This window comes from Bos grunniens, chromosome 17 (genome assembly GCF_055505025.1).
Source record: "Bos grunniens cultivar Pamir isolate PY7600 chromosome 17, Bosgru_T2T1.0, whole genome shotgun sequence".
In the NCBI taxonomy this organism is placed as follows: Eukaryota; Metazoa; Chordata; class Mammalia; order Artiodactyla; family Bovidae; genus Bos; species Bos grunniens.
Window position 1 is genome coordinate 26,150,603 of NC_141181.1, and position 1,153,433 is coordinate 27,304,035.

The window sequence follows — 1,153,433 nt, forward strand, 5'->3', positions numbered from 1 at the left end:
CTATAAATAAAACTGAGTGCTGAAGAATTGACACTTTTGAACTTTGGTGTTCTAGAATACTCCCGAGAGTTCCTTGGATTGCAAGGAGATCCAACCAGTCAATCCTAAATGAAATCAGTCCTGAATATTCATTGGAAGGACTGATGCTGAAATTCCAGTACTTGGGCCACCTAATGTGAAGAACCAACTCATTGGAAAAGACTCTGATGCTGGGAAAGATTGAAGGCAGGAGGAGAAGGTGACGACAGAGGATAAGATGGTTGGATGCCACCACTGACTCAATGGACATGAGCTTGAGTAAGCTCCAGGAGTTGGTGATGGACAGGGAAGCCTGGCATGCTGCAGTCCATGGCGTCGCAAAGAGTTGGACATGACTGAGCAACTGAACTGAACAGAAATTTTTAAAATCCATAATTTGTACCACAACTTTTATAAAGCTCAAAAATATGCATGCAAAATAAATACATATGTAATTTTAGACACATCTATGTATTTTATAAAATATAAAGAGAAGCTATCGAATACTGTAGCTACTAACCACAAACAGCTCTTGAACACTTTGGTGGGTGTCAAGATTGACCTGTGATATGCTTTAAGTATAAAATAAACTCCCAACTTCAAAGGCTTAGTATCTGATATGAAATGACTAATGAAAGTTATATAGAGTAAAAACAGTTCAAATGGTAGGCACACAAGTATTTTGAAATCCTTAAACGTTTTTATTTACTATTAACATGTGTCATTAAGATAAACATTTTGGCAACTACATTATCACAGAATTACACAATATTTTTACAAGTGTGTACATAATACATTAGAAAGCCAATTTTAAATGCACACAGCTATAACTATGTATATTTACATTCTAAAAAATAACATTGTCATAAATAATTTAACAGAGAATATACTTAGTTACTACTGAAGGCACATTTGAAATCTAAAATTTATACTTTAATAATATATATATTTTTTAATTTAATTTAATTTTTTAATTTTACAATATTGTATTGGTTTTGCAATATATCAAAATGAATCCGCCACAGGTATATATGTGTTCCCCATTCTGAACCCTCCTCCCTCGTCCCTCCCCATACCATCCCTCTGGCTCGTGCCAGAGATAAATCCACGCACATATGGACACCTTATCTTTGACAAAGGAGGCAAGAATATACAATGGATTAAAGACAATCTCTTTAACAAGTGGTGTTGGGAAAACTGGTCAACCACTTGTAAAAGAATGAAAGTAGAACACTTTCTAACACCATACACAAAAATAAACTCAAAATGGATTAAATTTTGCCAAAGGCTTTCTCTACATCTATTGAGATAATCATATGGTTTTAATATTTTTCAATTTGTTAATGTGGTGTATTACATTGATTGATTTGCGGATATTGAAGAATCCTTGCATCCCTGGGATAAAGCCCACTTGGTCATGGTGTATGATCTTTTTAATGTGTTGTTGGATTCTGATTGCTAGAATTTTGTTAAGGATTTTTGCATCTATGTTCATCAGTGATATTGGCCTGTAGTTTTCTTTTTTTGTGGGATCTTTGTCAGGTTTTGGTATTAGGGTGATGGTGGCCTCATAGAATGAGTTTGGAAGTTTACCTTCCTCTGCAATTTTCTGGAAGAGTTTGAGCAAGATAGGTGTTAGCTCTTCTCTAAATTTTTGGTAGAATTCAGCTGTGAAGCCGTCTGGACCTGGGCTTTTGTTTGCTGGAAGATTTTTAATTACAGTTTCAATTTCCATGCTTGTGATGGGTCTGTTAAGATTTTCTATTTCTTCCTGGTCCAGTTTTGGAAAGTTGTACTTTTCTAAGAATTTGTCCATTTCTTCCACGTTGTCCATTTTATTGGCATATAATTGTTGATAGTAGTCTCTTAAAACACTCTCCGACATACATCACAGCAGGATCCTCTATGACCCACCTCCCAGAATATTGGAAATAAAAGCAAAAATAAACAAATGGGACCTAATTAAACTTAAAAGCTTCTGCACAACAAAGGAAACTATTAGCAAGGTGAAAAGACAGCCTTCAGAATGGGAGAAAATAATAGCAAATGAAGCAACTGACAAACAACTAATCTCAAAAATATACAAGCAACTCCTATGGCTCAATTCCAGAAAAATAAATGACCCAATCAAAAAATGAGCCAAAGAACTAAACCAACATTTCTCCAAAGAAGACATACAGATGGCTAACAAACACATGAAAAGATGCTCAACATCACTCATTATTAGAGAAATGCAAATCAAAACCACTAATAATACATTTTAAATGGTGGAACTATTTCATTACAAATATCAGAATAGTAAAATGTAAAATAAGCCTAATATTTTCCTTGTTGAATTAATATATATAATTTTGTGCTTATATTTTCAAATTTTTCACTAAGGCCAGATTAAATAATGGATCACTGATTTATAAACTGAATACAGAATATTTCATTAAATTATAAAATGTAATGATAATATTTTGGATATACTGGGTTAAATAAAATATCTTTGAAAATACTTTCATCTGTTTCTGGCTATTAGAAAATGTATATATTTGGTTCTTACCATATTTTTATTAGACATCATTATTATATAAACAAAAAGCAAGGAGATGATTATCACCAATTTAGAGGAGTTTCCTTGAGGTAGGCAGGATGATACAATGGGGTAGCCAACTTGTAGTTTATTCATTCAAAATGCATCAAAGACTTATTAGTGGATTCTTGGTAAATTTATGGTAAAATTCAAGCATCTTATCTATGAATACAAAAGTCAGTGTGCATTGGTCCCTGCCGCCAGCGCTGCCGCCAAGTCGCTTCAGTCGTGTCTGACTCTTAGGGACCCCATGGCCTGCAGCCTACCAGGCTCCTCCGTCCATGGGATTTGCCAGGCAAGAGTACTGGAGTGGGATGCCATTGCCTTCTCCCACTGGTCCCTGCACAACTGTCCAGAGGAACTTCCAATAGTGGTTTCTATCACACTGGTCCTCCTATTTAATCAGAGTAGAGAAAAGCATGTTCTCATGTCAGAACTGTTAAATTTGTTCTTTTCTTCACTGGAAAACCCTCTACTGCAGATATTCCGATAATTTCCCATTTTATTTGTGTTTCTACTTAAACATTACCTTCTCCATAATGTTTCCCTTCACTATCTTATCGATGTGATGTTTTGCACTGCAGAGCTTTCTCTATTATAATGTTTGATTTTACCCCACGATTCCCTTGTCTGCTATTATCACAAACAATCTCATTACCACATCAACTTCTCAAGGACAGAAACTGTTTCTTTTGTTCACTGCTGTAGCTCCAGCTTTTAGAAGATGACTGGCATGTATTTAGCACTCCCTGAACACTAAACTTAAACTCTATAATCTAAGTGAACTCTAATAAAGAAAAGAAAATCTAATTCTTAAATATTCTTAAATAGTTGAGTTGAAACTAAGCAAAACAGAGCACAAAAACATTTGAGCACCAAAATCAAGTATAATAGAATATATATTCACTTGAATTTAGAATTATACATGGAAAGATTTTTCCATCAAATTGTTGCCAATAGTTGCATTCTAACAATGTAATTACCAGTCACTTTGACTATATATGTATGTTATATCGTTTCTACAATTAGTATATTCCACTAAATTCAAAAAACGCAATATAATGTTTACTTCCAAATATCTGATTATTTTGTAATTAATTTAAAAGATTTAAATATTAAACTACATTTGACACACTATCTAAATAAGAGGATGAATAAGAAACTTTCTTCTATATGGTGGACTATTTTAATGGTAATGAAAAATTTGTAAAACAAATCATATTCAAATCCCATAAAATCAATGTACACATTCAAGACAAAGTGTAAAATAAAATCCGTTACATTAGAATATTAGCATTTTATGTAATTTTTGAGAAATGTATATATTTCATTTCTATAAAAATCCTAGAATAAAGTTCTATTTTTTTCTCTCCTTATCTTGTAGTGGTAAGTGCGTTGCATTGAGGAAAATAAAAGCATAGTGGATATTTTATCTTCAGTTTGAAGTAAGATTTTAATTTTCAGCCCAGTTGATAATTAACTCATTAGTAGAAATTTAAATATTTTAATGAAAATAATTATTTTTTCATTATAAATATATATTACTTGTCTGAGTGTAAATCTTTTTGATTTGTCTAGTAGGCACACAAGGTCCATACTTCAAAGAAAATAGTGAAATCATTATAAAAGAGGTAATCATGCATATCATCAGAAGAGTTCACTTTCTTTATGATAATAATATAAAGGTTGATTGGGGTGTCCTCTGCCTTTTCTTCATTAATTGGTTGAGTGAAAAGAAACACCTCATTCACATAACTTTCAATTTATATTTCTGTAAAAATACAGTATACTTAAGAATCTCTCAGTAGTGACATGAAAGATTACAATATTTTCCTATTATCTCCAATGGATGTTAAATTATTTTTGATAAAATTAGGCATTTTGATTAAGTTCTCTTTTCCTGGAAAAATGCATCATACTACATTCTGTATTAAATTAGACTGTTAGAGTTTAACTTATTTTAAATGCACATAACTTCTAGAATTATATAAAGAAAATTACATACATATATAAGAAAGAGTAGATCCCTCTGGGTTTTGGGATTTGAGTAACTCAGGTGAGTAAGCACCACATATTAATTCATGATAAAAATATATGTATCTTCTTCCACATAAAAAATCAAACATATTTTTCATGCCAAATATGGTGTGGTACAATATCTATTAAATCAAACACTTTATTATATATACCAAAAATATTAGATTATTGAGTTGAACATATTCATCTTTAAGAGATTATGGAAATATTAATAGTGTTAATTTAAATGCCTGAACTGGTAGTGTTCAGATGGGTGTCATGTTTTAATGAATACAAAATTTAGTAGAGATACTATGATTACTAATTGATTTTACATAAAAATATAAAACACATAATTTTAACTTTATTCAGAATGCATAAATTTTAATATTTTAGAAGTGGGATAATTCACTCTATTTTTTGAAACTCTATGCTTTTCAAGATGGTGGGAAATTATATAAAAGATAACTTACCTTCCTAAACTTACAATATCTGGAAGACTTTGTCTTCTAAAAAAGTCCATGATGTTGGTAGGCAAAGTGTATATATGCCTTTGGGGAAGCTCTGGAAGGGAAAATAGGGATAAAAAACATCACTAAAGGGGGACTTCAAATGACTTGAATAAAATATTGGCAGTTCATTCAAGAATTATTTACTGAGGGACTATTATGCATCAGACAATGAAAAATGCTGAATAAAATAGACAAGATCTTGAACAGGGCACAGAATAGAGACAAGATCTTCCTTCATCATCCTTCATTACATGTTCTGACTAGGGAATCAAGTGAGAGAAAAAATATGAACAATACTTTCAACTATAACAATGCTTATATTTTTTTTAAAGAAGATAGTGCTATGATTGTGATTTATGAGGGGGAAAGAGCATATGTAGCCCTTGGACCTAGGGATTTTATTAATCTTTGATAAACTCAATTATTTAAAAATCGAAATAATACCAAAAGATGTAGACATGGAAAAGAGAAAGTTGTTAGGATTAGAATTGTTAATTCAATTAACTTAGCATGTTATATTTTTAATCTATTATAGTACCTTTCTCCTATCCCCATTCACAGGCTCTGAATTCTTTGAAAACAGATTCAATATCATCTTTGTATCTTTATAGCCATGAGACTGCACAATATGTCTACATGAAAAATGCTGTAAATACATATTTGTTGGAAGAACTAGTGACTGCCTCATTGTTTTTGGGTGTAAGAAATTTTGTGGATTTAGATATGCTTTTCTTGGAGATACCAACATTGGTAATTAAAATGTCTTAGCATTCAGTCACTCAACTTCACAAATTATAGGCTATATCATATATGTTCCCAGTACATAAATATTCTACTTAGAATATGTGTAAGCCTAATAATGGCTTCCCAGGTGGTGCTAGTGATAAAGGATCCACTTCCCAATGCAGGAGATGGGTTGGATCAAACCCATCAAACATGGGTTTGATTCCTGGGTTGAGAAGATTCCCTGGAGGAGGGCATGGCCATACACTCCAGCATTCCTGCCTGGAGAATCTCATGGACAGAGGAGCCTGGCAGGCTACAGTTCACAGGGTCACAAAGAGTCAGATGTGCCTAAGTGTCTGAAGACAAGGCTGATGATATCAATAACTATTCAGGAATGTGTACTTCTCAATACATATCATTTAAAGTGATGCCTGAAATAGCTAACTATCAATCCACTTGAAATTTTCCTATTTTTTTCCTGAATCATTTATAAGGGCAGAGAGGAATATTTGTATTAACTGAGTGCTTATTGTTGTTCAGTTGCAAAGTCATGTCTGATTCTTTGCGACCCCATGTACTACAGTACCCCAGTCTTTCACTATATCCTGGAGTTTGCTCAAACTCATGTTCATTGAGTCAGTGATGCCATCCAACCATCTCATCCTCTGTCATCCCCTTCTCTTGCTCTCAATCTTTCCCAGCATCAGGATATTTTCCAATTAGTTCGCTCTTCCCATCAGGTGGCCAAAGTAGTGGAGTTTGAGTTTCAGCACCAGTCCTTCCAATGAATATTCAGGACTGATTTCCTTTAATTGAGTGCTTGTGTCCCCCTACATTCATATTTTTAAACTCTACTCTCCTGTGTTAAGAGTATGGACTCTGTGGGAGAGGGAAAGGGTGGGAAGATTTGGGAGAATGGCATTGAAACATGTAAAATATCATGTATGAAACGAGTTGCCAGTCCAGGTTCGATGCACAATACTGGATGCTTGGAGCTAGTGCCCTGGGACGACCCAGAGGGATGGTATGGGGAGGGAGGAGGGAGGAGGGTTCAGGATGGGGAACACATGTATACCTGTGGTGGACTCATTTTGATATTTGGCAAAACTAATACAATTATGTAAAGTTTAAAAATAAAATTAAAAAAAAAAGAGTATTAGGAGGTGGAGTCTTTGGTAAGTAATTAGGAGTGGTGAAATCATGAGGGTAAAGCTCTTATGAATGGAACTTGTGCTCGTATAAGTTATAAGAGATCTTGCTTCTCTCTTTCTGCTCTACACAGTGTGGGGACAGAACAAGAAATGGCCATATATGAACCTAGAGGAGGGCTCTCACCATATCTTGACCATGCTTGTACCCTGAACTCAGACTTTTGGACCTTTGTTGGCAAAGTAACGTCTCTGTTTTTAATATGCTGTCTAGGTTGGTCATAGCTTTTCTTCCAAGGAGCAAGTGTCTTAATTTCATGACTGCAGTCACCACCTGAAGTGATTTTGGAGCCCCTCCAAAAAAAGTCTCCCACTGTTTCCATTGTTTTGTAATCTATTTGCCATGAAGCAATGCAACTGGATGTCATGATCTTAGTTTTTTGAATGTTGAGTTTTAAGCCAGATTTTTCACTCTCCTCTTTCACTTTCATCAAGAGGCTCTTTAGTTCTTCTTCGCTTTCTGCCATAAAGGTGGTGTCATCTGCACATCTGTGGTTATTGATATTTCTCCCAGAAATCTTGATTCCAGCTTGTGCTTCAGCCATCCTGGCATTTCTCATGATGTACTCTGCATATAAGTTAAATAAACAGGGTGACAACATACAGCCTTTCCTGATTTGGAACCAGTCTGTTGTTCCATGTCCAGTTCTAACTGTTGTGTCTTGACCTGCATGCAGATTTCTCAAGAGGCAGGTCAGGTCATATGGTATAACCATCTCTTAAAGAATTTTCCACAGTTTGTTGTGATCCACATAGTCAAAGGTTTTGATGTGGTCAATAAAGTAGAAGTAGATGTTTTTCTGGAACAATCTTGCTTTTTCAATGATCTAGTGGATGTTGGCAGTTTGATCTCTGGTTCCTCTGCCTTTTCTAAATCCAGCTTGAACATCTGATGCTTCACGGTCCACGTACTGTTGAAGCCGGGCTTGGTGAATTTTCAGCATTACTTTGCTAGTGTGTGAGATGTGTGCAATTTGCAAATGTGTTTGAACATTCTTTGACATTGCCTTTCTTTGGGATTGGAATGAAAACAACTTTTCCAGTTCTGTGGCCACTGCTGAGTTTTCCAAATTTGCTGGCATTTTGAGTGTGGCACTTTCACAGCATCATCTTTTATAGCTCAATTGGAATTCCATCACCTCCACTAACTTTGTTGATAGTGATGCTTCCTAAGGCCCACTTGACTTTCCATTCCAGGAGGTGAATTCATTTACATATTGTGAAATCATACCAGTAATATAAATATAAATTTCATGACTCAAAGTCAAAATTATGCATCTATTTTTATTCTCATTTGTAAATAGTGTATTGTTAGACTGAATTATAAACACTTTATAATTAAAATATCTCTATATTTCCACAACACATTGCTCTCCAATCTAATTAACCTTATAACCTAAATTATTGTTGATATTATAAGTTAATTAAGATTTCATATTAATGGCTTATTTTTATTTAGCTTTTGTCTGAATTATTTCAGTTAAAGCTTCTTACAATTTGATTTTACATCATTTTAAAAATTTTGACTTCTATATATACACATTTTAAAGATATATTTCTGCTCACCAATAATTTATTTTACTTGCTACTTTCTCCATTCCAAGCACTCTGGTGTGCCTAACTTAATGGAAGAAATCTTTCCCAAAGATAATATTAAGAAACTATTAACAAATTAGGATTCTTACTTTTAAAAAATATCATCTATTTAAAAATCCATTGGCCAGGTAAGTTTATTTACAGTATGGAGAAGTATGGGCTCTCTAGGTCATTCACACTCCACTCATTTCTACCCTAGTCACTGATAAGTGTTTCCTTGCATGCTTGGGTGAAGCTACTAGTTATCTGATTATCCCATTGTTTTCCATTAAGCCACATGTGTCCTGAAAACAGATACTGTTTTATTGAAAGAAATATACAACACCTTAAATGGCTTAATGATAATTTCTATTAATGCTTTTTTCCCATCCATGGGGTAGAAAACCTTACTGCTGCTTCCCAGTTGCAAAGTTCTGTGTATCTCTTTTTTTTTCCTCTCACAATCCATTCATCCCTTGTATTCCTTTCCTTCACCTTTCCAAGCCTGGATCTTAATTATATTTATCGAGTTAAGATCTGCTGACACTTAAGAAGTAGAGTGCTTTTCTTCCCACTCAAAATAAACTTACTTTTTTAACTTATTATTGAGATATAATTAACATACAATATATTAGCTTTAGATTTACAGCATGATTTATTATTTTTATACATTATTAAATCATTACTACACATTTATTCTCTTCCTGTTAGAAACTTTTTTTTACTATTATGTGATAGAATCCCCACACTTCTTTAAGATTATGCATCCCAGTGAAGTCCTATATTCCTAGATTTCTAAGAACTCTTTCTTCCTTATTATGTTTTATAACTTGTATAGTTAACTTGTAGAGTTGAGACTAAGCTCCTCTGTATCTTCCCTGAAAAAAATATATAATTTTTATCCTTATTTTATAGAAGGGAAAACTACTTATATAACCCCATTTTAGAGTTTATATACCTTATAAATTATTCTAATTTATAGGATAGAAATCAGGAAGAAAAATCAATTATAAACTTCTAGAATCCAACATATTAGGCTTTCTTCTTAGTTAACTTAGTAGCCTTTAATATATTAGAAGTATGAAGTTTTCTGATACCAGGAAATCACCTTTTATTGTGTTCTCAGTTCTCTACGGATCTTTTTCAACCTTCATCAACATACCTACAGCAAAAAATGACCAACATTTCTAAGACATAAATCACATAAACATTGGCTTACCTTTAAAAAATATACAACTAGGTCATATAAAAATATATATGCAAATGCATACCTATGTATGTAGTTTCATATGAATAAGCCTTGTGAAATTTTTCACCCTATGTACAGCTCATAATAAACTATAACTAGGGTTATTGCTAATATGACATTTTCTGATCCATGCATATTTGTATTTTTAGGCTGTGCCTTTTTAGCATTTATTTTATACTCATCGTTAACATTTTTAACTTCAATATTTGACCTCCATTTATCTTCCAAAGTTTTGCTTTCAGATATCTTAATATATATAATCATTATGTATATGTTAAGTTTGTAATCCTGGAAAATTCCCTGGTAAAATCTGAAACCGGCATACACAGAGGGCAAGAAGAGATCAAAGAAAGAGACACATCATTTCACAATGGTAGATGGCAGATCCAATAGGCAAGGGAACTTAACAGAGGAGTCTCATCTTGTGTGGCTGCAAAAAAAGTAAATCTCTACATTCACCCATTTGAATCTTAAAAGTTTGTGGATAAACTTTTATCTTCAGAGAAGACTCAACTGATCACATGTATAGTCCACATGGTTTAATCAACATATTATAATGCCCCGAGGCAGCTTCTAGTTGTTGGGAAGGCAGGCAAAACATACATACAAGGACAAGTTCAGTTCAGTTCAGTTTCTCAGTCCTGTCCGACTCTTTGCGTCCCCATGGACTGCAGCAACCAGGCCTCCCTGTCCATCACCAACTCCCGGAGCTTACTCAAACTCATGTCCATTGAGTCATTGATGCCACCCAATCATCTCATCCTCTGTCATCCCCTTCTCCTCCTGCCTTCAATCTTTCCCAACATAATGGTCTTTTTCAATGAGTCAGCTCTTCACAACAGGTGGCCAAAGTATTGGAGTTTTACCTTCAACATCAGTCCTTCCAATGAATATTCAGGATGGATTTCCTTTACGATGGACTGGTTGGATCTCCTTACAGTCTAAGGGACTCTCAAGAGTCCTCTCCAACACCACAGTTCAAAAGCATCAATTCTTCAGCGCTCAGGTTTCTGTATAGTCCAACTCTCACATCCATACACAACTACTGGAAAAACTATAGCTTTGATGAGATGGACCTTCTCTACTTTTTAATATGCTGTCTAGGTTGGTCATAACTTCTCTTCCAAGGAGCAAGCTTCTTTTAATTTCATGGCTGAAGTCACCATCTGCAGTGATTTTGGAGCCCACAAAAATAAAATATGTCACCGTTTCCACTGTTTTCCCATCTACTTGCCATGAAGTGATGGGACCAGATGCCATGATCTTAGTTTTATGAATGTTGAATTTTAAGCCAACTTCTTCACTCTCCTCTTTCACTTTCATCAAGAGGCTTTTTAGTTCCTCTTCACTTTCTGCCATAAGGGTGGTGTTATCTGCATATCTGAGGTTATTGATATTTCTCCCGGCAATCTTGATTCCAGCTTGTGCTTCTTCCAGCCCAGCGTTTCTCATGATGTACTCTGCATATAAGTTAATAAGCAGGATGACAATATACAGCCTTGACGGACTCCTTTCCCAATTTGGAACCAGTCTGTTGTTCCATGTCCAGTTCTAACTTTTCCTTCTTGACCTGCATACAGATTTCTCAAGAGGCAGGTCAGGTGGTCTGGTATTCCCATCTCTTTCAGAATTTTCCACAGTTTATTGTGATCTACACAGTCAAAGGCTTTGGCATAGTCAATAAAGCAGAAGTTTTTCTGGAACTCTCTTGCTTTTTTGATCATGTAGCAGATGTTGGCAATTTGATTTCTGGTTCCTCTGCCTTTTCTAAAACCAGCTTGAACATCTGGAAGTTCATGGTTCATGTACTGTTGAAGCCTGGCTTGGAGAATTTTGGTATGTGTTTCATCAACCTAATGCTAATACTTTGGTCACCTGACGTGAAGAACTGACTCAGTGGAGAGGACTCTGATGCTAGGAAAGATTGAAGGCAGTAGGAAAAGGGGACAACAGAGGATGAGATGGTTGGATGTTATCACTGACTGGATGGACAGGAGTTTGAGCAAGCTCCTGGAATTGGTGATGGACAGGGAAGCCTGGCATGCTGCAGTCCATTAGGTCTCAAAGAATCAGACGTGCCTGAGCTACTGAACTGAACTGATTGCCACATAAGTATGTGCTAAATTGTATGGGGTTTAATTAAAAAAAAATGTATTCAGTCCTTTCTCTGTGTCCAACTCTAATTATAAAAAGGTTGCTTTCCATGTGGTGGCCTTTGTAAAAATCAATACCTGAGTTTCTTTTTTTCCTCTATTTTTAATTTTAATTAGTAATCTAATTGGGTATCCTGGTGACTCAGTGGTAAAATAAATCCATCTGTCAATGCAGGTGACTCTGATTCAACCCCTGGTTTGGGAACATCCCTGGGGAAGAAAATGGCAACCCACTTCTGTATCTTGCCTGGGAAATACCATAGGCAAAAATCAGACATGACTTAGCAACTAAACAACATAAAATCTTAAATAAAATATAAGGTCTCCTATTGGATTGCTGAATATATTTCCTTTTATCTCACCAGCAACACCAAACTCTCTCCTTAAACAAATGAATTTTGAACTCAGAGCAGGAACTTTATTTTATTTTTAAATTCTGACTTGTGTTCCATACAGTGGCATGAGTGCATGTGTTCTAAGTCATTTCAGTTGTGTCCATCTCTGTGCAATCTTATGGACTGTAGCCTGCCAGGCTCCTTTGTCTATGAGATTTTCCAAGCAAGAATACTGATATAGTTTAATGGAAGCTACACATTCCTATAGACAGTATAAGCCTAGTGTGAGCATGAGTTCAGTTCAGTTCAGTCGCTCAATCATGTCCGACCCTTTGTGACCCCATGAATTGCAGCATGCATGAGTTCAGTTCAGTTCAGTCGCTCAATCATGTCCGACCCTTTGTGACCCCATGAATTGCAGCATGCCAGGCCTCCCTGTCCATCACCAACTTCCAGACTTCACTCAGACTCACATCCATCGAGTCAGTGATGCCATCCAGCCATCTCATCCCCTGTCATCCCCTTCTTCTCCTGCCCCCAATCCCTCCCAGCATCAGAGTCTTTTCCAATGAGTCAACTCTTCGCATGAGGTGGCCAAAGTACTGGAGTTTCAGCTTTAGCATCATTCCTTCCAAAGAAATCCCAGGGCTAATCTCCTTCAGAATAGACTGTTTGGATCTCCTTGCAGTCCAAGGGACTCTCAAGAGTCTTCTCCAACACCACAGTTCAAAAGCATCAATTCTTCAGCGCTCAGCCTTCTTCACAGTCCAACTCTCACATCCATACATGACCACAGGGAAAACCATAGCCTTGACTAGACGGACCTTTGTTGGCAAAGTAATGTCTCTGCTTTTCAATATGCTAGCTAGGTTGGTCATAACTTTTCTTTCCATGAGTAAGCGTCTTTTAATTTCATGGCTGCAGTCACTATCTGCAGTGTTTTTGGAGCCCCCAAAAATAAAGTCTGACACTGTTTCCCCATCTATTTCCCATGAAGTGATGGGACCAGATGCCATGATCTTCATTTTCTGAATGTTGAGTTTTAAGCCAACTTTTTCACTCTCCTCTTTCACCTTCATCAATAGGCTTTTTAGTTCCTCTTCACTTTCTGCCATAAGCATGGTGTCATCTGCATATCTGAGGTTATTGATATTTCTCCCGGCAATCTTGATTCCAGCTTGTGCTTCTTCCAGCCCAGCATTTCTCATGATTTACTCTGCATATAAGTTAAATAAGCAGGATGACAATATACAGCCTTGACATACTCCTTTTCCTATTTGGAACCAGTCTATTGTTCCATATCTAGTTCTAACTGTTGCTTCCTGACTTGCATAGAGGTTTCTCAACAGGCAGATCAGGTGGTCTGGTATTCCCATCTCTTTCAGAATTTTCCACAGTTTATTGTGATCCACACAGTCAAAGGCTTTGGCATAGTCAATAAAGCAGAAATGTATGTTTTTCTGGAACTCTCTTGCTTTTTTGATGATTCAGCGGATGTTGGCAATTTGGTCTCTGGTTCCTCTGCCTTTTCTAAAGCCAGCTTGACCAACTGGAAGTTCACGGTTCACATATTGCTGAAGCCTGGCTTGGAGAATTTTGAGCATTACTTTACTAGCGTGTGAGATGAGTGCAATTGTGTGGTAGTTTGAGCATCCTTTGGCATTGCCTTTCTTTGGGATTGGAATAAAAACTGACCTTTTCCAGTCCTTCTATTTTGTATGTCCCTGTCTGTTCAGTGTTCTATATTTACCTTAGCACAGGCGCCTTTGATTACTTCTCACTTTATAACATGGTAGGAGAAATGCGATACAAAAGTGGGTGGCAAATTTGAACCAAAATTCTAGTCAGAATTTTTCTTCAGGATTATAAGCTCTAATTTCTATAAGAAAACTCTCTCTGATGTGGCAGTGACTAAGTGGAGTCCACTAATTTGTTTTTCTTGGGGAAAAAAAAATTTCTCATTGCAAATTTTAAAACAATTCCTATGCCAAATATTGCCTGCAATAGGGATATTAAAAGGAATTAAAAAAAATTACACGTTACATAATTACTAGTAGATATAAATGAAGATATATGTGTGTGCTCAGTCACTCAGTTGTGTCTGACTCTTTGCAACTCCATGGACTGTAGCCTGCCAGGCTCCTCTGTCCATGGGTTTTTCCAGGCAAGAATACTGGAGTGGGTTGCCATTTCCTTCTCCAGGTTGCATATGCTTAGCCAAATCCAAAGCACAACCTGAAAAAGGGAATGATTTTTTAAAACTTATTTTTTTTAAAAAATATAGCCTAGTGTATATGCTATCTTCAGTTGATGCAAGTGTCTACTTAACAACTAAAACATCCATGAGGTGATTATATATATTATTCACAGTCTGAAAGGACAGAATGATAAAATAACAATTCTTGTGTAATCATCTGTGCCATTTTTCTTAATTGTAAAAGTAGTTTTCACATTGTGCTCAAATATGATAGTTTTGTAGTAAAGATGCTTTAAAAGTTCTATAAATCCAGATAATATTTGCTTTTCTATTACAGGAATTAAATTCCATTTCTATGATATAACATTAAGCTATTACCGTAAATATTGTGCTGTTCTTTTCTGTACAATCATACTGACTTCTGGTGTTCAGTCCAACAAAACATAAAAATTATACTCAAATAATCATAGTGTATTCAGGCTCTTTGATTTTACTGTCATATTAAAATTAATACTCCATTATTTTCTATATTTTTACTCACTCCACATATATATTATCCTTGACTGAAATCTATCATTTTTATTCATATTAAAATAATTAATACTCTGAATAAAAGAAATGAATTTTTCTTATAAGTGCATTTGCTATGATTAAGATAATAAAGACAATATGAGATATATGGAGATTGCTCCAGATATGTCCAAAGCTAATGGGTAGTTTTCAGAGAGCAAGTAGGGAAAAAGAAAAGAACTACCAGAAATACTTCATGAAAACTGCAATTAGTCATGGGAAAAATACACTTATTCATAAATAAGAATAGACTCAGCATTTTTTTAAATGTAGTTTTAGGGCCATTTTGGTGTACCTGAATATAGTAAGACTTCATTAGTCTAGACATAGAATTCAGATATATATTCTAATAAGCTATATACATATATATGGACATTTAGTTATATCAAGTTTTCTACTATAATGGACATGTGCCAAGTTATTACTCATTTTAGAATTTCTACAGTTTCCATATGAGTAACAAGGGCTTAATTTCCATTAAACATTTTCATTAAACATACAAACAGGTCATACAACTCTGCTGCTAAGTCACTTCAGTCGTGTCTGACTCTGTGCGACCCCATAGATGACAGCCCACCAGGCTTCCCAGTCCCTGGGATTCTTCAGGCAAGAACACTGGAGTGGGTTGCCATTTCCTTCTCCAATGCATGAAAGTGAAAGGTGAAAGTGAAGTCACTCAGTCATGTCCAACTCTAGCGACCCCATGAACTGCAGCCTACCAGGCTCCTCCATCCATGGGATTTTCCAGGCAAAAGTACTGGAGTGGGGTGTCATTGCCTTCTCCACATACAACTCAACAACAACAAAAAAATCCAATAGAAAAATGGGCAGAATACCTAAATAGACATTTCTCCAAAGAAGACATATCGATGACCAACAGGCACATGAAAAGATGCTCAATATCACAAACTATCAGAGACATGAAAATCAAAACTACAGTGAGGTATCACCTCACACTGGTTAGAATGGTCATCATCAAAAAGTTTGGAGAGGGTATGGAAAAGAAGAGACACTCCTACTTCGTTGATGGAAGTAAGTTGATGCAGCCACTATGGATGTTCCTTAAAAAAACCAAAAATAGAGTTGCCATATGATCCAGCAATCCCACTTCTGGGCATACATCTGGACAAAACTGTAACTCAAAATGACACATGTACCCCTGCATTCATAGCAATACTACTCACAATAGCCAAGACATGGAGGCAACCTAAATGCCCCTTGGTGAGTGAATGGATAAAAAAGATGTAGTGTATATATACAATGAAACCCAACTCAGCCATGAAAAAGAAGAAATAATGCCATTTACAGCAACATGGATGAATTTAAGATATTATAATACTAAGTGAAGAAAGTCAGAAAGAGAAAGACAAAGGCCATATGGTATCAGTTATATGTGCAATCTGAAGTGTGACACAAATGAACATATTTACAAAACATAAACAGATTCACAGACATAGAGAATAGACTTATGGTTTCCAAAGTGGGTGGGAGAAGGATGAATTGGGAATTTTGGGTTATCAGATGCAAATTATTATGCATAGAATGGATAAATAATAAGGTCCTATTGTATAGCTGCTGCTGCTAAGTCACTTCAGTCGTGTCCGACTCTGTGAGACCCCATAGATGGCAGCCTACCAGGCTCCCCCATCCCTGGGATTCTCCAGGCAAGAACACTGGAGTGGGTTGCCATTTCCTTCTCCAATGCATGAAAGTGAAAAGTGAAAATCAAGTCGCTCAGTCGTGTCCAACTCTTAGCGACCCCATGGACTGTAGCCCACCAGGCTCCTCCACCCATGGGATTTTCCAGGCAAGAGTACTGGAGTGGGGGGAACCATATTCAATATCTTGTGATAAACCAAAATTAAGAAGAATATTAAAAATATGTATATATACATATAACTGAATCACCTTGCTGTGCAATAGAAATTAACACAGCATTGTAAATCAACTGTATTTCTGTAAACATTTCTTTAAAGTATTACAGATTAATTAAATATCATTTTAGAGATCAAAATGATTCCACACAAATCAACTTCTCAGTAATCTTTATATGGCCTCATACTTTCAGTAATTTTCACTATAGTTTATTTTTTCCTTTTGTAAAAATTTTTAACAACTTATCTGATTGTCTCTAAAGTCATATTATGTGGTCAATATTTATGATCCTATAGAATGCAAATGAATACAATAAAAATCAATTTGTAACTAAGAGAATGAGTAAATACATGTTACATGATGTTAAATTGGGATTTTGTATCAGTTTTTACTGTGATCCAATAACATGTCAACTACTTTCATGTTCTAAACAGAGGTTCTAAATTACCTCTTCAAGACTTGCAAAAGAGGTATCCGAGAGTCAAATCAGAGACAATTAGGTAACCAACAATCTCCAGTCTATTAAAAAGGTGTTGAAATATTTGAGGAAAAATATCACTGGATTAGGAATATTTTTGGGGACTATTTACAAGTAAGTTGTGAGTCCATCTTTACTAGTGCCTAGAAGGCGATGGCATCCCACTCCAGTACTCTTGCCTGGAAAATCCCATGGACAGAGGAGCCTGGTGGGCTGCAGTCCATGGGGTCGCGAAGAGTCGGAGACGACTGAGCGACTTCACTTTCACTTTTCACTTCCATGCATTGGAAAAGGAAATGGCAACCCACTCCGGTGTTCTTGCCTGGAGAATCCCAGGGACGGGGGAGCCTGGTGGGCTGCCCTCTGTGGAGTAGCACAGAGTCGGACACGACTGAAGTGACTTAGCAGCAGCAGCAGCAGCAGAAGATTGGGATGTTTTCTCTGCTACCTCAAGGATATTCCTTAGAAAATTTAATATGTTTTGTAAAGCCTGAGGAATATGTTGAGAGTACCATACAAATTATGTCTAAGGAATCTCAAAGTCAAGAGATTAAAGTGGTCTGTGCATTGCAGGCTGGAAAAAACTACAAACCCATTTGCAATCAGACAAAACACTGTAGTTCTATCATACCAGATGAGAGAATTGGCCTGGCATTCTTTTAGATAATAGTAGCCTAAAGAAGTGAGTAGAATTCAACAGAAACAAGTCATGCTAACCCATAGCCTAAGAGAGCAAAGAGCTGTCCAGAGAGGCCAAATGATGGGGGTTCTTAATAGCCTCTGAAAGACATCTCAGAAGATAATCAGTTTTCAACTCCTATCAAACTCAAACTGATCACATAAGCAGTAAGAGAAGACATATTTTGATTCTTAATCTTTCTGCCTTGGTCTGCAAGGTTAAAAAAGAGAAGTTAATGAGAGAGAGGGAAAGAAGTATAGGTACAAAAATGGAGAAGCCAACGGTACTAATTTCCATTAAAGGCTTCCAGAGGTAGTTCTAAATTACAGATAGAGAGATACATTATTTAAAAATAAAGTTCAATATTTAAAGTGCATTTATTTATTTGAATACATTTTAAATAATTTTTGACTATTTAATGGGACTGGATATTTAATGATAAGTATAATTATTTTATAACCTATAGTGACTAGAGTGTTGTCATTGTCTGAAAAGATAAGTCTTGAGACCTGTCTTGTATCTCATCCGGGTACTGGAGAATTAGACATTGATCCCCACAAAGCATATTAGAACAGGAAGAAAGGGAAAAGAATAAGGATGTTCCTATTCTTTCTAATTTCCACTTATTCAATGGGAATTTCCTCACATAAAAGACATAGGAATGATTATTAAAAGACTCAGAAGTTAATTTAGTGCATTTCAGTTATGTCCTACCATTTTTACATAAGTTCCTAATTGGCTTTTAATGTACTTTATTAAGTAGGTACCTCTTTTGTAATAAAGGACAAACATATTTTGATAGAATTATTTTTATTTCATTAGTTTTCCACCATCAACTTAGTTAGACAACAAATATTGCAACTATTCTAAATATTATTGGAACAGAGAACACACCTAGAGGGAAAGGAGAAATAAGGTTGTAGGTATAAGTTGTTAGACTGCCGATTGTCTGAAATGTATGTTAAAATAATTTTCTTGTTATCAGTACTTTGGTAGAAAGTTAGTTAAAAGAAATCCACATAGTCAATGCCAGTTATTAATCTCTATGCAGAATGTATTATATATAAACAGAAATATTAGAATAAGCTTAGACAAATACAAGGCCATTGAGTAATACTGGAAATTAATAATATTCAGGATTAGGATGATACCTATTTAAATTTCAAATGGGAAATTATTGAAAAAAAAAGAACTGGAAGAGATAAATTGCTGATTTTTTTTAAAATTAAGAAATAAATTCCCTTTGTGCTGCAATAATGTATGTTAGTTACAGACACATTTATGTGGTTATGCTACTAAAAGGAGATTAAATACTGAGAGGAGATCATCCTAGGGATAACCTAAGTGTTCCTATTCTAGAAACAACTTCATTCAGTTAATTAAGCCACCCTCTGATGCACTTGGTAAAGACTGGCCATTCTGTGCAACTGTGAGAAGAGGAGTTTTACATCCCTTCTTCTTCATTTTGCCTGTGATTGACCAAATGTTTCATCCTGTTAATATCTAACCCCACCTTGCCTCATTACATGCCACTGATTGATGCTTCTTTGCTACATTTCCTTGTATTAAATGAAATACTTTAGAAACATTTATCAAATCGTGTATTTTTTTGTCTTTTGGTGGGCTAAAAAAATTACAAAGCAACTGAAGCCTTATAAATAACGGAGTTGGGGAAAAAGAAGAAGGAGAAAGAGGAGAGGAGGGAAGAGAGGGAGGAAGAGGGGAAGACGGTGATGGGGAAGAATAATAGTCCAGAAACTCAAATTTGAGGAATCACTACATGTTAAAAAATTAAAAAAAAAAAAAGATCAGTGGTCAGAAACCAATTCAAAATGATGGAAGCTTGATAATTTGAGGTGCAGTAAAAGCATCACAACTTGCTTTTTTCATTCCTCTGAAAGAAGCAAAGATTGGCCTAATTTGCCTCATTGAAAGCCTCCTGCAAGCTTTGCCACCTCTAAAAGAAACTGTAAACCTCACACTGACTATTATAGGGGAATGCAACAACTAGGCTAAAGAGTAAAATAGGGATAATTAGCTTTTGGAAAACTTGATTCCAAGTTGAAACTAGCTTAAAAAACAGCAGAGTGGAAGACTTCAGTTACTTTCACAGCTGGAATTTATGCTTGGATGGAAATCACTCATTCAGTTAATGACAATGTGGCTGTTTGTATCTTAAAGGGACTATGGGTCTAATGGTAAAATTTAGCAATTTTCTGCTGTTTATTCCTATTTTTATATTTTATGATTTTTAAATATGTTGCCACAGAAATGAGACAGAAAGAAGAATTCTTGGTTATACTTCACTCACTCTTTGAATGACATGGAATTAACTTATGCTTTGCCCATTATTTGCTATATATCATAATATATAGATCACTATAATTATTTGTTTTACTAAAAATAGCTTTTCCTTTTCATGACTTGAGAGAGCAAATGCTAAATTATTCTCTTTTGGAGGTTTTTAAGTGAAATGACCAACTTTTCTATCCAAATGTGAACTTTTCTCGTATTTTATTTCTCTTAAGGTAGACCCATGAAACTTGCTGATATGTACAACAATATACAATAGAACTACCTCGTTTAAAAACTGTCATATCTCGGGTTTCCCTGATGGCTCAGTGGTAAAGAATATGCAGGCCGATGCAAGAGCCATGGGTTTGATCCCTGATACATGAAGATCCCACATGCTGCGGGACAACTAAGCTCTGGCACCACATCTACTGAGCCCGTGTTCTAGAGACCCTGCACCGCTACTACTGAGCCCACGCACCTTAACTACGGAAGCCCGGGAGTCCTAGAACCTGTGTTCCCGCAAGAGACGCCACCACATGCAAAGCCCATGTACTGCAACTAGAGTAGCCCTGGGTCTCTGTAACCAGAGAAAAGCCTGCACAGCAAGAAACACCCAGCACAGTCAAAAGTTAATAAATAAATACAACCATAAATGATATCACTATGAATTTTTAACTTATTATTTTATTATTTGCACTGATTTTATTGATTAATATCTGCTATTTACCTCACTTGCCCTGCTTAATTTTCTGAGGTTACAAAACATTAACATTGCCTGATTCATTCTATTTAGCATTATAAATATCTGAATAAAAAAGCTTTTTTCAGTAGTTTTATATATATAATATATATAAATGATTTCATATATATAAATGATTTCAGATATATATATATAAATAACTTCAGACATATATATGTATATATATATATATGATTTCATATATATATATAAATGATTGGAGACTTTGTCCCTGACACCAAAAATTCATATGCTTAAGTCCTAACTACCAAAGATGATGGTATGGTTGGGTGAGGGCTTTGGAAAGTGCTTGATTATAGCAGTAAAACTTTCTTGAATTGGATCAGTTTCCTATGAAAGAAGAATCGCCAGAGAAATCCTTAGCCAGAAGTGTTAAATATTACATTGTGTTTACAGGCAATATAAGTACATTAGTTTCATACTTATGTAGAAAATGTTTACACAGTTGTCAAGACCAGTATTAAAAACAGATTTATATTACTAGTAGGATTCTCTAAATGTATTTCTTAAAGTGATGTTGTTTCCTGGCTCCCCTTTTATTCCGTCTCCTCACATTTCTCTTCTGATTAACCTCTTTACCAACCTCCAGCAAAGTGGAAGGAGAATGTCATTTGTTTTTAAACTTACCTTAAAATCTCTTTTTATTCCACTAAAACCTACATATAAATGAGGCCTTAGAATATTTACAATTGTTCCCTCCTTTTTATGTTTAAGTTTCTATAGTAAGAAATCAATCAAAGGTTGAGATATGTTTTTGAATTAGTACATAAAGAGAAGGCAATAGTACAGAATGAAGAAATATACTAGCATATATAGGTATGTGCATATACAGGTAGGCACATATGTGAATAGGTGTCCGTAGGTATGAATATAATATCACTGTCTGGAAAACACAAGATATTTTACCAACAGATTCCAAAACAATGTGATTAAACTGCTATTAATGTGTTCACAACTTCATTTGAAAATATAATATCTCTTGCAAATAATAAAGGCATTCAATATAAAAATAACATTTTTGTCACTTCAATAACTTCTCAAATACTTTTTTCATTTTCTATTTCAATAGAAGAGGTATCTCAAAATATTAATAAACTTTAGCTGGAGGGACAAAATGCACTGTGAATACCTGTGATAAATTTTATTTTTCTATAATATGTATTAGCTAGCTGCTGTCATTATTGGAATCTTCAAATATAATATTTTCTGTTATTACTTTTATTGACACATGTTATGGAAGCTGAGTAGATGTTCACTGCAGGATTTGGTAAAATAAAGTATCCTTAAAATAAATCATAATGTAGAAATTTTTTAAATAGCTTATGTTTAAAATACAAATGTTGCATTAATAAATGTGCTATTAACTTATTACATAGTACCTAATTGATTTTAATTTGTGACTGATTTAATTTATACCACTACACAAACTTTCTCTCTTTTTCATGGTTTCATAATTTCCCAATTTATCAAAAATAGCAGCACTGTCTGGGCTTCCCAGGTGACTCAGTGGTTAAGAATCCACCTGCCAAGGCAGGAGATGTGAGTTCAATCCTTGGGTCAGGAAGATTCCCTGGAAGAGGAAATGACAACCCACTCTAGTATTCTTGCTGGGATAATCCCAGAGACAGAGGAGCCTGGGGGGCTACAGTCCATGGTTTTTCACTTTATTTTTTATTTTTTTATTATTTTTTTTAACTTTACAATATTGTATTGGTTTTACCATACATCAACATGCATCTGCCACAGATGTACACGTGTTCCCCATCCTGAACGCCCCTCCCACTTCCCTTCCCATACCATCCCTCTGGGTCATCCCAGTGCACCAGCCCCAAGCTTCCTGTATCCTGCATCGAACCTGGACTGGCGATTCGTTTCTTATATGATATTATGCATGTTTTAATGCCATTCTCCCAAATCATCCCCCCCTCCCTCTCCCACAGAGTCCAAAAGACTGTTCTATACATCTGTGACTCTTTTGCTGTCTCACATACAGGGTTATTGTTACCATCTTTCTAAATTCCATATATATGTGCTAGTATACTGTATTGGTGTTTTTCTTTCTGGCTTACTTCACTCTGTATAATAGGCTCCAGTTTCATCCATCTCATTAGAACTGATTCAAATGTATTTTTTTTCATGGCTGAGTAATACTCCATTGTGTATATGTACTACAGCTTTCTTGTCCATTCATCTGCTGATGGACATCTAGGTTGCTTCCATGTCCTGGCTATTATAAACAGTGCTGCGATGAACATTGGGGTACACGTGTCTCTTTCAATTCTAGTTTCCTCAGTGTCTATGCCCAGCAGTGGGATTGCTGGGTCATAAGGCAGTTCTATATCCAGTTTTTTAAGGAATCTCCACACTGTTCTCCATAGTGGCTGTACTAGTTTGCATTCCCACCAACAGTGTAAGAGGGTTCCCTTTTCTCCACACCCTCTCCAGCATTTATTGCTTGTAGACTTTTGGGTCACAGCCATTCTGACTGGCATGAAATGGCACCTCACTGTGGTTTTGATTTGCATTTCTCTAATAATGAATGATGTTGAGCATCTTTTCATGTGTTTGTTAGCCATCTGTATGTCTTCTTTGGAGAAATGTCTATTTAGTTCTTTGGCCCATTTTTTGATTGGGTCCTTTATTTTTCCGGAATTGAGCTGTAGGAGTTGCTTGTGTATTTTTGAGATTAGTTGTTTGTCAGTTGCTTCATTTGCTATTATTTTCTCCCATTCTGAAGGCTGTCTTTTCACCTTGCTAATAGTTCCTTTTGTTGTGCAGAAGCTTTTAATTTTAATTAGATCCCATTTGTTTATTTTTGCTTTTATTTCCAATATTCTGGGAGGTGGGTCATAGAGGATCCTGCAGTGATGTATGTCGGAGAGTGTTTTGCCTATGTTCTCCTCCAAGATTTTTATAGTTTCTGGTCTTATGTTTAGATCTTTAATCCATTTTGAGTTATTTTTTGTTTATGGTGTTAAAAAGTGTTCTAGTTTCATTCTTTTACAAGTGGTTGACCAGTTTTCCCAGCACCACTTGTTAAAGAGATTGTCTTTTCTCCACTGTATATTCTTGCCTCCTTTGTCAAAGATAAGGTGTCCATATGTGCATGGGTTTATCTCTGGGCTTTCTATTTTGTTCCATTGATCTATATTTCTGTCTTTGTGCCCATACCATACTGTCTTGATTACTGTGGCTTTGTAGTAGAGCCTGAAGTCAGCCAGGTTGATTTCTCCAGTTCCATTCTTCTTTCTCAAGATTGCTTTGGTATTCGAGGTGTTTTGTATTTTCATACAAATTGTGAAATTATTTGTTCTAGCTCTGTGAAAAATACCATTGGTAGCTTGATAGGGATTGGATTGAATCTATAGATTGCTTTGGGTAGTATACTCATTTTCACTATATTGAGTCTTCCGATCCATGAACACAGTTTTTCAAAGAGTCGGACACAACTGAGCGACTGAGCACACACGTGTGCAGCAGCACTGTCTTGGCCAACATGTTAGATTGTACAACTAAGATGCAGCCTGAGTATTTCTTATTGTTGAGAACAAGCTCTTAATCCATACTACTTAAGCAACATAATAGTCTTTATGATTCTTCATGGTGGAATAGATTTTCTTGTTCTGTCTGGGACATAAATCAGGTTAGTGTTATGCTCTGAATAAATATTTACTCAGCTGTAAACTGGGGCTAAGAAAATAATATTCTTCATAAAGGTAGATGATGATCAAATGAGATTGTACATACAAATATTCTATCCATGGTCTAATAAATAAAAGAGACAACAAATCTGAAGGTATTATTAAGATTCAAAACTATTAATTTACCTTACTGATCTCTTTCTCATTTGCAATGTATTTTCATCAATACTGAAAAATATTTGGCAACAGGATTATATATACTGCTAAAGAGAACACAACCAAAAATAAAATTAATTTTATTAAATTAATTGTTAATAAATGATATTATATAGTAGACATATAAAACATAATATGGCTCTACATAATAGACAAATAACATGCAATATTGTGTCTATTATATAAAAATTTAAGATGAGTATGATTATCATAAAATATTACATAACACTTTATGTGTTTTATATCTAATATAAAACATAAGTGAATTAAAAGTATATATTGAAAATAAAATTATAAAGTACAAGAAAAGCTATATATTTAACTAGCTTTAGTACATTTGGGTACTTATGCACCAAACATAAAATAGGGAAACAGGGAAACAGAAAGCTTAATTTCCCTGTTTAAAGGAAAATACAGATAAACATTACAACTCAAGGAATTTGAAATAAAAACAACACAAAAATTACTTCAAACATTACAAAATGTGAAAAATATTTGTATCATGTGATATTAACTTAATATCAGTGAGAGAGAAAAAACCTTCTATTAATACATAAATGAATAACTCAAAGCAGGAAAAGGTCCATGTATACTCAGAAAATTTGCAAAAATTTTCAAAAAATAAACAAGTTATTTCATTTTACTGGTATTCACAGAAACACAATGCAAGGTAATATTACAACTTAGAAATTTTATTTTGCATGATGACAAAGGATACTAGTAGTAACATATCAAGAGGTGAGGTTCAGTTCACTCTTTAGATTTTGTGATAACATGTACATTTCAGAATGTACCTTTTCAATATGCAGGACTAGTTTTACAAAATGTCCATATCCTTTGATATGGTACTGTGGTCACCATGCAATATTGATAACAGTCATCTTATTTTGTAAATAATTGTAGACATCCATACATAAACCTTCACATATATTTAAATCAAAATTTTAATGATGCACACCAATACAATTATTTTATAATGTTTAGCTGTTAAGATGATGAGTGATTTTGCCCTTTATATGTACTTTGAAACTACACAAAATTATTTTACAAATAACCATTATTCTTAATAATTAAGACTGCAAATATACTTCCATTTTGCATAAAACTTAAAATTAAGGACTAGATCTAATAAATATTTAAGTTTATTAAAATTTCCTGCTTTAGCAATCCAATCAAGAAAATAGTATAAAAATTGTATGCTTGTTGAAGGGACTGAGACAAATGCATGTATATTTATTTTTAATAGATTTTAAGTTTAACTTAGTAAAGTTTTAATGTTACACTTCATAATGCACCAGTATTTCCCATATAGTATTAAAGATACTAATTGGAATATATGGTTCAATTCACATTCAATTAGTGATATACTCTTTCATACTAAAACTTGTACTGCTACTAAATGTTTTAATTTGTGAAGACATATATTAATTAGATTTTATACTGATAATTCAAAGAACTTATCTGACAAAATTTCATAGTTGTTTTTATTTCCTTCTAGGAGACATTCGCGGAGGCTGTGACAGCACATGAGCATGGCAGCTGCGACGGTACCCAACGGCACCCAAGTGCAGCTGAGAGGAGCTACCCCACGTCCAAGGTTAGGGGCGGTGGCTGCGCTTTGCTGGAGTGGCCATGAAGAGATACCTCATGTCCAAGGTAAGAGAAACTCAAGAAAGACAATAGGTGCTGTGAGAGAGCATCAGAGGACAGACAGACTGAAACCACAATCACAGACAACTAGCGAATCTGATCACACAGACCACAGCCTTTTCTAACTCAATGAAACTAAGTCATGTTGTGTGGGGACACCCAAGATGGACAGGTCATGGTGGAGAGATCTGACAGAATGTGATCCACTGGAGAAGGGAACGGCAAACCAATTCAGTATTCTTGCCTTGAGAACCCCATGAACCATATGAAAAGGCAAAAAGATAGGACACCAAAAGATGAACTCCCCAGGTCGGTAGGTGCCCAGTGTGCTACTGGAGATCAGTGGAGAAATAGCTCCAGAAAGAATGAAGGGATGGAGGCAAAGCAAAAACAACAGCCAGTTGTGGGTGGGACTGGTGATAGAAGAAAGGTCTGATGCTGTAAAGAGCAATATTGCATAGGAAACTGGAAGGTTAGGTCCATGAATCAAGGCAAATTGGAAGTGGTCAAACAGGAGATGGCAAGAGTGAACATTGACATTCTAGGAATCAGTGAACTAAGATGGACTGGAATGGGTGAATTTAACTCAGATGATCATTATATCTACTACTGTGGGCAGGAATCCCTTAGAAGAAATGTAATAGCCATCATAGTCAACAAAAGAGTCAGAAATGCAGTACTTGGATGGAATCTCGAAAATGACAGAATGATCTCTGTTCATTTCCAAGGCAAACCATTAAATATCAAGGTAATCCAAGTCTATGCCATGACCAGTAATGCTGAAGAAGCTGAAGTTGAACGGTTCTATGAAGACCTACAAGATCTTCTAGAACTAATACCCAAAAAAGATGTCCTTTTCATTATAGGGGACTGGAATGCAAAAGTAGGAAGTCAAGAAACACCTGGATTAACAGGCAAAATTGGCCTTGGAGTACAAAATGAAGCAGGGCAAAGGCTAACAGAATGCTGCCAAGAGAACGCACTGGTCATAGGAAACACTCTTTTCCAACAACATAAGAGAAGACTCTACACATTGGATATCACCAGATGGTCAAAACCGAAATCAGATTGATTATATCTTTTCAGCCAAAGATGGAGAAGCCCTATACAGTCAGCAAAACAAGACTGGGAGTGGACTGTGGCTCAGATCATGAACTCCTTATTGCCAGATTCAGACTTAAATTGAAAGAAGTGGAGAAAAACACTAGACCATTCAGGTATGACCTAAATCAAGTCCCTTACGATTATACAGTGGAAGTGAGAAATAGATTTAAGGGACTAGATTTGATAGACAGAGTGCCTGATGAACTATGGACGAAGGTTCGTGATATTGTACAGGAGATTCTGAGCGAGGCCATCCCCCAAAAGAAGAAATGCAAAAAAGCAAAATGGCTGTCTGAGGAGGCCGTACAAATAGCTGTGAAAAGAAGAGAAGCGAAAAGCAAAGGACAAAAGGAAAGATATACCCATTTGAATGCAGAGTTCCAAAGAATAGCAAAGAGAGATAAGAAAGCCTTCCTAGGTGATCAATGCAAAGAAATAGAGGAAAACAACAGAATGGGCAAGACTAGAGATCTCTTCAAGAAAATTAGAGATACCAAGGGAATATTTCATGCAAAGAAGGGCTCAATAAAGGACAGAAATGGTATGGACCTAACAGAAGCAGAAGATATTAAGAAGAGGTGGCAAGAATATACAGAAGAACTGTACAAGAAAGATATTCACTACCCAGATAATCACTAAGGTGTGATTACTCACACTCACCTAGAGCTGGACATCCTGGAATGAGAAGTCAGGTGGGCCTTAGTAAGAATCACTACAAACAAAGCTAGTAGAGGTGATGGAATTCCGGTTGAGCTATTTCAAATCCTAAAAGATGATGCTGTGAAAGTGCTGCCCTTAATATGTCAGCAAATTTGGAAAACTCAGCAGTGGCCACAGGACTGGAAGAGGTCACTTTTCATTCCAATCCCAAAGAAAGGTAATACCAAAGAATGTTCAAACTACCACACAATTGTACTCATCTCACACACTAGTAAAGTAATGCTTGAAGTTCTCCAACCCAGGCTTTAGCAATACATGACCCGTGAACTTCCAGATGTTCAAGTTGGTTTTAGAAAAGGCAGAGGATCATTTATTTTTCTGGAGTTGAGCTGTAGGAGTTGCTTGTATATTTTTGAGATTAGTTGTTTGTCAGTTGCTTCATTTGCTATTATTTTCTCCCATTTTGAAGGCTGTCTTTTCACCTTGCTAATAGTTTCCTTTGATGTGCAGAAGCTTTTAAGGTTAATTAGGTCCCATTTGTTTATTTTTGCTTTTATTTCCAATATTCTGGGAAGTGGGTCATAGAGGATCCTGCTGTGATGTATGTCGGAGAGTGTTTTGCCTATGTTCTCCTCTAGGAGTTTTATAGTTTCTGGTCTTACATTTAGATCTTTAATCCAATTTGAGTTTATTTTTGTGTATGGTGTTAGAAAGTGTTCTACTTTCATTCTTTTACAAGTGGTTGACCAGATTTCCCAGCACCACTTGTTAAAGAGATTGTCTTTTCTCCACTGTATATTCTTGCCTCCTTTGTCAAAGATAAGGTGTCCATATGTGTGTGGATTTATCTCTGGGCTTTCTATTTTGTTCCATTGATCTATATTTCTGTCTTTGTGCCAGTACCATACTGTCTTGATAACTGTGGCTTTGTAGTAGAGCCTGAAGTCAGGTAGGTTGATTCCTCCAGTTCCATTCTTCTTTCTCAAGATCGCTTTGGCTATTCGAGGTTTTTTGTATTTCCATACAAATTGTGAAATTATTTGTTCTAGCTCTGTGAAGAATACTGTTGGTAGTTTGATAGGGATTGCATTGAATCTATAAATTGCTTTGGGTAGTATACTCATTAATAAATGCTGGAGAGGGTGTGGAGAAAAGGGAACCCTCTTACACTGTTGGTGGGAATGCAAACTAGTACAGCCACTATGGAGAACAGTGTGGAGATTCCTTAAAAAACTGGAAATAGAACTGCCTTATGATCCAGCAACCCCACTGCTGGGCATACACACTGAGGAAACCAGAAGGGAAAGAGACACGTGTACCCCAATGTTCATCGCAACACTGTTTATAATAGCCAGGACATGGAAGCAACCTAGATGTCCATCAGCAGATGAATGGACAAGAAAGCCGTGGTACATATACACAGTGGAGTATTACTCAGCCATTAAAAAGAATCCATTTGAATCAGTTCTAATGAGGTGGATGAAACTGGAGCCTATTATACAGAGTGAAGTAAGCCAGAAGGAAAAACACCAATACAGTATACTAGCACATATATATGAAATTTAGAAAGATGGTAACAATAACCCTGTATACGAGACAGCAAAAGAGACACTGATGTATAGAACAGTCTTTTGGACTCTGTGGGAGAGGGAGATGGTGGGAAGATTTGGGAGAATGGCATTGAAACATGTAAAATATCATGTATGAAACGAGTTGCCAGTCCAGGTTCGATGCACGATACTGGATGCTTGGGGCTAGTGCACTGGGACGACCCAGAGGGATAGTGTGGGGAGGGAGGAGGGAGGAGGGTTCAGGATGGGGAACACATGTATACCTGTGGCGGATTCATTTTGATATTTGGCAAAACTAATACAATTATGTAAAGTTTAAAAGTAAAATAAAATTTTAAAAAAAAGGAAAGAAAAGGCAGAGGAACCAGAGATCAAATTACCAACATCACTGGATCATTGAAAAAGCAAAAGAATTCCAGAAAAACATCTATTTCTGCTTTATTGACTATGCTGAAGCCTTTGACTGTGTGGATCACAATAAACTGTGGAAAATTCTGAAAGAGATGGGAATGCCAGAACACCTGACCTGCCTCTTGAGAAACCTATACGCAGGTCAGGAAGCAACAGTTAGAACTGGACATGGAACAACAGACTGGTTCCAAATAGGAAAAGGAGTACGTCAAGGCTGTATGTTATCACCCTGCTTATTTAACTTCTATGCAAAGTACATCATGAGAAACGCTGGGCTGGATGAAGCCCAAGCTGGAATCAAGATTGCCAGGAGAAGTATCAATAACATCAGATATGCAGATGACACCACCCTTATGGTAGAAAGTGAAGAACTAAAGAGCCTCTTGATGAAAGTGAAAGAGGAGAGGGAAAAAGCTGGATTAAAGCTCAACATTCAGAAAACGAAGATCATGGCATCTGTCCCATCACTTCATGGCAAATAGATGGGGAAACAGTGGAAACAGTGGCTGACTTTATTTTTCTGGGCTCCAAAATCACTGCAGATGGTGATTGCAGCCATGAAATTAAAAGACTCTTTCTCCTTTGAAGGTAAGTTATGACCAACTTAGAGAGCATATTAAAAAGCAGAGACATTACTTTACCAACAAAGGTCCGTCTAGTAAAGTCTATGTATTTTCCAGTAGTCATGTATGGATGTGAGAGTTGGACTATTGAGAAAGCTGAGTGCCAAACAATTGATGCTTTTGAACTGTGGTGTTGAAGAAGACTCTTGAGAGTCCCTTGGACTGCACAGAGATCCAACCAGCCCATTCTAAAGGAGATCAGTCCTGGGTGTTCATTGGAGGGCCTGATGTTGAAGCTGAAACTCCAATACTTTGACCACCTGATATGAAGAGCTGACTCATTTGAAAAGACCCTGATGCTGGGAAAAATTGAGGGCAGGAGGAGAAGGGGACAACAGAGGAAGAGATGATTGGATGGCATCACCAACACAATGGACACGGGTCTGGGTGGACTCAAGGAGTTGTTGATGGACAGGGAAACCTGGCATGCTGTGGTTCATGGAGTTGCAAAGAGTTGGACACATCTGAGCAACTGAACTGAACTTAACTGATCCACAAAATTCTAATCTGTACAAAAAGGCTAGCTACTTTACTGACTTAATAATTGTAAGAAATAACCTTAAACTGTTACCATGATTTTATAAAGGAAACACATACTTGATGTATAAATATGATTAACGTCAACATTGGAAAGCTATTTTTTCAAACATCAGATTATTCTTAAAAGACATCAATAATAAGGATATTTGCAAAGAGAGGAATAAAACTTTTCAAATGAAAATAAATCTCTAGGGAAAAAAAGGTGTGCATAGAAATGAAGGAAATAAAGTTGCAGTGTCAACTTAATTATTAATGTTAAAACAATGGCAGTATAAAATGATACCAAGGATCATGGGAATACAGGAAATTGTATTACTTGTAGGAATGTATTTCAGAACAGTATTCTAGAAGACAATTTCATAACACACCAGAAACTGTAAAGTTTTGTGTTTTCACATACAGAAATTTATTCCATAAAATTGAGCGACTGAACTAAACTGATGTATATACTTAACTTGATGTCTATTTGTTATCACACTGGTTACTAAAATGAAAAAAAAAATGAACATTTCCAAAAACAAATAACTGGTTAAAAATATTAAATTACATCTATATGATGGTCAATCAAAAAATCATTCAATTATCATAAAATCATAGACTTTTGAAATTAATAATGTAAAGATGCTCATTGTACATTTAACATGTGAACTTCTAGCTTATAAAATAAAATAATTTTTATACAATGTGTGTAGTAATGCATAAATTAAAGAGAGGAAAAGCATCCCTTTGCTTATGCATATCATGAATAAAAATAAAAATATAATAAAAAAATTAAACATAATAGTTTTGTTAGAGTGGTAATGATTCATCGTTTTTACACATCAGAGTATCTTATATTTGAATTACCTTTGATGATTTGTTATTCATATGGAAGGTTTACTTATTTAGAATGAATATTTGCTTACAGTCAAATAATAACCTAAAATAATAAATTGATTATTTTCATTCTTGAAAGTGAAAGTGGTAGTTACTTAGTTGTGTCTGACTCTTTGTGACCCCAGGCGCGCCAGGCTCCTCTGTTCATGGGATTTCCCTGGCAAAAATACTGGAATGGGTTGCCATCTCCTTCTCCAGAGGAATCTTCTCACCCAGGGATTGAAGCTGGGTCTCCCACATTGCAGGCAGACTCTTTACCATCTGAGCCACCAGGGAAGCCCAGATAACCAACAAAATGAAAGTGTTAGCCACAAGAATAGAATTTTAATTCTTAGGTCTCCCCATGTCGCTCTCTCTCTCACTCTGGCTGAGTCTCCATCTGGAGCGCGGGACCCACCGTGCTTACTAATTATGCCTGGGCTTCTAAGATCCGACCGGGGAGGCCTCAGTGTCTCCTCTCCTTCGGGAGAACGGAAGGACGCCTGCGGCCTACGTAAGTGGTGCAAGCTTCTTGTCTTGAAGTTTTATTGGTCTCCTGCATAAACCAAGCTACTCAGCCTCTTTTCTCCACTGAATTTTCCTACTGAGCTACCCTCATCCTATTACTCTTTATATCTTTTATAAAATATTTAAATAAATAGGTCGCCGACGCCGTCCCCACTTCGAATACCCTGGATCAGCCAGGGCTGGACCCCGGCACTTAGGTATTATTAAAAGACAGCTTAAATGAAATTACAGATTCATGTGTCATTAATTATAGTTTTGAGGTGGTAGGTGTGGGTAGAGTTGTAATATATCTCAGTATGATTACTCGGAGAAGGCAATAGCACCTCACTCCAGTGTTGTTGCCTAGAGAATCCCTGGGACGGGGGAGCCTGGTGGGCTGCCGTCTATGGGGTCGCACAGAGTCAGACATGACTGAAGCAACTTAGCAACAGCATTATTGCTAAACTAATATGGATGTTTGAAGTAGTTACTTTGGCCATGATAGTTATGATAAGAGAGCCTATGCATTGACATTAAAACATTTTTTAAATATGAGAAATATCCATGGGTTTCATCTTCTCTTATAGAATATATCTTTTCATAAATGAGACTACTGAAAGCAGGAAAAATCATAGAAAATGTAAGCATACAAATAGTAATTATAATGCTATATACCTTCTCTCCATACTATTACTTTTCAATATATTTCCATTTTTTCAATTTGCAATTTTTTCTTATTAACTCTTGAACAAAGTGAAAGGGTAGTATATGTGTGCATGCATGTATGTGTGCGTGTGTGTGTATTCATGGTTGTAATTTAAGATTCTTCTGGGTAAAGAAATCACTGATCTGTATAATATAAGTGACCCAGATTACTGCAGGGAGTCTTGCCTGCTGCCATTAACCCTTACCTCCATAAAGCAAACCTATGAGTAAAGAAAGCTTCTCACAGCAGGCTGTGACTAACATCTATGAGAGAGGGAAAGGATTATAAATAGATCCAGTAAATGAAAGCAGGACAAAAATCTGGATCAGGAAGCCTGAAACTTAAATGCCAAATACTTGAGTTTATTTAAATAATAATTGAAATCAAGCTGTACTTTTTAGCTTAATTTTTCAAATTTAGTTGATGTCTCAGTATGCAAAATAATTCACCTACAAAATAATGTCATACAAAAGCAATTTTAGATATTCTGAACATAAGCTCCTGAAACTAAATATGATGATTTAATGGAAATTGATTGCTAATGAGATTGTATTAATAAGAAAATACTTGAGCCTGATCTATACACCTTCACATGCTAATAAACGGTCATGTAAACTTCATATTTTCCTAACTAGTACAGGAAAATAACTTTCTATGATTATGAGTCTGAAAGTCAAGTTCAAGGTATACTTAATTCCTTGCTTATTCTCTGAAATAAGTGCTGTTTATATATTTTCCATTTGTTATGATTAATATGAATCCCTTAAACACATATAATTTAATCATTTTAAAAAATATATTAAATAATAAATAAATTTTATTTGATTATTCTTATAAAGAAGAATAAAACTTACTTTAATAATTATAGAATTTTTCTGAGTGTCCAAGACTCAGAAAGGAAGTCAACCTTTCTGTGAAGGCCACTGAACCAATTTATAAGTGATCAGCAATCCAGTCATCCAAGAAATCAGAAAGTTCTGGTTTCATTTATTCACAGAAAGGAAATCGAGCTTCCCACATTTATTTCACAAGACAAGAAATTCTTTATTTACAGAACGACTAAAACAGCACACTTCCAAGTTGATATACCAATAATGCTAGTTTTCCTTTGTATTAACTGTTAAAGTCTCCATATTTTTACTCAAGTCTAATAATCCATGAAACTGGTGGAATCAATATAATCACAGAAGTGGTTTTAAAGTAACTGTTTTATCTTGATGACAGTTTGTGTTTTTAATGACCTTTATATCAACTTGTTAAGATGCACAGAAAAATTTTATACCATCACAGTACATTTTAGTTTGTGAATCCTCAAAGATTATTTTTTAGAATGCCCTCATTTTATGGATATGAGAAAACATGGCTGCAAGTGGTTTAGTAACTTAAAAGGTCTGAGAACTAACGCCATGGGTCACCACCCCTGTTGTTGGTGGTCAGGGGTCACCATCAACAATAATCATATGTGATGCCTGTTCTTAATCTGATGACATCTAACAATCATAGAGGCTTCCCTGGTAGCTCAGCTGGTACAGAATGTGCCTGCAATATAGGAGGCCCCAGTTTGACTACTGGGTCAGGAAGTTCCCCTGGAGAAGGGATAGGCTACCTACTCCAGTATACTTCGGCTTCTCTGATGGCTCAGTTGGTAAAGAATTCACCTGCGATGCAGGAGACCTGGTTTTGATCCCTGGGTTAAGAAAATTTCCTGAAGGAGGGTGTGGCAACCCACTCCAGTATTCTTGCCTGGAGAATCCCCTTGAACAGAGGAGCCTAGCAGGCTACAGTCCATGGGGTCAAAATGAATCAGACACGACTGAGCTACTAGGGACAGAACTAATACCATGTTAACACTAGTGCCAAAGAGATCCTGATTTTCAGCCATTCAACTATTCCACTATTGTTATTCAACTAATATTATTGGCTTCCCAGGTGGCTCAGTGGTAAAGAATCCACCTGCCAATGCAGGAGACTCAGAAGATGTGGGTTCAACCCCTGCATCAGGAAGATCCCCTGGAGAAGGAAAGGGCTGCCTGGAAAATTCTGTGGACAGAGAGCTTGGTGGACTACAGTCCATGGGGTCACATAGAGTTAGACATAACTGAACACTACTATTATTTATTATTATTTCTGAATTATGTTAAAAATTTAAAAAATCTTAGAATTAGTTAATAATGTAGTAAAAATGTAGCAAATATGAAAATTCTTTCTCATTTCAAATACTGATACGTTTTATCTTTGTCTTTCCAAGATTGATTATCTGATTTGTTACTGAGCTCTGCTGGATCATAGACAAAGCAAGGGAATTTCAGGAAAAAATTAAAAAAAAATCTTCTTCTGCTTCATTAGCTATGGTAAAGCCTCTGACTGTGTGAAAAGAAAGCTGAAAGTGAAAGTCACTCAGTTGTGTCCAATTCTTTGCGACCCCATGGACTATACAGTTCGTGGAATTCTCCAAGCTAGAATACTGGAGTGGGTAGCTATTCCCTTCTCCAGGGGATCTTTCCAAGCCAAGGATTGAATCCGGGTTTCCCGTATTGCAGGTAGATTCTTTATCAGCTGAGCCACCAAGGAAGACCATGTGGATCAAAACAAACTGGAAAATTCTTAGAGATGGGAATATCAGACCATTTTACCTGCTTCCTGAGAAACTGTATGCAGGTCAGGAAGCAACAGCTAGAATTGGACATGGAACAATGGACTGGCTCAAATTGGTAATGGAGTATGACAAGGCTGTATATTGTCTCCCTGCTTATATTACTTACATGCAGAGTTCAGTTCTGTTCAGTTCAGTTTAGTCACTCAGTCGTGTCTGACTCTGAGACTCCATGAACCGCAGCACGCCAGGCCTCCCTGTCCATCATCAGCTCCCGGAGTTCACCCAAACTCATGTCCATTGTGTTGGTGACGCCATCCAACCATCTCTTCCTCTGTTGTCCCTTTCTCCTCCCGCCCTCAATCTTTCTAGCATCAGGGTCTTTTCAAATGAGTCAGCTCTCCACATCAGGTGGCCAAAGTATTGGAGTTTCAGCTTCAACATCAGGCCCTCCAGTGAACACCCAGGACCTTTCTACTTTAGAATGGACTGGTTGGATCTCCTTGCAGACCAAGGAACTTTCAAGAGTCTTCTCCAACACCACAGTTCAAAATCATCAATTCTTTGATGCTCAGCTTTCTTTATAATCCAACTCTCACATCCATACATGACTACTGGAAAAACCATAGCCTTGACTGGATGGACCTTTGTTGGCAAAGTAATCTCTGCTTTTTAATATGCTGTCTAGGTTGGTCATAACTTTCCTTCCAAGGAGCAAGTGTCTTTTAATTTCATGGCTGTAATCACCATCTGCAGTGATTTTGGAGCCCAGAAAAATAAAGTCAGCCACTGTTCCCCATCTATTTGCCATGAAGTGATGGGACGAGATACCATGATCTTAGTTTTCTGAATGTTGAGCTTTAATCCAACTTTTTCATTCTCCTCTTTCACTTTCATCAAGAGGCTCTTTAGTTCTTCTTCACTTTCTACCATAAGGGTGGTGTCATCTGCATATTTGAGGTTATTGATATTTCTCCTGGCAATCTTGGTTCCAGCTTGGGCTTCCTCCAGCCCAGCATTTCTCATGATGTACTCTGCATATAAGTTAAATAAGCAGGGTGACAATGCAGAGTACATCATGTGAAATGCCAGACTGAATGAAGCACAAACTAGAATCAAGATTGTTAGGAGAAATATCAATAACCTCAGATATGCACATGATACCACTCTTATGGCAGAAAGGGAAGATGAACTGAAGAGCCTCTTAATGGAGGTGAAAGAGGGGGTGAAAAAGCTGGCTTAACTCAACATTCAAAAAAATGAAGATGATGGCATCTGATCCCATCACTTCATGGCACATCAACGGGGGAAAAAATGGAAACAGTTACAGACTTTATTTTCTTGGGCTTCAAAATCACTGCAGATGGTGACTGCAGGTATGAAATTAAAAGACTCTTGCTCCTTGGAAGAAAAGCTATGACAAACATGGACAATGAATAAACAAGCAGAGACGTTACTTTGCCGACAAATTTCTGTCTAGTCATACTATGGTTTTTCCAATAGTCATGTACGGATATGAGAGTTGGACCATAAAGAAGTCTCAGCACCAAAGAATTGATGCTTTTGAACTGTGATGTTGGAGAATACTCTTGAGAATCCCTTGGACTGCAAGGAGATCAAATCTGTCAACCCTAAAGGAAATCAACCCTGAATATTCATTAGAAGGGCTGATGCTGAAGCTCCAAGACTTTGGCCAGCTGATGGGAAGAGTCAACTCATTTGAAAAGACCCTGATGCTCGGAAAGATTGAAGTCAGGAGAAGGGGAGGGCAGAGGGTGAGATGGTTGGATGGCATCACCGACTAAATGGACATGAGTTTGAGCAAACTCTGGGAGATAGTGCGGGACAGGGCAACTTGATGTGCTGCAGTCCGTGGGATCACAAAGAGTCGGATAGGAGAGGGACTGAACCACAACTGAGCTCCTGCAAATTCAAACTGGTTTCCTCTTATAACTACTGTGTAAGCATTTATAATTGGTAAACATAAATCACCACCTTTGATATTCATGTTTTTCATATAGATTTCCTCATTATAGTAAAATACATACAGAATAAAATTTTATACTATCCATTTTAAATGAGCAATTCAATGGCAAAATTACAATCACAGTATTATGCAATCATCACCACTATCTATGTGAAAAATCTTCACTGCATTAAGCAGAAACTCTATATCGAATAAGCAACAACTCAACATTTCCCCCTTCCTAGTCCCTCATAAACTTTAATCTACACCCTGTCTGTATAAACTTGCCTATTTTAGATATTTCATATAAGTGGAATTGTATTACATTTATTCTTTTATATCCTGTTTATTTAATATAACATTTTGAAGTTTATCTATATTGTAGCATGCGTTAGAACTTTATTTTTTTATGTCTGAAAGATACACATATAGTATATTTTATTTATCCATTCATTAGTTGATGAAGACTTAATGTTTTTTAACCTTTCAGCTACTGTAAACAGTTCTGCAATAAACATTTTAATATAAGTATCTGTTTAAATCTCTGCTTTCAGTTTTAGTGATACTTAATTTGGAGTCAAACTGCTGGATCATATGGCAATCCTATGCTTCATGTTTTGTGGAACCATCAAATTGTTTCAACAGCAGCTATACCATCTTATATTTCCACCAGCAATGCACAAGCATTCTAATTTTTTCACATTTCCATCAACATGTCTTATTGTCCACCTTTTTCAGTTATTAATATTAGAAATATTACAGTAAATATGAGTGGTAACTCACTGATTTTAATTTCCCTAATGACTAATTTTGTTGAGCATCTTTTCATGCATTTATTGGTCCTTCTATGTATTCTTTGAAGAAATAATTATTCAAATTATTTGCCTATTTTTCAAGTGACTTGTCCTTTGTCACTGAGCTGTTCTTTATATATTCTACTTTTTGAATCCTTATCAGGTATAAGACTTGTAAGTATTTTCTCCAATACTATAAGTTGTGCATTTTGACTGTAATTTTAATGCTGCTTTTTTCCTATAAATTAATCCATGTGAGATTTTCTATTTAAAAATGACATGTTGTAAAGTACTACCAAAATAACAGTAAAATTTTATTGAATAAACAAGCTAATGTAAGTTTTAAAATAACTGATTAGAGTACAGATTTTATTTGAAAATTCTTCCTGGATCTCCTTCCGTTACAAAGAAACTACCTCTCTTTGCATGAGGAATACTGATACTGAGCCATTCCAATAAATATTATGGGTCATATTCATCAGCTGTTATTCATGGAACTGTGGCTTAAAAAGGAGATGCTCAAAAAGTATATGAAGCATGGAATATTCTGGCAAAAGAAGTAAACTGTAAATAAAAACTAACTTCTTTATATGATGACTAGTATGTTAGAAGATTATCACAATAATATCATGGTAAGTAAACATTATAATAAACAAACATTATGTAAAACATTAAAAGAATTACCACTAAAGCAGCAGTAAGATAATGTGGCCATCAGTCACTTGTACTAGTCAACAGTTAGTAGAACATACTAATTAGAACAATAAGGAAAAATATAGAATAGGATAGGATAGAACATAATATTGCCAATTATAGTAAATATATATGCACATACATGTGCTTGCTCTTCAGCGGTGTCTGACTCTTTGCAACCCTATGGACTGTAACCCACCAGGCTCCTCTGTCCCTGGGATTCTCCAGATAAAAATACTGGAGTGGCTTTCTGATTCTTCTGGTATATATATATATCTCCAGGTAAATAATGCTATGAATAAGGAGTCATAAACATAAACTTTGCACAGAAAAAAACTTACCTTCAAATGTCCTGATAGTCATTTCACCATTAGAGTCATTGTTCTGACACAAAACAGTATAACACATGTGCTAATATTTCCTTAGCCTGAGTTAGGTAGTTTTTCTCTGTTTAAGTGATTAAAGACGTTCTCAAGGTCAGAAACTGTTCTTATTTTAGTTTTAACAGTTCATTGATTTTATCTGTCCAAGAATAAAACATAATTAAATATTTGCATAATAAGGATAAGTATTCTTTTCTTAGCATTCTGGTGATTTAAATATTTTTGCATTGACCTAAATGCTGCTTTGTAATTACACAGAGTTAATGTATTCTATCCAAAGGTGCATTCTGTGCCATGAATATGTTTGCTAATCTAGAAAAATAGAAAATATTTTCTGTAGAAATATATTTCACAATGGCTTGATTTCATGAGAACAAAGGAATATTCAAACAATGTTTGTAGAATTTATCCAACAGCACAATGAGGAAATTAGTATCATATCTGTTTTTCAGGTGACTAAACTGTAGTTTGGAAAGGTTAAGTAATTTGTTTAGGAAGAAACGGTACTCCCCGCTGTAGTATTTTCTTGTTTATTGAATTCCATGGGCAGAGTAGCCTAGTGGGTTACAGTTGATGGGGTCACAAAGAGTTGGACATGACTGAGCACACACACACACACAGACACACACACACCACAAATGGTATACAGTCAGAAAAAATTCAAATGAAAAGCAGTCCTAACTTTGCACAGTCAGTGCTTCTAACAATTTCACTGTTTTGCAACAGCTGAGGGTATAACACAGGTTTTGAGATATAATACCAAGACCTCATTGAAGATTTCCAGTGCCAGACTACAGATGGACAGAGATAGATATCATAGACAGAGAGATGACGTTGTACACAGGCATTAAGCGTTAACCCATTTCCTTCTCCAACAAATCAGCCGTAATTACACATATGTCACCTCCCAGTTGAACCTCCCTCTCTTTGCCCATCCCGCCCCTCCAGGTCATCACAGAGTGCCAGGCTTTTAATATAAATATTGAATACTTCAAGCCTGATAGTAAAGATATTCATGTAGCTATATATATATACTCACTGAAACTGTTATCTTAAATAGAATATTACCAGGTATTCTGGTATTTTTGAAACTGAACTTGAATAACATATTTACGAGAGAAAGTCAAATGTGCTTAGAATTGATATATTTTACTTATACTAATCTTGGGTATTGTTAACTTTTTATTGATTTAATCTTAGTATGTGTATTTTTCTTTGCTGTGTGTACTATCTTATTTTTTAAGCACAACTGACATGCATGTAAGGTATGATTTAAAAGCTCTTACACAAATGCCTGCCAAATAATTTGCTTGTAGATGTTTTTCCTCTGAACACATTTTTCCTCTGAACATATTTTCTGAATATCAAATAGAAGTACAATATAAGTGCTGCTTGAAAGCACCTGCTGCTGGTAAGTCACGTCAGTCGTGTCCAACTCTGTGCAACCCCATAGATGGCAGCCCACCAGGCTCCCCCGTCCCTGGGATTCTCCAGGCAAGAACACTGGAGTGGGTTGCCATTTCCTTCTCCAATGCATGAACGTGAAAAGTGAAAGTGAAGTCGCTCAGTCGTGTCCGACTCATAGCGACCCCATGGACTGCAGCCTACCAGGCTCCTCCATCCATGGGATTTCCCGGGCAAGAGTACTAGAGTGGGGTGCCATTGCCTTCTCCTGAAAGCATCTACATAAATTATATTCAAAACTTTTTGTTTTAATTGTAAATCCCAATTGTTTTCACTTGAAGCAGAGCCTCAGGTAAAAATTAGGGTGCTAACATTGGAAAATACACATTCCAGGCTATGAGAATTAAAATAATGATAATAGTCATAACAATAATACAAGTAAGGGAGGAGAGATACAAAATAATTGTATTTGGTACCTCACTACTGTCACTACTACTTAATAAAGTCACTTGGCCTTAGGACTTCTAGAAATATAACAAAGAAAGGAAAAGGATTCACCTTCTCAGTTTCCTCTTGTCTCCTGTCAATGCTGTGAATTGATTTCCTAAATTACTTGACAGTAAAAAGATGTATCATCCAGTATAAGACTTCAGTTTATACACTTTTTTGCATCTCATATTATATGAATTTTCTGATTCTGCTAATAGAAGTCAATGATAGCTTCCCTGGTACCTCAGACAGTAAATTCGCCTGCAATGCAGGAGACCTAGGTTTGATCCCTGGGTTTGGAAGATCCCCTGGAGGAGGGCATGGCAACCCATTCCAGTATTCTTGCCTGGAGAATCCCCATTGACAGAGGAGACTGGTGGGCTACTGTCCATGTGGTTGCAAAGAGTCAGACACAACTGAGGAACTAAGCACAGCACAGCACAAGTCAATGATATATGTATCTAAAGCCCTACGCTGTTATTTGAACTTAAAAATATAGCAATTTGATTTTCTCCTTTTTAATTGCTTGCAAATAACATATTGCTCCTTCAAGAAAAAATTTTCTCAGTTATTGATCTGTCAAAATCTCTTAAATAATCATTTTAATGCAGACATCAACTGAGTAATGTTGACTCAACTTCATCATCCTACTTTTTTTCTATGAAAATGACTTATCCCTTCTGTAATAGCAGAATATTGTGAAGTCATATATTAGAAGGTAGGAGTAACCACTTTCCTTAAAAATCCTCCTCAGACCAGCCACCAATGAATAATGGCTGTTGTTTTTCAATTAAATATAACATATTTCTGTATGTAACATATTACTTTAGCATACAGCATGATAAATTTCATCTGGAGAGTACTATTCATGGAAAAAGACAAAAAAATTTATATGAGGTGCTTTTTTATTATTTTATTTTATTTTTTAACTTTACAATATTGTATTGGTTTTGCCATACACCAAAATGAATCCGCCACAGGTATACATGTGTTTCCCATCCTGAACCCTCCTCCTTCCTCCCTCCTCCCTCCCCATACCATGCCCCTGGGTCGTCCCAGTGCACCAGCCCCAAGCATCCAGTATCGTACATTGACAGTATGGTACTGGCACAAAGACAGAAATATAGATCAATGGAACAAAATAGAAAGCCCAGAGATAAATCCACACACATATGGACACCTTATCTTTGACAAAGGAGGCAAGAATATACAATGGAGAAAAGACAATCTCTTTAACAAGTGGTGCTGGGAAAACTGGTCAATCACTTGTAAAAGAATGAAACTAGAACACTTTCTAACACCATACACAAAAATAAACTCAAAATGGATTAAAGATCTCAATGTAAGACCAGAAACTATAAAACTCCTAGAGGAGAATATAGGCAAAACACTCTCCGACATACATCACAGCAGGATCCTCTATGACCCACCTCCCAGAATATTGGAAATAAAAGCAAAAATAAACAAATGGGACCTAATTAACCTTAAAAGCTTCTGCACAACAAAGGAAACTATAAGCAAGGTGAAGAGACAGCCTTCAGAATGGGAGAAAATAATAGCAAATGAAGAAACTGACAAACAACTAATCTCAAAAATATACAAGCAACTCCTACAGCTCAATTCCAGAAAAATAAATGACCCAATCAAAAAATGGGCCAAAGACTAAATAGACATTTCTCCAAAGAAGGCATACAGATGGCTAACAAACACATGAAAAGATGCTTTTTTTTTTTTTTTGAATTGGGGATTCAGAGAGCTGTTCTCTTAACACTTCTTTGATTTTTAATTTATCTTTTAATTGGAGGAAAATTGCTTTATAATTTTGTATTGGTTTCTTTCATACAACAATACAAATCAGCCATGTGCTCAGTTGCTAAGTCATGTCCAACTGTTTGTGACCCCATGGACTGTAGACCACCAGTCTGATTTTGTCCATGGGATTTCCTAGGCAAGAATACTGGAGTGGGTTGCCATTTCCTTCTCCAACAAATCAGCCGTAATTACACATATATCACCTCCCAGTTGAACCTCCCTCCCTTTCCCCATCCCACCCCTCCAGGTCATCACAGAGTGCCAGACTTTTAATATAATTATACAGTAGTTCAGGCCTGATAGTAAAGATATTCATGCAACTATATATATACTCACTGTATAAATATTTTAAAGAAATTATTCTTAAAGATTAAAGATTATGTTTTTACAGTTAAAATGATTTTCTTACTCTAAAGATGTATTTATGTATTTATCATTGACCTAAGGTGTATTTATAAAACCATGTAATATGTCACATAAGACAATACTACAGTTGGTTACCTTTAATTTGCATGATTGAAATATTTTAATGGTAAAATTTCAAAGATAAAATAAAAATTATGCTGCTAAGTCTGCTAAGTCACTTCAGTCATGTCCGACTCTGTGCAATCCCATAGAGGGCACATGCTTCAGGAAGCACAAATGCTTCCTGAAATCAGATCCATGCCCTCCCCTGTGAAGAATAAGCTCCCAGTCTCTGACGTCCTACCAGTTTCTGGGGTAAGAACACGTGGTTCCAAGAGACCTCTCGTGGGATATTACTCTTGGCACCCCCCGATTCCGTGATTAGGTTCCCTCCAGCAGTGGGAGTCTGCCCATGGGTAGTTACAAGATTGAACATTGAATGGCATACTGCTGGACAGTCGGGTTCTGGAGCTAGAGAGGCCTGGGGTCAAGTGCTGGGTTTGTCACTCACAGGTTGGGTGACCACAGGCAGGGAACCTTGACCTCACTCAGCCCCAGCTTCTTTGTGTCTAAAATGGAGGTAAATAATCATTCTTTTCCCACAGAACTCTTATGTGGGTTAAATGAGATAAATGCATGTGAAGTATTTTAGCATGGTGCCTAGCCCATAGTAAACACGCAATAAATATTAGTTAATATTAAAAAAAAAAAAAACAAGACTCCCCCGTCCCTGGGATTCTCCAGGCAAGAACACTGGAGTGGGTTACCATTTCCTTCTCCAATGCAGGAAAGTGAAAAGTGAAAGTGAAGTCGCTCAGTCGTGTCCGACTCTTAGCGACCCCATGGACTGTAGCCCACCAGGCTCCTCCGTCCATGGGATTTTCCATGTGAGAGTACTGGAGTGGGGTGCCATTACCTTCTCAAAAAATTATGCTAGCTACATTTTATATACCTGTGAATATTCAAAATTTATTGCATCTATTAAAATTGTTATTTATTGGGGATATTATCTCACTATTTTATAAACTTTAGAAACTTTTTACTGGATATAATAAACATACATGTACACTAATATGCTGTTATATGTAATAAACATCCATTATTTATCTCAATTTTTATAAAAATATGAACTTAACCCTCCATATAGAAATTCTGGTAGATCCATGTTGACAAAATAATTATCATTTTGAATTTTCAGAAAAGAAAAGAGGTGCTGGCAAAGCTTAATTCTATATATTTGAAAATTAAAGACTAAAAAGTTTTGTTTTCCTAGTGCAATTGTTTTCAACAGGGGAAGGAGGGTTCCCTCAAGGGATATTTGACAATATCAGAAGATATTTTTGGTTGTCATATGTTGGTGGGGGTTGCCATTGGCTCCTAGAAGGTAGGAGGGTAGGATATACTGCTACGCACATTGTGATGTACAACAGAGGTGTCTACCAAAAAAATAATCATTGAGCCTAAAATTTCAACAGAACTAAGTTGAGAAAATCTGTTGTAGAGAAAAAAAAAAAAAAAGGATAAAAAATATAGTTGGCAGAGTGTGTCAAATGGCACGTAACATTTTTAGAAACATGTCCAATACTCAGTTTTACGTAACAAGCATTCTCTTGGCTCAATGGGCAAAGTAATGGACAAAGCTCAGGAAAAAGTAATTGTAGATGTAATGAATAGATGGCAACTGGTTTGATACTGAAGCAACCATCATTAGGACAATAGTCTATAAACCCATTGGCAGAGGTGATTGTGAGATAAAACTCCAGCAATGACAAGAAGTCTTGGAATAGCATTAAGCTTTCCAGAGCCAATGAAACAGACATTTAATTCACTTAATAGTACAAAGGTCAGTGTGTTCTAAGAGAATTTACATCAATGCACCTGAAAAATGAGAGGAACCTAAGTAATGAACCACAGATCACCAGAAATAAGATGACTTCCATTGTGTCTTATTAAAATTTTGGTCAGTCTTTAGCTTCTCACGTATTTTAAATGTATCAAAATATGAAATATAAAAATGGAATAAAATGTATATTTGAATAGGGTAGATTTGACAATAAAGAAGCATTTACATTTTAAAGTATTAATATGTAAATTAAATTTGAAACTGTATGAATAGTTTTTTTGGTTTATAAGTGTCTCAAAGAGAGTCAGTTGTTTGCATGATTTAGATAACTTTCAATGATTAATAGCTATACCAATGGAGAGCCAGAAAAATTAACTTATTTTTGAAAATAGTCACTTTTTATTTAGTAAAAGTGAACTATCAAAGAGTTTGAAATTCTACAATGTTCTTATTTTTAAAATGTTCTGTTCTTATGGTGCCAAAAAGGAGTAATGAGATGGAAAAGAGATAATACAGTATAATATATATTCATACCAATAATGCAATGAACTCAGAAGGGTAGTAAAAAAATCAATTAATTTTTATGGGTGTTTTAAGATTTCAATCTTAAATAGTTATTTTCAGAGCTATGTGTAAATGTTATGATAACACACTGTAAAAGGCAGATGGTCCCTTTTAAAGCATATGATATGCATATAGACTCAATGTAATTTTGATAATATTCACATAACAAAGCCCTTTTAACTATGAAAATCTAAATACAGTCTAACTAGAGACACATAAAAGTACCTATGCCTCAATTAATTATACAGTTACATTTTTTTAAATCTATTTGCTTCATGCAACACATGACAGGTACATAGTTCAACTATCACATCCATGATTCAAAATAGAATACTTTATTTTTTCTTCAAATAAAAGAATATTTTATTTTTTCTTCAAAATAATAACTATCTGCAGGCAATCATTAATAAAAGACATAAGAGAAAGAAAAAATTCAATAGATCCATCCAAAAACTAAAGAAGGCATTACATTTCTGTGAGTACAGGAAACTCATTTTTACATCCGTTTAGTCAATACTGAATAAGAAATAAACAAAATGGAACTACCATAGTGTGCTTACATCGTACCATTCTCAACACATTTCCCATGTATTTGAGAGGGCTCTCCAGGTACATTATCTCATCATTTTTTAAAAAATTTAAATTGATAATTTTAACTATTAGGAGACTGTACAAAAGAGGTCGTCAAGATTACATGGATTTTCATTCATCTTTTGAAGCATGAAGATTCCTTATAAAATGCAATGGCAGAAAAATCTCTACTGAGACTGATATGCTTCTGATATAGACTCTTTTCTGGAAGAACATGTACAGATACATAACACATACTCAGTCTTGACTTTTTTCCCACACAGTTTTTGAGCCCATTGTTGTATTTAACGTCTATGTGATATACCCAGTAGTACTAGCTTGGTTAAAAGGATGGCAAATTAATATTCTGCTCTACTCTGCGAAGAATTGATGCTTTTGAACTGGTGCTGAAGAAGACTCTTGAGAGTCCCTTGGACTGCAAGGAGATCCAACCAGTCCATCCTAAAGGAGATCAGTACTGAGTGTTCATTGGAAGGACTGATGCTGAAGCTGAAACTGCAATACTTTGGCTACCTGATGCAAAGAGTTGACTCACTGGAAAAGACCCTGATGCTGGGAAAGATTGAAGGCAGAAGGAGAAGGGGATGACAGCGGATGAGATGGTTGGATGGCATCACTGACTCAATCCACATGAGTTTGAGTAAGCCCTGGGTGTTGGTGATGGACAGGGAAGCCTGGCTTGCTGCAGTCCATGGAGTCACTAAGAGTCGGACACGACTGAACTGAACTACTCTCTGCATGATCTTGTAAAAACTTTCTGAGCCGTAAGGCAGTCTTCTCAAACTTTAATATACACACACACCACCTGAGGACTTTAAGTGCAGGTTCTGATTCAGTAGAATCGGAGTCTGGACTGAGATTCTGTATTTTCCTGGTTGATGATGACCTACCTGGTCCTTGATGCAATACTACTTTTTATGAGGAAAATTTGTGAAATGACTGAAAGGTACTTGCAGCATGTCTATGAAGAAAAACTAACAGCTACTAACTAGCTATAATGTTTTCAAAAGAACATAAGGATATGGATAGTTATTAAAGTTATTAATATAGTTATAAATATATAGTTATAGTTATTAAAATTATATTAAAACTATATTAAAATATAGTTATAGTTATTAAAGAATAACTACTAAACTTCTTTTCATGTCTCTTTCTTCCCTTTTTCTCTTCTCTACTTTATCTTTTGTTCTACATTGTTACTATTTTAAATTTCAATGGAACCATTTTCTTCTTTTTCATATGTATTACTTAATCAGAAAGCCAACGTAATTTAAGAGAGAATTTATTTATTTTTCCATTCTCATATCACATATATTTTCCAGTGTCATAATTCTATTTCTGTATCTATTATTCAGAAATATAGATTGGTCCTTTAATACCATCTCTCACATCTTCTTTCATTCCTACAGATACTTGGATTTTTTTTGTTTTCAGTATTTGTCACCATGAAAATAATCAGGAGCATGAGCTGGTTAATGGGTTAAATCAGGTTAAATAAGCTTTGACATTCTCTCCATCTAATTAGATGTCATGAATTTTTCTTTTTATTAATAGTAAACTTTATTTTTAAGGAAGTTTTAGGTTCACAGCAAAACTGAGAGGAAAGCATAGAGAAATCCCATATCTTCCCTGCCCTGACTTGTGCATAACAACTCCATCAATGTTGAACATCATAGTGATAATTTTGCTACAATCCATGAACCTACACTGACACGTCATTATCACTCAAATGTCCATCATTCACCTTAGGTTCACTCTCGAGGCTGTTCATTTTAAAGCTGTGGACAAATGTATAATGACAAATATCAACCATCGTAGTATTATATGGAATAGTTTCACTGCCTTAAAAAGTCTCTTCTCTGTCACAGTTTCAAATTCTTTAATAAGAATTTTAATAAATGCTCTCAAATTTGGAATAGATATCATCTCATTTTGCTTGTTACTTGTTATTCTTGTGTTACTTGTTACTCTTCAATTTTTAAAGTATTGTTTACTTTTCCAAGCTGTATTTGAAAGCTCAATTTTCATACATATATATGTATATATATATCATATAATTTTTATATTTTGAAACACTGATGTCAGTGGTTTTCCAAACATACACATAAATGCAACATGATATGAAAAGCACCTAACTTAGTGCCAAGTTTAAAGAATATTAGCTTCCTTTCCTGTTTCCTTTGCTAGTTAAAGTGTATAAGAACCAAGCTCCTAAAGTTGTCCTTATTAACATATTAGAATAAAATATCTCATTGAAAAATTTAATGTTACTGAAATATTTGATAACAAATCTTATTCTAAAATATTGAACAACCAGGGAAATTTTAATCAAAGTAAACTGTACTGTTAGTGTATGCAGCTGTTCCCTTTAACTGCAGAAGTATGTGTGTATGTGGATACAGAGGGTTATTGAAGAAACATGTTTTTTCCCCATTCATCCGCCTCCTCTCACCTCAGTTCTTTGGACTGAACTGAATCCCAGGACTGTCTCTGACTTTCTGTGTCATCCACTATTAGCATCTAGAAAGACTCCTGACATTCATGATTATATTATTATGGCATTCCCTCCATGTCCTCAGGCAGGATTAGGAGAAGGGAAAACAGGACTCACCTTGAACTACTTGTATTTTTAAATTATCTATTCATTAATAAATATGTACAAATATCAGAAAGTAAAAATAAATTAAACTCTAAAGTAATCTTCAAATTGGTACATATATACTATTAATATATATAAGGTGTCCATATATTCAGGCCCTTCACCATATATCCAAGATACAATATGCTAAAAATAAAATATGAGCTTTATCATAGTGCACACAATGAAAAATGGTCTAATTATTATACCTGCTTGAGAATCATTCATTAGGGGGAAATTTAAAGAAACAGTTCCTAAGTCCATCACAGAAAACTAGCTGGCTGGATGTACACAGGATAGGGTTCACAGTGTCTTAACTGTAGGATTTAAAGTTGCAGGAATCACTGACCTTTTATCCAGTGTAATTATAGACCTACATAAAATAGTAACAATACACAGAGCCGTAAGGGAACGCAACTAAAATCAGCTGAGCAAAGCCCACATCAGTAGAATCACTCCGCAGAGACTGATAGACCAACCACAAAATTGTGAAGTAAAAGACTGCATGTTATTTTGTGCTGATACTTTGGGAATGCCATATTACATTCCAAAGTTAACCCAAAAAACATGGGCATGATGTGTGCCAAAAAAACTATAAAACATTATTGAGAGAAATTAAAGGAGATCTAATTACATCTCTTTAATACATAACTATGCTCATGTATTAAAAGAGTTGTAAAGATATGAGTGTTCCACCGTTTAATCTATAAATTCAGTACATTTTGAAACACAAACCTATCAGGATTTTGAATATCAAGTGAAAAGTTGGTTTTATCCATGGTAACACAGATGGCTAAGATGATGTCAACAAGACATTCTCAAAAGCAAACAAACAAGCAAAAAACAGGATTAGTGGGCTTACTCAAATTCGATCCATTATCAACATTTATGATAAAGTAATTAGGATACACATGGTAATTAGAACAGTGTGGTACTGGCATGAAGAACGACAAATAGAACAGTACAGGGGAATAAATAGACTAAAATTACACCAACACATAAATATACACTTGATTTATAGCAATGTTTACATTTGGCAAGAATCATTTTTCAATAAAAGGTGGTATCAAGTGAATATTGACATGGAAGAAAGTTATTCATGACCCAAGCACTATATGTAAAAATTAATACCTACTCCAAATACAAAAAGTTCATCAGTAAAAATTATAGATGTAAATATGAGTAGTTAATCAGTATGGCATATTACGTTCATTTAAGAATATAATTATTAATGTAAAATCAAAGATTAGATAAATAATTTGCAGTACATACAACTTTCAAAGTTATCATATCCAAAATATTGGAATATTACTCAGCCATAACAAGAATGAATAATGCCATTTGCAGCAACATGGAGGAACCTAGAGATTATCAAACTAAATTCAGTCAGTCACACAGAGAACGACAAATATCACATGATACCACATATATGGAATCTAAAAAGATGATACAAGTCCATGTAGTTATGAGACAGAAACTGACTCACAGACATAGAAAGTTACAGCCTCAGATGGCTCAGACCGTAAAAAGTTTGCCTGCAATGCAGGAGACCAAAGTTTGATCCCCAGGTCAGAAAGATCCCCTGGAGAAGGGAACAGCAATACACTCTAGTATTCTTGCCTGGACCATCCCATGGGCAGAGAAGCCTGGTGGCCTACAGTCCATGGGGTCGCAAAGAGTCGGACAGGACTGAGCAAGTAACATGCACATATACCAAAAGGGAATGGCAGGGGATAAATTAGGAGTTTGGGATTAACAGATATTATATAAAACAGATAAACAACAAAGTCCTATTTTATAGCATAGCGAAGGATATTCAATATCTTGTGATAATTTATAATGGAAAATAATCTGAAAAACACACACACACATATATATATACACACACACATATATAACTTAATTACTTTTCTGTACACCAGAAACTGATACAACATTATAAATCAACTATACTTCAATTTTTTAAATGATTTTACCTTACTGTAGATAGTTTACAGAAGAGGTTGCCTTTGTTTGTTTTTTCGCACACAACACATAAGAATATGTGAGAATTGAGAACCACCTGAATGATAGAGAAGTTATACTGTACTTGGAGCTGCATCTGATAACTGAAGTAACTCAAGCAACATTAGAAAAAGCTTCCTTCTTTTCTTCTATTGCCTCAAATTTTATACCATAAATATTATTATGACCATAAAATGTAGCAACTGTTATTACAACCATAAAATAGGATAAAATTTCCAGATTGCAATTAGTTTTATTCTTGGGTCTACAGCAACATTACCATTTTATCAAATGCAAAAAGGAAGAAATAAGAGTATTCATAGTGAAATATTTTCAGTAATTTAGCCAATAATACCTCTACACTCTGAAATGATATTTTGATACCAGTCACAATTTTTTTTTTACTTCTCTACACTTTGCCCACATTCACCTTCCTCTAACTTACCTTCAGCAGCTGCTAATGTAATCCAAGTACATCCATCTTCTGAACATGATCAGCCTTGTAGAGCTGGGTCACAGCTAACATGACATCAATACTGATGGATTGACTGCATTTCACTACCTCACTGATGTTGATCATGTCTTGCCATATGATGTAAAGTCTGGTTCACAGATTACTGATGAGACTTCTCAGGAAACTGGATGGATGTCTGTGGCAAGTTCAACTATCAGAGTCATAAAGAGGAGGGACAACACCATTACTCTGAAGACCTGGAAGTTGATGACACATAGATGAAAATTATTTGTCCATGTATTTTTCTAAAGTTAGAGACTTTTTTTTAATCTCAAAAATGGCACTTCATCAAATTGTACTAATAAGTATTTTACCTGTTTATATATATATATATATATCTCTCTCTAAAGTCCTAAGGTATGTAAGCAGCAGATATTGTTTTAGGTATGATATTACTATTTTTAAAGGTCAGTCCATTTATAAGAAAGTTTTTTTAACTTGTACATTTACAAGGCATAGCTGAACTGAATTCTTTATCACTGAACACTCTAATGAGAATTCCACTACTACCTATCTCCCACTGAGTATGAAAAGAACAGTCTTTTGTTATGATAAAATGCTCTTGATTCTGTGTAGAAAAGGATGGTACAATTTTATGGCAATGCAATTTATGTTAACAACATAGATGAGCCTATAACTGCTCTCCCATTAACATTGTTGTTTTTCTCTGCTCACCATTTTCTAAAGAGTCCACCTTTAAGGTTGGAATATTTCATACTTGTCTCCAAACAAAATGTGTCTCTTTTTATAAAATTTCACTTATGTCAATTGAGCTGTTATTTTGGGTAAGAAAATGGGAAGAAGAAAGTCATTTCTATTTTCCCCTAAAGGCATTTTATTCATGAGCAAAGTCTAAATGGCAAAATTTTATTTCTTCCACAAGTTTGTTCATGAGGATAAATGTTACTCCACTTATAAGAAATAGCATATGATTGTAAAAGTACTGGCTAATTTAGTCCAAGATAAAAAGGTCCAATTGAAGTAAAGTAGGTTTTTCTTTTTCCATATGTAAATAATTCAAAAGTTACTTATGTAAAATAAATTAACTATAAAAAGTAAAATATTTTTACTTTGCCTATGATATTTATACAGTAAAACTAACCATAAAATAGATGCAGAAAAATATTCTTAATAGATTTGAAAAAATAAGGATGTGTATATATACATATATAACCATATATATAACCAATGAAGCTAGAAAGAAAAAAATTTAATTGCTTTTAAAGTGATAGAATTAATTTAACATATAATTAGAGGAGGTAGTCCCTGGTGGCTCAGCTGGTAAAGAATCCGACCACAATGTAGGATACCTGGGTTTGATCCCTGGGTTGGGAGCATCCGCTGGAGAAGGGAAAGGCTACCCAGTACAGTATTCTGGCCTGCAGAATTCCATGGACTGATAGCCCATGGGGTGGCAAAGTGTCAGACACGACTGAATGACTTTCACTTTCACTTTCAGAGGAGGCAGTTGAGAGAGAAGGTGATGGGGTGAATGAAATACATTTAATTACCAAGAGAGCCTTACTATTCTCCTCAGATTGACTAAACTTTAGATCATTTTCTTCCTTACTATGGGCCCCGTAACACCCTATTCTTAGAGCACTGGCACTAGATGACTTGCCATTGCAATTTTTTCCTCTTTGAAATGTATATAAATTACCTCTTGCAAGGTTTAGGACCCAAGAAATGTCTTTCTTAAGGACCTGGGAGCCATCCCTTTGAAAGGTAATCCTTAAGAGAGACAGAGCCCTGGGTTTCCCTGGCGGCTCAGTGGTAAAGAATCCACCTGCCCATGCAGGAGACATTGGTTTGATCTCTGATCCAGGAAGATTCCACATGCTGGTAGAGCAACTAAGCCCATGAGCCACAGCTCACAGGCTTACAACCCATGCTCTAGGGCCCAGGAGCTGCAGCTATTGAGCCCATGTGCTGCAACTACCGAAGCTCTCTCACCCTAGAGACCATGCTTTGCAACAAGAGAAGCCAGCACAATGAGAAGCCCACACACCACAATGAAGAATAGCACCCTACTCGCCAAAACTAGAGAAAAACTCTCACGGCAATGAAGACCCAGCAACAATCAAAAGTAATAAATAAATAAATAACTTTTTTAAAAAAGGTAGAGCCCTGATAGCCTAGTCTCTGTGGGAGGATAAGCCTAACTTCCCTGAGTGCCAAACCGCAAACACGAGTGACCTAAACTCAGAAACAAACATTTGGAAACTCAGAAATAACTCAAATATGTTGTTTCACAGGAGTTGAATTGCAACAGTTCTCCCTTGTCTGTTTAACTTTGTCTGGTAAAATTTTTGTCCCATTAGACATATGGGAGATTCGGAGAGAAGCAGTATTTTTTTCTCTTTCTTTCTATGGTAATACTTAGGTGGGAGGGTTATTTGATATGAGAAATTTAATATGACCATTCAATTAAAGAGATATTACAATAGATTAATTGCTAAACTTCCCACAATTATTTATCCCTATGCTGGTGTTCTTGTCAACGTGAATTTGCAGCTTACCCTCTGAAAAAGAAAATCTAATTCCATATTTTCTGAGCCTTGTGACTTGCATTTGCTAAAGGAGATGTGGTAGACATGATTTTCTGTGAGTTTTGAGCCTAGGTTTTCAGAGACAACCACACTGTCTTGGAACCATGACACTGCTGCGGGAAGTAGCCAGAATAGCCTGGTGAAAGATGTGACACTCTTTGAAAGAAACCTCATTTTCCCCATTCTTGGCTTCCTGTAGAATATACAGCAACCATTTCCCAAACAAGTAGGAAAGACCAGCCAAGACAAAGAGAGCAACCTACCTGACCCACAACTGGCCATGAGTACTGGGCAAAACCAGATGAGACCAGAACACTATTTTAAAATCACCACCCAAGTGTTTGTTTGTTTTTTTTTTAACTTGAAATATTGATCTTGTGCTTTGTAAAATTAAGTAAGAAATAAGTCTGATCTGGCATACAGGGGATTTTATCTTTAGTTACTTGTTCAATTCTATGAAGTGTTATTTTCAATTTAAATATACTTATGAAGTAGAAAGATGAAGGGAGCATTTGAATCATCATTGTCAGATTATTATCTAGAAGCTTTCTATATTATATTGGGTACACACTCTGTGTTGTTGTTCAGCTGCTAAGTAATGTCCAACTTTTTGTGATCCCATGGACTGCAGCACATCAGCTTTCATGTTTATTGTTATCTACTGGAGTTTCCTAAAATTCATGTCCATTGAGTTGGTGATGTTATCTAACCATCTTATCCTCTGCCGCCCTCTTCTTTTGCCTTCAATCTTTCCCAGCATCAGGGGCTTTCCAATGAGTCAGCTCTTCGAATCAGGTGGCTAAAGTATTGGAGCTTCAGCTTCAGCATCAGTCCTTCCAATGAATATTCAGGGTTGATTTCCTTTAGGGGTGACTGCTTTGATCTCCTTGCTGTCCAAGGGACTCTCAAGAGTCTTCTCCAGCACCACAATTCAAAAGCATCAATTCTTCAGTGCTAAGTCTTCTTTAGAGATTAGAGGAGAGGAAAAAAAAAAAAAAGTGAGTGTGTATGTGTGTGTGTGGGGGGTGTGCATGCATGTACCTGCACATGTCCGTATGTTTGTGAAATAAGTTGTGGGTCAACTGTGTAGAAGACTTGGAATTATGTTTGCACAGTGGGTCTTTCCATGCACCCAGCCTTCTTAACAAGTTTTCCTTAAGAGCACTATTGTGAAATATTAATTACTTAATTAGGCATTGTAGAAGACTTTGTAACATAACATTTCCATTGTATTTTTCTGGTTTAATTAACTTCATATTTCAAAAAAATGTTTTGATTTAATATAAAATTAAGAATCATTCCACCTACAAATTAATGTTCAAATAGAACAGGAAGATGGTATTCAAGCAGAATACAAAAGGTAATAAAAATGCAATTGAGTTGGAAATATTTTATATGTAACATTCATTGTATTAATAGAGGATTTATTGCAGTTTTTAATTACTCCCAGAAAGGTATATTGTTTTTGCACCTGGCACATGGAATGTGTAATAGCTTTCCTGTAGTGTCCTTGTATTATAATTGGTGCCATCCTGGGTGCTTTTAACTACAAAGCATTTTGTTTTAAATTTAACAACTATTTTAAACTTAATAACTACACTTAATATGAAATAATTATCTATTACTATTAAGTAAATATTTCATTTCTTATTCCAGATTTTAATGAAAGTATTTTATGTGTGTCTGTATGATATTTAAAACATGATGAAGTTATTGGGGGGGCTGAAAAGTGATAAAACTCTCAATTCAGGCCTTCTTGGTGTGGTACAGATTCAGAGGATGCTGTACAATGCGATAAAAAGGAATACACGATTTAATTTAATAGACTTGCTGTGTAAAAAAAAAAATTATTATAACATTATAAAATCATAGACAACAATGTAGTAATTAAATATGGCTTTGTTTCTAAAATGGCTGCTGCTACTGCTGCTAAGTCGCTTCAGTCGTGTCCGACTCTGTGCGACCCCATGGATGGCAGCCCACCAGGCTCCCCCGTCCCTGGGATTCTCCAGGCAAGAACACTGGAGTGGGTTGCCATTTCTATAGATTGATAATAAACAAAAATACCTGATTTATAATATAATTAGAATCAGAATCAATTGTCAAAGTGTTTCCATACAGTATTATAAAGCATGCATTGAGTAGACTAATAAGTACTAAGAGAAAATGTCAAAGGTAAAAGTCACAACAACTTCTTCCATTATTTATAAAAATGTTGGCCAATACTGTTATTTAACTATTCCTTGGGTATAGAACTTGTGTTCTTATCAGGCTGGAAAATTCCAGCACCATCAGTTAGCATGAGTAACTACATTTCTTTTAACCCCAACGTATTTGTCCAGGTATATTTCTATAAAGAAAATTATACAGAGATTCAGCTCTCAACACTGGTTTAACAAATCAGAATACTTTGCATAGAGTATTAGCAATTGAGACATTTCTATTTTCATTTTTAAGGAAAACTGAAAATAACATTTACCAAAAGTTAGTTTCAACATTGTTACTGATATCAAAGTCTCTTAGGCTGTATATAGTAAAACATTATGTTATATATGTCATATTCTAGACACAGGCAGTAACAACTGTTATGTTTTGCTTCTTATGACTTCATCATTGTTTACAAGAAGTAATCTGAATTGCAAAACAAACAAAAATATGAACTGGTCTTATAAAGTATTTTTTAACTTATAACTTCAACTTAAGCAACTCTTATAATAATGTCACTCTAATAATCTATACTATTCATTTATTTTCTCAAAAGTTGTGCTTCTGAAGTTGGGAAGGTAAGAAGTCATTCATGTTGTTCTTTTTCTTTCTTTTTAAATAAATCTGAAATTTTTTAAGGGAAGGTAACTAAATCCCCAGAGCTCCCACTTTGCAGTGCTTGCTTTCCTTTTGCTCATCAATTAGGAAAAATCACAAGCTGCTGCATATTATAGATTATAATAGTTTGTCCTAATAAAGGGTCACAGCATAGTGACTGACAAATTTTAGACAGGTGGAAAAGGCAACTAAGTCAAAAGTCTGGAAACTCAAAACTCCTGCCAAGTTGTCTCAGAGTCAAAATGCCAACTACTGAAAGCACTGAAAACAGGATAAGATAAAGAGAAATATCAATAAATAACACCTTATAACTCTTATTTTCTAAGGATAATCCATAAGAAACTTTTCAAGTTAGAACAAATATATTTCATGGCATGTAGAATAATTAAAACAAAATTATGATTATTTTAGTATAAATTACATTATTATTAGTTGCAAATGACTATGATTAAATGAATGATATAGCCTAACAATCCATGGAGTTCTGCCACATTTTTTTTCACACTATTTTCTCTCTTGCTTAGATTGGACATTTTTTTTTCTATATTTCAGGTCACTGGTTTATAATTCAGTTCTTTCCATCTGATATTGAGCCTACCCATTGAGCTGTTTCTCCTACAGTATTTTCCAGTTTCAGAATTTCCATTTGACTCTTCATTATTATAGCTTTTATTTCTCTATTGATACTTTTAATTCCTTTGCTAAGATTTTTTCTGAAATTTACTTCATCTATATTTATAATGTCTGAATGCAGAGTTCCAAAGAATAGCAAGGAGAGATAAGAAAGCCTTTCTAAGTGAACAATGCAAAAAAAAAGGAAAACAATGGAATCAGAAAGACTAGAGATCTCTTCAAGAAAATTAGAGATACCAAGAGAACATTTTATACAAAGATGGGCACAATAAACGACAGAAACAGTATGGACATAACAGAAGCAGAAGACACTAAGAAGAGGTGGTAAGATAACACAGAACTATACAAAAAATGTCTTAATGACCTGATAGCCACAATGGTGTGATCACTCACCTAGAGCCAGACATCTAGGAGTATTAAGTCATGTGGGCCTTAGGAAGATCACTACAACAAAGCTAGTGGAGGTGATGAATTCCAGCTGAGCTACTTCAAATCCTAAAAGATGCTGCTGCTAAAGTGCTGCACGCAATATGCCAGCAAATTTGGAAAACTCGGCAGTGGCCAAAGGACTGGAAAAGATAAGTTTTCATTAAGTCCCAAAGCAAGGCAGAGCTAGAGACTGTTGAAACACCATATAGTTGCACTCATTTTTCATGCTAACAAAGTAATGAGCAACCTTCTCCTAGCTAGTCTTCAACAGTGTGTGAACAGAGAACTCCCAGATTTTCAAGCTGGATTTACAAAAAGCAGAGGCACCAGAGATCAAATTGCCAACATCCATTGGATCATAGAAAAAGCAAGAGAATTCCAGAAAAACACCTACTTCTGCTTCATTGACTATACTAAAGCCATTGACTGTGTGGATCACAACAAACTGTGGAAAATTCTTAAAGAAATGGGAATACCAGACTACCTTACCTGACTCCTGAGAAACCTATATGCACGTCAAGGAGCAACAGTTAGAACCAGATATGGAACAACAGACTGGTTTCAAATTGGGAAAGGAGTGCGGCAAGGCTGTATATTGTCACCGTGCTTATTTAACTTATATGCAGAGTACATCATGAGAAATGCTGTGCTGGGTGGAAATAAGATGGAATCAAGAATTCTGTAAGATGCAATCAAGATTGCTGTGAGAAATAACAATACCTTCACATATGCTTCCCTGGTGACTCAAAAGGTAAAGAGTCTGCCTGCAGTGTGGGAGACCTGGGTTTGATCCCTTGGTTGGGAAGATCTCCTGGAGAAAGGAATAGCAACCCACTCCAGTATTCTTGCCTGGAGAATCCAAGGACAGAGGAAACTGACTGGCTATAGTCCATGGGGTCACAAAGAGTTGGACACAACTGAGTGACTAACACACATGCAAATGACACCACCCTTAAGCAGAAAGCAAAGAGGAACTAAAGAGCCTCTTAATGAAGGTGAAAGAGGAGACTGAAAAAGCTGACTTAAATCTCCACATTCAAAACACAAAGATCATAGCATCCGGTCCCATCACTTCATGGCAAATTGATGGGGAAAAAGTGACAGACTTTATTTTCTCCTGTTTCCAAAATCACTACAGATGGTGACTGCAGCCACGAAATTAAAAGACACTTGTTCTTTGGAAGAAAAGCTATGACAAACCTGGACAGTGTATTAAAACTCAGAGACATCACTTTGCTGACAAATATCCATATAATCAAAGTTATGCTTTTTCCAGTAGTCATGTATGGATGGGAGAGTTGGACCATAAAGAAGGCTGAGTGACAAAGAATTGATGCTTTTGAACCGTGGTATTGGAGAAGACTCTTGAGAGTCTCTTGGACAGCAAGGAGCTCAAACCCATTGAGAGTCTCTTGGACAGCAAGGAGCTCAAACCCATTAATCCTGAAGGAAATTAACCCCCAATATTCATTGGAAGGACTGATGCTGAAGTTGAAGTTCAATACTTTGGCCACCTGATGCGAAGAGCTGACTCATTAGAAAAGACCCTGATGCTGGGAAAGATAGAGTGTAGGAGAAGGGGATGACAGAGGATGAGATGGTTTGATAGCATCACTGACTTAATGGACATGAGTTTGAGCAAGCTCCAGTAGATGGTGAAGGACAGGGAAGCCTGTCATGCTGCTGTCCGTGGGGTTGCAAAGAGTTGGATGCAACTGAGTAACTGAGCAACAAAATTTTATGATTGATCATGAAGTCCAATATAATATTGAAGGAAAATAATAAATTTAGAGGACTGTCACTACCTGACCTACTATAATCAAGACTGCTGGAAGAAATATCAACAACCCCAAGATATGCAGATGATACCACTCTAATGGCAGAAACTGAAGAGGTACTAAAGAGCCTCTTAGTAAATGGGAAAGAGGTGAGTGAAAAAGCTGTCTTAAAACTCAACATTCACAAAACTAAGATCATGGCATCTGGTCTCATCACTTCACGGCAAATAGAAGAGGGAAAAGTGGAAGCTGTGACAGGTTTTCTTGGACTCCAAAATAACTGTGGATGGTGACTGAAGCCATGAAATTAAAAGACACGTGTTCCTTGAAAGGAAAGCTATGACAAATCCAGATAGTGTATTAAAAAGTAGAGACATCATTTTGCTGAAAAAGGCCCATATATTCAAGGCTATGATTTTTCCAGTAGTCATCTACAGATTTGAGGGTTGGACCATAAAGAGGGTTGAGTGCTGAAGAACTGATGCTTTCGAATTGTGGTGCTGGAGAAGACTCTTGAGAGTTCCTTGGATGGCCAGGAGATCAAACCAGTGAATCCTAAAAAAATCAATTCTAAATATTCATTAGAACGACTGATGCTGCAGTTCCAATACTTTGGCAACCTGATTCGAAGAGCTGATTCACTGGAAAAGACCTTGATGCTAGGATAGGCTGAAAGCAAAAGGAGAAGGGGGAGGCAAAGGATGAGATGGTTAGATAGCATCACCAAATCAATGGACATGAAACTGATCAAACTTTGGAAGATAGTGAAGGAGAGGGGAGACTGGCAAATTGCGGTCCATGGGTCTCAAAGTGTTGGACACAACTTAGTGATTGAACAATAGCAACAACAAATTGCAAAATTGATTATTTTCACTGTAGGTATTGGTTCAAAAAGGATATCAGAGAGAATAAATAAAATAATCTCAGTGGAATTTGTCCTGTCTGTGAAATATGGAAGACCATATTTCACAATGAATAAAGGAAGAAATCAAAGAATAAGGAGATAGAGGAACATCTCATGGACTGAAAAATTTTAATGAGTTAAAAGAGAACAAAGAAAAACTGAGATGGTAATGACTTAAAATCTGTTGTTTTAAAACTCGTAGTCTAATATTTTTATACATACTTTATGAATGCTGCATTGAATAATCTTTAAATATGTTTTACATTGTTGCTTTAATAAATAAGTCAGTGCTAGTCAATTAGTTTTACCTGGCTAATTTGCCAAGTGAAATTGCTAAGAATCTGATCTTTCTGTCTCTAATCTCTATTGGATATTATTGCAGCAATTAGTTTTGTTTACTTTATTTCTCCCTACTAGGTATTTTAGGTTTGATTTACATTCTGATGGCATCACTGACTTGATGGACGTGAGTCTGAGTGAACTCCGGGAGTTGGTGATGGACAGGGAGGCCTGGCGTGCTGTGATTCATGGGGTCTCAAAGAGTCGGACACGACTGAGCGACTGATCTGATCTGATCTGATCTTACATTCTGAGGCATTTTAAAATATTATATTCTGCTGGGTTGTTTTATTATAGAAATTAATATTTATCTATCTTCCCCAGTATTTTCTGCTTTTCTTTGTAATTAATGTATATATATATATATATATTCTTAATGTTAATTATTAGTATGTATATTCATGTTTCTAACATTATTTACTACTCTGATATTATCACGCCAGGTTTTATACAAATGATTTGTTAAAGCACATTGCTTTATTTCTCCATTACAATTGCTTTGAGACTGCTACTCTAATTAATATTCACTTGTAGACCTCAAATTTGTTTGCCTTTGAATATATGCAGTTTAAACGTTTTTGTTTGCAAGGATAAAGGGAATATAAATTGCAAATGCTTAAAAGCTTCACTTCAAGAAAACATTACAAGAAAACTTGAGAAAACAAAGCATTTCCAACTGAGAAAAGACTTCAAGCTGTAGATGAGTATTGGGAAAAAATGAGGATATTTGACAACTTAGCAACCTCTAATCATGTTCTTGTTCATGTATTTATATTGTATTAAATGAGTTTCCAGATCTTCAACACATCCACATTTCAATAAAAATTCAAACATTCTCTATGGAGAATACAAATTGATTTGTGTTATTCATATGTGCTTCCTATATTAGTGCACATAATTGAGCAATAAATTTCATGTTATGGAATTAATTAACATTGCAAGTCATATTTTACAACACTATGTAGTTTTCAGAGGAAACTGAATACATTGTCTAACTCAGTCAATTTACCCTACGAGTTGGATGTAGAGATATAGATAGATACACAAATTCAAAAACAGGAAATAATCTTGTCACATAATTTCAATAAAAATTAGAATCTGAGATAAAGCATAATCTAAAAGACATTTACTTAGGAAAAGGAATTTACAACAAGAATTTCATTTCATAAATTTTTGTTTAATATAAGTCTGGCTCTTCACGGAGAAGGCAATGGCACCCCACTCCAGTACTCTTGCCTGGAAAATCCCATGGATGGAGGAGCCTGGTGGGCTGCAGTCCATGGGGTCGCTAAGAATTGGACACAACTGAGAGACTTTACTTTCACTTTTCACTTTCATGCATTGGAGAAGGAAATGGCAACCCACTCCAGTGTTCTTGCCTGGAGAATCCCAGGGACAGGGGAGCCTGGTGAGCTGCCGTCTATGGGGTCACACAGAGTCGGACATGACTGAAGCGATAGCAGTAGCAGCTGGCTCTTTATGAGTATTTTAATTAGAATTTTGCTTCCAATGAACCTAAAACACATGATTGAGATAGATTTGAATTTAAAATTAAGTTGTATTTGCCTTGCCTGTTTTCCTTGGTAAGGCTGGAAACAGAGATAAAGAATTTTTTGACTTATGACGTGTCAGTACTCATCAAATGATATTCTTTTTTGTCATTTACTAAATAACACTGAAAGCAGGACTTCAGTACTGTGTCTTGAGAAAAATAAATTAACTTTCTATTAATCTTGAAAATATATGTCTTCTTTTTACTTAAAATGACAGATACTTGTGGGAATTTCACATTATCTGTACTGGAAAATTTTGCTGAGATATTTCAGACTACTAGAATACAGACAAAGAGATACATTCTGTATAGGTACTATCATAATCTCATAATTACATAATTCAATAAAATGTTTAGGGTTTAAAATCCCATGTGAATTTTTATTATATTATAACATAAACTAGTATGAAATGGTACTCAGAGTAACTTTAAATTAACAAATATTAAGTTTGATAATTGATTTCTACCTTCATTAATACAGCTAAATTAGATGTTTATTTCATTTATTTGATAAGTAAAGCTATATGAGGACCAAGTGTTTAATAGTTACATTACACTAAGACTAGGACACTTTGATTTAGACAAAATTACCACTTCATCTAATTGCTAATATTTTTAATCTGAGTGTCTAGTTATAGAGAAAAGAAGTTTGTTACTTAATTTAAATAAATAATTTCATGAGATAAGTTTTCTGAAACAAAATATTTTTAAGAGAATTATATAATTTAAATTTTCTCCAAAATTGAAAGTGAAAGTGTTAGACCCTCAGTTGCTTCTGACTCTTTGCGACCCTATGGACAGTAGCCAACCAGGCTCCTTTATCCTTGGAATTCTCCAGGCAAGAATCCTGGATTGGGTAGCCATTCCCTTTTCCAGGCGACATTCCTGACCCAGGGATCAAACCCAGGTCTCCTGCATTGCAGGCAGATTCTTTACCATTTGAGCCATCAGGGGAGTTTATGGGTAGGCAGTTTGCATTCTAATGTCATTTTAATATAACTAAACATTGAAAAATATATAAAAATCTTAAAAAGAAATTAACATTTTAAAATTATTCCAGGGATTTCATTAATACATTAGCCTTATTATTTTTTTTTTAATTTAAAGCCAACAGCAGAATCAAATGCAAGATGGTCTCTGAGAAATGATTTTCCTCCAATCCATATGTCAAATATTACATTATGTGTATTTATTTATATGTGTGACGTGTGTGTGTGTAAACACTACATGTGTATTTACCCTTTTCAATTTCAACCTCAAAATCATATTTGATCCATAGGTGTTTTGACCTGGTGTATGTGTGTATACGTACATACATGTATATATTGTGAAAGTAATTGAGTTAGAATATGCCAGTGGGTATACATGCGTATGGGACTCCCCAAGTGGTTCAGTGGTAAAAAACCCACTTAACGATGCAAGAGATACTGGAGACATGGGTTCGATCCCAGGGTCGGGAAGATCCTTTGGAGGAGGATGTGGCAATCCACTCTAATATTCTTGCTTGACAAATCCCATGGACAGAGGACCGTGGCAGGCCATAGTCCATGGAGTCACAAAGAGCTGGGTGTCCCTGAGCTTGCATGCAGTGAGTGATATATGTGCAAACAGATGCACATATCTGTATATATTAATATGATTGCATGTGCATGTATGTACATATGAACAGATATTTATGATCCAATCTATCAGTCTATTTCTCCGTATGTACACACAGATGATATATGAATATATATGATTCTCTCACATGACATTTAGCAATATCCAATCCTATGACACAACACAATCTTAAATATTATCTTGTATGTGCTTATTAGCTCAGTCATGTCCCACTCATCCGTTTTCTGGTATATATAGTTTAAATGAATTTTAATTACAATAAAAAGTACAGCAGTTATTTCTTTCCTAGAAGTAAGAGAAACACTAAATTGAAAGATTCAGTATGCACAATTATTAAAAAATACTGCTCAGTTATTAAGAATACCATGATGAAAACAATAGTGGTCTTTGGCCATTGTAATTTTTTCAAGTAAAAAAATCAGATTATAACCTATTTATAAAAATAACCATTTGAAGAAAATATTGCCTAATTTTATGTTGTTATTTACAAATAAATTTTCCAAAATGGCTTGCTTTTGAAAAATGAGCAACATATATCATTAACAAACAAGTAAAAATGTAATATTGTAGTCTATATACAGGAAAAACTCACTATAACCAAAGGAAATTTTCCATTTAAAGCTTATAGGATTGCATTTAGAAACAGAGCAATTTAATATAAAATATTCCATGAATACGTACTTTTCACCAGGTCAGCCCCTTCTTTTTTATTCTCTGTGCAATGCCCAAATGAGCTCTTTGCTTTCTATTTTGCATCAAAGACAAATTCCTTCCTGTACTCAGAAATATAAGAGTAGAGTGAAACTCAATGTCATTTAGCTAGGCATCTGATTACAAAGATGAGTCACTCCAACTGGCTTTAAAAAACTTTTGGAGCAGATAAATAGCGCCTGTTTTGTTCCTTTCTTGACTTTACATAGTATAAGAGGTGATGAAATTACAAGAAAGTGTCAATCAGGTAATTCTTATGAACACCTAGGGAAGTATTACTCAAATTCTTTTTGTATGCTGCCCATTCATATGGCTCAAAAATACATTAATCTTATTAAATGATAGTACATTTGAATTTCATAAACTAGCATATTAAAAGTATACACTAGAGATCTCCAACGTTTTAAATTTAGGAATTTAGCAAAGTTTCTCCTTTTCATGTAACACTGCAGGACTCTTATGTATTGCATTTATTCTAAAAACAGACGTCTCTGTGTATTATGTGTGCACAATCAGGTCCAACTCTTCGTGATCCTATGGACTGTAGCGCACCAGACTCCTCCGTCCATGGGGTTCTCCAGAGGAGAATACTGGAGTGGGTCACCATTTCCTCCTCCAGGGGATCTTCCTGACCCAGGGATCCAATCCCGGGCTCTTGAGTTTCCTGCTTTGGCAGGCGGGTTCCTTACCACTAGCGCCACCTGGGATAGTGAAAGTGAAGTCGCTCAGTCGTGTCCGACTCTTCATGACCCCATGGACTGGAGCCTGCCAGGCTTCTCCATCCATGGGATTTTCCAGACAAGAATCCTGGAGTAGGTTGCCATTTCCTTCTCCGGGGGATCTTCCCGACCCAGGGATCGAACCCTCGTCTCCCGCACCGCAGGCAGACTTGCCGTCTGAGCCACCAGGGACGCTCCTCCTGGGAGAGAAGTCTGCAAAAAATTTTCTAGGGTACTGAAGTTATGATTAAACTCGCCTTGTGTTTTCCATGATTTTATATTACTGTTACTATTGCTTTTTTTTTCCTTCTTAAATAAATATTGACGTAGACTCATTGTTTTTATATCTTTGTCAGATTTTCAGCATGTAGATGTCAGTTTCTTAATTATTTTGGCCTGTAGTTTCCTAGACATTTATGCATTAATGAATAGCCTTTTGATATAAAGATGTCATATCCTTATGTTACACAGTTTCACCACATTTCCAGCCTAATTTTTTCAGCATAGCAGTCTATTAGTTATCTTCTGCTTGTCACTTTGTGGACAATTTTTAAAATACATTGCCTATGTATTTCAAAAGAACTTCTTTTCTTATTAATGGTCTAGGGGTAATTTCTGTTCCTAGGTAACTACTACCCATTACACTTAAGCTGATGTTCCCAGTTGGATCTTCATGTCTTTGTGCAACTTTCACTCTGATAACTCCCCAAATCATGCTTGAATAAAGCGAGGTAGATACTAATTTTCCATTGGCCAAAGGATTCTCTCCTAATAAACTTTCAACTAAAAATAATTTCCACTGCCTGGAGCATTTCATTTATTTTATTCACTGTGCCATAAAAAATAGATTTTGTACATGATCTTCAGTCTTTTAATTCATTTGACCATTTTCTGTACAATATTAAAAAATTACAATGAAATTAGTAGTTTTTTCTTTTAAATTTTTCACATATCTATTATAAACTACTATAAATGCCTGTTTTTAAATGTTCTTTCCTTCTTTTCTTCTTTAGCCTTAGGAGCATATTTTCTTTTTAAAGATATGATTATTTTAAACATATGTGCTCATTTGTGCTACATTTCATGAGCTAAATGGATTGATTTTCACTAAATAAAATTAAGTTATTGTCTTATAATAATACCAAGATGAATAATATATATAACGAATTGAGTACTTTCTATGAAACAAGTACTGTGTTATCTTTATTATATGTATCAACTAATGAAATCTTTGTTATGAAGGAAAAAAATCAATTATGCAAGCTTTAAATTGGCAACCTGGAAATAACTATATTACTGCATCATATTACTGAACTAGATGACAAGTTTGTTTTATTTATTTAACATTTATATAGAATCTGTCATATTTTAGACACAATTTGCTTTCTGATACTAATTTTTTAATTCCATATGACAACTGGATTAAATGCTTGCTATTACTGTACACTTTTCACAGATAAGAAAAATGAAGAATTGAGAAGTCTAAGTTGCCCATGATCACAAAACTGATATGTAGCTAACCTGGATCCAAGTCTGGACAGGCTTACTACAGAGTACAGAGTATGGTTATCACCGAGGACACTATGTTGGCTCTCTTGCCTTGTCCTTATAGAGTATTTGCAAATGACAACTGGTGCTAGCTGGTATGTTTCAAAACAAACAATGGCACCAGAAGAGACTCAGAAAGAATATTTGGACACTAGAGCCATGAAATTAAAAGACGCTTACTCCTTGGAAGGAAAGTTATGTTCATCGCAGCACTGTTTATAATAGCCAGGACATGGAAGCAACCTAGATGTCCATCAGCAGATGAATGGATAAGAAAGCTGTGGTACATATACACAATGGAGTATTACTCAGCCATTAAAAAGAATACATTTGAATCAGTTCTAATGAGGTGGATGAAACTGGAGCCTATTATACAGAGTGAAGTAAGCCAGAAGGAAAAACATAAATACAGTATACTAACGCATATATATGGAATTTAGAAAGATGGTAACAATAACCCGGTGTACGAGACAGCAAAAGAGACACTGACGTATAGAACAGTCTTATGGACTCTGTGGGAGAGGGAGAGGGTGGGAAGATTTGGGAGAATGGCATTGAAACATGTAAAATATCATGTAAGAAACGAGTTGCCAGTCCAGGTTCGATGCACGATACTGGATGCTTGGAGCTAGTGCACTGGGACGACCCAGAGGGATGGTATGGGGAGGGAGGAGGGAGGAGGGAGGAGGGTTCAGGATGGGGAACACATGTATACCTGTGGCGGATTCATTTTGATATTTGGCAAAACTAATACAATTATGTAAAGTTTAAAAATAAAATAAAATTAGAAAAAAAAAAAGAAAGTTATGACCAACCTAGATAGCATATTCAAAAGCAGAGACATTACTTTGCCAACAAACGTCCGTCTAGTCAAGGCTATGGTTTTTCCTGTGGTCATGTATGGATGTGAGAGTTGGACTGTGAGGAAAGCTGTGCGCAGAAGAATTGATGCTTTTGAACTGTGGTGTTGGAGAAGACTCTTGAGAGTCCCTTGGACTGCAAGGAGATCCAACCCATCCATTCTGAAGATCAGCCCTGGGATTTCTTTGGAAGGAATGATGCTAAAGCTGAAACTCCAGTACTTTGGCCACCTCATGCAAGGAGTTGACTCATTGGAAAAGACTCTGATGCTGGGAAGAATTGGGGGCAGGAGGAGAAGGAGACGACAGAGGATGAGATGGCTGGATGGCATCACTGACTCGATGGACATGAATCTGAGTGAACTCCGGGAGTTGGTGATGGACAGGGAGGCCTGGCATGCTGTGATTCATGGGGTCGCAAAGAGTCGGACACAACTGAGCGACTGAACTGAACTGAAGAGTTATGCAAATATCTCAAAAAACGGGAGGTCAAAGCCATATTTATATATCCTGTTACAAATAATCATGATTTATTCCTAAAGAGAATAGCCTGTGTTAGATGGCACAATTTAAAATTACTGTGCCATCATTTAAGAGATTAGAATGATAAAGCCTTAACAAGGGTTCAAGTACATTATATGAGAAATAAAAGAAACTAATCAGATACTGATCAGATAAATTTATGAGCACAAACATTGCATGAAAAGAAAAGCAGCAGCAGCAGGAGGATTCATAGGAGATAATGAAAGGGAACTGAAGGTAAACTTGAAGTCCCACAACTTGGATGCTAAGTATCATTTACACAGAACTCTTAGAGCACATGAAGAGAACCTCTGCTCACTAGAAAGTGTTTCCTATTAGACTTTCATTTATGTACTTCTTTCTATCTTTCTATAGAATTTTGTTGAGTGTTGCCCTATAGTTTTCAATGTTTATTTTTCCTCCTCCCTACTATTTATTTAAACTTCAAGATTCATTCTGAATTCTACCTTAACTCCTCCTATATTATCACACTCTAATTATATGCATTTTTCTTGCCTGTTCCTATAGGAAATGATATGTTTGAATAGTCTTTAAACAAAATTAATAATTATGTATATTTTCTTAAATGATGAATTGTCTAGAATAACTGCTTAAATATTTTAATTTGTCTTAAGCTACTTATATCCTTATATAAATGCTAAATGTGTTGCCCACAATAGGCTTTCATGAAATATCTATTTATTTATTTGACAGTGTGACTATACATGCTACAGATACTTTAAAAGGAATAATAATGTCTACACTTTAGGGTTTAGACAAAATCATTTATCATAACAAAGCGATCTTTTTGCCAATAATTTCCTGAAATGTAGGTACTCTTTTGATAGGCAGAATGTTGCTGTTGTTGAGTCACTAAGTTGTGTCCAAGGCTTTGCCACCCCATGGACTGCAGCACACCAGGCTTTCCTGTCTTTCTATGTCTCCCAGAGTTTTTTCAAACTCATGTCCATTGAGTCAGTAATGCCATCCATCTGATCATCCTTTGTCACCCCATTCTCGTTCTGCCCTCAGTCTTTCCCAGCATCAGGGTCTTTTTCAACAAGTCAGCTCTTTGCATCAGGGGCCAAATATTGGAGCTTCGGCTTCAGCATCAGTTAGCATCAGTAGCGAGAATATTAGCTCCCTAAGATATCAATTCTAATCTCAGAACTTGGCAATATATATTGCTTATGATTCTGACTGATACTTCTACAATTCGGACAGCAATTTCAATGTGTGAGTTTTCCCCAGAAATCAAGCTATTCTCTGAAACCAACTGGACATCCTACAATTTGATTCAAATCTGACATTGTCTAATAGGAGATGATACCACAAGTTTAGGGTTCAGTTCTACCAGACTGATCCCCTTCTATTCAGATACCAATATCAAATTGTGGTTATACCTGTTCTCACTTGTAGGCTATAGGACAGATGTTCCAACAAACCCCTCCTTGATAAAATTAATTTACTAGAGCAGCTCACAGAACTGAGAAATTTAATATAAAAAGATAGAATCAGGAACAGCTAGACAGAGAGATGCATAGGGCTAAGTCTTTGGGAAGGGTCTCAGAGCTCTCAGAAACTTGTCTTTTGGGAATTTTATGGAGCCTGCATTACAGAGGTATGATTGAGTTCAATCAGGTATAATACAGAGGCAGGTGAATTCAATCTCCATCTATTCTCCCTTCCTTGGAGGTCCAGGAGTGGGACTGAGTTCCCACCCTCTAATCACAAAGTGGGTTTCCTTTGCAGGCAACCAGCCCCTATCCTTAGGTTGTGTGTGTGTGTGTGTGTGTGTGTGTGTGAGTTGTTCAATAGTGTCCAACTCTTTGCGACCCCATGGATGGTAGCCCGCCAGGCTCCTCTGTCCATGGAATTTTCCAGGCAAGAATATTGGAGTAGGTTGCCATTCCCCTCTCCAGGGGATTTTACTGATCCAGAGAGATTCTTTACTACCTGAACTACCAGGGAAGCACTTGTGTTACTAGGGAATTTCCAAAAGTCACCTTATGTTTATCTAACAAAAGATACCTCCCCTATCCTATCATTTAGGAAATTTAATCAAGAGTTTTAGAAGCTTTGTGCCAGAAACAGGAAACAAGGCCAATAATATAGATTATTATTGACATATTTCTTGTAAACCAAAAATATCACAATATCAAAAATAATTTTCCAAGGTTGATTAAATTAAGGACCTTGAGATGAAGATTTAACCCTGAATTTTTTAGATAAGCTTAACCCAGTCGCATATATTCCTAAAAAACCATATACTTTCCTGACTGTGGTCAGAAAGAAGCAATTGTCAGAGAGATGTTATGTTGCTGAAAGTCTCATTTATTACCATTTATGCCATTTCCTACTACTGATCTCTTTTATTTACATTTATGCCTTCTCTCTTTGTAGGTTTCACTTTTCTGAAATAAGTGACGCTAATATGATTTCTTATTTTCTCTGGTGGAATTGCAGTCAAATATGACTAAACCAGGCATACAAAGATAACTCTATTCTTGTTAATAATCAAGTTTTCTCACGAACCTTTTACAAACATCAACTCTGACTAAGCAAAACTGGCTAACTTTTTAAATCCTTGTTGTTTCTGGGTTTTGGTCTCCTTTGTGTATTTCCTTTCTCTTTTGAAAGTCCTACAGTTTCCCCACCCCTTGTCACAATGATCTGTCATATATCTCTATCAATCTATCTGATTTATATAATGTTATTCTTATTTAAAACTACATTAGAATAAGCCTAGATAGAAAATTACAAAAGTAAAATGAATTATTAAGTTTTTAAAAGAATACTTAAAGATATCTTTGACTTTTCTATTAATATTCACTTATTCAAGCAAGAAGATAAATGACATTATTTCTCTGCACTGTTTTACACAATATACTCATAGTTAAGTGTATTCATAGACACAGAAGAGAAAAATTAAATGCCAAATATATACTTAAATATTGAAGGATATTCTTTAAATTTTTTAAATGGTAAAATTATAATATGTCACACATTATGTATAAATACAAACTCACATATATACAGTCACTAAATTAGTTTCTGAGAAACCTTTGTTTACAGCTTGTTCATTAAGATTAGAACAGACTCTAGATTCAGGCTGTTAGCCTAAAATCTTCGTCCTAACCCTGACTTGTTCTTTGATCTAGAAGAAGTTCCTACATGTTCTCTCCATGACTTGATTCTTTATTGAGTTATTTGGAGAATTAAGTGAGACATGCATTGTCTTCAGAACAGTATAAACACATAATAAATGAAAGCTGTCATAAACTATTCTGTAACAAAGAGTAAAATAGAGTAAAATATCAGTTGAAACACATATTAAATGTAGACAGTGATAAACTGATAAATGAAGAGACAAGAAGGATTTAAAAATCATGTTTTCTTCACTAGAGTGGCATATGAAACTAATATGATGTGGCATAATACATTAATCTGCCTTAGGATCAAAATAAGTATTACTGTGCTATTTACCATCAATAAAGAAATAGCACAAATTCCCTAGAAATAATGAAAATTCAAAACCTATCCAGATAAAACTGCTTTTATATTGATGTCATTTCTAGGGATATGTTTGGAATTGAAATTCTTGTTTTTGATTACTCTGATCTTATTGTTCATTGGAATGAACATGAGAAATGGCTCATCAAAGACATATAAAATTTTTTAAAGATTGGAATTTAAAACCCATCCCTGGAGCTTATCTTAATACTGAAGCAATTTCATTGCTAGGGTTTGATTTTAAGGCCACATGGCTTTTAAATTAGACTTGTTTCATACTGGTTTTACAATAAAACTGGAGAACTGAATATAGTTCTACACTGATGCTGAGAATGTGAAATTCAGATTTTTCAATGGGAATACAAATTAATATATATGTACTCCCATATTTTCTTATTGAATATATTGAATGAATATATGAATCTTATTTTTATTTTAATATTTATGTGTATAATAATAATCCAACCAGTCCATTCTAAAGGAGATCAGCCCTGGGTGTTCTTTGGAAGGAATGATGCTAAAGCTGAAACTCCAGTACTTTGGCCACCTCATGCGAAGAGTTGACTCATTTGAAAAGACTCTGATGCTGGGAGGGATTGGGGTCAGGAGGAGAAGGGGACACCAGAAGATGAGATGGCTGATGGCATCACTGACTCGATGGACGTGAGTTTGAATGGACTCTGGGCATTGGTGATGGACAGGGCTGGCGTGCTGCGATTCATGGGGTCGCAAAGAGTCGAACACGACTGAGTGCCTGAACTGAACTAAACTGAAAGGAATTAAGGATATATATGGTAGTTTTGTAAAATACTGGATTAAAAAAAATTTATATATCCAATATCTCCAATAACATTTTTATTTCAAATTGCTTAATTTTGAAGGGCTATATAAAACATATAAGAGAGGTATATTAAATCTAAGCTGCCTTTTCTAAATCCAGCTTGAACATCTGGAAGTTCATGGTTCATATACTGTTGAAGCTTGGCTTGGAGAATTTTGAGCGTTACTTTGCTAACATGTGAGATGAGTGCAATTATGTGGTAGTTTGAGCATTCTTTGGCATTGCCTTTCTTTGAGATTGGAATGAAAACTGACCTATTCCAGTCTGGTGGCCACTGCTGAGTTTTCCATATTTGTTGGCATATTGAGTGCAGCACTTTCACAGCATCATCTTTTAGGATTTGAAATGCTCAACTGGAATTCCATCGCCTTTAATAGCTTTGTTCATAGTAATGTTTGACTTTGCATTCCAGGATATCTAGCTCTAGGCCAGATCATGAAGATATTTTTTCTATAGCTCTTCTGTGCATATTTGCACCTCTTCTTAATATCTTCTGCTTCTGTTAGGTCAATACCACTTTTCTCCTTATTGTGCCCATCTTTGCATGAAATATTCCCTTGGTAACTCTAATTTTCTTGAGATCTCTAATCTTTTTCCTCTATTTCTTTGCATTGATCACTGAGGAAGACTTTCTCATCTTTCCTTGCTTTTCTTTGGAATTCTCCATTCAAGTGGTATATCTTTCCTTTGCTCTTTTGCCTTTCACTTCTCTTCTTTTCATAGCTATTTGTATGGTCTCCTCAGACAACCATTTTGCCATTTTGCATTTCTTTTTGTTGGGGATGGCCTTGCTCCCTGTCTCCTATACAATGTCATGAACCTCTGTCCATAGTTCTTCAGGCACTCCATCTATCTCATCCCTTGAATCTATTTGTCACTTCACTGTATAGTCATAAGGGATTTGATTTAGGTCATACTTGAATGGTCTAGTGGTTTTCCCCACTTTCTTCAATTTAAGTCTGAATTTGGCAATAAGGAGTTCACGATCTGAGCCACAATCAGCTCCTGGTCTTGTTTTTGCTGACTGTATAGAGCTTCTCCATCTTTGGCTGCAAAGAATATAATCAATTTGATTTTGGTATTGACCAACTGGTGATGTCCAGTGATGTGTAGAGTCTTCTATTGTGTTGTTGGAAGAGGGTGTTTGCTGTGACAAGTGTGTTCTCTTGGCAAAACTCTGTTAGCCTTTGCCTTATTCATTCTGTACTCCAAGGCCAAATTAGACTGTTACTCCAGGTATTTCTCGGAGAAGGCAATGGCACCCCACTCCAGTACTCTTGCCTGGAAAATCCCATGGACGGAGGAGCCTGGTGGGCTGCAGTCCATGGGGTTGCTGAGGGTCAGACACGACTGAGTGACTTCACTTTCACTTTTCACTTTTCTGCATTGGAGAAGGAAATGGCAACCCACTCCAGTGTTCTTGCCTGGAAAATCCCAGGGATGGGGAAGCCTGGTGGGCTCCCGTCTATGGGGTCACACAGAGTCGGACACGACTGAAGTGACTTAGCAGCAGCAGCAGCCAGGTATTTCTTGACTTGCAACTTTTGCATTCCACTCCCCTATAATGAAAAGGACATCTTTTTTGGGTGTTAGTTCTAGGAGGTCTTTTATGTGTTCATAGAACCGATCAACTTCAGCTTCTTCAGCATTGTTGGTTGGGGCACAGACTTGGATTACTGTGATACTGAATGGTTTGCCTTGGAAGTGAAAAGAGATCATTCTGTCATTTTGAGATTGCATCCAAGTACTGCATTTAGGACTGTTTTGTTGACTATGATGGCTATTCCATTTCTTCTAAGGGATTCTTGCCCACAGTAGTAGATGTAGTGGTCATCTGTGTTAAATTCACCCATTCCAGTTCATTTTAGTTTGCTGATTCTGAAAACGTCATTTTTCACTCTTGCCATCTCCTGTTTGACCACTTCCAAATTGCCTTGATTTGTGGACCTAATATTCCAGGTTCCTATGCAATATTGCTCTTTACAGCATTGGACTTTACTTCCACCACCAGTCACATCCACAACTGGGTGTTGTTTTTTTTTGTCTCCGTCTCTTCATTCTTTCTGGAGTTATTTCTGCACTGATCTCCAGTAGCATCTTGGGCACCTACCGACCTGGGGAGTTCCTCTTTCAGTGTCCTATCTTTTTGCCCTTTCATACTGTTGCATTGAGAACAGTATGAAAAGGCAAAAAGTAGGTGGTACAGTTGCACTCATATTATACATGGGAATCATCATGTTTTAAGTGAAGTACATTATTTTATTTAATTTATATTTTAAGAACATTTCTGTAACTAATCTATGAGCATAGTCTGTGAGAATATGGGAAGTAAGGGAAGCCATTGAAGAAGCTACTGAGATGACCAGAAATAGAGAAGTAAAATCATGAAAAATAAAATTTGTTTTTGTAAATTAAAGCTCAACTGACAGCCTATTTGAGATGATATAATGTTGTAAAAGGAGGGGTAAGAATTGAGGCATCAACGCTCAATATTTTGTCAAAAACATGTATTTCTACAATACTGAGAAATACCCTTCTTTTTTCTTGTTTTTGATTTTTCTTCTTCTGAATGACCTTTCAAATTGAATTCTGACTTAATGGCCACAATTTACTGACACTTCCAGTACAGACAAAAGAACATTTAGAACAGTACAAGACTGGATACACAGGAAAGCAATAATTCTTAAATTTATTAAAGTTAGCCTTGTTGTTTGGCAATTATTTTACATTGGGGTTTCCAATACTTGGGCAAATTAACCTCCCTCACCTTCTGCTTCATTACCTATGATGCTGAGATATAAAGAGCAATATTTCAGAGGGTTTTTTTTTTTTGAGCATTAAACTAAATAATGATATAACACAGTGTAGGGTAATAGGAAGGAGAATAAATATCAGTAAAGCTACTACTTTTATATCACTATGGGGCTTCCCCAGTGGCTCAGTGTGTAAAGAATCCACCTGCAAGGCAGGAGACTTGCAGGAGGTGTGGGTTTGATCCCTGGGTCTAGAAGATCCCCTGGAGGAGGAAATGGCAAAACATTCCAGTATTCTTGCTTGGGAAATCCCATGGACAGAGGAGCCTGGTGGGCTACAGTTCGTGAGGTTTCATAAGAGTTGGAAACAAGTTAGTGACTAAACAACAAAAACAACAGCACTTATACTCTTCTTCTGCCATAAACTTTAATGTATTCACAGTTTCTGGAAATTAGGATATAGATATCTTTGGGGAGCCATTACAGTAAGTGATAGGTATCAATATAATGTTTTCATGATTTTGATAATAATCGCTACATATGAACAGAGATGCCTTTTAAAATATCATTTCAATTTGAATTTTCCTTTTGTTTTTGAAAGATTGTGAGACATGTCTTTGTAATCCACAATATAGGTTGTAAACTGTTATGAAAATAATAGTTGACACTAAGGGTTGGTGGTAAAAAACTGAAATGGCAGGGCTTAAACGTAAACCCAGGACTTCGTAGTACATGTTTATCATGCTACAACTAATGAGATGTGTTCATTTTTCTTATAGTTTAATATATACAAATTATCTATTAATATTCCCTTTTATTGGAAAAATTGTGAAATGTAATTAAACAAGCAATTATTTTTGACCAAAGATAACTAACATAAAAGAGAAGAAAGTTTCAATTTCCAGGAATCACATGCAAAATCTACTCTGATCACAGTTCAAATCCTTGCTTAAAATTCCCTACTCAGGATTTAACCTTATTATTTTACCATTTTAGCACATTTAAAACAGAAAAGTTTACCCCATTTTTCACACATACTGAACTATGTTCAAATACTGTTAACATTCTAGGCTTCTCAAATAGGTACATATAGATCCCAGTTAGGAGTTAATGGTTTGATGAGTGGAAGTGGGCAAAAGAAAAAGGCAAAGAAGTTTATTTTTCTGCAATGTTAATTTTAGACAAAATTTTGGCAAAGTATCACTTTCATGTTAAAATTGAAGAGATATTTCATGAAATACAATGTAATATTTATGAGTTTTCTTGAGAGTATCTCTTAATAAAACACGTGCTTGTAATGTGGCCAATTTATGTTGTAATTTTGACAATTATGCCTAGGCATATGTTTATTCTTCCCTATGGTATAGAAAAGGTTAAAAAACAAAAACAAAACCCAAATAAACAAAAAGCAGATAAAATGCAAAATGCCAAAATAAATTGCTTACAGGTATCAGAGATGGCTAACTCAAGATTGATGAAAAGGGCTATGATTCTGGAGGATAAGATTACAGTGATGAGTTAATCATGTGTACCCTGAGAGTCCCCGGTGGCTTCTGCAATTCTAAGTGGTCCTAAGAGGCTAAGAGTTTACACTTTGTAGAAGCAGAGAACTACTCCTGCAGGGACAGAGAAAAATAAAGGACATTTTTGAAGTCTTGCAGTTAAAATGCTTTCTTTTCAAAACATTTTTAAATTCTGTGCAGCATAGAGGTCTAAAATCTAAGCTGACTGGAACTTTGGCAGGCTTACAGCCCTGAAAAGGCAAAGACGACACTTGAGCATCCCTAAGGGCATGACCCAAGTGCATACACTACGATCTCAGCTGGAACTCTGAGATCTACCTAAATGTAGCTCATTTTTATCACTAATTAACTTAAGGAAATGAGCTCCCAAATCTCTCTAATTAATAAAGGAAATAAATAACCACATCTAGAGGAAAATCACTTCATCTAGGACCAGAAGATTTACCCAAAATGACTGACACAAAATAAAAAATTATTCAAAGTGCTAGCAGGGTCATATGACCCATTTTGTACATCATACTCTCTAATTACACAAATATGTACATCCAAGATTTTTAAATACAGTTAATATAGTAAATAAAACAGAGGACATGCCACTGTTTTAAAGCTAGTTAAAAATATGGAGAAAATCGAGTATAGGAGTACATTAAAAGTATAAATGGAAATTCTAGATTTGAAAATACATATTTAAAGTCAAAATTCAAAAAAGAGGGTTAGCAAAAGATTATGGGATAGGATGGAATTATTGACACTAAAGATAGGTAAATAAAAATAAGCCAAATTGAAAGAAAGATCAAAAAAAGACATATTTAAAATCAAAATTCAAAAAAGAGGGTTAGCAAAAGATTATGGGGTAGGATGGAATTATTGACACTAAAGATAGATAAATAAAAATAATCCAAATTTAAAGAAAGATCAAAAAAGAATACAAATGTAAGAAAGGAATACAATGTGGGAGATGTTATAAGTCAAATGCAGAGGGACTGTTCTTAATATGTCAGGAAAAACAGTAAAACTTTCAGAGGAAGATATTGGAAAGTGTCTTCTTCATTGCTTTGGGCAAGGTAAATATTTATCAGTGCAAGAAAAAAGTAAATAATTTCAATACAGAATTTTATAACATCATTCTTAACATTGCTCTACTATAACTGTAAATATGAAATGACAACTATATAATTCATTTTGAATATAACCTCTTTTGATAAAAGCTAAAGAGATTCTTTGGAGAAGGCAATGGCATCCCACTGCAGTACTCTTGCCTGGCAAATCCCATGGATGGAGGAGCCTGGTAGGCTACAGTCCATGGGGTCGCTAAGAGTCAGACACGACTGAGCGACTTCACTTTCACTTTTCACTTTCATGCATCGGAGAACGAAATGGCAACCCACTCCAGTGTTCTTACCTGGAGAATCCCAGGGACAGGGGAGCCTGGTGGGCTGCGGTCTCTGGGGTCGCACAGCGTCGGATACACTGAAGCAACTTAGCAGCAGCAGCAGCAGCAAAGAGATTCTTTCATTTTATGTTTCAAATGTCACAATGTTTTGGTTTTGAAACTGTTAAAAGAACCCTCAAAAATTTCTGGTACATAATTGTATGCAACAAATACAAATGCAAACTGATACATCTTTATTGTATTCTTGATTCAAATTTGCCCTAAGTAGAATTATTATTGATGGTATGATTTTTTCCAAAATGGTGAGAATTTCTGGTAAATATTTTTCTTATTTTGAGTATTAGGTACAATTCTGGAAGTATCAGTGAATATTAAATCTATTTAAAATATGTTTGGATCTATGAATAAAGTTCTGATAATTTGTTCAAGGCACAGGACAATTATGTGGGACCTGCTGAAAGCCAGGACATCTAATACATCAAAGATAAATGTTCACAGGAATAAGTATTAGTTGGGTCCCTTCAATCATAAGGACAACAAAACGCAAAACTTCAAACGATCCATAGGACACGGAAACTCTGTTCCTCTCCCACCCCACACACCTGCTGAGAATCACTGTCTTTCGCAATGCCTTCATGCTTGCTGAGTCGCTTCATTCATGTCTGAGTCTTTGTGACCCCATGGATTGTAGGCTGTCAGGCTCCTCTGTCTGTGGGATTCTACAAGGAAGAATACTGGGATGGGTTTTCATTCCCTTCTCCAGAGGATCTTCCTGACCCAGGGATCAAACCCTTGTCTCCTGTGGCTCCTAATTGCAGGCAGATTCTTTACTGCTGAGACACTGGGGGAAGCACATCTATAGGGATATTTTAGGGCAATTTTCAAGAAGCTAGAGCCAGTTCAGCCACTCAGTCGTCTCTGACTCTATGTGACCGCATGGACGACAGCATGTCAGGCTTTCCTGTTCATCACCAACCCCCAGAGATTACTCAAACTCATGTCCATGGAGTCAGTGATGCCATCCAACCATCTCATCCTCTGTCATCCCCTTCCCCTCCCATCTTCAATCTTTCCCAACATCAGGGCCTTTTCCAATGAGTCAGTTCTTCGCATCAGGTGGCCAAAGTATTGGAGCTTCAGCTTCAGCATCAGTCCTTCCAATGAATATTCAGGACTGATTTCCTTTAGGATGGACTGGTTGGATCTCCTTGCAGTCCAAGGGACTCTCAAGAGTCTTCTCCAACACCACAGTTCAAAAGCATCATTTCTTTGCCTCTCAGCTTTCTTTATAGTCCAACTCTCACATCCATACATGACTGACTACTGTAAAAACTATCAAAGTCAATGTAAAGTTGCTCAGTCGTGTCCGACTCATTGCAACCCCATGGACTGTAGCCTACCAGGATTTTCCAGGCAAGAATACTTGAGTGGGTTGCCATTTCCTTGGACTAAATGGACTAATGCCTCTGGTTTTTAATATGCTATCTACGTTGGTCACAGCTTTTCTTCCAAGGAGCAAGTGTCTTTTAATTTCATGGCTGCAGTCACCATCTGCAGTGATTTTGGAGCCCAAGAAAATAAAGTGTGTCACTGTTTCCATGGTTACCCCATGTATTTGCCTTGAAGTGATGGGACTGAATGCCATGATCTTAGTTTTCTGAATATTGAGTTTAAGCCAACTTTTTCACTCTCCTCTTTCACTTTCATCAAGAGGCTCTTTAGTTCTTCTTCACTTTCTGCCATAAGGGTGGTGTTATCTGCATATTTAAGGTTATTGTTATTTCTCTGGGCAATCTTGATTCCAACATGTGCTTCATTCAGCTTGGCATTTCACCTGAGTACTCTTCCTATAAGTTAAATAAGCAAGGTGCCAATATACAGCCTTGGTGTGCTCCTTTCCTGATTTGAAACCAGTCTGTTGTTCCCTGTCCCATGTCCTTCTCCTTCTGGCTAAAATAGAAGTACATGAAGCTAAAGAATGTGTAATTTCCCAATCATCATCTTTTAATCTTCTGTCTTTAAATTCATCTTCAATCATTTAAAAGTTTATTTTAGATGTATACTGAAAATATGACCTCATTCTAAACAAATTTTAATCATTACCAACAAAATAAGATTGTACACTTAGGCTAGCAAAATACTACTTATTCCCTGTTTCTGATTTTACTTGTTTCCCATTGAATCTCCTGATTCATTTTCCATAAACCAAGAGAAAAAAAAAAAAGACTACAGTTTGTCACTTCTCTAATTTTATATTTGAAAGTCTTTTCTTCCACTTGCATGAAATGAATTTATTAAAGAAAAAAAACTTTGAGTATAGTTCATTTACATTCTTGTTTTAGTTTTGGGTATAGAACAGTGAACCATATATATATATATATATATATACACACACACACACACACACATATATTCACCCTTTATTTTTTAGATTATTTTCCTATATAGGATGAATTCTTGAAATGGAATTTGCAACAAGACCTAACTGCTGTAAAGTTCTAACCTTATATCCCCCATTTTTCATCATTAGCCAGTAGTTTGATCATAAAACTCTCCACACAAGCATGAGGTTAAAGAATCTTAGGATGCCCCCCGCTCATTCCCCCCAGCTTCCTGAAATGTGCTTTCCTAATGCACACAACATGGCTGGATCTTGTTTGATTCTGATCCGGTCAAATATCATCTCTTCAATTTAAACCAGCAGTCAGTCCACTCAGCGTGCATGATTTTCACTCACAGAACTTATACTGAAACTGTTTTGTGTGTCTGTTTATTCATCTGTTATATTTTCTCCTATAGATGCATTCTCCAGAGAGCAGGGAAGTTTTCTGATTTTAATCTATTGCCCCTCTGGTACCTAAAATACTCCCAATAAATATTATGTAATCAATGTGTTGAATCCATGAACAAACAATCTAACAGTCTCCTTCCTCTAAACTTTAGGAAAAAATAGTTAAATTCAGTGAATACTCAGTGCTATAGAATGTTCTATTTGAAACATTTTATATGTTCTCTTCCTATTAAGAGAAGTTCTTTCTTTTTCTTTTCACACTTGCCTGTACAATATATCATTTTATGAGATCATAAAATAATATATATTTTCTGTATCAAGAAGAATTTATCCCACCCTGAACCCTTAGTCTGATAGCTATTGTTTTAATATTTGCTAGAGCAAATCTTCTAAGCTTCTACTATTGGAATTCTTTTAATGCTTTATTTGTATTCTTCTTTAAATGAGTAAAGGGAATAATCTATCCACAAAAGACTTATAGTAACTTGGATGCCAGTGGGAAAACAAATACTTTTAATAAAATATTGAGGTATGTTATTTTACATTTTGTGTTTGTGATCTGTAATCTAAATATGCCTGCTTGGATATTGAGAAAAGAAAACCTTAAAAATATCCTTAGGGTCATATACAGGTAATGCAAAGTCAATAAAATTGCCTTACTAACAATTTTGAGACTTCGTAAAAGGTTCTGGCACAGGGAGTTTTAAGTTTTCCATAAAATGAGAGAATTTATCCAATGCAAGGAAACTGAATCTATGAATCAGAAACCTGTGATATCAAAAACTTTGCAGTATTCTAATCTTTACTTCATCATTTCACTTAGTGGAATTGTCACAGAGCTATAATTATTTAATCATCCAACCATTGAACTGTCTTGCCTGTAAATAAAAAGTACTACTTTTCTACAGAGATAAATTTATAAATTAAAGAACAAAAATCTTCAGAAAATAGAGAAACAGTATGGATGATACAATCTGTCAGCCTAGTGCCTTTGGGTAGAGAAGCTCATAATTCAATACTTATTTACCAATGAACATATTTGGGATTGTGTTATTATTATTACTAAAGACCTTAAAATATATATTTGCATGTGCATTTACATTGAGAAAACTACTTTGAAACAGAAAATCTACTGATAATTTCAATATTTATTATAGTGCAAATGTTTATTTTCTTTTCTGATTTCTACATAGCTTCCCTGTGGATAGCAACTGTCTTTATGGAAACTGAATAACTTCATCACCACAAAGAACAATAAGAGAGAGGTAATTTCACATTTTTATTCTTTGTTTTATTACTGGTTTACAGCTTAGAATTACCATGTCCATGCTTTATGCCAAAAACTGTTTGCTTATATGTTTGTATTTTTGTTTAGTTCAGTTCAGTTCAGTTCAGTCGCTCAGTCGTGTCTGAGTCTTTGCGACCCCATGAATCGCAGCACACCAGGCCTCCCTGTCCATCACCAACTCCCAGAGTTCACTCAGACTCACATCCATTGAGTCAGTGATGCCATCCAGCCATCTCATCCTCTGTCGTCTCCTTCTCCTCCTGCCCCCAATCCCTCCCAGCATCAGAGTCTTTTCCAATGAGTCAACTCCTCGCATGAGGTGGCCAAAGTCCTGGAGTTTCAGCTTTAGCATCATTCCTTCCAAAGAAATCCCAGGGCTGATCTCCTTCAGAATGGACTGATTGGATCTCCTTGAAGTCCAAGGGACTCTTAACAGTCTTCTCCAATACCACAGTGCAAAAGCATCAGTTCTTTGGCGCTCAGCCTTCTTCACAGTCCAACTCTTACATCCATACATGACCACAGGAAAAACCATAGCTTTGACTAGATGGACCTTTGTTGGCAAAGTAATGTCTCTGCTTTTGAATATGCTATCTAGGTTGGTCATAACTTTCCTTCCAAGGAGTAAGCGTCTTTTAATTTCATGGCTGCAATCACCATCTGCAGTGATTTTGGAGCCCAAAAAATAAAGTCTGACACTGTTCCCACTGTTTCCCCATCTATTTCCCATGAAGTGATGGGACCGGATGCCATGATCTTCATTTTCTGTATGTTGAGCTTTAAGCCAACTTTTTCACTCTTCACTTTACTTTCATCAAGAGGCTTCTTAGTTCCTCTTCACTTTCAGCCATAAGGGTGGTGTCATCTGCATATACTGGATAGCTAAATTTCAGAAATTCTTATGTATTGTGACCTTCTTTAAAATATGTGTCCAAACTTAACAATTAGACTATTGTTTTCTCAGGAAATAAAGACCTACAGTAGGTACACATACTTTAGCTCATGGTGTGTGTGTGTGTGTGTTTGCATTACTGCAAGGTTTTAGTCATCATTTTCTTTTTATGTGGGTGTGTACTTAGTTGCTCAGTTGTGTCTGACTCTTTGCAACTCCATGGACTGTAGCCTGTCACTCTCCTCAGTCCATGTAATTCTCCAGGCCAGAATACTGGAGTGGGTAGCTATTCCCTTCTCCAGGGAATCTTCCCAATGCAGGGATTGAACCCAGAGCTCTGGCATTGCAGGCAGACTCTACCAGCTGAGCTACAAGGGAAACTCTTTCTTTTTATATCATATGTCAAATGATGATAAAATTATATAGCAACAGTCACATTTTAAGTACAATTTTAATGCATAATAAGAAAATATTGTTTTGAAAATATGCTGCTTAAATATAACAATAGTAAGCCAGTACTTTGGCCACCTTATGTGAAGAGTTGACTCATTGGAAAAGACTCTGATGCTGGGAGGGATTGGGGGCAGGAGGAGAAGGAGACGACAGAGGATGAGATGGCTGGATGGCATCACTGACTCGATGGACGTGAGTCTGAGTGAACTCCGGGAGTTGGTGAGGGACAGGGAGGCCCGGCATGCTGCGATTCATGGGGTTGCAGAGTCGGACACGACTGAGCAACTGAACTGAAAGCACATATTGTTTTTGATGAGTTTAAATTATTAGTAATTAATATACGCTGCTGCTACTGCTAAGTCACTTCAGTCGTGTCTGACTCTGTGGGAGCCCATAGACGGCAGCCCACCAGGCTCCCCTGTCCCTGGGATTCTCCAGGCAAGAACACTGGAGTGGGTTGCCATTTCCTTCTCAATGCATGAAAGTGAAAAGTGAAAGTGAAGTCCCTCAGTCGTGTCAGATTCTTCGCGACCCCATGGACTGCAGCCCACCAGGCTCCTCTGCCCATGGGATTTTCCAGGCAAGAGTACTGGAGTGGGTTGCCATTGCCTTCTCCATATTAATATTAATATATAATACATTATTTTAAAAGACTATGCTTATATGCTAAAGAGAAAATGATTTATATTTAAATTAAATTATTTAATATAATTTCATAAAGATTTATATTGTTATAGTTTATAAATTAAACATGAAATAAATTCAAAACAGTTATCATTGGAAAAATCAGTAATTTTTTTCATATATATTAGCTAGATTTTTTTACTTCCTAGAGATGACTCAATAGCATAAAAACAATTTTTTATGATAGTTTGATGTATAACTACAAATATTCAAGTTGTAGGAATGTAAAACTTCATTAGTTGGTCACACACTAAATAAGTTTGAATTAAGTTTTAAAATTTACTTTAGTTGCATTTGAAAAAAACTTAAATTCTAAGTAATTAGATATTTATTGGTATGTATTTGAATTATTGCAATGTGCAATTTTCAATGAAGAAAAATAATCTGACTGTATACTGTCCTTCATAAGACTACTAATTAATCAGTAAACCAGAAAATAAACTTGAAATAGTTTATACATTTAAAGTCATACAAAAATGTCTACTTAAAAAATAAGCATTTTAAAAATGTTATCTCAGTGTAAGCCTTTCAGGAACTTTCTAAAAACTTCTTTGAAGATCTAAATTTCAGGAAAGCAAGCATATTTCATAACTGATTTGGAATGTTGCTATTATAATAATGCTCAGCTTACAAGCAATTTGTCAGTGAAGGTTTTCATCAGTATCTCTACCTCCCAGTACATATTTTCTTACACAAAAAGATAAACATGAAAATCACATCTCAAACTGTTTCCACTACTAACATAATAAATCTTTAATTTCATTCTCCGTTCAGGTTTATAGGTTCATTTAGTTTCTAAGAGAAACCCCATTAAGATGGTAGGTGCTGAGAGAGGGCACCAGAGGGCAGACAGACAGAAACCACAATCAGAGAAAACTAACCAATCTAATCACATGGACCACAGCCTTGACTCACTCAGTGAAACTAAGCCACGCTATGTAGGGCCATCCACAATAGATGGGTCATGGTGGAGAGTTCTGACAAAATGTGGTCCACTGGAGAAGGGAACGGCAAATCACTTCAGTATTCTTGCTTTGAGAACCCCATGAGCAGTATGAAAAGGCAAAAAGATAGAACAATGAAAGATGAACTCCCCAGGTCAGTAGGTGCCCCAAATGCTGCTGGAGATCAGTGGAGAAATAACTCCAGGAAGAATGACGAGACGCAGCCAAAGCAAAAACAACACCCAGTTGTGGATGTGACTGGTGATGGAAACAAAGCCTGATGCTGTAAAGAGCAATACCGCATAGAAACCTGGAATGTTAGATCCATGAATCAAGGCAAATTGGAAGTGGTCAAAAAGGAGATGGCAAGAGTGAACAACGACATTTTTGGAATCAGAGAACTAATATGGACTGGAATGGGTGAATTTAACTCAGATGACCATTATATCTACTACTGTGGGCAAGAATCCCATAGAAGAAATGGGATAGCCATCATAGTCAACAAAAGAGTCCAAAATGCAGTACTTGGATGCAATATCAAAAATGACAGAATGATCTCTGTTCGTTTCCAAGGCAAACCATACCATATCAAAATAATCCAAGTCTATGACCCAACTAGTAATGCTGAAGAAACTGAAGTTGAAAGGTTCTATGAACACCTACAAGACCTTTTAGAAATAATACCCCCCCAAAAAAATTCCTTTTCATTATAGGCGACTGGAATGCAAAAGTAGAAAGTCAAGAATCACGTGGAGTAACAGTCTAATTTGACCTTGGAATACAGAATGAGCAGGGAAAAGGCTAATAGACTTTTGCCAAGAAAACACACTGGTCACAGCAAACACCCTCTTCCAACAACACAATAGAAGACTCTACACATGGACATCACCAGTTGGTCAATACTAAAATTAGATTGATTATATTCTTTGCAGCCAAAGATGGAGACGCTCTATACAGTCAGCAAAAGGAAGACTGGGAGCTGACTGTGGCTCAGATCATAAACTCCGTATTCCCAAATTAAGACTTAAATTGAAAAAAAGTAGGGAAAACCACTAAACCATTCAGGTATAATCTAAATCAAATCCCTTACAATTATACAGAGGAAGTGAGAAATAGATTTAAGGGACTAGATCAAATAGACAGAATGCCTGATGAATTATGGACAGAGGTTCATGACATTGTACAGGAGACAGGCAGCAATACCATCCCCAAGAAAAAGAAATGCAAAAAAGCAATATAGCTGTCTGAGGAGGCCTTACAAATAGCTATGAAAAGAAGAGAAGTGCTGTGGCAGATTCATGTTGATGTATGGCAAAACCAATACAATATTGTAGAGTAATTAGCCTCTAATTAAAATAAATAAATTAAAAAAGAAGAGAAGTGAAAAGCAAAGGAGAAAAGGAAAGATATACCCATTTGAATACAGAATTCTAAAGAATAGCAAGGAGAGATAAAAAAAGCCTTCCCCAGTGATCAGTGCAAAGAAATAGAGGAAAACAATAGAATGGGAAAGACTAGAGAGCTCTTCCAGAGGAGGCAATGGCACCCCACTCCAGTACTCTTGCCTGGAAAATCCCATGGATGAAGAAGTCTGGTGGGCTGCAGTCCATGGGGTCACTAAGAGTCGGACACAACTGAGCGACTTCCCTTTCACTTTTCACTTTCATGCATTGGAGAAGGAAATGGCAACCCACTCCAGTGTTCTTGCCTGGAGAATCTCAGGGACAGCGGAGCCTGGTGGGCTGCCATCTCTGGGGTTGCATAGAGTCGGACATGGCTGAGCGACTTAGCAGCAGCAGCAGAGAGCTCTTCAAGAAAATTAGAGATACCAAGGGAACATGTTATGTAAAGATGGCCTCAATAAAGGACAGAAATGGTATGGACCTAACATAAGCAGAAGATATTAAGAAGAGGTGGCAAGAATACATAAAAGAACTGTACAAAAAAAATCTTCATGACCCAGATAATCACGATTGTGTGATCACTCACATAGAGCCAGACATCCTGGAATGTGAAGTCAAGTCGGCCTAAGGAAGCATCACTGCAAACAAAGTTAGTGGAGGTGATGGAATTCCAGTTGAACTATTTCAAATCCTAAAAGATGATGCTGTAAAAGTGTTCCACTCAATATGCCAGCAAATTTGGAAAACTCAGCAGTGGCCACAGGACTGGAAAAGGTCAGTTTTCATTCAAATCCCAAAGAAAGCCAATGCCAAAAAATGCTCATACTACTGCACAATTGCACTCATCTCACATAATGGTAACCCACTCCAGTACTCTTGCCTGGAAAATCCCATGGACGGAGGGGCCTGGTGGGCTGCAGTCCATGGGGTCGCTAGGAGTTGGACGCGACTGAGCGACTTCACTTTCACTTTTCACTTTCATACATTGGAGAAGGAAATGGCAACCCACTCCAGTGTTCTTGCCTGGAGAATCCCAGGGACGGGGGAGCCTGGTGGGCTGCAGTCTCTGGGGTCGCATAGAGTCGGACACAACTGAAGTGACTTAGCAGCAGCAGCAGCACATGCTAATTAACACGCAAAATTCTCCAAGCCAGGCTTTAGCAATACATGAACCGTGAACTTTCGGATGTTCAAGCTGGTTTTATAAAAGGCAGAGGAACCAGAGATCAAATTGCCAACATCCGCTGGATCATCAAAAAAGCAGCAGAGTCCCAGAAAAACATCTATTTCTGCTTTATTAACTATGCCAAAGCCTTTGACTGTGTGGATCACAATAAACTGTGGAAAATGCTGAAAGAGATGGGAATACCAGACCACGTGACCTGCCTCTTGAGAAATCTGTATGCAGGTCAGGAAGCAACAGTTCAAACTTGACATGGAACAACAGACTGGTTCCAAATAGGAAAAGGAGTACATCAGGGCTGGATATTGTCACCCTGCTTATTTAACTTATATTACATCATGAGAAATGCTGGGCTGGATGAAGCACAAGCTGGAATCAAGATTACCAGGAGAAATATCGATAACTTCAGATATGCAGATGACATCACCCTTATTGCAGAAAGTGAAGAACTAAAGAGCCTCTTGATTAAAGTGGAAGAGGAGAGTGAAAAATTTTGCTTAAAACTCAACATTCAGAAAACTAAGATCATGGAATCCTGTCCCATCACTTCAAGGCAAATAGATGGGGAAACCATGGAAACAGTGGCTGACTCTATTTTTGGGGTCTCCAAAATCACTGCAGATGGTGATTGCAGCCATGAAATTAAAAGACTCTTACCTCTTGGAAGGGAAGTTATGACCAACCTAGACAGTATATTAAAAAGCAGAGAAATTACTTTGCCTATAAACATTCATCTAGTCATGTATGGATGTGAAAGTTGGAATATAAAGAAAGCTGAGCACCAAAGAATTGAAGGTTTTTAACTGTGGCATTTGAGAAGACTCTTGAGAGTCCCTTGGACTGTACAGAGATCCAACCAATCCATCCTAAAGAGATCAGTCCTCAGTGTTCATTGGAAGTACTGATGAAGCTGACACTCCAATACTTTGTCCACCTAATGTGAAGAGCTGACTCATTTGAAAAGACCCTGATGCTGGGAAAGATGGAAGGCAGGAGGAGAAGGGGACAACATAGGATGAGATGGTTGGATGGCATCACTGACTCAATGGACATGAGTTTGGGTAAACCCCAGGAGTTGTTGATGGACAGGGAGTCCTGGCGTGCTGCAGTCCATGGGGTCACAAAGAGTCGGATATGACTTAGCTACTGAATTGAACTAAAGTTTCTAAGAAGTAGCGAGAAGTCTACGTTTTATTACTTAAAGCATACAATGAATTGATAAATAAAATTTCTAGCCTCAGATCCAAGTGTAAAAAAAGAAAATGTTTGGGTAAAGGATGAAAAAGAATCTCAGCACAGGCTGGAATATAACACAATTGTGGATGGAGTAGGGGCTCAATCTGAAAAAGATTCACAATGTTTCATATATTCCTGACTCCTCTGCCATTCATTTTTGTATTGAACTTCCACAGCTGCCTTGTATTAACTTACTCTAAAAAATATTATGAAATAATTATGGAATTTTAATTCATATTTATAAATAAGTGAATATATATATATATTATATATGTGATAAAACTCAGTGATGATACATTGTTTTAAGATGATTTTTATTTTGTTAAATCATTAATTTTCATATCTGCATAAAGATATTCTTGTCTATTTAATCTACAATGTGTAGGAAATGATCATAAATTGTTATTTAGTTGTACTTTTTGCACTGTGTTTTTGAACACTAGGACTGTCAAACAAAATAATTGTTAGCTAAAGTGGTATTGTTAAGACGGATAGCTGTAGTATTTGAAGAAGAAATTATTTATTCCTTTGAAAAATTTATTGAATATTCTAGCTCAAAATAAGGTTTGATTTTTCCCCTCAATTCTGAATAATTGAGAAGTGATTTTCTTAAAGTATAATTATAAATAACAAAATATATAAGAAAAGGGTAGTTGAAAGGCCTGAGGACTCTTAATTATAGTGGTACAAATGTGATATGATAAAACTTGAGCTCAGCCTAAGTATTACTGCTTTATCTTGGAAATTGCAGACAAATCCTTTATGCTTTTAACTTAAAAAAGAGGAATAAAATTTAGAAACAATAAAGACATTTTGGCTCAAAAATATTGACAAAAACTATCTAGTGGGCTCTAAAACATGAAATTAAAAATAATTAAGTACAGCATAGATTTGTACTTGAAGTATATATGTGGATCATAGTAAGAAATGACACATTTTCACTCATTAAATAGGATATTTGAAAATTCTGATTTTGTTCTCTATTGGATCTTATTCTCATGAACATCTGTACCTTGGGGTATGTGGATATGTGTATGTACATGTGAATTATACTTATATAATTTCTAATATATAATAAATATATAATGCTTATATGATCTATATATTAGGTGTGTATGTTAGAAATGGGATATCAGATATACTCAGTAGTATATATCAAACTGGATTATACAGAGAGAAATTCTTACACAATGTAATTTTTCACTATTAACATGTGTGCATGCACACATATATATTTGATGGATTTGATGGATTTTTGGCAAATACTTTACCATTTACCGACAGAATATACAAGTTTTTCATCACCCTAGAAAGTTCTTTTAACAAAAACAGATGTATGCTGTATGATTTTAGGTATTTGAATTTATGATTCTACATGGTATAAATTTTTCTGCACTGAAGTAGTAGATTTCTGCATTTGTATAGTTAGTGTGGTTCCTTACTATTTGCTAATATTTGGATTGCCTTCCACTGTTAATTTCCAGTGAAAGACTTCTTGTAAACTTCTGGTTTTAAACTTCTTTTGTAGAAGCTAAAAATCAGTGCATGTGAATTTGTGATCTAGGCCCAAATGGCTTCAGTACCAGAGTTGAATCAGGAACTACAGTGACAAAAATGTGAAGATTCCATGTTAATAGCCACAATAAAAGCAGCAACATCCATTTTGCAGATAGCAGGGTAACCACCAGGACTTAAGTGCTGGCAGTGCTGGTGGGCAATCAAGATGACTTTTACTCAGAATGTTCTGTCCTATGATTTTGCCTTAGTTCTGACTTTGCAGCTTCCCTTTGTTTTCTATTTCCCAACAGATCCCTCGATTCTTCTGGATGATTCTTTAAGGAAAATATGAAGTCCGTAAAATAATTTTGACTCAGATTAGTCAGTCATTTTTGTTGCTTGCTTTTAAGGACACCAGGTCATATAAATAGATTATGTATGTCTCTGTGGTGGGGCAAAAAGTCCGCACATGTGCCAAAAGATAGTGAGAAAGTATCTGTTCTGTAAAAGTTAAACTACATCAAAACAACAACAACAAAAATGCATTCTTTATATGCAAGTAGCATGAAGACATAGGCAAAAGTTAGGGACCTAGATAGGAATAGAGAGAAACAATAATTGATTCTTTAGCACAACTGAAGATTCAATGTAGACTGGATTTCTTGGGGAGAAATAATATTAAGGACCAACATATTAGCTTCAGGACTAGCTGGAATCATGTGTGTAAGAAAAAGCCAACTAAAGAGACATAATGAATTTCTTCAGTCCAAATTTGGGGGGAAAAGTGCTCCTGGCTAGTCACATATTATGAACAGATGTAAGGCATCTGTTGCTTACACCTGAGAAAGCTAATTAGCTAATTAAATTCTTAAGAGGAACAGGAAAACAAGCCCGAGGTACAAAATTCACCCCAACTGAGTTGTATGCTGTGGTACTTGACTAGGAGTAAGGAAAACAAGTGAAGATTTTATTTCAAGTCAGAAGAATTACAGAAGTAAACAAATGGAAAAAGATACTGTATTAGCAACAAGGAGAAGAATGCATACGTCCAAAGTTTTCTATTAATTGATTTATCACCTTAAATAAACATATCTAGTTGTTAGGGGAAGCACACTGACTGAAACCACCCACCCTGGCCAGGAATGATAGTAACCATTTGTGTGAGTTATTTTACGACAGGAGGTCCTGGTAAAGGTCACAGAAGGAACAAACCACCACCAAATGGAAGAGTTTGGAAACGGTCAAAAGCAGACACCACGTGTTCTTCCACCTCCCAGAATCCTTCTCACTGGCATCCATCTTGGCTGAGCAACGCATGCACCACCAGGAAGGACCCTGAGTCAGAATTATTGGCCAAAGACAACCCAGAAACGAATCCCATCACCATAAAACCCAAGCCTGTAAGCCATACAGCAGAGCAGTTCTCCTGGATTCCCTTAACCCTACTGCTCCACCCCAGTGCCCCTTTCCAATAAAGACTCTTGCTTTGTCAGCTAGTGTGTCTCCTCAGAAAATTCTTCTCCAAGTGTGAACAAGAGCTCACTCTTGGGCCCTGGAAAGTGCCCCCCTTCCTGCAACATATTCGTGGCAATATTGCTTTTTAAAATTAGATAGATTTTATTATATATTAGATCTTATTATATATAAAATATTATATATAAAACAACATTAATATGTAAAATGATAAATTTATGCCCCTCAATTGCACTAATATGCTAAAATAAAATTTCTCTTGATTGCTTCACACTCATTAGAGCATAGGATCAGTTAATTTGGGCCAACAGGGTTAGTATTTCTATGTGCTCATGATTAGATTTTGTCTGCTGGTTCTACAGAAGGCATATTTATATGAACCGTATTTCTTTTTTTTTTGAACCGTATTTCTTAATAAATCACATAATTGGGGCAAACACAGAATGCCAAAATTACCTGAGTTACAAGGTCGAACTTTATTTTACATTAAAGTTCTTGATTGGATGCTTTTCTAATGTAATTTTCTTTTATAAGATAAATATAAAAATACTTTTGTGTATACCATGTAGACAGCATTTATCCTATGCAGAAGGCACTGACTGAGGAATGCTGAGCTGCAATTTGAATTACATAAGTTTTGAAATATAGAAAATGTGTAGTTAATTTTGTGTTAGCTTCCACATGATTCCCAGATTTGTTAGGATTCCTAGCCAAAAAAAAAAAAAAATATATATATATATATATATATATATATATGTGAGTGTATCTATGAGGATGTTTCAGGAAGAGATTAGCATTTGAATACACAGACTGAGTAAAGGAGAAGGCCGTCAAGGTGGTGAGCATCATCTAATCCACTGAGGGTCTGAATAAAACAAAAAAAAAGTGGAGGAAGAGAGAATTCACTCTCTCTGCCTGACTGCCAAGCTGGGATATCAGTCTTCTCTTGCTCTTGAACAAGACTTATACCATCAGTTCTACTGGTTCTCAGGCCCTCAGACTCAAACTGGAACTACATCATGGGCTTTCTTGGGTTTCCAGCCTGCAGATGGCATATTGTGAACCTTCTTAGCCTCCATAATCATGTGAGTCAATCCTCATTATCCCATGAAAACATATCTATTTCAGTCTATCCATTTATGATCTACATATATTGGTTGTTTCTCTGGAGAACCTTAAACACACTTGTAATTTTGTTTAAAAATATAATCTAACATTTAGCAGTGCAAGTTCTCGGTAAAAGTATTTGCTTTCACCAAGTGAAGCTTTAAAAAGGGAATGTTAATACTTCTATGTTTTGATCACAATAGAATTGTTGGAACTAATAAGCTACTTGTCTCCAAGATAAAATTAGGGAATTATATTTTACATTGGGTTACATTAACTCATTATTATTTGTGAGAGGGTAAGAAATTAATTGACACATGAAAAAGGGATTAAAGAAAATCTACTTTATGGGAAAAGAAATATAAAATTGCATTATAAATATAAGTTTAAGTTTTGTTTCTTTGGTTGTTTATTACCATATTTAAAGTTTTTCAACTTACTGTTTCTGGAAAGAGAAAATACTTAATTGTTTGCTTATAATAAATTGCTTCTTCCTTCTAATTATGATCATGAAATTTCCAAGAATCTTGACATAAAAGAAAAAGAATACTATTAAAGGAGGATAACTGCTGGTCATTAAAATGATATATTTTTATAAAATGTATTGTAAAATGACCCAGCATGTCCTTTAAAATGCTTCAGCCCCAAAAAGTAAACAATGATGTATCACATTTGCAAGGTCAATAAAACTGATCTCAAAAATATACAAGCAACTCCTACAGCTCAATTCCAGAAAAATAAACAACCCAATCAAAAAATGGGCCAAAGAACTAAATAGACATTTCTCCAAAGAAGACATACAGATGGCTAACAAACACATGAAAAGATGCTCAACATCACTCATTATCAGAGAAATGCAAATCAAAACCACTATGAGGTACAATTTCATGCCAGTCAGAATGGCTGCAATCCAAAAATCCACAAGCAATAAATGCTGGAGAGGGTGTGGAGAAAAGGGAACCTCTTACACTGTTGGTGGGAATGCAAACTAGTACAGCCACTATGGAGAACAGTGTGGAGATTCCTTAAAAAACTGAAAGTAGAACTGCCTTATGATCCAGCAATCCCACTGCTGGGCATACACACTGAGGAAACCAGAAGGGAAAGAGACACATGTACCCCAATGTTCATCGCAGCACTGTTTATAACAGCCAGGACATGGAAGCAACCTAGATGTCCATCAGCAGATGAATGGATAAGAAAGCGGTGGTACATATACATAATGGAGTATTACTCAGCCATTAAAAAGAATCCATTTGAATCAGTTCTAATGAGGTGGATGAAACTGGAGCCTATTATACAGAGTGAAGTAAGCCAGAAAGAAAAATACCAATACAGTATACTAACACATATATATGGAATTTAGAAAGATGGTAACAATAACCCTGTATACGAGACAGCAAAAGAGACACTGATGTATAGAACAGTCTTATGGACTCTGTGGGAAAGGGAGAGGGTGGGAAGATTTGGGAGAATGGCATTGAAACATATATACTATCATGTGTGAAATGAGTCGCCAGTCTAGGTTCGATGCACAATACTGGATGCTTGGGGCTGGTGCACTGGGACAACCCAGAGGGAGGGTAGGGGAGGGAGGAGGGAGGAGGGTTCAGGATGGGGAACACATGTATCTGTGGCGGATTCATTTCGATATTTGGCAAAACCAATACAACATTGTAAAGTTTAAAAATAAAATAAAATTTTTAAAAAAAAGGACATACAAAAAAAAAAAAAAAGAAATAAAACTGGAATAGAAAGAGATGCCTGGGTTTTAGAAACCTCTTAAACATCACATCGGAGAAGGCAATGGCACCCCACTCCAGTACTCTTGCCTGGAAAATCCCATGGAAAGAGGAGCCTGGTAGGCTGCAATCCATGGGGTCGCTAAGAGTCGGACACAACTGAGCGACTTCACTTTCCCTCTTCACTTTCATGCATTGGAGAAGGAAATGGCAACCCACTCCAGTGTTCTTGCCTGGAGAATCCCAGGGAGGGGGAAGCCTGGTGGGCTGCCGTCTATGGGGTCACACAGAGTCGGACAGGACTGAAGTGACTTAGCAGCAGCAAACATCACATAGCCATTGCATAGAAACACAATAGTAAACAGAAATAATTCTCTGCAATTCTTAATTTTCCATACAATCCATATACTTAAAAACCTGTCTTTTAAAGTAGATCAGAAATTTTTTCTAATTTTTCTAGCAGGCATCAAACAATGATGTGGATATACTTCAAACTTCAAATATGTTATAATAATGAATATTTGAAACTATTTAATGGAAATTTTAATTTCAAAAGTTTACCTTTAATATTGTAAAAATACTATATTTGTGATTATTTTAGCTAATCTAAATATCTACATAAAATCTAAGCTTTAAAATATAAATACTACAAATTACATTGACAGGGCAATCAAAAGTTGTAATATAAATTACAAAATAGTATAATTTGCACAGATACAGAAATAATTTTATCTGGGCAAATGCAAATAGATTAGTCTTCCATGAAATCGGCTAATGGAAGCTAGGTTGTCAATAATATGGTTAGTAGTTACCTGTATTAGAGCCTTATAAGCAATCAAATAGATGTCACTAGGGTAGGATTGAGAGTTGTAAAAACAGAGGAGGTCTTCATTTTTCTAATGAGTTCATGGCACAAATGGAAATGAGAAATTACTGTATATTTTTTATGTTTTAAAGCCTTGCCTAGCTACCTCATTGTGGTACATAAATCTACATAATAGTCAATGCATTGATTGGCTAGGTGCCAAGACACAGCTTATTTTTCTGCTTATTTTAAAAATCATAACCTTTTGCAAATACCCAAATATATAATTATATTAAATTATTTTTAAAGAAATCTTTATTCTATACATGAAATATGGATTCAGCTGTGTTTTCAAGTGAAAATGACCTTGGCAAGCTATTAAATTTCCAGGGCTCAACTTTCCTGTTCCTAAGATGTGATAACAATACCTGCCTCTGTTTACTTTGAAGAGAGTGAAAATAATAGAGATAAGGCAGATTCTCCCAGGGCCTAAAAGAGCTACTGATAGGAAATGAAATACTTTATAGAAACTGAATTAACTTTTCCCAGCCACCAAGTAAACTTTGACTAAGTTACTGTATCAAAATCATTATAGAAACTCAAAGAACAGAAATACAAAAAGAAGTATAGTGAAAATTAAATTCAGCACTAAATTGATATGGAAATACCAAAGACCAAATTCTTTAATATGAACATAAATCCAGGAAGAAAAAGGCTGGAAGACAGGAATTTGTACTAACGAAAATATATTAAGTAATATTACTCATAGAGTGCTTTATCATTTATACCATGACATATTTTATTTAAGTTAAATCTGGCTCCAATCAGCAATAAGTATTTACTTATTTTCTCAGTTTCCCCTGTATTTGTTCAATCTTCTGTCACATCAGCAGAAAGTTCAGATATGGCCATTCTTCAAAATTGCCACTCTAGCACACCTTCCAAAATCATGACCCAGGCAAGCCAAGGACATGCTATTCTCAAGGTGCCCTTCTGCCAATGAATGAGCATGATGGTAGTTATTGAGAACACTCTCTTCTCAGTATGGCCCCAGCCAATGACTAAGTTGAAAAGAGGTATTATGACCTTCTGATTTCTACACTAACTGGCACACCTCGAATGGACAATTTATACTTTAGACCTCCCAACTCGGCTCCATCATATTTGCATTCCAAGCATGTGGTTAACTCTGTCTTGTCCTCTTGGTCCACTTTTCTTTTCACAGGTGTTACTACCAACACTATTCTGTATGCCTAAATCCATATCTCTCTCACCTTTCCAGAGAGCCCAAATGATGACAAGGGAGTAGGTAAACCTATCACTCCTTCCATGGAATGTAAATAAATTACATATTATTGTAGAAGCCAAGAATTACAAGACAAGGATCAGCAGAGAGTGAATGCCTCTCTGATTTCTAATTATTTCACAGAATATTTGTTTATACTGCTACTGCTGCTGCTAAGTCACTTCAGTCGTGTCCGACTCTGTGGACCCCATAGAAGGCAGCCCACCAGCCTCCCCCATCCCTGGGATTCTCTAGGCAAGAATACTGGAATGGGTTGCCATTTCCTTCTCCAAAGCATGAAAGTGAAGTCAAACTGAAGTCGTTCAGGCGTGTCTGACTCTTAGCAACCCCGTAGACTGCAGCCTACCAGGCTCCTCTTTCCATGGGATTTTCCAGGCAAGAGTACTGGATTGGGATGCCATTGCGTTCTCCAATATTTGTTTATAGATAAGGGGAAATGATATGTTATAGCAATAGTTTTATAGTAAGATCCCTCTGAAGCACCATAAATCTCTAGAGGGAGAGGGAATAGGGAAAAAGTCGCTAAAAATAAATAGAGCATGTTTACCTAAATAAAGAGGAATAAATAAACTTATAAGCCTCTTCAGATTTCTCCTCTCCAATACGGTTGCAAAATCTACACTGGCTTTCATCAATGATAGAATATATATTATGCCTATCTTCCAATAAACCATAAAACTGGGTGAAATATCTGAAGCAACTACTTTAAGATAGTGATGAATGACCATGCAAGACTGTAATCCCTGAGAGGAGAGAAAGAAAAAGGCAAGCTCCATGGATCAGGCCAGATCTACACATGGGAAAAATTTCCCAATGGCCACACAGAGAACAGAATTTCATATACAGCACAGGGGTCCCAGTAAACTGAGGAGGCAAGATCAGAGTCTAGGGAAGCAGACTACTTGTCATCTGCAGGAGCACACCAAAGTAGGGAGCTGCTTAGAAATGTTATGCAAGGAGTTAATGGGATCCCCTGAAAGTCACCTGGGGAGAGCTAGGGTTTATATACATAGATGGACAAAACCAAATGTTTCACATAAGCAGAGCAGCTACTCTGGACCTGAGAGTGGAACACAAGTGTATATATTTGTCAGAAGTCAAGGATGTGTACACTTAAAAGTTTTAATGAGTATAAATTATTCCTAAGTTAATTAAAAATTGCATCATTATTATTGATTTATAATTGAGAAACACTAGGGTTAAAGGAATTATGTGACTTTTTCCGAAATCATGTAATGAGAATGACTCACTGAAAGTTAAATTCACCAATCCTTACTCCAAAGTTAAAATAAATCTTTCCTGAAATCTCTTGCTATATCTGTCTATAGCATTATTACAATACTAATATATATTAATATATTCTTATCATGTATAAAATATTTATATAATCCATTTGGGAAGCAATATGAAAGGATTTTTGTCTGTGAGCTCACTGAGAGTTTAGAGTTGTGATCACTTCCTGTGATTAAACCTCAACCCTAGGAAGATCTTAGTTTAAATAACAAAAGTGACTCATCAGATAAAAGGGAGAAAATGGTTAAAATTCCAATAACTATTAGTCTTGCAGTACCTCTGATGGCTAAAATGTCAATAAACATCAACAAAATTTTATATATACAGTTTGAAATATTTATTGTACAAATATCAGGTCTGTGCATCAAAGGTGAAGATGTGAAATAATAGTCATCAGCAATTAAGTACACTATGTTTGAACTGAAACTCCATTTTCAGTGAAAGTGCTCACACATTTAGCTGATGAATGCTGTCATTAATTAATCGTATATATATTTGTAGATAGGTATCTCAACACACACACACACACACACACTTGAAGCCACACACGCAGTTGATTCTCATTAACTATAGTACTTGTACACTGTAAAGTAAAAAGGAACACCAGGTCATGGTGGAGAGTTCTGACAGAATGTGGTCCACTGGAGAAGGGAATGGCAAACCACTTCAGTATTCTTGCCTTAAGAACCCCATGACAGTATGAAAAGGCAAAAAGATAGAACACTGAAAGATGAACTCCCCAGGTCAGTAGGTGCCCAATATGCTACTGATCAGTAGGGAAATAATTCCAGAAAGAAAGAAGAAACGGAGCCAAAGGAAAAACCACGCCCAGTTGTAGATGTGACTGGTGATGGAAGCAAGGTCTGATCCTGTAAAGAGCAATATTGCATAGGAACCTGGAATGTTAGGTCCATGAACCAATGCAAATTGGAAGTGGTCAAACAGGAGATGGCAAGAGTGAACAGTTACATTTTTGGAATCAGCAAACTAAAATGGACTGGAATGGGTGAATTTAACTCAAATGACCATTACATCTACTACTGTGAGCAAGAATCCCTTAGAAGAAATGGAGTAGCCATCATAGTCAACAAGAGAGTCTGAAATGCAGTACTTGGATGCAATCTCAAAAATGACAGAATGATCTCTGTTCACTTCCAAGGCAAACCATTCAATATCACAGTAATCCAAGTCTTTGCCCCGACCAACAATGCTGAAGAAGCTGAAGTTGATCAGTTCTATGAACACCTACAAGACCTTCCAGATATAACACCCAAAAAAGATGTCCTTTTCATTATAGGGGACTGGAATGCAAAAGTTGGAAGTCAAGAAATACCTGGAGTAATGGGCAAATTTGGCCTTGGAGTACAAAATAAACAGGGCAAAGGCTAACAGAGTTTTGCTAAGAAAATACACTGGTCACAGCAAACACCCTCTTTCAACAACACAAGAGAAGACTCTACACATGGACATCACCAGATGGTCAATACCAAAGTCAGATTGATTATATTCTTTGCAGCCAAAGATGGAGAAGCACTATACAGTCAGCAAAAACAAGACCAGGAGCTGAATGTGGTGCAGATCATGAACTCCTTATTGCCAAATTCAGACTTACATTGATGTATGTATGGAAAACCACTAGACCATTCAGGTATGACCTAAATCAAATTGCTCATGACTATACAGTGGAAGTGACAAATAGATTCAGGGGATGAGATCTGATAGAGAGAGTGCCCAAAGAACTGTGGACAGGGGTTCGTGACACTGTACAGGAGACAGGTATCAAGCCCATCCCAAGAAAAAGAAATGCAGAAAGGTAAAATTGTTATCTGAGGAGGCCTTACAAGTATCTGAGAAAATAAGAGAAGTGAAAGGCAAAGGAGCAAAGGAAAGATATACCCATTTGAATGCAGAATTCCAAAGAATAGCAAGGAGAGATGAGAAAGCCTTCCTCAGTGTTCAATGCAAAGTAATAGAGGAAAACAATAGAATGGGAAAGACTAGAGATATCATCAAGAAAATTAAAGATACCAAGGGAATTTTCATGCAAAGATGGGCACAATAAAGGAGAGAAATGGTATGGACCTAAAAGAAGCAAAAAATATTATGAAGTGGTGGCAAGAATGCACAAAAGAACCATATTAAAAAGATCATGATGGTGTGATCACTGACCTAGAGCCAGACATCCTGGAATGCAAAGTCAAGTGGGCCTTAGGAAGCATCACTATGAACAAAGCTAGTGGAGATGATGGAATTCCAGTTGAGTTATTTCAAATCCTAAAAGATGATGCCGGAAAAGTGCTACACTCAATATGCCAGCAAATTTGGAAAACTCATGAGTGGCCACAGGATTGGAAAAGGTCAGTTTTCACTTCAACCCCAAAGAAAGGGAATACCATAGAATACTCAAACTACCACACAATTGCACACATCTCACATGCTAGCAAATTAATGCTCAAATTTTTCCAAGCCAGGCTTCAACAGTACCTGAACCATGAACTTCCAGATGTTAAAGAAAGGTTTAGAAAAGGCAGAGGAACCACAGGTCAAACTGCCAACATCAACTGGATCTTTGAAAAAGCAAGAGAGTTCCAAAAAAAAATCTACTTCTACTGTATTGACTATGTCAAACCTTTGACTGTGTGGATATAAACAAACTGTGGAAAATTCTTATAGAGATGGGAATACCAGACACCTTACCTGCCTCCTGAGAAATCTGTATGCAGGTCAAAATGCAACAGGTAGACCACTTAGAGAGATTAAAAGATGATGTTTGGGAGTTACATCCACTTCAGCTTCTTGCACTTCTTCTACTTTAGCTAGAACTATGATATGGAACATGGAACAACAGACTGGTTCCAAAAATCGGGAAAGGAGTACATCAAGGCTGTGTATTGTCACTTTGCTTATTTAACTTATATGCAGAGTACATCATGAGAAATGCTGGACTGGATGAAGCACAGTTGGACTGGATGAATCAAATTGCTGGGAGAAACATCAATAAGCTTAGATATGCAGATGACACCCCCCTTATGGCAGAAACCAAAGAAGAATTAAAGAGCCTCTTGTTGAAAATGAAAGAGAAGAGTGAAGAAGTTGGCTTAAAGCTCAACATTCAGAAAACTAAGATCATGGCATCCAGGCCCATCAATTCATAGGAAATAGATGGGGATATGGTGGAAACAGTGACAGAGTTTGTTTTGGGGGGCCCCAAAATCACTGCAAATGGTGACTGCAGCCATGAAATTAAAAGACGCTTGATCCTTGGAAGAAAAGTTATGACCGACCTAGACAGCATATTAAAAAGCATACATTACTTTGCCCACAAAGGTCCATCAAGTCAAGCTATGGTTTTTCCAGTAGTCATGTATAGATGTGAGAGTTGGACTATAAAGAAAGCTGAGCACTGAAGAACTGTGGTATTGGAGAAGACTCTTGAGAGTCCCTTGGACAGCAAGGAGATCCACCAGTCCATCCTAATGGAAATCAGTCCTGAATATTCATTGGAAGGATTGATGCTGAAGCTGAAAGTCCAATAATTTGGCCACCTGATGCGAAGAACTGACTCATTTGAAAAGAGCCTGATGCTAGGAAAGATTGAAGGTGAGAGAAGGGGATGACAGAGACTGAGACGGTTGGATGGCATCACCGACTCAATGGACATGAGTCTGAGTAAACTCTGGGAGTTGGTGATGAACAGGGAGGCCTGGTGTGCTGCAGTCCATGAGGTTGCAAAGAACAGATATGACTGAGCGATTGAACTGAACTTAACTGAACCAGGAACTCTCAATTAGCAAAGACCTTACTACTAAAACCTTACTACTAAGTGAAATGTAGAGTTAGGTATGACACCAGTCTCAAACAGTTTCATCAGCAGATTAACACATAATCTTCTTTTATGTGCATTTTAGACACATTATTTAATATGTATTATCTAACAGTACTACAACTCATGCCTGAATAAAGTTTATCTAACACTTGTAATTTTTTTAGACATATCACAACCTTGTGCTTAGGAACTCTGAACAGAAATTTAGCACTACACTTTCAGTTCAGTTCAGTTCAGTTCAGTCGCTCAGTCGTGTCCTACTCTTTGTGACCCCATGAATTCCAGCACGCCAGGCCTCCCTGTCCATCACCAACTCCCGGAGTATACCCAAACTCACATCCATCGAGTCAGTGATGCCATGCAGCCATCTCATCCTCTGTCATCCCCTTCTCCTCCTGCCCCCAATCCCTCCCAGAATCAGGGTCTTTTCCAATGAGTCAACTCTTCGCAAGAGGTGGCCAAAGTATTGGAGTTTCAGCCTCAGCATCAGTCCTTCCAATGAACACCCGGGACTGATCTCCTTTAGGATGGACTGATTGGATCTCCTTGCAGTCCAAGGGACTCTCAAGAGTCTTCTCCAGCACCACAGTTCAAAAGAATCAATTCTTCGGCACTCAGCTTTCTTCACAGTCCAACTCTCACATCCATACGTGACCGCTGGAAAAACCATAGCCTTGACTAGATGGACCTTTGCTGGCAAAGTAATGTCTCACTTTTGAATATGTTATCTAGGTTGGTCATAACTTTCCTTCGGGGACACTTTAAACAGTGAAATCATCAGCAAAAGGCATAACAACCCCCAAAATATGATATTAAACATATCATGGAAAGGATATATTTATAGTATAAGAGCTGAAGCAATAAATTAGAACCACCTTTTTTGGCCTTAGATTGAAATGTGAAGGTGATTCAAATTTTCCATCTCTCTGTGCCTGTCTGCAAATGACACAAAAGGGCCAAGAAACATTGATTGGAGGATTACATACCAATTTTAGTGAGTAGGAAAATTTGCAAATACAGAATCCATGAATAATGATGACTGACTTTTTATATTTACATGCATCAGTTGTGCTTTTTTTCTGAATAATTGCAGTTTCTTCATCAACTTCTCTTTATGGAAACAAATACCTTGAGTTCTGAGGATCCCTTACTGATAAGGCCTCTATCTCTTTCTGAGAACCTGCTTGTCATCTCCCTTTCAGGGTTTGATAGAAGAATATGCATCTTGAATCATTTCTATTTTATGTTTAGTAAGGTTCAGGAGACCTATCATTTCCTTCTATTCTTTCTGCTCAGCCAAGATCTGGGAATATCATGAAATCAAACATTTTTTATCTCTCCTTACATAAAGCTCTTGGACTACTCTAAACACTAGACTTCATAATTCATTGAACAGTCTGAACTTGCTGTTTGACTTCCATTACTTAATTAAAGAAAAAACTGAAGTTCAATATTATGATGTATAAGGTCATGATTTAAGAACTGTTGGTTAATTTTAAGCATCAATATGACTATGCCATGGTACAAAGGTGTCTGTTCAAACACCAGTTCAGATGTTGCTGTGAAGGAATATTTTAAAGGAGATTAATGTTTATATCTATAGACTTTGAGTAAACCAGATTACTCTTCATAATGTGGGTGAGCATGGTCCAACCACTTGAAGGCCAAAATAGAGAAAAACTGAGAATTTTGCCTACAGGTTGCCTTTTGTCTTGAGCTACCATATCAGTTCTTCCCTGGGTCTCCAGCCTGCCAGCCTGCCCTGCAGATTTCAGACATGGCAACCCCTACAGTCATGTGACCAAACTCCTTAAAATGTTTTTCTATAAACCCACATATCCTAGGGTTTCCCAGGTAACTCACTGGTAAGGAGTGTCTGCCAATGCCAGAGACACAGGTTTAATCCCTGGGTTGAGAAGATCTCGTAGGGAAGGAAATCACAACTCGCTCCAGGATTCTTGGGTGGGAAATCCCATGAACAGAGGAGCCTGGAAGGCTGCGATCCATGAGGTCCCAAAAGAGTCTCACACAACTTAGCCACTAAATAACACATATCCTATTGATTATTTTTCTCTGGAGAACTATTACCAATATTGTAAATTCTTACATGGTAGACATAAAAACAAGTTTGTGCAAATGGGATTATGTGAGCATCTGTAATATGTACATAGGCTTACAAAATACATGTCCAGAGACACACATATACATTCATATACCTAATCACTCTGGATTGAAAAAAAAGGAGAATTCCTATATATATATATATATATATATAAAATCTTTAATCATTAATTTCAAGTATCACCTCCTTATCTATATTACTATTGCTTAAAGAGTGTTATTTGAGAACCACTATAATTTATAAAATGAGAAACTCAATTTTTAATAACCTACTTTTTACATTTGTTTGCTACCCATACCTCTTTATGTCTATAATTTTTCATCTACCTATAAAAAATCTGAAATGAGAAAATTGGTCATCTTTTAGTTACTTTTCTTTCCCAATCAGACATATATCAAATCAAACAGTCTTTGAAATATGAATCTAAACACTGTAAATACTTGACCAAAAATGTATTTTTTAAGTATCACAGACAGTTTCATAAAAATAAGCCATCCAACCGTTAAATAAGTTTTTCAAAGTCTATTTTGATGGTAAACACATATCAAATTACATTCTATTGAAACCCACTGTGAAGCCATGTGTTCGTATATAGTCACATTTTTATGCTTCCATTCAAATTATTCAAGAATATGTTTTCCTCTAATTTAAAGACTTTTGGATAATATAAATGTGAATACCTTTAACAGTGGACATTATACAACTTACAAGGTTCTTACAAGGTTTATTTGTAATAAAACATGTAAATTGCTTATCTCACATTCCTTCAGGCAATAAATATTACAATGCATTAGTTCTGTTTCTGGCATAAGTTATTTTGAACTAAGAATGCTAGTAAAAAAAAAAAAAAAACTCTGAAATCTCGAGTGTTAAAAATATGCTTGATGACTCTAGAAAGCTGTCAATCAATGCAGACTTTTAGGGTCAAAATGAAAGAAATAGGGGAAGCCAAGAAATGTCAGTCCAATTATTTGGCATTGCTAGTTCCTTAAGACATTATTTATTAAACAGTGTAGCTGAAAGTCTGAAAATGGAGCCCAAATCTGTTAAGATGCTACAAAGCTATACAGGGTTTTCAGGGGCCTCACTGAGTAGAGGAAAAGTTGAAAAGTAGTGTCTTTCAAAGAGAAGAGACTATTGCAAGGAAGCTTTAGAATGGGAAATATGGAGAAAGTGACTCTGGGATAAAGGTACACAAGACTGAGACAATACTTCGCAAACTTAAAAAAAAACTTTATTTTAATTTTTATCTTTTGGGTATGTTGGGTCTTTTTGCTGTATGTGCTTTTCTCTAGTTGCAGTGAGTGGGGGCTACTCTCTAGTTGCGGTGCTCAGGCTTCTCTTTTGCTAAGCACAGGCTCTAGGGTGCGTGGGCTCAGTAGTTGTGGTTCCCGGTCTCTAGAGCATAGGCTCAATAGTTGTGGCTCAGGGGCTTAGTTGCTTCATGACATGTAAGATCTTCCCAGACCAGGGATTGAACCCTTGTCTCCTGTATTGGCAGGCAGATTCTTTACCATTAAGCCACTTCACGAACTCTTAAAGATTTAAAACTAGTTCAGTGCCTAAATAGATCCAGGTAGCATGTCCCCACCATACAATCTAAGATTAAATTACCCTAACCATCTCCACGTAAGATAGCATCCCAAACCTCAAACTATAACTTCATTTTCATTCAAAGCTCTGATAATCCAAATAATAAGTTTTGTATATATGAACTGACACTAAGCCAAGTGAAAAAATTAAATCAACCCAAAGGTTCAGTTTAGTTCAGTTGCTCAGTCGTGTCCGACTCTTTGCAACTCCATGAACCACAGCGCGCCAGGCCTCCCTGTCTATCACCAACTCCCGGGATTTACCCAAAATTCCAAAACTAGAGATAAAATAATTAAAACTCAAAATTCAATGAGTAGGTTTTACAACACATTTTAAAAAGCTGAAAAATGAGTTAGTTGACTTGAAGATATATTGGAAGAAAATGTACAGTCTGAAGATCAGAGAGACAATTATAAGGTTAAAAAAAGAGCACATGTGATATTAAAATATGGGATATAATGAGTATAACATAAATGATATTGAGGTCTCAGTGGAAAAGAAAGAGACATGAGGCAAGAGCATTAGTTGAAGAAATAGTGATGGACAGTATTCAAAATATACGACAAATTATATTGAGAACATTAAGCCACTTACAAAATCGTATATTTTCATGGTTCCCATTGCATACATTTCCAAAGTCAGCTAAACTAATCTATAATTTTACATGTCAGAATTGAGCTTATTTCTCAGGAGGGGGACTGAAGTGATAAATGGGGACAGGAGTAAGAAGGTTTCTAGTTTGATAGTAATGTCTTATTTGGTGAGTCTGTTCACTTTAATTTAATAAGATGTACATGTACAGTTGATGCACTTCTTTAAGTGTATATGGCAGCATCATTAAGCCCAAAGTAATTTTAATAATATATGTTTCTATGTATAAATATATAATATTTAGATCATTAGGATCTTAGCAAGTAAGAGTACAGTGAAAGAAATTCCTGCTAAATTGGTAATAAATTGTTGCCTAGGAAGATGGCCAATAATTTATGGACAACAAATAAATGGAAAAATTGTTTTCATCATTTATATTTTCTTAACCAAGTTTCTCTAAGATAAGATTTCGATAAAATTTTATTTAATGGGCACCCATTGAAATTTGAATTTCACTTTTTTTAGACAGAAAACATCTAATAAACTGAAAATTCAGAGAATCTTGTATGTATTGAGAGATGAAGCCCCTCCCAAATCCTTACCATCCTTTCTCTCCCACGTCCTACCCCTCCTCTCATCTTCCTCCATTTCACCCACACGTGGCATGAAAATTCACATGGATAGTCTCTTCTCTCTTTGGAATACTCACAATAATACACACTGAAAAGTACATGCACTGTGTCAAGAAGTTAAATTTTAGGGAAAAATAATGTAATTTCTTTCAGACTTCATGGAATAATTAGGTTTAGAAATGGCATAAACTAAGTGCATAATTTCAAACATAAAAACAAACATTTAACAGTTTTCATTAAAGCTTTAAAATCAAACCTTTACCCTATATATTAAAAAATCAGAGATTGAGTACTTTAAAATTTAGTGGTATGCTATAGAACAAGTCAGAACAAGAGCAACATTTATAATATCTTCACATTCTAACTCACTTTGCATTGTTTTCAAACTGTGATTTTTCCATGTGCTTTTATATATTAATGTAAAATTTTTGAATAAATGTAAAAGGGACATTAGACATTGTGAGGGGTTTTTTGGTTATTGTTCTTCATATTCAGGAAGATGGGATATTTAAATGACAAATTCAGCTTTCCAGATGAGGTCAGCTTGGAAATTCAAAGAATATTTTTATGATTTATGCAGAGTCATGTATTAACCACTTGAGATTGGAATAAAAGGGATTTAAGATTTCTCACTTCTCGTTTATAGATAATTGCTTTCATAACTCAGTCTGATTTGTCTTCAGTAAGTCATCTTTCTTAGTTGGCTATTGAAGGTTCTCAGGTATACACAATGTCAAATTTAGTATTAATTGAAGTGTATTCTCTATTAGAAGAAGAGATTCTATTGATACTTATATTCAGTGTCTGGCTACTGAAATATATTTGATCTCAATATCTGTTTAGTTATACAGTGAAGAAAATTTACAGGACCACAAGTTACAGATTCTCTCCTTATACCATTTAAAGCATATCTAAACCTCCAATAGTCAACATTAAGAATATTCAAATATGCCTTTATAATGAAATATATAACAGATACAGTAATATATTCAAATAACAATGACTGATGTTACTTAAATTACATTATGGATTCATTTTGCTACTTCCCACAGAGACTTAGATACTGAAAACTTTAAAACATTGATGAAGGAAACTAAAGATGATTCAAAGAAATAGAAAATTGTCCCATGCTCTTGGATTGGAAGAATTAATAACATTAAATTGGCCATAAAATCCACAGCATCTGCAGATTAATGTGAACCCTATCAAGTTATCCATGAGATTTTCAACAAATAATCCTAAAATTTTTATGGGACCATAAAAGATCCAGAATTGCCAAAACAATCCTGAAGGAAAAGAAGAAAGCAGGAAGTATAATCCTCCCAGACTTCAGACTACACAACAAAGCTATAGTAATCAAAACAGTGTGGTATTGGCACACACACACACACACACACACACACACACAAAATGGACACATGGATCAATGGAACAGAATAGCCCAGAAATAAACCCACACACCTACAGTCAATTAACCTTCAACAAAGGAGGCATGCTTATATAATGAGAGAAATATAGTCTCCTCAGCAACTGGTGCTGGGAAAGTTGGACACCACATGTAAGTCAATGAAGTTAGAACACACCCTCACACTATTCACAAAAATGAACTCAAAATGGATTAAAGACTTATAAGACATGATACTTTATAGGAGATAAAACTCCTATAAGTGAATGCAGGCAAAACATTTTCTGACGTAAATTGTACTAATGTTTTTTCTTGGGTCAGTCTCCCAAGACAACAGAAACAAAAGCAAAAATTAGCAAATAGAAGCTAATCAAAAAAGCTTTTGCACAGCAAAGGGAACCATGAATAAAACAAAAGACAGCCTATGGACTGGGAGAAAACACTTAAAGTGCTGCAATTGACAAGGGCTTAATTTCTAAAATACACAAACAGCTCATACAACCTAATAAAAAAATTAAAACCAAGCAGCCCAATCAAAAAATGGACAGAAGATCTAATTAGACATTTCTTCAAAGAAGACATACAGATGGCCAATAGGTACATGAAAAGAATGCTCAAAATTGCTAATTATTAGAGAAATGCAAATCAAAGCTACAATAAGATGACACCCCACACCAGTCAGATTGGCCATCATTAAAAATTCTACAAATAACAAGTGCTGAAGAAGATGCAAAGAAAATGGGACCCTCCTAATTGTTGGTGGGAATGTAGATTGGTACAGCCACTATGGAAAACAGTGTGCAGATTCTTTAAAAAAACTAAAAATAGGGTTGCCATATGATCCCAAAATTCTACTCTTGGGCATGCATCCAGAGAAACCTCTAATTTGAAGAGATACATGCACTCCAATATTCAGAGCAGAAGGGTTTGCAATAACCAAAACACGGAAGCAACCTAAAAGTCCATCAACAGATGTATGGATAAAGAAGATGTGGCATATATATATATATATATATATATATATATATAGCTTCTCTGGTGGCTCAGACAGTAACGAATCTGCCTGCAATGTGGGAGACTCAGGTTCAGTCCCTGTGCTGGGAAGATCCCATGGAGAAGGAAATGCAACCCATTCCAGTATCCTTGCCTTGAGAATTCCATGGACAGAAGGGCTTGGAGGGCTAAAGTCCATGGACTTGCAAAGAGTCAGACACGACTGAGTGACTAACACGTTCATATTCGTATGTGTATATATATATATATGTATATGTATGTATACACAACGGAATATCATTCAGTTACAGAAAATAATGAAGCAAGGCCATTTGAAACAACATAGATGGACCTAGAAGATGATTATATTAAGTGAAGTAAGTCAGAAAGATAAAGACAAATACCATGTGATATCACTTATATATGAAATCTAAACTATGACACAAATAAATTTATGAAACATAAACAGACTCATAGACATAGAAAATAAATTTATGGTTACCAAAGGGAAAGGGGGGAGGAGAGAACTAGATCAAAATCATGAATTCCACTTCATAAAACATTTGATTTCATTTGAAATATGCTGCAACATGAAACCTATAATTGTTGTAGTGGTGAATTCTCCTCAAATCTCCTCCAATTTGTGACTGCTACCTCAATATAGTCAGAATTTAATAGCTGAGTAAAATTTGATATATAGAGTTGACAGTTTCAGAATGGTTTTACAGAAACTCATTTTTAGTGTCCACATTGAACTTAAATGATTTAAGTCCATAGCTATAGTTTCTTTGAGTCCAGAAAACACAGGCCGACATCTGCACCAATCCTTTTAATCATGGTGTTCTTGGTTTCCCTGCCTTTGACACTATATATCAAAGTTTCTTGTCTTTCTAATTTTATTTTAGTAATTGATAATAATATTAATAGAATCTGCTTCCACAGTGTTTTCCAGTTTAATGCCAGATTTTCTATTGTAAAATTAAATAATTTTACATTAATATAAAAATGCACCTTTCTTCATGTAAGTAGATAATCAGTTTAGTTCAGTTCAGCCACACAGTCATGTCTGACTCTTTGCGACCCTGTGGACTGCAGCACACCAGGCTTCCCTGTCCATCAACAACTCCTGAAAGTGAAAGTGAAGTCGCTCAGTCGAGTCCGATTCTTTGCGACCCCATGGACTCTAGCCTACTAGGCTCCTCTGTCCATGGGATTTTCCAGGCAATAGCCTGGATTGCCGTTTCCTTCTCCAGAAGATCTTCCCAACCCAGGGATTGAACCCGGGTCTCCCTCATTGTAGACAGACGCTTTACCATCTGAGCCACCAGGGAAGTCAACTCCTGTAACCTACTTAAACTCATATCCATCGTGTCAGTGATGCCATCCAACCACCTCATCTTCTGTCATCCCCTTCTCCTCCTGCCTTCAATCTTTCCCAGCATCAGGGTATTTTCCAATGAGTCAGTTCTTCGCATCAGGTGTCCAAAGTATTGGAGTTCCAGCTTCAGCATTGATCCTTCCAATGAATATTCAGGACTGATTTCCCTTAGGATGGACTGGTTGGATCTCCTTGCAGTCCAAGGGACTCTCAAGAGTCTTCTCCAACATCACAGTTCAAAAGCATCAGTTCTTCTGCACTCAGCTTTCTTTATAGTCCAGCTCTCACATCCATGCATGACTACTGGAAAACCATAGCTTTGGACCTTTTTTGGAATACCAGACCACCTGATCTGCCTCCTGAGAAATCTGTATGCAGGTCAAGTAGATAATAGTTATATCTTCAAATGTGAAGCACATAGCTAGACAATTTACTGCTATAAATGTTATAATACTTTCAACTAATAGTACAAAAAAGGTACCTGTTATAGTTAGCAAACACACTGATTTATGGAAGTGGATAATCCATATAATCTTATGCACCAATTTAACTATTAAAGTGCATTAAGCATCTAATGAAATAGTTATGTTTATACATATTTTATTAGTTTTTATTTTACCTGCAAAATACCCAGGATGTTAATCTGGAAAAAGTGGCACTTTCCCAGATATAATTTATTTGATTTATAGATGATTGGTCACTATAGAGAATAAAAACAGCTTAGTTTCTATTTCTTTTCAGATCATAATGCTATTTGTCTTAGTTATCATCCAATATACTCTGCTTTGGGCACTCTGCTTTAAGTGGCATTTAACTAAAAAATAGGAGTTACTGAATTCTAAAACTTTACTTAAAAAGAATATTAAACCTTTAATTCTGTGATTCTATTTTGGAAAAATATGTATGCAAAATAATTTCATACCTTCTTAGAATACATATTAATCGTGCACCTAAGTCAAAGAGTAACAAAATGGGTACTCTGAGTCTTACTTTTGTACGCAGAAACAGACTGATGACATTTGGGGAAAATGTCAGTCAACTAAAATGATTAATCTTCAGCTTTGCTAAAATACCAGAATGACTAGAAGAGACATGGAACAAGAATAAGATGTATATTTTATTTTCAGGTCTTTTAAATATACTCTAGAACAAAGCACAAGTATGTGTGAAATTACCAATGAACATGACAGAATATCTATATAATAGCAAAAATGGCTTAGATTATAAATACAGAAAAGGATATTTTAGGTTGATGAATATACTTTCAAAGAAAGTAGATGATTGTATAAGAAGACTGACTATAGAATATAACTTTTTAAAATATAAAATAAAGGTGAGTGTGATATGACTTTGATTGATTATAAGATGACTTGAAATAAATCAATGAGAAAAAATTAGATTTCATGACATACTTAAGTGAGTGTTTTCATGGAGGAATCTAAGACAAAAAAATTAGTAGTAAATTAAAAGACTAAGGGAGTGCTTGCATGCTTTTGTTCTATCTCTGCAGTTTAGAATGCATGCAACTTCTGCATCCTGTCTTGTTTCTTCTGGAAAACCTATAAAAAGCAGCTGCATAATTAAAATCTCAATAATTTCCAACTTGAAAATTATTAGTGATATATCACATTACTATTCTATAATCATAGGGGGAGATTCTACCTCAATCCTAGGGCTGATAGTTGTGAGAGCCAGGGCACCACCTAAATCCATTCTTCCTAGATCTCTTGGATGTCTAGTGTCTCTGTATCTTTCCTAACTCCTTTGGAGCTGAAGGGCAAGAGAGATGCCAATCATGACACTTATTATTTGAGTTCAATTACTTTCTCCTTGTCTTCTCTTGGATGGATTAAATCTTCTATTTCTATCAAATCTACTTTGCAATTTTAAAGTATCACATTAATAATTTCTTAATAAAACATTAGCCCTATTCTCCCACATAGAACAATTCAACCCTCCTATTCCAATCTTGAAACATTAGACACCCATTATTGAACTGGGTGGGATGAACTGTTCTCAAGATCGATCTTGATATGAGTCATTTATTTTATCCTTTGGAGACAGAAGTTGTATTTCCACACTAATGAGTTTGTTCCTAATAGATAATAATTAATAGGAATAATATGATTTGCCACTATACATTTTTCAAGGACTCATTATGGAACAGACATGAAAACATGACATAAGAGAAATAATAAATAATGTTTATATCAATTAGAGCATGCAATATAGAGAAGTGACTAAAAACACATCAGTTAGAATAAGAATATATTATAGCCCTTGATACATAATGCCTTATAAGTAAATATTATCTATTTTTCTTAATCCAAATAAATACCATAGGTTTGAAGAGCCTAGTAGAAGTTCTACTTTATTATCATCTAGCTTTTGTGATTACCAGCAAATATTACTTTAAAAATACAGTACTTATATATTGGATTTCAGGAAAAGTAAAGCTGCTGCTGCTGCTGCTAAGTCGCTTCAGTAGTGTCCGACTCTGTGCGACCCCATAGACGGCAGCCCACCAGGCTCCCCTGTCCCTGGGATTCTCCAGGCAAGAACACTGGAGTGGGTTGCCATTTCCTTCTCCAATGCATAAGAGTGAAAAGTGAAAGTGAAGTCGCTCAGTCGTGTCCGACTCTCAGCGACCCCATGGACTGTAGCCTACCAGGCTCCTCCATCATGGGATTTTCCAGGCAAGAGTACTGGAGTGGGGTGCCATTGCCTTCTCCAAAAGTAAAGCAACAGTGAGTAAATAAATGTGTAAACAAGGGTATAAATCTTTATCCAAAGGATATTATTGTAGCTGAACAGATGATGCTGGATAAAGATCAAAGGAATTAAAAAATATTCAAGGTGTCTAGTATGTATATCCAGGAAGATATTTGTGCCTATTGAAATATAAAGAAAACTAAGAAGGGGAATTTCTAGAAATGGCTGCTAAAAAATATGAAACTGAATTCACACTTGCTGAAGTAGAAATTATGCTAGTCACCCAAGATTAAATGTGTAATCGAAGATATGTACTTATACATGAATGAGAAGTTAGAACTGCCCATTTGTGAATTAACATTTGAGGAACTATTTAATGAGATCATAAGACAGAAGAAGTATATTGAAATGCAGATGTCTGACAATCCAGTTTCAGCCCTATAACATCTAAGATGTGTGACCTCTCAGCCATGATCTTCCCTTTTTAAATCAAAACAGATGATTTTCATGAGGTGACAAATTTATAAAGTGAGGACCATCAGAATGCTTAGTTGGAACACCTTTATCTAGAGGCAGCAGAAATGAGGAGACCCAGGAGATATACAATTATATTTTAATTTTGTCTTATTTCAGTAATTTGGAAACAATTAAATTAGGAAAAATAGGATTTAAAAAATAGGATTTTAAATCTAGAAATGAGTATGAAGTATTGGACAGTGTCCACAGTGAAGGTGTCACAGCAGGTAAAACAGTGACTGCAAAATTAACCAGTTTTAGAATATTTTATTTCTGTTTCCTGTTTATCTGGTGATGGAATGAGCAGTGTTTCAAGGTGGAAGGCAAATCTAATGTGTCAAATAACAGGAAAGCTCTAATAGTAAAGGACAGAAGTTTACTAGCAGGTTTTTCATAACCATGAGGATGCTAATTCAGGACAGCCTGGAGTTCACTTTCTACTCTGACTTAAATACTATAATCTTAGGCAAATTTTTTGACACTTATAAAACTCAGTTTACTTTTTAAAACTGGGGACTATATTAATTATTCAAGTCTGTTGTGAAGGTAAAATATAGCATTTAATATGTGTCGCAGTTGGATGCACCATTTTTGATGGTTTAGATTGCCATTGCTGTTGGTATGAATGGCACATTCTAAAGACCTAGCTAGCGCTGTTATAAATTTAGCCAACTAGTCAGCTAGTCAGTGCCAGCTAAGATTTTTCACCACTATGGTTGCAATTTTAAGTAGATAGTCTGAGGTAAACAAAGATGCAGCCATCTTCATTTGTAGAATAAATAATTCTAGGAAGAGTGAAAGGAAAAAGTTCAGAAATGGCTATAGTTATCAAAACTGTAGTTAGTATTTCTCAGGATTACTGATGAGAGTCAATGGGCTGTTTCTAATGACTATAAGTGGTTTCTGTTTTGTCTAGAGTGATTTTTTGTTGTTTGGTCACTAAGACGTCTGACTCTTTGCGACCCCATGAACTGGAGCATGCCAGGCTTCCCTGTTCATCACTATCTAATGGAGTTGCTCAAATTCATGTCCATTGAGTCAGTGATGCCATTCAACTAACTCATCCTCTGCTGCCCCCTTCTCTTGCCTTCAATCTTTCCCAGCATCATGCTCTTTTCTAATGAGTTGGCTCTTCACATCAGGTGGCCAAAGGATTGGAGCTTCAGCTTCAGCATGAGTCCTTCCAATGAATATTCAGAGTTGATTATCTTTAGGATTGAATAGTTTGATCTCCTTGAACTCCAAGGGACCCTCATGGGTTTTCTTCAGCCCACCACAATTTGAAAGCATCCATTTTTTGGCACTCAGCCATCTTTATGGTCCAATTCTCAAATCCATACATGACTACTGACTATATGGATCTTTGTTGGCAAAGTGATGTCTTTGCTTTTTAATATGCTGTCTAGGTTTTTCATAGCTTTACTTTCAAGGAGCAAGAGTCTTTTAATTTCATGGCCGCAATCACCATCTGCAGTCATTCTGGAGCTCAAGAAAAGAGTGATGTGGGAAGGTATTGGAGGAGGATGTTAAAAAGGACTGAAATAATCCCTTAAGGTATTGTATGAGCTATAAGAGCACAACTGTATGGTCAGGAAGACCATATGGTAGGACACAACTTAATGCAGATGACAGAAAATGTCAGTTTCTTGGAATATAGTGGCAGCAATGGAGTGTATACGAGAGTTATATTTTAAAATATATTTTGAAGATAAAAATGACAGGATTTGCTGGTGGATTAAATACTGAGATGTGGTCTAGGTGTGTGAAGGTTGACATCCACACAGTGGCCTCCAGTAGTGGGAAAAGCTGTCTACTCTCCAAGCCCTGATCCCTAGGGCAAAGCTGAGAATGTCTTGAGAAAGAGGGGGATTTTTCTTAATTTTCTCAGAGGCCCCATTGCCTGCCAAACCCTCAGACTTCTAGGCTACTTCAGGATTAAACTGTCACTTTTTTCTTTACACCCAATACCTTCATGGGAACTGGGTACAGGATGTCATAAAAAGAGAACAACTTAACCTTCTCTGAGGTTTTTGGCTTGAGCAGTTATGAGGATTGTGAAACACATAGCTGCAGACTGCAAAACATGTAAGTGGAAGATAACTGAATCCTCTTTGAAATCAGTGGATATTAGTTATTACCTGCTTGAATTGTTTATGACTAAACATTCTATTTGACAGCATTCCCTATTTAATTTCTACAATTCAAAGAATTTTTAGAGTTTTAAAGCTGTAGCAACAGGCTGTTTATTCACTTCCGCTCTAAAAAACTAGTTTTCCTCTGTGTGTGTGTGTGTGTGAGTTGCTCAGTTGTGTCTGACTGTTTGCGACCCCATAGACTGTGGCCTGCCCCAGTCTATGTGGCTCCTCTGTGGCTCCTCTGTCTGTGGGATTCTCCAGGCAAGAATACTGGAGTGGGTTATCGTGCCCTTCTCCAGGGGATCTTCCTGACCAGGGATCATACCCAGGTCTCTGGCATTGCAGGCCGATTCTTTACCATTTGAACTACAGATTTCCTATGTAGATTAGCATAAATATTGTCCCCTTTCCCATGGTTAATTTAGAAAATAAACTTCAGTAAGTATAAATGTTGATGAAGACCATCAAATTATTTATCTAGCTTGTGTTAGAGAGAATAGGAGCTTTTGGTAAATATCTTTTCCCTCTTATTAGCCAATAGAGTCCCTACAGAGAAACAGCATGACTCTCAGAGAGAAGCACTATATTTGATTGCCCTACAATCACTCCATTTTCAGTCTATTCTCTTGTAAGTGGTAGTAATTTGTCTTTTGGTAAACTAGTTGGCCTAAACATAATCACTTCTAAACTTTTGAACTGACACATGATTTGGAAAAAAAAAAAAATCTGAAAAGATAATGTTCTCCACGTCTTCACTTCTCTCCAAAGTTTCTCTAAATTGAATATACAGATTTTCTCTCACAAAGTTTGGTCAGGTATGTTGATATCCATGTGCATGTAAATATTTGATTTAAAAATAACTTTTTAAAATCAAAATTAAATTGCTGTGGTAGTAGGAAACTAATGAGCACATTCAGGCTTCTGTCTCCTGCTTCAATTCTCTTCCAGAGACATAAATCTTAGCAAAAAAAAAAAAAAGAAGAAGACCTACTAGCAGCTTGACTGTGATAACAGAACTTAAAACTGAAGCAGAAACAACCACCTTCCAAATGTTACTGCTACTTGCAAAATAAGCAGACAATACCAAATATGACATGAAAGATAAGCTCAAACACCTCACCAGTGCATTTATATCTGTATACAAGACCACTGATATGCCTAGCAGTAACTCTGCACTGAATCATGTTTTTGAAAATAAAGGGACTGATTATGTCAATCACTTTACTGGTTTACACATTATAATGAATCATATAGCTAAGTCTAGTCCTCCATGTCCTAGAAGTATCCTTCACTGACTCCGCACTGTCTCTTTTTCCCATCCTCCATTTCCACAACAAACCATTATATCCAACTTTGCTTGACTGCAGGTTTTGTGACTGATAGTCTCTCATTAGAGGCTTTAATAAGTATAGGTCCTATTGAAATTCGTCTGACCACCACTGCCATAGACTAGCTCACTTGACGTGGCAAGAGTATACAAATGTGAGACTCCTTTAGCCTTTTCCTGCTTCAGGCACCAAACTAGAGACTACCCAGATAGATATCCAAGGGTAGAATGAAAAATACATTGTGATATAGTCATAAAATGGCATGTAGTTACAACAATAATACATAGCAACTGCTGAACCCCATAAGCATAATGAGAGAAACAAATCACATACATAAGAATACATACTATATGATTATACATGTACAAAGTGGCCAGACAAGCATATATAATCAGTACTGCTAGAGGTCATAATTATGATTACCACTGATGGTGGGGTAACTGGAAGTGTACTTTGGATAGTTTCTGCCTTGCTGTCAAATTCTATTTACAAATCTGTTTCTGAGTACACAGGTGTGTAAAATATATAAAAAGAAAATGAACATTTAGTGAATTGGGCACTTTTATGAATCTGTGTAAAAAAACAAAAGCCCCCTATGTTAAATAATATACTTTCCCATCAAGATATGTTCTATTAAAAGGGTTGTAGTCTCTTAAAGAAAAATAGATAGAACAAATTCCATTTGATTATTGTCAGATGTTATTCAAACTTAAAGAAACAGGATGCTAATTTAATAAAATTTTATTTGACCAAATTTAAAAAAATATTCATCAAATTAGAATAGGTTGTCTTAAAACACTGCAGAGATAGAAACTGTATTTCATACATTAAAAATAAAATATAGCACATTTTTCTATACAAATATAAACCTCTTATATTGACATATTCTCATTTTCTGATTTATATATATGCATGCATTGACTGAATTAAAAAAATTACTTAGCTTAGCTAAAGACACATTTCTCTTTTACTTTTCAGCCATTCTTTATCATTAAAAGCTCAAATAGGAAAGAATATCTTGTTAAAGTCCCTCTATATACACATAGATCAAATACATGATTATTTATGTAGATATCAGATTCTGAAAAATGTATTTTCAGTCAATAAAATACAGACATAACCACTGGACAAAGATCCATCCAGTCAAAGCTTTGGTTTTTCCAGTAGTCATGTATGGATATGAGAGTTGGACTATAAAGAAAGCTGAGCACCAAAGAATTGATGCTTTTGGAGTGTGGTGCTGGAGAAGACTTTTGAGAGTCCCTTGGACTGTAAGGACATCCAACCAGTCCATCCTAAAGGAAATCAGTCCTGAATATTCATTGGAAGGACTAATGCTGAAGCAGAACAATAAGCATTAGTTACTATAGACTGAATATGCTTATTTTATCAAGTATTTAATTTATAATTGCCTTAATATTTCACTTAATTCACTTAATGTTACATTTTAAAAATCATCATTGCAATCAGGAGACCATTTCCCTAAAACAGTGTGTTAAGAAGTGTGGTCCATGAAATATATATCAAATGTGCACCATATATTGAACTCAACTCTGATATATTACTAAAGGTTTCAAAATCTATTTACTATTTGGCAATTAAAATGAGCATGTTTTTAGTTATTTGGTAATATGCCATATTAATGACCACTTATAACAGGGTTGATCAGTTAATGAAATAAAATGAAATGACAATTGGCTGTTAAGAAATCTAGAATAACTGGCACATATGACATTGATAATACTCAGAGAGCCACAACAAAATAAACTCTTCAAAGGAAGTAAAAATAAATCAACCTAATTAATGAGGCAGTATTAGCAAATATGACAATAAAATTTCTCATTTTACTCATTTACCAGCAGGAACAGGTTTAAAGATGCAGTTATTTTAGCTCCTGCCTTTAAATATTATCTAAAATCAAAATATTGTAAAAGAACATGTCATTTAGTAAATGTCATCTTATAATTATCTTAAGTTCCTTTAAGAATAGATATTATTAAGAGGATTACATACAGTTAAGGGGAAGAAAAATCTTTCTAAATCCATAGTCTTAGCTCTTTGTACTTCAACAGATTTGAAAATATTTGCTATATTCTCATGATTAAGTAATGCTCATAGGGTACTAACGTGCATTCATTATAATTATTGTTATGAATAGGTTACACTTTGTCTGTTGAGTATGGTAACATATACTAAAAATAATACAGTTTATAACAAAGTTTATCTATGACAGATATCAAGAGAAAGGCTCTCTTCCACCATAGTAACACAATTCTTTCTAGCTTATAATCATTTGCAATGCTAAGACTAGAAAATATTTTATGCCCTTAATTATTGTTTAATTAGTATTTATACTAGTTGGTTAAATCTCACAGGTATTTTCATTTTCAGATTTCACTTGTCTCCAGTGAAAATTAGAAAGACTTGATAGAAGAGATTTTAATGTAGAAAAATATTTCTTGGTCACAGAAATTATTGTCTGCTAAGAGTCCAGATTTTGATGGTTCTTCATTTACTGGTTTGTCTCTGTCTCTTATGGAGAATGTAGACAGTTACCTAGGTTTCATGCTGAGGAAAATATACCCAGGCAACACTGACTATAATTGATGTTGGTGAGTTGCTGTGCCCAAGTGTGTTTGTCCAAGAAGTGCTGTATTCCCCTCTTTCATCTTATCTTATAAATTACAACTCATCAACTTTTATTGGGCTTCCCTGGTGGGTCAGTGGTAAATAATCTGCCATCCAATGCAGGACATGTGGGTTTGATGCCTGGGTCCGGAAAATCCCATGGAGAAGGAAATGGCAACTCACTTCAGTATTCCTGCCTGGGAAATCCAATGAACAGAGGAGCCTGGTGGGCTACAGTCCATGGGGTTGCAGAGTTGGATATGACTAATCAACAAAACAACAACAACATATTTTATTGAGCATTTACTATATATCCATAGCCAGGTCAAGGGGGAAATAGTTGAGTGGTTGCCAAACAAAAGTTTTTTTGTTATTTATTACAGCTCCAAATGGAGAAGGCAATGGCACCCCACTCCAGTACTCTTGCCTGGAAAATCCCATGGACAGAGGAGCCTGGTAGGCTGCAGTTCATGGGGTCGCTAAGAATCGGACACAACTGAGCGACTTCACTTTCAGTTTTCACTTTCATGCATTGGAGAAGGAAATGGCAACCCACTCCAGTGTTCTTGCCTGGAGAATCCTAGGGACGGGGGAGCCTGGTGAGTCTATGGGGTCGCACAGAGTTGGAAACAACTGAAGCGACTTAGCAGCAGCAGCACAGCACCAAAACACTAGAAACAATTGTTGATGATAACTGTACCCCTTTTTGTCATTAAAAAAATAAACTACCAGTAAGGTATTCTTGAATTATTTTTTGGCTATTCAGTTGAGATTCTGAAATTAAATTTTCTAAAAGATACCATTCACTGGCATTTACTAGGAAAAAATACTTTTAAAATATTGTCAAACATATCTCAAAAGAAGTTGTTTCAAAACATAATACAAAGAAACTAAAAAGAGAAAACTAGAGAAAAATGACAACCACTCTAGCAATATTTTTAGCATTTTTGAAAATCATTGCATATGTACATGATCATGCTTTTCTATGCATGCTTCAGAAATAGAAAGCCAGTTTCTTTTTTGTCATCTTGATATGTTTTGTGTTATATATATGAGATAAATACAAATATATAATATGACATATATATTAAATGCAAAAGCTCATTATACTGTATATTGTATATCATCTTATATGGTATCTGCTTTGGAAGAACTTCACATGAAAGTTTAGCAATTGCAGTCTAAACAAGGACACCTCAAATTTGATCTCATTATCTCTGTGTCCTACCTTATATAACTGAGACCATGAGACTTTAAATAAATTACCAAAGATAATAAGCAGCAGTTTGAATCAGTCATGTCTGACTCTTTGTAACCTCCGTGGACTGCAGCCTGCCAGACTCCTCTGTGCATGGAATTCTCCAGACAAGAATACTGGCATGCCAGTCCCTTCTCTAGGGGATCTTCCTGACCCAGGGATCAAACCCAGGTCTTCTCCATGGCAGGCAAATTCCTTACTGTCTGAACCACCAGAGAAGCCCAGTTTGAATCAAGATATCCTTAATTCTAAAGCATGAAGTCTTTCTTCCAAATAAATGTCAAATAAATTCACTGAATACCAATATTCTACACTAGTCACATTTGTACATTAGCTCATTATATTTTTATTATAACACTGAGTGAATAAGTGTATATTAAATTAACTATATACATATATATATTTATTTATTTAAGTATATATACATTTGTCCTTGTCCATAAAGACTAATTTTTATGCATCGTGCTTTCTATGTACTTAAAAGTAATAAAATTTATAAGGCAATGGTAACCCAAAACATCCATTTACAATTATTTAGATTATTTCTTCGGAAATATGTACCCACATAATAAGGTCTGAAAACAAAACTTTATTTCAGGCTTGAAAGTGTGGTTAATGGTTAATATTTAAACACTCTGTCACTCAAAACATTGCAGTGGCTTCTACTTTCTCTTAAAGGCAAAGTGGCCTTTTTACCTTCACAAGCTTCCAATAATGTCGAATGCCTCTACCACTCATCCACTTGCTAAACCATCTCTTGCCAGCTCCCTGTGACCCAATTACATTGGCTTCTAAAATGTTTCCCAAACTTGACAAACATACTTATGCCTCATAATCCTTGAACTTGTCATTCTCTCTGCTGAAACCCACATGCTCTGTTACTTTGCATCTCTTAGATGTTGCCTCAAATATCCTTTATAAGAGAGATCTTCTTGACAAACTTCAACTTTAAAAGTTTAAGTATTTAGATTGTTTCCAAAGACCAGAACTGTATGTATGTGTGCGTGTGTGTATAAGTACTAGGTATAAATATATATATATATATATATATATATGTGTGTGTGTGTGTGTGTGTGTGTATAGCCAAATGACTTTATTGTATCCTTGAAACTAAAACAATATTGCAAATCAACTAGATTTCAATTAAAAAATAAGCTAACAAAAAGAAATATTGGATTAAAAAGTTGGTATTACATTCAAGTACTTAAACATTGCATAAGCAATGCATAAGATCATCTGTTTATCTGCAGTCAAAGCCAAATCATTCATATCATCCTGTTTTTGAAGTATTTGTAAATACAAAAGACCAATATGGTAATTGTGCCTTAACTTATAAACTCAACTAAAGATGATAATCTTCTTAACTTTTACCTGGCTATTTCTTCTGTGAATCAACTATTAATAAAATGTTCCACTCTAAAATTAAGCAAATGTTTCCAATGATTTATTTCACTAACTTTACTTTTAAAACTTAAAATATTTAATCAACTTGGAATTAATTTTGATATATGCAATCAGGAAGATTTCTCAGTTTTTAATTCTTCAAATGATTTGTAATTTGTCATAATGTTATTGGTTATATTTTCCCCACAATACCATCTCAATGTACACTGGATTTTCACATATATTTGAATTGCTTTAGGCAGTATTTTATTTCCTGGAACAATCTACATATTTGATAACCAGTAATAAAAAGTATTAGCTTAGTCTTTCATTTTTACATCCCATTTTCTACATTTTCCATCTTTGCCTGTACTTTACTCCTTTATAGGTGTTTTATAGTTTGCTTTCTCATGTTCAAAACAAAAAGTAAAGTTTGTAAGAAAAATTACATTAAATTAATTAGTATAAGAACTGACATATTTCAAATATTGACTTTCATTCTTCTATTTATATATTTTACTTGGTTAAATCAATAGAATTTAAACTTTTTAAAAAGTTTTAATTGTCGCTTAGTGATTTTTGTGTGTGATTATTTTAATCATTTTTACTGTTATTGTACTAAGATTTTCTCTTGTTAGATTTTTGGGTCAACTATTGTTGATTTAAATAAAAGCCATTGCTATTTGTATGTAAATAGTATAACACTTTTACATACTTTTATTATCATAGGTATTCATTTTTTCCTTTAATTGTAGTACTGATTTTCCAAAAACTAAATAACATTGTAGAAAATAATTACAAATGTGTATCATTTCTATTATTTTACTTGATTTCTTTTTCTTGAATACTCAAGTTTACTGCTAATTCCAGAAAAAAAATAAATGTTTGGTGAATAACAGTAGTGATTTTGAGCCCACTTGTTTTAATTTGATTTAATCCTGATTTATGATTCTGATATTTCCACATTTAGCCTTCCATTTGAGGTTCATCCATAGACAGATGGAGGGATGGGAGTTAGAGAATAAGAGAATAAGTGAGAGTGAGGGAGAGCGCAAAGGAAAAGGACAGAGAAGATGAACAGAGGCATTTAGGGAGGAGACAGGGAGAGAAGAGACTTGAATTTGTAAATCTGTAACTGATGATGAATTTGTCAAATAACCCTTAAACTTTAAATGAGCACAACAAACAAAAAATTCAAATTGTTAGTATGGTATTAGTAGATTTTCTAATAATTACCCTCTTTATTTTTATACGTCCTGTGAATACTTATCCGTCTAATCCCAAGACATCCGCCTGGTGTGGTGCGAACTAGAAATATTAGTGATATTGCTATTATTAACAGCTCTATTCATGCCAGCACCTTTGCTAGAAAGTATGGTCATGGTGGGATCCAGGGAGGAATATTATATAATTCAAACAGATAATTAATGGAAATAGGAATAAATCATAGCAGATGAATAAAATGGTCACAAATTATGTCAACTGCAGAGTATGGTATAATCATGATATTTCCACGCCATCATCTCTACACAGGAGATAAAACAAAGGGTGTGCACGCTAAAATTGTGTATTAGTGGTTAATATTGAGTTAAATCTCCAAACCGGTTTTAAGGAAGAAATGGATTCCTGCTGATTTTTATGCTATATCTAAAGACTTCCTTAAAAGAAGACATGACACAGAACCATCTGATGACTCAATTTATAGGTTCTTGACTGCAATGATCACTAAGATCATGGTTTATAGACTTAGCTTACGCTTCTGGTTAATTTTAAGATGTCCTGAAGTAAATACTATATTTCATATCAATAGGGCAAAAGAAGTTGAAGAGCTGATCTTCTGTACTTTCTGTGGCCATAAATCAAGATGATGTGTTGCTAAGAGAGCTGCCTGGGTGAGATGGGAAACAGATTGCTGCAGCCTACCTGGTATATCATAGCTTAACATGCTCCCTCAAATATGTCAGATGTGAATGCGGATGAAATCATTTAAGGAAAATGGAAATGCAGTCTTGAGAGAGGCAGACTTAGCACTGTGACGTTACAGATTATTCTGACAAAATATATTTATGGAAATCCTTATGCCTCAGTAAGTAGAACTTTGTTACTGAGTGTCGATTATGCCCAGTTGTAACTTCATGGCACATGGTATCTTAGGTAGAGATCATTTTTCCTAACTGAACACATTCCATCAGTCTGCAACAACATATATTCTGGTTTGATTAGTGCTGGGTTTGTCATTGCAAGTGTTCTGCAGATACCTTCAGGAATGAATCAGGCAGATCCAGATATTTCTCAGAGACTCATCATCCTGATTAAAAAAAAAAAAAAACAACAAAGCAGACTTGCTAATCAAAATAGGATCACCCATCAGAACTCTCTTCCAGGAAATTGGCTGTGAATAAAAGTCTGTATGTAGACCCAAAGAAACTCTGTATCCATCAGCAGTGTTACAGCCTTGATCACAGCATCAGCCAGTAAGGAGAACTGGTGTTCTAATCAATATAGAATTTGATATATTTAAGTTTTAGAGGATTAGTTTGCTAGAAAATAAAGTCAAAGAGATGAAAGAAACAAGTTATGGCCTTTATCACTCTTATTTATTAGTCAATTACCATGGATAAAAATATAATTTATCTCCCCTGAGTTTCAACTGATGAAGTTAGACAGACAAAGGTATAACACTGTGTCCTTTAATCAGGATGACAGATGGGAGATACCTGCAAAAATCTATACCATGAGGTCTGTGAGTTATGTCAGAATACTATATAGAACTCAGAATTTATTGAATATTGATTTTTAATACCCATCCCAGTCACTGCAACCATAAGGTACATTAAAAAATAAATCTTTAGTGGGTGGAAGGAATGGAGAATGATGTGGTAATTTTAAGTGAAATACAATGTATCAAATATTACCTCTGTACTATAGGTATGCAGTATAACAAAGAGTCTGAAAGTTCAATGATAAAATTAAGTAAAACTGAGATATATGAAAACAGTGACCCTCAGTATGAGAAAATATTTTGATGAGTTGAGGGCCTTGATTGATGTGGTATTATGGAAACTGGTTAGAAAACAAAATGAATTTCACCTTAGAAAAATTATATACCTGTTGAATGTATCACTCTATATTAAAAAAAAAGTTTTCAAATATCTATATGTAATGGATGTAAAAGATTACGTAAACTGGAACACACACACACACACACACACAAATCACAGCTGTGAAGGGACATGGTCACAGTTAATCTTAACATTCTTTATAGGATGAATTTCTATTCTGTACTAGGTGGTTCAAATTATTATTTTTTAAAATAATACTAGACTACTTTTTTGTATAAGCTATTACCTCAAACATTGCAAGAGTAGTAGTAAGAAAACTCTCTACAAAAAAAATGTGTGACAAAATGATCTCAACCAAGGTAAGAGAAGATAGAGGACAGGAGGGTTAAAATGCTGGCCTGAGATCCATTCTCTCCAACTAGGGAGAGTACAAACACAGGAGATCAAGCCATCTTCACATTGGTTAAGCTAAGCCACAACTTCCTGTTTCAGCTCTGACATGTAAAGAGCTTGGACGTGAACACAGCACACTGACACTGAGTGTCTTGGTGGGATACAGTCTCAGGCCAGAAAACAAAAAAAGGGATCTTGAAATTTTCCTAGTAGATTTTTTTTTCTATCCACGTCCAAAACCACTTGCTAGATTCTCTTCTCTGAAAAAGGTCCTCGTTACCCTACCTGGATCTTATCACACTGCTCTGGGCCACTCTCCTAATATGTGTCTCCCTCATCCTGCCTGTGGGCTGACATCCCAGGTCACATCTCCTCTGCACAGGATCACCCTCTTCATCCCGCTGAAGCTCCAACACTCATGCAGGTTTTCTTTCTTGTGGGTATGGCCACTTTTCTTCTGTAGTGTGTGAGCCTCTTCACATTTCTCCTTAAACGCACCTGAACTAGCAGTCATGAGATCCTTGGGAACTTTCCTATATATACATCACCAGAGTTGTAGACAAACCAGGCCAAAATGACTAGATATCTGAGAAGGGCAATTACTATAAAAAATAGGTGGAAAAGCAGCATGAATATTGTTATACTGTAATTATGGCATAATTTCCAGGCATAGGAAAGGACAGGAAGCAAGCATTACTGTGTGATCTATTATATTGATATGTAACTTTCCTCATTCTCCTCTAGCCTTCCAACATTTCTTAGGTTGCTCTTTATAAGTAACAAAGGTTTATTCAGAATGAATAACAGCTGAGTTTGTATCCACCTGTGCCATGGATGTTGTATGATTTATATGTCTGTATATATATATATATATATGTATGATACAGATATGTATATATATGTATGATTTAACCCACCAATACTAACAGTAAAACCATTGTAAAACAGAATTTGCAGAATCAGATCTCTTTAAATCAGAAACAAGCATGTTTATTAAGTAATGTCATATTGATTATAATGATGCTAAATCAAAATCTCTTTTCTAAAAATTTTGAAATTCTTTTGTCTCCTTCATAAGTTTTGTTATATAAAAGAAATGAAATATATTTTTTAAATTAGTGTGAGGTATTTGAGTATAGACTTAGAAGATAAAGTGTGATAATTTATATTTACACCCCTCATTCATTATAAATGCTTATGTATAGCAATTAAGGAAATTAATTGCATATACACATTAATTTGAATTATACTTATTTATACAATATAATCACTATAGCTGATAATTTATTGGGACCTATATGCCAGGCACTGACACAGAGCAATAATTGGATTGTTTAATTTGATTATCACCCCTAGCCCAGTAAAGATGATTACTTTTTCACTTTTATATATGAGAAAACAGATTTAGAAAATTACTTGCCAAATTCTCACAATTAGGAAAACAGAATACCAAGAGGAAGCAGTTGCATGAGCTCAGAAATTTTAACCACTGTATTATTCAGCTTCCCTCTCAATATCGTATCCTAAATCTCATACCTACATATATATGTGTGTGCTAAGTTGCTTCACTCGTGTCCAACTCTGTGATGCTATGGCCTATAGCCTGCCAGGCTCCTCTGTCCATCCGATTCTCCAGGTAAGAATACGGGAGTGGGCTGCCATCCCTTCTCAGGGGATCTTCCTGACCCAGGGATCAAACCCGCATCTCTTATGCCTCCTGCAGTGTCAGGAAGGTTCTTTACCACTAGAGCCACCTGGGAATCCATGATCTTATATATTATGTACATATAATTTCAGAATGAATCTAATGTTTATTTGTGTTTGTCCCAATTACTTCAGCAAACTTATAAAATATTGTTTTACCAAAATGTATCATTATATTTATGCCAAAATATATCATTATTGAAATTGATTGAACTACTAATTTTCCACATTGAAAAAAGAAAGTGAAAGTGAAAGTGGATCAGTTGTGTCCAACTTTTTGAGACACCATGGACTGTCCATGGAATTTTCCAGGACAGAATACTGGAATGGGTAGCCTTTCCCTTCTCCAGGGGATCTTCCCAACCCAGGGATCAAACCCGGGTCTCCCACCTTGCAGGTAGATTCTTTACCAGCTGAGCCACAAGGGAAGTCCAAATTTACACATTAGTTTTCTTTTATAACAAAATACAAATATATGTCTCTCACACAATATGTGCAATTTTAGAAATTTAAATAGACTCCGATATTTTTCTACAAGAAAATTAATGATAAATTGATTCTGTTTTGCATCATAATTCACTTTACAAAAGTTATTGCAACAATTTATTCAGGTTTATGTAATATACGGGCTTCCCAGGTGATAAAGAATCTTCCTGCCAATGCAGGAGATGTAGGAGACAAGGGTCCCATCCCTGGGTCAGGGTGATTCCCTGGACTAGGAAATGGCAGTTCAATCCAATACTCTTGCAGGGAAAATGCCATGGACAGACGAGCCTGGGGGCTGAGGCTCACTGGAACCACTAAGTCAGACACAACTGAGCATGAGCACATGCATGCATGTAATATAGAGCACTTGGCAGTTGGAAATGAACATAGACAAATAACTTCCCAATAGGAACACACAATATCAGAAGTGAATATTATGCAGGATTCTTATTATTTGAACACTGATGGAATGGGTGACAACTCTTTCATCTTATATATTCACCGATGTGGAACCCAGAATGTATAAAATGATTTACATAGACTAAGAATTTCATTTTATGATTCTATATTAAGTGTTCTTTCCCTATGTTATTTTAGCAGATCTATTACACTTAGCTTTATAAGTTGACATTCATTTTTAGATATGAAAAATTACTTATTATGCGTTTAAATAGTATTTAAAAGAATACATGTAAATAAATGTTTAATACTAAAGACATTTTTAAATTCAAGAGTCTTATGATTGAACATTATTTATATAGTACTCATAACAAAATGAGTACTTAAAAAGGGAACTAGAAAGATAATCAGAGATAGAGTATGGAAGTTGACATACTGGCTTACTGAAGCAAAGTAGGTGATTGTGTTGTCTCTTAGTTGATGAAAGATGATAAATGATGACATTGATGAAAATGATGATAGATAGATAGATAGGTAGGTAGGTAGGTAGGTAGAAACACTCCTAGTCCATGAGATGCTTAGGTATGCCAGCAATGTTTTTCCATTATAAGGGTATAACCAATTTCTCTTACTTGATTTAGCATCAGACTTCAGATAAATAAGCTAAGATAAAAATAGGTAGATTTCTTAAATGATAGACCAGCCACTCTGTTCAAGGCTACTGGTTACTTGAATGGTGAAGGTTACTGTTCTGTTAACTAATTAGCAGTCATAAATAATGTGAAAAGAAGAATAATTCTGCCTACAAACACACAAAATTAGGCAATAATTAGTAATAAAATACTGTAAGCAAAATTAATATATACAAAGATAGTTTTAAGAGGGAGATGACAAACTTCAGAACGGTCACAAACTAATTTCCTTCTTTGGAGATCATGCAGGTGCAAAAGGAACATTGCTCTCTACCTTTCTAGCTCAGGCTCTTTTTTTTGCCAAGGTCTGAGCCACAGGAATTAGAAAAAATAAGTTTCTTAGGGAGATCCATATTTTACTGAACAAATATTAAGTGATTGAACAGAAAAAAATGAATTATTTTTTCCTCTGCAAGTGTTTCTCTAGATGAAGTGCCACCTTTCAAAAGTTACTAGATAATGAGCTTTGATGAGATCATTTAAAATTTGTCAGTTGGGAATTAATTGCACATAAGATTTTATGTAGCACTAAATGTAAATGATCTTATATTTCCAATTATCCCACTACTTAGATGTAAATTAGATAAAACTCTTCTACTTTAAGGATACTGTATGTTAAAATTTTACAGTGTTTGGTATTTTGCTCCAAAAATCTTAATATAAGAAAAGCTCAAATAATTTAAATGAAGGTGAGAAAATTTTATAATGTAGAATTTCCAGATGTAGATGATCCTCTGGAGGAGAGTTTGTTTTGCAGATAAGTACAGTATTTTTTAAGACAAAAGTGTCTGTACTGAGAACGAATTAAAGTTATGGATATAACATCAGTAACCAAGTCAACAATAGTCCAGCTATGGAAAAAATATCCATTGTTTTCTTGTTGTTATTATCTTTATGCCATAGATAATAAAAGGTTAGGCAGTCCTAAATTTCCCACTGTGGTCAAAAAATTAAGACCACAGGACTTTCAAAGTGTTATCTTTTTTATACCTCTAATACTAAAGACAATTTTATTAATTTCACATAAGCCTTTTCACACTTCCAAAACTTCAACTCTGACAATTACTCAAACATATGTGTGTGTGTGCTAAGCCGCTTCAATCATGTCTGACTCTTTGCGACCCTATGGAGTGTAGCCCTCCAGGCTCCTCTGTCCATGGAATTCTCCAGGCAAGAGTACTGGAGTGAATTATCATGACCTTCTCCAGGGAATCTTCCTGACCCAGGGATCAAACCCACATCTCTTATGTCTCCTTCATTGGCAGGCAGGTTCTTTACCTCTAGCACCATCTGGGAAGCCCTCTCAAACGTGGGCTTTGTGCAAATCAAATTTTCTGCATTTTGAATTAAAAAAAAAAATACCTGTCAAGATAATTTTTTAGAACACTTTACCTTCATACCATTGTGTTAGAAGTCACCATGAGATCTTAACTTGACACATTATTTTCTAAAACAAACAGAAGTAAAAGAGCTTCCTAGTTGATTTGCAAAACACACTTCTAAATACTGTTACAATATTACACAATTGCATTGTAGTGACCTGCATTCAGTTACATATTCAGCTAATATGTGATAATTTTATTAGAGATATGCTTGTCATTTCTATTATTGCAGAGTAACACAGTTGTGCCTGCTGTATTTCAACAATGATCCTTCAAGTCTCACAAAGAAACACTTGAGAATGAAGTAGCAGAATATTATTCTTGTATGTGTAAATATCAGGTTTTCTAGGGGGGAAAAAACTTGTATGTTCCTGATGATTTCTACCCACCTCCTGTGTTTGGACATCTAGGGAGGAGAGTTTTGCTTGTGTTCTTATCCTCATGCACAGAAATGCTCAGAGTCTTGGTGTGCCTGTTGTCCAATTCTCTCTTGTCTCTTGTTCGCTATCTGACCATGTGGTAGATACCACAACCGTTCATCAAAGTGTACTTTCGTGACTATTTCTATAACTTCAAGTCTCAGCAATTTTTTCTTTACTAATATATAAATTCTGTGAATATTGACCACCTAAGACAATGGCACCCCACTCCAGTACTCTTGCCTGGAAAATCCCAGGGGCAGAGGAGCCTGGTAGGCTGCAGTCCATGGGGTCGCTAAGAGTCGGACACGGCTGAGCGACTTCACTTTCACTTTTCACTTTCATGCACTGGAGAAGGAAATGGCAACCCACTCCAGTGTTCTTGCCTGGAGAATCCCAGGGACGGGGGAGCCTGGTGGGCTGCCGTCTATGGGGTCGCACAGAGTCGGACACGACTGAAGTGACTTAGCAGTAGCAGTAAGGGCTTCCCTGGTGGCTCAGAGGTTAAAGCGTCTGACTCCAATGCAGGAGACCGGGGTTCGATCCCTGGGTCGGGAGGATCCCCTGGAGAAGGAAATGGTAACCCACTCCAGTATTCTTGCCTGGACAATCCCATGGACGGAGAATCCCATGGACGGAGAAGCCTGGTAGGCTACAGTCCACGGGGTCGCAAAGAGTCGGACACAATTGAGCGATTTCACTTTCACATTCACTAAGAGGCTTAAAGAGGAATTAGAGAACTGATAACCTGGAGGGCTACAGTCCATGGGGTACAGAGTCGACCCCATTACACATGCAGAAAACCCCTCATATATTTGTTTTGTTCTTAACCATACAAAGGATGAGATGATGAACTTAGGAAAGCTAGGTTTTTATTCTCTTTTGCTTGGCCAGTATCGAGTAATAATAGTGAATAATGTTGATTTAAAGTCTTACCATTATTTATTCTTAACAAACATATCACTCTTTGTATTTCATTTACCAATCGTGACTTTAGTTTCCTATGTGCCCCCAAATATACATAAAATACTACCTGTAAATATTTCCTTCAGGTATTTTCATCCAAAATCTCCTTAAGCCCCTATTGTTTACATTTACTGAAGTCACACTAATAAAGATTACAGTATTTGTTTTTATATACAATTTATATACAAATTAATCCCTTAAACTCACACTGCTGAGATGCATGCTAAATTGCCTTTATGGGTTGTAAGATAATTTGAATCTAATGCCACCGAACATATCAGTCCTATTATTGACAGTTTGCTTATATTTGAGTGTATATTAAATTGAACATATATTCCTGAACATTTAAAATTTCAGATTTTCTTTACAAAGAAATATATCACTTTAGAGTATAATAGTATACATTTTAGGGTTACTCCTACTATCTGTAAATACCTAGGTGTACTTCATTATATTCCATTCATGTGAAATAAATATTTTAAAAACACTAAAATTTAAATACTTAACATTATAGAATTCCTAGCAGTTTTACATCGACACTTTTCAGATTTTTCTACAAGTCTACTATCTGACTATCACAACCAACTTGGTGCATTCCAATACTAACTTGCAATGGACTAATGCAGTAGCTTCCAACTTAACTGGTGCCCTCATTCTAGCCATGTTCACTGAAGTGTAGTCTCAGTATCCAGAATAACTTCTTTTAAACCTGAAATGAATATTTTCATCTCAAAACACTCCAGAGCCTTTTTGTTTTCTCGGAATAAAAGTCAAATGTTTTGCTCGCCTAGCGGGTCTCCCCCTCCACCTGTTCTCCACCTCTCTAAACTCATGTCCTATTACTCTTTGCTCACACCAACTTACCACTAGCCATCTACTTTAACCCTCAAGACAGTATGGGTCACAGGGATGCACCTGACCACTTGCTTTGCCTGGGAGAATGTTTCCTAGATATTCATTGGTCTCCATTATCTTCAGAATGCAAATGCCTGGTTTTAAGGTATATAAACTTTCCATTTCCTAATTGTAGATTTCTCTCAAAAAAGGTTGCATAAGTTAAACTCCCATTATTTTTCATTCTCTCACTAATACTTTTAACAAAATGACTAATAAAAATTTTTATCTCAATTTGTTTTCATTGGTATTTCTAGGATGTCTTCATATCCGATATTCATATTCTGATTATCACAATTATATACCCATTCCCAGCAGTGCTTCCTTGATTTTGTTCCTTTCTTGTCCTATGCATATTTGTCAAATATATTATTTATTTCATTAACCATTGGTTTTATTCACAATTCTATTGATTTCTTTTCATCTTTTACTTAAGTAAAATCTCTTTATTTTACATATTTAAATATTTCATTTTTTTTTTACTTTTTCCTTGAAACTTTAGCTAATTTATTTTTAAAACTATGTGTTCTTCAATAATTGCCTTTAAGTTCCCTCTGAGTGATACTATATCTGTACCTTTTGGATTTTAATATGTAGTATCCTTTTCATTTAGCTACAAGTATATCATAATATTCAATATGATTTTTTTTAATTGAAGGATAATTGCTTTACAGAATTTTGTGGTTTTCTGTCATACATCAACAAGAATCAGCCATAGGTACACCCATGTCCCCTCCCTTCGTAACCTTTGTGTTTTATCTTGTATTCTGAAAATAAGTCTGATGTCAATTTTTTGAAATTTTTTTTCATTCTTTCAGGGCTAAAACCCTGTAAATATCTGCAAATTTTCTAGGTGGCTTAAAAATAAATGGAAATAAGATTACATTCATATACAGATTATTCTTTCTAATAATCTTATAAAAAATCCTACATATTCACTATTTGTTTAGTTTGCTTCATGTACCAGCTTTTATAAAATTTGTGTTAAATTTTTCTCTGATATGTTTTTTTCTATTATTTTGTCAGTTTTGCCCAATGAATTTTGAACTGATTTGGTTTTTCACACTCTGGGTTATGATATCTTCTTGTTTAGTTTCGTTTTCAAGTTTCCCTCTCTGTAGCTTTCATGCTTTTCTCCTGGATTTCTGTCAGGAATTGGAAATCTATTTTGATACATTTTGTAGCTCTAATTTTGTTATTATATGTCTTTTATATTTCTGGGGTAAACCTTATATGTTTTTCTTGGAACTTGCCTGTATTTAGCACTCCCAATGCAGGGGGCATAGGTTCCACCCCTGGTGAGGGAACTAAGATTCTACATGCCGTGTGGCATGGCCAAATGAATTTTCTTTCCTTTATAAAGCTTTTAAATTTTCTTATAAATGATTTAAAGATAGAAATATTCCATTATAATTTTTTAAGGAACTCTTTAAAGCATGTGTCCATGTTTAATTTTTAAGCAGAACCTTTTTTAGTATATACTGAATTTTATGGATCCACTTCTGGAAAGGCATTTCATAAGCCTTTAGACATATACACTTTTAAATATTATTTAGGTGGGCTTATTGTTCCTTGAGCCTCTTGTTTATTACTAACTTCAAAAGAAAGATATCAAGAATAATCTATGTATCATTGCAGACACAATAAAAATCAAGAATTATTACCACTAGTAAAAAAGAAAAAAAAAAACTTACAATTTTAATGAATAACTCATATATATGAAAGTTATGATATTTTTCCATAATCTAACCCCAAGATATCACTATCTTAAAACACTGTATGATCATAAAATAACAAATAAAATAACCATATATTAGAAATCTTATCTATATATTCTGCCACCTAAATCTCTTCTTCCCTAGAAATATTGTTGCCTGGAAGCCTCTTCATTGAATGCCACCTATCACTAATCTCTCTCAATGATTCTACAAATAAATACTCTCAAAATTTTAATCTGTCATTTTGACCATCATTTCTCTACTTAAAAATCATAATAGGTATGCTAGGAAACCATCATCTTTATATAATTTCTCAAGGACATTTGTTAGGAACATAAAAATTTACATTGAATTATTTTTACTCCTTCTATATAAGTCTACTTTTGTAGTCTACAATAGAAAAAAATATATAGAATACCTGTAAAACTTGATTACTTCAGATTAGCATTTCCCAAGGAAATGAGGACTCCATCTCTTCCATGTTCTCAATGTCCTTCTGTATCATAGTTTGTTAACTACCCAAACCTTAACTCTGAGCCTATTTTTTTCCTCAATCCAAGAATTCCATAACCCATTCAGTATCCCAGAGAGGAACCAGAACTATAACATGGAATAAGACACAATCACAGAGATCTTAAATCAGAGTCACAAGCATTATTTGTACTAAATGTCAGAGTCTTATCATAATGTCAAGAAGGAATGCATTAGTGGGAAACACAAATAATCAGTAAAATCAGAAGAAGATAGATCAACCAAAATTAATTAATTAGGAAAAAAAAATTTTCCCAAATCTGATTTGATCATTGGGACAATACAGGGTTTTATGTTACTGACTCAATAAAATGGAGTCATTTTTCTTTATAAGTAAAGTTCAAACAACAACCAATAAGAAAGAGCAAGACTGACATAGAAGTCCATTTCTTACCTAGTTCTTTCAAAATAATATTAATTTAGCCTCTGGCATTTCATAAAAACATTTGATTAATCTTAACTTCTTTATTGTGCATACCCATGCTCATATACACATTTCCATCATAGCGTTGTTTATATTATACTTTTTCAGGGAACAATAATCATAAATATTTTATTTAATTTAATCAGCCTCCTATGAGAATGCTTAGAGGAGATAAACCCTTATTACATGCTATTGTTGTTTTATTTAATAATGATGATGTAAAGGAATTAGAAATAAACATCAAACACTTGCTATAGGAAAACATGTTTCCTGTTTAGAGGCAGTATTCTCCTACTGATTAAAATTAGAAGTAGTCTATTTGATAGTAGTTTTTTATGAAAGCTTTTATGGAAGTGTTTTATAAAACTTAAATTATTGAAATTGACAAAAGTCACCATATCCATAGCTGATTCATGTCGGTGTATGGCAAAAACCATCATAATATTGTAAAGTAATTATCCAATTAAAATAAATATATTAATTTAAAAAACTCACTCTGATAAAGATCAAAACACAATCAGAATATTTTACCAATCAGTGCTGGTATACTTTTAAAACTTTGAAAGATACTATATTTTACATGTTTAGTAAAAAATTGAGAATAAATTTTGACATGATAAATTAAAATGATTAACAGAAATTTATTTTATAACAAAAGCAAAAGAGAGAGAGAAATCTTGAACAAGGGTGATCCATCTTTAAGATTTCTTTGATGAGTACATTTTCCTTAATCATGGATTTTGTAATTTTGCAAAAGCCTTCTCATTTGAATCATTGCCTGTCTTACAGTATTGTTAACCTACTAGTCTTATTATATCACTTTAGGTAAAATTATAAGGAAAATATGCTGTTACGACCAATAAATTATTTTAATATAGAGAACAAACAAATCTATTTAAATTTAAATTCTTCATGTATGTTTAATCATACATATATAACACAGTTTATAGTTCATGGTATCTACATCAATCACATTTCAGAAATTATTTCTCACACTTCATAACATTTTATGGAAACATTGTAACAGAACTTTTTAAAAAGTCTCATAAATAGAAATACTTTAAGTATATTAACTTTCACTTTTTATGTATATCATTTTGGAAGTTTCAAGTGTTTTTATGGAAAGAAAGAACCTTTTGTCAGTGGCATGAATCTCTTTCTGGCTTTTAAACATTTTCTATAAACAATGCTACTGCTTTTATTTCACAATCTTTTAGCACAAGAAAATCACACAAATGTCCCTGTGATTAACACATAATGCTCACCACACAGAGAACCCAAAATTCATTCTATTTATGGAAAAGCTTGCTTTTTCTATAATACTCACAAAATAGCTTTTCAAAAAAAAAAAAAAAGTCCTGAATTTTGCTTTCCTGTCATTCAGAACAGTATTCTACATAGTCTTTGTCTCTTTAAAAAAAAAAGTGGTAACATTTACATTTTAGAAGATAAAATGTACACATTTTATGTTTACAAATTTAAGAAGACTTTACAGAAATCTAAACCTCTCTTCCCTCCTGGCTCAGTCAGTAAAAAGTCTGCCTACAATGAGGGAGACCCTGTTTCAATCCCTGGGTCAGGAAGATCCCCTGGAGAAGGAAATGGCAACCCTCTCCAGTATTTTTGCCTAGAGAATTCCATGGACAGAGGAGTCTAGTGGCTATAGTCCATGGGGTCACAAAGAGTTGGACACTAGAAAAAAGAGTCAGAAATCCAAATTCTTCAGAGACTTATAATGGTGTCTTATTCCAATATTTTTGGTAGAAGCATTAGAATATAAAGCAATTTAATTCTATAAGGTACAGTGAGTTCATTGTCATCTTTGTATAATACTGTCTTAAATGCATATAAAGTATGTAAGTAGATAAAATTTAATTTTAGAGTTTTATTGAAAATAATAAAAAGAACTATCAGAATGTTTAAGATTTATAATAATATAAATAACCAAGATTGAGAGGAGAGTATGAATAATTACTACCAAGAGAATATGCATATTTCATTTTTTCAGTTAGGATTTCTATGAGTAATGTCTGAATTTGATTAATCAAGAAATGGGGGTCTAAATGTATTCCAAAACTGTATGAAGTGAGTCTACAGAAAAATTAAAAATTTGAAGTACCCCAGGAAAGAGACTATATACATACATGTACATAAATAGAAACAAACAACTAGCAGACAAAAATCCCATAACCAGAACCAGACACTGTAAATACAATTGAACAGAAAAAAAAGTCAAATAATTTTATAAGCCATTTATTCCAGTTACTAATGCATAATGAATTACCACAAATGTCAAAAAGTAATATACTAGCTGCTTCTAAAGGTCAGGAATTCATGTAGGGTATAGAAGGGATGACTTTTCTATGCCTCATACTTTTTCTTTTATATGTGAAAGGCTGGAAGCTGAAGCCAGGTGAAGTTTAGCTCACTCACATGTCCAGAAGTTGAACTTGATTCTAGCTGATTGGTTGGGAAGAACACCTACCCCTACATGTGGTCTCTCCCTGTTACTAAGGTAAGGTAAGTCATTTCAGTCGTGTCCGACTCTGTGCGAAATTTACTCATAATGGGAATATTTCTTGACTTAAAAGCGAGTCAGCTGAAAACTGACTTTCTTTTCAAGGCTTGACCTTCCATCACATCCTACTCAATAGAAACAAATCACCAAGCCCAGCTGGGAAGGAGAATAGATCTCAGTTCTCAGCAAAGCAGTGTCAATATCACATTGTAAGAAGGAATAAAATACAATGATGCAGTTACATTTGAAAAATAAAATCTCCTACAGTTTATTTTTTCTTACAAAGGACAGGTGATTTTATTTTATTTTTAATATAAATTTATTTATTTAAAATATGGAAAAATATGAGCAGCCAATATCAAAAATTAAAAGCAATGAATTAGAAATAGGTATATTGTGTCAATCATAATAAATGAAACTAAAGCAATTCATTTCATTTTTTCTTAGATTGCTTCAAAAGAGAAAAAACTGATAGATAAATATATCACCTGAATAAAAAGTGACTTAGAAAGTAAAAAAACAAATTCAAACAAACAATAACAAAAATAGACCTATAATCACTTTCTGCTCATTTAAAATGATTTTAATGAGATATTATACACTTGTTTTACATATAATTTCTGATTTAAATCAGTTTGAACAGTTTTTGGACAATTAAAACAATAAGTAATGTTTACAGTCACTCATTATCACACAGAGATGGCTAAATACCATTTTATACATAATTAAATCTGATTAACATACATATGTGCATGCCAAGTCACTTCAGACTTTGTGTGACCCCATGGACTATAGCCCGCCAGGCTCCTCTGTCCATGGGATTCTCCAGGCAAGAATACTAGAGTGGGTTGCTATTCCCTTCTCCAGGAGATCTTCCCAACCCAGGGGTCGAATATGCCTCTCTTAGGCCTCCTGCATTGGCAGGCGTGTTCTTTGCCACTAGGGCCACCTGGGAAGCCATACGAAATAAGTATTATTGTGAATATTATTTTACAAATGTGCAAAATGAAACTAAGGCATATTGAGTAATTGGTAAAGAGTAATTTAAATCTTGATCTGGCTCACAGAGTTAGTAGCTATTATTTTATATAATAGTTATTATAGATGATTCTTAGCTTAAGATAAAAATTTTTCATGTACCAATTGCACATTAAAGTTGACAGGTGATGTTTTATCTGGTTCAGATATCTCTGTTTAACTATTCACATTCATAATATATATAATCCAATGACAAATTTTGACACAAGATTTGTTTGAGCTATGAAAAAAATTCTATTTGAAAAATATTTGCATTTTTCAAAATACTTTGCCTTCTTTCAATTCTAGATCTAAATTAATCATGGCACTTTCTTTTCATGATATTACTTAACACTTCATAGCATTTAGTTTTAAGGAGTAAATCTAAAGTTATTCAAGACTTTTCTTTTGCATTCTGTATAGTGCCAAGAACTCTGTGGGTGTTAAATAAGAATTAATTGGTGTCAATGGCAATAATGACTTCTATTATCCCCTTAAATATTGATACCATTAAAAGCACGATATTTAACTGGGTATAATTTTATTTATAATTTTTAATAAGAGGTGATTTAATATGAAACAGCCTTTTCAGGTAAATTAAAGTAGAATATTAGCATAGAGTATGGTAATTACTTTACTGTATGGTAATCCTAATAAATTGAATTTGCAATTATCCACACCAATGCTTGGTGAAGGATACTTGGTAGGCAATCGCAGGTACTAATTAGGTAAATCTTTTAAAGTTTAAGGTATAATCCCACAGAAGAAAGGTGACATGGTAAAAAGAATAGCGGGCTTGAAAAAAATCAACCTGGCTGTGAGTGTCAGATCCATTATTGTAAGTGGAAGATTTTGATCATAGTATTTAGTCTTCAGACACATTTATTTACTTACCAATAATGGGAATAATTAAACCAAGCCTCCCAAGTTAATATTTATGTCTAAATAAATTCACCAAACAGATTACTAAATTAATAAAAATGTACAGCCATAGTAAAATATAACTGGAGGTTTTATTAAGATTCTAAAGTATAACAATGGAGTGTATGACAACGAGAAAGAGGGAAGAGGAAGGTGAGGGCTTAGGATTGGACACTAAGGTAGAGAGTCTCTGAGGAATTGACAGATACTCTAAGAACTGAAAAGTAAATAAGGTCACTCAGTCACATGAAATATTGCACACGAAGCTTTCCAAGTGACATAAATAGTCAGCACCATGGACAAAGGGAGAAAAAAACTCTCCTTAATCCAGGAAGAGAGCAAGAAGCAATATTAGTAGAAAAGCTCAAGGATGTTGGAGAGGAGAGTTCAATAAGGACGTTTTGGAGAAGATAGGGGAAACAAAATTGAGATGGAGTGAATGATGAGCTAGGAGGAAAAATGAAATAACCACAAGCTAGAAGCATTTCTTTGAAGATGTTTATAGAGATCAACAGCAACGTTGACAAGAACAGTCCAGGGGGAGTTTGCAAACCGATGATAAATTTCAGTGGTTTAAATGGTGGATGAGGTATATTTCTTTCTGAAATTATTCAGAAGAGCAACCTGAAATCTTTCTTTATATCCAATATATAGAAGATGAAATTAAAAATACAACAAATTTCTCTTACATGGTTAGCTGACAGCAACCATATTACTGCAAGAATCAAAGCACATCCTAGAGCTAAGAAGCTGATGGTTGAGGTGTTTATGGATGGGGCTGAATGTTGGGTTTGGCCTTCTTAGTAGCCAAGAGGCTTGGAAATTTAGAACAATATGAGTAAATCAGATGAAGTTTATCAATGTAGGAGGTTGAAACCAAGACTACAAAATAAAACTTTGACCTTCCAAGGCCTAATTGACTAATGGGAGGAGAGACTGGCTGACTTACACATAGAGATAGGAAGACAGCAGAAATTTTTTCTCTAAATTTGACCATTTCAGGATATAGCAGTTCAGTTCAGTTGCTCAGTCGTGTCCAACTCTGTGACCCATGAATCACACCACTCCAGGCCTCCCTGGCCATCACCAACTCCCATAGTTCACTCAAACTCATGTCCATAGAGTCGATGATGCCTTCCAGCCATCTCATCCTCTGTCGTCCCCTTCTCCTCCTGCCCCCAATCCCTCCCAGCATCAGAGTCTTTTCCAATGAGTCAACTCTTCGCATGAGGTGGCCAAAGTATTGGAGTTTCAGCTTTATCATCAGTCCTTCCAATGAACACCAAAGACTGATGTCTTTTAGAATGGACTGGTTGGATCTCCTTGCAGTCCAAGGGACTCTCAAGAGTCTTCTCCAACACCACAGTTCAAAAGCATCAATTCTTTGGTGCTCAGCTTTCTTCACAGTCCAAATCTCACATCCATTCATGACCACTGGAAAAACCATAGCCTTGACTAGATGGACCTTTGTTGGCAAAGTAATGTCTCTGCTTTTTAATGTGCTATCTAGGTTGGTCATAAGCTTCCTTCCAAGGAGTAAGCGTCTTTTAATTTCATGGCTGCAGTCACCATCTGTAGTGACTTTGGAGCCCAGAAAAATAAAGTCAGCCATTGTTTCCACTGTTTTCCCATCTATGTCCCACGAAGTGATGGACCAGATGCCATGATCTTCATTTTCTGAAAATTGAGCCTTAAGCCAACTTTTTCACTCTCCTCTTTCACTTTCTTCAAGAGGCTTTTTAGTTCCTCTTCACTTTCTGCCATAAGGGTGGTGTCATCTGCATATATGAGGTTATTGATATTTTTCTCACAACCTTGATTCCAGTTTGTGCTTCTTCCAGCCCAGAGTTTCTCATGATGTACTCTGCATATAAGTTAAATAAGCAGGGTGACAACATACAGCCTTGACGTACTCCTTTTCCTATTTGGAACCAGTCTGTTGTTCCATGTCAAGTTCTAACTGTTGCTTCCTGACGTGCATACAGGTTTCTCAAGAGGCAGGTCAAGTGGTCTGGTATTCCCATCTCTTTAAGAATAGTCCACAGTTTATTGTGATCTACAAAGTCAAAGGCTTTGGTATCGTCAATAAAGCAGAAATAGATGTTTTTCTTAAACACTCTTGCTTTTTTGATGATCCAACAGATGTTGGAAATTTGATCTCTGGTTCCTCTGCCTTTTCTAAAACCAGCTTGAACATCTGCAAGTTCAGGGTTCATGTATTGCTGAAGCCTGGGTTGGAGAATTTTGAACATTACTTTACTAGCGTGTGAGATGAGTGCAATTGTGCAGTAGTTTCAGCATTCTTTGGCATTGCCTTTCTTTGGGATTCAAATGAAAACTGACCTTTTCCAGTCCTGTGGCCACTGCTGAGTTTTCCAAATTTGCTGGCATTTTGAGTGCAGCACTTTCACAGCATCATCTTTCAGGATTTGAAATAGTTCAACTGAAATTCCATCACCTGCACTAGCTTTGTTCGTATCAACACTTTCTAAGGCCCACTTGACTTCACATTCCAGGATGTCTGGCTCTAGGTGAGTGATCACACCATTGTGATTATCTTGGTCATGAAGATATTTTTTGTACAGTTCTTCAGTGTATTCTTGCCACCTCTTCTTAATATCTTCTGCTTCTGTTACGTCCATACCATTTCTGTCCTTTATGGAGCCCATCTTTGCATGAAATGTTCCCTTGGTATCTCTAATTTTCTTGAAGAGATCTCTAGTCTTTCCCATTCTATTGTGTTCCTCTATTTCTCTGCATTGATCGCTGAGGAAGGCTTTCTTATCTCTCCTTGCTATTCTTTGGAACTCTGTATTCAGATGCTTATATTTTTCCTTTTCTCCTTTGCTTTTCATTTCTCTTCTTTTCACACCTATTTGTAAGGCCTTCCCAGACAGCCATTTGCTTTTTTGCATTTCTTTTACATGGCGATGGTCTTGATCCCTGTCTCCTGTAAAATGTCACGGACCTTGGTCCATAGTTCATTAGGCACTCTATCTATCAGATCCAGTCCCTGAATTCTATTTCCCAGTTCCACTGTATAATCATAAGGAATTTGATTTAGGTCATACCTGAATGGTCTAGTCATTTTCCCTACTTTCTTTAATTTCAGTCTGAATTTGGCAATAAGGAGTTTATGATGTGAGCCACAGTTAGCTCCTGGTCTTTTTTTTTTGCCTACTGTATAGAGCTTCTCCATCTTTGCCTTCAAGGATATAATCAATCTGATTTCAGTGTTGACCATCTGGTGATGTCCATGTGTAGAGTCTTCTCTTGTGTTGTTGGAAGAGGGTGTTTGCTATGACCAGTGCATTCTCTTGGCAAAACTCCGTTAGCCTTTGTCCTGCTTCATTCCGTGTTCCAAGGCAGATTTGCCTATTACTCCAGGTGTTTCTTGACTTCCTACTTTTGCATTCCAGTCCCGTATAATGAAAAGACATATTTTTGGGGTGTTAGTTCTAAAAGGTCTTGTAGGTCTTCATAGAACCATTCAACTTCAGCTTCTTCAGTGTTACTGATTGGGGCATAGGCCTGGATTACTGTGATACTGAATGGTTTGCCTTGGAAATGGACAGAATTCATTCTGTCATTTTTGAGATTGCATCCAAGTACTGCATTTTGGACTCTTTTTTTGACCATGATGACTACTCCATTTCTTCTGAGGGATTCCTGCCCACAGTAGTAGATATAATGGTCATCTGAGTTAAATTCACCCATTCCAGTCTATTTTAGTTTGTTGATTGCTAGAATGTTGACATTCAGTCTTGCCATCTCTTGTTTGGCCACTTCCAATTTGCCTTGATTCATGGACCTGACATTCCAGGTTCCTATGCAATATTGTTCTTACAGCATCAGACCTTGTTTCTATCACCAGTCACATCCACACCTGGGTATTGTTTTTGCTTTGGCTCCATCCCTTCATTCTTTCTGGAGTTAATTCTCCACATATAACAATTACTAATATCATTATGTGAGCACTGTTTTAACCACAATACCTTGGTAGAGCAGACACAGGTCAAAAATGGAAACCAGAACAAGTTTTACAATTTTGTTGCTCAGAGTTTCCTATGGAGAACAGAGCACATAAATGGGCCCAGTTAGAGAAAGGACTGGGATTGTCTACAAAGCAGAGAGAGAGAAAGAAACTGTGAACAACCTTCCTTCCTTGTGGTTTCTAAATGCAGGAAGGATCAAAATAGGGTAAGAACTCGTAGAATTGGCTAATTTAAATAAGTTTATTGGTCCCTGGGGCACAGGGCCTGTCTCCTGTTGTCCCGTATTTGACCCTTCTGGTGATTACAGCAGTGGTATCCTGGCCGGAGTATGAAACTGCAGTAATGGAGGAGGTTAAACTATAGATTAAATAAACTGCTCAAGGGCATGGACTGGCCTCAGGCCAAGACCTTAAAATTAATACTTAAGATAGCATTAAAGCAAACAAAACACTGTATTGCAATCATACAGTATAAATAAAAATAGATGGTACCTCACTATAATATTACAAAATTATAGAACAACAAAGGCAGAAGAGCTGTAATCAAGATTGCTGGGAGAAATACCAATAACCTCAGATACACAGATGATACCACCCTATGGGAGAAAGCAAAGAACTAAAGAGCCTCATGATGAAAGTGAAAGAGGAGAGTGAAAAAGCTGGCTTAAAATGCAACATTCAAAAAATGAAGATGATCGCATCCAGTCCCATCACTTCATGGCAAATAGATGGGGAAACAGTTGAAACAGTGACAGACTATTATTTTCTTGGGCTCCAAAATCACTGCAGTGACTGCAGCCATGAAATTAGAAGATGCTTGCTCCTTGGAAGAAAAGCTGTGACCAATCTAGACAGCATGTTAGAAAGCAGAGACATTACGTTATTGATAAAGTTCTGTCTAGTCAAAGCTATGGTTTTTCCAGTAGTCATGTATGGATTGAGAATTGGACTATAAAGAAAGCTGAGCATGGAAGAACTGATGCTTTCAAACTGTGGTGTTGGAGAAGACTCTTGAGAGTCCCTTGGACTGCAAGGAGATCCAACCAGTCCATCCTAAAGGAAATCAGTCCTGAATATTCATTGGAAGGATGGATGCTAAAGCTGAAGCTCCAATATTTTTTCAAGTGATGTGAAGAACTGACTCATTGGAAAAGACCCTGATGCTGGGAAAGACTGAAGGCAGGAGAAGGGGATGACAGAGGATGAAATGGTTGGATGGCATCACCGACTCGATGGATGTGAGCTGGAGCAAACTCCGGGAGTTGGTGATAGGGAAGCCTAGTGTGCTGCAGTCCATGATGTCGCAAAAAGTTAGATATGACAGAATGACTGAACTGAACTGCAAGGAAAAAAAATCTCACATGCACCCAGAGAAGAAACATGAGAAAGGTACAAGAAAAATGAAACTTATACTAGTTAATAATTTGCAAAGGCAATAATATTAGTTGGAAAAAATAAAATTGCATCTCCAAAGTATAAGACACAAAAACCCTTAATCTTCAATTCAGTGTGACTGTACAAACTGTTTGAAAAGTCTCTTTCAATGGGCATAAAAATAAGATAAAATTCAAATACTAGGGAAAAAAACATGTTGAAAAAATCTCAGAGCTCAAAGCATTTTAATTTGAGTTAGTTTGAAGGATCATAGGGACAGTGATGAAAAATAATTGTAAAAGAAAATAATAAAAATGAAAACAATAATAATTATAATGATACTATTTAGAGAAAGAACATAATGACAGCTTATCTATGCAAAGACTAAACATAGACTAGAAGTAAAGAAAAGACACAAATAATTTCCAAAATAAAAATGAATTTCATATGAATCAGAAAGAACTTTAAAATAAATATAAGACTATATACAGTATTTGGAAATAAATGAGAAACTTACATAAAACTTACATTTTCAAAGAATGTTTTTTACCTAGGTGAAAGACAAAGTAGAAAAGTAAAGTAGTAATATAACTATTAATGTAACTAAATGAATCTTTGAAACTCACACACACACACTGGCAAATGACAGGCCAAAATATTTAACAAAACAGATTTCAAAAAATTCAAGGAGTTACTATTTAAAAAGCAAATAATCTGGGAGAAGAAACAGACAAAATTCTCTTCAATAGTTTTTTTTTTTTCCTGATACTATTTAACTATGAGATCAAAACCAGGCAAGAAAAGTGCGAAACAAAAAATTCAGCTAATCTCCCAGATGATCATCTCTAAGTCTTATACACATTGCAAAACAGTTCTCATGAAGAAATTCCATTTATTTATGAAAGACTTTTAGCAAACTAGAAATAGAAGAAAATTCTTTAATCTGATGGATACTTGTCTATTATCACAAAACAACAAAGAACCATTACAAAAAATGCATATTAAAATTCCCATAAGAGCCCAAAATTGCTAAAAGAGGCAATCCAAATTATCAGAATAAATAAAGATCAGGTAAACATAAATTGCAGTCATGAAATATAATAGTACACTTCCAGAAGGCAATGGCACCCCACTCCAGTACTCTTGCCTGGAAAATCCCATGGACTGAGGAGCCTGGTGGGCTGCAGTCCATGGGGTCGCTGAGAGTTGGACACGACTGAGCGACTTTACTTTCACTTTTCACTTTCATGCATTGGAGAAGGAAATGGCAACCCACTCCAGTGTTCTTGCCTGGAGAATCCCAGGGATGGGGGAGCCTGATGGGCTGCCGTCTATTGGCTCACATAGAGTTGGACACGACTGAAGCGACTTAGCAACAGCAGCAGCAGTTGAAAAATACATCAAGATGTTTGGTAAATCAATTGTTCTTCAAGGGATATGTTCATATTCTCTCAAGAAAAAATGTATATATGTGTTCATTGAAACTTTTTTAACAGTAAACAAGGAAAAATTTAATTTAAAAGGATGGATTTACACTTTTATAAATAAAATGGAGCGCTATATAGAAATGAAAACAAATGAGAGTTACATGTATCAAGGAAGATACACAGATCTGTACACCATCAGAAAATGAATATTACTTCATATAAGTTAAGATATAACAATAACATGATAAAAAGCAATCTCTCACATTGTTTATTTAACAAAATTCAATGTCTAATAAGACAATTTAATGTTGTCATATTGAAGTGCTTAGTAATCCCACTTCCCTCGATATGAGTAAGTTGCTCAAAAGAGCATGGCATAGTATAGTTTATCTTTCAAATAGAAAACCTAGCTCTAGTTTCCTTTTAGTTTCTTTAGGAGAAAAAAAAGTGTTTGATTTCTTCTCTAAGCAGAAGTCAATGTGATGAATGAATGTCTCTATTATTAAAATTTTTGCTTCAAAAAAAAAGAAATATATGAACTATCAGGCCATGTAAAGACATGATGGAGCCATGGAATGTCACCAGAAACCTTAAATTTCTAGGTGAGAGAAACCAATCTGAAAAGGCTATATACTGTATTATGCAATCTATATGACATTATAGAAAAGGCAAAACTATTAGAAATAGTAAAAGGTCAGTGACTCCAAGAGGTTCTGGGACAAGGAAGGGAAGGATAAATAGATGGGAGAGACGACTTTTAGGGCATTGAAACTACTCTGTGTAGTTTCAATTATGTGCACCATAATGGTGCATACATGCCATCAAGTATCTGTCAAACCCATGGAACTGTACGTACAGAGTGAATTCTAATGCAAACTATCGACGTTAGTAATAATGTGTCAACATTATCTCATCAATATTGGTTCATCACTTGTGACAAATGTACAACACTAATGTAAGATGCTAATAATAGGAGAAATTGGGAGAGATGGGAAGGGAATATACAGGAGCTTTACAAGTCTTGCCTTTTCATACCATTCATACTGTTCATGGGGTTCTCAAGGCAAGAATACTGAAGCGGTTTGCCATTCCCTTCTCCAGTGGACCACATACTGTCAGAACTCTCCACCATGACCCATCCATCTTGGGTGGCCCCACATGGGATGGCTTAGTTTCACTGAGTTAGACAAACTGTGTTCGCTGTGATCAGATTGGCTAGTTGTCTGTGATTGTGGCTTCAGGAACCGGAGATCAAATTGTCAACATTCGCTGGATCATCAAAAGCAAGAGAGTTCCAGAAAAACATCTATTTCTGCTTTATTGTCTATGCCAAAGCCTTTGACTGTGTGGATCACAATAAACTGTGGAAAATTCTTTAAGAGATAGGAATACCAAACCACCTGACCTGCCTCTTGAGAAACCTGTAGGCAGGTCAGGAAGCAACAGTTAGAACTGGACATGGAACAACAGACTGGTTCCAAATAGGAAAAGGAGTACATCAAGACTGTATATTGTCACCCTGTTTATTTAACTTCTATGCAGGGTACATTATGAGAAACTCTGGGCTGGATGAAGCACAAGCTGGAATCAAGACTGCTGGGAGAAACATCAATAACTTCAGATATAAAGATGGCACCACCCTTATGGCAGAAAGTGAAGAAGAACTAAAAAGCCCCTTGATGAAAGTGAAAGAGGAGAGTGAAAAAGTTGGCTTAAAGCTCAACATTCAGAAAACTAAGATCATGGCATCCGGTCCCATCACTTCAAGGCAAATAGATGGGGAAACAGTGGAAACAGCGGCTGACTTAACTTTTCTGGGCTGCAAAATCACTGCAGATGGTGATTGCAGCCATGAAATTAAAAGATGCTTACTCCTTGGAAGGAAAGTTATAACCAACCTAGACAGCACGTTAAAAAGCAGAGACATTACTTTGCCAACAAAGGTCCGTCTACTCAAGGGTATGGTTTTTCCAGTGGTCATGTATGGATGTGAGAGTTGGACTATAAAGAGAGCTGAGTGCCAAAGAATTGATGCTTTTGAATTGTGGTGCTGTAGAAGACTCTTGAGAGTTCCTTGGACTGCAAGGAGATCCAACCAGTCCATCCTAAAGATCAGTCCTGGGTGTTCATTGGAAGGACTGATGTTGAAGCTGAAACTCCAATATATTGGCCACCTGATATGAAGGGCTGACTCATTTGAAAAGACCCTGATGTTGGGAAAGATTGAAGGCAGTAGAAGGGGACGACAGAGGATGAGACGGTTAGATAGCATCACTGACTCAATGGACATGAGTCTGAGTGAACTCCGGGAGTTGGTGATGGACAGGGAGGCCTGGCATGCTGCAGTTCATGGGGTCGCAAAGAGTTGGACATGACGGAGCGACTGAACTGAACTGAACACATTTTGCTCGATTTTTCTGTAAATGTAAAACTACTCTAAAAAGCAAAATCTATTAGTTTAAAAAAATAGCTACATATACTCTAAAGTGTAGATAAACAGACTCTTTTTATGTAATATAATCACATGGGAATATCCATTAACGAGATGAAAATATTCTCACTAGAGCAAATAATGCTGTCTATTTTTATCAGATCATTGGCAAAAGCAAGCAAATTAATGTGTTCTGCCATGAATATTGTGGGTCCACTTTAAACAATTTCCCGATGAAATGTTTGAGGATGCTTTGAAATAAAATCTTCAATTTTTACATTTGATTTCTTGAGCTGCATATGGCAGGTAAACCAATCCACATTATTATGCACCTAAAACTCTATCATGTCAATTAAAAGACTCATGAGCAAGACACTTAGGGATATTTATAGATACGTGCAGATGGCATTCACATTCATTTTAAGGTCATTTTACTTTCTATCTTACACAGCTGAGAGTCTTTTGACAAGCTTTATTTCTCCTAGGTTCCTATGTCCATCTTTTCTTTTTACCAATAGAGCTCTTTCTTTTACAACTCTCCAACCTGAACTAGTTTTATATTTATCTGTAGACACTATATACAAAAATATTTTTTTCCTGTTTGAATGACTAATTCCTAAGACTTTTCTTCATTCATTGTATAATATCAGATTGTTGTATCTCTTAAAAATAAAACACTGGTGAGAATTTTCCAAGGTTCCGTCCTTAGTAGCCCACATGTTGCTGCTTATAGCGTCAACTTTTTTTTCTTATGAATCCCCCTCTATTTCTTTCCACTCACTTGCACTATGTATTTTTAGTTCTTTTCAGAAAACATTCCAAAAATCACTTGCTCTCTATAATCACTTACTATATGTTAACTGATTGCATTACATATACTCTTTATTTGCTTCTCACTAATCACCTAAAAGCCTATATTAGCCTTTCATTGTAGGCTGCTTTTTAATTAGAATGGAAGTATCATTTTCCATTTTGCTGCTTTTCAATCGCACAAGTTTTCCATTTAAGTTAAGAATGAATATGAAGTAAGTAAACATTTTATTTCTTTTTTACTGGTTTGCTTTCACTCTTCCCTAGAAAATTTTATCTAAACCTCTTTGTACACTGAACAAATAAGTAAGTGATTCTGTTATTCATATAGTTACCATAATTGGATGCAAAGAGGCCATGATATAGTGGTTAAGAATGACAGCAATGAAGTTAGAGTACTTATTAAGTTCATGTCTGGCTCTGTAACTTTTCTAGTATTTCCTCAAGCAAATTACTTCCCTTCCTGTGCTTATGTTTTTAAAGGGGCTAACGCCATCATCTACATTTTAAGGTAGAAAAGAGAAATAAAAGTTGGGTTTACACAATTAAAGTATTTAGCATATTTTCTATGATTGAAAATTGTCCAATACCTGTAAGATATTTTTAGAGGTATAGCTATAATTATTATTGAATGTATATTTTATGTAACACATAACATTGATTCCTGTACTATATAATATTCTCATTTTCTTAGAACTATATAGCCCAGGAGGTGTGTGTCCCTCTTTTTTGAAAGAACCAAGTGGTACAGTGGTAAAGAGTCTGCCTGCAATACTGGAGACACGGCTTTAAACCCTGGGTTGTGAAGATTCCCTGGAAGATAAAATGGCAACCCACTCGAGTATTCTTGTCTGGGAAATCCCATGGCAGTGGAGACTGGCAGGCGACAGTCCATGGGGTTTTAAAGAGTCAGATGTGACTGAGCAACTGAGCACAATGGATACACATTCACCTAGAATTAACCTATTAAAGCAGAATGTTGACTTCTGGAAAAGTTGCTTAAGTCTTTATCACATAAAATGTGACTGGTAATGAAAATGAAATTAAAATTTATTGAATATTACCAAACTTCTAAAATGTATAAAGCTTATCTAATACTATTACATGTTATCTCTTTATTTACCAGAGAGAATATGTCGGTGGTGAAGCCAGATTGGGGTTTTGAGAGCCCAAATACTCAATCCCAAATGCTGTCTGAGATGCTATTATGAAAAAATCATATAACAACTTAAAATTCTAAATCTTTGCAACATGGCCAAGCTATAAATAAAATCACTTAGTTTATTTCATTTTCTTTGATCTGAATGGTTAAATTTTTCATTTTTAGCTTTTACTAAGAAGCAAAGTAATAATATCTCTCTTCTCTTGTTCTCGCTTCCTAGTGGCTCGGATGATAAGTAAATTGCCTGGAATGCAGGAAACATGGGTTCAATCCCTAGAGGAGAAAATGGCAAGCCACTCCAGTATTCTTGCCTGGAGAGTGGCATGGCGAGGGGAGCCTGTCGGGCTACAGTCCATAGGGTCACAAAGAGTCTGGACACGACTGAGCAACTAACAGTTTCATTTTCACTTTCTCTCTTGTTCTAATTTAGATCTGCATTACACCACCTCTACTAAACAACTGCTGAAAGGTCATTTACCTTGTGAGCATTTCTCGGCATTCTGGCCTGTAGTAGACCTATGTACATAAACTATGTGGACAATGATGTTTTCAAAAATGTATTATTAGTGTTATAACATTTTAATATTATATTATGTTTTTAATAGGATCCACATTAATAGTCTAATTTGAGTTTTTAAGTAAAGCTGTTTTTGCTATAGCTCTACATATCTACAATCTAACTCTTCTTTTTTTTATGGCTTCTATTACTTTAATGCCACCAATAATATTAAATTATTCTAGTGAGAATTATCTTCTACTTCGAAATTATCATCTGCTTCTCATTCTTTCTACACATTAGCTACCAAACTCTCTAAGGTACCTATGAAATTCCCATGTTTACTGTTTTACTGGTCTGTATCTGTAATACTGGCCCATGTTTATGCTTTTTTAATAAAACTCTTGTTTTATGAAACAAGAGTTTAGTAAAATAAAATAAAATAAACTCAGTCTACCTACTCTCATATCCTTCTTCCATATCACCAACAGGCCCTAGCATACCATTGCCAAAACAAGTTTCTTCTAAATTTGTCATACAGTGAGTGCCCTCATGTGTTTTAAAATCCATGAATGGTGAAACCTAACAATAAGTCCTGATAGAACAAACTTTCATACTTTTAGTTATGCCCCATATCTAAGGAGTCTGATCTCTCCTAAATGAAAATTTTATTTTAAATGAAAAATAAGGCTCTACCATTCCAGGTGATTTCTCCCATGTTTTAGGATAGTCCTGCAGCTTATCTTATTCTCTCTAAGCCTTTTAAAATATACAGAATGAAGTCAGGTAGGTTGATTCCTCCAGTTCCATTCTTCTTTCTCAAGATCGCTTTGGCTATTAGAGGTTTTTTGTATTTCCATACAAATTGTGAAATTATTTGTTCTAGCTCTGTGAAGAATACTGTTGGTAGCTTGATAGGGATTGCATTGAATCTATAAATTGCTTTGGGTAGTATACTCATTTTCACTATATTGATTCTTCCAATCCATGAACATGGTATATTTCTCCATCTATTAGTGTCCTCTTTGATTTCTTTCACCAGTGTTTTATAGTTTTCTATATATAGGTCTTTAGTTTCTTTAGGTAGATATATTCCTAAGTATTTTATTCTTTCCGTTGCAATGGTGAATGGAATTGTTTCCTTAATTTCTCTTTCTGTTTTCTCATTATTAGTGTATAGGAATGCAAGGGATTTCTGTGTGTTGATTTTATATCCTGCAACTTTACTATAGTCATTGATTATTTCTAGTAATTTTCTGGTGGAATCTTTAGGGTTTTCTATGTAGAGGATCATGTCATCTGCAAATAGTGAGAGTTTTACTTCTTCTTTTCCAATTTGGATTCCTTTTATTTCTTTTTCTGCTCTGATTGCTGTGGCCAAAACTTCCAAAACTATGTTGAATAGTAATGGTGAAAGTGGGCACCCTTGTCTTGTTCCTGACTTTAGAGGAAATGCTTTCAATTTTTCACCATTGAGGATAATGTTTGCTGTGGGTTTGTCATATATAGCTTTTATTATGTTGAGGTATGTTCCTTCTATTCCTGCTTTCTGGAGAGTTTTTATCATAAATGGATGTTGAATTTTGTCAAAGGCTTTCTCTGCATCTATTGAGATAATCATATGGTTTTTATTTTTCAATTTGTTAATGTGGTGTATTACATTGATTGATTTGCGGATATTGAAGAATCCTTGCATCCCTGGGATAAAGCCCACTTGAACATGGTGTATGATCTTTTTAATGTGTTGTTGGATTCTGATTGCTAGAATTTTGTTAAGGATTTTTGCATCTATGTTCATCAGTGATATTGGCCTGTAGTTTTCTTTTTTTGTGGCATCTTTGTCAGGTTTTGGTATTAGGGTGATGGTGGCCTCATAGAATGAGTTTGGAAGTTTACCTTCCTCTGCAATTTTCTGGAAGAGTTTGAGCAGGATAGGTGTTAGCTCTTCTCTCAAGACAGTATGGTACTGGCACAAAGACAGAAATATTGATCAATGGAATAAAATAGAAAGCCCAGAGATAAATCCACGCACATATGGACACCTTATCTTTGACAAAGGAGGCAAGAATATACAATGGATTAAAGACAATCTCTTTAACAAGTGGTGCTGGGAAATCTGGTCAACCACTTGTAAAAGAATGAAACTGGACCACTTTCTAACACCATACACAAAAGTAAACTCAAATGGATTAAAGATCTAAACGTAAGACCAGAAACTATAAAACTCCTAGAGGAGAACATAGGCAAAACACTCTCTGACATACATCACAGCAGGATCCTCTATGACCCACCTCCCAGAATATTGGAAATAAAAGCAAAAATAAACAAATGGGACCTAATTAACCTTAAAAGCTTCTGCACATCAAAGGAAACTATTAGCAAGGGGAAAAGACAGCCTTCAGAATGGGAGAAAATAATAGCAAATGAAGCAACCGACAAACAACTAATCTCAAAAATATACAAGCAACTCCTACAGCTCAACTCCAGAAAAATAAACGACCCAATCAAAAAAATGGGCCAAAGAACTAAATAGACATTTCTCCAAAGAAGACATACAGATGGCTAACAAACACATGAAAAGATGCTCAACATCACTCATTATCAGAGAAATGCAAATCAAAACCACTATGAGGTACCATTTCACGCCAGTCAGAATGGCTGCGATCCAAAAGTCTACAAATAATAAATGCTGGAGAGGGTGTGGAGAAAAGAGAACCCTCTTACACTGTTGGTGGGAATGCAAACTAGTACAGCCACTATGGAGAACAGTGTGGAGATTCCTTAAAAAACTGGAAATAGAACTGCCTTATGATCCAGCAACCCCACTGCTGGGCATACACACTGAGGAAACCAGAAGGGAAAGAGACACGTGTACCCCAATGTTCATCACAGCACTGTTTATAATAGCCAAGACATGGAAGCAACCTAGATGTCCATCAGCAGATGAATGGATAAGAAAGCTGTGGTACATATACACAATGGAGTATTACTCAGCCATTAAAAAGAATACATTTGAATCAGTTCTAATGAGGTGGATGAAACTGGAGCCTATTATACAGAGTGAAGTAAGCCAGAAGGAAAAACAGAAATACAGTATACTAACGCATATATATGGAATTTAGAAAGAGGGTAACAATAACCCGGTGTATGAGACAGCAAAAGAGACACTGATGTATAGAACAGTCTTATGGACTCTGTGGGAGAGGGAGAGGGTGGGAAGATTTGGGAGAATGGCAATGAAACATGTAAAATATCATGTAGGAAACGAGTTGCCAGTCCAGGTTCGATGCACGATGCTGGATGCTTGGGGCTGGTGCACTAGGACGGCCCAGAGGGATGGTATGGGGAGGGAGGAGGGAGGAGGGTTCGGGATGGGGAACACATGTATACCTGTGGAGGATTCATTTTGATATTTGGCAAAACTAATACAATTATGTAAAGTTTAAAAAATAAAAAAAAATAAAAAAATATACAGAATGTTCTTGCAGAGAAGGCAATGGCACCCCACTCCAGTACTCTTGCCTGGAGAATCCCATGGACAGAGGAGCCTGGTGGGCTGCAGTCCATGGGATCACTAAGAGTCAGACATGACTGAGCGACTTCACTTTCACTTTTCACTTTCATGCATTGGAGGAGGAAATGGCAACCCACTCCAGTGTTCTTGCCTGGAGAATCCCAAGGATGGTGGAGCCTGATGGGCTGCCGTCTGTGGGGTCGCACAGAGTCGGACACAACTGAAGCGACTTAGTAGTAGTAGTAGTAGTAGAATGTTCTTGACCTTTTGGGGACCACTATGTCAAAGTTCTGATAGGTATGAATCACAGTAAACCATAACTTTGAAATGAGACAAAACAAAAAAATTATTTGCAACCTACCTTCTGGTAACCAAATATGAGATATGGTTCTAAGCTCAGTTCAGTTCAGTTGCTCAGTCATGTCTGATGCTTTGCAGTCCCAGGGACTGCAGCACACCAGGCTTCCCTGTCCATTGCCAACTCCCGGAGCTTGTTCAAACTCATGTCTATCGAGTCGGTAATGCCATCCAACCATCTCATCCTCTGCCGTCCCCTTCTCCTCCTGCCTTCAATCCTTCCCAACATCAGGGTCTTTTTCAGTGAGTCAGTTCTTCACATCAGGTGGCCAAATAATGGAGTTTCAGCTTCAGTATCAGTCCTTCCAATGAATATTCAGGACTGATTTCCTTTAGGATGGACTGGTTGAATCTCCTTGCAGTCCAAGGGACTCTCAAGAGTCTTCTCCAAAACCACAGTTCAAAAGCATCAATTATTTAGCACTCAGTTTTCTTTATAGCCCAACTCTCACATCCATACATGACTACTGGAAAAACCATACCGTTGACTAGACGGGCCTTTGTTGGCAAAGTAATGTCTCTGCTTTTTAATATGCTGTCTAGTTTGGTCATAGCTTTTCTTCCAAGGAGCAAGCAAGTTTTAATTTCATGGCTGCAGTCACCATCTGAAGTGATTTTGGAGCCCAAGAAAATAAAGTCTCTCACTGTCCACATTTTCCCCATCTATTTCCCATGATTGGACTGGATCTAAGCTGGTGAGGAAAAAAAACAAAAACTAAAATTATACTTCTGATATTTAAAACTTTATAAATTATATATAGATGAATCATATCTTTATGCTACACATTGTATGTTTCCCCCCAAATAATACCAAGAATAATGCTAAAAGGTATCAGAAAAGGGAGAAATCACTTCAGAAAGACTGCCTATGAGCTTCCTGACAAGGTCATGGGATTTAAAGGATTTCTGGATTCAAATAGAAATGCTAAGTATAATCTAAACAAGTTTAAGAAGTCTCATAGATTCACTAAATTATACCAAGAGGACTCTAAAGAATTAATGCAGTTTGATCCTCTCTTATTCAGATTTGCAATAGGAAGGAGTGTTCAAAGATCATTATGTTCTGAAATTACTGTAATGAGGAACCAAAGACAATAATCTGTGCCAAAGAATAAGAATAAAATATATTTTGTGCTTTTTATTTGGTAGTTATCTATGCCCAAAGGAAAGGCATTGGTATGTTGAATGATGAAACATGTTAATGATTATCAGTTGAACACATTGTGTTTGGGATTCAAAATCAGCATAGTTTTTACTCTCATTTGTGGAAACAAAGTAAAATAATTAAGGTGAATAGTTAGGTTCTGCCACTAAGATAAGACTAACAGAAAAATATTAAATTTACTCATATTTTTCTACCTAATACTCTCTTTACACTCTTTATGTTGAGCCTTAAAAAAAATTGAATGCCTGGATAATATTTTGAACCATTGTTAGGAAAAATGTTTTCTCATAACACTGAAAGTGATTCAGAGGTTGGGGTACCAACTTATCACAGTGAGTTTTTATGTACCTTTATGAACACAAAACAATAATGGCCACAGGTAAGACATATTTACTCAAATAATTTCTTGTAAACAGTGTTCACTTAAATAAAGAAGATCAATCTTTAGAAATTAACATAAATAACCCTAACCTATTTTAGGGCTTCCCAGGTGGCCCTAGTGGTAAAGAACCTGCCTGCCAATGCAGGAGGCAAAGGAGACCTGAGTTCAAATGGGTTTGATTCATGGGTCTGGAAGACCCCCTGGAGGAGGGCATGACAACCCACTCCAGTATTTTGTCTGGAAAGTCCCATCAACAGAGGCACGTGGCAGGCTAAGTCCATAGGTCACAAAGAGTCAGATACGACTGAAGTGATTTAGCATTTAGCAACTTATTTTAGAGTTCCATTTAAATTTCAACTTGACATTTGTTTATAATTTGTGTATCTTGTACTTCCCCACATTAGAAAAGAAATATTTTGCCATGAAAATAATTCCACATTTTTCATAAGAAGTGATAAATTATTTGATTGTAAGTTCAGTTGCACAGTATAAATATTTGTGATTTAACACTAAATTAATGGTGCTAAATTCATATTCAAGCTGACTTTGCTGGCTTATAATTAATTGGATACTGTTCAGACTTTAGCTTGCCAATTACTTGACAGAAGGAAAAGTGGAGGCTCACAGTAAGCATATTCTGGCATCAGACTTTCTGAGACTTGCTTCTTTAGAATGTATTCATGGGTACTACCAGATTGCTTTTACTAACAGGATTTCAGAATATATCACAAATAAGATATACATTTGTATCTGTACCATTTTTCTTAAGTTTTAAATCATATCTGTCTCCATGCCATCTGTCGGACACTTGTGAAAGGGATGATTCATTTGCTAAAAAGCCTAAATGTCATCACGTGAGTGTCATGCTCATGTAACATACTTCAAGAGAAATTTATCACCAATAAAGAAGTGTCAACTTAAAATTACTTTTTCTTTATTTCTACTAAATTCATTTTCCTTTCATCTTCTATCCAGTTGATATTTATAATAAGAAATACATTTCAAAATGAATTTAGAAATATAATTTTGGTTGTCCATGAGATTGTTTTATTCTAATTCATCTCAGTTTCTTGAGCAAAAGGAATTAAGTAGAATTACAGTAGTAACTTGATATTTGATAGATCATTTACTCCTCAAAATGAAAATGTTGGACAAAATGAAAAACTAATAATATAGAAATGGGGGCGGGGAAGGGAATGGGTTTCTCTACCAAGGGAATCCAAGAGGCTGATAATGTGGTTTTCAGTCTTTTTATTTTTGTGCAATTTTGTTGTTTATGGAGGAGTTGACATCCATGCCCATCAACTCCTATAATTCATCTAGCATTAAGAATATATTGTTCATAAGCAGCATTGCTTCATTTTTCTTCAAAGAATCACAGAACATGAATTGAAAATTTTAGTCTGACAAAACAGATAGAAGGGTTTATATAAACCCTGAGTTACATTTATATGAATTATAAAAAAAAATTCTGCTTAAAAAGAAAAAATTAAGTTTGTATACTATTTACTGCTCAATAAAAATAAACATAACCACTAACTCATTATATATTATACACATTTAATTACTGAATATACAATAAGGGAAAACTACTATTTTAAACTTTAAGGGCTCAAATTCACTAGAAAATAATTTGTAATAAAATTCATGTATGTTATACATTAATGAAAATTCTATTTTATGATTGCTTGATCTATTTCTCACTTTTTCATATAAATGATTGCTATATTTTTATACTATAAACAAGATTATAGAGATTAGTGGTTTTAAGCAATGCTAAATTAAGAATTTACATTATCTTCTTCCAACTGTTATTGGGAAAGATAAATATATTCTGAAAAAGATGAAAATGTATCCAGTAAATCACTGCATAAGATACATTGCAGTGCTTCAGAGAAAATTATTCTAGATTTTAGGGGAAAATAAACCCAAAGTTTTTAATCTTCTTATACATTAATGTTCCATCAATACCTATCAATTAGTATGTTCATCAGTAACTTTCAACTTTAAAAATTTTTGTATGGTTGCTGAAGCTAACTTTTATTGCACTTAAAAAAAATTACAAATCATTTATAATAAAAATATTCTTTTTTGGTGAATATTTAAAGACAATATTGATTAATGTAATAATAAAAAATGTTGACATGTAACTTGATATCATAAATGGACACATAGTAGGTAAGGAGAAACAAAGATGACCACACTTTCTATGCGAGTATTCTCAAGAGTTTATATCTCTCCATCATGAAAGGGTTTATCTTGCTTCCTATGTTGATGACGAGTGGGTCTTTGACTATTTTAACCAATAGAATACAAGGAAAGCATCACTTTTCTTATGTGCCAGTTATGGATCTACTGCTTATTAGACCTTGACTACCTGCTTTTTTTTTTTTCCCTTGAAATCCTTGCTGTGAGGTGGCAATACCACGCCACCAAGCTGTGGAGGAGCACAAACCCACTGTGTGAGTGATCCGGTTGACAGTCCCAGCTAAGCCCAGCCCCCTAGCATCAATCACCAGCCTTGTGAGTCAGTTATTTTGGAACTGAATTTACAAGCTCTCTGGAGATTCCAAGTGCATTTTCAGAGAGCTATTCTCAATGACACTATGTCTACTCAAGCTCAACCTAAATGCTAAAGCTATAAGAAAATGGTGTAAATCAGGTTTCAATTTCATTTTGATAGATTCATTAGTATTTCTTGAACATTTTCCAATTTTTTTTGAAGTTCATCCATTATGGTTGACACAGAAATAAAAATTATCTGTAACAAACTGATAAAAATCTTAGTTACAGGTTTTTCTATTTTCTTCCACTCTATCTAGCATTTCATCTTTTTTCCCCAAAACTAAGTATTCAATAACATATGTATCATCTAATTTATTTTTTGATGAATTTTTGCTTCTTTTTATTGTCTTGATAATTTTATTTTAATTTTTCCAACTTCTGTGGAGAAATAACAAACCCCTTAAAATTTTATTTTGCATTTTATAATATACAAAATTGTTGATAGTACTATAAAATCATGTACTAAATTTTAACAGCAGTTGGCTTTTGCACTGTCAAACTTTCCATAGCAGTGAATGGGTAGTTGTTATGATCAGTGGCTCATTACATAGTGATCTCTAATTAAGTTATCATAAAACTTTTGTCTTTTAAAGGAGAATGAAAATTATTACTTTGTGATTCATTTCATAGTAAAAATACTCATAGCTTTAAACTGCAATTTTAGCCATATTCTGCTGATACTTAACACAATAGATTACAATAAGTGCTTTATAAATATCTAATTTAAATGAGACTAATAATAGGATTTATTTTTTCAAATATTTCTCCGTAAATGTATCAATTGAAAAAGCAGGTGTTTATTTAACATGCTGTTTAGATCAGTTAGTGTTCTTGATTGTCGTATTTGTTGTTCCTTCATAAGTCAAAGCTATAGATAGAATAACACACTAGTAAAATTAGGATGCTTACTCCTCAGAAGGAAAGTTATGACCAACCTAGACAGCATATTCAAAAGCAGAGACATTACTTTGCCAACAAAGGTTCGTTTAGTCAAGGCTATGGTTTTTCCTGTGGTCATGTATGGATGTGAGAGTTGGATTGTGAAGAAGGCTGAGCGCTGAAGAATTGATGCTTTTGAACTGTGGTGTTGGAGAAGACTCTTGAGAGTCCCTTGGACTGCAAGGAGATCCAACCAGTCCATTCTGAAGGTGATCAGCCCTGGGATTTCTTTGGAAGGAATGATGCTAAAGCTGAAACTCCAGTACTTTGGCCACCTCATGCGAAGAATTGACTCATTGGAAAAGACCCTGATGCTGGGAGGGATTGGGGGCAGGAGGAGAAGGGGACGACAGAGGATGAGATGGCTGGAAGGCATCACTGACGCGATGGACTTGAGTCTGAGTGAGCTCCGGGAGATGGTGATGGACAGGGAGGCCTGGCGTGCTGTGATTCATGGGGTCGCAAAGAGCTGGACACGACTGAGCCACTGAACTGAAGTGAACTGAAAATTAGGACAATATGCTTAACTTTCATCTGTGAGAATGTTGCAAAATATTGATTCTGGTTATAATGAAAAGTGAAACTGTTAATTGCTCAATGTGTCTGACTGTGATACCATGGACTGGAGCCCACCAGGCTCCTCTGTCCATGGGATTCTTCAGCTAGAATACTGGAGTAGGTAGCCATTCCCTTCTCCAGTGAATCTTCCCAACCAAGGGATCACACTCAGGCCTCCCTCAACGCATGTAGATTCTTTACCATCTGAGCCACCAGGGAAACCCATTTTGTTATAATGACACTATAATAATATCTGCTAGAAATTTATTATAATATCTATGAAGATAGGTCACATTTAGAATCACTTAAATTATATAAGAAAAACAATTTAAAAATAACTAAGACATCTACTATGTAAATAAATGAAAAATATTAGCAGAAGTGTCATTGTAGAGTATAGCACCTAAACAGCATTCCAAAGTAAGTCTAGAAAAGGTATGGAATAAAAAGTTAGCCCTCAGAGCCAACTAAAGAAGTGGGATGTGCTTATTCTAAGCACTGACTAATAAACAGAATGAAGAGAGGATATTTGATTTGTTTAATGAAGCAAACAGTTTTTTCCAAGAGAATCATAACTGTAAAAAAGTTCAGTAGACAGAGAAAACTAGCTAGGGTTTTGATGTGGAAAAAGGATTCTGATGTTTTAATGAAATATGGAGGAAATAATATAATAAAAAATTAGAGACTCGGACTCATAAGGTGATGATTCTTTGTTATTACATAGAAAGATGACCTAGTAATAGTTATTTGGTTACATTATTTTAAACCTCTGCTTAGAATCTGAGTCATAAGCTAAGACAGTGGTTGTATTTCTGAGTAAGAATCATGTTACCATAGTTTCAGGGTGAAGAAATGTGCAGAATCAGAGTCAAATAATAATAATCAGATAGATATGATATAGAGTGCATCAATTAGGTGTAATATATGTTTTAATACAAATCAAATGTAATCATTATATAGGAAAGTTTGATGTTGTGTGCTATACACATACATAAATCATTTCTCAGTCACTAAAAATATCTATCAAATGTCCTGTCTCTGCTTTTCATATTCTCTTGTATAGCAGATTTCATGATTTCAAGCCAATGTCAAGCATTTAAGAAAGTTAAAACTTCAATCTCATTTTTGATTAAAAGCTCTCCCTCCTTTATTACTATCAATGCCATTGCCCTAAAGAAATTTTGAGAAATGGAATGTGGATGTCTTTCCTTCCTCTATTGAGCTTTCTGACGGATCTCCAGTGTGTTGGGAGCCAAAGAAAAGAAGAAGCAAGAGACAAGTATCCCTTCGTAACCATGTACACTTCTTGAGGAAGTCTGTGAGTTTCTAGGTAATGCTGGATGGCCTCTTGTCAGATGCCTGTCATGTAGAAAATGTGCAATGGCCAGATGACTTTGCATACTACAAGTTCAAACTGTTTGAAGGCTTGTGGAGGGGATCCCCCTGCTGTACAGTTTTAATGAGGGATATCTGTTTAGAGTCTATGTATTTTTGCCCTTCCTTTCCTCTTTTAGCTTTTGGGTGCAGAAGTACACCCAATAGGTTTCTTGGGAAGTCATTTTGTTTATATTTTTGGATGGAGAAATTCTAAGACAGCTCAAAAACCACAGAACTCTTTGGCATTCCTAGAAATGTACTCACCCATGCCAGACCAAAAGGTGCAAATGCATGCTTTCCTACTTCTGAAACATTTACCTTCCACAACCTTTCTCCTCAGCTTCTTTTGGGCTCAGAGAGGCATCAGACATGAGTGCAATTGGTCCTTTACATGAGCAACCTTCAAGTCGGAGAGTCTGATTTCAGGTTCTCCTTTATTCTGGTACCCCAGCCTCTGAATAATTTTCTTTCCATCTCCTCACTTTGCTTCTAAATTTTCCTCATATTCTTTTCTACTTTCTGTTAGGTGTGAATAAATAGGGGTTTGAAATGGTGATCGGGGGATCTGCTTACCTCTTGATCTCAACTCCCTGTAGAAAATGTGCTCCCTTAGTGTCTTTAATTTTAACTTGGATTCATATAAGCCACTATTATGGCATCTAGAAGACTCTAATATTGCATCTTATTTTATATTCTATTTACATATTCAGGAATACCTAGTTCCCAAGATGTTGATTCCATGCTTTTAGTTCATATTTATTGATTAGCTAGTGTCATTCAAGAGAAATGAAATAATTTTCTCCAGGAAGCCTATATTCCAGAGGTAAAAAAACAACCACTACCACAATGAAAAGCAATTCAAAAATGGTTTTAAATTGATTTCATCTTGTAAAGATAACAAAAATAATGTGATAGATAAAAGGTGACTCTGATAACCCTTTGATAGGGTTATCTGGAGAGGTCTTTTGAAGGAATTATATAAGTTGAGGTTCCAAAGATGTGGAGAAAATACATATATGAAGATAACACACAAATGCAAATGTCCATAGGAAAAGTAATGATGATATATTTAGGAAAGAGAAAAGCCAGAAGACCATGAGATTTGAGTTTATGGTGTGTGTTATGAACAACGGAATGGCTTAAGAAGTGATCAGATTGGTGGTATTATTTAGGACCCAGTTGATCCTGATGAGGAGTTTAAATTTTATACTAAGTGTAAGGTCATTGAAAGGTGTGAGCAGAGGTATGGAATGACATGATTTATGTTTTGAACAGCAGAATGTATTTTAACAGATGAAGATAAAAGTAAGTAGGATTTTGGAGGAGAAAGGTGATGACAACAAGAACTGGTATAGAAAACGGAGCAAAAAGGAAATAAACAACATACTCCTTAATGTCTTACAGGAGGAACGAACATGGTTTTCTGTGAGTCTGGATGATGGATTAAGGGAAAGAGAAGTATCAGGTGTGAATACAACATTTTCACTTTGGACCTCTGGCTACAGGGTGATGTCATTTACATATTGATAGATAGGAATGAGCTGTCAAGCAAAGTTTTGTGGAGATAAGGAAAAATAAAATAATTTTGTCATAGATACATTATATCTGAAATATTCAAGTGGAGAAACAAGACTGAATAATATCTTAATTGAAACAAGCATATTAAATGTCATAAATACCAATAAGAAGATGGAAGTAGAATTTAAAATGAATTACCAATGGCCAGTAATAGACTAGCACTGGGGTAACTAAGGATTGCAGATATTTAGTGCTCACACACTCATAGATTGTTCTTCTAAAAACTTAACTAGATACTTAAGGGAGGACTGTGGGAAATTCTGTGTCACCACTGCTCTGGCCTGGCTGGGAAAGGAGAACAGCAGCCACCATAGAAACTCCACCCAAATACATCGTCTTAGCTTCCTTACAGAACACAAGCCTTGATCTACTCTATCAAACTTCTGCAGAGAAACAGATGCAACATCAAACACACATATAAATACACATGCTGACATCTAAAATAAGGCAAGCTTTCCTTCCCACCAACCTTGCTTCTTTATTGGCTTCTGAACTGTGAACAGCCTGTTCAACACTTTCAGCAACAATCACAAGGAAAAACAACAAAATTCTCTGCTTTGAGCTAGAGGGTATCAGTGAAACCCATCTGCATTTAAGAGAAAAACAAGGGAAAACAATAGTGAAATACCTCTATGCCTGGTGGAGAAATAGAAACACATGCTAAAATCATCTCTGCATTTGAAGGAAGTGTGAAACATCTGTGAAGGCCACATCCTAAGACACAGTTCATGGTGCCTGGCTAAGACGGAGAAGTAGTCATAACCTCAGAAAACACAAGCCCACACACACACACATCACCATGATCAAAACACAGATAATAAGTGAAAACAGAAGACCCTGATACTGGGAAAGATTGAAGGCAAAAGGAGAAGAGAGTGGCAGACGATGATATGGCTAGTATGATATTCATCATCAACTCAGTGAATATGAATTTGATCAAACACCACGAGACAGTAAAGGACAGGGAAGTCTGATGTGCTACAGTGTCCATGGAGTTGCAAAGAGTTGAACATGACTTAGCAATCGAACAAAAACAAGAGGAACACAACTGTGACAGTTGCAAGAACAGATTCTCTTTGGAGAGCTGTACAAAAAGAAGATCTAGGCCAAGAGAAGAGACACAAATAACATTGGTATGTCTTTTTTCCACCTCTCCAATTTGACCTAAGTTAATCAGGATTTCATAAGGCAATACTTTAGCCATACAGCAACTGCAGTACTTTCTGTCAAGCTAGCATCTTTTCTTTCACTATTTTACATATGTAATATGTTGAAGATATTTTTTTTCAATATGAAAACAATTCTTGGCAAATAAATCTTGTTCACACTGGAAGAAGTATAAGTATAAATCTATTCATCTATTCCACCTTGGTAAAATATATTCTATTAAAGACTGTTTCATTCAGCTTTGCTTCCAATGACGCTAAAACTATATACTCTTAAGATTTAAGTTTAGTTTTTATTATGAATGTTACATGTCCATTTCTTCTTGCTTACTTCTAAATTATATTTTTACATTGCAAAATGCTGCCCTTTGGAAAATTTGAATAAATGGATTTAAAAAGTCAGTGCAACCCATAAAAATAAAAATTCTGTGCCTTTCCCAATTACTTTAGGATTATATAAGATTTTGTAGGATTTATGTTTATCTACATTTAACTTCTCATTCTTCAAAACAGCTTACCTTCAAAACTTCAACTAATATTCAGAAATATGATGAAAGATTAACAGGTGTACCTAATATAATCAAGAAATGAATGTCTATATTTAGCATTGCACTTTTCTGTGTGTATGCATTAAATTTCTTTTAAAAATGCACCAGTATAGCACATATATCAATTGACATAAAGACAACTGTCCTAGAGTAGAACATTTGAAAATCATTTTACTCAGCATATTAATATCTAAAATGATTCAGTAGCAGTGTGTCCAATTTTTAACAATATTTACTTGCAGTCTATCAAAGTAAATATTGCTTTTAAAATTATACAATTAATTCATGAATGTAAAAATATGATTTAAAATCAACTTATAAAAAGTTAAACCAAAAGTTGATTTTAAAATAAATAATACCAATACTTTTTTGAGTACTTATTATGTATTAGGCAAGATTTAGTACTTCAAATAAATTAATTCATTTAATGCTATGATATATTAATGACTTGTTTAGTTTTGCTATCTTTACAATTTAAAAAACTGGGATTAGAAGGTTTAGGAAATTTGCCAAAGATACCAAGGCTATTAAGTGGATGAGTCTGAATTCAAATATAATCAGTGACACTGTAGCCCTCACCCTTAATCCCTGAATTATTTGACTTCATGATTCCCTCCAAATTCATGCTTATTTTACTAATCCATATTCTTTTTTCCTCCTCTAAAGAAACAGTTTGGTGAGTTTATTCCAATATAATTTTGTGCCATATATATACTTATTTATTCAATAAATATATATTGAATTAATTATATGACAGACTTTGTACCAGTCACTGGATTTACAGCACCAAACCAAGCTCTCATTTTATTTATCCTCACAAAGTTTGTAATTTAGCCAGACAATGGACAAATGTCACATAAATGTAAAATTAAAAGAGAAAAGAGTTCTTATTTCTATGCAAAAAGTGAATTGAAAACTTTGAAAACATTCAATAAAGTTAACTTGATAAAGTGAATGTATAAGAACATTAGAAGATAAAATTTCTGTCTTAAGATTGATTCACAAATATCTTCACTATTTAGTTGTACTTCAAGAAATCTGAAACTAGAAATCAATGCTGAAATGTCATGGTTTTTGGTGATAGAAGAAAGATGATATGGGATTCTGTTCAGAACATCTTCACTGATGTTCTGCACTCTCGAGTGCAAATAAATATAGATTCTTATGGTCTAAATAAAAAAAAAGATATTTAATCATTTTTTACTAAGAAACCAACTATTAATACAAATTATATTAGATAAAGGAAACATAGATACTTTTATTTATTATTTATTATTTGTCAAGTAAAAATGAAAAATGATGGTTAATATATGTAATGGATATATGTTTTTAAATCAAGTTATATATGTTTTTAAATCAAGCTATATATGTTTTTAAAGTTATATATTTTTTTAAATCAAGTTATATATGTTTTTAAATCAAACATATGTTATATATGTTTTATATCAAGTTAGATATTCATCATTTATTAAATTTATTAGAATTTTTGTTTTATATATATGTTTTGATATATATATATCATTATATATGTGTTTTAAATCAAGTTATATATGTTTTAAAATCAAACATATACGTTATATATGTTTTAAAATCAAACATATACATTATATATGTTTTTAAATCAAGTTAGATATTTATCATTTATTAAATTTATTAGAATTTTTGTAGCTTGCTATGTGATAAATGTAGCCATTAAAGAATCACTCTCTATTTCTTTTCTGATTCCATTATATTTATTTTATTAATGGCAGAAAGTGAAGAGGAACTAAAGGTCCTCTTGATGAAAGTGAAAGAGGAGAGGGAAAAAGCTGGCTTAAAACTCAACATTCAAAAAACTCAGATCATGACTTTTGGTCCCATCACTTCATGGCAAACAGATGGGGAGACAATGAAAACATTGACAGACTTTATTTTCTTGGGCTCCCAAACCACTGCAGATGATGAATGCAGCTATGAGGTTAAAAGACTTTTGACTGGAGAATCCCGTGGACAGAGGAGCCTGGCAGGCTACAGTCAATAGGGTCTCCAGAGTCGAACACGACTGAAGCAACTTAGCCTGCCCATAGGCTTTATTATGGTCAATAAGTTTATGTCAAATTGGCACAATAATTTTATGTCATCATGATGCATTTAACAAATATTAACAATAGTCAAGTAAAAAAGTAATCAGATTAACATTCTGATCACCAAATTAATATAGAATATTTTTTAAAAATAATAAAGTAGAACAGACTTTTCTGTGACAAACATATTTCAAGAAGTGGGTCACTCAAAAGGATTTCTGAGCAGTGCTTGTGTCTATCATTCAAGATTAAAAAGCACAGCATAGGTTATGCTTAATACATAGGTATGAACTGACCAAGTGACTAATTAGACTCATTCTTGAAAGAAACTGCACATTAAAAGTGCTCTAAATGCAATATTTTCTAATTATTCTGGGGATGATGTGTGGAACTGTATGGTAAATAGATTCTTTTCAATGTATATTTTGAGAATAGTATATTAGTAATAATTATTACTTTTAAAATAAAAGTTAAACTACATTTTGACTAAACACGCATTATTTTTATGCGTGGAAGAATGTCTTGAAATTTACAGTAGAACTTAGCTCTCTATATGTTCTATCTATGATTCTAAAATAAAAATAATGAACAAACAGTAATTTAAATTTTGACATATTTATTTTTAACCAATTTTCTTACTCATAACTATTTGGTGAAATGCATCATCTGAGGAAAGACCAAGAGGTTGCTCTGATACATGTACATGGGTGTATGTGTGTGTGTTTACTTTTTAAAAATCTGTGATGAGCATGTAGGACAACAGGAAATTTCATTTATTGTTGGATGGGAAAGGAAATGGTATAGCCACTTTGGAAGACATCGTGGCAGTTTCTTACATAACCGAATGTACTCTTACCATACGATCCAGCAACTTCATTCCTTGCTATTTACCGAGATGAGCTGAAAATTTACTTTCACAGAATAACCTACACAGGAATATTTACAGAAACTTTAGTTACAATTGTGAAAATTTGGAAGCAACCAAGATATCTTTCAGTAGGTAAATACATACATAAACTACAATGTAGCTATTAATATAAATAGCATTCTCCTCTGCAAAGACATGGGCTACCAAGTCATATTACTAGATAAAGGAACCATAAGTGGGTATTGCTAAGTCAAAGAAGCCAATAGGAAAAGATTACATAATGTATTATTACAAATTATATAATATTCTGGAAAGGAAAGAAACTTCAGATAAAGTAAAAAGATCAGTGGTTGGCAGTGAAAGTATTCTGCACAAAACTATAATGATGGATTCAAGTCATTACACATTTATCGCAAACCACAGAATGTCCAATTCCAAGTTCAGTTCAGTTCAGTCGCTCAGTTGTGTCCGACTCTTTGTGACCCCATGAATCGCAGCACACCAGGCCTCCCTGTCCATCACCAACTCCCAGAGTTCACTCAAACTCACATCCATAGAGTCGGTGATGCCATTCAGCCATCTCATCCTCTGTCGTCCCCTTCTCCTCCTGCCCCCAATCCCTCCCAGCATCAGAGTCTTTTCCAGTGAGTCAACTCTTTGCATGAGGTGGCCAAAGTACTGGAGTTTCAGCTTTAGCATCATTCCTTCCAAAGAAATCCCAGGGCTGATGTCCTTCAGAATGGACTGGTTGGATCTCCTTGCAGTCCAAGGGACTCTCAAGAGTCTTCTCCAACACCACAGTTCAAAAGCATCAATTCTTTGGTGCTCAGCTTTCTTCACAGTCCAACTCTCACATCCATACATGTGACCATGATGTGACCACTGGAAAAACCATAGCCTTGACTAGACGGATCTTTGTTGGCGAAGTAATGTCTCTGCTTTTGAATATGCTATCTAGGTTGGTCATAACTTTTCTTCCAAGGAGCAAGCGTCTTTTAATTTCATGAAACATGACATCTGAATACTTCTTCTGGGAAATGTATTATATTTTAAAATAGTACTTACCATTTACATAAACTTCCAATATATTTTGCATACTAAAATAATAACAAAATTTTAATGGCTTTAAATAATCACATGATCAGAAACAGAAGACACAGTCTAAATTTCTATGTGAGCAGCAGAACTAGGAATATTTGTAAAACAGGTCTAGTTAATAAGATCTAAACTATGTGTCATGAAACCATTCCATCAATAAAGCAAGATCAATCTCAAGATGAGAGGTACATGACATTTTACTCTAACATCTGTTTAAAAATATAATATTAAAAAATATTAGAAAATGCAAATTTTGGATTTAGACTCCAGGAGTTGGTGATGGACACGGAGGCCTGGCATGCTGTGGTTCATGGGGTCGCAAAGAGTTGGACATGACTGAACGAATGAACTGAACTGAACTGCTACATAAGTGTTGTGAACTGGATTTTGTGTCCCTGCAAAATTCATAGACTGTAGTCCAAATCCCCAGATGAGGCAGAGCAATTAGGAGGTAATTAAGTCATGATGGTAGAACCCACATGAATAAGATCGGTGCCTTTAATAAAGGAAGTGTGAAAGAGATAATCTCTCTCCACATGAAAGTGTACCCCCCCAAAAAAAATTGGCTGTCTGCAAAACAGGAAGTGAGCTCTCACTGGGAACCAAATCTGCTGGCACTTTTACCTTAGACTTCCTAGTGTCTAGAACTGTGAAAAATAGTTTTCTATTCTTTAAGCAACCCAGTGTATTCACAGGTAGCTTAGTGGCAAAGAATCTGCCTGCCAATGCAGGGACACAGGAGATTAAGAGTTTGATTCCTTGTCTGGAAGACCTTCTGGAGGAGGAAATGGCAACCCATTCAAGTATTCTTGCATGGAGAATACTATGGACAGAGGAGACTGGCAAGCTACAGTCCATGGGGTCCCAAAGAGTTGGATATGACTTAGCAACTGAGCATGTATACATTTTATAGCAGTTTAAGTTCAGAAAACAGGCATTCAGAATTTTTATTCTTTAATTAAAAAATCTGTGAGCAGAATACTTGACTATAAGCAGGCCATTTCCTATATTCATCAAACAGTATGTATTTTACATTTAAAGACATGTACTTCTTAAATCCAAATCCACCTTACTAACTTTATATAAAGTATATCTAGGAGTAAATAAAATATATAATGTAAAATTTTTGAGCTAAGTTTCAGTATTCCAAAATTTCTGAAAATAAAGGTAAACCCAGTTATTTTGTTTTATCCTTCATTTTCTCTTTCTTTCTAGTCCTTCAAATTTCAAAACTCTCTCTTTTTCATATTTGTTACAATTTTTTACTTAATGATGTAAGAATTTAAATCAGGCAAATAATATTTATAATTTTACTCTCTACTTTGCTTACATCATTGCTTCATTCTAATTTTGATAAAAAGTCTTTTATATAAAATAGATTTTAAATATATATTTTAAAGTCAACATTTATTTGCTCTTGAAAATGGAAACATTACCAGAATAAGATATAAATAGATAATAAGCTTTACTTGGTGTTTCTCCATCTTTTTAAGTTGATCAGGTAGATGGATAGCTCTTTAAATAATGTGTTAAATTTAGAGAATACATTAAATAGAAAAGAACATCATGGAAAATTGGAAAGTCATTCCATTAAGGGTTTCAAATATGAAGTGTTCTATTCAGACACAAACTAAACCTAAAATGAGTGAGTTGCTTTTTTTTTTTTTTAACCGAAAGAGCTAGAGAGTAATTAAAGGTAATTGGCATGTTATTATTCTTAAAAGGTTCCCTTTTCTATTCTAAGAATACCAGGGAACAATTGAATAGATAAAAGTGAACCTCAAATTGCCAAATAGATCTTTGTATAATAATACATCTTTCTAGACAAAAGATACTTCAAACCCATAAAAAAGAAGTGAAGTGCATTTGCCTGACTGGCCTTGCATCTTGACTACTGTAAAGTTGCCTCAGATTTTAAAACTTACATTGTTAAATACTATCAAGATGCTATCAGGTGGGTTAAGGGGGAATCAAAAGTGAATGTGACAAACTTGAGGGAGATCAGATGATTGGCAGAATTTAACAATGGCAACCCACTCCACTGTTCTTGCCTGGAGAATCCCAAGGATGGGGGAGCCTGGTGGGTTGCCGTCTACAGGATCGACAGAGTCGGACAGGACTGAAGTGACTTAGCAGCAGCAGCAACATTAGGTGAGCAGAACCAATGCAATATTGTAAGTAATTAGCCTCCAATCAAAATAAATAAATTTAAACTAAAAAAATAAATAAATAAAATAAACATTAGGTGAGTAGAAAATTACTTAATAAATGAAATTGAAAGCAGAACAAATACTTTTATTTAAGAATACCTGTGGCAGATTGATGCTGCTAACATTATTGATCCAATCTGGGAAGACCTCCCTCTTGCCCTTTCTCTATCCAAATCCTGCATATTTTTCCTAGAACTGGATCAATATAAATCCTCATTATGAAGCCATTTATTTACTACTCACATGCTCAATGAACTCTTTGGTACAGACTTCCATCCCACCTGCAGTCAATATAGTGTCAATATTCTTACCAGCTCATCTTTAGTTTCTCAGTCTAAGCAAGACTTAATCAGAGTCTTAATATAATTAATCCAATATTAATCTAATTAAAGTAAAACCCCTTATCCATTTTTTTCTCTCTGAAATATGTTTTTTCTAATTCATAAATTTTCCATATCATTTAAAGATATTTTTATTTATACATTTGTGTTTCTTCTATTTTGAGGGCAAACATTGTGTTTTCTTCCATGTTCTGTTTATTTTATATTGTCATCTTTTCTGTACTGTCTATTTCTGGAAGACTCCAAATACATGTTATTTTTGGTGCATCACAATTTGTTTAATTAGGGGGAATATATTGAGAAGTTGAATAAAAATGTTTATCTTCATGCTGTATGTAATACGCCAATTTATTAAAATTAAAGAGTACTTCAAACTAGCCCTATTTGTTACACATAAATATGACACTTTTTACTCTGTCTTAAAACATGCACATTGAGTCATTTTTTACAGCCTCACTGAAGCAAAATTGATATACAAAAACTGCACATATATAATGCATAATTTTATGAGTTTGGACACATGCAAACACTTGTGATACTATCACCACTATTAAGGTAATAAACCCTTGGAAAGTTTCCTTGTGCCCTTCTGCTTTGTGTGTGGGGGGTGGCGGGGGGGCGCTAGGGGGTAAAACTAAAATCTACCCTCAACAAATTTTTTACTGCACAACACCATACTGTTAACTATAGGCATGAGTACTGTATAGATATCTAAAATTTATTTCTATAACTTCATATTCATTGAACATTAACTCAAAACATGACCCTAGTAAGAGCTCACATTGAGGACCTAAAGTTCAATCTGTGAATCACTGAAAGACTGATTCCCATGTAGATAGTAAATGTACTCTAGTATCCTATATGTTGCTAAGCTCAAACGCTTTATCTGAATTTTAGATGTAGGCGTTCAGAATATGTCACCCCAAATATATCATTTTGGAATATTGATTATTTTGAGTTGAAGTATTTGAGAAACACACAATACAAGAAAGATACTCTGACCTTCCTTTGTCTTCCTGAAAGCAAGAGCTAAATCATCCATGTGAAGTTACCTTCCCTGTATTAGCAGGGGAGAACACATCCTTGGTACCAGAGACAAGGAATCTAGAGCTGGGAAGGCTGCATAAACAAACCTTGGTACTTCTTCACCACTTTACTACACTAAGTCCAAACCTCTTTGTCTTGCCAATTCTTCACAGCTTTATTATTTCTTTGTCTAAAAGGTACAAAAACTTTCCTGGTTTTGTCACTTTTTCATCTCATATTTTTATGGGACTCCTGTATGTACAAAATTAAATTTCTTTTTCTTCTGTTAATCTGTCTTATGCCAAGCTAATTATTAGACAAGCCAAAGAGCCTACAAGGGCAGAAGGAACAATTTTTTCTGCCCCTATAGTTTGGTACATAAACAGGGCACTCCACTGGTTAGACACTGCTTGCTCACGGGCTGTTAGGGCTAACAGATCCTGGGACCTTTGAGGAGAGCCAGCAGAAGGCAAAGAATTCTTACAAATCAGTCTTTATCATATACAGAACAGACTCAAAATGTATCAAAGACATAAATGTAAGACTGAAAGCCATCAAACTCCTAGAAGAAAACATAGGCAGAACACTGTTTGACATAAATCATGACTATGCTTTTGGAACTGTCTCCTAAGGCAAAGGAAACAAAAGCATAAATAAACAAATGGGGTCTAATTAAACTTAAAAGCTTTTGCACAGCAAAATAAATCATCAACAAAATAAAAATACAATACACTGAATGGAAGAAAATATTTGCCAATGATATGATCAATAAGGAGTTAATATCCAAAGTAGATAAACAACTCAAAACCAAACAAACAAACAAAAAACTAAAACAAACTTGATTTTAAAAAGACTAGAAGACCTGAATAGACATTCTTTGGAAGAACACATACAGATGGTCAACAGGCTCATGAACAGATGCTCAACATCACTAAATACAAGGGAAAGACAAATCAAAAGCACAAGGAGATATCGCCCCATGCCTGTCAAAATGGCTGTCATCAGAAACACCACAAATAATAAATATTATTGAGGATGTGGAGAAAAGAGAACTCTGGTACACTCTTGGTAGGAATGTAAATTTGTGCAGTCATTATTGGAAACAGAACTGAATTATCTCAATTGAAAAAAAGAAAAAAATGGAAAAAGGTTTTCACTCCAATTGTTTCCATAAGACCTGTAGTAGGAGACTGATGTTAAGAAAATCACCATAACAAATACAATAGCAATAAAGAAGTTTGAAATGTGAGAATTGCCAAAACGTGACACAGAGACATGAACTGAGGAAATACCGTTGGGGAAATGTTGCTGATAGACTTGCTCAACATGGGGATGTCACAAGTCTTCAATTTGTAAAAAAAACACAGTAATAATTAAATTGTTCTCCTAATTAAACTGCAAAGCATAAAATAATGAAATTTTAAGCCACAGGTCGGAGCAAATTATTCCCTATATGTATGGCAAATAATTGATGTTCAGAATAGACAATGTATTCTTACAATCTGCTGCTGCTGCTGCTAAGTCACTTTAGTCGTGTCCGACTCTGTGTGACCCCATAGACGGCAGCCCACCAGGCTCCCCCGTCCCTGGGATTGTCCAGGCAAGAACACTGGGAGTGGGTTGCCATTTCTTTCTTCAATGTATGAGGCCTGCTACCTTCATGCAAAACTCTTAAGCAGATATTTCACAATACAAGACATACTAGTGGCTTGTGAAAATGTGAAAAGTTCCTCAATATTATTACATAAGATGAAAGTGCACAGAAAAAATGAAGTAAGATTCTATTTCACACCACCAAAAGAACTAACATTAAACAAAAATGACAGTCAATACTAAATAAGTGTGAAAACTAGAAGTTGCATATATTTTCTGTGAGTGTAAATATTGACAACCATTTTGGAGTAGAATTTGTTTCTTAATTAAACATACACCTACCTGATAACAGAGATTTTACCCCCAGAAATTTCTCAGCAGTAAATTTAGCTACTAGAGGCTTTTGCAATTTTATACAAATTTAGGATTATTTTTCCTATTCCTGTGCAAAATACCATTGGAATCTTCATAGGAATTGCATTGAATCCATAAATTGCTTTGGGTAATATGTACACTTTAACAAGGTTATTTCTTCTAATCCATGAGAAAAAAAATATCTTTTTGTTTTTCTCTTAATTTCTTTCAACAATACCATATAGTTTTCAATATATAAATTTTTACCTCCTTGATTAAATTTATTTCTAGATATTTCATTCTTTTTGATACTTATGTTTTTAAACTTTCATTTGTTTTAAATTATTAAAGCATAACAACACATTTATAGGAAACTTGGAAACATATAACAAGGTTACATATAGCTCCAAAATATATCACAACTATCTTTTATAAGTAGATAAATTAAGCTTTTTAGTTGGAGTTTCAATATCAGACTCTCAAAAATTAATATTAATATAATAAATATACAGAGAAGTAGAAGGATATAGTAGACTTGAAAAGCACTGTGAACTAATTAAACATAATTAAAATTTATAGAATTTCCACACAACAGCAGGACAGAAATTCTATTCAAGTTCTCATAGACTGTAAACTAGAAGACACTAGAACATATCCAGGGACATAAAACAAGGTGCAAGAATATCATACTCTAATGGTATTGAAGTCATAAAGAATATGTTCTCTTATCACTGTGGAATTATGTTAGAAATCCATATCAAAAGATATTTGAAAATAACCAACATATTATCAAGTGCAATGTGACATTTACCAAGAGAGATCTTTGACTTAGTCACTGAAAACCTCAATAAAGTTAGATAGAAAAAAAAAAAAAAAAGAGGAAAATTGCAGAGAAGAAAGTATTTAAATGAGAAATTAGTATCAAAAGAAGAAATTGATATTAATGATACTTTAAACAAATCCCATGTATTTGGAAATCAAATGTCCACTTTTAAATGATGGGTGTATCTAAGACGCTATAACAATGAAAATTTGAAGATATTTGTAATAGAACAAAAAAGAAAAGAGAATCTACCAGAATTTGTTGCATTCAGTTGAGGCTGCTCAATGCAATTAAATACAATGTAGAGTCTTGAAAAAGGTATAAAAACAAATAATGGATACTAGCAAAAATTTTGTGAAATTTGAACAAAATCTGTACTATAGTTAATGCTCAAAAGTAATGCTCAAAAGGAGGGAGGAGGGAGGAAGGTTCAGGATGGGGAACAAAGGTATACCTGTGGCAGATTCATTTTGATATATGGCAAAACCAATACAATATTGTAAAGTTAAATAAAATAAAATTGAAAAAAAAAAAATTCTCCAAGCTAGGATTCAATAGTACCTGAACTGAGAACTTCCATATGCTCAATCTGGATTTAAAAAAAGGCAGAGGAAGCAGAGATCAAATTGCCAACATCTGTTGGATCACAGAAAAAAGAGAATTCCAGAAAAACATCTACATCTGCATCATTAACCATGATATAGCCTTTGACTGTGTGAATCACAACAAACTGTGGGAAATTCTTCCAGAGACGGGAATACCAGACCACCTTCCCTGCCTGCTGAGAATCCAGCATGCAGGTCAGGAAGCAACAGTTAAAACTGGAGATGGGACAATAGACTGGTTCCAAATTGGGAAAGGAGTATGTCAAGGCTGTATATTGTGATCCTGTTTATTTAACTTATATGCAGAGTACATCATGAGAAATGCTGGACTAGATGAAGCACACACTGGATTCAAGATTGCTGGGAGATATATCAATAACCTCAGATATGCAGATGACACCACACTTATGGAAGAAAGTGAAGAGGAACTAAGAGCCTCCTGAGGAAAATGAAAGAAGAGAGTGAAAACATTGGCTTAAAACTGGAGGAGGGTTCAGGATGGGGAACACATGTATACCTGTGGTGAATTCATTTCAATATATGGCAAAACCAATACAATATTGTAAAGTTAAAAAATAAAATAAAATTCAAAACTTACTGTAAAACAATAAAATAAATAAAATAAAAAATAAAATAAAATTTTATCAATATTAAAAAAAAAAAAAAACCTCAACATTCAGAAAACTAAGATCATGGCATCCAGTCCCATCGCTTCATGGCAAATAGATGGGGAAACAATGGAAACAGTGAAACTATTTTCTTGGGCTCCAAAATCACTGCAGATGGTGACTGCAGCCATGAAATTGAAAGACGTTTGCTTCTTGGAAGAAAAGCTATGACCAACTTAGGCAGCATATTAAAAAGCAGAGACATTGCCAACAAAAATCCATATAATGAAAGCTATGTTTTTACTAGTAGTCATGTGTGGATGTTAGAGTTGGTCCTAAAAGGAGGCTGAATGCCAAAGAGTTGATGCTTTTGAACTGTGGTTTTGGAGAAGACTTGAGAGTACTTTGGACTGCAAAGAGATCAAACCAGTCAATCCTAAAGGAAATCAATCCTGAATATTCATTAGAAGTACTGATTCTGAAGCTGAAGCTCCAATACTTTGGCCATCTGATGGAAGAGCTCACTTATTAGGAAAAAACCCTGATGCTGGGAAAAATTGAAGACAGGAAGAGAAGGAGATGACAGAGAAGATAGTTGCATGGCAGCACTGATTCGATGGACATGAGTTTGAACAGGATACGGGAGTTGGTGAAGGACAGGGAAGCCTGGTGTGCTGCAGTCCATGGGGTTGCAAAGAGTCTGACACTACTGAGCACCTGAAGAACATCAATAGTTAATACTGTATCACTTGTTAATTCCCCCCCCACCCCGCGTTTTTTTTTTACAACACAGTATTACTTTGTATTTGCAGAATTGGTTTAGAATTTCCTAGACTCATTCAATATTTTTTTTAAATCAGTAAATAATAAATTTTCTACACTTTTGGCAGTTTAATTCTAGATGCCAAAATACATGGAAGTATATCAAAGTTTTGGCTGAATATAAATTAGAAATCTCCAGGTATCTCTTGACTTCCTACTTTTACATTCCAGTCCCCTATATGAAAAGGACATCTTTTTTGGGTGTTAATTCTACAAGGTCCTGTAGATCTTCTAAGAACCGTTCAACTTCAGCTTCTTCAGCATTACTGGTTGGGGCATAGACTTGGATTACTATGATAATGAATGGTTTGCCTTGGAAACAAACAGAGATCATTCTGTCATTTTTGAGACTTCACCCAAGTACTGCATTTTGGACTCTTTTGCTGACTATTATGGCTACTCCATTACCTCTAAGGGATTCTTGCCCGCAGTAGTAGATGTAATGGTCACTGAGGTAAACTTGCCCATTCCGGTCCATTTTAGTTCACTGATTCCTAAAATGTTGATGTTCATTTTTGCCATCTCCTGTTTAATCACTTCCAATTTACCTTGATTCATGGACTAACATTCCAGGTTCCTATGCAATATTGTTTTTTTAAAGCCTCAGACTTTGCTTCCAGCACCAGTCACATCCACAACTGGGTGTTGTTTTTGCTTTGGCTCCATCTCTTCATTCTTTCTGTTGCTCTTTCTCCAGTCTTCTCCAGTAGCATATTGGGCACCAACCAAGCTGAGTTCATCTTTCAGTGTCCTATCTTTTTGCCTTTTCATACTACTCATGGGTTCTCAAGGCACAAATACTGAAGTGGTTTGCCAGTGCCTTCTCCAGTGGGCCACATTTTGTCAGAACTCTCTACCATGACCCATCCATCTTCGGTGGCTCTACATGGCATGGCTCATAGTTTCATTGAGTTAGACACGGTTGCAGTCCATGTGATCAATTTGATTAGTTTTCTGTGACTGTGGTTTTCATTCTGTCTTCCCTCTGATGGATAAGGATAAGAGGCTTATGGAAGCTTCCTGATGGGAGAGATTGACTGTCAGGGAAACTGTGGGGAACAACTGTCTTGTTCTGATGGACAGGGCCATGCTCAGTACATCTTTAATCTGATTTTCTGTTGATGGGCAGGGCTGTGTTCCCTCCCTGTTATTTGACCTGAGACCAAACTATGGTGGAGGTAATGAAGACAATGGAGAACTCCTTCAAAAAGTCCCTTGCATGCACTGCCACACCCAGTGCCCCCGACCCTGAGGCAGGCCATTTCTGACCCATGCCTCCACTGGAAACTCCTGGACAGGCAAGTCTGGGTCAGTCTCTTGTGGGGTCACTGCTCCTTTCTCCTGCATCCTGGTGCACACAAAGTTTTGTTTGTGCCCTCCAAAAGTCTGTTTCCTGAGTCCTGTGTAAGTTCTGTAACCAAATCCCACTGGCCTCCAAAGTCAAATTCCCTGGGTGTTCTCAGTCTCTTTGCCAGATTCCCAGGTTAGGAAATCTGATGTAGGTCCTAGAACTTTCTTAACAGTGTGCAAATTTGTTTGCCATAATTGTTCTGCAGTTTGTGGGTTGTCTACTCTACATCTCTATGGTGGGGTTAATGGGGACCTCCTCCATGAGGGTTTATGCCACACCCAGGAATGCTGCACCCAGAGCCCCTGCCCCTGTGGCAGGCTACTGCTGACCCGTAACTCCACAGGAGACATTCAAACACTCAAAGGCATGCCTGGCTCAGTCTCTGTGAGGTCTCCTGTTGCACAAAAGGCTTTGTTTGTGCCCTCTTATCAACTCTGGTAGGTATGGGGTTTGATTCTAAAGGTGATTTTGCCCCTCCCACCATATTGTTGAGGCTTCTTCGTTGCCCTTGGATGTGGGGTATCTTTTTTGGTGGGATCCAACATCTCCTATCAATGGTTGTTCAGCAGCAAGTTGTAATTTTGGAGTTCTCGCAGAAGAAGATCAACACACCTCCTTCTACTCCACCATTTTGTCAGTTGCTGGACATGATTGAATGACTGAATTGAACTGAAATTAGAAATCTAGCATTCTACTCATACTAAGTCAAGAAAGTTGAATCAGAATGTCACAAAATTTTTTAGCTAAGCAAAAGTAACATAAATTTTCTAAAATATATATTATTCATACTATATATGTATATATATGTATAAAAATACTTTTCTATTATGTTTGATAAAGGCTTGAGAAAACAAAAAAAGAGAAATTGGAAACTGTACACTAAATGAAATTGAAGCACTGAATGTGAAATAGAAAAGTGAAACAAACTAGATAAAAGTAAAAGATCATCATATAGTCCAGATTTTCTTAAACATGGCTGCTCATTAGAAACACATCTGGAGCTTTGGAGAATAGCAATACCTGGACATTTGTATGTTTCAAAAAAAAAAAAAAAATCCAAAATAATTCTGTTCTGCATTTGGATTTTAAAAAGTGATAACAAGTTTTTCTATTACTTTTTGTTGACCAATCATGATACAATGGTATTCAGTGAATAACAGTTAAATAATCACAATAGTAAAAGATGTTTATTAGTTTTCACAATAGCCAAACAAAAAATAAAAGATAATGATAATCACAAGCCATTATGGAAACATGATTAACCTAAAAATATAAAATAATGTGTATAATTTTGAGAGGGGTTAAGCAGTGGTGTGATAAGTGGAAGCATACCTGCCCATGTTCTCATCCACCTAGCCAGGCCATGCCTTTTAGTGAGTTCTCATGGAAGCATTTAATCCATTTACAGTTAAACTAATTATTGATATGTATGATCCTATTACCTACTATTTTCTTAATTGTTTTGGGTTTATTTTGTGTAAGTCTTTTCCTTCTCTTGTGTTTCCTGCCTAGAGAAGTTCCTTCAATATTTGCTGTAAAGCTGGTTTGGTGGTGCTGAATTCTCTTAACTTTTGTTTATCTGGAAAGCTTTTCATTTCTCCATCAAATCTAAATGGGAGTCGTGGTAGGTAGAGTATTCTTGGTTACAGGTTCTTCCCTTTCATCATTTTAAACATAGTATGTCATTCTCTTCTGGCTTATAGAATTTCTGTTGAGAAATTTAGCTGATAACCTTATGGGAGTTTCCCTGTATGTTATTTGTTGTTTTCCCCTTGTTGCTTTTAATATTTTACCTTTAATTGTCATCATTTTGATTACTAGGTGTCTCGGGCTGTTCCTCCTGGGATTCTTTATGCTTCCTGGACTTGGTTGACTATTTCCTTTCCCATGTTAGGGAAGTTTTCAGCTATTATGTCTTCAACTATTTTCTCAGGTCTTGTCTCTCTCTTTTCTCCTTCTGGAACCCCTATAATGTGAATGTTGGAGAATATACATTGTTCCAGAGGTCTTTAAGACTTTTTTTTCTTTCATTCTTTTTTCTATATTCTGTCTGTCGCAGTAATTTCCACCATTCTGTCCTCCAGGTCACTTAACCATTCTGCATCAGTTATTCAGCTAATGATTATTTCTAGTGTATTGTTGGAGAAGTCAATGGCACCCCACTCCAGTACTCTTGCCTGGAAAATCCCATGGGCGGAGGAGCCTGGTGGGCTGCAATCCGTGGGGTTGCAAAGAGTCGGACACGACTGAGTGACTTCACTGTCACTTTTCACTTTCATGCATTGGAGAAGGAAATGGCAACCCACTCCAGCATTCTTGCCTGGAGAATCCCAGGGACAGGGGAGCCTGGTCTGCCGTCTATGGGGTCGCACAGAGTCGGACACGACTGAAGTGACTTAGCAGTAGCAGCAGTGTATTGTTAATCTGTTTATTTGTTCTTGAGTTCTTAAGTCTTTGGTAAACATTTCTTGCATCTTCTCAATATTTACCTCTATTCTTTTTCTGAGATCCTAGGACACCTTCACTATCATATTCTGAATTCTTTTTCTGGGAGGTTGCCCATCTCCATTTCATCCGACTGTTTTTCTTAGTTTTATCTAGTCCCTTCATCTGGGACAAAATCCTATGCTTTTTTTCATACTGGCTAATTTTCTGTGGGTTTCCCTGGTGGCTCAGATGGTAGAGAAACTACCAACAATGTGAGAGACCCAGATTCAGTCTCTGGGTAGGGAAGATCCCCTGGAGAAGGGAACTGAAACCCACTCCAGTATTCTTTCCTGGAGAATTCCATGGGCAGAGGAGCCTGGTGAACTACATTCCATGGGGTTGCAAAGAGTCTGACATGACTGAGTGACTTACACATAAACACAACTTTCTGTGATATGATTTTGATTCTAATTGTTGCAGGCTTGTGGTTCTTCTTGCTTCTTCTTCCCACCCTCTGGTGGATGAGGCTGAGAGGCTTCTATACGCTTTTTGATGGGAGGGACAAGGTGGAAAAAACTAGATCTTGCTCTAGTGGGTAGGGCTGTGCTTGTTCCTCCTGAGGTGACCCAGTCTATGGGCTCTATGGTAGGGTTAATGGTGACCTCCAAGAGGATTTGCACCAAAAAGCCCCTTCCAGGACTGCTGATGCCAATACCCTGTTGCCACAGTGAGACACTGCCCGCAGGATACCCTCCAACACTAGCAGGTAGGTCTGGTTCAGTCTCCTGTAGGATCACTGCTCCCTTCCCCTTGGACTTGTGCACAAGATTTTGTCTGTGCCCTATAGCGGGGAGTCTCTGTTTCCCCTACTCCTGTGGAGGTCCTGTAATCAAATCCCACTGATCTTCAAAGTCAGATTCCCTGGGGATTCTTGGTCCCTTTGCCAGGTCCCCAGGCTGGGAAGTCTGACATGAGGCTCAAAACCTTCACAATAATGGGGGAACTTCTTTGGTATTATTGTTCTCCAGATTGAAGGCTGCCCCCTCGTGGGGTATGAGATATAATTTTGATCATGTTTGCACTCCTCCTACCATCTCATTGCAGCTTATTTGTCTTTGGATATTGGGTATCTTTACTTGGTGGGTTTCAGTGTCCTCCTGTCAATGGTTGTTCAACAGCTAGCTGTGATTTTGGTGCTCTTGCAGGAGGAGATGAACACACATCCTTTTACTCTGCCACTTGAACCAGAAGCCCTATTATTGACAGTATTGTAAATGAAAATTTTAAATTTCTCTTTCTTAGTTTGTTGTCAGTATTTTGAAATGAACATAATTTCTATATATTGATTTATGTCCTACTAATCTGATGAATTTTTAAATTAGTTTTAACAGGTTTTCAGAGGAGTCTTTTGGGTTTTCTATATATAATATTGTGTCATTTGCAAGTAGAAACAATTTTACTTCTTTCTTTACCACTAAAATGCTTTGTATTTATTTTACTGCCTAATAGCTCTGGAGATTCCAGTACTCTTTTGATTAAAAGTGGTGGAATATGCAACATCTTATTTCTGTCTTAAAAGTTTTCATTTTTCACCATTGGGTATGTTAGTGTAGGTTTGTCATATATGGCTTCTATTATGTTGAGGCACAATACATTCCCTCTATACCCATTCTGTTGAGAGTTTTTATTTTAAATGGATTTTGAATTTTGTCAAATACTTTATCTGCATCTACTGGTATGGCCATATAAATTTTATCCTTGATTGTGTTAATGTGGTGTATCACATTCCTTGATTTGGGAATTTTGGACCATGCTTGCATCCCTGGAATAAATTTCACTTCATTTTGTATGATCCTTTTGGTGTACCGTCAAATTTGATTTATTACCATTCTTTATTTTTGTATAACATATAGCCTATGGTTTTTAGTGTTGCTTTTTAAAAATGGATTAACTGGTTTAAAATCTATTTTAAAAAGTGTTATGTGAACAGATACTCACACCCTTCACTCCCCTCAAAAAATCTCTTACAGGAGTCTGACTCATAAATCCAATTTGTCAGCATTTTTATTAGCTTATGTTTATCACTTCCTTCGGAACCACTCTGTTTTATTTTCTAATAAATCTGTCTTTTAACTTTTATACTCACTTATTGCTTTTATATGATAAATGTTTAAATTATCTGACTACAGTAACAATTATGTCTGACAAATGTATTTGGGGACAAAACATTCAACTTTTGGCATACAAATAAGAAGTGGGAGAAGAAATGTGTAAGTGTGTGAGACAGCACTAACCCCACACATGGGCCCCACCAAGGGACAGGTAATTCAGAGCAGCTGTTGAACAGGAGTTGGGAAGACATTCTACAGTATTTTCTACCTTAGATGCATACATGGAGGAAATACATATAACATAATAAAAATATGTAAAATAAAAAATTTACCAGAAGTCAAAAAAAAGCAGAGAGTAATAAAATGAAGTGGAAAAAAACAAGAGACTGATGGCGTGGGGCATGCTTTTTTGGGCAATTAACTGCAACCTGTTCAAAGGTGCCAATTATAGCATAGTTTGCCTACCTACCATTACTCTGACCAAAGCATTTTTTGAAGATGTGGAAAAGTCTGACTTATGTAGAATAGCAATTATCTTTTTGTAAAAGATAAATTTAGACACCTGAAAGTATATATACATAAAAACTAACACATAAAACTATTTTCTTTAAAAAAGGCATGTATTACTGAGTCAAATATTGCAAATAAAAATTAATTAATTTCTTAAAGTACCTACAGAGATGATCTTTCATTTTCTCAATCCTTCAATTACCACTTTAACATGGCAGGTTAACAAGTGGAAGACTGACAGTTAATAATAACAATGAAAACTTTTGTGTCAAATTTGATGAAAATCATACTTAATTTACAGTTTTAAAGATGAAAAAATAAAAGAAAAATAATTGTGTGAAAAGAAAAAAGAAAACATAGAACATAAAATCATTATTGGTATCATTGGTTAAGAATTTGTTGCTAATTACTGGAGAAGGAAATGGCAATCCACTCCAGCACTCTTGCCTGGAAAATCCCATGGACAGAGGAGCCTGATGGGCTACAGGCCATGGGGTCGCAAAGAGTTGGACACGATTGAGCGACTTCACTTAGATTCAGAGGTAGCATCTATACAAAAAAGATTGTGCTGTTGTTATGGTAAATGTCTTTTAAAACTGAAGTAGAGAGTAAACACTCAAACATTTTTTAAAAATCTGAATTTTAAAAGGTCTATGTTTGAACACCTTTATAAAGAAACTGACAGGTATAGATTAAATAAATCTAGAAAGAGTTTACCTTTAAAACTGCAAGTATTAATTTTGTAATACTGAATTTCTTATAATGAAAGCAAAGGAAATCTGAGACATAATACACTTTAAGAAATATCTTTGTAAATAATATTTATGGGAAAAATTTAAATCTAAATAATATGGCATGTGATTAGTTAATACAGATTATTGAGATTATATGTTTTATTAATTATTCTGTAATGGAACTCCAATACTTTGGCCACCTGATGTGAAAAACTGACTCACTGGAAAAGACTCTGATGCTGGGAAAGACTGAAGGCAAGAACAGCAGGGGACATGTGGCATGCATTACCACATTTGATAATCTCATATACCTCATGAAATATGGACAATTTATTGAAAAGAAAACTGGATAAGTTAAAAGATTTTTTTTCAAGTGAATACAAGCAGGTTTGTGTTAGTTGTTCAGTCGTGTCCAACTCTTTGTGACCCCATGGTCTGTCCATGGAATTCTCTAGGCAAAAATACTGGAGAGTAGTAAATAAACCAAAGCTCAGGTTTTTATCTTTATAAGTTTAGATGGTCTGGCATTGTGCCTGAATTGTCTCACCTTAAAAGTTGCACTTGTAAGGCTTTGTTTTCTTTAGAAAACCTTCTCAAACTTAATTGTGCATGTGACTCACTGTGAGTTATTAATAAAAGTGGACACTTTGGTCGTGACCCTAAAGAGCCTGAATCTGTAAGTTCAGATTGAGACCCTGGTTGAATGACGAGATCATTCACAGGGAGTTCTCTCATTTATGTAGAGAAGGGTTGAACAAGAAGACTTACGACGTCTCAAGAACTTATCTTTTACTTTAGACTCTTGGCTAACTTTTGAGTTTGAGTAAACACGTGGAAATTGCCTACTTTAATATTTTAAGTCATAAAAACCTTGGTCTTAAACCAACTTTCTTTTGTAGAAATTCGACCTTGACCTAATAAAGGAGCAGTTCTAGATCTACAAAGGAATTACCCATTCTAACGTCAGTGATAACCTTTTCAGTATGACATACAAATATCAGAACCATTTAAGTTGGCCACACCAAAAAGTCCTTACAGAAATGAATAAATTGTGGGAATAAAGCTTTATTTGGGCAACATAGAAAATGTTTACCAGGAAATAAGAATATGTTCAAGGTAAAATTTACTCATACATGACCACTGGAAAAACCATAGCTTTGCCTAGATGGCCCTTTGTCAGCAAAGTAATGTCTTTGCTTTTTAATATGCTGTATAGGTTGGTCATAGCTTTTCTTCCAAGGAGCAAGGGTCTTTTAATTTCATGGCTGCAGTCACCATCTGCAGTGATTGCGGAGCCCAAGAAAATAAAGTCTCTCATTGTTTCCATTGTTTCCCCATCTATTTGCCATGAAGTGATGGGACTGGATGCCATGATCTTAGTTTTCTGAATGTTGAGTTTTAAGCCAACGTTTTCACTCTCCTCTTTCACTTTCATTAAGTTCACTTAGTGATTCTTCACTTTCGGCCATTAGGTGGTGTCATCTGCATATCTGAGGTTATTATTTCTTTTCCCCACAGGGGAAAGAGCGAACGCAGTCCCCCACCACCACAAATTATGCAGTCGAGTTTCCCACATTTGGGGAAATCGCAGGCGTCTGAGGTTATTGATATATCTCCCAGCAATCTTGATTCCAGAGTGTAATTCATCCAGCCCAGCCTTTCTCATGATGTACTCTGCATATAAGTTAAATAAGCAGGGAGACAATATACCCCTTTCCTGATTTGGAATCAGTCTGTTGTTCCATGTCCAGTTCTAACTGTTGTTTCTTGACCTGCATACAGATTTCTCAGGAAATAGGTCAGGTGGTCTGGTATTCTTATTTCTTTAAGAGTGTTTCACAGTTTGTTGTGATCCACACAAAAACTCAGGCGTAGTCAATAAAGCAGGAAAAAAAATAAATAGATGTTTTTTTCTGGAACTGTCTTGCTTTTTCAATGATCCAACGGATGTTGGCAATTCGATCTCTGGTTCTGCCTTTTCTAAATCCAGCTTGAACATCTTGATGTTCATGCTTCATGTACTATTGAAGCCTGGCTTGGAGGATTTTGAGCATTACTTTGGCTGAGCACTGAAGAATTGATGCTTTTGAACTGTGGTGTTGGAGAAGACTCTTGAAAGTGCCTTTGACTAGAAGGAGATCAAACTAGACCATCCTAAAGATTTGAAGCTAAAACTCCAATATTTTGGCCACCTGTTGCGAAGAACTGACTCATTGGAAAAGATCCTGATGTTGGGAAAGATTGAAGGCAGAAGGAGAAGGGGATGACAGAGGATGAGATGGTTGGACGGCATCACCAACTCCATGAACATGAGTTTGAGCAAGCTCCAGGAGTTAGTGTTGGACAGGGAAGCCTGGTGTGCTGCAGTCCATGGGGTCGCAAAGACTCAGACATGACTGAGAGACTGAACTGAACTGAAAATTTACTCAGATGACAGTTTTACCTAGGACAAATATAATTCCCCTCACTTAATGTTCAGTTCATTACGTTATAAACTTAACAGTAATAAATCAGTAGTAGAAATTTGTTTACCACCTTCCTAGTGATAAAAAGATTTTTTGATAAAAAATTTCCTGCTTGGTTTTATTATATATTTCATATTTTAGGACATATGTCTATTTCTGTGCTTTCAGTGCTTAACAAATCTCTCACTTTTACATTTTACAATTGCCAACCATTTTAATTTCTTTACTAGAATATTTAATAAGCATCTATGCAAATAATTTTAGATTTCAATGTTTCATAAAGATCAGTCTTTCAGTATTCATATCTAAGTATTGATCTTTCTTTGATTATCATATTCCAGATTTGAACTTGCTTCATTATTATTTAGGCTTCCTAGGTGACACTAGTGGTGAAGTGACTTCCTGCCAAAGCAAGAGACACAGGAGATGGGGGTTTGATCCTTAGTCAGGAAGATCCCGCAGAGGAGGGCATGACAACCCACTCCAGGATTCTTGCCTGAAGAATCCCATAGACAGAGGAGCCTGGCAAGCTACAGTCCATAGGGGTGCAAAGAATCAGGCCACCCCACACACACACTTTATCATTTATATCTACATTTAAATTCTTACCTTGGCTAAAGATGTTTCATGATATTATAATCAAGAAGTGTTTCAATAGTACTTTATCTACTTGTATTGTTTTATTCATCCAAAAAAGCTACCAACTACTACTAACTATAATTTAATTCAACATATTTCATGGATAATTATTAATGTACAAAGCACCATAGTAGGTCATGAGGGGTATGAAAAAATAATTGTAACTGACCGACCAATCAGAATGTCTATGGTCAAATAAAGGAAAAGAAACCTCATTATAAAGAAAAAAATATATCAAAAGGCTATTATAAAATGTAATACACTTTGACTGCCTTCAACTCTATTTGTTAAACTATGAGAGTTTATTTTAGTTTCAGTAATTATTTTCACTAGTCACTCCACCTGAGATAGATTTCTTTTTTTTCTTTTTGTGAGTCACCCAAACTATATGACTGTAGATACCTGGTGTTTCTGGTCTGCAGGGGCTAATCATCATATAATAGCTTTTTTGTATTTTAGTTTGAGGTTAGTGGATGCTTTAAGGCAAAACTGAATGAGTTTCCAATAGCCAGTCCAAAATTCCAAGAAATACAGACATGGAATGCCTAGGGTTATTCTCAAACGAAGTTAGATTTGAATTGCATCCACTATTCTTTATTACAATGTGTACATGATCAAAGCAAATACCATAGTTTCTGCTTGCCTCTGTGACTTAATTTCACAGTATTGGGGTTAAATATAGCTTTTGTAATGTCTACTAAACTGAGGAAGCTTGAAAACATTGATACAGTATAACAATTTTCTGTAATAACCTGCTGCTGCTGCTAAGTTGCTTCAGTCGTGTCCGACTCTGTGCGACCCATAGAGGGCAGCCCACCAAGCTTCCCGGGCCTGGGATTCTCCAGGCAAGAACACTGGAGTGGGTTGCCATTTCCTTCTCCAATGCAAGAAAGTGAAAAGTGAAAGTGAAGTCACTCAGTCGTGTCCGACTCTAGCGACCCCATGGACTGCAGCCCACCAGGCTCCTCAGTCCACGGAATTTTCCAGGCAAGAGTACTGGAGTGGGGTGCCATTGCCTTCTCCGTGTAATAACCTACTTAGAGATTCTTTTGTGAGGCATAACAGGGATCGCAATATAGTACCAATTAAATAATGAAATTTTATCAATTGAGATTCCACTCATAAAATATTTAAGTTGTTCATATTAAATCATATCATGTTAGCATTAAATTTACACCATTAACATGTTAAAGGAGAAGTGATAAAACTTTCTTCAGAAAATAAACTGCTTTCAAGGACACAAATATTAAAGATGCTATATCTCATGTGTGATTATTATAAATAAAAATATACTATATTCATGTCATATTTTAAACCTTTGATACATAGTTACTTATTTTACCTTTAATAAATATTCAAATGATTTCCTATTTTAGTGGACAATTTTTCTAATTGGTAGTCTAATGTAAAAAGAATATAGTTACTGATTTCAGACAGGATTATGTTTGGAATCTGACTTTGTAACTTGCAGTTTACATAAACTTGATTAAATTGAGTCTCAGATTTCATTTTTATAAAGTTGTAATAATATTGACTCCATCTACAAATTGAAGAGTAGATTATAATAGTCTATATGAATTTCCTGGCAATATTCATCTGTCAACAAATGACTGATTTGTTATCATTTCTAGTGAGAGAGTCAATTCCTAGGTAGGTTGATAAGAAATCTGGGGTCCCCGATGAGGAGACATGGGTCTGGGGTTCTCAAAGCAGAGACAGGTGTCTGGGATTCCCAAGGAGGAAGAAAGGACAAATGTCTTCTTTTTAATCTATATTCCTTAGTCTTAATCATGTAAAACATTATTTTCTTTATCTTTTTCTGATGATTACACAACAAACAACTCAGTTTAAGCTCTGTACTAAGGATTATAGGGCAACCCACTCCAGTATTCTTGCCTGGAGAATCCCAGGGACAGAGGAACCTGGTGGGCTACAGTCCATGGCGTGGCAAGGAGTCTGACACAACTAATCGACTAGACAACAACAACAAGGATTATATAACAACAATGTATCCTGTTTGAGGACAGTTTCTCCTTTCTGAAAACCTTCTGGCTAATTCCTTTATCTTAAAATGTAAATTATGGGAGTGGATTTAGTAAGATCTTTACAAACTTGAGACATTCTTTGGATTTATTGTAATAACATTTAAAAAAGTATATAAATCCCTTCCTTAGACTAGCAAGGGAGACACTCTCTGCCTCCCTTCTGATGTCTATGTCAGAAGCTTTCTCTGTCCCTTTTAACTGTAATAAAACTTCTACCACACAAGAGCCCTGAGTGGTCAAGCCTAGTCTCTGGTCCTGAAGCTAAATCATCTTCTTTGGAGATCAGGAATCCAACATCGTTCACAGTAAGCTATCACTAGGCTGGTTCTTGTTTCAGAAAAACACTAAATAAATGAATAAATACACCAAGAAGTTTTTTAAAAACAAAATCCACAATATAATCTTTTCACTTATGATGACTGGTTTCTTCATCAATTATTCTGAACTGGCAAGGATTAGTGATTTCCCACAGCATAAAATGCACGTGTAGATTATAAGTGAATCCTCCTGCTGACTTAAGTTGAGCATGGTTTAGTCCTGCCATACTTCTTCAATGCCAGTAAAATCTCCTTTTCAGCAGCACAAAGTAGAATGTGAGTTTATTGTAATCATGACAGAGACTCTATGAACAACTTCAGAGAAGATTATACCATGAATCTATGAAACAACCAAACAATGCAAATTATTGTCTTAAAGATATTTTTCTTATTAAATAATACTGAATGAACATGAACCTCTACTCAATTATCCACTTTTATTTCTCTCATCATTTCCCTCTTCCGTATCTGAGGAGGTGAAATCCACTCCTACCATATACTTTCAGCCAAAATCTCCAATATTGTTCATCTTCTTCCTATCTCCTTATAGACATTTCTTATGATTTACTGACAAAATAAGAGCATTTAGAAGAGAACTTCATAATATTCTTACCCACATATCTACCACCGTATTTGTGTCTGTCCCCTGCACCCCTCCCCCAGCATCACACTCACATTGACTTTATTTTTGTGATAGATTAGCTCTTGCTCTAATCCAAGGTCTACGCTTGTGCTTCGAATCCATAAAACATTTTATACAGTATGGTGCTAGTAATCTTTTTAATTGATAGTTGCCCTGTGAAAAAAAATCTGGATCCCTGGTGGCTCAGGCAGTAAAGAATCCACCTGCAATGAAGGAGACCAGGGTTTGATCCCTAGATCAGGATGATCCCCTGTAGAAGGAAATGGCAACCCACTCTAGTATTCTTATCTGGAGAAATCCATGATCAGAGGAGCCTGGTGGGCTGTACAGTCCATGGGGTCACAAAGAGTCAGACAGGACTGTGCAATGAACACATTCATTCATAGCCAGAGTGGAACAACCCACCTAGATATGAGGTTTTAATGATATAATAAAAATAGCCTACTTTCCTTGTAAGGATTATGTCTAGAAGTATGCCTCAGATTAGTAGTTTCTTTTTAAGGCTATGGGTTAATGCTGCCTCTATCAGATTTCTTCATTATTATACAATGTTTATGATTGCTAAGCCATATTAATTAAAATAATCAAGCAACTCTCCTAATAACTGGGTAGAGTCATCCTCTGAACAAATGCTTAAGTGTCACTGCTATTGCTATCTTATTAAATATTTAATACTGCCTAATAAACACAAAGTTGAATAGTAAGTTTACATAAACTAATAATATAATACTTTACATTTAGGAAGATACAAAGCAGGAAAAACATTTCAGGATAAAAAGACTGAAATTTCAGGTATTATTGGATATAATTTAAGGAACAGTCTCAAGAAAACATATTTTTTTCCTTCTTCTGCATCAGCTCATCTACGAACCAATTTATTTCTGAAATAGGCCCCAGGGACAGGCTGTTTGGTGACTATAATGGGGGATATCTGACTGGCCACTCAAGGAAATTGCTATGGACTTTTAATCTTATTTTGATTAAGTTCCGTGTAGATTGTGTCTGCCAGGCTAGCACTAAGATTACTGTTTCTGAGCCCCTTTGGCTGTTATTGGACTGAGACTCTCAATTTTTTTCCCCTACTTTTTGAGGTTAGGCTGAAACAATATTACTCATTTCTTACAACTAGTATATATTTAAGTTTTAAATTGTGCTGGAAACTCTAATGTTAATAAAGACATCATATTTAACAAGTCACAAGCTTAGCAAAGTCACTTGTTTTGGGGAAAATTGTTTTATGTTAAAAAAAAGGGAAAATTATTTAAGGGAAAAACACAATATTTGTACATGTTTGAAGATGCAAAATGATAAATAAGGAAATCAAGTATAGTTTAAAAATAACTAATCAATGAATATATAATGTAGAGGAGCCACAGATACAGTAAACTGTAGGAGGCTTTTAAAATCTATTTTCTGCAAACATCTAATCAAAATAAGGAAAACTTAATGTGTGCTATCTTAGACCCATCACAATAGAAACAATAAGACACTGCCTTTCATCTTGCAGTGGGTGAGCAGTTTTAATTGCCTACACATCAAGCCATTCTTCTTTTCTTCTTCTAAATGGAGTCCTGATATTATGCAAGCATCTGCCCTTCCCCCTTGCAGCATAGGGGAATCAGGGAAATTGCATTCTACCCTAAAAGGCAGAGATGGGCCATTTGGGGTCAACTAATCCTGTAAGGTTCTTTCCATTTTTTAGCTCAAAGTTTTCATAGGAAATCCAGACTTCACATCAAACAGCTCATGGCATTGCTTTCAAATTGGTAACGATTTATGGGTACACCGAAGACTTTCTAGAGCTTAATTAGGCTCAAAAAATGGACTTGCATTTCATTATTAGAACATAAATTTCCTGTCTCCCTTCAGTTTTTGAATAACAAAGCATGTTGTACCAGCTGTTATCAGAAAAAAGAAAAGGCCTTAATATAAAACAATTCTTTCTTCAGGACATGATCTGAGAATTTCTTTATTGCTAAAACAAGTTCAGAGCAGAATTTCTGTTGTCTATCTCGAAAACATTTTGACATTTCTGCTCTTAATATATTACTTGTCAGGAATATCTGCAGCTTAGAGCAAAACTTCTCAGTTGTCTGCAGTAGAACACTTTTGTGAAAGGTGTTTTACAGGAGAGGTGACATCTGATCCTTATAGCTGTTAGCCCATTAGGCAGACACTGGGCAGTCAGAATCTTCAGGCGACTTGTTTGAAGCCATAAGCAGTGTGTTCTACAACTCTTATTAACTTATTTGAAAGCAGAACAGCTGGAAATGGTAGTGAAGTGCTTGTCTGGAGAATCTGATTTATAATTCAGAGCAATTCTATTGTTCATAGTTGAGTGGACAGGATTATTCTAGTTATCTCTTCAAATACAGTAATCTCATAGATGTATTGCCTATTCTAGAAAAACATTATGTTTTTCTACTATACACTTGTTCATTTAGAACTTGGTAAAATCTAAAAATAGTTTATACTTTACAACGAGGTAATACATGATGTGTGCTTTCCTTATAAACCTTCACAAGCCAATATTTTGCCTTATTTTTTAAAATATCCATTAGCTTTGTAGAGAATTAATGAAATGTTCAACAATATATTTAAAATTTAATAATATTTTTAAAAGACTGTCCTGCAAATTAAAGTAACACCAACTATAATATAAAATTTCCTATGATTTATTATCTAATAATTAGTTCTAAACCATTGTTCAATTACATATTTGCTGCTTAAAAACTCTTTCTAAGTTAGTTTTAGTGTCAATTATTTCTAAGAGGATGTACAAATTAATGAGATTAACTGATTACCAATTGCTGATATTTTCATCAAAATGATATACAAAGCCATGTGAGAGTATATATGAAAGTTCTATTTTCAATCAATAGGTAGATGAGGAATTCAAAGTAAAAACTATTTTTCCTTTCTGCAGAGCTATTTTTTAATCTCTTTTAAAGTGTTTTCCAAACCTATTTGCATATAAGTTTTAATAGACTGATGGCAAAATATATATCAATATAGGCATGTGAAAGTTGTTCAGTCATGTCTGACTCTTTGTGACCCCATGGACTATACATTTCATGGAATTCTTCAGGTCAGAATACTGGAAAGAGTAGCTTTTCCCTTTTCCAGGGGATCTTCCCAACCCAAGGAACAAACTCAGCTCTCTCACATTGCAGGCAGATTCTTTACCAGCTGAGTCACAAGGGAAGACTAAGAATACTGCAGTGGGTAGCCTATCCCTTCTACAGATCTTCCAGACCCAGGAATCAAACCAGGGTCTCCTGCATTGCAGGCAGATTCTTTACCAACTGATCTATCAGGGAAGCCCCCAATATAAGCATACTACTAATTTAAATGCATCATGAAGACAACAATCTCAAAAACTAAAATAAGTACTAAAGGAATCATAGCTGAGTTTGGAAAGAAAATTTCTATATTAAGAAGTAATAGAAGTAGTCCTTTATATTACAAATAGCTGTGAAAAGAAGAGAAGCAAAAAGCAAAGGAGAAAAGGAAAGATATAAGCATCTGAATGCAGAGTTCCAAAGAATAGCAAGAAGAGATAAGAAAGCCTTCTTCAGCGATCAGTGCAAAGAAATAGAGGAAAACAACAGATTGGGAAAGACTAGAGATCTCTTCAAGAAAATTAGAGATACCAAGGGAATATTTCATGCAAAGATGGGTTCAATAAAGGACAGAAATGGTATGGATGTAACAGAAGCAGAAGATATTAAGAAGAGGTGGCAAGAATACACAGAAGAACTGTACAAAAAAGATCTTCATGACCAAGATAATCACAATGGTGTGATCACTCACCTAGAGCCAGACATCCTGGAATGTGAAGTCAACTGGACCTTAGAAAGCATCACTACAAACAAAGCTAGTAGAGGTGATGGAATTCCAGTGGAGCTATTTCAAATCCTGAAAGATGATGCTGTGAAAGTGCTTCACTCAATATGCCAGCAAATTTGGAAAACTCAGCAGTGGCCACAGGACTGGAAAAGGTCAGTTTTCATTCCAATCCCAAGAAAGGCAATGCCAAAGAATGCTCAAACTACTGCACAGTTGCACTCATCTCACAGGCTAGTAAAGCAATGCTCAAAATTCTCCAAGCCAGGCTTCAGCAATATGTGAACCGTGAACTTCCAGATGTTCAAGATGGTTTTATAAAAGGCAGAGGAGCCAGAGATCAAATTGCCAACATCCGCTGGATCATGGAAAAAGCAAGAGAATTCCAGAAAAACAGCTACTTTTGCTTTATTGATTATGCCAAAACCTTTGACTGTGTGGATCACATAAACTGTGGAAAATTCTGAAAGAGATGGGAATACCAGACCACCTGACCTGCCTCTTGAGAAACCTATATGCAGGTCAGGAAGCAACAGTTAGAACTGGACATGGAAACAGACTGGTTCCAAATAGGAAAAGGAGTATGTCAAGGCTGTATATTGTCACCCTGCTTATTTAACTTCTATGCAGAGTACATCATGAGAAACGCTGGACTGGAAGAAGCACAAGCTGGAATCAAGATTGCTGGGAGATATATCAATAACCTCAGATATGCAGATGACACCACCCTTATGGCAGAAAGTGAAGAGGACCTAAAAAGCCTCTTGATGAAAGTGAAAGAGGAGAGTGAAACAGTTGGCTTAAAGCTCAACATTCAGAAAATGAAGATCATGGCATCCGGTCCCATCACTTCATGGGAAATAGATGGGGAAATTGTGGAAACAGTGAGAGACTTCATTTTTCTGGGCTACAAAATCACTGCAGATGGTGACTGCAGCCATGAAATTAAAAGACGCTTACTCCTTGGAAGGAAAGTTATGACCAACGTAGACAGCATATTAAAAAGCAGAGACAATACTTTGCCAACAAAGGTCCGTTTAGTCAAGGCTATGGTTTTTCCTGTGGTCATGTATGGATGTGCGAGTTGGACTGTGAAGAAAGCTGAGCCCCGAAGAATTGATGCTTTTGAACTGTGGTGTTGGAGAAGACTCTTAGAGAGTCCCTTGGACTGCAAGGAGATCAGCCCTGGGTGTTCTTTGGAAGGAATGATGCTAAAGCTGAAACTCCAGTACTTTGGCCACCTCATGTGAAGAGTTGACTCATTGGAAAAGACTCTGATTCTGGGAGGGATTGGGGGCATGAGAAAAGGTGACGACGGAGGATGAGATGGCTGGATGGCATCACGGACTCGATGGATGTGAGTTTGAGCGAACTCCGGGAGTTGGTGACGGACAGGGAGGCCTGGCGTGCTGCAATTCATGGGGTCGCAAAGAGTCGGACAGGACTGAGCGACTGAACTGAACTGAAGGTGTTCAATGCCTAACAGTCTTAGGGTTATCATATTTTCTCATTGCATAATAGTCTGTAGGAATCAGTTATCAATCTTTTTTTTTCCTTTCTAAATTTTAAAGTTTAGTTTTTACTTTATGATTTTATGTGATAAAATTAAATGTATCAGAAGTTAAAACTCTTTATGTGTTACATATTTATCATCTTTCTATATATTTTTTGAAATCTAACTCTTTATAAGGGCTTCCTTGTGGCTCAGATGATAAAGCGTCTGCCTGCAATGTGGGAGACCCAGATTCCATCCCTGGGTCAGGAAGATTCCTTGGAGAAGGAAATGGCAACCCACTCCAGTATTCTTGCCTGGAGAATTCCATGGACTGAGTAGACTGATGGGCTCACATTCACAAAGATGCTATGGATTGTGAAGACAAATTCAGTATTCAGATACACATTTTGAACCCTGAGAAGTTAGTACAGTCATATTATTCTTCCTTAAGGGAAAACAAGAGAAACATAGGAAATATACTCCTGCTTGTGTGTGTGTGTGTGTGTGCACATGTGTGTTTCTGCATGTAACATAAAAGCTTTGTACTTCATCCATAGAATTTTAAAAACTTGTACAATTTAAATTTTATTATCTGAGTTCCTAGCTTATATCTTCTAAAGTAATTTCCAAATTTCTGAACTTTTTCTTTTTTCCAATTTTCTTGAACTGGTGTTGATATTTATGTTTAAGGATTTGACCTGAGAAAACAGAAAATTCTGCTATTTGCCAAAACATGGACATTGACAGAATTATGCCAAGACTCTGTTCTACGTAGGAATCCTGTTACAGGACCATCTCGTTTGAAGCTGCATATGGATAGTTTCCACTTTCTACCACCTGGAGCCTACATCATGGCCCAGACTTAAGGATGGCTGGATAGCCCTACTCTCGGAACTTTTCATCATCAGAGATAAGAAATAGGTGTGGAGTCTGAAATTACTTGTGGCAACCACACAGATTTTTAACTTTGCTATTCAAACAGCAAGTGATGGGGTGAGGAAGAGCCCAGCAGCATTACTGGAAATGTGTGTGTGTGTGTATTTGATGCTGGTAGATGCCAGTTGCAAGGAGCCATAGCTGACAGGTCAAAGGCCACAACATAACAAGCCTCCTTATTTTTCCTGATACTGTCTCCGAGTTGCTCTCTGATTCCTGTCTAAGCCTATTTCTTCTGCCTTTTTGTGTCAAATTGGAGCAGTCCTATGCCTTTCCAATACATTTATTTCTACAAATAATTTCTCTTGTCTTCAAACAATAACACTAACTAAAGATCATATATGTTGCTAAAGTACTGGATTAACTAAATTTAAGTCATTTTACTTGTTGTAAAAATTCTTCAAACCTTTTGTATATTAATATACTTTGTGAATCTCCAGTCAAGGAGACATGTGATACACTTTAAGAGATATCAACACTGTTCATTTGAACTCTTAAGTTTATCAGTATAGTTCAGTTCAGTCACTCAGTCATGCCCGACTCTTTGTGACCCCATGGACTGTAGCATGCCAGGCCTCCCTGTCCCTCAACAACTCCCAGAGTTTATTCAAACTCATGTCCATTGAGTCAATGTTGCCATCCAACCATCTCACCCTCTGTTGTCCCCTTCTCCTCCAGCCTTCAATCTTACCCAGCATCAGGGTCTTTTCTAATGAGTCAGTTCTTCGCCAGTTCATGTGGCCAAAATATTGGAGTTTCAGCTTCAACATCAGTCCTTCCAATGAACATTCAGGACTGATCTCCTTTAGGATGGAGTGGTTGGATCTCCTTGCAGTCCAAGGGACTCTCAAGAGTCTTCTTCAACACCACAGTTCAAAAGCACCAATTTGTTGGCACTCAGCTTTCTTTATAGTCCAACTCTCACATCTATACATGACTACTGCAAAAACCATAGCCTTGAATAGACGGATGTCTGTTGACAAAGTAATGTCTGTACTTTTTAATATGCTGTCTAGGTTGGTCGTAACTTTCCTTCCAAGGAGTAAGAATCTTTTAATTTCATGGGGGCAGACACCATCTGCAGTGATTTTGGAGCCCACCAAAAATTAAGTTTGTCACTGTTTCCCCATCAATTTGCCATGAGTGAGGGGACCAGATGCCATGATCTTAGTTTCCCGAATGTTGAGCTTTAAGCCAACATTTTCACTCTCCTCTTTCACTTTCATCAAGAGGCTTTTTAGTTCCTCTTCACTTTCTGCCATAAGGGTGGTGTCATCTGCATATCTGAAGTTATTGATATTCCTCCCGGCAATCTTGATTCCAGCTTTTGCTTCATCTAGCCCAACGTTTCTCATGATGTACTCTGCTTATAAGTTAAATAAACAGGGTGACAATATACAGCCTTGACACACTCCTTTTCCTATTTGGAACCAGTCTGTTTCCATGTCCAGTTCTCACTGTTGCTTCCTGACCTGCGTACAGATTTCTCAAGAGGCAGGTCAGGTCGACTGGTATTCCACAGATTGTTGTGATCTACACAGCCAAAGGCTTTGGCACAGTCAATAAAGCAGAAATAGATGTTTTTCTGGAACTCTCTTGTTTTTTTCGATGATCCAACAGATGTTAGCAACTGATCTCTGGTTCCTCTGCCAGAGGAAGTTCAAGGTTCATGTACTGTTGAAGCCTGACTTGGAGAATTTTGAGCATTATTTTGCTAGCGTGTAAGATGAGTGCAATTGTCCAGTGGTTTGAGCATTCTTTGCCATTGCCTTTCTTTGGGATTGGAATGAAAAATGACCTATTCCAGTCCTGTAGCCACTGCTGAGTTTTCCAAATTCGCTGGCATATTGAGTGCAGCACTTTCACAGCATTATCTTTTAGGATTGGAAATAGCTCAACTGGAATTCCATCACCTCTACTAGCTTTGTTCATAGTGATGCTTCCTAAGGCCCACTTGACTTCACACTCTAGGATATCTGGCTTTAGGTCAGTGATCACATCATCATGACTATTTGGGTCATGAAGATCATTCCTATACAGTTCTTTTGTGTATTCTTGCCACCTCTTCTTAATATCTTCTGCTTCTGTTAGATCCATATCATTTCTGCCCTTTATTGTGCCCATGTTTGCATGAAAATTCCCTTGGCATCTTTAATTTTCTTGAAAGATCGCTAGTCTTTCCCATTCTATTGTTTTCCTGGATTTCTTTGCACTGATCACTAATGAAGGCGTTCTTATCTCTCCTTGCTATTCTTTGGAACTCTGCATTCAAATGGGTATATCTTTCCTTTTCTCCATTTTTTGTTTTTTCCACTTCTCTTCTTTTCATAGCTATTTGTAAGGGCTCCTCAGACAGCCATTTTGCTTTTTTTTCCATTTCTTCTTTTGTTGTTGTTGTGGTCTTGATCCCTGTCTCCCGTACAATGTCATGAACCATATTCCATAGTTCATCAGGTACTCTATCAGATCTAGTCCCTTAAATCTATTTCCCAGTTCCACTGTATAATGGTAAAGTGAAAAGTGAAAGTGAAAGTGAAGTCACCCAGTCGTGTCTGACTCTTTGCGACCCCATGGGCTGTAGCCTACCAGGCTCCTCTGTCCATGGGATTTCCCAGGCAATAGTACTGGAGTGGATTGCCATTTCCTTCTCCAGGGGATCTTCACCAACCAGGGATCGAACCCGGGCTTCCCGCATTGTAGACAGACGCTTTACCGTCTGAGCCACCAGGGAAGTCCAAGGAACTTGATTTAGGTCATATCTGAATGGTCTAGTCATTTTCCCTACTTTCACTAATTTAAGTCTGTATTTGACAATAAGGAGTTCATGATCTGAGCCACAGTCAGCTCCTGGTCTTGTTTTTGCTGACTGTATAGAGCTTCTCCATCCTTGGCTGCAAAGAATATAATCAATCTGATTTTGGTGTTGACCAGCTGGTGATGTCCATGTGTAGAGTCTTCTATTGTACTGTTGGAAGAGGGTGTTTGCTATGACCAGTGTATTCTCTTGGCAAAACTCTGTCTTTGCCCTGCTTCATTCTGTACTCCAAGGCCAAATTTGCCTGTTACTCCAGGTGTTTCTTGACTTCCTACTTTTGCATTCCAGTCCCCTATAATGAAAGGGACATCTTTTTGGGGTGTTAGCTCTAAAAGGTCTTGTAGGTCTTCATAGAACCGTTCAACTTCAGCTTCTTCAGCATTACTGGTTGGGGCATAGACTTGGATTACTGTGATATTGAATGGTTTGCCTTGGAAATGGACAGAATTCATTCTGTCATTTTTGAGATTGCATCCAAGTACTGCATTTTGGACTCTCTTGTTGACTATGATGGCTACTCCATTTCTTCTAAGGAATTCTTGCCCACAGTAGTAGATATAATGATCATCTGACTTAAATTCACCCATTCCAGTCCATTTTAGTTCTCTGATTCCTAAAATGTCAATGTTCACTCTTGCCATCTCCTGTTTGACCACTTCCAACTTGCCTTGATTCATGGACCTAACGTTCTAAGTTCCTATGCAATATTGCTCTTACACATCAGATCTTGCTTCCATCACCAGTCACATCCACACCTGGGTGTTGTTTTTGCTTTCACTGCATCTCTTCATTCTTTATAGAATTATTTCTCCACTGATCTCCAGTAGTATATTGGGCACCCACTGACCTGGGGAATTATCTTTCAGTGTCCTATCTTTTTGCCTTTTCATACTTTTCATGGGGTTCTCAAGGCAAGATTACTGGAATGGTCTGCCATTCCCTTCTCCAATGGACAACATTTTACCAGAAATCTACACCATGACCCATCTGTCTTGGGTGGCCCTACACAGCATGGTTCATAGTTTCATTGAGTTAGATAAGGCTGCGGTCCATGTGATTAGATTGATTAGTTTTCTGTGATTGTGGTTTGTCTGTCTGCCCTCTGATACCCTCTCTCAGCACCTACCATCTTACTGGGATTTCTCTGACCTTGGACATGTGGTGTTCCTCACTGCCCCTGCTCCTGACCTTGGATGTGGGTATCTCCTCTCGCCACTCCAGCTCCATGCAGCCACCATTCGCTGCTCCAGCTCAATAAAAGAAGGACTATATATGTGTTTATAGCCATTAACCCCACCATTTCTGAGGCCCATCTCCCACCTGCAAGGGCGCCTTATAAAAGATACATTTAATAACATATAACTTTCTGATTAACAAAGCCAAAAACGTAATTAAGCTCTTACATAAAACAAAAAAACTTGAACATCTTATCCCTTTGTTACTCTATCTCACATGTTACTTCTTTATGTGTATTTTTATTTTAATCATTTAATATTTAAAAAATTTTCCCCAAGGAAATTATCACACTAAGCATACTTTATACCATACTGTTAAATATTATAATTTATTTGCATTACTTTTGAAGTCAAAATGTGCTGTATATAACTTTGGAATATGGATTATTTCCAAAGTACTTTATATGGAGTTATCTCCGAAATCTCCATGTTACCTTTAAGCTAATGTTCAAGATAGTGGATGAGTAAATATTCTATGTCTTTGATTATCTGAGAATAACAATATGTTGGTTTCACGTACACACTAATGTTGAGCCTGAGAATTATATTCTATGTACTTTCATAAAAGTGTACAAATTTGTCTTCAAATATCTATAAATAATTGCTATAATATATTCTGATATTCGTTGTTGTGCAGAAAAGAGTCTATGTCACTGTAACATTTTTAGGTTTAAATTGCCATTTTTTTTGCATCTTAATTATAAGACTTTTTCTTTGGAAATTTAAATTTTGCAAAATATCTGTAGGTGTAGTAACTTTTAAAAACTTTATTGAGCATAATTAGTGAGTTTTAATCAACATACTTGCTTTTTTTCTAAAATCATGTATGTTTTTCTAATATTCTGTTTTATTAACTTATCTGCTTTAATTTTCCTCATTGCTTCCTCAAGAATGCCAACATTCTTGGATTATATTCAGGTTTTAGACTGCTATCATCTTATTTTTTATTATTTTAATGGCCAGGTCTTATTATACACCATGTTGGAGGGCTTCACATATTTGTAATATATTATTATTCCTATAGTCTGAAGTAGGAATTTCAACTTTTACCATTCTAAGTGAATGTCAGCTTCATTTGTTTTGACTGCTTAAATTTTTATATTATCTCATGGATATACAGATTAATTCTAGCTTTTCAATTTTGAAGTTTTCTTTCCATCTCTGCCCATTCTTCATATTTTTTTTTCTTTCTTTCTGTTTTATAAAGCAACTTTTTTTTTTTTAAGCTACTGAAACAGGTTTCTTTTTTCTAACAAAATCTGGAATTGTCAATGAATTATTTTAAGTCCTAATTAGCACTGCCTTCTTTAGTGTATTTTTCCTTTTTGGATTGCTTTTGCATTCCATCAGAAAGAAAGTTTACTTGTCTTTACTAATAAAATTATTTATTACTGGTATTTTCCACTAAAACAATATGTGAAATCTACTCTTTGTATCTCACCTGTTTTTATTAAGTTTTTTTTTTTTTGCAAGCGGTAGAAACCAACTCTAACTAACTGAAGCAAAAAAAAAAAACTTTTTGGAAATATACTGATTAGGCTTACAGAACTGAATGACATGATGAATGATCAAATCAAGAGGAGGACAGAAGCCAGGGAAAAATTAGGCACCAGCCACAAAACCTGTGAGTTTCTCCTATAGGTGCTAAAATGGAGTTCTCATTCCCTTCCAACCTTGCGTGCCTTTGCTAAAGATGCAAATTTCTGGGAAGAGAATTCATTTGCCCTTAGGTACTGCCCTCATCCTTGTTATAAGAGGGAAGAATCTGTGATTAGAAGTCCAGTGAAAGAACGCACCAGAAGAGGTTCAGTTCAGTTCAGTCAAGCAGTTGTGTCTGACTCTTTGTGATCTAATGGACTGCAGGACACCAGGCCTCCCTGTCCATCACCAACTCCCGGAGTTTACTCAAACTCATCTCCATTGAGTCAGTGATGACATCCAACCATCTCATCCTCTGTCATCCCCTTCTCCTCCTTCCTTCAATCTTTCCCAGCATCAGTATGTTTTCAAATGAGTCAGTTATTTGCATCAGGTGGCCAAAGTATTGGAGTTTCAGCTTCAGCATCAGTCCTTCCAATGAATATTCATGACTGATTTCCTTTAGGATGGACTGGTTTGATCTTCTTGCAGTCCAAGGGCCTCTCAAGAGTCTTCTCCAACACCACTGTTCAAAATTCTTTGGCATTCAGCTTTCTTTATGGTCCAACTCTCACATCCATATGTGACTACTGGAAAACCATATCTTTGACTAGATGGACCTTTGTCAGCAAAGTAATGCTCAGCTGGTAAAGAATTTGCCTGCTATGAGAGAGACTCGAGTTCAATCCCTGGGTTGGGAAGATCCCCTGGAGAAGGGAAAGGCTACCCACTCCAGTAAAAGAATCAGACATGACTGAGCGACTTTCACCAGAAGAGGTGTTTGTATCAAAAGAAACAGGTCAAAATCAATACTAGAGCAAACCTCATCCTGTGCATTTCTCCTTCTTTTAGTTTAACTCCCCTTCAGTTTCTATCTGCTTGTAATCAGTCTTTGGTGGCTTCAAAGAGTTGCTTATTATATTTTGTGCAGCATATGGTTGTTATCTGTGGGAGGATATGGTCCTACGTCACCGTTATTAGAAGCAGAACCACTCTGGGCTTTTTCTTACTGAAGGTGCATTCTGCAGTAAGTTAGCAGCAGGGTTTTATGTATGACCATTTGCTCAAGTTCATTTAAGGTAGTTCAAACTTATCCATATTTGTACTGTTATTTTCTCCTTATATAAATGACTGAGAAACTGTGATAAAATATTCTATTATGACTATGATCTCATTTTAATATGAAAACTTTTACAAGTATGTGTTTTAAAACTGTATTATGTTCTTTATAAAATGTCTTCATTATATCTAATAATTATTTTGCATTCAAAGACTATTTTTACCTTATATGAACATGGTTATGCCAGCTCTTTTTTGGCTGGCATTCCCATGTTATACCTTCTTCCCTTTATTTTTGAACTTCTGTTTCTCTGTACTTCAAATATATTAATTATAGATAGGATATATTTATTGTTCCTCTACCTTCAAATCTATTTGTTGTCTTTGGATGACTCATGGAAGAATTTATCTGTTTGTATACATTAAATTATGTGTGTATATAAATGGGAACCCACTCCAGTATTCTTGCCTGGAAAATCCCATGGATCTCAGAGCCTGGTAGGCTATCATCCATGGGACCGCAAAGAGTCGGACATGACTGAGTGTCTTCACTTTCACTTTCGAGTTATAATTATTTATCCAGCTTGATTAAATTGGTTGTCTCTTTTCATCCATTCTTTTTTCTTTCTATTATTTCCTTTTTTACTTTGGAAATTACACTTCTATTTCTATCTTTTGTTGGTTACTCAAGAAATTAAATAAATTTTTAAGATTTAATTCTAATGTTAATCAAAGCCTGTATCTTCCTCTCAATATGAAAAATTTAGCTTCATTTATAAATGAACCAACTTCCACAAAATTATGCAACTTAATTTTCTTTTTGTGTTATTTTTTTTTATTTTATTTTATTTTTAAACTTTACATAATTGTATTAATTTTGCCAAATATCAAAATGTGTTATTTAAGGTACTCAGAGGAAAATTTTTGCTTAAAAAGTGAAGGTTATTTTCCTTCCATTTGAGTTACCTCCTTTAGCATTTTATTTAGTGAAGTTCTACTGATGCCAAATAACCAGTCTTGGTTTGTCTTAGTTATTTCACTTTCATTATTGGAATGTATTTTTAATAAATATAAAAGTCCACATATTTTAAACATGTTGCAGTTATTATTCCATCTGTTGACCTGAAATAAACAGACTGTCAGATATTTATCCAGCAAATATGAATTTATTCAGGATCAGTAAAGAATTACAATTCATGGTCTGCAACCATGGTGAGTCACATGCAAGTCCCCATGCAGCAAAGGAATAATTTTTAAAAAGAGAAAAGGAAGGTGGAAGGGCTGTAGAAACAGAGTCCCTGCTAGGGAAGAATAGGAGTCCTTTTTCTTCCTGTTGGGCTCTGCTACTATCACAGCATGAGAGATCCTCCTTCTGGTCTCCAAATGCTATTTGATTGAGGCTTCTGTCTATTAAACTTTTTACACATCTTTTGTGACTTCATTTTATTCTGGGAGAAATTCTGTGTCAGTCTAAATGTTGCTTTTTAAATCTTTTTATTTTCAACCAGCTTTTAAGATATTTCTCTTGTCTTCTGTTTTCTGCAGTTCAAGTTTCTTACTTTATTGATAATTCGTTTACCTACTTAAATCTGTTTATATTTGTTGTTAATCAGTATTAGGGAGGTATTATCCATGATTTCTTTAGTTACTGCCTTTGTCCTTTGAACATCATCATCTTCTGTTCTCTTTATCTTTTAACTGTCTTCAATATTTTCTTTCTACTACACCTGGGTTATTTTCTAGTTGTTCTCTGTTTTTAGTCAGTATTTCTTTCTTTTAAATATGACAGGTTCACTTTTATATTTTCCTACCTGCATCTCCCATATTTTGGTCCCTTAAATAGTGTAAGCATAACTATTCTTTAAGGTTTGTCTGACAATTCTGTGATTTAAAATTATATTGTTTCTCCTATGTTGATTTGTTTTCAAATATTCTGCTATCTTTGACAGTATGCTTATCCTTCTCTCTCTCTCATGTACGCACGTGCTTGAGCATGCACTCAGGTAAGCAACATGCACACAGACACACATTATATCTCATGTTTGTGTCAGGCACAGTTCTAAATGACTTCAAAATTAATTAACTTAATTCTCAATACATACTTACAAGTAAGCCACTCTTATATTCACTTTACAGGGGAGGAAACTGAGACGCTCAGAGAATAATTGACTCAGCCAAGTTCACACAGTTGATTAGTATAAATGATTTCTAATAATACCTTTAGACCTACCACAGAGGTAATTTCCTCCAGAAGCTTTGCTTTTGTACTCATCCCAGATAATCGTAAATCTAGCACAGAATTTGAGAATTCCTGGACAACCTAGATTTATCCCAGTCTACAAGTATTCTCAGGTTCTGGTTCATTCTTGTTTTATCCTTCAATGGACTCCACTAGCTTTCAATACTTCAGCTCAGCATAAACAGGTATCTGGCTAGACTCTCCATTTTAGATCTCCATTTTAGAGACTTTACTTTCTGTCTCTTCCATCTGAGGATTCCAGCAGTATGAAAGTTGACAGGGACTGGATGGGAACATGCACACAATTCTGTTAGTTGTCCTCCTTGATACCGTTCTTCTCCAATTGTTGCCCTGTGACTTTGTTCTCCCTTGACTTTCATTAGATTGATTGAATAATTCCTTTTAATTGACTTACATACATTCTTGACTTAAACTAGATCAATATCACTAGTTTATTCCCTATAACACACAATACCTTATAATGTCTGGATATTGATACTCTGTCCAGTATTCTTGCCTGGAGAATCCCAGGGACAGAGGAGCCTAGTGGGATGCCGTCTATGGGGTCACACAGAGTCAGACACAACTGAAGCGACTTAGCAGCAGCAGCAGTCCTAACTTTACAGTTATTTTAGTGTTTCACACATTTGTTTTTCCTGTATTTTTTGGCTTCTATGCAGCCAATGCTTTCTTTAGACTTAACCACCTATTCATATCTATTAATATTTTGCATCCATTGATCATACAGTCCATCAGGTTGCAAAAAGTTGGACACGACTGAAGTGACTTACACACAACACAGACACATCATGCATTCTACTCATCTGTCATCATTGTTTCCAAAGTTCTCTGATGCTTTAAGAATATGACCTTAAAAAGTAATTCAGCTTTTTCTTAATCATTACAATGGAAGCATGAGTCTTATCCATCTCAGAAGCACATCATTATTATTTCATTGTTTCTAGTCTCTCTGTTCTGGAAATTCTATTTGATGCTCCTTGGATTTTTAAGTTCTATCTTCCATGTCTTTTGATTTCTCATATTTTTCTATCTTTTGCCAATATCCTCCTGTAAGCTGTTCTTTAAACTGGCCAACAAGGCCTAAAATATTTACTCTCTAGCCTTTACAGAAAAAAAAAAAGTTTTGTAACTACTGCTCTAGAATGCTTTTGTATTTACTCTGAAAAAAACCCAAAGTATTATTGGTCAGAAAATGTATATATATATATATATATATATATATATATATATGTTCATAACAATTACTCTAGTACTGAAAGACAAACTTTCACTTCATTACCTTGTTTTGGTTAATATTTTTTGTCCACCATTTTGTTATGGGTCCAGCTATTAGTTACCTACTCATTGATGAATAATAAAGCCCCAGTTTGCAAGTTTCTGTGCCCATTTCTCCTGCTATTCAGAGAAGTTAGAACAATAGTCATGCTTGTTATTAGGTCTTACTTGTGTTTCTGGTAGGGGCTATTTTCCTGTAGTTTGAAGTATACATATATAAGAAAATTTCTAATATTTTAACATTAGCATTTGTTATTGAGATTTTCAGGTAAACTGACTTGTATTCTATGCTAAATCTAATTCTAAAATCCAGTATATATTTTTTCCAGATATAAAAATCCAAACTTTATAATAAACATTAGAAAAGTATTTGAAAGAAATGTTTAGTTATTTGGTCATATAAAATACTGATGTAAGTATCAATTGTATAATCAACCTGAGTTTCATTTGATTGAACACTTTGAGATAAACACCAATGATGGTTATTTTTAATAAAATAGGTGACAAATAATACATTGCACAAATGATCTGATTGAATAGGTACTCCTCTAGTTAGAAAAATGCAATAATCATCTTAGAAAAAATGACACATAATATATAAACATTTTTAAAGTCCTTTGTATGAGGACTTAATTTGATTGGTTTTTAAAATTGTAATTTCTCAACATAGTCTCTCAGCATGTTTCATTTACACAAGAGAAAACTCTTTAATTATAAGATTCTTAATTTACTCTAGTAATTTCATAATAAAAATGATTACTTTGAGCAATCAGTTTTACAGATAATCACAGTTCTTTACTTAAATCTGACATACATAAAAGCCAAAAAAAAAAGAAAGAAAGCAAAGGACAAGCTTGTGTATAAAACCTAAACAAAAGTCTAGCATTGAAGTAATGTTTTAGACATGGTAAAAATCTCCCTTTTGTTGCTGAGTAACTAATAATTATATTTTAAGTTCAACTGACTCAACACAGCAGTTGAATTTTAAGCATACTATTTTAAGAAATAAATGGCATATTTAGAGTGTTGACATTTAGAAAATGCAAGTTAGTGAAATTTGTAATGTGTATTAGAATCATACATGTTAAAATGAATGCAGATTATATTTAATGGTATAAAAATAGAAGAATGTCATAAATACTTGAAAACCCATGTCAAAGTTCTAAATAATCCCCTTTAAATAAAATATTCTTATTTAAAATTATGCTAAATAATAATGTATATATATCATAGAGATAGAACCCATGGCTCTGAACCTTCTCTTAATAGTTGAATCACATGGTGAGTTTTAAAATACTTAATTGGTCTAACTGTGGTTCAATAAAAATAGAACTTCAGTTTTTAAAATGGGATATGAGTAGTTTGAAATGTTTCACATTATTCTAACATGTGGGTAAGATTAAGAACCAATGATCATTGCTAAGTTCTACGGGTATATGCCGCAAGCATCAACTGCAAATACTTAACCTGCCTGAAATATAGAGAAAATATGCATGAGAGTGACATAAATGCAAGAGTTACAACTTGGAAGAATTTTTAACTTTTTCTAATTTTTTAGGAAAAATATTAAAATTCTGAATTTTAGAAATTTATGTGAGAAAACTATCAAAATAAATGTACATAAAATATTTAATTGTGTTAATTTATACCTTAAATTTGACTTTAAGGAATAAATCAATCTTTTGATAGCTGCTTAGAAACTATATTTACCATGTTTAAAGAAAAGCCAATAACTATTGTATTTTTTAAAAGTTCTACTTACACGATAAAATTCTATTTTTTCTTAACTTTTTATAAAATGATTTTAAGGAAACTTACTAGATGATTCAATAAAAGAATATTTTTAAATAAAAGATAGCAAGTAATAATTTTAGTTATTTACCTTACAGCTAAGTCTGCTCTGCAAGGGGCCACTGGATATCCTCAATCGATTACCAATGACTGAAAAGATTTGGTTGGCTTCTTTATCTTTCTTTTCTTTTTTTTTTAAATTGTTTATCTTATTTAAAAGAGTTTCCTTTATCTTTTGCTTCCAATTTTTAACATTTTATCTACAATGAGATTAATAATTTCCTTGATTTTTAAAAGATGCTTTCATTGTCCTCTTATTTTGGAAATAAAAACAAGCATTACTACATTTTCAAAATACCAAACTGCATTTCAAATAATTCTACAGAAAACAGCATTAAGAAATAAACAAAATAAACTGTGACCGCTCTTGAAAATAATAAAAGATGACATCAGCAGACCAAATTTATTAACTTTGGAGTAGATGAAACATATTTACCTGACTGCCAGAGAAACTAATGACTTTCGTTACTGAACTTAGGTCACAAAGCCTACTGCCTGTTAATCAGCAAGTGGGCATGTTTCTTCTTAGGAGTGGCCCAGAAATTTTACAATATCAGAGGATAAATCATTGGCTCCAGGTATACTTTTTGTTGTTAAAAAAGGAAAAAATGAATAACATTAGTCTAAAAGTTTCAACACTATTCAATTTAACAGGCGATGGCTATATTTGTTGGAATTCAGGTTTAACATGCAAGAAATTAGTTAATAAGTGAATCAAGAAATATGTTACTACAGGCTCCAAGGGAACAGCAGGTAAAAGGAATAAGCAGTACATTTAAAGGAAAATGAAAAGAAATTAACTGTACAAAGGGAAATTCCTTTAAAACTTAAACTTTCCTAGACTTTTTAACTGTCAGTTCAGTCGCTCAGATAAGTATATATTTTTTTATAATTTTAACTATTTTATTAGTATTCTATGGCTGCCATAACAAAAACATACTTCAAAAATTAAAAATATTGGGAAAGCTTAAGCAACATGAATTTATTTTCACACAGTTCTGGAAGCTGAAAGTTCAAGATCAGGGTGTCAGTGTCTGGTGAGACCTCGCTTCCTGGCTTGCAAATAGCCTCCTTATATTGTGTGTTTTTGTGGCCTTTTTTCTATGCTTTTCAGAAATGAAAAAGATCTCTAGTGTCTCCATCCCTTCTTCAAAAGAGACTCCTTTTTCAGAAGTCCTATCGGAATAAAGTCTCAGTCTTATCACCTCATTTAAACTGAACTATTGCTGAAGCCTGGCTTGGAGAATTTTAAATATCACTTTACTGCTTGTGAGATGAGTGCAATTGTGCAGTAGTTTCATCATTCTTTGCCATTGGCTTTCTTTGGGATTGGAATGAAAACTGACCTTTTCCAGTCCTGTGGCCACTGCTGAGTTTTCAAATTGCTGGCATATTGACTGCAACACTTTCACAGCATCATCTTTCAGGATTTGGAATAGCTAAACTGGAATTCCATTACCTCCACTAGCTTTGTTCATAGTGATGCTTCCTAAGGCCCACTTGACTTTACATTCTAGGATGTCTGGCTCTAGGTGAGTGATCACACCATCATGATTATCTGAGTTGTGAAGAACTTTTTTGTACACTTCTGTGTATTCTTGCCACCTCTTCTTAATATCTTCTGCTTCTGTTAGGTCCACACCATTTCTGTCCTTTATCAAGCCCATCTTTTCATGAAATGTTCTCTTGGTATCTCTAATTTTCTTGAAGAGATTTCTAGTCTTTCCCATTCTGTTGTTTTCCTCTATTACTTTGCATTGATCGCTGATAGCATATTCAAAAGCAGAGACATTACTTTGTCAACAAAGGTCCATCTGGTCAAGGCTATGGTTTTTCCAGTGGTCATGTATGGATGTGAGAGTTGGACTGTGAAGAAGGCTGAGTGCCGAAGAATTGATGCTTTTGAACTGTGGTGTTGGAGAAGACTCTTGAGAGTCCCTTGGACTGCAAGGAGATCCAACCAGTCCATTCTGAAGGAGATCAGCCCTGGGATTTCTTTGGAAGGAATGATTCTGAAGCTGAAACTCCAGTACTTTGGCCACCTCATGCAAAGAGTTGACTCATTGGAAAAGACTCTGATGCTAGGAGGGATTGGGGGCAGGAGGAGAAGGGGACGACAGAGGATGAGATGGCTGGATGGCATCACTGACTCAATGGACATGAGTCTGAGTGAACTCCGGGAGTTGGTGATGGACAGGGAGGCCTGGCATGCTGTGATTCATGGGTTTGCAAAGTGTCGGACACGACTGAACTGAACTGAATTTTCTATGTTCCCCCAAAACCTAAAAGTAGTGGTGCTGCTGTACGAAATACCTAAACATGTGGAAGAACTTTGAAAGTGGGTAATAGGCAGAAGGAGAAAGAGTTCGGGGTTGCATGATTGAAATGGCCTACATTGCAGGGAATGAAGTGATAAAGGTGATTCTCATGAGGACACAGGATAAGACAGGTGTAGAGAAAGCCTGAATCTTAGAGAACACCTAGGTGGTCTGGAACAGAATTCTGGTAGAATATGGACAGTAAAGGTCACTGATGAGTTCTCAGATGGAAATGAATTACATGTTATTGGAAACTAGAAGAAAGATGATCCTTATTATATAAAATGGCAAAGAGTGTGTCTGGATTTCAGTGCTGTGAACCTTGACTGCCTGAGGTGTAGCTTCTGTGAGCCTGGTGTGGTCTGCTATGAGTTCAGCAAAGCACAAAGGGTGTGGCTTCTTCACCTACATCTCAAAGGATGGGTAATCAGTCCAGAGACCTAACCAGAGAGATGCCAACAGAGTGGGGCCACTGCACAGAATCACCATTAAGCAATGGGCTGCCCTGAGATACAAGATCTGCAGACCTACCTGTGTACAATTTCTGCTCAAGAGAAATGTAGTGTGGGCTCACCCAGCCAAGCAATGGAGGTAGGGATGCCTGGAGCCTTGGAAATTCAAGGAGGAGAAGGGGGAAACAGAGGATGAGACAGGTGGATGGCTTCACTGACTCAGTGGACATGAGTTTGAGCAAACTTCGGGAGAGGTGAAGGACAGGAAAGTCTGGCGTGCTGCAGTCCACCGGATTGCAGTCAGACATGACTTAACAACTGAACAACAACAACAATGGAATGAATAGCAACAAGATAAAAAATATTAAGAGAATAATGTTAAATAGTTGTCAGATGGAAGTATATACTTGAGAAAATATTTTGTTACATAGATGACAAATAATGAATATTTGCAATATATACCTAGAAGATAAATTAACAATATAAAGTTTGATATCCCAAAGAAAATTCGCGAAGGAAATGAAGAAGAAATTTCTTAGTGTAGGCTAAGCTGTGGAAAGAATAAATATTGAAAATTCAGTGACTTACAAAATAATTGTATCTTTCTCTCTCTCATAACATCATAGATGGGTGCTCAGCTCAGAGTAACAACTCCACTTAGCCATTCAGAGACGTATAATTGTTCTGCTATTTTCAACACTAAAATTACTCTAGGTATCAGCACCCCACTTAGATAGGTGAAGAACAAGGAAAATTCTTGCATGGGGCTTTTATGCATAAGGCCCAGACACAGTACACATCACTTCAGTTAATATTTGTTTCTAGAACTCAGCCACACGGACACTGTAGCAAGAGGAGCCTTGGAGGTGGTAAGCAGGCAATCTGTGCCACAGGCAGTTCACAGAAAAGCAAAGCCAAATCTTGGGCTTCCATAAGAAACTGTGTTCAGGTTTGTTGGTGGTAAAGAGAAATATATATTAAAATAAAAAGGGAATGTCATAAGAAAAGTCATCAGACAGGCAAAATTTAAGAGTTAATCATATGCCTACTGCTTCCAGTGCTCTCAAATATTTCTGGTGGAAAATAAAAATGCCACAGGCCCCTTTGAAACAATCTGGCAACTTATATTGCAATAAAATGTACATATGCCATCTGACAAAGCAATCGAAGTGCTAGGCTTCTTGCCCCTATGGATAAAATCATTCTTGCATTCTTTAGTCTTGCTGCCATTATATTTCTTGTACTTTTGGAATCCAAATGTTCACAAAGAGAAGGCTTTTTATTGATTTGTGGCCTCTCAGTGTTATTTACCTTGAAACTGCAGTAAGTGTTAGGAAAAAGGAGATTGCATGTGGGACCATCATACTATAATAACATTTAGCTTTTGATTTGGAATCCAGAATTTTAGTTTAGAACAATAAACTTTGCTCATGAGAGTTTATGGACTTAAAGAAAACAAATACATGTTTAAATATTTACATGTATAAAATAATCTTTTAGTTATAGCCAAGTTAAACAGAACAATAATTCTTTTGAAGAAGAAAGCAATCTAGTCAGAAAATGAATAACTTACACTAAAATTAGTAATTCAACTAATTTAAATTGATACAGATTCATAAAATTCATAATTCTTTTTCAAAATTGAAGGAAAAACTACGTAAGTCAAATATCAATTCGTTCTCTTGATCCTTTCACTTGTCAATAGGTGTATGCTGACTTCATTGATTCTTAATTCATTTATCCATGACATAATGTTTAAAATTGTGATATTGGAACAAGTACCAATGACATTTCTGTATATTTATGAAAATTACTAAAATTACAAAGTAACAGATATATAGTTTAAGCTTATCATTTTTATGATTTCTAATTTAATGTGATTTATGTCTTAGTTTTTCTATAATTAAATGCTAATGAAATAAAATCTTTAAAAATTCTGACATAATTTTTTAGTAGCTCAGTCAAGTCCGATTCTTTGCAACCCCAGGACTGTAGCCTACCAGGATCCTCTGAAATGGAAATTCTCCAGGCAAGAATACTGGAGTGGATTGCCATGCCCTCCTCGAGGGGATCTTCCCAACCCAGGGATGGAATCCAGGTGTCCCACATTGCGGGTGGATTCTTTACCTTCTGAGCCACCAGAGAAGCCCTGTAGTAAGTTATTGAAACACAAAAATGCAAATACAAGGAACAAAAAAGTAACATCAGAAAAACAGAGCTATTCTTAAAATTTTGAGCTTCCAAAGTTCTTGATGAAATATTCTGATTACTGTATGTTGTTCAGTCACTAAGTCGTGTCTGACTCTTTGCCACGCAATGGACTGTAGCATACCAGGCCCCTCTGTCCAAACTATCTCCCGGAGTTTACTCAAATTCATGTCCATTTAGTATGTGATGTTATTTATTAATAAATTATTATATATTCAATCTTATAAAATATGTGATACACATTATTCAGTAAAAGGAAATATAGAGAAAGGTAATATCAAGAAAAAAGAAGCTGAAAAGTTCATATTATTTTAACACTGAAGAGACAGTTTTGCCCTTTTCATTGAAATAAAGCTTTTCATTCTGTAATAAATTATGCTCATATGAAAAGGCTTATCTCACAAATTTAAGTTCATAAATACACAAAATGTGCAAACATTTTCATTTGAAAGATGCCTACCTAGTGAATGAAATACCTTATTTGCAGATTATAAACATTAAAGCAAATGTATTGTGTAAACAATATTATATAATATTTCACACCCAAAATTGAAACAGCTTCTAGAGTCTTATAATTAATTCATCATCAGAATGGCTTTGGCCTGTGTTCAGATTCATTCTGTAAACAGTTTTAGTAGTTTAAAAAAATGCCTTAGAAGAACATGGTTATATTCAAACACAATGTGCACCCCTGTGCAAAACCACGAGTGGGATAACAAATTTATAGCCAAAGGATCTCGCAAAGTATGAATACAGTTCAGTGTTTATTAACGATGAATTAGAACTACTATAAATACTTAAAAAAAAAAAAACAAATGATTGCTGAATGTCTAGCCTTTTGCTTTTCCTCATGAAAATGCCAATGAATTAGATCTGTGAGCTGGACTAGCTCGGGCTTGTCTGAAATGATAAAGAAAATGAAGTTTGAATCCAAATGGCCATAAATAAACCTGATCTTTAAGGGACTTAGTCAAACTTGTTTAAAGAAAATAGAGACTTGAGGAAATAAATCAATAATGTTTCCAGTAAATAGATATGCTATTAAATCTATTGGTAGACTCTGGGATTGTTTCATGATTTTGTCAAATTTATTTGATTTTTGTTTGTATTTCTTTGCAGGGCATCCTCATATGGTTAGCATGATGTGAGTATGTTTGATATAATGTATTAAAGTAGATATTCTGATATTTTTAAAATGTATCAATAATGCTTCACATTGAAATGCAGTAATTTAGTTTACAAATTAGTAGTAGGAACATCTTTACTGATATGTGCAAGAGAATCAGAAAAGCAAACCATTTTAATATGTTAATGCAAAAATATTTTCAGAAAAACTTTCTGCACTTATGAGTTTGTATGGTATATTTTCTGAGATCATGAGACATTCCTTGCTTTGATAATTTCTTAGTTTAATTGGTAATCTATAAATAGCTTTCTATTTTCCAATTCTTTTAAATATCGTTCATTTATCTAGCCATAGTGTTCAGGTCACAAGAACAAGCATACTACTTAACAGAATTGCTGAAAGTTTTCTATACTATTTCTTACTTTAAAAACAATACTTGTATGTTTTACAACTAGTATCTGTTTATCAAGTTATGAAAGATTTTGTCCCTATTTTACAAAACTTAGTACTAGTAGGTATTGAAGTACAGTGCATTTATTGGGATAAATGTAAGGATATTTCTCTCTTTTGTTTCTTTTTTATTCTATTTTATCTGGTAATCAAATAATAACAATTACTAATATTGAAACAACACTTATTATAGGCTTAAAATCCAATTTGGTTATGCTTTATTATAATTTTGCATACATAATAGCATTGATTCTTTTTTAGTTATTTGGTTAAGATTTTTCATTTCTATTCATGGGTGAGATCAGACTATAATTTCCTTTTTTTAATGGTGTCACTGTCTGGGCTAGTTATTAAGATTATTCCAGTCTCTTTTGTATGAGCTTGAAAGGATTTGAATTTGTTGGGGTCTAGGTTAGGCTGTCTCAAAATATACCTCCATGGCATACTGATTATTTTGAAGTGAAGTTATTTAAGAAATGCTCATGCAAACAGGACTACTTGATCCTTCTGTCTCTCTGAAAGCAGGAAATAAATCTGTCATGTGAAAGGTACAACCACTACAATTAGAGGTAGAAAGACACACTTATTGCCCAAGATAAGGAATTTGGGCCCAGGAGCCTGAATAGACAAACCTCGTTACTTCCCTAATTTAACACACTAAGCCCAATCCCTTTAGACTCTTCACTAATTGAGCATCCAAAACGTAAGTGTTTTTTTTTGTCCTTACATATTTATAGTTTCTGCCTAAAAATATAAAAATCTGCTTGCTTTGGCCACGTCTTAAGTCTCATTTCTATGATTCTTCTACACATTAAAATATGTTTCTTATGTCAATTTTATTAGCTCAGCCAAAAGAACACAAAAGAGATAGAGGGGAAATTTTCCCCCACCTCAACAAATTCCTCCCTTTGAATCTTTACTCTCCACACACACATGGTTTTCTTTACATAAATTTATAATCTGCTTCTTCAATTACTTTAGTAGTTTTAAAAACACTCCCTTGTCCCCCACCCATTATAGATTAGTCTATTTTTTTCTGGGAATTTATTTCATCAGGTACTTTTAAGCATGCTTGGAAAAAGACATTGATAGCATACTTATTCTATTTTCTGTCATTTAACCTGTAATTATGCCTCCCTCTCTCCCCCTCCACCCCTTTCACACTTTCCTGTTTTCATTCTTTCTTTACCTTCCTCCTTCCCTCTCTGCCTCATTCTGTCCCTTTTCCTTAGGCTTTGACATAGGGAACAGACTGAGACAGATAAATCACACCAATATCTACCTATGCAATGTGTTTACATATGTGTCCATGTGTGCCTGTGTGTATTTTAACCATATCTAGGTCATATAGCAACTTTATACAGGAGTTTTTGCACAGATACCCCATCTCATTTTTTCTCTGATTCTGTAGAATTCATGTTCAAGCAGATGTTTCCTTAATAAAGGCCATCTTTCTTGCTGGCTTGACTATCTACATGTGTATATTTTGTCTTTTATAGTCTTTGAAGATTTTCCTTAACAATTATATTATTTAATTATTTTTTAAAACTATTCATATTATCCAAATTACATGTGTTTTGTATTGGAGAAATTTCTACAAATTTATTTACTAATACAGTTCAGTTCAGTCGCTCAGTTGTGTCCGACTATTTGTGACCCCATGAACCACAGCACACCAGGCCTCCCTGTCAATCACCAACTCCCGGAGCCCATCAAACCCATCCTCCACTGAGTCAGTGATGACATCCAACCATCTCATCCTCTGTCATTCCCATTTCCTCCTGCCCTCAATCTTTTGCAACATCAGGGTCTGTTCAAATGAGTCAGTTCTTTGCATCAGGTGGCCAAAGTATTGGAGTTTCAGCTTCAACATCAGTCCTTCCAATGAACACCCAGGACTGATCTCCTTTAGGATAGACTGGTTGGATCTCCTTGCAGTCCAAGGGACTCTCAAGAGTCTTCTCAAAAAATACCACATTTCAAATGCATCAATTCTTCTGCACTCAGCTTTCTTTAGAGTCCAACTTTCACATCCATACATGACCACTGGGAAAACCACAGCCTTGACTAGATGGACTCTGATGGCAAAGTAATGTCTCTGCCCTTTAATATGCTCTCTAAGTTGGTCATAACTTTCCTTCCAAGGAGTAAGCATCTTTTAATTTCATGGCTGCAATCACCATCTGCAGTGATTTTGGAGACCCCAAAAAATAAAGTCAGCCATTGTTTCCCCATCTATTTGCCATGAAGTGATGGGACTGGATGCCATGATCTTAGGTTTCTGAATGCTGAGCTTTAAGCCAACTTTTTCACTCTCCTCTTTCACTTTCATCAAGAAACTCTTTAGTTCATCTTTATTTTCTGCCATAAGAATGGTGTCATCTGCATTTCTGAGGTTATTGATATTTCTCCCAGCAATCTTGATTCCAGCTTGTGCTTCATCCAGTCCAGCGTTTCTCATTATGTACTCTGCATATAAGTTAAATAAGCAGGGTGACAATATACAGCCTTGACATACTCCTTTTCCTATTTGGAACCAGTCTGTTGTTCCATGTCCAGTTATCACTGTTCCTTCCTGACATGCATACAGGTTTCTCAAGAGGCAGGTCAGGTGGTCTGGTATTCCCATCTCTTTCAGAATTTTCCACAGTTTATTGTGATCCACACAGTCAAAGGCTTTGGCATAGTCAATAAAGCAGAAATAGATGTTTCTCTGGAATTCTCTTGCTTTTTCTATGATCCAGCAGATGTTGGCAATTTGATCTCTGGTTCCTCTGCCTTTTCTAAAATCAGCTTGAATGTCTGGACGTTCATGGTTCACGTATTGTTGAAGCCTGGCTTAGAGAATTTTAAACACCACTTTACTAGCGTGTGAGATGAGTGCAATTGTTCAGTAGTTTGAGCATTCTTTGGCATTGCCTTTCTTTGGGATTGGAATGAAAACTGACCTTTTCCAGTCCTGCGGCCACTGCTGAGTTTTCCAAATATGCTGGCATATTGAGTGCAGCACTTTCACAGCATCATCTTTCAGGATTTGAAATAGCTCAACTGGAATTCCATCACCTCCACTAGCTTTGTTTGTAATGATGCTTCCTAAGGCCCACTTGACTTCACATTCCAGGATGTCTGGCTCTAGGTGAGTGATCACACCATTGTGATTATCTGGGTCATGAAGATATTTTTTTGTACAGTTCTTCTGTGTATTCTTGCCACCTCTTCTTAATATCTTCTGCTTCTCTTAGGTCCATATCATTTATGTCCTTTATTGAGCCCATCTTTGCATAAAATGTTCCCTTGGTATCTCCAATTTTCTTGAAGAGATTTCTAGTCTTTCCCATTCTATTATTTTCCTCTATTTCTTTGCATTGACCACTGAAGAAGGCTTTCTTATCTCTCCTTGCTATTCTTTGGAACTCTGCATTCAGATGGGTATATCTTTCCTTTGCTCCTTTGCTTTTCACCTCCCTTCTTTTCACAGCTATTTGTAAGGCCTCCTCAGACAGCCATTTTGCTTTTTTGCATTTCTTTTTCTTGGGGATGGTCTTGATTCTTGTCTCCTATACAACATCACGAACCTTTGTCCATAGTTCATCAGGCACTCTGTCTATCAGATCTAGTCCCTTAAATCTATTTCTCACTTCCACTGTATAGTCATAAGGGATTTAATTTAGCTCATACCTGAGTGGTCTAGTGGTTTTCTCCACTTTCTTCAATTTCAGTCTGAATCTGGCAATAAGGAGTTCAGGATCTGAGCCACAGTCAGCTCCTAGTCTTGTTTTTGCTGACTGTATAGAACTTCTCCATCTTTGGCTGCAAAGAATATAATCAACCTGATTTCTTTGTTGACCATCTGGTGATATCCAATGTGTAGAGTCTTCTCTTGTGTTGTTGGAAGAGGATGTTTGCTATGACCAATGCATTTTCTTCGCAGAACTCTAGTCATTGCCCTTGTACTAATATTACACTGTAAAAGAGTCACATTATGGAGTAATTTCTCTTGGAGACTCTGCTGCTGCTGCTGCTAAGTCACTTCAGTTGTGTCCAACTCTGTGCAACCCCATAGATGGCAGCCCACCAGGCTCCCCCGTCCCTGGATTCTCCAGGCAAGAACACTGGAGTGGGTTGCCATTTCCTTCTCCAATGGATGAAAGTGAAAAGTGAAAGTCAAGTCGCTCAGTCGTGTCCAACTCTTAGCGACCCCATGGACTGCAGCCTACCAGGCTCCTCCGTCCATGGGATTTTCCAGGCAAGAGTACTGGAGTGGGGTGCCATTGCCTTCTCTGCTTGAAGACTCTAGTAATTCTTTTTAAAAACTCATTTCACTTGATGAAATTTCACTTGATGAAAGTGAAAGAGGAGAGTGAAAAAGCTGGCTTAAAGCTCAACATTGAGAAAACTAAGATCATGGCATCTGGTCCCATCACTTCATGGGAAATAGATGGGGAAACAGTGGAAACAGTGGCTGACTTTATTTCTGGGGGCTCCAAAATCACTGCAGATAGTGACTGCAGTGAAATTAAAAGATGCTCATTCCTTGGAAGGAAAGTTATGCCCAACCTAGACAGCATATTAAAAGAGATATTACTTTGCCAACAAAGGTCCATCTAGTCAAAGCTGTGGTTTTTCCAGTGGTCATGTATGGATGTGAAAGTTGGACTATAAAGAAAGCTGAGCACTGAAGAATTGATGCTTTTGAACTGTGGTGTTGGAGAAGACTCTTTTGAGACCCGTGGACTGCAGGGAGATCCAACCAGTTCATCCTTAAGGAGATCAGTCCTGGGCGTTCATTGGAAGGACTGATGTTAAAGCTGAAACTGCAGTACTTTGGCCACCTGATGCAAAGAGCTGACTTATTTGAAAAGACCCCGATGCTGGGAAAGAGTGAGGGCAGGAGGAGTAGGGGATGACAGGTTGAGATGGTTGGATGGCATCACTGACTCAATGGACATGAGTTTGGGTAAATTCTGGGAGTTAGTGATGGATAGGGAGGCCTGGCATGGGGTCCCAAAGAGTTGGACACGACTGAGCAACTGAACTGAACTGAACCGAACTATTAGTCATAGAGTCTACTTCTTATTTCTGGCTCTCTATTTCAAGTCATAGGTAAATCCTAGCTGTTCTTCCTAATTTTCCATGATGTGTTTAATATCTGGCCTATTGACTGGGAAAATATGACCTTGGAATTTTTAGCAGGATTAAATGAAATAACCTAACTAAATAATCCAGCACAAAGAAGGACATATGGGAAATGATCAAAATAATAGCAAAACATTGGTATTACTTATTGACCAAGAGAAAAACTGTGTATAGAGTTTTATTGTTCATCACACAGCCCATAAATTGTTAATACTCTGAAAACCTATTTAACAGCAATGGCTATACACTCTTACATTCCTAGGTGTGTCATCTTGAATTATCTATGTGGGCATTCTCTTTGGTATTTTACATGTTTTGATAACAAGAAAGGAGACAAAACCTTTTTTGTAGGTGTGAGGAGGAGATTTCATTCCCCACTATTCATCCATTACTGTACAGTGTTATGATAATACATATTTAACCAAATCTCACATGGTGTTGCAATTTTATGTTTAAGTATATTGGAGGTTATAACTAGCATTAAAACACTTCATCAATTGATTTTTATAAAAGCAGAAATCCTTTCCACTAGGAACATTTAGAATAATGTTTAACACAAAGTTTAAACATTAACATTAAAATAAATAGTCACGTTTCAATAAACTTTCATTTTTAAAAATAGCATTTTCTCTGTGATTTTACTTAGATCCTATTATAGAGAGTACTCTCAACTTAATAAATAATCAATATTTTGGGGCTGTTCTACATTGCTGATTTGTGAGAACCAATTTCACAATCACAATATATAGAAATATTAAAAAATGTGCTAATTAATTTACAATGAAGAATCCTCAATTTTTAATTGATGCACCACTAGTCACATCCAAAAACCAAAAAAAAAAAAGAAAAAGAAAAAAAGTTAACAAAAATGAAAGAAAAAAAAAAAAAAGGTCATTTGTTAACCCAATAAACTGAGGGAAGTAAACACGTTTTTTGTTTTTTTCTTTTGTATCTCATTTCATCCCTTGAGAGTATGTTTATTCCCTGGCCACAGTGTATGTTTGTCTACATTCTATGTGCTTACAGTCCATCTAAGCAACTGGTGTCTTCATTTGCTGTTCCCCTACCTCCTGTCTGAATGTGTCTGTTTCCATACCCTGTTCCATACCCTGTGTAACTTAAGTGTCACCACTTACTGTGCCTCATTTGACTGTCACTCATATGTTGAAGGACATCTTGGGTCCTTCTAGGTTTTGCCCATTGTTAATAAATCTGCCTTATACATGAGTTCCTAGTACTGTGCATGTGTTTTCACACCACTGAATAAATATACTGGGGCACAATTGCTATGCCTATGGCGATACTATATCCAGATTCACGAGACTGTGGCAAGATGCCTTCTCAAGAGGTTGTGCCATGTGTACTCCCATCAGCAGTCAATGAGATTTTCTGCTGTTCCACATCCTCTCCAGCAATTAACTGATATTGTCAGTTGGAGGTATTTTAGCTATTTTATTGGTAGGGTTATCTCATTAGTATTTTAATTGTCTTTTCCCCTAACGTACAATGCATATTTTTCCCAATAATTCCCCAATGTTCAATAATATATGCATACAAATACCATTTATAATACCATTTGGTAGGGTATCTACTCATATTGCCCTGTTTATTATTTTAATTTGGGGAGTTTGTTTTCGTATTATGGAGTTTTACTAGTTCTTTGAGTATTTTGCATGCAAATCTCTTCAAATTTAAGTTTTGAAAATATATTTTCCTAGTCAAGGTCTTGTCTTTCCATTTTTTGAACACTGTCCTTCACAGAGTAAACAGTTTAAATTTAACAAAGTCCTACATTATCATTTTTTTCACGGACTGTAACTTTTGTGTTGTACATGAAAACTAATCAACTTCTAACTCATGTAGATTTTCTCCTGTTTCCCACTATAATTTTTATAGTTTTGCATTTTATATTTAAGGCAATGCAGGATCTTGAGTGAATCTATGCCTAAAGTACTAAGTGTGTGTCTATTTCCTGATGGTCATTCAACTGTACCCTCATTATTTGTTGATGATGACTAAAAACTAGAAGTCTCTTTTCTGTGTTGATGTGCCTTTATTTCACTGATTAAATTCAAGTTTTCTGTGTGGCATATGTCTACTAGTGAACTCTCTATAATGCTGTGCTCTGCTGTGCTGAGTCACTCAGTCATGTCCCGTCCTTTGATATCTCTATTCTATTCCATTTATCTTTATGTCTACTACTTTTAAAATACATTATCTTAATTATAGGTTTATAATAAATATTGAAATTGGGATGTGTAAGTTCATTGACATTTTCCTCATCAGTACTGCCTAGACTACTCGATGTTTAAAATGACTTTGTTGAATAGCTACAAAATAAATTGCTGAGATTTTATTGGGATTGTACTGGATCTTTAAATCAACTTAAGAATTGACAGTTTAATATTGCTGTGTCTTTTGATCATGACAAAGGAATGTACCACAACTGTCTATTTTTCTTTCATTGTTTTCCAGACTGTTTCATATTGTTTTCTTCTTTAAAAAGCTTTACTCAATGTATTTAAACTTATAAACAAAAACAAAAAACCCAGATCAACCATGTCTCACAGCAAACCAGTTTTCTTGAGATACAGTCCATTTTCTGAGGACTAAATTTGTGGTATACTGAGTATTTCTGGCATGCATGGACACATCTGTACTACCTGGATTTAGACCCTCAAGAGTAACTGTTTGGATAACAATATGATTACAATGCCTTAAGGTTAGGTAGTGAGTTAAGAAAAAGACTCAAAGCTACCATGAAAACTCAGGATATTTTAAATATTACCTGCTAATACCAAAGGAATAGTATATGGTATGTAATGACAAAATGACTTATAAATCAAAATACTGCATTTAGAAAATGCTAGCCTTTGAATTCTTGTTCTTCTGCCCCTTTAACACAGCAGCATTTATCAAAGCAAGTTATTATTCTAGCACATTAATAGTTGAGAAGTTGTCAAAACTTAATGGACTCCACACTTAAATTACAGTGGTGATATTCTCATGGAATTTCTTTTATGTATAAATTCCAGTCCATTTCAGTATAGACAGTAATTTCCTCATTAAATTCATTCATGAAATGAGCTGCAATGTTTTTGTCATCCATCTGAAAATTTCTGATAAATTTAATTTGGTAAACTTTCTCATCAACAGATTACACACAGATAATTTGAAAAATATATATAATCAGTAATTTCTGAAAAAAGTGAAAGGTACAGAATATTAGACACAAAAGACTAAGTTGGATTTTATTCCATTAGATTATCTTGGTATTTGTGAAGTCAGTGTTTGGAATCAAGATTACCAGGAGAAATATCAATAACTTTAAATATGCAGATGACACCACCCTTATGGCAGAAAGTGAAGAGGAACTCAAAAGCCTCTTGATGAAAGTGGAAGAGGAGAGTGAAAAAGTTGGCTTAAAGCTCAACATTCAGAAAACAAAGATCATGCCATCTGGCCCCATCACTTCGTGGCAAATAGATGGGGAAACAGTGGAAACAGTGAGAGACTTCATTTTTGGGGGCTCCAAAATCACTGCAGATGGTGATTGCAGCCATGAAATAAAAGACGCTTACTCCTTGGAAGAAAAGTTATGACCAACCTAGACAGCATATTAAAAAGCAGAGACATTACTTTGCCAACAATGGTCCATCTAGTCAAGGCTATGGTTTTTCCAGTAGTCACATATGGATGGTGAGAGTTGTACTATAAAGAAAGCTGAGCACCAAAGAATCAATGCTTTTGACCTGTAGTATTGGAGAAGACTCTTGAGAGTCCCTTGGACTGCAAGGACATCCAACCAGTCCATCCTAAAGGAAATCAGTTCTGAATGTTCATTGGAAGGACTGATGTTGAAGCTGAAACTCCAATACTTTGGCCACCTGATATGAAGAACTGACTCATTTGAAAAGAGCCTGATGCTGGGAAAGATTGAAGGCAAGAGGAGAAGGGTACAACAGAAGATGAGATGATTGGATGTTATTACCGACTCGATGGACATGAGTTTTAGTAAACGCCGGGAGTTGGTGATGGACAGGGAGGCCTGGCATGCTGCAGTCCATGGGGTCGCAAAGAGTTGGTCATGACTGAGCGACTGAACTGAACTGAACTGAACTGTACTTCTACTCTCACTTACTAACAGTTACATATATTTATACATCCTTTATTCAAATATGATTTAAGTTAAACCATGTCTCTATTTTCTTTAGATGGAATTTCAAAGCTTAAAAGCATTTAAGTAAGTTCGCAAAGAATACAGTATCTATGTCAAGTCTTGATTGAAAAAGAATTAAATAAAAATAATTTACCAAAATATGTAATATGTATTTCCTCTTGCTTGGCTCCATTAATCTATAAAATATTTCAGTAACATAAATTTTACAAATCCATGTAACTCATATAAATCAAACTTGATTTGTCTCTAGTTCATTTATTTTCGGCCTTCCCTGATAAGCTCAGTTGGTAATGAATCCACCTGGAATGCAGGAGACCCCAGTTCAATTCTTCGGATGGGAAGATCCACTGGAGAAGGGATAGGCTACCCACTAGTGTATTCTTGGGCTTCCCTGGTGGCTCATCTGGTAAAGAATCTACCTGTAACTGGAAGACCTGGGTTTAATCCCTGTAAGGAGGATCCCCTGGAGAAGGGAAAGGCTACCCAACTCCAGTAATCTGGCCTTGAGAATTCCATGGACTGTATAGTCCATGGGGTCCCAAAGAATCAGACATGATTGAATAACTTTCAATTTCACTTTCATTTATTTTCTACCAAGGGTAATTAAAGCAATAATCAAATTGTATTTTATTTTATTTTTTTTTCAGGTAAAGTACTTTTAAGAAAAATCTGTATGACATAATAATTTTTTTTTCCCCAAATCTTCCCACCCTCTCCCTCTCCCACAGAGTCCATAAGACTGTTCTATACATCAGTGTCTCTTTTGCTGTCTCGTATACAGGGTTATCGTTACCATCTTTCTAAATTCCATATATATGTGTTAGTATACTGTATTGGTGTTTTTCCTTCTGGCTTACTTCACTCTGTATAAACATAAATGTTTTTTCATGTCTCTGTTATGATTCCATTATTATTGTTACTCATATTCTTATTACTGAATACCTGAATAGCTATTTTCAAGTTGAAAGTGCAGTCACAATAAACCTTTTCAATATTCATAGCTATAAGGTACTTGGCAACTTCTTTATAGTAGAGATTACTAATTGTCCCTAATATGCCTTCTTTCTTTCTTCATCTGTTTAGTAACAAAACCTTAAATACATATGACCATGAGTAGATTACATTTCATAGCCTCCTATTCAATGGTTAAATTTTACCATGCATGATATAAAAGATATCTTGGGCATAAATTCCAGGTAATGTCCTTAATCAAATCTGATTATGTTAGACATTTTCTTATATTTTTCTCCTGACTGGAACATAGATGTGCTGCTAAGCTGCTTCAACCATAAGGACACTGTAAAACAGGATAATGGAGAGGAATAAGACAAAAGTCATCTGGGGCCAGGATAAACTCATGGCAAAGACCATCTCTACAAGTTCTTTTGATTGTTGGAGAGATACAAAGCACTTCATTAAGTGTAATAATCATGCTTGAGTAAGAGATAATGACAATTATATCTGGTTTTCTCCCACAAGTTTTTGAGAGGTATTCTAAAGTTATTCTTTTATTTTCCAAAAGGAAAAGGAATAGCAAAGAAAAACAAACAAAAACCCAGATTATTTAATTTCCAGCCTAAGAGAGCTATCATAACATTTTCAGAGATTTACATTCTTCTATTTATTTACCTTGCTGCAATATCTGTAATTTATTTAATGCATTGCTGAGAGAAGAGAAGAAAATTTATCAACAGTTTATTAACCATATATATTGTCAAGGAGAGAAAGAAATATCACATAACCTAATTCCAGACAGGATTATCCAAAATTATTTTAAAGTATGCCTCCTCTTAATTACCAATTTGTAACAGGTGATCAAAAGGTATTTGAACCATAATAATTCTTTAAACTTTTGTCTTATTCAAGGTAATGCTGACGATAGAAGGCAATACAATTGTTTTGAAAAATAAAAGTGAACGGATGACTATTTTTGGCTTATTGAGGCTCTTTTCAGTAGAGAATATGGCTAAATAGAGAAATTTACACACACCTTAGTTACCTAAAAGATGAAGTGATCCATCCTTTATTATAGTTGCCATTTAAATGGAAAGTTGCACCTCCTTACAAGTATGCATAATTTTCCTAAGGGGCATACATCCATAGATAGTTTTAAAGGATTATTGTCAGAAACTATGAAGGATCTGAGATCACACCCTACTAACAAGCTTACAAGGTAGCCTGACTCATGGATACTGGCAGAGGACATGTGACTCCTTGGTCAGAAATGAAGGACTTCATTATTTGCAGCAAGGCACACAGATGCATGAGCTTTATGTTCATGTCGGTTCTTCTTTATTCAAACCTGATGGAGATGATGCCAAGGAGCTCAAGTGGATGCTGTAACACAATTTGTGTTACAGCTGAGGAACCTCAAGTATAAGTAACCCAAATCTTTAATACATAGGCAGTAATCAAACATGTCTAATGTTTCCTATAAAGGGAGATACTTTATTTATATTCTGGAAAAAAAGAAAATCTGTTCTCTGGCTTGTGAATACTATCTTGGTCTTCCAAGGCTGACCACTATCTAGACATCTTTAAAAAGATGGTATAGAAAAGCCGCAGCTAATACTTCTACTTTATAAAATACACAGAAACACAGAGACCAACTGAGAATTATCAATCAACAAATATATTTCTGTATTTCCAGCTTGTTCTTTCCTCAAACTGAAAAGCTTAGGAAAGTGCCTGTGCTGAAGATTCATACCATTTCTCCTTTCCAAGTTGCTTTCCTTTAGGAAACAGAGACGTAACATCGAGTGCGTGCTGAATTGGGTCTGACTCTTTACGCCCCTACTTGTAGGCTACCCTCCCTGTCCATGAGATTTTCCAAGCAAGATATGGGAGTGAGTTGCCAGTTCTTCATCCAGGAGAACTTCCCAACCCAGGGATCAAATTTTCATTTCTTGCATAGCAGACAGATTTTTTTACTGCTGAGCCACCAGGTAAGCCTTATAACAAAGTACAATAATCCAAATATGCTTTAAAGTCCATGTACAGTTTAGGCTGTTTGTCCCTGTTATTATCTGCTTTCTGTGGCACAAATCTCTTTTACTGATGTACCTTACTCTTCACTATGTATAAACTTGTGAAAACAAAGAATGTATATTAAACTCCCATGTGTGTGTAGTAGTCAGTCAATCATGTCCGAGTCTTTGCAACCCCATGGACTACAGACTACCAGGCTCCTCTCTCGTGGAATTCTCCAGGCAAGAATACTGGAGTGGGTAGCCATTCTCTTCTCCAGGGGATCCTACTAACCCAGGGATCAAATCTGGGTCTCCTGCATTGCAGGAAGATTCTTTTACTGTCTGAACCACCAGGGGTTATTAAGTCATAATAACAAATAACTTGAATATGGAATGCAAATAATTAAAATGCTTGAGGTCCTAGATTTCAGGGTGTTTATGATCTACAGTTCTTCATTTATATTTACTAATACATTCCAGTTTGGAATTTCTTGCTAATAAAACCAAGTATCAGTTTTTAAGTTAAATTTCAAAGAAATAATGTCTAAAATTGCATCAAACCAATCCAAACAATCTTTCATTCATTTCATTCAGAAGTATAAGATAAATTATATGACAGATTTATATGGTGAAAAATATTCACCATATAAGATAGTGAAAACTATTTTTATTTGCTTGAAGGACAACATAACTTAGTAACTGAATGAATTGATTTGTCTTCTCCAACATTCTATCAGCCAGATTTCCATGAATTTTTCCTTCATCATCATGAATTCTCTCTTATCCAATTACTATATCTAAAATAAATTATCAATGACATAAATAATGTGCTACTTGAGAGCTATACCACATGAGCTAGATGATGTGAGATATAGTTAATAATAAACAGAATCTATCCTTAAATTCTATAAAGTCTCTAAGTTACAGAGCAGTAACCTATCTGCCTACTAATTACAGCCTATAAAAGCAATATACCTGCACTAATTAATTATTCTTGAAGTAACAACTATGGCTTAATTAAGTGTACCTTTCTTAATAATGAAATCCTAAAATAATTGGAATCTTCTGTCTAGAGGCTGTAATAATTATTATCATTAGAAAGGGAATCAAACATGGCCACACAAAGCAAAACTGTTTCATAAATGACACTGAACTTGAGATTAACTAAGGCAGTCATTCATAAACCATTCTGTAAAGGTTCAGCTACTAAATACCTTAGACTATGTGTGTCATATGGTCTCTGCCACAGTTAATCTGTCATTACAGCACATTAAGTAGCCATAGGTAGTACGTAAAAATAATGATGCTTCTCTATTACAATAAAACTTTATTTACCAAAATAGGCCATGGAGTTACCAGCCTTTTTTTCTGTAGTTTGATGACCTTCAAAGTTGAATCAAATTATTGAATTCAACTTTTACTATATTTCTATATTTCCTTGTATTGCAATCTAGGTTCCTGTCCTTCAACGTCAATGCTTAAGTTTTAAGCAACTTTATCATATACAATATTCTAATGAATTACACTGAAATGTATTTAACATACATTTTCCTTTCTCTCCATAATTTAGCATGAGGTTAAGCTTGCTTAATTTAAGGTTAACCTTAAATTAAGCTTGAGGTTACATAGATTTAGACACTATAAAAAAGCATGCTTGTTTTGTAAATGTTAAAAGATAACAGTGATAACATTTAAACTGCACAATATGACCCATCCAAAATTAAGAAAGGGAGAGATTAAGCATGCAAGTAATAGGCCATATGAATTATTTCCTTAATGTGTGTCCCTTTCTCGTTTTATGAACATATAATTTCTCTACCATAAAAATTTGGGAAATCAATAACATAAATTTTACAATTTATTATCCCATATATCGATGTTTTCTTATGCCATATTAAGTGCCTCCATCCATTCAGTGTCTATTGATTATTGTTTTCCACTTATTAAGAATTCCCTGGGCTCTATCTTCTTTCCTATTTTTCCTATCTCAATCATTAATTGTCACTCAAATTAATATCTACTAGTCATGTCTGAATCTCTGCAACCCCATGGACCATAGCCAGTCAGACTCTTCTGTCCTGGAGTTGGTTGCCATGTCCTCCTCCAGGGGATCTTCCCGACCCAGAAATTGAATCCATATCTCCTGCATTGCAGGCAGGTTCTTTATCTGCTGAGCCATCAAGGAAGTCCAATATCTATTCATAGTAAAGCAATTAATATCAATCCAGAAAACACTGGGAAAAAATGTTAAATGTATCCATCATACGGCAATCCTACAATTATTATTCAGTTCAGTTCAGTTCAGTTCATTTCAGTCGCTCAGTCCTGTCCGACTCTTTGCAACCCCATGAACCACAGCACACCAGGCCTCCCTGTCCATCACCAACTCCCAGAGTCCACCCCAACCCATGTCCATTGTGTCAGTGATGCCATCCAGCCATCTCATCCTCTGTCGTCCCCTTCTCCTCCTGCCCCCAATCCCTCCCAGAATCAGGGTCTTTTCCAATGAGTCAACTCTTTGCAAGAGGTGGCCAAAGTATTGGAGTTTCAGCTTCAATATCAGTCTTTCCAATGAACACCCAGGACTGATCTCCTTTAGGATGGACTGGTTGGATCTCCTTGCAGTCCAAGGGACTCTCAAGTCTTCTTCAACACCACAGTTCAAAAGCATCAATTCTTTAGCGCTCAGCTTTCTTTATAGTCCAACTCTCACATCCATACATGACTACTGGAAAAACCATAGCTTTGACTTGAAGGCCCTTTGTTGACAAAGTAATGTCTCTGCTTTGTATTTATTTATTTATTTTTTTAAATGCTGTCTAGGTTGGGCATAACTTTCCTTCCAAAGAGTAAGCGTCTTTTAATTTCATGGCTGCAATCACTATCTGCAGTGATTTTGGAGCCCAGAAAAATAAAGTCAGCCACTATTTGCCATGAAGTGATGGGAATATTATTCAGTATCTTATTCAAATTTTTCTCCTGTGGGATTTAAGTTGTTATAGTCATTCTTTCTTCCCTGTGCATCATTATTTCCATTTTTCTTCTACTTGTGATTACTCTCTTCACAAGAGTATGTTTTCATACTCTACTTTCAAATAAAAAAAACTTTTCCTTATCCCACACATCCCACAAATACTGAATCATTTCTTTTCCTTCAGAGCAATCCTTTTTTAAAAAAGTCTTTCAGGAAGTACAATGCATAATAGAAGCAGCAAGAGAGGGCATTTGTGATAAGCTTAAAGATATCCAAAAATATCCAGGTCCTAATCCCTGGAATGTTATATTATATGGTAAAAGAGGCTTGTAGATATGATTAAAGTAAGTATCTTGAGATGGGAGATTATCATGGATTATCTTGGTGAGCCTAAAATACAAATATAAACACCGTAAGAATGAGGAGAAGGCAATGGCACCCCATTCCAGTACTCTTGCCTGGAAAATCCCATGGACGGAGGAGCCTGGTAGGCTGCAGTCCATGGGGTCGCTAGGAGGTGGACACGACTGAGCGACTTTGCTTTCACTTTTCACTTTCATGCATTGGAGAAGGAAATGGCAACCCACTCCAGTGTCCTTGCCTGGAGAATTCCAGGGACGGTGGAGCCGTGGGCTGCGGTCTCTGGGGTCACACAGAGTCGGACATGACTGAAGTGACTTAGCAGCAGTAGCAGCAAGAATGAGGGAGAAGAACATTTGACACAGAAGACAAAAGTTATATGATGATGCAAGTGGATAGAGATCTGTAGATGCTACACTGCATCCATGAAGATGGAGGAAGGGGCCACAAGCCAAGAAGTGTTGCACTAGAAATTGGTAAGGCAAGGAAACTGAATCTCCCAGGAGTCTCTGGAGTGAGCATGGCCCCACTGATACCTTGGTTTTGTCACAGTGAAACTGATTTTGGATTTCTGGTTTCCAGATAGTAAATGAATCAGTTTGTATTACCCAGTTCATGTTAATTTGTTACAACAGCCATGAGAAACTAATGTAACATCTTTCTTACTCATAGATTTAAAGGGAAACCTTTTAATATTTCACCTTATATCATAAGCAACTTACAGGATTTGAAAAACTATCTTTTATCAGGTTTGTAATTTCCCTATATGGATTATAAAGTCATAATATAATTTTATAAATATTTTATGTCTATATCTGTTAAAATACATACCATATATTCATATAAAGATGATATAATTTTTCTCATTTAAACTAAGACTATGGTAAATAATATACTTTTAAATGGGATCAGCTGAAGTTGAAGCTCAGTACTCAGCTTCCACCTATTGTTTTATGTGGTAAGACACTGGAAGTCTTACCTTGTACATGTCTGTCTCTAAAGTGGGCCACCCATAAAGAGACTTGTATGCAGATATCTGGCCATCTTCTCTATGCTTACCTCCTTCTTGGAAACTGATCCCATGAGTCCCACACACATTGGATGCTGCAGACATGGGTCTCCTCAACAGAGAAAACTTCCCTTTCTGCTTATGCTTTTTCACATCAGTATTCGGAAGTGCTGTCAAAAAAAAAAAAAAAAAAAAAGCTGGACATGTAATTTATCTTGTGGGTTTATTCCTTCTTAATAATAGACCAATTCTAGTCCCATATGGTTTGGTTCCTTCAGTGCCTTCGAACAGTTTTGCCCAGATTTTATAGTATTTTCAGGGTGTGGGCTTGTTCTATCAGGGCCTGAACCTGAAATTCTGTAATATGTATTTAAATGGAGAGTTGTTACAGTTTATGTTGCATTTCTTGTTTTTCTAATAAGAGTTTTTAGGTTTTCTATTATGCCATGACTCTGAAATTAAGGACCCATTTATCTTATTCTAATCTAGGTTCTTATCCATAATTTTAATGAAAGTGGTCTTTTAATGGCTTTTGATAACTTCTATATGGCTGCTACTCACATTTCTCATAGTCTCAGTGGCATTTCAAATAATTGACAACTTGCTCCTCTTTAAAACAGTTTCCTTTCTGCGTTTTCTTAAAAATACACTGACCTGGATTTCTCCATACCACTTGGAACTCTTTATTCTCAGTTTATTTTTAACAGGTTTATTTACTTAGCTTATTTTGCATTATTTTCAATTGTCTGGCTAAACCTTTGCTTGGGTGATTTAACCCCCCAAAACCCATTATTTTAAATGTCTGTATGTTAAAACCTCCCACAGTTTTATTTCTACCATTGATTGTTCCCTAAGTTTCAGACTTTGCACTGTTGTTCATTCACCATCTTTCATTTCTTTCATGTAAATAACTGAGAGTCTTGTTATTTCTTTATCTGAGTTTATTCCACACATATGCATGCCTTTCTATCAGCATTGCCATTATTACTATCAACAGTATTCTAGATGAGGACATTCTAGAATGAGGACAACAGACTGCATCCATTCTTTTTTCCTAAAATTGATTGACTCTTCAAAGGGTAATGTCAAAGAGAACCGGAGCCAGATCGTAGTTAAACTGGGTGAAGATGGACTTCATTTACAAACTACTGTAATAGTGTAAAAGAGACTTCAGTATAGTAAACTCAAAATACAGCAAAGAAAAGCAGCAATTTGTAGCCAAAGAGCACAGTGGGGAGGGGTTGAGGGGAGTTCGTGGGTAGAAAAACAGTAAGAAGAGTTATCAAGGATTGCTAAACCAGCTTAACGATATTTCTGAAGGCTGACCAGGGAAATCAGATATCAAAGGTGATCTGATACCTGAGGTGGGGGCAGTTTCTCTAAACTGGTTTAGAAGGATTCTTGCAAAAACTGGGCTATGTGGACTGGCAAGAACGGTGCAAGATCAGAGCCTAATGAAGAGGGTAGAGGAGTTTGGTCAAAGACAAAGTCTTCATCAGCAACTACAGTATTTTCGGATTAACTGATGGCTCACTGGTAAAGAATTCTGCCAATGCAGGAGATTCGGGTTCAATCTCTAGGCCAGAAAGATCCACTTGGAGGAGGAAATGGCAACCCACTCCAGTATTCTTGCCTGGAAAATCCCATGGAAAAAGGAGCCTGGCAGGCTACAGTCCAAGGGGTTGCAAAGAGTCAGACACAATTGAGTGACTAAGCATGCACAATATTTGTAAAAATCCAAGGGGGAGGTTTATTTATATTCATTAATGATTTTCCACAGAATTAACTATTTTAAAATTCACAGTTTTAATATGTATATATATTTTTCCTTTCATTTCCTTTTACTTCTGCTTTCTGAAAGTTGTAATTTTGCATATTTAATTAATATCTATTATATATGAATGTAGAATGAAACTTCTAGTAAATAAATTTTCCTTTCCTTGTTACATATATTTTATACTAAATTCTACCATGTCTCACAAACTTATCATCAGATAAGAGCAATATTTGATCTTCCTTTTTATTTTAAATCTTTCTAAATTGCTTTGTTTGGGTATGTCTTGTGTACACAGAATGAATTATATTCTGCTTCATTAGCCAATGTGAAAACACTTTACTGAATGGCAAGTTAAGCCCATTTATATATTTTATATTCTTAGTATGCTGGTTTTCAGTTCTATCATAATATTTTTACCATAAAAACTATGTGCATAAAATCTTACAATGTATTTACGTTCTGGGGGCTTTGTGGGGACTCATTTGATATTTATAAATGTTTCTATATCTATCTGTGACATTATCTTATATAACCTTATATAAAAAATACACTAGTCCTCCAATGCATTTTAATACTCTATTGATTTCTTCAGTGTGTAATGTTCTCTAGTAACCTCTTTCTTCTCCCTCCTCTTTTCACCTAACATTAACGTCTCTTCACTATCCTTTTACTGATAGATACTATTGCTGCTGCTGCTGCTGCTGCTGCTGCTGCTGCTGCTGCTACTGCCGCTAAGTCACTTCAGTCGTGTCCAACTCTGTGCGACTCCAGAGACGGCAGCCCACCAGGCTCCGCCATCCCTGGGATTCTCCAGGCAAGAACACTGGAGTGGGTTGCCATTTCCTTCTCCAATGCAGGAAAGTGAAAAGTGAAAGTGAAGTCGCTCAGTCGTGTCTACTCTTAGCAACCCCATGGACTGCAGCCTACCAGGCTCCTCTGCTCAAGGGATTTTCCAGGCAAAAGTACTGGTGAAAAATTCACTAATATTTTTCTTTCACTTATCTTCCCCTTTTCTTCAATTTTTTGTGATCTGTAATACATCTACCCTTTTGTGCATATATTAGTAGCACAAGTCATTTCAAAATTTAATGTATGTAATAATTATCCTTAGGCTTTTATGTTATATTTGAACTATTAATATTTGTCATTAGTAACTAAGAGATTTCTCAGAAAATAATCATAGGAACTGTATTTCCAAAGTTTCCTAATGTCCATGATGCTTTGTATTCCTTAAATATGATGATAGATTAAGTGAATAACATATAATTGACTTTTATTAATGCTCTAAAAACAGTTATCTTCCTGTACAAAATGTTGCTGTCAAGAAGTCTGTTGTCAATGTTAATTTCCAACCTTTTTATCCACATACTCAAATAATTTATATTATCTCTGTAATTGTATTTTTACATATGTGTTGCTCTCCTTTGCCTAAGTTCTATATTAGAATATTCTTTTCAAATTTTTAAAATCTCTCCATTACTAGCTTATCTATCCACTCATTTTTCTCCTTTATAGCTCTTATTATATTTTGCATCACTTCCATTTGGTTTGATGTACCTTTTTAAACTATTTGGGCTTCCCTATTTGGCTATGTTGGTCTTATTTGCAGCACTAGAATTTTCATTGCATTATGTAGATCTTTGTTGCACTGCACTGTGGGATCTGTAGTTTTCAGACCGGAGCTGGAACCCACATTCCCTGACCGGCAAGGTGGATTCTCAACCACTGGATCGCCAGGGAAGTCCCTGATGTTCCTTTTAAACACATCTTTATTTCTGAAAATATCTTCCTCTATCTCTCCTTCTCTCACCCTCTACCAGAATATTTCTCTCTGTCCTTCTTTCTCACTCTCTCCCTAATTCATTTTGATTTTGCTCCCAGTGTTTTTCCTTTAGAGTAATCTTTTTCCTTAGGGGTAAGTAACTGTGGTGATTTCTGGTTATGGTTTACGGATTCAGAACAGATCAGATCAGTCACTCAGTTGTGTCCGACTCTTTGGGACCCATTATGCATATGTTAATCGCCTGCTGCTGCTGCTGCTGCTAAGTCGCTTCAGTCGTGTCCGACTCTGTGTGACCCCATAGACGGCAGCCCACCAGGCTCTGCCATCCCTGGGATTCTCCAAGCAAGAACACTGGAGTGGGTTGCCATTTCCTTCTCCAATGCATGAAAGTGAAAAGTGAAAGTGAAGGTGCTTAGTCGTGCCCGACTCTTAGCGACCCCATGGACTGCAGCCTACCAAGCTCCTCCATCCATCATGTCCAATTCTTTGTGACCCCAGGGACTGTAGCCCATCAGGCTCTTCTGTCCATGGGATTCTCCAGGCAAGAAAGTATTGCCATTTCCATCTCCAGAGGATATACCTGACCCAGGGATCGAACCCAGGTCTCCTACATTGTAGGCAGATTCTTTACCATCTGAGCTATAGGGAAGTCCTAAGACCTTTCAATACTTTCCTTTATATTCATTTTATCTTTGCCATTAACCATGCCCAGTGCTGCCCCAGTTCTACTAAGCATTTAGATGATATTCCTATATTCTTAATTTTATTTTGATTACCTGTTATCTGCTTCTGTTGGTGATACTACCTAGGTTTTTACATTGTGTCTCCTGACAACAAGGCCCAGTGTTTTCAGTTGATCCAGGCATACAGTAAAGAAGAATATAATTATCTGCTTTTATTGGTTCCCACATTATATCTTTCCAAATTGGGAAAGGAGTATGTCAAGGCTGTATATTGTTACCCAGCTGATTTAACTTATGTGCAGAGTACATCATGTGAAATGTAGGCTGGATGAAGTACAAACTGGAATTTAGATTGCCAGGAGAAATATCAATAATCTCAGATACATAGATGACAACACCCTTATGGTAGAAAGTGAAGAGGAACTAAAGACCCTCTTGATGAAAGTGAAAGAGAAGAGTGAAAAAGCTGGCTTAAAAATCAACATGCAAAAAACTAAGATCATGGCATCTGGTCCCAACACTCCATGGCAAATAGATGAAGAAACAGTGGAAACAGTGACAGACTTTATTTTTTGGGGCCCCAAAATCACTGAAGATGGTGACTGCAGCCATGAAATTAAAAGATGCTTGCTCCCTGGAAGAAAAGCTATGACCAATCTAGTCAGGACATTAAAAAGGCAAGACATTACTTTGCCAACAAAGGCCCGTCTAGTCAAAGCTATGGTTTTTCCAGTAATCATGTATGGACATGAGAGTTGGACTATAAAGAAAGCTGAGTGCCAAAGAATTGATGCTTTTGAACTGTGGTGTTGGAGAAGACTCTTGAGAGCCCCTTGGACTGCAAGGAGATCCAACCAGTCCATTCTAAAGGAGATCAGTTCTGAGTGTTCATTGGAAGAACTGATGCTGAAGCTCAAACTCTAATACTTTGGCCACTTGATGCAAAGAACTGACTTGGAAAAGACCCTAATGCTGGGAAAGATTGAAGGTGGGAGGAGAAGGGGATGACAGTGGATGATATGGTTGGATGGCATTACGGATTTGATGGACATGAGTTTGAGCAAGCTCTGGGAGTTGGTAGTGGACAGGGATGGTGTGCTGCAGTCCATGGGGTTGCAAAGAGTTGGACACAACTGAGCAAGTGAACTGAACTGCTACTATATCTTACTTTGGTAACCAAAAATATATTTACAGTCACTAGTCAGTACTGTGGACGGAGGAGCCTGGTGGGCTGCAGTCCATGGGGTTGCTAGGAGTCGGACACAACTGAACGACTTCACTTTCACTTTTCACTTTCATGCATTGGAAAAGGAAATGGCAACCCACTCCAGTGTTCTTGCCTGGAGAATCCCAGGGACGGGGGAGCCTGGTGGGCTGCCGTCTCCGCGGTCGCACAGAGTCAGACATGACTGAAGCAACTTAGCAGCAGCAGTCAGTATTGTGTTTTCCTATTATGCTATTTGCTTAGCACAAACTTCTTGTTGATTTTACTTCTAGTTTTTTCATGATGAAAGAATCAGAAATTGGATCTCTGGTAACTGGCTCTGTGACATGGTTAAATGACACTGATGTGAACTTTTAGTGCTTCATCTGTAAAATGGGAATAATAAAACAACGAACCCCAACTGCACAAATATGAAAAAATTATGAGGTTTACAAGTATCTGGTATAGAATACGTATCTCTGCATTTTGTCTTTCATATTTTTTAAAAACATTTCACAATAAAATAGTTTACATGCGATAGTTATAATAGGTATTATATTATTCCTTATTTTCCCTTCACTTAATTTATTCTTCATATTTTAAAATATAGTTTTATACTCAATACAATTCCGATCTGCAGAAAAGGGAAACAAGTTTAATTTTCTTCCTCAGCTGATTTTAAGTATACATTTCTATACTCAGGAATGCTAGAAAGTAAAATCATAACTAGCTATTTCATGGAAACTCATTTTTTCACAACATATCCTCTAAAGTTTAGGAAATAAAAATCCTTTCACAGCTTTCCATATGCTTAATCTGAAGTTTTTACAGTAACACTGTATGGGTAACCGGCTCAAATTAATAGATAACTAAACACATTTGTCGGAGAAGGCAATGGCACCCCACTCCAGTACTCTTGCCTGGAAAATCCCTTGAGCAGAGGAGCCTGGTAGGCTGCAGTCCATGGGGTCCCTACGAGTCAGACACGACTGAGCGACTTCACTTTCACTTTTCACTTTCACGCATTGGAGAAGGAAATGACAACCCACTCCAGTGTTCTTGCCTGGAGAATCCCAGGGACGGGGGAGCCTGGTGGGCTGCGGTCTCTGGGGTCGCACAGAGTCGGACACGACTGAAGCGACTTAGCAGCAGCAGCAGCAGCAAACACATTTGTAACCGATTCAATACAAAGGCATTTAAAAATGGAAATTTTACAATATTTAGAGTTATTAATATATCTAATAGCACATAATTTGTATAAAGACATTTACTTTTTCACAAGATTTTTTTATACCTATGAAAATGATAATATCTGTCTTAGTTTTGTTACAAAATATAGAATGCTATAAAATACATACAAAATATTTTTGCTACTGTTACTATATGCTAATACAAAATCTGACCGACTACTTTAATAATGTTTTGCTAATTTTTGTTTATTAATGCAACAAATTTAAAGTTGAAACTTGCCTATTATCTTGATTATAGGGAAACTTTTGAACACACAAAAAACCAACACTTTTATTGCCTTTTATATAGGTCCTGAAAAGACAATAGAAAAAGACAATATGTCAAAAAGTTAAGAGACAGAAACAGCTTTTTTGTTGCTGGTAAATTTAATGAAATCTTATGTTATTCGACTGGCAAGTCTCATTTCTTTGAGTGTCTCAGTGAAGACTGTCAAAAATCATCAAAATTCAACACAACAGAGTAAAAGCTAATAGCCTTTTTGTTATACCAAAACTAAAAGGATTGGTAAGACTCAAAATGAAATGCTATTACTGAAAATCTTCTTTTATCTAATCCTTTGTGCAGTGAGTGAAAATTGAACAAATACATACTCTTTCATGGTGTTAAAATGAATTCTGACACTATTAAACAAATATTCTTTGGTCCAAAATCCTCTTCAATACTTTTCCACAAGGAGTATTATGAGAATATCCTATGTGAGTTATTGAATAATATTCTGACTACCCAAATAAAATTATTTTCTATAAAATAGAAATTAAGCACTCTATTTAAAAAATACTATAGCATAATAATTTTGGTGTGGTTATCATATTAAGGCTTTTATATTGTAATCATATTTTCTAATCTCTAATGTAATCAATATCTCTCTTCTATGTGTGTATATATACATATTACTTCACCACTGAGAAGACCTAAAAACAGGAAAAGCCCAATAACAATGAGCATACTTAGCACTCTGGATTCACATTATTCTCCTATTCAAGGAACCAGGACCCTTTGAAGCAAGGGCTGATTCCAGTATTGGAGAAAAGAAAAACCATATGAGTCTGCCACAATTTTTGCTATAAGAAAATGAGAAGTTTTCGACAAATAATGATGACTTGCCATAATGAGACTGAAGCTAACTTGAAGTGGCTCTCAATAGCCAAAATTGAAATAATTTGAGCAGGAAAAAAAATGGCAATGTATTACTATGATTAAGTAAACCAAATACATACAAATCCACACTGATGTAAATTAATAATTGAATAAATGAATGAAAGAGGGAAGCTCTCCCATACAGTAGTGTTCTAATAATAAAGAAGAAGTCATGGAAATAGAAACTCAGTAAGTGGAAAATACCATATAATTGTTTCAGGCAAAAACGTTAAAATTAGTGGTGATATTATAATGAAAAACAGGACGTTTACATAGTCTCCCAAGTATCTCCCAACAGAAGATTTATATTAAAATAACTTTAAAATGTAGAAACCTGATGGACAATATCTTCACCAAATGATTAGAGTTAACACCACCAGAAATGGGACATGGTAATGTCATGTGCCCCTAACATGATGCACTGAGAAAGGCAAGCTCAGCATTGTGGCACTTTGTCAAAATACAGTATCTGAATTTAACTATATGGAAACATCATAAAAACTCAAATTTCCAAATGATCTACAAAATAACTTGGTAGCACTCTTCAATATTATCAAAAGACAGAGAAAAACTGAGGGACTGGACTGAACTAGAATAAAAAAGACTAAAGAAATGTAGCAATTAAATGCAACAGATGATCTGGTTTTGATTCTGATCAGAGATCATTAGTGAAAGCATTAACAAAATATGTGAATAAGGACTGTACTTATCAATTTCCTAACTTTAATAGTCACTTTGTATGATGTTAACATCTGGGGAAATCAGGTGAAGAATGTATAAGAATTTTTGTAGTAGTTTTGTGAATTTTTGAAACTCTGAAATTATTTTAAGATGAAAACTGTAAATAAATTTAGAAAAACTAATATTTGTTAATCTTCCTAAGCATTGTACTAAAGTATAAAATTTATGTTCCATCTCTGAGGGCTCTTATATTATAAAGTCTAAAACATAAATAAATATAAACAAGCAAAAATAGAATATGATGAAATCTATGAATAAACCTTTGGAGAAGGAAACGGAAACCCACTCAAGTATTCTTGCCTGGAGAATCCTGTGAACAGAGGAGCCTGGTGGGCTCTTGTCCATGAGGTCACACAGAGTCAGACATGACTGAAGCGACTTAGCATGCATGCATGCATGAATAAACCAAGATTGTTATATCAAATAACGTGATATCATGGAGTCAAGTGAGGCCTCTCTGAGGAAATGAAATACAAAATGATGATCTAAGATGGGAAGGAATGCTTTGATTGAAGAGTCAGTGAGTCTTCTAAGTTATCACTCAGTTATGTGCAATTCTTAGGAACCCCATGGACTGTAGCCCACCAGGCTCCTCTGTCCATCGAATTCCCCAGGCAAGAATACTAGAGTGGGCTATTAACATAGAGATGGGTATATAAATACTTTTCTGTTTTTAGTAACCTAAAATAAGGAATTTAAAACTTAAAATTTCATTGAGTTAGAATACTTCAGGTTGTCTAAAAAATGACTGAATCTGCTATTAATTTTTGGAAAGTGCTGTACTTCCCCAACACTCTCTCCATTCTACTTTACCACCATGATTATTGTTTATCTATAAAGATCCAGACAGAGAAGGCAATGGCAAGCCACTCCAGTACTCCTGCCTAGAAAAGGTCATGGAAAGAGGAGCCTGGAAGGCTGCAGTCCATGGGGTCGCTACTAGTCGGACACGACTGAGCGACTTCACTTTCACTTTTCACTTTCACACATTGGAGAAGGAAATGGCAACCCACTCCAGTGTTCTTGCCTGGAGAATCCCAGGGACGGCGGAGCCTGGTGGGCTGCCGTCTATGGAGTTACACAAAGTCAGACACGACTGAAGCAACTTAGCAGTAGCAGCAGCATAAAGATCCAGATGGCACTAGTGGTATGGAATCTGCCTGCCAATGTAGGAGACTAAGAGATGCCGGTTTGATCCCTGGGTCAGGAAGATCCCCTGGAGGAAGAAATGGAAACACACTCCAGTATTGTTACCTGGAGAATCCCAAGGACAGAGAAGCATCATAGGCTATAGTCCATAGGGTCTCACAGAGTCGAATATGACTGAAGTGACTTAGCACACACACAGATTGAACCTAGTACCCAAATCATAGCTATAGTTTTTCAGATACCAACTTTACTTGCTGCTGCTGCTGCTGCTAAGTCGCTTCAGTCGTGTCCGACTCTGTGCGACCCCATGGACTGCAGCCTACCAGGCTTTTCCATCCATGAGATTCTCCAGGCAAGAACACTGGAGTGGGTTGCCATTTCCTTCTCCAATGCATGAAAGTGGAAAGTGAAAGTGAAGTCGCTCAGTCGTGTCTGACTCTTAGCAACCCCATGGACTGCAGCCTACCAGGCTCCTCCATCCATGGGATTTTCTGGGCAACAGTACTGGAGTGAGGTGCCATTGCCTTCTCCCACCAACTTTACTTACACAATACCAAATACATATGGTAAGATTAGTGGTAACAGAGCAAAAAATTGTTTAAAGTGTCTTTCAAAGGAAATCACCATCATGCCATTTATTTCTAATAGGGAACATTTATGTGTATCTTAAAAACTATATGTGGATATGCTAGAATGAGTAAGGCTTTCTAATCCTCAGAATACTAGAAAAAATATATTTGATATTTTTTCTTTCCATTATTCTATCTAAAAAATTTCCTGAGGGAATATATGAATACATATAGCTGACTCACTTTGCTGCATAACAGAAACTAACATAACATTGTAAAGTAACTACACTTCAATAAAAAAAAAAGAAAAAAGGAAAAGTAATTTTTCATTGAGTCCTCACTGCCTCATGCAGATATTATTTTTTATATTTTTATTGGAGTATAGTTGCTTTACAATGCTGGGATAGTAGTGCAGCTATTTTAAATATTTATCTTATTCACAAATTCTTTTTTTAATTTATTATTATTATTATTAATTTTTTTTATTTACAATATTGTATTGGTTTTGCCATACATCAACATGCATCCGCCACGGGTGTACACATGTTCCCCATCCTGAACTCCCCTCCCACATCCCTCCCGATACCATCCCTCTAGGTCATCCCAGTGCACCAGCCCCAAGCTTCCTGTATCATGCATTGAACCTGGACTGGCGATTCGTTTCTTATATGATTGATTGACTCTTCTTGAACATGCTTAGAGGACAGCAAATAGCATCCTTTTTCTCTTCCTGACTTTGGATCCAACTGAAAAATCAAAATCACGCACAGGAAGAATAAAATACTGCTTTTGTTAATAATAAAGTTGATACTCTCAAAAACGAAAATAGAAAAATATCCCAATCTTTAAAAAGAAATTCTTAGCTAGTGACTGAAATCCGAGGAGAAAACTGTTATACTGACAACAGCATTTTTCAATTAGATCAGATCAGTTGCTCAGTTGTGTCCGACTCTTTGCGACCCCATGAATCGCAGCACGCCAGGCCTCCCTGTCCATCACCAACTCCCAGAGTTCACTCAGACTCATGTCCAGAGAGTCAGTGATGCCATCCAGCCAATCCATCCTCTGTCGTCCCCTTCTCCTCTTGCCCCCAATCCCTCCCAGCATCAGGGTCTTTTCCAATGAGTCAACTCTTCACATGAGGTGGCCAAAGTACTGGAGTTTCAGCTTTAGCATCATTCCTTCCAAAGAAATCCCAGGGCTGATCTCCTTCAGAATGGACTGGTTGGATCTCCTTGCAGTCCAAGGGACTCTCAAGAGTCTTCTCCAACACCACAGTTCAAAAGCATCAATTCTTTGGCGCTCAGCCTTCTTCACAGTCCAACTCTCACATCCATACATGACCACAGGAAAAACCATAGCCTTGACTAGACGGACCTTTGTTGGCAAAGTAATGTCTCTGCTTTTGAATATGCTATCTAGGTTGGTCATAACTTTCCTTCCAAGGAGTAAGCGTCTTTTAATTTCATGGCTGCAGTCACCATCTGCAGTGATTTTGGAGCTCAGAAAAATAAAGTCTGATACTGTTTCCACTGATTCCCCATCTATTTCCCATGAAGTGATGGGACTGGATGCCATGATCTTTGTTTTCTGAATGTTGAGCTTTTAAGCCAACTTTTTCACTCTCGACTTTCACCTTCATCAAGAGGCTTTTTAGTTCCTCTTCACTTTCTGCCATAAGGGTGGTGTCATCTGCATATCTGAGGTTATTGATATTTCTCCTGGCAAACTTGATTCCAGTTTGTGTTTCTTCTAGTCCAGGGTTTCTCATGATGTACTCTGCATATAAGTTAAATAAACAGGGTGACAATATACAGCCTTGACATACTCCTTTTCCTATTTGGAACCAGTCTGTTGTTCCATGTCCAGTTCTAACTGTTGCTTCCTGACCTGCATACAAATTTCTCAAGAGGCAGATAATACCATACACATAAACAACTCAGTTTTAATATATTAGGATTATAATTATAACCTCTCTGCTACTTAGAAGAGGTGCTGTACAGGTGACTCACTGTTCATATTTCTTGGTATGTCAGCTAATTTTTTTTCTTGAATCATTCTATTAAAAAGAAAAAATAGTAAGAAATCTTCAGAGAATAAAAACAAAGATATAAGACAAATGAGTTAAAACCATTGAAATTACCAGTTTATTTTTGAGCAAAATTTAAACTTTCTAAAGTATAAATATGTGTGCAAATTCTTGAACAGTCATGAAAATATAAAGTACATATTTGACCAAAATTCCTCTGCCTGTCTTATCAAATATGTTTAAATTGGTAATAAATGGAGAGCTTATCCACAGCTCTCCTGGGTTAAATGTAAAACACTTCTATTCCTCAGGAAAAGAAGTCAAATATATTGGTTACAAGTAAGCATAGAGGTTCATTCATCCATAGCATTCCAACAGAAAAATTAGTTAGAAATGTCATCAGAATGATATTTAGAAAAATGACAAAAATTATTTGAGTAGGTAAAAATAAAAAAGACTAAAAAGTTACATTCTAGAATTTGTACTTGAATGGATAAACTTCAAAAAAGAGGAAAACAGTCTTGTTTCTATTGGCTGAAATTGTTTGCTATTTATTTTTTTAGCATTGCTATAATGAGCTTTTTTTCAGCTCATTGCCCACTTGAATTTACTGACTATATGCCAATTAATCTTACTTTTCAAAAGGATTTTCCTCTAGTTTCTCTCCTCAGTTTATCCCACAATGACATTCTATAGTTTACTGAATAGTTTACTCAAAGAATGTGTGGTGTGTATGGCACTAAACTAATCCTTAGGTAGAATACACAGAATATTAAAGAACTTATTTACTGCCTTCTTAATGTCTAAAGTTTAATTATCTTGATATTTATAACCTGTCTTCTCCTGTATTTTCACTAATCCTTTTTTTCTTAGCCTCTGAAAAGTTTTAAGATACAGAGTTCAATCATCTTTGTATCATTTAAGCTTCATTGGGCATCTAACTCAATTTATCACATAGATAATGACTTTTAAGTATGTCCCCAACTCTGAAAAAGAACTGAGTATGATAGCTCTTACCTTCAGGTAAATTAAATTTTAGTCTAAATGATATTGCATCTATAGAGCTAAATTCATCACAGGTTAGAAAAGACAATTGAAACAAAAAGACTGGAAAATGCTATGGCACATGATCATGAAACAAAACAGAATTAAAATCTATTTGGATACTGCAGAAAAATATATGGTCTCTTTTTTACTCAACTAATTTTTGAAACTTTTCCCCAAATCCCCACCCTACTATGGTATTGTACTCCCATCAGTTCTTTACCCATCTTGTATTTTACATTATTTTTTTCTTTCTTCCCTCCTTGTTCAAGTAATTATTTCCTAGAAGAGATTATCTCCTAAGATTTTATGACTATATCAACACCAAAAGCTATTATATAATATGAGCTGAAATGATGAAGTGAAAGTCACTCAGTTGTGTCCAACTCTGCAACCCCATGGACTGTAGCCCATGGAATTCTCCAGGCCAGAATCCTGGAGTGGGTAGCCTATTCCTTTTCTAGTGGATCTTCTTGACCCAGGAATCAAATTGGGGTCTCCTGCACTGCAGGTGGATTCTTTACCAACTGAGCTACCAGGGAAGCCCCTGAAACTATGATCTAGCAATTTATCAGCTGCAAAAAGTTTCTTCAACTGAAATTTAGAAAATATGCCAAACCACATGAAAAGTTGCAAGAATAATAAAATGAATATAGATATACTCATAACTCGATCTATGTATGTGTAGGTAAATTTTATTAAACTGAATCAAAAATTCCTTGTTAACATCATGATGATTTGCCAGGGGTCAGCAAATTATTTACTGCTTCTAGGAATGGCAATGTAGTACCTAATTTAGATTTTGTGAGCCTTACTTTGTCACAACTACTAAACTATTTTAATGCAGGGCTAAAGCAGCCACAGACAACATGCAAATGAATGGGTTTGATTGTGATGAAATTAAATTACATTTACATAATTTTCAGACGTCATGAAATACTATTCTTCTGTTGACTTTTCCCAATCACTTAACATGTAAAAATCATTCTTAGCAGACTGTACAAACAAAAGCAGCAGTACAGATTCAATGGGTGGGCTGCATATTGCTGACCCCTGTGCTTCACCTGTAAATACTACTATGTGTATCTCCTAAAAGCAATAGTTACCAAATGTTTAAACTGTGCTATTAGATGCAATGAAATTATACAAATAATACAGAATGTACAGTATTATCCTTGAAAAAATACCAATGAATTATAAAGAAAGATATTGTGTAGTAATTCATCCCCAATCTCAGTTGTCATCATGGTTTGTAATTCCATTTTCCAAAGCAATCATGTAAGTTTATGGAAAATGTATCATCACATGCTTTTTGCCTGTAAACCATCTAGAAAGAAAAATGGATAAACAATTGGTTGGAAATTCATCCATTCCTTATAAGAAGGAACATGCTGGAAACAAGGAAAGAGGGCAGATTCTTTGTAAACAACTTACTGACAGATCTCTGGGCAAACATACTGATGATTTTTCAGGAGTGAATTCCTTATCTATGGAGTGCTTTTAGCAAAATGGACATTTATTTCTAGAATTATTTATTGTAAACAAACCTAAAATCCTTTGGCTTATGAGCCATACTTCTGTGGACCAACCAAAAACAAATACATAATATATGATCTAAATGTCTCCTCCAGCTAAGTGAGGTGTCTGAACACTTTACTTAGAAACACCATCTGTTACCCTTGCATAGAGTACGTCTAAAGTGGGAAGAGGAGGGCTAGGGAGCCTCATAGTATGAGCTGACTTCACTCATCTCACTTTACCTGTGCCTTAAAATCATTTTAACCTTTGAAATTATTAAGTTTGCATGAGATTTCTGATGCATGTCAGATTTGATCATCTAATACTTTGTGTATTTTTAAGAATAAACTGTACTTTTGTTTTTTAAATTTAATATGACTTCTAAATCATATTGGTTCAGTACATGTTAATCTATATTATTCTGTTAACTTTTCCATAAGATGGGGAAACAATGGAAACAGTGAGAGACTTTATTTTCTTGGGCTCCAAAATCACTGCAGATGGTGTCTGCCACCATGAAATTAAAACACACTTGCTCCTTGGAAGAAAAGTTGTGATCAACCTAGACACCATATTAAAAAGCAGAGACATTACTTTGCTGAAAAAGGTCCATTTGGTCAAAGCTATGGTTTTTCCAGTAGTCATATGGATGTAAGAGTTGGATCATAAAGAAGGCTGAGTGCCAAAGAATTGATGCTTTTGAACTGTGGTGTTGGAGAAGTCTCTTGAGAGTCCCTTGGACTGCAAGAAGATCCAACCAGTCAATCCTAAAGAAATCAATTCTGAATACTCATTGGAAGGACTGACGTGGAGCTGAAGCTCCAATATTTTGGCCACTTGATGGGAAAGGCTGACTCATTAGAAAAGACTCTGATGCTGGGAAAGATTGAAGGCAGGAGAAGGGGATGACAGAGGATGAGATGCTTGGATGGCATCACCGACTCAATGGACATGAGTTTGAGCAAGCTCCTTGAGTTGGTGACAGACAGGGAAGTCTGGCATGCTGTAGTCCATGGGGTCACATAGAGTTGGACACGACTGAGTGATGGAACAACAACCCTTCCATATGCTGTAGTTTATTTAACCAGTTCTCTTTTGAGGGACATTTAACATATTTACAAGAATTTGAGTACTAACTCCCAAAATTTCAACAGACACTCTTGTATAACATTTTATGAGTGCATGTGTTAGTGTTTCTCTAAGATAGATGGTGCTTTAGAGGAAACTGCATTTATAAGATATGCATGTTATAAAATTTAATAGATGTTAAAAATTGACATTTAAAGTGGCTTTACATTTTAGATGGAAATTTGATATTACTAAACTTTCAATATTTTGCTAAGCAGATGAATGAAAAATACAATTTTGTGAAATCTCACATACCATAGGAAAAAGTACAAATTAATATAACTGATTTGAAAATAATATTTAAATAAATATCCATATATCTTTGCCTCTAAATTTCCTTAGATAGTTAAATGCCCTAGGTAAACAAATGCATATATTCTTAGATTATATGTCCAAGTATTTTAATATCAACTTTGTTCCTAAGCATCCAAATTTGCAGACAATCCAAATGTGTAGACATAAATAAAACAGAAAAAATGCAACCTAAATGTTGGTGGTTTAGTCGCTAAGTCATGTTCAACTCTTGTGATCCCATGGACTGTAGCCTACCAGGCTCCTCCCTCCATGGGATTGTCCAAGCAAGAGTACTGGAGTGGGTTGCCATTTCCTTCTCCATGGGATCTTCCCAACCCAGGGATCAAACCCAGGTCTCCTGCATTCCAGGCTGACGCTTAAGTGTCCTACTATAATCATTAATCACATAAATTTTAATTCTTTTTTGCCTGTCTGTGAACCATCTTTGACTTCTGTTTAGGATCATTTCTTACTAATAGAGAAGGCTTTAAATGAAATGTAGTCAATTGAATCAAGTATTCTGAAACAAGAAAAGCATGAATCATAACTTATGTAGGTGTAGTGAATGTGGGAACTTGGGTCAGAAAAAAAGAGCCGTTGTCAGCAGGCAACATCTAGATTCTCATTGCCTAATGAGCATTGCCTCCGTTCCTGATAGAAAAAGCTCCTACTGGAAATGATGCGCTAATGTGGACTACAGTAGCATGATAATCTGTCCTCCACCAAGCAAACTGCTCAGTAAAAAGAAGAAGTCTGGCCAAAATTCACTTTTTAAAAGTCAACACAAAGTCAAATGGAAAAACAGTCATTTTGAGACATGCCAACATTATACATACAGAGAGAAAAGTTTTTAATGATTATTTTAAAATAAAACAAATGAAGGAACTATACAATAGCAGAGGAATGACAGTAGAGAGCAATAAAGAGGAATCCGAATGAGTATAATTAGTATCCTCAGAGGGTGTACGAAGTTGTTGATCTCATAGAGAGATAAAAGAGAAAGGCTAAAAATGAGATCAATGAAATAAATAATACATATGTGATCATCTCTCCCTGGGTTTCCCAGGTGGCACTAGTGAAAAAGAACCTGCCTGTCAGTGAAGGATACATAGGAGATGCGGGTTCAGTCCTTGGATTGGGAAGATCTCCTGGAGGAGAGCAGGACAACCCACTCCTTTATTCCTGCCTGGGAAATCCCACGGGCAGAGGAACCTTGTGGGCTACAGTCAACAGGGTCACAAGAAACAGATATAACTGAAGTGACTTGGCACACACGTACATCTCTCACTAAATAATGACTAAATGCACAGTAGAAAAAAAATTGAAATATTCTAAAACATAAAACAACACTAAAATACCTGAACACAAATATCCTTCTTTGGGGCATATCCATGCACCTCCAGTTGTATTCTTCGCTTCTCCCTATACTCTGTTCAGGAAGCTGTTTGGTATGGACTCTATCAACAGATGCTCCTTTTTCTTCTTCCTGCCTGGTGAATTCAATAGGGTAGTGCTGTGCTTAATCACTCAATCGTGTCTGACTCTTTGCAACTCCATAGACTCTGGCCCGCCAAACACCACTGTCCATGGGGATTCTCTAGGGATGTATTGGAGTGGGTTGCCATGCTGTTCTCCAGGGAATCTTCCCAACCCAGGGATCAAACCCAGGTCTCTGGCATTTTCAGGCAATATCAACAGGGTAAAGCCTAGGATAAAATTTGAGGGATGAAAGTGAAAGTGGAAAGTGAAAAAGTTGGCTTAAAGCTCAACATTCAGAAAACGAAGATCATGGCATCTGGTCTCATCACTTCATGGGAAATAGATGGGGAGACAGTGGAAATAGTGTCAGACTTTATTTTTTTGGGCTCCAAAATTACTGCAGATGGTGACTGCAGCCATGAAATTAAAAGACACTTGCTCCTTGGAAGAAAAGTTATGACCAACCTAGATAGCATATTGAAAAGCAGAGACATTACTATGCCAACAAAGGTTTGTCTAGTCAAGGCTATGGTTTCTCCAGTGGTCATGTATGGATGTGAGAGTTGGACTGTGAAGAAAGCTGAGCACCAAAGAATTGGTGCTTCTGAACTGTGGTGTTGAAGAAGACTCTTGAGAGTCCCTTGGACTACAAGGAGGTCCAACCAGTCCATTCTGAAGGAGATCAGCCCTAGGATTTCTTTGGAAGGAATGATGCTAAAGCTGAAACTCCAGTACTTTGGCCACCTCATGCGAAGAGTTGACTCTTTGGAAAAGACTCTGATGATGGGAGGGATTGGGGGCAGGAGGAGAAGGGGATGACAGAGGATGAGATGGCTGGATGGCGTCACTGACTCGATGGACATGAGTCTGAGTGAACTCCGGGAGTTGGTGATGGCCAGGGAGGCTTGGCGTGCTGTGATTCATGGGGTCGCAAAGAGTCGGACACAACTGAGCGACTGAACTGAACTGAACTGAACTGAAAGGGCAAGATCACAGTATTTTTCATTCTGGCTCCAACCAGTTATTGGCTTTGTCCCTAAAATACAGACTTCTGCTCCTCTCAAGATGGCTCTACTCTCACCTTCTACAATTCAGTCACTTGCGCTGCCAGTGTCCTTTCAAGCCAAGGGGTGATTAAAATCTCTACTCATTAACCAAGGGCACTGCACTCGCTCCTGTGTTGTTTCTCACTCCTTCAACAACTCTGTGGACAGGATCTAAACCCTTACTTAATTGTACATTAATTTCTTTTAGTGAACCTAATACATGGATTTCCTCCTTATGGAAATGAATAAAGGTTCTTTTCTCCTCATACTCAAAGCTAGAAGGTAAATATTTTCTACTAAGAATGTGAAGCAACAGAAGTGACAGTTTGGTTTAGAGCTGCATTGTGGAAGTACAGCTATTATAAAATTGTTTTATTTTTCTGACAGTTTGTTCTCTGCTGTCTGGGAGATTTACATTTTCTTTTCCTATGGAGAAGGTCAGAATATGATGGATTAAACATTACGAATAATTTTAAAAGACTGTTTAAAGCAAAGAGTGCCTTAAATGATAACACTTCTGAAGCCCTCTATTTTGAGATTTCTCATTTAAGGTCAGTGATTCAGAAACCAAATCAAAATCACGTTCCCAAATGAATGCACTTATTGATATTAATAAAATATTAAGTATTGTACATGATCATTCAAGCCAAGTTCTGACAGAATGCTTTTGGCAATTCCTGGCTCCTATTTTTTTTTTTTTTTTCATTTTTGAATTTGAAAAGAAAAGAGAAGAGCATATGCATGGATATCTTGCTCACAAAATCAGGCACAGACAATGGTGGATAACTGTCACAAAAGGTTGGTAACAGAGAAAAGGGAGTAACAATTGATTAAGAAGTAAAGTTCTTAGATTTTGGTATACCCTGAATAATATATGTAACTGCAAAGAGGAAAAGACTTGAATAAAATCAAGGGTGATCTATACATGGAGACGAATCTAGGATCAGAGAGAACAAAAAGTGACCAAATGCCATCTCTCTTTCATCACAAGCCACATGTGGGAAAAGCTAACTTTTCCATCTCTAGACATCACTGTAAGACAGACCCAAGTATCTGACATGCATGGTTCCAAGTGAAACAGAAATCAAATTCAGTACTACATTACTTTATCACCATGCAAAAGTCTGCCTATGTGTCACCAAGAATATTAGACACATTGCAGAGCAAGCATAAAGCAGTCAAGCCAAAGCAGAGCTTTAAATTTATTAAGCTTACTTGCAAGCTTGGGGCACAGAGTTGGGGCTGCTTCTTGATGCTTCTGCTTTGGGAAATACTAAGTACATGTCTATCAGTATGCATAGATATGTGCATGTGTACCCAGTCACTTCAGTTGTGTCTGACTCCTTGTGACCCTATGGATTGTGGCCCGCCAGGTTCCTCTGTCCACGGGATTCTCCAGGAAAGAATTCTGGAATGGGTTGCCATGCCATCCTCCAAGGAGTCTTCCCAACCCAGGCAGGGGTTAAACCTGTGTCTCCTGCATTGCAGGCAGATTCTTTACCCACTGAGCAATCTGGGAAGCCTATATAGATATGTGGACTTTTAAAAAAATTAACCTCATGATAACTGTTAGCTTATGCTTAAACCAAAATTAAGAAAATTAAAATTAAGATGACTGTGGCTCTTATATAAGCTTGATTAATAATTCTTAATTAATATGCATGTTAAAAATAAATGTCTAGAAAATATCATGCAACGTTTTGAATAATGCATAAAAATTTTAAACATTAATATTACTGAAAATGTTATATTCTAAAATATTCACCTTTCAAATACTCTTTTCACAGAGAATAATTATTTAAACATGAATATATAAAACAAAAAAAAATAGAGTAAAATAAGGACTGTACACAAATAATCACAGGTAGTCCACCAGGCTCTTCTTTCCATGGAATTCTCCAGCAAGAATACTGGAACCGGTTGCCATTCCCTTCTCCAGGGGATCTTTCTGACCCAGGGATCAAACCCAGGTCTCCTGAATTGCAGGCAGATTATTTACCATCTGAGCAACCATGGAAGAGTTGAAATAAAAGAGATGTGATAAATGTTTCCTTTGTTGATGTCCAGTTGCCCAGTTGAAACTCAAAGCATCAATCCTTGATACTCAACCTTGTTTATGGTCCACCTCTCACATTTGTACATGACTACTGGAAAAACCATAGCTTTAACTATACACAGACCTTTGTCAGTGAAGTGATATCTCTGCTTTTTGTATCACTAAGTAGGCCAATGCTTTTTATAGTGTATATAAACTAATGTATGTTGCATTCAGACCAAGCTAAATAAAGGAAATGCTTTCTCTTACATGCCTCCTGACCTGCTTCCTGAGAAATCTGCATGCAGGTCAACAAGCAACAGTTAGAACTGGACATAGAACAGACTGCTTCCAAATCAGGAAAGGAGTACGTCAAGGCTATATATTGTCACCATGCTTATTGAACTAATATGCAGAGGCATCATGAGAAATGCTGGGCTGGATAAAGTACAAGCTGGAATCAAGATTATCTGGACAAATATCAATAACTTCAGATATGCAGATGACACCAACCTTATGGCAGAAAGCAAAGAAGAACTAAAGAGCCTCTTGTTGAAAGTGAAAGAGGAGAGTGAAAAAGTTGGCTTAAAACTCAGCATTCAGAAAACTAAGGTCATGGCATCCAGTTCCATCACTTCATTGCAAATAGATGGGGAAACAGTGGAAACAGTGACAGACTTTATTTTCTTGGGCTCCAAAATCACTGCAGATAGTGACTGCAGCCATGAAATTAAAAGACACTTGCCAACCTAGACAGCATATTAAAAAGCAGAGACATTACTTTGACAACAAAGGTCTATCTAGTCAAAGCTATGGTTTTTCCATTAGTCATGTATAGGTGTCAGAGTTGGACTATAAAGAAAGCTGAGCACCAAAGAATTGATGCTTTTGAACTGTGGTGTTGCAGAAGACTCTTGAGAGTCCCTTGGACTGCAAGGAGATTCAACCAGTCAATCCTAAAGGAAATCAGTCCTGAATATTCACTGGAAGGACTGATGCTGAAGCTGAAACTCCAATACTTTGGCCACCTGATGCGAAGAACTGACTCATTTGAAAAGAACCTGATGCTGGGAAAGATAGTAGGCAGAGGAGAAGAGGACAACAGAGGATGAGATGGCTGGATGGCATCATCAACTCGATGGACGTGAGTGTGAGTGAACTCCGGGAGTTGGTGATGGACAGGGATGCCTGGTGTGCTGTGATTCATGGGGTTGCAAAGAGTCGGACACGACTGAGCGACTGAACGGAACTGAAATATAGGAAATACTTTCTCTTACATGGCCAGAATTTATTTATCATTCTGCCCCATTGCTATAATCCTGAATTAATGTTTTTCCAACTTGTGCTCTCAAAATTCTCATATAATAATCACAATTCAGCAGAAACTTCCAAGAAGTATTCTATACAACTGAACTTTTGTTAAAAATTTAAGCTGTCATTGTATTCTCTGAGACCCATTATCAATATGCTAGAGTTATAAAGGTTCAAAGAGGCTATAAAAAAAACAATGCAAGTCAAAAATTAAGCTGACAATGACCCAAAAAGTAAAAGGGAAAGTAAAATGTGTATAAAGAGAAGTCTGTTGCATTAGAATAAAAAGTACAAAATAGAGTACAAAAAAGAGATGGAGAAGAATGGTGTGAATTAATAATGTTAGTAATATTCAAGAATAACAGCAAAAATTCCACAAAACAATGAAAAAAAGAACTTATTTAATGTACAACCGTTTAACTGAGAAAAACAAAAATACAAAGGAATTGTTAGATAAAAGTATTGTTTTAAGAATATGAATAAAAATAACATAAGAAAATCTGAAAATCTAATCAATTTGCCTTGGGCTCAGCTTTTCCATAGTGGGACACTGTCTAGCTATTCTATGGAAAAGCCTAACTCAAGTACTATTCAAAGTCAAAATGCACTAATCACATGAGGCTAAGAGACAACCATCCCCCAGTATTAAAGAAGTTAGAGTAATAAAGCATCCAGGAGTTCTTTTTGAATAGAATATTAAGAGGTAAAATTATGCCAATGAAAACATAAAATATCACAGTCAACAATGAAAAGCTCAAAGCTTTTCCTCTAAGGTCAGGGATAAGAGAAAGGTGCCCATTTTTGTCACTTCTATTCAACTCAGTATTCAAAGACCAAGCTGGAGCAATTAGCCAAGAAAAAGAAATAAAACATTTCTAAATAGGAAAGAAAGAAGAAAAGCTGTTACTATTTGCAGATGACATGATATTACATACAGAAAACCTTAAAGATTCTATCAGAGAAGTATTAGAACTAATAAACTTGTAAAATTGAAGGATACAAAATCAATGCAAAATTATGTTGTATTTCTATACACTAATAACTACTCATCAGAAACAAAACATTCCTATTTACAATTCCATGAAAAATAATAAAAAGACAAGTATAAATTTAATCAAGGAAGTAAATGACCTAAATATTGAAAACTATAAAACATTAATGAAAGAAACTGAAGAAAATACAAATAAATGAAAACATATTTTATGTTCATGGATTAGAAGAACTCATATGTCCATACTACCCAAAACAACTTACGGATTCAATGCAATCTTTATCAAAATTCCAATGGCGTTTTTCAAAGAGATAGAACAAATAATTCTATAGTATATATAGAACCACAAAAAAAAAAACCCTGAATAGCCAAAGGACTTCTGATAATGAAGAACAAAGCTCGAAATATCACATTAGCTTTATTACAAAGCCATATTAATTAAAACACTATGGTATCAGCATAAAAACAGATACATAATTCAGTGGAACTTAATAGAGCACAAAAATAAACCCACACATACATGGTCAATTAAGTTACAGCAAAGAATAAACAAACTGAAAAAGACAGTCTCTTCAATGAACAGTACTGAGAAAACTGGAAGTTCAGTTCAGTTCAGTTCAGTCACTGAGTCGTGTCCGACTCTTTGTGACCCTATGAATCGCAGCACGCCAGGCCTCCCTGTCCATCACCAACTCCCGGAGTTCACTCAGACTCACGTCCATCGAGTCAGTGATGCCATCCAGCCATCTCATCCTCTGTCGTCCCCTTCTCCTCCTGCCCCCAATCCCTCCCAGCATCAGAGTCTTTTCCAATGAGTCAACTCTTCGCATGAGGTGGCCAAAGTATTGGAGTTTCAACTTTAGCATTAGTCCTTCCAATGAACACCCAGGACTGATCTTTAGAATGGACTGGTTGGATCTCCTTGCAGTCCCAGGGGCTCTCAAGAGTCTTCTCCAACACCACAGTTCAAACGCATCAATTCTTTGGTGCTCAGCTTTCTTCACAGTCCAACTTTCACATCCATACATGACCACAGGAAAAACCATAGCCTTGACTAGACGGACCTTTGGAAAACTGGAAAGCCCCTTTCAAAATGGAACTTGATCACTGGCTTGTACCACACACAAAATTAACTTAAAATGGATTAAAGACTTGAATGTAAGACCTGAAACTATAAAACTCCTAGAAGAAAACATAGGCAGTAAGTCCCTTAACATAAGTCTTAGAAATAATTTTTTGAATGACACCAAAAGCAAAAACAACAAAAGTAAAACTCAATATGAGACTAAGTCATTCTGCACAACAAAAGAACCCACTAACAAAATTTAAAAGTAACCCACTGAGAGAAAATACTTGTCGATCATATATATGATAAGGGGAAACTATTTAAAATATATCAAGAGCTCACACAACTCAATAGCAAACAAACAATAGAATTAAAAAAGGAACAGAAGATCTAAACACAGGGCATTCAGTTCAGTTCAGTTCAGTCGCTCGGTTGTGTCCGACTCTTTGCGACCCCATGAACTGCAGCACGCCAGGCCTCCCTGTCCATCACCAACTCCCGGAGTTGACCCAGACTCACGTCCATCGAGTCAGTGATGCCATCCAGCCATCTCATCCTCTGTCATTCCCTCCTCCTCCTGCCCCTAATCCCTCCCAGCATCAGGGTCTTTCCAATGATTCAACTCTTCGCATGAGGTGGCCAAAGTACTGGAGTTTCAGCTTTGGCATCATTCCTTCCAAAGAAATCCCAGGGCTGATCTCCTTCAGAAAGGACTGGTTGGATAGACCCCAGTTCAGTTATGGGTCGGGAAGATCATCTGGAGAAGGAACAGACTACCCACTCCTGTATTAGTAGGCTTCCAACTGGTTTATATTTTTAAATAGACAATGTATCTCTATTTCATTTAGTACATGTTGTCAAGGAAATGAATAAGAAAGATAAAATTTGTAAACTCTGGAAAGAATTTACTCAGTCTCACAATAGGAGATCTATTGGTCAAATTAATATTAAAAAATAACTGCCCCTCCTGAATCAATATCATTAAAGTAAAAATAACCATAAACAGGTGAGGATGTTTACAAGAATATAGCAAAATATTGAAAATCATAATGCAATTAATTTCTGTTAATGTTTTAGAAAACATCAGAATAGGCAAGTACATAAGCAAGCACTTTACACAATAAAAATAGTAGTAAAGTCAAAATATTTAAAGTGCCTATTCTTATTAATTCAAAATAAAATTATAAAACAGACATAAAACTTCACATATGCCAAAGTACAAAATGTTAGATTGTGTTTATCCATGAGTGAGTTAAGAATAGGAAAATGAAAATGTCTATATACTGCATGTTAGCATATAAATTGATGTGTTCACAATGTAGAACAATTTAGCATTATTTAGCATGTTAATATTAGTATTTAACAAAGTTAAGCATATGTAACCCTGTGACCCAGAAATTTCATTCCTAGAGAAATCCTTATTCATATACTTTGAACAACAAACACAAAAAGTCACAAATAATCACAATAGTAGTAAACACAAATAATCAAGAAAAAAATGGAACAATTAAGGTCCATTAGTAACAGAAGAGCTCATCCACTGGAATACTAATACATACATCAAACTGGATTTTTCCAATAACATTAATTAGAGAGAAAAATAGCAAAGTAAATATTGAAGAGGAACAGCTGGGTGGAAGGATTTATTTTGTTGGACACTAAAACTTTATCTGATAGAGCAATTCAGACAGTGTTATATTTTTCTAAGCACAAAGTAAGATTAATTAGAGTCTCCATCATCAGATTGATGCATATGCAGACATTTAACTTTTGTCAAAATTTCATGTGTAAATACATATCAATGGATAAATGATAGAAATGGCAGTCCACTCAATAATGAAAGTTCTACTGATATATGCCTACATTAAAATAAATAATAAATAATCTAAAAATAAATCATATAAATGAACTTATTTACAAAACAGAAATAGACTCACAGACTTAGAAAACAATCTTATGGTTACCAAATGGAATAGTGGTGGGATGAAGGATAAATTAGGAGACTGGAATTAATATATACACACTATGCTATACAAAATAAATAACAAGGACTTACTGTACAGCACGGGAAACTATATCCAATATCTTCTAATAACATAATGGAAAAGAATCTGTAAATCAATAAATCTGAATTACTTTGTTCTATACCTAACACTAACAACACTGCAAATTATTCACTAAAAAAAAAATTACAAGAGTCCCATTATTGTAATGAAATCAAAATTTAAGAAAAAAGAAACAACTCTTGCCTTATAAAATGCAACATCACAAAATCAAATCCAAGCTAACTATAGATCTAAAAATCAAAACAATAGCTTATAGAATGGTACATAAAAGATTGTGTTCATGGTCTTTGAGTATGAAACAGCACTTTTAAAAAAGTCAAATAGAAACATGCAAAAGACTTGAAAAAATAATAACATAAACAACTCAAAAGACTAATAATGGACTCATCTCCTGACCTGTCTTACTATACTTCAGGCTTGCTACTAATACACAATTTTTAATATTTATTACATGTAAAAATTTGGTGAAAGTTATTTTAAACAATGCAAAGGTACAAACACACAATGGATAACTGAAAAGGAATAAGGCATTCATCAGATTACAAGTGTAATGATATGGTAATGTGCAAAAGCAAAAGTTGCTCAGTCCTGTCTGACTGTTATACTGGAGTGGGCAGCCTTTCCCTTCTCCAGAAGATCTTCCTAACCCAGGGATCAAACCCAGGTCTCCTGCACTGCAGGCAGATTCTTTACCAGCTGAGCCACAAGGGAAGCCCAAGAATCCTGGGGTAGATACCCTATCCCTTCTCCAGGGGATCTTCCTGACCCAGAAATCAAACTGGGATCTCCTGCATTGCAGGCGGATTCTTCAGCAACTGAGCTATGAGGGAAGCCCCATGGCAGTGCTGTGTTTGGTGGAAAAATAAAGAGGAAACTGATGATGGGTTCTACGTTTGAAGCCAGACAATTAAGGTAATAATGAGAAAAAAGATGCAAGTTTTATTTACTTAATTCAGAACAATCAACCATAGAGAATCCATGAAAAATAACACCTAGCTCTTATTTTCTCTTTTTGAATTAAAAGTAGAGATATTTTAATCTATTTTTGTCATTGTTATTGTTTTGGATTTTTTACAAGAGTTTCTGGCCTTAGTTTTGGAATATTTCTAATTTACTTTTCCTTTTTTGATACCTAAACTTCTTACATGCATATTAAAATGGGATTATACTACTTCTTTTTAAATAGATTTTTGAATGTATTCTAGTTATTAGCAAATTTATTCAAAATTAAGTATTATATTTCATCTTCTAAAGAAATAAATCTTTTCTATGCAATGATTGACCTTGAAAATTCAAAAGTATGCATATAGAACACATAATACTCCCACTGAATCTAATGATTTAACTGTTGTTTAATTCATTTAATCATTCTTCTTTTGAGAGAACTATATTAAGTAAATAGATAAAAATTCATCAGCAGCAACCATATTTATTTGATGATTTTTAAATATCAAAGTCTTGAAGAAATATATTTTTTTATGAGGATAACCACTGCTTCAAATTGTGCATTATTTCAACAATAAAAATTCAAAATAGGTATTGCTATAAAAGGGGAATTTTGAATTTGTGAATTTTTGCTTTCTCATCCAATTAGACACAAAAAGAAAAAGAAGTGACTCTATCTTTTAAAAGAAGGGATGATGAATTTTAATATAAACTATATTAAAATCCTCTCTTCCTTGAATGATTGAAAAATATTTTTAAAACTATATCTAGATATTATATGTGGGGATACTTCATAACATTATTTTACATATCTGTTCTTTCTCTATAGTTGTAACTTTATACTTACACCTAGACAAAATCTACAGAGTAAATAAGGAGGAGCTTGGCTCTGATCCAAAGAATTTCAGTTACTGAAACATAGTTTCCTTACAGAATACTGTCATATCCAACTTTCTCCCTGCTGAAAATCTGTGACCAGTTTTTCAAGAAGTTCCACAATTTATCTTCACATGGTATATCAGAAAGAGTATATAATAATAAATATTTCATAAGCTTAAATTCTTATTTTGCTTCTCTTTAACTGGTGGTGCCTCATATATATAACTACTATATGCTAAAATGAATTACTATCTAAATATATTCCAAATAATTACTGCAATAATCTGCATTAATATTTGAAAACTTAAAAGAAGTGCTATAACCTAAGTAACATGGTTTACATTAAGGTGTATAAAAACAAAGAACACATTCCCATAACTTATATTTAAATACACACCTTCATGTATTATAATCAAATATCACTGGACTCTTGTTTCCCTCAACATGAAATGATAGAAAATAGATGTGTATTTTTTCAAAAGTTATCGTATAAACAATATTAAGTTCAAAATTAAGAGTACATAAAAGTAAAAATCAAGTAATTTATTATATTATTTGAGCAAATACTATCATAAATTTATTATTATAAATGCAAAATAACAAGAAGAGTCAAGTCTACTGGTTGGATCATGGAATTATTTATTAAACAGATGCTCATGATCAGAACAAGGTATGTGTGCTTGACTTAAACTTTAAGAATTAAAAAATATATACCTAAAGGCTTTGAGAAATAAAGAAAAGGAATTATCTATTAAATATTTTTCTGAGTAGGTATCAGCTAAAATTCATGCCAAATTTATATGCAGATTGGAATTCTACTCAAAGGGTTTGTATTAAAAAGATAAAATATTCTTAACATGTCCTACAATTTTTATATGTGAACTATATCTCAATAAAGCTCAGTCAACAAGCCCAAATTGTTCAAAATTATAATAGATATAGTACAATTTGTGCTAATTTTAAATTTAAAAAATTTTAAAAATCAATATGTGGTGTCAACATTTTTAAAATTTTATGGCTAACTTTATGAGTTGAAAGTAAAAAATTTATTTGTAATTTATTTCATGTTAATTTATACAACATTGATGTATCTCTTTTCTTGAAGTATATAGTACAAATGTTGAAAATATTTAATAATGTATTGACTATGAATCTGCTTAATTTTTCTTTATTTCTTTTGATTTTTTTGCATAGTTACATCTTGAATTTGCTGTAACATATATTTATTGATTAACTGGAAAAATTGTATAATGGTTGCCCATATAATGGTTGCCCCCAGCTAAAAATGGGATGGGAAATGGCCTATCTACAGTTTGATTGGCAGAGAAAGAAAATATAAATGAGAAAAAAATAATACATCATTAATTCAATTGTGAAGTATGTGTAAATGATCTAAATATTAAATTTAGAAGTAAAATAAATTCTGATATAGAAAAATTTGGTAAGAAACATACAGTAGCTTTTGGATACCATCATTAAAAAAAATTGAATTCTATCTTTGAGTCTGCTCTTACCTGTGTTTTTTTGTTTTTTGTTTTTGTAATAAATTTCTCATTATCTTCCATGTGAGATGTATATACCAACTGATTGATTTCAATCTCTCTAGCATTTCCTCATTTCAAAGGGATTCGGTCTTTCTAAGTAATAAGCAGAAGGTATCAGTCCATATATTACAGCTCCATTTTGCTACAGTAGGTCAATATCTAAACCATCGGGCATTTCACAATGCTTCCACTGTTGCAAGTATGTCCCTACAGTGCCTACATGTGGACAATAAAATCACAGTTATAGGCAAAAATTCATATTATTTATCATTATTCTCTAAATTTCAAATGGCTTTATGCCAGTACTTGTGTCAACAACCGAAACATCATATGGCGTAAAGTTAATATGAAGTCCGGGACTTCTACCAGCTTCTACATGTTTAGCTATGTCTGGAACCACACTGTGAAAGATTTACCTAACATAAAGATTGACATAACTAGACAGAACACTTTTCCTTAAAGTTCTTGAACTCATTTTGCAATTTTCCACTTTCTGTCTTCTATTAACTCCACATAAAAAGCTTTGGCAAAATACTACAGAGTTTATTTTTACACTGTAATTCTAGGATGGAAGGTACCTACCTTCCCCACATGTGCTTTAAAAAAGAGGACATCTGGAGAAACACAAAAACAAACTAAAAAAGAAAACACAAAAATAAAATAGGAAAAATTACACTGGTTAACATTCTCTAAGGTAAAATAGAACTTGTTTGGAAATACTCTAAAGCTTATCTAGGATATTAATTTATAGAGGGAGATATTACATTTTATTTTATATAGTAAGATTTACAGAAATTAAGATTTTTATCTGGGCAACATTATATTTTTAGAATCACAATTCATGAATTTCAGCAGAAAATCATATTAGCCTATTATAGCTCCTAATAAATGATGTCATAAAATCAAATCCATGGCTATACTGTGGATCTAAAAATCAAAACAATAGGTTATAGAATATAACATAATAGGGTATGTCCATGGCCTCAGAATTTTTTAAAAAAAGGTCTATAAGAAAAAGCCCAACAGAAACATGTGTAAGAGACCTAAAAGACACATAAAATAAATAATGCTGGACTGCAGGAATAGCACACTCTTAAATCGAAGATTAGCTGTCTTACCTTTTTCCCTCAAATACTGTCATTTTATCATGTACCTCTGAAAACTTTCAAGACAAAACAACAGTCACTGTCATGTTCAGAATATAAGAATTAAATGTCACCTTACAGAATTCTTCACAACTGAGCTTAGATGAGATTTTAGTTACCATTTCAAGTCACTTATAAAAGTTAAGGCAGATTCAGACAAATCTTTTGTATCTACAGCTGTACATGCTTTAAGAATGGCCTTGAAAATATATTCAAATGACTACAACTCAATTTGATCCAAAACATTGAACTGAAATGATGTAACATGGGGTTTAGTCCTTCCTAACTTGAATTAAACATGTGATCTGGTTAAATCAGTCTTGTAGAGATTTATGGAATGATGTCAGTGTCAAAATAAGGACATTTTCTTTGACTTAATGATAAGAGGAGGGTTGAATATAAATAATAATTGTTTAAATAACTAATAATTTCAGATTTAACATTAAGAAGAAAACTTAATACAAATGTATCCACTTGATTTAATAGAAATAAGAATCCATCCTTCCTCAAGATATTGACTATATTCTTCAATCATATTGCAACATATACTTAAAATACACAAATCATTTTATACGCAAAAAATGAAGCATTTAACCAAAAAGTTATAAATTTTAAGTTCAGTTCAGTCGCTCAGTCGTGTCCAGCTCTTTGTGACCCCATGAATCGCAGCACGCCAGGCCTCCCTGTCCATCACCAACTCCCGGAGTTTACCCAGACTCACGTCCATTGAGTCAGTGATGCCATCCAGCCATCTCATCCTTTGTCGTCCCCTTCTCCTCTTGCCCCCAATCCCTCCCAGCATCAGAGTCTTTTCCAATGAGTCATCTCTTCACATGAGGTGGCCAAAGTACTGGAGTTTCAGCTTTAGCATCATTCCTTCCAAAGAAATCCCAGGGCTGATCTCCTTCAGAATGCACTGGTTGGATCTCCTTGCAGTCCAAGGGACTCTCAAGAGTCTTCTCCAACACCACAGTTCAAAAGCATCAATTCTTCGGCGCTCAGCCTTCTTCACAGGTCCAACTCTCACATCCATACATGACCACAGGAAAAACCATAGCCTTGATTAGACGGACCTTTGTTGGCAAAGTAATGTCTCTGCTTTTCAATATGCTATCTAGGTTGGTCATAACTTTCCTTCCAAGCAGTAAGCGTCTTTTAATTTCATGGCTGCAGTCACCATCTGCAGTGATTTTGGAGCCCAAAGAAATAAAGTCTGACACTGTTTCCCCATCTATTTCCCACGAATTGATGGGACCTGATGCCAAGATCTTCGTTTTCTGAATGCTGAGCTTTAAGCCAACTTTTTTCACTCTCCTCTTTCACTTTCATCAAGAGGCTTTTTAGTTCCTCTTCACTTTCTGCCATAAGGGTGGTGTCATCTGCATATCTGAGGTTATTGATATTTCTCCCAGCAATCTTGATTCCAGCTTGTGCTTCTTCCAGTCCAGCGTTTCTCATGATGTACTCTGCATATACGTTAAATAAGCAAGGTGACAATATATAACCTCGACATACTCCTTTTCCTATTTGGAACCAGTCTGTTGTTCCATGTCCAGTTCTAACTGTTGCTTCCTGACCTGCATACAAATTTCTCAAGAGGCAGGTCAGGTGGTCTGGTATTCCCATCTCTTGAAGAATTTCCCACAGTTTATTGTGATCCATACAGTCAAAGGCTTTGACATAGTCAATAAAGCAGAAACAGATATTTTTCTGGAACTCTCTTGATTTTTCCATGATCCAGCAGATGTTGGCAATTTGATCTCTGGTTCCTCTGCCTTTTCTAAAACCAGCTTGAACATCAGGAAGTTCATGGTTCACGTATTGCTGAAGCCTGGCTTGCAGAATTTTGAGCATTACCTTACTAGCGTGTGAGATGAGTGCAACTGTGCGGTAGTTTGAGCATTCTTTGGCATTGCCTTTCTTTGGGATTGGAATGAAAACTGACCTTTTCCAGTCCTGTGGCCACTGCTGAGTTTTCCAAATTTGCTGGCATATTGAATGCAGCACTGTCACAGCATCATCTTTCAGGATTTGAAAGAGCTCAACTGGAATTCCATCACCTCCACCTGCTTTGTTCATAGTGATGCTTTCTAAGGCCCACTTGACTTCACATTCCAGGATATCTGGCTCTAGGTCAGTCATCACATTATACATTTTAGCAGTGTGTAAATATTGTTCAAGAGTGTGACACAGCTTATGTATTCCCACAGATATAACAAATACATCAAAGATAAATATTACATAATGGTGAAAGCTACAATATAGAAATAAGAAAAATTCAATATAATACAGGCAGAAAAATATTAGGATTTGACTGAACTGAAATAACTGAGCAGTTGCACTTGTTTCACTGAATATGATAGAAAAGTACATCTGGGAATTAAGTAACCTGGGATAGATTCACAGAATCTAAAGTAAAAGCTACTTACAAAGTTGCTTTGGAGAAATAAACATGAAAATAAATAAACTGCTAGATCTGACAACATAGTCTATTTAGATACGTACATCCTTAAAAAATTATTTTTCTAAAACCCTATCATCCAGGTAATTATAATGATGGAATCCACAATTTGTCCCTAGATAAGTAGGGAAGAGATGTAATGGGGAATCTAAGGGAAAGGGAAAAGATAGTGGAGTCTGTAGACTGACAATCATCAAGAGGTCAAAAATCTGAACTAGTGTGAGGCTTGAACAAGTGGTGATAGATGAAATGAGCAGTAGAGATGATAAAAGAGTAAAGCATTTTGAATTATTTTTTAAATGTCAAGAAATACTTGCTCTCCAAAACAAGGAAGAAGGAAAATTATTCTGGTGGTTAGGAATAGGGGTGAGATTGAGGGGTGAGATCTTGAAGAGTTATCAAGTTGAGGTAAAAGTAATAGAGAATAATGGGGTTTCAGTTGAAAAAAAAGTCTTTGAGAGTTAAAAGCAAAAGTGTCATGGAGAAAAGAGACCAAATAATTTGAAAGAGTACACAAAAATGGAAAGCCTGGTATGCACAAATGTTACAATTCGAGGACAAAGTCATTGGCAATGTGTTTCATTGTTTGCAGAAGGAAAGAACAATAATAGTGTGGAACCTACAAATCAAAATAAAGAACATAGATACTCAACCTCTTGACCACTGGGTATGTGAAGCTGGGATGTGCAAAAGACAGCACCTTGCTGAAAGGGCTTTTGAGGTTATTATATTTTACAGGCACACTGGATTCCAGTCCTCACTGAAAACGTGGAGTCATTTGTTAATCAGAGTGTGAGCATCCCAGAAGACGGATCAAGATGTGTGATGAAAGAAGATAGGAGAGTGATTCTGGTGGAGATGTAGAGTCATATGGTGATAAAAGTATAACAGATGACTGTGAAAGGGAAAGATAAATAAGAACGTGACACACAGAGCTTCATTCCTGATAGTCTCTTTGAAGAGAATGAAAAGTTGTTAAAATACATCACCTAATATTTTAATGACTTCAAAAATCATTTTGATGACGTAAGGGGTTGCGACTTCTAGGAATATCATTCAAGGTAAGCACTTATAAGGATTTTACTTAATAAAAATTCTCATAATGCTTGGACACACAGAAAACTCTCCAGCATTATACAAATTCAAATCGGTATAATTCAAATTCAAAGCTATAATTACAGGTATTTCTCTTTTTTTTTGCTATAATTTTTTTCTTACTGAAATATACAGCTTTCTTATTTTTAAAGTAAACTTTTATTATATTCAAACAATTAAGAGAGGACTATTCTGTTAAATAAATGCAATTAATGTGTATTATGCTTTGTATATTTGTTTCATATTATTTATAGGTCTTTGTCTACTGCATCAAAATTTACAGGAATTCTGCATATGTTTAGCTTAATGTAATCACTTTCTAACTGTGCTCTATAGAGACAACCCAGATTCAGCAAAATTAGCTCTAATTTTTTGTCTTTTACTTGTTTCTGCCTCTAGGTTAAATGCAGTATGAAATAAATATGTTAGAAAACTTGAAAATTGTGAAAATCACTGGCTTACTGGAAAGAGTATTCTATTCAAAGATGAAGCTTTAATCTCCAGTTTAAACAGTCCTTTAAATATAATCTGTGTCTGGATTTTCCCCTCTATAAAATATTCCAGTGAAATATTTCACTTCTCTTATAGAATTAAGATATATTTTAAGCTTAGCATTTATTATAGAACTATGCTATTACTTTTTCTATGTTAACATTCCTTGAAGCACATTCCAAAGTAAAAAACAACCCCAAAATAAAAACCTGCTATCAATAATCACTTTTATTCCCCTCAAATTATTTCCTTCTCAACATCTTATCATTGCTCTGACTTAAGCTGATTCATGTATTATTGAATTGCCTCCTTCATTTGAACTTATCTCTGTGAAAGCTATCTTCATATACGTATGAAATGGGTATAGTAAAAATAACAACAATGGTAAAACTATCAATCACAAAGAAAAGTTTACCTAGTAACTGTATAAGCAATTGTGCTATTTGTTTTTTTATTTTTAATTCAATAGTAACACAGTGATAAGGATGCTTGCCTTTACTTTCTCCATTTCCAAATATCTTGGTCATTAGAGCAGAATATCTTTGTTTTCCAGACTCTTATGTCATTGATAATACCCAGCTATGACAGGTTTATCTTGCCCACTACTTTGGTGATTTCCTGATTCCAATAAGTTGTTTTGAGCAATATCAAAATGCAGAAGTGTTTAGAACTACTTTGATATTTGGCTACTCAAAGAAAAGTATTTCTTCCAGATAGCCATGAGAAAACTAACAACTCTTACTATACCTAAATTTATTAATAATTTCCTTTTGAATTATATCATTGCCAATAATTCAAAGTACAGTAGCAAAGTAAATGGGCAATACTTCTTTAAGTGAACATTCTGAATGTGAGTGGCTGTATTTCCAAAGTTAACAATCATAAATGTCTTTAAGAATGATTGTTTTGTCTTTTAATTTTTAAAATTTGTTTATTATCTCCACAAAATAAAAAGGCCTTTAAATTTCTTTTGAGTTTTCAAACATTAGTATTCCATATTTTCACTACATTAAAATGTCCAAATATGAGAAAATATTGGAATGCCTATATAATTTTCATGGCTGAGAGCAAAATGAACATGAGCACTGTCTTTTGGTCAAAACCTATTAAGCATTTCAAGACGGTGACATCAGAGCATTAAACCAAATAAGAGGTCATTATACTCATAGTGCACTGTGTGACTGCACAGGCCACACAAAGGTGAAGCTGGCATTGAGCCTATATCCATACAGGTGAGTCTTACAGATTCTCAAAACTGAATAAAATAGAAAATGTGTTACATGTATGTATTCAGTTATTTAAGTGATTATGAATTAATTGGCAATGATATTGGGATTTGTGCTCAGAATCTCAGTTTCCATCTGAATGAAATTTCTATATAAATTCATTTTTAAAATTAAAAAATTCTAAGAGGATTTATGAAATAAGAAAATTAAAATAATTTAGATGTTAATTCTATATTTAACTCGGTATAATTAAATATACATATTATATTACTAATTTAAGCAAAATGATCAAGATAAAAATGTATAGTCAAAATTAGCCTATTTATTTTAAAATTACATATATTGCATTAAACAAATAAGACTTAAGAGCATAAAGGAACTCCCTGGCAGTTGAGTGGTTAAGACTCCATGTTTTTACTGCTTCGGCCCAAGTTTAGAGTTTAATCCCCAGTTGTGGAATTTAGATCTTGCAAAAAAAAAAAGGATCTACGACCCAATCAAAAAATGGGCCAAAGAACTAAATAGACATTTCTCCAAAAAAGACATACAGATGGCTAACAAACACATGAAAAGATGCTCAACATCACTCATTATCAGAGAAATGCAAATCAAAACCACTATGAGGTACCATTTCACACCAGTCAGAATGGCTGCGATCCAAAAGTCTACAAATAATAAATGCTGGAGAGGGTGTGGAGAAAAGGGAACCCTCTTACACTGTTGGTGGGAATGCAAACTAGTACAGCCACTATGGAGAACAGTGTGGAGATTCCTTAAAAAACTGGAAATAGAACTGCCTTATGATCCAGCAATCCCACTGCTAGGCATACACACTGAGGAAACCAGAAGGGAAAGAGACACGTGTACCCCAATGTTCATCGCAGCACTGTTTATAATAGCCAAGACATGGAAGCAACCTAGATGTCCATCAGCAGATGAATGGATAAGAAAGCTGTGGTACATATACACAATGGAGTATTACTCAGCCATTAAAAAGAATACATTTGAATCAGTTCTAATGAGGTGGATGAAACTGGAGCCTATTATACAGAGTGAAGTAAGCCAGAAGGAAAAACATAAATACAGTATACTAACGCACATATATGGAACTTAGAAAGATGGTAACAATAACCCGGTGTACGAGACAGCAAAAGAGACACTGATGTATAGAACAGTCTTATGGACTCTGTGGGAGAGGGAGAGGGTGGGAAGATTTGGGAGAATGGCAATGAAACATGTAAAATATCATGTAGGAAACGAGTTGCCAGTCCAGGTTCGATGCATGATGCTGGATGCTTGGGGCTGGTGCACTGGGACGGCCCAGAGGGATGGTATGGGGAGGGAGGAGGGAGGAGGGTTCGGGATGGGGAACACATGTATACCTGTGGCGGATTCATTTTGATATTTGGAAAAACTAATACAATTATGTAAAGTTTAAAAATAAAATAAAATTGGAAGAATAAAAAAAAAAATAAAAGGATCTAAGAGCATAAATGAATATTTTTGAACATGTAAAAACATCTCCTGGATGTTTTTGAAACATGTTTTAGCAGAGCAAGAGCTAATGACTGATCCACCTCCTGCTTGAATAACCCAGTAATGTAATTTGCAAGGGGTTTGTAATTTCACCCAAAACATATTACGATAAGAATGTATTTACTTTCACAGGGTTTGACCTACATAAGAATTTGTAGAAGAGAAAATCATTGTCCTTCTTGAGCTTAATGACTGTGTTTCTGAATTCACATGCATGTTTACCTGACCAATCAATCCTTCTTACTCATTATTCAAGTTATCTGGTAAAATTAATTTCAAATATAATTGATGGGTTGTCTGTTCTGAATAAATATGTATGTTACAAATGCAAATGCACTTATGTATTTTACAGCTATGCAGTTTCAAGAACTTATTTCTATCTGCTTTTTATTCACTTTTTAAAATTAGGCTACTGATGCATATTAGAATTTAATTACACCAATTAGTACTGCCACATCAGACATATGATGTGTCTTCAATTAAGAAGTACCTAATGGGTATTAGTACAATTTAGTTTCATAATTAAAGTTCTAAGAACAGCACAAATTAAACATTATGATTACAAAACATTAAAAATCTACTGGCAAAATTAAAGCTGAATATTTTAGCTTCTCCCTTTAAGTTGATTTTTAAAAAGAAAATCAGGATTACCTAAAACACAATGTTAATATTATTGAAGAATTCTTAAAGAGAGAAAATTATGCATACATGTACATACATGGGAGCATATATAATAATTAAATCTTTAGGAAGGCACGAAACACTTATGTCATCTAATGGGCACTGCATGCTCAGTTGCGTCTGACATTTTGCAACCATTTGGACTGTAGGCCACCAGGCTCCTGTGTCCATGGAGTTTTCCAGGCAAAAATACTGGAGTGGGTTGTCATTTCCTACTCCAGGGGAACTTCCCGACCCAGGGATGGAACCGCCATCTCTTATGGATCCTGCATTGGCAGGCGGATTCTTAACCACTGTGCCACCTGCGAAGCCCCTAAAGATTTTCAGGGTGTTTTTTTGTTCTGTTTTTGCTTTTTCATATGTAAATATTCAGTTTATGTATAGCCACTTAGAACTCCTGCTTCAGGGAACTCAGCCCCAGCTGCTGCCCAACTGATCTGAATGACCTTGTTTGTGCTGAGGCCATGATTCATTAGGCTGTTCCTGGCCAAAGGTGAGGGCTACTGCTGCTGCTAAGTCGCGTCAGTCATGTCCGACTCTGTGCGATCCCATAGACGGCAGCCCACTAGGCTCCTCTGTCCCTGGGATTCTCCAGGCAAGAACACTGGAGTGGGTTGCTATTTCCTTCTCCAATGAATGAAAGTGAAAAGTGAAAGTGAAGTCGCTCCGTCGTGTCCGACTCTTAGCGACCCCATGGACTGCAGCCTACCAGGCTCCTCTGTCCATGGGATTTTCCAGGTGAGAGTACTGGAGTGGGGTCCCCTTGCTTTCTCCGATGGTGAGGGCACTAGTATAAGAAACATTCTTAGAAACACAGTACGCTTCTTGCAGAAGACTCTGAACTCCTCATTAGTTTGTCCAAAACTAACTAAATCTGTGCTTCAAGCTGAAAGAAAATGTCTCAATCCTTCCTTCCCTTCTCTTCTCTTCACAAGGCTCAGAATGCATTGCTGTTTGTAAGCTCCCAACACTTTACATCAGCTCCCTCTCTTTAATGCATAACAGGAATTTCTCCCTATAAATCTTTCATAAATCAATAACTTTTTGGTGTCAGAAAATCTAACCTAATAAACTGATAGGAAATACACGCATATATATATATTACAACTTTAGTCATTATTATAGTATTATTTTTAAATATTATCTTATGCAGATGACACCACCCTTATGGCAGAAAGTGAAGAGGAACTCAAAAGCCTCTTGATGAAAGTGAAAGTGGAGAGTGAAAAAGTTGGCTTAAAGCTCAACATTCAGAAAACAAAGATCATGGCATCCGGGCCCACCACTTCATGGGAAATAGATGGGAAACAGTGTCAGACTTTATTTTTCTGGGCTCCAAAATCACTACAGATGGTGACTGCAGCCATGAAATTAAAAGATGCTTACTCCTTGGAAGGAAAGTTATGACCAACCTACATAGCATATTCAAAAGCAGAGACATTACTTTGCCAACAAAGGTTCATCTAGTCAAGGCTATGATTTTTCCTGTGGTCATGTATGGATGTGAGAGTTGGACTGTGAAGAAGGCTGAGTGCCAAAGAATTGATGCTTTTGAACTGTGGTGTTGGAGAAGACTCTTGAGAGTCCCTTGGACTGCAAGGAGATCCAACCAGTCCATTCTGAAGGAAATCAGCCCTGGGATTTCTTTGGAAGGAATGATGCTAAAGCTGAAACTCCAGTACTTTGGCCACCTCATGTGAAGAGATGACTCATTGGAAAAGACTCTGATGCTGGGAGGGATTGGGGGCAGGAGGAGAAGGGGATGACAGAGGATGAGATGGGTGGATGGCATCACTAACTCGATGGACGTGAGTCTGAGTGAACTCCGGGAGTTGGTGATGGACAGGGAGGCCTGGAGTGCTGCGATTCATGGGGTCGCAAAGAGTCGGACACGACTGAGCGACTGATCTGATCTGATCTGATAGAGATATTATTTCTAGTACTATATTCAAAATTAGGATCATGGTAATTTTTATCTTCCTATTCACAAGGACGCTTACTCCTTGGAAGGAAAGTTATGACCAATCTAGATAGCATATTGAAAAGCAGAGACATTACTTTGCCAACAAAGGTCCATCTAGTCAAGGCTATGGTTTTTCCAGTGGTCATGTATGGATGTGAGAGTTGGACTGTGAAGAAAGCTGAGCACTGAAGAATTGATTCTTTTCAACTGGTTTGGAGAAGACTCTTGAGAGTCCCTTGGACTACAAGGAGATCCAACCAGTCCATTCTGAAGGAGATCAGTCCTGGGTGTTATTTGAAAGAAATGATGCTAAAGCTGAAACTCCAGTACTTTGGCCACCCCATGCGAAGAGTTGACTCATTGGAAAAGACTCTGATGCTGGGAGGGATTGGAGGGCAGGAGGAGAAGGGGACGACAGAGGATGAGATGGCTGGATGGCATCACCAAGTGGATGGATGTGAGTTTGAGTGAACTGTGGGAGTTGGTGATGGACAGTGAGGCCTGGCGTGCTGCAATTCATGGGGTCACAAAGAGTCGGACACAACTGAGCAACTGAACTGAACACAAGGAATTATATTTAAGGTAAAAACACCTTTTCCCCACAATTTATATATCAAAAATAAATTTACATTTGTGGTTTAGTTGCTAAGTCATGTCCAACTCTTGTGAGTCCCATGGACAGTAGCCCACCAGGCTCTTCTATCCATGAGATTTTCCAGGCAACACTGAAGTAGGTTGCCATTTCCTTTCCTAGGGTATCTTCCTGACTCTGATTGAACCAGGGTCTCTGGCATGTAGGCTGATTCTTTACAGACTGAGCCACCAGGGAAGGACTTGAATGTACATTACATTAAGACATTTAAAATCCACTTATTTCAATCATTACCATTGATATATGTAAAAAAAACAAAATTATAGGTTAATTCATATATTTTAGCATTAACATAATTATCATAAAAATCCTATGAAATTATTGTGCCTTACTACAGATAATAAACTAGGTTAAAGAGAGGTGTAAGTGAGTGCCAGCTGAAGCAGTATTTTCTTGCATCCATGAACACATGTACACTTATCTGAGGCACGCAGATAAGTGCATATCAGATGGTATTGTGTATTTATCAGACATGAATGCATATATCATGAAAATTGTCCATAAAATTTTGATGTCTTGGGGCGATGATACATTTTAGCTTATGTTTTAAATAAATCTTTTTTGGAACACAGGTATGTTTATTTACATATTGTCTATGCCTGCTTTTGGGGCTAAAATAGTAAAATTAAGTTGTTGCAAGAGATTGTATAGCCTCCAGAGCCTAAAACATTGTCTATTTGGCACTTTAGAGGAAAAATCTGTCAATCTCTTACCAAACTAAAGAAACTGAGACCACATACACAATGGTGTTGTTGCTCATTTGCTAAGCAGTGTGTAACTCTTTTCAACTCCATGAACTATGTGGCATGCCAGGCTTCCCTGTCCTTCACTATCTCCCAGAGTTTGCTCAAGCTCTTCTCCTTGAGTCAGTGATGGTACCTAACCTCATACTCTGTCACCCCCTTCTCCTTTTGCCTTCAATCTTTCCCAGCATGAGGGTCTTTTCAAATGAGTTGACTCTTTGTATTGGTGGCCTAAGTAGTGGAGCTTCAGCATCAGTCCTTCCAATGAATATTCAAGGTTGATTTACTTTAGAATTGACACATTTGATCTCCTTACTGTCCAAAGGACTCTCAGGTCTTCTTCAGCACCACAATTCAAAACATCAACTCTTCAATGCTTAGCTTTCTTTATGGTCCAACTCTCATAAGTGTACATGAATATTGGAAAAACCACAGCTTTGACTATACGGACCTTTGTCAGCAAAGAGATGTCTCTGCTTTTTAAGATGCTGTCTAGGTTTGTCAAAGTTTTCCTCCCAAGAAGCAAGTGTCTTTTAATTTCATGGCTGCAGTCACTGAACTGCTCCTGATTCTGAAGCCCAAGAAAATAAAGTTTGCCACTGTTTCCACTTTTTCCCCATTTATTTGCCATGAAGTGATGGGACCAGATGCCACGACCTTTGTTAATGTTGTTTCAAGCCAGCTTTTTCACTCTCCTTTTTCACCCTCATCAAAAGGCTCTTTAGTTCCTCTGTATTTTTGGCCATTAGAATGGTATCATTTGCATATATCAAGTTGTAGATATTTCTCCTGGAAATCTTGATTCCAGCTTGGGCTTCGTCCAGCCCAGCATTTCACATGATGTACTCTGCATAAAAGTTAAGTAAACAGAATGACAATATACAGTCTTGACATACTCCTTTTGAATCACTTCATTGTTCCTTGTCCAGTTCTAACTGCTGCTTATTTACCTGCTTCTGACAAAATGTGGTCCACTGGTGAAAGGAATGGCAAACCACTCCAGTCGTCTTACCTGGAGAACCCCATGAACAGTATGAAAAGACAATGGTGATCAGGTGCTAAAACTCAATGTTCTGTGTTAATATAACACAGCTCTGAAAACTAAGAACCAAATAAACTGAGTCAAAATGAGTTGGTTGGTTGTTTCAGAATATTTTGCTCAGAAAAAATAAAACTGTAAATCAATGAACAACTTTACCACTTGCTTCAGGAAATCCTTGCAGATCAATTTATCTGAAGCAATATTCTACTCACCGAGGTAAACAGCTCACTTAACAAACAATGCCTTATCAAAACTCACTTCTATACCTTCACCACATTCTATTTACCAATTTCTAACTACTAGCTCATAAATTTCCCAATCTCCATCATTTCTCTTCCCTGAAAGGTCCTACTTAACTCCACTTGAAATCCAACTGTAAAATCTTCCAAATATCTTCCCTGGGTTCCTTTTTATAAAGTCCTGAAAACTTTGTCAAGGTCCTCTTCTTGCTCACAGGTATGAATATGAAAAAATATGAAATTATATTCCTGAATGTCAGTGAAAATGTTAAAGCATTTTTGGACAGATTATTATCCATAAAGGATAATAGCCATCATCCAATGACATGAGAAGCAGGTCAGGTACAATAATTTTATTATTGACAAAGGACAGGCAAGACATATTGCAGGAAATAAGTAAAATAACTTGATAATTCTAAAGATGACCAATATCTAAGAATACAATGGGATGTGAATCAAAATTTGCATGGTAATAAAAGTAATCTTTCTTTCCAAGGGGAAAACAAGTTTGAGATTACAAAACTATGCTTTTCTAAAAGTTAACCAGATGTCTAATCATTACCCCTTCTCTATCAAAGTGGATTGAGTCCCCACATATTGGATTTTCCTGTCTCAGAGATTATCTAAATGACTCCATCAAATATGTCCACTTAAAATTTGTGTCCCATTTAAACATGCAGATATTCGTATTAGATTATGTCATGGCCTAATTAAAGTCTTACACTACACAATGCACTTAAGGAGGGAAACAATGTCTAAATTACTTGAAAATTCCAGAACCTTTGATGGAAATTTTTCAAACACATAAACCCTTCTTACTGAATATTAAAGTATAGACTACATATTAAGGTAAGCTAGAGTTTCTCAAACCAATGTTTCCTGGTTTTAAAAAAAAAAAAAAAAAGGAAAGGAAAAGTGACCTCAAAGAAAATATACCTAAAAGACAGGAGTAGCCTTGGCTAAAGGAAGAGGGTTCAGGTTCAAGCAGGCTAATTTATTCCAATTGAAAACGTGATAACTGATCTTCCAGCATCTTGATAAGTACAGGAAGAGGCATGACTTTCAGATATTGGAATTTATGGCAATAAGGGAGAATGAGTTCCTAAATATTTGGAGAAATAAAAGAGCTATGTTTTTCACCAGATGAAGGTGGTCAAACTAGTTACTATCAAAGTCAGCAAAAAGAATTAAGATGATTAATGGATAAGACGGAAGCAAATTAATAAAGCCCAATTTTATACCATCTTTCTTTTTTAGATGTTTAAATAAAAATGCCACCTGCACTTTTAGCTCTACCAAACTGTTCAGAAATACTCAACAAAACACAATCTATTGTTGCAGTATGATGAGACTGGGAGAAGCGTTGTTTGGACTTGATCTAACTAGACTTTCTAAAAATGAACGCCAAAAACTCTGTGCTATCAGGGTAATGCTCCTGTGGGTGTGTCTGATTCAGGGCCTGGAAGCTACGTTGACCCTGGTTAACAAACAGGAAGTGGTTTCTGCTGGAGTGTCTGGGCCTCTGCTCACCCCAGACCTTGCTGAGCAGGGGTCTACCCCTCTTCTGGTCCCAGCTGCCCTTCACTGTGGCCCGTCCTCCTGCAGGAAACTGACGACCCATTGGCACTCAAGGGCTAACTCACAGAGCCCTCTGCCTGCTCCGGCACCATGGGCTCCTCCGTGGAGCAGTTGGGTGGGCGAGGCTGTCGCTCTCCCCGCTTTAAAGGAGCAGGTCCTGTTTCCAGGGCTTTCTTCATTCCACACTCCCCTCCACGTGAGTGAAGAACCAGGACCAGGACCTCTCCACAGGACACGGGAAGCGGGGCAGAGGCTTTGGGATGGGGGCACTGACCCTCCAGGCAGGCTCGTGCATCCTTCTTGGGAGGCTCTGACATTCACCCTCTTCTAAAGATACAAGTTCTCCAGGAAGCAGCTGGGACCTGTCGTAAAGCTGGACATAATGAAGCTGCACTGAGGAACCCTGGCTCACCTGGCTCACCTGGGCACTTACCCGCCTCCCTCGAGGATAGGTGGCCGGATTAAAGCCCCCTTGGTCTTCAGTGCCCTAGACGGAAGCCCTGAGTGGGCAGAGGGGCTTGAGAGGCGCTGTAGGGCGGGCTCCGCGGCGGGATGGTCTTGGCGCCTCAGCCAGGGTCTGCGCCACTCGGGGTGTCCCCCCTCGAACTCCAGTGGTGGTGCTAGTAGAACTAACGAGAAGAGCCAGGCCTCCGAGGCCAGAACATGCCCCTGCGGTGGGTGTGTCCCACCCTGCTCCGCCCACCTCTCCTCCTGCTCGGCTGGTGGGGCTGTGATCTGGGAGGACAGTTAGTAAAAGTGACGGTCCTCTGGTTACAGCGTGATATTTGGCCTCATTTTTTTTTCCCCCAGTGGGTTAATAGAATGGGCTTCTTTCCAGTTTTCTGGGACGTTTGCCATTGCGCCTGTGTGCGCAGTTCTTCTTTGGCCTTCACGTAAGAGGAGGGGCTAAGCTGCCTCTGCGCTGGAACGTCCCTAGTCTCCACGCCTCCCCGCCTCCAGGTCTCCCCGGCTCACCTGTTTCCCAGAGGCAGCGCTGCCCCACGAGAGGACAAGGCATCGTAGGCTCACCACCCTCTCTCCAACAGAAGCTGGAGCAGCAGCTCGGGATTAAAAGACTTCTGGAAGACTCTCAGGTTCTACCAGAAGCTCTTAAAGGAGAAACAGAACCTCGCTGGATGCGGGTCAGAGCACGGGGTCCAGCAAAGGTGTTCTTCTGCCCTGGTTCCCAAGCGAAGACCTTGATATCCAAAGTGAAAGGGCAGCTGGAAGATGAAGATCAACTGCAGTTCCTCGGACTGGTCAGGATGTACCTACTGGCAACTCCTCTTATATCTCGGCTCTTCTCCCTCCTAAGACCTGATACTCGCCAGGATTTACCCTGTTAAAACTCTGGAAATCAATCCAAGTGAAAGCAGACCCTGACTTTTGAGAGGCTGCTCCTGGGGTTGGGGCAGCGTGGCTGAGCAGTGGGTCAACTGGACATTGGGGATTTGCTGCCCAATGTCATGTGTGCTGAGTGGTGTGACCGTGAACCCAGCAGACCAGGGCAAGGAGATACAGGACTTAAGACCACTCACCCTTCGTCTTGAACAACGTTGGCAAGAATCTGGTAGGATGAGCAGAATATGGCCAGGCTCACCTGGACTCCAGGTGCGGCCCAGGCTCAGGGAGGAAGCGGGTCTGGGAGTCCCTGTGCAGCACAGATCTTTGTAGACAAAGCGGGAAAGGAAATAAGCAAGTAGGCTTCCGGGAGAGTGAAAGAGATATTAAAGCCTCTACCTAACCTCATCCAAGACAGATTTGGACTTTTTTCGTTTAATTTGGAAATTTTCTGTCAGAGCTTTAAGTTGCCTTGTATTGACTGCCACTGGCCTCCTTGCCAGGCACCTGGCCGAGGGGCCCCTCACATGCGGATCTGGGCACCTGGCACACCTTCCCGTGCTGCTGCAGCCACGACGTCCTGCACTGCCTGGTGGGCCGCTTCAGCAGCATTCCAACCAGGTAAGTCAGTGACCTTGCAAGCACTGGTGCAGAGCCTGGATGGAAAAGACCAAGGCAAGGACAAGGAGGCAAGGGGAATGCAGGCAGGTCATGAGAAGCGGCCAACAGTGGCAGGAAGGGATGCGACCGGGAGAGGCTACTGGTGCCATGGGGGACGAGGGCAGGGCTGGGCATGCTGGTGCTCCAGGAACGGCACCAGGTGGGTGGACAAGAGGTAGCAGGCCTCAACTTGGAGCTGCTCAGCGTCTCTTCTCTGCGGCAGGCAGGCAGGATAGGGCTGACATACCTCTTCAAGACAGAGTCACCTTCAGCTCTACTCCTCCCCCTAACTTGCCGGTGTGACCCCCAGAAGGTGCCTGCCGGCACTGGGTCCTCTCTGTGCACCATGATCTCAAAAGGTGTAATGCTAAAAAACAAAAAGGATTGGTAGGTCCAAGCCGAAAGATTAGGTTTAACAAGTGCTCATGTTGTGTCTATGAGCGGCTCTTGGAGGAGAAGGGGATGACAGAGGATGAGATGGCTGGATGGCATCACTGACTCGATGGACGTGAGTCTGAGTGAACTCCGGGAGTTGGTAATGGACAGGGAGGCCTAGCGTGCTGCGATTCATGGGGTCGCAAAGAGTCGGACACGACTGAGCGACTGAACTGAACTGACTCTTTATATGGATATATAACTAACTCCCTTTCAGAGCTAACATCTGAAAAAGAGAGTAAAAATGCATACATTTGTCCATTTATTCATTCACTTAATGTATTAACCACAAACTTGAGATTAGGTTTTGCTCAACGTGCTGATGAACAGGAGGGAAAGAGGTTCTCAGGCTTACAGGTGGTATAAATACTAATTGACTGAATTAACATTTATTGGAAAGGCAGCAGATGGTAAATTACTCTAGGAGGGCAATTCAGGAGAGTACATGAGGAACACCTGGTAAACTAGGCTGGACAACTTTACCAAAACCAATAGGATGATTTCCAATACAAATTTATTCATGGCTTTTCCCCAGTGTTTCTTGATTTCTATATGTTCTTAATGATGGAGGGTATAGTGTGGCTATAAGATCTTAGGATTATCTGTATCCTTAATCACACAATTTATGAAATTATTTGTTGAAGGGAAGTCTTTGTCTCTAATTCTGAAATACTCTTTCAGCCTACCACATAGTGGTCACCATAGACATTTATTTTCTTTTTATAAATAATTGTATTTCTTTTCTTTCTGTTTTTACCTCTGGATAAGTTCTGTTTCTTGGACAACATATTATAAACATTTACATCTCAGATTTTCATTTTGCTAAAGAACATCTCAAGTATTTTTTTCAGAAGTCTGGGAATTAACTTGGTTATTTTTAAGATTTATGAAAATTGATTGATTAGCTAAAGACATTATCCATTCTTCCTTAAAGAATTCTAGTAAAGGAGAGCTCTTCTATACCTATATAGATTCTATTTCTTGGTCAACTGGTATCTAATGTTAGTGATAAAAGATCTGATATCAGTACATTTTATTTTCTGTTTAGATAACCTTTTTCTCATTGTTAAGCTTTCTATTTATTTAAAAAGTGTCACAAGTATTTGTTAAGATGAGTGTAACTCAATGAAAACTTTTACTTTGTTGCTTATAAATCTGTTTAGTGTAGGAGATTTTTCTTCCCTTGTTAATTTAGCATTCACAATACTACATATACTTTCTGTGTTCAGAGTTCATGGTAAATGGATGTTGGACCATCTGGATTTATCCTCCAATTAATCTAAAATGGCATCACTAAGTTAGCACACAAAAAACACTCTAGCTGATTTTCAGAAAAAAAGAATTACCTAGTAGCAAGTATTGCAATGGATAGACCTCTGAGTGAATATTGCATGGATGTAATGGGAGGAACAGGTGACCTGTTTTAGGATGAATAGCATTAATTAGATAAATGGTAAGATCAATACATCTCATGAGAATTGGCTTGTTGACTAGGTGCTTTGAAAATTATGACAGCTGTAGCAAATTCTGTCTCTGTCAGATTTTATCCATAAGGGCAATTTGCCTTCTCTGGTTTCTTCCAAGATAATCACTAACAGTGTTTATTCAAAATATCTCCATTACAGCTTTTCACACTTTGAAATTTTTTTTCCTAGTTTTTCAGGTATCATCTATGAAATGCCTTGTGGATAAGACAAACATGGGGCCTTCTTCATTTATGCTTTTATATTTCTGATGGTTTGGGGCTTGCCTTTTTTTTATTATTATTATTAACTGAAAACACCAGTAAGATCTTGCCAGTCTTTCAGTTTCACGTTTGAGTCTCCATTTGTGGAGAACCTGTGCCCATTGCTAGGTCAGGTGCTGCTCTTTAAATGTAGCCTATTGAATAAGCAGCCATACACAAGTTCTTTTCTTCCATGGCCCTCAGTATTTTACCCATACCTATTCTAAGGGGCTTCCCAGGTGGCACTGGTTGTAAAGAATGTCTCCTGCCAATGCAGGAGACATAAGAGACACATGTTCGATCCCTGGGTCAGAAAGATCCCCTGGAGGAGGCCATGGCAATCCATTCCAGTATTCTTGCCTGGAGAACCCCATGGACAAAGAAGCCTGACAGGCTACACTCCAAAGTGTTGCAAAGTTGGACACGACTGAAGCAACTTAGCATACATTGATCTAAGATTAATCATCTTTTCCTGAGATTACTGATATTAATAGAATAAGCTAGTTCACCTATGCTCTTCCTTTGTGTAACATGGTGTTCAGTATTGGTCCCACTTAGTTATTTTCTAGTTAAATGTCCTTTACAACAGAAGATTTCTCATTTTGCTGAAGGAGCTTGTGGGAGAAATTTGTAATGTGGAAGCACTGTGTTTCATCATTTCACTTTTTTCCACTCTTTCCAAAATTGCTTAAATTTCCAGAAGGAACGAGGGAAAGAGATTACTAATAGACTCAAAAAGGACTGTGAAAAGAAGGAAGCAAGATCCAAATACAGACTGTCTGGATCCAGAAATAGACTTTTAACCAGATGCTATCTGATAAGAAACCAAGGAAATTCTAAGCAAAAATGCAAAATTATAACTGCATCTGTATGGCAGATAATGGATGAAAAATAGCTGCAAAATCACTCATAATGATCCGGTTTTTAAATAAGGCTGTATTCACATGCATTCATTCTATTAATGTCTCATAAGTTATGTTTTAATCAAATATTAGGTAATAGAAATAAAATGCAATGAAGTAAGATAACTTGCCACACATTGCAACATAAAGCAAAAGTATATTGACTACAGGCAAAATTTTATGTAGCCAGACACTTCACTATGTAAATAGGTAACTTTTAGTCCAGGAAATCATAAAAACACACTTTTTATGCCCCAAAAGATGTAATGGAACAAATTAATCATAAACAAGGATCTCCTGAGGCCAATTCATCATATTACATAGTAAAAAATAAAACTTGAAGTCCTAAGCCTATAGAAAATGAAGATAGCTAAGCCCAGATAATTTAAGTTGAATATCTTTTGTTCACTGCTGCTGCTGCTAAGTTGCTTCAGTTGTGTCCGACTCTTTGCGACCCCATAGATGGCAGCCCATCAGGCTCCACCTCCCTGGGATTTTCCAGACAAGAACACTGGAGTCGGTTGCCATTTCCTTCTCCAATTCATGAAAGTGAAAAGTGAAAGTGAAGTTGCTCAATTGTGTCCGACTCTTAGTGACCCCATGGACTGCAGCCTACCAGGCTCCTCCATCCATGGGATTTTCCAGGCAAGAGTACTGGAGTGGGTTGCCATTTGTTCACTTATATTTAATTTTTGTAAAGTTAAGAACTACCTGCATTATAATTATTTGTGACTATGCACATTAAAATTGCACTTTAATAATATATTTTTAAACTTTGTATATACCAATTGATTGTGGTGGAGGTAGATGTAAAACAAAAATAAATTTTCAGGTGAATAATCAATGTGTAAGTCAGCAATATGTATTGATCCTTTATTTTTTAATCATGTGGTTCATACACACACAGTTCAAGTTATATAGTCAGAGATACTGTGCATTTGTATTTGTATAAGCTTAATATTAGTGTTAAGGTTAACAAAGAAAATATATGATGTAATTAAAAATGTAACTAAACATCACTCAGGGGAATTATTCATTAAATATAATATATGTTTAATATGTGTCTTTAATGCCTTGAATTAACTCCTTGTAAGATTCTAGACTTAATTTATTTCATCAAATGTTCCAAAGTCTTTGGTTCTGATAAGTTCCATTCAGTCGCTCAGTCATGTCTGACTTTCTACAACCCCATGGACTGCAGCATGCCAGGCCTTCCTGCCCATCACCAACACCCAGAGCTTGCTCAAACTCATGTCTGTCGAGTTGGTGATGCCATCCAACCATCTCATCCTCTGTTGTCCCCTTCTCCTTCTGCCTGCATTCTTTCCCAGCATCAGGATCTTTTCCAGTGAGTCAGTTCTTCACATCAGGTGGCCAAAGTGTTGGAGTTTCAGCTTCAGCATCAATCTTACCAAAAATATTCAGGACTGATTTCCTTTAGGATTAACTGGTTAGATCTCCTTGAAGTCCAAGGGTCTCTCAAGAGTCTTCTCCAACACAACTGTTCAAAAACATCAATTCTTCAGTGATCAGTTATCTTTATAGTCCAACTCTCACGTCCATAAGTGACTATTGGAAAAACCATAGCTTTGACTAGATGGACCTTTGTTGGCAAAGTAATGTCTCTGCTTTTTAATAAGCTGTCTAGGTTGGTCATAACTTTCCTTCCAAGGAGCAAGTGTCTTTTAATTTTATGGCTGCAGTCACCATCTGCAGTGATTTTTGACCCCCCAAAATAAAGTCTCTCACTGTTTTCATTGTTTCCCCATCTATTTGCCATGAAGTGATGGGATTGGATGCCATGATCTTAATTTCCTGAATGTTGAGTTTTAAGTGTACTTTTCAGTATCCTCTTTCACTTTCATCAAGAGTCTCTTTAGTTCTTCTCTTTCTGCCATAAGGGTGGTGTCATCTGCATATCTGAGATTACTGATATTTCTTCGGGCAATCTTGATTCCAGCTTGTGCTTCATTCAGCCCATCATTTTGCATGATGTACTCTGCATATAAGTTAAATAATCAGGGTGACTATATATAGCCTTGATGTACAACTTTCCTTATTTGGAACCATTTTGTTGTTCCATTTTGAGTTGCTTTCAGAACTGTTGCTTCTTGACCTGCATACAGATTTCTTAGGAGGCAGGTCAAGTGGTGTGGTATTCCCATCTCTTTAAGCATTTTCCACAGTGTGTTGTGATACACATAGTTAATGGCTTTGGTGCAGTCAATAATGCAGAAGTAGATATTTTTCTGACACTCTCTTGCTTTTTCGATGATCCAACAGATGTCCACAAAGTGATCTCTGGTTTCTCTGTCTTTTCTAAATCCAGATTGAACATCTGGATGTTCACAGTTCATGTACTGTTGAAGACTGACTTGGAGAATTTTGAGCATTACTTTACTAGTGTGTGAAATAAGTCCAATTGTGTGGTAGCTTGAACATTCTTTGGCTTTGCCTTTCTTTGGGATTGGAATGAAAACTGACTTTTTCCAGTCCTGTTGGCCACTGCTGTGTTTTCCAAATTCACTGGCATATTGAGTGTAGCACTTTAACAGCAGCATATTTTACGATTTGAAATAGCTCAACTGACTTTTCATCACCTCCACTAGTTTTGTTCCTGGGTTGGCAGGGGCCTGCTACAGGGTTGGGGGCACTGAGTGTGGCAGTGTACACACGGGACCTCTTGAAGGAGGTCACCATTGTTTTCATTACCTCTGCCATAATTTGGTCTCAAACAACAAGGAGGGAACACAGCCCCACCCATCAATAGAAAATTGGATTAAAGATTTACTGAGCATGGCTCAGTCCACCAGAATAAGACCTAGTTTCCCCCACAGTCAGTCTCTCCCATCAGGAAGCTTCCATAATGGATTATCCTTATCCATCAGAGGGCAGACAGAATGAAAACCACAGTCACAGAAAACTAATCAAACTGATCACATGGCCACAGTCTTGTCTAACTCAATGAAACTATGAGCCATGCCATGTAGGTTCACCCAAGAAGGATAGGTCATGGTGGAGAATTCTGACAAAACTTGGCCCACTGGAGAAGGCACTGGGAAACCATTTCAGTATTCTTCCCATGAGAACCCCATGAACAGTATGAAAAGGCAAAAATATAGGACACTGAAAGATGAACTCCACAGGTCTGTAAGTGCCTCATATGCTACTAGAGAAGAGTGGAGAAATAACACCAGAAAGAATGAAGAGATGGAGCCAAAGCAAAAACAACATCCAGTTGTAGATGTGACTGGTTATGGAAGTAAAGTATGATTCTGTAAAAAACAATATTGTATAGGAACCTGGAATGTTAGGTCCATGAATCAAGGTAAATTAGAAGTGGTCAAACAGCAGATGGCAAGAGTGAACATCGACATTTTAGAAATCAGTGAACTAAAATGGACTGGAATAGGGGAATTTAACTCAGATGACCATTATATCTACTACTGTGGGCAAGAATCCCTTAGAAGAAATGGAGTAGCCCTCATAGTTAACAAAAGAGTCTGAGATGCAGTACCTGGGTGCAATCTCAATAATGACAGAATGATCTTTGTTCATTTCCAAGACAAACCATTCAATATCATAGTAATCCAATTCTGTGACCCAACCAGTAATCTTGAAGAAGCTGAAGTTGAACAGTTCTATGAAGACCTACAAGACCTTCTAGAACTAACACCAAATAAAGATGTCCTTTTCATTATAGGGGACTGGAATGCAAAAGTAGGAAATCAAGAGATACCTGGAATAACAGGTAAATTTAGCCTTGGAGTACAAAATGAAGCAGAGCAAAGGCTAACAGGGTTTTGCCAGGAGAATGCCCTGGTCATAGCAAACACCCTTTTCCAACAACAAAAGAGAAGACTCTACACATGGACATCACCAGATGGTCAATGCCAAAATCAGATTGAGTATATTTTTTTAGCCAAAGATGGAGAAGCTCTATACAGTCAGAAAAGTCAAGACTGGGAACTAACTCTGGCTCAAATCATGAATTCCTTATTATAAAATTCAGACTTAAATTGAAAGAAGTAGGGAAAACCAGTAGACCATTCAGGTATGACCTAAGTCAAATCCCTTACAATTATACAGTGGAAGTGACAAATAGATTCAAGGGATTAGATCTGATAGAGTGCCTGAAGAACTATGGACAGAGGTTCTTGACATTGTATAGGAGGCAGTGATCAATACCATCCCCACAAAAAAAGAGATGCAAAAAGGCAAAATGGTTGTCTGAAGAGGTCTTACAAATAGCTGAGAAAAGAAGAGACGCTAAAGGCAAAGGAGAATAGGAAAGATATACCCATTTGAATGCAGAGTTCCAAAGAATAGCACAGAGATAAGAAAGCCTTCCTCAGTGATCAGAGAGGAAAACAGTAGAATGGGAAAGACCAGAGATCTCTTCAAGAAATTTAGAGATACCAGGGAACATTTCATGCAAAGATGGACACAATAAAGGACAGAAATGGTATGGACCTGACAGAAGCAGACAATATTAAGAAGAGGTGGCAAGAATACACAGAAGAACTATACAAAAAAGATCTCCATGCCCCAGATAACCCCAGTGGTGTGATCACTCACCTAGAGCCAGACATCCTGGAATGCAAAGTCAAATGGGCCTTTGAAAGCGTCACTACGAGGTTCTGATCAAATATAATACTATATGAAATATATATATATATATACACACACACATATAGACACCTTACAGACTCCTAAAAAAATAAAAGTTGTATATATTTGTTTTTGCATTATTTTTGTTATAATATTTTCATACAAATACTAAATTATTATTAAATTCCATATGACCATGACTTAAATTCAACATTTACCATGGTTTTGCCATATTTCCTTCATGTATTCTTTTTATGTTTTTGCCAATTTATTTTCAAATCATATTGCAGCATACCATTTCATACATATGTAATTAAGAATGTATTTTCAGAAAACACAAATATTTAGTAATGCATGTTTAAAAGAGAATGTTGATTTCATTTAATGTCGAACCTCAATTCAAATGTTTGTTTTAATAAGCCTTACTTTGTGTGTGTTTGTGTGTGTATATATTATATGTTTGAGAAGATGATTTAGAAAAATATATTTGAACCAAAGTGCATGCTCAGTGGATGATTTTACCTTCTCAACTAACCTACTAAATAAAAAAGACAGCAATTTTTCATCCCCTAAGTTATCTCATGATATTTTTAGATTTTGACATCCTTCACAGTATGCTCATTATTGGTTTCAAGTACATGTTTTCTAACTCTTGTCAATCTCTTTAGTCAAGTACAATGAAAAGGATAAAACTGACCCTGTAACTGATTGTAGAATTAAATGTGTAATATCTACTATAATATTATGAATATTTAATGTAAACAGTGTATTAGATGTGGAAAATACACTACATTATGTAATAATCATAAAGTTAAAAATGGGAAATGTAGTTTTGGTTTTATAGAAAAGGAGAAACAAACACTTTCAATTGATAGATACATAGTTAATTGAAAGCAAAGTTATTAAATTACTTTTAAATATTCTTTTCCTGAGCTTTATTTATATAGCATTGAACAAAGCATGTCTTCAAAGAGCCCGGTGCTTGAAGTGAATATAGATGAAAAGTAATGTAAGCAAATAAAATAAAGCCTGGTAATTAATGTTAAATTTAAAATATGGGGAGTTTTGAGAGAGCATAGCAAGCACCATGTACTTGATCAATAAGGAAGTAAATATAAGCTGAACTAAGTAAATTTATGCTGCATGAGGCAGGGGCTCAGAAATAAATGAAAGATGAAGATAAGGACATAGAAAAGAAACCAATTCATATAAAATGTTACAGTTAAAGAAATTTGAGCTTTCAGTGGGGGCAAAATAAGCCATTTTTTTTTTAAAGAAGGGAATTGATATAATGAGATTGTAATATTCAATATAATTTATATAACATGTAAACAATGGATCAGAGATGTTTGACCCTGCAGCTAAGGAAGTCAAATAAAAGTCTTTACCAGTGATCTAAGTGATAATTATATGGAAGTCAAAGCTGTTTACACAGGTAGGCTGAATCAAATTTGTAACTAAGGAGGTGGTGCGTTAAGGAGAGTGAAAGATCTTCTCTTAGGTCTTTGGCTTGGCTAATGGTAAAATGAAATGACAATGATGCATGCAGTTATGTTCAGGGTCACTGAGCATGTTCTGGCCAGTAAAATGTGGATGGAAGTCACACAAGCCATTTTCAACTGTTCTTCCTTTGGCAAAAATAAAAATTAGAGTTATTTGTTATAAGAGTCCATCTTGAGTAATCCCAAGTTGTTAGATTTGAAGGAGATGCGTGGACAGGTATGGCTGGGCCAGAGAAATGAAGATCAGTGATTTATTTTGAGAAATGTTTATTATGACATGTCTACTAGATAGCTGCAGTGATGAGAGCCCGACCAAGTAAAGAAAGTCACTGAGAATTTAAAACAAAGAGAATTAGCATAGGTAATTGGTAGTCCAGATAACTTTTAAAAAGCCAGTTAGGAGATGGTGTGGCAACTCACAATTAGCAGCAACAGGAGGCGTCTACCACTTGGATGGAGGGACAGAGGTAACTGCATTACTGGAGCTAAGGAGAATGGGTTGCTGATGGAAACTAGAAGCACAGTGGACCTGTGTTAGAGGAGCTGGAGCCATGGAAGAAATACAGCTGTTATGAGAGAGAACACCAAAACAGGAGAATAATTATATCCTTCCTTTTCTCCTGCTTTTCGTCTTTCTACGTGTGTCTCCTGTGGTTTGATTCCACTCGGAAGCCAGCTTTCAGGAATTTCTGATGTATACAAACTACAGGTGTCAGGTCCAGTGTGCTCTGAACTGAATAAGGGAGAGTGAGGAATGGATTTCAGGAGAAATAGACCTATTATAGTCACAACATTCAAGCAGAAATGTTAAAAAAAAAAAAGTAATTGAGTTTATGAATGTGGAATTCAGGATAGAAATATGGCATAGAAATACAGATTTGGGAATCATTAGCATTTAGATTGCACATAAAGCCATGAGATGGAATGAGATCACCAAGGAAGTAAGTGCAAAGAAAGATGAGGGGGAAAAAATCAGGTGCTGATACCTAGAGCATACCCTTGAGAAGTCTAGAAAAGGAGAAACCAGTGAAAGACTGAGATAATTAAAAAAAAAAAAAAAGACTAAAGAAGTAATAGGAAAATAGAGAAGCTAAATGAAGAAGAAGGTGGTTATCATACACTGCTAATAGATTAGGTAAGGTGAGGAAAAGAGAGAAGAAACTATTAACAGTGGAAAAGATATTTAATGTTTAGGCTGGGGCAAAAATTAGTATGGAGGAGATTTAAGAGAGAATAAAATAAGCAGCCATGAAGACAGTGAGTATAAATTATTCTTAAGTTTTGGTTAAAAAAAGGAATTAGGTTCCCTCAGGGTATCTGGCAAGGGAAATGTGATATGCAAATTATTTTAATTGATTTACTTTGTTTTCTAAGCTGGGAAAAATAGTGTGTGTATATATATATACACATATATATATGTGATTATGAAAATGACCCATTAAAGAGGAATAAGTTGTGTAAGAGAGAAGCTTTCCTTGAAAGGAATCTGTGTGTAGCCAGAAAGTTAATGAGTAAGCAAAGAGGTTGGCCTCAGTGGTTAACCTCAGTGATTGGCATGAATATTTCTTTTCTGGCAATGATTTTCAATAGGGGAAAAGTTCGCAAAAACTTTCAGTGTTTGGAGACATTTCTGATTGTCACAGTTGGTGAATGGGGACGAAGGAGCTCCTTGACTTCAAACAGGAGAGGCCAGGCATGCCCATACATCCTATAATGCATAGGACAGCTCCCATTCTCCCCCTGGTCCTGCAGTATCTGACTCAATACGTCAATACCAACAAGGTTGAGAAACGCTGCATATGTTTATGCAAGACAAGTAATATTCAAGACAAGTATTATGGAAGCAAAGATCCTGACTGGTATTAAGTATATGCAGCAGTGGGAGTCTGAACTTGTCCTCGCGGTTGCTTTAATTTTTTTTCAGTGACATAAGAAACAAGATCAGCTGGCAATGAGATTGGGGACGGATTTGAAATGTGAAAGGAATCTATAATCTAATTTCATATGAGCGAAAGAGAGCGAGGGATTATGGAAGAATAATAGCATTACTTGGCAGCTTGAAGGACACAGGTAATTTTCAAGGTCATAGTTTTAGAGATGATCAGCATGATTCAGTTGTGTGTTTTTCGTCAGCTGCATTCAGGTGCATGAAAGCAGTTCTAGAATTAGTGGTGGCATGCATGAAACCAGGGCTGTAGTTGTGCCAAGTAAGTCATGGTTGGTAGATAAAATTTTGGCTGATGACTAAAGAACAAAATATTTGAAGAACTGAATGTATGAAATAATGAAGCCTCTTTAAGACACAGCACAGCATCTTTTGTAAAGGTGATCGTTTAATGTATCTTGGAGAAGAAATAAAATCCATGAATGTTTGTGTTTATGAAATGGGCAGAGCATAAATGATGTTGAACCTGGGCTCAGCAATCAGATTGCCATTTTAAAATAATCAGAATTGCACTCCAGTGAAGGAAAGACTGAAGATGTTAAGTTTAAAACGGAAGCCAGGTATGAATTCATGGAAGCCTTAACTGTAGTAGTAACAGTAGATTTCTAGATGAGGACAGGGATTAAAGAGAAGTTTCTTGGGTGAAATCAAATGGATTTTCAGCTTCATTACAAATCATGTTAAAGAAGGAATATGTGATTTCTAGTCAATATAAAATGAAGCAATTTTCAACATATGAGAAAAATAAGTAGCAATGAAATATTCAACTTTAAAAACATTGCTTCTGTGAGAGAAGTCCATGTACAGAAGATGTAGTAATAGGAGGAGGATGGCACCTCTGAATCCATTCTCTCTCCTGACGGGGGCAGGTGTGGAGAGAAACTTTTGGGATACAAAAAAGGCAGGCATTTTGGTCTAATCTCTCTGTAAACATAATAACTCAGTGATTCTTCAGAATAAACTACTTTTTGGTAGCATGAGAATCCTTGTATATAAAATACTTTTAGCATATTGTCAGAGCTGTCCAGAATTGCTTGTAATAAACCAGGAATCCATAAATTTAAGGTCATGATCCCAAGGAAAATGTCATGTTAGCTATGCCACTCTCTAAGTATAAAAAAAAGAGATGTTTTGTGGTTAAGAAAAGTCCATCTGTAAAAGTAAGGCAATTAACAATTTACTTAGAAACTAAATCTAGAAGTATGGGGCAGGGCACATTCAATGTCCAAAAAAGGACCCAAACTTCTACACGAGACCCTAATTTTTCCCCACTTCACAAGGCCTCATTGTTGTATTCTTGAAATTATAAAACTTCATACTAGACAATATTTCTGACTTGTGAATATGATTTGACAATCATTCGTGTGAGTTCCAGTTGGTTTTGTGGGCAGGTTTGTATTTAAGTTCCCCAAATAGTAATGCTTCAGTTCAGTCGCTCAGTTGTGTCTGATTCTTTGTGACCCCATGGACTGCAGCACACCAGGCCTCCCTATCCATCACCAACTCCAAGTTTACTCAAACTCATGTCCATTGAATTGGTGATGCCATCCAACCATCTCATCCTTTGTCATCCCCTTCTTCTCCCAGCTTCAATCTTTCCCTTCATCAGAGTCTTTTCAAATGAGTCAGTTCGTCTCATCAGGTGGCTGAAGTATTGGAGTTTCAGCTTCAGTATCAGTCCTTCCAATGAATATTCAGAACTGATTTTTTTTCTAGAATGGACTAGTTGAATCTCCTTGCACTCCAAGGGACTCTCAAGAGTCTCCTCCCACACCACAGTTCAAAAGCATCAATTCTTTGGTCCTTAGCTTTCTTTATAGTCCAACTTTCACATCCATACATGAATACTGGAAAAACCATAGCTTTGACAAGATGGACCTTTGTTGGCAAAGTAATGTCTCAGCTTTTCAATACGTTGTCAATGTTGGTCATAACTTTTCTTCCAAGGAGCAAGTGTCTTTTAATAAGGAGTTTTGTTTTCCGATGTAAAAGGAGTTAGTGGAAAAATACAATGAGACTTTGATTCCAAAATGGTCAGCTACCCATTGGTGGTGTGACATGGTGAACTCTTTGAAACATATGAAGTGAGATAAGTCTTACCACTGACAGGAAATAGAGAAAATAGATCTGGAAGCAGAGGAATGGAGTACATGGATAAAGAGAAGAAAGTCCAGCCTTTAATAGTAGTATTGTGGGAAAATCTGTAAGATTTTACTTTTCTTCACTTGAAAACCTTCTTGAATCTCTGTGGCTTCTTCAAGAAATTTTACACTCCCTTGCAAATGACTCAAGTCATTGATTACTTTAAAAACTTTCCATGAAATTAGAGGCTAAAATCAGGTAATGACTGGATATTGAGGGTATTTTATTTAAACAATGCACATTCACCAACAGGAGATTGGGGTATTGTTACTGGCATGGATTCATCAAATTAACGATGGAGGGTGGGCATGTGCAACTGTGCTCAGTTGTGTCTAATTCTTTGCACCCCTTTGGACTATAGCCTGCCAAGCTCCTCTGTTCATGGGATTATCCAAGCAAGAATACTGGAGTAGGTTGCCATTTCCTCCACCAGGGGATCTTCCCAACACAGGGATCATCGAACCCCAGGTTCCTGCGACTCCTGCATTGGAAGGCGGATGCTTTACCACTGAGCTACCCAGGAAGCCAATGATAGAGGGATGTGTTGCAATTCTGCTGCTGCTACTGCTAAGTCGATTCATTCGTGTCCGACTCTGTGTGACCCCATAGACGGCAGCCCATCAGGCTCCACCGTCCCTGGGATTCTCCAGGCAAGAATACTGGAGTGGGTTGCCATTTCCTTCTCCAATGCATGAAAGTGAAAAGTGAAAGTGAAGTCGCTCAGTCATGTCCGACTCTTAGCGACCCCATGGACTGCAGCCTACCAGGCTCCTCCATCCATGGGATTTTCCAGGCAAGAGTACTGGAGTGGGCTACCATTGCCTTCTCCGGTGTTGCAATTCTATTATTATCAAATGGAAGGGATTTCTTAGGTTTGTGACTAAATCACTAAGTGGTTGCAAACTTTTGGGAAGACATTTCCAGAAATTATGAGAGCCTGTTTGCTGCTCTGCTTCAGGCAGAGTTTCATAGGCCTAATGATGAGGGGGTAACTGCTACAACCTTTCCCAAATCAGCAATGGTACTTGTTGCTGCTCACTCACTGAGTCGAGTCTGACTTGTGACACCATGGACTGCAGCACACCAGCCATCTCACCCTCTACTATCTTCTGGAGTTGGCTCAAATTCATGTCCATTGAGTCAGTGATGCCATTCAAACATCTTATCCTCTGTGGCCCCTTTCTCCTCCTGCCTTCAATCTTTCACAGCATCAGAGTTTTTTCCAGTGAATCGGCTCTTAGCATCAGTGGCCAAACTGTTGGAGCTTCGGCATCAGTCCTTCCAATGGACTGATTTAGAGTTGATTTCCTTTAGGACTGACTGGTTTGATCTCCTTGGATTCCAAGGGACTCTTAAGTCTTCACCAGTACCACGCTTGAAAAGAATCAGCTCTTTAGCGCTCAGCCTTGTTTATGGTCCAACTCTCACATCTGTATATGACTACTGACAAAAATCACAACTTTGACTATTGGACCTTTGCCAACAAAGAAATGTCTCTGCTTTTGAATACACTGTCCACGTTGTCATAGCTTTCCTTTCAAGGAGCAAGTGTCTTTTAATTGCATGGCTGCAGTCATCATCCACAGTGATTTTTAAGTCGAAGAAAATAAAATCTGTCACTGTTTCTACTTTTTCCCCATCTATTTGCCATAAAGTGATGGGACAGGATGCTATGATCTTAGTTTTTTGAATGTTTAGTTTCAAGCCAGCTTTTACACTCTCCTCCCTCACCTTCATCAAGAGGCTCTCTAGGTCCTCTTCACTTTTTACCATTAGAGTGGTATCATCTGCATGTCTGAGGTTGTTGATATTTCTCCTGGCAATTCTGATTCCAGCTTGTGATTAATCCAGGCCAGCATTTTGCATGATATATTCTGAATATAAGTTACATAAGCAGGGTGACAGTATATAACCTTGACATACTCCTTTCCCAATTTTAAACCAGTCTGTTGTTTTGTGTCCAGTTATAATTGTTGCTTCTTGACCTGCATACAGGTTTCTCAGGAGACATGTTAGGTGCTCTGGTACTCCCATCTCTTTAATAATTTTCCACAGTTTGTTGTGATCCACACGGTCAAAAGCTTTAGTGTAGTTAATGAAGTAAAAGTATATGTTTTTTTGGAACTCCTTAGCTTTCACCATGATCCAACAAATGTTGGCAATTTGATTTCTGGTCCCTCTGCCCTCTTTGAAACCAGGCTTTTACATCTGGAAGTTCTCAATTCATGTACTGCTGCAGCCTAACTGGAAAGTTTTTGAGCATTACTTTACTAACTTGTGAATAATCACGATTGTACAGTAGTTTGAACATTGTTTAGCATTGCCCTTTGGGATTGGAATGACAACTCACTTTTTCCAAACCTGTGGCCACTGCTGAGTTTTCCAAATTTTCTGGCATATTTAATATAGTACTTTAGCAGCATCATTTTTTAGGATATTAAATAAGTCAACTGGAATTCCATCACCTCCATTAGCTTTGTTCATAGTAATGCTTCCTAAGGCCCACTTGACTTCACACTCTAGGATGTCTGGTTTTATGTGAGTGACCATACCATAATTGTTATCTGGGTCATTAAGACTTTTTGTATAGTTGTATTTCTTCTGTGTATTCTTCCGACCTCATCTTTATCTCTTCTGCTTCTGTTACAGCCTTTCCATTTCTGTCCCTTGTGCCCATTCTTGGACGAAATGTTCCTTTGATATCTCTAGTTTTCTTGAAGAGATCGCTAGTGTTTCCTGTTCTATTGTTTTCCTCTATTTCTTTGCTTAGCTAATTTCTTATCTCTCCTTCCTGTTCTCGGGAACTCTGCATTCAGTTGGGTATATCTTTCCCTTTCACTCTTGCCTTTAACTTCTCTTCTTTCCTCAGCTATTTGTAAGCCTCCTCAGACAACCACTTTTCCTTCTTGCATTTCTTTTTCTTTGGGGTGGTTTTGGTCACTTCCTCCTGTACAGTGTTACAAACTTCCACCCATAGTTCTTCAGGCTCTCTGTCTACCAGATCTAATCCCTTGAATCTATTCATCGCCTCCACTGTATAATCATAGAAATTTGATTTAGGTCATACCTGATGGCCTTGTGGTTTTCCCTACTTTCTTCAACTGAAGCCTGAGTTTTTGAATAAGGATCTGGTGATCTGAGCTACAGTCAGCTCCAGGTCTTGTTTTTGCTGGCTGTATAGGGTTTCTCCATCTTCGGCTACAAAGAATATAAACAATCTGATGATGTCCATGGATAGAGTCATCTCTTGTATTGTTCAAAAGGAGTTTTTTGAACAGTGTGCTATCTTAACAAAACTCTTTTAGCCTTTGTCCTGCTTCATTTTATTTTCCAAGGTCAAATTTTCTTGTTATTTCCCATATGTCTTGAGTTCCTACATTTGCATTCCAACCCCCTATGATGAAAAGGACATCTTTTATTTGCATTAGTGCTAGGAGTTGTTGTATGTCTTCATAGAACTCTTCAATTTCAGCTCCTTCAGCATCAGTGATTCGGAGAAGGTGATGGCATCCCACTCCAGTACTCTTGCCTGGAAAATCCCATGGATGGAGGAGCCTGGTAGGCTGCAGTCCATGGGGTTGTGAAGAGTCGGACACGACTGAGCAACTTCACTTTCACTTTTCACTTTCATGCATTGGAGAAGGAAATGGCAACCCACTCCAGTGTTCTTGCCTGGAGAATCCCAGGGACAGGAGAGCCTGGTGGGCTACCATCTATGCGGTCACACAGAGTCGGACACAACTGAAGCGACTTAGCAGCAGCAGCATCAGTGATTGGGGCTAGGCTTGTATTACTGTGATGTTGAATGCACCAAGATCATTCTGTCATTTTTGAGGTTGCACCCAAGTACTCATTTCTGACTCTTTTGTTGACTATGAGGACTGCTCCATTTCTTCTCAAGGATTCTTGTCCACAGTAGTAGATATAATGGTCACCTGAATTAAATTTGCCCATTCTTGTCTATTTTAGTTCACTGATTCTACTTCATGGATTGCAGCCTTGTCATGGCAAATGGGTTTGCATATTTCAATGAAGCTATGAGCCATGCTATGCAGGGTCACCCATGATGGATTGATTATAGGGAAGAGCTCTGACAAAACATGGTCCACTAAAGGAGGAAATGGCAACCCATTCCCAGTGTTCTTGCCAGGAGAACTCCATGAACAGTATGAAAAGGCAAAAGATTTGACACTGGAAGATGAGTTCCCTAGCTCAGAAGGTGTCCCATATGCTACTGGAGAAGATCAGAGGGCAATTACTTGTAGCTTCAGAAAGAATGAAGCAGCTGGGCCAAAGTGGAAACAGCACTCATTTTTGGGTGTGTCTGGTGGTGAAAGTAAAGTCTGACACTGTAAAGAACAATATTTCCTAGGAACCTGGAATGTTAGGTCCATGAATCAAGGTCAATTGGATGTGGCCAAGCAGGAGGTGGCAAAAGTATCCTACAATGGTGTACTTATTTTCTGAAGAAGGAAATAGCAACCCACTTCAGTTCTCTTGCCTGGAAAATTCCATGGATGGAGGAGCCTGGTAGGCTACAGTCCATGGGATTGCAAAGAGTCGGACAAGACTGAGCTACTTCATTTTCTTTCTTTCTATAGTGGCAGCCCACTCCAGTACTCTTGCCTGGAAAATCCCATTGACGGAGGAGCCTGGTGGGCTGCAGTCCATGGGGTCACTAAGAGTCGGACACAACTGAGCGACTTCACTTTCACTTTTCACTTTCATGCATTGGAAAAGGAAATGGCAACCCACTCCAGTGTTCTTGCCTGGAGAATCCCAGGGACGGTGGAGCCTGGTGGGCTACCGTCTCTGGGGTTGCACAGAGTCGGACATGGCTGAGGCGACTTAGCAGCAGCAGCAGCAGCAGAGTTCCTCTGGGAGAAGGAAATCGAAACCCACTCCAGTGTGCTTTCCTGGAGAATCCCATGGACGGAGGGGCCTGGTGGGCTGCAGTCTATGGGGTTGCAAAGTGTCGGAGATGACTAAGCAACTAACACACATACTTATTTTCATATGAAAGCAGTGTGACAAGTGTAACTTAGACTTTATATTATCCAGAGATAACAGCTTAGTTAATATTGTTGACATTGACAAGGCAGTGAGTATGGGTCAGGTGAGACTGCCTTAGTTGCTTTATGTATCCTTGGGGGAAAAAATCAACAGACAGCAATGGACAAACATACTTAGTTACTACACATGAAACTGTATGGAGGAAAAACTTCCCTCTCATAAGCACAGTGGGAAGAAATGAAAAATAAGAGAAGAAAGTCCAAGCAAGTACACCTGGACAGATTCACTTTTTAAGAAAAGATAAATAGCGTTAAAACAGTGGACCTTGATAGGATTCCCAATAAGAAACTGAAGGTCATTATCAACATTTGAATTGAAGGAAGGGAGTACTACAGTCTCAAGCCCATTACTTGAAATATACTTAAACAGGGAGCAGGATTTACCCCCTCAGTTAAAGTCCTAGAACCTTGAAAGACTGAGATCTGTGTGTTTGTGTTAGTTGCTCAGTCATGTCCAACTCAGCAATTTCATGGACTATAACCCGCCAGGCTCCTCTGCCCATGGAATTCTCCTTGCAAGAAACTGGAGTGGGTTACCCCATTCCTTCTCCAGGAGATCTTCCTGACCCAGGGATTAAACCCACGCCTCCTGTATTGCAGGCAGGCAGGCTTTTTATCATCTGAGGCAGCAGGGAAGCCCAGTCTCTAAACCAGGGATCTGTGTACCCAGTTCCCAATCCAGGATCTCAGACCATAAGTACCCAGTCCCCATCTGTCCCTAGTCTCCAATTCAGGATCTGAGACCATATGTAATAATTTGAGTGAAGTTGCCTGTGATGGTCTTCAAACTATTTTTGGATTATTAGAATGGAGGGCAGAATGTACAATAACCTTATGGAAGATAGGGATGGTGCGTGTAAGTGTTCTCACGTGAAAGTGTATGGAGAGAACATGAGGGCAGAAACCTAGGTGAGATGCAGTTACAAATGGGTATGTGTGACTGCAGGGACTATTATGTGGTTGCCTTTACGTGAATACACAATTACAACTGATGTTATAGAAGAACTGAACACTGATGTCTTTCCCTTCTTCACAGAACATAGCAACTAAGTTCACTCACCATCAAGTTTTAATTAGCTTGATAAGAGGGATCCTTTGGAATTGTCCAAACTCTCCTCAGTAGTAAACACTAAGTGATGCAGAATTGCAGGGGACCATGAGTTACTACTGTTCTAATTAAGACAGTGATTGAGAAGGAAGCATCTCTTCCATTCACTCCCTCCAAATGGTTCTGATTGGTCAATAAGTAAGGCAGACTATTCTTGGATGTTAACAGGAAACCATCAAGATGGGTCATTTAAGTGTTTCAGCTGACCCTGATATGATGAAAACTGCACAGAAAATAGTCGTCCAAGAGGGATTGATAGGTCATCAGGACTGGCTCTACAATTCTTGGAACTGGGTGAAAAATGAAAATACAAGACCTCATGCTGAAAAAGTAAGAATTTTACTATATCAACAACCAAGAATTAAACCGATCTCAGGGCCCTGTGTGACTCCACAAGGGGAGTTCCATAAACCTGAAGCTGGCCTTCTACACCTTAACCCATCTGGCTAAGGTCTTTCCTATCTCATTTTTGAATTCCAACTAGGCATAATTTGAAATCTTGTGGAATGGAAACAAATACACATTTGCTGCTCTATCATGGATTTGCTTTAATTCAACATTATTTGCTTTAAAGTAAAGCAGGGTTAAAAGCAAAAAAAAAAAAAAAAAAAAAGGTTCATACACTACACTGATGTTATTATGATAATTTTCTTCTCAGAGAAATAATTTTCTTCTCAGAGAAAGGGAGAGGAGTTAAGGACCGTAGTCACCTTTATTACAAATAGAAGATGACTAATAAATCTAGCTAAAATACAGGTCAATGTGTAAAATTCCTAGGGAATAATTGTGAGGAAACCAGGGACATTTCTTAAACTGTGAGAAGTAATTTCTCTCTCACAGAACCTACCATTAAGCAATAAACTCAGAGAATGACAAGGCTGTTCCTCATGTTGTACTCTTGTTTACCCCTATTTACTAGAAATGATTCTGGAATGTGAATTTTAGCATTGTTTTAGTTTCCTAGGGCTGCTATAGCATATTTCCATAAATTGTGTTGCTTAGGACAACAGAAATTTAGTCTACTAAAGTTTTGGAGCCTAGAATTCTGAAATGAAGATGTTGGCAGAGCCACGTCTCCTGTGAAAACTCTGGAAAATAATCCTTCCCTGCTTTTTCCTATATCCTGGGATGTCCTGGTGATCTGTGATGTTTCTGGTTTATTGTACATCATTCCAACCTCTGCTTTACATTGAAATCCTGTGTGTGTCCCCTTCTCTTTTTAGTAATGATATAACCAGTCAATGGATTTAGGACCTACTCTAATCTAGTAGGAGAAGGCAATGGCACCCCACTCCAGTACCTTCACCTGGAAAATCCCATGGATGGAGGAGCCTGTTAGGCTGCAATCCATGGGGTCGCTAAGAGTCAGACACGACTGAGCGACTTCACTTTCACTTTTCACTTTTATGCATTGGAGAAGGAAATGGCAACCCACTCCAGTGTTCTTGCCTGGAGAATCCCAGGGATAGGGGAGCATGGTGGGCTGCCGTCTATGGGGTCACATAGAATCGGACACGACTGAAGTGACTCAGCAGCAGCTAATCTAGTAAGACCTCATCTTAACTTATTGTATCTGCAAAAACCCTATCTCCGACTAAGGTCATATTCTGCGGTTTTAAACAGGCATAAGTTGGGGGTAGGGAACACTATTTATCCCATTACTGTATAAGCCAGCATTAAGATTTATGATAGGTGAAAGCACAGATGATGGCATTAGGCTCTCATGATTCGATCCAATTGGTCAGGTATTAGAACACACTCAAGCTAGAGTTGTTTTGAGAAAATTAAATGGGGTCACCACTTCAAACCCAATAAGATGTTGACCCAAAATATGCTGGTGGCACCTGTTTACTGTAATCCATTTGGGAGACTCTCATGTTACACTGGATGAAGCAGCCAATATAAACAGGCAGGGCTAATGAAATACACAATTTATGTGACTCACTGAAAAATAAATGCAGGGCCTCTTGCTTAAAATTTATTAAGGGTTGATTTTCTTAAATCATTGTGCCCTGTGATTAGTATGAGAAGTAACTCAGAAATCTACTGACAGGTTTTCTGGGATCATCAGGTAGTAAGGAGGAAATGAAGGAGAATGCAGTAAAGTACCTTTGCATCTTTCCTACCTCTTAAAATGTGTGTTTTGTCTTTAATGATGGTTCTAAAAGCAGATTTAAGTTTATGTTTATGGGAAGAAATTATAATAGTACCCACTACACCATATTCATGACATTGAATTTGACAGTGCATATTCTACAAGGTAATCTATGGTAGGACTTAACTTTCTCCCTTTAAGCCAAATCAGGGGAAATGTAGCTCCATAACCAAGCACAACAGACACCCTTGAGGTGCTTCACCCTGGCATGTTTGTTTGTATATACTAGCAAGGCTTTTGTTATTGTCTGTGAATGTAAATATTATGTGTGATGAGTTGCAAAATCTAATATTCAGAGAGTGTTTGGAAATAGGGTGAAGCCATAGTAGATGGGAGAAAATGGAAAAGATGTTTTTTAGGAGATTATACTACCAGGGCCGGGGGGGAGTCACTGCAATATTTCTCACAAGAAGCTCAGAGCAAGGGTGTAGTATTTAACTGTCTTTTGCCACTCTTGTCCAGACAAATGGCCAATACCTGGTAGAAATCTCCTGGCCTATTTTCTGCAAAAGAGGGAGATTGGACTCCTACTGATTTGAATGTTCTACCTGTATAATTTGGATAAAATAAGTGACAGAGTGCCCCCTGATAACTCAGCTTAAGGGTAACTGGCTACAGTTATTAATCAATTCCTAGGCTCTGTTTACCATTCCAGAATTTTTTTCCAATAAAATGCTACCAATGAATTGTATAGAGCAGAGGATGCTGTGCAACAGTTCCTGTACCACATGTGGCCATAAATCAAGATGATACATTGCTAAGACAGCACCCCAGGTCTGATGGAAAGCAGATAGTGGCCACCTGCTTGGTGTGTCACAGCTTGATCTCATCTGTTCCTTCAAACTTATCAGTGTGAACGTGTGTTGAATTAATTTAAAGAAAGCAAAAATGGAACCCAGAAAGCCTCAAGGAATGTGGATTTGGTTTGATTTGTTGGTCTGAAATTATAAATAACTCTCCCCTGGAGGTACTCAGAGGACACTTATGGGAAGTCAATGGAACAGCCATATTATATTTGGTGGTAGAATATGTATCTAATTGGGAGTCTCATGAAGTGCAATACTTTGAGGCACAGATAAAACTATACACATTTAATTAATGTATGATACTAACAACTTATCCAGCAGATTCAACCACACCAGTCTCCCAGTATCAGGCATTTTGAAAGAATTATAGAAGCTGCTGATAGGAGTATTGAATCATCTTGAAATATTATTCTAAGACACCCATCACTACAAATGCAAAACACTTAGCACTTCAAATAGAGAAAATACACAGACTTGTTTTTAGAGGACTAACTGCCCCTGGAAATCAGCATGACTAAAAGACAAAGCTCTAACTGAATGCACTAACTGAATTCTTTCATATTTATTACTACTGCTGGAAATAAGCTTGAACCTTCACCCCAGAAAGACTATTGGATGTTTTAATCAGTACAGAATTTGTGTCTTTGAATTTTAGTGGCAGGAATTCATAAAGAGCCAAGATAAAGAAATAAAATTATTGAAGAACTATTCGTAATATAAACTGTGGCTGGATATCACTAAACATTGTGATCTTTAGTGTAATTCTCTAACACTTTCAGTTCAGTTCAGTTCAGTTCAGTCACTCAGTCGTGTCCAACTCTTTGCGACTCCATGAATCTCAGCATGCCAGGCCTTCCTGTCCATCACCAACTCCCGGGGTTTACCCAAACTCATGTCCATCGAGTCAGTGATGCCATCCAGCCATCTCATCCTCTGTTGTCCCCTTCTCCTGCCCCCAATCCCTCCCAGCATCAGAGTCTTTTCCAATGAGTCAACTCTTTGCATGAGGTGGCCAAAGAACTGGAGTTTCAGCTTCAGCATCAGTCCTCCAGTGAACACCCAGGACTGATCTCCTTAGGATGGACTGGTTGTATCTCCTTGCAGTCCAAGGGACTCTCAAGAGTCTTCTCCAACACCACAGTTCAAAAGCATCAATTCTTCGGTGCTCAGCTTTCTTCACAGTCCAACTCTCACATCCACACATGACCACTGGAAAAACCATAGCCTTGACTAGACAGACCTTTGTTGGCAAAGTAATCTCTGCTTTTTAATATGCTATGTAGGTTGGTCATAACTTTCCTTTCAAGGAGTAAGCATCTTTTAATTCTATGGCTACAGTCACCATCTGCAGTGATTGTAAATGGTGCAATCATTCCCAAAATGGTGCAGTCTTCCCCCCAAAATAAAAGTCTGACACTTTATGTCATTGCAAATAAAGAGTTTATCTTCCATGTTATGGTACTAATTGGATTTGAATGGATAAAGTATTCTTCTCTGATATCCATGGGCTGTGGTTGGGGAATAGATAGGTTCTGTTACATAAAGATTAATGGCACTCAGTGTCTGTAAGATCTGGAATATATCTAGGATAGGGTTATGTCCATAAATCAAATACAGAGTTTACTGAACATGGACTTGTTTTTCCTTTTCAATATGAGCTTGTAATTACCACTTCAGTCACTGGAAATATATGATGTATAAAGTATATTTCTCCCTGGAAAGAATATCATTTTCACTTACATAAGGTGTGTAAGTGAAAACATTGCTGCTGATTAGTTTCTAAGTCGTGTCCATTCTTTGTGACCTCATGGACTGTAGCATGCCAGGCTCCTCCACTATTCCCTGGGGTTTGCTCATATTTATATCCATTGAGTCAGTGATGTCATCTAACCGTCTTATACTCTGCTACCCACTTCTCCTCCTGCCTTCAATCTTTCCCAGCATCAGGGTCTTTTTCAGTGAGTTGGCTCTTCCCATCAGGTGGCCAAAGTATTGGAGTTTCAGCTTTAGCATCAGTCCTTCCAATGAATATTCAGGATGGTTTTCCTGAATGTTTTTCCTGAATAAAGGAAATCCTGATTTCCTTTAGGATTGACAGGTTTGATCTCCTTGGAGCCCAAGAGACTCTCAAGAGTCTTCTCCAGCACCCCAGTTTGAAAGCATCAATTCTTTGACACTCAGCCTTCTTTATGGTCCAACTCTCACATACATACTTGATGACTGGGAGGAAAAAAAAAAAGCATAGCTTTGACTATATGGACCTTTCTCAGTAAAGCAAAGTTTCTGCTTTTTTATATGCTGTCTAGGTTTATATGCTGTCTATTGATTTCCTTCCAAGGAGTAGGTACCTTTTAATTTCATGGTTGCAGTCACCATCTGCAGTGATTTTGGAGCCCAATAAAATAAAATCTGTCATTGCTTCCACTCTTTCCCCTTCCATTTATTATGAAGGGATGGGGCTGGATGCCATGATCTTAGTTTTGTAATGTTGAGTTTCAAGCCAGCTTTTTTACATTACTCTTTCACCCTCCTCAGGAGGCTCTATTTCATGTTCTGCCATTAGAGTGGTATCATCTACATATCCAAAGTTGTTGACCTTTCTCCCAGCATTCTTTATTCTAGCTTGTAATTCCTTTATCCTAGCATTTTTCATGATATACTCTGCATACAAGTTAACTAAGCAGCATGACAATATACAGCCTTAACATATTCCTTTCCCAATTTTGAACCAGTCTGTTATTCCATGTCCAGTTCTAACTGCTGCTTCTTGACCTGCATACAGGTGTCTTAGGAGATAGGTAAGGTGGTCTGGTATTCTAGTCTCTTTAAGAATTTTCCACAGTTTGTTGTGATACACACAGTCAAAGGCTTTGAGGTAGTCAGTGAAGCAGATGTGGTAGTGGTTTAGTTGCTAAGTCGTGTCCGACTCTTAGAACCCCATGAACTGTAGCCTGCGAGGCTCTTCTGTTCATGGGATTCTCTAGGCAAGAATACTGGAATGGGTTGCCATTTCCTTCTCCAGGAGATCTGCTTGACCCAGGAATCGAACCCGGGTCTCCTGCATTGAAGGCAGATTCCTTACCAACTGAGGTACAAGGGAAGTCTCAAGTGAAGCAGAAGTATATGTTTTTCTGGAATTCTCTTGTATTCTCCATGATCTGTAAAGGGCTGGCATTTTGACCCCTGGTTCCTCTGCCTCTTTGAAACCCAATGTGTACATTTGGAAGTTCTTGGTTCATGTACTGCTGAGGGCTAGCTAGAAGGATTTTGAGCATAACCTTACTAGCATGTGAAATGAGCACAATTATACAGTAGTTTGAATGTTATTTGATGGCTCTCATGGTGGCTCAGTGTTAAAGAATCCACCTGCCAGTGCAGGAGATGTGGGTTTGATCCCTGGGTTGGTAAGATTCCCCTGGAAAAGGAACTGGCAACCCACTCCAGTATTCTTGCATAGGAAATCCTATGGATAGAAGAGCCCAGTAGGCTACAGTCCATGGGGTCACAAAAGAGTCAGACACAATTTAGCAACTAAAACAACAATGTCAAATCGTAACATAATATTTTTGTCACAGCTAAATAAGAGTTCATATTTTATTGGTAGAATTAAATGTAGAATAGATTTATGGAGAAGATGATCCCTGAATGAGAAAATGTTGTGGAAGCTGATATGAAGACCCTCCCTCCATTAAAATGTAATCAATAGAATCTTTTTTCTCAGAAAAGTTGATCTAAGAAACATTAAATATTCAATTAAATAATCCCACAGACATATAGAAAATGATGAAAATAGTTAAAGTGGATGGAAGAAAAATGTAATTGAGTTGGCAAATTAATATCACAGGACCTGTAAAGGAATATGTTAACAAGTAATATATTTTCAGGAGGAAATCCCTACTCTCTATTGGATGGTTCAAATCAAAGACAGAGTGTTAATCTACTTAAGTGAAATATTGCAGAAAATGTTGTAAGACAATGAAAATATACTGCAAATATTTGCCACTAAGGTCTTGACCAAGATCAGAGGATGGATGAGGAAATAAATGTTCTAGCAGCTAGTCTGTGATTCTCTCCTGTTATTCAGGAGAGGCCGACTCAGCACACAGAGAAAGCATATTACCCAGTATGATTGTATAAACTGACTAGCAACAGAGATCTTGCAATCAATCTGATTTATTTATCTGTTTATTATAGCAGGAGAAATGCTTTTAGCAGAATATGTCTGGTTGCTTGGGATTACTTTGGCTAACAAAGCAGGAATCCATGTGTTTATGGGACATGACTGCCTGGAAAATGTCACATATGCTGTATACCTGTCTATGTGAAAAAGTGAGGATATTTTATATCTGAGAAGGTCTTTCCATGTAAATGAAGTGTTCACACTTTCCTAGAACTCCCATCTATCTGCCTGGACAAAGGAGCATCTGATGAAAGAACCAAGGACCTGAGGAATCAGATTAAGATATCTGGACACAGCTTTGCCAGTGACTAATGATTATCTGAATTATTGAAATTACTAGTAAAATTTGACATTCTCTAAGATTTCAGATTCATGAAAATCTAACCTCGCACTGCAGTCATTTTGTATTATCTAAAGAAGCCATGTTAATATAAAAGAATGAGTTTAGAAACTTTGGAAGATTTGAACACTTAGGAGTCAGAGTAGGTGAGAAACTTAGTCCCCATATGATTTATAAGGGGGCTTCCCAGGTGGCGTTAGTGGATTTACAAATATGAGGAGAATAGGAGGTCAAAGTGTTGTAGAGTTAAAAGGACAGTAATTCATGAAGTGAGTTATAGCAAGTCAGGTTAAAAAGGTAGCTTAACAATATCTACTAGTACTCAGAACCCAGATGAGAGTTCTAAGTGGATACAGGAAGAAACATTGCTTCATGAGAGAGGGTAAATATTTAAGATTCTTTGGAGAAGTCTACCTTTCTGAGGAAGGAGTGTGAAGGCAAGACATAATAACTGGAGGGAATTATATTTCATGAACTAGGATGGATCCATACAATATTCAGTTTGGAGTGCAGGGACTCTATAAGAAAGAATACAAAGTCACAAACTCAAAATTGGGAAGAGAGAAAGCAAATGAGGTGTCCTGAAATTTGAAATTCATTAGCTTGCGTGTGTGTGTTAGTCGCTCAGTTGTGTCCGACTCTTTGCAGCCCCATGGACTGTACCCCACCAGGCTCCTCTGTCCATGGAATTCTCCAGGCAAGAATACTGGAATGGGTTACCATGCCCTGCTCCAGGGAATCTTCCCGACCCAGGGACTGAACCCAGGTCTCCTGCATTATAGTATAAGGGACAATAAATATTTTCTGTAAAGAGCAAGATACTATATAATCTCGATCTGTGGACTGCCCTGTCTTGTCACTAATTAACTCTGCCTTTGTGGTGCTTAAACCGTCAAAGGTTAAATGTAAACAAATGAGAATTGCCATGTTCCAATACAATTTTATTTACAAAAACAGGTGGCAACTAGGATTTGGCCACTGGCTGTAGTTGGCCTACCTCTGGGTTAATAAATCTGACACTGGTCATGAAAAGGATTTAAGTTTGCCCATGTGCTCACAGAAGAGAAGTAAAAGTAATAGATATAAGAAAGGAAATATAATTAAATATAATAAACATAATAAACCAAATCATATTATATAAATTAAATAATGGAACAAAATCCTAGTGGCAGTATCAGGAAATGTATTTATGAGCATGGGAGAAAGGATTTTCCTGTGTCATCTCTTCCTATAAAATGGAAAGAGAAAACCTAAGAACTGATACAAATTAAAGTTGGCAACTACAAAATGAGGAAATTTAACATTATTCTTGAAAATAGAAGACAAAATCCTTCTACTAAGAATAGGAGGATTAAGTGTGGACTGGGTTGTCTGAAAAATTGGTGAATGTTTAGCATATTAATTGTGCAGAAAGAGAAAAAAATTAAGTCAAATAATTTAAAGTGATAATATGGAAAAGTGTTCCAGACAAAGTGTGTGTCATTTACAAAGGCAAAGAACCAGGAAAGAAAACTATGTCTTGATAGGAAAAGTCACCATTTGAATTTCACTATTGTCTCAGTTAGTTTAAGCAGTTTCTAAGTATTTATATCTAAGAAGCTAAGGAGTATATGCAAATGAAACATGAAATAAATGACAAAAGAGAGAATATTAGCAGATACTTGAGTTCTTTTAATGTTATAGTAAATACTATAGAAACAAATCATTTGGTTTAATTTAGTTTCAATATGACACCGTACATCAATTTTAACCTATGACCAAATCCATAATTATGTAAAAATAAATATTTCTTTAAGATTTTAAAAAGACTAAGCAGATGTAGAATATTTAGTTCCAAATTAATTGGGAGAACTTCATAGTGTCTTATAATTAAGTTGCCTTTAAATATGCCTGAACCTTCAGGCAAACATCTGTGGGTATGTCTCTCCACATGTTCCAGCACAACATGGTGATTTGAATTCAGCAAAAATTTCAATAGCTTACGTTGAAATGGGAATTATCCTAAGGGAATCTGGTGGAAATGGAAGAACAGGAACAGAAGAACCATATCTATTTATTTCATGAATATTTGCTGTGTTTTGATGTAGTTATCATTCATGGCCACTTTATGAACATAAATGATTGATGTAATAGATGATTTAAAGATTCTCAAGAGAAGTGCTTTTGTCCTGAAGAAAAATGTATTCTTACATCTATAATTTGAGTATAAAATTTGAATATTAAAATTGTGGTGGAAAATATTCTAAAAATCACAAGAAACTACATTCAAACCAGCACCATGGTATCCATTCAAAACATCTGAAATCATTTGTCTTTCTGAATTGCACCCAACGTAAAGCTTTTTCACACAGAACAAAACAGAAGTGAGCATCAGTAACACTTCCAACGTGCATTAACACTTTATTCTAAAGGAACAGCTGTTACTTGATGAAAAGTTGATGAAAAATGCCCAGCATTTGTTTTTAAAAAAGTTATCACCCAAATAAGAATTGTTGGGAACCAGATGTTAAAATTGAGAGTGGTCTGTTTATTTCAGTTGAGAGTGTTATAAAAATGTTAATAAGGTGTTTTTATGTCTATTACATGGTGATGTTTGACTCTTTAATGTGCTTTTTGTTATATTTGACTGTTGTTTCTATGGGCTGGTATTATTGGTGTTAGATCACTGAAGAGTAAATAAAGACGGAAAAAATGTGTTCTTAAAACCAGAATACTGAACTGGAATGGAGAGAGGCAGCAGAGATTTGCAGATAACATACAATGGGAACTTTGAAACACTAATATTTTTTTCTGTATTGAGAAATAACCTCAAAATTAACAGTAATTATTATCTTAACCAAAGGTACTAGGTCACCTAAAATGTTACTACTCTAGACAACTGCAGGAAACCATGATTTATTACCTTAGTATGTTACTACTCATGTGCAGCCCACCCCCATGCATTTTAGCAGGTTTCAATCAGCCACTTAACATTTAATATGTAAGTTATTTTAATTGAGTAAGTAATACACGCTCCTTACAGAAAATTAAAACAATTTAAAAACACTTAAAAGCTCATTTGAATATTACCCAAATTTAGTCCCTTCAGGGAAAACTGTTGTTTCCATTTTGGTATATATTTTCCTCCAGTATATTTAGTGTACTTAAAAATGCATGTACATTTCCCTGTTGGCTCAGATGGTTAAGAATATGCTTGCAATGCAGGAGACTTGTGATCGACCCCTGGGTAGAGAAGATCCCCTGGAGAAGGTAATGGTAACCCACTCCAGTATTCTTGCCGGGATAATTCCATAGACAGAGGAGCCTGGCAAGCTATAGTACATGGGGTTGCAAAGAGCTGGACACAGCTGAATGACTAACACTTTCACTTTTCTATTGAAAATAGGTCATTTTGACTTTTATGAGTATGCTTTCCTTAAATCAAATGCTTCAAAATGGGTCAGTTTTGAAATGTTTTTTTCCTACTCAAAGATATGTCTGAGAGGTTTTATCATGAGAATCAGATCAGATCAGATCAGTTGCTCAGTCGTGTCTGACTCTTTGCGACCCCAAGAATTGCAAAACGCCAGGCCTCCCTGGCCATCACCAACTCCCAGAGTTCACTGAGACTCACGTCCATCAAGTCAGTGATGCCATCCAACCATCTCATCCTCTGTCGTCCCCTTCTCCTCCTGCCCCCAATCCCTCCCAGCATCAGAATCTTTTCCAATGAGTCAGCTCTTCGCATGAGGTGGCCAAAGAACTGGAGTTTCAGCTTTAGCATCATTCCTTCCAAAGAAATCCCAGGGCTGATCTCCTTCAGAATGGACTGGTTGGATCTCCTTGCAGTCCAAGGGACTCTCAAGAGTCTTCTCCAACACCACAGTTCAAAAGCATCAATTCTTCGGTGCTCAGCCTTCTTCACAGTCCAACTCTCACATCCATACATGACCACAGGAAAGAACATAGCCTTGACTAGACGAACGTTTGTTGGCAAAGTTATGTCTCTGCTTTTGAATATGCTATCTAGGTTGGTCATAACTTTCCTTCCAAGGAGTAAGCGTCTTTTAATTTCATGACTGTAGTCACCATCTGCAGTGATTTTGGAGCCCAGAAAAATAAGGTCTGCCACTGCTTCCACTGTTTCCCCATCTATTTCCCATGAAGTGATGGGACCAGATGCCATGATCTTTGTTTTCTGAATGTTGAGCTTTAAGCCAACTTTTTCACTTCTCCTCTTTCACTTTCATCAAGAGGCTTTTTAGGTCCTCTTCACTTTCTGCCATAAGAGTGGTATCATCTGAATATCTGAGGTTATTGATATTTCTCCCGGCAATCTTGATTCCAGTTTGTGTTTCTTCCAGCCCAGCGTTTCTCATGATGTACTCTGCATATAAGTTAAATAAACAGGGTGACAATATACAGCCTTGATGTACTCCTTTTCCTATTTGGAACCAGTCTGTTGTTCCATGTCCAGTTCTAACTGTTGCTTCCTGACCTGCATACAAATTTCTCAAGAGGCAGGTCAGGTGGTCTGGTATTCCCATCTCTTTCAGAATTTTCCACAGTTTATTGTGATACATACAGTCAAAGGCTTTGGCATAGTCAATAAAGCAGAAATAGATGTTTTTCTGGAACTCTCTTGCTTTTTCCATGATCTAGCATATGTTGGCAATTTGCAATCAATTTTTTTTAATTTTATTTTATTTTTAAACTTTAAAATATTGTATTGGTTCTGTCATATATCAAAATGAATCCACCACAGGCATACATGTGTTCCCCATCCTGAACCCTCCTCCCTCCTCCCTCCCCATGATCTCTGGTTCCTCTGCCTTTTCTAAAATCAGCTTGAACATCAGGAAGTTCATGGTTCACATATTGCTGAAGCCTGGCTTGGAGAATTTTGAGCATTACTTTACTAGCGTGTGAGATGAGTGCAATTGTGTGGTAGTTTGAGCATTCTTTGGCATTGCCTTTCTTTGGGATTGGAATGAAAACTGACCTTTTCCAGTCCTGTGGCCACTGCTGACTTTTCCAAATTTGCTGGCATATTGAATGCAGCACTTTCACAGCATCATCTTTCAGGATTTGGAATAGCTCAAGTGGAATTCTATCACCTCCACTAGCTTTGTTAGTAGTGATTCTTTCTAAAGCCCACTTGATTTCACATTCCAGGATGTCTGGCTCTAGGTCAGTGATAACACCATCATGATTATCTGGGTCGTGAAGATCTTTTATGTACAGTTCTTCTGTGTATTCTTGCCATCTCTTCTTAATATCTTCTGCTTCTGTTAGGTCCATACCATTTCTGTCCTTTATCGAGCCCATCTTTGCATGAAATGTTCCTTTGGTATCTCTGATTTTCTTGAAGAGATCTCTAGTCTTTCCCATTCTGTTGTTTTCCTCTATTTCTTTGCATTGATCACTGAAGAAGCTTTCTTATCTCTTCTTGCTATTCTTTGGAACTCTGCATTCAGATGCTTATATCTTTCATTTTCTCCTTTGCTTTTCGCTTCTCTTCTTTTCGCAGCTATTTGTGAGGCCTCCCCAGACAGCCATTTTGCTTTTTTGCATTTATTTTCCATGAGGATGGTCTTGATCCCTGTCTCCTGTACAATGTCACGAACCTCATTCCATAGGTCATCAGGCACTCTATCTATCAGATCTAGGCCCTTAAATCTATTTCTCACTTCCACTGTATAATCATAAGGGATTTGATTTAGGTCATACCTGAATGGTCTAGTGGTTTTCCCTACTTTCCTCAATTTAAGTCTGAATTTGGCAATAAGGAGTTCATGGTCTGAGCCACAGTCAGCTCCTGGTCTTGTTTTTGCTGACTATATAGAGCTTCTCCATCTTTGGCTGCAAAGAATATAATCAATCTGATTTTGATATTGACCATCTGGTGATGTCCATGTATAGAGTCTTCTCTTGTGTTGTTTGAAGAGGGTGTTATGACCAGTGCATTTTCTTGGCAAAACTCTATTAGTCTTTGCCTTGCTTCATTCTGTATTCCAAGGCCAAATTTTCCTGTTACTCCAGGTGTTTCTTGACTTCCTACTTTTGCATTCCAGTCCCCTATAATGAAAAGGACATCTTTTTTGGGTGTTAGTTCTAAGAGGTCTTGTAGGTCTTCATAGAACCATTCAACTTCAGCTTCTTCAGCGTTAATGGTTGGGGCATAGACTTGGATTACTGTGATATTGAATGGTTTGCCTTGGAAACGAACAGAGATCATTCTGTCGTTTTTGAGATCACATCCAAGTACTGCATTTTGGACTCTTTTGTTGACCATGATGGTACTCCATTTCTTCTGAGGGATTCCTGCCCGCAGTAGTAGATATAATGGTCATCTGAGTTAAATTCACCCATTCCAGTCCATTTCAATTCGCTGATTCCTAGAATGTCGACATTCACTCTTGCCATCTCTTGTTTGACCACTTCCAATTTGCCTTGATTCATGGACCTGACATTCCAGGTTCCTATGCAATATTGCTCTTTACAGCATTGGACCTTGCTTCTATCACCAGTCACATCCACAGCTGGGTATTGTTTTTGCTTTGGCTCCATCCCTTCATTCTTTCTGGAGTTATTTCTCCACTGATCTCCAGTAGTATATTGGGTACCTACCGACCTGGGGAGTTTCTCTTTCAGTATCCTATCATTTTGCCTTTTCATACTGTTCATGGGGTTCTCAAGGCAAGAATACTGAAGTGGTTTGCCATTCCCTTCTCCAGTGGACCACATTCTGTCAGATCTCTCCACTATGACCTGCCCGTCTTGGGTTGCCCCACGGGCATGGCTAAGTTTCATTGATTGAAGATAAAAAATAATACGATTTATTTGGGTGCTCTTTGTGCACTGAGTATTAAGTGTGGTTTATGGATTATCTCATTTAATCATCATGACAAACTCATGAAATAGTGCTGTTATCTCCATTTTATAGAAGAGGGGGAAAAAAGTACTTTTCTCAAGGTCAGTACAGGGAACAAATGATTCAGATCCAGATACTTCTGCTTTCAGAGGTCATGTCATTAACCATTATGCTATTATGGCAGCATTATAGTCTGCATAATGAATAAACGTTTTGTTTAGCCATTCTTGTACTGATGAATATTTAGAGTTTTTCTAATTACAGCACAATACTGCAGTTGATATTCTTGCACAGTTATCAGCTATGTATTTCCAAAAGTGGAAAGACAGAGCTTTGCATCCATTATTTATGGACTGTAGAATTAGTAAGAACTGTACTACTCTAAAGCCACCCCCAGTTTTGCACATATCTCAGCCTAGTTTGAACCTGCCCATTTCCCTACATTCTCATATACTTTGTTAATATTTGTATTTTTACAAATCTGATGGAGGAAGAAATTGGTACTTCTTTAAATGCGTTTTACTGATTATTTGGATTGTTTCATATGTTTATCAACATTTGTATTTCTAGAACAGTTTCCAGAAAACTATTCATATCTTTTGCCTGGGTTTCTGTTATGTTGAGTATCTCCAAAAATGAGTTTAAATGTCAACTCTTTCAAAGGAACTTCCCTGGTTCGCACAATTTGAAATACTCTCTTCCTTGTTTGATTTTTATATTTCATCTGCACTTCTCTTATAGCATCACTTTCTACTTTGTATAATTGCTGTTTCTGTATTATCTGAACTCCTGTATAATCTCCTTTAGGGAATAGTTTATGTTTATTAATCTTTATGACTCATATTAAAATTAGCAAAAAAAATAAAAATTTAGTTAGTTTAGCTTTTAAGTTTTTCAGTTATTATGCATGCCTCCTACTGAGAAAGATAATTTGGGGGGATGCCTTATTTTGAAATAATTAGAAGCAAACAAAAATAATAACCATTTACCATCATTCAGATTGGAAATACAGTGTGTTATAAATAATATGATTTACTATTTACATATTATAAGAGTAATTCATCATATGGCTGGAAACTTCTCTGATTTTTATCACCCAGGAGAATTTTTTGAAAACCTGTCTTTCATTAAATTATAAAAATATCAACCAATTTTTTAAAAAAATCATAAAGCATACAGAAAAAAGTGAAAACATTTTCCATTAGTAAAAATGATTATGAAAGCTCATACAATTATTGTTTACCTTATATCAATACATTTAAGGGTCATTCTGCAAAATACTATGAAATATGTGATTTAAGACAGAGGTAAAAAGCCACTGGACTTTAGAGTTCAGGGTGTAAGTCTGAAATTTCAACGAAATGAAAGGTTCTTTCATATAGTTGACTCTTCAGTCTTCCTCAGATATTTTTTAATCATTGCTTCTGAAATATCTGTTAGTTGTACATACTTTTTTTTTCTTTTTTAAAAATTCTTATTTTGGAGTATAGCTCATTAACAATGCTGTTATTAGTTTCAGATGTACAGCAAAGCGATTCATTTATACATGTACATATAACTATTCTTTTTCAAATTGTTTTCCCACTTAGGTTATTACAGAATATTGAGCAGAGTTCTCTGTGCTATACAGTAGGCTGTCTGTTGGTTATCTGTTTTAATTATACGTAGCAGTGTATACTGATCAATCCCAAGCTCCCATTGGTTAGTACTCTTCACTTCCACTGTCAGGGGCCCAGGTTGGATCCCCGACTAGGGAGAACTAAGATCCCACAGGCCGCTAGGCCAAAAAACAAAACAACACAAAAAACCCTCAGGTTTTAAGCATTCCCCTACATGACTCTGAACTAGTAAGTGCAGTTTACTTTGGGCTTTTGAATTCTATCGGTGACAATAAGTCACATTTATTACTTTAGAAGCCCCAGAACTAATGCTATAGAAACCTATATATAGAATTAGTGTCTTACTTATCAGAATCCACAAACATATTGAAGGAAATTCAAGGCTATGGGAATCAAGTTAATAGTAGAATAGTTTATTTCTGTGGTAAATTGCTCACTGGTAAATTCAGAGAAGCAGCTTAAAGTTGTGATCACAGTCCTCAGTTCAATCTCTCCAAGTGTTTATTTTTTGCTCCTAGAAAGGATTCTGCCTGTGTATATTTAAAGCACCACTTATTCAAGTGCTTTAATAATTTGTAAAATATTATTACCCAGGAATAGCTGTTGAAGATTCAAGAACAGGTTGTTAATGATCTCCTAGGACCATTCTCCATATTGTAGTTCTTGGGGACATGTTTCTTGAGATAGAATCAAGGTAGAAATTGATATTCACATGTAAATGACTTTGGGAAGCTTTTTACTTTAGCTTCCTCTTGGAGATCCAGAAAGAACGCTAGCATATAAACAGCTATAGGCAAACAAATGTTTTTAACTATGTTTAATCAAGTATTTAAAAAAGCATATTAGCAGGGGAAAATCTTTCCCCCATGAAGATTGCACTTGCAGAATACATAAGGCTTATCTATTTAGTTTTCTTTTGGCAAATACCATGCACATATTTTTCATGAAATGGGTATACATTACCTTGGATATTTGTTAGAGGAGTTGTTTGGTAATATTTGCACTTGCTTGGTGATATTTGCTTCTTATAGGCTTAGCACCATTCCCCTTGGGAAATATTACCGTAGCTTGCCCATTTTCTCAGGTGTTTTCTTTGATTGCAATCAGCCACAGATGTTGCATCTCTTTGGTCAGATTTCACATTTTGCAATAGAGGGTTAAGAATGGGAGCTGTGGAATTTCATAAATACAGAATCAAATTTCGGCTGTGTTGCTGATTAGCTGTGTAAAGTAAGAGCAAATTTGTGAACCTCTCTCATCTGTAGTTGCATTATTTAAAAAGTAAAAATATTAATATTGACTCTAGAGACACAGGTTAAATCACTATATAGGAAAACTAAATAGATCACAGCTATTACTGTTATTATTAATATTTCTTAGGTGTGAATGCTGCCTTCAGAGGGGACATACATACTAGAAAAAGTTTTTATAAAATGTGGTCAGGAGAAATTGGTTGCTTTTACACACACACACTTTTTTTTTAACCTAAAATGTAAAAAAAAAAATAATTAGCCACTTTATGTGAAAATTTTGGTATATTAAAACAAATAAATATCTTGGCAGACATTTTTAACTGGAGTATAATTACTTTACCATGTTGTGCTCTTACATTTTTACTATACAGCAAAATGGTGTGCTAAGTGCTGTGTTAAGTCGCTTCATTCACATCCAACTCTTCATGACCCCATGGAGCCCCCTGCCAGGCTCCCTTGTCCATGGCATTCTCCATGCAGAATACTGGAGTGGGTTGCCATTTCCTCCTCCAAGGGATCTTTCTGACCCAGGGATCAAACATGTGTCTCTTATGTCTCCTGCATTAGAAAGTTTTTTTTTTTTTTTTTTTTTTTTACCACAAATGCAACCGAATCAGCTATATGTATAGCTATATCCCCTCCCTCTTGAGCCTCCCTCCTACCACTCCACTCCATCCCACCTCTCTAGGTCATCACAAAGTACTGAGCTAAGCTTTCTGAACTTACAAGCAGTTTCCCACTAGCTCTCTATCTTACACAAGGTCGTGTATATATGTCAATGATACTCTAAATTTGTCCCTCCCTCCCCTGATAGACACTTTTAATAGGCTATGTGATAGGCTGTGCAAAAGCAATTCATAAAAGTTTTCTCTTGCCTACATTTTTTCATCTGGTAAGCTAAAATATCAATGCTTCCTGGTGTGACAATTAATCCAGATGACATATAAGTGGATCTCACAGGCAAGGTTTCCAGGAAAGTCTTTAAAGCAGTACATGCTTGATTTGTATGTCATCGATCCTCTGGCCTTTGCTGCTTCAGCCTTACCTCTTTTAATTGCCTAGAATGTGACCATCATGCCTTAAGATCCTATAGACATCATGCAACCTTTTGTGACACCTGATTCTAAGGACTTGCTAATAATGTCACTGCAGGTAACTCAAATTTTCAATGTCACTGTGCTGCTGCTTTTCTCCCCGGTGTCGATCATATTCACCTGCTTTTTTTTTTTTTTTCCATAAGAAAAGATAAACCTTCTGTGTGTTAACTTTTCTTGCTATCTATGTTCAGTTCAGTTCAGTCGCTCAGTTGTATCCGACTCTTTGTGACCCCAAGAATTGCAGCACTCCAGGCCTCCCTGTCCATCACCAACTCCCAGAGTTCATTCAGACTCACATCCATCAAGTTGGTGATGCCATCCAGCCATCTCATCCTCTGTCGTTCCCTTCTCCTTCTGCCCCCAATCCCTCCCAGCATCAGGGTCTTTTCCAATGAGTCAACTCTTCACATGAGGTGGCCAAAGTACTGAAGTTTCAGCTTTAGCATCATTCCTTCCAAAGGACACCCAGGACTGATCTCCTTCAGAATGGACTGGTTGGATCTCCTTGCAGTCCAAGGGACTCTCAAGAGTCTTCTCCAACACCACAGTTCAAAAGCATCAGTTCTTTGGCGCTCAGCTTTCTTCACAGCCCAACTTTCACATCCATGCATGACCACAGGAAAAACCATAGCCTTGACTAGACGGACCTTTGTTGGCAAAGTAATGTCTCTGCTTTTGAATATGCTGTCTAGGTTGGTCATAACTTTCTTTCCAAGGAGTAAGCGTCTTTTAATTTCATGGCTGCAGTCACCATCCGCAGTGATTTTGGAGCCCCCAAAAATAAAGTCTGACACTGTTTCCACTGTTTCCCCATCTATTTCCCATGAAGTGATGAGACCAGATACCATGATTTTAGTTTTCTGAATGTTGAGCTTAAGCCTATCTATGTTACTTATTGCCAAATCCTGTCCTAACTGAAATCAATATGAAAACTTACATCACAGATTCAGCCTGAAGATTATATTAGATTATATGGCATTCCATTCATTCAATAATAAATATTTTAAGTCAACTGAAGGTAGGACTTGAAACTCTTGTAACTTGTGTGTGTGGGGGTAGTGCTCAGTTGTGTCTGACTCTTTGTGACCCAATGGACCTGCCAGGTTTTTCTGTCCATGAAATCTTTCAGGCAATAATACTGGAGTGAGTTGCCATTTCCTACTCCAGGAGATCATCCTGAGCCAGGGATGAAACTGACATCTCTTGTGTCTTCTGCTTTGGCAGGTAGATTCTTTACAATAGTACCACTGGGCTTCTTGGAATTTCAGTTAGTCAGTTTAGTCTCTCAGTGTCCAACTCTGAGATCCAATGGACTGCAAGTCAGGCTTCCCTGTCAATCACCAACTCCCAGAGTTTGCTCAAATTTATGTCCATCGAGTCAGTGATACCATCCAACCATCTCATCCTCTGTCATCCCCTTCTCCTCCCGCCTTCAATCTTTCCCAGCATCAGGGTCTTTTCCAGTGAGTCAGTTCTTCACATCAGGTGGCCAAAGTATTAGAGTTTCAGCTTCAGCATCAGTTCCTCCAATGAATATTCAGGACTGACTCCCTTTAGGATAGACTGGTTGGGTGTCCTTGCAGTCCAAGGGACCCTCAAGAGTCTTCTCCAACACCACAGTTCAAAGCATCAATTATTCAGTGCTCAGCTTTCTTTATAGTCCAATTCTCATGTCCATACATGACTACTGGAAAAACCTTAGCTTTGACTAGACAGACCTTTATCAGCAAAGTAATGTCTCTAGTTTTCAATATGCTGTCTAGGTTGATCATAGCTTTTCTTTCAAGGAGCAAGCGTCTTTTAAATTTCATGGCTGCAGTCACCATCTGCAGTGATTTAGGAGCCCAAAAAGATAAAGTCTCTCACTGTTTTCATTGCTTCCCCTATATGCCATGAAGTGATGGAACTGGATGCCATGATCTTGGTTTTCTGAATGTTGAGTTTTAAGCCAACTTTTTCACTCTCCTCTTTCACTTTCATCAAGAGGTTCATTAATTCTTCACGTTCTGCTATAAGGGTGGTGTCATCTTCGTATCTGAGGTTATTGATATTTCTTCCGAGCAATCTTGATTACAGCTTGTACTTCATTCAGCCCATCATTTTGCATGATGTACTCTGCATGTAAGTTAAATAAGCAGGGTGACAATATACAGCCTTGACATACTACTTTCCCTATTTGGAAACAGTTCATTGTTCCATGTCCAGTTCTAACTGCTGCTTCTTGACCTGCATACAGATTTCTCAGGAGGCAGGTAATGTGATGTGGTATTCCCATCTCTTTAAGAATTTTCCACCATTTGTTGTGATCCACACTGCCAAAGGCTTTAGCGTAGTCAATAAAGCAGAATTAGATGTTTTTTCTGGAACTCTCTTGCTTTTTTGATGATCCAACAGACGTTGACGGTTTGATCTCTGGCTCCTCTGCCTTTTTTAATTCCAGCTTGAACAGCTTGCATTACTTTGCCAACAAAGGTTCATCTAGTCAAGGCTACGGTTTTTCCTGTGGTCATGTATGGATGTGAGAGTTGGACTGTGAAGAAGGCTGAGCGCCGAAGAATTTATGCTTTTGAACTGTGGTGTTGGAGAAGACTCTTGAGAGTCTCTTGGACTGCAAGGAGATCCAACCAGTCCATTCTGAAGATCAGCCCTGGGATTTCTTTGGAAGGAATGATGCTGAAGCTGAAAATCCAATACTTTGGCCACCTCATGCAGAGAGTTGACTCATTGGAAAAGACCATAATGCTGGGAGGGATTGGGGGCAGGAGGAGAAGGGGACGACAGAGGATGAGATGGCTGGATGGCATCACTGACTCGATGGATGTGAGTCTGGGTGAACTCTGGGAGTTGGTGATGGACAGGGAGGCCTGGCGTGCTGCGATTCATGGGATCACAAAGAGTCAGACACGATTGAGTGACTGAACTAAACTAAACTGAACAGCTGGAGCTGGAAATTCATGGTTCACATACTGTTAAAACCTAACCTGGAGAATTTTGAGCATTACTTTGCTAGTGTGTGAGATGAGTGCAGCTGTGCAGTAGTTTGAACATTCTTTGGCATTGTCTTTCTTTGGAATTGGAATGAAAACTGACTTTTTCCAGTCCTGTGGCCTCTGCTGAGTTTTCCAAATTCACTGGCATGTTGAGTGCAGCACTTTCACAGCACCATCTTTTAGGATTTGGAGTAACTCAGCTGGAATTCCATCACCCCTACTAGCTTTGTTCATAGTGATGCTTCCTAAAGCCACTTGACTTTACATTCCAGGAAGTCTGACTCTAGGTGAATGAATAGACCACTGTGGGTTCTGGGTCATGAAGATCTTTTTTGTATAGTTCTTCTGTGTATTCTTGCCACCTCTTCTTACTATCTTCTGCTTTTGATAGGTTCATACCATTTCTCCCCTCTATTATGTCTGTTTTTACATGAAATGTTCTTTGGTATCACTAATTTTCTTGTAGATATTTCTAGTTTTTCCCATTCTATTGTTTTCATCTATTTCTTTGCACTGATCTTTGAGGAAGGCTTTCTTATCTCTCCCTGATATTCTCTGGATGGTACTCTGCATTCAGGTGGGTATATGTTTCCTTTTCTCCTTTGCTTTTCACTTCTCTTCTTTTCTCAGCTATTTGTAAGGCCTCCTCATGCAACCATTTTGCCTTTTTGCATTTCTTTTTCTTGGGGATGGTCTTGATCACTGCCTCCTGTACAGTGTCACAATCCTCTGTCCATAGTTTTTCAGGCACTCTCTCTATCAGATCTAATCCCTTGAATCTGTTTGTCCCTTCCACTGTATATTCATAAGGGATTTGATTTAGGTCATACCTGAGTGGTCTAGTGGTTTTCCCTACTTTCTCCAATTTAAGTCTCAATTTTTCTATACAGAGTTCATAGTCTGAGCCCCAGTCAGCTCCCAGTCTTGTTTTTGCTGACTGTAGAGAACTGCCCCGTCTTTGGCTGCAAAGAATATTATCAATCTGATATCATTGGTGACCATCTGGTGATGTCCACATGTGGAGTCTTCTCTTGTGTTCTTGGAAGAGGCTGTTTGCTATGACTGGTGCGGTCTCTTGGCAAAAGCGTCCGCCCTGCTTCATTTTGTACTCCAAGGCCAAATTTGCCTGTTACTTAAGATATCTCTTGACTTCCTACTTTTGCATTCGATCCTCAATAATGAAAAGGACATCTTTTTGGGGTGTTCTAGAATTTACATGATAATAAATGGAGACAGCAGAAAGCAAGTAAATAAATAGATAATTTGATTTTAACTGGTCCTATACCTATGATAGGGTTTCCCAGGTAGTGCTAGTGGTGAAGAACCTGCTTGCCAGTGCAGGAGACGTGGGTTCAATCCCTGGGTCAGGAAGATCCCCTGGAGGAGGGCATGGCAACCCACTCCAGTATTCTTGCCTGGAGATTCCATGGACAGAGGAGCCTAGAGGGCTATGGTCCATAGGGTCACAAAGAGTCAGACACAACTGAAGCAATTTAGCATGCATGCAGGCATACAGATGATAAGGAAAGCAGAAAGGATTGTAAGGGTAGGAATAGAGAAAGCAGAGGTGACTATGAAAAGGTGGTCAGAAAAATATACTATAATGAGGGATATTTAAAGACAGCGACATTTGAAACAAAAATAATTAGATGGGTCCTGCTTTGCAAAATAATCTTGAGAATATAGCATTCTTTTTTGAATTAACAAAGCAACTGACAATGTGTTAAAGAACACTGAGTTTTGGTGTGTCAGAAAAGAAAACTTGATTAGCTTGAGTATAAGGAGTGAGGGGAGATTGAAAGAAATATTGAAGAGGTAAGCTGATACTCGGAGAATGCGATGGCACCCCACTCCAGTACTCTTGCCTGGAAAATCCCATGGGTGGAGGAGCCTGGTAGGCTGCAGTCCATGGGGTTGCAAAGAGTCAGACATGACTGAGCAACTTCACTTTCACTTTTCACTTTCACGCATTGGAGAAGGAAATGGCAACCCACTCCAGTGTTCTTGCCTGGAGAATCCCAGGGACAGGGGACCCTGGTGGGCTGCCATCTATGGGGTCGTACAGAGTCGGACACAACTGAAGCTACTTAGCAGCAGCAGCAAGCTGATACTAGATTATATAGAGACTTGTAGGAAATAAAAGGTTTTCTGTGTATTCCAGGAGTTTTGCGGCCTATAATCCACCTCAAACTTACTGGCATAAAATAGTAAATGTTTATTATTGTCACAAATTCTGTAGGTCAGCAGTTTGGTAAAAGCTTCACAGAGATGGCTTTTGTCTACTCTCCATGATAAGGTATCAGCAGAAAAGACATACATGCCTCAAATTGACTCAGATAGCAAGGGGCAAGTCCACCTGTGAGTCTGTTAGTTTCCCAGTCATGTCCGTCTCTTTGTGACCCCATGGACTGTAGCCCTCCAGCCTCCTCTGTCCATGGGATTTTCCAGGCAAAAATACTGGAATGGGTTGCCATTTCCTTCTCCAGAGGATCTTCCCGACATGGATCGAGCCCAGGTCTCCAGCATTGCAGGTAGATTTTTTACTGTCTGAGCCACTAGGGAAGCCCACCTGTGAGACTGGTGAGACTGCTTCTTTTTTTACATTCTTGGCCCCTGGCCTGGAGCATTTGAAGCCAAGGATGAACTAGGCCTGTCACCTGGACTCTTCTTCAAGGTCTCTTCACACAGCTTGATTTCTCCCAACCTGGCATTAGAGAGGAAATCCTGAGAGGAACTGTTCTGAAAGGTCTAAGTAGAAATCACATGGTCCATCCTAACCATATCTCAAAAGTTATATAGATTGTTTCTGTTGTATTGGTTGAAGTAGTCATGGATCCTCCCAGATTCAAGATCAGAAATTGTTAGACTCCATCTCTTAGTGGAATGAAAGTTGAAGAACTCAGAGGCTGTATTTTATAGCCATAATATTATATCAAATGGAGGGAAAACAAAATACATGCATGTTTTTACCATGTCCATTTTCCTACAAAGTATTGAGCTTTCAATGCCCTCCATACACTGATACTCAGTCTCCCTCATCTTTTATCCCATTAAACCTTGTCTTCTAGGGGCAATTCTGATTAGTTCTATTAAATTTTAAACTAAATTGTCAGTTGTTTCATTTGCTATTATTTTCTCCCATTCTGAAGCCTGTCTTTTCACCTTGCTAATAGTTTCCTTTGATGTGCAGAAGCTTTTAAGGTTAAATAGGTCCCATTTGTTTATTTTTGCTTTTATTTCCAATATTCTGGGAGGTGGGTCATAGAGGATCCTGCTGTGATGTATGTCAGAGAGTGTTTTGCCTATGTTCTCCTCTAGGAGTTTTATAGTTTCTGGTCTTACGTTTAGATCTTTAATCCATTTTGAGTTTATTTTTGTGTATGGTGTTAGAAAGTGTTCTAGTTTCATTCTTTTACAAGTGGTTGACCAGATTTCCCAGCACCACTTGTTAAAGAGATTGTCTTTATCTCTTGGGAGATAAAGATTTATCTCTGGGCTTTCTATTTTGTTCCATTGATCTATATTTCTGTCTTTGTGCCAGTACCATACTGTCTTGATAACTGTGGCTTTGAAAATAATAGCAAATGAAGCAACTGACAAACAACTAATCTCAAAAATATACAAGCAACTCCTACAGCTCAACTCCAGAAAAATAAATGACCCAATCAAAAAATGGGCCAAAGAACTAAATAGACATTTCTCCGAAGAAGACATACAGATGGCTAACAAACACATGAAAAGATGCTCAACATCACTCATTATCAGAGAAATGCAAATCAAAACCACTATGAGGTACCATTTCACGCCAGTCAGAATGGCTGTGATCCAAAAGTCTACAAGCAATAAATGCTGGAGAGGGTGTGGAGAAAAGGGAACCCTCTTACACTGTTGGTGGGAATGCAAACTAGTACAGCCACTATGGAGAACAGTGTGGAGATTCCTTAAAAAACTGGAAATAGAACTGCCTTATGATCCAGCAATCCCACTGCTGGGCATACACACTGAGGAAACCAGAAGGAAAAGAGACACGTGTACCCCAATGTTCATCGCAGCACTGTTTATAATAGCCAGGACATGGAAGCAACCTAGATGTCCATCAGCAGATGAATGGATAAGAAAGCGGTGGTACATATACACAATGGAGTATTACTCAGCCATTAAAAAGAATACATTTGAATCAGTTCTAATGAGGTGGATGAAACTGGAGCCTATTATACAGAGTGAAGTAAGCCAGAAGGAAAAACACCAATACAGTATACTAATGCATATATACGGAATTTAGAAAGATGGTAACAATAACCCAGTGTATGAGACAGCAAAAGAGACACTGATGTATAGAACAGTCTTATGGACTCTGTGGGAGAGGGAGAGGGTGGGAAGATTTGGGAGAATGACATTGAAACACGTAAAATATCATGTAAGAAACGAGATGCCAGTCCAGGTTCGATGCACGATACTGGATGCTTGGGGCTAGTGCACTGGGACGACCCAGAGGGATGGTATGGGGAGGGAGGAGTGAAGAGGGTCTAGGATGGGGAACACATGTATACCTGTGGCGGATTCATTTTGATATTTGGAAAAACTAATACAATTATATAAAGTTTAAAAATAAAATAAAATAAAATAAAAATTTAAACTAAAGACAATTTTGTAGTATTGACATTTTTAGAGGGAGATATATTTAATTCACAAAATTATTATTCTGGATAATTTATTAAACTATTTCCTATGTGAGTCAAAGTGAAAAGGTAAATAGAGTCTGGGCAAGGTATAATTAATATGCATATATTATTTTAGTATCAATCTGTGGTGGAGAGCATTTGTTCCATCTGAACAGAATACCCATTATTAATATTTTTTCTTCCCATATGACCCTGAGGGCACATATTCCAGTTTTTATTTTCCCAGATAAGCCAGAAATTATTTCTGAATTATTTTAATTATAAACTGTTACATTAAAATTTAAAATAAAATCCTGATCTATAAAGACTTTATATAACTGAGGACTTCGAACCCATGAACTTTCCTTAAATCAAGATACTTGTCATAGAATTTGAGGCAACAGTGAAAATAGTTAATGTTTTTAAGGTGGGAATCATTGCCACAACTCCTGAATATATGAAATAGTTGCTCTATATAACTATTTCTTATAATAGGATTTTTCCTTCAAATTCTTTCAATAAGATTAAAAAATAGGCATTTCTAAATACATCTTTATTTTTAAATAATTCTACAACATTGACTCATTTACCTAATTATAGAACTTAATTTAGTATGTTATGTGCACTAAATCAAATAATTATTTGATGTTTTCAGTACTTCACAGTTTTGTTCTATTTAAAATTTATTTTCTTCTATGTGTGAGAAAATTTTTTTCACATGTTAATTGAAAATATTAGAGCTTCTAAGAAAGAATGGGAACTAGGATTTCAGTTGTAATCCATGTCTGCCACTATATGAAATATTTAAAAAATCCCTCTAATGATGTGACATAAAAAAAGAAATTGGGAGTCAGGGTATTTGATAGAAGCACCATCATAAACCAGTCATGTCAATAGAACAACAGTCATGAATGATGCAGAGAGAAATCATAAGGATGTGATTCCTATAAATAATAAAATCCACCATCATTGAATGTTAGCTAACACAGAGCATCAGGATTATGCAGATTTGTACTAATAGATGAATAACCTGAAATAAACTGTGAAATAACTGCACTGCATAGTAACCATATATGTTGTTGTTCAGTCACTCAGTCATGTTCAACTTTTGAGACCCATGGACTGCAACATGCCAGGCTTGCTTTACCATATCCTGGAGCATGCTCAAACTCATGTCCATTGTGTCAGTGATGCCATCCAGCCATCTCATCCACTGATGCCCTCTTCTCCTTCTGTTCTCAATCAGGGTCTTTTCCAAAGAGTTGGCTCTTTGCATCAGATGACCAGAATACTGGAGCTTCAGCTTCAGCATCAGTTCTTCCAAGTATTCAGGGTTGATTTCCCTTAAGATTGATTGGTTTGATCTCCTAACCATTTTAGATAGTGACCTTGCTCAAATTCATGTCCATCGAGTCAATGATGCCATCAACCGTCTCATCCTCTGTCATCCCCTTCTCCTCCCTCCTTCAATCTTTCCCAGCATCAGGGTCTTTTCCAGTGAGTCAGTTCTTCACATTAGGTAGCCAAAGTATTGGAGTTTCAGCTTCAGCATCAGTCCTTCAAATGAACACCCAGGACTGATCTCCTTTAGGAGGGACTGGTTGGATGTCCTTGCAGTCCAAGGGACTCTCAAGAGTCTTCTCCAACACCACAGTTCAAAAACATCAATTCTTCGGCACTCAGCTTTCTTTACGGTCCAACTCTCACATCCATACATGACCACTGGAAAACCCTTAGCTTTGACTAGACAGACCTTTGTTGGCAAAATAATGTCTCTTCTTTTCAATATGCTGTCTAGGTTGGTCATAGCTTTTCTTCCAAGGAACAAGCGACTTTTAATTTCATGGCTGCAGTCACAATCTGCACTGATTTTTGGAGCCCAAAAAGATAAAGTCTCTCACTGTTTCCATTGTTTCCCATCTATTTGCCATGAAGTGATGGAACTGGATGCCATGATCTTAGTTTTCTGAATGCTGAGCTTTAAGCCAACCTTTTCACTCTCCTCTTTCACTTTCATCAAGAGGCTCTTTAGTTCTTCTTCACTTTCTGCCACAAGGGTGGTGTCATCTGCAAAACTGAGGTTATTGATATTTCTCCCAGCAGTCTTGATTCCAGCTTGTGCTTCATCCAGCCTGGCATTTTGCATGATGTGTTCTGCATATAAGTTAAATAAGTAGGGTGACAATATACATTGTTGATGTACTCCTTTTCCAGTTTGGAACCAGTCTGTTGTTCCATGTCAGTTCTAATGTTGCTTCTTGACCTGCATACAGATTTCTCAGGAGGCAGGCAAGGTGGTTTGATATTCCTATCTGTTGAAGAATTTTCCACAGTTTGTTGTTATCCACACAGTCAAAGGCACTGGCATAATCAATAAAGTAGAAATAGATGATTTTAACCTTATTCCCAAGTAAATAATTTATCTGACATCCCACCCAACTATAGTATTGAGGGTCTTTCTGTCTTAAAATCCATTCTCTTCCATTTTCTCTCTTCTATTTATGCCTACCCAGAAGACTAAAATCTCTCTTCTTTAGGGTATTCCCATGTCTGTGTTATAATTATTTAACTCTACTATGCATTTTGGGGGATATCACTGTATTTTATTCAGTATTTCTAGGCATTTACACTGCAAAGGATTTCAAGTTGTCTTTCTTCCTTTTATGTGTAAAGTGAAGCCTTTCTCAACAATTGCAATTCCATGGAAAATGTATTCAACACTCAATAAATTTTCTCTTCTTTGCATATAAATAAAGGTTATTTTCTTTCTCTGTTATTGCTATCTAATTTTATACTTTTGGATAGTTATATATGTTATATACATAATTATATATATATATATGTATATATATGTGAGATATATAGAGAGATTTAAAATATAAACATACATAATGTAAGGTGTGTATTTATATACACATGTACACAAATTCACTGTATCTATACACACACATGGAGAAGGCAATGGCAACCCACTCTAGTACTCTTGCCTGGAAAAATCCCATGGAAAGAGGAGCCTGGTAGGCTGCAGTCCATGGGGTTGCTGAGGGTCGGACACGACTGAGCGACTTCACTTTCACTTTTCACTTTCATGCATTGGAGAAGGAAATGGCAACCCACTCCAGTGTTCTTGTCTGGAGAATCCCAGGGACGGGGGAGCCTGATGAGCTGCCGTCTGTGGAGTCGCACAGAGTCAGACACGACTGAAGTGACTTAGCAGCAGCAGCAGCAGCAGCAGCAGCATACACAACACACACACACACAGATTCATACCTGATTCAAATCAAATCAGTCGCTCAGTCCTGTCCGACTCTTTGTGAATCCATGAATCGAAGCACATCAGGCTTCCCTGTCCATCTCCAACTCCCGGATTTCACTGAGACTCATGTCCATTGAGTCAGTGATACCATCCAGCCATCTCATCCTCTGTCGTCCCCTTCTCCTCCTGCCCCCAATCCCTCCCAGCATCAGAGTCTTTTCCAATGAGTCAACTCTTCGTATGAGGTGGCCAAAGTTCTGGAGTTTCAGCTTTAGCATCATTCCTTCCAAAGAAATCGCAGGGCTGATCTCCTTCAGAATAGACTGGTTGGATCTCCTTGCAATCCAAGGGACTCTCAAGAGTCTTCTCCAACACCACAGTTCAAAAGCATCAATTCTTCAGCACTCAGCCTTCTTCACAGTCCAACTCTCACATCCATACATGACCACAGGAAAAACCATAGCCTTGACTAGATGAACCTTTGTTGGCAAAGTAATGTCTCTGCTTTTGAATATGCTATCTAGGTTGGTCATAACCTTCCTTCCAAGGAGTAAGCGTCTTTTAATTTCATGGCTGCAGTCACCATCTGTAGTGATTTTGGACCCCAGAAAAATAAAGTCTGACACTGTTTCCACTGTTTACCCATCTATTTCCCGTGAAGTGGTGGGACCGGATGCCATGATCTTCGTTTTCTGAATGTTGAGCTTTAAGCCAACTTTTTCACTCTCCACTTTCACTTTCATCAAGAGGCTTTTGAGTTCCTCTTCACCTTCTGCCATAAGGGTGGTGTCATCTGTATATCTGAGGTTATTGATATTTCTCCCAGCAATCTTGATTCCAGCTTGTGTTTCTTCCAGTCCAGCGTTTCTCATGATGTACTTTGCATATAAGTTAAATAAACAGGGTGACAATATACAGCCTTGATGTACTCCTTTTCCTATTTGGAACAAGTCTGTTGTTCCATGTCCAGCTCTAACTGTTGCTTCCTAACCTGCATACAAATTTCTCAAGAGGCAGGTCAGGTGGGTCTGGTATTCCCATCTCTTTCAGAATTGTCCACAGTTTATTGTGATCCACACAGTCAAAGGCTTTGGCATAGTCAATAAAGCAGAAATAGATGTTTTTCTGGAACTCTCTTGCTTTTTCTATGATCCAGCGGATATTGGCAATTTGATCTCTGGTTCCTCTACCTTTTCTAAAACCAGCTTGAACATCAGGAAGTTCACGGTTCACATATTGCTGAATCCTGGCTTGGAGAATTAGGGAGAACTTAGACAACTTGAAGTTGTCTTCAATTAAAGTGGCTTTTATGCATATTTGTACTACTTCCACTATTATTCATGGTTTTATTTTGTTTTACTTTTTCTTTTCTTTTGTCATTCTCTTTTTTCATTCATGGCATTCATCTAGTTTTTCTTTTCCAAGGAAGCACAATATCATTAAATATAATGGTAGGTTTAATCACTCACCACTTCTCAATATTGCTTTTTTTGGTTATTTCTTCTCTTTTCATTCTCCCTTCCTCGCCTCTCTCATGCACTCCTGTCCCTTCCTTCCTACTATCCTGGAGAGAGAGCTTTTCCTTTACCCTGCTAGGTTCTTCTGGCCTGGTCAATAATTAAATTGACAAGAAATAAATTACCAGGAAAGAAGCAAACAAAAGTTTAGTAATGGGTGTATATGGACGAGACCCAGGAAAACTGAGTAACCCGCCAAAATGGCCAAAGTCTTCACCTTAAATACCATCCTCAGCTAAAAGCAAAACGGAGTTTGAGGATGGGGAGAGTTACTTATGGATGGTTACCAGGAAAAGCATAGTAAACAAGGATACCCATATGATTTAAGTCATGGCTTTATCCAGTGATGAGTGTCTAAAGATTTGGTCATCTTCCTCTTTTAGGTACAACAAGGGAAGACATAACAATGTCTCCTTTTGTTTACAAAATGATAGCTCCTATTTGGTTTTCAGAGTTTCTCCCATGTCTACTGTTTCTTGGAAAACAATCAGCTTAAAATAATTAATATGCCAGAGGGAGATATTTTAGGGTGGCCAATTTTGCTCCTCTACGCTTCCTTCTTTCCTTTCTTCTATCTTCTGATGACAAAAACAGCCTCTTTGTACCAGTGCTGAATCAAGTCTCAGACATGGAGTTTTGAGTAAAGTAGAAAAGAATAGGTTTATTGTTTTGCCAGGTGAAGTAGAACACAGCTGGTTCATGCTCCCAAAACTATTTCCCACACAGGAGGATTTGGTGAGGAGTCTTAGAGTAGTGATTCAAGGATGAGGTTGCTGATAAGGATCGGGATGTGTGCAGGGTCTGCACTGTTGCATTCTGGCCTCAGGTGGTGTCCTGATGAGTTTCTGTGGTTCTAAAGGTTATCAAACTGTGACCTTCTCTCTGGAATGAAGAGTGCTTTAAAGTAGTTAACACCATTTTTGAGGGATTTTAGTTTTGCAGAAGAGCTCAAGGATGTTTTTATGTGTATCCCTTGTGGGGGAATCAGGACCCTGTCCCAAAGCTGTGATGTTGTTTTTTGACTGTTCTCTCTGTCTCTGTATCCCCTCCCTTCCCTGATTAGGAACTGTTTGAACCTGCACTTTCCAACTGAGAGAAGATCATGGAGGCTGAAGCCTATTCCTTATATATAAGAAATGAAGGACACAGAAAGATTTCAGTGCCCAGGAGCCCATAGGGTCCGGCTCAGCTACCCTCCCTTCCTTCCTTCTTTCCTTCCTTCTTAGTTCCTTTGCTGGTAATATTCTGTAGTCTAATTTCTGCAGTTAGTGAATAGAGAAACTTCATTGCATTTATATTTACCTTTCAATTGGATTATAAATGCCTTGATGGAAATGAGTTACAAAGCTTACTTTGCATCCTCAAGAACATTATTTTCACTTTGAATAAATAAAGGATTGATAAATATTTGTCTTTTGAAATTGAAATAATCATCAATGGCTGAAGCATATATAAAATCTCATATATTCTCAAAATTATTTATGTATGCTTTAATCTATATGTGGATCTCCAGTACTGCAGAAAAATTGGAATTGCAATAAATGGAAAGGCATCTACACTTGTTAAAGACGAATTGCTAGGTAAGATATCTCATAAGGCTTTAGAAAGTAATCAAATAAAAAATAAGTCATGATAGAAAAAGCATGGATTTATCAGCTTGAATATTGTTTTAGGTAGTAAAACATAAAAAAAAAATCTTTTAATATAACTTTATGTTTTCTGATCTTTTTTCTCCATTTCTTTTGTAGAACAAGTGCAGTAGAACTTAAATAAGGATTTTTTTTTTTCTTTACGAAACAAATATAGAAATTCCTAAAGAATACTATTTTTAAATCAGTTCCTCAACTCTATGAAAGATCTTATTGTATTTCATTTTAGCAGTTTAGATGTTAGAATGTCAATCACTGAGGAAGTGAATTAAATTAACAAGATATCAACCATTGTGCTAGTACTTGCTACATTTTCTCATCAACCTAACAGAATCTTCCTAGCACCTGAATGGATGCTAATTCACAGGCATTTGATTCATTGAATAGCAAATATCTTTTATCTGTTCCTGTGTTTTTAACATACACAAATTTACCTGAGTTCTAGAGGTAAGGTTTAATAAAAATTACATTCAGAACACTGAGGCAGCAGCACAGTTTTAAGTTATCATGGTAGATATTATATGTGTATTTTCTTCTGTTAACAAGAAGTTGACTTTTTATTTTTTGGTTCAGTTTAAATTTTTGCAAAGAATACATTTTGGAAATACTAATTAAAATTTAATTAATTGCTTATTAAAAACAAATAAGCAAGTTAAAAAGTTGAGATGTGAAACCCTGTAAATATGAGGGAGGGTGTTTATTAATTTTCAAACATTGCTGCCAAATATCAGATATCTAAGAGTAACTAAATCAAATCAACCTTAAAATATTACAATTTTGCTTACAAACATCAACAGACATTCTTGCCAATCTATGGATGGGTGACTTTAAAAGGATGTTGATGTTTTTAAAAATAGCTTTTAGAAAAATAACAATGTGAAGACCCTTGAAGGCATTTTTTCACATGGCCTGTCAAACTATATACCCAAACCATAAGTGGATGTCTGAGTAATAATTCATCTACCTTTATATGATTTGTCAGGTTTTATTTTTCACAGTAAGAGTTGGCATTGGCAGTGTCTTTAGTTGAATTCTTGTAGTTATTTACTAAGCTCCCTGTTTAAAAAAAAAAAAAAAATTCGACTGAGTAAACTTAGAGATCTAGCTAGCTTTATTCAATGATTCATGAATCTGGCAGCATCCCTTCTAGTAAATAGAAGGATTCTCTAAAGAGTTATCCAAAATGAAAGGTTTTTACAGGCAGAAGGAAGGTGGGACAAGGAAGTTTTTAACCAAAGAAAAAAATTGTTTCAGGTCAGGTCATCCTCTTTTGGGGAGTGGGGGGAGGAGCTATATGAGTGTTATTATGCAGATTACCTTTTTAGTGATGATCAGGAAATTTCAGATTATCTGTTTGAAGGTCACATTTTTGGAAGAAATAAGAAACTGATATTAAGTCGGTTTACTGTCTTGGAGGCAGATGATTACAGTTTTTGCTTTTATTTTTAACATACTTTATGTATATGTAAAGTGCTTTGGCAGAATATCAAAATATTAACAAATACTTATTAGGTAAACAAGTCACATGAATCTAGATAATCAGATAATTACATATAAATAAAAATATAGTTATTTCATGAGTTTATACAAATTTCCAAATGTGCACATTAATCAAGCTACCCAGAGAAGGGTTTGTAGAAAACAGTTATTAGTGTCAAAGTGCAGTTTCCAGTGAAAACTCAAAGTGAGATACTCTATTTTGGAAAAAAAATGTTATTAAAGACATGCAGAATAAATATTTTGCAACTTTTTTTTTTCATCCCATAAAATATTTATTAATAAGTAAAATGATTTTCCCCTGCCTTTGGTTATTAAGAGGTTTGATGGAGTATCTTGTTGACACCAATTGCAAACAATGGTTTTACATTATTCAGTCATGAGATAACAGGTAGAGATGCATATAAGCAATCAAACAGGTAGATAGATGATAGATGACAGATAACCACAGATACAGATATAAATATGTAAAAGACCATACCTTATGACCATTTAATTAAAATCTTGGTTTTGCTAGCATATGGAAATTTACTGGCACACATTTTGACTTATTTCTTATAAGTGAACAATACACAAAAAAAATTCACTTGAGATTCATAATTCACAACACTGGTAATGAATACAGTGCTTGCTGAGGACTAAGAGAGAGGAAAACAAGAACTAACTTTGTGGGCAAGAAAAACAATATCTACTTTGAAAAGCTCTTCTCAACTTAACAGTCCCTCTTGCTTGAAAAATAAGACGTTTTGATATCTGAGAAGAAGTGATTGTTTTTGTGTTGAAATCATAAACTGTATCACCTGCTACTTCTCCAGGTTACTTTTTAATTTTGTCGTGTGGTATGGGTTGGCTTTCATTCTGTTTGGGGTTCAGATCTCCATGTCCACATGGTACTGAATGCAGGTAATTACTGTTGTGATAAATGTTATGACATCAGCCTTTCTGCTTAGATCTAATAAAACATTTTCTTATTTTCCCTATAAAAACTCACATGCTTTATAAAGATACTTAGTATCCTTTCTCAGCCATAATCCCAGTCTTGGGATGAAATTTAAACCACAAATATGATTTACTGTGCAAATCATAGGCTTTTTATACTTTCGTTATTTTGTAACTTTTAAAAGGTCTTTCAAAGTCATAATATTAAGATAAAAATATTTTTAAAATATGACTATGTTAATTTCCCATTATACCTGGTACTATGCTATACAAACAACAGTATGGAAAAATCAAACTTCCCTGGGTTTCTCCACATTCCTGCCAAAATACCTAGCTTCTTGGAATACCACACATACCATGAGAATCATGAGAATTAAGTCTATAGCCATTTGTCTAGTTAATTGATCTAATCTGAAAGCACTGGAACTTCCCTTATCTTTTTAAGAGGGTCAGATTGTTACAGTTATTCTTAAGGTTACTAAAGCTTCAATTACTAGGTCCCCATACTAAAACATAGGCTATTAGGGAATCCATAGCTTTATCTCCCTATGTATTCACACATCAAAAGTAGAAACTCCAGAATTTGGGGATGTCAGGGGAGTGTGTAATTTCCTCAGTTCTGTCTCATCACAACAAAAATTTGAAGCAACGGGCATTAAAGCCCTCGGTGCTTCACAGCTCTTGGACAGTGTTACAGCTCCGTGTTACAGCTCAGTTTTATTTACAAAATAAAGGAAAATACATCCCTGAGGCATGAGGGCATGCTGACCCAAAAGACGTGAAGAGAAGAGAGAGAGAGAGCACGTGCACGGGAAAGAGATGCCTGGCCCTTTGGCTCCTCTTTTTATGTGTTTTTCCTCCCCCTGGGCCTGCCCTATGTAACTTGGGCTAGCCAGGAGTGCTGTTTGTTCTACCTGAGGTCCTCACTCTGGTCCTCAGACCTTCCTTTGTTCTATTTTTGTGGGCTTTTCCCTTCCTTGTCTTTTAGCCACCACCATTCTGGACTCCTTTTCCCTATCTTAACTACCTAACATTACTTCCTCAAGAGATGGGAGGCCCGATTCTTTGGGAATAGGGCTTTTGAGCTCTTTCTGGCTACTTCCTGCTGAACTGGGATGGCGAGGGTTATTGGGCCTCCCCCGCTTGCTAGTTAGTCTCAGGCCTCAGAATCCTTATAGTGGTGTCCATCTGGGGTGAGTGATATTTTCCGAGGTCGGCTGAAGTTTTATATATCCTTGTTGAGCTAGCACTGTGTGTTGTAGCTTGTTGACAGGTGTATTGAGTGCCCTCTTCTGTTTTCTTCCATGGCTTGACTCATGAGTAGTGAATCCAGGAGTCATGTCCTGGTACCTTGATTTCTATGAGAGTAGAAAGTATTACAGGGTAAGGGCCCTTCCATGTGGGCTGGAGTTCAGCCTTTGGGGACCCATCTTTCCAGACTTTAATTAGGACTTGAGTCCCTGGAGCATCTAGTGGTGACTCCTTAGAAGGTTTTGGGTCCTGGTTCACACTTCACAAGTGTATATATCCTGTTAGAATTTCCCAGTGGCCATGGTATAAGACCAGAGGGTCTGGGACTCTGGATCTAGGAAGAGGTCATTGACATAAACAAAAGGTCTCCAGTATAGCCTAAGAACTAAGACCAACCTGTTCCTGAGGGGGAATATGGGTGTGCTGCTGCTAAGTTGCTTCAGTCGGTTCTGACTCTTAGTGACCCCTGGACTGCAGCCTACCAGGCTCCTCCATCCATGGGATTTTCCACACAAGAGTACTGGAGTAGGGTGCCATTGCCATCTCTGCAATATGGGTATGAAGGAAAGCTATTGGTAAAGCCTCCTTCCATCCCAGGGAGGTCTCCTGGGTTATCTTTTTTATCGCTGATTTTAAGAATTGGTTGGCTCTTTCTACTTTTCCTGAAGACTGAGGCCTCTAGCCATAATGGAGATAATAAGTAATGCCCAATGCTTTAGAGACCCCTTGGGTGACCTTAGAAGTAAATGATGTCCCATTGTCACTTTGTAATGACCTGGGAAGACCAAATCTCATAATGATTTCATGGAGCAATTTTTTTTTTTTTTTTTCTTGCCACCTCCATAGCCTTCTCAGTCTAGGTGGGAAAGCCTTCAATCCATCCTGTGAGTGTATCTATCATGACTAATAGGTATTTATACCCTTGAGAAACTGGCATCTGGGTGAAGTCCATCTGCCAGTCCTCTCCTGGGTAGGTCCCACATTGTTGGCTGGGCTGGGCCAGCTGGGGTCTTCAAGCTCCTTGGGGGTTTTTTAACTGGCAAGTGAGACAAGAGGAGACCACTTGCCTTATAGTCATTTGGAGGCCTGTTCCTCTGAAGGACCTTTCTAGTAATCTTTGGAGAGCTCTTTCCCCAAAATGAGTGGTGGCATGTAAGGAGTTAACCAACTTCCCTTGGAGGTTCCCAGGCAGAAAAAGGAGTCCCTCCTTTTGGAACCACCCCATATGATCTTCTTGAAAGCCCTCACTCTTAGCTTTAAGAGTCTCACCTTCAGTATATGAAGGAGTTTCTGACAAATTTGTCTGTGGAACTAAGGTGGCAACCCCTTTTGGGTCATTGTTCTATAATGCTGGTCTTAGCTGCCTGATCAGCTAAGACTTCCCTGGTAGCTCAGACGGTAAAGCGTCTGTCTACAATGTGGGAGTTTAGTTCAGTCACTCAGTCGTGTCCGACTCTTTGCGACCCCATGAGTCACAGCACGCCAGGCCTCCCTGTCCCTCACCAACTCCCAGAGTTCACCCAGACTCACGTCCATCGAGTCAGTGATGCCATCCAGCCATCTCATCCTCTGTCATCCCCTTCTCCTCCTGCATCAGAGTCTTTTCCAATGAGTCAACTCTAGACCCGGATTCAATCCCTGAGTTGGGAATATCCCTTGGAGAAGGAAATGGCAATCCACTCCAGTACTATTGCCTGGAAAATCCCATGGACAGAGGAGCCTGGTAGGCTACAGTCCATGGGGTCGCAAAGAGTCGGACACGACTGAGCAACTTCACATTTATGTCAGCTGCCTGATCAGCTGATTGATTCCCTGATGCCAATTCCATGCTCCCTTTTTGGTGTCCTTTACAGTGGGAGACTGAAACCTCAGTGGGCAGATGGTTGGCCTCCAAGAGTCTAAGGATTTAATCACCATATTTGATTGGGGACCCTTGGGTGGTCAAATGGCTTCTTTCTTTTCAAATAGCCACATGTGCATGTAGCACTAGAAAGGCATATTTGGAGTCAGTGTAAATGGCTACTCTTTTTCCTTTTCCCAGCTCTAAAGCTCAAGTCAGGGCTATGAGCTCAGCTAATTGGGCTGAAGTACCTGGTGACAAATGTTTAGCCTCTATGGTCTCAAAATTGGAGACTACTGCATATCTGGCTCTTCTTTTTCCATCCAAGACAAAGCTGCTTCCATCAGTGTACCAGATTTCCTCAGGATTGATCAGAGGATCTTCTGACAATTCCTCTTGGGGTTTTGTCCAGTGGTCCAAGCTTTCTAGGCAAGAGTGAAAGGGGAGAGAGCCCTTGAGGTAGGCAGGAGGGTGGCTGGGTTGAGACCCTCACAAGGGGATATAGTGAGGCCTGGATTTTCCATCAGCACTACTTGATATATGAGGATTCTTTGATCAGACATCCATAAATGGCCTCTCCCATTTAGGAGTTGTTTCACTTGGTGGCTGGTAAAAATAGTTTGCCTTCAAAAGAGAGTTTTAAAGCATTTTTTATCAGGACTGCAATAGCTGCAAGGTTTCGAAGGCAGGGAGAGATTTCTTCCCAATAAGGGAGAAGGACGGTCGGGGACCACTAGAAACTGGTGGGAAAATATTTGTCCATTCCAGCCACAAAGTGCTCAGGTGAATCTTTTTGTAATTGTTTTTCCTGTAACACCCCAAATGGTATAGATTTGCGAGGAGAAGGTTCCAGAGTAGGAGGTCAGGACAGAGTAGGTAGCCCCCATGTCAAGCAAGAAATTCTCGGACCTACCTGCCACATCCAGTTGCACCCTTGGCTCCAGCCCGTGATGGTTACCTGTGACAGGCAGGCTGGCTGCAGCGGGCTGCTCCAGTCCTGCTAAACCATCGTGAGGAAAGGCTTGGCGCTTGACCTTGAGGCTCTTGGATCCTGAGGGCAGAATGCCGCCCAATGTCCAGTTGATGGCATTTAGAGCAATCCGTTTTAGGAGACTTGTCACGGTTTGGATACTCTTTGGCCCAATGCCCTGCCTGTCTACAAATTAGGCATTTGCCTTGTCCTTCAAGGACTCAGGGTTTGCCATAGGGCTTCCCTGGAGGGCGGCCAGCATCTGGGCATGCCTTGTCTCTTTCCTTTTCTCCCTCTCCTGGGCCTTGGCCTCCTCCTCCTGTTCTCTGTTATGAAAGGTATTGGTGTCTGTCTGGACCATCTATCTCATCTAAAGAGGCAGCAGAGTCCTGTTGCTGTAACTGTTGTAACTTTATTCTGATATTTGTTGCACATTGGGACAGGAATTTGTCCTTTAAAATCACCTGTCCCTCGTAAGAGTCTAAGTCCAGATCGATAAACTTTTGGAGGGCCTCTCTTAGCTTTTTGAGAAAGGCAATGGGGTTCTCATTGGGCTCCTGAGTTGTTGCTGAGACTGGGCACAGTCCTACAAGTAATAGGCTTTCTTCTATTTCCATGGGTGGACTTCCTTAGGGGTGAGTCTTTCTGAAGCTTATCCTACCAGCACTATTGCAACCTGAGAGCCAGGTATACCCGGGTCAAGGTGCAGATCCCCTGGCAGGCTGAAGTGTGACAGCCTCCTGGAGATCAAATCCCTGGGCAGGTTGAGGCAGGTCAGCCTCCTGAGAATTTGGTCCCTGGGCTTGTCAAGCCGTGACGACCTCCTGGGACCCCTGGACTGGTGGATCCCCAAGCAGGTTGAGGCATAACAAACTTTCAAGGACCAGATCCCTAGGCAGGTTAAGGCAGGTTGACCTCCTGGGACCCCCAGATTGGAGTTGGGCATCCCCAAGGTCTCCAGCATGACCGGTGTTGGGTAGGATTAAGGGGTTTTAATTTTAACTCATTGACTGTTTGTTTACTGCAGATGGGAATAGATATCATGATGTAAAGCAATCCAAAACTGTTCCCTGAGACTGGGAACCTGGTGAAGTGGTCATAAGCCTTATCCTCTTACTGCTTTAAGGGATTGTGAATCACTGATTTCCTCCCCTCCTCCTCCATAAGAGCAGCTTAGGATGTTTCCAATGGTAAACAGTTCATTGTCATAGACCAACTTTAGGTAATAACAGAAGTAATGACAAAGGAGTGGGTTATGTGGCCCTGTTAGGGGCATTATGCTAAGTCACTTCAGTCGTGTCCAACTCTGTGCGACCCCATAAATGGCAGCCCACCAGGCTCCCCGTCCCTGGGATTCTCCAGACAAGAACACTGGAGTGGGTTGCCATTTCCTTCTCCAGTGCATGAAAGTGAAAAGTGAAAGTGAAGTCGCTCAGTCATTTCCAACTCCTAGCAACCCCATGGACTGCAGCCTTCCAGGCTCCTCCGTCTATGGGATTTTCCAGGCAAGAGTACTGGGGTAAGGTGCCATTGCCTTCTCCGGTTAGGGGTATCAAGAGTATTTTAATAATAGGTGGACTGAAGCAATGTTGCTTACAAGGGGGCAGGGTCCTGGTTGTAGGAGTTAGTAATTGGCTTAAGAACAAATTGGTAAGAGGCAACAGACCCGATGTTCTATAAAAGTGGAGTGAAGATTTGATCCTAGGGTATGTTTGTAACCTTAGGAGAACGGTGGTAAGGGTTTGGCCCCAAAAGGCCTGCAGTGCCAACTCCCAAAGTGGCAAACATTATCCCTAGAAGCCCAATTGCCTTTGAAGAGAGGACAACAGATGGACTTCTAGCAGGCACTGTGTGCCTCTTAACTGCCCTAGCTTGCTCACTGAGAGATGATGATATTGCATATGTTGTAGGAAACATGGAAGATGAAGACCTGAATATCTAAAGGGATTGGATATTATATAGTATTTCCCTCCCAAGGGCTAGCTATTTTCTGGTTGTTCCTTCATTAGATTGTAGAGGCAACACTGTGGGCCTGGACAGGGCTCAGGAAAAGATGAAGCAGGGAAGGGGGAAGGGCACAACTTTTGAAAGAATGACATAGCACAAGGGCATAACATAAACAGATTAAATCATTTGGGTCCAAGATGACAAATCAAATTCAAGTAAACCTTAATCCCCAATCTGTAAGCTAAATGACACACTCAGAGGTGGCAGGACAGCTCCAAGATACTGTCAAAAGGTGGAGGAGTGGGTGGTTCCCCAATGGTTGTGATAATCCTCCCACTCATTAGCATATGAATTCATCTAGCTTGAAAACCTAGCCAGACTATACTCCATGGCCTAAGCCCTTGCCCTCTGCAATGGCCCACACCCTGCAGAGTGTGCTTCTCTCTGAATCCTAACAAATCCACCTCTTACCTATCGCTGTGTCTCTCACTGAATTTTTGCAATAAGACATCAGAGCCTGAGCTTCATTAGGTCCTGAAGCACGGCATCATGGGCTTTGGCCAGGCTCAAGTCCCGGAATAGAGGAATTGAAGGACAGGAGTGTCACACGAGTGTATGTTCCTCGGTTCTTTGTCTTGTCACAACAAAGATTTGGAGCGATGGACATTAAAGCCCTCGGCGCGTCACAGCTCTCGGGTCTTGGACAAATCGTGTTATAGCTCTTAGGCAAATCAGTGTTACAGCTCTATTTTATTTAGAAGATAGCAGGAGAGAGAGAGAGAGTGAGAGAGAGAAAGAGAAAGAGCGCACACACGCTGGAGAGAGAGTCCATGAGAAAGTGCTTTGTCTCCTCCTTTTATATGTTTTTCCTCCACCTGGGCCTGCCCTATGCAAATTGGGCTTAGCCAGGAGTGCTGTTTGTTCTGCCTAAAGTCTTCACTCTGGTCCTCGGACCTTCCTTTGACCTTCCTTATCTTTTGAAAGTAAAGTGAAAGTGGTGTCTTTTAGCCCCCGCCATTTTGGACTCTATTTCCCTATTCTACCTACCTAACAGGAGGAAAAAGTGGGAAAAATGTGCCAAGGAATCCCCTTCATAGCCTCCTGGAAAATCTGCTAAATACCTAACTTGTGCTCACAGTTTTCATTGGCCTGATCCTTGACACAAAGAAGATTAAGGACAGAAGAACCCCCACCAGCTTGGGTAATAGCTACTGGGGCTCAGCAGATAGTGCCTTTGGGACATACCGAGGAGTAGCTTCTCCAGAGTCCCTCAGTTGCACCCATTGCCGCTTGCCTGTTCATGGGGGGTTCAAGGAAACAAGAAATGGAAGATTGTAAAGGGGTTAAGATTTTGTTAGGATATATCCCTCCAGCCATTAAAGTGAGGACCTCCTACCTTAACCAGAGGTCTTCTGGAATCCGAGACTGAGTCACCTGCGCTTTCTGCTGAATTTGTTTTTTGCTGTCCTGGTTTCCAGCATGCTGGGCTTCTTGTCACTTCCCCCGGGCTGAGTTTTCTTTTCATCCATTTCCACCGAGGGAGCGTAAGCTGAGTTGGCCTCCTTGTGGGGCTGTGCAGAGGTTGTTTCAGCCTGGTAAATCTGAGTCACAGCACCATAGATGCCAGGGGAGTGTGTAATTTCCTTGGTTCTGTCTCATCACAACAAAAATTTGAAGCAACGGACATTAAAGCCCTCAGTGTGTCACAGCTCTCGGACAGTGTTACAGCTCTATGTTACAGTTCAGTTTTATTTAGAAAACAAATGAAAATACATCCTTGAGGCATGAGGGCATGCTGACCCAAAAGACGTGAAGAGAAGAGAAGAGAGAGAGAAAGAGAGAGCGTGCACGTGCATGGGAGAGGGACCCCCTGGCCCTTTGGCTCCTCTTTTTATGTGTTTTTTTCCTTCCCCTGGGCCTGCCCTATGTAGTTTGGGCTAGCCAGGAGTGCTATTTGTTCTACCTGAGGTCCTCACTCTGGTCCTCGGACCCTCCTTTGTTCTATTTTCATGGGCTTTTCCCTTCCTTGTCTTTTAGCCACCACCATTCTGGACTCCTTTTTCCTATTCTAACTACCTAACAGAGACAACTATGGGCCCATCAAGCTGCTAAAGAGATTTTACATTTTTTAAGTTTTAAAAAAATTTTTATTTATTTTTGACTGGGCTGAGTCTTTTTTGCTGCGAGAGAACTTTCTCTAGTCTTGGTGAGCTGGGGCTTCTCACTTCCATGGCTTCTCGTTGCAGAGCATGGGCTCTGTGGTGCATGGGCTTCAGTAGTTGTAGCTCACAAGCTTAGTTATTCTGAGTTATGTGGGATCTTCCTGGACCAGGGATCGAATCCGTGTCTCTTGCATTGGCAGGCAGACTCCCAAGCACTGGAATACCAGGAAAGTCTGAGAGATTATATTTTAATTACAAAATTTTGGTGTAAGTAGCAGACCCTTTCTTTAAGTGGGAGGACAGCTGCCTTCCTCTGTTTACAGGCAAAGATGAAATTTTCTTTTTCTTTATTTCTTGTCTATGGTGAGTTTGGCTACTCACTAGGACAACTGACTTGAATCTCATCATTTTTTCCTAGGGATAAAGCCTGGGACAAAGGGTAGCCAAGACACATTATTAAAAAATATGTCTGAGAATACTTGTGTACATTTTTAAGACATAGTGAATAAAGATGAATAATAGGACTCAACAACCAAATTATCAATTTTTTTTGAATATGTGAGTTAAAGAATATGAAATACGAGTAAAGTGACTGCTAAGAGTTTAGTTTCCACTCAAAGGTTATCAGAGAATCAAGATCTGAAGAATTAAATTTGTAGAATATTTGTCTGGTTAAACAGTAAAAAGAGAATTGGTGTTCTTATCTGAAAGAAAATTAAGTCAAAGCAATTTACATGCAAACTGTTGCCAAAAAACGAAAGAATCCTGTTCATTTAGGAGAGCTTAAAAAGAGTTGCTCATTGAGAAGAAAGTCCAAGACAAAATGTACATCAATAGCAATATGAAACATTGATTAATGGTATGAATTGCTAAATTGTGAAGTCTGTAGGACTGAAGTAAAATTAAACTTTTTTTAAAGGGACAGCCCTTTCATGAGAAAACACTTTGTTAATTAAAATCACTGGTATTTTGGGAAAATAAGTACCAGTCTACCTCAATCTGATCTCTAGTATTGGCAAGACAAGTAGTATTTGCATAAACACTAATAGAATTGACATAGGACAATGATAGTCTTGTGAAAGTCCTTTCAGATGTGAAAAGAACAGTAAGATGGAGGAAAGGGGCAACTCTTCCCTCCACTAAAAAAAAAAAAAAAAAAAAAGAGCTAAAAACTATCACTTCACAAGATATAGGAGAGAACAGTGCCATGCTGTTAGCCTATAATGAAAGAAAGATATATGAAGCCAACTTTCAGAACCAGTGGTTATATTTATGTTATTTAAGTGCATTTGGGTCCACCTGCCCGCTAGGGAGTGAAGACAATTTACTGACACTGGGTTGTGATGAAGGAACATAAAGCAAGGAGTAAGGGTAGCTTGTGCCCAGCAAACTTTGTGGTGGTTTTCAGGGAAGAGTTTTAAAAGGCACGGTTTGAGATAAGTGCTGACGGGTTGGTGGTGAAGTAGCAGGGTGATGTCCTAGGACTCTGGTGTTCAGACAGGGGCCTTGATTCCCAAAGACATACTCGAAAGTATGTTGTTCTGTATATCTCTTAAGGAGGAACTTGGTTTGCTTTATTGCTCTACTGTTGTTTGCTTTTCCTTTGTTATTGCCTTCATTCTATACCTTAATTAGTAACTGCCTGTGCCTGTTCTTTAAAGCTCTGGAAAGACCTAGGAAAACAAAGATTCTTTTCCCTACAAACAAGAAATGAGCAACAGAGGGGTTTTTAGGAGGGTCTCACAGGGTCCTCTATGCTTCATTTACACTAAGTACACTTGTAAGGAAAGTTTCGTATATTTTCTTCTTCCTGACAGGTCTTGAAGAGTATAATTTCAGGTCCAAGTATCTGAAGTAAATGTGCATCCTTAAAGCAAGTTATTTAGCTCTTAATTTTAATAAAAGTTCTGATTTATTTTTAATAAATGACTGATTGGAGTCATGATCCTACATTGTATAGTCACATTTCAAATCCTTAACTTCCAGGTTACAGCATATTGGAAGCTAAATTATGTCTATTTTCGCCAGGCTGAGTTCTATATTTTAGGTTCCTATTTTTTGTACCCAAATAAAAAAATTGTAACACATTTAAATAATATTAATTGATATATAGTGTATCACTTTTTGGCTGGAATGACAAATACTTATTGAGGATGATTGTAGATTTAGATTTCATTGGTAGCAACCTTACTTTCTCTCATCTTTGACCTCAACTTTGAGATATTTGCCTTGTTCATCTCCTTGCAGTAGTTTAAAACTGCTTCAAGAATTTTTGCAAAATTTGTTTGTGTTATTCTACCCATTTATGCCATTTAAAACATTCTGATGGAATGTTTTCAAATAACTTTTGTAACATCTTTTTCAGTTTTTCATTAAAAATGTGTAAATCTAAAAAAAAATGTGTAAATCTTGTGTTTGATCTAGATTTAAATTCACTATTTTAGTAAATGACTCTAAGCCCCTGGTATTTGGTTCCCTGCATAAAACGCAATAAACAAAAGTAATGTCTGATTCAGCTAATGCCTGGCAAGTAGTTTTCTTTATGAAACCAATTATCACTGATAACTTTGCACAGTCAGAGCACTGAGATTTCTACTAGTCTGTTTATGTGGAATGCTTACTGGAGGAAATAAAATTTTGGAATTAGGCACTAAATACCTCTGTTATTCATAGATTCATGAGACTTTTACTAAATATTTAGGAGGACTGGAGGATGGACCCTATTTATTTTTGTACTAGATACTCATTTCTAACACATATGATAAAATCTAAGGAAAGTGATTCAGTAAGTCTAATCAATTTGAGATGGTTGAAGAGTAAGAATTCCATATGCATAGCAGCTGGAAATTATTTTTGCTATTTACTTTTCATAGAATATAGTAATGTTGGCAAATGAATAAGGCAATTCCTAGCTGAATTATAAAATTATTTGCAGAAATTTCAAAGATATTGATCTCTCTAGTTTATAAGTAATTCATGGGACACAATATTAAACAATAGATAAAATATCCAGTAAACATGCTTCAAGACATCACTCACAGCATAATTAAAAACAAACTCACTTTTTTTATTACAACAGCTTTAATTTCCATTCATCGTAACTGTGCATGATAAATCTATTGGGAAATTACTTACAGACAAGCATAAGGCTAAAAAAGATTTTTATATTAAGTTTATAATTTTTTTGTAACTTTTAAAATGATCAATAACTTACTAATTTAGTTTTCTTTAACTGCTTATAATTTTAACTGAGATGTTTGGAGAGAAAAATAAAGAATAAATTATCTACAAAAATAAGAATAGCTCTTCTTAACCAGAATGCTAATCATACCAAGAAATGTTAGAAATATATAAGCAAAACCCTGGAGAAGGAAATGGCACTCCAGCACTGTTGCCTGGAAAATCCCATGGATGGAGGAGCCTGATAGGCTACAGTCCATAGGGTCGCAAAGAGTTGGACACGACTGAGCGACTTCACTCACTCCTCTTAAACAAAATTAGTATCCCTGTCTGTGTGTGCATGTGCTTGTGCTTAGTTGCTCAGTCATATCCAACTCTCTGTGACCCATGGGCTGTATCCCATCAGTGTCCTCTATCCATGGGGATTCTCCAGGCAAGAATACTGGAGTGGGCTGCCATGCCCTCCTCCAGGGGATCTTCCCAACCCAGGGATTGAACCCAGGTCTCCTGCATTACAGGTGGATTCTTTACCACCTGAGCCACCAGGGAAGCCCAAGAATACTGGTGTGGATAGCCTATTCCTTCTCCAGGGGATTTTCCTGACCCAGAAATGGAACTGGGGTCTCCTGCATTACAGGCAGATTCTTTACCATCTGAGCTGCCAGGGAAACCCCTGTGAAGGTGTATTCCATTATTTAAGCATTCCCTAGGACTGACTGCTTCTTCACTTTGATTTAGACACATTCTGTTCATATATAGTCCACCCTCATTTAACCCTTATTGGTTGTGTTTTGATGTTTAGCCACCCTATATTGCCATTTAGAATCCTGAGTACTGCTGCTTTCCACTTGCACTTACTGTGAGTGGTAATCACTTCCTCATAATTAAATGTTATGAGATAGTTTGATATATTACCCAAACTGTTGCACTCTTTTGACTGTTAAGGCAAATCAGGACATATGAACACCCTTCTATTAGAGAACAAAATTTTATTTTTATCTTTATTTCTAGAAATTACATAAACACATAAAATATGTACTTACATAATTCTAAATTAACATTTTCCATGATTAAAATATTTTTGCTATTTTTACATGGGAAATGTGTAGGAAAATAAAAATATTTTGTATGAAATATGTATGAAAATATTTTAATAAAAATTATAGCTAACTTTTATTTAAAAGAAATGAGCATTTTGGCATGTCATTTGCAAAAGGTCTACAGCAGTCCATTAATATATAAAGTTTTATATACTGATTAAAATGATGTATAATATGATTAAGATATTTTGCTTTCATGAGGCTTTCAGAGAATTTTGAGCATTGTGAGAAGATTTGAGAAGAGGAGTTTAAAAATATGAAGTTGGCAAAGGGAATGAATATTTAAAATGATAATATAAGAAGAAATTAATAGAATCCACTTGGTTAAAATTAAGGATATCAGAATATGATAGGACATGTCCCAATTAGCTGTTAAAAGGAGAACAGCATTGTAAGGATAGAGCATGGATCTCAACCCATTATATCAATTGAGTCAGATCATAGCTATTTGATATATGCACTCAAAGGGACTTTTGTTTAGCAAATATTAAAAATAAGAAGACTAAGAGAAAAGGACTGTGACTTAAGCAGCTTGCTCTCCTCTAGAGCAAAAATGTGATTTTTAACCAGATTACAAAGACAGACATGGCAATGAGAGAGATAGAAATAAGGGATAAATCGTTAACACCAGTGCTTCATGTCAGGTCCTAGTTATAAAACTAAGTGGATGCTCACAGATCAGAGCTATGACTCTGACCAGTGTTACATTAAATATGGGATTAATACTGGAGATAAAAAAGAATAGGTATTTTAAAATATTTTCTATGTGGAAGACGTAGTTATTTATCTATACCGTATTGTTGTTTCCACTTTCATTTTTAATTAATATAGACAAATATGTATATGTGGTATATACTATTATATATATTATAAATTATAATATATAGCATATATATGTACACATATATACATACACACACATATATACACATAGTATGAAGAAGGGAGAAAATTCTGGTAAAGAGAAAACAGTATTGGGAAGAAGACTGTAGAATCTTAGAAGAGGTATTTGGATTAATGTACAAATGAAGGATGACCCAATAATTTTGTACCAATGATTGAAAAATAGTTTGTATACCAGTCCAGGAAACAGATTACTTGAAGTTTTCAAAGGATAAACAGTATAATGGGAGTAGGGTGGGGTTGGTAACACAATTGTTAAGAAGGGTCAAAGAGCAAAAGGTGCCTATGAAATTGCTCCCGATGATGAATAACTAAAGGAAGTCACCATCACCCCTCAGTGAAAGAACAAGCAGGGGAAGGTGATGGACTCTAGTCCCCACAATTTGACACCAACCACTGGCCTGGCTGAGTGCAGCTGCTCCTAAGCAGTAACTTTAGACTCTAAACTCAGTGTAGCTTCTGAAGACACTAATGTGCTGAGGTCGTTACTATTGCTGCAGCCAGGAATAAGACCAGGAGCCAGCCCACAGCACCACTCCCACTGCTGGTTGTGTCTTTGAAAGTAGACTGAAACTATTAACATTTATATGAAATTCAGTATCAGACAAACCTGGCTCATGAAGGTAAAAGAGTAGTGATTGTCTGTAGTAACGACTGGTAGGGTTCACAGTGGATTTCAGTATTCTTCAATATATATTTATCTGAATTGTGATGACACTGTATTTTACATTGTAAAAATGTATTATGCAATATGTTTAAGGTTTGTGTTCTTTATATATGCATATTACACATTGTATTTTAATTAAAAAATCAGTAGCAGGATTTCCAATTAAAGGTAGGGTATTGGACAGTGTTCTAAACTGTTTTACTCCTAAAAGCTCTTTCGCTATGAAAACAAATGCAGAGCATTTTGTTAATATGGCAAATCTAAATATGAGGAATATTGATTTGAGGCAGGAATTTGAATGAGATATTTTTTATGAATTTATCAGAAATTTGAAATCAGTAGTATGTAAAACACTACCACTGAATTGAAAATTCCATTTGGTGAATCAAGAAAATATTTACTAATGGGCCAGAGTTTAACTGGAAGCACTTCTTTTAAAAATATTTGTTTATTTTTATTTTTGGCTGTTCTGGGTCTTCATTGCTGTGCACAGGCTTTCTCTAGTTGCAGTGAGGTGCATGACCTTCTCGTTGTGGTGGCTTCTCTCGGAACACGGGCTTTGGCGTGCAGGCTCAGTAGTGGGCAGCGGGCTTAGTTGCCCCGCGGCATGTGGGATCCTCCTGTACCAGGGATAGAGTCTGATGTCTCCTCATTGCAGGCAAACTCTTAACAACTGGACTACCAGGGAAGCCCTGGAAACACTTCTAAAATGTTTTGTAGTGACACATAAAGCAATAGTTAATGACATCTTAGATTCCATGAAAAATGAGTGGCTTCATGTAAAAATTTGCAAAGTTCAGTGATGTTATAATAGCTCTATGGTATTGGTTTGTTTTGTTGCTTTTATAGCTTTAGACTGTTCTCTTTCTCTTCATGTATGTTGTTGTTCAGTTGCCAAGTTGTGCCCAACTCTTTGTGACCCCATGGACTGCAGCATGCTGGATCTCCCTGTCCTTCACTATCTCTTGGAGTTCACCCAAGTTCATATCCTCTTCACGTATGAGATAACTTAAAACAGACTATGCGTTCTTTACAATAGTAACAGAGACAAAGGACACATATTTCTCTTAAGGACACTAGTTGCATGCTGCTTTGACTTCTTCTGTTCATATACTATTGTCCAGAAGTTAGTTGCATTGTTTTGAGATATTTTCAGCAAAGTACAAGGAGGCTGATAAATATGAGTTTTGGTTTGCTAAGTGTCTGCAAAATAATAGGGATATGTATTAAGAAGATAGACTAGAAAGGAAATGAAAAGTGTCTGTCCTTTAACTCCAAAGTTCAGTATGCATTCCAAAAGACAGAATATCCCTAATTCCTGCCTGATTACTTCTTTTTTTTGGGGGGCTTCTTATCTATGATCTTTATTTAGTGACTGTGCTTTTGGCAGGGACTGTTTGCAGTCCTATACTCCATGAACTAATTGCTTGAAAGAATTCAGAATATATAGTTTATAATTTTTCTGTCTTATGTACCCTGCTGGAATTTTTCCAGTGGTTCACTGATATAGTACCCTTTAGAGTGAAAGTGAAGTCACTCAGTCGTGTCCGACTCTTTGCGACCATGTGGACTGTAGCCCAACAGGCTCCTCCGTCCATGGGATTCTCCAGGCAAGAATACTGGAGTGGGTTGCTATTTCCTTCTCCAGGGGATCTTCCCGACCCAGGGATCGAACCCAGGTCTCCCGCATTATAGGCAGACGCTTTAACCTCTGAGCCACCAGGGAAGCCCAGTACCCTTTAAAGGTGACATACTATTCTTTTCATATTTTTAAATCTACCTTCGGATGTGTATAATTCAGTTACTAATTGGTAGAAATGAATCAAAAAGGATTTATCAGCTACTTACATACATCAACTTATGAGATATTGAAAGATACATCAGCAATGACACATTCTATTTTATATTTATTTAAGTTAGTTTTGAGCCCAAGTAATTGCTTTGAATATATAAATGACTCATTTAGAAGTAAGCCAATAAAAATAATTTCATCGAATACAAAATGAAAATATAATGTGTATCAGAATAAGAAGCAACATATATGACAATTGAAGAGTAATGATATGTAAATATAGATAAACTTCCTACTAGTCAAATGAGTACAAATTCTGTTATGTTTAAATTAACTGATGATAAAAGCTTCTAATTAATTCTTTTTGATAGCTAGATTATCCCTGGATACCTGCTTTCCTACCGCATCTTATTTTTAGATACTGAATTTTAAAAATTACAGATCATGAATGTAGTTTTAATTGATTATGGTTAGCATTTGTTTTCAAAATTCCTGAAGTTAAAAAAATTCATTATTCTATTATACATTAGCCAGATTTATTGTGATTATGTAGGATTTTTTTTGGACGGGGAGTTGGGCTAATGATGTGTTTTTCTGCTGAGAAAGTTTTGAATAAACTTATATTGTTTTACATTTTAGAAGCAGTAATAATTGTGGGATTTCCTTAATGGCTTTCTTGCCTTCAGTTCTGAAATATTTATCAATCTCAAATATATTATAGTTTATGCTGAATCAGATCAGATCAGATCAGTCGCTCAGTTGTGTCTGACTCTTTGCGACCCCAAGAATCGCAGCATTCCAGGCCTCCCTGTCCATCACCAACTCCCGGAGTTCACTCAGACTCACGTCCATCGAGTCAGTGATGCCATCCAACCATCTCATCCTCTGTTGTCCCCTTCTCCTCTTGCCCCCAATCCCTCCCAGCATCAGAGTCTTTTCCAATGAGTCAGCTCTTCACATGAGGTGGCCAAAGAACTGGAGTTTCAGCTTTAGCATCATTCCTTCCAAAGAACACCCAGGACTGACCTCCTTCAGAATGGACTGGTTGGATCTCCTTGCAGTCCAAGGGACTCTCAAGAGTCTTCTCCAACACCACAGTTCAAAAGCATCAATTCTTCAGCATTCAGCCTTCTTCACAGTCCAACTCTCACATCCATACATGACCACAGGAAAAACCATAGCCTTGACTAGACGAAACTTTGTTGGCAAAGTAATGTCTCTGCTTTTGAATATGTTCTCTAGGTTGGTCATAACTTTCCTTCCAAGGAGTAAGTGTCTTTTAATTTCATGGCTGCAGTCACCATCTGTAGTGATTTTGGAGCCCAGAAAAATAAAGTCTGACACTGTTTCCACTGTTTCCCCATCTATATCTCATGAAGTGATGGGACCGGATGCCATGATCTTCGTTTTCTGAATGTTGAGCTTTAAGCCAACTTTTTCACTCTCCACTTTCACTTTCATCAAGAGGCTTTTGAGTTCCTCTTCACTTTCTGCCATAAGGGTGGTGTCATCTGCATATCTGAGGTTATTGATATTTCTCCCAGCAATCTTGATTCCAGCTTGTGTTTCTTCCAGTCCAGCGTTTCTCATGATGTACTCTGCATATAAGTTAAATAAACAGGGTGACAATATACAGCCTTGATGTACTCCTTTTCCTATTTGAAACCAGTCTGTTGTTCCATGTCCAGTTCTAACTGTTGCTTCCTGACCTGCATACAAATTTCTCAAGAGGCAGGTCAGGTGGTCTGGTATTCCCATCTCTTTCAGAATTTTTCACAGTTTATTGTGATCCATACAGTCAAAGGCTTTGACATAGTCAATAAAGCAGAAATAGATGTTTTTCTGGAACTCTCTTGCTTTTTCCATGATCCAGCAGATGTTGGCAATTTGATCTCTGGTTCCTCTGCCTTGTCTAAAACCAGCTTGAACATCAGGAAGTTCATGGTTCACATATTGCTGAAGCCTGGCTTGGAGAATTTTGAGCATTACTTTACTAGCATGTGAGATGAGTGCAATTGTGTGGTAGTTTGAGCATTCTTTGGCATTGCCTTTGGGATTGGTACCAATTTCTTTGGGATTGAGATACCATTTCTTCATGAAAATGCTTAGCAGTATATATGACTACTGCCTAAAAGAATATTAACAATTAGGAAGGCAAACCTAACTTAGAAGAAAGAGTGAGGATATAATACACTTGAAAAATTAACTTTGTAAATATATATAAAACAGATACATGCTCAGTCATATCCAACTCTTTGTGGCCCCATGGACTATAGCCCAACAGGCTCCTTTGCCCATAGAATTTTCCAGGCAAGAATATTGGAGTGGGTTGCCATTTCCTACTCCACAGGATCTTCCTGACCCAGGGATAGAACCTGTGACTCTTGCATCTCCTGAATTGGCAGGCAGATTCTTTACCACTAGCGCTACCTGGGAAGCCCCCAATATATACAAAATCATCTATAAGAAAGTTGAAATTGATCCCTAGCTATTCCAAATCCTGAAAGATGGTGCTGTGAAAGTGCTGCACTCAATATGCCAGCAAATTTGGAAAAGTCAGCAGTGGCCACAGGACTGGAAAAGGTCAGTTTTCATTCCAATCCCAAAGAAAGGCAATGCCAAAGAATGCTCAAACTACCACACAATTGCACTCATCTCATTGCACAATTGCACTCATAGCAATTACTCATTGCTAGTAAAGTAATGCTCAAAATTCTCCAAGCCAGGCTTCAACAATATGTGAACCATGAACTTCCTGATGTTCAAGCTGGTTTTAGAAAAGGCAGAGGAACCAGAGATCAAATTGCCAACATCCACTAGATCATGGACAAAGCAAGAGAGTTCCAGAAAGGGCATCTATTTCTGCTTTATTGACTATGTCAAAGCCTTTGACTGTATGGATCACAATAAACTGTGGACAATTCTGAAAGAGATGGCAATACCAGACCACCTGACCTGCCTCTTGAGAAATTTGTATGCAGGTCAGGAAGCAACAGTTAGAGCTGGACATGGAACAACAGACTGGTTCCAAATAGGAAAAGGAGTACATCAAGGCTGTATATTGTCACCCTGTTTATTTAACTTATATGCAGAGTACATCATGAGAAATGCTGGGCTGGAAGAAACACAAGCTGGAATCAAGATTGCTGGGAGAAATATCAATAACCTCAGATATGCAGATGACACCACCCTTACGGCAGAAATTAAAGAGGACCTAAAAAGCCTCTTGATGAAAGTGAAAGTGGAGAGTGAAAAAGTTGGCTTAAAGCTCAACATTCAGAAAACGAAGATCATGGCATCCGGTCCCATCACTTCATGAGATATAGATGGGGAAACAGTGGAAACAGTGTCAGACTTTATTTTTCTGGGGTCCAAAATCACTGCAGATGGTGACTGCAGCCATGAAATTAAAAGACACTTACTCCTTGGAAGGAAAGTTATGACCAACCTAGATAGCATATTCAAAAGCAGAGACATTACTTTGCCAACAAAGGTTTGTCTAGTCAAGGCTATGGTTTTTCCTGTGGTCATGTATGGATGTGAGAGTTGGACTGTGAAGAAGGCTGAATGCTGAAAAATTGATGCTTTTGAACTGTGGTGTTGGAGAAGACTCTTGAGAGTCCCTTGGACTGCAAGGAGATCCAACCAGTCCATTCTGAAGGAGATCAGCCCTGGGATTTCTTTGGAAGGAATGATGCTAAAGCTGAAACTCCAGTTCTTTGGCCACCTCATGCGAAGAGTTGACTCATTGGAAAAGACTCTGATGCTGGGAGGAATTGGGAGCAAGAGGAAAAGGGGACGACAGAGGATGAGATGGCTGGATGGCATCACTGACTCGATGGACGTGAGTCTGAGTGAACTCCGGGAGTTGGTGATGGACAGGGAGGCCTGGCATGCTGCGATTCTTGGGGTCGAAAAGAGTCGGACACAACTGAGCGACTGATCTGATCTGATCTGATGATAATTCATCATTCATAAAACAAGCTTCCCTGTTGGCTCAGAGGTTAAAGCATCTGCCTGCAATGCGGGAGACCTGGGTTCAGTCCCTGGGTAGGGAAGATCCCCTGGGAAGGAAATGGCAACCCACTCCAGTATTCTTGCCTGGAGAACCCCATGAACTGAGGAGACTGGTGGGCTACAGTCCACAGGGTCGCAAAGAGTCAGACACGACTGAGCAACTTAACTTCACTTTCACGTGATAATTCATAAAAAATAGAAAAAAATGGAGGACTATTGGAAGATTGTATTAGCAGAATATAGTGATACATTTAACAGAAACAAGAAGATGGAAAATGCAAAGATGAATCTAAAGTTGCTTGTATTGAACAAAGTGGGAGTGTTAGTCACTCAGTCATATCTGACTCTCTGTGACCCCATGGACTGTGTGTATCCTGCCAGGTTCCTCTGTCCGTGGGATTCTCCAGGAAAGAATACTGGAGTGGATTGCCATTTTCTTCCCCAGGGGAACTTCCTGACCGAAGATCGAACCTGGTCTCCTGCATTGCAGGCAGATTCTTTACTGTCTGAACCAGGAGAGAAGTCTGTATTGAACAAGAATGTGTACTATTTAAAAGTTTTTAATAAGTTTATATATATTTAATATGTGAAACATGTCTCATATGTATACACACATGTTCATAGACATGTACACATTCAGTGAAAGATTACTATAGTCAGGCTAAAACTATTTTTTTTGTTGTTGTGAGAGAACCTGAAAATCTACTATTAGAAAATTTTCAGAATTCAGTACAGTATTTTTACCTAGAGTCGTTGTGCTTTACATTAAGTCTCTAAACTAACTCATCCCATGTAACTGGAACTGTGTACCCTTTGACCAAAATCTAAGTTTCCCTCACTTCCCCATTCCTGATAACAAAGATCCTACTTCCATACTCAAATTCTTAAGATTCCACTTGTAAGTGAAATCATACAGTTTTTTTTTTTTTTCCTGTGTCTGTTTAATTTCACCAAGAATAATGTACTCTAGGCTTATCCATGTTGTAAGCAAATGGCAGGATATTTTTTTTAGGGCTTTCCTGGTTGTGCTGGTGATAAAGAACCCACTTCCCAGTGCAGGAAACATAAGACGTGTGAGTTCAATCCCTGTGTTGGGAAGATCCTCTCAAGGAGGGCATGAGAGTCCACTTTAGTATTTTTTTCTGGAGGTTTGTAAGCAAATGGCAGGATATTTTCTTAGGCTAAATATTATTTCAAAGTATATGTACACCACAGTTTCTTTACCACTCATCTGTCAACAGACACTTGAGTTGTCTCCTAATCTTGGTTATCGTGAATAGTGCTGCAGTGAACATGGAGATAACGATATCTCCTCAGGGTATTCATTTAATTTCCTTTGGGTATATACTCAGAAAAGGGGTTGCTGGCTTATATGGTAGCTCTATTTTAACTTCTTGAGGAACCTCCATATTATTTTCCATAATGGCTATAACATTTATATTCCTAAGTGACTGGGATTAACTTTTCTCCCTGTCTTTGCCTCAGTTCAGTTCAGTCGCTTAGTCGTGTCTGACGCTTTGAGACCCATGGACTGAAGCAAGCCAGACTTCCTGTCCATCACCAACTCCCGGAGTCTACTCAAACTCTTGTCCTTTGTGTCCGTGATGCCATCCAACCATCTCATCCTCTATTGTCCCCTCTCCTCCCGCCTTCAATCTTTCCCAGCATCAGGGTCTTTTCCAATGAGTCAGTTCTTCACATCAGGTGGCCAAAATATTGGAGTTTCAGCTTCAGCGTCAGTCCTTCCAATGAACACCCAGGACTGATCTCCTTTAGGATGGACTCTTTGGATGTCCTTGCAGTCCAAGGGACTCTCAAGAGTCTTCTCCAATACCACAGTTCAAAAGCATCAATTCTTTGGTACTCAGCTTTCTTTATAGTCCAACTCTCACATTTGTACATGACCACTGGAAAAACCAATAATTTTTTTGTCTTTGCCTAAATTAATCTAATTTTTTTATAACAGCCATGTGAAATGTGAAGTAATATCGTACTGTGATTTGAATTTGTATTTCCTTGATAATTAGTGATAGTGAACACCTTTTCATAATTCTGTTGTTCATTTTGTTGTCTTCTCTTCAAAAATATAATTTCAGGTTTTTCACTCATTTTTCAAACTGAGATTTCTTTTTTCTGTTGAATTGTACAAGTTAATTGTATGTTTTGGGTATTATATATTTTGGATATGCAGATGAATAGTTTGCAAATATTTTATCCCATTCTTTTTCATTTTATCAGTTGTTTCCTTTGAAATGCAGAAACTTTTTAGTTTGGTATAGTTGATTCTAGCTTTTGTTGGGTGTGCTTTCTGTGTCATACACCAAAACAATAATTAGCAGTGTCAACATCAAGCAGCTTTTTCGCTTAGTTTTCTTCTAGGAACTGAAAACCTGTGTTTTCAGGTTTTATGTGTAACTGTTTAATCTATTTTGCATTTATTTTTGTGTATGGTATAAGATAATGGTCCACTTTCATTCTTTTTGCATGTTGGCTGTCCAGTTTTCCCAATACCATTTATTGTATACGCTATCCTTTCCTCATTCTGTGTTCTTGCTGCCCTTGTCAAAAAATAGTTGTTCATATATGATTTTTTTGAGTTATGATTCTTTTGGTATATGTTTCTTACAAAGCTTTTGTAATGAAATAATATGGTACTGAATGTTTTTATGTCAGTGCCATATTGTTTCATTACAAAAGCTTTGTAAGATAATTTGAAATTAGAAAGTGTGATGCTTCCAACTTTGTTCTTTCTCAAGCTTGCTTTGGCTATTGGTGTCTTTTGTGGTTTCAAATTAATTTTTAAACATTTCTTTGCTATTTCTATAAAAAAAAAATCACTGGGATTTTGATGAGGAATGCATTGAGCCTGTATATCACTTTGATTAGTAGGGAGATTTTAACAAAATGAATTCTTCCTATCCATGAATATGAAATTTATTTCTATTTATTTGTGTCTTCAGTTCCTCTCATCAGTGTTTTGTAGTTTTCAGTGTGCACATATTTTTATATCCTTGGTTAAATTTATTCTTAAGTATTTTATTATTTTAATAAAATTATAAATGGAATATTTTCTTATATTCCTCTTCAGTTAGTTAAAGAAGTGCAATTGATTTTTATGTCTACTTTGTATTCTGCAACTTTACTGAATATGTTTATGAGTTCTGATAATTATTTTGTGTAAATATTTAGTTTTCTACATTTTGTGTCACACTATTTACAGATAGAAACAGTTTGATGTCTTCCTTTTTCATTTGCATACCTTTCTTGTTTCCTTGCCAAATTGCTGTGGCCAGGACTTCCCATACTGTGTTGAATAAAAGTGATGACAGTGAATACCCTTGTCCTATATAGTGAAAGATAAAAACTACACCATCATCATCTCAGTAGATGTGGAAAAAGCATTTGACAATACTCAGCACTCATTCATGATACAAATCCGCAGCAAAGTAAGTATAGTACAAAATTTCCTCAAAATACTGAAGGCTGTTTAGGAAAATTGTACATACTCAATGATGAATGCATTTTATCTGATGTCCAGAATTAGAGTTTATTAAATATATAATATTCACATCATAGTTTGGGTCCATGACTATAGAGAAGGACAAAGCATAGTCCCTTATGATGGTCATGGTGACCAGTTATCATGTTTTACAGAAATAATGTTTTTGGAGAAATGATATTGAGGGAAAGAAAATGTTTCATAGTTGTTAATAAGACTTGCTCCTTCTAGAATTTTTATTATATTTTACTTTTATGTAATAATTAAGATAATGATAGTCCTGTAATAACTAATTCACCAAATTTTAAAGCAAACCATTCTTTTTTTTCCTAGAAAAAAGCTAACAATTTTTCTAGAAAAAGTCAAGTTTTTTCTTGATTATAAAAGTGAATGCTAGTTGTGGTTTCCTGTAGGGTGATTTAAAGTCTCATTCTTCTTTGCCATACTCAACACACAGCTCTGGAGGTTAATCTGGGAATTATTTAGATTCTAGCAAAACAGAAGGGTAGGGGAAGAGTATGAAAAATTATGAAGTGGAGGTTTATATGTCTGGTCTAGAAGTAGGACATTTAACTTCTACAAATATTCCATAGCATATAACTTAAATTTCTACACCAAAGTTTAAGAGTCTAGAGAATGTAGTCCAATTGTATTATGCTGAAAAATAAAGTGGATTTTGGGTTTCAGCTAACAAATTCTAATAAATTCCTTAAAGTTAAGCATAACAACTCTCTAGTTTTTCATCAATTGCAAATGCTATCAGTTGCCTGTCAGCAGCCATATTCTCTTTTCCACTGTGATACAGAACATATTAAGTATATCTAAACTCCCTAGTGCATCATTATCCCTTAAATTTGACCGTTCCATCTCCATATTCAGGTTTTATGTGGTTAACCTAAGTATAGCCTGATTCTCTTCACCAATGATTAGAACAGAAATAGGAATATGACCAATTCAACATAAAAACAAATGAGGGGAAATCTCCTTACAGGTTCCTAAGAAAAATAAAGGGAAATATGTCCTCTCTTAGATTTCTGGATATTATGGTATCTGGAGCTGACATATCCAAACTTCTGCAGGTATTTTTGTTACAAGTGAAAATGAAAGTGAAAGTCGCTCAGTCACGTCCAACTCGTTGAGACCCCATGGACTATACAAACCATGGAATTCTCTAGGCCAGTATACTGGAGTGGGTAGCCTTTCCCTTCTCCAGAGGATCTTCCCAACCCAGAGATTGAACCCAGGTCTCCCGCATTGCAGTAAATTTCTTTACCAGCTGAGCCACAAGGGAAGCCCTTTTTGCTACAAATTGAGTCTAAACGTGAAACAGACAGTAGTAGAGAATACAGTTAGAAACCACCAGAAAATTGATGACATCATCTGTTAAGCGAATGTGCAAAGTCTGAGGCCACTAAACCTGTTGATATTCTACTACGTTAGATATTCTCGAGAATTTGAAATAGTAGTTGGCAGGTAAGAAAGTATTTTCAGATTTTCATTCAAGAGGAACTTCTACAAGGAAGGCAAGCTGCCTTACTTCAAAGCTACCATACTGTTAATGCAGATGCTATGCTCTTCCCAGGTCAACGGCTAAGTAAGGCAAGTCTACCAGATCTTTCCCATACTGTACTCTTCTAAATGGCAGCATTTGTTCCAGGACTGTATTACTGGGGCTCAGAATTTCTCATATCTGACTGAATTTCCTCATTTCTAACCATTATTCCATGTCTCCCTTTTTAGAGATGCCACTCTTGCATCACAAGCTAGAGTCGCTTCTATACTCTTCTTGCTCCATCTTTTCTTTTTTCTTTCAGAGGTATTTCTTCCAATTAATCTCTTGCATGTGGAATTCCATCTTGGCATTTGAATCTCAGAAGACCTAAACTGACACAATTTTTCTTACCGTCAGTAAAAAGCTTCCTAATTGACTCATCATGCATTATTCAAATAAATATATACTAAGCATGAAAAACCTTGCCATGTATTGTGGAAGCAATGATGACAAGGAACCTAGGGTCATATAATCTGTTTATATGCTAGTACAGAAAAAGTACTATTGGTTCATGTGGGTGAGATTTAAAGAATTTAGAGAAATTTAAAGTGAAAATTGAGTAACAAATGTGGATTAAAAGAAGATTAATATAAAAGTAGAGTTTATAAAAATGGGTTAATGTTAAAATTATATATCCAAAGTCCTTACCATAATGACCCAAACATGTATCTAATAAACTTTCCCATCCTTCCTTTGTAGTTGGTCTTGATGATCCTGGTGCTATTATTCTTGTGCTGTTTTGACACAGGGAGGGTCAGCTTTGTATAAAATATCAAGGTCAAGAGGGGATGAACAATATACAGACCTGTAAAGATTCTCGTGTGGGTAAAATATGAATAGTCAGAATGGTAGCACTTGACATCAAAAAGGTAAACATTTACCAAATATTAATTTCCTTGCATATCAAAATCTAAGCATTGCACAATTTGTCAGCAATGAGTGTGAGTTTCATAAGAGCAAGGGCCTCATGTATTGTGTTACTAATGCATTGCCAAAACCTAGCGCACAGTTGAACAGCACACTTAAAATGATTTTGAGAAGGACTCAAATACTTTTTTGTAGGAATCAAGACGTTATTGTGGTAAAGACTCAACCTCATATTTGTAACTCATAAAATTTTTGGAAGACAAAAAACCATAAAGGGTCTCCATGTGCAAAAGCTATTTCAGAAAATTATGCAAATTTGTTTCAGTAACTAAGGAAATGGTAGGTAGGGATTAGAATTGGTAGTTAGAGAAATGGTTCAGATTTACACTAAAGTGTGAATGGTTTCCTATTTAATGATAGAGAAAATCAGAAATAAAAGTATATTGTACATGTGAGACAGGTTTTATTGAATGCTATAGAATATCAAATAGTAAATATATGGGAAGTGGTTGAATGTATGGAAATATAGATACAGAAAGCAACAGTACTTGTTCTTCTTTATTGGAATACAGTTGCTGTATAATGTTGTATTAGTTTTGGAGGTTCAACACTATGAGTCAGCTATATATGTACATATATCCCCTCCTTGTTGAGTCTTTCTCCCACCCTCCATCCCACTCCTCGAGGTCATCACAGAGCTATACAGCAGAGTCTGGTTAGCTATCTATTTTTACATGGCAGTATATATATGTCAAAGCTGCTCTCTAAATTCATCCTTTCCTCTCCTTCCACCTCTGTGTCTACAAGTCAGTTCTGTCTGTGCCTCTGTCCTGGCCCTGCACATAGGTTCATCAGTACTGTTTTTCTAGATTCCATATGTATGCTCTAATATATGATATTGGTTTTTCTCTTTCTGACTTAATTCTGTATGACAGGTTCTAGGTTTCTCCACATCAGCTGAATCAATTCCATTTCTTTTTATGGCTGAGTAATATTCAATTGCATATATGCACCATATTTTCTTTATCCATTCATCTGTTGATGGAGATCTACGCTTCTTCTATGTCATGGCTATTGTAAATAGTGCTGCAATGATCATTGGGGTACATTTGTCTTCTGAGTTAGGGCTTTCTACAAGATGAAAAGACAATCCTTAGAATGGGAGAAAATATTTGCAAACAAAACATCAGGCAAAGGGTTAATCTCCAGAATATGCAAACAGCTTATGGAGCTTAATGTAAAAAACAAACACGAATCCAATAAAAAAAATGGGTTGTTTTTCAGTCCCACAGTTGTGTATGATTCCTTGTGACCCCATGGACTGCAGCACGCCAGGCTCCCTTGTCCTTCACCATCTTCTGGAGCTTGCTCAAACTCATGTTCATTCAGTCAGTGATGCCATCCAACCATTTAGTCCTCTGTCCCCTTTTCCTCCTGCCTTCAATCGTTCCCAGCATCAGGGTCTTTTCTAATGAGTCAGCTCTTTGCATCAGGTGGTCAAAATATTGGAGCTTCGGCTTCAACATCAGTCCTTCTAATGGATATTCAGGATTTATTTCCTTTAGTTTTGACTGGTTTGATCTCCTTACAGTCCAAGGGACTCAAGACTATTCTCCAACACCACAGCTCTAAAGTATCAGTTCTTTAGCGTTCAGCCTTCTTTATGGTCCAACTCTCACATCCATACATGACTACTGGAAAAACCATAGCTTTGACTAGATGGACCTTTGTGATATAAATACTATCTCTGCTTTTTAATATGCTGTCTAGGTTGTTCATAGCTTTTCTTGCAAGGAGCAAGCATCTTTTAGTTTCATGGCTTCAAGCACCATCCACAGTAATTCTGGAGCCGAAGAAAGCAAAATGTGTCACTGTTTCAATTGTTTCCCCATCTGTTTGCTGTGAAGTGATGCGACTGGATGCCATGATCTTTGTTTTTTAAATGTTGAGTTTTAAACCAGCTTTTTCACTTTCTTCTTTCACCTTCATCAAGAGACTCTTTAGTTCCTCTTCGCTTTCTGCCATAAGGGTGATGTCATCTGCATATCTGAGGTTATTGATATTACTCCCAGAAATCTTGATCCCAGCTTGTACTTCATCCAGCCTGGCATTTTGCATGGTGTACACTGCACAGAAGTTAAATAAGCACGATGACAATATACAGCCTTGTCATACTCCTTTTCCAATTTTGAACCAGTTTGTTGTTCCATGTCTTGTTCTAATTGTTGCTTCTTGACCTGCATACAGATTTCTCAGGATGCAGGTAAGGTGGTCTGGTATTCCCATTTCTTTAAGAATTTTCCACAGTTTATTGTAATCCACACAATCAAAGGCTTTAGCATAGTCAAGGAAGCAGAATTATGTTTTTTCTGGAATTCTCTTGCTTTTAATATGATCCAATGGATGTTAGCAATTTGATCTCTGGTTCCTTTGCCTTTTCTAAATCCAGATTGAACATCTGGAAGTTCTTGTTTCACATCCCTTGGTTCACATACTGTTGAAACCTAGCTTGGAGAATTTTGAGCAATACTTTGCTAGCATGTGAAATGAGTGTAATTGTGTGGTAGTTTGACCATTCTTTGACATTACCCTTCTTTGGGACTGAACCTCCCTGATAGCGCAGTTGCTAAAGAATCCACCCGCAATGCAGGAGACCCCAGTTCTCTTCTTGGGTCAGAAAGATATGCTGGAGAAGGGATTAGCTACCCACTCCAGTATTCTTGGGCTTCCTTTGTGGTTCAGCTGGTAAAGAATTCACCTGCAATGCGGGAGACCTGGGATTGATCTCCAGATTGGGAAGATCTCTTGGAGAGGGGAAATGCTACACACACCAGTATTCTGGCCTGGAAAATTCCATGGACTGTGTGGTTCATGGGGTCTCAAAGAGCTGGACATGACTGAGTGACTTTCACTTTCACTTTTCTTTGGGATTGGAATGAAAATTGACCCTTTCCAGTCCTCTGGCCACTGATGAGTTTTTCATTTGGAAGACCTAAATAGACATTTCTCCAAAGACATACAGATGACTGGGAGGCCCATGATAAGATACTCAACATCAATAATTATTAGAGAAATGCACATCAAAACTACAATGAAGTATCATGTCACACTAGCCAGAATGGCCATCATCGAAAATTTTACAAAATAATTAATACTGGAAAGCATATGGAGAAAAGTAAACCTTACGCTCTTGGTGGGGATATAAAGTGGTATAGCCACTGTGGAGAACAGTATGGAGGTTCCTTAAAAAATGAAACATAGAATTACTTGTTCTTGATAACTGAATAATTGCTTTTAGTTGCTCAGTTGTGTCCAACTCTTTGTGACCCCATAGACTAGCCTGCCAGGCTCTTCTGTCCATGGGATTCTCCACTCAAGAATACTGGAGTAGGTTGCCATTAGTCAACTGAATAATTAGTCAAAAGATATTTTGAGGCACCTTAATAATGTATAGGTAATTTCCATTCTTTTTTTTTTTTTTTGGATAAAAGGAATGCAGAGTCATAACTATATGAATATATTGCTAGCATGTTTTCCACAAACATAAAGTTAGTGAATTCAGATATAAAATCATAACTAAGTATAATAAACCATACCATTCACTTGGGAAAACATATTGTAATTCTATACATATGTTAAAATGATCAAAAACAGTTAACTTATAGCATATGATGCATTTTCTGTCAGTTCACTGATAGGAATCATAACTGAAACATAAGAACACCTGATGAAGCTCAACTGAATCAATCTACCCATGAAAAATGAAATCACTAGTGGTCATCTGTCCATTTTTATTAAAAAAATAAACTAGGAAAGAAATTTTTTCAAACAGCTGTATATTTGCTTAATTTATTCATATTATATTCATTGTGCTTCAAAATTAAATGGCTGCTTTAAAAAATGATAGAAAATTACGTGTTCAGAGATACTTTCCAGTGGGTTAATTGAAAACTGCTTATGAAGGCATCACCACAAGTCATAAATTTAGTCTGTTTTCAGAAACTGTCTCTAGCTGAGATGCTCAATGTGCAGATCTGCTGATATGCAGTTTAAGGAGAGGCATTGTTTATTCCCAAGAACTCAAGGGGTATCCATTTTTGGAATGAAGACCATATGAATTAAGTTTTGTTGAATCAAGTGGGTTTTATATTAAGAAAACTACTTAGAATTATTTTTCACAAAGGCATTTATTGTGAAATCTGATAAAGTCAAATAGACACATTCAATACTTGCTATAACACTATTTGGTTTAGTTGGTCATGAGATAACCATCCCTAACTTACTACAATTTATTTTTAAAAATTTTAAAGAAAATCAAAATTAAAGTGTCAAAACAGTACTGAAAAATGAGCAAGTACTAGTTTATAGAATCAAGGGTTAATTTCCACTACTTGTGCCATGGAAGACAGTGATTAAATATTAAAATACATTGAAGATAGTAGGAAAACAACTACTCTGCTGATCCCTGGAACACCTTGCAGCTTTTGATATTGATTCTTTCTTTAAATGTTTGTATGAAACCACACCAACTTTAAGTTGCTAAAGCAATAAAAACAAATGTCAGGTATGTCATGTAACTTTCACCTAGAGAATTCCTTCAAATTCACAAATTGTTCCAATACTTTTTATAGCAAAACAGCCCACTTCAGGAGAATGTATTTCTTCTCACTTCCTTCAGTCAAGATGAGTTTCACAGTCCTTCCTTGACTTCCGCAATATCCCAAATGTTTTTGAAGATTACAGACTGGGTTAATATTTCTTTCAGAAATTTCCTCTATTTCTTTATCTGGTTTCTCATGATTAGATTTTGAGATCTGCATTTTTATCAATAAAGTCATCAACAAGATGATGTAAAATTCTTATTGCCTCCCATCTGGTGGCATCCATTTGTCTAATATCTTTCTTAGGCAGTATTTATATTTCTGCTTCAGTGTATAATACTCACTTATTCTTGTTTAACAAATATTAATCAAATATTTCATGAAACTTTTCAAAATTACAGAATTTTCTTAGCTTCAGTTTTATCATCTGCCATAAATCATAATATCTTGTCATTATATGAAAACAAGTTTAAGATAGCTTAAAGAATACTTGACATATGTTATATATTTTATATATCTCTTTTTTTCTCCCTTCATTTTCTAATTTATTTTAGCCTTATGCATTAACAGCTTGATGGTATCTATAACCACCACCATTTATTTTTCTTGTTCATTTATTTCCTTTTATATACTTCAGAAATGCATCATTTTCTTGTAATCAGGAAACCTATCCCCTTCATTTTAATACCTGACTCATCTGTTCAGCAGTTTCTTAAACATGAATGTTCCATAAATGTTTATTAAGTAAATTAGTGTTACATGCTTTACTCATTAAACTGTCAAAGGATTGATCTGCTTTAAGGTTAAGGCTTCTCTGTTAAACAAGATAATTTTAACTCTTTCACATTATTTAAAAAATAAAACATCTTAGGAATTAGTTTAAAATAATATTTGTACTTTTAAAATATTAGATTATAAAAGCATTTTAAAAAACCACACATTTTGGAGTAAACAGTGAAATTTATTTTTAAAGTATTTCAAATTATCTTATTTACTTTCATTTTCTATATAATTTTTTATCTTGAATTTTATTTTTAGATAAAGCTCTTTGAACTCTTCAACTATAAAAGGGATATGTGTGTGAAAATATTTAAATCAATTTAATCTATAAAAATATTAATAACTAGGTTCAAGCAAAATTACAAAAAGGGCAGTAATGCATTTTATTTTCTTTCTCACGTTTTTGCTAATGAGACTGGGAAGCTTATACAATTATTTTAATTAGGGTTATAAACTTCTACCTGGGCAGGTGAGAGGCTAATTACCTAATTTATATGCAAACTGAGCAATTTTCACTAGGCTCTTTACTACTTCATCTTTTTGTTTAATTTTCCCTATTTAAATCAATTAATAATTATTTTGTTTTTGTTCTGTTTAAATGAATGACTGAAAATTAACCTCACTGTAAATTCTATGTTGATAGTTCAAATACGGAGTATTTTTTTTTTTTTTTTGCAGTACCTTAATATTAAAGTACCTTTAATATTTTATGTTTACTTGATTTTGTGCAAGGCATATTTTGATTTGAAAACACAGTATCAGTTAGCATAAAGTTCATGTTAGCCTTAATAACAACAACACAATGAAACAGTTATAACAGTGAAAAGACTAATGGTAAATTCTAATGTTTCTTTTAGTGAGTAGAGCAAAAATGAGTAATAAGAAAGCAAAAGTCCACTTAATCATTGTAATTGGTACTAGAGCATGGGATCACAAAATGTATCTATTTTTATTTCTTATGATATTAACACCTTACCTAAACTATAAATACCGCATTAAATTTTTTGAACAAATGAACTAAAATGCTTGTATTTGGATCTGAAAAAGATGAAAAGTTGCAGGGTTGTCATCATAGTCATTTTTGTTGCAATTATGACTATTTGTGGAAAAATTCAGAACAGTGAGTGGTCTCTAAATTTACACAGAAGTAATCAGATATTAAATGCTAACTCTTGTTTTAGCCATCCAGGAAATTTCTGTAATAGGAGGGAATAATATGAGTCATGTTGAAACAACAGTTAAATTGTGTCACAATGATATTAGCTAAGTATACTTGATAATAAAAGTCATACAGCACTATGTAAAGCATTGTCCTCTTCCTCTGTTGGAGGGCATTTATTCTTAGACATGTGTGCTTTCTTCCCAAGGGGTGAGATTGACCTTGAACCCTATGGACATCTCTTCACCATTAAACTTGCCAACTATTTGTCAGAAATGATTAGTGGAGAATAAAGTAAGAAAATTTCCCCTGTTGATAATAGGCGGCAAATAGAAGAGACTCTGAAATTGTCATTGGGAATCACATTTGTTCAGTAAAAACACTTTGTGTATGATAATATATAATATCAATGACCAACTTTTATTTTTACACATTTCAGTGATGAATCTTATTGAACTTGACAGGTTTGAAATAATAAAAAAGCTCTGTACCAACTCACTAGTGGGTGTGTGCATTGTAATCATTTTTACTATAAACAATAACTGTGCTCACTGTTAAGAGGAAGTATTAATTAAATGTGGTACTCTCTTAATCATACTTTTTGAAACTAACTTTAAGTATCTTTGGATTTATACTAATAAAAAATATTGGAAATAAAAAGTTAAATGGAAGTTTATTACAACTCTATTTTGACACGTATTCTGAGTATATTACAACACAAAAACTGGAGAAAACTGTAAATTTTCCAAAGCAGGTTCATAGAAGCCTCATTATCCTTAGTACAAAGTCAATATTAATACTTAACTAATATTTTAATTTACTACACTTACAGGTTTAATGAGAATTCTTTAGCTATCATTTTGAATCTTTTTAATGGAAGAAACAAGATAGCACATTTGCAATACTGGGAAATGTAATTGAAATTTGTGTAACAAGTTTGAAGAAAATCTGTTATAATTTTGGATGTATATTGACTTACACTAAGTCCATATGTTTTATAAGGCAAAAAATGCCTCAAATAATTGCCATCAATATTGGATTATGGGAATCAATAATGTTTCATATTAGACATTGAAAAATATTACCATATTCATTTAAAATCTAGAAAGAAATTAACTCCCAGGAGAAATTTTAGTTTCATGGCTCTGTATGCTAATAAACTTAAAGTTCAAATGTAACATTTATATCCATTTTATTTAGACTGTATCACATATCCTTACTACAGGAGGATAGATGCTTATTTTTAAGAGTAATTTTTGCCTTTTTCTCCTGAAGTAGTCCAGACTAGAAATCCTAGCGAGTTCTACAACTAAAAAAAAAATTTTTTAATTGGATAAACATAAAAATGCATTCCTTTAATGCTGCAGTGAGCAAATAAGAATATAAAAATTACATAGATTTAGTCCTTTAAAAACTTTCATGATTATGTAGAATCTTTGGAGTTGGTTCTTGGATATAAGTCTGCCATACTCTAGGTTACTGACTTCCTGAATAAAATAAGCTTTCTAACCACCCAAAACAAGCAAAAACAAAAGACAAGAGGATATGCTGATTCTTCCCCCAAGGATAAGATCCAATTCTTTGGGATTCTGAAAAGAAAGAACACTGGTTAGGGATGATGGAACTCAAAAGGCAATCTGATGGTGTGTTCCCTGGGTTTTGTTTTTGCCTCCTGTATATTGGCAAAATTCAGCTTGGGTACTAAGAAACAACAATGTGCAGAGACAAAAAGGGTTAAAAAAAAAAAAAGCCTTCTCACTCTAGCCAAATGACAGGAAAGAGTGCAACCTTTTGTCTTCCCCTACCCTACCCAAGGTGAACATCACAAAGGAAATTGTAACCTTACTTTTCCTCAACAGATTGTATTGCTCGATTATGGAGTAGAATCCTCTTGAAATCTCACCCTGTATTGTTGTGAGCAGAATTAAGCACTCTGATGCCACCACACACTGTGCTGTGGAGACTGTGAGGTAGCTCTGTTGAACAATTCTGTTGGCCCATAGCAGTCATTCACAAAAAGGCAGGAACTCAATTTCCTTCCAATCCACTTGTCCTGCAACTTCAGAGACTATGGCAAAGAGCATTGTCAACCATCTTCCCATCTGCAGTAAGCAAATAAGAACAGATGTAATAGCCTTTGTTATCCAAACCAGATTGGAGAAGGATAATGGAAAGGAGGGAGCTGGAAAAAGACATTTTCCAAATCAGTATATGAACTCTGTGTCATAAAAGAAAAATTAAAAAATAAGATGACACAAACAGATGGAAAGATATATTGTGTTCTTACATTGGAAGAATCAATATGTTAAGCTGACTCTACTACTGAAGGTAATCTACAGATGCAGTCCAACCCTTATCAATTTACCAGTGGCATTTTTTGCAGATCTATAATAGAAAATCTTTAAAATTGTATGGAGATGTGAGAAACCCCAAATAGCCAAAACAATCTTAAGAAACAAAAATGGAGTTAAGGAATCAGGTGCCCTGACGTTAGACTATAGTATAAAGCTACAGTAATCAAGTGCTGCTGGCACAAAGACAGATGTTTAAATCAGTGGAACAGGAAAGAAAGCCCAGAAAAAAACCCACACACCTATTGTCAATTAATCTACAACAAAGAAAGCAAAAATATACTCTAGAGAAAAGATGGTCTCTTCAATATATGGTTCTTAGTAAATGGGACAGCTACATGTAAAACAAGTAAGATTGCCTTCTCTAACACCATCCACAAAAATAAACTCAAAATGAATTAAAGACCTAAATGTAACACCAAATACTAAAAAATCATAGAGGAAAGCATCAGTGGAACACTTTTTGACATAAATCACAGCAATATCTTTTTGGATTGCCTCCTAGAGTAATGGCAATAAAAACAAAAATAAACAAATGCAACCTAATTAAACTCAAAAAAAATTTGCTCAGCAAAGGATACCATAAACAAAGTGAAAACACAACCCAAAGACTGGGAGGAACTATTTGCAAATGAAGAGACCTACAAGGGATTAATCTCTAAAATCTAAAGACCTATGTACAAAAAACAAACAACTCAAAAAAATGGACGTAGAAGATCTGAATAAACATTTCTCCAAGAAGACATGTAGATGGCCAAAAAGCACATGGAAAGATACTCAACATCATTAAATATTCAGTTCAGTCTCTGTCGTGTCCAACTCTTTGCAACCCCACAAGAGGTTGCTGAATCGCAACACGCCAGGCCTCCCTTTCCATCACCAATTTCCAGAGTTCACTCAAACTCACGTCCATCGAGTCAGTGATGCCATCCAGCCATCTCATCCTCTGTCGTCCCCTTCTCCTCCTGCCCCCAATCCTTCCCAGCATCAGAGTCTTTTCCAATGAGTCGACTCTTCACATGAGGTGGCCCTACTGGAGTTTCAGCTTTAGCATCATTCCTTCCAATGAACACCCAGGGCTGATCTCCTTTAGAATGGACTGGTTGGATCTCCTTGCAGTCCAAGGGACTCTCAAGAGTCTTCTCCAACACCACAGTTCAAAAGCATCAATTCTTCAGTGCTCAGCTTTCTTCACAGTCCAACTCTCACATCCATACATGACCACAGGAAAAACCATAGCCTTGACTAGATGAACCTTTGTTGGCAAAGTAATGTCTCTGCTTTTGAATATGCTATCTCGGTTGGTCATAACATTAAATATTAGAGAAATGCAAATGAAAACTATAGTGAGATATCACCTCACACCTGTCAAAATGGCCGTCATCAAAAAGTCTACCAACAATAAATGCTAGAGAGGGTGTGGAGAAAAGGAAACCTTCCTACATTGTTGGTGGGAATGAAAATTGTTCAGCCTCAGTGGAGAACAGAATGGAAGTTTCTTAAAAAACTAAAAACAGAGCTATTGTATGATCCTGCAATCCTACTCTGGGGCATATATATAGAGAAAACCATACTTTGAAAAGATAAATGACTCCAGTGCTCATTGAAGCACTATAATCAAGACATGGAGGCAACCTAAATGTCCTTTGACAGATGAATGGATAAAGAAGGTGTATATATACAATGGAATATTACTCCATTAAGCCATAAAAGAATGAAATAATGCTTTTGAAGCAACATGGATGGACTTTAGATTATCATACTAAGTGAAGTCAGACAGTGAAAGACAAATATATGGTATCACTTATATGTGGAATCTAAAAAGATGATACAGTGAACTTATTTACATTCACAGAAACAGATTCACAGACATAAAATAAATTTATGGTTATTGAAGGGGAAAAGTGGTAAAGAGAGATAAGTTGGAATATTGGAATTGACATTTCAGTTCAGTTCAGTTGCTCAGTCGTGTCCAACTCTTTGCGACCCCATGAATCACAGCACGCCAGGCCTCCCTGTCCATCACCAACTCCCAGAGTTCACTCAGACTCACGTCCATCGAGTCAGTGATGCCATCCAACCATCTCATCCTCTGTTGTCCCCTTCTCCTCCTGCCCCCAATCCCTCCCAGCATCAGAGTCTTTTCCAATGAGTCAACTCTTCGCATGAGGTGGCCAAAGTACTGGAGTTTCAGCTTTAGCATCATTCCTTCCAAAGAAATCCCAGGGCTGATCTACTTCAGAATGGACTGGTTGGATCTTGCAGTCCAAGGGACTCTCAAGAGTCTTCTCCAACACCACAGTTCAAAAGCATCAATTCTTTGGTGCTCAGCTTTCTTCACAGTCCAACTCTCACATCCATACATGACCACAGGAAAAACCATAGCCTTGTCTAGATGGACCTTTGTTGACAAAGCAAGGTCTCTGCTTTTCAATATGCTATCTACGTTGGTCATAACTTTCTTCCAAGGAGTAAGTGTCTTTTAATTTCATGGCTGCAGTCACCATCTGCAGTGATTTTGGAGCCCAGAAAAATAAAGTCTGACACTGTTTCCACATATACTCAATATAAAATGTATAATCAACAAGGACCTACTGTATAGCACAGGGAACTCTATTCAGCAGTCTCTAATAACCTATATGGGAAAGAAATTTGAAAAAGAATAGATACATGTATATGTATAAGTCAATTTGTGATACACCTGAAATTAATATAACATTGTATATATGTATACTCCAATATAAAACTAAAAATTAAAAAATAATAAAAACTTTATTCTCTGGCTGTAATGAAACTAAACTAGAAATTACAGCAAAAAATTAGCAGGGTAATCTCTAAGCAATTTGAAATTAGATAGTAATTTTTAAGGTCAGTTTCATTCCAATCCTAAAGAAAGGCAATGCCAAAGAACGTTCAAACTGTTGTAAAATTATGATCATTTTACATGCTAGCAAGGTAATGCTCAAAATCCTTCAAGCTAGGTTTCAACAGTACATTGAACCGAGAACTTCCAGATGTAAAAGCTGGATTTAGAAAAGGCAGAGGAACTAGAGATCAAGTTGCTGACATCTGTTGGATCATAGGAAAAGAAAGGGAAATCCAAAAAAAAAATGTTCTCCTTCATTGATTATGTTATGAAATTGGACTGTGTGGATCACAACAAACTGAAAATTCTTATAGTGAGGGAATACCAGACCACCTTACCTGCCTCCTGAGAAACCTGTGTGCAGAACAAGAAGCAACAGTTATAACCAGATGGAGAACAATAGACTGGTTTAAAATTGGGAAAGGACTACATCAAGGCTGTATATTGTCATTCTGCTTATTTAACTTCTATTCAGAGTACATCATGGGAAATGCCAGGCTGGATAACTCACAAGCTGGAATCGAGCTTGCTGGGAGAAATATCAACAATCTCAGATGCGCAGATGATACCACTCTAATGGCAGAAAGCAAACAGAAACTAAAGAGACTCTTGATAAGGGTGAAAGAGGAGAGTGAAAAAGATGAGGTGAAAGAGGAGAGTGAAAAACCTGGCTTAAAATTCAACATTCAAAAAACTAAGATCATGGCATTCAGTCCCATCACTTCATGCCAAATAGAAGGGGAAAAATTGGAAGCAGTAACAGATTTTACATTCTTGGGCTCCAAAATCATTGCAGATTGTGACTGCAGCAACAGAATTAAAAGACTCTTGCTTCTTGGAAGGAAAGCTATGACAAACCTAGATAGCATATTAAAGAACAGAGGCATCACTTTGCCAACATAGGTCTGAATAGTCAAAACTATGGTTTTTCCAGTAGTTATGTATGGATGTGAGATTTGAACCATAAAGAAGGCTGAGCACTGAAGAATTGATGCTTTTGAATTGTGGTGCTGGAGAAGACTCTTGAGAGTCTCTTGAACTGCAAGGAGATCAAACAAGTCAATACTAGAGGAAATCAGGCCTGAACAGTCACTGGAAGAACTGATGCTGAAGCTGAAAGTCCAATACTTTGGCCACCTGATGCGAAGAACTGACTCATGGGAACCCTGATGCTGGGAAAGATTGAGGGTAGGCGAAGAAGGGGACGACAGAATGAGATGGTTGGATGGTATCACTGGCTCAAAGGACATGAATTTGAGCAAACTGGGAAATAGTGAGAGACAAGGAAGCCTAGCATGCTTCATTTCACAGGATCACAGAGTCAGACACGACTTAGTGAGTGAGTAACAAAATAGCCTATTGGTCAAAGATAATCTCAAAAGTAATGAAAACTATGTAGAACTGAATTAAAAAAATTTAATACAGCAAAATCCCTGAATTAGGGCCAGGGAAGTGATTAGAGGGAAATTTATAGCACTAAATATTCATATGTCTAAAGAAGAAATATCTTTAATTTTTACTTCCACCTTTAAAAATGCTAGAAAAAGACCAAAATAAAGTTTAAACAAGAAAAAGAGAGGACATATTAAAATTAGAGAAAAAAAATCAGAAAAACAAAGAAAAATCCATCAAACAAATGTTGTTTTGGGGGAGAAATAGATCTCTAATAAGACTGACAAAAAAAAAAAAGTATAAATTACCATTTAAAGAGTGAAACATGGGTGATCACTACAAAACTTGTGTGCTTTAAAGTTAAGGAATGTTATTAACAACTCTACACACATAAATATGACAACTTAAATACAAGGTATTTCTTCTTGAATGACCAGATTCTACTAAAATTCATCTAGAATGAAGAGATAATTTGAATATTACTTTAATTATAAAGAATTAAATTTATGCTTACCTACCATCACACATCCTCATCACTATTGAGACTTTGTCAGATATTATTTGTTGTGGTAGGTTGTCCTGTGCATTGTTGAGTGTTTTGTAGCATCCTTTTTCCACTAAATAAAATAAAAGCCAGAGGACCTACTAATTGTGACAAACACAAGTGTCTCTAGACATTTCAAATGGTCCTCACTATGTTATCATTACTGTTAAAAACCTTACAGAAAGAAATTCTTCAGGTTAATTCTCTTTCACTATGTTTCATTAGTGAGTTCTACCAAACAGTAAAATAAGGAAGAATACCATTTCTACACAATTTTTCCAGAAAATTAAAGAAGAAAAAACACTTCCTAACTCATTATGAGGCAGGGATTACTGTAATACCAGAGCAAACAAAGACAGTACAAAACAAACACTTTAGACTAATATACCTCATGACTTTAGAAGCAAAAATCCTCAACAAATTAAATAATATTGTATCACTTTATATGTAATGAAAGAAATTTTCAACAATAAATTCTCAGATTCTCCTATATTATGCCATTATTTTTATTTAATTTTTTAATATGCTATAAGCTCATTATGCACTGCTATTATTTGTCCTTTAGATATTCAAAGTGATTAAAATAAATGCATAAGAAAAGCGTATTTTATATTTATCTTTATTTTAATCATTTCTAGAAATCTTTATATTTTTGTGCAGATTCATGTTTTATCTGATGTTTTATTCTTTTGACCTGTGAACTCTTAACAATTCTTATAGTGTAGATTGTTGATTATTAAAGTATCTCATTGTTTGCATGCATGAGTGATTTGTTTGTTTGTTTGTTTTGAGTGGGGGCTTCATTTTGAAAGGTTTTTTTTTTGTTTGTTTGTTATACAAATATGGGTCAACAGTGTTTTATTCTTGTTTTCCCAACACTTTAAAGTCTTCTATCAGTTTTTCTTTTAATGAGAAACTGTTTGTCCCTTATTTTCAAAGATATTTCACTAGGTATAGAAATCTGAGTTGAGTTTTTCTTTCAGCACTTTAAGGATGCTGATTCATTGGCTTGCACTATTACTAATTTAAAAAATCTCATTATTTTCCTGTGATGTGCTGTGTGATTGTGTGTGTTATTGATATTTATCTTTATGTTTTCAGAAAATTTTGAATCTGTGGTTTGATTGCTATCATAATTTGAGGAAAAGCTTTGGCCTTTATCCTTCTGAGCATTTCCTCTGCCACTCTCTTCTTTTTTGAGATTCTCAGTGTCAGTGACTTGGGTTGAATTCATAGTATACATTTCCAACTGTGCCCCCCTGTTCCAGTCCTGTGCCACTGAGAGTGGTTTTTCTAGTATTTCATTATGTCTTTAAGTTTTTTATTTTTATATTTAATAATAATACATGAGGTGCGTAAAGAAGCCTATCAGTAGGAATGAAGTCTCTGAGTCTGTGGCTCTCAGAAATTTGGTCTGTTCATATTAGTCTGCATTGGTCCTTAGGAATTTGTGCAACTGTTCTGCAAAATTCTTTTTGCCCATTTCAGTGGAAATCTTGTCTTTTGCTGTCAGTGCCCATGTCTTTTTGAAGACATCTATATTTTCTTGGATTTCAGGATAGTTGGTTATCTGCAATCTTGGATTTCTTATGAACTCAAGAAAAGTCCTGCTTTTGTAGGTGTTCTTTTCATTGTTACTAGGATGTGAGTAGAACCCTTTCTGGCTTTCTAAATCATAAACAGAAAACCTGTGTATGTGTTTTAAATATTCATTTTTAATAATTTTATGTTTGCTTAATACTAAATGATTTTATGTTACTAAGTAAATACAAGTTTGGAATTATTGTCTAATTTTCAGTATAAAAGATATATCACTATATTTTATTGCCTCTCATTTATTTAAAAAGATTTAAATCTATTTTTCAATTGGAGAAAAATTGCTTTACAATGTTGTGTTGCTTTCTGCCATACAGCAGTGCAAATCTGTCATAAGATCTCTCTTAACCCTCCCTCCCCTCCCACATCCTATGCCTCTAGGGAATCACTGAGCACCAGGCTGGGCTCCCTGTGTTATATAGCAACTTCTCACCAGCTGGCTATTTTACACATGATAATGTATATATGCCAATGCTATTTTCTCCATTTATCCCACTTTCTCCTTCTCCCACTGTAACCACAGTGCGTTCTCTGTAAGTCAGAAAGAAAAAAACAAATATTGCATATTAGCACATATATATGGAATCTAGAAAAACGGTATTGATGAACTTATTTGCAGGGAAGGAATGCCCATCATTTGTACGTACACTTTCATTTGACTGAAAGGGCTTCATCTATATGATATTTTTCTTCCTTTCTTTCTATCCCTCTGTCATCTTTTATCTAATGTAATTTGATCTTTTTTCTCATGGTTTGTCTTTTGATTTTCTGTTATATTCTTAAGTTATTTATTTGTTTATTTTTGGCTATGCTGAGTCTTTGTAGCTGCATGGGCTCTTCTCTAGTTGCAGCGAGTGGAAGTTACTCACTGGTTGCGGTGAGCAGGCTTCTCATTGCAGTGGCTTCTCTTGTGGAACACAGACCCCAGGGCAGGCAGGCTCAGTAGTTGTGGTCCCTGGGCTCTAGAGCACAGGCTTACTAGTTCTGACACATGGGCTTAGTTGTTCCAGGGCATGTGAGATCTTCCTGGGTCAGACATCAAACCTCTGTCTCCTCCATTGGCAGAAAGATTCTTTACCACTGAGCCACTGGGAAAACCCCTGTCTTTTGCTTTTAAAATCAATCTTAAAAATATCTGTCTTTTAAATGGAAGGTTTAACTCAATTATCTTCGTTTTTAATACTCATTTAGTGAAATTTATGTCCACTCATTTATTTCATAATATGTATTTCCCAATATTCTTTAGTTTAAATAACTTTCCTTATTCTTTACTATTTTTAAAGATAACTCTTTCTGTATTTTCAGTGATTATCTTTAATGGTTATCAATACAGTGAATCATTGTTGATTGCAATAGTTATGTTCCAAAATATCACTGGAGACACTAAATTGCCAAGTACTGACCTATTGTTCCCAAGGAAAGTAAAAGATTAGATGCTTGTGAGAATCTGGTCAACTGAAATTCTACTTGCTCTGTGTAGGTTTGCCCTGTTCTTATAAAATAAGCCAGTCTCATCAGTATTGAAAACCTATTCTTCCAGTAACCCTTTTCCTGAATAACATTTAGCAGATATTTAAAAAAAATAATTCTTTCATAGTCTCCTGACCTACACAACATACTTCACCTGCAAGCTTAACATTTTTCACACTGTATTACCTTTTGAAACTTGAAAGCCAGCCAGCCCTAGCCAGGAAGGGTTTAACATTTTCCTGAAGCTGAGTAAGGTGACTGTAAATTTCTGTGGCTTACATCCTTACAACAATGCCGTCTACTTCTCTTTTGTAATCAGTCACCATCTCAACAATCTATAAATTTAGCCACATTTCCATCTTCTCCATAGCCTCATCATACACTCCAGATGTCGCTTCAGCATTTTCCAAAGCAGCTTTATATAGAGATCAGCAAATTTCCTCTTCTTTTCTCTGTGTGTACCATAGTATTGATTCATTAACTTTGAACTCGTGGGCAACAACACTATAACTCATGCCTAAATGAAGCTTACTTAACACAAGTATTATTTTCTGCAAGGCGTAGCATATCCTTTTGTGCTTAGGAACATTAGACAGCATTTCAACACTATCATTGGGGCCTATTTTGAAAGCAAAATCATCAAAAAAAACTTGACAAAAATGAAAAAGTAATAGTACTAAATAGACCATAATAATGACCCTTGTTTGCATTATAAAGGTTGTCTCAAGAAGGCAAAGCATTACTTTGTTTTATCCAGCTGGGAATGTACATGTTGGTTCACTCAATTTATTAGCTTCTCTGATTATGTCTTAGAATTAGCACAAAAATGTCTTCTTGAATATTGATTCTGGGGCTATGAAAACATTTTAGTTGTTAGTTGAATTCACAAATAAAAAGGATCAACTATATATTCTTTTTCAACTTTTTTTGAATTTTTCTCTGAACATTTCTCTTGCATTTGAGTAGTTTCATGTTGCAAGTCTACTTCTACATTGAAATATATCCTCTTGAGTTATAAGCATTTACTTGTCAAAAAATACTGGAAATTTCTTGGCCAATTCAACATAACTTATTCTTCCTTTATTCTCCTTCCATATGTATATGTTAAGAAAATCATTCATATTTGCCTGTAAGTTTGAACATGAACAACATATATGAATGCATATGTCTATTATACATTTTCTAATATTCACATTGTTTTCCTTTCGGTGTCAGGTATCTCACAAAATGATGAACTTGACTTTACTGTGCAAAGCATAATAATGTCAGAGAACCCTAATCGGCATAAAACACCTCAAATCATGTGAATTTCTAAATGTGCTTCATATGACTAAATTTTAAATAAAATAGTCTACATATTATGTTGATATATTAATATTATATATATATATTTATAGGAATTTTCTATTGCATGGGGGTCAGTGCCCCTACCCCCACATTGTTCAAGGATCTTCTCTGTATATACAATTCCAGAAGCCTTTTGGAACTCAAAGTTTAAATTCATTTCTTGTCAGCTTTAGGTAACCAATTTCTAAGTCAAATGCTATCTGAACCTATGAAATAACTGACACACAATATGGAAATGAAGAAAAAAATTAAATAAGAATGTTTCTATGGGCATATTTTAAACAGATAATCTGATTAGTAGCTAACAAATGTTAATAGCCACCAAAATGTTGAAGGAATAGTCTGTTTTATTTTCTTTTTAATCTTTGTCTATTCTGAACACTATAATGCTATTTAATAATGCAGATTATTTCAATCTATAAATCTATTGTTAATGACTTACCAGCTAAATCACAGAAGGTATTCCTGTTTTTGCAATTGACTATATTTCCAAGTTGTTTTCTATAATGAACTGCTGAGGGTTAATGAAGATTAAATGACTTACTATTAAAAAAAGCCAATATACAGATGCTAGTATATGATCTGTAATTCAAAAACATTCACATCTTATCTCAGGTTTTTAATAGTAGCTCTAAGCATTCTTTCAACAGATACAGTATTTAGAAAGCTTATCTGATTTTTAAAATATTTTCTTAGTATACAATGGATGTTATACAAGCCACGTAACAGATATAAAATTCTTTAAATAAATTTAAAATATAATGATTTTTAAAAATGAAAATTCTGTGGAATTATCATATATTATGAATTTCAGTAAATTCAGATTTCTTTGGTTTTCAGTATCTGTTTCACACAAAAATATTGACTTCCTGGGAATTCGTATTTGATACTGGTATATGAACTAAATTATATTTGATGTTATTGGCAAATGCTATATTCACTATGGTTTTAGAAAAGGCAGAGGAACCAGAGATCAAATTGCCAACATCTGCTAAATCGTCAAAAATGCAAGAGAATTCCAGAAAAACATTTATTTCTGCTTTATTGACTATGCCAAGCCTTTGACTGTGTGGATCACAGTAAACTGTGGAAAATTCTGAAAGAGATGGGAATACCAGATAACCTTACCTGCCTCTTGAGAAATCTGTATGCAGGTCAGGAAGCAACTGTTAGAACTGGACATGGAACAACAGACTGGTTCCAAATAGGAAAAGGAGTACGTCAAGTCTGTATATTGTCACCCTGCTTATTTAACTTATATGCAGAGTACATCATGAGAAACGCTGGGCTTGGATGATGGAATCAAGATTGCTGGGAGAAATACCAATAACCTCAGATATGCAGATGACACCACCCTTATGGCAGAAAGTGAAGAACTAAAAAGCCTCTTGATGAAAGTGAAAGAGGAGAGTGAAAAAGTTGGCCTAAAACTCAACATTCAGAAAACAAAGATCATGGTATCCGGTCCCATCCCTTCATGGCAAATAGATGGAGAAACAGTGGAAACAGTGGCTGACTTTATTTTCTTGGATTCCAAAATCACTGCAGATGATGACTGCAGCCATGAAATTAAAAGACGCTTACTTCTTGGAAGGAAAGTTATGACCAACCTAGATAGCATATTCAAAAGCAGAGATGTTACTTTGCCAACATAGGTCCCTCTAGTCAAGGCTATGGTTTTTCTAGTAGTCATGTATGGATGTGAAAGTTGGACTATAAAGAAAGCTGAGTGCTGACGAATTGATGCTTCTGAACTGTGGTGTTGGAGAAGACTCTTGAGAGCCCCTTGGACAGCAAGGAGATCCGACCAGTCCATCCTAAAGGAGATCAGTCCTGGGTGTTCATTGGAAGGACTTATGTTGAAGCTGAAATGCCAATACTTTGGCCACCTAATGTGAAGAGCTGACTCATTTGAAAAGACCCTGATGCTGGGAAAGATTGAAGGCAGGAGAAGAAGGGGATGACAGAGGATGAGATGGTTGGATGGCATAACTGACTCAATGGACATGAGTTTGAGTAAACTCTAGGAGTTGGTGATGCACAGGGAGGCCTGGCGTGCTGCCGTCCATGGGGTTGCAAAGAGTCACACATGACTGAGCAACTGAACTGAATTGAATATTCAGTATATCTACAGGTGTTTAGAAAACAGCCAACTAATGCTAAAGATGAAAAAGAAAGAAAAATGAGAGAGGGATAACAGAGACTTAAACAACAACTGAATTAAATCAGAAATTGTTAGATTGCTATTTAATGGTTATGAGTACTTATGTTCTGTATTGCACAATTATTGAAAGTTTTTAATTTTCCAAGTGAAAATTATTCTTTGTTTTTTGACACTCATTTTCTCTTCCTGGAAAATGCTTCCTCTTTTATTTTTAAATTAAATTTGAAAAGCAAACCATAAAATAAAGTCAGAATACTATGGATAAAATAACAAGATTTTTCAACATTTTGTTGATATTCTTTTTATATATATCTTATATAATTTTAAATATATACAAACTTCAAGTTGTCAAATTGTCTAATACAGAATAGTTGTATAATTTGAAATATAAATCAAATTATATGTATTTCAAATTGTATACTTAAAAGATATATAAAATGATTAGGTATACATAAATATGTTTCAAATTATGTTTTCTACATTTTCTTTCTTTCAATATACTTAGCAGATAGGGCCATTCCAAATTACTATTTCACAAACTAAGATGATTCTCAGTAGGGAAGCCTTACCTCATGTTGTTTTCATCAAAGGGAGCTTGGTCTATATTTGCCTGTCTGAATATTGCCATTAGATTACTAATTTACACATTCAGGAAAAGGTCAGGAGTACTTCAAATTTTTGATGACTTGATATGAACCTGAAAGAGGAATGTTAATAACTGTTGAAATATATCCACAATAGCTCAATATTAGGATAGTTTAAAATTATATATTCTAAGATAAAAAAATTTAACTTCATATTGTAGAAGTCTTTTATATATTGGGATTTGGGGGATTAGTATTCTTTATTCAAGACAGCTAAATATAATTTATGTTAAGACTACATATGTAAGGGAAAATTACCAAAAGTGTACATATTAAAAGAGTAATCAGGTAAGATGATATTCAACATAATAAATGTATTGATAAAGTAATGCAGTTTGTAGTGTTCTTAAAAACATAAATTATTGAATTATTTAAGTAACAGTTCAATGTAAAATTATGTTAACTAAAACACAAATTATTGAAAACATTTTAAAAGCCATTATCATTGATAATATATATACTGTAATATTCAAATATCATTTTGTTTTTGTTCACTTAATAATTTTCTGTGATCCGTTCTTGGATCATCTTAGTCTTAGTAATATAAATTAATGTATTGTTTTATCAGATTGTGAAATAGAAGCATATTTTTAGGCATTGCCTACATATGTACCTATTTTTCTTATGCCACACTGTGCAGTGATATATATTTTCTTAATTTTGTAATTTATTTAAAAAATAAATAGAATCAGGATATAATTACTTTTTATTATTTAGTACATTGAAATTTGCTAGGTGGTATATATATCTAAAAATCAAAAGTTCTAAAGTATGTACATTAAATCTAGAAGCCTAACATCAGAGAAATCTAAGAATATTATTTTATATCTTGTAAAACAAATTTCAAAGAGAAAATTTTAGGTTCATTGAGATTTTTTAAAATATTATAATTTTGGTAAAAATATTATGCAAAATATTTAATATATTTCATATATTTATTTAAATATATAAATATTTATATAAAATATAAATTTTATAAAAATATTATGATTTTTAAAAATATTATAATTTTTAAAATAATATATTTCCAGCAAAAACATTATATTTTCTGAAGTTTTTCACTTATAAAAACCATAGAATGTATTTTTATGACATCTGATATAAAGGAAAAAAAATGCTATTTCGATCTAAATGGGTTAACAAGCAAATTGTTTGTATTGGTCCAGTAATATAGTAGGATATACTGCATTTTTTTGAGTGTATTTGATAACATGGAGTTAGCATTTTGTGACTGACTGATAATTAGGAGCTAAGTGCAAAGTTATGAATAAAGAAAAAATAGAACACAAATCAAAATTAGATGCAGAACTGGAATGATATTGAAAAAATGATACTGAGATGGAACTGCAGAAAATACTATGAAAGATCATCCATTCATTTCTTTGAATGATAAGAGTAATTGCTGGTCTGTTTTGGCGACTGAAGTGAAAAATCAGACCCAGATGGAGATGCACACCATTGAAGTTACCTACCCCTATTATTTTACCAGGTGTAGGAAATATATGAGAAATACAGTATTTGTTCATGAGAAATCCTTTTCCCTAAAATGGTAAGGATGTATCTTTTTTCATTTTCTTGCTTGAATGTTGTCTTCCTCAAAGAATTTAAATTTTTAGAAAATTTTCAACATAGGTGTTTCTCATACTGTCCAGTGGATTCCGAGATGCAATATTTCATGCAAACTTAGGTTCCTTCATCAGGCAGCACATGTCACTAATTGCCGAGTGTGTCATCAGAGCATATTTGTATATCTCCACATAAACAACTCATTGCAACCTGAAAGATTATTCTGAGAACTTGTTGCAATATGATCATCTATCACTTTAAAACAATATATAGAAGATGATTAATAAATGAGTTGAAAATCAGCAAAAATTTTGAAAACGAAGAGGGAAAAATATGTTAGAACAATTGTATTATCACTTACAAAAATGTTTCTGCATCTGTAAAGCAAGCAATTACTTTGCCATCTAATTTCCAAATGACTTAACATTTGTTTTCCAACTGTCCCTTGAAAGAATCTGGCAGGCTATAGTGGTAGTGAAATTGAATCTCTACATGAAGAGTTTTCCTTTATAATTCTCTTCATTATTTTCTCTGTAGTTCTGTGCACACCTTCAGATCTGAACTTACAGTTGCTTTTTTGTCTTTTCCTTCCTAAAAAGTCTGCTCTCTGTAACTCCCAATCATTGATTAATGATTCTCCTATATCTTCCATATTTTCTCTAAACATTTTCTCAAATGTCCTTGCTTCAATTTGTTTCTGACTGTAAACCTTGACTTCATTCTCTTTTCTTCTAATTCTCTGTTTTTGTTTTTTTTTTCTGGGGGAAGGGGTCTTCCGCTAAAAACATTAATTCTCCAGATGTCACATATTTAATGTATTTAAATTATAATCTTATTTTAATAATTATAAATATTATAAAATATTTAAACATATTATAATATTTAAATAATATAATAAAATATAATATTTAAATCCAAGGTAATATTTCCTTATATTTCAATGTAAGATTGTCTCTGTATCTGCTTTTTAAGTTTTTTCTTTTTAATATATTTGTTTTGATGACATAATTATTCTCTTTACTAAAAATGTCTATTTTGAAGTAAAACATTTTACTTTCTTAATATTGACTTCTTAAGGTACACTGTGAGACTAAAGAAGATAAGCATGGTATCTACATGTTAATAGTTGCCACTTTGTATGTGTTTTGTTTTAGTTTTTAAAGTTATTACAAAATAACGGCTGCATTTTCCTGTGCTGCACAATGTATCCTTGTTGCTTATTTATTTTATACATAGTTTGTGTCTCTTAATCCCCTACCCCTATCTCATCCATCCCTTATTTCCTTCTCCACTGGTAACCAGTAGTTTGTTCTTTACCTATGAGTCTTACCACATTTTCTTTATACCTTCATCTGTTGATGAAAGCAACTTGAGTTACTTCCATATCTTCACTGCTGTAAATTATGTTGCTATGAAAATTGAGGTTTGTGTATCTTTTCAAGTTAGTGTTTTTATTTTCTTCAGATATATACCCAGTAGTGGGTTTGCTGGATAATACGATAACTCAATTTTTCATTCTTTGAGGAACCTCCATAGTTTCTTCTATGGTAGCTGCACCAATTTACAGTCCTATCTATATTCTACTAGAGTTCCCTTTTCTCTACATTCCTTCCAATATTTGTTATTTATGTGTGTGCATGTGTACTCAGACGTGTCCAACACTTTGCTACCCTATATGCTGTAGCTCACCAGGCTCCTCTGTCCACAGACTTCTCTGGGCAAAGTTACTGGAGTGAGTTGCCATATCCTTCTCCAGGAGATCTTTGTGACTCAGGGATTGAACCAAGTCTCTTGCATCTTCTGCATTGGTAGGTGGGTTCTTTACCAGCTGAGCCACTGGGGAAGCCCTTGCTATTTATAGACATTTTAATAATAGCCAATTTGGTGGTTGTGAGATAATATCTCATTGTGGTTTTGAGTTGTACATCTCTGATGATTAGAAGTTTTGTGCATTTTTTTCTGGAAATTATTGGTCCTCTGTATATCTTCTTTGGAAAAATGTCTGTTCAGATCTTCTGCCCATTTTTTAATTGGATGAGATAGGGGTAGGGGATTATCTTTGTTTTTACGATATTGAGCTGTATGAGCTATTTATTTTGGATTTTAACCCCTTAGCATATCAGTTGCCAAGTGTATTCTCCTGTTCAGTGGGTTGTTTTTTTCATTTTGTTGTTTTATTTGCTGATTGTTTCCTTTGATGTGCAAAAATTTTTAACTTTGATTAGGTCTCATGTGTTTAGTTTTGCTTTTATTTCTTTTGCCTTAAGGGACAGATCAAAAAAAAAATCATTGCCACAATTAATGTCAAAGCATGTTCTGCTTATGTTCTCTTCTAAGAGTTTATTTATTTTACTCTCACATTTTAGTCTTTTTAATCTATTCTGAGTTTATCTTTGGTGTGAAGAAATGTTCTAATCTCATTGTTTTACATGTAGCTGATGGGATTTTCCAGCATCACTTTGTGAAGAGACTGTTTTCACTGTCTGTTCTTGCCTCCTTTATTATAGATTAATTGTCCGAAAATGTGTGAGTTTATTTCCAGGCTCTCTATTCTGTTCCATTAATCTACATGTCTTTTTTTTGTGTGTGCCAGTACCATGCTATTTTAATTACTATAGCTTTGTAGCATAGTCTGAAGTCAGAGAGCATGATACTCCAGCTTTGTTTTTTTTTTAAAGATTGCTTTGAACATTTGGGGTCTTTTGTGGTTCCATATAAATTTGAGGATTATTTTCTCTAGTTCTGTGAAAAAATGTCATGTGTATTTGGTAGAGATTGCATTAAATCTGTAGATTTTTGTGGATAATATGGTCATTTTAACAATATTAATTCTTCCAGTTAAAGAACACAAAAATCTCTTTTCATTTCTTGATATAATTTTCAAATTCCTTCCTCAATATTTTATAGTGTTCAGAGAACATGTCTGATTTAAAATAGTTTTTAAATCCTTTTCTTCATTGCATTTAAAAAATTATTTTAAAATATTATTTATTTTTGGCTATTGTAGATCTTTGTTGCTACTCAGGCTTTGCTCTAGTTACTGCAAATAGGGTCTAATCCAGTTGTGGTGTGTGGGCTTCTCATTACAATGGCTTCTCTTGTTATTGAGCATGGGCTATAGGGTGTACAAGCTTTAATAGTTGCAGCTCCTGGGCTCTAGAGCACAGGCTGAATAGCGTATGGTGCTCCAGGTTTAATTGCTTCATGGCATGTGGGATCTTTCCGAATCAGGGACCAAACCCATGTTTCCTGCAATGGCAAGCAGATTTTTTACCACTGAGCCACCAGGGAAGCCTTCCATTGTATTTTATAATTGAACTAACTTACTTCTTCGTCAGGGCTTCCCTGGTGGCTCAGTGTGTAAAAACTCCCCTGGTAAAGCAGGAGACACAGGAGACTTGGGTTCAATTTCTGGATCAGAAAGATTCTCTGGAGTAGGAAATAGCAACTTGCTCCAGTATTCTTACCTGGGAAATTCCATGAACAGAGGAGCCTGGTGGGTTAAAACCTGGTGGGTAAAAGTGGGACACAACTGAGCAACTATGCATGTACTTCTTGGCCAAAACAGTCTAGCATTTTGATGCAACTACAGTGTTAACGTTTGAAAGTTTTTTCGATTTTCAGGGTAGAAAATCTATCTTTTTTAGATTTAAAACAACTATGGACAGGTGTTTATGGCTTATAGGTTGAAAAGCTCATCTCTACCAGTTAATTAGCATTTTAATTTTTGCCTAAAATTAAAAGCTATAAATATATTTAGGTACAGTGGGTGACTTGACTGAACTATATTATATATTCTAAATGGTAATTATCATAAATGATAATTCAGGCAAATAAAGTGTTGAATGTTTTTTATTAGTGTCAACATATTTCACAGGTATTTTTCCTACTTCAGGCTTCTTTGATGATTGCTGCTGCTGTGTCGCTTCAGTCGTGTTGGACTCTGTGCGACCCCATAGATGGCAGCCCACCAGGCTCCCCCGTCCCTGGGATTCTCCAGGCAAGAACACTGGAGTGGGTTGCCATTTCCTTCTCCAATGCATGAAAGTGAAAAAAATAAAGTGAAGTTGCTCAGTCGTGTCCGACTCCTAGCGACAGTGTATAATAAAAGTAAATTTTTACATTGAGCAGGTAAAACATTTGAAAACTGTTCTTACTATTTGTCCGTCTTTTCTACTATTAGCATGATTTAACAAATGCCAGGTAGCCTGTCTCCTAGTTATCTAGCTTTTGATTTCTCCGATTCAAAACAATTTCATATGCCTTAAAAGTTAAATACAAAAAAACAGTCAAGCCATATAAAGATGTGATATTGAGAATAACAATATATAATAATGGAGGATAACTTAGTTTTTGAAACACTACCTTAAACATGACATATTTAAATCTAATTTCAACTTACTTATGCTTCAAGAGCTTTCACAACTACTAAAGGTAACATGTAAAGCAAATGGATTTACTAATTAAAACATGGAAAGATTGACTGTAAGTTACAAAGACAACACAACAGACAAAGATAATGGTCATTTGATTATAAATGACTTCCCCCAGTACAAATGAACTTTAATGTAGATCAAATGTTTACAAGTTAATACAATTTTATAAAATATATACTTCTAATGATAAAACATGCATAATACAATGAAATGATATTATTTAACTTGTCAAAATTTCCTTAATAGCTTTTCTACACCTTCTGATTACTATCAGACAATCTCAGTGTTAGAAGAATAAATGGAATTTATCATCCAAAAAAGAAAATTTTAGCATTTGATTTCATTAGGTGGAAAACTGTAATTTTTAACATGTTATTAATTGCAAAACTTATTTCTTATTCTAAGCAAATGCTTAGTGGGATGACTCTGGATATTCTATTAATGATTATTTGAGTTAGAGACTTAGGGAGGTAGCCTAGAAGAAATGTTTATTCAGACAACACTAAATGAGAGAGACTTTAAAAACTGTAAACTTTTTATAGCCTCAAAACAATGAAACTGCTGCTACTGCTGCTAAGTCGCTTCAGTCGTGCCCAACTCTGTGCAACCCTATAGACAGCAGTGCATCAGGCTTCACCGTCCCTGGGATTCTCCAGGCAAGGACACAGGAGCGGGTTGCCATTTCCTTCTCCAATGCATGAAAGTAAAGAGTGAAAGTGTCTTTTCACAGCCTTTGTTTTAAAGTCTATTTAATATGAATATTGCTACTCCTCCTTTCTTTTGGTCTCTATTTGCATGGAAAATCTTCTTCCAGCCCTTCACTTTCAGTCTGTATGTGTCCCCTGTTTTGAGATGGGTCTCTTGTAGACAACAAAAGACCTATATATAGAAAACTATAAAACACTGGTGAAAGAAATCAAAGAGGACACTAATAGATGGAGAAATATACCATGTTCATGGATTGGAAGAATCAATATAGTGAAAATGAGTATACTACCCAAAGCAATTTATAGATTCAATGCAATCCCTATCAAGCTACCAACGGTATTCTTCACAGAGCTAGAACAAATAATTTCACAATTTGTATGGAAATACAAAAAACCTCAAATAGCCAAAGCAATCTTGAGAAAGAAGAATGGAACTGGAGGAATCAACCTACCTGACTTCAGGCTCTACTACAAAGCCACAGTCATCAAGACAGTATGGTACTGGCACAAAGACAGAAATATAGATCAATGGAACAAAATAGAAAGCCCAGAGATAAATCCACGCACATATGGACACCTTATCTTTGACAAAGGAGGCAAGAATATACAATGGATTAAAGACAATCTCTTTAACAAGTGGTGCTGGAAATCTGGTCAACCACTTGTAAAAGAATGAAACTAGAACACTTTCTAACACCATACACAAAAATAAACTCAAAATGGATTAAAGACCTAAACATAAGACCAGAAACTATAAAACTCCTAGAGGAGAACATAGGCAAAACACTCTCCGACATACATCACAGCAGGATCCTCTATGACCCACCTCCCAGAATACTGGAAATAAAAGCAAAAATAAACAAATGGGACCTAATTAAACTTAAAAGCTTCTGCACAACAAAGGAAACTATTAGCAAGGTGAAAAGACAGCCTTCAGAATGGGAGAAAATAATAGCAAATGAAGCAACTGACAAACAAGTAATCTCAAAAATATACAAGCAACTCCTACAGCTCAATTCCAGAAAAATAAATGACCCAATCAAAAAATGGGCCAAAGAACTAAATAGACATTTCTCCAAAGAAGACATACAGATGGCTAACAAACACATGAAAAGATGCTCAACATCACTCATTATCAGAGAAATGCAAATCAAAACCACTATGAGGTACCATTTCACGCCAGTCAGAATGGCTGCGATCCAAAAGTCTACAAGCAATAAATGCTGGAGAGGGTGTGGAGAAAAGGGAACCCTCTTACACTGTTGGTGGGAATGCAAACTAGTACAGCCACTATGGAGAACAGTGTGGAGATTCCTTAAAAAACTGGAAATAGAACTGCCATATGACCCAGCAATCCCACTGCTGGGCATACACACCGAGGAAACCAGAATTGAAAGAGACACATGTACCCCAATGTTCATCGCAGCACTTTTTATAATAGCCAGGACATGGAAGCAACCTAGATGTCCATCAGCGGATGAATGGATAAGAAAGCTATAGTACATATACACAATGGAGTATTGTGTATATGTACCATATACATATTACTCATATTACCATATACATTATTACTCAGTCATTAAAAAGAATACATTTGAATCAGTTCTAATGAGGTGGATGAAACTGGAGCCTATTATACAGAGTGAAGTAAGCCAGAAAGAAAAACACCAATACAGTATACTAATGCATATATATGGAATTTAGAATGATGGTAATGATAACCCTGTATACAAGACAGCAAAAGAGACACTGATGTACAGAACAGTCTATTGGACTCTGTGGGAGAGGGATAGGGTGGGATGATTTGGGAGAATGGCATTGAAACATGTATAATATCATATATGAAACGAGTCGCCAGTCTAGGTTCGATGCACGATACTGGGTGCTTGGGGCTGGTGCACTGGGACAACCCAGAGGGATGGTATGGGGAGGAAGGAGGGAGGAGGGTTCAGGATGGGGAACACGTGTATACCTGTGGTGGATTCATGTTGATATATGGCAAAACCAATACAATATTGTAAAGTTAAAAAATAAATTAAAAAAAAAAAGAGTGAAAGTGAAGTCGCTCAGTCGTGTCTGACTCTTAGCGACCTCATGGACTGCAGCCTACCAGGCTCCTCTGTCCATGGGATTTTCCAGGCAAGAATACTGGAGTGGGGTGCCATTGCCTTCTCCGAATATTAAGAGAAAAATAGAAAAAAAATGTGTAATATCCCCAGTCTCCATATATCTCCAAGAACGGCTCTGGAACTGAATCCTGAATCAGTTTGCTTCATTTTCAGTGTTCTTATTTCAAATGAATTTGGAGCCCCACATAATATTTCCAAAGCTGCAGAGCAGAAAAGAGGTGATCAACAGACTTGGATGGTTCTCCCAATTATAGAATTAAGTCAGGATGTCAGATAAACAACAAATAGTCACACAGAAAGAGTTGCATATTTAAACATTTTGACATTTGTAATAGTCTGTTTCTATGGTATTTTATGTTTTCTAAAATACCATAAAGTAGTCTGTGGTATTTTAGAAAATTTACAGAAAAAAAAAACACTTTTCATAGTATCAGACTTATGGTCAAGTTATATTCCTGACTCAATTTGCAGTTGGTCAAGTCAAATAATATATAAAACAATTCACTGTAAATTGAGGCATTGAAAAATGGAAATAAATATCTTTATTTCTATTTCACATCAAGTGAGAGTTACTGACTGCCTTATCTCAAAAAATCACATGGAAAGCATGTTCATCCTATGAAAGAATTTCTAGTAATATTAACTGCAATGACTTTTAAGGATAAATACATACGAATAAACAGAGAAGTTGCACCACCAAATTCTGAAAGGTTAAGCATAATTTCATGATTTTTTAAATAAAATTAAGCATGAAATAAGATCAGTGTAAGAGCAGCAGATTGCTGAAAAATGATACTAAAGCATTTAGATAACAATATATGAACAAAATTTTAAAGATAAGAAAAAAGGAGCAAACTGATAATTTTCCTTCATGTCCTATTATTGGTCCTTTAATGGACAAAAATGTTTTCTAGTTAATATTTCATTTACCTTGGGGACAAGTACATAATGCAGTCACCGATTTGCTTAGATTCTGAAATATCATTCATTTATGTACACATTTTCTCTATTCAAATTTACTGTTCTTATCACTTGTCAATTTGCATATATTAAATCATCATGCATAATTTACCATATTTTGAATATTTTATTAATGAATGTCCTTTTCTAAGATTTTTATGTGCTCTTAAATTTTAAACACTCAAACATTTAAAAACTTAAGACTCAACAATTTAGTTCTTAAATGTTACTTTTAAGAAGTGAAATAGTGCAGATATTAACTGCATGATGTTTCTCTGACTATTGGGAAGGACAGTGGGTAGTTATGATAAACTCTTTTGTTAACAAATGGAACTTTCAAAATAATAAATATTATTTTCAAACTTTGTCACTCTATATCAAGAGTTGACTCATTGGAAAAGACTCTGATGCTGGGAGGGATTGGGGGCAGGAGGAGAAGAGGACGATGGAAGATAGATGGCTGGATGGCATCACTGACTTGATGGGCATGAGTCTGGGTGAACTCCGGGAGTTGGTGATGGACAGGGAGGCCTGGCGTGTTGTGATTCATGGGGTTGCAAAGAGTTGGACACGACTGAGCAACTGAACTGAACTGAACTGAACTTCTACCTTGCTATTAATAATACTTTAGTTGTTCTTTTCCAGTAAATGATGACTATTTTACCTCATGATTTTTTATCAAGGATGATGCTATTTAGAAGCTGATACTTTGCGACAGGGCTTCGCTTGTGGCTTAGCTGGTAAAGAATCCACCTGCAATGCAGGAGACCCCAGTTCAATTCCTGGGTTGGGAAGATGCCCTGGAGAAGGGAAAGGCTACCCACTTTAGTATTCTGGCCTGGAGAATTCTGTGGACTGTGTAGTCTATGGGGTCACAAAGAGTCAGACACGAGTTTCAGTTTCACTTTCACACAGAATAAAGTTAACTGATTTCGACAGTTTTATATTTTATTGGATATATTTCCAGCATTTCAATCTTATTTAATTTTATACACATTGAAAAATAAAATTTCCAACTCATATTCCTAGGCAAATAAATGGAAAGTTGTTGTATGAAAAAGATGTCCATCAACAGGCTTATCTTTATGAGAGTGAATTGTAATTGGAAAGAAAAAAAATGTGTAGGTTGTACTGAGTAGTTTTACTTCAATAGTTAACTAATACTTTGATAGTTCTATTAAAAAAAATTTCTGATACTTGTTAAACCCTTAAGAAGGACTTTTATTCAGGACTATCATGATAGGTGTCAAGATTATTGTATTAGGGAAGAGAGATCAAGTTCAGTCCTGACTATAGCCAAGGAACAGAGTTGAGGAGGGGGGGGTCGGTGGATGGAAAATCACCAGACTTTATTTTTGGGGGGGCTCCAAAATCACTGCAGATGGTGACTGCAGCCATGAAATTAAAAGACGTTTGCTCCTTGGAAGAAGTTATGACCAACCTAGACAGCATATTAAAAAGCAGAGACATTGCTTTGCCAACAAAGGTCCATCTAGTCAAAGCTATGGTTTTTCCAGTAGTCATATATGGATCTGAGAGTTGGACTGTGAAGAAAGCTGAACACTGAAGAATTGATGCTTTTGAACTGTGGTGTTGGACAAGACTCTTGAGAGTCCCTTGGACTGCAAGGAGACCCAATCAGTCCATCCTAAAAGAAATCAATCCTGAATACTCATTGGAAGAACTGATGCAGAAGCCTAAACTCCAATACTTTGGCCACCTGATGTCAAGAACTGACTCATTTGAAAAGACCCTGTTGCTAGGAAAGATTGAAGGTTGGAGCAGAAGGGGACAACAGAGGATGAGATGATTGGATGGCATCACTGACTCAATGGACATGAGTTTGAGTAAACTCCAGGAGTTGGTGATGGACAGGGAGGCCCAGCATGCTACAGCCCATGGGGTCGCAAGAGTTGGACAGGACTGAGTGACTGAACTGAACTAACCATGGGTTGAAAATACTCTGAATTATTTAGACAGATTTTCACTAGAACTAACATTTGTCTATGTAATATGGGCTAACATTAAAATCTTTTTTTTTTTTTTTTTTTCATTTAGCAAAATTTAGCATAGTTTTTGAGTGGTTTAGATGCAGTGTTATGAGCGGGGTCAGAGTTTTCCTTTTCCTCTGGCCTTTCTCCTATGCCTTCTGCTTCATGTTTCAAGACATCGCTGTTACTTCATTTATTCCATCCATAGTCAAGACAAAACAAATAGAAACAGGAAGGATGACTAGCACATTTGTGTTTTTTCATGGAAATGTCTCCAGAAGCTCTCATCTAAATATTAATATAGTAAATGGTTCATATTGCCAAACTTTAATGGATGAAGGCTGCAAAATTAAGGAAAATTATCATCATGAGTCCGTAAATGTAATTCTGGGCTTAGGTTCATTGACCATACTGAGGTTCTATAAGTAGGAAATTAGGGGAAAATATATATTAGGCTTGCAAAATCCATATCTGTCTGACTTTCTAAATATAACTAAAAAACATATTACTAATCATGATAAATTGACTATTTCAAAAATGTATCCAGTGATTTGTAACTACACCTTAAAATGTATTCATTTAATATTGATATAGCTTGGCATACCTGGATATATTTTTATTGACTGATGGTACAAAGAGGAGGGAGGGAAATCTAAAGTTTTAGAAAAAAATCAAAATAAAAGAACAAAACAGAAAAGAACAGGTGGCAACAAAATTTTCTGGTCCTACATTAAATCCCAGAAAAAAAGTGAAACCTACACCACAATTGTTGAGTATTGAATAAAACAATTGGCAATGAATATAAATGAGAAAAATGTGCATATTAATACTGAAGAAAAAACATAATGCAAAAATTAGGTTAGGAATACTAATACCCCAAAACATAATAGCTTGTGTCTAAAAGCCTGGAGTTTTCCAAATTCACACTGGTAACTCACAGAGTTTCTGGGAAAGAATAAGAGTTTTGTAGGATGGTTACATTCTAAGCTGTGCAACCAGATAGTGTAGTATCATAATCAGCACTACTGTCAAATGAGTTTAATCTTGTCTGTGCCACTGTTGGCTTCAGTGTTGGGAAGTACCTCATTCTGCTGGCTGTCCAGTTATAAGTTGAGAGGCATTCTTGTGCCACACCCTTATTCATTACATTGAGGAGGAGTGTTTTAGCCAGTTGATGGCTCACAACACAGCAACTGTTTTCTCCTTCACTTTTAAACATAATAACCACTTATGTGAGCATGTTTGTTTTTCTTTTAAATTTTACTTCTCAATTTTGACTCAAGGAATGCAGCACGCATTGACTCCTCTCACACTCCACATCCAGTCCATCAGCACTTACTTTTGAGATCTATCATGTGACCGTCGCTACTTTCAGTCATTGTTGATGTCCAGGCAACCATCGGGGCACTTGGATTGTTATAAAATTCTCCTTGTTTCTCATACTGTTTCCTTAAAGCCATTTTCCACCCAGCAGTCAGATTGATCTTATTGAAACATAGATCAAATAACATGACACTTTTGCTGGTAGCTTTCTGAGAGCTCCCGTTCTCAGATTAAAGCCTAAAACCCTTCCACTACCTGTGACACTCCACATAGTGAGTACCTCATGAACCCACCCCTCAGTCTTCCTCTTTTGCTCTCTCATCTCTCTCATTGTTCTGGTTATTCTCTCCTCCAGAGCCTCCTGATATTCCTTGAAAATGCCATGCTTCTCTCAGGTAAGAGACTCACTGGGCTCTTGTCTCTGTAGAAGAGCAAGGCCTCTAGACACTGATGCTGCTCTCCCACTTGTCTCTGGGCCTGTTCAGTTGACAATGTTTCAGAGGAGATTTCCCTGAACACCAGCACTCTTAACTTGCCTTCAAACTCTTTAGGAGTTATCAGCATCTTCAATACTGCATTTTTCTTTTTCCTTTTAGAATATGTTCTTCCTCATGAAGAAAAAAATGTAAATTCTTTAGTCAAGAAACTGTATTTTTCTCTTTCCTCACTGTCTCATTTCAGCACCAAGACACAGTTCTGGCCTAGGGAGTAGATGATTAGCAAACATTTGTTGAATAATCTTGCATATATTCACCCTTGTAAACTGCTGGTTCATTTTGCTCTGAAGTCAATGACAAAAAAGAGTTGTACCTCTATCTTTCACTTCTTTACTTAGAGCAAATATTTATTGCCAATTTCACCTGTGCCCTGAAAACTGCTGAGCTTTTAAATCCTTTAGCTCCATTTGTCTTATGAAGTAGATAGTCACTATATCATTCAGGGTATATCCAGTTTAAAAAAAAGAAACTACTGTAGGTCTTATAACAATCTGATTTTAATACATAGAAAAAGTTGTGCAAGTGGTTAAAAGAGCTCAGAAACAACAACAAAAACAGGAGATAGTGATAAAACCTAATAACTAGGACTGGCAGGGAGCCAACCCTCCTCTGGAGGATGGAGAGACAATGGAAGATAGTGGAGGTCCAGGGTCAAGAAGAGAAACTGTTTCATGATAGAAAAGCTACCTAGCGAGAGGTAGGGCCATGGAGAAAGCTTGATATCTGACAAAGATCATTAGAAGGAAAGAAAAACAGACACAACAAAGCAAAAAACAGGAGCATTGGCTGACCTCCTCACCTATTCCTATCCTCCAGTCTTCTGCTTTTGCCTTCCACTGTCATTTTACAGAGTAGAAACTTTAAATTCAGAGAAGTGAAGTAACTTGTGAAGACCCTACAGCTTTTTAAGGACTGAACTGTGATTGGAAACTAAGGCAATGAGACTCCTAATCTCTCAGCTGTTGCTAACAATGATATTTAAGAAAAAAAAACAAAAACTTGGTTTTCTCTGAATAGGCACAGTGTTTTCTTATCTCTGTATGTGTATATAATTGGTGTATTTGGGTGTGTGTGTGTGTGATGACTCTGATGCTACTGACACTACACACTTTAAATCAAGCAGTTAAATTCTCTGAGAGGGAAAAAGGGAAAATTTTCCAGTAAGGGCTGATAATATTCACCAAAGCACATTTTTAAGCATTAAACTGATCTTAATTACCTATTAATTACCTATTAAGCATTAAACATTATCTTAACTACCTATTAAGGCACATCATAGCAGCCCATAACATGCTGCTTGGTAAACAGCAGGCACTCAATAAATGTCTTTCAGTGGTTATTATGCCTTGAATGGCATTACAGATTCAAAACCTTTTTGTGCACCCAAGGTTGAACAAGGTTTATGATAGTAGTGATTGTTCCTGTAATAAATGTATAGACGTTGAATTTTTAGCATGACTATCATAGATATTTCATTTCCATTTATCCTTTGAAATATTTACTTACTACAGATTTTGTGTTCTTGGTGAACTCTTGTTACATTTTTGAAAGGTTTATCTTCCCTACAGGTTAACTTTGTAAACAGTGTTTTAGTCAACATAAGAAGGACTTCCCTCATTCTATTATTTCTGCATGAACATTTTTTAGATATATATGGATTACTTATGGAGAAGGAAATGGCAACCCACTCCAGCATTCTTGCCTGGAGAATCCCAGGGACAGGGGAGCCTGGTGGGCTGCCGTCTATGGGGTCACACAGAGTTGGACATGACTGAAGTGACTTAGCAGCAGTATGCTTGTCTGATAATTCACCAAATGATTTGAGAAAAATTTAAAGTTATGTTGATTTGCTTTCTGTACACATAATCCACACTAATAAGTAATTTATAAAAATCCATAAAATAGAAAATTAACTTAAAGGTCACTAGGCTCTCAGTAGAATAAATGACCTTTGATGCTGGAAATCACTGAAGTTTTTTTTTTTTTTTTTCAGGTTATGCATAATATATTATGCATCACTTCTATCTAGATATTTCATGAAAAAATTAAAACTCACACAGAATAAAGCATTATAAAATATGTAAAAATTTTAAGACTTTTATAATTGGTTGGATACTTAAAGTACTGCACTGGAAATAGAAGACAAAAGACCATTTATCTTAATATAATAGTAGGTTTTCTGCTATTTAAAGTAGGTAGACATAGAGATTCTTAGAAAAAGAATGATAAAGTGAAATCAGATTAAAAATAATCTTTACTCATCAAATGGCAGATGGAATAGGATAAAAAAATCTTTTTAATAGTGTACTTATCTTGGATTTGAAAAAAACACTACCATGTATAAAAGGCAAATTTCATGTCAAGAGCTGTCCTAACCTTAGTCTAAGCTAAAATTCTGAGGAAGGATTTTTTTTTTTTTTGAGAAATTCTGTTGTGGTAATATTTTATATTAATCTTCTTTTTAATATATCCAATGTAAAATGTTGAAGCAAAGTGTATGATAGGCATTTATTTATCTGCCAAGCTTCTAGGAACTGATATCCTTATCTTATAACATCTGACTGGTCTTGGTATCCACTGAATCCCTGCTAGGATCTGGAATCATTCCCTGATGTCAGATTGTTCTTTATCACCTTCAAATTATTTCTGCACAGTGTTATGTTTTGGGGCTTGCATAACTCAAAAGGTTTTATGACTGGGATAACGATGATGGTGTGGTCACTCACCTAGAGCCAGACATCCTGGAATGTGAAGTCAAGTGGGCCTTGGAAAACATCACTACGAACAAAGCTAGTGGAGGTGATGGAATTCCAGTTGAGCTATTTCAAATCCTAAAAGATGACGCTATGAAAGTGCTGCACTCAATATACCAGCAAATTTGGAAAACTCAGCAGTGGCCACCGTACTTAAAAAGGTCAGTTTTTACTCCAATCCCAAAGAATGACAATGCCAAAGAATGTTAATACTACCAGACAATTCAGCACATACTAGTAAGGTTATACTCAAAATTTTCCAAGTTAGGCTTCAGCAGTATGTGAACTGAGAACTTTCAGATGTACAAGCTGGATTTAGAAAAGGAAGAGGAATCAGAGATCAAATTACCAACATCCATTGGATCATAGAGAAAGCAAGAGAATTCCAGAAGAAAAACATCTATTTCTGCTTCATTGACTGTGTAAAAGCCTTTGATTGTGTGGATCACAATAACTGTGGAAACTACTTAAAGAGACGAGAATATTAGGTCACCTTACCTCTCTCACTGGAGAAGGCAATGGCACCCCACTCCAGTACTCTTCCTGGAAAATCCCATGGACGGAGGAGCCTGGAAGGCTGCAGTCCATGGGATCGCTGAGGATCTGACACGACTGAGCAACTTCACTTTCACTTTCATGCATTTGGAGAAGGAAATGGCAGCCCACTCCAGTGTTCTTGCCTGGAGAATCCCAGGGACGGGGGAGCCTGGTGGGCTGCCGTCTATGGGGTCACACAGAGTCGGACACGACTGAAGCGACTTAGCAGCAGCAGCACCTTTCTCATGAGGAACCTGTATGTGGGTCAAGAAGCAACAATTAGAACCTTACATGGAGCAACTGACTGGTTCAAAATTGGGAAAGAGGTATGGCAATGCTGTATACTGTCACCCTGCTTATTTAACTTATATTTAGAGCACATCATGAGAAATTCTTTTATTACCCCAACCAGTAATGCTGAAGAAGCTGAAGTTGAATGGTTCCATGAAGACCTACAAGACCTTTTAGAACTAAAACCCAAAAGAGATGTCCTTTTCATTATAGGGGACTGGAATGCAAAAGTAGGAAGTCAAGAAACACCTGGAGTAACAGGCAAATTTGGCCTTGGAATACGGAATGAAGCAGGGCAAAAACTAATAGAGTTTTGCCAAGAAAATGCACTGGTCATCACAAACACCCTCTTCCAACAACACAAGAGAAGACTCTATACATGGACATCATCAGATGGTCAACACCGAAATCAGATTGATTATATTCTTTGCAGCCAAAGATGGAGAAGCTCTATACAGTCAGCAAAAACAAGACCAGGAGCTGACTGTGGCTCAGATCATGAACTCCTTATTGCCAAATTCAGGCTTAAACTGAAGAAAGTAGGGAAAACCACTAGACCATTCCGGTATGACCTAAATCAAATCCCTTATGATTATACAGTGGAAGTGAGAAATAGATTTAAGGGCCTAGATCTGATAGATAGAGTGCCTCAGTCCATAGTTCTGAGGTTCGTGACATTGTACAGGAGACAGGGATCAAGACCATCCCTATGGAAAAGAAATGCACAAAAGCAAAATGGCTGTCTGGGGAGGCCTTACAAATAGCTGTGAAAAGAAGAGAAGCGAAAAGCAAAGGAGAAAAGGAAAGATATAAGCATCTGAATGCAGAGTTCCAAAGAATAGCAAGAAGAAATAAGAAAGCCTTCTTCAGTGATCAATGCAAAGATATAGAGGAAAACAACACAATGGGGAACACTAGGGATCTCTTCAAGAAAATCAGAGATACCAAAGGAACATTTCATGCCAAGATGGGCTCGATAAAGGTCAGAAATGGTATGGACCTAACAGAAGCAGAAGATATTAAGAAGAGGTGGCAAGAATACACAGAAGAACTGTACAAAAAAGATCTTCACGACCCAGATAATCACGATGGTGTGATCACTGACCTAGAGCCAGACATCCTGGAATGTGAAGTCAAGTGGGCCTTAGAAAGCATCACTACGAACAAAGATAGTGGAGGTGATGGAATTCCAGTTGTGCTATTCCAAATCTTCAAAGATGATGCTGTGAAAGTGCTTCACTCAATATGCCAGCAAATTTGGAAAAGTCAGCAGTGGCCACAGGACTGGAAAAGGTCAGTTTTCATTCCAATCCCAAAGAAAGGCAATGCCAAAGAATGCTCAAACTACCGCACAATTGCACTCATCTCACACGCTAGTAAAGTAATGCTCAAAATTCTCCAAGCCAGGCTTCAGCAATATGTGAACCGTGAACTTCCTGATGTTCAAGCTGGTTTTAGAAAAGGCAGAGGAACCAGAGAGCAAATTGCCAACATCCGCTGGATCATGGAAAAAGCAAGAGAGTTCCAGAAAAACATCTATTTCTGCTTTATTGACTATGTCAAAGCCTTTGACTGTGTGGATCACAATCAACTGTGGAAAATTCTGAAAGAGATGGGAATACCAGACCACCTGATCTGCCTCTTGAGAAATTTGTATGCAGGTCAGGAAGCAACAGTTAGAACTGGACAAGGAACAACAGACTGGTTCCAAATGGGAAAAGGAGTTCGTCAAGGATGTATATTGTCACCCTGTTTATTTAACTTATATGCAGAGTACATCATGAGAAATGCTAGACTGGAAGAAACACAAGCTGGAATCAAGATTGCCTGGAGAAATATCAATAACTTCAGATATGCAGATGACACCACCTTTATGGCAGAAAGTGAAGAGGAACTCAAAAGCCTCTTGATGAAAGTGGAAGTGGAGAGTGAAAAAGTTGGCTTAAAGCTGAACATTCAGAAAACGAAGATCATGGCATCCGGTCCCATCACTTCATGGGAAATGAATGGGGAAACAGTGGAACCAGTGTCAGACTTTATTTTTCTGGGCTCCAAAGTCACTACAGATGGTGACTGCAGCCATGAAATTAAAAGGCGCTTACTCCTTGGAAGGAAAGTTATGACCAACCTAGATAGCATATTCAAAAGCAGAGACATAACTTTGCCAACAAAGGTTCGTCTAGTCAAGGCTATGGTTTTTCCTGTAGTCACGTATGGATATGAGAGTTGGACTGTGAAGAAGGCTGAGCGCCGAAGAATTGATGCTTTTGAAGTGTGGTGTTGGAGAAGACTCTTGAGAGTCCCTTGGACTGCAAGATCCAACCAGTCCATTCTGAAGTAGATCAGCCCTGGGATTTCTTTGGAAGGACTGATGCTAAAGCTGAAACTCCAGTACTTTGGCCACCTCATGCGAAGAGTTGACTCACTGGAAAAGACTCTGATGCTGGGAGGGATTGGGGGCAAGAGGAGAAGGGGATGACAGAGGATGAGATAGCTGAATGGCATCACTGACTCGATGGACGTGAGTCTGAGTGAACTCCGGGAGTTGGTGATGGACAGATAGGCCTGGCATGTTGCGATTCATGGGGTCGCAAAGAGTCGGACATGACTGAGTGACTGATCTGATCTGATCTGATGAGAAATACTGGGCTGGATGAAGCACAATCTGGAATCAAGACTGCCAGGAGAAATATCAACAACCTCAGATATGGAGATGATACCTCTCTAATGGCAGAAAACAAAGAGGAACTAAAGAGCCTCTTGATGAGGATCAAAGAGGAAAGTGAAAAATCTGGTTTAAAATTCAAAATTCAAAAAACAAAGACCATGACATCTGGTCTCTTCACTTCATAGCAAATAGATGGGGGGGGGAAATTAGAGGTAGTGACAGATTTTCTTTTCTTGGGCTCCAAAATCAATGTGGATGGTGACTGCAACCATGAAATTAAAAGATGTTTACTTATTGGAAGAAAAGTCATGACTAACATAAACATCATATTAAAAGGCAGAGACCTCACTTTGCTGATACAGGTCTGAACAGTCAAGGCTATGGTTTTTCCAGTATTCATGTATGGATATGAGAGTTGGACTATAAAGAAAGCTAGCACTGAAGAACTGATGCTTTTTAATTGTGGTTCTTGAGAAGACTTTTGACTCCATTGGACTGCAAGGAGATCAAACCAGTCAATCCTAAAGGAAATCAGTCCTGAATATTCACTGGAAGAACTAGTGCTGAAGCTGAAGCTCTAGTACTTTGGCCTCCTGATGAGAAGAGCTGACTCATTGGAAAAGACCCTGATACTGGGACAGACTGAAGGCAAATGGAAAAGGTTATGGCAGAATATGAGATGGTTATATAGCATCATGACTCAATGGACATGCATTTGAGTAAACTCCAGAATATAGTGAAGGGCAGGGAAGCTTGGCATGCTGCAGGGGTAGCAAAGAGTTGGACACAACTTAGTGAATGAACAGCATGTTTTGAGGGCTACATTTCTTATATTTTAAGCATTTAAAAGATAAAATTTTGATGCTATTTATTCACAACTAAGTATGTACTTATTTAAATATTTTATGTATATTTCTTGAATACAAGTGACATGCCAGATATTCTTCCAGGCCCTAAGGACAGAGCAGGATATAAAACAGAGAAGACCTTTTCTTCATGGAGCAGACAACAGATATGCTGTTCAATTCAGTTCAGTTGCTCAGTCGTGTCCGACTCTGTGACCCTGTGGATCGCAGCACGCCAGGCCTCCCTGTCCATCACCAACTCCCGGAATTTACTCAAACTCATGTCCGTCGAGTCGGTGATGCCATCTCATTCTCTGTTGTCCCCTTCTCCTCCTGCCCCCAATGCCTCCCAGCATCAGGGTCTTTTCCAATGAGTCAACTCTTCACATGAGGTGGCCAAAGTATTGGAGTTTCAGTTTTAGCATCAGTCCTTCCAATGAACACCAAGGACTGATCTCCTTTAGAATGGACTGGTTGGATCTCCTTGCAGTCCAAGGGACTCTCAAGAGTCTTCTCCAACACCACAGTTCAAAAGCATCAATTCTTCGGTGCTCAGCTTTCTTCACAGTCCAACTCTCACATCCATACATGATCACTGGAAAAACCATAGCCTTAACTAGATGGACCTTTGTTGGCAAAGTAATGTCTCTGCTTTTTAATATGGGAACAGTAAAACTAGAGTAGTGGCCAGGGGATGCACTGGAGGTGGGAGGAGCTGATAATAGGGATTACTTTATATGTAAGGAAGTTAGGTTTTTAAGATTAGGTCACATTTTAATAGAGATCTGAAGAATATAAATGAGCTCAAGGCCATATCTGAAAAGAATTATCAATCATAGGAAACAGTAAATGCTTATGCTGTGGGCAGAAATGTTCTTTACATATGAAACAAAAAAAGCAGGAGATATGTATGGCTAGAATGGGATGATCAGGGTGACCAGTTTTAAGAGACAGACTGGACAGAGGACCTGATAATTTCGGAACTTGTAAACCTTATTAAAGGATTCTATTTTAGTTTAAATCAAATATAGGGGAAAATGGAGGATTTGTACCAAAGAAAAACTTCAACTTATGTGTTAAAATATTATTTTGAGAGATGCTTTTAGAATAGGTCACAAATAAGGAAACAGATAAGGCTATTGAAATTGTCCAGTCATGAATAATACTGCCTTGGAACAGTAGTAAAGTTAACATGTTTTTAAAGTGAGAACTGGGCAATTTTCTTGTTATATTTTGAAGTTAAGCTAAGCAGGTAATCTAATGGATTGATGTGCCGTGTGAGAGAATAAGAAAAGACAAGTTTGATTCCATCTTTTTTAAATAGAGCAACAAGAAGGATGAGGTTTTCATTTACTGAGATAGCAATAGTCATGGGTTACGTTAGGATAATTTTAAGGTATGGGACTTACGTGGAGATCACAAGTTTGGTTTTATGTTTGTGGTGTTGCAGATGTATTTTGACACCCATGTGGAGAGAAGTAGCAATCGGTGGTTGATAATTAGTATGTTTTTGTTGTTCAGTGTATGATAAATTTTGTGATTATCCAATGTAGAAGAATCATTTTTAAAAACATGTCATTGAATGAAACTATCTATCAATGCATATAGAGAAGATAAAATACCTAAATAGTGAACTTAACATACCATAATGCTTAAAGGTGAAGGAACTGATGATAAAATAGCAGAATGATGTTTCAGAAGATAACTGAAAAAGTGTTCAAGAAATAAGCAAAGATCATCAATTTAAAATGTGGCTTGATATGTTGGCATAGAATCTGAGAATTCAGTATGGTATTTGCCAAAGTAGAGATTTGTTTCACTGAAGTTATGAAGATTAATGCTTATCTCAGATGTTCTCAAAACATTGAATGAGAAATAGTGGAGTTAATAAGGGTACTAGAGAAATGCAACTGTAGTTGGATAAATATGGAATATTGAAATTATTTTTAAATTATTTTTTGTTTTTATAATGAGAGATATTATGGTAAGTATTTTAATTATTTATTTTTAATTGGAAGATTATTGCTTTACAATGTTGTGTTGGTTTCTGCTATACAACAACTTGAATCAGTCATATGTATACATATATTCCCTTCCTCTTGGGCCACCCTCCCATCTCACCCCTCTAGGTTGTCAGAGAGCACTGGACTGAGCTCCCTGTGTTACATGGCAATTTCCCACTAGCTATCTGTTTTACACATGGTCGTGTATATATGTCAATGCTACTTTCTCAATTTGCCACAACCTGTCAATGGCACCCCACTCCAGTACTCTTGCCTGGAAAATCCCATGGACGGAGGAGCCTGGTAGGCTGCAGTCCATGGGGTCGCTAGAAGTTGGACATGACTGAGCGACTTCACTTTGATTTTTCACTTTCATGCATTGGAGGAGGAAATGGCAACCCACTCCAGTGTTCTTGCCTGGAGAATCCCATGGACAGAGGAGCCTGGTGGGCTGCTGTCTATGGGGTCGCACAGAGTCAGACACGACTGAAGCGACTTAGCAGCAGCAGCAGCATCCTTCCCTCATTGTGTACATAAGTCTGTTCTCTACATCTGCATCTCTATGCCTACCCTGCAAATAGGTTTCTAAGTACCCTCTTTCCTAAGTACCCTTTTTATCATATGTATGTGTTAATATACAGTACTCATTTTTCTCTTTCTGATTTACTTTATTCTGTTTAAACTGATGGTGATGACTTAGGACAGAAAGAAAATTAAGAGGAAGAGATAGTAACTAAGTATCAGAATTTGAAATAAGATAACACTGATTAACAATTCATGAATAGTAATAGGAGAGAAGATGGGTTATATGTATATAGATTTGGGTGGATTAGGAAATACTATGATGGGAAAATGTAGGTCTGTTCGTCATGATTCTCTCTATATTCTCAGTAAATAGAAATTGTTAAGTTGTTGTCCATTCTAGGTATTAGACATTATTTTTTGATATTTGAAATTTTGGGAAATAATTCCTTATTCACAAAGCAACATGCATGAATAGTAGGAATTCTTGTGCTCCTTGGTGGTTTTCAGGAGAATAGAGAATGCATGTGGTAAAGTATTCCACATAATGAAACCTCATAATGCTTCTCACATTGCTATATAGAAGCTATTAATGGCATATCACTCATTTTCTGTTGTTTCCCTGTATGCTTTATTAGCTTTGAAAGTGTGATGTTCATTGCCTCTGCCAAAATTATTTTAGACAGTTCTCCAAGTCTTGGAATGAAGACCTCTCACATAGAGTATTCTCCTTCATTTCTCCCATGCGTCACTGGAGAGCTCATTCACAGCATGATAAATTAACAACATCCTGTACCTCCAAAGTAAAGCAAATCAATGTGATGGACAGCCTGCGGATTCCTCCTCACACTCAGAGCTTTTCCTCTTTCTAATTGTTAATCTGTTTTATTTGTTTTAATTTTTTTTTATTGAAGAATAATTGCTTTACAGAATTTTGTTGTTTTCTGTCAAACTTCAATATGAATCAGCCATAGGTATACATATATCCCCTCCCTTTTGAGCCTCCCTCCCATCTCCCTTTCCATCCCACCCTCTAGGTTGATACAGGACCCCTGTTTGAGTTCCCTGAGCCATACAGCAAATTCCCGTTGGCCAACTATTTTACATATGATAATGTAAGTTTCCATGCTACTCTTTCCATACATCTCACCCTCTCCTGCCCTCTCCCCATGTCCATATGTCTGTATTCTATGTCTGCTTCTCCATTGCTGCCCTGTAAATAAATTCTTCAGAACAATTTTTCTAGATTCCATATATGTGCATTAGAATATGATATATATATTTCTCTTTCTGACTCACTCCACTCTGTATAATAGGTTCTAGGTTCATCCACCTCATCAGAACTGACTCAAACACATTTCTTTTTATAGCTGAGTAATGCCTGGAAAATCCCATGGGCAGAGGAGCCTGGAAGGCTGCAGTCCATGGGGTCACTAAGAGTTGGACACGACTGAGCGACTTCACTTTCACTTTTCACTTTCATGCATTGGAGGAGGAAATGGCAACCCACTCCAGTGTTCTTGCCTGGAGAATCCCAGGGATGGGGGAGCCTGGTGGGCTGCCATCTATGGGGTCGCAGAGAGTCGGACACGACTGAAGCAACTTAGCAGCAGCAGCAATAATCCATTGTGTATATGTACCACAACTTCTTTATCCATTCATCTGTCGATGGACATCCAGCTTGCTTCCATGTTCTAGATATGGTAAATATTGCTGCAATGAACAATGGGATACATGTGTCTTTTTCAACCATGGTTTCCTCAGAGTATATGCCTAGTAGTGGGATTGTGGCATCATAATGTGATTTTATTCCTAGTTTTTAAAGGAATCTCCATACCGTCTTCCAGAGTGGCTGTATCAATTTACATTCCCACCAACACTGCAAGAGCGTTCCCTTTTCTCCACACCTTCTCTAGCATTTATTGTTTGTAAACTTTAGATGATGGCCATTCTCACTGGTGTGAAGTGATATTTCATTGTTTTGATTTCCTTTTCTCTAATAATGAGCTATGTTGAGCATCTTTTCATGTGCTTGTTAGCCATCTATATGTCTTCTTTGGAGAGATGTCTGAGTAGGTCTTTTTCCCACTTTTTGACTGGGTTTTTTGTTTTTCTGGTATTGAGTTGTATGAGCTGCTTTTATAATTTGGAAATTAATCCTTTGTCAGTTTCATTTGCTATTATTTTCTCCCATTCCAAGAGTTGTCTTTTCACCTTACTTATAGTTTCTTTTGCTATGCAAAAGCTTTTAAGTTTAATCAGGTCCCGCTTGTTTACTTTTGTTTTTATTTCTGTTACTCTAGGAAGTGTGTCATAGAGGATCTTGTTTTGATTTATGCCATTGAGTGTTCTGCCTATGTTTTCCTCTAAGAGTTTTATAGTTTCTGGTCTCACATTTAGGTCTTTAATCCATTTTGAGTTTATCTTTGTGTATGGTATTAGGAAGTGTTCTAATTTCATTCTTTTACTCATAGCTGTCCAGTTTTCTGAGCACCATTTATTGAAGAGTCTTGTCTTTACCTTATTGTATATTCTTGCCTCTTTTGTTAAAAATAAGATGTGCATAGGTGCACAGGTTTATTTCTGAGCTTTCTATCTTGTTCCATTGGTCTATATTTCCAGTACCATACTGTCTTGATGACTGTAGCTTTGTAGTATAATCTGAAGTCAGTACGGTTGATTCTTTCAGCTCCATTCTTCTTTCTCAAGACTGTTTTGGCTATTCGGGGTCTTTTGTGTTTCCATATGAATTGTGATATTTTTTGTTCTAGTTCTGTGAAAAATGTCATTGGTAATTTAATAGGAATCACATTGACTCTGTAGATTGCATTTGATAGTATAGTCATTTTCACAACATTGATTCTTTCTACCCAGGAACATGGAATGTCTCCATCTGTTTATGTCATCTTTGATTTCTTTCATCAGAGTCTTATAATTTTCTGTGTACAGTTCTTTTGTCTCCTTAGGTAAGTTTATTCCTGGATATTTAATTCTTTTCATTGCAATAGTGAATGGGATTAATCCCTTAATTTCTCTTTCTGATTTTTCATTGTTAGTATATAGAAATGCAAGTGATTTCTATGTATTGATTTTGTATCCTGAAACTTTTCTAAATTACTGATTAGCTCTAGTAATTTTCTGATACTATCTTTAGGGTTTTCTATATTCAATAACATGTCATCTGCAAACAGTGAGAGCTTTACTTCTTATTTTCTGACCTGGATTCCTTTTATTTCATTTTCTTTGATTGCTGTAGCTAGGACTTCCAGAAATATTTTGAGTAATAGTGTTGAAAGTGGACACCCTTGTCTTGTTCCTGATCTTAGGATGTATGCTTTCAGTTTCTCACCATTGAGAATGATGTTTTCTGTAGGCTTCTCACATATTGCCTTTATTATGTTGAGGTAAGTTTCTTCTATGCCTATTTTTTCAAGATTTTTAATCATAAATGGTTGCTGAATTTTATCAAGGGCTTTTTTCTGTATCTGTTGAGATTATCATATGGTTTTTATCTTTCAATTTGTTAATATGGTGTATCACATTGATTGATTTGTGTATATTGAAGAATCCTTGCATTCCTGGAATAAACCCAACTTGATCATGGTATATGAGCTTTTTGATGTGTTTCTGAATTCTGTTTGCTAAAATTTTGTTGAGGATTTTTACATCTATGTTCATCAGTGATATTGGCCTGTAATATTCTTTTTTTGTGTTTGTCTGGTTTTGGTATCAGGGTGATGGTGGCCTCATAGAATGAATTTGGAAGTGTTCCTTCCTCTGCAATTTTTTGAAAGAGTTTTAGAAGGATAGGCATTAGCTCTTCTATAAATGTTTGATAGAAATCTCCTGTGAAGCCATCTGGTCCTGGGCTTTTGTTTCCTGGGAGATTTTTGATCACAGCTTCAAGTTCAGTGCTTGTAATTGGGTTATTCATAATTTCTATTTTTTCCTGGTTCAGTCTTGAAAGATTGAACTTTTCTAAGAATTTTTCCATTTCTTCCAGGTTATCCATTTTATTGCCATATAGTTTTTCATAATGGTGTCTTATAATCATTTGTATTTCTGCATTGTCTGTTGTAGCCTCTCCTTTTTCATTTGTAATTTTGTTGATTTGATTTTTCTCTTTTTTTTGTTGATGAGTCTGGCTAAAGGTTTGTCAACATTGTTTATCTTCTCAAAGAACCAGCTCTTAGTTTAATTAATCTTTACTATTGTTTCATTTATTTCATCTTGGATCTTTATGGTTTATTTCCTTCTACTAATTTTGGGTTTTTTTGTTTGTTTGTTTGTTTTTCTTTTTCCAGTTGTTTTAGGTGTAAAATTAGACTCTCTATCCAATGCTTTTCTTGTTTCTTGAGGTGGGATTATATTGCTATAAACTTCCCTCTTATAGCTGCTTTTGCTGCATGCCACAGGTTTTGAGTTGTCATGTTTTCATTGTCATTTGTTTCTAGAAATACTTTGATTTCCCTTTTTATTTCTTCAGTAACCTCTTGGTTATTTACAAATGGGTTGTAAAAAAAAAAAAGAAATGGGTTGTTTAATCTCCATGTGTTTGTGTTTCTAACAGTTTTTTTTTTTTTTCCCTTGTAATTGATATCTAGTCTCAAAGCATTCTGGTCAGAGAAGATGCCTGATACAATTTTAATTTTCTTAAATTTACTGAGGTTTAATTTGTGACCCAAGAAGAGGTCTATCCTGGAGAATGTTCCATGTGCACTTGAGAAGAGCTGAATTCTTCTGCATTTGGATGGAATGTCCTGAAGATATCAGTGAAATCCATCTCATCTAATATATAACTTAAGGCTTGTGTTTCCTTATTAATTTTCTGTTTTGATGATCTGTCCATTGGTGTGAGTGGGGTGTTAAAGTCTCCTACTATTATTGTGTTACTGCCATTTTCTCCTTTTATGTCTGTTAGTGTTTTTGAGGTGCTCCTATGTTGGGTGAATAAATATATATAATTGTTATGTCTTCCTCTTGAATTGATCTCTTTATCATTATGTAGTATCCTTCCTTATATCTTGTAATCTTCATTTTAAGGTTTATTTTTTGTGATATGAGGATTGCTAATCCAGCTTTATTGCTAATCCATGCATCCTATTTGCATGGAATATATTTTTCCCTCCTCTCACTTTCAGTCTATATGTGTCTTGAGATCTGAAGAGGGTTTCTTGTAGACAGCATATATATGGGTCTTGTTCTTGTATCCATTCAGCCAGTCTGTGTCTTTTGCTTGGAGCATTTAGTCCTTGTACATTTAAAGTAATTATTGATATATATGTTCCTATTGCCATTTTCTTATTTGTTTGGGGTTGATTTTGTAGATCATTTTTCTTTTCTTGTATTTCTTGACTATATAAGTCCATTTAACATTTGTTGTAAACCTGGTTTGGTGGTACTGAATTCTCTTAACTTTTGCTTGTCTGGAAAGCTTTTGATTTTTCCATCAATTTTGAATGAGATCCTTGCTAGGTACAGTAATCTCGGTTGTAGATTTTTCCCATTCAATACTTTAAATACATCCTACCATTCCCTTCTGTCCTGCAGAGTTTCTGCTGAAAGATCAACTGTTAAGTGTATGGGATTTCCCTTGTATGTTACTTGTTGCTTCTCCCTTGCTGCTTTTAATAGTCTTTCCTTGTGTTTAGTCTTTGTTAGTTTGATTAGTATGTGTCTTGGTGTGTTTCTCCTTGGGTTTATCCTGTATAGAACTCTTTATGCCTCTTGGACTTGATTGACTATATCTTTTTCCATGTTGGGGAAATTTTCAACTATAATCTCTTAAAAAATTTTTTTCATACTTTTTGTTTATCTCTTCTTCTTCAGAGATCCCTGTAATTTGAATGTTGGTGCGTTTGATATTGTCCCAGAGGTCTCTGTGACTATCTTCAGTTCTTCTCATTCTTTTTACTTTATTCTGCTCTTCAGAGGCATTTCCACCATTTTATTTTCCAGCTCACTGATTCATTCTTCTGCTTCAGATATTCTGCTATTGATTCCTTCTAGAGTATTTTTAATTTCAGTAATTGTGTTGTTTGTCTCTGCATCTTTAATTCTTCTAGGTCTTTGTTAATTGATTCTTACATTTTTTCCATTTTGCTTTCAAGGTTTTTTATCATCTTTACTATCGTTATTCTGAATTATTTTTCAGGTAGTTTGCCTATTTCCTCTTCATTTATTTGGGCTTCTGTGTTTCTATTTTGTTCCATAATTTGTGTTCTATTTCTCTGCCTTTTCATTATTATTATTTTTTTAACTTATTTTTTGAAGTCTCCTTTTCCCAGACTTCAAGGCTGAATTCTTTCTTCTTTTTGGTTTATGCCATCTGCTGCTGCTGCTGCTAAGTTGCTTCAGTCATGTCCAACTCTGTGTGACCCCAGAGACGGCAGCCCACCAGGCTTCCCCGTCCCTGGGATTCTCCAGGCAAGAACACTGGAGTGGGTTGCCATTTCCTTCTCCAATGCATGAAAGTGAAAAGTGAAAGTGAAGTCGCTCAGTCGTGTCTGACTCTTAGCGACCCCATGGACTGCAGCCTACCAGGCTCCTCTGTCCCTGGATTTTCCAGGCAAGAGTACTGGAGTGGGGTGCCATTGCTTTCTCCGTTATGCCATCTAAGTTTGGTCCAATGCTTTGTGTAAACTTCTTATAGGTGAGATAGGTGCTGAGTTTCTGTTTGTTTGTTTGTTTTTCCTCTGATGGGCAAGGCTGAGTGAAGTGGTAATCCTCTCTGCTGATGACTGGGTTTGTATTTTTGTTTTGTTTGTTGTTTAAATGAGGCATCCTGCACAGGGTACTATTGGTGGTTGGGTGATGCTGGGTCTTATATTACAGTGGTTTCCTTTGTGTGATTTATCATTATTTGATACCCCCTAGAGTTAGTTCTCTGGTAGTCTAGAGTCTTGGAGTCTGTGCTCCCATCCCAAAGCCCCAGGGATTGATCTATGTTCAGGAACAAAGATCCCACAAGTGGTTTGTTATGGCATTAAGTGAGATCTAAACAAATATCCATAAACGAGAAACCAAAGATGAATTCCAGACAAATAGCAGTTACAAAATCAGGCAAAAACTAATTAAAATAATGGAATATACACATATACGTATACACCCCTGAACAAAGTCAAAACAGTCCAACAAAAATAAAGTACAATAGATTGACCCAGCAGATGAAGTAAATAAAAAAATATATTTACCATTTAAGAACAAAACTAATTGAAGCACAAACTGGATAACAAAACTAAAGCAAGGTGCCAAGTGGGGAATAAAGCAGTGAAACAAAACTGAAAAATATGTCAAGTGGAAAGGAAAGAAAGAAAGAAAGAATAGATATATAGTGTTAAATAGAGGTAAATGAAGAAGATTCATATATATTAAAGATTAACTGCAAGGGGAAAAGAACAGTAGGAAAGGCAAAAAAAGGAATACATGTAGAAAAAATACAATAGGTTTAAAAAAGTTAAAGTAACAGAAAATATTTTAAAAAAGAAGAATAAAAAGGATAAAAAATGGAAAACTCCACAAAACTGCAAAAGCCCAACTAGATGTAGAGGTTTATAACAACAATAAAGGGTGTGACTGAATACACACACACATACACATACATATATATATATATACACCCATAAGTAAAATCAAAACAGTCCAACAAAAATAAAGTACAACACCTTGATCCAACAAACAAAGGAAACCTAAAATTATATCTGCTGGAATAAAACTAACTAAAGCACAAACTGGACAACAAAACTAAAGTAAGGTGCCAATTGGGAAATAAAGCAATGAAAATAAAGCTAACAAATATGTTGAGAGGAAAGGAAAGAAAGAAAAGAAAAAAGCTATGCAAAGTTAAATAGAGGTAGATGAAGAAGATTTATATATATTGACAATTAACTGCAAGGGGAATAGGACAGTAGGAAAGGCAAAGAAAGGAATAAATGTAGAAAAAATATAATAGATTTAAGAAAATTAAAAATTACAATTATAAAATAGAGAAAAAGAAAAGGAGAAAAAGGAAAACTCCACAAAGGTTCAAAGGCCCAACATAGAGGCAGATGTTTATAACAACAATAAAAAGTGTCACTGAATATACACATACATATACACACATAAGCAAAATCAAAACAGTCTAACAAAAACAAGTACAATAAATTGACCTGACAAACAAAGGGAACCAAAAAGTATGTCTACTAGAATAGAACTATAGCAGAAACTGGAAAACAAAAGTAAAGCAAGGTGCCAATTGGGGTATAAAGCAATGAAAATAAAGGTAACAAATATGTTGAGACTAAAGGAAAGAAAGAAAAGAAAAAAAGAATAGACATGAAAAGTTACACAGAAGTAGATAAAGAAGATTTATATGTATTAAAGATTAACTGCAAGAGGAAAAGAATAGTCAGAAAAGCAAACAAAGGGATAAATGTAGAAAAACAATAATTGGCTAAAAAAAATTTTTTTAAGAGGGAAAAAAAAAAAAAAAAAGAAACTTCCCAGAACTGCAAAAGCCTGATATAGAGGTGGAGGCTTATAATGACAATAAAAATGTGACTGAGAAAAAAAGAAAAAAGCTCAAAATCTTAGTTAGATTTCATAGTAACAATAAAATCAACAACTACAACAGAGCGGGGGGGGTGGTGGTGGGGGACAAGAAAAAAAAATCCAAAAGAATCTACAGAACATGTCAAAACATAAGAATAATAAATGTTTTTCTTGAGTCACTGCTGTCAGAGTCCTTTCCCTCACTGGGAGTCACAGTCCACTTCACCTGCCTGTGATGCCCTCTAACACTATGCTGATCTCTGGACCTGCTGTGGGGGCAGCTCAGATTCTAGTCTTCTCCTACCCCTTTGTGTTCTTGCCTCCAATGTCCACAGCTATCAGAACTAGGGTGTTTTTTGTGGGAGCTCTCAATGTCTGCCTAGTTGATCGTGTGGATTTCATCTGCAGCTGTACAGCTGGTGGGAGGGTTTTGGGTTTTCTTCCTTAGTCACACTGCCCCGGATTTCAACTGTGACACCTCTGGATATGGGTAATCTTCTGAGGTTTACTCTGGAGGACTTGGGTTTGCCCCTTTGAGGGCCAGGTGTGGAGGTGGTGCAGCTGCTTGAGTAGCAAAGGTTCTGGAAGTACTAGATACTCGTGGGAGTTGGTGGCTAGGGCAGCAGGAAATATAGTGCTCTAGAAGGATATGGCAACGAGTATTGGCCAATATGCTCCAGTATTCTTGGCTAGAGAACCCCGCTCCCTGACAGAGAAGCCTGGCAGGCCACTGTCCACCGGGTCACAATGAGTCGGACAGTACTGAAGCAACCCTGTGCATAGACACAAGACATTTTTTTGCCTGTGGCAGTTCTGCCCCAGTGAGAGTTGAGGGCAAAGGTAGTGTAGTTGCCTGGCTTACGGGGGCCCTGGAGGTACCAAATGTGCAGGGACACGGACTGCCTCCACTGCAGGAGTTATGGCCTTATCAGAGTCTTTTTGCAAGCCTCCTGTAGCTGGAAATCAGAAGGCCTCTTGGCCAGTCTTTCTCCGTAGCTCTGCCCATTCAGGCACTTAGAGGGCTCCCTTGCCTTAGGTCCTTCTCTGTTGTTCTGCATTTCAGGCATATAGAGGGGCCCCTCTGGCTGGGGTCCTACTCTGTAGATCGGCACATCAGGCACCTAAAGGGGCACTCTGGGTGGGGTCCTACTCTGTAGTCCAGGCTTTTGATGGGCCAGCCTCCCTATTGTTCAGCTGCCAATGCTGGCCTGTGGGGTAAGAGAGGCTATGATGATGACCCCACCCCTACACCTGACTCAGCAGTATCACTTTGCTTCCATGGTTGCCTGGCTTTCCTCCACAGGCATTTTCTCCACAATCTCCTCCCTCATATCCCCCTGATCTGTCTCTCCACAGTCAACAGCAGCCCTCGCTCTGGGATTGCTCCAACAATCCCTATACTCCAGCTTCCAGATGCTACACCATCTAGAGTATGAATGGCTGTGGCAAGGACTGTCTGATTCTCATTCCATTTAGGCTGTCACAGATCAGCTGTTTCCCTCTCAGCCTTAAATGTTTCTCCTCTGACACAGACAATTGCGCTGGTGTAGGGATTGGACCCCTGCTTCAGTTCCCCCACCCATTGAGAGCAGATCCAGTCCTACTCACACTCCTGTTTTTTTCCCCTAATTCCTTCATCCTATTGAGTTTTGCGTGAGTCTAGATATTCTTTTCCTCTGCTCAGGTACTCCTGTCTGCTCTCAGCTGGTGTCTACATGCACTTCTGTGTCTGAAGGTGTATTGCTGATGTATCTATGGAGATAGATGTACTTCACTTCCACCTACTCCTCCACCATCTTGTTCTTCCTGTTTTATTCATTTTTAAGTAACATTCCATATGTTTCTCTGGAAGTGGAGAGAGAAGAGTCAATGAATCCCAAAGTGGAATTACTGAATTATATTCTATTTCTAATTTTTGGAGGAACTTCCATAACGTTTTCCCCAAGAGCTACACTAAGTCTCATTTCCACCAGAAGTATACCAGGGTTTGTTTTTCTCCAAATCATTGCCAATACTTGCTGTCTCTTTATTCTAACTAATCCAAAGTGATAACTCATTGTGGCTTTGATTTGCATTTCCCTGATGATTAGTAATGTTTCTTTTTTCATATACCAGTTGGCCATAAACAATGTTGGGAAAACTGAATATCCATTTGTAAAAGAATGAAATTGGACCCATATACAAAAATCATACACCATATGCAAAAATCAACTAAAATTGGGTTCATGATTTGAATGCAGTACTTGAAATCATAAAACTCCCCAAAGAAAATATAGAACAAAATCTCCATAAGATTGGTCTTGGAAGTGATATTTTGGATGACTCCATAAGCTCAAGCAACAGAGGCAAAAATAAACATGTGGGACCACATCAAAGTTAAAAAAAAAAATAAGTCTGCACAGCAAAGGAAACAAAAAAATAAAAATTTACCCTACAGAATGGGAGAAAATATTGCAAACTAACTATCTGATAAGGGGTTGATGTCCAAAATATATTAGAGACTCATTCAACTTAACAGTAAAAACAAAAAGCTCCAGATCACATATTACAAAAGGCCTGAATACATATTTTTCCAAATTAGTTTTATTAGATATCATTACCAAACTTTCTCAATGTACTTGATGAAGAAAAATGTATATAGTGCTCTAAACTAGTTTTCTCAGCTGGCATAAAAATTTACTTATTTATTTTGAAATATTATAAGAACTAGGATTGGTAATTATTCTATTAAGTAAACCCCCAAAATATCAGTTAAATTTGTAACAAATTCTTAATGATGTGTTGAATAAGAATGTTTACTGAAAGAACATTATAAATCTGAAAGATACTATGTAACATTTTCTATCCTTATTTTTACTGGAGTCTGCTAATAATTTTGCCAGTTACTGTGACATACATTTAACATAATAGATACGCTAATTTATACTGCTTCACTTCTTCAAAGGTACTTTTCTTTCCAGCTAATAATTTCTTCTGAGAAGAGAATTAAAAGTAACTGAAAGCATTGCTTATGTTTAACATGTGGAGAGAGCAAGTTGAAACATTTAATACCTACTGAAGGCAATGGCACTCTACTCCAGTACTCTTGCCTGGAAAATCCCGTGGAAGGAGGAGCCTGGTAGACTGCAGTCCATGGGGTCGCGAAAAGTCGGACACGACTGAGCCACTTCACTTTCACTTTTCACTTTCATGCATTGGAGAAGGAAATGGTAACCCACTCCAGTATTCTTGCCTGGAGAATCCCAGGGACAGCAGAGCCTAATGGGCTGCCGTCTATGGGGTCTCACAGAGTCGGACATGACTGAAGCGACTTAGCAGCAGCAGCAACAGCATACCTCTATCCTACCTTTGTTCTCAAGGGATTCTCTCTTCAGAGGAATTTGTAATTTGAGAATAGGAGAAATGAGACAATTTAATATTGTCAACACTTCCACTGCTTCACTCTGCAGTTTTTGTTTTTGTTTTTTTTTTAGTTCAAAATACTCCCTAACACTCCAGAACACTTATTGATACCAGGATTCACTCTTAGCAGAAATTTTTAATAGAGAAAAATGATACAATATAATGAGGTATCACAATACTTTAAATATTAAAGAAAGATTACCTTAAACCAGTTTCATCCCTGTGCTTGAAACAAACAGTAAAAGCACACACACAAGTTACACACAGGGATGTTGCTTGTGTGTGTGCTCAGGCATGTCTAACTGTTTGCAACCCCATGGACTTTAGCCCACCAGGCTCCTCTGTTCATAGAATTTTCTAGACAACAACACTGTAGTGGGTTGCCCTTTCCTATCCCAGGGCATCTTCATGACCCAGGGATCAAACCCACATCTACTTACTATTGCACTACCTTGGAAGCCCATGGATCTGCTTAAAGAAAGGCAGTGATCTCTGAGAGAGAAAATAAAAGAGGAAACCCTAAAATTGCTCTCGCATACTTACTGCCTGGGCTTCCCAAGTGGTGCAGTAGTAAAGAATCCACCTGCCAGTGCAGCAGACACAGAAGATGCAGGTTCGATCCCTGGGTGGGGAAGGTCCCCTGGAGGAGGAAATGGCAACCCTTTTCAAGTAGTCTTGCCTGGAGAGTTCCATGCTCAGAGGAACCTGACGGGCTACAGTCAAAGGGTTGCAAACAGTCAGACACAGCTGAGCATGCAGGCACAAGCACTCACTGCCTAGAGAGTTTCTATGCAGTGAGACAAGGGATGTGGACTCCTGAAGTTGAACAGACAAAGCCAGGTTCTGAGGTGTTCAAAGCTGGCAGTTCTGAGAGGACAGATACTCAAAGAGAGAAATATCATATCTGATATCTGTTCATATTCTCCTTTGAGTATTTAGCAGAATGTTGATTATTGCATCTGCATGATCTGGTCAAGGCCAGGGAAGCAAATGCTACAAAGAATTAAATACAGAGTAACTGACATTCACATAAAACCTGGATTATGCCTGGTTTCACCAGCCAAACTGGAAAACAAACAGCAGCAACAAAAACACAACTCCTAATTCAGAGGATATTTGGAAAAGTCTTGGCTTTAGAGTAGGAATTAATTACTTTTACACTGAGCATTGCTTCTGGAGTAGGAATTAATTACTTTTACACTGGGCATTGATCTGTACCCATCAAAAAATCATAAATGTAACATCTGAAAGGATCAAACTGTTTCCAATAAATTATCTGTGTTCCAGAAAAAATTCATATATTATATGTGTGCGTGTGTGTGTGTGTGTTTGTGTGTGTGTGTATGGTTTATTGTTAAGGAATATTCCTGTTAGAGAAGTCTGTCATCCTTAGCACAGACTGTGTGGAAGGCAAGCTGAAATTCTGGTGCAAACACTGAAGCCTCTGTCCACAGGGAGTATTTTCTTCCTCCAGGGGATTCTGGCTGTGTTTTAAAGGTCATTCATGTGATTAGATCGTACTTCCCCAGATTATCTATGATGATGTCTTATGATTCCTAGAAAAAAATAGGTATTACCACTGAATCCCTTTTATTTATTCATATTTAAGTCATTTCATGACTAATTTATAAAAGCAAGAATAAATGTACAGTGAAAACAACATAATGAGAAATTGTAATAAAAAATTTAAACATAGAACACCTAATTTCCCCCCATATTTCTCTAATTTGAAGGCATATATAACCTAATTTGGCAACATCCTCTCAAATTCTCAACTGGTGTTTGTGAAAAAAGAACATACTTGTCTTGCAAATACTGATCCCAGGATTCAAATAACTCTAATAAGTTCTAGCTTACCATTACTTTACCCCCTCAGTTTTATTGAGATATAATTAACATGTAACACTATAAGTTTAAAGTGTACAATGTGATTATTCCATACACTTGTGTTGTAAAATGATTACCTCAATAATGTTAGCAAACACATCCATTGCTCACATGTGTTGGGGTTGTCAAAATTTTGAATATGGAAAAAATAAAATTAAAAAAATGTTTTAATAAACAAGTACTTTATATATCTTTTGTCAAAACATGAATTCATAATATACTTTTTTGAGTCCTAGATTTTCTCCAGTTTGAACTAATATCGGTACTATTAACTCTAAACTTACCCTGAATAACTGATTAAAGACACATCATGAAACTGCATGAATGTGGAAATGTTATTTTGAAAAGCAGCTAGAAAATTAATGAAGATATTTAAACCAGAGAGTCCATTTACTGGATAATTCAGTCTCCTTAATTAGATGACTCATTATTATGTAGAGCGCCTTTGAATTTTCTTAGTGGCTAGAAAAAAAAAAAAAGCTCATGTTTATAACATCACTCTACTAAGAAGCTCAACGATTAGTTCATTGCTGTTCATCAAGTTAATATGACAAGAGCAGTAACATTAAAATGAATGTCAGTTACTACCTGGTTTGGAAGCAAAGAGGTTTAATAAAATAGAAAATCATTCTTATCCACTTGCTTAAAAATTGAGACTCCATTTTTCCTAATTTTTTGTTTACTGCATGCCAGTTCTTGAGAACTAATTATGAATGTTATCGTTTCAGAAGACTATAGTTCAGTTCAGTCTCTCAGTCATGTCCGACTCTTTGCAACTCCATGAATCGCAGCATGCCAGGCCTCCCTGTCCATCACCAACTCCCGGAGTTCACTGAGACTCATGTCCATCGAGTCGGTGATGCCATCCAGCCATCTCATCCTCTGTCATCCCCTTTTCCTCCTGCCCCCAATCCCTCTCAGCATCAGAGTCTTTTCCAATGAGTCAACACTTTGCATGAGGTGGCCAAAGCACTGGAGTTTCAGCTTTAGCATCATTCCTTCCAATGTAGCTCAGCTGGTAAAGAATCTTCCTGCAATGTGGGACACCTGGGTTCAATCCCTGTGTTGGGAAGATCCCCTGGAGAAAGGAAAGACTGCCCACTCCAGTATTCTGGCATGGAGAATTCTATGGATGTCCATGGAGTCACAAAGTGTTGGACATGACAGCAACTTTCAGTCGCTCAGTCTTGTCCAATTCTTTGTGACTCCATGGACTGCAGCACACCAGGCCTCCTTGTCCATCATCGACTCCCAGAGTTTACTCAAACTCATCTCCATTGAGTTGGTGATGCCATCCAACCATCACATCATCCTCTGTCATCCCCTTCTTCTGCTGCCTTCAATCTTTCCCAGCATCAGGGTCTTTTCCAGTGAGTCAGTTCTTTGCATCAGGTGGCCAAAGTATTGGAGTTTCAGCTTCAACACCAGTCCTTCCAATGAACATTCAGGACTGATTTCTTTTAGGATGGACTGGTTGGATCTCCTTGCAGTCCAAGGGACTCTCAAGAGCCTTCTCCAACACCACAGTTCAAAAGCATCAGTTCTTCACCACTCAGCTTTCTTTATAGCTCAACTCTCCCATCCATACATGACTACTGGAAAAACCATAGCCTTGACTAGACGGATCTTTGTTGGCAAAGTAATGTCTCTGCTTTTTAATATGCTGTCTAGGTTTATCATAACTTTTCTTCCAAGGAGTGTCTTTTAATTTCATGACTGCAGTCACCATCTGCAGTGATTTTGGAGCCCAGAAAAATAGTCTACCTCTATTTCCAGTGTTTCCCCATCCATTTGCCATGAAGTGATGGCATGATCTTAGTCTTCTAAGATGCCATGATCTTAGTCATCTGAATTTTGAGCTTTAAGCCAACATCTTCACTCTCCTCTTTCACTTTAATCAAGAGGCTCTTTAGTTCTTCTTCACTTTCTGCCATAAGGGTGGTGTCATCTGCATATCTGAGGTTACTGATATTTCTCCCAGCAATTTTGATTCCAGCTTGTGCTTCATCTAGCCATGAAACTTCAGAAAACTACAGTTTTATAAAAATTGCAACTGGTAGGCAAATAAATAAATATAAAATTATAATCAAATACAGTAATGATATACCTTTATGGAATACTTTAGAGTGTCAGAGAAATTTTTCTGTTGATTGCCAGATAGTAAGTGTTTTAGGCTTTGACAGTCATGTGGTTTCTGTTACAACTATTCAGCTCAGTAATATAGCATAAAACATCCATAGACATTATGTGGGATTCCCAGGTGGAATTACTGGTGGGAAAAAAAAAAAGTCTGCCAGTGCAGGAGACTTAAGAGACATGGGTTCAATTCCTGGGTCAGGAAGATCTCCTGTAGGAGGGCATGGCAACCTACTCCAGTGGTCTTGGCTAGAGAATCCCATAGACAGAGGAACTGGGCGGGCTACAGCCCATGGGTCCACAAAGAGCTGGACATGACAAGCAACTCAGCACTCACACAGCAATTATGTAATGAATGATCATGGCTGTGCCTCAGTAGAATTTTATTTATAGACAAACTGAAATTTGTTACATCACAAAATATTTAAAAATTTTCAAAATTATTTAAAACTCTGAAAGCATTCTTACCTTGCAGATAGTATAGACACTGCGGGCCATAGATTGCTAATGCCTCCATTAAGGAAACAAAATTATGATATCAGTAAAACCTTTCCAGAGAAAACAGTTTGAAATATCATTTATGACTAAGAGAGTTAAAGGGCAAGTCTTCTAGCAAGATAGAGTAGACTTTACAGGGTATGTTTGTGAGAAACAGTACATAGTCTAGAAGAGTTGCAAATAATTTTTGTATGTGGAGGTGGCACATGTCAAGAGATAAGAATAGAGAACTCAGATTTGTCTAAATTACAAGTGACTTTAGATAATCCAAAGTGTTTATAATTTATTCTAATGGAAGTGACAAGACTTTATTGGGATTTAAAATAGGAAATAAACAAATCAGTTTTATATTTTTCTCTCACCTCAGATGCATATTTGGGAATATACTCTAGAGAGACAACATAGTAAATATAAGGTGACCCAAATTACAGTAATAATATGGGTTCCTTTATACATGTTATTTTTTCATGCTACTGAGTGGAAAATTAAATGTATTGCCACAGTGGCTTAGATATTAAATCCTTATTTTCAAGTAATAAAATTCTTATTCAATAATAGTATCAGTGAAAACATTCAAAGTTCTCTATTGATTCCTGTCAAGAACTGAACAACCCAGTGTTGAAGTGGTCAGTTAAAACAGCAAGCTATAATAGTAGTAATAGTTAAGTTTTTGATTGCTTATTGAGATAGTACAAGAGGCTAAGCAGGCAAAATCGCTGATTCCCCATGTTCAACGTTTCCTCATGGAGCAGCTCTAGCCTAGGGTCAGGTGGATTAGCATCAGTGTGGGATCTTCTCACCACCAAGGAGTGATGAATGAAAGGCTCCTTCTGTTTTGTAGACCTGGGGATTTGGTAGAAGAAGAGGAAGGACTAGAAGTGGAAATGTACTGAGTACCAAGTTAGAGTACAGAAAAATTTCATCGGGTTTTTCCTTTTCTCTCTGCCCCCTCACCAATCCTAATAAGGAAGTCTGATGAAAGACACTTGGTCATAGATATCTGATAAGTGTCTCCATAAGGAGGCCTCCAACCTAGAGGCCTGAGCTAGGAATGGCTGACATGTACAAAAGGAAAGCTGGTGGTGATGAGGGGGTGAGTCCTGAATCCTTGATTATAGTACCTTCCAGAGACTGCAGTGCATCAAGTCTAGTGACAGGGGAGTAGCTTTCTTCTGTGAAGCTGCTAGATAAAGCCTCTATAATTGCTTATGATCAGGTCTGAAAAATAACACAGAGGATAATTGATCTAGAGCTGGACTCTCCAGTTATCTCCTAGAGTTTCTGACATGTGCTAGAAGTTGATGAAGGATTAGAACAGCTCTATTTTGACAAAGCAAGAGTCAGATCATGAGAAATGAATTCTTGTTATGGAAACCTGGATGATTAGTACAATATAGAGAAATACAGGATGAGTGATGTGGAAAGAATGGTATAAATACCATTGAAAATTCCACGATGAGAAATAAAATCAAGTATTTAAAAGATTTCTGCCTTTTCTTCCTTCCTGTGATGTCATGTATGCATTTATGTAGCATACTTTTCTCTCTAATTTTTCCCTCTAATTTTGTTTGGCTCTTTTATTTTATACATCTCTATTGAAGTATAGTTGAATTATAATATGGTGTTAGTTTCAGGTAAACAGCAAAATGATTCAGTTTTATATGTGTGTGTATATATATATATATTGTATATATAACTGGTTTCCATTATAGTTTACTGACTATATAAGCTATTAACCATAGTTTTCTGTGGTATACAGTAAAACCTTGTTGTTTATTTTATATATAGTAGTATGAAACTGTTATTCCTATACTCCTAATTTACCCCTCTCCTAATTCCCCTTTGGTATCCATAATTTTTCTTCTATATGAGTCCATTTTTATTTTGTAAACAACTTCATTTGTACTATTTTTAGATTCCACATAAGTGATACCATATAATATTAGTATTTGTCTTTCTGTTACTTATATCACTTAGTTTGATAATTTCTGAGACCATCCATGTTGCTGCAAATGGCATTATTTCATTCCTTATTATACCTGATTAATATTCCATTGTACCTGTGTGTGTATATATACACACACACATTCACCACATCTTTATTCATTCATCTGTCAATGGGCATTCAGATTGCTTTGATGTCTTGGCCATTGTAAATAGCACTGCTATGAACATTGGGGTTCATGTATCTTTTCAAATTAGACCTTTTATCTTTTCAGGGTGTATGCCTAGGAGTGGGATTGCTGGATCATATGGTTACTCTGTTTTGTAATTTTTAATGCAACTTCAGACTGTTTTCCATGGTGATTGCACCAACTTAGATATCCACCTACACTGTAGGAGGATTCTTTTTTCCCACACCCTCTATTTTTAATGGTAGACTTTTGGATAATGACCCAGTTAACTAGTGTGAGGAGATACTTCGTTATAGTTTTGATTTGCATTTCTCTAATAATTAGTGATGTCAAGCACGTTTTCTTGTGCCTTTTGGCCATCTGTATGTCTTGTTTGGAGAAATATCTTTTACGTCTTCTGCCCATTTTTTGACTTTTTAAAAAATTTGTTTTATTTATTGAATTCTATGCTGTTTGTATATTTTCTAAATTAATCTCTTGTTGGTCTTATTGTTTGGAAATATTTTCTCTCAGTCCATAGATTGTCTGTTTGTTTTCCTTTGTTATGCATAAGCTTTTAAGTTTGATTATATCTCATTTGTTTATTTTTGTTTTATTTCTGTTGCCTTGGGAGACTGGCCTAAGAAAGCATTGGTACAATTGATGTCAGAGAATATTTTGTCTGTGTTCTCTTCTAGGAGTTTTAAATCTTTAAACCATTTTGAGTTTATTGTTGTGTATGGTATGAGGGAGTATTCTAACTTCATTGATTTGTATATGGTTGTTCAGCTTTCCCAACACCATTGGCTAAAGAGACTATTTTTTCTCCATTGTATGTTCTTGCCCCCTTTGTTGAAGATTAATTGACTGTAGGTCTGTGGGTTTGTTTCTCGACTTTCTATACTGTCCTATTGATATATATGTCTGCAGAGTTCCAAAGAATACCACAAAGAGATAAAAAATCTTTCATCAGTGATCAAGGCAAAGAAATAGAGGAAAACAAGTGAATGCGAAAGACTAGAAATCTCTTCAAGGAAATTAGAGATACAAAGGGAACATATCATGCAAAGATGGGCACAATTAAGGACGGAAATGGTATGGACCTAACAGAAGCAGAAGATGCTAAGAAGAAGTGGCAAGGATACACAGAAGAACTATACAAAAAAGATTTTCATAACCCAGATAACCACAATGGTGTGATCACTAAGAGCCAGACATCCTGGAATGCAAAGTCAAGTGGGCCTTAGGAAGCATCACTAACACAAAGCAGGTGGAATTCCAGTTGAGCTATTTCAAATCCTAAAAGATGATGCTGTGAAAGTGCTGCAGTCAAAATCCCAGAAAATATTGAAAACTGAGCAGTGGCCACAGGACTGGAAAAGGTCAGTTTTCATTTCAATCCCAAAGAAAGGCAATGCCAAAGAATGCTTGAACTACTGCACAATTGAACTCATCTCACATGCTAGCAAAATAAAGCTCAAAATTCTCCAAGCCAGTTTTCAATAGTACATGAACAGTGAACTTCCAGATGTTCAACCTGGATTTAGAAAAGGCAGAGGAACCAGAGATCAAATTACCAATATCTGTTAGATCACAGAAAAAGCAATAGAGTTCCAGAAAAAACATCTATTTCTGCTTTATTGACTATGCCAAAGCCTTTGACTGTGTAGATCACCACAAACTATGGAAAATTCTTAAAGAGATGGGAATACCAGACTACCTTACCTGCTTCCTGAGAAGTCTGTATGCAGGTCAAGTAGCAGCAGTTAGAACTGGACATGGAACAACAGACTGCTTCCAAATCAGGAAAGGAGTACATCGAGGCTGTATATTGTCACCCTGCTTATTTAACTTATATGCAGAGTATATCATGTGAAAAGCAGGGCTTGATGAAAAACAAGCTGGAATCAAGATTGATGGAGAAATATCAATAACCTCAGGTATGTATATGGCACCATCCGTATGGCAGAAAGTGAAGAACTAAAGAGCCTCTTGATGAAAGTGAAAGAGGAGAGTGAAAAAGTTGGCTTAACTCAGCATTCAGAAAACTAAGATCATGGCATCTTGTCCCATCACTTCGTGGCAAATAGATGGGGAAATAATGGAAACAGTAACCAATTTTATTCTTTTGGCTCCAAAATCACTGCAGATGGTGACTGCAGCCATGAAATTAAAAGACAGTTGCTCCTTGGAAGAAAAGCTACAGCCAACCTAGACAGAATATTAAAAAGCAGAGACATCACTTTGCCAACAAAAGTCCATCTAGTCAAAGCTATGATTTTTCCAGTAGTCATGTATGGATGTGAGAGTTGGACTATAAAGAAAGCTAAGCACTGAAAAAATGATGTTTTTGAACTGTGGTACTGGAGAAGACTCTTGAGAGTCCCTTGGTCTGCAAGGAGATCCAAGAAGTACATCCTAAAGGAAATCAGTCCTGAATATTCATTGGAAGAACTGATGCTGAAGCTGAAATTCCAATACTCTCGCCACCTGATGTGAAAAACTGACTCATTTGAAAAAAACCTGATGCTGGGAAAAATTGAAGATGGGAGGAGAAGGGGACGACAGAGGATGAGATGGATGGCATCACTGATTCAATGGACATGAGTGGTGTAAACTCCAGGAGTTGGTGATGGACAGGGAAGCCTAGCGTGCTGCAGTCCATGGGGTTGCAAAGAGTTGAACATGACTAAGCAACTGAACTGAACTGTAATATCTGTTTTTGTGCTGATCTCTTTCTTTTTTTGATTACTACAGCTTTGTATAAATACCAAAGAAAGTTCCATGATCTGATATAAAATAAGTGAAAGTCATTCAGTCATGTCCAGCTCTTTGTGACTTCATGGACTATACAGTCCATGGAATTCTCCAGGCCAGAATACTGGAGTGAGTGGCCTTTCCCTTCTCCAGGGGATCTTCCCAACCCAGGGATCAAACCCCAGTCTCCTGCAGTGCAGGTGGATTCTTTAGCAGCTGAACCACCATGGAAGTCCATGAATATTGGAGTGGGTAGTCTATCCCTTCTCTGGAGACTCTTCCTGACCCAGGAATCAAACCAGGGTCTCCTGCATTGCTGGAGGATACTTTACCAACCGAACTAAGTATGTAATAAGTTCCCATTTTTTCTTTTTTCCTGCCATGTTGTATATTCCCTTATTTATTATATTATTCCATCTAATTTTTCCTTATCATTTTTAGTGTATGTTGGTTTGAATAACTGTATCATTTATCTGATTTCAACAAATTAAGACATATTTGGGAATGGACTGAAAGAGGAGTGACCTTCACAGAACCTATTTTGGGGAGGACCAACTTATTTTAATCTGTGGAAGATGTAGTTGAATTACATTAGCAAGGATCATAACATGTTACTCTTTTGAAGTTAAATTTTGGAAAAGGCAGATATATGAATATTGACTAGTCTGGAGGGAACTGTTCAGATATTTCAGATTGGCTTATTCAGATACATTTCAAGTCTCTTGTACTTTGTCTAAGTACCTATTCAATTTGGCAAAGCTAAGAATTGATGCTTTTGAACTGTGGTGTTGGAGAAGGCTTTTGAGAGTCCCTTGGACTGCAAGGAGATCCAACCAGTCCAACCTAAAGGAGATCAGTCCTGGGTGTTCATTGGAAGGACTGATGCTGAAGCTGAAACTCCAATACTTTGGCCACCTCATGTGAAGAGTTGACTCATTGGAAAAGACCCTGATGCTGGGAGGGATTAGGGGCAGGAGGAGAAGGGGACGACAGAGGATGAGATGGCTGGAAGGCATCCCCGACTCGATGGACGTGAGTTTGAGTGAACTCCGGGAGTTAGTGATGGACAGGGAGGTCTGGCATGCTGTGATTCACGGGGTTGCAAAGAGTCGAACATGACCGAGCAACTGAACTGAACTGAAGAATATGTTCTCATTGTATTCCCTCACAGCTCAGGTTTTCATGTGACCTACTTTCTGTAAGATGGAAAGACGACTTTCTATTCCTTTTTTTTTGACAAGGTATCAAGTCCGTTTACTTTTCTCTTTTCTATGGTATCAGTAACAGGCGGCCAGTTTCTAGTCCCCAGCTTTGTGGCTAATGCCATTCAGTGTTTTTCCAGACATGGTTCATGGCAGAGATGCTATGATCATTGAGCCAGGAGCTGAAGCAGAAGTTTCTTGATGCTCAGAGAAAAATACAAAACAAGCAATTAATGCAAGTTTAGGGTGAGTTTGTGGGTATCTGGACTGAGCTGACTTGCACCAGCTGGGTGATACTTCACTGACCATAGCAGCTTCATTTATATGTATCCTCTCTATTTAAGTAACAATTAGACCGTATCAGAAGCAGATAAATCCCATAGATAAGACTCTAGAAAGTCATAAGCTACAGAGATCCAAGATATATGGTTAGTAGTTGAATATAATACCATTTTTAGTAGTTGGATTTAATGCATTTCTTGAGGAAAGTAAAACCTTCTCTAGGGGATACAATTGTGATTTTCAATACAGAGGCAAAATTACAATCTAGATCCATCAGGGAGAAGGCAAACAGTGTCTCATACATTTCCTGCTATATAAATCAGTAATGTATGGAGCAGAGATGATACACCAACTAAAAATAAGTACATTGAAAATTGTAAATGGACACCGAAGTCCAAAGAGAAGAGAAGAAGTGGGAGATCACAAAAGGAAAGGGAAAAAGCAATGACCTGGTATAAGAATGGACTGTGTTGTATTCCTCTAAGAGACATGAATGGAGGCTACCAGAGTATGTCTAAGACCAACAGTAAAGAGAGAAACAGAAGAAATTTTTGTTTATATCATTAAATTGAAATGCTATCATGTAAATCTTCCTGCTTCAGCATCAAAGTTAGGAAACAAAGAGATTTGCATCAGAAATTTGTACCTAACTTCTATGAAATGTGAAAGAAAAAGAAACATTGCCTTTTAATGCAGGTTTCATGGAAGCCTTTTTTTATGGACAATGTAGCATAAGTAACATGGTTTCATATTATTTTCTATGAAAACACATGTTTAACTTACAGAAGTTTATTAACATTTGAACTAACATTTTGCTTAGAATTTACATTAATGTGATGACATTTGAAACTGTGGAATAAATAACAAAATTAGCATGACATTGGAGCCAGTTGTTGTGAAGGCAGTGTTCTGAAACTCCAGCATCCCAGTCATGGCAAAGGGAGCACCCTCCTGTCTCTGCCACTGTTCTGATGAGTTCTAGGAATTCTTTAGAAGTTCTGCTCAGAAGTTGCTCAAACCAATCCTTCAAATAAATGGGTAGAACCTATTTACATATGTCAGGTTTTTATTGGCTTACATAACCTATAGAGTTATTACTACAATATATAACTGAAAGTCCACTGCTATGTTAAGCACATTGATGAAATAAGTTGAATTCTTTAAATGAATTGTTCTTTCCTAATGATAAGTTCAGTTCTTAAGACCTTAAACACAAAAATACAGAACTGAAAATATAATGCAATTAGAAAGCAGAAGCAGCTCTATAAACATTCTGGCTTTATTGAGTGAAAGTGCATATGAAATATAGTTCATTTGTTGAGTCAAATATTTATAATGCATAATTAATTGAAGAATCAATGTTATTTGAATTACTCAATTTTAGACTTACTAAAGAGTAATTGAATTGCATAATCATATTAAAGAAGAAAATGTAATTAATGTTATCTTTACATTAAAACAAAGCACATCTGAATTTACACAATAATGAAAATATTCTATAAGTGGGTTTTGGCAGTGAATACAAAACTATATATATATTTGTAAAACTCATCAAAATGTCTATAGAAAAATCAATAAATTTTGCATAGGCCAATTGAGCTTCAATAAATAGGATTAAAATACAATCCAAATATTTGTGCTAATACACGTTAATAACAAATCCATGACATTTGACCATTATTACATAATTTACTATTTAGTTAGAATAAACAATAGAAGTATTATTTAATATTTTATCAGAGTCAATAAAATCCTGTTTATCTCCTTTCAATTTGTCATTCACTTCAAGATGCTGTGAATAAAAAACTACTATGATGCAATTGTTTAGACTGTTATATCATTAGGTTTTAATTTTCTTTATCTTTTGTAAAAATGATTTTAATTAGATTATTGAGGGTAGTATTTGCAAAATATTGTTATTCTGCAATATATGAGCATCATGATTGAACCAGTTCTCAAATATGACACCTGAAGTATTATAATTATAAACAAAGAAAGTACCAGTTACCATGGCTTCTAGAAAAAGCATGTTTCAATATAAAATACGTAATGGACTCCTGGTATAGGCAGTATGCCAGAATCATTTTATTCTTATTCCTTCTTGCCATGCATAACTATAAATTCTGGAAGTGACACAAGACACAAAGGAAAACTCTTTGTATATCCTTTGTATTTCCTTATTCCATCACAAAGGGAAGGTGGTGAAATGATAGTGAACTACTCTGAGATACCAGGAATCAGAGGAATAGCACATCAGCAAGGCATCTTGTGTGACCCTGCCCACTGGAAGAAGGCTCCCAGACCTGTAGTTTTCTAACCCCCAACCTAGCAAGAAAAGGCAGCCCAATAGACTCCTTCCTCCCTTGGGTCAATTAGGAGTCACTTTTCAAGATGCCCAGGCTTCCCTGGTGGCTCAGATGGTAAAGAGTCAGCCTGCAATGCAAGAGCTGCTGCTGCTAAGTCGCTTCAGTCATGTCCGACTATTAGCGATCCCATGGGCTACAGCCCTCCAGGCTCCTCCATCCATGGGATTTTCCAGGCAAGACTACTGGAGTGGGTTGCCATTGCCTTCTCAGGCAATGCAAGAGACCTGGGTTCAAACCCTGGGTGGGGAAGATCTCCTGGAAAAAAGGAATGGCTACTCACTCCAATATTCTTGCCTGGAGAATTCCATGAAAGAGAGGCCTGGCAGGCTACAGTCCATTGGTCCCAAAGAGTCAGACACTACTGAGGGACTAACACTAGGAGCAAGTAGTCACTTGCTTTTTTTATCTAGGAATATCAAGATGCCCATGGATAATAGCATCTAGGAAAGTGCTCTTCTTCTCTGCTGTGCCCCAGTCTGTTCTCTCAGTTCAGAAACACAGAAGCAAGATTTACTCCACAGAGTTAACCAGTGATGCAAATACAGTTGTTACCCTTAATTTGCAAATAAGAAAACTGAGGTAAAGAGAGGTTAATGAATTTCCAGGATCTTAACAGCAAGGAATTGATGAAGCCTGGATTTATAGCCAGTTAATCTGACTCCAGAAATGACATTGTTCCCTATGATGGAAAAATGCCTGAGTGGAGAGTAGTCTCACTTAAGGCAAAGGAAGAGCGTCTTCGTTCTTGAATTATGTGAAATGAATAAGATAGGAAATAGACAATTCATGTGTTTTGTTTAAACTGTATTGAAAATTTTGAATGTAATAGAGGCAGTTAAAAATAACATAAACAGGAACTGAACGTGGAAACAGAGAATCTGGATTTATAACCTGGATTTGTCATCTATGACCTGCACTTGGGCAAATTAACTAGTCTTCTTAACCTTAACATTGTAAACTGGGCATAATGACCTTAACCCTAAACAGAGGCTGTGAGTACCAACCAGGATAGTGCCTATCATCTGTACGGTGCAATTAAGAGGGTGGGCTTGTACCCAAGCATCTGGTTCTGCCACATGTCATGTAAGCAACTGCAGACAAGTTAATTAGCTCATGATGCCTCAGTTTCCTTTCTGGTAAATGGGATGTTTGGCTCAGGAGTTGAAAGCATGGATGTTGGAGCCAGATGCTTGGCTTTGAGTAAATTATTTACTGACTTGGACAAGTTCCTGAACTTTTTTGGATTTCAATCCCCCATGTGTAAAATGAGAATTAAACTGTACCTACTTCAAAAAAAAAAAAAAAAAAAAGAAATGAAGGGAAAGAAGATACTGCAGTCATTTCAACAGTGACAATTAGAATGTGGAATGAAATGTTACCTTTGGAGTCAGTAATAATGGTGCCACTGGTGACCTAAGACAGGATGATCTATGGGAGGCCAGTTGTAGCTTAAGATATGGGGAAGTTGGAATGAAGAAATTAGTGTGTGTGTGTCAGGGCTTGGGGGCGTGCAAGTGTGTGTTCATATGTATCTGTGTGTGTTGTAAGAGTACAAACTTGAGTAAACTTTAAATGATGATAGAGGAAAGAATTCTAAAAGGGAGAGTTAAAGGACATATCAGTGAGAGGCATAACTGACGTACCTAGGACTCTGAGGAGTTTGGAGACGATAATATTGCAACAACGTTAGTAGGATTAGGTGTGTGTGTGTGTGTGTGTTTCAGTGTCAGTTGTGTCTGACTCTTTGTGACCCTAAAAACTGTATTCCCCCAGGCTTCTCTGTCCACGGGCTTTCCCAGGCAAGAATACTGGAGTGGGTTGCCATTTTCTTCTCCAGGCGACCTTCCTGATCCAGGGATTGAACTCAAGTCTTCCTCATTGGCAGGCAGATTCTTTACTACTGAGCCACCAGGGAAGCCATACATATTGCATGCTTCCAAGGAAGTTGCCCAAATTAAAGAAAATTAATTCAGAGTTTGGATGTGAAGAGAATCAGAAGCTTGTTACTGAATTCAGTTCAGCTCAGTTCAATCACTCACTCATGTCCGACTCTTTTCGACCCCACGAATCACAGCACACCAGGCCTCCCTGTCCATCACCAACTCCCGGAGTTCCCCCAAACTCATGTCCATTGAGTTGTGATCCCATCCATCCATCTCATCTCTGCTTTTTAATATGCTATCTAGGTTGGTCATAACTTTCCTTCCAAGAGTAAACGTCTTTTAATTTCATAGCTGCGATCACCATCTGCAGTGATTTTAGAGCCCAAAAAAATAGTCTGACACTGTTTCCACTGTTTCCCCATCTATTTCCCATGAAGTGATGAATGCTGCTAAGTCACTTCAGTCATGTCCGACTCTGTGCGACCCCATAGATGGCGGCCCACCAGGCTCCCCTGTCCCTGGGATTCTCCAGGCAAGAACACTGGAGTGGGTTGCCATTTCCTTCTCCAGTGCATGAAAGTGAAAAGTGAAAGTGAAGTCGCTCAGTCGTGTCCGACTCTTAGCGACCCCATGGACTGCAGTCTACCAGGGGTGGGGTGCCATTGCCTTCTCCAATGAAGTGATGAATAGACAACCTTAAATTAGTAATAAAACTGTGATTAAATAAGTAAAATTTATAAGATATTTTAATTGATTTTTTAAATATAACAGTTCTAAGCTGTATATCATAGTCTTTTAATTGGTAATCAATTTTTATGATATCTCAATTAGTTTTACTTTTGTTTTATTACCTGGTGATTTTAACTGAACTTCTCTAAAAGAGTGGTTTGTACAATACTCCATGGTATTTACTCTGCTGCTAATGGAATATAATACTCAAGGCCAGAAAATTGATGCGGAATTGAAAACTCCAGCTAGATTCTTAAATTTAATATTTACTCAAATCTCAAAATGTATATTAACTTGAGCAAGTACCTAATAGGTTATTCAATAACAGATAAGCTGATTGAGTTATTGAAATAAATCTATCACTCTAGGAGTTTGAAAGTATTTTAACAATAAACTGTACAGACTTTTCATTTCTAATATAAGTATATTGGTATCCAGTACCCTCACAGTTATAATGAAATAATAGAAATAAGGTTGCCATAATACATATATTGTGACAGTCAAATGAAATTCCTATATTCATACTCACTCTTGAAACAGACTATTGTAGCAACTCTCTATTCATATTGATTTATTTGTAATCATGTCCCAAAGCATGGTAGCTGAAAATGATCATGTATACAGTTGACTTTAAGAATGTTAGAATTATGAAATATTGATTAATTTTAAAAGGACCATGTTGACCCTATTTTAGACATATTGTTCACATATATACATTTGGAAATATCATTGATACTGTATAGTTCAAGGCACCATCTGTTCTATAAGCTCATAGATTTTCATCTTACAAACCAACACCAATTGCTTTAAATTGGTACCAAAAATCAATTTAAATTGTTTTTAATATTTTGCCTGTAAGAAATATTAAATACAGAAAACATAAATGCAATATTAAAATCACCAAGAACAGATATAAATTCTCCCAGCTTTATAGTTGCCTGCTAGTGTAAGTGACATTATACAGATAATATCTCGCAGAGCAGCAAACATATTAGTATGTGTAATGAGGGGTGACAGAGGATGAGACGATGGGATGGTATCATTGAAACAATAGACATGAATTTGAATAAACTCTGAGAGGTAATGCAGAACATTGAAGCCTGGCATGCTGCAGTTTATGGGGTCTCAAAGAGTTGGGCATGACTTAGGGACTGAACAACCACAATGAAAGTACATTATTGATTTTCAGTGTTTATCTTCATTTGACAGGAATGTATGTTAAAAAAAAAAAAAAAGCCATGAAAAGAAAGAAAAAAATAAACATTGGGTCTTATTTGCAGTTTTCATTTATATCCTCAAGTAAATTGTCAGAATTGTTCATGGTAGTTTCAAGTTAAAGTATTTTTTGAAAAACTTTCTGAAAGCAGTAGCATGTTCTGATTGGATCACAAAATTCCACTCCTTTAAGTAGACTAGCCTCATTCCTCAAGAAGTTATATTATGAGCTTTGTGATCATTCAAACTTAGAAAAGATGTGTGATAGCAAGTCACTGTCTGCTGATATATAGATAAATAAAAGATGCGTAAATAATTGAAGAGTTTGGGACAGCTGGGTGTCTGTAGCAATTGAAGCAGAGAAAGTCACACTGTGAAGCTTTGAACTAAATCATCTTGTTCACATAAACTGATGGGGTAATTGAGAGAATAAAAAAGGGACAATACATATATTATAGGAAATGCTTGTCTCTGACATATGATTCACTATGCTATGCTATGCTAAGTCACTTCAGTCGTGTCCGACTCTGTGCGACCCCATAGACGGCAGCCCACCATCCCCCATCCCTGGGATTCTCCAGGCAAGAACACTGGAGTGGGCTGCCATTTCCTTCTCCAATGCATGAAAGTGAAGTCGCTCAGTCGTGTCCAACTCTTTAGCGACCCCATGGATTGCAGCCTAACAGGCCCCTCCATCCATGGGATTTTCCAAGCAAGAGTACTGGAGTGGGGTACCATTGCCTTCACTAAGTAGGAATTTATTATTAATACTTATATTATTTATGTGGATTGTTTTTAAGTTCCTTATAAGTCTATCACAAACAATTTAGAAAAATTCACAGTATGCCTGGAGAGGGAATAGCACTATGATACCCATCATTTTGGGCTTCCCTGGTAGCTCAGCTGGTAAAGAATCTGCCTGCAATGCAGGAGACCCAAGTTTGATTCCTGGGTCGGGAAGATCCCCTGGAGAAGTGATAGGCTACCCACTACAGTATTCTTGGGCTTACCTGGTGGCTCAGCTGGTAAAGAATCCGCCTGCAATGCAGGAGACCTGGGTTCAATCCCTGGGTCAGGAACATCCCCTGGAGAAGGGAATGGCTACCCACTACAGTAGTCTGGCCTGGAAAATTTCCATGAACTATCCATGGAGTTGCAAAGAATCAAACATGACTGAGTGACTTTCACTTCACATTCACACATCATTTTAAAAGCCTTTGACTGTTGTTAAGTATTAAGTTTTCTGATACTCTTTTTTGTACATCTTTTCTCCACAGAAAGAGGAAATAGGAATAGAAATTTAAATCATTTGTCCTTCAGTCATATAATAATATTGTGATTCTCATTCTGCAATAGACTTAATAGGGTATCACTGAGGGAGAATGCTTCTGATTAGTCATATTCCATTATTTCAGACATTCATTTTCTTTCACCTCACAAAAATCATATCATAAATGCATTTTTAATGTACCTGTAAAAATTGAATTATTTATCCAATGCTTTGTATCATTCTGATAAATTAGATCATCAAGAAATAATTTTTATTTCCAAGGCAGGAAGTCATATGAAGAACAATTCCAGGACTCAAAAGTCTGTGTATACCTATGTCTGTATAAGTTAGGTAGCATGCAAAATATGCTTATAAGCTTTTAAATTATTTACATATGTTGTGTCCATATTTGTGTTTGAGTCTCATTCTCATATATATATAGTATATTTTCTTGTATATATGCATGCACACATTATATATTAATATATGTATTCTTAAATGTATACATGAATATATAGATTTATTATATTCCTCAAAAGAATCACTCCAAGTATCAAAGATTCCTATGAATTTTCATTAATAACTGATACTAAATTTTAAAGAATATATTGCATGCATGATTTATCAAATACAATATAAAATATCATAGAAATTGCTCTTTAGAATATATTTTATGATAAAAACCACATAAAATTAAACTGTAAATGATAATAGAGGCAATGGGCATATTGATGTTCATTATAAAATTACATCACCTACTTTGAGTGTCTGCAAATCTTTATAATGAAATGTTTTGAAAGAAGTACAATAAAAAGTGTATAGTATGGTGCATTTTTACAAAATATTGCACCATTATAACCAGCTCCCAAATCAGGACATAAAACATCACCAGAATCAAATAAAAGCCCCCTCGATTCACTTTAAGTAACTGATTTCCTCAGTCTCAACTTCTTATTACAAAACCAGTTTTTTCGGTCTAAATTTTATGTAGATAGACTTGCACATATTTTACTCTTTGGAGTTTATCTCAATATTATATTTGTGAGGACCATACCTATTACATTCTCCTGTTAGTGAATTTTTTTCTCTCTAGTTCTTAGCTGTTATTCACAGTGCTGTTATATTATTTTACTGCTTTGTGTACCTGTGTGTGTATGTGCACGTGTGAATATGTGTCTGCATTTCTGTTGAATACTGTAGCAGACAGTAAGACATAGCAGCCCAGGTCCAGGAATAATGGCTGCCAGTTGCAAGGTCTTTGGTAGCAAACAGCTCCTGGTTGTCACCTCCTTCATGGTCTGCCCGAGATACAGAGAGCTATTTTCCCTGTGGTCATGCCCTGCCTGGGAAACATACATCTGAATACATACAGAGTGAATTGAGGAAATGGAAGCCTGGGTCATTTCAACTGTTGAGACAATTTTTTAAGGCAACTTCTCCTTCCAGAACATTCCACAGAACTGGTTCAGGTTTTGTTGAAACTTGCTTTGCAGCTCAACTTTTGACTCTGTTCTAATCTGCTTCCTTCCACTTTCTCTGTAAGTACCCATTCTCATAAACTTCATGCAGTCCCAAATTTCATTTCCACCCTAAACTCCATCTCCCTGTTGGCTCCACAGGGCCAAAACTCTAGCATGCATAAACCTGGAAATAGAAGCACTGCATCACAGCTCTGCATACTTTCACCTTTAAGTGAAAGTATTGCCACTTAATTTTCCAAAGTGTGTGCGCCAGTGTCACCACTACCACGAGGAAATGAGATCTCAGAGTATTTCATATCCTTGTCTGTAGTTCATATATTCCTTTCTTCATTTCATTAATAGCCATGCTGTTGTGGGTGCCATGGTATTGTGGTTTCAGTGTACATTTATTTAGTAATAATATTGAGCACTTTTCTTATTCTTATTACTAAGCTGGGCATCCAGTATATGATCTCTTCATATATTTTGCTGATTTGTATTGCAATTTGTATTGACTATCTTTCTTTTATATTTAAAAAATTTGGCATATGGAAGTTTATGTATTTTGACTTTTAGTTCATTGTCAGAAATTTATACTGCCTTGATTTCTTCTTGCTCTACAAACTGTGCTCAATCTCAGGGTTGTTTTTTAGTAACAAATAAATTTTTCTTTTCAGTATCTCCAAATAATTCCTTTAGTATTTTTGTGTCTAAGAAATGCACATCTTTCTAGGGTCATGACAATAGTCTCATATGTTTTCTTTTCAAAGTTTTATAGTTTTACATTTTTATGAAGATATGCAAGCAATCTGAAGTGTGCTTTTGTGTACTGTGATAGAAGTTAATATATGTATTTTCAAGTGATAATTCAGTTAATGAACTTCTTTTATTAAAATGTCCATCCTACCCTCTTTGCGTGGCAGTATCATAGTTATCAGTATAATCAGGTGATCATACATATGTGTATGTCTACGGGACTCTTTCATTGCTCTATTTCTGTAATAGAAATTAGAAAATGTCCAAATTCACACTAATACCACACTATGTTAATTACTATAGCTTTATAATGGATGTTGATAACCCTTATTTTAAAATATATAGCTTTTCCTCTTTTTCATGTTGTCTTTTTATTTTTGATTTTTTGTATTTCAAAAAAAAATGTTTAGAAACATGTGTGTCAGTTTGCACATGCACATTTACCGACCTAATCTCTAGATCCCATCAGGAAAAATTCATGTATTTCCAATATAGGTTCCAATAATCAGTGAATATGTTATAGCCTTCCTTTATTTTACAGTTTATTTACTTATCTCAACATTTAGTTAGAATTTACAAGATAAAGCTCTTATACATAATACATTTTTAAGCTTTTTTTCTTTTTGTCATTAAAAATGACTATTTTTTCTTGTTTGTTGCTGCATTCCATTTGCAAGAATTTTTGAGGTTATTTTGCATCTCTGTTTATAACAATTGAAAGTGTGATTTCTTTTCTGTTTAATGTTTTTTCAGTATCAAGTTTATACTGGCCTAATTAAAAGGATCAGCATTTTCTGACTTCTACTTAGAATATGAAAAGCTAAAGATTGTCACTCTGACATTAAAAATAAGGGGAGAAAAAGATAATCTAAGAAACCTTGCATGCATTAGAGAGCTGAGATTGGAAGGCAACCCAACTAGTCTGAAATCTACGAATAAACACAAACTTTCAAGGGGTAGATATGAACAGAAGTACTGGCTTACTTGGAGCTGAACAGCAGAAAAATATGGGAGCTCTATAAAAGCAGATAAAAAGTTAAATGAATTGCTCAAAGCCAACTATTAACTAAAGTGTATAAAGTATCTGGGAGCCACAGATTCTTTAAAAAATGGGTTTTCATAGAGTTGTGGCTCTTCTTTTCAGACAGCAGTATAAAAGACAGGTTTTAGACAGAAGCTATTTAACTATATTAAGCAAAAGATAATTTTAGTATTGCTGCTGATGAACATCTGATATGGTATTACCATAGAGCTAAAGTTACTGCTTCCCAGAAAATAAACTAAGGGCCATGTGGGATGGATTTACATTGTTGTGTTGAACAGTGAAAAGGAACTCTGACGCCCAGAAGTTCTGAAGGTACAGTAGTTTAATTGTTTTTAATTTACACTGCATGGTTGAAATATTCAACTTTTCTATTTACCAGTTGCTTAGTGGTAAAACAGTATCACAAGCATTTGTAATGCATCAGTTAAGAATGCCATTAAGAAACAGAATGTGGGAATGAAATTAATACGGTACTATATTACACACAATCTAAGAAATATTTGTTGGATTAATGTTTTAATGATTTCAGTGTTGGCATCTAGCCAGTTCTTTCAACTTCACACTGATACTTTTACAATAACTCCTAGAGTTCTAAGCATCACATCTTCACACGACAATATTCAAAGGCAGTACAATATTAGCTTCTCTACTATGTCCTACTTGAATTGTTTTCTCAGAAACACCTCTGGGTTTAACCTTAGTTGTTATTGACTAGAGATGTGATATAATTGTGTCAATCCAATCATTGGCAAGGAAACAGAAATGCCATTCTTGCCTTATACTAATCAGCATCTACCATTTACTCAGAGCACAAATAAAGCAATGATTCTCTTAGTAAGGAAGTAGAAGGAGGGTGATGGCTATTTTGTTAGTAGCCAAGCAAGAATATTACTTTAAATTACAAGTTATATGTTTAAGTATCTCACAATATAGTATCACTCTGAGCAAAAACTCTTTTCTGAAACCTTTCAACCTTATTGCTAGTGTAGCATTGATAACAGTTACATGCAATTAGCTGAGTCAAGGCTAGTCTATTGGCAGGAGAACTGTAGGTAGCAATTGTACATAAACACATGTGATTTGGAGGTTAAAAAAAAATCATTAATCTATGGAAGAAAGCTTCTCTTTCTATGAAAGTGAAAGTGTCTCAGTCGTGCCCAACTCTTTGGGACTCCATGGATTACTGGAGTGGGTAGCAATTCCCTTCTCCAGGATACCTTCCCAACCCAGGGATCGAACCCAGGTCTCCCTCATTGCTGGTGGATTCTTTACCATCTCAGCCACCAAGGAAAACACAAATAATGTGTAAGCTTTTAAAGATGTTTTTAAATACGCTTATAAAAATCTGTGAGATATTTATCTCAGCTCCCTATATCTTCCTATTTCAATATACTAGGAATTAAACTTGACTTTGCTTCAAAGGCATTTAAATTACCGTAAGAGATGATCAACTTAGACTAAGGAACTCCAGTTCATTAAAAAATATGTTTTAAAAATTGATAATTATCAGGCCTTCCAGACTGATAAACACCAGATTCCATACCAAGATTTCCCATCACCAAAAAGAATGTAATAATCCCCTATGTAGTCAATCACTTTTGTAATCTTTATGGCACCCATTGGCATAGGCTACAATGTATAACCAGCTGACCCTTCTGATTGTGAATCATGGCTATAACCTGATTGTATCTCCTTTTAACATTTTCCAGGCTAGGTTTAAGGAATCTGGGGAGGTGGGCTTGGGCACATACACTTAAGGTACTTAAGGCTCTCACAAAAGTCAGGGTCCCTGGCTAAAGACGAAACTGCCTCGGCCCTGCCAGTATAATAAACTGCAGCCCACTATCCATGCAGTTCTGCTGAGTGAGTTTGTTTCCTGGAGCATTCGGCTATGACAAGTTAACTGGCAGTGAGTATGTCATTCGGCTATAACAAGTTAACCGGCAATGAGCCTCTTCCATAGGCTTACAATTAAATATTAACATTATGTATATTAATTTGGCCAGATATTTTCCATTTTGATTTAAATATATAAACAAGTGGAAGAAACAAGAATACTTCCTAGTCTAGATTGTTGTGAGAGTAAATAATGTAAAGCATAATAGAATATTTTAAACATAAATCGTAAGTTTCCAGAAAAAAAAAAATCAATACAGGATGAAGTTTGGGAGAAAATTCGTAACCTTGAAAATGATTAAATATTGGATAGGTGTAGACTCTAAAGGAGATTTATCATGCCAGGAAATGAAAACAGATTGAGAAAGGAGTCATATGAGGAATAAGGCATGTAAGCAAGGAAATGCTTTTGACCTGAAGAGAGTCTTTGTGTAAATAAGTAATTACAATTAGAATTCTTTAAAACTGTTTAACTTTTAAAAGATATAAAATTTATTTTTGAAATGAATGAATCTGGAGATTAGATGAAAAATTATGTTGAAGTAGAAAGAGTTGAAGGATTTTATTTTTTACTTTAGAGAACAATTCAAATGCTAGCTGTATTTAAGTATTTGAATTACTATCTTGTGGAACAAAGATACTTCAAGAAAACTTAATGTAAAGACAAAAATACATATGTCATCAGCAACAACAGTTAAATGATTATATTTACCATTGAAGGTTTAAATAAGAAATTGATTAAAAGGTTGAAGAGATATTTTGACCTTTAAGAATGATTTTAACACTGAGATTTTGTAGTTACTTTGACTTTAGACACTTGAGTTCATTTGGGAAAACTAAATATGGTCTGCCTTTACCTAATTCACTCTGACAACAATTGTTTTTTCTTTATTTTTGTTTCCTTTATCCTGTCTAAACATTATTTTTCCTGATTGAGAGTACAGAAAAAGTGAATTAATTCATGAAGCTTTACTTTTTTATTTCATATTTTAAATTTCTATCTTACATTATTTCTAATATTATTTACATTTTCTATTTTTTTTTAATTTTCTACACATATATTCCTCTATTTTATTTTTATTTTAAATAAATCTTGGGCATATCATAGAATGTCACTTGTATAGTTCGTGTTATACAGAAAGTATTGATGTTTTTAGTGTCCTGTATGTACATCTAATAAAATTGTTGCAAAGTCTGGAAAAGTAGGCATTTTTTTTTACCCTTATAGAAGGCACTTTTATACAGTTTATTATTTTAATATGATATAAACATGCAATATTTACAGTTAAACATAGGAGGAATTATCCTTCTGCCTTGTGATTTGCTCTAGTATGTCAATGCATCTCCAGTTAAAGAATATTTAGGTGACTTTCTCCCTGCTATTCCCTTATACTAAGATCTTGGGATATGAATCTTTGTCTTAAATATTCTTCCATATTGCACATTCTGGGTAAAGACAAGACTCTATACTGAGTAAAGTCCACATCTCCTTTTTGTGAGGAGTAATGTACTTAATTCGAAGATGGCAATGGCACCCTACTCCAGTACTCTTGCCTGGAAAATCCCATGGACGGAGGAGCCTGGTGGGCTGCAGTCCATGGGGTCACTAAGAGTCGGACATGACTGAGCCACTTCATTTTCACTTTTCACTTTCATGCATTGGAGAAGGAAATGGCAACCCACTCCAGTGTTCTTGCTGGAAAATCCCAGGGACGGAGGAGCCTGGTGGGCTGCCGTCTATGGAGTCACACAGAGTAGAACACAACTGAAGCAAATTAGCAGCAGCAGCAGCAATGTACTTAATTATGAGTAGTTTGTAGTACTTGATACTGAAGTTTCTAAAGGCAGATCCCCTGACTGTACCATTTACTAGTTCTATAAATTAGGCAAACTTCTCACCTTCTCTGCATTTCAGCTACTAACTGTAAATGATTTAATTATCATTAAGTTCTTAGAAGAGAGCCTAGCAAGTACTCTTTAAATGTTGAAAGTGTTAGTTGCTTAATCCTTTCTAACTCTTTGGGATCCTGTGGACTGGATCCTGGAGCCACCAGGCTCCTTTTTCCATGGAATTTTCCAGGTAAGAATACTGGAGTCGGTAGCCATTCCCTTCTCCAGGGGATCTTCCTGACCCAGGGATGGAACCCAGGTCTCCTGCATTTAAGGCAGATTCTTTACCATCTGAACCAGCAGGGAAGCCCCTCTTCCCTGTTAATGCTAATGGTTAGTAGCTCAAATGGTAAACAATCTGCCTTCAATGAGGGAGACTGGGGTTTGATCCCTGGGTCATAAAGATTACCCATAGAAGGGAATGGCAACCCACTCCAGTATTCTTGCCTGGAGAATTCCATGGACAGAGGAGCCTGCTGGGCTGTAGTCCATGGGGTCGTAAAGAGTCAGTTATGGCTGCATGACTAAAACACACACACAGGATTACCATCCTTTGCATCTTGCTTTCACACATGGCTATCTTTTTTTTTTTTTTTCATAGCTTTAATCTAACAGTTACATGATAAAAATACTCCAAGAAGAACCAAACTATATAGCAACGGACAAACATGCATGAGAGATTCTGTGCACTCGATGCAGCTGGCAGAAAAACTAGTTAAAATGCTAATTAGAACAAATTTGGTCTTTAAAATATCAGTTCCTTTCCTTTAAAAAAAACTATAGATGTATGTTAACATGATCTCTTTATACCCCAAGCTACTCTGCTGCTACTGCTGCTGCTAAGTCGCATCAGTCGTGTCCAACTCTGTGCGACCCCATAGATGGCAGCCCACCAGGCTGCCCCGTCCCTGGGATTCTCCAAGCAAGAACACTGGAGTGGGTTGCCATTTCCTTCTCCAATGCATGAAAGAGAAAAGTGAAAGTGAAGTCGCTCAGTCGTGTCCGACTCTTCGCCACCCCATGGACTGCAGCCTACCAGGCTCCTCCGTCCATGGGATTTTCCAGGCAAGAGTACTAGAGTGGGGTGCCATCACCTTCTCCGCCAAGCTACTCTACCTAATACCAAAGACCAACCCCTGTCAATAGTTCCCCCTTACCCCGCTACTGCCCAGTGAATTCAGCCTGGTTGTTTTTAAAATTTCTGATTAAGATTCTGATTAAAATTTCTGATTAAGTCAAGGAAGCACATTGGTAGACTTGGCAACAACCACATTGTGCTACTTAAAGACAACAGATCATTTGCACTTGAGTTTTCAGGAATATCTAGGCTTGAGATGTCAGGTTGCAGAGGAAAATTAAAGACACTAGAAGCTGGGCTTCTGAGGGACCAGGTGACTGCACTTTGTAATGTGTTTCTATTTTCAGTAGCTCAGAACTGTAACTTTCATATTACTTACCATTGACTTTCTTTTAACAGTTTTCAGTTCAGTTCAGTTGCTTAGTCATGTCAGACTCTTTACGATTCCATGAACTGCAGCACGCCAGGCCTCCCTGTCTATCACTAACTCCCAGAATTTACTCAATCTCAGTGTCAGTGATTACATCCAACCATCTCATCCTCTGTCGTCCCCTTCTCCTCTCACCTTCAATCTTTCCCAGCATCAGGGTCTTTTCAAATGAGCCAGTTATTCACATCAGGTGGCCAAAGTATTGGAGTTTCAGCTTCAACTTCAGTCCTTCTAATGAACACCCAGGACTGATTTTCTTTAGGATGAACTGGTTGGATCTCCTTGCAGTCCAAGGGACTCTCAAGAGTCTTCTTCAACACCACAGTTCAAAACCATCAATTCTTCAGTGTTCAGCTTTCTTTGTAGTCCAGCTCTCACATCCATACATGACTACTGGAAAAACCGTAGCCTTGACTAGATGGACCTTTGTTGGCAAAGTAATGTTTCTGCTTTTTAATATGCTGTCTAGGTTTGTCATAACTTTCCTTCCAAGGAGTAAGCGTCTTTTAATTTCATGACTGCAGTCACCACCTGCAGTGATTTTGGAGCCCAGAAAAATATGTCTGCCACTCTTTCCACTGTTTCCCCATCTGTTTGCATGAAGTGATGGGACCAGATGCCATGATCTTAGTTTTCTGAATGTTATACTTTAAGCCAACTTTTTCACTCTCTTCTTTCACTTTCATCAAGAGGCTCTTTAGTTCATTTTCACTTTCTGCCATAAGGGTGGTGTCATCTGCATACCTGAGGTTATTGATATTTCTCCCAGCAATCTTGATTCCAGCTTGTGCTTCATCTAGCCCAGCATTTCTCATGATATACTTTACATATAAGTTAAATAAGCAGGGTGACAATATACAGCCTTGATGTACTCCTTTCCCTATTTGGAAACAGTGTGTTGTTCCATGTCCAGTTCTAATCATTGCTTCCTGACCTGCATACAGATTTCTCAAGAGGCAGGTCAGGTGGTCTGGTATTCCCATCTCTCTCAGAATTTTCCACAGTTTATTGTGGTCTACACAGTCAAAAGCTTTGGCATACATAGTCATTAAAGCAGAAATAGATATTTTTCTGGAACTCTCTTGTTTTTTTGATGATGCAGCAGATGTTGGCAATTTGTTCTCTGGTTCCTCTGCCTTTTCTAAAACCAGCTTGAACATCTAGGTGTTCACGGTTCACGTACTGTTGAAGCCTGGCTTGGAGAATTTTGAGTGCCCGGAGGAGCATCAGCCATGGGTGGCCACAGAAACTGCTCAGGAGCATGTCTGGTTGTGCCAGCATCTCATGGGTGGACCCCGCCACCACCTCAGGCCCACTCCCAGTGGGACTGTGCCACCAGGGCCTGGGTGGCTTGCCCCGCATCTCCATCCCCAGATGCTCCGGGCACCAGCCATGCTGTGCTGCCGCCTGGTGCGTACAGGCTTTGGATGGCGGTGGTTTTCTAGACGACAAACAGTGGCTCAGCACCATGTCTCAGTATTACAGGGCAGCTGGACAGTGGAACCACTTCCAAGACCATGATTATTTCCGCCCTTGGAATCCAGGAAAGGCCTTCAACTGGGGAGACGTTTTGGTGTTTTGATGGTTCAAGATAGGTCAGTAAGTGTGAAATTTGACTGTAACTATGCATGGTGCTGGAGCGATGAGTGGCTAAGAGGAGATATGCCACGTCCAAGGTCAGAGAAACCCCAGTAAGATGGTAGGCACTGAAAGAGGGCATAAAAGGACAGACAGACTGAAACCAAAGTCACAGATAACTAACCAATCTAATCACATGGACAACAGCCAGGTCTAACTCAGTGAAACTGTGAGACATGCCCTGTGGGGTCACTCAAGATGGACGGGTCATGGTGAAGAGTTCTGAAAAACTGTGGTTCTCTGGAGAAGGGAATGGCAAACCACTTCAATATTCTTGCCTTGAGAACCCCATGGAAAGTAAGAAGAGGCAAAAAGATAGGACACTGAAAGATTAATTCCTCAGGTGGGTAGGTGCCCAATATGCTACTGGAGATCAGTGGAGAAAGAATGAAGACAGAGCCAAAGCAAAAGCAACACCCAGTTGTGGATGTGACTGGTGATAAAAGCAAGGTCCAATGCTGTAAAGAACAATATTGCATAGGAACCTGGAATGTTAGGTCCGTGAATCAAGGCAAATTGGAAATGGTCAAACAGGAGATGGCAAGAGTGAACATCAACGTTTTAGGAATCAGTGAACTAAAATGGAATGGAGTGGGTGAATTTAACTCAGATGACCATTATATCTACTACTGTGGGCAGGAATCCCTTAGAAGAAATGGAGTAGTCATCATAGTCAACAAGAGAGTCTGAAATGCAGTACTTGGATGCAATCTCAAAAACAGCAGAATGATCTTTGTTCGTCTCCAAGGGAAACCATTCAATATCATGATAATCCAAGTCTATTCCCCAACCAGTAATGCTGAAAAAACTGAAGTTGAACAGTTCTATGGAAATCTACAAGACCGTTTAGAACTAATAACCCAAAAAGATGCTCTTTTCATTATATGGGGCTGGAATGAAAAAGTAGAAAGTCAAGAAACACCTGGAGTAACAGGCAACTTTGGCCTTGGAGTACAGAATGAAGCAGGGCAAAGGCTAATAGCATTCTGCCAAGAGATCACACTGGTCATAGCAAACACCCTCTTCCAACAACACAAGAGAAAACTCTACATGTCGACATCACGAGGTGGTCAACAATGAAATCAGATTGATTGTATTCTTTGCAGCCAAAGATGGAGAAGCTCTATACAGTCAGCAAAAACAAGACCAGGAGCTACCGTGGCTCAGATCATGAACTCCTTATTGCCAAATTTAGACTTAAATTGAGGAAAGTAGGGAAAACCACTAGACCATTCAGGTATGACCTAAATCAAATCCCTTATGATTATACAGTGGAAGTGAGAAATAGATTTAAGGGACTAGATCTGATAGATAGAGTGCCTGATGAACTATGTGTGGAGGTTCGTGACATTGTACAGGAGACAGGGATCAAGACCATCCCCAAGAAAAAGAAATGCAAAAAAGCAAAATGGCTGAGGAGGCTCTACAAATGGCTGTGAAAAGAGAAGCAAAAAGCAAAGGAGAAAAAGAAAGATATAAGCATCTGAATGCAGAGTTCCAAAGAATAGCAAGGAGAGATAAGAAAGCCTTCCTTGTGATGAATGCAAAGAAATAGAGGAAAAGAACAGAATGGGAAAGACTAGAGATCTCTTCAAGAAAATTGGAGATACCAAGGGAACATTTCATGCAAAGATGGGCTCAATAAAAGACAGAAATGGTATGGACCTAACAGAAGTAGAAGCTATTACGAAGAGGTGGCAAGAATACACAGAAGCACTGTACAGAAATATCTTCATGACCCAGATAATCATGATGGTGTGATCACTCACCTAAGAGCCAGACATCCTGGAATGTGAAGTCAAGTGGGCCTTGGGAAGCATCACTATGAACAAAGCTAGTGGAGGTGATGGAATTCCAGTTGAGCTATTTCAAATCCTAAAAGGTGATGCTGTGAAAGTGCTGCACTCAATATGCCTGCAAATTTGGAAAACTCAGCAGTGGCCACAGGACTGGAAAAGGTCAGTTTTCATTCCAATCCCAAAGAAAGGCAATGCCAAAGAATGCTCAAACTACCACACTATTGCACTCATCTCACACGCTAGTAAAGTAATGCTCAAAATTTAAGAGTTTATAAACACAAAATTTGGAGGTTTATATAAGCAAAAGACAAATGAAGGTCCTTGAATATAATATGTATATATTAACTCTCAGTGACTGGCCACTTTTATTAAGACTGAGCTTTGTCATCTGGCAACAATCTCCCTCTCCATTTCCAAAGTAAAGTTTTCTAACACCTGCTCTAGGCTCTAATTTTATTACAAAATCTCTGAGAAGAGACTTCATTATTTCAAAATTGCAGAGTCTAGTGACTGCTGCTTAAAGATATATTTCTATGTGCCTTAATTTTCTCTCTCTACTCTTTACAATCTGCCTAAAAATTTGACACATTTTGAATACACTTTGAAGCTTAAAGAATACTCTAAAATTGGCAACCCACTCCAGTATTCTTACCTAGAGAATCCCATGGACAGAGGAGCCTGGTGGGCTGTGGTCCATGGGGTCGCACAGAGTCAGATACAACTGAAGCGCCTTAGCTTACAATGAAGAATATGTAACATTTCTACATCAGATCAGATCAGTCGCTCAGTCATGTCTGACTCTTTGCGACCCCATGAATCGCAGCACGCCAGGCCTCCCTGTCCATCACCAACTCCCGGAGTTCACTCAGACTCACGTCCATCGAGTCAATGATGCCATCCAGCCATCTCATCCTCTGTCGTCCCCTTCTCCTCCTGCCCCCAATCCCTCCCAGCATCAGTCTTTTCCAATGAGTCAACTCTTCCCATGAGGTGGTCAAAGTACTGGAGTTTCAGCTTCAGCATCATTCCCTCCAAAGAAATCCCAGGGCTGATCTCCTTCAGAATGGACTGGTTGGATCTCCTTGCAGTCCAAGGGACTCTCAAGAGTCTTCTCCAACACCATAGTTCAAAAGCATCAATTCTTTGGCGCTCAGCCTTCTTCACAGTCCAACTCTCACATCCATACATGACCACTGGAAAAACCATAGCCTTGACTAGGCGGACCTTTGTTGGCAAAGTAATGTCTCTGCCTTTGAATATGCTATCTAGGTTGGTCATAACTTTCCTTCCAAGGAGTAAGCGTCTTTTAATTTCATGGCTGCATGACTGCATCTGTACAGATGCACTACAGCCATCTGTAGTGATTTTGGAGCCCAGAAAAATAAAGTCTGACACGGTTTCCACTGTTTCCCCATCTATTTCCATGAAGTGGTGGGACCGGATGCCATGATCTTCATTTTCTGAATGTTGAGCTTTAAGCCCACTTTTTCACTCTCCACTTTCACTTTCATCAAGAGGCTTTTGAGTTCCTCTTCACTTTCTGCTATAAGGGTGGTGTCATCTGCATATCTGAAGTTATTTGTATTTCTCCCGGCAATCTTGATTCCAGGTTGTGTTTCTTCCAGTCCGGCATTTCTCATGATGTACTCTGCATATAAGTTAAATAAGCAGGGTGACAATATACAGCCTTGACGAACTCCTTTTCCTATTTGGAACCAGTCTGTTGTTCCATGTCCAGTTCTAACTGTTGCTTCCTGACCTGCATACAAATTTCTCAAGAGGCAGGTCAGGTGGTCTGGTATTCCCATCTCTTGAAGAATTTTCCACAGTTTATTGTGATCCACACAGTCAAAGGCTTTGGCATAGTCAATAAAGCAGAAATAGATGCTTTTCTGGAACTCTCTTGCTTTTTCAATGATCCAGTGGATGTTGGCAATTTGCTCTCTGGTTCCTCTGCCTTTTCTAAAACCAGCTTGAACATCAGGAAGTTCATGGTTCACATATTGCTGAAGCATAGAATTAGTCTAAAAGTCTGACAAGATACTTTTTACTTTTCTTCTTATATCTGAGGATTTATTCATCTATAGATAAAGATATACACTCAAGTATTTGTGAAAAATTATACTACATATTCTTATCTCAATTGAAGCAGGATTTTGAGGCCCCAAATTTGCTTATCTATGACTTAGCTCACTATAATTGAAACTTTTATTTCTTCTTGTTGAAATGAACTCAGTGTTGCTAAGTAAAGTTTTTTTAAAAAAAGTATTTAAAATTCTGATATTTCTTAACCACTTAGTCACTGTAAATAATTTCATGAATCTCTTCTTTCCTCCTCTGAGAGCTCTGAAAGAGATCTGAGTTTCAAGACCAGGTGATCATGTTTGGAATTATAAATCATCCTTGTTCAGAGCTGGTGGGCTGCTTAATTTATAAATGTTCTTTGTCCATCCTGATATCCACAGAGTATCACTTAGCATGTTTCTAGTCATTGTCTATGTGCCTTTACTGTTGAAGCCCTTCATTACAGCATGATCTTTGGCCACCAGTTTAACAAGTTCTTTGGCATCCTACTTTTCTCATGGTCTTTTGGTAGACCGTTTTCAGCCTGTCTTTTGCACTCTGAGTCAATATTTGGATGCTTCTACTCATCACATCGTGTTTTCCAGTCTTCTCTAAGACCATGCATGTTCTCTTTCCCTAACATATCTCTTTACCGCACTGGTCACACACTCAGTGTAGAGTTTCCCTGAAAGTAACGTGGACTCCTAAAACTTCTAGATTAGTAGCTTCTGAGGTGGTGGAGAGTAAAAGGGAGGAAGCAATATATGTTCCCAGGGGAGCATTTGGAAATGTGAGAAATGCTGTCTTGTTGTTGCAGTGACTGAGGTGAATATTTAAAATGGACCCCAGAATAAAAATTGCCGTCCACAAAATGTCATTAATACACACTGATGAAACACTCAAGGAGTAATAGAAAATATTCCTAATAGCTCTCAGATTAATTCTATAGTTGTATCTAGTGCTTGAACATTTTCACCTGCCCTAGACTTTGAACCAGAAGAGAATTTGACTCAGAAATCAAGTTAAATCACCTGCAAATATCTCACTCCTACAAATCTGTTGAATTGTTTCTTTTAGGTTGAGGACTGCTTCATGGATGATTGTCTCAAGTTTGTTGTTTATGAATAAGCCTCATATTTTGTTTTGTTTTGTTTTCCTGGACTCTTTGTTCTTTTTTTAAACTGGGAAACTCATATCCATTAGTAAATCAGTAACATTTCTCTCCCAAATACATAACTTTTATGTTGGGTAATCTTGAAAATTTTATTCTCAGGAAGTTCACTTATGCTAAGGTTAAAAAATAAAACACATTTTTAGTGAAATATTTGGCTTATTATATTAAACATCTTACCCTGAGGAATAGGGTGGGGGTGGGGGTGGGTAGAAGGTCTCCGTATGCTAAGAAGTGTTGAAGGAAAGGAAAATCTGTTTATTATTTCCAAATAAAATTTGAAAGATTGCTTGCTAATACCATATAGATTAGGGAGTGATCTAATTTGATCAATGTGTAATATTTTGATATGGTCTCTGACATTTCAGACATAAGTAAAGTTTTTTAAAACACTATTTGATACATTAAAAAGATAAATGGATGGATGAATAAAAAGATTGATACCATTTCCTTTTCATTATTTATGAAATATATTTTAAATTTTGGAGAATGCATAACACCCATGTAATCCATATCTTTATCAATAAATGGAATATTTACATTATACCAGAAGTTCCCTCATTCTCCTTTCCAGTAAAACATCCTTTCCCAATGCCTAATCAATCACTGCTGATTTTTATACCACAAATCAGTTTTGCCTCTTCTAGGATTTCATAGAAATGTAATTGTACAATATATACAGTTTATGTCTGGCTTTATCTACTCAATCATTTTCTCTTTATAATGCTTTTGAGGTTCATGCATGTCCATGCAAATGTTAGTAATTGATCTTTTAAATACTGGGTAATATTCTATTGTATAGATATCACACTTTATTATTCTTGATGGATATTTTGTAATTTCTGGTTTCTTGCTGGTTTGAACAAATCCACTATGAAGATTCTTGTGTAAGATTTTCATGAAGATATGTTTTCATTTTTCTAGAATAAACACCCAAGGCATAGCATTTGCTTTGTCTCAGAGTAGCTATGTTTTTGTTCTTAGTTGTGTCAGACTCTTTGTGACACCGTGGACCGTATCCCCAAAGGCTCCTCTGTCCGTGGACTTCTCCAGGCAAGAATACAGGAGTGGGTAGCCATTCCATTCTCCAGGGGGTCTTCTGGACCCAGGGATCGAACCCGGGTCTCCTGCATTGCAGGCAGATTAATTACTGTCTGAACCACCAGGGTGTTTAGTCATATACAAAAATACCAACAATATTCCAGTTTCTTCATCTTTCTTGTCAATATCTAGTGTAGTTATTTCTTCATATTAGTCATTCTTCAGTTCAGTTCAGTTCAGTCACTCAGTCGTGTCCGACTCTTAGCGACCCCATGAATCGCAGCACGCCAGGCCTCCCTGTCCATCACCAACTCCCGGAGTTCACTCAGACTCACATCCATCGAGTCAGTGATGCCATCCAGCCATCTCATCCTCTGTCGTCCCCTTCTCCTCCTGCCCCCAATCCCTCCCAGCATCACAGTCTTTTCCAATGAGTCAACTCTTCACATGAGGTGGTCAAAGTACTGGAGTTTCAGCTTCAGCATCATTCCCTCCAAAGAAATCCCAGGGCTGATCTCCTTCAGAATGGACTGGTTGGATCTCCTTGCAGTCCAAGGGACTCTCAAGAGTCTTCTCCAACACCACAGTTCAAAAGTATCGATTCTTCAGCGCTCAGCGTTCTTCACAGTCCAACTCTCACATCCATACATGACCACAGGAAAAACCATAGCCCTGACTAGACAAACCTTTGTTGGCAAAGTAATGTCTCTGTTTTTGAGTATGCTATCTAGGTTGGTCATAATTTTCCTTCCAAGGAGTAAGCGTCTTTTAATTTCATGGCTGCAGTCACCATCTGCAGTGATTTGGGAGCCCCAAAAAATAAAGTCTGACATTGTTTCCACTGTTTCCCCATCTATTTCCCATGAAGTGATGGGACCGGATGCCATGATCTTTGTTTTCTGAATGTTGAGCTTTAAGCCCACTTTTTCACTCTCCACTTTCACTTTCATCAAGAGGCTCTTTAGTTCCCCTTCACTTTCTGCCATAAGGGTGGTTTCATCAGCATATCTGAGGTTATTGATATTTCTCCCAGCAATCTTGATTCCAGCTGTGCTTCTTCCAGCCCAGCGTTTCTCATGATGTACTCTGCATATAAGTTAAATAAGCAGGGTGATAATATACAGCCATGACGTACTCCTTTTCCTATTTGGAACCAGTCTATTGTTCCATGTCCAGTTCTAACTGTTGCTTCCTGACCTGCATACAGTTTTCTCAAGAGGCAGGTCAGGTGGTCTGGTATTCCCATCTCTTGAAGAATTTTCCACAGTTTCTTATGATCCACACAGTCAAAGGCTTTGGGATAGTCAGTAAAGCAGAAACAGATGTTTTTCTGGAACTCTCTTGCTTTTTCCATGATCCAGTGGATGTTGGCAATTTGATCTCTGGTACCTCTCCCTCTTAGTGGTATATAAAGTAATCTTACTATGACTTGATTTTGTTTCATTGGAAAATAATATTGAGCCGTTATTCATGTTCTTGGAAATTTTTCTATGTATAGGGGTGTATGTGTGCATATATGTGTCTCCATGTGCTTGTATATGTGTCAGAGAGGGAACTCAAGAGTTTGGCTATTCTATTTTCTGGAGAAATTATTCATATATTCTGGATATAAGTCCTTTATCTAGTACACATTTGGCAAATATTCTCTTAGTCCATGCCTTGCATGTTTATTTCTCCAGTAGTATCTTTTGAATAAGGAAAATATTTTAATCTTAATGAATTTCAAGTTTTCAGTTTTTTTCTGTTGTTTAAACCAGCTATATATACAACTGTATATACACTTTGAAATTTAAAAGTCCAGTTTCTTCTGTTTTGTTTATTTCAATATTATTTTGATCTTTTGAATATTCATAGGTATTTTAGAATCTGTATAAAAATGAGTTGAACACATAAATTTTTGGGACAGCATTAGCATGATGACCATATTGAATATTCTAATATACATTGAATAGCATTTCATTTTTGTAGGTGTTCTTTAATTTTAATAGTTTAGAGACCCTAGATATATACTGTTAAGCTTCTGAAGCATTTTATAGTATTGAGTGCTATTATATTTGGAAGCAATTTTATTTTTTTTAATTTTTGTTTTGTGGAGCATATTGAACTTTATTTTATTTTTGTATAAAAACCTGTATAAGCAGCAACATTGTAAATTTATTATTAGTTCTCATAGCTTGGGGTAGAGTCTTAGGATTTTCTATATGTAAAACTGCACCAGTTATTATAATAGAATTTCTTTCATCCTTCTAAATCATTAACTATTTGGATTGTTCTTTCCTTTTTCATGGCTAAGACATTCAATAGCTATTGAATACAAATAATGATAAGAGGAATCTTCAGGTGATTGGTGATCTTCTAGGAAAACATTATGTTTTGCCATTAAATATGATATTAATTGTAGGTTTCCCATATATCTTTTTCATCAGATTGGATATGCATGCTTCTATTTCTGTTTTCTGTGAGGTTTTATCATGAGTAGCCATTGTATTATGTCAAATACTTTTTCTGTAGGTTTTTTTTTTTTTTTTTTTTGGCCATGGCATGTGGCATACAGAGTCTTATTTACCTGACCAGAGATGGAACCCATGCCCCCTCCCATGGAAAGTCAGAGTCTTAACCACTAGATGCCCAGATAAGTCCCTCAACTGTTGTTTTTTAGTTTGTTAATATGGTGAGTTGCATTTTCTGTTTCAAACATTAAACCAATCATTATTTCTAAGAATCACTCATCTTGGTTATAATATATTACTTTATTTATTTTGATATTTAATTGCCAATAGTATGTTAATATTTTGGGGTGATTTTATTTATTTTTGCATATTGTTTCCTGAGGGATAATGGTCTTTGATTTTCTTTTTTTATAATACTCTAATCTGCTCTTGCTATCAGGCTTATGGCTGCTTGTAAAATTAATTGGAAAGTGTTTCCTTTTATTCCATTTTTACAAAGATTTTGTTTATTATTGATGTTATTAATTCTTTAGATGTTTGGTAGAATTTTCCAGTGAAACAAACTAGGACTGAAGTTTTCTTTGTGTGAAGATTTTTGATTTAATTTTATTTTTTAGAAGGAAAATAATTATTTGTGGATTATAGGAAATTGACAGTTTTGGAAGCAGCAGAAATCCATCTACCCTCTCAGTTACATGGCAGAATCTGTCTTATGTCATTGTTTTGGAACTCTACAGTCTTAAAGGCTTGCAGTTTCTGCTGCTGCTGCTGCTAAGTTGCTTCAGTTGTGTCCGACTCTGTGCGACCCTAGGAGAAGGCTTAGTTGGTGAACTATGGTTGTGCATACTTGCGAAGCACTTCAGTTGTGTCTGACTCTTTGCAACACTATGGGACTGTGGTCCACCAGGCTCTTTTGACCATGGGATTCTCTAGGTAAGACTTCTGGAGTGGGTTGCCATGTGCTTCTCCAGGGGGTCTTCCTGAACAATGGTTAATTTAGCTCAATTTTAGCTCTTAGTTTAGCAATGGCTGTCCTTGCCCCGTTGAGCCTCAGCCCTCTGAAAGCAGCAGATCAAGTTTTCCTGGAGCAGCTTGCAAGCGGGTAGTGGGAACCAGGGTGGATCCTTAGGACCCCATACTTCTGGTATTGAGAATCTGTGTTCAAAACTGATGGTTCAGAAGTCATTGTTATTGCGTCTTTCGCTATTGTTTAAATCTCTCTCCATCTGGCTAATGTAAGTTCCAGGGAATTTAAAGGCTGAGGCCTTTTTTCCTCTTCATTTTTGTTTTCTTTTTTTCCACTTTTGAGAGCAAAATGTTAAAGACTGGAATATTAAAAAGTAACTATATACATAGAGGAAATTAAACAGTTACTCTGCATAATTAGGAAAGGGTGAATAAAGACCTTAGGTTTATACCTCAGGCTGACATTTGGCACAAAGACAGCCTATAACAAGTAAAACAGAAAAACTTGATTCCTATTCAAAGATGAAAATTAAAACAGGAGCTTTCTCTAAGAAAGACATGCCAGGTCTGTCAGACAAAGATGTTAAACAACTATCCTAAAGACACAAAAAAACTAGAGGAAGACATCAATGAAATCAAGAAAACAATATATGAAAAAAGTAGAAATATTAATAAAAAGGTAGAGAACCTAAAAGAAAAGAAACTAAAATGAAAATTATAGCAGAAGGTGTCAAAAGTGGATTTGAGAGTCAGAAGAAATATTTAACACCATTAAAAATAATAATAATAATTAAAAAAATAATAAATCACTAATTTGGTTTATCCAGGTAGAGGAGAAATACTGGTAAAAATTTAAACTCTAAAAAAGAAGAAAAACCTTCAAAGAATTTCAGAAGGTAAAACAAAGATTAACACCAAAAAAAAAAACCAGAATTTGTTTAACATTATACCTCTCATGCAGTAACACATATTAGAGGATAGTATAATAACATTTAATTCTGAGAACATTTCATGAATACTGGCATAGAAGACAATAGAGCACTGTAGTTTAGAGACATGGGAGAAGGCAATGGCACCCCACTCCAGTACTGTTGCCCGGAAAATCCCATGGATGGAGGAGCCTGGTAGGCTGCAGTCCATGGGGTCCCACAGAGTCCGACACGACTGAAGCGACTTAGCAGCAGCAGCAGCAGCGGAGAAGGCAATGGCACCCCACTCCAGTACTCTTGCTTGGAAAATCCCATGGACGGAGGAGCCTGTTAGGCTGCAGTCCATGGGGTCACTAAGAGTCGGACACGACTGAGCGACTTCACTTTCACTTTTCACTTTCATGCATTGGAGAAGGAAATGGCAACCCACTCCAGTGTTCTTGCCTGGAGAATCCCAGGGATGGGGGAGCCTGGTGGGCTGCCGTCTACGGGGTCGCACAGAGTCAGACACGACTGAAGTGACTTAGCATAGCATAGCATAGAGGTGATCTGCATACATAAACCCTTCCTTGATGGATGGGTCACTAACATGGTTAAGAAAATTGAAAGCACCACTAATCTTTGAAGGGCTTCCTCTGTGGCTCAGCAGTGAAGAATATACCTGCAGTGCAGAGAGTGCGGGTTCGATCCCTGGGTCACAAAGATCCCTGGAGGAAGAAATGGCAACCTCCTCCAGTACTTTTGCCTGGGAAATCCCACGGACAGAGCCTGGCAGGCAACATCCATGGGGTCACAAAAGAGTCAAACGTGACTTAGCAACTAAACAACAACAGCAACTGATCTTTGAAAAGCTCTACAATGTATAATTATTTTTTTTTTTCCTTCTGACAAGCTGATGTATAATGAAACCATTGGAAAAACAATGTAAATGAAAAGATATACTTGGAGCTACTTCCGGGGTCAGGAGTGTAAAGCTAGCATAGTACATAATATATTTGCTTTATTTTGTGGTTTGGAAAGTAGTGCTTATGGATTCAACCTTCTTTGTTGTTATTTGAACAGCATAAAGTATTCATGAAAATAGTTGTCTTTAAGGACACCAGTGAAATCAAATAAAATTATATATTAAATAAAATTTAAACTCTAGGAATCGTACATTTTAGAAATGAATCTGCTAAAAATATAATAACTAGAGCATGCCTGTGATATTCCTATTTCAATATATTATGAATTATCCAGTATTAATTAGATGGCCACTGCTAATTTAGGGCAAAATTAATTATCAGAGAAATGTGTTAGCAGCTTTCAGCTTCCCTGTTTTGAGTTGCTTTTGGTTTTGATTTGGTTTTCCTTTCTTTGGACAAAACCTGCCCCCTTAACCTGGTCTTGGCACCTGGTGACACATAACATTTCCAAGAACACTGATTGGTACAGTGTGATCCTTGGATCTTTGAAGGTCCTTTATAGGGGAGATTGGCTGGGGATTCACCAAGTCAAAACTGTTGTTATCACACTATGAAGACACATTTTGCCTTTTTTACTATATTGGCTTTTTCACTGATGGTACAAAGCAAGGCAGAATAAAAGTGCTGGCACGTAAGCATGAATCAAAACAGGCCCAGACTGTCCCAGTAATTACTGTACTTTTTACCTCCACACACAGAAGAGAAAAGAATACTCAGACTGCTGTTGATGGCTTGCAAATCAGAGACTGCTACTACTTAAAACCAGGAGCTGTATGTGGAAAGCAAACATAAATTGTGTCATGAATATCCAAAAAGAAAATAGTATTAAACCTAAGGTGGCATGTAGGGCTCAGGGAGGAACTTAAACAAACAGTAGGAAAGTGGTTGCTAGTGGAATAAGCTTTGGAAGAGCCAGGTAACAAACTGACTAATAGAAGGAGGGAAAAGAGAAAGAATAGGAAGAGGAAAAGGGGGAAGAAGATTGAGCATTCCATTACTACATTGTAATGTATTATATGGTATAAAAACATAATTTTGCAATGTAATATGTCCACATGCATTCATTTCAGTAGATGTTACTCTTATGACCCACATTAGTATGCTGAAAGACCAAGTGCAATAAATAATACAAAAATATAAAGAAATAAAAATAATACAGAAAGGATAAGAAAATTAAAGAGCAATGCAAAAAAACTAAAATGTGAGGGATGGACATTTACTATAAAAATATATGATGGAAACAGACTTTTCAGAAATAGTAGAAGCCATTGTATTTAACTTAAAAAGATTTTGAGTCAAAAGAATCAAAAAAAGTAATTTAGTTTTAGCAGAGTTGAGCAAAAATACTGGTGAAAATGTTTGAACTCTAAAATGGAAGCAAAAATAGTTCTAAAATGGAACTAAAAATTGCCAGGCAGGTTAAAAAAAAAACTTAACATCAAAAACAGGAGAATTAGTTTGACATTATATTTCTCATGCAGCAACACCAAGGAATTTTCTAATTAGATAAAATATTACTCACAAATCAAGATGAAAACATGTTGTTTACTGATCCGTAGGATTTTAGAAACTATACCTATGATGTATCCCACATGAATGAATTTAAATAATGCCCATGCTAATATTTCAATTGCAACTTTCTGTGTTTTTTTTTAATATTTTATTTTATTTTTTTTTTCTAATTTTATTTTATTTTTAAACTTTACATAATTGTATTAGTTTTGCCAAATATCAAAATGAATCCGCCACAGGTATACATGTGTTCCCCATCCTGAACCCTCCTCCCTCCTCCCTCCCCATACCATCCCTCTGGGTCGTCCCAGTGCACTAGCCCCAAGCATCCAGTATTGTGCATCGAACCTGGACTGGCAACTCGTTTCTTACATGATATTTTACATGTTTCAATGCCATTCTCCCAAATCTTCCCACCCTCTCCCTCTCCCACAGAGTCCATAAGACTGTTCTATACATCAGTGTCTCTTTTGCTGACAGCTCTTTTCTGATGACCCTCTAAAAAAAATTCCTATTCCATTTAGAATGCTTGATTGTAGACAGCCAGTGTTGTTATCTACCCAGCTAAATTGCATAATTGCTAATATTTTAAGAATTCATCATTGTTGAAAGACAACTGACATTTGGAAATGTAGAAAGAAATATGTTTATAAATTTGAGTTTGTTTTGTTTTGTTCTTGAGAAGATAGAGACTTCTGAATGGTCAAATGCCAGTGCTATTACTTATTTAAATGTTTGGCTGTGGATCCATGGAAAATGAAACACACAAAAACAGTAATTCAAAACATTCCCAGTGAAAATACCTTAACAGAAAGACAATTAAGTCATTTAAATATTTTTGTGGAATACAAATAATGACATATAGCATATAACATTATATAAGATACCCTCTGCCATGAAATAGACTCAGAATCTGTCTCACAAATTCATGAGATGATTTATGTTATCATTTCTTTGCTCCTGTGACCTCATAAACCAGTATTTTTTCTTTTTTTGCATTCTGTAATTAATGATTTCATATAGTCTTGGAGAAAAGGAAACAACAGGAAGTTAGAATTGAGGTTGTAGTCTGCCTAACAATTCAGAGCATTTTAAACGTAGACCAGTATTTCATCAATTTTAATTCTTAAAATTTCCAAGGCCAAACATTATGAAGGTATTCAAATTTCACAACTCTAAATATAAGTATTCTAGAGATGATTTTTATATTTAAGCCTGAAACTAAATGCATACAAAAATCTTTATTTTAATTAGAATAGAGTATTCTGATATTATGTGTGTATGTATCTTAAATCACTATCACTAAACCAGTGTGATGTGAGAGGACAAGGAGCAGTTCAGAACAAAACCGAACTTTTAGAATGTATATTGATTTTCTGCCTACCGAAATACTCCCATAAATCATGATCATTGTGTGCCATTCCTGTGTGCCCTTGATTTTGCAAACTACAATCTTTTACCTCAAGCCTAGAGAAAAGAACCTTTTCCTTAACATTTCTTCCTATTTATGCATTTTACGTACTTCCTCTGTCTTCTTTTTTTATGGTGCTGACATGGTGCTGACGTCTCAAGGTCAACAAAGTGAACTAATGAATAATAATAACTCTTGTTCTCAGTGGGATTTCTGCCCATGAGTTTAGTTAAACTAAGAAAGAATAAACTCTCTAGCTCATCAAGTGTTTGCAACCTTCTAAGTGTGATTTCTGAAATGTTTGAGACCAAAAATCCTATTGACTGCAAACACTTTAAATTTATGACTTAAACTTTATATACACCATCTTTATCTTGTATTTTCTATTTTCTGTACCCACAAGACCAACCTATATAATCTGATATTTGTATTCAGGATAGAACAAATTGATAAATGTCTTGTAATTTTCATTTCGTATGAAATCAAGAGCAATGTTATTCTGGTAATATTCAGGGAATGATTAATCCTGTCTCATTTATATTTATTAGTCTTTGCTATTTTGATAATTTTTCACATATTCTGATTATTCATTACCACTACTCACACAATTGATTGGCTATAATGAATATTGTGAGCTCTACTCAGCTGAAATAGCTCTTCTTCATAGGACTCATTGGAAAATAATAAAAATGTGACAGGTAAATATATTGGATAGAGGAGTGCAGGAAGATGGATTGGAACAGGACAGTTGAAATGAATAAAAAGAAAAATTATGAAAGACTTTATTAGAAGAGATAATGTACAGAAATAGCACATGCTAGCAAGAAAGAGATTCTATGAATCAATTGTACCTTTGTACAGGGTTTCTTAATAACTTCTGCTCTTGAAACACGTTCTAAAGAATCTCCAAAATCAAAGAGTCTTTAATGGAATGCACCTTCACCAAAGGGTAGCAACTTGACACACTTCTTTCAGCAGAGTTTGAATTCCATAATGGAAATATCATGACATTAACCAAAGGTGATCACTAACTGATCTGAATTAAATAGATACAAACCAAAGGCAAGGTACCCTTAGGAATTTGAACATAGAATAATAATGGCCTAATTTATTCAGGGTATAAAGTACAGCTTAAGTTCAGCAAAGCAATTATAATTTCTATCTTGCAGAAATGTTTTAATCAGTACAATCAGGTTATTTTTCTCTTATCATAATTGCTTGCTATCCATACTATACAATATCTATCTGATCTATCCATCTCCCTATATTTTCACTCATAAATGCAAAAGTTGCTGTCGTTTGAGGTAAAAAATAAATCTCGATTACTATTTACTCTAAAACAATAAACTAACCTGATTAAACTCATTTTAAAATGAAATATATATGAAATATATGCAAAAATAAAAAATATATTTAAAATAATCAATATAGGATGGGGTTAGGATTTAGAATTAAATGTGAAAATAGCACAAAGGAAGAGTCAAGGTAACTACCTCTGATTGTTTAGCAGCCTTGGGATAATTTTTAATGTATCTAAAAATTCCTAAAGAATGTTTTGTTCATCAGAAGTTGTAAGATAATTACCTTTATTTCTATTTTTAATGACAATTTTCTGATCAATATAAAACAAGTAATTCATGTACATGATTCAATTTATAAGAATATTCTAAAAATATGCTTTTTAAGTAATATACAATGCATTGCTTTTTAGAATTGTTAGAAGTGCTTTACTGATTGTTTTCCTCTTCTATATTTAGTAAAGTTATGTTTGCCGTCACTAGATTCTTGGGAATAAGTAATGGTATAAAGTCAACAGATATTCATAATGCTTCATAAATGCTTCCAGTTGGGAAAAAAAAAAGTATTATGCAGGTTAACTCAAAGTTTTTGAATGTTCAATAACTATTAAGTAGATTTTCAATTAAGTGGATTTTGAAGGTTATCAGCTTTAATTAAACCTTGATTTTATTTTGTTCACTAATTTAAGTACTTTTATAAATACAACTTAAGCTTAAAAATGAAAGCAATTTGTAAAATGATGTCTGTCTTAATGTTGACCCATTTTGTCCATTCGGAAGGACTGTTTGTGCCACTTACTATATGGCATCGTCAGTTTGACTCTTTTTGGTCAGAAACAAATAAAGCTAGACATTAGATAGAACAGTGAAACCAGATTTTACTCTGCAACTAAGGCAATGGCACCCCCACTCCAGTACTCTTGCCTGGCAAATCCCGTGGACGGAGGAGCCTGGAAGGCTGCAGTCCATGGGGTCCCTGAGGGTCAGACACAACTGAGCGACTTTACTTTCACTTTTCACTTTCATGCATTGGAGAAGGAAATGGCAACCCACTCCAGTGTTCTTGCCTGGAGAATCCCAGGGACGGGGGAGCCTGGTGGGCTGCTGTCTATAGGGTCGCACAGAGTCGGACACGACTGAAGTGACTTAGCAGCAGTAGCAGCAGCAATGATGACAATAGGGGAAAGAGTTGAGCTTCACTCCAATTTGTGCAGAGGTAACTGGTGTTTTAAAGGAGAAAAAGGGAGTGAAGAGGGGCTAGTTAGGGCTCAGTGTGCTCAGTCAGAGTTGGTCAGTAAACATGTACTTAGGCCAGCTGTTTCTGTTGCTATTAGGACTTTATCCTGCCAGAGAGCCTGGTAGACAGGACCTGATCCTTTTTTTTTTTTTTAATTGGAAACTGATTACTTTACAATATTGTGGTGGTATTTCTTAATAGATATTTCAAAGGAATGACTTTCAGGTCCTTGAGAAAGACAATCCTGTTTTGTTGGTAATAAATACATGGAGCTCTCAAACAGTGATATAATTTTTTATTTTTATTTTATTTTTTTAAATTTTATTTTATTTTTAAACTTTACATAATTGTATTAGTTTTGCCAAATATCAAAATGAATCCATCACAGGTATACATGTGCTCCCCATCCTGAACCCTCCTCCCTCCTCTCTCCCCATAGCATCCCTCTGGGTCGTCCCAGTGCACTAGCCCCAAGCATCCAGTATCATGCATTGAACCTGGACTGGCAACTCGTTTCATACATGCTATTTTACATGTTTCAATGCCATTCTCCCAAATCTTCCCACCCTCTCCCTCTCCCACAGAGTCCATAAGACTGTTCCATACATCAGTGTCTCTTTTGCTGTCTCGAACACAGGGTTATTGTTATCATCTTTCTAAAACTTTAAGCTTTTCTTTTAAAACATATGCTCTAGGAAAGGAAGATGTTGACTGGAACAAATGGCAAATTCTTTGGACAGCCTTGTGCCTTCTTAATCAGGCATTTTAAAGGGGCTGAGTTCCTCCTGGTGACAGGGTCTTAAGCTATTAGAAGTTATGCTAGAGTTTGGTCAAGTCTCTTAGTGCAGGAGTTTGGATGAGCCATATACACCAAAGGTTTCTTGAGGTTCTTAACCGAGAGACTATAACGGATTGGGATTGATGCAATGCTAGCACAGGTTTCTGTTTGGAAAGAGCTCAGAAGAGCAGGCCAAATAGAATTAAACAAATGGATTGATCTGTTCAACACAACATAAAATTCAGAACAAAGGGATGTATGCAAATGCATAATGGCAATATTAAAGAATTGATATAGATGTCACTTTTATGCCCCCAATCATATGTTGAAACAGACAATCAGAATGATGTTATTTTCAGGTGGGACCTTGGGGGTAATTTAATCATAGCCGTGGAACAGAGTATTCTCTCCCCTTCTGCCATGTGAGAATGAAGAAAGAAAATGGTTGTCTATGAATCAGGAAGCAGGCTGTCACCAAACACTGAACTGACTATGACCTTGATCTTGACTTCTCAGCCTCCAGAACTGTGAGAAATAAATTTCTGTTCATTGTAAGCCACTGTGCACTTGATGGCACTTTGTTATTGCAACTCAATAGGACTGATACAGCATTAATAACTCAAATTAGCATATTTTATGAATTAGTTTCATGTAAAGTTATGAGAATTTACGAATTCAACAAACATTACTCTTAGTTCATAGCATGCATTATAAAATGGGAATAAAATGTATTAAGATAGTATTAGCATTTTGTAAGCCGACAGTTCTCATCACTGTCAGATTCAGCTAACTAATTACATTACCCTGCTTTTACATTGGGAACATTCAATTGTATTACTTGATCCCCAGATGTTCCCTCTGTTTATTTTTTTGATAATAGATTTTTACCTGTATTTATTGTAATGGGATGTATGAGGTTGAGTTTTGGCAAATGCATATTCCCATGTAATCAATATTAATACTGTTTCTATCACCCTAAAAAGTTCCTGTATCACCTTTTGCTGTCAATCCCCAGACTAAGGCAATGCTAATATTATATCTATCACTAATAAATTATTTTTCTTGTTTTAGATTTTCATAGAAATGGCCATTCATGTGGCCATATATTTTTGGGGATCATGTTGTTTTTTAGATAAATCTGTATGTTTTCACATAGTAGTGATTTATTATTATTACAGAATGTAATCTAAGTATGGGTTGGGAAGATCCCCTGGAGAATAGAAAGGCTATCCACTCCAGTATTCTGGCCTGGAGAATTCCATGGACTGTATAGTCCATGGGGTTGCAAAGAGTCAGACACGACTGAGTGACTTTCATATCATATGCATAATCTAAGTATGGGTATATCACAATTTGTTTATCCATTTACCTGTGAATATGATTTTGAGTTATTTTTAGTTTGGAGTGATTATGTATAAAGCGTCCATGAATATTGAAGTATACATTTTGATGTGGATTTTTTTATTTTATAAAAAAACATTAGAACATTAAAGATATTGTTCTGTTGCCTATGGCTTCATATGTCTGATAAAAATTACATTCAGTAATTATTTTCATAATTTTTTCTATTTATATGTCTCTATGTATTCTCTTATCAGCCTTTAAGATTTGTTTTTTTATTACTGATTTTCAGCAATGTGATTTAAATGATTCTTAGTATGTTATCTTTGTTCTTATCCTATAGTTCTTTATTGCCTTCATGGTCCACAATTATTTCTGTTAATTAGATTAGTCCTCTATTTTACCATTAGTCATGGAATCAGAATCTCTGTTATTTTCCTAGTAGGTGCTGTGCGTTTGCATTTCAGTTTGGATAATTTCTATTGCTTTGTTGTCAAGATCCTTTCTTCTGTGAAAACTGTCAGTTAATTCCATGAAGATCTTTTTTTAAATTCCAAATATTGTTCTTTTCATCTCTTTTAAGCATGAAGTTACAGGCGGTTCTTAATTTTGATGAGATATTTAGTATTATTGAATATTGAGTTATACTATCTTCCTTGAAAGGGTTTTGAAACATTAACAATTTGAGACTTGCTTTGAAGATTTATTAGGACTAATCTAGAGTAGCTTTTAATCCAGGAACACTTTAGTCCTACTACTAAATTGTGAATCTACTCAGGTCTGTAGAGTTGAGGAATACTGTTACTGTGCCCAACTAGAACTCAAGTTATTGCCCAATTCTCTGTGGGTTCTGGGTATTTTTCAGTTTGTAACGTCTTTGTCATTATTCTTTACTCTGTGCATGCATGCATCATCATTCAGCAAATATATCAAGATTACCCCCTTTGCAGATTTCTGCTGCTTTCTCTGTGTAAATCTATTTTTTTGCTACTCTGCCTATAAATTCTGGCCATTGTTTCCTCTTTGATTTTCAATCTCCTTAACTCAGCAAGATCTCATGCTCTGATTGGTACACCTCAATCCAGAAAGTACCTCTAAGCAGAACCTCAGGGCATCATCCGGTTCTCCAATTGTTATTCCTTTTCTCAGAGATTATAATTCTGTGCTCTTTTTGTCAACATCTAAAAACCACTGCCTTTAATTCAGTTTATAGTTGTTTATGATGAGAAGACAAGTTTGATCGCAGTTGCTCCTTTTTCTTAGCTGGAACTGTGTATTGCATAGATGTGCTTATTTGGTCAGTTGTTTCCAACTCTTTGCTACCCTGTGCACTGTAGCCCGCCAGGCTCCTCTGTCCATGGAACTCTCCAGGCAAGAATACTAGAGTGGCTTGCCATGCCCTCCTCCAGGGAATTTTCCCAACCCAGGGATTGAACCCAGGTCTCCCTCATTGCAGGCAGATTCTTTACCAACTGAGCCACCAGGGATAGATATACATATACATAGATAGAAACAGATGTATATATAGACAGAGATATCTATCTATCTCTATATATCAGTGTGTGTGTGTGTGTATATACTTTATTATATATATAACATATATATTATAAATAATAGCTTTATTTTGTGTCAAATAAAATTGATCATTAATACATTTAAAATTATTTTATCATTAGAAAATGACTGTATTCTTATTTAACTGCATTCTTATTTATTTTATATAAATATACAGTATCTTATCTGAAACACACACATCTAAAACACAAAAAACTTTCTATCGTATGTATCAGAACAGTGATACCATTACTTTTTGAAATGTTTAATGATTTTTTTTCAGCCATGTAATATTTTTAAGATGATGCAACTAAGAATTATTATAGACCATAAGTAAGAATGTTATCTTCTATGTGTGACAATATATTCTTTTTTATACAGGCTATATAGGTAATCTCCATTTTAGTAAATGTCTGATTTTTTAAAAGCTGTTATAGTTTGAAATATTTTGAGCAATAGATCACCAGTGCCTTTCATCAGAAATAAAAGCTTTGTCTCATAGAAAACATATCAGTTTTTGAAATGTATTACTGTTGGTTCAGTGATCTCATTTGTTCTGCTCATCTGCATGGAGATGTGCTTTTGATACTTCTCTGGACACAGTTTTTGTAATGACTCCATTTTATCGTATTATGGAACACCTGTTTTGTATTTGTTATCACACCCATCCTCCATACATTTCTGGCAAAAGAAAGTTGAACAGAAGCAAATATAGACTAATAACTAGTTGATATAATGAACTTCATAACCTAGAATCTTGTTCTGTTTAACCCCATCCTGTCATTATAATTTACCATATTTCTAAAACTGCCTTTTGTTGCCTTTTTTTTCCCCCTTGCAGCTGCATAAGCAGGTGCAGGTTTGAAACAGTATAAAGGATGAAAGAAAGTTTATCATGCAAATAATACTGTGGTTTACCCCACCTCAACCCTGCAATTGACCTGATTGATCGTAATGTTAAGATTTTCTCTGAATTCACTAAAAATCACTGGGTAAATATAGAGCAAAGGATATTTTATTGACACAGTAGACCCTAATAGCAGTCTGTCTTTTAAAAATACATATTATTTTCCTAACAGAACCTACTGAGGTTTTCGTTCTGAAAGTACATCTTTGCTCTAGCTTTGAAATGAGAAATACCAGATCATTTTGTTTTCTGCTAAACATTTGCTACAGTCCTTAAAGGTTTCACACAAAGCAGAAAAAAATTGTCTGGACATGTAATATTCACAGGCATGGCAGTTTAAGTAAAATTAGGACTGTTCCTTTTAATTCTAATTCCTGATAGATTTATTTTGAAGCCAGGTGTACAAAGGACAGGACAATATAACATTGATATACCTATATGAATAAATTGGATTGCCTGGCTTCTGGAAACTTTTTTGAGGATTCTAATACATGGAGGAATAGTATGCTTTAATGTCCAGTTGTCTTTGGTGGCTCAGACAGTAAAGAATACACCTGCAGTGTAGGAGACCTAGGTTTAGTCCCTGGATTGGGAAGCTCCCCTGGAGAAAGGAACAGCTATCCACTCCAGTATTCTGTCCTGGATAATTCTATGGACAGAGAAGACAGGCGGGCTACAGTCCATGGGGTCACAAACAGTTGGATATGACTGGGTGGCTTTCACTTTTGTGTTTGCTACCTAACAAGTTGTATCCAAAATACATTTATTTGGCTATATCTCATAACAAGAAATGAAGACAAATATAAAGGAAATAGCTGTAATTAATATGAAACTAAAAGGAAGGGAGCTTTGTGGCACCTTTCTATAAAAGGTTACAGGAGAAACTCATATAATCTTGAAAACTGACAAACTTCCCTAGGTGATAAGACAGTGCATACGTGCAGAAGAGAAAGTCATATATTTAGCAAAAATCAGATTTAAAGAGACAAGTGCTAATAGAATCAGATAATCTGTGTAGTTGGCATTTTGAACTGATTAAAACTATCGTGTCAGAACTTACTGTTGATTTATATAATTTTTAAAAAATAGCCAGATCCAAAGCTCTCTTTCAAAGTCCAATGATATACAAATACACGAGTATATATTTGACATCTAATTTGTTTTAGATATTCTGTTAGTCTGATGCATCAATTTATTTAAATTTTAAGCACAGAGTTACAAAGCAAAATTTTCAATGTCATCAGCATTTCATTGAAGCCATTACTCTCTACTGAATAAGTCTGAACATTTGAAATACTCTTAAAATCAGTTTATTTCTTACAAAACTCGACTTGCCAATATAAACCTAAAATTGACCTTAGTGTATCTTTTAGACATGAAATAAAGTAAATGCTACATTTATTGTTTTATATAGTACTATTTAAGGTGTCTAGCATTTCATAAGTTTCTTTATGCCAAAATAAATAAAGGAAAAAAAATAAACTGATCCAGAATACTAGTACAATAGTGAAATAATGTTGTGCTTTGCCCATTCAGTTTCAAAGTAAATATTATTCCACTACTGTAAGTCATCATACCTAAAATTACTATAGCAGACAATGTCTTCCATGAGCAACATATGTTAAGAGTTTCCAATATTAGGTTTTCCTTTATTTCAATCTCAAATCAATAAGCAGTGTGGATTAAGAATTTTCTTGCTGGTCATTCCAATTGTCCTTTTTTTCAACTTCTCTTGTGGTCTTGAATTTATTGTCACTTAGTTATGTTTGACTCTTTGCGATCCCATGGACTGCAGCATGCCAGGCTTTCCCATTCTTCACAATCTCCCAGAATTTGCTCAAACTCATGTCCATTGAGTTGGTCGTACCATCCAACCATCTCATCCTCTCTAGCCCCCTTCTTCTCCTACCCTCAGTCTCTCTCATCATCAGGGTCTTTTCTAATGAGTTAGCTCTTCCCATCAGATGGCCAAAATATTGGAGCTTCAGCTTCATAATCAGTCCTTCCAATGAATATTCAGGGTTGATTTCCTTTAGGATATAGTATGATCTCCTTGCTGTCCAAGGGACTCTCAAGAATCTTCTCCAGTACCACAGTTCAAAGGCATCAATTCTTTGGTACTCAACCTTCTTTATGGTCACCAACTGTCACCTCCATACATGACAACTGGAAAAACCATGGCTTTGACTATATGGACCTTTGTCAGCAAAGTGATGTCTCAGCTTTTTATTATGCTGTCTAGGTTGATCATGGCTTTTCTTCCAAGAAATAAGCGCCTTTCCATTTTATGGCTACAGTTACCATTTGCAGTGATTTGGAGCCCAAGAAAATAAAGCCTGTCACTGTTTCCATTGTTTCCCCATCAGTATGCCATAAAGTGATGAGACTGGATGCCATTGATATTAGTTTTTTGATGCTGAGTTTTAGGCCAGCTTTTTCATACTCTTCTTTCATTTTCATCAAGAGGCTCTTTAGTTTCTCTTCACTTTCTGTTGTAATAGAGAATTCAAGCTGTCTTAGAAAGGTGGAGTAAAAGAACTACCTTAAATACTCTAGCAACAGTATATATAGATTATTTTTTGTTGGAAACTCTAATATTAAAGACAAAATATTATGTGTCTACACTATACCATAATTGGTAAATTTCTTTCTCACAGGAATACAAGTTAGCAACTCTAAAACTGCTTTCAATTTACTCAGTCTCTATATTTTGTATCAGGGTTAGATGAAATGATCTTTCACCTCATTCATAGCTTTAAGCAAGTGTAACTCAATAATCACATTTTGACAAAAATTAACTTATTTCTTGAAAATAGATTCTGAATTTGTTTAAAAAAGAGGAAAGTGATACCACATGTTTAAATATAATATGGCAGGCCTTCCTCAACCACTGCTCTTGGAAACTGCAGACATTGATACAGAGTGTTAAACCTGCTTGACAGCAATTTTAGTGGCTGCTGAAAAGTTACTGAGTAATGAGCTACTTCTAAAGCACAGTCTCATGTTAAAGTCACTAGGCTAGCTATAGAAAGACAAATATTTATGTCTGTATTTAACTTAAAACTGATCCTCACTCCTGAGAAATATAGCCATTATTAAAACAAAATTGACAAACAGGAAAATAATATATAAAATATAATATTCTCAATTGCTTAAAACAAAAGCTATTTGGATTATGACACAAAAGATGTATAGCAAACAATGTGAGTAATAGAACCAAACTGCACACATATAAAATGAAAGAGATTAGTTTTTTTCTTTATGTTGATATCACTAATCGTATTTATTATATGCCTAGGGCAATCATTCTTAAAACACACTTCTAATTTGAGAATATGTGCTATACAGACTTTATGGTGCTATCAACATCTTTGTTTTATAAGCCTGTTTCCTCATCCTAAAGCCAAATTGCTTTGGCAAGATTAAAAGAAAGATCAATAATTTCTCGGAAGAACAACTGATATTTAACCAAGAATATTTTCCATATTAAATGATGAGATGGGATTCATCACAATACTAATGTGTTATGAATATGGTGCAGTTTAATGAGAAGAAAATGAAATGATTAAGAAATTGTAGAAACTATGATTTTCTTTACTTTCAGCTGTAAAGAAAATACCTACAAGTAGTATCTAAAGCTAAATATAAAATTAATTATCTAAAGCTAAATCTTTTAAAGGTTTACATAAAATCATCATCTGTTACCTTCTTTAAACATGGAAATGACCTCATCTGCTTATCCTATATCTGTATACCTAAATACAGCCTTTAGCAATGTATGTGAACATTTCTAGAATCTGATTTCATCTCAGCTTCTTATGTAGTGATCACAATGTATTATGTATATTTTCGTACTTGGTTACAAGTAATAATTTGGCAAAAGAAAATTGCTAATACTTCAGTGATGAATAAATATCACTTTACCTAGGAAATACACACCTAATGAAGAAAATGCATTATTAGTTCTCATATGCAGACTTTAAGCAGAGGACTGGAAAGCATGCTATAAATATATGGTGTTGTAGAACACATTCTTATTATTATCTAACATAAAATTATATTTTACTATCTTTCATATTGTTAAATGTGCAATAAAGAGAAAGTCAATATTCCTTTTAGCACTTGGTCCACTTTTATGTTAGTTTTAATTTTATTGAGATATCCATTGGCAGCATTTTTAACACCCCAATAATTCACTTCTGTATGTAAGAAAAGGTTATGAATAAAGAGGAAGCTAAGAGATATTTGCATTTTGGGGTTATTTCAAAGTCATCACCCCAAGACTAAAAAGCAGAATAACAAATTGCTCCCTAAACATTGCACTTTGAGTGAAAAGCTGGCTTAAAACTCAACATTAAGAAATACAGATTGGAAAAGAAGTAAACCTCTCACTGTTTGCAAATGACATGATACTGTACGTAGAAAACCCTAAAGATAGTATCAGAAAATTACCAGAGCTAATCGGTGAATTTAGCAAAATTGCAGGATACAAAATCAATACACAGAAATCACTTGCAATTCTATATATTAACAATGAAAAATAAGAAAGAGAAATTTAAGGAATCAATCCCATTCACTATTGTGACAAAAAGAATTAAATATCTAGGAATAAACTTACCTAAGAAGACAAAAGAACTATACACAGAAAATCGTAAGACATTAATGAAAGAAGTCAAAGATGACATAAACAGATAGATATTCCATGTTCCTGGGTAGGAAGAATCAATATTATGAAAATGACTGTACTACCAAATGCAATCTACAGATTCAAAGGGATCCATATCAACTTACCAATGGCATTTCTTACAGAACTAGAACAAAAAAATTCACAGTTCATATGGAAGCACAAAAGACCTGAATAACCAAAGCAGTCTTGAGAAAGAATGGAGCTGGAGGAATCAACTTTCCTGACTTCAGATATAGTACAAAGCTACAGTCATCAAGACAATGAGGTACAGACACAAAAATAGAAATATAGACCAATGGAACAAGATAAAAATCCCAGAAATAAACCCATGCACCTATGGGTACCTTATTTTCGACAAAGCAGGCAAAAATATACAATGGGGCAAAGACACCCTCTTCAATAAATGGTGCTGGGAAGACTAGACAGCTACGTGTAAAATAATGAAATTAGAACATCATACACCATACACAAAGATAAACTCAAAATAGATTAAAGACCTAAATATAAGACCAGAAACTATAAAACTCTTAGAGGAAACATAGGCAGAACACTCGATGACATAAATCAAAGCAAGATCCTCTATGAAACATCTCCTAGAGTAATCGAAATAAAAACAAAAGTAAACAAGTGGGACCTAATTAAACGTAAACATTTTTTCACAGCAAAATAATCTATAAGCAAGGTGAAAAGACAACCCTCAGAATGGGAGAAAAAAATTACAAATGAAACAAGTTACAACAGATTAATTTCCAAAATATACAAGCAGCTCATACAACTCAATGCCAGAAAAACAAATAACACAATCAAAAAGTGGGGAAAACACCTAAACAGAGATTTCTCCAAAGAAGACATATAGATGGCTAACAAACATGAAAAGATGCTCAACATTGCTCATTATTAGAGAAAAGGAAATCAAAACCACAATGAGATCTTACCTCACACCTGTCAGAATGGCCATCATCAAAATGTCTACAAACAATAAATGTTGGAGAGGGTGTGGAGAAAAGGGAATGCTCTTGCACAGTTGGTGGGAATGTAATTGATACAGCCACTCTGGAAGATGGTTTGGAGACTCCTTAAAAAGCTAGGAATAAAACCACCATATGACCCAGCAATCCCACTCTTAGGCATATAACCTGAGGAAACCAAAATTGAAAAAGACAAATGCATCCCATTGTTTATCGCAGCACTTGAATGGATAAAGGAATGGTGGTACATATACAGAATGGAATATTACTGAGCCATAAAAAGGAACACATTTGAGTCAGTTCTGATGAGGTGGATAAACCTAGAAACTATTGTACAGAGTAAAGTGAGTCAGAAAGAGAAAGATAAATATTGTATCCTAGCATCTCGATGGACATGAGTTTGAGTGAACTCTGGGAGTTGGTGATGGACAGGGAGGCCTGGTGTGCTATGATTCATGGGGTTGCAAAGAGTCGGACGCGACTGAACTGAACTGAACACAAATATATAGAATCTAGAAAAATGGTACTGAATAATTTATTTACAGGGCAGCAGTAGAGAAATAGACATAGAGAATAGACTTATGGACATGGAGAGAGGGGAGAAAAGGGTGAGTTGTATGGATAGACTAACATGGAAACTTATATTACCATGTGTAAAATAGATAGCCAATGGGAATTTGCCATGTGGCTCAGGAAACTCAAACAGGGGCTCTGTATCAACCTAGAGGAGTTGGGTAGGAAGGCAGATGGGAGGGTGATTCAAAAGCGAGGGGACATATGTATACCTATGGCTGATTCATGTTGAGGTTTGACAGAAAACAACAAAATTCTGTAAAGCAATTATTCTTCAATAAAAAAATTATTTAAAAACTAAAATAATAATAATAATCTGCCTTCCAATGCAGTGGACCCAGGTTTGATCCCTGGTCAGGGAAATAAAATCCTACATGTCACAGGGCAACTAAGGCTGTGAGCTGCAACTTCTGAGCCCATGTGCTCTGCAGCCTTTATACCACAACTAGAGAGAAGCCAGAGTGCCAGAATGAAGAGCATGTGTGCTGCAACCAAGACCCAACCAGACAAATTAATTAAATATTTTTAAAAGTATTTGGGGGAAAAAAATAACAGAAAACCCTCAACTTTCAGAAAGCTAAGATTATGGCATCTGGTCCCATCACTTCATGGCAAATAGATGGGGAAACAATGGTAACAGTGAGAGACTTTATTTTGGGGGGCTCTAAAATCACTCAGATGGTGTCTGCAGCCATGAAATTAAAAGATGCTTGCTCCTTGGAAGAAACAACATAGTATATTAAAAAAAAGAGACATTACTTTCAGACAAAGGTTCGCCTAGTCAAAGCTATAGTTTTTCCAATAATCATGTATGGATGTGAGAGTTGGACTATCATGAAAGCTGAGCACCGAAGAATTGATGCTTTTGAACTGTGGTGTTGGAGAAGACTCTTGAGAGTCCCTTGGACTGCAAGGAGATCCAACCAGTCCATCCTGAAGGAAATCAGTCCTGAATATTCATTGGAAGGACTGATGTTGAAGCTGAAACTCCAAAACTTTGGCCACCTGATGCAAAGAACTGACTCCTTGGAAAAGACCCTGATGTTGGGAAAGATTGAAGGCAGAGGGAGAAGGGGACGACAGAGGATGAGATGGTTGGATAACATCATCTACTCTATGGACATGAGTTTGAGCAAGCTCTGGGAGTTGGTGATGGACAGGGAAGCCTTGTGTGCTGCAGTCTATAGGGTCACAAAGAGTTGGACAAGACTAAGTGACTTAACTGAACTGAAACATTGCACTTCTTGGTTGTTCAAATAAATCAGGTTTTTTGATTAAGTGAGGTAGAGAGGGAAGGTTGGCTAGGTCATAGTGCACTGAAATGGCTTCTATGTGCAGGTCGAAATGCACTTCCTTTTACTGCTTTTGACCTAGGATTATCTATTTATATAAAAATAAATATTTCCAGATACATGGAAATAGTCATTTTAATTTTATTGAGATTGCCTTGTGTTTAAAACCTCAAATTAGAGAATGAAAATAAATAAGAAAATGGAAAAAAATCTGACTTAATTATATGCACTAAATTTTCCTTTTTCAGGCAAATATATCCAAACAACTAGAATTTTTAATGAGTTTGCAATGATAGGTCACTTTGTGTATGGAGATGTAGCTGCTTAAGTTTCCTATTGTCAATGAAAATCATATTCTATAGAGAAGGAAGCTAATGATTATAGGCTGATTTCTACTTGCCTGCTATGAGTGTGTAGACTTTATAAAAATAGAAATTCCATTTGCCTATGAGTTGTGTAGAATAGAAGAAATTATTTGAATAGGGAGAGCCATTTTTTATTTATTATTTTTTTCTTGAAGGTTTGATGGCTTTACCATTCATGAGAGATCAGAGCTTCTCTTTCTGTTGCCCCATCCTTACCACATTTCCTAAAGTTTTGGTGGCTGCTGTAGAGAAGTATAAAAAAATACATCATGGCTGAAACATAGTACAAGAAATGTTTTATTTATCAAATGTCCAGTATACATTCTCTTGGAGGGTTCTCATTCAAGGGGTGACCTGGACACACGGGATCATTTCTCCTCCTGGAGCTGTCACCTCCAGCTTTGGACACAGAATTCCTGAGCCTCACTTCTGCCCACAGTCCTTTAGTTAACATTATACCAGAATTCTAGTTCAAAAGGAAAGGGTGGGTTGAAGAGAAAAGGCACATGACAGCTGATCGACTGACTCCCTTTACAAAATCTACGACAGCTCCAAGGAACTGTCCCATGTGTTTCTTAGACCAACTGTGTGTGTGTGTGTGTGTGAGCCTGAGAAATGTATTTTTGTTTATTTTGTTTTTATCTGGCCACAATGATAACCAGGATAAAGCTGGAACTTTTGAATAAGGAAGTGAGGAAAATGGATGTTTAGTAGGCAGCTAATATCTATGTCCAAACCACATCAACAGAGCTGGTTGTTGCCAAGATACCGACATCTGTAAAATTAGGCACCTTCCTCTCTTTTACTGTTGATGTCATCAGTACGTTATTGTTTCTCAGGCTACTGATGCCTGCTTTATTTCAGGAGCAGTCAACAATTCCAATTTCCTAATGTATAGTTTATTCATAGTTTAACCTTTTACCCACTTGTAATGACAGAAAAAGGACTATTGATCTTTGTGGAGGAAAATGAAGACTTGTAGTATGTCCCAGAAAATCTGTTTCGAAGATCATAGTATTCAATATTGGTTTACACAAAACTAATATATTGGCTCCTTATGACTCTCCATCCATCTTCATGATGAATTTGAGTAGGGTAGAAGTATTAAAAGTAGCAATGGCATAGCAGAAAGAGCTGGCAAAAGTCAAAGGCACTTGTTGCCAAGATAGAAATTATAAAGGAAACATAAACCAGGCAACTTGTCCTTCTGACTTTTAAGTCCGTCTGAACTTCTTAGAGTCCCTTTCTGAACAACAGTCCTCTGCCGCACATATCTGAATGAACCTACAGTTCTCACAATGGCCATCAATACAGTGTTTACAAGCTCTGATATGCCAAACGGTTACAATTTTCCCTTTTTGAAGCCTCCTATTCAGGTGTTGGACAACATAGACTAAACACAATTGTAGCAGCTCAACTAGATTTTGGTGTTAGGCTGTGAATATCAATCTTACCTCAGCCTAAAGCAAGGCTGCTCAGACTTTACTGTGAAAGTCAACCACTCTGGAGATCTTTTTAAAACCTAGATTCTGACTCATTATGTCTTGGGTTGGGAAATGACATTCTCTGTCTCTCATAGGTACCCAGTTGATATAGGTGAGCTGATGAACAGAACATCCATTGACCTGGTCTAATTCAGGATACTTAATTGGGTCTTGGAAAATGTGTTTTGTCCCATTTATTAAGAGATAAATACCAGTTTTTTTTTTAATTTTTAAAAATTCAGATGTTTTATTAAAACTAGTTGTGTTGGTTTGCTAGGGATACCATAAGAGAGACACTGGACAGTAACAAAACAAAAAGTATATTTGCTCACAATTCTGTAGGTCAGAAGTCTGAGACCAAAGTGTTGTAAGGGTTGGTTTCTTCTGAGGCTTCTCTCTTTGACTGCTCATGGCCATCGTTCCCCTGTATTTTCACAAGGTCTTAACCTCTGTATCTGTATCCTCATCTCCTCATAAGGACATTGGCCATATTGGATTATGGCCCACACTAATAACCTCATTTTAATTTCATTACTTCCTTAAAGAACCTATCTCCAAATAAGTCATATTCTGAGTTACTGGAGGTTACCTTATAAATGTAGGGGTACACATTCATCCCATTTCATCAGTATTATTCAACTTCCCTGAACAGACAAAATCAAACACAGTTTTTCCTTTTGAGTAATCTTTCTATAAGTCTAAAAATCATATGTGTGCATGTGTGCTGAGTTGCTTCAGTTGTGTCTGACTCTGTGCAACCCTATGGACTGTAGCCTGCCAGGCTCCTTTGTCCATGGAATTTTCTAGGCACGAATACCAGAGTGGGTTGCCATGCCCTCTTCCAGGGGATCTTTCCAACACAGGGATCCAACCTACACCTCTTAACGTTTCTTGCATTGACAGGCAGATTCTTTACCACTAGCACCACCAGGGAAGTAATAAAAATTATATATTATTTTCTTTTTTTTAAATTTTATTTTATTTTTAAACTTTACAATATTGTATTAGTTTTGCCCAACATCGAAATGAATCCGCCACAGGTACACCCGTGCTCCCCATCCTGAACCCTCCTCCCTACTCCCTCCCCATATATTATTTTCAAATTAAGTATTAATATTTTATAATTGCCTTATAAAATGCATATTTTTAGGTTTTGACTATTTTAATTGCTAAATGAATTTGTCAATATTATTTAAGTTTGAATTTTTAAATTCCCATTTATTCTTGAGCTTAAATCCATATGAGATTGATAATACCTCCCACTGTGAAGTAGTAGAGTCAGATTTGCTGTCAAGATAATCCTGCTGTTTTATAAATAGCCCATGGCAGGCATGTAACTTCAACTTACTAAACTTCATGATATGCACTTACAAATTTGAAGTGGTATCTATCTCACAGCATACAAAGGAGTCACGAAGAGAGCATACACATGATAATAAAATAGTTATATTTTCAGATTTTGGTAAAGGTTGAAAGACATATTATAGAATGAAAAGAGAATGGGTTTTTTTCCTTAAAGCACTCTGTCTAAATGTGGATAAGTCATTTTACTCCTCTAAGCTACTGTTACGCTTTCTATAAAGTGAAGATCATAGTGCTTAACTTGCAAAGATTCTGTAAGTTTATGTAATTGACTTTATACATAATTCAGTTCAGTTAAGTTGCTCAGTCATGTCCAACTCTTTGCGACCCCATGAATTGCAGCACACCAGACCTCCTTGTCCATCACCAGCTCCCAGAGTCCACCCAAACCCATGTCCATTGGTTGGTGATGCCATCCAACCATCTCATCTTCTGTTTTCCCCTTCTCCTCCTGCCCTCAATTTTTCCCAACATCAGGGTCTTTTCAAATGAGTCAGCTCTTCACATCAGGTGGCCAAAGTATTGGAGTTTCAGCTTCAACATTAGTCCTACCAATGAACACCCAGGACTGATCTCCTTTAGGATGGACTGGTTGGATCTCCTTGCAGTCCAAGGGACTCTCAGGAGTCTTCTCCAACACCACAGTTCAAAAGCATCAGTTCTTTGGCACTCAGCTTTCTTTATAGTCCAACTCTCACATCCATACATGACCACAGGAAAAACCATAGCCTTAACTAGATGGACCTTTGTTGGCAAAGTAATGTCTCTGCTTTTTAATATGCTGTCTAGTTTGGTCATAATTTTCCTTCCAAAGAGTAAGCGTCTTTTAATTTCATGGCTGCAATCATAATAGATAGTCAATAAATTTTACTTTTCATATCAAATCATAGCTTTTCTTGAGAAACATGCTAGATCTTTCCATTAGAATATTTTAGACACTCTTTCAATTGTATTATATGTGTGTGTATGCTGAATGTGCAAAAACAAAAATATGAAAATCAAGATGATAAATATATACTAAATAAACATAGTAAAATTCTGAGATATTGATGCAATTCCAAACCTTTGCAAAATACAAAACTTTACAAAGATTACCTGAAGTCCTTTTTGGTTCAGTAATTATCAGGGACATTTTCTATTCTCTACTGACATGGGAAAGTGAGTGTAGCAGAAATCAAAGTGGAAAGATGTTTTGTTTAAAGTTAATAAACGAAATTAACTGAATTTCAAAATGAGATAAAAATTGGGTTGAGGTAGCTAACTTGATAGGATAAATTTTGTATGAGATGTAAGAACTTGAGCTGTTCTGTTTCAAAAAACAGATTATTCTTATAAATAAGGAATACAATAGGTAAAGAAAGAGATAACCCAGTCAACTTATAATAACTTGTTTTGGAGGAGTGACTAGAATTATTAGAAAAAATATAGATATGCTTCGTTGTTTGGTGAGATCATAAGTGCTCTAGTATCCTCTGCCACAAGCTGATTCCTCAGAGAAGAGGGTGGAAGATAAAAACCCTAGATAGGTTTGGAGGAACTGAAGATAAAGACCTTTCCTTAATATCTGTACGAAGGCTGTGGATATGTTGAGTTTTGAGAAGGATTTTCCATGTTAACATTGCACAGAAACAGTGGCAAAGGGAGTCTAACCAAGAGTTTTGAGTCTATCTCCTTTCAAAACCTTTACTTCTAATGCTTTGTGTTTCCCCTACTCCCAGATGGAGTATCTGAATTTCCCATAGCACATCCCAGTTTAGAGTCACTGGATGTGTCAGAAAAAGTAGTGAAAATATAAAAAAGACATAGATGAAAAGATAGGATGAGTTTGTTCCCATTGTGGGAGGGAGAGAGTGTCTTTATACCAAGGGACTCTATGAGTTAATGTTATATAATAGACAGCTCTCCCTCTAAAAATTCTGTGTCAACTAAGGGAGAATTAGGACAAGTTAACTGAATACCTTAAGTATTGGGGAAAACCGAATTTACCTTACAATGGCTAACTTACAATTTAAGATACAAAAATGAGAGTTTTTTGTTACAGTAAGAAAAATTTCAGAGAAATAGAGATTCTTACAGTTATTTATACCCAAGTTCATGTAACTGTAAGACTTTTGCCTACTAAATCTTACAGTTAACTTTTAAATTATTATCTTCAATGGTGGATACTCTGTATTAGTCTGCTTCAGCTGCCCTTACAAAGTACCACAGTTTGGGTGAGTTAAACTACAGAAAATTATTTTCTCACAGTTCTGGAGGCTAGAAGTTCAAGATCAGGGTGCTGTTAGCCAGGCTTGTAAATGGCCAGTTCCTTTTTGTGTCCTTATATATCCTTTCCTCTGTGCATGCATAAAGAGATCATTGTTATCTTTTCATCTACTTATAAAGACAATTATGTTGTATTTGGACCCCATGCTATGACCTTTTTTAACTTTCATTATCTCCCTGAAGATCAAATATCCAAATGTAATCCCATTGGGATTTATGATTTCAACATACAAATAGGGGTAGGGAAGATTAGAATTCAGTCCATATGAATACTCTGAAGATTTTAAGGGTAAATTCTAAAGAAAATTTTTTAATTGCCTGATATAATTTCATTAAGAATCTGCTGCTCTGAAGATTTGCTTATACCTCATATTAAATTTATGGTACATTGAAACATCAGTGAGTCAAGATAACTGACTGAAATATAAAATTTCAAGTGTGGATTTATTATAATTAGTAACATAATAAAATACATTAATTATTGCTTCTGTGAGTATTTCAAATAAAGTCAAACTTCCTTTTCAGATATAATTACCATCTTTGTAAAATATAAATGTTAGACTATATCCATATATGTTGCATTAAAAATAATTTAGGGGGTACTTTTAGGACTTATAATGCTACTTCCTACCAGAATTTTACTTAGCAGTGTTCCTCCCATTTTTATTCCTTTTTAGTAGCTCTTGGAAACCATTATGTCACTCCTTTTTGAGTTTTATTCACTGTGGACAGTACTTAATGACCAAGTCTATTGAAGAGACAGATGAAATAACCCGCCTAGCCAATGGAAATCTGCATTTCAGAGAATTCCCTTCTTTGAATTCTGAGTGTCTTTGTCAGGGTTCATAGTGCTTTTAAGAAATATTTAAGTTTATACTGTTCTTCTGAAGTTCAAAATATACTCAGTGGCTATCAAACCACTGACATACTTTTCTATCAGGATATTGACATTTGAATTGTTCTTTTTATATCTTGATTTTACATTTAAGGACAAGCGATGATTACCATTAGAATGCCCAAAGTTTGCCACATCTTCAGTTTTGCAAATACGAGGAAAGAGAAAGATCATATAGGACTGGAAGACTAAATTGGCATAAAGCTATGGCCAGAGGGTAAGGTATAAAAACAAATTATCAAGAATAACACAATAGAGGTGACATTGGGGTCATTTATTTTTGTCAAATCTTCATAACAGCCTACCTATGCAATATATTATAATAAAACCACCTTTTATGTTGAAATTGGTACTTAATAATGTTTAGAGTCTATGATTACTGAACTTACAAATAGCAGGTTCTTGATAGCAGTGATTAATCTTAATTCCAAACAAAAAAGAATTAGTTATTTCTATCTGAATGAATAGAGAACAAGCATATTGTTAGACTTTGAAAATTTGCAGCTAAACTTGCCATTGAATTAGTATATGGTTGAGAATTGTTTTGTATATAGTGATAGTCACACCATCTTAATGCCAGAAGAAGGAAAAACATGCCCTCACATCTAATTTAGATCTTAGTTTGTCCTACTTCTTACCATGAAAATGTCAATTAGGAAACAAAAATGATTTTTATTGTGAACATCACATATAATAGAAAATTATAATACAACTTGCTGATTAACAATGAAATGACATTATGATTTTTGAGTACAAAGTAAAGTTGTATAAATGAAGATGAGTGGAAGCCACCATACTGACAATAATATATCTTACCAATTAGTAATTCTGAAAGTCTGTTCCAACTGTGTACTATATTTGTAAGCAAGCAAAGTATTTGAGGTAATGAGAAAAATATGAAATTCAAAATCATTATACATGGTTTTAAAACCATTACACATTTTAAAAAGTACTTCTTGACGTGGGGTCTGTTTTAAAATTTGAATTGCCATGGACTCTAATAAACCAGAAGAAAATTTGCTTAACCATTTCTTTCAACAATGATAATTTTCTTATTGACAACCAAAAATGATATAGTAGATATCATATATTTAATATCCTTCAAGTTACATGGGGACTGCAACATGCATATGAATCCTGTTTTCTGAGTTTGCATACTAATGAAGAGAAAGCAACCTTGCAGATAGAGTACAGTACTGACTGCATGATGTCACTGAATGTCTTATCAGTTCATGGAGTATTAAAATTACATTGAGAAACTAAAATAAGTAAACAGTATAAGTGTTAATAGACAGTAGATATCCACTTAAAAAAAAACCTGAACATTTGAATTTTCTTGGCCGGGTTCATGATATATTTGAAACAAAAAATTACAATATATATTGTCTAAGTAAAGCTTATAAATATACCACTATAATCTTTTTTCTTAGAATTAAGATAGAAGATGAGTTTTGAAAATATATCTGATTATTTATTAGCATGGTTAGAAAAACATGATCTGTTATACAAGTATCTTTTTTATTCTTGCAGTTTATTCTCACTTGAGAACACAGCAGTGATCATACTGATAGGCTAAACAAACTTTAAGTATTGCTTTACTTCACTGTGTTATCTCCTTCAAACCATAGATCATTAGGAAATAAAGCAAAGAAGCTATATCATTAATAAAATATCCTAACACAATTGTGGTAAGATGAACAATGGCCGCCAAAGATGTTCCTGTCCTCTTCCCCAGAACCTGGGAATATGTTACCTAATATGGCAAGAGGGACTTTTGAGATGTGATTAAGAATCCTGAAATGGGGAGATTATCCTCCTGATGGGTCCTAAATGTAATCATGAATGACTTTAGAACAGGAAGGCAAGAGGGTCAGTGAAAGAGAAAGCAGAGTGCCAATAAGAGCAATGATTAGAGTGATATGGCCAAGAGCCAAGAAAGACAGCAGTCTCTAGAAGCTGCAAGAGACAGGAAACCTTCAGAAGGGATCAGCTTGCCAACATATTGAGTTTAGTCCCTTAAGACTCGTTTTCGACTTCTGACTCCCAGAACTGTAATGCAAAAAATTAGGGTTATTTTAAATCATTAAGTTTGGAATGGAATTTGGGACAACAGCAATAGAAAACTACTACAGGAATAGACACATCTTTTCTTTTCTTTTTTTTTTAATCCATTTGGTTATTTGCTAATCACATTTAATCTGTCTTCAGATGTAATCACTGCTATAACATATGTGAAATGTTTCTGATGGCATGTATTATTAACTAATGCTAAATATTATCAAAGCTAGTAGTTTTACTGATATGATAAGCAGTGGTTAAAATATTCACCTCAGTGCACAATTCTAGGTGCAAGACTGACATGATACTCCATAAAAGTGGTGCTCCGTGAAGTGAAATAATGCATTATCCTTACAGAAATGCACCACCCTCCTGTCTCCAAACAGTAGATTTGATGATTTACTTCCCCAGTTCCTTGCACCAGGTTTTACATCTGTCATGTGATACCAACTGCAAATAACAGCAAATATAATTCACCCTGGATTAAATATTAAGGATATTTTTATCTATCATAAGCTGGAAAGCAGTTACTCAGCGTGTCATCAAGAACTCTGATTCTTGCTTCCTCTCCTGTCTGCTGTCCACAGTGACAGCTATTGGCTAAGGCCGGGTCATCTTGTCATAATAATATAGTTATCAATAGTGAAATAGATTAAATTTTTTCTTGTTTTCATGAGGAGTGCATAAAAGAGGGTACTTTCATGTCCTAATACAAATCCTAACAGAAGTCTTTCCTTTGAGTCTGACTGTGTCTACTTAGGTTACATGTAAACTCTTAAAGCAAAGACAGTCTTTAAAATAAGTCTTACATTGTGTTTGAATTAAACCTTGGTTTCTTATATAAATATTATCAAGAAGATATTAACATGGTTATCAGAGGCTTATCTGACTCTAACCCTGGAACTGGGGTTGCCACCTCTGAGCCATGTGGGCTGCTTAGAGAGAGAGTGATTTTCTGCCCAATATTTTTATGTTATAAAGGCAAGGGAAAGGAGGAAAAGATGTTGAAAATACAAGATATGGCTCACTAAAGCAAGTTCAAACTGAGATTTCTTCAAAAAGCCTTTTCTTTTCCCTGTATCATGATTCACTCACCTAGAACTGGGAATAATGTATTACCCTTAAATTCTAATACCTCATTCCTGATCTTATGCACGCATCTATTCCAGGTTCTTGTCCTATAGTATAAGTCCTCTTGCATGTGAATTGACATCACACCTCATCACATTGTCCTGTAGAGAACTGGGTCATGGGGAACAGGCAATAAGATACCTTGCAAGTAATTGATTTGTCCCATGGTCCAGAAACAGTGCATTCCCCTGTCAGGATCAATACATTAATTAACTTACAATTTCAAAGACAAATATAGGATACAGTTGCACAAATATGACCTTCTCAAAAAGGAAAGATTAGTGACCCTGTGAGTCAACGTAAACAGGCAGTTGATATGTTGAAAAGTGTTTCATCATTGGAAAATGCATTTTGGTCCATCCTGTTGTCTGTTAAGAATTGGGAAGGCAGTTGGAGGCCAGCAACAGAGGATAGGGTTGGAACAAGGAGGCTGAATAGTGCTTTCGTTTTTTGCTCTTTTCTCCAAGCAGTAGGAAACAAGTCTAGGAGTTTTGAGAGCCAGTGGGGCTTTGGTGAACCCATTCATTTTCAAAAGTGGAGAAATTATCTATGTGCCCCTTTATTTTTTGTTTTGCTTCTATTCTGATCTCAGGAGATTTAAGGGTTGGGGGTGAGACCAAAGTGTTCACCCAAGGAAGACTGAAGGCCCTATACAGTCATCCAGCTATGTTGGGACTTCAGGGATAGGAGGGATTCAAAAGTTTATAGTTCTGTTGAAACAGACAGCCAACTCATGGCTCTGCCCACCTGTGGGCATAGAAATGGATGATGGTGCCATGGAATATAGGGCAAAATCCTGATCATACATAAATCATGGTGAGAGGTAGAAAGAGCCCTTGAGCCTGGGCACTGCTTAGGTACTGGTAAGTGAACAGGTATCTAGGCAAAGAGGAAAAAATTCTCTGAGTCTCCTAGAGCTGTGCCCACAATTTGCCTCTAAACCTTCTCCCCTAAGCTCCAGTACTTTCAAATCCCCGTCTAGGATATAAAAGGATTTCCTGGGAACTATGAATGTAACCTCAAGAAGGCTGCACTTAACACATAAAATAGAGCAAGACTTGCAGGAAAGAAACAAAAGAGATCGAAATGACTGTGTTGATTTTTGCTTTTATGAATGACTGTATGTTGACTGTATGTATAGATTTGATGTTGAATATTATCTGTCTAAAATTATCCATTTCATAAGCGACTGAGGGAACACTTTAGACAAGGAGAAAGCTGGGGATAGATGTCTGAGTTAATGGGACAAACTCACCTTCCTTTTGCCACCAATAGTTTTGTTAGGATTTAATATGAGCTTCAGTCAATTTGTCGGACCCTCTGAGTGTTGCGAATAGGAGAAGTTTCTGTGGTGATCATTTTTGCTGATGGGGGACTTTCACAAAGGAAGAATTTATGAAAGGATGATGCACCTTGGCAGGTAATCTTGAGTGATTTGGACTTGGGTTTAAAGAGCTACTATGTACATTCTTCTATGGCGTGCAGCTTGTGAATGAACTCTTGTTAAACTGGGAGCCTCAGCCATAGAAGCCTGGTGACTTTTAGTTTGTGAGTCAAGTTGAAGTCTATGACCAAGAATCTAAAAAATGTTCCCACAGCATGTGGTCTAGTGATGACCATGGCTGACTTATCCCCATCAACTTCTTGGCTTCACATGAGAAAGTGACAGTGATCTTTGAGGGGAAAAGGTGGATGGCAGTGAGAGGAGATTATCTCATATTCTATTGCCTGATATAAAGGCTAAGATCCTGGTTCTTTTGGAATCCTTGACCCATAGAATTTCCACTGAATGGCAGGGGCTGAATGACTGATTTTTAGTTAAGCTGAAAACTAATCGTGCCTGCTATAATTATCTTAGCCTCGGTAGCACACATTCCAAAGTGAAAGCAGACCTAGTCATCCTGCTCAGGAGACAGAACCCAGACTCAAACTTGGGCAGATCAAGGACACTCTTTTGGGGGGACATGTCTGTGGAATGTATCATGAGTGTGGTTGAACTGCCTGGGTCAGCCATGTAGATGCAGGGGTCTGTTTTCTGATGAGATCAACTGAAAGTGAGATAGTGATAGGGACACTTTGTTTCTGAGAGAGGGTCAATAACTTCAAAAAAGCTCATGACTTCCACCAAAGATAGCCCCCTTTATCTCTAGGTTGTGGTTGTTGTTGCTGTTCCGTCACTAAGTCATGTCCAACTCTTTGCAGTCCCATGAATTGCAGCATGCCAGGCTTGCCTGTCCTTCACTGTCTCCCTGAGTTTGCTCAAACTCATGTCCATTGAGTCACTGATTCCATCCGAATATCTCATCCTCTGTCACCACTTTCTCCTCTTGCCTTCAATCTTTTCCAGCATCAGGGTCTTTTCCAGGGAGTTGGCTCTTCTCATCTGGTGGCCAACATAGTGGAGCTTCAGCTTCAGCATCAGTCCTTTGAATGAATTTTCAGGGTCGATTTCCTTTAGGAAATTGACTGGTTTGATCTCCTTTCTGTCCAAGGAACTCTCAAGAGTCTTCTCCAGCACCACAATTCAAAAGCATCTCTTCTTGGGTACTCAGTCTTCTTTATTGTCCAACTCTCACATCCATACACAACTACTGGAAAAACCATAGCTTTGAATATACAGACCTTTGTCAGCAAAAGGATATCTCTGCTTTTTTAATAATCTCTAGGTTGGGGAAGCCGTATTGCACATATCACATGGAATAAGCCCCTGATATCTTCTGGCATATATGCTAAACTCATAGACTCAAAATTAAGGGGAACAGACCACATCAATTAAAGTCCATCTAACATCTTATTAGATGATAAATAAAAGAGTCCCTTGAGAGCTACCTTATCCTATTTAAATTTATCACCAGAAATAGCTATTTTGCATTAGTAATGTTGATCAAACATACTGAAACTAAACACTTATATAAAAGATAATCCCTTTTCTTCTTCACCCTTTTTCTTTTCTCTTATATAGCAGGTTGTCTACATCAATATGCAATTGACATGCCATTTTTTTACTCGCCATTGTTATGGCTTGAATTTTTGTGCATCCCCTATTCATATGTTAAAACCTGTAGACTGGAAAAAATGCACAATATAACAGCAGCAAGTTTCAGTTTTATTCAAGGACTTACCAAGGATTATAGCCCAGGACATAGTTTGTCAGATAGCTCTGAGGAAGTGCTCCAAAGAAGTAGTCCCCTACTAAGATCCAGTTTGTGTGTGTATGTGTATGTGTGTGTATGAATATATGATTTTGCGGGGCCTAGGAAATACATGTAGTCAAATATACATCTTGGTAAAAGATTATTGCTAATAACCAAAGACCCTAGACATCTCAAGTTAACGATTTCAGTGTTTTTCTATGTATGGGAAGATTCAAGCATCTAAGGTCCTTGAAATTCTCCTTAGATATGCCTCTTAACTCTTCAGGGGCCATATACCCCAAATACAGAACATTTCATTAGATTTTTCTACATCCTGTATTCCCCTCAGGGTGCACTGTCCATGGGTGACTTGCAGTATGTTGCTACTTAATCCTTGTATAAATAGATGTTGAGTGTTATACTTTCTCTTCTTTTGTTTACAAGCTCTGCCCACAACATGATAGTATTTGGGGACAGGGCTGGGTTTGGGGGACAATCTTTGGGGAGATTATTAGGGGTAGATGAGATCATGAGGGTAGGAAGTTAATGCCTTTATAAGAGCAGGAACAGAAATAAGAATGAGCTCTCTCTGTATATATAGGCAGAAAGAAGAGCTCATATGAGCACACACTGCACTGGTGGCCATCTGAGAAGGCAAGAATGAAACCTATTTCACTGGCTCCTTGATTTTGGACTTCTCAGTCTCCAGAACGGTGAGCAATATTTTTTTTTATCATTTCTATATTATCATTTTTATGGTATTTGGTTATTGTGGTCCAGGCTAACTAAGACAGTTACCTGTTGCCATAATCTCTTTGGCTGTCTTTTCCTCTCCACTGATGACATCTTTTTCAATTGAGTGGTATTGGTTCACAATAACTGGACAGGGATTTTTATATAGATGGTATTTATGTCTAAATCAGGTTACATTAGTTAGGTTATAGCATTAATAATATAACCAAAAATTTGATTCAAATTCTTGATAATTTTGTGGAAATGTGTGTGTTTCACTGTTACTGAACTCAGACCCAGTTGCTTGCTGCTCAAAGGTCAATGTGAGTGTTGGTTAGAAAGGAAAGGTTTATTTATTCAGGAGGCCAGTAACCTGGGGAAAAGGTGGGACTCATGTCCAAAAGACAGCTCCCCACTGCTGATCAGGGAGCAAGAGCTTTTAAAGGGGAATTTCAGGGATGCACAGGCAAAGAGTGGCGGCTCCATGTAGAATAGCACAGTCAGCTCTATCATCTTGATATTGGTCATGAGGTGGTCTGATTATCGTCATCTTGATTGTTTTAAATACAGCTAATCTTCAGCTCCAGGGTCAGTTTGTTTTAATTTTCTTGAGGCCAGTTTTTAGAATTGTGTAAGGTGGAGTAACATGTCATGGCTACAGTCTGATCATCATTGAGTTAACTTTGTCCACTTGGTGGGGATTTTAGTATCTGCAAAACAGCTCAAAAGACATGGCTCAGAATATTGTCTGTAGCCCTTGATGAGGAACTAAAGGTAATGACTAAACTCTTATTTAATCTTGTTTGACTGCTTTCCTTTGTGTTTGCATTTTGTGGCTTCTCTGATTAAATTTATTCTTTGGCTAATTATTTTTTTTTAACAAACAAGAGGCAGGTGGATGACATGGAGTGTGGTTCTATCCTTGGAAGGCCCAATAGGGTCCTGCTTGGTTTTATCACTATTCAGAAAATATTGGCTTTAGAGCTCTAGCCATATGCTTCAAAACAGCAAGATTCTGAAATTATAATAGCTATAAGCTCTTTTGAAGTGTTTTTGGAAGTTTACTTGTTTTTAGATTTGTTGTTAAAATATAAGTTCACAAAAGCAAGAGTGTTTGTGTGGTTTTGGTGCTCTTTTGATTTCACGAGTTTCTATTCCTTTCTTATTTATTTCTTCATTTTGAAACCTGTCTTATATTCTAATTATATTGCAGTTTTTTACATTATTCTTTGATTATCCTTGCATTGAAAAACTGGGTGGCCAATTACTAATGTTGTATTCTTCATGGGGTTATACACAGGCTTCTGTCCTCTAGAGATGCTCACTGAGTGATTAGATTGAATAAAATCAAACAACAATATGAGTTTCTCAAATTATACTTGTATATTCATAGGTTTAGTGTGAAGAAGAGTCATGTGTTTATTGATTTTAAATAAAAGCATTTTATCATTAGAAACAGAATTAACATGTTTTGCCATGATTATAATCATCTACCCAAATGAAACTATTGGTAGCTTGTCTGATTCAGAGAAGAACAAATGATTATGAAATATTTTGATGTATTATACAGCTACTTATAAAATGACCAACACTATTTTTGGTTTAATTACAAATTTAGACAATATAGTTTTTCTTTTTCTCATAATTGTAACATAGTACTTTCCTTTACTCTCATTCAACATAATCTAAAATGATTTTAATGTTAATAACTTTCATAATAAATTAATTTTGGAACCTATGTGTATCATCCTTCTCTCTTCATTTCCCTAACTTGGGGTGATATTAATTTTTGTCACTCTTTGACTTCTCAGTGATGTTAGATGATTCAGCAATAGACAAATGGTATTTGTGGATGCAGTCAGTTATTGCACATGAAGTATATCTTCTTATTTTCAAGAATGATAGTTTCGTGTGTTTGCATGCATTAAAATGTTGTAGCAAAAGTAAATCATCCACTATAATCCAGCCTTCCACATCTTTACCACATACAACTACATAGATATAGATTTATACACTTTTTAAAGTATAAAAAAATTGAGCTCACTGAGCCAAAGCCATTGTAGTGTTTTTATTCTATTTTGGATTACTTTGGTACTGACACTAAGGAAATAGTACAGTAAGGTACTTGTAAATCTAATGCGGGGCACTTAAGCTGGTTTTCTACCTTGGAGATTTTGTCTCTCTATTGAAACTAAAGAGGCAAAAAAAAAAAAAAAAAAAGTCTAAATAAATGTGAGCTAAATAAATTTATGAAGGCATGTCAATTGACTACAGCAATCCAACATTGCTACTGTCGGGGGAGTGTGTAATTTCCTTGGTTCTGTCTCATCACGACAAAAATTTGAAGCGACGGGCCAGTGTTACAGCACTTGGACAGACCAGTGTTACAGCTCCGTGTGACAGCTCAGTTTTATTTAGAAAATAAAGGAAAATACATCCTCGAGGCATGAGGGCATGCCGACCCAAAGGATATGAAGAAAAGAGAGAGCAAGGGAGAGAGAGAGCCCCAGCCCTTTGGCTCCTGTTTTTATATGTTTTTTCCTCCTCCCCCTGGACCTGCCCTATGTAAACTGGGCTAGCCAGGAGTGCTGTTTGTTCTACCTGGGGTCCTCACTCCAGTCCTCAGACCTTCCTTTGTTCTATTTTTGTGGGCTTTTCCCTTCCTTGTCTTTTAGCCACTGCCATTCTAGACTCCTTTTTCCTAATCTACCTACCTAACACTACCAACTACACACCTCTATGGTTATTTAGGAAACATAAAGAAATCTGAGAACAGACAAATTGGGACACTTTCTTAGTGGCCCTGATTTATGGGTTAATATGGAAACTGTATGGGTATAAGATTTCAAAAAGAAAGTGGCTATGAGGCTTAATAAATCTCAGAAATATCTACAAAATGCTTTTTTCCCCCCAAGAGTTTCACTTTCATGGGAACATACAGTTACAGAAATTAAATTATACTACACAGGAGCACTCAGATTAATAAAAGTTTCAGATATCTAACAAAAAAGGGCTCAGAAGACCTAGATTCCATCCTGAAACTATCAAGTGTTCTTGACCAGACTTGACTTTGAGGAATAGTGGTTCTCTACTTAGGACATATTTTAAGTCTTTTCTGGTAACTAAATTGAAGAGCATCTTCAAAGCTATGAAGCTAGAATCAGAGACAGCACAAATTCCAGTATAAGAGCATTCATTAATGAATCTGAAAGAATCCTACACATTTATCTATGAGAAGCAGAAAATGCACCAAAACCCCTTCAAACTGATATTTTAAAAATATAAAAATAAACTACATAACATTTTGACAGAAAATGAGAATATACCAGAAAATGAACACGTGAAACATGAAAACAATAGCTTAATATTTCAAAATAATCTTAGGAGAAAGCACTAAACACGAATATGTTACTGCCAAAGATGGTTTTCATTCTCAGCCAGTGGAGAGAAGAACACAGCAGGCTAGTGTCTCAAGAACCATTCCCCCCTCACTCTGGAAGAGCACAAGAGACTTTATGTAGCCTGGGTCTCATGACTTTAAGGTAAATGATAAGGCTTAAAGTAATGACGGTCTTGCATTCTTCTTGTTTTGTTTCAAAAGTCATAGCTGGAGTCAGGTAGCTTGGTGATTGGGTCCCTTTGTCTCTGGGTTATTGTACTGTGGTCTTCTTACTGAAATGCAAAAGAAAAAAAAAAATACGAAAGGAGCACAGTGAAGGTCCAGGATGTAATTAGCATAGAGTTTAAGGGTAATAGATGCAAGATGTAATTCATGCAGAGCTGGAGGGTGGGGGGGCAATAGGTGCAGGATGTAATTTACATAGTGTTAGGTTAGTTTTGAGGAAAGTAAACTTAGACTACAGATTAGGAACATTTAAAGTAAAAACTAAAAAAAAAAAATAATACATAAAAAATAAATAAATAAATAAAGTAAAAACTAGGAGTGATCTGACCTTGTCACTGTTCTCTTTATCTTTGCTCTCAGAAAAGGGAAAGAAAAGAAAAACTCATTTCTGAAAGAAAAATTCATTCCTCTTTTTTTCCTTCTCACTACAACAAGTAGAAAATATTATCAGTGATATAGGTAGCCAGAATTCATACACCTGCTGTATCAAGTGATTCAAGTGATCAAGTGGACAAAATTTAGTAAGATTATAGAAGACTTGAAAAAATTAATTATTAAATATATATAATATCCTAAAACTACAATAATGACAATATGCTTTGAAGTTCTAGGTAGGGGACATTTATCAAATTTAGTCACAAATTAAGTCACAAGTAAAGCTTTAATATATTAAAACCAAAATGTCTTTTCTGAATACAATAGAATAAAAATAGATATTAATGAAAATTACTGTTAAAGATCACTTGGTCAACATGGAAATACAAAATAAAATTGCATAATTTCTGTAAGACTGTTGTAGCCATGTGTTCCAGCAAACAAACTCACTCAGAAGGACAATGCAGATAGTGGATTGCAGTTGATTACACAGGCGGGCCCAAGGCAGAGTCTCCTCTTAGCCAAGGACCCTGACCAGTTTTCGTGAAAACCTTATATACCCTAAGTGTACATGCTCAAACCCACCTCCCCAAATTCTCTGAAACTAGTCTAAACAAAGGAAGAGAAACATACAAAGTTAACCTATGATTCATATGCCTTAAACCCATGATTCGTATGCCTTAAGCCTAGGTAGTTAACAGGTAACAGTGGACAGTTATCAATAGGCCTGTGGTCATACCCCAATAAGCGTAATAGAATTTATGATTCTATTCAGTTACATGGATAATTAGGGTATTCTTTTAGGTGATGGAGAGTCTAGGTACGAGCCCTGGGGCTCCTCCATCCAGCTGGGGAATCTGGTTTTCCAGTTGATATGTCATTTGCATAGATACTGGGCATATAGCTCAAAGTCCACAGTCTGGCACAAGATGGAGCCCTGCTTTCAAGATGGAGCCTGTTCTGTCTGTTTCCTCCTTCAAGACCATGTTAAAGATGAAACCTGTCGGCATCTATGTGATGCAGTTGACACTATTTGTATTTATTCTTCAGCTTCTTTTTCTCTACCATTGTTGGCATAATTATTGGCTGAAAAGCACCTGGCATACAATAAGGATTCAGTGACTATTTCTCAGTTCTCAACTTTCTACCTAATGGAAAGTAGAGCAAAAATGCTTTTTAAAAAAAGTTTAAAATAAGGCCAACAATAAAAGGACATAGCTACCAGAGGATATCTCTTCCAAGAAGTTGCTCTAGTTACAATGTTATAATACTTACCATGAGGAACAGACTTGTACGAAAAACACATGTATGAAAAAAATGATATTTTGATATATTTTAAATTGGTCTGGGAATAAAATAGGAATTGTTTTTCACATTGATCTAATTTTAATACTAATTTGAGAAAGATGATGAATTAAAATCAAATAATTAAACCAAAAATGTAAAATTAAATTTAAGTGTACTTTTATCAATTTAGGGTGAGAAATGTTTTCTAAAGAAAGACATGAATCCCAGGAATCAAAATGAAAATATAGATACATTTTGTTACATGAAAATAAAAATGTAAAAGGCAAGCAACTTTTACACGCAAAGAAACAACAAACAAAAGCCTCATTGGAGGCTGGAGGATTACAGAATAGCTGTTGAATATTGAAAACTCTTAATAAGCACTGAACTTGCACAGTTTAATATAGAAAAAAATTCAGAATAGTGGCCAGATGTTAACAGATAGTTCACAAAGGGGAAATTTCCCAGGGACAAGTATGCATCTAACATGGGATTCAAAGTCACAGGGAGTCAAAAAATAAATGAATAAATAAACCACTCATTTTACGATTGTTCTCACAGCAATGCTAGTGAATATAAAAGTTTTTCATATCCATTGTTGGGAAAAGAGAATATGCATTTTACCTCTCAATAGACTAATCAGAAAAAAGGCAATTAAAATTAATTAATTCCTTATCCCATATGTTTCACTATTTGTTATCTTCATTTATTTGTTCTAGTAATAGAGGAGAGTTAGGGAAATGTGCATGAGGGAATTTGTTGCAAAGTTTTTAGTCACAAAAACAAATCAAATTGTGTTTTATCCATAATAGAAAAGAATAATTAGCTATTAAAAGGAATTAGATCTGTAGGTAGAAATATAAAGGGATGGCCAATTATTTATTAAGTGAGGATGTGTGGTAATATTCTTATAAAAGCAGGTAATAATAATAATAAAACTGTTATAATTACATAGTGAATGTTTGCTCCTCAGACTTGTTATTGTGGATTATCCCAAAATGTGGAATTTTGTTGAGAAGAGAAAGCAGAAAATTACAATGTATAATAATTTTCTAACATTGACACATATAAGTCAAAATCCATATATCTCACTCTAATTTTATTGCAAAATATAAATTTGTAACAATGCATAGAAATATCAAATGGAAGAGAAGGAATAAACTAAGAAGCCACTACCTAAAGATAGCTGTGTTCTCATCAATTTCTTACCTATAACTTCATAACATAAAGATTTGAGGGACTGTTGTATTCAAGCTACAAGTAGGTACTTTATGCCATGATTTTATAAAATAAAATATCTTTATTTTTCTCTTTTTTCCTTGATTTTCAAATTCAGAATTTTATAAAAAGTGGTACTGATTTGAGAGGATTTGGTTAAAATCACACTATTAAAATTAGATAAGCTACTTATAATAATAGTATGACTGATAATCATTATGGTAGCATAATGGCACTTATGAATACTTATGATAGGCTGATAAATCTTTAAGTGAGAAGGAGGTAATTTTCACATATTTGTACACAGAAATGACTGTGTCTGTGATGTGACTAAAGCACGTTGGAATGAACTAACACAAACTGAACTTTTCACCTGAAGTCACTGTCCTGCAATAATACTGATCCCATTTCTGCCTCATAGAAAAAGCTTAAGGTGTAACTACTTCACTATCCTCTTAACATCTTCCAAATGAAATCATTGTCCAAAGATCAGCATCAGAATTGAGGCAACATGCACACTGACTAAATCAGATTCTGCATTCTAACAAGATCTACAGGTGATTTGTATGAATATTAACATTTCTTAAGGGCTAATCTACAGTCCTCTAAAGATGTGCATTTTGTCATCTGAAAGCATAAAATATTTCATAGATGTTAAATAAATATCAAAACAAAATAAACATACAGGCTAATAATACTAGTTTTACAGTTAAAAAGTTTAGCAAAGTATATAAATATTACTTTTTGTTTCCTTTTGGTTTTTTAAAAAGACATTCAAATACATCATGACACTGAAGTAAAAAAAATGTTTTCAAATATCAAGGCAAAAGGAATTATTACAGCTCTTTGGGATAAAATATTTAGTAGAGTAGAATTAAGATTAAAAAATCCCCAAAGAGGAATGATTATTACTCAGAATATGTTATGATTGTCAACAAACTATATATTTTAACTAAATTCAAAACTCTGAGTTTTCCTATAAGATATATAATAAAAATAACAAGTTTAATTTTAGTAACAAATTTTTCTAGTTGTTTGGAGCCCAGGTTACCTATTGGGAATACAGACTGATTTAGGAAATTTAGTTTATGTCTCTTAAAAGACAGCAGCACATTTAAGTTTTCATTACAGTTTTTTGTTTGCTTTTTTATTTTCAGAGGTACTGAAGATTGCATTTATACTTTCATTTCTATTGTGTATAAAATATAATTTATATAATTCATATTAGTACTACAGAAATACTCATTTTCCTTCTAATACTTGTTATAGTGACCAAAGCATAATAGCATCATTAAATTTGATAACTGATTATATTATTATTTATATTTCTATAATGGTAGAGTTTTAAAAATCCACTTAATATTCTTCAACTTTGAATCAGTGTTTTTTGTGTGATTCTAGAACAACAAAATGGCTTAGAAACCACACTGATACTGTGCTCTCTTTTGTATGACATCTCTCAGGGAGGTCAGGGTTGCATAATCCTTGGTCTTCATGAAAAAACACTTCCTGAGTTATACAAAGTATGATCTTTGTACACAAATGTCAGGGCCTTGTAAGCTACTGTGCTTCTTAAATGGGTTACAACTGCCTACAGTCTGAGAAAGCACTGGGGCTCTCCAAGTGTATTGTCATATGTTATCTGTGCCCAGCAGTTCCAGAATGGCAGTATCCCCAAATATCCCTCTGTAACCATCTGATCCTTATTAAGACACTGGGTTATAAGTATCAGTAACGCTTCATTTTGACCATGGATGCCATGTAGAACAGTAGAAGCACAGTGGCTTTCTCTGCACCATCCTTCATTCAAGAACCTTTTCTATCTTCATGCTAGTACCAACCACATCTTTCCAGTCGCCTGTCCTCATAGTGACCCAGCAATTAACTGCCTGTAAATTTTGGAAGTTCCCTATCCCCCAGTAGGGAGCCAGAGTCCTGTCTTCACTGAACCTTCCCTGGGATGTTCTCCATATCCAGCACACAGCTTAACCCTAAAGTACCCACCAACTCTGGCTTCCCTGGTAGCTTAGCGTAGAGAATACACCTGCAATGCAGAAGACCCCAGTTTGATTCCTGGGTTGGGAAGATACTTTGGAAAAGGGATAGGCTACCCACTCCAGTATTCTTGGGCTTCCCTGGTGGCTCAGCTGGTAAAGAATCCACTTGCACTGTGGAGACTGGGTTTGATCCCTGGGTTGGGAAGATCCCCTGGAGGAGGGCATGGCAACCCAATCCAGTATTCTTGCCTGGAGAATCCCCATGGACAAAGGAGCCTGGTGGGCTTACAGTCCATGGGGTTGCAAAAAGTTGTACACGACTGAGTGACTAAGCATACTACAACACCCACCGACTTCCATTTTGACTTGGCATCCCTCCTCCAGCACTTATATCCAGGTTCTTTGGCATTTTTTTTAACTGGGAAAGAAAGCTCAAGAAGAGAATAAAAGTTAATATCTAGAATATTTTCTCTCTCAAGTAAAATGTTGCCAATAATCTATTGAAAGAATGGAAATCAAGCATATGAACTAATCTTTGAGCTAAAGTTACCTCATAATGCATAGTATATAAGTGTTTTACCTAACTTCTACTTAAATTACTTATCCATATGGGGAAATGGTTTTGAAAAACACTTTTGCTCTATATAGAACTTCATTGATTGGCCTGTCTTCTAGGTCTGCCTCTGCTATATTTTTTTAAGATTGTTAAAAAATACATTTATTTCTGAAAAGTTAACATGTGTGTAGTAGGAAACCAACAAACATAAGAAGCAAAAAAAAGCTATTAAAAGCTCTTTTGTTTTAGAAATACCCCATGACTTTATTTGACCTTAATTTTTTCCATCTGTAAAACAGTTAATTGATCTTAAAAGCTCCTTCTAACTCTACCACTTTATAATTTTATCACTATTATAACAAAGATGTTGACATATGTGTGAGATAATTCAGGCAATAATTTGTGCAGGCTTGGATATAGGACAGCAGCTACAGTGGCAAAACGGATTTGCAAGTTACAACAGAGCTGGGTTTAAATAATGTGTCTGTGATTACTTGTGCCGCTTTGTGCAAGTTACTTTAACTCTCTGAGATTTATTTTCTTCATCTTTAAATTGGCTAACCAACATCCCAGAAGAAAGTTCTGAGAAGAAAATAGGTTAAATGTGTAGCAAACAACCCAGTACTTTGGGCCACAGTAACCATTAGGTCTCTTTCAAGCTCTAAATGATTGGGCCTTTTCAGTTTCCAAATTGGTCTAGAATTTGAGTGATGCAATTAAATTTTGCAGTGACAAGATTTGTATTTAATCCCTCAGATGTGATTTTCCTATTGGACTGTAGAATACTTTGCCTTTAGAAAAAATCTATGTAGATGTAACAGGTCATATGGTGGGAACTTTGATATAATATATATAATTATACATATGTTTATTTGTATATATACATATACAAGTATATTATTTGTCTTTTGTCATCAGGACTTGTGCACAGATTTTGGGCTGTTGTTTTATTTCATGTGTAAAACCTCATGGGTTATATAAGTTTACTATAGGAAAGGTCCCTTCTTTTACATGAAAGTAATTAGATGCTCAGAAGGTTACCATGTTCAATCTTTTGGTTTCACCTTCCTGAAATTGGAAACAGAATATTGTTTATAGAGGTCCTTCACTCCTAAAATTGCATTCTTGCATTTATGCTGGCATCTAGGGAAAATGCAGGCACATTGATTTAACTTGGTAGGAGAGAACACAACATTTTTAAATGTAATTTTTGTGTTAATGTAAATACACCCAGAGGACCAAAGGCTGATCTACACTATAAATAAATTTAGGTAGGCAAGATTCAAAATTTAAATACCTCTTTGATTACCCATGGGTAAAAAGTCTTTAGTTCGGGTTTTAAAATATGTATCTTAAAACATTTTAAACAATAACTGTGTTATAAACAAAACATACTAAAATTGTCATTATTTGAATAATCTGTATGGTATATCAAACTCCCCTAATTTTAAATAAATTTGACATTGGTTTATCTGAAACATGTGTGTATATATATATATATATACACACACATGTATATATGTGTATATATAAAACAACACTAATATGATTAACCCTGTAATAGTTGCTGTAAAATATTTATATTGGCAAAGTATTCAGAGCAACTCAGTGATGAGGATGAAGGAAAAACTTGGGTTTAGCAATTTATCTTTAATTCTTGAACTGATTTCATGAAAATCCTCTATCTATACAATAAATGGGACAAGTAATAAGTTAGTAAAAGTATTAATTGTTCAATATAGAAAGAAAGATGAAAGTACTCAGTTATATAAGTACTGGGTTTTTTTGTACTAAATTCTTGCCAGCCATTTTGGCCCAAACATTTGAGTTTTTATAGTTATTCATCAAGAAGACTTAAATATTCAGTATGTAGTTGGTATAACAGGAGATTTTGCTGGCCTGAATAACTTTAAACTAGAAATGTATCCTTAGTTTTGGTCTTCTTTCTTCATTTCCATCATCAAAACTAATTTTAACTTGTCTTGATACATATTGTTATGTATAGAGTAATGCTATGTGGACAGAAAAAAAAAAATCCTTTAGGGGTTTATAATCCTATGCAGTGCTGTTGCATACACAGCTGTGCAAGACAGAAAATTATCAGAGGATTTCACAATGTACATAATATGTAAAGAACAAGGGTCTCTGTAGAATTTAATGAGATATTTGATCTTATTTGCCAGTGCTTGCTAAAGAGAAAATGTCAATATATGATATTCAGTTACAGAGGGATTTGTGATGACTTGCATTTATCATTATTTGTGCTCTTGTTGGATTCATTGGTATAGTATTCTTTTTTCAGTGATTCACAATGAAGCTGGTAGTATGCATGTGAGCAGTCCCGAATTTTTTTTTTAATGTCATGTTTGAGAGTTCCTCTGTAATCAGTAATGGACTTTTTATAATATGAAATAAAACTGGAGTATAAATCTTGAAAATGACATCTGAAAAGAACCCAGATAGGTTGGTGAAAAACAAATGGCATCTAATGTATTTTTCACATTGACTGTGGCAGTGATTTATTATGTTGTCTAAGATGCTAAATATATATCATAAATCCCTCCAGTGGAAGTCTTATTGTGTTCATTCATCTCTTCTCCATGAGCCAACATTTCCTCTTTTCATAAACTTCATTGTATTATGAAAAGAATCATTATTTTTAAGTGCTATTTAAATTCGGTGATTTTACAATGATGTAAAAACCCAATGAGATTAAAAAAAAAAAAAACTCTCAGTAGAGAGTTACCCAACTTGAAATAAATGTTCAAGATTTGCTCTCTGTGAAGAAGAAAAAAAAGACTATAATAGCTCATTGTCATACTGTCAGTTCCACCCTTGATGATACATTCACCTAACAGAAGGTTGAAAGAGAAAGATGAATGAGTGTAAAATAACATGTAATATCTGTATATTATACAGTTTAAGTTCAACAATGTGTTATTTTTGTATATATTCTAATGATAAATTTTATCAACAATTTTATTAGTGACCATTCTGCCAATATTTCAACTAAGTTTTCAGTGTTTCAATATGATGCTATTAAAAAACATGAAAAATAAACACTAATAATTACAGAACACAGCTTAGAGCCATGGATTTATTACTGTATATCTACTTGTCTACTAATGAAAGAAAATAACTATTTATATCAGAGAACATGTAAAACATGTTTTTGGAGCTTGAGAGTAATATATCCCAGGAAACTTGTTATATAATCTGTTTTTTCATGGAGATAAGATCTTATAAGAAAAGAGGAACTAATTATCACTGAATAAGTGGATTCGAGAATGTCCAAAGTAGTGTCTGAACTTGCGTTTGAATCTTTTATCAAAGAACATTGCTATCAGAAGTTTGCTTCACTTGTGCATTGTTAAGTTTTCTGCCAAAGAAATGTGCTCAGCTTGTTGTGTGACTTTTAATATAACTTCTTATTACACACAGTGAAAATGTTTATAGAACTTAAAAGCACTGCTTGTCTTCAATCTTATTTCAGATTTTTTAATGACATTTTAAAATTTGAGCGTGCTCATGATAACATGAGGTACATAAAAGAAAATGGGTGTGAGCCAAAAGAAATATAAATTAAAATGAAGTATAAAAATAAAAATGGATGGTTAGAGCAAGAATAGTGTGAAAAAATATCTTACTAAAGGGTTTGGAAAGGTAATACATTTGAATTTGAGTCCTGAATCCTAAGATTTCTATTAAAATATGTTATTTTCCAGATTTTAGTATTCTTAACTGCCAACTGATGTGAAACAATTAATTCTGAAATTAAATGCAATAAAAATAGACTACTCTTCAACCAGTCTATTCTGAAGGAGATCAGCCCTGGGATTTCTTTGGAAGGAATGATGCTAAAGCTGAAACTCCAGTACTTTGGCCACCTCATGCGAAGAGTTGATTCATTGGAAAAGACCCTGATGCTGGGAGGGTTTGGGGGCAGGAGGAGAAGGTGACGACAGAGGATGAGATGGCTGGATGGCATCACTGACTCGATGGACATGAGTCTCAGTGAACTCCAGGAGTTGGTGATGGACAGGGAGGCCTGGCGTGCTGCGATGCATGGGGTCGCAAAGAGTCGGACACGACTAAGCATCTGATCTGATCTGATCTGATTCATGGATTGATTTTTAAATATAATTTTAAAGATTATTTTTCATTTACAGTTATTACAAAATATTGGCTATATTCTGCATATCAGACAATACATCTTTGAGCCTACCTTATATCCAATAGTTTCTGCTTCCACCTCCCCACTCCTGTGTGGCCCTTTCTCACCTTCTCCACTGGTAACCACTAGTTAGCTCTTTATACCTGTCAATCTGCTTCTTTTCTGTTATATTTACTGCTGCTGCTACTGCTAAGTTGCTTCAGTCATGTCCGACTCTGTGCGACCCCATAGGCGGCAGCCCACCAGGCTCCGCCGTCCCTGGGATTCTCCAGGCAAGAATACTGGAGTGGGTTGCCATTTCCTTCTCCAATGATATACTGAATGTATTATATTCACTGGTTTGTTGTATTTTTTAGATTCCATATATGAGTGATATCATTCAGTGTTTGTTTATCTCTGATTTATTTCACTTAGCATAATGCTCTCCAAGTGTATTCATGTTGCTCCAAATGATAAGATGTCATTAGTGATGGACAGGGAGGCCTGGTGTGCTCCAGTCGTGGGGTCACACGATTATGAACTGATTATGGCTGGGTGGTACTACATTGAATATACATGTTTATACCAGATCTTTATCTACTCATCTGTTGATGGACACAAGTTGCTTCCGTATCTTGGCAATTGTAAATAACACTGCTATGAACATTGGAGTGCATATATCTTTTCAAAGTAGTGGTTTTGTTTTCTTCAGTTATATACCCAGGAGTGGGATTGCTAAGTTACATGGATCTTTTTTTTTTTTTTGAGAATCTAAACTATTTTTAGTTTTTTGAGAAACCTCCATACTCTTTTCCATGGTGGCATGCTGATTTATATTCCATCAACAGTGTAGTAGGGTTTCCTATTTTCCACACACTTGCAAACATCTGTTTGTTTTTTGATGATTGGCATCTGACATCTGAGGTGATATCTCATTGTGGTTTTGCTTTGCATTTCCCAGATGATTAGCCGTATTGAGCACCTTTTCATGTGCTGGTTGGTCATATGCCTTTCCTCTCGGAAAAGTGTCTATTCAGTTCTTCTGCCCATTTTTAAAGGAAGTTGTTTGTTTGTTTGATGATGTTGAGTTGTATGAGCTGTTTATATATTACTGTTGTTCAGTTACTCAGTTATGTCCACTCTTTGTGACCCCATGGACTGCAGCAAGTCAGGCTTCCCTGTCCTTCACTATCTCCCAGAGTTTGCTCTAATTCATGTCCATTGAGTCAGTGATGCCATCCAACCATCTCATTCTCTGTCACCCTCTTCTCCACCTGCACTCAATCTTTCCTAGCAGCAATATCTTTTCCAGTGAGTAGTTTCTTCACATCAGGTGGCCAAATTATTGGAGGTTCAGCTTCATCATCAGTTCTTCCAATGGATATTAAGAGTTGATTTCCTTTAGAATTGACTGGTTATATATGTTGGATATTAATGTGGATTGATTCTTGAATGGAATGTAAATTTAGGAAGATTTTAGATTGAAATGGAATGCTCAGCTTCCACATGAAACTTTACAGCAAAAGACTAAAGAAATCAAATGAGTTGTGAGTAAAAGTATATCTTACAGGAATATTTACAATACTTTAAAATATATTCATATCACTTCAATCTCAAGTATTTGTCTTGAAATATGTTTTCAAAAGTTTATAGGAACATTTGTGAGTCAAATTTAACATATTTATATTGCTTATCTATATTTTGTTGACATTCATTTTATTATTTGAATTAGGAATTAGAGAATAATTTACATGACACAGCTGCTGATGTCATGCTCACAATTGAAAAAAACAAATTGCATACATAATACAGTATAACAATATACCTATATTACTTAATGTTTATTTTATAAGTGAAAGATGGCATGTAATTACAAGCTAGAATCCTAACTAGCTGTAATATCAATTGGATATATCTATAGAGAATACACAGATCAATTTGATGGGATATATTAACATGCAATGAATACTTGGTTAAAATGTTTTCTCTAAAATCCAATTTGTTGGTGACAGGGAACATTCATTGATTCCTGAAAAAAGTTTTGAAAAAATATATATTTAAAATACAATATCAAAATAAAAGAATAATAGTAATAAAATAATAAAATAGAATGAGAAAATATTTTACAAAAGATTTAGTACTATTATTGCAGTGTCAAAGATTACATGGCCTTAGACTATGGAAATCCAGAGAAAATAATAAGTATATCTTTCAAGTTCAGTTCAGTTCAGTCGCTCAGTCATGTCTGACTCTTTGCGACCCCATGGACTGCAGCACGCCAGGCTTCCCTGTCCATCTCCAACTCCTGAAGCTTGCTCAGACTCATGTCCATCAATTCGTTGATGCCATCCAACCATCTCACCCTCTGTCATCCCCTTCTCCTCCTTCCTTCGATCTTTCCCAGCATCAGGGTCTTTTCCAGTAAGTCACTTCTTTGCATCAGGTGGCCAAAGTATTGGGGTTTCAGCTTCAGAATCAGTTCTTCCAATGAATATTCAAGACTGATTTCCTTTAGGTTTGACTGGTTGGATCTCGTTGCAGTCCAGGGGACTCTCAAGAGTCTTCTTCAACACCACAGTTCAAAAGCATCAATATCTTTCAAACTTTAGAAAATAAGTACACAAGAAAGACACACAAAGCCTTCTTATCTAAAAAAAAAAAAAAAAAGATCTTCTCTTAGTTTCTTTACTCAGATCTGGTAAGAGCTGGCAAGAGTGACATTCAAACCTAACTCTGAAACATGGAGTCTTGGAGATACTACCTGGGTAAATTAGAGCCAAATACAGAAAGAAATCTTATGACAAAATATCACTAGATGAATAGTACATAGTGTTTATTGTCAGTGAAAGTGCAAGTTAATCATTGGAGGTTGCTAGAAAATTTATCTGTATCAGGTCTAATTTCTCTTTTCTCTAGACACTCAAGTTTTTAAAATAAATTTTAATGCTCTCAACCAATGCGTCAGGCAAAACAATTGTGAATATAACAATGGATATAATGTTGGATCTGTATTTATACTCAGTGTATTTTTGTGTTTTGTGAGATTTCTGGGCATTACAAATAACTGTCTTAAAATTACACCCTTTAATAAATGCTGCCAAGCATTCTGGGAATCTGAATCTCAACTGAAAGTGGCTAGTAAATGTATCTATTAATACAGTTATGATCATCTTAGTTCATTTTCAAAAGTTAATGGCCATCTTCCCCCCTGCCCCCCATCAAGTAATATATAAATGCATCATACTAAAACTGAAACTCTAAAACTTTCCTATTTCAAGTTAGAAAACAGTAATCCATTCCTGTTACTTTAAAAAATCTGAAACTCTTCATTTAATCTGAGAATTTAAGGTAAACTATCAAAAATAAATCATTTCCAGTTCTGTGAGATGGAAGACCTAGACAGCAAAATATCATTTTAGAAAGTTACTTCTTGCTCAGGAAAGAAGTCCTACACAACTGTGTATCAGGCGTTTTGCATCTTACTGCTCAGTAAAGAGTTAGATTTCATTTTGCACTTAATGTCCTGGGCCATGATTCTCTTCCCCACCAACCCCCTTTTCATTCCATACCCAAAATGCCATTTCTCTGAAATGGGCCAAACCTTGTTATTTTGGTCCAATATGTCAGACACTTTGCTTATGACATGTTATTTACTTTGGTAAATAAAACACATTGTCTTCCCTAAGGTTTAGATTGCAATGCTAATTTTATTTAGGGTAAATAGTTCAGAGGACAGTGCTAGTAATTAATTTTTTTCTCTGGTAGTCTTAAAATATTCATGTTTCTTATACTCTGACCTACATTTTTACAAAAATGCAGTATTTTATACAGAATGAAAATTAAACATTGGTGAAAGCAAGCTTCACATTAGGCTGCATACTTTTATTTGAGATACCAGCTCATCACTGAGGCTGGACCTACCCTGATGCTGCACCATTTAAATTATGTATTCATGACAGCAATGTCCTCCAAGAAATCAATATAACTTTTCATTTCTTTCTAGCAATGCATACTCAGGAACATAAATGTTGTGATAGAAGTCATCCTTGGTAGAATGTTGGGGAAGAGTGAGGCAGTCAGAATGCCTCAGTAATGGTCTAAAAAGAAAATGTTATTTCAGATAGAATAATAGAATACTGCTCTACCATTCTCTCACCAAGAGCTGAAATATTCCACTGCAGAGTTATGTTTGGATGAAGCCAAAGAAACATGTGCATATATTTAACTGTATATGTGTATACATGCACACACATTTGTCCAAATGGATGAATAGGGATTAAAGTTTCCATGATATTGTGTACTTGTGATAAGTTCTATAAACAGTTTGCTGTTGTAAATTATAGTGTAACCAGAATTATTCTGTTCATATGCTTGTTTATTTGCATAATTAAGAATACAGAAAAATAATACATTTTACCAGGGCTCATTTTTTTGAATATGTAAATATGGATGTTAAGAGAGTAAGCAAAAAAAAATATTTTCGGTAAGTTCAGGAGAGATGTCTAGATGCAGAACTCTTATGCTGCTACTTATGTGGGTATCTATATACAAATGATAGATAGATGATAGATAGACAGACCTCAGTATTTTCCTGCAACATGAAAGAAAAGGAAAGAGAAGCATAGAATTAAGTCATCTGCCTGGCTTTTCCTACAAGACTAGGCTGAAGGAGGCCAACAGTTTGGATCTCATGAACTTTGAGCTTAGCCACCAGAAATGAAATCTCTTTTTCTCAGGTACTCTCTGAGGAAATTATAATCAGCCAAGTTTGACTCATGGGTTCTGCCTTCAAGCAGTTAACTATGATTAGGAGGTAATCAAAAGCACAGCTTCATTTTGGAATAAAATGTTGAATTCAGAGGGAAGCAGTTTGATAAAAGAAAAAAAAAATGGGGGGAAGTGGTGGTGCTATTACTTTCCAGAAGAATAAAATGGTGCTGGTTATAAAAGTAATTTATTCCTATTAGAGGCATGTAAAGCTGATAGGGAATTCATACATTAGAAAACCAAAACCCTTAATTAATAGTTAACTATCAAAACCTACCCACTTAGAGTAGTATTCTCTCCACTGATACTGATTTTGATTTTCCAGCTTTGTCTCTATTCATGTGTCTTTCTCTTTCTATTCTTTCTTTCCTTTCTTTCTAATGCATGCATGCATGCTAAGTCGCTTCAGTCGTGTCCGACTCTGCAACCCCATAGACAGCAGCCCACCAGGGTCCTCTGTCCACAGGATTCTCTAGGCAAGAATACTGGAGTGGGTTGCCATTTCCTTCTCCAGATTCCTAATAACCAGTGCATAAAAGGAAATAAGATGGATACCATAAGTATCCATCATATATATATATATATATAATATATAGTATATAATAGCTAACATTTATTGAGCACTTACTATGTGTCAGGCACTATGCTAAGTGCTTTACAGGTGTTTCATTTAACTTTCACAACAATCTCATTCTGTAGTTATTGATACAATTGTTACATCCCTACTCTACAAAGCAAACTGAGGCTCAGGAATGACATTGTCACACCGGTGGTAAGTAGCAAGGCCAGAACTTACTTGAGTTTGTCCTGTCATCAGAGGCACTACTCTTCATCCAAGGCTGTTCTGCCCTCTACCTGAGCTTTTGCAAGTCCTACTTCCCCTCACCTTAGTGAAAAACGTCCAAAGATGACTGTTTCTTTCTATGGGTGGTAGTACAGAGACAGCACTGTGTTCTTTTGTTTTGTTTTTTTTAAAAGACAAAACTGTAACTAAGGACAGTTTTGTTTATTCCTTTCTAATCATTTTTTATTCTTCTTGTCTTGCAGGCTAGGACATTTATTTTTCTTTCTAATAATCAACAATTATTTCTAATATGACTACAGTGATAAATATCATGGCAGGTATAGGGTACCATGGTAGGCTGAGTAATGATCTTCCCAAAATACCCACATCCTAATCCCTAAGACTTAGGGATATATTCATTACAGCATATGACAAAAGGAACATTGCAAATGTGATTAAGTTAAGGATCTTGAGACAAGGAGATTATCCTGATGGGTTCAGTGTAATCATATGAGTTTTTATAAGAGGGAGACAGAAGTGGTCAGTCAACAGTAAGAGATGTGAGCATAGAAGAAAGAGATTGAAAGATGCCAGAAAAGTGCCATGAGCCACGGAATGTAGATAGTTTCTTGAAGCTGAAAAAGGTATGGGAGCATTTTCTGAAGCCTCCAGAAGGAATACAGGGGCTCACACTTTGAGTTTAGACTTTTGGCCTTCAGCACAGAGAGAGGAAAAAAAAAAAATGTGTAGGGCTTTGTGGCTCAGAACTGATGGAATTTGTTACAGCAGAGTTAGAAAATGAGCACAAGTGTTGCCAAAGGAAGTTCATAGAGACAGACTTCCCTTGTGGTTTAATGGTGGGAGATTGTACTGGAAAGACAATTGTAACTGAGTAGAACTTTGAATGGCTTACAGGATTTCATTTAACGTATATTGATTGATGGGTCCATTTAGACCTTAATAATCAAAGACTGTTATGTGTGTTACTATTTTTGAATGATGAATGATACAGATTGGCTATCGGTAGAGTTCAGTATGTTGCTTGAGTGAATCAGTGCGGTAACTCAGGAATACATTGGAGTCTTGTCATGAAATAATACAAATATCTTGAAAACGGCAATCAATATGTCTTTGAACATTAGACTACAGACAGAGAGCACAAATAACTGTAAACAATGAGAGTAGAAGACTAAACATCAAGACCCATTTACTTATCAAAATCACATATCTGGGTCTTAGTTTTCTGAGAAGACAGACCTAGTTGTTCTGTATGGCATTTTTTCATAGAAAGGAGAAAGATAATGAAGATGTTTTGGGCTTGGAACTAATTAAAAGGTTTCACTTTAGCTAACATTAGTGGAAGAATGTGACTGAGAATATTTCTAGGTCTTTAATGGGTATGTGGTTTACCCTGATGGCTTGCTAATATACAAATCTTGAGTCAGTAAGTGTAGAATGTGGCACTGAGAGTTTCCATTTCTGTCAAACTCCTACATTATGCTGAGGATTATGTTAAAGGTTTGCCTTTTTAGTGTCTGTTTTATTGTCTGTTGTGCAAGCATTGAGTCACATTTTTTTATGTGTTTCAGGAAATTCTTAGAGTCCCAGAAAGTTTGGGAATCATAACACTAGAGAATTTAACCCATGTTTTTGACCTACTAATTACTAATCAGGAAAAATTGCTTTAAAAGCATTGAAACATTTATTACCAGCATAGACACTAGGTAGTAACTGATCAAATTGTGTATGCTCTGAAAAAATATACTGAGTGTGCAGTTTTTTTGTTGTTGTTTCCTTTCAGGTCTAAGGAGAAAACTTAATTAAAGCTAGCAAAAAAAATGTGAGAGGAAAACTGTCAGGAGAAGCAAAACAATAACACAACTGAAGCAAATATAAGTTGCTACAGCTTTTAAAAATGATTTTAGATTGTGATATTAAAACTTTTAATTAAACATTTGTGTTTGTGTGTATGTACATGTGTGTGCACACATGTACACACACACACACACACACACACACACACAAACCCTCAAACCCAATGACTATTCTCAAGAATTTAAAATTAGGGGAAAAAGCAAAAGTATGCACCTGTGTTTTATTTTTTCTGTATTTAGTGCTTTTAAAATATGTGCAAGTACTTACTGATTAATGCAATATATGAAAAAATACTTTCAATGGAAATAATTCGAATTCTACCTCTTCTTGGTTATGGAAAGAATGTACAATACCCTGCAGTTAACACAAATCTTTATGGAAAATGGATATTGTGTTATATATCCAGGCACATAACACTGGAGGGAATGTTGAATAAGTGACTCATCCTTGATATAAAATGGCCTTTTCTTCTTCCTGTGAATGATGATATGTGTAGCATGCTTAAGAGGATAAGTACTTAAAAGCACAGTTTTATTTGTGTCCATTATTTTGAAAGTCTCTCTTCTTTTCTATTACGGGTTAAAAATGGAAAACTAAAGTGTAGTTTTGTTTGGCCTAGAATTTTTAATCCAGAAGTGATATTTTATAGATTAATCTTTAAAGTATTTTAGAACCATGTCAGTGTTTTTGAGTGCTTCACTTATATTTAAAAAAAATAGCATAAAAGATCATCCATAAGAATAGGCAATTTCCTTTACTTACAGTTTGGTCTACGTCCAGATGCTTTAATGTCTTATATTAGCAGTCCTGTCCAAGTCATATCAGAATCACAAATGGGCACATACAGATAAATCATTTAAAGTAACTGCACCTAAGAGCTCTTCTCTGGACCACTAAAATACTAATGATGCCAAATATTACACTACCATATTGACTTTCAGACAAGGAAACCACATTTTTAAATTTAATTATTATTCTTAGTATCCCTAGCAACTTGGTAAGTATCAGTGGTTATTAGAGACACATTTAAACTGGAGAATCCATGTCAGAAAGATTAAGTTTATCAGCATCTTTAACAGAAGCAGATACAACAGCATCTTACACACCAGATTGTACCATGAACCAAATCATTCTGCCTTACCAAAAAGAAATCCAGAAAATAATTTTATCTAAAGATATTAAAATGCACTGAAAAGTGTCCTTGGAAAAACAGTTTTATTTTTGAATAATGAAAATCACAAGACATTTTTTATGACACACTTTTCTGGATGACAGATGTATCCCTGTAAACATAAAAGCAACATTTCTATGACAATGGATATTCTAGGGTTTTAGTGGCTCAGTGGTGAAGAATCCACCTGCCAATGCAGGAGACACAGTTCGATCCCAACAGTCCATGTGATCACAAAGAGTTGACAGGACTGAAGTGATTTAGTCCATATGTGTGCACCTTAAGGAGAAAATATAGTATTAATGAAGATGGTGGTGATGATTGCATTAATGATGATTTATTGATATCTACAGTGTTCCAGGAGAAGGCAATGGCATCCCACTCCAGGACTCTTGCCTGGAAAATCCCATGGATGAAGGAGCCTGGTAGACTGCAGTCCATGGGGTCGCTAAGAGTCAGACACGACTGAGCGACTTCCCTTTCACTTTTCACTTTCATGCCTTGGAGAAGGAAATGGCAACCCACTCCAGTGTTCTTGCCTGGAGAATCCCAGGGACGGGGGAGCCTGGTGGGCTGCCGTCTCTGGGGTCACACAGAGTCGGACACGACTGAAGTGACTTAGCAGCAGCAGTGTTCCAGGCACTATACATGTTTTTATTTGGATTACTTATTTTTCATGTCATTCCTTTAATATTCCTATCATTATAACTCACACTTACAAATGATGGGACTAATTTATGATAATTTATACCCTTCAAGGTACCGAATCATTAAATAATATATTTCAGATAGCAGCTAAACAGTGTAATTTTATGTGCTTTTGAGAAGCTGTTCAAAAATAAATTTAGGAGTATTTTCTAACCAAGGAAAGGGACATTTGGTATTACACACTTTCTATATTTCTAGAAACCTCTGATAAGATGCCTGAGGTTAGCAGCATTATTTTGCCCAAAATCTCCAGTTGTGTGTTCTAGAGCAGAAGCTAAAATCAGAGGAAAATGGTAAATGAAATAAGTGATATTTTTCCCTCATAAATAGGAAAGTGAACATTCCAAGGAAGAAGATTCATGGAGGAAGAAGTCAGATTCATTTCACCATATGTATATATATATTTGAATGATACTGGAAACATAATATTATTCTTACTAAATAATTACCAAAAATACAAAGATGTTAAATCTAGGAGTTTGATAAATTCCAGAGCACTCTAACTTTGTATTAAACAACATGATCTAAACCATTTCTATTTCTGCTTTCTGTCAGTCAATATTTTGTACTTTACTGTAGAGGTACCATAAATCATGTTACAGGTGGTAAATTTAATAGAAATTTCAAAAAATTCACCCAATGTAAGGGGCATTTTGTATCCATTTGTCAGCCCAAGATTCTTACATAAAATTCATAACACATAGTTGTAATTTCTTGTTATATTTTTTCAAAAATTGACAGCTTTTTACATATAAAAATAATTAATTGGCAGTGTTGCTATCTTTTTTTTCAAAAATGAATAGCTACATTCTTACTATGTTTAAAGAAACTACTTTCCATGTAAGAATCATTTTATTATTCTTGAATTTTTATTACATTAAATACCAATTTGAAAACAAGGCATCTGAAAGACTTCTCCCAGGATGTTTAATAAAACAAAGTAATAATAATAACATGAAAAATTCAAAGCATAGTGCACAATTATATAAATATGGAGAATTTTCTTATTTTTATAAAATCAAAAGTTTATATTACTTCTTTTCATAATTCATAAGAAAGTGAATGAAGGCAAAGATTTTGCACATATCTTTAACAAAGATCAGGTCTACATTCCAGCCTCAGGGCCCAAGATCCAGTTGAGAATGAAATGTGAGCACTGAAAGCTTGTTCTTGTCTTATCCTGGACAACAGGTTTGTAGTTTTTTTGATATTTTGAATATTCTAAAGGACTATTGAAAGGACTATTCTATAGTCTAAAGGACTATTCTAAAGGACTAATCTCATTGAAGATGAGATTTTCAAAGGTAGTTATTTGTTCTCTTTTCATCAGACACACTAATTATACAAACCAGAGAAAGTTTAGAAATGTTGGTTTACCTTATCAATGAGTATCTCTATTTAGGACTTACAGTAATGATTTGCAGAAGTTTTCTTCTGTGATAGAATTTTTCCAACTCTTCTATAGTAACCTATCTGCAATTCTCTAGTGTTAGTTAAACTCAGTTTAATGGATTATGAAGTAAAATACAATTAGTTCTTGGAAAAATAGTTTATTTTCTCTTCAAGACAGAGGTTCTATTGGTAATCCTTGCTACCTATCAACCGCAGTATCAGTATTAGAAGAAATGGTTTGTCCCAAAGAGCAAAACATAACTTAATATTAACCAAAAAAGGTATAAAAGGCCCCAGAAAAGCCTATTATACTGCAGTATTGATTGTGGGAAAGCACATAATTGGCTCCCTTGAAAACCTTATCAGACTACATATATTAGCTCACATAAAACTGTCCAACTGGGGCAAGATCTAGGAAAGAAAACATTTTCTCAAAGGCATTTTTATAGTTAAAATAGTAAAATCAAAACTTTACTATTATTAACATTGTAACTCATCAGCCTTATCACAAGAGCGTGTTTCCTCATAAAAGTAAGGCAAAAGTATATTTAAATATTTTCTAAAATTTGTCTTTTAAAAATTTGTTTACTTATTTTATTATGATAATTTTTTCTGATAAGCAGCTATGCAGATTTTATTTCACATTTTTTAGCATGAATATGAGTAAAACCCAAGTTTCAAAACATTTAAGACACACAGGAATGTGGCACAAAAATTCATTTTTAAAGATAATTTTTATTAAAGATACTCTTTCAGAGACTCTTCCATAACATAGAATTATTTTTTAAATAGTCAAATAAAACAATTTTTGTGTTTTAATTTTTTTGATATTAGGTGAATTTTGCTTTATGTCAAGCTCCCACTTACATCTCATCCTAGCAACAGCTTCTAAATCACTCTGAGTGACTGTTGAAGTCACTCAGTCATGTCTGACTCTTTGCAGCACTATGGGCTATAGCCTACCAGGTTCTTCCATCCATGGGATTTTCCAGGCAAGAGTACTGGAGTGGGTTACCATCTCGTTCTCCAGGGAATCTTCCTGACCCAGGGATCAAACCCAGGTTTCCTGCATAGCAGGCAGATGCTTTACCGTCTGAGCCACCAGGGAAGCCTGTTAGCTGAGCATGAAAAAGCATCATTTATGGCAATGGTTATGGGAAGCTGGCTGTAAGAATATTAAATCTGATATATCATGGATGCACTTAACTTTTTGGAAATGTTCTTAGATGTAAAGCACATGAAGAGAAGCTATTTCATTTATAGGGGGAAAATGTATCATTCTCATTGCTTTAAAGTTCATACATATGTGTAAATGCTTATATATCATAAATAATTACAGATAAACTTTGTGTAAGAAATCGTGTTACTTAATGTATTTTAATACCCTTAAATACTTATTTTTATTAATAATATAAATTTCTTGAAAGACTTCTTTCACAAATATTGCCCAAGAACACTTTACTTCTCACTGCTGCTACTGCTAAGTCACTTCAGTCGTGTTCGACTCTGTGCGACCCCATAGATGGGGTCCAGGCTCCCCCGTCCCTGGGATTCTCCAGGCAAGAACACTGGAGAGGGTTGCCATTTCCTTCTCCAGTGCATGAAAGTGAAAAGTGAAAGTGAAGTCGCTCAGTTGTGTCCGACCCTCAGCGACCCCATGGACTGCAGCCTTCCAGGGTCCTCTGTCCATTGGATTTTCCAGGCGAGAGTACTGGAGTGGGTTGCCATTGCCTTCTCCTACGACTTGCTATTTTATGAATACTCAGAGATTTGACCAAAAATAATAGTCTTTTATATGCTTACAATGAATAAAATAAAGAATAAAAGAGAAGCAATGAATAAAAGTAAGAGAAAAGATAAACTATCAGCATTTTAAAAGATCAAAAATGAAACAAGGGAAATGACCCAAATCAATCAAATTAGAAATGAAAAAGGGAAAGTTAAAACCAACACCACAAAATACGGAGGACCATAAAAGAGTATTATTAATGTAAGCAACTGTATGCCAATAAGATGGAAAATCTAGAAGAAATGGACAAATTCTTATAAAAGTACAATCTTCTAAGACTAAACCAGGAAGAAACAGAGAATATGAAAAAACCAACTACAAGTACTGAAACTGAATCTGTGATTTTTAACACATTACTAATGAGGGACTTTTTGCAGAAACTGACACCTGTGGCCTGTGATCTATTATGTAATTGAATATTGAAATGTCTCCAGTCAATAACATTTAGGTAACAAAAGACATATTAATATGTCTCTGGTTAATAAGTTGTTACAACTCCCAACAAAAAAATGTACAAGACAGCAAAAGAGACACTGATGTATAGATCAGTCTTATGGACTCTGTGGGAGAGGAAGAGGGTGGGGAGATTTGGGAGAATAGCATTGAAACATGTATAATATCATGTATGAAATGAGTCGCCAGTCCAGGTTTGATACATGATACTGGATGCTTGGGGCTGGTGCACTGGGACAACCCAGAGGGAGGGTATGGGGAGGGAGGAGGGAGGAGGGTTCAGGATGGGGAACACAGGTATACCTGTGGCGGATTCATTTCGATATTTGGCAAAACTAATACAATATTGTAAAGTTTAAAAATAAAATAAAATTTAAAAAAATAAATAAAAGTATTTTAGCAAAAAAAAGAAAAAAAAATTCCAGGACCAGGTGACTTCACAGGCAAGTTCTACAAACATTTAAAGAAAAGTTAACACCTCTCTTTCTAGAACTAATCCCAAAAATGCAGATGAAAGGATATTTCCAAACTCATTCTCTGACATTACTATAACACTGAAACCAAAACCAGACAAAGATACCACAAAAAAAGAAAACTATAGACCAATATCATTGATGAATGTAGACACAAAATCCACAAAATATTAGCAAATTGAATCCAACAATACATTAAAAGGATCATACATCATGACCAAGTGGGGTTTATTCCAGGGTTGTAAGGAGTTTTCAATATCTGCATTTCAATTAGTATGATACACCACAGTAGCAAACAGAAGAATAAAAACCATGTGACCATCTCAAGAGATGTAGAATTTTAATAAAATTCAACATCTACTTATAAAAATTCTCCAGAAAGTGAATATATAAGGAATCTAACTTAACATAGTAAAGACCATATATGACAAACCCACAGCTAACATCATACTCAATGGTGAAAAGCTGAAAGCATTTCCTCTAAGATGAGGAACAAGGCAAGGATGTCCACTCTCACCACTTTTATTCAACATAGTTTTGGAAGTCCTAGCCACAGCAATCAGAGAAGAAAAAGAAATAAAAGAATCCAAACAGGAAAAGACGTAAAATTCACTATTTTCAGATGATATACTCTATGTGCTGCTACTGCTAAGTCACTTCAGTCGTGGGCGACTCTGTGCAACCCCATAGGTGGCAGCCCACCAGGCTTCCCCGTCCCTGGGATTCCCCAGGCAAGAACACTGGAGTGGGTTGCCATTTCCTTCTCCAATGCATGAAAGGGAAAAGTGAAAGTGAAGTCGCTCAGTCGTATCCGACTCTAGCAACCCCATGGACTGCAGCCTACCAGGCTCCTCCGTCCACGGGATTTTCCAGGCAAAAGTACTGGAGTGGGTTGCCATTGCCTTCTCCATACTCTATGTAGAAAATACTAAAGACAATACCAGAAAACTACTAGAGCTCATCAGTGAATTCAGTAAATTTGCAGGTTGCAAAATTAATACACATAAATCCCTTGCATATCTATATACTAGCAACAAATGATCAGAAAGAGTAGCTAATGAAACAGTTACATCAAAAATACTAACTAATACTAATAAATTACTAACCCTACTATATGAGGCAAAAGACCTGTACTCCAAAATCTAAGACACTGATGAAATAAATCGAAGGGGACACAAACAGATGGAAAAATATATTGTGTTCTTGGATTGGAAGACTCAACATTGTCAAAATGATATACTACCCAAGGTAATCTACAGATTCAGTGCAATCCCTGTCAAATCACTAGTGGCATTTTTCATAGAACTAGAACGAAGAAATTTAGAATATGTATGGAAACACAAAAGACCCTCAATAGCCAAACTTGAGAAAGAAAAATGGAGCTGACAAAATCAGGCTTCCTGATTTCATGCTATGCTATAAAGCCAGTAATCAAAAAATATGATATTGGCATAAAATCAGAAATGTAAATCAATAGAACAAGATAGAAAGCCCATAAATAAACTGACACACCTATGGCAAATTATACTATGACAAAGGCAAGAAAATACAATGGAAACAGATAGTCTCTTCAGTGCATGGTGCTGGAAAAATTGGACAGCTACATGTAAAATGAAATTAGCACATTTTCTGACACAATACACAAAATAAACCCAAAATGGATTGAAGTACTAAATGTGAAAGTGGGTACTATGAAACTCCTAGAGGAAAACAGGCAGAACACTCTTTGACATAAATCACGGAAATATTTTTATGGATCTGGCTCCTAGAATAATGTAAATAAAAACAAAAATAAACACATAGGACCTAATTAAACTTAAAAGCTTTTGCACAGCAAAGGAGATCATAAACAAAATGACAGCCTACCAGACTGACAGGAAATATTTGTAAACCATTTAACCAACAAGGGATTAATCTCCAAAATACACAAACAGCTCTTTAAGCTCAATATAAAAAACAGCAAACAGCCCAATCAAAAAATTGGCACAAGATCTAAATATACATTTCTCCAAAGAAGACATACAGATGGCAAAAAAAAAAAAAAAACACACACACACAGAAAGATGACTCAACGTTGCTAATTATTAGGGAAATAAAAATCAAAACTGCAGTCAGATATCACATTGGTATTCACATTGGTCAGAATGGTCATCATCAAGATAATACACGTTGGAGAGAGCATGGAATAAAAGAAACCCTCCTACACTGTTGGTGAGGATGTAAATTGGTACAGTCAATGTGGAGAACAGTATGGAGGTTCCTTAAAAAAACTTTAAAGAGAGTTGCTGTATAATCCAGCAATTCTCTTCTTAGCTATACACCCAGAAGAACCATAATTCAAAAAAATAAATGCACACCAAAGTTCACTGCAGCACTGTTTGCAATAGGCAAGACATGGAAGCAACATAAATGTGCATCAATAGATGATTGTATAAAGAACGTGGAATATATAAATATATATGGTGGAATATTAGCCATAAAATAAATATATACATATTTATGTATAAATATATGTGGTGGAATATTCAGTTCAGTTCAGTTCAGTCGCTCAGTTGTGTCCGACTCTTTGCGACCCCACGAATAGCAGCACGCCAGGCCTCCCTGTCCATCACCAACTCCCAGAGTTCACTCAAACTCACGTCCATCGAGTCAGTGATGCCATCCAGCCATCTCATCCTCTGTCGTCCTCTATTCCTTCTGCCCCCAATCCCTCCCAGCATCAGTCTTTTCCAACGAGTCAACTCTTCGCATGAGATGGCCAAAGTATTGGAGTTTCAGCTTTAGCATCATTCCTTCCAAAGAAATCCCAGGGCTGATCTCCTTTAGAATGGACTGGTTGGATCTCCTTGCAGTCCAAGGGACTCTCAAGAGTCTTCTCCAACACCACAGTTCAAAAGCATCAATTCTTCGGTGCTCAGCTTTCTTCACAGTCCAACACTCATATCCATACATGACTACTGGAAAAACCATAGCCTTGACTAGATGGACCTTTGTTGGCAAAGTAATGTCTCTGCTTTTGAATATGCTGTCTAGGTTGGTCATAACTTTCCTTCCAAGGAGTAAGCGTCTTTTAATTTCATGACTGCAGTCACCATCTGCAGTGATTTTGGAGCCCAGAAAAATAAAGTCTGCCACTGTTTCCCCATCTATTTCCCATGAAGTGATGGGACCAGATGCTATGATCTTTGTTTTCTGAATGTTGAGCTTTAAGCCAACTTTTTCACTCTCCTCTTTCACTTTCATCAAGAGGCTTTTTAGTTCCTCTTCACTTTCTGCCATAAGGGTGGCATCATCTCAGCCATAAAAAATAAAATGCCTTTGGCAGCAACATGAATGAACATAGAGGTGATATCGTACTAAGTGAAGTAAACCAGAGAAAGACAAATACCATATATCACTTATAAATGGAATTTAAGAAAAACTGATAGAAATGAGCATATGTACAAAACCAAAATAAACCTACAGGTGTAGAAAATAAGAGTTACAAAAGGGGAAAGAGTTGAGAGGAGGGATAAATTAGAACTTTGTAAAAAAAAAAAAAAGAACTTTGTGATTTACTTATACACACTACTACATTTAAAATAGATAACCACCAAAGACCTACTCTATAGCACAAAGAATGATACTCAATATTTTGTAATAATGTATAAGGAAAAAGAATTTTAAAAAGACTATATATGTGTATATACACACACACACACACATATCTGAATCACTTTGCTGTTCACTGTAAATTAAACACAACATTGTAAATCAACTATTTATGCCAATGAAAAAGTAAAGTTTTCTTAATTACAGAATGTAACATATAGTCAATAAATGTATATGGTAACTTCACTGTATTAATGTATATTATCTTTTCTTCAGTAATAAGATTCTAAGAGATCTTAAATGATAATGTAACTTTTTTTTAAGTCAATGTATAGGGTTAAAAAGTTATTTTGTGTCATGAATATTTCTTATATGAAAATAACAGCATAAGATAAAATGGCTGTTTATTCAATACTTTCTGTGTAAGTATTTTAGCAACTACTTATTATTAAGAAGTAACACAAAGGTGAATAAATGTATATATTATAACCAAAATTTGTTCATTCCTGGGAAATATTATGCTTTTAAGTTGACTAGGTGAATACTATATTTTTAGTTGAGTTACACTTTTAGGGCTTCCCAAGTGTCTCAGTGGTAAAGAATCTGCCTGCCAGAGCAGGAAATGTGGGTTCGATCCTTGGGTTGGGAAAATCCCCTGGAGGAAGAAACGGCAGCCCATTCCAGTATTTTTGTCTGGAAAATCCCATGGACAGAGGAGCCCAGTGGTCTGCAGTCCATAGCGTCATACAATGAGCATGTGTGCATACTTTTAGAAAATAGTTTTTTATAATAGTATTTATCTGCTTACAGGGGGTTTTAGACTTTCAGAAAATAATATACTTTTTATGTGTTCAGTTTGATTATTTTCCTCATAATAAGATTATAATTTTAATATCAAGAATACAGTCTAAACTTGTAATGATCATTAGTATATTTGTGTATATTTCAATTAAATTTTATGCTGAATTGCAGAATCTGTTGTCACACTTTGGAAATATCCACATAAGTACATATCATATTCTTATTAATGTGTAACTTTCTACTCTTTTATACGTAAAATACTTAGGTTGAAATATCACTACAGGGGAGCTCAATTCTTGAAGATTGATACATTAAAATTACTATTCTGGGGAAAACCTATTTTGCACATCTCAATTAAATAGGGAAAATACTTGCCATATAGTTTCAACTTTTGATAATATGAAAAAGAAATTCTGGAATTGAGGGCAGTGGCCTATAAACTTTCCTGACACTCTCATAGAACCAAAAGTACAAAGAGAATGTTTCTTAGCAGCACATAGATGTGTGGAGAATAGAGTATTTTAAGATCCTGTGTTGTGTATTTAAAATAGATTTTTGCTCTGCATAATAAATCATTATTGACAAAATTTGTCTTAAAGAGTTTCTTTCTAACCATTCATAACAAAATTACTCATATTATCTTGTTGCAAAGATTTTATTCCTAGTTTTGTTTATGGTTACAAGCATCCTTAATAATTTTAGAAAATAGCATATGACAAGATGTTAAGTATAGAAAAGAAAAGCATTTTCAATGACATATTTGAAGTGTTGAAATGATTCATTTTATAGAAAATGTTATAATGTGTATTCATTTATATACATTTCTGAATATCCCAGATGAGGACTAGGTTGTAGATAAAAAATAACAACAATGAAATAACAGTTTATCAGCTTTTTAAACATTGTAACCTACTTAGTATTACTTAGATCAATCACTATATTTATACTCAGGCTTTAAACAGAAATTCTAAAGACTAAAATAACAAGACACTTCATGATTTGTTCCCTACTTAAAAGGTGGGAGCCTAGAGACAAAGCTTTATAAATTTATTTTCCCTCCTCAGTCAAGAAAATAGTGGGGTCAAGGGAATATACATTTTTAGATCTGTTGTAGGGTATATGGTCTATATTCAAGACTCCATAGATCTTCCCTGGGAGTAAAACCTAAGATTAAGGCCCAGTCTCAGTAGCATTGAAGGAGTTAATCAGACAATTTCATCAAAATATCTTCAGCTTTCTAGTATGATATAGGGGTTTTACACTTGTATATATTCATTTAACTCATATGCAGAGTACATCATGAGAAACGCTGGGCTGGATGAGGCACAAGCTGGAGTCAAGATTACCGGGACAAATATCAATAACCTCAGATAAACAGATGACACCACCCTTATGGCAGAAAGAGAAGAACTAAACAGCCTCTTGATGAACGTGAAAGAGGAGAGTGAAAACGATGGCTTAAAACTCAGCATTCAGAAAACTAAGATCATGGTATCTGGTCCCATCACTTCATGGCAAATAGATGGGGAAGCAGTTGAAAGAGTGAGAGACTTTATTTTGGGGGGCTCCAGAAACACTGCAGATGGTGACTGCAGCCATGAAATTAAAAGATGTTTGCTCCTTGGAAGAAAAGTTACGACCAAACTAGATAGCATGTTCAAAAGAGACATTACTTTGCCAACAAAGGTCCGTCTAGTCAAAGCTATGGTTTTTCCAGTAGTTGTGTATGGATGTGAGAGTTGGACTGTGAAGAAAGCTGAGCACTGAAGAATTGATGCTTTTGAACTGTGGTGTTGTAAAAGATTCTTGAGTGTCCCTTGGACTGCAAGGAGATCCAACCAGTCCATCCTAAAAGAAATCAGTCCTGAATATTCTTTGGAAGGACTGATACTGAAGCTGAAACTGCAATACTTTGGCCACCTGATGCAAAGAAGTGACTCACTGGAAAAGACCCTGACGCTGGGAAAGATTGAGGGCGGGAGGAGAAGGGGACGCCAGAGGATGAGATGGTTGGATGGCATCACCAACTTGATGGACATGGGTTTGAGTAGGCTCTGGGAGTTGGTGATGAACAGGGAAGCCTGGTGAGCTTAAGTCCATGGGGTCACAGAGTTAGACACGACTGAGCGACTGAACCGAATGTTCATTTAAGATTCAAATGTAAAGCATTAATTATTGGCCTCATCCTTATACAAGCTATCAACCAGAAAAAAGAAGTCTGAGACAAATGATCAGTATGAAAATATTGCTTTCATTTACATTGTTCATTTCAGTTCAGTTCACTTCAGTCGCTCACTGTGTCCGACTCTTTGCGATCCCATGATCCCAGCACGCCAGGCCTCCCTGTCCATCACCAACTCCCAGAGTTCACTCAGACTCATGTCCATCGAGTCAGTGATGCCATCCAGCCATCTCATCCTCTGGCGTCCCCTTCTCCTCCTGACCCCAATCCCTCCCAGCATCAGAGTCTTTCCCAATGAGTCAACTCTTTGCATGAGGTGGCCAAAGTACTGGAGTTTCAGCTTTAGCGTCATTCCTTCCAAAGAAATCCCAGGGCTGATCTCCTTTAGGATGGACTGGTTGGATCTCCTTGGAGTCAAGGACTCTCAAGAGTCTTCTCCAACACCACAATTCAAAAGCATAAATTCTTCGGCACTCACCTTTCTTTACAGTCCAACTCTCACATCCATACATGACCACTGGAAAAACCATAGCCTTGACTAGATGGACCTTTGTTGGCAAAATAATGTCTCTGCTTTTTAATATGCTGTCTAGGTTGGTCATAACTTTCCTTCCAAGGAGTAAGCGTCTTTTAATTTCATGGCTGCAGTCACCATCTGCAGTATTTTGGAGCCCGCAAAAATAAAGTCTGACACTGTTTCCACTGTTTCTCATCGATTTCCCATGAAGCGATGGGACCAGATGCCATGATCTTCGTTTTCTGAATGTTGAGCTTTAAGCCAACGTTTTCACTCTCCTCTTTCACTTTCATCAAGGGGCTTTTTAGTTCCTCTTCACTTTCTGCCATAAAGGTGGTATCATCTGCATAGCTGAGGTTATTGATATTTCTCCCGGCAATCTTGATTCCAGCTTGTGCTTCTTCCAGCCCAGCATCTCTCATGATGTACTCTGCATATAAGTTAAATAAGCAGGGTGACAATATAGAGCCTTGATGAACTCCTTTTCCTATTTGGAACCAGTCTATTGTTCCATGTCCAGTTCTCACTGTTTCTTCCTGACCTGCATACAGATTTCTCAAGAGGCAGGTCAGGTGGTCTGGTATTCCCATCTCTTTCAGAATTTTCCACAGTTGATTGTGATCCACACAGTCAAAGACTTTGGCATAGTCAATAAAGCAGAAATAGATGTTTTTCTGGAACTCTCTTGCTTTTTCCATGATCCAACGGATGTTGGCAATTTGATCTCTGGTTCCTCTGCCTTTTCTAAAACCAGCTTGAACATCTGGAAGTTGACGGTTCACGTATTGCTGAAGCCTGGCTTGGAGAATTTTAGCATTACTTTACTAGCGTGTGAGATGAGTGCAATTGTGTGGTAGTTTGAGCATTCTTTGGCATTGTCTTTCTTTGGGATTGGAATGAAAACTGTCCTTTTCGAGTCCTGTGGCCACTGCTGAGTTTTCCAAATTTGCTGGCATATTGAGTGCAGCACTTTCACAGCATCATCTTTCAGGATTGAAAATAGTTCAACTGGAATACCATCACCTCCACTAGCTTTGTTCATAGTGATGCTTTCTAAGGCCCGCTTGACTTCACATTCCAGGATGTCTGGCTGTAGGTGAGTGAACACACCATCGTGATTATCTTGTTCATGAAGATCTTTTTTGTATAGTTCTTCTGTGTATTCCTGCCACCTTTTCTTAATATCTTCTGCTTCTGTTAGGTCCATACCATTTCTGTCCTTTATCGAGCCCATCTTTGCCTGAAATGTTCCCTTGGTATCTCTAATTTTCTTGAAGAGATCTAGTCTTTCCCATTCTGTTGTTTTCCTCTATTTCTTTGCATTGATTGCTGAGGAAGGCTTTCTTATCTCTTCTTGCTATTCTTTGGAACTCTGCCTTCAGATGCTTATATCTTTCCTTTTCTCCTTTGCTTTTCACTTCTCTTCTTTTTACAGCTATTTGTAAGGCTTCCTCAGACACCCATTTTTCCTTTTTGCCTTTCTTTCCCATGGGGATGGTCTTGATCCCTGTCTCCTATACAGTGCCATGAACCTCCATCAGTAGTTCATCAGGCACTCTATCTATCAGACGTAGTCCCTTAAATCTATTTCTCACTTCCACTGTATAATCATAAGGGATTTGATTTAGGTCATACCTGAATAGTCTAGTGGTTTTCCCTACTTGCTTCAATTTAAGTCTGAATTTGGCAATAAGGAGTTCTTGATGTGAGCCACAGTCAGCTCCTGGTCTTGTTTTTGCTGACTGTATAGAGCTTCTCCATCTTTGGCTGCAAAAAATATAATCAATTTGATTTCGGTGTTGATCATCTGATGATGTCCATGTGTAGAGTCTTCTCTTGTGTTGTTGGAAGAGGGTGTTTGCTATGATCAGTGCATTTTCTTGGCAAAACTCTATTAGTCTTTGCCCTGATTCATTCCATATTCCATGGCCCAATTTTCCTGTTACTACAGGTGTTTCTTGACTTCCTACTTTTGTATTCCTGTCCCCTATAGTGAAAAGGACATCTTTTTTGGGTGTTCTAAGAGGTCTTAGAGGTCTTCATAGAACCATTCAACTTCAGCTTCTTCCACATTAATGGTTGGGGCATAGACTTAGATTACTGTGAGATTGAATGGTTTGCCTTGGAAACAAACAGAGATCATTCTGTCGTTTTTGAGATTGCATCCAAGTACTGCATTTTGGACTCTCTTGTTGACCATGATGGCTACTCCATTTCTTTTAAGGGATTTCTGCATGCAGTAGTAGATATAATGGTCATCTGAGTTAAATTCACCCATTCCAGTCCATTTTAGTTAGATGATTCCTAGAATGTCAACATTCACTCTTTCCATCTATTGTTTGACCACTTCCAATTTGCCTTGATTCATGGACCTGACATTCCAGGTTCCTATGAAATGGACTCTCTGTGACCCCATGAATTGCAGCACGCCAGGCCTCCCTGTACATCACTAACTCCTGGAGTTCACTGAGACTCACGTCCATCAAGTCAGCGATGCCATCCAGCCATCTCATACTCTGTCGTCCCCTTCTCCTCCTGCCCCCAATCCCTTCCAGCATCAGAGTTTTTCCAATGAGTCAGCTCTTCGCATGAGGTGGCCAAAGTACTGGAGTTTCAGCTTTAGCATCATTCCTTCCAAAGAAATCCCAGGGCTGATCTCGCATCCATACATGACCACAGGAAAAACCATAGCCTTGACTAGACGAATCTTTGTTGGCAAAGTAATGTCTCTGCTTTTGAATATGCTATCTAGGTTGGTCATAACTTTCCTTCCAAGGAGTAAGCGTCTTTTAATTTCATGGCTGCAGTCACCATCTGTAGTGATTTTGGAGCCCAGAAAAATGAAAATAAATTCTGACACTGTTTGCACTGTTTCCCCATCTATTTCCCATGAAGTGGTGGGACAGGATGCCATGATCCTCTTTCATCAAGAGGCTTTTGAGTTCCTCTTCACTTTCTGCCATAAGGGTGGTGTCATCTGCATATCTGAGGTTATTGATATTTCTCCCAGCAATCTTGATTCCAGTTTGTGTTTCTTCCAGTTCAGCATTTCTCATGATGTACTCTGCATATAAGTTAAATAAACAGGGTGACAATATACAGCCTTGATGAACTCCTTTTCCTATTTGGAACCAGTCTGTTGTTCCATGTCCAGTTCTAACTGTTGCTTCCTGACCTGCATACAAATTTCTCAAGAGGCAGATCAGGTGGTCTGGTATTCCCATCTCTTTCAGAATTTTCCACAGTTGATTGTGATCCACACAGTCAAAGGCTTTGGCATAGTCATTAAAGCAGAAATAGATGTTTTTCTGGAACTATCTTGCTTTAAGAGGAACTAAAAAGCCTCTTGATGAAAGTGAAAGTGGAGAGTGAAAAAGTTGCCTTATAGCTCAACATTCAGAAAACGAAGATCATGGTATCTGGTCCCATCACTTCATGGGAAATAGATGAGGAAACAGTGGAAACAGTGTCATACTTTGTTTTTGGGGGCTCCAAAATCACTGCAGATGGTGAATGCAGCCATGAAATTAAAAGACGCTTACTCCTTGGAAGGAAAGTTATGACCAACCTAGATAGCATATTCAAAAGCAGAGACATTACTTTGCCAACAAAGGTTCGTCTAGTCAAGGCTATGGTTTTTCCTGTGGTCATGTATGGATGTGAGAGTTGGACTGTGAAGAATGCTGAGTGCCGAAGAATTGATGCTTTTGAACTGTGGTGTTGGGGAAGACTCTTGAGAGTCCCTGGGACTGCAAGGACATCCAACCAGTCTATTCTAAAGGAGATCAGCCCTGGGATTTCTTTGGAGGGAATGATGCAAAAGCTGAAACTTCAGTACTGTGGCCACCTCATGTGAAGAGTTGACTCATTGGAAAAGACTCTGATGCTGGGAGGGATTGGGGGCAGGAGGAGAAGGGGATGACAGAGGATGATATGGCTGGATGGCATCACTGACTCGATGGACATGAGTCTGAGTGAACTCCGGGAGTTGGTGATGTACAGGGAGGCCTGGCGTGCTGCGATCATGGGGTCGCAAAGAATCGGACACGACTGAGTGACTGATCGGATCTGATCTGATGCAATATTGCTTTTTACAGCATCGGACCTTGCTTCTATCACCAGTTACAGCCACAACTGGGTATTCTTTTTGCTTTAGCTCCATCCCTTCATTCTTTCTGGAGTTATTTCTCCACTGATCTCCAGTAGCATATTGGGCACCTACTGACCTGGGGAGTTCCTCTTTCAGTATCCTATCATTTTGCCTTTTCATACTGTTCATGGGGTTCTCAAAGCAAGAATACTGAAGTGGTTTGCCATTCCCTTCTCCAGGGGACCACATTCTGTCAGACCTCTCCACCATGACCCGCCCATTTTGGGTGGCCCCATGGGCATGGCTTAGTTTCTTTGAGTTAGACAAGGCTGTGGTCCTAGTGTGATTAGATTGACTTGTTTTCTGTGATTATGGTTTCAGTGTGTCTGCCCTCTAATGCCTTCTTGCAACACCCACTGTCTTACTTTATATTGTTAGACCACTTTTATTTGTTTATATTACTACTCTGTACATTTAACTCTATAGTTTCCTTACGTAAGACTTCTGTGCAATATTATAAATTGTTCATTGACTTATTTGCACCGAGATGATTGAAATTTCTTTTTGTAGGACCTCAAAGAAAAGCATTAACAAAGAGCTGAATCAGTAAGTTACAATATCAGTAGAACATAAATAATAATAGCAACATAAATTGAGAGCTTAGTGTACTATTCATATCACATTCTCGGTCATTTATTCACTCCCCAAAATTCCATAGTGTAAAAAGGACTGTATTATCACCATTTTAGATATAATGAAATCAGAGCTCATAAACGGTATCTTTCTGATAACCACATATTAAAACAAGAAGTCAGGGTTTGAACTCAGAAGGTCTCAATTGATAACTCACACTTTTAAATAATAGCAGTTAATTGAAGATAAAACAAGATTAAATAGAATCAGTGATCTTATAAAGTTAATTATTCTACTGATCATAATACTTTGTAACTTTTCTATGAAAATGATGCATTTGTATCTGACAGACAAGCTTTATGCCATATGAGTAATGCTGCTTTGTTAAATACCCAAGTTGTTTTCAATGTTTTCAGGAAAAAAGGTTTTATTCTGTTTCTAGAGGAAAACTCAGGCAAGCTTCATGACTTTGCAGGTTACCTTTCTGTGGACAAGAATCTATATTCCTTTAAGTCATTAAATGACCTTTAATTTGATCTAGAGACGTCCACTTCCATGCAACAGCATCATCCTGTCCCTCATGGGTCATCTGTGATCACGGACAGTGTTGCAGTCAGCCTTTCCTTTCTGCCTGGCCTCCTCTGTTCTCTTGCCAAGTGTGATTTCTGACCACGTTGGTGAGTTAAAGGAAACATAAAAAATTACTTTTAGCCAGCACTATTTCTACATCTGCTTGCAGTGTTTGGGCCCAGAAGTGTTTATATATCTCCCTTTTGAGGGTATTTTACTGGCTTTTTAGGAACTAGTCCCTGCTGATGACCTCTTAGCTCTAATTCACTTGATTGAGTGATTGGACTCAGCTCTGGTTAGTGGCTCCCCACCAAATTCTGCTTTCTTGCACTGGCCTACTTCATTTGAACTTCTCCTGTTGAAGGTCACAGTTTTCTCAGGCTGGCTGGCTTTCCATCTGGCTCATGTGAAGTGCTGAAGAAATACTCCCTGGTGTCTCTTTGTGCAAATGCAGTCAAGAAATTTTGTAACAGCTCTTGTTTGTCTGCTTCCAAAGCCTCTAGCAGTTGGTCTCTTATTTTCTCAGTGCCTTGGGTTGGAGTCAGGCACCTGTCCACTGTGACATTCCAACTTGACTTTTTAAAGGGCCCATTAATGCTATTTTCATTTGACTGGAAGTGAGGTGGAGGCACTCCCAACCTTTCCCACTTGATAAGGTTATGTGATTTATGGAATACCACTTGCTCTCTCCAGAGAAAACTTTCTGAGCAAAGGTTTGCTGAGAAAACCTCAACCTATTTATGTCCTCCATGTACATGGATGTGACTTACAAGAGTCACGATCCAAGGCCTTCTCCATTTATTGTACTTGAAAATACTTGCATGGTGCACTTTAGAAACTGGGATGTCTTCATACCTCAACCAAAACTGAGAGAAAAATAACTCCATTTAACCACTCCATTTTTCATTTTGAGTTGGTAATTATTACTTACCCTACTTATTTTTTCTTGCTCAACAACAGCAATAAGAAATAAATTGTCACCTAAAAATGCACATTCTTAAATAAAAAAGCATGTTCACATGAAAGGACACAGGTCTAGTCATTTTATATAGACCTATAGGCAAAATAAATCAAGGTTTTGTAAGAGCTACTTATTTGTTTCTGGAATAAAAAACAAGAGAAGAAAGTGTTAAGGGAATTCATTGAAAAAATATGTATAGATCAGACCAGAAATGGCTACACATGCGATGTCATCTTGAGATCAGTGAAGAAGCATAGACTTTTAGGGGTAGACTGTTGCATCCTTTTTGTTATATTGTTTAAAATATCCTAGAGCATAGCGGATAATAGTAGAAGAGGAAAGACTGGAAGCAGAGGAAAATGTGGAGCAGGAAGCAGGGTATTCTAATTGAAAAATACCGAGGAACTAAATTCCAGTAGTAGTGGACGATTGGGAGAGAAAGACCTTAAAAATATTTAAAAAGTTGATTTTATAGATTTTTGAAACAAACTAGATGTGTTTGGCATTAGAGAAATTATATAATCATTTACTTAATATGTGTATTTTTTCATGAGATGCAGAAAGGTACTCTTCCCATTTTCATTTTTTTTCAATGAATAACTCTAAATTTTATGTTATAATAAAAGCAGTTTATTCTTATGAATGCCTTCAGTAGATGTAGCAGATGCTATGAATGTCTCACACCCAGAACCCCCCACATCCCTTCATCATACCTAAGTTCACCTGCAGAAGCTTGTAAGCTCCCTAAGCTTCTCTACTTGAGGAGCTTTGTCTCTGGGGGAACTTGATCCACCTCAATGTGGTAACAGCCTGGACAGGTAGAATCCAATGTTGGGAGAGAGGGGGAAGTTAATGCCATTCAGGTCCCTCAGTGAGATGATACAATGTTTGTTCTCAGAAATATCTCCCAAGGATTGAAATCAGTTAACCCATAGCAATAACTTCATCCATATATCTATCTGTATTAGCTTTTCCCCAGTCTCATCTAACTTCTCTAATTCCTCACTTTTGCTTCTTGGTATCATCAGCCAACTAAATTACCTACACCCAAGACCTTTTTGAAGGGCTTATTGGGAAGAAATTTCAAATGAAGACTGGTATTAATTGTCATTTTCTTGTTATAAGTTTCTTGATAGATATGAAAATAAGATAAAATATAAAAGTTATTACCACTACAAAATCATGGTTAAAGTAAATTCATAGAACCATAGAAAAATTATTTGATTTAGATTTGAAATCAGTTTATTCAGTGACTTGTTATAGTGTAATGCACTTGTTTTTTAAGATTATTTTTCACTATATCTGAAATTGTTTCTCATGCTTGTATTTTAATATTAGGTATAATCACATCTCAATGCCTGTGTTTTAGAAAAATGAGGATTAATAATACAAAACAAATGAAGAGATTTATTAATTTGGTGAGTGATAAATTTAAAACACAGCTAGCTTTCAATATATTCCTTATCCAGGAACTTTGGTAATATAAATATTAATAACATTGTTGGTATTGAATTTTCATTTTATTTAATCTGCTATTAGTATGGGCTTCCCTGGTGACTCAGATGGTAAAGAATCTGTCTGCAGTGAAGGAGACCTGGGTTTGATCCCTAGGTTGAAAAGATTCCCTGCAGGAGGGTGTGGCAACCCTCTCCAGCATTCTTGTCTGGAGAATCTCTAGTATGGACTATAAATTTACCTCACATAAATGTTGTAGTGAAATAAATAAGCTTTAAAATGGCAAAAAAAAAAAAAAAAACAAAAAACACATAGCTATAGTGTAGCCAAGGATATATCAATTTTAATGATGATTATTAGAATTATAATATGACATTTAAATTTCTGAAGCCTATCAAAATTTTCAGTGGGGCTTTTACAAGCAATTCAAAATTTCATTCAAATTTAAGTGTCCACAGTTCTTAGTGAGAGCCCGCTAGGGACCAGAGTGGCAGGGGAAACAGTTTCCCCAAATGTCTCCCAATATGCCCACATATATGCCAGTTTTGGACTGTGAAATAGACCTTGCATTTCATCTTATTCTCTGCTTATATACACAGTAAAAATTCACTTGTTGTTCCAAAATACAGTTCCACTGACTTTCATAGGGTTTTTTGTGTTGCTTATTTTGCTTTATCTCTTTTTTTTAAATAAGAATTTCTATGATTTTCATCATCTTATTAATATGAGGAATTGATGAAACAAATGATTCTTGCCCCCATTACAAGTAGAATGGCCCATTTTGTTGAGTTAATATGATAGCAGTTATTATTTATATCAACTTTGTTACCCTGTAACTGCTTTGGCTTGTAAATGATTTACAAACTTGTCAATGGAACAGAACAATTCAGCAAATCAACTGTCAAGATTAAATTGATCAAATCCCTTTGTTTTAATAGCTGATTTTAGAAAATTATCTCATTAAAACAATCTTTGCTCTCCTTAATTATATGGTCCCAGAACATTAGAGTTTTAAAGCTATATTTTTATAAACCTAACCATGGTTGCCTATCAAATATTTTTCAAAACTTCTCAATAATATTTTCTTTTATTTCCTTTTCTTTGGGGGATGCTGCAGAGGCATAATGCAGCCAATGGGAAATTATTTGTCAGCCAAACCACATTCCAATCTAATTATGTCCACCTGGTACATGGAACCTCTATACATGTGGTAAGAGTGGTGAAATGAATGTGCTGTCTTTTTTAATGCAATCAACAGTGATGTGGAAATGTGATTTTTTGCTTGCTGCTAAGTTTTATTAAATGCAATGGAAAAACTAACAAGGTTTTCAAGGATCATAGAGAAGATAAAAACACAAAATATGGCAAAATCCTTCATAAAACCCACTAAGCATTCCAAATTTAGAAAGACACATCAGTGGTGTAGAAAGAGGCAAAGTGCTAAATTTTATCAAAAGGAAGTTTACAATTTTTGAGCATGATATATGGTGACCTCTTCAAGAAATATATATATATATATATATGGTTGACTGCTTCAAATGTTATTCACTTAAGGAATAAGAAGCCCAGTATTTTTCATCAGCATCCTGGGTGTCGATTCTGCTTTTGGCATGGGACATTATTTCACCTGAAAGGTGTTCAACAGCATACAGACATCTGTGTTGTGCTGCAGAGGACTGAGAGTCCAAGTGGTCTGGCAGGCATTTAAAATGATTAGCAATAGAAAAGCTCATTTGGAAAAAGAGAAACAGGCATGGAGACTTGAGCTCGATGACTTTCCTTTGTTTCTAAACTTCTGGGGTTGGGGGAAGGTCTTACTTTTAACATAAAGAGAACACACCATAAGAAAAAATGTTGATAGTTTTGATGCACTTACTTGGTAGTGAGTACCAGCTCTCTTGCTCTCTCTTAAAGGATGACATCTAAAGAGCTCTGAAATATGACCAATATAATGCTTTGCAATCTTTCCCCAGTTATCATCTATATATTTTTGTCATTAAATTATTTTGTTATTTGCTCAATATTTTTAAAGCCTATCTTGAAGTTCTCAGTATGTTAACATTGTTCAGAGTTTCAGTTCAAAGAGTTGTCTCCAAACTCTGTCAGTCTTGCCCATTTTAGTTCTGATTACAGCCTGCAATTACGACTCAATGCTACAAGTCTTCTCAGATTTCACTATGTGATATTCATTGATTTAATCATTATCTATTATTTTATGATTTCTTCTAGTGCATATTTTCTGAGCATGTAATTTCTGTAATGGTTTCCTGGCAGACTGCATTGTTCAAAGTATTCAGCACTACTTTCTCAGAGAAGATAATGCATACTAACCATTCATCTCAAGCATCATCAGATGACTTGCTCTGGCCAGTGAAACATGACACTTGTCACTGCTGAACAGAAACCTTAAGAGCCAATTCATGGTTGACAAGTTTTCTTTTTGCTTTATGTTGGTGATAAGAAAATGCTCTAAAGAGAATTACTCTATCAACCTGGATCCTGAAAAAAACACAGTGAAGAATAAATTGAAATCACTATGAACATGTAGAGTGGATAAGAATAAACCTTTATTGTGAAGTAGTGAAATTTAGAGTTGTTTGATACCACAGCATAATTTAGCCTATTTTATCTGAAACAGGACTCACTATTTTAAGAGTTAAGAGTTTCTGGCGTGTTCCTTTGACAGGCAGGATGATGTAGCAGGGAAAGAAAAAAAAAAAGCTTGTATCCAAATCCTGCTTCCTTTTTTTGAAACTTATTTGTTCTTGTACAAATCACTTTATTCCTTGAGCCTCAAATTTTGTCTCTGGGTAAAAATTATAATAATATGTCAGTGTTTCTAGGGAAAAAATTGATTCATGCCCAGTCCCAGTTTTATTCATTCTAAAATGTAATTGCACAATTGTTTTAGCTATTAGAAATGTCATAAAGAAGTCTAATCTCTTGTGTACCAATTCAGTGAGAATATGGTAGACAGATTTTTTTTCTTCTTAAATTCATGTTCGCTGTCCTGTATACTTTATGAAAGGGATAACATGTAATGAAAAATCCTGGCTGTTATTTGTACAGTGTTGTAAATACGACATCACACGGGTTACTGCCTTTTCACAGTAGAATCCTCAAAGGATAGAAAGGCAGATTGAACTCAGTTATGGTGACAACCCCTTTGGCACCCAGCAGTATTAAGTGAAAGAGCAGTAAATTTTAAATGGGACAATGCAAAATTAAGTTTTAAGGGCCAAACTTTCTTCTTGAGAAGAAAGGAAAAATATTACTGTTTCATCTAACAATGTGTAACAATCTGGCAGATTTCAATTCAAATTTATTCCAAAAATAGTTATAGTTGGTCTTTTTCATTTAACAAACAATGGATATGAAAATAATGCCAACAGTAACTAAGTAGGAACTATAGATGAATAAATTAAGAGTGCAGTAAATTGGATAAGTAAAGCACTAGATCAGAGGGATTTCTGTTATTTAGTTCCAACAATTATTTCTTTCAGGAATAAAAAAAAAAAATCAGTGTCTCTAGATAGATCTGATTTTCTCAGAGCTAACTAGTAATCTGTATATTTACAAATGGAATTTTTAAAAAAAATATTGTCAATAATGTAAAAATACATAAGGTGTATTTCAGTCATGTGTTCATTTAACAAAACATTAGATATATTTTCAAGTGGACAGTTTATAATCACTAGTCTCTAAATTTACAATTACCAGTTAATGGAATTATATGAGAACATTTAATTCTAAAATAATAATTCTCTTCAAATGGAGCTTCAGCAAGGCTATATGTTGCTGATATGTACTTAAAAGACAGAGGTCTAACATTACTTTCCAGTATATAGTAAGTCCATTATTTTTTCCCACTCCATGATGTTAACATCTTAATTGAAGCTATTATCATTTCTTTGCAGAGCTAATGTTTCTTACTCCTTTCATATTTGTTCATCCCAAACTTTTCTCACACCAATCAGAAATATATTTATAAAATGTAAACCACTTTACACTCCCCTTTTCTCCAACCCTGTACTTCCTGTGCTTTGCAAGTAGAATATTAAAACACTTCCTGTTGCATGAGAAGCTTGTTTCTCCTCATTCCCACTTCACCCTGTGAACTTGACCATGTACCACTCTTCTACTCTCACCTTTACTTTTTTTCTACTCCTGAAAAACATCACATTTTTCTGCTAGGGACTTTGCCAAATTTGTCTAATGGGACATCATCTCCCAGAGGTTACAGTGGCTGATAACTGTTCATTATTTAGTTTCTGATTATTCAAAAGGAATTCAGCAAATCATTGATTCAGAATAAGCACTGTCATATTAACTAGATCTGTTGCTACCATATTTTGTCTTTATTCAGACTTATTTTGCTTTTTTCAGTCTCTATCCGTAAAAATTTAAGCTCGTGAGAAATTTTTCACAGCTTTGTTCAAGATAGAAGACTGTCTGAGAGGAGTGTGTGTGTGTGTGCATGTGTATTATCTAAGCACTGAATAGAATCTCATTTTGGTTAGTAGTTCCTTCCATATTGATGCCAGAATTAAATATGCACATCCAATACTCAGTCTAAATTTCTTCACCCATTAATCATTAATTGAAACCACTTGTTTAAAAATTGCAGTTTCTTCTCTTTTAGAGCATTTCTCTTTGATTTTGCCTTACTTAATGTGTAGGAATTTATTTGATTTGGCGACGTTTCTTTTAATCTACTGATACTTAATATTATGCAGAACTCATGTGTTATCAGGAATGACAAAATGAAAAGTTCTATGTGAAAATACTTTGCTATTTGTTACTGGGTAACATCTGTCTCAGTATTTCAGAATATTTATAATTTTGCCCCATAATTCTGGCAACTATTCTATAACCACTTGAGAAAGTAAAGGGGAAAAAAAAATGTTTGTGACTTAGTCTGGAGGTTTTGATAAAATTAACTAGGATTTATGGATTTGGCCTCTGCATTGAAAACTCACCGAGGTTTTTTTTTTCTCTTAGCCAGACTATGAGAACATGAAAACAAATGACCTTTTTGAAGAAAAGCTGAGGTCGATGTAGACAAATCTAATGGGAAGGAAGAGAAGCCTTGTTGACTGTTTTGATATTTTCCAATTAAGAAGTTAATTGCAATTGTTAAAGTCACTGCAAAATATTTCTGTAAAGTGACAAATTTGGAAACCTTAAGCATTTTTTTAAGTGCTCATTTGAGCTGGAGACAGCCTATATCTTTCCATGTTGATTCTATTGAGCATCATGTAAAACATAAAATCTCAGTTTTCTCTTGTCAGGTCAGTCTTTATCTTCTTCATAATTTTCAAGATACTGTACCTAAAATAAACTCAAGTTTCTTTCCTATGAGAGTACTTCTCCTTACCTTGCTTTCAGTTGATATGTAGGATTTATATGATTTTGCATATTAATGAAGACATGATGTGTTATCAGTGTTTTATATATGAAAGTATCTCAGTCATACAAATAATTTATGACTATTCAACTGTAGCCTACATGATAATTTCTAGGAGACTATTATAAGGAAGGGAAGTACAAGGACTCTAATAGGAAGTCTATGTATGATAAAGTACTGCAAAGTTGTGGAAAGCAAAGAAGAGTATAGAAACCTTGTTTTACTTGGCATGTAATGACAAATACATTTCTACAGCAGTTGAAGTACCTATAATGTCTTTAGGAGAAATCTAAAAAGATAAGAATTTAAAAAATACTACACAGCTTTACCTCATATTTTTAAAAATTGTAAACAAGACTAGTTACATTAGTCATCCCCTCATTTAGTATACCCACTTAACAACTACCTAGGAAAAAGGGGGGAAATATAATTATATGTGTTTCTCAACACATTCTTGAGATTCTATATGGAAATCTGAAGAATTAAAAACATTAAGATATATTTGACATAAAAATAAAGAATGTCTAGGAATGATTCCTTTAAGATATTTAGCAGGAGTTAATCTTGAGGTTTTTTTCTACCAGCTGAATATTGATGTTCTTGATTACAATGGAAGGTAGCCAGACTAACAAACTCTGTTGGTCAGGATACATATTTTCATAAACATAATCTTCAGAACTTGACTAGTAATGATGTTTCTTGACACCTATTTCATTTTCCTATGCAATTGGCTTTAAAAAAACCATTTTGCCTAATTGCTAGATTCACTGTGGACCACATGTATTTTGGCTTGAACTGCAGCTGGAGACTATGAAACCTAAACCTCATCTGCAAAGAATGCGATTTTCTGTGTTAGTTAGGAGCAAAACAAGTTTAACTCTAAACATCATCATCCCATAAAAGCAGTGGGTAAGATCACCCCTACATAGCTAGAAGATAAAAAGGTAGCATTTCACCTTTAGTGAAGGAAACAAAATCTCATATGAAGAATTTATAAAAATGGCAATTCTCTTATAAATTCTCATTATATGGGAGCCAGTGCCCCTGAACAACTCAACAACTCAAAGGGTAAATAAAAAATACTCTATGGTTAATATCCTATCACAGGTTTCAGAACCATGATCTGGGAGTGACTGAGTTCAGGTGAAAATATTAGGGATATATTAAACCAGGAAGGAAGGATATTGTTGGACTGGTCACCAAAAAATGGATTTGAGTTCCACTCTGGAAAGCACTCTGGTACAGCTATTTTCCAGTGAATGAGTGTCTAAGATGTTCACATTATTTCCACCTACAGTTAAAGTTGTTCTGGGTATATATTTACATAATGTGATATGATTTCTGTAAAAAAGTTCCAATATATAGAATTATTTAAGATTCCTTTCAAAAATTCATAGCAATGCATCCAAGCAATGGATGAAAGCTTTCCTGTACCCTCTAACATTGTCAGTGGTGCTATTAGGACTACATGTCTCTGTATTTTTAGGATTTGCCTATATGATCAGTAGAAATCAGTGTGAGCAGTAGGAAATCAACCCTGAATATTCATTGGAAGGACTGATGCTGAAGCTGAATTTTCAATACTTTGACCACCTGATGCAAAGAGTTGACTCATTGGAAAAGACCTGGATGCTGGAAAAGACGGAAGACTGGAAGAGAAGGGGACAACAGATGATGAGATGGTTGGATGGCATCACCGACTCAATGGACATGATTTCAGCAAACTCTGGGAAATGGTGAAGGATAGAGAAGCCCGGCGTGCAGCAGTCAAAGGGGTCATGGAGAGTCAGACAAGACTTAGTGACTGAACAACAACAACAAAATATGATCAGTCAACATATGTCACTGTTCTTTCATTTATAAATTCTTACTTATCAAAGTTTTTTAATATTAATCGTTTGGATTTTCCTCTTTAATGATATCTCATATTAACTAATCAATTAACTATCTTTTTGTGATCTATTTGAATATTAAATAGTAAAAAGATCTAAGTGTAGGAGCTAAAGCTGTAAAACTTCTAGAAGTTTCAGATATTTGTCTTCATGATATTGGTCTTGACAGTGATATAATTGATATTACACCAAAAACACAGAAAAGAACAAAGAAAAAGTAAACAGGTGTTATACAACTATATAAAGATTAAAAAATTCTACACAGCAAGGAAACAATCATGAAAGTAAAAAGGCAACCTGTGGAACTCAATAGCAACAAAACAAGCAACCAAAAACTAATAATCCTAAGAACCTGAACTAGATATAACTTAAAAGGAGCAATGGCTAACATGTATATGAAAAAATAATATTTGATGTCATTAATCATCAATAAATACAAATAAAACCACAATGAGATATCACCTTCATACCTTTTCAGGATCACTGTTATCAAAAAAGAACAAAAGATAACCAGTATAGTTAAAGATGTGGATGAACTCTTGCATACTGTTGGAATACAATGGTGCAGTTGTTATGCAAAACAATATGGAAGTTTCTGAAAAAAAATTTTAAACAGAACTATCATATTATCCAATAATCTAACTTCTGGGTATTTACCCAAAATGAATGGAAATCAGTAGCAAAGAGATATTAACATTCCCATGATAATTGTATCACTATTCACAGTAGCCAAGATATGGAAACAAATGTCCATCAGCAGATGAATGAATTAAAAAAGAAAGAAAAAAAATGTGGTATGCATACCTACAATGGACTACTATTCAGCCTTTAAAAATGAGAAAATTTAGTAATTTGCAACATGGATGAACCTATAAACATTATGCTAAGTGAAATAAGCCAGTTATCAAAAACAAATGCTATATGATTCTACTTATATGAAGTATCTGGAATAGTCAAAGTCAAGGAAACAAGGTATAGCATGGTGGTTACCCCAGGCTCAGTGGAAAGGTAAATGGGGAGTCACTCATTAACAGGGACAAACTTTCAGTTTAGCCAGATGAATAAACTCTTGGGATCTACTGGGTAGCATTGTGCCTATGGTTAATGATAATGTACACTTAAAATTTTGTTGACAGAGTAGATCTAATATTACATGTTCTTTTGTGTTGTTCAATAGCTCAGTATCGTACAACACTTTGAAACGCCACGGTCTGTGGCAAGCCAGGCTTCCCTGTCCTTCAACATCTCCAGGAGCTTGGTCAAACACATGTCCATTGGGTTGGTGATGCCATCCAACCATTTCATCCTCTGTCGTCCCCTTCTCCTGATCTTTCTTAGCATCAGGGCCTTTTCCAGTGAGTCGGCTCTATGCATCAGGTGGCCAAAGTGTTGGAGTTTAAGCTACAGCATAAGCCTTTCCATTGAATATTCAGAGTTGATTTCCTTTAGGATTGACTGGTTTGATCTCCTTGCTGTCCAAAAAACTCTCCAGAGTCTTCTCCAACACCACAGTTCAAAAGCATTAATTCTTCAGTGTTCAGCCTTCTTTATGGTCCAATTCTCACATCTGTATAAAAGTACTGGAAAAGTCGTTGCTTTGACTATATGGACTTTTGTTAGCAAAGCAATGTCTCTACTTTTTAATATGCCATCTAGGTTTGTCATAGCTTTTCTTCCAAGGAGCAAGCATCTTTAAATTTTACAGCTGCAGTCACCATCCACAGTGACCTTGGGGCCCAAGAAAATAAATTCTGTCACTGTTTCCATTGTTTCCCATCTCTATGCCATTAAATGATGGGGACCAGATGACCTGATCTTCATTTTTTTAATGTTGAATTGTAAGCCAGATTTTTCACTCACCTCTTTCATCTTCAAGAAGCTGTTTAGCTCCTCTTCACTTTCTGCCATTAGGGTGGTATCATCACATAGTTGAGGTTATTGATATTTCTCCCAGCATACTTGATTGTAGCTTGTGCTTCATTCAACCTGGCATATCATATGATGTACACTGCATAGAAATTAAATAAGCAGGGTGACAATATACAGCCTTGATGTGCTTGTTTCCCAATGTGGAAGCAGTCCATTGTTCCATGTCCAGTTCTAACTGTTGCTTCTTGACCTGCTTATAGATTTCTCAGGAGGCAGGTAAGGTGGTCTGGTATTCCCATCTCTTTAAGAATTTCCCACAGTTTGCTGTGATCCACATGGTCAAAGGCTTTGGTGTAGTCAATAAAGCAGAAATAGATGTTTTCCCTGTAATTCTCTTAATTTTTCTCTGATCCAATGGATTTGGCAATTTGATATCTGGTTCCTTTGCATTTTCTAAATCCTGCTGAACATCTGGAAGTTCTTAGCTCACATATTGTTGAAGCATAGCTTGGAGAATTTTGACTATAACCTGCTAGCATGTGAGATGAGTACAATTGTGCAGTAATTTGAACATTCTTTGGCATTGCCTTTCTTTGGGACTGGAATGAAAATTGACCTTTTCCAGTCATGGCCACTGCTCAGTTTTCCAAATTTGCTGATGTATTGAGTGCATCAATTTAACAGCATCATCTTTCAGGATTTGAAATAGCTCAACTGGAATTCCATCACCTCCACTAGCTTTGTTCATAGTGATGCTTCCTAAGGCTCACTTGACTTTACATTCCAGGATGTCTGGCTTTAGATGAGTAATCACACAGCTGTGGTTATCTGGGGCTTGAAGATCTTTTTTCTATGTATTCTTGCCACCTCTTCTTAATATCTTCTGCTTCTGTTAGGTCCATACCATTCCTGTCCTTTATTGTGCCCATCTTTGCATGAAATGTTCCCTTGGTATCTCTAATTTTCTTGAAGAGATATCTAGTTTTTCCTATTCTATTGTTTTTCTCTATTTCTTGATTACTGAGGAAGGCTTCCTTATCTCTCCTTAGTATTCTTTGGATCTCTGCATTCAAATGGGTATGTCTTACTTTTATCCTTTGCCTTCTGCATCTCTTCTTTTCTCAGTTATTTGTAAGGCCTCCTCAGATAACCATTTTTTCTTTTTATATTTCTTTCTCTTGGGGATGGTCTTGATCACTCCCTCCTCTGCAATGTCATGAAGCTTCATCCATAGTTTATCAGGTACTCTATCTATCAGATCTAATCCCTTGAATCTGTCACTTCCACTGTATAAGGGATTCAATTTAGGTCATACCTGAATGGTCTAGTGGTTTTCCCTACTTTCTTCAATTTAAGTCTGAATTTAAGGATGACATTATATTATATATTCAATATATCATCAGTTCAGTCCAGTCGCTCTTGTGTCCAACTCTGCAACCCATCGATTTCAGCATAGCAGGCTTCCTTGTTCCTTCACCATCTCCTGGAGCTTGCTCAAACTCATGCCAATCATGTCAGTGATGCCTCCAACCGTCTCGTCCTCTGTTGTCCCCTTCTCCTCCCGCCTTCAATCTTTTCCAGCATCAGGTCTTTTCCAGTGAGTTGGCCCTTCACATCAGGTGGCCAAAGATGTGGAGTTTTAGCTTCAGCATCAGTCATTCCAATGAATATTCATGGTTGATTTCCTTAAGGATTGACTGGTTTGACCTCCTTGCAGTTCAAGGGACTCTGAAGAGTCTTCTCCAACACCACAGTTCGAAAGCATCAATTTTTGGGGACTTAGCCTTCTTTATGGTCCCACTCTCACATCCATAAATTACTCTGGAAAAACCATAGCTTTGGCTATATAGGCCTTTATCTGCAAAGTAATGTCTCTGCTTTTTAATACACTGTCTGAGTTTGTCATCGCTTTTCTTCCAAGGAGCAAGCACTTTTAATTTAATGGCTGCAGTCACCATCCACAGTGATTTTGAAGCCCAACAAAATAAAGTTCGTCAATGTCTCCATTGTTTCCCCATCTATTTGCCATGAAGTGATGGGACCACATGCCATGGTCTTATTTTTTTGAATGTCGAGTTTTAAGCCAGCTTTTTCACTCTCCTCTTTCAGTTTGACTTGAGGCTCTTTAGTTCCTCTTCACTTTCTACCATAAGGGTGGTGTCATCTGTGTATCTGAGGTTATTGATATTTCTCCTGGCAATCTTGATTTCACCTTGTGCTTCATCCAGCCTGGCATTTCACATGATGTACTTGCATATAAGTTAAATAAGCAGTGTGACATATACAGCTTTGTTGTTTCCTTTCCCAATTCTGAACCAGTCTGTTCTTTCATGTCCAGTTCTAACTGTTGCTTCTTGACCTGCATACAGATTTCTCAGGAGGCAGGTAAGATGGTCTGGTATTCCCATCTCTTTCAGAATTTTCCACAGTTTATTGTGATCCACACAGTCAAAGACTTAGCATAGTCAATGAATCAGAACAGAATGCATATTTTTCATATGAGTCTTTCATGACAGTCTTTTTAAACATATTCTTATGTCATTACATTTAAACTGTAAATTTCAAATTTCACCTTGTAGCTCCTGAATTTTATTGTTAAATTTATTCATAAACATTTTCAGTTTTTGTTGCTATTATAAATGCAGTGATTTTGCTATAAAACTAATTAATGGTAAATCTTTATTTTCTAGACCTTGATTTTGCGATGTATATGATTTATCATCCATGAAAACACACTGTTTTATTTTCTTGTCTTCTGGTGCTGTTAGAACTTTCAAAACAATGCCAACTAATAATTTTAAGAAAGTTTGCCTCTCAAGTTCTGGTGTTAAACAAATTTATTTTTATATTTTCCAAATTAGAAAAGATATTTGTTCTTGAGATTTTAAAATTGACAGTGTCAAATACATGATTTTATTTTATTCTTGTTTTATTTAGTTTGGATAAGGGATGGTTGCTGATTTATAAATGATGTTCTAGCATCTAGTGAGTGAGCTTAGTTTTCCTCTTTAGCTTTTTGATTTTTAATGGATACCTTCAGTTCAGTTCAGTTCAGTTGCTCAGTTGTGTCTGACTCTTTGTGACCCCATGAACTGCAGCATGCCAGGCCTCCCTGTCTGTCACCAACTCCCGGAGTTCACCCAAACTCATGTCCATCGAGTTAATGATGCCTAATGTAGATTAATTCTCATATATTAAGGACAAAATTTGGTAGTAACTTTTTGATTCATTGCTATGTTCTCTTAGCTTATGTTTAAAATAACTTGTACAATAATAAGCTTATTCTATAATTTTCCTTGTATTATGTAATAGATTTTGATATTCAATTTATGAAAATTTCATGTTTATTGGGACATAATTTTATTTATTTTCTAGGACAATTTACGTAATATTAGACTTAGTTCTTTAGAACATAGCTATCTTTACATCTCACCTTATTGATATTTCAACTGTAGGTCTTTAATTACCTTTCTAATTGGTTCCGAGATAATTTTCTATCAAAATTTCCACTTCTTCTGGATGACTTTTAGTAAATTCCTTGTTTTGAATCATCCATGACCTCTAGCTTTAAAAATATCTTCAGCTCATTCTGTATTTCATTTTTACCCTCAGAATAGTTATTTGCCCTTGGAACAATTAATAAATGATAATCATGAAAATAGTCATTACTGTTTAATTCCTGGTGTTAGATGAATCACTAAAGAATGAACCATAAAAAGATTTTCAATTTGGAAAAACTTTGAGATGCTAAAACATAGTAATCTTTGTTTTTGTTGTTCTTGTCATCATTGATTTTATTTTTCTCTTAGAGTATGTTTCAAAGTCATGACTAAATGTTCAAAGAAAATATCTGATTTTTTGAATCACACTGTCTTGCTGTTAAGAGGATATGATTTCCTGGAAATAATTTTATACTTTACTTGCTTTCCAAGATTGCACAAATAGACCCTTTCAAATATGTAACCTTAGGATCTTTCAGGAGAAAATAAAAAATGAAACATGCTATTATTACTAAGTGCTGTTATTTTATCATTGTCATCAATACAATCATCCTTCAAATATGAATAAAAGTTTTCTTGATCATAATAGACTTTTTAGTGATCTGTCTGTTGTAGAATATAGCTGATAATTATCACTCTGAAATAAAATGCCATTATTCACACATCATCTCTTTGAAACCCTCTGGTATGACAGAACACAATAAAATCATAATTCAGTGCTGATATTAAAATCATGCCATTTCTGAGTTATACTGAAAAAATATGCTTTTTTCTTTTTTACTTTGTTACCCCTCCCCCAAAGTAATCTGTTTAGTCATTTTATTGGTGTAATTTGCTAGTAAGTGTCTTAATACAGGAAGAGAACAGTTGTCCAAAAGATTTACATATATACATATTTTTAAACTTACCTTTTTATTATTTTTCAGGAATGCTACTATATTCAATTAAATATTAGAACACATTTAATAGTGCAAACTATCTTGCTTAACTAAAACAGCTCTTAAGGATTTCATCTAAATAAATCATACACCATATATATGAGTTTTTGCAAGACATTTATTCTGTTTGCTATTCACTTAACACATATGTAAAATGAGGCAGTTAATTTTTTTTTTTTTAAATAATTCTCACATGGTGTTGTCTATGACTTAGCTGGATTGGCATGTCAAATGGTGAAAATCAAATGAAGGAATTCTATTAGATTATAAGAAAAAAATTCAAGCAGTGTAATTTAAGTGGGCTAAGCAAAATTTGGAAAAGAATGCTAACCAATGGGATGACATTCCAGTGGACCAAAAAGAATATCTGTATGTTCCTACTCAAGATAGAGTAGAAAATAAAAGCTATGTGTATGTAAGAAAATGGAATTTCTAGGAGTAAAGGGGTCAGAAGGATATAGTACACCTATTTTCTTATAGCAAATCAATAATAAAAATGAAAAGAACAGTTGTTTAATACTTAGTCTATGGCTGACACTCTAAAATTTGTATATGGATTATCTAAATTAAGCCTCAAAATAATCACAGAGTTGGTGATATTGCCATACTTATATAACAGCTGAGCAATCTGATATTTGGGGTATTGAGGCAATAGTGATAAAGATGACCAAACTCAATCTTCCTTTTAACTGTAAAATTGTTTTTACATAGTCAAACTCTTCCTATTTCAATCATAATCTTAGTACCCGACATTACTGATAGTTTAGAATCTGATAGGCATTATGCTATAGGCTTTACATGCATTTTTATTTTGTCCTCATATCAAAGCTTTCATTAAGTAGTATTATCCCCATTGTACACACATGTAAAGTAAGTTCCAAACAGAATTCTTACTTGCTCAGTTTCACCTAATAAATAATTAACAGGGTGGCATCACAGCTTTTTGTTACTTAACAGATTATTTTTGATATGAAAGGATTTGAGTAGCAGGTTGAAAGAGCATGAGATAATATGGATAAAAGGAAAGTGAGGAGGGAGGGAGAGGAAGTAAGCAAGGAAATGTCAGATTGGTTTATTTTTCTCTCTCACTTCTTGTCTCTTTGCAACAAAAATTTGGAATGAGGGAGTAAAGGGTTTAAAACAACAGACATGTTCGGCTCAATTACAGCCGAAGCAGACAGATTAAACAGACACTCCCAAGACATGGGAGTAGGACAACCCCAAAGAAGTTGCCATTACAATTGCTCTTGTTTTCCCCTCTTTTACACTTCCCATCTGTTCCTTTTGTTTGTGCCCTGTGCAAAACAGGGCTTATCCCCACCACCAGTCAAGGAAGAGAATGCAAATGGGCATATGCTCAAGGCCAATTGATAGTTGCAGGTTATATAACAACAGGCTCTATCGCTCATGTCTTCCCATAATTCAGTCTGTTATAATCAAATGTATATATGTGTAGAATATTTATGAACCCGTCATGGGCTCCTAGCTGCCTAAGCTTGCGCAAGGAAGCCCCTGTAGGGGTTAGTTTGTATCCACTGTGTTTCTAAGGCACAAGTGTAGGAGTTGGAAAAACCTCTGTGATTATTTTGTAGCATATCTGTGAGCACTCCTGGGTATGTCTGAAACAGTGCTTAGGGATCAGCTTGCATACTTTTCTATTAGGCCACCCCTTGTTGCTCATGCCTAACTTCCTACTTAACATTTAAAGGAATCCATAGAGACCATTGTTGACTGGTTTGTACACTTAGAGCAACAAATGAGGTAATGAAAATGTGAAAAATGTCTGCCAGAGTGTTTGGCAAAGGCAGGTGCATGAAAAGCAATGCTTTATGAAAAATAAGCAATGGAATCTTCCAGGGGAGTAATATTCGTGCACTGAAGTATTACTGACCTATGCCTTGGTCAGGATACTCTGGCACTCTGAGTCTTTTTGCTAGCATTCTTAGCTTTCAATATATATGCCCAGGCCATGCTTCTACTATCCATCTAGCTAAGTAGAGGGATAATAGATGAAGAACCTGTGTGTGGGTGTGTGTGTCTTGGGCATGTGTTTAGGTCTCTAGCACTCTAAAGATAATTCCTTTGCTGTTCAAAAACTGGTCATTTTAATTCAAGGAAAGGCTTAACAGTCTTCTTAAGTAACATAATTTTTAAAAACCAAAAGGTAAAAAGACCTTCAAGTAAAGAACATTCTTGAAAAAAAAAATTTGGATGTGAAAACTGAAGGATAAGCAGACAATCCATAACTACAGATAAATAGTAAGACTGCCTAAGTACTGATAGAGAATTATTTAAGCTGGAAATAGAAAACAAAGGAAACGTTTCCATCAGTGCCAGAGTAACCCCTGAATAATTTATAGCTGCCTTTCTTTAGGGAAGGAAGTAATTATTTTCCAACCTATCAGCATAGATTATCAGGTTTGTGCATTTGTATAAATTTGCTTCATTGTATTTATTAGTATGATTTGTGATTTTGTTGCTATTCAGGGACTTTGTTATGATTTAAATGGCTTACACAAGGTCATTCTTTGGAGACTTCAAAATTCTATTGAAAATATCTCTCCTAAGTTCTTGAAGTGATTTCCTAGCAATGATTTTTGGGCTTTAAACTACTATTACAATTCCATAGTCATAAACCCAAAGATTAAGCATTTACTTTTATCTTTATAGACATGTAAGAATTTTTCAGGAGAAAATATAATAATATTTTGGTTATTGTTACTATAATATATAAGCCTTTTTAAAATTTTTATTTTAAAGAGAGATTTCTGTTTCCATTAGGTCAGCTTTAAATAAAATCACAGGAATGTATTCACTCAGCAAGGATCATGGTTACAGAACATTTAAAACCTTATTTTATAATGTTCAATTTCTCTGAATGAATAACATTAAGGAATCATTTCATACAGTCACATACTACTCTTTACTTTTATAATGTAGGATATGTACCTTATTATATCCCCAAATGTGTATTCTAATTTTACTGGCATCAGGTAACAAACTTTGGGGGCAATGGCTTCTTTATTTGATGAATAAAAGTCATATAATTCATTGATTTTGTATGTAATTCAGAAATATTTTCATCTAAAAGCGTATATGTATTTTATTGTTATTTCATGGGTTCATGGAATCCATTAACTCTGATGGCTCAATGTTGAATTTAACTCTCAATTTAAAGTCTTTTGAATCCCTAATGATTTCATAGCATCATCACCATCAATCAATTCTGTTTTCTTTCATTGTTACTCATGTTTAGGTTATTGTAAAATCACAGCGACTTGGCAAAGTAGGTAATATGAAACACTCTGTGGTTGAAAGCCATAATGGTCTAATCACTAGTTTGTGTAAGTATGATACTCTGTTATATTTCTTTCGCATTTATCATTTTTAAATTTACAAAATGTAAATGAGCATATTATCTCATGCTCAGTCACTTGCCATTGCTCACTGAACCAAAATGTTGAATCTTATAATGTATCACACTGAAGACAATGAAAAAAAAAGTCACAAAATGTCAATTCAGTTACAATTTTGTTTAGTCACAAATTTTTCTTTTTCACCTTTGCTTCTTTCACTTCTTAATACAAAACAGATTTGATTTAAACTGAAATGTACATTTCAATCATATCCAGTAAAAATAATCTTCTAATCAGGAAGAATTTAACTGGTTCAAACAACTCCTCCATAATCCTAAATCTAAGATTTTCCTCAATAGTTTCTAGACACAGAGATTAGTATGATGTTCATGCCAGAACATTAAGATAGTGATTTCCTACATGTTTTAGCTGGAAAATAATTTCATGCTGTAGTTATACTTTTTACCAAAAATACATTTGTTGGTAAAGCAAATTAGAGGATAGTTACTACATTATTAATCCTTTTTATTGGGATTTTGGAGCTTTCATTTTTCTTAGATGCATCACAAAGCTTTGAGAATACAGAATGCAGAAGTTCCTCATTTTATGTGAGCAGCTTTAAAAAAAACACACAACTATTGAACATCTTTCTAATATATACTCTGTGAATGAAACAGAGTTGAAGGATTTGGGAAATGGTATTCTAGGGCAAGACCATCTAAATATAAAAAATTCACTTCATGTTTCCATTTCTCAAAATAATTTACCATTCCTCTTTCTCATATTCATTCTGTGGACAGAGCCATACATGCTAGACAACGTTGGACTATTTACAAAAATGCAGCATGGTTCTAGTAGCCTCAGAAGTATGGTGTTCTTCTTATTCCCCTCAGAGGCAAAGCCTGATCCAGTGTTTTGAATATTTTTATTTGGAGTGAGAGGCCTACACATACAACCTGGAATCTTAGGATCTCCCTCTTTAGAACACTTTAAATTCCAATGAGGTGTAAGCAGAGGTGATTGTTTAGGGTGTGCAATTGTAGTTAACATTTGGAATACTGGTATATGATTATTGCTGAGCCATACCCAACAAACCTAGTTAGTGCCATTTCATTACTCACAGCAATCTTCGGCCTGTTTAGGGGATATTAGTTCAGCAGATCTGACATATCTAATACAAAGTGTCAGAACTACAGTCAGACAAAATAAGAAAACATGATGTTTGCAGGTAATAGCATGGATCTAAAATTTTAATGTTGTAATTGAGGTTGTGTTCATGGTGATTCACTTGTTTAGTAGGCTTACTTTTTTCTTATTTGTTTTCACGGTGTGGAATGCATAACCAAAGGCAAATATTTCATTTGTCCTGGGAAGCTTCCTATTCAGGATAAATCCTCACCATTCTGTGGAGATACGAGGAGACAGACCTTTCCAGTAATCTATAGCTTCCATCTGGGTAGCATTTGACCTGGACCCAGCAAAGATACCAAGGACAAGGAATAATCCAATGTGAAATTTAAGAAAGGATCAGAAAGGAAAGTGAAAAATATAAGTTGAATTATTGCATAATCTTGATGGATGCAGGTAATAAGCTCTGTGAATCTCTTTATGGTCTAACCCTCCTCATGTATACTTCACACTATCTTACCCAGCCTTCTCAGGGATAATATTCTAGAAATTATCTCCTTTAATTTTTATATTACTAATCATCCCACCTATTTTATCATGCAAAAATAAGTAAATTATATTTTGTTAAAAATAAAGCCTTCTCAACTCACAGTCCTCAACTGATACAACCTTGTTTTTCCTTTTCTCTTTACAACAAAACTAGTCAAAAAAAAAAATCTATATTATCTGTCTCTAATTCTTCTCCTCAATTCTTTTTTTTTTTTTTTTTACATACTTCAGTTTGCCTTAACTACCATCACCTACTAAATCTTCTCTTCTTGAACCATCAGTGATCTCACTGATGCTTTGATATGATTCAAGAACTGATTGGTTCTCCTCTTAACTTGATCTGACTTCATGAATTGCCACAGGGGATCAAGAAGAAGGAGCTCAAAGGGCTGCAAAGCAAAAATTCTATTTAAGAAGGAACCCTTGAAGAAGTCAAAATACAATAAGGAAGAAGAAAACAAGACAAAAACATTAGAAGAAATTGAAGCCTCTGGCTTACAGCTATAGCAAGCACTAAACACTGCCTGACTACCAGCCAGAATAACATAAAATCTCACATTAAAGGAGTATATGTCTCCTATTACCGAACATATCACACATAGCTTTCAGAAAAATATATTTTAACAAGTGCTAAATGTCAAAGTCAAAAAAAGGAGTCTGATGAAATAACAGCAAAAAAAGCATCAGATGTAGACTCATATATGACAGATTTTGGAATTATCAGACAGGAAATATATACTGAGCCAAAACCCACTGTTAGTTTATTGGATCCTGGAGTCCTAATGATATGGTAGTGAAATGTAAGGGAGGAGAAGAATTCTATAGTCCTATGCTTAGGTTATGTGTCTGGTTTGTGAACTTCATAAGGTCACATAAGCATTGCTGTCTTTTAGGTAAGACAGGAAGGATGCAGGGGGATAAATGTCCTTTTCACACGTGGCAGAAAGCTCTGCTAAAGACTTTTCTCCTTGAAAGTGGGCTTTTGTTGTGGAGAAAGCTCTGGACCTCTTTCACAATGAATACTTTTCTCCTTCTGCCAAAGCTACAGGGGACCTTGCTTGGCTCTTGTGAGAATCTGGCAGGGTATCTGGAGGTAAAACTCATCAAATTTGTGTGAAGGCGGGGGCTATAAAATATGACCAGAGGAATTTCTCACTGTCACCCTAGATTCCACTCAGTCTTCAGCCATTCATCAAAATACTGCTTAGGTGTTCCCATCAATGAATGACTCCAGCAGCTTCTGCTCTCTCTAGTTCAGCAGGTCTTGGCTGTGACTCTGTGATTCACCTGTGTCTCCAGATTTAGAGGTACTGCTTTGCCCTGTCACCTTAATTCTCAGATGAATCCAAGAAAAGTCACTGATTTTTTAGTATGATCAGCTTTTCCTTGTAGTTAGGACAGGAGTGATGCCTTCCAACCTCTTTACATTTTGGAGCTGAAACCGGAAGTCCTGTATCAACAATTTATTCAGTGAAGTGAAGTGAAGTGAAGTCGCTCAGTCGTGTCCGACTCTTTCCGACCCCGTAGACTGTAGCCTACCAGGCTCCTCCGTCCATGGGATTCTCCAGGCAAGAATACTGGAGCGGGTTGCCATTTCCTTCTCCAGGGGATCTTCCCGATCCAGGGATCGAACCCAGGTATCCTGCATTGCAGGCAGATGCTTTAACCTCTGAGCCACCAGGGAATCCCAATAGATCCACTTAAAATTATAAATAACTTTTCAAACTCTGCTGTCCAAATACTAAGCCGCGTCTCTCTTCAACATGCTTTTCTCCTAAGTCTTTCCCACGTTATTCAGTGGCATCTTCATCCCTATGTACGCTCAGACTCTGAGTCCTGGAAATATTTTTTATTCCTTTCTGTCATGACCCGTATATATTCTATGAGAAGACCTTGCTGATTTTATCCTTCTATTATTACCTCTACCACCACCACCTTGGTCCAAGCATTTGTCATGATAACATGGCTTATGGTTAAGAACCTCATGCCTGGCTTCCCTATTATTCTCAACCTTCTCACACCACTGTCAAAACGTTAGCAAGAGTAGATCTTTTTCAGGCAGGAGTACAGCCTTTTCACTGAAAATTTCACCATTCTAATATTTATTCTTTCCCTATGGATAAAATACTCAAGTCCAGTATTAGGTAAATCTCTATCCACCTTCTCTACCTCTTCTAGTTTTACACTGAGTTCCATCTTGATAAATGACTTCTGTACTATTCTTGGAATATGCCTTGCACATTCCTCCTGGTCCTTTCCATGTATTCTTCTCTCTGCCCTCTGTTACCTAGGATGCTTATTACTGGCTTCTCCTCTGGGTCTGAATTATACCTTCTTCTCCATAAGGCATTCCTTGACCACTGTATTTAAACTGTCTGCTCTCAGGTTTATCTTCACTAAATAGCACCAATCACAGTCTTTAACAGTATGTATTTATTTCTATACTGTATGTCTCCCCACAGTAGAATATAGGATGACTGAAAACACGTGTATTTAACTGTTTTGCAAACTGATGCATCACCAATACATTGAACACTGACCGAGATAATGCAGGTACTTAATATACATTTAATAAATAAATGACTAAACTTTAATTCACTCAAGAATATTCTAGCTATCTTCTATCTGTACTAGAATAACAAAAGCATGCAAACCTAGTGATGGTTGTAGATATTTTTACATTTAAAACGTATAGATATTTCCTGTTGTTAAATTTAGTGTCAAATTTTGACCTTCTTATCAGTTATTAGAGGAGAGAAAATGGGGTAATAATTAATAAAGCCTAAATGAGATGTAAGGGTCACTTATTTTTTTCTAATTTCTTTCTTCTCTCATATAGATATTTAACACCATTTTGGAAAGTGGTGCCACTTGATGTAAGTAGCTATTATTTTCATGTCCTCAACAAATTCTGTCATAACCTGGGTAAATACATTTGTTAAAAGATACTTTCCTCCTGGTAAATGTACAATTATTCTGCTTTAAATGTGACCTCAAAATAATTAATGCTTGCCTTTCAGTCATATTTTTTCTCTATTTAATTATTTCCTCAAATCACTTAGGCAGCTTTTCACATCCACAGGGTTTATACTTAGGCATTTCATCATGCATTTATCTTAAATCTCAGACTACTTAGTAATTCAAACTTTTCTGACTAAGGACCTGCATTTCTCATATATAATCACTTCTAAATTAAATTTATAATCAATTAATCATTTCACTAATAGTAATGATCTTTATTATAATGTTTCTTTTCCTAATTTTCATAATCATGTTATAAGTAGCAGAAAATGTCACAGCTTTTTAGAAGTTTGGGAGTGACACAGGCCACATTTCTGTTCCTTTCAGCTAGTAGAGGCATTTTATATTTCTCATCTACCCCTGCCTCTTGAAACACAGGGCAGTGCTTCCTTTCCATCTAAGTAAAGAAGACATAAAACAAATGAAGTGCACAAAATATGGAGTAGTGAAGGAAATTCAGGCTATTGTTCAAGGTTGACTTGGGTAAAAAGCCCACCTGTGCAGTAATTAGTCATAGAGTTGGAACAATTCCATTAACCTCTCTGAACACCATTTCTGTATTTCTCTGTAACCTTCAAAAGTGCTGCACCAGTTACTGCTTTACCCCCATGCTTATGTAGAAACACTTTCAGAGAATTTCTCCATTCCCATTTGGCAAAGGAACTATTTTTATTCACAGATAAGGTTCTGCATAGAAAAAGAGACTGATGATTTTCTAACTACTGCCAAAAATCTGGTATCTTCTTTTTGTAATAATTAATTAAAATTTCTATGTGTAGTTGACAGGAAGGATAATGCAAGGTAAAGATATACCTGTTTTGAAAAGAAAACTGTAATAAAACTCCACTTAATTTATTGATATATTTGTGTGTGAATATATATGCACATATATATATATATGTGTGTATATATATATACACATATATGTCTATTTATATATGGATTCTCAGGTGGCGTTAGTGGTAAAGAACATATTTGCCAGTGCAGGAGCATAACAGATGTGGGTTCAATCCCTGGATCAGGAAGATCCCCTGGATGAAGGCATGGCAACCCACTCCAGTATTCTTGCCTAGAGAATCCCCATAGACAGAGGAGCCTGGGGGACTACAGTCCATAGAGTTGCAGATTTGGGCATGACTGAAGCAACTTAGCATGCATGTGTGTGTGTGTACACACACACACACACTCTTATGGAATAAATAATAATTTTTCTTTTGATTCAATTATTTTGATACTGATGACTTCATGTAAAAATGTTTAAAAGGTTTCAAACTATGTAAGGGAAATTGAAAGTAAATAATTCAACAGAAATTTTATTTTACACTTATATTTTAACAGAAAAAAGAAAAACTATGTCATATAAGAGCTTTCATAGTTTCTGATCCAAATAAATCCCTAAACTACACAACAGTTTTCCTGTCTGCATTATCTCTACTTTATGCATTTCCCCAGCAACTGAAGAAATACTCAAAATGTTCTCTTTTAAATATATGAAAATAACATGATATATATTCAACTTTCTAGACAGAACCTAAAAATATATATTTTTGGTAGATCATGTATTTCAGAGGTATATAGAAGAGGGGCTGAGCAAATATCTGAATAATTTGACAAAGATACTTATTTCCCTTAAATGTTTACTGTTTTTGGTTTATAAGCAGAAATGAGTCCATGAATTCAGTTTTCAGATACATTTTGATCTGATTGACCAAACTGAATAAATATTATAATATTATTTAAATGTACTTATAATGTAGCATATGAAGGATTTGACAGAATAATATATTGTGTAGAAACAGGTGAAGGGTAAGACTTAGTAACAGGGAAATTTTTTTTAAAAAGGAGCTTATTTTGTTAATTTTTGTTTTGGGTATGGCTATCTTTCTAAGAAATACTACTTAATATTGCCTACAAACATTTAAGTGGATTTAGGAAACAATATAAATTATATTTCCAGGTAAAAAAAATGTTGTCGAAAATTATTTAAAATTAAATATAATTTTAATACATATTTATTGACATATAACTATATCCATTTTAATTGGGGATAACTGGTGGAAGTAGGTACAAATGCTTTTTTACAGATGCCTTTGACTTCATTTAGTCTTTTAGGTATCTACATTTGTTTTATCTCATTCATCACCACACATTTATGATGTTTTCTGTCTTATGAATTATTTTATAATTATATATTTAATTATATTTAAATTATAGATAATGAATTTTAGAGAATTTAAGAAGAAAATATTTAAGAATGACGGATAAATACAATTTTTCCTGGAAAAATAGCAGTTGTTAACAAGGTTAAATAGTTTTTCAGACATTTAGTGTTATTCTGTCTCTTTATCTAGCTGTGTGAAATTTATTTAAATATACATATATATTCTGTTATGAATATTGATATTACATTACTTGAAAATTTGGAAATGATGTCCTTAGACCCTCAGATTACTTTGTTCTCCTTTAGCACATGTAAAAGAGTAGAGCATGCCCTAGTCATTCTTTCTCTTCATTCACTTTATTTTTTTTTCTTTTTTTTTTAAATTTTATTTTATTTTTAAACTTTACATAATTGTATTAGTTTTGCCAAATATCAAAATGAATCCGCCACAGGTATACATGTGTTCCCCATCCTGAACCCTCCTCCCTCCTCCCTCCCCATACCATCCCTCTGGGTCGTCCCAGTGCACTAGCCCCAAGCATCCAGTATCGTGCATCGAACCTGGACTGGCAACTCGTTTCTTACATGATATTTTACATGTTTCAATGTCATTCTCCCAAATCTTCCCACCCTCTCCCTCTCCCACAGAGTCCATAAAACTGTTCTATACATCAGTGTCTCTTTTGCTGTCTCGTACACCGGGTTATTGTTACCATCTTTCTAAATTCCATATATATGCGTTAGTATACTGTATTGATGTTTTTCCTTCTGGCTTACTTCACTCTGTATAATAGGCTCCAGTTTCATCCACCTCATTAGAACTGATTCAAATGTATTCTTTTTAATGGCTGAGTAATACTCCATTGTGTATATGTACCACAGCCCTAGTCATTCTTAAGCAGTGGAATGATATTTCTGATTCACATTTTACAAGATTTGTTCATCTGGCCAAGAAAAAATACATTGAAGGAGGCCATGTAGGCAAGACTAGGGAAGCAAATGCATTAGACCAAGTGAGGCAGCATCTTACTTTAGACTGGTGTATTACCCTTGACATTGCTTATTTGTCTGTATCTGATGATACTAAAGGGCTTCTCTGGTGGCTCAGGGGTAAAGAACCCGCCTGTCAATGCAGGAGACATGAGATGTGGGTTTGATCCCTGGGTCAGGAAGATCCCCTGGAGGAGGGCATGGCAACCCACTCCTGTATTCTTGCCTGGAGAATCCCATGGACAGAGAAGCCTGGTGGGTTACAGTCTATGGGATCACAAATAGCTGGACACTACTGAAGTGACTTAGACACGCACACAGGACGGTACTAGTGCAATTCTGGAAACACTGATGATTTGTCTTTATTGATCAGCTACCACTTTCTTTATGGACAAAATCTTCAAGTGATGTTGGCAAAATTCACACTGCATCTCATATAAAATTCAAATAGACTACTCAAAACCTCTTTTCAGAATTAATCAATACCCTGTAAGTTAAGAAGCCCTTCAATGTATAATACCTATAATAGAAGATTACAAGACTTAAGGTCTCATTAGCCTTTGTACCAGTCCCTGTGACAAATGACAGTCTCTCATTTTACCTGTGAGAAAACCTAAGGGCCAACAGTGGAGAATCTCCCAGCAGTAAACAATGCTATTATCCCTCGACACCCTGTTGTTCTTAACCTTCATATGTTGCTAACATTCATTCCCACTGGAAGTAAATGCTTTACTGTAATTGATTTATACAGTGCATTCTTTAGTATTCTAGTTGATAAAGCTAGCCAATATCTTTTGCTTTCACTCAGACAGAGAAATATTCTACTGGGCACAATGCTTCGGGGATTTATTTAGAGTCATTTTTATTTCTCACAGATCCTGAGAGCCTATCTGTATGACATGAAGTTTTCTAGTGGTTCTGCTTTGAAGCCATACATGGATAACTGTGCTTGCTTCTTTGCTCTCATTCTCAAACCCCATTACAGGAAGACAGCATCTACTTTCTAAAGCTTTTAGCCTTAAAGTAACCAAGAATAAATTGCAGTTTGCCTAAAACCAAGTTTGATATTTAGATCATTTCTGATACTAGAATAAGGCCTAGTCTGAGATCCAGATAGACTTCATGATGTCCAATGTTTCCTCAAACCCCAAACTAAGTGCCAAGGCAAGGTTTTCTAGGGCCATTTGGTTATTGCCAAAATTGGATTATAATATATTCTCTTATGGCTACACCTGTATACATTCCTTCCAGGCTTTAATGAAGACTTTGATAAACCTAACTGCATTGGGACATCCCAATTATCAGATTCTTTTTTTCTCTCTTGTGTATGAAAAAGAAGGGAAGGCCCTTGGCGTAGTCACCTAAAATCACGGGGACCACCATGGACCCACAGGTTATTACAGTCAGTTATTGGACGCTGTAGCATGGAGATATCCCCCCTTGCCTTGGAGACATCACTGCCACTGCCTTTTGGTTAAGGCCACCAAGAAAATCATTGTGGATCGCCTTTAGCCATTTTTGTATCTCATGCAGTAGAAACTCTCCTGAACCCTAATCACATTCAACATTTCTCTGCCAGCTACCTCACCTCCTATGAAATCCTTTTGTTAACTGCTCCACAGGTAACTCTTTTAAATTGTAAAACTTTAAACCCATCTTCTCTTCTCCCCTTCATCACTGCAAAGTCCTTCATGGCTGTTTAATGGGACGAACTACCTCCTGACTCCTTGTAATCATCTACAGAAAACTCTGGTAACATAACTTTCTCTTGTTTAAGTTAGTCAATCTGTTGTACTTTTTATGGACTCCCTTGCAAACCCATTGTGGTGGTGATTGTATCTCAGTCGTGTCCAACTCTTTGCGACCCCGTGGACTGCAGCCCACCATGCTCCTCTGTCCATGGGGATTCACCAGGCAAGAACACTACAGTGGGTTCTCAGCCCTCCTCCAGGGGGTCTTCCCAACCCAGGGCTCAAATCTTCTAATATACATTCCATATAGCAGTTTATAACCCCACCAAACATGATATTATCTCTCCCAACTTTGAATCTTGATACAGTCTACATTTGATATCTATGGTAATAACAGTTATTTAAAATAAGCTGTGTTCAGTTCAGTTCAGTTAAGTCGCTCAGTCATGTCCGACTCTTTGCGACCCCATGAATCACAGCACGCCAGGCCTCCCTGTCCATCACCAACTCCCGGAGTTCACTCAGATCATGTCCATCAAGTCAGTGATGCAATCCAGCCATCTCATCCTCTGGCGTCCCCTTCTCCTCCTGCCCCCAGTCCCTCCAAGCATCAGAGTCTTTTCCAAGGAGTCAACTCTTTGCATGAGGTGGCCAAAGTACTGGAGTTTCAGCTTCAGCATCATTCCCTCCAAAGAAATCCCAGGGCTGATCTCCTTCAGAATGGACTGGTTGGGTCTCCTTGCAGTCCAAGGGACTCTCAAGAGTCTTCTCCAACACCACAGTTCAAAAGTATCAATTCTTCGGCACTCAGCCTTCTTCACAGTCCAACTCTCACATCCGTACATGACCACAGGAAAAACCATACCCTTGACTAGATGGACCTTTGTTGGCAAAGTAATGTCTCTGCTCTTCAATATGCTATCTAGGTTGGTCATAACTTTCCTTCCAAGGAGTAGGCATCTTTTAATTTCATGGCTGCAGTCACCATCTGTAGTGATTTTGGAACCCCCAAAAATAAAGTCTGACACTGTTTCGACTGTTTCCCCATCTGTTTCCCATGAAGTGATGGGACCAGATGCTATGATCTTCGTTTTCTGAATGTTGAGCTTTAAGCCAATTTTTTCACTCTCCACTTTCACTTCCACTTTCATCAAGAGGCTTTTTAGTTCCTCTTCACTTTCTGCCATAAGTGTGGTGTCATCTGCATATCTGAGGTTGTTGATATTTCTCCCAGCAATTTTGATTCCAGCTTGTGTTTCTTCCAGTCCAGTGTTTCTCATGATGTACTCTGCATATAAGTTAAATAAGCAGGGCAACAATATACAACCTTGACGTACTCCTTTTCCTATTTGGAACCAGTCTGTTGTTCCATGTCCAGTTCTAACTGTTGCTTCCTGACCTGCATACAGATTTCTCAAGAGGCAGATTAGGTGGTCTGGTATTCCCATCTCTTTCAGAATTTTCCACAGTTGATTGTGATCCACACAGTCAAAGGCTTTTGCATAGTCAATAAAGCAGAAATAGATGTTTTTCTGGAACTCTCTTGCTTTTTCCATGATCCAGTGGATGTTGGCAATTTGATCTCTGGTTCCTCTGCCTTTTCTAAAACCAGCTTGAACATCAGGAAGTTCCCGGTTCACGTATTGCTGAAGCCTGGCTTGGAGAATTTTAGCATTACTTTACTAGCGTGTGAGATGAGTGCAATTGTGTGGTAGTTTGAGCATTCTTTGGCATTGCCTTTCTTTGGGATAGGAATGAAAACTGACCTTTTCCAGTCCTGTGGCCACTGCTGAGTTTTTCAAATTTGCTGGCATATTGAGTGTAGCACTTTCACAGCATTATCTTTCAGGATTTGAAATAGTTCAACTGGAATTCCATCACCTCCACTAGCTTTGTTTGTATTGATGCTTTCTTTTTTTTTTTTAATTTTATTTTTTTTTAAACTTTACAATATTGTATTGGTTCTGCCATATATCAAAATGAATCTACCACAGGCATACACGTGTATTGATGCTTTCTAAGGCCCACTTGACTTCACATTCCAGGATGTCTGGCTCTAGGTCTGTGATCATACCATCATGATAATCTGGGTCGTGAAAATCTTTTTTGTACAGTTCTTCTGTGTATTCTTGCCACCTCTTCTTAATAGCTTCTGCTTCTGTTAGGTCCATACCATTTCTGTCCTTTATCGAGCCCATGTTTGCATGAAATGTTCCCTTGGTATCTCTAATTTTCTTGAAGAGATCTCTAGTCTTTCCCATTCTGTTGTTTTCCTCTATTTATTTGCAATGATCGCTGAGGAAGGCTTTCTTATCTGAAGCTGTGTTACTAATCTACAATTTAAAAATATTTCATTTTCTATAAATGTCATAAATAAAACAATATATTAAATACATTAATTAGAAAGTTTTACTTCTTGCTAATAGTAATTTTCAGTCATTTTTACATATCTAATGACATCAAGTTGCTCCTTTCAACTATGAATTACACAGTTCAGTATTATATACTTACTGAAAAATGTACTCTATTGGAGACTACTAAAATTAGATACCTATTTTTTTTTTCCCCCTGAAAGAGCTTAAAGCCTATTTATTGGGTTAGACAGAATAACCACAGGAACCATCGTTTTCTTCGTATAGCGTTGAAGCACTTTGCCTTTGTCCTTAACCTATTTCTCCAAATTGTGAAATACAGAGAATGAATCAATCAAAAAACAAATCCCACTCAAGGGCCCAACCAACTTGAAGACAGATATTTTGTCTTCCTAGAAGTGAAAAGTAAGCTGTACCACTGTTGGGTTAGACAGTCACACAGATAAATGGAACTAATTTCTGAAACAAGACCAGAGAACTACATGTTTTATAGTAATTCTATATTCATACAAATGAAGTTATTTAATTAGTTTGCCAAAAATAATTCAAGATGACACATCAACATAATTCAATAAACCATATGGCCCAACTAAAATGCTGATTTGCATACTCCAGAAAAACAATTAATTTTATATGTAATTGATGAAGAATTTATATTATTAAAAAATCTTAGAGGATTTTTAAAAAAACTAGTTTGCTTCTGTGTTTTTTAAAACAATATTCAACTGAGACATTTATATTGTCTTCTTAAATAATGAACCCAGATTGTATGTTGAAATTAATATTCAAAGAGGAGGAGATAACTTAATGATTTATAGAAGGGATTAGAAAAATGTTGTAGCTAAATGCTTTTCTTTGGAATATGCTGACGTGTATAATTAAGATCTCACCCATTATATTCCACTAATCTAGTATCTTGGATATAATTTCACTTATGATTTAACAGTATTTATTACTTGTACATAAGACCTTACACTTGTTTATCTTTATGCAATTAATCTGAAGTAAATTGGTGTTAGTGTGATTTTTAAAAATCTGTATTTATAGGTAAAATAAAGGCTTGCTGTTCTCCCAAATTATGCTGCAGGCATAATCTTCAACAACAAAACCCCAGTGACTGAAAAAAATTTATTTTTCTGTTAAACATATTCTTAGAAACCTGCCATAAAGTGTGAGCTATAGCAAAATTATTTTGGGAAATCATGAATGTAAGCTTATCTACTTGTAAAACAAGAGAGATGAAAAAGGCCAACTCAAGGAATCATTGTGTAAAATCTTAAGATTCTCCAAGCAGGTTAAAAAAAAGAATATACCCACACACACATACATTACAGAACTTATGACTCAAACATTAATATGAAAATTTTTATGATTGTGTATAAATACATGGACACAAGACATTTCTGTGGTTAAGAATATTGGAAGCACCATTAAATGTATATCCTATTACACTTAACAAATGGTAATTTAGATGTTTATTTCATCATTCTTCAAATTTCTGCAATGATTTTCTTTTCAAAGTGTGTCCAGTAAAATTAAATAACCAGAGGAAGAATTTTTATTAATTTGATAGATGTGTATCATCTTATCAAAAAAGTGACAGACACCCATTGTTTTTTATAATATGAAATGGCATGTCTCATAGAGACATTGTCACCTATTTTGTGACTTGTCAAAATATTATTTGTGCTTTCCAGTATGTATAATTTAATAATATCTCTCCAGAAAGTCATTATAATCTAGTATATAGTGTGCGTGTGCTCAGTTGTTGAGTGCTGTGTGACTCGCTGTGGCACATGGACTATAGCCAGCTAGGCTCTTCTATCCATGAAATTTTCCAGGCAAGAATACTGGAGTGGGTTGCCATGTCCTACCCCAGGGGATTGCTCTGACCCAGGGATTGAACTAAGTCTCTTGAGTCTCTTTCTTTGGCGTGCAGATTCTTTATCACTCTGCCACCTGCCAACCCCCCTAGTAAACTATTGTGCACTAAAATAATAAAGGAACACTTTCAAAAAATTTTTAACGGAGAAATACAGTGTTGAGAGAGGCCTATGACATTTCACAGCTGTGAACTCTTAAGGGGCTGTATGTAAAGATGCCAAACCCCTTACTCTTCCCTTTTGAAATCATACACTGGAGATGATTGTTCTCTTTTAACATAATCCCTAGATAGAAATCAGTTGATATTGATACAAAAAGGGACACGTTTTATAGCTGTTCAGGGCTTATCTGAGTTCTGTAAATCCTAGTGCTTCACCTAATGTTAAATCTAAGATGCAGCATGTTTTATTGGCCACAGTATGGTTTAAAGAACAGTTGTGAAATGATTCTTTAGTGTGTAGCCTGGAAAAAATACAGAACACAATAGTTGATTATAAAATACTGCTCTTGATACTTTTAACATCCATGGGTACAAAGAGGTGATTGCATTTTGAAGAAGAGTGAGGTTTTGGAATTGCAGTTGTTCTTCAGACCTAATATTCAGGTCACGATTTCTTGTCATCCCCTACATGTAAATATATTGTTGGTAAAATGTAAAGCCAAGTTGTAGAATTTAAGGCCACATTAATAGAGGGTTGAAAAGTTCAAGACAAATATAAACAAGTTTTTTTCTGTTAATTGAATTTAATTTTTTAGTGGAATGAAATCAATTAAAATATCAGGAGAATTCTTTGTTGTTTATAAAAATAACTAATAGAAATAAACTGTTTGGGGCTTTGGAGAGACTGTTTTCTGGGCGTTGAGTCTACGTGAGGTAAAAAAAAGGTTTTTTTAGAAATAGAGTTTTTACTTTGGGGACACTTCTAGAAATATTAAGCCAAAAAAAAAAAAAGAGATAATAATAACTCAATAGTAAAGACTCTGCTGGCAATGCAGGAAGGAGATGCAGGTCTGATCCCTGGGTCAGGAAGCTCCTCTGGAGGAGGAAATGGCTATCCACTCCAGTAATCTTGCCCAGAAATTCCCATGGACAGAGGAGCCTGGCAGGCAGTCCATGGGCTTGCAAAAGAGCCAGGAAAAACTGAGCAAATAAACAACGACAACAAAGCACTTTGAGCACAATAATTTCAATAGTAAGATTATTTGTATTATATGTGAATATAATGAAATATTAAAACGGGTTTCACCTTTTAAATCCTTTTATCATAAAACATCAATTCTTAATAATTTTTGTATTTTGAAATCTCTCTCTACACAGAAGACCATAGACTTAAAAAATATCAAATATGTGTTTGTGTTGCTCATGCTGTAATTTCTGAAACAATGCAAACTATATGATATGGGCTCAATATTTACTAGTTGACCGGCATACCAATGAGTCTTAAATGCACTTCCTTCTAAAATGCCCTTCATTCTTCCTTCTAATTAGTTAATTTTTGAAATAAAAGAAGAATATAGTAATTTCTTAATAACTAAGGGTAAGTAAAGATAGTGTTACAGAAATTATTTTAAGTACAGGAGCAAAGGAAAGTGGAATATTTAAAAAGTGATCAGGGCAGCAAACATTTCAAATATCTAGCTCTCTAAAGAGTAAAAAACTTTATACTTAATTTCAAGGGAATTTTTTATCCATTAGTAATAAAATGTTGAACAAACGGAGAAATCATAGTGCAAAAGATAATTACGGTTTTCAAAACATAAATTTCATTTCTCCAGCAGATCTTTGAGACCTAGGAATCGAACCAGGGTCTCCTGCATTACAAGTGGATTCTTTACAATTAGCTATGAGGGAGGCCCATCCATTAGTAATAAAATATTAAACAGAGAAATCATAGTACAAAAGATAATTATGGTTTTCAAAACATTTATCACTGTTGTATATATGTGTAATACGGCTTATTAGTTTTTCAGTATTATGTTGTCTGTCAATATTGGTTCCTTATTTTAAAAAATATTTTTATTTTTTGTTGAACAAGCACACACTTTGTACTTGGGTCTGAATTCTTACATTATTTACACAGTTACTGTCAGTGAAAGGAATTGGTGAATTATTATTAACCTTGTGGTTCACTGGTAAAGAATTTACCTGCAAAGCAGGAGACCTGGGTTCGATCCCTGGGTGAGAAAGAACCCATGGAGCAGGGAATAGCTACCCACTCCAGTACTCTTGCCTGGAGAATTCCATGGACAGAAGAGCCTGGTGGGCTACAGTCCATGGAGTGCAAAGAGTCAGACGTGACTAAGCAACTAACACACTATTATTGTTATTAAGAATAACAATTTCTAAAAGAACATCAGTTCAGTTCTGCTAGACAGTCATGTCCTACTCTCTGTAACTCATGGACTGCAGCATGGCAGGCTTCCCTGTCCATCACCAGCAACCAGAGCTTGCTCAAATTCATGTCCATCGAGTTGGTGATGCCATCTCATCCATCTCAACCATCTCATCCTCTGTCGTCTCCTTCTCCTCCTGCCTTCAATCTTTCCCAGCATCAGGGTCTTTTCTAAGGAGTAAGTTCTTTGCATCAGGTGGCCAAAGATTTGGAGTTTGAGCTTCAGCATCAGTCCTTCTAATGAATATTTACGACTCATTTCTTTTAGGATTGACTGGTTTGATCTCCTGGCAGTTCAAGGGTCTCTCAAGAGTCTTCTCCAACACCACAGATCAAAAGCATCAATTCTTCAGCTCTCAGCCTTTTTTATGGTCCCACTCTCACATCCATACATGACTACTGGAAAAACCATAGCTTTGACTAGATGGACCTTTGTCGGCAAAGTAATGTCTCTGCTTTTTAATACACTGTCTAGGTTTGTCATAGCTTTTCTTCCAAGGAGCAAAAGAACATAAGTATGCTATTTATCCATTGGCTTATCTTTATAGTTACCAAGATTGTTTTTTGGGAATTTATTCTCTTTTGTTTTGGGGACTAAAACAAACATTAAAATATGCAGTGAAATTAGAAAACAATAGCTTAGTACTTTTACTTTAAAATATTTGGACTATTTTACTTTTGACTATAAGTTAGTAGGTCCTGATACAGTTGACATTTTCCCTTAAGTTTCTTGAAATACAATTTAAATTGTGGTAATTTTATTTTTTCTTCTCTGCCCATCCCAAGTTCTACTCATTATATTCAATTTTGTTACTATTTTTATTGTTTTAACTTCCTATAGAAATATCTCATCATGCATATATATGTATATATATGCATATATATTCAGTTTATATATATGCATATATATTCATTGATGTTTTATTCATTACATACTGTGAATCTATAACATGAAAGAGATTGAGCTAAGTTGAATATTTATATTGGTCTAATGTCAATACTAGGATGGATAGGGAATTTTTCCCCAGATTATTCATTTCAGTTCAGTTCAGTCATTCAGTTGTGTCCAACTCTTTGCGACCCCATGAATCGCTGCACACCAGGCCTCCCTGTCCATCACCAACTCCTGGAGTTCACTCAAACTCACATCAAGTCAGTGATGCCATCCAGCCATCTCATCCTCTGTCGTCCCCTTCTCCTCCTGCCCCCAATCCCTCCCAGCATCAGAGTCTTTTCCAGTGAGTCAACTCTTCTCATCAGGTGGCCAAAGTACTGAAGTTTCAGCTTTAGCATCATTCCTTCCAAAGAACACCCAGGACTTATCTCTTTTAGAGTGGACTGGTTGGATCTCCTTGCAGTCTAAGGGACTCTCAAGAGTCTTCTCCAACACCACAGTTCAAAAGCATCAATTCTTCGATGCTCAGCTTTCTACACAGTTCAACTCTCACAACCATACATGACTACTGGAAAAACCATAGCCTTGACTAGACAGACCTTTGTTGGCAAAGTAATGTCTCTGCTTTTGAGTATGCTATCTAGGTTGGTCATAACTTTCCTTCCAAGGAGTAAGCATCTTTTAATTTCATGGCATGAAACAATTACTAATTATTTGTTCAGCCCTTGTGAACTGTTTTGATAACTGAATACATAATAGTGAACATGACATAATGTCATTAACATCATAATATGTGTATGTGTAAAGTGTAAAAATGAATTAAAAGCAGAGTAAAAAGATAGTGAAGATGGCTAAAGTAGTTTATTTAGATAAAGTGATCAGAAAAGCCATTTGATCAGAGATCTAAAATAATAGGTAATAAATACATCTAACTTGTAAGATGATAAATTAAGTTTAATCTTCTAGATAGAATATGAAGCATGCGAAAAGGCCTGATTGTATTTTAGAAAGCAACAGTACAAGTAATATTTAAAGAATGTATTACCAGCATATATTAAATGGTGCGCAGTTATGAATCTTTTTAACCTTGTGAAAAATCAAATTCTCGATAAAGGACAGAAATGGTAGGGACCTAACAGAAGCAGAAGATATTAAGAAGAGGTGGCAAGAATACACAGAAGAACTGTACAAAAAAGATCTTCACGACCAAGATAATCACGATGGTGTGATCACTGACCTAGAGCCAGACATCCTGGAATGTGAAGTCAAGTGGGCCTTAGAAAGCATCACTGCAAACAAAGCTAGTGGAGGTGATGGAATTCCAGTTGAGCTATTTCAAATCCTGAAAGATGATGCTGTGAAAGTGCTGTACTCAATATGCCAGCAAATTTGGAAAAGTCAGCAGTAGCCACAGGACTGGAAAAGGTCAGTTTTCATTCCAATCCCAAAGAAAGGCAATGCCAAAGAATGCTCAAACTACCACACAATTGCACTCATCTCACACGCTAGTAAAGTAATGCTCAAAATTCTCCAAGCCAGGCTTCAGCAATATGTGAACCATAAACTTCCTGATGTTCAAGCTGGTTTTAGACAAGGCAGAGGAACCAGAGACCTAATTGCCAACATCCGCTGGATCATGGAAAAAGCAAGAGAGTTCCAGAAAAACATCTATTTCTGCTTTATTGACTATGCCAAAGCCTTTGACTGTGTGGATCACAATCAACTGTGGAAAATTCTGAAAGAGATGGGAATACCAGACCACCTGACCTGCCTCTTGAGAAATCTGTATGCAGGTCAGGAAGCAACAGTTAGAACTGGACATAGAACAACAGACTGGTTCCAAATAGGAAAAGGAGACCGTCAAGGCTGTATATTGTCACCCTGCTTATTTAACTTATATGCAGAGTACATCATGAGAAATGCTGGACTGGAAGAAGCACAAGCTGGAATCAAGATTGCCGGGAGAAATATCTATAACCTCAGATATGCAGATGACACCACCCTTATGGTAGAAAGTGAAGAGGAACTAAAAAAGCCTCTTGATGAAGTTGAAAGAGGAGAGAGAAAAAGTTGGCTTAAAACTCAACATTCAGAAAACTAAGATCATGGCATCTGGTCCCATCACTTCATGGGAAACAGATGGGGAAACAGTGGAAACAGTGTCAGACTTTATTTTTTGGGGCTCCAAAATCACTGCAGATGGTGATTGCAGCCATGAAATTAAAAGATGCTTACTCCTTGGAAGGAAAGTTATGACCAACCTAGATAGCATACTCAAAAGCAGAGACATTACTTTGCCAACAAAGGTCTGTCTAGTCAAGGATATGGTTTTTCCAGTAGTCATGTATGGTTGTGAGAGTTGAACTGTGAAGAAAGCTGAGTGCCGAAGAATTGATACTTTTGAACTGTGGTGTTGGAGAAGACTCTTGAGAGTCCCTTGGACTGCAAGGAGATCCAACCAGTCCATTTTGAAGGAGATCAGTCCTGGGTGTTCTTTGGAAGGAATGGTGCTAAAGCTGAAACTCCAGTACTTTGGCCACCTCATGCGAAGAGTTGACTCATTGGAGAAGACTCTGATGCTGGGAGGGATTGGGGACAGGAGGAGAAGGAGGTGACAGAGGATGAGATGGTTGGATGGCATCACCGACTTGATGGATGTGAGTCTGAGTGAACTCTGGGAGTTGGTGATGGACAGGGAGGTCTGGAATGCTGCAATTCATGGGGTTGCAAAGAGTCAGATATGACTGAGCGACTGAACTGAACTGATGCTTCTTAATCATTTTTTAAATCAAAGATTCCTTTAAAAATCCTATTTTACCATGACCTCTGCTCTGTAGCATGTTCATGTGTTCATTTATGCGTTATTCTTCTTATAGTATGGTAGGGGAGAAGAGTCAAAACCCTGACTGCCAGACATAGTTACTAAGTTAGAAATTCCTTTTATTCAGTTGAAGCAAAAAAATGATTTTTCAAGATTGTACTAATTTTTTTGAAATAATTAATTTAAAACTTATACATAGCAGCAACTGCTACTCATAATCTAAGGATAAGTATTTATTTTAGTTTTTAGAGATCTTCAGTGTTCTTGCACTTTATTTACCCTATTACCATATAAATTAATTTGTGAACTTCTATTTTGCAAGCATCTTTGTGATGTGCAAAGAAAAATGCAGAATCAAACTGAAGCTTTCTCAGTAAGGAGTTTATATGCAGCTTTAGCATATCACATCAGATAATATTATATTTAAGTTTGTTTAGCCTCAAATTTTCTAGGAGGGCTTTTTCTCCCATATGGATTCACCATCCCATGATATGAACTTATAAAATATCAATAGAGCAAAATTCCTAAAAATCTATCACCTTACAGATCTTTCTTTTTCAAATGCAAATTTTACCAATAACCAGATTTATATCCTTCTGTTCCCTTGTAAATGAGTCCAGAGGGAAATATCTCAAAGCAATATCTTTTAGAGTTTCTCATTATTCTTTTATCATGCATAAGAACCTAATTAATTAGATGCATGTAATGTGTATCATATTTAATGCATCATTCACTTATTCATATACACAGACATCCAGGAAATGTTTGCTGATGGTTGCCTTTGTCACACTGTTCCACCTGAGTAGACTAATGGAGAGATAACTCAATTGTCTGGAGAAATTTTTGCATTTTTAACCAACATTTTCAAAATGTTATATGTGTCAGGCATTGCGCTAGAATATACTGATAAATACAAAATAATGAAATACTTCACAGCCCTGTGGAAACTACAGTGTATTTGTGAGATTGCAAAAGAGCCAAAAGATGACTATGTAAAGTATTGTGGGAATAACAGATATGATATAATGGTTATCACTCACTTCAGTATCTTTAATTACTGGGACTACATTAAGATTTTTAGACAAAAGGGGATTTCTCTTCCAGATGTAACGATACAGCTCTCCCACTGGGCATGTGATCCTCAGTCTCTCTCCATATTTACCACACACCAGAATATTTAGAATGAGGTTCATAATGCAAAAATTTTGTTTAACTGCCTTTATATAACCAACTAACCCTAATCAGACTGTACATATGAACAAAAAAGGGGCCTTGAATAGTCTTTTTAAAGTGGCAACAGTCTCTGGTTCTCTTTGGAGGTGGCTGATTCTGACTCACTTTTCTTAGAACAGTGGTAGAAAAAAAGGATCTGCTTGCTTTCACATTTGGATCGAGACTGGGCTTCCCAGGTAGATCAGCTGGTAAAAAATCTGCCTGCAATGCAGAAGACCCTGGTTCAATTCCTGGGTCTGGAAGTTGCCTGGAGAAGGGATAGACCACCCACTCCAGTGTTCTTGGGCTCCCGTGGGGGCTCAGATGGTAAAGAATCTGCCTGGAATGCAGGAGAACTGGGTTCAATCCTGGGAAGATCCCCTGGAGGAGGGCAGGGTAACCCACTCCAGTATTCTTGCCCAGAGAATCCCAGGGAGAGAGGAGCACTGAGCTACTAAGCACAAACCTTTTATATGTATGAAAAATAGGCAGCAAAAGCAATGTTCACAAGAGGAGGTTTGAATTTTAATACATTCTGTCATAAAGATTTTACTTTTATTAAATAAAAAAGCTGAGGCTGGCAGACAGAAGATGGATTTAGCCACTTAAGCTGACATTAGTTGTAACACAAATTGGGATTACAGTAAGTAAGGCAACAGAAAGAGTGAGTCAGAGATTTTTTTTTGACTACAACCAGAAGGTGCTCACTTTTATAAACAGTACACCTACTATAATAGTGAAGAAGGGTTGAGTATAGTCTAGGTTAAAACAGCTAAGTGTAAGGAGCTCCATAAATGTAAGACTTTCTTTACCAAACCACAAAAATTCACAGGTAAGGACACTGGAAGGGTAAGCTTGACGTGGTGAGGGGCAGCCCACACTGGTACTGTCCTCTTGAGTTCTCTGTTCTCTACATCTCTTCCCTATTTGTACTCTGCCATCATTACACTCTTCCCCTGACTGTGTATCATGGTTTTCTCACTACAACAGCAGAGTTGTGTAGTTGCAATAGACACCATATAAGCAGACAGGATTACCACAAAGGGTAATGGTAGCAGACAGATACTAAAGCAGACAGGATTTACCACCTGGCTCCTTACAAAAAATTTTTGCTAACCCCTGGACTAAGCATTGTCTCTGATAAGACTCTGAACTTGCGACAGTCACTGATTTTGTCTCAAGAGTAAGACACTCAGTTTAGCGGTTCAAAATATGTCAATATCTAAATACTTCCATAGCTATGACACTTTCAGAAGATGAGTCAGAATGCATTCAGTAATAGGTGTTCACCCCTTCACAAATGTAACAGGATTTTAAAAAGATTTTTATCTCTACTGTAAAACATATAGCATTTTCAACAAAATTACACTGGCAGTATCTGGACACCAAGTTACACATTTTTTCAAAAGGAAAATATTTCACTGTTTTCATCACACAGCACAATCATGAACAATTATGTATTAAAATTAAGTGTAAAATACAAATAGTTGTATATTATATATAGATTTCTGCCCAGCTAACCTGATCAACTTGTAGATATGAAAAACCAGGGTAATACTGAATTGGCATTGTAGTGGAATAAGACAAATTCAACAAAGATATTAATTTAAAACTTATTTTGAAAAATAAAAAATGCCACCTGTTCTCAGTCACTCTGATAAATGAGAGATTTCACTGTACTTATGCATTTTTATTCTTCTGCCACTAACTATTTGAGTGGTATTCTAATTTGTTCCATAATGTTTTAGCCAATAAAAATAAGATTGTTTTCATTGAGAGATTAATTTTATTTTTCATTCTCTTAAATTGAGTTCCTACCTGCTGTTTGAGCTTTTATCAAACTACTATAATCTTAGCAAAAATTATTACTTTGAAACAAACCATATAATAAGTATTTTGCCTTAGTTTTAGGCTTCCCTCATAGCTCAGTTGGTAAAGAATCTACCTACAATGCAGGAGACCCTGGTTTGATTCATGGGTCAGGAAGATCCACTGGAGAATGGATAGGCTACCCACTCCAGAAATCTTGGGATTCCCTTGTGGCTCAGCTGATAGAGAATCTGCCTGCAATGTGGGAGACCTGGGTCGATCCCTGGGTTGGGAAGATCCCTGGAGAAGGGAAAAGGTACCTATTCCAGTATTCTGGCCTGTAGAATTCTCACATAATAGCTCAAAATTCTCCAAGATAGGCTTCAGCAGTATGTGAACCATGAAGTTTGAGATGTTCAAGCTGGATTTAGAAAAGCCAGAGGAATCAGATATCAAATTGCCAACATCTGTTGGATCATTGAAAAGGCAAGAGAATACCAGGAAAACATCTATTTCTGCCTTATTGACTGCATCAAAGCCTTTAACTGTGTGGATCACAACAAACTGTGGAAAATTCTTAAAGAGATGGGAATACCAGACAACCTGACCTGCCTCTAGGGAAATCTGTATGCAGGTCAGGAAGCAACAGTTAGAATTGGACATGGAACAACAGACTGGTTCCAAATAGGGAGAGGAGCACATCAAGGCTATATATTATCACCCTGCTTATTTAACTTATATGCAGAATGCTGCTGCTGCTGCTGCTAAGTCGCTTCAGTTGTGTCCAACTCTGTGTGATCCCATAAATGGAAGCCAACCAGGCTCCCCCATCCCTGGGATTCTCCAGGCAAGAGTACTGGAGTGGGTTGCTATTTAATACATCATGAGAAATGCTGGGCTGGATGAAACACAAGATGGAATCAAGATTGCTAGGAGAAATATCAATAACTTCAGATATGCAGATGACACCACCCTTATGGCAGAAAGTGAGGAAGAACTAAAGAGCCTCTTGATGAAAGTGAAAGAGGAGAGTGAAAAAGTAAGCTTAAAACTCAACACTCAGAAAACTAAGATCATGGCATCTGGTCCCATCACTTCATGGCAAATAGATGGGGAAACAATGGAAACAATGAGATACTTTATTTTCTTGGGCTCCAAAATCACTGCAGGTGGTACTTGTAGCCATGAAATAAAAGACACTTGTTCCTTGGAAGAAAAGCTGTGACCAACCTAGACAGCATATTAAAAAGAAGAGATATTTCTTTGCAAACAAAGGTCCATCTAGCCAAAGCTATGGTTTTTCCAGTGGTCATGTATGGATGTGAGAGTTGGACTATAATGAAAGCTGAGTGCCAAAGAATTGATATTTTTGAACTGTGGTGTTGGATAAGACTCTTGAGAGTCTCTTGGACTGCAAGGGGATCCAATCAGTCCATCCTAAAGGAAATCAGTCCTGAATATTCATTGGAAGGACTGATATTGAAGCTGAAACTCCAATACTTTGGCCACCTGATACGAAGAACTGACTCATTGGAAAAGACCCAGATGCTGGGAAAGATTGAAGGCAGGAGGTAAAGGAGACAACAGAGGATGAGATATTTGGATGGCATCACCGATTCTATGGACATGAGTTTGAGCAAGTTCCAGGAGTTGGTGATGGACAAGGATGCCTGGTGTGAGGCAGTCCATTGGGTCACAAAGAGTCAGACACGACTGAGCGACTGAACTGAACTGCTGTAGTTTTGCCTCTCTGTCTTTTTCTCTGATGTCTTTATGTCATAAATAATTATTTTCCTATTCTTTCCTAAACTTGCTTATGACCTTCCTTGAAAATTTTTCCAATCTTAAATCTGAGCTCCATTCTCAGGAATTTTTGATGATTATACTATGAATATTTCAGTGATGACTTTGGACATTATAATATTTATTGCTTGTATTTTTCATGCAAAAATAGTTGATTGAGAGAGGAGATAAAAATATGTATAGATGGACAAATTATAGATGGAGATGCACAGTTAAATAGTGGATAGGGAAATAGGTATGTACGTAGGGAGAAATAATAGGTATGAAGAGATAGATAGAGCCACTGAACAACCTAATTTAATGAAATATTGCATATACAATTATATATATATACTATATGACCTACATTATAAAGTACTACATATACATATGATAAACATATTAAATGTATATTTATATAATATAAAATCTGAAATATACATACATGAATATATACACCGATATATACATACTTGCATTTTTACCCATACATGTCTAACCTAATTTTGATTATATCCTTTCGAGTCAGCTTCAATTCATAAAATATTCCTTCCTGACCCTAAAAATTAGGTACATTATTTGAAATTAAATAAAATAAGCCAACAACAGGATTGTTCATCTGTGTGCCAAACTATTTCTCTCATGAAGATAATATTCACTTTGTTTTATTCTTGTTTTATGAAGAAATTTCTGACGTTAGCAGTGTTGGCTACTGTGTTTCACTTATTTCTATTTAACTCTACATATACAAAGTAAATAATACTAGGTAAAATATATTTATTTCAAAAAGTGTTATAAAATTTATAAAGCACTACATTAAGCTTATACAAATGAAAATAGAACTGTACTGTAAACTGGATTCCAGGTTGGAATCCTAAACCTGCCATTAGTCAATGGTGTTTGACTTTTATTACATTATTCACACTGTTTCCACGTATATTACTAATCGTATTGTGTTAAATAGATTCTTAAGTCCCAATATCTTTCTAAAAAGTTTGACTTCTTTATATAAAAGATTTAAAGCTAATGTTTATTTGTATGTGAATCACAACAGTTTATACTTGCAATATTTCCTTACTTGTGCTGAGGAAAGGCTACATATAAATATTTGAACTGTAGTAGATGAGAAGGTAAGAGAAAAAAAATCACTTGCAAAGCCGTTTGTTTATTCAGTGTGGGAGAAATGCCTTAGTTGTTGCTATCAGAAATGCAATTCCAAATTGTCAATGGACTATAAGTTGGAGCACCCTTAGGCCTACTATTGTATTTTTATTATACTTTAGGGCTTTCTGATAGATCAAAAACCATCTTTAAGGCCATTCATGACTTATGAATAAAACTTACTTTGGCTGTTTAGCGAATCTTTTCCTTTCTTTGGAATCTGATATATTTATTGTTTTAGCCATTTACTTAGTGATTCTCAAAAGATGTAAGTTTTTGAAGAGCTGGGTGAGGAGGATTTTATGCCAGCTGTGGTTGCTTATTGAATTTACCCAAAGGACAAATTAACTTTGGTGTCCCTCATGATGGGAGGTAGCTTACAGCTTCAAGCAAAGCCTCCTCCACAGGGACTCCTGTCCTCCTGGAGAGTGAGAGAAGAGTTTTGTTTTTTTTGTTTGTTTGTTTTTTTTATGGATAACTTTACAGTGGTTCCTGGGTCCTTCAGAAAGATAATCCCTGGGTTATAAAAACTTACAAAAGGATTTTTAAAAGATTTATACCTCAAAGGATCGGAGTTTGAGTTTTTGAAGCAAATGTTCTAGAAAAAGGAAGGAGATGGGCTAAAAATCAAGAAGAAGCCTAAACTTTAGTCAGGTTCAGGGGAACTTTAAGATGCTCTTGGTCAATATCATGGGCTTTCTTATAGGGGGCTAGAAATGGGATCTTACCAGCTTAATTTTCTCTAACTCTTTCCTCAAATTTGCCATGTTTATATGGCAACTTAATAACATATGAGCTGATGGTACCATGTTTTACTTAGAGCATGAAGATAAATGTGAATAGCCAAGCTATTTGATGACACACTCATATTTATTTTTCTGCCAATATAATAATGAATAGCCTTTTAATGCCTGCTTCTGTTGCTAAATGACCACTTGTCATTGCATAAAATAACAAATCCTATGGTGGTAGCTAAGGAGTAATGATTAAACTGACATTGTTCTTCTAGTATCTTTTGGAACTATCAGATTCCTTAGAACAAATTATATTCACAAACGTCACCAAGACAAACTGAGTTTAAAAACACTAATTTGTTGTGTCTAAAAAAAGTCAGTATTCACACAATGAATTTGAGAAAATTCTCTTATTTAGGCATAATTATAGTTATACAAAATTAATAGGTAGCTTTCAGTTACAACAACTTCCAAAAGCAAATATTATTCATGATCCTTCATTATTTTACTATTTTGTAAATATGTTTGGAAACTCTTAAAAGATGTATTTTTAGGCTCTTCAGTTCAGTCACTCAGTAGTGTCTGACTCTGCGACCCCGTGAATGGCAGCACGCCAGGCCTCCCTGTCCATCACCAACTCCCAGAGTTCACTCAGACTTGTGTCCATCGAGTCAGTGATGCCATCCAGCCATCTCATCCTCTGTGGTCCCCTTTTCCTCCTGCCCCTAATCCCTCCCAGCATTAGAGTCTTTTCCAATGAGTCAACTTTTCACACTGGGGACCACATTCAGTCATGGTGGAGATGACAGAATATGGTCCCCAGTAGGTGCCCAATATGCTACTGGAGATCAGTTGTGGATATGACTGGTGATAGAAATTTAGGCTCTTAACCTTAAGCAAATAGAAGGCTAGTTATTTCTCCAACAAAAATGGTTATCATCAGGATCATCAGATCAGTTCAATCGATCGGTCCTGTCAGACTCTTTGTGACCCCATGGACTGCCACATGCCAGGCTTCCCTGTCCATCACCATCTCCCAGAGCTTGCTCAAACTCATGTCCACTAAGTTGGTGGTGCCATTCAACCATCTCATCTTCTGTTGTCCCCTTCTCCTCTTACCTTCAATCTTTCCCAGCATCAGGGTCTTTTTAAGGAGTCGGTTTTTCGCATAGCGTGGCCAAAGATTTGGAGTTTCAGCTTCAGCACCAGTCTTTCCAATGAACGTTCAGGACTGATTTCATTTAGGATTGACTGGTTTGATCTCCTGGCAGTCCAAGGGACTCTCAAGAGTCTTCTCCAACACCATAGTTCTAAAGTTCAAAATCATCAATTCTTCAGTGCTCAGCTTTCTTTTTTTCTTTCTTTCAGCTTTCTTTATGGTCCAACTCTCACATCTATGCGTGACTACTAGAAAAACCATAGCTTTGACTAGACAGACCTTTGTTGGCAAAGTAATGTCTCTGTCTTTAAAACTGTCTAGGTTTGTCATAGTTTTTCTTCCAAGAAGCAAACATCTTTTAATTTCATGCCACACTCACCATCTGCAGTGATCTTGGAGCCCAAGAAAATAAAGTTGATTATGCATCGAACCTGGACTGGCAACTCGTTTCCTACATGATATTTAACATGTTTCATTGCCATTCTCCCAAATCTTCCCACCCTCTCCCTCTCCCACAGAGTCCATAAGACTGTTCTATACATCAGTGTCTCTTTTGCTGTCTCGTATACCGGGTTATTGTTACCATCTTTCTAAATTCCATATATATGCGTTAGTATACTGTATTGATGTTTTTCCTTCTGGCTTACTTCACTCTGTATAATAGGCTCCAGTTTCATCCACCTCATTAGAACTGATTCAAATGTATTCTTTTTAATGGCTGAGTAATACTCCATTGTGTATATGTACCACAGCTTTCTTATCCATTCATCTGCTGATAAAATATACAAGCAACTCCTACAGCTCAACTCCAGAAAAATAAACGACCCAATCAAAAAATGGGCCAAAGAACTAAATAGACATTTCTCCAAAAAAGACATACAGATGGCTAACAAACACATGAAAAGATGCTCAACATCACTCATTATCAGAGAAATGCAAATCAAAACCACTATGAGGTACCATTTCACACCAGTCAGAATGGCTGCGATCCAAAAGTCTACAAATAATAAATGCTGGAGAGGGTGTGGAGAAAAGGGAACCCTTTTACACTGTTGGTGGGAATGCAAACTGGTACAGCCACTATGGAGAACAGTGTGGAGATTCCTTAAAAAACTGGAAATAGAACTGCCTTATGATCCAGCAACCCCACTGCTGGGCATACACACTGAGGAAACCAGAAGGGAAAGAGACACGTGTACCCCAATGTTCATCGCAGCACTGTTTATAATAGCCAAGACATGGAAGCAACCTAGATGGCCCAGAGGGATGGTATGGGGAGGGAGGAGGGAGGAGGGTTCGGGATGGGGAACACATGTATACCTGTGGCGGATTCATTTTGATATTTGGCAAAACTAATACAATTATGTAAAGTTTAAAAATAAAATTAGAGGAAAAAAAAAAAGAAAATAAAGTTGATTACTGTTTACATTATTTCCCCATTTATTTGCCATGAAGTGATAGAACTGGATGCCATGATCTTCTTTTTATGAATTCTTAGTTTTAAGCTGGCTTTTTCACTCTCCTCTTTCACTTTTATCAAAAGGCTCTTTAGTGCCTCTTTATTTTCTGCCGTAGGGGTGGTGTCATCTGCATATAAGTTAAATAAGCAGGGTGACAATATACAGACTTGACAAGTCCCTTTCGCAATTTGGAACCGGTCTGTTGTTCCGTATCTAGTTCTAACTACTTCTTCTTGACCTGCGTACAGATTTCTCAGGAGGCAGGTAAGGTGGTTTATTATTTCCATCTCTTGAAGAATTTTCCAAGGTTGGTTGCGATCCACACAGTCAAAAGCTTTGGTATAGGCAATAAAGCAGAAGTAGATGTTTTTCTGAAATTCTCTTGCTTTTTCTATGATCCAGCAGATGTTGACAATTTGATCTCTGGTTTTTCTGCCTTTTCTAAATTCAGCTTGAACATCTGGAAGTTCGTGGTTCACATACTGCTTAAGCCTAGCTTGGAGAATTTTGAGCATTATTTTGCTAGCATGTAAAATGTGTGCATTTTTTTGCTAGCAATTGTGTGGTAGATTGCACATTCTTTGGCATTGCCCTTCTTTGGGATTGGAATGAAAACTGACCTTTTCCAGTCTTGTGGTCACTGCTCAGTTTTCCAAATTTGCTAACATATTCAATACAGCACATTAACAGCATCATCTTTAAGGATATGAAATAGCTCAGCTGGATTCCATCACCTCCACTAACTTTGTTCATAGTGATGCTTCCTAAGCCCACTTGATTTTGCATTCCAGGATGTCTGGCTCTAGGTGAGTGATCACACCATCATGGTTATCTGGGTCGTGAAGATCTTTTTTGTATAGTTCTTCTGTGTATTCTTGCCACCTCTTCTTAATATCTTCTGCTTCTGTTAGGTCCATACCATTTCTGTCCTTTATTGTACCCATCTTTGCATTAACTATGCTTTGGTATCTCTAATTTTCTTGAAGAGATCACAATCACCAGATGATTGCAATTCAAAGTCTTCAACCATAACAAGCCACGTGCAAGTCCCCACTTGTTATGGAGAGGGGAACTCTTTTATAGAAGGAGAAAGAAGTTGAGAGCGCAGTGTTTTGTTTTGTTTTTAATACACTAGAGGAATTAAAAGTTTGAAGAAATAGTGGCTTTTCATTGGCTGATAACGTGTGACAGTAATCATCTTCTATTCGGTGACTCTTGCCAGGCAAAGAGAGGAGATCTTTATTCTTCCTGTTGGTCTCTGTTGTCAAAAGGCCTAAAAACTCTCTCTCTCTCTGTCCTCCTGATCAAATTTAAATTAAGAGTTTTGTTTGTTATTTTATACAGTTTCCCCAGTAGATCAGGATCTTTCTCTGAAAGAATCACTATTCAGTGGTTAGGTTTTCATATTTCAGTGGCTTTCTGGTCCTCAGTGCCAGGAAAGACTTTTCCTGGTTGAAGTGACCCATATCAGAGGGTAAGTGCACAGACTGGAAACCTATTAAGGTCACATTTGAGTAACAAAAAGGGTAGAATGGAGAACACTCAGACACTTTCTACCTAAGTCCATGTATTATCAAGATCACCAACATGAAAGATCATCTAAAGCATTATATCATCATCAAAGATTTAGCAAATAAACTTCCAACAAGTCTGGTCCAGCTATCTTGCAAAGGCTGTCTCATTAAATATCATCTGCTTTAATTCTGGGATATCTTTAGCTTTAGGTCACCAGCTAATATGCAAGTCCAGTCAAGGTTGGGTTCTTTATGTCATGTGAATCCAAGTAATTAGTCTCCAATTAAAACATAATTTTTTAAAAAGAATCTTTCTCTTGGAGTTTGGTGGCACAAGAATTTGCTAGTAGTACCTAAGAGAAAGTTTTCCAGGAAAGTTGAATAAGTTGGAAGTAACTTTTTCAGTCGAGAGAATCTTCAGATTGCATGATGCAGTATATAAGATCTTCGTGTCACAAGGATGCCCTGTGAAAAGATTGGGCAATCCCTCAGTTCAGTTCAGTTCAGTCCTTCAGTCGTGTCTGACTCTTTGTGACCCCATGAATCGCAGCACTCCAGGCCTCCCTGTCTATCACCAACTCCCAGAGTTTACTCAAACTCATGTCCATTGAGTCAGTGATGCCATCCAGCCATCTCATCCTCTGTCATACACTCCTCCTCTTGCCCCCAATCCCTCCCAGCATCAGAGTCTTTTCCAGTGAGTCAACTCTTCGCATGAGGTGGCCAAAGTATTGGAGTTTCAGTTTCAGCATCAGTCCTTCCAATGAACACCCAGGACTGATCTCCTTTAGGATGGACTGGTTGGATCTCCTTGCAGTCCAAGGGACTCTCAAGAGTCTTCTGCAACACCACAGTTCAAAAGCATCAATTCTTTGGTGCTCAGCTTTCTTCACAGTCCCACTCTCACATCTATACATGATCACAGGAAAAACCATAGCCTTGACTAGATGGACCTTTGTTGGCAAAGTAATGTCTCTGCTTTTGAATATGCTATCTAGGTTGGTCATAACTTTCCTTCCAAGGAATAAGTGTCTCTTAATTTCATGGCCGCAATCACCATCTGCAGTGATTTTGGAGCCCCCAAAAATAAAGTCTGACACTTGGGACCAGATGCCATGATCTTCGTTTTCTGAATGTTGAGCTTTAAGCCAATTTTTCCACTCTCCTCTTTCACCTTTTTCAAGAGGCTCTTTACTTCCTCTTCACTTTCTACCATAAGGGTCATGTCATCTGCATATCTGAGGTTATTGATATTTCTCCCGGCAGTCTTGATTCCAGCTTGTGCTTCTCCCAGCCCAGCGTTTCTCATGATGACCTCTGCATAGAAGTTAAATAAGGAGGGTGACAATATATAGCCTTGACATACTCCTTTTCCTATTTGGAACCAGTCTGTTGTTCCATGTCCCTAAACATGGTTATTTTTAGTAGAAGCAATTAAGCCTTTGTAATATTTGGGTATCTCTGCTTCTATCATTTGTGGGTCAAAGGAAGCCAGAACCAAGTGGATAGTATCCTGGCTGAGCATTTGAGTTTCAAAAGGGGTTAATCTGAAATTTAGAAGGACCTCAGGCAGAACTTCTGCCTAAGGTATTAGAAGGGCCAAACAATGAAGATGTATTGAAGTGTCTGCCAGTAAAATGGGTTTCAATCACTGTGAAGTTTGATAGAATTCTTAATGCAGAAGGAATCTGGTCCAAAAGGACTCTGGCCATAGAAAAGGCAGCTACTTATCTGTAAGAAAGGCTTCAGTCTAGTATGAATATATCCAGACTAAGACTAAAACATATTTATCCCCATGAAATGAACGAAGTTGTATAGATTCTAACTGCCTGACCTCAAATGATCTGTTATGGAATTTAAAATGTCCAGAAACTATAAATAGGCCTCCTTGGGCTGTACTTAGTAAATGGGAAAATGAGGTATACACTTCTGTGGTCCTGTTAATGTTTCCTACCCTTCTTATTCATGAATGCTATCATTTAATCAGTAAACCAATGGCTTAAGGCATGTATAGTGATAAGGAGTGGAAATTTTAATCTCTGGTAGGGCTGTGCTGCTATTTCCTCAGAACAAAATCTTTCTGTTTATATCAAACCAACAGTTGTTGAATTTCCAATCTTGTTTTTCCTCTTCAGACCCATTTTGGGGTTTCTCTAATCTGTTTTTTCCCCTATTTTGGGGGGAAGATATTTGGTTAAACTATGATAGAGAATTGGTTGCTGTTTTGGCTCCTTTAAGGGAAGCATTCCTTATGGAAATATCAGCAAGGTGGTTTCCCTTAGCTGCCAGAGTCGAGTTTAGGCTGCCCTAGAGTCTTAGGGGAAAAAAACAGCAGATAAAAGCATTTTATCCAATATTCCTAAACATAGGGGACATTTTTAACTTGATTTCTGCTGGAAATAAGGAAGATGCATTGCTTCCACAGCATTCCAAAGTCATGAGCTACTTCAAAATATATCAGTATAAATACTGGCAGTTTTGCCCTTGGCTGAAGTGAAACCCATGTAAGAGCATATATTCAGCCTGTTGAGTTGGAGTAGCCATGGGTAAAGATGCTGCCTCAATAACATCAAAAGGAGTTGCAGTAGCAAACCCAGCAGGGTGTTTGTCACTGTCACTTTAAGGCTCTGTTGAGGCCTTAAAGACTGTTATCTTATCCCTCCCATAAAACTGGGTCAGTGTTTTTATTGTTGAGTAAACACATAGAGATTTGGCCATGAAACAGAAATTTGGAATTTAATTTTGGTGACTACCAGTCCAAGGAATCCTTGCAGTTTGGTAAATGTAGGACACAATGTAGTCTACTGGATCTCAGTGTAGCTCTTATTCTGATATCTGATGCCGTAAATATCAACCCTGGGTTTGGGCAAACTCCAGTTTTGCTGTGGCGACCTTATGTTCCTTTAAGGTTAAAAGCTTTAGCAAGCAAATGTTGTCTTCCAGTGAGGGGACTTGAGAAAGATTTAAAAATCAACGTGTTTTCATGTAGGTCTAATAGCTGCTTTATCATTCTATTCAAACTATTTGTATATACTGTAATCCATTTTTATGTAATGACATACATTTTCTAATAATATCATTTCCTTGTAAAAGATGGAGTACTATAGGTGTGAAATGTTTTATATAATTATTTTGATATTTATTCCTTTGAACATCAGTAATTTTGTTTTCACACAGTGAAGCTATTACTTCGCCAATGTTAAATTCACAAAGCAAGTAAAATTACTTTTACAGTTGATTATACCGAGACAAGAGTGGTCATGTGTAGAATTCATAGTCATCTTATCTCAAGTGTAAAATGGATTCTAGCACACGTATAATAAATAATTCTAATTTTTCCCTCAATGTTATATTTATAAATTAAGGGGAAAATACCAATTTGATGGCATCAATACAATTTTTTATTTTCAATATAAAATTAGAAGAATATCTTTTCCTCCATAAATATTCTAACTTTTTAACTTAATGATTAACATTAATGAAGTGACTACTTTTAATTCTGTATGAGGCAGGTATCATCTAATGTGTCTTACATTTAATAACAATACTGAATTTTAAAAGAGAATTTTCTTCTATCACATTTTTATAACTTCTCTAAAATGTCTGATAATTTAAAATCTTTATTTAAAAACTTCCCTTGGAATTTTTGGTAGACTAAACTACTTTATTTTAACAATCTTACCTCTGTATTTAGCACTGTGCCTGCATATACAACATATTTTATCAAATGTATGTTGTGTTACTAGATGAATGAATGATAAATTGAATTGTAGGTTGACACACAGTTAATCAAGGTATGATTGAAAAACTGATTCTCCATATTTATAAGTTTTCCAAGATTTCTTTTGAGTCAGTCTGTTTTACCTAAGGATATTTTCTACCTCTCCCCTTTTCCTTGGTGTTTATAATAGCAAGAACAGTTTTCAATTTACCTTATGACTTCCTCTCTATAGATGAATTATTTAAATATTAACTCTATGACACCATATGCTATAGAGTATAAAAAACACTGCAATTTAAGAGCGATACACTGAGTAGCAGCTATTCAGTTCAGTTCAGTTCAGTCACTCCGTCGTGTCTGACTCTGCGACCCCATGAATCGCAGCACGCCAGGCCTCCCTGTCCATCACCAACTCCCTGAGTTCACTCAAACTCATGTCCACCGAGTCGGTGATGCCATCCAGCCATCTCATCCTCTGTCATCCCTTTCCTGCTAGAATAGAGAAAGGTAAAGAGGGTTAGGAATTTGGGGACCATAGGCTAAGAGGCTTTGGATGAATTAAATCCAGGAATCTTGACATTCTATAAGAAATAGAAAGAGCATTCACCCTTTGAATGTGGTATATGATATTTTCTTATGAAAAGTGAAAGTGCTTTGCTGTTTCATTTTGTTTACTTTTCCCATTAGAAGACTGTCTAATTTCTGAAATTTGTAGACTTAACTGACAGTTTATATAAATTTTATATAACTTTTTATGTTTATATAACTGACAGTTTGTATAAAATTATATAAACTAAACTGACAGTAAACACTTTCATTTCTTTTAAAATCTGATAATTGTGAGTTAGAATTTTCTTTGTAAACAAAAATAATATAAACAAATCAGCTAAATTGGAACTCAATTCATGGTTCAGACTTTGATGCCAGAGTGCTTATAATATCATCCAAAGCTTTTAATATAAAGCTATTGTTTTATTATGACATACTTTGTTTTACTTATTTGAAGGTTGTATAACTTTTAAAATTTACTGTAAATTTATGGTTCATGTGTTCTGAACTATTATGAAATAAATCTCAGATGCCAGATATTTTGTAAAAACTCTTCAGAGTATTAAAAGCTCACGTTTGCCAAAATGCTTCCTATGTGCTGAATGCCCTGTCCATACATAAGATTCAGCTAAAGATCATAGTTCCCTAGTCAGCCCTATCTGTGATACATAAGATTCATCTAAAGATCATAATTCCCTAGTCATCCCTGTGTCTGTTTGGCTTTGAATCCCCTTTTTTTGTGATTTTGATACTCCTTAGTGAGATACTGAGCTTCCCTGGTGGCTCAGATGGTAAAGCGTCTGCCTACAATGCGGGAGACCCGGGTTCAATCCCTGGGTCGGGAATATCTCCTGGAGAAGGAAATGGCAACCCACTCCAGTACTCTTGCCTGGAAAATCCCATGGACGGAGGAGCCTGGCGGGCTACAGTCCATGGGGTCGCAAAAAGTCAGACACGGCTGAGCAACTTCACACACAGTAAGATACTAGGTACATAGCTTGTGCACAATATATGCTCCATAATTGTTCAATCATTCTTTCTATTATTAGTCTAAAATAACATTTGTGCCTCCATTGTTCTTTCTAAAGATAGGGCATTAAACTCCCATATTACTCACCTGTCATTAATGACATACAGAATGGGCAGGAAATATTGTTTGCATGTTAGAAGTACAGTTTCTAAGCCAGTCTCAGGTAGCTCAGATAGTGACTCAGACATTTCGCATGGTCTTTTTACCTCTTTGGTCTTGCAGTAATTTCCCCCTATTTGTGCAAAAACAAACAAAAAAATATGTTGGACTAAATCATTTTTACCAAAAACGTTTAAAAAAAAGTTTGTTATGTTTCTGTGAAATATTAATAGGAATTATGCAAAAATTTGAAAAGCCAATGCTTTGGCAATCATTATTGTAAAACACTGGATTGAACTAGTATAGGCAGAGTTCTTAGTTGTAATGGTCTACAATATGGAAGGATAAAAGGCTACTTGGAGATGGTCTGATGTGTCTTAGTGTATAACTGGGGCTTACCTTGTGGATAGCTTCAACCGCCAGCCTTATGAATGAGGCCATGTCGGATTTTCTGACCCATCCAATAAGCTACAGGAGGAGAAACTAGAAGAGAAAGCAAAGAACTAAATCACAAATCATGAAAAAAATAAAATGCTGACTTAAAGTATTAAATTTTGTGTTGCATAATAGACAAAGACAGAATTCTTACTAAAAGCTAAAGAATGTTCTAAGTCTCTTACACATATAAACTTATTTGCTTCCTACAATAATCCTCAATGGAAGTACTATTTTTATCCCCATTTATATATGAGAAAATAAGGCACAATGAGCTTATAACTTGTTGAAGATCATCAGATTAGTAAATGGCAGAACCTGAATTCAAACTCAGTGAGTCTATCTCAAGGGATCTTTTAAAATCCTTACAAATTCTATTTCTATTAATATGAAAAATTTTATTTTTAAACTCTCATTTGGAAATAATTGATTGCAATCAGTATGACTGAAAAATTCAGAATTGTTACTGCATATTCAAAAAAACTGTTCTTTCAAACTCATCAAATTTAAATTTGGTTGCATTCTCAAATATAAATTTATTATGATTATAGGTAAGTATTTTTAAAAAGGTAAAATGCACTTTTAGCTATAACAATGGAAAAATACATCTAAACATTTCTATCAGATCTTGTTGAAATTTAATTACTATATGCAGTAATAAAGATATTATTATATTGATATTAAAATATTTTGGGGTTAATCATGTTATACATTCTGTTATAGTTATTCTACAATGACAAGTTGAAATAGAATAATTATAATCAGCAATTGAGTATATAGTTATGTGCCAAGCCTTTGCTAAATACTTTACATGATATATTGCCTCATTTTGCCCCTGGAACAATCCTAGGAGGTAGAGGAAATGACTATTCTTGTTAAACTATGAGAAAAGTGTTAGAAAGAAAGGGTTAAATTTAGCCAACAACTTGAACTTGCTAAAATTTATTCTCAACCAAAGCTGGGAAAGAAATGATATATTGTACTATACTCAATTGTCACATATATTGTTTACTTAAATTTAAGTCTTAAAAGCAGTTTAGCTTAAGTAAAAACAAATCCTCCTGACATGCCTCTGAGCATTTTGAGGTTTAATGATGCCTAGCACAGCAGTGTAATTAACAGTACCCATGATATATAACAACACTATGTTTTGTGCTATAAACAGAAGGCTTATGCCAGATTGCTTGTTAAGGTACACACGGTATCAAAGTACAGCAGATGAAGCAATCCCCCAGTACCCATGTAATGAGGTAAAGACATCTGTAACATAATTCTAGAACTTTGAATGGGAAGATTTCAAGTCTTTGTAATGGTACAGATGAAATTATCACCAACCACAAGGACACTATGACTAGAAATAGATCAGCCCCCAGCCATACTATACCAATAAGAGATAAATTGCATTTGCCTTCAACAACAACAACAAAAATAACATCCCTGAGGTTAATGGTAAATCTTAACTACAAATGAATATCACCATCTCAAATGAAATATAAAGATTTCTTTCAGCATGAATACAGTACACATTGAGAGACATCAAAATGATTATAAAACACTAACCCAGAGAGGGCAATGGCACCCTGCTCCAGTACTCTTGCCTGGAAAATCCCATGGACGGAGGAGCCTGGTGGGCTGCAGTCCATGGGGTCGCTGAGGGTCGGACACGACTGAGCGGCTTCACTTTCACTTTTCACTTTCATGCATTGGAGAAGGAAATGGCAACCCACTCCTGTGTTCTTGCCTGGAGAATCCCAGGGACGGGGGAGCCTGGTGGGCTGCCATCTATGGGGTCACACAGAGTCAGACACGATTGAAGTGACTTAGCAGCAGCAGCAACCTGGTGGGTATTTTTTTTTAAATAAGTTATTTGAGAAGCATGTCTACATTCTCTGTATCTAGACACTCTTAAATGTACAGCAGGTAAATGAATTTACCCATCAGTGTCTAACTCATGAAAACTAGAGTCATTTTTAGCTCATATTGTACAATACATTTCATATAACAGATAGCAGCCCCTCATTCTGTGTGGGGTACATACCTCAGTGAATGCCTGAAACCATAGATGTAGTGAACCCTACATAGACTGTGTTTTTCTGTGCATATGTAGATAAGGTAAAGTTTATCTATGATAAAGTCTAATTATAAATTAAGCACAGTAAGAGAATGTCCAAATTGCCAGTATGTCTACTTTTGTGCTTTGGAGTCATTATTGAGTAAAATAAGTAGCCATCTTGGTCATTAGCTAGCTGGTGAATTTCTAGAATTTTCCTCTTAATATTTTCAGACTGCAGTTGACTGTGGGTAATTAATAACATGGGAAGCAAAAGTATATATATATATATATATATAATTTTAGAAGGAAAAAAAAGGATAAGACCAACAAGAGCAAAAAAAAATGAGAGTGATCAGATTATTATAACATGAGTTGTGGCATAATTCATTGCTGAAGAGCCAATTCTAGACTGTAGCTAAGCGTTTCATATTTTGAAGCTCTATTCTGAGGTGGGAGAGAGCAAGACAAAAGATTTCAGAAACTGATAGGTCCAGAGAAACCATATCAAAACTGCCTCCCAAGGAAGAGAGGCAAGCAAGTGGGCAATGGTCTCAGAGCGACTCCTCCTGTTGTGGAGGATACCACAGTCCTCTGTCAGGACTCAGATTAGGGGCTGTTCAAGCCTTTGCCAGCCTGACTTATGGATTGGTGCAAGGCTGCCAAGATGCCATAGTGAAATAGTTCCCTGCAGCCATGGTTCCTGTGGTTTGAAGGGGACCAAGACTGTGTTAAAAATTAATAAACAGAAACCTCAATTAAATAAAGTCTGGAGATGAGAAGTGGGAGGCTCTTGCCCTGCAACCATTGCAGAGAACAACAGAAAGAAGAGTCCTCTTCTTTCCCAGTAAGTACTCAGCCAATACTACCCTGGTGGCTCAGACGGTAAAGCGTCTGCCTACAATGCAGGAGACTGGGGTTTGATCCCCTGGGTTGGGAAGATCCTCTGGAGAAGGAAATGGCAACCCACTCCAGTACTCTTGTCTGGAAAATCCCATGTACAGAGGAGCATGGTAGGCCCCTACAGTCCATGGGGTCACCAAGAGGCAGACAGGACTGAGCGACTTCATTCACTCACTCACTCACTCAGCCAATAAAAAGCCATGGGTTCTTTGTTTCCTATAGCCTTCCCAACTTCTTTCTCCTCTCTTTAAAAGTGTTCTTCCCTTGCCTAAGGGGACTTGCATATGGCTCACGATGATTACAGACTCTGAATTGCAATTCTCTGCTGATCCTGCAACCATCTTTGCTGGGGAAATACCTGACAGTCTACTTGTTTCAGGTCACCAAGTGTGTTCCAGTTTCTGAATCAGGTTGTCTAGCTGTGAGGTATCGGGGAAACAGGTGGAAGAGGGACTTGAAATCTATGAGCAATCAAACATCAAAAATGGAGTTTTTCTTTAAAAATGAAATCTTTCCTTTTATTTTATACACACACAAATATTATACACACACATGGATTCTATTTGGCTGAAGAGCATTCGTAACCACCATGACAATTTGACTTCTGTGCTAGCAGAAGCTCATTCCTCCAAATGACACAGTCATAAACATCTATTGTTATATTCTAGCTGTGTGATTATTAATAGCTGTAAAACCATAAAAATCTCAATTTCAGGCATCACACTTTAATTATCACTTATCTTTCCAATTACTTTCTACTTTATCTCTTTCCAGTACTTATACTCCAACAATATTTTGACTTCCTCAGAATCTCTAATTAATTAACTTTATCACTGTTTTCCTATCTCTTGAGACGTTTTGCACTTCCTTTACTCAGTAGAGTTCCTGCTTGCCTTCTTGTACTCATCACTGCCTTTGGCCATTTATGTACTGACCTTGCCCTAAGTTTTCTGTTAAACACATGTGGTAAAGCTTTAATCCTGGTCGAACCAGAACTCTCTGTTCTTCACCTTCCCCTAAGCAGTTGAATGTGCACATATATAAAGGATAACCAAGTCATACACATAATGGATAACTGGTTTCACTTGAATATGTATCTGCAAAGTTTGTTTCATACTTTCTTACTCTCCAGAAAACCTTTTTGTATACCCTCATCACTCTTGAAACATACAAACACCTTCTACCTTCCTATTCTCAGTGGAATATTCCTTCCTATTAAGAAAAATTTAAACATTTAGAAGAGTATAATTTTTTTAGTCATCACATTTAGCAATATGACTGTATCTTGACCAATACTGGACCCCCATTCTTTCTTCCTTACTCAAAGACTTTCTTCCTACAATCATTTCCCCTGTAGTATCATTAATTATCCTCTGTTTATTAATTCATTACCATTAGGTTAAAAATATTATAATATCTCTCATCCTTAAAGAAGAATACCAAAACATTTTCCTGATCCAACATGCCTTGTTTTAAATTTCTCCAACGTTCACTTCCTCCTTATAGAAAATATCCTTGGAATTACTGTTTTATTTACTGTCTCACTATCTTACTTCTGACTCTCCCTACTACTCATTTTATCATAAAATAGCTCATATATTCAAAATAACAATGTATGCAATAATTTGTCAAATCTAAGATGCCGATAATTCCAGCTCAAAGGTACCAGAAATACACTTGTAGTTGACCAACTTAGATGAACACATACCATAGGAAACCATGGGATATTTCAGTTAGAAGATTGTTAGAAGAGTCTTATGAAATGTATGGGTTTTGGTTAGATGACTTTGAGAAAAATTTTGTTTTGGGTAGGTAGTGGGGCTTTGCCATGGATTGAATGCTGTTGTAAATCAAAGATAATTCCAAGACTGAATATTTGAATGCTTCTTACTAGAATAAGGCTGAGATAGCAAGTGATCATTCATGTTAGAGAAGGTAGGGAGACATTTGGTTACTTTTGTGGTTAGTCAAATATTCAGTTTCGTGTTGTGATCAAACATAATTATGTTGTGGACTTGATTTTTTTCTTAATCTCACATGACCACAGATTTGTCTTGCCCAATGGTGATGTTTGTGTTCAAGAAGAGAACATGAAGGCCTGGGCAGCTTCTGGGAAGACCAGGGTATAGCTGATAATAAACACTAACTCCTATTACTTGAGAAAGTGGTATCTTCAAGGAATTTGACCTTTTCCCTTAATTAGATTGTCATCCTTTTACAACTATCGAAGGCCATGCAACTTAGCTCTGACCAGTAAGACATATGCGTGCATCATTGAAGAGCTTTTGTTTTCCTATTCAAACAGGCAGACACAGGTATCTGTACTCTCTGTCTTTATTACTAACTTCAAATAGAACTAGATGTTTTGACCTATTTCAGTCATCCTCCAACTGAGAGGCAAGGTAAAAACATAAGGATTGAAAACCAGTATGCTGAGAATGGCAGAGCAAAAGCACAGTGAAAAGACAGGCTTCAGAATGGGAGAAAATAATAGCAAATGAAGCAACTGACAAAGAATTAATCTCAACAATATACAAGCAACTCCTGCACCTCAATTCCAGAAAAATAAACAACCCAATCAAAAAATGGACCAAAGAACTAAACAGACATTTCTCCAAAGAAGACATACAGATGGCTAACAACACATGAAAAGATGCTCAACATCACTCATTATCAGAGAAACGCAAATCGAAACCCCAATGAGGTACCATTTCACACCAGTCAGAATGTCTGCTATCCAAAAGTATACAAGCAATAAATGCTGGAGAGGGGGTGGAGAAAAGGGAACCCTCTTACACTGTTGGTGGGAATGCAGACTAGTACAGCCACTATGGAGAACAGTGTGGAGATTCCTTAAAAAACTGGAAATAGAACTGCCTTATGACCCAGCAACCCCACTGCTGTGCATACACACCGAGGAAACCAGAATTGAAAGAGACACGTGTACCCCAATGTTCATCGCAGCACTGTTTATAATAGCCAGGACATGGAAGCAAGCTAGATGTCCATCAACAGATGAATGGATAAGAAAGCTATGGTACATATACACAGTGGAATATTACTCAGCCATTAAAAGGGATACATTTGAATCAGTTCTAATGAGGTGGATGAAACTGGAGACTATTATACAGAGTGAAGCAAGCCAAAAAGAAAAACACCAATACAGTATAGTAACACATATATTTTTTGGGCTCCAAAATCACTGCAGATGGTGATTGCAGCCATGAAATTAAAGGACGCTTACTCCTTGAAAGGAAAATTATGACCAACCTAGATAGCGTATTAAAAAGCAGAGACATTACTTTGCCAACAAAGGTCCATCTAGTCAAGGCTATGGTTTTTCCAGTGGTCATGTATGGATGTGGCAGTTGGACTGTGAAGAAAGCTGAACACCGAAGAATTGATGCTTTTGAACTGTGGTGTTGGAGAAGACTCTTGAGAGTCCCTTGGACTACAAGGAGATCCAATCAGTCCATCCTAAAGGAGATCAGTCCTAGGTGTTCATTGGAAGGACTGATGTTGAAGCTGAAACTCCAATACTTTGGCCACCTCATGTGAAGAGTTTACTTATTAGAAAAGACCCTGATGCTGGGAGGGATTGGGGGCAGGAGGAGAACGGGACGACAGAGGATGAGATGGCTGGATGGCATCACCGACTCAATGGACATGAGTTTGAGTAAACTCCAGGAGTTGGTGATGGACAGGGATGGCCTGGCGTGCTGGGGATGAACGTCATGGAGAGTCAGACATGACTGAGCGACTGAACTGAATTGAACACATATATATGGAATTTAGAAAGATGGTAATGATAACCCTGCATACAAGACAGCAAAAGAGACACAGATGTATAGAACAGTCTTTTGGATTCTATGGGAGAAGGCGAGGGTTGGATGATTTGGGAAAATGACATTGAAACATGTATATTATCATACGTGAAATGAATTGCTAGTTCAGGTTTGATGCATGATACAGGGTGCTTGGGGCTGGTGCACTGGGATGACCCAGAGGGATGGGATGGGGAGAGGAGTTCAGGATGGGGAACATAAGTACACCATGGCAGATTCATGTAAATGTATGGCAAAAACACTACAATATTGTAATTAGCCTCCAATTAAAATAAATAAATTTATATTAAAAAAAAAAGAAGTACAGAAACTGAACCAAAACTGATAACTGTCTATATCTGTACTTCAGGCTATATCCATAAAAATATATTCATATTTGTAAGCCACTTGTCAAGAATATACCCCTTACAGATGAAAGTGGTCAAATGCAATGGAAACACAAGTAGTTTAAAAAAATTTTTTTGAGAACTGTAGAAACGTGCTTAGGTCAGACTGAAGATTCCACATGATACAACAGAAATATTTGTCTGGAGGGGGTTGGTTATTGACTCAGATCAAACTACTAGTAGTAGTGAAAGGTGCTCAGTTGTGTCCAACTTTGCAATCCCATGGGCTATAGTCCACCAGATCTGTCTATCCATGGGATTCTCCAGGCAGGAATACTGGAGTGGGTTGCCATTCCCTTCTACAGGGGATCTTCCCAACTCAGGGATTGAACCCAGGTATCCTGCACTGTAGGCAGACCAGACTAAAGGAGGGGAATCCTGGTGGTGATGTGCAGCCTGGAGGTTTGTACCTGCTGGTGATGCCTGAATGACTGATTGGTTCAGGAAAACTTTAATTCTGACATACTGCATACTAGGGATTGGTTTTCTTTCAAAGTTTTGAGTAGCGAGGGAGACGATGATGTGATGGGTGGGTTGTGTGAGTATGGAATGAGGAAGGAGTTAGTTTTCTTTAGTGGAGAATGGAAAAATCCTCTGGACAACATAGGCTATGAATTTTAAGTGATTTTTTCCATATCTATCATACAAGCTTATTTTCTGTCAGACACAGTAATCTGAATAATTAATTTTATGCCCACTAAATTGTTAATCTCTTTATATTCTGTATAAAATACCTTAAAATCTACACAGCAAAACTGGGAATATATATATACAGAGAAAGAGACCATACTCCACTATTCATCTGCATACCTGTAATTTTGGATTTGCAACAATCTATTTCGCTGTAACCAAACTCCTTAAATTCATTTCATGCCTAACTGGGTAATTAACTATATATAAGTTCTGAAATGTTCTCTAAAAGAAAGGATAACACCTATGTAAACTTTTTTCATATTTTATTTTCAATGATTCCTAACACTATAAGAGATGCATTCCAAGAAAAAGAAAGAGTAACAATCATGCTGTGCACTAAGCTTTTTCTGATTTTTATCAGCGTATAAACCAACTTTTATTTTTTATACAATTATTTTATTATTAATTTTAATAAAAGTTTAATAAAAGCTCAATTTTTCTAATAAGCTTTCTGTTAGAAATCTGGCAAAGTTCTTGTGATGTTTGTTGTTGTTATTCGGTCACTAAGTCATGTCCACATCTTTGTGACCTCTTGAACTTCAACATTTCGGGCATCCCTGTCCTTCACTATCTCCCAGAGTTTGCTCAAACTGATGTCCATTGAGTCAGTGATACTCTCTAACCATCACATCCTCTGTAGCCCTCTTCTCCTGCCCTCAATCTTTCCCAGCATCAGGGTCTTTTACAGTGAGTCAACTCTTCGCATCAGATGGCCAAAGTATTTGGAGCTTTAGTTTCAGCATCAGTCCTTCCAATGAATATTCAGGATTGTTTTCCTTTTGGGATTAATAGGTTTGATCTCCTTGCTGTCCAAGGGACTCTCAAGAGTCTTCTCCAGAACCACAATTTGAAAGCAAATCTTTGACTCTCAGCCTTATTTATGGTCCAGCTCTCACATCCATATATGACGATTGGAAAAATCATAGCTTTGACTATATGGACCCTGGTCAGCAAAGTAATATCTCTGCTTTTTAATACTCAATAATGTTTACTGAGTTACTTTTCTGTGTTTATTCTTAACTTATCCTTAAATTCTTCTTTAATTTATTTTTTATTGCTTTCATTGTTTCTATCTCCTGAGTGTCCTCCTTTTCTTCCTTCTTGACTGCTTCCCCTTCCTTCATCTCTAATCTTTTATTACCTTTTCTCCTGAGAGTTTTTTTTTTTTTTTTAATTTGATAGGTAATTGACTTATAGCATTGCATTTGTTTTAGGTTTTATATACCATAGTGATTCAATGCATGGATATATTGTAAAATGAGTACTACAGTATGTTAACACCCATCACCATACATAATAACGTTTTTTCTTTGTGATGATAAGTTTTAAGATGTTTTCTTAGCAACTTCAGATATGTAATGTAATATTATTAACTGTAGTCACTGTGCTGTACATTGAATCCTCATGACTTATTTATCTTATAACTAACAGTTTGTAATTTTTGACCACCTTCATCCATTACAACAACTTCCAAACCCCATCTCTGGAAACCACCAGTCTGTTCTCTGTATCTATGAGCATTAATATCCTGACTTATTTGAAAAGGAATTTATTGTAATTTGGTATGTTTTGCTTTATGTTGTTCCTAAAACCCAAATTGGGCTTCCAAGATGGCTTAGTGTTAAAGAATCCACATACCAAGCCATGAGACACAGGAGATGTGAGTTCTATCTCTGGGTTGGAAAGATCCCCTGCGGGAGAAAATGGCAAGTCACTCCAGCATTCTTGCCTGGAAAATTTCATGGACAGAGAAACCTGGTGGGCTAAAGTCTGTAGGGTCACAAAGAGATGTACACAGCTGAGCACCTGAGCATTCACACGTAGGGAATATAAATTAACTATCTTCTAAATCTGATGTTTAATATGTTTATAAATTAATATTTTCTTGCTCACCAAATTGTAAATATATGAATGTAGAAATATAGTTGACATACTTTCAAATGTTTGTTTTAGAAACCCAAGAACTAGCTATATAATTTATGCTGTAATTATACTTTGATATTTTATCTTCTTTTTTAAATTGAAGTATAGTTGATTTACAAGTTATATTAAGTTTTGGTATACAGAAAAGTGATTCAAATTTATAGATATAGATATGGACATAGACATAGATATATGTATATATATATACATAGATAAAGATTCCTTTAATATATTATTTTTCATCATTGTTTGCTATGAGATATTGAATATAGCTTCCTGTGGTATATAGTAGGACCTTCCGGTTTACCTTTTTTTTATATAGTAGTTTGTATCTGTTGATTTCAAACTACTAATTTATCTCTTCTCTCACCATTTCCCCTTTGGTGAAAGTGAAAGTCACTCAGTTGTGTCCAACTCTTTGCAACCCCATGGACTATACAGATCATGGAATTCTCCAGGCCAGAATATTGGAGTGGGTAGCCTTTCCCTTCTCCAGGGGATCTTCCCAACCCAGGGATTGAACCCAGATCTCCTGCATTGCAGGCAGATTCTTTACCAGCTGAGCCACAAGGGAAGCCCCAAGAATACTGGAATGGGTAGCCTATCCCTTCTTCAGCAGATCTTCCCAACCCAGGTATCCACCCAGGGTCTCCTGCATTGCAGGCGGATTCTATACCAATTGAGATATGAGGGAAACTCTTCCCCTTTGGTAACTATAAGCTAGTTTTCTGTGTCTGTGAATATGTCTCTGTTTTATAAATGAGTTCACTTGTGTCATATTTTAGATCCCACATATAAGTGATATCATATATTTTTATTTTCCTTTCTGACTTTCTTAATTTAGTATTATGTAATAATCTCTAGGTCCATCCATGTTGCTGAAAATGGCATTATTTTATATATATACACACCCACCACATCTTCTTTATTCATTCGTCTGTTGGTGGACATTTAGGTTGCTTCCATGTCTTGGCTATTATAAATAGTGTTGCTATGAATATTGGAGTACATGCATCTGTTCAAATTAGTTTTCTCTGGATATGTGCCCAGGAGTGGAATTGCTGAATCATATGGTAACTCTAAGATTTTTAAGAGAACTTCCATACTTTTTTCCATACTGGCCCACCAATTTACATTCCCATCAACAGTGTAGGAAGTTCCATTTTCTCCACACCCTGGTCAGCATTATTATTTAATTCAGATAGCTGCATACATTTTGTGTTTTATTCAGCGATTTTCTAATATTTTTTAAATTTGTAATTTTAGGGCAGTAACATGCTAATATTAAAGACAGCATGTTTATTTTCTTTGTTGTCCATCTTTAAGTAAGTAGAAAGATACTCAAATTTTTAAATGTTGTTTAATGGTGACAAATTCTGTTTAAAAAATGGCTAACTTAATTCACTGTCATGTAAACAAAATATAATAATTTATCTGTGCCTTCAACAATGCTACATCTCATAAAATTTTGTTGACAATATGATAGTTATAAGATCTTACTATATTAATGATCACTTCCCTGACTTCAGCAAGGTTAAGAATAATTTTATCCATTTACTACTTCACTAAAATTCTTTTTCTGTGAAGTGCTCATTTATATTTTGCACACTGATTTATTTTTCATGATTTACTTGTCTTGTTCTTATGAGTTATTAGCATCTCCATCTATATTTTTTTGTCACATGTTGGTAATATATTCTCTAAGCCTGTCACTTACATTTTGATTTTGTCAATTCTATTTGTAGACTGTTGCCATGTAGATTTTTAAAATAAGTTTCTACATTACAAACTTTATCATAGTGACTATTATCCCCATCACTATCATATAGATATAGGTATATATTAGATTTTACCTTCATCTTGATCCTTTTATTTTTCATATTTAGTTGTAACATAATTGTTAATGATGTGAATTCAGAGCTTCAGTTAAGATGCCATCTCTACCACTTAGCAGCTGTGTGATACTGGGCAAGATACTAATGTCTTTGTGAAGATAATAATATGAAGATAATACACCCCATGATGTGAAGCAGTTGTGAAAATTAAATATGTTGTTTAAAGAAGTGTAGAATGATTGGAATACAGGAAATTCTTTATGTACCTTACCCATTATTTAACTTAATTATCTGTGATAATTTATCTTTATTTGCTAAAAATCAATACCAAAACATATTACATATTTGAGTACTTAGTTTATCACTGTTATAATCATAGCTGTGATGGGAATGTCTATTAGGAAAGTTTACAAAATACTATTGGAAGTTTATAATGTCATTAACATTAAAAATAATTGGCAAAAATTATTTTCTTCTAAATCAGTATAACTTACATTTTGATAATATATTTACCATAAATATTACATATAAGGCAAATATTTTTAAAGTTTCAGTAATGTATATTTCATGTATAATAGCTCAGTTTTTATACCATCAAAATTTATTTCATGAGAAAAGTCCAAATATATTACATCTTTCCAAAGGTTTTATTCAGAGTCAACTAATAAGCTTAATTTTCTTTTCCTTCTGTTTAAATATATATACCATTTTTTCAGCCTTAGGTTTTACTAACCTTACAGAGTAAACTGTTGACTTTAGTTTATTGGTTTTCTGTTGATTTGTAATAAATTACAACAAAGTTACTGTTGGAAAACAATTCCCACTTATTATGCCATGGTTTCTGTGGGTCAGGAGTCTAGGTCTGATTTAGTTGGTCACTCACCAGCCTAGAATTCTGGTGTTGGCCAGATCTGCAATCTCACCAGGGGTTTGAGTTCCTCTTCCAAGCTCATTAAAGCTCTTGGCAGAATTGAATATTTTGAGGCTATAGAACTGTGCCGTAATAGTTTGGCTGACTGTCAATCAGGCTCTGTTTTCAGCTACTCGAAGCTGTCACAGATCCCAGTCCTGCCTTCCTCTCTACAACACAGTAGTTTGTGTCTTAAAGGCCAACAGGAGATAGTGACTAAAACTTCAAATCTTATTACTTTTCCCACTTCTACCCCTTTACACACTTTTTTAAAGGCTCATCTGATTAGGTCAACTTATGAGGCTTATATGGGGCTTCTGCACCAAAGAGTGTGAGGTGAAAGTTACTCAGTCGTGACTATACAGTCCACGGAATTCCCCAGGCCAGAATACTGGAGTGGGTAGCCATTCCCTTCTCCAGGGGATCTTCCCACCCAGGAATTGAACTCAGGTCTCCTGCATTCCAGGTGGATTCTTTATCAGTTGAGCCACCAGGGAAGCCCAAGGGGTATGGGGTCATCTTAAAATTCTACCTTTGGCATTCATCTGTTTCTGTCATCTGGAATATTCTGAATAATTTAGCTATTCTCTATCCCTTTCACTTATAATGTCAAAATTAATGACATAAAATATTCTTAATTTCAATTACTCTAATTTTTTTTCTTAATTTTTGTTTAATTCTACTCATGTCCTAGCATCATTTATTTCTTCTTTGAGTTTTCAAATTTATTTTGTTCAGTTCTGCTAGTGATATATTTATTTACCTTTTCAAAGAGCCAGTACTTCTTGTTGCTTATCACTCTAGTCCCCACTACTGAGACTTATTAAGTGTATTTTCAAGTTTTTAAAATTTCATTCTGCCCATTTCTTAGCTTCTTTTTATCTTTCCCATTTTAATACATCATCCTGTTGCACCTTATCTTGTTGACTTTGTCAGGAATTCAGCCAACCCGAAGACAGAGATCTTAGCTGCCAAGTGTCAGAATCAGATTAAAAGGAACCTCAAATGAAAATAACAGTGAAATCTGTAATCACTTACTCTGATAGTATAAGCAAGAGACTAAACCAGAGAAAATGCTGAATCCCTCTTATTTATTTTCCTTGGAGAATAGCATGCCAGTCTAAGGTTGGATGAATCAATAAAGATGTCACCTCACTGCCAGGGCAGCCCTGACAGACGTCTCAAGGGTGAGAATGGGGAGGAGGCCAAGGAAAATGAGGGAAGGACTAGGAGTGGAAAGGACTGAGTTCTAAGTCACATTGGGGAAAAATGTCTTCAAGGTTTCCCCTCATCTCCCTCTCTCCCATTCCCCTGCATAACAAGAAAGCCTAGACAGACACCCCAGAATAACACCTCATGAAAGACTTTAGGTAAAGAGACCTCGGAATGAAATGCTTGGGCTAGGAATGCAAGTGTATGTAAGGGCATGGCCTAAAGGAAAGACAGTCCTTAACTGTAACTCCCCTCAGAGACAGTAATATGCTGGCTATGCCCCAAGTCTGGTGTGGGTAGGCACCTGCCCCTATGAGGCCTAACGTGATTGGACATGGGAAATCACACACAAGATTTTGGCCCGAGACAGAGTCCTCAGATTTGCAGCTAACTTTTAATTTCCTGGGCTTCCTGGGTAACACAGTGGTGAAGAACCTACCTGCCAAAGCAGGAGATGCAAGAGACGTAGGTTCCATCCCTGGGTCAGGAAGATCCCTGGGTCAGGAAGATCCCGTGGAGTAGGAAATGGCAAACCACTCCAATGTTCTTGCCTGAAGAATCACATGGACAGGGAAGCCTGAAGAGCTACAACTTATGGGGTCTCAAAGACTTAGACAGGACTGTGCACACACATCATCATCATTTAATTTCCCACTTCTTTTATTAGGTATATCAGTCAACTTGTGCCCATTTATTGAGTGATTATTTTATTTTGATGATTTTTAAAATTTTTTAGAAATCTGGATGATTTATAAATATTCCTTTTCTATTTTTCATCACTATATATTAAAGATGTCATTGTATGCATTCTATTTGTTCCTCAAGAAAGGAGGTTTCATGAGCTGTACCCTCTTTAGGAATGAAGACTGAAGCAGTTCCAGGCCATCTAAAACAAAAACTCTTATCTTTCATGATCCCTTCTCTATTTTTTCTACTATTTCAATTCACTTTAGTGCAATTTTATCTTTTTTTCCCCTCTACTGACTGAACCACATATTAGAGAATTTTCTAAGTTCTGTGTGTGAATGTGTGTGTTTGACAGACCATCAGCATGACTTACAAGAGTCCTTCACAAGTTGTTTGTAGATGAAACACAATAGAGTAATTTTGCATTTATTTCAGTCTGTGTTGTGTATTATTTGCTGGTTCAAGATCAGTTTTAGTGGCTGTTTACTGACCTGGAGTTTCAGGGTACATGCACACTGCAAATTTTGTTATTCCACTCATGCAGAACGGGCTTCATAAATCTTGAGTGTTATTCAATCTCCATCCTGAAATGGGCAACCTGTTTCTAAAATTCATCTTTAGGCTGGTGAGTAGAATTTTTCTAGTCAATATAAGAATGAGACTGCTATATCCTCACAAGTTTCCTTGCTTTATACAGGGAATAACAACCTACTCCCCAGCCATCCACAGGCTTACAATCTGGACATTTCCAACTATCCTTACTCTGGCTGCAGGTTACTGCTTTCTTTTTGACATCTATGCCTTTCATGTTCTTGCTCTTGAACTCGTCTGTGTGTCTCTTCTCCCAATGTATCCTTTATTTATGTATGTTAGGGGAATTAATGTTTTGTTGTGTCTCCATGGAACATAAAATTTTGGCAGAATTTAAGTTTTCCTTACTTGAAGCATTTGTCATAGTTTTGCAGATGGCTTTTTAAAAAATAATAAGAAAATGTTAAAGAAAATTATTTCAGTTATCTATAACCTACTCACACAGTTTGAGTAAATCAAGTCACCCAAATAAACTAAGCACTTAAAAAAGTATTTTCAGATGAAAGAAAGCTGTTAAAAAGTTCCCAAACAAACTGTAACTATATCTTCATCTATATTTACATTGATATCACCTATATGCTTTTAAGAGTAGAAGGGTAGGAGCTTTGGGGAGTGTATCCCTGGAGAAAGACTAGATTTTGCTGCAGTTATAAACAACTTCAAAATCACTCTGTCATAAAATAAATAAAAGTTTATTTCTTATCCATGCAATCTGGGGAGAATGCTTGTGGTTGTCCTCAGAGATCTAAGCTGGTCAAGGCTCTGTCCCCACACATCCTAACATTATCACCTTGGCAGGGGGAAGGCAAACAAAAAATAGTGCAATGGCTTTTGAAGTTTTGTTCTCCGATTACAACCACCAATTCTGCAAATTTGTCATTATGCAAAACTCTCCAAGACCCAGTTTTCACCACAGTCAGTCTGTCCCATCAGGAAGCTTCCATAAGCCTCTTTCCCTTCTCCATCAGAGGGCAGACAAGCTGAAAAATATAATCACAGAAAAATAACCAAACTGATCACATGGACAACAGCCTTGTCTAACTCAATGAAACTATGTGCCATGCTGTGTAGGGCCACCCAAGATGGATGGGTCACGGTAGAGTTCCGACAAAACATGGTCCACTGAAGAGGGGAATGTCAAACTCCTTCTGTATTCTTACCTTGAGAACCCCATGAACAGTATGAAAATGAAAAAAGATACAACACTGAAAGATGAACTCCCCAGGTCTGTAGGTGCCCAATATGTTACTGGAGATCAGTGGACAAATAACTCCAGAAAAAATGAAGAGATGGAGCCAAAGCAAAAACAACACCCAATTGTGGATGTGACTGGTGATAGAAGTAAAGTCCGATGTTGTAAAGAGCAATATTGCATAGGAACTTGGAGTGTTTGGTCCATGAATCAAGGCAAATTGTAAATGGTCAAACGGGAGATGGCAAGAGTGAATGCCAACATTTTCAGAATCAGCAAACTAAACTGGACTGGAATAAGTGAATTTAAGATGACCACTGTATCTACTACTGTGGGTAGAAATCCCTCAGAAAAAATGGAGTAGCCATCATGGTCAACAAAAGATTCTGAAATGCAGTAATGGATGCAATCTCAAAAATGACAGAATGATCTCTGTTTCCAAGGCAAACCATTCAATATCACAGTAATCCAAGACTATGCCCCGACCAGTAATGCTGAAGAAGCTGAAGTTGAACAGTTCTATGAAGACCTACAAGACCTTCTAGAACTAACACCACAAAACAAAGTCATTTTCATTATAGGGGACTGGAATGCAAAAGTAGGAGGTCAAGAAATACCTGGAGTAACAGGCAAATTTGGCCTTGGAGTACAGAATGAAGAAGGGCAAAGGTTCATAGAGTTTTGTCAAGAAAACCCATTGGTCATAGCTAACACCCTCTTCCAACAACACAAGAGATGACTCTACACATGGACATCACAAGATGGTCCATACTGAAATCAGATTGAATATATTCTTTGCAGCCATAGATGGAGAAACTCTATACACTCAGCATAAACGAGACTGGGAGCTGACTGCGGCTCAGATCATGAACTCTTATTGCCAAATTCAGACTTAAATTGAAGAAAATAGGGAAAACCACTAGACTATTCAGGTATGACCTAAATCACTTCCCTTATGCTTATATAGTGGAAGTAAGAAATATTCAAGGAATTAGATCTGATAGAATGCCTGATGAACTATGGATGGAGGTTCACGACATTGTACAGGAGTCAGTGATCAAGATCATCCACAAGAAAAAGTAATGCAAAAATGCAAAATGGTCTCTGGTTAAGCCTTACAAATAGCTGTGAAAAGAATAGAAGTGAAAGGCAAAGGAGAAAAGGAAAGATATACCTATTTGAAAGCAGAGTTCCAAAGAATAGCAAGGAGAGATAAGAAAGCCTTCCTCAGGGATCAATAAAAAGAAATAGCAGAAAACAATAGAATGGGAAAAGACTAGAGATTTCTTCAAGAAAATTGGAGATACCAATGGAACATTTCATGCAAAGATGGGCTCAATAAAGGATAGAAATATACACAAAAGAACTATACAAAAAAGATCTTCACAACCCAGATAATCATGATGGTATGATCACTCACCTAGAGCCAGACATCCTGGAATGCAAAGTTGAGTGGGCTTTAGGAAGCATCACTATGAACAAAGCTAGTGGAGGTGATGGAATTCCAATTGAGCTATTTCAAATCCTAAAAGATGATGCTGTGAAAGTGCTGCACTCAATATGCCAGCAAATTTGGAAAACTCAGCAGTGGCCACAGGACTGGAAAAGGTCAGTTTTCATTTAAATGCCAAAGAAAGGCAATGCCAAAGAATGTTCAAACTACCATACTGTTGCACTCATCTCACACACTAGTAAAGTAATGCTCAAAATTCTCCAAGGCAGGCTTCAACATTTTGTGAACCATGAACTTCCACATGTTCAAGCTGGATTTAGAAGAGGCAGAGGAGCCAGAGATCAAATTATCAACATCTACTGGATCATCAAAAAACCAAGAGAGTTCCAAAAAACATCTACTTCTGCTTTATTGACTATGCCAAAGCCTTTGACTCTGTGGATCACAACAAACTGTGGAAAATTCTAAAGAGATGGGAATACCAGACCACCTGACCTGCCGCTTGAGAAATCTGAAGGCAGGTCAGGAAGTGACAGTTAGAACTGGACATGGAACAACAGACTGGACAGCAGACTACACAACAGACTGAACGACAGAACAGCAAATCGAGAAAGGAGTACATAAAGGCTGTATATTGTCACCCTGCTTATTTAACTTATATGCAGAGTACATCATGAGAAACGCTGGGCTGGATGAAGCACAAGCTGGAATCAAGTTTGCTTGGAGAAATATCAATAACCTCAGATATGCAGATGGCACCACCCTTATGGCAGAAAGTGAAGAAGAACTAAAGAGCCTCTTGATGAAAGTGAAAGAGGAGAGTGAAAAAGTTGGCTTAAAACTCAGCATTCAAAAAACTAAGATCATGGCATCGGGTCCCATCACTTCATGGCACATTGATGGAAACAGATTAGCACATCATGGCACAGTGGAAACTGTGGCTGACTTTACTTTTTTGGGCTCTATAATCACTGCAGATGGTGCCTGCAGCAATGAAATTAAAAGATGCTTGCTACTTGGAAGAAAATTTATGACCAACCTAGACAGCATATTAAAAAGCAGACACATTTCTTTGCCAACAAAGTCAGTCTAGTGAAAGCTATGGTTTTTCCAGTAGTCATGTATGGATGTGAGAGTTGGACTATAAGGAAAGCTGAGCACTGAAGAATTGATGCTTTTGAACTGAAGTGTTGGAGAAGATTATTGAGAGTCCCTTGGACTTCAAGGAGATCCAAGCAGTCCATCCTAAAGGAAATCAGTCCTGAATAGTCATTGGAAGGACTGATGGTGAAGCTGAAACTCCAATACTTTGGCCACCTGATGTGAAGAACTGACTCATTTGAAAAGACCCTGATGCTGGGAAAGATTGAAGGCAGGAGGAGAAGGGGACAAAAAGAATGAGATGGTTAGATGACATCAGCAACTCAATGGACATGAAATTGCATAAACTCTGAAAGTTGGTGATGGACTGGGAAGTCTGGCATGCTGCAGTCCATGGGGTTGCAAAGAGTCGGACACGACTGTGCAACTGAACTGAACTGAACCCCATGCCTACAACTAACTTCAAAGGTATAGGAAAATGCAGTATTAATATATGTTCAAAACTAGAACACAAATGCTATGTAGAATCCTTAATCAATCAAGCACAGGCTGAATAGATTTTATTTTTCCATGAGGTATTACTACCAGACCTAGAACTTGTCATATCCTTTATATAGCTGAGTTAAGCAAGGGGATACATATTAAGCAGCTAGCTTATGTAGAGATATTGTCTGGCGTTAAGTGTGTAATGTGAGTGATGGTCTTCTGAATACTTATATTTATTTTTTTTTAATTTTATTTAATTTTTAAACTTTACAATATTGTATTGGTTTTGCCAAATATCGAAATGAATCCGCCACAGGTATTAGAAATAATGTTTCACTCCTGTAAAAAGTGATCATTGCTATTACTGGAATAAAAATTAATGTAGTCTCTGGGTGTGAAAATGTTGTTTAAAGTAAGTGTTATTGCTTAAATGAGAAAAAGGTAAATCAGAACTTAATAGTTTGTAATCAAAAAGCAGCATTCTTGTAATAAACACCAACAGTTTAATAAACGCTATTTCTAGTATAATAAAGTTACAGCCACTGTTGCCTAAATTTAATGCTACATCACACATACCAAATAGAAAAAGCAGAATTGTTTAGTATACCATGTCATCTGCAGTACTACTGTCATATCTGGGACATCTTGAATTAAAAATTACTAGGTTGAGTTAGCTGTGCTACTTCTTCATCCATGTGTTTGTACAAAATACATATTAGCTAGCCAGTGGTCTGACTACTTTAAGGATAAATACCTGAAAGACAATTTGGGGGTTAAGATTTAATGTTAAAGAAGACAGAATTAGGAGCTCTTATCCTTTTCACTGACATAACACATATCACAATATGATTATTTTTGTTTCTCATTTTCATGTATTAGAGAAGGGTTATAAATTTTCCACCTGCAAATTTGTTCTTAAAACACACACTTTCTTGAGATATCACTTAGATACAGAAAGCTGTATGCATTTACTATCAAACAACATGAGTTTGGGAATAAATGTATACCAATGAAGCTATCACCACAGTCTATGTCATAATCATATCTATCACCTCCAAAAGGGATGGCACCCCTCTTTATTTATTACTACCCATTATTTTTTGTAATAAAGACACTTTATAATCAGATTTGCCCTCTTAGAAAAATAGGATTCAGTACACTATTTTTAGCTATAATTTCTATGTTGTATAGTAGATTGTCACAACTTACTCATTTGATATAGCTGAAATTTGTAGCCTTTGACTATAATACCCACCTGCTTTCTCCTGCCACCCACCCCTTGAAACCTTCATTCTACCATTCATTTCTCTAAGTTTGGCTTTTTTAGACTCATCATGTAAGTGGTATCATGTAATATTTGTCCTTCTGTCTGGCTTATTTTATTTAGCATATTGTCCCCCAGACTAGTTAATCCACATTGTCACAAATAGCAAGATGTCCTTCTTTTTAAAGGCTGAATGGTATTGCATTGTAAGTAAATATCACAGTTTCTTTATTCATTGCCCATTAATGATCATTGAGGTCCATAGTCTATGTCTTGGCTATTGTGAATAATGCTGTACTTAGCATGAAAATACAGCTCTCTTTTCCATACAAAGGTTTCAATTCATTTGAATAATATGTATTATCACAAAGGGGTCATTGGATTATACTGCAGTTCTATTTTTTTTTTTTTAATTTTCAAGGAACTTTCATACTGTTTTCCATAGTGGCTGCACAAATTTAAATTTCCACAAGCAATATAAAAAGATTATCTTTTCTCCACAACTTCATCGACACTTGTTTACTCTTGTGTTTTTGATAGGCAATCTGACAGGTATGAGGTGATACCTCATTATGGTTTTGATCCACAGTTCCCTGATGATTATTACCACTATTAATGTGATGATGTTGTTGTTTAGCCACTAAGGTATGTCTGACTCTTTGTGACCCCATGAACTGTAGATCACCAGGCTCCTCTATTCATGGAATTTCCCAGGCAAGAATACTGGAGTGGGTTGCCATTTCCTCCTCTAGGGGATCATCCTGACCCAGGGATTGAACCCTTGTCTCCTGAATTGGCAGGTAGATTCTTTACCACTGAGCTACCAGGGAAGCCCATTAATATGATAGAAAAACAGAATACTGAGCAGAGCTAAAGCAAAGTCTTGTTGGCATTCCAGCAGCAGGACAAGGTAGTGGAGATTAGGCAGTTGATCCCTAAGAGAAAAGGGGGATTTAGCTTTAAACCCAAGTCTAATGGAGGGGCTGGGGCTGTCTCTACGGGAGAGTGTCCATGGTTAACTGAATGGTGTTGTAAACAATTATTAATATGCTTCCCTGGGGGCTCAGCTGGTAAAAAATCCACCTGCAATATGGGAGACCTGGGTTCGATCCCTAAGTTGGGAAGATCCCCTGGAGGAGGGCATGACAACCCACTACAGTATTCTTGCCTGGAGAATCCCTATGGACAGAGTAGCCCGGTGGGCTACAGTCCATAGGGTCGCAAAGAGTCGGACATGACTGAGTGAGTAAGCACAGCACAACCTCAGACAAAGTTTATACCCTCTCCTTAACTTTAACTTAAAACAATACAAGCCAACTTTCTAAAGTCATCCTCTTGGGATAATTTTGTATTTTTAAACAATGTTATACTTTGGAAGCAGCTCTGAGTTTCCAGGCAAATCCAATTTTATTGTCCAGTCCATTCCTGTAATGTCTGATCAGTAGTAATGAATGGGGCTTTCAAGCCTTGGGATGTTTATTTCTAAATGTCAGCCTAGATTTCTGGCTTTTAAGTCTTCAGGAAACACTTTATTTTTTTTTTTTTTTTTCAGAATCTTAAACTGATTTATTAGAGAAAATACATGCTTTTGAGCACACCCAGACTACTTTTCAAAGTTTATCACAAAGGAAGTTTCAACAATCACCAAAAAAATCACTGACAGAATGGCACAAAATTAGAAATCAATAGCAATCATATAAAAGCAGCAGAAACAAAACACATTTGTTTAGAAATATAATAAGTATAATTTCTAAATAAGTTTTAAAGCCAAGTATAAATCATAATGACAAGGAAACACTACATATCAAAACTTTAGAGATGCAACCAACATGGACCTCAGAGTGAAGTGGGTAGCTTCATTTTATTTACTTATTTTTTGGCGGAGCTGCACAGCTTGTGGGATCTCAGTTCCCCCAACAGGGATCAAAACCAGGCCTTGGGCAGTGAAAGCAATGTGGAGTCCTAACCACTGGTTGTTGTTGTTGTTCAGCCATTAAGTCGTGTCTGACTCTGCATCCCCATGGACTGCAGCATGTCAGGCTTCCCTGTCCTTCACTATCTCCCAGAGTTTGCTCAAACTCATGTCCATTGAGTCAGTGATGCCATCCAATCATCTCAACCTTTCTCACCCCCTTCTCCTCCTGCCCTCAACCTCTCCCAGTGAAAGAGGAGGGAAGGGGGCAGGGCACAACCTTTGAAAGATTATAATAGCCAGGACATGGAAGCAACCTAGATGTCCATCAGCAGATGAATGGATAAGAAAGCTGTGGTACATATACACAATGGAGTATTACTCAGCCATTAAAAAGAATACATTTGAATCAGTTCTAATGAGGTGGATGAAACTGGAGACTATTATACAGAGTGAAGTAAGCCAGAAGGAAAAACATAAATACAGTATACTAACGCATGTATATGGAATTTAGAAAGATGGTAACGATAACCCTGTGTACGAGACAGCAAAAGAGACACTGATGTATAGAATAGTCTTATGGACTCTGTGGGAGAGGGTGGGAAGATTTGGGAGAATGTCATTGAAACATGTGAAATGTCATGTATGAAACGAGATGCCAGTCCAGGTTCAGTGCAGGAAACACTTTAAAACAAAAAAACAAAAAATGTTTAGCTCCCAGGTTTGGCAGATGTTTTATAATTTGAAATCCTAACCTCCTTAGTAACTCCAACAGAGAGACCCACTTATTTTTCCTTCCCAATTCTAATTGCCACAACTTATAATGAAAACCCCACTCAGCTTCATGTGACTGGTTTTGGTTTTTAGTAACTCCCAATTCTTCATCAACTTTTAAAATTAAATGTGGCTTATTACACATGTATGAATACTAACACATTTTAAGGTGGACAGACCACTGTTACAAATAGTTGATCATAATTCTTTAGTGAGAAAGTTTGACACTTTATTTTAGGGTGATGGGAAAAGCTTTATGCGTAATAGAAAAAGAAAGTACAGATCACTTCAACCCATTCCTAAGAATTGGAAAAAAATATCTGAAATATTTTAACTTGTTTCAAAAGTAAACTAATAAGTTAAAGTATACATTTAATTTGCTTTTAATAATTCAATGAAATTGAATTTGTAGTGATTTGTTCCTATGAAGTGTATAAAGGTCTTGAGTATGATATGTCTTTATATTCATCATGTACAGAACATAAAGTGCTTAAACCTACTAAATACAGTTAATTTATTTAATATGGTCTTATATTTCTATGTTTTGTTCCTCTTCATTCTTCTAAAAAAAAAACTCAGAAGAATATAAATTTGATTTACAGCCAGTTATTGGAGTAAACAGAAATATAATTTACACGTTTCAGCAGTCAAGCATTAAAAGCACATACTCCCGTAATAATAAATTACTCATATTAACTTGCCTCTAAAATCTGAAAACAAAATTTATTATAAGAAAGTATCATTTAAGAATTGTAATAATTCCATGTTCTTTGTGATATATAACTGCATTTATTTACTATTTTGGTCTGTTTTCAATATTGCAGCTTCTGACTTACCCCACTCCAAATAAACTAAAAATTGAAAGGCATAGAAAATTCAAAAGTTGTCATAAATCATAGAATAAAATTGTAGGAAAAATATGACCAAGAATAAATAACACTAATCATTTTCCTATTTGTTAATATTTTATGTCAGTGCTACTATTTCTGAAATTGTCCCTCCTTAAATGAATCCATTTTGATAAAACCTAAATTCTCAAGATTATGCTTTCAATGAGTGATACATTTTGTGGCAGACAATAATATTCCCCATCTCCTGATGCCTGTGTCCTAATTACAAGAACCATACTGAGATTTCTGTCATTAAAGATTAGTTTTATTGTTAGAATTTTACATACATGAAATCTTATATTTTTGTATGGCTTCTTTCACTCAACCTGACGATTTTGAGATTTATCCATGTTATTACATGTACCCATTCACCTGTTGATGGACATTTGATTTCTGTTGTATTTTTGCTCTAACAAAAAATCAGTTACAAACATTTATATACAAGTCTTTGCATGGACATATGCTTTCATTTCTCTTGTATAAATAACTGGGAAAGGAATGGCTAGGCTATATGCTAGATGCATATATATAACTTTAAAAATAATCTGTCAAAGTGATTTCTAAAGCATTGTACCATTTTATTAATACATCTCTATAAGCAGTGTGTGAGTTCAAATTTCTTCTATCTTTGCCAACACTTGGCATAATCACATTTTTTAATTGTTAATTTTGAGCCTTTTTAACACTTGTGTAGTAATATTATAATTTTAATTTATATTAACTAAAATGATGTTGAACATATTTTATGGTATTATTTGCACACATATATAGATATTAGATGACTACGTGCTAGTGTTAGTTGCTCAGTCATGTCGGACTCTGAAACCCTATGGATTGTAGCCCACTAGGCTCCTCTGTCCATGGAATTCTCCAGGCAAAAATACTGGAGTGGGTAGCCATTCTCTTCTGCAGGGGATCTTCCTGACCCAGGTCTCCTGCATTACAGGCAGATTCTTTGCCATCTGAGCCACTAGTGTAGATGACTATGTATATATATGTTTTACAGAATTATCTGTCTAAATTGTTTGTCTTACCTGTTTATTTTTAAAATGGTTTTAGTTTCTGTTAATGCTCTCTATAAATCTGTTTGCAAAGCCTATGTTAGTTTATAGTTTGTAAATACCTTATCCCATTCTGTACCTTGTCTTTTCATCCTATTAATAAGGTATTTAAAAAGCAGGATTTTTATTTCTATGAAGTCTAATTTAACAAAAATTTTCTCTTATAGATCATCATTTTGGTGGTATATATTAAAATAAGTATTTGTTTAAACAAGTAACTTTAAGATTTTTTCCTCTGTGTTCTAGAAGTTTTATAAATTTTTGTTTTGCATTTAGTTCTATGGCCCATTTGATTTAAAAAGATGCACATGGAGCTTCCTATTATTTATAATGTATGCAAAGAAGTTACAAGAAGTCAGGGAAAGAGCCCCAAAATGAATTAGTGTAGACAATACCTGGAGATCACACAGGCCAAGAGAATGTCAGTTTCCATCAGAGAAAATAGAAAACCCCATGACTCACAGGGATTGGTTATAGTGCTCAAAGGATGTTGCTTCAGTAGTGGGCAATAATTAGTTTTAGATTAAATGCTGCTCTAATCCCATCTTACAAATCTTAAAAGTAAGTTCTTAATAAAAAAGTATGTCCCAACATTTTATCTGCATCCTAGAACAAAATATAAGGATTTTAATAGGAACACAGAAATATTCAGCAATCTAAAAGGTAAAAATCACAATATGTAACATCCAATTGAAAATTATCAGGTATGCAAAGAAGTAGGGCCATATAACCCATGATGAGAAAAAAGAATCAAAACTATCTTACCCTAAACTAATATAAAGTTGTATATCAATTATGCCTCAGTATTTAAAAAATAACCTATAAAAGGACTAACACAGAGATTGGACTTCCAAAGAATAAGAATAAAAACTATAATAAACATATCCCATATGTTAAAAAATGAGAAATAAGATTGAACGTGTTACATAGAGACATGAAAAGTATGAAACTCACATTGAAAACATAGAGATTAAAAGCCACAATTTCAGAGATGAGACATATATAAGATTGAAAACATCATAGGTTACAAAAGATATCATTAGTGAACTAGAAGATATAGCAATGTAAATATCCAACTAAGTCAAAGACCTGATCACCAGCATTTAGTTGACTTGTGTCCCCAAAACCATAGTCAGAGCATCATTTTATATGGATGGCTATCTATGCCACCCCAGGAAGTGTGCCATGCAACATTTTCTTTCACTCCTGGGCTTTGGTAAATTGTCTGGGCATTTGTTCAGGCCCCTGGTAAGGCTTAGACAGGTATATAAAACAAGCTTTCCTATGGAGACCGTTGTAGAAAAATTGCCTTCTGGATCTATGAGAGGATGGCCCATTAAAATTCAGACCGCATTCTAAATAGAGTTTCCAGGCAAGCCCACCACTCATTCTAGAAAACCAAACCAGCCTGACAAAGCTTTCTTACCAGCTAGATGCTGCTCAAGATCCTGGTCACTGCCTACCAGTTCAGGAAGTTCTTTGCAAATAGAACACATTGGGCCTCTCATTCCATCCAGAAAGTCCCACTGGATTCTGACCATAGTTGACACTTTTGGTTTGGTTTAATGATTTGAATGTGTTCCACTGACTTGGGACACATTATTCAGGCCCTGCAAGATCCTAGCTGTTTCTTTGTGAGTTTCCTGAGAATGTTGCATCTGATAATGGCCTGAGATTTGCAGCCAAAGCTCTGTATCAATGGGGTCAATAATGGACATCTGATAGACTTTCCAGGTTCTGTACACCATCTTGCTCATCCCAGCTGATAAAAAAAATTAACAAGTTGATTTAAGGAAGGGCTTCCTTGGTGGCTCAGACAGTAAAGAATCTTCTGCCTGCAATGCAGGAGACCCAGGAAGATCCCCTGGAGAAGAAAATTGCTACCCACTCCAGTGTTCTTGCCTGGAGAATTCCATGGAGAAAGGAACTTGGTGGGCTACAGTCTATGGGCTTTGCAAAGAGTTGGACACGATTGAGTGACTAATACTTTTTTTTTTTTCACTTTTCATGTGAGATATTGCACCCCCAAGCTGGAGAATACATTTCATTTAAATGAGCATTTGGGTCACCTATGAAAAATAATTATGATCTAGCTGTAATTTTAAAAAATGTTGCATTATATATGTCATATTTTTATCACTGTGCAATTAAATTAGAATAAATTATTAAAAATAACCTGATGATTATGTACACATGGGTTTAAAACTATTTTTAAACAACTAGCCACATAAACGTCTTATTTTATATATGGAAATATTTTGAACCAGTTTCTCACACACACATATACAAATGTTTCAGCTGAAATGGTAGTTAAAAGGTACATTTAGATTTGAAATGGCATAAAAGAAAACAAGAATGCCTATAATTAAAGGAGCTGAAATTTAATTTAAGAAGTTAAAAGAAGAGCATAATAAAACCAAAAATAGTACAATAATGGAAATAATAACAGTAAGAGCTGAAAATCATAGCAAAATAATTAAATAATATGAACAAGCAAATTAAAAAGTAGTTCCTAAAAAATTAATTAAGTTGACAAATCTTTGTCAAGATTAATAAGGAATAAAAAGATAGAAGGCTTAAATAGCAATATTAGAATTGTGGAATAAAATATCCATGGAAGCTGCAGAGATTAAATTGCAATAAGATAATAATATTAAAAAAGCCCTCTATGACAATAAACTTGAAATTTTAGAGGAAAATATAGTATATTTAATTTATCATTATGTATATTACCTACCATACTCTAAAATACAAAACATGGCTATTAATATATCTTTAATTTAAATTAAAATTGACACTATGAAAATATTAGGCTAAGATGCTAATCAGATTGTTACAAATAAATCCAAATACCAATCTCATATGAATTTCTGAAGAGGATAGCAATAGAAATAACCTCAAACACATTTTAACTTAATGCATTTAACAACAAAGCCAGTCAAAAATGATATGAGAAAAGAAAGCTATAGGAGAATATCTTTCACAGATATAGATGCTAGAATCCTAAGCTATTTAAAATACTAGCAACCTGAATACAGAAATACATTTTTAAAAGACAATATATCATGATCAGTTTCCCAAAGAAAGAGAATAAATATCTGGAAATATAGCATTTTGATATTGCTAAAGGAAAATCTGTTTCTGTATTCTAGCCCAAAGCCTATTGCAAGAACAACTCCAAGATAAAGATCACAATTCTTTACTAATTATTTCACATCCTGAAAAAGATTCTTCAGTTTAAATACACTCAAACTACACTCATCAAACACTCACCAAGATAGTGATATGGTTATTTGTCTTGACTGAAATTTCCTCTAGTTTGAGACATTGGGATATGTTCTTCAGGATAAATGAAATAAAGCTTTCATTTTGTAATATTATCTAATTAAATGAATATGTTAAAGCAAATCAATAAATTTTACTGTCATTGTTATTTGTAATAATGACCTTAACATCAAATGTGTTAAATTAATTGTAGATTCCTCTTGTACTTCAATTTAAAACAAATATATTTAGTTATGATTCTGAACATAGTGTTCAGATAACAGCTATAATCACATTGAATATTACCAGTGGTATACATAATATTTTCTATTGTGGCTGTGCTGAATCTTTACTTCTTATTATTTGATGTTTCCTTGGCTTTGACCCAGATCTCTCCTCTAAAAAGTCAGTCAGTGGCACTGTGCTTCTCAACGTGCCACACTATATTCATCTTCTTTCCCTATCACATCATAATCTCTTTGGAAAATGCAAATTTTACCCCTCAGCCTTAAAGAAAATTATTTTGTGATTTTTCAGTTTTCTCATACTCTCACTCATAGGGTTAGGTGATAGAATTGGTATTTTTCTTATTTTCTACTTTTCCCCCCAAACTATTAAATGTGCCTCTCTTAGAGAAAAACAAAAGGAAAAATATACCTCATCTCACTTATATGTATTTATTTTCACAATTGCTTTTGCCTTTCCAATATCTAATCAGACTTTAAAGTTTTCTGTGTTCAATTTACTCTGTTGTTTTTCTCTCTCCTGCCATTATCCTTGAGCTTAACATTAATGTGAGAAACATATATATGTGTGTGTATATATATACACACACAGGGTTTTTATCTCGACCTTCTTTTCTACTCACCCTGAACTTCTACTCTAACACTAGTCAAAAGGAAACACTGATAAACTATGAGAAACTGACAAAACCTAATTATCCACAATTATTAGAAGTCTTTTTGTAGCAACTCTTCAGTTGTAAGTACTGTGTGAAGATTATTAATCTCCCTGCTACCAGATGGTACAGTATAATGAGAGCAAGTCTCTGAATGAATTCTGCAATACCAGGAAATGTTATTACCATTTAGGCATAAAAATAATCATTAGAAGATTGTGGAGGCTCTATGAATTCCCAGTGCTGTATCCTCCTTTGGTGTCCAGTAAAAATCTTGAAGAGTTCACTTGAGTCATATGCGACAATATTCTAGTAGCAGAAGTAAGTAGACTTTCTAATCAGTGCCAGACAGTAAAAAAATCCATAGGATTAAAGGCCTATGGACCTATTTCCATGGAATTTTTAGTTCCTCATACATTGTGAAAGTGTAGAAGTATCTTTAATGACATTTTAACTGACCTGCACATGTCAATTATTACTCATCTTACGAGTGAAAAATCTTTACAAATATCTATTACAATAATAAATCCTTGCCATATGGCAGTAAGTACAACTGAAATATTTTCAGTAGTTACATCAAGCATTTTTTATTTTAGATTTGAAATGCTAAATAATCACAAAAGAAGGGTGTATATAAAATTATGCAAATACCAGTGTTATCTAAGAGGAAGCATAAGCCCCAAGGATTAAGGCATCAATAGATAGAGTGATTAAAATACTGGATAGTAGAGCTGTGCTGTGCTGATATTTTTAGTACAGATTATTATTGTTTCCTAAAGCATATGCATTGCACGGTTTGTCCCAGTGCCATCACTATCTTATAAGTAGGGTCTCTATAATCTAAACCTGGGCACTTTTGAAGGTGAAAGGGGCCAGTAAGTAGATAGTCTCTGGGGACATACTTAGTATTATCCCAAACAAACTGTGACGTATGGTCATCCTATTACCTATAGTGCACAATTTTACAAGACACATAGTTTCTCAAGAACACAGTTTATGTTCTAGTAGAGGTTTTTGAACACACTATCACCAACACACTAACAAGTTAACCCGTTGGTGTTAAGTTGGCTTGTTGACTATACATTTTCTCCTCTTTTCCCTGGAAACACAGATAAACCACATTTTCCATATTTCACTTAGTTGTTGATAGTATGACTGATTTTTGTCAATAGAATGTGAACAAAAATAGTGTGTGTCCCTTCTATGCCTGTTCTTTTCCTCTTCTGACTGATTCCAGCAACACAGTAATGATGTGATGATCCAAAATGGCCTTATATCAAAGATGGCAGAGCGGTCCACATTTTGGGACCCAAATCGACTGTGGAAACTTGCTTCTCCCCACTGCCAACTAACTACCTTAAGCTATAATTCTCTTCTATTACATGAAGCACTCTGCACTTGAATCTATTAGTCACAGCAGCCCAACCATGACTAATTAGCATCCCTTTTTGAATGTACGTGTGTGTTAGCGCGCACGAGCTCAGTCGTGTCTGACTCTTTGTAACTCTTTAAGCTGTAGCCCTCTGGGCACCTCTGTCCATAGGATTCTCCAGGCAAGAATACTGGAGTGAGTTGCTATTTTCTCCTCCAGAGGGTCTTCTGGACTCAGGGATCAAACCTACGTCTCCTGTGGCCCCTGCATTGCAGGAGAATTCTTTACTGCTGAGCCATCAGGAAGCCCTTTTGAATCTCTACCTTTTGCCAATATTTAATGTTTCATGCACCAAGCTCTGGTGACATTTACTTTTCACTGTATCCCCTTACTTATATTTATTATTATGAAAAACTACTCAGCTGATTTTGAAACTTCTTCTATTACCAGCAGTTGAATCCTAGGCAATGTTTACCTCACTGTGTGACAGTACAAGAATCACCAAATCCTACAAACCTGGATACTTTCATGATTAAGAATACAAAACAATGGTATAGTGAGTAAATGGAGTTAGTAAAATGGGGAGATATTTTTGATGAGGCAGTTGGAGCAGCTTTCTTCAATGGGCTGATATTTGAGTAGATAATTGAATCATATGAAATAACAAGCTGTGCAAAGCTGGCAGGAAGAATTTTACATGACTTTGCTAATACCACAAAACTCAATTCCTTGCAACTTACACAGGAAGCCAAGAATATTCAGGGAACATATCCAACCTTAAAGATTTAGAGATGTGGGAGTAGCAAAACCCTATCAGCTATATTGTTGGAGAGGGGGAAAAAAAGCATTTTATTGGTATTTCATTTAAGTACTGTTATATACAAGTGTTTCTATTACTTCTTATCATCTGCAGTAATACATCTTTATAAGTATAATTGAATAAAGTGCCACTATCCATATATTCCCTGCCTAGTTAATGACTCTAATACTAATTGAAAAGCTTCTGCAGTGTCATAATTCTATCAATAAATCTATGTATTTATAGCACTACTATCAGCAGAGTATCTCATTGTTTTGACCTGGTGCCATTTTAGCAACAGGCAATAAAAAGGGGGAGGAATAATATCTTGCAGAGCAAACCTTCTTGCTGCTTATGCAAACATATTTCCAGGTCTAGGAAAACAATACTTTTAAAGCCTTTTCCTTTAACTTTGGAGAACTGGATTTTATTACTCTTAATTTATATTATATTTCTTGGTAATGAGTTCATAAGACTATCTGCAACTTGTCCATGTGAGCATTTTATTTTTCTTTTGGTCATTGACCTTCTGTTATTAAGTATGATTTTAATTACATTTGGAAGAATTTTTTTTAATACTTAGTAACAGTTTTAGCAATTGCTAGTCTACAGCCCTTTCTGCTATTCACTCCTTCCATTTCTAACATGATTTTCATAGTTTGCAACCTGCTTTCAGCATTTAACTGCAAATCCAAGTAGGGGTAGAGAGAGTTCATGTTTGAAAACTTGATAGTTTTTATTCTGACATTTAAGCTGATTCTACTTTTATGTAGCACACATAAGCTTTCTTGCAGAGTAAATCAAGTGTTGCATAGCATTTACAAAATTCTATTTTAAAGCTAGTTCTCTTATTATAGCCTAACATAAAATGCAAGTTAAACTATGTCTAGATTACTACATATGCATTTGATGTCAAGGAGAGTGCTATATAACAATAACTGAGTAGTGACCGAAATTGTTAGGTGACTCCTGTTCTCATGGAGATTAGCTAAAAAAAGATAATTAATTATACAGTGACCGTTTAGTAGCTGTCGTGTTTAAACTCAGTCACTATTTTGATTGAATCAATTTAGGGGGAAAAACATATTTTGTGAGAGAAAATAATAGAGTCTTAATCTAGCCTGGAGTATAACACTTATATGTCCCTGGGAAAGTGAATGTATATTGAGATCTGATAGGTAAGTAATTATCAGTAGGAAAATGAGGTGAGCAGGAGAAGCTAGTGAGTTTCCCAGGTAAAACAAGAGTATGGTGAATGATGAGAAATCAGAGGAACATTTGATGTTTGAAACATGGAGAAAAGAATAATATGTCTCGGACCTAATGAGTGAAAAGAAGATTGGCAGGAAATCATACTGAGTCAGTGTCAATGGACAGATTATATGGAGTTTATAAAAAAGTGAAGGCTACAGATTTTACTCTGCACAACTGAATCAAACTGACAGTGTTCAGCCATGCTGTAATATGATGAGGCTTGCTAGGGAAAGAAGTGATTCTGGCTGCTGATGGAGAAGGGTTCAGAGCAGAGAAGTAAGATTGGGTATGTTGGCTGAGGTGAAGGGCACTGGAAAGCCGTGGTAGCAGTTGAGACAAAAAGCTGATGACTATAGTTTAGATGCATATAGCCAAAGTGATGGAGAAGGCGATGGCACCCGACTCCAGCACTCCTCCCTGGAAAATCCCATGGGCGGAGGAGCCTGGTAGGCTGCAGACCATGGGGTCGCGAAGAGTCAGACACAACTGAATGACTTCACTTTCACTTTTCACTTTCATGCATTGGAGAAGGAAATGGCAACCCACTCCAGGGTCTTGCCTGGAGAATCCCAGGGACGGGGGAGCCTGGTGGGCCGCCGTCTATGGGGTCGCACAGAGTCGGACACGACTGAAGCAACTCTGCAGCAGCAGCCAAAGTGATGGTGGGAAAATTTTCCTGAATTAAAGATCTAGTTTGGACTTGAAATCAGTAAGATTCTGATGGAAGGAGAAGGAAGCAGTGTTGTAAACTATGAAGATGCTGAGAACCAGATGGAAGGGGATAGCCTGATACAGATCACCCTAACTCCTCTGCTTAGAATTCTCTGGATTTCCATTGCCACAACAATGCAGGCAGGCTGACATAGTGGTCAAACAAAAAACAAACAAACAAAAAAAGCCAAGTACTCTAACCTGGACTCACTGCATTTTCATATTCCAGCTCTACTACTTATAAGCCCTGACATTTCAAGCAGTTCTAACTCCATTGGTTTCTTACTCTATAAAGTGTGATCATATTTGTGTGCTTCTTCTGGTAGTAGTATATGGATCAAAGGCACAATGTGAAAATATAAATGCTTATAAATCAGTTGGCCCTTAGTCAGTGTACAGTGAATGGTAGCTATGAAATTCAACTTAATCAGTAGAGCCTACTAAACTCTGCTAATCCCTGCTCACCTCTCCAAGATCACCTAGTGGCACTCTCTCCTGTGTACCTGGTACTCCAGGGACACTTTCATTTTATCTGGCATTCTATAATTAGTTCTGTCCCAGAGCCTGTTTTGTGGGATGCCAGGAATTAATTCTCTTCTGCTCCCATCCTTTACCTATATTTACCCATTCTTCAGGTTTCCGTTCAAATATCAATTTCTTTGTAAGAATATTCCCTAATTCCAAATCTAGGAAAGTTCCCACTCTTATAGCCCTCAGAATTTTAAAATTATTAGAAATAGTGAAGTATTAATTATGACTTTATTTGATCAATGCTCAGTATCTTCTACTAGACTGCAAATTTGTGAAGATATATAGTACACAATGCTTAACAGAGAGTCTCTCAAGAGCACCTCACTCATTGTTGACAGTATGGCACATACCCAGCAGATATTCATTGGATGAATTAATTGCCACTAATCAAATAAGTAAATGAAAAAAGATTACTTGGAGTTAAAAACTATGAGTTCAGTTTAATGAGTTTGAGAGATCTGTGGACATTTCAATGGATATTTTATTTCTCCATTCTAAAATCACTTTGGTGATGGAAAAAAAGGGTGGGGGAAAAGGATCCTAGACTTTCTCTTAGGGGGTGGGTATAAATGCCACCCCCTCAAGAAGGTAGGATTTTTATTATTATTGATGTATTAAGAAATAAGATAGAAACCTTCGAAGAGCAGTCACATGAGAGATAAGAAACCCTGATGGTCATCACATTAACTGATATGTTAACTGTCTATATTAATAGATACAGAATCTTTGTTTATTGGAATGATGAGCATGTACTAAGCAGAGATTGTTTAATTGAGTATAATTTGGTATTAATTCCCTAAAAATTTCAAATTTATCATATTTTGTGTTGAGAAAGATTTGGTGGCCATTTGCTATTTTGATTCAATTGCAATATACAGTAGAATTATGGCATACAAGGTGTTTCTATTACATAATGATATGATGAATTCTTAAAAAAGCTCAAGTTTTTCAAAATCAGGTACTGAAATTAGTGAGTTAAAGTAATGAGTAAAAAAAAAAAAAAAATCATGACTGAAATTAATGGCAGAAGAGGGACATCTACCTAAAATCAAGGTAATTTTTAAACCAGAGCACTTAAAAAGAAATCACCAGAAACTAACCTAAAGCTGTGTTAAATATCCACTGACATATGTCCTCTGAACTGCAAATTTTATGTCATCTATAAGGGATTCCAGGTTAATTGAAAAATACTCATTCCAGACTCAGGGTGTAATTTTGTGGAAGGGAAATCCTAGTCCTGGTGCTTGCTCTTTTTTTTTTTTTTTTGCCTTTCCCTTAAAATTGAACTGAAATGTTCCCTGATTCCAGTGCAGCAGCAAAGTTGATAGATTGATCTTTTTCTGCTGAAACTTATAATTACATTACATGGATATCATTGCCCTATTTATCAATCACTTATGAACTGATTTTCATTATAGAAACATCTATTGTAGCAGAACAGACTCTGTTGGGAATAAGTCACAGCAGTTGATAAGGTTTGGTTTCCTAAGTAAGATTTCCGTTTCCTTATTAAATAAATAATGTTCAAGTCATACAGTATGTGTGCTAATGTGAAGCTTCCTGAGATAAAATAAAGGGAGTGTGGCACCAGCCTTTGTTTCAAGTAAATACATAATGGATCAAGATAAAGGTGAAGTTTCAAGATGGAGTGTGTCCTCTGTGTGTGTGTGTGTGTGCGTGTGTGTGTGTGTGTTGAGAAGATCCAGAATTGCTGTCTTAGTTCAACTATTCCTCTATTTTTTCTAACTAATAAAGTGAGAGATCTCATTGCCTAATTGTTGGGAGGGTTGTCTCTTGTAGACTTTAGGAAGCCACTCAATGTAGATTTCTCAAGTTCTGTGACTATGCTCTTTTTGTCCCTCAATTTGTTTTTGTCTGATATTTTCTCATGAGGAGATTGATGTTAGTATTTTTTCAAGAATATAATGGAATCTTGTGGAATTCTTGTAGAATATTCCATGGTATTCTTGCAAAATTCCATCATATTCTTGGAAAACTCACTTTCTCAATGGATGTCAGGGGGCCCAAATGTCATTATATTTTATTACTAGTAATATTGTTAACAGATAGGGGGAGTCCAAGAGGACCCTTCCTTGTGGACCTCCATTCTTAGTAAGGACACAGAATAATCTGAGGTGTTACCTGTGGAAAAAACCGTTATTGAAGAAAGAACAGAAAGAATACCTCAAGGGAGAGGTGGGTCAAGGCAAAAGAGACACTGTTACTAGCATAATGAGGTACTGGATTTTTCAAGAAAGGCTTTTACACATTCATCTAGATGGGCATGGAGTGACAGTTTTGATTGACAGTTGCAAGTTACATAAAAACAGTCTCTATTGTGCATGTCTTCCCTATAATTCAGTCTTAGTTATCATAAGATGTATGTATGTATAGAATATTTATGAACATTAATAGTCTTCTGGCTACCTAATGTTACTTGGCTTAGCTACGCATCAAGGATGCACGTGTGGAACTGGAGAAGTCCCTATGGTTAGTGTGTAACCACTGTGCAACTACTTTGTGTCCACTGTGTACCTAGGGCAAGTGGGCCAGAGTTGGAAAGCCTTTGTGATTATTTTGAGCTCTCCTGGACCTCAATATGGAAAAGGCAGTGGCACCCCACTCCAGTACCCCTGCCTGGAAAATCCCATGGACAGAGGAGCCTGGTAGGCTGCAGTCCTACGAGTCTGGGGTCGCTACAAGTCGGATACGACTAAGCGACTTCACTTTTACTTTTCACTTTCATGCATTGGAGAAGGAAATGGCAACCCACTCCAGTGTTCTTGCTTGGAGAATCCCAGGGACGGGGGAACCTGGTGGGCTGCCTTCTATGGGGTCACACAGAGACGGACATGACTGAAGTGACTTAGCAGCAGCAGTAGCAGCAGGACCTCAATAACCTCAGATATGCAGATGATACCACCCTATGGCAAAAAGTGAAAAGGAACTAAAAAGCCTCTTGATGAAAGTGAAAGAGGAGAGGGAAAAATTTGGCTTAAAGCTCAACATTCAGAAAACGAAGAACATGGCAACTGGTCCCATCACTTCATGGGAAATCGATGGGAAACAGTGGAAACAGTGTCAGACTTTATTTTGGTGGGCTCCCAAATCACTGCAGATGGTGACTGCAGCCATGAAGTTAAAAGACGCTTACTCCTTAGAAGGACAGTTATGACCAACCTAGATAGCATATTGAAAAGCAGAGACATTACTTTGCCAACAAAGGTCCATCTAGTCAAGGCTATGGTTTTTCCAGTGGTCATGTATGGATGTGAGAGTTGGACTGTGAAGAAAGCTGAGCACCGAAGAATTGATGCTTTTGAACTGTGGTGCTGGAGAAGACTCTTGAGAGTCCCTTGGACTGAAAGGAGATCCAAGCAGTCCATTATAAAAGAGATCAGCCCTGGGATTTCTTTGGAAGGAATGATGCTAAAGCATAATTCCAGTACTTTGGCCAGCACATGCGAAGAGTTGACTCATTGGAAAAGACTCTGATGCTGGGAGGGATTGGGGGCAGGAGGAGAAGGGGACAACAGAGAATGAGATAGCTGGATGGCATCACCCACTTGGTGGATGTGAATTTGAGTGAACTCTGGGAGTTGGTGATGGACAGGGAGGCCTGGTGTGCTGCAATTCTTGGGGTTGCAAAGAATTGGACATGACTGAGCAACTGAACTGACTGACTGACTGACTAGACCTCACTGGGGCATGTCTGGGATGGGTTTCAAAGATCAACTTGAATGTTTTTCAGTTAGGCCAGCCCTTATTGCTCATGCCTAACTTCCTACCTACTAGTATTGACTTTGACTACTTGTATAAAATACACTGTAGTGTATTTTTTCTCTTTTAAATAAGTAAATATTTTATGGGGAGATAATTTGAGTGAATGCAAGTATCTTCTTTCTCATGATACTTTCCTCCACTAATTTTAGCATTCATTCGTGGTCTTATCTGCAATAATTACTTTGAAGTTATGGTCAATAATTCCACTTTAAGGAACACTTTTTAGCCTGGTTTATTTCGTGTTTGTTTTTTTTTTTTTTGCTTTTTTCCCCCTCAACCCTATGTTTTGGTATGCCTGGAATTTGGTTGCCAGACAATTAGTTGAAAAATAACAATATCTTTGAATGATATTAATTTTGCTCAGAGAAAATTTAATTTTCTTCTGACACAGGAAAAGTGTATGCAAATTTCATGACCTCTCCAGACATTCTAATAATTCAAGACTAAATTTTCAGTCCTTATGAGACAATACCTATTTCTTCTATTCCTCTGTCTTTTTCAGTTTGGCCTTCATGTGTCTCTGCTGAATGCAGGGTTATTTACTAGATCCCTTCTCCTTAATTTTAATGTTCAGTTTTTTCTTATACCATAACTTTCAAACTGCCAGACTCTGGTTAGCCTTTTAGTCTTTTAAGAAATGTTTTATGCTTGAAATTTTCCACTTCTTACTATATGCATTGAGATTTAGGGATCAGCTAATTTCTTCACAGAAAATTGCATAGGGAATATTGGACTTAGTTCTGCATGATTGCTTTTTTTTTTTTCTTATATTAAACCTTTGTTGTTGGTTATTAACTAAATTGTGTCCAATTCTTGGTGACTCCATGGAATGCAGCATCATGCCATGCTTCAGCATGCCTGTACTTCCCTATCTCCCAGAGTTTGCTCAAGCTCTTAAAAAAAAAAAAAACACTCGCTGAACTCCCCTGGCTGGTGAACATTTTGCAACCACTAATGCACAATTATTCACCATAATTCTGCAGTCAGAATTGCAGAACTCATATTAAAATGTTTTCCTTTACTTCAGAAACTAAATCCCTCAAGTCCTGGCTCTGTTGACTGTTTTCTGACTCCTTTTGACACTTAGTTTTGTTTCTTTTGTCCAGTTTTTACAGTTGCTCTTTGCAGGCAATTTAGTTTAATACAATCTACTCCATTACAGCCAGAAGTAGAACCCTAAGCACTTCATTCTGAATTGTTTTCAGGATGGTGGTCAACCTATTAAACTATTTAACTATTATTATTGTTAATATTATCAATACGATTTGTGTCTTAACACATATGTGAATTCACGCATGAGTATGTGTGAAATGCAGAGTAGAAATGTTTGATTAAGTAAGCATTTTTTTTTTTTTTTAGTATTTTCTCAATATGAGCTCTCTTGGCTTTTCCTGCAATATATAAAAGCATTTTGCAAATAGAGGCCTAATGATACATAAATTTTATCAATGCAAATTGAAAGAACTGGCTTTAATCTAGCTATCTTAACACAGTTTTTTCTCCAGGATTTGGATTTTATCTTTAATTCAGACTTGATTTTTGGATTTGTCTAAGATCACTTGCTTTATATCTCATCTAATTAGTTTAACAGGAACTATCATTCAAATTATATTCACTGTCATACATAGATGACAATTTTATATATAACTTGTGGTGGAACTATGTGGATAGGTCACTGGTCAATTAGAATAAAGGTTTATTATACCAATAATAATAATAATAAGAGTACAATAATTCAATTTAATTTTATAATAATTGAATTTATGTAATCCACAAGAGAAGACTCTATACATGGACATCACCAGATGGTTAACACCCAAATCAGATTGATTATAATCTTTGCAGCCAAAGATGGAAAAGCTCTATACAGTCAGCAAAAACAAGACCAGGAGCTGACTGTGGCTCAGATCATGAACTCCGTATTGCCAAATTCAGACTTAAACTGAAGCAAGTAGGGAAAACCACTAGACCTGTCAGGTATGACCTAAATCAAATCCCTTATGATTATACAGTGGAAGTGAGAAATAGATTTAAGGGCCTAGATCTGATAGATAGAGTGCCTGATGGACTATGGAATGAGGTTCGTGACATTGTACAGGAGACAGGGATCAAGACCATCCCCATGGAAAAAAAATGCAAAAAAGGAAAATGGCTGTCTGGGGAGGCCTTACAAATAGCTGTGAAAAGAAGAGAAGCAAAAAGCAAAGGAGAAAAGGAAAGATATAAGCATCTGAATGCAGAGTTCCAAAGAATAGCAAGAAGAGATAAGAAAGCCTTCTTCAGTGATAAATGCAAAGAAATAGAGGAAAACAACAGAATGGGAAAGACTAGAGATCTCTTCAAGAAAATCAGAGATACCAAGGGAACATTTCATGCAAAGATGGGCTCAATAAAGGACAGAAATGGTATGGACCTAACAGAAGCAGAAGATATTAAGAAAAGGTGGCAAGAATACATAGAAGAACTGTACAAAAAAGATCTTCACAACTCAGATAATCATGATGGTGTGATCACTCACCTAGAGCCAGACATCCTGGAATGTGAAGTCAAGTGGGACTTAGAAAGCCTCACTACAAACAAAGCTAGTGGAGATGATGGAATTACAGTTGAGCTATTTCAAATCCTGAAAGATGATGCTGTGAAAGTGCTGCACTCAATATGCCAGCAAATTTGGAAAACTCAGCAGTGGCCACAGGACTGGAAAAGGTCAGTTTTCATTCCAATCCCAAAGAAAGGCAATGCCAAAGAATGCTCAAACTACCGCACAATTGCACTCATCTCACACGCTAGTAAAGTAATGCTCAAAATTCTCCAAGCCAGGCTTCAGCAATATGTGAACTGTGAACTTCCTGATGTTCAAGCTGGTTTTAGAAAAGGCAGAGGAACCAGAGATCAAATTGCCAACATCCGCTGGATCATGGAAAAAGCAAGAGAGTTCCAGAAAAACATCAATTTCTGCTTTATTGACTATGCCAAAGCCTTTGACTGTGTGGATCACAAGAAACTGTGGAAAATTCTTCAAGAGATGGGAATACCAGACCACCTGATCTGCCTCTTGAGAAATTTGTATGCAGGTCAGGAAGCAACAGTTAGAACTGGACATGGAACAACAGACTGGTTCCAAATAGGAAAAGGAGTTCATCAAGGCTGTATATTGTCACCCTGTTTATTTAACTTATATGCAGAGTACATCATGAGAAACGTTGGACTGGAAGAAACACAAGCTGGAATCAAGATTGCCGGGAGAAATATCAATAACCTCAGATATGCAGATGACACCACCCTTATGGCATAAAGTGAAGAGGAACTAAAAAGCCTCTTGATGAAAGTGAAAGAGGAGAGTGAAAAAGTTGGCTTAAAGCTCAACATTCAGAAAACGAAGATCGTGGCATCCGGCCCCATCACTTCGTGGGAAATAGATGGGGAAACAGTGGAAACAGTGTCAGACTATTTTCTGGGGCTCCCAAATCACCGCAGATGGTGATTGTAGCCATGAAATTAAAAGACGCTTACTCCTTGGAAGGAGAGTTATGACCAACCTAGATAGCATATTAAAAAGCAGAGATATTACTTTTCCAACAAAAGTCCATCTAATCAAGGCTATGGTTTTTCCAGTGGTCATGTATGGATGTGAGAGTTGGACTGTGAGAAAAGCTGAGCACCAAAGAATTGGATCTTTTGAACTGTGGTGTTGGAGAAGACTCTTGAGAGTCCCTTGGACTGCAAGGAGATCCAACCAGGCCATCCCAAAGGAGACCAGTCCTGGGTGTTCATTGGAAGGACTGATGCTGAGGCTGAAACTTCAGTACTTTGGCCACCTCATGTGAAGAGTTGACTCATTGGAAAAGACTCTGATGCTGGGAGGGATTGGGGGCAGGAGGAAAAGGGGATGACAGAGGATGAGATGGCTGGATGGCATCACCGACTCGATGCACATGAGTTTGGGTGAACTCCAGGAGTTGGTGATGGACAGGGAGGCCTGGTGTGCTGCGATTCATGGGTCGCAGAGTCGGACATGACTGAGCAACTGAATTGAACTGAATAATGAGCGATGTGAAGTCAGGAAGGTTGATTCCTCCAGCTCCATTCTTCTTTCTCAAGACTGCTTTAGCTATTTGGGGTCTTTTGTGTTTCAATGTGAATTGTGAAACTTTTGTTCTAGTCCTGTGAAAAATGTCATTGGTAATTTGATACAGATCACATTGATTCTGTAGATTGCATTGATATTACACTCATTTTCACAATATTGATTCTTCCTATCCAGGAACATGGAATATCTCTCCATCTGTTTATGTCATCTTTGATTTCCTTCATTAGAGTCTTACAATTTTCTATGTACAGTTCTTTTTTTTTCCTTAGGTAAGTTTATTCCTAGATAAATTCTTTTTGTTCCAATGGTGAATGGGATTGATTCCTTAATTTCTCTTTGTGATTTTTTTATTGTTAGTATATAGAAATGCAAGTGATTTCTGTGTATTGATTTTGTATCCTGCAACTTTATACTAAATTTGCTGATTAGCTCTAGCAATTTTCTGATACTATCTTTAGTTTTTCTATGTATAGGATCATGTCATCTGCAAACAGTGAGAGCTTTACTTCTTTTCTGACCAGGATTCCTTTTATTTCTTTTTCTTCTCTGATTGCTGTAGCTAGGACTTCCAGAACTATGCTGAGTAATATTGGTGAAAGTAGACACCCTTTCTTGTTCCTGATCTTAGGGGGAATGTTTTCGATTTTTCACCATTGAGAATAATGTTTGCTGTAGGCTTATCATATATGGCCTTTACTCAGTTGAGGTAGGTTCCTTCTATGCTCATTTTTTTTGTGAGTTTTAATCATAAATGGGTGCTGAATTTTGTCAAAGGCTTTTTCTGCATCTGTTGAGATTATTATATGTTTTTTATCTTTCAATTTTTTAATATGGTGCATCACATTGATTGATTTGTGCATGTTGAAGAATCCTTGCATCCCTGGAATAAACCCAACTTGATCATGGTGTAGGAGCTTTTGGATGTGTTGCTAAATTCTGTTTGCTAATTTTTGTTGAGGATTTTTGCATCTATGTTAATCAGTGATACTGGCCTGTAGTTTTCTTTTTGTGTGTTGTCTTTGTCTGGTTTTGGTATCAGGATGACCATGGCCTAATACAATGAGTGTGGAAGTGTTCCTTCCTCTGCAATTTTTTAAAAGAGTTTTAGAAGGATAGGCATTAGCTTTTCTCTAAATGTTTGATAGAATTCTCCTGTGAAGCCCTCTGGTCCTGGACTTTTGTTTTTTGGGAGATTTTTGATTACAGCTTCATTTTCAATGCTTGAAATTGGGTTGTTCATAATTTCTATTTCTTCCTGGTTCACTCTTAGAAGAGTGAACTTTTCTAAGAATCTGTCTGTTTCTTCCAGGTTATCCATTTTATTTCCATACAGTTGTTCATAATAGTCTCTTATGATCTTTTGTATTTCTGCATTGTCTGTTGTAACCTCTCTTTTTTCATTTCTAATTTTGTTGATTTGTCTATTTGCTATTTCATTGTTGTCTATTCGATGTTTTTCTTGTTTCTTGAGGTAGGATTATATTGCTATAAACTTCCCTCTTAGAACTGCTTTTGCTGCATCCCACTGGTTTTGAGTTGTGTTTTTCTTGTCATTTTTTTCTAGAAATTCTTTGATTTCCCTTTTTATTTCTTCAGTAACCTGTTGATTATTTTAAACATATTGTTTAACCTCCGTGTGTTTGTGTTTCTTACAGTTTTTTTTTTTCCTGTAATTGATATCTAGTCTCATAATGTTGTGGTTGGACAAATTGCTTGATATGATTTTAATTTTCTTAAATTACTGAGGTTTGATTTGTGGCCCTAGATGTGGTTTATCCTGGAGAATGTTCCATGTGTACCTCACAAGGTATATTCTTCTTCATTTGGATGGAATGTCCTGAAGATATCAATGAGATCCATCTTATCTAATATATCATTCAAGACTTGTGTTTCCTTATTAATTTTGTTTTCATGATCTGTTCATTTGGTTTGAGTGGGGTATTCAAGTCTCCTACTATTATTGTGTTACTGTCAATTTCTTGTTTTATGTTTGTTAGTGTTTGTCATATGTATTGAAGTGCTCCTATGTTGGGTGCATAGCTAGTTACAATTATTATATCTTCCTCTTAGATTGATCCCTTGATCATTATGTAGTGTCCTTCCTTATCTCTTGTAATTGTCTTTCTTTTAAGGTCTATTTTGTCTGATATGAGGATTGCAACTCTATCTTCTTTTCGGTTTCTGCCCTCCTAAGATTGGTCCAGTGGTTTGTGTAAGCTTCATATTAGGTGAGATTTGTGTTTAGTGTTTTTGTTTGTTTGTTTGTTTTTCCTCTGATGGGCAAGGCTGAACGAGGTTTTAATCCTGTCTGCTGGTGATTGTGTTTGTATTTTGTTTTGTTTGTTGTTTAGATGAGGTGTCCTGCAGAGGGTGCTACTGGTGTTTGGGTGATGTCTGGGCTTTATTCAGGTGGTTTCCTTTGTGTGAGTTCTCACTATTTGATACTCCCTCAGATTAGTTCTCTGGAAGTCTAAGGTCTTGGAGTCAGGGCTCCCACTCCAAAGGCTCAAGCTTGATTCTTTGTCAGAAACAAAGACTCCACAAGTGGTTTTTTTATGGCATTAAGTGAGATTAAAACAAATAGGCAAAAATGAGAAACCAACAATGAACCCCAGACAAATGGCAGTTACAAAATCAGGCAAATAATAATTAAAATAATGGAATATGTACATACACATATACACCCATGAACAAAGTCAAAACAGCCCAACTAAAATAAAGTAGAATAGATTGACTTGGCAAATAAAGGAAATAAAAATTTATATTTACCAGTTAAGAACAAAGCTAAAGCACAAACTGGAAAACAAAACTAAACAAGGTGCCAATTGAGGAATAAAGCAATGAAAATAAAACTAACAAGTATGTTGAGAAGAAAGGAAAGAAAGAATAGATATGCAAAGTTAAATAGGGGTAGGTAAAGAAGAGTTATATACTATAAAGTTTAACTCCAAGGGGAAAAGAACAGTAGGAAAAGCAATCAAAGGAATAAATGTAGAAAAATAATAATATATTTTTTAAAAATTTAAAAAAGAGAGAAAATAAGAAAAAAAGATGAAAAATCCACAGAAATGCAAAAGCCCAATGTAGAGGCAGAGGTTTATAACAACAATAAAAAATGTGACTGAGGGGGTGAAAAAAAGGCTCAAAAGCTTAATTAGATTTAATAGTTCCAATCACAGAGAAGGCAATGGCACCCCACTCCAGTACTCTTGCCTGGAAAATCCTATGGATGGAGGAGTCTGGTAGGCTGCGGTCCATGGGGTCACAAAGAGTCAGACACGACTGAGCGACTTCACTCTCACTTTTCGCTATTATGCATTGGAGAAGGAAATGGCAAACCACTCCAGTATTCTTGCCTGGAGAATCCCAGGGATGGGGGAGCCTGGTGGGCTGACATCTATGGGGTCGCACAGAGTCGGACATGACTGAAGTGACTTAGCAGTAGCAGTGCCAATGAAATCGACAACTACAACAGAGGGGGGAAAAGAAAAATAAATCCAAAAGAATCTACAGAACAAGTCAAACCATAATAATAATTTTTTTCTTGAGTCACTGCTGTCAGAGTCCTTTCCTTTGCTGGGAGTCACAGTCCACCTCACCTCTCTCAGATGCCCTCCAGCAATGTGCTGATCTCTGGACCTGCTATGGGGGCAGCTCAGATTCTAATCTGGTCCTACTCCTGTGTGTTCTTCCCTCCAATGTCCACAGCTATCAGAACTAGTGTTTTTTCTTTTGTGGGAGCTCTCAATGTTCTTTTATATATTCCATAGACACAGAGTCTGCCTAGTTGATTGTGTGGATTTAATCTGCACCTTGTATAGCTGGTGGGAAGGTTTTGGGTCTTCTTCCTTAGCTACACTGCCTCTGGGTTTCGATTGTGGTGTTATTTCCACCTCTGCATGTGGGTCGTCCACTGGGGTTTGCTCCTGAGGCTGCCCTGGAGGGCTTGGGTTTGCTCCTGTGAGGGCCAGGTGTGGAGGTGGTGCAGCTGCTTGGGTTGCAGGGGTTCTGGTAATACCAGGTACTCAGGGGAGTTGGTGGCTAGTGCAGCAGGAAATATAGTGCTTTAGAAGGGTATGGCAACCAGTATTGGCCAATATGCTCCAGTATTCTTGCCTGGAGAACCCCCCTGACAAAGAAGACTGGCAGGCCACAGTCTGCTGCTGCTGCTGCTCCTAAGTCGCTTCAGTCGTGTCCGACTCTGTGCGACCCCATAGACGGCAGCCTGCCAGGCTCCCCCGTCCCTGGGATTCTCCAGGCAAGAATACTGGAGTGGGTTTCCATTTCCTTCTCCAGTGCATGAAAGTGAGAAGTGAAAGTGAAGTCACTCAGTGTGTCCGACTCTTAGTGACCCCATGGACTGCAGCCTACAAGGCTCCTCCGTCCATGGGATTTTCCAGGCAAGAGTACTAGAGTGGGGTGCCATTGCCTCTACAGGGTCGCAAAGAGCTGGACATGACCGAAGTGAGCCTGCACACATAGACCCAAGACTTTTTTGCCTGTGGCAGCTCTGCCCCAGTGAGAGTTGAGCTTGAAATTGGCACAACTGCTTGGCTTGTGGGGACCATAGTGGTACCAAATGTGCAGGGACATGGATTGCCTCTGCCACAGGAGTTATGGCCCTCTCAGTTTTGAGCCTCTTGTAGCTGGCTATCAGAAGGCTTCTTTGGCCAGTCTTTCTCTATAGCTCCACCCATTCAGGCGCTTAGAGGGCTCCCCTGCCTGGGGTGATTCTCTGTTGTTCAGTGCGTTGGGCACATAGATGATCCCCCTGCCCCCTCCTGGGCTGGGGTCCTTCTCCATAGACCAGTGTGTCAGGCACTTAAAGGGGCACCCTGTGTGGGGTCCTACTCTGTGGTTCAGTGCATCTGTCACTTAAAGGAGCACCCTGCGTAGGGTCCTACTCTGTTGTTCAGTGCCATTGGGGGCCAGCCTCTCTATTGATCAGCTGCCAGTGCTGGCTTATGGGGTAAGAGATGCTATGGTGATGGCTCCACCCACTAGGCGTAACTCAGCAGTATCACCTTGCTTTCATGGCTGCCCAGCTTTCCTTTACAGGCATTTCTGACCACAATCTCCTCCCTCACATCCCCTTGATCCATCTCTCTGCAATCAACAGCAGTCCTTGCCCAGGGATTGCTCCACAATCCCTACACTCCAGCTCCCAGTCACTGTGCCTTCCGGGGAACCTGTGTCCCTGTGAAGAGTATGTAAGGCTGCAGCAAGTACTGTCTGATTCCCATTCCATTTAGTCTGCTGCAGACTAGCTGTTACACTCTCACCTTAAATGTTTCTCCTCTGACTCAGAAAATTGCCCCAGTGTGGGGAGCAGGCCCCTGCTTCAGTTCTCCCACCCACTGAAGGCAGGTCCAGTCCTACTAACACTCCTGTTTTTCTCCCTAATTCCTTCATCCTACTGAGTTTTGCGTGGGTCTATGTATTCTTTTCTGCTGGTCAGGTACTCCTGTCTATTCTCAGCTGGTGTTCTGCATGTATTTCTGTGTCTGGTGGTGTATTCCTGATATATCCATGGAGAGAGATAGACTCCATGTCCACCTACTTCTTCACCATCTTGTTCTTTCTGATTTTTTTTTTTTTTAATTTAGGGGTTTCCCTTGTATGGCAATCCATTCCAGTACTCTTGCCTGGAAAATTCCATGGATGGAGGAGCCTGGTGGGCTGCAATCCATGGAGTCACAAAGAGTTGGACACAACTGAGTGACTTCCCTTTCACTTTCTTGTGGTTCAGATGGTTTAAAAAAAAAAAAAAAATCTGCTTGCAATGCAGGATACTTGGGTTCGATCCCTGGGTTAGAAAGATCCCCTGGGGTAGAAAATGGCTACCCACTCCAGTATTCTTGCCTGAGAAATCCTATGGAGAGAGGAGCTTGGTAGGTTACAATCCATGGATTGCGAAGAATTGGACACAACTGAATGAATAACACTTCCACTTTTTAATTTAACCTTTGCTATCCCTAAATATTTATTTATTATTTTAATGTTAAGGTTTATTTTCATCTAATTATAGATCCATATGTGATTTTAAATGTAGTAGAAACTGTGCACACCCTTGACCCCTGGCTATGTAACAATGTGTAAGATATTGAAAAATGTATAATATATCACAAGCAGGATATTTGCACTAAAACAGTCAAGGTATGTATAGGTCATTTCCATCATGCCTTATTTGCTCTTTTATGGCCACATTCACCTTCCATCCCATCCCCATCCAGTCCTTAACTCCTGCAACCCCTAATCCAGTTTCCATTTCTACAGTTTTTTCATTTGAAGAATATTATATAAATGAAATCATATAATATGTAATCTTTGGGAATTGGCTTTATTCAATCAGTATGATTCTCTGGAATTTCAGCCAGGTTTTTGTGTATATCAATAGTTTGTTTATATTTATTGTTAAGTATTATTTCCTAGTATAGATGCATAATAGTTTGTTTAACCTTTCATCTGTAAAAAAGATATTTGGATTGTTTCTAATTTGGTGTTGTTACAGATAAAGTAGCTATAAATATTTGTGTGTAGGCTTTTATGTGAATGTCATTTTTTGTTTCTCTGAGATAAATGCCCTCAACTACAGTTGCTGGATTGTATGGTAATTGCATGCTTAATGGTTTAAGAAACTGAAGAACCAATTCCCAGGTGACTGTACCACTTTATATTCTGGCCATTGATGTATGAATGACAACATTGCTCCACATTTTCCATGATATCTGGTGTTGTCACTATTTTTTATTTTAGCCATTTTGACAGGTGCATAGTGATATCTCATTGTTGTTTTAATTTGTCTTTCTCTGTGACCTAGAACATCATTTCACGTGCTTATTTGGCATCTGTAAATCATCTTTGCGGAAATGTCTCTTTATGTCTTTTGTCTGTTTTCTAGTTGAATTATTTATTCATTTATATTCATTCCTGTTGCGTTTTGAGTTTTTTTATACCTTCTAGTTCTAGTTTTTTCCCCCTTCATTCTTGTTTCTTTTTTGTCCAGATTTATTGAGATATTACTGACATACAACTCTATATAAATATAAAGTGTACAGCTTGATTATTTGATGTGCTTATATATTCAAAAATAATTACCACAGTAAAAACAACACTATCATATGATCCAGCAAGTTGAATTCTGGGTATATATCCGAAGGGTCCTGAAGAGATATTTGCATCTTCATGCTCATTGCAGTGCTATTCACATATACACACATACTATGGAATATTATTCAGCCATAGCGATGGCACCCCACTCCAGTACTCTTGCCTGGCATATCCCATGGATGGAGGAGCCTGGTAGGCTGCAGTCCGTGGGGTCACTAAGAGTCGGACACGACTGAGCGACTTCACTTTCACTTTTCACTTTCATGCACTGGAGAAGGAAATGCAACCCACTCCAGTGGTCTTGCCTGGAGAATCCCAGGGACGATGGAACCTGGTGGGCTGCCGTCTGTGGGGTCACACAGAGTTGGACACGACTGAAGTGACTTAGCAGCAGCAGCATGTATAAAAGGAGAAAATCCTGCCAATTTGTGGTGGTGTGAAATAAGTCAGAAAAATCTCTACTGTATGATATCACTTACATGTGGAATCTAAAAAAGCAAAACTCATAAAAGCAGAGCAGAATAGTGATTGCCAAGGACTGGGCCATGAGAGAAATGGGGGCATATCAGTCAAGGGGTACAAACTTACAGATAAAATATGAGTACACTCTGGAGATTAAATACATAGATAATCTGTACTCTGGATGATTATGGTTAACAGTGTGACATATGTCAGGTCAGTTTATTTTTCTCCCCCAGTTCTTATCTCATTGCAACAAAATTTTGAAATGATGAAACTAAAGTATTTAAAACAACAGACAAGTTACAACTCAGTTACAGCTCAAGCAGGCTTATTTTTTATTAGACAGACACTCCAGAGACATGGGAGCAGGCCGACCCCAACGAGTCATCCTTCCAATCCCTCTTGGCTTCCCCGTTTTTATACTTCCCATCTCCTCCTTTTCCTATTTGAGGAAAAGGAGTACATCAAGGCTGTATATTGTCACCCTGCTTATTTAACTTATATGCAGAGTACATCATGAGAAACGCTGGACTGGAAGAAATACAAGCTGGAATCAAGATTGCCGGGAGAAATATCAATCACCTCAGATATGCAGATGACACCACCCTTATGGCAGAAAGTGAAGAGGAACTAAAAAGCCTCTTGATGAAAGTGAAAGAGGACAGTGAAAAAGTAGGTTTAAAGTTCAACATTCAGAAAACGAAGATCATGGCATCCGGTCCCATCACTTCATGGGAAATAGATGGGGACAGTGGAACCATGTCAGACTATTTTTGGGGTCTCCAAAATCACTGCAGATGGTGACTGCAGCCATGAAATTAAAAGACGCTTACTCCTTGGAAGGAAAGTTATGATCAACCTAGATAGCATATTCAAAAGCAGAGACATTACTTTGCCAACAAAGCTCTGTTTGGTCAAGGCTATGATTTTTCCTGTGGTCATGTATGGATGTGAGAGTTGGACTGTGAAGAAGGCTGAGCACTGAAGAATTGATGCTTTTGAACTGTGGTGTTGGAGAAGACTCTTGAGAGTCCCTTGGACTGCAAGGAGATCCAACCAGTCCATTCTGAAGGAGATCAGCCCTGGGATTTCTTTGGAAGGAATGATGCTAAAGCTGAAACTCCAGTACTTTGGCCACCTCATGCGAAGAGTTGACTCATTGGAAAAGACTCTGATGCTGGGAGGGATTGGGGGCAGGAGGAGAAGGGGACGACAGAGGATGAGATGGCTGGATGGCATCACTGACTCGATGGACATGAGTCTCAGTGAACTCTGGGAGTTGGTGCTGGACAGAGAGGCCTGGCATGCTGTGATTCATGGGGTGGCAAAGAGTTGGACATGACTGAACGACTGCACGACTGAACTGACTGATCTCCTCCTTTTGGTTGTACCCTGTGCAAAATAGAGCTTTACTCATCACTAGTCAAGAAAGAGAATGCAAATGGGCATATGCTCAAGGCCGACTGACAATTGCAAGTTATGTAACAACAGTCTCTGTTATGTATGTCTTCCCATAATTCAGTCTGTTATAATCAGATGTATATATGTGTAGAATATTTATGAACCCTTAATGGCTCCTAGCTGCCTAAGGTTACTTGAGGAAGCCCCTGTGGTTAGTTTGTATCCACTGTGTGCCCAGGACACATGTGGAAGAGCTGGAAATGTCTCTGTGGTTATTTTTGTAACATATTTATGAACTCTCCTGGGTGTGCCTGGAATGGGGTTTAGAGATCAGCTTGTATCCTTTTCAGCTATACCACCCCTGTTGTTCATGCCTGACTTCCTACCTAACAATTACATATTTGAAAGTTGCTGCTGCTGCTGCTGCTGCTAAGTCACATCAATTGTGTCCGACTCTGTGCAACCCCATAGACAGCAGCCCATCAGGCTCCCCCATCCCTGGGATTCTCCAGGCAAGAACGCTGGAGTGGGTTGCCATTTCCTTCTCCAACACATGAAAGTGAAAAGTGAAAGTGAAGTCGCTCAGTTGTGTCTGACTCTTAGCAACCCCATGGACTACAGCCTACCAGGCTCCTCCATCCATGGGATTTTCCAGGCAGAAAGTTGCTGAGAGAGTAAATATTAAATATTCTCACACACACAAAAGCTAACTGTGTGTGGTGACAGAGGTATAACTAACCCTACTGTGATATTAATTTTATAATGTGTAAGTGAGCATTTACTCTTAATGCTTAGACCTTTGATATTTGACCAAAACATGCTACTGCACCACTTTCAAAACAATATTACTAACCCACTATGGGAGCATTGTAAAGCTATCGAGATGGAGAATGACTACTGCTGTCTGTCTACCAAGTCCTATCTTCTTTCGTTTCAGTCTATATTATAGCTTCATACATAGCTACAGTAGTTTCATAATGCCATGTGGTGGGCAAACACTTTCTATCAGAGAAAAATCACCTTGCATGTACTATGCAATATATATATTTAATTCAAAAAATCATCAAAGAGTTCCTTGCATATACCTTTGCACAGTGTTCTGTGAGAGGCTTGTTTGGAGAATAACACAAATTACCAAAAAGTTGCTCAGTATATGTATGTAAAATGTGCTACTTTCCTCATGAAAATAAACTGTAAAACCCTGGAGACTTGATTTGGCATACATATAGCAAGAATGTGCACATACACCCACAGCTTTAGCATTGTATTACTTAATTAAGAAATTTAACTTTTGATATTAAATCTAGGCAGCTCCTCTGCTTGTGTGGATTTCCAATTTCAGTATTCAACAAAATGAAGAATAATGGAATATGTTAAAATATTTGGATTACATTTTCACCTGTTAATTTGAAAGGGATGCTTTAAAGCATGTGCCAAATTTTTGCTATTTCTTAAGCAAGACTTTGAAACTCAATAAAAGACTCAAGAAATAATACAATGGCTTTGATTAGGTGTTTCATCTTTTAATATATTCATTCCCTGTTACATGAGTGCATTTACATAGAACTCATTATACTTTACTGCAGGAGCAGACAAGGAATAGATGAAAAGAAATGAGTTGTACAGATAAATTTAGACTATTTTGTAACAAGATATTTATTACTATATATTTTATCTTGGTCAAATGTTAAAAGTAAACCTTTGATGCACAACAGTTGATCACTCTTCTTATATTGGTTTCAAGGGAGGAATCCAACCTGTATGGTCCTGACCAGAATCATGGTGGATTTACCAGGTGGAGGCAGTTATTTGTTTATCCACCTAATAAGTAATTTCCTGAGCTATTGGAAAGTTCTGTCCTCCTTAAGATGTTGATAAGATTGAGGTTAAAAAAAAAAAAAAAAACAGCAAACAAAACAAATTTACTCTAGAGACTGGGCCCAGAGAATACAGAATTTTGCCAGATCTTTTATTTTCTATGGTATTGCAGTATTTATCTTAGCCTTGAAATTGACCTTCATGAAATCTTTAGAAACACTGCCAGTAAATCCTGAATCACTTTGTAGAGAAACGTTTAAATACAGAATGGAACTAAAAAAAAAAAAAAACACACAACAGTGTCTAAATGAGAGCAGTTAAAATGAAATTAAGAAGTTTGCTACTGTAAACATTCCTCAGTTTTTAAAAGATCTTGAAAGTCAATATCTTTTCTATCTGATTTTTTCCTAGTCTTCCACATTCTTATCTGTCTACTCTTTTGAATAAATTATTTATTTCCAGGAAACTTTTCTTCTAAGCCTAATTTTAATAGTTTACTAATATATAATAATATGTAAAAATATGCATAATTATCTCATGTGTACAGTTTGATGAGTCTGGACATATGCAGACACCCATGGTATTGTCACCACAATCAAGGTATTGACACCATGTGGTATTGTGTCACCACAATAGACACATTCAGCGCCTCCCAAACTTACTTCGTATTCCTCTAGCCTTTCCTTCCATTTTTCCTTTCTTTCCAAGTAAAAATCTCTTAACAAGTTTTGCAACACATAATAACATATCATTATATACACACCTTGTTGTACAGATCTTTAGAACTTGCTCATCTCATGTGACTGAAACCTTATATCCATTGAACAACAATTTCTCATTTCTTCCACCCCCATTACCCCCAAACCCTAGAAACTTCTATTTTATCCTCTGCTTCTATGACTAATTATTTTAGATACCTCATGTAAGTGAAATCTGTTTTTGTCCTCTGGTTGGCTTCTTTAACTTACTATAACGTCCTCTAGGTTCATCCGTGTTGTCTCACAAGGCATGATTTTCTTTTTTAAAGGGTAAATAATACTCCATTGTTCAGTTATGTCCATACCTTGACAGTTGTAAATAATACTACAGTGAACATAAAGTGCAACTACCTCTTCATATCCTAATTTTGATTGTTTAGGAAATATACCCAGAAGTGAGTATGCTGGATCAAATAGTAGTTCTATTTTTAATCTTTTTGAGGAAACTCTGCTATTTTTTCATAACTGCTACAGCATTTTACATTCCTACTATCAGTGAACAAGGCTTCAAATTTCTCTACATCTTTGCAATACTTATGCACTTAAAACTACAAAATATAGATCAAAGAAATAAAAGGACATACAAATAAATGGAAAGACATCTGGTGTTCATGGATTGGAAGACAATATTGTTGACATGTTCACAATACATGATACGCAATACACAATACACAATATTGTGTATTGGTATTGTGTTCACAATACACAACACCAAAGCCATCTACAAATTCAATGATATCCCCATTGGAACCCATCGGGCATTTTTTTTTTTTACAGTAATAAAAAACAAACAATCTTAAACTTCAGATGGAAACACAAAAGATACAGAATATCCACAGCAATCTCAAGAAAGAAGAACAAAACCTCCAGGCATCATATGTCCAGATTTCCAAACATATTTCAAACCTGCAGTAAGTAGAGTATGATACCAGACTTCCCTGATAACTTCCCTGATGGTAAAGAATCTGCCTGCAATACAGGAGACCCAGGTTCAATTCCTGGGTTGGGAAGATCCCCTGGAGAAGGGAATGGCAGCCCACTTCAGTATTCTTGCCTGGAGAATTCCATTGACAGAGGAACCCCGTGGGCTGTATTCTATGGGGTCACAAAGAGTCTGACACAACTGAGTGACTAACACTTTCACTTTCACAGACCAAGTAAACAGAAGAGAGGACTCAGAAGTAGACACAATAAGTAAGTAAGTATAAGTAATATGTATAGAATCAATTCATCTTCAGCAAGAGTGCCCCAAATACACAATAGACAGAAGATAGTCTCTAAAACAAATGATTGAGGGAACTGGATATCCACATGCAAAATAAATGAAGAAATAGATTAGATCCCTACTTTATACTACAGGGCTTCCCTGGTGGCTCAGTAAAGAATCTGCCTGGAATGTGGAAGAGAGAGAGAGACACACACACACCCACACCCACACCCACACCCACACACACTCTCTCTCTTTATACTATACACAAAATAAACTCAAATGGAGTTTGAGTTAAAAACAAACGTATGACACAGAACCATGTAAGTCCTACGAGAATACATAGGAGAAAAGCTCCTTGATTTTGGTCTGAGAAATTATCTTTTAAATGTGACACCAAATGCATAATCAACAAAATGAAAAACAGACAAGTGGCACTACATCACACTAAAAAGCTTCTGTACAATATAGGAAACAATATACTGAAAATACAAACTCCCAAATGGGAAAAATTTTGTTAACCATATATAAGAGGTTAATTCCCTCTTTACATAAATTAAGCACATAACTCAATAGCAAATGAATAAATAAGTAACCCATTTAAAAATGGGTAAAAGACTTGAATAGGTATTTCTCACAGAAGACATTCAGTTGGCCAACAGATATATGAAAAGATGTTCAACATCATTAATTGTCACACAGAAGTTGCTCAGTTGTGTCCAACTCTTTGTGACCCCATGGATTGTAGCCCACCAGGCTCCTCAGTCTATAATTGTCCATTAATTGTCAGTGGGGTGTAAATCAGAACTACAGTGAGATACTACCTCATACATGTTAGAATGAGTATTATTTAAAAAAAATTTTTGAAATGAATTTCAAAAAAAATGAATAATTTCTTCTTCTTTAAACTTTTATTTATATCAGTGTTAACTTACATATATGAATATCTTGACTTGTGATTCAATGATACGCTATTTGTTGTGCTGCTCAGATTGTTTCAGCTCTAGTCATTGGGATCTTTTTTTAGGTTAACTGAACTATTGGAGACAGGTTATTTAGAAACTGAGATCTGACTGATAGGTGTGCTCTTTGAGTGTCGTTACTGCTTTAGATTTCCCAGTAGACAAATCTAGGAAGTATATGTATATATGAACTTATTATATGCTTTATCTATAATTATATCTGTATCAATCAGATAAATTTATATCTCTGTATATTTTAAGCCAAACATGAAGTTTCTTTAATTTATATGATTCTAATCTGATGCAACAGGGTTTATACTAGCTTTCTCCCTACATAACAGTATCTTCCTCAGAAACCTGGGTCCTACTCTCCTTTATCCATTTACGTATCTATTCAATCCCAGTGTACAAGTAAAGCAGGTTCACTTTTTCGTTTAGGATTCTTATGTATTTTTCTGATATCCATAATGTTGAATTAAAATATTTTATTATGATGGTGCTTAAATATCTGTAAACTTATTACTTAGATATAGTGTACATTACTGTAATTTTTATCTGACTGTAAAACCGAAGTATCTACCAACTCTATTATAGAGCCTTTGATATTTACATAAATGATTGTTTAAAAACAATAGATGATGTGTTTATCGCTTAAAATAAGTGACCTCTTTAAGATATTTGGATACCATCACTGACTCAATGGACATGAGTTTGAGCAAACTCTGGGAGACAGTGAAGGACACGGCAGCCTGGGGTGCTGCAGTTCATGGAGTCACAAAGTTGGACACAACTTAGTGACTGAACAACAGTAACGTGTGTATGGCACTGATTGTTCTATGCTATTTTCTTTAACTTACCAAATACATGACCATATCCTTTATCTTACCTTATAGTACACTCCATCCTTTTTTAGCTAAATTCCTATGGAAGTTTATATAGACTTTAAACAGGGATATTATCGGGCCATGAATTGGCATTGTAAATGTACTGAGTATACTTCTGATCTTTTTTCATGAAGCTGTTACAGTTAAATAGTATCATTTTAGGCCCAAGCATTATAAACAAAAATACATATTTAATCATTGATGCCCCATGGGGAGTTTTTGTTTTGTCTTATATATAACAATAGCCTCCAACTCTGCTACTTGAGGTGTGGTTCACAGACACACAACATACCCATCAGACATCATGAACATTCTCTGGGGTTTCTTAGAAATGCAAAATTTTGCATCTCACTCCAGAATGACTGAATCATAATTTTCAAATTAACAACATCTCCAGGTGTTTCATATGTAGATCAAAATTTTCAGCACTGTTCTATAAGGTCCACATGATAAAGACAGTCAGACTGTGCTTGTATAGTTTACATTGCTTTCAAGTAAAATTTCAAAATTTTAAAATAACTTGCTTAAAATGTCATTTATCCCTAAATGCTTTTGTTTATAAGCCTTTATAGTGAAAAAGAGCTTAATATGAGAAAAAGATATTTAGGGGAAGCTGGGAGAGGCTAAGTTGATTGACATAAATAAAAAAGATACAGCATTTTTGGTACAGAAAATATAAAATTTGGTGGAATTTTTGGGGAGGAATGAGCAATAGGGGAAAGCAGAGAGAGAAAGAGCCCTGGAAGCACATTTAGCAAAGAGAGAAGGGGTTTGATGATGAAGCTGCTCTGGAAAGTGGAATTTAGGGAGATCAGTATCTAAAGCTGTTTTTTAAGAAATATTTCACTTGGTTGTGTGAAATAATTCACTGTCACCCCATCTCCTTTAGAGGTATTCCTTCAAAACCTTCATTATTTTCAAATTTTTATTGAGATTTGTATCATTGATATAATAATCAGTAAGAAAGGCAGTCTAGCTCACAATGGTACACAGAATTGGAAAGTATTGACAACTCACTTCATCTTCAGAGAATCATTCAAAATAAGGCTTAGTACTTTCATTTTACAGAAAACAGTTCTAATGATTAAAAAAAATAGTCTTAATAGTATTTCCCCACTAGTATTCTTTCCTTGGAAATCCCATGGACAAAGGAGCCAGGTGGGCTACTGTTCATGGAGTGACAAAAGAGTTGGGCACAACTTAGCGGCTGAACAGTGACAGTTGTCTTAAATGAGAAAAGGTTCAGGCTTTTCAGACACGAAACCTAACATCAGTTCCCTCACTGAGTGGCAACTACTGGCAGTGTTCTAGACTTTCTTGGAGGCCTATAAGCAGCAGTGTCAGGGCTCTAACCAAGAAACTGAAGTGTGCTCAGCAGGGGAAGCCAGGGTTAAGAATCTGTAAACCATGCTACTAAAAAGCCATATTTGGCATTAATCCCCACCCGTTAAAATTAAATTAATATTTTCTAACAGCAATATAGATTTCTTCTACTATCCACCTTTTCTGTGAGGGTCCCCAAACACAGAGATAACTGAGAGTCACTTATATTAATCTCAACCATACAGCAGTCAGAACAAAACCTTCTGCAGAAACACGCCAATGTGATCTTGTGAGGAAGTATTTAATAAGTTAAAAGAAAATGAGTTTTATTTATTTTATAATTACCTCAACTACCTCCTTCAACCCACTCAACCTCACCAAAGTTTAAAAAATGGAGGTAAATTAAGATCCTCAAAGAACAATAATGTGGCAAATCAAATAAAAAAAAGATCCTTTGAAAAACATATATTCACTAATGTATATCTTGAATAGAAATTAAAAGTAAACAGACATATATTTTAGACCTAGAAGAAAAAAACACAAAAAATATGTGTCTTTCCCTGGGCATTTGAAGCTAAATAACACATCTTGTAAAATAAAGTGAAGTCACTCAGTCATGTCCGACTCCTTGAGACCCTGTGGACTGTAGCCTACCAGGTTCCTCCATCCATGGGATTTTCCAGGCAAGAATACTGGAGTGGGTTGCCATTTCCTTCTCCACCTGTAAAATAAATACAGTTTAAAGCTTTTGAAATATGTATGTTCAGTTTTTGGTTTTAATTTTACTACAAGTAAAACAAAGGTGAGGTCATAGAACTTCTGAGCATCATAGTGTCTTTTACTCTAAATTGGAAATAGTAAAGTTTGTATGGGCTCTCTTATAGAGTGTTGAGAGAATAGAATATTTTTATACTCAGAATATTTTCTAAGCTGTAACATGTGATCTGTTACATTTAATCCACCAATATAAAGAAAAAAAAAAGATGAATATCTTTCATAATATATTGTACATTACAATTTTTTAAATAAACATTTAAAATAGACATAATTTATGAGGTTTAAAAAAATTTAATTTTTTTTCATTTGTACCACTGGAAATAGTAAATATGTGAATTTCAGTAATTAGTGTTTTCTGTTACACTGCATATTTTAATGGATCAATGATCTAAAAAGTTATGGAAACATAGAAAATAAAGGATGGCAAAAATGCATAGTTTTAGAAATATACTAATAACATAATTTACTTAGAGTTAACTTAATTAGTTTAGCCAAAACAATAGCCATATCTTGAGGCCAATTAGAATTTGTGTTTTTAATTGTGTTCTTGTAAGTTTCTGCCACTTTTTTTTCCTATTTGCCACCTGGTTGGAAACCCATTGCCTAAAGAGAATCTAATCTTTGTTACCAGGAGAATTTACTGAGCATGCTTATGTAGAATTCAAATACGACCAGAGAGAAGGGAAATTATCTGAGGTGGGCTTGAAGGTAAACAGCTGTTGGTGAACTATGAATCATCTCAAAGGAACATTAGCTGAACTCATTTTAAAAAAGAAAATTGTTTTTCATGTTCAAAGGAATAACCTCAAGGACTCTGCACTCATTCTTAATTTGCTATTTAACTTATAGCTTCCTTGGGGAAGCAATATGATAGACTATTTTTGTTTATTTATTTATTTATTAATCTATTTATTTATTTTTAAATAAGTTTTCTATTTTATGGATACCCAAATGAATTTGGAGAGGAAAACTGAAATGTCCTTCCACCTAGAAAGGTAGAAAAACATCCATACTCCTGTGACTAAATACTGACCTAGGTTTAATGGCTTAAAACTGTTCTGCTGATTATGTTTTGTTTATTCTTATTTTTCAAAGTGAAATATTCCAGGAAATTTAGGCTACTATACATGACACATTATTTTATATTTTAAAAATCAATATTATTTTATATTTTAAAAGTCAGTTGTGTCTGTGTTAATGTAAACAATGAATTATGCTTCTCTTTTGTTCTTTCTTTGAATCCACGGAGAGTGAGACAGTCTGATTCACTCAGGTGGACAGTTCAAATTAAAAATGCTTTTCTAACATTGTGTCTTATACTTTTAAAATACAATTTGGTTAAACAAATGGCAGGAGGAAGTTTATTCAGATAACCTGTAACAAAAATAAAACAACATCAAACGGTTAATGCAGCTGCGGAAATTTAAGACTCCAATGGGTTACACATTTATACTAGATGCGTTTAAGCATGTGTGTTTGTTATTGCTACTTTAAAATATTCCAAAATAAATTGAATTAGAATCAAACACTATGACATTGAAGCATTTCTGAGGAAACCTAAATTTCTACAAAACACATTTGCAAAATGCTGTCTTAAATATTGAAGAGCTGTGAACATAGGTTAATTAGATAATTAATTTATCAAAGGCAATGTGAAATTATACCAAAACATAGTTTGATCTTTTTTAAAAAATGATATGTCAAGAGCAACATGATTTCATAATTTCAGTTCAGTTCAATCTCTCAGTTATGTCCGACTGTTTGTGACCCCATGGATTGCAGCACACCAGGCCTCCCTGTCCATCACCAACTCCCGGAGTTTACTCAAACTCATGTCCATTGAGTCAGTGATGCTATCCAACCACCTCATCCTCTGTCGTCCCCTTCTCCTCCTGCCTTCAATCTTTCCCAGCATCAGGGTCTTTTCAAATGAGTCAGTTCACATCAGGTGGCCAAAGTATTGGAATTTCAGCTTCAGCATTAGTCCTTCCAATGAATATTCAGGACTGATTTCCTTTAGGATGGACTGGTTGGATCTCCTTGCAGTCCAAGGCTCTCAGGAGTCTTCTCCAATACCACAGTTCAAAAGCATCAATTCTTCAGTGCTCAGCTTTCTTTACAGTCCAACTTGCACATCCATCCATGACTACTGGAAAAACCATAGCCTTGACTAGACGAACCTTTGTTGGCAAAGTAATGTCTCTGCTTTTGAATATGCTATCTAGGTTGGTCATAGCTTTCCTTCCAAGGAGCAAGTGTCTTTTAATTTCATGGCTGAAATCACCATGTACAGTGACTTTGGAGCCCAAGAAAATAAAGTCTGTCACTGTTTTCACTGTTTCCCCATCTATTTGCCATGAAGTGATGGGACCAGAAACCATGATCTAAGTTTTCTGAATGTTGAGCTTTAAGCCAACTTTTTCACTCTCCTCTTTCAATATCATCAAGAGGGTGTTTAGTTCTTCTTCACTTTCTGCCATAAGGTTGGTGTCATCCGCACATCTGAGGTTATTGATATTTCTCCTGGCAATCTTGATTCCAGCTTGTGCTTCATCCAGCCCAGTGTTTCTCATGATGTACTCTGCCTAGAAGTTAAATAAGCAGGGTGGCAATATATAGCCTTGACATACTCCTTTCCCAATTTGGAACCATTTTGCTGTTCCATGTCCAATTCTAAATGTTGCTTTTTCACATGCATATAGATTTCTCATGAGGCATGTCAGGTGGTTTAATATTCCCATGTCTTTAAGAATTTTTCACAATTTGTTGTGATCCTAACAGTCAGAGGCTTTGGTGTAGTGCATAAGGCAGAAGTAGATGTTTTTCTGGAACTCTCCTGCCATTTGATGATACAATGGATGTTGGCAATTTGATCTCTGGCTCCTCTGCCTTTTTCAAATACACCTTGAACATCTGGAAGTTCATGGTTCACGTACTGTTGAAACCTGGCTTGGAGAATTTTGAGCGTTACTGTGCTAGCATGTGTGATGAGTGCAACTGTGCAGTAGTTTGAGCATCCTTTGGCATTGCCTTTCTTTGGGATTGGAATGAAAACTGACCTTTTCCAGCCCTGTGGCCACTGCTGAGTTTTCCAAATTTTCTGGCATATTGAGGGCAGCACTTCCACAGCACATCTTTTAATATTTGAATAGCTCAACAAGAATTCCATCACCTCCACTAACTTTGTTCATAGTGTTGCTTCCTAAGGCCCACTTGACTTCACATTCCAGGATGTCTGGCTCTAGGTGAATGATCACACCATCGTGATTATCTGGGTCATGAAGATCTTTCTTACATAGTTCTTCTGTGTATTCTTGCCACCTCTTAATATCTTCTACTTCTGTTAGACCCATGTCATTTATGTCCTTTATTGTGTCCATCTTTGCATGAAATGTTCCCTTGGTATCACTAATTTTCTTGAAGAGATCTCTAGTCTTTTCCATTCTATTGTTTTCCTCTATTTCTTTGCATTGATCACTGAGGAAGTCTTTCTTATCTTTCCTTGCTATTCTTTGAAAGTCTGCATTCAAATGGGTATATCTTTCCTTTTCTCCTTTGCCTTTTGCTTCTCCTCTTTTCACAGCTATTTGTAAGGCCTCTTCAGACAACCATTTTGACTTTTTGCATTTTTTCCCCCTTGGGGATGCTCTTGATCCTTGCATCCTGTACGGTGTCATGAACCTCTGTCCATAGTTCATCAGGCACTCTGTCAGATCTAATCCCTTGAATCTATTTCTTCCACTGTATAATCATAAGGGATTTGATTTAGGTCATACCTGAATAGTCTAGTGGTTTTCCCTACTTTCTTCAGTTTAAGTCTGAATTTTGCAATAAGGTTCATGATCTGAGCCACAGTCAGCTCCCAGTCTTGTTTTGGCTGACTGTATAGAACTTCGCCGTCTTTGGCTACAGAGATTATAATCAGTCTGATTTTGGTATTGACCATCTGGTGATGTCCATGTGTAGAGTATTCTCTTGTGTTGTTGAAAGAAGGTGTTTGCTATGACCAGTGCATTCTTTTGGCAAAACTCTATGAGCCTTTGCCCTTCTTCATTCTGTACTCAAAAGCCAAATTTGCCTGTTACTCCAGATATTTCTTAGCTTCCTACTTTGCATTCCAGTCCCATATAATGAAAAGGACATCTTTTTTGGGTGTTAGTTCTAGAAGATCTTGTATGTTTTTATAGAATCGTTCAACTTCAGCTTCAGCATTACTGGTCAGGACACAGACTTGGATTACTGTGATATTGAATGGTTTGCCTTGGAAACAAACAGAGATCATTTTGTCGTTTTTGAAATTTCATCGAAGTACTGCATTTCACACTCTTTTGTTGACTATGAGAGCTACTCCATTTCTTCTAAGGGATTCTTGCCCACAGTAGTAGATATAATGGTCAGTTGAGTTAAGTTCACCCACTCCTGTCCATTTTAGTTTGCAGATGCCTAAAATGTCAACATTCACTCTTGCCATCTCCTGGTTGACCACTTCCAATTTGCCTTGATTCATGGACCTAACATTCCAGGTTCCTATGCAGTATTGCTCTTTACAGCATCAGACTTTACTTTTAATGCCAGTCACATCCACAGCTGGGTGTTGTTTTTGCTTTGGCTCCATCCCTTCATTCTTTCTGGAGTTATTTCCCCACTTATCTGCAGTAACATATTGGGCACCTGCCAACCTGGGGAATTCATCTTTCAGTGTCCTGTCTTTTTGTCTTTTCATAATGTTCATGGGGTTCTCAAGGCAAGAATGCTGAAGTGGTTTCCCATTCCCTTCTCCTTGACCACCTTTTGTCAGAACTCTCCACTATGACCTGTGCATCTTGGGTAGACCTACACAGCATGGCTCATAGTTTCATTGAGTTAGACAAGGCTGCATGGCCCTCAAGCAGCAGCTGCACGGCACTGAAGTGGTGGCTGCATGGCACTGGAGCAGTGTCTATGTGGCACTGGAGCAATTGTGAGGAGACACTCCATGTCCAAGGACGGAGAAGCCCTAGCAAAATGGTAGGTGCTGGAGTGGAGGCTGAGCAGTGCTGGAGCATCTGTGAGGAGATAACCCACATCCAAGGGTGAAGGAGAAGCCATAGCAAGATGGTAGGAGGGACAAAATCATGTTTAGAATCAAACCCCACACCTGCCAGAGCTGCTCAGAGAGCTCAAACAAACCTTGTGTCCACCAAGACCCAGAGACCCCACAGAGACTGAGACAGAACTGTGTCTGAGTGTCTCCTGTGGAGTTTTGGGTCAGCCGTGGACTGCTGCAGGGGCAGGGGCTTTGGGTGCAGCAGACCTGGTTATGGCATAAGCCCTCTTTGAGGAGGTGGTCTTTAACCCCACCACAGAATCACCAAAACTTAAACAGGACTGGAGAAACAGACTCTTGGAGGGCACAAACAGAACCTTGTGTGCACCAGTACCCAGGAGAAAGGAGCAGTGACCCCACAAGAGACTGACCTGGACATGCCTGTGAGTATACAGGCGTCTCCAGCCGAGGCTAGGGTCAGTGGTGGCCTGCTGCCGGGTTGGGGTCATTGAGAATTTACTAATTTAGAATTTACTAATCACTTTTCTATTCATCTCTCACAGTTTTTGGTTGTTTTTTTTTTTTTTTTTTTCTTTTCACTCCATTATTTGTGCTATGGTCTTCTTTCATAATCTTTACTTGGTCACTTTGTATTTCTACCATTGTACTCCATTTTGTAATACTTTTGTATTCTACAGTATATTTATTTTCTGAAGCTATATTTCTTATATCTCCTCTATGTCTAATGTTTGTTACCATTTATCTTTTCTAAAAATTTTTTCTTAAAATATAGCTACAGATTATGAACATATTCTTCACATATTGCATGCACATAATAGAAGTAATTTAACTTATTGAGATATGGGGAAGTCATTCCAACTGATCCATGACTTAGCTTGAAGTTGTGGAAGTTTCCCTGGTGGCTCAGACGGTAAAGCGTCTGCCTATAATGTGGGAGATGTGGGTTCAATCCCTGGGTCGGGAAGATCTCCTGGAGAAGGCAGTGGCAACCCACTCCAGTACTCTTGCCTGGAAAATCCCATGGATGGAGAAGCCTGTTAGGCTACAGTCCATGGGGTTGCAAAGAGTTGGACACGACTGAGCGACTTCACTTTCACTTTCACTTTATGATAACTAGAACACCCTGTGTTATGGCCTGTGAAACATGTATTTCTGCTTTAACCATTAAAAAAGAAAATAATGCATTTAAAAATCAAAACGAAGGTACTGAGATCAGGAATCTAAAATGGAGCCATATGGCCACCATGGATGTGATTTCCGACACATTCTTGAATCACTGAAACTTGAATTTTCTAAATTGTATCAAACTCAAAGACACCACCAGCCATTCTTAAAACATCTGCTTGCAATTGCCAGTTGTAACCTTATGGTCAAAAGGTCTTCCCTTGTATCTGTGCAACCATTTGGGATCCCAGCTAATCCCTACTTAATAAGCACCCTTATTTTTTGCAAGATTCAACTCTAATTCTTAACAAACAAATCATATAACCTTGCAGTTTTTGCCTTCATAAGCCTCTCCTGGTTTTGTAGTCCAGCGGAATACAAATCAAGTGCTTCCTGGATTTGTGTCTCCTGGGCTGTAGTCCTCAGGTTGGCCCAGCTAGAGCTCTCTTCTGTTCCCATTATAGATTGGTTATTGATTATTTCTATAGATATACATGTGTGCCTGTGTGCCCAGTTACTTCAGTCATGTCTGACTCTTTGCGACCCCATGGACTGTAGCTCTTCAGGCTCCTCTGTCCATGGGATTCTCCAGACAAGAATACTGGACTGGGTTGGCATGCCCACTTCCAGGGAATCTTCCCAACCCAGGGATCCAACCCAGGTTTCCCTCATTGTAGTGAGATTCTTTACTGCTTGAGCCACCAGGGAAGCCTGGATATACACATGTGTAACATATAAGTTTGTGTGTGTGTGTTAGTTGCTCAGTCATGGCTGACTCTTTGTGATGTCATGGACTATAGTCCACCAGGCAACTCTGTTTGTGGAATTCTCCAGGGAAGAATACCGGAGTGGCTTGCCATTCCCTTCTCCAGGGAATCTTCCCCACCCAGGGATCAAACTCTGGTCTCCTACACTGCAAGCAAATTCTTTACCATCTGAGCCAGGAGGAGTGACTGTTTACACTGTTTAATTTTGCTGTGTGACTCGATATGCTCTTTTGAGAAATGAACAGCAAAATTGAAGTTTTCACTGTGAGTTTCCAAAGTGAATCACTGCTTCACAGATGTATTTTGCTTAAAATTGTAGAGTCCCACAGTCTGTTTAATTTGTGAGAAATGCACTTATTGGGCTGTGTTTGGGATGGAAGCAAGTGGATGTGGCCTAAGGAGAGCCATGTTGCACCCAACCAACAAACATCAGGAGAGGAATATGAGGAAGGAAGCGTGTGAGACTCATAGGGCCTGTTTTCAGTGTTTCACACTATAGGAAAAAGAAGCAAAAGTCTGGAGGAAAATTCCCTTCAGTGAGCTTCTGTGACACTTGCATTAGCAAATATTGATAATAAGAAAAGGGATGAAAACAGTGCTGTTCTCCAGACCCTCACAGTAGATTTTTAAGAAAAGAAATATCAGTTGAAGTTTCACAGAGCCCAATCAAATTTTATTTACTTGTAAATTTGGGTTGTGGCATTACACCTACCCTTGCTGCTGCTGCTGCTGCTGCTAAGTCGCTTCAGTCGTGGCAGACTCTGTGCAACCACATAGATGGCAGCCCAGATGGTTCAATTTATCTTTCTGATACAAATACTGATATTAGTGATAGAGAAAACAATCAGTACTCTGTACGTGAGCTTTGCTTCACAGTGTATAGTGTTCAGTTCAGTTCAGGTCAGTCGCTCAGTCGTGTCCTACTCTTTGCGACCCCATGAATCGCAGCACACCAGGCCTCCCTGTCCATCACCAACTCCCAGAGTTCACTCAGACTCAAGTCCATTGAGTCAATGATGCCATCCAGCCATCTCATCCTCTGTCATCCCCTTCTCCTCCTGTCCCCAATCCCTCCCAGCATCAGAGTCTTTTCCAATGAGTCAACTCTTCGCATGAGGTGGCCAAAGTACTGGAGTTTCAGCTTTAGCATCATTCCTTCCAAAGAAATACCAGGGCTGATCTCCTTCAGAATGGGCTGGTTGGATCTCCTCGCAGTCCAAGGGACTCTCAAGAGTCTTCTCCAACACCACAGTTCAAAAGCATCAGTTCTTTGGTGCTCAGCCTTCTTCACAGTCCAACTCTCACATCCACGCATGACCACAGGAAAAACTATAGCCTTGACTAGATGGACCTTTGTTGGCAAAGTAATGTCTCTGCTTTTGAATATGCTATCTAGGTTGGTCATAACTTTCCTTCCAAGGAGTAAGCGTCTTTTAATCTCATGGCTGCAGTCACCATCTGCAGTGATTTTGTAGCCCAGAAAAATAAAGTCTGACACTGTATAGTGTTTTACTTGTGGCAACTTGGAAGTAATTCATATTTCATAGTAAAAAAAACTAGTTTGAAGGCTTTCTTTTCGTGTTTTTGGGTATAGTGTGAGGTGGATAGGGTGGAGCAGAATGGTCTGTAATATCTTATGGTGTGTTTGATTTTTAAATATTCAAATATAAATTTTAAGCATAAAAATAAAAGAAAAAAGAAGAACACTTTAAGGTGTTTGCTCTTATATTTCTTTGGTGTCCCTAAATGATAACTAAATGTTTGGAGAGATATTTGTTTAAACAGAGGAGTATTTTACAGGGATATGTTTGAAAATCATTAAATGTAAAAAGAAGAGGATGGCTTAAGTTTCAAGACATGTGACAACTATAGTAACAACAACAAAAATGCTGTCTTTCCAAGTACTAATAACCTGGATAAATTATGCCCTGATTCCAATATTTTAGAGAGTAAAGAAATCATTGATGGATTTTTTCTTAAATAGTATTATGAAAAGCATTTTATAAATGACACAAAGAAAAATTCTAATGAAGATCCTGGGAGTCATTGGCAGTGACTTTGGTCCTTTTAGCCGATTAATTATATCTTCAGAAGATGAAAGTGTATTAACATCATTTGTTGTTGTTGTTCAGTCACTAAGCCATTTCTGACTCTTTGTGACACCCACCCCCCATCCTCCACCATGGACTGCAGAATATAAGGCTTCCCTATCCTTTGCTATTTCCAAGAGTCTGCTCAAACTCATGTCCATTGAATGGGGGATGCCATCCAACCATCTCATCCTCTGCTGCCCCCTTCTTCTCCTGCCCTCAATCTTTCCAAGCATGAGTGTCTTTTCTAATGAGTCAGTTCTTAGCATCACTTGGGCAAAGTATTGGAGCTTCAGCTTCAGCATCAGTCTTTCCAGTGAATATTCAGGGTTGATTTGCTTTAGGACTGACTTGTCTGGTTTCCTAGCTGTCCAAGAGACTCTCAAGAATTTTCACCAGTACCACAATTGGAAAGCATCAATTCTTTGGTGTTCAGCTTTCTTTATGGTCCAGCTCGCACATCCATACATGACTACTGGAAAGCCATAGCTTTGCCTATAAGGACCTGTGTCAGCAAAGTGATGTCTCTGCTTTTTAACACACCGTCTAGGTTTGTCATAGCTTTTCTTCCAAGAAACAAGTGTCTTTTAATTTTGTGGCTGCAGTCACTGTCTGCAATGATTTTGGAGTTCAATAAATAAAATCTGTCACTGTTCCCATTTTTCCCCCATCTATTCACCATGAAGCTATGGGAAAGAATGACATGATCTTAGTTTTTTTGAATGTTGAATTTTAAGCCATCTTTTTCACTGTCCTCTTTCACCTTCATCAAGAGGCTCTTTAGTGCCTCTTCAGTTTCTGCTATTAGAGTGGTATCATCTGCATATCTGAAGTTGTTAGTATTTCTCCTGGCAATCTTGATTCCTATTTGTGATTCATCCAGCCCAGCATTTCACATGATGTATTCTGCATAGAAGTTAAATAAGCAGGGTGACAATATACAGCCTTGACATACTCCTTTCTGGATTTTGAACTTGTTCATTGTTCCATCTCTGGTTCTAACTGTTGCTTCTTGACCTGCATACAGGTTTCTCGGGAGGCAGGTAAGGTGGCCTAGTCTGTAAGAATTTTCCGCAGTTTGTTTTGATCCATACAGTCAAAGGCTTTAGCATAGTCAGTGAAGCAGAAATGTATTTTTTTTTTCCTGGAATTCCCATGCTTTTTCTGTGATCCAAAGGATGTTGGCAATTTGATCTCTGGTTCCTCTGTGTTTTCTAAATCCAGCTTGTACATTTGGGAGTTCTAGGTTCAAGTACTGTTAAGCTTAGCTTTAAAGATTTTGAGCATTACTTTGCTAATATGTGAGTGCAGTTGTACAATAGTTTGAACATTCTTTGGCATTGCCTTTCATTACCAGCATTAAAGAGGTTCAAAGTCACCATGATTGTATATTTCACTTTTTTATTGTTTTTCTCTATTATAGAAAATTGTGCAGTAAAAATTTTTAGTTATGTGACTAATCATATAAATACATTAAAGATTTCTTATATATATAATTTCTTCACTGATATGGAAAAAATTTTTTTCTTAATTTTTATCTTTTTGTTGTTTTGGATAAGCAACATTATCCAATAAGCAACCTCCTCTATTCAAGAAGTTAAGATGTGATGCAGTAAGTAAATTGAATTTAGAAGAATTTGTATAATCTTGTGGATAAACTGTATTGCTGCTGCTGCTGCTGCTAAGTCACTTCAGTCGTGTCCGACTCTGTGTGACCCCATAGACGGCAGCCCACCAGGCTCCCCCGTCCCTGGGATTCTCCAGGCAAGTGGGTTGCCATTTCCTTCTCCAATGCATGAAAGTGAAAGTGAAGCTGCTCAATCATGTCCAACTTAGCGATTCCATGGACTGCAGCCTACCAGGCTCCTCCGTCTGTGGGATTTTCCAGGCAAGAGTACTGGAGTGGGGTGCCATTGCCTTCTCCCTAAACTGTATTAGTAGATTATAAAATGAGATCAGCAAACCTGAATACATTTCACAAAGTGAATTAGCTTTCTCAAAGTTCTGTACGGTAGATTACTTGCCAAAAATACCTATCTTTTTGTGTTTTCACACTTGTATTGGTTATCTATAACTGTGTAACAAATTACCCCAAAACTTAACAACCTAAAACAATATACATTATGTTACATATTTTCTCCAATTTAGGAACCTGTGAGCCAAGATAGGAGGAGAGAAGCAGCTATCATTTCTTCTCTTTACTCTCTCACTTTTCCTTCTTTGGGCACTAAGTGGCCGTGTTCTCTTCTTCTTCCTACTCTAAATTTTCCCTAAAGGGACCTGTTGTCATTTAAAGAAATTATGCATAGAGGAAAGGAAAATACTCTGACCTTTCAAAAATTTGCACTAAATTTTAGGTTCTAAAATACTGTGGATCACACTTATAGTGGGACTGTCTGGAGTTCAAATGATACATGGTGTTTGATGTGAGTTACCTCACATCGTGTCCAGGGGGCTCTACAAACAAATTCTTTTATTTTCCCAATTCTTGATTTTTTAAATTTTCTTAGACCTATTCAGCAACTGATAAAATCTCTACTCGCACCCTTTATCCATGGACTGAGACTGTTATTTATGAAAGGGCCAAATGGAAATCCCAAGAATTTCTTCCTACCAGACTAGTAAACAATACATAATACATTATCTTTGTGGAGTTTCAAAGATCAGTGCCACCATCAAAGACTTACGAATGTCAAGTGAAGTGAAGTGAAGTCACTCAGACGTGTCCGACTCTGCGACCCCATGGACTGTAGCCTACCAGGCTCCTCCATCCCTGGGATTCTCCAGGCAAGAGTACTGGAGCGGGTTGCCATTTCCTTCTCCAGGAGATCTTCCCAACCCAGGGATCGAACCCGGGTCTCCCACATTGCAGGCAGACTCTTTACATACTACCGATTGGATGGTTTTAGTGAAGAATGTCAAGAACAGCCCAAATCCAACTTATTTTGCATCAGGCCTGGGTACAGGTTGATGCATCATGGATGATAACGAGTATGGACTGTGATAAACTTAATCATGGGGGACTCCAGTTGTGGGTGCCGGTTATGATAGCACCAAGTATCTGGTCATCTTTTTCAAGTCTTAAGAAGACACCAGAAGTAATTTGCTTTCACTTACAGAGACAAAAGTAAAACTTCACGCTTATTTTTGTAAAAATAAAAATGCAAAATAATAATATGTCATCATTCTTGCTCCTTGCCATAATGTAATCTCCCTGGTATCCAATAAACTATTATTGTGGTTTACTTCATTGAGGATATAATGTGAAACTGTTGACAAGGAATTAACAAATTCAAGGATCCCTTAAGATATGTGCATGCATAAGCTAGAAAATAAACCCATGAAACTGCTAAAGCCTTCAATACCAATGAACTGTTTAGAGGTTCAGTGGTCTGTGGCATGTCAGAATATCCACTCTAAAGTGAAAAAAAAAACACAGTTATGTGTTTTGAAATTCTTCTAATCAAGAAATGGGTCAAATGTATGATGAGCATATTGAATGTGGGGACAGTGTGTGTAACATGTGGAGTATTTCTCTGACCTAATTACTAAAGAATTGATGACTCATTTTTTTTTCATTGAAGCTTAAAACAAAAGAATTCCATGCAACATGTCTGGAATTTTATTCCAGTTAGCCTTGTGAACAAATATTGATAGATCCAGTGATACTTGGAGTGCCTATTTGTAAAACAGGATACTGTATAGAGTGATTTTCAAGTCCTATTGAAAGAATCATAGTGCAGTTCCTTAGGGTTTTGAGGTCAAGCAGTGCTTATTTTCTGGGTAGTTATTTTTCTGTGAGAGAAAAATTCCTCTTCCTGTCCCTTTCCTAGTTGTCAGGAGTCTGGCTTCTGTCTAGAAATAGGTCATTCATGGTTACCACTAACTGGTGTAGAGTATAGGTTACTGAGGAAGCAATGCTTTTACTAGGGGAAACAAATGTTCCATTGAACTGGAACCAAGGACTGGAACCGTATAACTTGAGGCTCCCATGCCACAGTATCTATAGGTAAAGAAGTAGATAACTGTATTAGATGAGATGACTGATTCCAACAGCAAAGGGACCTTTTGGGATCCCTGAGACACAGTGGGAACAGGGAGAACCGTGTCTGAAACTCAGAAAGTTTTCTAGGGCACATGGTCAGCAGTATGACAGCAGCAAGAATAGTGCAGCCCAACAGTGGCAGAGGTGCTTTGAAACCCAAACCATTTGGGAATGAAACTTTGGGTGCGTTATCTGATAAAGAACTCTGACCACTTAAGGTGCTGGATGAGAACAAATAAAATAGGCGATTTTCTAGTGGGAGAGGAAGTTATGATAACAAGCTCTAACTCAGTGACCTTTCACACAAAGTTTAAGTCTGTTTATTGTTTTATTTCATGATTGATCAATATTATTGCCCTATCTATCTATATTTTACCCTTCCTTTTTATTTCTTTATGATTCTAAGTCAGCAGTAGTGGCTAATTCCAAAATTTAGTCTCTAACTTATGGAATATACAGAAGTGGGGTTGTGATTAAACTGAAAGAATTAATAGCACCTAAAGACGAATATGGTGACTATGTTCTCTTTTGGAGAAAGTATAAGGGATTCTTTGCTCTTAGTAACTTTGTGCTGATCAGAAACAGCCCACCCTCTTTCATAATAATTTACAATTCTAAATTCCAAAATTCCCTTGTCAATTGTCCTATAGGGAAACACAGGAGAAACTGTCTTTTTTTCCTGTTGTACTCTGGTTACTTTCCTGCTTCTGGCTATTTCTCTAATGTGGTTTCCTCCAAAATGGACCTAAATGGCCCTAATATAGTTTATGTTGCGTTTTCTGTGGTCACTGTTTCTTTGTTTTGTACAGGTGACAAGATTGTTATGGTTTTAATTTCCATGGCAATAAATAATGCAATCATTAGTGGAGTATACGGTTATCCAAAATAAAGTCCTCAAATCCCAATCCTCCTAAAAGCTGTGTGTAACTTGATGAAAAATCCTAGTCAGTCAGAGCTAACTATAGGTGATATGATATCTTTAACAAGAGAAGGGAAAACTTTCTTTTCCCTTTCTCTCCTCAGTTAAGCTGTAATATGAACTTGAAGTAAAGCTGTTCTGAAACTTGTGGAAAAAGCAGAACAACTCAGGAATGTAGAGGTGGAGGTAAAAGATAGATGGAAACTGGGCCTCAGATATATCATGCTTGGATTTGCGAGAGAGGGAAAAATATTGTCTTGCTTAAGCCAATATTATTGTAGGTATCTGCACAAACATCCAGAGGAACAGCCACTAGATACATCTACATAATTTAGTTTAGTTCTCATAAACTACTACTAGCAATACAAGTAAATCCTGTAATAATATGAATTACTCCACTTCTAAGCCAAATTAAAACAGCTAGTCGGTATACATCCTCTCTCTCCTTTCACCAAAATTTGGACTACTGTTGCTGAAGGCAGTATGGACCATGTAGGATTTTTCCCTTTGCTACATGCTACTACTTGGAATAACCTTGTCACAAGAAAGATAGAATAGTAGATTGACCATAATAAGCCATAGGCAGTAAGGGGTGTGTGTGTGTGTGTGTGTGTGTGTGTATAAGAGAAGGAAAAAGATAAAGGGAAGGATAAGACCTATTTTGGATTATTAGTAAATAATGACCAAAATAGTGACGTGCTTATTTTCAGTATTATTGGTAAAGATGAAAAGCCTAACACTAACTTCCAGTTGAATATCATAGAATTAATAAAAGATTTTATACACATAAGATCATTTGAAACATCTAAATATGTAGAAGTAGTTAGTGATTGTCAGTGATAAATTATTTTGCCGTGTAGCTGTCTATATATACTTCAGTCTTTTTCCCTCAGTGTCATGATAATTCTCTTCTACCTAAGAAAGTCTTTGAAATGTGTTCTTATGAATATCATGGTATAAGATGAACTAACCAATTGAAAAAGAAAGTGTTATTTTCAGTGGCTAGAATTAAAAAGATTAACACTCTAGGTCAAGTCTCCATGATTAAGTATAGCAGAACAAATGTAATGGTCACAATATGAGGGTTTCTGGACATAAATTGCTGATTTATGAAAATGTTTTCAGGAAAAACACTTAAAATTCTACCTGCATGCTTTTTAAACATTGAGTTTTAAAAACTGATTATATATTCAAGGGTTGAAGCATTTATTTATATGTCATCATTATTAGTATTGCCTGAGAAATTTAATTTTGTGTATCACAAGATTAAAAAATAGCTGAAAAAGATGCTAACCTGTAAAGGATAAAATAAAAAGTACTCAGGAGAAATAAAGTAAACGATCTCTTAGAACATAGAGAACTATACTTTTCTGGGGAGTTTTTTTTTTTTTTTTTTGTATTTCACTTATAAGACATAATCAAATATGGTTTCCTCACCAGGCTCATCATTAATGGTGCTCATTCAGCTCTGACTAATGAGAACTAAAAGCCTTTGTTGATTAGGTCATTGTATTAGTATCATTGAAACATATTTATGATATAAAATGATAAAAATAATTTTTATGATATAAAAATGAGGATTTTTTGTCTTTTTATTTCTATAGAAGTAGAGCTTCTACTTCAGAATGAACTACACATTGACTTTAAATACCTTTTCCTCTGTTAAATATCTTTTTCTTCTTTTACAACCTTCAGTGGCAAACAAACCACTCAATTTCAAGAAAATAAATTATGCGAAATATGCAGGTTTGGGTTGTAGTATAATTCAGCAAGAGTAAATACAGGCTGAAATATGCAGCTCTAGTTTTAGAAGATCAACTTCAAAGAATCTGACCCAACAAGTAGCACACATACTGATTCTGTGTAACAGAATAGTTCATCTCCATAAGTGTGATACACAGACTAGATCCCAGAAGTCAGTCTGCATCAGCAGGTTAGAATTCAATAATTAGACTCTTGTTATGAACTACCACTCACAGGTAGACGATTTGGAGGTGGCCATTCTTTCAAAGAGGGCGGACATCACCCTGAGAGCCAAGCAGGCTCACACAGCAAAACAGTAGCAGCCTCCTGGCTTGCTTCCCCCTTCATTCAGAAACTCTCCCGAATGGCTCCGATAGCTTTCTATTAAAAAATTGGAGGAGACTCTAGAGTTTAAAAAGAAAAAGGCATCACATGGCAGAAGTTCAGGAGGTGAAAAATACACTTCCAACCTCAACTTGAAGCAGTAAAAAGCCCCGTGCAGGTGGGGATTAATTTAACACATCCTAAATTAAAAACATGCTCCTGAGAATTAAAATGAATGATTGATTTTCTGACAGTTCTTATGTTTTCCTAAGCTACTGTTTTTTTTTTTTCCCCTCATGATACAGAAGGCTTGTGAGATGAGCCATTCGAGGAATCCAATAGAGATTTTTTCTGTCTTTTCTCTTGCCAATTAAAAAACATTTTAACTTGTAGGACCTCAAATCAAGAGCACCTCATTGTTTCATAACTAATTTCATTTCAGACACTTCCCCATACCTTTATTGAAGTGCCACTATGTGGTAGACAATCTAGTAATATGCCTTTTCTGTATCATTAAATACTCTGATGAATATTTCTGTAAAATATAGGCATTTACTGTTTAATTTCTTAAGAATGAAGATATGACATAGAATCTTCAGCTAAGTTTAACAGGCTTGAAGGCTATCAGGTAAGCACCACTATTTGGTCTCTGTTTTAGCATGAGTTATTAAAAACAGACTTTAAGATGTAGATTTGATGCAGAAAATGTGCTAGGTTTTATGTCCTACCTTCTGAAGTGCATGTGTTTTCTCTTTAAGACTTCTAATGTACTTTCAATTTTTTCCTCATCTGGTCCTGTTAACATGTGGTAATTTAGACATTGAAAATGTGATGTTCTGAAGAAAGGCTAGAGGACAAAAAAGGTAACATCACCCTGCGACAGGGCTATGAATGCATACTTTTGTACATCTCGTGAGAATCTAACTTGCTTAACCTCCTCCTGTTAGCAATAGAAAACAATGGATCAGTCTGCTCAGAGGCCACAGATGGTACATGGGAAGCCATGTTAATCTGCTCTAGCAATGATACTATAAATTGCACAATAATTGTAAGGGGATTGCTTCTTAGTTGAGTTGTGACTCTCCACTATCATTTGTCAGGATGATGGGAGTATTGCTAGAAGGAAAAAGCACAGCAAAACCCAAATCCCCCAAAATACAACCAGAATAATCAGGCTTAGATTGTTAAAGGCATTGTGTGAAATGATCTAGAAAGTGATTGTAGACAGAGGAAACAATATATTCAAAGCATGGAGGTATAAGAATTAATATGTTGTAGCTCAGAGTGGATGGACTCTGTGGTTGTGGATGTGAGACAAGTGCCCAAGTTCAAGGTGTATACAAGAGTCATAGCATAAAAGGCTTAAAATGACACATAAAGGTCTTTATTAATTTTTGTATAGTGAACTAAGAATGACTGTATTTATCCAAGCCGCTGACATTATTAGAACTTCATTTTAGAAAAAACGATCTGGTAGCAGTGGAAAATATGACAAGGAGAAGGTGGCAGAATTTGATTAGAAAAAAAAGTATAATAGCCTAAGTGAAAGATGACTATGCTTGTCTTAAAGTAATACCATGTAGAATGTACTTGAAAATGTTTATTGAAAGGGTAAAAAATTTCAGTTATAAAAGAATAAGTTCTTAGGCGCTAATGTACAGTATGGTTATTATACTTAATAATAGTAGTGTACACATGAGAGTTGCAGAGAGTAGCTTTTCATCATTTTCACCACACACATGCTCACACTGAAAGAGCTAAGTATGTGAAGTGTTAGATGTGTTAATTATTTTAATGTTGGAAATCATTCTATGACATATGAATACTAAATCATCACTCTGCATATTTTGAATATATACAGTTATATTTGTCAGTTATTCCTCAATAAAGTTTAAAAATACCTTTGATAGAAAGTTTTAGAAATTCATGAGCTGTTAAAGAGACAGGAAAGGCTGTGACTTGACTTAAACATTAGGGGGAGGAATTAGCCATGATCAGAAGAAAAGGCAGTGTCTCTTTGGTGACAAAGGAAAAGAGGAATTGGTGAAAATGGATATTAATGTTGTATTTTCAGAAGTTTAAAGTGCATATGAATGTATGTATGCATGTGTGCATGTATGTTTCTGTCAACACAAGATGAGGACTTATTGCATTGAGAACTGAAAAGGAGCTAAAACATGAGATACTTTTAAAAAATTTTTCTTGTCAGTGGGCTTTGAAACTACAATGCTTGTCATGCTTTTATGAGTTTCATGACTGTTCTATTTAGTAACTTGCAGATCTATAATTCTAAACAGCTATTATAATATCATTAATAAAAATGAATTTTTTAAGAATTTTATAGTATTAAAGTGAGAAAGTATCTTATTTAGTTGAGGTATAGCTGACATACAGGCTTTCATGGTGGCTCAGACAGTAAAGAATCTGCCTGCAGTGCAGGAGACCTGAGTTTGATTCCTACGTCAGGAAGATCCCCTGGAGAAGGAAATGTCTACCTACTCCAGTACTTTTGCTGGAGAATTCCACGTTACATTTGTTTCAGGTATACAACACAATGATTTGGTATATGTATATATTGTGAAGTAATGACCATGGTAAATCTAATTAACATCCATCAATATATGAGAAAAGATATTTATAAGCCACAGCATTTTATGTTACTGTGTTGCAGCCACATTCGTTAGATTTGTCTTTTATAATAAAATCGTTTAGAAGAATTGGTGACTAAGTGGTCATAGAAATGCGCCATGTCCGTTAAGCATTTGTAAGGTGGCTGTCTCAAACTGAGTTGTACTATTAAGCATGAAATATGTGCAGGATTCTGAATACAGAGTAGGAAAGACAGTAAAACCACTCGTAATTATTTATATTGATTACTGAAATAATATTCTAGATATAATTGGGTAAAGTACATTGTTAAAATTAATTTTGTTCTGTTTATGTTTATCGATATGGTCAGTAGAAAAGTTCATACTGCATATATGGCTCACACTATATTTTTATTAACCAGCACTGCTCTAGAATGTAATAAAGATTATTTAGGGATTATTTTAATTAACAACTGTTCTCTAGGTTTTACGTGTTGAGGGTTTTCTTTAAAAATATTAATAAGGGCTTAAGAAATACACTGGGTTCAAAAGTCTACATTGCTAATATTTCCCCATTTGACTGGTATTTCTCCTTACTCTTTTCCTTATGATTAAACTCTTAAATCTTTCTAGTAGCTTCTATTTTCTATTTTATTTAGGTGGCGTACTTGTTGAAAATGTGTTTTCCGTTTTGTGTTTGCTTTATTTTCATTTGGTAGATAGAATAATATTTGTGGGATTTTGAACGGATCTCATCTACTGATGATGGCAATATAAAGGTAACCATGATAATTAAAATATGTGAAATAGTGTGCATCAGTCTGGAATTGTTTAGGAACTCCTGGGTGGTTAGAGGCATTCACCAGAAGATGATTAAATAGTTTTCTATATTTATGAGTGTAAAGATAAGCCAAATTCAGACAGATGATGGATCCCTACAACAGGGTATGGGATTTGAAATATTAGAAGATTTTTAATAAGAAGGAATTGTGAAAATGTGAGAGAATTTTGAAAAGTTTTAGGATGCATTATTGGATTTTACTCCTTCAGCTTAGACAATAGAAAAATCATGTTGTTCTCATTCTATGGACAGTTATCTTGAGACTCTGGAGCTATGCATATTTCTCATCTATACATTTCCTGAGGACCTAGGAAATATTAGTTTCCATAAATATAAGAATTTGTAACAATATTTTTGTTTGGTTTTGTTGATTATTCCCCTACTGCTGTTTTCAAATGAAGTTTCCTTCAGAATGTATTTCATTTTGTTTTTTCTAATATACATGTCTAAATTTTGTAGGTCTTATTTTATCATTGGTCTTTTAATATTTTACTGCTGTTCATTAATTTTGCCAAATATTTGTATCTATTTTAAAGTTTCCAGGGACTTCGCTAGTGGTCCATGTGTTAAGACTCCATGATTCCACTGCAGGGGACACAGGTTCACTCCTTGGTCAGGAAACAGATCCCGCATCCCGCAAGGTGCAGCCAAAAAAATACATAAATAAAATTTCGAAATTTTAAGATGCAGTCTATTAGCAATACTATTTTCATCCAACAATTTGTTCTTATTACTGTTCTGAAGTTAAAATCATGTTATAAATGAAGTCATGAATCTTTCTAAACACTAGAGCATTTTGGTTTTTTTTTGGATAAAAGGCACTATAGAAATATAAATGTGTTATATGCATTAAAAATAGTAACATAGAGAAGGAAATGGCAACCCACTCCAGTGTTCTTGCCTGGAGAATCCCAGGGATGGGGGAGCCTGGTGGGCTGCTGTCTATGGGGTCGCACAGAGTCGGACATGACTGAAGCGACTTAGCAGCAGCAGCAGCAGCAGCATAAAATGAGAAAAGGCTTTTCTGTAGGAAATATATGCTGGCAAACACAGATGCACACTTGTGAAGCATTGTGACTCTACTAGCAGTCAACACTGTGTGTGTTTTAAGATAAAAAGTGGATACTCTATAGTCATTATTTTAAAATAGACAAATATCAATTTTATTTAACTTTTAAGAAACAGCTTTTAGTTTCAGTTATCTTTTCTATTGTTTCCCTGGTCTCTATATCATCTAGTTCTGCTCTGATCTTGGTTATTTGCTCCCTTTTACTAATTCTGACTTAGATTGTTTTGCATTTTTGGTTTCTGTGTAAAGTTGAATTAAATGTTTAATTTTTTCTTATGTAGTTGCTTGTTGCTATAAATCTCCCTCTTAGAACTGTTTTTGAAGTAACTCATAGGTTTTGGGATGTCATGTTTTCATTTTAGTTTGTTTCAAGATACTCTTTTGTTTCCCTCTTGATTTCTTTCTGATCCATTGTTTAGGAGTGTGTTGTTTAATTTCCAGGTATTTATGAATTTTCCAGCCTTTTTCCTGTTACTGATTTCTAGTTTCACACCACGGTGTTCAGAAAAGATATTTGGTATGATTTCAATCTTCTTAAATTTACTGACTTGTTTTGTGACCTATCATATCTCTCCTGAAGAATATTCAGTATGTACTTGAAAAGAATCTGTATTTTTCTCCTGTAGGATGGATACTCTCTCTCTCTTTCCTCTCTCTCAGTAATAGTTACACTCGAAAGCATAAAATAAAACATATCTTGACGTCAGAATGAGCCTTTAATAAAGGTTCAGAAATACAAAATGTATTCTGTGCATAATTAGGGATATGGTTTTTTTCCCTCCTTTTTATTTGGAAGAAACTTTCCAGAGACCATAAAAGCATAAAACTGTTTGCTATTCAGAGATATTGAATGCACGTTATTTTTCAATGTCTTTTAGTCTAATCACCTGCTTCTCTTTTCACATAGTGCTGATGAAGCTTGAGATATTTTAAATATATTTCCTGGCTTGCTTTAAATCAGGATATACTGATAGGAGGCCTTGTCCATTAGAAGACTGTAGCAGTGTGTGATGTTACTAAGCCTCTTAACGTTGTCTCAGCCCCCAGAGAAGGAACTTTCTTGGAAGTTCCAGCACTCTCAGTGAGACCCTCTTTAAGACCAGAGTACTGAAGATTCTGAATTTGGATTAGCTCCCTTTATTCCTTATCTTCCAACACTCTTTATTATTATTATTGAGATATAATTGGTATATGCTACTGATGTACATCATAATTATTTGGTATTTGTATATGATGTAAAATGATCACTACAGTGTCTGCTGCTGCTGCTGCTGCTGCTAAGTCGCTTCAGTCGTGTCCGACTCTGTGCGACCCCGTAGACGGCAGCCCACCAGGCTCCCCCGTCCCTGGGATTCTCCAGGCAAGAACACTGGAGTGGGTTGCCATTTCCTTCTCCAACAGTGTCTAGTCAACAGTTTTTAAATATCTTATATTCCTTTGTTTGAAATAACCATTAAAAAAAAAAAGAAAGAACCATTAATTTTGTTTTTCTTACTGGACACTGATTAAAAACTAGTTTATGAATAAATGCTCCTTTACTGTGTTAAAAAGTGGCTTTAAAACCTCTTACATCCAAAGAAATTGATATAGTACAAGTAAGTGACCCTGTTAATTTTGTGAACACCAATTAGATCAATTCTAGGAGTAAATAGGTGGTGGGTTCTGTGAATAGGCAATAGTGGAGAAGCCCTTTTATGAAAGGGAGCTTGTTCATAAAGTTTGGAGCAGCACGTGAGGTCCATGAAGAGAGGAGGATAGATGTTATAGTTCTCTTTTTTTTTTCTCAAGGATAAAGAAACAATTCATAAAAGCAGAAATGATGTGATGACATTTATCGTAATGAAAGCATGGGTATTTGGTGAGTTCGGCACAAAAAATATAAATATTTATTTCTTAAGTTCTTTAAATGCAACACAACTGATTCAGGTCTTTGCTAGCCCCAGGTAAACTAATAACAATGTCAATGTCTCTTCAATGTCTATCTTTTGAAGGGAGTCACAGTTTCTCATTTATAAGTGTAATTTTCTAAGTACCAATATATTGTTCAGCTTGTTAAACCCAGCAATCTACTGGAGAATAATTTTGAACACTATTATAGAAAGTTTCTTTCAAAAAGCATTATTTCTAAACAAATTATTTTAATATGTTATTCGTGGATTTTCAAAGGGTAACACAATATCCACACCTTGTTATCATGTAGTTCTCATTAGCAGGATTGAAATTATATGATTATTATTTGCTTAGTATTCCTCAAGTGCTAATAGCATCTTAGGCTTTTGGACACAAACCACTACTTCTTTTTAACAGATGCAACCATGGGAATGGAAGCACAAAAATAAAACTCTACAAACCAAGTTAAAGGGATAAAGAAACCCTAGGAATCCTTTTTTCTTTTTTTCTAGTCTTATTTCCTAAGTAATATATTCAGTGAGTAAAATCACTTTGAAAAGAATATAAAATTGCCAATTCTTTTGAAAGATAGACATTTTACATTGACAGACTCTTTAAGCAAATACAAAAATTTGGATCACAACCTAAGAACTTTTATTTTCTCTCATAGATCATTTTTCTGAATCTGTGATATTTATGTGTTATGTAAGCCACTCCTAATTGCTGCATTAAACGAGGAAAAGATAATATTCTTTTCTCATAAATGCCTACATTTCTAGATGAAGGATTAATGCTGTGATATACCATTAACATTATATAACATATAATTCTGTGAAAAACTCTTTATCTTCTTTTCCTTCATATATGTCTATTTAAACATATATGATTCACATATATGTAGCTAACCACATAGATGTAAAATGTATTATTAAATAACTCATCTTTTAATTAAAATGATGGATAATTCTAGGAAGGTGATTTTTGAGAAATGAGTGTGCACTGCTTTCAAATACTGTTTATATGTCCTAAGAAATTAAGGAATGAGACCTCCTTGAGGAATAAAATCTCAGAAGACAGAGATGAGGGACGATACTAAAAAATCATTATGTTGAGAATTATATGAACTGGCAAGAAACTAGAAGTGTCTTTTCTTTCCCAAACTCCTCATTTGTCCTTCCATTCTATCATTCTTAAAGTAGTTTCCTATACCCTGCAGTCAGCCTTACAAGCCATTCACATTCTTCTAAATATCTATGGATTAATAGCCATGAATTAAAGCTGTGGTCACTTTTGTTTGAGGACATTTTTAGAAAATGCATTTTGAATGAAGGTATGAGCTATAGGTTCTTCCCATGGAGTAGTCCATCACAGTTACATTAAAGTAAAAATGATAAAAGATTCTGATTTTTTTTCAAGGCCTTGGTCGCCAATTTATGATTCTGTGAAAATATCATCTATATTTACAAGCTGTGTACCTTGCCTTCCACAAGGTAGAAGTTTAAGACAAAGGGCTTCTATGCATGGCTGATGATGTTCATTATCAATTTTTTAAGCAAGTTATAAAATTTTTTAAAAAGAGGGATATTAAAGAAAATGGTGGCAGTATCAACATTGCATCATTGAACATGCAAGTAGAAAATAAAAATATGGTAAATGCTTAAATAGTACAGAATAAAAATATTTAAGTTCATTAAAACTAAAATATATTTACATCAAACAAATAATTAAAATGACTCACTTTCATGCAAACTTAATTGTGAAAAAATAAGTATATACTATTTTCATTATTTTTATATCCTTGATTCATTTTTAACGATTGTTTATGCTAAATATCACAAGGTTTTGAGATAGTATCCCTGACTGTGATTCATTTTCAGTGAAGAATTAAGGCCGAGTTTTCAGGCATCAGGTCATTTTTAGTCTTACTTATTAATACTTTCAGATTCCATCGTATCATTTCATATTTCACCATAAGATTTTTCCCACAAAGATTTTGAACCTGGCTAAAAATAAAGAAGAGAAGGATTGGAGAAGAGATGTAGAGAGAGCATATTAAGAAGAATGAACAATAAGGAGACAATTAGAATCCATAATACCTCTGAGATCTGAGACTTCTGAGCCCTATAAATCCAGGCACTTTGATACTATACCTACGTATCTCTAATTAAAGTTTTGCCTTCAGTTAAGATTATTAGAAATCTCAGGTATTAGTTTTCTATAAAATAACATATTGCATTTTTGGCCAAGAAAGAAGACATAGGAAATTTTCAGTGAACAATAGCATAATGGTGATTTCTTAAGAAACATTTGCAAATCCTAAATGCAGTGAAGCAATTTGTATGCAATTATTAACTATGCTCTCATCTTCTAATCTTTCCTGTTATAATTAGTAATTATATTTCTTTCAATAAATCTACCTAGGAGATGCATTTTTAATATTCTGTCGAAGAGTTAAGTAAATTATTTCCATCTTGTAGATTTCTTTCTATATTCACTTAATCTTCTCATCATCATGAGTTTCATATGCATTAGTAATAACATATATAATAAAATAATACATTAATCTTAATTTTCTAGCAAATTTTTCTATCTTTAATTTTTTAAAAAATGTTCCCAAAGCTAACTTATCAAGGGACATCATTTATATTTTAAATTTAGCATACATTTTCATACATATATAGCATACTTATGTTAAGATTGCCTGGATCTTTGTCTTTTTAATACAATCACAAATAGAATATTCTTCCAACTTCAATGTTATTATACTGTCTCAAATGGGGACTTATGCATGTGATTACTAATAGTGTTTTAGTAACTGAGAATAGACATATACAGGTGATGATTAGTAAATTAAAAAAAAAAAAAAAAAGACTACCTTTTATTCAGGGAACATTGTTGTTCATTTGCTCATTTGTGTGACCATGTGGACTTTAGCAGGCCAGGCTTCCCTGTCCTTCACTGTCTCCCAGGGTTTGCTTAAACTCATGTCCATTGAATTGGTGATGCCATCCAACCATCTCATCTTCTGTCATCCCCTTCTCCAACTGCCTTCAATCTTTCCCAGCATCAGGGTCTTTTCCAATGAGTCAGTTCTTTGCATCAGGGGGCCAAAGTATTGGAGCTTCAGCTTCAGCATCAGTCCTTCCAATTAATATTCAGGGTTGATTTCTTTTAGAATTGACTGGTTTGATCTCCTTGTTGCCCAAGGGAGTCTCAAGAATCTTCTCCAGCACCACAGTTCAAAAGCATCAATTCTTCGATATGCAGCCTTCTTTATGGTCAAAATCTAACATCCATACACAACTACTGGTAAAACCATAGTTTTGACTATGTGGACCTTTGTTGGCAAAGTGATGCCCCTGCTTTCTAATACGCTGTCTAGGTTTGTCATAGCTTTTCTTCCAAGAAGCAAGCGTCTTTTAATTTCATGGCTGCAGTCACTATCTGCAGTGATTTTTGGAGCCCAATAAAATAAAGTCTGTCACTGTTTCTACTGTTTCCCCATCTATTTGTTATGAAGTGATGGGATCAGATGCCATGATCTTTGTTTTTTGAATGTTGAGTTTTAAGCCAGCTTTTTTCACCCCCTTCTTTTACCTTCATCAAAAGGCTCTTTAGTTCCTCTTTGCTTTCTGCCATTAGGATGATGTCATCTGTATATCTGAGGTCATTGATACTTATCCCCACAATCTTGATTCCAGCTTATGCTTCATCCAGCCCTGCATTTCGTATAATGTGCTCTGCATATAAGTTAAATAAGCAGGGTGACAATATACAGCCTTGATGTACTCCTTTCCCAATTTGGAACCAGTCTGTTGTTCCATGATGGTTCTAACTGTTGCTTCTTGATCTGTATACAGATTTCTCAGGAGGCAGGTAAGGTTATCTGGTTTTCCCATCTCTTGAAGAATTTTCCACAGTTTGTTGTGATCCACACCATCAAAGGCTTTAGCATAGTCGATGAAGCAGAAGTAGCTTTTTTTCTGGAATTCTCTGGCTTTTTCTATGATCCAGCAGAATTGGCAATTTAATCTCTGGTTTTTCTGCCTTTTCTAAACCAAGTTTGTACATCTGCAAGTTCTCTTGGTTCACATCAGGGGAAGTAGTGAAGGTCTTACTAAGCAGATTAAAATGGCATTCAGTTTTCCAAAGATGAAAATTGGTGCTAATGGAAAAGAGAGTTTGGGATGGTGTGGAAGATGTAGCTCAAGCATAAGGTAAATTCAAATGTGAGATTTGGAAGTCTATAGTAGCTTGCTATTTTCCAGAATTGCCTGCATTCTTATTGATCTTTACAATGAAACCCATCAGTGAGGATTAGGGAAGGAGTAACTACTGAGAAACATGAAGAGATAATCAGAGAATCTGATAAAGTTAAAGGAATTTCTATTCAAGTTGAAGGAATGTTCACCTTATTTAATAGGAAAAGAAAAGCGAATGTTAAGTATTATACAAGCAATTACATGATCCTAATTTTTTACCCATGACATTTAGATTCTTAGTGGTATGTTTATTATTCAAAGTGATTTACTTTTATCTGTAGATTTTTTTATTTGTTCATTTTGTTTTGGTTGTTCTGATCTTTAAATTAGAACTTGAGTATAAGTTCCATTGTCCCAACTAAAAGAGGACGCAAATTGGCCAAATAAAATGAAGAAGCCAACTAAATAAAAACAGTCTTTTTAAAAGCATTAAAAAAACCATCAATTTAAAGACAATATTTTTCATGTAAGAGAACCAGGCTTTCTGAAGCGGGAAAGATTTTTAAAATCTAAAATATTGCCAGATGTACTCTGCTATAGTGCTTCATATGGCATACAACTTGTTAGGGAAAATGAAGAATAAGAGATGCTTTTATTTTTCTTCTGGCTACTTGGAGGGCAGATAACTCATAAATATGTGACAGGAAAGTTTTTCAAATGCGAGAGATTAACGATAGAATAAGTCCTTGGTTGATGCTAAGAGTCAGGATGTTAAAATAAGGTAGAATGTAGAAATTCCAAACAAGTTCATAGTAATCTCAGAGCACTAGAATGCTTGTGATTCATTTCTCACAGTGTAGTATTGGTATAGTTTAAGCCTCCTGTGGAAGTTGTACATCCATTATGACATCGGGGAAATGATGTAGCAATAGCTCAATAAAGTTAAATAGGCTGAAAAATTTGAGAAGATTCCAGACAGTTTTACAAACCCCTATTTGACAGAATTCATGGAAAGCAACCAAGGGTTCCTGAATGCTTTAAAATCTTAAAACTGCATGCATTAAAAAAAAAAAAAAAAAGACTTTTACCAAGGCCGAGCTCCTTCTGCTCACCGCATGAAAGGCCAATAAATTGGGAGAGATTTGGGGGCAATGAATAATGACTTTTTTGGAAAACCAAGCCAGAGAAGATGGTGGACTAATGTCCTGGAGGAACACCTTGTAGAGGTAAGGATGCTAGTTTATTTTATAGAACAAAGAAGGAGGAGGTGAAGAAGTAAAAAGGCCGTAAGTTGTTGCAAATATCTCCTGGTTTCCATTAGATAGAAGGGGATGCATTGATTTCTTCTTTCTTACAGCCATTCACAGGTGGGCTGGGTCAGAATGTTTGCTTTAAGCTGAACAAAGGTATTTTAGTTTTACATAGGGGACAGGGTTCTCCGAGATGGGCCATTGTGTTTACTATAAGCAATAGGCAATATTGCTTTAGTGATTAACTTGTAGCAAAAGCAATAGAATACAAAGATTAAAATAAAAGAAACAGATTTTATATGGACTCAAATTTGTTATTCCCTATTGTAAGATGTCTGCTGCTGCTAAGTCGCTTCAGTCTCATCTGACTCTGTGCAACCCCATAGACGGCAGCCCACCAGGCTCCCCTGTCCCTGGGATTCTCCAGGCAAGAACACTGGAGTGGGTTGCCATTTCTTTCTCCAATGCATGAAAGTGAAAAGTGAAAGTGAAGTCGCTCTGTCGTGCCCGACTCTTAGCAACCCCATGGACTGCAGCTTTCCAGGCTCCTCAGTCCATGGGATTTTCCAGGCAAGAGTACTGGAGTGGGGTGCCATTGCCTTCTCCTGTAAGATGTCTGTGGAACTACTTTTATCGTTATTTCCAGTATATAAACATTACACATATATTTCTCTAATTCTGTTTAAATTAACAGCAACAACAACAAAAACTCCTGAGATACAGTTTCATTTTGATTGTTAATGTATTGACTTCCTATACTTCTTTATTGTATATCACTTTTTTTTTAAATCTATTCCTGGATTTCTCAGGGGGTGGAGGATGCCTGTATCAGATTTAGAATTGACTCTAAAATTGAGGCATACTGGAACAAGTTAAATATAAGACTTCTGTGTTATGCTGGTACCCCAGAGGGTGGCTGTAGTGAGCCCAGATGGGTAGGATCTGACTGATTTTTAGGAGGAATGTATTCAGTTTTCCTGTGGAGACAAGAATTCCTAAAGTTAGTTTCATAAGATTTCCAAATATTAAATCAGCTGTATTCATAATAAAACAAGTATCACAAAGCTCTACACTATGAATGTCAACAGAAGCAACAAATATCAGGTTAAATATCAACATTTGAATTATGAGACAGAGTACAAAATTTAAATAAAATATACCTATATATATTTGGAGATGGCAATGGCACCACACTCCAGTACTCTTGCCTGGAAAATCCCATGGACGGAGGAGCCTGGTAGGCTGCAGTCCATGGGGTCGCTAAGAGTTGGATACGACTGAGCGACTTCACTTTCACTTTTCACTTTCATGCATTGGAGAAGGAAAGGCAACCCACTCCAGTGTTCTTGCCTGGAGAATCCCAGGGACAGGGGATCCTGGTGGGCTGCCATCTATGGGGTCGCACAGAGTCAGACACAACTGAAGTGACTTAGCATAGCATGTATATTTATTTTGTTCAAAGATTTAAGTATGTTATAATTAATTATATAATACTTAAATCTTTGAACAAAAAATAATTGGAGCTTGTCTAAAAGGAAAATCTGATGTGAAAAAAAATCTAAAATAATATTTTCAGAAATGATAACATAAGCTAATAGGAATTAAAAACTCAATGAGGGATTAAGCAGAATTTTTGAAAGTACTAGAGAACTAAAAATTAGATCAGAAAAACTTACTGGAATATAAACAGCAAGTAGAAAATGTGAAAGGTTAAGAGATATAATAGATAAAACCAGAAATCCCGGTATATGTTAAACAGAGACAGGAAGGAAAAAATAAAAGAGAAACAATATTCAACTAGTATTAACTGCATTTTTTTTTCAAAAAGTTGATAAATAAATGTGTGTGTGTGTGTGTATCTATATATATCTCCAGAGACATAGGGGAAAAAACTATGTAAAAGAAGGCCAAAAATAAAAGGAAACCAAAACTTGACTTATTGTAGAAGAATATTTACTCCTTGGAAGGAAAGTTATGACCAACCTAGATAGCATATTAAAAAGCAGAGACATTACTTTGCCAACAAAGGTCTGTCTAGTCAAGACTATGGTTTTTCCTGTGGTCATGTATGGATGTGAGAGTTGGACTGTGAAGAAAGCTGAGCGCCAAAGTATTGATGCTTCTGAACTGTGGTATTGGAGAAGACTCTTGAGAGTCCCATGGACTAAAAGGAGATCCAACCAGTCCATTCTAAAGCCCATCAGTCCTGGGTGTTCTTTGGAAGGAATGATGCTAAAGCTGAAACTCCAGTACTTTGGCTACCCCCATGCGAAGAGTTGACTCACTGGAAAAGACTCTGATGCTGGGAGGGATTGGAGGCAGGAGGATAAGGGGATGACAGAGGATGAGATGGCTGGATGGCATCACCGACTCGATGGACGTGGGTTTGGGTGAACTCCGGGAGCTCGTGATGGACAGGGAGCCTGGCGTGCTGCAATTCATGGGGTCACAAAGAGTCATGACTGAGCGACTGAACTGAACTGAACTGAATTGAACAGAACTGAACTGAACCAAAGAAAAAGAAAATGTTGAAATCAGCCAGAGGGAAAACTACTGCATTTATCAAAGGTTTTTTTAAACAAGTCAGATGAAAGTAGAATGATATATTTAAAATACTTCAGAAAATAAACTAAATCATTTAACCAACAAAAGTTATGCCCTAAAAGTAAAGTTAAAGAGTGATGTATTTAAATAAACATTAAAATGTAAGTTGGGAGGTGTATGTTTAAATATATTAGTTTCTTTGTAAATTTCACGTGAGATTTAACAATGAATTTTTTTTCTTTTTAGTTTATGAAAAAATGTACATAAAAACATTGGAGAAAAAAGTATAATACGCAAAACATTAGAAGTAATTGGGTTAAAAATCAAGAAGAACAATAAATCAAATTATCAAATCAACTGAAATCTCAATCCATCACAAAACATCAATAAAGAAAATGAAGACATAATTGAAAATAGAAAATGTGTAGAATGCCACTCAATATAATAGTACATGAAGAAATACTGTGAAAAATTACCTACTGGGATCATTGAGCAATCAATTATCATAAGAATATATGTAATATATCAAAAGAATATATGTAATATATAGGGAATATAACTAGAAATAAAAATATTCCTAAAAGCTCAACATACATAAAAATATAGTTTTGAACAATGTTATTAGAAGTTTTTAATTGTCATGTGTAGTGCACTGTCGGAGAAGGCAATGGCACACCACTCCAGTACTCTTGCCTGGAAAATTCCATGGACAGAGGAGCCTGGTAGGCTGCAGTCCATGGGGTCGCGAAGAGTCGGACACGACTGAGCAACTTCCCTTTCACTTTTCACTTTCATGCATTGGAGAAGGAACTGGCAACCCACGCCAGTGTTCTTGCCTGGAGAATCCCAGGGACGGGGGAGCCTGGTGGGCTGCTGTCCATGGGGTCGCATACAGTCGGACACGACTGAAGCGTCTTAGCAGCAGTAGCAGCATAGTACACTGTGCCAATCTAGAGACCTGAAAGTCTTCAATACATGTGATATATCCATAAAAATTAAACATGGACAAGTCCATAGGTCAATTCTCAATGAATCAAAATCTGTACAATACAGATAAAATCTCAGGAACTTAGGGTTAGCCCAATCTCTGGGATAGGAAAGAATGACTGGACATTGTGTTCAAGAATGTGTCCAGTGATTTTTCAACTGTAACTATTTAATTAAAGAATTCCTGACACTCAGGCTCAATGAAACTTCCTGGTAGTTGAGCACACTGACGTGCTGGAATTGTGACACACCTGGGATAGGGCATGCAAACAGTGTACCCCACTTCCCTAAACCTATGTGTCTCTTCATTTGGCTATTACCAACACATATCCTTCATGATAAAACTGTAATCATAAATGTTGTTTTCCCCTGAGCCCTGTTGAGTCATTTTAGCAAATTCTTTTTGCTTGAGGGGACTGCAGAAATCTCCAAATTTCTAGCCAATTGGTTGGAATTGTGGGTCACCACTAAGACATGTGGAAGGTGTCTGAATTGGAGGCAGACAAGTGAAAGACTGTGTTCTTAACTTGTAGGATCTGTTCTTTTTTTAGTTATACTTTTAATTAAATTTAACTCTAGGGTACCCAGTTGGGGTCAGAAAACAAATGTCAGAATAGTTCTAGCAATGTTTATGAAAAGGAATTTATACTATTAAGCAAAATATTTCAGATAATAAATTTTAACAATCCACATCACATCTTTCTTTATTGATAAGGAAATACTTGGGTGCAATCTCAAAAATAACAGAATGACCTCTATTCATTTCCAAGGCTAACCATTCAATATCACAGTAAACCAAGTCTATGGCCCAAACAGTAATGCTGAAGAAGCTGATATTGAATGATTCTATGAAGACCTAAAGACCTTCTAGAACTAACACACAAAAAAGATGTACTTTCATCATAGGGGACTGGAATGCAAAAGTAGAAGGTGAAGAGATACCTGGAGTAACAGGCAAAGTTGGCCTTGGAAGACAAAATGAAGCAGGGAAAAGGCTAACAGAGTTTTGCCAATAGAATGTATTGGTCATAGCCAACACTGTTTTCTAACAACACAAGAGAAGACTTTATATATGGATCTCACCAGATGGTCAATACTGAAATCAGATTGACTATATTCTTTGCAGCCAAAGATGTAGAAGCTCTATAGAGTCAGCAAAAACAAGACCGGGAACTGACTGTGGCTCAGGCCATGAACTCCTTATTGCCAAATTCAGACTTAAATTGAAGAAAGTAGGGAAAACCACTAGATCATTCAGATATGACCTAAATCAAATCCCTTACCATTATACAGTGGAAGTGACAAATAGATAGAAGGAATTAGATCTGATAGACAGAGTGCCTGAAGAACTATGGAGAGATTTGTGACATTGTACAGGAGGCAGTGATCAAACACACAAGGGAAAAAAATGCAAAAAGGCAAAATGGCTGTCTGAGGAGGCCTTACAAGTAGCTGAGAAAAGAAGAGAACCTAAAGGCAAAGGAGAAAAGGAAAGATATACCCATTTGAATGCAGACTTCCAAAGAATAGCAAGGAGAGATAAGAAAGCCTTCCTCAGTGCTCAGTGCAAAGAAATAGAGAAAAACAATAAAATGGGAAAGACTAGAGATCTCTTCAAGAAAATTAGAGATACCAAGGGAAAATTTCATGCAACGATGGGCACAAGAAAGGACAGAAATGGTATGGACCCAATGAAAGCAGAAGATGTTAAGAACATGTGGCAAGAATACACAGAAGAACTATATAAAAAAGATCTTCATGGCCCAGAAAACCATGATGATGTGATCACTCATCTAGAGCCAGACATCCTGGAATGTGAAGTCAAGTGGGTCTTAGGAAGCATCACTATGAACAAAGCTAGTGGAGGTGATGGAATTCCAGTTGAGCTATTTCAAATCCTAAAAGATGATGCTGTGAAAGTGCTGCAGTCAATATGCCAGCAAATTTGGAAAACTCAGCAGTGGTCACAGGACTGGAAAAGGTGAGTTTTCATTCCAATCCCAAAGAAGGCAATTCCAAAAAATGTTCAAACTACTGCACAATTGCAGTCACCTCACATGCTAGCAAAGTAATGCTCAAAATTCTCCAAGCCAGGTTTCAATAGTACATGAACCGTGAACTTCCAGATGTTCAAGCTGGATTTAGAAAAGGCAGACGAAACAGAGATCAAATTGCCAGCATCCTTTGCATCATTTAAAAAGTAAGAAAATTCCGGAAAAATATCTACTTCTGCTTTATTGACTATGCCAAAGCCTTTGACTGTGTGGATCACAATAAACTGTGGAAAATTCTGAAAGAGATGGGAATACCAGACCATCTGACCTGCTTCTTGAGAAATCTGTATGCAGGTCAGGAAGCAACAGTTAGAACTGGACATGAGACAACAGACTGGTTCCAAATTGGGAAAGGAGTACATCAAGACTGTACATTGTCACCCTGCTTATTTAACGTGTATGCAGAGTACATCATGCTAAATACTGGACTGGATGAAGCCCAATTTGGAATCAAGATTGCCTGGAGAATTATCAATAACCTCAGATATGCAGACAATACCACCCTTATGGCAGAAAGTGAAGAAAACTAAAGAGCCTCTTGATGAAAGTGAAAGAGGAGACTGAAAAAACTGGCTTAAAACAACATTCAAAAAACTAAGATCGTGGCATCCGGTCCTATCATTCTATGGCAAATAGTTGGAGAAACAATGGAAACAGTGTCAGACTTTATTTTTTTGGGCTCCCAACTCACTGCTGATGGTGACTGCAGCCATGAAGTTAAAAGACCCTTGCTCCTTGGAAGAAAAGCTATGACCAACCTAGACAGTATATTAAAAAGCAGAGACATTACTTTGCCAAAAAGTCCATCTAGTCAAAGCTTTGGTTTTCCACTAGTCATATATGGATGTGAGAGTTGGACTATAAAGAAAGCTGAGCACCGAAAAATTTATGCTTTTGAACTGTGGTGTTGGAGAAAACTACTGATAGTCCCTTGGACTTCAAGGAGATCCAACCAGTCCATCGTAAAGGAAATCAGTCCTGAATATTCATTGGAAGGAATGATGCTAAAGCTGAAACTCCAGTACTTTGTCTACCTGATGCAAAGAACTGACTCATTGGAAAAGACCCTTATGCTGGGTACAGCTGAAGGCAGGAGGAGAAGAAGCAGACAGAGGATGAGATGGTTGGATGACATCATCAACTCAATGGACACAAGCTTGAGCAAGCTCCTGGAGTTGGTGATGAACAGGGAAGTTTGGCGTGCTACAGTCCATGGGGTTGCAAAAAGTCGGACATGATTGAGCCGCTGAACTGATTTGAACTGACTGAAGGAAATCGTCATCTAAAAAGTTAAGTGACTTGCCTTAAATCAACGTCTCAGTAAGTAGGAACTTGCATTGACATTAACTTCTAAGTTCAAGTTCGGTATTTTTCTGCTACACTCTGCTAATAACATAAAGTATGAACTATAAATTATAAAATATATTAATAAATGAAAGTGAAACATTTAACTATTTTAACTTAACAATGACATTTTAAGACTTTGAATTATTGAACTAACATTGGCTATGGTGAGGTTCACATAATACAAGCATATGATATGCACATGTTAGGAGATAACTGATCAAAGCATTGTTATCAAATTTTTCTCATGCTTTTAGCTTAGTTTATAATTTATTAATCTAAGCAGTCATCCTTGGGGTAAAGTAAAAGCAAAATTACAGTAATATTCTATTTATCTATAGGGTAGAAATGTGAACTAAATATTCATTTTTGAGTTTCTGTTTTTAAGTTAGGACAAGAATAAAATGAGTTGATCTGAGAAATGAAGCATCAAATATTTTCTTCACAACTGAAGAAATTATGAAGAAGGACAGTAGTAACTGAGGACTACACCATATTGAGATGAGGATAAAACAATTACAAATGATCTTGATTTCAGTAGAATACTGATAAGCAGCCGAAATGTATATTCTAATTTTTATTTTTAAGCTTAACATCTGTATGCTTTTTAAACACCAGCAGTGATATGCTTAAGCACTAAACAATAGTCTGTTCTCTGCTTCTTTTATTATAAGAGAAAGCAAATAAAAGAAAAATAAAAGAGCTAGTATTAAACTTACTTGCAAAAATAAAGCTTTTGATTTGTCAATAAAATTATTATTTAATATCCCAATGTCAGAATAAAAATAAAATGGAGAGTGAGAAGGGAAAAATGTGTATGTTGATCATAATTAAAAAACAGTAAAAAAGTCCAAATGAATTATGGTCACTGTTGTAATGGGACATAACATTCAATCTGTAATGGAGCACATAGATAATAGCACAGTGCACTTAAATAAAAGCTTTTTGCTCAAAATTGAATATGACATAATTGCACTTTCAGTAAAAAAAAAAAAAAAAAAAAAAAAGGCTGACCTTGATTCCTGGATGTGTTTATCTGAAATATGGGTGGTAATTCAGTAAAAGAAAGATGACTTACATCTTTAAAGGAAATATATACATATATATCTATATATGTGTGTGTGTATATATATATATATATATATATATATATATATAACATGAAAACAGTTCATGGAAAATAAATGTCTAGATTGAATAAATTTAGTCCATATCATATTTTGTTGTGCTCTTCATCAATTATCAGAGTCTAATTTGTGAGTAAAATTGTTATTGAAAGCCTTAGGTATATTTTAGTTAGGATTTTCAGAGTGTCTGTGGTTTCCTATTACATTCTAAGTTTTTATCAGTTCACTGCAATACAATCAATCTCTGATGAACTGAGCCTTTTGAGTAAGATAATCAGCAGTTCATTATAAATCATAGTATCTGTAAATAATTGGAGATCTATATTAGCCCTAAAAGACTACTGATCATATTGCCCTCTTCTGAAACTGTACAATTGAAGTAAGAGATAAAATTGAGATAATTATAAAATCTCTGTACAACAAGACTCTACCAATAAGTGGAATCTTATAGAAATATATATGTGTGTTTTCATATTTATATATATATATATACATATACATTATATATATATATTTTTTTATTTTAAGGATTATTTACTCTGAGAATTAAAGTATAGCTTTATATGTCTTTGGGCTTCCCTGGTCTGGTAAAGAATCTGCCAGGAGACCCCAGTTGGATTTCTGGGTCAAGAAGATCCTCTTGACCCAGATTTCCCTTGAGAAGGGATAGGCTATCCACTCCAGTATTCTTGGGCTTCCCTGGTGGCTCAGCTGGTCAAGAATCTGCCTGCAATGCCAGAGACCTGGGCTCCGTCCCTGGGTTGGGAAGATCCCCTGGAGAAGGGAAAGGCTACCCACTCCAGTATTCTGGTCTGGAGAATTCCATGGACTGTATAGTCCTATGGGGTCGCAAAGAGTCAGACACGACTGAACGACTTTCACTTCACTTATATGTCTTCAGGAAATATGAAACTTAAAATTAAAACCTACAATATGTAATTAGAAAGTTTAAATTTCCATACTGTTTTAAAAGTAAATATTAAAATAGGTAATACCAGTATTTTCTCTGTTTTCTAATTCTAAAGTAGGTAGGTTTAATTGCTAAGTCATGTGTCCAACTCTTGAAACCTCATGTACTGTTTTCCACCAGGCTTCATTGACCATGGGATTTCCCAAGCAAGCACAGTGGGATTTAGCATTTCCCAAGTGTTTTTCCATTTCCTCCTCCGGGGGATCTTCCTGACCCAGGGATCCAACCTGGGTCTGCATTCATTTATTAATTCACTTAACATATTTAGGAACCTGACATATCTCCCAGGCTCTTTGTTATAAAAGCTAGGGCTAGAGACAGAGAGATTTAGTTCAGCACCTAATGAGAAATGCAGAGGGAAAAAATCAAGAATTATAGCACAATATATTAGTCTTGGGATTTCCCTAGTTGCTCAATGGTAAAGAATCCACTTGCCAATTCAGGAGACATGGGTTCGATCCCTGGGTCAGGAAGATCACCTGGAGAAGGAAATGGCAACCCATTCCAGTATTCTTGCCTGAAAAATCCCATGGACAGAGGGACCTGGTGGGCTACAGTCTATGGAGTTGCAAAAGAGTCAGGCACAACTTAGTGAGTAAACAATAGCTTCATGTTAGTACTAAAATTATATATAACCATAGAATGCTACAGAGGCCTGATGCAAGGTACACCTTCATTTTGAAGAATTCAGAACTCAAACTAATAGAACAAGTATTTATTAGGCCAAGCAGGAGGAAAGTGGTTTCCAGACTTGCAAAGGCAAGAAAACATGAAATAATATGAAGTAATGATTAAAGTAATTGATGTTAAGTATCCAGACAAGGTAAATTAAACAAGAGTATTGGAGACTTAAGGCATAGCTCAAAGTTTTGGGTGTCATACTAACATTCAACATACAATAAATAGCTATTAAATGAGTTTGAAGAGAATAAGACACACATGATTAATTATTATTAAAAGTGTCCTTTGAGCAGAGTCTGGATGATGAATTTAAGAGGGCAATGAAAAATTCTACAGAGAGAGTGATGAGGATGAAAAAGAGAGAAAAGGGGGAAACTTTAAGAAGGTACGTTATTTAGCTATGTGAGAAAGTGAACTGATGCTGTAAAGTGGACAGTGGAAATTAATGAAATAGAAAATATATACCACAGAATGTATAAAATGATAAAAATTTAATTTTTAAGGCACAATTAAGATTGATAAAAGAATTAGAAAATTTAGTAAAGTAAGAAAAGAGAGTGAACATAAACCAGCATTACAGGTAAAAAGGAGATCATTGTACAGATGCGTTATACAGTAAAAAAAAAAAAAAAAAAAAAAACACCTCATAGTGCAATATTTCTCCTGATATAATTGGACATAATTGTCAAATATTGGAAAAAATAATCTATCACATTGACAAAAGAAAATGTAGGAAATGTGAAATATCCTATAACTGGCAAGGAAGTTTAAAGTTAAAAACCACTCTTCCCACAAAGAAAAATAATGAAGTTCAAATGATATCACTGAAGCTAATAACTTCCCCTAAATTGTTAGGGGAAAAAAAACAACAGCAGCAGACTTATATGATCATCCAGAAAAAAATAGATAAATAGAAATATTTCTTAAAATGTTTTAGGAGGAAATTGTAAGTACCAAATGTGAGAAACAGCACAGAATAACATTTAAGACCATCAACATCAATGAAAAATCCTTAATAATATAGTAGCAAAAGAATCTCTAGCTGTATAAATATATAATGCATTCTCACAAACTTAAGTTTATGATAGGAATGTGTGTTATTTACTAAAATATAATCAACAAATTAGAAGAAAAATTATCATAATGATCAAAGTATGAAGAAGGTATTTTATTATATTCAACATATGTTTGATAAAGGAGAATTACAGAAAAACTTACACTAAGCAACATATTAATGCGAAATATTTGTGAAAGTTTTGCCTCTGGACTAGGATGGGCACTGTTAACCCTTCTATTCAACTTTGCCCTGAAAACTGTAACTAGAGCAACAAGGCAAGAAATATATGATATGTCTATGTGAGAAATAAGTGAGAAATTGCAGGTCCAAATAAATGAAGTTATTAGGTTGAGCCATATAAAATATTTCTCAAATAGATCATAATGTATTTAATATAAGCAGTTTGATTTTAATATTTGATATTGCAAAAATGTCAGATCTGTCCAAACTTATATCTTGATTGAGTAGAACTCCAGTGTTGTTTTCATAGAAATTGACAAGTCAATTTATATAATTTTTTGCAACTAGAAATAGACAGGACAATAAAGAGAAGTGTGAAGCAGAAGGATATTGATGTACTTATGTTATTGGATGTCAAAACATATTTTAAGATACTATAATGAAGTACTATGACAGCGACATGAACATGAGCAACTAAATCAATAAGGAGTCCAAAAATAAAACAGTCCGCATATGGAATCCTGTTTTATAACAGTGATAGCATTGCACAGAAATACAGAAAAATGGGTGCTTTCAATAATGGTCCTGAGTTGTTTGAGTTTCAACACGGAGAAAGAAAAGAGAAAGTAAAACCCTGCCTTGCATAGTATAATAAACAGAAACCAATTTCTGGTAGCCCAGAGATGTGAATCTGTAAATTAAAATAATAAAACTTCTAGCAGATAACTCATGAATATATTTTAATGAACCTTGGTAGAGGAAAATATTTTTTTAATGAAATAGAAAAGGAAGCTTTAAACAAAACCTAATTGACCTACATTAAAATGAAGACTTTTTGATCATTTATAAATGTGAAAATGAAAATGTAAGCACAGTGGTTCAAAGTATGAGAGCCTGACAAGTCAGCTCAGTTCAATCGCTCAGGTGAGTTTGACTCTTTGTGACCCTATGGACTGCAGCATACCAGGCTTCCCTGTCCATCACCAACTCCCGAAGTTTACTCAAATGTCCATTGAGTTGGTGATGCCATCCAACCATCTCATCCTCTGTCGTCCCCTTCTCCTCCGGCCTTCAGTCTTTCCCATCATCAGTGTCTTTTCCGATGAGTCAGTTCTCCACATCTGGTGGCCAAAGTATTGGACTTTCAGCTGCGGCATCCAATGAATATTCAGGACTGATTACCTTAAGGAAAACAAGGGACATGATTAAGATGTGGATTTAATCAGCTGCTTTTAAAGAGGAACTAACAAACCTCTGGGGCTTCCCTGGTGGCTCAGATAGTAAAGGATCTGCCTGCAATGCAGGAGAATGGGGTTCAATGGCTGGGTTGGGAAGATACCCTGGAGAAGGGAATGGCTACCCACTCCAGTATTCTTGCCTGGAGAATCCCATGGACAGAGGTTACAGTCTATGGTTTTCTCAACGTGTGGGACAAAACTGAATGAGTGAAAGCTGCCAAGCAGGGCCACATAGAGTAATGAATCCAAGCTAGCAACTTTCCTGTTCTTTTTTTAAACCAACCTCTAGCCAGGGCTTCAAGGCTGAATCAAGACAGCATAATTTAAAAAACAACTATATTGCACATATAAATTATAAAGACAATATTTAGTGAAAAAAAAACAAAAGAAACATTCTTTTTTTCTTTTTCTTTTATTTTTATTTTTTAAAAATAAATTTGTTTATTTTAATTGAAGGTTAACTACTTTACAATATTGGTTTTGACCAGAGGAATGGTATGGGGAGGGAGGTGGGAGGGGGATTCGGGATGGGGAACACGTGTAGAAACATTCTTTACAATTTCATTTATATAAAGATAAATTTTTCAAAGCAATGACAATATAACCATTCAGCAGTCAACATAATCATTTCCATGGAGGACTAGGGAAGAGACTTTGATTGGGAAAAAGTATGGGTTGAAGATTTGGGAATCCAGTTTAAGATTCTTCTTCATGATATGGTGATTTGCTTTTTCACAGTTTATTTGCTATTTCACAATCTCACAAATTCATTTAGCTGTGTGTACATTTACACATTTTTAACAGAAATTTTCAACAGAAAATTTATAGATATGTATATATAAAAGCAATCTAATATACATTGTTTTACACAGACATTCATTTATAAATCTAGAGTGTTAAAAGTCTGAATTTAACTCAACTAAAAATAAATTTTGCCATCAAATTAAGGAAAATAGAATATGTTCATTTTATGAGCAGTCATTTTTTTTCCCCAAGAAAGCTGTTAATTTATTATCTCCCAAAAGATAGGATTTATTACGAGTAATTAGGAAGAAAGCATAACAAAAAGGGGCAATCCGCAAGAGAGTTTATTTTTCCCATCAGTCTTGTATTGGATAAAAAGCATTAAAAGTTTCTTGTAAAATGGCCATGGTAATTATTAAAGAAACTAGTACTAGAAGAGAAAATTTGCTAGAAACTAGAAATGGAGAGCAAGTGTAAAATAATTTAACTGAATAAGTCATAATGCTAAAAAAAAATGTCCATGACTCATAAATACTCAGTGGCAATGATAAGCATCACTTTGTCTAACCACTGTGTTAACAACTAGCATTAATCTAATTTCATCCTTAAGGTGACTCAGCAAAATTAAAAAAAAAAATTTTGTTTCAAGTTCTTAGGATCTAATATACAACATAGTGATTATAGTTAATAATATTCTATTATTGTAAACTTAAAATTTGCCAAGAAAATAATTCTTCAGCATTCTGTCCAAAAGAGGGGAGGGGCAGCAAATATGTGAGATGAAGGATGTATTACTTTGATTGTGGTAATCATTGCACAACCTGTATATATATCAAGTGTCACTTTCTACACTTTAAGTAAATTACAAATTTTTGTCAACTATACATAAATAATGGAGAAGGCAATGGCACCCCACTCCAGTACTCTTGCCTGGAAAATCCCATGGATGGAGTAGCCTGGTAGGCTGCAGTCCATTGGGTCACTAAGAGTTGGACACGACTGAGCGACTTCACTTTTCACTTTTATGCATTGGAGAAGGAAATGGCAACCCTCTCCAGTTTCTTGCCTGGAGAATCCCAGGGACAGTGGAGCCTGATGGGCTGCCGTCTATGGGGTCGCACAGAGTCTGACACGACTGAAGCGACTTAGCAGCAGCAGCAGCATACATAAATAAACCAGAAAAATAGATTCTCTGCACAGAACATTGCAAGCATATCTCATTTTATTGTGCTTTGCTGTACTGTGCTTCATAGATACTGTTTATTTTTTTTTACCAATTGGATGTTTATGACAATCCTGCATCAAAGAAGTTTATCAGCTCTGCTTTTCCAACAGCATTCACTCCTTTCACGTCTCTCTCATATTTTGTTAATTCTTGCAATAATGCAGTCTTTTTATTGTTGTTTGTTGCAATGATCTGTCATCAGTGATGTTTGATATTACTGTTACAAAAATATTATGACTTGATGAAGGCTCAGATGGTTGCTAGCATTTTTTAGCAATAAAGAATTTTAAGTTAAATCATAATATGTACATTTTTTAGACATAATATTATTATACATTTAATAGACTACACTATAGCATAGACAACTTTTATATGCATTGAGCAGCCAACAAATTCATGTGACTATCTTACTGCAGTATTCACTTTGTTGTGGTCATCTGGAACAAAATCTGAAATATCTTTCAGTATGACCATAAAAGGTAATTCTGTAGAATACAGACAACTCTGTCTTATGAGGCTTGTGCAGCACTTCTCAAATAACATCCATTTAAGAAAACATTTATATCCTGTTTGATCGGAACAGTTTAGCCGATGTCTTTTGTCCACCGTTACCATGAATAGCAATCCTTTATACTCAAAATTGTCCCTGTGTGGACTACAATTAAATGACTACTCAAAACCAGCTAATGATATCTACTGGCCTCTTTGTGCATCAAATTAAGTCACTTTTTACTTTTGAAGAGGCTTTCAGTTCAGTTCAGTTCACTCACGCAGTCGTGTCCGACTCTTTGCGACCCCATGAATCACAGCACGCCAGGCCTCCCTGGCCATCACCAGCTCCACGAGTTCACCCAAACTCATGTCCATCGAGTCGGTAATGCCATCCAGCCATCTCATCCTTTGTCATTCCCTTCTCCTCCTGCCCCCAATCCCTCCCAGCATCAGAGTCTTTTCCAATGAGTCAACTCTTAGCATGAGGTGGCCAAAGTACTGGAATTTCAGCTTTAGCATCATTCCTTCCAAAGAAATCCCAGGGCAGATGTCCTTCAGAATGGACTGGTTGGATCTCCTTGCAGTCCAAGGGACTCTCAAGAGTCTTCTCCAACACCACAGTTCAAAAGCATCAGTTCTTCGGTGCTCAACTTTCTTCACAGTCCAACTCTCACATCCATATGTGACCACTGGAAAAACCATAGCCTTGACTAGATGAACCTTTGTTGGCAAAGTAATGTCTCTGCTCTTCAATATGCTATCTAGGTTGGTCATAACTTTCCTTCCAAGGAGTAAGCGTCTTTGAATTTCATGGCTGCAGTCACCATCTGTAGTGATTTGGGAGCCCCACAAAATAAAATCTGACACTTTCCACTGTTTCCCCATCTATTTCCCATGAAGTGATGGGACTAGATGCCATGATCTTTGTTTTCTGAATGTTGAGTTTTAAGCCAACTTTTTCTCTCTCCTCTTTCACCTTCATCAAGAGGCTTTTTAGTTCCTCTTCACTTTCTGCCATAAGGGTGGTGTCATCTGCATATCTGAGGTTATTGATATTTCTCCCGGCAATCTTGAGTCCAGCTTGTGCTTCTTCCAGTCCAGCGTTTCTCATGATGTACTCTGCATATAAGCAAATAAGCAGGGTGACAATATACAGCCTTGACATACTCCTTTTCGTATTTGGAACCAGCCTTTTGTTCCATGTCCAGTTCTAACTGTTGCTTCCTGACCTGCATACAGATTTCTCAAGAGGCAGGTCAGGTGGTCTGGTATTCCCATCTCTTTCAGAATTTTCCACAGTTGATTGTGATCCACACAGTCAAAGGCTTTGGCATAGTCAATAAAGCAGAAATAGATGTTTTTCTGGAACTCTCTTGCTTTTTCGATGATCCAGTGGATGTTGGCAATTTGGTCTCTGGTTCCTCTGCCTTTTCTAAAACCAGCTTGAACATCTGGAAGTTCAAGGTTCACGTATTGCTGAAGCCTGGCTTGGAGAATTTTGAGCATTACTTTACTCACGTGTGAGGTGAGTGCAATTGTGCAGTAGTTTGAGCATTCTTAGCATTGTCTTAACCGTTAATTTAAACTGAGTAACAAACCATATGAATTTAGCTGATTGGAACACTTCTGACTTTATAACCTATTCATATTACCAAAACTTAAAAGCTTCGTCCATGTCATCTGATGTACTAAATATAATGGTGGTGATATTAAATTTATTTTCTACTCACTGAGTTTTCAGAGTTCATGCACAGTTAATAACTTATAATTTTAGGCCTGAAATTCCATAAAATTATTTACAATTTGGTATTATTCAGCAACAGTATACAGATACATTTGATAAACTTTAGAACTCTTGAAATAAAAGATCCATTCTTCTGAAATAATGATTCTGGAGGAGTCACTATTTCTATATATTCTGACTTTTTACTTTTAGTTTTGTAAAGTAACATGCATGTAACAATAAATTATCCAAAGAGGTACATGGCTGGATTAAAGCAAGTCTGTAAATTTGTAATTTGCCAAATGGCTCGGAACAAGTATTAGTTTTAATTTCTAATGTAGATATTATAATTTGTAAAGACATCTTAGAGCATAATGTAAAAAGTAATTATTTTCTCATTTACAGAAAGATCATAAAATATTTTAATGTATGTATGATTGAATATCTAATTATAGCTTTGTATTAGAGAGATAAGCTTCCTCTTTTGCAGGTTTATATTTTAGCTGTAATTCTTCAGTAGTTTAAATATTTATTAGTTTTAATATAATAAAATTATACTGAAGTATTACAAATTTTAATCTTAATATTTGTCTATAGAACATATAAAAAAGAAACCTTGTGCTTGAGATATAGTTGAGGAAAAGACAAAATAAATATTTTAAAACTAATGAAAAAATATGATTCAATTTTTAAATCAACTTCAGATTGTGACATTATAACAAGAATTGGTAACCTTAAATATAAATCAATAAAAGTTAACCAATCTGATGAACAGTGAGGACAAAAAAAGGTTGAAGAAAAAAGTGAAGGGCCTAATAGGCCCATGACAACACATCAAATATTCTAACATACTTGCAAATGGAATCCCAAAAAGTGAGGACTGCAGACTAAACTAAAAAAAATGCCATTTGGTCACATTTTTTTGTTTTGTAATTTAATATGCTTCATTCTGATGTCCTTAAATAAAAACTTTGGCTATATATAGATATTTAAGAATAGGCTTTGCGTTTCATAAACAGCAAATTATTGCAGTAACCTATAACCTCAGATATGCAGATGACACCACCCTTATGGCAGAAAGTGAAGAGAAACTAAAAAGCCTCTTGATGAAAGTGAAAGAGGAGAGTGAAAAAGTTGGCTTAAAGCTCAACATTCAGCAAACGAAGAACATGGCTTCTGGTCCCATCACTTCATGGGAAATAGATGGAAAAACAGTGTCAGACTTTATTTTGTGGGGCTCCAAAATCACTGCAGATGGTGACTGCAGCCATGAAATTAAACGACGCTTACTCCCTGGAAAGAAAGTTATGACCAAACTAGATAGCATATTAAAAAGCAGAGACATTACTGTGCCAACAAAGGAACATCTAGTCAAGGCTACGGTTTTTCCAGTGGTCACATATGGATGTGAGAGTTGGACTGTGAAGAAAGCTGAGCACCGAAGAATTGATGCTTTTGAACTGTGGTGTTGGAGAAGACTCTTGAGAATCCCTTGGACTGCAAGGAGAACCAACCAGTCCATTCTGAAGGACATCAGCCCTGGGATTTCTTTGGAAGGAATGAAGCTAAAGCTGAAACTCCAGTACTTTGGCCACCTCATGCGAAAAGTTGACTCATTGGAAAAGACCCTGATGCTGGGAGGGATTAGGGGCAGGAGGAGAAGGGAATGACAGAGGATGAGATGGCTGGATGGAATCACGGACTCAATGGACATGAGTTTGGGCAGACTCCCGGAGTTGATGATGGACAGGGAGGCCTGGCGTGCTCAGATTCATGGGATTGCAAAGAGGTGGACAGGACTGAGCAACTGAACTGAACTGATTGCATTATGTTGTAACCAAAAATTGAGTTATACATTGTATGTATTTTTTTTAGGAAAATTCAGAGTTCTGTGATTCAAATGTAACATTCCTGCAAATTTCTCAAGTAAATATAAGCAGTCATTTGTGAGGAGGTAAATATAATATACAGCATAGAACCCAGAGAACCAAGATGATTCTCTTGAGCCAGGGTTTTCAAAGTCCTAGTCTCTAATATGCATAACAGTAGATTCAGAGCTTTAATTTATGTATCTAATTTTATTTTATTTTACTTTATTTATTGATCCCCTACTGCATGCCAGGCACTTAAACGAAGATTCTAAAACTCACAGAAAAGACTGGATTTCTGTTCATCTGAATTCTGGGCTTTAACCTAAATAGAAAATGCATTAATATTGTTTTTAGTGCAAAAGATAGCCTTTTATGGAAAGGCTTTAAGTTGAGCGAAACGCAGAATCATTTATATTTCAACATGGTATTGTCCCTCTTTTTTAAATTATAACCATTCTAATAGTAACAGAACTATCTCATTGTGGTTTTAGTTTTAATTTTCTTAACGATTAATGGTATCAAGCATCTATTCATATGCTTATTAGCAATCAGTAAATTTTCATAAAAGGCTACCAATTCTAACCATTTCTTTCTCGCCTCACTTTTTTTGGGATTCCATTTGCACATATGTTAGAATATTTGATATTTTATCACTGGCCTATTAGGATCTCTATTTTTTCTTTCAAGCTTTTTTGCCTCTCTGTTCATCAAATTGGCTAATTTTTATTGATTTATATTTGAGTTTACAAATTATTATTATACTGTCACAAATCTTAAGCTGATTTAAAAACGAGTCACATTCTTTAATTTGATAATTTCACTTTGGTTCTTTTAATGCCCAACAAGTCTTTACTTATTAATTTATTATTGTCATACTTTTATTTATTTATTTGGGCATTCTTTTCTTTTTCTTCAGACATATTTATAGTAAGTGAAATAATTCTCTGTAGAAACAGTAATTTCTATAAAAGGTTTTGATTTTGCTTAGTATGGATCACAATTCCCTATATTTTTTCTTATCTCTTAATATTTGAGTTGAAATTTGAGTATTTTGATAATATCCACTCTCAATTCTGATATCTCCCCCCTAAAAACTGTTTTTATTGGTTTCTTTTTCTTTCAGTTTATTGTGTCTTTTTAGTTCCTTTGTAAAATGATTTTTCCAGACTAAGTCTAACAATTCTATTTTCCTTGCACTGGACGTTGCTAATGTCTTTGCTTAGTTCAGTTCAGTCCCTCAGTCATGTCCAACTCTTTGCAACCCCATGGACTGCAGCACGCCAGGCCTCCCTGTCCATCACCAACTCCTGGAATTTACTCAAACTCATGTCCATTGAGTCGGTGATGCCATCCAACCATCTCATCCTCTGTCATCCCCTTCTTCTCCTGCCTTCAATCTTTCCCAACATCAGGGTCTTTTCCAATGAGTCAGCTCTTCACATCAGATGGCCAAAGTATTGGAGTTTCAGCTTCAGCATCATTCCTTCCAATGAATATTCAGTACTGATTTCTTTTAGGATGGACTGGTTGGATTTCCTTGCATTCCAAGGCACTCTCAAGAGTCTTCTCCAACACCAAAATTAAAAGGCATCAATTCTGTGGCACTCAGCTTTCTTTATAGTCCAACTCTCACATCCATACATGACTACGATAAAAACCACAGCTTTGACTAAATGGACGTTTGTTGACAAAGTAATGTCTCTGCTTTTTGATGTGCTGTCTTAAGTTGGTCATAACTTTTCTTCCAAGGAGCAAGCATCTTTTAATTTCATAATTATTTATTTAATTTTAAATAATGCTTGTTTTTATATTTAAGGCTAATTTTAATATGTTTTTTCCTTATTTCCATATAATGTAGTAGAGGTTGTAGGCAATCTAGGCAATAATCCTTCCAACTCTGGCAATATATCTATATTTGCATGGAGATCAAATTTAATGTTCAAACCACTCTTAAGTCATCACTGGATATATCTTCTTTCTGTGTTCTTTAGTGTCTTCTATGCATATGTGTACAGCCACAAAGTATACTAGGAATGCATCAGCAGGTTGAGTCCTCTCCCTTGTCTATTGCACAATTGCAAAAACCACAGCCAGAGATATTCTTTCTCTAACCATGACCACAATTTCAGGTAATAGAAAGAGCTTATATCCCTGTTGCCTCTGAAGAGTCACATACCCTGATTATGATATTGGGTATTGGCAGTACTCACTGCTCCAAATCAAATGAATTCCCTCTAAACAAAGCAGAAAAGCTGCCCATTTATTCTCACCCTGGACAAAAGTCTCCTTCTAACCAAGAATAAGCATGAGTGTTAGGGGAAAAAAAAAAAAAAAATGTATGCAGCTTCGGGCCAAGTGCCACAGATTCCCACAGTTCCTACTCACAGTTCAGTGATTTTTTTTAAGTATAAATGTTTCTTAATTTGGTTTATGCCTTTGGACAATGGAGAAGGCAATGGCACCCCACTCCAGTACTCTTGCCTGGAAAATCCCATGGACGGAGGAGCCTGGTAGGCTGCAGTCCATGGGGGTCGTGAAGAGTCAGACACAACTGAGCAACTTCACTTTCACTTTTCACTTTCATGCACTGGAGAAGGAAATGGTGACCCAATCCAGTGTTCTTGTCTGGAGAATCCCAGGGACAGGGGAGCCTGGTGGGCTGCCATCTGTGGGGTCGCACAGAGTCGGACACGACTGAAGCGACTTAGCAGCAGCAGCAGCCTTTGGCCAAATACCAGAACAAAACAGATGTTATTTCTTTTTTCTTTTTTTGTATACACATATTTATTTATTTGGTTTTTATTTTTTTTTATTTTTATTTTTTCTAATTTTATTTTATTTTTAAACTTTACATAATTGTATTAGTTTTGCCAAATATCAAAATGAATCCGCCACAGGTATACATGTGTTCCCCATCCCGAACCTTCCTCCCTCCTCCCTCCCCATACCATCCCTCTGGGCCGTCCCAGTGCACCAGCCCCAGGCATCTGTTTTTTCATATTTTTTCCCTAGTCTTATAGTTATTTGATGGGTAAAGAACTTGTCAAGACATCTCACATGGTCATAACTAAAAGTTCTACCTCCTTACAAAGACAAAAATAAGATGTGATATTATAATTAAGCTTTGGTTTGTAATCTTTTATTTTTTTTGGAATTTTATTTTTTTATTTTGTTTTTTTATTTTATTTTTTATTTATTTTATTTTATTTTTAAACTTTACATAATTGTATTAGTTTTGCCAAATATCAAAATGAATCCACCTTTTATTGCCATCTCACAGTATCCAGTTTAGTGGCTATAGGTTTATTTGTGTCAAAAGTTTAATCAGTCCATTCTAGTTAAATTTGCTATTATATTCAGTTTGAGAGCTGAGTTCTTTAATTAGTGGATAAACTATCAAGGCTGGTTACCATATTTGCTTCAGTTATGAAATTGGGTAGTTTTTGTCTCCTGGAATCTTCTTAATATAGTATTTCTCCTATCCTATTTTTTTCCTCCTACTTAGTATCCCACATTTCTTTCATTATTTAGCCAAACGCATATATAACCTACTGCTTATGCAGTGTTGCCAGGGTAGCTGAATGAATCACTAACTTGGAGCAATTCCTCACTATTATTTTCATACTTTTACCGGAAATAATTTCCTCCTAGGAGGATTTTTAAGCTACTTCCAGGAACCTAAATAATCTTATGTCTGCTAACCAAACATTTTATAATTTGTCTCATAAGGCTCAATTTGCCTATCTAGAAAATTACACATAATGTCCCTAGCCCATCATTTTAGTGGTATTATGCCTTAACTTTCATGATATATTCATTCGTATATTGTCTGCTACTTCACAGTTTTCAGGTTCCTCGTTGTCACACCTTTTATACTAAGCATGGTAAGGTAAACAATACCATGGTAACATATAAAAGAGTACCTTTCCTTTTAAAGGACTGATCATTTGATGTATTTATAAAGTAGTTAACAGGTTCTAGCATTGAATTGGAGAAGGAAATGGCAACCCACTCCAGTGTTCTTGCCTGGAGAATCCCAGGGGCGGCGGAGCCTTGTGGGCTGCTGTCTCTGGGGTCGCACAGAGTCAGACATGACTGAGCGACTTAGCAGCAACAGCAGCAGCATTGAATTAAAACCTGGTTACAGTACTACCATAGAAGAAGACAAGACCAAATTAATATTCAGCCTCATTTACTTTGAAATGTTTATATCCTATCTTGTAGGAAAGAGGGGTGAAAGATTAAGGCAGTAAATTAGACTGATCAAATACTATTTACAAAGATTTTACTGAGATGAAGGAGCTCAGTATTAGCCATATGTTCACTTTTCTTTTTGAGGCTCTAGGAAATTTGTTTCTAATTTAGTGGCATGGAGACTATAAATGGCATTTTCAAAATTTGCCATCCACTACACTACCCTGTTTTCACTGGGATATGTACGCTTTAATAAATTCCCTTACTCTCACAGAGTACTGGGATAGGCATGCAAATGATTACAATGTAATTTGTAATGTACAATGTAAATTGCACTCAGAGTTGGCAGCATTTTTCTTCCAACGGAAATGTCTATAAAAGTACCCCATAGGTTGCAGAGAGCATCTATTCCTCAGTTACTAACAAATACTTCAAAACACAAGCAGATAAACAAAAGGAGAATAATTTGAAGGTTATCAGTTATGGCATCAAGGCATGTCATAGCCCTTGTTCTTTGCTAAAAGATTGCTTTTCTTGTAAGATTTTCTAACCTATAACTATAGATGAGTACAAACCAGTAACATAACCTCAACTTGAGTCATTTCACTTTCAAATGAGAATTCAGTTCTGAAGAGATTGATAAAACACGGAGCAACCATGGAAAGTTAAATGCACAGTGACCGCTGCCAGTGTGATTAAGAATTTAGTCTTCTTTTTATAGTTATGAAGTTTTTTTTTTTTTTTTTCCCCTGTAAGTGGGTAGATGGAGCAATTTTATATGCCACAAACATCTTTCTTTTCCATCTAATGTTATAATATATAAATCTTGATAATATTATAATTTATACCTAGTGAAGATTTATTCTGAATTTCTCCTAAAAAATCCTTAATAATAAGAGTAGTGCTAACATTAATAGAAGTAGCAAGCATTTATAGAGTATCAATACAAACTTGGTACTATTTTAAGTATTTCACATATGTTTAAGCATTATGGAATCATTCTGAATTTTAAAAATGTAACTAATTAAAAGGGGAAATTTTAAGGGGACAAATTCTAAGGTTTAGGTTGTATATTACTATAATACTTTGTAGTATTAAATCATTGGTTTTAATATACAAATCTACTTTTTGTAATCTTTGAAACTGAATTCTGAAAGAATATTTGTTCTCCAATATATATTATTTTACCAACTACAGCTTTTTAAAAGTTTCATCACATAAATTGCAATTAACATAACACAGATAGCTGTTCTATGTTATATTTGATTCCAGGAGGGACACAAACAAAATGAGAAAAATTTTAATAAATGTATGTCTTTTTCACAAGAAAATGTTTTAATCAAATTGTATTTTTAAGAAGTTATGCAGAAATAGTCTGAAATAATGTGCTACTGAAGTGCAAAACAGACTATTTCTATTAAATCTGTAATGGGGTATTTATAAGTCACTCTGTCTCTTTAAGGCTTACAAATTCAGGAAACTCACAGAAACAATGAATTCCAAATGAGACTAAAAGAGTAGAAATAATTACCCAAGGAGAACTTTTTTGAAAGTAAAATGTGTAAGAATGGACAGGGAAAACAAAAACAGTTAACAACTTCATAAATGTTGTCACATATAATGGCACAGAAAAAGAAGTCTATCCTATCTCTATTACTGCGTCAGACTCAATGTCAACATGTTCCTATATACCATGAGAATTTCACAAGAAATTATTTCACATTAGTGAAAGGTATTACATATTAAATTGTCTTGTTATTTTAGTGCTTAAGGTGAGTGGAGCACTAAATGGTCAGTTATGAAAGATGATGAAAAATTTGGAGAAAATCCTTCATTTCATGTAGTCTACATTTAAAACATGTCAGAGAAAATATCCCATGAACTGTACTATTTTTTGGATGGTATCATCAGTAAATGACTTAACACTTGGGAGTAAAGAAAACATCAAATTTCCCAAGTCACTGAAGTATTATAACCATTTAAGAGAACCACTTAATCACAAGAATGTATAATTGCAGTGAAGTCTGATTGAATGAGAGGAGAGGCTTGTTCTGAATAACATATTAGAAGGTAACATGCTATTTAAAACTCCCATTTCATCAGATGTTTGCATAATTCTCATCTGTTGTTCTTTAAAGGTGAAAAACTATTTTTAAACTTAGATTTTCCTAAGCAGGAAAATGTTTGCTGCCCTTTAAAATATATGTCTCACAGACTGCTAAGTCACTGCTAAGTTACTTCAGTTGTGTCAGACTCTGCGACCCCATAGACGGCAGCCCACCAGGCTCCTCTGTCCCTGGGATTCTCCAGGCAAGAACACAGGAGTGGGTTGCCATTTCGTTCTCCAATGCATGAAAGTGAAAAGTGAAAGTGAAGTTGCTCAGTTGTGTCTGACTCTTAGCAACCGCATGGACGGCAGCCTACCAGGCTCCTCCGTCCATGGGATTTTCCAGGCAAGAGTACTGGAGTGGGGTGCCATTGCCTCACAGACTACATCAATCTAAAGTACTTTTGTACAATTAAGGACATCATCAACAAAACAAAAAGGCAAACTACTAAATGGGAAAAGATATTTGCAAATATCCAGTGGGGGGGGTTAATTATCCATATTATGTGAAGAAAGCATATAACTCAACATGAGAAAAATAGTCGCAGACCTGAACAGATATTTGTCCTAAGAAAACATACAAATGGCCAACAGATGCCTGTAAAGATTCTCAGCATCGCTCATCATTTAGGAAATGCAAATCAAAACCACAATGAGATATCACCTCATACCTGTCATCATGGCTATCATCAAAAAGACAAGAAATTGCAAGTATTGGAGAGGATGTGAAAAAAGGGAAGCCCCGTGCCCTGTGGTGAAAATGTAAATTGGTGCAGTCATTGGGAAAACAGATGGAGACCCCTCAGAGAGTAAAAATACAACTAACACACAATCACATAATTCTAATTCTGCGAAGCAGAAACATTAATTTGAAAAATATGTGCACTGCTAAATTCATTGCAACTTTATTTAGAGTAGCCAGGGACAACTTAGCAACCTAAATGCCCATTGATAGATGAATGGTTAATGAAGATGTGGTATACATATTCAATGGAATATTACTCAGCCATGAAAGAGTAATATCTTGACATTTGTGACAATGTCGATGGACCCAAAGGATATTTTCTTAAGAGAAATCAGTCAAAGAAAGACAAATGCCATAGGATCCTACTGATATGTTGAATCTAAAAAACAAAACGAACAAAATAGAACAGAAAGACACTTACAGAGTGCAAACTGCTGATTTCCAAAGGGGAGGCCGTAAGGGACTGTCTTGATAATATACATATGTATTTTGCTGGTGGATAGAAGACCATCCAAGTAAGAATAAGCAAGGCTGTATATTCATAGAGCGTATAAGAGAGTCAACCACCATCACCTGCATTTGACAAAACCCAAAAGGCAGCCAGGGCATTGTGAAACTCTACAGTAGAAAAAAGGGGAAGGCTTCCAGAGTGCCCTGATTGAAAGGTGTTGGTGTGGAAAAGCTAGAGGGGGAGTAACTGAAAGCAGGTCATCCAGTGTGATTAGTCAGCACAATATATAGTCTTTCTCTGGTTGGAAGTGGGAATGAAGGGAAGAGGAGGGCAAAACTAAGAGAGACTCATAGTTATTGACCAGGTACGGGTTCTCTGGCACATATTGCAGCATACATAGGTAGTGGTTTGGCTTTCTGGACTGGCTACTGGCTGCCGTGAAGTTGTGGGTCAGAGTTATATTTATAGTTATAGTTATATATGTAAGTATATATATATGTGTGTGTATATATATATGTATATGTGTGTATATATGTATATATATATAGTTATAATTATATATATATGGTCTGCCCATTGCCATTTATATAGTCATTATCAAATCTTGATGCTTTTATTCTAATTACTTGCATTTTAAACATTTCAAAACACCTAATTTGGTATATGATGTTAAATGTGTCTGAAAAGAATAAATGATATAACCACGTATATGTACATATAACACAAATGTCAGAGGCAATCAAATATCCTGGGTCTACTATTACCTCACACCACCAACACTATCTCTTTGTTTTTTATTCTTGAGAACAGTTCTTCTGTTCAAACATGACCCATTGGTCCTCTGTGAGCAAAGCTTCTATTTTCTCTCTCCACTTTCATCTCCTGTAATACTTTTACTTACTTCCAGGGAAGGGAAAAATGCCAGTTTCTCAGTGCTTTATGCCTTTGATGCCAGGAGCAACCATGAGAATTGCTTTGGCCATGAGAACAAGGTGAAAGTGATAGTGTGCAGATGTGTAGCTTAGATTGAAAATGTAGATAATTTGAGTGATTTTGCTTGGCATTATGTGATATTCCAGTTGCCATGAAAAAGACTTGCCTGTGCTCACCTGCTGGTTCTAGGAGTTAGAGAACATATGAGAAGCCAAAATGCAGACACGTGAGTAAGTCCAACAAAGATTAGCTAAAACCAGCCTAAATCAGTCAAGACCCCAGATATTGTATGCTAGTATATGTTTTAGATGTATTTTTCCAAGGCAGTTTTATACACAGATTGATCATTGCACTGAAGCTATATGAATTTATATAAATTTAGGAAAATAAATTACCCTGGATTTCTCTGCGCTAGTATAAAAAGTTTTAGTCATATAGCAAATATAATAATAATGAAAATGTTTGAAATATTGCAAGAATTAACAAAATGTGACATAGAGACATGAAGTGAGCAAATGATATTGGAAAAATGGCATCGATAGGCTTGCTTAATTCAGGGCTACTCACAGACCTTCAACTTGTAAAATATGTGATATCTGTAATAAAGCAAAGTGCAATCAATGATGCTTGTATACAAAGTGGGATTATGACATAATGAAAATGGTTTTTATATTTGATTCATGGATTTAGCATATATGTAATTATATATATATTGATATTGATAAATACAATTAAACTTTTTCATTATGAGTAGTACAGAGCCAATTAATGTATTCTGAGAAAGGTATTGTATTTTCTGGTAAGGGACCTAATAACATATAGAAAGTGAAAGTGTTAGTTGCTCAGTCTAACTCTTTGTGACCCCATGGACCAGGGTTCCTCAGTCCGTGGAATTCTCTAGGCAAGAATACTGGAGTGGGCTGCCATTCCCTTCTCCAGGGGTTCTTCCCAACCAAGGGGTTAAACCTGGGTCTCCGCATTGCAGGCAGATTCTTTACCATATTTACCATCAGAGAAGCCTTAATAACATATAGAGGACATCACCAACAAACCCCAAAAGGTATTGATTTTGTGATTAATGATTCCAATGATTAAAGTTCTTCTGTCTCCTTTATCCCTGCTCTGCTTCTCTACCTCTATCCTCATTTTTTTCAAGATGATTTTTTGGAAAATGTATAGTAAATATAAACTCAAGGAATCACATACATTAAAATGCCTAGTTACATATCCTTGTTTGCTATAGATAAATGGCTTGACTCTTAATGTTCCAAATTCAACCCCAGTGTATTGTTTCAATTTTATTATTAAAATTATCATTCTAAGTAATCACAAAATCATGAGGCAGTTCTCAGTTTGTAAACAGCTCCATAAATTTAAATATATATATAACCTGAGAGGAGAAGGGAATGGCAACCCACTCCAGTACTCTTGCCTGGAAAATCCCATGGATGGAGGAGCCTGGAAGGCTGCAGTCCATGGGGTCGCTGAGGGTCAGACACAACTGAGCGACTTCACTTTGACTTTTCACTTTCATGCATTGGAGAAGGAAATGGCAACCCACTCCTGTGTTCTTGCCTGGAGAATCCCAAGGACGGGGGAGCCTGGTGGGCTGGCGTCTATGGGGTCACACAGAGTTGGACATGACTGAAGTGACTTAGCAGCAGCATAGCTTGAGAACCGTAAAATTCACATTCTCAATGTTGTAAAAATATCAAATGGAAAATATTTATTTGTCAGATATGATCACTGTTTACTTAATGATTCAGAGTCCATAGAAGGTAACTCAAAATGCACTTCCTAATTTTGTGATACTATGTGCTGTGTGCTATGCTTAGTTGCTCAGTTCTGTCCAACTCTTTGTGACCCCATGGACTGTAGCCCTCCAGTCTCCTCTGTCCATGGGGATTCTCCAGGCCAGAGTAGTATAGTGGGTTGCCATGCCCTCCTCCAGGGGATCTTCCCAATCCAAGGATGGAACCTAGGTCTTCCCCATTGCAAGTGGATTCTTTACTGACTGAGCCACCAGGGAAGCCCATGTGATACTATAATTATAACTATACACAAGCTTTTCTTGTTCCTTCAGTTTTTCTATGCACTAATCAGTTACCTTGATTTTGTTTTCTGTGTTACATCCTCAAGTATAATTGCAGATGAGTGTTCCCATCTAAAACTATAATGACATTCTTAAGTGAGGCTAGGAATCTCAGTACTACAGAGTCAAAAGTGCATAATAACAAAAACAGTGGATGAAAACTTTTGATTGAAAAAACAAAATCTGCTTCAGGTCTGTTGACTTGGGTTGCTTAGGAGGTCGAATGAAAGTGCAAATCACACTTAAAGAATAAAAGACTAGTCATCACTATGCATACTAACATTTTCCCTCTTGTATCTTAAATAATTTGAGCAATATATTGAATGTTATTTGCATCCTATTTAAGAAAGAAAACCTACTGCAACTTTCAACCGATATTTTGTTGTATGATTTGTTTTTCTCTCTTCCCCATTTTTCTCACTTTAAATTTCCGTTAACTTTAATTGATTTTACCTTATTTGCAAGTTTATTTGGAAAGCAGTGAAAGGAATACTAGCTTAGTAAATAGACTTTCCACAGTTACAAAATTAGTGTGTGTTGTGAAAGAAATTGCTTAACAATTCTTTCTTTTCTATTTAAGTAAAATGATCTAAAATATTTCCAGGTGTCTTTGAGCTGTTGGATTATCCATATCTCCATATTTAATCTATTAAAAACTCTACCTCACAAAATTCAGATTAATTCTCCAGATGGAGTTTTAAAATACCTTGTTAATAAGTAGAAATTGTTCTTTTTACTGTAATTATACAAGTCCACTATTTAAGTTCAGATTCTTAAACCAATATATGGTGTTTAGTCTGCATGTTACAATCATAACTCATTGATTCAACATATCTTGAGTACTGGATATATTTCAGGCACCATACTAAGACAGAAACACAGTTAAAGAGATAATGATTATAAATTAACACATATCAAGCAAAAAGTTTTTTATATGAAAATTAACTCTCTAGTGTAAACTTCCTACTAACATGAACATGAAAGTCCCTCAGTCATGTCTGACTCTTTGCGACCCCATGGACTATACAGTCCATGGAATTCTCCAGGGCAGAATCCTGGAGTGGGTAGCCTTTCCCTTAAGTAATCATTAATTTGGTGGGCAGTTTACAGCCAACTACAGTATTTACTTATAAATTATACTAAATATATTGCAGATGAAATCTTTTTTATAGAAATAAATGTTCTGAATGTATTTTAACCCCATGGACTACAGCCTACCAGGATCCTCCATCCATGGGATTTTCCAGGCAAGATGACTGGAATGGGTTGCCATTGCCTTCTCCATTTTAAAATTACGTTTTTGGAATTCTCTGGCAGTCCAGTTAAGACTTAGTGCTTTCACTGCTCTGGCTTCCCTGTCCTTCACCAACTCCCAAAGCTTCCTCAAACTCATGTCCATCAAGTTGGTGAAGCCATCCAACCATCTCATCCTTTGTCGTCCCCTTCTACTCGTGCCTTCAATCTTTCCCAGCATCGGGGTCTTTTCCAATGAGTCGGCTCTTCGCATCAGGTGGCCAAATGATTGGAGCTTCAGCTTTAGCTCTTCCAATGAATATTCTGGGTTGACTTCCTTTAGGATTGACTGGTTAGATCTCCTTTCTGTCCAAGGGACTCTCATGAGTGTTCTCCTGAGTAATAAATTACTGAATCTATTATGAGAAAACATTCAGAAACCATAATTCTGGCATAGAAACTATGTGGAATTAATTTTGGCTTTTCAAGTATCTTAATTACTAGGTTAAATGTGTCAATAACCCTTTCCTTCATATATGGTGAAAGGAGTTGGTGGAGACTAAAATAAGTTATTTTATTTAAAGCTCTTCTTTTTGCTGATTTCTGTAGCAACTTACTGAGGTAATTTATATCTTTAATATTTGTTAAATACTCCAGTAATCTCTACTAAATAATAAGAGGCACTGCTGAAAGCTCATTATTATGAGACTATATTTCCAATTTTCCCCAGAATTAAATTCTTCATAAATTGTTTAAAATTTACATTAGGAGACAGTGATGGCCAACAGTATAGAAATTTTCATTTATTCATCAACATACCTTGGGAAAACACCTTCACTAGAAACTCCAAATGATTGCTAGACAGAGTACATTGCCTGGCTTGAATTTTAACTTGAATCTTACTATTTTCCTCAGTTTCTTGTACTAAATAGATTATATTATTTCTAATGTATCTCATATTTTGTCATTGATATTCAAAACATTTTCCCTCCTTCCAAAGTTAATCTATAAAATCTTTCCTAAATTAAACTTTATTGTTATAATATTTCAAATACCCCTTATCCAAAATTTTGAATTCTAAAACTTTCTGAAAAAAAAAAAAAAGACTTATTTTTCTTCTTTTTTTCTGATATATCAGGCAGGGAGTAGAAGGCCCTTTCCTGAATTTAATTTGGTGGCAAAATGGAATCAGAAGGGTTTTGAGGCTTTAATGTTTAAGTTCATTAAAACTATGAATCTTTAGTTCATAGTTTTAATGTGAACATGTATGTTTTACTGATATTCACTTTGTTTACAGGGTATTAGACACAATGCCCTAGATTTGCTGGGTAACAAGCTTCAAAAGGACCACAAATATATTGACCAGTATGTATATATGGAGGATGACATATTCACCAGATAACTGGAGGGATTTGAAATATTCATATCACATTTGAGAAAAGGATGAATAACTTCAAATACAGAAATTATGTAAACATGTAGTCTAGAATTAACTACAGATAATAGACATCTTATAGAAGAATGAGAATTAATAAACATTTATTTGCTTAAAACTTATTATGCTAATAGTTTATTTATTCTTAGTTTTTTGAAGTCTGAATATATCTGCTAAAGGAAGAATAGATGTTTTGTTTAGACTTGAACCAAAAGTGTTGGTGACACATTTATACTCCTTTATTCATCTTAATGATTTCAAAGAAAATTTAAAAGTTAATATCAATATTCAAAAGTTTAACTCTCTGGTTATCACCTTACCATTTTTCTGTTCATGTGTATGTATCTCTTTCTGTGTACATGAAGTTAGGAATACATATGTTTGTGTATGTGTGTATATATGTCTGTGTGTGTGAAAGTATTAGTCAGTCTTGTCCAACTTTTTGTGAACACATGGACTGTAGACCCCAGGCTCCTCTGTCCATGGGACTTCCCAGATGAGAATAATGGAGTGGGTTGCCATTTCCTTCTCCAGGGGATCTTCCTGACCCAGGGATCAAACGTGGGTCTCCTCCATTGCAGGTAGATTCTTTGCTGTTTGAGTCATCTCTGAATATATAATAAACATATTAGAAACATAAGCATAGAGAAAATAATTTAAATGTGACGAGCTATTACTAGTTCAGTATAATTAAGCTATAAAATATAATTTATTTCACAGCCTATTGATTTTTAGGGCTGAATTTTATGAATGTTCTTCTTGAATATGATAAAATGAAAAGGGGAAGGAAACCCCTATATATCAGTAAACATCTTTTTTCTGCCACAGCTTGTATGTAACAATAAGCTCACTGAAGTTTTCATTAGTTTTAGGCTTTGTGACAATATAATGCAATTTCATTTAACAGAAATTGTTTCTGAATTAGTTCATGTGATTGAATTATATGGAAAAACAACACATTAAGAAACTCCTATTAATGTATTGATGTATTATCACTAATTAGATTATATTAGGTAAAAATAAAATTAATATCAATGTATTTTGATAGCTCAGATCATATTTGTTACATAAAATTATATAGTCTAAGCAGTAAGAGTTAATATTTTTTTTTGTATTGCTCCATTTCTCAAATATGTAGAAATATGAACTGATTGAATCAAGTTGAAAAAGACAGAGGTTGAAGAAGGACAAGTACTTAACTTTTAATATTTGGGTAACTTCAGTGAATGGCATGTCAAAATTTCTTATATATTTGCTCCTTCTGAATCTAAAATTATATAAAATTAAATAGATAAACATAATTTTCTGCTGAATTCCATTCACAGTGGCTAGCCTTCCTATATAGTTGGTAATCTTGCTTTATGAAGTAATATATCAATTTTCTTTATGGAACCCCAGCATGTCTATTTTAGAATATGATTTATTCATAGAGAATTTATCTATTTCTTCTGCTGCTGAGGCTGCTGGCAGGTGGAGGAGGTTCCTGCTTTCGCTGTCAGTTGGGATGACTCACTTTGGCTTCCCTGGTGGCTCAGATGGTAAAGAACCGGCCCTGCAATGCAGGAGACCAGGATTCAATCCCTGGGTCAGGAAGACCCCTTGCAGAAGGGAATGGCAACCCATTCCAGTATTCTTGCCTGGAGAATTCAATGGACAGAGGAGCCTGGTGGGCTATTGTCTATGGGGTCACAAAGAGTCAGACGTGACTGAGCAACAAACATACACATTCCACAGGATGATGACTCAGAGGCCTGGCTAGAGCTACTCAAAACTCTGTTGACTTCTTGCCTCATGCTCAGATTTTTATTGCTTGTTGTTTGTTTGTTTATCTGGGAGATGGGGAGGAAAGTTCACTGGCAGTCTCCTTTCATTGAGACCAGCAACCCTTCAGAGCATATCTTATATGTAGACACATCTTGGAGAAGGGGTGGTCTCCTATCTCATGTGTGCACGCGTTCTAAGTCACTTTAGTTATGTCCAACTCTTTGTAAGCCCAAGGACTGTAGCCCTCCAGCCTCCTCTGTCCATGGAATTCTCCAGACAAGAATATTTGAGTGCCCTCCTCTAGGGGATCTTCCCAACCCAGGGACTGAACCTGTGCCTCTTATGTCTCCTGCATTGGCAGGCAGGTTCTTTACCTCTAGTGCCACCTAGGAAGCCCTCTCATATCTCATACTCAACTAATTCTGCAAGCAGAAGAATAATATTTATTAAGTGAATTTTACTTATTTTATCAATGGGAAAGACAAGTTTAAAAGTTTAGTAGTGGCCAATTTAGCTGATGTCTTGGCAATACAAGCTTTCTAATACCCTATTTCTGGTAATATTGTTAGACAAGGGACAGGAAATGTTGGCAATGTATCATGCTTCAAAATTCATATTATACCACATATAATTTATTCTTGAATTTAATTATTCAGCTTTAGAATTTATCAAAATTTATGTATTAGAATTGGCTATTAAGAAAGTAAAATTATTTAACACTAAGTAGTTAAGATGAGGTCATCAGATGAGCCTCGTCCAAGAACTGATGTCCTTACAAAGGGAAAATGTGAACACAAAGACACAGGGAGGACTCCATGTAGAGGCTGGGATGATGTTTCTGCAAACCAAGAAATGCTAACGATTGCCAACAAACTACCAGAAGTTGGATGAGAAGCATGGAACATTGCCTCTCACATCCTGTGGAAGGAATTAGGCCTGCTAGTGCCTCAATTCTGGCCTTCAGAACTGTGAAATAATGAACTTCCTTTAAGCCATTTAGTTTGTGGTACTTTGTTTTAGTAGCCCTAGAAAAGTAATATCCTAGGAATTAAGGAAACAGTGTTCAATAGTTACTTTAATGATTTTTTTGCTTAGTGGTAACCTAATGTACTGGATGATTATTATTTATTCCTGATAAAATATTAATTATGTCAGATCTTTTTGGAAAAAAGTTTAATAGACTATTTTTCATATGCTAAAAAGCATATGAAGTCACCCAAATAAGATATATTTATATGTATATTTCACATAGTGTTAAATTTAAAAATTTTATCTGATCAGCTTTGTCATGTTAAATATAGTTCATTGTAAATGCTATTAAAGCTGCACTTTATAAAAACAGACAATTATAATTATGAAATGCATGAACCACCTTATTTGATTGACAGCACTGAAAAAGTTTTATTGGTAGATTATGTTAAAAGCATATCACATACTCTCTACCTCATAAATTATTTGCATTTCTGGGGAATTGTTTGCCTAAATACTTAGGCAGTATGGCGATACATGCTCTTCTGAATTTTGCAAGTAAATTCACCTATGCAACACTTTGTCTTATGGAAGGAATCTAAAGAATTTGATTTTTCCTGCAACTAGATAACACAAATTTTGTGTAGAAGTAGCAGAACCATCTTTCTGTTTAAGTGCCTGAAAAGGCAGCTTTCAGGAGTTCATTATTTCACCCTTTCCAGGAAAAAAATTAACTTTAACTGTGTCCTTTGTAGAACAGAACAAAGGGGAAATAGTTGTAACAGTATGAGATATTAAGTAGAATTACTTCATGCTGGAATATGCCTTTGATTTTTTTTTTCTTTTTTTTTGGACCAGCTGAGTGTATAGAAGACTCAATGGGAATACTTCTATGAGCTTTGGCAGTGTCTATCAGAGTAGGATATGTGACAAGATAATAGTATTTTTTTTTAAGATAATAGTATTAAGAGAGAAAAACATCATAGCACTTATTCACATTCATTTTATCAAAAATAATAAACAATGCCTGTTATGAAAACTTTCCTAATGTTTCACATATGGATTGCCCTGGAGCCCTTTGTAGATCTGTCAGGCAGACAGCCATGTATCACATAGTACAAGAAATTTCTAAAGGAAGCATGGCAGATTATCCAAGAGGCAGAGAGGGTACCAAAAGCTTCCCTGTATTTTCTTCATTTCATTTGGGATGATATAATGTAATTTCTGTGTACCAGAATAATTTCAGTAATAGCTTATCTTTTAATACAGTTGGCTTAAAAATAGTCTGCAAATAATTCTCTGAAAGAAAATACTAATAATAGTAGGATAAATAAGCGAACACTCCCACATCCCTACAAAACAAACAAACAAACAAATAAACATATTTTCCACTAACTTGCATGTGCTTTTCTCAGTAACAGTATAGTAGAAAAACAATGATATATTTAACCACATTTGATTGAAAATCATCTGAGAAACTAAAAAGACTCAAAAATGATGATTTAAAGTATGATTTCTTTTTTGTCTACTAATACTAAAGATAGACATTTAACACTGTGCATTGAGATGCTGTTAGATAATAATAAATATAAGGCCTTTACAAAATTAACATTTTTTTTTTTTAGAAAAATGTGTAAAGCTGCATGCTGTACTTAGAAATTTGGTCTTGCAAAAATAAAATATAGTTGAAAGTAACAGCCCAATTTAGTATTGAAATTCTGAGTGACAATGAATTCAAATCCATATAGTGGACATGAAAAGTCATTGTGTTTCCTTGAAAATTTAAAATATCCTACCATGACGCATATGAACTTTCTGTGTTACCTAGGGTGTTTTGATACACTATTTGGACACGTTAGCTCTGCATTATTAAGCTCTTATATTTATGTGTATGTACAGGAGATATTTTTTTTTAATTTACTGAAATATAAATGTTAGTTTCAGGTATACAGCAAAGTTATATATACATATTATTTTTTCAGATTTTTTCCCTTATAGATTATTACAAAATATTGAATAAAATTCCCTGTTCTATACAGTAGGTCCTTGTTAGTTATCTAATTTATATCAATATATACTAGTGTGCATCTGTTAACCCCAAACTCTTAATTTATCCCATTTCCCTTTTAGTAATCATAAATTTGTTTTCTATGTCTGTGAGTCTATTTCTGTTTTGTTAATAGGTTCCTTTGTGTCATTTTTAGCTATTATACAAAGACGTATTATAATAGCTATTTTTCATGGAGCATCTACCATGTAATTACTCTTTAGTACATTTATTTGAATTTTCACACCAACCGTCCAGGATAGGAATTATTATCCTTATCAAGGACCTGAGATATCAAGTATCCATTGTTGTACAACTAGTTATTACAAGGTCTGAGTTTTTGAAACAAAGAATATTTGATCTTGCTTTTCCTGTTATACCAGATCACCTTTCAGTAACACAGTGCTCCTCTAAGAGCAATATGAGAATACATAAGTCAGAATTGCTAATTGCAATTCCTAACCCATATAAGCGACTCATTAAAGCCCACATTTGAAGAATATTAAGTTTCTAGCTAAGACTGTAGAGCTACCAGTTCCTCACCACCGTACTGAAATGACATCCCTAAAGGAAGTGAATGCCAAGTCTAGTGCTTGGCACTAGAGTGTGATAACTGTATAGAGAAGAGACAGGTACCTTTTCATGATATACTTCAAAGAACTAAGAAAATAATTTTTCACTGGAAGGTATTTTACTTTTCTAAATATTTGAAAAGAACTTGTGGGAAAAAAATGAATTTCTGAAAGATCTTACGGTATTGCTAGAGGAAATGAGCAACATACAGAGAAATTGCATTGATTATAATAATAATAGTGCCATTTTTAAAGTACTTGGCTCATCACTCAATGCCTACTATGGAAATAATAAACTTTACTAATATTTTATAGGCAGATTGACTCTGGAGCCATCAATAAGTCTCCCTATCAGATAGGCATGCATCACATAACAAGACAGGGTTTACTATGGAAAACCAGGCAGAATAGCCAAAAGATAAAAGGAGGTACCCAAAACATCTTCATATCCTTAGATCTATGTCAAATTTGCATTGTTTTATTCCAACACAAAAATATAACAATATAGGTCATATAGCCAAGGATCCCGTTGGGGCTCACCTGGTAAAGAATCCACCAGCAATGCAGGAGACCTGGGTTCAATCCCTGGGTTGAGAAGATCCCCTAGAAAAGGGAAAGGCTACCCATTCCAGTATTCTGGCCTGGAGAATTCCATGCAATGTATAGTGAGTTCAGTTCAGTTCAGTTGCTCAGTCGTGTCCAACTCTTTGCAACACCATGAATTGCAGCACGCCAGGCCTCCTTGTCCATCATCAACTCCCAGAGTTCACCCAAACTCATGTCCATCGAGTCAGTGATGCCATCCAGCCATATCATCTTCTGTCATCCCCTTCTTCTCCTGCCCCCAATCCCTCCCAGCATCAGAGTCTTTTCCAATGAGTCAACTCTTCACATGAGGTGGCCAAAGTATTAGAGTTTCAGGTTCAGCATCAGTCCTTCCAATGGACACCCAGGACTGATCTCCTTTAAGATGGACTGGTTGGATCTCCTTGCAGTCCAAGGGACTCTCAAGAGTCTTCTCCAACACCACAGTTCAAAAGCATCAATTCTTCAGTGCTCAGCTTTCTTCACAGTCCAACTCTCACATCCATACATGACCACTGGAAAAACCATAGCCTTGACTAGACAGACCTTTGTTGGCAAAGTAATGTCTCTGCTTTTGAATATGCTATCTAGGTTGGTCATAACTTTCCTTTCAAGGAGTAAGCATCTTTGAATTTCATGGCTGAAGTTACCATCTGCAGTGATTTTGGAGCCCAAAAAAATAAAGTCTGACACTGTTTCCACTGTTTCTCCATCTATTTCCCATGAAGTGATGAGACCAGATGCCATGATCTTCGTTTTCTGAATGTTCAGCTTTAAGCCAACTTTTTCACTCTCCTCTTTCACTTTCATCAAGAGGCTTTTTAGTTCGTCTTCACTTTCTGCCATAAGGGTGGTTATATCTGCATATCTGATGTTATTGATATTTCTCCCAGCAATCTTGATTCCAGCTTGTGCTTCTTCCAGCCCAGCATTTCTCATGATGTGCTCTGCATATAAGTTAAATAAGCAGGGTGACAATATACAGCCTTGACGTACTTCTTTTCCTATTTGGAAGCAGTCTGTTGTTCCATGTCCAGTTCTAACTTTGCTTCCTGACCTGCGTATAGGTTTCTCAAGAGGCAGGTCAGGTGGTCTGGTATTCCCATCTCTTTCAGAATTTTCCACAGTTGATTGTGGTCCACACAGTCAAAGGCTTTGGCATAGTCAATAAAGCAGAAATAGATGTTTTTCTGGAACTCTCTTCCTTTTCCCATGATCCAGCAGGGCTGCAAAAAGTCGGACAGGACCGAGCTACTCACTTTCATTTTCATAAAGCCAATAAACTCAGAACTCAGTAGACTCAGGACTCAAAGCCATCATTTCACACCAAACTGTAAAACTTTCCCATGCTCCTGCTTCCATCCTGGCATTTTAACAGCTCCTTCAATAAATAGATTGTTTTCTCAGTAGGATTTTTATATTGATTTTCATTGAATAAATTATATATAAGATGGCATAAATATTTTAATTGCTTTATGTACTTTAGGATAATCTCAGACACAAATATTTGTATTCAAATGCATTGCTTACACAGTCTATTTCTTCTCTTACTGCATGTAGGAGGGTGCTAGTAAGACATGCCAAGTTTGTTATATTAAAAAAAAAGTTTCACTGTTTTTATGATCTATAGACATAATTCTACACATGTATACATCGGCAAGGCCTGTACAGGTAGCTAATTAAAGGGTTTTGTTAGCCAGTCAATTAAAAAATATCAGTCATATTTGTATCTAGGTAGAGAGTGTTGTGGGCTTCCCTGGTGGCTCAGCTGGTAAAGAATCCACCTGCAATGCAGGAGAACCCAGTTTGATCCCTGGGTTGGGAAGAACCTGTGGAGGAGGGCACGGCATCCTACTCTGGTATTCTTGCCTGGATAATTCTAATGGACAGAGGAGCCTGGCAGGCTAGTCCATGGTGTTACAAAGAGTCGAACATGACTGAGCAACTAAGCACAGAGAGTGCTGTATAACTTCACAGTCATAGAATGGTTAATTAGCCCCTCTTTATCCCAGCCTCTAGTTTGATCACTTATTTGAATCTCTTTTATTCCCCAACTCTTGGCCAGAAACAACTCTTAAATGTCTTCAATAACTCTTTAAGACTAGGGACTTCCCTGGTGGTTCAGTTGTTAAGACTCTGCTTCTACTGCAGGGGATGTGAGTTTGATCCCTGAGTAGAGAATTAAGATGTCACATCCCACACAGCATGGCCAAAAAAGAAAAACACTTTCTAACACTAAATTAATAAGATTTATTTAGCCTTTGACACCCTGGACGTAGTTCCAATTTTAGATCCCCCAGCTGCTCCATAAATGTATTTCTTAACTTCTAACCTCAAACTTCAGCAACAAAAAGTATAAATACAAACATTCTTTCCTGTAGTATGTACAAATGTTTCCCACATAAATGATTATTTAGCCCTATTTACATGTTTATTCATCTACTTTTATTTATTAGCTGTAACTCTTTGAGAATCTTATTTTTCTTTACAACCTGAAACATAATAATAATGCAATCATCATATGCTGAGCTAATTAGCTAATTAATAAAAACACAAAATGATTTTATATTTTGACATTATTGTTCACATATTCTCTTAATTCTGCCCTTCATTTACCCCATGCCACCCCTTTCTGCTGACTTAATAGGATATTTATTATTCCTCTCATGAACCCATTATCATTTTCCATTCTATTGACCATGTTCTCTTTAAAACTTTTGATATTCTCTTCTCCATTGTATAGACTCTTCTTAGGATTCTTATTTCTTTATGTGAGCTGATTTATAACTCTAAGCTGAATACCACCCTGTCTCTGTCTCTAGAGCAAATCACTATTTTCTTACAACCTTTCAAGAGTTACAATTGAAAATCTTGGTTTCTATTTCTTTTTATTCATGTGATTCTTTCCACTTTAATATGCACAGGAGATATTCTGGATAAGAAATGAATTTATATTAATTACTTCACAGTAGGGAATTGTGTTGTATCCCTTGTCCCAGTGCTTACTCCTGGGTAGTACAAGAACAGTCATGCCAGATATCCTATATGACGTGTCAAATATTCCACTGGTGAAGACAAAGGAGGATTTTTTTTTTTCTTCTTTGCTTATGAAGAGGAAGGAAGCAGGCCTCCTTAAAAAATATATAATGTCTAAGTCATTTACTTGTGTGTAAATAAAATATGTGCAGCAGCCTGATAGGGATTTTATCCCTTTTCACATGTAAATTCCTAGGGAGCTGGCTCTCTAGTCATTCTACCCCTTAGACCTTAATTCTGAGACCTAGTTTGAGCTGTAACCATTTGTCTTTTTAGGGAGGTAAGGGATTTAATTACCCTTAAATCATCAAAGTAAATCAGTAGACAAATGGTTACAGAGATGGTTCAGGTGATAAAGAATCTGCCTATGATGCAGGAGACCCAGGTTCAATCCCTGGGTTAGGAAGACCCCCTGAAGAAGGAAATGGCTACCCACTCCAATATTCTTGCCAAGAGAATCCCATGGACAGAGGAGCCTGTTGGGGTGCAGACCATTGGGTCACAAAGAATCACACAGTACTGAATGACTAACACTTTCACACTTCACAATTCTCATGTTGCATGAGGAGTCTCAGGAGTCTAGGACTCTTCAGGAGCACTGAGAGATATAGGGAGGTTTTATTTCTCTGTGCTAAGGGATTAAAAAATTCGGTACTTTTTCAGTCAAGAATTGCTAATAAATCACACTATTGATAGTAATAACAAAACTAGAATTATAATTTTCAAATATAGAAAAGTTAAACACTTTTTTTCTATATTTGGCAGCTACATTGCTAAGTACTAGTCTACAAGGATGACTCTAAGTTTATGATCCTCTAAGACAGCTATGGTTTTTCCAGTAGTCATGTATGGATGTGAGAGTTGAACTGTGAAGAAAGCTGAGTGCTGAAGAATTGATGTTTTTGAACTGTGGTGTTGGAGAAGACTCTTGAGAGTCCCTTGGACTGCAAAGAGATCCAACCAGTCCATCCTAAAGGAGATCAGTCCTGGGTATTCTTTGGAAGGACTGATGCTAAAGCTGAAACTCCAATACTTTGGCCACCTCATGCGAAGAGTTGACTCATTGGAAAGGACTCTGATGCTGGGAGGGATTGGGGGCAGGAGGAGAAGGGGATGACAGAGGATGAGATGGCTGGATGGCATCACCAACTCAATGGACGTGAGTTTGAGTGAACTCTGGGAGTTGGTGATGGACAGGGAGGCCTGGCGTGCTGCAATTCCTGGGGTTGCAAAGAGTTGGACATGACTGAGCAACTGAACTGACTGAACTGAACTGAAGACAGGTCACTCCTGTATTCTTGCCTAGAAAATTCCATGGTCAGAGGAGCCTGGTGGGCTACATTCAGGGGATCAAAATAGTTAAACATGACTTAGTGACTAAGCACACACACACACACACACACACACACACACAAGACAGCTTAGCAGATCTTTAGGCTCTCTTTCTTACCTAAAAAGAATCCTTCATCTACTGAAATCCCATAACTCTTTCTCCATTTTTGTTTTTATTTTTAAAGCATGCTCATCATGTATGAATTGATTTATTCTCACTCTTGATTTCTGATATTGAGATGCTTCCTGACTTTTGATCATAAGTGCACAGTCTTCAAATGCATACATTCAGTCTTGAATTTTAAAATAAAACTAATGAGAGAACTGAACTGCTTCATCATCTTATCTCTTTAATCTTGTTCAATAACATTTTCCACCCTTTCTAACAGCACTCCTATTTTATTCAAAATCTTCAGAACTCAAATTAGTAAGAGAAAACTTTGATGTTAGCTTTCTTTTGACAGAAGATCACTGAGCATGATTTTGTCTGAATGCCTCCCACTGCATGTTGAAACACCATTTTATTTGCATTTTATTGTTATGTGACCTAAACAAATTTTCCTGCAAGAATAACAGCCTGAGGGTCGCATTGATCTTTTATTCAGTCTCAGCTTTTTGTTTGTTTTCTTTATTAATAATATTTTTAGTCCAGAAATGTCCATTGTCTCCTTTTTGTTGCCTCTGTTTTTCTCCTGAGGTTTGAGTCTTTTGTGAGATTTGCATTCACTAAACAATGTTCAATTGAAAATAGCTACAAAGAATGCTTTAAGACATTGTCTGTTAGTGTCAACATCTTGTTTCTGATGAAATAGCTCAATTAGAATTTTTAGACAATTAGATTTTGGACCCAGATAGCATTCTTTGCTCTTGAGAATCTGTCAGACTTTTTGTTTCTTTTTATTTCAGTTAATTTTGCTTCTGTCCTTGATACTAAAAAGGTTAAGTTGTGGGGATTCTGGATCCTGCTATTTTTCTTTGTCAGCATTTTTTCCCTTAAATTCAGCAAGGAATATTTGGCTAGATTTAAATTGTGAACTCTATCTCGAACAGCATCTCTGGTCTCGATTCTGATCCTGTTCCTTTCACTGGGCTGGTTTGAATCTTTTTTACCCATGGTTCAAGGTTCAGTATGTCGATTGAAAGAAAAAAAATTGCACAACATGAGAGCTTTGAGCTTCAGTTTTATTGGGTGAATTACTGAGGACTATAACCAAGGAGACAACCTCTCAAATAGCTCTGAGGAACTGCTCTGGGGGTTAGTAGACGTCTGATTTTGGCGAAGGTGCTATCTGCAACAATCATGCATTTCCAAAGAGGTTACTGCTAGTCACCAGGAGCAGATGACTCCATTCATGATTGTAGTGTTTTTCTAGGTATGAGAAGGTGTAAGAAATTGGGTTCATAAAATTTTCTCCTGCATACGTATAATTATCTGAAGGCTTGTTCTGCCAGTTTCTGCCAGAGCACAGAGTAGTCATTCCTGATTTCTGTCCTTAACCCCTCTCAGAGGGTGTGGAAAGTCAGCCACTGCATGACTGGTGACTTCATTCTCTTGGAAAAAGATGGTGAATGACACTGACAGTTCTTTAGTTGTCAAATCAAAATGTGGAGGAGCTTGGTTTGGAGAACCCTTCTTTGGCATTTTCCCTTCTGAAATTATAAACTTTTCCATGTTCTTAGTTACTCAACTTCTCTTTCTGGTTTGCCAGGAGAGAAAGACTGGTCTTCCTAATGTGTACCCAGCAGGTACTGTATATACTGTATGGGTTGCTCCTCCTGGTTCTAGAAAAAGAGCCATAGAGACATGCAGGGATTTGTTGACTTTCCCTCCTGTCCACAAAGTGCATGTTCATCCTGTATCTCAGTCTTTCTGCTTCTGTGATTTCTGTGTTATCTACATTTTCTGTTTTTTTTTTTTTTTTTTTGGTTTGTTCATTTGTTTTATAGTAAATTTCATACCAGTTAGCTTTTAGTCCATCATATCAGGAATCAGAATCCATGCTTGTTATTGAGAAAGCCAACACATTAATGTTTTTTTCATGGGAAAAATTACTTGAAACATTTTAAAGGTTTTTTAAGAATTTCTGAATTATTGTGTTGGACATAAAAGTAATGATTGCTTGCAGCTAAGAATGATTATGACAGCAATATTTTAAATTTAGTTGCTTGCCCTGAAATACAGTATAGTATGTGGTCAAGTAGTTACACACCTATGAGGAAGCACACATCTAAGTCTCACATTGGGATAAACTCATTTTCATCGAAGATAATCAACCTTTTACATACTCATTTTCTTCATCTATAAAATACAAATAAAATTTTCCACCTAATAGATTCCTATAAAATGAGAACCTATTTAAATTATGTAAAAAAGTTTCTGAAAGAGAACCAATAGTTAAAATGATTATTCCTTATCCAGTAACATCCATTCACCTTCAGGGAGCATAGTACTGGAGCTACCCCATGCCCGAGGTCAGGGGCGGTGGCCGAGAGGATTAACCCCACATCCAAGGAGTGGCAGCTGTGCGGGTGCGGAAGGCTGAGAGGAGCTACTTACTCCATGTTCGAGGTCAGGAAGAGTGGCAGTGAAGAGATACCCCTTGTTAAAAGTAAGGAGCAGTGGCTGCGCTTTGCTGGAGCAGCCATGAAGAGATACCCCACATTCAAGGTAAAAGAAACCCAAGAAAGATGATAGGTGGTGCAAGAGAGCATCAGAGGGCAGACACACTGAAACCATAATCAAGGAAACTAGTCGATCTGATCACATGGACCACAGCCTTGTCTAACTCAATGAAACTAAGCCATGCCATGTGGGGCCACCCAAGATGGGCGAGTCATGGTGAAGAGGTCTAACAGAATGTGGTCCACTGGAGAAGAATGGCAAACCACTTCAGTGTTCTTGCCTTGAGAACCCCATGAACAGTATGAAAAGGCAAAATGATAGGATACTGAAAGAGTAACTCTGCAAGTCGGTAGGTGCCCAATATGCTACTGGAGATCAGTGGAGAAATAACTCCAGAAAGAATGAAGGGATGGAGCCAAAGCAAAAACAATACCCAGTTGTGGATGTGACTGTGGTGATAGAAGCAAGGTCTGATGCTGTAAAGAGCAATAGTGCATAGGAACCTGGAATGTTAAGTCCATGAATCAAGGCAAATTGGAAGTGGTCAACAGGAGATGGCAAGAGTGAATGTCGACATTCTAGGAATCAGCGAACTGAAATGGACTGGAATGGGTGAATTTAACTCAGATGACCATTATATCTACTACTGCGGGCAGGAATCCCTTAGAAGAAATGGAGTGGCCATCATGGTCAACAAAACAGTCTGAAATGCAGTGCTTGGATGAAATCTCAAAAACGACAGAATGATCTCTGTTCATTTCCAAGGCAAACCATTCAATATCACAGTAATCCAAGCCTATGCCCCAACCAGTAACGCTGAAGAAGCTGAAGTTGAACAGTTCTGTGAAGACCTATGAGACCTTTTAGAACTAACACCCAAAAAAGATGTCCTTTTCATTATAGGTGACTGGAATGCAAAAAAGAAAGTCAAGAAACACCTGGGGTAACAGGCAAATTTGGCCTTGGAATACGGAATGAAGCAAGGCAAAGGATAATAGAGTTTTTCCAAGAGAATGCACTGGTCATAGCAAACACCCTCTTCCAACAACACAAGTGAAGACTCTACACACGGACATCACCTGATGGTCAACACCGAAATCAGACTGATTATATTCTTTGCAGCCAAAAATGGAGAAGCTCTATACAGTCAGTGAAAACAAGACCAGGAGCTAACTGTGGCTCAGATCATGAGTTCCTTATTGCCAAATTCAAACTTAAACTGAAGAAAGTAAGGAAAACCACTAGGCCATTCAGGTAAGACCTGACTAAAATCCCTTATGATTATACAGTGGAAGTGAAAAATAGATTTAAGGGACTAGATCTGATAGACAGAGTGTCTGATGAACTATGGACGGAGGTTCGTGACATTGTACAGGAGACAGGGATCAAGACCATCCCCATGGAAAAGAAATTCCAAAAAGAAAAATGGCTGTCTGGGGAGGCCTTACAAATAGCTATGAAAAGAGAAGTGAAAAGCAAAGGAGAAAAGGAAAGATATAAGCATCTGAATGCAGAGTTCCAAAGAATAGCTAGGAGAGATAAGAAAGTCTTCCTCAGCAATCAATGCAAAGAAATAGAGGAAAACAACAGAATGGGAAAGACTAGAGATCTCTTCAAGAAAATTAGAGATACCAAGGGGACATTTCATGCAAAGATGGGCTCGATAAAGAACAGAAATGGTATGTACCTAACAGAAGCAGAAGATATTAAGAAGACATGGCAAGAATACACAGAAGAACTGTACAAAAAATATCTTCATGACCAAGATGATCAGAATGGTGTGATCACTCACCTGGAGCCAGACATCCTATGTAAGTCAAGTGGGCCTTGGAAAGCATCACTACGAACAAAGCTAGTGGAGGTGATGGAATTCCAGTTGAGCTATTTCAAATCCTGAAAGATGAAGCTGTGAAAGTGCTGCACTCAAAATGCCAGCAAATTTGGAAAACTCAGCAGTGGCCACAGGACTGGAAAAGGTCAGTTTTCATTCCAATCCCAAAGAAAGGCAATGCCAAAGAATGCTCAAACTACTGCACAATTGCACTCATCTCACACACTAGTAAAGTAATGCTCAAAATTCTCCAAGCCAGGCTTCAGCAATATGTGAACTGTGAAATTCCAAATGTTAAAGCTGGTTTTAGAAAAGGCAGAGGAACCAAAGATCAAATTGCCAAAATCCGGTTGATCATCAAAAAAGCAAGAGTGTTACAGAAAAACATCTATTTCTACTTTATTGACTATGCCAAAGCCTTTGACTGTGTGGATCACAATAAACTGTGGAAAATTCTGAAGGAGATGAGAATACCAGACCACCTGACCTACCTCTTGAGAAAGCTATATGCAGGTCAGGAATCAACAGTTAGAACTGGATATGGAACAATAGACTGGTTCTAAATAGGAAAAGGAGTACATCAAGGCTGTATATTGTCACAGTGCTTATTTAACTTATATGCAGAGTACATCATGAGAAACGCTGGGCTGGAAGAAGCACAAGCTGGAATCAAGATTGCCGGGAGTACTATCAATAACCTCAGATATGCAGTTGACATCACCCTTATGGCAGAAAGTGAAGAGGAACTCAAAAGTCTCTTGATGAAAGTGAAAGAGGATAGTGAAAAAGTTGGCTAAAAGCTCAACATTCAGAAAACTAAGATCATGGCATCCAGTCCCATCACTTCATGGCAATTAGAGGGAGAAACAGTGTCAGACTTTATTTTTCTGGGCTCCAAAATCACTGCAGGTGGTGACTGCAGCCATGAAAGTTATGTCCAACCTAGATAGCATATTCAAAAGCAGAGACACTACTTTGCCAACAAAGGTCCATCTAGTCAAGGCTATGGTTTTTCCAGTGGTCATGTATGGATGTGAGAATTGGACTGTGAAGAAAGCTGAGTGCCGAAGAATTGATGCTTTTGAACTGTGGTGTTGGAGAAGACTCTTGAGAGTCCCTTGGACTGCAAGGATATCCAAACAGTCCATCCCAAAGGCAGTCAGTCCTGGGTGTTCTTTGGAAGGACTGATGCTGAAGCTGAAACTCCAATACTTTGGCCACCTGATGCAAAGAGTTGACTCACTGGATAAGACCCTGATGCTGGGAGGGATTGGGAGCAGGAGGAGAGGGGGACAAAAGAGGATGAGATGGCTGGGTGGTATCACCGACTCAATGGACATGAGTTTGAGTGAACTCCAGGAGTTGGTGATGTACAGGGAGGCCTGGCATGCTGCAATTCATGGAGTCGCCTATAGTCGGACATGACTGAGCGACTGAACTGATATATATATATGTGTGTGTGTGTGTGTGTGTGTGTGTGTGTGTGTGTGTATGTTGTGTATATATATGTATGTGTGTGTGTATATATATATATATATATATATATATATATATATATATAAAATAGGATTGGAAAGTTCCCCTGAAGAAGGGAATGGCTGAAAAACCCCTGGATAAGAGAATACCTACTCCAGTATTCTTGCCTGGAGAATTCCATCAACAGAGGATCTTGGCCGGCTACAGTCTACTGGATCACAAGGAGTCAGACACAACTGAGCAGCTAAGCAGTATATAATTTTTAGAGGTGTTGAAAAGCACTTTGTAGCTATTGTACATATCATAAAATAAAGCAAAATCTGTTGAATTTAAGCAATCTACGTTTAGGAAATAAGAGAGTATTAATTTTCACACACCCATTGTATATTTTGTATATATTGTATGCACATAAAGCCAAGAATCAAAATATTGTCAATTTGAAATGGTATATGAATAGACAGAGCCTATCAAAACAGAGCAGATTATTTTAAGCCTATTTTCTAACCTCTGATACATTTATATTAGATTTAATGGTCATTTTTTGGAGGGGGATAGGCTGTTGAGAAAGAGATAGAATTAGTGGGAAGGGGTTTGAGGGATTTATATAATTTAAGAACTTTACTTATTTTCATAAGCATTTTTTTTTATTACCTTCTCTCTGACCGACAGTGGTGAAATCTTTCTACTTGACATTTACCTGTCAGAAGAGAAGATCTACTCGCCTCAAATAGCAGCATCATCTTGAAAACAAACATAAAGATAAATACATAATTTTCAACTTGATTACAGAAATATAAAATCAATTTTAAATATTGCAGATTTTATTATTTCTTTGAAAAATGAGGATGAACATCGTGCATCGAACCTGGACTGGCGACTCGTCCCACACATGATACTATACATGTTTCAATGCCATTCTCCCAAATCTCCCCACCCTCTCCCTCTCCCACAGAGTCCATAAGACTGATCTATACATCAGTGTCTCTTTTGCTGTCTCGTACACAGGGTTATTGTTACCATCTTTCTAAATTCCATATATATGTTCAGGATGGGGAACACAGGTGTGCCTGTGGCAGATTCATTTCAATGTTTGGCAAAACTAATGCAATGTTGTGAAGTTTTAAAATAAAATAAAATAAAAATAAAAAATAAAATAAAATAAAAACTAGTTAGAATTCAAAAAAAAAAAAAAAAATGAGGATGAAAAGAGGATTGTATATAAATGTGCTTAGTCATGTCTCTTTGCAGCCCCATGGTTTGTAGCCCACCAGGCTGCTCTGTCCGTGGAATTCTATAGGCAAGAACACCAGAGTGGGTTGCCATTCTCTTATCCAGGGGATCTTCCCAACCCAGGGATTGAACCTGCGTCTCTTGCAGCTTCTGCATTGGCAGGAGGAATATTTACCACTGAGCCACCTGGGAAGTTCTTATTGTATTCGCGGATCACCCCAAACACCCTAGCAAATAGTTCTGTACAAATTTAGGGCCAATGAAGTATCACATCCTAAATACAGGAAAAATAATCTGTTTCTCTTATCAGAAATCCCATAAGCATTAAAAAGACTTTTCTGATGATAAAATGAAGCATTATGAATAGATGAGTTCAAGGGCTCCTTTTAATTTCCAAGGCCTGGTATTTTTTCTAACTCTAAATGTGTCATCAAGGTCACCAGCACCAGTCACAATGTCTGACTTATAGTTGGTGCTCAGTCAATATTTATTAAAAGAATGACAAGAGAATATATACATATGTGCATTTTCTGTTTCAAACTAAAAGTATTACGTTGAGAAAAACCATGTGAAGATCTTATTCAAAAACACTACCTTTAAAATACAGTAGTGGTCAAATTTAACCAGAATGTACTGTAACAAGTTTAGAGATGAGGGAAAAAGAACAAAGGAAAATAGAGATTGGTAAAATAATTTAAGGTTTCCTCTAACCCAGTGATCTCAATAGTGCTGTGCTGTGTTTAATTGCTCAGTCATGTCTGATTCTTTGTGACCCCATGGATTGTAGCTCCCCAGGCTCCTCTCTCCATGGGGATTCTCCAGGCAAGAATACTGGAGTGGGCTGCCATGCCCTCCTCCAGGGGATTTTCCCAACCCAGGGATCAAACCCAGGTCTTAGTCGTATTTCATTTTAAATAGATATTTCCACAAGTCCTGATTGCCAGTAGCACATGGAACTCCCCATAATTCCTGATTTCCAGAAAATACAAGGATGTTTTCAACACTATAGAATCCTGCCATGTAGAACACTGATTCCAGCATACTACTGGCCCAGAATGGGCAAGATTGAGGTCAAGAGTGAGGTTGGAAAAGGTAATTGCTATTTGAGTTAAAAGGTTTTGTGTATTCTGGAATTCAGGAGTCAACAAGTCTTTCTTCCAAACCCACCATTAAACTAGGTACCTCTTTCTGTGATAAGAGATACTCCATTATTAGAGAAAAAATATATATTAGAAGCCAAAAACTTTAAAGAAGCATTAGTCACAGCTTTTGCTTCTGAGTAAATTGTTCAGTCAATATCATTTTCTTAAACATTTTTCATGTGAACAGTTTTGCCAAATGAATAGTTTTTGAATTAATATACAGGGTTCACATTTGCAACCTGTTCTTTAACAAAATGCATTAACAGCAGGGCTCAGAAATGAACAGAGCTTGAGTTGGCAGTATCACTTCCCTGTTTTCTTCTAAATCCATTTATGAGGGCAAAGCTGAAGTGTGGTCAACTAGTAAAAAAATATTGGAGAGAAGAAAGTATAGAACTTCAAATAACAGGAGAAGTAACAGTTGTAAAATTTGGGGAAATCTGGGATAATTAAACTTTGTATCTGTGATTTAATATCAGTAGACATTTTTGCATAGTTGGGAATTAAAGAAAATTAAATGTCTTGAAGTGACAAGAAAAAAAAATATCTACTTAGAAAAGTATGTGCAGTCATGAATACATAGTTCTTAGGCTTTGCCTTAGTTAAATTTCAGAGAATGCTGTTTTGGCTTTGTTTGTTTGCTTTTATTATAATAAGGAGCACTGGGAGAGGATATCTATTCAAAAAGAAAGAAAAATCATAATTGATCAACTAATACAAAGGAGCTGGTATATGACAAAGGAATCTAAACCTAAAATGAGAAGTTAGCAGATATTATTCTTTTTTAGAAAATATAATACCCATCAGTAGAGGACATTATTATTACTAATAAAGATGAAGACACTTTAAAACTTGATCATATTAATGAAATCAACACTGATCAGATCAGTACTGATCAGATCAGTACAGATCAGACACTCAGTCCTGTCTGACTCTTTGCGACCCCATGAATCAGCACGCCAGGCCTCCCTGTCCATCACCAACTCCCTGAGTACACCCAGACTCACGTCCAACCAGCCATCTCATCCTCTGTCGTCCCCTTCTCCTCTTGCCACCAATCCCTCTCAGTATCAGAGTCATTTCCAATGAGTCAACCCTTCGCATGAGGTGGCCAAAGTACTGGAGTTTTAGCTTTAGCATCATTCCTTCCAAAGAAATCCCAGGGCTGATCTCCTTCAGAGTGGACTGGTTGGATCTCCTTGCAGTCCAAGGGACTCTCAAGAGTCTTCTCCAACACCACAGTTCAAAAGCATCAATTCTTTGGTGCTCAGCCTTCTTCACTGTCCAACTCTCACATCCATACATGACCACAGGAAAAACCATAGCCTTGACCAAACGGAGCTTTGTTGGCAAAGTAATGTCTCTGCTTTTGAATATGCTATCTGGGTTGGTCATAACTTTCCTTCCAAGGAGTAAGTGTCTTTTAATTTCATGGCTGCAGTCACCATCTGCAGTGATTTTGGAGCTCAAAAAAATAAAGTCTGACACTGTTTCCACTGTTTCCCCCATCTATTTCCCATGAAGTGGTGGAACCGGATGCCATGATCTTCGTTTTCTGACTGTTGAGCTTTAAGCCAACTTTTTCACTCTCCACTTTCACTTTCATCAAGAGGCTTTTTAGTTCCTCTTCACTTTCTGCCATAAGGGTGGTGTCATCTGCATATCTGAGGTTATTGATATTTCTCCCAGCAATCTTGATTCCAGCTTGTGTTTCTTCCAGTCCAGCATTTCTCCCGATGTATTCTGCATATAAGTTAAATAAGCAGGGTGACAATATATAGCCTTGACATACTCCCTTTCCTATTTGGAACCAGGCTGTTGTTCCATGTCCAGTTCTAACTGTTGCTTCCTGACCTGCATACAAATTTCTCAAGAGGCAGATCAGGTGGTCTGGTATTCCCATTTCTTTCAGAATTTTCCATAGTTTATTGTGATCCACACAGTTAAAGGCTTTGGCATAGTCAATAAAGCAGAAATCGATGTTTTTCTGGAACTCTCTTGCCTTTTCGATGATCCAGCGGATGTTGGCAATTTGATCTCTGGTTCCTCTGCCTTTTCTAAAACCCGCTTGAACATCAGGAAGTTCACCATTCACGTATTGCTGAAGCCTGGCTTGGAGAATTTTGAGAATTACTTTACTACTGTGTGAGATGAGTGCAATTGTGCGGTAGTTTGAGCTTTCTTTGGCATTGCCTTTCTTTGGGATTGGAATGAAAACTGACCTTTTCCAGTCCTGTGGCCACTGCTGAGTTTTCCAAAGTTGCTGGCATATTGAGTGCAGCACTTTCACAGCATCATTTTTCAGGATTTGGAATAGCTCAACTGGAATTCCATCACCTCCACTAGCTTTGTTTGTAGTGATGCTTTCCAAGGCCCACTGGAATTCACATTCCAGGATGTCTGGCTCTAGGTCAGTGGTCACACCATCGTGATTATCTGGGTCATGAAGATCTTCTTTGTACTGTTCTTCTGTGTATTCTTGCCATCTCTTCTTAATATCTTCTGCTTCTGTTAGGTACATACCATTTCTGTTCTTTATCGAGCCCATCTTTGCATGAAATGTTCCTTTGGTATCTCTGATTTTCTCGAAGAGATCTCTAGTCTTTCCCATTCTGTTGTTTTCCTCTATTTCTTTGCATTGATTGCTGAAGAAGGCTTTCTTATCTCTTCTTGCTATTCTTTGGAACTCTGCATTCAGATGCTTATATCTTTCCTTTTCTCCTTTGCTTTTTGCTTCTCTTCCTTTCATAGCTATTTGTAAGGCCTCCCCAGACAGCCATTTTGCTTTTTTGCGTTTCTTTTCCATGGGGATGGTCTTGATCCCTGTCTCCTGTACAATGTCACGAACCTCATTCCATAGTTCATCAGGCACTCTATCTATCAGACTTAGGCTCTTAAATCTATTTCTCACTTCCACTGTATAATCATAATGGATTTGATTTAGGTCATACCTGAATGGTCTAGTGGTTTTCCCTACTTTCTTCAATTTAAGTCTGAATTTGGTTCATGGTCTGAGCCACAGTCAGCTCCTGGTCTTGTTTTTGCTGACTGTATAGAGCTTTTCCATCTTTGGCTGCAAAGAATGTAATCAATCTGATTTCGGTGTTGACCATCTGGTGATGTCCATGTATAGAGTCTTCTCTTGTGTTGTTGGAAGAGGGTGTTTGTTATGACCAGTGAATTTTCTTGGCAAAACTCTATTAGTCTTTGCCCTGCTTCATTCCATATTCCAAGGCCAAATTTGCCAGTTACTCCAGGTGTTTCTTGACTTCCTACTTTTGCATTCCAGTCCCCTATAATGAAAAGGTCATCTTTTGGGGGTGTTAGTTCTAAAAGGTCTTGTAGGTCTTCATAGAACCATTCAACTTCAGCTTCTTCAGCATTACTGGTTGGGCCATAGGCTTGGATTACTGTGATATTGAATAGTTTGCCTTGGAAACAGAGATCATTCTGTCGTTTTTGAGATTTCATCCAAGTACTGCATTTCGGACTGTTTTGTTGACCATGATGGCCACTCCATTTCTTCTGAGGGATTCCTGCCCTCAGTAGTAGATATAATGGTCATCTGAGTTAAATTCACCCATTCCAGTCCATTTCAGTTTGCTGATTCCTAGAATGTCGACATTCACTCTTGCCATCTCTTGTTTGACCACTTCCAATTTGCCTTGATTCATGGACTTAACATTCCAGGTTCCTATGCACTATTGCTCTTTACAGCATCGGACCTTGCTTCTATTACCAGTCACATACACAGCTGGGTATTGTTTTTACTTTGGCTCCATCCCTTCAATCTTTGGAGTTGTTTCTCCACTGATCTCCAGTAGCATATTGGGCACCTACTGACCTGGGGAGTTTCTCTTTCAGTATCCTATCATGTTGCCTTGTCATACTGTTCATGGGATTCTCAAGGCAGAAATACTGAAGTGATTTGACATTCCTTTCTCCTGTGGACCACATTCTGTCAGATCTCTCCACCATGACCCACACATCTTGGGTTGCCCCATGGGCATGGCTTAGTTTCACTGAGTTAGACAAGGCTGTGGTCCTAGTGTGATTAGATTGAATAGTTTTCTGTGAGTATGGTTTCAGTGTGTTTGCCCTCTGATGCCCTCTTGGGCATGGGGTATCTCTTCATGGCTGCTCCAGCAAAGCTCAGCCATTGCTCCTTACCTTGGATGAGGGGTATCTCCTCACCACCGCCCTTCCTGACCTTCAACGTGGGATAGCTCTTCTAGGCACTCCTGTGCCCACGCAGCCACGGCTCCTCGGACATTACAACATTACAGATTGTCATAATAGAGTCAGCATGAAGAAAGTTTTGTGTTTGGTGGGAAGGAGGAATACTGTGTGGAAACCCTTAGCAATTATAAATATAAAAGATAACTTCAACATAATTGATTGTTATATAATCCATTCAAATCTGTACCCTAATTTTTATTATTCTTTAATATAATACAATTTTGATTATGTAATTGTTACCTGGCCATGTATGAACTGACCCATCTTACTCTAATTGATCCATATAAGCACTTAATTTATGTAAACAAAACAAAATTATATGGAATAAAATCACACCTACAAAATTATTGCTGTTTAAATAACTCAGACATTTAGGGACTATATCTCAAACTCACGTTGCTAAACATAAAGGTAATTTTCTATGCAAAATCAATCTTAAATTACCACAAACTTTAGATGCACTTGATAATTAATTTTTCCCTGGTATATTCATGTGACTTTAAGGAGAACTCACTTGTCTGACATTGCTTATATCCCATTTATTTCATCGTCAGTCCCTGTTCACTAATCCCCCCCACCCCAGTATCAAAATGGTGGCCCCTCTCAGATCTCAGATTTGGTTCTTCTTTCCTCTGTCTTTACGGGTATACAGTATCACTTCACGACTGTGTGATATAGTTCTAGTATATCCACATTTACCTGTTCTTTCTTCTTCCATTTCCAAGTAAGGCATGGCTGGTTTATCCAATCACCTAATAAAATTGAGTATATTAATCAGATCAGATCAGTCGCTCAGTTGTGTCCAACTCTTTTCGACCTCATGAATCATAGCACGCCAGGCCTCCCTGTCCATTACCAACTCCTGGAGTTCACCCAGACTCACGTCCATCGAGTCAGTGATGCCATCCAGCCATCTCATCCTCTGTCGTCCCCTTCTCCTCCTGCCCCCAATCCCTCCCAGAATCAGAGTCTTTTCCAATGAGTCAACTCTTTGCATGAGGTGGCCAAAGTTCTGGAGTTTCAGCTTTAGCATCATTCCTTCCAAAGAAATCCCAGGGCTGCTCTCCTTCAGAATGGACTGGTTGGATCTCCTTGCAGTCCAAGGGACTCTCAAGAGTCTTCTCCAACACCACAGTTCAAAAGCATCAATTCTTCGGCACTCAGCTTTCTTCACAGTCCAACTCTCACATCCATACATGACCACAGGAAAAACCATAGCCTTGACTAGATGAACCTTTGTTGGCAAAGTAATGTCTCTGCTTTTGAATATGCTATCTAGGTTGGTCATAACTTTCCTTCCAAGGAGTAAGTGTCTTAATTTTATGGCTGCAATCACCATCTGCAATGATTTTGGAGCCCCCAAAAATAAAGTCTGACACTGTTTCCACTGTTTCCCCCGTCTATTTCCCATGAAGTGGTGGGACCAGATGCCATGATCTTCGTTTTCTGACTGTTGAGCTTTAAGCCAACTTTTTCACTCTCTACTTTCACTTTCATCAAGAGACTTTTTAGTTTGTCTTCACTTTCAGCCATAAGGGTGGTGTCATCTGCTTGTCTGAGGTTATTGATATTTCTCCTAGCAATCTTGATTGTAAAGAATCAGGAAGTAGGGAAAGTAATGAAAGCCTGGGTGTGTTTTGACGTGAAGCTTGTGGGTTTCCAGATAAACTGAATATGGTTACAGTGTGTGAGATAAAAAAACAAAAATCATGGTCATCTCTCTCTCTTTTTTTTTTGATTTGAGCAAGTAGAAGGATGGTGCTGCCATCAACAGAGATAAGGAGAGACTCAAGGTGAAGGAGATATTGTGGGAAGTAGTAGAAGTTCGTTGATGAACATGTTGAATTTGGGATGCCTATTAATATACTCAACTTTATTAGGTGATTGGATATACCAGCCATGCCTTACTTGGAAATGGAAGAAGTAAGAACAGGTAAATGTGGATATACTAGAACCATATCACATAGTCACGAAGTGATACTGTATACCTGTAAAGACAGAGGAAAAAAGAACCAGATCTCTAAAGAGCAATATTGCATAGGAACCTGGAATGTCAGGTCCATGAATCAAGGCAAATTGGAAGTGGTCAAACAGAGATGGCAAGAGTGATTGATTATATTCTTTGCAGCCAAAGATGGAGAAGCTCTATACAGTCAGCAAAAACAAGACCAGGAGCTGACTGTGGCTCAGACCATGAACCAAATTCAGACTTAAATTGAAGAAAGTAGGGAAAACCACTAGACCATTCAGGTATGACCTAAATCAAATCCCTTATGATTATACAGTGGAAGTGAGAAATAGATTTAAGGGCCTAGATCTGATAGATAGAATGCCTGATGAACTATGGAATGAGGTCTGTGACATTGTACAGGAGACAGGGATCAAGACCATCCCCATGGAAAAGAAATGCAAAAAAGCAAAATGGCTGTCTGGGGAGGCCTTACAAATAGCTGTGAAAAGAAGAGAAGCAAAAAGCAAAGGAGAAAAGGAAAGATATAAGCATCTGAATGCAGAGTTCCAAAGAATAGCAAGAAGAGATAAGAAAGCCTTCTTCAGCGATCAATGCAAAGAAATAGAGGAAAACAACAGAATGGGAAAGACTAGAGATCTCTTCAAGAAAATTAGAGATACCAAGGGAACATTTCATGCAAAGATAGTCTCGATAAAGGACAGAAATGGTATGGACCTAAGAGAAACAGAAGATATTAAGAAGAGGTGGCAAGAATACACAGAAGAATTGTACAAAAAAGATCTTCATGACCCAGATAATCACGATAGTGTGATTACTGACCTAGAGCCAGACATCCTGGAATGTGAATTCCAGTGGGCCTTAGAAAGCATCACTACAAACAAAGCTAGTGGAGGTGATGGAATTCCAGTTGAGCTATTCCAAATCCTGAAAAATGATGCTGTGAAAGTGCTGCACTCAATATGCCAGCAACTTTGGAAAACTCAGCAGTGGCCACAGGACTGGAAAAGGTCACTTTTCATTCCAATCCCAAAGAAAGGCAATGCCAAAGAATGCTCAAACTACTGCACAATTGTACTCATCTCACACGCTAGTAAAGTAATGCTCAAAATTCTCCAAGCCAGGCTTCAGCAATATGTGAACCGTGAACTTCCTGATGTTCAAGCTGGTTTTAGAAAAGGCAGAGGAACCAGAGACCAAATTGCCAACATCCACTGGATCATCAAAAAAGCAAGAGAGTTCCAGAAAAACATCTATTTCTGCTTTATTGACTCTGCCAAAACCTTTGACTGTGTGGATCACAATAAACTGTGGAAAATTCTGAAAGAGATGGGAATACCAGACCACCTGATCTGCCTCTTGAGAAATCTGAATGCAGGTCAGGAAGCAACAGTTAGAACTGGACATGGAATAACAGACTGGTTCCAAATAGGAAAAGGAGTACGTCAAGGCTGTATATTGTCACCCTGCTTATTTAACTTATATGCAGAGTACGTCATGAGAAATGCTGGGCTGGCAGAAGCACAGGCTGGAATCAAGATTGCCGGGAGAAATATCAATAACCTCAGATATGCAGAAGGGTACAGTATTCTGAATTTCTTTGAAAATACAGTCAAGCAATTTTAGCCATGTATTAATGATATATCTTCAGTATCAGTTGTCAGGAGATCATTTTGCCAAGTTGAAGATAGAAAACATATGCTGCTTCTTATCATCACATCAAGCCTCTAACTTCACTGAAGTGATAGGATGTTATAACCTGCTAGAATTACTGGGCATGTTTCATATAAAAACCACACTATGCTATATAGTGAAATTTAAAAAACAATGTTCTTTGGAACCAGTCTAATGTGCTGAGACTTGTTTATTATTTCTCTATTAAATGGTACTGTGTTTGAAGAGATTAAATAGAAAATATATTCAAAGAGGATAAAGTAAAAGGCTACTAATTAGACAAAAGTAATTATGTAACTACTAAAAATTTATATTTTTGCAAAGTTTGATTAATCAATGTAAAGCTCTTTTAAAATTTTGGCCACCTATGATAAGCCTACAGCAAACATTATTCCCAATGGTGAAAAACTGAACACATTCCCCCTAACATCAGGAACAAGACAAGGGTCTCCACTTTCACCCCTACTATTTAACATGGTTCTGGAAGTCCTAGCCACAGAAATAAGAAAAGAAAAAGAAATAAACGGAATCCAGATTGGAAAAGAAGAAGTAACGCTCTTATTGTTTGTAGATGACATGAAACTGTACATAGAAAACCCTAAAGATAGTATCAGAAAATTACTAGAGCTAATCAGTGAGTTTAGCAAAGTTGCAGAATACAAAATCAATACACAGAAATCACTTGCATTTCTATATACTAACTGCAAAATCAAATAGAGAAATTAAGGAATCAATCCCATTCACCATTGCAACAAAAATAAATAAATATGTAGGAATAAACTTAACTAAAGATTCAAAAGAACTGTACACAGGAAAATATAAGACAGTAATGATGAAAGAAATCAAAGATGACATAAACAGATGGAGAGATATTCCATGTTCCTGGGCAGGAAGAATCCATATTGTGAAAATGACTATACCACCAAATGCAATCTACAGATTCATTGTGACCCCTATGAAATTACTGATGGCATTTTTCACAGAACTAGAAGAAAAAAATTCACAATCCATATGGAAACACAAAAGACCCGGAATAGCCAAAGCAGTCCTGAGAAAGAAGAATGGGGCTGAAGGAATCAACCTTCCTGACTTCAGATTATACTACAAAGCCACAGTCATCAAGACAGTATGGTACTGGCACAAAAACACAAATATAGACCAATGGAACAAGATAATAAACCCATGCACCTGTGGGTACCTTATTTTTGACAAAGAAGACAGGAATATACAATGGGGCAAAGACAGCCTCTTCAATAAATGGTGCTGGGAACACTGTAAAAGAATGAAACTAGAACACTTCCTAACATGATACACAAAGATAAACTCAACATGGATTAAAGACCTAAAGGTACAATCAGAAACTATAAAACTCTTAGAGGAAAACATAGAACACTCAGTGACATAAATCAAAGCAAGATCCTCTATGATCCATCTCCTAGAGTAATGGTAATTAAAACAAAAGTAAACAAGTGGGATCTGATTAAACTTAAAAGCTTTTGCACAGCAGAGGAAACTATAAGCAAGATGAAAAGACAACCCTCAGAATGGGAGAAAATAATAGCAAATGAAACAAGTGACAACAGATTAATTTCCAAAATATACAAGCAGCTCATATGCCAGAAAAACAACGCAGTTAAAAAGTGGGGAAAACACCTAAGTAGACATTTCTCCAAAGAAGACAGACAGATGGCTAACAAACACAGGAAAAGATGTTCAACATCACTCATTATTAGAGAAAAGCAAATCAAAACCACAATGAGATATTACCTCATACCTGCCAGAATGGCCACCATCAAAAAGTCTACAAACAATAAATACTGGAGAGGGTGTGTAGAAATGGGAATGCTCTTGCACTGTTGGTGGGAATGTAAATTGATACAGTCACTATGGAAGATAATATGGAGATTTCTTTAAAAACTAGGAATAAGACCACCATATGATCCAGCAATCCCACTCCTAGGCATATGCCCTGAGGAAACCAAAATTGAATAAGACACATGTATCCCATTGTTCATTGCAGCACTATTTACAATGGCTAGAACATGGAAACAACCTAGATGTCCTTTGACAGAAGAATGGATAAAGAAGTCGTGGTACATATACAGAATGGAATATTACTCAGCCATAAAAAGGAGCATATTTAAGTCAGTTTTGATGAGGTGGATGAACCTAGAACCTATTTTATGGAGTGAAATGAGTCAGAAAGAAAAAGATAAATATCATATTTTAATGCATATATATGGAATCTAGAAAAATGGTACTGAAGAATTTATTTACAGGACAGTAATGGAAAAGCAGACATAGAGAATAGGCTTATGGACATGGGGAAAGGTGAGGAGAGGGTGAGATGTATGGAAAAAGTAACATGGAAGCTTACATTACCGTATGTAAAATAGATAGCCAATGCGAATTTGCTGTATGGCTCAGGAAACTCAAAGAGGGACTCTGTATCAATCTAGAGGGGCGGGATAGGGCAGGAGATGGGAGGGAAGTTCAAAAGGGAATGATACATGTATACCTATGGCTGATTCATGTTAAGGTTTGACAGAAAACAACAAAATTCTGTAAAGCAATTATCCTTCAAAAAATAAAAAAACTTCAAATGCATGAAATAGGATAGAAATAAAAGAAAACAGAAAAATAAAATTTTGAATATCTCTATTTGAAATTTGGGGAAAGAATAATATTTAAATTGACTCATAGCTTTGAGATATTTTTGTAATACTAGATTTTGATTCTGACCATCCAACTATAGATTGGCTATTCCAACAAATCCCTCCTCAGTTTCCATTAATTAGCTAGAGTGGCTTACAGAACTCAGAGAAGTTGATTAGATTACTGGTGTATTATAAAAAGACATAACTGAGGAGCAGCCAGATGGAAGAGATGCATTAGGCAAGAATAGGGAAAGGGCCAGGAGCTCCCATGCTCACTCCAAGCCCACTCTCCCCACTTTCAGGTGTTCCCCAACCTGGAAGCTCTCTAACCTTGAGCCACTAAGATTTTATGGAGGCTTCATGGCAACCCACTCCAATCTTCTTGCCTGGAAAGTCCCATGGACGGAGGATCCTACAGTCCATGGGGCCGCAAAGAGTGGGACACGACAGAGTGACTTCACTTTCCTTTCACTTTCATTACAGTCACAGTTGATTAAATTATTGTTCATTGGGGTTGATTTCAACCTTAAGCTCCTCTCCTTCCCTCTGCTTGGAGGTCAGGGCAATACTCTAATCCCATGATTATTCCCCCTGGTGACCAGCCCCCATCTTGAGGTATAATCCTAAAGTCACCTTATTAACATCAACTCTTATATGATTAAAGGGTTTTGTTATGAATATTAAGATATTTTCTGTTATGAATATTTTTTGTATGACTATTAAGATTTTCTGTTCTTATGCACTTATGAAATTCCAAGGGTTTTAGAAGCTGTGTGCCAGAAACCAAAGAGCAGATGTTTATTTCTGTTGTAAACCATAGTAAGATTTATGAAATTAGATGTTACCCAGTAAACATATCAATAGGTTACAACATTAGAGCAAATTAACCCAATTAAAATTGCATTAAGTTCTATTTTTTTTTAATATTTGAGGACATTCTACACACTTGTTAAAATTAGCTAGCAAATGGAAACATATAAGATGTATAAAACTTCTGCCATGTGATTTTCATACTTCTTTGACATTCATTACAAACAGGTGGCACATTATACTGCAAATTGACATGCACTAGAAAAATAAAGATTGAGTATTTCCATTACTGATTTGTTTATACTTAATTTTTCAGTTGAAATATCCTGATTATTTTTTCTTATCTTTTAAAAACTCCATTTTTCCTGGAGTTTGTGAACTGTACATATTTAAACCTCTTAAAATATGGATGTGAGCAATTTCACTCCATTAACATTTAAATATGAGTTGTGTATTGCAATTACAACAGTATCAAACTGAAATTAGAAAACTGCAGATTATCATTGGGAGAAGATGAAACATCAAGTAAGTTGTAGTATCAAATGAAGCCTGAAAGATATTAATTTCATCACATTGTATACTAAATTATATCTTTACATTTTAGAGAAGGAAATAAATCCATCCACATTTAAAAAATAGGAATAAAAATAAATTAATAGTATAATAGCAATCAGTCATCATATTACTCTGACAACAAAAATATGTATCAATTAAAAAGTGAAAGTGAAAAGTGAAAGTGAAAGTCGCTCAGACGTGTCCAACTGTTTGCGACTGCATGGACTTTACAGTCCATGGAATTCACCAGGCCAGAATACTGGAGTGGGTAGCCTTTCCCAACTACAGGGGATCTTCCCCACCCAGGAACTGAACCTGGGTCTCCTACATTGCAGGCGAATTCTTTATCAACTGAGCTACTAGGGAACCCCTTTTTCAATTATAAACAGTATCATAAATGGCTAGTGTTCTCCAGATAATACAAATAGAATAAAGATAAAAATTAATTATTGATCTTTTGAAATAGTGAAAACCTTGTATAATATCATATATGAAACGAATCGTTTCATATATGCAGTCCAGGTTTGATGCATGATACTGGATGCTTGGGGATGGTGCACTGAGACAACCCAGAGAGATGATACGGGGAGGGAGGAGGGGGGGAGGTTCAGGATGGGGAACACGTGCATACCTGTGGTGGATTCATGTTAATGTATGGCAAAACCAATACAATATTGTAAAGTAATTAACCTCCAATTAAAATAAATTTATATTAAAAAAAAGAAAGAAATAGTGAAAACCTTGCCAGTTAAACTCAGAAAGCTTTGATTCTGTTCATAGACAAGTATATTTGATTTTGAGTGATTAGAAAACAGTTATCATAATGAAAAACAGTGGACATCAAACAGATCACAGTGAAGTAATTTTGGGGGGAGTGAATTTGAGTTCTCTTTTAATAATACAGAATTAAAAGAAGTAGTGGGAGGACATTATTAGAGATAGCCAAACAGACTGGTTCCAAATAGGAAAAGGAGTATGTCAAGTCTGTATATTGTCACCCTGCTTATTTAACTTCTATGCAGAGTACATCATGAGAAATGCTGGGCTGGAAGAAGCACAGGCTGGAATCAAGATTGCTGGGAGAAATATCAATAACCTCAGATATGCAGATATAACCACCCTTATGGCAGAAAGTGAAGAGAAACTAAAAAGCCTCTTGATGAAAGTGAAAGTGGAGAGTGAAAAAGTTGGCTTAAAGTTCAACATTCAGAAAAAAAAGATCATGGCATCTGGTCCCATCACTACATGGGAAATAGATGGGAAACAGTGGAAACAGTGTCAGACTTTATTTTTGGGGGCTCCAAAGTCACTGTAGATGGTGATTGCAGCCATGAAATTAGAAGATATTACTCCTTGGAAGGAAAGTTATGACCAACCTAGATAGCATATTGAAAAGCAGAGACATTACTTTGCCAACAAAGGTCTGTCTAGTCAAGGCTATGGTTTTTCCAGGGGTCATGTATGGATGTGAGAGTTGGACTGTGAAGAAAGCTGAGCACCAAAGAATTGATACTTTTGAACTGTGGTGTTGGAGAAGACTCTTGAGAGTCCCTTGGACTGCAAGGAGATCCAACCAGTCCATTCTAAAGGAAATCTGTCCTGGGTGTTCTTTGGAAGGAATGATGCTAAAGCTGAAACTCCAATACTTCGGCCACCTCATGCGAAGAGTTGACTCATTGGAAAAGACTCTGATGCTGGGAGGAATTGGGGTCAGGAGAATAAGGGGAGGACAGAGAATGACATGGCTGGATGGCATCACTGACTCAATGAACATGAGTTTGGGTAAACTCTGGGAGTTGTGATGGACAGGGAGGCCGGGCATGCTGCAATTCATGGGGTCACAAAGAGTTGGATACAACTGAGTGATTGAACTGAACTGAAAAAGTCAGGTAGATGGAAATCAAAATATTATCTTTTATATTAGTAAAGCTTTTTTTTTTTTTTTTTGAGAAAGCCACAAATGTGTGAATAAATGTGCTGCAATCATTTCATCCTAAAATTAGACATACTGGATCACCCAGGGAAGAATGAAGTTACAGCAGCAGAGCTGTGATCCATGTCTGTCCTGATTATGAGGGTGATATTCCCAGGGGAAAGAAAGCTACTGACCCTTTCTAATCCTGTTGATAACTGGATCACCCTGTAAATAGACTCATGATATTTGCTAGGCAAACACTTATATCTGGAAATCTCATAGCATGATGTCCAATATTCAGTATTATTCAGTTCAGTTCAGCTGCTCAGTTGTGTCTGACTCTTTGTGACCCCATTATTCCCAGCATGCCAGGCCTCCCTGTCCATCACCAACTCCTGGAGCTTACTCAAACTCATGTCCATCGAGTCAGTGATGCCATCCAGCCATGCCATCCTCTGTCGTCCCCTTCTCCTCCTGACCCCAATTCCTCCCAGCATCAGAGTCTTTTCCAATGAGCCAACTCTTCTCATGAGGTGGCCAAAGTATTGGAGTTTCAGCTTTAGCATCATTTCTTCCAATGAACACACAGGACTGATCTCCTTTAGGATGGACTGCTTTTATCTCCTTGCAGTCCAAGGGATTCTCAAGAGTCTTCTCCAACACCACAGTTCAAAAGCATCAATTCTTTGGTGCTCAGCTTTCTTCACAGTCCAACTCTCACATCCATACATGACCACTGGAAAAAACCATAGCCTTGACTAGACAGACTTTTGTTGGCAAAGTAATGTCTCTGCCTTTGAATATGCTATCTAGGTTAGTCATAAATTTCCTTCCAAAGAGTAAGTGTCTTTTAAATTCATGGCTGAAATCACCATGTACAGTGACTTTGGAGCCCCCAAAAATAAAGTCTGACACTGTTTCCACTGTTTCCCCATCTATTTTCCATGTAGTGTTGGGACCAGATGCCATGATCTTAGTTTTCTGAATGTTGAGCTTTAAGCCAACTTTTTCTCTCTCCTCTTTCACTCTCATCAAGAGGCTTTTTAGTTCCTCTTCACTGTCTGCCATAAGGGTGGTTATATCTGCATATCTGAGGTTATTGATATTTCTCCCGGCAATCTTGATTCCAGCCTGTGCTTCTTCCAGCCCAGCATTTCTCATGATGTGCTCTGCATAGAAGTTAAATAAGCAGGGTGACAATATACAAACTTGACATACTCCTTTTCCTATTTGGAACCAGTCTGTTGTTCCATGTCCAGTTTTACTTGTTGCTTCCTGACCTGCATATAGGTTTCTCAAGAGGCAGGTCAGGTGGTCTGTTATTCCCACGTCCTTCAGAATTTTCCACAGTTTATTGTGACCCACACAGTCAAAGGCTTTGGCATAGTTAATGAAGCAGAAATAGATGTTTTTCTGGAACTCTCTTGCTTTTTTGATGATCCAGCGGATGTTGGCAATTTGATCTCTGGTTCCTCTGCCTTTTCTAAAACCAGCTTGAACATCTGGAAGTTCACGGTTCACATATTGCTGAAGCCTGGCTTGGAGAATTTTGAGCATTACTTTACTAGCGTGTGAGATGAGTGCAATTGTGTGGTAGTTTGAGCATTCTTTGGCATTGCCTTTCTTTGGGATTGGAATGAAAAGTGACCTTTTCCAGTCCTGTGCCCACTGCTGAGTTTTCCAAATTTGCTGGCATATTGAGTGCAGCACTCTCACAGCATCATCTTTCAAAATTTGAAATAGCTCAACTGGAATTCTATCACCCCCACTAGCTTTGTTCGTAGTGATGCTTTCTAAGGCCCACTTGACTTCACATTCCAGGATGTCTGGCTCTAGATGAGTGATCACACCTTCGTGATTATCTTGGTCGTGAAGATCTTTTTTGTACAGTTCTTCTGTTTATTCTTGCCACCTCTTCTTAATATCTTCTGCCTCTGTTAGGTCCATACCATTTCTGTCCTTTATTGAACTCATCTTTGCATGAAATATTCCCTTGGTATCTCTAATTTTCTTGAAGGGATCTCTAGTGTTTCCCATTCTGTTGTTTTCCTCTATTTCTTTGCATTGTTCACTGAGGAAGACTTTCTTATCTCTCCTAGCTATTCTTTGGAACTCTGAATTCAGATGCTTATATCTTTTTTTTTTTCTCCTTTGCTTTTAGCTTCTCTTCTGAGAACACAAAACACAATCTGTGGATTTATGACACAACAGTCTGGAAAATGCAATGCAAGCAATGTGACTCTCTAGTCATAAAATGGAGAGGTTCAGTAAAGCTAAATGAGCTACCCCACATGAAATGAAACACAGACATTACTTACAATCTATAACTATTACTCTAGAACAGAGAACCCAAACTGGCTTGAATAGGAAGTACCTTAAGAATCAGGGTGCCCCAGTCCTCTCTCTGCTTCACTTATGCTACTTCATTGCTTGTGTCCCTGAAATTATTATTAAAAGTTGATACCGTAGGATCTGTGAGTGAGTTGATTTGACGATCTAATGGGTGGTGGTATCTTAGATTTGCACCAGGAGCAGGATTGTCTTTCAGCCAGGACATAGCCGCTTAACCACCTTTGATATGAAGGACCAAGATTTTTGAAGTCAATTATAGGAAATGAGTGATAACAAATTTTGGGGTCAATAGAACCAAGGGGACTGGCTAAATGAATGATGAGGAATATATGGAGGAAAAAATTCTCAAAAATATTCTATTCCCAAGCCATGTCTAGCTGCTTTGTAAAAAGATTCAGACCTTTTAGAGAGGACAGTATTGTGGAAGTAAGTAAAAGGTTTGTTGCTTTTGTTGTTTTATCAATGTTTGGCTTGCTTATGCAAGTTTCATTACCTGAAGAGATGCCCAGTTTCTCATAAAATAACTCAGTCTTTGTGCCAACTGGGAAGCCCCTTTAATTCCCTAAAAGGCTGCAATGTAGGTAATTGACCTTAATCAGATGACTACTGAATCCTAAGGACACTGTGTTAAAAAAAAATTCAAACATTTTCCAAAGAGATGCTAACAGAAGTCTGATGAATTATTAATGATATAGTATCACAGAATTACTCATTTGGAGACGTGTTGTTAATTTTAGATACTACTAAAGACAGAAGATAATTTAAGTCCTTAATATTCATTAATCTTGGTTCTAGAAATTAAAAATATCTGTTTTTCATTTTATTACTGTTTATACACTTATGATCTAAGGCTTCCCTAGTGGGGCAGTGGTAAAGAATTCACCTGCCAATGCCAGAAACACAACAGATGTGAGTTCACAGACATGGTGGGCTACAGTCCATGGTGTCTCAGAGTCTGACGCAGCAGAGCACACACACACAGACTTGTGATCTAAGTCCATTAGTCCATTATGTAGCATAAAACATGTAATATTAAACTGCCCATGGTCCACCTGCACTCCACCCTCTTCTGGTAAACATAGAAAAGACAAATTAGATTTCCAGATCTCCCTCTACTCAAAAAAACAGACAGCCCGAAAATATATTTCACAAGGCTTTTATATTACACACACAGCATATCATACTCACATACACAAATTTATTTCAGATAAAACTCTGAAAACTTCTCACGTAAAGAACTGAAAGTTTCTTTGTCATGTTCAATTTTTTTAAAGTTATGATGAAAAGGGAAAGTCGCTCAGTTGTGTCTGACTCTTGTGACGCTATAGCCATGGAATTCTCCAGGCCAGAATACTGGAGTGGGTAGCCCGTCCCTTCTCCGGGGGATTTTCCCAACCCAGTGATAGAACCCAGGTCTCCCGCATTGCGGGCAGATTCTTTACCAGCTGAGCCACAAGGGAAGCTATGTTATAACCAAGCAAATGTTTTAAAAAGGCTGTCTAATATTGCATTCTTATATGTTTCTAAAATACTATAAAAGCAACTGATCTTTATAAGACTATCAATAATCTAAAAATAGTAAATGTGTTCTCTCAGTGGTTGCAGGATTTTCTATTTTTACTTAAAAAAATTGATGACTATAATAAAAACCAAGACTTAACAATTCTACTCCATGTGGATATTTTGAATGTAGAGATTTGTCTACATGAAAAAAATCTTATTCTCTCAGTTTCTTTGAGACATTAATTTTTGTTTTAATGTTGTTTGGCTTCAGTCCATGTAAACATACAATATTAATCATCAGGCTTCATGGGAAGAACAATGAAAATTTAAAGTTCTAGCTTTAATTTTGTTGACAGCTGATTCAATGTTGTCTCTATAAAGCAAATTAACTTTGAGAAATGCCTTTAAAATATATGCATGAATCTCACTGTTTTGTCATTCATTTTAAATATGAAAAGAATTGTTTGCTTTATGTTTTCTTTAAGATTATGAAAGAAAAGCATGCTCACTTAAAAAGATTCAGACAGTGATTTTAATATGATAGGAAAGTATAAATTACATAATATCTTAATTCCTAGCCATAAGTGCTGTAAAAGTTTAGCATGTATTCTGCAGTATCTTTCAATGCATATACATGCACACACAAATACACATATATACTGAAATGATCATATAAATTTTCTCTTAGGATACTTTCCCCTGAGCAAAACTTTATATAATTATGGTAGTGACTATGTTGACTATGAATGTTTTTATTATTGCTGACTGACAATATAATTTTATATAGCTTATATATCTATTCAATCCAGCTGTATTAAAGTGAGTTTTTTAAATAGCTATTTTCTAGTTCTGTCTTTGTGTGTGTGTGTGTTTTACTGTAATAGGATAATAATTTTTGAAATTTTTCTTTGTAGTCTAATACAAAACCTAGTTTGCTGTCTTATTTTTTTTTCAAACTATCTCTTTCTAGTACTTTCTTATGTAAGTGGATATATTGACAGTTTTATTATTATTGTCATCAGGTCCCATCACTGCAAACATGTATAGAATTTGGTCTTCCTTTTTGTTAGAGAAATTTCCTTAATCTTGCTCTTAAATATGCTTATCCTATTTCAGCCAGTTTTTCATGGTTTTACATTTTCATCATGTTTCCCTGCTAGATTGAGAGTCCTTTAACTCTTACATTGTAATCTCTAAGATCTATAGATTCCAAACTTCCTTTATACATCTGAAATATCTTTATTTATTTTTTTCATTTTCATCAAGCTTAAATTAGTTCAGATGCTCAGTCATGTCCGACTCTTTGCAACCCCATGGACTGTAGCATGCCTGGCTTCCCTGTCCATCACCAACTCCTGAAGCTTGGTGATGCCATCTAACCATCTCATCCTCTGTCATCCCCTTTTCCCCCTGCCTTCAATCTTTCCCAGCATCAGGGTCTTTTCCAATGAGTCAGTTCTTCGCATCAGGTGGCCAAAGTATTGGAGTTTCAGCTTTAGCATCAGTCCTTCCAGTGAATATTCAGGACTGATTTCCTTTAGGATGGACTGGTTGTAATAATAGTCATGTTTAAATTATTATATCCAATTCCACCATGTTTTACATGATTACTTAGAATTCTTTTTTAGTTTTCCCTCACTTCATCACAATTAAGTGATAAAGATATTTGAAAAGAAATTACCTCACTTCTGGGTAATTTCTTTTCAAATATCTTCATCACTTAATTGTTTTGGTAATTTTGCAAATATGTATTAAGTACTTATGTTGTGCTAGGATTCACAAAGTTGTTTTTGTAGAAAAAAGCTATTGCATTCCTCTTACAGAGTTTACAGTCCAAATGTGAGCTAGGTATCATGTAAATAAATATTTATATGTAAAAGAAGTATGTTATTATTTATTATGACAGTTCTTCTGAGGAAAAATTTTTCTAGCCTACCTGAGACAATGATATTTACAGAATGGGAAGATAAATAGGAGTTGGATAGGCATTAGGTAGTGAAGAGAGCATTTCAAGAAGATGTAGTATCTGTGAGAAGAGATTGGTAAAGATTATTATAGGGTGCGTGTGTTTGAAAAAAGCTACAGTGATTGAAGTAAATTGAGAGTTACAGGTTGGGGAAGTTGTTCATGCTGCAAAAATATACTGCCTATTTACACTGTGCGGGCCTTTGTAATGACTGCTATCATTACAGTGTGCTAGACGATACTCTATTCTTCACACGTTTATTCTATAGTCTTAAAACAATTCAAAAGCATAGGTACGGTACAAATTAATCATTTGAAACCTCTACTATAACAGACTTGAGAGGCCAGAAAGAGAAGCTTTCACACCCTATGATAATAACAGAGCACAAAAGGAAGGAAGACTTCCTCTTCTCGCTGGGCAACAACTCAGCCAATGAGAAACTGTCAGAAGTCAGCCAATGAAAAACCACTGTACTTAGAACTCTCAGTTCCTCAAATAGAACCTTTGTTTATCATAGCCCTCCTTTCTTTTCCCTATTATATCTACTCTACTTGTTGACCTGGATTTTCACATGGCTTATTTTTGCAGAATCTGAATCACACTTCTTTGTTATCCCAAATAAACCTATCGTTCACTGTAGAAATAACTGGCAATCTATTTATGTAAAATGAGCATTGGTTTAACAAATAAGAAAACTTCTTCACCACTGAGATTTTGAGTGATGTATTTCAATGCAGTTCAGTCGCTGAGTTGTGTCCGACTATTTGCGGCCCCCTGGATTGCAGTAGGTCAGGGTTTCCCTATCTGTCACCAACTCCCAGACTTTACTCAAACTCATGTCCATTGAGTCAGTGATGCCATCCAACCATCTCATCCTCTGTTGTCCCCTTCTCCTCCCGCCTTCAACCTTTCCCAGCATCAGGGTCTTTTCCAGTGAGTCAGTTCTTCACATCAGGGGGACAAGGTATTGGAGTTTCAGCTTCAGCATCAGTCCTTCCAATGACTATTCAACACTGATTTCCTTTACTATGGATTGATTGGATCTCCTTGCAGTCCAAGGGACTCTCAAGAATCTTCTCCAAGACCACAGTTCAAAAGCATCCATTCTTTAGCACTCAGCTTTCTTTATAGTCCAACTCTCACATCCATACATGAATACTGGAAAAATCATAGCTTTGACTAGATGGACCTTTGTTGGTAATGTCTCTGCTTTTTAATATGCTGTCTAGGTTGGTCATAGCTTTTCTTCCAGGGAGCAAGAGTCACCATCTGCAGTGATTTTAAAGCCCCCCAAAATAAAGTCAGCCACTGTTTTCATTGTTTCCCCATTCATTTGCCATGAAGTGATGGCACTGGATGCCATGGTCTTAGTTTTCTGAATGTTGAGTTTTAAGCCAACTTTTCCACTGTCCTCTTTCACTTTCATCAAGAGGCTCTTTAGTTCTTAATCACTTTCTGCTATAAGGGTGGTGTCACCTGCATATCGGAAGTTATTGATATTTCTCCTGGCAATCTTGGTTCCAGCTTGTGCTTCATCAAGTCTGGCATTTCACTTGATGTACACTGCATAAAAGTTAAATAAGCAGAGTGACAATATACAGCCTTGACATACTCCTTACCCGATTTGAAATCAGTCTGTTGTTCCATGTCCAGTTCTAATTGTTGTTTCTTGACCTGCATACAGATTTCTCAGGAGGCAGGTCAGGTGGTTTCATATTCCCATCTCTTTAAGAATTTTCCACAGTTTGTTGTGATTCATACAGTCAAAGGCTTTAGTGTAGTCAATAAAGCAAAAGTAGATATTTTTCTGGAACTCTCACTTTTTTGATGATCCTGTGGATATTGGCAATTTAATCTCTGGTTCCTCTGCCTTTTCTAAATCCAGTTTGAACATCTGGAAGTTCATGGTTCATGTACTGTTGAAGCCTCACTTGGAGAATTTTGAGCATTACTTTGCTATCATGTGAGATGAATGCAATTATGTGGTAGTTTGAACATTCTTTGGCATTGTCTTTCTTTGGGATTGGAATGAAAACTGACCTTTTCCAGTCTTGTGGCCACTGCTGAGTTTTCCAAATTTGCTGGCATATTGAGTGCAGCACTTTAACAGCAGCATCTTTTAAGATTTGAAATAATGTATTTAAGACCACACAACTGGGAAGTGGTGGAGATTGATTTGAAAGATTTTAATCTAGCTACCCAATCTGCTCTCTTAATCAGTGTACTATACTGCCCGTCAACGATTTTGTATTTTACTCTACATATAATAGAAAGACATGAAAAGACTTAAAGTATGAGAGTATTAAAATAGCTTTATTTTTAAATATCATTCATGGTTGCTTGTGCTGAATGAAGTGGGACTTTACAAGACTAAAATTGAGGCAATATATTACTAAGCTATTGTTGTAGTTTAGATAGGAAGTAATGTGGACTATGTTTAGGGTAATGTGGGTGTGTATCTTAACCACACTTTATTTGTCAGCCTCATTTTGGGTCCAAAGTCTTCCCCATACCCTTTTGACCTGACTGAACTTAAGCCTTACTCACAAGGAATGTACTCAAGCCAGATAAGTTCTCCATTAACTTTCATCCTTGCTTCATCTGATATGAAAACTGGAAGGATGTGTTTGCTGACATAGATAATCACTGATTATGAGACTCCTGTGGGGAGAACAAAAAGTATGAGAACTGTTTCCTATAACTGTGGACTTGATTCTCCCTGGTAGTCAGATTCAGGTTTTAGTTTTGGTCCTTTTAAGTACCCTTATCTCCCTTTCTGTAGTGTGAAGTGCAGCTTCAAATTCGTCTTGATCTTTGATATGCCCCATTCTTCCTGATTATATGTAAGTTACTTAGAACAAACATCATTTTTGTACTTTATGGAGTTATTCCTTCATTTTTCAGACTTAAAGTTCCTTCTTGGCTTGGAGGATTTTATTCATATCTCTGCCTCCCAACACCAGTTTTGGTTGGAAACACTAATTGGATTGAATGTATACTAGAGAATGCATTGAAGGATTTGTCTTAACCAGAAAGTGGAAGAAGTGAAGTCACTCAGTTGTGTCTGACTCTTTGCAACCCCAAGGACTGTAGCCTGCCAGGCTCCTCCATCCATGGGATTTTCCAGGCAAGAATACTGGAGTGGGTAGCCATTTCCTTATCCAGGAAATCTTCCTAACCCAGGGATCAAACCTGGGTCTCCCGTACTGCAGGCAGACTCTACCATGAGCCACCAGAGAAGCCAACCAGAAAGTAAGTAGTGAGAAAAAAAAAAAAAAATGGGAGAGAGAAGAAGAAAGCCTATTGTACAAAAATGGAGAGAAGTGGAAAAGGCACACAATGGGAAAGAAACCAAAGGTCAGTTATGGAAATGTTGATTTGGAGATGCTCAAATTACCCAAGTATTTGATTGTTATATAAACTCAATAGCAGTGCTTATTAAAATGAAAGTGAGTAAAATCAGGTATGAGCTTCCCTTGAGGCTCAGATGGTAAAGAATCTGCCTGCAATGTGGGAGACATGGGTTCAGTCCCTGGGTTGGGAAGATCCCCTGGAGAAGGGAAAGGCTACCCACTCCACTGTTCTAGCCTGGAAATTTCCATGGACTGTATAGTCCCTGGGGTCACAAAGAGTCGGACAGGACTGAGTGACTTTCACTTTCACTTTCAAAATCAGGTATAGGGAGCAATGGTACTTTTAAGTATGAAATAGTATATAGTGAACAGTATATAGGTCCTAAATGTGTTCATTGATGGAAGAATCTTATTCCTTCCTTCTTGACTTTCTTAGGAACAGAGCTATCTATTTATCATCTATCTATTCATATATGCCCCTACCTGTCATTTATCTAATCTATTTTCACACATAGACTTTCTTAAAGTATAATATGTTATTATTTTAGTAATATATATACATGGGCTTCCTGGTGGTTCAGTGGTAAGGAATCCACCTGCCAATGCAGGAGACATGGTTCAATCCCTGGATCAGGAAGAGCCCACTGGAGAAGGAAATAGCTACCAGTTCCAATATTCTTGCCTGGAGAACCTTGGACAGAGGAGTCTGGTGGGCTACAGTCCATGGGGTCACAAAAAGGTTGGATGTGACTTCAGTTCAGTTCAGTTTAGTGGCTTAGTCTTGTCTGACTATTTGCGACCCCATGAACTACAGCACGCCAGGCCTCACTGTCCATCACCAAATCCCAGAGTTTACTCAAACTCATGTCCATTGAGTCTGTGATGCCAACCAAGACTCTCAGCCTCTGTCATCCTCTTCTCCTCCTGCCTTCAGTCTTTCCCAGCATCATGGTCTTTTCCAGTGAGTCAGTTCTTCACATCAGGGGACCAAAGTATTGGAGTTTCAGCTTCATCATCAGTCCTTACAATGAACATTCAGGACTGACTTCCTTTAGGATTAACTGGTTGGATCTCCTTAGAATCCAAGGGACTCTCAAGAGTCTTCTCCAATACCACAGTTCAAAAGCATCAGTTCTTCAGTGCTCAGCTTTCCTTATAGTCTTAAATCCATACATGACTACTGCAAAAACTGTAGCTTTGACTAGACAGACCTTTGTTGATGGTTAGGGTTAAAAAAAAAAAAAAAAAAAAGAGATAATCAGCTCAATCCCAGGTCTCCATTCTAAAATTTTATACCTACACTAATTATAGTTTCAGCCTTTTCTAAGAATGTAATTTCATTTTTAATTTATTTGTTTTAATTGGAGGATAATTACTTTACGATATTGTGATGGTTTTTTGCCATCCATTGAGCTGGTGGGCTACAGTGCATGGGGTCGCAAAGAGTTTGACACAACTGAGCATGCAGCATGAACCAGCCACGGGTATACATGTATCTTGACTAGTCAATCTGGAAATTCTTAGTCAGCACAAATGATGTCTTAATAGACCCCTTTCATTGGGCTTCCCTGATGGCTCAGATGGTTAAGAATCTGCCTGCAATGCAGGAGACCTGGATTTGATACCTGATTGGGGAAAATGCCCTGGAGAAGGGAATGGCTACTCATGCCAGTATTTTTGCCTGGATAATCCCATGGACAGAGTAGCCTGGTGGGCTACAGCCTATGGGGTTGCAAAGAGCTGGACAAGACTGATCAACTAACACATACCTCAAAGGAAGGTGGCCTTTCTTGAAATAATTGTTTCCTTTATTTATGACTTCCTTGTCCCTCCCCTTTTGGCCTTTAAAAACCTTTCCTTTTTCTGCAGCCCTTTGGAGCTACTCTCTGTCTGTTAGCTGGGAGGCTTCCTGATTCATGAATCATTCTTAGCGACCCCATGGACTGCAGCCTACCAGGCTCCTCCGCCCATGGGATTTTCCAGGCAAGAGTACTGGAGTGGGGTGCCATTGCCTTCTCCGATCATTGAAGAAAGCCAATTATAATAGGCCCTCAAATTTACTCAGTTTAATTTTGCTTTTTAATGTAAGAAATCAGAATATTTTCATATAACAAGTGATCTTTAACTCTACCTGCTTTCTTGTCATAAATATTAGCACCAAAAGTTACTCTGCCTGGTTATAGAAACTATTTGTAGCAGGGAGGGTTAGCAGTGAACTTTCAGAATATTTGGTTTATTTGTTCTTCTTTCTTTTGCATATAAAATGAAGAGATTTACATTAGAAATATTAGTGAATCTTACAAACTCCATCAACTGGGAATATTCTCTTTAACTCAATATTTTATTGCTGTTGTTGCTGTTCTTAGTTAGAACATGCTCTTAAGGTTTGAGATTCTGTGTGTGTGTGTGTGTGTGTTAAGTCATAGATTACTTTTTAAAGTGACATAACAAGACAGAGTTATGAACTTTCTATATTATTTTCAGAGCAATAGTCTCTGCAGATTTTGGTCCCTGGTAAAGATAATGTCTCTGAACAAAATAAGGTGGAGTGCCTCTGTTTCTTGAAATTTCAGACCTCCAGACAGAAAAGCAATTAATTTTTCAGAATTCATCAGTGTTTTTTCTTTAACACTAAATTCTTATTTTATGAAAGGAGTTACATGGTGACTGTTTATTTTACTCTACTTGCAAATTGGATGTTAATTAGAGAATGTCTCAGGATAGTTTCTAGTTATTTTCTGTAACATTGAATTTATAACATGTTCTATAACATTTCATAAGAGAAACTGAATATTTATAATAAGCATGCTGTTTTGATTTTATGTAAACTTCTATATATTACAGAATCCTTGGGGTTTAGTTTGCATCTGTTACATATTTTGAGATTATGAAATTCATCCACCATTTTTTATTCTCTTTGCTCATTCTGTTTTTGTCAGTGTTTAGAGATTTTGTTTTAATCTATACTCATCCTATCATTTTGAGATATTAACCTTGATATAGTCCAATGGCAATATATTTTAAACTATATAGTGTGCATGCATATATATCAAGTAATAATTTTACCCTATAATGAGTCATAGTTCCAATTATTGTCTCTGTAACTGATTAATCAGGGCAATGGCATAAAATTTGAAATCTTTTAAAATATTCAAATGGTAAAGCTCTTGAAAATGCACACAGAAATGGAAATTGTGTTCTTTCTATTAATATGTATGTGCATATAATGAGTTTTAATGAATGTGCAAAGGTCATTTCAATTGATTGTTGATTGGTAGTTTTCTTATGAAGGACTTGAAAGAAATGTATTCAAATAGACTGTATTCTTATACAATCAAAATAACCTAAAATAGTGAATACTGTTATATTAAAATATTATTTGTCATAATTTGAGAACAAGTGTATTGTCATAAAGTCACATCTTTGAAATTTAAGCAAATTGAATGATATGATTTGATATGGAAGAATTTGAATTATATATGAGTTAGAATTTTGTCACTGTTCAAATAGCAAGCAATAAATAGAATGAAATAGCAGAGAGATTTAATCATTCTCATCTGATTATAAAAAATTGCATCAAATGAATTTTTTTTTAGGAAAACAAAGCAAATGCTTCTATGTCTTTGGTATTCAACACATATCATGAGATTGATTCTTATAAACCAATGCCTTTTTAACTTGCACATGCTATGATGTCTGAGAATTACTATTGTGATTTCTTTCCAAATTTTAATTGTGTTAAGATGACTTATTCAAGTATCTACAAATTAAAAATGCAGTAATTCAATGAAGTATGCACTTTCTGACTAGGATTGATAATATATTTTATGCTTACAAAAATATGTTGACCTTAAGGGGCATATGTATTTGAAAAGAGGCAGCATCTACACAGAAAATAAAACTGTTCTCGTGTGTAATAAAAATCATAGGAATAAATATTAATGGGAATTCAATTATGGGTATTTTCTTTATTGGAGAAAGGAGACAGTTGTGCTACAATATGAGTAATTATGATTTTTCTGAATTCTAAATGGCTGTCTGAATCACAGCACACTAATGGTTGTGTCATTTTCATCTTTGAGCTATTTTGATGCAACTTTGTTGCCTGTACCATTCTAAGGAAGCGTGAGCTACATACCGACAGGATTTCAAAGGTATTCAAGAAATTAGAGTGATACAGTTAAAAAATATAATAGGAACATAAAAAAATTGTCATGATATTATGGCAAAAGTTTGCTTAACAAACTTTTCCTGAACCCCCAATATAATGGATCCTAATTACACTGGAGTTTATACCATGACTTCTTCAAATGTTATGTCTTTGTTTTTATATCATTGGGAACATGTTCAGAGTAGTTTAGAAATAATCAGTGTTGCACTCTGTGACACTCCCATTGGCATTTACAAAGCTAGATTTGCCATCTCAAAAGTGAAATATCTCATTTATTTCCTCTAAAAAAAATCACTTTGTCTTTAAATATGATGCCACTGGATGAGTGGCAACATTTTCCTATGGTCCCCTAGTGAAATATACTAAACATGATTAGTATGTTGTGACTTATTGAAGACAATGTTAAAACCAATAACAAAAAGTATATAAAAGGATAAAACATATGCATTGGAACATATCATCCAAATATACAGCTTCTTGACTTTTTTCATAATATTTTTATTTATTCTTCTTGGATTTTTAAGAAACGATCACAATCTTTGACTGAGTTCTCTTGGAAATAGGCTCTGAGATATAGGGACTTGCTTGCAGGAAGTTTATTGGTGGGTATGCTTGGAAACATCCATTGGGAAGAAGTAAAGAAATCTGGGTTGGGCATAATGAGAAGCTAACAGCAAGGAAGTTGCCAAAACTAAAACAAACAAACAAATCCTCAGTCTATCGAAAGCAGAACTAGAACTAGGTGGGTGTTTCTGAATTCCCTGGAATTGTGTCATGGAGGATAACATTTATATCATTAAACTGAGCAATCACAGCCATGTGGAAGGCATAGACTTGGATGAAGCAACTTTGGCTTCAATAAATGCATGAGAAGCGACTCGATCATGACCAGTTAGCTTCTGGGGCAACGAGTACCTTGGTCCTAACGTTAGGATCTTAATAGTTGACAGTCAACTAGATTGATCAATCAACTTTCTAATCAGATTTTAAAACACCAGTTTTTGCTCTTCTTTTAAGTTGTATCATTGCAAGTATAAAACATGTTAAGCATAAGGAGACAATATGCCTTGTTGATATTTGCTTAACAATTTCCTTTCAGTTTTAAAACAGGTTCAGAATTAGAACCATAAAGGAGGTAAAAGCAAACACTCCATAGGAATTCAGTGCATGGCCTGATCTGTTTCCTTAGTTCTCTTCATATCTCCAGTATGGGAGGTTTTGGTGTGCAGCACCCCAACTCAGGGATGCCAAACAAGGTGGAGTTTTGTGTCTGTAGTTTGTGGCTGACAGCTGCTATTTCACTTCCAACTCTGAGGGTCTGAATAGATCTATTATAAACCTTAGAATGAAAGAAATAATCATTCTACAACTGCCCACCTATACAGATGACATCCTTTCTCTTCTGTAAGATGTTTTCTTACCTCTAATGTTTCCCTTTGTCATTTAGTCCACTGTTCTTTCAATAGAGGGTTCACAATTTCATAAAACTTTTCAGCTTTATTGCAATTTGACTGTGATTCTATTCGTTTTTGAAAGCATGGGTGCTTCTTCTTTCATCATTCCTCTTTGCCTCAGAAGAAGAGTCATCATTTCTTTTCTCAAGACCTGAGGCAATCATTTTTCATCTCCTTCCTGTCCTCTACTGTGTTCCCTTCAATTTTGCTCCGACAATTGTACCTGCTATTTTACATCTCAAATGTACCAACCAGATACCATCTTCCCTTTATATGCAATAATGATTAAGTCTCCTCCCTCCTACTGCAATGATTTTAAAGTCATTTCTTAAGTTATCATCTTTTCCGGATACAGCTCCTTTAATTTTCTACCTTGACCATCAAATTCCCAGAAAATATAATTTTCATTATCTACCTATTTTAACCCACCAAATAACTCTTCAACTTAATACAATTATACATGATAAATTGTATTTCATTTGCTTAAAACTATTCTTTCAGTAGAGTCAAAGTATCACATCCAGTGGTCTCTTTTTTGACATTATTTGAAAGCTCTATTTGAAAACTTTTCCAGAGATGGGATACTCACTACATCAAGAAGAAGCCTTATTTCACTGTTTATTAAGCTGCACTATGCCTTTCTCTGAGTTGTATGATTTCCAATGTTCTGTGGAGATATAAAAATCACAATACCTCCTTTGCCTACTGTCCTTGATAAAGCATCATTCTCTTGTGCCATCTTGGTTATTTAAAACTGTATAGGCATTTTAAATAATTTTAGTGATTTTATGAGTCAGTCTCTTTCTAGGATTCTTCTATGAGATGACTGATTATGTCGATTCAATTTTAAGCATTGTACTAGACCAGAGTATCTCAATGTTGGCGCTATTAACATTTTAGATTGGATAATTCTTTTTTATGGGGATCTGTCCTGGGTATAGCAGGATGTTTAGGCAAGATTTGTGGCCTCTACCCACTAGATGAGAGTGGCACCCCCTCCCCAGCCAGGCTGTGGAGGCCAAAAATGTCTCCAGATTTCACAGCATGTCCTCCCAGGAGCAAAACATTCCTCTCTTAAGAACCACTACCTAGACAAAGAGAGGCTGTAGAAGTCAGAGAATTATTTATACACAATATTAATATTTTTTAGGATACTATAAAGCATCTGCCCACAATGCGGGAGACCTGGGTTCAATCCCTGGGTTGGGAAGATCCCCTGGAGAAGGAAATGGCAAACCTCTCCAGTATTCTTGCCTGGAGAATCCCATGGACGGAGGAGCCTGGTGGGCTACTGTCCACGGGGTTGCTAAGAGTCAGACACGCCTGAGCAACTTCACTTTCATTTTCACTTTTCTTTCATTCTAATTATTATTGTAATACATTTATAATTTAGTTGCATTATTTAATCTTTACACACACACAAAAAAAAAACACTATTATGTAGTCATTATGAAAATGCACATTTCACAAATGAGGAAAGTGAGGTACAGAATGATTATTTAACTTACCTAACATATTAGAGTTTATAAGAGGTGCTGCTTCTGTGTTGTATTCAGTCATGTCTGACTCTTTGCGACCCTATGGACTGTGGCACACCAGGTTCCTCTGTCCCTAGAATTTTCCAGGCAAGAATACTGGAGTGGGTTGCCATTTCCTACTCTAGGTGTAAGCCTGATTTTAAAACCGATTTTGTCAGACCTCAGCACACATTCTATTAGCATAACAGCTCGCCTCTAACCCCAATCCCACATAAAAGCCAAAAAAAGGGGAACCTAAAAAAGAATGTATAGGATTGCTAGAAGGAAAGAATTTTTAAAACTTGAAGGCAATTTAAAATAAAACAAGAAAGAGGAAAAGAGAGAAACAGTAAACTATATGGTTCAAAGGATAAGATGTTCAAGAGGCAGAGATAAACAACTCTAAGGGATTAGAGAAAGAAGGGAAGAAATTTGGCCAAATTCACATTAACAACAGAGTGAAAGCCACACTGTTTTCGGGTGATAATTTTTCTACTTTTTAAAAAATCTTAGGTACCTTTATTACAAACTCATTATTTCTGATCAGTAATTTTCTCAAGAATACCCTTTTCTTCTGAACACAAACTGAAGTCAGTGGTATGGAGGCTGATAAGGAAATCACAGAATTATGTCACTGTATTTACAATTAGAAATCTAGCAAATGTTAATGTGTGGAGCATATATTTTTCTATGGTTTCATGGAGTTACGTTTTGCATAATTTTGCTAATGTTATAAGTGAAGTAAATTAGGTTATCATGAACATAAACCTTATTGTTTTGAGTTACACTATGTTTACAGTATCCTTTATTGTAAGAATTATTACGAGTTCATAGCTACAAGATGCAAGAAAAAATATACTAAGAGATCAGAAGTAGAACATCATAAAGAAAGGTCCCACTGTCCAATTCCCAGAGAATCCAACAAGCAGGGGTGGCAATATGCAACCAGTCAGGTGGAGAAGGCAATAACATGCTGGAATGAAGTCAAGTCTTAAAAAAGACTCAGAAGATTGCACAATCCAAAAGGCTGGTAAGCCTGTGTACAATTGTTCAAAGTGTTGAGAATATTTTAAATTGGATTTAGAAGGAGAATCAAGGTAAATCTGGCTCAACTAAACCTGATGAAAGCTCACATCAGACTCTCCAGTCCAGTGCACACTCTACACAATTGCTAAGGATGATAACACACCTAACTAAGGGGTAAAGTTTGCAGATGGACTTAAAAATAATAGAAAGCGTTGCTCTGCTGCTCCTTCCAGTGTAGAATACAATAGTTAAAATAAGAACTGTCTTTCAAAGCTATGTCACAGCGTTATGCACCCAAATACCAATATCTCAATGTATGAATGGACATGTTTTATAAATATCCTTATGCTCTTCTCAAAATATAGGCTACTGAATCTTTCACTAGTAAGGAAAAAATCAAGACTCGCACTAAACTATTTTTTAAAGTCTCTTTTGACCATCTAAATATTTTTGCATAGTATCAGTGGGCCAATGGTTGCTGGGATTATAAGAAGATAGGAAAACACACATGAAGTATTGATGCTAGCTATTGAAATAGTTGAGTTTTAAATATCTTTGGTATTTAGCAGAGTAGCAGAGACCAAAATGAGTGGTTAAGTTTATTTATAATAGTCGCTGCTGCTACTGCTGCTGCTGCTAAGTCACTTCAGTCGTGTATATGTATAATAAAATATCAAGATTTTAGTGATTAGACGCCTCAATATTTAACACTTATAACCACATAAAATATGTATTGTCATATGATTTGATTACTATGCTCTTATATTAGCATATTGACAAAAATTATAGCTTGTAAGTATAAAATAGCAATTATGTTTTAGAAAAGCTAAACTTAATGTGTTCTAACATACCCCTAAGAACACAGCTCTTTAAACTAACTATTTCTCATTGCCATAATCTCAGTGTACTTAAATTGAAAAATGTACTATATCCTGGGGCTTCATTTTCAAATTATGGTGATATTTTGATTCAGAATTTTCTCCTTCACTGTTTATTTCAAGGTAGTTTTTAACATATGACCTCTGGGAAGTTTTACAAAAACAATTTCAGTATAAAATTTTCAACTGACCTCCAGAAATACATTCTCAAAAGGAATTTAAAATTGGATTGTAGATTCTGTTACATAGCCAGTTGAATTCTGTGTGGAAAAATAATACCTCTGGGTGCCTATCAATTATGCATTTGTATCTATAAATGGATTGTCAAGAAAACTTTAGCCATTACCATTTCCTATGATTCTAACAAGAAAACAATATATATATATGTATATATATATAATATATATAAAAATAAAGACAGTGCTAGGTTCAAGTTGGATCAGCTTTTTCAGCTAATGCAAAAACCTAGAGCATAATATAACTCTATCTCTTCTTATTCACGTGATACCACCCCCCTAAGCATGGAGTTCCCTCTCACCAGGAAACTCTGTTGCCTAGTCATAATCTGATTAATTTGCATGTATACATTAGCACTTGGCTTGACACTTCTGAGGTAAGTTTAAGTCCTCCTTTCTGTGGTTCCCAGCCACCAATATCCCACTGTTTTGTTGTTCAGTGTCTAAGTCATGTCCAGCTATTTGCAACCCCGTAGACTGCAGCACTCCAGCCTTCCCTGTCCTCCACAATCTCCTGGAGATTGCTCAGACTTATGTCCATTGAGTCGGTGATGCCATCCAACCATCTCATCCTCTATTGTCACTTCGCCTCCAGCCCTCAGTCTTTCCCAGCATCAGGGTCTTTTCTAATGAGTCAGCTCTTCACATCAGGTGGCCAAAGTACTGGAGCTTCAGCATCAGTCCTTCCAGTGATTCAGGGTTAATTTCCTTTAGGATTGACTGGTTGGATCTCCTTGCTATCCAAGGGGATCTCAAGAGTCTTCTCCAACACCACAGTTCAAAAGCATCAATTCTTCAGCATTCAGCCTTCTTTATGGTCTAATTCTCACATCCATACATGACTAGAGGAAAAACCATAGCTTTGACTATACAGACCCTTGTTGGCAAAGTGATGACTTTGCTTTTTCATACACTGTCTAGGTTGGTCATGGCTTTTTTTCCAAGGAGTAAACTTCCATTAATTTCATACTATATTGTCTTTTTATCATACTATATTAAAATTACTTGGTTACTCATTTATTATCTGACATTGACTATAAACTCCAGGAATATAGATTTCATGAGATTATCTCTTTGAATTTGCAGGTGCCTAGTGTGGGTTTTGGTAAATAGTGAAAGTGAAAGTGTTAATAGCTCAGTCATGTTCCACTCTTTGCAACCCCATGGACTGTAGCTTGCCAGGTTCCCCTGTCCATGGAATTCTCCAGCCAAGAATACTGGAGTGGGTTGCCATTCCCTTCTCCAGGGTATCTTCCCAAACCAGGAATTGAACCCAGGTCTCCTGTATTGCAAGCAGATGATTTACCACTGAGCCACCATGAAAGCCCTATAGTAGATGTTCTTTAACTTTTTTTGATACTTTAATTGATGCATATATAATTTAAGAATTGAACTATTTCAAGCAAATGATTGTTTCATTGAACTGTTGCTCTTATAGAAGAGTGACCTTATATTTTCATTTATCACTTTGTATATACTATATAATCACATACAAAATAATTCAAAACCACATTTTTGAAAAGGGAGAGGTATGCATATCTATATGATAAATACACTCTTTTATAAAAGGGATCTTGGACAGTTTTAGTAGCACACTTGCTAAACAAATATAATTATTAGAATATGTGATATAAGGTATTTAATTCAACCTTACAGATACTTTTAAATAATGGAAAATACAATATTTCCTCAATATTATTAAATTTTACAATGTTATACTCCTATTATGAATTCCTTTTCTGGACTATACAAAGAAGTGATTTGTGTCTACAATATATTTCTCAGTAAGTCAGTTCTTCCAGAAAACTTTTGGAACTTGGGGTGCATCAAGTTAATAAAATCAACTTTATTTGTGGTATAATGTGCACCAGGTAAATGCAGCCAATTTCATGGTACTGTTCAATGAGTTGTAACAGTGAATATAATTAATTAAGCACCAGTATATTAAAGGTTTAATATATTTTCATCTGGAGAAGGCAATGGCACCCCACTCCAGTACTCTTGCCTGGAAAATCCCATGGACGGAGGAGCCTGGTAGGCTGCAGTCCATGGGGTCTCTAGGAGTTGGACACGACTGAGTGACTTCACTTTGACTTTTCACTTTCATGCATTGGAGTAGGAAATGGCAACCCACTCCAGTGTTCTTGCCTGGAGAATCCTAGGGACGGGGGAGCCTGGTGGGCTGCCGTCTGTGGGGTCGCACAGTCGGACACGACTGAAGCGACTTAGCAGCAGCAGCAGCAGCAGCAGCATATTTTCATCACCATATCTATCGTGCCCCTCCTTGTTTGATCATGATCCTACATTTCAGACAAATGTATATTCACTGTCTATTTACTATTAGATTGTTATTTAAGAATTTTATATAAATGGAATCACAAAATAACATATTATCTGTGTGCTGCTGCTGCTAAGTCACTTCACTTGTGCCCGACTGTGCGACCCCATAGACGGCAGCCCACCAGGCTCCCCCGTCCCTGGGATTCTCCAGGCAAGAATACTGGAGTGGGTTGCTATTTCCTTCTCCAATGCATGCATGCATACTAAGACGCTTCAGTCGTGTCCAAGTCTGTGTGACCCTATGGTCAGCACCCCACCAGGCTCCTCTGTCCACAAAATTCTCTAGGCAAGAATACTGGAGTGGGTTGACATTTCCTTCTCCATGTTATCTGTGTAGATTCTTTCATTCAGCATGATGCTTTTGAGATTCACACTTATTGTTCTGTGTATCAGTATAGTCCTTTATACTGCAAGGTAGCATTCCATTGTTTAGCCATTTTCCAGTTAAGAGGCATATATGTCATAGCCAATCTGGGACTGTTATGAAGAAAACTGCTAAAAATATTTGTCTCTATGTAAACATTCATTTTATTGTTTATTTTAGTAAATACCTAGGAATAAAATTGCTGGGCCATATGGTAAAGAGAAACTAAGAGTTACTGAAATGATTGTAATATCTATATTGCTACTGGCAGTGTTGCTCCATATCCTGGCCAGCACTTGTTATAAAGTATAAAGCCTTTATAACACAACTATTCTAATTTCTGTGTCTGAGGCATCTCAGTGTGCTGTAAGGGTGTGTGCACCTGATTGATAGTAGTGTTAAGCATCTTTTATGGGATTTTTGGCCATTTGAATATCTTCTCTTGTGAAACACTGCTCAAATATTTTTCCATATATATATATATATATATATATATATATATACATTTTTTTTTTTTTTTTTACAGTCAGGAGAGGGATATCATAGAATGGTCAAGGGAGGCCTTTAAAAAAATTTTATTTTACATTGGAGTATAGGTGATTAATATTGTTGTGTTAGTATCAGGTGTACAGCAAAGTTAAATTATACATATGCATTTGTTCTTTTTCAATTTTTCTGGATTGTCTTCTTTGAGTTGTAAAAGCTCTTTACACATTCTGGATAAGCTTTTTTTTTTTTCACGCTCACGTATAATATAGTCTTTTCTTTCTTTTTTCTTTCTTTCTCTTTTCATTTTCTTCATGGTGTTTTTAGAGGAGCAGATATGTTTAATTTTAATAATGTCCAATTAACCAAGTGTTTGTGGTTTATATATTTTCTGTCTTTTTAAGAATTTTTAATCTACACTGAGGTCAGAAATGTTTTTCTCATCTTTTCAAGTCTGGAAGTTTAATGGTTTTACTTTTTACAACAATTTCTATGACCCATTGTAAGGAGATGTTCATGTGTGGTATGTGTTAAGGTGTGGGAGTTCAGAACAGGCCTTCTCAAGATCTGCTAATTTGGCATGAAGATTATTTTTAGCTGAAGGCAGTGGAGACCATGTAGATTCAAGAGAAATGACCACTCCTCCTTTAGATATACCTACAGGAATTTAAACTAGGGATCCTTTTTTTTTTTTTTTCTGGAAAGAGAGTTATTACCAGAGATAAATCAATTTTTGAATCCTTTTTTGTTCAGTTGCTCAGTAACATCTGACTCTTTGTGATCCCATGGACTGTAGCATGCCAGGCTTCCCAGCCCTTCACCGTCTCCCGGAGATTGCTCAAACTCATGTGCACTAAGTCGGTAATGCCATCCAACCATCTCATCCTCTGTCGTCCCCTTCTCCTCCAGCCTTCAATCTTTCCCAGCATCAGGGTCTTTTCCAATAAGTGGCTCTTCACATCAGGTGGCCAAAGTATTGGAGCTTCACTTTTAGCATCAGTCCTTCCAATGAATATTCAGGGCTGATTTCTTTTAGGATTGACTGGTTTGATCTCCTGGCAGTCCAAGGGACTCTTAAGAGTCTTCTCCAGCACCACAGTTCAAAAGCATCAGTTCTTTGGCATTCAGCCTTTTTTTATCACCCAGCTTTCACATCCATACATGACTACTGGAAAAACCATATATTTGACTATAGGGACCTTTGTTGGCAAAGTAATGTCTCTGCTTTATAATACTGCTGTCTAAGTTTATCATAGCTTTTCTTCCAAGGAGCAAGAGTCTTTTAATTTCATGGCTGTAGTCACCATCTGCAGTGATTTTGGAGCCCAAGAAAATAAAGTCTGTCACTGTTTCCATTGTTTCCCCATCTATTTACCATAAAGTAATAGGACTGGATACCATGATCTTAACCCTATATATTCTGTAACATTATTAAACTGACTTAAAACTTTTAGGATAATTTTTTATTTGGATATTCTATGTACATGACCATGTTTGAATCTTTTTAATATGTAGGATTTTATTATTTGCTTTGCCATTCTGCGTAATACAGAATCTCCTGTACACAGTTGGGAAGAATTAGTGAGAACACCTTGTGATCATTCCTGATTTTAAGGGAAAAGTCTTTAACTAACAAATGTAATGTTTATAGTTTTAAATAGATGCTTGTATCAGGATGAGGAAGTTACTTTGTGTATCAACTTTTTTGAGAATTATTCTTGTCTTTATTGTTAGAAGTGGGTTTTGAATATCATCAAACTCTTTTTCTGTAGGTAGTACAGTGATTTTAAAATATACATCATTGTTTTTCTGTTATTGCAGTGAATTACATTTATTTTCAAATATTGATCCAAAATTGCATTTTTTACATTCCACTTGGTCTTGGTGCATTTACCTTTTAGCATTTTGTTAGATTTGAGTTGCTAATATTTACTAAGGATTATTTCATCTATATTTAAGATGGATATTTGTTTATAGCTTTGTCTTCTTGGGATGCTTTTCTCTAGTTTTAATGCAGGGTAATGGCTTCATAAAAAAGATTTCTCATTAAAGAATATTTCCTTCATTCTCTATTATAATAGAGTTTGAGATTGTTGATTTCAGTGAACAATTTAGACTTAGACTTTTCTTTTTGGGAAGAGGGTTTCTTTTAAACAGTTCTGACTAGGAAAGGAAAGGGAAACAGGAATGAGGATGGAAAGGCAGAGCTGGAGTTATCTCTGTTCTGACATGGATGTTCTTTGGTGGGAATTCATATGTGGTTCAAAGATCTTCACACTTGACTACAAATTCTATGCATCTATCCACTTTCCTCTATTTTGGATCTTCTTCTCCCATATTCCATTTTTGTTTCCAGGCCCCTGACCATCCAACCAGGCCATTTAACAGAGCCCATGAATTCACATTTACTCTAATCTTTGGTCACTTCTTGTTCTGCATAAAATGAATGACTAGATGTACCACAGGAAGCCTCACAACACCGCTGAGAAGATTGCCCTTCTCTGTGCTGTTCAAAGACATCACCTAGGGGTGTCCAGGGACAGCTGTGTACATTTTTAGTCTGCATCCACATACCTGCCTACCTTTCTGTAAACAGTGCCAAGGGATTTTTCTTCTCTATCAGCTTGTTAGAAATAATGAACCATCTGGTCACTGTGGGTGAAGCAGTTATCCAGTAAGCTGCTGCCCTCTTAGAGATTTGTCCATTAGAGACCATGGTCTGGAATATTCTCCCTAACAGAAGCCAGTGCAAAGGTGTAACTTGGCCCAATATTCTTCTCAAAACTTACTGGATTCTCCTGTCCTGTGTATTCAGTGAACTTTCTTCTATTATTTAGGGATGAACATTGTATGGTAGCTGGTCAGCCCCACCAGTATGTCTGCCCAGCAAATCCCCAACCACAGTAAGGGAACGGGGTCTTCACCTGCAAGACCAGAGGCAGGTGCATGTAGTCTATCAGCTTCAGTAGCTATTGAGAGGGGCCTGCTGGTCAGAGACTGGTACACATTATAGATGCTGATCTTGCTGTGTTCTTCTCCTTTGCATGAATTAAACCTTTATTCTAACCAGTGCATGTATATTAAGTCCTCAGCAACTCTGAACCCATGCAAGATGCAGTAGGTGGAGGTCTATAGGCTCCTACTTCTGATGGCTGTTATTGTTATGATCTTTGCTGCCCTCTCTGCAGTGGGAAGTCTCGCTTGAATGGGTGACCAAATTTTCTGTTCCATAGGCGTGTGAGGGAGGATGCTGGTGCTACTGAAACATTAGTGAGTGGCAAATGTTCAGGGAATCATGCTCAAGTACCTTGATGGGTCACCTGTTGATTACAGACACACAGTGGCCAACACATTATGAATTTCTTCTGAGTCTGGCAGATCTTATGATTTAGTGACCAGGATAGAATCCAGTTTGTAATCATAAGCTCTGGAGAGAAAGTCACTTGATGTTCCATGTTGAAGAGTTTAATGTCTTCTAGGTCATGCTGAGAGTTGTTTTTCAAATAGTGCTTAATTCTGTGCTACAGATGGTCTGGATTTACTTCTGATCCTCAAAAGCCTATATTTGACTCTCCTCCTGGGGCTTGCTATAACCTCCATGTGGCGGTTTTTCCAGTCACTGATACCTCTAAGGGTAACGTCTACCAAGTCCATATTCCCAAGGGGCAGTACTGCTTATAACACAGACTGAGCACTTTCCTGCTTCCAAACCTATTGGATAATGTATTCTGTTGGGCTTATAACCTGGACAAAGTATATTTCAACATGGAATAAATTGCGAGGGCATGATTCAATCATCTTTTCCCCATTTGGGGTAATATCAAGCCACCAAAAATATGCTTTATAAGAATAATGATGTCAACTATAAAAAAATAAGAAACTGATAATCTGGTCAAACTTATGATGTCATTTTATATTTATAGTTAAGATTTCAAAAAACCCAAAATGCATCTTATGAAAAGATTTATTCTTCATAATTATAAAATTATTTTACTTATATTTTTTATGTCTTTATGTATGCAGTAATATTTGACCCTATATGTTAGGAGAAATAAATGGATATTAATTTGAAAGGACAAAAGATTTTATGGTAGGCTAATTTTTTCAGATAGTTTTTGACTCATGGATTTAAAATTCCTGTTGATGATATAATACATACCTTTTAAAATATAGCTTGTTAAATATAATCTGACATATGATCAATAGTTTTGAGTAAGCAAATGTTAAAATTAGGGCTTTATGATATAAATGAACATATTTCACATGTGGTAAAGATCCAAAGTGGTTTTATATAAATTAAAGTGAAAGTGAAAGCAGTAATCACTCAGTTGTATCTGACTCTTTTCACCACCATGGACTCTGGTCCATGAAATTCTCCAGGCAGGAATACTGGAGTGGGTAGCCATTTTCTTCTCTAGGGGATCTTCTCAACCCAGGGATCAAACATGGGTCTCCCATTGCAGGCAGATTCTTTACTGTTTGAGCCACCAAGGAGGCCCTTTATAAATTAAACCTAGTGTGAAAAGCTTCAGGATTTAATAGCTGACTTCTGCACTCAAAAGTTGGTTGAACAAGAGGCTATCTCAGCTCTGGTGGAGCAGCATTGCTGCCCATAGCCGTGTCCAGTGCCAGCTGGACTCTACATACTTCTAGGGAAGCAAATGGAGTTCATTCTTTCCCATCAGTGTGCTGGGCAGTGAATCAGACCTAGTGTGATTGGTGTTGGATACTGTCACTGAAAAAAATCATAACTACCTGAACAAGGTCCTCCCTGCCAAAGGCAACTACAGACTTTGTGAAATAATTACAGCATTGTGTGGTCCAATGCACAAGCACCTAGAAAACATTTTCCCAACTCTTGCTTTAGGTCAGTATTTCTTAAGACAGGAAAGAAAACAGAACATAAGTGTTCAATAGGGTTTTTGTTGTACAAAAGTAACCATTGATTTAGAAGAGCCAGATCACATATTTAAGCAGAAAGCTACTGTATTCTTTGTGTTCATTATCTATTCAAACTCACTGGCTATTCTAGGATATTTAAAAGTTTTTAGCATCTCTGGTCACTAGAACCCTTTACAGATTGTTATTTACTATATAAACTGTACAATCTTATGCAGTTTCCCCAGATCACTTAATATCCTCTTGCTTGATACCAGCTAGTGCCTTACATTGGAACGTGGGGACATAGTCATCTTCATCACTACTCCTTCCTCATTTTTCTAGCTGTGCATCCCACTAACCATGAGTTTTTCCTCACTCTTTAGGCAAATATTCCATGGAAGACATTAAAAAAAAAAATATTATCAAACTTTGGGAAATGTGGCATAAAACATTCCCCTTTGAAGATTATTGATGAATCTTGCAACAGTAAGATCATAGAGAAATGTTAATTTCATTTAACTGTGGACATTTCCATCCCTTTTTAAGACACATCCAATGGTCAACATCTTATGAGAAAATATTGCTCTGCTCTGAGTTTGAGAATGCTTCTTTGCAAATTTTTCCAGTCACATCCCATGATATATAGATCTTGCTGTAATTGTTCATGTAGTCATTAGCTACACTATTTGATTAGAAATCAATTTACTATGGTATTGTATGGCTCATTAGAGGGCTTTTATTTTCTTTATTGCTTTTCAACTACTGGCTTATATACTTCTTTCAAAGAATTTCACTCAAAATTATTCCATAATTTCTTTATTTCCTCTCAGTTCCTTTTTTCCCCCTCACTGTTTGAACCTTTAATTTTTCCTTGTTGAAAGGTATTTCTGGCAAATATGTTTCTTGGTATATGTCTGTGATTAAGAATGGGGGGCTAGGACTACCCTCACAGTCCAATGGCTAAGACTTTGCCTTCTAGTGCAGGAAGTGCAGGATCGATCCCTTGTCAGGGAGCTAAGAATATGCCTCATGGTCAGAAAAACGAAACATGAAACAGAGGCAATATTGTAACAAATTCAACAAAGACTTTAAAAATGGTACTCTTAAAAAAAAGAAAATAAGAATGGAGGACTGATTATATTTATACATGTATGTGAGTGAAAGTCACTCAGTCATGTCCGACTCTTTGCGACCCCATGGACTATAGAGTCCATGGAATTCTCCAGGCCAGATTACTGGACTGGATAGCTTGCCTTTTTCCAGGGAATCTTCCCAACCCAGGGATTGAACCCAGGTCTCCCACATTGCAGGCGGCTTCTTTACCAGCTGAGCCACAAAGGAAGCCCATATACATGTCGTATGCGTATATATATATATGAAAGTGAAAAAGAAAGTAAAGTCACCCAATCGTGTCCCACTCTATGCAACCCCATAGCCTGTAGCCTACCAGCCTCCTCTGTCCATGGGATTTTCCAGGCAAGAGTATGGAGTAGGTTGCCATTTCCTTCTTCAGGGGAATCTTCATGACCCAGGGATTGAACCCCGGTCTCCCTTACTGTCTGAGCCACCAGGGAAATACACACACACACACACACACACATATACACACTCAAAGTGTTTGTATTGGACTTGCTGGCTTTGAGTTTCCTAGAGAGTGAGTTCAATGGATTGCTTTGGAGTTACACCAAGATTAGGTGCTGGTATCTAAGTGTCCGCTCTTGAACTTCCCAGAATAGTCTTCTAGAATCCTTCTCAAAGTGTTCTGGAGAGAAAATGGAGGGATAATATTCACATTTCTACGTCCATAGCATTAATTCTTGTCTTCGCCTAATTTTTGGTAAATCACTCTATGCCTTCAACTCTCTTGGCATTCACCAGTTCAAATACTGTCCATTTTACTGTCTCTAGAGAATAATTCTCCACATCTTTTTCTAAATGGAAGAAAGCCACCTGCCATATGATTTAGGTTAGAGAGGTAAACTAGGTAAATAACCACTTCTCATGTTTTCATTCAGTCCTCCTTATTTCATCTTTATCCCTTTTATTTTGCAGTGAAGCAGAACATAGTACTCCTGGTTTGGGGGATTTTTAAGAATTCTGTCATTAGAATTTTTTCTCCATTGATGTATTATATCCAGGTTTCTTAGGTTTGGAAGTGAGCTATCAGACTCTCATATAATTTCATATTAAAACATTTTTCTATACTTTTCATGGATGTAGTGTGCATTTTGAAATATAAAATAGATGCATTATTTAATCTCATAATTTCTCAGGGGATCAGAATATAGTATGTTAATGTGCACACATGTCATCCTCTATATAGTCGGTCCCATAGTAGTGAACATTTTGTTATTATTATTAAAAATTGTACAAACATTTCTATATGCGTATTTTGTCCTTCTTAGTATTAATTCCCTGAAACAAGATCAGGGTTAAATATCATGATTATTTTTAAAGGTTGTTAATGCATATCATCAAATGGCTTTCCAAATAATTTAGCCAATTAACATTTTTCCCTACAAATGTAAGTACAGAATCCATTAGTCCTATTAAATTATTTTCCCAACACATGTAAAAGACTGTGCTTTCTGACCTGCTGTTAAGTTAGACATAAATATGGGATTTACTTTGACCTAGTTAAATGCATGTTTAAATGCTTCACAGTAATTCTAGTCTGTATCTTTGAGACCCAGTGTGAAATTAAACGTACTCTTTTCACATTATCTAGGTGATTGTGAAAGCAGTTGTCATAACAGAGCTTCCATTGGCTTTGTGCATTACTAGAATTCAGTTAACAAAGAGCCCTGCTACATGTAATGGCAAATACTCATTTATTAATTCATTGAGATTGTTTCCTCGTGCAATGAAACCTAACCTATCCTGACTGATTCAGCATGAATATGTGTTTTACAAAAATATACCTAGAATTTATTCATACTTGTCAGTTTTTAAAGCATCAAGGCATTTAAATTGCCACAATAGCTTTTTAATAAAAAATACTATGTAACAGATACAGGCCGTGTTTGATTTCAGGTTGCAATATAGCCTTTAAGAAGTATGCATGCATTATTTTTCAGCGAAGTATAACTGGTATTTAGATGTTAAATATTTACTGAAATTGTATGCTTTAATCTACAAAGTATAGCATTGCACTGATTTCTGAGAGAATGTGACATTCAAAAGTGTGGTTTGTAAAAACTCGTTTAAAACAATGTTACCATAAGGTTAATGTTAAAAGAGCTGATTGTTCTTTTGCCAAGCCAGTAGTCAGTCTTCACATTTTCCTTCAATACAAAATGTCTTAGAAAAAGTTAGCAATTCTCATAGATAATATATAGATAAACTCATAGATAAACTATATTTTTATTTCTCCATTGGAAAAAGTGTGGCCACTAAGATGTAAGCAGAAAACTGGGTTGGGATAATACAGATGGAAGGTGACCCCATTAACATCTGACACTTTTTTCCTTTCTACCACTTGGGACATTGGTGCGATCACAAGTGCTGCCATAGCCATTTTGTGATCATTAAGAATACACAGGATTAGAGAAACATAATAAGGGACTTGAAGCATGAGAGATAATGATACCACAGGGCTCTCATGTACCAGAAGTTCTTATAGTAATCTCAGACACCTCACATTTAGTATAAGTAAGATAAAAAAATGGGCTTCCCTGGTGGCTCGGTGGTAAAGAGTCTGCCTGCAATGCAGGAGACTCATATTTGATCCCTGGGTGGGGAAGGTCCCATGGAGAAGGACATGGCAACCCACTCCAGTATTCTTGCCTGGGAAATTCCATGGACAGAGGAACCTGGTAGGCTACAGTCCATGGGGTCACAATAACTGGACACAACTTACTGACTAAACCACCATAAAGCTAAAAAATAACCTCTACATTTTTAAGTTACTGCTCTATTTTTGTCTTTTTGTTATATGCAACCAAAATTAATCCAAGTTGCTATACAAATTTACTCATAGTAAGAAAAACACACTTTTTAAAATAATATTTAAATTAAAATATATGCAGTTTATTTTAATTTATTTATACACTTTTTATTCTCTTGTATATCATGAGCAAATCACTTGTATGATACACATATATGTCACATTCTATTAATTTCTAGATATGTCAGTTATGAATATTTTAATATTCTTTTTCAATTAATTCTTTTATAGAGTTTTATTTCTTCCATCTGTTGAGTTTCTGTCATCTTATTTTCTGATCTCAAGTGAATTAGTGGTTTTTGAATGTGTGGTCAACTTTGAAGCTGAATTTGTCTGTTCTTTTGTCACATTTGTTACTCTAATTGGGCGTGCAAGAGGTGTGGAAATTTAAAAGGGATATTCTTTTAGTTTTCTTTTAGTGCTGTGACAAATCACCATAAAATTAACAGTGGCAAATAGCACAAATTTATTATCTCACAAATCTTTAAGTCTGAAATCCAATGGGCTTGGGAGGCTTCTCTGCTCTGAGTCTCACAAATAAAGGTGTAAGCATGTCTGTGTTTTTCTCTGTTAAGTTTTAGAGGAGAATCTATTTCAAGCCTCTTCAGGTTGTTGGCAGAATTCAGTACCAATCAGTTGCAGTATTCTTGCCTGGAAAATCCCATGGACAGAGGGGGGATACAGCCCATGGGGTTGCAAAGAGTTGGACACAACTGAGCAAATAAGCATGCACAGTTGTAGGATTGAGGTCCCTGATTCTTTTCTAGCTCTTGGCTAAGAGTCATTCTCAGCTTCTAGATGTCACTTGCATTCTACGGCTTGTAGAACTTTTTCTCCACCTTCAGGGTAAGCAGTGGAGGATCAAGCCCTTCTCACTCACACACCACATGTTTTTGACCTCTGCTTCTGCTTCATCTCTTCTGCTGCTGCATCTGTGAATGACTATTCTGCCTTTTTCTTTTTAAAGGTCCAAGTGATTATGACTCACCTGGATATTACAGAATGATTTCCCCATTTTAAAATCAAGTGATTAGTAATCTTACCTCCATTTACAAAGTCCATTGACAACATATTACATTAATGTTTGAATAACCAGGCTAGAGGAATCCTGGAGGACATTGTTATAACTCTGCCTATGATACATATTACTCACTTTCCATTTGAAGATTACCCAGCAGCTGTCTTTCTGAATATAAAACTACCCCTTTCTCTTTGTTAAGACTCCCAGAGCACAGCTATTACACCCAGAACAAACCTCTCATTTTCTTGGCATGTTCCAGAGGCAGATCCCCACTACTTGCTCTCACTGAATGTGGATGTACTACGTAAACCTGTTGACTGCTCCTGCCCCTGCACATCAATTAATCAACCTAAATTGCCCCTTGATTGTCACCTGCTACTGACTCCACCAACATAAGCATATTATGGGTCAGTGCTTCTTCTCTTTTGCTGCAATTTTTATTTCAAAGATGTCAAACTTGTTTATTGTTTATAATGGACTGCTCATGAGCCTTTGATCCCCCACCAATCTATTTTCTTGTTTCTGGTGCAACTCTAATTATATATGCATGTTTTTATATAAGTTCCAGAAATTTGGTGTAGCATTGGATATAGCAGTAGGTACTACATATACCATCTAGAAATTGAACTTCAATCTATAAAAAATTAATAAAAATTTTAACATTATGGATTATGGAAATATTTCTCCTTATATATTATGAAATGTGTGTATGCATACATACATATATTCATAAGCATCATTTCCTAGTTTTTTAGTACCTTAACATACCAAACATAAATATTTATTTCATGAAATATATCATGATAACCACCTTATGCTTTAAGTTATCTTTTTATTTATGTTTAATATAAAGTAGTGATTAGCTCTAATTGCCATTTACAAGACCCTGATACTCATTTATGCAACCCTAAACATTCTTTGTGTGTATTTATGGCTTCAGTTTTAGATAAAATATAAATGGAATTTATAATATTTCGTTCTTACAGCTTAGCAGATTTTTATACATGCATGTGTTGTATTTAATTCTAAACTGGTTGAGGAAATTTGGACATGAAATAGAGTCATTGCTATTCATTCTCTGCTTTCAGTCCAGCCTAGGTCAATGAAGACATCTGGTGTTTAACGTTTGGCAGCTGCTCAATAGGCTATGACATATGAAATAGTTTGGTGGTCTGACTTCACTTTTCATTGAATCATTGTCAGGTAGTGATTAGCAACCTATGAGGAACTTGGCAAACAGTAAGGGATGTTCCATGTTGGAATTCTTTTCTATCCATACACACCCTGTTTATAATATCAGCAGTGAAGTTTATTGGCAGGAAACTCTGTCTATGTCACCCTTTCCTACTGTTCAATAAATAAAAGACTTTAACTGCCAGTGCAGATTATATATCTCAAGAGGATCAAGTATTTGAAGTATGAAAAAAACTAATTATACAGTGCTAAGAATATATAAAATTAGAATAGATGTTTTAGATGTGATTAATAATGGCATTCTCTATATTCATAAAAATGAAAAATATTTTCCTAGCTTAAACACCTACAATAATTAGGAATTAATAAACATTTATTGTTGGTTGACTGGTTGTTAACTACTTTTACTGGATTCAAATAATTTTATAGTTTAAGAAGAATGTTATTGTACATATAGTCAGATCTTCAGTGCTACAGCAGAACACTTAGATGGCTTCCTCCTCCCCTTTAGATACAAATGAGATACAATAACATTGCTGCTGCTACTGCTGCTACTGCTGCTAAGTCGCTTCAATCGTGTCCGACTCTGTGCGACCCCATAGACAGAAGCCCACCAGGCTCCCCCATCCCTGGGATTCTCCAGGCAAGAACACTGGAGTGGGTTGCCATTTCCTTCTCCAGTGCATGGAAGTGAAAAGTGAAAGTGAAGTCGCTCAGTCGTGTCCGACTCTTCACGACCCCATGGACTGCAGCCTACCAGGCTTCTCCATCCATGGGATTTTCCAGGCAAGAGTACTGGAGTGGGGTGCCATTGCCTTGGTGTACAAAGTTATTATTTGGTATACTCATATATGGCAACTTGCATACATGCTAAATCGTTTCAGTTGTGTCCAACTCTTTTTGACCCTATGGACTACAGCCCACCAGGCTTCTCTGTCCATGGGATTCTCCAGGCAAGAATACTGGAGTGGGTTTCCTTGCCCTCCTCCAGTGGATCTTCCTGACCTGGGGATCGAACCCGAGTCTGTTGCATCTCTTGAATTGGCAGGCAGGTTCTTTACCACTAGTGCCACTGGGTAAGCCCTATATATTGCAAAATTATTACCAAAACAAGGTTATTTAAAATCTCATCTCACATAATTACTGCTTGTGTATGTATATGTGTGTGTATGTATATGTATGTGTATATGTACATATGTATATGTGCATACATATGTATATGTGTGTATGTATATGTATGTGTATGTATATGTGTGTGTGGTGAGAACATCTAAAATCTACTCTTATAATAACTTTCAAGTATATAATACAGTATTGTTAACTATAGTTATCATACTGTATATTAGATCCTGTATATTGTCCTGTATACAGTCATCATACTGTATATTACTTGAATAAGTTCAACTAATAACTAATTCAACTAATAACTGGAATTTTGTATCATTTGACCAACATCACCTCATAGGCTCCACCCTCCAATGCCCCAGCAATCACCTTTCCACTTCTACTTCCATGAGTTTGGCTTTTTAAAAATTCCACATGTAAGTGAGGTCATACAGTATCTGTCTCTCTCTGACTTCGTTTACTTAGCATAATGCCCTCAGGGTCCATCCCTATTGTTGCAAATGGATTTCCTACCTTTTTATGGCTGAATAATGTTCTACCGTACATATGTATGTATGTATGTGTGCATGTGTGTATATATACATATATATGACATTTTTAAATTCATTTGTTGATCAACACTTAGATAGCTTCCATGTCTTGATTGTCAATATGGTTGCTTTTAACATGGTGATGCAGAATAAAGATGCAAATATACAGATAGGAAAGTATACTTGACACAACAGGAAATCTTGGTTTAAAGAGTGTGTGTGTGCTCAGTCATGTCCAACTCTGCGACCTCATGCACTATAGCCCTCCAGGTTCCTCTGTCCATGGGATTCTCTAGGCAGGGATATTGGAGTGGATTGCCATTTCCATCTTGATTGGTTCAAAATATGTCCTTGTAAAATAGCATATGATCTTGTGCAAGCTAACTACCTTATTTTTGAGTTGGAATTTTCTTATTTTTAGAAGAATTTATTAATTAAAGAGCTATATTATCCCAAACAGGCCAATGAAATAATATTTTATGGCACATGGTATATAAATACCTAAATGCCTTGTTCAGCAAATAATTATTAACTGTTTACTATCATTACAAGCCAGTTATTTTATCCTGTGTTTTTGATCTGTTAGGTAGTTAGAACAGGAATAAAGAGTCCAGAATGGCAGTGGCTAAAAGACAAGGAAGGGAAAAGCCCGTGAAAATAGAACAAAGGAAGGTCCAAGGACTGGAGTGAGGACCTCAGGTAGAACAAACAGCACTCCTGCCTAGCCCAGTTTACATGGGGCAGGCCGAGGGGGAGGAGAAAAAACATATAAAGAGGAGGCAAAGGGTCCTCTCTTCATGTCCTTTGGGTTGACATGCCCTCACGCCTTGAGGATGTAGTTTTCTTTATTTTCTAAATAAAACTGAGCTGTAACACAAAGCTGTAACACTGGTCCATCCGAGAGCTGTGACACTGGTCTGTTTGAGAGCTGTGACACTGGCCTGTCCGAGAGTTGTAATGCTGGTCCATCACTTCATATTTTTGTTGTGACGAGACAGAACCAAGGAAATTACACACTCCTCCAACATCTGGTGCCATGACTCAGATTTAACCTGGCTGAAACAACCTTGGCACAGCCCCCCGCAAGGAGGAGGCCAAACACAGCAGGAGCCCAACTCGGTGAAAGCTCCTGCGGTGGAAGCTGAACACGAAGAAAACCCAGCATAGGGGAAGTGACAAGAAGCCCAGCGTGCTGGAAACTGGGACAGCGAAAAACAAACTCAGCAGAAAGCTCACGCGGCTCAGTCTCAGAATCCAGAAGACCTCCTCGCTCCTATGGCTGGAAGGACATATGCCTAGCAAAATCTTAATTCCTTTACAATCCCTTGTTCCTTGTTTCCTCGAATCCCTCTGGAACAGGTGAGTGACAGTGGGGGCAACTGAGGGACTCTGACAGGGCCTACTTCTCAGTGTGTCCCAAAGGCTCCACTGTCTGCTGGGCTTAATCTTCTTTGACTAAGGATCAAGTCAGTGAAAACTGTGAGCACAGGTATTTAGCAGATTTTCCTGCAGGTTATGAAGGGGATTCCTTGGCACTTTTTTCCCACTGCTTTTTCCTCCTGTCCTCCAGCTCCTCCCTCCTGGGACTTGAGCCTGGTCAAAATCCATGATGCCTGGTTTCAGGACCTAATGAAGCTCAGGCTTTGATGTCTCATTGCAAAAATTCAGTTAGAGACACAGCAATAGGTAAGAGATGGATTTGTTCAGATTCAGAGAGAAGCATACTCTGCAGGGTGTGGGCCATTTCAGAGGGCAAGTGCTTCTGCCATGGAATGTGGTGTGGCTAGGTTTTGCCAGCTGGGTGAATTCATATGCTAATGAGTGGGAGGATCATCCCAATCATTGGGGAGCTACCCATTCTCCATCTTTGGACAGTGACTTGGAACTGTCTTGCCAACTCTGGGTGTGTCACTTAGCTTGCAGATTGGAGATCAAGGTTTACTTTTGACTTGTCATCTTGAACCTAATTGATTTTAATCAGTTTATATTAGGCCCTTGGGCCATGTCATTCTTTCAAAAGTTGTGGCCTGCACCCTTCCCTCCTGTTTCATGCTCTTTTCCTGAGCCCCATCTGGGGCCACAATGTTGCCTCTACAGTCTTCTGGAGGGACAACCAGAAAATAGCTAGCCCTTGGGAGGGAAATACTGTATAAGATCCAATCCCTCTAGATATTCAGGCCTTCATCTTCCATGTTTCCTACAACATGTGCAACAATAGCATCTCTCACTGAACCCCCTAGAGTGGGAGACAGGCACACAATGCCTGCTAGAAGTCCATCTGTTGGCATCCCTTCAAAGGCAATTGGGCTTCCAGGGATAATGTTTGTCACTTTGGGGGTTAGCCCTGCAGGCCATTTGGGCCTAAACCCTTACCACCCTTCTAAAATTACAAACACACCCCTGGATCAAATCTCCACTCCACTTTTATGCAACATCTGGTCTGTTGCCTCTTATCAATTTGTTCTTAAGCCAATTACTAACTTCTACAACCAGGACCCTGCCCCCTTGTAGGCAACATTGCTCCACCCCACCAATTGTTAAATTACTCTTAATGCCCTTAACAGGGCCAGATAACCCACTCCTTTGTCATTCAGTTCAGTTCAGTCCCTCAGTCGTGTCCAACTCTTTGCGACCCCATGAATCGCAGCACGCCAGGCCTCCCTATCCATCACCAACTCCCAGAAATCACTCAGACTCACGTCCATCAAGTCAGTGATGGCATCCAGCCATCTCATCCTCTGTGTCCCCTTCTTACCTAAAGTGGGTCTATGACAATGAACTGTTTACCATTGGAAACACCCTAAACTTCTGTTATGAAGGAGTAGGAGAGGAAATCAGTGACTCACAATCCCTTAAAGCAGTAAGAGGATAAGGCTTATGACCACTTCACCAGGTTCCCAATCTTAGGGCACAGGCGTGGATTGCTTTACATCATAATATCTATTCCCATCTGTGGTGAACAAGCTGGCAATAAGTTATAATTACAACCCCTTAATCCTATCCAGCACTAGTCATGGCTCGAGATTTGGGGACACCCAACTCTAGCCGGGGGATCCCAGGAGGTCAACATGCCTCGACCTGCCCAGGGACACAATTCTCAGGAGGCCTACATGCCTCGACCTGCCTAGGGATTCGATCTCCAGGAGGCTGTCATGCCTCAGCTTGCCTGGGGATCTGCACCCTGACCCGGGGACACCTGGCTCTCAGGTGGCAAGAGTTCTGGGTAGGATAAGCTGCAGAAAGACTCACCCCTGAGGAAGTCCACCATGAAAATAGAAGAAAGCCTATTCCTTGTGGGACTGTGCTAAGTCTCAGCAATAAGTCAGGATTCCAGTGAGAACCCCATTGCCTTTCTGGAAAGGCTAAAAGAGCCCCTCCAAAAGTTTACTCTTACGAGGGACTGGTAGTTTTAAAGGACAAATTTCTTTGCACATATTTCTGTGCATCCAATGCACATCAGACATTAGGATAAAGTTAGAACAGCTACAGAAGCAGGATTCTGCTGCTTCTTTAGATGAGATGGTCCAGACAGCCACCAATACCTTTTATAACAGAGAACAGGAGAGGGAGGTCACAGCCCAGGAGAGGGAGAAAAGGAAAGAGACAAGGCATGCCCAGATGTTGGCCACCCTTCAGGGAAGCCCTGTGGCAAACCCTGAGTCCTTGAAGGACAAGGCACCAGGCAAATGCCTAATCTATAGACAGGCAGGGCGTTGGGCCGATGAGTGTTCAAACCGAAGAGTGTTCAAACCGTGCCAAGTCTCCTGAAACGGCTTGCTACAAATGCCATCATCGGGACATTGGGTGGCACTCTGCCCTTGGGACCCAAGAGCCTTAAGGTCAAGTGCCAAGCCTTCCCTCAGGATGGTTCAACAGGCCTGAAGCAGCCTGCTCCAGCCAGACCGCCTGTCACGGATAACCATCACGGGGCTGAAGTCAAGGGTGCAACTGGATGTGGCAAGTAGGTTTGAGAATTTCTTGGTTGACACAGGGGCTACCTACTCTGTCCTGACCTCCTACTCCAGAGCCTTCTCCTCCCAAACTTGTACCATTTTGGGTGCTACAGGAAAAACAAGTACTAAAAGATTCACCCAAGCACTTCTTTGTTGCTAAGATGGACACATTTTCCCACCAGTTTCTGGTGGTCCCTGAGTGTCCTACTCCCTTATTGGGAAGAGATATACTCACTAAACTGGGGACCACTCTTGTGATGGGAAGCTTTTCAGCCCCTAGAGCCCTATAGCTCCTGGTTACTACTGAAGAACCCACTATACCCTCGCCAATAGAGAGGGACCAAAAACTATAGGAGGACAAAATTAGCCCCCAGGTGTGGGACCACGGGACTCCTGGACGAGCCCACCAAGCTGAACTGGTCATTATTGTCCTCCGAGATCCCACTCAGTTCCCTAACCAGAAACAATATCCCCTCAGAAGAGAGGCCTGGGAATGACTACAGCCTCTAATAAACAAATTTCTTGCCTGTGGGCTATTGGTCCCCAGCAATTTGCCATGTCACACCCCAATCCTCTCTGTAAAGAAAAATGACAGAACCTGGTGAATGGTTAAAGATCTCCAGATCATAAATTAAGCTGTAGTCCTGCTCCATTCCACAGTACTCAATCCCTATGTAATCTTGGGAGAAATCCCACCCAGTGCCAAGTGGTTTAGTCTTGGATCTCAAAGATGCATTCTTTTGCATACAACTGGCTAAAGAATCCCAATATCTTTTTGCCTTTGAGTGGGGAGCTCCAGGAAAAAAAAAACCAAAACACCAACAGATGACTTGGACAGTATTACTTCAGGGGTTCAGAGATAGCCGCCACCTGTTTGGACAGGCTCTTAGCTGGGATCTTCTACATCTGAACCTGGGACCTAGTGAGAAAATATTACAATACATAGATGACCTACTAATCTGCTCTCCAGATGAGGAAAATGCCCAACTACATGTAATTCAGGTTCTAAACTTTTTAGGCAGAGAGAGGATATAAAGTCTCCCATGCTAAGGCACAGATGGTCAAGACAAAGATCACTTACCTGGGATTTCAGATTACACACGAGTCCAGGAGACTGTCCTCTGATCGGGTACAAGGAATCCTCCAGTTGCCCTCCCCCACAACTCAAAAACAATTGCAAGCTTTCCTGGAGTTAACTGGGTATTGTAGAATATGGATACCCAACTATGGTCTAATTGCCCAGCCCTTATATGAAAGCTTCAAGGGATGGGATGATTCAATCCCAATGATGTGGGGAACTCCTCAAAAGAAGGAAGAGGCTACAATAAAACAAGATTTAACTCAAGCACCTGCCTTGAGGTTTCCAGACCCAGAGAAAGCATTCCAACTTTATGTCCATGAAAGAGAGGGAATAGCCTTGGGAGTGTTAACTCAAAAGTTGGGATCTGAGCCCAAGCCTGTAGCTTACTTATCCAAGAGGCTCGACCCAACCTCCCAAGGCTGGCCTCCCTGCCTTTGAAATCTTGCAGCTGTTGCAATCCTGATAGAAGATGCTTTAAAACACTCTTTTGGGGGGAAACTATTTTTACCAGCCACCAAGTGAAACAACTCCTAAATGGGAGAGGCCATTTATGGATGTCTGATCAAAGAATCCTCGGATATTAAATAGTGCTGATGGAAAATCCAGGCCTCACTATATCCCCCTGTGCGGTTCTCAACCCAGGCAACTTCCTGTCTACCCCCGAGGGCTCTCTCCCCTTTCACTTTTGCCTAGAAACCTTGGACCACTGGACAAAACCCCAAGAGGGATTGTCAGAAGATCCTCTGACCAATCCTGAGGAAATCTGGTATACTGATGCTTCAAAGCAGCTTTGTCTTGGATGGAAATAGAAGAGCCAGATATGTAGTAGTCTCCAATTTTGAGACCATAGAGGCTAAGCCTCTTCCACCAGGTACTTCAGCCCAATTAGCTGAGCTCATAGCCCTGACTCAAGCTTTAGAGCTGAGAAAAGGAAAAAGAGTAGCCATTTACACTGACTCCAAATATGCCTTTCTGGTGCTACATGCAGATGCTGCTATTTGGAAAGAAAGAGGCCCCTTGACCACCCAAGGGTCCCCAATCAAATATGGTGATCAAATCCTTAGACTCAGCAAAAGGGACTCCTTTTTCTGCCTGGGAGCCTCCAATGGAAGTTGGTTAATGCCTTACATGCCACCACTCATCTAGGGGAAAAGGCCCTCCAACGATTACTAGAAAGGTTCTTCAGAGGAACAGGTCTCCAAATGACTATAAGGCAAGTGGTCTCCTCTTGTCCCACTTGACAATTAAACAAGCTCCCCCAAGGATCTCAAAGACCCCAGCTGGCTCAGCCCGTCTAACAACGTGGGACCTACCCAGGAGAGGACTGACAAGCAAATGGACTTCACCCAGATGCCAGTTTCTCAAGGGTATAAATACCAATTAGTCATGATAGATACATTCACAGGATGGATTGAAGGCTTTCCCACCTGGACTGAGTTGAGGAGGTAGTAAAAAATTGCTCCATGAAATTATTCTGAGATTTGCTCTGCCATTACAAAGTGACAATGGGAGACATCATTTACTTCTAAGGTCACCCAAGGGATCTCTAAAGCATTGGGCATTACTTATCTCCATTGTTGCTGGAGGCCTCAATCTTCAGGAAAAGTAGAAAGAGCCAACCAATTCTTAAAATCAGCGATAAAAACAATAACCTAGGAGACCTCCCTGGGATGGAAGGAGGCTTTACCAATAGCTCTCCTCAGCACCTGTATTGCCCCTAAGGAACAGGTTGGTCTTAGTCCTTATGAGATGCTATATGGGAGATCTTTTGTTTATGTCAATGACCTTTTCTTAGATCCAGAGGCTCAGACCCTCCAGTCTTATACCGTGACCATCGGGCAATTCCAACAAGATATATGCTTGTGGGGTGTCAACCAGGACCCAAAATATTCTAAGGAGTCACCACTATATGTTCCAGGGACTCAAGTCCTAATTAAATTCTCGAAATATTGGTCTCTAAAGGCTCAACTCCCACCCACATGGAAGGGCCCCTACCCTGTAATACTTTCTACCCCCACAGCAGTCAAGGTACCAGGAGATGACTCCTGGATTCACTACTCATGAGTCAAGCCATGGAAGAAAACAGAAAAGGGCACTCAGTACACCTGTGAGCCCCTGGGAGATCTCAGACACCTATTCAGAACTACAAATGGATGTCATTTTAATCAGTTCAGTCGCTCAGTCGTGTCCGACTCTTTGCGGCCCCATGAATCACAGCACGCCAGGCCTCCCTGTCCATCACCATCTCCCGGAGTTCACTCAAACTCACGTCCATCAAGTCAGTGATGCCATCCAGCCATCTCATCCTCTGTCGTCCCCTTTTCCTCCTGCCCCCAATCCCTCCCAGCATCAGAGTCTTTTTCAATGAGTCAACTCTTCGCATGAGGTGGCCAAAGTACTGGAGTTTCAGCGTCAAAGTCTTTTTCAATGAGTCAACTCTTTGCATGAGGTGGCCAAAGTACTGGAGTTTCAGCTTTAGCATCATTCCTTCCAAAGAACACCCAGGGCTGATCTCCTTCAGAATGGACTGGTTGGATCTCCTTGCAGTCCAAGGGACTCTCAAGAGTCTTCTCCAACACCACAGTTCAAAAGCATCAATTCTTTGGCACTCAGCTTTCTTCACAGTCCAACTCTCACATCCATACATGACCACTGGAAAAACCATAGCCTTGACTAGATGGACCTTTGTTGGCAAAGTAATGTCTCTGCTTTTGAATATGCTATCTAGGTTGATCATAACTTTCCTTTCAAGGAGTAAGCGTCTTTTAATTTCATGGCTGCAGTCACCATCTGCAGTGATTTTGGAATCCAAGAAAATAAAATCTGACACTGTTTCCACTGTTTCCCCATCTATTTCCCATGAAGTGATGGGACCAGATGCCATGATCTTTGTTTTCTGAATGCTGAGCTTTAAGCCCACTTTTTCACTCTTCTCTTTCACTTTCATCAAGAGGCTTTTTAGTTCCTCTTCACTTTCTGCCATAAGGGTGGTGTCATCTGCATATCTGAGGATATTGATATTTCTCTTGGCAATCTTGATTTCAGCCTGTGCTTCTTCCAGCCCAGCATTTCTCATGATGTACTCTGCATATAAGTCATTCTAGTGAATACCCCCAAAATCAATTTCTGGGAATAAGATTTCTCAGGACAGCTCTAAAGAGCCAACATAGCTTGGCATGGGTTATACTGCAAAAAAGACAGGAGATAGATTATCTAATCCCTGAAGAAGGAGAGACTTGCTGCTGCTGCTGCTAAGTCGCTTCAGTCGTGTCCGACTCTGTGCAACCGCATAGACAGCAGCCCACCAGGCTCCCCCACCCCTGGGATTGTCCCAGGCAAGAGTACTAGGTTGCCATTTCCCTCTCCAATGCAGGAAAGTGAAAGTGAAGTCGCTCAATCGTGTCTGACTCTTCACGACCCCATGGACTGCAGCCTACCAGGATCCTCCGTACATGGGATTTTCCAGGCAAGAGTACTGGAGAGGGGTGCCATTGCCTTCTCTGAGGAGGGACTTGAGCCATCTTGAATGAGATGTGTTGTTTCTGCATAAATACCTCAAGCTAAGTTAAAGAAAGTCTCACAGTCCTCAAGAAAAACATTCAGACCCTACAGGATCTCAAAGAACAAGCTGGAGAGTTCTTAGGATGACTACAATCTCTCTTTGGGGGATCCTCCTGGTGATGGAAATTTGAAGTTGGCTAATGCCCCTACTAGTCCTTGTCATCACCGTATTGATGCTGCTTATGACTGCTCCATGTATTATTGTCTAACCTGTTTTGTCTCTGCCCGAGTCAACGAGCTACAACATGTGCTGCCAGTTTAAAAATGATATATAAAACTACAGCCAACCACAGAAAATATCACTCACCCTTAGATGGACACTGCTATAAGGATTCTGAGGCCTGAGACTAGCAAGAGGGGGAGGCCCAATGCCCCTCACAGCCCTAGGTCAGCAGGAAGTAGCCAGAGAGACCTCGAAGCCCCTATTCCCAAAGAATTGGGCTTCCCATCTCTTGAGGGGGGAATGTTAGGGAGTTAGAATAGGAAAAAGGAGTCTAGAATGGTGGTGGCTGAAAGACAAAGAAGGGAAAAGTCCGCAAAAATAGAACAAAGGAAGGTCTGAGGATGGGAGTGAGGACCTCAGGTAGAACAAACAGCACTCCTGGCTGCCAATTTACATAAGGCAGGCCCAGGGGGAGGAGAAAAAACATATAAAGAGGAACCAAAGGGCCAGGGGTGTCTCTTCGTGCCTTTTGGGTCGGCATCCCCTCATGCCTCAAGGATGTATTTTCCTTTATTTTCTAAATAAAACTGAGCTGTAACACGGAGCTGTAACACTGGTCCATCCGAGAGCTGTGACACTGGTCTGTCCAAAAGCTGTGACACTGGCCCATCCAAGGGCTGTTAACACTGCTCCGTCACTTCAAATTTTTGTTGTGACAAGACAGAACTGAGGAAATTACAAACTCCCCTGACAGATCCAATAAACGAGAGACTGCATTTTTCCCTCCGAAGCCACAATATTCAGTGTCATAAACAGTGGTCCCTGTAGTAGAAAATATTCTTTACCAAGTAGTTTGTGAGAATTTTTCATATGACATGAACAGAATATTAAACTTTCTATGTTTTGATACACAGATTAACACTTATTTGCTCTGTATGTTATATGATCACCTCTAGCATGCAATGAACTAGTGATCCCAAGAAGATTTTGTATATTTAATGTATAAATTCATAAACAAACACATTCTGCCTTAGAATATTGTAAAATAATGTCTTTTGTAAACTTGATTAAATAAATGCAAACTTATTTTATTCAATTATATTTATGGTAACACACTGACAAAATATATTTGAAAAGTAAAACATATATAAAGATAATAGTAAGTCAGGCAGAAGTATATACATGGGTAGAGTTGACTTTTTCTTTTTTTTAAATAAAAGTACATAATTTAGCAAGATAAAATAATAAACGTCTAATAGAATTTTTAAAAATTAAAAGAGCTTAGAATTATAATAAACTATTAAATACATGTCTTCATACAGATTATTATCAAAGCACTTAAAAATTGTGCCCAACATATGAAGAGGAATTTCTGCAATTACTTTTCAGCAAGTCTGTCTGTGTTGAACACGGTATTCTGTAAAACACTATTAATGGTAAAGATGGTTCTTCTGAAATCTCTTTTTAAAAATGAAATTCTGATTCTCCATACCATTGGAGTAACACTTTTTCTCTTTGCCATGGTTAAATGGCTCAAATACAACATACAAAACAATGTGGGATTGAGATAAAGTTAATTTCGTTGTTAGAAATGTCAGAGGATGCCTAAAAAACATTGCTGAGGACCTAAAAACAAACATGCTTTCTAACATATTTCAGAGTTCAGGAAGATTGCTATAAAGTTGGATGAAAGTACACAGGTTTCTATGATGTTTTTTTATATTGTGGTTGTCACAATATTAAGTTTCAAAAATAAAATGTATGAAAAGGAACCATTTTTGAACCAGTGAAGGAAGATATACTAGCCAGATATAATCTAAAGTTAATATCTTTTTATAAACATAATTTATATTAAGAAAAACTACATAATTTTAACCACAGGTGGAATATCAATTTTGCTAGTCTTCAAAAATTCTGAAAAAAAAGATCACAGAGTTTTACCTGAGTAGTTAAAATAAACTAATTGATTCTTTAAACAAAAATTGATTTACCGCCTATCACCTTTCAAAGAAATGGAAGCCTGGGGAGAGAACAATGGACAAAGGAGACAGAAATTCCTATCTACTTTAAAGATGAAGAGATTGAAGCGCAGAGAAATGAAGTTACTTGACTAAAGTTGCACTGCACTGAGAAGGAAGAGCTAATATTTTAATTCAGATACACCTTTAGAAGTAGAGTAGATTATATATATCAGATCTCAGATCAGTCGCTCAGTCCTGTCCAACTCTTTGCAACCCCCTGAATCGCAGCAAGCCAGGCCTCCCTGTCCATCACCAACTCCCGGAGTTCACCAAGACTCACATCCATCGAGTCAGCGATGCCATCCAGCCATCTCATCCTCTGTCATCCCCTTCTCCTCCTGCCCCCGATCCCTCCCAGCATCAGAGTCTTTTCCAATGAGTCAACTCTTTGCACGAGGTGGCCAAAGTACTGGAGTTTCAGGTTTAGCATCATTCCTTCCAAAGAAATCCCAGGGCTGATCTCCTTCAGAATGGACTGGTTGGATCTCCTTGCAGTCCAAGGGACTCTCAAGAGTCTTCTCCAACACCACAGTTCAAAAGCATCAATTCTGCGGCGCTCAGCTTTCTTCACAGTCCAACTCTCACATCCATACATGACCACAGGAAAAACCATAGCCTTGACTAGATGAACCTTTGTTGGCAAAGTAATGTCTCTGCTTTTGAATATGCTATCTAGGTTGGTCATAACTTTTCTTCCAAGGAGTAAGCGTCTTTTAATTTCATGGCTGCAGTCACCATCTGTAGTGATTTTGGAGCCCAGAAAAATAAAGTCTAACACTGTTTCCACTGTTTCCCCATCTATTTCCCATGAAGTGGTGGGACCGGATGCCATGATCTTCATTTTCTGAATGTTGAGCTTTAAGCCAACTTTTTCACTATCCACTTTCACTTTCATCAAGAGGCTTTTGAGTTCCTCTTCATTTTCTGCAATAAAGGTGGTGTCATCTGCATATCTGAGGTTATTGATATTTCTCCCGGCAATCTTGATTCCAGCTTGTGTTTCTTCCAGTCCAGCGTTTCTCATGATGTACTCTGCATATAAGTTAAATAAACAGGGTGACAATATACAGCCTTGATGAACTCCTTTTCCTATTTGGAACTAGTCTTTTGGTCCATGTCCAGTTCTAACTGTTGCTTCCTGACCTGCATACAGATTTCTCAAGAGGCAGATCAGGTGGTCTGGTATTTCCATCTCTTTCAGAATTTTCCACAGTTTATTGTGATCCACATGGTCAAAGGCTTTGGCATAGTCAATAAAGCAGAAATAGATGTTTTTCTGGAACTTTCTTGCTTTTTCTATGATCCAGCGGACATTGGCAATTTGATCTCTGGTTCCCTTGCCTTTTCTAAAACCAGCTTGAACATCAGGAAGTTCACGGTTCACATATTGCTGAAGCCTGGCTTGGAGAATTTTGAGCATTGCTTTACTAGCGTGTGAGATGACTGCAATTGTGCAGTAGTTTGAGCATTCTTTGGCATTGCCTTTCTTTGGGATTGGAATGAAAACTGACCTTTTCCAGTCCTGTGGCCACTGCTGAGTTTTCCAAATTTGCTGGCATATTGAGTACAGCACTTTCACAGCATCATCTTTCAGGATTTGGAATAGCTCAACTGGAATTCCATCACCTCCACTAGCTTTGTTCATAGTGATGCTTTCTAAGGCCCACTTGACTTCACATTCCAGGATGTCTAGCTTTAGATCAGTAATCACACCATTGTGATTATCTGGGTCGTGAAGATCTTTTTTGTACAGTTCTTCTGTGTATTCTTGCCATCTCTTCTTAATATCTTCTGCTTCTGTTAGGTCCATACCATTTCTGTCCTTTATTGAGCTCATCTTTGCATGAAATGTTCCTTTAGTATCTCTGATTTTCTTGAAGAGATCCCTAGTCTTTCCCATTCTGTTGTTTTTTTCTATTTCTTTGCATTGATCGCTAAAAAAGGCTTTCTTATCTCTTCTTGCTATTCTTTGGAACTCTGAATTCAGATGTTTATATCTTTCCTTTTATCCTTTGCTTTTTGCTTCTCTTCCTTTCACAGCTATTTATAAGGCCTCCCCAGACAGCAATTTTGCTTTTTGCATTTCTTTTCTATGGGAATGGTCTTGATCCTTTCTCCTGTACAATGTCATGAACCTCATTCCATAGTTCATCAGGCACTCTATCTATCAGATCTAGGCCCTTAAATCTATTTCTCACTTCCACTGTATAATCATAAGGGATTTGATTTAGGTCATACCTGAATGGTCTAGTAGTTTTCCCTACTTTCTTCAATTTCAGTGTGAATTTGGCAATAAGGAGTTCATGGCCTGAACCACAGTCAGCTCCTGGTCTTGTTTTTGTTGACTGTATAGAGCTTCTCCATCTTTGGCTGCAAAGAATATAATCAATCTGATTTTGGTGTTGACCATCTGGTGATGTCCATGTATAGAGTCTTCTCTTGTGTTGTTGAAAGAGGGTGTTTGTTATGACCAGAGCATTTTCTTGGCAAAACTCTATTAGTCTTTGCCCTGCTTCATTCCGTATTCCGAGGCCAAATTTGCCTGTTACTCCAGGTGTTTCTTGACTTCCTACTTTTGCATTCCAGTCCCCTATAATGAAAAGGACATCTTTTTTGGGTGTTAGTTCTAAAAGGTCTTGTAGGTCTTCATAGAACCATTCAAGTCCAGCTTCTTCAGCATTACTGGTTGGGGCATAGACTTGGATTACTGTGATATTGAATGGTTTGCCTTGGAAACAAACAGAGATCATTCTGTCATTTTTGAGATTTCATCCAAGTACTGCATTTCGGACTCTTTTGTTGACCATGTTGGGCACTCCATTTCTTCTGAGGGATTCCTGCCCACAGTAGTAGATACAATGGTCATCTGAGTTAAATTCACCCATTCCAGTCCATTTCAGTTTGCTGATTCCTAGAATGTCGACATTCACTCTTGCCATCTCTTGTTTGACCACTTCCAATTTGCCTTGATTCATGGACCTGACATTCCAGGTTCCTATGCAATATTGCTCTTTACACCACTGGACCTTGCTTCTGTCACCAGTCACATCCACAGCTGGGTATTGTTTTTGCTTTGGCTCCATCCCTTCATTCTTTTTGGAATTATTTCTCCACTGATCTCCAGTAGCATATTGGGCACCTAGTGACCTGGGGAGTTTCTCTTTCAGTATCCTATCATTTTGCCTTTTCATACTGTTCATGGGGTTCTCAAGGTAAGAATACTGAAGTGATTTGCCATTCCCTTCTCCAGTGGACCACATTCTGTCAAATCTCTCCACCATGACCCGCCCGTCTTGGGTTGCCCCATGGGCACAGCTTAGTTTCATTGAGTTAGACAAGGCTGTGGTCCTAGTGTGATTAGATTGACTAGTTTTTTGTGAGTATGGTTTCAGTGTGTTTGCCCTCTGATGCCCTCTTGCAACACCTACTGTCTTACTTGGGTGTGGGGTATCTCTTCATGGCTGCTCCAGCAAAGCGCAGCCATTGCTCCTTACCTTGGACGAGGGGTATCTCCTCACCGCTGCCCTTCCTGACTTTCAATGTGGGATAGCTCCTCTAGGCCCTCCTGCGCCCGCGCAGCCATGGCTCCTTGGACTTGGGGTTGGTCCTCCCGGCCACCGCCCCTGGCCTCGGTCGTGCGGTTGGTCCTCCCCGCCGCCGGCCTTTTACACACACATATATACATATATACATATGTGTATGTGTGTGTGTGTGTGTGTGTGTGTGTGTGTGTATATATATATATATATATATGCCACATCAACTAGGGATTGAACCCATGTTCCCTATAGTAGAAGTTCAAAGTCTCAGCCACTAGACTGCCAGGAAAGTCCCAATGTTAAGTGTAGATTTTCATGTGTATGTATTTCGCTTTGCAAAAATCCATATGAAACCTACATTTTCACCGTTCCCGTAGTCCATTAAATATCCCTGAGACAAATATTTCTTTTCACTGCATCTTGGTTAAATTTCAGTAATCTTTTTTAATTTTGTGGCTAGAATACTTTAAATTTTTAAGAATTGTTCAATTTCCACTTGAAATTTTTATGACTGGTAACCATAGCCTTGAGGTATTCCTTTTTTTCCATGATTCCAAGTTTAACTACTCTGGAAGTACCAGTGTTGGCTTGGGGCTGTGTTTCCATGGTGCTAATGACTGCTATAATTGTTTTTTAAAGAAACATCACACTTGGAATAATTACAAAGGGTACCTTAGAGATAGAATTTGCAGGATGAGAAGGGTGAATGGCTGTTAATGCAAAAAGTCATTTCCCTAAACCTCCAGCTTTAATCTAATATTAGTCCCTGAAGCTAATAGTCCTGATGGCTATTTTTAGTAGAGGTTAAGGATTCCTTCAGTAACTTTTATCTGGACGTAGGTAATATGCCTTTAGTCCTTTAGCTACATGCAGCTATTCAGTTAAAATAATAACATTGTGTTTTATGTATATCAACTATACTCAACAAAAACGCATATACTTACAAATCATTATATTAAATTTTATTCTTAAAATAACTGGGATCCATCCACATCCAAAGGTAATCTGAACCCTTGACAGCAGAAATATAGTTCTTTTCTCCATGATTCCCAAGATAATAATTACAATATGATCAACTTATATTGAAGTATAAATTTCTATTAAGAAATTATTAAATTTTCCATTAAGAAAAAATATCTTTTTGTTTCTAAGATTTGCTGTTGTTCAGCCACTCAGTGGTATATGACTCTTTGAGACCCCAGGCTTCCTGTCCATCACCAGGCTTCCCTGTCCATCACCAACTCCTGGAGCTTGCTCAGACTCATCCATCGAGTCAGTATTGCCATCCAATCATCTCATCTTCTGCCATCCCCTTCTCCTCCTGCCTTCAAACTTTCCCAGCATCAGGGTCTTTTCTAATGAGTTGGCTCTTTGCATCAGGTAGCCAAAGATTGTAACTTCAGTTTCAGCATTGGTTCTTCTAATAAATATTCAGGATTGATTTCCTTTAAGATGGACTGTTTTGATCTCCTTGTCCAAGGGACTCTCAAGAGACCTCTCCAACAGCACGATTCAATAGCATTAATTCTTTGGTGTTCAGCCTTTTTATGGTTCAACTCTCACATCCATACATGACTACTGGAAAAACCATAGCTTTGACTAGACGTACCTTTGTCGGCAAAGTAATGTCTCTGCTTTTTAATATGCTGTCTAGTTTTATCATAGCTTTTCTTCCAAGGAGCAAGCATCTTTTAATTTCATGGCTGCAGTCACCATCTGAGGTGATTTTGGAGCCCAAGGAAATAAAATGTGTTACTGTTTCCATTGTTCCTCATCCATTTGCCATGAAGTGATGGGACCAGATTCCATGATCTTCATTTTTTTAATGTTGAGTTTTAATTCAGCTTTTTCACTCTTCTTTTCTCTTTTTATTTTCTGAGCTGCATAAATCTGACTAGAAGGGCTAGATCCATTAATAATATTTTGATTGTGTTGTAATGCATCATGTTTGTGCAGGTCCAGATGTATTTTGCAAAAAGTAATTTCCCAAAGATTATGCCTAGGTGACAACCAGACACTATATTAATAACAATATAATCAGCTTATAAATATATTTATTTAAATTCTATCATAAGTATAGCTAGCTCCGTTATAGCATCGCTTTAACAGTTTCTTAAAGTCATACCTAGGGACAATGTTTTTTCCATGAGCAAGGCGATGGCAATATTGACTTCTGACATCACATTACTATTTTATCAGAGACCAGGAAGAAGTGAGAGATTTAGCTCTGACAGATATGGAAGAAAGCTATCTGGCCAACTGAGAAGCAAGCTCTTTGCAGGATGGGGTGTGGATCTTCAGATTATAATGTGAAATTTGAACCAGAAATAACTCTATGGAGCTGTCTCTCCCATAAAGAAAATACTGTTCCCTATTAAGCAAGGGGTAGAAGCAGCATGGCACCTTTCATAATGAATATTTGGATTGTTAAAGAAAACATTATTTTTGTCAGCATAATTCTAGGCTTTGCAGGTTTAGGAGTCTTTCAATTTAAGTAATGGTTCCAGAAACTTATAAACTGAATCTGCTACCAGGCTGAATACATAAGGCTCCTTATTATAATTGGTGGTAGCTACACTGTCTACTGTTGGCCCCAACAGCCCTTCCTGATGATTTATTTTAAAGATCCCATGTGCATTTTATTCTTTGGTCCAGCAGAACTGTTTTAGTGTCTAACTTTTTGTCTAGGCAAGAACTTCCAACCTTAAGCACAATCAGTAAGACCCTGATATTTGTCCAAAATTTTTTCTTTTTGTTTAATCTAGATAGAATATACTTATCTCTCTTGAAAACAAGATCCCTGAGTACTCTGATATTTAAGAAAAAAGACTCTGAATTTGAAGTTATAATTATTTGATACTGTGTAGTATATTTGAATTTATGTCTATTTTTGTTGTTTGTTTAACTTTTAGGTTGCTATTAGTAAAGGGAATATAGGACAATATTATCTTCCATTAAATATTCTACCTTAACTTCTAAGTTTATATGTGGAATCTAATCATTTATTTATTTTGCCTATTTGGTCTATTCATTTTGTAACACACCGATATTTTATTTTAAAATTTTAAGTGCATTTTTTAAAGTATTTTAGATATACAGTATCATCTAGAACAATGATAATTATGCTTTCTTTTTCTACAACTAATTGGATAGTACTTTTAGAGTATTGTTAAATATTAATGTTTATAATGGACAATCTTATAGTGTTCTTAAAATTTATGCTTCTGATGATCCAGCATTATGCATGTTGTTGGCTTTTACCTTTTTAATTTACATTAAGAAATAACATTTCCTTCCTATTAATAGTTTTTATCAGAAATGCATGTTGTATTTTATCAAGTGACTTTCTGGCACTTGTTGAATTGATCATATAATTATTTTTCTTTTTGCCATTGTCTTTCTAACACAAATTATGATAAAGATGTTCTGAATTCCTGGAATAAATTTCACTTGATTCCATTAATTATTTATCTTGTAATATGTAGCTGAAATTTATTTGATGTTTGACCACAAAATATTTTGTAATCTCAATATGTTATGCCAAAGAGTGGTTTTCATTTTATTGTGTATTGCTTTTATGTGTGTATGCATGCATGTTTTGGAGAAGGCGATGGCACCCCACTCCAGTACTCTTGCCTGGAAAATCCCGTGGACGGAGGAGCCTGGTAGGCTGCAGTCCATGGGGTCGTGAAGAGTCGGACACGACTGAGCAACCTCACTTTCACTTTTCACTTTCCTGCATTGGAGAAGGAAATGGCAACCCACTCCTGTACTCTTGCGTGGAGAATCCCAGGGGCAGGGGAGCCTGGTGGGCTGCCGTCTATGGGGTCGCACAGAGTCGGACATGACTGAAGCGACTTAGCATGTATGTGTGCATTGAAGAAGGAAATGACACAATGTCTAAAATAATTCACAAGTAAATTATATCCTCAAGGATTTAATGCCATGTGTATTTTTCATGACCATAAAGAGTCAGTTTAATAGCTGGCTCAGCTGGTAAATAACCCGCCTGCCAATAGAGGAGACACAAGAGACACATTTTCCATCCCTGGGTTGGGAGATCCCCTGGAGTATGCAGTGGCAACCTGCTTCAGTATTCTTACCAAAAAAAAAAAATCCATAGACAGAGGAGCCTGGGAGAATACAGTCAATGGGTCACAAAGGATCAGACATAACTAAACGCGCATGCTGCTGCTGTTGTGGCCTACCTCTATGACATCTTCCCTGGTAGCTCAGGTGGTAAATAATCTGCCTTCAATGCAAGAACCCCAGTTTGATTCCTGGGTTGGGAAGTTACCCTAGAGAAGGATTAGGCTACCCATTCCAGTATTCTTGAGCTTCGCTAGTGGCTCAGCTGGTAAAGAATCTGCCTGCAAAGTGGGAGACCTGGGTTTGATCCAGTGGGTTGGGAAGATACCATGGAGAAGGGAACAGCTACCCACTCCAGTATTTTGGCCTAGAGAATTCCATGGACTGTATAGTCCACGTGGTCTCAAAGAGTCGCATGACTGAGCAACTTTCACTTTCACTATGACATCTATTTTGATTACCAAAATTAACTAGAAGTTGGCCAAAATTGGCCAAAAATTGACCATAATTGTAGTTTTTCCAGAAAATCATTTTAATCTAGATTTTGAAGCCAATTTGAAAATAGTAATGATTCTTCTGTAAGTTTTTAAATTTCACATACACATACAATTAAATTTCTTCAATATTTACTCTATTTTTCACAAAGTAATTTTGTATCCTTTTTTTTTCTTAATTTATCCCACAGAGCCTGTTTTGTTGATTTCTTTTTAAAAGCACTCAATTTTTTTTCTGTTTACTAAATTTCCTTTTTTTTTCTTCTCTGCTTTCTTATTTCTTCATTCAGTTTTTATGTTTTCAAAAAATATTCATTAAATTACTCATTTTATTTCACCTTGTTTTGTATTATATGTATTAAAATCATTGTTTACTTATTCATTGTCATATATATTTACGTATTTTTAATGTATTTATATAGAGTTATATATATTTGTATCATGCATCATACATCTTGTACCAGTAATTAACTGCATCAAAATGCACTGGAAAAATCCAATTATCTCTGCTCATCATTGTAATAATTTGGGGGGAATATATATTAAAAGCTACCTGAGGAAAGGTAAAAATAAATTTATTTAAACAAAAATAGTTTTTAATTGAGAAGTTGTCAGTTTTCTGACCATGCATACAGACAGGATTGGTTTCCTTTGAGGCCTCTCTCCTTGGCTTGTACACTTCCTTGCCAATTCTTCATGTGGTCGTCCTTCTTGCATATATGCCATTAGTGTCTCTCTCTATGTCCTAATCTCTTACTATTATAAGTACACCAATCATACTGTTTTAAGATCTCTCCTAATTGCCTCATTTAAATGTAATTACCTCTTTAAAGGCCTTATCCAAATACAATTACCTGAGGTACTAGTGTTAGAACTTTAACATAGGAATTGGAGGGGATACACAATTCAGTCCATAATGGTATAAAATAGTATTTTTAGGGAATCTTCCTGAAATCAGCAACTGTGGGAAGGAGGAAGACAGCACAGAGAATATGAACTCTGTATTGCTGGCATGAATGGTTATAGCCTTGCACTACCCCATTAGTATCTTTGAAACATTTTCCTTCACGCTTCCTAATTATTGTGTATTAAGTCAAAATGACTGGGCTTTATAACCTGATTTTATCATTCTTGAGATATGTTCACCTCAAAATCACATGGCCATCTGCAGCTTAGAAATTATCTGAAAGGTTTAGAACAGGTCTGTCTACTGACCGGACTGCCATCAGTTGAGGCAAAAAAAATCCCACTTGCAGCAAAATATAATTGTCAAGTCACCTTGTCCATCACAGTAATTTTCCCCTAGGATCATTCTCATTCAAGTTTAACCAGATTATATTTACAAGTGGAATTTCCCATGGGAGAAACAATTTTATGATTTTTTTTCAAAAATACTAAACATTCTTGCTAAATTTATAATATTTTAACTGTTGGGAAAACACATAAAATCTTGAGGGTATTTCAGGTCATTAAAAGGATAGAGATGTCATTTATTAAGTTTTTTAGTCTAGAAAGCACATTAAAATTGTTTTCAGAGACACCTCTAGCAAGTCAGTAGTTTTGGTACTAGAGAGAATCAAGATCAAGGTTTAAGTGAAAGACTAGTATTTAATCAGGTAATCAGCATGGTAGTGGTGGTTTAGTCGTTAAATTGTGTCCGACTCTTGCAACCCAATGGACTGTAGCTTGCCAGGTTCCTCTGTCCATGGGATTCTCCACACAAGAATACTGGAGTGGGTTGTCATTTCCTTCTCCAGATATTTAAAGCTAAAGAATTTCCTGCCACCACATTCTGAAACAGAGCCTCAAACAGTATTAAGAATTTGTTTTCATATCCCTTTAAATCATCTCTTATTATCTCTTGGCAGTTCTTGCAAGACCAGTCAGCATTGCGTTCTCAATTCTGAAAACAGTAGGAACTTTACTTGAAATTTCCAGCACATAATTAATGGGTCAGTTATAAACACAGAGCACATTCAGTTTGTATTATCTAAAGACAATTTGGAATGGCAGGTGTTTTACTACTTTCTAACATCTCTAATAATTCTTGGCTTGATGCTTTAATGCCTGAAACTACAAATAATGACAATTCCTGTTGTGAAAATGCCACAGAGACATTAGAAGACAAAGGCATATTTGCAAAGACAGCAGAAAATTGTGGGAAAAGTCAACATATTTCTGAATGATTTGCCTAACCTATAATTTTGTAGCAAGATGAACAAATTAGAAAGTTCTGAAGAGAAACCTATTACCCTATAATTAATAGAGAAAATAATTAAATTGTCTCTTCTAATGTCAGATTTCTAATGGTGTATATTTTCAATTATGGAGGATAAGGCAATATGTTCATTTTCATTGTAATAAATTGAGTGCTCAATATAGGTGAATTTGATTAGTGTAGTCAAGGGAAATGTTCTGTGTACTTTCAAGCCTTCAGATTCTTCAGGCTATTCCTTCTTTCATATGATGTCTTTAGTTTCTTTCTTTTGAAATTTAATCCATCATTTTCTATATGATATCTCTGTTTCAGTGTTTAAGGTACTTTGTATATTTGGAAAGATGGTTCTATTATATCCTCATTAAAATGATAACATGGCTGGCTCCTCTCATGGCTCAGTGGTAAATAATCCACCTGCCATTTCAAGAGATACAGTTTTAATCCCTAGGTCAGGAAAATTACCTGGACAAGGAAATGGCAACCCACTCCAGTATTCTTGCCTGAGAAATCCCACGGACAGAGGAGCCTGGTGGGCTACAGTCCACAGGATTGCAAAGAGTCATACATGACTGAACCACTAAGCATGTGAAATACAGATTAGGTAAGAAGATCAAGTTTATAGGCACATGTAAGCATATAGAGGGGCTTCCCTAGTGGCTCAGATGGTGAAGAATCTGCCTACAATGTTGAAGACGTGGGTTTGATCCCCAGATTGGTAAGATCCCCTGGAGGAGGGCATGGCAACCCACTCCAGTATTCTTGCCTGGACAATCCACATGGACAGAGGAGACTGGTGGGCTACAGTTCATAATATTGCAAAGAGTCAGACATGACTGAGCGACTAAACATAGCACATGCATTTAAAGAGTTATTTGGCGAGTAAAATTCAATATTTATTGACTAAACAGCTTATATAAAACTTAGCTGTAAAATATTTGGTGGCTCTGTCTATATGGTGAAAATTATTACAAACTTTGATTTGAATTCTTTCAAAGCAAAGGACAGAAGACGTTTGCTTCATGTCAATATTCATAAACATAAATGTGGAATTTAATTATACTTGATAAATTACTTAATTATGCATTGTGGATATATTTACTAGGGTTGGCTTAGACCTGATAGTGATAAAGTTACACTGACTTCACAAACATAAAATATAATAATCAATAAGTTTACAAAATATCAATGCATGGCCCATTAGTTCATTGTGGGTTAATTAAAATATAAAAGTAAATATAAAAATTATAATTTGAAAGTTTTTAAAACCACAAAAATATCCTTCCACTTTAGATATAGTAAAATACAACATTTATATAAAAGTGAAAAATGTTCTCCATACCAAGAAGAAATATGTATAGAACTCTAATCCTGTTTATGTAAATTTCTCTACCAATAGACTCTTCAAATAAAAACAAAAACCTATATAAATATCTCTTTACTTGTCCCATTAAAAGTTCTTTTACACCCTGTGATATTTCTCTCTGTGTGAAATGTTAATTTCCTTTAATGGCATCTTATCTGGAAGGGTGAAAAAATTCAAGTCCAATATGATTCTACTCTATGTACTTCACAGGTTTAATAAAAATAATCTCACTTAACCTTTGCATGAAATTACAAATGTTGAAAACTATAACATTTTGATTAAATGTTCTACACAGTATCTTGGTAATGTACATTCTACTAACTGAGCAAGGTGAGGGAGAGAAAAAATATAACCTTTACTTACATGTAACCAAATGATCAAAAGTATAGATCTGAACAATAATAAAGAGCTGTATAGATTCAGATGTATCTTAGGCATTAAACTTGACTGAGGGAATAACTCCCCTTTGGTTTCCCGCTTGGTTGCTCAAGACAGTAATTCTCAGCTCTGAAGATTATCTCACACTCCAGTGGCTATGACGCCTTAGTATAATCATGTGCTGTGAACTTTTCTGTACTTCACAGTAACGCTGTAGGGAACAGAGCAGTCATAAAGAATAAAAACCTACAAAAGCTACAGCTGGCTTCATCATAATAGCCTCTGTTTAGTTTTCAAAGAAATTCCCACAAATTTTATTTTAATCAGATTTCAAACAGAATGTAGATTTGCAATCTAGGGATTTCTCATCCCTGACAAGTTCTTTCAAGATAAGTGCACTAGATCTTATACTGTCAGATACCGTGAGTAAAGATGTCAAGTACCTTCTTGTTTTCTCAGTGTAGACAAATGTAATTTTAATTAAAATGTGATAAAGGAACTTGAAATTTATATTAGAAAATAATGGGCAAAATTCTCTACAAAATATTCTAAACAAATGCAAGGGAAGATATTCAAAAAAATATATCAATGTTATTCTCAAACGAATTTATCAGATCAGATCAGTCACTCAGTCATGTCCAACTCTTTGTGACCCCATGAATCGCAGCACGCCAGGCCTCCCTGTCCATCACCAACTCCCAGAGTTCACTCAGACTCACATCCATCAAGTCAGCGATGCCATCCAGCAATCTCATCCTCTGTCTTCCCCTTCTTTTCCTTCCCCCAATCCCTCCCAGCATCAGAGTCTTATCCAATGAGTCAACTCTTCACATGAAGTGGCCAAAGTACTGGACTTTCAGCTTTAGCATCATTCCTTCTAAAGAAATCCCAGGGCTGATCTCCTTCAGAATGGACTGGTTGGAGCTCCTTGCAGTCCAAGGGACTCTCAAGAGTCTTCTCCAACACCACAGTTCAAAAGCATCAATTCTGCGGCGCTCAGCCTTCTTCACAGTCCAACTGTCACATCCATACATGACCACAAGAAAAACCATAGCCTTGACTAGACGAACCTTTGTTGGCAAAGTAATGTCTCTGCTTTTGATATGTTATCTAGGTTGTTCATAACTTTCCTTCCAAGGAGTAAGCATACTCCTTTTAATTTAATAGCTGCAGTCACCATCTGTAGTGATTTTGGAGCCCAGAAAAATAAAGTTTGACACTGTTCCCACTGTTTCCCCATCTATTTCCCATGAAGTGATGGGACCGGATACCATGATCTTCGTTTCCTGAACGTTGAGCTTTAAGCCAACTTTTTCACTCTCCACTTTCACTTTCATCAAGAGGCTTTTGAGTTCCTCTTCACTTTCTGCCATAAGGGTGGTGTCATCTGCATATCTGAGGTTATTGATATTTCTACTGGCAATCTTGATTCCAGTTTGTGTTTCTTCCAGTCCAGCGTTTCTCATGATGTACTCTGCATATAAGTTAAATAAACAGGGTGACAATATACAGCCTTGAAGAACTCCTTTTCCTATTTGGAACCAGTCTCTTGTTCCATGTCCAGTTCTAACTGTTGCTTCTTAACCTGCATACAAATTTCTCAAGAGGCAGATCAGGTGGTCTGGTATTCCCATCTCTTGAAGAATTTTCCACAGTTTATTGTGATCCACACAGTCAAAGGCCTTGGCATAGTCAATAAAGCAGAAATAGATGTTTTTCTGGAACTTTCTTGCTTTTTCTATGATCCAGCAGATGTTGGCAATTTGATCTCTGGTTCCTCTGCCTTTTCTAAAACCAGCTTGAACATCAGGAAGTTCACGGTTCACATATTGCTGAAGCCTGGCTTGGAGAATTTTGCGCATTACTTTACTAGCGTGTGAGATGAGTGCAATTGTGCGGTAGTTTGAGCATTCTTTGACATTGCCTTTCTTTGGGATTGGAATGAAAAGTGACCTTTTCCAGTCCTGTGGCCACTGCTGAGTTTTCCAAATTTGCTGGCATATTGAGTGCAGCACTTTCACAGCATCATCTTTCAGGATTTGGAATAGCTCAACTGAATTCCATCACCTCCACTAGCTTTGTTCGTAGTGATGCTTTCTAAGGCCCACTTGACTTCACATTCCAGGATGTCTGGCTCTAGGTCAGTGTTCACACCATCGTGATTATCTGGGTCGTGAAGATCTTTTTTGTACAGTTCTTCTGTGTATTCTTGCCATCTCTTCTTAATATTTTCTGCTTCTGTTAGGTCCATATGATTTCTGTCCTTTATCGAGCTCATCTTTGCATGAAATATTCCTTTAGTATCTCTGATTTTCTTGAAGAGATCCCTAGTCTTTCCCAATGAATTTATAGTTCACTAGTAATAAAAAATCTCTAAAGGATTTTAACAAAACAAAACCATATTCTTAAGTACTTAATTATTACTTAACAGATTTCTAAATGTAATTCATATTTGTGGGTAGTAAAAATAAATGTGTTTAGTTTTACTTTCCTAAGCAGATGAATGGTTTTAAACCATAGACCAACTATTTGTATCAATAAGCATGCAAACACATAATATATACTACCTAATTATACAATTAGAGACATTTCAGGAGAATCAAGTGTAGAATTATTAAAAGTGATGAAATAGTGCAGTGATGTGATATATACAGGCTTTTTGTATTAATATATATACTACATAATTAAAACAACCAAACAGAAAATATTAAGAAAAAATATTTTATCAATAATATATAGTATTTTATTAATAATATACATCTGATATCTAAGGAATGTATCATTCAAAGTAAAGTTTAAAATTGCATGAAAAGGAATAATAGAATACCTGGATAAAGAGACTTACTATTTCATTGGAAGGAAGTATTTAATATTGTAATATTTGTTGTTGTTGTTATTTAGTCACTCAGTCATGTCTGACTCAATGTGACCCCATAGACTTCAGCACATTAGACTTCTTTGTCCCTTACTATCTACCAGAGTTTGTACAAACTCATGTCCTTTGAGTCTGTGACGACATCTAAACATCTCATCTTCTGTCATCCTTAGATCCTCCTACTTTTAATCTTTCCCAGCATCAGGGTCTTTCCCAATGAGTCAGCTCTTCACATCAGGTGGCCAAAGTATTGGAGCTTCAGCTTCAGCATCAGTCCTTCCAATAAATATTCAGGGTTGATTTCCTTTAGGATTGACGGGTTTGATCTCCTTGTAGTCCAAGGAACTCTCAAGAGTCTTCTCCAGCACCAGAATTCAAAAGCCTTGATTCTTTGTCCCTCAGCCTTCTTTACGGTCCAACTCTCACATCCATACATTCCTGGAGAAACCGTAGCTTTGACTAAATGAACCTTTGTCAGCAAAGTTATGTCTCTGCTTTTTAATATGCTGTCTAGGTTTGTCATAGTTTTTCTTCCAAGGAGCAATCATCTTTTAATTTTTTGGCTGTAGTCACTATCTACAATGATTTTTGACCCCAAGAAAATAGTCTATCAGTGTTTCCATTGTCTCCCCATCTGTTTGCCATGAAATGATGGGACTGGATGCCACGATCTTTGTTTCCTGACTTTTTCACTCTTCTCTTTCACCCTCATCAAGAGGCTCTTTATTTTCTGTTCACTTTCTGCCATTAGGGAGGTATCATCTGCATCTCTGAGGTGATTGATGTTTCTCCTGGAAATCTTGATTCCAGCTTGTCCTTCATCTAGCCCAGCATTTTGCATGATGTTCTCTGAGTATAAGTTAAATAAGCAGGGTGACAATATACAGTCTTGACGTACTCCATTCCCAGTTTTGAAATAGACTCTTGTTACATGTCTGGTTCTAACTGTGGCTTCTTGATGTGCATACAGGTTTCTCAGCAGGCAGGTAGGGTGGTCTGGGTATTCCTCTCACTTTATGAATTTTCCACAGTTTGTTGTACTCCACACAGTCAAAGGTTTTAGCATAGCCAATGAAGCAGAAATAGAGGTTTTCCTGGAATCTCCTTGCTTTTTCTGTGATCTAATGGATGTTGGCCATTTGATCTCTGGTTCCTCTGCCTTTTCTAAATCCAGCTTGAAAATCTGGAAGTTCTTGGTTCATGTACTGTTGAAGCCGAGCATGAAGGATTGTGATATATGTTCCCCCTAATGATGTCTGATGCTTACTCCTTGGAAGGAAAGTTATGACCAACCTACATAGCATATTCAAAAGCAGAGACATTACTTTGCCAACAAAGGTTCATCTAGTCAAGGCTATGGTTTTTCCTGTAGTCATGTATGGATATGAGAGTTGGACTGTGAAGAAGGCTGAGCGCCAAAGAATTGATGCTTTTGAACTGTGGTGTTGGAGAAGACTCTTGAGAGTCCTTGGACTGCAAGGAGATCCAACCAGTCCACTCTGAAGGAGATCAGCCCTGGGATTTCTTAGAAGGAATGATGCTAAAGCTGAAACTCCAATACTTTGGCCACCTCATGCGAAGAGTTGACTCATTGGAAAAGACTCCGATGCTGGGAGGGATTGGGGGCAAGAGGAGAAGGACGAGATGGCTGGATGGCATCACTGACTCGATGGACATGAGTCTGGGTGAACTCTGGGAGTTGGTGATGGACAGGGAGGCCTGGTGTGCTGCGATTCATGGGGTCGCAAAGAGTCGGACACGACTGAGCGACTGGTCTGATCTGATCTGATCTGAATGATGTCTGTGCTGTGCTGTGCTTTAGTTGCTCCATTGTATCTGACTTTTTGTGACCCCATAGACTGTAGCCACCAGGCCCCTCTGTCATGGGGATTGTCCAGGTAAGAATACTGGAGTGGGTTGCCATGCCCTCCTCCAGGGGATAATCCCAACCAAGGGATGGAATCCAGGTCTCCTGCATTGCAGGCGGATTCTTTATTGTCTGAGCCACCAGGGAAGCCAAACGATGTCTAGTACCATCCTAATTAGAACTCCCAAATATGTTTCAATAAAACATTAAAAGTTAATTCAAAATCCATGTGAAATTTGCAATAATACCCAATGACACATTTTAAAATAATACAATGAAAAAGGACTTAATCTTTAAGACAAAGATACATTATTCAATCATAAGCATTAAAACATAATGAAGTTACTTAATGCGTATACAAATATGCCTCTGATAAGAAACAAAAAATTCAAAAGCAAGCTTGTTCATATTGATTTATTAGGTTTATGTTAGTGAAGAAATAATGCATCATTTTGTAATTCATTCATCCTTTTATCATACACACACACGAAAAAATTTCAGGTATATTAAATGCTAATAAGTTTTCCACAGAAAACATAGGTGAAGTTTTCTAGTTCTGAGTTAGGGAAAAACGTCTTGAACAAATAACAAAAAGCAAATTTAAAACTATGCAAATGAGTAAGAGTTTGTAGTGACAAGTTATAGGACAAGTGATGATCTTTGAGAGATATCTTCAAAATGTATGATACAAAAGAATAACTATCCATGGACTTCCCTTGTGGTCCAGTGGTTAATTCTTCACCTTCGAGCACAGGGGGTGCAAGTTTGATCCTTGGTTGGGGAACTAAGATCCACATGTCTCATGGCCAAAAAACATTCAGCAGAAGCAATACTGTAACAAATTCAAGACTTTAAAAGAAAAATGGTCCACACCAAAAACCTTTAAAGAAAGAATGACAATCCAGGTTATGTAAAGGACTCATAAAACAAATAGAAGACCAAGTAATGAAAATTTGTATTACTCAGCCATTAAAAAGAATACATTTGAAACAGTTCTAGTGAGGTGGATGAAACTGGAGCCTATTATACAGAGTGAAGTAAGCCAGAAAGAAAAACACCAATACAGTATACTAATGCATATATACGGAGAAGGCAATGACAACCCACTCCAGTACTCTTGCCTGAAAAATCCCATGGACAGAAGAGCCTGGTAGGCTGCAGTCCATGGGGTCGCTAGGAGTCGGACATGACTGAGCGACTTCCCTTTCACTTTTCACTTTCATGCATTGGAGAAGGAAATGGCAACCCACTCCAGTGTTATTGCCTGGAGAATCCCAGGGACGGCGGAGTCTGGTGGGCTGCCGTCTATGGGGTCGCACAGAATCGGATATGACTGAAGCGACTTAGCAGCAGTAGCAGCAGCAACGCATATATATGGAATTTAGAAAGATGGTAACGATAACCCTGTATGTGAGACAGCAAAAGAGACACAGATGTATAGAACAGTCTTTTGGACTCTGTGGGAGAGGGAGAGGGTGGGATGATTTGGGAGAATGGTATTGAAACATGTATAATATCATATAAGAAACGAATCCTCAGTCCAGATTCAATGAAGGATACAGGATGCTTGGGGCTCGTGCACTGGGATGACCCAGAGGGATGGTACGGGAGGCAGGTGGGAGAGGGGTTCAGGATGGGGAACATGTGTACACCTGTGGCGGATTCATGTTGTTGTATGGCAAAACCAATACGATATTGTAAAGTAATTAGCCTCCAATTAAGATAAATAAATTTAAATTAAAAAAAAAGAAAATTTGGCTGAGGACATGAATTACGTTCTATAGAAAAATAAAAAGAAGTAGTTAATAAGTTTATTGAAAAGCTAGTGAATAGCCTCACTAGCATTCAGGGAAATATGTATTAAAACAGTGAGGCATAATTATTTCTCCTGAAAGACTGGCAAAATTCTTAAAGATATAATGTTCATTGCTAGAAAGATGACCAAGACACAGGTATTCTAAGAAACTGTGAGAATATGAATTATCATTGCCTTTTGGAAGGATCACTTGGAAGTATCTACCTAATTTTTTAAATGTTTATTTTTTCAAAGTTTTGGATTTAGAGGAAAATTGTGAAGATAGTAGAGTCCTACTATTCCTAATTCATTTCAACTTATTAATTTATTATATTAGAACATTTATTAGTCACAACTAATGAGCCAACATTGACACATTATTAGAGTCTCTATTCAAAGTTTACTTAATTTTTTTTTTTCCCTAATGTCTTTTTAAATTTCTGGGATGGCATCACCAGCTCAATGGACATGAGTCTGAGCAAACTCTGTGAGATGGTGAAGGACAGAGAAGACTGATGTGCTGCAATCCATGGGGTCTCAAAGAGTCAGACAGCAAAGAGCCAACTCATTGAAAAAGACCCTGATGCTGAGAAAGATTGAGAGCAGGAGAAGGGGGAGACAGAGGATGAGATGGTTGGATGGCATCACCGACTCAATGGACACAAGTCTGAGCAAACTCTGGAGACAGTGAAGGACAGGGAAGCCTGGCATGCTGCAGTTCATGGAGTTGCAAGGAGTCAGACACGACTTAGTGACTGAAAAACAATATATATCAAATTTCAGTGTTCATAAATAAAGTCATGTTCATTCAAAAAAAAAAAAAAAAAAAAAAGAATCAGACAGAATTGGGCAACTGAACAGCAACGATATGTGATACCAAGATACATGTAGTCATCACGTCTCCTTAGGTTTCTCTAGACTGTAACAGTTACTTAGATGTTACTATTTGTGATATCCACAACAGTTTTTAAAAACAATTCTTAGGCATTTTGTAGAAAGCCTTCAATTGGGACTTGTCCACTGTATTTTATGATTAGACTCAGGTTATGGATCTGGGGAAGGACTACAGAGGTAAAGTACCATTCTCATCGCATTTTCCCAAGAGTACGTGCTAACAATATGATTATTGCTATCAATGATGAACTTTGCCACCTGACCTAGGTATTTTTGTCAGGTTTCTCCTCTGTAAAACTACTCCATTTTCCTTTCATTTTTCAAACAGTCATTCTGCACAGTCCACGCATAAGGGATGCAAAGTTTTATTCCTTTTACAGTATCTTATATTTTTTTCTATGTAAAAGATTTTTCTATTTATGCCATTTTTTCCAATCATTTATGTTTAGCACAAATTCTTCTAATAATAAGGCAAATTCTTCTAATAATAAGGCACTTTTTCATTTGGTTTCTATATCCTGTTGACATATATCGCCAGTATTCTGGGTTTTGTTTTGAGTACTTTCTTTTCTCCAGCTCATCTTATGTATTTCCTTTCCCAGCCTTAGTATCAATCATTTCTCTGAGAAATTCTGGTTCCTTTTATTGGAAAATGTGTTTAAAAAAAACACAAAAACCAAGACCTGGCCACAGAGCTAGCTGCTAAGGGGGTGTCATGTATCTAGACCCTCTTTTCTGACAAAGCAAGAAAACTTACATTTATATACTAAATCATGGGTATATATATACCCAGAAATATTCTGGGGTGTTTACATCTATATATTAAGTTAAATACAAATTTGTACTGATGTTTCTGCAAATCAGCACCCCACTAATTATACCTTTCCCCCAACTTGCCAGTAACCTCACATATCAACAATGAAAAATCTAACCCCTTCACATTCCACATATTTCTTAATTATTCAAACCCATTATATATGTGTAATATTTGAGAATTGTTAACATTATGGGAAACAACTTTATCAACTACAGGACAGTGTTTTTCTATAGTCTTTTTTGGCTTTGTTGTTGTTTAGTTACTAAGGTAAGTTCAACTCTTTTGTGACCCATGGACTGTAGCCCACTAGGCTCCTCTGTCCATGGTATTTCCCAGGCAAGAATACTGGAATGCATTGCCATTTCCTTCTCCAGGGGTTCTTCTCAACCCAGGCATCAAACCCATATCTCCTGCATTGCAGGCCCCTTTATGGCTTTAGTCTTACAATATTAATTCATTTTCAGAATTACTTAATTCAGCATCATATTATTCCATGCATTTCAACTAGGTTATATCATACATATGTAATGCATTCAGATTATTTTATCAAACATTTTATTCCATTCCCAAATATCCTGATTTCTTAAAAGATTTTTAGAAAAAAATTTTTATAAGAGGTTCAATCTTTATGTTGTACAGTTCTAAGGGTTTCTGCATCATAGGGACATGTACAGTAATCATACAGAATAACTTAACCACCATAAAACATCACCTTCCATTTCTCCAAACTCCTGGTAATTACAGATCAACTTATTATCTCTAGAGTATTGCCTTTTCATAATTTTATATAAATAGAATTACATATATGTAGTATTTTTCCTATTGTCATCTTTAACTTACCAATTTGTGATTGAGTTTATCTGCTTGCTTAGCTTTGAAGCTCATTTTTAAAATTGCTAAATACTATTCTATTGAATGGATGTACCACAGTTTATTCATTCACCTATTTAAGGTCATCTTGGTTCCATCTGGTTTCTAGAAATCATGAATAAAACTTCTATAAGCATTCAAGTACAAGATTTTTCAAGTGGAATTCAGTTGGATATATCTAGGAATATAATTGCTATAGCCTGTGATAAGACTATATTTAGCTATGAATCAAAACACCAAACTGGCTTCTGTAATGGCTTTGACAGTTTACATCCTCACCAACAATGAATGTACTGCTATGTTCTTTCAGCTTTGTATCTTCACTAGTAATTGATATTGGGGTGTGTGTATGTGTGTGTGTGTGTAAGTTGAAGGAGGGCTTTTAGGTATTCTAATAGCTATGTAGTAGTATCTTATTATTGTTTTAATTTGCAATTTCCTGATGCCAAATGACAAACCTCTATTCACATGTTCATTTGCTATCTGTATATATTCTGGGTGAAATTTCTGTTCAGATTAACTGCCAATTTCTTATTGGGTTGTTTGTTTGATTTTGAATTGTTTGTATATTTTTGGATGCAAGTTCTCTATTAGAAAATGTATTTTAAAATATGTTCTATCAGTTTTTGGCATGCATTTTTATTCTCTTAACAGTATCTATGTCGAAGTAAAGTTTTAATTTTAGTAAATGCCACCTTTGAAATAATTTTCTTTATGGATTTTCTTGTGGTGTTGTATCTAAAAACTCATCACCCAAGCCAAGGTTGTATAGGCATTCTATTTTTCTTTGAGCAGTTTTATAATTTTTCACTTTATGTTCAGATCCCTAATGTAAGTTAATATTTGTACAGGGTTATTGGAATACTTTTTTTGTTTTTTTTTTTTAATTTTATTTTATTTTTAAACTTTACAATATTGTATTAGCTTTGCCAAATATTGAAATGAATCCGCCACAGGGTATGGGGAGGGAGGAGGGAGGAGGGTTCAGGATGGGGAACACAGGTATACCTGTGGAATACTTTTTTTGAAAAGAGCATAATTTTTCTCTGACTTGCCTTTGTTTCTTTATCAAAGGTTATTTGCCTATATGTGTGTGGGTTATTTCTGGAGAATTTAGTTGCATTAATATATGAGTCTATTCTCTCATTACCATACTGTCTTGATTATTGTGAACACACAGTATGCCTTGAAAGTGCATGGTGAATTCCAGCTTTATTTTACTCAGTATCATGTAGTACTTTATCCTTTGCCTTTTAATATAAGTTTTCAAGTCAGTTTATTGATATGTAGAAAATATCTTGCTGGCATTTTCATAGGGATCATATTGAATTTGTGCATCAAAGTGTATAGAATTGATATTTAACATTATTGTTCTTCCAACCTATGAGTACAAAATACTTCTCCAATTTTTATTATCTTTAATCAAACTTTTATAGTTATTAGCATCCAGAACCTGTAAATATTTTGTTAGATTTGTTTATAAGCATTTTATTTTTGGTTATGATTGCAAATGATATTATTTTTCTTTTAAAATTCTAATTGTTTCTTTCATTAAAGAAAGTAACTAACTTTTATATAGTGAGTTTTTATCTCATGTCCTTGATATTTTCTCCTACTAGATTCAGGATTTTTGGTTTTAGTTTTGTTTTTATATAATCTTTGGGATTTTCATGTAGAAAATCATATCATCTGTGAATAGAGTTTTATTTCATTTCCAGTTTCTATACTTTATGTATCATTTTAAATTTCTTTCACAGTAAGATGCTGAATAGGAGTGATAAGACAGTACATTCTTGCCTTGTCCCTGATCTTAAAGGGAAAGAGTTTGACTTCTTGCCATTAAATTTCATGTTATCTGTAGACTTTTCATATATTCCCTGAGGGGCATCCCTTTCTCTTCCAAATTTCTCAAGAGTTTTTATTATGAGACCATGATGAATATTATGGATTTTTTCTGCATTATTGATATGACCATATTTTTTCTTATTCAATCTGTTTATATGATGAGTAGTAGTAATTGTTCTATGAATGTTGACCCAGTCCTGAATTGATGAACGCCACTTGACTTGATGTACTCTCCATTATCTCTTTAGATTTTTGTCTAACATTTTGTTAAGAATGTGTTATGTGTGTGTTTATGAGAATCTTTCTTTAAAATACATTTTATTATTGTGCTTTAATTGGTGTGAACTAGACAGTTTACACTCTAAGTGATTATTATATAGTTGAATTAATACTTATTTCATATTCATTGTATTTTCCTTTGTTTTTCTTCCTCCCCTCTCTCTTGTTGTCTCTGATTTAACTTCAGTATTATATTCAGTTCCATTTTATCTCACTCCTTCATTTATAATCTATTCATGTTTAAATGTCACATTTTATTTAATGTGAAAAATTATTTTAATATTCATATCATAAAGGCAGTTGTTCAGAATGGTAAAAAGACTTCTGTTTTGATCTTCTTTGCCATGTACAACAAGGATAGTTTTAAGTGGACTTAAATTCTCTGAGCTTATTTGCTTTTTATTTATTTATTTAGGGAGAGACCATGGTCATATTCTTTTTTAAAGAATTATTGAGCAGTACAAATGTAAAAAGTTCCTGACACATCTATCACATGTACTATGAACAAAAATTAATATTTATTACTGTTACAATCTTTACCAGAATATATATATATATATATATATTGCAGGGAGGCAGTTCTTCTAGAAGTTTATGAAGAGAGTATATTGACAATTCATTACTGCTTTGAGTTAGATTATGTATTTTTTTCTCAGTTACAATCTAGTAAAATAACAAGTTAAAAGTTATCACTTCAATGCCCAGTGTCAGCCAACACATAGAAAATCTGCCAGAAAACAATATTTAAGTAAAGAGAGATAAGATTTAAGGATTTTTCACACACAGTGAAACTTCAATAGATAAAGCAGACACCACATGTTTATTTGAATACAACTGTTAAATTTATGTATTTAAAATAAAAAGATATTGAAATTACTGAAAGGGGACCAAAACCAGAAGACTCTATGAATAACTTTTTTTTGATAACTATGACATTCATTAATGACTGGCTATATTTTTTAAATTTTTTTCTCCAGCAACTATTCTAAGAAAAACAAACACTTTTTATAGTGAAGTTGAAATAATGTTTTTAATAATATCATAATGACAATTGTACCAATGGTTTATAGCCATGACATGAGTCTGGGTGAACTCCAGGATTTGGTGATGGACAGGGAGGCCTGGCGTGCTGCGATTCGTGGGGTCGCAAAGAGTCGGACACGACTGAGCGACTGAACTGAACTGAACTGAACTGAATTTTCCCAACATTATTATATTGGTTTCTCAATCACTCAGTGTTGAGATGTTCAATTTTAATAATATTAACAATAATATTTATAGAATGAGGAAACTATTAAGGAGATTCCATAATTTTGCAGTTTGAATTAGAATCACTGATAGCATCTAGGTCATTTTTTATTTTTAATTCAGGACTCTTTCTCATAGAAATCCTGCTGACATCTTTCAAAATCAATGAATCAACAACTGATTTATTTTTTTTTCTAATTTTATTTTTAAACTTTACATAATTGTATTAGTTTTGCCAAATATCAAAATGAATCCGCCACAGGTATACATGTGTTCCCCATCCTGAACCCTCCTCCCTCCTCCCTCCCCATACCATCCCTCTGGGTCGTCCCAGTGCACCAGCCCCAAGCATCCAGTATCGAGCATCGAACCTGGACTGGCAACTCATTTCTTACATGATATTTTACATGTTTCAATGCCATTCTCCCAAATCTTCCCACCCTCTCCCTCTCGCACAGAGTCCATAAGACTGTTCTATACGTCAGTGTCTCTTTTGCTGTCTCATACACCGGGTTATTGTTACCATCATTCTAAATTCCATATATATGCGTTAGTATACTGTATTTATGTTTTTCCTTCTGGCTTACTTCACTCTGTATAATAGGCTCCAGTTTCATCCACCTCATTAGAACTGATTCAAATGTATTCTTTTTGATGGCTGAGTAATACTCCATTGTATATATGTACCACAGCTTTCTTATCCATTCATCTGCTGATGGACATCTAGGTTGCTTCCATGTCCTGGCTATTATAAACAGTGCTGTGATGAACATTGGGGTACACGTGTCTCTTTCCCTTCTGGTTTCCTCAGTGTGTATGCCCAGCATTGGGATTGCTGGATCATAAGGCAGTTCTATTTCCAGTTTTTTAAGGAATCTCCACACTGTTCTCCATAGTGGCTGTACTAGTTTGCATTCCCACCAACAGTGTAAAAGGGTTCCCTTTTCTCCACACCCTTTCCAGCATTTATTATTTGTAGACTTTTGGATCGCAGCCATTCTGACTGGTGTGAAATGGTACCTGATAGTGGTTTTGATTTGCATTTCTCTGATAATGAGTGATGTTGAGCATCTTTTCATGTGTTTGTTAGCCATCTGTATGTCTTCTTTGGAGAAATGTCTATTTAGTTCTTTGGCCCATTTTTTGATTGGGTCATTTATTTTTCTGGAGTTGAGCTGTAGGATTTGCTTGTATATTTTTGAGATTAGTTGTTTGTCGGTTGTTTCATTTGCTATTATTTTTTCCCATTCTGAAGGCTGTCTTTTCACCTTGCTAATAGTTTCCTTTGATGTGCAGAAGCTTTTAAGGTTAATTAGGTCCCATTTGTTTATTTTTGCTTTTATTTCCAATATTCTGGGAGGTGGGTCATAGAGGATCCTGCTGTGATGTATGTCGGAGAGTGTTTTGCCTATGTTCTCCTCTAGGAGTTTTATAGTTTCTGGTCTTATGTTTAGATCTTTAATCCACAAAAATCCTTAACAAAATTCTAGCAATCAGAATCCAACAACACATTAAAAAGATCATACACCATGACCAAGTGGGTTTTATCCCAGGATGCAAGGATTCTTCAATATCCGCAAATCAATCAATGTAATACACCACATTAACAAATTGAAAAATAAAAACCATATGATTATCTCAATAGATGCAGAGAAAGCCTTTGACAAAATTCAACATCCATTTATGATAAAAACTCTCCAGAAAGCAGGAATAGAAGGAACATACCTCAACATAATAAAAGCTATATATGACAAACCCACAGCAAACATTATCCTCAATGGTGAAAAATTGAAAGCATTTCCTCTAAAGTCAGGAACAAGACAAGGGTGCTCACTTTCACCATTACTATTCAACATAGTTTCAGAAGTTTTGGCCACAGCAATCAGAGCAGAAAAAGAAATAAAAGGAATCCAAATTGGAAAAGAAGAAGTAAAACTCTCACTATTTGCAGATGACATGATCCTCTACATAGAAAGCCCTAAAGATTCCACCAGAAAATTACTAGAAATAATCAATGACTATAGTAAAGTTGCAGGATATAAAATCAACACACAGAAATCCCTTGCATTCCTATACACTAATAATGAGAAAACAGAAAGAGAAATTAAGGAAACAATTCCATTCGCCATTGCAACGGAAAGAATAAAATACTTAGGAATATATCTACCTAAAGAAACTAAAGACCTATATATAGAAAACTATAAAACACTGGTGAAAGAAATCAAAGAGGATACTAATAGATGGAGAAATATACCATGTTCATGGATTGGAAGAATCAATATAGTGAAAATGAGTATACTACCCAAAGCAATTTAGAGATTCAACGCAATCCCTATCAAGCTACCAACAGTATTCTTCACAGAGCTAGAACAAATAATTTCACAATTTGTATGGAAATACAAAAAACCTCGAATAGCCAAAGCGATCTTGAGAAAGAAGAATGGAACTGGAGGAATCAACCTACCTGACTTCAGGCTCTACTACAAAGCCACAGTTATCAAGACAGTATGGTACTGGCACAAAGACAGAAATATTGATCAATGGAATAAAATAGAAAGCCCAGAGATAAATCCACGCACCTTATCTTTGCGTGGAGGCAAGACACCTTATCTTTGACAAAGGAGGCAAGAATATACAATGGATTAAAGACAATCTCTTTAACAAGTGGTGCTGGGAAATCTGGTCAACCACTTGTAAAAGAATGAAACTAGACCACTTTCTAACACCATACACAAAAATAAACAACTGATTTATTGAATTTTCTGATGAATTAGATACTGGTAAATTCTCTAGCAGATACAAAGTTGGGGAAGTGCATAATCTCTAGTTTAGTTAGGAAAAGAAAAGAGTGTATATGAAATGCTAAACAAAAGAGTATCCATGGAAAGCTAAGAATGATTACAAAATAATTATAGAAGAAAGTGCCTTAGCATTTGAAAATGAGAAATTATATTGAATTGATACGCAATTGATAACCAGTATGACAGAAAAAAGCATTTTGTGTACTATCTCTTAAGTTTTAGATAAGACTACCTCCAGAAAATGCTTTAGTGTGGAACTTAAAGATATGGTTCTGTTTTTACACAATTTTAAAGGAGACACTGATTGTGAGATTACATGTCAACTGGAACTGGATAGAAGATGAAAACTGACATATCAAATTCATATACAATATGCTCACAAATATAAAATGCTACCAGGTTTTGGTCTTACTTTGAACACTCTGTAACATTCTTTCTTGGAGTATAAAAACTAAAATTGAACAGTAGCTCTCTAAGCAAACAATAATAATCAAGAGCAGAGTATGGTAAATTTCATGAGAAGCACAGAGTATAGGAATTCAGTACATGGACAAGTGGCATCAGAACCGAGCGCAAAAAAGACTTTTTTGGTTACTATTTTTTTTTAATTGAAATTGATTGGTGAGAGGATATTCTATGTTATAAAGAGGGGAAAAGCAAAAATAAACAGAGTAATGCTTATTGTGAAATAACCTATGACCTTATTTTAATAATTTTCAAGTACAAAAGTAAAAAACAGGAGACTGGGCCAATGCATTATAAACCCTGAGATTTAACTCAGTGAATTAAAATTCACTAATTTTGATGAAAAATGGTACAAACAAATTATAAAAGTTTCAAAATAGCCCAAACTATCTTCTGCACTTGAAAAAGATTATAAAGAAGCTGTCTTGTAATTTATATGATCACCCCAAGAGCCCACACTTCATTTTATGTCTGATTATAATAATATCTGCATGTATAATTCTCCATTGGCAGTAACAGATTGGTTTCAGAAAGCAAGAAATTAACAGCAAACAAAGAAAATACATTCAAATCCCTTGCCATTAAAATCAATAAACTGACCAATTTTAAAGCTGAGCTGTTTTATTATGTAGTAATGAAGTTTATTTAGATTTTTGGCAACCACATTATAGCTCAGGGATTTATCAACCACTCTAAAACAAGAACATTTACATACTTCTCTAACCCAATTACTCTTCAGACAGAAATATCTACTTTTTTTCCTTTGAATATTTAGTTTTTTAAATCTTAAGTCTGTTCACTGTTCTCAGTCTTACCGAATAATTAGGCCTTTTATTTTGGTGTTTGATAGCTTTTTTTAAAAGCTCGCATAAGTTTTTTTTTTTCCTAGTATGCATTTTCTTAAAAAAAATTAACATCATTAAATTTCTGGATTCAGTTCTATTAAATCAGCTCAACTAAGTTTCAGTTTATGATCATCACAAGCATATATTACTACCAAAAGCTAGAAATCAGAGGAGAGAGGATTTTACAGTTTAAAACAAAAACAAAAATTCCAGTCCCTGCTTATACTGTAAGAATGTCATATATATTGGATATCTTATTACATCATGAGTTTATGGTAGGTAACAAAGGGTTTTGGGGAATACAAAATCTAAAATTATTTTTGAAGTGATGTCATCAAAAGATGAATTTAATCATTCAAGCAGGATCACTAAATATGGATATATTGCATAGTACAGAATACATAACTAAACACGTAGCTTCTGCATAGCAGATCTGATTTCTATCATTGAAATCTGTATTGATGCTCATTATCATACATTTGGAAAGATGAAAACTTCTTCCACCCTAGTAAACCATACCAAGAGTCATTAATTTTATAAAAAGATAAAATAATTTTCCATTTTGAAAATTATATAAGATTTAACTTTTTAATAGGAACAACAGGTATACAATGTGCTTCTATAAATCTAAAAATAATGAATTATGTTTAAGCTTAAGTGAACTGAAAGCATAAGTTTCCAATGAAAGAAACTTTGTTTTTATTCAATAGCATATGCTTCAGATTCTCTGGATTTTATAATAAATGTACATTTTTATTACTTTATAAATATAAAAATGAATACATCTCAAGTAGAAATAAACAATTTGTGATATTAGATTATGTGATCTATCTGTTGGTAATTAAATATTTCACTGAGTTCATGCAATGAGAAAAAATGAAAACAAACCTAGAAGTAATCCCAATAAAATGGAATAAATAAGAAATTCTGATATATACATAAACACATGTATTTCTTCCTGTATGAATATATTCTTATATGCATATATATGTGTGTGTATATTCTTAAGGCTTGTCCTTCTAAAACATGATTGCCTAGAGTTGCAGTGAGTTGAATAACAAAAAATGACACATTGGTGCCTAAAAGAAAGACATTTTTTCAGAAGGGTAAGCATTTTTATACCAGTTTATAGTTAAGATAGTCTAGCTCATTGCAAGATGAGGTAAGTTAATATCATTACTTTGTATTTATTCATTGCCACTTACCAAGAGCAGATAATGCTTTATAAACTATAATTAACCAAACCTATACTCATGCTGAACACAGAATTATAAATCAATGAAACTACAATCAAAGACAGCAAGGAATCACAACCACCCACAATTTCAAAGTTAAAATGAAATAAAATACAACTCTTGAATACTAAACAATTTACTGATACAGAGAGGAGAATGGTTTCCATGGTTAATTAATTCTAAAAATTCTTACAAAAGCTATACATCAAAATACAGTTTATAACATCAATTAATATGAATTGATTAGAAACATATGAAGTTCTGTTAAAAAAAAAACTAGGACTATTGACATGTATTGATTATATTCATTTACTTGACTTTAAATTGAACATTTCCACCCCCCTCTGAAAAGCATGGGTTCAGTTATTTCATATTTGAAAGTTACAAACATTATCAGAAACATTACTATGTCAAAATTATAAAGCATAATTTTATTGCTTATTCATTTCCTGATACTATCACCATTTTAATGTATACTCACAATTTTAATTTTTATTAAATCTTTATCTAATAGATTTTTTCCTGTCTCATTTTACAAGTACTGTAAAATACATAAAAAATAAACTCAAGTGAATTACTCAAGAGAATATTAATTTAAAAAAATCAAAAAGAAAAATAAGAACAAAATTATATATATGTGTGTATATGTATATATACACACATATACACACATATATCTTCTTATTTAACATATTTAACATTCCTAGTTGTCTTCAGTTTTCCTGTGGATTCAATATGTTGCTGGGTAGTGTAATTTCCTTGTCTAAAGTACTGGATAATTCATTTCCTACTTTCCTTTCTTGTATAGTATCTCTATATTATAGGCCCCAAAATAAAACTTTATAGATGTTGTTCTTTTGCAGTATTTTATTGTTTTAAATTAGTTATGAGAAGGAAGTGGAAGCAGAAGTGAAAGTCACTCAGTCGTGTCCAACTCTTTGTGACCCCATGGACTATACAGTACATGGAATTCTCCAGGCCAGGATACTGGAGTAGGTAGCCTTTCCCTTCTCCAGGGATTGAACCCAGGTCTCCTGCATTGTAGGTGGATTCTTTACCAGCTAAGCCACAAGGGAAGCCCGGAGAAGAAAATTTTAATTATACTGTCTTTTATAACTGCCTACATAAATATGCTGCTTCATAACTATTTTAGTTAAAAGTCATTGCTCTGATTTAATTTTTAAATAATCATAAACACAAAGTTTCAACTTTGTGGTAATTTACATATTAATTTGATAAGTAAGCTCTCTTTATGGTTTTCAAACAATTTAAATATTTATATTTAATTTTTAATAATTCAGAAAATCCCCATTCCTTATTACTAGCCAATATAGATAAAAGTCACTGATTTTTGAAAAAAATATTTTAAATAATCTTTGAATTGAATTGATGTATTTATGTCTGTGCTGGGTCTTCGTTGCTTCGTGGGCTTTGATCTAGTTGTGGTGAGCTGGGGCTACGCTTTGGTTGTGAGCAGACTTCTCACTGCAGTGGCTTCTCTTGTTGTGGAGCGTGGGCTGGAAGGATCACCGGCTTCGGTAGTTGTGGCATGGGGTCTCCGTAGTTGTGACTCCCAGGCTCTAGATCATAGGCTCAACAGTTATGGCATATGGGCTTAGTTTTCCCGTGGCATGTGGGCTCTTGCTGGAGGACTCCAACCTGTGTCTCCTGCATTGGTGGGCGTGTTCTTTACCACTAAGCCACCAGGGAAGCCCCAAAGCTCACTAAATCAAATTTGCTTTCTTAAGTCCTTTAGATAGAAATGTAAGTGTTGGGTATACATTCTAAAGGTCCTATCCAGCTATCTTATTTAGTGTATATAACTGTAAATATGGAACTAAAGTTTTCATATACCAACTCTACCTAAAAACCGGGCATCACATATGTTTCATAGTAACTTTCACTCATGTAACCCCCAAATTGAATTTTAGTTCATTTTGATTCTGAGAATTTTGAGCTATACGTGGCTATTTTATTCTTCTGGTTACAAATAAGTACCACTTTAAATGGCGCATGAGCTTTAAGGTTTTGCTACAAGGCTCACAGCTTTACAAATATTTGCAAAGTTTGACAGCAACCTCTTTAAGTGCTGATGGGGTTTGCAAAATTCAAGTAGCTGTGAAAGTCTGAGATTGAAAGAATTTCCTATGAACTGCTGGGGGAAAACGGGGCAGTTTCACACACCTCAAATACAAATGTGAATTGTAAGCCTTTGGTCACAGGCGGTATAATTCAGTTTGCAAAATTTCGTTTTTGAGCTGAGAGAGATGGTTTTTCAAGTTGCTGTGTTTTCATATTGCTATTATGAACTAATAAGTTACTTTTTTATGAAATGTGAATACTGTGATTAATAAATGTTATTACAACCAGTAACACTTTTAAAGTTGTATATAAATCTGTTAATGTATTTTTTTAATGGTGTGTAGGAAAACACTGCTTTTCTTTTCATTTTCAATTTTTGGTGAAGCACAAAGATTCATCTCTGAAATAAGCAGCATGTATTACCACTTATCTCTCCACACTGGCTCTGCAGCATGTCTGCACATACATATATATTTTCCAGGGCGCACTTTGATGCAGGAAGCACACAGGAAACTGCTGTTTAGCCATTAGGAATCTTTTTCTCCAAAGAAAGCAATTTATACAGTTTCAACTTTAAATGTTTGAAAGTAGCATTAATAGTACCCTTCCTATTAAACTAAAGACTATTTATAAATAAATTCTCCTTTAGAAAGAAAAATAGACCAAAAAAAAAATCTATTTTACCAGAGTTTGATGATTTGTACTCCTCATAGATACAAATATGCCTATTTTGTAGTTCTAACACAAAACCTTATTCTACTTTCTACTCAGAATTTATAATATGGAGATGCCTGCATTTTTTAAGCAGTAGCTCTTTATCTAGAAGCTAAAATCTGTTCTTCATAACGCAATCTAAAGTAAAGTTGCCTAACAGTCTTTGAATACTTAAGATTTTATTTTATAAAATGAGAATGAAAAAGGCAAAGTGATGGACTTAATACACAGGCTGTAACTGGACTGAATAACCCACCTGTAACACTAGTGATTTGCACTCCAGGGAAAATTTAAAACATTTTCTTAAGGCTTTTACATATATATTGGCCCAGCATATAACATGCAAACATTGGTGAGATCTATAGGCAGTTATTGATAATACACGTATTGGTAGATCCCAAGTTTACCAAACATTCTCAAAAGATACAGTCAATCATTTACAGCCAAACATAGTCGTGTGGTGGTGGTTGTCATTTGTCTTATCATTAGAATTAGTAATAGAGGGGCTACCAACTAGGAAAAAGACAACAAAATTTTTATTTTGGATTATTTCTATATATTCTGTATCAAATAGTACTGTGTTAAGAGCTCTAAGGGAGAAGGAAATGGTAACCCACTCCAGGATTCTTGCCTGGAAAATTCCATGGACAGAGGAGCCAGGTGGGCTCCAGTCCATGAGACTGCAAAGAGCTGGACACAACTGAGTGTGCACAAGAGCTCTAAGGACAGAGATCTAAATGATTTGAAGGGTCCAGTTTTTAGGTGTCTGATTTGACATTATATATATTTTTTCTTTCGTCCACCATCATTTTTACTCATCTTGAAGAACTTCCTGTAGCTTCTTTGTAATGTAGGTTTTCTTAGATCTAGGATGAGAGTACATAAAACCCTATTAATATCTACCACAACACTTCTATCTTGGATAGTCCCGAATTCAAATCTGTCCCCTTGTACAATCTAGCTGCTGAAATAGCTGCTCAAATATTTAAAATCTTTATTACTTCTGTTTTTAGCCTTGGAAACTTGCTCTATCCAACCTATTAGAATTTAGGGGAAAAATTGTAGTTGTTTACTGAATTTAAAATTATTTAAAGTAGCACTCTCTAAAGGAAGGGGCATTTACTTTAAGGATTCTCTGTTAGTGGGGCTCAGAAAAACCCCAGTGTTGAAGAAATCAACATAATTTTTTAGTTTATTGTTTTAAAAATTTCAACTTGGCATTTTTTTCAATAATACAAGAGTAAGGTCATATGTGTACATATTTTATTAATTTTTTATTTTAATAAAATAAATCAAGTGGCACAGTAAATTAAAACGAAAATTCAACACATATGGTATTAACACATTGTGTGTGTGTGCTGCTAAGTCGCTTTACTCATGTTCGACTGTGTGAGACTCTATGGACTGCAGCCTGCCAGGCTCCTCCATCCATGGGTTCTCCAGGCAAAAATACTGGAGTGAGTTGCTGTACCCTCCCCCCGGCAGCGCCCCCCTTCCCCCCCAGGGACCTTTCCAACCCTGGATCAAACCTGCATCTCATATCTATCTGCATTGGCAGGCAGGTCATTTACCACTAGCGCCACCTGGGAAGCCATTAACACATTAGAAAACTAATAATCAAGAAGAAAATTTAGGAGAAAATATGCACCTAGGAGCATAGAAACGAATTTTGTATGGAAAACATAGAAATGAGTCTAAGAGTTCTGTATGACTAAAGGCTGTTATGTAGTTGAAGATACAGAGAACAGGATGAATGGAGTAAGACATAAGCTTCACTGAAGAAACACTGGCTAAGAATTTTCTAAAATAAAATAAAATATATCAAAATAGTGCTAGTCCTACAAACTTCAAAGCCGAATTAATATTAAGAAAATAACATTTACGTATATCATGGTCAAACTGTTGAAAATTAAAGTTAAAAAAATAGTCTTAAAGAAGCAATAGAAGATACTATTACCTTCAAAGTCACAAAGTAAGATTGACAACATACTGTTCAAAATAAGGGAAACCAGAATAAAAGTGAATGAAGTATTTAAAAGACTAGGCAAAAATAATTCAGTGTAGAATTCTATATCAATAGACAGTAAAATAAAGCTACCTTACTGAAGTAAAGAAGAGAAGGCCAAGTGAATTAATTGCCAGTATAACTATGCTAAAAGAAACAAATAGGTCAAGCAGAAATAAAATATTCCAAGATGGAAAAATAAAATTTCAGGTACAAATGAGCACTAGAAAGAGTAAATATGTGATAAATAAAGGGATTTTTTTATAGAATAAAAATAATAATACCTCAAATATAAAATATAAGTAGAATTAAAATATATATAACTTAAAGAAGTCAGAATGGAAGACAGTTAAGTAGAGTTAAACTGTAATATTATGTTGTATCATTTTGAAATTAGTCAAGTTAGTACTGGTGTTTGTTTTTTTTTTTTATATAGATGTAAAATATTTTATTTGTAAATGGTGATATTCTAAATCTGTGTCCACAAATTCCAAAATCCATAACACTCTGTATACTTCAAAAAATTCAATTATTGCCAACATTAGATGTTTTTATACAGAACAGAAAGCAAAACAAAAACCCAGTAGGACAGATACTGGTAGGATGTCAGAATATTGTACAAGAGAAGAGAAATATTCAAAAAACAAATTTCATACAGCCATTTATCCAGAGAAAAACATATGCAACCAGTTTATTCCGTAAGATAAAAATACATCATGCCATATACAAGTTCAGAACTGCATCACTGAATATACCAACAACTTACAGTCCACTTGAATTGTGCACACAAAAACTTCATTTTATACTAAGCCTGTAAAGTGTCAGTGACAGAATTTTAACTACAAAATATAAAGCTTACCTGGTTCAAAATGCTGATTAAGTTTCTACAGTGCTTTTTTTTTTTTTTTTTTTTTAATTAAATTTAAACAAACAGTTTGTAGAAACTCATTTTGAAATTACATCTTCTGAAACCTTATTGCCAGGGTCTGCAGTTGCAAGCAAACACATCTCTCCTTTTTTTTTTTTTTTTTAAATTTTTGTGTTAAATAAGTTAGAGAGTTAAATTTGAGTGCCTGCTACATGAGCCTAGTATGTTTACATGATTTTTTTTTTTTTTTTTTTTTTTGTGGCTTGTAACAAAGTTCTAATCAAAACTACTTTTGCTGAGGGAAATTTCAGCTTCCATTTGGGGGTGTTTTTAAGCAGTTATTCAAAATTATCACAAATTGCAAAAACACAAAAAAACTGACTGAAGAAGTAGGGATGCAACAATATAATGTGAAAAAATTAGTTTAAGTTACCAAAATGGGTATAAAAGTTGTAGTCACAGCATACACTCCATTCCATCAGAAGTAAGGTATAGAAAGCGAGTAAGTACTAATAGACTGTAATTTTCAAAAACCTGTAGTATAGATTTTACAGATGGTTTATTGTAATCTCTAGGGCAACCACTGAAAGTGTAATATTGGGGTGCATAAATATTATGCCAGTATAGCAGAAAAATAATATTTGTCTAATCTAAGGGATAAAAAGAAAGGGGAAATAAAGGAACCAAAATGATGAGACATGAAAGAGTAAGGTGATAGACTTAGCCCAAATATGTAAATGATAATACTAAATAGAAATTTTACTTTCTGATTTAAAAAAATAAACGATTACTGCAGTAGCTTAAGTAATGACCCACAACAAGCGGATTTTAATTTCTGGAATCTTTAAGTGTTAGTTTATATGGCAAAGAGGCTTTGTAGATGTTAAGGATCTTTAGATGGGGTGATTACCCTAGATTATCCTGGTGGTCTCTTAATATAATCATCATTGTCCTTCTCAGAAAGAGGCAGAGGGAGATTTGATGACAGAAGTGAAAAGAGCCATGCAGTGATACAAGGTTGAAAAAGTGATGTTGGATGAGGCCATGAGTCATAGATTGAGGATAGCCTCTAGTTCCCAGAAAAAAGCAAGAAACAGAATCTCTTTTGAAGCCTCCAGAAGAAACCAGCCCTTCCAGCACCTTTATTTTAGCCCTATAAACTGATTTTGGATCTCTGCCCTATATAACTATTATATAGGATCTCTGCCCTATATAACTATAACTAAAATAAATCTGTTGTTTTAAGTCATAGAAAACTAAAACAATTGTGTATAAAAAAAATAAAAACCCATTATACTTTGTTAGAAATCATTTAACACGCTGAATTAGAGAACCATCCTAATGAAAACAGGGTAAATTTATTCAGAAGAAAAAGAAGCCTAAATGCATTTAATAACAGACTTGAAAAACATAAAGCTAAAATTTACACAAGACTAATTCACAAACACAATTGATAATTTTAATATATTTTTCTGAATTTAATAGGAAAGTAGTAAAAATCAATAAGAATACAAAAGAGTGAAACAAAACTATTAATTTTATCTTATTGGTATTCATAAACTATGGATCAAAGAAGAAATCACAATGGAGATTAGTGGATATTTTAAACTAAAAAATAAAACATATTGAGACTTGTAAGATGCAGTTTAAACAATGTTACAGGGAATTTTACAGCTCTAAAATGAATGTATTTCGAAGGAAAAAAGGTTGAAAATTAATAAACCACATCTCTCCTTCAAGAAGGTTGTAAAAGGACTAACCTTTATATGGTCTTCCTAATTCATGATAAAGTTACCACTGAAATACAGTTGGTACAAGGATAAGTCTTTTTTAAATGAGTCAGTAGGGCTTCCCCAGTGGCTCAGACAGTAAATAATCTGTCTTCAATGTGGGAGACCCAGGTTCCATCCCTGAGTTGGGAAGATCCCCTGAAGAAGGGAATGGCAACACACTCCAGTATTCTTGATTGGAGAATTCCATAAGCAGAGGAGCCTGGTGGGCTATATAGTCCATGGGGTTGCAAAGAGACATGACTGAATGACTAACACACATACACTTCATCTTGTATCATACACAAAAATTAAGTCCAGATAGGTTTTAGATACAAAATTAGTGAGAAAATAAAGATTTTTAAAATATTTATTCATTTGGCTGTGCTGTGTCTTAGTTGCAACATGCAAGAGCTTTATCTTTGTTGTAGTGCGTGGATCTAGTTCCCTGACCAGGAGTCGAACCTAGGCCCCCTGCACTGGGAGCATGAAGTCTTAGCTACTGGATCACCAGGAAAGTCCAATAAAGATTTTCTGATGGAACAAAACTTAGAAGCATATCTTGAAAAATGTGTGTTAAGCAAAGGTTTAACATGAAGAAAAGGACTCTACAAAATGAAAGATTGATATCATGAAGTTCATTAAAATTAAGAACTTATGTTCATCCAAAGACATTAAGAGAGTGAGAAATATAATCTACAAAATTGAAAAAAGTACTGGCCTGCAGAATTTTGAGTATTATTACTCAAAAAAAATTTTTTCTACAAATTAACAATAAGAAAGCATCAACCTGTGCACTGCAGATGAACAAAAGCATGGCAAATATGAATCCAGATAGGCACATAATACAGGTAAAGGTTGTCAAACAACATTATTCTTCAAGAGAATGCAAATGAAAAACCACAGTGAAGTACCACAATGTACAGACATAAAATTGAAAAAGCTAGTACACTAAGTGCTGATGGTAAGAATGTGGACCGAATAGAATTCTCATACATTGCTGTGGGGACTTAAATGACCCAGCCCTTCTCCAAGTCTGTTGTATTATGTTGATTAAGCTGAACATAGGACTACACTCTAAACCAGCACCTCTTCTTCTCAATATGTACCCGCCCCCCAGAATGAATGTGCATACACACCAAAAGATACATAAAAACGTTCCACAGCACCACTTATCCTAGTCGCAACATGGAAATAACCAATAGCATATCAACCTGGGAATGGATTAAAAACAAAGTTGTATATTTCCACTGTAAAAAAGTAATAAATACAAACCTGGATTAAATAAACTCATTTGAGAAAGGGGGAGTTCCTCTAATGATAGCAGAGCCAGATAAGAGTCCCCTTATTTCCTGGCAAGTTCTCAGCCAGTGAAAAGCCATGATCTATTTGTTTACTGTCGCCTTTGTGACGCCCAACTTCCTTTTCTCCTCTTTAAAAGTGTTCTTGCCGTGTGGGGACTTACATGTGGCTCACTACGGTTGCAGACACCAAATTCAATTTTCTGGTAGTCCAGAGTAAACCCAAGAAATATCTGGCAATCTATTTCAGGCTAACACTACATTAGGCTAATACACAAAAAAGAAAGTTAAACACCTGTAAATTGAACAACATGGATGCATTTCATATGTTTAATACTGAGATGAAAAAAAGCCCAGCACTCCTAATATAAAGTTCAAGAACAGGCAAACCTGAAGTTGTGGGATTAGATGTCAAAACAATGGTGTGGTTATGAAGTTATCAACAGGTGCACACAGTAATTTTCTTGTGCTGAAAATATGCTATATCTTGACCTTGATAGTAGTTATAAGTTTAGAAAACAATTCACTAACGTTGTACATTTAATATTTTTCAAATTTACTGCATGTTCATTTTATACACACTAATTTTATAATAAATCAGCTTTGATGACCCTTCTGAAACAGTGTACTCGATACAATATGGACAGTGCCTCCTAAAATCAAAATATTACAACTCTACCACATTCTCTTTCTTTTTATTTCACAAACATTAAAATTAGTAGGATATTAGCAATTATTATGTATTTTCAAATATTAACTCATGTAACCCACCTAACAATCTTACAAGGTGAGTGATGCCATTATTCCATTTGCATATAGCAAAAAATAAGGCACAGAACAGTTGAATGGTTCTATGAAGACCTATAAGAACTTCTAGAACTAACACCCAAAAAAGATGTCCTCTACATTATAGGGGACTGGAATGCAAAAATAGGAAGACAAGAGATACCTGGAGTAACAGGCAAATTTGGCCTTGGAATATAAAATGAAGCAGGGCAAAGGCTAACAGAGTTTTGCCAAGAGAAGCACTGTCATAGCAAACACACTCTTCCAACCACAGAAGAGAAGACTCTACACATGGACATCACCAGATGGTCAATACTGAAATAAGCTTGATTGTATTTTTTGCAGTCAAAGATGGAGAAGTGCTATATACTCTGCTGTGGCTGAGTATATATACTGAGCTGACTGTGGCTCAGATCATGAACTCCTTATTATGAAATTCAGATTTAAATTGAAGAAAGTAGGGAAACCCACTAGACCATTCAGGTATGACCTAAATCCCTTTCATTATACAGTGGGAGTGACAAATAGATTCAAGGGATTAGATCTGATAGAGATTGCCTGAAAAACTATGGATGGAGGTCTGTAACATTGTACAGGAGACAGTGTTCAAGAACATCTCCAAGAAAAAGAAATGCAAAAAGGCAAATGGTTATCATAGGAGGCCTTACAAACAGCTGAGAAAAGAAGAGAAGCTACAGGCAAAGGAGAAAAGAAAAGATACACCCATTTGAATGCAGAGTTCCAAAGAATAGACACCACCCTTATGGCAGAAAGATACTCCACCTTAAGCCCCCTTGTGGCTTAGACAGTAAAGAGGCTGCCGGCAATGCAGGAGACCCAGGTTCAATCCCTTGGTTGGGAAGATCCCCTGGAAAAGGAAATGGCAATCCACTCCAGTACTCTTGCCTGGGAAATCCCATGGATGGAGGATTCTGGCAGTTACAGTCCATGGGGTTGCCAAGAGTCAGACACAACTGATAACTTCACTTTCACTTTATGGCAGAAAGTGAAGAAGAACTAAAGAGCCTCTTGATGAAAGTGAAAGAGGACAGTGGAAAAGTTGGCTTAAAGCTCAACATTCAGAAAGCTAAGATCATGGTATCCAGTCCCATCAGTCAGTTAGTCCCATCACTTCATGGCAAATAGATGGGGAAACAGTGAAAATGGTGTCAGACTTTATTTTTGGGGGCTCCAAAATCACTGAGATGGTTATTGCAGCCATGGAATTAAAAGATACTTACTCCTTGGAAGGAAAGTTATGACCAACCTAGATAGCATATTCAAAAGCAGAGACATTACTTTGCCAACAAAAGTCCATCTAGTCAAGGCTATGATTTTTCCAGTGGTCATGTATGGATGTGAGAATTGGACTGTGAAGAAAGCTGAGCGCTGAAGAATTGATGCTTTTGAACTGTGGTGTTGGAGAAGACTCTTGAGAGTCCCTTGGACTGCAAGGAGATCCAATCAATCCATTCTAAAGGAGATCAGTCCTGGGTGTTCTTTGGAAGGACTGATGCTGAAGCTGAAACTCCAGTACTTTGGCCACCTCATGCCAAAAGACTCTGATGCTGGGAGGGATTGGGGACAGGAGGAGAAGGGGATGACAGAGGATGAGATGGCTGGATGGCATCACTGACTTGATGGACATGAGTTTGGGTCAACTCCGGGAGTTGGTGATGGACAGGGAGGCCTGGCATGCTGTGGTTCATGGGATCACAAAGAGTCAGACATGACTGAGCAACTGAACTGCTGAACTGAAGGGGAGATCAGTCCTGAGTGTTCATTGAAAGGACTGATGTTGAACCTGAAACTCCAATACTTTGGCCATCTGATGCAAAAGCTGACTTATTTGAAAAGACCCTGGTCCTGGGAAAGATTGAAGGCAGGAGGAGCAGGGGATGACAGAGAATGAGATGGCATTACCATCTCAATGCACATGAGTTTGGGTGAACTGCAGGAGTTGATGATGAACAGGGAGGCCTGGCGTGCTGTGGTTCATGGGGTCACAGAGTCGGACACGACTGAGCAACTGAATTGAACTAAGTAAAATTTAAAGGAAAGATCCCCAGTATTTCTTCAGTGGTCCTGTGTCTGAGGTTAAGCCTGCAAATTAAGGGGAAATGGGTTTAATCCCTCATCCTGGAGATCTCACATGCCTTGGAGCAACTAAGCCTGGGTCCCACAACTACTGAAGCTTGGTTGCCTAGATCCCACATGCCACAAGAGAAGCCGCTACAATGGTAAGCCTGTGCAGGTTAACAAAGAGTGGCCATCACTCACCGAAACTAGAAAAAAGATGCCTGCAGCACCCCACTGCAAGCAAAAATAAATCAGTGAATAAACAGAATTTGTAAAAAAAGATCCCCATACCTGCCCTCATTTTTTCAACTGATACACTGTGAAAAAAAATGACCAGTTTACAAAAATTATTGTAAAATTCCTATTTTAATTAATTTTTATTGGAGTATATTGATGATTTACAATATTGTGTGAGTTTCTGCTGTACAACAAAGTGAATCAGTTATACATTTAAATATATCCATTATTTTTAAGATACTTTTCCCATATAGGTCATTACTGAGTACTGAGTAGAGTTCCCTGTGTTATGTATTAGGTCCTTATTAGTTATCTGTTTTATATATAGTACTGTGCATATGTCCATCTCAATCTCCAATTTATCCCTCACCCCACCTTCCCTCTTGATAATTTTAAGTTTTTCTACATCTGTGACTCTATTTCTGTTTTGTAAATAAGTTTATTTGTACCATTTTTTTTTAGATTCCACATAGCAGTGTTACCTGAGATACTGCATAGTACAGCAAAAACATCAGTTAAAAAAAAAAAAAGACTGATTGTTGTTGTCCAGTTGCTAAGTCATGTTCAACTCTGCAACCCCATGAACTGCAGCACACCAGACTCCTCTGTCCTCCACTGTCTCCTGGAGTTTTCTCAAATTCCTGCCCACTGAGTTGGTGATGCTATCTAACCATCTCATCCTCTGCCATATCCTTCTCCTTTTGCCTTCAGTCTTTCCCAGCATCAGGGTCTTTTCAGAGAGTTGGCTCTTCTCATCAGGTGGCCAAAGGATTGGAGCTTCAGAAGCAGTCCTTTCAGTGAATATTCAGGGTTGATTTCCTTTAAGATTGACTGGTTGAATGTCCTTGCAGTCCAAGGGACTCTCAAGAGTCTCCTCCAGCACTACAATTCAAAAGCATCAATTCTGCAGTGCTTAGCTTTCTTTAGGATCCAAAACTCACGTTGGTACATGATTACTAAAAAATACATAGCTTTGACTATATGGACCTTTGTTGGCAAAGTGACTTCTCTACTTTTGAATATCCTATCTAGATTTCTCATAGATTTCCTTACAACGAGCCAAGGATCTTTTCATTTCATGGTTGCAGTCAATGTCCACAGTGATTTTGGAGCCCAAGTAAAGAAAATCACTGCCTCCACTTTTTCCCTTTCTGTTTGCCATGAAGTGATGGGACTGGATGCCATGATCTTTGTTTTTTGAATGTTGCATTTTATGCCAGCTTTTTTACTCTCCTCTTTAACATTCATCAAGAGGCTCTTTAGTGTTTCTTCACTTTCTGCCATTAGAGTGGTATCATCTGCATATCTGAAGTTATTGATATTTCTCCCAGCAGTCTTGACTCCAGCTTGGGATTCATCCAGCCTGGCATTTCACATGATGTATTCTGCATATAAGTTAAATAAGCAGAGTGTCAATATACAGTCTTGTCATACTCCTTTCCCAATTTTGAACCAGTCCATTGTTTCATGTCCAGTTCTAACTGTTGCTTCTTGACCAACATAAAAGTTTCTTAAGAGACAGGTAAAGTGGTTTGGTACTCCCATTGCTTTAAGAACTTTCTATACTTTGTTGTGATAAAAAACTGGTATTGCCCTTCTATTATATACTATTATGCTATAAAATATTACAACTAAATTTACTAGACATCTTAGATCTTTCTGTATTTTTGTTAATATCAGTTATGGCTGTACCATATGATTAAGATTGATTGATATTCATATGATTTAGTGCACATGAAAGCAATTTGCAGATCATAATTGTGGTATTGAACATAGCTACTTATCAAATAATAGTATTATATTAAAGTTACTGAATTATAGTAATCCAGATTATGAAGGAAGAGAATATTGTCTTTTTAAATTACTAATTCTCCCCCACTGTCATCTTCAAAACCATTTATAAGAGTTGGGACTAAATCTGACAGGTCATGCTGGAGCTGAAAGGGAAGCACTTACCTGGCCACAGCTCAGGTGAAAATGAGCTAACAGCTCTGCAGGTCTAGGGCCTTGATGGATTGTCAGATGCTGTACTTTTCATCACAGAATCTCTAGACAGTCATACTATTGTTCAATGTTTTACAAGGTTTTCTGTCTGAGCCACAGATACATGATTTTTCTAAGGAAGAGCTGTCTCAGCTAGGGAGACCATGTTTAGTTAAACATTTAAAAAAAATTCTTCATGCACAATTAATTAGAAGGAAATTTATAACAATAAGAAATTGTCAAACTCCTTAGGGGTAGAGGTTGGCAGAGAAACGGTAGTGAAGACCTCAAAACTGCTTTTGAATGTACATGCACTAAGTTTTTATTAGTCATTTTATTCTGATAGCTATCCAGGAGGTTCAAATGCCTAACCACTGGAGACCATCATAAATACGCAAGACAGCAAAATTTTCACATAATGAGCATAAATATCCTTTCAAGAAAAAAAATCATAATCTAGCTTGCTCTAATCAAGTCGGTATTGTCGCATGAAGAATGCTAAGCAGCTGAGTATAGGAAAATGTTGTTGAAAGAAAACCAGAGAGAAATTACTTTGAAATGTTTTTCAAAAAATATTTTAATCCCTTGTTATTCAGCTAAAAGTAATTATGATATAATTTATAATGAGAACAGAGTCTGTATTCTTACTAATAAAATTCTGACATAAATTTTAAAATAACTAGAAATGTATCTTCTTTATAGTCAATGTTTTATAGGATTTTTGTTTGTCTTAGAATGTATTTATAAATCTGAACTTCCAAAAGTATTAATTAGTGGGTATTTTTAAAATTTAGAATTTTTAATATTAATTTATGATTAGTATAAAATTAAACATATTTAATCTGAAGTAGGCTTTTTTTCCTAAAATAAATAAGCATTGTGATCATATTTCCTATTTTAAAATATCTAGTTGCATATGTTTTCAGGAACACCAGAAACAATCTGAATAGCACTTGAAAATGAGAAATGATGCTATCAGGTTCCTAGATACATTTTATAGAATTTTATTTGTAAACCTGGCCATTTAGATATTGTAAAAATATCCTTCCCATAGTAAAATCCTCTTTGGACTTATTTTCTTTTATATAAATCAAAATTTGAATTCTATAATATTTAGATATATATTAACATAAGCTTTTTTAGATAAGATTGAGGCCTTTTTAAATAAAGGAATAAACAGAAAGCTTTAGGTTTTGTACCTTAAAAAATGAAAGTGAAAGTCGCTCAGTAATGTCTGACTCTTTGTGACTCCATGGACTATACAATCATTGGGATTCTCCAGCCAGTATACTGGAGTGGGTAGCTGTTACTTTCTCCAAGGGATCTTTCCAATCCAGGGATTGAAACCAGATTTCCTGCATTGTGGGAAAATTCTTTACCAACTGAGCCACCAGGCAAGCCCAAGAATACTGGAGTGGGTAGCCTATCCCTTCTCCAGTGGATCTTCCTGACCCAAGAATCAAACCTGGATCTCCTGCATTGCAGGTGGATTCTTTACCAGCTGAGCTACCAAGGATTACATCCCTATTCTTCTTGTCAAGTACCTTTCAAAGAAACAGTATCACTAACATTTATCCTGTTTAGTTGATAAGTTAAATGAGACACATGGATATTTTATTTTGTCATACATATTTAATAATTCAGAATATTTGAGTTTAGGTATCCACCTATATTCAATAAAGTAAATAAGAACAAAATTTAAGATACAACAGAGTCAAATCAGATGTTTTCTTTAGAGGAGACATTGGTAAGGCTTATTCAAATATGCCATAATGTAACTTCTTATAGTAAAATGACTCTAACAAGAAAAGAAAAAAAAAACAACTAAGTTTTGAAAGTTGTACCTTATTTAAGATTTCATTGTCTTTATAATATATTCTTATAATTAAGCTAATAATATCATGTTTCTTAAAATTATTTGCAGGAAATATTTAAATTAGAGGTGAGATTTGCTATCACTTTGTAAGACTACATTGTAAAATCAACCGCAACAGCTATTTGTTCCTAAATATTATAGTGAGCTAGATAAAGCTGTGTGACACATGAAATTATTCATGGAGTAATATTAAAGTTGACAAATATCTTGTTTTTATCTCTGGATATAAATAGCTGAAAAAGTCAATCATTTTTTTTTTTTTTCATTTTCTATAAAACCAAACCCTGAAGTAAAAGATTATTATAATCAATTACAGATCTATACATTTCATTTATATACAAAAAATACATATTCTAGAATAAAGCTTAAAGAAATATGTGTTGATTTTTTAAAGTTTTATTTTATATTGGAATATAGTTAGTTTTTGGAGAGTGTTTTGTTAGTTTTAAGTATACAACAGAGTGATTCAGTTATACATACTCTATTCTTTTTCAAATTCTTTTCCCACTTAGGTTATTACAGAGTATTGATCAGAGTTCCCTGTGCTATGCAGTAGGTCCTTGTTAGTCATTTATTTTAAATATAGCAGAGAGTACATGTCAGTCCCAAACTCCCTACTTATCCCTTCCCTACCCAATCTCCTCTGGTAACCATAAGTTTGTTCTCTGTAAGTGTTTCTGTTTTGTAAGTAAGTTCATTTGTATCATTTTCTTTTAGATTCCACATTTAAGCAATATCATATAATATTTGTCTTTGTCTGACTTAACTTCACTTAGTGCTGTTAGAAGGACAGTTTCTTCCTCATGCCAAATTTCTACTAGCTTTCTCATGTACTTTTGAGAAGATTTAACTCTTCATCTTCTCCCAGTCTTTCTAGGATGGAGGGAGAAGGTGAACATCCAGGAGGCTCTACAACTTTGTTCATTCATCCTGATTATGATTTATGTTGATTTTTCTCACAGTGTTTACTTGAGTTATTAGCACAAACTTTAAGAGCATTTTCTTTTTTTTTTTATCTGTTTATTCAGATCTTTATTTCTGTAGTATATTATACTTTTGAACATAAATTGTGTACCTTGTATAAAATGTTCATAAGTACTTTGAGTTTTCTTGATGCTATTTTAGATGGAATTATTATTTTAAAGACTATATTTTTATAGATTTTTAGGCACAATTTTAGGTTTACATAAAAATGGAACAGAAAATACAGAGATTTTCTGTATACTCCCTCACAATACCCCCTTCCCATTTTTCCTATTTAGTAAGTATTTTTCCCTTGCACTAGTGTTACACATACAACTTTTATACCTGATTAATCAATATGGATTTATTTTTATTAACTAAAATCAATAGTGGGTTAGGGTCCAGTCCTGTGTTGTGTGTTACATGGGTTTTGACAACCACATAATGACATGTGTCTATCATTACAATATCATACAAAGTGTTACTATTGCACTGAAAATCCTCTGTGGTTCACCTGTTCATCCCTCCATGCCACTAATCCTTCACAACTACTGATATATTTTTTTACAATCTCAATAGTTTTTCCTTTTTCAGAATGTCATATAGTTGGAATATACATATTCTTTTCAAATTGGCTTCCTTCACTTAGCAGTATGCATTTAAGTTTCCTCTATGTCCTTTCGTGGCTTGATACCTCATTTCTTTTTATCACTGAATAATATTCCATTGCATAGTTATACCACAGTCTATTTATCTACTCACCTATTGAAGTACATCTTGATTGCTTCCAGTTTTTGGCAGTTTCAATAAAGCAACTGTAAACTTCCACGTGAAAGTTTTTGTATGGATTTAAGTTGTTAGTTCATTTGAATAAAGACCTAGGATTGCTGGATCATGTAGTGAACGTATGTTTGGTTTTGTGAGAAACTGCCAAACTGTCCTGCGAGTGGCCGTACCATTTGGCATTCCCATCAGCAGTGAACAAGAGCTACTGTTGTTGCACCTGCGTTTGGTGGTGTCAGTGTTTGGGGTTTCATCATTCTAAGAAGATTGTAGTGGTATCTCATCTTAATTTACTGTGAGATAATTCCATAATAGTGTATTATGTTGAGCATCTTCTTCACATACTCATTTGTGATTTGCCTATCTTTGGTGAGGTATCTTTTAATCTTTTGCCCTTTTTTGAAGTGGATTGTTTCTTATTGCTTTAAGAGTTTTTTGTGTATTTTGGATAAAAGTCTTTTTTTCAGTTATGTGTTTTGTGAATATTTCTCCCAGTCGATAGCTTGTCTTTTCATTTTCTTTAGAGTCACTTTGCAAAACAGAAGTTTTTAGTTTTTATTAAGTTTGACTTATAATCTTATTTTTCATAGATCACACTTTTATTGGTGTATTTAAGAAATCATTGCCAAGCCCATGGTCACTTAGATATTTAAGAGCATTTTCATAATAAGGACATCAAGTGCTTTCTTTACTGTCTCCTTCTGAATGCTGCTCTTCTAAAATGTCCACTTTACCTTTTTTGTTCCCATATATATAGCTGTTTATTCCACATAGCATTAAGAACACATATATAATTTATTACTGAGGATCCTTCTCATTTATATTATGTATAAAATTTGATTATGTTTTTTGAGACCAAGAAACCCATTGTGTAAATAATCATCAATATCCTGAGTAAAACTGTAAGTGCTATAGAATACATGAAAATATATTTAACTACCTTAAGCCTGCTTAGTATTTATTTAACAAATATGTATATACATTCCATACAATATATATCACAGACAGTGCTGGGCACAAGGCAAAAACTGTTTAATACACCTGAAGTTTTCCACAAGGGACTTACTCTTCTGGATAAAGACAGACATATAAGCAGGTACATGTAATAAAATTGTGCATTGACAAATAGCAGAAAAACACACAAAAGAATCTTTAATGGGATTGGTGTATTTCTCTTTAATGAGTCAGAAAAATTTTCCCCCTGGGTAGCCTACTGCTCTATTTTAAAGATGACTGTAGCGGATAATCAGAGAGGTGGTAGATAAGGAATCACATCCTGGACTAAGAAAACTATTATGAGAGCCAGGACAGTGTTTCAGCCAGAGCGGTCAGCTTTGGAAAAGGTTGTGATGTAAAGCAAAGTTCAAGATAACAAGAGCCATTTAAGCTGGCATCTCAGTTAACATTGTGGAAAGAAATAAGGTTGAAGTAATAGGCAGGGATCAGATAGATATAGAGCCTTGCATGCACCTCTGGGGAGTGTGTATTTAATAGGCAAACTCAAACAAAAACAAATTAGTTTCCTCTGGAGTGTAGGGCAACAACTGATCATTAAATTTTAGGAAGAAAAGGTATATGGTTTTACTAAAATCACAGATATATTCTAGCAGTTGTACAGAAGAGTGGAAAGTATAGGGAGATCTCTTTGGAGAACAATGCAACTATCTATATGAGAAATTATAGCAGACTTAAGACAGTCATGGTAGAAACATAGAGGAAAGGACAAAATCAATTCATATTTAGTAGCTAAAATTGAGAATATATATTAAATTATGAGATATAAATAGTAAGGGCATATGACAATTTATGGCATTTAGCATTGGGACTTGGGCAGTAGGGTTTGCCATGGCGTCATAACCAAGGTAAAAAATAAATAAAAGGTGGAAAAGATGGTTTATGATTAATTCAAAGGCTAAATGAATAAAGCCAGAGTTCTGTGTCTATATGATTGCCTCAGTGGATTTTAGTGCTGTGGGAGCATCACATAACAAGCATATGCTCAAATGTGAAGTCGCCTTTGGCACCAGTTAGCATCCATGGGGGCTGGTAATTAAAGGATTTGGGAGTCTTAGGGTAAATTATGAAAATGTTGACTTGGATATACTGGTGGGATTTCTAGTTAAGGATCACCATTCATCAGTTGCTGAAGGGAAATAGTGTAGTACTGAGCCATGTCTAGAGAATAGGCTTTGTCATCAACCAAACCTACCCCTGAATGTAAATTGCTATTGATATGACCTAATGATTAGTACATAAGCTCTTTGAGCTTCAATTTTCTCATCTCTGATGAGAAAATGGTAGTGCCTGGCTGAAAAGGTATTGTGAGGGTTAAATAAGAAAATGAATTTAAAGTGCTTAGGTCATGTGTAAACCTCTACGTCAGGGATTTACTTCACACGTGGTTTATTGATTTTTGAGTCATCATCATAAGTGTTGTTTGAAGTCAGAATAGTACATGAAGTGATTCAGAAACAACACAGGTTTTGAGCCTCACAAAATAAAAAGAGTTAGAAGAAAATAAGTAACCAATTGCTATACAGCAAAACTAACAAAACATTGTAAATCAACTATAATTCAATTAACAATTGTTAAAAATTTTAAAAAGAAAATAAGAAAATGTATTCAAAGGAAGAAAGAGCCAAAAAAAAAAAAAAAAAAAGAAAGAGCTAACAAGGAAGGGCAATATTTCATGCAAAAATTGTATATATATATATATTTATATAATTGTTGTTTGTTGTTGTTTAGTCATTCAGTCATGTCTGATTCTTTGCGACCCCTTGGACTATATAGCCAGCCAGGATCCTCTGTCCATGGGATTCTCCAGGAAAGAATACTGGAGTGGGCAGCCATTCCTTTCTCCAGATTGTTCCAAACCAGGGAACGAACCTGCATCTCCTGCACTGCAGGCAGATTCTTTACCACTGAGCCAATTTTGTTAAAGCTGCCAGATTCCACAGAGAAGCAGAGTGCTTCTTTTTCCAGTCTGAAAATTAGGAATTCAGTGAACATAATTAGGGGAACACTGGTGTCATTTGCCAATGGAGAGCTTTGAATGGAAAGCAGCTTGCTATGTGTTAAGGAGAGAATGGGTAAAAAAAAATAATGGGTAATAACTGGAATCTCTTTTGTGGAAAAAAAAACTTGAATATAAAAGGGATAAAAGAAATAAGGATAACTAGAGAGAGCATAGAGCTGAGACATATTCTTTGTGTATATTCACAAGGATGGCATGAAAGAAAGGTTGGAAATAAAAGAATGTGGTTTGATGGTAGTAAGGAAAAAAAGAATAAATTAGATAAAGGTTACAGGTGGAGATGGTAAGCAAGAGACTAACAGAAAGGATAGCTATATTCACTATAATATATTTATAATTATGAGAAATTCAGTGGTACTCATCTCATCATTCCCCTGTGTTTGAGGTAAATCATCTGCTAAATGTAGGTTCATCTAAGTTCAGCTTCTAGGTCATGTCCAACTCTTTGAGACCCCATGGACTGAGGCACGCCAGGCTTCCCTGTCCATCACCAACACCTGAAATTTACCCAAACTCATGTGCATCGAGTCGGTGATGCCATCCAACTATCTCATCCTCTGTCATCCTCTTCTCCCCTGGCCTTCAATCTTACCCAGCATCAGGGTCTTTCCCAACAAGTCAGTTCTTCACATCAGGTGGCCAAAGTATTGGAGCTTCAGCATCAGTCCTTCCAATGAATATTCAGCACTGATTTGCTTTAGGATGGACTGGTTGGATCTCCTTGCAGTACAAGGGACTCTCAAGAGTCTTCTCCAACACCACAGTTCAAAAGCATCAATTCTTCCACGCTCAGCTTTCTTTATAGTCCAATTCTCACATTCATACATGACTACTGGAAAACCCATAGCTTTGACTAGATGGATCTTTGTTGACAAAGTAATGTCTCTGATTTTTAATATGTTGTCTAGGTTGGTCATAGCTTTTCTTCCAAGGAGCAAGGGTCTTTTAATTTCATGGCTGCAGTCACCGTCGGCAGTGAGTTGGGAGCCCAAACAATAAAGTCTGACACTGTTTCCATTGTTTCTCCACCTATTTGCCATAGAATGATAGGACAGGATGCCATGATCTTAGTTTTTTGAATGTTGAGTTTTAAGCCAGCTTTTTCACTCTCCTCTTTCACTTTCATCAAGAGGCTGTTTAGTTTTCTTCACTTTCTGCCATAAGGGTGGTGTCATCGGCATATCTAAGGTTACTGATAATTCTCCAGGCAATCTTGATTCCAAATTGGGCTTCATCCAGTCAGGCATTTAGCATGATGTACTCTGCATACATGTTAAATAAGCAGCGTGACAACATACAGTCTTGATGTACTCCTTTCCCAATTTGGAACCAGTCTGTTGTCTCATGTCCAGTTCTAACTGTTGCTTTTTGACCTGCATACAGATTTCTCAGGAGACAGGTAAGGTGGTCTGGTATTCCCATTTCTTTAAGAATTTTCCACACTTTGTTGTGATCCACACAGTCAAAGGCTTTGGCATAGTCAATAAAGCAGAAGTAGATGTTTTTCTGGAACTCTCTTGCTTTTTTGATGATCCAGCAGATGTTGGCAATTTGATCTCTGGTTCCTCTGCCTTTTATAAATCTAGCTTGAACATCTGGAAGTTCTCAGTTCATATACTGCTGAGGCCTGGCTTGTAGAATTTTGAGCATTACTTTGCTAGTGGCTGAGATGAGTGCCATTGTGTGGTAGTTTGAGCACTCTTTGGCATTGCCTTTCTTTGGGATTTGAATGAAAACTGACCTTTTCTAGTCCTGTGACCACTGCTGAGTTTTCCAAATTTGCTGGCATATTGAGTGCAGTACCTTAACAGCATTATCTTTTAGGATTTGAAACAGCTCAACTGGAATTCCATCACCTCCACTAGCTTTATTCATAGTGATTCTTCCTAAGACCCACTTGACTTCGCATTCCAGGATGTCTGGCCCTAGTTGGTTGATCACACCATTGTGGTTATCTAGGTCATGAAGATCTTTTTTGTGTAGTTCTTCTGTGTGTCAACTACAAATTGGCATTTACCAAGAGCATTGCCAATGACAAGGCGTTTGTCATCTGCTTCTACTGAGATTGAAGCCCTTGCTGCTATAGCTGGTGACCTTCAACACGCCCTGAGAGAGTTCAGGGTGGAGTGAGGCACTCTGTGCTCCACGGAATCTAATGGGACAGGTCTTTAGATAGTTGGGTGTTTTTAGGAACAGATTTTATTATCTCAATCCTTGCATCTCCTCATATCTAGAAAAGCATTAAATCCCTTCATGGTGACATCAGACCCTCATGACTAACAAAAAACTTTTTGTAAGCTGAGTGCTTCATGGTATTGAATTCCCCCTTCACCAAAACCTTATATATTGATTTTCCCCCACTGCCACTTTGGAGCAGTCTCTCAGAGCTATCTGAGATGCTGCCTCCTGGGCTACAGTCCTCATTTTGCCCCAAATAAAACTTAACTCACAACTATCAAGTTGTACATCTTTTTTAGTTGACATGTGTATTTTCGCTGCCTCTTCTTAATAACTTCTGCTTCTGTTAGGTCCATACTGTTTCTGTCCTTTATTGTGTCCATCTTTGCATGAAATGTTTCCTTGGTGTCTCTAATCTTCTTGAAAAGATCTCTAGACTTTCCCATTGTATTGTTTCCCTTATTTACTCTGCGTTGATCAGGGAAGTTGCCATTATCATTTCTTTTCAATTTTTATTTATTTATTTATTGGAGGCTAATTACTTTACAATATTGTATTCGTTTTGCCATAAATTGACATGAATCCACCCCGGTATACATGTGTTCCCCATCCTGAACCCCCATACTGAACCCCCTCCCACCTCCCTCCCCATCCCATCCCTCTGGGTAATCCCAGTGCACCAGCGCTGAGCACCCTGTGTCATGCATTGAACATGGACTGGTGGTCTGTTTCACATATGATAATATACATGTTTCAATGCCATTCTCCCAAACCATCCCACCCTGGCCCTCTCCCACAGAGTACAAAAGACTGTTCTATACATCTGTGTCTCTTTTGCTGTCTTGCATACAGGATTATCATTACCATCTTTCTAAATTCCATATATATGCATTAATATACTGTATTGGTTTTTTTTTCTTTCTGGCTTACTTCACTCTGTACAATAGGCTCCAGTTTCATCCACCTCATTAGAACTGATTCAAATGTATTCATTTTAATGGCTGAGTAATATTCCATTGTGTATATGTACCACTGCTTTCTTATCCATTTCTCTACCAATGGACATTTAGGTTGCTTCCATACCCTGGCTATTATAAATAGTGCTGCGATGAACATTGGGGTACACGTGTCTCTTTCAATTCTGATTTCCTTGCTATGTATACCCAGCAGTGGGATTTCTGGGTCATAAGGCAGTTCTATTTCCAGTTTTTTAAGGAATCTCCACACTGCTCTCCATAGTGGCTGTACTAGTTTGCATTCCCACCAACAGTGTAAGAGGGTTCCCTTTTTCTCCACACCCTTTCCAGCATTTATTGTTTGTAGACTTTTGGATAGCAGCCATTCTGACTGGCTTGAAGTGGTACTTCATTGTGGTTTTGAATTACATTTCTCTGATAATGAGTGATGTTGAGCATCTTTTGATGTATTTGTTAGCCACCTGTATGTTTTCTTTGGAGAAATGACTGTTTAGTTCTTTGGCCCATTTTTTGATTGGGTCATTTATTTTTCTGGAATTGAGCTGCAGGAGTTGCTTGTAATATTTTTGAGATTAATTCTTTGTCAATTGCTTCATTTGCTATTATTTTCTCCCATTCTGAAGGCTGTCTTTTCACCTTGCTTATGGTTTCCTTAGTTGTGGAAAAGCTTTTAATTTTAATTAGGTCCCATTTGTTTATTTTTGCTTTTATTCCCAATATTCAGAGAGGTGAGTCATAGAAGATCCTGCTGTGATGTATGTTGGAGAGTGTTTTGCCTATGTCTTCCTCTAAGAGTTTCTGGCCCTACTTTTAGATCTTTAATCCATTTTGAGATTATTTTTGTGTATGGTGTTAGAAAGTGTTCTAGTTTTTTTTTTTTTTTACAACTCGTTGACCAGTTTTCCCAGCACCACTTGTTAAAGAGATTGTCTTTCCTCCACTGTATATTCTTGCCTCCTTTGTAGAAGATAAGGTGACGATAGGTGTGTGGATTTATCTCTGGGCTTTCTATTTTGTTCCATTGATCTATATTTTTGTCTTTGTGCCAGTACCATACTGTCTTGATGACTGTGGCTTTGTAGTAGAGCCTGAAATCAGGCAGGTTGATTCCTCCAATTCCATTCTTCTTTCTCAAGATTGCTTTGGCTATTCGAGGTTTTTTTGTATTTCCATACAAATTGTGAAATTAATTGATCTAGTTCTGTGAAAAATACCATTGGTAGCTTTATAGGGATTGCATTGAATCTATAGATTACTTTGGGTAGTATACTCATTTTCACTATATTGATTCTTCCAGTCCACAAATGCGGTATATTTCTCCATCTATTTGTGTCCTCTTTGATTTCTTTCACCAGTGTTTTATAGTGTTCTATGTATAGGTCTTTTGTTTCTTTAGGTAGATATATTCCTAAGTATTTTATTCTTTCCATTGCAATGGTGAATGGAATTGTTTCCTTAATTTCTCTTTCTGTTTTCTCATTGCTAGTGTATAGAAATTCAAAGGATTTCTGTGTGTTGATTTTATATCCTGCAACTTTACTATATTCATTAATTAGCTCTAGTAATTTTCTGGTGGAGTCTTTAGGGTTTTCTATGTAGAGGATCATGTCATCTGCAAACAGTGAGAGTTTTACTTCTTCTTTTCCAATCTGGATTCCTGTTATTTATTTTTCTGCTCTGATTGCTGTGGCCAAAATTTCCAAAACTATGTTGAATAGTAGTGGTGAGAGTGGGCACCCTTGTCTTGTTCCTGACTTTAGGGGAAATGCTTTCAATTTTTCACCACTGAGGATAATGTTTGCTGTGGGTTTGACATATATAGCTTTTATTATATTGAAGTATGTTCCTTCTATTCCTGCTTTATGGAGGGTTTTTTTTTTTTATCATAAATGGATGTTGAATTTTGTCAAAGGCTTTTTCTGCATCTATTGAGATAATCATATGGTTTTTATTTTTCAATTTGTTAATGTGGTGTATTACATTGATTGATTTGCGGATATTGAAGAATCCTTGCATCCCTGGGATAAAGCCCACTTGGTCATGATGTAAAATCTGTTTCATATGTTGTTGGATTCTGTTTGCTAGAATTTTGTTAAGGATTTTTGCATCTATGTTCATCAATGATATTGGCTTGTAGTTGTCTTTTTTTGTGGCATTTTTGTCAGGTTTTGGTATTAGGGTAATGGTGGCCTCATATAGAATGAGTTTGGAAGTTTACCTTCCTTTGCAATTTTCTGGAAGAGTTTGAGTAGGACAGGTGTTAGCTCTTTTGTAAATTTTTGGTAGAATTCAGCTGTGAAGCCATCTGGTCTTGGGCTTTTGTTTGCTGGAAGATTTCTGATTACAGTTTCAATTTCCATGCTTGTGATGGGTCTGTTAAGATTTTCCATTTCTTCCTGGTTCAGTTTTGTAGAGTTGTACTTTTCTAAGAATTTGTCCATTTCTTCCAAGTTGTCCATTGTATTGGCATATAGTTGCTGATAGTAGTCTCTTATGATCGTTTTTATTTGTGTTGTTTGTTGTGATCTCTCCATTTTCATTTCTAATTTTGTTAATTTGATTTTTCTCCCTTTGTTTCTTGATGAGTCTGGCTAGTGGCCTGTCAATTTTATTTCACTTCTCAAAGAACCAGCTTTTGGCTTTGTTGATTTTTGCTATGGTCTTTTTGTTTCTTTTGCATTTATTTCTGCCCTAATTTTAAGATTTTTTTCCTTCTACTAACACTCCTTCTACTAACCCTGGGGTTCTTCATTTATTCCTTTTCTAGTTGCTTTAGGTGTAGAGTTAGGTTATTTATTTGACTTTTTATCTTTATTACCTCCACCATAGTTTGGTCTCAGGTCAAACAACAGGGAGGGAACACAGCCCTGCCCATCAACAGAAAATTGGATTAAATATTTACTGAGCATGGCCCCACCCATCAGAAGAAGACCAAGTTCCACCCAGAGTCAGTCTCTCCCATCAGAAAGCTTCATTATCTTCTTATCTTTATCTGTCAGAGGGCAGACAGAATGAAAACCACATACACAGAAAACTAATCAAACTTATCACATGGACTACAGTCCAAATAGGAAAAGGAGTACATCAGGCTATATATTGTCACCCTGCTTATTTAACTTCTATGCAGAGTACATCATGAGAAACACTGGGCTGGAAGAAGCACAAGGTGGAATCAAGATTGCCGGGAGAAATATCAGTAACCTCAGATATGCAGATGATACCACCCTTATGGCAGAAAGTGAAGCAGAACTAAAAAGACTCTTGATGAAAGTGAAAGAGGAGAGTGAAAAAGTTGGCTTAAAGCTTAACATTCAGAAAACTAAGATCATGGCATCTGGTCCCATCACTTCATGGGAAATAGATGGGGAAACAGTGAAAACAGTGTCAGACTTATTTTTGGGGGCTCCAAAATCACTACAGATGGGGACTGCAGCCATGAAATTAAAAGACACTTACTCCTTGGAAGGACAGTTATGACCAACCTAGATAGCATATTGAAAAGCAGAGACATTACTTTGCCAGCAAAGGTCTGTCTAGTCAAGGCTATGGTTTTTCCAGTGTCATGTATGGATGTGAGTGTTGGACTGTGAAGAAAGCTGAGTGCTGAAGAATTGATGCTTTTGAACTGTGGTGTTGGAGAAGACTCTTGAGAGTCCCTTGGACTGCAAGGAGATCCAACCAGTCCATTCTGAAGGAGATCAATCCTGGGTGTTCACTGGAAGGACTGATGCTAAAGCTGAAACTCCAGTACTTTGGCCACCTCATGCAAAGAGCTGACTCATTGGAAAAGACCCTGATGCTGGGAGGGATTGGGGGCAGGAGGAGAAGGGGACGACAGAGGATGAGATGGCTGGATGGCATCACTGACTCAATGGACATGAGTTTGAGTGAACTCCGGGAGTTGGTGATAGACAGGGAGGCCTGGCGTGCTGCAATTCATGGGGTCACAAAGAGTCGGACACGACTGAGTGAACTGAACTGAACTGAACAGGCTTATCTAAATCAGGAAAACTATGAGCCATACCTTGTAGGGCCACCCAAGATGGATGGGTCATGGTGGAGAGTTCTGACAAAATATGGTCCACTGGAGAAGGGAATGACAAAACACTTCAGTATTCTTGCCTTGAGAACCCCATGAACAGTCCAAAAAGGGAATAAGTTATAACACTAAAAGACGTAGTTTAGCAGGATGCAAGTTTTAAAAGCATTGAATGAATTCACTGTAGCTCAGCCAGTCTCAGCTTATGTAAATATATTGTCATATATTTAAACTAGTTATTATTAAATATACACAGAATAAGTATGATTTTTTTTTTTTTTTTTTTTTAATCTGGGCATGTGGTTTACAGGGATCTTAGTTCCCTGATCAGTGATTGAAACCATGCACCCAGCAGTGGAAGTGCTGAGTCTCAACCACTGGACCACCAGTGAACTCCTTGAAGATTTCTTGCTTTGGAAATTAGTTTCTATTTAGAACTTTTCCCTAAGAAAGAGGGACCAGTGATATAAATCACTTTACTGTAATTTAGAATTAATCATTTAGGGATTCTTTCAAAATCCTTGTTCATGTCCAACTCTTTGCAACGGCATGGACTGCCACCCACCAGATCCTCTGTCCATGGGATTTTCCAGGCAAGAACACTGAAGTGGGTTGCCATTTCTTTCTCCAGAGGATCTGCCTGACCCAGGGATTGAACCTGAGTCTCCTGAATTGGCAGGTGGATTCTTTACCCCTGAGTCACCAGGGAAGCTGACACTAGTAGACTCTATTATTTAGATCCGGTGTTACTAAATTACAAGGTAAACTGTATATATTCTAAAAGTCTAACCTTAACTGTAATAAAACAATAATACTTTTTCAAAATTAATAATAATACTTTTTCAATAGTATTTTTCAAATTTAAGTTAGTTGATTGATGAATGTCAGTGTTTCCCTTGCTACATATTTTATAATTGCAAATATATTTTTGTGTTTATCTAGAATTTTTCATAGTATATTCTAATCACATTATGTTGACTGAATTAGCATCTTTTATTGAAAATAAAAAGAGAAGAGAGATATTTTATCCTGGACATTGTATATTTATTAATACTTCCAAATTTATGTCAGCTTAAAGTCACTGTTGTCATATTGAGACACTTCACATCAGAGACATTTTCCCATTGCAGCCTAAGTAGATAAAATTATAAAATGTGTTTAGCTAGTTAAGCAAAAATTAATCATGTTATCCAAAAAGACTTCAGGGAGGCATAAAATAAGTTAGAATGGAAACTAATGGGAAAAGTAGCCTTTTGAACATCTGATAATGGCCTTTGATTTCTGTGGACTCCTAATTCTCTCAGTAAATTCATTTATATACTTCACCTATGCCAGGACATGCCTAGAAAACTAGAATGGTTCTAATTCTGTCTCTAGAAAATGGGAATAGATATGTTTTGGAAAGAGTTTAAATGTCAACCTAACCTCTTTCATTAAATCAACCAGTTAAAAAGTAACCTTGAGTTGGAATCTGTATTGTATTCATCAGTTTTAGCTTTAAGGGAAAAACAAAGTCCATTCTTATGTCTGCTACTGCTGCTAAGTCGCTTCAGTCGTGTCCGACTCTGCATGACCCCATAGACGGCCTCCTACCAGGCCCCTCTGTCCCTGGGATTCTCCAGGCAAGAACACTGGAGTGGGTTGCCATTTCCTTCTCCAATGCATGAAAGTGAAGTCGCTCAGTCGTGCCCGACTCTTCACGACCCCATGGACTGCAGCCCACCAGGCTCCTCCATCCATGGGATTTTCCAGGCAAGAGTACTGGAGTGGGTTGCCATTGCCTTCTCCGTTCTTATGTCTACCTGTGTGTAATTCTATAAGTATTTTCTGTATATCATTTTATGTGTGTCACATGCAGGGATTTATTTCTGTATACTATATTAATATATGTGTTAGAAATACATTTTACAGTTCATTGATAATAAGTAAGATTATTGCATAGAAACTAAAAGTATTCATTCTTTGAGTTTAGAATTTATCAAGATATATATATAATTAATAGTATATATATATTAATTAATAGAGCCAATGAGATTTATATATACAAACACATGGAATCTATTAAAATAGATCTTTTAAACAAATAAATATAGCTACATTAGGCCAAATAATCAGTAAAGTGTAAATTTAAAAAGACAAAAGTTACCAGTATTATTAATACTCTGCTTTGCACAATGAGATGAATTGTGATAGTGGGAAAGGCTTAATTCTGTCTTGATACTAATGAGGTGTGGTTTAAAATTTCACAAATTATCAGGTAAATTGTATTTATGATATCCCCGGTGGTCCTCTTCTTTAGCAATGAATAGTAATGACCCATGGAATGAATTATATTTAGAACATGGTAGGTACATCTGAGTCATTGGAAAAGACCCTGATGCTGGGAAAGATTGAAGGCAAAAGGAGAAGGGTGAGGCAGAAGATGAAATGGTTAGATAACATCACCAATCCAATGGATACGGATTTGAGCAAACTCAGGGAGATAATGGAGGACGGATGAGCCTGGTGATCTGCATTCCATGGGGTCGGAAAGAGTCAGACATGACTTAGTAACTGAACAAAAAGATACATCTGATTTCTAGGGACAAAAGTCATGATTTTTCTTCTCCATGGTATTGCAGCTCACTTTGTATAGTTGGGCATTCAATGGAGATGGAAATGCATTTTGCTTTCAGATTTGTATTATTGCTCATTCATGTCACAGCAATGGATAAATATTTAACAACAGCTCATGTTGTTTGTTTTTATAGCTTCTCTGTCTTAATAAAGTATTAAAAGACAGTAATTTTTAGTTGAGAAGAAAGAAATTAGGTCAGAAATATTTTAACCACAAATGAAAATGTTTCCTGGTCTGAAAATCCAAGTTCTATGTAATGGGGAAGGGAGAATTTGAACTGAGTCACTCCACCCCATCTCCAGGTCTGTTCAGTTCAGTTCAGTCACTCAGTTTTGTCTGACTCTTTGCAACCCCATGGACTGTAGCATGCCAGGCTTCCCTGTCCATCACCAACTCCTGGAGCTTGCTCAAATTCATGTCCATCGAGTTGGTGATGCCATCCAACCATCTCATCCTCTGTCATCCTGCTCTCTTCCCATCTTCAATCTTTCCCAGCATCAGGGTCTTTTCCAATGAGTCAGTTCTTCACATCGGGTGGCCAAGGTATTGGAGCTTCATCATCAGTCCTTCCAATGAATATTCAGGACTGATTTCCATTAGGATAGACTGGTTGGATCTCCTTGCTGTCCAAGGGACTCTCAAGAGTCTTCTCCAACACCACAGTTCAAAAGCATCAATTCTGTCATGTACAGCTTTCTTTATAGTCCAATTCTCACATTCATGCATGACTACTGGAAAAACCATAGCCTTGACTAGACAGACCTTTGTTGGCAAAGTAATGTCTCTGCTTTTTAATATGTTGTCTAGGTTGGTCATAGCTTTTCTTCCAAGGAGCAAGTGTCTTTTAGTTTCATGGCTGCCTCACCATCTGCAGTGATTTTGGAGCTCAAGAAAATAAAGTCTGTCACTGTTTCCACTATTTGACATGAAGTGATGGGACCAGATGCCATGATCATAGTTTTCTGAATGTTGAGTTTAAGCCAGGCTTTTCACTCTCTTCTTTCACTTTCATCAGGAGGCTCTTTAACCTCTAAATGACTGTATTCATTTTTAGAAAACTCAACTCTATTCATGCTTTAAAACTCCCTTTCCAAACAGTCATTTCAATAGATGATACTTTGCTCATCTAGAGCCTGGATTTTTCTTCATCAAATTCAGAAGTCTTATAATATTTTTGTATGCCAAATAAGAATAATAAATTTTATTTTGTTCATTCCTGTTTTATAGTTTTTTTAATTATAGTGGGGCTATGAGACTTTAAATTGTGCTATATTCACTTCAGCTGCCACTCTGTGGCTTTTCTGCAGCTCAGCTCTCCTCTGGAAAGCTTCTTTTGAAGTTCGCTGACAAAAAAGGTCTCCATATTCTGGGCCCATAGTTGAGTTTTCTTCCAAGAAATTGACCTCTCAATTTCTTACTACATTGGTAATCCTCCATGCCTTAAAAATATATATTTCCAAAATATGTTCCAGCTTTCCCAATTGTGTTCTCATTGAGTAGTTTTTTGCCATGACTTTCATGTATAGCCAGTTTATAAGTATCGTTTACTAATCCAGACACAAATTCAATTAAATACAATTTGTGGCCATATTTTATAAAATGTTGATGATTTTTGATATGTGAAAATGAAGCTATGCAAATCAGTAGAACAGTAATTATGGTATCTGGACATGAAATCAGTTGTAAATATTTAAGATTATAGCAGAGGCATTATTGTACACTCCACAAGAGATAATAATTACCATTTAGAATAATTCCATTTCTGAGATGAATGAACTGATATCTGTAACAGTTAACTTTGCATAAGAATGCAGAAATACCTAATGTCAATTACTAAGCTAAAATTTTAGTTTCTATATCATTTATTATTTTCTTTGTGTAACACCATGGCTAAACAGAAATCTACAATATCATACAGTTTTAAAACCTTCCAGAATAGCTCTTTAACTCTACAGACAAGGAGACCAAGACTCTTAGAGGTGTATTTGAGCAAACAAAACTAGAATTTGTATTGCCAACTTCCCATATCAAAACTTGTTTCTTTGAATACATAGTATAGAAAAGTAAATTTAAATTATGTTCTCTCTTTTTTTCAAGAATAACTTCATGAAAAGTGTGTTAATGCTAATGTAAGTGTCACTTAAAATAATTAAGGAAATTCTGTGTAGGCCAATTGCAATAAATAAACAACTTGAATGAGGAAAAAAAAAAGAACAAAAAGACAACTTGATAATGAGATAATAATACACGCTGCATGAAAGCCAGTTAATTGAAGGTTTGTCATGACCAGTGAAAGCTACTTGTGAATCCTCTTGAGAAAATAATAGCCTGCTAAAAGGGAAAAATAAATCAAGAGGAAGAGATTGCAGAAGAGTATAAATTAGCATATTTTTAATCTATGCATTGTCAAAATATAATGGTCACTCTTAGTTCAAAACAAAAGAGTACATAACTGAATGGATGTGTTAATCAAACATACTCCAAAAACATTTTAGCAGCCCAAATTAATGTTTCTATGTTTATCAGATCATTCCTTATGAGAAACACCTCATAAGGAGTTTCTTTTCAAAATTTTACCGCTTTAAAGAATGCCCCTTCTTCACTTTTTTTCAGAATCCTCCAGCGTGGAGTTACTCTTTAGCAGCACTGCTATGTGTTAGGAGATGCACTGGAACTCAGAAATATCTACTTAAGTATGTTTCTTGGTGGCTCAGATGGTAAAGAATCCACCCGCAATGTGGGAGACCTGGGTTCGATCTCTGGGTTGAGAAGATGCCCTGGAGGAGGGAATGGTAACCCACCCCAGTATTCTTGCCTGGAGAATCCCCATGGAAGAAGAGTCTGGTGGGCTATAGTCCACGGGGTCACAAAGAATTGGGCATGACTGAGCGACAAAGCACAGCATACGTTTCTTTTCTTTTCTTTCTTTCTTTTTCTTTTTTTTTTTTCGTTTCTTTTATTTTTAGTTCATGCTGATCCTACTTCTGAATGTATCATTTTTACCAGATAATAGATTGCTGCTAGGCATGTCCAGCTTGTGGAGGCATGAGTCAGATTCACTTGCTGGTGTATTGAGCAAAGTAAAACAAACATTCATTTTCAACGCTAATCTTCTCTCTGTTATTCAGAGAATAGGTGATTGCTGTTAGTGACCAGTGATGATTCTGCTTGCTACAAATGTCTGTGATTTCCTGACTAGGATCTGTCATAGAAATCATGTGCTCTAGACTGGATCTGGTAGGTCAGATTGTAGCATTGCAGGGCATTCTGAAGGGTAAGCTGGATTTAAAGACTTGCTTCTTGCTCTGGACCATACTTATAACGGAGATTCTTCTGGTACTGAAGTTATCTGTTCTGACTGCCAACATGGGAATTAGAGCAACAAGCATTTCCTGTATGATGTACTCTGGTCAAACTCTATCACCTGTTTCACTGGGGGTGGCACAAAGTCATGTGGCACCTTCAGGAATTAGGGTTAGTTTAGAATTGTATCTTCACTTTTCACTTTCCTGCATTGGAGAAGGAAATGGCAACCCATTCCAGTGTTCTTGTCTGGAGAATCTCAGAGACAGGGGAGCCTGGTGGGCTGCCGTCTATGGGGTTGCACAGAGTCGGACATGACTGAAGCAACTTAGTAGCAGCAGAATTGTATCCAAACCTCTAAAAAGTCATAATCCAGCCTGTGAAATGTGGACTTTTTCTTCGGTTCAAAAATATCATTTTGAGTGTGCTCAGGTCACTTAAAATGAAAACAGAAGGCAAGGTATGGTATCCCTTTGTGCCAGTATGCCAGGGTGCCTCTTCAAGTTAGTCACAGTACTGTTTATTTAAGGATGTTGAATCTAGGAACTGACTCCAATCTAAGAAATGGGTCAGAGACACACATTTGGTGATTCATTCGTATCCCACTTCTTCACCACTTTATACTAAATGATAACTGGTTCTTCAGTGTCCTTATTTCATCTTAAACTTTACATTTTTCTACACATATAAACACACATGCACAAATATTATTAGAAGCACACACACGATTTCTTAAGCTAGCTGTTAAGGGAGGTTAAAGTATTCTCATATCAACACTGAATTAATAGGTTCAGTTCAATTCAATCACTCAGTAATGTCTGACTCTTTGTGGCCCCATGGACTGCAGAATGTCAGGCTTCCTTGTTCATCACCAACTCCTGGAGCTTACTCAAACTCATGACCATTCAGTTGATGATGCCATCCAACCACCTCATCCTCTGTCATCCCCTTCTCCTCCCACCTTCAGTCTTTCCCAGCATCAGGGTCTTTTCCAATGAGTCAGTTCTTCACAGCAGGTGGCCAAAGTATTGGAGTTTCAGCTTTAGCATCAGTCCTTCCAATGAATATTCAGGACTGATTTTCTTTAGGATGGACTGGTTGGATCTTCTTGCTGTCCAAGGGACTCTCAGGAGTCTTCTCCAACACCACAGTTCAAAAGCTTCAATTCTTCAGCACTCAGCTTCCTTTATAGTCCAACTCTCATACATGACTACTAGAAAAACCATAGCCTTGACTAGACAGATTTTGTTGGCAAAGTAACGTCTCTGCTTTTTAATATGCTATCTAGGTTTGTCATAACTTTTCTTCCAAGGAGCAAGTGTCTTTTAATTTCATGGCTGCAGTCACCATCTGCAGTGATTTTGGAGTCCAAAAAATAAAGTCTGCCACTGTTTCCACTGTTTCCCCATCTATTTTCCATGAAGTGATGGGACCAGATGCCATGATCTTCATTTTCTGAATGTTGAGCTTTAAGCCAAATTTTTCACTCTCCTCTTTGACTTTCATCTACAGGCTTTTTAGTTCTTCACTTTCTGCCATAAGGGTGGTGTCATGTGCATATCTGAGGTTATTGATATTTCTCCCGGCAATATTGATTCCAGCTTGTGCTTCTTCCAGCCCAGCGTTTCTCATGATGCATATAAGTTAAATAAGCAGGGTGAGAATATATAGCCTTGATATACTCCTATCTCAATTTGGAACCAATCTGTTGTTCCATGTCCAGTTCTAATTGTTGCTTCTTGACCTGAAACAGATTTCTCAGGAGGTTAAATAGAGTGTAATTAATTTACAATGAATGGAATTAATAAGTTAAATAGAATATAATAGAACACACACACCATCCTATTCTTAATCATATTCTTTAGTATTTTTAATGGATATAAATTAGTAATCTTCCCAGATTTTCTCTGTTTAAAAGCGTTTTATACCCTAGTTGATAAGCTATAGAAACAAGATATGGCAGCTTGCTGGAGTCATAGTAGATTAAAATGCTCCAGTGCTCCATTTTATTGTAGTACTGCTACAATCAGTTCAGTTCAGTTCAGTCACTCAGTCGTATCTGACTCCTTGCGACCCCATGAACCACAGCACGCCAGGCCTCCCTGTCCATCATCATCCCCCGGAGTTCACTCAACTCACATCCATCGAGTCGGTGATGCCATCCAGCCATCTCATCCTCTGTCGTCCCCTTCTCTTCCTGACCCCAATCCCTCCCAGAATAGAGTCTTTTCCAATGAGTCAACTCTTTGCACGATGTGGCCAAAGTACTGGAGTTTCAGCTTTAGCATCAGTCCTTCCAAAGAACACCCAGGGCTGATCTCCTTTAGAATGGAGTGGTTGGATCTCCTTGCAGTCCAAGGGACTCTCAAGAGTCTTCTCCAACACCACAGTTCAAAAACATCACTTCTTTGGTGCTCAGCTTTCTTCACAGTCCAACTCTCACATCCATACATGACCACAGGAAAAACCACAGCCTTGACTAGACGGACCTTTGATGGCAAAGTAACGTCTCTGCTTTTCAATATGCTATCTAGGTTGGTCATAACTTTTCTTCCAAGGAGTAAGCGTCTTTTAATTTCATGGCTGCAGTCACCATTTGCAGTGATTTTGGATCCCAAAAAGGTAAAGTCTGACACTGTTTCCACTGTTTTGCCATCTATTTTCCATGAAGTGATGGGACCAGATGCCGTATCTTCATTTTCTGAATGTTAAGTTTTAAGCCAACTTTTTCACTCTCCTCTTTCACTTTCATCAAGAGGCTCTTTTGTTCCTCTTCACTTTCTGCCATAAGGGTGGTGTCATCTGCATATCTGAGGTTATTGATATTTTTCCCGGCAATCATGATTCCTGCTTGTGCTTCTTCCAGTCCAGCATTTCTCATGATGTACTCTGCATATAAGTTAAATAAGCAGGGTGACAATATACAGCCTTGACGTACTCCTTTTCCTATTTGGAACCAGTCTATTGTTCCATGTCCAGTTCTAACTGTTGCTTCCTGACCTGCATATAGGTTTCTCAAAAGGCAGGTCAGGTGGTCTGGTATTCCCATCTCTTTCAGAATTTTCCACCGTTTATTGTGATCAACACAGTCAAAGGCTTTGACATAGTCAATAAAGTGGGAATAGATGTTTTTCTGGAACTCTCTTGCTTTTTTGATGATTCAGTGGATGTTGGCAATATGATCTCTGGTTCCTCTGCCTTTTCTAAAACCAGCTTGAACATCTGGAAGTTCACGGTTCACGTATTGCTGAAGCCTGGATTGGAGAATTTTGAGCATTACTTTACTAGCATGTGAGATGAGAACAATTGTGTGGTAGTTTGAGCATTCTTTGGAATTGCCTTTCTTTGGGACTGGAATGAAAACTGACCTTTTCCAGTCCTGGGGCCACTGCTGAGTTTTCCAAATTTGCTGGCGTATTGAATGCAGCACTTTCACAGCATCATCTTTCAGGATTTGGAATAGCTCAAAGGGAATTCTATCACCTCCACTAGCTTTGTTCGTAGTGATGCTTTCTAAGGCCCTCTTGACTTCACATTCCAGGATGTCTGGCTCTAGGTGAGTGATCACACCATCTGGGTCATGAAGATCTTTTTTGTACAATTCTTCTGTGTATTCTTGCCACCTCTCCTTAATATCTTCTGCTTTTGTTAGGTCCTTTATGGAGCCCATCTTTGCATGAAGCATTCCCTTGGTATCTCTGATTTTCTTGAAGAGATCTCTAGTCTTTCCCATTCTGTTGTTTTACTCTATGTCTTTGCACTGTTCACTGAGGAAGGCTTTCTTATCACTTCTGGCTATTCTTTGGAACTCTGCATTCAGATGTTTATATCTTTCCTTTTCTCCTTTGCTTTTCACTTCTCTTCTTTTCACAGCTATTTGTAAGGCCTCCCCAGACAGCCATTTTACTTTTTTGCATTTCTTTTCCATGGGGATGGTCTTGATCCCTGTCTCCTGTACAATGTCACCAACCTCAGTCCATAGTTCATCAGTCACTCTATCTATCAGATCTAGTCCCTTAAATCTATTTCTCACTTCCATTGTATAATCTTAAGGGATTTGATTTAGGTCATACCTGAATGGTCTAGTGGTTTTCCCTACTTTCTTCAATTTAAGTCTGAATTTGGCAATAAGGAGCTCAGGATCTGAGCCACAGTCAGCTCCCGGTCTTGTTTTTGCTGATTGTATAGAGCTTCTCCATCTTTGTCTGCAAAGCATATAATCAGTCTGATTTTGGTGTTGACCATCTGATGATGTCCATGTGTAGTCTTCTCTTGTGTTGTTGGAAGAGGGTGTTTGCTATGACCAGTGCATTCTCTTGGCAAAATTTTATTAGCCTTTGCCCTGCTTCATTCTGTATTCCAAGCCCAAATTTGCCTGTTCCTACAGGTGTTTCTTGACTTCCTACTTTTGCATTCCAGTCCCCTATAATGAAAAGGACATCTTTTTTGGGTGTTAGTTCTAAAAGGTCTTGTAAGTCTTCATAGAACCATTCAACTTCAGCTTCTTCTGTGTTACTGGTTGGGGCATAGACTTGGATTACTGTGATATTGAATGCTACAATAAGTGAGATCAAATTCTTCTGTTTTCATTATCAAGACTCAAAATCTGAGGAATGTCTAATTAGTTTAGCTTCAGTCAAAACTCAGATAGGAAAATATAAATACCTTAATTCATAGTCTACATATATTCATGCCCAAAATGGGAAGGAGTAATTCTACAAAGGCTTCTCTTGTCTAAGAACGGGATGCAAGGTGCTAAAGTGAAGAAAGTTAATGAGGGTTCGGATAATTATGTTAGAGAAAACTCCCATTCCTAATTGAGAAAAGCTACTCAAATTCATAACAATCTCTTCCTTTAGTGTTCTGATTATTATATTAGAGCTTTGTCTCCTATTGAAGGCCAGTTTCTCTCTCCTCTTGTACTTATGATCATGACTGCATCTCTTTTTATCTTGTAAGATTTACATCACCTACTCTCTTTTCTGTCTATTCAAGCCCTTGCTCAAGGTGAATTTTTCCCATACTTTTCAAGTAAACTACTCAAGTTTCATCACCTTTAAATATGGTTTTTTTCGATCATGCTTCCTGAGAGCTCTCTATAAAATCCACACCTCTTACACAGGGCAGCTTTTGAGGTTTTGTTTATTTATTTATTTATTTTTTTACTACTTGCTGCTTCATTTCTTCACCTCCAGCTTTGCCTTTATCTATTATTATATAACATTTAGCAGTATCATTGCACCTAAAAATCTTAGTAAAGTTGTATCTAATACTCTAAAAAAATATTTCTTTATTTATTTGACTGTGCCAAGTCTTAGGTTCTGCACAGGGGATCTTTGATCTTTAGTTGTGGCATGCAAAATCATAGTTGTGGCATGTAGGAATCCAGTTCCCCCACCAGGGATCAAACCTGAGCTTCCTGCATTGGGAGTAAGGAGTCCTAGCCACTGGTCCACCAGTGAAGTCCCGGTATCTAGTACTCTTGATTATTCACTTCTTGTAATACTCACTTCTCTAGCCATCTATGATGTCACACATTTGTTTTTCCTCCTATTTCTTTGGATCATTCCTTTAAGACTTCCCAGCTAATTCTTTCTCTTCAGTGTTGTCTTCAAAGTAAAATTTTCTCAATGTTGAGTCGAAGGCTGCTTTCCTTTTAATTAATTTCTTTGTCATGCTGAACCTCACCCAAGATTGTCATTTAAAATACAGTATAAAAGCCAGAGTCTGACACACATATATATATCCAGTTTATAACCCATCTCCAAGCTGTAGTCTTATATGTACAGTTTCCCACTGAATATTATTTTATTGATTCACATAATTAAGAAAACACATGTTTAAGATCAACCTGATGATTGCCTTTCTCCATCCTGATAAATATTCCTCTTCCATTATCTCATTGATGAATGTCAATTTTTACCTAATTACACAAAATTCTGATAATACAAGAACACGATATCATATGTATCTGTCACCTCCTGAATCTTCTGTAGAGAGCTTCAGTTATCAAAAAACTATAAAAAAGGAAATATGAAGCTGCAAAACTGGAGAATATATTTCAAAATGTTAATTTAAAGATTTCAGTGAATTTTTTGTGGAGAGAATTGTGTTTATATAGAAAATACCTTTATTGACTCTTGTATTCATTTTTTAATTTTAGAAGATCATTTTTAGAGCTGGATATTGAAAGTTAGAAAAGAGACGGGGAGAAATAAATTGCTTTAAAAAATAAAGTATGATAAAATTTATTTTTCTAAGGATAAAGAGCCCTGAAAAGCTGTGGGTTAGGAAATTGCAGGGATTGAGAAAAAAAAAAAAAAACTCCATAGAGTAAAACCTAAGACTTGGAGGAAAACAGATGAGTAAATGTTCCTTAAGGAGTATATTGTTCTGATATGTTTGAAAACAGCTATGTTGATAGCATCTGTTATACTCCATTTATAATATAAACCACCATGGCTCACTCCAACAAACAAACATGGACAACTTCCAGATCTTCATTTGAATTCTGATGAACACAATATCTGGTATCAGTATTATAGGAGGAATGAAGAAAATATATCACTTGCCCAGCTTATTATTATACCATGAAGAAAAGATATAGTAGGGATATGAGGCAAGAAATATAGAACAGAGATTATATAGATTTTCAGAAAATATAACCAGTGGTAGGAAAATAGAAGTGGACTCGAAAAATTTTGCATTGTAAGAGCAAAAATGGTAGGGACCTCTCAATAATTTTTACTTTTATATAATAAGATTGGTTAGATCCCCAGAAAGCTAGTGAAACTTAGGAAAACTGTGTCACAGATGTCTGAGAATACATAAGGTTTTCTAGCCTATAGATAAAGCCATTTATTACACAGCTGACATTATTAATGATTTTTCATGTTTGATATGGTATAATTGTAAACATACAGTAAATTTGAACATGCCTAGTATGCTGATCTTTGTTTTTCTTTCCTTTCTTTTTGTTTGTTTGCATTTTAGAATTATTATTGTTTTTGGCTTCTGCTATATTTTCAGAGGGTTGGCATCAGAGGAAAGCTTGTAAGAGATAAAAATAGTAGTTTAATGAAAGATCTAGTTTAAAAGGCAGAAATGATCATATGGAACAAGAACAAAAGGAAAACAAATTTCTTATTCTACTCAGTGCCTGAGTGGAGGTCTATTGAGTCTTCTGAATTGTTGATTTAACTAATTAGGGTTTACTTAAGTAACACGACTTTGGCACCCTTGAGTCACTTTATAGACATGGGTATATAGAAACAGGGTATTTAGCAACATTTTAAGTGTACTCAACAGTTCTCCCAATTGGTCCCATCATGACTAAAGGGAGAAAAAAAGGAGTAAATGAAACTAGGTTGGAATGAGTACCTGCTTGCTAGAAGAATAAAGCCTGACTGTTTTTAAGATAAGCATACATGGCTTTATTGTATTAATATGTCTCATCCCTTTAACTGAGTGGGTAAGTAATTTACCCAGTGTTGCACTGCTGGTAATTCACAAAGTTAAAATTATAAATTAACAACCTGAGCCTCACATCTTTACCCATGACACTAAGCTAACTAGTCTGGGTTTAAATGGATTTCACCGGGAAATTTTTAAAGAAAGGTAGATAGAATGCTGGAGAAGGCAATGGCACCCCACTCCAGTACTCTTGCCTGGAAAATCCCATGGACTGTGGAACCTGGTGGGCTGCAGTGCATGGGGTCACTGAGGGGACACGACTGAGCAACTTCACTTTCACTTTTCACTTTCATGCATTGGAGAAGGAAATGGCAACCCACTCCAGTGTTCTTGCCTTGAGAAATCCACAAGGACAGGGGAGCCTGGTGGGCTGCTGTCTATGGGGTCGCACAGAGTTGGACACGACTGAAGCAACTTAGCAGCAGCAGCAGGTAGAATGCCAATAAAGATAATTGAGCCAATATTTTAGCAGAGTAGCTTGGCAATATCTATCAAAATTTTAGAAGTTTATTCCATTCATACCAGATATCCAATTAATGAATGTATTATATTGATGGATGGTGAAGGTATACAAAGGTACATATGGACAGAGATGTCCATGACAACAGTATTTATAATAGCAATGAAAAAATTAAAAGAAAATTTACATGACCATCATTAACAATTGGTCTTGTGAGTCTATGTGTGGAATGTTATGCAGAAATTTTAAAAGTAAATGATGTTAAAAGATCAAAAAAGTGCTTGATTCTTTAAATATAAGCATTATATATTCTTTATTTTATATTTATTAATTTATATGCACTATGGACATGAGTGTGAGCAAGCTCCAGGAGTTGGTGACAGACAGGGAAGCCTGGCATGCTGCAGTCCATAGGGTCACAAAGAGTCAGACACAGCTGAGCAACTGAACCAAATTGATGAATGTATAAGTACATAAGAAACATTAACACAATTAACTATATTTGAGAGTAGTAATGTTAGGAATTGATGGTGGCAGGTTGAAGGATGATGTTTTTTTCTTTTAATTTTTTTTTAAAAGCGATTGTATGTATTTATTTATTTATTTGGCTGCAGTCTTAGTTACAGCACATGGGAACTTCATTGCGTCATGTGGGATCTTTCATTGCAGCAGACAGACTCTCTAATTGTGGTACGTGGGCTCAGTAGTTACAGTACACAGGCTTAGTTGCTCTGCAGCTTGTGGAATCTTAATTCCCCACCCAGGGATCAAATCCACAAACCCCCTGCATTGCAAGGCAGACTCTTAACCATTAGACTGCCAGAGAAGTCCCAATATTTCTTTTTATTTTATAGACACTTTTTTTTTTTAATGCTCACTATGGCCATCTGTTATATTAATAATTACTAGTTAATATAAAATAGCATTTTCTAATTAAATTTAAATGCATATTGGAAAAGGTTTACACCAAGTTTGAACTATATTCATAATGAACAGTGAAAATGTTATTTAATAAAAGTCAGAGGAGCCTGCCAGGTACAGTCCATAGGGTTGCAAAGGGTTGGACACAACTGAAGTGACTTAGCACACAAACACATATCTTGAATTACCATAGAAAGGACTCTCTCCAGAAAAACCTGAACTTGGCAGAAAATTCTTAGAAATGTTAGTATAAGTTTTGCCCCCGACCACCTGCTAAGATAATTTCTTCCAAAAAGCCTTGTCATTTCTCCTCTGACATATGAAGGGCTTGTAAGTCATCACTCCACCCTCAGAAGAAGAAAAAGATGAACAAAGTACAAATAGACATCTCTTCTTAAATTAATCAGAGAATTGAAGTCAAAAGGCAAATTGCCGCCTAGAAAACTGGAGAAACAGGTGAATACAACAGTTTCCTAAGGGCAGAAGCCACTGGAGCCAGTAACTGGTAGGAATATTTAAATGGTAGTTGAGGAGGACTTGCTGAACCCTGAATGTGGTCTAACTTGAGAGTTAGACTACGGGGGGCCCAGACTTAGATCTCTACATTCCAGGAGTCTTCCTCCACCACTCCTCACTTAGTGAAAGTTAGTGAAAAATCTCCCTTATCTTTTGGGCAGGTGAGTGAAACAAGTAACTTTTAAAAATATGCCTAAGAGAAAAGTAACACGTTTGAAATATGCCACCTTGAAGGTTCTCTGTAACAAAGGCCTATCCCAGGAAATCTACTTTACTTTCATTGAAGCTTTATCTGACCCATAGGAAGGGCAACTTTAAAAATTCAAGATCCTTCTAGCCTTGTTTTCACACACAAAGAGTCAAAAAGACTTAAAAACTCTTTTGAAATTTTAAAGTCACAGACAAGATACTTAGGCCCACTAAAAAGTTTAGATTTAATCGTAAGATAATTAACATCATTCTCTCCTCATCAATAATGCTACATTGTAATAACAGTGGGTTATGAATGAGACATTACTTTATCAACAAAGGTCTGTCTAGTCAAGGCTATGGTTTTTCCGTTAGTCATGTATGGATGTGAGAGCCAACTCTCACATATAGAGCCAACATCTATAAAGAAAGCTTAGCACTGAAGAATTGATGCTTTTGAATTGTGGTGTTGGAGAAGACTCTTGAGGGTCCCTTGGACTGCAAGGAGGTCCAACCAGTCCATCCAAAGGAGATCAGTCCTGGGTGTTCATTGGAAGGACTGATGTTGAAGCTGAAACTCCAATACTTTGGCCACCTGATGCGAAGAGCTGACTCATTTGGAAAGACCCTGATGCTGGGAAAGATTGAGGGCGGGAGGAGAAGGGGATGACAGAGGATGAGATGGCTGGATGTCATCACTGACTCAATGGACATGAGTTTGGGTAAACTCTGGCAGTTGGTGATAGACAGGGAGGCCTGGCATGCTGCGGTTCATGGGGTCGCAAAGAGTTGGACATGACTGAGTGACTGAACTAAACTGAACTGATGAATGAGACAGCTACAAGAGAAAAACTCTATTTAAGAAGAATTTGCGAGGGAAACCAAAGACCATTGTAGAGGAAAACAATGACACACAAGGAAGCTGAAGTCTCTGGTCCTTAAAGCTAGAGTAAACAGTAAGCACAGTCTAATCTCTAGAGATATAAAACTTCACAATAAAGGCCTGTTTACATCCATTGCTATCACATAATATGTCATATCTGTATTTAAATTAAAGGTTACCAAGTATGCTAAAGGCAAGAAAAAACAGTCTGAAGAGAAAAAAAGCAAGCACCAAAACCACACTCAGATATGACAAAGATTTTGGAATCATCAAACCAGGAATTTAAAACAACTATAATTAACATTCTAAGGAACCTACAGGCAGAAACATAGACAACATTGGACAACATATGCTTACTGTAAGGAGAAAGATAAAAATTCTTAGGAAAAAATCAAAAGGAAATGGTAGAAAAAATTAAAGTATAATTGAAATAAAAAATGCCTTTGATAGGCTCATAAACAGACTGGAAATAACTAAAAAAAGAATCAGTGAACTTGAAAATATGTTAAATAGAAATTTGTCAAACTGAAATCCAAAGAGAAAATAATGAAGATTCCCCCCAAAACCCCCAAAGAATAGTTTTTTTTTTTTATTCAATTTTAATTAAAAAAAAATTATACATGTATTCCCCATCCTGAACCCTCCTCCCTCCTCCCTCCTCCCTCCCCAAAGAATAGTTTTTAAGAAAGTTGTGCATATCCTTCGTTTCCCCCTCATTATTTGTTATCATAGCTATGGCAGAACTCAGATGTCCTAAAATCTAATTACATGATTCAAAATTCCTTGAATTTCTAAATTAATTGTAGATTAGATAGTTGACTAGACACTTGCCAAACTTCATGACAATTTTTAAATTATAATTATTTGCAGTTATTTACTGTTTTATCTCTTTAGCATGTATCATGACTTATTATTTTGTTCACCAAATATATATTCATTAATGATTAAATAATTTTTTTGGAATATTTTTACTGATGCTTTGTAAAACTGCATTAGCATTCAGTTCCATTCAGTCACTCAGTCGTGTCCAACTGTGACCCCATGAATCACAGTACCCCAGGCCTCCCTGTCCGTCACCAACTCCCGGAGTTCACTCAGACTCATGTCAATCGAGCTGGTGATGCCATCCAGCCATCTCATCCTCTCTCATCCCCTTCTCCTGCCCCCAATCCCTCCCAGCGTCAGAGTCTTTTCCAATGAGTCAACTCTTTGCATGAGGTGGCCAAAGTCCTGGAGTTTCAGCTTCAGCATCAGTCCTTCCAATGAACACCCAGGACTGATTTCCTTTAGGATGGACTGGTTGGATCTCCTTGCAGTCCAGGGGACTCTCAAGAGTCTTTACATTGACATAGATACAGACCTTCAGATAGACAAAGTGTACTCAACTAAACAAATAATTGAATAGGCTAACAAATGAGGCAATGCAGTTATGGACATGAGACATAATTCCACTTATTTTTCTAGACACCAGAACTTTGAGAGAGTAAATGTCTGTTGCTTCAAGCCACCCAGTTTTCCATATTTTTTATAGTTGTGCTAGGAAACTAATAGAGTTATTCTATCAACTACTTGGAAAATTGTTGTTATAACTTAGAACTTAAATATTTCACTCATTTTCAAATTTTTATTTATATATCTCAATTTTTGGCATAGGCCAAGCATTTACTTTGAGTATGGATCAGTTTCTTGGAATTTACCACTAGCTTGGTTGCATAAAATGAAAACTATATATTCTAAACTGTTTCCTTTTCCTTAAAGTACAATAAGAACAAACTGGCCACCTGATGTAAAGAGCTGACTGAATGGAAAAGACCTTGATGCTGGGAAAGATTGAGGCAGGAGGAGAATGGGGGTGACAGAGGATGAGATGGTTGGATGTCATCGTCGACTCAATGGACATGAGTTTGAGCAAACTCCAGGAGATAGTGAAGGACAGGGAAGCCTGGCATGCAATTGTCCATGGACTGCAGAGAGTCAGACACAACTGACTGACTGAACAAGAACAAAACATAAACAAAAAAATGCATATTGAAAAATGTTTCTAGTGTTTTTTTTGTTTGTTTTACAAATCTCTATATATTTCTTTAGAAAGATATTATTGTTGTAATGATGATTTCTAATAAGATAAATATTTTTTAACCAACTTGTCATTTTGGTCTCTTGAAAATTTAGTTTTTAACTTAGTATTCAAAGAACTGGCATTTTCAAAGAACTATATTGCAAACTATAGTATTCAAAAAACTATATTTTTTTAGCAATCAAATCATACAATTATAGCATTAGGTGCAAGTGGCATAAATCAAATTTGGAACACTTGCACCTGATGTTTAATAAGCAAATGAGTAGGAAGCCCTAGTTGCTCAGTGTTTAAAAAAAAAAAAAAAAATCTGCCTATCAACGCAGGAGACACAGGAGAAGCAGGTTTAATCCCTGGGTTGGGAAGGGAAGGAGGAAGAAATGGCAACCCACTCCAGTATTCTTGCCTGGAGAATCCCATGGACAGAGGAGCCTGGCGGGCTACAGTCCATAGAGTCACAAAGAGTTGGACACAACTGAGCAACTGAGCACACACGTGAATATATGAGTGTGTTGGTGGGAGTGTACTTGAGAGCATTACATGCAGTGTGACCCTAACATCAGCCAGTCTCATGTTCGAAGAAAACACAGAGCTCTGATGTTTGGGGGCTAAGGTTATGTGGAGGTCAGAAGAGTCACTCCAATATCTTGTGCATAGGTCTCCATGGCAATTATAATATCTCTTCATGTGTCTTTATTTCCTACTGGGTATGCAAAAAAGGAAATCTCTACCCTATCCATGAAAATATCCTGTCTGGCATAGTGACTGATATACTAAAAATTGCTCTAATCTGTTAAATGAATAAGTTGATAATCAATGAATGAATAAACAAAGTGTTTTGCTTTAAAGTACCTTCTAAAGACAGTGGTAGTTATTTGAAAATGGTCATTAAGGGTATATTTTTAATTAGAAAATCAGCTAACTCCTCTGGATACAACAAAGGACACCAGTGTTCATCATCTAACTATCTTTTCTATCTCTGTGTAGGTTATTTAAAATTAAAACACTTTGTACAGATGAAGATATATGGCATAGAAGACCTCTGTCACAGACTTAGTAAAACAGAATAGATCTCAAAAGAAATTGAGGTTTTCCTGTTTGTGGAGATTAATGGAAGTGTAGGCAAAATATTAGAAAAAATTCAGGAATCTCTTTTCAAAACAGATGAAGATTACTTCAGTAATATTAATAAAGCTGTGATACATTTTAAGCAGTGATACAATTTTGATTACTCAGAATTATTAAAACCAATTATAGAGCTAGAATGTTTTTGTTTGCACTGTGGTTGATGCTCTTTTATATCTTACAGTGATAGCTTTGGGGAAGAACCCCTGTCTGTTAAACAAATCACCATGTCTCCTCTTTTCCTTCTTCTGTGTGTTAAGACATTATGTTTTTATGGCCAGCATTTATTTTCGTAGGAGTACATTGTAACCCTAGCAACCTCAACTTTAGAGGCATCTTGAGCCTCCTGAATACAGTTCAAACAGTTCATAAAGAACTTTATTTTTCTTAAGGAGTTACCTGGTCTATGTATATTTTTATGGAAGGGATTTGAAAAATTCAGTGTGTTCCCTCCCCTTAAAGCAGACCCACTGAAGTGTTTAAAAAAGAGATCCTACTCTCACAAATTAAATCCTCATCTTTCTAGGGAAGAGAGATTGATGGTCAAATATTTTTCAGTAACTTCTTGAAAAATTTGTTTAAAAATGGCCTTCATATTGAGAGATTATTGATGATTTATTAAAAGTTCACATGCTTTATGTCAAACTAAAATTCAAGGTCTAATGGTGCAATGAAAGATTCATACATTAATGTGTCAACAATGATATCTTTTCCTTCACTCTATAGTTCTAACCTCAAATTTATACACACTTGAAAAAATAAAGGAGAACTGGACCATATAGTATTTATGGTTTACATATTTATTTTTCATTTTCCTTTTGGAAATATATGTAACATCAGTTCAATGAAGTATTAAAGAAAATGCAATGAGAAAGCCTACTGAAATTAGCATTTTTAACATACTAATATTTGTGATATTGAACTGTAAAGCAGTTCCCCAGGAATTCCTGAAGAGTCATGCTGCCATCTATTGACAATGTGGATGTCTTTTAATGGTTATACAGTGCAAGAAAAAACATTTTTTTAGAATATGTTTTCCAAAAATCTGGTGTTTCTGAAAATATCTACTTTGTATGATAAATATATGGCATTCAAAATTATAATACATTATTAAATTTGTAGAAAGTTATTATTAGTGAATTGTTTGGTACCAGCAAATTTACTAAATGTTGTAGAAATTTTCGCATACTAGTCAGTAATTTGAGGAAAATGTAGTAACTGATCCTGTGTTTATCACAATACTGTTATCCTATATTTACTATATTCAATAGAATAGGACTCATATGCATTATTAGGAATGTAAAACAACATTTTAAAAAGTGAAACAGTACTTCAGCATATTGGTTGTTTAAAGAAAGAAAAAAGTATGTGTGATCAACCAGCATAGATTAAAAAACCATGTTTACCAATTATTTTTTTTTCTGTTATTTCATGATACATTAAGATGAAAGTGAAAGTGTTAGTCGCTCTGTCCTGTCGAAATCTTTGTGACCCCCATGGACTGTAGCCATCCAAACTCCTCTGTCTATGAGATTTCCCAGGCAAGAAACTGGAGGGAGTTGCCGTGCCCTTCTCCAAGGAATCTTCCTGACCCAGGGGTTGAACTCTGGTCTGTAGCACTGCAGGCAGATTCTTTACCATCTGAGCCACCAGGGAAGCCCTATTAAGATGGGAAGCACCTGTATATCATGTCTTCTGAAGCAGAGACTTCCCAAAGAGAGCAAAACAAAACTGTAACTGGACAGTTGGAATTTAAGTTACTAAACATTTTGAATCTAGGCATATATAGTTCAGAAAATCCCCTCTGAGAATTTTTACCTCCTCTTTTCCTATTCAAATATTTAATGTGTCAATATTTAGTATAACAGGATGCCAGATGAAGTAAAAATAAACAGATAGGTCAACTGCTTCTACTTTCATAGCTGGAGACAACAAGTATTTGCTCATCCTAGAGTATACATGCCTTCCCATTGACTAGGAAAAGTGCTTACCAGAATGTTGTGGTTTGAAAGTTTTCTGTTTAGATCCTTTGTTTTTATAGCTGTATTGTGTGAGAGTGCACTGATGTGGATTGAGATTCCTGAATATTTTTGGAGGGAATGACCAATATTCCCAACATTCTATTTGGGATAAATTTACTCAAACCAAGGTTTTGAATATGGAATTCTCAAAAAAAAAAAAAAAAAAAAAGGAACTGGTGTGGTGAAATTGTGTCAAACAAGGACAGGGTGGTGATGATGGAGTACTGGGAGCTGGACCTGAACCTCTCTGGTCTGCCACTTTGCTCTTGCTCCTGTGAATTTAATGAGCTATGATCTTGCACTCTAACAAGGACATCTCTATAGTAGTGAACATGTGTCCAATAGACTGGGCAGAACAGTGTCCACAGCGCCAATTCTTCAGAAAGTCACTATACTATGTAAATATACATACTCCATTTTGTGTTGACACCACTTAAACATCCTTTCTAACAAAATGTAATAGTAAAATCATGATTTTATCAATATTTACATCTGTGTCAAAAATAGCCTCTGATACAACAACTATCAAGGAAATATTTAAGTTTCCATTCTGTATAAACATTAACATATTTATGAGAAATAACTATCTCATCAAACTGAATTTAATTTTTTTTTTACAACTTTCATATACTTCACTCCAGGGTATTAAAAATATAGCAATTTGCCTATTGCTAACCACCTGTGGTTAAAGTACTGCTGAACATATATATAGTACTGAAATGCATATCTAGATGATACCTATTAATACTTACATCAAACATTTCAGTTCATGTTCTCTTCTGTTTATACCATAAATGTGGGGAAATTTACTAGGGAATAATACAAGGATACAGTTTGGAACCCTTCACTTTTTGAGCCCTTCAATCAATTGCTTTACAATTCACTAAATGTATAAACAGACTAAAAATCCAACAGATAACAATTAGTTGAAACTGTTTTGCTGCTAAAAAAAATAATAAGTGTCCCAGAATATCTAAACTTTCAAAGAAACTAAATGATATCCTCATGACTTCCTCATAGTCAATCTTTTTCAAGCAGGGTAACTCAATAATCAGCTCAGTGGGAGAGGAAATAATTCTAACTGTAGCCTCTCAAAAAGACATTGTAGGTTACCATCAGAATAAAAATACAGAGAGATGATAGATAGATATTCTTTCTTCGCTTTGCCTGTTCAATCTTACTCTAGGTGACAAAAACTTTTGCTAAGGTGAAATCTCTGATAGGCCCCTTAGCTCATCTACAAACTCTATAATAAATGTAAATTTTCTCAACTTACAAAAATATCCTTTATAGCAAATTAGTTTGTCTGGTTTGGAATTACACAAAACTGTAAAGTTCTCTTTTTTTGAGGTGGGGTATCCCCTGAAGAACTGACTCAATGGAAAAGACCCTGATGCTGGGACAGATTGAAGGCAGGAGAAAGGGAGGACTGAGGATGAGATGGTTGAAAGGCATCACCGAGTCAATGGACATGAGTTTGAGTAAACTCCGGGAGTTGGTGATGGACAGGGAGGCCTGGCGGGCTGCAGTCCATGGAGTTGCAGAGTTGGACACGACTGAGCAACCGAACTGAACTGAGAGTTGCTTTATAATGTTGTATTCGTTTCTGCTGTACAAAGTGGTGAATCAGATATTATACACACACACACACACACACACACACATATATATATATATACACACACACACACATATCCCTTCCCTATTGGACCACCCTCCCTTCCCCCATCTTACCTATCTAGGTTATCACAGAACACCAAACTGAGCTCCCTTGCTGTATATACAGCAGGTTCCCACTAGCTCTCTGTTTTATATTTGATGGTGCACATACAAAAATCCCAGTCTCCCAATTCATCCCCCACCATGTCCATATGTCTATTCTCTACATCCACATCTCTATTCCTGCCCTGCAAAGAGACTCATCTGTACCGTTTTTCTAGATTCCAAATACATGTATTAACATATAATGTTTGTTTTTCTCTTTCTGACTTCACTCTGTATGACAGACTCTAGACCCATCCAGATCTCCACAAATGGCTGTTTTGTTCCTTTTTATGGCTGAGTAACATTCCATTATATACATGTGCCACTTGTTCTTTATCCATTCATCTGTTGATGGACATTTAGGTTGCTTCTATGTCCTGACTAATGTAAATAGTGCTGCAGTGAACATTGGAGTGCATGTGTTTTTTTTGAATTATGATTTTCTCAGGATGTATGCCCAGGAGTGGGACTGCAGGGTCATATGGTAGTTCTATTTTTCAGTTTATTCAGAATCTCCATATTATTCTTCATAGTGGCTGTATTGATTTACATTCCCACCAACATTGCAAGAGGGTTCTTTTTCTCCACCCCCTTTACAGCTTTTATTGTTTGTGGATTTTTTGATGATGGCCATTCTCTGATGTGAGGTAATATCTTATTGTAGTTTTGATCTGCATTTCTCTAATAATCAGTGATGTTGAACATCTTTTCATGTGCCCCTTGGCCATCTGTATCTTTGGGAAAATGTCTCTTTAGGTCTTCTGCCCATTTTTTGATTGAGTTATTTTCCCTCCCAGCTTGCCCTTCTCACAGGCTATGCAAACACTGAGAGAAAGGGAACATTGGTGACTTCTTATTTTATCATTCTTATGTTTCTGTCCTTTCTTCCCCATGCACTAGACTGTCCCTGTCTTTTTCAGGGCAAAGCTGGAGTAGGAAGAAATGGTAGGGGGCATGAAAGGTCTAATTTGGCACTTAAATAATTCAGTGTTGTTTTCCTCTGGAAAAATCTAATGATTAAAGCTCATTTTCTTTCTTGGGTTGTCTTGGAGATTTCTCAGAATTCCTTTCAGGGTCCTAGCAAGTGGCTCTTTTGCCTTGAGCTGGCTTTTCAACCTCTTTGTCAATTACCACAGCCATTGTTATACTCCAACCCCTTTGTGTATATGTTGCTTCACCCTCTGAACACCATTCAGAACACAATTTTGCTTTTAAAGCAACCATTAACAGACCACTTCCTGCTAATTCCACAATGTTGATCTTCTGTAACAGAAAATGCAGTCATTTGTAAATGCAACCATCTACCTTCCTACCAAGGACCCATTCATCCAGTAGGTCCCCTTTCACATCTTTTTTTTTTTTTGGTCCAGTCAACTCTGATACTAGTTCATAGTTTCCTGTATATTCTAGAAAACACATAACAATATTCTCTAAGTAGTGTCTTCACAAGACTTGAAATGAGGAGTGATTATTCACCAACCCTCTCTAACCTCTTCACCACACAGCACCTACTCCTGCAGTTTTCACAATCTAAATTCTCTTTTATGCCATCAAATTGGTGACAGCTTAAGGATTGCAAACTGGTTTTAAATACTTCCTTCTGTAAGGTCATCTAATGTCTCATTTTGGAATGTAGGACTACTAAGCCACTTAATTTGTGTTTTGTTTTTTTAGCACCCAACTCTTTGCGACCCCATGGATTGTAGCCCACCAGACTTCTCCATCCATGGAATTTTCCAGGCAAGAGTACTGGAGTGGGTTGCCATTTCCTTCTCCAGGGGATCTTCCTGACCCAGGGATTGAACCCAGGTCTCCCGCATTGCAGGCAGATGCTTTACCATCTGAGCCACCAGGGAGTCTCAAGCAAAACACAAAAGTGATACCAACAGCAAATCGCACACACACACATTCAAAATGGAGTCTCATTTCAAGAAGCTGACACGAGGTTATAAGGATGTCACACTAAATACACTATGATATCCCACACTGAAAATACAAATGCAGTGAGGAAATCTGAATCGTGTGTGTGTGTGTGCTCAGTCACTTCAGTTATGTCTGATTCTTTGGGACCCTATAGACTGTAGCTCACCAGACTCCTCTGTCCATGGGATTCTCTGGGCAAGAGTACTGGAGTAGGTTGCCATACCCTCTTCCAAGGGATCTTCCCAACCCAGGTACTGAATTCACATCTCCTGCATCTCCTGAATTGGCAGGAGGATTCTTTACCCACTGAACCACCTGGAAAGCCCTGTCTAAATAGTACCAGGTATCAAATCATAATGGGAAGATTATCACAGGAACACTCCCCAAGTTCTTGTGTGTTATAGTCTGCTTTGAGAAAAACACTTCAACCTTTAAAAATCAAAATACAGGACCTCCTAGTGGCATAGTGGATAAGAATCCGCCTGCCAATTCAAGGGACACAGGTTTGATCCCTGGTCCGGGAAGATTCCACATGCACGGAGCAACTATGCCTGTGTGCCAGAATTGCCAAAGCCTGAACACTCTAGGGCCCGAGAGTCACAACTAATGGGCCCTGTGCTGCAACTACTGAAACCCTTGGGCCCTACAGCCAGCAAGTTGAAACTACTGAGCCCACACGCCTAGATAGAGCCTCTGCTCTGCAACAAGAGAAGCCACTGCAATGAGAAGCCCACACACCTCAGCCAGAGAGTAGACCCCACTTTCTCCAACTAGAGAAAGCCTGCAAGCAGCAACAAAGACCCAGCACAGCCAAAAAATAAAATAAATAAAGCAGTGTGTACATGGCAAACACATATTTTAAAAAATCAAAATTTAGGCCAAAATTTAGAGCCACACAGTGCCCAGGTAGAGATCAGGAAAAGCTGTCGTATGCTGTGTACTTACTGTATATCAAACTTCCATTATTATTATTATCACTTAGTATGAATTAAAAAAAAAAAGGACCACCCAGCTTATGTATTCTTATCATGCCCATTCATATACAGTTATTCAGTAGTAAAGATGGGATTTATCAGGGTCCTGGGTTCCAGTAGACATGGGATCTGAAGAAAAACAGCCATGCTTGTGTTCTGATCACTACCCTACTCCTATTAGGGATACATTTGCCACCACATGACTTCATATGGAAAACCAGTAGGCAGAATATAGGAATATCTTAGCTTCTGAATAGCCAGAGTTATAGGAACTTTATCATATTTACAAATTAGATATTTTGAACTGAAAAGCAATATTTACCCTCATGGTATTCTAAGACTCATTTAAGTTCAGATCAGCTGCGATCATATTTTCTTGGTTATGAATAAGTTAATGATTATGGTGTTTGTGTATTATTAAAAGTAGTTTTTAGTTAAGTCAGTGCTTAAATAATAACTCAGGAAGATCAGTTGTAAAGATTACAGGTGACGTTGTTTCATGTAGTACAATTTCTATGTTTTTATTTTATGCATTATTAATTTCTAGTGGAAAGGAAATGACTGCTACCAATGAGGTTAGCAGCACTTTAAAAAATACCAAGGTCTTCAAGGTTTCTGTTCTGTTTTTTTCAGTTGCACCCCTACAGTAGAGTAATAAGTATATTCAATTTTTTATATTGAATTTATTCTGGAAAGAAAGACATCAGTAAGACACGCCTGGACATTTCTTTATTTGTTTCAAAGATAGATGTGGTTATAGATTTCAAATTGAGAGAGTTCAACCAGAAAATACATTAGTCTAATTTCTCCTCCCACCAGTAGTTATCATTATTATCAATACAATTTAATACTAATAGCCAAACTTTCTAGATTCTTAGGTATAACTTAGGTGAAATTAACATACTTTGAAAATTTTTTGCCAGTTTAATAGGTCTCTCTTTAAGGTACCGTCAAAAACAATTTGTTCTGGTAGAAAAATCATGAACTTTGTAATCAGTCCCAGATTGATTCAAATCCCAGCACATCCATTTATTACTTGAATGAGCTTCATCAAGTTCAAAATCCCTGAACCTCAACTTTCTCACTTCTATAGCTCTTCTGAGAGTAAAAGATAGTATTTGTGACTGATGTATGGGCGAGGGTCACAAATTGGTAGCTGTGATGATTTTGAGTGCCAAGTGACTCACTTTCATTCTTTATTCAAAATCATCATTTTGGAGCTTCAAACCTTGGCAACAACAGTGTTTTTTTTTTTTTTTTTTTTTCTGTCAAAGTGAGGGGATAAGCAAGACTGACTCAAAGGCATCTCTTCGCACAGGGTGACAAAGGGAGTTCTGTTCATATTAGAGACTCTTTGATGCAGTTCTAAGAAGAAACAATCACAAGTGATCTGCCTCTCCTCCAGGCTGGAGCAACACTTCCATTTATCATAAAGAGAAAATTTTAAATGCTAATAAAGACATTGCTTCTATAAAGTTTTTTTTTTTTTTTTTTTTTGAGAATCATCATAGCCTAAAAATTAGGTGCTTAGAGCTTGACTTCTATATTAGAGTACTCCAGATAAATAGAATATATACATATATATGTGTGTGTGTGTATAAAAAGTGGTTTATGATAAGTTACTAACTCACATGATTATAGTCTGGAAGTCCCAAAATCTACCTTCTGTAAACTGGAGACTCAGGGAGGCATGTACTGCAGTTAGAAGGCTAGAGAGCCAGTAGTGTAGATACCAATCCAATTTATGAAGCCCTGAGTACAGGTGCATCAAAGCCAGAAGGATGCCGATGTATCAGTTTAGTCGGGCTCCAAGAGGGTGAACCTTTCCTTCCTTCAACTGTTTGTACTACTCAGGTCCTCAGAGGATTGGATGATGCTTCCCAGGTGAAAAGGGCAATCTACTTTGCTCAGTCTACCTGTTCAAATGCTAATCTCTTCCAGAAACAGTCTCACAGACACACCCAGAAACAATGTTGAACCAGATATCTGGCTACCCCATGGTCCAGTCAAGATGACATATGAAATTAACTGTTGTACCTTATAATTCTGACACTTATTAGTTTTCTGTTCTGTAACTTTAAGCCAATCACTTAAATGCTCTGTGCCTCAGTTTTCTGTGAAACAGACAAAATAAAATAGTGTGACACTGGTTGGATCTCCTTGTGGTCCAAGGGACTCTCAAGAGTCTTCACCAACACCACAGTTCAAAAGCATCAATTCTTCAATGCTCAGCCTTCTTTACAGTCCAACTCTTGCATCCATACATGACCACAGGAAAAACCATAGCCTTGACTAGATGGACCTTTGTTGGCAAAGTAATGTCTCTGCTTTTGAATATGCTATCTAGGTTGGTCATAACTTTCCTTCCAAGGAGTAAGAGTCTTTTAATTTCATGGCTGCAGTCACCATCTGCAGTGATTTTGGAGCCCAGGTTGGTAGGTGCCCAATATGCTACTGGAGATCAGTGGAGAAATAATTCCAGAAAGAATGAAGGGATGAAGTCAAAGCAAAAATAATATCCAGTTGTGGATATGACTGGTGATAGAAGCAAGGTCCAATGCTGTAAAGAGCAATATTGCATAGGAACCTGGAATGTTAGGTCCATGAATCCAGGCAAATTGGAAGTGGTCAAACAGGAGATGGCAAGAGTGAACGTCGACATTCTAGGAATCAGTGAACTAAAATGGACTGGAATGGGTGAATTTAACACAGATGACCATTATATCTACTACTGCTGGCAGGAATCCCTTAGAAGAAATGGAGTAGCCATCATGGTCAACAAGAGAGTCCGAAATGCAGTACTTGGATGCAGTCTCAAAAACGACAGAATGATCTCTGTTCATTTCCAAGGCAAACCATTCAATATCACAGTAATCCAAGTCTATGCCCCAACCAGTAATGCTGAAGAAGCTGATGTTGAAAGGTTCTATGAAAACCTGCTGCTGCTGCTAAGTCGCTTCAGTCATGTCTGACTCTGTGCAACCCCAGAGATGACAGCCCACCAGGCTCCCCCGTCCCTGGGATTCTCCAGGCAAGAACATTGGAGTGGGTTGCCATTTCCTTCTCCAGTGCATGAAAGGGAAAAGTGAAAGTGAACTCACTCAGTCGTGTCCGACTCCTAGCGACCCCATGGACTGCAGCCCACCAGGCTCCTCTGTCCATGGGATTTTCCAGTCAAGAGTACTGGAGTGGGGTGCCATTTCCTTCTCCATATGAATACCTACAAGACCTTTTAGAACTAACACCCAAAAAAGATGTCCTTTTCATTATAGGGGACTGGAATGCAAAAGTAGGAAGCCAAGAAACACCTGGAGTAACAGGCAAATTTGGCCATGGAGTATGGAATGAAGCAGGGCAAAGGCTAATAGAGTTTTGCCAAGAGAATGCACTGGTCATAACAAACACTGTCTTTCAACAACACAAGAGAAGCCTCTACACATGGACATCACCAGATGGTCAACATCGAAATCAGATTAATTATATTCTTTGTAGCCAAAGATGGAGAAGCTCTATACAGTCAGCAAAAACAAGACCAGGAGCTGACTGTGGCTCAGAGCATGAACTCCTTATTGCCAAATTCAGACTTAAATTGAAGAAAGTAGGGAAAACCACTGGACCATTCAGGTATGACCTAAATCAAATCCCTGAAACTAGTACAACACTGTAAATCAATTATACTTGAATGAAAATTAAGAAGAAATAAGGTGCCCCGCCCCCTCCACGATCTGACCAAACTTCTTCACCAAACAATTAACTGAATCCAATATTTTGCTTATTATGTTCTTACTTTTCTTTACTGGTTTTGGCATAAACATTATATATTCCAAAATAATACGTTATCTAGTTTTGCATGATTATCAACTTTACATAAATGGAATTATATTTAAAAATAGATTGATGCTGTATTCAGTCTGATTGTAATCTTGCAGAGTAGACATATATTTACTTTTTAAATTTACCAAGTTTGACAGTGAGATGAAGACATTGAAGAAAGCAGCCATAGGGAAGGGTGGTGGGTGCTGAGAGACAGCCATCCTCTCCTTCCTTGGATGGCTAGTCTTGCTGTCCATGTGTCACCACATCACTGGGATACCTTCCCCTGGGTCCCACTACCCACTGATTAGTGCTCTATTCACATTAAAATATAATTGGGTATATATAATGAATTTAACATCAGGATCCTTCAGACATTCAAGATTATGAGTGTAGTAGGCTTAATAGTGACCTGCCCAAAGATATATCTGGGTTCTAATCTCTGAAATTTGGGACTACTACTCATTGGGGATTCCCTGGTAGTTCAGTGGTAAAGAATCTGCCTGTAATACAGGAGATGCAGGTTCAATCCCTGAGTCAGAAAGATCCCCTGGAGAAGGAAATGGCAACCCACTTTAGGATTCTTGACTGGGAAATCCCATGGACAGAGGAGCTGGCATGTTACAGTCCATGGGGTCGCAAAGAGCTAGAAACTACTGAGCAGCTAAACAGCAACAAACAAACAAATGGTAAAAATGTCTTGGTTAAATTAAAGCTCTTGCAAAGAGATGCTTATCTTGGATTACCCGGATCAGTCCTAAATTCTTGATAAGTGTCCTTGTAAGTATGAGGCCAGGGAAGATTTGACAGAGAGAAGGCCGTAAAGTGACTATGGAGGCAGAGAATGGCCACAAGTCAGTGAATGCCAATGGCCATTAAAAGCTGAAGACAAATAACACATTCTTCGCTAGAATCTTTAGAGAAAGGACAACACTGTAGACACATTAATTCAGACTTCAGGCCTCTCCAGAACTTTGAGAAGGTGAATTTCTGTTGTTTTAAGCCAAGACTGTAGTGATTTGTTTATACAGCCTCAGGAAACTAATATCAGTGATTGTATAATTGAAGAACTTTGCTAAGACAACAATGAGAAAAGACTAGTTGATTAATCTATCCACTTCTTTCACAACAAGCCATTATTAAAATAACTTTTATTTTGACATGATCTTGAATTGATTGCCTCTGAGGTATATTTACAAAGCTGATATATGAAAACATATAGAAAAGGAATATGTGTCATGGAATAATAATGAAAACATGGAGTGCATCTGTATATGTGTGCATGATTGTATTTTAGGGAGGAAGAAAGATGACATGGATATAGGAATGTCTGTAATTCTGAATTGGTGCTAGCCAGAGGACCACTGTCTCACTGATATACCTGCTGTTTAAAGAACAGTGGTTGTGACAACAGTGTTCCCAGGTTATTTTTAAAGGAGATGATGTTTCCGTTGCTGTGAGTCTTCATAAAATGTTGAGAATATAAATAAAACTGAAGTTGAAATTAGGGGAGCATTTCAATGACCATAGGACTATTGACATTTTTTATTACTTTCCAAACATTTAGGAGTTGTCATGAATAAACAAACAGTATATAAACACTCACTTGCTTTAGTGGCAAATATCTCCAGAGATGTTAAGGATATGTACAAAGCTAGGAAAATAAAGTACAATGCCTTTAGATGCTTAGAACATGTTAGAGGAAAAAATGTAAAGGCACTTTTAAAGAAATGTCAATTACAATAGAGTATGTATCAGTAGAACAGAAGTTTAATTGAAATATTCTATGGCTTGCAGAGAAACAACATGTTAGGGAAAACTGAAACAGGGTTAAACAGTTTATTTTTTAAAGTTTTATGAAGAATTTAGAAAAATTTAGAAATTGAGAAAAAGTAAGCATGTTGATCTCAAAACAATATTTTAGGCAAATAAGGCAAAAATATGTACACATATGTGTGTATATCGATATATGTATAAACATATATTTTTTAAAATAATTCAAATGATAATTTGAATAAATTTTGTGAAAATTTCCATTCTATTTACCATATGAAAAGTCTAGCACAGAGAGAACTGTGCTTGTTTTTTTTTTTTTTAATCTTATAGATGAAGAGGAACTAAAAAACCTCTTGATGAAAGTGAAAGAGGAGAGTGAAAAAGTTGGCTTAAAGCTCAACATTCAGAAAACGAAGATCATGGCATCCGGTCCCATCACTTCATGGGAAATAGATGGGGAAACAGTGGAAACAGTGTCAGACCTTATTTTTCTGGGCTCCAAAATCACTACAGATGGTGACTGCAGCCATGAAATTAAAAGACGCTTACTCCTTGGAAGGAAAGTTATGACCAACCTAGATAGCATATTCAAAAGCAGAGATATTACTTTGCCAACAAAGGTTCGTCTAGTCAAGGCTATGGTTTTTCCTGTGGTCATGTATGGATGTGAGAGTTGGACTGTGAAGAAGGCTGAGCGCCAAAGAATTGATGCTTTTGAACTGTGGTGTTGGAGAAGACTCTTGAGAGTCCCTTGGACTGCAAGGAGATCCAACCACTCCATTCTGAAGGAGATTAGCCCTGGGATTTCTTTGGAAGGAATGATGCTAAAGCTGAAGCTCCAGTACTTTGGGAACCTCATGGGAAGAGTTGACTCATTGAAAAAGACTCTGATATTGGGAGGGATTGGGGGCAGGAGGAGAAGGGGACGACAGAGGATGAGATGGCTGGATGGCATCACTGACTCGATGGACGTGAGTTTGGGTGAACTCCGGGAGTTGGTGTTGGACAGGGAGGCCTGGTGTGCTGCGATTCATGGGGTCGCAAAGAGTTGGACATGACTGAGCGACTGATCTGATCTGATCTGATAGATTTTTTTCCTCATCTCTAGAAATAATATAATCTTGTCAGCAATGGAAATGAAATCATTAATAGGTGAAAATGTGCATATGAATATCAAGACTTTAAACCTTGCTTAATTCAACAACATACCTCAAATGGCCCATTAAGACTTCTATGCAAGGACTTCCTTGGTGGTCCAGTGGTTAAGATTCTGCCTTCCTGCAGATGTTGTGGGTTCAATTCCTGGCTGAGGAATTAAGATCTCACTAGTATTGTGATGCAGCCAAAAAAAAAAAAAAAAAAGATTTCTATACAGTACAATCACCCTTCCCCTAATATGAGTCCCTTACTTCCCAAAGATATAATAGTCATGCTTTCTTTTAATGTTTTTATTCTCATATTTATTTCTTCCCCCACTGCCCCATTTTTACTTTTCACTATGAAATTGCTCATGCTTCATTGAGGAAATAGCAAAAATAAACCTAGAATTCTTTCATTTTCCCATTGCCACATCTGTACTATTTCTCTAAACATTTCTGTACCCATACTCGTAGTCTTATGCTTCGTGGATGAAGTAGATTTTCTTCTAGCAAACATCAAAACCTCCATTTGTGATCCAAATCCTATATTTTTGGAATCTCTTCTACAATTTCTTTGTCTTTTATTTGTATCATTTATCCCTCTCTATTAGATAATCTCCATGTTTTCCACATACTTTACTATCTTCTATTTTAAAGAAAAGAATCTATCTTTGCTCTCACCTAAATTAAATAACCAGACAGTCATTTCTTTGTTTTCTGCCATGAAAATAATCTCTGGAAAGAATTTTCAATAAATGCAGGCATGAAGATGTTGTCTCCAGCCATTTAAATAAGACTGTTCTACTCAAAACTCTGTGGCTTCCCTGGTGGCTCAGCTGTACAGAATCCACCTACCAGTGCAGGAGCTATAGGAGACACAGGGTCTGGAAGATCTCCTGGAGAAGGGAATGGCAACCTACTCCAGTATTCTTGCCTGGGAAATCCCATGAACAGAGGGGCCTGGTAGGCTACAGTCCATGGATCACAAAAGAGTCAGGCACAACTTAGCAACTAAACAACAACAGCAACCCACAACTCCACGGATGAATTAGTTAAATATCCAAATGCAATAGTATTTCCTTAACTTTATCTTACTTATACTTTTGGAAATATTCAACACAGATGTTCATCCTATTTCTTAAAACATCCTTCTTTTTTGGCCTTATCACAACACACACCTAGTTTTCCACATCGCTTAAATGACCTCATCTTCTCAGTCCTTTTTGCTGGTTCCACCTCTTTTGATTGATGTCTATTTCTCTCTGTAACTCATCTCATGTTATTTCTTTCATGAATTTTTAAACATGAATAATCATATGTAAAACATTTATATTTTTGCCCCAATCTATTCTCAGAATTCTAGACTATTTACATAGTATTAATATCTCAACTTAGCATGTTCCAATTATAAGTATGTCAGAATTAGCATATACAGAATACATTCTTCCTGTAAGACTGTAACCTAGCAGTGCTTCTCTTCTCAGTATACTGGTCTTGATTTCACCAGTTGTTCTAGAAATAACTAAAGACCTAGAAATCACCCTTGATTCCTCTCTTTTGCTCCATCCATAAAACACTCTCTGACATACATCACAGCAGGATCCTCTGTGACCCACCTCCCAGAATATTTGAAATAAAAGCAAAAATAAACAAACAAATGGGACCTAATTAAACTTAAAAGCTTCTGCACAACAAAGGAAACTATAAGCAAGGTGAAAAGACAGCCTTCAGAATGGGAAAAAATAATAGCAAATGAAGCAACTGACAAACAACTAATCTCAAAAATATACAAGCAACTCCTACAGCTCAACTCCAGAAAAATAAATGACCCAATCAAAAAATGGGCCAAAGAACTAAATAGACATTTCTCCAAAGAAGACATACAGATGGCTAACAAACACATGAAAAGGTGTTCAACATCACTCAGTATCAGAGAAATGCAAATCAAAACCACTATGAGGTACCATTTCACGCCAGTCAGAATGGCTGCGATCCAAAAGTCTACAAGTAATAAATGCTGGAGAGGATGTGGAGAAAAGGGAACTCTCTTACACTGTTGGTGGGAATGAAAACTAGTACAGCCACTATGAAGAACAGTGTGGAGATTCCTTAAAAAACTGGAAATAGAACTGCCTTATGATCCAGCAATCCCACTGCTGGGCATACACACTGAGGAAACCAGAATTGAAAGAGACACGTGTACCCCAATGTTCATCGCAGCACTGTTTATAATAGCCAGGACATGGAAGCAACCTAGATGTCCATCCACAGATGAATGGATAAGAAAGCTGTGGTACATATACACAATGGAGTATTACTCAGCCATTAAAAAGAATCCATTTGAATCAGTTCTAATGAGGTGGATGAAACTGGAGCCTATTATACAGAGTGAAGTAAGCCAGAAAGAAAAACACCAATACAGTATACTAACACATATATATGGAATCTAGAAAGATGGTAACCATAACTCTGTATACGAGACAGCAAAAGAGACACTGATGTATAGAACAGTCTTTTGGACTCTGTGGGAGAGGGTGAGGGTGGGATGATTTGGGAGAATGACATTGAAATATGTATAATATCATATATGAAACGAGTCGCCAGTCCAGGTTCGATGCATGATACTGGATTCTTGGGGCTGGTGCACTGGGACGACCCAGAGGGATGGTATGGGGAGGGAGGAGGGAGGAGGGTTCAGGATGGGGAACACATGTATGCCTGTGGCGGATTCATTTCAATATATGGCAGAACCAATACAATATTTTAAAGTTTAAAAATAAAATTAAAAAAAAAGAATTCACAGAGATACTCACATAAGACTTTTAATGATGACAAAGAATACAGGCAAATATTGGAGGGGCATCTGGGTACAAAAATCCCCTTGAGTGTTCTATGGCACAAGGATACCTTTTTTCCTCTGAATTTAACTGTCAAGATTTATCTGACAAATTATGGTTTCAGGACAATTCAAGGTAGGAGTTCACAACAGAGCCATTTATGCCTCTTTGGTCATAGAGCTAAACTACGCTATCTAACCAATCAGCCAAGCAAAAGCCACTAATAAAAAAAACTCAAACCTGGGTGCTCCCAAGGAAATTCAGGCTATTAAAAGAAAAAACAAACAAACAAACATAAATCACTTGTTAGTTACTTGGTTAGCCACCCTTATCTTTGCAGAAGTGTCAAACCAGACATTCAGGTGTCCCTGGAGATAGGAATAGGCCTGTCCCGTTTTATGTATAACTCTGTCACACCTATCCATTCTGCAGGAAATTCTGTTGACTTCTATATGTAAGATATACCCCCATTTTCCCTGCTAATAACATGGTATAAAACACCAACTTCTAAAATTTAGATAGCATTAATTGCCACTTATCCTAGTACACACACCCTTTGCTCCCACCTTCTCTACCCGCCTAGAATGCATTCTTTCCAGAGCAGCAATTGGAAATAGTTAAAGGCAAAAATCAAATCATGACTCTCCCCTCATTTAAATATTCAAATGTCCCTCCACGTTACCAAGTGAACATTTCTCTAAGTTTCTTATAAATTTAAAAACATTTTCCAGGCAAGAGTACTGGAGTGGGGTGCCATTGCCTTCTCTGCACTTTATCGTAACAACATCCGTATAAAGGAGGTGTTCTTGTTTTCCCTATGCTATTATGGAGGAAACTGAGCCACAGAGAGATTTAGAAACTTAAAAGTCTCCTAGGTGGAAAGCACTGGATCAAGCAGCTGAATTCAGGAAGTCTGAGTCTGAAGACCATGCTATTCAGCACCAGGCTATATTTTCTCCTGATTATTTGATTTTATTCATAGAAAATAGAGTTTCTGTGCACTCTTCATATACAGTAGTATAATATAGAACGCTAGTTTAAATGCTTTAATGAAAAATAAGGATACTCTGCCTTCTTTTCTTACTGCTTAAACTGTCTAGTGAAATTTTATGTCTTAATCACGTTAGGTCTCACAGGCACAATAATATTTGAATTTCACCATTTATTAGGGAAAGTGGAGCTTCATTTTAAGTTGAATTCCCTTCAGAGGCAAATGATAGGCTATGGTTTTGTATTTGTAAAAGCGTATGCTGTTTGAGTGCCACCACTGTTCATCATTATGAATAGGGCATGGTTAAGCAGACACCCTGTCACAGCTGAAATACATGATCATCCTTTTTTTTTCTTTATGTACTTCTGGATTTTTGTTTCATCGTATCCAATTACTAGATTATATCTTGCCATAGAATCATTCACCATTCTTGTCTTTGGTTCTTTAGGTGAGGTGACAACCAAAGACACTGCTATTGTAAAAGTCAGTCATGGAAGAAAGTGTAGAAAAGTTCAATAAGATTTTTGAAATAAAATGAGATATTCTTGAAACTTAGTGAGGCAGAGGTTTTTTAAAGCCATTTTTTTTTTGCCCTTTAAAGTGTTCACATTGTGATTTAACCACATTATTACTAGGCGAGATAGGGGAATCTCATTTGATACACTTCATTGTATTTTATATTAAAATTCAGGGATTCTGAGGCTTTTAATGCATAGAAATGTAGCAGAATTTACATCTTCTACTTTAGTAATCAGCCATGTTATTGTCTGTTACCCTTTGCTGATTCCAATGTCAGAAACAATACTTCTATCTATGTTTCAAACTGAATTCATATATGACCTAGGGTACAAATGAAATTTTGCACAATCTTACTTTAGTCAGGAATAAAACAAAACCCAAACAAAAAAGCAATTAACTGAATATAATTTAATAATATCAGTAACTTTTCTCCACACAATTTTGACATCATTATGGCAAAATAAAATATATTTGAAGTTTATGTCAACCTATATCTCAGTATATATCATCTCTTTATATAGAAACCTATATGTATTTTATTCCTGAAAAAATTAGGATAAACCTTTTATTTTTAAAAAAAATCACTGTATTTTATAGTTAAAAATGTTCATTCCTTGGAACAAGGTAGAAACTTTTAGATATAGTTTTTTTTAATTGAATTTGAATAATAAAAACCATAAAATGACAGTGTAGGTCCAGAAAGCTGTACCTGAAAGTAAATTCAGTTTTGATTTTTCAGAATTAAAGCATCTCTCAGAGTAGGATGAAGATCTTCAAATAGGTTCTTTGTGGGGAAATGGGATATAAACATTGTTAATTTTTATCTCTTTTTTACATTTAAGGAATAAATATTTTAAGCACAATGCCACACTTTTTATGTAATTTAGAAAGTTGATTTGAAAATTCTTCTGTAAAAATGTCATTGGCAAATTGCTTTGAAAAAATGAAAACAGTGTTGCATGCGCTATTTGATACCAAAACACTATAAATCAGTCAGAATTAACACACACTGGGATTGGTCAGGAACACACAAAGGCAAGGGGAAACAAATAGATAACCCAGGGATAGACTCAAAGAGCGAAACTGGCCTACAAGTATTTGACAGTTTACGGAGAAAGTGTACACTTTAGTAAATACTTGTAGGCTATTTTGATATCTATTTTGGGAAAAATCAAAGTCCTTACCTAACATTATGTTCAAATTGAACTAATGTCATTTCTCGTGTAAATGTTTAAAAACACTTTAAAATAATTATAGAAAAACCGGGAGACTATTTTAAAATTCATTTAAGTACATATAATATGAAACTCAAAAGATACTGTAAAACAAGTAAAACACTCAAGTGGCAGTCTGGCTACATAACATTTTCAACATATGTAACCAAAGAGTTCTTAAGATAATAAAATTACAAGTAGGAAAATAAGTTAAAAAAATATATGAATAAAATCTGACACATATACACAAGAACTACAAATTGTTAGTTAACATATAAAATAATTAGCTTTACTAGCAGTTAGGGATATGAAACCTGTAGAAATAAAACCCTATCCTTCCCATTTGACAAGCCTTTAAAAAACTTAAAAATCTAAAACTGTAGAAAGTGTGGGCTAAAGACATTCTCTTCCAATAGTAGCGGGATTGTGAATTGATGGCTAAATTAAGTTTTCAGACACAGATTTGTTTTTACCATTAATTTTAAAAATCTATAAACTCAACCAAGCAGTTCTCATCTTAAAAAACTAGCATATGTGCATAGATGATTACTATAAAAGATTGATTATTGTAAAAACAAATTGCTAAAATGACCTTAATGTCCATCAAAATTGAGGGATTTATTTAAACACTGGCACATCCATGATATGAAAGTTCCTCCATCCATTTAATCTGTATATATTTAGAAATGATGATATGGAGTGATCACAACTACACACTGATGAATGGGAATAGACATAGGACATGTACATGTTATTTCATTAAAAATATCTCAGCATGTGTGTCTCTGAATACATCTGTGTGTGTAATAAATTCATAGAAAAGTATGTCAAGTGCAAAATGCAAGTGAAGATATTTTGCTATGCTATTGCTTAAGTTGTGATTTATTTTCATAATCACTCCCTACATGTACAGATATACATTTTTGGTCTATGGAAAAATATAAATTATAATTCATGCATTTGTCTAAGAACTAAGTTTCTGGACACTTTATGATAATTTCTGAATATTGAATGTTTACTCTGGGACAGGCATTGTATTGAAAATTAAATGTTAATCTTCATTATTTCCAATGAAATATATTTCACTATTAGGACTATTGTACACTATTAGGACTGTACAAACCAGAAACTGAAGTTGATGAAATAACATTTCTAGGGGCAGACTAATAAGTGGTATCCAGCATGAAGCTTTCTCTGGTTTTGAAGGACACCTGACAAATGCATTTTGCATTACCTCTTACAACACCTGTACCCAACTTTCTTAACTGTTATACTTCTGTCCTTTCATGTTTGTTGAAAACAGCAAATGTATAAATATGAAATTCACTTAATTTTAAAAAACTGTAAAAGTGAGTAAATACTTGCAGAATAATGCCTTAGAGGCTGTTTATTTTGAATAAACAAATTATTAGAGAATATATAAGGACTCACATCCATTAGAGAGGTTCACGCAGACACACACACAAGCACCACCATCACCACTTCCGCCAAACTGGATGCATGTCAAGTGTCAATATCTGTAGTGTTTATTTTCATCATTGTTCTTGCATTGCATGTGAAATACAAAGCAGTAAATAAATAGATAAATATACTTAATTTTTATATTTAATCTTCTTTGAATTGTCTAAGTCAATCACTAAAGCCCTTATATATGATTGGAATTAATCCCCAAATTTGTATGTGTATTTCTTGTTTGGTGATATATAAGTATTTACATCTCTTTGATTATTTTGGGCTTGAATTGTATTTTTCTACAAATCAGTTGTCTGCTTTTAGAAAATGCTAAGTAGGTAATGACTGTTTTCATGCCTAGTTTTCATTTCTCTTCTTCTTTTTCCTTTGCTATATTTTCCCCTAAATAAACTCTTTTTGCTCCATATGTTTCTTTCTATTTAAATTTCTTTATGTTCTCATACCCTCCCTTATATGTTATGCCTCCATGCTAGAATGCTCAACATATTGAGAAAGCCTACATTTGATATTTCTCAACCAGTAGTTTAGCAGGTGTTAGGATTTCTACTGTGCAGTTCAACCTCACTTCCTTCACGATTTTCCTGTGTGGTGGAAGTGATACTTGCCTTCATTTCAGGTAACTAATATTCACTTTACATCCATTATGGTAGTTGTATGATGTATAGTATTACCATTTCCTGCTGGGATAAAAATGATGCATAGTGAACATACTTTTAAACTGTTATGGGCATCAGAAGTTTGAAGGGCTAGTACCACATAGAATTTTTAAGTGTAGCTGACTTTGTCATTATGTCTAAATATAAATTTTACTTTTTTTGTAAAATTACATATGTCTTCAGTGTAATTAGTACTTGTTGTTAAGGAAAATGCCCTGAAAGAGTAAAAATTTTAGAGGCATTGGCTAATATATCTATGTTGAAATGCATTTTAATTTGTTATTGTCTGCATTATCCCTTAGGATGAGGAAATGAAGTATACAGAGGTTAGAACAGAAGGGAGAAATGCCATGTGAAAAATATTTTAATCCTCCTCTCTTTGGCCCTTCTGTATTTTTCTTCCTGGCCTGTTCTTACTCTTTTCATCAGCTCAGAAACTTAAAAATACATTACAGACCCACACACAGGCATGGCAAAGCAATATGTTTTAATAAAAGTACATATATAAATATATGTCAAGTATCTAAAGATTTAGACACTTAAATTGTAGCCTAAGTAGCCTAGAATAACAAAATATATCAAATGATAGGAAGCCAATTGAGTTATTGAGCAAGTTAGTTTTCATTTAATGTTCACTCACTGATTTTGTAATTGCAGTGTATATAGAATCTTTAGGCTTTGCTTTCATCACTAGTTTTTTGTTTTGCTTTGTTTTTTGGTCTGTTTTTCCCTTTCACACCCACTTCAGCTCTTCTCGCCCTAGAATGTTGTAATGAAAGGACCTTCGACTATAAAGTTAACATAGATCAAGTTTATGATTGAGCTCTGACCCTACCAGCTGTGTAATACTATGTAAGTTATTTAAGTTGGCTTACTTCTTTTCCTAACAATAACATTGTTATCATATAACAAGATATAAGATTTTAACATATGGTGAAATAAAAGCTGATTTTCTTTCTCTAATTATGCATTCATTTAGTTTTTTACATGTAGTAATATAAAGACATTGTTCCTTATATTTGGATAGATTGAAGAAAAGTATGAGGAGAGCTAAATATAATTTAGAGGATTATACAACATTTATATGAACTTGTATACTTATGTACTTATTCATTCATTCAAAAACATTGAATGTGGATCACACCCTGTTCTAATAACCATAAATACAAGAAAGGCACAACTCTTGCCTTCTTTCATCTGCCATGAAAGCAGACGCTGAGGTGCTTGAGGTCTTTGAAGATAGCTAAGTTACTTCAAAGTTTGTGATGAACAGTGTTCTAGTTTAAACTGTTATCATTTTATACCTAAAATGTATTAGAAATGAAATAAATCTATTATCCTTTGACATTATTAAAATTATATGGTTATATTAAAATATAACTATATCAGATAACATTTTCAAAAATTGCAGCAGTTTTAGAAACCAAAAGGATTTGATTTTAAAACAACACTGAAAATCAGTATCTATTAATATTGATAGAGAAATAGATAAGTGAACATTTACAAACTGATTGCTCTTGATAAGGTTATCGTGAGTGAGTGAGTGAAGTCGCTCAGTCATGTCCGACTCTTTGCGACCCCGTGGACTATAGCCCACCAGGCTCCTCCATCCATGGGATTCTCCAGGCAAGAATACTGGAGTGGGTTGCCATTTACTTCTCCAGAGGATCTTCCCAACCCAGGGATTGAACCCAGGTCTCCTGAATTGCAGGCAGACGCTTTAACCTCTGAGCCACCAAGGAAGCCCCTGATTTTCATATCACTTGATAAATTTGTAATCTCTAGACCTGTAATAGGTCTTTTAAAAAAATGTCTTTCAGGGGAGTTTGTAATTTCCTCAGTTCTGTCTCATTGCAACAAAAATTTGAAGCAATGGATGGACCAGTGTTACAACTCTCAGTTGGGACAGTGTTACAGCTACGTGTTACAGCTCAGTTTTATTTAGAAAGTGAAGGAAAATATATCCTTGAGGCATGAGGGAATGCTGACCCAAAGACGCAGAGAGAAGAGAGGCCCCAGCCCAATTTTGGCTCCTCTTTTTATGTTTTTTTTCCTCCTCTCCCTGGGACTGCCCTATGTAAATTAGGCTAGCCAGGAATGCTGTTTATTTTACCTGAGGTCCTCACTCCAGTCCTCGGACCTTCCTTTGTTCTATTTTTGTGGGCTTTTCCCTTCCTTGTCTTTTAGCCACCGCCATTCTGGACTCCTTTTTCCTATTCTAACTACCTAACAATGTCTAATCAAGAATAAATATTCCATTCACGTAGCATCTGATGTCTGGGAAGCCCTTCAAATGTGGTGTGTGTGTGCATGATGATAGAAGTGTTGCATGCTTTCAGCACTTCCTGTAATCACAATGCCATAATGTTACATGCACATATACTTATGCTCTCACATACACATACCTTAATTCTAATTTTAAAAATTAAAAGAATAAATTCTATTGATTTAATATATACAAGCTTATTTTCCTTATATTTGTTAAAACATTTTTAATGTTTATTTTTATTTATGTATTTATATTTGGCTGTGGTGGGTCTTTGTTGTGACACGGGCTTTTCTCCAGTTGCAGAGGCTTCTCTTGTGGAGAACAGGCTCTAGGGCATAAGGGCTTCAGTAGTTGTGGCGTGTGGGCTCACTAGTTTCTGTTCCTGGGTTCTGGGAGCAGAGGATCTATAGTTGTGGTGCACCAGATTAGTTGCTCTGAGGCATGTGGGATCCTCCAGGACTAGGGATGAACCTGTGTTTCCTGAACTGGCAGGCGGATTCTTTACTACCACACCACCAGGGAAACCCCATTCATAAAAATTTAAGGCGGAATTGAAAACCAATTTTATTGTCAGAGTAAGTGGCTAAAGGATTAAAGACTAACTTAGCATTTATAGCATGTGAAGTTTTCATAACACCTCTAACATGGTAACTGAATAACTGAATCCTGCACACGCACACACACTACATTTACTGGAATCTCTAGCTAAAGAATCTCTAGTTATATACCTTCAACCAAGACTGAAAGCATTCTTACTCCAAGCATAACTTATCAATATCATCAATAAAAATTGTTGAATATCAACATAATGATCATTGTATTGATGTTCTTTGTTTTGTTTTTAATAGCCACACACAAAGATAATACATTACTGAAAAATGGAGTTGTGAGAAAGTTAGAAGGTTAAAAAGTGGAGATTGAATGATGGATGGATAGTTAGGAGGGGGTGGCGGCGGGGGGTTAAGATCTTATAAATGTTTCAGAGTCCTGATTTCTGAACAACTAAAATAAGGTATTGTACTTTATCAATAATAAAATTTAGGTCTTCCTTCCCATTATTGGTTTAAAACACAGATACACACACAGTTATGAGGCCACTTTCATCTCTTTGATCTAACTGAATCAGCATAGCCTTTACAATTTCTTCTTTGGTGATACCATAAATTTTGATTTAATTGAAACAAATAAACCAATATAAAGCTGCTACTCAGTACTCATGGTACAGTTCTTTAAGATTTTTTTTTTTATCTGAACCAGCTTTAAAGCCTCCACTGAATTTATTATAATTTGCATCTATTTTATGTTCTGGTTCCTTTGCCCTTAGGCATGTGAAATCTCACCTTCCCAACCAGGGATCGAACCCACAACCCCCCTTCATTGGAAAGCAGTCTTAACCAGGGATTGCCAAGGAAGTCCCCATAATACAGTTTTAGAAGAATCAAAACAGAACCTGCCTGCCAATGCAGAAGACAAAAATAATGCATATTTGATCCCTGGGTTGGGAAGACTCCATGGAAGAAGGCACAGAAGCCCACACTAACATTCTTGCTGGAGAATCCCATGGACAGAGGAGCCTGGTGGGCTACAGTCCAGAGGGTTGCAAAGAGTTAGACATGATTGAAGTAACTTAGCATTTTAGTTCAATTTAGTTGCTCAGTCATGTCCGACTCTTTGCAGCTCCATGGATAGCAGCACGCCAGGCTTCCCTGTCCACCAACTCCCTGATTCTGCTCAAACTCATGTCCATAGAGTCAGTGATGCCATCCAACCATGTCATCTTCTGTCATCCCCTTCTTCTCCTGCCTTCAATCTTTCCAAGCATCAGAGTCTTTTCCAATCAATCATTTCTTCGCATCAGGTGGCCAAAGTGTGATTTAGCATTTAGGAGCAAGTAAAAAATAATCAATTACTATTATTAACTATGCCTATCCTATTCTGTCATTTTATCAACATTAGGAATCGTATCCAGACGTCAATATGTATAAAGACTGTCAACAGTATTTGTTTAACTTATACTCAATAATTGGATAAGATTAACACTTAAAAAAAAAATTATATACCTAGATGGTGAATTTGGTAGCAGTAAGGAACAAAAAGAGTCGGACATGACTGAGCAACTAAGCACAAGGTACAATAGACAAAATCCACAGGACAGTAAAGGAGATGACTATTGCAATGAGAATAATTTTCATTATTACAAGTGTCTACAAGAAAAGGAGAGTAACCTAGGGTTTATAGAGGCAGGTAAACAAGGGAGTCATCATTGAGTCTTATGAGACTCCTAAGGAAGGATTGAGGCTGGCTTTAATTTAAATCATTGAGGGAAAGCAAAGACAGATCTGGGATATGAGAGAGCAGGATGGCCTTCCTGCAATTAGGTGTTTCTGGGATCACTTTGGGATGAGATTTCTCAAACATCAGTGCTTTTGGGGTGTATGAGACTTAGATCAAATCCAACATTGTCAAAAATAAATATAGTATACACTGTCACTGAACGGGTCAGAGGCAAAATTAAATCTCTAGAATAGAGTGAGGCAGAATGTAAGACAGTTTCTGGAGGATTCTTGGAATTTGTTCCATAACACTAGTTGGACCATCTGTTGAGTGATGGTGGTAAAGGCCAGGGTTTGTTTGTTTTAATTTATTAGTCTGTTTGTTTGTTTTAGGGTTGCAGGATTAGGAAATGGCCAAAATGAAAAAAAGAGATGTTAACAAAAGAGGTTATATTAAAGTTCCAGAATTACCCATGAGGATACCAGTCTTGTGGATTTGAGTTGTATAAGAGAAAAATCTTTCAGTTAGTTAGCACCACTGCTTGAGTTTCTTGAATGTCTCAAGCTAGGATGTCAAGCTTTTGGTGATGTTGTCCAGTCTTGTTTACCTCTTACATAAGGACCTATAAGATCTGAAGATTTCATTGACTTTCTCAATGGTCCAGATAGCAGCTTGTTTGTGGAGAAATTAGCCAGCCCATGGTTTGCTTTGGGGGCAGGTCATGTGGTGGAAGTCATTGGGCTTCACTGAGTTTACAGAGCTTTGTTCAGATCCATGGGATAAAATGGTCATTTGCAAGGAAATCTAGAGTCTGAATGCAGATATCAGAAGCCAATATTTAGCTCTCATTGATGCTGAGTCAGGCAGAAGGAAGGAAAATTGGAAGAGTTAGGTTGGAGAGATTACCCAAAGAACTGAAAATTTGGTAAGGATGAACAATCTGGGCAAGGTAATAGGACCTAGTACTGTTGTGTTGCAGTAAGGTAACAAAATTGTAAGAGTCAATTAAGTTTTATCCAGGTAAGACAGAATCTGTGTGTCCATCAGTTACTTCTAATTTGTGGAGAGGAAAAGAATTGTTTAAAGAAATAGAGTACAGTTTCAAACTGCTAACAGGGAAGGGCTATAGAAGAACATAGTTTTCTACTTAAACACAAAATTTCACTGTACAATTACTCCTCTTTTGACCAAAAATAATCTCAAAGAGAGATTGTTCTTTATTGCAAACTAAGACCTGTGTCCTTAGATTTGGTCTAATCATATATAGGGAGACAAGAATATTAATTTAGTATACAGACATAAGTTGTTTTGTTAGAAGATTTCATAAGCAACCTCAGATTAGGATTTTAAAAGCATCTTAAGGGTTTGAAACCAAGCCATAAACTCTCCATCAGATTTTACCTGTAGTGCCTACCTATAAGTTTGGGCAAATTTCTCTCTCTTAGATGATTCTAAGGTAGCTTAAGATTCTTGAGATTCCCTCCCTACCCCCTACTCCACCCCAAAATTTTCTTACTTCAAAGACTGAGTATAAACCAGATATAAGGCCAATTTTCCCAAAAGGATTTTGTAGGCATTGGCTCCATAAAGTTAAACTTAGTTTTCTGTTTGTTCATATCTGATTATACTAGCATTCTTCTCAAATATGGCATTCTAGGGAAGGACTTGGTTACTTAGACAATATTTCCAATTCTATCTTGATACAAAGGAGGATAGATTCTTTTGAACTTAATGTGAATAGTTATATATTGCCATGAAAACAATACTGTATGAGAGTTTCCAAATTCTGGAGGGTCATGCTGGGAGGAAAAAATCTGTGTGTGTGTGTGTGTGTGTGTGTGTGTGTGTGTGTCTGTGTATATATATATATATATATATATATATATCTTACAAATATCTCACTTATGTTTTACAAAGCATATTCTACTTATGTATTATGTTATATATTGTTTAAGAGAAAAGGAGGGATTTCTTATATGTCCAGCAAATAAAATATGAAAACATCAACAGTATACCAAACAAAAACCACAATCATTTGTCATTAGTTTACTCAAAATTACTGTAGGTGTCAATAAAATAGTTTCAATTTGGTTCTGTTTGTTGTTTCATTTTGGTTTAGCATATTTTGAGATCAGATACCAAATACTATAAAAGACAGGTTACTAATGGCTGAATAATCCATTTGCTCAAATTATATTAATTTAATGTTCAGTAGTAAAATAAATGAAAATCATTAGCACGATCAGCATGTTGGTATTGTTCAGAGACTAACGTACAATTTGTGTAAGAAAATAAGCACTGCAGGAAAAAATACTATACATTCTAGTTTTCATTGGCAGCTCCTGGTTGTTTGAATGCCAGAAGCTGTTTTTAGTGCTTTAATTTACATATCTTCATGTGAACTCAGTGCTCATAAAAGGCAAGAAATTGACAGTTTCAGAGAACCTTATCTCCAGCTTGACCTCCTGAGTCATCACAATATAACCCAAACATTCTCAAGCTTTTATGAAGTGTTGCCCACCAGTGTCCGCCATCAGGAAGACAGTCCTTACCCAATCACCATCTTTCTGTGCTAAATCGCTTCAGTCCCATCCTACTCTTTGCAACCCATAGACTGTAGCCAGCCAGGCTCCTCTGTTCATGGGATTCTCCAGGTAAGAATACTGGAGTGCTTTGACATGCCCCACTCCAGAGGATCTTCCTGACCCAGGGATTGAACCTGTGTCTCTTATGTCTTCTGCATTGTCAGGCGGGTTCTTTACCACTACCACCACTTGGGAAATTTCCACCCAGTCATGCTGCTGGCCTAATTTAAGATTGGTAGCCTCCAGAAGCTTCAGAAATCAATATCTGGTGTTTAAAAGCTACCTGAAGTTGCTCAGTCGTGTCTGACTCTTTACGACCCCATGGACTGTAGCCTACAGTACATGTAGACTGTAGCCTCTGTCCATGGAATTTTCCAGGCAAGAGTGCTGGAGTGGGTTGCATTTCCTTCTCCAGGGTCAGTCTATGGTGTTTTGTTATAGAAGCTCAAGAGACCAAGACGGATACATTGTTATTTGAATATAAGGCATGTCTTTAAATACACCTTATATTCAATATTCAACTGTATATTCAATACAGTTACACTGTCATGGAATAAGACATCTAAGAAAATAATTAGTTTTGTGCCACTGAAACTCTTCAAGGAACTCTTTAAGCACAAGATATTCATTGATATCTTAAACTTCTCTGGATTTCATGGGACATTAAACTAGATAGGTAAACTTTAGGCCTGTTTGCAAAAAAAGAATATAATAATTTGGTTAATTAATTAACAAATATAATTTGGTAAGCTAAATAATTACTTTAAAATATTACTCAAGCTTTTATTAAGTAAATGCCAGAAGATATAAAATAATGATTATAAATTTCCTTTCACTTCGTATCAAACCAATAAGATTTTCTTTCTTTTTTTTAAATTTTATTTTATTTTTAAACTTTACAATATTGTATTAGTTTTGCCAAATATCGAAATGAATCCGCCACAGGTATACCTGTGTTCCCCATCCTGAAACCTCCTCCCTCCCCATACCCTCCCTCTGGGTCGTCCCAGTGCACCAGCCCCAAGCATCCAGTATCGTGCATCGAACCTGGACTGGCGACTCGTTTCATACATGATATTATACATGTTTCAATGCCATTCTCCCAAATTTCCCCTCCCTCTCCCTCTCCCACAGAGTCCATAAGACAGATCTATACATCAGTGTCTCTTTTGCTGTCTCATACAGGGTTATTGTTACCATCTTTCTAAATTCCATATATATGCGTTAGTATACTGTATTGGTGTTTTTCTTTCTGGCTTACTTCACTCTGTATAATAGGTTCCAGTTTCATCCATCTCATTAGAACTGATTCAAATGTATTCTTTTTAATGGCTGAGTAATACTCCATTGTGTATATGTACCACAGCTTTCTTATCCATAAATATTTATTTATTAACTTATTTGACTGCATTGGGTATTTATTGTGATGTGTGGGATCTTTGATCTTCTTTGCAGCATGTGGGTTTTTAGTTGATACATGTGAACTCTTAGTTGTGGCAGGTAAAATCTAGTTCCCTGACCAAGGATTGAACCTGAGCCCCCTGTATTACGAATGTGGAATTTAGCCATTGAACCACCACAGAAATCCCAGCAAGGTTTTCTATTTGGTGTTTGTATGTGAATCTATTTCAGGGTTTCTTAAAATTTTCGCTGTTACAAACAAACTTTTTACTCCATTCTTCACTTCATCATTGAACTTTTTTTGGACAATGTTAAAACGGGTCTGAGCCCTGTGATGGCTGGCAAATCCCCCATCCTTTTGCATCCAAAAAAGGGCAACCCTACACTTAAAATAAGTAGTTTCATTTGATATGTCTCAAAGATGATTTTTCACCATGGAAATCTACAACCCTCTTTCCATACTGTGGGGTTGTTATTAGCTAGCTGTTTCTTTTTTCTCTTGCATTCTGATTTGTCCATAACCTTGAATCCACCAATAGAATGTCAAAAGAGTTGCTATGTGTGACTTTCAGCCCAGGCATTTAAAGAGACCTTCTCTTCCCTTCCCGTCCCCTCATCTTTTTTTTCTGACTGGATGCAGATGATGATGAAAAGTGAAAGTGAAAGTCACTAAGTTTTGTCCAACTCTTTGTGACCCCATACAGTCTATGGAATTCTCCAGGCCAGAATACTGGAGTGGGTAGCCTTTCCCTTCTCCAGGGGATCTTCTCAACCCAGGGATCAAACCCAGGTCTCCTGCATTAAGGGCAGATTCCTTACCAGCTTAGCCACAAGGAAAGCCCAGATATACTGGAGTGGATGGCCTATCCCTTCTCCAGGGGATGTTTCCAACCCAGGAATCAAACTGGGGTCTCCTGCATTGCAGGCAGATTCTTTATAAACTGAGCTGTCAGGGAAGCTCAGATGATGATAGACATTGGCACAACGAATGAGAAGAATCTTTGAATCATTTCTTGGAGAAGAGCCAGTCACTAGGCAGCTAACTGACTAGCACCTATTTGGATCATCACATGAATAAAAAATAAACTTGTTTTGTTGGTCTGCTAAAAACTGTTACATCCTAAATGAAACATTTCTTAGGTACACTAATGATGAGAATGTTCATTCTAGGCTACTGTGAATCCCACTTTATCTCTGACCTTGACTTACATCCCTGTGTCAGACATATAAAGCTGACAACTTAAGATGTATTATTTTCTCTCAAATTGTATTTCATTGCAGTAGATTTATTTAGCACACATGGAAATCACTTCATCTGTTGGTCTAAATCTGAGGGCTATCATAGATTAGGTCAAGTATTATATTTGACTCTTTTCGGTCATTGGGAACAAAGTTATGTCATACACCTTCAAGTGATAGGGGTTTTGATTTGTAAGGAAAAAATTGAGACAAGAAAGTATGAAAAACTAATTAGCAGTTGTATAATTAAACATCTTTATAATTGGACTATCACTAAGGTTTCACTAGCACATCATAATTTTATTCTCTTAGAACTGCTCATAATTGCTGCCCTCTAGTGCACTGGTAACCACCTGGTCACATTCCATAACATCTAAAAGATTTTCTCTGTTGGAAGACCTGAAGTATTAAAATTTCTCAAAGAGATGCTGATAACCAGAGATATAGGACATCAGTGTATATACATTTTTGTAGCTTGTGCTCTTCTATCCTACAAATTTTTGAGGTGTCATTATTTCTATCTCAGTATACTGCTATGTGAGCTTCCCAGGTGGTGCTAGTGGTAAGGAACCCAGCTGCCAATGCAGGAGCCGTAAGAAATGCAGGTTTGATCCCCAAGTCAGGAAGATCCTCTGGAAGAAGGCATGGCAACCCACTCTAATATTCATGCCTAGAGAATCCCATGGACAGAGGAGCCTGGTGAGCTACAGTCCATGGTGTCACACAGCTGAGCAAGCTTGCACAAATACTGTCAATTCTTACCCCTTTGCAGTCTCTTTGTGCTACAACCCATTAAAAGTCTTATGGAATTGATTTGTTTAGTCACTAAGCAATACAGAACACTTAAAATATATCATTACCAGTTTTAAATTTTTAGAGATGATAATCTCTAAGTTAGGAAAGTTAATAGTATTTTCCTTATTTTAGAGATGTTAAAAGTGAAATGCAAAGAAGTTAAATAACTTATCCAAGATCACATAGCTAGTAAGTGATGAAGACAGAATAGAACTTAAATACTACTGATATTATTTTTCAGTCTACCCCATTAACTCCTGGATGACTGAGGAATGACTGTTTGGCTTAGGTGTTGATTTCTGACTTTATTAGTGGTGCACAGGCTGGCAAGATAATCTAGTACATAGCATGAAAACTTCTTATACAGAAAAGATACAATGATTTTCTCAGATGATTTAGTAAACCAGAATGATTCAAATGTTGTTTGTTGTCCAGATCCAATTTCAGACATATTGGTTGCTTCTCTGTCTCTCTGTTTCTCTCCTTCCCTCCCTCCCTATCCCTAATTTTGTCTCACATTTTAATGTTCTTTGAAGCTACATCCCTGCAATAAACATGCATATATTATATAAGTAAACCCATATTTTATAATATAATAATTAAAGACAAATAATGACAGCTACTTCCCCATTTTAAGTTTGAAGAATGCTGACACCAAAGGAAATAATTTAAATTTGCAAACTTGCCATTATAATGATGGTACCAATATACAATCCAGTACTACACTGTAACTGAGGATCATAAAACTCTATAGGAATACTGTATTGCAAATAGTACTAAATTTAAAAAAAGGAATTAGAAGCAGTTTTGAATTTTTAGAAGACAGACAAAAAATAACTTGCTCACACTTTATGTGAACTGTATTACTTAGGTTATTTTCCATTTGTTACTTTTTAAAAATCTGAACTATTGCTGTACAGATGTGTGAATTGATAGCTAGTATTTAATATTAAAAGGATCTATAATTTGTCATATTGGAATATACTTTATGCATATATCTGTGTTGCACCCTGTCATGAACCAACAAGATATTCTCCAGTTTGACACATCAGAAATGCAATTTAATTCTGTCAAAAGTACAAGGAAGGGATAGCTAGTTTTTGTTTCACAGCATGAACAATGAAGAAGTTGCTGTTTTAGTTGTTTAGGTCAAATAATTTTATTAACTGAGAGCATGAAGTGCTGGGGGAAAAAATAACAGTGACAAATTATGTTACTCCTCCAGTAGTCTATGCTGTGTGCTTGAAACTCTTGATGAGCTTTTCTCCAGAGTGAAAAATTTGGTTCTTCTTTTATAGGGAAAAGAAAATTAGCAGATTTACAAGTGTGGATTAATATTATCTCAAATGTTCTATCGCATCACTGAATTAATTAAGACATTAACAATTAAGTAGTGAGTAGTGATATTATGTGATTATTATTTTTAAAATGCTAAAACAGATACATCATATATTCCAGTTTCTATATTTTTAAGTCTAAACAGTTTTTACTAAAGTCTTGCCATTGCTGCTGAACTAGTCAAAATGATCTTGCTAAACCATCCGCTGGACTTTTTAGAGGTAGAAGTGAGACAGGAAAGGAAACCCTTCTGTGCATAATCATAGTCCACAGTTTGATTCCAACTCTGGGACAGATATTCTGAGAGAGATTTGTTTCTTCCAAGTCACTGACCTTTGATATTGGCTTAGGTGGATGAAATATATGCCATCATAATAGGGCTGTTTCCCTGTTGTGCTCTTCTGTATCTGCTCAAAATTTCTTCCTTCTTAACAGTTTAAAATTTAACATGGTTCCTGGCATATTATTGGCATTCAATATATACTTGTAAATAAATACTTTAAACATTTTGTTTAAATTATAACTCTAAAATGAGTTGTACTTTGTCAATATTGACTTATATTATTGTCTTTCAAGTTTAAGGGGAAACTTCTACAATATAAGACTTGAATTAACTCATTGATAGTAAAATGGGCATCATTCTCAAATTTTTGTTTTGTTTGTTTGTTTTTTTGGTTTGTTTGTTTTGCTTTATCCTAGGAGAATGTAAAAAATACAAATTTATGAACTGGTTTATGTGGTACCAGAGAGTAGTCATTTTTTAATATATGTTATTTCACCTATTTCTTATAGTCCTAAAAGTACCTGTTTTTATTTATCCTTTCCTGAAAAACTAACCAACATAGCTTAAAGAGAGAGGTGGTCTGTTGCATGCTAAATACACAGAGACTTTGGAATCAGCAATTATCATTTAACACTCTAGCTCCCAAATTTACAAACTGACCTTGAGAAAGTTATCTATCTGAACTTCAACTTTCATTTATAGGAATCCTATAAATTTCAAATTTATTGAAATTCTTATAAATTTCATTTATAGAAATCAAAGTTTAAGGTTGCTGTGAGAGTTAAATGAGATTAGTCATAGGAGAAGTTTATCATAGTACTTGTTATATATGTGTTCAGTATCTGGTAAGAGAAAGAGATTAAATAATTTGTGAAGACCAAAAAGTTGGCAGTGAGAGCAGGAAATTTTATGATTTGATGAATCTTTCAATTTATGCTGTGAAATCTACACTGGCTCTGAATTCTACAGAAAGTAAGAACTTAAGTAATTCCAGGTTTTCTAATTATCTGTTGCTTTTTTTTTTTTTTTTTCCAAATCTCTAGTTGCTTTCATTAATCGGTAAAAAATATTAGCCAAGTTTGTGAGAGTAAGCCTTATCTCAGTAAATAAATGGAAGCTTAAAAGACTTTAAAACTCTTTGTGTTCCCTTTGAGATATGGTATTTCACAAAGAAGATCTTTAAAAATCTACTTAAAAGATATTTGGACAAGGGGCTATATAACACTGCAGTAGAGCAGTCGTAAAGAGATACAAATAAGTGTAATTCAAGTGGAGAAATGGAAGTTTTAACGGTGTATTGAGACAGGCCAACAGTCTTCATCAGCTGAGTTGATGTCTCCAAGTACATTTTACATCTTCGCTGTCATATCTGCCCACCATTCCTATCAAATGTCTCAAAACTGACTTCTAATTCAACAATATTTGTAAAAAAGACAGCTAAATATACTGGTGATTTATCCTACTGTGGTGCAAATCCAAAATGAAGGACCCAAAATCAGATATCTAAGGATTAGGAAAAAACAAAATCTAGTGTTTTCAATAGAACATGAAGTTTACATTGTAAATATAATGTCCCAGATACCAAGGTTGACTGAAAAAAATGTACAACATGAGAGTTGTGAGTTGTTTTATTTGGGGCAAAATGAGGACTGAAGCAAGGGAGACAGCACCTCAGATAGCTCTGAGAACATACTCCAAATAGGCAGTGGAGGAAGATCAATATATGTGATTTTGGTGAAGGGAGAGTTCATGCAATCAAGCCCTGATCTTATAATAGGTTTTCTGCTAGTCACCAGGAGCCGATATCACCATGAAGGGATTTAGTGACTTTCTAAATATGAAGAGATGCAAGAATTGGGATCATGATTTAGTTCCTAAAAATATCTAATGATCTATAGATATTTTCCAACAGTTTCCCTGGAGCACAGACAGCATCATTCTCTACCTTGAACTCCTTTCCTGGCATGTTGGAGGTCAACAACTACAGTAGCACAAGGTTCAGTCTCCTCAGAGGTGGATGGCAAATGCCCTTGGCAAGCACCAATTTGTAGTTGACACCAACAATACTTCAAACAAACATAAAAGCAAGGACTTCTTAGATTCTAGACATAGGAGTTGGGCCTCTCATTTTTCATATAACACGTCATTCTAGTTATTTATATGTTGATTCTTAGCCTGGCTTCCTTGGTAGCTCATACAGAAAAGAATCCACCTACAGGAGACCTGGGTTTGCTTCCTGGGTCTGGAAGATCCCCTGGAGAAGGGAATGGCAACGCACTCCAGCGTTCTTGTCTGGAGAATCCCACAGAGGAACCTAGCAGGCTACAGTCCACTGGGTCATAAAGATTCAGACATGACTGAGTGACTAACACCTTAACTCTTACTCTCGGCCTGGCCCCGCCTTTCTAAATCTTCCTGTGTATTGCTGGGCTGGGGATGTGCAAATTCTAATTTTTCCAGTTCAATTGCCAAGTGACTTCCTGTTGCACACTTCCAATGGGAGGCCAGCAGGTACTGATTGAAGATAAGAGTATAGAGAAACGGGAGAAAAATCCCTACCTCTGAAACCCACAGCTAGCATGTGCTGAAAGTGACTGGCAGAGCGGTGGGTGAGACAGTTCGTGAGTTGAGCAGTCAGGGAGAAGCAGTATTGGTTGTTCTTGTTGTGAACACAGAAGGGAGTATGAGAGCATTTCCAATCATGTTTTAGGAAATGTAAGCGTATGGGTTCCAGCCAGGAGTATTAATATCGTGTGTTCTCTGGTATCACCTTTTTTTTTTTCTCCTTAATGTTTCTCACTTGGATTCTTTTTGTATTGCAGTTTACTATTTCTAGCCTTTCTATGTTCTTGGAAGGCAATTTCCTATAGTAAGGGCCCAATGTTTGAAATATTTGGAACGCTTCTCATTCATGTCTCTACATTTTACTCATCATAGAAGGTTTATTTAGAATTCATATATTAAGTAAATGTGTATTGTAATATTAGGCTTTCTGTGAGCTCATCTGTAAATTCACCTCTCAAGTTATTAGGAGAGCTCCAGTTTGGTGACATTTTATATGGTCTTTAGTTTTCTATGTGGAACTTAGAAAGCAGAATTCTTGCTCTTGGACTTTGAGTTTAGGTGAATTAAAAGCAATGGCTTCCTGCTTCATAGATTGTTATTTGTTCTGGACAGGTGTGCTATTATTAATGAATGACTCAAACCTATTCTTAAACAGAGACTTGTCCCCAGAGCCCACTGTGAAGTTATGATCACTACCCACTCTCCTGACAAAGCTGGGTCCTTTAATGAACATCAGGGTTAACTTAGAGCTGTGCAATTCCCTGTCTTGTCTTTCTGAGATGAGAATTCCATGGTATGATGAAAAACACTCTGGGCTCTCCTAACTAATGAGAAGCAAACCTATTGCCTGGGCAAAGAGAGTGCAGAGAATGTGCCTCAGAGGGATCACTGAAACTCTCCAGAAAACTATATTCAGGATCACTACAGATCTCAGTACAGCAGTTTTCATATCTTTACTTGAAAGGGGCATAAAACAGAATTAGTCTTCACATGGTGAAGACTAAATCATTTACTCTAATGTGATCATTATTTACCTAAAAAGAAATTCTTTGCATAGTTATATAATTTCACATCTCATAAAACATCTGGACTGTGTGCACCATTGGCTTCTCCAAGCACAGACTGCAGACTGGATCCCCAGACCCAGCAGCTAGCTCTCTGCAGAAAGGAACCTCATAACAAGAAGAGTCATTGGGCCAGAATCCTATGTTGAAAAGCAATGGTAAACAAAGAAAATACATAATTTTCTAATAGAGAGCCCTGGAGTGTAAGTAGAATTTGCCCTTTAACTTGATTCACTAATTTATGGAAACACTAAATGGTGTTTCTACAGTTGCTTGTTCCTCTCCAATCATTCCCTGTATTTTATTCAAAGGATTTTTTGAGGAGTCATTTCTAAGAACTTCTCATGAAAGTTGCTAGAATAGTCATGGTCAGAAATGTGACCTTCCTGAAAAACACCTCCTCTCCTATAACCAATTATAATTAACCAAAGCAAACTTAAAATACCACAAACTATAATACATATGACCTATAAAGTAGGATTTTGAATGACTGGGAAGAGAAGAACAGAAGTTAGCATATAAACCCTGTTTTTCACACACACACACCCTTACACATGTAGTTTTACATACATACACAAGCAGTCTCCTTTTTAAAACTGTAATTTGCTTGAGAAGATTTATGTTTTAATTAATTTTTGAATTGTTCAAAGCAGTTGCCACAGAAGTCTAACATAATATTAAATAGAAGAGAAACTTATTGAGTGTCTAATACATGTCAGGCATTATTCTAAGCACTGTATGTCTTTGGATTCACACAATAATTCAAAAGTATGTATTGTTATTTTATATTAATCATTCAAGATACTAATACACATTTTGAATAGGATTATTGAAAATAGCAATCCACATAGGGAAACATTTGCTTTTACTTCACTTTTCTAAAACAGAAGTTGTGTAGTATCATTTCCCTCACAATGACCATCATTAGTGATGATTAGCGATTACAGGATTGTACACAAATAAAATCAGCCTCAGATAAACCTCCTCCCTAGGGCCCTGACTCTATCCTTTTCCAACTCTTTTTGGTTCATGAACGTGCTAACATGTCATAGTATTTACTTGAATATCCAAACCTGAAACAACTTGAAATAATCTAAGAATTAAACTATCAAAATTTGTTTTTGTTTTACCTCAGAAATACTTCCCGTGTTTCTGAACGGCCTAGCTATATTTTTAGTACTACTGTACTCTCTGTCCCTCAGAAAACATTACTTTTATTTTTTCTCCTGTTTTATTAAATTCAGGCTTTAACTTTATTTTCTTGATTGTCTTCCCACAATGCCCACCTTTTGTGGCTCCTTCAGGCCTCATAACTGAAACCTCAGGTCAAGCCGGTGAGGATGCTCCACGTTCTAAACATAAGACTCTTGAGGTTGTGATTGGTCATTCCGGTAAATGGCGAGAGACGGGTCTTCAGGGACCAGAAGATCTATGGGTCATATATTGAAGCAGGGCTGGGGAATGGCTTTCCTCTGCTGGGGGTGGTGTTTTATGAAGCCCTGTTACCAAGCTTGCTTGCAGGCTCTCCTGGGCATAGCTGCTCTCTTTCTTTCTCAGATCCACTGTATTTACTGTATTATTCTTACCTAACATAATCCTCTCCTTATTTATTGTGGAAAAATGATTTTATCACATAATTCCCTGGCCTTCTTTCTTTTTTGTTGTGAAACAGCAACTGCAGCTGCTCCTTGAGAGCTTTAAAAACATAAATCAGTGTCACAGCTAGAGGTAGAGTGATGAAGACTCAGCTTTTACTTTTTTTGTTTGTTTTCTTGTTTTAACCTTCTCTGAGAGACTTTTTTTTTTTTTTTTTTTTGCATAAAGCGAAAGATTATGGGGGAAATACATGGTAAAATTTTAAGAGCAGCTGAATCTTTGCCCCTGCCTGTGATTGGAGAAGCTGCTACTACTGCTGCTAAGTCGCTTCAGTCATGTCTGACTCTGTGCAACCCCATAGATGGAAGCCCACCAGGCTCCCCCGTCCCTGGGATTCTCCAGGCAAGAACACTGGAGTGGGTTGCCATGCATTCTTCAAAGGGGTCTTCCCAACCCAGGGATCAAACCCATATCTCTTATGTGTCCTGCATTGACAGGCAGGTTCCTTACCACTAGCAACACCTGGGAAGCCCATTGGTGCCACTGGATGACTATTATTTAAATTAGAGTGGCTTTCTACTGTTGGAGGAAACACATGTTTTTCATGTGGTACTCAGTTCAGTTCAGTCGCTCAGTCGTGTCGAACTCTTTGTGACCCCATGAATCACAACTCGCCAGGCCTCCCTGTCCATCACCAACTCCCAGAGTTCACTCAGACTCACGTCCATCGAGTCTGTGTTGCCATCCAGCCATCTCATCCTCTGTCGTCCCCTTCTCCTCCTGCCCCCAATCCCTCCCAGCATCAGAGTCTTTTCCAATGAGTCAACTCTTCGCCTGAGGTGGCCAAAGTACTGGAGTTTCAGCTTTAGCATCAGTCCTTCCAAAGAAATCCCAGGGCTGATCTCCTTCAGAATGGACTGGTTGGATCTCCTTGCAGTCCAAGGGACTCTCAAGAGTCTTCTCCAACACCACAGTTCAAAAGCATCAATTCTTTGGCTCTCAGCCTTCTTCACAGTCCAACTGTCACATCCATACATGACCACAGGAAAAACCATAGCCTGGACTAGACAGATCTTTGTTGGCAAAGTAATGTCTCTGCTTTGAATATGCTATCTAGGTTGGTCATAACTTTCCTTCCAAGGAGTGTGGTACTAGTGTTGCTTATTTCAGTGTTTTTCCCTTTCCTGAACTTTGTGATTATAATATAAAAATTGCTCTTTTGTTTCAGAAAACAGTGTATCTTTCTCACTTTTACACATCCTTAACATAAAATGCAAAGTAAGTTTGAAAATGGAGGCTAGTGTCATACTGTGGAATTTCCTGGAAACCGTAGTAAAGAGGTCTTGCCAAATTGTACAGCTGAAGGTTTATTTGTTCATTAAATCTCCACTCAAATGCAGTATACCAATAATTTTAATCTTATGATACAGGAAGCATCCTTTATTGTCTATTTGAATACATCTCTTTATTTTCAATTATTTCTCAGTGGCAGAACTTTAAGATCTATCATTTACATTTGACATGTGTTGAATGCACGATAGATGTAGGATGTCATAAATTGAATTGTATTTTTACTTAGTAGAGTAATTAAGGACATACTTTGAATAGAGCTCACTTTTATAAAAGTAAATACACCACAGCACACAATATAGCTTGGGTTTGGGAGTTAGTAACAATACATAACTGAAGAATCATTTAGAAGCTTATTTTTATAGCCTTCAAGTAATGACTGCACAGATGAGATTTCATAAGGTCAGGGACCATAGCATTGGCAAGAGTAACAATGGACTTTATACTGGTAGAATCTATAGAATTTAGGAAATCATTCCTTTTTTTGGAAGAAATAAGTAGGAGTAAAATATTTGAGTCTTTGTTGAGCAGGATAATTGCAAATTATCAAGAGATAATTTGCAAGAGAATTTCAAGAATTTCAAGAGATATAAGGTGGATGGAGAAGGAATAGCTTAATAGAAGAAAGGAAACTGAATTTTATATTTTGAAAATCTAAGTATTATTCTCACTTATGTTCATAGAAAATTCTTTAACTCTTAGGTGCTTTGTTTACCATCTTTAAGAAAAAAAAAAAAAAACCTACCTTCAACAGTCTTTCCAGCTCAGGTATCAAAATGCCTCTATGATTTTGACAGAAACACCTGAGCTATAAAAGGCAGGGGCAGAAAGTGAACCTGAAGGATTAAAAGATATTTTCATATTCAAAAGGAGGGTTGTTTTTTAACTAGTTTACTTTTCTTTTAGAGTGGAAAAAAAAATGTATACACTAGAGAAGAGAGGATCATTTTTAGGACCTGGCCCTAAAAGACCAGAGTAAGGACAGTAATAACACAACAGACAGGTTTATAGTTTAGAACTGGCTAGAAAATGGATGAGAGTAACACAGTTACATTTTAATATGCATAGACATAAGATAATAAGATGCAATATACAAATTATATGTTGTATATGATATGCTAGTAACATTTATATATAAAGTGACATGTTTACGAAAACATTATGAGAAGTTACAAGAGAAATGAATTGAGGACTGTTTTCTTAATGTCTCAGAAAGTTTGAAAATAAGGCTGCTCTTGAGGGAGAAGCCCAGAAATAGAATAAAAGACATAGTAAACATAACTATGTTTGGATAATGTTTGCATGAGAAAAGAGGAGACTGAACACACCAATATTAAATGATTAACAAGAAATAGAGATCACATTTGAAGAATGATAACATGAAATTTAGCTGATGTCAGTGAACTTTCTTTAAAAATTTCTCAGCTTCCACTCTTCTGCATTTGAAGATAATAGAGAATACGTTTTTCAACTGGCTGACAATATTATATTGGAGAGAAAATTGCATGAAGTCACTTTGATGGGTGATATTTTAGGTCAGAGAACTGAGATGAGACAGAGAACTTGAAGGGAATTTCCAATGAGACTAGAGAGTAGGTTTAAAGGAACTGCAGGAAGTTGGCTCATGTTTCAGGTTTCAAGATTAAGAAAATAGTATAAACCAGAGTGTTGACTAGCTGTAAGATGTTGTCACGTCAGGGTAGATGGTAGAAGTGTGAAGTGGAGGCTCCTGAACCAGAGAATGCAAGTCAGGGCTTATAGGGACATAAAAATGGTTCTAACATACCTAGGGTTTTCTTAGAGCAGTACATAGAATGTTATATACTCTAGGTGTATATTATAATTTTCAAAACATAAAACATCCAGGAGATTAAAAAAAAATCCAAACACTTATTATTATCCTCTGTATACCCTTGAAGTATGTGCCTATGTCTAGTGGAGAAAATGCAAAATATGTACATATCGATTAAATGTATAGTAATACACAGCTTTCCTGGTTGCTCAGATGATAAAGAATCTGCCTGCAATGCAGGAGACCCAGGTTCAGTCCCTGGGTTGGGAAGTTCCCCTGGAGAAGGGAATGGCAATCCATTCCAGTATTCTTTCCTGGAGAAGTCTATAGACAGGAGCCTGGTGGGCTACAGTCCATGTGGTTGCAAAGTGTTGGACACAATTTAGCCACTAACACTTTCACTTTCATACACAACAATGAGGATTTTGAAAGATGAGAAACATGGAAATCAGAGAAAAACCACAAGTATGTTGAACATAAGGAGGGTGTTAAACTGCCTTCCTAAGTACCACATTACAAATTGTGTCTAATTTCATTTTTCTTCACTAGCGAGATTTGCCTTTTTTCCAACTTTGTATCCTCATTACTATCAATTCTGACACTCCATTCTGACATATACTGTAAGTCCCCTACATACAAATGAACTCTGTTCTGAGAGTGAGTTCCTAAGTCTAATTTGTTGGTAAGTCCAACAAAGTTAGCCTAGGTACCCAACTAACAAAATCAGCTACACAGTACAGTACTGTAATAGGTTTATAATACTTTTCACACAAATAAAAATACACAAAAAATAAGTATTGTTAATCTTACAGTACAGTACCTTGAAAAGTAGAGTAGTAGAGTCTAATAGCTGGCATACAGGGGCATGTTCAAAGTTTTCAAAGTTCACAGCTTGAAGATCTGTATGTAGGGGACTTACTGTAAATGACCCAAGGCATCAGAAGTGGAAGTGCTCTTTCAATCTAGATGAAACTGGGATTGAACTGGGGCTTGGCAGAGTTTGGGGGCCAGATCCAACAATATTCAGAATGGATGACCAATATATCACAGATATTTGTATTTCTCATGACCTGTTGCTGATAATAGATGGTCTTTATTCAGGTGGGGCTTATGATTTTCCTCAGAACTTTTCCTGGAAGCTTGATCTCTCTCACACACCGAACTTCCCTTCCATAGTTAATATTACCAAAAACAATGTGTAAATAAATATTTTTATCAAAATTGAAAGCTGGTGGTCATGATCCTAGATACAAGGGCAATTTGTTAAGTACTTTTTAGCACTAGTTTTAAAGGATTGATTTCAGTACTCCAATGGATAAAAGATTAGAAAATTTCAAGGCACTTCTAAAAAAGATATTTTGAGAAAATGGTAGATTAATAGTTGTACACAAGCTGGGTTGTGATGTATCAAGAAATGGTTACAGGGAATTCCCTGGCAGTCCAGTGGTTAGGACTCACTCTCTCACTGATAAGAGCCCCAGGTTCAATCCCTGGTCAGGGAACTAAGATCCCACAAGTCACACAGTGTGGCCAACACACAAATAAATAAAGTTAAAAATCAAGCATAATGAAATATAGAGAGAAATTTCACAGAGAAATCTTACCAGAAAGATATTTGAGATGGACCCTGAAAAGCTGAAATACTTTCATGTGATGGAGTTGGGGATTAGAGACATTATAGGTAAATGCAATAACCTGGAAAAAAGATTAAAGAATATAGATCAAGGCCTTTTGTACTATTGATTCATTTCTCTGGATAGAACAGGGCTATGAATTTAAATTTGATAATCATTTATGTGAGGATGCTGGTTGAAATTAAAGAAATGAATAGCATTTCATTAAAAAAAAATGTAAAGATGAAAGTAAAAAGACATAGTTCAGAATGTACCTTCAGCAGCCAACAAAACCCTTTGATTTTCCTCCCGATCACTTTCCACACCTTCTTTCCTATACTTCAAACACCATAGTTCTGAAATTTTTTGAAGCTCATATTTTGTTTGTACCATGGAATGTATGTGTTCTTTTGTGTTCACTTTCTTTTGCAAAATACTGGGTATGGATAAATACATAATCCCTATTGGTGCATGGTGACATGTAGTATCCTTTTTTACAGTTAAAAAAAATACCACTGAATAAAAGGCAGTGGTAAATATTCTTTTCTTGTACCCAAATTAAGGAGAAGTGTTTACCACTGAGTACAATGAAGGCTTCAGGGTTATTAGAGATATCCTTCATCAAGAAAAGGAAGTTTCCTTCTGTTTGCGCTTCACTGAAAGGTTTTCTAGTAAACGAACTTGGATTTCATACTTTCTCTTAATCTTGATATTAGCATACATTATTCCTTTTTTTCCTGCTAAATTAGAGTATTAATTTTTGAATGTTAAACCAATCTTGAAATCTCTTTAATATATCGTTAGATTCAAAATGCTAATATGTTCAGAACTCTTGTCAATATTTATAAGCCATATTGGTCTTTCCTTTTCTTCTTTTTCTACTGTTTGTTAACTGTTTTATGTATTGTAGGTATATTTATATATGTAATTATTCTTCCAGTTTATTGAGATATAGTTGACATACAGCACTGGTGTATGTTTAAGGTGTACAGCATGATGATTTGACTTACACACATCATGAAATGATTACCACATTAAGTTTAGTGAACATGCATCATCTCATATAGTTGCAAAATAAAAATATGTATTTTCCTTGTGATTGGAACTCAGGATTTACTCTCTTAACTACTTTTATCTATAACATGCTCTAGTATTAATTATACTGATCATGGTGTACATTGCACCTCTACTACTAGAAGTTTCTACACTTTGACAGCCTTCATTTACTTCTCTGCCTCTTTTAATTACAAACCTGATTTCATTTCCTTTTCTTGTTATATCCTTAACAAATTTGAGTGTCATAATTTTGTTGGCCTTGTGTAACACACGGGGCGTGCTTTCTATTTTCCGAAAGAAGTATTACAAGATTGGTTTGTTTTCTCTGGTTAATCTACTGTTATCACAGGATCTCTAGTAATAACTGAGAAGGGCAGGGGGAAATTTTATTTTCCTCCTCTCCAGAAGGAACAGGAACCTGTGAAGCCTGTATCCCTCCTAAGCCATACATGGTGTGAAGTTAAACAAATGGGTGGCTCAGAAGGTAAAGCGTCTGCCTGCAATGCAGGAGACCTGGGTTTGATGCCTGGGTTGGGAAGATCCCCTGGAGCAGGAAATGGCAACCCACTCCAGTACTCTTGCCTAGAAAATCCTATGGATGGAGAAGCCTGGTAGGCTGTAGTCCATGGGGTCGCAGATAGTCAGACATGACTAAGCGACTTTACTTTCACTATCACAGGCAGTTAGAAAAGCTTATCAATGGGATTTATAGGTGGCAGGCTTGAAACTTGGGATCATTGCTAAATCAATAAAAAGAATAATTTTAACAGAAGGAATTTCAACTGAGAATCTGGAGATCTTTGCTGAGGTGTTTGTTATGCACTGATGATACCAGAGTTCTCTCTCTAGCTCAAGATATTGCGATCAAAGTGTAGTTTGATCTTATGCCACATCCCAGCTAATCACACCCTGATAGAAATACAAGTGGAGGGACAGAGACCAAGCTCATGAGCTGGTTAAAGGTGAGAGTTATATGCAGATTACCATGAGAAGAACTGCCCATGGCATCCTTATATATTAAAGGGGACATGCCTGAGTCTTCTCCATTTTAAGAAGATAAGCTACTTTGGATTGGGTATATGGTGATATCAGGGTGTCTCCTAATTTTATCTCTTTACCTTATATCATGATTGGTTCCACAGTAAGTGGAGCTCTGCATCTTTGAACATCTTATTTTATATTATGACTAAAAAACCAGATCAGATGAGAAAAATTATCACAAATCTACTAGCTGAGTTCCACATAATGGGCTGCATGACAGAAAGAAGGTATCAGTTATTCAGAGAAGCATGAAAATAATTTTAGAAAGATGAAAAAGAGGCAGGATGGTCAAATAAAATGTAAGTGTTTAGATGGTTAGTTAAAAGTGGTACAAAAAGGGAGGAGATGATTGACTTGTCAACGAAAGTGATTATGGATCATTATGAGATCAGGGTGCTGTAATAACTCCTCAGGTGGAAAGCAAGCACCTATAGTTTCTTCAGATTGGTAATCAAAATAGTGTGACATGAAAGAGGATTATGACTCTTGAGTCCCCGAGGAGTTGAGGTCTCTTGGCACAAGTTTTAAAAGAAACTTGAAGCCTTTTTGCATTGGTGCAGGTCAAATAGCCTGAAGAGGCACTATTGGGATTATGAGGTAGGGGTGCTTACTGCACACTGATCTCTAAACCTGAAAATGAAAATCTGAAGGACATTGTGTTAAATTTACACTATATGGTGAGGCTAGCATAAAACATTCAAAAGTAAAAATGTGGCACAAGGCGTGAATTTGTAAATGAATATCATGTGTGATAAATTGTGTCATTTATAAATTTATACATTGTTAGAATCAGTGTAATGTGTGAATGGGAAATTCTGCATACAAAATTAACTAGGGAATGAAAATCTTGTTCAAATCTATTTTTATCTATTTTTCAGTCAGATGTTTACTCTGTTTTTAGAAGATGTATATAGGCATAATTGAAATACAGTACACTTGCAATAAACTACATATGCATATGTCATACAAATCTTTACATATGTAAAAACATATTATACCTACTAAGTGAACAAATCCCTCACACACAAATATTTCTTCATGGTTCTCTTTTTTAAAAATTTAATTTATTTTTTAATTTATTTTTTATTGAAGAATAATTGCTTTACAGAATTTTGTTGTTTCCTGTCAAACCTCAACATGAATCAGTCATAGGTATACATATATCCCCTCCCTTTTGAACCTCCCTCCCATCTCCTGCCCTATCCCACACCTCTAGGTTGATACAGAGCCCCTGTTTGAGTTTCCTGGGCCATACAGCAAATTCCCACTGGCTATCTATTTTACATATGGTAATGTAAGTTTCCATGTTACTCCTTCCATACATCTCACCCTCTCCTCCCCTCTCTCTATGTCCATATGTCTATTCTCTATGTCCATTTCTCCATTGTTGCCCTGTAAATAAATTGTCCAGTACCATTTTTCTAGATTTTGTATTTATGCATTAGAAAATGGTATTTATCTTTCTCTTTCTGATGCACTTCACTCTGTATAATATGTTCCAGGTTCATCCACCTCATTAGAAGTGACTCAAATGCATTCCTTTTTATGGCCTAGTAGTATTCCATTGTGTATATGTACCACAACTTCTTTATCAGAAAGAGAAATTAAGGAATCAATCCTATTCACCATTGCAACAAAAATAATTAAATATTTAGGAATAAACCTACCTGAGGAGACAAAAGAACTGTACACAGAAAATTATAAGACACTAATTGAAGAAATCAAAGATGACATAAACAGAGAGAGATTCCATGTTCCTAGGTAAGAAGAATCAATATTGTGAAAATGACTATACTACCAAATGCAATCTACAGATTCAATGTGATCCCTATCAAATTACCAATGGCATTTTTCACAGAATTTATGGCCCTCTTTAATTCTACCCTCCTGATGTTCCTGGGTTTCCCTTTTGGCTTAGCTGGCAAAGAATCTGCCCACAATGCTGGAGACCTAGGTTCAATCCCTGGGTTGGGAAGATCTCCTGGAGAAGGGAAAGGCTACACACTCCAGTATTCTGGCCTGGAGAATTTCAGGGACTATATAGTCCATTGGGTCACAAAGAGTCAGACACGACTGAGCAACTTTCACTTTCACTTTCCTGATGTTCCCCCTCTCCTATCCTCAGAAAAGGATTGATCTCATTTTTTTAAACTATAGATTTGTATTTTTTAGAATTTTATATAAATGGAATCATTTAATATGGGCTTTTTTTTGTGACGGAGCAAAGAAGTTTGGCTTTTGACCTCTCTTTCTCAGCAAAATTCTTTGAGATTAACCAATGTTGTTGCATGTATCAAGAGTTTTTCCATTATTGCTAAGTACTCATCCATCATATAGATATATGTCGATATTTGTTTCATCATTTACCTACTAATTAGTAGACATTTGGGCTGTTTCCAATTTGGAGCTATTAGACAGTATCAGTTACAAAGATGAGGGTAGGAGTCTTTGTGTGGCCATAGATCCTTTTATCCTCGGGTTAATAACTACAAGTGGGATGATTAGTGGTGTATTTTCAGTGTATGAAGAGATTGACAAACTATTTTCCAAAGTGGTTATGAGATTTTATATTACCACATCCAGTGTATGAGGGTTCTATTTGTTCCAGACATTCACCAATACAGTCTTTTGGTTCAAGTAGCAGGTCAATTTTTCTTGTCGTTTTAATTTGCATTTCCCTAAAGACTTATGGTTTTAAGCAGCATTTCATGTGTTATTTTTCACTTACATATTTTGCAGTAACATTTCTGTTCAATTTATTTTTATTGGGTTTTTGGATTTCTTATTGACTTTGAGAGTTCTTATCAGAATTATGACTTAAAATTTTATCTCTATGGCTTGTCTTTTCATTTTCTTAGTAATTCTTTTGAAGAACACATATTTTTTCCTTATTTTAAAAAATGTTAAGTCCAATTCAAAAGACCTTTCATTGGTGTAATTTAGTACACTGCATACACTCTATTTCAAGTCATCCTAGTCCTTCCATGAGGTTCAATTTAATTGAACATATAAGAGCAATTTCAATGAAAAGGTAACGTATATACCTGATTGAAAGACATAATGGAAGACATAAGTATTGCTCCCTTCACCAGTCCTACCATTGCCCTCCCTGGTCATGTGTTCCCCCTTGTTTACCTTGTAGCAATCATGGTCACAGCCCCCAGTTTTTTCCTCCCAGAATTATGTATAGGAACAAGGCTGGGTTTTGGAGCAACATCCTAATAGATAATGAATATAAGACTGTCTTTAGCATCACAGTTTCTTTTAACAGTTACCTAGACAAAAATCAGCTCTCAGTTGTTTGTGCCTCTTCAGAGGGGGTGTACACCTGTCTAAAGGCTGATTCCCTCCCCTGGCCTACCGTGGGCCCTGGACAATCAGCAGGCAAGAGCTGTTATAGGCTGAGGGAGGGGCTTTTGTGTAGAAACAGTAAAGTTAACTCCGACCTTGAAATCAGTCATCAGTGGTCTGACCAATGTCATCTATCATTGTTTTAAGTACAGTTAATCTTTAGCTCTAGGGTTGGTTTGTTCCCATTTCCTTAAGGCTTATTCTTAGAATTGTATAGTCCTTGAGAAGGAACTAAAGGTCCTTGACTTTAGGACCTAAAGGTCCTTGCAAGCATCCTAAGTCACTTCAGTCATGCCTGACTCTTTGCAATCCTGTGGACTGTAGCCCACCAGACTCCTCTGTCCATGGAATTCTCCGGGCCAGAATACTCAAGTGGGTAGCCATTCCCTTCTCCAGGGGATCTTCCCGACCCAAGGATCAAACCCAGGTCTCCTGCACTGCAGGCAGATTCTTTACCAACTGAGCCACCAGGGAAGTTCCCTAACTTTCCTATTATTTTTCTTTACTGACAATTATTCTGTGCTGTCTGCTTTCCTTTGCTTTTCCATTTTCTTACTTCTCTGATTAAACTTATTCTTTGGCTAAAGTTTTTCCACAGCTAAAAGGCAGGCAGAGGATGTGGTGAGCAAGGACCATAGGGTCCTATTCTTTTACAGTATGAGGCCATGACTATAATTCCTTATCCTGTTTATATTAGCCAGAAAGACAAATATAATACATATTTAACACCTACTTACTTCATCCACATCAAATACAACTCAGGAACAGCAATAATGAAATGAAAAGCAGTTGCATATTCAATGCTTAAGAAATGCCAAGCATTGCATTAATTAAATCATATTTTATACTTACAGGCTGTCTCTAGAATGAAAGCCTAACTTATGAATGGTTGTTTGGAGAACAAAGTTAACTGTCTTCCACCTCACAAACCCAACCGAAAGTGTATTGATTTCATCTCAGGAACTGCATTGCTGGTCTCAGACACTTTGCTTTAGTTAAGGATGCTCAATACACCAAGATTTTAAGAAATGTGTATTTGGGGATAAATGTTTGATATTTGCTTCCTCCCCAGTAACCTTCAGAGTTTGTATGTTAATGAAATCTCTCACCCATAGCATATTGTTTTTCACTAATCAAAATGTGTATGTAGACTAAGTCTTATTTATTTTTACTTTTTTGCTTTATATCCACTATAGCCAACTTTACGCACTATCCCCCCCACCTTAATTCACTATGTACCATTTAGTCACTGAGTTAAAACAAACATTATCCATTAGATAATAACTAATAAGGAAATGAGTTCTGAATGTATGTACATTTTCCTTAACCTTTCTTTGTTTTATCCCTAAATAGAAGAAAATAATAACAAATTTCTCATAGGCTGTAAAACAATTTTGCCAGAGACGCAGATAAATCCTTTTTATCTTTAAAATTGCTCATATAATCCATTTTAAAATCATGGATTTGAATGTTTGATAATTCTTCATATCTACATTATTTATATTATTCTGAAAGCAAACACAAAATCTCTGGATCCAGTCCAGACTACTCTTATGTACAATGATAACTATATTGGGTCCCCACTCTGTACCCTCCCTCATTCAGGAAGATGCCACAAGAGCCAGATGGACACTGCACATGCAAAAGAGGTTTTATACACCACAGGGGAGGGGCCAAAAATTATGAATCTCGTAATCTATAGGCTACACGCTGCCGAACTTTTGCTCCCTCATGTGTTATAATCCTTTGGAATATAAACAGCCTGCTCTTGGCTCCAGGTTTCATGCCACTTTGAAATGTAAATAAATTGTAAGATAAGCATCTAAATCTCTCTGGAGGTCTCTCACTATCTAAGACTTGTACTTTAATCCAGGTTTCAGTTTCCTGGCTCAGAAAGCTCCAACTCCGCAAAAACATGAAAATATTCACTTCCTGATAATGTTCAATTTAAATTACAGCTGTATATAAGGATGAAGATTAGGAGTTTACATCACAAAAGTTAACCATGAACTTACTAAATATATATTTCCTCAAACCTGACAAAGGTAGCTCACTTTTTAATTAGTGCCGATGATACAACTGCCCTGCATTACTTGAGGCTTTCATATATGACTCTAAAAGTAAAACCAGTTTTTAATGAAAATTAAATACAACATGCTGTTTTCATCTATCTCCTTGTCACTAACATGGAATAAGATGAAAATATTGCGTTTCAAATAATTGTACATCATGCTACGTTTCCTCAGAGCCTTAATCTACATGCAGCATTTTTAGAAACAGCCAAAGCTTTAATAAGAGAAAGTCAATGAACCTCATGTACCTTTTATAAAACATGACATAAGGCAATATAATTAAAACTAAACTTATTTCCTGTGGTGAAATTAACTTACAGAAATGAAGGTGTTTATTTATTAAATGGGATCTCTAGAGCTCTTGCCTTATTCTTTCCCCTCCTGGGAAGGTTTTGATTGTTTGCCTCCTTTTTCTTGCCCGCTTGCTGTGTAATTTAAAACTGATGCCTTCCTTTGGGAAACAAAATTTGATCGGAGAACAGCCTGCACCACCAGCTAAACAAATTACCAGTGTTTTACTCACTTTTCTTCCTGTATTCTTTTTTTTTTTTTTCCTTTAAGAATCAAAAGAATTGCGTACAGGGGTTTACAAGTGCTGTTGTACCATACAGATTTAATTGTAATAATAAGGAGGACATACCAGTCCCTTTAGTGACGTAGGTGCTGAGAAGACTAAGTGCAGAAGCAAACAGGTTATTAGTCTCTTTTTTTCCCCGACTGCCTGAAGTCTGCCCTTTTATGGCAAGCTTTTGGTTTCTAAGGAACTATTTTGTGATAATTAGAGATTAAATTACAAATGCAAAATAATTAAAATAAGAACAGTTTTAAAATAGTTTCTTATAAAGACAGAGACCATACATCAGTGTCTCTTTGTATAGAACAGTCTTTTGGACTCTGTGGGAGAGGGAGAGGGTGAGATGATTTGGGAGAATGGCATTGAAATATGTATAATATCATATATGAAATGAGTCGCCAGTCCAGGTTCGATGCACGATACTGGATGCTTGGGGCTGGTGCACTGGGACGACCCAGAGGGATGGTATGGGGAGGGAGGAGGGAGGAGGGTGCAGGATGGGGAACACGTGTATGCCTGTGGCGGATTCATTTCAATATATGGCAGAACCAATACAATATTGTAAAGTTTAAAAATAAAATAAAATTTAAAAAAAATTAAAAAAATAAAAACAGAGACCAAAAGATTTTTTTATAGCATAGTAAAATCAAATAGTCGGAGAAGGCAATGGCACCCCACTCCAGGACTCTTGCCTGGAAAATCCCATGGACAGAGGAGCCTGGTAGGCTGCAGTCCATGAGGTCGTTAGATATACCCTATAACCACCTATTCATTCATTAAATAATTTTATTTAATACACTTTGTCCCATTTACCAATGGAAATATAAATATAAATGATATACCGTTTTAAGCTGCAGGCATTTTATTTAACAGCATTGTTACTCATACTGTGGAAGACTTACATGTAAATATTTTTAGCCAGAGTGACTCCAGATAACAATAAGTTAAGTTTCATGATTCACACTTGATTCCTGGATGACAGTAAAAAATTAGTCTTTGCAGTGTAAGTAAATTCAGTCAATCACATGTGTTGAGAAATTATTTCCACTTAAGCCCATATTTGCTTCTGAAAATGATGTTCTAGGCCATAGGATTTACCAAGACAAAGGTAACTTTATTATCCAGGTTACTATTTTTAATTTCTTATTTTCTTTGTAGTCAAAAAACATCTTCAAAAGTTTAAATTATTCTAAGTTCTAATTTTAACATGTTTAAAAGCTGTTTCTTGATTTTACTTTTAAAATTGAAGATGATTTATAAAGACATAGACAATGTTCCAAATTGAAGATATCTTAGAAATCTGAAAATACCTTGTTAACTAAAATATTTCCATGTGCCCTCATGGAGAGTGCTATGGACCAAATATGTGTGTCTCACCCAGATTTATATGTTGAACTACCAGGGGCTGCAATTTGGAGGTGCGTAGGTCATAATGGTGGAGCCTTGTGAAGGAGATTGTTATCTTAATAAAAGAGACATAAGGAGGCTGGCTTGCCCCTTTTCTTCCATGTGAGGCTACTGTCAGAAGATGGCTGAGAGGAAGCTAGTTCTTACTGGTCACTGAATCTGCTAGAACGTTGATCTTGAACTACTTCATGATATTGCTAAGCTACTTCATGGTATCGCTGCCTTATCCATTTTGTTTGGCTGGCAATGGCCTTCAGCGGACACTAGCCTCTCACCCAAGTACACGCTTTAAATAGTAGCTCTAGAGTCTCAAGTAAATTTAAGTTCCTGAAAGGAATTCCCCAAGAGTCCTTGTGATCGAGTGTCCCTGCCTTCCTACGCCTTCTCCTTATGTGCCTTTGGATGAACCTGCAGTGGTGCTTACCAAAACCAGACTCGTGGTTTGTACCGACCTATCCATAGCCCTGGAACTTCAAAGCACTCCACCCACAGACCCTGATAGTCATGTGTCCTGGCCCCGTGTGTCTGTCTGTCTGCCTACACTCTTCCTTGACCTCCCCATGTGGCCACTGGAGGTGTGCCGGGTGCTCCTTTCAGAGTCCATGAGTAACGGTATTCTCTGTTTCAAGTGTATTTTTGAACTATGGCTCACCATTCAGCACCCTGTGCTCTACATAACAAGTGTTAATCTAGTAAACTTATAACAATAAGTTACCCAATTTAAGGCATTTTGTTATAGTAGACCAAAGGGACTGGGGGTTAAGGGCAGAGTCCAGTGTTCCTCTCACAAATTAAGTATTGATACTTAGTCATTTATTCAATTAACTGGTATGCGTTGAGTATCTACTCTGTAATATGTGACATTTTGTTTGGTGCTGAAGATATAATAGTTAATAAGACTGTGCTAAGACTTAAAATCTAATGGGGAGGCAATCACCACAAATTATAAAATGTATAAGGAAAATAATAACATATTGTAAGAAATGGTATAAAGAAAACAGTGGTAAGAAATAGAATATTGGGATTCTTGGAGTGTGTGTATATAATAAACAAAGCAAAATTTGTCACTTCACACAGATATGATATTCATACCAAAAAGAAACAGGATGGAGTTAAATATGTTTCTAATGTGGGAAGACTACAAACAATAGCTTTGTAGTATATAGCCTGAATAAAAACTAATGATTACTTTGTAGGATGGGGATCCTTGGCAGTCCAGTGTTTAGGACTCTGCAATTCCACTGTAGGAGGGGTGGGTTCAATCTCTGATTAAGAAACAGCCTTCCCACAATAGAGTGATGCAGTCAAAAAAAGAAAAACTACATTGCATGAGAAGGCACATGTCCTTGTATGTGTACATGTTAAAGAATTTGATTTTTTCCAAGTATAATGCTGAAATTATTCTAAGCAAAAAAGGGATATAATGCATTCCTTCACCTTACTGTCCTGGATAGGATATACTGGAGGAGAAAAAGGGTGTAGACACTAAGGAAATTGTTGTAATTGTCTCAGTGAGAGACATCAAGAAGTAGATGGGGATGTTGATACTGGAGCTGGAGAAGAGTAGGTAGATTTGAGAAATATGCTCTGATACTAAACAGATGTGCTGGTAAAACATAACATCTGCAGGAATGCAAATGAAAAAGAGGTATAAAAAATGACTCTTAGGATCATGCTTTAAGAAGCTGAATGATTGAATAAGAATCTGAGTTCCTGAGACTAGTGAATTTGCAGATGGATATCATTCACCACTAATCAGTTTAAAAGATCTGCTATACCAACCAACAAGGGTATAATCACTGTGAATTTGTATTCCTTTGCTAACCAGACATTATCTTATTTTGAGTTAGTGTATATAATTCAACTGAATCCAACTATATTTCTTTAAAAATATGAACCATCCCATATGGAGGGGAGGGATTAAGATTTCAGTTTTGGATGTGATAAATTTGAAATTTCTCTCTGAGACCCTGAAAGGAAATACCAAGCACACACTTGGAAGGGCATGTAGGAGACTGCAGAGATCTGGAACAGAAACATAAATTTGAAACATGGTATTGAGCTGGTCTTTAAAACCTTGTAAATCAGTCATATAATTATCAGGGTGAGTCTAAGACAGAAAAGGGGCTAAAACGATCCCTGTGTAGTACATAATTTTAGAGGCCAAACAGAGGCAAGAGAACTGAATTTAAAAAATGCTGAGAAAGAAATATTACTGAAGAAGAGGTAAAATGACTAATAATTTATGACAAAATATGGCCATTTGTACAAGACTGATGATAGGTTCATCTCTCTGAATGACACCTAAAGATCAAAGACTATGAAGATGGAAAGTTTTATCTTGAGTTTCTGCATGTTGAGGTCATTGATGACCAGGATGAGCACAGATTCACTGTAATTCTGGAATTAGAAACTGATTTTGTAATTGAACAGTGAGTAGAAGGTGAGGTACAGAAATACTACATACACAATTCTAAATTTAGAGACAGTTGTAAAAGGGAGCAGTGGATCTGGTGGGCTTCACATATACTATGGGGCAAAAGTTTCATTAATTAGAGCATATCTGTGAAAGTGTTAGTCGCTCAGTAGTGTCTGACTCTTGCAACCCCATGGGCTATAGCCCACCAGGCTCCTCTGTGCATGGGGTTCTCCAGGCAAGAATACTGGAGTGGGTTGTCATTTCTTACCCCAGGGGATCTTCCCGACCCATGGATCGAACCCAGGTCTCCAATACTGCAGGCAGATTCTTTACTGTCTGAGCAACCACTCAATTGAAATGCAGACCATAAGTGGTACAAGAGAGGATTTAAATAAAGGTGCAGATATAAGGAATCTAGAGTGGAAGGGATTCATGGCATAAGTAGAGAAATTATTTCTTCCTATGAAGAAATGGTTTACGGGAAGAAATCATTTTAACAGGAGGGAAGATAATTGGAACAAAAGCAACGGTATGTAGGTCACAGAATATGATGGTGAGATGTGTAGCTGCTTATTTATTTTTTCAATGAAATGTGGGTAAGACTACAGCTGAAAGTGAGAGGGGATGAAGACATATGGAATATCTGAGGGGAAATCAAAGGGTGCAAGGTAAACATTTTAGGAACTGAGGGAAAGGAACGCTATTACAAATCAAAAGGAATGAATAATTTTGTATTTTTAATGTTAAACTGTAAGTGATAAGAAAACATTAACAGTGGCTTAATTAATATTAACTTTTGTATTTTTTATACATATGGATAGACAGACATATGGATAGAAGAGTCAGTGTGAGGCTTTCATGATTGTCAGGAAACCAGACTTGCAGATTTTACTCCACCAACCCTAAAGTTGCTTCCTCCTCATGGTGCACGTGGCCTGTTTAGGTTCCTGGTACCACCACTGATATCCCTCTGAGGCAGCAGAAGTAGGAAAATGATAAAAGGAAGGAGAAGCAAAAATTCTTTCTCTTCAAGCATAATTCCCATTAATTTCCTGCACCATTTTATATTTTCTACAGTTCTGGCCAGAACCTAGTCACATAGTCACGCTTAGCTGCAAAAAAGACGGAAAAGCAGTCATTTCCAGGGAGACAAGTATCCAGTGATAGTTAGGGATCTACTGCAACAGAATCAGGAACACAGTTATTAGGCACTGTGATCATACATTTTATTTGTCAACTTGAATGAGCACCTTGCCTAGATAGTCAGAAAATCGATCTTTCTGAATGTATCTGTGAAGATGTTTCCAGAAAAAAAAAATTAGCTTTCTGTTCAGTTAACTATATAAAGAATATCTGCCCTCACCAGCATGGATGGGGCATTATCTAATCTGTTGAGGATCTGGATAAACAAAGGGGCAGAGGAGAATGAATTCTCTCTCTCGAGCTGAAATGTCTGTTTTCTTCTGCCCTTCTTCTGCCCTTACTCTTGATCCTTGGACCTGTGGTCTTAGACTGAATTAGACCACTGCTTTCTCAGTTCTCCAGCTTGTGAATGGTAGTCTATGAGACTTCTTGGCCTCCACAACTATGAAAGCCAATTCCTGTAAGAAATCTCTCACTCTCTCTCTCTATATGTGTGTGTGTATTCTCTCTCTATACACACACACACACACACACACACACACACACATGAGAACTGATAGCATAGCAAGAAATTCATATTTTTAAAGAAATAGAGTTTGATCCAATTGAATTATAAACAGTAACTCAAAGTTACATCTGATTAGATAAGGAAGACGAATTTGCAGTGGTTATATGCACATTTATTTGTCCAGCACATGCTTTATACTGATTGAAGGTGAATAGAACCTCATTCTGGAACATGTTATTATTTATCCAGATAATTTGCCTTCAATTCATGATCAGTTTGTATCCCTCTATCATATTCATTGAAGTGAATTAAAAATAAAACTATATATATACACACACACAGACTTCAGGTATATACTTGCTAATACTATGCAATAATTCTAATTAGTATACTTTATTATTATACTTTCAACTTATGTCCCTGTTACCCATCTCTTATTCTCACCCCACACTTTTTTTTCTATTATTAAAATTCTATTAATAATACATTTATAATTCAAAAGCAATTATGACTTTGGCTATTAAGATACATCTTGAGAACTATGGAGGTAAATATGGAGGTATTCTAGCTGATGAAAACTGAGGCCTTCTTTACTGGCTTCATGACATCATTCATACTGTGGAATATGGGAAAGCTGTACCCTGTAACAAATGAAGAAATTCTCATTTGAGCTGAAAATGGCAATCATATTTTATCCTCTCAATTCTCATATGATAAACATTTCTGATTTTTGATAGCTCAATATGAACCAAAAAAGTTGTATTTGTTTACCAATGATTGACTATCATTTGGACAGGATCTCTTCAGGAATGATGAAATTAAAGTGTTTAATTGGTATCCTAGAAAGAATAAAGGAAAGCCATTGTGAGGTGGCCAGAACACTCAAATCACCCCTTGTAGAGTCAGAAAAGGTTACAGTATCAAATAACCCTAATTTTTCTGTGTAATAAAAACAAAACAAAAAAGCAAATGATGTGTGTTTACTTACTGCTCAAGCTGCATGATCAGTTAACATGGGTCATTAAAGAGCTTTGTTCGAAATAGGCTTTCAAAAGCCCAAACTAACAAAAATTCTATCATTTTCTTGCTGCTCAACTGAAATATGTGGCTTTTTCAACTAGTCTGTGAATTGGAAGAAAAAGATTAGGAAATCATGATAGGCTTTTTATTACTAAGGACTCTGAGTGATAGGTCTTTCTTCATAGCGCTTTGGCCAGAGCCACACGTAGCCTCACGCTTTTTGGATAATACAGAAGAGCCATGATAAATGTAACATTTCCTAGGTATTAATATCTACCTCAATCTCTTATTTTGATTACCAAATTCTGTATTTTACCCCCCTAACACCCAGTGATTTTGTGATTTATAATAAGAAATATATATTTCATCTTTCACCCCTTTCTGGAACAGAGCTCCTAAAATCCTTGTAATTTCTATGATGGTCTTTTATTGAGGTGACATTTGTACCTCATCTAATAATGGGGGCTGGTTTTCAGGAGAATCAACCATGTGATTGGACAACTGGGACTTCCAGCCCCGCCCTCTGACCTCCATGGAGGGGAGAATTGCTGGAGGTAAGTCCATCACCAGTGGTCGGGGATGTAATCAAGCATGTCAAGAGGCCATAGGGTCACAAAGAATCGGACACAACTGAAGCGACCTAGCACGAACACACACGCGCACACACACCTATATAATGAAGCCTCCGTATAAACCAAAAGGAGGGGATTCAGAGAGCTTCCAGGATGGTGAACCAGAGCTTTTCCAGGGGTCACCATGCCAGGCCCAACTTTACAAGGACAGAATCTCCCTTGTTTGGGATCTCACTTTATGCATCTTTTCATCAGGCTACTGATTTCCTGCCTTTGTGCTAACTCGCTTCAGTTGTGTCCAACCCTTTGTGACCCCGTGGACAGTAGCCTGCCAGGCTTTTCTGTCCGTGGGATTCTCCAGGCAACAATACTGGAGTGAGTTGCTATGACCTCTTCCAGGGGTCTTCCTGACCCAGGGATCAAACCCACATCTCTTGTGTCTCCTGCATTGGAAAGCAGGTTCTTTACCACTAGTACCACCTGGGAAGCCCTGCTTTTAATATCCTTATAATAAACCAGTTATCTAGTGAGTAAACACATTTCTTGAGTCCTGTGAGCTGCTCTAGCAATAAATTGAGCCCAAGAAAGAGACTGTGTAGAGCTCTGATTTATAGCCAGTTGGTCAGAAGTGCAGGTAACAATCTAGACTTGCTTGTAACTGGGATTTCAAGTGGAGGACACTCTTGTGGGACCGAACACCTAAAGTGCAGAGTCTGATGCTATCTTGGGTAGAAAGTATCAGAATTGAGTTGAATTGTAGCACACCCAGCTGGTATCTGAGAACTGCATGCAAACTTTTAGAATTAAGTGTAAAACACTTACCCTTAAAAAAAAAAAAAAAAAGTTTGAGGATTTCACAGCCTATTTAACTCTCAGAGATTCTTTGTTGTCATTGTTTAGTTGCTTAGTGCAGTCCAAATCGTTGCAACCCCATGGACTGCAGCATGCCAGGCTTCCCTGTTCTTCACTATTTCCTGGAGTTTGCTCAAACTCATGTCCATTGAGTTATACCATCATCAATGGACAGAGGACAAACAACAATCTTGTCCTCTGTCATCTGCTGCTCCTCCTGCCCTCAATCTTTCCCAGAGTCATGGTCTTTTCCAATGAGTTGGCACTTTGCATCAGGTGGCCAAAGTATTGGAGCTTCAGCTTCACCATCATTCCTTCCAATAAATGTTCAGGGTTGATTTCCTTTAGGATTAAATACCTTGATCCCCTTGCTGTCCAATGGACTCTTAAAAAAATAGTTTAATTAATTTATTTTTATTGGATGATAATTACTTTACAATAATGTGATGATTTTTGCCATATATTGACATGAATCGGCCACAGGTACACATGTACTGCCCAAGGCTAACCCTTTCCCAACTCCCCAGTGGACTCTTAAGCGTCTTCTCCAGCACCACAGTTCAAAAGCATCAATTCTTTGGTGCTCAGCCTTCTCTATGGTCCAACTCTCACATCCATACATGACTGCTGGAAAAACCATAGCTTGGACTATAGGGGCCTTTGTCAGCAAAATGATGTCTCTGTTTTTTAATATGCTGTCTAGGTTTGTCAAAGATTTTCTTCCGAGGAGCAAACGTCTTTTAATTTCATGACTGTAGTCACCATCAACAGTGATTTTGGAGCCAAAGAAAATAAGACTGTCACTCTCTTCATTTCCCCCCATCTATTTGCCATGAAGTGATGGGACTGGATGCCATGATCTTCATTTTTTGAATGTTCAGTTTTAAGCCAGATTATTCACTCTCCTCTTTCAATTTCATCAAGAGGCCCTTTAGTTCCTCTTCACTTTCTGGATTAAGGTGGCATCACCTGCATATCTGAGGTTGTCGATATTTCTCCTAGCAGTCTTGATTCCAGCATGTGATTCATCTGGCCCAGCATTTCACAGCATGTACTCTGCATAGAAGTTAAATATACAGAGTAACAATACACAGCCTTGATGTATTCCTTTCCCAGTATGAACCAGTCTGTTGTTCTATGTCTGGTTCTAACTGTTGCTTCTTGACCTGCATACAGATTTCTCAGGAGGCAGGTAAGGTGGTCTGGTATTCCCATCTCTCTAAAAATTTTCCATAGTTGTGATCCACACAGTCAAAGGCTTTAGTATAGTCAATGAAGCAGACATAGATGTTTTCCTGGAATTCCCTTGCTTTTTCTATGATCCAACAGATGTTGGCAATTTGATCTCTGGTTCCTCTGTCTTTTCTAAATTCAGCTTGAACATCTGTAAATTTTCAGTTCATGTACTGTTGAAGCCTGCCTTGAAGGATTTTGAGCATAATCTAGTTAGCATATGAAATGAGTGAAATTGTGTGGAACTTTGAACATTCTTTGGCCTTGCCCTTCTTTGGGATTGGAATGAAAACTGACCTTTTCCAGTCCTATGGCCACTGCTGAGTTGTCCATATTTGCTGGGATATTGAGTGCAGCACTTTAACAGCCTTGTCTTTTAGGATTTGAAATACCTCTGGAATTTGGAATTCCATTACCAGTTCCAGTTGGAATTCCATTACCCCCTCTAGCTTTGTTCATAGCAATGTTTCCTAAGGCTGACTTTACACTCCAGGATATCTGGCTCTAGGTGAGTAATTACACCATGGTGGTTATCCAGATCATTAAGATCTTTTTTGTACAGTTCTTCTGTGTATTCTTGCCACCTCTTCTTAATATCTCGGCTTCTGTTAGGTCTATACCATTTCTGTCCTTTCTTGTGCCCATCTTTGCATGAAATATTCCCTTAGTATCTCGAATTTTCTTGAAGAGATCTCTAGTCTTCCCCATTCTATTGTTTTCCTCTATTTCTTTGCATTGTTCACTTAAAAAGCCTTTCGTATCTCTCCTTGCTACTCTTTGGAACTCTGTACTTTATTCTGATTGGCCACATAAGAAATTGGTCTAGGAACATATATTTTCCTTGTACACTATGCATCTTCCTTAGGTTATTACCTGCATGTAGATATTTTGGGGGCCACAGCACAGTTTTTGTCTTTAAAGCTAACTTCTATCTTTTAGAAGTGACTCATTTTTGTCAGAATATATTTCTCTAAAATTTGATAAACTCACATATTTTTTGGATATGTTTAAGTTCAAATTTTGTTTTGTTTTACACTCTACCTCCTAGTCCCCATCTATCTTTCTTCTGAATTTAATATTGGACAACTTAAGTATATTGAATTTGATGGGAAACCCGCATCCTTAATCTGATCTTTGTTATAAGTCATTGGATTGAAATAATTCACTGGGAGTCACAAATATGTGTTCCTTTTCTATTCTGGGTTTAATTTAATCACTTGAGAGAGACTTAAGGTTGGCTATTCCCATTCTCTCCCAATCTTATTTTTTGTTCTTCTGGGTTGAACATAGTTTGCTTTCCAATGGTCAACATTTTTTTCTGAACTTTTTTCTTTTAATACCCTGGCAAATATAACCCATCAATACCAACACACTTTAGAAGGTTGTGTATTTTTACCTATTCTCATAGATCTATAAGTTTATTAAGCAAGTTACTTTGCCTCCATTTAATTTCAGTTGATGATTTTTCTAAGAATTTTGCCACTACAGATCGTGCCTTGTTATCTTCCCAGACTAGGATATCAATTTTCTCATTATGCCACATAGTTTAGTTTTTTTCCTTTCCCTTTTGATGTCCATTTCTTTACTAGTCAGTACTGGTTAGGTTGTGCTGTATTAAAACAAACTGTCAAAATCTCAGTGACTTAAATTCTAAGTTAAACTTACAGTCAGTCAGATTTATGTCCAGTAGAGTTCTGTGGCAGTGTGGAGGATTCTCTGCTTCATATCGTCACTCAAGAATGAAGATGAAGTACAGCACAACATCCTGGAATTAAAATATTTATCTGGAACAAACTAGCATATCTTTCCAAGGCAAAGAGAAGCCAGAGGAGCAGCAGCCTGGCTTCAAAATTGTGCACATCTCTTTCCTTCCAGTTTGTTGTCCAGGTTTAGTAATACTGTTAGGCACCTCTGGTGGCTCTGTCTCTGTGTGGCTGTGGCTCTATCACTGTGTGGCTCTCTCTGTGTCTCTGTGGCTCTGTCTCTGGTAGCTCAGACTGTAAAGAATCTACCTGCAATCCAGGAGACCTGGGTTTGATCCCTGGGTAGGGAAGATACCCTGGATAAGGGAATGACTACACACTCCAGTATTCTTACCTGAAGAATTCCATGGACAGAGATTATAGTCTATGGGGTCGCAGAGTTGGACACAACTGAGAGTAAAACTGCCCTAACTGCAAGGAAGGGTGAGACATAGGATTTATTTTACATAGTAACCATTGCCCTCTCTGGGACTCTTATCATGAGATAATTTATTCTTAAGCTCTTTATTAGACATGCTTATCATTATCTATTTTGTTCATTGTAATGAATAAAATAAGGTCTTGTAATTCTTTTGCACAAAATATTCTGTTGCTTCTCCCTAATTAAAATATATAGTACAAATACTTAAGCTGACTTTCAAAGTCTTATTAATAGGGAAAACCTTTTTTTTTTCCTTTTTTCCTTTTGGCTCTCTACCCACAACTTGTGGGATCTTAGTTTCCTGACCAGGGATCAACCTGTGCCCCTGCAGTGGAAGCATGGAAACTTAACCACTGGACAATCAGGGAAGTCCCCGAAATTTAGCCTTAAAGTGTGATTCTAATCTCTCAGATCAGATCAGTCGCTCAGTCGTGTCCAACTCTTTGCAACCCCACGAATCGCAGCACGCCAGGCCTCCCTGTCCATCACCATCTCCTGGAGTTCACTCAGACTCACGTCCATCGAGTCAGTGATGCCATCCAGCCATCTCATCCTCTGTCGTCCCCTTCTCCTCCTGCCCCCAATCCCTCCCAGCATCAGAGTCTTTTCCAATGAGTCAACCCTTCGCATGAGGTGGCCAAAGTACTGGAGTTTCAGCTTTAGCATCATTCCTTCTAAAGAAATCCCAGGGCTGATCTCCTTCAGAATGGACTGGTTGGATCTCCTTGCAGTTCAAGCTATATTCTGTTAGTATCAATTGTTGTTGTTCACTTGCTCAGTCATGTCTGTCTCTTTGTAACCCTGTAGACTGTAGCACAACAGGCTTCCCTTGTCCATCACCATCTCCTTGAGCTTGCTCAAACTAATGTCCATTGAATCAATGATGCCATCCAACCATCTCATCCTCTGTTGTCCCCTTCCCCTCCAGCCTTCAATCTTTTTTAGCATCAGGGTCTTTGCTAAGGAGTTGGCTCTTTGTGTCAGGTGGCTGAAGTATCGGAGCTTCAGTTTCAGCATCAGTGTCCTTCTAATGAATATTCAGGATTGATTTCCTTTAGGATTGACTGATTTGATCTCCTTGCAATCTAAGGGACTCTCAAGGGTCTTCTCCAACACCACAATTCGAAAGCATCAAATCTTTGGCGCTCAGCTTTCTTTATAGTCCAACTCTTACATCCATACATGACTACTGGAAAAACCATAGCCTTGACTAGATGGACCTTTGTTGGCAAAGTAATGTCTCTGCTTTTGAATATGCTGTCTAGGTTTGTCATAGCTGTCTTCTGAGGAGCAAGCACCTTTTAATTTTGTGGCTGCAGTCACCATCTGTAGTGATTTTGGAGCCCAAGTCGGTCACTGTTTCCTTTGCCATGATCTTCATTTTTGAATGTTGAGTTTTAAGCCAGCTTTTTCACCTCCTCTTTCACCTTCATCAAGAGGCTCTTTAGTTCCTCTTCACTTTCTGCCATAAGGGTGGTGTCACCTGCATATCTGAGGTTATTGATATCTCTCCTGGCAATCTTGATTTCAGCTTGTGCTTCATCCATCTGGGCATTTTGCTGGTTAATACTTGGTCTCATATATGGTTTCATATATTTGCTCTCTGAATAGAAGAATTTTACCCACTTAGAATTATTTTAATCAGATATTCATTTTTATTCTCCTAAATCTACTAAATCCTAGCATTTCCAATGGCAATAGCAATACTTAGGTCTCAGAATAAAACCTGAAAAAATGGACTATCAATTCACTTTGGGTTTATACTCTATTATAGGAATTTGGAATTCTATTCTATTGTTTCCTAAAAGCATTTTCAAAAGGCATTCATGCCCTTAATAGCTTTTTTTTTTTTTTCCCCCAACCATTCCTATCTGGTATTCTTCATCCAGTAAAGTCCAGTCACTGGAGAGCTAGATTCCAAACCTGTTTTACAGGTTCTATAATCTAAATATATTATGTCTTCTAATTCTTAATGTCTCATCAATTAAGGATGTATAACAGCATTTGCTATATCATTTTCACAGACTTACTATAGGAACCAAATCAAATGCAGTCTGCAACAAGGTTTTAAACACTGTACATCATTGTTGTACTGATGTTGTACAGTACATCGCACATCCGTTTCACTGATATAATTTCCATTATTGAAAATGCACTGCTAACATTCTCTTTGAAAGTCTATACTGTATTCTCAAGCCACATTTAATTACTCTTTGTTTCTTAAGCACTTATTAGTTGTAATGATTTTACAATTAAAAAAACAAAACAGCCTCACAGCACTTGAGGTTCTTTTGTTTCTATCCCTAAATATTCAGTCACCTTCCTATAAACAGGGGTTGGTGTTAAACATGATTTCTGTCAAGCTCAGTACTTGGTAAGTGTCCAAAATTATGTCAAACAAAATTAACACATTTCTCCTTCTGGCTTGTTCACATTTAGTATCATTATCTAAAAATATGTGTTAAAGAAAAAAAAATCGCTAAACAAAGAAATTTGAATCTAGTTCAAATGATCATTTTGTCATTCATGAATAAATCAGAATTACTGGAGTTTAGAACAAAAGCACTTTAGTCTGTGTATGCATATACAACCTGAATTTCAGTCTATTCAGTAAAAATCAACAAAAAAACCAAATGTATGTTTTGGCTAACTTATCCATAAGATCTTTAAAAATCCTATTTCTGTTTTTAAATCTAAGTTCAGTCCTTAGGGTGAATATCTTTTCTAGGAGAAAAGTCAATCTCTTCTTATCTCAGTTCCTTCTGCAATGTTTTCAGTAATCTTATTAATAATATTTAAGGTTCTTACTGTTTTGCTTATAGTGAAAATTAGAACTAAAATATGCTGAAGCTAAAATCATCACTGTTCTATATCAGAATTATCAATGGAAATATAAAAGTTATAGATTCATAATTCATGAAAACTGAAGCACCCTTAAATATTATCTGATGAACTTAGCACAGTCTCAGTAATGAAAAACCCTGAACCCTGGAGGGTTTAAGTGAGCTTCCTGTGTCTGCACTGCTTGGGAGTACCAGAAACGGATCCAGACTCCTATATCCTGGCCTCACAATTCTGAAAAGTGACCTCTCTCACTGTCTGTTAAATTACTGGATATAGATGTGGCTAGAAGTAGGGAGAGTAACAAAAAAACTATTAAAATATTTCATTAAAGAAAGGATGAAGATAAACTAGAGCAGAGCTGACAAGAGAGATTAAGGAAACACTGAAACTACGTAGGAAGCAGGATAGAGGCATTACGGTGATGAAGAGATAAATAGATGGAAGAGTAATATATTCATAGAGATTCATGCTTAGTCCACGTGGTTCTCCATATCTCTACAACTGGGAATATAGGAGCAAATGAATCCTTACATGGGGACAGAAAGATGAAGACTCATTGTTTTTTCTTTCTTTCTGGTTGTGCTGGGTCTTCATTGCTGTGTGGACTTCTCTCTAGCTGAAACTCTCTCACTGTGGTATGGAGGCTTCTCATTGCAGTGGGTTCTCTTGTTGGGAGTATGAGCTCTAAGGCACATGGGATTCAGTATTTGGGGCTCCCAGATTCTAGGGCACAGGCTCAGTAGTTGTGGTGCCTGGCCTTAGTTGCTCTGTGACATATGGGATTTTCCCGAATCAGAGATCAGAGTGTGTCTCTGACTGTGTCTCCTGCATTGGCAGGCAGATTCTTTACCACTGAGACACCAAAGAAGCCCAAATACTCACGTTTTGACAAGCTGACTTTTAGGTGCAAAAGGCAGTCCAAGCGGAATTTCTAAAAAACAACACTGATATTTTGAGTTTGATTTTTTTCTTTTCTTAAACTGAGTCACTTGGCTGTATGGAAGAAATTAACACAGCATTTTTATTACCTCAAAAAAAAAAAAAAAAAAGAACATTCGTCTGTCGATGGACATGGTTTCTTTTTAAGGTAATAAAAATTTTTAAATTGCTTGTGATGATTGCAAAACTGTGTTAACATGCTAGAAATCAATTGAATTGTACACTTAGAAAGAGTGAGGGAGAAGAAGATGAGTGAATTTAGGAAGTTTTATGGAACAATAAACATACTATCCTTGGTGAAAGATACAGCCATACCAAAAGACTGGTGGCGATTAGGATTGATGTATGTGCACCCCCGTATGTAAAACAGATAGTGGAAACCTACTGTAAATATAGCACAGGGAGCTCAGCTCAGTGTTCTGTGACCTAGAGGGGAGGAAGGCAGGCGGGTTGGAAGGGAGGTTCAAGAGGGAGGAATATATTTTACATATAGCTGATTTGCTTCATTGTACAGCAGAAAGTAACACAATATTGTAAAGCAACTACATCCCAATTTAAACAAATATTAAAATAAAAAGAAACCACATATACTAATTAGCAGTCACTCCCAGTTCCTTTAAAATAGTCCCTTCACTGGCAACCGCTCATCTACTTTGTCTCTGTAAATGGAATCATATGACACGTGGATTTTTGAGCTGTTTTTCACAGACCATAATTTTTTTTTTTTAATATTCATGCATGTCCTATTTTACACATATACTTTCTCTCTCTGCCATCAATTTGGGTGGAAATTTGGATAGTTTCTACTTTTAGACATTATGAATAATGCTGCAAAGAAAACTAGTTTATGTTTTTATGTGAGTATATGTTTTAATTTCTCATGAGTATATATTTCATAGAGGAATTACTTGGTCATATGATAATTCTCTGTATAACTTTATGAGGAACTGTCAAACTCTTTTTCAAAATTGCTGCCACATTTTACAGTCCTATGTGCAGTTTATAAAGGGGTTTCATTTGTTTCCACATTCTTGCCAACATTTGTTATTGTTTTTTCTTGTTTTTTTTTTATTACAAGTATATTAGTGAAGTGTGAAAACATACTGTGGATTTGAGGTACATCTTACTTACAGATAATGTTATTGAGCATTTTTATGTGTTTATTGGCTATGTATATCTCCACTTTTTTTTAAATTATTATTGAGTTGTAAGAGATTTTTTTACATAATTTAGATAGAAGTCCTTTATCAGATAAGTAATTTGTAAATATTCACTTCCCATTTCAAATGTTGTCCTTATTTATGACATTGTTTACAACACAAAAGTTTTAAATTTTGATTAATTACAATTTATTTATTAGTATTTTGGTGACTTGTGCTTTTGATGTAGTAGCAAAAGAACCTTTACTTAATCCCATGTCACACAGATTTACTCATGTATTTACTTGTAACATTTTAGGGCTTTTTAAGAATTTACTGGTGGTCCAATGGTTAGGACTCCACAGTTTCATTGCAGGGGGCATGGATTCAATCCCTGGTCAGGGAACTAAGATTCCACGAGGTACACAATGCCGCTCGCTCTCTCGCTCTCTCGCTCGCGCGCTCTCTCTCTCTCTCTCTCTCTCTATATATATATATATAAGCTTTTCTTCTTAAATTTAGATCTATGAATTACACTGGCTTAATTTTTATATTTGGTTTTGCATGTAGGTATCCAGTTTTTCTAACACCATTTGTTGAAAAGAGTATTATTTTCCCCATTCAATTGTGTTAATATCCTTTTAAAGAATTAATTAACCATCAATACAAGGATTTATTTCTAGTGTCTAAATTGGTTACCATTAATCTACATATTTGTGGCTCAGCTGGTAAAGAATCCACCTGCAATGTGGGAGACCTAGGTTCGATCCCTGGGTTGGGAAGATCCCCTGGAGAAGGGAAAGTCTACCCACTCCAGTATTCTGGCCTGGAGAATTCCTTGGACTATACAGTCCATGGGATCACAAAGAGTCAGACACAACTGATTGACTTTCACTTTCACAATCTGCATGTTTAGTCTTATGCTACTACCACACTGTTTTGACTAGTGTAGCTTTTTAGTAAGTTTTAAAATCAGGAAATCTGAGTTCTCCAACTTTTTCCTTTTCAAAATTTGTTTCCCTGCAGTTATGGGTTCCCTGCAGTTCCATATTAATTTTTAGATCAATTTGTCAAATTCTTAAAAAAAAAATCTACTTGGCATTTTTGATAAAAATTCTACTGAATCTGTACATAAATCTAAGCAGTATTGTCACCTGATCAACATTAAGCTTTCTGCCCCATGAACATGAAATATCTTTCCATTTGTTTGGGATGTCCTTCCTTTCTTTCAACAATCTTTCATAGTTTTCAATGTACAAATCTTATAATTCTTTTGTTAGATTTATTTCTATTTAATTTTGTTTGTACTACTGTAAAAAGAGTTGTTCTTTAATTCCATTTTCAGATATTCATTGCTATAAGTTTTTATATTTATCTTCTACCCTGAAACCTTGCTGAGCTCATTTATTAGTTGTTATAGATTTTAAGTAAGTTTCTATATTTTCCCAACCCAGGGATCAAACCCGGGTCTCCTGCATTCCAGGCAAACGCTTTAACCTCTGAGCCACCAGGGAAGTCCCAGTTTACAATGTTGTGTTAATTTCTGCTGTACAGCAAAGTAAATAAGTTATACATAGTACATATATCTACTCTTTTGACTTCTATTCCCAGTACTCTGTCATTACAGAGTACTGAGTAGAGTTTTCTTGATAGGTTCCTGATAGTTATCTATTTTACATATCTTAATAGTAGTTTGTGTATGTCAATCCCAATCTCCTAATTTTTCCCTCCCCTCATTCCCTTTGGCAACTATAAGTTTGTTTCCTACATCTTTGACCCTATTTCTATTCTGTAAGTAGGTTCTTCTATACCGATATTTTTAGATTCCACATCCAGTGATATGCTGTTTGTCTTCATTTGTCTGACTTCATTCAGTACGACACTCTCTAGATCCACCCATGTCATTGCAAATGGCATTATTTCATTCTTTTTAATGGCTGCGTAATATTCCACTGTATAAATACTACATCTTTATCCATTCCTCCATTGATGAACCTTTAGGTTGCTTACATGTCCTGGCTTTTGTAAACAGCTCTGCAATGAACTCTGTGGTATGTGTATCTTTTCAAATTATGGTTTTCTCCAGATACGTGACCTGGGGTGGGATTGCTGGATTATATGGTAGTTCTATGTTTATTTTTTTAAGGAAACTCCATACTGTTGTCCATAGTGGCTGTAACAATTTATATTCCCACCAATAGTGTAAGAGGGTTCCCTTTTTGCCACACCATCTCCAGAATTAATTGTATGTAATTTTTAAAAAAAAATATGAGATCATGTCATCTGCAAATAGATATAGTTTTATTTAGTTATTTACAATCTAGACATTTTAGAGGTTGCTCTAGGGCTTACAATAGTCATCTGAATCTATGGAATCTACTTCATTTAATTCCAATGAGATATAGAGATATTCTTTCAAGATAGCTCTATTTAATTGTTCACTTTCCTCTATGCTATTATTGTTTTCTGTGTTATGTGTATGAAAGTGAAACTGTTAGTTGCTCAGTCATGTCTGACTTTTTGCAACTCCATGGACTGTAGCCCATCAGACTACTCTGTCTATGAAATTCTCTAGGTAAAAATACTGGAGAGGGTTGCCATTCCCTTCTCCAGGGAATCTTCCCTATCCAGGGATCAAACCCTGGTCTGATCCCTGGATCAAATCCAGGTCTCCTGCATTGTAGATGGATTGTTTACCATCTAAGCCACCAGGGAAGCCCACGTTATGTATATAGATATTGCAAACTCAATAATTGGGCTTCCCTGGTGGCTCAGCAGTAAAGAATCCCCTTGAATGCAGGATGTGCAGGTTTGATTTCCGGGTCAGGGCAGTCCTCTGGAGAAAGGAATAGTTACCCCCTCCAGTGTTCCTGCTTGGGAAATCTCAGGGACAGAGGAGCTTGGTGGGTTACAGTCCATGAGGTCACAACTGTCAGACACAACTTAGTGACTAAACCACCACCATAACACTAGTTTATATAATTTTATGTCTTTTAAAGAAGCTAAGAAAATGAGAGCAAGTAATGAAGTTAATATAATGCAAGTTGATATAATGAACTAAGGTATACTTCTTATTTTGCATTTCTGGTTATCTTCATTGCTCCTTGTGGTTTTTTAATCATTTGTTGCCATTTACTTACACCAAGATAGCTTTTCCCCTACCTGTCTCTTTTGTGCTGTTATTGTCAGACATATTACAGCTCTGTATGTTAAATTTATACTGTTTGTATTTATTTTGCTTGTCACTATTATAGAGCCACCAGCCTCCTCTTAATGTCTCATCCTCAAATCTTCATTGTTTTGACAATTTTTTGGTTTGAATTTCTCTATACTATATTCCAAATAAAATTGGTCCCTTTTTAAGGGACAGCAGCTGGGACATCTGTTCTTATAGCCTTTCTCACCCGTGGGCAAAGTACCACATCTCTCAGGCTGGGGTGTAGACAGATACTAGCTTTTTCTTGGAGCAACACCATTGTTCTATGAGTAGGTACTGAGTAAGCACAATAGACTCTGTTTGTCTTAGTTTACTTCACATTGGTATGGGTTCTTTATCTCACGAGCAAGCTATAGTGAAGGTGATCAAGACTCTGTCTTTTTGGCACACCATGCCTGTTGTAGACATTCTTCCATGGAAACTGAGGCTAGGGAGAAGAAAAGAGCCCCGGATGTTTTAAGTCACTTACCTCTGATAGAGCTCCTGACACATGGAGTTGAGTGGAATGATGAGAAATCCTGTTAGCTTGCCCCTTCCCATGAGAAATCATAACCCTAGATGGGAAATGTGGAGGAAGAGGGAATCATAAGCTCTTGACCACATTCATCCAGAGGTTCCATTTGTCTCACTGAGTTAGGGAAAGGGTCAGTTATATACCTCAAGACTTGCTTCCTTTCCCAGGAATGTTCTAGTAATTCCCAGGAATTTTCATCTGGATAATTTCTGCTCAGCACTCCAGGTTTTATGTATCTGCATCCATAGCTCTAGAGATCTCTTCAAGAAATTCAGAGATACCAAGGGAACATTTTATGCAAAGATGGGCTCAATAAAGGAGAGAAATGGTATGGACCTAACAGAAGCAGAAGATATTAAGAAGAGATGGCAAGAATACACAGAATTATACATAAAAAGATCTTCATGACTCAAATAATCATGATAGTGTGATCACTCACCTAGAGCCAGACATCCTGGAATGTGAAGTCAAGTGGGCCTTAGGAAGCATCACTATGAACAAAGTTACTGGAGGTGATGGAATTCCATTTCAGCTATTTCAAATCCTGAAAGGTGATGCTGTGAAAGTGCTGTACTCAATATGCCAGCAACTTTGGAAAACTCAGCATTGGCCACAGGACTAGAAAAGGTCAATTTTCATTCCAGTCCCTAAGAAAGGCAATGCCAAAGAATGCTCAAACTACTACATGATTGCACTCATCTCACACGCTAGCAAAGTAATTCTCAAAATTCTGCAAGCCAGGCTTCAACAGTATGTGAACTGTGAACTTCCTCATGTACAAGCTGGATTTAGAAAAGGCAGAGGAACCAGAGATCAAACTGCCAACATCTCTTGGATCATTGAGAAAGCAAGAGTTCCAGAAAAACATCTACTTCTGTTTTATTGACTATGCCAAAGCCTTTGACTGTGTGGATCACAACAAAAAGTGGAAAATTCTTAAAGAAATGGGAATACAAGACCACCTGACCTGCCTGCTGAGGAATCTGTATGCAGGTCAAGAAGCAACATTTAGAACTGGACATGGAACAACAGACTGGTTCCAAATTGGGAAAGGAGTACATCAAGGCTGTATATTGTCACCCTTATTTAACTTATATGCAGAGTACATCATGAGAAATGTTGGACTGGATGAAGCACAAGCTGAAATCAAGATTGCTGGGAGAAATATCAATAACCTCAGATATGCAGATGATACCACCCTTATTGGAGAAAGTGAAGAAGAACTAAAGAGCCTCTTGATGAAAGTGAAAGAGGAGAGTGAAAAAATTGGCTTAAAACTCAACATTAAGAAAACTAAGATCATGGCATCTTGTCCCATCACTTCATGGCAAATAGATGCGGAAACAGTGGAAACAAGTGATAGTCCTTATTTATTTGGGCTCCAAAATCACTGCAGATGGTGACTGCAGCCATGAAACTATAAGATGCTTGCTCCTTGGAGGAAAATTTGTGACCAACCTAGACAGCATATTAAAAAGCAGAGACATTACTTTGCCAACAAAGATCCATCTAGCCAAAGCTACAGTTTTTTCCAGTAGTCATGTATGGTCGTGAGAGTTGGACTATAAAGAGAGCTGAGTGCCGAAAAATTGATGCTTTTTAACTGTGGTGCTGGAGAAGACTCTTGAGAGTCTCTCGGATAGCAAGGAGATCCAATCAGTCCATCATAAAGGAAATCAGTCCTGAATATTCATTGGAAGGTCTGATGCTGAAGCTGAAACTCCAATATTTTGGCCACCTGATGCAAAGAACTGTCTCTTTTGAAAAGACCCTGATGCTGTGAAAGATTGAAGATGGGAGAAGAAGGGGATGACAGAGGATGAGAAGGTTCGATGGCATCACCAACTCAGTGGACATGAGTTTGAGTAAGCTGTGGGAGTTGGTGACAGACATGGAGGCCTGGCGTGCTGCAGTCCATGGAGTCGCAAAGAGTTGGACACTACTGAGCGACTGAACTAAACTGAACTGATAGCTCCAGAGCTTAGCACAATGTTCTGATTATATTAGGTTCTCAAATGATATATGTTTCTTAAATGAGTAAGTGCATAAAGAATGAAAGAAGTTTTTGAAAAGGACCAAAAATTATTGGTTAAGCAAAGTCCTTGACATGAAGGAAGCAGTAGATTTCCAACATGCTTGAGATTTGAATAGTGTCTTTTCTTCTGAGACAAGTGAGATATATTTTCTATAGGAGAGGCTTTGTGGAACCTCATACTTCATAGTGAGTAGTGAATAATATCTGGTATTTTATTCATTACTTCCCACTCATAAATTTTACTGTCTGACCCCTCTGTTTTCTGCTTCTTATTATAAAAAGTAATCTAAGTCTCAACTATAGGAGATACACATGCTGTGTTGAACATTATATTTCCTTCCCACATATTCTAAAATACAGGAGGAAATATGAACTTAAAAATACAAAATTGGGTGCAATTTAGGAGAAACTTTTTCAGGCTCAGAAGCACATAAGGTGCCTATATCTCAAGAACATATTTTAGCCTTTAAAAAACTGCATTTCACTTGGTACTTCTTCAGATTTCCCCATGAAGAAATTGGGGCTTACCAAGATTAAATTTTTACTTCAAAAAGGATTAAATAGCAGAGCTAAACTTAATACTTCAGTAATATAGCATTTCTTTAACAATGCATTTCATTTCTTTCTCAATGCATTTGTTCATAAATATGCATGCATTAAACTCATTCTTTCATTTAAAATGTTCTATTCACTGTCTGGAATTGTGCAATTGAATTATGTTTTAGTTTTCTAAACCTAGAAGGTCGTGTATGGGATATTCAGTCAGACTAAATCAGAAACTCTGTGGTATGGGCTGTGAGTCTACATATTGGAAAGTTGTTCTGCTGATTTGTATTTAGTCTGTAACCTTGTATGAGACAAAGACTTATGTTTGTGAATCATTGCACTGGAGACGAACTAGGATTAATTCTTTATAATTATCTAGTAGAGGATAAGGCTTTTTCATAAAAAAAAAAAAAAAAAAAGCCAAGAACATGTTTTTTATCAAGAAAATGTTACAGCTGACCAAAGGGGGAAGAAATTTGTCTTGGGGGAAAATTTTGACCATGTCCTTTAGGCCTCTATAGCATAGCCTGATAGGCTGCTGTCTATGGGGTTGCACAGAGTCGGACACAACTGAAGCGACTTAGCAGCAGCAGCAGCAGAGCCTCGCCTTGGCTGGATGTCTAGAATTGTAAAAGTTAAAATTCAGTTTTCTCTGATAACAGAACATGTCCTGAACACAGGTGCAACATTTACATGCATGTGTACAGTGTGATGTAGTGTGAATGGATCATGAGATTCTGAGACAGGATAGTGAAAAATCATGCTGCAAGTTTAGATATGTACCAGATTGTGAGGATCTCCAGTTCTCCCAAGGCAGTTGGAATATACAACAAGTATGCAGAAATTAGTGACTTTTGATCAAAGGCAAGAAATTCTTATAAGCTTACAGAAGGAAAAATGTAATATTTTAGCCTTATCTATAGCAGATTATAGGAAGAGATTCTAGAGGTCAGAAGATCTGTGAGCAGACCATTGTCAGGGTATATCATGAAACTGTGTTCTTTGAACTGACTTTTAATGAGAAATGAAAGCCACAGAGACCAGAAAAGAAATTCTCAAATGCCATTTCCACATCACAAAGCAGAAACAGAAAAAAAAAAAAAAAAAGTATCTAGTTACACTTTCAGAAGAAAAGTAAATTTTCACTATGATTAGAAACTAATGGAAAAGAAATACAGACTATAGGATCTTTTTGTACTGCAACATTCCTCAAGGAAATAAAACAATTATTACACATTATTTTCTCCCTTCTTTCAAATTCCACATCAATTTCTACATTATTTTTTTCAAGATTCATAATGGAATTGAATGCCTACTGAACACTGGAAAATGAGGTTTGCTTATTTAAGAGCTCTATGACTTTGAACGTTTCAGATTTATTTCAATCACTATCATCTCTTATATTTAATGCCAAATTTCAGCTGAAAACCACAAAAAGCATAACTTTTAAAAAGACAGTTAAATCACTTTTTTAAAAACTGCAATAGTTTCTGACTATTTGGCTTTTATTTTATACTGTAATACAGTAGTAGGGATTCATTTAAGCATACAAAGACAACACGTTCTCCATAAAAGACTCCCAAATCCTTGCAAAACTTCAATCCATTTCTTCCTTTGGTCATTGTAGAACTTTTTTCTTTTCACTTACTGTGCTGGATCCTAATTCTGTTTTCCTGTCACAGTTTTCATGCTTCACAATACAATTTATAACAGTTGCAGCATTCCTCATTAGTAAATAGGAGAAGAGATCAGCGTGGTAGGCGTGAATAGGGTAGAGACAAGGATGAGAGGCATCTGTGTACTGTCAGTGAGACAAGGCGCACTCTTAGGGGAAGCTGATAATTTTTAATGTGATGTATTTTCACAAAACAATAGAGCAGGGGAAAAATAGCTAATGGAGAAGGCTTGAAACTAGTTCTGCTTGGAGTAATTCTAAGATAAGTATAACATAATTCAATTTTCTGAATATCTTTTAATTACACAGGTTATCTGAATTTCCTGATATTTCAAAATGGCAATTGTGGATACAGTTGAAAGAGGAGAAACTGAGACTCACAAAAGCTACTACTGCCCAGGCAGAGACCACAGTAACTCATCAAACGAGGGTCCAAATAAAGATGCCCCATTCAGAATCTATTTTCCTCTCCCTTCCTTGTACTCTCTTGTTTTTTATCTGCCCTTCTTATCCTGCTCCCTCCCTGGTATATCCTTTCTATCATTTTCTCTTGTTCATTCATTGAACATTTATTATCTTCTACTATATTACAATCATTTTAATTTTACTAGGGGTTCAAAAGTTAATAAACACAACCTATGACCTCAAACTACTGTGAATAACACATAATCCAGACGTTGGAAATTTTATCAGAGAACCTCTGGTTGCAACCTATGCCAAAATTAAGCACACACAAAAAATGGACAGTTGATATTCTCAGAGAATAAAATTTTCAGTAACTTGGATGTTTTCTGGGCCTTTTGTCTAGGAGACTGAGGAGAGTATTTGAATTGCACACCAGTCATCATCTCAATACAAAAATCTCCACTGGCTATATTTTCTTAAGTGTTTCCCTTGACCCTTTCCCTAAGGAATCTAAACCTTCTCCTTTTCTAAGCTCATCACTTGTTTTTTTTCTTAAACTCTGCATCATTTTTCCTTTCAAAGGCATCTGAATTTACTTTTGTTCTGTTTTCCTAAGCATCCAAGGGACATCTACCTCTCCAAGCATAAGAGAACCCTCCAGGTGCCAGGAAGGAAATAGAAATATTTATCTTTACTGTCAAAATTGCTATGTTAGAGGGATTTCCCTGGCAGTCCAGCAGTTAAGACCCTGCATCTACAATGCAGGGGATGTGAGATGCATACTTGATTGGAAAACTAAGATCCCACAGGCTGCACATGGGGAAATTAGAACTGACCATTCCTACTTGCCTTCTTTTTGTCCCCAGAATTTCTATATTTCTAACAGAAATATCGCCACACATGTATAAATATGTTAAGCATTATAATTAAAATCCATATGTAAAATTGTTTGCAAGAATTTATAGAGAAAATATCTAAATGACATCCTTTTATGTCATTTTTTTAAGGAGGAATTAAATGCAACTTTGTTGTAATTTGTGTAACAAAGCACTAAAGCAGCTAATGGCAATGAATTGTATTTTCAATTGGATGCTATTGTAAACAAAGGTGAATGTTCTAGTTTTGTTGGCAGAAGCCTAGGTAATCCTGGATTGGCTAGTTCTTTGTTGTACAAATAGGCAAATCACAGTCTTAAGTCTTAATGTCTTGTCTATAAAGTGAAATCATTTTATAGTAGGTGTATGGTGTGTTTTGGGTTTCCCAGGTGGTGCTAGTGATAAAGAACCTACCTGCCAATGCAGGAGATGTAGCGGACTCAGGTTAGATCCCAGGCGAGGAAGACCCCCTGGAGGAGGGTATGCCAACCCTCTCCAGTGTCCTTGCCTAGAGAACTGCATGGTCAGAGGAGTCTGACGGGTTATAGTCAGTAGGGTCGCAGAGTCAGAAACTACTGAAATAGCTTAGCACACGCACATGCATGGTGTGTTTTATATGAGATGATGTGTCAAAATATCTTGTCTAAATATTTTATTACTGTTAAATTAATTAAACAAGGAGACCATCAGACTAATGTGGTTGTAATATATTAGCAGTCTACATAAACAAATCAAAACTAGAGCATGTAAATCCCTCAAGGTTAAGAAATCAAAATCGTAGAACCACCAATCACACCCAACTAATTAGGCTTCTCCAAACAGGGGCTTCCCTGGTGACTCAGACGGTAAAGCATCTGTCCGCAATGCAGGAGACCCTGGTTCGATTCCTGGGTTGGGAAGATCCCCTGGAGAAGGAAATGGCAAATCCGCTCCAGCGTTCTTGCCTGGAAAATCCATTCCAGCACTCTTGCCTGGAAAATCCCGTGGACGGAGGAGCCTGATAGGTTACAGTCCATGGGGTAGCAAAGAGTTGGACAAGACTGAGCAACTTCACTTTCACTTTCAAACAGGGAAGACCTTTATTTATTTATTTATTTATTTATTTATTTTCAGGGCAGACCTTTAAACTACAGCCAATCAGGTAGTTCCCTTGCTTTGCTTCTGCCTTTTCTTTACAAAAAAGCCTTGTGGATTGAGTGCTCCTAACCACTTCTGGTTTGGCTTTGCTCTCTTCAGAATCAACTTTTGCTCAAGCAAATGCTTAATTTTTTAAAATATGTTTTCATTTAATAATGTTATCATTATTAAAAGATAATGTTTATCTTTTCATATTATATAGCTTTAGTCACAGAAAAATAAAACTGTGCTTTTATATAAAAAGTCCTTGTTGACTCAAAGAAATGGTTATCATGTTAGTAACTGCTTATGAGAATATCAAGATATTATAGCCTCCAGAACCATAGGCAAACAAGTCACTGTCAGTTTATGTATGTAAATTCATACTAACTGACTCCTACATACTTAAATCAGGATATTAGAAATTGAAAATTTTAAAAAGTTTAGAAGTCTGATTCATTTATGCTATTGTCTGCGCATAAGCGAGAAAAGGAAATGGCAACCCACTCCAGTATTCTTACTTGGAGAATCCTGTGGACAGAGGAGCCTGGTGGGCTGCCGTCTATGGGGTTGCACAGAGTCAGACACGCCTGAAGCAACTTAGCAGCAGCAGCAGCTGCACATAAGCTGGCTAACTTTAAAAGCAGTTGAAACGATTCATTCTTAAAAAAAGAAAAAAAAAATTACAGGGCAATTTGCTTTGATAGCCTGCTCTGCTGGTTAGGAAAGGAGTTTTTAGTGAAGTTGATGTGGCTGACAGTATAACAGGTTATAACTGTCTCAGCTGATCTAGAACTGCTATACCACAGTCCTCTGACAACAAACTTTTAAGAGTTGATCATGTGCCTTTAGTCTGTGTTAAATCAAATCATTAAACTATATTAGAAAAATAACAGCTAATAAATAGATAGAATTGGTTTAGTAGTAATTTTCCTTAGATTTTCCCCTGACAAGGAATATTCAAAATACAATAAAACTGGGGGCAGAATGTACCATGCTCTGGTTTCTGGAGATAACTTTTTACTAAATTTCATATTGTGAAGGTGTACCATTATTGCCTTCAAAGAGTCCTGAATCCTTTGCTTTTTCTATCTGATCTTCTATCATTACTAAGGGTTATTGCAATATAAGTATGAAATGATCAAAATAGATTATTATATGATGCTAAAATGTTAAGTATGTGAAACAAACCAAAAATATGGTAATAAAGTGCTAGATAAGAACTGGAAGAGAGAGACCAGCATAATTTCTTCGAAGTGCTAGAAACATACATGAAAGAACAGTTAGGGCATTTCAGGAAGCAGCAACAATAGGATTAAATCTAGACAGTTGAGTAGAAACATGGCCAGTGTAGTGGGGAAAGGGAATATCTACGGACCAAAAATGAGGAACGCAGCTGATGAAAATTCATATTAAAAAAAGGTTAATCAATCCGAGTCTTGTATATGTTAGTTATAAGAATGGTTCTCTTCTTTCAATAATGAAAATTATTTGTGTGCTTATTTAGATTTGTAATATTCTTTCAACTAATTACATTTAGTCTTAACACACCTGTGAAATAAATATTATCATTATGTTTATTTTGTATATGAGAGTAATTTGCTTTACTTCACGATGTTAGTAAGTGGTGAAAGCAGGTGCACATACCATGTACAATGCCTGGCCAACCAGCTGAAAAGCAGACAGGCATGGCTTGCCAAGTCTGCTCACTTGGCTCAGCACTGTGGCAGCCTGGAGGAAGAGAAGCTATTCTAAAAATCTTTAGGTCCTCCAGATTCTGCTACTTTGTTTCTGCCTCGGGCTGTCTTGCCTTCTGGCACCTAATTATGTGGGCCAATAGGTAGCAACAAAGGGGATGAGAATGAGGTTGGGGTACTTATTTTTCAATCTTCCTCTTTCCAGTACTGCTTCAGGCTGGCTATTTTCCAGCTCTCAAGATAGCACTCTTATTACTTAGCTTTAATAGCTGCTTCCTCTCCTTACCCTTTAAATGGAAGAAAGAGTAAAAAACCAAGGTGTACTACAGATCCTTATATTAAGATCTTCTTTATTTACCCTAATTTGATTAGGTTTACTTTGTTTTTTCCCTGCTGGGACCTCAGTTGATAAAGACACTACTTTTACTTTGCACAGAAGAGGCAGTCTCTTAATTTATTTGCCTTGAAGGGACCTCTTCCTAACTTTTACAAATGTCCAAGGTGTGCCAGCATCTACTGAGGGTAAAACTATAATGTAAACTGGTGTCTTTCCATCAGTAAAGCAAACAGAATTTGGTAATTTAATAAAGTTCTAGTACTACCTCTCTCACTGACCAGCTGGGGGAGGGGGCAGGTTAGATATCCCACCTGACCTATCGACAATACCTTTTTTCCCATTAGGTTAAATCAAAATAATATATTACATTTAAGATTTTTTCTTGGTATAAATTCTTGTTTCCTTTTGTCTTTGCTTTGATTTTAAGATTCTACAAAATTTATTTGTGGAAAAGCTTGTCTTTAACATTAAATAATCACAAGCTCATGAGTAAGCTTAAGTTTACTAAAATTAAACTTAAATGGAGCCAGAAATATAAAAGTTTACTTCAAACATTTCTGCTGCTAAGTCGCTTCAGTCGTGTCCAACTCTGTGCGACCCCATAGATGGAAGCCCACCAGGCTACCCCGTCCCTGGGATTCTCCAGGCAAGAACACTGGAGTGGGTTGCCATTTCCTTCTCCAATGCATGAAAGTGAAAAGTGAAAGGGAAGTCACTCAGTCGTGTCCGACTCTTAGCGACCCCATGGACTACAGCCTACCAGGCTCCCCAACCCATGGGATTTTTCAGGCAAGAGTACTGGAGTGGGGTGCCATTGCCTTCTCCATCAAACATTTCAAGAACCTTTTTAATATATATTTACAATTATTTTAATATGTGGTCTATTCTCCAATCACTTAAACACATTAAAATAAAAGTAATATTAAGCCTTCTTTTAGTTCTTAAAGCCACTTCCTATATTTATACAAATATGACATTGAACAGTCCCATGAATATCCCCAAGATACGTTTGTCTTCTAAATCAAACAAATCTTATGAAAGTTGTTATATTAATAGGTCAATGTAATTATGAAAGTCGATTTAAAATCATATATTTAAAACAAAATGCAAGAGCAGGCCAATGTTTCCATTTTCTCAAGGTATAATTTGTGCCTGTACAAAAAATCAATCTGAACCATGAAAGCAATACTTTCCTTGTACATAACATTTTCTTATCTACTGTATTTAGAGTCTATTAAAATGCACAGAAATGAAGCCAAAACATCATGCATGTAATTAATCTACAAACTCTAAGCCAAAAAAATTGGGGATTATTTCCTTAATAGAGGAAAAAGAAGAAGCATATCATTGATTTTTTGAGTGGAAAATTCATTTTAATCTAATGCCAAAAGTGTCAGGTTTATCACAGTATAACATAGCTTGTAGTTTTCATGGTCATCTAAATAAAGTACTTGATAAATTATCAAAATGTTTTCCCCTGCCCAAAAGCCATCACTTCCGTCTTCTTCTGATTGAATTTCAAACGGTTCACACTTAACTCAGCCAGACACCAGGCAAGTCAAGTAACTTTGCCATCTGGACCGGGCAGAAAAGTGACAGAAAGAGGTGATGTGCTTCAGTTCAAACCAGAACACCATACCTAGTAAGTCTTCCAATTTGAACATTTCTTCTCCAAAATATCCCCCAGTGAAGATTTTTTAAATTCAAAAAAGTATGCTATTTAGGCAAAATATACTATGACGCATAATTTAGTATAACTGAGAAAAAAATATAAACAATAAAATATATGATTACTAGGCAGAAATAGAAAAGCATCCTTTCCTTCCAGTAGACTATTAAATTGAAAACTGATTATAAAAAGAGGAAGATAAAATTACTGTAGGATAATATGACATTCTAGGTAATCTTACCAAATATTCCAACTAAAACCCTTTATATATATATGTGTGTGTGTGTGTGTGATTTAAAAAATATATTTATGTTTTGAATCTTTGATCCAATCAAATACTAACTGAAATGAGAACCTAGAGAAGAATAAGGAGCAGTGAAGCCAGCTTTCAATTTGGGGCATTAGCTGATTATATTAACCTTTTACTTTTGTTACCACAAAACTATGTAACTCTGCAAGAATTACCAGAAAAAATATTTCTAAGAAAATTGAGTCCATAGTCAAAAAGATCACAATTAACAGCCACAATATCCTGGGATAGGAGATGGTGACACATTGCAGTATTCCTGTTTGGAAAAGTCCATGGACAGAGGAGCTGGCGGGCTACAGTTCATGGGGCTGCAAAGTGTCATGACACGACTGAGCACCTGAGCGTGCATACCATGAATGTGGGCTATCGTAAAAAACTGGAAGAAAAATAAAAACTGTAAAGATGTCAGTTTACAAAATTAAGCATATTTAATGATAGGAAATTAAAGGTGAATGAGATAAAAAAGCAAGACTGACTCCAGTAAAGGAGCCTACGCTGATTGAAAATTAACCTAGTTAAACATGAAGAAACATATAAAACAGAAATTAGAAACTCAATGGCTATGTAAATAGGTATAACACAGAACTGAGGAATCACTCCTGAATATATAACTGAAGCCATTATTCATTCACAAAGAGATTAAAAGTAAAAAACAAACAAAACTATGGTTAAGATACAAGGAGTTTAAAATGAGAAAAATCTAAAATGCTTTAATCAGAATTTCAGAGAAGAGGAGATACAATAAATACAAAACTATATGAGAAAATAATGACCATAATTAAAACTCAAAGCTGGTAAAAAGAAAGAATTCACAGAAGCTTATAAAATCCCAAATGAGATAAATGATAGGGTTTTACTCCTAGGTACACTAAAGTGAACTTGTAGCACAGGAACCAAAGTTAATCTCTTATAAATTGACACAGAAAAAGAAAAGATTGTCTTCAAAGCAACTGCAATTAGACTTATAGGTAATTTCTCAAGTAACAGTGGAAGCCACACATTTTTAAATAATATCACAAATATTCTGAGAAAATCATATTTAATCCACCTGAACATAACTCTTGTGAAAGATATTTAAATGAACAAAATATGAGATATTGCCATAAATACACGTATTTCATATGAAATTCTACTAACTAATTCCTACTATATAGCACAGGGCAACATATTCAATATCTTGTGATAACTTCTAATGGAAAAGAGACTAAAAAAGAATAGATTTATGTATGTATATATAACTGAATCAATTTGTTGTACACCAAAAACTAACACAACATAACAAATCAACTCTATTTCAGTAATGGTTTTAAAAAATAGAAAAAAAAATCCTGTGGGGTGCAATTCTGTCATAATGAAAAGGGTAACACAAAGACATCTTTGGTACCATCATAAATAAAAAGCAAGAAACCTGATATGCATGTCAGAATTTAAAACTAACACTGCCTACATCACTCACTCAGTTCAGCCACTCAGTCCTATCTGACTCTTTGCAATCCCATGGACTGCAGCATGCCAGGCTTCCCTGTCCATCTCCTGGAGCTTGCTCAAACTCATGTCCATCGAGTTGGTGATGCCATCCAACCATCTTATGCTCTGTCATCCCCTTCTCCTCCCATCTAAAATATTTCCCAGCATTAGGGTCTTTTCAAATGAGTCAGTTTTTCACATCAGGGGCCCAAAGTACTGGAGTTTCAGCTTTAGCATCAGTCCTTCCAATGAATATTCAGGACTGATTTCTTTTAGGATTGACTGGTTGGATCTTGTTGCAGTCCAAGGGACTCTCAAGAGTCTTATCCAACGCCACAGTTCAAAAGTGTCAATTCTTCAATGCTCAGCTTTATTTATAGTCCAACTCTCACATCGATACATGACTATTGGAAAAACTGTAGCTTTGACTAGATAGACTTTTGTTGGCAAAGTAATGTCTCTGCTTTTTAATATTCTGTCTAGGTTGGTCATAGCTTTTCTTCCAAGGAGCAAGCGCCTTTTAATTTCATGGCTGCAATCACCATCTGCAGTAATTTTGGAGCCCCCAAAAATAGTTTCTCACTGTTTCCCCATATTTGCCATGAAGTGATGGGATTGGATGTGATGATCTTAGTTTTCTGAATGTTGAGTTTTAAGCCAATTTTTTCACTCTCCTCTTTCACTTTCAAGAGGCTCTTTAGTTCTTCTTTGCTTTCTGCCATAAGGGTGGTGTCATCTGCATATCTGAGGTTATTGATATTTCTCCTGGCAATCTTGATTACAGCTTGTGCTTCTTCCAGCATGGCATTTCGCATGATATACTCTGCATATAAGTTAAATAAGCAGAGTGACAATATACAGCCTTGACATACTCCTTTCCTGATCTGGAACCAGTCTGTGTATATATGTCCAATATTGTATACTTACTGTGGGAATGAAAATATAAAAGTATAATAATAGTGATGATTTGGGGAAAATTAAGAAATGTTTGATCAAGTTTAAAGCATTCTACATGCTATTTGTGAGAATAGTGATAGTAATTGACTTAAATCAATGTTAAACTTGCTGAAGTAAACTACAGATAAATATATAATTTTAATTGAATGAGGTTAATAAAATTCAAATAATCACAAAAACAGAAAGAAGTAAACAATGTAGAAAATGGGAAAAATTTTACAACTCATAATGTTAAAAGGGAATAAAATCAATCATTGCAATGAAGGGACAAAGTGCTTTAATTGAGAAATAAAAAGCTTATCAGAATAGACCTTTTGAAACATATCTACCTATCTTGCTCAAAAGAGGCTTATCTAAAACATAGCACAGAGAAAGGTGGAAAGTAAAATGAACAAAGAGAATAGACAAAAACTAATCAAAATATAACAGTTAATGTATAACTTGAAAAATATTATGCCAATTATTTTGAAAAGATCAAGCAAATGAATGAATTTCTATATAAATATTTTTTTGAAAAGGTGACTGAAAATATTTAAAAAATTAGATTCACTTTATAATTTAAAATATATTTGCAAAATGGTATCTTTATAAAAGGAAATACTAAGTCTCAATTTTTTTTCAACCAACAAATTCTAACATGTATTCAAGAAACAACTAATCCCATTTTTCATATATAGAAAATATGGAAACTATTATCACTGCAGAATATAGAAAATAGAAAACATTCTCCAACTATTTTTACTGGATTAAGACATCCTATATACTAAAACCTACAAAGGCCATCTACTTTCCTTCAGTGACTACACTAAAGCTATTGACAGTGTAGATCACAAAAAACTGTGGAAAATTCTTTAAAAGATGGGAATACCAGACCACTTTACCTGCCTCCTGAGAAACCTGCATGCAGGCTCAGAAGCAACAGTTAGAACCAGACATGGAACAACAGGCTGGTTCAAAATTGAAAAAGGAGTGTGTCAAGGCTGTATATCATCACCTTGCTTATGATTTCACCTTGTGAAATTGTGGGCAAGATTGCCAGGAAAAATTTCAATAACCTCACATATGCAGATGATACCACTCTTATGGCAGAAAGTGAAGAGAAATTAAAGAGCCTCTTAATGAAGGTGAAAGAGGATAATAAAAAAGCTGGCTTAAAATTCAACATTCAAAAAGAATAGATCATGGCATCTGGTCCCATTACTTCATGGCAAATAGATGGAGAAACAATGGAAACAGTGACAGACTTTATTTTCTTGAGCTCCAAAATCACTGCAGACAGTGACTGCAGCCATGAAATTAAAAGACACTTGCTCCTTGGAAGAAAAGCAATGACAAACCTAGACAGAATATTAAAAAACAGAGACATTACTTTGCCTACAAAGATCCATTTAGTCAAAGCTATGTTTTTTCCAGTACGGATGTGAGAGCTGGACAATAAAAAAGACTGAGTGCCGAACAATTGATACCTTCGAACTAAGGTGCTGGAGAAGAGTCCTGGGAGTCCCTTGAACTGCCAGGAGATCAAACCAGTCAATCCAAAAGGAAATCGACACTGAATATTCATTGGAAAGACTGATGATGAAGCTGAAACTTCAATACTCTGGCCAAATGACCTTGATGCTGGGAAAGATTAAAGGCAGGAGAAGGGGATGACAGAGGATGAGATGGTTGGATGGCATCACCTACTCAATGGATGTAAGTTTGAGCAAACTCCAGTAGATGGTGAAGGACAAGGAAGTGTGGCGTCGTGCAGTCCATGGGGTCACAAAAAGTCAGACACATCTGAGCGATTGAACAACAACAATGAAGGCAATACATGAAATTATTACAGGTGTCATCACATGAAGCAAAATTGCTATATGAATACTTGATTTATGACAGAAATGGCACTGTCAGTCATGGCAGAAAGAAAGGACTACAGTAACACATGCCGAGATGATTAGCCATCCATATTTCAAAAAGCGGAATCGGACTCCCGCCTTATAACATAAAGATCTAATGAATTTGAATATGAAAAACCATAAATATTATCCAATAGTATATTATCTAATAATTCTACAAGTTTTAGAACTTGTTATATAGAACTTGTTATATCAAGTTATATGGACATGAGTCTGAGCAAACCGGTAGATGATGAGGGACAGGGAAGTGTGGCTGTTTTTTTCCTTGAACTTGTTATATCTAAATAGGAATATTCACTTATGAAAACACACCATAACAAGTAGAAACACAGACCATGAATTGAAGAGAATATTTGAAACTGATATAATTTATACCTACTAATCATTAAGAAAAAGAGATAACCTGATAATATAGAAAAAAAAAAACAGAATTTCCAGAGAGCAGAATCTTATTAACCACTAAGTATATGAAGAAGTTAATAGGTGGAACTGATAATAGGTGAAATTCAAGTTGAACTTTACAATAAGATATCACTTCATATCAACCAGATTAGCAAAAATTTAAGTATGAGATAGTCAGTGTTGATTATATGAAGAACTAGAATAATTGTATACTTCCTATGGGAGTGCACATTTACACAATTGCTTTAGAAAGAAACTTGACATGTTCTAGAAGGAATTAAAGATATACATACCCCCATGATGCAGCAACTGTATTTTTAGCTGTATACTCTGAAGAATCCTTCACATGCACACACCAGGAAACATACAGAAGAATGGTCATGAGAGAATTTCCTATTTTAAAAAAAGTGGAAATAATCCTATGTTTGATACATGTGCTGGTGTTATACAATAGCATATAATAGCACATACCGACTCTGTGCAACCCCATAGACGGCAGCCCACCAGGCTCCGCCATCCCTGGGATTTTCCAGGCAAGAACACTGGAGTGGGTTGCCATTTCCTTCTCCAGTACAATAGCATATTATTCAATAATTCATAATATATGCTTATTAGTTATAGTAAATATAGATGCATTTTAGGAATTCAGTGTTAAATAAACAATTTGCAGAGGAATCCACAGATTGTGATTTCATTAACACAGACTTTTTAAAAACATCCATTCTCATATTTATTCAGGGAAACAGGCACATACTTGGAAAACTAAAGAACTCTAGGGAAAGGCTCACTGAACATTCAGCAGAGTGATTTCTTCTGAATGGAAAGATAAGAGTTGGCACCAGTAGGGACCACAGCAGTCTCTGAAAGCAATATGATTTTTATTGTAAAGTGTATGCTAGATACATCAGTGTTTCTTCTAAAACTCACATATATTTATATATATTTTTATTTGCTATTTAATAAGCTGACAAGTATAATGGTTAACCAGCTCAATATGGAAACTAAGCATTATGAATTAGAATGAATCAGTCATGTTGGAGTCAGAAACGAGAATTAAGTAAAGGCAGAGGAGACAGTGTTGTTCAGTCCAAGGATCACTGAATTTCACTACATGAAAATCATATTGAGGATAGCAACACTAATAATTAAGAGTTGTTAACTTCTAGAAATTCTCAGCTAGAGGAGGAAAACTATTCTGATATTACTTAGAGAGTATTGACTTTATCTTTTTTCCTGGAGAAGCATTTTATTTAAAATATAGCAGTGTGCACATGTCAAGTCCAAATTCCCAATCCATTCCCCACTCCTACCTTCTCCCCTGTAAGTTCATTCTCTAAGTCTGTGAGTCTGTTTTGTAAACAAGTTTGGGTCATTTCTTTCTTCGGATTCTGAATATAAGTATTAGCATATTGTCTTTCTCTGACTTATTGCATTTAGTATGATCATCTCCAGTTCCATCCATGTTGCTGCAAATGGCATGTTTTTAATGGCTGAGTAATATCGCATTGTACATATGTACCATATCTCTTTATCCACTCATCATCAATGCGCATTTAGGTTTCTCCTGAAAAAAACAGTATAGATATCATGTTTGAAAGATTAATTCAGTCAGGATATCTAACTACTTCAAGGCGAGGAGAAACATCAAACTTGGATTTATAAGAATAGAAATGATGCTTTTGAACTGTGGTGTTGGAGAAGACTCTTGAGAGTCCCTTGGACTGCAAGGAGATCCAACCAGTCCATTCTGAAGGAGATCAGCCCTGGGATTTCTTTGGAAGTAATGATGCTAAAGCTGAAACTCCAGTACTTTGGCCACCTCATGTGAAGTGTTGACTCATTGGAAAAGACTCTGATGCTGGGAGGGATTGGGGGCAAGAGGAGAAGGGGATGACAGAGGATGAGATGGCTGGATGGCATCACTGACTGGATGGACATGAGTCTGAGTGAACTGAAATACCTGAAAAAGCTTTAAAGTTGCCTCTGTAAAGGTTTATAGAACAGAAATTAAGGCAATGGTTCATTGATGCAGTTTGTCTTTTGCAGCCTGTCTTCAGGGAATGTATGTGAGAAATGTAGAAAGGAGTATGAAAACAGGTGACCTTTGAAAGTGTGTATTGAGGTCAAATACCAAAGGTTTATACGAGTTTTCTCATAATGACATTGCTTCTATGTGTGATTTATGCTAGAAAAAGAACACTTTTAAGTGATCATATGAAGCAGAAGAGAGAAAGAGTAGAGCTTGGTCCAGAGGGGGATGAATCTCATTTATCATGGTCTAGGGCCTGATGAAACCTCACAGCTGAAATCAAACATTTAAATAATATATCAATCTAATGTCTCATGCATTCTCCCATACTTAAAATGATGAAAGAAAATAACCTACAGCCCAGATTAGATCAACTAAACAGAAAATTAACAAGGAAACACAAACTTTAAATGATACAATAGACCAGTTAGACCTAATTGATATCTATAGGACATTTCATCCCAAAACAATGAATTTCACCTTTTTCTCAAACGCACATGGAACCTTCTCCAGGATAGATCACATCCTGGGCCATAAAGCTAGCCTTGGTAAATTCAAAAAAATAGAAATCATTCCAAGCATCTTTTCTGACCACAATGCAGTAAGATTAGATCTCAATTACAGGAGAAAAACTATGAAAAATTCCAACATATGGAGGATGAACAACACCCTGCTGAATAACCAACAAATCACAGAAGAAATCAAAAAAGAAATCAAATTTTGCATAGAAACAAATGAAAATGAAAACACAACAACCCAAAACCTGTGGGACACAGTAAAAGCAGTCCTAAGGGGAAAGTTCATAGCAATACAGGCACACCTCAAGAAACAAGAAAAAAGTCAAATAAATAACCTAACTCTACACCTAAAGCAACTAGAAAAGGAAGAAATGAAGAACCCCAGGGTTAGTAGAAGGAAAGAAATCTTAAAAATCAGAGCAGAAATAAATGCAAAAGAAACAAAAGAGACCATAGCAAAAATCAACAAAGCCAAAAGCTGGTTCTTTGAAAGGATAAATAAAATTGATAAACCATTAGCCAGACTCATCAAGAAACAAAGGGAGAAAAATCAAATCAATAAAATTAGAAACGAAAATGGAGAGATCACAACAGACAACACAGAAATACAAAGGATTATAAGAGACTATTATCAACAATTATATGACAATAAAATGGACAACGAGGAAGAAATGGACAAATTCTTAGAAAAGTACAACTTTCCAAAACTCGACCAGGAAGAAATAGAAAACCTTAACAGACCCATCACAAGCACGGAAATTGAAACTGTAATCAAAAATCTTCCAGCAAACAAAAGCCCAGGTCCAGACGGCTTCACAGCTGAATTCTACCAAAAATTTAGAGAAGAGCTAACACCTATCCTGCTCAAACTCTTCCAGAAAATTGCAGAGGAAGGTAAACTTCCAAACTCATTTTATGAGGCCACCATCACCCTAATACCTAAACCTGACAAAGATCCCACAAAAAAAGAAAACTACAGGCCAATATCACTGATGAACATAGATGCAAAAATCCTAAACAAAATTCTAGCAATCAGAATCCAACAACACATTAAAAAGATCATACACCATGACAAAGTGGGCTTTATCCCAGGGATGCAAGGATTCTTCAATATCCACAAATCAATCAATGTAATACACCACATTAACAAATTGAAAAATAAAAACCATATGATTATCTCAATAGATGCAGAGAAAGCCTTTGACAAAATTCAACACCCATTTATGATAAAAACTCTCCAGAAAGCAGGAATAGAAGGAACATACCTCAACATAATAAAAGCTATATATGACAAACCCACAGCAAACATTATCCTCAATGGTGAAAAATTGAAAGCATTTCCTCTAAAGTCAGGAACAAGACAAGGGTGCCCACTTTCACCATTACTATTCAACATAGTTTTGGAAGTTTTGGCCACAGCAATCAGAGCAGAAAAAGAAATAAAAGGAATCCAAATTGGAAAAGAAGAAGTAAAACTCTCACTATTTGCAGATGACATGATCCTCTACATAGAAAACCCTAAAGACTCCACCAGAAAATTACTAGAACTAATCAATGATTATAGTAAAGTTGCAGGATATAAAATCAACACACAGAAATCCCTTGCATTCCTATACACTAATAATGAGAAAACAGAAAGAGAAATTAAGGAAACAATTCCATTCACCATTGCAACGGAAAGAATAAAATACTTAGGAATATATCTACCTAAAGAAACTAAAGACCTATATATAGAAAACTATAAAACACTGGTGAAAGAAATCAAAGAGGACACTAATAGATGGAGAAATATACCATGTTCATGGATTGGAAGAATCAATATAGTGAAAATGAGTATACTACCCAAAGCAATTTATAGATTCAATGCAATCCCTATCAAGCTACCAACAGTATTCTTCACAGAGCTAGAACAAATAATTTCACAATTTGTATGGAAATACAAAAAACCCCGAATAGCCAAAGCAATTTTGAGAAAGAAAAATGGAACTGGAGGAATCAACCTACCTGACTTCAGGCTGTACTACAAAGCCACAGTTATCAAGACAGTATGGTACTGGCACAAAGACAGAAATATAGACCAATGGAACAAAATAGAAAGCCCAGAGATAAATCCACACACATATGGACACCTTATCTTGGACAAAGGAGGCAAGAATATACAATGGATTAAAGACAATCTCTTTAACAAGTGGTGCTGGGAAATCTGGTCAACCACTTGTAAAAGAATGAAACTAGAACACTTTCTAACACCATATACAAAAATAAACTCAAAATGGATTAAAGATCTCAACGTAAGACCAGAAACTATAAAACTCCTAGAGGAGAACATAGGCAAAACACTCTCTGACATACATCACAGCAGGATCCTCTATGACCCACCTCCCAGAATATTGGAAATAAAAGCAAAAATAAACAAATGGGACCTAATTAAACTTAAAAGCTTCTGCACATCAAAGGAAACTATTAGCAAAGTGAAAAGACAGCCTTCAGAATGGGAGAAAATAATAGCAAATGAAGCAACAGACAAACAACTAATCTCAAAAATATGCAAGCAACTCCTTCAGCTCAACTCCAGAAAAATAAATGACCCAATCAAAAAATGGGCCAAAGATCTAAATAGACATTTCTCCAAAGAAGACATACAGATGGCTAACAAACACATGAAAAGATGCTCAACATCACTCATTATCAGAGAAATGCAAATCAAAACCATTATGAGATATCATTTCACACCAGTCAGAATGGCTGCGACCCAAAAGTCTACAAATAATAAATGCTGAAGAGGGTGTGGAGAAAAGGGAACCCTCTTACACTGTTGGTGGGAATGCAAACTAGTACAGCCACTATGGAGAACAGTGTGGAGATTCCTTAAAAAACTGGAAATAGAACTGCCTTATGATCCAGCAATCCCACTGCTGGGCATACACACTGAGGAAACCAGAAGGGAAGGAGACACGTGTACCCCAATGTTCATCGCAGCACTGTTTATAATAGCCAGGACATGGAAGCAACCTAGATGTCCATCAGCAGATGAATGGATAAGAAAGCAGTGGTACATGTACACAATGGAGTATTACTCAGCCATTAAAAAGAATACATTTGAATCAGTTCTAATGAGGTGGATGAAACTGGAGCCTATTATACAGAGTGAAGTAAGCCAGAAGGAAAAACACCAATACAGTATACTAACGCATATATATGGAATTTAGAAAGATGGTAACGATAACCCTGTATACGAGACAGCAAAAGAGACACTGATGTATAGAAAAGGCTTATGGACTCTGTGGGAGAGGGAGAGGGTGGGAAGATTTGGGAGAATGGCATTGAAACATGTGAAATGTCATGTATGAAACGAGATGCCAGTCCAGGTTCAATGCACGATGCTGGATGCTTGGGGCTGGTGCACTGGGACGACCCAGAGGGATGGTATGGGGAGGGAGGAGGGAGGTGGGTTCAGGATGGGGAACACATGTTTTAAAATTATTAAATTAAAAAAAATAATAAATGAGAGATAAAAAAAAAGAAAACAACAACAATAAAAAAACAACAACAGAACTTTACCTTCTCACAATTTTGGAGGGCACGAGTCTGAAATCAGACTTTGAGCAGTATAGATTCCTTCTAAGGACTCTGACAGGAAATATGTTTTGTGCCTCTCAGCAGTTGGTGATGGAAGTCTTAGGTATGTAGAAGTATCACTCCAATCTCAAACTCTGTCTTCATATGCATTCACCCCATATTTCTGGGTTTTCATATCAGTTCAGTTCAGTCACTCAGTTGTGTCCGACTCTTTGCAACCCCATGAATCACAGCACGCCAGGCCTCCCTGTCCATCACCAACTCCCGGAGTTCACTCAGACTCATGTCCATCAAGTCAGTGATGCCATCCAGCCATCTCATCCTCTGTCGTCCCCTTTTCCTCCTGCCCCCAATCCCTCCCAGCATCAGAGTCTTTTCCAATGAGTCAACTCTTCACATGAGGTGGCCAAAGTACTGGAGTTTCAGCTTTAGCATCATTCCTTCCAAAGAAATCCGGGGGCTGATCTTCAGAATGGACTGGTTGGATCTCCTTGCAGTCCAAGGGACTCTCAAGAGTCTTCTCCAATACCACAGTTCAAAGGCATCAATTCTTCGGCGCTCAGCCTTCTTCACAGTCCAAGTCTCACATCCATACATGACCACTGGAGAAACCATAGCCTTGACTAAACGGACCTTTGTTGGCAAAGTAATGTCTCTGCTTTTGAATATGCTATGTAGGTTGGTCATAACTTTTCTTCCAAGGAGTAAGTGTCTTTTAATTTCATGGCTGCAGTCACCATCTGCAGTGATTTTGGAGCCCCCATAAATAAAGTCTGACACTGTTTCCACTGTTTCCCCATCTATTTCCCATAAAGTGATGGGACTGAATGCCATGATCTTCGTTTTCTGAATGTTGAGCTTCAAGTCAACTTTTTCACTCTCCACTTTCACTTTCATCAAGAGGCTTTATAGTTCCTCTTCACTTTCTGCCATAAGGGTGGTGTCATCTGCATATCTGAGGTTATTGATATTTCTCCAAGCAATCTTGATTCCAGCTTGTGCTTCCTCCAGCCCAGCGTCACATGGCTGTCTTCGTATAAGGATATTAGTCATATTGGATTAGGGCTTACCGAATGACTTCATTTTAACTTGACTAAATCTGCAAAGATCCTATTTATAAACAAGGTCACATTCTCAAGTACTGGGGCTGACGACTTCAGCATATCTTTGGTTTAGGAACTTTGATTCATATAAAATTTTGTTTTCTTTGAAATAAGTTCCACTTTTCCTGTGTTATTATAAGAAGTGTACCTTTTCTCGTTTATGAAATAGAAAAATATAAAATGTAATGTTACTTTGTATGCAACTAAAATTAGTAACAATAAATTCTAGGGAAAAATTGTTATGTTTTAAGACATTTTACATACTTTAAAATAGGATATATATGCAATTAGTAAATTATACTGATAATATTTTCCTATTGGTAGCTTACACCTGCAAAGTAGTTAACAAAATGAAAAACTGGTTCTATTTAATTTATCTTCACAAATAGTTGTTTTTTTTTTTTTTTTAATATATAATCCTTTTTTTTTTTCTTTACTTTTTGGCTGTGCTGGGTCTTCATTGCCGCCTGGGCTTTCCTCTAGTTGTGGTGAGTGGGGTTACTTTCAGGTTGTGGGACATGGGTTTCTCATTGCAGTGGCTTCTCTTGTCTTACAGCCTGGGCTCTAAGGTGTGTGGGCTCAGTAGTTGCAGCTTGCACGCTCTAGGGTGCAGATTGTAGAGCACAGGCTCAATGGTTGTGACATAGGGGCTCAGTCGCTTCAAGAATGTGGGATCTTTCTGGATCAGGGATCAAACCTATGTCTCCTGTATTGGCAAGCAGATTCCTTACCACTGAGCCATGAGGGAGGCTCCCACAAATGTTATTTTTTAAGCAGTTTATGATGTGATTTCTGTGAAAATGCACAGAAGGTCTTTAAAACACATATATAAAATTCATAATATCATTAAGATGTCATTAGGGACTTCCCTGGTGGTCCAGTGATTAAGAATCCACCTGCCAAAGCAGAGGACATAAGTTCGATTCCAGGTCCGAAAAGATTCTCCATGCTTGGGACAACTAAGCCTATGCCCCACAGCTACTGAGCACACTTGCCTAGAGTTTGTGCTCCATGACAAGAGAAGCCACCACAATGAGAAGCCCATACACCACAACTAGAGAGAGGGCCTGCACACAACAACGAAGACCCAGCACAGCTGTAAATAAATAAACTAAAACTAAGTATTTCATTAGCAAACAGTCCCAAACTGAAAACCTGAGCTATAAATTATTAGCTGTTTAAACATTAAAGACACTCTTCCATCATCATTTCATATTTTACTTACACAAAATAACTACAAACACTACACTTTCATTTTTCTATTAGATTGCTTCATCCTAAACTTAAAGAAACCAACCCTCAACTAAGAGTATACCTAGATAACGGAGGGGCAGCTCAAAATAACAGTATTTTGAGCATAAGTAGTCCTTATAATACAAATTAATTTGTCATTCAGTAAGAGCACACTAATAAAATAGGTAAAAGGAAAACCCATTATTTCAGCACTCAAAATTACTTTCTAAAGGTCATATCAATACAGTGCTACATTACTGTAATATTTCTCAGATTTGGCGTTTATGCTCTAAAAATTGATCCAATCCTTATATAATTTCCTAGGAATACTCTTTCATTTTCTTAGCCCTGCAGATAATTGTTAAAATGAATCTTTAAACACTCAACTATGATTGGATATATATAGTCCCAAAATACAGACTACATATATATATATAAAATTATATACATATTTATTTTTTTAGACATAAAAATTAGAATAGTTTCAACCAGCTTCTGGCATAAACAAAATCAGATTATAATCCAGTCAAATATAAATGTAATAAAAGTAGACTTACACATTATAAGAATAACTCAATATACACAATACACAATTCAAGAAACATGCATCATTTTAGTACAGTTTGTTTTTGTAATATTTATTGTATACTTAAAGAGCTGGTTATTTCTTTTTCTTTAAAACTGTGTTAAAATCAGGGTTAATCTGTTACCACACATTTTGTATAGGAAAGACAATAGAGATCAAGACAGAAATCTTTTTCTTTTATTAAAGTGAAGATATAAAATTCTGAAAATGCAAGATTTATTCTAATTAGTTAATTACATAAGTATTAATTGTTGAAAACCATTTGCACCAGTACTCTATTATAATAGTTTAGGTGTATCTTATCTCTCGATAGTACAGACACTATTTTTTTAGGTTATTTGTTCTAGGGAAAAGCTTAGAATATCTTATAGATAGGTACAGTCTATTGATGATATTTGTTCATACTGCAAACTGTCTGGATTGGTCAGGTGGAAGACAATGTAGGCTCACATAAAAAGCTTAGCAATATTTTTCTTGCTTGATTTATCATTAACCCACAACAGAAACCATTAAAAATCACTCTTTTAGAGGGTGAATAATGATAGTTTGCCTCAGTTTATAAAAACCCATGCATGTGCTGGGCTAAGTAGAATCCAGTCTTGGCATCTTTGTCTGTGAGCTTTAACAACAATGAACTTCCAGTGAACCCTAATTGCAGGTTCCCTCTCGCTCTTGTTGCCAATTGAGTTCATATATTTTTTTCATATGGATTTCCTCAGTAGCATTGACTCCTGCTTTATATTCTTACTGTATCTCTTAATGGCTACATAATTTGCTAGAATGAATGCAAACTCCTGTAGAAATTACTTCTTATGTTAGGTGGTAGAGGAGCAGTGGTCAGAGTGGCAAGTATTTAACTAGCAAGAACAAGGTTAATGATGGAGAGAGAGAAAGAGAGAGTTTTTTCAAAGAAAAACTTGGAAGGAGGTTCAAGGAATTGCCTCATTAAAGAAACAAAAAATATAACTACCAATTATTTGTACTGTACCATTTCATGCTAGTGTGTGAGTGGGTGTGTGCACATACGGACAATATGTTTACTTTCATACTCTTATCCATGTTCTTTTCAAATGATTGTTTAATAGGATGCAGCCATACATTCTGCAAAGATTCTAAAATCGATTTGCAATGGAAGGTTTGTGCTTAGTCGCTCAGTTGTGTCTGACTCTTTGCAACCCCATGGACTGTAGCCCGCCAGACTCCTCTGTCCATGGGGATGCTCCAGGCGATACCTATTATTAGTATCACTAAATATTTCCTAAGTGTTTATATGAGTATTATTCAAATGCCAAAGTAAATAAACAGTGGGCAGCAACTACAAATCAAACACCTCTAAGCAAGAAAAGATTTGTTTTTTTTTTTAGTATAGTGACCCACAGAATCTGGTCAGTTATCAATAAGTTATGTTTGGTATGTCCATTAAACTCATTGCTAACATCTCAGATTTTAAACAAATACTTAAAAAGTTTTCATGGAGAAAGAGTATCCATATATATACTGACTCATGCTCTTGGTCATGGCTGACTCTGTGACCCTGAGGACTGTAGCCTGCCAGGATCCTCTGTCCCTGGCATTTTCCAGGCAAGAATACTGGAGTGGGTTGCCATTTATTGAATCATATGTGCACAGATATGTAATTGAATCAGTGAATATTTTATTACTCAATGTATTAGCATTGCATAGTCATAAAATTATTGAATTTTTAAACACCAAGGCCTGCATCAGAACATATTCTAATTTATCATTAATCTTTTATATAAATTAGCCCTTGAGAATTAATTTTGAGAGGACTCTTACATACTTTTAAGAAAATCTTTATGAAAAGAATCCAAGAAATTCCAAAGGAAGAGAGCATATTGCAATAGTATATATTTTTGTTTGTTCACACAACAACATACAATCACTGCTAATGATACATTTACTTTGAGTGACTTCCCTAGTGGTCCAGTGATTAAGATGTCATCTACCAATGCAGGGGATGAGGGTTTGATTTCTGCTTGGGGAATTGAGATCCCACATGCCTTGTGACCAAAATACCAAAGCATAAAACAGAGGTAATATTGTAACAAATTCAATAAAGAATTTTTAAAAATTAAAGATATACTATTATTTTGAAACAAAACAACAAACATGCTGTCCCAATTGAATTTGCATTTAGTGATTATATAACTTAAATGACATTGAATAAAAGGCTTAAATGAAATGATGTTGAAAAAAAATCATCATTAGAGGAGGAGCCAAGATGGCGGAGGAGTAGGACGGGGAGAACACTTTCTCCCCCACAAATTCATCAAAAGAGCATTTAAACATTGAGTAAATTCCACAAAACAACTTCTGAATGCCGGCAGAGGACATCAGGCACCCAGAAAAGCAACCCAACTCTTCGAAAGGAGAGAGAAGAAATACAGCTCCACCCACCAGAACACCGACACAAGCTTCCCTAACCAGAAAACCTTGACAAGCCACCTGTACAAACCCACACACAGTGAGGAAACGCCACAATAAAGAGAACTCCACAAACTGCCAGAATACAGAAAGGACACCCCAAACTCAGCAATTTAAACAAGATGAAGAGACAGAGGAATACTCAGCAGATAAAGGAACAGGATAAATGCCCACCAAACCAAACAAAAGAGGAAGAGATAGGGAATCTACCTGATAAAGAATTCCGAATAATGATAGTGAAATTGATCCAAAATCTTGAAACTAAAATGGAATCACAGATAAATAGCCTGGAGACAAGGATTGAGAAGATGCAAGAAAGGTTTAACAAGGACCTAGAAGAAATAAAAAAGAGTCAATATATAATGAATAATGCAATAAGTGAAATTAAAAACACTCTGGAGGCAACAAATAGTAGAATAACACAGGCAGAAGACAGGATTAGTGAATTAGAAGATAGAATGGTAGAAATAAATGAATCAGAGAGGATAAAAGAAAAACGAATTAAAAGAAATGAGGACAATCTCAGAGACCTCCAGGACAATATTAAACGCTACAACATTCGAATCATAGGGATTCCAGAAGAAGAAGACAAAAAGAAAGACCATGAGAAAATACTTGAGGAGATAATAGTGGAAAACTTCCCTAAAATGGGGAAGAAAATAATCACCCAAGTACAAGAAACCCAGAGAGTCCCAAACAGGATAAACCCAAGGAGAAACACCCCAAGACACATATTAATCAAATTAACAAAGATCAAACACAAAGAACAAATATTAAAAGCAGCAAGGGAAAAACAATAAATAACACACAAGGGAATTCCCATAAGGATAACAGCTGATCTTTCAATAGAAACTCTTCAAGCCAGGAGGGAATGGCAAGACATACTTAAAATGATGAAAGAAAATAACCTACAGCCCAGATTATTGTACCCAGCAAGGATCTCATTCAAGTATGAAGGAGAAATCAAAAGCTTTTCAGACAAGCAAAAGCTGAGAGAATTCTGCACCACCAAACCAGCTCTCCAACAAATACTAAAGGATATTCTCTAGACAGGAAACACAAAAACGGTGTATAAACTCAAACCCAAAACAATAAAGTAAATGGCAACGGGATCATACTTATCAGTAATTACCTTAAACGTAAATGGGTTGAATGCCCCAACCAAAAGACAAAGACTGGCTGAATGGATACAAAAACAAGACCCCTACATATGTTGTCTACAAGAGACCCACCTCAAAACAGGGGACACATACAGACTGAAAGTGAAGGGCTAGAAAAAGATTTTCCATGCAAATACGGACCAAAAGAAAGCAGGAGTAGCAATACTCATATCAGATAAAATAGACTTTAAAACAAAGGCTGTGAAAAGAGACAAAGAAGGTCACTACATAATGATCAAAGGATCAATCCAAGAAGAAGATACAACAATTATAAATATATATGCACCCAACACAGGAGCACCACAGTACGTAAGACAAATGCTAACAAGTATGAAAGGAGAAATTAACAATAACACAATAATAGTGGGAGACTTTAATACCCCACTTACACCTATGGATAGATCAACTAAACAGAAAATTAACAAGGAAACACAAACTTTAAATGATACAATAGACCAGTTAGACCTAATTGATATCTATAGGACATTTCATCCCAAAACAATGAATTTCACCTTTTTCTCAAGCACACATGGAACCTTCTCCAGGATAGACCACATCCTGGGCCATAAAGCTAGCCTTGGTAAATTCAAAAAAATAGAAATCATTCCAAGCATTTTTTCTGACCACAATGCAGTAAGATTAGATCTCAATTACAGGAGAAAAACTATTAAAAATTCCAACATATGGAGGCTGAACAACACACTGCTGAATAACCAACAAATCACAGAAGAAATCAAAAAAGAAATCAAAATTTGCATAGAAACGAATGAAAATGAAAACACAACAACCCAAAACCTGTGGGACACTGTAAAAGCAGTCCTAAGGGGAAAGTTCATAGCAATACAGGCACACCTCAAGAAACAAGAAAAAAGTCAAATAAATAACCTAACTCTAGACCTAAAGCAACTAGAAAAGGAAGAAATGAAGAACCCCAGGGTTAGTAGAAGGAAAGAAATCTTAAAAATTAGAGCAGAAATAAATGCAAAAGAAACAAAAGAGACCATAGCAAAAATTAACAAAACCAAAAGCTGGTTCTTTGAAAGGATAAATAAAATTGATAAACCATTAGCCAGACTCATTAAGAAACAAAGGGAGAAAAATCAAATCAACAAAATTAGAAACGAAAATGGAGAGATCACAACAGACAACACAGAAATACAAAGGATCATAAGAGACTACTATCAACAATTATATGCCAATAAAATGGACAACGTGGAAGAAATGGACAAATTCTTAGAAAAGTACAACTTTCCAAAACTGGACCAGGAAGAAATAGAAAATCTTAACAGACCCATCACAAGCATGGAAATTGAAACTGTAATCAAAAATCTTCCAGCAAACAAAACCCCCGGTCCAGACGGCTTCACAGCTGAATTCTACCAAAAATTTAGAGAAGAGCTAACACCTATCCTGCTCAAACTTTTCCAGAAAATTGCAGAGGAAGGTAAACTTCCAAACTCATTCTATGAGGCCACCATCACCCTAATACCAAAACCTGACAAAGATGCCACAAAAAAAGAAAACTACAGGCCAATATCACTGATGAACATAGATGCAAAAATCCTTAACAAAATTCTAGCAATCAGAATCCAACAACACATTAAAAAGATCATACACCATGACCAAGTGGGCTTTATCCCAGGGATGCAAGGATTCTTCAATATCCGCAAATCAATCGATGTAATACACCACATTAACAAATTGAAAAATAAAAACCATATGATTATCTCAATAGATGCAGAGAAAGCCTTTGACAAAATTCAACATCCATTTATGATAAAAACTCTCCAGAAAGCAGGAATAGAAGGAACATACCTCAACATAATAAAAGCTATATATGACAAACCCACAGCAAACATTATCCTCAATGGTGAAAAATTGAAAGCGTTTGCTCTAAAGTCAGGAACAAGACAAGGGTGCCCACTTTCACCATTACTCTTCAACATAGTTTTGGAAGTTTGGGCCACAGCAATCAGAGCAGAAAAAGAAATAAAAGGAATCCAAATTGGAAAAGAAGAAGTAAAACTCTCACTATTTGCAGATGACATGATCCTCTACATAGAAAACCCTAAAGATTCCACCAGAAAATTACTAGAAATAATCAATGACTATAGTAAAGTTGCAGGATATAAAATCAACACACAGAAATCCCTTGCATTCCTATACACTAATAATGAGAAAACAGAAAGAGAAATTAAGGAAACAATTCCATTCACCATTGCAACGGAAAGAATAAAATACTTAGGAATATATCTACCTAAAGAAACTAAAGACCTATATATAGAAAACTATAAAACACTGGTGAAAGAAATCAAAGAGGACACTAATAGATGGAGAAATATACCATGTTCATGGATTGGAAGAATCAATATAGTGAAAATGAGTATACTACCCAAAGCAATTTATAGATTCAACGCAATCCCTATCAAGCTACCAACAGTATTCTTCACAGAGCTAGAACAAATAATTTCACAATTTGTATGGAAATACAAAAAACCTCGAATAGCCAAAGCGATCTTGAGAAAGAAGAATGGAACTGGAGGAATCAACCTACCTGACTTCAGGCTCTACTACAAAGCCACAGTCATCAAGACAGTATGGTACTGGCACAAAGACAGAAATATTGATCAATGGAATAAAATAGAAAGCCCAGAGATAAATCCACGCACATAAGGACACCTTATCTTTGACAAAGGAGGCAAGAATATACAATGGATTAAAGACAATCTCTTTAACAAGTGGTGCTGGGAAATCTGGTCAACCACTTGTAAAAGAATGAAACTGGACCACTTTCTAACACCATACACAAAAATAAACTCAAAATGGATTAAAGATCTAAACGTAAGACCAGAAACTATAAAACTCCTAGAGGAGAACATAGGCAAAACACTCTCCGACATACATTACAGCAGGATCCTCTATGACCCACCTCCCAGAATATTGGAAATAAAAGCAAAAATAAACAAATGGGACTTAATTAACCTTAAAAGCTTCTGCACATCAAAGGAAACTATTAGCAAGGTGAAAAGACAGCCTTCAGAATGGGAGAAAATAATAGCAAATGAAGCAACAGACAAACAACTAATCTCAAAAATATAAAAGCAACTCCTGCAGCTCAACTCCAGAAAAATAAACGACCCAATCAAAAAATGGGCCAAAGAACTAAATAGACATTTCTCCAAAGAAGACATACAGATGGCTAACAAACACATGAAAAGATGCTCAACATCACTCATTATCAGAGAAATGCAAATCAAAACCACTATGAGGTACCATTTCACACCAGTCAGAATGGCTGCGATCCAAAAGTCTACAAATAATAAATGCTGGAGAGGGTGTGGAGAAAAGGGAACCCTCTTACACTGTTGGTGGGAATGCAAACTAGTACAGCCACTATGGAGAACAGTGTGGAGATTCCTTAAAAAACTGGAAATAGAACTGCCTTATGATCCAGCAACCCCACTGCTGGGCATACACACTGAGGAAACCAGAAGGGAAAGAGACACGTGTACCCCAATGTTCATCGCAGCACTGTTTATAATAGCCAAGACATGGAAGCAACCTAGATGTCCATCAGCAGATGAATGGATAAGCAAGCTGTGGTACATATACACAATGGAGTATTACTCAGCCATTAAAAAGAATACATTTGAATCAGTTCTAATGAGGTGGATGAAACTGGAGCCTATTATACAGAGTGAAGTAAGCCAGAAGGAAAAACACCAATACAGTATACTAACGCATATATATGGAATTTAGAAAGATGGTAACAATAACCCGGTGTACGAGACAGCAAAAGAGACACTGATGTATAGAACATTCTTATGGACTCTGTGGGAGAGGGAGAGGGTGGGAAGATTTGGGAGAATGGCAATGAAACATGTAAAATATCATGTAGGAAACGAGTTGCCAGTCCAGGTTCGATGCACGATGCTGGATGCTTGGGGCTGGTGCACTGGGACGGCCCAGGGGGATGGTGTGGGGAGGGAGGAGGGAGGAGGGTTCGGGATGGGGAGCACATGTATACCTGTGGCGGATTCATTTTGATATTTGGCAAAACTAATACAATTATGTAAAGTTTAAAAATAAAATAAAATTAGAAAAAAAAATCATCATTAGCAAGTGGTGTTCTTGGTAGTTTGTTAATATTCTAAGTATTCACAAAATAATATATATTGCTATAGTACTGTAAAGAAGAGAATTAACAATTTACCTTATTTTTCTAGGTCTTAAACTGATAGTCTAAAATCTATGATTTTAGAATGAAATTAATAGTGGAATCGAATACGTATCCTTTAATTGTAATTGATCGAGAACCACTTTACCTTAATATTTCTAAGAATTTAGCTAGAGGAACAAAAACTGGTATTCAGATCTGCTCCAGGGATGTGAAATAGCTTAGAAACACTGGACTGGATACATAGCATACACTTCTTAAACCTGCTTTTTTAAACTCTTTACATACTGATGCTGGAAGGCAGGAAACCACACTCAAAAGTTGTCTCCATTAAATGAAATGATCTTTTGATCTTTTCTTCAGAAATGGTAATCTACCTCAGAAACAGAAAATCCACTCCTTGCTCTGACTGAAAAGACTTTTTAATGCTTATTTTTCTCTAAAAATCCTTCCAGACAATAAATGCTTATGTTGGTTATTTTCCCTTCGCAACTTGTTTAAAACATTTTAACATGGAAACTTATTTGCATATTTTTCAAATATATTGAAAATACTTGGCTAATGAGAATACAATACTTTTTAATATTTGACTGTGTATATTTCCTTGAGATTTTTAAACTTCCAAATTATTTCCTGGGAAATGTCTTCTTTGTCATAATGTCTTTTTACAGGCGCTTTCCCAGTGTTGCCCAGACCCTGTAGCTCTCTCTCCTTTTCTTAATCCCACCTAGAAAGTCAGCAATTCTTTCACAGAAAAATGTGAGGTTTTTATCAGTGTTCTGCTGTTGTATGTTATGCTATTATGCATTATATTAATATATTTTGGAGAAGGAAATAGCAACATAATCCAGTATTCTTGTCTGGAAAATTCCATGGACAGAGGATCCTGGCAAGCTACAGTCCATGGGGTCACAAAGAGTCAGACATGACTGAGCACATACATGCATGCATACAGCTAAATCTTATAATTAGTACAATTATTGGAGTGCTTGTTGTCTGAAAATAAGTTGAAATGTGTTTTACAAAGTCCATTATTCCCAGATACCTTTGGAACAGTCATACCCAAGAAAAGGCTATCATCTTAGGATGAGATTAAAGCACTTTTATACAAATCCTTGGAAATGTTTCCAGATCAAAATATTTCTGTTCAGCTTTATTGAAATATAATTGATATATAACATTTTAAAATGTGAGGTGTACAACATAATGATTTTATATATGTATATGTTATGCAGTGATTACCACAATGTTTAGTTAATATCCACCACTTCATATACTTTACATTTTCGTATGTGTGATGTGAAAGTTTAAGATCTACTCTCTTAGAAATTTTCAAATATATAATATAGCATCATAACTATAGACCCCATGCTGTATAATGCATCCCCTGAAATTATTTACCTTCTAATTGGAATTTTGTACCTTTTGAGCACTTTCATCTATTTCTTCCACCTCCGCAATCCTCTGACCTTGGTAACCACCAATCTGTTTTATGTTTCTGACTTTATTCTTTTCAAATTCCATGTATAAGTGAGATCATACAGTATTTATCTTTCTCTGTCTTATTTCACTTCATACAGTACCCTCAAGATTCATCCATATTGCTGCAAATGGCAGAACTTCCTTCTTTCTTATGGCTTAATATTATCAGACCAAAATACTAAAATTTAATAATGAAATACTTCTCTTTATTATGTTGCTACACTTCAAAAATCTGCATGAATTTGCTAGGTAGTAATATGGTTTGATAAATTTATGAGTTATAACAAATAATAATAAAATGCATTTTGAGACAACATGAGCTATGGCTGTCTGCAATGTGGATTCTTTTAAAATAATCTACAGCTTAAGTTTTTAATAATCCAGAGAAAGGAAATAATAAAACTGTGACTAATTTTAGACTGTTTATTGAAAGTTGAAGATGAAAATTTCTTTAAAACCAAGCAAGAATATATTGATAAAGAAAAATTTCAGATAGTTATCAGATTTCTCAAGTGTCCCTCTCTAATCTGTGTTACATGAATACTTAACTGTGCATGTATTTTAACATGGACTGTTTTGGAAAGACATAATTAATTATATTTTATGATTCAATTTTGTAGATATAATTTTTAAGTATATACAACTTTAGATACAACTTGAGTAGCTGAAGCAAAGAAATATACAGAATAGATTGAGAAACTTAATATATATTCATATCCTATTTTAGTAGCATACAATAGTTTGAATATTGACAATGGCTGTGATCAAATCACTGTTGAAAAAAACTAGGTTTATCGAAACTAATTATTTATTGAAAACAGCTATAACAGAAATTTGCAGGAACATGTCTATAATCTCTGATACACTTATTTGCAATAGCTATTCCAGTGCTTCTGTGAAAAAGTAATTTTCTTGGCATCTTCATTGTCTTAATTAAATCTTTATAGCTACACAATGCAAGATAAGGAAAAATTTTACCTTTCTTATGGGAAAAAAAATTGAATTTAGGAACAGATTCCTAAATTCATGTTTATCTAAATATAAAGACACATTTTTTCATCAATATTTTTGACAGGTTTGGATTGAATTCAGACCCACAAGATTTTCTGCAGATGTAAGGTTTCTAAATTCATTGCTTTAGTGATTTTTCACAGTATATTATGTGTTTTTTGCCTTGATTTTTCTTCATTTCATCCTATCTATGGACATTCTTTGTACATTAATGTGTTTCAGTGAGTATAGCTATTATCAGCCCAATCTTCTATAACTTTGCTTTTTCTGTTATCAATTACTATAAATTTGTGAGTATTTTGTGCTTAAAGCTAAAGATTTATAAGAAGCTTTTATTCAGCTTTGAATTTAAATACATGAAGTATCTCAAAGTATCCTCTCTAGCAATCTTTTCACACTTTCCATGATGCAACTACATCTGGCTTTCTCTGAATACTTTGAGCAAGATGTATAAATGAACACTGTAACTGAATTTATTCCTATAAAATTATTTACCTGTAGTATTCTGGAAAAATATAAAAATAAAAACCATCATTATGATCACAATTATTATTTAAACTTAATAATTATTTCCATTTAGGCCAGGTAATGAGATTAATGGATTAGTAAATTGTAGGTACTTTATAATTGTCATAAGGTAAGAAGGCAATGGCACCCCACTCCAGTACTCTTGCCTGGCAAATCCCATGGATGGAGGAGCCTGGTAGTCTGCAGTCCATGGGGTCACGAAGAGTCAGACATGACTGAGCGACTTCTCTTTCACTTTTCACTTTCATGCACTGGAGAAGAAAATGGCAACCCACTCCAGTGTTCTAGCCTGGAGAATCCCAGGGCCGGGGGAGCCTGGTGGTTTGCCGTCTATGGGGTCACACAGAGTTGGACACGACTGAAGTGACTTAGCAGCAAAGACTATGTAGTTTCTTAGATATATTTTTAAATATCTGCAGTGCCATTCATTGTTAATGATTTCTGGCAAATTATGTAATGCATTCAAATTTAAACTTATCTAGCTTTAATATCATAATATTTGCCTAAAATAGTGTTCTGAGAATTAAACTTATTCTCAGTTTCCTTGAAATGTGATAAACATTTTTTATTAAATGCAAGATTACCACTTCAGTTAGTCCATACCAAATATGGAGAACAGTTTAGACATATTGCCCTATATTTGTTTTTGCTATGCCACTTATACTTTTGCATTGTGTTTATCATATATACTTCTAGCATTTTTCTTGATGTCCATATTTGTGGGCATTTTGTATCATGTAAAATGATACATCAAAATTTGAGAAAATAAAGATAACAATGAGGTAAATGTTTTGAGAAATTTTAAAACTCAAGAAAGTAAATAAGAAAATTAGAATCTGATCAAAGTTTCTGACTCTCCATAAAACAGAAAATATTTAAATAATCCTCACATGGTCTAGGAAAATATTCTATGAGATAACAGTGCACATATATTTTAACTATAAATTTTTTAGAATGACTATATTATTTTTACAAATTTTTATTGAATATGTGAAAATTCTGTATAAATTAAAACTTTGTCAGTTTATGTTCTAAATCTAAATTTCATAGTAAACATTGTAATGTTTTGGAAATTCAATGATATTTTCATAGTTAGAACACAAAACATTTCTCCAACTCTATGAGATTTATAAATGCAATTTATACTTATTTTGCTTGTTTTTTTTTAAATAAATGAATAGCAAATAGTTCAGATTAATTAGTAACACTCAATTTAAATCTTTTGAGTAAATGATTTAGGAATGATATAATACATAATTATTATTTGATTTAGCATGATGAAGCAAGCAGATAATCTTTACATAGCTCTATATCACTCTCTTAACCAAATGCAAAAATATACTATATTTGAAGAAATAAGTAGAGAGGAAAAGAAACTAATTCATTAGTTGAAGAACACAATATGATAGTTTCTTCATTCTTTGAAAAAATACTTAATTAGTTCCTAGTGATTCCTGGCAATAAAGTAATGAATCAAAAAGAAATTAGGCCTTGCCTTCAATGGGTTTTATTCTAACAACAGAAACACATATCAACAAAATAATATTATTAATACAAATAAGTGTAAGGCTTTAGTAAATTTGGTTGACATATTTTAAGCCATGGAGTAGGAACTCCATTTTCACTTGGTAGTAGAATCTATGATTTTGTTTAGGTGAAATGTCATTTCAGATAGTGAAAATATTTTTAATTGAGCAATGTTAGATGTGAGTTGACCAAATTTGAGTCTACTACAGGTAGAAGATAAAATAATAGGACTAAATTATGAATTAAGTATATAGGTTTAAGGAAAAGGAGGTGTCAAAAATGACTTCTGAGCTGGCTTATTTAAGTGGGTGGATAATGATAGCATTTACCAAATCATAAAGTTTGAATTCTTTGCATTTTGTATTTCTTAGAGTCTAGAAGTCATAGAGATGTCCTAATTGAATATACAAACTGTGAGTCTTGTGAACAACTGAATCAATCAGCCTATAGAATGACCTAGAGACCATATAGCATGAAAGAGATGCCTACAACCAGACAAAACGCGGAGTCACAATTACCAATAATGACCATGAAAAAGTGCTCACCAAATAAGTATCACCAATATGACACAAACAGAGAGGTTGGGGAGGAAAGCCAGGAAAATAGAAACCAGAGGAAGAAAGCATTTTAAGAAGCAGAGAGTGATTTCAGTTGTGGCTAAGTAATCAAAAGACGTGACCACTGAAAACATATTTTGGAGACTGTTGTAACCATAAAGAGAATTGGGTGAGTGGGAACATTCAAGTGAAAAACAGACCTGAATGATATGGGGAGAAAGTAGAAATTGAGGAAATATATATTCTCTGAGTTTTACTTATGAAGGGAGAGTAAAAAGGAAGTAACTAATACACGAGTTTTTTTAAGTGTTTTTGCTTAAAGCTTAGATATGTTAAGACTTACGGAATGGATTCAGTTTACAGCAAGAGGTTTACTGGAAAGGAGAAAAAGAGAAAAGGAAGGGATTCAGAGGACTAGAGAAACGCAGGAAAACAGGGAAAAAGGAAAAGAGAGCGACAGAGAGCTATGGAGTAAAACAATATACAATTCATAAGGCAGGAGGTGGGGAATCTAATAGGCAGATAGAATATTTATTCTTAAGAGCTGGAGTTAGTAACATCTGTGGAAGTCTAGATATTACAGTATCACTGAGTCACCACAAACACTGACAAAGAATTTTCTCAAATGATTATATGGCAACACAAGTGAAAGTGTTAGTCATTCAGTTGTGCCCGACTCTTTCAAATCTCATGGACTTGTAGCCCACTAGGCTCTGCAGCACAATTACAGTAAAATTGTTTTAGGAATTTTGGAGAATTTATCTGTGAATTGACATCAGTGTTGAATTTTAATGCATCATTAGTACTCATAAGATATAACAGGTCTTTATCAATATATATAATTCTCTAAATTTGTAAAGAATTATTTCAAAATCATAATCAGTACAGTTATAAATAATTTATATATGATAAAAGGGAAAAATACAGAAAAACCAAAATGAATTACCGATGATCTTTAGGGAGATACAAAATATAAATAAAGTGTGCTTGTGGCCAAGTATTTAGATACAATTTTAACTGAATTAATAAGTATTAAAGGTTTTAATTATAAACATGAAAGTTTTATCTGATGCAACTGAGAGAAAAAATAAATTTATGTTGTTTATGAAAAAATTTCATCTGATGCATTTAGTGACTGCCAAGTTTATTAGAAAACTATCAGACTTAATTTGAGTTTATTATTTTGATTAGAGATAATTCATATTTATAGTTTGTTCCTTAATATTTTAAATGAGTAATTCATTTGTATGCAGGAATTTCAGATAAAATGATGGTTGACTACAGAATCAAATTATATTGTTGAATGAGTAAATAATTAAATAAAGATGAACTATCCATGATCAACTGTGTAGCTACAAATATTGCAGCTGATGGTCGGTGGTTTGTGACAAGACTTCATTAATAATTTAATCATGTTAAATTAATATATCACTTTGCTGCACACTTTTAACTTTCTGTTACACATTTTGCAACATACTCTCAGAATGTTTGAACTTATATTGTTTTACAAAGAAAATTGATAATGGTAATCATCTAAGGAAAGTAATAGAGGGGACCAAGTTTATTCTTTGCCACTTTCTTTCAAATAATACCATTATTTATTTAGATCTGATATTTTATAAAGGAACAAAATTATTAACAAATCTATTAAGATTATGAATGATGAATCTAAAATAAATGCATCAAGAAGTATAAATGAAATATTCTCAATAACTTGGAAATTGGATTTTAATTTTTTAGTATCTAGGATTTCCTATTTTATTCACCCAGAGTCACACTGAGATAAATGCTGACAAGTTAGCTCTTCTTCTTTGAGACCAAAAATAAAATATAGAACATTTAATGTTAGAACATATCTGATTTATTGTTTGTGATACTTACTAAAAGAAAGTTTTTGTTTATTTTTAAAAGTCAATATGATTTTCTCTTAGGGGTTGGAGGATATATGGAAACACCAAAATTTTAGCCCTTAGTTCTATTCCAGTTTCTACACCAGAAATAAGAATAATGCTTTTCACTCAAAAATTTTCATTATATTCCCAATATGGATTTTAAATTCAACATCAAATGTGTTTAAATAATTTTGGTTCTCTATAAAATTTAAAATATCTGACACAATCATCTCTTTGTAGAAGTATCACAACTTATCTCTCTTTAGTTGTTCCTAGATTCCAAAGCCCCTGCCCCTCCACTGCTTCAAAAACTGTATTCTTTTGTCACAATTTAGGGCCATATATCCTTCAGTCTATCATTCTAATAACATTTCTCACTCATGGAGTAGAAAGTGGACTCTGTCAAACTATATATTCTGTAGCAAACTCTTGAGTAAAATCATCCAAAACTTGCCAAGAGACTTTAGGTTCAAGTCCAGCTCTGTTACAGCATGTAGCTTCATTCTATTTTTTTTTTTTTTTTTGGTCACTGAAAAAATATATATTGAGTTATGATTGTGTCTGAGTCATTGCTTTAGCATTATAAATGTGTATATGGACACAATCAAAACACACTGGAGATTACATTCTAGCAAGTGAGAATGACATAAGAATGGTGACAAGATTCCTTGTTTAATTGATTATAACCACTAGAAAATGAAAGTATTAATACAAGTGCTATGAGCAGACTACCAGGTTATCCCGCGCTAGAAAGGAGTTTCAGGAAGGCTTCCTGGTGGATGAGGAGGCAGCATTTCAGTGGTTGGAAATAAACTGCCTGGGGCAAGGAAGGAATAAAGCATATTAACAGAGGGAATGGTGGAGTTTATTTATTATATGAGGAGGTAGTTTCTTTCTGTTCAGAAACATCATTTCTTATTTGTTACACTATGCTGATGTTCTGCAGCTGGATGGTAGGATATAGTCAACAGTTTTGATTTCTTACTATATAATCAACATGATATAATCCATGATTGTTCTCACCATATGAAATTTCTTGAGAACCAGAGAATATTGTCCTATATTGGAAGCTGATAATTCTAAAGAGTCACTGGGTCAGTCCATAATAGATATGGACTGTTCAACAGGTACAACCATTCTCAACTTTGAATCAAGAGCTAATCTGGCAAAAATGCAGGAATGATGGGAGGTTCTTGCTTCAGAAGGTCTGTTGGCAGCAAATAGAGGGGTGTTAGAAAGAGCACTGACAGCAAAGATAATGTGTCATCTAAGATCTAATGTGCCTGGAAGTAACATTTGGGATCTGTGTGTGTTAAGTCACTAAGCTGTGTCCGACACTTTGTGACCCCATGGACTGTAGCCTGCCAGGCTCCTCTGTCCATGGGATTCCCCAGGCAAGAATACTGGAGTGGGTTGCCATTTCCTTCTCCAGGGGAACTTCCTGATCAGAGAATGAACCTGGATCTCTTGCAGGCAAATTGTTTACCATCTGAGCCACCAGGAAAGCCTGATTTGAGATCTTGGGCTCAGAAAAGTAAAAGCCAGCTTTTCAATGGGTGAGTTCTTTGGGCATGATTTTGCTGGTAGCATTGAATGTGGCAGAATTTGTTTAGCTCTGACTGGTTAAACTTCTTTCCTTCTTGAAGACTTCCAGAGTCTGGTTCTCCAGGCTTTTTTGCTAATCTAATTACGTAAATTTTTATCTGGTCCCATTTCTGCCTAAACAGACCCTGATAGATTTCTATTATTTGGGATTAAGAAAGACTAATTCAGGAATCACTACCAGGAAAGCAAAATGGAAGGGCTGAGAGAAGGTGGTAGGGAAGTTGGGGAGTGGTTATGTAGCTTCCTTGGGGCTAAGTGGAAAATGCACTTATTGCTAAGGAATCTAGCAACCATGACATGAAGTGGGGAATGATAAATTCTTTTTTCACCTACTGTTACCTGGAATGAAATTCCCATTGAGAATTAAGTTTTAAATATTAGAATGGCTGATAGCCTGTAACAGTATGAAGAACAAGAAAAATACAGGACTTGAATTGGATGAGCTATTGTTAATAGTACTGTACATCATTAAAAAACAGAACAAAGAACCAATGTGTAGAAGAAGAATTGCTATCAAGGTTGACATAGATGGAGAATTGCTACCTAGGTTACATAGATGGAGGATAATGAGGCGATCATGGGAAAATAGAGGGAAAATCAAGGCAGGGAAGAGGAAAACCTAGAGAGTCCTAGCATGGGAAAGAGTGCAGCACAGATGTTACAGCCCAAGTCAACTGGGTTTGCATCCTGACATTGCCACTTTAACTCCATGATGTTTAAATGAGTTAGTGTATACAAAGACCTCATAAGAGGGAATGGCAAGCTCTGACCTGTGCACCAAACTAGTCCTATACTTTTATAAACAAAGTTTGATTTAAACACAGCCACATATTTATCATCTATGGATGCTTTCAAACTAGACATTATATCTTCTGACTTATACTTTTTTTTTTTTGCCTCCTCAAAATCACAGCTAGAATCGATGATTTTAAAAGCAGATATATTTTCTCCATTATATTCTCCTTCCTGTGTTAATGTACAAGAAACCACTTCATAAGAAAGGAACACTGGCTTGGTAGCACAGGTTCAACTATTTACCATCATCAGAGTTCTCTTGATGAACCCAAGATAGAAAATCAAGCATGCAGGTCTCAGGAGTAATATTAAATTCAGAAACACATTAATCTTCTTTGTGCTTCAAAGTCAAAATGGTAATGCATTTCTTTTAACTTTGCCCTCTACTCTATTCTAGAAATACTGTCAATACTAATAAACATTTAAAATGTTACATACATAATCTAACAATATAAGAACAAGAAAAGATTATCCTTAAAATGTACTTTTAAGTGAAATTATGTTATTATTGAATTTAGTGAAAAAATTGCCCAGTAAGGTAATGTTTTAATGGTATTGGTTGGCAAAAAATAAAATCAGGTTTTTCCATAAGATGTTACCAAAAATTCAAATGAATTTTTGGCCAAACCAATAGTGTTTGGCAGAATTATACTAATTATCACAGTTAATAGTTTATTCAAGGAGATCCAACTAGTCCATTCTAAAGGAGATCAGTCGTGGGTGTTCATTGGAAGGACTGATATTGAAGCTGAAACTCCAATACTTTGGCCACCTGATGCAAAGAACTGACTCATTTGAAAAAGACCCTGATGCTGGGAAAGATTGAGGACAGGAGGAGAAGGGGATGACAGAGGATGAGATGGCTAGATGGCATCACCGACTCAATGGTCATGAGTTTGGGTAAACTCCAGGAGTCAGCGATGTACAGGGAGGCCTGGCATGCTGCGGTTCATGAGGTTGCAAAGAGTCGGACACAACTGAGCAACTGAACTGAAACATTTACTCTGTGTCAGGCTGTGTGTTTACTCATTATAAATGAATTAGTTATTTTATACTTCTGATGTTATTTTGAAATAGATGCAATTATTATTATACACATTAGACAATGAGTATCTAAGGCTTAGATGATGCAAGTTTTCCAGAAATTTTCAGCTAGATAGTTAAAGAACTAGAACTGGATATATTTGACTCCAGTGTGTGAACACCACTGTGCATTTTCTTCCATCTTTCTTATAAAGCACCTGTTATTTACTATGTGAAAAATTCCTTATCTCATCTGGACAGCTATGTTAAAAATACCTCAGAGCTAAACTCTTTATAAGCATAGTGAATGCTGGTAAAATATAATATAGTATCTGGTAATTTTATACATCTGAAATATTTTAACTGAATATGACTTCACAAAGATAAAATCTGTTGTTGTTTAGTCACTATGTCATGTCCAACTCTTTTGTGACCCCATGGACTGTGGCCCACCAGGCTCCTCTATTCATGGGACTTTCCAGACATGAATACTGGAGTGGGTTGCCATTTCCTTCCCCAGGGGATCTTCCCAACCCAGGGATTGAACCCTCATCTCCTACAATGGCAAGTGGATTCTTTACCACTGAACCACCTTGGAATCCCTGAGTAAAACCCATCAACTCCTAACCCAGTTAAGAAAGAAAACAGTATATGGGCCTTTGAGGAATCCTGTCCAGAATACATGTATCCAATCTCTCCCAGAGCCTCTGTACAAAGGTAACCACTGGCCTGATTTTATTTATCTAGAGATATGATAAAAGAATAAGAAATATATGTATCTTTTTTCACAAAGAGTATTAAAATTGTTCAAGCCAGGCTTGTGAATCAAGAACTTTCAGATGTACAAGCTGGATTTTGAAGAAACAGAGGAACCAAAGATCAAATGACCAGGATACTTTAGATCAAAGAGAAAGCAAGGGAATTCCAGAAAAAAATCTACTTCTGCTTCGTTGACTGCACTAATGCCTTTGAATGTGTGGGTCACAACAAACTGTGGAAAATTCTTAAAAAGATGGGAATACCAGACCACCATCTTACCTGAGTCCTGAGAAGCCTGTATTCAGGTCAAGAGGCAACAGTTAGAACAGTACATGGAACAACAGAATAGTTCCAAATTAGGAAATGAGTACAGCAAGGTTGTATATTGTCATCCTGCTTATTTAACTTCAGTGCAGAGTGCATCATGAGAAATTCCAAGCTGGATGAATCACAAGCTAGAATTAAGATTGCCAGAAGAAATATCAACAACCTCAGATATGCAGATGATACCACTGTAGTGGCAGAGCAAAGTGGAACTAAAGAGCCTCTTGATGAGAGTGAAAGAAGAGAGGGAAAAAGCTGGCTTCAAACTCAACATTCAAAGAACTAAAATCATGGCATCTGGTCCCATCACTTCAAGACAAATAAATGGGAGAAAAGTGGAAACAGCGACAGACTTTATTTTCTTGGGCTCCAAAATCACTGTGAAAAGTGACTACAGCAGTGAAATTAAAAGACACTTGGTCCTTGGAAGGAAAGCTATGACAGTGTATTAAAAAGCAGAAACATCACTTGGCTGACAAAAGTTCATATAATCTAAAGCTATGATTTTTCCAGTAGTCATGTATGGATGTGAGGGTTGGATCATAAAGAAGGCTGAGCATCAAAGAATTGATGCTTTCAAATGTGGTGCTGGTGAAGACTCTTGAGAGTCCCTTGAACAGCAAGGAGATCAATCAGTTAATCCTAAAAGAAATCAACCCTAAATATTCACTGGAAGGACTGATGCTGAGGCTCCAATACTTTAGACACCTAAGCAACTCACTGGGAAAGATCTTGATGCTGAGAAAGATTGAAGGCAAAAGAAGGGGTTGGTAGAGGATGAGATGATTAGATATAGCATCACCAATTCAATGGACATGAATTTGAGCAAACTCCCGGAGATAGTAGAGAACGAGGAGCCTGGTGTTCTGTAGTCCTTGGGGTTTTGAAGAGTTGAACATGGCTTAGCTACTGAATAAAAAGATCTGATACCTTGCCTCCTGCATTGGTTGGCCTTGCAGTAAAGCTCTTTTCTCTAAAGCTCTTGCCATAACTATTGACTTCTCTGAGCATCGGGCTTGAGCCCATGTTCCGTGAGTCTGGGCAGCCTTGTTGAGGTTTAGGACTTGTGACCATCTGCTTGATGCACTGTAGCCCGTGGTGGGCCCTCAACACCAACCCTGAGTGCCCACCTATACTGAGTTTGTCTAGAGAGTTGGCTCTCGGGTTCCTGTTTGCTAGCCATGGCACTCTGGGCTCCTCTGGCTTCTGGGGCTCCTTTCACTTTTAAGGAAGGAAACAGCTCCTGGATCAGACATCTTTGGGAGAGGAACAAAGCACTCTGAGCCACAGAGAAGCCCTGAAGGCTTTCCTACAGCTCCCACGAATGCAAGGGCTTTCCAGGGAGACCTCAAGTTCCTGATAAGAGTGCTGGTTGACATCGACTTCAATCCATGAAGGCTGGGAAGAGGCAGCAAGCGTTGGTTAAATACAGTTGGTCCAGGCTCTGTTTGCTGGCCAAAAGGTAAACTATTTTGAGCACTACAGTGGAAGAAATTGGTCAGTCAACTGCAGAGCTCAGTTTGGGCTGAGGAGTGGCCAGGAAGAGCCAAGACAGATGACCCAATAGTAATAAATTCCATCCAGGCACCAAAACGCCAAACTTCAAGCAATAGCCTGAAAAGAGACATGTGAAGGAAACAAAGCCTCTGATAATCACCTTTCTTAAATACCAATTAATCCAACCTTGTCAGTCCTTATGTAACACTCTAGTTCTGGTGGTACAAAACTCTGGGACCTGGGATTATCATTTTCTACAGAATTTGAGACTCGTTAACCAAATTGAGGATGATTTCCCACAAGCTTGAAGAATGTACAAAGAGAAATGGGGGGATTGAAGCATAAAGCATTGACCAGTTTAAAGTGGTTTTGCCTCCTTAAAACAGGTTGTTGATTAACCAAACCTTGAGTTATTTTTAGAGGCAGCACTATGCATGTGCCAAAAAGGAGCCTATGTTTCCAGGATGACTGCAGAACCAAGAGGGTTCAGTCTGTGGAACTCTCAGAGTAGGAATGTTGCCAGGGGAGAACTGTATGAAGTCCTTCAATACGGAAAATCGGGCTTCTAGCAGCATGAATAGCTTACATGAACTAATTCAAGACTAGCCAATTAGCTTCCAAGTTTGCAGCTCCCCTAAACCCTTTCATTTTACCTCAAACTCTGGATTGAGGAGACAGATTTGAGAGCCCCACTTTTGTCTTCTTGCTACTCCACCTTGGATTAAAGTTTTTCTCTCAAGCCCGTTCCATAGTATTGACTTCTATGTGCATCAGGCAGTGAGCCCTCGCTGGGGAACACTAGTGACTGATAGGCCTGGAATTAGATTCCTCTCTGAATTCCTCTAGATCCAACGCTGTTATACTCCTCTTGCCCTAAAACAGAGCTTGTGTTCCTTAACACTCAAATGTATCTTGGGATAAAAGTAAGGTCCCTGGATATATTCCAATACACTTCTTTAGTCACAAAGCCTTGAAGGCTACATCAATAAATGACAGGAATAAAGAAGAGAAACAGATGATAGGGACAGGAAGATCATCCTCTGTGCAGTGTCGGATAACCTCATTCAGAATAGCACAAAACCATCTTAGATGGTTTTTTTCCTTTAGAATTGTACTCATCTCTGATATGGTGACTTGGGTTCTAGATCACTGCAATAAAGTGAAAATTGCCATAGAATAAATCATTAGGAATTTGGGGGATTCCCAGTGCTTATAAAACTTGTTAAGCCTATTGTACACTTACTAGAAGATGTCTAAAAAATGCACATAGCTTAATTTACAAATGTAAGGCAGTTACAATAGTAACAAAGACAACTAATCAGAGCACCATAAGAAATAAAATAAGGAAAGAGTTTAAAATATTTAAAGAATTAACAACATGTGGAACAGGGACCCCAAGTGAATATATGATGTTGGGAAATGATGCCATAGACGTGTTCAATGCATGGTTACCATAAACTTTCAGTTTGTAACGAAACACAGTATTTGTGACACATGATTACGTGCAGTACAATGTTTGAAAAGTATGCCTGTCAATCAATTAAAACAAGTCATGAAAAGAAAAAAAAAAAACAAATATATAGGTATAGTTATCTTTATGTAGATATGGGTATAGATTCAGGTTTTTAGACTAAAAACTTATCGTATTAAAATTCCATTACCTTCCACAATGAAAACTGGAATTATTTTCTCACCATAAACAGACATTTGCAAAACATATGTCATATTCCCTTTTCAAATGTTTGTCAGAACACATGCAGGGTCATGACTCCTGATTAAAGGCTTCCACTTGAGGGGCTGTTGTCTCAAACTAGAAGTGATGTATGGATATGAATGTAAGGAATTGAAACCTAATTAGATGGGGGCAATTTTGCTGAGTCAAAAAGAGAGTCAGAAGTTCTGGGAGTCGGAGGCAGCTGGATTTGTGAAACATTTTCTCAGAGAGTAGGGAGTTACACACACATTGATGGACACCTTTTGATGTATGAATATGTAGCATAAACTACTCTAGGTTTGACATTTTTGATATAATACTTCATATGTAAGTGGGAAATTTCACAATTTTAATTGCACTAGCAACAAAGTATGTGGCAAGTAGTAGCTATCAGGGCTTCAAATGAAAGTCAAAATTAATCCCTCAATGTATGTCTAATGTAAACAACTAAACTGATAAAAACTTGAATAATAAAGTATGAATATAGCCATACTTTGTAAGCAAACCCGAAGTCATGCAAGTTCCGTAAAAACAATTAACCTGCTTCTCTGCCAAAAGCCTCAGACTTTGTTTAAAAGATGCACCTTAATTTTTGAATTAGCTAAAGGAGTACGTCAAGGCTGTATATTGTCACCCTGCTTATTTAACTTCTATGCAGAGTACATCATGAGAAATGCTGGGTTGGAAGAAGCACAAGCTGGAACCAAGACTGCCGGGAGAAATATCAATAACCTCAGATATGCAGATGACACCACCCTTATGGCAGAAAGTGAAGAGGAACTAAAAAGCCTCTTGATGAAGGTGAAAGAGGAGAGTAAAAAAGTTGGTTTAAAACTCAACATTTAGAAAACGAAGATCATGGTATCTGGTCCCCATCACTTCTTGGGAAATAGATGGGGAAACAGTGTGAGACTTTATTTTTTGGGGCTCCCAAATAACTGCAGATGGTGACTGCAGCCATGAAATTAAAAGATGCTTACTCCTTGGAAGGAAAGTTATGACCAACCTAGATAGCATATTCAAAAGCAGAGACATTACTTTGCCAACAAAAGTCCATCTAGTCAAGGCTATGGTTTTTCCTGTGGTCAAGTATGGATGTGAGAGTTGGACTGTGAAGAAAGCTGAGTGCCGAAGAATTGATGCTTTTGAACTGTGGTGTTGGAGGTGACTCTTGAGAGTCCCTTGGACTGCAAGGAGATCCAACCAGTCCATTCTGAAGGAGATCAGCCCTGGGATTTCTTTGGAAGGAATGATGCTAAAGCTGAAACTCCAGTACTTTGGGAACCTCATGCGAAGAGTTGACTTATAGGAAAAGACTCTGATGCTGGGAGGGTTTGGGGGCAAAAGGAGAAGGGGACGACAGAGCATGAGATGGCTGGATGGCATCACTGACTCGATGGATGTGAGTCTGAGTGAACTCTGGGAGTTGGTGAAGGACAGGGAGGCCTGGCATGCTGCGATTCATGGAGTTGCAAAGAGTCGGAAACAACTGAGCAACTAAACTGAACTGAAATATTTTAAAAAGCAAATATTTCATAAATAAAAAATTGAGATTTCATACAATAACACAATGTACAGCCAGATATATAGCCTGTGGATATACATTTAAAATTTAAAAATTTTCACATAAAAGTACAGAAATCTCCCCTTCATTAAGGTCTGTGATTGTTGAATAAAATTATAGAGTATACAGTTATTTACATATTGAATATAAGCTTTACAACACTGTGTCTTACCAAAGTTTTATAGCTAGTATTTTGTTTGTAACATTTCATAACCTGACAGTTTTCCTTCTGTTTATCATTCTTTCTCTCTCACTCACTCACCAGTTGCTGAAATATATGAATAGACAAATACAATGGATTGCTTTAAAGTGAGCATTTGGACAGGAACATGACTTGTGAGGTGGCACAGCTATGATTACATCTACCAATGAGCTAAAAACCCTTTCAAATTCATTGTGCATCTTAATTCTCTTAAGTGTACCAATAGTTCTGAAGCATTTGCTCACATACTATGTTGATATTTGTTAACTTGAGATTTTCAATCAGATCAATCGCTCAGTCGTGTCCAACTCTTTGCAACCCCATGAATCGCAGCACACCAGGCCTCCCTGTCCTTCACCAACTCCCAGAGTTCACTCAGACTCATGTCCATCGAGTCAGTGATGCCATTCAGCCATCTCATCCTCTGTCATCCCCTTCTCCTCTTGTCCCCAATCCCTCCCAGCATCAGAGTCCTTTCCAATGAGTCAAATCTTCGTATGAGTTGGCCAAAGTACTGGAGTTTCAGCTTTAGCATCATTCCTTCCAAAGAAATCCCAGGGCTGATCTCCTTCAGAATGGACTGGTTGGATCTCCTTGCAGTCCAAGGGACTCTCAAGAGTCTTCTCCAACACCACAGTTCAAAAGCATCAATTCTTCGGCACTCAGCTTTCTTCACAGTCCAACTCTCACATCCATACATGACCACAGGAAAAACCATAGCCTTGACAAGATGAACCTTTGTTGGCAAAGTAATGTCTCTGCTTTTGAATATGCTATCTAGGTTGGTCATAACTTTCCTTCCAAGGAGTAAGCATCTTTTAATTTCATGGCTGCAGTCACCATCTGCAGTGATTTTGAAGCCCAGAAAAATAAAGTCTGACACTGTTTCCACTGTTTCCCCTGTCTATTTCCCATGAAGTGATGGGACCGGATGCCATGATCTTTGTTTTCTGAATGTTGAGCTTTAAGCCAAATTTTCACTCTCCACTTTCACCTTCATCAAGAGGCTTTTTAGTTCCTCTTCACTTTCTGCCATAAGGGTGGTGTCATCTGCATATCTGAGGTTATTGATATTTCTCCCGGCAATCTGGATTCCAGCTTGTGTTTCTTCCAGTCCAGCGTTTCTCATGATGTACTCTGCATAGAAGTTAAATAAACAGGGTGACGACATACAGCCTTGACGTACTCCTTATCCTATTTGGAACCAGTCTGTTGTTCCATGGCCAGTTCTAACTGTTGCTTCCTGACCTGCATACAGATTTCTCAAGAGGCAGATCAGGTGGTCTGGTATTCCCATCTCTTTCAGAATTTTCCACAGTTTATTGTGATCCACACAGTCAAAGGCCTTTGGCATAATCAATAAAGCAGAAATAGATGTTTTTCTGGAACTCTCTTGCTTTTTCCATGATCCAAGAGATGTTGGCAATTTGATCTCTGGTTCCTCTGCCTTTTCTAAAACCAGCTTGAACATCAGGAAGTTCACCGTTCACATATTGCTGAAACCTGGCTTGGAGAATTTTAAGCATTACTTTACTGGCATGTGAGATGAGTGTAATTGTGTGGTAGTTTGAGCATTCTTTTGCATTGCCTTTCTTTGGGATTTGAATGAAAACTGACCTTTTCCAGTCCTGTGGCCACTGCTGAGTTTTCCAAATTTGCTGGCATATTGAGTACAGCACTTTCACAGCATCATCTTTCAGGATTTGGAATAGCTCAACTGGAATTCTATCACCTCCACTAGGTTTGTTCATAGTGATGCTTTCTAAGGCCCGCTTGACTTCACATTCCAGGATGTCTGGCTCTAGGTCAGTGCTCACACCATCGTGATTATCTGGGTCATGAAGATCTTTTTTGTACAGTTCTTCTGTGTATTCTTGCCATCTCCTCTTAATATCTTCTGCTTCTGTTAGGTCCATACCATTTCTGTCCTTTATCAAGCCTATCTTTGCATGAAATGTTCCTTTGGGATCTCTGATTTTCTTAAAGAGATCTCTAGTCTTTCCCATTCTGTTGTTTTCCTCTATTTCTTTGCATTGATCGCTGAAGAAGGCTTTCTTATCTCTTCTTGGTATTCTTTGGAACTCTGCATTCAGATGTTTATATCTTTCCTTTTCTCCTTTGCTTTTCACTTCTCTTCTTTTCACAGCTATTTGTAAAGCCTCCCCAGACAGCCATTTTGCTTTTTTGCATTTCTTTTCCATGGGGATGGTCTTGATCCCTGTCTCCTGTACAATGTCAATTGCTAAGTCACTTCAGTCATGTCTGACTCTGTGTGACCCCATAGACGCCAGCCCACCAGGCTCCCCCATCCCTGGGATTCTCCAGGCAAGAACACTGGAGTGGGTTGCCATTTCCTTCTCTAATGCATGAAAGTGAAAAATGAAAATGAAGTCGCTCAGTCGTATCCGACTCTTAGCTATCCCATGGACTGCAGCCCACCAGGCTCCTCCATCCATGGGATTTTCCAGGCAAGAGTACTGGAGTGGGGTGCTCTTGTCAATACTAAGTAGTAAAAAGAATAATTGATCATTATATATCTTATTAATATTTACATATGTAAATTTTTATAATTGACAGAATATGTTGATGAAATTGTGGAAATAACATTTTTACCTAAATTGTTATATAATATTCAGATATTTACATAATCAACAATATTTTCTACTGTTTGTAGAAATTGTATTCAAATTGTAAACTTTGATAGTATTTATACTACAGGGATATTGGCAGCCAACATTTTAATGGAGATTAAAAATTTGAGGCAAATAAGTCAATAGTTGTAATTATCTATCAATGAGACATTAAACATGAAATTAAAACTAAAAATAATGACCTTTGGATCACATGGTAGCTCTATTTTTAGCTTTTTAAAGAATCCCCATACTTTCCTCCATTGTGACTGTGCCAAATTACATTTCCACCAACAGTGTAGGAGGGTTCCCTTTTCTCCTAAAGCCTGTCATACAAGGCTTGTTTAAAGTCAGACAAAGACAAATATCATATGATATCGCTTATATGTGGCATCCAAAATAGTACTACAAATAAACCTCTTTACAAAAGAGAAAGTGAGTCACAAATGTATTAACAAAAAGTAATGGTTACCAAAAGGGAAGGGGAGAAAGATAAATTGGGAGATTGGTATTGATATATAGCAATTTATATAAAAAAGATAACTAATAGGAACCTACTGTATAACACAGGGAACTCTGTTCAATACTCTGTAATGGCTTATATGGGAACCCATTCTAAAAAAAGAGTAGATATATATGTGTAACTGACTCACTTCACTGTACAGCAGAAACTAATACAACAGTACATTGTAAATCAACTATATTCGAATACAATTGGGTTTTTAGTGATACTTTTTATAACCCATATGGATTTAGTAATCAACATTCATATTGCAACAGAGCTATAGAAGTCAAGTGATTAAACTATGGAAATCATTTCCTAGATTCTTACATTTGTCTTACTCATCTATAATATGTACTTAGCTAGAGATAAACTTTTCCCATCTTTCTCCATCATGCTTTTACAAAGCTCATCGTTTTAAAAATTGTATTATTTCTATTGATTGTTTTGTATTTTGATAATTATTGAGTTTTTTATAAATGTTTTTATCCTCCAATACCTTATACAAAGCTTTAATTTTAGACATGTTCATTCTAGTAATGTGGGAGCAATATTCATACAATTTGCAGAATATTGAACTACAGCCATGGCATTTTTATGTGCCAAAGATGAACCTGTCAACTGTGTTAAATAGCAATATTGTTTTTTACTGTAATTATTTGAATAGCTTAGTAAAAGTTAAGATAAACACATAGAGCAAATAAAGGACAACCTCAATACATATGTTGAGATTTAAAATATATAGTGTTCAATAGTTGCTATTCCAATCAAATAGCCAAGACATATTAAAGATGAAGTTGGAGTAGATTGTGTAGAAGATAATTTCTCATACATTAAATATTATCCCCAATAAAATATTTTTAAATTTTATTTTATTTTTAAACTTTACATAATTGTATTAGTTTTGCCAAATATTTTGCAACACTTGACTCAACTGTTTTATTTCAATAAGAATGGGTTCTAGTATATATAAAAATGACAGAAATTCATAAATCAGCCTGTGAAAACTGAGTGAAAGACCAAAAACATAAATAAGAGAAAAAATATCATTTCACATAAAGAGGGTTTAAATATATGAACAGAGATTGGGAAAGCATTTTCTCTCATAACAGAATGCAGTTTTATGTTTTATTTATTTAGCTATAACCCAAATTATTTTACTTAGAATTACAACTGTCTGAACAGCACACTTTAATTTTCAATTGGCTTATTCTCATGCTTTTGTTTCTGACCTTTCAGACGTATTTCTTGTACCCATGTGATAGTTTGATTAAGAGAAACATCATAACAGCTGTGTTTAGCAGGTCCTGAAAAAATTATGCTATTAAACAAATAACATGAAAAGACTAAACAGAACCACTAACAATGAAGTATTGGAAGTCAGCTAGTCTTCAGGCAATAAAAGGATGCTTATTAGTTCACCAGCCTGCTAGGTTGAAGATTCATGGAGAATAAATACAAATAAAACCCTGGAGCATTTCTGTAAGACACTGTATTCCAAAGGTGAAATGGGGGTAACTGCAAAGAAAGAACATGTATGCACTTAAAATATATATTGAATTATGACCTGTAGAAATATAACACTGCTAAAAAATCACTTGGCAAAAATAGTGGCATGCAAAATTACCAAGATGTAAAAATAGAAAAAAGGATAGCTCATGTTGAACAGACACTAAAAGTAATCAAATGCTTTAATAAACATAATTCACAAATAATGCTAAATAAAGAATGGCTTTGCCTACCACATAAAATATATTTTATATATGGAAGCATGGGGCTTAGTCTTTTCTTTCTTAACCAATTAACAAATGTTCTTTCCTATATATAAATATATATATATATATATATATATATATATATATTTACTACCAGTACTCTGAATGCCTACTTTGTGCAAGAAAAAAAAAAAACTAATGTGTTTATACATTTGAATTGAGTCTTACTGGCTTTTTTATAATATTTATAAAATATGTATTTATACATAGAAATATATGTTTATATACACATATACATATGCCTATAGTCAAAATATAACATGGATTAAAGTACAGAACTTTATTCAAATTGATTATGAAAGAGAAAAATATCTTGATAATTTAATAAAAATATTTAGTGTCAAGCATGGCATTTGTTTAAAATTACAGCAGATTGACTACATGTTTCTATTAGGAATCCACCAATATGGTTGATATTGCGTTATGAAGAAGTCAACAGCAGGAATAAAAGCAGCATGACTTTTGTGGAATAAAGGAGGAGAAATGAGTCATGTAAGGGAGAGTCGGACATGACTGAGCAACTGAACTGAACTGCAGACAGGGAAGCCCCACTCACCCAGAAATGGAAAGTTCAGCTCAACAGACTAGAATCGATGCACTCTAAACTAAGCAAGTCCAGGTTTCTTTCAGGCAGATGTTAGCCCTGAGATTTTCTGGGGTGAAAAGTATGGTCTCAAGTAGTACATAGAGAACATGTCTAAAAAATTGCTTATCAGAAAAATGCACAGCTATCACTACAGGACACATGTTCACAGGCAGAAGTGCCTGACTCTGGAATTGTTTCCTGAGTTAGATTCCATCTCTTGTGCAGGAGGACACTCAAGTTAGATGATTTTGCAAAGATGAGACAGAAGTCTCAACCGAAGAGTAAATACAAGTTTTACTTTTTAAACAGTCTCCAGTATGCTCTTTTTAAGTGTTGCGGATCCTATGAATTACCATCACTTTGTTTTGTTATTCAAGCATGGCCTGTATGATATGTTGTACTTTTTTTTTTTTTTTGTATTCCTGTATCTCCATTGCCGGAATTATCATTGTCCTGAAGAACATGGAAAATAACTTTACAAAAAGTAGCATAATGAAGCAATCTGTTTGGAAAGAATAAAAACATTCTCAAACCACTCCCAGCTCCTGACTGGTATAAAGAGCATATCATTATGTACACTAGGCCTTGATTTTATTCACAGGAGTTTTGAGGGTGTGCAGGCCTTTTAAAAGTTATTAAAGAGTAGGCAAAGGTTTGCTTGTATCAAATAAAAGTGGGCATGATGCAACCACCTACGAATGCGAGGAAAAGGGAAAATACTCCTGGAGTTCTCACATAGAGCTACACAGAATCAGGCACCTTACTGCTTTATCATGTCCCGCCTATTACATAAGCCTCTTGACTTGAAGATACATTGACCCTAAAATTCTTTAGAGAAAAAAATATATAGATTAGATGTGGAAACTATTTCAACCAAGATGTGGACAGCCATATTGGCAGATGTCTTATTCAATTCCATCTCATTTTTTATCCAACAGGCCAATAATATGGCCAGGGAAGATGGAGACAAAGGAGTTTTGCAAGCAGACTGCTGTAGACCGGGAAGCTCTGTCCAAGCAGGAGAAGTGTTTCAACTAATTAAAGATGAATGATAAGTGTAACATGGTAAGTAACTTAGGTTTTAGTAACCATATTAGACTTAATTTATTGGAAAGATGGGGAATATAATTGACTATTAATCAGCATGTTACTTTCATCATTCTGTTTTCCAACATCATCCCAGTTCAGGACACTAGGAGATTTGAAACAGGAATTCAATTTCAGTTAAATATAAAATGTAAAGGCTTTTTATTTGTACAAAACTTGAAAAATTTCCCATTATACTGCAAATACATGTAAACCAGGTCACTGATTTAGCCCATATGCCATGCCTCATAATAATCAGATTAAATGATGTAAATATTGTCTTGCTCACAGATCCCCAAAAGCACTTCCTAGAAATTGAGTTTAAAGACAGAGTTGTAGTGAAGTCTGGTTCTTACTGTGTTGAACATAGTTAAGCATGTTGTTTTACTGCAGCAATGCTTCTCATAATGGTAGTCTGAATTTCCAGGATGGTCCTAGACTAGACCCCAAAACACAACATAATTTTTTAAAGACTATTATGCATGCCAGTGGTTGCCATGAACAGAGTTTTAGAAATCCTTATTTATCCCTATCCTTAATTCTTCAGTTGAAGAAACAGATAAAATGAAGATTAAATGATTAGCTAAAACTGAACAGATAAATACTTGACAGAGGCAATCCAGGCCTCCTTATGCCACACTATTGACCTTACTAGAATTCTTACACTGACACTCTTCATTTATCATGCTGTGTCAGGAATAAATTGGGATCTATTTTAACTTTTAATAGAATCAACCTTGTCACCTTTCTTTAAATCTTTAATTAGACTTACTACTTGTGTCCCAGTCACATGTTATGTAAAATAATTCTGCTCATCTTTATTATTATAGTAAGTTTGAGGATGAAGTTTTACTCTTCTTAAATTGTAGCTGACATTATAATTCTATAAACCTAAGTTATCTAATAGGTAGTCACATTTATGTTTTTTATTCAAAGAATTTTCCTATTGAGCATCTTACTAGAATTTTATAAGCATACACCTCATTCAGAAACTGGATTAACAAGACTATAGATTCTATTTAGACTTCAATTACTTGAACATCATTATACCTTATTTCAGAGTATCAATTCCTTGATGTCATGAGTAGCAATGAGATAAGAAGCAAACAAATGTTTACAAATTACCTAATCATTGACATTGGTACTTGAAGGTAAGTTACCAAATATTTTTTACTGTTCCACTTCTGTTACATTTGTATCTATATAAATGAGATTAATGTGTATGTATATTGTTTTATACAGAAACCACTTTCAATAAAGGATAAATGAATACTAACACAGCAACCCTTCATGGATCACAGTCTTGTCATGGTGAAGGTGCTTGTGAAACTCAATGAAGCTATGAGCCATGCCAAACAGGACCACCCAAACTGGGTGGATATTTTGAAGAGTTCTGATAAAATATGGTCCCCTGGAGGAGGGAATAGCAAACCACTCCAGTAATCTTGCTGTGAGAACCCCATGAACAGTATGAAAAGGCCAAACGATATGACTCTGGTAGATGAGCTCCCCAGGTCAGAAGGTGTTGAATATGTGTGTTTTATTGCAGTGTGTTTCTGGTGGTGAAAATAAAGTAAAATGAATGAATCTGGTGGTGAAAGTAAAGTTTGATATTGTAAAGGACAATATTGCACAGGAACCTGGAATGTTAGCTCTATGACTCAAGGAAAATTGGAAGTGGTCAAGTAGGAGATGCCAAGAATGAACATTAACATTCTAGGAATCCAAAATGGATCCAACCAAATCCAACCAAAATGGATGGGAGTGGGCAAATTTAATTCAGATAACCACTATATCTACTACTGTATGCAAGAATCCTTTAAGAAAGGGTTAGCCCTCATAGTCAGAAAAAGAGTCTGAAATGCAGTACTTGGGTACAATCTCAAAAACACCAGAAATGATCTCAGTTTGTTTCAAAGGAAAACCATTCAACATCACTATGTCGAGTCTTTGCCCCAATCACTAATCCTAAAGGAAATCAGTCCTGAATATTCTTTGGAAGGACTGATGCTGAATCTGAAGCTCCAATCCTTAGGCCACCTGGTGCGAACAGCCCACTCGTTGGAAAAGACCCCGATGATGGGAAAGACTGAACAGAGGAGAAGGAGCAGCAGAGGATGAGATGGTTAGATAGCATCACCAAATCAATGGACATGAATTTGAGCCAACTCCGGGAGACAGAGAAGCGCAGGAAAGCCTGGCATGCTGCAGTCCATTGGGTTGCAAAGGGTCAGACCCAACTTAATGACTCAACAAGAACAGCAATACAGTACCATCAATATTATTTCACAGAAAGTAAGTTGACTTAAAGTCCTTAACATACCAGTGGTTCTCTAAAATGTCAGAATCATAGACTTTGAATTGCAAGTGTGATAAATAAATTTTGTAATAAATAAAAGGCTATAAAAAGGCATAGTGATTACTTTTTGAACAGTTAATCCCTCATTTATTTAAGTATGTATTTACTAAGTACCTATTATGTGCTATACTAGTTAGATGCTGAAGAAATTATGCTTAAGATGTAATACTTCTCCTTAAGTTATTTATAGATAAGTTGAACCTAAATTCTGTTTTCCTAGGAATTTATATATTTACTGCTTTTTAAAAATCTAATTTATTCAGCAGATGCCTTATAATCTCAAATGTACCATCATATGATTACCCTATTTGTAAATTACTGAAAAAAACCCTTATATATAGAAATATTGGAAGAAATTCAAGTGTCTAAATTAGATCTTTTTTAAAAAGTAAATTAGATCCTTAGTTTCTTTTATGGGATTTTAAAAATTCTTTTATTTTGAATAGTTCAAATACTAGTCTATCTGCATCAGTTGTGGCAACTTTTTGTAAACCACAGTGTAAGTTGAGTAAATATCTGATTATCTATCACCAGAATCAATCTCACACCACAGAAGTCAGTAAATTAATTTCATCCAGCTGTGTTAAATCCTGTTTGGAGAAAACAGTGTAACGAGGATTATGACAACCTATTATAAATTGACTGTAAATAAACACCAATCTCCTCTTGAGGGAAGACATGATATTCGCACCTACAAATGATTATTTGATGATGCTCTGTCTCTGTTTCCTTGTTTTTAGGTAAAAACGGGGTATGGATAGCTGTCGTTTTGTGGATGTAGAATGTATTTTAAGGAAATCTACTGAGGAAATGCTGAAGCTCCAATACTTTGGCCACCGGATGCATAGAGCTGAGTCATAGGAAAATACCCTGATGCTGGGAAAGATTGAGGGCAGGAGGAGAAGGAGGCAACAGAGGATGAGATGGTTGGATGACATCACTGACACAATGGACATGAGTTTGAACAAACCCCAGGAGATAGTGAAGGACTGGGAAGCCTGGCGTGTTACAGTCCATGGAGTTGCTAAGAGTTGTACACGACTTAGCAACTGTACAACAACTATTAAAAAAAAAATACTCCTCTGAAAACAGCAAAAACAAATTCCCAAGATGTAACTCTGAGTAAATGTTAAGTTCTATAAGGAAGAAGAATAGGAATAGATCCAGTAAAAGTAAGAAAAGTTTGCTTACAACTCTAAAGAAATGAATATTCTCACTTGTCTAAGACATAATTCCTTAACTATGCCTGGTTGGAGTCTATATTTGAAAAACAAGAGAGGCTTTTAATAATTCAGTTTAAAACATCCAAATCACATGAAGTCTTGAGACATACAAAGGTATTAAAATCACATTTTTTGCTTCACTCCCTAGCCCTTGGTAATCACCATTCTACTCTCTGTTTTTACAAATTCAACTTTTTTGGATTCTACATATAAGTGATATTATACAGTATTTGTCTTTGACATATCTCACTTAGCATCAATACCTTCTGTGTCCATTCATGTTGTCTGGAATGCAAGGATTTCTTTTGTTCTCACAGTTGAGTGATATCCCATTATGTAGGATACATATATACATGTGCACATTGCTTGTGTGCTGTGCTTAGTCCCTCAGTTGTGTCCAACTCTTTGCGAGACTGTAGCTCACCAGGCTTCTCTGTCCATGGTTAATCTCCAGGTAAGGATACTGGTGTCGGTTGTTATGCTGTCCTCCAGGGGATCTTCCCAACCCAGGAATTGAACCCAGGTCTCCCACATTGCAGGTGGATTCTGTACCTCCTGAGCCACCAGGGAAGCCCATATGTATATTCATCTATTTATCTAACTATTTAATATTCATTCATTCATTTACTGATGAACACTGGGCACAGGTTGTTCATATATTTTGTGGCTATTGTGTATTATGCTGCAATAAGGAGCCTGTAGGCTGCTGTCCACGGGGTCGTGAAGAGTTGGACATGACTGAGAGACTTCACTTTCGCTTTTCACTTTCATGCATTGGAGACGGAAATGGCAACCCACTCCAGTGTTCTTGCCTGGAGAATCCCAGGGACGGTGGAGCCTGGTGGGCTGCCGTCTATGTTGCACAGAGTCAGACAAGACTGAAGTGACTTGGCAGCAGCAAACATGATCAGTATATAATAAATACTGATTTTTTACAGTTTAAAAAAATCAGATTTTGCTAACTTATTATGTTTTTGCATTTTACAAATACATAAGAGAAATATAGATAAAGAGCAATGGAGTCTATTTCTCCACAGAAATAGAAAGGATGCAAATTTTTGCCCTTGAACTTATATGTACAATAAACTATAAAATAATTGGTTTCTCATTGCTAATGAGTAGTAGTACTACTAATACTTACTGTAAGTAATCTGAATATTTTCTCCATACATTTAAGATGAAAAGCTCCTATCACATTTTGGAATGTGAGAAAAAGCTACAAAGACTTCCTAATCTTTCTCCATACAGACTTCCTAATCTTTCTCCATACATACAACTCCTCTTTACCATGCCTCAGGAAGCATATATCTGATAGCATATGCTCATTAAATATTTGATGTTTTGAAAAGAGTAACTGAGCATTTGAGGTTCTTTTGGGGGAAACTGAGATAATAAAATGGATATAGATGACTCTATAGTTACCCTGCTAATTCTGGCAAAAATAAGCGGATGAGACTAGTTCATTTCCAAACCATCCTACAATGCTAATTTTATGACCTTTTTTTTTTTTTCTTTATTCAGGGGTAAAAAACAATAACAAAATATGTAAATACATTTATCAAAGAGAGCTGGGGTGTGTCACATCTTGCAGTTAAATTAAGGTGGAGCAGCAGTAAAGAATCCTCTTCCCAAAAAAGAGACACAGGAAATGTGGGTTTGGTCTCTGAGTCACGGAGATCCCCTGACATAGGAAATGGCAACCCATTCTGGTATTCTTGCCTGGGAAACCCCATGGACAGAGAAGTCTGGTGGGCTAAAGTCCATCCATAGGGTCACAAAGAGTTGGACATGTCTCAGTATGTATATATGCATAGGTAGATAATTACATAAATATTATGATTCAAAATGAAATTTTTATGGTTAGCTTCAAATACATTTTTGTTAGCTTATCAATAAATATCATAAAGAATGTGCCATCTAGAAGCCAAAGTAGTTTACTTCCCTTTTGAAATTAATTTTCTTTTCTTTTTAATGATATTACTAGGATTTTCAAAAATTTATCAGTAAATTTCTACTTAAAGATCCAAAACTAAGTCTCAAAAACAAAAGCTATACCTATGCTGGAAAAGATTGAAGGCAGGAGAAGGGGGATGACAGAGGATGAGATGGTTGGATGGCATCACTGACTCAATGGACTTGAGTTTGAGTAAGCTCCAGGAGTCGGTGATGGACAGGGAAGCCTGGTGTGCTGCAGTCCATGGGGTCACAAAGAGTCGGAGATGACTGAGTGACTGAACTGAACTGATTGAGTTATATTAGAACTAATACAGATAGCCACAGTCAGATTTATGAACATATAAACAGTAGTATCAGATGTAATTAATAGATAATAATTATGTATAAATTTGTAATTTTAAGTGACTAGATAACATAAAATTAAAAGTTTTCTTGGGGCTTTCCTGGTAACTCAGTGGTAGAGCATCTTCTTGCCAGTAAGGGAGACATAGGTTCAATCCCTCTTCTCAGAGGACCCCACAGGCCATGGAGCAACTAAGCCCACACACCACAACAATTGAACCTGTGCTCTAGAGTTCAGGAACCACAAGTACTGAGCCCAAGTGCCACAACTACTGAACCTTGTACACCCTAGAGCCCATGCTCTGCAACAAGAGAAGCCCACACACTGCAACAAAGAGTAACCCTGGCTTGCCACTATTAGAGAAAAGCATGTGCAGCAAGGAAGACTCAGCACAGCCATAAGTAAATATTTTTAATTTTTTTCAAAAAAGTGAAACTATCTCTTATTAATGATTCATAAGATAATTATTAATTTTATTTATTATATCTATTAGAATATCTAGATGTAGATATATCCCCAAGATGGTCAATTTTTTGTTAACATGACAGGTATTTTGATAAGTTAATATGTAGGTCAGTAAACTTTGAATAAAGCAGACTGCCCTCCATAATATGACCTCATCCAATCAACTGAAGGCTTGAATAGAAAAGAAAAAAATTATTTGCCTCCCTGAGCAGAGCCAGAAGTAATTCTCCAACAGAATGACATCAGGCTTCATCTACATCATCAACTCTCCTGAGTTTCCAGCCTTCTGGCCCCCACTGTTGATTTTGGACTTGCCAGCCAACACAATTGTGTAGCCCAATTCCTTATAATAAATAGTGATCCTCACTCTCTGGATAAATCTGACTATGGTCCTGGTGATTCTGTCTCTCTGGATAACTCTTACTAACACAAACCCCAAAATCAATTTGACTGAAATTATTTGTCTTTATATAGCCATCATTTCTGACCTTATAGTACCAATAAAATGATTGCAACATGAAAAAAAATCAATCACAATGCCATAAAGTGAAATGTCTAGATAAATTTCTTTGATCAAAATTTTATTTCTTATCATATGGATACTATCATAAAAAAAAACCCTGACCTTCAGAATAAAGCAGGTCACATTATTTCTACATAGGAAAGAATTTTGTGCCACACTAAGCTTGTTTTTATTTTGTTCTGAATTTGATTTTAAGAAATTTTAGTTACAACATTTATTAGTCAGGATATAATAGGGTACACTGTGTTAATAAACAACTCTAAAGCTCAGCGGTTTATGAAGACAATTTATTTCTATCCCATGTTAAATGCCCATTGCAAAATGAATGCATCTCTATTCTAAGTTATAGTCACTCTAGGTCTAGGCTGAAGAAACAGAATCTCTGTAGAAGTGAAGCTTAGCAGTGAGTTGGCTTTTAAAGCCTTAAGAGTGACACATATCACCTCCACATAAATACCAGCAGCTAAAGAGATTTATATGATCTGTCCTGATTTCAAACTCCAAGGATGCATAATTCTCTTTGTGGGTACATCATCACAAATCACAATGACTAAGTCTGAGATAATTGGGCAAGAATGAAAGTATAATCTTTCTGCAGACCAAATCCTGCAAATTACACTGCCAATGTTGGCACTGATAACATATATTTGGTGTCAACATAGTAGATAAAACGACACATGTTGTCAACAGACAGAGGTAACAGAAAGTGATATTTTGGTTCACTATAAAAATATTTGTAAACAAGAACTATAACAACAAAACAACTGCCCGATATAAGTGTGAGTATTCGAGGTTATAATTAACATCTTGTCTCTAAAATATTCAAATATAAACAGACAACTGCCTCTCAAGCAATGTTACATTGAAGTCTGCTTCAATGTAACACTGAATCAGTAATCTCTGATTCTCATATGATGACACCCATTGGTATTTCTCATTTGAAATAATTATTTGTTCTTGAACGGTTTGGAAATAAAATTGAGATGGAGGACTTGAAAACATGAATAAGTAGGAATAAAAAGGAAATAAATAGAGAAATCTGGATTTAGAAATAAAACTATTCTTATTAGTACAACTTTATTTCTCACAAAGACAGTGATGTAGAGTAAAAGAAGAATCATCATTTGTTTAAAAGAACAAAATTTGGATATTAATAGTAGTAAAAACTTTTTGTTTAAAAAAACAAAATAAAATCAACAAATACTATTTACTTAAATTAAGTTTTCTTTTACAATGAAACAGCATTGTGATTTCATTTTTTAAGTGGCAGTTAATGAAATTTTGTGAAATTCAGTTTTTTGTTAGCAATTATAGTTTCTTTGTGTGTGTGGGAAAATCTCTTTTCTGGTAGCTAAACTTCATGGGAAATACATGGGGAAACAGTGTCAGACTTTATTTTTTTGGGCTCCAAAATCACTGCAGATGGTGATTGCAGCCATGAAATTAAAAGACACTTACTCCTTGGAAGGAAAGTTATGACCAACCTAGATAGCATATTCAAAAGCAGAGACCTTACTTTGCCAACAAAGGTCCATCTAGTCAAGGCTATGGTTTTTCCAGTGGTCATGTATGGATGTAAGAGTTGGACTGTGAAGAGAGCTGAGCGCCAAAGAATTGATGCCTTTGAACTGGGGTGTTGGAAAAGACTCTTGAGAGTCCCCTGGACTGCAAGGAGTTCCAAACAGTCCATTCTAAAGGAGATCAGTCCTGGGTGTTCATTGGAAGGACTGATGCTAAAGCTGAAACTCCAATACTTTGGCTACCTGATGCAAAGAGTTGACTCATTGGAAAAGACCCTGATGCTTGGAGGGATTGGGGGCAGGAGGAGAAGGGGACAACAGAGGATGAGATGGCTGGATGGCATCACCCACTCAATGGACATGAGTTTGAGTGAACTCTGGGAGTTGGTGATGGACAGAGAGGCCTGGCATGCTGCAATTCATGGTGTCGCAAAGAGTCGGACACAACTGAGTAACTGAACTGAACTGAACCTTATTGATGTACTATCATTGAAAATCATCTTACATGAAACAATGAGACACTTGGGAAAATGTGTATGTTTTTACATGATACAGATTTGAATTAAAATCTTAACTCAGAATAGGAGTAGGTGATTATGGTTGCCTTCTCTGGATCTCAATTCCTTGTATAAAATAGTGATAACAATAATATTTCAATTAAATTAGCATGAACAGACCAATCAGAAGCATTGACATTGAAACTGCAATCAAAAAAAGTCTTCCAACAAACAAAAGCCCAGGGTCAGATTGCCTCACAGGTGAATTCTGCATAAGTTTAGGGAAGAGCTAACATCTTTCCTCCTCAAACTCTTCTAGAAAATTTCAGAGGAAGGAAAACTCCCAAACTCATTCTATGAGGCCACCATCACCCTGATATGAAAACCAGACAAAGATACCACAAAAAAATAAAACTACAGGCCAATATCACTGATGAACATAGATGCAAAAATCCTCAACAGAATTCTAGCAAACAGAATCCAACAACACACTAAAAGGATCGTATATCATGATCAAGTGGGATTTACCCCAGGGATGCAAAAATTCTTAAACATACACAAATCAATCAATGTGATACACCACGTCAACACACTGAAAGATAAAAATCATATGATCACCTCAATAGATGCAGAAAAAGCTTCCTACAAAATTCAACACACATTTATGATAAAAACACTCCAGAAAGTAAGCATAGAAGGAACCTGAAGTGAAGTGAAAGTGAAAGTCATTCAGTCGTGTCCTACTCTTTGTGACCCCATGGACTTTATAGTCCATGGAATTCTCTAGGCCAGAATACTGGAGTGGGTAGCCTTTCCCTTTGCCAGGGGATTTTCCCAACCCAGGGATAGAAACCAGGTCTCCAGCATTGCAGGTGGATTCTTTACCAGATGAGCCACAAGAGAAGCCCAAGAATTCTGGAGTGGCTAGCTTATCCCTTCTCCCGTGGATTTTCCCAACCCAGGAATCGAACCAGGGTCCTGCATTGCAGGCAGATTCTTTACAAACTGAGCTAGTTGGGTAATCCCTACCTCAGCATAATAAAGGCCATATACAACAAATCCACAGTAAACATTATTCTCAACGGTGAAAAACTAAGCATTTCCTCTAAGATCAGGAAAAAGATAAGAGTGCCTACTCTCAATATTAGTATCCAATATGGTTTTGGGAATCCTAGCCACAGCAATCAGAGAAGAAAAAGAAATAAAAGGAATCCAAATTGGAAAAGAGAAGGAAAACTCTCACTATTTGCAGATGACATGATGTTATACATCAAAAACCCTGAAGATCCCATCAGAAAATTACTAATCAATGAAAATCATAAAGTTGCAGGATATAAAATTAACACAGAGAAATCTCTTGCGTTCCTATACACTAACACTGAAAAATCAGAAAGAGAAGTTAAGGAAACAATCCCATTCACCATTGCAACAAAAAGAATAAAATATGTAGGGATGCTGCTGCTGCTGCTGCTAAGTTGCTTCAGTCGTGTCCGACTGTGCAATCCCGTAGATGGCAGCCCACCAGGCTCCTGTCCCTGGGATTCTCCAGGCAAGAACACTGGAGTGGGTTGCCATTTCCTTCTCCAATGCATGAAAGTGAAAAGTGAAAGTGAAGTTGCTCAGTCGTGCCCAACTCTTAGCGACCCCATGGACTGCAGCCTACCAGGCTCCTCCATCCTCTACCTAAAGAAACAAAGGACATGTTTGCAGAAAACTCTAAGTCACTGATGAATGAAATTAAAGATGACACAAACAGAAAGAAATATTGTGTTCTTGGATTGGAAACATCAATATTGTGAAAATGACTATACTACCAAAAGTAATCTACAGATTCAAAATAATCCCTATCAAACTACCAATGGTATTTTTCACAACTAAAATTAAAAAAGAAAATTCACAATTTGTATGGAAACATGAAAGACCCCAAATAAGCAAAGCAATCTTGAGAAAGGAAAATGGAGCTGGAGGAATCAACCTTCCTGACTTCAGACTATACTGCAAAACTACTGTCATTAAAACAGTATGGTACTGGCACAAAAACAGAAACATAGACCAATAGAACAAGATAGAATGCCCAGAGAAAAACCCACACACCTACGGGCACCTTATTTTTGACAAGAGAGGCAACAATATACAATGGAGAAAAGCTAGCCTCTGAAATAAGTGGTGCTGGGAAAACTGGATAGCTACATGTCAAAGAATGAAACTAGAACACTTTGTAACACCATACACAAAAATAAAATAAAAATGGATTAAAGATTTAAGTATAAGGCCAGAATTTTTAAATTCTTAGATGAAAATATAGGCAGGACACTCTTTGGCATATATCACAGCAAGATTCTCTTTGATCTACCTCTAGAGTAATGGAAATAAAAATGGAACTAAATACACAGGACTTAATTAAATCTAAAGCTTTCTTATAGCAAACAAAACAATAAACAAGATTAAAAAACAACCCTCAGAATGAGAGAAAATGAGTGCAAATGAAACTGTCAAAAGATTAATCTCCAAAATATACAAGCATATTACGCAGCTCAATACCAGAAAAACAACCCAATCAAAAAATGGGCAGAAGACCTAAACAGATGTTTCTCCAAAGACCGAAACAGATCTGTTTCTCCAAACAGATTGTTTCTCCAAAGAGATGTATGCCAAAGCAGGCATACAGATGGCCAACAAAACACATGAAAAGATGCTCAACACCATCATTACTAGAGAAATGCAAATCAAAAGTACAATGAGGTATCATCTCACACCAGTCAGAAGGCCCATCATTAAAACATTTACAAACAATAAATGCTGAAGAGGATGTGGAAAAAACGGAACCCTCTTGCACTGTTGGTGGGAATGTAAATTGATACAACCACTATGCAGAACAGTATGGAGATTCTTTCAAAAACTAGAACTAGAATTACCATATGACCCAGAAATCCCACTATTGGGCATATACCCTGAGAAAACCATAAATGAAAGAGACACATGTACCCTAGTGTTCATTGTAGCACTTTTTACAATAGCTAAGACAAGGAAGCAGCCTAGATGTCCATCTACATATGAATGGATACAGAATTCTGTTACGCATATACAATGGAAGGTTACTCAGCTTTAAAAAAGAACACATTTGAATCAGTCTTAATGAGGTGGATGAACCTAGAGCCTATTGTATAAAGTAAGTTAGAAAGGAAAGACAAATGGAAAAAAAAAGAATGGGAAATACTAGAGATCTCTTCAAGAAAATTAGAGATACCAAGGGAACATTTCATGCAAAGATGGCCTCGATAAAGGACAGAAATGGACCTAACAGAAGCAGAAGATATTAAGAAGAGATGGCAAGAATACACAGAAGAACTGTACAAAAAAAGATCTTCACGACCCAGATAATCACAATGGTGTGATCACTGACCTAGAGCCAGACATCCTAGAATGTGAAGTCAAGTGGGCCTTAGAAAGCATCACTATGAACAAAGTTACTGGAGGTGATGGAATTCCAGTTGAGCTATTTCAAATCCTGAAAGATGATGCTGTGAAAGTGCTGCACTCAATATGCCAGCAAATTTGGAAAACTCAGCAGTGGCCACAGGACTGGAAAAGGTCACTTTTCATTCTAATCCCAAAGAAAGGCAATGCCAAAGAATGCTCAAACTACCACACAATTGCACTCATCTCACACGCTAGTAAAGTTAAAATTCTCCAAGCCAGGCTTCAGCAATACATGAACCATGAACTTTCTGATGTTCAAACTGGATTTAGAAAAGGCAGAGGAACCAGAGATCAAATTGCCAACATCAGCTGGATCTTCGAAAAAGCAAGAGAGTTCCAGAAAAACATCTATTTCTGCTTTATTGACTATGCCAAAGCCTTTGACCATGTGGATCACAATAAACTGTGGAAAATTCTGAAAGAGATGGGAATACCAGACCACCTGACCTGCTCTTGAGAAATCTGTATGCAGGTCAGGAAGCAACAGTTAGAATTGGACATGGAACAACAGACTGGTTCCAAATGGGAAAAGGAGTATGTCAAGGCTGTATATTGTCACTGTGCTTATTTATCTTATATGCAGAATACATCATGAGAAACGCTGGACTGGAAGAAACACAAGCTGGAATCAAGATTGCTGGGAGAAATATCAATAACGTCAGATATGCAGATGACACCACCCTTATGGCAGAAAGTGAAGAGGATCTAAAAAGCCTCTTGATGAAAGTGAAAGAGGAGAATGAAAAAGTTGTCTTAAAGCTCAACATTCAGAAAACGAAGGTCGTGGCATCCGGTCCCATCACTTCATGGGAAATAGATGGGGAAACAGTGGAAACAGTGTCAGACTTTATTTTTCTGGGGTCCAAAATCACTGCAAATGGTGACTGCAGCCATGAAATTAAAAGACGCTTACTCCTTGGAAGAAAAGTTGTGACCAACCTAGATAGCATATTCAAAAGCCGAGACACTATTTTGCCAACAAAGGTCTGTCTAGTCAAGGTTATGGTTTTTCCTGTGGTCATGTACGGATGTGAGAGTTGGACTGTGAAGAAGGCTGAGCACCAAAGAATTGATGCTTTTGAACTGTGGTGTTGGAGAAGACTCTTGAGAGTCCCTTGGACTGCAAGGAGATCCAACCAGTCCATTCTGAAGGAGATCAGCCCTGGGATTTCTTTGGAGGGAATGATGCTAAAGCTGAAACACCAGTACTTTGGCCACCTCATGCGAAGAGGTGACTCATTGGAAAAGACTTTGATGCTGGGAGGGATTGGGGGCAGAAGGAGAAGGGGACGAGAGAGGATGAGATGGCTGGATGGCATCACTGACTCGATGGACATGAGTCTGAGTGAACTCTTGGAGTTGGTGATGGACAGGGAGGCCTGGCGTGGTGCGATTCATGGGGTCGCAAAGAGTCGGACACGACTGAGCGACTGAACTGACTGATAGAATCTAGAAAGATGGTATTGATGAACCTATTTGCAGGGCAGCAGTAGAGATACAGACATAGAGAAGAGACTTGTGGATACAGTGTGGGAGGGAATGGGTGCGATGAATTGAGACAGTAGCATGAAAACATATACATTACCATATGTAAAATACATAGTCAGTGGGAATCTGCTGTTTGACAGAGGGAGCTCAATCTAGTGCTCTGTGACAACCTAGAGAGGTAGGATGGGGTTTGAGATGGGAGGGAGGCTCAAGAGAGAGGGGACATATGTATACCTGTGGCTGATTCATGCTGATGTATGGCAAAAACCAGCACAATATTGTAAAGAAAATATCTTACAATAAAAAAAAAAAATCAAAACACAAAAGAGAATCAACATATTATTTAGGTAAATTAAAGTTTTCTTTTATAGTGAAATAGCATCATGAATTCTATTTTTAAATGATAGTTAATGAAATTTGTGAAATGTAGTATTTTTCTTAGAAATTATAAAATTTTTTGTGAGAAAATTTTTTTCTGATGGCTAATCTTATTGATGTAAATGGTTTTACATGAGATGGTGATACACTTGGGAATGTGCATATGTTTTTACATGATACAGATATGAGTTAAAATCTTAACTCAAAATAGGAGTGGATGATTATAGACTTATAGTACCCTCTCTGGATCTCAATGTCATGTATAAAATAATAACAGTTATATTTCAATTAATTTTTGTATAGATTCTTAACACTTTTTTATTACAACTTCTATCACTTGAGTTTTTCTTCAGCCTTATAAACATTTAAAACTATGACAGGGAAAATTTTTACAGGTAATAAATGGTTCCCTTTGTATGCACTTATACAAATTAAGATTGTACAGATTTGTTAATTAAAATAGTGAAGTAAGTTAAAAAAACACACTGAGAATTCTTGGAACATTTATAGTATTTCTGTGCTTATTTACAATGCAAGTTAACCATCTATTCTTTCTCTAATCTGAGGTAAATTGAAAGCTAAAGTGCCATCTTTTCTGTATCTTTTTTTTTCTTACAATCATTTACTTAGTAGTGATAGATGGAGCATTTGCTTGTCGTGAATAGCATGCTATACATCTATTTTAATGAATTTTAGCCATCAACTTAATTGATAGTTTCAAACAGTGGGATAGATTTATTCCCACAATGAATAAAACTACTTAACATTTGCAGCCTGTATAAATTACGTTAACACTTCTGTTGGTTCTCCATTTTCAGCCGAATATACTGCTAATTTTAAAAGAAATCAATCAAACTATAGATCATATATCACTAGACCATAGCTTCTGTTTAAGTAAAAATATTTTTTCTATAATACTTTAAAGCTGTGTGTTAAATGATTTTGCCAGGAGCCTTCACTGAACCATGAAGGTTTTGACTTGTCTGATGTATATCTCTGTGAGCTCCTTTTATCATTTTTTACTTCAAACTATTTGTCTTTCCCTGGCATCCCACCTGTACAAGATGTCTCTATTGTGATAACTTATATAGAGTTTCAGAAAATTTGTCCCCTAATCAGAACTGACTCTAAGTCCATATAGGTTATTATAAAGAGTAAAACACAAAGAAGCATTGATTTAATATTGATTTCTGAAAAAAAAATATATATAAATATAACTTTTCTAGTACAAATGAAAAACCCTAGGTAAAATATCACAGAATCCAGTACACTTCACAGGATTTGGCAATTATATTAGGAAATGGTTCAAAATTTATATAATAAATAATTTCTATGTTTTAATAATTTGTTATACTATTAAACCATGTGAGTTATTTGCTTTGCTGCATTGCTAAAAATGCATGTTTTAATTATATTTTATACATTATATTTTATGGAAGACTGGTATTATAGTTGAATAATGTTCTCAAATAGATTAGAATTAACATGCTGTACAGGGGTAGAAGTATTATAGATAAAAATTGCAATCACTTGTAATTTATTGCAGTATTTGATCTAAATAATATATTGCCTTAAGATCCTTCATTTTTTTCTTAAGTAGAATTATGTAACTTTTTTCTGTTTTGTAATACCATTTTCTTTTGATGAAACTGCAAAAAGTTTAAGAATTGAGTATTTTGCTTTATTTTCATTTAATATGAATTTAAAGGAATTAAGAAATGCAGAAACCTTAAGGTAATGCTTTATATCTGTTAATACTAGTACTATAAAATTAAGATATACTTTAATAAAACATAATTTAACTAAATTTAATTTTCATGGAGCTATAGGAAAAGAAATGGATCAAAAGTACCACCCATTAGAAGACAGCTATTAAACTAAGATATACATATAAGTTGCAGTATTACCTGTATTAAATGGTATCCAAGACATCATGTCATTTATTAGACATGATACAATAAAATGACCTCTTTTTAAATGCTCTGAATAGATATTAAAAGTCTCACTGGACATGGTGGTCCTGATTTAAAGATGAGATCAGTCAGCATGGTTAATTTTTTTTTTTTTCCTGCTGATTAAATAAGCTACATAAGTACAGATAACTGAATTCAATGAGGTATTTACAATGAAGAGATATGTACAATGAAGCAAGAAAATGACAAACATGCTGATGTTGTAAGTTGGTTAATTGTTTTATTGTTGGAAAATGGAACTTAAGGTGGGTCATTAGAGAAGTAAATTTGACAATGACAATGGTCAGTACAAAGATGGAATTTTTGTGGTATTGTAATAGATTATCTGCAAATTTATCATCACTAAATAGTCATACATTGCCACCATCAATCAGAACACTGAAAAGGACAAAGTGGGGATTCCTTGTATAAGTTCTATTGTCTCTATGGCCTCAGGTTAAAGAATCAAAGACCAAGTACCGGAATTGTTAAAGGTTCATGCACTCACTTGTCTAGTTGTTGACAGTGACTGTTAAACAGGGGCCTCAGTTCTCATTCTTCAAAGGGCTTCTGATTATAGAGGTAGTTTGGGTTTCCTTAGAGCACAATACCTGGATCCAAAGATAAGTGCCGCAAGACAGAAGAAGCCAGGTAGAAGTCCTATATAACCTTTTATGATATAACTTTGGAAGTCGTGTACCATCACTGCTATCACATTTTTGGTTTTCAGGTCTTTACTTTTTTAGAGCAAATTAGGTTCACAGAAACATTGAGAGGAAGGTATAGAAATATCTCATGTACTCCCTAAACCACACATGCAACTACTCAAGCATTAGCAACATCTTCCTCCAGAGTGTACATTTTTACAACTGATGAAACTATACTATATTGTCACATCATTATCATCCAAAGTCTACAGTTTACATTAAGTTTCACTGTTTCAAAAATAATCTTATTTAAAACGGTATTATCTGGAATCTCCACTGAGAGCCTGCATTATTCAAGTGAGGTCTCATCAAAATTCCCATTTCTGCCAGTATTTTTGACCTCTAAGCACTTCATCTGGGTCCCTGCTGCTGCTGCTGCTGCTGCTAAGTCGCTTCAGTCGTGTCCGACTCTGTGTGACCCCATAGATGGCAGCCCACTAAGCTCCCCCATCCCTGGGATTCTCCAGGCAAGAACACTGGAGTGGGTTGCCATTTCCTTCTCCAATGCATGAAAGTGAAAAGTGAAAATGAAGTCGCTCAGTCATGTCCGACTCTTAGCGACCCCACGGACTGCAGCCTACCAGGCTCCTCCATCCATGGGATTTTCCAGGCAAGAGTACTGGAGTGGGGTGATCTGGGTCCCTACTCCCCAGTAACTGTCCTCTGTCAAACCTCATGGAAGACTGCTTTGCATACATCATTTTACTATTCAGTCAGAAATAGAAAGGATCCTTAAAGTCAATATTTGGAGCTCCTTTTCTGAGTAGGATCCTGTTTACTAGTAACCTAACGTCACAAACTACAGCTACTTGACTGGCCCTGAACTCCAAGTTCTACTTTTCCAGCTCAGAGATACCACTGTTTCCCATCCCTGAACTAAAAATCTGAAGGGTAAAGTCAACTATAAAGCCAACATTCATAGGTTGCTCAACATATATTATTTCCCTCCTCTTTCAGGCATAAAATTCCAACACTGCCTGAACATTGAAAAATAATTGTCTTAAGTATTTTCCCCAATTTTTATATTCATTTTTACTGAATATATATTCCTGTAGTGGTTACTCCATCTTGGCTAGATGAGAGAATATATTTTTATAACAATGTTAATAAACTATGGGATATATTTTTATAGAACAAAATTAATACAATTAAAAAATCTGAAAGATTATTTCCAAGTAAAATCTCCAAGAGAGTGTGTTAATATATTGCTCATATTTAAATAATAGTGGGATGTAAAATTAAAGAAAACTTGGTAGACATTTTATTAATGATATCACCATAAAAATATTTTAGCATGACCCAGAGATAGTCCATTACATTTCATTATAGTAATATTCAACATGCAGTTGATGAGAATGCAATTATATCCTCAAGTTTTTGAAACATTGTGCAACACTTTGACCTAATTTAATAATTTAAATGTTCTAAAGTAAAAGAATCTCAGTGCAGCAAGAAAATCAAAATTATGTTACAATTATCTAATTACTGATTTCTTATTAATCACTTAACCAGTCTCAGTTCTCTGATGACAGAGATTACACCTTATTTGTCTCTATATCCCTTTTTCCTAATACAAGGACTGGACTATAGAGGTTTGTAAAATGGATCAATTTATTAACAGAAAGAACAATCAAAATACAAGTGGTGTCAGAAACTGTGTTATAATCATGAGAATGTGGTAATTGTAACAATGCAATAATGAACAAATTACTATCAGAAGGAAAGTAGAGAATAAATGAATATATAATCTTACATTTTCAGAATTATTAATATGTTAATGCCATTGTTAGCAGTACTTTCAGTAGGTAAGTTCATCACAGGAAAGAAAGACAATAGTAGTCAGGCTAATCAATACAAGGTCAGACTCAGGGAATTCAAGATTGATTTGTTCTCCACACATCTTATTGTACATTGAGAAAATTTTCAGACATGCATTTTCTTGTAATTGGTGATGAATTTTGATAAAGTAATTTTAATTATAATTAGAAAAGAAATGGATGGAATGAGTTGGAGAAGAGATAGTATTATATTGTTATTGAAGTATTCACAAGAACCAGAGTTAGAATTCTCAAAACTATTAAGCTAAGTACTACTTTAATGGAAGCTCATACCTAGTACTTAGTCTCAGAAAGGATCTGGAAAAGCTTGCTTGTCAATTCTATTGTACTCTGCACTAGGCATTCAGTTTTAATTCTAGGAGTGGGAGTGTACTGCTTTGAAATAAGAATCATGTTGAGAAAGTGACAAGGATAAATAAAGTGTTTAATTCTACTATTTAGCTCATACAGGATTTCTCAAAGGAGAGAGGAAAAAATAATAGAAGTATTTTGACATTTATGTATAGAACCTGCATTATTTAACTCAGAATAGGCCAGGCAGAGTTAATTGATGGCAAATATGAGTCTATATGAATATATACAAAATTAAATTTGAAGAAAATATGAGGGAAAAAATCAGATTGACACGTGAAGATAAAACCAAATACCAAAAAATTCATACCATATTCAAGAACCAAGAGTCTTTTTTTAATTAAGAGTAGAAATTAGAAAAGAAAAATGAGTAACCTAAGAGTAATTAACAATTGCTCTTTTAATACAGCAATATTTTACAGACTGCTTTAAATTTGAGTTTAGAGCAAAAAGATACATGATGTCTTCAAGATATCCATGGAACTCCTTGGGGAGTACAAAGCATCTAAACCTCAACAATAGGTGATTAAAATACAACTCAAATTATTCCTTGAGACTGTCTACAAAACTGACCTTAAAAGTAATTACGTCCTCAATTTTGTTAGGGTAGTTTCTTTTTTCTTCAGAAATCTTTTAGTTTGGAATAAAATTAGGTGCCAAGTCTCTTCTTTCTTTAGAGTAGATTTGTCTATCAGTGTCTAATTTAAAGGTAAGATACTCACTGATGAATTCTAGACCCATAATTTGTCACCTAAAGGACTTTCATGAACGTGTCAGGAACATTCTCTATTTTTTAGAGAATGCTATAATACACTGATCTGAAATGTGCTTTGACATGAAGACTTCTTAAAATTGTGTTGAATAAATGGAAATCTTACATGTAACTATTCTAAATATGTATAGCACATAAATAACATGTACTTAAAAAATACTGAGTATAATGGACCTTGTAAAGAAACTATCTAGTCAGTTTTATCCATACAGAAAAAACCTGGAAATGTCAACTTAGACGATTGAGATGTCAATGTTATTATTTTCAGGACTACTATTCAGAGAAATTTTGAGTGGTTTTAAAATTCTATGCATTCCCAAATTGTTTCTTCAATTATTAATTTTTCAGTTTATTTTGTCCTTTATTATAATCGCAGGTTTCCATTTGTTATGAACTTTTGCCAACTTAAGAAACTGAGAGGTGAACAAGGTAATCAATTATCAAGCAAGACATTTATCATTATTAGCAAAAACTCAGCAAAAATGACCTTTTCACTTAAATTCTCAAAAAGAGTTCCAAAACAAATACTTTTTTAAAATGTTAACATTTTCAATTGAGTTTGGTTATTTCAAACAATGGGACTTCCTAAGTGGCTCAGTGATAAAGAATCTGCCTGCCAATGCAGGAGATGTGGGTTCAATCCCAGGGTCAGGAAGATCCCCTAGAGGAGGGTGTGACAGCACACTCCAGTATTCTTGTCTTGAAAATTCCATGCACAGAGGAGCCTGGTGGGCTACAGTCCATGGGGTCACAAAGAGTCAGACATCACTGAGCAGACTGAGCCCACACGCACTTCAAACAATTCACACAGTAATAGACTGGAGGGAACAACATTATGTAAAACAAAGCAACAAGCCATCTTATGTGGATTTTACACTATTTGCATAGGGAGTTGATAATTTTGCATGCAGGATTTTCAGCCCAATAAATCAATAAATCTAGCTTTCAAGACTGCAGATGTCAAACTTCCTAAATACTAATGAATGTTAAGTAGAATGTGCTGAAATTAGCAGCTCGATAGTAATTATTTTAAAAATGAACTTGTATACCACCTAAATAATAGTCAATCTTAGTATATCTGTGTATATACTATATAGTATATACACAGATATATATATGTGTGTGTGTGTGTGTGTGTGTGTATAAAAGGTGTGTGTATGTATATGCTGCTGCTGCTAAGTCGCTTCAGTCGTGTCCGACTCTGTGCAACCCCATAAATGGCAGCCCACCAGGCTCCCCTGTCCCTGGGATTCTCCAGGCAGGAATACTGGAGTGGGTTGCCATTTCCTTCTCCAATGCATGAAAGTGAAAAGTGAAAGTGAAGTCACTCAGTCGTGTCCCACTCCTAGCGACCCCATGGGCTGCAGCCTACCAGGCTTTTCCGTCCATGGGATTTTCCAGGCAAAAGTACTGGAGTGGGTTGCCATTTCCTTCTCCCATATATATATATATATATATATATATATGGCTAAATATATAATTTAGCATTATAAAAGAGGAATCCTATAATATATAATAACTTGGATGAACCTTGAAAACATCATGCCAAGTGAAATAAGCCAGTTACAGAGGACAAATTCTACATGATTCCAGCAGTGGCCACAGGACTGGAAAAGGTCAGTTTTCATTCCAATCTCAAAGAAAGGCAATACCAAAGAATGTGCAAGCTACTGCACAATTGCACTCATTTCACATGCTAGCAAGGTCATGCTCAAAATCCTTCAAGCTAGCCTTCAGCACTATGTGAATTGAGAAATTCCACATGTACAAGCTGGATTTAGAAAAGGCAGAGGAACCAGAGATCAACTTGCCAATTACTATTGGATCACAGAGAAAGCAAAGAAATTCCAGAAAAAAAATCCACTTCTGCTTCATTGACTGTGCTAAAGCCTTTGTCTGTGTGGATCACAGAAAACTGTGGAAAATTCTAAGAGATGGGAATACTTGACACTTTATCTGTCTCCTGAGAAACTTGTATGCAGGTCAAAAAGCAATGGTTAGAACCAGACATGGAACAACAGACTGGTTCATATTGGGAAAGGAATAAATCAAAGCTGTATATTGTCACTCTGTAAATTTTTCTATGCAGAGTACATGATGTGACATGCTGGGCTGGATGAATCACAGGATGGAATCAAGAGAGTCAGAAGAAATGTCAACAACCTCAGATATGAAGATGAAACCACTCTAATGGCAGAAAGTAAAGAGGAACTGAAGAACCTCTTGATGAAGGTTAAAGAAGAGAGTGAAATAAGCTGGCTTAAAACTCAACACTCACAAAACGAAGATCATGGCATCCAATCCCACCACTTCATGACATCCAATCCCACCACTTCATGGCAAACAGATCGGGAAACAATGGAAACAGTGACAGATTTTATTTTCCTGGGCTCCAAAATCACTGCAGATGGTGACTGCAACCATGAAATTAAAGGAGGCTTGCTCCTTGGAAGAAAAGTTATGACCAGCCTAGGCAGCATATTAAAAAGCAGACAGCACTTTGCTGACAAAGGTCCATATAGTCAAACCTAAGGTTTTTCCAGTAGTCATGTATGGATGTGAGAGCTGGACCATAAAGAAGGCTAAGTGAAAGGCTATTCAGACTCATAGAAGCAGGATAAAATGGTAGTTGGCAGGGGTTTGGGTGGGAAAAATGTTGCTATTCAAAACAACATAATGTTTTCCAATATTCAATATGAATAAGTTATAGAGGTCTGCTATGCAATGTTGTGCCTATAGTTAATAGTACTGTCCTGCATATCTAAATTTTTATTCAGTGTTAACATATTAAATGTTTTTTGTAACCACAATAGTAATTTAATCCAGTCATTTATTACATGAAATATTATGTAGCTGTTTAAAATAATGGAACAAAAGTATACCTAATTACCTGGAAAATACTAAAGAAAAATAAGTAAAACTATACATATAATAAAATCTGCTTTTCAAGTTTAAAAAAAATAGAGTACATGGCAATGATAAGTCATTCTCTTATTTGTTCAGTCACTCTTTCAATATTCTCTTTGTTTCAAAACCTACTTCACTCAAAATAAATTTTCAATTGCAAATCAGTTAAATTACTCTGCAATATAATGTCATTATAATGCACCCATGCTTGAAGTTATTTCTGCTTATAATTAATTTTAAACTTGGCTTAATATGCCCTCCCTTACACAGCTTCATCTTCTACCACATCATAATATTAAGTCACATGAAATTTTACCCTCTTAGAGGAATTTTCCACTCTCATCTTGTGTTCTTTTTGAGCACACTATGCTTTCAATATTACCGTTTTAGACTGTGTGCACTTCTATCACAGCTTCATTTGCCTAAAACCTTCCTGAAAAACTGATTTACATCAAGTATCCTTAATATGTATTTCTATTAAACTGCTACTTTTTATAATATATTTAAGACCAAAACTACAATTGAATATTTAATTGTCTGGCTCTTAGGACTTCTAGCAAATTTGGGAAACTCTGCAGTGGCCACAGGACTGGAAAAGGTCAGTTTTCCTTCTATTCCCAAAGAAAGACAATGCCAAAGTGTTCAAACTACCACACGATTGCACTCATCTCACATGCTAGCAAAGTTATGCTCAAAATTCTCCAAGATAGGCTTCAACAGTATGTGAATCAAGAACTTCCAGATGTTAAAACTGGATTTAGAACAGGCAGAGGAACCAGAGATAAAATTGTCAACATTCGTTGGATCATAGAAAAAGCAAGAGAGTTCCAGAAAAAAACATTTGCTTCATTGACTATTGAAAAGCCTTTGACTGTGTGGATCACAACAAACTATGGAAAACTCTTAAAGATATGGGGATACCAGACCACCTTATCTGCCTCCTGACAAATCTGTATGCAGGTCAAGAAGCAACAGTTTGAACCGAGCATGGAACAATGGGCTGGTTCAAAATTGGGAAAGGAGTACAACAAGGCTATATATTGTCATCCTGCTTATTTAACTTATATGCAGAGTGAAGTGAAAGTGTTTCAGTCGTGTTCGGCTCTTTGCAACCCCATGGACTATACAGTCCACGGAATTCTCCAGGCCAGAATCCTGGAGTGGGTAGCCTTTCCCTTCTCCAGGGCATCTTCCCAACCCAGGGATCGAACTCAGGTCTCCCACATTGCAGGAATATTCTTCAGCAGCTGAGCCACAAGGGAAGCCCATATGCAGAGTACATCATGCAAAATGCTGGACTGGATGAAACATAAGCTGGAGTCAAGATAGTTGGGAGAAATATCAATAACCTCAGATATGCAGATATCACCACCCTAATGGCAGAAAGCAAAGGAAAACTAAAGAGGCTCTTTATGCAGGTGATTGAGGAGAGTGAAAAAAGCTGGTTTAAAACTCAACATTCAAAAAATGAAAATCATGGTATCCAATCCCATCATTTCATGGCAAATAGATGGGGAAACAATGGAAACAGTGATAGACTTTATTTTCTTGGGCTCCAAAATCACTGCAGATAGTGACTACAGCCATGAAATTAAAAGACATTTGCTCCTTGGAAGAAAAGCTTTGATAAATCTAAACAGTATATCAAAAAGCAAAGACAGTACTTTGCTAAGGAAGTCTGTATAGTCAAAGCTGTGGTTTTTCCAGTAGTCATGTATGGATGTGAGAGTTGGACTATAAAGAAATCTGAGAGTCAAAGAATTGATGCTTTTGAACTGTGGTGTTGGAGAAGACTCTTGAGAGTCTCTTGGACTGCAAGGAGATCAAACCAGGCAATCGTAAAAGAAATCAGTCCTGAATATTCATTGGAAGGACTGATGCTGATGCTGAAGCTGAAGCTACAATACTTTGGCCACCTGATGTGAAGAGCCGACTCATTGGAAAATACATTGATCCTGGAAAAGATAAAGGCAGGAGGAGAAAGGGACAACAGAGGATTAGATAGTTAAATGGCATCACTGACTTGATGGACATGAGTTTGAGCAAGCTCCAGGAGCTCGTGGTGAACAGGGAAGCCTGGAGGGAAGTGCTGCAGTCCATGGGGTTGCAAAGAGTTGTACATGACAGTGACTGAACTGAACTGAACTAAGTCTCCTTGATTGTAAACTTAATGGAGATGGAGTTAAACCCTCTGATTCCTAATGGAATGCTATCTAGAAAAAGTACTAACTTTAGCTAACCTTCCTGAAAACTTAGAGTCTAAATGCTAAGAGAGTCTGAGACACCTTGTTTAAAGGCTTCCAGTCCCAAATGGTACAGAGACAAGTCTAGGTATATAACCATCAATACAGGCTGAGTAAATATGTGGTAGAGAAAGTAAGAGTTCAAAAAGTGTTAAACTTTAAAAAATTGAAGACAATAGATATGAAGCATTTTGGAATTTTCAGTAAAGGAAAAAATAAAACACAAATTCTTCAGTGGGGGAAAATAGTATCATTTACTACAACATTATTATAATGGCTTATGTTTCTAATCACAACCCTTGGCATCAAAGCAAAGAATAATTTATATTAGCATAGGAATTTAAAAATTTTAATCTTCACCTCATAAAGTTTTACACTTAAATTTAACTTTTCTTAGATGTTCCATGATATAAATTTTCAATTTTCTGGAAATCAAAGCTAGCCTCAAAGTGATAGCCAAATATTTATAAGTGATTTCAATCTTAGAGTTAAGGAACATCTTCTGTAGAAATCAAGAAGAAAAGAAACATTTACCAAAATTTATTTTCAATTTGAATTTGTGCTTTCATTTGATCATTTTTCTTTGATTGCTGGGCACCTCCTACACTTTACTACTCAGGAGAATCTTGGTTGATGCTTTGGCTCTCTGTTGTTTATGAGCCAGATAATATGAAAAAACAAAAAGATTATTTGAACTTAATGTTGCAAAATGAGGGGATTTCCTGGCTGTCCAGTAGTTAGGACTAGGTGTTTTTACTGCCATGGCTGGAGTTCATTCCCTAGTTGGGAAACTGATTCTGTGAGTCACACAATGCTGCCCAAAAAAAGCCAGCAACAGGAAGAAGAAAATTGCAAGAGGAAAATGTTGTATGATTTATTTACTGTAAGTCAGCAAATGTTTGACTCATAATAAGTGATATCTGACTTCAATGAGTTTCTACTTAGATATTTGTGCGGTGGAATCAGAGGTTCTCAATGTAAGATTGTACAGGATGCTTTCATAAGGGCTGTTGCATAGAATACTGGTCCACGAGTCTTTAAATAATTTTGTGCAGAGCAGACTTATGATTTGCAAAAGAGGAATATAATTAGTAAAACTGTGCTAAACCAATGTGCTTGTTAACCTCTCAAATTGTTTATCAAGTAATGTGCTTTTTGATCACAGGCTTTATTTTTCAGGGCATTCCCCTTAGATGAACATTTCATGAACTATACTTTGAAGCATATTGCTAGATTTGTTTAGTTAGAAAACCAGTATAAAAAGCTAAGCAGTGCTTCTCTGGCTCAGTGGTAAAGAACTCACCTGCCAATGTAGGAGACACAGGTTTGATGCCAGATCTGTGATGATCCCACATGCCATGGAGCAACTAAGCCTGTGCACCACAGCTAATGAGTCCACGTGCACCAACTGCTGAAACCCGCATACCATAGAGCCCGTGCTCTGCAATAAGCCACCACAATGAGAAGCCTGCACGCCACAGCTAGAGAGTAGCACCCACTCACTGCACCTAGAGAAAAGCCCTCATAGCAGCAAAGACCTAGCACAGCCAAAAATAAATACAGTAACTAAAATTTAAAAAAGAAGCTAAGCAAAAATTTTTGTACATCCTCCCCTCCTATTCTCCAACGAGAACAAAGACAAAAAGAGGTTAAAAAACATCTTCGTCCTACAATTATGGAAAATCAGACTTTGTAAATTATATCCTATGATGAAGAAAGCATGATTTGTCTATTTATTGTAATGTGCTTTATCGCGTGTTTTATTATATATTTTGGCTTTGTCATTTAAAATAGAATCAGCTTTGATTGAAATGATTACCTCATCCTTAAACACAAGAAAACATTTGGAGAAGATTTGAGGATAATATAATTACCACACTATTAATATAAACTATATATCATTAAAACTAAAAGATCACTCACTTGCATTTTAATATTAAATTTATTTTTGTCTGCTTTTTTCCAGTTTTATTGAGATGTAATAAAAACATTATACAAACTGAAGGTGTACTGTGTGTTGATTTGATACACATATCATGCAAAATGATTACCACCAGAGGGTTAGCTAATGCCTTTATCATGACACATAGATACATGAAAGTAACCAACATGTGTACAACACCATGTGCTAGGCACAGGCCTAAGTCATCATTTAGTTGCTAAGTCACGTCTGACTCTCTTGCAACCTCATGTACTGTAGTCCACCAGGCTGCTCTGTCCATGGAATTTCCCAGGCAAGAATATTGGGATGGGCTGCCATTTCCTTCCCAAGGAGATCTTCCTGACCCAGAGATTGAACCTACATCTCTTGCATTGCAGGTGGATTCTTTACTGCTGAGCCACCTGGGAAGCCCATAGCCATAAGTATTTCTCACCAAATCTTTACAACAACAATCCTGTGGAGTTACATTATGATCATATCCTTAATTTATAGTTGGGAAAAGAGGCTGGTTAAAGTCAGGCAGTTTGCTAAGGGCACAAAGTAAGTACATGGCACAGCCAAATTTGAAAGTATATAGTCTGCCTTGAGAGTCCATACTCTCAAACATCCTTCTTTATAACACACCACATCATCATAGTAATAATCACTTGATATACTCATAATTCTTTTGTTTGGGCTTCTATGGATCAACAAACTTATGTTTCATTTTTATAGAAAACTATTAATATATTAATTAATATATTATTTGGAAAAAATATCCATTGACCTAACTACTTTTATTGGAGAAGGGAATTCTTTCCTGGAGTTTTCTTGCCTGGAGAATTCCATGGACAGAGGAGTCTCGTGGGCTACAATCCATGGGATCGCAAAGAGGAGGATACAACTGAGTGACTAACACACACACTTTTATGAATTCTCATAAAATTATTGTTTCCTTGATGCATAAAAGATAATGTTATCTTGACATAGAGACGACAAAATGAAGAAAATTTAACACAAAAATAGAAGGAAGACTGAGTTGTCTTTCATAGTGGTAAAATCCTAATAATATTCAACTATTCACTATTGCTTCTATAATAATAATAATATGAATGTTTAATATGTCATCACTCTATTTTACAAGTATACATCATGTGTAAAATGTACACAGTAATTATATGTGTTTAAATGAATGCTATTCAATAACATTATTGTTATGATATTACCCTGTTTATATACTTTATTATTTCATTAATAGTAGAAGGTTAACCTACTTTACACATGGTAACAACACTAATTATTATTCTCTTATTCCAAGCCTGGCCCATAATTTTCAGTCTTTTTCTAAGTCCTGTGTAAAAACGAATAAGTCTCCCATTCAAACACCAGACAGCTAAAATGTAAGAAATATAGACAGTGTGATATTTATACAACAGTTAAAACTGCTATCTTCACAAAAGAAAATATTATTTTGACTTGCAAACTAGAAAAAATAACTAGGGACGTCAGAATTGGAGAATAAATATAGACTCTAGATGCCATGTTCTTACACTGTCACAGTTCTGACCATAACTACACTTTAAAATGAAACTTGTGGATAAACAGTATTTGAAGATAACATAAACTATAATGAGTATAACACATTCTCAGGCAAAATGACTGTATTTGAATTTTTTTCCTATTTGATCACCATTAATGAATATTTGATTAGCATTAAGGAATTCCCCAAGAAAGTGATGGCTAGAAGAATTTGGTGAAAACCATAATTCTGGAAAAATAAATAATTTGAGACTAATGTGCCTACACAGCATATCAGAAACCAAACTTGTATGTTCAAAAATTATTCCTCCAAGGTTAATCTTTTTAGAGAACAATGAATAATTTATTTGAGTATTTTCTACCATGGGGGACATGGAGGGAAATATACATTATTTCTGCTACCCCCTTTTTTTTTGCATTAACATGATGTTCTCTTACAAGCTCCATGTATAAAACTAGATGAATGTTGCTGTTCAAATCTATGGAGTATGTAATGAGAACCCAAATTATCATTATCATGTATTATTTCAATATTTTTTTCAAAAACATGTACAGATCTATTTATCAATACATCATTTTTTTAAGGAGTCACACTATACCTGTGGAATCTAGGTCATCTATTGAATTTTATTTTCAATATTTGTCATGCAAAAATATTACCTAATAGAAGTGAAGAATTCTTATCCTGCTGTACCCATTGGTGAAGTTGGAAGTAACCAGTCACCAATTTTGTCCGAGTACTCCTTAATAAACAAGGACAGGGGTTATATGGTTATTCATTAGCTGTGCATGGTATAAGGCAGAAGATACTTCCAATTACCAAATACTGATAACAATGCAAAATGTATTTATCAAATACTTTTCCTGAACACAAGAAAATAATTCTGTTTAGGAGAGAAAAGGACAGGAATAAAGACAGGATGCTTTATCACTTCTAAAATTTTACAGGATGAAAAATGTGACCTGAAATATTATGTAGTAAAACTGAAATGGAAAATTATAAATGCAAATAGACCTATGTAATCTAATAAGAGTTAAGGGAGAATGGGCATGGAATAATAATGCAATTCTAGACAGAAGCAATGCTCTGTATAGTATGTTTTGCATAATGGCCCTTTATGTCGGCAACTGCTGACAGCAATTGACCCAGAAAAGCAACCCCAACCTGAAAGAATTTTCTAAGTCAGTACTCTGTGAAAACTACAAAGAAGATAATTTGACAATGATTATATTAACAGTATAAAATGAGAATTATACATTTTCCAACTAGCATAATTATGTACTCCAAAATATAATTTGGGGTATGATGAAAACTCTTATCTTAGTAATGGTAGGTAATTGTCTTCTCTTGTCCTGTGGCTATCTTGTCTTTTATTTTTCTCTTTAATTCAGTAGAATCTTGCTCTTCTGATCAATTTCTTCATGTACTATGCTGTTGTTTCATGTATGCTTCTTCCCTGGAATGGTTGGTTACATCTTTCTGCTAATACTATCAGAAAGTTCTCAGTCGCCTGCATAAACATAATTTAAACTTGCTTTTAACTACTTTGTCTTTATCAATGATATGCTCAAGAGGATATCTGTGCTCCCATTTGCTTTGAAGAAATTTTTACCATTAGCTACTTATTAATAAGAAATGACTTTTCATTCCATTTATGTTATCGCACATCTGTAAATGCCTGTAATATGAATTGTGCTTCTTGAGCAAGTTGCCACAATATTCTAATTAAAATTCTTCTCTATTATGGCAGTGGGTGGGATGTTATAAATTTGTTTTCCTTTGGATGAAAAATAATAATGCCTGGTCTGTGTTGGCACTGGCTATCTGACATGTTGCAAAGAATCATTGATGCCCCAGGATTGTGTTTTGTTTTCTCTTAACAAAACATTAAACAGTCCTCTCAGACTGAAGTAGCCATTATAGTTTATCCTTTCCTTCCAATTTGCTGAGAGCAATAAAAGCTGGTAAGAAAGAATTCTGCCCTTAAGCATACAAATCAGTAGACATAATCAGAAGGAACTGTAATTTTTTCTTCTCAATACTTTCAATGATTCTAAAAACCTATGTTTAAATGATATGATTAAAATTACATGCAGTTTTGTCTTTCTCTCATCCATCTCTGCTATAGCTTCTTGCAAAGACACTCTCATATGCTCATAACCAAGTACCTAGTAGTAGGACAATGCTTGTCCAATAGAATAATTATAGCTGGGAAGAGATTGCTTTTATTTCATGGTAAGTTTTCCAAGTAAGATATACTTCTTATATGTTAACCTAGACCTAAGGCAAAGGCGTGCTTGTAAGAAGGTATAGCTTGTCTGGTCTCTGATATGGGCAAATTGGATGATGCTAATGATTCCCACTCTGTGAGAAGCATGGAATTGACTGCATCACTGAGTATGTACAATGGCAGCAGCATGGTTACAATGTATGTGTAATAAGTTAGGCTCTGGGACAGTGAAAGGGAGGAGTTTCCCAGAACTTATACCTAAGCTAATGCACTTTGAGTTAGACTTATAACTGAATTATTTTGATTTCATTTAATCAGTTTTAAAGTGTGTTAAATGAGATTAAAATATTTCTAGGTGTTTAAACTGTATTAATGAAATTAACTACGGTGCAAAAATGCCTACTTAGATAACAATCATGATTACTTTTCTTAATTGAAGTCCAGAGACCATTAACAAATGAACTGTTAGGTTATAGGAATGAAAATTGTCCACTCATGTTTTTTTTTTAATAAAATTTAAAAAAAAATGAGACAGGGAACAATTATATTGTCCTGTTTGCTACAAGATTTTTGCACAAGTTATCATAATCCCTGAATTTATATGACTCAATACATCCATCAATGTCTCAAAAATGAAAAAAAAAAACAGAGAAAATACAGAAACTATAGCATTTGGAAAGCTTAATGATAATTCCATGTTAATATGAGTAATGGTAAAAATCATTCTACTTAAAACAATTTTACATATGATTACAATAACTATTTCAAAGCCATAAAGTTTAAAACTAAATTAATTTTGCTCATGCCCAGAAGGTATTCACAGTTCATCACATACTTGATGAAAGCTGTCTTTGTGTATTATTTCACTTTTCCTAACAACAAAACCTTGAGGGAATAAAACCTCTAGGTGTGAGAATCTTGGCAATCCAGCTGTCCACAAAGGTAAGCCTATGCATTTTCAACCTTTCAATTTGTTCCAAAAGTCTTAAACTAGCTTTATCCTGTATTATTTTCTGGACATTTTATGATATGGCAGTGGTATCCTGTCTTCTTCATTATACAACTCAAGGTTACTAAAACTTTGGTTTTATTTTTCCTTATATTACATGAGATAAATAACTTTTCCAAAAATTTTTCCTTTGAAAAAATAGCAAAAGAAAGAATGAAAAAGCAAAACAAGAGGTTATGAGCAACTAAAGTAGGAGAACTCAGTCTTTCACTGAATATGAATGTATCTCTTTGATTCAAAGTAGAACTATTGCTTTAATTTTGTGATGCTCTTTAATTTTCCATTTAATTTTTATATAAAATACATTCACATCCGACAAAAATTCTCACTTCTCTTTCTCTGCGCTAACAAATCCAGAATTTTCACAAGAAACTGTACTTGTTTCTTATCTGCCATTCTAGAAGATCTTTATGAAATTTCTTGCATTTTATGAATATACATTTACCCTCCACTTTTTATACACAAAGTGGTGTACTATATATACACTCCTATGTTTCTTGCTTTCTCATTTAATATATCTTGGAGTCTATTTTCATATAAGTGCACAAAGAGCTTCCTAACTGATTAAAGCACTGTATTATAGCATTATGTGTTACATTGTAAATTATTTCAACTTTTTCTTACTAAAAGACATTTAGATTATTTTATTTAATTGTGCTTGTCTTTACAAATAATCCTGCAATTAATGACCTTAGTGAGAAAAGTTTATATATAGGATATTTCTCAGTTGAGTCAAAAAGTAAATCCATATGTAATTTTAATACTGAAATAGAATTAACTAGAGCTAATCAATGAATTTAGTAAAGTCACAGGATATAAAATTAATGCATAGAAATCCCCTGCATTCATATATGCTAACAATGAAAAATGAGAAAGAGAAATTAAGGAAACAATCCCACTCACCATTGCAACAAAAATAATAAAATACCTTGGAATAAATGGAATAAACCTACCTACCTAAGAGACAAAAGACCTGTATGCAGAAAACTATAACACACTGATGAAAGAAATCAGAGATGACACCAACAGATTGAGGGATATCCTGTTCTTGGATTGGAAAAATTAATATTGTGAAAAATGACTCTACTATCCAAAGTAATCTATAGATTCAATGCAATGCCTATTAAACTACCAATGGCGATCTTCACAGAACTAGAACAAAAAATTTTACAGTTTGTATCTAAACACAAAAGACTCAGAATAGCCAAAGTAATCTTGAGAAAGAAAAATGGAGCTGGAGGAATCAATGTTCCTGACTTCAGACTATCCAACAAAGCAGCAGTCATCAAGACGTCATGGTACTTGCACAAAAACAGAAATATACATCAATGGAACAAGACAGAAAGCTCAGAGATAAACTCATGCACCTATGGCTACCTTATCTTTGACAAAGGAGGCAAATACATACAATGGAGAAAAGACAGCCTCATCAATAAGTAGTGCTGGGAAAATTGGACAGCTATGTATGCTGCTGCTGCTGCTAAGTTGCTTCACTCGTGTCCGACTCTGTACAACCCCACAGACGGCAGCCCACCAGGCTCCTCCGTCCCTGGGATTCTCCAGGCAAGAATACTGGAGTGGGTTGCCATTTCCTTCTCCAATGCATGAAAGTGAAAAGTGAAAGAAGTCGCTCAGTCGTGTCCGACTCTTAGCGACCTCATGGACTGCAGCCTACCAGGCTCCTCCATCCATGGGATTTTCCAGGCAAGAGTACTGGAGTGGGGTGCCATTGCCTTCTCCGGGACAGCTATGTATAAAAGAATAAAATTAGAATGTTTCATAAAAACACACATAAAAAATATACTCAAAATATATTAGACGTCAATGTAAGACCAGAAACTGTAAAGTTTTTAGAGGAAAACATAGGCAGTACACTCTTGGACATAAGTCACAGAAAGATCCTCTTCAACTCACCTCTAGAGTAATGGAAATAAAAGAAACAAATGGGACCTAATTAACTTGAAAGCTTTTGCACAGAAAAGGAAACTATGAACAAGATTAAAAAAAAAAAAACCCTCAGAATGGGAGAAAATAATTGCAAATGAAGCAACTGAGAAAGGATAAACCTTCAAAATATATATGCAGCTCATATAGCTCAATAACAGAAAAACAAAGAGCCCAATCAAAAAATTGACAGAAGACCTAAACAAACATTTCTACAAAGAAGACATACAGGTGGCCAATAAACACATGAAAAGATGCTCAGTATCACTCACTACTCATTATTGTTCAGTTGCTCAGTTGTGTCTGACTTTTGCAACACCAAGGACTGAAGCATACCAGGATTCCCTGTCCTTCACTATCACCCAGAGTTTGCAAAAAAACTCATGTCCATTGAGCCAATGATACCATCCAACCATCTCATCCTCTGTCACCTCCTTCTCCTCCTCTCTTCAATATTTCCCAGCATCAGGGTCATTATTAGAGAAATGCAAATCAAAACTACAATAAAATATCACCTCACATTGGTCAGAATTGCCATTATCAAAATAATATAAACATTAAATGCTGGAGAGTGTGGAGAAAAGGGAACCCTTCTGCAATGGTGGTGGGAATGTAAATTGATACAGCCACTAAGGAGAATAGTATGGAGATTCCTTAACAAGCTATGAAAAAAAAAAAAAAAAAAAACTACCATATGACCCAGCAATCCTACTACTGGCCATATACCCTGAGAAAACCACAATTCTAAAAGACACAAGTATACCAATATTCATTGCAGCACTATTTACAATAGCCAGGACATGGAAGCCACCTAGACGTACACTGACAGAGGAATGGATAAAGATGATGCAGTACACATAGACACTGGAAGATTACTCAGACATAAAAAGGAATTAAAGTTGCCGCAGTTGTCATGAGGGGGATGAACCTAGAGCCTGTTATACAGAATGAAGTAAGTTAGAAAAAGAAAGAAAAATGTCGCATACTAACACATATGTATGCAATCTAGAAAGATGATACCGATGAACCTATTTGAAGGGAAGGAATGGAGACACAGATGTAGAGAATGGACTTAGGGACACAAGTGGGGAAGAAGAGAGTAAGACAAGTGAGAAAGTAGCATTGACATATATACACTGTGAAAAATAGGTAACTAGTGGGAAGCTGCTATATAACACAGGGAGCCTAGCCTGGCACTCTGTGATGACCAAGAAGATTGGGATGGGGGGAGGGGAGGCTCAAGAAGAAGGATATATATATATATATATATATATATATATATATAAAATATATATCATATCATATCATATATATATATATATATATCATTATGACTGATTCACACTGTTGTATAGCAGGAACCAACACAATATTGTAAAGCAATTATCCTCCAATTAAAAAACACTGAAACAATAAACTAAGACATCCTCCTTACAGAAGTCATAGTTTGTACTCCCACAAGCCTTATAAGAGAATGCCTATTTTCCAGCAGCCTCATTAACAAAGCACAGTGTCATTTATCTCAGAGACCAGATATACTTCCAGAAACAACATCTTTGTTTCAGCTTTCCTTTGATTAGTGTTAGCATGAACTATAGATTTCAGTCCATTCTCTAAAGTTACAGGGGTCTTTATATTTACATTGAAGTAAGGTTTTTATAGGTGGAATGCAGTGAGTTTTGTGTCAATTGTTCATTTTCCACTATCATCAAAAGCATACATATTTCAAAGGGAGAGGAATTAGTGGTGATAGGCATATCAGCAAGATGCTGCTTATACTGTAGTATTTGTTATAATAACGTGTAATGTATACACTGTCATAGAGTATATAGAATTGTAACTCATGACTCACCAGTTACAAAACTATTTTATAAATAACATGCTATCTTCTATGCTATTCTAGGACATTCCAAAGCAAATTAATTCTCTTATCCCTTAAAATCTTATTCTCCTTTATATTTCTTCTTCTTTTTTTCACATTGGGACTTATGGAAACACTGTTAGAAATTGTAGGGTACCTGATACTCCCCAATGCTGTAGTCTCCCACTCTACTTCCTAATATTAGCCTCATTACAACAGGGGACTTGATGAAGTTGCAGATTTGTTACCTTCAGATATTAACACGTGTAACATCTTAAGTAAAGTTGGTACAGGGCATTCAATCCAATATAAAGTGTTTATAAAACACCTTTTCACAAGGGTATCCATTTTTAATTGCTAGGTTCAGGCAACTCAGATCTATTGTTGGGGTGAGAAATATGCTCAGCACAATTGATGGAGTTTGCAAATTTTTAACCTCTATTTACTTTCTTCCTCGAGTTAGTCAAGAGAAACTTAATTGGAAGATTAATGACACCCCACTCCAGTACTCTTGCCTCGAAACTCCCATGGGTGGAGGAGCCTGGTAGGCTGAAGTCCATGGGGTCCTGAAGAGTCAGACACGACTGAGCGACTTCACTCTTTCTTGTATTGGAGAAGGAAATGGCAACCCACTCCAGTGTTCTTGCCTGGAGAATCCCAGGGAGAGGGGAGCCTGGTGGGCTGCCGTCTATGGGGTCGCACAGAGTCGGACACAGCTGAAGTGACTTAGCAGCAGCAGTAGCAATATTATTATAAAATATTAATAATTTTTTTTTTTTTTTAAGATCGCTTTGGCTATTCGAGGTTTTTTGTATTTCCATACAAATTGTGAAATTATTTGTTCTAGCTCTGTGAAGAATACTGTTGGTAGCTTGATAGGGATTGCATTGAATGTATAAATTGCTTTGGGTAGTATACTCATTTTCACTATATTGATTCTTCCAATCCATGAACATGGTATATTTCTCCATCTATTAGTGTCCTCTTTGATTTCTTTCACCAGTGTTTTATAGTTTTCTATATATAGGTCTTTAGTTTCTTTAGGTAGATATATTCCTAAGTATTTTATTCTTTTCGTTGCAATGGTGAATGGAATTGTTTCCTTAATTTCTCTTTCTGTTTTCTCATTATTAGTGTATAGGAATGCAAGGGATTTCTGTGTGTTGATTTTATATCCTGCAAATTTACTATAATCATTGATTAGTTCTAGTAATTTTCTGGTGGAGTCTTTAGGGTTTTCTATGTAGAGGATCATGTCATCTGCAAATAGTGAGAGTTTTACTTCTTCTTTTCCAATTTGGATTCCTTTTATTTCTTTTTCTGCTCTGATTGCTGTGGCCAAAACATCCAAAACTATGTTGAATAGTAATGGTGAAAGTGGGCACCCTTGTCTTGTTCCTGACTTTAGAGGAAATGCTTTCAATTTTTCACCATTGAGGATAATGTTTGCTGTGGGTTTGTCATATATAGCTTTTATTATGTTGAGGTATGTTCCTTCTATTCCTGCTTTCTGGAGAGTTTTTATCATAAATGGGTGTTGAATTTTGTCAAAGGCTTTCTCTGCATCTATTGAGATAATCATATGGTTTTTGTTTTTCAATTTGTTAATGTGGTGTATTACATTGATTGATTTGCGGATATTGAAGAATCCTTGCATCCCTGGGATAAAGCCCACTTGGTCATGGTGTATGATCTTTTTAATGTGTTGTTGGATTCTGATTGCTAGAATTTTGTTTAGGATTTTTGCATCTATGTTCATCAGTGATATTGGCCTATAGTTTTCTTTTTTTGTGGCATCTTTGTCAGGTTTTGGTATTAGGGTGATGGTGGCCTCATAGAATGAGTTTGGAAGCCTCCAAACATATGGAGGCTGAACAACACGCTGCTGAATAACCAACAAATCACAGAAGAAATCAAAAAAGAAATCAAAATTTGCATAGAAACGAATGAAAATGAAAACACAACAACCCAAAACCTGTGGGACACAGTAAAAGCAGTCCTAAGGGGAAAGTTCATAGCAATACAGGCACACCTCAAGAAACAAGAAAAAAGTCAAATAAATAACCTAACTCTACACCTAAAGCAACTAGAAAAGGAAGAAATGAAGAACCCCAGGGTTAGTAGAAGGAAAGAAATCTTAAAAATTAGAGCAGAAATAAATGCAAAAGAAACAAAAGAGACCATAGCAAAAATCAACAAAGCCAAAAGCTGGTTCTTTGAAAGGATAAATAAAATTGACAAACCATTAGCCAGACTCATCAAGAAACAAAGGGAGAAAAATCAAATCAATAAAATTAGAAATGACAGTGGAGAGATCACAACAGACAACATAGAAATACAAAGGATCATAAGAGACTATTATCAACAATTATATGCCAATAAAATGGACAACGAGGAAGAAATGGACAAATTCTTAGAAAAGTACAACTTTCCAAAACTCGACCAGGAAGAAATAGAAAACCTTAACAGATCCATCACAAGCACGGAAATTGAAACTGTAATCAAAAATCTTCCAGCAAACAAAAGCCCAGGTCCAGACGGCTTCACAGCTGAATTCTACCAAAAATTTAGAGAAGAGCTAACACCTATCCTACTCAAACTCTTCCAGAAAATTGCAGAGGAAGGTAAAATATTAATAATTTATAATAATTTTAATGCTATCTGAAAATTTCAGTATTTGAGCAAAATAAAGACAATACAGAATTTCGGGGCATCCCTAGTGGCCCAGGGGTAAAGAATCCTCGTTGCAATGCAGGGACACTGGTTTGATCTCTGGGATAATCCCATGTACCACACAGCAACTAAGCCTGTGTGCTGTAACTACTGAAGCCTGCATGCCTAGAGCCCATGTTCTGCAACAATAGAAGCCAGAGCAAAGAGAGGCCCACACACTACAACAAAGAATGACCTAACCCTGCTTGCTGCAACTGGAGAAAGCCTTCACACTGCAATGAAGACCCACCACAACCAACAAATAAAGAAATAAATAAATCTTGAAAACAATTTTGGTGTTTGGGCAGGTATTAATAGTGTATTTCTGTCTTTCTCAGGACCATGTTATTAACAGTGTATAGCATTCAATTTCTAGATGTTAGGGAAATATTCTTTTAGTGAAAGATGCTCAGTTAACCGGACTGAAAATATTTGACATATAGTCTAGAATTCCTTGAATATTAGACTGAAGCTTTCAAAGTGCTATAGAATGACAGATTCTTCAGAAATATTCAAAACTTATGATATATTGTTGTTGTAAAGTATTTAAGTTTTACTATTTACATATATAGTCCATATTATATACAGAATTTATTAACATACTATTATCATGTATCACATACTGGTTAACTGATTTAAATGACTTTTTATCTTAAGAAACACTATGGTGCTCCTTCTTGTGACAAAGAGAAACAGGATTTAAATCATACTATGAAATATTATTCAGCACTTTGCCTAGAGTAGCTTTGAAAATATATTTATATATTGATTGCTTAATTTTTATATAGACTTGATTGGATATCTATTTTAATTTCTTCCCCATTAACATTTCAATTCATATACATATTAAATAATGATACTTTGTGCTCCCTGGCTTTTAAGGAAAAAAGTCAAAAACTCACTTAAATTGAAAATTATAATATTATAGTATGATCAGCCTGTGCCTAAACATCACTAGTTCTGAGGAACTGTTACTACTTAAGGAAAGACATTCAATTTTGTCCCATCAGTTAGCAGCACCCACCCCATGCCCCCAAACACACTTATATAAGAACAGATCATCTTAGTGTGCTGTAGTAAGCACGTCCTTACTCACCAGGTTTATTCCTGAGGCCCAAGAAAGAAAACCAGCAATTAGCATGTTTCTTCTACATGAGCCAGTTTATTTTTCTTTTATCTTATTGTTGCTAATTCTACTTAAATATTTTAATTTATTCTAAGTATATTTAATCAAATAACTAAAGTTTTGCCCCATAGTTCAGTTGTGACATGTATCAGGCTAGTATCATTGCATCAATTTTAAAATATTTACATTACTACAATAGTTGATTAGGGCTTCACTGGTGGTAAAACATTCTGCCTGCTAATGCAGAAGACAGGCTCAATACCAGAAGATCCCAGATACTGCAGAACAGCTAAGCCTGGGCACCACAACTACTGAGCCTGTGTTCTGGAGTCCATGAGCCACAACCACTGAGCTCACACGCCCCAGCTACTGAAGCCTGCGGGCCCTAGAGCCCACGTTCTGCAACCAAAGAAGCCATTGCAGTGAGAAGCCTGCACACTGCAATTAGACAGTAACCCCCACTCGCCACAGCTAGAGGTACCCCTGCGCAGAAACGAAGACCTAGCACAGCCAATAAATAAATAAATAACTCAGTTGATTATGGTATACATCTACAGTAATCCTCTTGCACTTTTCTCTGGGAAATGATTAAGCCTGTCTTAAATAGACATATTTTCACTAACATCTGAGATTAAAAAATATATATAAACAACTTACCTGTTAGTTCATTCCTTAAACTTCAAACTTTGCACTGAGAATGTCTGATTTACTATCTGTTGTCACAAAAGGCTCTCAGTAGAGACCTGGAACAAAACAAAAACCACAGAAAACATAAACCTTAGGTAAGCTAAACATTATTTAAATAAAATTACATCTTAATTAATTAACAATTAACAAAATGACTCTTTTAATCTAAATTGTAATCTTTTACATTATAAAAACATAATGTATATATCTATATGTTCATTTATGACATAAAATTACCTGAAGACATACTTAATCTTAAATACAATTTGAGTCAATCAAATTATGTAGGCATAATACAGTTTGATTGTACTGTATTAGCACCTAATTTAATTTTCTTCAATATCCACAATAAAACTTGTATCCTGACAGCAATGAAAGATGGTTAAAAATATTTTCTACATGGAGTGACACACTATATTGAATGAGAATAAAATCATCAAATTGGTCAACTATGAAGTGTGAAAAAGTTACTCCATTTTATTTATTATTGTCATCAGCTTATTATTAACATTATGGTTGTCATTATTTAGTGAACCACTGCTGACTCTGTTAGAATAAAATAGCAGAGATAATACAGAGTGCACCAGACCAGGAACAATTACATTAATACAGAGGTTTTAATTCTTAGAGATTTTAAGGCAAGAAAGAAAGTGAAAGTGAAGTCACTCAGTTGTGTCCAACTCCTTGTGACCCCGTGGACTGTAGCCTACCAGGCTCCTCTGTCTATGGGATTCCCCAGGCAAGAATACGAAATGGGTTGCCATTTCCTTCTCCAGGGGATCTTCCCGACCCAGAGATCGAACCCAGGTCTCCTGCATTGCAGGCAGACGCTTTAACCTCTGAGCCACCAGCTTGCTGCTGCTGCTGCTAAGTCACTTCAGTCGTGTCCGACTCTGTGTGACCCCATAGAAGGAAGCCCACCAGGCTTCCCCGTCCCTGGGATTCTCCAGGCAAGAACACTGAAGTGGGTTGCCATTTCCTTCTTCAATGCATGAAAGTGAAAAGTGAAAGTGAAGTCGCTCAGTCCTGTCCGACTCTTCGAGACCCCATGGAATGCAGCCCACCAGGCTCCTCCATCCATGGGATTTTCCAGGCAAGAGTACTGGAGTGGGGTGCCATCGCCTTCTCCAGAGCTACCAGCTTAGATGATCTCTTTTAAGGCAAGGGATATAATAAATTCACGTCAAGAGGCCAGGTTGTTAATGCAAATAAATGAAAGAAATCAGATGAAAGAGGAAGATCTGTGACAAACTTCAAATCATATTTATATCTAAAAGGATCTAACTGATGCTTAGCTATTTCCCATCATTTCAAATGAACAATGCAGGCCAATTATGGCCACATCTTATGGTGCTGTAAACAATGCCAGAAACCTTTTTTTCTAATTTTATATATCTTTATTTTAATGTCATGAATTATTAAAATAAGCAAACACACTGTATGAACCATAAGAATATACGTTTGAAGTAGTCTGCCAGTTTCCTTGATGTAAACCTTGCAATATGACCAGTTTAAGTCTATCAAAGTTATGTCACTGAACATGGAGTTGAGAAGAGTTTCACGTATTAATTTCTCACAAGCATGTACACTGTGCCTTCACAAATCACTCCCAAAGGAAGGATTGCTACCTTAATTTTAAGGAATTTTATGAACATCCACAAGTACCAAGAAGTCTACCAAAGGGGACCTCTCTGTATATCAGTATCTTTAGAAACATTTCAACTTCTTCTTTACTATTTCCAGCTTCCTTAGTCTTATACCCTTTAATTTATATCTGCTTCTTGCCTTTCTGTATGTGCTGTTCCACTCCTTCCTCCACACACCACACTTTGTATTTATGGCTTTTATTGTGGGTTTGCTTCTCTAGGCCATTTTTACCCAACACACAGTTTCCTGGGTTTGGCTCCCTGTGTGACCCACCAACATACTTAAGACAGTTGGTGATGGACAGGCAGGCCTGGCGTGCTGCAAATCATGGGGTCGCAAAGAGTCGGACACAACTGAGCTACTGAACCAAACTGAACTGACTCCCTTCTAGTACCAAGTCTGGTGCAGAGTCTCCTCCACTTTGGTCAGGAGAGAACAAAGGAAAACATACAATATTCCACTGAAAAATAGTTTTTGTCGTTATCAACCTGGAATAGATACCAAAAGAAAGATATGCCTTAGTGTTATGAAATGTAAAAAGGGACAGACAGCTAAATGTGTCTGTGGGGTAGATGATGAAGAAGAGATGTTCTACAAAGAAATTGGGTGGTCAGAAATTTCAAGAAAAAGAATACTAACATTAGTCCACATGCGTCATTAAATGCACCCTAATGATTTACAAATGGCAACTATATCTCAACTCCCAAATACATTTTGGAAAAAGAAGACAAACAAAAACAAATGCATGTTCAGGCACACACACGCATGCACAACCCATGTGAGAAACATTCAACTTATTCTGTCCAAACTACAATTAAAAACTGAACAAACTAAAAAATCAACAACCATACTTAGATGATCTGTTAGAGAACTGAGGTTACGAGAAAAACTACAAGCTCCTTACATGCCTGAACAGAAACAAGAAGTCAAGAAGTTTAGATAAAATCCATGGAAAGCAAACGACTTTTAAAAAAATAATCAGATCAGATCAGTCACTCAGTTGTGTCCGACTCTTTGCGACTCATGAATCGCAGCACGCCAGGCCTCCCTGTCTATCACCAACTCCCGGAGTTCACTCAGACTCACGTCCATCGAGTCAGTGATGCCATCCAGCCATCTTATCCTCTGTCGTCCCCTTCTCCTCCTGCCCCCAATCCCTCCCAGCATAAGAATCTTTTCCAATGAGTCAACTCTTCACATGAGGTGGCCAAAGTACTGGAGTTTCAGCTTTAGCATCATTCCTTCCAAAGAAATCCCAGGGCTGATCTCCTTCAGAATGAACTGGTTGGATCTCCTTGCAGTCCAAGGGACTCTCAAGAGTCTTCTCCAACACCACAGTTCAAAAGCATCAATTCTTCGGCGCTCAGCCTTCTTCACAGTCCAACTCTCACATCCATACATGACCACAGGAAAAACCATAGCCTTGACTAGACGGACCTTTGTTGGCAAAGTAATGTCTCTGCTTTTGAATATGCTATCTAGGTTGGTCATAACTTTCCTTCCAAGGAGTAAGCGTCTTTTAATTTCATGGCTGAAGTCACCATCTGCAGTGATTTTGGAGCCCAGAAAAATGAAGTCTGACACTGTTCCCACTGTTTCCCCATCTATTTCCCATGAAGTGATGGGACCGGATGCCATGATCTTCGTTTTCTGAATGTTGAGCTTTAAGCTAACTTTTTCACTCTCCACTTTCACTTTCATCAAGAGGCTTTTTAGTTCCTCTTCACTTTCTGCCGTAAGGGTGGTGTCATCTGAATATCTGAGGTGATTGATATTTCTCCCGGCAATCTTCATTCCAGCTTGTGTTTCTTCCAGTCCAGCATTTCTCATGATGTACTCTGCATATAAGTTAAATAAACAGGGTGACAATATACAGCCTTGACAAACTCCTTTTCCTATTTGGAACCAGTCTGTTGTTCCATGTCCAGTTCTAACTGTTGCTTCCTGACCTGCATACAAATTTCTCAAGAGACAGATCAGGTGGTCTGGTATTCCCATCTCTTTCAGAATTTTCCACAGTTTATTGTGATCCACACAGTCAAAGGCTTTGGCATAGTCAATAAAGCAGAAATAGATGTTTTTCTGGAACTCACTTTCTTTTTACATGATCCAGCGATTATAAACAAAACTTTGAAAACCAGCATACACTATGAACAAATGTAACATATAAGGTACTGATGTGAAAAAAAGATAATTATAACACAATATTAAACAAAATACATTAGGAAATGTAAAAAATTTCTACAAATAATTAAGAGGTATACCAATTACCAAGAGAGGAAAACTGAGTTAAGTATATGAATCACTTCAGTCGCTCAGTCTTATCTGACTCCTTGTCGACCCCATGGAATGAAGCACACCAGGCTTACCTGTCCTTCATTCATATTCAAGTATGTGAATAGGCATCTCACAGAAAATGAAACTAAATAAGCATCTAAAATTCCAAAATAAGAAGTGGTAAGAGAAATAATAGATTTGAAAATAAGATGCATTTCCAATAAATAACAATGAGAAAAATGAATAGTGGCTAGATTTGGTACTGATGAGAATATGTAGAATCAGGAAAGCCCTAACAATGATAATGCAAATTTAAACTGTATATGATGCTGTACATCATATATTGATATCATATGCTAACACAATGGACATGAGTTTGAGTAAACTCTGGGAGATAGTGAAGGACAGGGAAGCCTGGCATGCTACAGTTCATGAGGTTGCAAAGAGCCAGACATCAGTTTGCCACTGAATAACAAGATGATACAAGCATAATCTGTTAATACCACATAGTATTAAGGATGTCCAGCATACAACCCTCCAATATTACTTCTAAATTTTATAGTAACTCACATATGTTTAAGGTGATAGGTTCAATAATGTTTACCGTAACTTTGATATTTATTATCAAAAATAGGTTTAAGCTGAATTATTCTACCAAGAGAAAAATAAGTAAATTGTAATATCATTTTTATAACTGCTATGACTCTCCATTGAAGGACCACTAGGATCTCTCCTATTGTGGAACAAGATGTGTACATTGCTCATTGCAGCTAGCAATTTACACTATGGGGAACTGTGGGGTATCCAGTAAAAAGATATAAAAAAGGAAGTTCTGTTTGGTTTGGATCTTTTAAATGATTGGAGGGAGTGCAAAGAAATCAAGCTTAGTTCTATATTGAGAGCTGTTGGAAAGTAGCAGTAATTCTGTGATTTAACATCATAATGAACTTTTTCAAAATTATTTTATTGAAGGATAATTGCTTTACAGAATTTTGTTGTTTCCTGTCAAACCTCAACATGAATCAGCCATAGGTATACATATTTCTCCTACTTTTTGAATCTCCCTCCCCAGATCGCCTCTGTAGGTTGATATAGAGCCCCTATATGAGTTTCCTGAGTCATATAGCAAATTCCCATTGGCTATCTATCTTACATATGGTAATATAAGTTTCCATGTTACTCTTTCCATACATCTCACCCTCTCCTCCCTTCTCCCCATGTCCATAACTCTATTCTGTATGTCTGTTTCTTCACTGTTGCCCTGTAAATAAATTCTTCAGTACCATTTTTCAAAATTATGTATATATACATTAGAATATGATATTTATCTTTCTCTTTTCGATTCACTTCACTCTGTATAATAGATTCTAGGTTCATCCACCTCACTAGAACTAACACAAATGCATTCTTTTTTATGGCTGAGTAATATTCCATTGTGTATATGTACCACAACTTCTTTATCCATTCATCTGTCAATGGACAGATGAGGTTGCTTCTATGTTCTAGCTATCATAAATAGTGTTGCAATGAACAATGGATATGCGTGTCTTTTTCAGTTTTGGTTTCCTCAGGGTATATGGCTAGAAGTGGGATTGCTGGGTCATATGGTGGTTTCCTTCCTATTTTTTAGGAGTCTCCATACTGTCTTCCATAGTAGCTGTATCAATTTACATTCCCACCAACAGTACAAGAGTGTTCCCTTTTCTCCACACCCTCTCCAGTATTTATTGTTTATAGACTTTTTGATTATGGCTATTCTGACCAGTGTAAAGTGATATCTCATTGTAATTTTGATTTGCTCTTATGGCGTGCTGCAATTCATGGGGTCGCAAAGAGTCGGACACAACTGAGAGACTGAACTGGACTGAACTTAGTAATGAGTGAAGTTGAACATCTTTTCATGTGCTTGTTGGCCATCTGTATGTCTTTTTTGGAGAAATATCTGTTTAGGTTTTTTCCCACTTGTTTATTGGGTTGTTTGTTTTTCTGGCATTGAGTTGTATGAGCTGCTTTTATATTTTGGAAATTAATCCTTTGACAGTTGTTCCACTTGCTATTATTTTCTCCCATTCTGAGGGTTGTCTTTTCACTTTACTTATAGATTCCTTTGCTGTGCAAAAGTTTTTCAGTTTAATCAGGTCTGACTTGTTTACTTTTGTTTTTATTTCCATTACTCTAGAAGGTGGGTCCACTCCAGTATTCTTGCCTGGAAAATCCCATGGATGGAGGAGCCTGGTGCACTGCAGTCCATGGGGTCGCTAGGAGTCGGACACAACTGAGCAACTTCACTTTCACTTTTAACTTTCATGCATGGAGAAGGAAATGGCAACCCACTCCAGTGTTCTTGCCTGGAGAATCCCAGGGACGGGAGAGCCTGTGGGCTGCTGTCTATGGGGTCACACAGAGTCGGACACGACTGACACAACTTAGCAGCAGCAGCAGCAGAGGGTGGGTCATAGAGGATCTTGCTTTGATTTATGTCATCAAGTGTTCTGCCTCTGTTTTCCTCTAAGAGTTTTATAGTTTCTAGTCTTATATTTAGGTCTGTAACCCATTTTGAGTTTATCTTTGTGCATCTTCTTAAAGTGTTCTAATTTCATTCTTTTACATGTAGCTCTCCAGTTTTCCCAGCACCATTTATTGAAGAGGCCATCTTTCCCCATTGTATATTCTTGCCTCCTTTGTCAAAAATAAGGTACCCATAGGTGCATGGGTTTATTTCTGGGCTTTCTATCTTGTTCCATTTGTTTATATTTCTGTTTTGGGGTAGTACCATACTGTCTTGATGGCTGTAGCTTTATAGTATAATCTGAAGTCAGGAAGGTTGATTCCTCCAGCTCCATTCTTCTTTCTCAAGACTGCTTTGGCTATTCGGGGTCTTTTGTATTTCCATATGAAATGTGAAATTTTTTTGTTATAGTTCTGTAAAAAATGCCATTGGTAATTTGATATGGATTGCATTGACTCTGTAGACTGCATTTGGTAGTAAAGTCATTTTCACAATATCAATTTTTCCTACCCAGGAACATAGAATATCTCTCCATCTGTTTATGTCCTCTTTGATTTTTTTTCATTAGTGTCTTATAATATTCTGTGTTCAGTTCTTCCCCCCGCCCTTAAGTAAGTTCATTCCTAGATACTTAATTCTTTTTGTTGCAACAGTGAATGGGATTGATTCCTTAATTTCTCTTTCTGATTTTTCATTGTTAGTATATAGAAATGAAAGTGATTTCTGTGTGTTGATTTTGTATCCTGCAACTTTGCTAAATTCACTGATTAGCTCTAGTAATTTTCTGATACTATTTTTAGGGTTTTCTATATACAGTATCATGTTATTTGTAAACAGCGAGAGCTTTACTTCTTCTTTTCCAATCTGAATTCATTTATTTTTCTTCTATGATTGCTGTAGCTAGGACTTTCAGAACTATGTTGAATAATAGTGGTGAAAGTGGACACCTTTGTCTTGTTCCTGTTCTTAGGGAGAATGCTTTTGGTTTTTCACCATTGAGAATAATGTTTGCCATGGGTTCATCATATATGGCCTTTACTATGTTGAGGCAGGTTCTTTCTATGCCCATTTTTCAAAGAGTTTTAATCATAAATGGGTGCTGAACTTTATCAAAGGCTTTTTCTGAATCTATTGAGATTATCATATTGTTTTTATCTTTCAGTTTGTTAATATGGTGTATCACATTGATTGATTTGCATATACTGAAGAATCCTTGCATCTCTGGAATAAACCCAACTTGATCATGGTGTATGAGCTTTTTGATTTGAATTTGAATTCTGTTTCCTAAAATTTGTTTGAGGATTTTTGCTTTTTCATCAGTGATATTGGCCTGTAGTTTTCTTTTTTGGTGTTGTCTTTGTCTGGTTTTGGTATCAAGGTGATGGTGGCCTCGTAGAATGAGTCTGGAAGTGTTCTTTCCTCTGCAGTTTTTTGAAACAGTTTTAAAAGGATAGGCATTATCTCTTCTGTAAATGTTTGATAGAATTCTGTTACATCATTGGTCCTGGGCTTTTTTTTTTTAGAGAGTTTTGGTCACAGCTTCAATTTCAGTGCTTGTAACTAGGTTGTTAATAATTTCTGTTTCTTCCTGGTTCAGTCTTGGAAGATTGAACTTTCCTAAGAATCTGGCCAGTTCTTCCAGGTTATCCATTTTATTGCCATATAGTTGATCATAAAGTCTCTTATAATCCTTTGTATTTCTGCACTGTCTGTTGTAATCTCTCTTTTTTCATTTCTAATTTTGTTGATTTGATTCTTCTCTCTTTTTCTTCATGAGTCTGGCTAAAGGTTTGCCAATTTTGTTTATCTTCTCAAAGAACCAGCTTTTAGTTTTATTAAATTTACTGTTGTTTCTTTCATTTCTTTCTGCTCAGATCTTTATAATTTCTTTCCTTCCACTAATCTTAGTTTTGTAGTTTGTGTGTGTGTGTGTGTGTGTGTGTGTGTGTGTGTGTGTGTGTGAATGCTTCTTTTTCCAGTTGTTTTAGGTGTAATATTAGGTTGTTTATTTGATGTTTTTCTTGTTTCTTGAGGTAGGGTTGTATTGCTATAAACTTCCCTCTTAGAACTGCTTTTGCTGCATCCCATAGGTTTTGAATTGTCATGTTTTCATTGTCATTTGTTTCTAGAAACTTTTCAATTTCACTTTTGATTTCTTCAGTAACCTGCTGGTTATTTAGATACATATTGTTTAATCTCCATGTCTTTGTGTTTCTTACAGTTTTTTTTTCTTATAATTGATATCTAGTCTCATAGTGTTGTAGTTGGAGAATATACTTGATATGATTTCCATCTTTAAAAATTTACTGAGGTTTGATTTGTGACCCAAGATGTGGTCTATTCTGGAGAATGTCCCATGTGCACTTGAAAAGAAGGTGTATTCTTCTGCATTTGGATGGAATATCCTAAAGATATCAATGAAATCTATTTTGTCTAATGTATCATTAAAGATGTGCTTCATTATTAGTTTTCTGTTTTGATGATCTGTGCATTGGTGTTAATTGGGAGTTGATTTTATAGATCTTTTTCCTTCTCTTTTATTTCTGACAATATAAGTCCCTTTGTTGTAAAGGTGGTTTGGTGGTACTGAATTCTCTTAACTTTTGCTTGTCTGAAAAGCTTTTTATTTCTTCAGCAATTTTGAATGAGATCCTTGACGGATACAGTAATCTTGGTTGTAGATTTTTCCCTTTCAGTACTTTAAAAATATCCTGCCATTCCCTTCTGGCCTGCAGAACTTCTGCTGAAAGATAACTGTGAAGCATATGGGGTTTCCCTTGTATGCTACTTATTGCTTCTCCATTATTGCTTTTAATATTCTTTATTTGTGTTTAGTCTTTGCTAGTTTGATTAGTATGTGTCTTGGCATGTTTTTCCTTAGGTTTATCCTGCATGGGCCTCTTTGTGCTTCTTGGACTTAATTGACTTTATATCCCTTTCCATTTGGGGGAAATTTTCAACTACAATCTCTTAAAAATTTTTCTCACACTCTTTCTTTTTCTCTTCTTCTTCTGGGACCCCTATAATTCAAATGTTGATGCATTTGATATTGTCCCAGAGGTCTCTGAGACTGTCCTCAGTTCTTTTCATTCTTTTTACTTTATTCTGCATTTCAGAAGTTATTTCCACTATTTTATCTTCTAGCTCACTGATTTGTTCTTCTGCTTCAGTTATTCTGCTATTTTTATTCCTTCTAGAGCATTTTTAATTTCATTAATTGTGCTGTCTCTGTATGTTTATTCTTTAATTCTTCTAGATCTTTGTTAATTGATTCTTGCATTTTCTCCATTTTCAAGGTTTTTGATCATCTCTACTATCATTATTCTGAATTCTTTTTCATGCAGTTTGATATTTCCTCTTCGTTTATTTGGACTTCTGTGTTTCTAGTTTGTTCCTTCATTTGTGTAGTATTTCTCTGCCTTCTAATTATTCTTTTTTAAACTTACTGTGTTTGAGGTCTCCTTTTCACAGGCTTCAATTCTTTCTTCCTTTTGGTTTCTGCCCTCCTAAGTTTGGTCCAGTGGTTTGTGTAAGCTTCAGATAGGGTGAGATTCATATTGAGCTGTTGTTGGTGCTATTGTTTTTGTCTGTTTATTTGTTTGCTTTTCCTCTCATGGCCAAGGCTGAGTTAGGTGGTAATCCTGTCTGCTGGTGATTTGGTTTGTATTTTGTTTTGTTTGTTGTTTAGATGAGGTGTCCTGCACAGGGTGCTACTGGTGGTTGGGTGATGCTGGGTCTTTTATTCAAGTAGTTTCTTTTATGTGAGTTCTCACTCTCTCATACTCCCTAGGGTTAGTTCTCTGGTAGTCTAGGGTCTTGGAGTCAGTGCTCCTACTCCAAAGGCTCAGGGCTTGATCCCTAGTCAGGAACAAAGATTCCACAAGTGCTTTGCCATGGAATTAAGTGAGATTAAAAAAAAAAAAAAATAGCCACAAATGAAAAACCAAAGATGAACCCCAGAGAAATGGCAGTTACAAAATCAGGCAAATAATAATTAAAATGATGGAGTATATACATAAACATATACACCCATAATCAAAGTCAAAATAGTTCAGCTGAAATAAAGTACAATAGATTGACCTGGCAAACAAAGGAAATAAAAAATTATATTTACCAGTTAAGAACAAAACTAATGAAAGCACAACCTGGAAAACAAAACTAAAGTAAGGTGCCAAGTTGAGGATAAAGCAATGAAAACAAAACTAACACATATTTTGAGAGGAAAGGGAAGAAAGTAAAGGAAGAAGGAATAGATATGTAAAGTTAAATAGGGATAAATGAAGGAGATTTATATATGTTAAAGATTAACTGCAAGGGGAAAAGAACAGTAGGAGAGGAAAACAAAGGAATAAATGTATAAAAAATATAATTAGTTTTAAAAAGCAAAATTATGAAAAGAAAAAAAGAGGAAAAAAAAAGGAAGAAAGAAAAAGCAAAAACTCCACATAACTGCAAAAGCCCAATGTAGAGACAGAGGTTTATGACAACACTAAAAAGTGTGACTGAATATACACATATACATATACACCCATAAGCAAAATCAAAACAGTCCAACAAAAGTAAAGTACAATAGATTGACCTGGTGAACAAAGGAAACCAAAAATTATATCCACCAGTTAAGAACAAAACTAATTAAGGCACAAACTGGAAAACAAAACTAAAGCAAGGTGCTAATTGGAGAAGAAAATAATGAAAATAAAACTAACAAAATGTTAACAGGAAAGGAAAGAAAAGAATAGATATGCAAAGTTAAGTAGAGGTAAGTAAAGGACGAGGAAGCCTGGTGGGCTGCCGTCTATGGGGTTGCACAGAGTCGGACACGACTGAAGCGACTTAGCAGCAGCAGCAGAAACAAAGAAGATTTATATAAAGATTAACTCCAAGGGGAAAAGAACAGTAGGAAAAGCAAACAAGGAATAAATGTAGAAAAAAATTATAATAGATTTTAAAAAATAAAATAAATTTTAAAAAAAAGAAAGAACGAACTCCACAGAACTGCAAAAGCTCAACGTAGAGGCAAAGGTTTATAACAAAAATAAAATATGTGACTGAGGGAAGAAAAAAAAAAAGCTCAAAATCTTAATTAGATTTCATAGTGCCAATAAAGTTGACAACTACAATGGAGGGGGAAAAAAGGAAAAGAAAACAAATCCAAAAGAATATACAGAACAAGTCAAAACATAAGAATAATAAATATTTTTCTTGAGTCACTGCTGTCAGAGTCCTTTCCCTTGCGGGGAGTCACAGCCCACCTCACCTGCCTAGGATGCCCTCCAACACTGTGCTGATCTCTGGACCTGCTGTGGGGGCAGCTCAGATTCTAATCTGGTCCTACTCCTGTGTGTTCTTGCCTCCAATGTCCACAGCTATAAGAACTAGTGTTTTCTTTTTTAGGAGCTCTCAATGTCCGTTTAAAGGTAAAGCGTCTGCCCGCAATGCGGGAGACTCAGGTTCAATCCCTGGGTTGGGAAGATCCCCTGGAGAAGGAAATGGCAACCCACTTTAGTACTCTTGCCTAGAAAATTTCATGGATGGAGGAGCCTGGTGGGCTACAGTCCATGGGGTCACAAAGAGCCGGAACAACTGAGCGACTTCACTTCACTTCACTTCACTTCAGTGTCCTTTTATATATTCCATAGACACAGAGTCTGCCTAGTTGATAGTGTGGACTTAATCTGCAGCTTATATAGCTGGTGGGAAGGTTTTGGGTCTTCTTCCTTAGCCACACTGCCCCTGGGTTTCAGTTGTGGTTTTATTTCCACCTCTGCATGTGGGTCATCCACTGGGGTTTGCTCCTGCGGCTGCCCTGGAGGACTTGGGTTTGCCCCTGTGAGGGCCAGGTGTGGAGGTGGTGCAGCTGCTTGGGTAGCAGGGGTTCTGGCAGCACCAGGTACTCAGGGGAGTTGGCGGCTAGGGCAGCAGGAAATATAGTGCTCTAGAAGGGTATGGCAACCAGTATTGGCCAATACGTTCCAGTACTCTTGCCTGGAGAATCCCTGGCAGAGAAGGCTGGCAGGCCACAGTCTACAGGGTTGCAATGAATTGGACACGACGGAAGAAACCCTGTGCGCATAGACGCAAGACATTTTTTGCCTGTGGCAGCTCTGCCCTAGTGAGAGTTGAGCATGAAGATGGTGCAGCTGCTTAGCTTTCAGGGAACCTCACAGCACCAAGTGTGCAGGGACACAGACTGCCTCTGCCTCAGGAGTCATGGCCCTGAGTCTTCTTTTGAGCCTGTTGTAGCTGGTGATCAGAAGGCCTCTTTGGCCAGTCTTTCTCCAATTCCACCTGTTCAGGCACTTAGAGGGCTCCCTTGCCTGGGGTCCTTTACTGTTATTTGGCCCATCAGGCACATAGAAGGGGCCACTCTGGCTGGGTTCCTACTCTGTAGATTGGCACGTCAGGCACTTAAAGGGGCATCCTGGGTGGAGTCCTACTCTTTAGTTCAGTGTATCAGGCATTTGATGGCCCAGTCTCTCTATTTTTCAGCTGTAGTTGCTAATGTGTGAGGACAGAGAGGCTATGGTGATGGCTCCACCCACTATGCATGACTCAGCAGTATCACCTTGCTTCCATGGTTCCCTGGCTTTCCTCCACAGGCATTTTCCATCACAATCTCCTCCCTCACATCCCCTCAATCCGTCTCTCCGCAGTCAATAGTAGCCCTTACCCTGGGATTTCTCCACAGTCCCTAGACTCCAGCTGCCAGCTTCTGCATCTTCCAGGGGATCTGCATCCCTGTCTCAGGTATGTAAGACTGTGGCAAGGACTGTCTGATTCTCATTCCATTTAGGCTGCCACACATCAGCTGTTTTACTCTCAGCCTTAAATGTTTCTCCTCTGACTCAAACAATTGCCCCAATGTGGGGATCAGACCCCTGCTACAGTTCCCCCACCCACCGAGGGCAGGTCCAGTGCTACCAACACTCCTGTTTTTCCCCCTAGTTCTCATCCTGCTGAGTTTTGCATGGTTCTATATATTCTTTACTGCTGGTCAGGTACTCCTGTCCATTCTCAGCTGGTTTGTTTTACGCTCTTCTGTGTCTGAAGGTGTATTCCTGATATATGCATGGAGAGAGATGTACTCCACATCCACCTGCTCTGTCGCCGTCTTGTTCCCCCCCTTAATGAACTTTTATATGGAAGGAGAAAAGATTAGAATGAAACTGAAAATATAGGTAAAGAAGTGTCAACTACTCTTATCAGATCTGATGGGGTATATTTTGTTTCTGTAATTTGCACAGTATGTTTGTTGCTGATTTCTGTGTGTGGACAAACTTTGTGCCCACAGTGTGCCCTTAATTGATGTTGATGTTCTATGAAGTTATTAATATTTAAAAGGAGAACTTTAAGTTTAGCTCTGAGTGTTAGGCCAACTCCTGGATGTCTGCTTTTACCTTTCTCATGTGAGATAAAATATGGAAGCTAAAATAAAAGAGAAGGACACACATCAACTTCTAGTTATTGTAGCCCCTCCTACTGTTCTATAATAACTTCAACTCCCATTGTTTTGGAAAGTCTATGTTCAGGTATACTATCACTCAGCTCTAGTTATCTGCTCCCAATCTTGTTGGTTTCAATTAATTCCCAATAACCTTGATTTCTCTTCTTTTCTTTCATCCTTGACAACAACAAAAAGTGCTTTAATGTTTAATGATTAAATCTAAGCTAGTTAATACATAGCGCTGACTTCGTGCAGTAAGTTAGTAATAATGTGATGACTGTTTTTATCTGAAATTAATTTGAGAGACACTATAGACCTATCCTGGGTCCTTTGATTTGGTTGTATAATGAATATCGTGCAGATGGTAAGAAATTTTGACTTAATTAAGCATATTAAGAATAATTAAATGACTTTGACTTTGAAAATGATATCGCTCTTGTCTTCAGTTAACTTCTATAAAGCATATACACTAATTGATTAATAGAGAACAGAGTGGGCCAACTGTACTTATGCAATTCAACAATAAATGAATGTCCATGTTTGTGCCTTGAGTTTTTACACACAGACACACAATTTTTCCATGTTTAAGAATGTTGTTGAATATATTAAATCATTACCAGTATTAGAAAATACAAAAGGAATCAGAAACATAGCAATGTCTAATCTAAAATCATTTCTTACTGCTCCTTCTAGCATCCAATTCCTAGATGCACAAAAATGTTATCTTAAATGGGTTAAATCTGTATAGTCCCTGTGGCTAGCACTTATAACATTGATAACGTGAAAAAAATATTATAATGTTATTTTTGCACTTTTAAATGTACAACATTCTCCTTTATCTATTCAAAGTATCAACCGTCTTGGGAGTAGCTAAGTGTTCGCTACAGAGGGAACATTCATGAGAAGATCAAGTTAAAACACAGTTTCAGAATTAAAAAAAATATATTAATTTCAATTCAAAATAAAGTAGTTCCTTCTCAAAAAAGAGTACCAATGTCTTTTTCACCCCATTATTATATTAAACATCTGACTTGCTCCTGACTTTTGGGCAAACCACACAAGACTTTACAAACTTGAAATATGGCTAATGCAAATTTGGTTCAGCTCAGTTCAGTCGATCAGTAGTGTCTGACTCTTTGCGACCCCATGAATCACAGCATGCCAGGCCTCCCTGTCCATCACCAACTCCTGGAGTTCACCCAAACTCATGTGCATTGAGTTGATTGAGATGGTGATGCCATCCAGCCCTCTCATCCTCTGTCGTCCCCTTCTCCTCCGGCCCCCAATCCCTCCCAGCAACAGGGTCTTTTCCAATGAGTCAACTCTTCGCATGAGGTGGCCAAAGTACTGGAGTTTCAGCTTTAGCATCAGTCCTTCCAATGAACACCCAGGAATGATCTCCTATAGGATGGACTGGTTGGATCTCCTTGCAGTCCAAGGGACTCTCAAGAGTCTTCTCCAACACCCCAGTTCAAAGGCATCAATTCTTTGGCGCTCAGCTCTCTTCACAGTCCAACTCTTACATCCATACATGACCACTGGAAAAACCATAGCCTTGACTAGACGAACCTTTATTGGCAAAGTAATGTCTCTGCTTTTCAATATGCTGTCTAGTTTTGTCATAACTTTCCTTCCAAAGAGTAAGCGTCTTTTAAATTCATGGCTGCAGTCACCATCTACAGTGATTTTGGAGCCCCCCAAAATAAAGTCTGACACTGTTTCCACTGTTTCCCTATCTATTTCCCATAAAGTGATGGGACCAGATGTCATGATCTTAGTTTTCTGAATGTTGAGCTTTAAGCCAACTTTTTCACTCTCCTCTTTCACTTTCATCAAGAAGCTTTTAGTTCCTCTTCATTTTCTGCCATAAGGGTGGTGTCTATCTGCTATAAGTGTAAAATATGACATTTGAAATATCTAATATGAAAAATATATCAGATCAGATCAGATCAGTCGCTCAGTCGTGTCTGACTCTTTGAGACCCCATGAATCGCAGCATCTCACTAATTGTTTTATATGTCAAATGTTAATTTGGAGGCTTGGTTTATATAAAATATATTATTAAAATAGTTTTTACTTATTGTCAATGTGTCCATTAAACTTAAAATTACATATATTGATCCCACTATAATTTCATTTAACAGGTTTTTCAGACTACAGAGAACTTTTATAAGGCCAGTACACATGGAGAAAGCAAAGTGAAGGAAACTTCACAACTTGGAGTGACTGATAGATACCTACTCAGTTGGTGTAACTGAACCGAAGGGGATGAGGAGAAATTGAATAGCAGGGGTTAGGGAAAACATAGGCTTAAAAACACAAGTGAACACACACATTTCTTCCTGCTAACATTTAAATTATGTATTAGAACGAGAATGAGGGTGAAAGTCATAATGAAGGGAGAAGAAGCAACATAACTGTTAAAGTGATAATATAATTCCTGGGGCACTTTGTCAGTGTTTTGTTTGTATGTTTGTTTTGGTTGTCCTTTCTGTATGCTGCTGGATTTGATTGTTAGCATTTTGTTATGGATAAAACATACTAGTGTCTAGGGTTTTCTTGTGATGTCTATGTCTGATTTTGGTATCAGAGTAACAATAGTCTCTGACTCTATAAAAGAACCTGGCATCCAAACCCTGACAGGATGGTTACTTTGAGACATTAGTCTGCCATCTTGGTCAGCCAGCTTTCTGAATAAAGTTGTATCTCTCACCTCAATACCTTGCTCTCAGATTCATTGGCCTGTCATGCGATGAGCAGAGTGAACTTGGACTCCATAACAGTGGTATTAATGGAGAATTCTCTCTTTTCCTGACCACACTCTGCTGTTAAACTCCACTAAGGGGAAGCAGACAACTCAATTGTTTTTAGCAATGCCTTGGGGCACGGATTGCTCTACAAACTAATCCAATTAAATTTTAGTTCTCTTGAAGGATTAGTTTCTTAAATTCATAGTTGACATCTATTTTGACTCCAGGATTGCTCCCAGCAGTTGTCTCATTGCATGATTTTATCTTGCAAACTAGCCAGCTTAACATTGGACTGTACTTTCATTTAAGTCCAAGAAACTCCTCCCAGTTACCTTTCCCCAAACTCTCAGGGTTTTTAGAAAGTCTTTGTGCTTGCATATCTTTATATTCCCTGTGAAGTAAAGGGAGTTGCTTTGAGAAGAGATTGTGTGTGTGTACTAAGTGGCTCAGTTGTGTCCTACTCTCTGCGACCCTATGGACTGTGGTCCACCAGGCTCCTCTGTCCATGGGATTCTCCAGGCAAGAATACTGGAGTGGGTTGCCATGCCCTTCTCCAGAAGATCTTCCCAACCCAGGGATCAAACCTGTGTCTCTTTTGTCTCCATCTGGGAAGCCCTGGGATGAGACTGGTTTGATTGTTTAGTCCCTAAGTCATATCTGACTCTTGTGACCCCTTGGTCTGTAGCCTGCTAGGCTCCTCTGTCCATGGGATTTTCCAGGCAAGAATACTGGAGTAGGTTGCCATTTCCTTCTTCAGTGGGAAGAGAATAGAGGCTACGTGTTTTATGGCATGCCACTTCCCCTAGGCAAATCCTGAGACAGGGCTCTGGACCTTGAAGTAGTGACTACAGCAGGCTACTTTCTGAGTAGCACGTCCACTGATCGGTCCTCTCAGCTTGGCTGTCTTAGTTTGGAACTGCTTGATCATGTGCAAGGACAGTTGAGGCTTTGCATTGGCAGTGTGCAGAGACTTTAGTCCACGAAGGTTACTATGCATGATAAAGAAAGGCTGTGAAATTATGCCCATATGCCAGTAAGAGGGGAGTGTCTAAGAACATTTCTTTAATAGTATATATCATCTTTAATGGTTGTTAGCCTAATGACAATAATTAAAAAGCTATTTCCTCTTTTCTTCTCCCCAAAGGTAAATCTGCTAATTGTTCCATATATAAAACACAGAGAATGACACTGAAATGGTCAAGTTACTAAAAAATGAAAAAAAAAAAGTTCTGCTTTTTCAGTTAACTTAATGTCACATATCACCTAATATATATTTTAATAATTTCCATTCAAAATTATTTTGAATATTATTTCAAATACATAAACCTTAAGATCTTTTTTCTGTCATATTTTCTTGCTTGGATGAATGTTAGATTCAATAACTTTCTTGTCAGTTTTTTGCCTTTGAGTACAAATGCAGTGACTAATATATGATATGTGTGCATATATACATAACTTTAATTGACTATATGCTTAATATTATGATTTTATATTTTTATAGCAAAATTTTTTGGTATTATTGGATTTTACATACTTTATAATGCCTAGATTATATTTAATTACATTTATTCAAAATTTCCCATGTTGTTGATCAATTAGGAAAATTCCAATTTATTGTTATTACAAATACTGTTGTAATAAATTTCTTGTAGCTCTTTTCATTCACATAATTATTTCCTTAGGATATATTTGTGAAGTACTTTTTCTTGCTCATTTTAAAGGCTTTTGATATTCATTACCAAATTGCCTTCCAGAAAGGTCATACCAATTTATATTCTCATATTAATACAGTGTGAAGAAGATACTTTTTATGTTTTTAATTGGGAGGATAATTGGCAAATGCTTTCTACAGTTCAAAGGAAAGAAAGTAGATTATAGTTCTAAATTAAAGCCAAAAATTAAATGGATTTTACAGCTTCTTTATGATTACTGTAGGATTTTTTCCCCTATGCACCAAAACACAGAAATGAAGAATAATCCCAGGACTTTCCTGGTAGCACAGTGGATAAGAATCCTCTTGCCAATGGAGGGGACACAAGTTCCATCCCTGATCTGGGAAGATTTCATATGCTGTGGAGCAACTAAGCCTGTGCACAAAAACTTCTGAGCCTACAAGCCACAAGTACTGACTTGAGCCTGCATGCTGCAAGTAGTGAAGCCTGTGTGCCTACAGCCTGTGCTCCACAACAAGAGAAGTCACGCAATGAGAAGCCTGCATAACACAATGAAGAGTAGCGGTGCACTTGAAGCAACTAGCAAGTACAGTAATCCTCAGCCCAACAAAAACTCAGTGCAACCAATTTTTTTTTTTTAAGAATAATTCTAAAATGCATGTGTCCTACTCCTTAATTTTTTTCTTATGAGAATGGTAAATTAATAAGGTGATTCATTCCAGTAAAGGAAGCTTTTATAATATTCAGTAGTCTAACTTGTTCTTCAAGAGGTATAGCATTTCAGGTATGCTACATGAATAAGTCCTAGACATTTGCTGTGTGACATCCTACCTGTGCTTAAAAACACTGCATTTTACACTCAAGAATTTTGTAAGAGAGTAGATCTTATTTTATGTGTTGTTACCACAGAAAAAGTGGGAGGTGGGGCAGGAAGAAAATTTTATGTGATGGAAATATTCATTAATTTGTGCATAGGTTTATGCATATATCAAACTCAAGTTGCATTAAATATGGGCAGTTTTTTGTATTTCAATTATACCTCAGTAAAGATGTTAAAAATAAAGGCTATAAGTAGGAAACACCAAGTTCTATACCCCTATATCTAATTTAATGGGCAGTAGCTATATAATCAAACCCCCTTTCTTGCTCAAGAAAGTGTATGGCAATACCAAAGTATGAAACTTTTATATAGACATGACTGATTCCACTGGAATTATAATATATATATATATATATATATGTGTGTGTGTGTGTGTGTGTGTGTGTGTGTGTATAAAGATGTCCGTGAATCTTTACACACATTGTGATCTTTGATAACCCACTGGATTAGTTAAGGCAGATTAGACAAACAGATTCATCCATGATAAAAATCATCAATAGGTTTTATCACTATTGATGACACCAAAATATTACTTCTTCAAGATTGTGCTAGTTTTTAGCAGTTGCTGTCTTGCCAAATATGGTTGTAGTTGATCTGTTTAAATTTGGTCTCATACTCAATTTAATAATTTGCATTTCTTCAGATTTTATTTATACTATATACTTTTGCATATGTGTATATGTGTGTATATATATACTATTGTATATGTGTTTGCATGCTAATATAAAAGCAGCATCACATAAAACATGAAATCAATGTACTAGAAATAGACCAATATAATTTTAATAAAATGATTTTTCTGTGTTCAGAAAACTAAATAAATAGTGACACATTTTACTATATTAGGTGAAGAATCTGAGCTCTGGAAATCTATCTTTGTAATTTAAAGAAAGTCATCATTTTATGTCCAATAAGTGGGTATATGTGTGTGTGTGTGTGTGTGTGTATGTGTGTGTATGTATGGTACTGTAAAAACTTGCTATATATATATATATATATAAATGCTTATATGTATATATATAAATATACATATCACAGCTTCTGTCAAGACTTTATGAGATATATTGGTGAAATACTTAGCATACTGTCTGATTTAGAACAAGGGCTCAGCAAGTGCTACTTATTATTTTCTTAATAGTATTTTTATATTCTCTGCATATTCTTTATCATAAAATCATTTATCATTAACTGAAACATTATGTATATATTGAAATAAAAGCATCATGTTCCTTATCACTGGATGAACTATACTGGAGACACCCGTTAATTCTTATTAGTATTTGCTAATAGGAATATTAAATAAAACCAAAAGAAAATTTATTTAAACATGGCCCGTTTTTACCTCTTTTTCTAAATTTAAGAAAAACCCTTTGTCAAATATTGTAATCTATAAATAGTTTAAAGCATTTTTTACCAACAAAGGCAGTTAAAGGGATTCGATATACTTGAGAAAAGAAAATAAGGGCTGAGCAAATGTGGCACAGAATGGCCCTGGCATGTATATTATCTTACCTGGAATCATTTCATTACGAGGTCTGAAAAAATGGCTGTTCTTTGGGACTGAGTGAATATAGCTCTAATTTCAGCTTCTAATTTCAGGTTTTCATATATAATTACTCTCTCTATGAGTGTAGAGCGGAGAGTTTTCTGTTACCTTAGGTATGAGCTTTAATTTAAATCCTCAGATTTCCAAAATTCTAATTTAAACTGCAGAGCAGCACAGCTATGATCAGATTGTTCTCTTGCAAATGGGGTTGATAATTTGAGAATCCCAAATGAAACAAATCATTTAGCAGAACTCAAAGAAGCCAGTTAGCCTATGCTTTTTTCCCCCCCTCTTTTTTCTTTCACAAAATGAAAGAAAAAAGCTTAAATACAATTCTGAGAACCTAATCAAGAAGAACTACAGAGTAACTCTGGAATTATATTCCCAATGGCATATAATTTATATATAATCCTTTGGAGAAACATTAATACATTAAAGAAATTGCAAAGTGAGACAGGCTGAAAAATTTAGTATCATGGAGCTAATTATTCATGGTTTATACTGAAGAGAAAGGGCTTTCACTCTGTACATTATACCACACAAGCTAGAATCCATTGTGTCTGATAGCAGAGAAGAAGCCTCTATTTATTGCTCACATCCAATTCTCAAATCTACCTAAAATGGCAGGTATCAAAAATTACTAACTCTTTGTCTTCATTTTACTTCTAGTCTATATCTCCTGATGAGAACAATCTAACCAGATACTGAAAGCAGGAAAATATTCCTCATTTACAATAAAAATAACCCATATCTTTCTGAGAGAAAACAAATCACTTCATAAGCAGAAAGGGAGCCCTATAGTGTGAAAGAAGGAAGATAAAAATCAATTCAGAAAGCAGTCTTCAAGTCCTCTGAAAAGAACCAAGTTAAGGCACTCTTACTCCTTGGACTTTGATAGAAGTTAGCTGCATAAAGATAGCAAGATAGACGTACTGTCCTAATCTTAGCTCTCTTGTTGATTTAGTTCAGAATATTACCATTTACAGTAGCAAGTTGGTACACACAGTGGATCTTTTTTGTTTTTGTTTTTAATTTTTTATATTGTCTTGTTACATATATAACAGATTAATGATGTTGTGATAGTTTCAGGTGAACAGAGAAGGGGTTCAGCCATACATATACATGTGTGGACTTCACAGCAGATCTTTTTTGAAGATGAATAGTTGTTCTCACAAATGTTCATCTCGTTCACACAGTCTACTGCATTCTCAATTGCTTCAGGGCCAGAAATGGTTTCAGTGGTAGCCCAAATATTGAAAACATTACAAAAAGGATTCATTTTGGTTATCTAGAAATTCTAAAACAAGCTGCCCAGTTATGAGTGCAGGAAGGAAAAAAGCAAGAGTTGAAACAGAGTGAATGTGCTCAGTAGCATGTGATGATGCCTACACATAAACAGAAGAAGGGAAGATTTTTTTTTTTGCTGTTTTAATTTATAAATATTTTTATTATACATACATTTTGAAAACCAGATTTTCAAAATGTAGGTATGAAGATTTTTAATCAATAAAAACATAGGTAAAAATAAAGGTTCATCTTATCTTCTTTGTCAACAGGCTCAAGAAATAGCTATTGAATTACAATACAGTAGAAAAATTAGGTTTTAAATTTAGATATTTTCCTCTGAATCCTGAAGTTCAATGAAACACTATCTTGTAGTTCCTTTTGGTTTGGCCATGATTCACTTTAACTGGTAAAATGCAATTGTTTAAGTTTAAGTGAAGTCCAAACCAAAAAACAAAACAAAACAAAAACCGTTATGGCATCAGTTCTATTCTCAGTAGGAACTGGGGTGATTCTGAAGTTATAATGGCTTAATAGACATTTCATTGTTCCGGGTACATAATCAAATTAAATAGTCTGGTAAGTTTGGTGACCCAAAATGATAAAGACAAACATATATCAAGCCCAGCCAGGCAGCCTTGAAAGTCTAATTAATTATATAAAAGTGTTGATATCTAAGTGGAGTAAGATCTCTGGGTGAGTTATACAAATGCGAGACATATAAAATGAGAGGTGTGAAGGAAAATATTTACCAAATCTGATATATGTCAATGTAGGATTTTAAACAGTTAGAAACCTCTTAAAAAAAAAAAAGTATTAGCAGAGTTTATGAAAGAGATATAGGTTAAGTGGTCTCTCTAGCTCTATCATGGAGAAGGCAATGGCACCCCACTCCAGTACTCCTGCCTGGAAAATCCCATGGGCAGAGGAGCCTGGTAGGCTGCAGTCCATGGGGTCGCTGAGGGTCAGACATGACTGAGCGATTTCACTTTCTCTTTTCACTTTCATGCATTGGAGAAGGAAATGGCAACCCACTCCAGTGTTCTTGCCTGGAGAATCCCAGGGACGGGAGAGCCTGGTGAGCTGCCGTCTATGGGGTCGCAAAGTCGGACACGACTGAAGCGACTTAGCAGCAGCAGCTAGCTCTATCAATGCACAATTTCACATACCAATCAGAATGTTCTGAGTACCATAGTATTATCACATACAGTATAACTCATAATCATTATCTATATGTCACAAACCCCATATGATTGAGGCTACAGCAGACATGAATGTTGTTAAAAACTCAAAAAAATTTTAGTCCTTTATACGTCCACTATTAGACATAAAGTCATATAATTCCTACAATAAATTCTAGCGAGTGAAAAAATGAAGAAAAAGAGAAGAAATAGAAGGAAGTTATTTAGAAAAAAGCTCTCCCCATAATGACATTTTCATCATTTATTTCAGATTTTTTTTAATTAATAATTATGTTTTACTTTAAACAATACTTTTCTTGATGAGAAAGAATCAGAATTAGTAGAAAAACATCAGTGTGTCCAAAATAAGTAACAGAGTTCAGTTCAGTTCAAATCAGCAGGAGAATCTGGAATTCCACACCTCTCAAACTGTCCCCTCTAGTTACAAACACTGCTGATTCATGGTGCAAAAGTGAAACTAGAGCAAAACTAAGTTTAGAAGTACTCTGCTTCACTATACTCGATTGCAATCATGTAAATCTAGCAGATGAGGTAGTTCTCACAAGCGTAATATACTGCAGATATATACACCATCCCTCTGGGTCGTCCCAGTGCACCAGCCCCAAGCATCCAGCATCGTGCATTGAACCTTGACTGGCATCTCGTTTCATACATGACGTTTCACATGTTTCAATGCCATTCTCCCAAATCTTCCCACCCTCTCCCTCTCCCACAGAGTCCATAAGACTGTTCTATACATCAGTGTCTCTTTTGCTGTCTCGTATACAGGGTTATTGTTACCATCTTTCTAAATTCCATATATATGCGTTAGTATACTGTATTGGTGTTTTTCCTTCTGGCTTACTTCACTCTGTATAATAGGCTCCAGTTTCATCCACCTCATTAGAACTGATTCAAATGTATTCTTTTAATGGCTGAGTAATACTCCATTGTGTATATGTACCACGGCTTTCTTATCCATTCATCTGCTGATGGGCATCTAGGTTGCTTCCATGTCCTGGCTATTATAAACAGTGCTGCGATGAACATTGGGGTACACGTGTCTCCTTCCCTTCTGGTTTCCTCAGTGTGTATGCCCAGCAGTGGGATTGCTGGATCATAAGGCAGTTCTATTTCCAGTTTTTTAAGGAATCTCCGCACTGTTCTCCATAGTGGCTGTACTAGTTTGCATTCCCACCAACAGTGTAAGAGGGTTCCCTTTTCTCCACACCCTCTCCAGCATTTATTATTTGTAGACTTTTGGATCGCAGCCATTCTGACTGGTGTGAAATGGTACCTCATAATGGTTTTGATTTGCATTTCTCTGATAATGAGTGATGTTGAGCATCTTTTCATGTGTTTGTTAGCCATCTGTATGTCTTCTTTGGAGAAATGTCTATTTAGATCTTTGGCCCATTTTTTGATTGGGTCATTTATTTTTCTGGAGTTGAGCTGTAGGAGTTGCTTGTATATTTTTGAGATTAGTTGTTTGTCTGTTGCTTCATTTGCTATTATTTTCTCCCATTCTGAAGGCTGTCTTTTCACCTTGCTAATAGTTTCCTTTGATGTGCAGAAGCTTTTAAGTTTAATTAGGTCCCATTTGTTTATTTTTACTTTTATTTCCAATATTCTTGGAGGTGGGTCATAGAGGATCCTGCTGTGATGTATGTCAGAGAGTGTTTTGCCTATGTTCTCCTCCAGGAGTTTTATAGTTTCTGGTCTTACATTGAGATCTTTAACCCATTTTGAGTTTATTTTTGTATATGGTGTTAGAAAGTGTTCTAGTTTCATTCTTTTACAAGTGGTTGACCAGATTTCCCAGCACCACTTGTTAAAGAGATTGTCTTTAATCCATTGTATATTCTTGCCTCCTTTGTCAAAGATAAGGTGTCCATATGTGCATGGATTTATCTCTGGGCTTTCTATTTTGTTCCATTGATCTATATTTCTGTCTTTGTGCCAGTACCATACTGTCTTGATGACTGTGGCTTTGTAGTAGAGCCTGAAGTCAGGCAGGTTGATTCCTCCAGGTCCATTCTTCTTTCTCAAGATTGCTTTGGCTATTTGAGGTTTTTTGTATATCCATACATATCGTGAAATTATTTGTTCTAGCTCTGTGAAGAATACCGTTGGTAGCTTGATAGGGATTGCATTGAATCTATAAATTGCTTTGGGTAGTATACTCATTTTCACTATATTGATTCTTCCAATCCATGAACATGGTATATTTCTCCATCTATTAGTGTCCTCTTTGATTTCTTTCACCAGTGTTTTATAGTTTTCTATATATAGGTCTTTAATTTCTTTAGGTAGATATATTCCTAAGTATTTTATTCTTTTCGTTGCAATGGTGAATGGAATTGTTTCCTTAATTTCTCTTTCTGTTTTCTCATTATTAGTGTATAGGAATGCAAGGGATTTCTGTGTGTTGATTTTATATCCTGCAACTTTACTATAATCATTGATTAGTTCTAGTAATTTTCTGGTGGAGTCTTCAGGGTTTTCTATGTAGAGGATCATGTCATCTGCAAATAGTGAGAGTTTTACTTCTTCTTTTCCAATTTGGATTCCTTTTATTTCTTTTTCTGCTCTGATTGCTGTGGCCAAAACTTCCAAAACTATGTTGAATAGTAATGGTGAAAGTGGGCACCCTTGTCTTGTTCCTGACTTTAGAGGAAATGCTTTCAATTTTTCACCATTGAGGATAATGTTTGCTGTGGGTTTGTCATATATAGCTTTTATTATGTTGAGGTATGTTCCTTCTATTCCTGCTTTCTGGAGAGTTTTTATCATAAATGGGTGTTGAATTTTGTCAAAGGCTTTCTCTGCATCTATTGAGATAATCATATGGTTTTTGTTTTTCAATTTGTTAATGTGGTGTATTACATTGATTGATTTGCGGATATTGAAGAATGCTTGCATCCCTGGGATAAAGCCCACTTGGTCATGGTGTATGATCTTTTTAATAATTATTGTACCCAGCAAGGATTTCATTCAAGTATGAAGGAGAAATCAAAAGCTTCTCAGACAAGCAAAAGCTGAGAGAATTCTGCACCACCAAACCAGCTCTCCAACAAATAATAAAGGATATTCTCTAGACTGGAAACACAAAAACGGTGTATAAACTCAAACCCCAAACAATAAAGTAAATGGCAACGGGATCATACTTATCAGTAACTACCTTAAACGTAAATGGGTTGAATGCCCCAACCAAAAGACAAAGACTGGCTGAATGGATACAAAAACAAGACCCCTACATATGTTGTCTACAGGAGACCCACCTCAAAACAGGGGACACATACAGACTGAAAGTGAAGGGCTAGAAAAAGATTTTCCATGCAAATAGGGGCCAAAAGAAAGCAGGAGTAGCAATACTCATATCAGATAAAATAGACTTTAAAACAAAGGCTGTGAAAAGAGACAAAGAAGGTCACTACATAATGATCAAAGGATCAATCCAAGAAGAAGATATAACAATTATAAATATATATGCACCCAACACGGGAGCATCGCAGTATGTAAGACAAATGCTAACAAGTATGAAAGGAGAAATTAACAATAACACAATAATAGTGGGAGACTTTAATACCCCACTCACACCTATGGATAGATCAACTAAACAGAAAATTAACAAGGAAACACAAACTTTAAACGATACAATAGACCAGTTAGACCTAATTGATATCTATAGGACATTTCATCCCCAAACAATGAATTTCACCTTTTTCTCAAGCGCACATGGAACCTTCTCCAGGATAGATCACATCCTGGGCCATAAAGCTAGCCTTGGTAAATTCAAAAAAATAGAAATCATTCCAAGCATCTTTTCTGACCACAATGCAGTAAGATTAGATCTCAATTACAGGAGAAAAACTATTAAAAATTCCAACATATGGAGGCTGAACAACACGCTGCTGAATAACCAACAAATCATAGAAGAAATCAAAAAAGAAATCAAAATTTGCATAGAAACGAATGAAAATGAAAACACAACAACCCAAAACCTGTGGGACACGGTAAAAGCAGTCCTAAGGGGAAAGTTCATAGCAATACAGGCACACCTCAAGAAACAAGAAAAAAGTCAAATAAATAACCTAACTCTATACCTAAAGCAACTAGAAAAGGAAGAAATGAAGAACCCCAGGGTTAGTAGAAGGAAAGAAATCTTAAAAATTAGAGCAGAAATAAATGCAAAAGAAACAAAAGAGACCATAGCAAAAATCAACAAAGCCAAAAGCTGGTTCTTTGAAAGGATAAATAAAATTGACAAACCATTAGCCAGACTCATCAAGAAACAAAGGGAGAAAAATCAAATCAATAAAATTAGAAACAAAAATGGAGAGATCACAACAGACAACACAGAAATACAAAGGATCATAAGAGACTATTATCAACAATTATATGCCAATAAAATGGACAACGAGGAAGAAATGGACAAATTCTTAGAAAAGTACAACTTTCCAAAACTCGACCAGGAAGAAATAGAAAACCTTAACAGACCCATCACAAGCACGGAAATTGAAACTGTAATCAAAAATCTTCCAGCAAACAAAAGCCCAGGTCCAGACGGCTTCACAGCTGAATTCTACCAAAAATTTAGAGAAGAGCTAACACCTATCCTGCTCAAACTCTTCCAGAAAATTGCAGAGGAAGGTAAACTTCCAAACTCATTCTATGAGGCCACCATCACCCTAATACCAAAACCTGACAAAGATGCCACAAAAAAAGAAAACTACAGGCCAATATCACTGATGAACATAGATGCAAAAATCCTAAACAAAATTTATTTCAGATTAAATGCTTTAAAAACATCATTATGTTCCACTAAAATTTATCACACTAAAGTGGTGTCAAAGAAAATTAAGTTAAAAAAGTATTCTGAGGTTCCTTTGTCATCAAACATGAAAGTGAAAGTCGCCCAGTCATGTTCGACTCTTCCAGGCCAGAATACTGGAGTGGGTACCCACTCCCTTCTCTAGAGATCTTCACAACCCAGGGATAATTAATGATAAAAATGTTGGTGAAACTTTATTTTCCTTAAATGACAAGGAATAATCAATCCTCTGTTATTATAAGCAATAAATATTGTTTATTTGATCATATAGGCTGAAAGGTATTTTGACAAATGAATCAGTTCCCTTTTAATCAAACAAGCTTAAAAAAGTCTACACGATCTAAAACAGACAATATTTTTAACATTGAATTTTATTTTATTTTCTTACATTGAAAGCAACTTACACTGTATGAAACGTATTCACATTCTGTGAGAAGAAACGAACTCGATTTTACATTTTATATTTTGTATATTTTTTTAAATTTTATTTTATTTAACTTTACAATATTGTATTGGTTTTGCCATATATCAAAATGAATCTGCCACAGGTATACATGTGTTCCCCATCCTGAACCCTCCTCCCACCTCCCTCCCCATACCATCCCTCTGGGTCGTCCCAGTGCACCAGCCCCAAGCATCCAGTATCATGCATCGAACCTGGACTGGCGACTCATTTCATATATGATATTATACATATTTCAATGCCATTCTCCCAAATCATCCCACCCTCTCCCTCTCCCACAGAGTCCAAAAGACTGTTCTATACATCAGTGTCTCTTTTGCTGTCTCACATACAGGGTTATCGTTACCATCTTTCTAAATTCCATATATATGCGTTAGTATACTGTAGTCGTGTTTTTCTTTCTGGCTTACTTCACTCTATATAATAGGCTCCAGTTTCATCCACCTCATTAGAACTGATTCAAATGGATTCTTTTTAATGGCTGAGCAATACTCCATTGTGTATATGTACCACTGCTTTCTTATCCATTCATCTGCTGATGGACATCTAGGTTGCTTCCATGTCCCGGCTATTATAAACAGTGCTGCGATGAACATTGGGGTACACGTGTCTCTTTCCCTTCTGGTTTCCTCAGTGTGTGTGCCCAGCAGTGGGATTACTGGATCATAAGGCAGTTCTATTTCCAGTTTTTTAAGAATCTCCACACTGTTCTCCATAGTGGCTGTACTACTTTGCATTCCCACCAAAAGTGTAAGAGGGTTCCCTTTTCTCCACACCTTCTCCAGCATTTATTGCTTGTAGACTTTTGGATCGCAGCCATTCTGACTGGCGTGAAATGGTACCTCATTGTGGTTTTGATTTGCATTTCTCTGATGATGAGTGATGTTGAACATCTTTTCATGTGTTTGTTAGCCATCTGTGTGTTTTCTTTGGGGAAATGTCTATTCAGTTCTTTGGCCCATTTTTTGATTGGGTCATTTATTTTTCTGGAATTGAGCTGTAGGAGTTGCTTGTATATTTTTGAGATTAGTTGTTTGTCTGTTGCTTCATTTGCTATTATTTTCTCCCATTCTGAAGGCTGTCTTTTCACCTTGCTTATAGTTTCTTTTGTTGTGCAGAAGCTTTTAAGTTTAATTAGGTCCCATTTGTTTATTTTTGCTTTTATTTCCAATATTCTTGGAGGTGGGTCATAGAGGATCCTGCTGTGATGTATGTCGGAGAGTGTTTTGCCTATGTTCTCCTCTAGGAGTTTTATAGTTTCTGGTCTTATGTTTAGATCTTTAATCCATTTCGAGTTTATTTTTGTGTATGGTGTTAGAAAGTGCTCTAGTTTCATTCTTTTACAAGTGGTTGACCAGATTTCCCAGCACCACTTGTTAAAGAGATTGTCTTTAATCCATTGTATATTCTTGCCTCCTTTGTCAAAGATAAGGTGTCCATAGTGCGTGGATTTATCTCTGGGCTTTCTATTTTGTTCCATCGATCTATATTTCTGTCTTTGTGCCAGTACCATACTGTCTTGATGACTGTGGCTTTGTAGTAGAGCCTGAAGTCAGGCAGGTTGATTCCTCCAGTTCCATTCTTCTTTCTCAAGATAGCTTTGGCTATTCAAGGTATTTTGTATTTCCATACAAATTGTGAAATTATTTGTTCTAGCTCTGTGAAGAATACCGTTGGTAGCTTGATAGGGATTGCATTGAATCTATAAATTGCTTTGGGTAGTATACTCATTTTCACTATATTGATTCTTCCAATCCATGTACATGGTATATTTCTCCATCTATTAGTGTCCTCTTTGATTTCTTTCACCAGTGTTTTATAGTTTTCTATATATAGGTCTTTAGTTTCTTTAGGTAGATATATTCCTAAGTATTTTATTCTTTTCATTGCAATGGTGAATGGAATTGTTTCCTTAATTTCTCTTTCTATTTTCTCATTATTAGTGTATAGGAATGCAAGGGATTTCTGTGTGTTGATTTTATATCTTGCAACTTTACTGTATTCATTGATTAGTTCTAGTAATTTTCTGGTGGAGTCTTTAGGGTTTTCTATGTAGATGATCATGTCATCTGCAAACAGTGAGAGTTTTACTTCTTCTTTTCCAATTCGGATTCCTTTTATTTCTTTTTTTGCTCTGATTGCTGTGGCCAAAACTTTCAAAACTATGTTGAGTAGTAATGGTGAAAGTGGCACCCTTGTCTTGTTCCTGACTTTAGAGGAAATGTGATAAGTTGAATGCTAAGAATTTAGCTGACATATTTAGAAGACTGCCTGATTCCAAAATTAATCATTTTGAGTTTTAACCTTTTACTTTGGTTTTGGTGAAGAGGGTCTCGATTCTAAATCAACTGAAACATGAGTACCGATAAAACAAACCTTAACTGAGAATCCAGACTCTATATGAAGCCTCTCATATACTTTTCTTTTTTAAAAAAATTTGAGATATAAGTTCCATTAAAAGGACTACATAAAATATATCTGTATAATTTTTAAAATAATTATAAATCAAAAACCTATCCATACCTAACAAATAAAACATTTCTATTCCTAATTCCATGTTTACAATGAAAAGAACCCTGAAAGTTTTATAAATACTATCAGTAGTTTTACACCTAAATACACAGTCCTAAGCAATAGTTCTTGGTTTATCACCTTTAACTCCTCTTTTTGGCTTAACGATATTTTCCAACTTTGATTTTTCTGCCTTTGTTGTTCTTTTGCCATCACCTGAATATGACTTCATTGCTAAATAAAGTACATGAAATTTAGCTGTTTCTTTGAAAGAATGATTTTCAGATTCTGTTCTGCCCTCAACAAGCACTGACTCTACTGTGATGGCCAAATCACTTTTGAATCATGAGTTCTGTCTCTAATGAATTACTTGCATTTGTACACATGTGTTGGGGTTTTCAACTTTAATAATATTCTGTCTTAACCTCATGATACCTCTTAATTGCCTTCCCATGTCTTCGCTGAGAGTCAAAGTAAAAATCACAAAATATCACTTCCTAGTGTATCTTTATCTTAATTAAAATCATCTCTTATCTGCATCCTTTTCATTAGAACTGCTGTGGACAAGGAAAACCCTACCTCAAATACTTGAAGGTATTCTGTTATTTTCTAAGGCTTTATTGTATTTCCTCCTACTTTAAATCAGCAATATGCTTCTAATTTAGTTCTGTGAATAGTGTGAAGAAAGAGATTTCATTAAAAAATTATGAATTTCCAACTGCCAAGTTTCAGTCATTGAAATGACTGTGTACTGATCACATATTTTTTAACAAGGTAAATGTTCATAAATATTTAAGACTATTTCACATATCTCTCTTTTATACTATTGATCTATATTTGTATCCCTAAGTGAAAGTTGAGAGTGAAAAAGTTGGCTTAAAGCTCCACAGTCAGAAAACGAAGATATTGGCATCCAGTCCCATCACTTCATGGGAAATAGATGGGGAAACAGTGGAAACAGTGTCAGACTTTATTTTTTGGGGGGCTCCAAAATCACTGCAGATGGTGACTGCAGCCATGAAATTAAAAGACGCTTACTCCTTGGAAGGAAAGTTATGACCAACCTAGACAGCATATTGAAAAGCAGAGACATTACTTTGCCAACAAAGGTGTGTCTAGTCCAGGCTATGGTTTTTCCTGTGGTCATGTATGGATGTGAGAGTTGGACTGTGAAGAAGGCTGAGCACTGAAGAATTGATGCTTTTGAACTGTGGTGTTGGAGAAGACTCTTGAGAGTCCCTTGGACTGCAAGGAGATCCAACCAGTCCATTCTGAAGGAGATCAGCCCTGGGATTTCTTTGGAAGGAATGATGTTAAAGCTGAAACTCCAGTACTTTGGCCACCTCATGCGAAGAGTTGACTCATTGGAAAAGACTCTGATGCTGGGAGGGATTGGGGGCAGGAGGAGAAGGGGATGACAGAGGATGAGATGGCTCGATGGCATCACTGACTTGATGGACGTGAGTCTGAGTGAACTCCAGGAGTTGGTGATGGACAGGGAGGCATAGGGTGCTTCGATTCACGGGGTCGCAAAGAGTCAGACACAACTGAGCGACTGAACTGAACTGAACTGGTTTCCTCTAGTTTCTATAGTTCTTAATGTCTGGTATTTGAAAGTGTAATTCTATTTTTTTGTTATTTTGTTGTGATAGATTTATTCTTTTTGTTTTTTTATATTAATCAAAATTAATTTGTCAATTTTACTACAATATGCTAAGTAAATTTGTATTGGGATTACATTTAATTCATACACCAATTTATGGAAAATATATATAGGATTATAATAGTTTTCCAATCCAGTAATAGAGTAAAATATGCCAATTATTTAGATCTTCTAGAATCTGTTTCTATAATATATTGCAGGATTGAGGATTTTTCACATATTTTTAGATTTATTTATTTTGTTAGATTTCAATATTTGGTATTTTGATGCTACATTAACTATAATTTATAAACTGAATATGAAAAATCATTGTTTTTTATATCTAAATATATATTTTCATATTGACTTTGTGTTCATTTATTTATAATAAATTTACTAATTTCTATGCAAGTAATAAATGTTATCACTTTTGTAATAAGTATGACATTATTTGTTTTATGTTTATTGTACTGTCAGAGAATACTACTGACTTGTAATAATAGCGAACAAAGAATATTTTGTGTCTTACTGAGTTAAAGGAGAATTACATTCAATATTTTACTATTTACTGTATTTACTGTGGGGCTTTCCTTGTGGCTCAGATGGTAAGAATCTTTCTGCAATGCAGGAGACCAAGCTTCAATTCCTGAGTTGGGAAGATCCCCTGGAGCAGGGAATGGCAACCCACTTCAGTATTCTTGCCTGGAGAACTCCATGGACATAGGAGGTTGGTGGGCTACAGTTCATGGGGTCACAAATAGTTGGACACAACTGAGTAATGCACACACATAGATATTTACTATAGGTTCTTCTTTTTATACTTTTTATCCTTAATCAGATTAATGAAATTCTCTTCTAATTCTGGCTTGCAATTAAGTATAATTGGATAATGGGTTTTATTAAATGCTTCCCTTCTACTTTGAGATGATCAAATGATTTATGGTTTGAGATGAGCATGATTTATATATTACATTGTGTTGTTGATTTGTACATGTGAAAAAAACTTAAACAATTCCCCAAATTAGCCCACCTTCATTGCTATAAGTTGTTGTTGTCACTAAATCCTGTCTGACTCTTCTGCAACCCCATGAACTATATATAGCACACCAGGCTCCTCTGTCCATGGGATTTCCCAGGCAAAATACTGGAGTAGGTTGCCATTTCCTACTCCTGGGGACCTTCCTGATGTAGGGATTGATCCCCTATCACCTGCATTGGGAGACAGATTCTTTATCACTGAGCCACCTGGGAAGCCACATACTGAGACATTAAAAAACATAGTCTTTTAATGGTCTACAGGGCTCTGCAGTATCTGCAGGTTTATTAACTCCACAACCATATCTCTTACTATCTTTTCTCTGGTTTACCATGCTTCAATCATAGGGCCCTCCTTGTTCCTCACACAGAACTCAGGTATTTGCAAAGAGCAGTTGCCTTTGTCTAGAATGCTGCTGCTGCTACTGCTAAGTCGCTTCAGTCGTGTCCGACTCTGTGCGACCCCATAGACGGCAGCCCACCGGGCTCCGCCGTCCCTGGGATTCTCCAGGCAAGAACACTGGAGTGGGTTGCCATTTCCTTCTCCAATGCAGGAAAGTGAAAGTGACGTCGCTTAGTCGTGTCTGACTCCTGGAGATCCCATGGACTGCAGCCCACCAGGCTCCTCCGTCCATGGGATTTTCCAGGCAAGAGTACTGGAGTAGGGTGCCATTATCCATCGGAGAAGGCAATGGCAACCCACTCCAGTACTCTTGCCTGGAAAATCCCATGGACAGAGGAGCCTAGTGGGCTGCAATCCACGGGGTCACTAAGAGTCGGACACGACTGAGCGACTTCCCTTTCACTTTTCACTTTCATGCATTGGAGAAGGAAATGGCAACCCACTCCAATGTTCTTGCCTGGAGAATCCCAGGGACACGGGAGCCTGGTGGGCTGCCGTCTATGGGGTCACACAGAGTCGGACACTACTGAAGCGACTTAGCAGTAGTAGCCGCAGCAAGCTAAGGGAACTTAAGCCGACTTATCCACAACCACTCAACCATGAGTTTGGGAAGCAGGATTTAAACATAAACTTTCTATTGCTTTAATTATTATTGTATATTGCCTCTTGATTGTAAATTTCACACACAATTAAGCACAACGGGGTAAGGGACTGTGACTCTTCATTTGATGGTTTATCTCCACCATCCACTCAGTAATAGCTGATATGCTGTGGAAACTGAATAAATATCTGTTTATTATATTAAAGGTAAGTTTTTTTTAATTTGATAATGGATTCTTTAAACAGAGTATTTAGTATAAAATATCTACATTATAGTCAAGAGATAATTTTAGCATCCACTACAAAAAGGAAGTCTTTAAAACCACTGAAAGAGCAGACTTGAAGGAAAGCTACAGGATGAATATGTGGTTGAAACTTTTTTTATATAATGTTCAATTTAAACAGTCTGTTTCTGATCATTCCATTAAAAATGACCAATGTATAAAAAATGGTTAATAATTAGTTTTCTCATAAACACTTAATAAAAAAAATAAAACACATTACTAAGAAAACAGGAGGTTAATTAAATTATAAATTATTTTAGACCTCTCAAAACTGTCAGAGCATTGTGGAATTTTTATAGTCCTCTTCACATCTTCTGTCATTTTTTACTTATGCCAAATTTATAGTTTAAATAATGTAAAAGCTATACTGATTTTGAAAACTTTGATTAGTTACATTTTCACACTTATCTTTATCTATAATTAACCCATAATGAGTTTAAGCATGTGCTAAATATATTTACACAAAGAGAATCATATTCAAAATTTAGATTTAATTATTTTGGACAAATATTTATTTTAAAGAGAGAAAAATTCAAGATTTATTGCATAATACATCATATTAGGAACTCAATTTTAACTCATTTCAAGTTCCCTAAGCACCACTTACCACCCACTGAATAACTTTTATAGTAATATCTTCTAAATTACATATTTCAAAACAATATATTATATATTACATAGCTAAAAATAAAAGTAGATAAGACAGGAGAGGACAAAGGAAAAGTTCTACCCCCATTTTGTAAAAAAGATTTGTTGTAAGCATTGACACAGGTATCCTGTCACAAGTAGGAAAGCACAGAGATTATAGGAGTTAATGGCAATTTTAATAATGAAGAAAGAGAGAAGAGAAAAATAGAACCATGGCTATCTGCTAGTCTATGCTGCATAACTACCAACCACAAGCTTTCAGGGGTATGGAATAATAAACATTGCAAATGTGTTTATGACTGGACAGGGGCAGAATGACTTTGCTAACCCTCTCTGTGTTCTGGGCCCTGGTCTGAAGGAACAGGAGCTACAGAGAAAGCTTTGCTTGTGGCAACAACAGAGACACAAGCATGTATGAATACATGCTTTGCTGTGCCAACAGATTTTAAATTCCTTCTTTAAAGAATTTTATCATAAATGGGTATTGATTTGCCTCGAATTTTTTTTAACAAAATTAAGTTTGTCAAATTATTTTTCTGATTTATTTTTTTTACTCTGTAATCACTATGAAGTTAAATTAAGAGAAAAAGAAAATTTGTTTTAAAGACTAGATAAATTCTTTTATTTCTTGATACATTTATATAAGGGAGGTTTCCCTGATGGCTCAGCAGGTAGAGTCCACCTGCAATACAAGAGATGTGGCTTGGAACCCTGGGTTGGGAAATTACTCTGGAGAGGGAAATAGCAACTGACTCCATTATTCTTGCCTGAAGAATTCCAAGGACAGAGGATCCTGGTGGGCTACAGTCTAATTTGCCAAGATTCGGACATGACTGAGAGACTAAGCAGGCAATCAATTTCCAATTCTGGTACAAACACAAATTCAACATAATATAGTATGGCTTTTTATATATTACTGCTTTCTATTTGCTAATACTATGCTTATAATATTTGTGTCATATTACATAAGTGAAATAGGCTTATAGATTTTCTCTTCTATCCTTTGTGGAGTTTGATGTCAAGGTTATGCAATCTTCTATAATGCATGGGGAGCATTTGAATAGCATAGGACTCTGATTTTTAAAATGTAACAGCACTATAGAGAATGTGTCAAAATTACAGATTTAAAGACACTTTACTTTTAAGATTTGTTACATCTTCTAATTCTATCCATAGGATTTGTATAGCGTGTACCAGGATTATAAACTTAAGAACATTTATTTTGTCTGTAAGAATAGCTACCATTAAGAGTAGAAAAGGCAACAAGCATGCAAAATGTGGTGCAAGCTATAAGCAAGACTAACTGATTGCATCAAAGCTTCTTCTCTTCCACATGCTCCCAGCCCTGGTCCCTGAAATGTCAATCTAACTTTGGGTTCTGCCTATCAGCATTTCTATCATTTTCATGATTCCATTAGGAACATCTCTATATTGACAACTGATTTTCTCAACAGAATTACAATCTGTTTTCTCCATTCCTGATTTTCTAATTATTTTTCCCCTTGAGATTCGTCCCTGGGATTCTGCAGGCAAGAACACTGGAGTGGGTTGCTATTTCCTGCTCCAATGCATGAAAGTAAAAAAGTGAAATTGAAAGTGAAGTCATGTCCAACTCTTAGCGACCCCATGGACTGCAGCCTACCAGGCTCCTCAGTCCATGGGATTTTCCAGGCAAGAGTCCTAAAGTGGGGTGCCATTGCCTTCTCCATTTTTAGTAAAAATTCCCACATAAAAACCCTAGTAAAAGCTACTCTACAATGACAAAATCCACAAGTCACTAGTCTCCTAGTTTTCTAGGAGAGGAATAGAGAGATAAACTACAAAGGGGCAAAAGTTAATTTTTTGGTGATAGAAATATTCTATATCTCATTTGAGGTTGTTATTACATGGGTGTGATACTTGACACATATATTTTATTGTTTCTAAATTATACTGCAATACAGTTGATTAAAAATGAGAGAAATTTTCTTTCTGGAGTTTATTAGCTATTCATTTATAAGATGTTCTATTTAATCTAGGTGCAATGTTCTTTGAGCACATCGTCACGCATATAGCATGTGATAGAAGGGATGCAAGGTGACACTGGTTAGAGATGTCCTCTTCCACACTATTATTTCAGTTCTTCTTTAGTTGGTATCAATTTAATACATTTTATCTGGTCAAATTTATGTCAGGGCACTTGATAACTATTGAATTTAACAAGATTAACTTCTATAGTATATCATGAGCCCTTAAAAATATCATTTCGTGCTAGGAAGGTATAGAACTTGGTCATACCAAAATGAAAAGAATTCTATAGAAAAATTACTTTTAAAATGACAATTATGTCTTACTGTTTTGGCCCTGAGTTGCAATTAATTAACTTATGAAACTAGTCATCATCCACCAGATAATATATCGGCTTTTTATGTAGCATAAGTTATATAAATGAAGACAGACTAGTGGTTTCAGGAAACATACTCATAATACAGATATGATTAAAATATAAAGATTCTATGAACCCCATTATCTTTGAAGTGGAAAGCGTATATTAAAAATTCTTGCTACAACTGATGGTTTATAGAGATTCATTAATGAATCTACCAAGAAAATTACCAAGACAGAAGGAAAGTAGGCCAGGTTGAACATCACGTGAGTAAATATAAGTTCTCGCAAGAACTGAAAATGCCACACAGAGCATTCTGCACGTCTATACACTGCTCTTTGTAATCAGTCAGTTCAGTAACTTATGTGTGTCCTACTCTGTGACCCCATGGACTGAAGCACACCAGGCTTCCATGCCAATCACCAACTCTCAGAGATTGCTCAAACTCATGTAATGAGTTGGTGATATTTATGAAATATTTGCTTTTTAAAATATTTCAGTTCAGTTCAGTTCAGTCACTCAGTTGTTTCTGACTCTTTGCAACCCCATGAATCACAGCATGCCAGGCCTCCTTGTCCATCACCAAATCCCGGAGTTCACTGAGACTCACATCCATCGAGTCAGTGATGCCATCGAGCCATCTCATCCTCTGTTGTCCCCTTCTCCTCCTGCCCCCAACCCCTCCCAGCATCAGAGTCTTTTCCAATGAGTCAACTCTTCACATGAGGTTCCCAAAGTACTGGAGTTTCAGGTTTAGCATCATTCCTTCCAAAGAAATCCCAGGGCTGATCTTCAGAATGGACTGGTTGGATCTCCTTGCAGTCCAAGGGACTCTCATGAGTCTTCTCCAACACCACAGTTCAAAAGCATCAATTCTTCTGCGCTCAGCTTTCTTCACAGTCCAACTCTCACATCCATACATGACCACTGGAAAAACCATAGCCTTGACTAGACGGACTTTGTTGGCAAAGTAATGTCTCTGCTTTTCAATATGCTTTCTAGGTTGGTTATAACTTTCCTTCCAAGGAGTAAGAGTCTTTTAATTTCATGGCTGTAAGCACCATCTTTAGTGATTTTGGAGCCCAGAAAAATAAAATCTGACACTTTTTCCACTGTTTCCCCATCTATTTCCCATGAAGTGATGGGATTGGATGCCATGATCTTCGTTTTCTGAATGTTGAGCTTTAAGCCAACTTTTTCACTCTCCTCTTTAACTTTCATCAAGAGGCTTTTTAGTTCTTTTTCACTTTCTGCCATAAGGGTGGTGTCATCTGCATATCTGAGGTAATTGATATTTCTCAGGGCAATCTTGATTCCAGCTTGTGCTTCTTCCAGCCCAGCATTTCTCATGATGTACTCTATAGAAGTTAAATAAGCAGGGTGACAATATACGCCCTGGGTCATAAATATAGTGTTTGTATAATTCTTTTTTTTTTAATCTACCTTGTCTTAATATCTTCTCCTTCTGTTAAGTCCATACCATTTCTGTCCTTTACTGTGCCCATTTTTGCATGAAATATTCCCTTGTCATCTCTAATTTTCTTGAAGAGATGTCTAATTATTAATATTATGTTGTTTTCCTCTATTTCTTTGCACTGATCACTGAGGAAGGCTTTCTCATCTCTCCTTGCTAATCTTTGGAACTCTGCATTCAAATGTGTATATCTTTCCTTTTCTCCTTTGCCTTTAGCTTCTCTTCTTTTCTCAGCTACTCGTAAGGCCTCCTCAGACAGCCATTTTCCCTCTTTGCATTTATTTTTCTTGGGGATGATCTTGATCACTGCCTCCTGTACAATGTCATGAACCGCCATCCATAGTTCATCAGACAACCTGTCTATTAGACCTAGTCCCTTAAATCTATTTCTCACTTCCACTGTATGATCATAAGGGATTTGATTTAGGTCATACCTAAATGGTCTAGCAGTTTTCCCTACATTCTTCAATTTAAGTCTCAATTTGGCTTATTATAGTTCATGACTGAACCACAGTCATCTCCTGGTCTTGTTTTTGCTGACTGTATATGATTCTCCATCTTAGGCTGCAAAGAATATAATCAATATGATTTCAGTATTGACCACCTTGTGATTTCCATGTGTAGAGGCTTCTCCTGTGTTGTTGGAAGAGGTGTTTGCTATGACCAGTGTGTTCTCTTGGCATAAGTCTGTTAGCCTTTTTCCTGCTTCATTTTGTACTCCAAAGCCAAATTTGCCTGTTACTCCAGGTATCTCCTGACTTCCTACTTTTGTATTCCAGTCCCCTATAATGAAAAGGTATCTCTTCACGGCTGCTCCAGCAAAGCTCAGCCATTGCTCCTTACCTTGGAGGAGGGGTATCTCCTCACTGACACCCTTCCTGGCCTTCAATGTGGGATAGCTCCTCTAGGCCCTCCTGCGACCATGCGGCCACTGCTCCTTGGACGTGGGGTTGGTCCTCCCGGTCACCACCCCTGGCCTCGGTCGTGCGGTTGCTCCTCCCTGCCACCACCCTTGGCCTCGGGCTTAGGGGCGTGGGGTAGCTCCTCCCGCCCATCACCCCTGGCCTTGGTCTTGGGGCATGGGATATCTCCTCCTGGCCGCCGCCCCTGGCCTCGGACACTGGGTATCTCCTCTTGGCCGCCCCCCTTGACCTTGGACGTGGAGTAGCTCCTCTCGGCTGTTCCTGCGCTGTCGCAGTCTGGTACTCTCGGCCGCTGCCCCTGACCTGGGACGTGGGGTAACTCCTCTTGGCCACCGCCCTTTGGGCATGGGGTCCTCCCAGCTTCTGCCCCTGACCTCAGACATGGGGTGGCTCCTCTTGGGCGCGCTATGGCACAGGGTCGCAGCTGCCTGCACTATGAGGCGACTGTCACAGCTGCCTGTGCTATGGCACGCCCGTCGCAGCCGCCTGCATCGGAGGGCAAATACACTGAAACCAATCACAGAAAACTAGACAATCTAATCACACTAGGACCACAGCCTTGTCTAACTCAATGAAACTAAGCCATGCTCGTGGGGCAACCCAAGATGGGCGGGTCATGGGGGAGAGATTTGACAGAATGTGGTCCACTGGAGAAGGGAATGGCAAACCACTTCAGTATTCTTGCTTTGAGAACCCCATGAACAGTATGAAAAGGCAAAATAATAGGATACTGAAAGAGGAACTCCCCAGGTCAGTAGGTGCCCAATATGCTACTGGAGATCAGTGGAGAAATAACTCCAAAAAGAATGAAGGGATGGAGCCAGAGCAAAAAGAATACCCAGCTGTGGATGTGACTGGTGATAGAAGCAAGGTCCGATGCTGTAAAGAGCAATACTGCATAGGAACCTGGAATGTCAGGTCAATGAATCAAGGCAAATTGGAAGTGGTCAAACAAGGGACGGCAAGAGTGAATGTTGACATTCTAGGAATCAGTGAACTGAAATGGACTGGAATGGGTGAATTTAACTCAGATGACCATTATATCTACTACTGCGGGCAGAAATCCCTCAGAAGAAATGGAGTAGCCATCATGGTCAACAAAAGATTTCGAAAGGCAGTACTTGGATGCAATCTCAAAAATGACAGAATGATCTCTGTTCATTTCCAAGGCAAACCATTCAATATCATGGTAATCCAAGTCTATGCCCCAACCAGTAATGCTGAAGAAGCTGAAGTTGAACGGTTCTATGAAGACCTACAAGACATTTAGAACTAACACCCAAAAAAGATGTCCTTTTCATTATAGGGGACTGGAATGCAAAGGTGGGAAGTCAAGAAACACCTGGAGTAACAGGTAAGTTTGGCCTTGGAATATGCAATGAATCAGGGCAAAGACTAATAGAGTTTTGCCAAGAAAATGCACTGGTCATAACAAACACTCTCTTCCACCAATACAAGAGAAGACTCTACACATGGACATCACCAGATGGTCAACACCAAAATCAGATTGATTATATTCTTTGAAGCCAAAGATGGAGAAGCTCTATACAGTCAGCAAAAACAAGACCAGGAGCTGACTGTGGCTCAGACCATGAACTCCTTATTGTCAAATTCAGGCTTAAATGGAAGAAAGTAGGAAAAACCACTAGAACATTCAGGTATGACCTAAATAAAATCCCTTATGATTATACAGTGGAAGTGAGAAATAGATTTAAGGGCCTAGATCTGATAGATAGAGTTCCTGATGAACTATGGAATGAGGTTCATGACGTTGTACAGGAGACAGGGATCAAACCCATTCCCATGGAAAAGAACTGCAAAAAAGCAAAATGGCTGTCTGGGGAGGCCTTACAAATAGCTGTGAAAAGAAGAGAAGCAAAAAGCAAAGGAGAAAAGGAAAGATATAAACATCTTAATGCAGAGTTCCAAAGAATAGCAAGAAGAGTAAGAAAGCCTTCTTCAGCGATCAATGCAAAGAAATAGAGGAAAACAACAGAATGGCAAAGACTAGGGATCTCTTCGAGAAAATCAGAGATACCAAAGAAACATTTCATGCAAAGATGAGCTCGATAAAGGACAGAAATGGTATGGACCTAACAGAAGCAGAAGATATTAAGAAGAGATGGCAAGAATACACAGAAGAACTGTACAAAAAAGATCTTCACGACACAGATAATCACGATGGTGTGATCACTGACCTAGAGCCAGACATCCTGGAATGTGAAGTCAAGTGAGCCTTAGAAAGCATCACTATGAACAAAGCTAGTGGAGGTGATAGAATTCCAGTTGAGCTATTCCAAATCCTGAAAGATGATGCTGTGAAAGTGCTGCATTCAATTTGCCAGCAAATTTGGAAAACTCAGCAGTGGCCACAGGACTGGAAAAGGTCAGTTTTCATTCCAATCCCAAAGAAAGGCAATGCCAAAGAATGCTCAAACTATCACACAACTGCACTCATCTCACATGCTAGTAAAGTAATGCTCAAAATTCTCCAAGCCAGGCTTCAACCATATGTGAACCGTGAACTTCCAGTTGTTCAAGCTGGTTTTAGGAAAGGCAGAGGAACCAGAGATTAAATTGCCAACATCTGCTGGATCATGGAAAAAGCAAGAGAGTTCCAGAAAAACATCTATTTCTGCTTTATTGAATATAAATATGCCAAAGCCTTTGACTGTGTGGATCACAATAAACTGTGGACAATTCTGAAAGAGATGGGAATACCAGACCACTTGATCTGCCTCTTGAGAAATTTGTATGCAGGTCAGGAAGCAACAGTTAGAACTGGACATGGAACAACAGACCTGTTCCAAATAGGAAAAGGAGTTCGTCAAGGCTGTATATTGTCACCCTGTTTATTTAACTTATATGCAGAGTACATCATGAGAAACGCTGGACTGGAAGAAACACAAACTGGAATCAAGATTGCCAGGAGAAATATCAATAACCTCAAATATGCAGATGACACCACCCTTATGGCAGAAAGTGAAGAGGAACTAAAAAGCCTCTTGATGAAGGTAAAAGTGGAGAGGGAAAAAGTTAGCTTAAAGCTCAACATTCAGAAAACGAAGATCATGGCATCCGGTCCCACCACTTCCTGGGAAATAGATGGGGAAACAGTGGAAACAGTGTCAGACTTCATTTTTCTGGGCTCCAAAATCACTGCAGATGGTGACTGCAGCCATGAAATTAAAAGATGCTTACTCCTTGGAAGGAAAGTTATGACCAACCTAGATAGCATATTCAAAAGCAGAGACATTACTTTGCCAACAAAGGTTTGTCTGGTCAAGGCTATGGTTTTTCCTGTGGTCATGTATGGATGTGAGAGTTGGACTGTGAAGAAGGCTGAGTGCCGAAGAATTGATGCTTTTGAACTGTGGTGTTGGAGAAGACTCTTGAGAGTCCCTTGGACTGCAAGGAGATCCAACCAGTCCATTCTGAAGGAGATCAGCCCTGGGATTTCTTTGGAAGGAATGATGCTAAACCTGAAACTCCAGTACTTTGGCCACCTCTTGCAAAGAGTTGACTCATTGGAAAAGACTAATGCTGGGAGGGATTGGGGACAGGAGGAGAAGGGGACAACAGAGGATGAGATAGCTCGATGGAATCACTGACTCAATGGATGTGAGTCTGAGTGAACTCCGGGAGTTGGTGATGGACAGGGAGGCCTGGCGTGCCCCGATTCATGGGGTTGCAAAGTGTTGGACAGGGCTGAGCGACTGATCTGATCTAATAATGAAAAGGAGATCCTATTTGTGTGTTAGTTCTAGAAGGTCTTGTAGGTCTTCATAGAACCATTCAACTTCAGCTTCTTCATCATTACTGGTGGGGCATAGATGTGGATTCCTCTGATATTGAGTGGTTTGCCTTGGAAATGTGCAGAGATCATTCTGTCATTTTTGAATTGCACCCAAGAGCTGCATTTTGGACTCTTCTGTTGACTATGAGGGCTACCCCATTTCTTTGGTGGGGTATTCTTGCCCACAGAAGAATTAATGGTCATCTGAGTTAAATTCACCCATTCCAGTCCATTTTAGTTTGCTGATTCCTAAAATGTCAATGTTTCATTCTTGCCATCTCCTGTTTGACTACTTCTGATTTGCCTTGATTCATGGACTTAGCATTCCAGGTTCCTGTGTGATATTGTTCTTTACAACTCCCATCACCAGTCATATCCACAACTGGGTGTGTTTTTTTTTTTTTTTTTTTTGATTTGGTTCTGTCTCTTCAATCTTTCTGGAGTTATTCTCCACTCTTCTCCATAATATATTGGGCACCTGCTGACCTGGGGAGTTCATCTTTCAGTGTCCTATCTTTTTGCATTTTCATACTATTCATGGGGTTCTCAAGGCAAGAGTACTGAAGTGGTTTGCCATTCCCTTCTCCAGTGGACCACATTTTATCAGAACTTTCCACCATGACCCATCCATCTTGGTGGCCCTACATGGCATAGCTCATAGTTTCATTGAGTTAGACAAGGCTGTGGTCCATGAGATCAGTTTGATTAGTTTTCTGTGATTGTGGTTTTCATTCTGTCTACCATCTGAGGGCGGAGAAGTCAATGGCACCCCACTCCAGTACTTTTGCCTAGAAAATCTCATGGATGGAGGAGCCTGGTAGGCTGCAGTTCATCTGGTCGCTAGAGTTGGACACGACTGAGCGACTTCACTTTCACTTTTCACTTTCATGCACTGGAGAAGGAAATGGCAACCCACTCCAGTGTTCTTGCCTGGAGAATCCCAGGGATGGGAAGCCTGGTTGGCTGCTGTCTATGGGGTCGCACAGAGTCGGACACGACTAAAGCGACGCAGCAGCAGCAACCATTTGAGTGATAAGGATAAGAGGCTTTGACATCAGATGTCAGCAAACTTTCTCAGTAAAGAAAAAGATGGTAAATATTTTAGGATCTATGGGGTATTTTGCTTCTTTCATTCTATTCCATTCTGCCATTGTAGTGTGCAAATAGTTAAAAAAACTATTTTCAGACTTTCCTTGTTGAAATTATTTTCTATCCTCTTTCTGTGTGTTTGTTTTAGTTATACGAATTTTCTTTTCAAACAAGAGAGCTAGTAGTAAATGAATGACTGTGTCTATGTTACAGTGAAAGTAAGAAAGACAGGAGGCTGGATGGGAATTACCTACAGGTTGTACTGACTCCTGTTCTAAATTATCATTGGAAAACATATGCTACACATTCCAATAGGCTGCTATACTTTATGCTTGCCTCACATAAATTTAGGAATATTTAAAGGTTATACTGTTACCAGAACTGTCATTTCAATGATGTGTAAATGTAAAAGCTATTTTATGTTCCCCACTAGTAAGGTAAGTTCACAAGTGAGTTAGAATGCAATAAATTATATTTAATGAAACTTGTTGGAGTGTTATAGATTACAACACTAACTGAGCACTGTTGAGATCTTTGAGGTGGACTTTAAAATATGGCACACTTCAATTTCAACCAAGTTCTTCATATGTGAGAAATAAACCAGTTAAATAAAATAAAAACCAAAATATCATATATATTTCTGAAAGAGGCCAGGTCAAAGGAAAGGGCTTAGTGGGAGAGACAAACTGTCCTGCTAAATAAATCTAGAATTAAACATATTTGTCCAACCTACAAAGTAATGCTATAGTTTACGGACTTCTGCCCTTAAGGAGAAGAAACTAGGGCTGTTCTATAGATTGTGAACTTCAAGAAAGGGAAGGGAATACATCAAGGCTGTATATTGTCACCCTGCTTATTTAACTTTTATGCAGAGCACATCATATGAAATACTGGGTTGGATGAATCACAAGCTGGAATCAAGACTGCTGGGAGGAACATCAACAACTTCAGATATTTAGATAATACCACTCAGATGGTAGAAATCAAAGAGGAAGTAAAGAGCCTATTGATGAGGATGAAAGAGAAGAGTGAAAAAAAAACTGGCTTAAAACTAAGTATTAAAAAAATAAAACCATGGCATCCTTTCCCATCACTTCATGGCAAACAGATGGGGTAAAAAGGAAACAGTGACAGATTTTCTTTTCTTTGGCTCCAAAATCACTGTGAGCAATGACTACAGCCATGAAATTAAAAGATAATTGCTCCTTGGAAGAAAAGCTATGAAAAACCTAGGCAGCATATTAAAATAAGCAGAGAGACATCACTTTGCTGACAAACGGTGTGTAGTCAGAACTGTGGTTTTTCTAGTAGTCATGTAAGGATGTGAGAATTGAACCATAAAGAAGGCTGAGCACTGAATAATTGATGCTTTCAAATTGTGGTGCTGGAGAAGACCCTTGAAAGTCCATTGAACAGCAAGGAGAGCAAACCAGTCAACACTAAAGGAAATCAACCCTGAATATTCATTGCAAGGACTGATGTTGAAGCTCCAATACTCTGGACACCTGATGCAAAGAGCTGACTTACTGGAAAGACCCTGAAGCTGGGAAAGATTGAGGGCAGGAACGGGGGGCGGGGGGGGGGGGGTGACAGAGGATGAGATGGTGGATGGCATCACCGATCCAACGGACATGAATTTGAGCAACTCCAGGAGATAGTAAACAACAGGGAAGCCTGATTTGCTGCAGTCCACGGGCTTCCAAAAAGTCAGACATGATTTTATAAGTGATCAGAACCAACAAACCAGTGATCCCTCCCAAATTGACTGAGCATTCATTTCACCTCCCATAATCAGAGTGACCCAAGCATAAAGGAAGACTGAATCATTTTCCACCAACAAATAGATCATGTCTCTTATTAGAGAATTTATATTTTGTACAACTATTATTGCAATACATCTAACTTGCTTCTTCTGACAAGTAAACATTATTTTCACTATCTTAACTTCAGAGACTACTGTTTGATACTTGTTTTAGTTACTTTACAAAAATCATTAATCTTTGGTGGGTTCTTTTTTTTTTTTTTTTAAATTTTTTGTTTGTTTTTTTATTTTTTTTAAAAAATCACATGCTCCCCATCCTGAACCCTCCTCCCTCCCAACCTCCCCATACCATCCCCCTGGGCCTTCCCAGCGCACCAGCCCCAAGCATCCAGCATCGTGCACTGAACCTGGACTGGCATCTCGTTTCATACATGACATTTCACATGTTTCAATGACATTCTCCCAAATCTTCCCACCCTCTCCCACAGAGTCCATAAGACTGTTCTATACATCAGTGTCTCTTTTGCTGTCTCGTATACAGGGTTATCGCTACCATCTTTCTAAATTCCATATACATGCGTTAGTATACTGTATTTATGTTTTTCCTTCTGGCTTACTTCACTCTGTATAATAGTCTCCAGTTTCATCCACCTCATTAGAACTGATTCAAATGTATTCTTTTTAATGGCTGTGTAATACTCCATTGTGTATATGTACCACGGCTTTCTTATCCATTCATCTGCTGATGGGCATCTAGGTTACTTCCATGTCCTGGCTATTATAAACAGTGCTGCGATGAACATTGGGGTACACGTGTCTCTTTCCCTTCTGGTTTCCTCAGTGTGTATGCCCAGCAGTGGGATTGCTGGATCATAAGGCAGTTCTATTTCCAGTTTTTTAAGGAATCTCCACACTGTTCTCCATAGTGGCTGTACTAGTTTGCATTCCCACCAACAGTGTAAGAGGGTTCCCTTTTCTCCACACCCTCTCCAGCATTTATTATTTGTAGACTTTTGGATCGCAGCCATTCTGACTGGTGTGAAATGGTACCTCATAGTGGTTTTGATTTGCATTTCTCTGATAAAGAGTGATGTTGAACATCTTTTCAAGTGTTTGTTAGCCATCTGTATGTCTTCTTTGGAGAAATGTCTATTTAGATCTTTGGCCCATTTTTTGATTGGGTCATTTATTTTTCTGGAGTTGAGCTGTAGGAGTTGCTTGTATATTTTTGAGATTAGTTGTTTGTCGGTTGCTTCATTTGCTATTATTTTCTCCCATTCTGAAGGCTGTCTTTTCACCTTGCTAATAGTTTCCTTTGATGTGCAGAAGCTTTTAAGTTTAATTAGGTCCCATTTGTTTATTTTTGCTTTTATTTCCAATATTCTGGGAGGTGGGTCATAGAGGATCCTGCTGTGATGTATGTCGGAGAGTGTTTTGCCTATGTTCTTCTCTAGGAGTTTTATAGTTTCTGGTCTTATGTTGAGATCTTTAATCCATTTTGAGTTTATTTTTGTATATGGTGTTAGAAAGTGTTCTAGTTTCATTCTTTTACAAGTGGTTGACCAGATTTCCCAGCACCACTTGTTAAAGAGATTGTCTTTAATCCACTGTATATTCTTGCCTCCTTTGTCAAAGATAAGGTGTCCATATGTGTGTGGATTTATCTCTGGGCTTTCTATTTTGTTCCATCGATCTATATTTCTGTCTTTGTGCCAGTACCATACTGTCTTGATAACTGTGGCTTTGTAGTAGAGCCTGAAGTCAGGTAGGTTGATTCCTCCAGTTCCATTTTTCTTTCTCAAGATCGCTTTGGCTATTCGAGGTTTTTTGTATTTCCATACAAATTGTGAAATTATTTGTTCTAGCTCTGTGAAGAATACCGTTGGTAGCTTGATAGGGATTGCATTGAATCTATAAATTGCTTTGGGTAGTATACTCATTTTCACTATATTGATTCTTCCAATCCATGAACATGGTATATTTCTCCATCTATTAGTGTCCTCTTTGATTTCTTTCACCAGTGTTTTATAGTTTTCTATATATAGGTCTTTAGTTTCTTTAGGTAGATATATTCCTAAGTATTTTATTCTCTTCATTGCAATGGTGAATGGAATTGTTTCCTTAATTTCTCTTTCTGTTTTCTCATTATTAGTGTATAGGAATGCAAGGGATTTCTGTGTGTTGATTTTATATCCTGCAACTTTAGTATAATCATTGATTAGTTCTAGTAATTTTCTGGTGGAGTCTGTAGGGTTTTCTATGTAGAGGATCATGTCATCTGCAAATAGTGAGAGTTTTACTTCTTCTTTTCCAATTTGGATTCCTTTTATTTCTTTTTCTGCTCTGATTGCTGTAGCCAAAACTTCCAAAACTATGTTGAATAGTAATGGTGAAAGTGGGCACCCTTGTTTTGTTCCTGACTTTAGAGGAAATGCTTTCAATTTTTCACCATTGAGGATAATGTTTGCTGTGGGTTTGTCATATATAGCTTTTATTATGTTGAGGTATGTTCCTTCTATTCCTGCTTTCTGGAGAGTTTTGGTGGGTTCTAAATACACTTTTTCAATTACTGCAATCACAGTCACTAAGCATATCAGTGATGTTTTAGTGATTATAACACTACTGATTGTAGTGAAGTCATCTGAGATTTATGTAGAATAATATTAGTATTTATTTCCATAAAATATTCTACTGCAATGTAGAATTAATTGAGTTCGGCTGATTTTTGCAGTTTTGGGGGGCTGCCAAAATTTGGTTTTGGTGTGTGTTTTCTTTTCTCATTGTTAATTATGCTAAATAATATTTCACTTTTACACAATATGAAATTTTACTATTAAACTAAGCATTTACAACTGTCAGAAATGATGAACAAAACCTCCTAATTTTATGCTGATAAGAGGATTGAAAGTGAAAGTTAAAGTGTTAGCCACTTAGTTGTGTCTGACTCTCTGTGACCCCATGAACTGTAGCCCTACAGGCTCCTCTGTCCATGGAATTCTCCAGCAAGAATACTGAAGTGGGTAGCCATTCCCTTCAGGAGATCTTCCTGACCCAGACATTGAATGCAGGACTCCTTCACTGCAGGCGATTCTTTACTGTCTGAGCTCCCAGGGAAGCCCAGTATGAGAATTCGACAAATAAAATAATATTGTCCCACATTTTTTAATTGTAACTTTATACATATAATGTGCATACAGATTATTTATAAAAAGGTATCATTGCTTTTTTATTACTTTTTCTCCAGTTTAAAAAGAAAACAAAATTGAAATAATCCCACTCGATAATTTGATAGAGTAAGTTTCAGAAGGAAAACACTTAGAAGTAAATTAAAAGAGCTTCTGTTTGCATGCATGCATATGTGCACATATTTTTTGCCTAAATAAATTAAGACTAGGCATTTGTTGGATGAAAAAAGTTAAAACACAATACAAAAGTGCTATGAAAAACATGCCTTGAACATGAAAGCGTATTTTCCTTATGGATCAGAGTGTTTATGTGAAAGGACTGATTTCAAAATTTGGATAGCATTTTCTCAAAAATTTGCCTCTGAGTTACTTTTGTCTCCAGTCAAAACCTGTTTTGTTTTTTTTTCCCCGGACACATAGTAAGCAACATTTAAAATGTGGATAGATAGATAGAGCAGTTAGGCAAATAGATAGCCCTATTAGTAAAATCTTAGAAACAGAATTGTACTTATTTCTCAGTGATATTTTAAGTTCAAAGTACTATGACTTTAAGAAGGGATAAGCTAATTGTGAAGTTGCTTCATGTCTCTAAAATACACCTTAGCACAAGAGAATGCTCCCTCTGATTTCATTTAGATTTGTGACATTTCTTTTTTTTTTTTAATTATTCTTTTTTTTTCTTTTTTTAAATTTTATTATTATTTTTTTTACTTTACAATATTGTATTGGTTTTGCCATACATCAACATGCATCCACCATGGGTGTACATGTGTTCCCCATCCTGAACCCCCCTCCCAACTCCCTCCCCAAACCATCCCTCTGGGTCATCCCAGTGCACCAGCCCCAAGCTTCCTGTATCCTGCATAAAATCTGGACTGGCAATTGGTTTCTTATATGATATTATACATGTTTTAATGCCATTCTCCCAAATCATCCCACCCTCTCCCTCTCCCACAGAGTCCAAAAGACTATTCTATACATCTGTGTCTCTTTTGCTCTCTCACATACAGGGTTATCGTTACCATCTTTTTAAATTCCATATATATGCATTAGTATACTTTATTGGTGTTTTTCTTTCTGGCTTACTTCACTCTGTATAATAGGCTCTAGCTTTATCCACCTCATTAGAACTGATTCAAATATATTCTTTTTAATAGCTGAGTAATACTCCATTGTGTATATGTACCACAGCTTTCTTATCCATTCATCTGCTGATGGACATCTAGGTTGCTTCCACGTCCTGGCTATTATAAACAGTGCTGTGATGAACATTGGGGTACATGTGTCTCTTTCAATTCTGGCTTCCTTGGTGTGTGACATTTCTTATACTTCCTTTTGTCCTTGCATTTTTTTTATTTTGGATAATAACTTGAATGTGTATATGTCATTTTATTCATGGTTCACTTTATTATACTTAGCAGTGTTGTGTTTTTTTTACAGATTGAAGGTTTGTGGGCAAGCCTGCTTTAAGCTAGTCTATCGGCACCATTTTTCCAATAGTATTTGCTCAGTTAGTGTTTCTGGGGCACCTTTTGGTAATTCTCACTGTATTATTATTATATTTGTTATGGTGATCTGCGATCAGTGATCTCTGATGTTACTACTCCAAAAAGACTATGACTCGATGAAGCCTCAGATAATGGATAGTACTTTTCAGCAATACAGTATTTTTAAATTAAACCATGTATATTTGTTTAGACAAAATACCACTGTACATTTAAAAGACCACAGTGTAATGAAAACATAACTTTTATATACACTGGGAAACCAAAATATCATCATGGCTTGCTTGGTTGCAATATTTGCTTTACTGTGGTGATCTGGAACCTAATCTGCAATATGTAGTAGTTTATTCAGATTATTATAAATATCTTTATAATAATCTGAATATACTACATACTGTATAGATTAACAAAGATGAATACAGAGATTACTTTTAAAAACTTCTCCAGCATCCTCTCTACATTGTACTAAACCCCATGACAGTTTTTGCCTTCCCCTAAGTCATTGCTGTGATGAATTTAGAGTTCATTTCCTGAATGTTTATATACTTTAACTAACACACAAACATAATCTACAACACAAATGATTCTTAATGAGTGTGCTATTCTAAACTGTGTTTCTTTCCTTCAAAGACACTTTTCATAAATGTCAAGTTAATAGATGAAGGGTGAGTTAATTTTAATTATTTAATAGAATTCCAATGGTTAGATATTAAACATGCATTTATTCAACAACCATTGATAGACATTTAATCTATTTAAAATTCTCTCTTAAACTATGCTACACTAAAAGAGAAGTGTATGAAAATTCTCATGTTCATTTGTGACATTTTCTAGAAAATACATATAGAAATAAAATCCCCAGGTTTTACCAAGATATACCAAGAGTATATCTGATTATAATTACCCTTGCTGAATAGAAAATTCATCAATTTCTATTATAATTTATGCTTTTGTGGTTTGTCAAAGAAAACTTTTCCTATTTATACATCACATAGCTTGTCTCCTATTTTTTTCCTCTTACATTTAAGTTGCCTCAATATTGAATCGGAGAAGGCAATGGCACCCCACTCCAGTACTCTTGCCTGGAAAATCCCATGGATGGAGGAGCCTGGTGGGCTACAGTCCATGGGGTCGCTAAGAGTAGGACACGACTGAGCCACTTCACTTTCACTTTCGTGCATTGGAGAAGGAAATGGCAACCCACTCCAGTGTTCTTGCCTGGAGAATCCCAGGGACGGGTGAGCCTGGTGGGCTGCCATCTATGGGGTCGCACAGAGTCGGACACGACTGAAGTGACTTAGCAGCAGCAGCAATATTGAATATTGTACCCATTGAAAATTATTTTATTCGTGGTGTATTGCATTAATCTAAATTAATTTTTCTCCACATATTACCAATTGTCTCAGAAGAGCTACTAGCATTTAATATTTTACACTATCACATAAAGTTTCCACACATATGCTTTTCTCATTCTGAGATTGTTAATCTTACTTATCCATTTACCTAATTAAAACTATTAATAATAGTCATAATAATAAAATAATAATTCAACCTAGTACTTTTTAATGTGTCAGATATTGCCCTTAGCACTTTATAAACCACTGTTTAATCTTAAAGCCATTCTGCAAGGTAAATACTTTATTACCCCCATTTATGGTAAAAAGAACAAAGAGTGTAAATAATTTGCCTAGATCTCATATACAAGGTGGATAAGGCAATAGCAACCCACTCCAGTACTCTTGCCTGGAAAATCCCATGGGCAGAGGAGCCTGGTAGGCTGCAGTCCATGGGGTCGTGAAGAGTTGGACACGACTGAGCGACTTCCCTTTCACTTTTCACTTTCATGCATTGGAGAAGGAAATGGCAACCCACTCCAGTGTTCTTGCCTGAAGAATCCCAGGGACAGGGGAGCCTGGTGGGCTGCCGTCTATGGGGTTGCACAGAGTCGGACATGACTGAAGCGACTTAGCAGCAAAAGCAGCATATGGAGTGGAGTCAGGTGGAGTCAGGTTTAAGCCCAGACATTTGGCTTCAGAGTTTGGACTTTGAACCTTCAGCTATCCTTCTTTTCTAATATAATGTCTGTGACACAATTATGTGTCACCAAGACCCATTTCCTTTTCCTCTTGGGAATACTACTAATCTCTAATTTCCCAGCCTTCCTTTAAACAAGATATAGTTGTGTGACTGCATTCTGACCAATGGATAGTGAAAATAGTGATGTGTGTGGTTCTGGTTGGCTCTTAAAAGCTTTCACTTACAAACTTGTCTTCCACTGTTCATAACAAGGTGCAGAAGGTCAAGTACAGGATTATGAAATCCTAAAAAGCAGAATAACCATAGATGAATTGATCCTGCTCTCTGAATCACAGTGTGGAATACAGATGCTGAACAATTGTCTTGTAGTTTTAGGTAGTTAGGAAATAATAGTCTAGAGGTGCATTGGCCCTAGTGGTCACTGCAGCTGCTGCTGCTGCTAAGTCGCTTCAGTCGTGTCCAACTCTGTGCGACCCCATAGACGGAAGCCCACCAGGCTCCCCCGTCCCTGGGATTCTCCAGGCAAGAACACTGGAGTGGGTTGCCATTTCCTTCTCCAATGCATGAAAGTGAAAAGTGAAAGTGAAGTCACTCAGTCGTGCCCAAGTCTTAGCGACCCCATGGACTGCAGCCTACCAGGCTCCTCCATCCATGGGATTTTCCAGCTAAGAGTACTGGAGTGGGGTGCCATTGCCAAAGGATATTTCATTTATATTTAAATAAATGAAAATTTTAGTCACACAGGCACATTAGCACCAGTACAAGTATTCAGTAGATACATATAGTCAAACAGTCTCATAAACACAAAAATGTTCTGTTGAATGGCACCATTCCAAAGTGTTTACCTATTGAGATCTTGAAGATTATTACAACATTCAAATTACTTTGACAACAATTTTATTATAAATATGATTTTTTTCATTAATCTTGAAATCTTACAAATTATATCACTTTGTACATTTTATTGTTCAGAATAGTCTTATTTTCTCACTGAACTGTGGTGCTAATTTAAAATCCCAACCAATGTTTTGTATCTTCACTAGCACTTTATCCTGTAAGTCATTTAAAGTTTAGCCATTATTGTTATGTTATCAAAATGAGGGTTTCTTTAGTATTTATTGATACCTAAAGGGGTAGTTTTTTTTTTTCATATGTTCATTTATCATTTTAATATCCTCTTTTGTGAACTGTCAGTCAAATGTCCCATTCAATAGTCTTTATTTGTTTCTTTTTCTGCTATGAATCCTTTTCAGTTTAATGTATTTCACATTGTTTGTTAAAAAAGCTAGGCAAAATTCAGTTTGTATAAGAAACATTCTCACTTTATCTTTATACTACCATAAAAATAATCATACAAATATAATTTTAAAATCAAGTTCTAATTATTGATGTTGCTCTCTTCTCATTATCTACCTATTCCTTCATCTTCCAGTAATTCCTCAAAACTAAAGATATTTTGACTGTGTCCCAAATTTTGTTTTTTTCAGAATGTTATATATCTAGAAACAGCCATTGTTGTTTATAGACTGCTTTTTCCCCCTCTTAGTAATATGAATTTAAGGCTTTTCCATATCTTTTCATAAATTGATGGTATATTCATTCATCAGTTGATGTACACTTGTGCTAATACTATAATGATGGCTATATGCCATTATACATTTGTTTGACACAGTTTACAGGTTAGACAAATGTATAGTGACATTTATCCATCATTATAATATCATACAGACTCCTTTTTCTGCCCTAAAAAACTTCTGCTGCTGCTGCTAAGTCGCTTCAGTCCTGTCTGACTCTGTGTGACCCCATAGACGGCAGCCCACCAGGCTCCCCCGCCCCTGGGATTCTCCAGGCAAGAACACTGGAGTGGGTTGCCATTTCCTTCTCCAATGCAGGAAAGTGAAAAGTGAAAGTGAAGTCACTCAGTCGTGTACAACTCTTCACGACCCCATGGACTGCAGCCTACCAGGCTCCTCCGTCCATGGGATTTTCCAGGCAAGAGTACTGGAGTGGATTGCCATTGCCTTCTCCAAAAACCTTCTATGCTCTGCCTATTACTTTGCCAACAAAGGTCCGTCTAGTCAAGGCTATGGTTTTTCCAGTGGTCATGTATGAATGTGAGAGTTGGACTATGAAGAAGGCTGAGCACCGAAGAATTGATGCTTTTGAACTGTGGTGTTGGAGAAGACTCGTGAGAGTCCCTTGGACTGCAAGGAGATCCAACCAGTCCATTCTGAAGGAAATCAGCCCTGGGATTTCTTTGGAAGGAATGATGTTAAAGCTGAAACTCCAGTACTTTGGCCACCTCATGTGAAGAGTTGACTCATTGGAAAAGACTCTGATGCTGGGAGGGATTGGGGGCAGGAGGAGAAGGGGACGACAGAGGATGAGATGGCTGGATGGCATCACTGACTCGATGGACATAAGTCTGAGTGAACTCCGGGAGTTGGTGATGGGCAGGGAGGCCTGGCGTGCTGCAATTCATGGGGTCGCAAAGAGTCGGACATGACTGAGTGACTGAACTGAACTGAACTGAACTGATTCATTTCTACCATCTAATCTCAATTGCCGGAAACCACTTTTCTTCTGACCATTTCCAGAGTTTTGCCTTTTTAAAAATATCACATAATTTAAATCATACAATATATAATGGTTTCATTGTTGGTGAGAATTTGGAGAAACTGAAACTGAAATCCATTGCTAGTGGGAAAGTAAATGGTGCCATCATTTTGGAAAACAGTTCAATAATTCTACAAAATGTTCAGTATAGAATTACCATTAAAGTCAGAAATTCTACTCCTAAAGGATAACCAAGAGTAATGGAAACATATCAACATTCAAAAATTGTACATGAATGTTCAGTTTAGAATTATTAATTATACCCTAAAAGCAAAAATGTCAATTAACTGAATAAAGAGTAAGTAAATGTGGTATATTCATACAATCGAATATTATTCATCAGTAAAAGAAATGAAGTGGTGATACATGCTATGTCATGGATGTACTTTAAGAATTTCATGCAAAGTAACAAACAATAGTCAAGAAGAACTATTGTATGATTCCTCTTGTATGAAATGTCCTTAAGAGACAAATTTATAGAGACAGAAAGTAACCTGTTTGTTTTCCAGTGAATTCTAACATACAGAAGTTTGTTTTAGGATGATGAAATGTTCTAAAATTAGATATGGATGATGTTTACACAACTCTGAATATATGAGAACCACTGAGTGTATAAACATTGAAAAAAAGTAAAATTTATGGTATATAATGATACTTTAGTAAACTGTTATAACAATATCACATTACTATGTGTGTATTTACATTTCTTTTATTTATCCTGGTATGTGTTTCTAGGTGAAATTTCTTGGCTTGCTCTTGACTATATTACTGCACAATTTTGCTATCTTTTGCACTAATGGCACCCCACTCCAGTACTCTCGCCTGGAAAATCCCATGGACGGAGGAGGCTGATGGGCTGCAGTCCATGGGGTTGCTAAGAGTTGGACACGACTGAGCGACTTCACTTTCACTTTTCACTTTCATGCACTGGAGAAGGAAATGGTAACCCACTCCAGTGCTCTTGCCTGGAGAATCCCAGGAACGGGGGAGCCTGGTAGGAGGCCGTCTATGGGGTCTCACAGAATCAGACACGACTGAAGCGACTTTGCAGGAGCAGCACATAACCCCATGTTTATTTTGGCTCACATATGAGAAGCAGAGTATTAAATGATAATTTATCATTAGATAAATTAATTAGAGCTATCATCATAGCTCTAGCAGACTGGAAAGATCAAAGACAAGACACTCTCTGAGGAAAATCTACAGAAAAAAGATAAATTTGGAGTGGTTATTGCTAAGAAGATAATCAAATTGCTAACTAATTTTAAAAATGGCTGAAAGAGGAAAGTGACTAACATAATGGGAAATATATATTGAATGCTTTCCAAACACTATTAGGTACTCAAATTGCATGCTTTTCAAACTGTTTTTACCTAACATTATCTACTTTTGGTAAAATATCCAAACAGGGCTTTACTTATTATATTCGCCTCTGCTTCTGTTTCTTGATAGAAAGTTTGGAGGAAAAACAACTAAGACAAATGTATTTTTAAATATCTACATACTAAACACATTTAACTTTGAGTTCTATCCATTATAAATAACTATATAATTAATTGATTATGCAATGCAAAATATAAAAATAATAGTAACACTTATCTAACACTTACGATCCATAATTCTGATCGTTTTACATAATTAGTTGATTTAAAATGTGGGTGATAGAATTGCCAGATGGTGAAAATGAGACAGAGAAATATTAAACATCTAGCTTATACAGTATGATTATAGGACTCCTGACTCTTGACTTCCCACTTTATTTGTAAGTTCTATATGAAATGACAAAGCATTGATATATAATTGAATGCAGACTGCATCAATGCCTTAAATAAGTCCAAGCCTATACTTAGAATTGAGATCTCCATAACACAATTGTTTGGCCATCTTTAAAATCAGTTCTTGTAGGTCAGAGACATTCTATTTTTTAACTACTGAATTGGTAAAATAGCAAAAACATATTCATATGAGTAAGTACTTCATTCACATACACATGCTCTAAATTTTCCTGGTCTTTTCCTGGTTGAATCTAATTTCAATGTTCTGTATCAGTCAAATTCTGTAAAGTATAAGAAGTAGATTTCCTCCTAGAAATTTCCCCCAGTAGTATCCAATAATCCAATCACACCTGATAATCATTTTCCTGCTTTTGGGGCAGACTTTATGGCTTTCATAACTATTGAAATCTCCAGAATCAGAGATAAACAGCCTTTAATCTGGAGTATGTTAATATAAGTAAATTCTGCTACCTATGAGACTGTCTCTCCTAATTTTTTTTCTCAAAGATTATATTTTCTCTACTGCATGTTCTAACTTTGTTAATGGATTATGAGCTTCTATATAGTTTTATAGTTAAGATATTTTCTAGTGTTCCCTATCTTTATAATACACCATTGTGACAGTAAATACCATAATATAAGTATTTTGTGTAGCAACTCCAGATTCCACTGAAGAAAAGTTCAATAATCAATGTTCTCTGAATTCATTATATTTTCTGAACTCAATATATGTTTTTTCCATGGGGGGGGGAAATATATATATATATATATACACACACACACACACACACACACACATACATATGAGCTTCCCTGGTGGCTCAGATGGTAAAGAATCCACCTGCAGTGTGGGAGATCTGGGTTTGATCCCTGGGTTGGGAAAATCCCCTGGAGGAGGGCTTGGCAACCCAGTCCAGTATTTTTGCCTGGAGAATCCCCATGAACAGGGGAGCCTGGCGGGCTACAGTCCATGGGGTTGCAAAGAGTTGGAAATGACTGTATATATACTGTATCCTATTGTATTTTGAGTACTTTGGCCACTTGATTGGAAGAGCTTACTCATTGGAAAAGATCCTGATGCTGGGAAAGATTGAGGGGAGGAGGAGAAGGGAGTGGCAGAGTATGAAATGGTTGGGTTGCATCACTGACTCAGTGGACATGAGTTTGAGCAAACTCCAGGAGATAGGGAAGGACAGACAAGCCTGGCATGCTTCTGGAGCCACATGGAGCCCATGGAGTAACAAAGAGCCAGACACAACTTAGTGACTGAACAACAATAACATACAATATTTTATGAATTAAACAAAAAATGAGATCTGAAGATATTGTTGATATTAAATGGCAAATAATTTGTTAATTTAAAAACAGTTTTCCAACTTTGGAATGTGGATGAACTTTATACATGTATCAGAGAGAAAGAGGAAACAATGGTTATAAAATTGGAATTCTAAGGCTGAGAACACCAGCCTTAGAATTAATAGTAATAATTATGACATTAATTTATTGATTTATGCATTTAGTCTAAAATATTTAGCTAGCAGCTTCCCATCCTTGTCGTTTCAATGTCACCTATGCCCTAGAAAAATTGCATGAATTTCTTTATTCAATACCAGGATGCTTGTACTATTGACAAGTTCTCTCTTTTATTTATTTATTTTTTTTTAAATTTTTTTTTCTTTTTATTGGGCAGTTTATTTATTTATTTATTTTAGTTTAATTTTATTTTATTTTTATTTATTTTTTTACTTTAATAGAAAATTATTTAATTAGTATACATGTGTTCCCCATCCTGAACCCTCCTCCCTCCTCCCTCCCCACACCATCCCTATGGGTCGTCCCAGTACACCAGCCCCAAGCATCCAGCATCGTGCATTGAACCTGGTTTTATTTTTAAACTTTACAATATTGTATTAGTTTTGCCAAACATCGAAATGAATCCGCCACAGGTATACATGTGTTCCCCATCCTGAACCCTCCTCCCTCCTCCCTCCCCATACCATCCCTCTGGGTCGTCCCAGTGCACCAGCCCCAAGCATCCAGTATCATGCATCGAACCTGAACTGGCAACTCATTTCATACATGATATTATACATGTTTCAATGCCATTCTCCCAAATCTTCCCACCCTCTCCCTCTCCCACAGAGTCCATAAGACTGTTCTATATATCAGTGTCTCTTTTGCTGTCTTGTACACAGGGTTATTGTTACCATTTTTCTAAATTCCATATATATGCATTAGTATACTGTATTGGTGTTTTTCTTTCTGGCTTACTTCACTCTGTATAATAGGCTCCAGTTTCATCCACTCCTTAGAACTGATTCAAATGTATTATTTTTAATGGCTGAGTAATACTCCATTGTGTATATGTACCACAGCTTCAGTTGAATATGGTTGTACTTACTTTTACTTAACCAGGCTATCACCATATTGGATAGGCTCAAGGTAGTATAACAACTAGTTAAGAATGGCCAAACTCTGATATTACATAGTGTATCTCCCTGAAAATTCTAACACAGGAAAAATGGATTTTAAATAATCTGTTTCCAAAATAATATGCGCCACTATTTCTTTTCTACTTGAACTTATTTTTTATGTTTTTAAATATGAATTTATTTATTATTAATATCTGATAAATCAACCTGAGGGCTTTAACCCTCCTGCCACTGCTAAGTCACTTCAGTCGTGTCCGACTCTGTGCGACCCCATGGACGGCAGCCCACCAGGCTCCCCCATCTCTGGGATTCTCCAGGCAAGAACACTGGAGTGGGTTGCCATTTCCTTCTCCAGTGCATGAAAGTGAAAAGTGAAAGTGAAGTAACTCAGTCATATCCGACTCTTTGCAACCCCATGGACTGCAGCCTACCAGGCTCCTCGATCCATGGGATTTTCCAAGCAAGAGTACTGCAGTGGGGTGCCATTGCCTTCTCTGTTAACCCTCCTAAGCAGTGATAATAGTAATAGTAGTAATTATAATATTAATTTATTGATTTATTCATTTAGTCTAAAGTATTTAGTAAGCAGCTTCCCATCCTTGTCCTTTCAATCTCACCTCCTACCCCCAAAGCAACTGAAGTTATCAGTTTAGAAGTGCTTGACATTTGTCTATGACATGCAGATAAAAGTATTTACAAAGGTAGATAATATTTTTGGAATGTTATCTGACCTCTAGTAATGCAACAAGGAAAATCAATTTTTTGCCTGGTAGTTTAGACCCTGCCTTGCAATTTCCACATTCTTTACACTCTTTTGAGAATGCAGACTTAAAGACAAATTATTTTAGAATACAATTAGAGATATTTGGGATGTCTCTGAGATTACATAGATTGTGGCTATCCACACATGTGTGTGCTCAGGCGTGTCTGACTCTTTGTGACCCCATGGACTGTAGCCCACCAGGCTCCTCTGTCCATGGGATTCTCCAGGCAAGAATGCTGGAGTGGGTTGCCATCCCCTCCTCCAGGGGATCTTCCAGACCCAGGTAACAAACCCTCATCTCCTGTGTCTCTTGCACTACAGGCAGATTCTTTACCACTGAGCCACTGAATCTTGTCACTTTTTTGCGCATATGCCCCAATATGGGCTGACTAGATAATCAAAGTGGTGTCTAGAATCAGAAGACATAGGAACTCCGTTTTGCTATTGTTCTGTAAAGGATGCTGTTTATTCCATGTTATTCAAAAATAAACTTGTAGCTGGGAAAAGCTCACTGTTTCTCAGGAGTTTGTCATTCCAAACCCAAGTCCACTGCAGTGATAGAACAGAGTAGATAATGCAAAATATGTTTATCTGATACACTCATTCAAATGAAGGAACTTGAGAGGGAGCAAGTCTTTCTTAGAAGTGTGGACTTTCTGCTAATATTTGGTCTCAAACAAGACAAGAGATTTATTTTTAAAACAGAAAGGCAGTGAGGATGAAGGGGTCAAGACAGATTCCAGAGAGGTTTAGAACACAGATGCAATAAAACTTAGAGATTAATATATTAATATGGAAAAGAAAGAATATTTATACCACTGAGTAAGAGACACAGAATGAAAAACAAGTGTTAGAAAGAAGGTGATATATATTTTTTAACCTGTTTCTGAAGATATACCAAAAAGGGGTGTGTTGGAATTAATACCAACTGTTTGTATCATTTGAAGAATTTAATTAAATATAAATCAAGCCTCTTTTTATCTTACTAATAATATAAAGAAGTATTTGCTCTAGCTCATATTTGACTTTCCCTCAGAGACCTCACCTTGAATGGATAAAATGGATTACATAGTACTGAGAGGGTAACAGGCAGGAAGGCTGCTGCTGCTAAGTTGCTTCAGTCATGTCTGACTCTGTGCGACCCCATAGACGGCAGCCCACCAGGCTCCCCCGTCCCTGGGATTCTCAAGTCAAGAACACTGGAGCAGGTTGCCATTTTCTTCTCCAATGCATGAAAGTGAAGAGTGAAAGTGAAGTCGCTCAGTCATGTTCAACTCTTAGCTATCCCATGGACTGCAGCCCACCAGGCTCCTTTGCCCATGGGATTTTCCAGGAAAGAGTACTGGAGTGGGGTGCTATTGCCTTCTCTGGGCAGGAAGGCTAGGGGTCTCCAAACCGAGGAAATAGGCTGCAAGTGTCAGCCTATTTTTTTTTTTTTTTTATCTCTCTCTTAAATAGCAGGAGGAAGCAATCTCTCTACGGAAATGCTTTTCTTAAGCTATGTTAATGAAACTATGTATTTGCTTTGGAATTTGCCTTTCTTTAAAATAGTTCCACCTAAGACTATCTTTTTTTCTTTTCTCAAACCTTGGGCTGATAATAGCTCAACAAAGCGGTATTCATATCAATTGTTTTATGGCTGGGGGATGACACACTTGTGCCATCCTATCTCAAAAATGCATATTGTGGGAGAGGGGCCTGGTGAAACTCCTTCAGCCTTGAGGTGCCTCTCACCTGATTAATAGCTTTCCAACAGACGTAAAACAGCTTGCTAAAAGTAGCAAAGGGGGCACTCTCCGTCCCACTTCTGATGTGGATTTCAGAAGCTTCTCTGTCCCCTTTTCACTTTAATAAAACGCTGCTACACGAAAGCTCTTGAGTGATCAAGCCTGGCCCCTGGTCTTAAAGCTAAATCTTCTTCTTTAGAGATCACCAAACCAACACCATTCACTGTAAGCTGTCAGTACTCCCATAGATTTACTCCTTTTTCTTGTCTCACTGTCATTGTTCAATTTTTAAGAAACTGTTGGACACATTCTTAGGTACTGATCTCAAATCAACTTTTCATATCTATAAGATTGTCATATTAAACACCTGCAAATAAACTCATCTGTGAATTCTCAGTTTGTAACATAATAAGAGCTAAAATTATTTGGAGCTTTTCTGTGTGTGTCAGACAATCTGCTAAGATTTACATATATATCTAAAGATATTGTGTCTATCTCTATATCTATCAATCTATCTGTCTAACTTTATCTTTTAAAAGTTAAAAAGATAAGGCCGGGCTGGGGGGACCTACCCCACACCCGAGGCCAGGGACTGTGGCTGGGAGGACCTACCTCATGCCCGAGCCCAGAGTCTGCAGCCTGGAGGACCTACCTCACACCTGAGACCAAGGGCGGCAGCCAGGAGGAGCAACCCCACCTCCAAGGAGCAGTGGCTGCAGGCGAAGGAGGGCCTAGAGGAGCTATCCCACGTTGAAGGTCAGGAAGGGCGGTGGTGAGGAGAAACCCCTCGTCCAAGGTAAGGAGCAATGGCTGCGCTTTGCTGGAGCAGCTGTGAAGAGATACCCCACGTCCAAGGTAAGAGAAACCCAAATAAGACGGTAGATGTTGCAAGAGGGCATCAGAGGGCAGACACACTGAAACCATAATCACAGAAAACTAGTCAATCTAATCACACTAGGACCACAGCCTTGTCTAACTCAATGAAACTAAGCCATGCCCGTGGGGCAACCCAAGATTGGCAAGTCATGGTGGACAGGTCAGATAGAATGTGGTCCACTGGAGAAGGGAATGGCAAACCACTTCAATATTCTTGCCTTGAGAACCCCATGAACAGTATGAAAAGGCAAAATGATAGGATACTGAAAGAGAAACTCCCCAGGTCAGTAGGTGCCCAATATGCTACTGGAGATCAGTGGAGAAATAACTCCAGAAAGAATGAAGGGATGGAGCCAAAGCAAAAACAATACCCAGATGAGGATGTGACTGGTGATAGAAGCAAGGTCCAATCCTTTAAAGAGCAATATTGCATAGGAACATGGAATGTCAGGTCCATGAATCAAGGCAAATTGGAAGTGATCAAACAGGAGATGGCAAGAGTGAACGTTGACATTCTAGGAATCAGTGAACTAAAATGGACTGGAATGGGTGAATTTAACTCAGATGACCATTATATCTACTACTGAGGGCAGGAATCCATCAGAAGAAAGAGTAGCCATCATGGTCAACAAAAGAGTTTGAAAGGCAGTACTTGGATGCAATCTCAAAAACGACAGAATGATCTCTGTTCATTTCCAAGGCAAACCATTCAATATCACAGTAATCCAAGTCTATGCCCCAACCAGGAATGCTGAAGAAGCTGAAGTTGAATGGTTCTATGAAGACCTACAAGACCTTTTAGAACTAACACCCCCAAAAGATGTCCTTTTCATTACAGGGGAGTGGAATTCTAACTAGGAAGTCAAGAAATACCTGGAGTAACAGGCAAATTTGGCCTTGGAATATGGACGGTATGAAGCAGGGCAAAGACTAATAGAGTTTTGCCAAGAAAATGCACTGGTCATAACAAACACCCTCTTCCAACAACACAACATGATCTACACATGGAGATCACCAGATGGTCAACACCGAAATCAGATTGATTATATTCTTTGCAGCCAAAGATGGAGAAGCTCTATACAGTCAACAAAAACAAGACCAGGAGCTGACTATGGCTCAGATCATGAACTTCTTATTGCCAAATTCAGTCTTAAATTGAAGAAAGTAGGGAAAACCACTAGACCATTGAGGTATGACCTAAATCAAATCTCTTATGATTATACAGTGGAAGTGAGAAATAGATTTAAGGAACTAGATCTGATAGAGTGCCTGATGAACTACGGACTGAGGTTCATGACATTGTACAGGAGACAGGGATCAAGACCATCCCCATGGAAAAGAAATGCAAAAAGCAAAATGGCTGTCTGAGGAGGCCTTACAAATAGCTGTGAAAAGAAGAGAAGCAAAAAGCAAAGGAGAAAAGGAAAGATATAAGCATCTGAATGTAGAGTTCCAAAGAATACCAAGAAGAGATAAGAAAGCCTTCCTCAGTAATCAATGCAAAGAAATAGAGGAAAACAACAGAATGGGAAAGACTAGAGATCTCTTCAAGAAAATTAAAGATACCAAGGGAATATTTCATGCAAAGATGGGCTCGATAAAGGACAGAAATGGTATGGACCTAACAGAAGCAGAAGATATTAAGAAGAGGTGGCAAGAATACACAGAAGAACTGTACAAAAAAGATCTTCACAATCCAGATAATCATGATGGTGTGATCACTGACCTAGAGCCAGACATCCTGGAATGTGAAGTTAAGTGGGCCTTAGAAAGCATCACTACGAACAAAGCTAGTGGAGGTGATGGAATTCCAGTTGACCTATTCCAAATCCTGAAAGATGATGCTGTGAAAGTGCTGCATTCAATTTGCCAGCAAATTTGGAAAACTCAGCAGTGGCCACAGGACTGGAAATGGTCAGTTTTCATTCCAATCCCAAAGAAAGGCAATGCCAAAGAATGCTCAAACTACCGCACAATTGCACTCATCCTCACACGCTAGTAAAGTAATGCTCAAAATTCTCCAAGCCAGGCTTCAGCAATACATGAACCGTGAACTTCCAGTTGTTCAAGCTGGTTTTAGAAAAGGAAGAGGAACCAGACATCAAATTGCCAACATCCGCTGGATCATGGAAAAAGCAAGAGAGTTTCAGAAAAACATCTATTTCTGCTTTATTGACTATGCCAAAGCCTTTGACTGTGTGGATCAAAATAAACTGGAAAATTCTGAAAGAGATGGGAATACCAGACTACCTGACCCGCCTCTGGAGAAACCTCTATGCAGGTCAGGAAGCAACAGTTAGAACTGGACATGGAACAACAGACTGGTTCCAAATAGGAAAGGAGTACATCAAGGCTGTATGCTGTCACCCTGCTTATTTAACTTCTATGCAGAGTACATCATGTGAAATGCCAGGCTGGATGAAGCCCAAGCTGGAATCAAGATTACCAGGAGAAATATCAATAACCTCAGATATGCAGATGACACCACCCTTATGGCAGAAAGTGAAGAGGAGCAAAAAGCTTCTTGATGAAGGTGAAAGAGGAGAGTGAAAAAGCTGGCTTAAAACTCAACATTCAGAAAACAAAGATCATGGCATCAGGTCCCATCACTTCATGGGAAATAGATGGGCAAACAGTGGAAACAGTGTCAGACTTTATTTTTGGGGGCTCCCAAATAACTGCAGATGGTGACTGCAGCCATGAAATTAAAAGACGCTTACTCCTGGGAAGGAAAGTTATGACCAACCTAGATAGCATATTGAAAAGCACAGACATTACTTTGCCAACAAACGTCCATCTAGTCAAGGCTATGGTTTTTCCAATGGTCATGTATGGATGTGTGAGTTGGACTGTGAAGAAGGCTGAGCACCGAAGAATTGATGCTTTTGAACTGTGGTGTTGGAGAAGACTCTTGAGAGTCCCTTGGACTGCAAGGAGATCCAACCAGTCCATTCTGAAGGAGATCAACCTTGAGATTCCTTTGGAAAGAATGATGATAAAGCTGAAACTGCAGTACTTTGGCCACCTCATGCGAAGAGTTGACTCTGGAAAAGACTCTGATGCTGGGAGGGATTGGGGGCAGGAGGAGAAGGTGACGACAGATGATGAGATGGCTGGATGGCATCACTGACTTGATGGATGTGAGTCTGAGTGAACTCTGGGAGTTGGTGATGGACAGGAAGGCCTGGCGTGCTGCGATTTATGGGGTCCCGAAGAGTCAGACACTACTGAGTGACTGAACTGAACTTTATCTTTTACATATACTTTCATATGGCTCTAAGTTCATCTTATGTTCAATTCCATATGTATGTACGTGTATCTGTATATATTTACACATCTTAACCTACATACAGAATTAAAAGACTTCCAAAACATAGTTCTACATCTGGCTAGTTATGCCACTTAGTTATACAATTATTTCTCAGGGCTTTCAAAATGTTTTCAGTGGACAAAATGTCTGAATGAACAAATAATGAAATCTTCTCTCAGTGAAATGTAGAGGAAGAGAAAAGAACCCTATCTATTTTAATTAACAGATATTTTAATGGGAAATTGAAGAAAATACCATACAAATAGATATGATTTTATTTTACAGATATTCTGTAAATTTTAACAATACCTCAAAATCACTTTCAGATGAATTATCCAAAATTCAGTTCAGTTCAGTTAGAGACTCAGCTGTACTGACTCTAGTGACCCCATGGACTGCAGCATGCCAGGCTTTCCTGTCCATCCCTAACTCTTGGAGCTTGTTCAAACTCATATCCATCGAGTCAGTGATACCATGCAACCATCTCATCCTCTGTTGTCCCCTTTTTCTCCTGCCTTCAATCTTTCCCAGCATCAGGGTCTTTTCGCATCAAGTGATCGAAGTATTGGAGCTTCAGCATCAGTACTTCCAATGAATATTCAGGACTGATTTCCTTTAGGATGGACTGGTTTGATCTCCTTGCAGTCCAAGGGACTGTCAATATTCTTCTCCCACACCACAATTTAAAAGCATCAATTTTTCAGTGCTCAGCTTTCCTTATGGTCCAGCTCTCATACATACATAACTACTGGAAAAACCATAGCTTTGGCTAGACAGACATTTGCTGGCAAAGTAACGGCCCTGCTTTTTAATATGCTCTCTAGGTTGGTTATAGCTTTTCTTCCAAGGAGCAACTGTCTTTTAATTTTATGGCTGCAGTCACCATTTGCAGTGATTTTGGAGCCCAAGAAAATAGTCTGTTACTGTTTCCACTGTTTCCCTGTATCTATTTGCCATGAAGTAATGGGACCAGATGACATGATCTTAGTTTTTTGAATGTTGAGTTTTAAGCCATCTTTTTCACTCTCCTCTTTTACTTTCATCAAGGGGCTCTTTAGTTCTTCTTCACTGTCTGCCATAAGGGTGGTGACATCTGCATATCTGAGGTTATTGATATTTCTCCTGGTAATCTTGATTCCAGCTTGGGCTTCATCCAGCCTGGCATTTCACATGATGTACTCTGCATAGAAGTTAAATAAGCAGGGTGACAGCATACAGCCTTGATGTACTCCTTTCCTATTTGGAACCAGTCTGTTGTTCCATGTCCAGTTCTAACTGTTGCTTCCTGACCTGCATACAGATTTCTCAAGAGGCAGGTGTGGTGGTCTGGTATTCCCATCTCTATAAGAATTTTCCACAGATTGTTAGAAAAGGCTTTAGCATAGTCACAATAAAGTAGAAGTAGATGTTTTCAGGAATTCTCCTGTTTTTCTAAGATCCAATGGATGTTTGCAATTTGATCTCTGGTTTCTCTGCTTTTTCTAAATCCAGCTTGAACATCTGGAAGTTCTCACCTCACATACTGTTGAAGCCTAGCTTGGAGAATTTTGAGCATTACTTTGGTAGTGTGTGAGATGAGTGCAATTGTGCAGTAGTTTGAACATTCTTTGGCACTGCCTTTTTTTGGGATTGGAATGAAAACTGACCTTTTCCAGTCCTGTGGCAACTGCTGAATTTTCCAAATTTGCTAGCATACTGAGTGCAGCACTTTAACAGCATGGTCTTTTGTGATTTGAAATAACTTTGCTGGAATTCCTTCACCTCCACTAGCTTTGTTCATAGTGATGCTTTCTAAGGCCCACTTGACCTTTCACTGCAGGATGTCTAGCTCTAGGTGAGTGATCACACCGCAGTGGTTATCTCGGTCATTAAGATATTTTTCATATAGTTCTGTGTATTCATGCCACTTCTTCTTAATATCTTCTGCTTCTGTTGCTGCTGCTGGTGCTAAGTTCCTTCAGTTGTGTCTGACTCTGTGTGACCCCATGGACTGCAGCTCACCAGGCTTCTCCGTCCATGGGATTTTCCAGGCAAGAGTACTGGAGTGGGGTGCCATTGCCTTCTCCCTGCTTCTGTTAGGTCCGTACTATTTCTGTTCTTTATTGTGCCCATCTTTGCATGAAACGTTCCCCTGCTATCTCTAATTTTCTTGAAGAGATCTGTCATCTTTCCCAATCTATTTTCCTCTATTTTTTTTCATTGATCACTTAAGATAGGTTTCTTATCTCTCCTTACTATTCTTGGAACTCTGTATTCAGATGGTTATATCTTTCCTTTTCTCCTTTGCCTTTTGCTTCTCTACATCTTAATTAACATAAATAAAGTTGTTTTCTACATGTAGACATGCATCCTGTTCCTAAACTGATAAATATTAATCTTGAGACCTTTCCAAGAGTATAAAATTTATACAACATACCTATGCTAAAGAAATATATTCCTTTGAAATTTGAGACTTGAAAAAAATGTTAGGTCTTCCCTGGTGGCTCAGTGGTAAAGAATCTGCCTGCCAGTGCAGGAGACTAGGGTTCAATCCCTGATCCAGGAGAATCCCACATGCCATGGAGCAACTAAGCCCATATGTCACAATTATTGATTCTATGCTCTAGAGCCCAGGAGTTGCAACAATTGAGTCCATGTGCTTCAACTCCTAAAACCCATACTCCCCAGAGCCCATGCTCTGCAACAAGAAAAGCACTGCAATAAGAAACTCAGCTCATTTATCACAATTAGAGAGTAGCCCCCACTTGCCACAACTAGAGAAAAGCTCATGCAGGAGCAAAGACGCAGCACAGCCTATAAATAAATAAATAATATTATATAAGGAATCCACCTCCCAGTTCTGAATGATTACTCTTAAATAAAATATTTTTAGAACAGAAACTCACAAGAGTGATTTTGTTTCTTTTATGGGAATTTTATAAATATATTCTTAATCTAAAGAACTGTCAGTTAAACATAGAGGGAAAGAGCAGGCAAATTATATTTTATATAATACTGTCATGAAAAGTTATAGTTTTAAATAGAAACCTTCCAACAAAAATTATATAGAGAGAGTCATGTGCTATCCAATATAACTTTCTCTGATGATAAAAATGTTCCACGTATGTGTTATCCTATGTAATAACAGTCAGCCACCTCTTGTTAATGAGCGCTTGAAATGTAGCTAGCAACACAGAACTGAATTTTTAATTTATTTCCACTTAATTGAGTTTGATTTAAATATACACATATGATGAATAGCTAAAATATAAGAAAGCAAAGACTAACAAATTCTACTCAGTCAGGACTTTATGTAGAAGCTTGTATCTTCTAGAAAATACTACACATAACGTCTGTGAAAACGAATCATCACTTTTAGCCTTTTATAGTAGGAAATTGCCACAGGGATACACAAAAGTCTAACAATAAAAAGAACAAACAAGTATAGATGTACTGCTTTATTAATTAGCGTTTAAGGGTGTTAAGAAACAACAAACAAATAAAAAGATAATAAGGATATGATAAGCTACTTGCTGGAACTACTCAGGGAACAAGAAAACATTCTACTTTTAATGCCTAAATTTGATAACATTTCTATAAGTCTGCCAAGGATAATTTTCTTAAAGACACAATTGCCCAATTCAAATATACTATATGGGATTTTGCTAACATGATTACCTTAAAAAATAGAAATAATCTTCATTTGTTTAAAATCTAGATAGGAAAGTATATATAAACTACATTTATCATTTTTCTATTTCTAGTTATTCTGAATGGCATTTTACATTTATTTGTAAGAAGCCAATAAAAACTTCTAATTATTTTGCCTCTGGTTATTTGGGCTTCCCTGATAGCACAATTGGTAAAGAATCCACCTGCAGTGCACCAGACCTGGTTTGGGAAGATCCCCTGGAGAAGGAAAAGGCTGCCTACTCCAGTATTCTGGCCTGGGGAATTCCATAAACTCTATAGTCCATAGGGTCACCAAGAGTCAGAGACAACTAAGCGGCTTTCACATTCTCCTTTCTTTTCTGGTTATTTAGATAATTTGAAATTTTTTTTTCCAAATTAGTCTAAGTCTTTGAAATATTCTAATTTATATTTTTATAATGAATGTTTCTGTTGAAAGTTTGAAAAATGTAATGCAATATATTAAATTTATTTAGTGTAATTTTGGGGAGACTAAAGATACATATTTTCTATGTAACCAATGTCAAATTGTTTTAAAATGCTCTCACACAGGTTCATAAAGTAAATTGCAATCACACTGATTATAATATCAAGGTTGGAGAAAATACTTTGAAAATAAGGACTAAATGAAAAGCAAAAATAATAAAAAGAAATGTGTATAGCTAAATTTACTAAAAATCATTAGTCACCATAAGTATTAACTCTGAAACCTAAATATCAACTCAATGTCTCCCACCGGTCTACGAAAATGGAATCAAAGTGAATTATGGCAATCTTACTTTCTAGCAAGTCTTTAATACAAAAGACTCACATAATACCAACAGAAAAAAGAAAGCATTTTCTTTGTCTAAAATCTGATGAGAATTATCTGGTATTTTATATCTTCAATAACAGATGTATAGATGTCTTTAGGACACTCATATGTTGACCTTGTACAACAAAGAATCAAAAGTTAAGTGCATATTCATCAAAATATTAACTTCAAGTTTTGCTTCTGAAACTAATCAGATCACAATAAACTTTTATCCTTGAACATACATTAATATTGTTAGATTGGGACTTTTTGAATATAAGTAAGAACTGCACCAAGTAACTACCATAAGGCAGAAATTAAAAGTATTTTCCATAGGAAAAAATTAAAGTGTGTGTAAGTAAGTACATACGTACTTATGCATATATAGGCGTACAGACATATTCTTTTAAATTATTTAATTATCTGTCTGTCTGGAGGCATCACACATCAGCTGAAGCAAGCAGGTTTTGACGAGACAGGGTCACAAACAAGGCGCCAACAGTTGAGCACAAGGAAGTGAAATGACTTCGTGTCCAACGGCAGCTGCACGTTTCCTGAGACGTTTGTCATGTCTCTGTGCTATGCAAGGGGGTGAGGACAGAGCTCCCTTAGCTGAGGGACAATGTGAAGATACAGAGAAACAAGCAAAGGATTTGAGAGGTTTTGTGAAACAGTGTGAGAAACTGTAAGAATGAGGATCCTGGTCAAAAAAGCAGGGTGAGTTCTCAGTTACTAGCTCCATTTTCCCCTCAAGAAGTTGGCTGCAGTCTGGAGCCATTCAAAGGTGAAAGCTATGAAATTGAACGGAAAGTTTCTTAAAAGCAGAGCAGAAATTGTGAACTCTTTCAGTCCTGGGGATTTAAGGAATATGGTTTGGAAGGAACCCCAGTGAACATGAAGGACTCACAGAATTTCTGAAGGTTATACCTTAACAGTTGAGGTAAACCAGAGGCGTGGAGTCTATGCCTGACCCTCCTCAGCTTATCCTTTAATGAATAAAGGGGATGAATCTACTCTACCTGTGAAGAAGACAACAATGTAAACTCTTAAAGGATAACTATAGCATCACTAAGAAAGAAAAAAAATAACTAAAAAGTAAATAGATATGATCAATAAAGAGGCAAAAATATCAGAAATCTTGTGTATGCCTATGTGCTAAATTGCTTCAGTTGTGTCCAACTCTGAGACCATATTGACTGTAGCCTGCCAGGCTCCTCTGTCCAAGGGACATTCAAAAAATAGAGATTATACAATTATTTTTTTATGTCTATAAACTTGACAATCTACTTGAAATGGACAGACCTCCTGAAATTCAAAATTGACATAAGCTGAAAAAGAGAAGTTAAATAGCTCTATATCAACAAAATTTAACTTGGTATTAAAAACCTCTACAAAAATAAATATCTAAGCCTAGATGGCTTCACCTTCAAATTCTACCAAATGTATAACAATGGGGTAATAGTCATACAAAAACTTCTTTCACAAAATACTGAAACAAAATAAATTCTAAAATTCATGATGCCAAACTAGATTTGGGCATTATGAGAAGAGAAAAAAATAGAGACTCATATCCATAATGAATATGGATACAGGCAAGAATCTTTTAAAAATACAGACAATAGAATTCAAAAAATTGAAAAGAGATGATATATTATGACAAAGTAAAGTTTATTTCAGGACTGCAAGGTTGTTTTAAGATTTGGAATCAGTCAGTGTACTTTACTGTGCCAACATATCAAAAGGAAAAAAGCATTTAATTAATAGATGCATAAACGTTATACAGAAAACTTATCACCTACCTATGGGTGAAAAATAGCAAACTAATAACACAAGGGAACTTTATCAATTTGATAACATAGATACGTAGAAAAATGTACAGCCAACATGATATTGGCAATGAAAGATTGAATATTTTTGCCCTAATATCAGGAAAAATATATGGAAACTTGATTTTATCACTTTTATTCAATGTTATTCTATATGAAGTAGTCAGTACAAATTTAAGAAAAATTAAAAAATAAAAACAATGGAAAGGTATAAATAAAGTTTCTATTCCAAGGTGCCATATTTGAGTAAATAGAACATCCAAAGGAATTACAACCACAGATACACACACACACACACACACACACAAAGACCAATAACAAGTACAAGAACTAATAAGCAAACTCAACAATGTAACAGGGATGTCTTTACATGAAAGCAAAAAGCACATGTAAAATTAAAGATAAAAATACCATAGACTGGATTGGAATTACATAAAATATTCAGGAAAGTTTTAATAAAAGATTTGCAAATGAGCTTTACTGAAAGCTACAAACAATTGTTGAAAGAATTTAAGGAAGACTTAAAGAGATGTACCATGTTTACGCATTAGGATCTTAATATTGTTAATGTATCTATTTTTCTCCTATAACCTTATAGATTATATGCAATCCCAATTAATTCACAGCTGACAAGCTTCTCCAATTTATATGAAAATTCAAAGGACCTCAACCATGAAAAACAATCTTGAATGACAAGATTAACAATAAAAAAATGGTATGAGGATCGTTGATGGGAAACAAATAGACTAACAGATATTTCTCTAGGAAAGATAAGTTTACTCAAGATCAGCAGGGAACTGCAGTTTCAGATCTATAACCATGGTAAGTCACATGCAGGTTCCCCAAACTATGGTTTTATAGAGGGGAGAAGGAAATTGGGATGGCAATAGTAAACGAGCCCATGGCTTTTCACTGGCTGAATTGAATCCTTGCCAGGAACAAAGACTCTGCTTTTCTCCTTCCTATTGGGCTCTGCTATCTTAACAGGGTATTAACTTTTTACATTGTCTGATTTTGTTCAATATATTCCTCTGAAAGCATCTAGAATCGGGTTTTCCAATTTCAACTGAAAAATTTCCCGGTTTTCCAATTTCCAGCTTTTTGTCCCTTGATGTTAAGAAGGAACTTTGCTGGGTGCAGTATCTTACATCAGAAGAAAGTGCACAGACTGGAAACCTATCAAGGTCACATGAGTAACAATGAGGGGTAGGAAAGGGAATGATTAGGCCCTCTTCATCCAAGGTCCATATGTCATTAAGCTCACAGACACTGGTGATCATCTAAAGTGTTATGCCATCACAAAAGGCTTGGTCCAGATTTCTCTGGGAAGCTATTTATCAGATGTTGTCTGCTTTATTTCCAATGAAATATTTATTTTAAATCATCAGATGATGTGCAGGTCCCGTCAGGGTTTGATGCTTTCTTGTGTGTTTTGTGAATCCAAGAGTTTATTCTTTGAAGTTGGATTGACTAGCAGTACTTAAAGTGGCCTTTCTAGCGAAGTTTGAAGAAAGTTCTTCTATTTTCCAATAAATAAAATCTCCAGGTTGCAAACTGTGGTGCTTGAGATCTTCTTTCCCAAGGGCATGATGTGAAAAAAATTGTTCTACCAAAACATGGTTATTTTTAATAGAAGCAATTAGGTATTTGCTATATTGGTGTATCTCCCCTAACATCAATTGTGGGTCAACAGAAGCAGGAGCCAAGTGCACTGAACATCTTCTATCTCAAATGGAGAGTTTATTAATTCAAAAAGGAGTGGATCTGAGAATTAGAAGGACAAATGGCAATGCTTTTGGCCAACATATTTGGACAGCCTCTACAAATTGCACCAGTTGGGTCTTAATAATGTCATTAGTACATTTGACTAAACCAGAGGATTGTACACACAATAAAAGTGTTATAAAACCAGGCAAATAGCATAGACTTCTTAAAATGCATAGACAATAAATTAGATTTTTCAATAATCATGCAATTTGAAAGGAATCTCCCAGTAGGCATAATACTTTCCAAAAAAGATTTTAGCCACAGGGAAGACAGTACTTGTCTGCTTCAGTCAACTGTGAAAACATACAGACCACAGATAAAACATATTTGTATCTGTTAAATGGAGGAAGTTGATGAAATCCATTTGCCAGATGCTAAATTGTGCATTAGGCAGTTTAAAATGCCCAGGAGCAGTATGAACAGTCTTCTTTGGGTTGTACTTTGGGTAAGTGAGATAAGGGAGGTAGGAACTTTTTGCAGCCCTGTTGATATTTCCCCTCCAATACTGATTCAGGAATGCTATCATTCTGTCAGTTGACCAATGATTTAATGCCCATACTGTGGTGAGAATTGGGAACTTGAGAGTCTCTGGTAGGACTGGGTTGTTATTTGATCCAAACCAGAGCTTTCTCTTCTTATTAAATCAACAATTGTTGACTTTCCTATTTTGCTTTCCCTTCCCTGAGCCCAATTTTCAAATTTCTCTATCCAGTTTTTCTAAATTGTCATTTGGGGAAATACCTGCTTGGACCATCACAGAGGTTTGGTTGCTATTGGTTCCTTTAAGGGCAACATTTCTTGCAAAAATACAAGCAAGGTGATTTCCCTTAGCTTCCAGTCAAGTTTAGAATTTCAATAATAGCTAAAGCAGCAGGTATTGCATTCAATAATTTCTGAATACAAGAGGCTATTTAATATTTTTAAGTTTATTTCTCCTGGAAGGAGGAAAGCCATTTTGCTTACACAATATATCAAAATCATGATTTACTCTGAAAGCCTATCTGCTATCAATATAAATAATGGCAGTTTTGTCCTTGGCTAAAGAACAAGCCCATGTGGAAGGGTACAAGCCCATGTGGAAGGGTACAATTCAGGTTCTTGGGTTAAAGTAGCCATGGGTAAAGATGCTACCTCAACAACATGGAAGGGACTTATAACAGCATACCTGGCACAACATTTGCACCATCATTGCCTTTTAAATAAGAACCATCAGTGAATCGTAAGAAGTCAGTATTACTCAACAGAATTTCCAGAATATCATGACAAGGAGCCAGAACGTGGTCCATTAGGATTAAGCAGTCATGAATTGCTTTATCTGTGATGGAGAGGTGAAAAGTAGCCAGGTTAGTATTACTACAACGTACGAGTTATACAACGAGCACTTAACAAAAGGACTATCTAGGAAGTGAGATGGCTGGCTGAAACTCTGACTGTGATGAGAATTCATGAGAACATCTACTTCCTGAGATACAAAAATGTTTAAAGGAGACTCTATAATGATTTCCTCAGTGGTATTAACCAAAAATGCAATGATCTTAATGCAAGGAAGGTATTAAGATCTTAAGGCAAGGAAGGTGTCCTCTTATATCAGAGCCTAGCTGTTGGCTAGAATATCTGATGAGTCAACAGTGGTCCAGTGTTCTGGGGTGAGTACCCCAACAATATACCTTCCTTTTCTTACACAAAAAGGGGGAAAAAGGGGGAATCTGATAATTTAAATTATCTGAAAGGGAATCTGAAATTCTTAATTTCTTTAAGAACTTGAAGGCCCTGTAGTCCAATTCTTTAAAATGTAACCTTAATAGGTTTCCAGGCTGTGCACTTTCCCTCTGATATGAGACACAACACCCAGGGAAGTTTCCTCTTATTTGAGGAATAAAAAGCTGCTGAACTAGAAAACTTGACTCTTTATCTGTGATGTCTTCAGAGAAAAATACTCATCAATAAACATGAAAAGGCACTTGACATCCCTGGTAATCAGGGAAATACAAATCAAATTGCAATGTTATGTCACTACACACAGACCAGCGTGGGTAAAATAAAAATGCAATGTCACTTTTTGCAAGGTTGTGAAGAAACTGCTTACATTAATAGTGAAGTTTTAATTTTTTATACTAACTTAGAAAAATTATCAGCACCTGCTTAAATTTAACATCCACAGCAATTGCATTCTTAGCAATACGCAGTAGAAACCCATATTCATGTTAACTAAATACATGTTTACTTTTATAAGCAACTAACAAAATGTTTTGTGAGTGACTGTACTGATTTACATTCCCACCAGCAACATAGGAGTCATCCCGTGACTGTGCACCCTTACTAGCATTTCATGTTATCACTCTTTTTAATTTAGCTATTTTGATACACATGTAATGACATTTCATTGTGGTTTTAATTTTCACTTCTCTATATTATGTTAATACTAGTCCTCTGCCAGATGTGTTATTTGCAAATATTTTCTTCTAGTCTGTAATTTGTGTCTTTATCCTTACCTGTTCTTTTTGCAGAGCAAAATTTTTAATTATCAGATTTAACCTTATAGATTTTCCTTTCACATTTTATGCTTTTTGTGTCAAATCTAAGCAGTCTCTGCTTAGACCCAGATCCTATAGGTTTTCTCATTTTCTTTTTTTCTAGAAGTTTCATAGTTTTATGTTTAAGACCATGATCCATTTTTGTTAATTTCTATATAAACTATGTACTTTAGATAAAGTTTCACTATTTGACTGTTGATGTTTTAGCACAATTTATTGAAGGTTATGCCTCTTTCATTGAATCACTTTTATTAGTTTGTTTAAAAAAAATATGGGGCATATTTGTGTGGATCTATTTATGCACTTTCTATTGCAATTTCACTTTTAATAGCCAGGAACAAAAAGCAGTCCAAATTTCCATGAACTTTAGATTGGTCAAATAAAGGGTAGTATATTCACGGAGTGGAGTATCAGAAAATTCTAAGAATACCAGATGATTACTGCAATGCACATGCAAATACACACACATAATGGATGAATTTCAAACTTAATATTGGGAAAAAGAATTCAGGTAAAAACAAAAGCATAATATGTGTTCACTTTGCACACAAAATTCAAAATGGTTTGACTAATTTATGGTGCTAGAATTAGGAATGACAGCTACATTTGTCATGGGAAAGTGACTGGGAAGGGTCACAAGGGGGCTTCCCAGGTACAAATTACCTTCTATTTATTGATGTGTGTGTGTGATGGTTAGCCTAGCATTCACTTTGTGAAAATTTTCCTAATTGTGCATTTATGATCTGTACATTTTCTGTACGGTGGTTATATTTCAATTAAAATGTGTAAAAATATCTAATCTCTTTCATTCCTTGATGAGCTTACATGAAGACAGCATATACTTTTCATGAACATGTAATATGTGCTAGAGGGACTCGGAATCCTGCTTGCCTTGTGCATTACTCAATGAATTGTAGAAATGACTCTGATATCCCATGAATCCAATTCTTTCATGCTTCTAAAAACTGAGACTAATTTCTTCATATTTTATATTACTTAAATATTGGCTGTGATATGAGAATCAGGAATTAACTGTATATACTTAAACTGGCTGAAATTAGCAAGACAGTTTTTATTTAGTGGAATTCAACGTACATTTTAAGTAATTTAGAGATTTTTTTTTTTTTTTTTTTTTTTTACTCAGCATCATTCCAATGTATGATGAAATCATATGAATAGAATAAGGAGTAAAAATGCAAATTTGCAAAGCTAAATTTTACCTTTTTTCAATATATATTTTAAGAAATTTGAAGAAATCATATTATAATCGCTTAATAGAATCCTTTGATAGGTTTCTCTCTTCCAGTGTCTTGTAATCTCTAACACTGCAGAAAACAAATGAATTAGAGTCACAAAGAGAATAATCCCTTAAAGAATTTAAGATGGGTTCTTTATAGAGGAATTCATGATTTCCCATGAGTCTCCTTATTCTAGTCTCCTTCCAAATATTAGGAAATATTATCTATACCTACAGGAGTTGATGCAGGATGTATTTCCCTTATCATTAGAATTTAATTGCACAAGTGTAACATACCATATCTGAAATAATGCGTCAATGTGTGTTCTTTCTGTAATTTACACATATGGTTTTATTAGCTGGTAGTACTTATTTTCATTTTACATTATTATGCAGAATATTGTTAATCCCTTTATACTCTTTCTCCTTTTAACCTTTAATTAATTATTTATTTATTTTTAAAGCCATAAACTTCTCATAGCGAATGGCTACACTATTACAAAAAGACCTTGTCAAAACTTTAAAAACCCAGAGTTATCTTTCATTAACTTCTTGGAGAAGTCTCAAATTCCTACAGTTTCTGTTGCGTATGCCCATGGGTATTGTGGTTTATTCAGTAATACAAGGAAAAAATTAAATTGGCAAACAAAGGATAGAGAGCTTTTCTGCTACATAAATAATTAGAAGACATGATAGATGATGGTTTAACAGGGATGTAGGGAATTAGTAATCGTAGGAAGTTGAAATAAATCTTTAGACAGACTGTAAAAGTCTGATAAGCAATTCTAGCTTAAATTAGGGAACTGGAAGTACATAAACAATACAGTAAGCAAAATAAACAGTATAGTAAGTAATTTGACAACCCAATCAAATCACTCAGGATATTAAAGAAATATATAAAGACTAGATTTTGAAATGTTTCTTAGAGTGTACTGCACTTGGCAAAAAAAGAAAAAGTAAAGTTTAAAACAGTAAATCCACAATGAATACAGAAAAGATTTGATCTGTATGAATGATTTTAAGAGTATGGAAAACAACTGATATAGTTGGCTACGATTATAATGGACTTGCAAATGTGGGTCACTGAAATAATGGTTATGCACTGGTAAATTTTTTAACCAAATTAAGCAATTTAGGAAGAAAATCTAGATTTGCAGAGCTAGAACAAATAATTTAACAATTTGTATGGAAATACAAAAAACCTTGAATAGCCAAAGCAATCTTGAGAAAGAAGAATGGAACTGGAGGAATCAACCTGCCTGACTTCAGGCTCTACTACAAAGCCACAGTCATCAAGAGAGTATGGGACTGGCACAAAGACAGAAATATAGATCAAAGGAACAAAATAGAAAGCCCAGAGATAAATCCACACACCTATGGACACCTTATCTTTGACAAAGGAGGCAAGAATATACAATGGATTAAAGACAATCTCTTTAACAAGTGGTGCTGGGAAAACTGGTCAACCACTTGTAAAGGAATGAAACTAGAACACTTTCTAACACCATACACAAAAATAAACTCAAAATGGATTAAAGATCTAAACGTAAGACCAGAAACTATAAAACTCCCAGAGGAGAACATAGGCAAAATACTTTCCGACATAGATCACAGCAGGATACTGTATGACCCACCTCCCAGAATATTGGGAATAAAAGCAAAAATAAACAAATGGGATCTAATTAAAATTAAAAGCTTCTGCACAACAAAATATACTATAAGCAAGGTGAAGAGACAGCCTTCAGAATGGGAGAAAATAATAGCAAATGAAGCAACTGACAAACAACTAATCTCAAAAATATATAAGCAACTCCTGCAGCTCAACTCCAGAAAAATAAATGACCCAATCAAAAAATGGGCCAAAGAACTAAACAGACATTTCTCCAAAGAAGACATACAGATGGCTAACAAACACATGAAAAGATGCTCAACATCACTCAGTATCGGAGAAATGCAAATCAAAACCACAATGAGGTACCATTTCATGCCAGTCAGAATGGCTGCTATCCAAAAGTCTACAAGCAATAAATGCTAGAGAGGGTGTGGAGAAAAGGGAACCCTCTTACACTGTTGGTGGGAATGCAAATTAGTATAGCCACTATGAAGAACAGTGTGGAGATTCCTTAAAAAACTGGAAATAGAACTGCCTTATGACCCAGCAATCCCACTGCTGGGCATACACACTGAGGAAACCAGAAGGGAAAGAGACACGTGTACCCCAATGTTCACTGCAGCACTGTTTATAATAGCCAAGACATGGAAGCAACCTAGATGTCCATCAGCAGATGAATGGATAAGAAAGCTGTGGTACATATACATAATGGAGTATTACTCAGCCATTAAAAAGAATACATTTGAATCACTTCTAATGAGGTGGATGAAACTGGAGCCTATTATATAGAGTGAAGTAAGCCAGAAAGAAAAACACCACTACAGTATACTAATGCATATGTATGGAATTTAGAAAGATGGTAATGATAACCCTGTATGTGAAAAGCAAAAGAGACACAGATGTATAGAACAGACTTTTGGACTCTGTTGGAGAGGGAGAGGGTGGGATGATTTGGGAGAATGGCATTGAAACATTATAATATCATATATGAAATGAATCACCAGTCCAGGTTTGATGCAGGATACAGGATGCTTGGGGCTGGTGCATTGGGATGACCCAGAGGATTGGTGTGCTGAGGGAGTTGGAAAGGGGGTTCAGGATGGGGAGAACATGTACACCCGTGGCAGATTCATGTTGATGTATGCAAAACCAATACAATATTATAAAGTAATTAATCTCCAATTAAAATAAATAAATTTAATTAAAAAAAAGAAAATCTAGATTTGAGATAGGAAATGATAATTTTTAAATGGATATATGCACACATTTTAAAAAAGGCAATATCTATTTATAATAGTCAATCATTAATTATATTTGACTCTGGATGTCCTACATATATTTTCAGGTTTTATTACCAGTCATAGAGGGTAAATGTGACTTTACCGGGGACATCAACACCCTGATGCAGAGGCAGGGGATAGTTTTGCAGAGTTTGCCAAAATTCACATCAAGATCTCTTAGTGGATCAAGAATAACTACTTTTAATAGGGTAGTTAAGTATCAGAATGTAGCCCAAGCAGTAAGCAATGTATGGGGGTGGTGGTGTGCGCGTGCGCAAGCATGTTGCATCATTATATAAAACAAATTTATTCCTTACTGTGGATTGTTTTAAAAAGGATAAAACTCACTGCTATAGAGAACAAATAAAACACCTTGTGGAGACAGGTGTTTTGGATTTGAATCCTAGATCCATCTATGTCAAGTATGTTGCACTGACATGTTAATAGAAATATGTGAAATAACTGAAAAATCAGATGATACTATACTTTATAACATCTTTATAAAGTATAAGATGTTATAAACATCTTACAGACTTGCTGGAATGGCTAAATGAGAAAATATATGTGTCATGCTTATAAGGGCGCAGAAATCATTTTAAGTACAACGACTCAAGTCACACGTATCCTCTTGCTGTGCAACAATGCAAGAGCACTGACCATTCCACAGTCACTTTTTTATACTGCAGATGCTAGGGAAGTTGCCAGCTTTAATATCATGGCTGCTAAAGGAGTGTCAGATCCTGGAAGTAAATCTTTAGACAGCTGCATAATCCACAAGATTACAGTCAGAAAGGGGCTGCAGCTAACCTGGCCCAAACTCTTGAATTTAAAGGCCTTTCAATTCCTTTCATATTTCTTATGCTCAGAGCAGGCAAGCTTCTAAGCCAACTGGTCAGAGTCAGTTGTATCAAAGTTTTAAAAAATCTTCTTTGGCTCCAATAAATTTTTATTAGAGATCAATAAAAAATATCCAGCCTTTGATAAAATTATGAAACCAAAATAATTTCTGTTTAAAAACAATCAGAAAAAATGAAATTCTTTCTAAAATGTTTTTTATGCTTAATTTGATGAGACATAAAATTTAATCTTAAAAATGACTTATGTTTTGCTATTTTACAGATTTTTGTAGCTATTCCCATTTTCCTCCACAATCATGTTAAGTTAAAACTTTTCATCGTTCTCTGTCCCACGCCCTTTGGACTTTGTAGTTGAAGCCTAATTTGTCCATTAATGTCTTCTAACCTCTCATCCTTCCTCAGATATAATTCAACTTTTTTTTTCTCCTTCACCATATCACCTTTGATTTCTCCATCTTCAGTTTTACCAAAGGGTCACTCTCCAACCCAAATTTAAAGCATTATATTCAAAACACAAAGTAAATACCTCAATACTTAAATAATGCTCTTAAATCAATTACTTAAGTTAATATGGAGGAGGGTAAGAAAATAACATGTTAGACATTAGATATTTTTCTAATAATTTTTGTTAAGTATCATTTCCTACAAAGTAGCTATAGTTAAAAGATAACAAATAACATCTATGGTAAATATCACAGAGTAATTATACTTTCACTGTTTCAGATAATTCTTTTCTTTTTATTAAGTTTTTATTTACATATAATTTGATCATCCATGTGAGTAACATTCTGAAAATTTAGATAGCAATGGCATCTTTGTAAACATTAGTATATCTAAACAAACTGTCTTAAAAAAAATTCCTTAAAACTTCAAATACCTTCAGCTGTGTAATCCATTAAAATTAATGTTCACAGATGTCAATGCTATATGAATAATCAATAGACCATTACACGTTATTCCATCGGGGCAAGGAAATAAATTGGAGAGCACAGAGAGCCATCTTTGTACTTTTGTTACAATTAATAAATTTCTTAAACTTTCTGTACTTCTGTTTCCTCGTCAACAAACAGGGATAAGACAAGTGACAAGCTCAAAGGGTAGTAAACAGTAAGAAAGCTGATATGTGCTAACCATTTAGAATAAAGCCAGATATATGAGCCATACATGCTACCTGTTTATTAATTATTTGAAAGGTTAATATTACAAAATCCTGAAAACTCAGAACCTATGACATTTTCATAAATGATGTTATTCTATAAAACTCCCTTTCCTAGAGAAACACATTTAACTATTCTGACTCATTTCATTTCAAAATTTTATATTTCACATATTCTTAACAGTTTTATTATAATAAGGAAGGCAATGTTTCTAGACTATCTGAATTTGAAATATGGAAAATATTAAGAACTTAATTCTCAAATTTTATAATGTAAATGTATTATAGAAACAAATGCAGATGTCTACCCACATAATCTTTGAATTCAAACTCAGTAAATATATGCAATTATCAAGAGCTATAGGAAATTTTGATGCAGGTAGATCTAGAAAAACACAATACAATGAAAAAAGAAGTTTCCCTCAAAGGCTGTCCCCAAGTTTCTTATCTATGATGAATGGTATGTAAGCTGATTTAATTTCATATGTAAACTCAAATGGTAAACATAAAGACCATTCTTCAATATTAAAAACATGGGTAAGAAAACTAAATGCTCAAAAAAAAATTTTAGATCAGATAAAATAGTAATTTTTTTCTTTCTGCCAATGGATGTTTCCAGCTGTAAGATTAAAGAGAGAACAAATTATAATGTGAGAAGAGTATGTGTGGAATGATTATATTTTATTAAATAACCATTTATTTTCAGTTGAATAAATAATAAGAAATAGACTAGATTAAAATCAATGAAATAGAATGCAAAAAGGAGAACTGCTACAGGTGAATTGTCTACAGGTGGATGTGTGCATGCTAAGTAGCTTCTGTCATGTCCAACTCTGTATTCCCATGGACTGGAGCCCAGCTGGCTCCTCTCTCCATGGAATTTTCCAGGCATGGATACTGGAGTGGGTTCCCATTCCCTTCTCCAGGGGATCTTCCCAATCCGTAAAAATAACCCATGTCTCTTATGTCTCCTGCATTGGCAGGTGGGTTTTTACCACTTGCGTCACCTGGTAAGCCCGGATTTTCAGGATAATTCTGTAATACTTTTATCTAGTGAAATATTAAGGTGGGAAAGAATAGTATGTATTAAAATCTTGTTGTGCTGTGCTTAGTCACTCAGTTGTGTCTGACTCTTTTCAACCCTATGGACTATAGCCTGCCAGGCTCCTCTGTCCATGGGGATTCTCTAGGCAAGAATACTGGAGTGTGTTGCCATGCCATCCTCCAGGGGATCTTCCCAACCCAGGGATCAAACCCAGGTCTCTCGCATTGCAAGTGAATTCTTTACCATCTGAGCCACCAGGGAAGCCCAAAAGGTAGCTGTGGTATTTAATAAGATTTCTAACACTGAAACCACTCCAGTACTCTTGCCTGGAAAATCCCATGGATGGAGGAGCCTGGTGGGCTGCAGTCCATGGGGTTACTAAGAATCTGACATGACTGAGCGACCTCACTTTCACTTTTCACTTTCTTGCATTGGAGAAGGAAATGGCAACCCACTCCAGTGTTCTTGCCTGGAGAAGGAAATGGCAACCCACTCCAGTGTTCTTGCCTGGAGAATCTCAGGGACGGGGGAGCCTGGTGGGCTGGCATCTATGGGGTCGCACAGAGTCGGACATGACTGAAGCGACTTAGCAGCAGCAGCAGCAGCAGCAGCTAACTCTGAAAGTGGGCTGTTTTGTCATGGATTACAGAATTTAACATTTTACAAAAATAAGACAGATTTATTAATAAAGATCTGAGTCAGCACATAGATATATAGGGTTGTTGAATACTGAGAAAAGGAAAAAAGACATCCCAGAACTAAGACATGAGCAGTTTAAACTATTGTTTTGCCTCCCTGTTTGTGGCTTGGGAAAAAAAAAAAAATCACTGGTGATAGTCTCTTAAAAAACAGAACCTATTGCTTGGTCCTAGGCTCCCAATCTCTGTGTGACGCCATTTCCTGCCTCCATGCTTGTCAGGCCCTATTGGATCCTACTGACAGGAGATGAACTCCTGTTATTCCAACTTTAGACACAGATTTGACCATCCCATTTGTTTCTTCAGTGTGTTGATTTTGCCTCCAGACAAAATTCCACACACCAGGTATCTTTCTCCCAAAAGCCCCAGACCTCCTATGTAAAATCCAATATGGACATGAGACTTATAAGAACGTGTAAACTGAAAATGCAAATTTTTTTTCTTAAAATGAGCTGCTTATGTAAGTATCCTTGAACCTCTTTTTTTCCCTCTCAAACCTCTTTATTCCCCCTTGAACATTTTTATTTCCCTCACTTTCCTGCTTTATTATCCAGAAATTAAAAATATTTCTGTAAATGGTTGATATTAATAAAAATCTGTTTTTAAACAAAAATGGTTTTAATGAAACAATGCTATATAAAAAAGGAAAAAGAAAAAGAGGGAAGGGAAACATGGAGAAAATTTCATAGTATGATTAAAACAAGTAATTGCCAGAGTAATATTTTAGTAAAGGGAAATATAACTAGAAAAAGGAATTATATATATGAGTACCATAGCATTCTAATCCATGAACTGTACTTTGTTTGGCTTATCTCTTATTGAAAGAACATGGTAAAGGGATTTTTACTTTTTAAATTGTTCTGTGTTGACACAAGAAAACAGAAAGATGGTGCTGTAGAGTACCCAGAGATAATTTGGAGTTATTAAGAAAATTAAATTATATTTTTTTGTGTTCCCTGATAAGAACAAGTAGCTACAAAGGCATTTTCAAGCAGATCTATGGCAACAACAGAAAGACATGACAGGGCCCCTAAAGTTTTGGATTTAATGAGACAGGATAAAATTTATTTTGAAATTAGACTCAGGCTAGATTAGTTTGTGACTGATGACAGGTGATGTTCATTGATATAAGAAATGCACGAGGCAAGAAGATACAATGGAGAAAAGACAATCTCTTTAACAAGTGGTGCTGGGAAAACTGGTCAACCACTTGTAAAAGAAGGAAACTAGAACACTTTCTAACACCATACACAAAAAATAAACTCAAAATGGATTAAAGATCTAAACTAAGACCAGAAACTATAAAACTCCTAAAGGAAAACATAGGCAGAACACTCTCTTACATAAATCACAGCAGGATCCTCTATGACCCATCTCCCAGAGTAATGGAAATAAAAGCAAAACTAAACAAATGGGACCTAATTAAACATAAAAGCTTTTGCACAACGAAGGAAACTATAAGCAAGGTGAAAAGACAGCCTTCAATATGGGAGGAAGTAATAGCAAATGAAGCAACTTACAAAGAATTAATCTCAAAAAGATACAAGCAGCTCACACAGCTCAATTCCAGAAAAACAAACAATCCAATCAAAAAATGGGCCAAAGAACTAAACAGATATTTCTCCAAAGAAGACATACAGATGGCTAACAAACACATGAAAAGATGCTCAACATCATTCATTATTAGAGAAATGAAAATCAAAACCACAATGAGGTATCATCTCACACCAGTCAGAATGGCTGCTATCAAAAAGTCTACAAAAAAAAAAAAAAAAAAATACTGGAGAGGGTGCAGAGAAAAAGAAACCCTCTTACACTGTTGGTGAGAATGCAAACTAGTATAGCCACTGTAGAGAACAGTGTGGAGATTCCTTAAAAAACAGGAAATAGAACTGCCATATGACCCAGCAATCCTACTGCTGGGCATACACACCAAGGAAACCAGAATTGAAAGAGACAGGTGTACCCCAATGTTCATCACAGCACTGTTTACAATAGCCAGGACATGGAAGCAACTTAGATGTCCATTGGCAGAGGAATGGATAAGAAAGCTGTGGTAAATATACACAATGGAATATTACTCAGCCATTAAAAAGAATGCATTTGAATCAGTTCTAATTCAACTGGTGGATGAGGTGGATGAAACTGAAGCCTATTATACACAGTGAAGTAAGTTAGAAAGAAAAACACCAATATAGTATACTAAGGCATATATATGAAATTTAGAAAGATGGTATCAATGACCCTATATGCGAGACATCAAAAGAGACCCAGATGTAAAGAACAGTCTTTTGGACTCTGTGGGAGAAGGCTAGGGTGGGATGCTTTGAGAGGGTAGTGTTGAAACGTGTATATTATCATATGTGAAGCGGATCACTGTACCAGGTTCGAGGCATGAGACAGGGTGCTCAGGGCTGGTGCACTGAGATGACCCTGGGGGATGGGATGGGGAGGGAGGTGGGATGGGGGTTCTGGATGGGGAACACATGTGCACGCATGGCTGATTCATGTCAATGTTTGGCACAAACCACTACAATATTGCAAAGTAATTAGCCTCCAATTAAAATAAATAATTAAAAAAAAAAAGAAATGCATGCTTAGTCTCTTTAGTCATGTCTGATTCTCTGTGACCACATGGAGTGTAGCCCACCAGGGATTTCTATCTATCTATCCATGGGATTTCCCAGGCAAGAATACTGGAGTGAGTTGCCATTATATTTTGATAAACATTACCTTGTTAATTATAAAGTAACTAAATTTTTGTTGTTATATTTATAATGATTAATTTTGGGGTGAAAGCAGGTTAGTTTAGTGGATAATATACTAAAAATACTAAATTTATCTGATTAGATCATGAAAAGATTTGAGTTGTCAGTTAGTGGCAAGCATACACGTTTATATACATAACCTAGGAAGAGGTACTCATAATCTCTGTGAACAAGAATTTGGATAAGTTAGAACAGTAATTACACATAATCACAGAATCTGCCAATACTTTTGAAATCTCATCTCTCAAAACTTTTTTTTCAATCCATTTAATAAATGAGTATGTATCTTACTTTTCACTGTACACTTTTTTAGACACTAGAAACATAAACAAGAAAATTCGATTTCTGCTTCCACAAAAATTTGACTGTTATCAGAAATATACAAATATAAACAACTGGAAACAAGACAGTAAGAATACTGAAATTAACACTACTAATAAATTATTATAGATTCTAAAGAGAGGCATAGGTAATAAACTCTGGACGTCAGAGGCAATGTCAACTTACTTTGTTGGAATACAGGTGAGAAGTCTAGAAACAATTTACAGAGAAAGGTGGTGATCAAGATGGCAATGCCAGAATAAAAATAAAATTCAGAAGTTTATGCTATTTATGAAGTCCATTACGGAAGAAAATGATCCATATTTTAAAACTGATGCTAGAAAAAAATGTTAAAAATTGGCTATAAACAATTAAACTTAGATAAGATACAGTCTTATGTAGAGTCCATCATGACACCCAGATAGATAATACACTCTGCTATGATTAATCTGATTCAGAAAATCACTCATAAAAATCAGAGCATGACTTTTCGGGATTAAAAACAAATGACTGTTTTGCTCCCACTGTACCTTAAAACAATTTTTTCATCTCCTAATTTTGTCATTCTTTCATCAATTGTTCTCAGAAAGAAGCTTTGTCTTCAAAATCTCTCTTCAGATATTGCTAAAAGTGGAATTACACTGAACAGTTTTAAAATCTATGAGAATGAGAGTAAAATGACTAATAAAAACTCTTTGTTTCGCATGGCAAGGAGTTCACTAGAAATCTGTAAGTATACTATGTAAGCAGGGCACTGATAAAAGTTTGAAAACAAAATAAATAAAAGTGAATGATAGAGAAATAAAATGATTGCATAAGGCTAATTCTTTCAAGCAAGAAAAGCTGTGAAGGTCAACACGTGGTGATGCTTAGTTGAGAAAGATGTCACTGAATTTTCTATTTTATTGGTAGGGAGCATATTTATAAGCAAATCAATTCAATAAATATGTATATGAAATCAATCATCTTAAAAGCACTGCCCTAGGTAATAAGGAATACAATAAACAATTTTTAAAATCATGATATTACTTAGTCTACAAAATATAATTCAAGATGCAAATGATTCAAGTAAATTACAGTATGCATGGAGAATAATCCAGAATAAATTAGGTCAGCTGCACCTAATACATATCTATTGAGTAAGCAAGATCAGAATAGGTAGAAATATATGTTGCTCTGTCACTGAAACACTAATTTATGTGCTATAACTTTATTTCTAAGCAAAAAATTAACAAATTAAATGATAAAAATTACTATTATATTATAAACACTATTGAGACCCAGAGAAGAAAATGATTTAGCAGTTATTACTAGATAATCAAAGTGCTAGAATCAAGGATGCAATTATATGCCTTAGTAAAATAGTAGATCATTTGTTCACTAGAAATGAGTTTTAAAAAAAGAAAACATGCAAAAGAAGAGAGTTATGTGTGAAAAGTGCCTCAAAATAATAAATGTGTAGCTTGGCCAGGAAACATCATATTTAAATACATTCGTCTTGAAGAAAGTCTTTTCATTCTAGGATCTTAATGAAAAAGAGATGTTTCATTGGCTATATTGGTCCAGAATATATATTTAAGTAAGAACTAGACAGTTTAAAAATAACATATTATTTACTTAATTTAGCAAGGCAGCACTTAAATAGATTAGAAAAAAAATGATGAAATATTTTATGCTGACTAGTTCATATTACACAGTACTTCTGAGAACTTTTTAGAACACTAGGAGGTTGCAACCTTTAAGAGGAATATCAAATCAGATTTACTTGCTAATCTTTCTGCAACACAGTTGTAAAGTATTAGAAATCTACGCATATGTGTCTGTGAAGTATTTGGAGAAAACACAAATAAAAACCGAGTGCCCTTGTGTATATGTGTGTGTATACAAGTAAACTGAATATATGCATGCAAGAGTAATATTCATTGGCATGAATCTGATTAACAAGATTAGGTTATGAAGTTTTTTGGTTGGGAGGGTAAGATTATATCTGAATATTGAAATTACAATGAAAAATCTACTTTGTTTTAAACTGCATACTAAAACAAAAGAGAATGCATACTAAGCAAATAGAGCACATATCTGTCAGTGCAATTAAAATTTAAGTTGGCATTTTAGAGATGACAAAATGAAATGCTGCTAAGAAATCAAATTAATAGAATATCCATATAAACCTAGGCAAGGGAGTTTCTTAGCTAAGTGATTTGGAAAGCAAACATTAAACACACTTTCCTAATGTGTGAAAATATTTAAAATGGTCTATTCTATGGAGGAAGTAAGCCATTCTGTCTTCTGTAACACCAGATTCTAGCTTTATTGATATATAGTTAAGTGACTTTGATCCACAGCATTTCTACACATTAAAAGTTGAAAAACCGAGAGAGCTTCAGAAGATGGCGGAGGAGTAGGACAGAGAGAACACTTTCTCCCCCACAAATTCATCAAAAGAGCGTTTAAACGTTGAGTAAATTCCACAAAACAACTTCTGAATGCCGGCAGAGGACATCAGGCACCCAGAAAAGCAATCCAACTCTTCGAAAGGAGGTAGGAAAAAATATAAAAGACAAAAAAAGAGACAAAAGAGGGAGAGACGGAGCTCCGTCCCGGGAAGGGAGTCTTAAAAAGAGAGAAGTTTCCAAACACCAGGAAACCTTCTCACTGCCGAATCTGTGCCGAGCTTTGGAAGCACAGAGGGCAACATAACAGGAAGAAAAAATAAATAAACAATTAAAACTCGAAGATTGTGAGTCCTACGGTAACTCCCCCAGTGGAGAAGCAGCGCAGACGCCTGCAGGCGCCATTAACAAGCGGGGGCTGGGCAGGGAGGCGCAGCGCGGGCTGCATCGCTTAGAGTAAGAATCTGGCCTGAATACCCTGAGCACTATCTGAGCGAAATAATTTGGGCTAACAAACCAGACTGTGGGATATCTACTACGCGAAAAGCCAGCCCCAACCTAAGACCACCAGGCCCGCGCACGGAACAAAGAATTGAACAGAGATAGCCGGCTGCAGACCTTCCCCCTCCGGTGATAGGCAGCCAGAGCCGGAAGGGGGCAATCGCAGCCCCAGAGAGACATTATCTATAAAACTGTAAGCAGGCTTCTTTGCTAACTAAAACTTCTTGGGGGTCTGGACGGTTAACATCTGCCTAAGAAGGTGCGCCGGTTTTGCGCCCAGATATCCGAGTGGCGGGGAGGCGATAAGTCGCAGCATTGGCGCTCGCCAAACACCTCATCACTTGAGCTGCTCGGACCTGGGAAGAGCACAATACTCAGGCCCAACTGAGTCTGCGCATCTGAGGACTATCCGAGTGCCTGAACCTGAGCGGCTTGGACCTGGGAGGTACATGCAACCCAGGGCCAGCCTCGGATTGTTCCCGGCGGAACAACCTAGAGCCCGAGCAGTGTGGGCAGGGAGGCTACACGCGCAGTGAGCGGGGGCAGACCCAGTGTGGCTGAGGCACTGCGAGCGCACGCCAGTGTTATTTGCTTGCAGCATCCCTCCCTCCCTCCCCACAGCGCGACTGAACAAAGAGAAGAAATACAGTTCCACCCATCAGAACACTGACACAAGCTTCCCTAACCAGGAAACCTTGACAAGCCACCTGTACAAACCCACACACAGTGAGGAATAGCCACAATAAAGAGAACTCCACAAACTGCCAGAATACAGAAAGGACACCCCATACTCAGCAATTTAAACAAGATGAAGAGACAGAGGAATAGCCAGCAGATAAAGGAACAGGATAAATGCCCACCAAATCAAACAAAAGAGGAAGAGATAGGGAATCTACCTGATAAAGAATTCCGAATAATGATAGTGAAATTGATCCAAAATCTAGAAATTAAAATGGAATCACAGATAAATAGCTTGGAGACAAGGATTGAGAAGATGCAAGAAAGGTTTAACAAGGACCTAGAAGAAATAAAAAAGAGTCAATATACAATGAATAATGCAATAAATGAAATTAAAAACACTCTGGAGGCAACAAATAGTAGAATAACAGAGGCAGAAGATAGGATTAGTGAATTAGAAGATAGAATGGTAGAAATAAATGAATCAGAGAGAATAAAAGAAAAACGAATTAAAAGAAATGAGGACAATCTCAGAGACCTCCAGGACAATATTAAACGCTACAACATTCGAATCATAGGGGTTCCAGAAGAAGAAGACAAAAAGAAAGACCATGAGAAAATACTTGAGGAGATAATAGTTGAAAACTTCCCTAAACTGGGGAAGGAAATAATCACCCAAGTCCAAGAAACCCAGAGAATCCCAAACAGGATAAACCCAAGGCGAAACACCCCAAGACACATATTACTCAAATTAACAAAGATCAAACACAAAGAACAAATATTAAAAGCAGCAAGGGAAAAACAACAAATAACACACAAGGGAATTCCCATAAGGATAACAGCTGATCTTTCAATAGAAACTCTTCAAGCCAGGAGGGAATGGCAAGACATACTTAAAATGATGAAAGAAAATAACCTACAGCCCAGATTATTGTACCCAGCAAGGATTTCATTCAAGTATGAAGGAGAAATCAAAAGCTTCTCAGATAAGCAAAAGCTGAGAGAATTCTGCACCACCAAACCAGCTCTACAACAAATACTAAAGGATATTCTCTAGACAGGAAACACAAAAATGGTGTATAAATTCGAACCCCAAACAATAAAGTAAATGGCAACGGGATCATACTTATCAGTAATTACCTTAAATGTAAATGGGTTGAATGCCCCAACCAAAAGACAAAGACTGGCTGAATGGATACAAAAACAAGACCCCTACATATGTTGTCTACAGGAGACCCACCTCAAAACAGGGGACACATACAGACTGAAAGTGAAGGGCTGGAAAAAGATTTTCCATGCAAATAGGGACCAAAAGAAAGCAGGAGTAGCAATACTCATATCAGATAAAATAGACTTTAAAACAAAGGCTGTGAAAAGAGACAAAGAAGGTCACTACATAATGATCAAAGGATCAATCCAAGAAGAAGATATAACAATTATAAATATATATGCACCCAACACGGGAGCATCGCAGTATGTAAGACAAATGCTAACAAGTATGAAAGGAGAAATTAACAATAACACAATAATAGTGGGAGACTTTAATACCCCACTCACACCTATGGATAGATCAACTAAACAGAAAATTAATAAGGAAACACAAACTTTAAACGATACAATAGACCAGTTAGACCTAATTGATATCTATAGGACATTTCATCCCAAAACAATGAATTTCACCTTTTTCTCAAGCGCACATGGAACCTTCTCCAGGATAGATCACATCCTGGGCCATAAAGCTAGCCTTGGTAAATTCAAAAAAATAGAAATCATTCCAAGCATCTTTTCTGACCACAATGCAGTAAGATTAGATCTCAATTACAGGAGAAAAACTATTAAAAATTCCAACATATGGAGGCTGAACAACACGCTGCTGAATAACCAAAAAATCACAGAAGAAATCAAAAAAGAAATCAAAATTTGCATAGAAACGAATGAAAATGAAAACACAACAACCCAAAACCTGTGGGACACAGTAAAAGCAGTCCTAAGGGGAAAGTTCATAGCAATACAGGCACACCTCAAGAAACAAGAAAAAAGTCAAATAAATAACCTAACTCTACACCTCAAACAACTAGAAAAGGAAGAAATGAAGAACCCCAGGGTTAGTAGAAGGAAAGAAATCTTAAAAATTAGAGCAGAAATAAATGCAAAAGAAACAAAAGAGACCATAGCAAAAATCAACAAAGTCAAAAGCTGGTTCTTTGAAAGGATAAATAAAATTGACAAACCATTAGCCAGACTCATCAAGAAACAAAGGGAGAAAAATCAAATCAATAAAATTAGAAATGACAGTGGAGAGATCACAACAGACAATATAGAAATACAAAGGATCATAAGAGACTATTATCAACAATTATATGCCAATAAAATGGACAACGAGGAAGAAATGGACAAATTCTTAGAAAAGTACAACTTTCCAAAACTCGACCAGGAAGAAATAGAAAACCTTAACAGACCCATCACAAGCACGGAAATTGAAACTGTAATCAAAAATCTTCCAGCAAACAAAAGCCCAGGTCCAGACGGCTTCACAGCTGAATTCTACCAAAAATTTAGAGAAGAGCTAACACCTATCCTGCTCAAACTCTTCCAGAAAATTGCAGAGGAAGGTAAACTTCCAAACTCATTCTATGAGGCCACCATCACCCTAATACCAAAACCTGACAAAGATGCCACAAAAAAAGAAAACTATAGGCCAATATCACTGATGAACATAGATGCAAAAATCCTAAACAAAATTCTAGCAATCAGAATCCAACAACACATTAAAAAGATCATACACCATGACCAAGTGGGCTTTATCCCAGGGATGCAAGGATTCTTCAATATCCGCAAATCAATCAATGTAATACACCACATTAACAAATTGAAAAACAAAAACCATATGATTATCTCAATAGATGCAGAGAAAGCCTTTGACAAAATTCAACACCCATTTATGATAAAAACTCTCCAGAAAGCAGGAATAGAAGGAACATACCTCAACATAATAAAAGCTATATATGACAAACCCACAGCAAACATTATCCTCAATGGTGAAAAATTGAAAGCATTTCCTCTAAAGTCAGGAACAAAACAAGGGTGCCCACTTTCACCATTACTATTCAACATAGTTTTGGAAGTTTTGGCTACAGCAATCAGAGCAGAAAAAGAAATAAAAGGAATCCAAATTGGAAAAGAAGAAGTAAAACTCTCACTATTTGCAGATGACATGATCCTCTACATAGAAAACCCTAAAGACTCCACCAGAAAATTACTAGAACTAATCAATGATTATAGTAAAGTTGCAGGATATAAAATCAACACACAGAAATCCCTTGCATTCCTATACACTAATAATGAGAAAACAGAAAGAGAAATTAAGGAAACAATTCCATTCACCATTGCAACGAAGAGAATAAAATATTTAGGAATATATCTACCTAAAGAAACTAAAGACCTATATATAGAAAACTATAAAACACTGGTGAAAGAAATCAAAGAGGACACTAATAGATGGAGAAATATACCATGTTCATGGATTGGAAGAATCAATATAGTGAAAATGAGTATACTACCCAAAGCAATTTATAGATTCAATGCAATCCCTATCAAGCTACCAACAGTATTCTTCACAGAGCTAGAACAAATAATTTCACAATTTGTATGGAAATACAAAAAACCTCGAATAGCCAAAGCGATCTTGAGAAAGAAAAATGGAACTGGAGGAATCAACCTACCTGACTTCAGGCTCTACTACAAAGCCACAGTTATCAAGACAGTATGGTACTGGCACAAAGACAGAAATATAGATCAATGGAACAAAATAGAAAGCCCAGAGATAAATCCACGCACATATGGACACCTTATCTTTGACAAAGGAGGCAAGAATATACAGTGGATTAAAGACAATCTCTTTAACAAGTGGTGCTGGGAAATCTGGTCAACCACTTGTAAAAGAATGAAACTAGAACACTTTCTAACACCATATACAAAAATAAACTCAAAATGGATTAAAGATCTCAACATAAGACCAGAAACTATAAAACTCCTAGAGGAGAACATAGGCAAAACACTCTCTGACATACATCACAGCAGGATCCTCTATGACCCACCTCCCAGAATATTGGAAATAAAAGCAAAAATAAACAAATGGGACCTAATTAAACTTAAAAGCTTCTGCACATCAAAGGAAACTATTAGCAAGGTGAAAAGACAGCCTTCAGAATGGGAGAAAATAATAGCAAATGAAGCAACCGACAAACAACTAATCTCAAAAATATACAAGCAACTCCTACAGCTCAACTCCAGAAAAATAAATGACCCAATCAAAAAATGGGCCAAAGATCTAAATAGACATTTCTCCAAAGAAGACATACAGATGGCTAACAAACACTTGAAAAGATGTTCAACATCACTCTTTATCAGAGAAATGCAAATCAAAACCACTATGAGGTACCATTTCACACCAGTCAGAATGGCTGCGATCCAAAAGTCTACAAATAATAAATGCTGGAGAGGGTGTGGAGAAAAGGGAACCCTCTTACACTGTTGGTGGGAATGCAAATTAGTACAGCCACTATGGAGAACAGTGTGGAGATTCCTTGGAAAACTGGAAATAGAACTGCCTTATGATCCAGCAATCCCACTGCTGGGCACACACACTGAGGAAACCAGAAGGGAAAGAGACACGTGTACCCCAATGTTCATCGCAGCACTGTTTATAATAGCCAGGACATGGAAGCAACCTAGATGTCCATCAGCAGATGAATGGATAAGAAAGCTGTGGTACATATACACAATGGAGTATTACTCAGCCATTAAAAAGAATACATTTGAATCAGTTCTAATGAGGTGGATGAAACTGGAGACTATTATACAGAGTGAAGTAAGCCAGAAGGAAAAACATAAATACAGTATACTAACGCATGTATATGGAATTTAGAAAGATGGTAACGATAACCCTGTGTACGAGACAGCAAAAGAGACACTGATGTATAGAACAGTCTTATGGACTCTGTGGGAGAGGGTGGGAAGATTTGGGAGAATGTCATTGAAACATGTGAAATGTCATGTATGAAACGAGATGCCAGTCCAGGTTCGGTGCACGATGCTGGATGCTTGGGGCTGGTGCGCTGGGAAGGCCCAGGGGGATGGTATGGGGAGGTTGGGAGGGAGGAGGGTTCAGGATGGGGAGCATGTGATTTTTTTTTAAATAAAATTTTTGGAAAAAAAAAAAAAAAAGTTGAAAAACCAAGCGAATTTATCCATCAAAGGCCAACCAGGAGACAGAAGCCACCTTAGCATTTTTATAGAGAAAAAAATATAATAGTTAACTCATTTTAAACTTGTTAATTAATAACAGAATGGGTAGAAAAAGAATTCATAGGTATTATGAATGTAGAGACTTGGGCTTCCCTGGTGTCTCAGTGGTAAAAAATCTGCCTGCCAATTCGAGAGACATTGGCACAATCCTTGATCTGGGAAGATCCTACATGCTGCAGAGTAACTGAGCCTGTGAGCCTCTGAGCCTTTGATCTAGAGGCCAGGAGTCTCAACTGCTGAGCTCACAAGCTGCAACTACGAAGGTGCGTGCCCTAAAGCCTGTGCTCTGCAACAAGAGAAACCACTGTGATAAGCCCCTGCTCGTCACAACTAGAAAAAATTCCGCACAGCAAGGAAGACCCAGCATGGCCAATGAATAAATAAATAATTGCAGGGAGCCCGTGTGAGGACCTCCACCTGTGGCAAAGGTCATGAGGAGGGAGGCTCGACATACACAGAGGCAGGGTCGAGCCTCAGGAGTCTCCCTGGAAATTCTTGAGCATCTACCCCCAAAACAAGAGCCTGCCTACTTTACTACTTTGTGCTCTCTCCTGCACCTCTGACATTACAAGGGCCTGTCCCCCACCACCTCTTTCAGAGAAGGAGTTAACTTAGAGCTCCAGTTAATAATAATTCCTGGGCATGACACGAGTGTTCCAAACTTACAAACTCCTCTGAAGGTTCTCTAGCCTGCCTGACAGGCTTGTCCGGCCACATGTGATTGCTCACAGCCTCCCAACCGTGAGAGGCACGAGATGCTTTAAACCTTTTAAAAACAGGTTCTTTAGAGAAGTTAGAAAACTACTAGTATAAGTACAGTGGGCTGATTAGAAATTGTATTGGTGAAGGGTTTTTCATTTGTTGAGCCAATGTTCGCTGCTAAGTCTCCACATCCCCTGCCCTTATACACATTAATGAATATGTAGAAGAAATAAGTATTAACCTTTGATATTAATCACATTGGACCTTAGGCTAAGTAAATTCTTTCCTTAATTAAAACCCACCACACCCTCACCCTATAGGAATGTAACTTTATCTGGTACCTTCGGAAGGTGATGTCTGTTTCAAAAATAATCACCCCTGGAGAAATAAGTGTTCTGGTAGACTGACCGCTGTCACAAGGAGAGGGTCATAAATTGTCAGCAGGCCCCCCCGGCCAGAAGATGATGTAACACCCCTATGACATCTGTATACATCTGTATGAAGCACCTGACTTTAATAAAAGTCAGGACTGTCCCTGCGTGACTTTTGTATAACATCTCAGTGTATAAAAACAGACCCTGGAAAATAAAGAACGGGATCAGTTCCTCGAAAGACTGGTCTCCCCATGTTGTTCTCTCTCTCAAACTCTGGCTGAGTTTCCATCTGGAGCGTGGAACCCGCCATGCTTACTAATTATGCCTGGGTTTCTAAGATCCGACCGGGGAGGCCTCAGTGTCTCCTCTCCTTCGGGAGAACAGAAGGACGTCTGTGGCCTACGTAAGTGGTGCAAGCTTCTTGTCTTGAAGTTTTATTGGTTTCCCGTGTAAACCAAGCTACTCAGCCTCTTTTCTCCACTGAATTTTCCTGCCGAGCTATCCACATTCTATTACTCTCTATATCTCTAATTAATATTTAATTAAAGCCAGTGTATCCAGTGAACTCGCCGAAGCCATCTCCCCTTCGAATACCCTGGATCAGCCAGGGCTGGACCTGGCAAATAATGAAAAAAAAAAAAAAAAAAGTAGGGACTTGAAGTAGCACCAACTACTCCAATCTAAACAAAGAAGTGACAAGCCTGGCAAAATGACAATTTAGAAACTGACAGAAGAGACCTGAGAAGCTGAAACTCAGACCTCTGAGGAGAGGATGCTGCTCAGCTAGTGTCCTATCTCTCAGAGGAGGGGTCCAACACCTTATCTAAGGGAGGGAAATCCTCTTAGCTGGTGCTAGTGTCTCTAGCGGAGAAGGCAATGACACCCCACTCTAGTACTCTTGCCTGAAAAATCCCATGGACGGAGGAGCCTGGTGGGCTACAGTCCATGGGGTCGCTAAGAGTCAGACACGACTGAGTGACTTCACTTTCACTTTTCACTTTCATGCATTGGAGAAGGAAATGGCAACCCACTCCAGTGTTCTTGCCTGGAGAATCCCAGGGACGGGGGAGCCTGGTGGGCTGCCATCTATGGGGTCGCACAGACTCGGTGTCTCTAGATGAGACAATGATGCCATATATATATATATATATATATATATATATATATATTTTTTTTTTTTAAACGTAAAAGGTGCAAACTGCTGCTGCTTCAGGAAGGTGGTTGAATGAAGCTGCAGTAAAGCTCATGAAAACTTCAAGAGACAGGAAGCCACTGGCTAAGAGCAAGACTTCCCTCTCCTCCTGCCTCAAAGTCTCCATCTGCTGCTGCTGCTGCTGCTAAGTTGCTTCATTCGTATCCGACTCTGTGCGACCCCATAGATGGCAGCCCACCAGGCTTCCCCCTCCCTGGGATTCTCAAGGCAAGAACACTGGAGTGGATTGCCATTTCTTTCTCCAATGCATGAAAGTGAAAAGTGAAAGTGAAATCGGTCAGTTGTGTCCGACTCCTAGCGACCCCATGGACTGCAGCCTACCAGGCTCCGCCGTCCATGGGATTTTCCAGGCAAAAGTACTGGAGTGGGGTGCCACTGTCTTCTCCAAAAGTCTCCATTTGCTGCTGCTGCTGAGTCAGTTCAGTCGTGTCCAACTCTGCGTGACCCCATAGACGGCAGCCCACCAGGTTCCCCCGTCCCTGGGATTCTCCAGGCAAGAACAATGGAGTGGGTTGCCATTTCCTTCTCCAGTGCATCAAAGTGAAAAGTGAAAGTGAAGTTGCTCAGTCGTGTCCAACTCAGCGACCCCATGGACTGAAGCCTACCAGGCTCCTCTGTCCATGGGATTTTCCAGGCAAGAGTACTGGAGTGGGTCGCCAGCTACTGCCCCCTATTGAAAGATTCTCACAAAGAGGAGCCAGCAAAGGAGAATACAGAAGAACAGCTTTCGAGCTGAGAGGAAATAACATAATAACCTGCCTAACACTGGATGTTAGGTCAGAGGAGTAAGAAGTTATCCAGTTATTGACCTAAGTGTAAACACATGTAACTTTTAAAAAGTACAGCAAGAAATTTATTTCTTTACTGGAATCAACCTAGATTTATGGTAATCCAGAGATCAGACCAGTCAATCCTAAAGGAAATCAACCCTGAATAATCACTGGAAGGACTGATGCTGAATTTGAATACTTTCGCCATCTGGTGCAAAGAGCTGACTCACTCAAAAAGACCCTGATGCCTGGAAAGATTTTAGGCAGGAGGAGGAGGAGACGACAAGGATGAGATGGTTGGATGGCATCATTGACTCAATGGATGTGAGTTTGAGCAAACTCTGCGAGATAGTGAAGATTGCTGGGAGAAATATCAATCACCTCAGATATGCAGATGACACCACCCTTATGGCAGAAAGTGAAGAGGAACTAAAAAGCCTCTTGATGAAGGTGAAAGAGGAGAGTGAAAAGTTGGCTTAAAACTCAACATTCAGAAAATGAAAATCATGGCATCTGGTCCCATCACTTCATGGGAAATAGATGGGGAAACAGTGGAAACAGTGTCAGACTTTATTTTTGGGGGCTCCAAATCACTGCAGATGGTGACTGCACCCATGAAATTAAAAGACGCTTACTCCTTGGAAGGAAAGTTATGACCATATTCAAAAGCATATTCATAAGCACATTCAAAAGCAGAGCATATTCAAAAGCAGAGACATTACTTTGCCAACAAAGGTCCGTCTAGCCAAGGCTATGGTTTTTCCAGTGGTCATGTGTGGATGTTGACTTTGAAGAAAGCTGAGCACCGAAGAATTGATGCTTTTGAACTGTGGTGTTGGAGAAGACTCTTGAGAGTCCCTTGGACTGCAAGGAGATCCAACCAGTCCATTCTGAAGGAGATCAGCCCTGGGATTTCTTTGGAAGGAATGATGCTAAAGCTGAAACTCCAGTACTTTGGCCACCTCATGCGAAGGGTTGACTCACTGGAAAAGACTCTGATGCTGGGAGGGATTGGGGGCAAGAGGAGAAGGGGACGACAGAGGATGAGATGGCTGGATGGCATCACTGACTCAGTGGACGTGAGTCTGAGTGAACTCCGGGAGTTGATGATGGACAGAGAGGCCTGGCGTGCTGTGATTCATGGGGTCGCAAAGAGTCGGACACAACTGAGCGACTGAACTGAACTGAACTGAACTGAAGGACAGGGAAGTCTGGTGTGCTGCAGTCCATGGGGTTGCAAAGAGCCAGACATGACTGATCCACTGAACAAGTAGCAATTTGATCCATCAGTACAAACAGTGATATGACCCCAAACAAACAAACAACAACAAAAGTGTAATCATAACATCATATCCTTTAAATACTGAAGAATTTTAGGAGACATATTTTAAAGGTGAAAAAAATGTAAAGGATCATTATATAACCTGCAACAAATCATAACACAGAATAATGATAGGAAGAAAATCAAAACTGTTTCTTGACATTTTCTATTTGTTAAGACTACAAAGTTCCTTTCCTCATCTACTGATAGGTGATTATTTGTAGCAGAGAATATTTTTTAATGTCTTTATTTTGGATATAAAGAATCTGAATGAGACCTTAACGAGTGAAATGAATGTAAAAGCACAGAGCGAGCCTATAGTAAGCATCCTTCTCATCTCAGCCACAACTTCTTCCTCTACTTGACTGTTCCTTTAACACTGTTGTGAATCTGATTCAATTATGGGAGAATTCCAGAGTTACTGTTGACTATTTTTTTTTATTATATCTATGATTGAATGTTTAAACACAATATTTAAACATTAGATGTATTAAGAGAATTGTAAATGTGCCATATACCTTCAAAATATATCACTAAGATACAGTAAAACTAAGTGAACTGTTCCCCAATTCTAGTGGATTCTTTACTGTCTGAACCCCCAGGGAAGCCCAGATATAGAATTTATAGAAGAAACTGTCAATACAGAAAATCAATAATTTATTGATATGTCTGTACTAATTATCTATTGTTGCACACAAATTCCTTCAAAACGAAATGTCTAAAAACAATAAAAACATATAACACATAGTTTCTGTAGTTCAGGAATTGGGTCTGTCTTAGCTGGGTCCTCTAGCTCAGGGTCTGTCACAAAGGCTATAGTTGAGCTACTGACTGTGCTGCAAGCATCATGAGATCTGGCTATAGGGAACCGATCCCCCATTTTATGTGGCTCTTGGGAGGCTCTAGGTCCTCCATGGCCATTGATTTGCCTGAAAAAAAGCCACTTCCAACTTATTCACATGACTGTCAGCAAGCCTCAGGTTCTTGCTGACTGCTGGTCAGATATCTCAGTCCCTTCCTATGTGGGGTGCTTCACACAGACAGATACACTAGATGGTTTGTTTCTACCAGAAGGATACCATCCAAGAGAAAGTCGGAGATGACAAAGTTCATATTCTTTTTGTAACTTAATCTTGGGTGTGATGTCCAACCACTTTTGCCGTATTCTGTTCCTTAAAAGCCAGTCACTAAATCTAGCCCATATTAAGGGGAGGGGTTACATAAAGGTAGGAATACAAAGATGTAGGGACCATTTGGAGTAATTTTAGAGACTGTTTACACAAGGTCCATCTCCAGTCTCATAAAGGAAACAAAGTGCATATATAGTCAAAATTATTTCTTTCAGTCTCTACTCACTCCAAGTCCCTATTCCATCAAGTCCTATTTAAACATTCTAACTAATATTTACAGCAGAGCAAATGGAAAAAAATGTTTTGCAATATGACAGAACTATCAAAAACAGATCAAATAGATAACATAATTTGTGAAATCAGAGTGCGTTTTTTTAAAAAGAAACACTATGTAACTATTCAAAAAAATCTCTCATTAATATAAAAACATTATCTGTGAAAGTGAGATATTTTTAAATATTGTTTTCACTATATGATTTGCTTTGTCCTAAATACACCCAGCTTCAAATTTCAGGTTTAAAAAAAAAAAAAGAATCAAGTTTTAAAATAGTCACAGGAATTTTAGTTCACAGTGGATTCTAAACTAACTTTCAAACTCTGATACCGTTATTATTTAAAATTCTGATGAGGTTATTTTATTGCACACTCACAGCACATGTTAATTTAACCACTGATTCAAACAGTGTAACTAGTACAGTATAACTGGCTTTTATATTTTTTTCTTTCAGCACTGAAAGTTGCTTTTTTCAGGTGCATACGTGTGTGCTCAGCTGTATCCAGCACTTTAGATTCCTCTGAACATGGAATTTTCCAAGCAAGAGTACCGAAGTGGGTTGTCATTTCCTACTCCAGGGGACCTTCAGTTCAGTTCAATTCAGTTGCTCAGTTGTGTCCGACTCTGTGCGACCCCATGAATTGCAGCACGCCAGGCCTCCCTGTCCATCACCAACTCCTGGAGTTCACTCAAACTCACGTCCATCGAGTCAGTGATGCCATCCAGCCATCTCATCCTCTGTCGTCCCCTTCTCCTCCTGCCCCCAGTCCCTCCCAGCACGAGAGCCTTTTCCAATGAGTCAACTCTTCGCATCAGGTGGCCAAAGTACTGGAGTTTCAGCTTTAGCATCAGTCCTTCCAAAGAACACTCAGGACTGATCTCCTTTAGAATGGACTGGTTGGATCTCCTTGCAGTCCAAGGGACTCTCAAGAGTCTTCTCCAACACCACAGTTCAAAAGTATCAATTCTTTGGTGCTCAGCTTTCTTCAAAGTCAACATCCACACATGACCACTGGAAAAACCAGAACCTTGACTAGATGGAACTTTGTTGGCAAAGTAATGTCTCTGCTTTTCAATATGCGATCTAGGTTGGTCATAACTTTCCTTCCCAGGAGTAAGCGTCTTTTAATTTCATGGCTGCAGTCACCATTTGCAGTGATTTTGGGTCCCAAAAACGTAAAGTCTGACACTGTTTCCACTGTTTCCCCATCTATTTCCCATGAAGTGATGGGACCAGGTGCCATGATCTTAGTTTTCTGAATGTTGAGTTTTAAGCCAACTTTTTCACTCTCCTCTTTCACTTTCATCAAGAGGCTTTTGAGTTCCTCTTCACTTTCTGCCATAAGGGTGGTGTCATCTGCATATCTGAAGTTATTGATATTTCTCCCGGAAATCTTGATTCCAGCTTGTGCTTCTTCCAGTCCAGCGTTTCTATGATGTACTCTGCATACAAGTTAAATAAGCAGGGTGACAGTATACAGCCTTGATGTACTCCTTTTCCTATTTGGAGCCAGTCTGTTGTTCCATAGCCAGTTCTAACTGTTGCTTCTTGACCTGCATATAGGTTTCTCAAGAAGCAGGTCAGGTGGTCTGGTATTCCCATCTGTTTAAGAATTTTCCACAGTTTATTGTGATCCACACAGTCAAAGGCTTTGGCATAGTCAATAAAGCAGAAATAGATGTTTTTCTGGAACTCTCTTGATTTTTTGATGATCCAGTGGATGTTGGGAATTTGATCTCTGGTTCCTCTGCCTTTTCTAAAACCAGCTTGAACATCTGGAATTTCACATTTCACGTATTGCTGAAGCTTGGCTTGGAGAATTTTGAGCATTACCAACCCAGAAATGAAACCCTCAACTCCTGCATCTCCTACTTTTTTTTCAGGTAAGAGATTCCAAATTGCAGAAGACTTTTTCCTCACTCTCAATCCTGCACTCAGTGTATCTCTTACTCTTGTCTACATAGATTATTTCAAAGATAGGTAATTCGCCTGGATTAGCAGTACAATGCTCAGATCTTGCTTTCCTTGTGATATGTTTAGGTACAAAAAACCCTCTTCCTTCTGCTGATTTTACCAAGAGAAACTCAGCCTGTAGATTCAGCCTTCAGTCAAGATACCACCTGAGAATGTTCACCAATGTGGAATAATTTAGAGTTTAGTGAAGTAGGCTGCAGTCCATGGGGTCACTAAGCATCAGACACGACTGAGCAGCTTCACTTTCACTTTTCACTTTCATGCATTGGAGAAGGAAATGGCAACCTGCTCCAGTGTTCTTGCCTGGAGAATCCCAGGGACGGGGGAGCCTGGTGGGCTGGTGTCTATGGGGTCACACAGAGTCGGACACAACTGAAGCGACTTAGCAGCAGTGAAGTAGACATAGTAAATCAGTGTGATCATTCTTGAGTCACTCAGCTATGCCTGAAATATGCCTTGTTAGTAATCATATCCAAGAAACTAGTATTCTATTTGCTATGATTTTGCTAAGCATGTTTAATATGGCTTTGTGGAGTTTGCTACCTAGTCAAGTTCCAGCTTATATAGCCATTAAGTAAAAGGATGTGGATTACAGCCTGAAATCACACCTTGCCAATATAATTCAGTAATGGAAGTAAAGTCAGTGTCCACCATATATTGAATTTAGAATATTTGACTTAGATTTAAATATTATAGAAACAGAAATGACTTACTATTTGAATTAACAATACCTTCTGTACTCATTTGATCAGCCACAGTTGTATGCAGAATTTAATTATCTATTAAAGTAATAATGTACTTTTGCTTCAAGATCAAACTTTTAAGCAAATGTAGGGGATGTTTAAATTGTCATTGATATATCAAGTCACAACTGTATAAAGAGGGAATAAATTCTTTATGAGCAACTGAAGTAATATAAAAATGTGAATAAAAAGAAATGAAAAATCTATTTTTATATAAAACTTTCACCTTGTTATTAAACTGTTTTTAGTTGTCAGTCTGACATATCAAAGATGCTAATGTGTGTAGGTGGAAGAAAAATGTTTTAATGTAACTAAAAGTAACACTTAAGTAGGAATAGTGAAGTCTTGTTTCAGCCTTGCAGTTAAGAGGTTGTGTGACTTCAGAATGTTTTTTTAACCTCTCTGATATTTCAAAGTTAAGTTATTTTGTCTATAATAATTGAGCACTTTCTTCCTTGTATTCTTCCAAATAAAAAATCAAATGATGCAATAAAATAATTTTGGGCAAAACAATCAGTGATACACTGAAAGTCAGAAGTATATCATGCCATTATCCTGCTTATAATTTTCAAAGCTTATATGCCTTTTAAATTATGTTTATCAGTTTTAATTGAGAATCTTAAGCCTTGAATATCTGTTCTTTGTCTTCCTTTCCAGGCTTCCTGCCCACATTCTTTACAAAGACCCCACCTACTCTAACTTTCAATCATTTCTTCTACCCTATTTCCAGTGTCATACAGATTGAAAATGCTGTTTTTTTCCTCTTTCCATAGTGGTAGTTTCTATATTTTGGCTTGCCTAAGTTCTTGTCCTTTTTCTTGTATTACCTGTTTACATATAGACATAATTTACTCCCTACATATACATATGTACATGTGTATATTTTAAACAATGGAATTATGGCTGAATTAATGTGTTCATTTTGATCTGGCTGCTTTTGGGCAGCATAATAATTTTGAGATCCTCCCCATTCTGTTTAATAGAGATGGAGTATATTTTCATCATTGTGTAGTATTCTGTTTTATGAATACATTGAAGGGTTTTTTCCCCATTCATTTATGAACATTTATGTGTCTGTCTCACAGTATTAACTGAAATAAATATTATCACAAACATCCTTTTTTGAACTTACAGATGTTAATCTATTCAAGATGCACACAAATGAATATATACACACATGCACACATTCCCATTCAAGAGTGAGTAATATAGTATTCTTATGCAAATATTATCAAACTGTTTTTCCCCAAACTTGTATCAATTTACACACCATCCAGCAAATAGATGGTACCAAATGAAAGTACTAATTTCTCTAGAACTTAGTCAACATTTGGTTGCGTTTCTTATTTTTACCATCATAGAGACATACATCACCATAAACCTGTCCATATGCATATATTCATGTAAACACACTGAGATACTGGTTGGCTAATAAATTTTTGAAAAATCTAGGTCCTTATAATATCAAGTTTTCTAATAAAAGTACTTGATATACTGATTTACATGTTTAGTTTCACTTTAATGTGGGAGAACAATATTGTAGAGTTTTCTGTATAGAGGTCTTGCACGTCTTATGCTTAATACTTGGCTCTTTCTTATTTTCTAAAATTTTTATGGTGCATAATCATTCAAATGATTTTAAGTCACCTTATATTCAATAGCTTTGCCAAATTTACTTATTCAAACAATCCATTGCTAGATTCTTCCAGATTTCTACCAACTCAAATATATTAATATAATTAATGAATCATTTTTTCCAGTTTTGTCTTTTGTTCATTTTTATTCCCATACTGAACTAGTAAGCACTTGTAATGCAAAGCAAATATGATAACAGAGGACATGATCTGCTCATCATTGATTACAGAGAAAATCTATGAATTTTTTGTGGATTTCTGTTGTGACTAATATCCTTATTCAGATTAGATTTTTTTGAAGTCTTGTTAGCTAATTAAGGCTTTATAATTACAAAGAATTTCATTGAATGACTTTTTTTATGTGTTGATAACCCTGCATGACTTTTATTTTATTCTGCTAATCTGGTAAATTATATTGACTTATTCTTGAATGTTAAATGAACAGTATTGAGTGTATTTGGCCATGATACATATTTTCTTTATGATTAAATATTTGAATTTGATTTACTAACATTTAAGATTTTTATCAATTTTTATCATGTCCAAGGTCAGGAGCAGCAGCCATGAGAAGATACCCTACGTCCAAGGTCAGGAGAGGTGCCTGTGCTTCACTGGAGCAGCCATGAGTAGATAGCCCACATTCAAGGTCTGGAGCAGCTGCTGTGCTTTGCTGGACTGGCTGTGTGGAGATACCCCACATCCAAGGTCAGAGAAACCCCAGTAAGATGGTAGGCACTGGAGCGGCTGGGAGGAGATACCCCACATCCAAAGGCAAGGGAGAAGCCCCAGCAAGATGGTAGGAGGAGCCAAATCATGTTCAGAATCAAACCCCATTCCCACCAGAGATGCTCAGAGGACTCAAACAAACCTTGTGCGCACCAGGACCCAGGGACCCCATAGAGACTGAGACAGAACTGTGTTTGAGCATCTCCTGTGGAGGTACAGGTTGACAGTGGTCTGCCGCAGGGACAGGTGCTCTGGGTGTAGGTATGGCTTAAGTTCTCTTGGAGAAGGTCGCCATTAACCCCACCACAGAGCTGCCAGAACTTACATAGGATGGGGAGATAAACTCTTGGAGGGCACAACAGCACTTGGTGCATTAGGACCCAGGAGAAAGGAACAGTGACCCCACAAGAGATTTGCCTGTGGGTGTCCGGGAGTCTCCGGTGAAGGCGTGGGTTGGTGGTGACCTGCTGCATGGTTGGGGTCAGGGACCATAGCAGTACATGCATGGATCATTTGAGGGAAGTCACCATTATCTTCATTACCTCCACCATAGTTTGGCCTCAGTTAAATATCAGGGAGGGAACACAGCTCCACTCGTCAACAGAAAATTGGGTTAAAGATTTACAGATCATGGCCTCGCCCATCAGAACAAGACCCTGTATCCCCCTCAGTCAGTCTATCCCATCTGGAAGCTTTCATAAGCCTCTTATCCTTCTCCATCAGAGGGAAGACAGACTGAAAACCATAATCACAGAAAACTAACCAATCTAATCACATGGACCACAGCCTTGTCTAACTCAATGAAACTATGAACCATGCCATGTAGGGCCGCCCAAGACAGAGATGTCATGGTAGAGAGTTCTGACAAAATGTGGTCCACTGGAGAAGGGAATGGCAAACTACTTCAGTATTCCTGCCTTGAGAACCCCATAAATGGTATGAAAAGGCAAAAAGATAGGACACTGAGGGCAAACTCCCCAGGTTGGTAGGTACCCAATAAGCTACTGGAAATTTGTGGAGAAATAACTCCAGAAAGAATGAAGAGACAGAGACAAAGCAGAAACAACACATAGCTGTGGATGTGACTGGTGATGGAAGCAAAGTCCGATGCTGTGAAGAGCAATATTGCATAGGAAGCTGGAATGTTAGGTCCATGAATCAAGGCAAAAGGGGAAGTGATCAAACAAGAGATGGCAAGAGCGAAAAACTGCCATTTAAGTAAACAGCCAACTAAAATGGACTGGAATGGGTGAATTTAACTCAGATGACCATTATATCTACTACTGTGGGCAAGAATCGCTTAGAAGAAATGGAGTAGCTATCCTAGTGAACAAAAGAGTCCAAATGCAGTACTTGGGTGCAGTCTCAAAAACAACAGAATGATCTCTGTTTGTTTCCAAGGCAAACCATTCAATATCATGGTAATCCAAGTCTATGCCCCAACCAGTAATGCTGAAGAAGCTGAAGTTGAACAGTTCTATGAAGACCTACAAAACTTTCTAGAATTAACACTGAAAAAAGATGTCCTTTTCATTATAGGGCACTTGAATACAAAAGTAGAAAGTCAAGAAACACCTGGAGTAACAGACAAATTTTGCCTTGGAGTACAGAATGAAGCAGGGCAAAGGCTAATAGAGTTCTGCCAAAAGAACACACTGGTTACAGCAAACACCCTCTTCCAACAACACAAGAGAAGACTCTACACATGGACATCACCAGATGGTCAACACTGAAATCAGATTGATTATATTCTTTGCAGCCAAAGATGGAGAAGCTCTATACAGTCAGCAAAAAAGACCAGGAGCTGATTGTAGTTCAGATCATGAATTCCTTATTGTCAAATTGAGACTTAAATTGAAGCAGTTAGGGGAAACCACTAGACCATTCAGGTATGACTTAAATAAAATCCCTAACGATTATATAGTGGAAGTCAGAGATAGATTCAAGGGACTAGTCCTGATATACAGACTGCCTGATGAGCTATGAATGGAGGTTCATGACATTGTACAAGAGACAGGGAGCAAGGCCATCTCCAACAAAAAGGAATGCAAAAAAGCAAATTGGCTGTCTGAGGAAGCCTTACAAATAGCTGTGAAAAGAAGGGAAGCCAAAAGCAAAGGAGAATAGGAAAGATATACCCATTTGAATACCAAGTTCCAAAGAATAGCAAGGAGAGATAAGAAAGCCTTCCTCAGTGATTAGTGCAAAGAAATAGAGGAAAATAATACAATGGAAAAGACTAGCTATCTCTTCAAGAAAATTAGAGATACCAAGGGAACATTTCACAAAAAGATGGGCTCAACAAAGGACATAAATGGTAGGGACCTAACAGAAGCAGAAGATGTTAAGAAGTGGTGGCAAGAATACACAGAAAACCTGTACAAAAAAGATCTTCACGACCCAGATAATCACAATGGCATGCCTAGAGCCAGACATCCTGGAATGTAAATTCAAGTGGACCTTAGGAAGCATCACTATGAACAAAGTTAGTGGAGGTAATGGAATTTTAGATGAGCTATTTCAAATCCTAAAAGATGATGCTGTGATAGTGCAGCAAATTTGGAAAACTCAGCAGTGGCCACAGGACTGGAAATGGTCAGTTTTCATTCCAGCCCCAAGAAGGGCAATGCCAAAGAATGCTCAAACTACCACACAATTGCACTCATCTCACATGCTAGCAAAGTAATGCTCAAAGTTCTCCAAAGCCAAGGTTCAGCAACATGTGAACCATGAAATTCCAGATGTTCAAGCTGGATTTAGAAAAGGCAGAGGAACCAGAGAAAATTGCCAACATCTGATGGATCATCACAAAAGCAAGAGAGTTCCAGAAAAACATCTACTTCTACTTTATTGACTATGATAAAGCCTTTGATTGTGTGGATCACCATAGACTGTGGAAAAACCTGAAATATATGAGAAAATCAGACCACCTGACCTGCCTCTTAAGAAATCTGTATGCAGGTCAGGAAGCAACAGTTAGAACCGGACATGAAACAATAGATTGGTTCCAAATAGGAAAAGGAAGATGTCAAGGCTGTATATTGTCACCCTGCTTATTTAACTTATATGCAGAATACATCATGAGAAACCCTGGACTGAATGAAGCACAAGCTGGAATCAAGATCACTTGGAGAAATGTCAATAACCTCAGATATACAGATGACACTACCCTTATGACAGAAAGTGAATAAGAACTAAAGAGCCTCTTTATGAAAGTGAAAGCGGAGAGTGAAAAAACTGGCTTAAAGCTCAACATTCAGAAAACTAAGATCATGGCATCCAGTCCCATCACTTCATGGCAAATAGATGGGGAAAGAATGGAAACAGTGTCAGACTTTCTTTTTCTGGGCTCCAATATCACTGCAGATGGTGACTGCAGCCATGAAATAAAAAGAAGCTTACTCCTTGGAAGAAAAGTTATGACCAACCTAGATAGCATACTCAAAAGCAGAGCCATTACTTTGCCAACAAAGGTCCATCTATTTAAGACTATGGTTTTTCCAGTAGTCACGTATGGATGTGAGTTGGCCTATAAAAAAAGCTGAGTGCCAAAGAATGATGCTTTTGAACTGTAGTGTTGGAGAAGACTCTTGAGAGTCCCTTGGACTGCATGGAGATCCAACTAGTCCATTCTAAAGGAGATGAGTCCTGAATATTCGGTGGAAGGACTGATGTTGAAGCTGAAACTCTAATACTTTGGCCACCTGATGTAAAGAACTGATTCATTTGAAAAGACCCGGATCTGGGAAAGATTGAAGGCAAGAGAAGAAGGGGATGACAGAGGATGAGATGGTTGGGTGGCATCACCAACTCAATGGACATGAGTTTGAGTCAATCCAGGAGTTGGTGATGGACAGGGAGGCCTAGCCTGCTGCAGTTCATGGGGTCACAAAGAGTCAGACACAACTGAACAACTGAACTGAACTGAAGATTTTTATGTCCACATTTATGGAAAAATTTGCCAATAACTAGCTGTTATGGCAATATCTTTGTCATGTTTTCTTGCAGAGTTATTTTAGTCTCTGAAGCAAATTTACATATGATTTTCTCCTTTACGTGAAATTGTTTTGAATAATATCTGAAGTTATTTTTCCTTTAAAGATTTTGTCATTTTATCAATGAAGACATCTTGATCTGTGGATATGTTTTGTGCGAGGTATTTTAATAAATGCTCAATTGTAATAGATATAGAATAATTCATATTTAAAATTGTCTTATATCAATTTGTATATGTTATATTTTCTTGGTGATTTTCCTATTTCATTTGTATTACCAGATATACTTTTCTAAAGGAGTTTATAATATGATTTTATAACCACTTTCACATCCAAATCTGGGTATTGTTTTTGCTTTGGCTCCATCCCTTCATTCTTTCTGGAGTTATTTCTCCACTGATCTCCAGTAGCATATTGGGCACCTACTGACCTGGGGAGTTTCTCTTTCAGTATCCTATCATTTTGCCTTTTCATACTGTTCATGGGGTTCTCAAGGCAAGAATATTGAAGTGGTTTGCCATTCCCTTCTCCAGTGGACCACATTCTGTCAGATCTCTCCACCATGACCCGCCCATCTTGGGTTGCCCCACGGGCATGGCTTAGTTTCATTGAGTTAGACAAGGCTGTGGTCCTAGTGTGATTAGATTGACTAGTTTTCTGTGAGTATGGTTTCGGTGTGTTTGCCCTCTGATGCCCTCTTGCAACACCTACCGTCTTACTTGGGTTTCTCTTACCTTGGGCATGGGGTATCTCTTCACAGCTGCTCCAGCAAAGCGCAGCCATTGCTCCTTACCTTGGACAAGGGGTATCTCCTCACCGCCACACTTCCTGACCTTCAATGTGGGATAGCTCCTCTAGGCCCTCCTGCGCCCACACAGCCACGGCTCCTTGGACGTGGGGTTGGCCCTCCTGGCCACCACCCCTGGCCTCGGGCTTAGGGGCATGGCGTAGCTTCTCCCGTCCGCCGCCCCTGGCGTAGGGCTTAGCGGCATGGGGTATTTCCTCCCGGCTGCCCCCCTGACCTCGGACGCAGGGTATCTCTGCTTGGCCATTCCTGCGCCGTCACAGTCTGGTACTCTCGGCTGCTGCCCCTGACCTGGGACGTGGGGTAACTCCTCTTGGCTGCCGCCCTTCGGGCATGGGGTCCTCCTGGCTTCTGCCACTAACCTCAGACGTGGGGTGGCTCCTTGCAGCCATACTTAGGGAGCTGGTCGCAGACAGCTGGGCTTAGCGCGACAGTCGCAGCCGCCTGCCTATTGCATAGGAACCTGGAATGTCAGTCCATGAATCAAGGCAAATTGGAAGTGGTCAAACAAGAGATGGCAAGAGTGAATGTCGACATTCTAGGAATCAGTGAACTGAAATGGACTGGAATGGGTGAATTAAACTCAGATGACCATTATATCTACTACTGCGGGCAGAAATCCCTCAGAAGAAATGGAGTAGCAAACATGGTCAACAAAAAGAGTCTGAAATGCAGTACTTGGATGCAATCTCAAAAACGACAGAATGATCTCTGTTTATTTCCAAGGCAAATCATTCAATATCACAGTAATCCAAGTCTATGCCCCAACCAGTAAAACTGAAGAAGTTGAAGTTGAACAGTTCTATGAAGACCTACAAGACACTTTAGAACTAACATTCAAAAAAGATGTCCTTTTCATTATAGAGGAATGGAATGCAAAAGTAGGAAGTCAAGAAACACCTGGAGTAACAGACAAATTTGGCATTGGAATACAGAATGAAGCAGGGCAGAGACTAATATTTTTTCCAAGAAATGCACTGGTCATAACAAACACCCTACTCCAACAACACAAGAGAAGACTCTACACATGGATATCACCAGATGGTCAACACCGAAATCAGATTGATTATATTCTTTGCAGCTAAAGATGGAGAAGCTCTATACAGTCAGCAAAAACAAGACCAGGAGCTGACTGTGGCTCAGACCGTGAACTCCTTATTGCCAAATTTAGACTGAAATTGAAGAAAGTAGGGAAAACCACTAGACCATTCAGGTATGACCTAAATCAAGTCCCTTATGCTTATACAGTAGAAGTGAGAAATAGATTTAAGGGCCTAGATCTGATAGATAGAGTGCCTGATGAACTATGGAATGAGGTCTGTGACATTGTACAGGAGACAGGGATCAAGACCATCTCCACGGAAAAGAAATGCAAAAAAGCAAAATGGCTGTCTGGGGAGGCCTTACAAATAGCTGTGAAAAGAAGAGAAGCGAAAAGCAAAGGAGAAAAGGAAAGATATAAACATCTGAATGCAGAGTTCGAAAGAACAGCAAGAAGAGATAAGAAAGCCTTCTTCAGCGATCAATGCAAAGAAATAGAGGTAAACAACAGAATGGGAAAGACTAGGGATCTCTTCAAGAAAATCAGAGATACCAAAGGAAAATTTCATGCAAAGATGGGCTCAATAAAGGACAGAAATGGTATGGACCTAACAGAAGCAGAAGATATTAAGAAGAGATGGCAAGAATACACAGAAGATCTGAACAAAAAAGATCTTTATGACCCAGATAATCACGATGGTGTGATCACTGACCTAGAGCCAGACATTCTGGAATGTGAAGTCAAATGGGCCTTAGAAAGCATCACTACGAACAAAGCTAGTGAAGGTGATGGAATTCCAGTTGAGCTATTCCAAATCCTGAAAGATGATGCTGTGAAAGTGCTGTACTCAATTTGCCAGCAAATTTGGAAAACTCAGCAGTGGCCACAGGACTGGAAAAGGTCAGTTTTCATTCCAATCCCAAAGAAAGGCAATGCCAAAGAATGCTCAAACTACCACACAATTGCACTCATCTCACACGCTGGTAAAGTAATGCTCAAAATTCTCCAAGCCAGCCTTCAGCAATATGTGAACCGTGAACTTCCTGATGTTCAAGCTGGTTTTAGAAAAGGCAGAGGAACCAGAGATCAAATTGCCAACATCTGCTGGATCATCAAAAAAGCAAGAGAGTTCCAGAAAAACATCTATTTCTGCTTTATTGACTATGCCAAAGCCTTTGACTGTGTGGATCACAATAAACTGTGGAAAATTCTGAAAGAGATCGGAATACCAGACCACCTGATCTGTCTCTTGAGAAATCTGTATGCAGATCAGGAAGCAACAGTTAGAACTGGACATGGAACAACAGACTGGTTCCAAATAGGAAAAGGAGTACGTCAAGGCTGTATATTGTCACCCTGTTTATTTAACTTATATGCAGAGTACATCATGAGAAACACTGGACTGGAAGAAACACAAGCTGGAATCAAGGTTGCTGGGAGAAATATCAATAACCTCAGATGTGCAGATGACACCACCCTTATGGCAGAAAGTGAAGAGGAACTCAAAAGCCTCTTGATGAAAGTGAAAGTGGAGAGTGAAAAAGTTGGCTTAAATCTCAACATTCAGAAAATGAAGATCATGGCATCCGGTCCCATGACTTCATGGGAAATAGATGGGGAAACAGTGGAAACAGTGTCAGACTTTATTTTTCTGGGCTCCAAAATCACTGCAGATGGTGACTGCAGCCATGAAATTAAAAGACACTTACTCCTTGAAAGGAAAGTTATGACCAACCTAGATAGCATATTCAAAAGCAGAGACATTACTTTGCCAACAAAGTTTCATCTAGTCAAGGCTATGGTTTTTCCTGTGGTCATGTATGGATGTGAGAGTTGGACTGTGAAGAAGGCTGAGTGCCGAAGAATTGATGCTTTTGAACTGTGGTGTTAGAGAAGACTCTTGAGAGTCCCTGATCCAGCCAGTCCATTCTGAAGGAGATCAGCCCTGGGATTTCTTTGGAAGGAATGATGCTAAAGCTGAAACTCCAGTACTTTGACTACGTCATGTGAAGAGTTGACTCATTGGAAAAGACTCTGATGCTGGTTGGGATTGGGGGCAAGAGGAGAAGGGGACAACAGAGGATGAGATGGCTGGATGGCATCACTGACTCGATGGACCTGAGTCTGAGTGAACTCCGGGAGTTGGTGATGGACAGGGAGGTCTGGTGTGCTGCAATAAATGGGGTCGCAAAGAGTCAGACACGACTGAGCGACTGATCTGATCTGATAACCACTTTCATATTGGTAAAATCTCTATTAATCTATACTTTATCAATTACTGGGATTTTAATATCTTGATGTGTTTTACCACAGGTTTATTACATTTATTAATTATTATAAAATATATTTATTATATGATTAAAGTTATTATCATGATCATTTTTATGTTACTAATTCTTTGATTTTATAATGCCATAAATTTTGGAACATTCATTTTCTTACCTCTCTTTTCTTGAATAGGTAGTAGGTGTATAACTTTATTCTAACCACAACTAGAATTTCTGGCACTTGATTTAAAAAATTTTCTAACTGCATTGCAATTTTTTCATCCCAATAGTTGAGTATTTAGTATTCTGCCTTCTAATTTCCTAATTTAATTGGAGTTTGACAATTATGTTTTTTAATATTAACTTTTAAATTAATCCACAATAATTGGACAATATACTGTTTTAAGTTAATCCCACAATAATTGGATAATATACTGTTTATACTAAGCCTTTGATATTTCTTGTGACTTTCTGTGGGACTCAGTATGTGGTAAGTTTAGTTAATCTTCTATCATGCATACTTTCAAAGAATGTGTTATTTTGAAGTTGTAGAGCTCAGGTAAAATTTATTTATAAAGTGGTTCATATATTGATATTATAAAAAACTTACTTTTTAATATTTTTTTTATTTTTGGCATGTTTTATCAGCTACTGAGAAAGCTGTTTAAATACCTCAAAACATGGTTTTGCATTTTGTATTGAAAAAAATACAAATATGTGTATCAATACATTTGCACAGTTAAAACTCATGTTATTCAAGGGCCAACTAAGGATGGGAAACTTATCACAGAAAGTATTTACATTTTATCATAAGTTTACTATATCTAGTATGTTGAAACATAGCTTAGATAAGAATATATTTGGAATATATACATTTTTAGTATCTGTAATTCACATAACTGTTTTTAATTTTGCATAGGAAAGAAAGAAAGAAAGGAAGAAAGAGAAGTCACTCAGTCCTGTCCAACTCTTTATGACCTCATGGACTGTAGCCTACCAGGCTCCTCAATCCATGGGATTTTCCAGGCAAGAGTACTGGAGTGGGTTGCCATTTCCTTCTCCAGGGGATTTCCCAACCCAGGGATCAAACCCAAGTCTCTTGCATTGTGCACATACACTTTACCATCTGAGCTACCAAAGAAGCCAAGCTACTACCAAGCTTTTTGTAAAATAACCAATAAATACAATTAGTGTATGTGTATGTGTGTGTGTGTGTGTGTGTGTGTGTGTGTATATACACATACATATATATATGTCTGTGTATGTGTGTGTGTTTCTGACAAATGAGCATTTGCTACTGACAAATAGGAAAGAAAACTTGAGAAAACACACCCAGAGGCAAACAGTCTATTTAAGATGTGATGCAATTTTCCTTGAGAATTTCAGCAACCTGGAGAATGTCTTACAAACTATAAAAATAAATGTCCTATGAGTGTTAAAATGAAAGTTATTTTAGAAATCATACAACAGTATCTTTAGAAGCAATGAACAACTGCACACTATAATTAATATTTTCAATTTTATATCACTATCCACCCAAATTCCAAGTATTCATAAATACATTTTAATAAATATACTTAAGTTTTTAACGTAGGCATTCACCCACATCTGAACTCACTGTAAAATAATGTGAGGTTGTATTGTAAGAAATACAATGAGTTTTTCATGCAGACTTCTAACATTAATCTATATAGCAAACCTTTTTAATAACATTTTTTCTCCCCAGCCATTTAAACATGTGTATACACACACACACACACACATGCACACACACACACATATTTTCCTATACATACACAAGCTTAATAAAGCTCAGAAGCATTACTATTATCAAATGTATATTGTTTAGCTATACAGTTGACTCTTGAAAGACATGAGTATGAACTATGCAGGCCCACTTATATGCATTTCTTTTTTCAATAAATACTACATCCTTACAGAGTCTAAGTTGATTGAACCCATGAATGCAGAACCACAGATACAGAAGACAAACTATAAAGTTTTACATGGATTTTTGATTGCACAGTGTGGGGATGGAGTGTGGTCAGTGTTCTGGAACTCTACCTTGCTCAAGGGTCTACTATATATACATAAATTTCTATAGAACATGCTTAAATGTTGTATTTCTTTAAATCAAATAAAGCCACAGTAAGTAACTGACCACAGCAACAAAATTCCCAAATTTTTATCACATTAACTCTTCTAAAGCTTATCTAAGTTATAAAACAAGCACTATTTAATACCATAACATTAAATCAACTCATTACTAGTGTAAGAATTAATAAATATGAAAATACTGTACTTCGTATCTGTTTCTTTAAACCTTAAGGAAAAAAAATGTTTGAGGGGTGAATGTCTTTCATTTATACTTTCCAACAATCTCTTAACTCTTTTTTGACATGAAAACCATGAAAGAAATATTTTCCCAGGGTCAATAAGCTAAAAATAACCTGTGCCTCCAAACAGCAATTCTATTTATTATGCCTCTTTAGATTACATACAAATCCTAGCACAATGCCATATACACATGGAAGATAGTACAGATGTATTTTTTAAATTAGATTTGTGTGGGCTGCAAGGAGATCCAACCAGTCCATTCTAAAGGAGATCAGCCCTGGGTGTTCATTGGAAGGACTGATGCTAAAGCTGAAACTCCAATACTTTGGCCACCTCATTCAAAGAGTTGACTTATTGGAAAAGACTCTGATGCTGGGAGGGATTGTGGGCAGGAGGAAAAGGAGACGACACAGGATGCGATGGCTGGATGGCATCACCGACATCCCACCGGATGGACAGGGAGGCCTGGCATGCTGCGATTCATGGGGTCTCACAGAGTCAGACACGACTGAGTGACTGAACTGAACTGTGTGGACTGTGTATATACTATCTGTTGCCTCTCTACTTGAAAGAAGCAAACAGAAAAGATGTAAAAACAAAAACAAAAAAAACAACTTTCTGATAAGTGCTAAGCTATAGGAGGACGGAAAATAAAATGTTACAGGAAAAGGACAAACAGTTACAGAAAAACAAATATTTTAAAGCACTGTTGAGAAAGCGATGCAAGTTTTCCAAATAAGTAGATTTATCTACTGATGTATGCCACATTCCTTCTTTTATTATTTTCTGTCTCCTGATGGATGAAGGAGGCCACTGGAAGTGGTGACAGATCCACATGCAACACTGAGTAAGTTTCATTTCTAACATCTGACCTCCTGAGTGTGCTTCACTATCAGTTGTCTCTTCAAATGGATAAATTAGAGGTTGCTCCTTGTAAAGATAGGTTGGAGACTACCAATTTGGACCAAGCTCCTCATTTTACAAAGGGAAAATTGAGGTTGAAAAGGTTAAATGACTTTTTTCCTAGTCATGCATATATTCAACAGGAAGTCAGTGCAGGAACCCTTGTTTCCTTACCTCCCTTCAGAGATGAGAATATGATCAGAACATGAGACATAAGAAACCTGAGATTGTCTCAAACTTAGTGTGACTATATATACATACATATACATTAAGTTATATATATTTACTATAAAGAAATGCCCTCTATGAATGTTATCTAGAGTTAATAAATCAGAAAAAATGAAAATTGAGACATGCACCATATTGATTTATAGACCATTATAAGTGAATATGAAATATGAAAATATTGAATTTAATCATGTATCACCCATTTATTTATCTTGATACAAACATTTCAAAAATTTATTCATATTAATAAATGAAGATACTAACTGGGAGAATTCTCTCTATATTAAAATAAGTTATTATTTGGTTATTTTAAATGTCAATTAGTATCAGAAAATAAATATCCTAGACTACTTCAACAATAATTTTATTTCTATGAATGAAGCATGTACTTAGCATTGTTTCATACAGGTGCTTTCTTAAGAGCTGGGAAAGTATTTGAAGAGAATAGGAAGGTCATCATTCAAACCATCTCATTAAGTTTATAATCTGCCTGGAAATTTAGTAGACTTTAAATGATATTTTTATCCAGATTAATGTTCCTTCCTTATTATTCTCTTTTGAATGCTTTCAAAAGTATGTGAAAGTCACTTAGTTGTGTTCGACCCTTTGTGACCCCATGGACTCTACAGTCCATGTAATTCTCCAGGCCAGAATACTGGAGTGGGTAGACTTTCCCTTCTCCAGGGGATCTTCCCAACCCAGGGATCGAACCCAGGTCTCCCACATGGCAGGCAGATTCTTTACCAACTAAGCCAAAAGGGAAGCCCAAGAATACTGGAGTGGGTAGTCTATACCTTCTCCAGTGAATCTTCCCAACCCAGGAATCAAACCAGGGTCTCCTGCATTGTAGGCGCTATCAGGGAAGCCCTTCAAAAGTATATTTCAAAGTTAAACACATGTAACTGTTTGGTGGCTAGTTTACAAAGGTACATCCTCAATTTCATTGCGATGAACTTATTTTCCCTGAGATGTGGTTAAAATAATTGTTTCAATTTTAAATATTACATGAAAAATAAAGTTTTTCTTCACATATTAGAGTTATTGTCATATACTCTCTGAAAGAGGAATAATACTAGTTGATTTAAACTGAAAAGACTTAAAATATGTCAGATATACTTCTCTAAACAGTAAAAAAAAATGTTCATAAACTCTATTTTCAAATAAGATCAAGATTAATTAATAGAAAACTAAAGAAGTGGCACAAGCTCTAGTTGTTTTCAGTGAACTATTCTTTTAAGTATTATATCATTGACCTGGATTGACTTTCATCTATAATGTGGGTCAATGTGTCAACTGATAGTAACATCTGCATTCATACATGAATTTTTCATACTTCTTAGTGAAATTATTTAACATATTTCGGAAGCAGGCAAATAGCATTCCATGATATATTGACTGCAAATGCTATTAAGAGAGTATGTGGCTCAAGATATTAGTTTTTCAGTCAGATATTAGGACTTCATCTGTTTGTGTTTGAGATCACAGAAGAAACAAAAATATCATTGCCTTCTGAGGCCTTTGCAAACTTGGATCTGTGAAGATTTAAGACTTGTTAGAATTTTTAAAATGTTTTCAAAAGTTGATATTGAATTATTCACTTCACTGGAAAAAGCCACTGTTGTGAATTTTACTGTATGTTTTCCAAAAATATGGCATTAAACTCTAATGTGAACATTGCATACTGGAGTGTAATTTTGATGCCTATGTCTGTGTTGAAATTATACTGTGAAATGTCAGGTAAATTTAAAGAATAGTCTTAAAGAGCTAAATCTGTTTCTCAAAACTATGCTTCAGGTCTTTTGCACAAATTTACCTAAAGATTTTAAGGTCTTTCCCAATACACACTAAAATAGAATCTCTGGGTTTGCAATGGAATCATCTAGAATTAAAAAAAAATACTCTTAAGCACATACAAATGTTCATTTTGGAACCACTGGTGCAAATTATATCATGCTATTTATATCCTGATTCCATTTGGGTTACCCTAAAAGCAGAGACATGTATGCTAGTACATTGTTTGGTAAGGTAATGTCAATAAGCAAAAGTGAAGGAGATAGGAAAATGGGATTTTAAAAGTGGATAGGCAGAGTAATTTAACAAGGTTATAGCTCTGTACAACAGATGCTCATGTGCACCTGTAAGAAGCACACAGAATGACACTCAAATAATCCTCAAAGGATGGGTGGCTGGGACATGCACAGATATTTCATCCTCCACTAGCTAAAGGCTGCCTGCAAGGAGAGCTGTCTCCCACACTTTTGGGAGACATTTTTTGCAGGCTAAGTGAGTTCCACATTTCCAGAGCAGGTCTTGGGTAAAAGCACAAAAAGATACATGGCACAGACCATTTGAGGGAAGTACTGTTAGCATGAGTCTGAGCTTACAAAATCGATAAAATACTGACAATCTTAGCCATGCTGAAACTAGAAATTTAAGCAAGATACGAAACATTCTGCCTAAAAATGTCTTTTGCCACTTCTGAGATTCATTCATGTCATTTGTAAAGTTATCTCGACCACAAGATCTGTGAATAGTCAAATAGTATCTAATTAGAGCCCTTTGTTCTCATCTCCAAGATTTCTCAGTCATTGCTACAGATGATGGAGGATCAGAGCGCACTCACTGCCCAGGACAATACATCTACTTGTCTCTGTTGCTTTAATTGGCCATCTGATCTCTACTAATCTAGAATCCTGTCATTAGCATTGATGCTAGGTGCCTCATCTGGTTCTACGAAGCTTCTCAGACCATCAATCCTGGCCTCTGCTGACTTCTCACATTCTGCTGGTGCACATTCACTACTTCTTTTCTTACTGTCTTCCTGAAAAATATGTCCACCCAGCCCTCTTGGAGAATATACTCAGGTAACATCTTTCCTCACTGAAAACAATAAATTAATTTGAACGTTTTTATCTCTTTAAGTCTGTTGACACTTCCACCAGTACTCTTTAAAAATATTTCTGGGATCTCAGTCTTATTTATTGTAGACTATTTATAGTGTCTATTTTTCAAGGATGGAGCCACCACTGCAGTATATTAATACTGATGAATCCTGAGTAATAGGGGTGTGCTCCCATGACAATAAGCTCAACTTATCCTGCCTTAAATTTCACCTCTTCTGTTTCAACATGCTCAAGATTCATATTCACAACTGCCTCCTGTTTCAGCCATATTTTAACTGGGTTCTGAAATTCTTTAACTGAATAAGCTTTTTCCTCTCAAAGCAGAAACTATATTCCCCTGTCAGGCCCACTTGAGACTTTATCACAGTTATTGTTCCAAATCAGAGGCACAGGTAAATCTTGAGGAGTAGAAGCATCATCTTTTGAAAGATCCAGCTCAGTGGAGTCCCCCAGCTAACGATTCTGAGTCCTTTCTTTGTAAGAGCCCTTACTGTAGCATAGGATAACTGTCAAATCTAAAAGGTTTGTCCCACTGGCACTATTAAATGCTTATAATTACATCTTATATATTGGCTTGTTCTAAAAAATATGTAAATAAATATAAAATAAATAATATACACATATACATGTACACACAGAAATACACAATTCCAATTCTAGTCAACTTTTCAATCACTTAATCATTCATGGAAGTAGCGAAAATAGAAACTTCCAGAAATTTTACTGTGCTACATTTTAAAAATGTTTTATAACCCACTTAAAATGTTCAACAAAATGATTTTTCTTTTCAATTTAAAAATAATGATTTAGATCTATAGGAGCACAAAAATGTTGTCCCATTTCACCCAGATATAAAATTCCAAACTTGGTTTCATATTGAGGTTCTTAGGAAGTTAGAGTGTTTGCTTATGCTTCTATACTGTGGTCAACATTTTTGGGAAGAAATTTGATATTTTTAATTTAACAGCTCAGTATCAGAAATAATAACAAAAATAATAATGAATAAGTGAAGAAAATTATATCTTATTCTAATATCCAAATATATTGATGATTGTGTGTATCAATATACATATTACATGGATGAACCAATTATCAAGTGCAATTTCTTTTTTTTTAACTGAAGTATAGTTGATTTACAGTGTGTTAATTCCTACTGTACAGCAAAGTGACTCAGTTATACTAATATACATATATATATATACAGTCTTTTTCACATTCTATTTCACTAGGGTTTAATCACAGGATATTGAATATAGTTCCCTTTGCTACACAGTAGGACTTTGTTGTTTATCCATCTATATAACAGTGTACATCTAACCCTAAACTTCCCCTCTCCTGTCTACTCTCCCCCTCCCACCTCCAGCCCCACCTTGCTTTGACATTTGGCTGTAATTTCTAATGTATTCTCTTAGTGAGGTGGCTGAGATCTTGTGCTGTGGCGAGTATAACTGATGGCCTAAGGTAGTGCCTTTATGAATCTACCATTACTTTTGTGCTAAAGTCATGCCTTTCACAGAGTTCTCTGGGGTAATGATTCAAAGTGCAAGTGACCAATTATAGGTCCATTTCTGTAAGATGCAGAAATCCTCAACTACTATGACTTTGGCTCAAGTCCTCCATCTGCTTGAATGTAATGTTCTTGGAATCATGCTTCAGGTTGAGACTCTCTCTATCCCCCCACCCAATAACTTCACAGGGATCCTATCTTCTTTGGATCTGAAGATTCCCAACCTTCTGTCGTTAGTAGCCCCTTTTCTTTGTAGGCATTTCTCTGTCTATTCCTATCTCCTAAGTCACTGTCTGCTTCTCTAAACTAACAAAAATGGTACAAGAAAACAGGATGTAAAATGTAGCTTGGGAATGGCTCACTCTGCCTAAAAAGTGAAGAGAATGCTATTTAAGTGGTATGTGGAATATACATAGTCCCTGGGTGATCCAATTCTTGGTGATTTCACCAGTGCTTACCTAGGAAAAATCATAGTAATTTATCTTTGCACCTGAAAAGATGCTTGGAATGATTTCAATTTTTTTGAATTTACCAAGGCTAGATTTATGACCCAGGATCATCTGGACCTTTGAAAGATATGGGAGCACCAAAGGCTTTTATCAAAGTGTCAGTGTGAACTGTTTACTGCTAAATTACACAGATAATCCAGGGAGAGATTATTAAAAACTTAAGGCAAATAAGGGGTAGGTGTAAGACCCAGAAGGTCTGTCTGTTTCATAGCTAACAAAGAATCTCATGTTGCCTATAGTGGAAAAGCAGAAACAGCTGAACAGCAGACCAAAGATCTGATACTTATAGTTACAGAGCACCAGAGACGTTCAAATTCTGTCAAGGCATGTCTTTTATGCTATGATGGGAGAGCTGGTTGAGAAAACTTTTGATTGAAATATGCACTCGTGTACCCCAATGTTCATCGCAGCACTGTTTATAATAGCCAGGACATGGAAGCAACCTAGATGTTCATCAGCAGATGAATGGATAAGAAAGCTGTGGTACATATACACAATGGAGTATTACTCAGCCATTAAAAATAATACATTTGAATCAGTTCTAATGAGGTGGATGAAACTAGAGCCTATTATACAGAGTGAAGTAAGCCAGAAGGAAAAACATAAATACAGTATACTAACGCATATATATGGAATTTAGAAAGATGGTAACAATAACCCGGTGTATGAGACAGCAAAAGAGACACTGATGTATAGAACAGTCTTGTGTGAATGGCATTGAAACATGTAAAATATCATGTATGAAACAAGATGCCAGTCCAGGTTCAATGCACGATACTGGATGCTTGGGGCTAGTGCACTGGGACGACCCAGAGGGATGGTATGGGGAGGGAGGAGGGTTCAGGATGGGGAGCACATGTATACCTGTGATGGATTCATTTTGATATTTGGCAAAACTAATACAATTATGTAAAGTTTAAAAAGAAAAAAAAAAAAAGAACAGTCTTGTGGACTCTGTGGGAGAGGGAGAGGGTGGGAAGATTTGGGAGAATGACATTGAAACATGTAAAATATCATGTAAGAAACGAGTTGCCAGTCCAGGTTTGATACACGATACTGGATGCTTGGGGCTAGTGCACTGGGACGACCCAGAAGGATGGTATGGGGAGGGAGGAGGGAGGAGGGTTCAGGATGGGGAACACATGTATACCTGTGGCAGATTAATTTTGATATTTGGCTAAACTAATACAATTATGTAAAGTTTAAAAATAAAATAAAATTTTAAAAAAAATATGCACTCAGGTCATAGAGAAGAATGTTCCTAAAAGTGTTGGCTCTGCAGAGCCCTGTGAATTCTCAGGCATTGCAGAGATGTCCCTACCTTCCTACTAAGAGCTAGAACCTCCTCTGTACTGGTACACACTGCTGGTAGTCAAAGGAGTATACTAGGTATGGGTTCTGAAAATGACTTATCAACAAAGTTAAAAGTAAGTCTGGAGAAGCAAGACTTTTTTCCTTTGAGTGCACATATTTGGACACAGTAGTAGCATCTTGAGAAAGATTTCAGGGCACTGGGACAAACTAATTGCAATGGTGACTCCTAGAAGCCTAGAGAAAGTGTTGGCTGATCATCGCTTCACCTCATGTTAGAAAATTACATAATCCACTTTTAGTTCCTTCTGAAATAGTTTAGAAATTTTCTAAGAACTCAGGGAAACATAATACACTTAAGTTTCATTTCTTAATGTATGATTATTGACCTGTTTCTGCCTTACTTATTTTTTTAATTCACTGATTTGTTAGAACAATATTTACTTTAGTATCAAATAAATAGGGAAATTACATAATCTAAACACTTCTATTGTGTTTATTTTAAAAAAGATCAACATCTCTACCCAGGAATCATATTCTATTCATGTATTTAATTTTACATATTACAATACTGCATTATAAATATTTCACTTGTCAGTTATGATTTTTTAAATTTTTATAAGACTTTATCATTCCCACATGAATATCTGACTCACTTCAAAATTCAAACTAATTATATTCCACTGTTCATACACTGCCCATCTCATGCAGTTATTCATACTGTCATCTTTTCCTATTTCTATTCTCACATTTTCTCAAAATATAGAAAATACTAGGTTATACAGCATACCTTAGCACACCTGTTCAGATTTTCTTTCTTGTTCTTTTCAAGACATGAAAAAGCTGAAGATAAACAAAAAACCTAAAGGCAGCATTAACTTTTTTGCTGAATTAGAACCATACCCTAACCATAAAATGGTTACTGGCATCAGAGTTTGTATCAGCTTTTAATGAAAATTTCAACTTACTCATTTGATATAACAGTTAATACTATTAGTGGACAGTATCCAAGGAACATTCCAGTTAAAATCACTTCAGTAATATGATGACAACTTAACTGTCAAAGGCAAATCTTCACTTTATGAAACAATGGGAATAAATTATTGTGAATATATAGTCAAATGGAAAAGATATTTTGTGATAAGATAGAGCTAGTTTCTAAGAATCATATTATACATTCACATTTATTTGGTCTTTCTCAGGAAGATTTCTCTCCATGATCTTTATGATAAGAAAAATAAAGTTATTCCAAAGTTTCCCTTAAATGAAAAAGAAGGAGACATATAAAGCTATATAATTTCCATGAGATCAGTCAATAATTTTTCTTTTGATTGTGGTTGGGGAAGCATGGGAGTTTAAGTATGTAAGTATGTTACAATTTTTTATCCTTTGACTGATATTCCAATTATTTATATTCTTATATGTTTATATTTAAAGTTGATTTAGCAGCTTTCTTAACAATTCTCTACTATGTTAGTCAAGAATTTAAGTACTGAAGTACTATGTTCATCTTCACAAGGTTGTCATATCAGAAACTATAATCATATAAACTTAATATTAATACTATTTGACTATATTAATATCACTCATTGGTAAACCAAGTAATAGATTTAGTTTCTGATTACTTATGCATATTTATATTATATATATACATTTGTATATATGTGTGTACATATATATGTATATATAGTTACTATTGTAGCTATTTTAATGATTGTTATTCCTCTTCAACATCAACAAAACTCTAAGCTTCTTTTTTAATGGCTTTTCTGGGAGTCATTATTCACTTATTTCTCTGGGCATTAAATAGGTCTCTTTTATCTGGATGACGGGACGAGTTCTGGTATTTTTTTTAAACATTCTTTTGGTAGTCACCTCTTCTCTGTTTTTATTAATTTGGGGGAAGTAATTCATATTAGTGGAATATTGGAACTTCTAGATCATTCTTTAAATATCCTATTTTTCTGCACCTATTTTGTTCATTATCTTTTTTCATCAGTTTTAAATTTAAGAACACTTCCTCAATATTATCTTCTAATCTTCATATTATTTTTTCTGATGCTGATATGCTCTTTTTGCAGAAGATTATTATTGATTTATAAATGTTACTTTTCAAAGACTTATTTTTTCACAATTAAATTACCTGATTTTTCTAAGGATTTCAATTATATCATTTATTTTCTTTCCAATCTCTAACCCACATTTGTTTTTTAAAGGTAACATATTAAAAGGAGATGGATTCTCGTTTCCTTTTTAGGTGATGCTTGAAGAAACTAAATGCACATTCTAGAAGATTACTATTAAAATATATTACTAAAAATAGATTACTATTAAAATATATCAGGGTATGTCACCATAAACTATTTAGAAATTTCACCAACATCTAGAATGAAACAAAAATAGCAATGATTCATTTGGCATGCGTGTGACAGTATATTTCTCTCTTCAAAGAGGTAAGTGCTGGGAAGATGCCACATTCAATCATAAGCTACGGGAGTCATATGGTTTTCCCTGAAGATTGAGGCATTTTAGATCATTTTAGACCACAATTTTGACTTGTGCCTGTGACAGAGTGCAGGGTTGCCTCTGGAAGAGTCAGTGATTGGCTGAATTCATGAAGAGAGTGTCAGTGATTGGCTGCCTTCATAAATGAAGGCATAACCTAATGGAGCAACCAGCGTCTATTTCACCTTTACAATATGCTGCATACACAACTACAATTTGTAATTTCTCATTTGATCCTCACTATACAAATACAATTTAGTCTTTACCACACTAAAATATCTAAAACTTACGGGAAAATATAAAACAGTAACGATGACAACAATATATCTGCAAACTAATAAATCGTAAAAATCATGCAAGAATCTTTTCCTAACTGCAATTTAGCTCTGACCGTTAAAGTAACATCTGTTGACTGACTATCTACCCTCAAATCCAAGTCAGGTATGTGGAAACTCCTTGTTTGCCCATATTACTGGTTGTGTGACCTTTATGCTGTATCTTATAACACTCAGGGCTTATTCTATCATCACAAGTAAATTTCCTATGATTACTATTTTTATGACATAAAAGATCATATCTTTCAGAGAACAGTAGAAGGGGTGGGGATTGAGGAGAGGTATAGGGTACATCCTATATTGTAAAGTCGGTACATATGAAGTGCAAAGCTAAGGAAAGACAGGGTAAGAGAAAACATTATGGTATTTTGCAGACTGAAGTACATTTTTTTTGCCTTTTTAATATTATAATTGCTAACCATGAGATATGTTTATGTAGGGAATTCTCCACACTATAATTTGACTTATAAATACTTCTTAAAGAAACTGAATCCTATAGGATAAACATAGTTTGTCAGAAGTGATAGGATTTTTTTCCTTCCAGTTGTATTGAGAGATAACTGACATACAGTATTGTCTAAGTTTAAGGTTTATGGCAGAATAATTTGTGTTACCTCATATAAAATTACCACCATAAGTTTAGAGGACATCCATTATCTCATATAATTAGCAGTGTTTTTTAACAAGGCACATAGATTCAGTGTGACACAGAGTCTAAAGTAAGAGTTAGAGAGAGGATCTTTGGCCAGAAGAGCCACTCCTACGTGTTGAGTTGTGAGGATGAAAACACTTTATCATACACATAACTGTAGATTTTTTGAGTGAGCACAACTAGAATCTATCTTAATGCCATTGTATAGTCAGGTTTTAAAAATTCTCTCAGTATAATATTGAAAGAAGAATTGATAAAGAAAGACAAACTATTAAGATTAGACAACGACAGCCAGAGCTTTTGAAATATTTTTTCAACCAAGAGAAAGATAAAAAGATAAACCTTTGAGGCAGAGAAGTTGTAGTAGTGGGGTAGCAAGAACACGTCGATGCTCTGTAAACCAAAACTGAAAATGTGGAAGAGGAGGGAGTGATGAATGCTGAGCATATGGTTAGAAGTTGTCAAATAAAATTATAAAGCTAAAGAGAGTATTTTACACATTTTGATGTTTTCTGTGAGAAAAGGCTGGCCGTGGCAGTCAGTCCACTCTACATAAGGACCTTCATGACTAAGACATTTTGACAGCAGAAAAGCTCTCTCTTGACGTCCCACTTGTTCCAGAAAAGAATTGGCCAGGAAAAACTCTATGTCTCTAACATTGAGTACTTTTTTCTCTTTTGAAATGAGCCCAAACTGTTAACTTGCCCCCTTGTAGCCAACCAAAGGCTGCCAAACATTCCAGAAGACCAATCAGAGTGTCTTCCTGCTTTCAAAAATCCCACCTTAATTGAAAGCTTGCCAATTGAAGATGTACGCTCCTTTCTAATTCCTTTAAATTCCTGTGGAAATTTAAGCAATGCAGATGGATTACCTTGTGGCAAACTTATGAATAAACAGCCTTTGTATATATTGTAGCAGACTTAGTTTTGTCTCTGACATCAATAAAGGGACCCATAAATTTAAAAGAGGAATAAATTTAATTATGAAATAACCACACACACAAATGCCAAAGCAACACAGTAATATGCTTTAACATTTCTATATTTTGTTATAATTAACAAATTGTCTTCACCTAGATTATTTAAACTTTAACACAACCCAAAGGGACAGTCATTCATTGTAAATAATACTGGGAACAGGTTTTGTATCTTTACTACTATTTTTCCAAAGTCAGTAAATGAGAATGAGGACCTGAACACAGG

At 36.5% G+C, this 1,153,433-nt stretch overlaps 5 long non-coding RNA genes across 34 annotated transcripts in view; 2 read left to right on the plus strand and 3 right to left on the minus strand.

Annotated features, from left to right (window-relative positions):
* Positions 1 to 228,754: 228,754 nt before the first annotated feature.
* Positions 228,755 to 279,714, minus strand: LOC147355127 (uncharacterized). The gene is made up of 3 exons (XR_015144235.1): positions 279,578 to 279,714; positions 234,673 to 234,792; positions 228,755 to 229,647 (listed from the first exon to the last, which is right to left on the minus strand). It is a non-coding gene; the product is annotated as an uncharacterized LOC147355127 (long non-coding RNA).
* A 551-nt stretch (positions 279,715 to 280,265) lies between these two features.
* Positions 280,266 to 281,878, minus strand: LOC147355128 (uncharacterized). Its single transcript, XR_015144234.1, has 3 exons — positions 281,393 to 281,878; positions 280,683 to 280,810; positions 280,266 to 280,367 (listed from the first exon to the last, which is right to left on the minus strand). It is a non-coding gene; the product is annotated as an uncharacterized LOC147355128 (long non-coding RNA).
* Positions 280,770 to 799,176, plus strand: LOC147355129 (uncharacterized). 11 transcript variants are annotated; one of them, XR_015144222.1, is made up of 4 exons: positions 280,770 to 281,106; positions 487,994 to 488,105; positions 627,082 to 627,177; positions 630,556 to 632,095. It is a non-coding gene; the product is annotated as an uncharacterized LOC147355129 (long non-coding RNA). The 11 variants fall into 11 exon arrangements; XR_015144224.1 differs by lacking the exons at positions 627,082 to 627,177; positions 630,556 to 632,095 and adding an exon at positions 797,642 to 799,176; XR_015144225.1 differs by lacking the exons at positions 627,082 to 627,177; positions 630,556 to 632,095 and adding an exon at positions 784,304 to 785,553.
* Positions 799,177 to 912,711: 113,535 nt separating this feature from the next.
* LOC147355130 (uncharacterized) overlaps positions 912,712 to 1,153,433 on the minus strand; it is a 487,872-nt gene continuing 247,150 nt past the window's right edge. For 8 of the 19 annotated variants that reach the window (XR_015144249.1, XR_015144238.1, XR_015144236.1 and 5 more), the window contains 5 exons: positions 1,022,353 to 1,022,438; positions 942,755 to 942,854; positions 927,025 to 927,109; positions 913,327 to 913,394; positions 912,712 to 913,196 (listed from right to left, as the gene is read on the minus strand). This is a non-coding gene — a long non-coding RNA (uncharacterized LOC147355130). Of the gene's footprint in view, positions 913,197 to 913,326; positions 913,395 to 927,024; positions 927,110 to 937,106; positions 938,129 to 942,754; positions 942,855 to 943,771; positions 944,026 to 979,826; positions 980,422 to 1,022,352; positions 1,022,439 to 1,086,094; positions 1,086,286 to 1,153,433 lie in introns of those variants that run through there. The other 11 variants (XR_015144244.1, XR_015144242.1, XR_015144251.1 and 8 more) reach the window with 9 other exon arrangements.
* Positions 982,183 to 983,937, plus strand: LOC147355131 (uncharacterized). Of its 2 annotated transcripts, none has more exons than XR_015144257.1 (2): positions 982,183 to 982,329; positions 983,593 to 983,937. It is a non-coding gene; the product is annotated as an uncharacterized LOC147355131 (long non-coding RNA). The 2 variants fall into 2 exon arrangements; XR_015144258.1 differs by lacking the exon at positions 982,183 to 982,329 and adding an exon at positions 983,410 to 983,501.